General features: G+C 43.1%; 2 protein-coding genes, 1 non-coding gene and 2 pseudogenes across 5 annotated transcripts; 2 read left to right on the top strand and 3 right to left on the bottom strand.

Annotated features, from left to right (window-relative positions):
* Positions 1–235,017: 235,017 nt before the first annotated feature.
* Positions 235,018–235,135, top strand: LOC126417358 (5S ribosomal RNA; annotated as a pseudogene).
* Positions 235,136–265,054: 29,919 nt separating this feature from the next.
* Positions 265,055–265,129, bottom strand: Trnap-cgg (transfer RNA proline (anticodon CGG)). The gene has a single exon. It is a non-coding gene; the product is annotated as a tRNA-Pro (tRNA).
* Positions 265,130–338,294: 73,165 nt separating this feature from the next.
* Positions 338,295–882,892, top strand: LOC126416274 (tubulointerstitial nephritis antigen-like). The gene is made up of 10 exons (XM_050083911.1): positions 338,295–338,428; positions 639,305–639,375; positions 699,292–699,350; positions 817,105–817,376; positions 826,784–826,847; positions 830,976–831,174; positions 840,794–841,089; positions 872,927–873,144; positions 874,484–874,623; positions 881,032–882,892. The coding sequence occupies exons 3-10, from the start codon at positions 699,337–699,339 to the stop codon at positions 881,209–881,211; spliced, it is 1,383 nt and encodes a 460-aa protein (XP_049939868.1). The 5' UTR covers positions 338,295–338,428; positions 639,305–639,375; positions 699,292–699,336; the 3' UTR covers positions 881,212–882,892.
* On the bottom strand, positions 461,391–461,508 carry LOC126417852 (5S ribosomal RNA; annotated as a pseudogene).
* A 30,672-nt stretch (positions 882,893–913,564) lies between the features above and the next one.
* Positions 913,565–1,014,654, bottom strand: LOC126416077 (influenza virus NS1A-binding protein homolog). 3 transcript variants are annotated; one of them, XM_050083558.1, is made up of 13 exons: positions 1,014,524–1,014,654; positions 956,027–956,190; positions 945,935–946,122; positions 944,010–944,208; positions 942,673–942,855; positions 940,544–940,675; positions 934,957–935,083; positions 928,258–928,479; positions 927,783–928,028; positions 923,711–923,836; positions 918,932–919,105; positions 918,652–918,822; positions 913,565–915,638 (listed from the first exon to the last, which is right to left on the bottom strand). In XM_050083558.1, exons 1-13 carry the CDS (start codon positions 1,014,543–1,014,545, stop codon positions 915,358–915,360), a joined length of 2,235 nt encoding a protein of 744 aa, XP_049939515.1. In that variant the 5' UTR covers positions 1,014,546–1,014,654; the 3' UTR covers positions 913,565–915,357. The 3 variants fall into 3 exon arrangements, with proteins under 3 accessions (XP_049939515.1, XP_049939517.1, XP_049939516.1); XM_050083560.1 differs by lacking the exon at positions 1,014,524–1,014,654 and adding an exon at positions 978,164–978,288; XM_050083559.1 differs by lacking the exon at positions 1,014,524–1,014,654 and adding an exon at positions 956,366–956,510.
* Positions 1,014,655–1,153,433: the final 138,779 nt, after the last annotated feature.

The following is a 1,153,433-nucleotide window of genomic DNA, read 5'->3' on the forward strand; positions in this document are numbered from 1 at the left end:
GGAGCACAAAAAAGATGAATATCCTACTCTTTATTAAAAGACTGATGGAATAGTAGGGTGCCAGGAGCCTCATTCTACTTTCCTCAGCACCTTTAAATATTTTCCAAAAATTTTGGCATGCGAACGTATTTGTGCATTTGTCTGACGAGAGTACGAGACAATAGCAGTGTGAGAAAATGGGAGGGACACAGTGGCAGTGGAATACAGTTGACAGTGACAGAACAGTCGCAGGAAAATAAGTGAATTAGACAATGCCGGTGGGAGAGAAATAAAGAGAGGATAAAGTGGGTGAGAGCCACTGATAATGAGAGACAATCTACGAAAATGACAACGAGGTAGAGGGAGGTAGTGACAGTGAGAAGAGAAACCAGCAGTGGGAAGGTATGAATGAGATATAAGCAATAAAAGAAGAGCAAAAGGGAGACAGTGACAGTGAGGGAGACAGCCCAAAAGAGACAATTTGCAAGACAGATCGGTACGATCGATCTACAGCGATGGATTAGTGGGTGTGTGCGAGTTAGCTAGGGGAGCTTGTGGAAGTGAGAGGTGAGTTGCATGTTAAAAAGAGCAGTTCTATGTTAGCATGCCAAAATTTTTTGTAAAAATTTCAGTGCTTCTGAAGAAGGTAGTCAGGCAGTTGCACCGGAATATTATTGGAGAAGGGGAAAAACGTATGACAGAAGAAAAAATTAGTGTGAAAATTGATCAGTATATGGCGCTGTATGTGTCAGAAGGTGTCATGCGCGCGACCCATTGAAGTTGGTATAAACACGCAGGGTACACGACTTTTCCTCCTTTCGCGTCTGCGACGTTTGACATGACTGTCTCAACGCAGGATCGCGTTCCGCTTGCAAAGCTGTATTAAAAGAATGATGACTGTGCACACGTCGTTCTGCAGAAGTCCCGGACACTGTAGGGTTTGAAAAAAGGCGTTGGTCCGATGACTGCCGTGGGTCTGGAGAAAATGATTCGGAAATTCGAAAAGACAGGTTCCTTTGGTGTGCAAGCTGGTAGAGGGAGGAAACGAATTGATTGCATAGTATCGAAAACAACGCCAAGCGGCTGAGGCAGACCGTTTTCGATAGGATTTTTTGTATTAGATCGAATATAATAGACCAAAGATGGTTTTAAATAATAGAAATTAATTAATGCAAAATTATCACAAAGAAATAGAATTTCGAATGAGAGCTTTTTCTATATGGTTTGAAAGTCAATTTCATCTGTAGTAAGCCGGCCGCGGTGGTCTAGCGGTTCAGGCGCTCAGTCCGGAACCGCGCGACGCTACGGTCGCAGGTTCGAATCCTGCCTCGGGCATGGATGTGTGTGATGTCCTTAGGTTAGTTAGGTTTAAGTAGTTCTAAGTTCTAGGGGACTTATGACCACAGCAGTTGAGTCCCACAGTGCTCAGAGCCATTTGAACCATCATCTGTAGTAATATGCGTGATACAAAGAAGTAACTAAATATGGGGTAAACACGCTGGCCACTTTTCCCAATGAGAAGTATAGCCACTTTACCTGATCGGACAGCATGTGGATAACAGTTTTTCACACATGAAATTATCAAACCGAAAGAAACAACAAGAAACTACATCCGTAGGCCAAAAGACATTGTTCGGACATAGATATTGTAAATAAAGTATTACTCTACGTATGAGTGAGTTATAGGAGTAATATTAATGACTTATCTTAAATCACGTGACTGAAAACCCGAAAATATTTACTGCAAAGAACGGAAAAATCTTCCTCTTTCAGATTAATTGGTAACAGTTATGGTGTGTATTAGAACTAGTTTCACTGCTTCTCGGCAGACAGCAGCACTATTCAGTGCAAAAAAATATTCAATGGCCATTTTTCCCTCCCTGGCCACTTTACGAAACCACTCCCTACAGGTATGATGGGTCTTTAAAATCCGTTTCGGACAAGGGATGCACTTGGGACACTGCTGCAGTGATCTTATTGCACTTGACTTGAAATTCGTGCTGCGAGTAAAATCCGAAACTCAAACGTAATCGGTAAAAGGGGAAAATGCACAGACAAAAGTTTAGTAGTCAATACAGATGGCCAACGTGACTTCTCCACAAACTGCCTGTGTAATTTTTCGCAGTGAATTTTCAGTCTGCAGTGTAGTGTGTGTTGGTTTCAAACTTACTGGCAGATAAAATTATGTGCTGGACCGAGAAACGAATCGGGGACCTGTGTCTTCTGTGGACAAATTTTCTACAGATTGAGTTACCCAAGCACGACCCACGAACTCCCGCTCGTAGCTGTACTTAAAGTACATCTCGTCCTACTGGTGTTGTACTATTTGGGAAAATACCGGCTCTATGCAAGATAATATGCATATTCTGGTCTTACGCATACATGTTGAAGCAATTTACGTTCCATCTTCTTGTTTATTTCTCTGTCTCACATGACACTAACTCCTTCATATGGACCATACATTATAAAACTTTTCATGCGATGTACTGCCGTTTTTGGTTTCACGTTGTGTCCCACGTTCATTGTCACCGTTTCAACAGTTACATACACACGTGAAATAATGACGGAAACCCTGTATTTTCTTCATACTATTACACTACTGGCCATTAAAATTGCTACATCACGAAGATGACGTGCTACAGACGCGAAATTTAACCGACAGGAAGAAGATGCTGTGATATGCAAATGATTAGCTTTTCAGAGCATTCACAAAAGGTTGGCGCCGGTGGCGACACCTACAACGTGCTGATATGCGGAAAGTTTCCAACCGATTTCTCATACACAAACAGCAGTTGACTGGCTTTGCCTGGTGAAACGCTGTTGTGACGCCTCGTGTAAGGAGGAGAAATGCGTACCATCACGTTTCCGACTTTGATAAAGGTCGGATTGTAGCCTATCGTGATTGCGGTTTATCGTATCGCGACATTGCTGTTCGCGTTGGTCAAGATCCAATGACTGTTAGCAGAATATGGAATCGGTGGGTTCAGGAAGGATGATACGGAACGCCGTGCTGGATGCCAACGGCCTCGTATCACTAGCAGTCGAGATGACAGGCATCTTATCCGCATGGCTGTAACGGATCATGCAGCCACGTCTCGATCCCTGAGTCAACAGATGGGGACGTTTGCAAGATAACAACTATCTACACGAACAGTTCGACGACGTTTGCAGCAGCATCGACTATCAGCTCGGAGACCATGGCTGCGGTTACCCTTGACACTGCATCACAGACAGGAGCGCCTGCGATGGTGTACTTAACGACGAACCTGGGTGCACGAATGGCAAAACGTCATTTCTTCGGATGAATCCAAGTTCTGTTTACAGCAACATGATGGTCGCATCCGTGTTCGGCGACATCGCGGGGAACGCACATTGGAAGTGTATATTCGTCATCGCCATACTTGTGTATCACCCTGCGTGATGGTATGGGGTGCCATTGGTTATACGTCACGTACATCTCTTGTTCGCATTGACGGCACTTTGAACAATGGACGTTTCTGCAGATCTCTCACCAATTGAAAACGTCTGGTCAATGGTGGCCGAGCAACTGGCTCGTCACAATATGCCAGCCACTACTCTCGATGAACTGTGGTATCGTGTTGAAGTTGCATGGCCAGCTGTACCCGTACACGCCATCCAAGCTCTGTTTGACTCAATGCCCAGGCATATCAATGCTGTTTTTACGGCCAGAGGTGGTTGTTCTAGGTACTGATTTCTCAGGATCTATGCACCCAAATTGCGTAAAAATGTAATCACATGTCTGTTCTAGTTGTTGTTGTTGTTGTTGTTGTTGTGGTCTTCAGTCCTGAGACTGGTTTCATGCAGCTCTCCATGCTACTCTATCCTGTGCAAGCTTCTTCATCTCCCAGTACCTACTGCAACCTACATCCTTCTGAATCTGCTTAGTGTATTCATCTCTTGGTCTCCCTCTACGATTTTTAACCTCCACGCTGCCCTCCAATGCTAAATTTGTGATCCCTTGATGCCTCAAAACATGTCCTACCAACCGATCCCTTCTTCTAGTCAAGTTGTGCCGCAAACTTCTCTTCTCCCCAATCCTACTCAATACCTCCTCATTAGTTGCGTGATCTACCCACCTTATCTTCAGCATTCTTCTGTAGCACCACATTTCGAAAGCTTCTATTCTCTTCTTGTCTAAACTAGCTATCGTCCATGTTTCACTTCCATACATGGCTACACTCCATACAAATACTTTCAGAAACGACTTCCTGACACTTAAATCTATACTCGATGTTAACAAATTTCTCTTCTTGAGAAACGCTTTCCTTACCATTGCCAGCCTACATTTTATATCCTCTCTACTTCGACCATCATCAGTTATTTTACTCCCTAAATAGCAAAACTCCTTTACTACTTTAAGTGTCTCATTTCCTAATCTAATTCCCTCAGCATCACCCGACTTAATTTGACTACATTCCATTATCCTCGTTTTGCTTTTGTTGATGTTCATCTTATATCCTCGTTTCAAGACACTGTCCATTCCGTTCAACTGCTCTTCCAAGTCCTTTGCTGTCTCTGACAGAATTACAATGTCATCGGCGAACCTCAAAGTTTTTACTTCTTCTCCATGAATTTTAATACCTACTCCGAATTTTTCTTTTGTTTCCTTCTTGTTTGTTTTGTTTCTGTTCTAGTATAATATATTTTCCAATGAATACCCGTTTATCATCTGCATTTCTTCTTGGTGTAGCAATTTTAATGGCCAGTAGTGTATTTCTTAAAGGCCACTAAGGACCACAACAATCATCTATTGCGTTTGGAGTGGGGTTTTGGTGTTCGCCCAGAAGCTGCGCGTCCTCTGGCTGTGTTGTTCTTTCCTCTCCTTTGTCCAGATGTCATCTGTCTTCTTTCTTGGTGGTGTGTACTCAAAACTCACGCGTTTAACCATTTTATTCAGATTTGTCAAATCTTTGAAGTCTTCTTCTGTACTTCCCAGTTCCTGCAGATATTTTGTCGTTTCTACCAAACTTGTTAACTTAGTCTTTCTCTTTTGCTCTTTTGCCACAATACGCGAAGCTGACTGGTAACCCTACTGGGGTCGATCTTCTAGACATGTCCATACAGGGCTAGCCGTCCCTTCCTATCCACGTCGTGCAGTAATTGTAGAGCTCCTGGTTTCGTCGCCTTTTACATTCTTTACCTTCCTTCACTGGTTCCTGTGCGTTCCTCCTTTTCTTTCTCTTCTGCATTACAAGTTTGTTCGTGAGGCGCTTTCTACTGAGTACCAGACTGTCGGAAGCACCGTCTACTCGAGTTGATAATGTTATTCTTTCGGAAAGACTGGGTTCCAGCCATTCTCCGAGGTACTAAAACCTATTAGTTATCTTGATTTCTCCCTGCTCCAGGTGCTGTGTGCAAGAAGAATCACTGATGTTCGTGACGTTGTTCCAAGCAACACATTTAGCCCTACGGTCGGTGATGATTGTCTGACAGCATCGACTTTCAGTGATAAAATAATGTCTATACCTGCTAAAACAGCGACAGTGATGATAACAAGTGTTTAAACACAACTGGAACAACGGGAAGCAAGACCACAGCATCATATCCCATAGTACATAAGAACTATCAGCACAAAATACCTGATAGCATTGTGTCAGACAGCGTAATAAATAAAACCCACTGAAGATAGCTCACAAAACGCTTAAACAGGGATGAATGGAACCGGAAATGCATAGGCGGAAATTCAGTCAAACTTAACCCTTTACAGCATCGCTTCAAAGTCACGTACCAGTTTTGTTGTTATTTTCTATACGTTCTGAAGATAGACCTTTGTCACGACTGTAACATCAGAACGTGGAAGCACATTTCAAATGTTGGCGCCATACTTAGTTGTCATTTATGCCACCAGATGCAACACTTTATCCAGTGCGAAACATATGGTGAAGTCTCTACTGAACTGTCACTTGACTACTTGCTTTTTGTGTTTATTTGCTTGACTACTTGTTTTTTGTTTAGTTTATACGTCATAAGAAGGAAAAAACAAATTCTGATATTCTATGAGTATTCGAATTAAAACATTTTCTAAATACTCACATTTATTCTCATTTATATTAGAACATACTTGAATAATTGTTTTCTGACTCAAGTGTTACTGGGCAGTTGTGGCATATGATAGACAATCATTTACCTATCTCTATTCCTTTTATTTGCACTGTTGCAAGCATGAATCCTGATATGTTTTATGGAAGAAGGAAGAGAAAATTAACACATGTAAGAAAAATCAGTGGCTAATGTATGATGACTCAGTAGCATCAGAGTGACGACGAAACAGAAATTCTGATGAGATCGAATACTACAATTTCTGACATATTCTAATGAAGAAGAAGCTACTATTTCGAACAGTGATGATGAATCAAGTTGCTGCGATAAGGAAGCGAAAGTATTGCAATTATAATATGCTAATGATGTACTTTATGAAAGCGATAAAAATAATGAAGTCGATAAAGAATGCGCTGATACCGAAATCTCGATTTGGAAACGAATTAGTACAGTTGCGAAACCTTTGCAGACTTGTAAACGAAGTCTACGTGAGTTTACATAAAAATAAATTATTTATTTATTTAGTTATTTATTGCTTATTTAGCCTGACCGGATTAGGGCTTTAAGGCCCTCTCTTATATCTCACCAGGAACAACACATACCAAAGATTTCACAAAGAAGTTCACGGTAATAATATTACTAACAATATTAATAACGATAATAGTAATAGTTGACGCTAGTAATAATAACAATAATAATGATAAAGCTGATAATCGTGAATGGCATAAAGAATTATGTACATTTGTAAGTAGGCTGTTTAGGTTTTTTTATTGGTAACGCCACCTCTGTATGAAAATCACTGGCTGTGCTGTGGGCAGTCTGTGTCTGCTTTGCATTGTTGTAATACTCGCCATTGTAGTGTTGGGCAGCGGCAGCTGGATGTGAACAGCGCGTAGCGTTGCGCAGTTGGAGGTGAGCCACCAGCAGTGGTGGATGTGGGGAGAGAGATGGCGGAGTTTTGAAATTTGTCATGAACTGCTATATTTATATATGATGATATCAAGGTAAATACATTGTTTGTTCTCTATTAATATCTTTCATTTGCTTACTATCCCTATCAGTAGTTAGTGCCTTCCATAGTTTGAATCTTTTATTTAGCTGGCAGTAGTGGCGCTCGCTGTATTGCAGTAGCTTGAGCAGCGAAGATTTTTGTGAGGTAAGTGATTTGTGAAAGGTATAGTTTAATGTTAATCAGGGCCATTCTTTTGTAGGGAATTTTGAAAGTCAGATTGCGTTGCGCTAACAAAATATTGTGTGTCAGTTTAAGCACAGTCGTGTATAATTGTTAAAAAGGGGACGTTTCATACATTATATTAGTACATTTGAGACCATTTGATACTATGATTAGAACTATAAGGAGTGAGAAGAATACAGATGAAAGAGATGAAGGAGAAGATTGTAATGATAGTAACAGTAGAAGTTAGGAAACAATAAAGTACAAATAGAGAACTCTGCTGACAAGAGCGGGGGGGGGGGGGGGGGGGGGGGATTGCGGGTTAGAGGGAATTTGCGAGACTAAGCTGCGGATTTGAGTATGAGATGGCTATTTTGATGGAAGGTGGGCCATTGGTTGTCTTTTGAAGCTTGGAAGGGATTTGGTATCTCTGAACAGAGAGGATTTTACTTTGTTAAGAGCGAGTGTTTCGGCAGTGCTGTTCAGAAAGTAGTGTTAAAGTTGACGATAGGTAAGAGGGGGTGCACTCATTGAGAAGACGATGAAGCAAGCATGATTTATGTCACTCATTAGATGATTGTAGACCAATGTTACTCTCGAATCACATACCGATTTTGAGAAAACTAAACTAATAATTCCCTAAAACTGTCTCAGTTACTGTTTAGTAACGTAATAAATGAAAAAGTGCTAGTTTGCTTTTGAACTACAGTACTGTTCTACCAAGAATCGACTGAAGATGCAGTTAAAATGATTATAACCTATTTAACCTTTTCTTATTCAGAAAATAATTTCTTTGATCATAAAAGAATTAAGACCGTAGACGGTTAAGCGGAACTTTCTCTCCAGTTTTTCTTTGCAAGCACGGACAGTAAAGATACACTATGTGGTCCCCAAATACATACGTTTCTCATATTAGGTGTATTGTACTGCCACCTACTGCCAGGTACTCCATACGAGTGACCTCAGTAGTCATTAGACATCGTGAGAGAGCAGAATGGGGAACTCCATGGAACTCACGGACTTCGAACATGGTCAGGTGATTGGGTGTCACTTGCGTCACACGCCTGTACGCGAGATTTCCACACTCCTAAACATCCCTAGGTCCACTGTTTCCGATGTGATAGTGAAGTGGAAACGTGAAGGGACGCGTAGAGCACAAAAGTGTACAGGCCGACCTCTTCTGTTGACTGACAGAGACCGCCGACAGTTGAAGAGGGTCGTAATATGTAAAAGGCAGACATCTGTCCAGACCATCACACAGGAATTCCAAACTGCATCGGGATTCACTGCAAGTACTATGACAATTAGGCGGGAGGTAAGAAAACTTGGATTTCATCGTCGAACGGCTGCACATAAGCCATACATCACGCTGGTAAATGCCAAACGACAACTCGCTTTTTGTAAGGATGTAAACATTGGACGACTGAACAGTGCAAAATGTTGTGTGGAGTGACGAATCACGATACACATTGTGCCGATCCGATGGCGGGGTGTGAATATGGCGAATGCCCGGTGAACGTCATCTGCCAGCGTGTGTAGTGCGAACAGTAAAAATCGGAGGTGGTGGTGTTATGGTGTGGTCGTGTTTCTCATGGAGGGGTCTTGCACCCCTTGTTGTTTTGCGTGACACTATCACAGCACAGGCCTATATTGATGTTTTAAGCACGTTCTTACTTCCCACTGTTGAAGAGCAATCCGGGGATGGCTATTCCATCTTTCAACACGATCGAGCACTTGTTCACAATGCACGACCTGTGGTGGAATGCTTACATGTCAATAACGCCCCTATAATGGACTGCCCTGCACAAATCCGTGACCTGAACCCTATAGAACATCTTTGGGACGTTTTGGAACGCCGACTTCGTGCCAGGCCTTACCGACCGACATCGATACCTCTCCTCAGTGCAGCACTCCGTTAAGAATGGGCTGCCATTCCCCAAGAAACCTTCCAGCACCTGATTGAACGCATGCTGGTGAGAGTGGAAACTGTCATCATGGCTAAGGGTGGGCCAACACAATACTGAAATCCAGCATTACCGATGGAGAGCGCCACGAACTTGTAAATAATTTTCAGCCTGGTGTCCGGGTAGTTTTGATCATATAGTGTAGCTATAATACGCGCGCGTGTGTGTTTTTGGAAGAGCGAGACAGAGACAGAGAGAGAGAAACAGAGCATTTAGCTCTTCGTCTCCCATTCTCACTCTGCCGCTGGCTGCCTCCGTGCGACCGCCACCCTCCCACACCTGAGCACACCTGAAGCGCTTCCTGCCCCTCCAGAGGATTACGCCAAAGCGCGGTGGCACCCTTCCTTTGTGAGAAGGCGCCATTGTGCCCGCGCCTTTCATGCCCAGAAAGGAGGGTCGAATCTCTGCACGTGGTCTCCCTGTCGCCTGTCAACGCCAGTCGCACGGAGCGGAGTGACCCGTTCCTTCTGCTATCACGGTTTACTCAGTTCCAAGCAGCATTCACTGGGAGAGTTCCTGCAGAGATGAGAAGCCTGTTTGTCTTTCTCTGTCCGTAGCTGACTGTAGCCCTAGAATGCCAACGAGCAGTTAGCTCGCCAAAATGACATGAGTTCAATATATAATACAGGATTTTTGGATGTACCATCAGCACACACTTTGTTATATCCAGACTACACAGAAGAGCTAAACATTATGATTACCCACTTAAAAGCATGTAAGTCCAACTTTGGAATGCAATATTACAGGTATGTATCATCATATGTCTTCAAACAGATTACAGAAGTACTGTAAATTAAGGCTCGCGGTTTGTCGACGTGCAGCTGGCGCTCGGAATTGTTCCAGACGTATTCCATCGGGTACACATTAGGTGAATATGACAGCCACTGCATGCTCCTCAGACCACTGTAGCACAATTCTGGCGACATGGCCAGTTATCCTGCTGGAAGATTCCACGACGTCAGAGGGCACAAAGGGAAGCAGATGGTCCTCAAAAATGGTCATATAAACTAAACTCAACTAAGCTCCTCCCGAACAATCCATAAAGGCCCAACGGTACCGCCAGCCGCCGTGTCATCCTCAGCCCACAGGCAATACTTGATGTGGATATGGAGGGGCATGTGGTCAGCATACTGCTGTCAGTTTCCGAGACAAGAGCCGCTATTTCTCAATCAAGTAACTCCTCAGGTTGCTTCACATGGGCTGAGTGAACCCCACTTGCCAACACCGCTCGGAAGACCGAATGGTCACCCATTCAAGTGCTAGCCCAACCCAACATTGCTTAACTTCGTTGATCTGACGGGAACTGGTGTAACCACTGCGGCAAGGCCATTGGCAAAATGGTCACATAGCCTGTAGTTATCACAATGCCTCCAGTCACTTACATGGGTCCCATGCAAGCCAAGCCCAAGTGAATGTTTAATGTCTCCCAGTATAGCCACCCCCCCCCCCCTCCACCCATCGGACTGCATCTGTGGTGCGGTGCATGCTTGGACCAGCAGTTCGCCTGAGTGACAGCACATCCATACGCGACTGTCTACCTGGTGTAACAAGAAACGCGATTCATCTAACTGTGCGACATGTTTCCATTTACCCACAATCCATCTTCTACTCCAGTCGCAATTGACAATGTTGTGTCAACACATAGGGGTCGTCTGCAGCAGAACTCAAGTTCATCAGTGTACCCTGAGTGGTGTGCTGTGGATCATTTGTGTCTGCACCAACTTTGTACTCTTTCGTCGAATCTACAATAGATGACCGGTTAACAGAGTAGGAATGCCTGTAATCTTCACGTTCCTTGACTGAGCATGGACGTCCAAAACCTTGTTGCCTACTTTGTTTCATCGTCCTTCAATCAATTGCCATAGACGCATTCAAACAGTGCACCAGCATCGCCAGCTCCTGGGTGCTCGTTCACAAATGCCGAGCCATAACAATCTGCCCCTTTTCAAAATCGTTCATGTCAGTGGATTTCCCCATTTGTGGCCCATATCTTCCCTAACATGATTTCTCGTCCGTCTCCACTCTTCTTAGAAGTTACAATTTCTAATAAAATACCATACCACATAGCCAATTATAAGCAGGTGACATTGTGTGTAAACTTCAATAACTGATGTGCAAGGAAAATTAAATTTATAAGTTAATTGACACATGCCGGTAACGCAATTGACAACGAGCACAATGTAGATACCTTCGCTAGTGAGCCATATGCCGACAAAGCCATTAGGTGGCATTCAGCCTCGCAGTAGACGGACGTCACAACAGTTTGGTTCATACGTGTTTATTACCCGCTTTCTTCTTGAAAGATTATCTGTTCCTATCACATAAAATCGACTTCGTGCATTTACTGTTTTACATAATGTTTCATAGAAGGAAATTCAATACTTACTTGCAAGACCAAAGTGAAAAAAGAATTAAAAGCAACATTCTGTGATAGCCGGCCGTGGTGGCCGAGCGGTTCTAGGCGCTACAGTCTGGAACCGCGCGACCGCTACGTCGCAGGTTCGAATCCTGCCTCGGGCATGGATGTGTGTGATGTCCTTAGGTTAGTTAGGTTTAAGTAGTTCTAAGTTCTAGGGGACTGATGACCTCAGAAGTTAAGTCCCATAGTGCTCAGAGTCATTTGAACCATTCTGTGACAGACAAGACATTCAGTCTGACAATGGGCAGTGTTAAAATTTTTGTTCAACAGTGAGATTTTCGTCAAAAATACGTGTCACAGAGAGAGACCCTACGCAGTCTTGTCACGGGTTCAGAACGGAATTTTATATTGTGGTGCAACAGTCTATCATTAGGTATCCCCAGACATTCGGCAGGTAATTGAAAAACCTCACATATTCAAAACTCCGTCCAAACAGGCCTCAGAAGACCAATCGGTAACGACGGACCGCCGTGTCATTCTCAGGCGGTAGGCGTCATTGGGTGCGGATATGGAGGACCTTGTGGTCAGCACACCGCTCTCCCGACCGTTGTCAGCTTACATGACAACTGGAGCTACTTCTGAGCCAAGTGTCTCCGCAATTGGCCCCACAATACCTGAATGCACCCCGCTTGCCAACAGCTCTCGCCAGACCCCGATATTCACCATCCTTGGCCTGCTAAGAGCTGGTGACATTGTGTATACATGTTTAAAAACTGATGTGCAGGGAAAACTGAATTTAAAACACTGACCCATGCCAGTAACGTTATTGACAGAGGAAAACAATAAGAAGATAGAGGAGACTGGTAAAATTCGACAAGCTCAAGGCATAAAAGAGTAAATAATCAAAACTGTAAAACCATGGAAATGCAATCAGTATGCCAAATACCAGAACAACATCACGAAATTTATTTATTTATTTTTCAGAGAAATACCAGAACCAGAGAGGAGCAAAGCTTTATACTAATTCATCAGACAGGTCGCAACAGTGCTTTACTCTAAAGTCAAGTTGCTCGTTTAGCAGATTTAGGGGCTGGTTTTACAATGAGCGCAAATTTCAATTTCCTCGATGGTATCTGTTAAGTGCCCTTTCGGGGTATTATGTACATTTTTTGGATTGTTTAGGAAGGAACTCTCATAAGGTTAATTGTCTTTTAAGTGTTGTCCTAAAAGTGATTTGTTGTTACCGGTCCCAGTTGAATGTTCTTCAAAATGAAGGACGAAACAGCGACCTGTTTGCCTTGTATATTGTTTGTTGAAATCATTACGAATTATTTTATAGACAACAGAGTTAAGTTAATTGCTAAATTTATTACCAGTTGTATGTTGAAGTTTATTTTGAAAGTGATAGTGGCAATAGCTGTAGTTACTTCCTTGTTTTCAAGTAGCCTGCTTAATTATCAGAAACGTTACCCATGAAGATCATTTTAACAAATTTTGGTATTACGGCTGTCGAATAGTCAGAAGATACTTGTTTTATCGGATTGAATATGATATCCACCTCAATCGTATGAAAATCATTTTCCCTTGCTGTCCGGAACATGTGACGCCTCCTGGCAAGACTTTTGCAAAATCAGTGTAATATATGTGAAAAATATCTGTATTATTATTATTATTATTTCTGTCTTTTCTCAGACGTTATGTCTGGTCAAAAATGGAAAGTGACGCAACCCTTGATCAAGCGTGACTTCCTTTTAATTGTATGGTATATGTTATATTGCATTTAGCAACTTTCGGGTGATTGAACATGTATCAATAATTACGGATTTCTTTGGTTGTATATATAAGTTTGGATGTAGCTGTATTGCATTGATGTACTGGTGGATATTGTGTGGTATGACTCCTGTAGTTGATACTATAATTGGTATAATGTCAACTTTATCCTGATGCCACATGTCCTTGACTTCCTCAGCCAGTTGGATGTATTTTTCAATTTTTTCTCCTGTTTTCTTTTGTATATTTGTTGTATTGGGTGTGGATATTTCGATTAGTCGTGTTAATTTCTTCTTTTTATTGGTGAGAATGATGTCAGGTTTGTTATGTGGTGTTGTTTTATCTGTTATAATGGTTCTATTCCAGTATAATTTGTATTCATCATTCTCCAGCACATTTTGTGGCGCATACTTGTATGTGGGAACGTGTTGTTTTATACGTTTATGTTGTAAGGCAAGCTGTTGATGTATTATTTTTGCTACATTGTCATGTCTTCTGGGGTATTCTGTATTTGCTAGTATTGTACATCCGCTTGTGATGTGATCTACTGTTTCTATTTGGTGTTTGCAAAGTCTGCATTTATCTGTTGTGGTATTGGAATCTTTAATAATATGCTTGCTATAATATCTGGTGTTTATTGTTTGATCCTGTATTGCAATCATGAATCCTTCCTTGCCTTTTCTTAGCCATGTGTTGGATGCTTCTTGATCGATGTGTGGCTGTGTTAGATGATACAGGTGCTTGCCATGTAGTGTTTTCTTTTTCCAATTTACTTTTTCGTATCTGTTGCAGTTATGTGATCTAAAGGGTTGTTGAAGTGGTTATGAAATTGCAGTGGTGTAGCTGATGTATTCATATGAGTGATTGCTTTGTGTATTTTGCTAGTTTCTGCTCGTTCTATAAAGAATTTTCTTAAATTGTCAACCTGTTCATGATGTAGGTTTTTTATGTCGATAAATCCCCTTCCTCCTTCCTTTCTGCTTGATGTGAATCTTTCTGTTGCTGAATGTATGTGATGTATTCTATATTTGTGGCATTGTTATCGTGTAAGTGTATTGAGTGCTTCCAGGTCTGCGTTACTCCATTTCAATACTCCAAATGAGTAGGTCAAAATTGGTATAGCATAAGTATTTATAGTTTTGTCTTGTTTCTTGCTGTCAATTCTGTTTTCAGTATTTTTGTTAGTCTTTGTCTATATTTTTCTTTTAATTCTTCTCTAATATTCGTATTATCTATTCCTATCTTTTGTCTGTAGCCGAGATACTTATAGGCATCTGTTTTTTCCATCGCTTCTATGCAGTCGCTGTGGTTACCCAATATGTAATCTTCTTGTTTAGTGTGTTTTCCCTTAACTATGCTATTTTTCTTATATTTGTCTGTTCCAAAAGCCATATGTATATCATTGCTGAATACTTCTGTTATCTTTAGTAATTGATTGCGTTGTTGATTGGTTGCTGCCAGTAGTTTTAGATCATCCATGTATAGCAGATGTGTGATTTTGTGTGGGTATGTTCCAGAAATATTGTATCCATAATTTGTATTATTTAGCATGTTGGATAGTGGATTCAGAGCAAGGCAGAACCAGAAAGGACTTAATGAGTCTCCTTGGTACATCCCACGCTTAATCTGTATTGGCTGTGATATGATATTATTTGAATTTGTTTGGATATTAAGTGTGGTTTTCTAATTTTTCATTACTATGTTTAGGAACTGTATCAATTTAGGATCTACTTTGTATATTTCCAATATTTGTAGTAACCATGAGTGGGGTACACTATCAAAAGCTTTTTGGTAATCAATGTATGCATAGTGTAGCGACCTTTGTTTAGTTTTAGCTTGATATGTCACATCTGCATCTATTATCAGTTGCTCTTTACATCCTCATGCTCTTTTGCAAGAGCCTTTTTGTTCTTTATTTATAATTTTGTTCTGTGTTGTATGTGTCATTAATTTCTGTGTAATGACTGAAATTAATATTTTGTAGATGGTTGGTAGGCCTGTTATGGGGCGATATTTAGCTGGGTTTGCTGTGTCTGCTTGATCTTTAGGTTTCAGATAAGTTATTCCATGTGTAAGTGTATCAGGGAATGTGTATGGGTCTGCAATGTTACTGTAAAATAATTTAGTTAGATGTGAATGTGTTGAGGTGAATTACTTTAGCCAGAAATTTGTTATTTTATGTTTTCCAGGGGCTTTCCAATTGTGAGTAGAATTAATTGCTTGGGTGACTTCATCTTGCAAAATTATCACTTCAGGCATTTGTGGTATCTTCTTGTATGTATCTGTTTCTGGTTGTATCCACCGTGCATGCCTGTTGTGTTGTACCGGGTTTGACCATATGTTGCGCCAGAAGTGTTCCATGTCTGATATGTTTGGTGGATTGTCTATTTTAATGTGTGTGTAATCTATTGTCTGGTAAAATTTCTTTTGGTTTGTGTTGAATGTTTGGTTTTGTTTCCTTCTATTTTCACTTTGATTGTATCTTCTAAGTCGTTTAGCCAATGCTTGTACTTTCAGCTTCTTTTCATCTAATTGCTCTATCGCTTCTTGTTGTGAGTTTTTACCTAACCTTTTTTCGTTTTTCCGTTTTTTTCTGACATTTCATTTCTTATAAATTGTGTTAGCTGTCCGATGTCTTTTCTCAGTTTTTCTATTCTGATCTGTAGCCTGTGTTTCCATGCTGGTTTTGTGGGTTTCTTCTATGTGTTGGTTGGTTCTGATCTCTGCCTAGTGTGCATATTTAGTGTAGTGAGTGCTCCTATATAAACCAGTAGTTGTAATTCTTGCATAGTTGTGTTTTCATTTATTTTGTTGTGTATGATTGTGTTGATAGTTTTTATTGTTGTTTCGACTTGTGGGTTATTTGGCGGTCTACGCAAGAATGGTCTAATGTCTGTATTTGTGTCTTTGTGTTCTATATATGTCAGCTGAAATTTCTCTTCTATATCTAACATGTGTGTCACTTCGTGTTCTATTTGTGCTTGTCCTGGTGGCTGTCTTAAGATTTCGTTTTCCTCTGATTGTTTAATTGATGTGTGTTGGACTTTGTTGGTTTGCTCTGGGATGTTTGAGTCCATTACTGTATTTTCTTCATCTTCTGATTGCACATTAGTTTGTTCCAGTATTTGTAGTACTTGTTGTTTGATGTTTTCTGATTCTGACTAGGGTATCGTGTTATTTTTCATTATTACATGGATCTCATCAGCTAGTCGTTGTTCTGTTAAAAATATTACTTCTGGGTATCTGGTAATAAATGTTGTGTATACTTGTGATCTGTAACCAGTTGTGTTGGCTCCTAGGTTTGTTGCTTGGTAATAACAGAACATGAGGTGTCGATTAACTTCATCTGACCATCTCATCCTCTGTCTTTGTTTTCCTTCTAGGGTGGTTGCAGGAAGCATATCCTGCAAAACACCTCTATTTGGATTTAAATCATTTTCCAGTTGGCTAGCAGTGTCGCTACCATTGTGGGCGGGCATAGGGTTCAAGCGTCGTCCCCGACCATGACGGAGCTTGTCCGAGGCTTCTTTAGTTCTGTCCTGAACCAAGTAATCACACTAAAAGGGGGGTTAGCACTATTAGTGGTTTGTTCTTTTCGTCGCCTTTTACGACTGACAGAACATACCGGAGGCCTATTCTTTTCCCGGGCCTCCACGGGGTTTATTATTATTATTATTATTATTATTATTATTTCTTTACTTTCTCAGACGTTAAGTCTGGGGAAAGTCACGTTGACCTTGATCAAGCGTCACTTCCTTTTAACTGTACAGTATATTTTATATTGCATTTAGGAACTTTCGGGTAATTGAACATGTATCAATAATTACGGATTTCTGTAATTGTATATATAAGTTTGGATGTAGCTGTATTGTATTGATGTACTGGTGGATATTGTGTGGTATGACTCCTGTAGTTGATACTATAATTGGTATAATGTCAACTTTATCCTGATGCCACATGTCCTTGACTTCCTCAGCCAGTCGGATGTGTTTTTCAATTTTTTCTCCTGTTTTCTTTTGTATATTTGTTGTATTGGGTGTGGATATTTCGATTAGTTGTGTTAATTTCTTCTTTTTATTGGTGAGCATGATGTCAGGTTTGTTATGTGGTGTTGTTTTATCTGTTATAATGGTTCTGTTCCAGTATAATTTGTATTCATCATTCTCCAGTACATTTTGTGGTGCATACTTGTATGTGGTAACGCGTTGTTTTATATGTTTATGTTGTAAGGCAAGGTGTTGTATTATTTTTGCTACATTGTCATGTCTTCTGGGGTATTCTGTATTTGCTAGTATTGTAGTAGTAGTAGAGGGGTTTTTTGGGCGCACAACAGCGAGGTCTTCAACGCCCATTCAGTAACATAGTGAGACGGGTGACAAGAAAAAAACTCAGAACATTTACATAAAACGGAACATAAAACACGGGGAACAATCATTGAAAAATATGTGCTCACCCACACCGAAGCGTGGAATGAAACAGGGCGTCAGCAGTAAAACATGGACAACACAGGAAGAAAATGGTAGAGGGAGCTAAAACAATGTAGCAGATGGAAGTGGCTGGCTGACCGCAAGGAAAAAAAGGAGGAGTCAGCCACTCTGCAATACACTAAAACCTCCAGCCTAAAAGTTTAGGCCAGAGTCCAGACATATCACAAAACTTAAAAACCCTAGACACACACGTCTCATCGTTAGCTAAAACACAAGGCAGATCCCCATCAACTTGTGCTTCTGCCCTTGCATCACGGTATAAAATGCAGTCTGTTAAAATGTGCCGGACAGAGATGTGCACACCACAAGCATCACAAAACGGACTATCCTCCCGCCGTAATAAATAGCTATGTGTGAGAGGATAGTGCCCGAACCAAAGACGTGTCAGGGCCACCTCTTCCCGCCTGAGCAACCGGCAGGAGGAACGCCATGGCCGAGTGGTTGACTTTACCGACCGCAGTTTATTGACCGTCACCGCCAGCCATTCGTCCTCCCACAACTCCATGCGTTTCCTGTGGCGTGCAGCGATGACTGACTGCAAGGGGATAGGACAATGGACCACATCCTGCTCTCTGCAGGCCTCCTTGGCAGCCCGATCAGCCTGTTCATTGCCCCATATGCCGACATGACCAGGTACCCAGCAGAAGGATACCTCTTTACCCCGCCGTTGGAGCAAGTACAGTTGGTCATGTATCAGCTGGACCATCTCCTCAGTCGGGTATAGGTTCTGCAGTGATTGTAAGGCACTAAGAGAATCGGAGCAGAGAAGAAATCGATCGCCCCTAACACGATGCATCTGCTCCAGTGCCTTCAGGATCGCGCGGAGCTCCGCTGCGAAAACGGTATATTCAGCAGGGAGGCGAATCCGGGTAACATGATCAGGGAACACCACAGAACAGCCAAGGAAAGTCTCCTGTTTGGAGCCATCAGTGTAAACGACAGTGAAACTGTGATGCACATCTAAAATGTTAAAAAACAGAGATTGGAATGTAAAATCTGGTGTGCCATCTTTCTTACAATTAGTCAAATCTAAAATAAGTTTGGGTCTCCGGAGGAGCCAAGGTGGAGATCTGCTCCAACCGCGACGTAAAACACGAAGACCAGCCATAGACATCGCACCGATGCAATCCTGTGCGCGAATCCCATAGGGCTGCGTCGCACGTTGCCGGTTATGAAACAATCGTGCCAGAGGAGGCTGAGCAACGGTATGGTATGCAGAGGTGTATGGTGTGGACAAAGTTTTATACGCCTGGCGCTGTGTACGTAGCCGTCTCCGCATATGAAGTGGCGGTTCACCAGCCTCTGAGCAGAGGCTAGGTATGGGGCTAGTTCGAAATGCCCCAGTGGCCAACCGAAGCCCTTCATGGTGCACAACGTCCAACAACTTTAAGTAAGAAGGCCTCGCAGACCCATGCACCGTGCACCCACAATCGAGCCGAGATCGCACAAACGCCCTGTAAAACTGGAGCAGGCAAGTCCTGTCAGCTCCCCATGTACTGTGGCTAAGACATTTTAAAATACTTAAAGCCTTAAGTGACCGCCGTTTCAGGTCTTTAAGATGAGGTAACCACGTCAGCTTCGAGTCAAAAACGAACCCCAGAAATCTCACCGTGTCTTTAAAAGTAAGAATAGCGTCCCTCATCCTCAACTCAGGAAAGGTTAAAATCGAACGAGAACGGTTAAAAAGAACACATACAGACTTCTCAGTGGAAAACTTAAAACCACTCTTCTGCGCCTAGTCATCCAAACGCCTAATCGTAAGTTGCAACTGACGAGTTGTCGTTGCAAGGCTTGAAGAAGAGCAAAACAAAGGGAAATCATCCACAAACAAAGAACACTGGACAGGACTTTGCACTATGGATGTAATGCTATTAATAGCGATGGCAAAGAGAGTCACACTTAAAACGCTACCCTGAGGGACACCGTTCTCCTGCGCAAAGCGATCAGACAGGACATCACCAATTCGGTATCTAAAATATCGTGGCGAGAGGAAAGACTGAATAAAAAGAGGAAGACAACCACGAGAACCCCATTCGTGAAGCTGCTCCAGGATGAGACGCCTCAAAGTGGTATCGTAGGCCTTCTCGATGTCGAAAAATACACGTAGAACGTGATGACGGCGTAGGAAAGCCTGTTGTATTGCCTCCTCCAGGAGGGCAAGGTTATCGAAGGTGGAACGAAACCTCCTGAACCCACACTGAAAGCGACTAAGGAGTTGCCGGGATTCTAACATCCAGACAAGGCGGCGGTTGACCATCCGCTCCAAGGTCTTCCCTATGCAATTAGTGAGGGCAACACTACGGTAGCTACTTGGGCTCGTGCGGTCTTTCCCAGGTTTTAAAAAAGTTATTAAAACTGCCTCACGCCACGCGTCAGGAAAGCGACCCGACGCCCAAATGGCATTAAAAAGTGCGAGGATGATTGCTCTGTTGCGCATTGTGAGGTGCCATAGCATACTGTAATGGATCCTGTCGTGACCAGGGGATGTGTCACGAGCTCCAGACAATGCAGAATCCAGCTCCCACATAGAAAATGGGCAGTTGTAAATTTCATGAGAAGTGGACTGGAAGTCCAGACTACATCTCTCAGCAACGGCTCTATGGCGCTGGAAACCTGGATCCTGACTGGTTGTTGCAGTAACTGTGGCAAAATACGCTGCCATAGTCTGGGCAATGCCTCGCGGATCCGTGTGGAGAGTGCAGTTATACATTACAGCAACTATGGGGCACCTCCCTCCTCTGCCAGAAATTCTCCTGATGGTCTCCCACACAATGGAACTGTTGGTGGAACGATTAATGGTGTTCAGGAACTGTTGCCATGACCTATTCTGGCTCTCATGAATAATATGGCGACATCTTGCCCTCGCCACCCGAAAGGCTGCAAGATTCTCAGCAGTCGGCCGACACTTGAACCGATGCAGAGCTGCACGCCTGGTCCTGATTGCAGAGCGGCATTCGGCGCTCCACCAAGGCACAGGTGGCCTCTTCCGGTGGCCTGTGGACTGTGGAATGGATGCTGCAGCGGCGTGGTGGACCGTTTTGGTAATATGATCCACCCACACCTCAACATTCGCACAGTGTTCGAATTGGGCCAACTGGCTATAAAGTGTCTAGTCAGCTCCACTGAGCACCCATCGTGGTGGTCTCCTTTCGGGGCCCAGGCCATCTGGCAGGTGAATCCAGATTGGGAAATGATCACTTCCGTGCAAGGTAGCAACCACTTCCCAGTGAGCACTGGGGGCAAGAGCTGGAGAGCAAAACGAGAGATCAATGGCAGAGAACGACCCAGTCCCTGTGCAGAAATGAGTACTCTGTCCCGCATTGAGCAAGCAGGCACAGGAAGACAGGAGAAGCCTCTCAATTGCTCTACCCCTGGGGCAGGTAATTGCAGAGCCCCAAAGCACTTTGTGGGCATTAAAATCACCACAAATAGTGAATGGCTGGGGGAGCTGTGTAAGAAAGTCGGTGAGGGCCGCTTCAAGAGCATCATGTGGGGGCAAGTAAAGCGAGCATACAGTCAATGGATGACGCACGTGGACGGACACAGCGACGGCCTGTAAAGTCGTAAGTGAGTGAGGCGAGGAGGGGTAGTCTGTCCTGACGAAAATACCTACGCCTCCTCTAGCTCTCTCTCCACGCAGGTCGTCCTTTTTGTGGAGTGTATAGCCTCGTATCTCAGGGGAGTATGATGGATGGAAATAAGTCTCCTGGAGACAGAGACACAGTGGTCTACCCTGAGATAGTAGATGAAGTTCCTCCACATGCGTCCTGAACCCTTGCAAGTTCCACTGAAGTATGGGAGCCATCTATGATGGGGGTAGCACCTTCATCCTGTCTCTCCGATGGGGTGGGGAGACTGCAGCAGGTGGAGGGGCAGGCGTGGGACGATTTCCCCATACATACATCAGATTCCATCAACTCTGAGGAAGAGTCAGATGAAGCCACACGGAAAACAACATCTGCATGGTCAGACGGTTTACCACGGGATTTGACCCGCTGTTGCTGCTGTACGGGAGCTTTCTGCGGTTTGGTGGGCTTTGGGGGAGCTGATGTGGGAGTGGTAATGGCTGTACTGGGCTTCAGAACATCCTCAGCTGTTGGAGGCGCCAGGGGGTGGCCCAAGTTCGCCACCGTACCTTTGTCTGCCGTTCGAATAGGGGCTACTGGCTCTGAAACACTGGCTGCGTTGCAAGTGCACTGACAGCTGCATGTATTAGTGCCAACACTCACCACCTCTGTCTGCGTTGAGGCATCGACTTTTGGAGTAGGCTTCTGAACCAGGGATGCAAAAGATGTAGCAAATGTGGGAGGTTGCATCGACTTATAGATCTTCTTGGCCTTACCATAGGGGATACGCTTGGTTGTTTTTAATTCCTGGACTTTGCGTTCCTCTAAAAATATGCGGCAGTCCCTACTCCAAACAGGGTGGTTCCCAGAGCAATTGATACATTTGGCTGGAGAGGAGCAACCAGCTCCTTCATGAGCAGCTTTACCACAGTTGCCACACGTTGCGTCGCCTTTGCATCCTAAGGTGGTATGCCCAAAACGCTGGCATTTGAAACAGCGCATTGGGGTCGGGAAATAAGGCCTCACACTAAGGCGAAGGAAGCCAGCTTTAACATGGTCAGGAAGTTTCGTGCTACTGAAGGTTAGAATAAAGGAGTCGGATTTGACAAGATTGCCATCAACCCTCCTCATGATATGTTGAACATCAACAATACCTTCTGGAGCCCACTCACGTTGCAGTTCTTCCTTGGGAATGTCAACTAGATCCCGGCACGTCACAACTCCTTTGCTGTAGTTCAAGGTGCTGTGCAGTTCAGTGTCTATGGCATACTCTCCAAGGCATTTAGCAGACTGAAGGTTAGTTGCTTGCTGGGAAGTGGAAGTGTCCACTAGCAACGTCCCATTACGTAAGCGCTTCAGGAGCCACAGATTCCCTCCAAACCCTTTTGTATATAGAAGGGCGAAACCTTCTCGAAACTACCCTCCTTCCGTTTCACAATGAGAAACACATTCGGGTTACCAGAATGCATTCTCTTACTTAAGAGTCGACTTGGCAAAGAAGTGCCGGAGTCAGGGGGACTGACTGCACGAACCCTCTTAAGAGACTGGGTGTTAGAACCTTCCAGCGGCCCACCCTTTCCGTTGGGAGGAAGAAAAGAGGATTTCGAAGTATCGATCTCGGTCCCACGAGCAGCTAGGGAACTAGAAGTCCACCTAGACAGAGCCCCGCGTGCCTATGTAAGCCTTATACAACTGGGGTGCGGCAGGTGCCCCAGAGGTTGCCCGCTTGCGACTGTTCCACCCCAACAGCCATGCATCTTATAGGCGAGCAGCACACCGTAATATTGAGGGGTTTTTATAGAGGTTTACCTTCCTCGCAATCCAGGCGGTCAAGCCAAGATTACCATTCCCCGCAGGACACAACATTCCACCGCTGCACCACACGGTGATCGCTGAAGCATGTCCGGGGGTTACGGTGACAGGAGACTGGCGGCGCTGACCAGTCCCCAGCTCAGGACCCCAGGATCGCCAAGCCCGTACTCAGCAAATGAACGCTGAGGCCCTGGGGGCTTTGCTAGTATTGTACATCCGCTTGTGATGTGATCTACTGTTTCTATTTGGTGTTTGCAAAGTCTGCGTTTATCTGTTGTGGTATTGGGATCTTTAATAATATGCTTGCTATAATATTTGGTGTTTATTGTTTGCTCCTGTATTGCAATCATGAATCCTTCCTTGCCTTTTCTTAGCCATGTGTTGGATGCTTCTTGATCGATGTGTGGCTGTGTTAGATGATACAGGTGCTTGCCATGTAGTGTTTTCTTTTTCCAATTTACCTTTTTCGTATCTGTAGATGTTATGTGATCTAAAGGGTTGTTGAAGTGGTTATGAAATTGCAGTGGTGTAGCCGATGTATTTATATGAGTGATTGCTTTGTGTATTTTGCTAGTTTCTGCTCGTTCTAGAAAGAATTTTCTTAAATTGTCTACCTGTCCATAATGCAGGTTTTTTATGTCGATGAATCCCCTTCCTCTTTCCTTTCTGCTTGATGTGAATCTTTCTGTTGCTGAATGTATGTGATGTATTCTATATTTGTGGCATTGTGAACGTGTAAGTGTATTGAGTGCTTCTAGGTCTGTGTTACTCCATTTCACTACTCCAAATGAGTAGGTCAATATTGGTATAGCATAAGAATTTATAGCTTTTGTCTTGTTTCTTGCTGTCAATTCTGTTTTCAGTATTTTTGTTAGTCTTTGTCTATATTTTTCTTTTACTTCTTCTTTAATATTCGTATTATCTATTCCTATTTTTGTCTGTATCCTAGATATTTATAGGCATCTGTTTTTTCCATCGCTTCTATGGAGTCACTGTGGTCATTCAATATGTAATCTTCTTGTTTAGTGTGTTTTCCCTTAACTATGCTATTTTTCTTATATTTGTCTGTTCCAAAAGCCATATGTATATCATTGCTGAATACTTCTGTTATCTTTAGTAATTGATTGCGTTGTTGATTGGTTGCTGCCAGTAGTTTTAGATCATCCATGTATAGCAGATGTGTGATTTTGTGTGGGTATGTTCCAGAAATATTGTATCCATAATTTGTATTATTTAGCATGTTGGATAGTGGATTCAGAGCAAGGCAGAACCAGAAAGGACTTAATGAGTCTCCTTGGTATATTCCACGCTTAATCTGTATTGGCTGTGATATGATATTATTTGAATTTGTTTGGATATTAAGTGTGGTTTTCCAATTTTTCATTACTATGTTTAGGAACTGTATCAATTTAGGATCTACTTTGTATATTTCCAATATTTGTAGTAACCATGAGTGGGGTACACTATCAAAAGCTTTTTGGTAATCAATGTATGCATAGTGTAGCGACCTTCGTTTAGTTTTAGCTTGATATGTCACATCTGCATCTATTATCAGTTGCTCTTTACATCCTCATGCTCTTTTGCAAGAGCCTTTCTGTTCTTTATTTATAATTTTGTTCTGTGTTGTATGTGTCATTAATTTCTGTGTAATGACTGAAATTAATATTTTGTAGATGGTTGGTAGGCCTGTTATGGGGCGATATTTAGCTGGGTTTGCTGTGTCTGCTTGATCTTTAGGTTTCAGATAAGTTATTCCATGTGTAAGTGTATCAGGGAATGTGTATGGGTCTGCAATGTTACTGTAAAATAATTTAGTTAGATGTGAATGTGTTGAGGTGAATTACTTTAGCCAGAAATTTGTTATTTTATGTTTTCCAGGGGCTTTCCAATTGTGAGTAGAATTAATTGCTTGGGTGACTTCATCTTGCAAAATTATCACTTCAGGCATTTGTGGTATCTTCTTGTATGTATCTGTTTCTGGTTGTATCCACCGTGCATGCCTGTTGTGTTGTACCGGGTTTGACCATATGTTGCGCCAGAAGTGTTCCATGTCTGATATGTTTGGTGGATTGTCTATTTTAATGTGTGTGTAATCTATTGTCTGGTAAAATTTCTTTTGGTTTGTGTTGAATGTTTGGTTTTGTTTCCTTCTATTTTCACTTTTTTTGTATCTTCTAAGTCGTTTGGCTTATACTTGTAATTTCTGCTTCTTTTCATCTAATTGCTCTATCACTTCTTGTTGTGAGATTTTACCTAACCTTTTTCGTTTTTTTTCTGACATTTCATTTCTTATAAGTTGTGTTAGCTGTCCGATGTCTTTTCTCAGTTTTTCCATTCTGATCTGTAGCCTGTGTTGCCATGCTGGTTTTGTGGGTTTCTTCTGTGTGTTGGTTGGTTCTGACCTCTGCCTAGTGTGTATATTTAGTGTAGTGAGTGCTCCTACATAAACCAGTAGTTGTAACTCTTGCATAGTTGTGTTTTCATTTATTTTGTTGTGTATGATTGTGTTGATAGTTTTTATTGTTGTTGCGACTTGTGGGTTATTTGGCGGTCTATGCAAGAATGGTCTAATGTCTGTATTTGTGTCTTTGTATTCTATATATGTCAGCTGAAATTTCTCTTCTATATCCAACATGTGTGTCACTTCGTTATCTATTTGTGCTTGTTCTGGTGGCTGTCTTAAGATTTCGTTTTCCTCTGATTGTTTAATTTATGTGTGTTGTTCTTTGTATGTTTGCTCTGGGATGTTTGAGTCCATTACTGTATTTTCTTCTTCTTCTCATTGCACATTATTTTGTTCCAGTATTTGTTGTAATTGTTGTTTGATGTTTTCTAATTCTGACTGGGGTATCATGTTATTTTTGATTATTACTCGGATCTGATCAGCTAGTCGTTGTTCTGTTAAAAATTTTAATTCGGGGTATCTGGTAATAAATGTTGTGTATACTTGTGATCTGTATCCAGTTGTGTTGGTTCCTAGGTTTGATGTTTGGTAATAACAGAACATGAGGTGTCGATTAACTTCATCTGACCATCTCATCCTCTGTCTTTGTTTTCCTTCTAGGGTGGTTGCAGGAAGCATATCCTGCAAAACACCTCTATTTGGATTTAAATCATTTTCCAGTTGGCTAGCAGTGTCGTTACCATTGTGGGCAGGCATAGGGTTCAAGGTTCGTCCTCGACCATGACGGCGCTTGTCCGAGGCTTCTTTAGTTCTGTCCTGAACCTACTAATCAAACAAAAGGGGGGTTAGCCCTATTAGTGGTTTGTTCTTTTCGTCGCCTTTTACGACCGGCAGAACATACCGGAGGTCTAATCTTTTCCCGGGCCTCCGAGGGTTTATTATTATTATTATTTCTATTTTTCTGGTTAAAAATGGAGAGTGACATGGACCCTCATCAAGCGTGACTTCCTTTAACTGTATGGTATATGTTACATTGTATTTAGGTACTTTCGGGTTATTGAACATGTATCAATAATTACGGATTTCTGTAGTTGTATATATATGTTTGGATGTAGCTGTATTGCGTTGTTGTACTGGTGGATATTGTGTGGTATGACTCCTGTAGTTGATAGTATAATCGGTATAATGTCAACTTTATCCTGATGCCACATGTCCTTGACTTCCTCAGCCAGTTGGATGTGTTTTTCAATTTTTTCTCCTGTTTTCTTCTGTATATTTGTTGTATTGGGTATGGATATTTCGATTAGTTGTGTTAATTTCTTCTTTTTATTGGTGAGTATGATGTCAGGTTTCTTATGTGGTGTTGTTTTATCTGTTATAGTGGTTCTGTTCCAGTATAATTTGTATTCATCATTCTCCAGTACATTTTGTGGTGCATACTTGTATGTGGGAACGTGTTGTTTTATTAGTTTATGTTTTATGGCAAGTTGTTGATGTATTATTTTTGCTACATTGTCATGTCTTCTGGGGTATTCTGTATTTGCTAGTATTGTACATCCACTTGTGATGTGATCTACTGTTTCTATTTGTTGTTTGCAAAGTCTGCATTTATCTGTTATGGTATTGGGATCTTTAATAATATGCTTGCTGTAATATCTGGTGTTTATTGTTTGATCCTGTATTGCAATCATGAATCCTTCCGTCTCACTGTATATATTGCCTTTTCTTAGCCATGTGTTGGATGCTTCTTGATCGATGTGTGGCTGTGTTAGATGATACAGGTGCTTGCCATGTAGTGTTTTCTTTTTCCAATTTACTTTCTTCGTATCTGTAGATGTTATGTGATCTAAAGGGTTGTTGAAGTGGTTATGAATTTGCAGTGGTGTAGCCGATGTATTTATATGAATGATTGCTTTGTGTATTTTGCTAGTTTCTGCTCGTTCTATAAAGAATTTTCTTGAATTGTCTACCTGTCCATAATGTAGGTTTTTTATGTCGATGAATCCCCTTCGTCCTTCCTTTCTGCTTGATGTGAATCTTTCTGTTGCTGAATGTATGGGATGTATTCTATATTTATGGCATTGTGAACGTGTAAGTGTATTGAGTGCTTCTAGGTCTGTGTTACTCCAATTCACTACTCCAAATGAGTAGGTCAATAATGGTATAGTATAAGTATTTATAGCTTTTGTCTTGTTTCTTGCTGTCAATTCTGTTTTCAGTATTTTTGTTAGTCTTTGTCTATATTTTTCTTTTAGTTCTTCCTTAATATTCGTATTATCTATTCCTATTTTTTGCCTGTATCCTAGATATTTATAGGCATCTGTTTTTTCCATCGCTTCTATGGAGTCACTGTGATCATTCAATATGTAATCTTCTTGTTTTGTGTGTTTTCCCTTGACTATGCTATTTTTCTTACATTTGTCTGTTTCAAAAGCCATATGTATATCATTGCTGAATACTTCTGTTATCTTTAGTAATTGGTTGAGTTGTTGATTGGTTGCTGCCAGTAGTATTAGATCATCCATGAATAGCAAATGTGTGATTTTGTGTGGGTATGTTCCAGTAATATTGTATCCATAATTTGTATTATTTAGCATGTTGGATAGTTGGTTCAGAGCAAGACAGAACCAGAAAGGACTTAATGAGTCTCCTTGGTATATTCCACGCTTGATCTGTATTGGCTGTGATGTGATATTATCTGAATTTGTTTGGATATTAAGTGTGGTTACCAGTTTTTCATTGCTATGTTTAGGAACTGTATCAATTCAGGATCTACTTTGTATATTTCCAATATCTGTAGTAACCATGAGTGGGGTACACTATCAAAAGCTTTTTGGTAATCAATGTATGCATAGTGTAGCGACCTTTGTTTAGTTTTAGCTTGATATGTCACCTCTGTATCTATTATCAGTTGCTCTTTACATCCTCTTGCTCCTTTGCAGCAGCCTTTTTGTTCTTCATTTATAATTTTGTTCTGTGTTGTATGTGTCATTAATTTCTGTGTAATGATTGAAGTTAATGTTTTGTAGATTGTTGGTAGGCCTGTTATGGGGCGATATTTAGCTGGGTTTGCTGTGTCTGCTTCATCTTTAGGTTTCAGATAAGTTATCCATGTGTAAGTGTATCAGGGAATGTGTATGGGTCTGCAATGTAACTGTAAAATAATTTAGTTAGATGTGAATGTGTTGAGGTGAATTACTTCAGCCAGAAATTTGCTATTTTATCTTTTCCAGGGGCTTTCCAATTGTGAGTAGAATTAATTGCTTGGGTGACTTTATGTTGCAAAATTATCACTTCAGGCATTTGTGGTATCATCTTGTACGAGTCTGTTTCTGCTCGTATCCACCGTGCATGCCTGTTATGTTGTACCGGGTTTGACCATATGTTGCTCCAGAAGTGTTCCATGTTTGATATGTTTGGTGGATTGTCTATTTTAATGTGTGTGTTATCTATTGTTTGGAAAATTCTCTTTTGCTTTGAGATGAATGTTTGGTTTTGTTTCCTTCTATTTTCACTTTTTTTGTATCTTCTAAGTCGTTTGGCTAATGCTTGTAATTTCTGCTTCTTTTCATCTAATTGCTCAATTGCTTCTTGTTGTGAGATTTTACCTAACCTTTTTCGTTATTTGTCTGATATTTCAGTTCTTATAAATTGTGTTAGCTGTCCGATATCTTTTCTCAGTTTTTCCATTCTGATCTGTAGCATGTGTTGCCATGCTGGTTTTGTGGGTTTCTTCTGTGTGTTGGTTGGTTCTGACCTCTGCCTAGTGTGTATATTTAGTGTAGTGAGTGCTCCTACATAAACCAGTAGTTGTAACTCTTCCATAGTTGTATTTTCATTTATTTTGTTGTGTATGGTTGTGTTGATAGTCGATATTGTTGTTTCCACTTGTGGGTTATTTGGTGGTCTGTGCAAGAATGGTCTAATGTCTGTATTTGTGTCTTTGTATTCTATATATGTCAGCTGAAATTTTTCTTCTATATCTAACATGTGTTTCACTTCGTGTTCTATTTGTGCTTGTCCTGGTGGCTGTCTTAAGATTTCGTTTTCCTCTGATTGTTTAATTGATGCGTGTTGGACTTTGTTGGTTTGCTCTGGGATGTTTGAGTCCATTACTGTATTTTCTTCTTCTTCTGATTGCACATTATTTTGTTCCAGTATTTGTTGTAATTGTTGTTTGATGTTTTCTAATTCTGACTGGGGTATCATGTTATTTTTGATTATTACTCGGATCTGATCAGCTAGTCGTTGTTCTGTTAAAAATTTTAATTCGGGGTATCTGGTAATAAATGTTGTGTATACTTGTGATCTGTATCCAGTTGTGTTGGTTCCTAGGTTTGATGTTTGGTAATAACAGAACATGAGGTGTCGATTAACTTCATCTGACCATCTCATCCTCTGTCTTTGTTTTCCTTCTAGGGTGGTTGCAGGAAGCATATCCTGCAAAACACCTCTATTTGGATTTAAATTATTTTCCAGTTGGCTAGCAGTGTCGTTACCATTGTGGGCGGGCATAGGGTTCAAGCGTCATCCCCGACCATGACGGCGCTTGTCCGAGACTTCTTTAGTTCTGTCCTGAACCAAGTAATCACACTAAAAGGGGGGTTACCCCTATTAGTGGTTTGTTCTTTTCGTCGCCTTTTACGACTGGCAGAACATACCGGAGGCCTATTCTTTTCCCGGGCCTCCACGGGAATTATTATTATTATTATTATTATTATTATTATTATTATTATCTGTGTTATTATTATTATTATTATTATTATTATTGTTATTATTTCATTTCTGTAATAACGGTTGACTGTTATATAGAGTCTGTAAAAGAGGAAATAATCATTTTTCATTTTTGAGTTTGTGCAGTATTTATGTATCTATATTTTGCAAATAACGTCTGTGGTCATCGAGTGTGGAAACCGAAGCAGACAAAGATAATTGAAAAAATAACAGAGATATTTACTAGCGAACTGAATTGATTATAAATAGTGGAGGCTTAAATGTTACTCTCTCTGTCTTCTTGTAGCCGTTAAAGTTGTAAGAGCCTGTGACGCTCGCTTGAATGCTTGGTTAGTTTTCTTTTGTTCTTTGTTCGAGAAAGACGTCATTGGAGGCTGAGGAATAAAAAAGCTGTTTTCAGCATATTTCGAATTTTTCATGAAGCAGAGCTGAGCCGCTATCGCAGGAGCTGCTGCCGAGGCAAATTTAAATTATAATTGAATGAAAGCAGTTTTCCCGCATATAAGCGGGCAGGTAATGGTACATTAAAATTATTTCTTTCAGCTTCCCCCAGACAGCAGAGGAGATTTGTGGATTTTATTATGTCATTTTAAGGTGGACATGGGCAACTGCTATTACAACCCCAGTGACGTAAATAATTTACGTAAATCAGAGTGATAAAATTTTACTTGTGTGATATCAAAGACTGCTGTGCTGAAACCTGTTCTGGCTAGTAATAAGATTAAAATCAAATTCCATTTTTTGTTTGATGCTCTCGTGTTAGTCGTGGCAATCAATGGTGTTCGTATGTTAAAAAATCCACTGCAGCTTTTATGTTTAGTGAACATATCATACTGTAACTTCCGTACGTGCAAATAAGAGTAATTTTCAGTGCATTTCAGAGATGATATTAGGGAAGGACATGTTCAATTTCATAATTAGTTACAGTAATTATACCGTGTTCCATTTCTAACAGGCCAGATCCGGGTTATATGAAAACAGATTGCAAAGTAAAGATCACACGTTCACAGGAGGAAATCGTTTGGTGTTATGTGTATCCCCATATAATAGTTGGAGGTGCACAAAGTTAAAGTTTTTCAACCATAGAAACTAATAGTGAGAATTGCTTGTTATCTTTTGTGCTCGAAACAATAAGCAATATACAGTTAATTAAAATGTTATGCGACATTAACTGCGTATAAAATCAAAAACTGCGTGGTGTAGAGACGCGACAAACACTAATTTCTTTTAATCCGTTATAAAGGTAACTATAGTGATCTGTGGATCATAGAGAGTAAGACGGCACGTTTTTGTTTACGCAAATGGCATGATTTAGCATTTATGATGGTATCCGTTGCGTTAGATTTCCTCTAAATAGCCAATTGATGTTAGCGACGTTAGCGATGGTAAGGTCAATGAAGTTGATTCTTTTCTCATTTCCGTGGTCTACGTAAAGGATAATTTAGCATGGCTATCACACAGAGCATCAGCCAGAGAATCTATTTCATTTCTTGTGCCTTTATAAAGCGAAAGTCTATAATCTACGTACATTCTGCGATAAATAATTTTGTTGTTAATTCCTGGATTTACTCTGAAGAACTTTATTTCAATGTAATTGACGAATTATCTGCTATAACTCCAGTCAGAAAATTTCATATTGTTTATCCATGTTTCTGGTGGTAAAAGTTGTCACTGAAGAAAAATAATTAAATTCACCTGTGTTTACTACATGTTACATGCAGTGTTTTAGGCTTTTAAGTTTATAGGTTTTGGGTGCGGTATTGGTGTTATAATATCAGACTAAACTACAGCTAACATATACGCTGATTCGAAGCGGGGTGCTTCGGGATGATAGGTCCCATACTGCACAGTACTGAGCAAAATTTGATAATTTTTTTACTTTGTCGTATCAATATCATTAATACACAATTTATTGCTTGCAGTGGTTCCCGGTTTCGGGCTGACTCGCCCATTTCTGAACCACACACCTTGGTCTTGACCGTACATAGTAATACAACATGATACCAAAAGGCAGATAGCTTTGTTGTACGGACTCTCACTGATAAGACAGCTTATGCGTCTACTGTCATATTATATATGAGCGATACAACCAAACTAGCTTCCATAACCTTCGATGCACCTTTCATCCTCAGTGCAGTTTAAAGAATCCCGATCCCTACTCCGGTTGTTTTCGAAAAAAACCGTTTTCTTCCAACTTACTTTTAATGTGTTCCGTGAGAGCTGTTGGGTTGGACTTGTGAGTTGTTGTAGCTGCATTTACTTTTTTTGGTGTAGTTCTATCTTTGTCTTTAGCTGCTGTATTAGCGAAGAACAGTGTATATTTGTTCTTAACAATTGATAATTATTGCATTTAAGAAACGAGTTAGAAATATAGACGTGTAAACAGAAAACGAACAAAAATTCCACCTGCCCACGCATTTTGTTTAATGTTCTCCACTCCAAGAATTTGTGTGATGTTACCGTCGTATTTCGATTATTTCCGTAACTACGCTGGAGAAGGGCACGCTGCTTGTCAGCTCACGAATAATACTTTAGACGGTGTTGGCGGAGACGAGCAAATCCAGTTATGCGTTTCTGTTCTTGGTGACCGGTTGCAGGGCTCTGTGTGTTTGGGAGACAGCTTCCCAAGGTATTGCGATTTGGAGGAGTGGGCTAGGCCACGAGAGTCGTGTGCTTTTGTCGGCACAGATGGCATTCGCCTTTATAACCTGTGCTAAGCTACCGCGGGTTCCTAGAGAATCACTGCGCGTGACCACAGGCACCTTTCTCTAGGCTGATGGAAGAACGTGCCAACGCAACTAAGCCGCGCGCCTTGAGAGAATTAGGTGTATTTCATACCACACGCTTTCATCCAGTCAAAGAAGTCGTTTTCCGCCTGTACCGTGATGTGAAGGGCACGACCAGATGGCGCAGAAGGACACGATCTACGAATATCACGCTGCTACATATTTCTCAGCATCAACATCTTGCATGTTAACTCATCTTCTATAAGCTATGAAAGAGAAATTTGGACAGCGTTCCTCTGCATTTACGTGAATTTAGTAAGACTCTTGCTGACCACTGTAGTAAAAGGCGGGACTCCTGCCGTGTACGTAGTGGTTTTTATTTGGAGAGGATTGATGTTTTGAGAGCACATACGTTGTGGTTGAGGGGTACTGTCCGGACATGGAAAGAGGGGCTGCGGGTTCAGCTTCGACCTGGCGCGCTTGCTGAATTTTCGAGTAAGCTTCGGACTTTGTGTTTGCGCTGTCCGCTTTCTGAGTAGCCCAATACTTGCGTGGTCTGCAACGCAACTTGTGTTGCCTCTTTAATTGTGCTGTTTCATGGATCTTGAATCCGTTTACTTCGCAACTGGAGATGCTCAGACTGGGAAAGCGTATCGCATTTCCCAAACACTCTTCGAGATAGTTTTGAGCTACCTTCCAAAATATTAGCAGTACAGAACTATGCATTGCAGCTTCTAGTGAACTAACCATTGCTGTTAGATTTACGATCATTAATGTTCGTTTCAATAATTTTCATTGTAGTCCATGCCGAAATATGAGTCAATAAATCAATATTGTTAAAGAGAATACTTGCTTTACATTCGTAAATCTAGTTGTACTAGAATTGTTCCTGGTAAGGCAACCATTAATAATAAATATAATCAGCCATTTGCACATCTAAGTTGTTGTCTTACAGTGTTGGTGTCCCCTTTGCAAAACGGATGTCCACATTTCGGAATGTGGATATTTATTAGCAGAGGTTGAAATAAATTTGTTTTATGTTTAACGAAAATTGCATTCGCATGTATAACATCTCAATGTTAAGTCTGCAAACATATTTATTTGCACTTGTTATTTTTTTTTTTTTTTTAATCTGATATCCAACAAACATTGGCCCCGCTCGCGTAGTATCTCAACGCTGCTTTCGTAAGCGTGGTAGGCAGACAGCACACATCACTGCCGCGTCGCAGTCGAAAAGAAAGGCTATAGGTTTAACTTGCATACCTTGTACGTAAACAGGAAATTCAGAAAGCAGAGAGATATGCTACGCTTGAGGATTCAGTGAGATTTAACTTGGTGAGCTGCTGAGAAATTTCATGATTCTGAAGTCTTCCCTGCTAAAGAAAAACGTAGAAATGATCACAAACTTACGTTTTTAAGGAGATATTTCACCAAATAGTTGTATAAATAGGAGAAACAACTGGTCCTTTGATGTTTTGGAGTATGTTTACAGAAAATATTGTCATCCAGGTAAACAATATCTTAACACTAAATCGAGATTTTACCTATAAACCTACTCAAAATAGTTTATTCCTTCTACTACGGCACCAGAATAAAACGGGTAAATGCCTGCAGCGTTAGACTACTAAACACTTTAAAGATCTACGATTGCACTGACTTGTGAGGCGCAAACCAGATGGCGCTATGGTTGGCCCGCTAGATAGCGCTGCCATAGGCAGTATGTAAAGTATGTATTATGTAAAGAAATATGAATGTTTCAGTTGCACCACTTTTTTCGCTTTGTGATAGATGGCTCTGTAATAATAACAAACGTATAAGTACGTGTTGTCACCCAACATTCCGCCAGTGCGGATGGTATTTGCTTCGTGATACATTACCCGTATTAAAATGGACCGTTTACCAATTGCGGAAAAGGTCGATATCGTGTTGATGTATGGCTATTCAAAATGCCCAACGGGCGTGTGCAATGTATGCTGCTCAGTATCCTGGACGACATCATCCAAGTGTCCGGACCGTTCGCCGGATAGTTACGCTATTTAAAGAAACAGGAAGTGTTCAGCCACATGTGAAACGTCAACCACGACCTGCAACAAATGATGATGCCCAAGTAGGTGTTTTAGCTGCTGTCGCGGCTAATCCGCACATCGGTAGGAGACAAATTGCCCGAGAATCGAGAATATCAAAAACGTCGGTGTTGAGAATGCTACATCAGCATCGACTGCACCCGTACCACATTTATATGCACCAGGAATTGCATGGCGACGACTTTGAACGTCGTGTACAGTTCTGCCACTGGGCACAAGAGAAATTACGGGACGATGACAGATTTCTTACACGCGTTCTATTTAGCGACGAAGCGTCATTCACCAACAGCGGTAACGTGAACCGGCGTAATATGCACTATTGGGCAACGCAAAATCCGCGATGGCTGCGACAAGTGGAACATCAGCGACCTTGGCGGATTAGTGTATGGTGCGGCATTATGGGAGGAAGGATAATTGGTCCCCATTCTATCAAAAAAAAAAAAAAAAAAAAAAAAAATAATGGCTCTGAGCACTGTGGAACTTCTGAGGTCATCAGTCCCCTAGAACTTAGAACTACTTAAACCTAATAAACTAACTTACGGACATCACACACATCCATGCTCGAGGCAGGATTCGAACTTGCGACCGTAGCAGTCGCGCGGCTCCAGACTGAAGCAAGTAGTACCGTTCGGCCACTTCGGCCGGCCCCCCATTTTATCGATGTCAATCTAAATGGTGCAATGTATGCTGATTTCCTACGTAATGCTCTAACGATGTTACTACAAGTTGTTTCACCGCATGACAGAATAGCGATGTACTTCCAACATGATGGATGTCCGGCACATAGCTCGCGTGCGGTTGAAGCGGTATTGAATAGCATATTTCATGACAGGTGGATTGGTCGTCGAAGCACCATACCATGGCCCGCACGTTCACCATATCTGGCGTCCCCGGATTTCTTTTTGTGGGGAAAGTTGAAGGATATAGGTATCGCGATCCACCGACAACGCCTGACAACTTGCGTCAGCGCATTGTCAGTGCATGTTCGAACATTCCGGAAGGCGAACTACTCGCTGTTGAGAGGAATGTCGTTACACGTATTGCTAAATGCATTGAGGTTGACGGACATGATTCTGAGCATTTATTGCATTACTGTGGTATTTACAGGTAATGACGCTGTAACAGCATGCGTTCTCAGAAGTGATAAGTTCACAAAGGTACATGTATCACATTGGAACAACCGAAATAAAATGTTCAAACGTACCTACGTTCTGTATTTTAATTCAACAAAACTACCTGTTACCAACTGTTCGTCTAAAATTGTGAGCCATATGTTTGTGACTATTACAGCGCCATCTATCACAAAGCGAAAAAAGTGGTCCAACTAAAACATCATATTTCTTTCCGTACTACACGAATATGTAATAAAAAATGGAGTTACTATTTAAAAAAACGCAGTTGATATCCGTTTGACCTATGGCAGCGTCATATAGCGGGCGAACCTTAGCGCCATCTGGTTTCGCCCTTCAAGCTAGACAAGTTTCGGGCTTTGTAGTTTTTTCGTTTGACGCTTATATCGTGAGATATTTGGCCCGGTCACGATCAATGGACCATCCTATATATATATATATATATATAGTGCAGGTTACTTTAATATAGGTTTGCCACTCTAGAAATGGGCTAATGATAGATAGTGTTATTTGACTCTTTATTTGGCGGCTGTTACACAACCGTTAGGTTTAACATACATTACGAAATTTCTCGACACAGCACAAACCGCAATGTCACGAACTGTACATGATGATACTGAAGTTGTATTTCGTAATCGATTTTACGCTTAGCTCTCGCTTCGTAGACATAACCAACGACGGATATCACGTTCTAGCTACTAAGTTCTGTTACAGTTTTCTTAGACACTCTAAGAAAAAGAACACGACACACCACGAAGAAATCACCCGAACGGGACGGAAATCGGTAGATGTGGTGTACATGTGCAGACAAACAACTGAATACAATTTGGATGAAATAAGACACTTTCGGAGACTTTGCTGGTCTCATACAGATATGATGGTGACTTTAAAATAGACTGGGGCGGCAGTGAGAATTCTGATCGAGCAGGGAGGCGTGCCAGGGTAATCGATGCAGTTGTGTGAACCGCTGAGCCAAGGTGGCTCATTGGCTAACGCACCTGCCTACTAAACAGCACACCCAGGTGCGATTCTCGGCCTCGGTTCAAATTTTTATTTGTCACTTCAGTCTACGTACATAAAAACAATTTGGATAACTTTTTTCAAGAGAAAGAGCTACACTAATTGGGCAAATCAATAGTGCGTTGGTCCACTTCTCGCCTTTGTGCACGCAATTATTCGACTTCCAGAGATTAGTAAAGTTGCATGTCCACCCTAAGGACATCGTGCCATTCTGTATTCAACTGGCACATAACATGGTTAAAATCCCGAGTTGGTTAGCGAGCTCTGTCCATAATGCTCCAATAGTGCTCGGTTGGAGGTAGATCCGACGGCTTTTCTGGCCAAGGTATGTGCAACCTGGTAGCCAGGGGAAGGCAGGATTCGGTTACGATTGTGGTCGGGGCCGTAATCAGTTACTATTGGTTGCCTTTTACAGTTACACACAATTTATTTTAAACCAGTAATTCTAGACTCAACAGTAAATAAAAATACCACACATTATTAATGAAGGAATAAACAACTGTGTAAATAATAGTGTCTTCAGTGACTTACAATTTAGCAAATCACCGTTAAATACAGATAAAGCAGATGATGTTTTAAAAGCAAGCCACTATGTCCTCGTCAGAAGGCCTTACACGCCAGGAATGCCAGTATATAAGGTTTCAAAGGCTTACTGCGTAAACACAAGTACCGAATTAGAATTTTAAGGCAAGTGACCACAATCACGGCTGAAGGCCTTAAACGCCAAGAATGGCAATAATATAAAAATTTAGAAACCTGCTTTAAAACAGCAAATACAAAAGCAAAGGTTAATTAAAAAACAAGCAACTGATCTCCAAACAGATGAAATAAGATGATGGTGTACTTGTAACACAACCCTTAACATCCGATGAACACTACACTGCTAGATTTATTCCTAAAGGCGACCAGAACTATTAACTAGACATATATAACCTTTAATGTAGGCATTACAAGATATTGTAATAAATAATACAATAATAAAACACAAGGACCAGTACATAAGTTCCTTAAAGGGTACAGAGGCAGATTATACCCGCAGAAGACGTGGGCTAAAGGAACGTTACACTGAACTACTGGCCATCAGACCTCCTTTTAGAACACACATGTCTTACAAGAACCAAGGGGCCACAGACGGGGCTCCAGGAATCGACCTCTGAGAAGGTCTGGCAACGAACACTTTCGCGAGCGATGAGATAGGCAGCCAAGAGTTGAATTCACTTCACACGATGGTAACTCAGACTAGTGGCAATCTAACGAATGACTAATGATAATCTTGCTGAAGCTACCTGACGTCCCATAAACCAAATGCAACGATGTAGCAATACGCCAAAGCCAGAACCGGCGGTCTGCACTACGTCCCCAGAATATTGTGCTTAGAGGGCCCGGAACGAGAGAGGAATCAGTACCACCAGGGTAGAAGAATCACCAAACGGCCCCCAGAGCACGTAAGTGGGGCGTTAGCGACCTGTCAAGAGAAATTACCGCTGGTTGTACTTAACAGATTCTAACAAGTCGAACGCAGTAAATAGTAATAAGAAGTCAAGGAAAGTTAATCAGATCCGGCTTCTCCAAGCTCTCCACTCGCTGCTCTTCGCCTTGAGCAGCAGCACGAACCGAAGTATCACAATGGTGGAGGTTTCTCTACTTGGAGTGAAATGCACTCACCTTAAAGCTTGCTGGATCCGGTTTACGACGAAGTCGTAGACCCTCGTGACTACAGCCCTTCCATCCGGCAGTCCATGCGTGCCGCCAGCGGACCTGGCATTTTCTAGCACAGAGCAGACCTGGCTCCTCCCGAGTCCCCAACCGAACTCGCACACTCACACGACCCAGAAAAATAACGACGTCGCCCCAAAAATAGGGCAACAGTTACTACATACCGATAATAGCCGCTGCTGCCACTAGCGGACAGGACACGCTTGCGAAACCGAGGGGCGCCAGTCAACACAAGAAGAAGATATACAACCGCAACCATGCTAACTAAATGATACTGCCTGGCCTCCAAGACAGGGCAGAAACCTACAAACAGCACCAACGCGAGCCGCAGCACGACTCAGTATGGCTTGTCAAGCACGAAGACAAGCAAACGAAAGTCTCGCCGTGTGAGGGCGGGCATTGTCTTGCTGAAATGTAAGACCAGAATGGCTTGCCACGAAGGGCAACAAAACTGGTCGTAGGATATCGTTGACGTACAGCTGTGCTGTAAGGGCACTGTGGATGACAACCAAAGAGGTGCTGCTATGAAACTAAGTGCCTCTGCAGACCATTTATTTGGTTGTCGGATCTTTTGGTGGGCGATAATCAGGTTGGTATCCGGCTGCTGTCTGGGGCGTTTCCATATACGTCTTCACTGATCATCGGGGCTCACGTCGAAGCGAGACTCATCACTGAAGACAGTTCTACTCCACTCAACGAGATTCAAGACGAATTTACCCAAAACGACTGCAAATGGACTTCTCGGTGTACACAGGTCAATGGTGGTCGTCGCAAGGGGCGCTGGAAGCTCCACCCTCTTCGTATGAGCCACCTGGTAATGTTCATTGTGGGCATTGGGCATTGAAGCACCAGTTGCACGTCGATTCGATGATAATGGTGAATCCTGCGTTTTGGGTGCCTTCCTGACGATTGCTCGGCCGTCGCGTTCTGTTGTCTTCTAGGTCGACTGCTTCCTTCTTGACACTGTGTTCGTCCATGGTTCATCCATTCCTGCTAACATCTTTCAGTATTTGGTTCGGTCCTATTTAAATGTAGCTCGATTCACGGTCTCCTCCACCTGGCTTCTTCAAACCCAACTACATGTCCTCTGACAAATGCTACCATCTGTGTATATTATTCACGCACCTGTCTGCGAAGTATAGTTTCCTCGAACAGAGTACACGAAATGAAATTCACAAACGTGTTATGCCCTGGCAGTGACAAGTCTCCTGTTTATAACCCTTGACAGATGCACTTTGAAATTGGGCTGCATGGAAACCAAAGGAAATGGTGTAGGATTTTTAGAAACACAGATGAAACCTTATGAACTTCTGAGCTGGAAAAGAACAAAGCTAAATTGGGGGGGGGGGGGGGAGATGAAAGAAGTTTGAACGAACAGTTACAGTTCATTTCATTGCAATATACCGTATCGTATCTGGCCGATAACAAAAAAAGCAGGAAAAGTGATGATCCAGAAGGTACACAGATGCGGGTACACGGAACAATTAAAAAGGGCTCCATACACAGAATTATCTATCTAACTACTCACTGCTGACATATAGGAACTTCAGTGTCTGTAAACTTCTTCGTGCACTGATAGTTATTTGCCAGTAAACTCGCACCACACAGTGCAATGAAATAGGGAATTCTTTAATTTACTAGTTTCATTTAAATTAACAATTCAGTACGTGGTTCCATATTAGGGCTTTTACTGTCATGTAACGTGTTACTCACCATATAAATTTGATTGTTGTTCCTAGGTTTATTTTCAGCAAACATTAAAAAGGCTGCCGGCCGAAGTGGCCGTGCGGTTCTAGGCTCTGCAGTCTGGAACCGCGAGACCGCTACTGTCGCAGGTTCGAATCCTGCCTCGGGCATGGATGTGTGTGATGTCCTTAGGTTAGTTAGGTTTAATTAGTTCTAAGTTCTAGGCGACTGATGACCTCAGAAGTTAAGTCGCATAGTGCTCAGAGCCATTTGAACCATTAAAACGGCTGACAGGACGCAATAGGCGCTACATAATTGGCGCCCAAGTTGAGGCTCCCCGCATATTTAGGCTCCCAACGTAAGGCTTACAAAATTAACCATTGTAATATGGGATTGAGGGCGACGTTTCTGTAAGTACATCTTGGATACAGCTACGAACAGAAACTGAAAGTTAACTATAGTAAATTCAAAGATGGTGGATTTGGAAGCATTTCAAACGTGTTGCTATAAAAATAACATAAACAATCTCATGACTTACAAGATAGCATCACAGACGTTTGAACTTGTGAGTGTGACATGAAAATCTTAACGCAGAATTGGGGTTGAATGAGGACTAAAAGACATTAGACAGACTGGCGAATTGAAAGAAAATGATTTCCACACAGACATAGCTGAAGCGTGACAGCTGCGTGTCCATTTAGGAACTTTTCGTTCGATTAGGCCTCGGAAGGCCCTTCAGTACCGACAGACCGCGTGTCATGCTCCGCCGACTGACGTCATCGGAGGGAGATATGGTGGGACGTGGGACAAGCACACGTCTCTCCCTGCCATTCTCATATTTCGTGCCCTGGAGCCGCTACTACTCCGTCAAGTAGCTCCTCAATTCACGTAACGAGGCTGAGTGCACCACAGTATATCAAAAGTGTTTGGCGGTATCAATGTTCACCCATACAAACATCAACCACGCCTGATAGCGCTTAACTTCGGTGTTCCGATGGAAACCAGTGTATCCACAGCAGCTCAGCAGTTGACGTCAATTTGCAAGGTGACTCCTTAATTTCCTCACTGCATCAGGCGATCAGACAAGTGGTGTAGCCCGGGAAAATATTTGATGTGTCAGCAAAGGTTCATTCACTGGAACACACCATAGATTTGTTGACTGAAATAAATGATTTGTGCAGGAATCTCATAGAGGGATCATACAAAATCATATCCATGTACTCTTGCTGGCTATTATAGCAAATGGCCCACTTTCGAAATTGTACATTAACAAACCTGGAGAGTAGTAACTGGCCAGGTTGGGTGCACTTGGGGATAATTCACTCAGCAAAACCCAACCCACCCACAAAAATAAAATAAGATATAAAAAATTAAATCAATAGAAAATTAATCAAGCAATGACCTCAAGCTCATGAAATATGTAATCATTATTTTTGGCTCTCTTCAATCCATTATACTTAAGTATAATATCACCATCTTCAAAACATTCAAAGTCTGATTCATTTATTACTTTATTAAATATGTCTGGTAAAATAATTTTAAATTTATTATCAAGCTCTGTACAAATTTTCAGTCCATATCTAGTATTTAAATATTCACATCCTGTAATCTAATACAATTCATTTTTTGCTAGCTCACCAATCTTTATGAACCAACCAGAATTGCTTGCATTATTTATCCTCTTCAGTGGTGAATCCATTTCTATGGAATAAAAAAATAACAGTATTAAAAATTTTCACTCAAAATATTATGCTGAGCATCATACATTACTATGTAGGCAACTGTATCTTTCGGAATTTTATCATTAAAAGTCGCAACTAATTTCATTGTAGTTTTCTCTGTGGCTAACACATTCATTCTCTTAGACATATTTATAAGAAAAATAGGATAATTCTCAATAAAACTGAAGGGATGTGCATTGATATGGTAATTCAATTGAGTGACTCTTAATATCAAGTAAAGCACCATATGCTTTCAATTATTTGGTTGAACAAGATTCCTAAATTATTGAGGAATAACTTCATTTCTTCAATTTCTCACATAGAGTTTTTGTAATTTAACATGACCAAATAAAGAAGAATGAATTACTTGATTATTTTTTCTATTATTTTGGAAAACAACAATAAGTAAGGTATATCAACTTCTAACGAATTATAAGAATTAGTAATATCTAGTTAAAAATTTCTTTTTCCTTCTAATCTGGCTATTTCAACTGTTTGTGATTCAAAGAAAGAAATTGGAATTTTTGGATTTTTTTAATCTTTCTTCTTCTAGCTCTAGTCAATATTCTGGTTTATACTTATGACAGAAACACGAATTCTCATAGATTCTACTACAATTTTACCTTTTTTGGCATTGTAGCTTTTATTTCAATTCCAACATTGTTTTTATCAGCCCATTTAAGAATAGCATCTCCAGCACTTGATCTCCAACTAAAACTTACTTTTAAATCTTCCCACATCACTTCTGTGTAATCTTTGAAAAATACACCAAACAAATTTAGTAGAAAAAGTACTTCATTTTCCTTACTTTTCATCTTCCCATTATTAGGCCATGACCTTCCATAGCTAACTCACAAGCTATTGTTGTTGTTGTTGTTGTCTTCAGTCCTGAGACTGGTTTGATGCAGCTGTCTACAGTAAAGCTGCATGCCCTCAGTAAAAATTACGGCTGTAGCTTCCCCTTGCTTTCAGCCATTCACAGTACCACAACAAGCTATAGTCGAAGTTAATCTCAAAAGGACAGTTGAAGAAATGAATGGATTTTCCATTCTAGAAAAATATTGTTTCCTTTCTCTATAGTCCTCAAACAACTTTGAATTGTTGGTCCACCAAATTCTGCAATAGGCTTGAATGAGGCAATAATATTTGCTTCTCAATGAAAATGAACAGTATGCTTTACAAACATCGCATCAGACAAATTAAAATTTATATTTATTAATTCAAATGGAATGATTTTAGGAACATCGTTAGCAACAGTCATTTCATTAGCCTCAACAATTTGGTTACTAAAACCAAGCACCCTTCAACTACTATCTTTTATTCTATATATATATATATATATATATATATAAGTTAACCTCACTCTCAGTGACAACTCTGTTTAAAATTTCATCTGCTGTAATATGGATATTAGGCTTTTTCGAATGAATAAATTTTTCCACGTTTTTCTGACTATACTGACCAGTTGGAATTTCTATGGTTTTTCCATCACAATATAGATTATTATTTACAGTGTAACATTAGATATTAAAAAGGTTGAATAAAAAACAACCAGTGTAACATTACTAAAATTGTCTTGTATAGGTAGAGTACATCTTTTTATCAGAACAGACAAATTTCCACTCAATTGAAATAATCTGCTCATTTACTATTAAAAAAATTATTTCAGTGAATGTATACTTATTGGGAACCAAAATAATTCCCAAAAAGGAATCAAAAAAGGACACAGAAAACTTTTAGCAATCATAGGACCAAGTGGTTATGGAAAATCTAGATATATTCTAGCACCTGCATGGTGAACTGGAATAAAATTAATCATTTGCACATTTATTCTAAAACTTTATATCAACCAAAATATTGAGAATTTATAAAAAGCTGTGAAAAAATTGTTAACAAAAAATTAGTCCTTTTATTAAAAATAATGAAGAAATTATTCCATTAGATGAATCTCAAGAAAATTCAATAGTAATATTTGATGACTTGATCATTGGAAATCAGGCTTTAGTTAGAGAATATTTTACTAGAGAAACGCATAAAAGACAAGATTGCTTTTATTTGGTTCAAACTTACTCAAAAATACCAAAACAGTTAGTCAGATATATTTGAATTTTTTAAATGTCTTTAGATGTGATGACACAAATTTAAATGATATTTACCATGAGTTCACTTATTTAAAGTTTAATGGATTTGTATAAATGTGCAGTAAATTTAAGAATGATCAATTTGGATTTTTTATTATAGACCTGACTAGAAAAGCAAATAAGGGAAAGTTCAGAAATAAAATAAAAAAATTTCTTAACGACATAAACATAAAGTGTTCACACAAAATTTTAAAAAATATTTCATTAATGTTTGTCATCTCTATTAAATGTTCGCAAAATATGATGAAGAAGTTGTTAAAAAAAGCTAGACAAAATAGAAGTGTAAGACAATAGTTAAAACAAGAGTTTAAAAAATGGAAAAAACAACCAAGAACAGAGTATGAAAAATTTAATAAAGAACAACTAGTAATCAATGCAGTTGAAAAAGTTAAACAAGGTATCAAAGGTCTAGGTAATACTGTTTTGAAAGCTACTGAAGAAAACAGAGAAGGTGAAAAGGAAATGGTTCCTTATTAGCATTATCAGTTAGTAGAATTTCCTCAGCGTGACTATACTTTAAGTGAATCAGAAGTACAAGATTTATTAACGAAGTACAGAGAGCAGAGAAAGTGAGAAAAGGATAAAAATGTTAAAAAATAAATGTAAGTGAAAGAATTTTAAAATATATTAATCACAGTGAAGATAAAGTTTTTGGATTGAGACCTTTTGGTTCACTTTAATTCGTTGGTAAATAACCAGTAAAATTTTATGGTGATATATTAACTATTGGCGATAGGACATATGAAGGAACAGATGGATCAATGAATCATTTAACTAAGTAACATAACTATGAATGACATGAATACATTATTTACAGATTCTGATTTATCACATTATACATATATATTATACAATTCAGGAGCTTTATATTCCAATAATAATCCAAAAAAATTAAATCGAGTAGAGGTAATAAACACAAATATTTGATGAAAGAAATTGTTGATAACTTTTTCCAGCACTGAGATAAAGAAGGTTTAGGTGATTCCTTGCAAAGTGAAGGAGAAAAGTTGATGAAGGCTTAGTAAAATAATATTCAGAAAAACCAATATAATGTGTCTAGATGAATGATGTCCATCAAGTAATTGATATATTAGCTGTATTTCATGTAGAAAAATGAGCTGGAAATAAAAATTATCATAATAAAAATGTGGGAATAGTACAAATGTTGACAAATAAGTTCAGTGATTTCGACATCAACAATCCAAAAGGATTTACGTATTTGATAAGAATTTTGAATAATCTTACTCATACATTTCGTAAAAGTGAAAAACATGGTGAAAATTAGTCAGCTGTGTTTTAGATGATGTACCAAAGCCAGAAATGCATCTACTGGGATATAGGTATTGTGGGCCTTTCGCTAAGCTAGAAGGAAGATCAGCACATGGATATCAATGATTAAATCCATTTGATGAAGCTTCCAGACAACATGACATTACCTATCATGATCATAAAGGTTTAGAAAAAGACATGAAGCTGATAAAGAACTTCAAATAGCTTGAAAGAAAGAATGCATGCAACTGATGCAACAGTAGGGGTAAAAGTTGCAGCCACTGCAGTCAGAGGCATTTTCTATGGAAAGAAAAAATTAGGTATGGGCTTAGGTGTGGATGACAATGCTTGGGGACTGTAAAAATTTCAATAGTGGTAAAACACCACTATCTAATAAATATTAATCCTTATAAATTTTTGAATTTGTATAAATGAATAACCTTTCAATCGATTATACTTTGCTACCTAGTGACAAAACTAATCCAAAATCAATTAAATTTAAACTGAATAATGATCAATTAAACAGTATTTAACCATTTTTTCTAATGGAGAAAAAAGAAAGGTATAGAAAACCTGGTGGTAATTTACTCATTATTGAATATGCAACAAAAACGAAGGACAGCACAGGATTAACACAATACAAATGTGGATTTCTTCCATTACTACTAGCTGCATCTAGTAATAAACAAGAAAAAAGCTGATGAAGAATTTTCAGAACATAAAATATATAATCAAGCAATGGAAAAGAAAGGCACAAGATCTAGAGAAAAAAATTCAAAAAACAATCGATTTCTATTGTAATGCATTAAGTAATTTCGATACAGAAAAATTACTTAAAAAATTAAAAACCAAACATTTTCAAGGCGTTTTTATGATTGATGAATTATGAAGTCATCCTAGAGAATATGAATCTGAAATAGTTAATTTAGATACATCTGATCCTGTTGGTTCTTATTGGATTTATTATTATAAGAATAAAGATATAAAATTTGTTTTTGATTCATTTGGCATTAATATACCAATTAAACTAGCTAATTATTTGGGGAAAAACATCTGTAAGACAATGCTGAGAGAATGGAAAATTTTGATGGAGTAATATGTGATTATTTATATTTGTTTGTTTTAAAACTATTCTGTGATAATAGTTTAATAAATGGATATTTTTGGAAATAAGACCAATAAGGAGAGCAATGGAAAAGTAAAAAAAGGGAATATTAGAAAAAATCAAAAGTGAAATTGATCCAATAATATAAAGTTTTATTAAACAATTTCATAGAGAATTACAAACTATTTTAAAGCAGCCCCGAAAGGATTTTAAAGGCAGAAGAGTAGTAGATATAAAATGGTTATGAAGCAGGTACCAAACAATACTTAAAAAAGAATGTTTCAAAACCCAAATACACTAGTATTCTTAGACAATTCAGCAATTATGTCAATAAAGACAAGTCTCCTTCATGTATTAGATAAAATAGATTCACTAGAAAGCAGACTTTACTTATTAAATACGCAAATTAATAAAGGTTTAGACAAGAGAGTTGACAAAGATCTAGAAATAATGAGGCCTTTAGATTAATTTAAACTTTAATAATTCTTTTTCTACATAAATGGATAATCGTAATCACATCTACTGTTTGAACTGTAAAAAATTTACTGAAACTCATAATCCTCACAGACCTACAACTAACAATGGATGACAGAGGATTGAAGGTCTTTGCTCAGCATGCAAAAGCAAAAAGAGTAAATTCGTTAAAAAAATTTGTAAGTGAAGGAGTCAGCAAATCTCTCACCCCTAATATTCATAAAGAAGTCATTAATGAATTACATAAACCGATAAGAAAACATTTCAAATGAAGAAATGTAATTTCTCTCAGTATTGATGGTCAATGGCAACCTGATCTAGACGAAATAAATTTCCAGGAAATTGAAAGGAATTTCGAAGATAAATTAAGGATATAAATATTTTCCAACTGTTTTTGACGTCTTTTCTAAAGTTGCTTGGGATATCCCAGTGAAAGGTAAAATAGATAAGAGTATAGTTTGCTGCTTCTGAAAAAATATCCATCACTAGAAAGCCAAAAAATTTACAGACTGATAACAGCAAAGAATTCTACAATAAAGAATTGAAAGAACTTTTGAAGAAATATAACATTAATAATTATTCAACTTTCAGTAAATTAAAAGCATCTGTTGTTGAAAGATTTAACAGAATGCACAAAATTGGTTAAAAATTTACTTAATGAATACAGTAACACAAAACATTGAACTATAAAAATGAAACCAACAGAAGTTAATGAGAAAAATTTGAGACCCATCTGGGAGACATGTCTAGCAGATGCTAAATTTAAAAAAGGAGACACTATTAGGATCAGTAAACTTGAAGGATTTTTTGAAGTCGGATACACAGCCAACTGGTCAACAGAAATTTTTGAAATGGAAACTGTTATTCATTCCAATCCCATCACATGAAAATTTAAAGACATCAAAGGAAATTTTTATGAGCAAGAATTACAGAAAACAAGATATCCTGATGTTTATCTATTTGAAAATGTTTGAGAAAGAGAGGAGATAAAGTATATGTTAAATGCTCAGGATTTGATAATTCACACAATCGTTGGATCGATAAAAATAAAGTAATTATTTAATGCTCTATTTTAATATTCATTATTTCTGTTACAGGAATATCACCATTTAAACTTACATCACAATAATTTCCTTGAGAAATTATTGGTAAACTTTCTTTCATTAAATTACATAAATCTATTGATTGGTAATTTGATTCTCAAAGATATTTCCATTTCTGCATAATCTGCTCACAATTCATTCGATCTTGAATTTACAGAACACTTTTGAGTTCTTATAGAATAATATGGAGGAGTGGCATGATTGTCAATAATTTAATTTTTCTCTTGAATTACATCTCTGGCACCATTCAACATATTTCTCATACTTTCAGATTTATTTTCTAAATAAGTAATATAGTGTTGTAGTTTATACTGACCATATTTTCTAATTGAAGGTAAAACCTCATGAGTAACCAACATCTAAATTTTTTTGCTTCATCTTTTCTAGAAGATAAAGTAAGAAAATAGAGACCAGATTCATTAATGAATATTGTATTTGGTTGTGTATTTAAAGGTGCACTATCGAATAGCACCCCTTGATTTAATAAATTTGCTAGAGATATATGATGATCTTCATCACCATTTATTCTGATGGTTTGTTGTGGATTACCACATTCTAAAATTTCAGCATCATCTTTAAACCATAGATATTATTTTCATCAATAATCACAGATGCTTGCTTACTATTATGTGCCAACTTGTTATTGACCAGGTCGTCATTTGACTCCATTTATATAGAATAAAAAATATAGTAGATCAATTAAAAACTCTATAGCAGACACTGTCAAAATTTCGTCATAGATGTTTATTCTCTTCTCATCTATTTCATCAACAATATCTTTCGATTCGTCACATAATTTATCAACAAAATAAGACAGACTGTTGAAGTGCATATTGTCTATTTCTTTCCATTTATCTACTCTGTGTATACCAAAACAAGTGTTAATCACACTCTCTACTAATTTGTAATTTGTACATTTGTAACTTCTGACAAAATATTTTGTCATCTGCAGTTCGCCGCTTTACCTCCGATGATGTCTCCCGCAGTCGGAGACGAAACATCAGGAGACAGTTTTATACTTCGACCACGGCCTATCAGCCCGGAGGTTTTAAGTGAAGTCTCTGGAACATGTTTTTTTATCATACTGAAATGAGAATTCTTTCTTAACCTGTTTCTTGACCAGATTTTTAGTGTCAACATCTATAGTTATTTGTACTCTAACTGTATCTTTTTTTCACTTTCTTTCTTCCAACTCCTGATTGTTCTGGTAATTTAATGTGAATCCTTTTACTTTCAACACAGAACTTTAATCGTTTTTCTCATAATAATATCTCTTTGGTCTGTCCATTCACCCGACATACAACCTTTTTCTAAATTGACTGTGCCACCATCAATACATACTACAGAACCAGTGTCAAAATATATAACATTTCTTCCCAGTTTATTTGACCTATCATAGAAGCCAAGTCTCGCATTTGATGTAGTGTATGCAGCTATGAAGATGTTTGTAGCTGCATTGTGTTCCACATAATAATCCTTGAAAATGTACCTCATGTCTACCATGTCCTCAGTAATAAAATTTGCATCCAAAGTATCTAGTCGATCATCCAGTAGTATCTCATAAAACTGCTGCAAATCTGTGACATATTACGTTTTACTCATATTATGTCTTTGCACATAATGAGTTAAGACATATCTTAGTAACGGCTTGCTTTCCAGGATTTTCCTCTATTCTATCATGATCCAAATCATTATTCAATTTCGCTTTAACTGTTTTGATGTACTCTTCATTACTTTCAAAATTATGTGGAATGGTTTCAAGTTTTATTTTCATAAAATCTTTCATGTAATTGTTAAGCAATGTATTACTTTTATCTCTACAATTCCATACTTCTCGAAATCTAAAACTTTTTACCCCATTTCCACAGCCAACTTCACTTCATTTGTTACTCAAGTTCCTATCAAATGACTTTCTTCATCACTGTGATTGCACTACCTTATTTTGTTCTTCTGTACATTTACATACAAAGGAAATAACAGTTTTCCATTTTTATCGATTTGTATATGTATAGGCAAAACAGTGTGATAAAATCCTCTAAGTACCAATACTTTACATTTTACAAATCCATACCATTTTTACTATAATATCTTGGTCTATAAATTTTTCTTTCATGTCACTCAGGATAACAATGATAATATTGCACAGTTGAATAAAGGCTGTATACATCACCATGACTTATTTTTGTGCTAACACCAACAGCTTTAGCTCTTAATTTTGTTCCACTTGTTTCGCCACCATATAAAGCATCTCTTGGATTCAATGGTTGGACAACTTCTGGTAACTGTTTCAAATTTTCAATCTTTTTATATTCTTGTGAGTTAAGCCAATTACATTTACACATCTCTACTAAATTGAATCCAGCATTTCGTATTTCTACACTTCTTGTTAATGTCTTTTGATATAGGCCATCCATTTTTTCTTTATTTTGATTGTTAATCATTTCACTTTTGAAACATTTTTACATCCATGCCAGAAACAACCATAATATTGATAAACATTATTAGTTTCCTTATCAAATCCATCTACTTTTGCACCTGTAGTTGTTACCTCTTCACAAAATACCTACCTCAGAATTATTGTACTCGTTAATTTCTTTCTTTATATTGAACACAAGGTTTTCTTTAACTCTGGAGCTGTGCCATTTGAGAAATGATTCTCTATCTTTTGGCTTCATAGTTCCAACACAACAATACTGAGTATCTGGAATAGACGCCATATAATTCTCATTTTCTTTTGTATTCAACAAATGAAGGAAACATCACTTCTTCAATACTTTCAAATCAAATGTTTTTGGAAAACTACTAAGAGGGCCTTGGACAAAGTTGCTGCTATCCATAATTTCAGACCTAACTGTTTGATCTCCAATAACATCTGTTTTGTTCCTGTGTAGACGGTATCTGGCCTTATTGTATTTTCAACACAGTACTTCAAAATGAATTGGGAATCATAACCTTTTGTATAGTGAGGTAGGAATGCATGATAACTGTTCTTTTTTTCAGATACCATCCAACAACAGAATTCATCATTTCTCTTAAATTTGTAAACAGTATTTCCATTAAAATTGTGAACTATTATGAGATTTGGAATATGTGTTGCATTTTCTTGAGTTTCTTCATAGTCAACCTACATGTATCTCATGGTATTGGTACAATTGTCTCTTCTAGGGAACCCATCTTCACAGTATTTAAACTGTTTACCAGCGACTATTTTATTGTCTTCAAAGCACTGCTAAACATAAAAACTTTGAGTTCTCCATTAACATAGCAACCATCTTTATTACAATTTGGGCAACCTTGCACTATAAAATCCTCACCAAACTTTAGTTCACAGATACCTCCATTTTGCACTTTGTATTGCATGTAACATTTGGTTTCCAATTTTAACTGCTTGTTTAGAATTCCTGCAAAGTTCAAAGCCACATTTATGTTCTTTAGAACTCAAACAAATCTTTTGCATCCTTCACATTTGTAAGCTGCATCACAAACCTATTGATGATTTTTTAAGCATTCTTCATTATAACAGTATCTATTGCACTTTTCACAATACATCTTCTTTTCTACAGTTTCGTGTTCTGCCCTTATGCATACTATGCAAACCTTTGTCTCTATTTTACATCTCTGTTGGTCCTTGTTGTTATATGGCTTATTACAGTTATCACAAAAATATGATGATCCTAAGAAAGCTGTCATACTGTTAATTACATAAAAATGGTTCTGATCTTTATACAGATAAATATTTTTTTCTCAGGACCACTATAGATAATTGAATTGAAATTCTCTGTGCATGCATTTATTTGGATATCCAACAACTGTCAAACACTTTTAATGTCATCTAGAATAAACCCTTCTTCATTCTATTCACCCAACTGATTACATCATATGTCTGTTAGCTCTTTTTGTAATTTGTATTTATCTTCTACTCTGATTTTCTTACTCTCATTTGTAGTTAGTTAACCGCCCAAAATTTTATTTGTATGGTATGTTAAGGCCACAATTACTGGTCTAGGACAATGCAACTCATCATTGTTATTCATTCTTGTGAAACATCTTCCAGCCTTTTTGTCTTCAGCTAGGTTTATTATTTTCTTACCTCGACCACCTTGGCCTCTAGGAACTGCTGTCATCTGAATGTTAAATGAGGTTTCTGCTATATCAATATTCTCATCAGACATTAAGATATCGCTCATTTTATTGCATAAAACTTGAACAGATTTTCGAGTATTATCTGATGCTTTATATTCTGTGGAAATTGAATAAAAAATTTTTGGGTTGTTGGTTGTTATATTCGACTTACCTCCTTTCCTGAAATTAGTTCTGTTTTTTGCTACTTCAACCATAGAATTGAGTACTTTCGTTATATAATCTGTTTTATCACTGAATGTACTGAGTTTTGAAATACTGACATCCTTAAAAACGATTTGGTAGTCGACAGACCATACTTTAAATTTTTCATTAAATCTCAATATCGTTTCTTGAATCTCAAATAAATGCTTTTTAGATGGCTCAGTCTCTTTTTCTTGCTCATATAATTTGCTACTGAATGGATAAATTTGATCTAGTCTCACTATTTTTTTCTTTTCTTGGTGGTCAAGTGTTTTCAATAACATCATGGTCAAATCTATACAAATATTTTATATCAGGTACTCGTTTTGACCTTCACCTAGTCTTTTGGAATAATTCTGGATGATATTCAAACTCCTGTAATCCAATAGCATTAACTAACTCTGATTTCTTTAATTTATGGTATAACCTAGTACCAAGATTTTTTGCTCTAGCTTTGAGTTCCCTTATTTTCAAATTATCGAGAGTTCTCTCTCAGTGAGGGTTCCATTCTAATGTCTTTTATTAGGAAAAATTTTCATTACACTTTTGAAAACTGGGCAGTGATAAATTATTTGAAATGATTAAATTAATTAAATCGTCTTTTCTACATCTGCTGTGTACTTATAAACTATTTCTCCTGCAGTAATCACAGAGTTGAGCGACTGTAAACACTCTCACAGAGGCCTCCATTTATTTAAGGACAGAAAACATTAGATTTGCAAAAATTTAGTGATTTCATTTTCAGTTATTTTGATGTGTGTATTTGCTGTAAATGTTTATTGAGACCACTGTTAACTATTTCGTTTCCACACATACACACTATTTTCTTTTTTTGTGTATCTTCTAGTTGACAAACTTTGCATCTACTTGTGAGCTTGTCCCTAGATGTATGACTTAACTAAAAGCCACTAAATTTTTTAATTGCTATTAACCAATACATTTTTTTTTTACAATGTGTTTCACTTTGTTGTTCTCTATTTAACTCCTGCTGATTGTAAAAACAAAGAAAATCTTTCATGTCCTTCAATTTTTCCAAAGGATTCTTATAATTAGGCATAAGCTATTTAACACATTCTTTTTTATTATTATTGTATGTATTTCTTCTAATCATTTTATAACATTCTTCACAAATATGTGTTTATCCTTTGTACATTTATGTTGATGAAAGTTATCAATTGACTTCTCCACTTCACATTTTTTACACTTCTTCAGCACTTGCATTTATTCAGACAAGTTTTTATTACTCGAACAGTCCATGGGTATACCGCCCGTTGGACACTATGAACCGGCAGTATACCTGTGGACTGTTTGAGCAACAAATACACCGGGAGAAACTGAAGGATTACAAGTTTTTATTAGATTGATTAAAATTATTCCTTATAAAGGAATCCACTTTCTTGTTTCTGTGGTATATACAGTTGTATAGATACAATATTCACACTCTTAATTTTCTTCCTATGACTAGTATTTTTACTGTGTGTCATTTATGAGTTTGCAGTACAATACACACTTCATGAAAAAGAAATTCCAATCTATAATGACACACTCTTAAGGAAATTAAAGATGGAATTCCAGGCATTGAAGATCTGATGCCTGAAAAAATTACCAGAGTGCTATAGAATTTCAGTGGCTGCTGTAAGGAATTCCAGAAGATAAAAATTTGACTGCTGCAACTTTAGGAAGAAGTAAAGCTCTTTATCTCCAATTTCTCAAACAAAGTGATATTCCATGTACAGAGTGCTATAGAGTGTTAATTTATCTACTGTATTTTTATTCTATATGGCAATTCTAATTTGTTTAAAAAATAGTGAGCTAGAAGTAAATGAATTGTATTATATATTACTGATTGTGATTGTTTAAAAACTAGATATGGGGACAAAATTTGTATGGAGCTCGACAATAAACTTAAAATAATTTTGCCAGAGAGGTGTAATAAAATGTAAGTAATTGGGACTTCCAATTTTTTGAAGATGGTAATATTAAACTAAAGTATAAAGGAACGAAGAAAACTAAAAATAATGATAACGAATTTCACAATCTGGAGTTCATTCCTTGAATAAATTTTTTCTGGCGTAATTTTTTGTATTTTATTTTTTTTTTTTTTTTTTTTGGTGGGTTGCGTTTTGCTCAGTAAATTATCCCTGAATGCACCCAACCTGCCCAGTTACTACTCTGGAGCACTGAAAGCAGTATCTCCCACCAAACTTTGCTCCATTAAGAAGACTGAATAATGTAATATGAATTTAAATATTACTTCACTCTAATGTTAGCTAACAACTGATGACCAGTTATAACCAAAAAACCATAGAATATTTTAAACAAATCTTCCGCCAGTGTTTCACAGAACATCAGATCAAAGGAAAAAGGTCCCTGACGTTTTGTAAAATAACTTCTACTTAATCATGAACTGGCTTTCGGTTACCGGGGCCACCGTCCATTGACAATTGTTCACTTTGTGATCAAATGAAAGATATTGTGTTGAACATCAGAAATATCAAAGGATATTTTATATATCAAATGCTGAAGAGTGCTATAGCTAAGCCAAAATGATTTATTGATCATGACTACTTTCATGACATTATAGTCACATCTTCAGGTAACCAACTGTTGGCCTAAAGAAGACAAAAATCGAGATCAGAACTATCAAAAAGTAGAAACTACCCAACTGATGTAACTGCGATTTACTTGTGAGATATATGGATCTTTCAGTACATGATGTCCTTAATAACTTCTAATGGTAAATGATAGACGTCCACTATCTTGCAATGCAAAATCGGCAACATGTAGTACTCAACCATCATGAATAAAATAAACATTGGAACTGGAGAAAGACGTAATTCTAGAAAAAAGAATAGTTGAATAAGTTACGGCAGCATAGAACGTGGTACGTCTTCTCAGAGAAAGTGACCAGAACACCAGTGCAACAAAATCAAAATAAGCAGACCTCAACCTAGAAAGACCGCGCAACAGCGCATCTGCAGGACCACAGAAAGCGACATGGTGGGCCAGGAGCCAGAGACACACGCGAGAAACATCGCCAACATTACATTTTACGTACCGCCTGATTATACACTCATGCTCATAAATTAAGGATAATGCTGATACATGGTGAAACAACGCTCTGGTGGGCGGTTAGGGGGTTTCAATCACCTCGAGGTATAACCATGCGGTGTATTTGACCTGCGGTCGTCGCACAGTGCCACTGGCAGCAGTCCACATATGCAGAGGTGTGCTGGTGCATGTCAGAGTACGATGCAGCGAGTAAGTGTGGAGACGTTTTCAGAAGTGTTAATGGTGATTGTGTGTTGAAAATGGCTCAAAGAACACATATTGATGACTTTATGAGGGGTAGACTGGAGACTGGTCAAACACAGCAGGTCACAGCATGGGCACTCCGTGTGCTTCAAAGTTTGATCTCACGATTGTGGCAACGATTCCAGCAGACAGGAAACGTGTCCAGGCGCTACAGTACGGGATGTCCACAGTGAACAACACCGTAAGATGTCCGATATCTCACCATCAGTACCCCCAGGTAGCCTTCCTCTGGACCTTACCACAGCTACTGGAACAGTTGTCTCCAGACACACAGTCTCCAGACGACTGAACAGACATGGTTTATTCGCCCGAACACTTGTAAAGTGCATTCCACTTACCCCCCCCCCCCGCCCCCCCTCTGGTCACAGGAGAGCCCATAAAGGCCGGTGTCAAATACGCAGTACATGGTCATTGGAACAGTGGTCCCAGGATATGTTCACGGACGAGTCCGGGTATAGTCTCAATAGTGATTCTCACCGGGTTTTCATCTGGCGTGAGCCAGGAACCAGATACCAACCCCATAAAGTCCTTGAAAGGGACCTGTGTGTAAGTCGTGGTTTGATGATGTGGGATGATTATGATTGGTGCACGTACACCCCTGCATGTCTTTGACAGAGGAACTGCAACAGGTCGGGTGTATCGGTATGTCATTTTGAACCAGTATGTCGGCCTTTTCAGGGGTGCAGTGGGACCCAACTTCCACCTGATGGATGATAACACACGGCCCCACTGAGCTGCCATCGTGGAGGAGTACCATGAAACAGATCAGGCGAATGGAGTGGCCTGCCTGTTCTCCAGACCTAAACCCAATGGAGCACGTCTGTGATGCTCTCGGTCGACGTATCGCTGCGTCTTTAAAGCCCTACGACACTTCAGGAGCTCCGACAGGAACAGGTGCAAGAATGGGAGGCTATACCCCAGCAGCTTCTCGACCACCTGATCCAGACTATGCCAATCCGTTGTTCAGCCTGTGTACGTGCGCACGGTAATCATATCCCACATTGATGTCGGGGTACAAGCGCAGGAAACAGTGGCGTTTTGTAGCACATGTGTTTCGGGACGGTTTCTCAAATTATCACGAGTACGGTGGACTTGCAGAACTGTCGTGTGTGTTCCCTATGTGGCTATGCTATCAGTGCCAGTTTTTTGTAGTGCTACGTTGTGTGTCAGCACATTCCGCAATTATCCTTAATTTATGAGCATGAGTGTATATAATAAAAGTGCAACTCCTCCGAAGAGTCAAGTCTGGGCTGTAATTATCGTATAACAACGAAACTTGGTACATTTTCTAATGCGTTAATGGGCAATTGGTTTATGCTGGAAAAAATGAATTGCAATTTGCGCCGCCTGGAGCAAGTCTGTCACTGTGAATGCAAGAAAGTCTATAGACTTGCTTCCACTTGTAGTGGATTAGGAACGGCACGTGGGCAGAAAAGTGAGAAAGACATAATCTTGGTTTTACTACACTAAAGAGCCAAACAAACTGGTACATTTGCATAACATAGTGTAGGGCCTCCGCGAGCACGCAGAAGTGCCGCAACACGACGTGGCATGGGCTCGTCTAATGTCTCACGTAGTGCTGGAGGGAACTGACACCATGAACTCTGCTGGGGTTTTCCCTAAATCCGTAAGAGCACGAGGGGATGAAGACCTCTTCTAAACAGCACGTTGTAAGGCATCCCATACATGCTCTATGTTCATTCGAGGGAATTTGGTGGCCGGCGGAAGTGTTTAGACACAGAAGAATGTTCCTGGAGCCACTCTGTTGCAATTCTTGGCGTGTGTTGTGTCGTATTGTCCTGCTGGAATTACCAAAGTGCGTCGGACTGCACAATGGATATGAATGGATGCAGGTGATCAGACAGGATTCTTACGTACGTTTCACCAGCCAGAGCCGTATCTAGAACTATCAGGAGTCCTATGTCACTCCAACTACACACGTTCCACACTATTGCAGAGCCTCCATCAGTCACAACAGTCCCCTGCTGACATCCAAGTTCATAGGATTCATGACATCGTCTCAAAACCTGTATACGTCCATCCGCTCGATACAATTTGAAACGAGACTTCTTCGACCAGGAAACATGTTTCCAGTCATAAACAGGCCAATGTCGGTGTTGACGGGCCCAGGCGAGGCGTAAAGCCCTGTATCGTGGAGTCATCAAGGGTACAAGAGTGGGCCTTCGGCTCTGAAATCCGATATCGATGATGTTTCGTTGAATGGCTCGCACTCTGACACTTGTTGATGGCCGAGCACTGAAAGCTGCAGTAATTTGCGGAAGGGTTGCACTTCTGTCTCGTTGTACGATCCTCTTCAGTCCTCGTTGGTCCCGTTCTTGCAGGACCTTTTTCGCGCCGCAGCGATGTCGGCGATTTGATGTTTAACGGGATTTCTGATATTCACGGTGCACTCGTGAAATGGTCGTACGGGAAAATCCACACTTCATCACTGGCTCGGAGATGCTGTGCTGTGTCCCATCGCTCGTGCGCCGACTTTAACACCACGTTCAAACTCACTAAAATCTTTATAACCTGCCATTGTAGCAACAGTAACTGATCTAACAACTGCGCCAGATACTTCTTGTCTAGCATAGGCGTTGCCGACCGCAGTGGCGTAATCTGCCTGTTTACATAGCTTTGTATTTGAATACGCATGCTAATATCAGTTTCTTTAGCGTTTCAGTTAATTAACCACCGCTTACAGTTTGTTCAGTTTGAGCAAAGAGAACGTGGATGAGATGCTACATCCGTACTACAACGGGATTAACAGTCGCTAGCTGCAGTCGAGACAGAGTCTCAGCAACGCGTTCATGTGCACTGACCTTGAGAGCAGGCTGAGATCGAAAGTGTCCCGGGTAAATGCGTTCTTTCAGATATCTGCAGAACCAATATTCATATGGTCTCACATCAGATGATCTTGCAGGCCATGCATCTGGAACGCCTCTGGAGATAATACGTTCGAAGAAGGATGCATTAACCAGCTCTTTCACTAGGCAAGGGACATGAAATGTTGTTCCATCTTGCGTGAAATACTGGTTTCCACACAGTTCGCTCTTCCAAAGCAGTAATCACACGCTGTTCGATAACTTCCAAACGTCATGGTACACCCGACAGGCCCTTTGGGTGTGTTCTCTTCAAAGAAAAACGGACGGAGCATAAAGGTGTTTGTGAATCCACACCTTACTGTCACCTATGGCTGTTGCATTACCACTGCCTGCACAACACGCGATTTAACGGTAACCGATATTCGGCAGTTCTGTGTATGCCCTGCACCCTGTAGTGTAAAATGTGCCACGTCACTCCAGATGTGCACCTGGTGGTCTAAATCGCATCAAATATTTTTCCAGCGTAAATCAGTCCCGCATTAACGTATTCATATCCACCAAGTTTCGCTGCCACACCGTATCTCCATGAGTAGCTACACTTTAATTGTATCCACTGGATATTTTAAATCAAAAACAACTAGTTTATGTACTGGTGCCAGCTTCCTCAGTGAAAGTGAGGAAGATTTATGAGAGCAGGTTAATGAAATAAGGCGTCCAGTGAAAAAGGTGTGTGGGCCGAGAATAAACCAAAGGAAGACAAAAGTAACGAGGACGTGCATAAATGCGATCAGCGGCAACCGTAATATCTCAGAATTAGGGATCACGTAGTAAACAAAGTGGTGGAAATCTGCCACCTTGGAAGCAAAGTAACACGTGATGGGCAAAGCAAAGAGGATGCAAAAAGCAGAGTAGCACGAGGAAAGAGGGCATTCTTCACTAAAAGAAATCAACTACGTTGAGCCGTGCTGGCCCCGGCTTATGCATTGGTTTAAACTTTAACTGTTACTCTGCGTTTGGTTTCCCGCGTTTATTGCGGTTATGTCATAGTTCTCCCTCTTTCTATGTGTCGCAGCAGCAGTGTGTATCGATATTCGCACCTTGTACTATCTTTGGCCTGGTGCTTGTAGTTTCTGGCTAGCCAGTGTGCGCCAGTCTGTCGTTTGGTGTGAATCAGCCAGGACATTTCCGCGTGGTGCAGTGGGGCGGGCCCGTGGCAGTCTCTACGCAGTGTCCGAGTGCGTGGGAGCTGTTCGAATTGCTACGAGGTTCGTGTCTCACCGAGCCAGGACATCAAAGTTGAGTGGTGATTTAATTACCGAAGCCAGTCTCTTCACATTGTGCCGTTGGTTTTCATGATTGGCTGTTGGGGTAATCCCGTGAGCAACAGCGAGTGTTCGAGTTGGCGAAAGGTTGGCCATCAATCGGGGGAGTTTAACTGTATTTTGGTTATTTGAATTCCAAGTGCACCAGTGGAATTTTCTGCCTTGTGGCCGTTAGCGTTCCGGTTACCTGCCCTGGCCGCTCACGTAAAATTCAGGCAGTGCTCTTTCCTCACCGTGTTGTCACTGTCCAACACAAGTGCGTGGTTTTGACAGCTTATGAATACTTGGTTGTGGGCGGCTACGCCTTTTGCGTTTTGGCTTTGGAGTTCCTTGTGTACTGGTTGGGTGGATAGCAAGTCGTCTTGTCGGTGGGTCCGTTGACCGTCTCTTGGTTGGGTTGCCGGCAGATCCGATATAGTCAGGCTGACTACCTGTCTCCCCTAAGCGAACGTTAATATCTCAAGTGCAGACCGACCCCGTGAAACTTCGAGGAGCCACTGGCTGTACTGCCTTCTCTTATTGGTGTTTGATTGTGTATCTTAGTGACTCATAGCCGTTGGTTTGATTTTGTGTGCTTTTAGTTGGGTTTTAAGTAATGGGCTTTCAGCCACTTTAAAATTGCAAGATCCTTACTTGTCAAGTTTTGTATTGTTGGAGCCTTCAGCCTCATTTAAAAAAAAAATTTTAATGATAAAGCCTTGTGATCTCTGCCCTGTAAAAATTTATTGAAGTTGTGTTTTAAATCATGGGCCTTCAGCCGTTTTAAAATTAAAATTCCTTACTTGTCAAGTCCTGTATTGTTTGGGCCTTCAGCCTCATTTAAAACTTTTTTTTGATAAAGCCTTGGGCCTTCTGCCTTTTAAAAATTTATTGTAGTTGTGTTTTAAATGATGGGTGTTCAGGCGTTTTAAAAATTAAAGATGTTGTTCCCTTAAGTCATAAGATTGTGTGACATATTGAGTCGATAGTTAAGCTCGGAAATTTGCGCTGTAATGTTTGGGCAACTAAATAAAGTTATTTGTTTGAGTGTAACTGACAGCCGCTCATTCTAGGACCCCTTTCCACAGTTCCAACTACATGTTCTGTCCTGCGGATTTAACCAGGCGTTTCATATGTCAAACATAGACTTTAAGCTGGGAAGCAAATGTCTGTAACTGTATTTATGGAAGTGAGTTGTAGACTGTCAGACATCGGTAAAGAGGTGAATCGAAGCACTTGTGTTTCAGATGGATTAAATTTACAAATGAGAATCTTCCCTGGTGAATGGTCGCGTAGAGGCATGTGTGGGAAAATCTGACTGGGTGAGGAAGCATCATGCAATATCTTCCATGATACTAAAAGGGGCCACAGTGGGCACATATTGCAGTGGAAGACATTGGAATATATCAGACAAATAATTGAGGATGTTGGTTTTAAGTGTTATTCTGAGATGAATAGATTGGCATTGGAGAGGAAGTCGTGTGGACGATGTCAAACCGATCAGAAGACTGATACCCAAATATGAAGAGCGTTTTATTTCCCTTCTGATTTGACAGATATTGTTTCAACTTCACGAGATTGTGAAGGAAGATTCAGAGTTGTGTTAGTGTTCGGTAACTACTAGAGGAAAAGTACCGAACGCGAACACGACATAAATCCGCCACATAGGGGGAATTTGCGACATGGTCCGTGCATCTCACTGAATCATCGGGCTCCGCGCCTCGTTAGTAGTGCGGGATTTACAGTCCACAGACGTCAGCAACAGCGTGTGGCTCGCATTCGCGATGTTGGCAACCGTGCAAATTTAGAGGGAATCCCAGTGCGAGTTCCAGCACACACATGCTCCTGTTGCCGCAGGGCGGGCATCTCAATCGTCCAAGAGCCATGTCCGCAGTAGATTCCTGAAGGGCCATGTGTTTCTAAAGCTTGTCGTTATTCTACAGAGTAACTCACTGTCCGTTCTCCGCTGCGTACAAAGTGTTCCTGAGAATAAAATTGTCCGACTACGCTGCTGACTAACTCACAGAACTGGCGCAGACACACTAACTAGGAAATGCAGCAGAGAAGCGTTTACAGGATGATTTTCCATCTCCTGTCTTTAGACACGATTGATACTGTCACGTGTTTTAGTTTTTGTACTAATATTTTCACTTCTACATATGAGGAGAAGTCATTAAGTTTTAATTTTTTCCCAAGTACACGTCTGCACTCTTTGTACACACAGTAGCGTAGCAAACGGAAGAGATAAAAGAAAGTGGTGCAGCCTATCACCACTATAGACACACTGTGACAACTGGTTTTGGCTCATCTAACGCAGCTGTTTTTCATCAAGTGAATGAGTGCTCCGAGACAATTTCTAGTATCAAGGTGTTTATTTTCGACAGTTTGATAATACTTTTTTAAAATTTTGTTATGATTTCTGTGTTATTAGTTGCAATTTAAAATGAAAAAATTCATTGGAGTATTCCATAAAAATGTATGTATGTATGTTCAACGAGCCCTCCTAAACTACTGGATTGATTTCAATCAAACTTGGTACACTTATCACTTACTCTCTGGAAAGAACCACTGTGGGGGTAAGAACTACCGACTTGTGAAAGGGACTGGGGTGGCAGTGACAGAGAAGTGTAGCTCAAGTCGCAAGAATACTTAGACTTTACTCATTAACTAATCGAGAATGAGAGCACTTAGTGATTTGCAACAAAATTTACACACATTGTCTAACGTTTACGAAACTTTTCTTGCTGATAACCCCCCAAAACGACGAAAGTATAATGACACCACCTATATGAATCGCACTGTAAACAGTTTTATTATCTGTATGCACTTCAGCATGACATTTATTTGTATAGAACATACGATCACACGCCCTATTTGACGTTAACATTGTTTTGCTTCTTCACAGTACAGCATTTCATCTAGTGATGGTGCTTGCAATAAGTGAAACCGGTTGGAAAAATAGTGTTTCACATCCACAGCTGAAGGCTCAAGATGCTTATCTTCAAATATCTAACGGCTGTAAGCAGTTACCTTAAAATTCTAAAGTTTTCATAATTTGTTACAAAATGTAGCTGCATGTTTCACTAGGACTTAACCCCATGCACGTGTTGTGTGCACAACACTCAAACATTTCGGCAGTTATAGAACACATCACGTGTACAGATTTGGCTACAATGAAAAACGCCTGCCACAACTGCTCAGGACACCGTGTCAACATTTTCCAGCAATATTCCGGACTTTACGGGCGTTATCTGTCAACGACACATAATGGAAATCCCAAGCTACCCTTCCCGATTACACTAGTTACGCTGGTGACGATACTGGGTGTTTTCAATGGTTGCTTTGAGATCGCAATAATACACCCAACATCCAGCTATTGTGATAAGTGCTACAAGTAATACCTAGTCATCGGACTGGCAAATCTATGGCACCTTTTTCCTTCTTTTCACTGCTTTTCAGTGATGAATAAGAGCATTAATCCACTAAGGAGACTGCCTACAGTACGCTTGTCCGTCCTCTTTTAGAATACTGCTGCGCGGTGTGGGATTCTTACCAGATAGGTTTGACGAAGTACATCGAAAAAGTTCAAAGAAGGGCAGCATGTTTTGTATTGACGCTAAATAGGGGAGAGAGTGTCACTGAAATGATATAGGATGTGAAGTGGGCATATTTAAAACAAAGGCGTCTTTCGTTGCGGCGGAATCTTCTCACGAAATTCCAATGACCAACTTTCCCCTCCGAATGCGAAAATATTTTTTTGACACCGACCCACATAGGGAAAAACGATCATCAAGATAAAATAGGGAAAGATAAGAGCTCGTACGGAAAGGTATAGGTGTTCGTTGTTTCCGCGCTCTACAAGAGATTGGAATAATAGAGAATTGTGAAGGTGGTTCGATGAACCCTCTGGCAGGCACTTAAATGTGATTTGCGGTGTATCCATATAGATGTGGATGTAGGTGTTGCCCACCAGATGGGAATCTCTGACACGTACAAACGTTCCCCACTGTTGGTCTGACAGAAATGCGGTGGTTTCCAAGCACGGTATCTTCCACTTTTATGATAATTTCTAGTTCATCTGCCAATAATGTACAGCTCTTTCCTGACTCAGATCCAGATTCATTGTCGACACTAAAGTCACCTGTGCTACTTTACTTTAGGACTAGGATTTAAGCTGTTCTCCCCCCAAGTATTAACTAGCTCAACACGAGACTCATTGGCATTTTCCCCCTTCAAATCGAAGAAGGAAACCTTTCTGTGAGACGGTAAAATTTTAATATACAACACTGCACGGAGCACTATCACTCTAGAACAATGGCAGTGACCCCAGTAACAAGAACTTCATTACCGACAGCCATAAACCTACTTCTGTTTCTTCATGGAAAACTCTGGATCGATTCTCTTTCGAACCATGCTTTAACCCCTCTAATAAATAAAAATACAAGCTGTAACTGCTAGCTGTCCGTACGTATGGACACACCAAACAATGGATTTATATTTTTCTGTGACTCAGCCGTTACGTATATGATAATTTTAGAGCTATAATTTCATTTCTACAATGGTATAGTGCGATAAGACTTAGACTTTTTGAACCACTTCTGGAGAACAGCTGTCAATAATAAAAAGTAAATGGTTAAAAAATAAATTATTACCTGTTTACAAAGACATAGTCACCAACTTTGCGACTCATGCTATCAAAAGAAGTACTCGGAAAAGGTCAATAGAACGGACCGTCCAAAACACAGGAAAGGACTCAAAAGGCAACGAACGATATACAGTTAAGCTAACTTGACAAACACTCTACAAATTGAATATTTACTGTTTGATGTGTCATAGGCAGTGGGTTCATCCGACAAGTAATTAAAGTGACTGTGGATTTCGGACGGCAATTTGCCACGGGAGTCGGCTGAGCTCAGAGATAAACGAAAACTTCATCTGTATGGAAAGGGTAGAAGCCAGTAACTTTGCTCGAGAATAGTCGTCACCTGCAGAGCAAAGTCAGTTTCAAATGAAAAACTTTTTTTTTATTGGTTCAAAAATGGTTCAAATGGCTCTAAGCACTATGGGATTTAACATCTGAGGTCATCAGTCCCCTAGACGTGGAACTATTTAAACCTAAGGACATCACACACGTCCTTGCCCGAGGCAGGATTCGTACCTGCGACCGTCGCAGCAGCGCGGTTCCGGACTGAAGTGCCTAGAACCGCTCGGCCACTTTTATTGGTAATAGTAGAAAAGTTCTCATAAACATGTTATATATCCCTAAAATCAATTTCTGACTCTCTGAAGTAATAATATAGTCTGTGCTTTGGCTACGACCATCAAAAGTAAAATAGCTAATAATCGGTCCTATGAATGAAAAGAAAACTTCGTTGTATTGAATAGTTTTGTAGTCCTCGGATATCATTTTACGGTGACTATAATCTGCGTATCCCTGTTAACATTCGTCTTGTGCTCTGGTATTTCTGAAATTAGTTTCAATTTTTCTTCTGTGATGTGCAGGCGGTGTCGCCTGAAAAGCAAACTCGTGATTCTTTCATATGACGTTTAGTAGCAACGGAACACGTCGTTTTGGGTCTCATTGCAATCAAAATACTGTATGAGTTGTAAAAGTATGTAGAGCAACCTTCAGCTAGTAAATCTAACGGGCTTATTCCCAGGAACCATCTGGGGTGGTTCACTGAAACCTGGAGAACTTAATTCTGGTAACAGATACCTGCCCGCATCTCATGGTCGTGCGGTAGCGTTCTCGCTTCCCACGCCCGGGTTCCCGGGTTCGATTCCCGGCGGGGTCAGGGATTTTCTCTGCCTCGTGATGGCTGGGTGTTGTGTGATGTCCTTAGGTTAGTTAGGTTTAAGTAGTTCTAAGTTCTAGGGGACTGATGACCATAGATGTTAAGTCCAATAGTGCTCAGAGCCATTTTGAACAGATACCTCTGCATTCAAATAACTTACGAGAAATCGGCCAGTTAACGTCCGCAACAAACGCCGACATTTAGGCATCCCGTCATTCTTAAGGCACAAATGAAGCGAGAGATCATTTTGACTGGTATTTCAAACCCTGGATGAATGTGGTACACCAACCAGGAAACCATTATATGGCGTATGCAAACACTGTAAGCAATAACATTACCGCACAACCAATGACGACTGACTTCAGTCGTTTGTGAATATTAATAACCACCGGGTGAGGTAGCAGTGTACGTAACGACAGAGTTACATCACTTCCTTTTAGAGACAGAGGCTATCAAACTCTACTTTTACTGTCTTTGACTGGATGCGGCAACCGCCTTATTCCTTCTGGTTTATTTAGCTGTTTTGTATTTTAACTTGTAGTGTGCCGTTTCAGGACAATGACACGTTAAAGATTTATGACAAAAACATCTCCCCTATCATTAAATGTCAGTCAATGACGCATCAAAAATATTAGCCTTCAAGAGATACTACGATAACTAAAGCAACAGGAGGATGTCTCTCTTATAGTATGTGGGAGTGAAAACTGCTTCCTAAGAAAAGGAGACTACCTAAGAAACGGACTAGAGCTAAAGACAGAGTGTGGATTGAAAATATAAGACATCAACTAGACGTAAACAAACAATAACAGTGGATATTGGACACTAACAGACAAATGGTACGACCAAATGTCTGCCACCTGAGCACCTGTCAACGCAAGCACTATATTTCAACCAAACTGGAAAACAGGATATGACTTCCAATGAACAGTTTGAGACAACAGTTTTGTTTAGTTCCTTTGGTTTCAGAGATACACACTCCTTGAAATGCAGGAAGATGAAGAAGAAGAAGAAAGATGATGATGATGATGATGATGATGCTGATAGAAGAGGAGGAGGAGGAGAGGGAAAAGGATTAGAGTCCAAGGAATTGTTTCCATGTCCCTCAATACTCTTTTAATTTTTCATCTTAGCGTTGGTAACACATTCTGGGACATTTTTATGAATACAACCAAGTATGTTCTGCAATATTTGATATTATTTACAGTTCCATCTGATTAGAAAACGAAGGATGAAATAAATATTTGGTTGTTTATTGCCGAATATGTGGCGATTTCCAAGTGTGTGCCTAGGCAGGAACCTAGGATTACGCTTAAAGCAGGGGTTCCCAACAAAATTTTCGCGAGTACCCCCCCCCCCTCCCCCCATCGAGCATGATTGGTACCGTGTCATATCACAGTATCAAGTACCTAAAAAAAGCCAAATTAAGAGTCTTTTTATACGTTTCGTATTTTTTGTACTTAGAAAAACATTGGCTTATTCGTTATTGAAAAAATATCGAGCTTAAAACTTTTTCAATTTAGCCGTCATTGTTATTGTTAAATTTTTGGTTATTGCTCAAATCTTTGCCTTCAAATCTGGGTGTTAAGTATTTATTTTACAAACACTACTGTTTAAATACAGAATATTGAAATGTAAACAACATTTTCTGTGAAAGCACTGGCAATAAATTAACAATGGCCGATTTTCGTCTGAAATGCGAGTTTCTGTGTAAAGTGACTGTCAGTTGTCAGCTGCAAATAGGCAGTGCGCGCAGTCCAACGGCATGCAGCAGAACTATTTGCCTCTATCTAATTTTAGTTCCTTGTCATAAATATTTGTCTGTTTATTTCCTAGCAGATGCAAAGATATTAAGGAGACAGGTACTTCACATGTTTCAACCAATGACGTTTCCTGTTGGTATGTTTCTACCGCTGACGATATGTGTTGGTAGCGTTAAATCCGTCCCATTATAGTTTAACCGAGGGAGAGAGCGAGACTGCAAGCAGAATTTAAGCAAAAACCTCCACCCTTATTTATAAGATCACCTGCTAATATAGTCTCAACACCGTCCTCTACAATACTGAATACGCCATAGCTGGCAGTACACAACGGAATCTGCGTTGTTATATTCCAGCTAAGGAACTAAACCAAAGAACTGTACAATCTCAGATTTGTCCAGTTCTTGTGAGCGTATACTCGTATGCTCCACACACGGTCTCAAACAGTCCTGACAATCTGACCGATGTTCAGGGTGATCAAAAAGTCAGTATAAATTTGAAAACTTAATAAACCACGGAATAATGTAGATAGAGAGGTAAAAATAGACACACATGCCTGGAATGACATGGGGTTTTATTAGAACCACAAAAAAAACAAAGTTCACAAAATGTCTGACAGATTGCGTGTGAAAGATCTCTTGCGCGCGTCGTTTGGTGATGATCGTGTGCTCAGCCGCCACTTTCGTCATGCTTGGCCTCCCAGGTCCCCAGACCTCAGTCCGTGCGATTATTGGCATTGGGGTTACCTGAGGTCGCAAGTGTATCGTGATCGACGGACATCTCTAGGGATGCTGAAAGACAACTTCCGACGCCAATGCCTCACCATAAAATTGCTTTACAGTGCTATTCAAAACATTATTCCTCGACTACAGCTATTGTTGAGGAAAGATGGTGGACATATTGAGCATTTCCTGTAAAGAACATCATCTTTGCTTTGTCTTACTTTGTTATGCTAATTATTGCTATTCTGATCAGATGAAGCGCCATCTGTCGGACATTTTTTGACCTTTTGTATTTTTTCTGTTCTAATAAAACCCCATGTCATTCCAAGAATGTGTGTCGATTTGTACATCTCTATCTACATTATTCCGTGATTTATTCAGTTTTCAAATTTATACTAACTTTTTGATCACCCTGTACTTAGTTAGTCCAAAAAGATTCCAGGATGGATTAATAAAAAAAAAGTAAAGAAAAGTTAATAATGTGGTTTCAATGGTTCAGGTATTCTGCACAGTCTGCCCCCACCCTTCCCATCCCTTCCCCAAATGAATAGGCGCAGAACGATTATAAAGGGCGTTTGTAAAAGAACTCCGTAGTTTTAATGTGTCCTAGAATCTGTACAAAGTGTCATACACTATTCTAGTTCGTGGTGTTTGATTAATCAGCTCTCCACGTTTGGCTTCCCTGCAGTTGGCAGACGCTACCAGTGCTGGTTTTTTTTTTCTTCCTCTCTGTTCCTTCAGTTCTTACAGGCGTGCGTGCAGTGCAGTACAGAGCAACTCAGCAACAATGCGTACTCCGCAACAGAAAGCACAGTGTGTTATTTGGCTTGTGGAAACTGAGTCAATTATAACATTGCAACGTAATTTCAGACGTCAGTATGGTGGTGAACCACCTACAGCAAAAACTATCCGTCAGGAAGGTGAATAGGCAGGGCTGGCCCAATATCTTGGCGACCACGAAGCCCAGACCTAACCATACTGGACTTTTTCTTTTGGGGCCACATAAAAAATGCTGTGCACAGTGAAAAGATCAGAGATATCTATCATTTACGGGAAAGAATCGTCATGGCGGTTGGGACAGTTACACCTGAAATGTTGCTGAATACGTGGCGAGAAGTGGAATATCGTCTCGACGTGTGCAAGGCAAAAAATGGATCCCACGTTGACTTCTACTAACACTAAGAAAAACTAGGACGAATTCTCTTTCATGATATGTACTCATTGATGTAATTTTCATTAATTTCCTCATTAAATTTATACTTAAAACTAGGGAGTTCTTTTTTAAACATGCTGTACAACCAAATGAAACTGTCATAAAAACTCTTCTATGGTGTGATTTTTCCGGAAAAGGGTTGTCCGCGTTTAGCAGGCTAATTTCTAAGAAATCAAACTGCTGAGATCATCGGTCCCTAGACTTACACACCACTTAAACTAACTTAAACTAACTTATCCTAAGAACAACACACACGCCTATTCCTGAGGGAGGACTCGAACCTCCGGCAAGAGGGATCGCGCAAAACTTGACATGGGCCTCAAACCGTGCCGCCATTCCGCACGGCTCCAATTAAGACACGGCAGGTGAGCAAACGTCATTGTTGAGTGTGGAACAAACTTTGCGCACTACTTTATCATTTTCAAAAAATTCTGGAGAATGTCTTGAACAGTTACCTTAAAGATATTTCTCCTTTGCGATTTGAGACATAACAACATTGAGACTCTACTGCCGAGCGTCCACTACTTAATACTGCCTACTCACAACTGACTGGTCGGATGCTCACCTGTTGTTTACAGTTAGTTCAAAAAATGTTTCAAATGGCTCTGAGCACTATGGGACATAACATCTGAGGTCATCAGTCCCTTAGTCACTTAGTACTGCTTAAACCTAACTAACATAAGGACATCACACACATCCATGCCCGAGGCAGGATTCGAACCTGCGACCGTAGCAGCCGCGTGGATCCGTACTGAAGCGCCTAGAAACGCTCGGCCACACTGGCCGGCACAGTTAGTTCGGGCTGCCACCGCAGTCACTCCACTGCCGGTATGACACTACCATATTTCTTTGTCAAAGTTAATATGTCAAATATTTATCTCAAAGAAATTTGATAGTGTAATAGGAAACTTTGTCAAATCTAGCCTTTCGCCAAAGAAATATGATCAAATGTAGAGCCTCGCTGTAGATTTGATAACAAAAGCCGTTCGTCTTCTCTATACTACACTGTGGCATCGCTACAGCTATTTGACGTCTCTGTAGTACGTTTGTAAACATGGCCTCGAAGTTTAGTTCGTATGTTCCTTTGACTTATTTTATAACCTTGCTTCGACTAAGGTTTTGGATGAGCAGGAGACATATTAGTCGTGTACTGATGATCTGGTGGAATATGCTGCAGGCGACTTCGTATCCACAATCGTAGCCATAGCCATCCACATCTACATCTGGAAACATCCAGGCAGCTTTTCAACAAGCCGAAGTAGAGAAAGTGGTCACACACTAAAATGAAATTTAAAAAATTCTTTTCTTTCCATTCTACATTGTCTGTTTTTGAACTCTGCAATTATTATCGTTACTGTGCATTGTGGTATTAGAGTGCTGTATTGTAAACTAGAGTCGCTCTCTCTTGTCTCAGTAAATCGCAGTGTAGTGGTTAGATGGTCTTCTGGACACATAGCATTTCTCAAGTGAGTATTCTGTTTTGTAATATGAAAAGCCACTTTACTGACCAAGTACTGAAATGCACTCTCACCCATTCATAAGTAATTTATGTAAGACTAGCAGCTTTTTTAACAAATTTTGCTGAATGCTTTTACTATCTCGACCTAAAACCTATGGGTTCACCCAAGTATGTTTCCTTTATTTCCTCTGATTTTCTTCCAAATGCACACAAAATGCAATTGTAGTACAAGCAATTGCAGCTCATAATAACAAGTTGTTGTTGTACGCCCCTTTAATTTTGGTGTAGCACCTCTTTTTAGTGCCACGTCAAACATCTTTGTCAAAGAAATTTGACGAATACTTGATCCCATTGCTTTGTCAAAGAAATGTAATGGTGTAATACCGGCCTTATATGCCAGGAACGAAATCAATCTCATAACTTTCTGGACAGACGGCGTATGACCTGCCAAAGGTGCAGGGTGTATGGAATACACCTACGTTACACAAACCCTAAAAGGACGCTCATTTTACACGGTGGTCCAGAAACATACTTCACATTATGTTTCCTCAACATATGGTCAATCTTGTTGTAAATACTGTCTGCGTGAAGCAAATAATTTGTAGACAGACGCCATTTAATTATTTTTATCGGTCATCCGATTCACAGTCGGTCGATACAACAACGCGTTTCTGATCTGTGTCTCAGCATATTCATTTTGGTGAAATGTAATGTTAATCTTGTATAGTACATTACTCGGCTGCATTCCCATAAGTTATTTGAGCGTTCGATACACCCAGAGGATCTCAACTTTCTGATACATGTTCTGTCATCGAAAAGTCGTCAAGCTCCAGAACGCAGTTACAGGACGCAGTTACCCGCCATTTGGACCACCTCAGGAGACGTGATTCGCCCTCTTTGTAGCAGCACGCTCAGGGTCGCACGTGCGTGTGATTTGGACCACGCCGTCACAAGTCCGGGAACCTATCTTTTATGCAACGAGCTCTCGAGACCACCAGAAGACGCGCGCGTGTAGGAATTTCAAGTACTTTCGCGAGAGAAGGGTCGTTCTGTCACTTCCTATTCGACTTCCGCCAACTGCTGACGTCATTCGGGACGTAACTACTGCTTCTTTGGCTGTCTGCTTGTAGCAATGCTGTTGTTCTATTAAAAAACAGTAAACCCATTTCGCGAAGCTACTACCGTTCACTACAATTGCTACTTAATTTCAGTCAATCAAGACGTATTTTACTGTTGCTCTTTTTCGTTTCTTCCGCGTTCAATGTAGATTTTACTGCATATGGTGTCCCCTCACGCATATTGGAAATTTCCGTGAATCTAGTCAGAGTATCTCTCTCTTTTGTTGTTGTTTCTCTTTTTCATTTTTAACTAAGGGTCACATCATGGTAATTACGAGGCGTGTTTTCTAAGTAAGTACCGTTTAGAAATTTAAAAAGAGACGTGCTAAGATATCTCAATAATTTTATTTTTTATTTTCAAATCGGTACTTACTTAAAAACACGCCTCGTATTTATTTCTGTTTCCATCCAGCCTTCTTCCAAAACTTTCATTTGCTCAAAATGAACTGTCTTCCTTTTATTTGATCACTTGACTCCTGTTGTTTTTCTGTTCGTTTTATCTTTCCGAAAACCTTCAAATTTTTTGACTTCCAATCCGAATTTGTCTCTGTTTAGTAAAGTCTCCTGTTCAGCCTGCATTTCTTTTAATTCCTTTTTTATCGTGCCTCCGCAACGATTTTCTTTGTTGTCCTGGGGTGGAAAAATGCATCGATCTTCTTTGTTAATTTGTCTTCCTTCACTCTCTCAAGATATCATACGCTTTTTCCTGGTCTCATCTGTCATTTTAGGCCAGAATGAGTATAATTCCTTACTTTGTCTCAAAGCCCAGTTGGCGTCTTTAATCTTGATTTGACCTAATATTTTTTGCAAGACACTTCTTTCTATCTTTTCTAAATCTTCTAATGCCATGTTGCATAGAGATGCAGATAGTGTTTCTGACCCACAGGTGACGTCTTGTCTGACGACTGTATAATATAGTCTTAATTAAAATCTTTAGGCAAGAATTTTTTATTGTACAGATTTTACACTTCTATGTACGATCTTTTCATTTCTTCAATTCTGATTTTAATTACTTCTTTTTATGTTTATGTTTTCACCCACATATCTAGTTTATCTAGTTTACCGATGTTGTCATTCTTACTTTTTAAAATTCGGGAGTTCCTTTCATTGGTTATGTATTCTGTATTTTCACACGATAGAATCCAACTAAATAAATTATTCCTGCATTCAAGTAAAAAAAAAAATGGTGCAAATGGCTCTGAGCACTATGGGACTTAACTGCTGTGGTCATCAGTCCCCTAGAACTTAGCACTACTTAAACCTAACTAACCTAAGGACATCACACACACCCATGCCCGAGGCAAGATTCGAACCTGCGACCGTAGCGGTCACGCGGGTCCAGACTGTAGCGCCTAGAACCGCACGGCCACTCCGGCCGGCCATTCAAGTAAACATGGTTATTTGGAATAACTACTTAAATTACTCCTTTCATTAAATAAACAATATATTGGAGGAGAACGTTTCCAATATTTCACATCAAAGAAATAGTAGCATCTCTTACTGCTTACTACTAACAGAATTCAAAGACAAAGATAGGATATTACCTTTCGAAATACAAATCATTCTAAGTAACGAGAGAATATTAAGCCAACAATTTCCCTTTGGCACATTCTCTTACCGAATGGAAAATCACGTAAAACGCTACAAGATCTGCTTTTTTCGGAGTTTATTGTACCTGTCCCGCACCGCACGGATATTGCATTTGATAATTATAGAAAATTGTAATGGCATACAAAATATGTATCTGGTAACGCATTAAAACAACTCATTACAGTGAATGGTAACAAGTGAATGGTAACTATTTACGTACTTTGGCCTTTAGCTTGTTGTATAGGGTCCGTGGTTTTTAATATTGCAAATTATTGAGGGGAAAAGGAAAGGGAATGTTAAAGTTACGCAAATTAGTACTGAAAAGAAATTGAACACGATTGTCTGATTACACGAAAGCAGGTTAGTGATTAAACAATGCATAAACATTGCACTATCACCTGGCAGTCCATAGCATGACGCAGAATCTCTTTGTGATAACGTACATTAGATTGCACGTATAGTTTGGTGTGTCTTAAAAAATGTACGATGATTCTGTAAGTGGTTTTCTGATGCGCGTGTGTTGATGAGGTGGTGTTGCAAATTGCTTGATGTTTCCCGGAAAGCAAATCTCTGCTCGCTATAACGCTCCCACGAGAGGGTCTGATGATTTATATTACCTTCTGATGTTGAGTTGTACAGATATGTTGGGGAGTTTCTCAAGCTTAACCTGAGCAGGTAACTGCTGAAATTGCAGTGACGGGAACATGTACGAGGGACGTTCCGAAAGTAAGTTTCATCATTGCTTTTCACACGAAAACTTTATTACCAGAAACAACCACACCATGGCATCGTGAGCAATATACATCGCACTATTTTTCAACATATTCGCCACCGCCACTAAGATATTTGTTGTAGCGTGCAATCAGTTTGAAGAAACCACTCTGGTAAAACTCGGTACCTTGCGATTCAATGTGACACTTTAAATTTTATACCAACTGGTGAACTGGAATGTCCCTGTCACTAAGGCGGTCTTGAATTGGGTAAAGTGATGCACCCATCTGTCTACGCCTGTAATGCCTGTCAAGAGGAACTTATTTTCCTTTGCACATACCACATCAACTGATCGAGGCTGATTCATATTCCTGCACTCTTGCGATCCGGGGGCAGGTTTCTCGACACTCGGTAACCCAAGACATCACGGAGCCTGCGATGGTCCTAAGCACAGCCAATACGCAGTGTAGATGCGGTGTCTGCAGCGTTATGTGGCTGTCCGGTAACACAGTGTCCTATAATCTTCCAGTGTTGTTTTCATTCGTGGATTTGGAGGGACGCCCACTTCGACCTTCATCCTCCACACTCTTCCTGCTTTCTCTGAACGTGTAACACCAGTGAAAAACCATTTGACGAGACATGACCTCTTCACCATACATCGTCTGTAGGGACTCCGCGGCAATTTATACCGGATAAGAGCACTCACTTCCATTGGCGACCACGTTGTCAGTACATATCCGTCTGCAATTTTAATGTGTACCTGAGCAACCTCGGACACGCCGGTAAGTTGCTACTCTCCCTTGTTCGGCGATCTGCGCTTGCGTCGATCCTCCACCGCTGAGGCTCCTTCCGTCGTTGGCCTAGCTACGGGTGCGGATTCACATAGCACTGTTTGTGTCACCTTTGTTCTCGATGAAATATCGTATCTTTGCCTCTAGATATCGATCTATTTCTGCATGTATTAAAATCGACATACATATGATACCATTAGCTGTACAAAGAGAGCTCTGAATTAGTTATGTGTTTTCGTATTGGTCGTGATTTTCTATGAAGGAAAATTCGGTGACGAATTATTAAGAACGTTTATCAACTTTTTTTAAAAAAAATTGTGAAATGATATAAAATGTTAGTGTATAAATTACATTTTATAAATATTGCACATGATTTTACAAACTTTTTTTTATACATGCAGAATATTCGCTTGATTTATATCTTATGATAATAATTTAGGCATACGTAATTATATGGAGCAGCAGATCCTTACCTTAATCTAACGTGGGATGATAGTATCGATTTGTACTACAGCTGCGCCATTTGGTGTACTTATATATCACTAAGAATGTTTATGTTGTGATCTGTCAGTTGTAAAATGGTGAAGAATGTGAGCACTTGTAATCGGCGCAATAATACGTGTGTACATATCTGTTATTTTAAAATATACATACCGACTTCTAGTACTTCTCACGTCACCATGGTCACACATTGAGTAGCACCGCTAACTGTGCTGAAAGAGAAGATTGTTTAAGGATGTACTCGTAAACATAGATGGGTTGGTATTCCAAGTATTGCAAATTGGAAATTATTATGTGTGCTGTTATGTTAGTTGCTGTATCCTGACATTTTCGGTCCCATCTTTTGCAGATACGAAGATGGCAACAGAGAATTTCTGAAACCAGTTATCTGTATAAACAAATGATTTTAGCGATCTTGGCACTTGAAAATTCATTCAGTGTTCATAATGCTACAGATAGACCCCTCGCTGACAATGTCAGATGTGTATATGTATAAATTCGGACGTTGCTCACACTCCAGCGATTGTTAAATACAGCATATCCAATCCGTAAACCACAGTCATTTGGGGGTGTAGTAAACTGCAGGAGTATCCATGATAAGGTGCAAGAAATAGTATCGCTTATTAAAAGACATACGAGTATTCCCTTCAAAGAAATGAGTAACAACGAAATTCTAAATTCAGATTGGAATATATGTTGCAAGAGTAAGCTAAATGTCAATGGTGGTGGCGCATTTACCACCGTAAATAGATCTTGTGACGTTACAACAGAATTCGAACCAAAATACTCTGCCTAAATGTAGGTATTAAAGATGGGTCGTAGACGGTAATCGGGCCCTTTTAAAGACCACCGGCTTCAGTTGTCATAGTAGCAGAGCTCTTCAGAGAAAACTTGGGGAATATCGCAAGTATGTCTCCCAATCAAGCCATTCTAATATGGGGAGACTTCAGTTTCTCGACAATACAATGGAAGCATTGTAACGCATCGTAACTTAAAGTTAATCGCTAGCGTAAATGATACTCATTGAAAAAATTAAAGTATCAGTTTTTCTAAAAAATTTATGTACAATTCAATCTTTAACATATATTCACAGTCCTGCGTCAGCATGCTTCACGGCTCTTCATCAACGACTTCTGCGAGTGGCTTTCATCAGAAAATGGAATTTCAGATAATTTTTTGATTTTAATCATTAATCCAAAACGTCTACAGCTTCATGTCATTCCTACCATACTCCTACCTTCGTCAATGTGGTGTGTCCCACCCTTCGAACAATTAACATTCAAAAATTTCACTTCATTATCTTTGAGGGATGTGTTACAGCATACGGAACAGACTGTTCTAAATGCTTTACTTCAAAAATAGTTCCAGGAAACCTCCTATTAACAGACCCGAGCTTACCGAATCAGTTAATGTAAAGAAAGATATTGGTGATCATGGGGCTCTTACAGCATCATTGACTATAGATGCTCTAAGGAATGTTCAGAAAGGTAGAAAAATATTTTGGATTAGAGCGAGTGATAGGAAACACATTCCAAAGTATCTAAGCAACATTAAATATTCAGTTCTGAGGACGAAAATGTGGAGCAAAAATTGACAAAGGTCCAGAACATTGTACAATACGATTTAGTATGATCCGAGTAAGGTTGTGACGACTGGTACAGTCAAGTCGTAATACAACAACCGTGTTGGAAAGTTACTACGAAAGCGAAGAGTCAAAATGAGCATTAAGAGAGCAATCCGAGAAGCGTTTAATGATAAAATAATAGTAAAATTTTACCTAGTGATCTGACTAAATATCCTGCCTCTTACATAAAGTAACCAAGGCGATCGAAATCATTTACTCAGTCCTTCAGTCAATATCGTTGCGCCAAAACGGAAGATGACAGAGAGAAGGCCGAAATACTGAATTCAGGATTCCTGACTTGTTTCATCCTGGCGGATCTGCATCTTTTCAATCACAGTATGAAAGCCGTAATGGCCGATACTGAGACAAGTGATCAGGGAACAGAAAATCAATTAAAATTACTCAACAGTGGAAAGGCTTCTGAACCTGAGTTTCTGCAGAGATTAGGCGAAGGAACTTGCTTGCTTTCTAGCAACAGTTTATCATAGATCGCTGGAACACGACGGGTTCCAAAAAACCCACTAGGAAAAATCACAGATCTACCCAACTTTAAAGAAGGGTCAACCTACTAATATTCATAATTATAGACCTATACCGTGGACATCAGTATGTTGTAGAATTATGGAACACGTTCCACGCTCGCGCATGTCGGTGTTTCCACACAACGGAAACTTCGTCTATAAATACAAACATGGAGTCCGTGCTCTATTTGTCCGCGAATTCCAGAGCGCGAAAGACGAAGACATCCAGGTTCATGCTGCATTTTTTGACTTCCAGGCGGTATTTTATACAGTTCCGCATCGTCATTTAGTGAACAAAATACGTGCTCACGGAGTACCGGACCAGATTTTGTGACTACACTCCTGGAAATTGAAATAAGAACACCGTGAATTCATTGTCCCAGGAAGGGGAAACTTTATTGACACATTCCTGGGGTCAGATACATCACATGATCACACTGACAGAACCACAGGCACATAGACACAGGCAACAGAGCATGCACAATGTCGGCACTAGTACAGTGTATATCCACCTTTCGCAGCAATGCAGGCTGCTATTCTCCCATGGAGACGATCGTAGAGATGCTGGATGTAGTCCTGTGGAACGGCTTGCCATGCCATTTCCACCTGGCGCCTCAGTTGGACCAGCGTTCGTGCTGGACGTGCAGACCGCGTGAGACGACGCTTCATCCAGTCCCAAACATGCTCAATGGGGGACAGATCCGGAGATCTTGCTGGCCAGGGTAGTTGACTTACACCTTCTAGAGCACGTTGGGTGGCACGGGATACATGCGGACGTGCATTGTCCTGTTGGAACAGCAAGTTCCCTTGCCGGTCTAGGAATGGTAGAACGATGGGTTCGATGACGGTTTGGATGTACCGTGCACTATTCAGTGTCCCCTCGACGATCACCAGTGGTGTACGGCCAGTGTAGGAGATCGCTCCCCACACCATGATGCTGGGTGTTGGCCCTGTGTGCCTCGGTCGTATGCAGTCCTGATTGTGGCGCTCACCTGCACGGCGCCAAACACGCATACGACCATCATTGGCACCAAGGCAGAAGCGACTCTCATCGCTGAAGACGACACGTCTCCATTCGTCCCTCCATTCACGCCTGTCGCGACACCACTGGAGGCGGGCTGCACGATGTTGGGGCGTGAGCGGAAGACGGCCTAACGGTGTGCGGGACCGTAGCCTAGCTTCATGGAGATGGTTGCGAATGGTCCTCGCCGATACCCCAGGAGCAACAGTGTCCCTAATTTGCTGGGAAGTGGCGGTGCGGTCCCCTACGGCACTGCGTAGGATCCTACGGTCTTGGCGTGCATCCGTGCGTCGCTGCGGTCCGGTCTCAGGTCGACGGGCACGTGCACCTTCCGCCGACCACTGGCGACAACATCGATGTACTGTGGAGACCTCACGCCCCACGTGTTGACCAATTCGGCGGTACGTCCACCCGGCCTCCCGCATGCCCACTATACGCCCTCGCTCAAAGTCCGTCAACTGCACATACGGTTCACGTCCACGCTGTCGCGGCATGCTACCAGTGTTAAAGACTGCGATGGAGCTCCGTATGCCACGGCAAACTGGCTGACACTGACGGCGGCGGTGCACAAATGCTGCGCAGCTAGCGCCATTCGACGGCCAACACCGCGGTTCCTGGTGTGTCCGCTGTGCCGTGCGTGTGATCATTGCTTGTACAGCCCTCTCGCAGTGTCCGGAGCAAGTATGGTGGGTCTGACACACCGGTGTCAATGTGTTCTTTTTTCCATTTCCAGGAGTGTATATTCAGGACTTTAAATTAACAGAACACATTATTCTAAACAGGGTGAACTCGACAGTTTTAAATATAATATCTACAGTACCCCAAGGCAACGTCATAGAGCCATTACTGTTTACAGTGTATGTCCGCTGATGACACAAATAAGATAGCGACTTGCAGATATAGAGATGGCGGTAGTTACGCATACACAAGGTATAAAAGCGCAGTGCAATGGGGGAGCTGTCATTTCCTTCGACTGCGTGTGGCACGACGGTCTCGTGTACAAACATTTTGCGCACGGGGTATCGACGTCGCACGTGGTCCTGCTGCGCTCATATCTCTCGGGACGCACATTCCACGTCCGAGCAGATGGAGGCACTTCCACCGACCGGCAGATTCGAGCGGGAGTGCCGCAGGGGTCGGTCCTCGGCCCCCTGCTGTACTCCCTGTACACCGTCGACGCCCCGCGGGTGGAACGCGTGGAGTTGGCACTTTATGCCGACGACACGGCGTTGTTCACCCGCAGCATGAACGCGGCCGAGATGCGCCGTCGCCTCCAGCTCGGATGCGACGTCCTGGGCGCCTGGTCCACGAAATGGCGCTTAAAGTTCAACGCTGCGAAGAGTCAGGCTGTCATCTTTAGCAGAAAGAGGCTGCCACCGGACCTACCCCCGGTCATGATCATGGGGGGCCCCATCCCATGGTTGCGGACCGGCAAATGCCTCGGGGTGACGGTGGACAGGCACCCGACGTGGCTGCCACACGTCCGAGACGTCAGAGGGCGGGCAGTGGGGCGCCTTCGTGCGCTTTACCCACTGCTCAACCCTTCATCGACACTTCCTCCACGCCACGGCCTCACCATGTATCTGTCCCTCGTCCGGCCGGTACTGGAATACGCGGCCGTGGTGTGGGGGAACGCGGCAGCGACGCACATTGCGACGCTCCAAAATAGGTTCAAATGGCTCTGAGCACTATGGGACTTAACATCGATGGTCATCAGTCCCCTAAAACTTAGAACTACTTAAACCTAACTAACCTAAGGACAGCACACAACACCCAGCCATCACGAGGCAGAGAAAATCCCTGACCCCGCCGGGAATCGAACCCGGGAACCCGGGCGTGGGAAGCGAGAACGCTACCGCACGACCACGAGATGCGGGCTCCAAAATAGGGCGCTGCGACTTGCGCTCCACAAGCCGCCTCGCTACCCGACGAGGCTGCTCCATGAGGAATCTGGCATCCCTTTCCTGCGGAATCGCTTCCGGCAAATCGCCAGCAATGCAGAACACTCTGGCCGCCGCCTGATTCGTGGTCTGGACCACCATGTCCACCACAGGCCAACGACACGTTGGCCCGACCTACTGCGAGAGTAGTCTTCTCTTGCAGCCCGATGTAGAAACAAAGGGCGTCACAATCGCCGACACCCAGTGAGGACAGCTCAACACGTTAGGTGCCCCTGCACCCCAAAGAGGTCACCGCAGGAACAGCAGCTCCGCTGCTTAAACTGCCCCCACACCTGGCATCTGTAGCCAGAGTTTTAGAGAAAAAAAAAATCGGAGCTGTCATTTGCGCTCAGGTGATCCATACGGAAAGGATCCTGACGTGATTATGGCCGCACAACGAGAATTAACAGACTTTTAACGCCGAAATCGTTAGGGAATCCAATATTCTGCAATCCAGACTGTGAATTAAGATTAGTAGTGGTAAATGTGCCATACTGTTCATCTACGACTTGTTTATGAACTAATCTAATATTATGCACTTATGTCAGAGTTGAGCCTTTTAATGAAAGTCATAAATTTACTTACAGATTGTCCACCGAAAACACAAGTTTTGACCGTGATCGTGTAACACAGGATCGATTTTGAAATAAAACCAGAAACACAAAGTAGCTGAATTACAAATGAGTATGTAATGTATAAGTGGAGGAATGCAAGAAATAAAATACGGTCGCACTATTTTGTATAATAGGACTACTATATAAATGCAAACTTTGAATAAAATACATATATTTCACTTTATTACTAAACAATCTAACAAGATTTACTTTGCCGGCCTTCGTGGCCGAGCGGTTCTAGGCGCTTCAGTCTGGAACCGCGCGACCGCAACGGTCGCAGGTTCGAATCCTGCCTCGAGCATGGATGTGTGTGGTGTCCTAAGGTTACTTAGGTTTAAGTAGTTCTAAGTTCTAGGGGACTGATGACCTCAGATGTTGAGTCCCATAGTGCTCAGAGCAATTTTTTTGAAAATTTCCATTTTCAACCTTCATACATTTATCAAGTACTTGTCTTTGTTTCTTTAAAAAACCAAGTAATCTTTGCCACATTATAAGATACTGTCTGAATCTACAGGACAATGATTAATAACTGTTTTAATTAGTCAGATGTACAGAACGCCTAGCTAATGATCAATAATATAACACTAAATTTCTATGATACATTAGGAAAAGAAACCTCTTCCGAGCAGTAAACATTAGGTAACTGACGGTCCACAAAACATTTAACCCGTTCACACCGGCACTTGGAAGTGAATCTCTGCCGGCCGGAGTGGCCGTGCGGTTTTAGGCGCTTCAGTCTGGAGCCGAGCGACCTCAATGGTCGCAGGTTCGAATCCTGCCTCGGGCATGGATGTGTGTGATGTCCTCAGGTTAGTTAGGTTTGATTAGTTCTAAGTTCTAGGCGTCTGATGACTACAGGAGTTAAGTCGCATAGTGCTCAGAGCCATTTGAACTATTTGAACTGAATTTCTCGCTCTGGCGCCCCGCGCGTATTTATGCTTTCCTGTGCCCGGCGGCAATGCTTTTCTGTCTTTCGCCGTGGGGCGGTGGTCGTATTCAAACGCCTTAAGCTATAATTTTAGTGACCTTTTATTTTGAAAGTGGCATAAATCTATTCTTTTAAAACAAGAGATCACATAAATGAATTTCATATCAGTTAATTGCAAATTATGTCGGATCTCATTTGTTCAGAAAGCTCTCCCCTCTCTCGTTGAAAGGTCGCATAAAATTTTATTCACAGCTGTTCGTTGCACCTGACTAATGGGTAATAATTTTTTCTTTAGTCTTTTCGGATGTATTCCAGTCTCTATCTTTCTCTTATAGTCTTTACGCTCTATAGCTCCCAGTAGTACCATGGAAGCCATTCCTTGATGTCTTAACAGATGTCCTATTATCAGTGAATCTCGTTCTCCGTATGCTCCTTGCCTTGCCTATTCTGCCGAGAGCTTCCTCGTGTCCTGCTTTATCAGTCCATCTAATTTTCAACATTCTTCCACAGCACCACATCTCAAATGCTTCGATTCTGTTCTGTTAGCGTTTTCCCACAGTCCATGTTCCACCGCCACACAATTCTGTGCTCGAAATGTGTATTCTCAGAAATTTCTCTTTCAAATTAAAGCCTTTGTTTAATACCACAGTCGAGACGGCGTAAGAGAATCCCTGACAGCTTGCAACACTATTGTCAGTTTTCAAACGCGAAACGCTAACGGCTGCAGGCGATAACAATAGCCGTCTATAGAGCTGAGACAACACTGAGGCGTTGCCATATAGACGTGTACCAAATGGCATTACGTTACTCGTTGGCTCTTAGCTGCCACGCCCAGCACACTGGAACTGTCAGAGGATCACCTTACGCCCATTAACTGTAGTTGACTAGTCTTTGTCAGGAACGGCCTTTGCGCCAGTGCTAGTCTGTTTTGCACGTTTTTGACTCGTCAGTGCTGCTTATTCCTATCTAAAGCCATGAATGTCATGGGAAGTTGCCACTGTTAAGTATTTTCGTAAGTATCTGAAGTTTTCGACTGAGTTTTTCCTTTGGAAATTGTGTTTTTTATTTTTTCGATGTTGATGGTTTTGTTTTTGTTTCGTTCGCGTGCACAGCACTGTGAAGATCGTCTATGATCGAAACCGACTGCGAATAAATAATTTACAAGACAGCACCGTGTTCATCTTGCATTTTTCCAAGTTTACTGAACAGCCAGATTCAGGTATCTACAACCAAGTTCACCAGCAGTTTATCTGGGAAATACGTTTCACTTTTTTTTAGGTGACAATTAGAACTTCAGGATTATCTGTCTTTTGTGTACTGTCGTGTGTGTAGTCTGACCATTTCACTTACATTTACCGTTGTTTCTGTTACAACGTTTATAGTGGCAATATGTTTATAGTGGGTTGTAGCCTATCCCCGATGTTATTCAATCTGTATGTTGAGCAAGCAGTAAAGGAAACAAAAGAAAAATTCGGAGTAGGTATTAAAATCCATGGAGAAGAAATAAAAACTTTGAGGTTCGCCGATGACATTGTAATTCCGTCAGGGACAGCAAAGGACCTGGAACAGCAGCTGAACGGAATGGACAGTGTCTTGAAAGGAGGATATAAGATGAACATCAACAAAAGCAAAACGAGGATAATGGAATGTAGTCGAATTAAATCGAGCGATACTGCGGGAATTAAATTAGGAAACGAGACGCTTAAAGTAGCAAATGAGTTTTGCTATTTGTGGAGCAAAATAACTGACGATGGTCGAAGCAGAGAGGATATAAAATGTAGACTGGCAATGGCAAGGAAAGCGTTTCTGAAGAAGAGAAATTTGTTAACATCGAGTATTGATTTAAGTGTCAGGAAGTCGTTTCTGAAAGTATTTGTATGGAGTGTAGCCATATATGGAAGTGAAACGTGGACGATAAATAGTTTAGACTCTGAGAGAACAGAAGCTTTCGAAATGTGGTATTACAGAAGAATGCTGAAGATTAGATGGGTAGATCACATAATTAATGAGGAGGTATTGAATAGAATTGGGGAGATGAGGAGTTAGTGGCACAACTTGACAAGAAGAAGGGATCGGTTGGTAGGACATGTTCTGAGGCATCAAGGGATCACCAATTTAGTATTGGAGGGCAGCGTGAAGGGTAAAAATCGCAGAGTGAGACCAAGAGATGAATACACTAAACATATTCAGACGGATGTAGGCTGCAGTAGGTACTGGGAGATGAAGAAGCTTGCACAGGGTAGAGTACCATGGAGAGCTGCATTAAACCAGTCTCTGGACTGAAGACCACAACAACAACAACATGTTTATAGCGTAATTCTTCAGGCTTTCCCGGCGAGATCTTGACATATGGACTAATCGGGTCTACTGCAAGACATTTGTGTCGCTCTGGCACAATATTTCGGCCACGTAACTCGTTGCCTTCTTCAGGTGCTTCCTGAGACTGCCGTATTGAAGTATCTTGTCCAGTATTTTTGCCCAGATGGTGCTGGGTGCTCTCTCTACCGTCCGCGCCCGCCTGGCGCTGCCTGTAACGTGTTGTCTCTTCCCCGGTGCCCCCTCAGACGTCCGCGCCCGACTTGGTCATCGTCTTCGGCAGCTGTCAGAGGCCCGTCCTGTGTCGGGCTTTCCGTTCGCCGTCGGCGCCCGCCTGGTGCTGCTCCTGAGGTTTTGGCCCTTCCCTGGTGCTCCCTCAGACGTCCGCGCCCGACTTGGTCATCTTCTTCGGCAGCTGAGGCCCGTCCTGTGTCGGGCTTTCCGTTCGCCGTCGGCGCCCGCCTGGTGCTGCTCCTGAGGTTTTGGCCCTTCCCTGGTGCTCCCTCAGACGTCCGCGCCCGACTTGGTCATCTTCTTCGGCAGCTGTCTGAGGCCCGTCCTGTGTCAGGCTTTCCGTTCGCCGTCCGCGCCCGCCTGGTGCTGCTCCTAAGGTTTTGGCCCTTCCCTGGTGTCCCTCAGACGTCCGCGCCCGACTTGGTCATCTTCTTCGGCAGCTGTCTGAGGCCCGTCCTGTGTCAGGCTTTCCGTTCGCCGTCCGCGCCCGCCTGGTGCTGCTCCTGAGGTTTTGGCCCTTCCCTGGTGCTCCCTCAGACGTCCACGCCCGACTTGGTCATCTTCTTCGGCAGCTGAGGCCCGTCCTGTGTCGGGCTTTCCGTTCGCCGTCGGCGCCCGCCTGGTGCTGCTCCTGAGGTTTTGGCCCTTCCCTGGTGCTCCCTCAGACGTCCGCGCCCGACTTGGTCATCTTCTTCGGCAGCTGTCTGAGGCCCGTCCTGTGTCAGGCTTTCCGTTCGCCGTCCGCGCCCGCCTGGTGCTGCTCCTGAGGTTTTGGCCCTTCCCTGGTGCTCCCACGGACGTCCACGCCCGGCTCGTCCACCATCTGTGGTCATGGCAGTAGACCCGATTACTCCACATTTCATGTTTATAGTGGTCAGTGCAATATGTCTATTCGTTTGAAGAAGTTCCTATTTTAGAGTTTGGTGATCACACATCACTGGAAGTTTATTCCATGAAGCTTCGGGATTACAACAGGATAACGTCGACTGGAATCCCATCTTTGGGCCGGCCGTTGTGGCCGAGCGGTTCTAGGCGCTTTAGTCCGGTACCGCGCTGCTGCTACGGTCGCAGGTTCGAATCCTGCCTCCGGCTTGGATGTGTGAGTTGCCCTTAGGTTAGTTAGGTTTAAGTAGTTCTAAGTCTAGGGGACTGATGACCTCAGATGTTAAGTCCCATAGTGCTCAGAACCATTTGAACCAATCTTTGGAAGTTGTTGTTAACTTCAGCGTGTTTGTATGATCCGCTGCTTATCCCCTGCAAGCGCTGGAGAAACTGTTAGACGGGCGAGAAGACAGCAGAAAGTAGCGGGCCGCGGAGATACAATCACGACCGCAGGCTGGACAGGTTGCCGCCTTGACACCGCGCTCAGCCGTGGACCGGCAACGGGCTGGTAACGCGTTATTACGGCTGCAGCAGATTGGGATCGCGTGCCCCCCACGACGCCGCCGGCAGCTCCGGGCGCCGCTTCCAACTTCCCACGTCAGCGTCGCGACGCCGCGCCAAGCCACGCCACGCCCCGGACGAGACTATCTGGCGTCCGATCGGTCTCCGCGCTGACAGCGTCCGCGGCGCCACACGAATTTGTAACAGTCGCGCCACTGTCGTTCGAGGCGGCGGAGGTCAGCCCGGATCCGTGCAACCACGCGCATAATAAAGAGGAACTCGCCTTCATTTTAGCCATTCTCCCCGCTCTCCAACGGTGAGGCGTGCAGCGTTACTAACGCCTATGCAAAGCAGTGCGGTTAACATTTTCACGTTTATCAAATACGGTGTGGACTCTCCCATCGGAGCTCCATTTATCTTACTTTGCTAGTAAGCCACAAGGATGTTTCATGATATTACCCTCCCAACGATTAGAACGAAATGTCAAACCAGTTCTTTTACAGAACGTTCAAGAACCAGTTACCCAAAGTAGCTAACTTATTATTATAGCTGCAATTGACTTAATATTAGTAACTGCGTTCAAAAACATGGACACTGGATTAGCTTAATTAGTGCTGTAACCTATAACCAATACACACTGAAGGACCAAAGAAACTGGTACACCTGCCTAATAAGCCCCTGGAGCACGCAGAATTGCCGCAGCACGACGTGGCATGGAGTCGACTAATGTCTGAAGTAGTGCTGGACGGAACTGACACCATGAATCCTGCGGGGCTGTCCATAAATTCGTAAGAGTCAGATGGGGTGGAAATCTCTTCCGAACAGCACGCTTCAAGGCATGCCAGATATGCTCAATAAAGTTCATGTCTGTGGAGTTCGGTGGCCAGCGGAAGTGTTTAAACTCAGAAGAATGTTCCTGGAGCCACTCTGCAGCAATTCTGGACGTGTGGTGTGTCGCGTTGTCCTGCTGGAATTGCCCAAGTCCGTCGGAATGCACAATGGACGTGAATGGATGCAGGTGCTCAGACACGGTTCTTACGCACGTGTCACCTGACAGAGAGGCTCTCTGTAACGGTGTGGGGCGTGTGGAGTTGCAGTGATACGGGACTCCTGATTCGTCTGTATCAGGGGTCCCAATATCACTGCAACTCCACACGCCCCACACCATCACAGAGAACCTCCACCAGCTTGTACAGTCCCCTGCTGACATGCAAGGTCCATGGATTCTTGAGTTTGTCTCCATACCCGTACACGTCCATCCGCTCGATACAATATGAAACGAGACTCGTTCGGCCAGGCAACATGTTTCCAGTCATCAACAGTCCAATGTCGCTGTGGACGGGCCCAGGCGAGGCGTAAAGTTTGTGTCGTGAAGTCATCAAGGGTACATGAGTGGGCCTACGGCTCCGAAAGCCCGTATCAATTATGTGACGTTGAATTATTCGGACGCTGACCCTTGTTGATGGTCCAGCACTGAAATTTGCAGCAATCCGCGGAAGGGTTGCACTTCTGTCACGTTGAACGATTCTCTCCAGTCGTCGTTGGTTCCATTCTTGCAGGATTTTTTCCAACAGCAACGATGTCGGAGAGTTGATGTTTTACCGGATCTTTTATTTGACGATTCACTCGTGAAATGGTCTTACCGGAAAATCCCCACTTCATCGCTACCTCGGAGATGCTATGTCTCATCGCTCGTGCGCCGACTTTAACACTACATTCAGACTCATAACCGATCCAACAACTGCACCAGACAGTTGTTGTCTTATACAGTCGTTGCCGACCTCAGCACCGTATTCCGCCTGTTTACTTATCTCTGTATTGGAATACGCTTGCCTATACCAGTTGTTTGGCGGTTCAGTGTGTAAGGGACGATCAAACAATTTCCGTTTGGGGGCGTTGCTGTAGCGTATATCAACGTAGCTTGACTCCGAAGCGGGTATATAAGCACCGAAATGTACGAAAGGTATCAGTGTAACATTCTTGTCTTTCCGACTTGCGTACTGTAAATGCGACAAAGCGAACTATTGCGATGCTATTAACAAATGCGTTACCAATTCCGTTCAAATAGGAGAAAATCACTGTTGTGCTGTGGTGTACCAAGTTCCGGGTGTCGCTGCTTGAAGATAACGCCTGTCTCCATACCGTAAACGTGTTAACTGATAAGTTACGCAAACTGAAGTAGGGAGACACTCTAGCATTCGCCCTATAGTTCTGATCTCCCACCTTCCGGTTATCATCCTTTCAGTCTCTAATTTAAAGTTTTTGAATAGTCGACGATTGTAATCTAGCGAGGATACATAAGTACGCGGTTACGGACTTCTTCATGCAGCAAGACACGGTGTTTTAGGAAAAGTGTACCTTCAACTTGGTGCGTCGGTGGGATTATTTCCTCAATCCTCATGGCTGTTTAGCCTGACTGGCATACCGATTCTGGCCTGCACGGCCTTAGAACGGAAACTTTTTGATCGGCCTTAATATATTCATAACCAGTTTAGCATTTACAGTATTTACTGGCCACCGAATAGTAATACAACTTAAATGGCAAGATCTTTGTTTCGGGATAACTGGAAGTCCCCGAGAAAATAATCGAAGTAGAAGGGATTCAACTTGTAGTCCCAGAAGTTCAATATCTATCACAGAATATAATCAGTGACACTGATTTTAGCGTTTTTTAATACGAAATAAACCAGAAGGAAGATATCTATGAGTAAGAGAGCGTTTGAAAAGATGAAGCAGTTACTAACAGCTAGAACAATCCCAGTGGAAATGAGGAAAAGGTTTGCTGCACGTTATGTCTGTGGTGTAGTGTTATACAACACTGTATCATGGTCAGTTAAAAAGAAAGAGGGAAGATAGCGAGAAAGTTTTGAAATGTGGCTATGGAGAAGAAAGCTTAAGGTGGACTGACAGGCAGAAAAAATAACGAAATAAATAGGGGAAGGAGGAAGATCGTTCAAAGAGACCATAAAGAGGAAAGAATCTTGCCTGGGACATATACTACTTTGGAAATTGCCTGCAATAAGGCATTATAAAGCGAGCAACTGGAAGGACTGAGGTGAAGAGCCATGAAAGGAATTGGAATCAAAGACGACATTAGAAATGGGCGAACGTAAAACCAGATGACGGACGATGCTCTGAACAGGGCACGATAGAGAACGCCCAACTGAAGCCTGTCATAAGAGAGATACGCAAAGAAGAAGAAGCCACTGTAACACAATAATCTTGAGAATTTGTTTTAATCCCTATCACCTTTGCAAAGTGCCTTCCCACAGAATTGCATGGGAAATCGCCGAGTTCAGCCGAATCCAGGGGAGCAGAGCGATGTTGGCGGTGGCAGTGAGAAGACGGGTTCGTAACGTAAGCCAGAGAATAACTGCTTGAGGTGGCTGTCCGACAACTAAATTCCTCCTCCTCTGTGGCTAAATACTTTGCCAAACTGCATGGCTGGAGGCCTCGTATCGTAGTTACCGTCGCTTATGAAGGAACCGCTAAATCTGCTTATGCCCATAGTCTGTGCCACTGAGGCGTCTCCATCCGTCGATTGTGGAGTATTCCTCTTTCCCAAAGACGCCAGGTATGGCTGGAACCCTCCTCGTATGTGGCGTGTGTGTTGTGTGGTCCACAGGTATTGCTGTTACTGCGGCTCCTGGTAGTTATTAGGTACTGCTGGTTTCAAACAGCACAGCTTTACATTCTAGGGGAGGTTGCTTCTCACATTCCTAAGTATGGGCACTAAAAAAACTTCTGTTGTGCTCCAGCTGTTGGGCAGACTTCTGGCTCTGGTTGTGCTGGTGCTGTTGGTTGTGTGCGTGTGCTCGCAACGCCACTGAGTCGCCATGAAGGAAATCCTTCGGCGGCACATCTGGCTAATGTGTTGGAGAACGACTCCAACTGGGTTTCTACCCTAGAGCTTACTGCTAGTGCCCAGGAGCAAACGACACTGAAGCCCATACCGACTAACGAAGACTGCGAGTTGTTGTCTGAATGTATTCTGGGCTCATGCTGATGTGAGTTGTAGGAGAGAAGGATCCACTTGCCGGGCTTTTTCCGCTGTGCAATGGTACACACATAAACAGTGACGTACTGCTGCCCCCCCCCCCCCCCCCCATTCTGCTTCTGTTCTGTCGACGCCATGTGTATCTTGAGAGTCTACACGAAATGTTCTGCTGGACCACTGGAAGGAGCGTGTAACTGAGTGAACTATTCTAGCAAACTGGGTTGGTAACTTATTCTAGAGGAAACTAGAAAGTATTCATAAGCCTCAATAAAAAAGCCTCAGAACAAAACCCCAGACGGGTCATCGTATAAGGAAAAATGATTAAACACAAATTGAATCCCTGTGCATGGACTGTGCGTGTTAACAATCAAAAAGAGAACGAGTTAGTAAAAATACTATAAAACAAAGAAGAATAAAAATTTCTGACATAACGGAAACTAAAAAGTAGCTTAAAGGGTCTAAAAGATGCAGGAAACTATCGTATACAGCGAAGTGGACATGGAGACTAGTCCGTAGACATGTGTGGCTGTACTGATAGATGCAAATGTACGGAAAAGTTATTGTCCTATAACGATGTTAATGAAAGGATAATACAAGCAAAATCTAAACTGGAATTAAGTCATGTGGCAGTCTTTGCAGTAAACGCACTAAAGGAAGGGAGAAAGGGAGGAAAGAGAAGGAAGGAAGAAACAAACAGAAGTGTTCTATGACGCAATTCAGGAGCAGCTGGATAAGCTGAATAAGAATGACAACCTTGTTATAAGTGGAGATTTAAATGCCAGAGTTGGTAATACCAACACCAAACGTAGTAGAAACATCTGAGAAGCGTTATGAGAACAACGGGAAAGAGCTCACAGTTGTGCAAATTTCAGTCAGCTGAAGATAATAACGACCATCTTTTACAGTAAAAAGAACATCAATAAGCACACGAGGACTGCAGGAGGACTGAGTCGCTAATATGCTATATAATATTACTGCTCAAAAGAAGAAATTAATATTTTGAGCTGTTAATATTAAACTCGTTGTTATTGAACTAGTGTGTGTAGTGTCTCTGTTTTTATGTCTGTGAAGGACAATACCCCTAGCGGCGTCGACGACCCTCAAAGTGTACGTAATTTCGTACAGGAAGAAAAGTTACTCTCGTTGTGGAGAAGCAGCTGCCGACTCTATACGTTGCCTGAAAATTCTTGAAATGTAAGAGAAAGGAAACTTCTATAGGATATTCGCGAATTGGAACACTGCCATTCGCATTTGGTCGTTCGATGAATGTCTGCGAGTGAAATGAGTTCTTTTTAGCAGAGAAAACTTTCTCTATGCTTTTGACCGTGTTATTGAAGCAGGTTCATCAGCAAACATCGACCACCAATTGTACGACGTCCTGTACAAGCATGTAGTTCATAATAGTCCATCACAGAATCCTTTGATCAAAATTAAATACGTGCAATTACCTTTGAAATGCAACTGAATGTATTATGGTCGTTATCAAACTCCACATTAACATTACATATCGCTTGTGAATCTCAAAAAACACAAATTATACTACATGGCGGCTAACAACGACTGTTTCGTTGCACACATTTCCTAGATGTCCTCTAGTTATCCTGTCTCGCAACAAAGTCGCTCGCCATGGAGTAACGCTAGGCCAAGGAATAAATATTTCGCTCGCGCTGGTGAAACGCGCCACCTCGAGATAAACAGTGAACCACTAACTATTGCCACCAAGAATAACTCCAAAGTATGATAGGAGCTGAAACGTTTGTGAGACAAAAGGAGCATGGGACAAGGAGGATTTTTTGTTGCTAGGTGGGGTCACTTCAGACATATGTTGGTCAACTTTGTTTTTTAAAATGGGATGCCATAGTTTGGTACTTATTTTCTGATAGCGAGAGAAGGCGAGCAACAAGGACAAGAGCGCATTTTGTTAGTGCGTGTTGCTTAATCAAGGTCAGGTATGCACTCAGGGGCTAACTTATTGTTCTCCTTTGATTGACAGGTACTTAACCTATTGTGTCTTTTGATGGATAGGCACTTAACCTCTTGTTCCCTCACACCCTCCCACTCCCCTCCCCCCTCACTGCTACAGGCACACTTTCAGGTCTGAGTTATTGGAATAGCCATTATCACTCTTACCCATTTGATTGACTACTTAATTAAATTGATCAATTAATTAACCTCTCCTCCTCTGGTAAATCCCCTCTCCCCTCCCCTCACCCAGAAAATGGCGGAAAGTTCAAATTCCATCAGGACAATGCAACATACCCCGGCTGGCTCCACTAACTTGAAATGGCAGAAAAGGGGACTTGGGGTACCTCCACTAACCTAAGTCATCCGACTGCCATCTCTTCCTAGGAATTGGCTGGAAAAGGACTCGGTCTGTGCTGGACATCAGTCTTTATTTTCAGTCTTTATTTAAACAATTAGAGGCAGTACTGCCATCAAGTGTGCTCACCTTGAGGTCCGGAGTCCAATTGTCCTAGTACACAGTACTGCCACAAGATGTAATCCAAGATGACGGTCTGGTGGCGGAGAGGAAGGATTTCATAACAGGAAATTCTAGGGTATATTGTTTATTTATTAAAAAAAACAGTTTGTGGTTGGATTTCTCTTGCTCATCATTCTCTGCTGTTTGGAAACATGCAGATCTTGTAAGAAGTAATTACATGGGGCAAACATGTTTCATAACCTAATGTTTGGTACTGTACTCTAGGTGCCTTAACCCAATTTTTGGCCCTTTGTTGGCACTTAACCTATTGTTCTGTTAAGTGGTTTTCCATGTCACCCCCATTTCCTTAAACTATTCTACCACCTTTGATACCAAATTGATTAGTTATGTCCTCCCACCATTTTCTGGTATACTTTTCGAATTTCACGTGCTCTTGAACGCCATTTCTGGAGCATCATTCTTTGTCACCCACCCCCTTAAACTATTGTACTGTGTTTTATATAAAAATTATGCAAATTAACCTAGTATTTTGCACTTCACCTGCTGTTCTGATCCATGTCACCCACTCACCCACAACCTCTCCTTAACTATTGTACCACTAACACCACGTTGGCATAAAAAATTTATGCAAATTAATTCGACATTCCTCACAAGTATGGGGTAGTTCCTTTTAATTTGCAGCATCCTATTGGTCATTGAAATCGATGGAATATAGTATAAACAATAGATCGCTAATAAAAAACACATCCCACAACTCGACGCCGATGCCGCCGACTCCGCACATGCTCCTGGAGTCGGGTTGCACCGGCAGTCCCCACCAAGTAACGATGCGGTCGTTAGATGACAAGCAACGTGTTGGTGTCAGTTCAGGTCCTGCAAGCATGCGGTGGTGGCACCTCTTTCATACTTGACATCTGAGAAATTCCTGTCAAAATACGTATTCATCTAGGCACCGTTGCTGGCGCGATGATGTATAGCTGCGGTGCGTGTCCAGTGCCGAGAGAGATGTTCCGGTGCTTCCCATAATAGCAAAGGGTACATTTTTTCTAGCGATCCTAACAGGACAGCCCATTCATCACTGAATTTATCCATCAAACTGCTGCTACTGCCAGTGTGGGAGCACCATCCGCCATTATTTTCTGCAGGCGAGACTTTCAGTTGCAAAATTATTTTGCACAGGTCGCTAAATTGCACTGACAGTTAAACCCTGCAAAAGTTGCCTACAGATTATCAAATACATAAAAGACTCACAAGAATATTGGGAGCCAGGAACATATTTAACAGTGTAACTGCAATTAAATATTACGATCCCTTAAACTTCACCTCCTTAATAGCATTCATCTTCTAGTGTAATTTGACAGGTACACAGCCTTTATATACATATACATACATAATTCAATTGGGGATAGGGATTTTTTTTTTGTGAATAACAACAAAGACGTACGGTGAATAATTTTTTCTTGGTTTATTCAGTTCACACAAATACAATATAGTTCTTGAGGTACCATTTTTTTTTTATTCAGTTCACACAAATACAATATAATTCTCGAGGTATAAATTGACACTGCTATTACAGTGCAAAAATACTTTTAACTTACACACAACAGTAACACTAGTAGGAGTGTTTATTTAAATGTACACTAAAAACTAATGCGGAGATACTTTCTTTACTACTACAACTAAATTCCACAGCCCCAGTAGCATAGCTTTAACAATAATTCTGATGGACTGTGCACACTTAGAATCTAATTTCAACAGTCCACAATAACAAAGGTTTTTACAATAACAATTCTGATGGACTGTGAGCTATATACACTTAAAAAACTATTCTGACTTGGATGGCTAGCAGCAGGTGAAACACTAAAAGTTATTCTATTTACAACATGCACATGGTGCGTAGTTATATATGTATTTATTTACAGGCTACATATATATTGCGTATGATCAAATATATCAATATATAATCTCTTTTCTATTTTTGCTTTGTTAACTTTTTTGTTAATTCTCTTTTCTTTCTTTCACTCACATAGTGCGCAAATATAAATATAAATTTTGTTCTTTTTTCTTTTTATCCTTTCTTTCCCACGCATTCTCTCTCTATGCATGTATATACACTTGTACATAGTACAAAAAATATTTACACTACACACATGCAGGCAAACACACTCTCACAAAATTACCTACACTATGATAAAAGGGTCATACTACAACTCTTCAGACACTCTCTCTCTCTCTCTCTCTCTCTCTCTCTCTCTTGCTTACTCTCTATTACTCAGGATCTTCTCTATTACTAATACTATAATTATAGTATTAGTAGGAGAGAAGATCCTATGGCTAGTGACAGTTGCCTCTCCTGTCCTTTTAGTGAAGGACATCAGGTAAGTGATACTACACCGCAATTTGAGTACTCAAGTGGTTTTGTAAATCCACCTTGAGTGCTTTATTGGACCGGTTTTCTGAGAAGGAAGTGAGAGGATTAGCTAAAGCACAAAGCAAAATTCTACACCTGGTCATCCACACACATGTCTACGATCTGGTAAATGGGGAGTCTAGGTATATCAAGCTACCTAAAGACATAGCTAATAAGCAGGATGCATTAATGTCGAAGATAGAAAGGAACAGGCTTGTTTTGCATGGTCAGTCCTGGCTTGTGAGAGAAATTACACAAAAGATCCGCAATGCACAACTCAGTATGGCAGATACCTTGACATTCATCATTGTTAAAACTTTGATGGTACAGAGTTCCCTGTCAAGATCTAGGACATACTTAAATTTGAGGCGCAGAATGCCGGCATATTGGTTCATTTCTATGGCCTGGAGAAGAAAAGCAAGTCAGATAAGTAAGATAATCATATTGCTGTCGGCCCCTCCATTTCTCAAAATCTGCCAGTGAGTATGAGCTGCATGTAAGCATGCTCCTCTTCTCTCAAGGTGATAATTATCGTTATGTTTCGATCAGAGACATGTCCTATTCTCTCTAGTGAAAAACGTCAGGTGTGAAAAGCGTATTTGCTTAAGGTGCCTCAATTATTTCTCCTAAGACAAGTTATTAGTGGCGCATGTAGTAGACTGTGCTTCCAAGGACCCGGCACGTGTTATTATGCTTACTGAGGAAAACAAATTCAGAAAGTTTAAGAATGCTCACCACAAGGAGCGATGCCCGCTTGTAGTGTACGCTGACTTTGAATGCCTCCTCGCTCCTGTGACCCGCTGTGAAGATGACCCTACAGCCTCACATACCACCTTTATAGAGAAACACGCACCATATGCGGCAGCATAGCAAATTTCATTGCCATATGATTCCAGTCTTAACCGCTACAAATCTTTTGTCGGGGATAATCCTGTCGTTTGGTTGAATACTGAGCTTGAAAAATTTTCATGGGAGGTTGATAAGCTTAACAGCAGCAACATCCCTACGACCAAATCGAAGGAAAATGAAGATTTGTATAATAATGCAGTTGATTGTCATATTTTTGGATGCTGTTAGATAGAAAAGCGGAAACTCCTCGTAGGGACCACTGTCATCTTACGGCGAAGTTCCGTGGTGCAGCTCACAATGTAGGCAATTTGAAGTATCAGCTATCAAGACACAAACCAGTTTTCTTCCACAATTTAAGTGGGTATGACGCTCACTTTCTAGTTGAGCAATTGGCTGATTTTGGTTTGGAGGAAGATCGGGTTAGTGTCCTACCTGAGAGTCTGGAGAAATACATTTCATTCTGCAAACGAATGAAGCCAAGAGTTACGCTCCACTTCCTTGATACGCTACGTTTTATGCAGGCGCCACTCCAGAATCTTGTTGAAACTCAACCTCAGGGGGAAATGCCTATCACTCGAGCTGCATTTCCTGACGCGGAAAATTTTCAACTTGTCAGAAGGAAGGGGGTTTTCCCTTATTAGTACGTGGATAGTATGGCGAAACTCCACGAAACCAGGCTACCCAACAGGTGATGCCATAATGGATGCAGAGTATGAGCATACTGTGAATGTCTGGTGGGAATATAGTATTTCCAATTTAGGAGAGTATGCAAGGCTTTATGTGGACACAGACGTGCGCTTGCTTGCGGACGTTTTTGAGAAATTCCATAGTCTATGCATGACGACATATTCTATGGATACTGCCTTTTATTACATGGCACCTGGGTTGTCTTGGTATGCAATGCTCAAGAAAACGAAGTGCAGCATTTAATTATTGACCGATGCTGACATGCTTCTTTTCTTTGGGTCAGGGATCTGAGGGGGGGGGGGGGGGGGGGGAAGGACTTTGCCAATGAGTCCACAGGCGCATGAAGGCAAATAACCTGCAGATGGGTGACAGGTTAAATGAACTCCTTGATTCGAGTTATAAAATGTACCTCGACTTGAATAACTTATACGGGCATGCCATGCAGCGATTTGACGCAAAGTAACACAAGGATATCGAACCACAATGGCAAGAGTACCAATTTCCGTTTCCTCGTTTGTAACTTTCCATTGCCTGATGTGTTTATGATGCGTTAAAGATCCAGTTGTTATCTGTTTATCATACACATATTTAAATGTACGACGTGTAGGTTGAGAACGTTGAGGATATCTTTCAGTGTATAAGTCTCTAGCCCTCACTGAATTTCGTTGGTATTCTCCGTAAATGAGAAGCATATCGACTTGTTCTTCGAAGGAATACATCATTGATTCGACGATAGTAGTCTTAGCGTTCGTATTAGTGTTGCATTGCGAAATCTTCAAATGGTGTTTACATATCAATGACCCGTTAGATGGATACGCCTCATTCGGTGAATATTTACTGTTTGCACGATATACGAGAGAGAATTGCCAGAGCATGTGCTTAGATAACTACCGAAATGATAAGGAGTAGTATTCAATCCATGATAAGGAGATTGAAGCACTGCATTGATACCAATGGTCATCACTTCGAACACCTGTAAATGGACGTTCATGCCACCTTTCTGACCCTCGTTGACCTTCAAAGACCTTACTGTTACACATCGTTGGATTCGTATCGATAGCCGCTATCAGAAAGTAAGTACCAAACTGTAGCAACCCATTTAAAAAAAAACAAAGTTGACCTTCACATCTCTGACGCAACCCCATCTGGCAATAAAAAACCAACGTCATATTATGGCCCCCGCTGTCCGATGCAACACTTTTTCCACACAATTTGCAGCTACTATCATACTTCTGGAGTTATTCTAGGTTGCAATAGTTAATGACTGACCCTGTATATTCGCTTTAAACCAGTAACAATAGGAAAGTCGTTGAACCGATCAGCTGATCGATCCGCGACTCCTACTCGCCAGAACGGGCCAAGGGATTTATAGCTATAATATTTCAAACTAGATACACACTTTCCAGAGTGAGATTTTCACTCTGCAGCGGAGTGTGCGCTGATATGAAACTTTCTGGCAGATTAAAACTGTGTGCCGGACCGAGACTCGAACTCGGGACCTTTGCCTTTCGCGGGCAAGTGCTCTACACTTGTGTATCATGGATGTGAAATTTCCTCAGACCATTTTATTTTTGTTTCAAGAAGTTGTGTGTGTGGAAAATGGAGTGAGGCAACAAAGCCCAAGCGGAAGAAAAAAAACCTAAAATCCTACCGAATAGGCCATGAAGGCCCAACGATACCGACCGGTCGCCGTGTCTTCCTCAGACCATTGGCGTCACTGGATGCGGATATGGAGGGGCATGTGGTCAGCGCACCGCTCTCCTGCCCGTATGTCAGTTTCCGAGACCGGAGCCGTTACTTCTCAATGTAGCAGCTCCTCATTTTGCCTCGCAAGGGCTGAGTGCACCCCACTTGCCAACAGCGCTCGGCAGACCGGATGGTCACCCATCCAAGTGCTAGCCCAGCCCGACAGCGCTTAGCTTCGGTGATGTGACAGGAACCGGTGTTACCACTGCCAAGCAGAAGAGGACAATCTACAAATTTACTGCTTTACCAAAACAGACTATCAATATCTCTTAGAAGTAGAGAAAGTGGAGAATGCAGATGAGGAATGGAACAGAATTCGAAACTTTCAATCAGGCAGCGTCACAAACCCCACGGGAAGCTATTAAAAAGTAAAAAAGGAATAGATTGCAATATCGACATAAGAAATGAAATAGGTAGTAAAAAAAATGCAAAATAAAAAAAACTTTTCGTAAGAGTCTAGAAAATCCCGGTGATGCAAGTATAAATCTTCATAGAGAAAAACAAGATTAGTTAACGACTATAAAAACACGTTTATCATCAGCAATATTGAAAATGATTTACATGCACATCAGCAGGTTGCATAAAATGATGACACACATAAGCAAAACGGAAAGAGTTGCTGCGAGATTGAGCCTCATAAAAGAATTAGGCTAGAGTAAGTCTATAAAGTATTATGGTATGATGAAATAGAACAAGAGGGAGATTTTGTACACGAAAATTCAATAGATGGCTTCCTATCAAGGAAGAAAAAAAAAGAAGTTCTGAAAACCAGCCGAAATAGGAAATCTGCATTAATAGATAAGATTAACGTAGAAATTCTGGTGGAGCACCCCTTGAATTAAGGCTGCTTCACTTGCGCAGTTTTTATTGAGTACAACAGCAAATACCGAAACACTGGCCAATAATGAAAGTGATTTCACTTGCCAAGAAGACAGACTGCTTGTTATAATTACTAAGGACACAGTATTGTGACAGCCAGTTATAAAATCCATGCGAAACTAATAAATCGAAGAATGAAAACAATTACGGAGACTTTACTGCTTGAGGAACAATGTGGTTTTAGGCCAACCTATGTATGAGGGCTTTAGGCAGTGCTGAGACGAAGTAACGCTTGCTCATACTCGTAAGTCCATTTTAAATGAACGCAAGCTTCACGAAGTCTTTTCAGTAAAGTGGCTATCATCGTGGCCTGTGGAATTCGTTTGTCTATAAAAATTTATTTTACCACTTTCACATTAATTGATTCAGGCAGTTTCTGTATAGCTTGTAGGTGGGATTCTGTCGGTCTCGCCCTTCCTTTGTCTATAATATATCCTAAGCATTCTACTTCTGGCTGAGAAACTGCGCGCTTTTCTGGGTCGCAAAGGAGACGTTTTTGCGCCACAAGTGTAAAAATTCGCTTGCCTCACGAACGAATATATGCCTCTTCTTTCCATAAAATGCCGAAAGATTTAATTTCTATAAAAACAACATTTTTCTTCTGAAGGACCTAATTGACGTATTTGTAACATTTAAAAAAAGATGCTCACAATTTTTTGTAATTAAGTCTGCCCTATTAATTTCTTATCCGGATATACTTCTAAGTTACCAACACCATATATCATTTTGGAAGAGTCCTAGCATATTTTAATAAAGGCACTACGCGGCATCAGCTCCTGTACTCCTAATCTAAAACTTCGGAAATATGCGACAAAATGTCTAACGTTTTACAATTTAACGAATACTTTCACTACTTGCGGAGGGGCCAGTGCAACTAAAATGCGTCTTATGTGCACACATCTATGGAGCCCACCTCTCCACTGCTATGGGGCTGATATCATTTTAACTTTGAAACAGTGGATCTTCGTAAACTCTTGCGGTTGATTGGTTTCACAATACGATCGCTAAATTTTATTTATTATTGATTTAAATATCACTGCGGCGCCCTTTTATAATTACTTACACTGTTCCTAAGTTTTGAGTTTCTAAATGTGAACGTTTTTACGAGTAAATATGATTACATTCCTGTCGTTAGTAGTTCAGGAGTACTGTAGAGTTACGATCATCGCTTTGCTTCTCTCAACACGTGCCGGCTGTTATCCCAGTCACTCTTGCCTACCGCTACACTGGCAGCGGTAGCTCGTAATATGCTCGACTTCAAATAACTCCCTTGCTAGCGCTCAAGGCGACTTGCATTGCAATAACTTTTAGTAAAAATTCTCGGAATGAAACGTGTCCTTTATGATGGAAAACTGACCAGAAAAACAAACAAATAAACAAGCGAAAAGACAAGATTGAGGACATGACAGTGATTGTTACGAAAGTGAAATAGAGGTGGGAGGAACACACAGCGATACCAAATTAGAGAGATGGACTAAGAACATACTGTGTTGGATTCCTCGTGTTGAGATATGACGTAGAGGACGACCAGTGGAAGATGGATTGACGATATAAAATAAACAACGGAACAAAGTTGGATACGAAAAGTGGAAGATCGTAATATTTGTAGAAGTCTGGAAGTAGCCAACATCCTAGTGTGGATGATAAATGATGGTTGATGATGATGATGATGATGATGATGATAGGCAACCATGAGCCGGATATGTGCTTCGTGTTCAACTCAACCTTCTTGTAACAGCTGTTCTTTTAAGCGCAGGAGTTAATTTCTTTGTCACAGCCGAGGCGAAATATTCGCGCACGGTATGGAGTCTGTTACGTGGAATACTTTGTCACGATGCAGCTCCACCGTACAAAAGACGAGGAGAAACAAGTAGAATTCCTTTGCAGCGTGCCAGCAGGGGCCGCAGAATGTCATTCTAACGGTGCTCGAGTGGGAGACGCCGAAGTCCTCCTCGTTTCATTTCGCCCGCGAGGTGCGTCAGTAAACATCCGCCATGACGCGCAACTAGGCACGCGAGGTCACCCCTCCGAGGACGGCCAACAATATTGGTCCTCTGGCATTCCGTCACAGCCGGGCTCTCGGCATCACCTCTGTTACGTTAACACAGCTTCTGTAGATGTGCACATAAATAAACTTTCTGATCGTACCTCATGTTCTGTTATTCGTATATAGATAGGGTCAAGGGTTTTGGACAGTTTTCGAGCTACGGACCATTTTTATATCCAACAGAAAGGTAGTGTTACTGTAACTGTCCAACAGTACGGCGTTAAAGTTCATCACTGCATGTGGATCACGTTGCGCCAAAGGGCTTATTGAGACATCATTCAATTCATGGGCTGTTCCTGAGACAGTTGTTATGGTATAGAAAGAGGGAAGGAGACAAAGACCTTGTGTGAGACAGGGACGCAATGGCAGTGGAACATAGTTGACAGTGACAGAACAGTGGTAGGAAAAGAGTGAAGGAGACAGTGCTAGTGGGATACAATTAAAGAAAAGGAGAAATTGGATGTGGGGGAGATCCAGAGTCTATGACACTGATAGCTAGGAAGAGAGAGACAGTAACAGAGAGAAAAGACAACAGCAGTGGGAAGGAATGGATGAGATATTAGCAGTAAGAGAGAGCAAGATGCAGATAGCGAAAGTGTTAGTAGGATACAACGATGGAGACCATGGCTGTGAGACAGGGAATAGTGACAGACACACAGAAAGACATTATCAAAATCAGTTGCGCTGAAAGAGTGAATGTGAGTGTTGAAATGGGAGTGAATGGGTATGACCGACTTACAGCTATTGACTAGTGGTTGTGAGCGAGTTACATTTGTGGGAGTTTGTTGGAGTGAGATGTGAGCTGCATGTCAAAAAGAGCGCTAGTATGTTCGCATGCTATATTTTTTAGGTAAATATTTAAAGGTGTTGAGGAAGGTAGAATGCAGTGGGAAGGATTGGATGCGATATTAGCAGTAAGAGAGAGCAAGAGGCAGATAGTGAAAGTGTTAGTAGGATACAACGATGGAGACCATGGCTGTGAGACAGGGAATAGTGACAGAGACACACAGAAAGACATTATTAAAATCAGCTGCGCTGAAAGAGTGAATGTGAATGTTGAAATGGGAGTGAATGGGCATGACCGACTTACAGCTATTGACTAGTAGTTGTGAGCGAGTTACATTTGTGGGAGTTTGTTGGAGTGAGATGTGAGCTGCATGTCAAGAAGAGCGCTAGTATGTTCGCATGCTATATGTTTTAGGTAAATGTTTAAAGGTGTTGAGGAAGGTAGAATGACGCAGCTGGTACCCCACTTTACAGTCAGAATCTTTCAAAACAGTAACATACTCACCTTTTTCTGCTGCGATAGGAGCAATTTTCCGCTGGTCTGTAGATAACTGTAATAGATTCTGTCCCACAGCAACTGCAACTCAAGTCCTCCTGATTCAGAAGTTCATGCAGAAACAGCCACAAGGGCATTTCCAATGGGCTGTCAGTAGAACTGAAAAACAGCGTGATAAACCCCTGGTATTCAAATCTAAGTTGGTGAGTCTCCTTGCAGCACACACACTCAATCTTCTACAGAAGTTCCTCGCTGTAGTTGAAAGTTTTTCTCGGTAATGCGTTTTTTATTCGAATTCTCTTTCACAAATTATGTGTTTTATTCATTCTGCTGCTACAAAGTTTCTAACCAGCATTCTGCAAATTACGTGTAGACTCGTTCTAGGACCAAATAGTTCCGGCTGTCTGGTTCCACGGAACTTGTTGCATAAGTAAAATAAACTTATACCGGTATACGAAGACACGAAGTGGTAGGACTGGGATGAGCTGCGAGTGGTTTTAACCCTTCGCTAAAATTATTATTTTATTCAAACAAGATCTCAACACTTATTTTTCATAAAAACGATGCAATTTAAGCATATTTTAATGCAATTTAATGCAGTTTCATCTTCCAGAAGAAGAACCAGTACAACATGAAATAACGAGTAAGCTCTGTAGCAGGAAAAAAAAGTGTACCAAAAAAAGCAGGATGCCCAAGAAATAGTTAAAAACCACTAACTTACTTCGTAACTAAAATCCGTTAAAATCAAGTGTGCACAGTAAAGAATTAAATCATTTCATCCAATACCTCATTAACTTGCTCACAAATTATCAGTAATTTTCAACAGACTCTAAACCTATTATGCAAATGGGCAAATTACACCACAAATCTTAAAAAGAAATACACACGAAATAAGAAGCGAGTTGATACTGAAACATAAATGAAGCTCAGATGACGTCAACCTGAAAATGGTCAAACAAACATGCATTTGAAAACATGTATATAAGGAATTCAGAGACGCTAACCCAAGTCACCCAGAGAGTACTTGCAATGTAATGTGCGCTGATTAGGCTGAATTTATACAGTACATACAACAGCCGACACTAACTTTTAACAGTTTCAGACGCCCAGCCGGCCGGGAACAGCCCCGTCTTACGCACACTCACATAGGTAACCCCGCTGTCTCCAGGTTCTGCTTCAGAAACTACCAGCTGGCTATCCCTAAAGCGAACTGTGCCCAGCCTCACAGTATCCCAAGTGTCCAGCCAGCGTACCCTTCCCTGTTGCCGCTGTCCCATCACGGCAGCCACGGCGTGCTGTCAAATCCCACGGCTGTTTCCTCTACTGGTATCCGGCCGCAGCTTGTTGCTCGCTCGCTCTCCAAAATATGACTCCAGCTTACTCTTTTCCAGGAGTTCCTCGCCGTCGCGCCAGTAATGGACGTGGCTTAGCGCCACCACTGAGTTACTGGGCCGTCCATGCAGCACAGGTGGCGTGAATTTAAAGAACCGCGGCTGGATGTCGTCTTGTGATTGCACAAAAATAAAACACCATGTAATCCCACAACTATGGAGGTAATTTAATTGTTTTAGCTAATGCATTTAGTTTTGTTTTCTAAGTTAATGCAGTATTCTAAAATTCATATCCTTGCTTCTGTTCAGTAGTTCTCATGCATTTTCTAGCATGTTCCGTAGAATGAGGGCCCAAGGCAATGTAGGTACCTCACGACGCAACCACAGGTAGGCATACCCGCTGTCAAATGCAATGACAAATGAGCGAAATCGGTGTAGAGACGCCCTCAAGAGTTCCATGCGCCACCGTAGCAACACCTTTACTTACGTCAGTGCGGAGTGCCGCCCAACCCGCTCTCCTTCAGAAGTAATCTGAGAACCCAAACCTGTGCCAACGAGTCTTATTTTGTCCAGCACAATTCTTCCTGTTGTCTTTAACCTTCTTCTTTCAAGACATTTTAGATCACATTTTCCGTTTCAGCTCCCACCATTCCTGTCTCTTTCTACGTCTTCGAATATTACTTCAACCCAACAGTTTGTAATATCGTAGAATCAACCCCTGCCGGCCGGAGTGGCCGAGCGGTTCTAGGCGCTACAGTCTGGAACCGCGCGACCACTACGGTCGCAGGTTCGAATCTTGCCTCGGACATGGATGTGTGTCATGTCCTTAGGTTAGTTAGGTTTAAGTAGTTCTAAGTTCTCGGGGACTGATGTTAAGTCCCATAGTGCTCAGAGCCATTTGAGCCAATCAGCCCCTGTATTTAAAGCAAGCAACCTCGTCACAGCCGATGAGAGACAAACTGTCAATATAATGTAAGATAACTGTAAGAGCGTCTATGGAAATGTTTCAGAACTACAGAACTAGTCTCGCTTATAATTAATAATAACGCTCCCATAGTACTAAGAACAGAAAGCTGGACCAAACCAGATGTTAAGTAGCACTTGCCAACTAGAGTAGCACCTTCAACCTACGTTCTCAATAATCCAATCTGTCCCTTCCTCTACAGTCATTACCCTCTACAACTCTCCCTAGTACCACGGAAGTTATTCCATGATCTATTAATAGATATCCTCCCAATCTGTCCATTATTCTTGTTAGTGTTTTCCAGATAATCCGTTCCTCGCCGATTCTGCGGGAAAACTCCTCATTCCTTACCTTACAGCCCACATAATTTTCAACATTCTTCTGTACCAGCGCAGCAAAAATGCTTCGATTCTCTTCTGTCCCCGTTTTCCCACAGTCGGTGTTTCACTACCAAGCAATGCTGTGATCCATACGTACATTCTCAGACATTCCTTTCTCAAAGTAAGGCCGACATTTGATACAAGTAGATTTCTCGAGGCTAGGAATGCCCTTTTTGCCAGTGCTAGCCAGCTTTTGGTGTGCTTCTTGCTTCAACCGTCTTGGATTACTTTGCTGCCTAGGTAGCAGAATTCCTTAACTTCATCTGTTTCATCACCAATCCTGATTTCTCGCTTTTCTCATTTCTGTTATTTCTCACAATTTCCGTCTTTCTTCGATTTTCTCTCAGTGTGTGTACTGCACTCACTTGACTGTTCATTCCATTCACCACATATTGTAATTCTTTTTCACTTTCACTGAGAACAGCAATGTCATCAGCGAATCTTATCATTGATATCCTTCCACCTTTATTCTTTCTGTTATTTGAGTCATTGCTTCTTCGATGTATAGATTGAACAGTAGGGGCCAAAGATTACTTACCTATGTTATATCCTTCTTAATCCGACCACTTCGTTCTTAGTCTTCCACTCGTATTGTTTTCCTCTTGGGACTTCTACATATTATTATCCGTCTTCCTTATAGCTTACCCTTTTTTTTCTAGAATTACGAACATCTTCCACCATTTTACATTGTCGAATACTTTTTCCACGTTGACAAATTCTATGAACGTGTGTTGATTTTTCTCTAGCCATGCTAACATTATCAGCCGCAACGTCAGAACGGTCTCTCTTGTTCTTTACGTTCCCTAAAGCCAAACTGATCGTCATCTAGTACATCCTCAAATTTCTTTTCCATTCTTCTGTATATTAGTCATGTCAGTAGTTTCTGATGCATGAGCTGTTAAGCTGATTTTACGATAATTCTCGCACTTGTCGGCTCTTGCAGTCTTCCTTATTATCTGGGTGACATTTCTCCAAAAGTCAGATGGTATATCGGCAGATCATACATTCTACCACACCAGTGTGAATACTCGATTTGTTGCCCCTTCCCCCGATGATTACAGAGATTCTAATGGAATGTTATCTATCCCTGCTGCCGTATTTGATTTTAAGTCTTCCAGATCTCTTTCAAATTTTGATTCTAACAAAGAATTCGCTATCTCTTCTATGACTCCTGTTTCTTCATCTATCACCTCATGAGACACGTCATCCCCCTCTTAGAGGCCTTCAATGTACTCTTCCCATCTATCCTCCCTCTCCTCTGCATTTAACAGTCGAATTCCAATTGCATTCTTAATGTTACCACCCTTGTTTATAATTTCACCAAAGGCTGTTTTGAATTTTCTGTATGCTTAGTCCTTGCGACAATCATTTCTTTTTCGAGTTCTTCACGTTTTTCATCCAGCCATTTCGCCTAACTGCTCAGCACTTCCGATTCATTTCATTCCTAAGTGACTTGTATTTCTGTATTCTTGCATTTCAGTGGACATTTTTGTACTTTCTTCTTTCATCGATCGATTGAAGTATTATTCGTGTTACCCTTGGTTCTTGTATTCCTGCATTTCGTTGCACATTTTCGAACTTTCCTCTTTCATCGATCAACTGCAGTATTTTTCTGTTACCCATTTTTAGACATGTCCATTCCTCTCCAACTGAACTGCATACTGAGCTATTGATTATGGCAGTATCTATAGCCTTGAGAGCTTTAAGTGTATCTCTTCATTACTTAGTACTGAGCTTTTGATTACGGCAGTGCCTATAGCGTTAGAGAATTTAAAGCGTATCTCTTCATTGCTTAGTACTTCCGTATCCGATTTGTTGGCGTACTGATTTCTTCTTGACTAGTCTCTTAAACTTTAGCCTACTCTTCATCAGTACTAAATTGTCATCTGAGTCTATTTCTACTCCTGAGTACGCCTTACAATCCGGTATCTGACTTCATAATCTCTGCCTGACCATGATATAATCAAACTAAAGACTTTCGGTATCTCCCGGCCCTTTCCAAGTATACCTCCCCCTCTTGTGATACTTGAACACAGTATTCACTATTACCAGCTGACCTTCAGTGTAGAACTCAATTACTCTCTCTCTCCTCCCTCATTCCTAGTTCCAAACCCATATTGTCGCGTAACCCTTTCATCTAATCCTTCTCCTACAACCGCATTCGAATCTCCCATGGGTATTACATTTCATCTCCTTTTACGTCCTGAATTACTTGTTCATTATCCTTATATACAGTCTTTGTGTGTTCATATTCGGCTTTCGACGTCGGCATTTGTAGCTACCTGAACCATCGTTGTCGGTGTCAATTTGCTGTCGATTCTGATGAGCACAACCGTATGACTAAAGTGTTCGTAGTAACTCACTCTCTCCCTTACCTTCCTACTCATAACGAATCCTAGTCCAGTTATACCATTTTCTGCTGCTATCGATACCGAAAATTTGTCTGACCATAAATCCTTAGCATCTTTACATTTCACTTCACTGACCCCAGCTATATTTACCATAGATTGAACTTCAGCGTTTTTCTTTTCAGATTTTCTAGCTTCCCTACCACGTTCAAACTTTTGACGCCCACGTTATTCTTTCCACAACCTTTTTCTTTTGTCACCTCCTTCTTGGCAATCCCTTACCAGAGATGCAAATGGGGGACTGGTCCGAGATATTTGCCAAAGGAGAGATCATCGCGACACTTTTTCAGTTATAGGCCACATGTCGTATCTTAAATACAGTGGTTTCCATTGCCTTCTGCAATATCTTGCCGTTGATTATTGCTCATTCTTCCGCCTTTAGGGACAGTTTCCCACCCGAGTGCCAAAGAATGCCTTGAACTTCTTTGACAATGCCTTTCAGTGAATGACGGGGAGGGGGTATCTTATGCCGAAAGTCCGAAGCCTATTGTTGATGATTTTTATTCCGAATTTAAGCAGTGGCGGTGTTCGAACCCTGGACCAAGGTCGTTACCGCTAGACCATGGTCGAACACTATATATTTATAGACGTAAATAATACGATAATGTGTAGCCAGGTTAGTACCGTTTCCGACTGCGAAATAATTTAGCTGAAGATAAGTGTTGAAACGATTTGAAACTACCAGCTATAGACTGGGAACATAAGTAATTAATAAGAAATTAGGAGTGCTAGCAGGTACTAGGAACCGTGTGAAACTATATATTTATATGGATGTGGTGTCTGTTCTTTGGGACTTGTCCGAAAGAACAGACACAATTAATGATATGCAGCTGCCTAGAACGAAATTAGAATGAAATTAATACCTTCAGCTGCTGACGGGCGTTGATATATATCAACGGGGACATGTGAAAATGTGTGCCCCGACCGGAATCTCCTGCTTACATGGCAGACGCTCTATCCATCTGAGCCACCGAGGGCGTGTTCGAAAGAACAGACACCATATCCATATAAGTATATAGTTCTCGCAATACCGGCCATGACCTCCTTCTTCTGTGCGGATGCACACATATTACCCTAACTCTTACGGGACTTGGTAAGAATGTCTTCCACGAGTAATGAGTATGTTGGGTAGGGACCCTACGAATGTAGTGTGTGGATGTACAAGGTGAGAATGTAGGGCTCGCGGGGGGAGGGGGAGGGGCGTGCGCCAGATAGTCCCTGCAGTGTCACTATCCTCGGTGCCCTCAGTGGCTGGGATGGATAGAGCGTCTGCCATGTAAGCAGGAGATGCTGGGTTCGAGTCTCGCTTGGGGCACACTACACTGTACCCTTTGAAATATACGAGTGTCCGTCAGCAGCTGAAGGTATTATTTTCATTCTAATTCCGTGTGAAACTGTTCTGAATGCATCACGAGTTTCGATATAGTCGCAGTAAGAGTTTCCAGTGACCAATGAATGTACCTGTAAGCTACAATCACATTACAATTCGCAAAGTATTTTCAGTACATGTAGTTGTCAGTTTCGATTCCTAACAACCATCATCAAATCTGTAAGATACAGTGGCAATATTTCATACAATATATGTCAAAATTACACGCTAAAGCCACCAGATATCAACTTAAATTGAAGTGAAACCGTCATGTACACATGTGTGTAAAACGTAAGCACGAAAGTAGCTGCCGCATGATGTGTTACTGCCAAGTAACACAGCTCGATAAAATTTGGACGATACATAGAAAGAACAATATAGTACATGAGTCCAAAAAAAAAAGAAAGAAAGAAGAAAACACACAGTGAGACGAATAGAAATGACACTTTTATTCAGTCACCGTGATTCATGACGGTCTCCTGGATATTACAGACGACGGGACGTGGTTCATAAAATGGTGTTTGATCACCACGGACAACAATACATGCTGTGCAACGTACACCCTGCTGGTCACAAGACCGGTAAGGAGTTCTTGTGGTGGGTCGATCAATTCCTCCAAATGGCTCTGAGCACTATGGGACTCAACATCTGAGGTCATCACTCCTCTAGAACTCAGAACTACTTAAATCTAACTAACCTAAGGACATCACACACATCCATGCCCGAGACAGGATTCGAACCTGCGACCGTAGCGGATCAATTCCTCGAACAGCGCGGATGGCAACTGCTGGATGGTCGTATAATTAGCCATGCCAAATAAAAACTGTTGATGTGGACGTACCGCAATATGTCGTCTCAGTGCATCCCACACACACCCCATGTGCTCGATGGAGCTCCAGTGGAGGTGGTGGGGAGGGGCAGGCCATTCCATTCGCTGAGTATCCTCTCTTTCCAAGAGCTCCTCCATTCCACCCACGCAGTTCGATGCGGACCAGCATTGTGATCCATAAAAATCAAGCCACAGCTGAAAAAACGCCCGAAAAGACGCATGTTATGCCTCTCCACACCATGATACCAGCAGCATCCAAAAGATCCTGTTCGGCAATGTTCCTGGCTGTGTTCCGTGATTCGGACCTCTTACCATACGAGGATGTGATCTCTCGGTCCTGAGAACGACGATGCGTTTCCGCAAATGTGTCACGTAATTTTGTGCGTGCTCCACAAGCCACATTTATCATCTAAGACCCGAGAATGTTATAGGTACTTTCCAAGACTTGCAAAGTGAGTATCACTGTGCTGTCGATTTACAAGCACCATTCCAACGCTTCATAGATAGCCCGTGGTCTACAGACAGGTGGAAGGTCGGAACTAGATGCTTCATGGCTTTGGTGAAAAGTCTCGCCATGGATTGCTTGACCTATTCCCATTGGTACAGACCTTCAGTCTACCGAGGAAAGGTTATGTGAGCTATATAACTAAAAAACAGCCATCTATACCAGATGTTAACCCTTGAAGCATTCGCAGTAAGTCCCTTAATACACCTCTCCTCAAGAGTCACTCGCCTGTTATATCCACCACTGTGGCTGGTTGAAACTAGAAGTAAAACGTACGAAATTTCATCAATAAGTCGAGGATAAAGATAGTTGGCATAAAGCGTATAGAAACAAGGAGAAATATCTAGTCTAACGAGATCGAAAATGATTTTCTACTGCAGACTTGTATGGACAAGAATAATCGGCTGTAATTGACACAGATTAATAGCCGACTGTTTTTACTGGCCACGAGATTCAGATATTGTCTAAAGTTCCTACTAATTCTTCTTAACTTGTGTAATAATCTAAGTAAAATCGGAGACTAGTGGGTTATCGTTTTAAATATGTGTGTAACTGTCAATCAAATGTGGGAGGCAGTTATATCATTTTCCGAGTATGGTAGCATTATTAGTGAAGCAAATTGTGGCAGAGATGGAATTTTATGTGCTCTATCCTGGAAGTCAGTGATTATTCAAAGGTCTGGAATCGTAATTTTCGTATATAAAGATCATTAAAACCCCATGTATTTTCGTTGGTTTTGCAGTTCTCACGCTCGTTTCTATTTTATTTCTTAACGTTTTCGCACAAAAACCGCACAAAATCTTCCTAGAAAGTATCCGAACAACTGCGCTACTTTTGAATCGTTTCATTCTGCAACTCAACAGACAGACGATTTTTCTGACTTTTCTTCACGTCATGCAGTCAGACGCATGAACGGATTTTCGTTTGACGTTGCTTACATATGTAGAATCAACTGACTATATGTAACCAAGGTACTTAATACTCTCGCACAAGTTTTGGGTAGACTTCATGTCCCCGTTGTGCCGTCCGTTCCGTATGGTTTCTCTGAATGGACCGATTCCTTCCGCATATGTGTTCAAGTGAGGTACTATCTTATTTCCAGAGACGTCCTTTCGATGGGCTGTTAATCGATAGGGTTAGGGAGGTGAAGAAAATCATTTACTCCACATTTATTGACTGTCCCATAAATAATGAGACAAATGTGTAACAAATAAAGTATCTGGAAGTCCTCAATGGAAATCAGCACATATTTGAGAAACACATTGATCATACGAAACCCAAATCGGCTTTTCTAACATGCATCGTGAGAGTCGTGACAGGTACATGCAGTATTTCTTCATTATCGAATATTATTTGGCTCAGCAACACCTCAACACCTACTAAAGAAAGTACAATGATATAGGGTATCATAGAAAGGATTTCTTGGTAGAGAGGATGAAGCATGTTACCTTGGATGGAGAGTTATCGACAGATGTAGATGTAACTTCAGGTGGGTCCCAGGGATGTGTCTTCGGACTGTTGCAGTTCTTGTTGTCTATTAATGATCCGGCGCACAATAGCAATAACAGCCTTGGATTTCTTGCAGATAACTTAAGTGCGCATAATGAAATATTAGCTGAAAAATGGCACACAAATCGTTTGGTTGGTCCAGGTGTTACGGCATGGGGAGACATAATTTTTCTAAGGGCCTACTGAACAAATTACTGATCATGTTATAGTGAAACTGTACCTCTTCCCTACGTGCCTCTTTTCAGAGGCACATTCCGCCTCAACCATATAGCAGTAGTCAACCGTTCTAGTGGAAGAGTGGAACGCCCTACCACCATTACTCCTTACAAGCCTTTTGCCCTGCTTGGGATCACATTTCAGAGCATGCATTGCTGTCTATGGTGATTACACACGCTATTAACATCCACATCGTACCTTTGCATATGTCCACATCATGAATCGCAGTGACATCAGTGTAATTATTGTTTTTGAGTAATAGTATCATTTCTCCGCGTCTCATTGCGTACTTATTTCAATTACCTTCTGTACTGTATAGTAGTAGTTCTTTCTATGCATGGTCCACGTTTCATCGAGCTATGTTACTTGCAGTGACACATCATCAGAAACTTACTTTCCTCCTGTCTTGTACACCAGTGTACCTGCGTGAACAGTTTGTTAACCATACCGAGTACATATATTTAAAATTCATATTGTAACTAAAATGACTAAAATAAGCTTCGTCATACTCATTTAAAATAGAAAGTACACTGTGCACTGTTGAAATCTACATTCACACACTATGTACAATTACAATGGAGTTCTGCGCAGCGAGGATGGCCTGACTGCAGTATAGCACGATACGTTTCGCTACTACCCAATTCATATGTGTTGTACATTAACTATTTATTTAATAAACAAATGTACAATATCGTTAAGTATGCTCAACATAGTGCCAGCATGTAATACAATAATTATAAGGAGGAGACTGTACTTATCTCCATTAAAAAATCAGTTTTAAAATAACTTTACACATTGCAGGATGGGATGGAGAGGCTACTATCACACATAACTAACTCAGGGTTAACTCTCTTATATATTAATTGTGTAAATAAACTACAGATAAAATTCATCAATCGTAAATTGAATCTGCGTTAAGTAAACCAGCTATAAAATAGTAGCCTCGTAAATTGCGCCAGTGCAGGACTCGGAGTTTCGGTACTAAAATAATCTGCTCATATGAGCTGTAGAATAAAATAAAAGTATCGGTAAGCTGTATTATGAAGAGTCATCACATAGAAGCAAGTGAAACTTGCCGGAAATTGCAATCTATTTTTATAGCTCCCCTTTACGACATAGACAATTATTGCATTTGTGTGTCGAAGTGGAGAATAACGGTGCCAATAAATTACAGAAGGCAGCAAATCTTTTCTCTCCGTACTAGAAACAGCTACAGGTGAGCTGCTAGCCACCGGCCTGAGAGGAAAGAGAAAGTAGAGCAAGGACAATCGGCCATAAATCTACCGGCTTATCCATAACGCGCGTGAGCTGTAACACCCGCAGCTTGCTCCGAGGAGGGAGTCTGTTTCAATGTACATCCCGCACAATTACCACATCTCGCCTATACATGGCGCCTAGCACGCCGAAGCCCTTCTCTGCTCGGGTAATCACAGTTCTAGTTCAGACTTTTCTTTCAGTCGTCAGTCTTCTGATTAGCTTGATGTGGCCCGCAACTAATTCCTCTCCTCTTCCAAACTCTTCATCTCAGAGTAGCACTTGCAACCTGCGTTCGCATTGCTTTTGTATTTCTTCGATATACTTTCAATCATGTTGTGTACTCATTAGACTGTTAATTCATTCAGCAGATCCTGTAATTCTTTTTCATTTTCACCGATGAGAGCAATGTCATCAGCAAATCTTATTATTGATATCCTTTCATCTAAAATTTCAATTCCACTCTCCCAACCTTTGATTTATTTTCGCCATTGCTTCTTCGACACATAGGTTGAACATTAGAGATGAAAAAATACATCCCAGTCTTACACAATTTTTAATCCAGCAGTCATTTCTTTGTCTTCCACTCTTATTGATCCCTCTTGGTTCTTACACATAATTTGTATTAACTATTTTTCGCTATAGCTTACCTCTATTTTTCTCAGGATTTCGAACACCTTGCACCATTTGACATTGTCGAACGCTTTCTCCTGATCGACAAATCCAGTGAACGTGTCCTGATTTTTATTCAGTCTTGCTTCCATTATTATCCTCAACGACACAACTAACTTACACGTGCCTTTACGTTTCCTAAAACCAAACTGATCTTCATCTAACACATCCTCATTTTCTTTTCCATCCTTCTACATATTATTCTTGTCAGTAACTTGTATGCATGATCTGTTAATGATTGAACGATAATTCTCGTACTTGTTCGCTCTTGCAATCTTGGGAATTATGTGAATGATGTTTTTCCGAAAGTCTTGTGGTATACCGCCAGACTCACACATTCTACGCACCGAAGTGAGTAGTCGATATGTTGCCTCATCCTCCAGTGATTTTAGAAATTCTGATGGAATGTTATCTATCTCTGCTGCCTTATTTGATTGTAAGTCTTCCAGACCTCTTTCAGATTATGATGCTAGTAAAGGATTCCCTATCTCTTCTATATCGACTCCTCTTTCTTCCCCTATCACTTCATCAGACGAGTCTTCCCCCTCATAGAGTCCTTCGATGTACTCTTTCCACCTATCTGCCCTCTCCTATGTACTTAACAGTGGAATTCGCAATGCACGCTTAATGTTACCCCATTGTTTTTAATTTCAGCGAGGGTTGTTTTGAATTTTATGTATGCTGAGTCAGTCATTCCGACAATCATTTCTCTTTCGAGTTCTCCACATTTTTCATTCAGCCATTTCGCCTTAACTTCTCTGCACTTCCGATTTATTTCATTCCTGACTTGTATTTCTGTATTTCTCTTGACATTATTGTGTTTTCTTCTTTCATCGATCAGCTGAAGTATTTTTCCTGTTACCCATGGTTTCTTCGCAGTTACTTTCTTTCTACCTATGTTTCTCTTCCACCTTCCATGATTGCACATCTTAGATATGCCCATTCCTCTTCAACTGAACTGCCTACTGAGCTATTCAATCTCACAATATCTATAGCCTTAGAGAACTTCAAGCGTATCTGATGTAGGAGACAGGCGAAATAACCTCAGACTTCAAGAAGAATATAGTAATTCCAATCCCAAAGAAAGCAGGTGTTGACAGATGTGAAAATTACGGAACTATCAGTTTAATAAGTTACGGCTGCAAAATAATAACGCAAATTCTTTACACACGAATGGAAAAACTGGTAGAAGCCGACCTCGGGAAAGATCAGTTAGGATTCTGTAGAAATATTGGAACACGTGAGGAAATACTGACCCTACGACTTATCTTAGAAGATAGATTAAGGAAGGCAAACCTACGTTTCTAGCATTTGTAGAGTTAGAGAAAGCTTTTGACAATGTTAACTGGAATACCCTCTTTCAAATTCTGAAGGTGGCAGGGGTAAAACACAGGGATCGAAAGGCTATTTACAATTTGTACAGAAACCAGGTGGCAGTTATAAGAGTCGAGGGTCATGAAAGGGAAGCAGTAGTTGGCAAGGGAGTGAGACAGGGTTGTAAACTCTCCTCGATGTTATTCAATCTGTATATTGAGCAAGCAGTAAAGGAAACAAAAGAAAAATTCGGAGTAGGTATTAAAATCCATGGAGAAGAAATAAAAACTTTGACGTTCGCCGATGACATTGTAATTATGTCAGAGACAGCGGAGGACTTGCAAGAGCAGTTGAACGGAATGGACAGTGTCTTTAAAGAAGGATATAAGATGAACATCAACAAAAGTAAAACTAGGATAATGAAATGTAGTCTAATTAAGTAGGGTGACGCTGAGGGAATTAGATTAGGAAATGAGACACTTAAAGTAGTAAAGGAGTTTTGCTATTTGTGGAGCAAAATAGCTGATGATGGTCGAAGTAGAGAGGATATAAAATGTAGACTGGCAATGGCAAGGAAAGCGTTCCTGAAGAAGAGAAAGTTGTTAACATCGAGTATAGATTTAAGTGTCAGGAAGTCGTTTCTGAAAGTATTTGTATGGAGTGTAGGCATGTATGGAAGTGAAACATGGATGATAACTAGTTTGGACAAGAAGTGAATAGAAGCTTTCGAAATGTGGTGATACAGAATAATGCTGAAGATTAGATGGGTAGATCACATAACTAATGAGGAGGTCTTGAATAGAATTGGGGAGAAGAGGAGTTTGTGGCACAACTTGACGAGAAGAAGGGATCGGTTGGTAGGACATGTTCTGAGGCATCAAGGGATCACCAATTTAGTATTGAAGGGCAACGTGGAGGGTAAAAATTGTAGAGGGAGACCAAGAGATGAATACACTAAACAGATTCAGAAGGATGTAGGTTGCAGTAGGTACTGGGAGATGAAGAAACTTGCACAGGATAGAATAGTGTGGAGAGATGCATCAAACCAGTCTCAGGACTGAAGACCACAACAGCAACATCTTCTTTATGCCAAATACTGCACTGTCTCGGCTAATAACTTCACCTCCCATCTGTAAATTTAATTGGAAATTGTATCGCATTCGCTACGCAATGTGAGGACTGGTAAAAACATACTCATCAAAATAGTTAAAAGCCAACTTTCACTTGAAATGTAACTAGCGAATTACAAGTGTGCAGCTTCCGAAGATGAGTTTCACTTGAACTATTCTGCAAAACTTCAATATATGAAATAAAATCAGTTGCAGCTTTATGCACTTATTGCTTGTCGTCGCCAGCACATTTGAGCCTTTATCAACGTTCATAGTTGAATCTCATGTGCCACACTTGGTGTAAGGCACAGTTAACCGTCAAATTGAATATTTCCATATCTAAATTGTTCTGTGATATTTGCGAAGTGTTGTTTTGTCAATGGATTACTGTTAAGTTATCTCACTTATATTGTAAAGAATGTTATGAAACAGCGAGCAGCCACTCGATTTATCAAATACTGTATTATTCTGTGCCATTACAAATTAGAACAAACTTTCATCTTCAGATGTATTCAATAAATTTGTTCCGTTCACCACGGTAATAAACAAAAATGGTTTTGAAGCAACAAACAAAAAAAGGGTTCAAATGAAAAATACTGGAAATGTAAGCGAAGACAATAACCGAAACAACAGTTCTTGTTGATATGAAGGGAATATAGTAGGGAAGAGACCTGTAGCCTGTAATAGAAGATCAATGTATTTTCTTATTCTGCCTTGAAATGGCCGGCCGGGGTGGCCGTGTGGTTCTAGGCGCTACAGTCTGGAACCGATCGGCCGCTACGGTCGCAGGTTCGAATCCTGCCTCGGGCATGGATGTGTGTGATGTCCTTAGGTTAGTTAGGTTTAATTAGTTCTAAGTTCTAGGCGACTGATGACCTCAGAAGTTAAGTCGCATCGAGCTCAGAGCCATTTTGTCTTGAAATGATAGCATTAACTTTGTATGTGCTGCAGTCCTTTTCTCAAATAAAAAAATACTCCGAAAAGTAATGTTTTTCTAAATGTGAAAAACTATTTCAAGGTACAGTATAGTCAAGCACCTAGTAATAAAAATTCTGCTCAAGTTTAGAAGTGTTTCAACCAAGAAAATCTTATCAGTATGCAGTAGTTTCTGAGTTACCTTATTACTTTATAAAACCAATAATTAGCAAGTGAAATCAAATTAAGAACAAGAGCTCCTCCAAAACAGGTTACAATTTAAAAACAGTTTGAAATAAAAGCTATTGGTAATTAACACAAATTTCCATTTTCGAGACAGGGAAAACTGTTAACATGTCAAAGAAACTCAGTTAATTTGCAAACATCACTTACTGCATAATAGAAGACCTTCTTCAGTTTCAAACTACGAGCTGGTGCACAAGCGACGGAGTACGGCTTAACAGTCCACACATAATGTATCTAGTTTCAAAAATACACAAAACTGAAGAATCAACAATATCTTCGAAGTAGCTACCATATATCTAGTCCAGTCGAATTTCTGGAAAAATGCCTATATCTTTCAAGAGGTGGAGCTGAAGATTTAATATTTTTAACTCATTCATATGATTGGAAAGATTGGAAAATCAAGTTTTTAAACATTATTTCTGTTGGCTAAACATCCCGTCGTCAACAAACTTTTAAAATTTAGCAAGTCAAATCTAATTAAGAACAAGAGTTACTGCAAAACTGGTTTTTCTCCTTGCTCTTTGTCATCTATTTCCTTTTCAAAAGATCACAAAATTCTCTACAAATGTGGTTACTACAACTTCTTTTCTATATACAGTACCAACGTCACTATAGTTCGTCAAAAAAGAGAATATTTCAAATTTTGTGTAAAACGGCGAAATAACAAGTTTTTGAGCGCTTCTTTTTCAGCCTCAGTTCGTATTTTAGAAACATATCGTATGTTATTTTACACACAACATCAAATCGGTATGCAGACACGAGAAGTTGTCGCATTGATCGAGATGGTATGGACTCACGTAAGTTGTGTGATCGGTTGTCGGTGCATCCTCTCTTCCCTGAATGTGATTTTGTAATGCATTTCAGCAGTGGTGTTGTCGGAATGTAGACTGCTATTTTTCGTATGTGTCACGAAGAAGGCGTGAAGAGTATGAAAAAAATAGTTGGTGACAATTTCTGGAACGTAAAGTTCCATAGTAAAGAAAAAATTATGACTCTCCCTTCTGCGGACAGTGTTACAATGTAAAAGCTGTGACCACTGAAGTTAATCCTGTTGATCCTTTAAGATTTTTTTGCATAGGATCAGTTTAATGAAATAAAGTGAAAAGTAATCAAAAGCCTTTCTGAAATATGATCTTGCGCCTATTCAGTGCCACTATACTCAGGAAAAGGCATGCGAAAAGCAGCCTTCGTTCCATTGAAGGAAGTGAATGCAGTTGGAATGAATAATTTTTATGTCTTTGATAGGGGTCATCTTATTCACAAAGTAACCTCGTCTCGAAGTGTTTCCTTCAAATCAGTAGCCCAAAGTTATGTTTCTTTCCTGCAACGTCATTTTGGTTATCTATTTTCTATCGTAGGCCTATTTGATAGGTTCTCATGTGAGAGAGCAATGAGGGAGAGCGCTGAGAGAATTCGTAGATGTGGAAAACGTTCTCCGGTTGAAGTTGTAGTTGAATCAGAGAAGCTAAACCAAGTCCCTCAGAACAAGTTTTGTGCAACGAACGAAACAAGAATCGCGTGATCACATGTCTTAAAAAGGAATTTCGAGAGTGCAGCATTGAGGTGGACCAGGCACATGGAGATGCTGACGTTGCGATTGTATTACCTTTCATTTCAAAAATCGACAATTTTGGAAGTGTGATCATTGTGGCTGATGATGTTGACCTCCTTGAGCACATGACTGCTTTGGGACTAGGTATCGAAATCTTATTTTTGTTATAGCCAGGCAGAGGAAGTGCAGGATATTGCATTGTATTTTATAAGTTCAACAGTGAACATATTCTGTTGACTCACAACGCTAGTCGACGTGATACAATACCCGCTTTTTGCAGTCAAAGAAAAACGAAGTTTTTCTACGTTATTAGGAAAAAATAAACAACTGAACTCAGCACTTCACACTTTCAAAATAATAAAAGCCTGATAACAGTTTATTATCGCACTGTATTGTGAACGGGTCAGTTGCGGTACAAGCTATTCGCCAAGTCTGCCCCAAGAAACAAACTAAATCTTGCAAGGTTACCACTCAAGGGGAAAAAAAAAGACGGCCGCGCGGGGTAGTCGCGCTGTCTAGGCGTATTGTCACGGTCCGCGCGGCTCCCCGTCGGAGGTTCGAGTCGTCCCTCGAGCATGGGTATGTGTGTTGTCCTTAGCATAAGTTACTTTAAGTTAGATTAAGTATTGTGTAAGTTTAGGGACCGATGACTTCAGCAGATTAATCCCATAGACCTTACCATAAATTTCCAAAAAAAAAATTCCAGAAAAGATGTCCGCGCAGCATCAATCGTAAGGGAGTTACCAGCAAGTTCGACGCTGGATGGAAATCTGAAAACTTCCTGGGAAATGAGACTGGACTCATGGTAACCACGTTCCAAGTTTTTTGTAATGAGCCAAGTTCCAGCACCTGAGTCAATTCCTCGCGTTATTTCGTGCTTATGCAGTTAAGCTGTGGCGGAGAGTGCTCCTGCAGAAAAGCAAGTCTGGAGCGTTCTTCCATTTGTAAGAACTGCGTGGAGTCAACTGTGAAAACGTGCCAGACTTTTTGAATGAAGAAAGTGACGAAGAAGCAGATTTTATGGAAATCGTTGAAGAAAGAGACGTCGAAACAAATGAGCTAGAATAGACTCATCCATCGTTGGAAGAACAGTCGATATAGCACCAACTCTATTTGCTTACCCTGAACATACTATTCAAGGCATTTCTGGAAAGAGCGAGGAAGTTGGCCCATCGAAACGTCGGAAGTGACTCTCATTTCCACCTCAAATGCGCCAAGGGTTGAAGCAGAGCGTCAGAAGTATTACACAGCCAGAAGTGATCGTATTACATGGTTTCTTTATACAAGTATAAATAGCTACCTATTTCGGTTTGCCTGTTTCAACTGATAGTAGTTCAACTTCCTGACGCTGGTCATTTAATATGTATAACGTAACGAGTAAAGAATGTAGTTTTATAAATGTGCTTGAGTCAGATCTGAGATGAATCACTTTAAATGAATGCCCAAGAATCACCCGATTGCCTACAGGTAAATTCACACAGGTAAATTCACACAGGTAAATTCACACAGGTAAATTCACACAGGTAAATTCACACAGGTAAATTCACACAGGTAAATTCACACAGGTAAATTCACACAGGTAAATTCACACAGGTAAATTCACACAGGTAAATTCACACAGGTAAATTCACACAGGTAAATTCACACAGGTAAATTCATACAGGTAAATTTCATACAGTTAAATTTGATACAGTCGACCACAAGATTCTGTTAAATAAATTAGAAGCATTAGGAATAAGAGGGGTAGCTAATGACTTGTTTCGATCACACCTAACAGGTAGGGTACAAAGAGTAGAGATAACTTAGACTTCAAATAGATCCAAACATTTAGTAAAACACTTATCAGAATCAAACTACACTAATATAGAGGTTCTGCAAGGTAGCATATTAGGACCAATACTGTTTCCGATATACATCAATGACTTTCCCAGTAGTTGTGCTCATAGTGAAAAAATTCTCTTTGCTGATGACAGCATTATTATAGTCACTGAGAAAACAAGAGAACTCCTTGCAGGGAAAGCAAATGAAGCTCTCAAGGATGTTTACGATTTGTCAACAAGCAATAAAGTGAAACTGAACATAATGAAAACTAATGCCATGAATTTCAGTTTGAAGTGGAAAAATGACAATGTTAAATTAAATGTAGATGGCACCTCTATAGACTGTGTAACAAATGCAAAATTTCTAGGAATGAACCTTGATTCTCAGTTGATGTGGTATGAACACACAAAGGTACTTGCTAACAGAATGTCATCAGCATGTTACGCCCTTACAATTCTATCATCAGTGTGTAACATGCAATGTCTTTTATTTACATATTATTCATATATACACTCAATTCTTAGCTATTACATTCTTTTTTTGGGGAACAAACGCACAAAATTGAAAAAAAATTTCAAACTCCAGAAAAGAGCCTTAAGAGTCATAACCAAAAATACTAGTCGAGCTCATTGTAAAGATCTGTTCAAAGCACTGGGGATTTTAACTGCTCCATGTGAATACATTTACCAGTCAGTTGTACACATCAAAAATAACATTTTAATTACTGCACGAACAGCTCTGCCCATGACCATGCAACCAGAGATAGACTCGATTTACATTTACCAAGAAAAAATAAACATAAAACACTAAACAGCATTTTCTACCAAAGAATAACACTGTACGATAAATTACCAAAAGAGATTAAAGAAATTGCAAAAATTCACTTATTTGAAAAGGCAGCTAGAAAGTACCTGTTATGCAATACATTTTATACATTGAAGGATTACTTAGACAAAACAGTAGGGGTTTGATAAAAAAAATTATAAAAATAAATAATAATAGTAATTATTATAAAACATCCAACATTCCACATAACACCTTCACTTTATGTTTTTTTTTTCCTTCTTCTTTCCTTTCTAGAAATACTTACCTCCCATTTTTTAGGATAGCAAATGGGAAGTTGCGGTACAGAAAATAGCCCAAAGATCACCAGTGTGTGTGTGTGTGTGTGTGTGTGTGTGTGTGTGTGTGTATTACAGTGTGTAGTGAGTCAAATTATACGAAGCAATGTGTGTATGAGTGAACAGTGTGGCATTACATTATTTCATATGTTATTTGTAAAAAAAAAAAAAGTACTGTATAATGGGAGTAAATCTAATGATTGTCTCTAACTAGAACTGTGTAAATTTTTTGTGTATACGAGTTAGTTTATTGTACTTATTGTACCACTATCTGATCCCCCCTTCCCTGTTCCATTCACAAATTGTGCGTGGGAAGAACGACTGCTTGTAAGTCTCCGTATTTGCTCTAATTTCTCGGATCTTTTCGTTGTGATCATTACGCGAGATATATGTGGGCGGTAGTAATATGTTGCCCATCTCTTCCCGGAATGTGCTCTCTCGTAATTTCGATAATAAACCTCTCCGTATTGCGTAACGCCTTTCTTGAAGTGTCCGCCACTGGAGCTTGTTCAGCATCTCCGTAACGCTCTCGCGATGACTAAATGTCCCCATGACGAATCGCGCTGCTTTTCGCTGGATCATGTCTATCTCTTCTATTAATCCAACCTGGTAAGGGTCCCATACTGATGAGCAATACTCAAGAATCGGACGAACAAGCGTTTTGTAAGCTACTTCTTTCGTCGATGAGTCACATTTTCTTAGAATTCTTCCTATGAATCTCAACCTGGCGCCTGCTTTTCCCACTATTTGTTTTATGTGATCATTCCACTTCAGATCGCTCCGGATAGTAACTCCTAAGTATTTTACGGTCGTTACCGCTTCCAATGATTTACCACCTATGGCATAATCGTATTGGAATGGATTTCTGCCCCTATGTATGCGCATTATATTACATTACATTACATTATGAATAAAGCTACTACTACTACTAATATACATCTACATCTCTACATCTATATAGACATACCGCAAGCCACCGTACGGTGCGTGGCGGGGGATACCCTTTAGCACTAGTAGACGTCTCCCGTCCTGTTGCACTAGCAAATGAGGCGGGGGGGGGGGGGGGGGGGGGAAACGACTGTTTATATGCCTCCATATGAGCCAAAAATGTTCATATGTGTGTGAAATCTTATGGGACTTAACTGCTAAGGTCATCAGTTTCTAAGCTTACACACTACTTAACCTAAATTATCCTAAGGACAAACACACACACCCATAACCGAGGGAGGACTCGAACCTCCGCCGGGACCAGCTGTCCAGTCCATGACTGCAGCACCTTAGACCGCTCGGCTAATACCGCGCGGCTCTCCATATGAGCCACAGTGTATCGTATTTTAACTTCGTGGTACTTATGTGCAATGTATTTTGGCGGCAGTAGGATCATACGGCAGTAAGTTTCAAATGCCGGTTCTCTAAATTTTCTCAGTAGTGTTCCTCGAAAAGAACGTCGCCTTCCCTCCAGGGATACTCATTTGTGTTCCCGAACCATCTCCGTAAAACTTGCGTTTTGTTCGAACCTCCTGGCATCAAATCTAGCAGCCCACCTCTGAATTGCTTCGACGTCCTCCTTCAATCCAAACTGGTACGGATACCTAACTCTCGAGTAGTATTCAAGAATAGGTCGCACCAGCGTCCTATATGCTATCCCTTTTACAGATGAATCACACTTTCCAAAAGTTCTCCCAACCATTCGCCTTCTCAATCACAGTCCTCACATTCTCGTTTCATTCCATATCGCTTTTCAACGTTTCGTCCAGATATTTAAACGAGGTGACTTTCAAGCAGTACGCCACTAATGCACTATCCGAACATTACAGGTTTGTTTCTCCTATTCATCCTCATTAACTTACATTTTCTCACATTTAAAGCTAGCTGCCATTCATCACACCAACTAGAAATTTTGTCTAAGTCATCTTGTATCTTCCTACAGTCACTCAGCTTCAACACCTTGCCGCACACCACAGAATCATTACCTAACAATCGCAGATTACTGCCCACTCCGTCCGCCAAATCATTTATGTACATAGAGAACAACAGTGGTTCTATCACATTTCCCTGGGGCACTCCTGACGATACCCTTATTTCTGATGGACAATCGCCGTAGAGGACAAGATAATGGGTCCTATCACTTAAGAAGTCTTCGAACCACTCACTTATCTTTGAACTTATTCCATATGCTCGTACCTTCGCCTGCAGCCTGCAATGGGGCACCGTGTCACATGCCTTCCGGAAATCTAGAAATATGGAATATGCCAGTTGTCCTTCATCCATAGATCGCAGTGTATCATGAGTGATAGGGAAAAGCTGAGTTTCGCATTAGCGATGCATTCTAAAGCCATGTTGATTCGTAGGAATAAGCTTTTCAGTCTCAAGAACATTTATTACATTCGACTGAGAATGACTTTTCTGGAGACTAGAAATCTACTCTCTAGGAATCAGCCAGGGTTTCGAAAAAAACGATCGTGTGAAACCCGGCTGGCGCTATTCGTCCACGTGACTCAGATGGCCACAGACATGGGTTCCCAAATAGATGCCGTGTTTCTTGACTTCCGCAAGGCGTTTGATACAGTTCCCCATAGTCGTTTAATGAACAAAGTAAGAGCATGTGGACTATCAGACCAATTGTGTGATTAGATTGAAGAGTTCCTAGATAACAGAACGCAGCATGTCATTCTACATGGAAAGAAGTCTTCCGAAGCAAGAGTGATTTCAGGCGTGCCGCAGGGGAGTGTCGTAAGACCGTTGCTATTCGCAATATATATGAATGACCTTGTGGATAACGTCGGAAGTTCACTGAGGCTTTTTGCGGATGATGCTGTAGTATATCGAGAGGTTGTAACGATGGAAAATTGTACTCAAATGCAGGAGGATCTGCAACGAATTGACGCAAGGTGCAGGGAATGGCAATTGAATCTCAATGTAGACAAGTGTAATGTGCTGAAGATCCTTTATCATTTAGCTACAATATAGGAAGTCAGCAACTGGAAGCAGTTAATTCCATAAATTATCTGGGAGTAGGCATTAGCAGTGATTTAAAATGAAATGACCATATAAAATTAATTGTCGGTAAAGCAGGTGCCAGACTGAGATTCACTGGAAGAACCCTCCGGAAACGCAGTCAGAAAACAAAGGAAGTAGATTACAGTACACTTGTTCGCCCATTCCTTGAATGCTGCTCACCGGTGTGGGATCTGTATCATATAGGGTTGATACACTCCTGGAAATGGAAAAAAGAACACATTGACACCGGTGTGTCAGACCCACCATACTTGCTCCGGACACTGCGAGAGGGCTGTACAAGCAATGATCACACGCACGGCACAGCGGACACACCAGGAACCGCGGTATTGGCCGTCGAATGGCGCTAGCTGCGCAGCATTTGTGCGCCGCCGCCGTCAGTGTCAGCCAGTTTGCCGTGGCATACGGAGCTCCATCGCAGTCTTGAACACTGGTAGCATGCCGCGACAGCGTGGACGTGAACCGTATGTGCAGTTGACGGACTTTGAGCGAGGGCGTATAGTGGGCATGCGGGAGGCCGGGTGGACGTACCGCCGAATTGCTCAACACGTGGGGCGTGAGGTCTCCACAGTACATCGATGTTGTCGCCAGTGGTCGGCGGAAGGTGCACGTGCCCGTCGACCTGGGACCGGACCGCAGCGACGCACGGATGCACGCCAAGACCGTAGGATCCTACGCAGTGCCGTAGGGGACCGCACCGCCACATCCCAGCAAATTAGGGACACTGTTGCTCCTGGGGTATCGGCGAGGACCATTCGCAACCGTCTCCATGAAGCTGGGCTACGGTCCCGCACACCGTTAGGCCGTCTTCCGCTCACGCCCCAACATCGTGCAGCCCGCCTCCAGTGGTGTCGCGACAGGCGTGAATGGAGGGGCGAATGGAGACGTGTCGTCTTCAGCGATGAGAGTCGCTTCTGCCTTGGTGCCAATGATGGTCGTATGCGTGTTTGGCGCCGTGCAGGTGAGCGCCACAATCAGGACTGCATACGACCGAGGCACACAGGGCCAACACCCGGCATCATGGTGTGGGGAGCGATCTCCTACACTGGCCGTGCACCACTGGTGATCGTCGAGGGGACACTGAATAGTGCACGGTACATCCAAACCGTCATCGAACCCATCGTTCTACCATTCCTAGACCGGCAGGGGAACTTGCTGTTCCAACAGGACAATGCACGTCCGCATGTATCCCGTGCCACCCAACGTGCTCTAGAAGATGTAAGTCAACTACCCTGGCCAGCAAGATCTCCGGATCTGTCCCCCATTGAGCATGTTTGGGACTGGATGAAGCGTCGTCTCACGCGGTCTGCACGTCCAGCACGAACGCTGGTCCAACTGAGGCGCCAGGTGGAAATGGCATGGCAAGCCATTCCACAGGACTACATCCAGCATCTCTACGATCGTCTCCATGGGAGAATAGCAGCCTGCATTGCTGCGAAAGGTGGATATACACTGTACTAGTGCCGACATTGTGCATGCTCTGTTGCCTGTGTCTATGTGCCTGTGGTTCTGTCAGTGTGATCGTGTGATGTATCTGACCCCAGGAATGTGTCAATAAAGTTTCCCCTTCCTGGGACAATGAATTCACGGTGTTCTTATTTCAATTTCCAGGAGTGTAGAAGAAACAGATGATCCAAGGGAGAGCAGCACGCTTCCTTACAGGATCATTTAGTAACTGCGAAAGCGTTACGGAGATGATAAACTTCAATTGAAGACTCTGCAAGAGAGACGCTCAGTAGCTCGGTACGGGCTTTTGTTGAAGTTTCGAGAACATACTTTCACCTAGGCGTCAAGCAGTATATTGTTCCCTCCTATGTATATCTCGCGAAAAGACCATGAGGATAAAATCAGAGAGATTAGAGCCCACACAGAGGCATGCCGACAATCTTTCTTTCCACGAGCAATACGAGACTGGAAGAGAAGGGAGAACCGATAGAAGTACTCAAGGTACCCTCCGCCAAACACCGTCAGGTGGCTTGCGGAGTATGGATGTAGATGCAGATGTAGATGTGGAAAAGGTTCTGCAGCAAACTCAATGTTAGGGATATTGGACTGTAATTTTGCTGGACCGTTCTCTTACCCTTCTTTTTTCCAGTCGCTTGGGACTTTGTGCTGGGAGGGAGATTCACTATAAATGCAAGCTAGGTAAGGGGCCAACTTCACTGCCACACCAGACTGGTCTACAAGGAACTGAATGGAAGCCTTAGACTCGCTTAGCGACTTGACATAGGACCAGAATTTTCTCAGGTTCTCTGCCATGTCTTTTGCTAAGGTATGACGGTGGTAGCTGTTGTATGCTTCTCGCTTATGTCTTTTCACAGACGCACGAGTCTCTTTTAATCTTTGACAATTTTTTTGTCATCAACAGTGTGTTCTCTTTTGAACCCAGAGTGCAACAGCCTCTGCTTCTTCAGCATCTTCTGAATTTCGCTATTAAACCATGGTAAGTCTTTTCCATCCTTTATCCACTTACTAGGCACATAACTCTCCAGGTCACGATTTACAATCCGCCTGAACTTTGCCCATAATCGCTCTCGTCCATCTTACTGGAACTAAGTGACGTCAGTTCACTCTCTAAGTAAGTTGATAACAACTGCTTATCTGCTCTATCAAGCAGAAACTCTCTCGTAGCCTTCTTGACTGGTCTATTAACTTTCGTAACCATAGTTGCTATAATGTCATGATCGCTAATCCTCATTTCTATATCGACATTGTCGATAAGATCCGGCCTGTTTGTAGCTACAAGATCTAAGATGTTTCCAGTGCGTATGGGCTGTCGAGTTAGCCGCTCAAGGGAGTTATTAGAAAACGTTACCGAAAGTATTTCGCTCGAATGTCGCTCTCTCTACCTCCCGCAGTGAATCCATAGACATCCCAGTCTATACTTAATAGGTCAAAGTCGCCTCCAGCTAATATTACGTGATGTGGATATTTATGCGCTACTAACCGTAGACGCTAGAACTGTCACACCCGAATCGGATTGGCGGCAAAAACATCCAACAATTAACGTGGTTTCACCGGCACCTGTTATACGCACCGAAATAACTACACTGTCGTACTCCGTTTCGACCTCGATAGATTCAATACTTTTGTCAACTGCAATGAACACTCCCCCTCCTACGGCCTCTAATTTGTCTTTCCGATATACATTCCACGACTCGCTAAATACCTCAGAGCTTTCCACTTCGGATTTCAGCCACCTCTCGGTCGCAAGAATAATTTGAGCGCGAGAGCTCTCCTGGAGGAAAGCAGATTCGGGAACTTTGTTACGAATACTTCGACAACTTACTGATAAAACTTTGACAGTCAAAGTGTCTTTAATCTGAGCGCAGTCGAACTTCCCTTGCTGCTTATCGGATGGCGACTCTTCATCAAGGGATCAAGAGTACCTCAAACTGCCGTCTAGCCTAAAAAAACCCTAACGTGCAATCCACAGGTACTCTGCTACCCGAGTAGCTGCTTCCTTCGTGTGGTGCACCCCTGACCAATCAAGGGGAGTTGTACAAATCCCCATCCGATAATGCAGGTTTAGAAATCTGCAGCTAAGACCGTCACAGAGTCGTCGACGCCTTTGGCTGAGACCCTCCACTCTGCTCCAAACCAAAGAACCGCGATCGACTCTGGAAACAATGCTGCAAATTGCTTGCACCACGCGCGCGAGACGTAAGATGAGCTGTTCACTTCCAGTACATGACATAACATGTAATAACATGTAACATATAAACACAAACTGAAATGAAAGTGCAAAATAATAGATATTTTCCCATTTTGTACATCATTTGAAAAACTGATATACTTTGACGAGCTGTAATGTTCTTGGTACTGGATACAGAAAAAAGTAGTACTAATCAAATTTGTAGAGGATTTTGTTCTCTTTTGAAACGGAATTGCACGTCAAAGCGCTAGGAGCACAAGATAATGCGATTTTTTTAGTAAATGTAAAAAAGTGTGAAATTTTAAAAAGTTTTTTTTTTTCACTACAGAAAGTTTAGCCAACATAAATATTGTTGGCAAAACTCGATTTTGCAATCTTTCCAGCCTTATGATTAAGATAAAAAATAAAATATTCTACACTATGTTTTCCAATGTGTAGGCTTTTTTCCAACTACTTGTACTGGACTAGATATATAAAACTACAAAGTTATTTCTTGTCCTCCATGAAAATGTTTTGCATCGACTAGTTGGGCCACGACTAGAACGTTAGATAGGAATCAGTCGTTAATGTAACAATTGATCATGCTTCTTCTCTCCATATTTGTGTTATTCAATTAGCATAACATCATTCTAAACGTGAAACATGGATTCCAAAAATGTCATGCGCCTTTAATTAACATCCGACGTCGCAAGCTGTAGAGAGATGATGCAGTGCAGAGAGGTTTCCTGAGTGTGAGCCACTTGAACAGACTGTCCCGTGTCGTCATTTCTGCAGTTACCCCAGCCTTCTATTAAGTCTCCCACGTAGCAGTTTGGATACCTACCGTGTGAGTTTATCTATGGAGGAGGGCCCTGTTAAGAACAGTTCACATCCTCAACTCCTGCTTGTAACCTACTCCTTCGGAGCCACTTTACTACGACTACAGGCCGTTCACTGTTCTTCCCCAGGGTACGGTACATTTGACTTTTACTTACATTTTATGAATTCTAAAACAGAACGCTACATGCCTTTCAAATACGTTCTGATCCAAATTTGCTATAATTTAAGTTCATGTTAGCGTATTCTCGGTTTTAGAAAAAAAAATTATTTCTTTTGGCAGTCTCCGCTTTCTGTTCTCTTTAGTTCTGAAATCGTCGGTTATTTAATGCCCGAATAGAGAAACACTTATTGAATGTATACAAAGAATGGCTGTGCGAAGATCGTACAACTAAATGGTTGGACACCGCCCACCACGAGAGAACCTGCGTACAAAATTTCAAGAAGCCGATTTGAGGGCAGTATATTTTTCAGCCTCTTGCATATATATCCTGTGGAGATAAAATTAGGCAAATAACAGTTCGGATAAAGGCTACAAGCATTCATTTCCTGAATGGAACGAAAAGAAACTAACATACAGTAGAACAGAGGGTACCTTCTGCCGTTCAAAAATGATTCAAATGGCTCTGAGCACTATGGGACTTAACATCTGAGGTCATCAGTCCCCTAGAACTTAGAACTACTTAACCTAACTAACCTAAGGACATCACACACATCCATGCCCGAGGCAGGATTCGAACCTGCGACCGCAGTGGTCACGCGGTTCCAGACTGTAGCGCCTAGAACCGCTCGGCCACCCCGGCCGGCGGGGTATTTTCCAACACGATAACACTCACCGACATTTTGCTGTTATAACCCAACATGCTCTACAGTGTCGACATGTTGTCTTGGCCTTCTCGATCACCAGATCTGTATTCAATCGAGCATATATGGGACATCATTAACGACAACCCCAGCGTCATCCACAACCAGTATTAACCGTAATTTATAAATTACAGAGCGCTGATTGCTGTGCTCTATAATTTGCAAATCAGATCACAGTCGCTGAGTGGACCCAAATTTCTAATGGAAGGTAAGCTGATAGAGTTAACAGTCCTTATATCGACTGGCCAAGTGCAATAGGCAAGGAACTCCATCCCACGAACTGAAATCCGACAACAGAATGCTTGCATTCAATGTTCTGGCGGTTACACCGATTATTAATGTACCAATATTTCACATTTGCAATGGCTTATCTCGCGCTCATATTAACCTGTGATCACGCAGTGTTAATCGTCTAAATGTTACCTTGACCTTTCCCTACATTTCTTCTTCTTCTTCTTTCGATTTCGGCCATCTTTGGACCACGTTCAACAATTCACTTGCCCGGCTTTTTGATCTTTTTTTCTCTCTTCCCAATATTTCCTCATCATTTTCGAGTGGTTCCTCCTCCGCTCTTCCGACCATTTCCTGTTATTATTCTTTAGTTTCGTTTCTTCTGGAAAACACTTAATTTCGTTCACTATTTGTCTAAACTTTTCCCTGTCCCTGATTGACTCACGGGTGACATTAAAATAGGCCAAATCCTTTTTCACCATCTGTATCCATTTATTGTTGGTTTTTTCGTTCCTGTTACTATGTTCAAACACTTTTCTTGTTAGTCTGTTTCCATCCATCCTCGACAGGTGACCATAAAACGTTAGTCTGCGTTTACGCATTGCCTCACTCACTTTCTCAATAGTTTTGTATATTTCCTTATTACTCTTTAGCTTGTACTCTTCTCCAATCTTTCTCGGTCCTAATATTTTTCTCAAAATTTTCCTTTCTTTCTTTTCCATGTTTTCTATTTCCCCCTTTTTGTTAAGAGTTAGGCACTCCGATGCATACAGGCATTCTGGTCTAATGACAGTTTTATAATGTCTTAATTTAGCTTGAATCGAAATGTTTTTTTTGTTATATATGTCTTTGGTTTTTTGAAAAGCAAATTCCATTTTCCTTGCTCTCGCCTGGTTTGCACTCTTGTCTAAACCATTCACTTGAATTATTTCACCTAAATACTTAAATTTTTCTACTCTCTTAATATTGCCGTATTTAGTAATAAGATTTTTCTTGTTATTTCTATGATTAGACATATACACGGTTTTTTCAAATGAAATCTGCAGTCCAGCTCTGGCCGAAACTTCTTGTAGTTTCTCCAGGTAGTTCTGAGCTATTTCTTCGTTTTCTGTAACTATTGCCAGATCGTCTGCAAAAGCTAAACAGTCCACTTCTATTTTTTCTTTTTTTGTTCCAATTCTGATGTCATTCTTGGTGCCTTTGAGTTCTTCTTTCCATATTCTCAATATCTTTTCCAGTACGCAGTTGAAGAGGATTGGGGATAAACCATCACCTTGTCTAACACCTGTTTTAATTTCGAACTTCCTTGAAATTTCACCCATAAATTTAACTTTGGCCTTACTGTTCGTTAGCGTCTGTTTGATAATTTGAATTGTTTTCTTATCGACCCCAAATTCTTCCAATACTTTCAGTAATGTTTCTCTATCTACCGAGTCGTATGCTTTTTTGAAATCTACAAATACTATTGCAAATCTCTGGCCTCTTGAGATTCTGTAACGAATTAGTGTTTTCAGGTTAAATATTTGTTCAACACAGGATCTACCTTGTCTAAAACCTGCTTGATATTCACCTATTTTTTTATCCAGAACTGGCTCCACGATTTGAAGTAATTTCCTTGACAAAATTTTGTATCCTACTGGTAGTAGCGAGATCCCTCTATAATTATTAACATTCATCTTATCCCCCTTTTTGTGTAGTGGGTGTATCAGGGCACACTGCCAGTCTTCAGGAATTCTTTCTTCGTCCCAGATCTTCTTAAACATATGTTCCAAAACTTGTGGGAGGTTGGTATCCATTATTTTTAGGATTTCTAGTACTATGGAGTCTTCACCTGGGGCTTTATTGTTTTTTAGACTGTGTATTATGTGTTTCATTTCTTCAGCGTCTGGAGGTTTTGACTCGGTATTAGTATTTCGGTGGTTTTCAAAACTCATTTTATCTTTGGGTGGTTCACAATTTAGTAGATTCTCGAAATATTTTGCTAATATTTCACAATTAGTCTTGTTTGTCAAACCTAGCTTGTTCTCTTCATCTTTAAAACATAAATTTGGGGATTGGTATTTGGTTAGCTGTTTTCTAAAAGTTTTGTAGAAATCTCTAGAATTATTTCTTTTAAAGTCTTCCTCAATCTGTTCTAGGTTATCCTGAAATTGTCTTCTTTTTTTATTACGGAAAAGCTTGGCTGTTTCTCTTCTCTGGATTTTAAAATTGTCAAGATCTTGAGGATCTTTTGTGGAGTTCCATTTCTGCCACAATTTCTGTCTCTTCTCCAGGTTCTCATCACATTCATTGTCCCACCATGGATGTCTTCTTACTCTTTTCACGAGACAATTTTCTTTTGCTATTTCAACTATTTCGTTTTTGATCTCCTCCCATCCCGCTTCCTTATTTATTGTGGATATGCCATCGCTATCTTTGTGCAATGCTCTTTGAAACCGTTGTTTAATTTCTTCATTTTTTAAAGTTTCTGTGTTATATTTTGGAATTTTGTAAAAGGTTTTCTTCTCTTTTCGAAATGGGAGTGGTCTGAATTTAATCGTAGTCAAATAGTGGTCTGAATCAACATCAAGGCTTTTCAGCACTTTAGTGTTTTGAATTTCTTCTTGACAATGAAGTGAGATAGCCACATGGTCAATTTGGAATTCTCCGAGAAGTGGATTTGGTGATCTCCATGTTTTAGTTTTTCGGCTCAGCTTTTTGAAATGTGTTGTCATTATTTTCAAGTTGAAATACCTACATACCTCTATAAGCCTTTCTCCATTTTTTGAAGTTCTTTTGTGACCTGGGAAGAGGCCTACTGTTCCATGGTATTTTTTCTCCCTTCCTATTTGTGCGTTAAAATCGCCTACTAACATTTTTATGTTCTTCTTTGAGCATCTATCCAGTTCCATTTCAAGTATCTCCCAAAATTCTTCAACTTTCTCCGGGTTATTTTTGTTGTCCTGGTTTATGGGTGCATGACAGTTGATTATAGAGTATCCTTTGTTTTTACATTTAATCTCAAGAATGGATAGTCTCTCAGAACTCGAGTAGAAGTTAGTAACTGAATCTAAAATTGAGTGATGTACCAGAAATGCTGTTCCCAGGTATGGCATTTGTTTCATTAAGATTTTACCTGGTTTTCCTTTAAATAAACGATAGTTTTCAAAATCTAAAGCAGTTTCATCTAAAAACCTTGTTTCTTGTAATGCACATATTAAAATTTCTTTCTGGTTCAGCTTTTCAATCAATAATTTCAATTTTCCTACTTTAATTAGAGAGTTTACATTTAGGGTTGCAAACATAGTTACTTTCTTAAATTTCAGTGTTGAGGGCTGCATACATGTTGGTTGGGGTCCTCCAAAATCCTTTGACCCCTTTGCATTGTTTCTACGAACAACGGAGGATTTGCCATTCGGTCTACCTCTTGGAGTAGTGTCTATCTTTGACGACGTTCCCATCATGCTTTGCAGTAATTGTTGGATAATAAATTGGGGGATCGGGTTGCCCCGAATCCGAAATTAAAACCAAGGTAGTAAGCCCTGGAGTTAGCTCTTCCGCTCTCTCTGCCGTTGGGAAATTGTTCCTCTTCCGCCATTGAGACCGTTGGCTGGGTTTCACCTAGTAACCCTAGGCAGGGGCCCTATGACAGGGTGCTACCATCTGGAGCCGGACGGACCCAGGTTTTTTTACGAGGTTGTTACTCCTCCCCCTCCACACTTCCCTACATTTCATTACTCTAAATTAATTACTTTTTGATGTTGTGACTTTTTCCGTCAGTATATAAGTGCAATAATTATAATGAAGAAAGTGTAAAAGGAAAATGCATTACTCTGCTGCACTCCCCTCTCTTTCCTCAACCAGACTATCTGCCATTACTCACGTTTACAGCTTTGGTATAACATTTGGACCTTTGTAGTTACGGAGTTTGGAACCATTAGTTTTTCTAGAAACCCCCTAGGCCTTACACCCTGGCACATTGTCATACGCCTTTTCCATAAAATGAAAAGCCTCCATAAATCTTCTTCTAATCGATGTATAATCAAAAACTTCCCAAACTCATTACTTAATACGATACGATGTACATGCAAATAAGATATTTGTATGAAATACATATACATCCCGCCACGAAGTTGTATAGAATGTAAACAAGAAACCTACTAATAAAGACAATAGACACAAATACCCCACGACACGAGGGCAAGTATTGAACGGAAAACAATAAACAACCATAATCCACAATCCAAAGTTGGTACGAAGCAGTAAATTATAACATCTCTTCGAAAAGAAGTTATAACAGGTTAACGCAAGTTCAATACCTGTTCTCCCGGAATGTAAAACATGTGGCCCAGTTTCAAGGCGGAGACCAAAGGAAAACAGGGAGTCGTTAGGAACAAGATAAAAATTATCGCTAAAAATTGAGTTGTAAATCAATGTATCTCATATCATGAAGTCAAAGTGGGCCTTGAACTCCTTTGGAAATAAAAACGCTGGGTCTGGTAAATGGGACAGTATGTGCTCTGCGCCATCTGCATCAAGAGTTAAATATCTGGGTGTTTCAAGCTTAAGTCTTCGAGAACCGAAATCCTCATTTTTATTGGGTTTCCAGATTCTTCAGAGAGATAGTCTGCCACATTGTTCGTCAGTCAGAAATGGTTGACCACAGTGGAGGCGTTTGAGCCGCCTAAGCACTGTGTGGTATGATAACGCATACCAACTCAGCCTGTATGTTCCCCTTAAAATGCAGAAAACGGATTATCGCACCTACCCAACTTTAACTGTGAGATGCAGCATTTTGTTAACATTCTAACGGCGTGTAACGGCATGCTGCGGTACTACTGCGCAAAGATTTCGGTGGCTACCAAAACTGCAAATATTCAGCGGCAAATAAACAAAAAATTAATTATGTAATGTTACGTTTTCAGTGTGATAACTAAAACTGAAACACATCCTCCCTCTTTAAGGCAGAGTAAATTTTGAGAAATTCTTTCGACTTTACTTTTGAGTAGTAGAGTATTTGGGTAGAAGAGATACCATTACATTGAGTTGACGAAAGTCATGGGCCAGCGATATGTCCGTACATAGATGGCTGTAGTATGGCGTAAGCAAGGTATAAAAGGGCAGTGGGTTGGTGGAGCAGTCAGTTGTACTCAGGTGATTCATGTGAAATGGTACCGATGTAATTATGGTGGCACGATTGGAATTAACAGACTTTGAAAGCTCATGGAACCTTCCGTTTCGGAAATCGTTAGGGAACGAATATTCCGTGATCGACAGAGTGAAGAGGGTACAGAGAATACCGCATTTTAGGCATTACCTCTCGCCATGGACAATGCAGTGGCCGACCACCTTCACTTAACGACAGAGAGCAGCGGCGTTTGCGTAGCTGCGTGGAATAACCATTAGGCCAGTGAGGTAAAATTAGACGTTAATGGACTCTGACAGCTGACGACCAACCCCCTTGCTAACAACACGATATCGCTTGCAGCTCCTCTCCTTGGTTCGTGACCAAATAAGTTGAACCCTAGACGACTGGAAAACCATGGCTTTGTCAGATGATTTCCTATTTCAGTTGGTAAGAGCCGATGGTAGGGTTCGATCGTGGCGCAGACACCACGAAGCCATGGATCCATAGTTGTCAACGAGACACAGTGCAAACTGGTGGCGACCTTATAATGGTGTGGGTTGTATTTACGTGGAATGGTCTGCGTCCTCTCAATGTTCAGCTACTTGCAGACCATTTGCAGCTATTCATGCAGATCATGTTCCCATATAACAATGTAATTTCGCGTTTGGTTTGAAGAACATCCCGTGCAATTCGAGAGAATGGTTTGGCCACCCAGATCGCCCGACATGAATCTCAATCGATAATTTATGAGACATAATCGAGAAATCAATTCGTACACAAAATCCTGCACCGGCGTCACTTTCACAACAATTATGGACGGCTGTAGAGGTGGCATGGGTCAATATTTCTGCAGTGGACTTCCATATAATTGTCGAGTGTATACCACGTCGAGTTTCTGGACTGAAAAAAGGAGGTCTCACACAATATTAAGAGGTATCTCATGACTTGTCACCTCATTGTATATGAACACTGTGTTGTGTCCCTGTGTGACAGAGTGGTAAGTCCCCTTTTTCTCAGGAAGGATAGAGATATCAAATGGAAATATATGGCTGGTACTGCTGTTCCCTCTCTGTCTATCTCTTTCCTTTCTATATCCATCTCCTCTTAAACACTCTCCCTTCCCTCTCCTCTTTCCCCTTTCTCTCTAGGATGTACACTGATACAATCTTGTAGGTCCTTCAGCGGCATCTGTGGATATCTTCTGACAAATGTGTTGCATATAGAATTAGCAGCAATGAAGTAATAAATTTAAACGTCGTGACGTCACGCCTGATGTGAAAGTTTTACTACATGAACAGTGAAAATGTTGTAAGTGATAAACCTTTTTCCTCGCATTACTTTGTGGGGGCTGTAAGCGAGAATGAGTTTCGTATAAGTTTTAAATTGTTTGTAAACTTCGTTGCGAGTCAGTAAGAGCTCTCGTTCCCAAATACTACGAAGTGTTCATAGTAAATATACGTTACGCAACATGTACGCTGTGCAAGAGATAGTATGAAATTATGGATTAAACATATTGAAGGATATATAAGCATTGTATTCAGTATTTTGAACCGTATCACTTGGCCCATATCAATCAGTAAAAGCATTTCCACACATACAGTAAAGTTAAAGAGTCAAATAGTAAATAGCTTTTTCAAAGAGTAAATATTTTTCCTAATTCGTGTAACATTCTTCAGATCAATAACTGCGAGTATCTTCTACGACACACTTTCTCAAGTATCCTGTGTTCTTCCTCGGAGTTTAAGCTATCTCGTTACCAAATTTCATCGAAATGGGTTCAGCTAGTTAGTAAGAATAAATTTAAACGTCGAGATGACGAGGTATTTTCTCACGCATCTCAGTGATTATGACGTCATGTCTCCTGAAAACCCAGAACTACTACAATAATATAACTTCGCAGGTACACTCAGTTGTATATCAGAACACTGTCTGGAAAATGTGTTGCGAAAATAGTTAGTGGAAAGAGGTAAAAATTAATACGTCGTGACTGAAGTGAAAATGAACAGCGAAAAAGTAGTAAGCGATAAAGTTTTTCCTTTCATCATTTTATTTTGGGGGGGGGGGGGGGGAGGGGCGGCGTGTAAGCGAGAAAAAGTTTCGTAAAGGTTTGATATTATATGTAATCTTTGTTGTAAGTCACTAAGTGCTCATTTGCTCAAGTATTGGATGAATAAAATCTGCGTATTCCCGCAGTGTGGCCTTCACTTCCTTCTCACCCCCATGCCCACCCCCTTTGACAGGCAGGTGCTTCTTTCCCCCACAGTGATTCTTTCCAGAGGGTAAGTGATATGTGTACCAAGTTTGGTTGAAATCAGCTCAGTGGTTTCGGAGGAGATATTGCATTTACATACATTTTTATAATATCTATGGCTATCTTTTTTTCCGTTAATCGATTTTTATTAAATAAAACCTGCTTGGTGACCAAAACTAGACTCAAGTCATAGTCGAAACCCCATGAAAATTTGTCTAGTAAATTTGGGATGATAACAGGTAAATTTGGGATGATAACAGATGCGCAAAATTCATATTCATTGACTAACTGTAAGAACCTTAAAGATGTCCAACCAAGAGATTGTGCTTTTAGAACTTTGCCAGCTTGCAGAAATCTTCTCAGGCGCTGAATTTGTACAACAATCCTATCTTCAGAAATCTCATTATAATTATCAACTTATCATTTTACATAGTCGGTTCAGTTTCCGGGGCTTTAATCACAGTGACGGATTGTAAAACAGCAAAACAACCTGATATAAGTTCCGTGGTGTCTGCAACGTGTATCGATTTCTTGTACAAACATGTCCATGCATTCTAACATTGGCCGTCTCAGTTCCTGATGCAAAAGGTTGCAGACGAGGCGATGATGCAAAAATCATCGTCTCGTCTGCAATCATATCTAAAGGCATCTATTTCTTCTTCTTGATATTTCTACTTTTTTCACAAGAATGCCCATCTCATGTGTCCTTTGCAAATTGAACTTCAGCAAGATAATTTATTTGTCTTTCAGAAAGAACTTTACACTTCTCATAGTAAGACACATTCTGATGCTGATTCCAAGAAGCAGTAAATACTTCCGACAGTATTCCGTAAACGTAAAAAAGACGGAAGCGGGAAATCACGTAATGCAGGCACGAGAGTTGCAGCACCTCCTCCGGTTTCTGTGGTTTACAAAGAATCAGACAGTTCCTCAGTGGTGGCGATAATGTTTTAAAGCACTGAAGCGCAGGTTTAACAACTTTCCGGTGAGCGCTCCGTCGTGTCTCTGAAAGTCCGAAAGTTTTTCAGAAAGTTCGTCCATCTGTGGGTAGAAGCTGAATAAAACACGTACAAACTTTGGCGTACGGTTGCAGAAGCGTATAATTTAATCCATACACGACCAGAATGGCACCTGTTATCTGTATGGTAGTAGGACTGTATCTGCAAAAAAACCCGGAACACGTACTCACTTCTGACAATGTGCCTCTCTTTGTACCCAATGGTGTTACCTTGGGACGAAATGTGTAGCTTGCTCTCTGAAGCCTCAACGTAAAATACGATTACACCCAGAATCGGAGAGATTCCATCATACAAATTGTATCCACATTGTTGGTGGACTAACGGTAGCAGAGAAACCTTTGTTGATAGTTGCTACGTAATACAAACAAATGGAAAAATATGATGACCGATAAGCCGAAATCAGAAGATAAGGGCAAATTTATTGCTCCTTTTACTTGATTGTTTCTTGAAACGTGAGCAGAATAACGAGCTGAAAAACAAACGGGATTATGTAATGCAGACACAACCGTCGTAAAATACGACAGCCAGTTGGCAGCCGGATTTTACGCCGGCGTCCTTAGCCGCTGCCTGTAGTTTGTCCAGCGAAACATAAGACACTTTATAGCTGTGTGGTTTGGACACACAGCTACTCCTGGTTTCAGTAACCGCCTGCCGCTCCAGCCGTTTACGACCATCACCAGGATAGACATAAGTCCGCGCAGCCCGCACTTAAATCCTCAGACGTGTCGCCATAGCTGACTCTGCTGTAGAGAACTCCAGGACCCACAGAGAACCGTCACCGCCGGACGGCGCCAAGACGAAACCACCTGCGAAACGATGCCTTCTCCCACAACACAACCACTCTGTGTTGGTGCCTCACTCTGGGTTCCACACTTCATTCACAGGAGGTTCACTGTTGACACGCCGTTATATACTCAGTTCACGTAGTATGCTGCGTCATAAAATTTAATGTGTTTCGACTCGATGTGTGTGAATAATAATGTTTTTGAATCTCAATCTACGTAAATTTATAAATGTAGCACCCTGTAATGAAAGCTATTCGATCGATTCACGCGAACTTTACGTATATAAAGGAAATTCATTTAAATTGGAAAAAAAGTTCAGTTGTTAATAATTGGCAGCATTAAACTATTTAAATCATTGCAGGTTTTTCAAAGAAAATGCCTTTTGCATGTACACATAAAATTTGTATTTTAATTTATTCACCTAGATACGTTTCGCCTTTTTTGCAAGGCATCTTCAGTGGGTGTCCTGAAATATTACATGATTTGTCGTTTTTACACATAGGTTATGGTTTCACATCTAGGTTATAGATTTAAAAACAGTTCCTTAACGTTTTTTTACGAAATGTAGAGGTACTTACAGGTAACTTTAAATTCACTACATCTAAGCAAACTGCTTGCTTTTTCTCATCTGGCAAACCAGGTGGACATCTTACAGTTCACTTTCAGTTCACTGTTTTCATTACACATCACTGTAACTGCAATCTTCTTAATACAGAGATTCATTTGTTTTTCTAAGAGTTACCAACGCTTTTGTGAATGTGTGTGAGTGTGTGTGTGTGTGTGTGTGTGTGTGTGTGTGTGTGTGTGTGTGTGTGTATTAGAGAGGGAGATATTTTTTAAATAATAATAATAATTATTATTATTATTATTATATTTTCCTGTATATACTTATCAGAGGAATCAGATGTGTAATCATATTCTGGAGGTTAGAATCATAGGCCCCTATTTCATCGAAGGAAATCTTAATGGTAGGAAGAACACCACATTCCTGCAAGAAATATTAGGTCTGTTGTTGGAAGAAATACCTTTAGGAACAAGGAACAGAATGTGGTATCAACACGATATATTTCGCTGCACATTTTTCGCTGATGGCTGGAAATGAGTTGCAGAGACAATTCCCAAATCGCTGGATTGGACGCGGAGGAGATGTGTCGTGGCCATCTCGTTCGCCGGACTCGACGCCTCTGGTTTTTTTTTTTTCTTGTGGGGATTCGTAAAAGAGATTGTTTATAGAGACTTCACAAATACACCTGAAGATATGCGAAAGAGAATTGTCAGAGCATGTGCTTCGATAAGTTCCCGATGTGATAAGGAATACTACTCAATCCATGATAACAAGATTGCAGCACTGCATTGATACCAATGGTCATCACTTCGAACACCTTCTGTAAATGGACGTTCATGCCACTTTTTCGACATTCAAACCCCTTACTGTTACACATATGGGATTCGTCTCGATAGCCGCTAACAGAAAATAAGTACCAAACTATAGCATACCATTTAAAAAAACAAAGTTGACGTTCATATCTCTGATGCGACCTCACCTAGCAACAAAAGACCAACGTCATATTATGGCCCCTGTTGTCCCATGCAACATTTGTCCCATAAACTTTTCAGCTACTATCATACTATCGGAGTTATTCTAAGTGGCAATAGTTAGTGACTCACCTTGTATAAATGCGTTAATGTCCTCAGTGTCTAAAAACATTACTTGTTTCAAGTTGATCTTGTTGTAACTCGGTGTTCAACTGATCGGCCCCTGTACTGACCGCAGCTTTATAATCTAGCCTGCCTTTAAGCTTAACTGGCCACTGTACCGTACCCATTGAAATATTGCCATTTACAGTTTATAGTCGACCTTTGATTAGGAGTTTGGCATTTCGCTAGCTGTTCCTCTGTAAAAAAAAAAAAAAAAAAAAAAAAAGAAAGAAAAAGAAAAAAAAACTTGGTTAAAAATTTTTGACCTTGAAATTACATCGAGTTCCACCCGTTAGGGCGAATTCAGTTTCAAATCTAAATCTGTTTTTTGGGTAAATATTTAGCGGCCCATGGTGCCGTACTTTTCTTATAAGTTTGTACGTTGCTGTTACCCCTTAAACAATTTTTGCATTTTCCTAATTAGTCGGCCACCAAATCGAATTTAAGCTTAAATCTCAATTTCTCGTTTGACTGCAATTTACTGGGCACCGTGCCGTATTTTTCCAAGTCTTATTACTCAGAGGTTGGCTTCGGTCAGAGATTTTACATTTTTCTGTTATTTTATTTAACTTTTCAAAGGCCCATGCGGTCGGAAAGTTCAGTATTTAAAACGGTCCTGGTACCGATTGCTTTGAGTCCAGAAATACCGGCTCTGTATCACTGAATGGCCTCAAGCCGATTCTTGTAAGATGTGGAAGCTATCATAGGTTAAAAAATGAGAGTAACATTGCAGATACTCTACGTTGTTTTCTTTATTCTTAATATCGGGCATTAATTAAGAGCCCTCACTTGTTCAATTCATCTTTGGGATGTGACATTGTAATCTTTATATATGTACTGCTTTAGAATTAATAAAGTTTGTACAATGTCTGACTCAACCGTGGCCCACCCTTTCCCTGTGCTGTTTTTCACAGTTCAGACAGCGCGCCTCGATGTGCCGATTCGGGACATTTTCGTTGTGCCTTCATTGTTGGTCAGTTTGAATATTCCAAGGATCGTATATAGAAATCAACAAATTACAGCCTACGTTTGTTGTTGAGAGCACTCTGAATCTGTCAGTGTGTCGACTGCGATTGAAAATGAATAAAATCGATTTTCGTACTGTTGCTAAAGATTTTCAGTTCAAGGTTCGGACCGCCGCACAGATCAAAACAGATCTGTATGACGTTCACAGTGTCTCTGCATCATCAATAACGACCATTTACTTTTCAATTAATGAATTTAAATACAGTCAGAAAAGCACCGACAGCGAAGTGTGCTCCGCCTATCCAGTTGAAGTCACCACAAAGGAAACCAACACCCATAATATGGTAATGCAGTTCGTGAGACTGCTGAGACTGTGGACATCTCAATTGAGTGAGTGCATAATACCCTGCATAGAGAATTGGTTATGAAGAAGCTGTGTGCGAGGTGGGTGCCACGATTGGTCACAACCGACCAACTGTGCAACCGGCACAACATATCAGCACAATGTCTGGCGACGTTTTATCGCAATTCAGAAGATTTTTGTGCCGATTTTTGACTGTTGATGAAAAAAGGATGCATCATTAGACAACAAAGTAAAATGGCAGTCAAAACAATTGACATGAGCTGGTGAAAGTACACCGAAGAAGGCAAAGACCGTTTTGTCAGCTGTTGAGGTGATGCCACTGTTTTCTTGGGGGTTCTCACGGAATAATTCTCCTAGATTACTGAGAAAAAGACAGAACCTAAACTGGACCCTGTAATGCTTCACTATCCGATCATTTGAAACATGCGATCCGTGACAAAAGACCATGGTTGACACGCAGAAAAGTGCTGTTACAGGAGAATAATGCATCATTTCATACATAGCGATCACAATGGCGAAATTGCATGAATTGGGTTTTGAATTGGTTCCTCATCCACACTCTTCACAAGTGCTTCTTCCTGTTCCCTAACTTGACACTTTGGCTTTCTGGGAAGAAATTTTCAACAAATGGGGAAGTCGTAGCAACGAGTATTTTGCTGAGTTTGAAAGTCCATTTTTCCGACGGTATGAAAAAACTGGAGGATCACTGGACCACGTGTATTTTCCTCAGCGGACACTGTCGAGAAATAAGGTGAGTTGTTTACGAAACAAACTTTTTTTAATCAGACTTGTTAAACAACCCCTGTATCTATGCTTGCTCTTTCTCTACTGGGCTCCTCTATCTGGAGATGTGAAAAGTGGGCACTAGGCTGTCCTGAGAAGAGAAGAAAGAGGCATCGAGGTTCCATCGCAGGGGTCGCTCGTTTGGGACGCAGGCAGCAGTGTCTTTTCAACTGGGCAGTGAAATCACGGGTGGGAGAATGTGGCAGAACAGGCTTTGTGCAAGCGGATTGCCAAGCGCCGGACCGTGGCCCCTCCCAGCCTAAGAAAATGACGTAGGACGCAGTTACAATGGTAACAATGCAACCGGCCACTGCTTCCTCCATCCCAGCATGCGGACAGCATAGCGCGTCCGCAGCTGAACGACAAAAACTTGACTGACGTGAGGAAATTCAGAGAAATACAATTCTCCACGTGCAGGAGTATAGACTACGGACATAGATAACAACCGTCTGTGGCATTATTGTAAAGTTGGTAACTCTCCCAGCCGACTCCGAGAGAGCAGAACCTATTTTTTCCTGTTATATCCCACGGTGGCCAAATTGCGCATGTGTGAAGAACACACGCTGCCACTAATAGTCGGGCTGTGATGTTTGTCCTGAGCTCCACTTTCTGAGCAGAGATAGGCAGCAGAGAAGTCTACTGGGCGAAGTTTTTACAGAGTCAGTAGAGGTAGTAGGACAGACTTAATTAATTATGCTATTGGCCAATGTTGGTGGCAAGGCACCCCTTGGTTAGAAAAACAGATTTGTAGGGCTGGCGAGTAAGCGAGATAGCTTGGAAATCGGACGGTGATTTAGGGAAGTCACATTGCAGAATCAGATGGGGAAATAAGAAAGAGAAGAGATTCTGAGTCGGATGGCAGCAGTGAAGCGCACATACGACCAGCAGTGACGGAGGGCACTTTCTAGTTATCATGGTTCGACGCCAACCAGCACAGCTCATTGCTGTATCAGCATGTTAGAAATGAATAGGGACAGAGATTTATTCGCCTGGATGGAAACGGCGTCCTCCATAAAAGTCGCTCTGCCCCAGTAAGCCAGTTGTCTTCATTTACTGTCAATTCCTTGCCGTTCAGTCACTGCGTAACTACCATACGACTTCGCACTTCTATATGTATGATAGCGGCGCATCGTAACCCGATTGGTATCCTTCCTCACATTCGAAATTTTCCAGCCTATAGTGTCGAGCGTTAATGTGAACCGGCATGTATTGTCGAAAATGAAAGTACATAATGAATGACTAATCCTAGAAAACTTCAATGTTGATTCTCAAATAAATACTGAATATTTTGTTTTATGACGTTGCATTCATAGCTAGTAAATCCCATGTCACAGGAAGGAATTACAGAAGATTCAGACAGACCCCACTCTGGATACACCATTTAGGGCCCCTTATACCAGGTCGCGTTATCAAAAAAAAAAAAAATCGCACTGGACCCTGAGGAGAGACCCGCTACCGGAATTAGGTCGAGGAGATCGGATAAGCGAATTACAATGCGAGCGGAGGTCTCGCAAACCAACGAATTGGTAACATATGCGAGTTGGAGCAAGGTCTCTTAGAAGTTTAAAAGTGGTACAGAAGCTAGAAAATCTGAAAAGGGAAATGTTAGGGCTCAGCCTAGGTTTCTATTAAATGGTTTCTAGCCAGACGAATGGAACCTTATGTCAACACCAGAAGAAAATGAGACGTGGTACTTAGGGAAAGGCAGGATTTAGTGTGGACGGGTCCGTACTGTTTCCGTTGGTTGCTCAGTTTTTTTTTTTTTTTTTTAATCACGTACACCTTATCTGAAAACAATTGCAAGTAAGGTTGACAGTAAGAAACAATTATCAAATTTGACTATTAAGACACAATGTCTAATAAAAAATTTCTTAAGCACATTGCACTCACGGCTGAAGTCCTTATTGACCAAAAATTAAACTTATTTGTCAGCTGAAGGCCCCAACAGTAATAACTCAAAAATAACTTCACCGCTGAAGGTCTAGATAGCAGATCCTTAAGAACGAGTTAAACTTCTCCAAGAGATACTAAAATATAAAAAACAATCATTAAATTTTCACTATTAAGAGACAATATCTAATTAAAAATTCTTAAGACAAATTGCATTCATGGCTGAAGGCCTTAAGATAATTATCACAATCTGATGGGTGGGCCTCAGACAGTGCTCCAAGGATCCACCAAGGAAAGTCGCTCAACTTCGTAAACGATGTGACAGGCAGCCAAGAGTTGTATTCACTTAACCGGATGGCAACTCAAACTAGTGACAGTTTAAACGCAGGCCAACACTTTTGCAACATCTACCTAAAGTCTGATAACCAACACAACGATGGAATAACCCAGGCAAGGCTGAACTGGCGGACAGCAGTGCGTTTTCAGAATCTGGTGTTTAGAACAAAAAGAAGCAGAAGGACCCACTATGACCAAAGTAATCCAAAAGAAACAAATATCTGAACCACAATCAAGGAGACTGTCGAACTACATGCCTTACCGGACAGCAGCGGTAAGGTGAGGAAACATACACTGCTGCGAAAATACGCTAACCTCCAGGGCAGATAACTGGGACGTTAGCGGCCACTAGGCAGAAAAATACCGCTTGTTGAACTTCATCAATAAACACAAGGAATTCAATGATTAATAATAAAACGTGGAGGATGGCTAATTAATTTCACCAACTCCAACACTCAACTCGTTGCTCTTCATCTAGGCGACCCTGCGAGTAGCAACGCATGAACAAATGGTGTGATCTCAAAAATAGTGGAGGTTTCACTACTCGGTTAATGTTCACTCAGCTCAAACGTCCTGGGTCCGGTGGTGAACGAGGTTGTCTCCCTCGCAAATACAGCCCCTCGATCTGGCAGTGCCCGCGTGTCGCCAGCAGTTCCGGCACGTCCTCGCGCTGCCGGACCTCACTGCTGGTCTGTCCCAACCAAACTGCCGAAACACTGCGACCCAGAAAGCACTTGACGCCCCTCCAAAGATAGTACTAGGGTACTAGATATCGATAACCGCTGCTGCTGACACTCGCGGAAAGACAACGGTAGTAAATGTAGTGGCGCCAGTAAACACGAGAAGAAAACGAGACGCCACCATCCTTATTACACGATGCCAACCTACCAATGGTACCAATGCGACCCGCAACATGGCTCAAAAATATTATTACAGGACTACGATACATCGTGAATAGGAAAATAGAGAAGAGAGGGAGTTGGTGCGAACAGTTCAGTGACAGCATTGTTCTCATCGGAATCGACAACCAACCTAAGCCAACAACAATAGCTCAGGTATATATGCCGAAATACCAAGCAGAAGATGAAAATATAGAAAAGAAATGACGTTATTGAACCTGTAATTTAGTATATAAGAAGTGACAGAGGCGCCGATTATACAATAGCCGTGGAGAATTGTGACGCCGTTGTAGTGGAAAGAACAGAAGGAAAAAAACAGAGTTACATAAGAATATGGACATAGTAGCAGCTGGAATAAGAGGGGAAAAAGACTGAATTCTGCAATAATACACTGTTCAAAATTCACAAGGGGAAGGTGTTATACTTGGAAAAGACGAGATACTGGAAGATTCCAGATGGCCTACATCAGGGTCCGACAGATATCCGGAAATGAGTCATTAGATGCAAGGGGCACACGGGAGCAGAGTTAGTTCCGGGTTACAACTTAGTAATTACGAATAGTTGGCTGAAGTATTAAGATTCGTGCAAAAGAATCGATGTGCAGAGAAATGGAATACTGAAGTCTGACGAAATGATATGCGTCTGAAGTTCTGTGACGCCACAAATACCGTAATAATGAAACCACAGTATGCAGTTTCGTTGAAAACGTATGGACATCTGTAAAAAGGGCAGCCACAGATACAAGGACGGTGACTTCGGAGGATACTTCGGTAACAGAAGAAATGCTGCGGTGATAGAAGTATATCGTGCGTAGCAATCCAAAACTGCCGCCGAGAGATCTGTGGTGCTCCATGGGCAATAGATGACAGAGGTCAACGATGGCGACGGAGGTGTGCACAGGCGAATAGAAGTGCAACTGTTAAGGGATTGACTGCCCAGATGAACCACGGGCTACCGACAGTATGTCCCCAACAACCGTTCAGTAAATTTTGCTGCTTTTGGGCCTCTGAAAGAAGTGCGTGGTTCATGGACCCATGCTCAGTGCTATTCATCTGCAACGAAGGTTGCAATTTGGACGCCAATACCGCAACTCGAGGTCTACTCGGTAGCGGCAGGTGGCGCTTTCAGAAGAAAGATGTTCTTTGGCGTCTACAGCGTCAACTTCTGAAAGCAAACACCCTACAACAATCATCGGAAGTGCTCAGGTCGGAGGGCATACCTTTGTGGCAATAATTGGGTGATGCACAACTAGTTACAGTATATGACACAGTTCTATACAGTAATACAAAACAGTCCTCCAAAATAGTGTGCTCAATTAACGATTTAAAAATTGAAAAATTTAGGGAAAGTTTGCAACAGTTAGATTGGTATGAGCTGTACAGGGAAACTGATGCTAATTTAAAATTTAAACTACTTCATGATACCTTTGTGAGTATATTTGTAACTGTTTCCTAAGAAAACAGTGAAATGTAATTGTAAGAAACCGTCTAAAAAGCCATGGCTTACTAAGGGGATAAAAGTATGTTGTAAATGGAAAAGGGAAATGGAGGAGTAACGATCCAGAAACAGTGAAACATTATAAAAACTACTGCACTGTATAAAGAAATGTTATTAAAAAGTCCACAAGTATGTGCATTATGTCTGAGATTAGCACATCTGATAATGAAATTAAAATAATTTGGAATATTGTTAAAAGTAAAACAGGGCAATATAGATCGCAGGAAGACTGTATTCCTTTCAGACTCAATGAAAAGTTTGTTAACAAGAAGTCATAAGTAGAAAATATTTTTAATAATATTTTTAAGTATTGTAGAGAAAATAGGATCCAGCTACTCATTACAAAATGTTATCCAAAATTCTTGAAAAAGTTATCTGTTCAAGAATAGCAACACATATTTGCAAAAATGAAGTACTAACAAAATGTCAGTTCGGTTTTCATAAAGGCTTTTCAACACAAAATGCTATTTATAGTTTCACTGATCAAATATTAAATGCACTGTATAACCGAAAATCACCCATTGTGATATTTGTGATCTCTCAAAGGCTTTTGATTGTATGGATCATGAAATTATTCTAGATGAGCTTAAGTATTTTGGTATGAGTGGGACACCGCATAAATGGTTTAATTTATATTTAACTGGAAGAATACCTATTCAATTTGATTAAATTTAAATTTAACTTACCTCTCCTACTGAAATTACATTAAACTGATGGCATTTCAGATAAGTAGAATTCTTAGCCACATAAGTAGTAGCTCACTGAAGCAGGGCATTTTTCCAGATAGATTGAAAAACGCTATTGTTGAACATTGCATAAAAGAAGTGATAGGTCTGATGCTAACAAGTACCACCCAATCTCACTTCTCACGGCTTTATCCAAAATTCTTGAAAAAGTTATCTGTTCAAGAATAGCAACACATATTTGCAAAAATGAAGTACTAACAAAATGTCAGTTCGGTTTTCATAAAGGCTTTTCAACACAAAATGCTATTTATAGTTTCACTGATCAAATATTAAATGCACTGTATAACCGAAAATCACCCATTGTGATATTTGTGATCTCTCAAAGGCTTTTGATTGTATGGATCATGAAATTATTCTAGATGAGCTTAAGTATTTTGGTATGAGTGGGACACCGCATAAATGGTTTAATTTATATTTAACTGGAAGAATGCACAGAACATACAATTCTGTACAATAAATGGCATAACACGATTGATAAATGTAGAGTATGACGAGAAGTCTGTTGTTAAGGCAGAATATTGAAAATATGTGGGTGTGTACGTTGATGAGAAATTGAATTGGAATAAACACGTCGATGATCTGCTGAAACAGTTACTTACACTATTAAGGTTATTACAATTTTTTGTGATAAACATATCAATAAATTAGCCTACTAGGCTTGTTTTCATTCATTGCTTTCATATGGCATCATAATTTGGGGTAATTCATCATTAAGAGAAAGAGTATTCGTTGCACAAAAACGTGTAATCAGAATAATGGCTGGAACCCACGCAAGATCACCTTGCAGACCTTCATTTAAGGAACTCGGGGATATTCACGGTACCTTCGCAATACATGTATTCACTTATGAAATTTGTTATTAATCACCCAACCCAGTTCAAAAATAACAGTGAAATGCATAGATACAACACTAGATGAAAGGATGGTCTTCACTTTTCAGGGTTAAATCTAACTTTGGCACAGAAAGGGGTGAATTATACTCCCACAAAAATCTTTGGTCATTTGCCAAATAGATTTAAGACTGACAGATAGCCAGCCAACATTTTAAAACAAATTAAAAGAATTTCTGAATGACAGCTCCTTCTACTCAATAATGAATTTTTAGGTATGAAGTAGTCACTGTAAAAACAAAAAAAAAAAACCCTTACTTTAATGTGACACGTTCCACATCATTACGAAATGTCGCATTCATGATCTATGCAACAAGTATTTATGTATGTGTGTATCTCATCAGTCTGGAAGGGACAGTTATCCAACACAAGTATACCTTTATCCTTGGGGATCACGTCCACTCCTACATGCAATTTGCTTTTTCTCGGTACGATGACATCTAACGAGAGGGAATGCGGCGTGACTTACAGTTCGCTGGGTACGTGTGTGGCTCTAATAGCACCAGCATGAATTTACTGTTAACCACTGGCCACCAAACTCCAGGGATTTAAACTCAATAGAGAATCTGTGGCAGCACCTCGATTGGGGTGTTCGCGCCATGGATCCTCAGCCCAGAAATCAGACGCAGCTGACTGTGGAATCGGCATGGCTCCACATCCCTGTTGGTACCTTCCACAGCCTCGCTGTCTGTATATACAAGGTGGTCAATCTGAAGTTTCGGATGAGATTATCTCGAAAGCTATAGATCGGGTAAAAATAGTGGGTAAGACTAGTTCGTAAGCTCAAAGGGGGACATCAAATGATACTGCACATGACCTCCAGCGACCGCCCGCTTGGGTGGGGCGGGGGGGCAACTTTTAAATCATAAATGGAAACCCCTATTTTTTTCCAGATTCGGATTCTCCATAAAAAAAAGTAATCAAGTTCTGCCTGAAACATTTTTTTAAACCATTGACAGATGGCGCAGAAATCGATAAAAATTAAAATTGTGGAAGAATTCTTATTTATTTAGACTGATCCGAGATGGACGCATCAAATCGATACAAAATGTGCACCAATTTTTTCATTACGCCAAATTAAGCTATTTTTTTTACAAAATGTGTCCTACCCGCCACAGTTTTTGATGGAGGGGGGCGGAATGGTATTAAAATCTCGTTACGGAACGCTTCACAATTGCATTACCCATCCGACTGTGGCGCTACCGTGGCCAAACTGCGAACTATGGCTCAGTATAAAGGTCGGTGCAATGCGATCATACATCACTTCACTTTCAAATTGTGATCCGTAAACATCAACTGACGAAAGTAAATTATTCTTTAGCGAAATATGGCTCACTATCCTCCTACAGTGGCTGTTGATATGATGTTAATTTTAGGTGAATGCCATAACAATTACGTTGCAGCTGCGCAATTGTATGCAGATCGTTTCCCAAGCAGACGACCTCCAAGCGGAAACATTACTCGAAATTGCACTCAACGAGCTCGAGATGGATACATGCACCGTCCACCTCACCATCGCGAATACAATGAAAATGACGCTTGTACTCTTACCGTTCTCGCATGTGTTCAATTGGATCCCGAAATTAGTAGTTGTGCGATTCAGAGACAAACTGGAACACCGAAATCAACTGTTTTGAGGATTTTGAAGGCACATAAATATCATGCGTATCATATCACACTTGCACAGGCATTAACGCCGAAAGATATGCAAATACGCGTGCATTTCTGCCAATGGGCGGTGAAAATGATAAGAGGTGACAATGATCTTTTTAGATACGCTATGTTCACTGATGAAGCCACATCTTAAAAAAATGGCGAATTAAATCGTCATGATTGTCATTATTGGTCCCCTGCACAGACCCGTTGACAGTCAACACAAATGGTCGTTAATGGTCTGGTGAGGAATTTTAAACGGTTACTTGATAAGACCGAAACGTTACTGGGGAATCTTATTTACAACTTCTCCACTATGATTTGTTGGAGCTAATGGAAGATGTTGATTTAGAAACTAGGTAACGAATGTGGTTCCAACAGGACGGAGCAGCTCCCCATTATGCTAAAATGTGCGGAACGTTTTAAATTTACGGTACCCTGGTCGGTGGATAGGACGCGGCGGACCATTTCAGTGGCCTCCACGCTCACCAGACCTAACATCTCCTGATTTTTTCCTGTGGGGTTATTTGAAAATTATTGTTTATGAAAGACAGCCCACAACCAGAGACAATATGGAGCAACGCATTCGAAGAGCGTGTGCAGCCATACCACGGGATGTGCTGCTCAAAACTGTGGACAACTTTCGCAGACGATTGACTTTATGCATTGAAGCAAATGGGGATAATTTTGAACAATTTCTTCGTGGCAAATTTCATTAATTAAGCACCCCAAATTGTGAGAGGCGAGGGGACTCACACTAATGAAGCACCCCAACATGTGAGAGGTAAGGGGATTCACACTAATGAAGAACCCATGGGAACATCATTCTACTACATCCATGTTGTTGTTCCTGGGTAACGCTAAAAGTAGGATACAGTACATTTTGTACAAAAATAGCTTAATTTGGGGCAACGAAAGAATTGGTGCACATTTTTATCGATTTGTTGCGTCTTTCTCGGATAATTCTAAATAAATCAGAGTTCTTCCCCAATCTTACTTTTTTCTCGATTTCTGCGCCATCTGTCAATGGTTTAAAAAATGTTTCACACAAAACTTGATTACTTTTTTATGGAGAATCCGAATCTGCAATAAAAAATGGGGGTTTCCATTTAATGGGGGTTTCCCAAGGGGGCGGGAGCTGGAGGTCACGTGTAGTATCATTTGATGTCCCCCTTTGAGCTTACGAACTTGTCTTACCCACTGTTATTACCCGATGTACAGCTTTCGAGATAATCTCATCCGAAACTTCAGATGGACCACCCTGTATATACACAGCCGCCCGGCTGCTTCTGGAGCGGGAAGGCATGTCGGTCCCCGGCACGAATTCGTCCGGAGGATTAGTTTCGAGGTCCCGTGCGCCAGCCAGCCCGTGGATCGTTTTTAAGGCGGTTTTCCATCTGCCTCGGCGAATGCTGGCTGGTTCCCCTTATTCCGCCTCAGTTACACTATGTCGGCGATAATTACTCTACCACGCAAATACTTGGGGTTAGAGGTTACACTCGACTGGTATGAGTGTGACATTCCCGGGGGGAAGAGGGGGGGGGGGGGGGGGAGGTTCCACTGGGTCCGAACCGCACAATAACACTGGGTTCGTTGTAGGGCGGCGGTGGGGCGGGTGGACTGCTGTGGCGTGTTGTGGGGTTGTGAACCACTGAGGGCTACGGCAGGACGAAGCCTCTCAGTCGTTTCTAGGTCCCTGGTTCAATACACACCAGATATCTGTGTGTGTATGTGTGTGTGTGTGTGTGTGTGTGTGTGTGTGTGTGTGTGTGTGTGTGTGTACTACTGTTGTCTACGTGTCGTGGGATCACGGAGACAAAATCACAGGCGATCAAACAGTCTCCTTGCGCTCGATACGGAAAGAATTCTTAATACGTGGCATTGGTTTTCAGTGGTTTACAGAATACGGATGTGGATCTAGACGTAAAAGCCAGTTAGTTTTGGCGACGTATGCGGCGGCGGGTCTGCCCTGCTCTAGATAGGGGAACATGGTGCAGAACGGGATCGTAAGGTTAGCAGTGTTTTTGCCTTGTATGTGTTGTCATCTCTCGGATATTCTTGGAACTAAGGTGAAAAGTCGAGGGCGAAGTATCTGACAATGCATCGAAAGCATTACGACCTGTATTCATGCTTCTTCTCTATCGATGCGTTTTTCTTACAAGTTTCTGCAACATTTATGGTTCAGAACTAAGTAAATACCTGTTATCACAGTTAAACTAAATTGTTACCATTGAACCTCCAGTTTAATTGTTAAGTTTTTAACTATTAATTATGTTTCCTGGCTAACACTGAATGTCACGTGATCCGAAATTGTGGTCTCGTGGCAGAAGAGGGTATGGCCCCGTTCTGCCCCATGTTAATTATTTCTAAGTTCAGACTTTGTACACAAGATTTTTTTGCTTTTTCTACAGAATGGTTCGAGTCTACAAAGAAACACTAACAGATAAATTTGGTCTATACATCCATGCAAGAGGCTATAGAAGCTCTAATAACTGAGAGTGGCCTTTGAGGAAGCAGTAATTCAGCTCAAATCCCCCAAACCACATTAGAGCCTCATGTAAGGAAAAAGGGGAGAACAAAATTATTGTGTTAAAAAGAGTAACGGGTCGTTTTGGGATTACCTTTGCAACAAGAAGCCGAAGTAATTGGATATTTGAATAAACTGGAAACTCAACTATTTAGATTAATATCTAATGAACTACGAGAGTTAGCCTATGAATTTGCTAATCTTAAAAATCTGCCACATCCATTTGGCAAACAACAGAAAAGTAGTAGTAGAGTCAATAACAGGATTTTTTTAGACGGCATCAAATAGTTATGGAAACCAGAGGCTCTTCAGCGTTTCGAGCTATGGGCTTTAATAAACCATCAGTTGACAAATACCTTGACTTGGTTGGTAGTGTTGTAGACGAATACAAGATTACTGGGCATAGAACATTGTAATGTCAGTAAACCCTAAAGACCACTCAAGAATACTTTGTCTGAAATGGAGTAGGCAAGTGGGAAATCTCATCTCTGCTGAAATACGTGATACTGTGGCAGTGGAGATCTGCTTTTCCGCATCTAGCGTTTACGTTCCTCCATTGTCAATCTTCCCAAGAAAACGAACGAGACAGGGTATTCAGGTCTCCCAGCTTGTGTAGTATCAGAAGTTCACAGAAACAGATTGAATGAATAAAGATTTAAAGAGCTGAAGATTTAGTACCATCAGCAACCATTGGTATTGAGTTCTAAAATACGAAGAAAACTTTATGAGGGCCACCAGATTTTTCTAACGCAGCAGAACGGAAAACTCGGTCACAGGTGTCTACTCGTACTCCACACTGTCTGGACTTGCCCCCTTGCGGAGTAGCGGTATCTCCAGAATGCAGCTTCCAGGTTTCCAGTCCAGAAAAAATACTCCCAATTCCAAAAGCAGCACAGAAAAGAAGAAACACATGTGAAAATAGTCGTAATCAGCAATCCTAAAAGACGTAAGAGTTTCAATCCAATCTTGGTGCATCTCTATGAGGCAGTTCTCTGCATTTAGTCTTCTCCCTCTGAATCTTCGCTCTAACGTACTAGCCAGAGAGTGAAACGCTCTAGTGGTATTTTTTTTTTAGTAGAGTTCGACATCAAGGCTTTCTAAAAGATCCATCCATACTTCGACAGCTTGTGCAATATTTGTGCTCTTTTATTTTCCACGAATTAAGTAGTTGTTAAGAACTGGTTAATTTGTGAATAAATTAATCATAAGAATTGAAACTGAGCTATTTAAATGTCAATACGAAAAAAGTCCCAAAAAATTTAACCCACTGTGTTGATATTTTAAGAAATATTTGAGATTTTCTCAACCCTGCTACAGTCATCGTCTCCGAACTGTTCGTCAACTATACGCAGTATACAATACTCTAAAACGTACTAAAATTTTCGTTCACCAAAATCGTCGATCCGTACTTTTTTTACAGTTCCCATAAGGATAGCAAGCCCAAACCATTTTCTAAGTTCGGGTCCCGTAACGTCGACAAATTTGGCATTTTTTTTAATTCAGTTTCCTTCTATTGAAATTTTGACTGTAGTACTTGTTGGTTTCGTTGCTAATATATTCATTTAGATTGTTCCCAATATATAATTCTACGATATCCTCGACCCTCTGTGTATCTTTGGGAAATATATTTGGACCCGGGCATTCTTCAAATTTATTATTGGTCCTCGGTAAATCAAAGTCTGACCACTGTGCTCTGTCTTCTTCGTCTGATTCAGCCGAATCAGTTGGCAACCGTAGCGTTCGCCGAATTGTTCTTGGTCGTATTTCACTACATCTACATCCATACTCCGCAAGCCACCTGACAGTGTGTGGCGGAGGGTACTTTGAGTACCTCCATCGGCTCTCCCTTCTATTCCAGTCTCATATTGTTAGTGGAAAGAAAGATTGTCGGTATGCCTCTAATCTCTCTGATTTTTTCCTCATGGTCTCTTCGCGAGATATACGTAGGAGGGAGCAATACACTGCTTGACTCCTCAGTGAAGGTACATTCTTGAAACTCAACAAATGCCTATACCGAGCTTCTGAGCATCTCTCTTGCAGAGTCTTCCACTGGAGGTTATTTATCATTTCTGTAATGCTTTCGCGATTACTAAATGATCCTGTAACGAAGCGCGCTGCTCTCCGATGGATCTTCTCTATCTCTTCTATCAACCCTATCTGGTACGGATCCCACACCAGTGAGCAGTATTCAAGCAGTGGGCGAACAAGTGTACTGTAACCTACTTCTTTTGTTTTCGAACTGCATTGCCTTAGGATTCTTCCAATGAATCTCAGTCTGGCATCTGCTTTACCGACAATTAATTTTATATGGTCATTCCATTTTAAATCACTCCTAATGCCTACACCCAGATAATTTATGGAATTAACTGCTTCCAGTTGTTGACCTGGTATATTGCAGCTAAATGATAAAGGATCTTTCTTTCTACGTATTCGCAGCACATAACATTTGTCTACATTGAGATTCAATTGCCATTCCCTGCACCATGCGTCAATTAGTTGCAGATCCTCCTGCATTTCAGTACACTTTTCCATTGTTACAACCTCTTGATATACTACAGCATCATCCGCAAAAAGCCTCAGTGAACTTCCGATGTTATCCACAAGGTCATTTACAATATTGTGAATAGCAACGGTCCTACGACACTCTCCTGCGGCACACCTGACATCACTCTTACTTCGGAAGACTTCTCTCCATTGAGAATGATATGCTGCGTTCTGTTATTTAGGAACTCTTCAATCCAATCACACAATTGTTCTGATAGTCCATATCCCCTCATTTTGTTCATTAAACGAACTGTGAGGAACTGTATCAAACGCCTCGCGGAAGTCAAGAAGCATGGCATCTACCTGGGAACCCGAGTCTATGGCCCTCCGAGTCTCATGGATGAATAGCGTGAGCTGGGTTTCACACGATTGTCTTTTTCGAAACCCATGCTGATTCCTACAGAGTAGATTTCTAGTCTCCAGAAAAATCATTATACTCAAACATAATACGTGTTCCAATATTTACAACTGATCGACATCAGAGATATAGGTCTATAGTTCAGCACATCTGTTCGATGTCTCTTTTTGAAAATGGGGATGACCTGTGCCCTTTTCCAATCTTTGGGAATGCTACGCTCTTCTAGAGACTTACGGTACACCGCTGCAAGAAGGTGGGCAAGTTCCTTCGCGTACTCTGTGTAAAATCGAACCGGCATCCCACCAGGTCCAGCGGCCCCTCCCCCCCTGAGCGACCTCAACTGTCCCTCCATCCCTCCGTCATCCACTTCGACATCCACCACTCCGTCATCCGTGCAACAATCCAGAAAATGAACCACAGCGCAGTCCTCCCCCGTGAAACAGCTTTGGAAAAAGACATCCAGTACTTCGGCCTTCAATCCGTCATCCTCCGCCTCAGCACCACCCCGGCCACAGAGCGTCCGGACGCCCTGCCTTGATCCACCCACCGCCCTGACACAAGACCAAAATTTCTTAGGATTTTCTGCCAAGTCAGTACATAGAACTTTACTTTTGAATTCATTGAACGCCTCTCGCATAACCCCCCTCACACTACATTTCGCTTCGTGTAATTTTTTATGGTTTCTATTAATGTAATTTCTAAGGCTTGATGAAAGTTTTGTAAAAAGGATACGAATCAGTTGTGACTTTAATGTATGGGATGTAACTTCAGTTTCTCCATTTTCAGGTGCTCCATATTCTGCCAACAGATTATACAATAATTATTAGGAGAATATATCAAATCTATCCACATAAAAGATCATATAATATTAACACAAATATAATTTAGAAGCATGAATAATACATACTGTCAACTAGGTATTGGTAACGAGGGTGGTGTACAGTGAATTCATTCAGCTGTTCTTTTTTCTCCGAATTACTTGTCAGAGACAGCCATGAGTGAGCATGACGCTTCATATAGTCATATTCAGCTCCTCTCCTCTCTTCTGGTGTTACTGATATTCCATTCAGAATCTGCAACATGAAAATGGATGACAAACATTTGGATATTGCAATTCCCATAACTGTTTAAAAAATTATGTTTTACACAACCACAATCACACAACCACAATCAATCACCCTAATCAACCACCCACCCACTCATCCTAGCACCCTCCCATTCCATGCCTTATATTCAGCCAATCAGGACTGGTATGGTACTTCTCCAATTTTATACACAACCATACATGTTTATGGACTAATTACGAGCAGGTCACAACTCTCAAAGACATTTTAAAAATAATGCCAGCATCCCAATCCCTCGCCTCCCCAGGGAGTCACCCACGTACCTGTTCTGTCTGTGTCTAGTGTACACTGCATGGTCAAATGTGACTTTGTTTATCACAGTGTTTGCATATTATGTAACTGAGATGGAACATAAGAACCAGGTTCCACATAAATGGATGTGGAAAACTGCATAATGACCACATCCAGGAAGGCTAGCACAATGGCCCCAGCAGCTAAACCATAATGTGGATTCGATCTGTGGCTGGCGTGCCTCCCTGTGGCCTGGAAGCAGGTGCTTTAACATGCTCAGCAATCCCTACAGACACACAACTGCAATATGAGACAAAAATAATTTTCATCTAAATTTTTCCTCTATGCCTCAAATTCGGAGTGGGCTTTCATATTCTGGTGAAAATACCTTCCTACTATTCTGCTTCACTTTCATTTTTTCTTTTTTACATCCAACGCTTTCTTCCCAATCGGCCAAGTCGTCCGTAACGTCAGACAAGACGTCCACGCATTCATTGTGAACCATCCTATTGTCTCTTTCGTCCGGCCGTGAGGAAAGGGTGCAAGTACTTACAAAAACAAAAAACTTATTGTCGCGTGTAATTTATTGTTACCTAAACAAAACATCAACAGAATGCAAAAGATAGTAAGGTGCCGCCGCCGGCCACTGCGCGATACTATGCAAACGACACCACTGTGGAGTCGCCCGCAGTCGACCGCTATTTCGCGCACGACACCACTGTGGTGTCGCCGGACGGTATAGTGTTAAAATATGTTGATATTCTACGGCATTCAGAGTTTTATCACACTCTAACCAGCAGCAATGCCCCCACATCTGAAGACCACCTCCTCCGTAGTTCACGAGTAAGACAGATGGCGTTATAAAGGCATTCGCTAAACTCACTCTTCCATCGGACAGTCACAGGATACAGCGTGATTGGTTAGTCCAAGTCAATCGTTGCCCTGTGGCATCATTATTTACACCACCTCAGACGTTGCTTACCACTGACTACGGAAATGTGTGGCTTATGAGAAGCTGCCCGACCACTGTACCCCATTCTTTTCAGCTCCCTATGCACAGTCACTTTGCTACCTCCTTCTAGATTGGCGGGTCCGAGTCTAGTGGCATCCAGAGTCAACTCCGCATTACTTAGGGTGTCCGGGTACTTTTCATCAGATAGTGTAAGCCCATGTTGGAAACAGAGATGGCTTGCGGTCCCCAAGTTACGCAGCTGGCCATCCGCTGCGGTGTGACCCCGACGTCGGTATCCAGGCTGCGGCAGTTCCCGTCTTCCCAGCACAGTGCGTGGGTGGCACCCAGCAGCAGACGCAGCGGCAGCTGTTCCGGCCAGTGGCCCCTAATATGGCCGGCCAGGGCTCTTCTGGTAACGGGGAGCCCAGGCAGTTAGCAGCGCGGACAGCGCAGAATTACCTGTCGCTGAGCCGTGCTGCTATGCGCCGCGGGAGGAAAATATCGTACTGCGGTTTTCTTCCGGCAGTCCGTTTCAAAAGAGATAGTTCCACGCTAAAATATTTCGAAATAGTCACCGAGTGGTATGCACAAAACCACTAACCACACACTACACTGAGGTGAAAAAACTCATGGGATACCTCCTACTATCTCCTTATGCCAGGCGTAGTGCAGCAACCACATGACACGGACCCAACATGTCATTGGGAGCCCCTGCAGAAATATTTGGCCATGCTCCCTCTATAGCCGTCCATAATCGCCAAAGTGTTGCCGGTGAAGCGGTTTGTGCACGAACCGACCTCTTGATTATGTCCCATAAATGTCGAGGAATTCACGTCGGGCGATGCAGTCACCCAGAATATTCTACAACAACTGTGGCCTGATAACATGGCGCATTGTCATCCATTAAATTTCATCGTTGTTTGGAAACATGACGTCCATAAATGGCTACAAATGGTCTTCAAGTAGTCGAAAATAACGTTTCAATGGCTGGTTCAGCTGGATCCAGAGGACCCAGTCCATTCTATGAAAAACACACCGTGATGGAGCAATCATCAGCTTGCACAGTGCCTTGCCGAGAACTTGCGTCCATGGCATCATAAGATACGCACCACACTCGAACCCTACTGTCAGCTCTTATCCACTGAAATCGGGGCTCATCTTACGAGGCCACGGTTTACTAGTCTTCTAGGGCCCAACCGATATGGTCACCAGCGCAGGAGAGGCGCTATTGGCCTTTGTTGTTAGCAAAGGCCTTCTCTTCGGGCGTCTGCTATTATAGCCCATTAACGACAAATTTCGCCGAAGTCTCCTAACGTTAATGTTCGTCGTAGGTCCCACATTGATTTATACGGTTATTTCACGCATGCGCAGCTGCTCTCTATTATTAAATGAAGGCCGTCGGAAACTGCGTTGTCCGTGTGAGAGGTACTGGGTGAAATGTGGTATTTTCGGCATATTCTTGACACTGCCTCTCAGAATATTGAATTTTCTAATGATTTGGAGATAGAATGTCCTAAATGTCTAGCTCCAACTACCATTCCGCTTTCAATGTCTGTTATTTCCTATCATGTGGCCATAATCACGTCGGAAACCCTTTCACATGAATCATGTGAGTACAAATGACACCTGCGCACTGTCGTTTTATACTTTATGTACGTAATACTGCAACAATCTGCGTTTGTGCATATCGCTGTCCCATGACTTTTGTCATCTCAGTTTGCACCAGTGATTCCTAAGGTGATTTACATTACGCCTGGGAATGGAGCAAGAGGTCCACGTCAACGAAAAACAAAACTGGTGGTGCATTAGATTCAAATCGGGGACCACGGGACTGAATCTTATTTATGCACGTCGAAATGTATTTTCAAGCTATTTCACTTTGAAACAATCGAAGCATGCGATCATCCGAGGTGTCACTCTGATAAAGATTTGAAATACCTTAAAGTACTTAAACAAAAACTTGAAAAGAAACCCACGGTGGACTGAATGTTCCTTGGACGTCACAAAAAAGTAATGCTAAATAAGCGTCTTACAGTATCTCGCTAGTTACAACAAAATCTGGATAACTGTACGTTATCAGTGAACAGTTAATTTTCCCAGCCAGTGAACAAGTTTTAAAAACTGTTCTACATGAACCTACTTACGATATACTCAAAATAATTCCTTTGAAAAGCAAAATAGTTCAAAGATGTACTGATAAAATGAGTTATGATATTGAAAACATCTTATACTATTATCCACAAACGACGCATGTCTCCTTGCAACTGGACGAGTCAGCTTTACGTGATAATGAAGCATTATTATTGGCGTACTTTCGTTTTGTTATGGAACAAGAAATCCACGAAAAATTGCGCTTCGGGTGAACTTTGACAACAGACACAAAGATGAAACAGTATTTAACTTTTTGAAAGATTACTTGGTGGAAAAAGTCGTCCCTTTACCAAAAACAATGTCAGCAGCGGAAGATGGGGCACCCGCCCTTTTTGGACGCTATCGAGGATTTATAAGCAATTAAAAATAAAATATACCTTGCGTATTTGGAGTAGATTCCATCATATGTTGACAATATTTTGTTGCAAATCGCATCATTCTCCTCAATTTGCCATTAACGCAGTAAACAAAATTCGAAGCAAAGCGTTTAATTCTGGGTTATTTGCGCAGCTTTGCAAGGAAATGACGAGAACTTTGCTCGATTACGCCTTCACATCGAAGTACCCTGCCAGTCAAAAAGCTTATGTTTGATAAGTTTTTCTCACTTTTTGAATTTCTAGATCATAAAGACCCAATTTTAAAGGACAATTTAATCAAGTGGAAACACGACATTGCTAATTTTAAACATTTGTTTACCAAATTTAATGAGGTTAACTGGGAATTAAAAGATTCCATTCTAAATCTGAGAAAAACGGAGCTCACCATTTCAGCTTTTCTTGCTAGAATCGAACTGCTGTAGCAAAATACTGGACCATGCGAATTTTCCCAGTTTCCAAGTTTGTCACAAACAGCCAGTGCGATGACATTTCAACCTACGTTCAACACTTAAACGCCCTTCACACAGATTTTGAATCTGCCTTTAACGTTGTTTTACATTAAGGATTATTGTCAGTTCACACAGTGATAGTGCAGAATAGAATGAATTGTTACAAAAATATGTGATCAGAGCACTGAAAGACCTAAGTCGAAACAAGGCCCCGGGAGTAGACAACATTCCATTAGACTGCCCATAGCCTTGGGAGAGCCAGTCCTGACAAAACTCTACCATCTGGTGAGCAAAATGTATGAGACAGGCGAAATACCCTCAGACTTCAAGAAGAATATAATAATTCCAATCCCAAAGAAAGCAGGTGTTGACAGATGTGAAAATTACCGAACTATCAGTTTAATAAGCCATGGCTGCAAAATACTAACACGAATTCTTTACAGACGAATGGAAAAACTGGAAGAAGCCGACCTCGGGGAAGATCAGTATGGATTCCGTAGAAATGTTGGAACACGTGAGGCAATACTGACCCTACGACTTATCTTAGAAGATAGATTAAGGAAAGGCAAACGTACGTTTCTAGCATTTGTAGACTTAGAGAAAGCATTTGACAATGTTGACTGGAATACTCTCTTTCAAATTCTGAAGGTGGCAGGGGTAAAATACAGGGAGCGAAGGCTATTTACAATTTGTACAGAAACCAGATGGCAGTTACAAGAGTTGAGGGTCATGAAAGGGAAGCAGTGGTTGGGAAGGGAGTGAGACGGGATTGTAGCCTCTCCCCGCAGTTATTCTATCTGTATATTGAGCAAGCAGTGAAGGAAACAAAAGAAAAGTTCGGAGTAGGTATTAAAATCCATGGAGAAGAAATAAGAAATTTGACGTTCGCCGATGACATTGTAATTCTGTCAGAGACAGCAAATGACTTGGAAGAGCAGCTGAACGGAATGGACAGAGTCTTGAAAGGAGGATACAAGATGAACATCAACAAAAGCAAAACGAGGATAATGGATTGTAGTCGAGTTAACTTGGGTGATGCTGTGGGTATTAGATTAGGCAAATAGACGCTACTTTAGTAGCAAATGAGTTTTGCTATTTGGGGAGCAAAATAGCTGATGATGGTCGAATTAGAGGATATAAAATGTAGACTGGCAATGGCAAGGAAAGCGTTTCTGAAGAAGAGAAATTTGTTAACATCGAGTATAGATTTAAGTGTCAGGAAGTCGTTTCTGAGAGTATTTGTATGGAGTGTAGCCATGTATGGAAGTGAAACATGGACGATAAATAGTTTAGACAAGAAGAGTATAGAAGCTTTCGAAATGTGGTGCTACAGAAGAATGCTGAAGATTACATGGGTAGATCATGTAACTAATGAGGAGGTATTGAATAGAATTGGGGAGAAGAGGAGTTTGTGGCACAACTTGACTAGAAGAAGGGATCGGTTGGTAGGACATGTTCTGAGGCATCAAGGGATCACCAATTTAGTATTGGAAGGCAGCGTGGAGGGTAAAAATCGTAGAGGGAGACCAAGAGATGACTACACTAAGCAGATTCAGAAGGATATAGGCTGCAGTACGTACTGGGAGATGAAGCAGCTTGCACAGGATAGAGTAGCATGTAGAGCTGCATCAAACCAGACTGAAGACCACAACAACAACAACAAGTGATCAGAATAAGCACTAACCTAGGATTCAAGATACCGTTTGGAAAAGGGTATCAGCAATCCGGCTTCAGAGAAATACACTCGTTACTTATCCTGTATCATGGACTGTTCATGCAGTAAATATTAGTCACCTGGTATGATGCGTTAATTTATAAATTCCTTATTACTAAATCCGTTCGCAACACATTTTGTAGACAGTATCCATATATATAACTAAATATCTCTGCAAAATACATCATCGTATGACTCATTGCAGTGGAGATATGAATTAATAAACATTTATATGCCTGAAAAATAGCTTAAGACGGAATGAAAATTACCCAGACTATACACTCAAGCAATCATTGATACCCCGAACACTTAGCGACTTACAACAAAATTTAAACCTAATTTACTAAACTGTTTTTTTTTGCTTATGTGCTTAACGTGAAATATTTATCATGTTAACTCGTTTATAAAGTAATCGGATATTTGGAGCTGGTTTACAAATAGGAGGCCGATTCTTTAAAAGGTTGTTTTTTATAACTGGAGGAACAATCGCGGTGTCTGATTTCAATCGAGTGTGTGTGTGTGTGTGTGTGTGTGTGTGTAAGAGCAGGGAATCGTAGTCACGGATATTTGATAATAAATTCTAGAAGTTTCATGTACCTTAACTCTTCATATTCAGTAGTCTCCGACTGATTAATATAATACCTCGTGTCAATGACTGTAACTGTAGACCTATTGATTAAATGTAGACGGCCATTGTCAGAAGGGAATACGACAGAAAGAATCTGAGATATGCTAATAATTAAACTGTCCGGTTGTCGAATAGTGATTAAACTTTGAAATCAGTTTACTAGTAGCGTGCTTACAAGATCATTTAGTAAGGTACACAAGGTGCTTCAAAAAGATTCATGCAAGTTCACAAGAATAAATCTTCTAACTGAATCCAGATTGAAAATTAGGGGTCAATTTTAACTTGCGCGTAGGACTCCAGTTTTATTTTCAAAAAATCCATCCGATTTTACAAAGATATGTATTTGGCATGCATGCACATAAAGCGTTCTGGTAGTTTAGACCAAAGTTATCATGTACCATTCAGAAATGGTCTGCATATGTAGCCTCCGTCGGACCCACGACAGCCAAACTCGTACTACACTGTAGCGACATGTGCCGAGTTACTGTATTCGCTGTTGTTGCTGGGTAGCGACGAAAAAAAAAGCGTCATATGGCATGAGACAGGTGACCTTAGAGGACAATTGTGCGATGCTAGATCCGTAGATCCGTAAACATCTACATTCTCCTCGCCGGGGAGAAAACGTGTCCTACACCTCCAAATATGTTATTCAATCAATGATAAGGTAAACTATCAGTTTGGGTGCGTAAGTTCAAATTCACCCCGAGATTCTGTCTCCGTCCATGCAGAAGATAGAGCCTTACGAAATCAAGCAAATTTTTTTGAAACACTCTTAGCTTCACGAAGCCTGTAAGCTGTGACTTTAAGGCACAATGAAAAATACAGTTACTAGTTATCCTTTATGGACTTCCGGAAGGCTTTTGACACTGTACCACACAAACGGCTCGTAATAAAATTGCCTGCTTATGGAATATTGTCTCAGTTATGTGACTGAATTTGTAAGTTCCTGTCAGAGAGGTCACAGTTCGTAGTAACTGACGGAAAGTCATCGAGTAAAACAGAGGTGATTTCAGGCGTTCCCCAAGTTAGTGTTATAGGCCCTTTGCTGTTCCTTATCTATATAAACAAATTGGGAGACAATCTGAGCAGCCGTCTTCGGTTGTTTGCAGATGACTCTGTCGTTTGTCGACTAATAAAGTCATCAGAAGATCAAAACAAACAGCAAAACGATTTAGAAGAAATATCAATGGTGCGAAAAGTGACAGTTGACCCTAAATAACGAAACGTGTGAGGTCATCCACATGAGTGCTAAAAGGAACTCGTTAAACTTCGGTTACACGATAAATCTAATATAAAAGCCGTAAATTCAACTAAATACCTAGGTATTACAATTACAAACAACTTAAATTGGAAGGAACACATAGAAAATGTTGTGGGGAAGGCTAACCAAAGACTGCGTTTTATTGGCAAGACATTTAGAAAATGTAACAGACCTACTAAGGAGGTTGCCTACGCTACGCTTGTGCGTCCTCTTTTAGAATACTGCTGCGCAGTGTGGGATCCTTACCAGATAGGACTGACGGAGTACACCGAAAAAGTTCAAAGAAAGGCAGCACGTTTTGTATTATCGCGAAGTATTAGAGAGAGTGTCACAGAAATGATACAGGATTTGGGCTGGAAATCATTAAAAGAAAGGCGTCTTTCGTTGCGACGGAATCTTCTCACGAAATTCCAATCACCCACTTTCTCCTCCGAATGCGAAAATATTTTGTTGACACCGAACTACATAGGGAGGAACGATCGCCACGATAAAATAAGGGAAATTAGAGCTTGTACGGAAAGATATAGGTGTTCATTCTTTCCGCGCGTGTACGAGGTTGGAATAAAAGGCAATTATGAAGGGGGTTCATGAATCCTCTGCCAGGCACTTAGATGTGATTTGTAGAGTATCCATGCAGATGTAGAAATAGATGGACTGCTACATAAAAGATACTGAGCATGTTACACGGAAAAAGGGAGAAGAAACGCATATACAAGGGGCGACCAAGAAGTTTCAATTCTGAGGTCGTACAATCCAGAATCGTTATACCAATGAGGAAAAATGGCCGTGACCACTGAGTCAATCATATCAATGACGCACCAGGTTGAAGACCCCGTTTGGTAAACACTTTGCCCTGCTGCGAGAAGACCATAGCTGCCTGCTGCACGTACTTGTCCGACAAGATTCATCGGCCCTTCAAGGCCTTTTTAAGGCACAGAAGGCGAGATAATCGCATCGGGAGAGATCAGGATTTTAGGGTGGATTGTCATATATCTACCAATGGAGTCTCCCGCTTAAGGCTCCTAGATCGATCAGCGTCCTGTGCCTAATCGCATCCAGCATGAAAGTAGGCACAACATTCCAGAACCGTGGTTTGCAATGGACATGGTACCCCATACACAGTTTTCATTCTCTGACGGATATATACGGCTGTTTGTCCTTCAGTAGCATACTGTTCCTGTTTGGACGCATTTCATAATAACGTCGCCATTGTTCGCGCTTTCACATTCACCAAATGCACGTCGGAAAGATCAAGAATGCCACAAGTCCGTGTTTGCATAACAACATCCGAGGTTCTCTGCGTAGCATATACGCTACAGCGGCGCCCTCAAATGCAAAAACTTTATGATCGCCGCTTATACTTATATTTATCAACGACATTTTCTTATTTTGTGGTAGATTGCGTTCTCCTTTCCTTGATGCGTACCTCATTCATTCTCGATGTGTCCAACCAGTCTCAACATAGAATACACAGCAGCGCCAAAGAAACTCGTATAAACATGCGTATTCAAATACCTTGAATGGTTTGCACGCTGACACTTGTTGATGACCCAATGTTGAAATCTGTAGCAATTTGCGGAGGGTTACACTTCTGTCGCGTTGAACGATTCTCTTCAGTCACATAAACAGGCAGGATACGGCGCTGCGATCGGCAACAGTTATATAAGACAAGTGACTGGCGCAGTTGTTAGATCGGTTACTGCTGCTACGACGGCAGGTTACCAAGATTTAAGTGAGTTAGAACGTGGTGTTATAGTCGGCGCACGAGCGATGGGACACAGAATCTCTGAGGTAGTGGTGAAGTGGGGAATTTCCTGTATGACGATTTCATTTCAGGAATCCGGTGAAACATCAAATCTCCGACATTGCAACGGCCGGAAAAAGATCCTGCAAGAATGGGACCAACGACGAGTGAAAAGAATTGTTCAACGTGACAGTGCAACCCTTCCGCAAATTGGTGCATATTTCTATGCTGGGCCATCAACAAGTGTCAGCGTGCGAGCCATTCAACGAAACATCATCGGAGCCGAAGACCCACTGGTGTATCCTTGATGGCTGCATGACACAAAGCTTTACGCCTCATCTGGGCCCGTCAATTCCGACACTGAATTTTTGATAATTGGGAACATGTTGCCTGGTCGGACGAGTCTCGTTACAAATTGCATAGAGCTGATGCACGTATACGGGTGGGGAGACAACGTCATGATTCCACGGACCCTGTACGTCAGTAGGGGAATGTTCAAGGTGGTGGAGGCTCTGTAATGGTGTGGGGCGTGGAGTGATATTGGACCCGTAATACCTCTAGATACGACTCTGACAGATGACACGTACGTTAGCATCCCGTCTGATCACTTGCACCCATTTATGTCCATTGTGCATTCCAACGGACTTGGACAATTCCAGCTGGACAATGCGACACCCCACACGTCCATAATTGCTACAGTATGGCTCCTGGAACACTCTTCTGAGTTTAAACACTTCCGCTGGGCACCAAACTCCCCAGAAATGAACACTATTGAGCATATCTGAGATGCCTTACAACGTGCTGTACAGAAGAGATCTCCACCCCATCGTACTCTTACGGATTTCTGGACAGCCTTGCAGGATTCATGGTATCAGTTCCCTCCAGCACTATTTCAGAAAGTAGTCGAGTCCATGCCATGTTGTGTTGCGGCACTTCTGCGTGCTCTTGGGGCCCCTACACGATATTAGGCAGGCGTACCAGTTTCTTTGGCTCTTCACTGTAAATACTGGGCCTTCCGAAATCCCTCTGGAAAGATAACAAAACGTGAAAGTAGTTATAGACGTAGCTCTACAAACGCCATTCTTTCCCGACATATTCCGGCGACTAGTACAATTATTTTCACGTCTAGATATGCACCACCTAATCTAAAGCAGCCAGACACCATATTAGTGGACATGAATATGAAGTGTGTCCAGCCTTTTACATTACTACGGCGTGAACTCTACTGGGGGACATTTCCAGCGAGGTGTCTGATTGTCTGTTAAGTAATGACAGTACATTCTCACTCGGGATCGGAAACCAGAGGAGGTAGGCATTTTGGACGCTGGTACCTGGAGCGACGTTCTAAATCATCCAGAAGTTGTTACATTGGGTCCAGATCGGCAGCCAAGTCCATTTGAGGAATGTTCTTGTCCACAAACCATTGCCTCACACATGCTGCTTCATGACAGGGTGCACTGTCATGCTGATGTGAAGAACCATCGCCTCCGAACTGTTCCGCTACTGTAAGCTGTACACAACGCTGAAAAGGTGGTCGTGTCCTTCCGTATTTAATATTTTCTTAGGTGCAAAAAGGGAAGCACACACTAATCACGGAAAACACCCACATACTCTGCGCCACTCTTGGAGCTACACGGGATGGCAAGCAGAGTGCTCCAGATATTCACCAAACCCAAACTCTTTCATCGAACTGCAACTGAGTATAGTGTAATTCATCATTCCAAATCACTCGTTCCAACCACCCACTATCAAATGACGAAGTACTTTACACCACCTCTAATGTCTCTTAGCATAGGCAGAGAATTGCAAGTACATTACGTACGTCATTTCACAGCGGTCAAAACCCCAGCGAGCAGATCATCTAAACAGCACAACTACTACCTGTATTTCAATAGGTGATATGTGCAGTCCGTTTCAGCGGATAGGGAAATACTCACAGTAAATGTGTTCTGTTGAATTTTTTTCTGAAAGTACAGGTCAGGATTTCTTACCGCTACTTAGTACCAGCCAACTTGTGTCTGTCTGTCTAATAATGGGGTAGTGGGGCAGGAGTGACGGCCTAAAGAAAGTCAAACGCATATTCCGCCAATCTCGATTTTACAGTTACAGTAGAATCTGACATTTTGTACTTCATATTTACACAAATTTTTTCACTCTACATGTTTGTTTGAAAATAAATAATTTACGTTATCCTCATTATCATTCATTCTAGTATCACCCCGATAGGAACGGTTAATTTGACATGCTAAATTGAAGTAAAACCACAACACGATGATCCTTTTTATGGATATTCTTAGGTGTGGGTAGTCAATGGCAGGATCATCTGAAGCATTTGTAGCGGTGAGAATTTCGTTGTGGACACAACAGTAGGCAACCCCCCCCCCCCCCCCCTCACACACCCAATACGCTGTATGTTACAAACACTGTAAACGCTTATCGCAACAGACGTTTCCCTGTTGGGATAGAGAGTCTACATGAAGCATCCAACGAGGCACTTTGCTGGACTGAATCTTCCGACATTCGCGTTTCGACTGGAACGTTAAATGTTTATACAATATAAATTGTTGCATACCCATATTTTTTTGTTTAAATGTATCTTGGATTTTTTGTTGTCACAGTCGCAAGAGCAGCTTTTGTTGCCTTCGTATTCGTTTTTGTGGACGTTTTAAAGGTTCTAATATTTAAATTAAAGTGATGCACTCTTCTGGAGCGCAGATCCACTCAGCACGTTGTAGCATTTTCTTCTGTGAAGTAGGGCCGATGTTTTTGGTATATATAGAAACTGCAAGTCATACAAACAAAACTGAAAGAGGTGGAAAGGCCAACCAACATACTAAAGACGAAACAGGCTAAAACGCTCTGATGTCCTGGGTAGGCCGTTTGCCCACTTTCTCCAACAACTATGCATGTCTTCCTCCTATTCAAAAAAAAAAAAAAAAAATACGTTGCTTGCTTATCACAGTTCGCCTTCCTGACAGCTAATCTCTAACGTCTTGCTGTCGGATATCCAGTGGCAAATGAATAAATGAAGAAAGATCCGCATGTGCAAAACCATCTCACCCACTACACATTTGCATCACCGTGTTAACTGGTAGCAGCCAGCCCGTTGCGCTCGACCATTTATCACTCTGCTGCTCGACAGATGGGCAGACTGGCTGCCAAAATTTCGCAACAGCTTATGAGAGCAGAGTCACGGTGCCAGAAAGAAGCATCTGTCAGCACCGCGGCATGTGTAGTGAGTGTACTCACGGAGAAGTTAGATATCGAGGAGACCTTTAACTGCAGCTGCGTGGCCGACACTCTAGGGCAAAGGACCTGAACTAGTCGAGTCTTAACTGAAATTAATGTTGCGTCCAAAGGCTGCTGCAGGAGAGAATCTCGACAGCAAAATTTTAACAAAACCTTCTTTCTAAACAATATCACGTCTAACACTTGAGAAATGCAGTTCTGTGAGTATGAGAACAACTTCCGGGAAACAGAAATGCAATTAACGGAGTTCCTTGTGGAAATTCCAGTAGCAAAACATTCACTTACGACTGTACAGAAGTTACGAAAAGTATCACAGCATCTCTGCACTAAACTTAGAACACACAGAAACCATTTCGAACTTGTGCGCAGTATAAAATAAGGTATCGCAATAATCTTTTAAAACATTATTTTGTTCATTACTTGTATTTCAGTTCCTTTTGTAGAAGCTTTCTGTAACGTTTGGGTCTACAACTGAACAAAGCTCTATTTCGTAAGTTCAGCTAGCCACGTTCCCATTAATTTGATTTGGTAGAATGGTCATTTGCGTGTGAAATATGTCTCTAACGATAATGTTAAAAACATGCCTTAATTACGAAGCAGTTTTTACGGTTAGTTTTCAGCGATATCTTCTTTTTTTTTCTTTTAGATATTAGATTAACTTGGATTCACATCAGTATTTTTGGGGCTGATTGCCTATCCCGACAATGGTGCAGAAGTACATTAGGTCATGAAAAGGTGCCGCATCCCTGCCTGGACGTTGGTTGCGGCGAACCGTTAGTGAAACGTCCATGTTTACAATATTCCTTTATTCATTTTGTTAGAGAGAAGGCATTTTTGAATGGATAGCAGACCTAGTCAGTTGTCTGCACATTCTGCCACTCTGCAGCAAAGTACTAGTAAGACCCCAGTTTCCGGCTCAGTCCATTAGCGTTGCCGTGCTTCCTGCCAGATCACATGGTCTGTTACAGCATTGAATTTTTTGCCCTGCAGATAAAAACGGAAGTAAAGGATAAGGTAGATTAAGCTCAACGCTCCTTTCCATAGTTGAATAATTCTGTTCTGATTTATTTAACTGCCTTCATGCATATGTTGCTGGATGCTCATTCCCATCTCCTTCCTGGCTTATAATGTATACCACAATCAGGTGACTTATGTCACAAGACAGAATAAACTCTCTTTTTGTAACTAGGAAATACTACCACAGCGCTGGCTGTTAGTGCCTTTTCTAATTCCGCAGATGTGGATTGACAGTCAGACGCCCACTGAAATTTCACACCTTTCTTCAAAAATGTATTAATTTTCTTTCATAATTATATAACCTTAAAGCGACTGCAACTATTTCACAACTTGTGACAGTGATTAATCATAGATTGCATGCATCAGTCTTGGATCAGTCTTTACCCCATTACTACTCACTTCTGCAAATGCAGAGTGATACTTTGCAATTCTTAATGTTAAGTGTACTGAAAGCAATCTCTTAGACATTTCTTGTAGCCACTGTGTTTTCTTGTTCAGACCGATCGAAAAGCAGTAATATCATCTACGTAGACCATAGATTGTCTGTGTGTGTGAAACCTTATGGGACTTAACTGCTAAGGTCATCAGTCCCTAAGCTTACACACTACTTAACCGAAATTATCCTAAGGACAAACACACACGCCCATGCCCAAGGGAGGACTCAAACCTCCGCCGGGACCAGCCGCACAGTCCACGACTGCAGCGGCTTAGACCGCTCGGCTAATCTCGCGCGGCTAAGTAGACCATAGACTGCATGGTTTTAACCCCCTCAACAAACCATCCAGTAATGGCTAAAATGTGGCCAACGCATTCTTAAATCCAGGGAGGAAATTATTAATGCCACCAGCAAATGTGGTCATTGGCACTTCTTTCAAGTATTGGTAACCACTTCTCAGTTCCAATGTTGAAAAATATTTGCATTGACCCAGGTTGTCCAGTGTTTCCATGATACTCACTGTAGGATATGCATCCATAACATTTCTACCGTTTAAGTATTGGTACTCATAACAGAACCTGTATTTCCTCGTCCCATCCAATGACGTTTCAGCCATGATAACAGGTGCTCCTCGGGGGCTACCGCCCTCTTCAATAATGCCGTCATTCAATTGTTGTCTGATGCACTCCTACAGTATTGGCTGCAGGTGACTGGGTTTTCTTTGTGGTTTCTTACAAAGAATTATTTCCTGCCAGGATTCGGTGTTGTGCCGCAAATGTCACTGGAAATGGACCACTAGCACTGAACAAACCCATGAAGTGTATCAATAGTGTTCCTGTGTCAGACTTATCTTTCTTCTTCAAATGCTGAACTTTATCACATAATGGAGATGCCTTGACGGTTTGCGTATGGCAAAGGTCCACATTTGACTTGTCTAAACTTTCCATTTTGAGGACGTCCAAATGGGGAATTAGTAATACCTTCAGCAAAACCATTTCGTTGGCAGTAACATTATCCACACTAAACGGAACCATGAGTTCTCCATTAACTTCCTACACATGTGCCGTGCACCTATATACAAAACAGTGTGACTTATCCAAGTTCTCATTGTGTTCCGATGGATTTATAAGACACTAGATATCGCTCGGCAGGTCATTAGCTACCCTTACTCAGCGTAATTTTCCTGTACCTATCATCATTTTGTCATGCAACATATATTAGTTGCTGGAGAACCTTGCGGCAGCATATCATCTCCAGTGGTCTCTCCCATCAGCAACAATGTTCCGCCGAGTTCAACAGTGTGCTGCAATAGATCAGTTTTTGCGCGACTCAAGAAATCCAATCACAGGATTGCACAACACTCCTCGTCAACATGCAGCAATGTTTCCATATGCTCCCGAAAATTTCCCACTCCAATACACAAATTGAGCAACGTGATGCCACTTCACTGTCCCTACTCTCCACAATCTACAACATGGCCAGTTAAATCGTTTCATATCCCATATCATAGCTAACACTTGGTTCAAGAATCAGAAAAGAAGGTTGTATACATGGAAGAATCCTGGAGATACTAAAAGGTATCAGATAGATTATACAATGGTAAGACAGAGATTTAGGAGCCAGGTTTTAAATTATAAGACATTTCCAGGGGCAGATGTGGACTCTGACCACAATCTATTGGTTATGAACTGCAGATTAAAATTGAAGGTGGGAGTTTAAGGAGATGTGACCTGGATAAACTGACTAAACCGGAGGTTGTACAGAGTTTCAGGGATAGCATAAGGGAACAATTGACAGCAGTGGGGGAAAAAGTACAGTAGAAGAAGAATGGGTAGCTCTGAGGGATGAAGTAGTGAAGGCAGCAGAGGATCAAGTAGGTAAAAAGATGAGGGCTAGTAGAAATCCTTGGGTAACAGAAGAAATATTGAATTTAATTGATGAAAGGAGGAAACATAAAAACGCAATAAATGAAGCAGACAAAAAGGAATACAAACGTCTCTAAAATGAGATTGACAGGAAGTGCAAAATGGCTAAGCAGGCATTGCTAGAGGACAAATGTAAGGATGTAGACCTTACGACTTATCTTAGAAGAAAGATTAAGGAAAGGCAAACCTACGTTTCTAGCATTTGCAGATTTAGAGAAAGCTTTTGACACTGTTGACTGGAATACTCTCTTTCAAATTCTAAAGGTGGCAGGGGTAAAATACATGGAGCGAAAGGCTATTTACAATTTGTACAGAAACCAGAAGGCAGTTATAAGAGTCGAGGGGCATGAAAGGGAAGCAGTGGTTGGGAAGGGAGTGAGACAGGGTTGTAGCCTCTCCCCGATGTTATTCAATCTGTATATTGAGCAAGCAGTAAAGGAAACAAAAGAAAAATTCGGAGTAGGTATTAAAATCCATGGAGCAGGAATAAAAACTTTGAGGTTCCTCGGTGACATTGTAATTCTGTCAGAGACAGCAAAGGACTTGGAAGAGCAGTTGAACGGAATGGATAGTGTCTTGAAAGGAGGATATAAGATGAACATCAACAAAAGCAAAACGAGGATAATGGAATGTAGTCGAATTAAGTCGGGTGATGCTGAGGAAATTCGATTAGGAATGAGACACTTAAAGTAGTAAAGGAGTTTTGCTATTTGCGGAGCAAAATAACTGATAATGGTCGAAGTAGAGAAGATATAAAATGTAGACTGGCAATGGCAAGGAAAGCGTTTTTGAAGAAGAGAAATTTGTTAACATCGAGTATAGATTTAAGTGTCAGGAAGTCGTTTCTGAAAGTATTTGTATGGAGTGTAGCCATGTATGGAAGTGAAACATGGACGATAAATAGTTTGGACAGGAAAAGAATAGAAGCTTTCGAAATGTGGTGGTACAGAAGAATGCTGAAGATCAAATGGGTAGATCACATAACTAATGAGGAGGTATTGAATAGAATTGACGAGAAGAAGGGACCGGTTGGTAGAACGTGTTCTGAGGCATCAAGGGATCACAAATTTAGCATTGGAGGGCAGGGTGGAGGGTAAAAATCGTAGAGGGAGACCAAGAGATGAATACACTAAGCAGATTCAGAAGGATGTAGGTTGCAGTAGGTACTGGGATATGAAGAAACTTGCACAGGATAGGGTAGCATGGAGAGCTGCATCAAACCAGTCTCAGGACTGAAGACCACAACAACAACATCCCAGAGGTCCAGACACTACTGACACATGAGCCCCTGTGACCACTATAAACTTAGTTCCGTACCACTTACCGTACCAACTAAGCAACTGGGAATTCGGTGGGTGCAGAATTCCCTTTTACCACCCCCTTTCTTATCCCTATAATCTAACCCCTCTACACTCATTATACAGTGGCTGGCGGCATTGCTTCCGAATGTGATCCTTCTATAATTATAACATTTGACCTCCAAGGAAAAATATTTTACTTATACTGCACTCCATACAATCGCCAACTCTAGCTATGTTGCAACTTCAACTGCAGTAGCCAAATACTTGTGGATTTTCCAGCCATACTCTCTTTGACATAACAGGTGGACATCTAGCTATCTGTATTCCATCCTTGGAGGATGATACTCTCCGCCTCATCGTTCTGCGGAAGCCTGCAGCTACTGGAGACGATGTCCTTGGAAGCTGACTTGGTGCTTCATCTAGCATTGCAGTATCTTCGCCGCAAAAACAACAGCTGATGAAGACAGTTGTGTTCTGCATCATGTACACACATCGATACGGTTGTATACAGAAACTATCGGAGAGCATCTGAGAATGTCTGAGACTTGGGGGTGAGGAGAGCCAGTACTTCAACAGAAGTCGCTGGGAGGGACAACTGGCTGTAGCGGACGGGAGTCGACACTGGTGACGATGAATTCGTTTATTCTGCCTTTCTTGTTTAGTCAGCATATGAAGAAGCCTAACCAGGGCTGTAATATTGCAAAACTTCATTGTTCAGTTCCCGGAATAAGTGTTCTTTCGTTCTGAATACATCTCCTTGTGAAACGGTGTCTGGATTTCAGGCTGACGATCGGTTCCCTCTGTATGACACCATTTCGCTGAGCACCTGACGAAGCCGTGGCACAAGAGTACCGTTATCTTGTGCTTTGAAGCAAATGAAAGGGACGCAATAATACAGAACAGCGAGAGAAGAATGAAACTTCCTGGAAGATTAAAACTGTGTGACCGAATTTGAGTCTCGGTACGTACACGGTTTTAATCTACCAGGAGTTTCATAGCAGTACATAACCCACCGCAGAGTGAAAGTTTCATTCTTGCGTCACGTCACTCAATCTGTGCACCGAGGAAGCAGTAAGGAAAAGCAGAGATTTTGGAAAAAAAAGTATTAGTCAGGGATGTAATTTCGACAGAGACAGCAAAGGACTTGGGAGATAAGTTGAACAGAGTGGACAGCATCTTGGAAACAATTTATAAGTTGTACACAAATGAAATTTAAATAAAGCTAAGAAAGTGTAGTCGAATTAAATAAGATGATTCTGGTGGAAGTAGATTAGGAAATTAGAGGTTTAAGAAATAAGCGATTTTTGCCATTTGGGCATCAAGATAAGAAACAAGGGCAAAGTATAGAACATGAAAGATGAAGACTAACTACAGCAAGACAGGCTTCTATTAAAAATAGAAATATGTTAACATCGAATTAAATTTAAGAGTTACGAGCTCTTTTCTCAAAAATGTTCAGATGTGTGTGAAATCTTATGGCTCTTAACTGCTGAGGTCATCAGTCCCTATGCTTTCACACTACTTAACCTAAATTATCCTAAGGGCAAACACACACATCCATGCCCGAGGGAGGACTCGAACCTCCGCCGGGACCAGCCGCACAGTCCACAATTGCAGCGGCAAACCCATTGATGCTCATTTTAACGATATTTTTGTACCAAGTCATGGGCATGATTAGTATGACCTGCTTTCTGAGATATTAGGTATGGGACGCTTCTGTGCCTCATGGTCTTTTTCGGCAGGAGCTGTGGTGCAGAGCTGGTGCCGTGTCTGGATAGAGTCCAGCTGAGAGCTGCACGTTGTTTTCTGTGCGGCAGTCCAGCCGTGTCGTTCCAACACGTTGAAATTTTTCGGGTAATGAGGATTGAGCAGCGCTTATTGACTTAGACGATTTCACTCTGCTTTCGAATGTTCATTGCACCAACTGGAGGAACTTTAACATGGCACGTATGTTAAGCTTGTGATGACTGTGAAACAGCATCACCTACAAACTTTTGGTAACACATAGACGAGACTTGGATTTTGGCTCTGTTATCGAGTTCGAATCTGCCAAATACTATTGGCTATTCGAAACAGCACCACCTACAAACTGTTGGTAACACATAGACGAGACTTGGATTTTGGCTCTGTTATCGAGTTAGAATCTGCCAAATACTATTAGCTATTCAAGCAATCTTAACTGCACTTACCTACGATTTTAATTCTTTTACTTAAGGTGAAAACCGACAGGAATTTAATAATTTTGTGTAGCCTAAGGCCATCATTTTTCTTTGTGTTTTTATTGAAAATACAGTATTCAGTACTCATCTTCGTCACTGTGTTTAGTACATTAATTAGTAATTTGGTTCGATTAATTTATTCATTTTGCTTAACTTTTTTTACTCAGCCTTACAGCTGTAGAGCCACACCTTCTCCTGGGGATCGTTCACTGATCCAGGCTGCAGTAATTCGGATACTAATTCTTTTAGTTTCTCTACTGTGTGAGGGGGGGAAGGGGGAGGGGCCTTGCCTAGCATATTATTGATGCACCACACTGGTATAAGCTTATCATTTGTGTAAGAAGATTTACACACGTATACCTCTTTCCCTCAACCTACACCTCCGACGGCGCAGAACCGTAGTGAGACCAACAGCACCGCATGCCTCGGAATACCTTAATGTGGTCAGAAAGGGACAGATTAGGGATATGAGAATCACATTCGCTTCTGTGAATATTACCAAACTTTGACTGCACTTTGCACTCGTGACAATAAAAATTTGTGCACGTGCCTGGACTCGAATCCGGAACTTCCGTGTAAAGCGAATGGTCGCCTTGACTGCCTAGGTCAGCCAAGCCGGTTCCCCAGTCTGACCCATACTTTGATAAGTCACCGCTTTCGTCTACATCCTACGCTCGCATAGACACTGTGAGTCCCGTAGAGGATGAGACATACGAGGGAAGTCGAAGCCCAGTTACTAGGCATGAAAAACTATATTGCAGTGCTTGTGTTGTTCTAATGTACTTTGTAGTCCAAATAATCCGAGAAAAATCGAGAGTTCTATAGAAAAGAAAAGGATGGCGTATACAGGCTCAAACACAAAAGGGACTCTACACTCTAGAGTGCCTTACACAAGCGATGAGAAAGACGATGCTAATCTTCTATAGTCATAGAGTCAGTTAGGATAATTGGAGACTACCATCGAGGACTTTCTTGCCTCTTTAGTGTCTCTGTAGTTCAAATGTTCAAATGTGTGTGAATTCCTAAGGGACAAAACTGCTGAGCTCATCGGTCCCTAGACTTACACACTACTTAAACTAACTTAACGCTAAAGACAACACTCACACCCATGCCCGAGGGAGGACTCGAACCTCCGGCGTGAGGGGCCGCACGATGTCTCTATAGTGAAACCGAATTATGCCAAATGGACAAGGCTAGTTAGGAAAGACCTTCGGTAACTGGAAACTGACCACAAGTACATCCACGACAAGGATCAAAACAGAACAGTCATTAGACTCTCTACAGTGACCAACAGAAGTGATATTGCGTCCGGAAAGTGGAGCGATATAGGCTCAGGAACGGAAAAACGACATTACCATCAGAATGAGGTAGTACTTGATTAATAGGAAAGCTCGCCATAATTACTAAGTGGCCACAGTACGGCTGAATGGAATACAGTAATACTATAACAGACGAAGAAATCATCTCTCTGTGAAGATAGGCAACCTCCAGACTGGGAAAATACAAAGTAAAACATAAATCTAAGAGTAGATTTAATACTGATCAATGGAAATGTTTAATTACGTAATAATTTCTCCCATTATTGTGAACAGTACAACCTCCGAGATGTTTTTATTCTGTTCTCTTTTTCCTATGACTACGTTGGTAATGCTCAGTAGGAGTAATCCACCAAATTACCGGCCCATGTCATTAACGTCAATATGCAGCACTATTTTGGAGCATATATTCTGTTCGAATATTATGAATTACATCGAAGAGAACCGCCTAGCCGGCCGAAGTGGCCGCGCGGTTCTGGCACTGCAGTCTGGAACCGCGAGACCGCTACGGTCGCAGGTTCGAATCCTGCCTCGGGCATGGATGTGTGTGATGTCCTTAGGTTAGTTAGGTTTAACTAGTTCTAAGTTCTAGGGGACTAATGACCTCAGCAGTTGAGTCCCATAGCGCTCAGAGCCATTTGAACCATTTGAAGAACCGCCTACTTTCACACAGACAGCGCAGATTTAGAAAACATCACACTTGTAAAACACAACTAGCTATTATAGGCACGAAGTGTTGAGTGATACTGACAAGGAATTTCAAATTGATTCCGTATTTCTAGATTTCCAGAAGGCTTGTGACACCGCACCACACGAGCGGCTTGTAGTGAAATTGCGTGCTTATGGAATATAGTCTCAGTTATACGGCTGGACTCGTGATTTCCTGTCAGAGAGCTCATAGTTCTTAGTAAATGACGCAAAGTCATCGAGTAAAACAGAAGTGATTTCTGGCGTTCCCCAAGGTAGTTTTATAGACCCTCTTCTGTTCGTCACCTACATAAACGGTTTAGGAGACAATTTGAATAGCCGTCTTAGGTTGTTTGCAGATGATGCTGTCGTTTATCGTCTAGTTAAGTCGTCAGAAAATAAAAAGAAACTGCAAAGTTATTCGTATGATGCGAAAGTTGGCAGTTGACCCTAAATAAAAAAAACTGTGAGGTCATCCACATGGTTGCTAAAAGAAATCTATTAATCTTCGTTTACACGATAATTCAGTCAAATCTAAGGGCCATAAATTCAACAAAGTACCTAGCCGTTACAGTTATGAACATCTTAAACTGGAAAGAATACATAGAAAATGTTGTGTGGAAGGGAAACTGTGTTTTATTGGGAGAGCACTTAGAAAATGTAACAGGTCCACTAAAGAGACTTCCTACACTAGGCTTCCTCTTCTGCAGTACTGATGCGCGGACTGGGATCCTCACCAGACAGGATTAACGGAGTACGTCGAGTAAGTTCAAACAAAAGCAACAAATTTTGTATAATCACGAAATAGTGGAGAGAATATCACTGACATGATACACCATTTGGGGTGGACATCATTAAAACAAAGGCGTTTTTCGTTGAGACGGAATATTCTCACGAAATTTCTATCACTAACTTTCTAGTCCGAATGGGAAAATATTTTGTTGATGCCGACATACATAGGTAGAAACAATCATCATATTAAAATAAGGGAAATCAGAGCTCGCACGGAAAGATATAAACTACTGGCCATTAAAATTGCTACACCACGAAGATGACGTGCTACAGACGCGAAATTTAACCGACAGGAAGATGATGCTGTGAAATGCAAATGATTAGCTTTTCAGAGCATTCACACAAGGTTGGCACCGGTGGCGACACCTACAACGTGCTGACATGAGGAAAGTTTCCAACCGATTTCTCATACACAACCAGCAGTTCACCGCCGTTGCCTGGTGAAACGTTGTTGTGATGCTTCGTGTACGGACGAGAAATGCGTACCATCACGTCTCCGACTTTGATAAAGGTCGGATTGTAGCCTATCGCGATCGTGGTTTCTTGTATCTTACATTGCTGCTCGCGTTGGTCAAGATCCAATGACTGTTAGCAGAATATGGAATCGGTGGGTTTAGGAGGGTAATACGGAACGCCGTGCTGCATCCCAAAGGCCTCGTATCACTAGCAGTCGTGATGACAGGCATCTTATCCAAATGGCTATAACGGATCGTGCAGCCACGTCTCGATCCCTGAGTCAACAGATGGGGACGTTTGCATGACAACAACCATCTGCACGAACAGTTCGACGACGTTTGCAGCAGCATGGACTATCAGCTCGGAGACCATGGCTGCGGTCACCCTTGACGCTGCATCACAGACAGGAGCGCCTTTGATGGTGTACTCAACGACGAACCTGGGTGCACGAATGGCAAAACGTCATGTTTTTGGATGAATCCAGGTTCTGTTTACAGCATCTGATGGTCGCAACCGAGTTTGGCGACATCGCGGTGAACGCACATTGGAAGCGTGTGTTTGTCATCGCCATAGTGGCGTATCACCCGGCGTGATGGTATGGGGTGCCATTGGTTACACGTCTCGGTCACCTCTTGTTCGCACTGACTGCACTTTGAACAGTGGACGTTACATTTCAGATGTTTTACGACCAGTGACTCCACCCTTCATTCGATCCCTGGGTAACCCTACATTTCAGCAGGATAATACACGACAACATGTTCGACTGCTGCTCTGGCCAGCACATTCTCCAGATCTCTCACCAACTGAAAACGTCTGGTCAATGGTGGTCGAGCAACTAGCTCGTCACAATACGGCAGTCACTACTCTTCATGAACTGTGGTATAGTGTTGAAGCTGCATGGGCAGCTGTACCTGTACACGCCATCCAAGCTCTGTTTGACCCAATGCCCAGGCGTATCCTCAGGATCTATTCACCCAAATCGCGTGAAAATGTAATGACATGTGAGTTCTAGTATAATGTATTTGTCCAATGAATACCCGTTGATAATCTGCATTTCTTCTTGGTGTAGCAATTTTAATAGCCAGTAGTGTAGATGTTCGTTTTCTACGCACGCTGTTCGAGATTGGAAGGTGATTCGATGAACCCTTTGTCAGGCACTTAAGTGTGATTTGTGGAGTGTCCATGTAGAGTAGATGGAGATGTAGGTACGTGATCGAAGAAACGCAGTGGATCATTCACTTTGCCTCCACCACTTTTACCCCCCTACAGTTTCCAATCCTTTCAGCCCATTTATGGCCAAGAAATTTGTTAGAGCTCGATTAGAATAACTCTTTCGTCCACAGACTGCAGTGGTGGATGGCGATGAGGAAATGAGGAAAGACAGTGTTGCTGGCTTGCAGCAAAATAAACTTGATAAGGCTCAGGGTTCACCTTCAAAACAGACAGCACAACGAGCATGATGCGCTCTTGGAAGAACTCAAGATTAGCTGGCGGATGACCCGTAACACTCGCCTGTCTGAAATGTCAATCACAGTCATTTTAATCGAAGTATATTGAGATATACCAAAAGCCTTAATGCTACCGAAATGAAAGACAACAGAGAGAAGTCCAGGATACTGAATTCGATCTTCCGAAATTATTTCACCGGGGAAGATCGTAGCACAGTCCCTCCTTTCAACCATCGTACGAACTTCGAAATGGCAGATCTTGAGTTAAACGATCGCTTAACAGTGAAAAGACATCAGGACCAGAAGATACTTTTAAGATTCTACAAAGGTTATGCGAAAGAATTTGTTCCCTTTCTCGCAGCAGTTCATCGTAGATCGCTGGAGCTGCGAAGGGTACCCAGCAACAGGTAAAAAAAAAAAAAAAAAAAAAAAAGCGCTGTTCATTCCCATTTTCAAGAAAGGCTGCAGGATAGATGTACAGAATTACAGATATATATCGTTGACGTCAGTCTGTTGTAGAATTAAGGAACTTGTTTTATTTTCATGAACTATCACGTTTTTGGGAAACGAAAATCTCCTCTAGAAAAATTTTCCAGATTTCCGCAAACAGAGATCCTACGAAACACAGCTCGCTCACTTCCCTCTTGAAATCCATAGAACTGTAGACAACGGCGCTACGGTTCACGCCGCTTCCTTGACACCACCCCGCACTGCAGTTTAGTGAAAAGATACGAAATTATTAAATATCAGACCAGATTTCAGATTTGATTCAAGGCTTCCTTGTAGAGAGGACTCAACACGTCGCTCTTAACGGAACAAAATCGACAGACGTAAAGGTAATTTCCGGAGCACCCCGAGGAAGGGTGATAGGGCCGTTACTGTCTACGATTTATAGAAATGATCTAGCAGAAAGCATCGGATGCTGTTTAAAACTGTTCCCAGCAGACGTGATTGTCTATAAATCTGTAGCAACGCCAGAAGACAGTGTCGAGTTGCAGAATGATCTGCAGGGGATTTATGAACGTTGCAGGCTCTTGACAGTTGACACTGAACGTAAATAAAATTAACATACTGCTCGTACATAGGAAAAGAAGTACACTACCGTACAACTACACTGTCTGGAAATTTCGCCGCTCGGGGAAGCCGCGCGGTCTCGGGCGTCCTGCACGGTTCGCGCAGCTGCCCCCGTCGGAGGTTCGAATCCTCCCTCGGGTATTGGTGTGTGTGTTGTCCTTAGCGTACGTTAGTTTGATTAAGTAGTGACAAAGCCTGGGGACCGATGACCTCAGCAGTTTGGTCCCATAAGATCTGATCGTAACTATCCAACTTTTTTGGAAATTTGTGGTAAGTTTCTGTGGGATCAAACTGCTGAGGTCATCGGTCCCTAGGCTTACACACTACTTAATCTAACTGAAACTAACTTACACTAGGGACAACACACACATCAATGCCCGAGGGAGGACTCGAACCTCCGACGGGGGGAGCCGCACGTACTGCGACAAGGCGTCCCAGACCGCGCGGCTACCCCGTACGGCCACAACTACACTATCGATGACAAATTTCGAAAAACAATATCTACCATAAAATATCTATGAGTAACTACCCAGAGCGACCTTAAGTGGAATGACACATAAAACTTTTTTTAACTTTGTGTTCTGGCTTACGGCAGGGCTTGTCATGGAGGAAGCCCCGTCAGAGAGGTTGTAAGTAGGCTGTTTAGGTTTTTATGTTGGTAACGCCACGTAGCGCTCTGTATGGAAATCACTGACACTGCTGTGTGCAGTCTGAGGCTGGTTGGTATTGTTGGAATATTTGCTATAGTAGTGTTGGGCAGTTGGATGTGAACAGCGCGTCGCGTTGCGCAGTTGGAGGTGAGCCGCCAGCAGTGGTGGATGTGTGGACAGAGGTGCCAGAGTTTTGAGAGCGGACGATATGGACGTGTGTCCATCAGAAAGAGGAAATTTGTAAGACTGGAGATCATGAACTGATAAATGCATGATAATTTTTGAACATTATTAAGGTAAATACATTGTTTGTTCTCTATCAAAATCTTTCATTTGCTAACTATGCCTATCAGTAGTTTGTGCCTTCCGTAGTTAGAATCTTTTATTTAGCTGGCAGTATTGGCGCTCACTGTATTGCAGTAGTTCGAGTAACGAAGATTTTTGTGAGGTGAGTGATTCATGAAAAGTATAGGTTATTGTTAGTCAGGGCCATTCTTTTGTAGGGGTTATTGGAAGTCAGATTGCGTTACGCTAAAAACATTGTGTGTCAGTTTAGTGATGATCAGAATAAGTAAAGAGAGAAATGTCTGAGTACGTTCTGTTTTACTCAGCTGTCTCTGTATCAAATAGCGTAGAAGTTTACCATCACAGTAATTCATAATTTTTCTAAGGGAACATTTCTAGGTCCACCGCATGAGCGTCTAGGGCAAGTGATTCTCGTTGTGGTTTACTGTCGCCTTCCAGTGAAGATGATGAAATGGTAATGAGGACAACACACCACCCAGTCCCTGAGCGGAGAAAACCTCCGATCCAGCCGGGAATCGAACCCGGGCCTCTTGGCGCGACAGATCACGGCGCTGACTACTCAGCTATCGGAGCAGACACCACATAAAACAAACAGTAGTAAAAGCAGATGCCAGACAGATGTACGAGAAGGATCCTGAGGAAATGTAAGTCATCCACTAAGGCGGCTTTTGCCGGCCGCGGTGGTCGTGTGGTTCTAGGCGCTACAGTCCGGAACCAAGGGACTGCTACGGTCGCAGGTTCGAATCCTGCCTCGGGCATGGATGTGTGTGATGTCCTTAGGTTAGTTAGATTTAAGTAGTTCTAGGGGACTGATGACCTCAGATGTTAAGCCCCATAGTGCTCAGAGCCATTTTTACAGTTTACTTGACGTAAACATCCGAAAGCAACCATTTCCACTTCATTCACTTAACACGCGAGCACGAGGCATATCAGCTGCTGCCACCAGTCACTAGTGAGAGATCGACTTGTTTTCGAGATCGCCGGGCCTTAATTTCATCTGTGCCGACATCCTTTTTTTTGTGCATGCACATTCTCAAATGTTTCGGTCTGAATCAATTGCTTCCAGTTCATAATGCGTCGTGGCTTCTCCGAGAACAAGTACGTTACTAATGTACGTCACTTATGTCATCTTCTTTGGGAGAATTGAAAAAACGATTCTTTCTTGCGGGGCAGAGATAAACATTCGTTGACAAATGACACAGCCACGCGTGTTCCACGAAAAGTGACTGTTCCGTAAGCACTCTGCGAGTTCGGAATAAGTGGCAATGTTCGGCTCTTCGGACGGCGCAAAAACTTTCCATACGCTTAATGAACGGATGACGCTCATTCGGCAAGCGTCCGCGGGCGATGAGCCCGTGACGTCACAGTGGAATCCGATGCCCGCAGCGTGCCATGACGCCACGGCCTGAGTCTTCCTCTCTCAATACCTCCCTCCGGTAGGACGGGAGCGGCGGCAACTTTCACGGTGCATCAGACGTCCCTGTCTGGGGCTGAGTCATGCGGAACCCGCGGCACAGGTCATCTTCAAAAGTTGTGGTGTCTAGAAAGCCTGCATACTAGGTTCGCTAGACCAGCATACAAATAAATCGTATTAATGAGTTTTATTGCAATAGGATAATTACAATACTTAACTTTTGCATTTACACAGATGTGTCGCAAGGAAAGGGCGACATGAGAAATAAGCAATCTTCTGTATAAACATTCCCAAGTCTGTTCTACAATACTGGCCATTAAAATTGCTAAACCAAGAAGAAATACAGATGATAAACGGATATTCATTGGAAAAATATATGATACTAGAACTTACATGTGATTACATTTTCACGCAATTTGGGTCCATAGATCGGAGACGTGATGGTACGCGTTTCTTTATCTTACACGAGGCATCACAACAACGTTTCACCAGGCCATGTCGGTCAACTGCTGTTTGTGTATGAGAAATCGTTTGGAAACTTTCCTCACGTCAGCACGTTGCAGGTGTCGCCACCGGCGCCAAAATTGTGTGAATGCTTTTAAAAACTAATAATTTGCATATCACAGCATCTTCTTCCCGTCGGTTAAATTTCGCGTCTGTAACTCGTCATCTTGGCGGTGTAGCAATTTTAATGGCCAGTAGTGTACATAGAGAGTACAAGCAAAGTGACTAGAGAAGACGCCTCTATCCACGTTGCTAATCTTGAAGTTACTATTCAACTGGGGCAGCACCTGTCGGTCGTGGCGCTTTTGTCCTCTCCATAAAGGGGCCGCTGCTATCACGTTGTCGTCCTGGAGGGAGGTCCGGTCAGCGTACGATTCGCTGACTTCTTCTCACAGCCTTCTCTTCCCTGTCGTTCCCGACTTGCGTCTCGGCGCTTGACTTCAGGACATAACAGATTTCATATTCAGATTTCTAACTGGCCCCGAAAACACGATGACAAGCATACACAGTACCTCATCGAAAGAATTTGGATACTTCTATGGAATCATTTTAACAGTTGTTAAGCATTCATTTCGCTTTAACGTCAGAGAAATCTTTACATATTACGTTCTATATATATATATATAAAAGTTGATGCAACATCTGCTGGCAGCAAAAGAGGGGCAAGACAGAAGGAGAACTCAAAGATAAGACTTTAAAAAAGTTTTTATGTGCTTCCTGTAGGAAGACCGAACTGTTAGTTTTGATCTGATACAGAGTCCTTCCGACCAAATGCCTGGCGAGATGGTTTCTGAGACAATATGTGACAGACATATACTACCCTCCCGAAGTTTGGAAACACCTAGTAATTATAGATAATGGAAAGGAAATACAGTATAAAAATGCATTTTGTTATTTGCCAAATGTTTATTAAGCTCAAATAATGCACAGGACGATGCAACAATTAAAGTTTCGATTCCTCAAATAGCCACCCTTTGCTTTCATCACTGCCTTGCACCCTCTCGGCATGCGCTGCGTCAGTTTTGCCAAGGTTTCATTTGTAATTAATCTCCAGTCTTGCTGCAGGACCTGCCACAATTGTGACCCACTCATGATTTCCCGTTTTCGGATCCTCCTGTTCAGTTCTTCCCATAGCAGCTCGATGGGGTTACAATAAGGGGAGTGGGGCGGCCATTCCATGTTCTTCAATATTTTACGAACCTCTAGAGACGTCACATAGCTCTGACACAAGCGAGACGTATGTTTCGGGTCGTTTTCTCGCTGCAAGACAAACCATTTCTCAATCAGACGCAAACCAGATGTCTTAGCATGTCGCTGGAGAATGGCATGATGATCCTTTTGGTTCAGTTTTCCATCTATTTTCATCAAATCTCTGACTTTATTCCCTCCAGAGGATCCCCATACCATCACAGAACCCCACCCATGCTTTACAGTTGGAATTACGCACGGAGGATTCAAGCGATCGTGGGGTAAACAGCGCACAAACTGACGGCGTTTAGTTCCAAATATTTCGAACTTGGATACATCAGTGAATAAGTCTCTTTCCCAATCCCCCGCTGTCCAATGTTGGTATGTCTTAGCCCACTGAAGCCTTTTCTTATTGTTAACAGGGCGCAACAGTGGTTTCCTTGTTGCTACGTAACCTCGGAGGTTCTTGTCTGCCAGGCGTCGTCTCACTGTGGACTCACTCAGGCGTATCTCTCGTTGCGTTTAGTTCAGCACTGACAGTTTTTAATCTGTTACGTTTACTGGTCACTACCAAATACTTTTCCTGGCGTTCTGATATTTTCCTGGCTACTCCTGAGCGAGGACGATCTCCATAGGAGCCTGTTTCTCGATGCCGGTGTATGGTTTTGACAACTCCGCTGATGGAAATCATCAGTTACTTTGCTATTTGTCGGATACTATTGTCTTCTTGGTGCAAAGTGTTTATCATTACCCGTGATTCATAAGGAATCTGGCACTTTGGGCCCACTTTCAATTACTTCCGCGGCGTGTTATATCTTTGTACAAACGCAACTACAAGTGAACAGAAATGTAAACATCGTGCCTCTACATAGCCATGCTGTCTACTCGCGCCACCTGGCGTGTTTAATAGAACTGCTTGGGCAGGATCGTCGGTTCACATAAAACGGAGCAATACTAGTACGTTCCAATATGTATGTATATGTACAATAATTAAGTGTACAATACGGTACGTGTCATTATTAACCGGTATTTGAGCTTGCTATTCCGTATTCTAACCAATAACCCACATAGATCACTTCCATCTTGCTCCGTTGTAATACGCAGCATGGTGTTTCCAAACATATGGAGATCAGTATAAATATGAAATAATACTGTATGTGGAATCCTGTTTATGTATATATGGGAGTAAAGTCGGGAGCTTGCTCGATATGAGCGATATGCCTAAGGTGCTGCCGATAGCAGGCAGGCCACAAAAGTGTATAATAGGCAAAACTGATGGATTGATGCATAAGTTCGTAGCATTCATCCGTAAGTTTAATAAACACAACAGATACACAAAACAGGGAATTTAGTCACCACTAATACAGGGTGAGTCAGGAGGAAAGGAACAAGCTTTGATGGGTGATTGTATTAGTGTTTCTGAACAAAAAACGTCAGTTGGGCACATGCCCTATTCCGAAAGGTTTCTGAGATATAACACATTTAAAGTACATTGTGTTATATTTTCTGTAATTTCAAACATAGTCGTTGTTTAGAATGTAACGCAGTACTGTAGAGGAAGCTGAGACGTACAATTTGATAGGGACATTTCTGGTCTAGTAAACCGGGAAACTACCTCTCATTGGCCTACAGAAACTACCTACGCTACAGCGCATATACGTTGGGCAAGATTTTGAATATTCTCGCCCTGTCTTCGCAAAAACTATTAGTCCTAGAGAAAAAAAAGAATACGCCCTTTTTTGTCAGAATTTTGATGTAGTTCAATTTGATTAATAATGCGACACATTATCGCTCTAGGGAGTGGTTTTTGAGTTACTCAAGAAAAAAATGTACAAAAGTGATATTAAATGTGTCCTATCTCGGAAACCATTCAGTATAAGGCATATATCCATATAAAGTTTATTGTTCATAATCACTGATACTGGTACTCCTCAAAACATATACCTTTCCTCCTTACTCACCTTGTATATTCTCCTTCACTATTTGCAACAGTCTGGCAACGCTGGAGTAACGTTTCGATTCCTCCACTGAAGAAATCACGTGGTTTTGAGGCGAAGAACTTGTCGAGCCATGTTTGGAGCGCATTTTCATCTGGAAAGGAAGTTCATTGAAGGTTGTTCGACAAAGAGCGGAAAAGGTGAAGATCTGAGGTCGCAAGCTCAGGTGAATAGTTAGATGCGGAATGGCTTCCCTCCCACATACTGCTTTTTGTCAGCCTAGCAGAATGTAGGAAGGCGTTGTCGTGGGAAATCATTACTTCACGCAGTGTTATGGATCGTTGTTCTTGGATTCTTTCTGCAAGATGTCTCAGTTGTTGACACCAAATGTCAGTAGTGATTGTTAGACCTCGGGGAAGCAATGCGCAGCACACCATACCGTCGGTGTTCCACCAGACACATAACATTATCTGTTGTCGATGCATGCAGGTCTATGTATAGGAAGTTTCTGCTTCCTTTCGACTCGACCATTTTCTTCTTTTCTTATATTAGCATAAACACACCATTTTTCGTCACCAGTACCTAGACAGAATAGGAATGGTGGGTGTTGTTCACAAGCAAGCAGAGAGCACTGGGATAAAGCCAGTTCTGGGCCACTTTATTTGTGCAGGTTGTATACATTCTGGGGCGAGCATACATTCAGAGGCAAGTTATCACCCTGCTCTTAGCCTGTTCTTCTGCTAATTGATTTATGATCTTCTGGGGATAATCCAACTCCGTGCAAAACTCCACACCCCTCCACCTTCCCCACCACTCAAGCAAATACCCAACCCTCCCCCTCACTTTCCATGATACTAGTACACTTTTGTTATCAAATGAATGAATTAATTAAAGTAATTAATTAATCCCTCCCACTCATACGAAGTCCCACAGGCCTTCCCTCTCCTTCCCCATTTCGAACTTAGCCAGAAAAGACTCAGTCTGTGCTGGAGAGGAAGGATCTTGCGACATAATACCCAAATCAATGTCAATAGCATATTGTTCAATTCTGTCTGCATATTATTTCTTTAATAAGTTTGTGGAAGACAGGGCTCCTCCCCACTGTCTCCCATTTGCGAAATGCTGGGGAAAAGACTTAGTCTGGGCTGAGCTGCCAGACTGGGAGGATCTCATGAAAAGAAATGGGTGATAAATTCTAGCAATATACTGTTTATTTAAATATTAACCAAATTAATCAGTTAAATTCTTGGGAAATTCTAGGCAGTGTTTTGTTTATTTGTGTGGGACATCACAACTGTGATACCAAAAATAGTGGGAAATTGCTCCTTTGCATTACCATACGAATTTAATTGCTTAACAATTTAGAGAATACAAATACACACAGCAAAAAAAGTTTTGCCTCTCCCTGGTTCCCAGAACTCCTGAAAATAGAAGTTCACTGTGAATATTGTATCACAAAAACAGTCCCTTTGACTGTTCAGAGATGTCACTAAACCCCCCAAAGATGTAAACAACCATGCATGAGCAGCGCCTATTAGACGGAGGCGGTCCGACAGCCGATCAGTTCCAGTCATTCCACCAGGATAAAGGTGCACGGCTCGTGTTGTCTGTGGTTCAACCACGCCTAGACGGTCAATATCACGGTTCGATCGCGTTCACATTGTTACTTTGTGCCAGGAAGCGCTCTCAACAAGGCGTCTCGGAGTGAACCAAAGCGATGTTGGTCGGACATGGAGGAGATACAGGGAGACAGGAACTGTCGATGACATGCCTCGCGCAGGTCGGCCAAAATCTACTACTGCAGTGGATGACCGCTACCAACGGATTATGTCTCGGAGGGACCCTGGCAGCAACGCCACCACGTTGAATAATGCTTTTCATGCAGCTGCAGGTCGTCGTTTTACGACTCAAACTGTGCGCAATAGGTTGGATGATGCACAACCTCGCTCCCAATGTCCTTGGATAGGTCCATCTTTGCAATCACGACATCATGCAGCATGGTACAGATGGGCCCAACAATATTCCGAATGGACCGCCCAGGAATGGAATCACGTTCTCTTCACCGATGAGTGTTACATATGCATTCAACCAGACAATCGTCGGGGATGTGTTTGAAGGCAACCTGGTAAGACTGAACGCCTTAGACACACTGTCCAGCGAGTGCAGCAAGGTAGAGGTTCCCTGCTGTTTTGTGGTGGCATTATGTGGGGCCGAAGTACACCGCTGGTGGTCATAGAAGGCGCCGTAACGGCTGTTACGATACGTGAATACCATCCTGCAACCGATAGTGCAATCATATCAGGAGCATATTGGCGAGGCATTCGTCTTCATGGACGACAATTCGCGCCCCCATCGTGAACATCTTGTGAATGACTTGCTTCAGGATAATGACATCGCTCGACTAGAGTGGCTAGAATGTTCTCCAGTCATGAGCCGTATCGAACGTGCCTGGGATAGTTTGAAAATGGATGTTTATCGACGATGTGGCCCACCAACCACTCTGAGGGATCCACACCGAGTCGCCGTTGAAGAGTGGGACAATCTGTACCAACAGTGCTTTTATGAACTTGTGGATAGTATGCCACGACGAATACAGGCATGCATGAATGCACGAGGAGGTGCTACTGGGTATTAGAGGTACCGGTATATACAGCAATCTGAACCGCCAGCTCTGAAGGCCTCACTGTATAGTGGTGCAACATCCAATGTGTGGTTTTCATGAGCAATAAAAAGGGCGGAAATGAGGTTCATTGAGCCGTGGTAAACAATTGCTGTTTTGAAGAGTGCGCCGCAGCGCGTAGTGTCAAGCAGTCGCCCTCCGTTTCTGGCGGTGGCGCCGCTGTGGCAGTCGCAGCTTTGGTGTCTCCCTCTGGTGGGAAAGGGGGAAGGTTGCCTGTTCACGTGCATTTAAGGGGCGCTATGAGCTCGCCAGCCGGTCACTCTACGTCAGTCTCTCGTCCCCAGCTTGCTAGTCTGTCTCTCGTACGCATTTGTTAGGCAGTTAGTGTCTGTCTGTCGTTCGGAGCGCTAGTATGTCTGTCGTTCGGATCAACCTTTAAAGCCGGCAAAATAAGAGTCTTTTCACTCCGCCAGTAAGAGAACTCAGCGAGTGGTCGCCCGGTCGGGGCTTAGTTCCTGCATCTGAGTCAGACCGTTAGGCCGCCAGTCTGCTCGAGTTTGCTCAGGCAATGATCATTGGCGGTTGGAACGATCGATTGGTCGGTCGCGCACTGAGACACAAGATGACTTGTCCGTCTTGAGCGTCGGCGCATGTGAGGTCGCCACGTGAGTCCAGTGGGCCGCGGCGTATAGCGAGGGGTAGTGACTTCGCGGTCGACACGAGAGCAACGGCAGTCAACTCACGAAATCAGTCTGGCCGATGCGAGCTGCGACGCCGTGAGATGGGAGAACGGCGTGCCTTCCTGCATCCGTTGAAACGGCTGGCAGCGGACGGTTCGGGAGAGCGTTTTGGGGGTGCTGCGCCAGGTCTTCTAGAGAAATCGCAGTTTATTAGAAGTTAAGTGGTTGATGATGATATGTTGTTTTATTTACTCTTGTTAAATTCTACTTGTATTCTTGGTGAGGTCACCAGCCGTTTTGCTTCGGGGTCGTCCCACCTTCTCCGTTTTCCCATCCGTGGGAAGGTGGTTGTTTATAAATTGGGTGGTCCGTTTTTCCCTTGTGGAGTAGGGGCGGGTTAGAACAACCTGCGGTTCGGGTTGTTCGGTAATCTCCCTATCAATCTACCGTACATTAGTAGCTGCCTCTGTCATGTTTGTCGGATTTGGTGTATTAACGAATTTATTGCTTGGAGTGCAACTGCCTAATACCTGAAATATGTTTTGATCTTTGGAACCTTGGATATTATTGCCTATGACCTTGAGACGCGGTATCTTTGTACTGCAGAGCATCCTAACTATTGTTGGGCCAAACTTGTAGAATTTTATATAAGATTGTATTTCATGGGCTTTTATTTAAATGTTCATTTTAGTATATAAAGTTGCCATCCTTTCACCGTAAGACTTTTCTTGGAAGTTAAAATTAAGTTGCACCTTCGGTGGCAAGGTTAATATTTTAATTGTTAGTGTTTTGTACCATTTCCGTCCCTCCTACGGGGGGTGCATAGTTTGTGTGCTTGTGTAAATTGTCAAAACTCTTAGTTTAAAGTTACCTGGTGTGTTGCAGATTTGCACCAGTGTAGTCTTTCAGAGGCTGTTGTGAGCGGTCGTGTCAAAAGCGAGTGCCAAGGTTCTCGGCCCGAAAGCTCAAACAGTCAAAACTTGTTTCTTTCTGCCTCTGAATAAATTGTAACTTTGATATTTAGAGGATGCTTTCTGATTATAATTTTAAATCTGTTTCTTTCAAAAAATGCTTTTAGGCGCTATTAAAGTGAATAAAATTCCCATTAAAACACTCAACATTTGGCAAAACAAATAAATTTCCGCCACAAAATTACTGTATTGTTAAATATATGAGAGGTCTAATGCATAGACGTTTGAGAACACAATCACCATCTTTCATGTGTTCCATGCAATACATGAAGGCAGTCCAATACATTTCACAATGCAGCCAATCAGAGGGCATCACAAACACTGCCAACAGGACTGTGCAGCCCGGATGCGTCTTAATGCCCCTGACGAATGTATGATACCAGATGTCAGGCTCCTTTGGTCTTGTGAGCCCAATTAGTGCATCAGATGGGGATGTCCCTTTGGTATTTAATACCTGGGAGATTCGTGTTTGTGTGTGGTCTTGGAACACGTGCACTGTCTCAAGTGGTTACTTCTTGTCAGACAAAGCATAGGATGGCAGCATCCTTTGATATTCTATAACTGGGAAATTACCACCAAACCACCTCTGTGCTCTCTCAAGTGACTACTTCCTATTTGTGTGAACAGTTGCAAGAACCAATGTGTCTCCACACGCAGATGGTTTTCATCCTGCCTCAGAATACTGCATTTCTATCGGCTAATGAAGAACCAGTGAAGATATATAAAATCAACTCCCACCCCAAGTCGCCTTCATTCTGCTGTAGTCTCTATGTTCAGTTGTCTCCATTAGTGCGTCAAATTTTAAGTAGAGCCTCCACAATGAAACGGTCAACAGCAGCAAATAGCAGTAGCACTAGTGGCAAATGCACTAGGCAATCAGAGGAGTGGGAATTCCTGGGTGAGTACATATTCAAATTGTTAACAGCAGTTTTTTCTTTTATCCGAATCATTCACTAATAATTTCGTAGTACTGAGTAAGTTTCGTTCTCTTATTGTTTCAGCATATGTCCACCAAATTGTTGGTCAGCTGGAAGCTGAGAGACAGCAGAGGCAACAGCAGCAGCAGCAGCATCATAAGTATATGTATTTTGCTTCTTTGTAGTACTGTGTGTACATGTAATATGTTCCTGAGACACTTTCTTTAAAAGAATTCGTTCTAAAATTTCATTATAGCGCTGTGTGTGTACGTAATACGATATTATATTCTTTGTCATTGTAGATGATTTCAAAGAATAGAAGCGGAGAGTAATAGAGGTTGTGACATCTTCCCCATCACAGCTATCATGTAAGTGTATATTCTAAAAACATACTTTTTCTAGTTTTGTGTGTGTGTGTATACATTTTTATCTTATTGGGTCAATATGCTGTAGGTGATTTCAGTGAGCTGGAACGATGGATCCATGGTGGTTTGGGGAAGAATTATGAGATGCTACAGAGATTGGAGAAGATGGTGTGGAAGGTGTGAGGAGATGCAGGAGGTGATTCCTAATGACCCGAGCGATATGTGATGGAGCCAGAGCAAGATAGGTTTGTGAGTAGTAGGTTACGGTGCGGGATTTGTTCAGAGTATTTACACTAGGGGGGGGGGGGGGGGAAATTCAGTGGGGAAGTTCTGGGCATTCTAGCGAGATCCTCTCCTGGGAATGCAGAAGCTGTAGTAAAAATAAGTTGATATGGGAACAGGAGCGTAAGATCAGTGCCCATCAGGTGCAGTTACAACACGCAAAGTAGGAACTAGATAGGTTGAGGAAGGTGAACGGTGCTAGGGAATGGGAACTGGCAGTTGGCAAAAAGACAGCTAGGAGGAGGAGGTAGACCGACAGTTATACCTTGCCTATATGCAATAGATCAATAGATTTGACCAACTGTCAGAGTTCAGTGTAGAGGAGCCTCTTTTAGGTGTAGACAACATGCAACAGTCCTCAGCAGTTAGGAGACCTAGGTCAGCTGAAAAGCCTAACAGAAAGAAGGTTCTGCTGCTAGGTAGTTCACTTGGTACAGGTGTGGGCCAGCAGTTGCAGGAAGTGTTGGCGGTTGAGTACCAGGTCACCAGCATTGCGAAGCCTTGTGCAGGGTTAGCTCAGGTGACTGACAGCATATCGGAGTTATGTAGGAATTTTACAAAGGAGGATCAGATAGTGATAGTGGGTGGAGCATGGAACGGTCTTGATAGGGACGGGGAATATGATGTAGGTGGTGACCTGGCAAAGACAGCTACTCAAACTGGTGGCACTAATGTGCATTTCGTACAACTGTTTCAGCGTCATGATAGGCCTCATCTTAATGCGGCTGTTGGGCGCGTTAACATGGGGCTGGAGAAGGCACTGGTCACACGTCAGTGGTGCCAGTTGAGTCTATCAGTATATCGCGTTCACTAGGCATGGCCTGCATCTCAATAGGTGTGGGAAGGAGAGGCTGGCGAAGCTTACAGGTGACAGTGTAGTGGGTGGTGGTGGGTTCATTCATGGAAAAATTCCTGTAGTAGTTGGTGATAGAGCTGCACCTTTTTTTAGACTGAAGTCAGCTGACAAGTATACCTGCTTAAAGGAAGTCCCTTTAACTAAGGGCTCACCTTCAGAGGACGTCATGTTTCTAAATAGAGAAGTAATTAGCATATTTCATCAAAATATAAGAGGTATTAGAGATAAAGTTAGTGAAATACTAATAGATGTTGACTCTGAAATTATTGGTATATCGGAGCTCCACTTAAATAATTTGGCAATACAGAGGCTTCCTTTACCAGAATACAGATTAGCCAGCTGATTTTCAAGGAGCTCCTTCCGGGGTTGGGGAGTAGCTATGTACGTAAAATACAGTATTCCATTTGAGTCCACAGACGTATCACGGCACTGTACAGAACAGATACTTGAATGTTGTGCAGGGGCAGTTGAATTTACTGAAACTAAACTTCTAATTGTTGTTGTTTGTAGGTCCCGTAACTCTCACTGCAGAGCATTTCTGCTCAAGCTAGAGAGGTTTCTTGGTTCACTTTACAAGAAGTACCAGAAATTAGTTATATGTGGCGACTTCAACATAGATTTTGTATGTTATGGTGCAAGAAACCCCTAAATTCATATGGTCTGGTGCAGACTGTTTTTTTTTTTTTTTTTTTTTTTTCAACTGGGGTGTGGGGGAACAGTAGCACAGCCATAGACAATATTTTTATTCATTCTTCATTACTAGATGGGCATTCCGTTAATAAGGGTGAATGGCATTTCAGACCATGATGCACAAATTTTAACACTAAAAGGCTTTTGTACTCAAACAAATGTGACATATACTTACAAACTATATCGAAAAGGTAATCCAACACCAATAGAAAGTTTTTTTATAATGCCGATAACATAGATGACAAATATATTGCTTTCCTTAACACATTGTTTGAGAGTTGCTTTTCATTAGAACGTTGTAAACGGGGTACTAGCAGTAAAAGGCAGCCTGGGTGGTAGAATAGCTAATTTACAGGATAAAATTAAAACGATATGGTCAGTTCTGAAGGAAGTGCCTGGTCAGCAGCACGGGGTCGACGATATAAAGTCAGTTCGTAGTAAAAATATTTCTGTTACTGATAAATCAGATATATTTACAGTATTTAACAACCATTTTTGAGTATTGCTGGTGAATTAAATAAAAATTTAGTTCATACTGAGAATCATAAAACACTCTTGCCAAATACTTTCCGAGACTGATGTCCGAAAAACTCCTCTGTGATACAGACAAGGGGGAGATTGAGTCAGTAATTAAATCACTGAAGACTGGGGACTCTCATGGATATGATATTGAAGTACTGTGTTCCACATGTTACCCCTGTATTTACCCATATTTGTAATTTTTCCTTTAGGAATGGTCAGTTTCCTGAACGATATAATAATAATATCGTGTGAATAGGGCCTCCCGTCGGATAGACCGCTCGCCTGGTGCAAGTCTTTCGATTTGACGCCACTTCGGTAACTTGCGCGTCGATGGGGATGAAATGAAGATGATTAGGACAACACAACACCCAGTCCCTGAGCGGAGAAAATTTCCGACCCAGCCGGAAATCGAACCCGGGCCCTGAGGATTGACAGTCCGTCGCGCTGACCACTCAGCTACCGGGGGCGGACTCCTGAAAGATTAAAGTACTTAGTAGTAAAGCTGCTTTATAAAAAGAAAGAAAGGGATAATGTATACAGTTTTAGACCTAGTTCTATGCCATCAGTGTTTGCTAAAGTTTTTGAAAAGGCTGTGTATGTAAGGATAATTGATCATTTTGTATCACACGATTTGCTGTCAAACGTACAGTTCGACTTTAGAAGTGTTTAGCAACTGAAAATGCTGTACTCCCTTTTCTCTGTGAGGTACTGGATGGGTTAAACAAAAGGTTTCGAACGCTAGGCATTTTTTTTTTTTATTTAACTAGGGCGTTTGATTGTGTTGATCACAAAATATTGCTCCAGAAGTCGGACCATTGCGGAATACAGGAAATAGCTCACAATTGGTTCACCTCTTACTTTAGCAACAGGCAGCAAAAGGTCGTTATTCACATTGTTGACAATGGCTGTAACATGGGGTCTGAGTGGTGTACAGTCAAATGTGGGAGTGCCCCATGGATTAGTACTGGGGCCACTCCTGTTCATTATTTATATAAATGATATGCCCTGTAGTATTATGGGTAACTCTAAAATATTTCTGTTTGTTGATGACACTAGCTTGGTAGTAAAGTATGTTGTATGCAACATTGGCTCGGTTTCAAATAGTGCAGTTCATGACCTAAGTTCATGGCCAGCAGAAAATAAACTAACGCTAAATCACAGTAAGATGCAGTTTTTACAGTTTCTAACACACAATTCAACAAAACCTGACGTTTTAATTTCACAGAGTGGGCATAGAATTAGTGAAACTGAACAGTTCAGATTTCTAGGTTCAGATAGTAAACTGTCGTGGAAAGCCCACGTTCAGGGTCTTATTCAAAGACTTAATGCTGCCATTTTTACTATTGGAACGATATCTGAAGCGAGTGATCGTTCGACACGAAAATTTGTCTACTTTGCTTATTTTCATTCGTTTATGTCGTATGGCATTATATTTTGATATAACTCTTCCCATTCTAAAAGGATATTTTTGGCTCAGAAGCGGACGGTTCGGGCAATAAGTAGTATAAGTTCACGAACCTGTAGTCGACCTCTGTTCACGAGTCTGGGTATTTTGATGTTGGCCTCTAACAATATTAGCTTATGCCCAAGAATAACCATCTTTCACTCACTTAATACTCGGCAGAAATAAAACCTGTATTTTGATCGGACTCCCTTAACACTTGTGCAGAAAGATGTGCAATATACTGCTGCATCCATTTTCAGTAAGCTGCCACTCGAATTCAAAAACCTTAGCAGTAAGCCGGCCGGGGTGGCCGAGCGGTTCTAGGTACTAGATTAGTTAGGTTTAAGTAGTTCTAAGTTCTAGGGGACTGATGACCTCAGAAGTTAAGTCCCAAAGTGCTCAGAGCCATTTTTGAACCTTAGCAGTAATCCACGCGCTTTCAAATCGAAACTGAAGAGTTTCCTCAAGGGACACTCCTTCTATTCTGTCGACGAATCCCTTGAAAAACTACGCTGATTCCTGTTGTATTGTTGATTGCGTTTGGGACACTCCTATTCTGTCGAGGATTTCCTTGAAAAGTTAAGCTCATTCTTGTTGTATCGTTGATTGTGTTTACTTAAACCCATGGCTTGACTTTTTTGGGTCCATAAACATATTACTTTTATTTGTTATTACTTTTATGTTGTAATTTCATGTACTGACACGTTCCATGACCTTGGAAATTTGTTCCTCAATTTGGCCCTAAGGAACTTGATGTGTAAGTAAAATAAAATAAATAGGTAATTTATATACACACTCACTCTCCTTACATGTAACCAGTGTTTGCAACGATGAACTTGCAGCAATAGCAAGCAATGCTTTGACTAGTGCACTAATTTCTCGTTATTCTTCTTATTTCGGCAGATGATTCACCACAATACATGGTGCATTAGGTACAGGGTTTGAGAGTAAATCGGAGAAAGAGGAAGGTAATGAGAAGTAGTAGAAATGAGGACAGCGAGAAACTTAACATCAGGATTGATGGTCACGAAGTCAATGAAGTTAAGGAATTCTGCTACCTAGGCAGTAAAATAACCAATGACGGACGGAACAAGGAGGACATCAAAAGCAAATTCGCTATGGCAAAAAAGGCATTTCTGGCCGAGAGAAGTCTACTAATATCAAATACCGGCCTTAATTTGAGGAAGAAATTTCTGAGGATGTACGTCTGGAGTACAGCATTGCATGGTAGTGAAACATGGACTGTGGGAAAACCGGAACAGAAGAGAATCGAAGCATTTGAGATGGTGTGCTTTAGACGAATGTTGAACATTAGGTGGACAGATAAGGTAAGGAATCAGGAGGTTCTACGCAGAATAGGAGAGGAAAGGAACATGTGGAAAACACTGATAAGGAGAAGGGACAGGGTGATAGGACATCTGCTAAGACATGAGGGAATGACTTCCATGGTACTAGAGGGAGCTGTAGAGGGCAAAAACTGTACAGGGAGACAGAGATTGGAATACGTCAAGCAAATAATTGAGGACGTAGGTTGCAAGTGCTACTCTGAGATGAAGAGGCTAGCACAGGAAAGGGATTCGTGGCGGGCCGCATCAAACCAGTCAGTAGACTGATGACAAAAAAAAAAAAAAAAATTGGTACAGGGGGTGCTTCTCAGGAGCTGCAACAGCCACAGTTGCCCATGCAGCCATTGCCCGTGCACTATACACATTCTGTCTTCATGGACGAGCCTCTATCCGGCCACTGATTCAGGGTTGTGGCAACAATCATCTCCGTAGCTGCAGCTGCAGGCAGGCTGCTCACACTAAGGCAACGTACCATATCCTCCTCCCCCACTTTCTCACCCCAAACCGCAAGGTACGTGCTCCTCCCTGCTCCTCGTCACAGCCAGCAATAGCAGCATCAGCATCAACTAGTTGTAGTTATAGCAACAGTAACAGTCTTGTGACTAGCGGCAATTCCCTCCCCTGTCTTTTCAATATTAGTAACACCTTACCACATTAAGTGGTAACTGCAGACGCCTTTGAGAAGTGAATCTCGTTCGCTAGCGTTGAGAACCCAGCAAGAGGGTACCGTGACCCTGTAGGATCTCTGTAAGCATGCCTTCCTGTTCTGAAAACGCAACTCCTCTAGGTTTTTAATGATTCACAGTGTCTCAACCGAGCGAGGTGGCGCAGTCGTTAGCACACTGGACTCGCATTCGGGAGGACGACGGTTCAATCCCGTCTCCGGCCGTCCTGATTTAGGTTTCCCGTGATTTCCCTAAATCGTTTCAGGCAAATGCCGGGATGGTTCCTTTGAAAGGGCACGGCCGATTTCCTTCCCAATCCTTCCCTAACCCGAGCTTGCGCTCCGTCTCTAATGACCTCGTTGTCGACGGGACGTTGAACACTGACGACCACCACCACCACCACCACCACCACCACAGTATCTCATCATTCAATGTAGCACTGTGTTGTGCATCAAACTGTCATACACGCCCCAACAGACATCTGGCATTGAAAACACAAGCCTTCATTATCTTTGGAGGGGAAGGGTGTGATATCGGGGACTACATCAATCGTGGAGTGGTTTCATGAGTCCACCTTATGTGCTATATCGAACCGGTTTTCGGAGATGGAAGAGACTCGGCTAATGTACTCAGCCAAATACTACACGCTGACATCCATATGCATGTCTACGGTCCAGCAAATGCAGAGTCCAGCTATATTAAGCTTTATAATGATGTAGCTGACAAGAAGGCATTTATTAATGTCAAAAATAAAACCGGTCCGACTTGTTTAGCACAGTCGATCCTGGCTTGTGAAAGAAATTACACACAAAAAAAGAAAAAACAAACACAGTGCACACCTCGATACAGTAGATACCTTGGCATTCATAAGCATTATAACTTTGATGGTATTTAGTTTCCCCATCAAGACCTAGGATATACTTAAATTTGAGGCGCAGAATACTGGAATATCAGTTCATGTTTATGGCCTAGAGAAATGTAAGTCAGGTGAGCAAAAAAAGCGAGATAAATATACCGTCGTTGGATCTCTACATTTATCAAAATTTGCGGGTGATCGTAACATTCATGTGAACACACTGTATTCTCTGATGGACACAAACATCATTATATTTGGATCAAAGACATGTCTGATTCATTCCCTCCCAAATTAGTAAACACATGCATAAATAGCATATTTGCCTAAGGTGCCTCAATGCCTTTTCCTCACACAAGTTATTAGCAAAGCATCTAATAGGCTGCACCCTCAGTACATGTTATAATGCCCACTGAGGAAAACAGATTCATGAAGTTTAAGAATGCTCACCATCAGGAGTGACGCCCATTTGTGGTGTATGCCGATACAGAACGCCTTCTTGCTACTGTGACCTGCTGTGAAGCCCACAGCCTCACGTACTACCTGCACAGAAAACCATGTACCCAGGGATAATCCTGCGGTTTGGCTACTCACTGCGCTAGAAAAACTTTTATAAGTGGTTGATAAGCTTTGCAGTGACAAAATTTCCAAGACTAAATCGAAAGACAATGAAGTTTTGTACAATAACGCGGTTGACTACCATATTTGTGGGCTGGTGTTAGAGAGAAAAGTGGAAACTCCTCGTTGGGACCACTGTCATCTTACAGGGAGTTCCGAGGCGCCGCCCATAACACATGCAACATGAAGTATCACATCGGCGACTCATACCCGTTTTTTCATAATTTAAGCGGGTGTGATGCTTAATTTCTTGTTGAGAACTTCGCTAATTTCGATAGTGAGAAGGATCTGATCCCGTCCTGCCTGATAAATGTATTTAATTCTCCAAACGAATGACGCTAAGATTATGCTCCACTTCATTGACTAGCTACGTTTTATGCAGGATCACACCAGAAACTCGTTGAAATTCTGCCGCAGAAAGATATACATACCACCCGAGGTGCATTTCCAGATGAGGAAAAGTTTCAGCTTGTGACTAGGAAGGGAATTCTTCCACACAAGTATCAGGACAGTGTGCAAAAATTCAACAGAACCAGGTTTCCTGGCATAACTGCATTCCCCAGCAACCTAACAGGCTATGCCATATTGGATGCAGAGTATGAGCATGCTGTGAATGTCCAGTAGGAATTTAACATCTCCACTTTATGAGACTATGCATAACTTTATATGGACACAGATGTATACTTGTCCACGTATGTTTCTGAGAAATTCTGTACACAACTATATATTCTCTGGAACCCGCTTTTTATTACACAGCGCCTGGGTTGCCTTGGGTCACAATGCTCAAGAAAACGAAGTGCAGCATCGAACTATTGACTTATGCTAACATGCTTCTTTTCTTTGAAGAATCTGTGGGGGATGTCAACGCATCCATAGTTACACCAAGACAAATAACCTGCATGGGCGAGAGGTTCAATGCATCCCTTCATTTCATTTACAACATGTACTTGCATGCTAACTGGCGAGTTTCGATGGGTGCCCAAAGCAGAATACAAGGGATTAATTGGAAAGATCGAGGGTATGGCGGCTGATTCTGATGTGATGGAGGCAGAAATCATGTGCCCTACTAGTTTATATGATGCACACGCCGATTTGCCGCTATGTCCACAGCAACTAGTTCTGCAAGAAGGCTCCATCCCCAAGTCGATGACAACGCTGGTGAATAAGCAGAAACAGTTCATAGGCGAAGTAACATTGTTAAACTGTTCGCTTTGATCCTGTACCCATTACACATGTCGTACAAATGGAGATGATATTTTAATTACTGACGACGCCTTTTGGCATAATTGTTTCATTATTCTCCAGTGCATGATGTAATTTTAGTAAGTACTAAAGATTGTGTGCCTGTATTACTTTAGCAATTTCACCGTTATTTAAGCTTCTGTTTCTCACTTTCGTTGATATGGCTTTTCTAATGAATGTGTCTTTCTATTCAGGAAATGTACTTCTGATGAAGGTATATTTATATGTACCGAAACCTTGGTCAAGAATTTTAATAAAAAAATTCTATCCTGCAACTGTTTTTGGCTGCCATCCTTTATTGTAAAGCAGAAATACATTATTCATGATAGTAATCTCCAGTAGTGGCTCAGATTGGCGATGAGGCTGGTTAAAATCACATGGACCATCTACTTCAAGCAACCCTCCTTGTTGAAGGAGTATATTGGTTTGAATATGACGCTGAGGGTTTCTGTGACTTCGAGAACATATTTTTAAATTAATAATTTTATTTTCGCTAAAACAATGGACAATTTGAGGGAACAGTGTGAGATTTTTATTACAACTGAATGGGATAGGCATAGGGACATAAAAAAATGCACAGACCAGATTTTAAATGGATGATAATATTCAAGTAGTATTGGGACACAGCCTGTTCTGGACCATTTAGTTTGTGTGGGTTGTATACATTCAGGAGCAAGCATAATCCAGTGGTAAGTTATACTCTCCCTTAACCTACTGTTGTGCTAATTGATTTATGACTCCTTGAGGGTTGACTTACGGGCCTCTGGGGTAATCCATCCTTCTGAGAAACCCCCACGAATCCCCCTCCCCCATCCCTCTATGAAATCCCCAAGGCCCGGTCCACCTCGCCAATTTCAGCGGAACTTTGACATTTCCCTCTCCTGGGAAGTCTCCCACTCCTGGGAACTCTCCCACCCATCCCCTCCCCAACCTCTGGAAATTGGCAGGAAAAAGAATGATTATGTGCTGGAGAGGAAGGATATACCGACATGAAATTCAAGCAAACTTCAATAATATGTTGTTCAATTTAATTTGCATATTTTATATTCAAACATTCTCTGGGAGACAGTGCACCTCTGCCCCCCCCCCTCTCCACCCACTTGTATGTGTGATTGCCTACTGATTTTTGTGATTTTGGCTTAGAGCATCTTCCTCACATTTGACAGTTCACGAGTGCACTTACGTGGTTCATAATAATAACGACGAGTGTGATTCTCATATTCTCTCGCTTGCTAAGTGCAAACTATTAGTCCTACAGAAAAAATGAACAGAACCTTATCATAGCAAATTTAATGCAACTGAATTCTGTACTGGAATCCTCTGCAGAGCACGGTTTTGGACGTACTCAAGAGAGACGTGTTTGAAGGTCACTTTTGTACATTTTCCTGAATAATTCGAAAACCACGGTCTCTGGTGAAAAAGTATCCCAGTACATAATTTAACTACATTTACTTTCCTACAAAATGGTCCTGTTCATTTTTTCTGCAGTACTAATAGTTTGTACATAGCGAGAGAGGCAATATGAAAATTTCGCGCGTAGTTTTTGAATGGGTTGTACGGGCAGCTGAATCACCGTGTTTCTTCTTTTGCATACAAAGCTGGGATTCGTTCTTCCAAGAGAAGGGCTTTGTTCCATGTTCAACGATCGGTATCGGTATCACGCTGGGCTAGCTGTGCGGTCTAACGCGCTGTTTTCCCAGCGGGAAGCCCGGAGGATTAGTGTCGAGGTCTGGTGTGCCGGCCAATCTGTGGATGGTTTTTAAGGCGGCTTTCCATCTGCCTCGGCGATTGCGGGCTAGTTCCCTTATTCCGCCTCACTTACCATATGCGTACACCATCATTACTCTACCACACCAACATTAAACATTTGGGGTTACACTCGTCTGGTATGAGACGAGACGAGTTCCGAGGGAGGGGGGGAAGGGAGGGGGGGCAATGATGGGGCCGAACCACCACACAGTACCCTGGGTTCGGTGTGAGGCGGTGCTTGGGTGGTCAATTGCTGTGCCCTGTTGTGGGGCTGTGAACCACTGAGGGTATGGCGGGACAAAGCCTCTCCGACATTTCTAGGTCCCCAGTTCAATATACACACACACAATCGGTATCGGTATTTGATTTAGTCACCTGGGAGTGTAGACCAAAGTGCATGCTAACCTCCCACTTATTCAGCGTTATTACGGGAATTACCGTTTGTATGGGTCATACATTGTACAACTGTGTCCTCCGTGGTCTCTAATCTTAACATTGCAATTTCTTACTCTGTTATTGAATAATAACGCAAAATGGTTCAGACGTTCCCTTCATTCATTTTCGTTCCATTTATGAAATGTTTCTGGAGTCACTCTGTACCCATTCGGAACGTGTGGGGTGTCGCATTGTACTGCTGGAACTACCAAGTCCATCGGAATGCATAAGGCACATGAATGGATGCAGGTGATAAGACAGGATGCGTACGTACATGTCACATGTCAGTCGTATCTAGACGTATCAGGGTCCCATATCACTCCAAATGCACACGCCCCAAACCATTACAGAGCCTCCACCAGCTTGAATAGACCCCTGCTGACATGCAGGGTCCATGGGTTTATGCGGTTGTTGCAAAAAGAAATAGAAAAATCAGTCATCCTGACAGTGATGACAGCGACTGACAACAAAATTTACACTCTTGACAGTTTGATTAATAACGACATGCAGAGACACTGTGTTACAGCGTGCAATGGATTTTGGATGCCTGGGATGTTCCATTTCGATGACAATTTTCTTACCATAACGCAATGAAATTTATGGTGAAACCACCACTAATAAATGCAGTTCCCAGCTTCCCGCTGGGGAAACAGCGCATTAGACAGCGCGGCTAGCGCAGCGTGCTACCGATATCGATCGCTGAACATGGAACAAAGCCCTTCTCTTGGTAGAACGAATCTCAGCTTCGTACGCAAAAGAAGAACTGCGGTCATCAGTCCCCAAGAACTTAGAACTACTTAAACCTAACTAACCTAAGGGGCATCACACACATCCATGCCCGGAGCAGGATTCGAACCTGCGACCATAGCAGTCGCGCGGTTCCGGACTGAAGCGCCTAGAACCGTTCGGCTGCCGCGGCCGGCCCTATACCAGTCTCTTCAGTGCTTCAGTGTGTATACAGGGTGTTACAAAAAGGTACGGCCAAACTTTCAGGAAACATTCCTCACACACAAATAAAGAAAATATGTTATGTGTCCGGAAAGGCATACTTTCCATGTTAAAGCTCATTTTATTACTTCTCTTCAAATCACATTAATCATGGAATGGAAACACACAGCAACAGAACGTACCAGCGTGGCTTCAAACACTTTGTTACAGGAAATGTTCAAAATTTCCTCCGTTAGCGAGGATACATGCATCCACCCTCCGTCGCATGGAATCCCTGATGCGCTGATGCAGCCCTGGAGAATGGCGTATTGTATCACAGCCGTCCACAATACGAGCACGAAGAGTCTCTACATTTGGTACCGGGGTTGCGTAGACAAGAGATTTCAAATGCCCCATAAATGAAAGTCAAGAGGGTTGAGGTCAGGAGAGCGTGGAGGCCATGGAATTGGTCCGCCTCTACCAATCCATCGGTCACCGAATCTGTTGTTGAGAAGCGTACGAACACTTCGACTGAAATGTGCAGGAGCTCCATCATGCATGAACCACATGTTGTGTCGTAAAGGCACATGTTCTAGCAGCACAGGCAGAGTATCCCGTATGAAATCATGATAACGTGCTCCATTGAGCGTAGGTGGAAGAACATGGGGCCCAATCAAGACATCACCAAAAATGCCTGCACAAAAGTTCACAGAAAATCTGTGTTGATGACGTGATTGCACAACTGCGTGCGGATTCTCGTCATCCCGCACATGTAGATTGTGAAAATTTACAATTTGATCACGTTGGAATGACGAAACTAAAATGAGCTCTAACATGGAAATTAAGCGTTTCCGGACACATGTCCACATATCTTTTCTTTATTTGTGTGTGAGGAATGTTTCCTGAAAGTTTGGCCGTACCTTTTTGTAACACCCTGTTGAGACTGAAGGCGAGGTATGAGCACCGTAAAACCCTGTTGTTATACGCGGCGTCGTGGAACATATGCCATCACAAGATACAGCATTCCGCCAGCACCAGATTCAGCTTGCTGGAGAAGAATCTCCTGCGCCAAGGGTGGTAGCGGGTCGGATCAGGTTGCGCGTCGCGTCACCGCGATCACACGCGGCAGAGGACGCAGCCATCCATCACGGCACGCAGCAGCAGTTTCGCGCGGTCCGTTCTGTTCTGTCGCTTGCGTCAGCGGGCCCGCAGCCTAGCGGGATGAGCGCCAGGCGTGGCGGGATGCGGCCGAGGCAGGGCAAGGCGACGAGGAGACCAGAGAAGCGACACACGCGCGGCCCGCTGGCTCGCGGGTCAGAATGGGCCGTTCCTGGAAGTGGATGAGGCTGGCCGTAGCGCTGGGCGGTCGGCCAGCTGCGCGACAGCACGGCACGGGCCAGGACACGAGACCACCAAGAGCCGGTCCCGGCCGCGACCTCGCCAGTGGCTGCGGCTCGCTGCTCGCACAGCCGATCCCAGACACCGATCATCGCTAGCGGTCAACTGCAGTGTCACCACAAAGTACACTACTGGTCACTGAAGTTGCTACGCCAAGAAGAAATGCAGATGATTAACGTGTATTCACTGGAGAAATATATTGTACTAGAACTGACATGTGATTACATCTTCACGCAATTTAGGTGCATAGATCATGACAAAACAGTACCCAGAACCACCACCTCTGCCCGTAATAACAGTCTTGATACGCGTGGGCATTGAGTTAGAGCTTGGATGGCGTGTACAGGTACAGCTGCCCATGCACCTTCAACACGATACCACAGTTCATCAATAGTGACTGGCGTATTGTGACGAGCTAGTTTCTCGACCACCATTGACCAGACGTTTTCAATTGGTGAGAGATCTGGAGAATGTGCTGGCCAGGGGAACAGTCAAACATTTTCGGTGTCCAGAAAGGCCCGTACAGGACCTGCAACACGCGGTCGTGCATTATCTGGCTGAAATGTAGGGTTTCGCAGGGATAGAAAGAAGGGTAGAGCCACTGGTCGTAACACATCTGAAATGTAACGTCCACTGTTCAAAGTGCCGTCAATGCGAACAAGAGGTGACCGAGACGTGTAACCAATGGCACCCCATACCATCACGCCGGGTGATACGCCAGTATGGGTTTAAAGAATAGACGTTTCCAATGTGCGTTCACCGCGATGTCGCCAAAACACGGATGCGTCCATCATGATGCTGTAAACAGAACCTGGATTCATCCGAAAAAATAACGTTTTGCCATTCGTGCAGCCAGGTGCGTCGTTGAGTACACCATCGCAGGCGCTCCTGTCTGTGATGCAGCGTCAAGGGTAACCGCAGCCAAGGTCTCCGAGCTGATAGTCCATGCTGCTGCAAACGTAGTCGAACTGTTCGTGCAGATGGTTGTTGTCTTGCAAATGTCCCCATCTGTTGACTCACGGATCGAGACGTGGCTGCACGATCCGTTACAGCCATGCGGATAAGATGCCTATCATCTCGACTGCTAGGGATACGAGGCCGTTGGGATCCAGCACGGCGTTCCGTATTACCCTCCTGAACCCATAGATTCCATATTTTGCTAACAGTCATTGGAACTCGACTAACGCGACCGGCAATGTCGTGATACGATAAACCGCAATCGCGATAGGCTGCAATCCGACCTTTATCAAAGTCGGAAACGTGATGCTACGCATTTCTCCTCCTTACACGAGGCATCACAACAACGTTTCACCAGGCAACGCCAGTCAACTGCTGTTTGTGTATGAGAAATCGGTTGGAAACTTTCCTATGTCAGCACGTTGTAGGTGTCGCCACCGGCGCCATCCTTGTGTGAATGCTCTGAACATCTAATCATTTGCTTGTCACAGCATCTTTTTAGTTAAATTTCGCGTCTGTAGCACGTCATCTTCGTGGTGCAACAATTTTAATGGCCAGTAGTGTATTACACACCTACCATTACATACAGGGTGTTACAAAAAAGGTACAGCCAAACTTTGAGGAAACATTCCTCACACATAAATAAAGAAAAGATGTTATGTGGACATGTATCCGGAAACGCTTAATTTCCATGTTAGAGCTCATTTTAGTTTCGTCATCCACGTACGCTCAATGGAGCACGTTATCATGATTTCATACGGGATACTCTACCTGTGCTGCTAGAACATGTGCCTTTACAAGTACGACACAACATGTGGTTCATGGACGATGGAGCTCCTGCACATTTCAGTCGACCTGTTCGTACGCTTCTCAACAACAGATTCGGTGACCGATGGATTGGTGAGGCAGACCAATTCCATGGCCTCCACGCTCTTCTGACCTCAACGCTCTTGACTTTCATTTATGGGGGCATTTGAAAGCTCTTGTCTACGCAACACCGGTTCCAAATGTAGAGACTCTTCGTGCTCGTATTGTGGACGGCTGTGATACAATACGCCATTCCCCAGGGCTGCATCAGCGCATCAGGGATTCCATGCGACGGAGGGTGGATGCATGTATCCTCGCTAAAGGAGGACATATTGAACACTCCTTGTAACAAAGTGTTTGAAGTCACGCTGGTACGTTCTGTTGCTGTGTGTTTCCATTCCATGATTAATGTGATTTGAAGAGAAGTAATAAAATGAGCTCTAACATGGAAAGTAACCGTTTCCAGACACATGTCCACATAACATATTTTCTTTATTTGTGTGTGAGGAATGTTTCCTGAAAGTTTGGCCGTACCTTTTTGTAACACCCTGTATACACAACAAGAAATAAATTAGTATATCCTTTTAAAGGTTCCCAGTTCACCCAAGATTTATTGTTGCAACAGTGTAGATGGAGCACATGAAATTATTCCATTTACTAACCAATAATATAAGCGTTTTTTAGGTACCAGGTGTCGACCCGTGCTGAAACACCCATATTGTACGTGGAGTAGCCCTCACGGGCAGGCAGTCTAGCCGCTGATCTGACATCCATTCGATTGTACAGGTGGTGAATACTGCTCCGGGATTTGTTATGCCACTCCTACTCGACCTGTTCTTGTTGTCGGTTGACGAGTGGGACAAGTGACCTCTCGTACAATCACATCCCACGCGTACTTGATTGGTGGTAAGTCTGGAGATTTTGCTGCCCAGGGAAGTTGCTGCACCTCTTGCAGAGCAATTTGTTTCACGGGCAGTTTTTGTACGAGAATTAATCTGTTGAAACAGCGCTTCACTTTCATGTCGCAAGAACGTCAAAAGAAGGGGTAACAACATTCTGCACGTACCGAGAGCTGGTTAACGTCCCTTCCAGATCATCAAAGGTAATAGACAGTTAGAGCTTATCACACCCCCAGGCCATAAGGCCTTGGGTGGGGCCATGGGAGCCGGCCTCTGTGGCCGAGCGGTTCTAGCACTTCAGTCCGGAACCACGCGACCACTACGGTCGCAGGTTCGAATCCTGCCTCGGGCATGGATGTGTGTCATGTCCTTAGGTTAGTTAGGTTTAAGTAGTTCTAGGGGACTGATGACCTCAGATGTTATGTCTCATAGTGCTCAGAGCCATTTGGGGCCATGGGGCCAATGTGTCTTGGACGAATGCAATATGCGAGACAGCGCTCACCAGGAATACGTCGTACGCACAGATGATCTTCACTCACATGCAGGCAGAATCTGCTTTCATCGCTGAAGAACACGGCGCGCCATTCCGTCTTCGAAGTGATCCTCTGACGGCAAGTCCCAAATCATTATGCTTCCTCACCACGTTTTACTGTGGGTACGTCATGTTGTGATTGGAGCTCAAATCCAGTTTACATCACACTTTACCCTTTCCGTTAGATCCAGACAAGTTAAACTTAGATTCAACAGAAAATAGCACAGTAGTCAAATATTCAGTCAATTTGTTGACGTAATATTTGGCAAATTGCAACCGATTTCTTCGTTTAACTTCCGATAGAGGTGTATGCTTTCTGGGAGACCTGTCATGAATATCAGCTGCCTTCAGAACTTTCCTAATTGTTTAAGTACTAATCCTCTTGTTGCACGTTAACTGGATGTTCGATGCAAACAACCCTGCACTTTTACAGGGCTTTTTTGTGCAAGACGAACAATCCTTCGACGCTCTCTACACATAAGAACACTTGAACTTCCCAATCTGCGTTTATTGTCTGCTGTACGAGCCTCTTGAGATTTGTTGACATTTTCCCCCACTGTTGTATATTTAGCAGAAAGTTCTTTAAAATAATTCTCTATTACTGTTTCGCCTCAATTACATATTTCTTAATTAAACTACATGTTTAGATCGCTCTGAATAATCTTCAGATCTAAGTGGTTGCGACAGAAACGCGTGTTATCCACTAAGAACCGCATATCAGAGTACTTTGAGCAAACAAGTCGGGTTGCTGACGCAATTACTTAGATCTGAAGATGATCCAGAGTGATTGAAACATGTATGAAAAATGTGCAACTGAAACGGAACAATAAATGAGAATTATCTTAAATATCTAGACAGTTATTGAATCTCTCAAGACGATTATGTCGACTATAGAAAAAGGCTTTTACCAGTCTCACACTATCTCTTACCCCGCGCATGCCTTGTTGCGGAACGGCACATAACGCTCCTCCCCCCCCCCCCCCCCCCTCGGATTCAACGTGACAACTGAACTCCCTGAACAACGGCCGTCAACCAAGTGACTGAACTGTTTGCCAACTCCGACTACACAATTCTGATACCCGCGGCGCTGTCTGTCAGACACAACAATAAACGCTGTACAGCACGCCAGTACTGTTTTTTAACAGGAGACAACCCTCTTTTTATTAATTACAGGTGTTTCAGTTGTGTTTGCAAAATATTTTAACATACAAATTGTTTCATTTATTTAGTCAGAGTTAACAGTAAACATTTATTGCTCCCAGTATTTAGACATTTTGTAGTAGATGGGAAAAGGTGTCTGTGCCGTTACGTTGTGGTGCCACTGTACACTGGCGAGCGGAAACTGTGGTGTCACCGCAAGGCACCACACTTGCTAGGCTGTAGGCTGCAAATCGGCCGCGGTCCGTCAGTACACATCGGACCCGCGAGTCGACACTGTCGACGCTAGCAGACCGAGCACCGCCACTCGGCTGGTCTTACGAGACAAGCTAGCGCACTGGCCAGTTCTACAGACGACTTAAATGGGAATGGTTCACTTGTTATAGCTTCAGAGATCACATTTGCAGAGACGCTTGTTAGCACAGCCTTCTGCTAAGTCAGTAGCCACGACCTAGCCAGGAGCCACATACAGTTTGTGCATTGACAATTGGTCTATATGTGCGAAGCAATCAGAATTGTAAAGAAGTATTCGCACTTCATTCTATAACTGCACTTGTAAATATTATTCTACAAAGTCAAGATCGACGTTCACCGCTAATACTGAATTAAAGCTAAGTATGTAATTGTATTCCTGTGATTCTTGAGTTTCTCCCGGCGTATTTGATAAACAAAATATCCACGGGTATGCTGCCGGTCTATAGTGTCCAACGGGCACAATATTTCGGCGATCAAACATGTCGCCATCATCAGGTGAACTGACGGACTGAGCTCCTGTGAACGTGCCGGCACGGAGATCCGTACGCTATGGCTGCTCAGAGGGAACTGGGTTCGGTCGCGGCGGCGGCTGATTTAAATACCCTCCGCCCGCGGCGCGCTCCCTCCGCCGTCCGCGCCCAGCGCCACGGTCGTGCGGTGGAACAGATTGCGACGGCGTCTGAGATGACGTCGGTGTGATGGCTCTGTCCGCCGTGGTCGTCACAACTATACGTCTGCTCGATTTACTCTTGATTAACCCGATCGCTGGTTCCCAAGCCTTGCTAAGATTATAGCCACAGTCACGGTTTATGAGGTCGTCATTGGTGCGAATTTCGATGGCCTCTCTAACAACGCTGTCCCAGTATCTCGACGTCTGTACCAGAATCCTCGTGCGGTCATACTCCATGGCGTGATTTTCCGACAAACAATGTTCAGCGACCGCCGACTTGCTCGGATACATCAGTCGAGTGTGCCTCTGGTGTTCACGGCATCGATCCTCGACGGTACGCATCGTCTGACCAATATACGGCTTGCCACATTGACACGGAATCTGGTACACGCCGGCCTTCCTCAAACCGAGGTCATCTTTGGCGCTCCCCACCAGTGCACGAGTTTTATTTGGAGGACAAAACACAGTTCCGACCCGGTGTTTCTTCAGAATGCGGGCGATTTTTCCCGAGAGTGCGCCTGTGTATGGAATAAATGCAGTGCCTACCTCCTCCCTCGTGACTTCATCCATCTCAACAGGTTGTGCTGCAGTGGTTGGGCGGAGAGCACGTTGAATCTGCCACTCTGAGTACCCATTTTTTTGGTCAGACGATGCGTACCGTCGAGGATCGATGCCGTGAACACCAGAGGCACACTCGACTGATGTATCCGAGCAAGTCGGCGGTCGCTGAACATTGTTTGTCGGAAAATCACGCCATGGAGTATGACCGCACGAGGATTCTGGTACAGACGTCGAGATACTGGGACAGCGTTGTTAGAGAGGCCATCGAAATTCGCACCAATGACGACCTCATAAACCGTGACTGTGGCTATAATCTTAGCAAGGCTTGGGAACCAGCGATCGGGTTAATCAAGAGTAAATCGAGATAGTTGTGACGACCACGGCGGACAGAGCCATCACACCGACGTCATCTCAGACGCCGTCGCAATCTGTTCCACCGCACGACCGTGGCGCTGGGCGCGGACGGCGGAGGGAGCGCGCCGCGGGCGGAGGGTATTTAAATCAGCCGCCGCCGCGACCGAACCCAGTTCCCTCTGAGCAGCCATAGCGTACGGATCTCCGTGCCGGCACGTTCACAGGAGCTCAGTCCGTCAGTTCACCTGATGATGGCGACATGTTTGATCGCCGAAATATTGTGCCCGTTGGACACTATAGACCGGCAGCATACCCGTGGATATTTTGTTTAATTGTATTCCTGTCTACTAACTTTCTAATCACCTAAGGTATTACAGATATATCCTGTCAGGTATAGTTCATTGATCCTCGCGTCAGCCTACGTGATCAACACATGCAATTAACGGCTCACCTCGTGATCAGACTAAGAGTCACATTGCGTGAGTCAGCCAGGTCACCCTTTTTCCATGAGGCCCATAGTTCCGCCTCATAACAGAAACACTGTGACTGTCCGCTTAACAACGTGTTGGTCCACCTTTTCAGCGCAATACAGCAGCGATTCCACGTAACAAGGTTCCGTCAAGTCCTTAGAAAGTTTCCGGAGGTATGTCACTGCCTAGGAACAGCACACGCGGGCCATTTGTTTACAGGTACGGAGATGGCGCCAGATAGCATCCTATAATGTTCACATCATGCGAGTCTGGTGACCACGACTTCACCGTAACTTCACCATCATGCCATGAAACCACTGTAGCACAATCCATCCTTGCGGCATAGACAGTTATACTGCTGCAACGATGCTACTGCCTTCTAGAGTGAGTGTCTGCCCTGGTGAGTGTCTCCCACAACGTAACACTGCCACCACAGGACTGCGTCGGAAGTGCAGTACATTTTTCGAGCAGCCGTTTACCTGCATGGCGGCATATCCTGACTCGACCGTCGACCTGGTAACGAGAAACGTGATTCATCCGAGATCGGGCGACACGTTTCCACTGACAAACGGTCCAGTCTCAATGAACCTGTCTTCATCCTGGCCACCCTTTATACTGTGGTCGAAATGAACGTTACATATTGCTTTATTGTCAATACTGGACGTAACATGAAACGAAACTGGTTTTGTTCTATCAGCTACAATCAGAAGAAGAAAACAAAAGTAAAGAACATACACATTTCGAATTCATTGACACAAACACAAACGCAATAAAAAATCCTACAAAAGATTCCGCTGCAAACACTACAGCTTTTTCTGTCCGACTTCTAGCGTAAAACATTGTTTATGAACCAATTGGCCCTCTTCGTAACTGGAGACACTTTTAAAATGCGGATAGTCACACTCCTAACCAAATTTCCCAGATAAACCGGTGGGATATTGTCCCATTCCTCCATAGCGGTCTCTATGAGATGCTGTAAGCTCTTTGGTTGGACAGGGCGATTGCAAACTCCTCCTTTTGACGTGATCCATGAACTCTAAAGCAGCTGAGATGCGGAAAATATGGAGGCCATCCTCCCCAACTGATGCTAAGCTCCAGTAGGAGGTTCACAAAATTGTGACGACGGACTCTTACGTAGCCGTCAATCAGCGTGAATCCAACATACTCACCAAATGGAGCCTCAATGTGTGCAAGGATTTGGTCAGTGTGCTTCATACCAGACATCCTCTCATGCATTGGGCTTTGAGACCACAGATTGTTATACCCGGAAATATGACTGAACTGTGATGGTATGTGTGGCGGTCTACTGTATCATCAGGGTAAAACGTTGTCTTATATGACTCCGACAGGAATATCAGCATCGTCAGGGTGGGGACTGATACGAGTCTAGACATAAAAAGCGTTGTTTCGCACCGCGGTCTAATCACAAAGAGTGGTTTCGTGCTCCTGCTACATGAGCTCCTCTCCGAACCCGATTTATACGAGGAACCTTAAGAGGGATTCTAGCACACAATCGCCGCTCATAGAGCCTATTTCGTATCGTTTGTGTTGACACTTGCAATCCTGTCGCTGTTTGGAACTGCCACCGCAGATATATACAAATGTAATTAGGGTTTCTGATTGCTATTATACAAGGATATCGGTCCTCCACAACTGTTGTTTTTCTTCCGCAGCCACTTCTGTGGCCATCATGAACTGATAAGACACTAGAAAGTTGCTCCACATTCTACAGACATCACTTTGACTTGCAACGACATTCGCTGCGACGTCCACCTGACTCATTCACCGCTGCATTAGAGCAAGTATAGCCAATAGCCTTGTCGCAGTGGTAAAACCGGTTCCCGGCGGATCACCGAAGTTAAGAGCTATCGGGCTGCGCTAGCACTTGCATGGGTGACCATCCGGTCTGCCGAGCGCTGTTGGCAAGTGGGGTGCACTCAGCCCTTGTGAGGCTAACTGAAGAGCTACTTGATTGAGAAGTAACGGCTCCGGTTTCGTAAACTGACATACGGCCAGGAGAGCGGTATGCTGACCACATGCCCCTTCATATCCGCATTCAGTGACGCCTGTGGGCTGCGGATGACACGACAGCCGTTCCTTACAGTTGGGCCTTTCCTGTTGCCGCGAGGGGTAGCCACGCGTTCTAAGGCGCCTTGTGACGGTCCGTGAGGCTACCCCCGCCGGAGGTTCGAGTCCTCCCTCGAGCATGAGTGTATGTGTTGTCGATAACGTAATTTTAAGTTAGAGTGAGTAGTGTATAGGCTCAGGGACCGATGACCTCAGCAGTTTGGTCCCATAACACCGTACCACAAATTTCCAAATTTCGTGGCCTGTTCGGGCTGAGTTCAGTTTTGTTTAATTAGAGCAAATATAGCGAGCCTCTGATCGTACGTTATTGTTGTCCGAACCATCCTGAATCAATGAAACGCTTTTACTGACACACACAGTATACGTACTGCAGTGTTAACAAGTGACACGGTTGCCACAGACTGTACATACTGCCCCCTCAAGGCAGAAACATGGACTGTTGCCGCTAGTAATGCATTACAAACAAACCTATATGTTGCTCTCATAATGCATACAGTTTCGGAAACATGCAACGTTTGTTTTGGCCACTGTAATACGATAATTACTGTCCCATTAGCCATGACGAGATATTATAACCACAGCTGGTATCACATTGAGCACTAGATTCCAGACTCGTCATCGGGGAATAGAGTGACATGGTTAAGATACGGAAGTCCTATTCGAGAGGACGATATTTCAAATGCCCGCGTAGTCATCTAGATTCAGATTGCCATGATTTCCTTAAATCGCTTGAAGTGAAAGCCGGGATGGTTGCTTTGAAAGGACACGGTGAATTTCTTTTCCCATCCTTCCCCAATTCGAGCTTGCGCTCCATCTTTATTCACTCCGTTTTTGACTGAATATTAGATCCTAATCTGCATAGCTTCTTTCCCGTAATCTTCTCAAATAGTGCATGGTAAAAAGTGCTGTCAGCAACCTCTGTTTCTGTTCTTCCACATCGATAATTTCTCGATGGTATCGCGTGCACTAGGTATAATGGAGCAGTGGATTGGCGGACCTGTCATTTGTACTCAGATGATTCATGCAGAAAGGTTTCTGTTGTGATTAACAATTTTCGAACGCCGAATGGTAGCTGCAGACAGACACATAGGACATTACATAACGGAAATCGTTGGGTAATTAATATATCGAAATCGACAGTGTGAATACCTGCCGAGAATACCACATTTCAGACATTATCTCTCACCACGGACAACGCAGCGCCCGACGGTTTTCACTTGACTACCGAGAGCAGTGGCCATTGTGTAGAGCTATCAGCGCCAGCAGAGCAGCAACACTGCGTGAAATTACTCTAGAAATCAATGTGGAACGTACGACGGACGTACTCGCGAGCAAAGTGCCGTAAAATTTGTCGTTAACGTGTTATGGCAGCAGACGACCTACTCGAGTCCCGCTGCTAACAGAACGACATCACCTACAGTGCCTCTCCTGGGCTCGTGAACACATCGGTTGGACCCTAGACGATTGGAAAACTGCGGGAACAACATCACCTACAGTGCCTCTCCTGGACTCGTGAACTCATCGGCTGGACCCTGTTGTTGTCGTGGTCTTCAGTCCAGAGACTGGTTTGATGCAGCTGTCCATGCTACCCTATCGTGTGCAAGCTTCTTCATCTCCCAGTACCTACTGCAACCAACATCCTTCTGAATCTGTTTAATGTATTCATCTCTTGGTCTTCCTCTACGATTTTTACCCTCCACGCTTCCCTCCAATACTAAATTGGTGATCCCTTGATGTCTCAGAACATGTCCTACCAACCGATCCCTTCTTCTAGTCAAGTTGTGCCACAAATTTCTCTTCTCCCCAATCCTATTCAATACCTCGTCATTACTTATGTGATCTACCCATCTAATCGTCAGCATTCTTCTGTAGCACCACATTTCGAAAGCTTCTATCCTCTTCTTGTTTAAACTATTTATCGTCCACGTTTCACTTCCATACATGGCTACACTCCATACAAATACTTTCAGAAACGACTTCCTGACACTTAAATCTATACTAAATGTTAACAAATTTCTCTTCTTAAGAAACGCTTTCCTTGCCATTGCCAGTATACATTTTATATCCTCCCTACTTCGACCATCATCAGTTATTTTGCTCCCCAAATAGCAAAACTCCTTTACTACTTTAAGTGTCTCATTTCCTAATCTAATTCCCTCACCATCACCCGACTTAATTCGACTACATTCCATTACCCTCGTTTTGCTTTTGTTGGTGTTCATCTTATACCCTCCTTTCAAGACACTATCCATTGCGTTCAACTGCTCTTCCAAGTCCTTTGCTATCTCTGACACAATTACCATGTCATCGGCGAACCTTAAACTTTTTATTTCTTCTCCATGGATTTTAATACCTACTCCGAATTTTTCTTTCGTTTCCTTCAATGCTTGCTCAATATACAGATTGAATCGGGGAGAGGCTACAACCCCGTCTCACTCCCTGCCACCTTCAGAATTTGAAAGAGAGTATTCCAGTCAACATTGTCAAAAGCTTTCTCTAAGTCTACAAATGCTAGAAGAGTAGGTTTGCCTTTCCTTAATCTATTTTCTAAGATAATTCGTAGGGTCAGTATTGCCTCACGTGTTCCAACATTTCTACGGAATCCAAACTGATCTTCCCCGAGGTCGGCTTCTACCAGTTTTTCCGTTCGTCTGTAAAGAATTCGTGTTAGTATTTTGCAGCCGTGGCTTCTTAAATGACAGTTCGGTAATTTTCACACCTGTCAACACCTGCTTTCTTTGGGATTGGAATTATTATATTCTTCTTGAAGTCTGAGGTTATTTCGCCTGTCTCATACATCTTGCTCACTAGATGGTAGAGTTTTGTTAGACTTGGCTCTCCCAAGGCTGTCATTAGTTCTAATGGGATATTGTTTACTCCCGCGGCCTTGTTTGGACTCAGATCTTTCAGTGCTCTGTCAAACTCTTCACGCAGTATCATATCTCCTATTTCATCTTCATGTAAATTCTCTTCCATTTCTATAATATCGTCCTCAAGAACATCGCCGTTGTATAGACCCTCTATATACTCCTTCCACCTTTCTACTTTCCCTTCTTTGCTTAGTAGTGGGTTTCCATCTGAGCTCTAGATATTCATGCAAGTGGTTCTATTTTCTCCAAAGGTCTCTTTAATTTTCATGTTCTTATCCGTAGTGATATGCGCGTCTACATTCTTACATTTGTTAATGGCTCTGAGCACTATGGGACTCAACTGCTGTGGTCATAAGTCCCCTAGAACTTAGAACTACTTAAACCTAACTAACCTAAGGACAGCACACAACACCCAGCCATCACGAGGCAGAGAAAATCCCTGACCCCGCCGGGAATCGAACCCGGGAACCCGGGCGTGGGAAGCGAGAACGCTACCGCACGACCACGAGATGCGGGCTTTACATTTGTTCTCTAGCCATCCCTGCTTAGCCATTTTGCACTTCCTGTCGATCTACTTTTTGAGACGTTTGTATTCCTTTTTACCTGCTTCATTTACTGCATATTTGTATTTTCTCCTTTCATCATTTAAATTCAATATTTCTTCTGTTACCCAACGGTTTCTACTAGCCCTCGTCTTTTTACCTACTTGATCCTCTGCTACCTTCACTATTTCGTCTCTCAAAGCTACCCATTCTTCTTCTATTGTATTTATTTCCCCCATTCTTGTCAATCGTTTCCTAATGCTCTCTCTGAAGCTCTCTTCAACCTCTGGTTCTTTCAGTTTATCCAGGTCCCATCTCCTCAGTTTCCCACCTTTTTGCAGTTTCTTCAGTTTTAATCTACAATTCATAACCAATAGATTGCGGTCGGAGTCCACATCTGCCCCTGGAAATGTCTTACAATTTAAACCCTGGTTCCTGAATCTCTGTCTTACCATTATATAATACCTTCCAGTATCTCCAGGCTTCTTCCATGTTGGACCCTAAACGATTGGAAAACCGCGGCCTGGTCAGATGATTGACTGGAAATGGTTATCTTCGCCGAGTTGGAGACCATTTTCAGCCATTCATGGGCTTCATGTTCGCAAACAGCAATGGAATTTTTATGGATGGCAATGCGCCATGTCACCGGGCCACAATTGTTCACGACTGGTTTGAAGAACATTCTGGTCAGTTCGATTTGGCGATCCACATCGCCCGCCATGGACTATAGTCGAGAGGTCAGTTCGTTGAGAAAATCGTGCACCGAGAACATTTCCGCAATTATGAACGGCTATAGAGGCTGCATGTCCCAGTATTTCCGCAGGGGACTTCAAACGACTTGTTGAGTTCATGTCACGTCGATGCACTACTCCAGACAAGAGATGATCCCACACGCGACTAGGAGGTATCCCATGACATTTATCATCTCAGTATACGTCGCCAGACTCCCACTGAAAAATAAGTAAATAACGATAAACTTCTCTTGCAGCGTTTACCATTTGAAATGGATTAGCATCCTTTGTATGTTAATCCTAATTCGTAAGTGTCCCGGACTAACGTGCAATAGTCAAGAAACGGACGAACGAGGGCTATGTAAGACACTTCATTCGTGGATGAATGAATTCCCCCCCCCCCCCCCCCCCAGGACGACACTATGGCTTGCCGGCGACCTCGCCTACACAGATGGACTAACTGTAAGAGATGGGTGTAACTGCACGCTGGTGCGCCCGCTCCTAAAAATAGCCAAACAGCTGTGCCTGTGCGGGTCCCGCAGAGTGCCGCCGCCCACAGCCGAGGAGGCAGTGTGCTGGCGAGGGGCGGTGTCAGGACCATTTGCACGGCGTGGGGCCGAGCACAGTGGCCACTTTGTTGCGTTACGTAAGAGCAGACCGCAGGAATGCGAAGCGCGCGCCAGCCGGGCAGGCGCTGCGCTAAACTCGTGAATCGGCGCGTGGCGCGCCGGCGTGGGCGTGCGCGGCCGTGACTCAGCCGCGGAAGGCACGGAACTGTTATATGCAGCTAGGGACGTCTAAATCCAACAACAAACAACGTACTAGACCAGGGGTGCATAACATTTTTGAGTTTGAGATCTACTACATGTACTAGACCAGGGGTGCATAACATTTTTGAGTTTGAGATCTACTACATGTAATTCATTTAGAGACCTAATGACCTGAAAATTCATAAATAAGCAAAAGACAACACTGTAGTCACAACTAACCATATCAGTTACACAAAATACATAAAAGGTAATTTTGTCTCCATCAAAAGTTGCAGGCCGACTATTCAGTTTTCAAGATGTTACACGTATGAAAAAAAAATTATAATGTGCACTATCATAATTGTTTGAAAATGTTTAGTGAGATACTTGGCTTTATACGAGGGTAATCCCAAAAGTAAGGTCTTATATTTTTTTATAAGTACATAGATCGGTTTATTTCTACAATGGTTTACATCAGTTTACAGCTTGAACATTTAGCTATTTTTTGACATAATCACCTTTCCTGTCGATGTATTTTCGTAGACGCTGTGGCACTTTTTGTATGCCCATGTCGTACCAGCTCGCCTCCATGCTGTCCAGAAAGTTATGAACCTCTTCTTTCACCTCGTCCTCGGAGATGAATCACTTTCCGACCAAATAATCTTGTAAGTAGGCTGTTTAGGTTTTTATGTTGGTAGCGCCACGTAGCGCTCTGTATGAAAATCACTGGCTGTGCTGTGTGCAGTGTGTGGCTGGTTGGCATTGTTGGAATATTCGCTATTGTAGTATTGGGCAGTTGGATGTGAACAGCGCGTAGCGTTGCGCAGTTGGAGGTGAGCCGCCAGCAGTGGTCGATGTGGGGAGTGAGATGGCAGAATTATGAGGGCGGACGATCTGGACGTGTGTCCATCAGAGAGAGTAAATTTGTATATATATATATATATATATATATATATATCAGTTCATGACATCCAGTCTTACAAATTTGCTTTATACGAGGGTAATCCCAAAAGTAAGGTCTTCTATTTTTTTATGAGTACATAGATCGGTTTATTTCTACAATGGTTTACATCAGTCTTCTTCACCTAGGGGCCGCTGCTGTCGCGTTGTCGTCCTGGAGGGGGGTCGGTCAGCGAGATATTGGCTGACGTCTTGTCACAGCCCTCTCTGGTCTATAGTTCCCGACTGGCGTTCCAGCGCTTGACTTTAAGCCGTAACAGGAAATGAGTTTTTAAATGATGTTTGAAACACATTTGGACTAAAATTCTGCCATTATTAACATAAAATTCATTACACGACACTTACATATGAATTCTCGGATGCCAGTAAAAAAAGAAGACAGAATAATAATTATTTATTTATTTGGCGTATGGCAGTGCACATCATTTTACACTTCTTACAAATGTTTAAATAAAGATATACATAAAAAAACACAATAAAACATACAGATAATGGTCAACAAAATTAAATACAAGCATTGAGATTATATATAAAGTCTTTTGTGGCGTCTGTTGCCATCAGAAAATCACTGAACTTGCCATTATATGCTCTTCGGTCACAGTCTTGGACGATGTGGCGAATGGTCTGTCTGTTGGCTCAGCCGTCACAGTTGTGAGTTGTTTTTCCCGATTTGTAAAGGGTATCAGCACATCTTTCGTGATTTGTCCGTATTCTGTTAACGGATGACCACATTTTACGTGGTAGTTCGTATCCGGGCGGTCTCGCAGTAATGCAGGGGAGGGCTTGACAACGCTCAGGGCACACCTCTCGCCACTGTTCCCTCCAGGTCTTTATTGCATCAAAGTTTATACTTTGCAATTCCTTGGCTGTTATCATTGTTGGATGTTGGATGCCGTGTTGCAGTGTATAGGGAGCTGAGCGTTGTCGAGTATCTTCCTCTATTCCCGGAGAAGAGCATTCTTCCGACGTAGGTCCGCAAGTGGTATGTGGCTTAGAACTGGCAGCCAATGTGTTGGGGTTGATCTCATGGTTCCGCTGACAATTCGCATAGTACTATTCAGCTGTACGTTGTTTTTTTTTTTTTTTGTGAACACTGTTCATCCAGACCGGAGCGCAGTACTCCGCGGCCGAGTAGACCAGTCCGGGTGCCGACGTGTGCAGCGTGTCAGCCGAGGAGCCCCAAGTAGTGCCGCACAGATTCTAGAGAATATTGTTCCTTGTCTTTAGTTTGGCTGCAGTATTTTCCAGAAGTCGTTAATAAGTGAGCTTTCTGTCCAAAGTGACTCCAAGGTACTTAGGATGCTCGTTAGATCGGAGCCGATTTCCCTCGAGACGAACGTCGCGTTGTTTGCTTGCTAATTTATTATTGAGATGGAAACATGTAATTTCTGTTTCTGTAGGATTTGGCTGTAATCTCCAAGTCAGATGTCAAGGTTGTTTCCATGACTTCTAAGTTCTTGTTGTGTTGCCAAGACCCAGTCGTCTGCGTACCCAAACTTCGTGGAAGATGTGGATGGCATATCGGCAATATATAAGCTGAAAAGTGGTGGAGCCAACAAGGAGCCCTGCGGTAGGCCGTTGGTCAGGGTTCTTTGGACGCTTATCTGTTCTCCTGTTACTACTTGTAATGCTTTGGCAGTAAGCATGGCTTCTACAAGTCTGGTAGTTCTTAGGCAAGGGATTGTTCGCATGAATTTGTACAATAGGCCATGTCTCCATACAGTGTCATAGGCAGCAGACAGATATATGAAAACAGCTGATGTTTTTAATTTTCTTTGGTACCCAGCCTCTATACACGTAGTTAGTGACATAACCTGATCTGTACAGCTGCGCGGGAACTGACTCCAGAATTTTGGTGGCAATGCGGTTATAGAGAAGTCTTTCCAGGAGTTTATGGACAGAGCTCAATAATGCGACTGGGCGGTAGCGCTTTGGTTCGTTACCCGGCTTCCGTGGCTTTAGGAGATCAACGATTTTTGATCGTTTCATTTCCTGAGGGACTACGCCGTGTGTTATGATATCTATAAAGAATTCTGCTAACCATCTTTTCGCATATTTTCCGCAGTTCAGAAGAAACTCCGGATGGACTCCATCAAATCCAGGTGCTTTTCCCGATTTTACGTCTTTGAGAGCACTCGTTATATCTTCTGCCGAGAATGGACGGGAAAATCCCGTTTGGTCATCGCAGAAAGATTTTAATGTTGTGAGCTCATGCTTTATCTGAGTGGTGTCAGCTCTATCTCGCGGAGTTTTAGAGGTTGACACTATATGGGAGACAATCTTGTTTTGATGTATCGGTGTTTCTTTGTGTATGCTCTTACTACCTTCACTTAGTTTTCTTAAAAGGGACGATGCTTTTCTACTAGACGTTTTGAAGTCTAGTTCTTGAAGGGTTTCCATCCATCTTTCTCGTCGAGCCACATCGAGATTGTGCAGTAGCTCGTCAGCAATTTCCTGGTCGTTGCTGTTGACGAATGCCTGGTATTGATTTTCACATTCTTTGTTCCATCATGGGATATATTGTTTACGGTATCCTCTAGGTATTGCCTTTTTTGCGGAGCTTATGACCGTTCCAACAAACCTCTTGTAGTTCTTTAGTTCAGGAGGTATCCGTCCCAGGCACTTAACCAGGTTGTTAGAAAAAGTTTCCCAGTTTGCTTTCTGGAAATTCCACTGCGGGTGAGGAAAGGAAGTAACTAGGGGAATAGTTCTTCCAATCTCTACTAGAGCGGGTCGATGTTGGCTGTGTGCGAAATCTGGTTGAATATTACGAGAGATTTTCAGCGGTATGTTTTCCTCGTCTGTGGTCACGAAGCATAGGTGAGGGTTACATCCTCGTCTCCATGCTGCCGAACAGAAGGAATCTCTAACCTTTGCGTCAAATACGAGGTACATATTGTTTTCATCCGCCAAGTTTACAAGTGCCTCACCATTGTCATCGTTCTCTTTGTATTTCCATTGGGTGTGATGACTGGTGTAGTCGCCTACATAGACAGATGGATGTTGCAGTAGAGGTAGGACTTGTGGTGGCCATGAGACTGTAGGAAGTTGTTTGTGTCACTTATGGTGGACCCTCCGATTTGAATAACCACTTTGTGTATGTTGTTGTTGGTAGATGTTGAATGCAACTGAACATTTTCGACATCAGATCTTACATAAGTTGCCACACCATAAGCGTGGTGGTACGTGGCACCAACTAAGTCATAACCGTATATTTTTACCTCCTTTTCCTTGTTCCTCGTTCTCTGTGCGTGTTTCCTGAATGGCAGCGACGCCAATGTCATTATCGTTCAGAACCTTTTGCAGGACATCGCTCTTATCCCTGCTGATTCCTTCTATATTTAGCTAGCAAATCCTGAGGCATGGTCCCAGTTTTCTTGTCAGCTGGCCATGAGAATGACCGATGGGTTTCGTCTGTGCCATTTCGATTAGGATGCGCTATTAAATAGCCAGGAGATCAATATGATTGTCTGGCTGCCAGTTAGCGCTAGTTCATTTAGTTCACGTCTATAATTAGACGCTATCCAGGATGCACGTGTAGTATTCTACTACGGACGCAAACTAGCCTTACACCCCAGAATATTAATTAATGAAACAAAGGAAAGAAAAGAAAAATGATTTTAAAAAAATGAAATACATGAGTAGATTTTGTGAAGGTAATTTTATAGTTCCAAGTCCTTGCCACACAATAGCTTGTTTGTATTCTTCTCTTTATACATGATATTCTGTGTATTATCTGTGTTTGATGGAGACAATACAAAAGATGATGCTCGAGATAGATGAGCTTGTTTTACTAGGATTCTCTCAATATGCTGGATTACTCGCCTTCCCTGCTACAAACCGTACGTGGTCATTCCAATTCATATCGCTTTAGATACTTAATCGATGTATCTGTGTCAAGCAGTCCAACATCAGTATTGCCTTCGAACATTACAAGTCTGTTTTGTAGACCTCTGTGGTGGAGGAACATTAGCAGCGATGTTGATTTCGCTAGATGGTAGACAACACTGCTTATTTACCACTTTCGGTGTCAAGGGCCAATTGCCACGCACTGGTAAGGGTACAGCCTGTGTCCCGATGAAGCTGTTGCTCCACCTTCTGACCTTTACAGCTCTTTAGATGGCAGAAACGCGTTAAGCAGATGCATGAAATAAGATTTTCGTTTCATCAGACGTAATTCCATGGTTTTTCATGAGGCTGTATCCGGTGAAGCAGATTTGTCGAAATCGCGGTACTTAATGTGGCACCGCATTCATAAGGGAGTTTATTAATTCCAAGAACAGTGATACCATGAGCGTCTATTACTGGGTGCAGCATCTTTTAATCTTCTTGGATGTTCGGAAAATATCTTGAAATCCTTGTCTGCCCACGACTCTGCCTTCTTTCGTTAGCTCCTCAGAAAGGATGCTGTGCTGTATGCTAATTATCTTGTTATGACTATCTCCGCGTTTCCGTTTCTTACAGAAGGTTAACTTAATATTTACCTATTGGTCGTTCTACGCAAATATTTTTTTCTCATAAATCTAGAATAAATCTTTCTCTCCCCATTGGAGTGTATGCTACTACGAAACTTCGTCACAGACTGAATTCGAGTTCAGGTTCAGGAATCCAACTTGTACCTGTATTTCTCACCGTGTAAAATGTTCATACATCCAGAAGGCTTTCGACACCGTTCCTCACAAGCGTGTTCTAATCAAACTGCGTGCCTACAGAGTATCGCCTCAGTTGTGCGACTGGATTCGTGATTTCCTGTCAGAAAGGTCCCAGTTCGTAGTAATAGACGGAAGTCATCGAGTAGAACAGAAGTAATATCCGGCGTTCCCAAAGGAAGTGTTATAGGCCCTCTATTGTTCCTGATCTTTATTAACGACATAGGAGACAATCTGAGTAGCCGTCTTAGATTGTTTGCAGATGATGCTGTCTTGTAAAGTCATCAGATGATCAAAACGATTTGCAAAATGAGTTAGATAAGATATCTGTATGGTGCGAAAGTGGTAATTGACCCTGAATGAAGAAAAGTGTGAAGTTATTCAAATGAGTACTAAAAGAAATCAGCTAAATTTCGATTACGCGATAAGTCACACAAATCTGAGGGCTGCAAATTGAACTAAATACTTAGGGATTACATTTACAAATAACCTAAATTGGAACGATCACATACATAATATTGTGGGTAGTGCAAACCAAAGACCCCGATTCATTGGCAGAACACTTAGAAGGTGCAACAGGTCTACCAAAGAGACTGCTTACACTACGCTTGCCCGTCCTATTCTAGAGTACTGCTGTGCGGTGTGGGATCCGCATCAGGTGGGACTGACGAATGACATCGAAAAAGTACAAAGAAAGGAAGCTCGTTTTGTATTATCGCGAAATAGCGGAGATAGTGTCACAGACATGATACGTGAATTGTTGTGGTAATCATTAAAACAAAGGCGTTTTTCGTTGCGACGGAATCTTCTCATGAAATTTCAATCACCAGTTTTTTCCCCCGATTGCGAAAACATTCTGTTGGGACCCACCTACATAGGGAGAAATGATCATCACGATAAAATCAGAGAAATCAGAGCTCGCGCGAAAAAATTTAAGTGCTCGTTTTTCCCGCGTGCCGTTCGAGAATGGAAAGGTAGAGAGACATCATGAAGGTTGTTAATTGAACCCTCTGCCAGGCACTTTATTGTGAATGGCAGAATAATCACATAGATGCAGATGTAGATGTAGAACTATCCACGCACGTCTTCTCATCTGTCTCCCAGCTTCGTTTGCCTCTCTCCTACCTTCCAACCATCATAGCGGCTCTTCGTGATGCATTGATGATTTCAGAGTATAGGATCTTACTTATAATGTATTGAGTTGCAGAGTGCAAATCCGGGTATCACATGATTTAGCACCAAGTAATCCGAGTAGGAAATACGATGAAAAAGACTTCATGCGAAACACTGCCAAATGAGTTACACCTCTTACAAAAGCAATAATTATCTATTTGAGAAATCGAGGACGACCGGTATGGAACATAAATTCCTTAAGTCTGCACGATAAGAAACAGAATCTCACAAGCTCAAGTAGTAGGTGTCGTCTGTATTGCACCAAGGCAGTTCTTTTGCGTCAAATATGCAATTGCACACTTATGCCATTGGGCAGAGTCTCATTCGCCAGATTCTTTACTTTCATTCTTTTTTTTATTTTTCACTTTTCTGTAAGAGTTTGCTTCTCTATATTTCCGGTGAAACAGGTGCTGTGGCTTGTGAAGTTTTTAGACCCCCCGCTTACTTTTCCCTTGCAGCATCACGGCTAAATTTAGAGAGGCTGTAAACATTATTTGCCCATCGTCGACCCGACCCTATTCTACGGGAACACACACCGTGCTCCAGGATTGCTAAATACTCCATTACTTTTTTCTGCACCCCATTTCTGTGCTAATTGTGTGCTAAAAATATGTCTTTCGTATCCTCCCGCTCGAATGTAATCCCACAATCCGTCATGCCTGTGTTTACTGAATGCCAGATGGCTGAGAAAGGACCCAGTTCCTGGAGATGTTGCGTGTTTTCTCTTCCACTTTTCCAGTAACATCTCTGCACTACTGCTCTATGAGCCACTGAATAAGTGGGACCAAAATTTTGACTACTTTGTAACGTACTGTTCATAGCTGATCAGTTCCTAATAAAGCAACCTCTCTAAGAATATCATAATTTGTCGCAACGTAAACAGCTGGCGGCAATGTTAAGTTTCCCGAAACCTATTTCACGACATTTAAGAGCTCTAAGCGACTTCGTCGCTCTTAACACTAAACTGTATCAGTTCTAGAGTTAAATTTTAATGAGATGCACTCGTTTATCAAATTTGACAAAGGCCATACTCTCTTGCATTTCCACTATAGTTGACATAATCGTCTTCAGAGATTCAGCAACTGTTTAGATAATTAAAATGATTCTCATTTACTGTTCCATCTCAGTTGAACATTTTTATTAGGTTACATCTTTCGATCACTGTCGATCACCTTAAAACCTAAAACAAAGTAAAACTAAATATGTACCATCCAATGTTATAGAATAAGTAGAAAAGACAAGATTTGTACATAACGTAGAAGCAATTGCGGTCAGTGTTTTAAATAGGTATTACAATCTAACTTCATATGTCCTGCAATGTTCCTGAGGGATTTCATTTAATTGGCCATTAATGTTATTGTTTAGTTTCTTTTCACTACGGTTCAGAAATTTGCTAGCGACATAAGTTTATAAAATTTAAGATAATTTTATGTTCTTACTTCGTTTTGCAAATGGTAATCTTTAGGTAACTGAACGTCTCATTTATATCTTTTTGGTCTAAGTGTGCTCTGTACGTTAGCGTTTGCCCTAAAAATCTAACCCTATCTAGTTTCTGTTACTATTTTTGTCGTTACTGGGTTGTTCCAAAAGAAAATCATGGCTTTTTTATATTGATAGCAACATGTTATGTATATGACATATTTTGTACACTTTGTAAGCATCTCTCTGTAGTCCATCCTCACTGTTCGATATTAACACGTGATCATCTGTAAGTAGCACTGTCATTATATAATCTTGTTGATTCAAGTTGTTCGTGTAATTCGGTAGTGATATTTTCGTCAATCTACATCTACATCTACATTTATACTCCGCAAGCCACCCAACAGTGTGTGGCGGAGGGCACTTTTCTTGCCACTCTCATTACCTCCCTTTCCTGTTCCAGTCGCGTATGGTTCGCGGGAAGAACGACTGCCGGAAAGCCTCCGTGCGCGCTCGAATCTCTCTGATGTTACATTCGTGATCTCCTCGGGAGGTATAAGTAGGGGGAAGCAATATATCCGATACCTCATCCAGAAACGAACCCTCTCGAAACTTGGACAGCAAGCTTCACCGCGATGCATAGCGCCTCTCTTGCAGTCTGCCACTTGAGTTTCCTAAACATCTCCGTAACGCTATCACGCTTACCAAATAACCCGGTGACGAAACGCGCCGCTCTTCTTTGGATCTTCTCTTTCTACTCTGTCAACCCGACCTGGTACGGATCCAACACTGATGAGCAATACTCAAGTATAGGTCGAATGAGTGTTTTGTAAGCCACCTCCTTTGTTGATGGACTACATTTTCTAAGGACTCTCCCAATGAATCTCAACCTGGCACCCGCCTTACCAACAATTAATTTTATATGATCATTCCACTTCAAATCGTTCCGTACGCATACTCGCAGATATTTTACAGAAGTAACTGCTACCAGTGTTTGTTCCGCTATCATATAATACAATAAAGGATCCTTCTTTCTGTGTATTCGCAATACATTACATTTGTCTATGTTAAGGGTTAGTTGCCACTCCCTGCACCAAGTGCCTATCCGCTGCAGATCTTCCTGTATTTCGCTGTAGTTTTCTAATGCTGCATCTTCTCTGTATACTACAGCATCATCCGCGTAAAGCCGCAGGGAACTTCCGACACTATCTACTAGGTCATTTATATATATTGTGAAATGTATGTATTAAAGAGCGCTGGAGAAAGACTGCAGTCTTGTCCAAGTTAATATCCTCTGTACTTTTCCCATTATAGTCAATTATTTGGATTCATCTATAATTATAGATATTCTGAATTACACCTATAAGATATATAGGTAAGTCTCTTCTTCATAATTTATCCCACAATGATTGTTTCAATGGCTGTCACAGGGTGGTTTTTCCACCGTGTGCAAACTTTAGGGATTGATCGTTGTGAGGATACAAAACAAGAAAGGTCTAATGTACATATGCCCAGAAATGCATGGTTTCCATGCTAGAGGCCGTTTATTCAATCATACATCGTTACAGAGACTGCGGCCTGTTACAAGATGTATGAGCGAGAGAAGTGAATGGGAAACAACATTATCAGTTACTATGGCAGGATAGGGCGCTAGTGTATGACGTATGTGGAACAGTACCACCGTCTAGGAGAGAACTATTTACGCTGTAATTATGACTGCACGGTACAGCGCGTATTAGACCGTAGTCTCTGTAGCAAAGCAGAAATTTAAGGAATCTTGTTGTAAATCCTGTTGAGGAGCATTTTATCAGTTTGCTGTTTAAATCATTACTTGGAAAAACAAATAATCATTTCTTTGTTACAAATCTGGTTATGTTCCAAAATATTCTACTTTCAAAGTTATAAATACACTACTGGCCATTAAAATTGCTACACCAAGACGAAATGCAGATGATAAACGGGTATTGATTGGAAAAATATATTATACTAGAACTGACATGTGATTACATTTTCACGCAATTCGGCTGCATAGATCCTGAGAAATCAGTACCCAGAACAACCACCTCTGGCCGTAATAACGGCCTTGATACGCCTGGGCATTGAGTCAAACAGAACTTGGATGGCGTGTACAGGTACAGCTGCCCATGCAGCTTCAACACGATACCACAGTTCGTCAACACTACTGACTGGCGTATTGTGGCGAGCCAGTTGCTCGGCCACCACTGACCAGACGTTTTCAATTGGTGAGTGATCTGGAGAATGTGCTGGCCAGGGCAGCATTCGAACATTTCCTGTATCCAGAAGGGCCCGTACGGGACCTGCAACATGCGGTAGTGCATTATCCTGCTGAAACATAGTGTTTCGCAGGGATCTAATGGAGGGTAGAGCCACGGGTCGTAACACATCTGAAATGTAACGTCCACTGTTCAAAGTACCGTCAATGCGAACAAGAGGTGACCGAGACGTGTAACCAATGGTACCCCATACAATCACGCCGGGTGATACGCCTGTATGGCTATGACGAATACACGCTTCCAATGTGCATTCAATGCAATGTCGCCAAACACGGATCCGACCATCATGATGCTGAAAACAGAACCTGGATTCATCCGAAAAAATGACGTTTTGCCATTCGTGCACCCAGGTTCGTCGTTGAGTACACCATCGCACGCGCTCCTGTCTGTGATGCAGCGTCAAGGGTAACCGCAGCCATGGTCTTAGAGCTGATAGTCCATGCTGGTGCAAACGTCGTCGAACGGTTCGTGCAGCTGTTTGTTGTCTTGCAAAGGTCTCCATCTGTTGACTCAGGGATCGAGACGTGGCTGCACGATCCGTTACAGCCATTCGGATAAGATACCTGTCATCTCGACTACTAGTGATACGAGGCCGTTGGGATCCAGCACGGCGTTCCGTATTACCCTCCTGAACCCACTGATTCCATATTCTACTAACAGTCTTTGGAACTCAACCAACGCGGGCAGCAATGTCGCGATACGATAAACCGCAATCGTGAGAGGCTACAATCCGACCTTCATCAAAAGTCGGAAACGTGATGGTACGCATTTCTGCTCCTTACACGAGGCATCACAACAACGTTTCACCAGGCAACGCTGGTCAACTGCTGTTTTTGTATGAGTAATCGGTTGGAAACTTTTCTCATTCCAGCACGTTGTAGGTGTCGCCACCGGCGCCAACCTTGTGTGAATGTTCTGAAAAGCTAATCATTTGCATATCACAGCATCTTCTTCCTGTCGGTTAAATTTCGCGTCTGTTGCACGTCATCTTGGTGGTGTAGCAATTTTAATGGCCAGTTGTGTAGTTACATGCGTTCGAGACAGTTCGCATTTTTTTTTCCAGTTCTGGTGTTCGGACTATATAAAAACGGTTTCGGAAGAGTTCAACAGCTACTCGATGTGCTGAACATAGCTATCACCACATTTTTTTGTTTAACATAAAGAAACAAAAAGAATACGTTAGCCAATAAATCATGTGAATTCGGTCAATCATCCATCGTTTGACCTGCTGTGTTCCAGCTGGCATTGTAATGAAGAACAATGTGATGATCTCGGTTGTTTTTCTTGAATTCATGGAATACATTTAACAAGATATCGTGCGCTAGTCAATATTATTGTCATCTTTTCGATCCCCCTAAATCAATCGTCGCGACATGTGCAAAAAGAAGGCGTCAGTTTCGTGGAAGTGCTTCGCGTACCAAACACTTTTCTTGGTTTCAGTTCATGTTGGACAATAGAAGGGATTTATTGTTGCTCAGTTTCCAGCCAGTACAAATATATCCAAGTTTGGCATGCTATTACAATGTTTCGTAAGGAATTTGCAGAGTGCCAAAGCTGAATGAAGTGCTTGGAGGAATTTTGTTTACCAAGGACTACCCGGAAATCGTATCAATTAATCCAACAGAAATGTTTATGTGTTTCACAAATCTGTTACTTTAAACGGTCACTTTCAACAAACTTCTCGGCCAATTTTTGTGATGTATTTGTTTTACTATAGCAAATGACGAATTTTGAAACACCAGCGGCATGTAGCAGTTCAGGGAAAAAACTTAGAACGGAGTCGCAGTAACATTTCTGTTACTGTGAACTTTTATGTAGAAATCTATCCATAGTGTTTTCAATGGGTAGACGTATGTATAACACTATACGTTAATGTAATAGCTCCTTTTTCTTCATCTTCTTGTCCCCGCAGCCACAGCTTACTCTCTTCAGAAGTCCACTTCCATATATGAAGACCATCCCAATTCACTGGTCGTGTTTTTCAAATAGGATGTCATGATCTTGACGCCGCACAAAATATTGACAATTTTCGTGCTGTTGTTTCGTCATCGCCTAAAATGGAGGATAAGTGCCTTGGTTCGCCAAAAGCTTCCCTCCTATTGGTATGCAACACACAGGACGTTAAAACATGGTGCACTGTGGGTTTTGGTGCGGCGGGGGATATGGATGCGTGGGTGGCAGTGTTCACAGCCGTTGTTGGCCACTTCTAACCACTGTTTTTCCAACTCTGCCAACACTTTCTTTGTCGCCCAGAACACGATAGCCTGCAGGGGGATGTTAAGTTGAACTGTGGTATTTTCCAGGCGGGCTGCTTTAATACTGTAATAATTGTTACAGTTTTGCAGTTAAATTTCTCTCATTTATATTTAAAAGGAGTTCAAACAATTCATAGCATAGCTTAACGAAAATGTTCCGCAACAACTAAAAACTGTGTTTCAAAAAATTGATTCCTGTGGATACAAAATATTCAGAGCTGTAGTCGGCTTTTTTACATCACCATATTATTATTTAGTCAACAGCCTTGCCGCAGTGGTAACACCAGTTCCCGTCAGATCACAGAAGTTAAGCGCTGTCGGGCTGGGCTAGCACTTGGATGGGTGACTATCCGGTCTGCCGAGCGCTGTTGGCAAGCGGGGTGCACTCAGACCTTGTGAGGCAAACTGAGGAGCTACTTGACTGAGAAGTAGCGGCTCCGGTCTCGTAAACTGACATACGGCCGGGAGAGCGGTGTGCTGACCACATGCCCCTCCATATCCGAATCCAGTAATGCCTGTGGGCTGAGGATGAGATGGCGGCCGGTCGGTACCGTTGGGCCTTCATGGCCTATTCGGGAGGAGTTGAGTTTTTATTTTTAATAGTATTATTTATTTCCTTGTTTAATTCAAATAATTTGAAGGATGCACTGATAATTGTTAAACTCTGCATGAACATTTGTAAAACAATGTAATTCATTGTACTTCAGATTAGTTAAAAATATAGTCTAGTGGTTAAGTTAATTGGGTGTAGTGAAGACTGTGGCTTCGAATCAGTCGGGTGTAATCTACTCTTTTATTTATTTAATATTAGTCGGAAACTAAAAGCTTATACTGAAAGCCCAAAATGAACCGAAACAAAGCAGAAAGTGATTCATTGGCGAAGCACTTTGAGAGAAATCCTCATTTCTCTTTTATGGTATCTTATTGAGCCATCCGCGGATAGCTTGTAGCAAATACTCGATATTTTTGGCGATGGTTTTGCTGCGCCTTCTACCTTCTCGATAGGTTCGGTTGTTTTCTGGAAACTTCCCATCATTGGCGTTCGAGACACTGAAACTGCAGCGCGTGGCTTCTGTGGGGACTCCAAGTGAGGTTCTGCGAGTGACTTGGTAATAACGTGCACCACATTTAGATTGCTAGAGGTACGTCTGTCTCTAAGGGCACTGTCATCGTCCTGAAGAACAAGTCAAGGTGCTGCGTGTTATTCTGGAATTTTATGGCGCGGAGACTTCCGGAGTCCCCAATCAGTTGATGAATTTGTGGCTGTCTATTACGAGAGTCTAGTCACTACCTTCTCACTCTGGTAGCCTGTGGCCACGATGTTATTTCTAGTTGTTCTTAAGCAACGAAACCAGTGAAAGTTATTGTGCTTATCGTGCGGTCCCCACTCCCTGGTTACATCTGACATCCGAGTAATGTGTTTAACCTCCCTTCAAGTTTTGATCAGTGTCGTGACCTCGAGCTGGTTGTGATTTGTTAAGTTTTAAATCAGTAGCTATTGTGTGTAACATATACCACTAATTCGGTCCTTGTTTAGCACATAAGTTCCTTGGTTTAAATTTTATGTATGTGGGATGCCTGTGGTAACAAATTTGTCTCAGATATTTCTACCAAATGTTCTGCTCTGTATTGTAAAGGCCATATTGATGACAGATGTTTTAAAAAAGAGCAGCCGTTTGGCTCTGGGGCTTGTAGTCAGTTGTAATTATTACCTCGCTGTTCACGTTCTATGTAATGTTCAAATGGCTCTGAGCACTATGGGACTTAACATCTGAGGTGATCTGTCCCCTAGAACTTAGAACTACTTAAACCTAACTATCCTAAGGACATCATACACATCCAGGTCCGAGGCAGGATTCGAACCTGCGACCGTAGCGGTCGCGCCTAGAGCCGCTGGGCCACAGCGGACGGCTCTATGTAATGTGAGGACGATTAGTTGCAGAAATATTGCTGTTTACTTCCAAGCTGTCATTACTGACTGAACCGAGAGCTATGTAAGCCTTGAAATACAGTAAATCGGTTCCTATAGGCAGATAATTTTGAATAGGCATAACTCCTGCGATTAATGTTATTTCCTATTTGTGTTCTCAGCCTATAAATTTTAAGATTTGCTCACTAATTGAAGTTACGTAATTACGTTGTGTTTTGTAATGTGTTCACTACATTGAACATTGGCACAACACCACTTACAGGATTTAATGACTTGCATTATAACTGCGAGTTCATATTAGCTTGGTCAGGTGGCAATATTGCAACTGGATTACTTCAAATTTTTTTAAGCACGATTACGTTGCTCAGCTCAGTTTTAACTTGTATATCAAGCGGATCTGTCATTTTATAGTTGCTATTTAAAGTCTTCGAAACTCATTTGAATTTTGACACCTCTTTTGTTGAGCTACAGTCAGTGTGGAAAATTTGCGATAACATCTTGGGGTTCACATGGACGACCATCAGCCTGTTAAACTGTTATTTCTTGTAGCATGATGCCATCAGCAACTGTAATACGAAGTACCAGAGCATGTGTTATTCATTCTGTAAAAGTTAAAACAAGGTTTCTGGGTTTTAATATTGAAGTTCGAATTTCTGTGTAATAAATTGTTTTAAGTATGTACCTTACGACTTCCTCTCTGCTCCTACCATTTCACTTGTGTTGCTTTAGAGTGTCAGGTACGGCCCACAGTTCTGTTTGCTACAAGTCACCGATGAAATACAAAAAAACCATCATTCTCTGCGAAGCCTTACAAACCGCCATTTTTTATTATTTGAAGGTGAAAAACACCGAATTAATGTCTCATTGCCCGTGCTCACCTGATATATATCACCTAGTGACTTCTTTTGATCTTTATGTCAGAGAAAAATCATGTCGACAGCTGCTTTCATCTTCTTAAGAAGCTGTTGAAACTTTTGAAACCGTGCTTTCGAGATAAAAACATCAGAATGAAAAGCAATGCTTTCACAACTGGCTCGAACACACTCAACTCGGCATAAATTTAAAAGGACAAAAGTTTGAGAAACAGTAAAACGATTTGTAGGATAAAACATTTTGTTTTTTGTGTTTTTTCTTAACTTAAAAAGTGGCCCATTTGTTAACTAATTGCACTCAGAAAAGATTCTGTGGATTTTCGTGGTTGACCTTTACTGCTGTTGCAGGGCTGTCAGTCGGTATCTTATATTCAATACGTTGAATTGCCTGATTGGATAGACTACTAAAACGTAATAATTTGTCTGACAATGTGAAATTTTGTGTGGAAACTGAAGCACACGGCCACAAGAAATTCGTCTAATGGCAGTCCTGCTTTATTTTGTGTGAAATCCGCAACATTTACTGTAGTTAACTACACCATGTGAGAACAGTGCGGTATGCACTTCATCAAGTGAAAGACAAACATTTGAGGAAGTCGTGGTTCGATCACGCTCTTGGAGACTCTTAACGACGCATATAACGTGTGTGTCTCGCCCGCACCTGTGCAGCTTTCTGTGCGCTCTAGTTACATGCAACCGTTCCGCGAGGACGCAAAGGGGAACATGTAACGGTGCAAAGTCACGCAAGCGTTTGATTTGCGTATACTGGTCTCCCCATCCTACACGTAGAGACACGTGCAACAGTGGTGCACCTGACCGGGGTTATCTTGGTTTGGTGAATTGTTTTACTATGGCTCGCTGCTAATCCACTTTTTCGAACGCATTCAAATTTGGCTTTGCAATAGAACTATGGCCGAATGGTGTAACGAGAAACATATGGAATTTGAAGCGGATTATGGTGCGTTTCATTGTTTCAGGGTCGTTTATTCAACGGATTGCAAAGACAGAGCGAAACGAAATGACTTTCTACAGTTCTTTGCGAATACGAAAAGCCTGTAGACAACAAAGGCAAACCTGGCAAAAATAAAAAGCTTTCGTCCCACAACCGGCGGATACATAGGGGCTCTTGATATGCTGATTTGGTTCATAGAGATTTTGCACTGACGAGAGCAATTAAACAACACTGTAATCGTGCTTAAGGTTTAAATAGCTGCTAACACAGCTGTTTCAGTACTGGAGTACCTACTGTGTGCTGTCCAAAGGCCCCAAACAGGGAGGAAAATGTCAGCTCACTTTAAAGTATCGTGCAACGTCCAACCAGTCTTCTCTACCGTCTGTAGGCTGAAGGTGAACAAAAAAGTAATTAAAAACTCTAATTACAACTCCCCTATCCGAAGACATACAACCACTCAATCTTCCACCCACACACCCTCCAATGTTCAAATGTGTGTGAATTCCTAAGGGACCAAACGGTTGAGGTCATCGGTCCCTAGACTTGCATACTACTTAAACTAACTTAAACTTTAAACTAACTTATGCTACGAACAACACACACACCCATGCCCAAGGGAAGACTCGAACCTCCGACGGGAGTGGCCGCGCAATCCGTGACATGACGCCTCTAACCGCGCGGCCACTCCGCGTCAGCTCACACACCCTCCCATCACACACACACACACACACACACACACACACACACACACACACAAACGCTGATAGATCTTAAATGAAATGTGTTATCCTTTCAGCACTTCCTATCCATATCGTTCTAGAGTGCTTTATGTTCAAAAATAAACACACATTCCCATATACACCGATGAGCCAAAACATTATTGCTACCTGTTTAATAGCGTGTTGCTGCACTTTTCAAGCACAGTACAACAGTGATTCTGCTTGACATGGATTCTAGAAATTACGCGATTGTGGTTTACGGGCATACAGGTGGCGCCCAATATGTGTTCAAGTGGGTACGGATCAGGCACATATGCTGGCCAAAATATCAATATGTGCCCACTAAAATGCACCTCAAACTACTGTAGTACGATTCTGACCTGACGTACTGTTTCCCTGCTGGAAGATGTCATCGCCGTAGGGGGAGACTTCAAGCGTGAAGCAATACAGGTGGTTCGTAATAACGTTCAATTAGTTCACAGCTGTCGTAATGCCTTCGATTACCACCACAGATCCCATTGAATCCAACTCAATGTATCTCATAGCATAATACTGCCTCACCGGCCTGCATCTGTGGCGCGATGGGTGTTTCGTGCAGTCATTCATCTGGATGGCGGGGTGTAAGGACCCAACCGTCAACCTGGCACAACAAGAAATTCGATTCATTCGATAGGCGACAAATTTTTATTGATCCTCGGTGAAAACTCAGTGGTGCTGTGCCCACTGCGAACATAGCTGACGATGTCCGTTGGGTCAACACAGGAACACGAAGGGGTCGTATGATGTAGAGCTCCACGTTCAACGATAGCCTCTAAACAGTGTGCTCCGAAACACTTGCGCATGCACCAGTGCACCAGCATTGTTCTTTGTCGTCATATCTGCCACAGATCGCTGCCTATCCTGGATTACACATGGGCGGATCTTCCGATCCCTATGTTCTGTAATGAGATGTGGTCGTCCAATACCTCACGGCCTATTTCATTATCCTTTAACCCTCTTTCCATAGGTGATCACGACGAAGTACGCCGAAAGGTGACCACCTTCGCCATTTCAGAGATTCTCGTTTCCAGCAGCAATTCCACAACAATGTGCCCTTTGTCGAAACCGCTTATATCAGTCGATTTCCGCATTTGTGGTCCTTATCTTCGCTGTAATGACTGCCAATTCGGCTCTCTTCCGCTTACATTTTTTTTCTTACTGCGTCAGGTGCACGCAACACCATCGGGAGCCATTCAGCCTCGTGGTGGGTGATCATAAAGTTTTGGCTCATCAGTGTATTTGGATTAATGGCTGTAAACGTGAAGCATTGAGCGTTTTGTTTTCCAGAGAAATAAACCTTAGCTTAATGTGGATGTACAGGAAATTCAGCATAGCCTGGATTATTTTTGGGTTTATGTTAGATTTCGATGCATTAGATACCTAGAACTGGAAGTTAAAGCTGGCATAATTGTCCCTGGTGTTAGAACTAACCCCGTAAGACACTGGTGTGGCGTCTCTGCATTTTGCATTTTCATTGCCTGTCAGTGGCCCAGTACGATGAAGTATGACTTCGGGATCACGAGTACAGTTACGAAACACAGTATTTCTTGCCGTCTTATCTTTTCTGCAACGGTCGCATATGCATTACATAAAGGTAGGAGAGACCTGTAAAATTGTACCAAGTTTGAGAATTTATTATTTTAGCCTAAACTGCAAGTTACAAAATCATTTAAAGAATACTATTCCCAACTGCAAGATGTTGTTCTTGGCATCTAATTTAAAGAATAAAAATTCTGAGAAAAATATACACATTATAGTTAATTTTATAAACATCTGCAAATGGTACAAATTAGTAATCTGGTTTCCTAATTTGTACGAGTTTGTGCATAATTTGCACCACCCTTATAAGCTATCCTCCTGTGCTTGAAGATTTGTATTAGTTTAAGTTCAAGGAAATGTTTCATATTTCAGTTCTTACATCTCTCTCTGCCGGCTCTTGCCACTTTTTCACTTCTTTCCCCACATCTGTACACTTTCCATAAATTTACATTCTGCGTTTCATACATCTGTTCTTTTTTTTCATTTGATTTCCCTCACACAACTTGCAGTACCATTCCTCTGTTTTACGTTGTGCGTTTACCGCAAGGTCGCCAAAACACTTACTTTTCACGGGTGAAGTTGTAGTCGGGTTGCAACCTATGGCTGTACAGGTACGAGCAGCCCATAGTGCCTCGCTTTCACACATTCCTTTTTATATTTTTTGTGACTAAAGCCCATCTGACCTGTTAATTATTTTATATGTGACATTTAAGTATTGCCTCCGTCTTTTATTGTTCGTCAGCACTTACACTTTTTATATAAAAATGTGTTTTCCTATAAATTTGTAACCTTGCTATAGGCCATTTTAATTGTTTTAATCCTTATGAAGGCACTCTTAGAAGTGTTGAAACCTGGTCAATAATACTACAAAGAATTGTGTCTGAGGGCTCATTTGTTTGAATTTTACACATTTTTTTCTTTTTATGTAAACTGTAGTTTTCGAAATTTATTCCAGTTTCTGGGTAACATCCTGAAACTTCCTTAAATTTGTGTGTGGGACCGAGACTCGAACTCGGGACCTTGGCGTTTGTTACATATCGATAAAAGTATATAACATATTCATAACGGTCTCAGAATGGTAGATGCTCATATTTTCTGCTGAAAAATGATTTTTGAGCACCTATTGACCCAAATCTACCAGTAAAACAGATTTTCAGACCGTTTGCTGTAATTCTGGTTTATTTATAAAGTCCTTCATTTCGATAGTTATGACTAAGCTCCTTATTAATCATATCATAATTTGGTTCATTTTATTCATCTGCTTGCAGCATTGACTTTCAAACGCCTCAGTACGACCTTGTAATGATATTTTAGCATCGTAAAGTTATTTGATTGGTAAGGTTCGGCACTAAATTTGTTCGATAACAGTTTTTCCTGCATCTGGGCAACTTATTTTATCATCCAAAATGTCCGCCCCACTAGCTGAACGGTCAACGTGTTGGAATGTCACGCACGGGGGCCCGGGTTCGATTCCCGACTGGGTGTTGTGCTGTTACCATCATTTCATCCCCAATGTTGACGCGCAAGTCGCCCAATGTGGCGTCGCACTCAATAAGACCCGCCTGGGAACTCCCGGCCACTGACGACATACGCTCATTTCATTTTTTTTTTTTTATCCAAAATGAAATTTTTACTGGACAGCGGAGGGTGCGCTGATTTGCTGTTACGCACAGAGTAATATGGGTTCCAAGTTATAAAATTTTTAATGGAGTTCAACCACCTTGACGCAAAGATAGGCTGGTTACGCCACGATTAGCGGCGGACCAGGAAGCACGGTGATGCAAGACAGACGGTCAGCACAGTCTGTAACTCTGCAGTAGCTGAGTGAGGGAGAGCACACGCAGCGCGAGAACAGAAAAGGACAGCGACTAAACGAAATAAACCGCAAACTCGTTCGCGCGGCGGGATGCCGCAAGAAGTAATAGCCACGGCTAGGGAAAACATTCATAGACCAATTTAACTAGCTGCTAAGAGAGAATTCAAGCAAGGGTAGAAGAATAACGAGGCCACATGCGGTCATCGCTTGTAAAGCGCACGTCATAGAACTACGGAGAGCTCTTTCAATACCGGAACCCCAGCTCCACGTAAAGGAGAACGGTTCAGGTCAGTGAGAGCGATGGAGTCCGTGTCGAAAACATCCCGTTCCATGACCACGTTGTTTTAGTAAGTCTTGCCTCAGATCAACCAACCGTGGAAATGGTTCAAATGCCTCTGAACACTATGGGACTTAACATCTGAGGTCATCAGTCCCCTGGAACTTAGAACTACTTAAACCTAACTAACCTAAGGACATCACACACATCCATGCCCGAGGCAGGATTCGAACCTGCGACTGTAGCGGTCGCACGGTTCCAGACTGAAGCGCCTAGAACCGCTCGGCCACACTGGCCGGCAAGCCATCCGTGGAGTGCCGCAGAGCTGAACTCCACTGATGAACTTCATGCTGTGTCACACCAACCACTACTGATGGGAGAGCTGATCAATTACCAGCAGCTGTGCAGTACCAGATGCTGGACTCTCTGAGAGTGGGACGGAAGACGACGACCAGGCGGGCAGTACTGGCTTCAATACCTGCCGCCTACATCACAACGGGGACGAGGTACTCCAGGGGAGAAAAGGCACAGAGTGGGATCCAGTGCAATCTAGAGTTTAATAATTTTTTTTATTTTCCCAAATGCTTTCCCAGGTTTGTGCTAAGCTATAGGCGTGTGAAAAACGTGTTTCGGTATCTTAAATGTAGCATTCTAAAATTTTCCAAAAATTATATTGCTATGATACAGTTCGATAAAATTTTTTGCCATTTTCGAAAACGTCGTCATGTCAGATTTGATGAGAAAAACTACTCAAACTATAATTTTTTGTAAGCCATTTGATGACTCTCGATCTTCCACCATAATCGAGTCCATCAACATGGCCGGCTGCTAGTGGCCGTGCGGTTCTAGGCGCTTCAGTCTGGAACTGCGTGACCGCTACGGTCGCAGGGTCGAATCCTGCCTCAGGCGTGGATGTGTGTGATGTCCTTAACTTAGTTAGGTTTAAGTAGTTCTAAGTTCTAGGGGACTCATGACCTCAGATGTTAAGTCCCATAGTGCTCAGAGCCATTTGAACCATTTTAAACCATCAACATGAGGTGGAAAATATGAGGTAGCCAAGGAGGTGGAAACGTGGGACCTTCTATGGCAAGACTGCTTGGTAGCTACAAGAGGAGAACACAATTAATTATCAGGAGTACAAAATAAGAAAGTATTTATTACTTAACTTTGCTGTAGTCCATGGTCAGTCGGTTGACAATTATAGAAGACGCGACTAGAGTAATCCTCTGTAGAATGACATAATTTACAAGTCACAAATCTTGCAGTGACGAATTAATCTCTCGTAATTCTGAATGTCGAATCCTGTGGATTTGAAGACTAATTTAGAACGGAGCTACAAAACTTGATGGCAGCAATGACTGAGCTGCAGACGATGACTAACATCGGCGCTGGCTGAGCACTGAGCGCGGCTACGAACTGTAGACTGGGACAACTGCACTATTCTCCTGCTGCACTTCCAGTGGCCTAGCGGAGCCTCGCGGCGAGCGTAGGTACTGCGACTGGCTGGGCACTCTCTGGCTTACACAGCCGTTCTTCTGTGCCGTTTATCGAGAGAATCGCATCCAGCGGATCAATCTCTCAAGCGGCGGTGCAGTCGTATGACTGACGACATCACACCATTAAATTTCGGGCATGCAGCCGCGCAAATATTACTTCTTCCTCTAATATTTCGACCGCGTACCGTTCGACCACCACCAAAGACAATCGCGACTCACTCTGAGGATGGCCGGACGGTGCGCGTCCAAAATATCAGTGGAAGAAGTAACATTTGCGCAGCTGCCGTCCTCAAAGCTAATCGCGAGAAATAAAAAATGCACATTGATACGCCCCCTCAGAAAAATTAATGAATTACTGTGCTGATAAACCTCTTACATTATTTGATTTTCAAACAGCTGAGCAGAACTGAACGTACTCAGACATTTCGTTCTTTTCTGATCAACACTAAACTGACACACAATATTTTTAGCGCAATGCAATCTGACTCTCAATAATCCCTACAAAAGAATGGACCTGATTAACATTAACCTATACCTTTCACGAATCACTTACATCACTGTTGTTGTTGTTGTTGTTGTCTTCAGTCCTGAGACTGGTTTGATGCAGCTGTCCATGCTACTCTATCCTGTGCAAGCTTCTTCATCTCCCAGTACCTACGACGACCTACATCCTTCTGAATCTGCTTAGTGTGTTCATCTCTTGGTCTCCCTCTACGATTTTTACCCTCCACGCTGCCCTCCAATACTAAATTGGTGATCCCTTGATGCCTCAGAACATGTCCTACCAACCGATCCCTTCTTCTAGTCAAGTTGTGCCACAAACTTCTCTTCTCGCCAATCCTCTTCAACAGCTCCTCATTAGTTGTATGATCTACTCATCTAATCTTCAGCATTCTTCTGTAGCACCACATTTCGAAAGCTTCTATTCTCTTCTTGTCCAAACTATTTATCGTCCATGTTTCACTTCCATACATGGCTACACTCCAAACAAATACTTTCAGAAACGACTTCGTGACACTTAAATCTATACTCGATGTTAACAAATTTCTCTTCTTCAGAAGCGCTTTCCTTGCCATTGCCAGTCTACATTTTATATCCTCTCTACTTCGACCTTCATCAGTTATTTTGCTCCCCAGATAGCAAAACTCCTTTACTACTTTAAGAGTATCATTTCCTAATCTAATACCCTCAGCATCACCCGACTTAATTCGACTACATTCCATTATCCTCGTTTTGCTTTTGTTGATGTTCATCTTATATCCTCCTTTCAAGACACTGTCCATTCCATTCAACTGCTCTTCCAAGTCCTTTGTTGTCTCTGACAGAATTACAATGTCATCGGCGAACCTCAAAGTTTTTATTTCTTCTCCATGGATTTTAATACCTGCACCGAATTTTTCTTTTGTTTCCTTCACTCCTTGCTCAATATACTGATTGAATAACATCGGGCAGAGGCTACAACCCTGTCTCACTCCCTTCCCAACCACTGCTTCCCTTTCATGCCCCTCAACTCTTATAACTGCCATTTGGTTTCTATACAAATTGTAAATAGCCTTTCGCTCCCTATATATGACCCCTGCCACCTTCAGAATTTGAAAGAGAGTATACCAGTCAACATTGTCAAAAGCTTTCTCTAAGTCTACAAATGCTAGAAATGTAGGTTTGCCTTTCCTTAATCTAGCTTCTAAGATAAGTTGTAGGGTCAGTATTGCCTCACGTGTTCCAATATTTCTACGGAATCCAAACTAATCTTTCCCTAGGTCGGCTTCTACTAGTTGTTCCATTCGTCTGTAAAGAATTCGCGTTATTATTTTGCAGACGTGACTTATTAAACTGATAGTTCGATAATTTTCACATCTGTCAACACCTGCTTCCTTTGGGATTGGAATTATTACATTCTTCTTGAAGTCTGAGGGTATTTCGCCTGTCTCATAAATCTTGCTCATCAGATGGTAGAGGTTTGTCAGGACTGGCTCTCCCAAGGCCCTCAGTAGTTCTAATGGAATGTTGTCTACTCCCGGGGCCTTGTTTCGACTCAGGTCTTTCAATGCTCTGTTAAACTCTTCACGGAGTATCATATCTCCCATTTCATCTTCATCTACATCCTCTTCCATTTCCATAATATTGTCCTCAAGTACATCGCCCTTGTGTAGACCCTCTATATATTCCTTCTACCTTTCTGCTTTCCCTTCTTTGCTTAGAACTGGGTTTCCATCTGAGCTCTTAATATTCATACAAGTGGTTCTCTTTTCTCCAAAGGTCCCTTTAATTTTCCTGTAGGCAGTATCTATCTTACCCCTAGTGAGATAAGCCTCTACATCCTTACATTTGTCCTCTAGCCATCCCTGCTTAGCCATTTTGCACTTCCTGTCGATCTCATTTTTGAGACGTTTGTATTCCTTTTTGCCTGCTTCATTTACTGCATTTTTATATTTTCTCCTTTCGTTAATTAAATTCAATATTTTTTCTGTTACCCAAGGATTTCTACGAGCCCTCGTCTTTTTACCTACTTGATCCTCTGCTGCCTTCACTACTTCATCCCACAAAGCTACCCATTCCTCTTCTACTATATTTCTTTCCCCCATTCCTACCATTTGTTCCCTTACGCTCTCCCTGAAACTCTGTAAACCTCTGGTTCAGTCAGTTTATCCGGATCCCATCTCCTTAAATTCCCACCTTTTTGCAGTTTCTTCAGTTTTAATCTACAGTTCATAACCAATAGATTGTGGTCGGAGTCAACATCTACCCCTGGAAATGTCCTACAATTTAAAACCTGGTTCCTAAATCTCAGTCTTACCATTATATAATCTATCTGAAATCTGTTAGTATCTCCAGGTTTCTTCCATGTATACAACCTTCTTTTAAGAGTCTTGAACCAAGTGTTAGCTATTATTAAGTTGTGCTCTGTGTGGTGTCACCGCCAGACACCACACTTGCTAGGTGGTAGCCTTTAAATCGGCCGCGGTCCGTTAGTATACGTCGGACCTGCGTGTCGCCACTTTCAGTGATTGCAGACCGAGCGCCGCCACACGGCATGTCTAGAGAGACTTCCTAGCACTCGCCCCAGTTGTACAGCCGACTTTGCTAGCGATGATTCACTGACAAATTACGCTCTCAATTGCCGAGACGATAGTTAGTATAGCCTTCAGCTACGTCATATGCTACGACCTAGCAAGGCGCCATTATCATTTGCTTTTTATCTTGTGATGCATGTACCGTCAGACCAATGTTCACCAGTTGTGGATTAAAGTTAAGTATTCCAGCAGCTACGTACGTTATTGGCTATATTAATTACCTTGTCCAGTTCCAGACCTCACGCCAGCCTGTGTGAGCTTAAATGCGTGCCTTTCGGCTACCCGTCACTGTGGATTGGCTGTCTTGCCAGTCCACAAAAGTTGACGACGAGGATTTTGCGTTCGTCTTGCTGTTGCCCTATTTTACTTGTGTCATGGCTTCGCCACAATCTCCAGATGTACTGTCCGAATTTTATCGCTTCCAGAACCAGCAGACGCAGGCCTTACTGGATGCACTTGGACAGCTCATCCAGGGTCAACGTGCAATGCAAAACGATGCGGCAGCTGCCGCTTCACCGCTACCGCAGCCACAACACCCAGTTGCACCACCTTTTCGTCCTTTTGATGCGGCACTGGAAAGCTGGACTGAGTGGTCACGCCAATTTGGATTCCATCTCGCCGCCTACAGAATTTAAGGTAATGAGCGGCAGCCTTTTCTCCTTTCCGCCGTAGGCGTCCAGACGTACCGCATGATAGTGAAATTATTTCCCCGACGCGACGTAGCAACTCTGTCCTACGAAGAAATTTTGTCTGCATTAGATGCATATTTCAAAAAATCAGTCAATGTAGTTGCAAAAAGGTATACCTTCTTTCGTACAGAATGTACGGCCAGTCAAACTAATCGGGAATGGGTTGCAACCTTGCAAGGCCTTACTAGGGATTGTGCTTCTGAGTGTGAATGTGAACTCCCTTATTCAGATACTATGGTACGTGATGCAATTTCACAGAACATTTCTGATGTTCGTATACGGGAACAGATTTTGAAACTAGTCAATCCCTCCCTTCAACAAGTGATGGACATATTGGATCGGCAGGACACACTTGACTTTGCTCAGGAATCATTTGAAACTTCACCGGCCGTGTGTCACATTAACTGGCCCGCCGGGCAAACTTTACGGAACAGTACACAGTCCTTGCGCCCGGCCGCGCCAAAGCCGCCAAGACCTCAGCCACGTGTGACGCGCAAGCAAGCAAATGCAGTGCTAACATCATGCCCGCGGTGTGCTACTAGACATTCGCGTGAGAATTGCCTGTCACGCCAGGCTATTTGCTTTTTCTGTAATAAAAACGGACATGTTCAAAGTGTTTGCCAGAAAAAGCTCAGAACGGACACTCACAACCATTCCAGGCCCTTTGCTTCACGCCAGAATCAGAATCGAACCCAGAATACTCAGGCTCGTGAACCTTCGCCCATGGAAATTCATGTAGTTCATTCCACTCCGCCCAGTGCCACTCTCTCTAACAGTGACTGTGTTCGTCCCACAAATAGTGTGCGTCGACATCGTCGGAAATCCCGTCAAGTCGCAAGTGATTCTGTACCAGTGTCAGTTCACGTTGCATGAGAAAGTCGCTCTTGTCGTCAGCAGGACAATAAACTTTTTGTAGATTTGGACTTAAATGGCACCGTGATACCATTCCAGCTCAATACCGGAACTGCAGTTTCCTTGATCAATCAAGACACGTACAAACAGCTGGGCACCCCTCCGTTGCATGCCGCAAATGTTACGTTAAATGGTTCAAATGGCTCTGAGCACTATGGGACTCAACTGCTGTGGTCATAAGTCCCCTAGAACTTAGAACTACTTAAACCTAACTAACCTAAAGACAGCACACAACACCCAGCCATCACGAGGCAGAGAAAATCCCTGACCCTGCCGGGAATCGAACCCGGGAACCCGGGCGTGGGAAGCGAGAACGCTACCGCACGACCACGAGATGCGGGCTGTTACGTTAAGTAGCTATTCAGGACAAGCTATCCCTGTGTTAGGAACGTGCAGCCTTCTTGCAACATACAAAGGACAAACAAAATTTGTGTTATTGTACGTCCTTCATTCTTCTTCTGCAGTGAACTTGTTTGGTTTCGATTTGTTTCAGTTGTTTAACTTGTCTATAATCAATCAGGTCCTATCAGTGAACCAGACTGTGCCTTCAGCAAGTGTTACTCGTCTATGTGAAGAATTTGCAGACATTTTTGCACCGGGCCTTGGTTGCGCTAAGAACTATAAAGCACATTTGGAACTGAAACTAAACGCGCAATTGAAATTTTCCAGAGTGCGCAATGTTCCCCACGCATTGCGTGACGAGGTCGCAAGAACATTAAACGATTTGGAATCACAAGGTGTAATTGAACGTGTGCAGGCTTCTCTCTGGGCATCACCCTTAGTAATTTTGCAAAAACCTTCCGGAAAATTGAGACTTTGCGTGGACTTCAAGGCAACAGTGAATCCACAACTAGTGACTGCAACTTTTCCTTTACCCCTCCCGGAAGATCTTTTTGACGAACTGTGCCCGGGTAAATATTTTTCGAAGTTGGACCAAGCAGATGCGTACTTGCAAATACTGGTGGACAAAGACTCCCAGCGCGTTTTGGTGGTTACCATGCATCTTGGTTCGTACCGATTCAAACGACTGCCATTCGGGTGTGCATCCGCCACTGCATTGTTTCAGCAATATCTGCAAACTGTTTGTGCGTCGGTCCCTACTGCAGCAAACTATCTGGACGATATTGTGATCTCCAGAAAGACGGAAGAAGAACATTTAGCCAATCTCAGAACATTATTTCAGGTCTTGCGACAAAATGGTCTTTGCTTGCGGAAGGACAAATGTGTGTTTTTTTTGCTCGGGACTTACCCTAACTGGGCCATGTACTCAATGCCCAAGGCATACGTCCCAGTCCAGAGCACCTCCGTGCCATAAAAGACTTGCCTTCGCCGCAGAATTTGAAGCAGCTACAGAGTGTGCTGGAAAAAATCAATTATTATCATCGCTATGTGCGCCACGCCTCTTCCATTTCAGCTTCGCTTCATCGCTTACGCCGTAAAGGTGTTCCGTTCGTCTGGACGACGGGATGCGAACGCGCCTTTCGCCAGTTGAAGTCGGCGTTGCTTTCCAATACTTGCCTTACGCCATTCGATTCCCAGACACCCCTTTTGTTGATGGTGGATGCATCGGATTTCGGGATCGGTGCTGTGCTTGCGCACAAAGATGGATCGCACGATCGCCCTATTGCCTTTGCGTCCAAATTGCTCTCCTCTGCGCAAAGAAATTATTCACAGATCGAGAAAGAAGCTTTGGCTCTCGTATTTGGTGTTACTAAGTTTCATGATTTCTTGTATGGTCGTCACTTTACCATCATCACAGACCACAAACCTTTGACATCGCTTTTTCATCCGAACAAGCCTGTACCTCCACGTACAGCGCAGAAATTCATTCGCTTGTCTATTTTCCTCTCGCACTACCGCTACGATATCTTGTATCGGTCCACTGCTAAGCACGGACATGCCGATGTGTTGTCCCGTTTGCCTGTTGCTGAGGATAGAGCATTCGATTCTTCCGAACTTGCTTGCATGTTCATTGATGCGGATACCGATGACGTGGTCGAATCGTTTCCGATTGATTTTCGTCGTGTAGCTACAGCCACAGCTGCTGACCCTGTCCTTGTTACCGTTCTGCGTTTTGTTGCTACACAATGGCCCTTGTCAAACTGACGGATCGAGGATCCGTTGGTTCGCCGACTTTTTGCTCACAAGGAGAGACTTTTTGTTCGACGTGGTGTTTTGCTGTTGCGTTCTGATAATGAACAGTCCAGGGTCGTGGTCCCACGTTCGTTACAGTCCTCTGTCGTACGGCTTCTCCACCAAGGGCATTGGGGTATAGTGCGAACGAAACAGCTTCGTCGTCAGCACTTTACTTGGTTCGGAATCGATGCTGCGATTACAAATATGTGCTCTTCTTGCATGGCGTGTGCCGAACAATAATCCGCACCACCGCGGAAATTCTTTGCATGGCCAAAAGCCACTTCCCCTTGGCAACGCTTACACATCGATTTTGCTGGTCCATTCTGGAATGCTCGGTGGTTGGTTCTGGTTGATTCATTCAGTAATTTTCCTTTTGTTGTCCGGATGTCTTCCACGACGTCATCTGCCACCATCCAAGCGTTATCCGCTATCTTTTGCATTGAAGGTCTTCCACAGACTATTGTTTCCGACAATGGCCCACAATTCATGTCCGCAGAATTTCAGTCATTCTGCAAGGCCAATGGTATTCAACATCTGACGTCCGCGCCGTTTTCGCCGCAGTCAAACGGTGCCGCTGAACGTTTGGTCAGAACTTTCAACTCCCAGATGTTGAAGTTGAGTCGCATTTTCGGGAGGACGCGTTATTGCTCTTTTTGTCCTCGTATCGCTCTCAGCCCCGAGATGGTCGCTCGCCGGCTGAGTTGCTCCACGGTCGCCCTCATCGAACCTTGATGTCTTTGCTACATCCGCCGCATCAGGTTCCTGTGCAGCGGCAGACACCTGCTTTTGCCCCAGGCGACGTTGTCTACTACCGCAACTATCGAGGTTCGCGGCGTTGGCTCGCAGGGCGCATTCTTCGCTGCCTCGGCCGCGCTATATATCTGGTTTTGGGGGCCTCTGGTGAGGTGCGTCGGCATCTCAATCAGCTACGCCTCTGTCGTCGCACGGTTTCTGCCGCTCCCCGTCTGCTTTCAGCGACGGAGCCGTCAGGTCAGCGCCCTCGGGACCCATCTACTGGCTCGCCTCGTCCCCAGGTGTTACCGACGCTGCCTTCCATTTTTCCCCATGGCGACGCGCCGCCGCCTGTTCTCCCGCCGGCGACGCCCGCAGTGGACGCGTCGCTGCAACCGACGGCCGCCTCCCTGGGTCACGCGCCGCCGATCGCTTCCCGTGACCGGCTGTCCTCCGACATGGAACTCTTGCCCGCTCCGGACCACTTGGCGTCTTCGCCCGTCGGGTGCCCCGACCCGGGGTGGAGGTCGACCCTTAGGCCCCTCCTGTCTCTCTGCGGGCACATACACCGCATGTTGGCGTGCACCCTGGACTAGGTTTTCAGGCGTTTCCTAGCTCCCCTCGGACCGAATGGCAGGGTGCGGGTGGCACAGCCTCGCCTGTTGTTAGTCTCCCCACCTCGTCGCATACGTCAACATGGGGTCCTCCCCACGACAGCCGGAAGCCTTATAACACAACCGTACGCCGATTTGCGGGGGAGGAATGTGGTGTCACCGCCAGACACCACACTTGCTAGGTGGTAGCCTTTAAATCGGCCGCGGTCCGTTAGTATACGTCGGACCTGCCTGTCGCCACTGTCAGTGATTGCAGACCGAGCGCCGCCACACGGCATGTCTAGAGAGACTTCCTAGCACTCGCCCCAGTTGTACAGCCGACTTTGCTAGCGATGATTCACTGACAAATTACGCTCTCAATTGCCGAGACGATAGTTAGTATAGCCTTCGGCTACGTCATTTGCTACGACCTAGCAAGGCGCCATTATCATTTGCTTTTTATCTTGTGATGCATGTACCGTCAGACCGATGTTCACCAATTGTGGATTAAAGTTAAGTATTCCAGCAGCTACGTACGTTATTGGCTATATTAATTACCTTGTCCAGTTCCAGACCTCACGCCAGCCTGCGTGAGCTTAAACGCGTGCCTTTCGGCTACCCGTCACTGTGGATTGGCTGTCTTGCCAGTCCACAACACTCTGTGCAAAATTCTACCAGGCGGCTTCCTCTTTCTTTTCCTACCCCCAATGCATATTCACCTACTAGATTTCCTTCACTCCCTTTTCCTACTGCCGAATTCCAGTCACCCATGACTATTAAATTCTCGTCTCCCTTCACTATCTGCATAATTTCTTTTACTTCGTCATACATTTCTTCAATTTCTTCGTCATCTGCAGAGCTAGTCGGCATATAAACTTGTACTACTGTAGTAGACGTGGGCTTCGTGTCTATCTTGGCCGCAATAATGCGTTCACTATGCTGTTTGTAGTAGCTTACCCGCATTCCTATTTTTTTATTCATTACTAAACCTTCTCCTGTATTACCCCTATTTGACTTCGTATTTATAACCCTGTATTCGCCTGATCAAAAGTCTTGTTCCTTCTGCCACTGAACTTCACTAATTCCCACTATATCTAACTTTAACCTATCCATTTCCCTTTTTAAATTTTCTTACCTACCTGCCCGATTAAGGGATCTGACATTCCACCCTCCGATCAGTAGAATGCCAGTTTTCTTTCTCCTGATAATGATGTTCTCTTGAGTAGTCCCCGCCCGGAGATATTTTACCCAAGAGGACGCCATCATCGTTAACCATACAGTAAAGCTGCATGCCCTCGGGAAAAATTACGGCTGTAGTTTCCCCTTGCTTTCAACCGTTCGCAGTACCAGCACAGCAAGACTGTTTTGGTTAGTGTTACAAGGCCAGATCAGTCAATCATCCAGATTGTTGCCCCTGCAACTGCTGAAAAGGCTGCTGCCCCTCTTCAGGAACCACACGTTTGTCTGGCCTCTCAACAGTTACCCCTCCGTTGTGGTTGCACCTACGGTACGGCTATCTGTATTGCTGAGGCACGCAAGCCTCCCCACCAACGGCATGGTCCATGGTTCATTGGGGGACGGGGGGGGGGGGGGGGGGGGGGAGGGGGCGCCACTACTGCCAGCTAAATAGAAGATTCAAACTACTGAAGGCACTAACTGCTGACAGGCATAGTTAGCAAATGAAGGATTTTGATAGTGAACAAACAATGTATTTACCTTAATAGTGTTGAAAAGTCGTAATATATATAGCAGTTCATGGCATCCAGTCTTACTTTACTGTCTCTGATGGACACACATCCAGATCATCCGCTCTCAAAACTCCGCCATTTCTCTCCCCACATTCACCACTGCTGGCGGCTCACCTCCAACTGCGCAACGCTACGCGCTGTTAACAGCCAACTGCCCAACACTACAATAGCATATACTCCAACAATGGAAACCAGCCACAGACTGCACACAGCACAGTTAGTGATTTTCATATAGAGCGCTACGTGGCGTTACCAACATAAAAATCTAAACAGCCTACTTACAACATCTTATTTTTTGTCTATGGTAATCGGATGTATCGTTTGGTTTCGGCCTTAGTGCTATGAGTCAAACATTTTGGCCGTTGCGACGTGAGGCCGCAGAGCGACTGGGCGGCTCCTGATTCACCATCGTGCTTAGCGAAGCTGACGGCCGGCCGCGTGTGTACACAGACAGGCTGGCCGCCCACGCGTCATCACTTGCAGCTGACGCTCAGCTGACGCGCGGCGCTGCACGCCGGCCGTTTGTTTGGGCTCGGTCGCGGGCCGCACGCTATATTTCTGCCGCGCAGAGTCAACACGGCCCGGCGCTACTGATTTGTCGCTAACAGAAGCTAGCCACGGCCGGCCACGAATAGCGAGCCTCCGACAGCCTCCCACAGACCCGAGTCGCGGACGCTTCCGCGCGGACGGCGCGTCGGCTCACCCGTCAGCTTTCGTCAGTCCTTGTGATGCAACTACCGAAGGCTGCTGTTGACTCATAGGCCAAGTATCTTGGGACGCTACCTCATTCCCTCTCATCCAAACCTGGGATGGTTCCAATAACGGAGACGCTAACTATATTCTGCTTAGCGAGACAGGCAGCTGTGCCTCTTCGGACTCCTAACGACAAAGTAATGGTTTAGCCATCAAAAATAGAAGTAAAAACTTCCAACAGTAAGGTGGCTAAATACAACTTTATTTTGATGACAGTTTCGGCAATCTAAGTTGCCATTACTGGAGGTTATGCAGACGCACTAAGGTTACATACATACGGTCCAATGATGGCCGAAACCGATCATTAAAATCTACATCTAAATATGCTATTACACAATAAAGTGCCTGGCAGAGGGATCAATGAACCACCTTCATGCTGTCTCTCTACTGTTCCACTCTCGAACGGCACGCGGGAAAAACGAGCACTTAAATTTTTCCGTGCGAGCTCTGATTTCTTTTATTTTATCGTGACGATCATTTCTCCCTTTGTAGGTGGGTGACAACAGAATCGGAGGAGAAAACTGGTGACTGAAAGTTCATGAGAAGATCCCGTCGCAACGAAAAACGCCTTTGTTTTCATGATTGCCACTCCAATTCACGTATCATGTCTGTGACACTATCTCCCCTATTTCGCGATAATAAAGCTGTAGTTGGTGATCTTGACTGAAGTTTTCACTTCTGTATTTCATTTTATTCTAGATCGCCTCCGTATCTGAATAATGTCAAGCACATACAAATTTACGTTCATGCAGTGAGTCCAAAAAGTATTCGTCCAGCTGCATATCTTCTAGAAAACAAAGTCTGTGTAACATGAAAAAAAAAAATGGTTCAAAATGGCTCTGAGCACTGTGGGACTTAACATCTGAGGTCATCAGTCCCCTAGAACTTAGAACTACTTAAACCTAACTAACCTAAGGACATCACACACATCCATGCCCGAGGCACGATTCGAACCTGCGACCGTAGCAGTCGCGCGGTTCCGGACTGAAGCGCCTAGAACCGCTCGGCCACCGCGGCCAGCTAACATGAAAAGAAATGTATACAAAATATAAAGAGCCAGTCATGTAAGAAGTACCTCGGTAAGTCATTTTTGTTGAAAAGCAAGGAAAGAAACACATCCAAATCGACAGCAAGGTTAAAAAATAGAAAATGTCATCCAAGAGCTAGTTCATAAAGTATCCATCCACCATCTGAATATGCTGAAATTCTGCGCGTAGTGATTATTCAATAACGCTGACCCAAACCACACACTAGAGTCAACCGTACGCGGCCCCACTCTATCGCCTGTTGTGGATCTGAACGGCGCCGATACAGTGCAATTTGCGCCATGGGCCGGAAGGGTAGTGAGACGACGCTGATCGGAAGGAAACTTATTCTGCGCTTACATGATGAGTGCAAAGATTCTTACGAGATTGCTAAAGTAGACGTTAGACCTAGATCGACGGTTCAGTGACAATAGATTGATCTCGCGCAACAAAATCATTAAGAAACCAACCACGTACCGGACGCCCTCACACTTTGACTGATGCAGACGTGAGATTTATCATGAGGGAAATGAAGAAGGAACCTAAAATCAGCGCGCCTAAGTTGGCTGGGGAGTTAGAGTCTAGGGGAAAGAAGGTATGTCCCAACACAATCAGAAATACCTTCAAAACGTATGGGTATCACGGCCGGGTAGCGGGCAAGAAATTCTAGGTCAGTGAACAGAATCGAAAGAAACATGTTCGTTTTGCGATGGAACATAGATTCAAAAAGGAAGACTTCTGGTTCAAAATGATTCAAATGGCTCTGAGCACTCTGGGACTTAACATCTGAGATCATCAGTCCCCTAGAACTTAGAACTACTTAAACCTAGCCAACGTAAGGACATCACACATCCATGCCCGAGGCAGGATTCGAACCTGCGGCCTTAGCAGTTTCGCGGTTCCGCACTGAAGCGCCTAGAAACGCTCGGCCACCGCGGCCGGTGAAGACTTCTGGAATAGAGTAATATTTTCTGATAAGAGTAAATATAACGTATTCGGGTGGTTTGGCAGGCGAATGGTGTGGCGTAAGAAGAATGCGGAGATGTTGCCACGCAATCTACTGCCAACGGTTAAACACAGTGGTGGCTCCCTGATGGTTTGGGGCTGTATGAGCGCTGCAGGTGTTGGAAAATTACATTTCATAGAAGGTACAATGGATCACCATATGTATATCAACATTTTAAAGGACAATCTGAATCCTAGCGCCGAAAATTTGGGTCTGCAAGGAAATTACATTTTTGAACAAGATAACGACCCAAAGCATACGGCTCTAAATACACGGCTGTGGCTCCTGTACAATACCCCAAAACAACTTAACACCCCTCATCAGATAACAGACATTAATCCTACGGACAAGTACTCGAAGATAGCAACAGGAGAAGAGACATTTCTTAAAAGAAGCACTAAAAGACGAATGGGACAAAATTCCAGCCTCTCTGACGGCAGACTTGGTCGATGCCCAGACGACTACAAGCAGCAATAGCTCCAAAGGGAAACCCCACTAAATATTAATTGAAATCATATTTTCAGATTGTAAATTACAAATATATGAGTGGACGAATACTTTTTGAAGTAGCCCCTGAATAAAGTCTCCATTTTGTCAAATTTATTATCGCTATGGATGTATTTATTCCCTTGTCCATCAATAAAAATGACTTAGCAAGGTTCGTTGCATATGACTGGATGTTCACATTTTATGTTCCCTTCTTTTCACGTGACATCTACTTAGTTTTTAAAAAAAATTACGGCTAGACGAATACTTTTTGGACTCACTGTAACTACGTAGGTTTCTGCGGCCGGTGTTATGGTGATTAAAATTCTTCTGGATATTGTACCGCGTCATTGTATAAAATAATTTAATTACAAACTGTAAAACCAACGTTTCAACCATATTACAACGACCTCCCTTCAAGGCAAGACTGGTTTTGACGGAGGAAAGGTGGCTGTAGTTTTTACAGGCGATAGTTGTGAATACGACATATTTTTGAAACTTGAAAGTATGGCACATTGACACCGATTGTCTGCAATACATACGGTAGAAACTTGATTTTACAGTTTATAATTAAACTGTTTTATACAGTGATGCAGTATAGCACCCAGAATTATTTTGATCATGATATACAAATTGTTTAGCAATTTGTTTCCAATTATTACACATACAGAATAATTGCAGCTAACACTTGGTTCAAGAATCATAAAAGAAGGTTGTATACATGGAAGAATCCTGGTTATACTAGAAGGTATTAGATAGATTATATAATGGTAAGACAGAGATTTAGGAACCAGGTTTTAAATTGTAAGACATTTCCAGGGGCAGATGTGGACTCTGACCACAATCTATTAGTTAGAAACTGTAGATTAGAACTGAAGAAACTGCGAAAGGGTGGGAATTTAAGGAGATGGGACCTGGATAAACTGAAAGAACCAGAGGTTGTACAGAGTTTCAGGGAGAGCATGCGGGAACAATTGACAGGAATGGGGGAAAGAAATACAGTAGAAGAAGAATGGGTAGCTCTGAAGGATGAAGTAGTGAAGGCAGCAGAGGATCAAGTAGGTAAGAAGACGAGGGCTAGTAGAAATCCTTGGGTAACAGAAGAAATATTGAATTTAATTGACGAAAGGAGAAAATATAAAAATGCAGTAAATGAAGCGGGCAAAAAGGAATAGAAACGTCTCAAAAATGAGATCCACAGGAAGGGCAAAATGGCTAAGCAGGGATGGCTAGAGGACAAATGTAAGGATGTAGAGGGTTATCTCACTAGGGGTAAGATAGATACTGCCTACAGAAAAATTAAAGAGACCTTTGGAGAAAAGAGAACCACTTGTATGAATATAAAAAACTCAGATGGAAACCCAGTTCTAAGCAAAGAAGGGAAAGCAGAAAGGTGGAAGGAGTATATAGAGGATCTATACAGGGGCGATGTTCTTGAGGACAATATTATGGAAATGGAAGAGGATGTAGATGAAGAAGAAATGGGAGATAAAATACTGCGTGAAGAGTTTGACAGAGCATTGAAAGACCTGAGTCGAAACAAGGCCCCGGGAGTAAACAACATTCCATTAGAACTACTGAGGGCCTTGGGAGAGCCAGTCCTGACAAAACTCTAACATCTGGTGAGCAAGATGTATGAGACAGGCGAAATATCCTCAGACTTCAAGAAGAATATAATAATTCCAATCCCAAAAAAAGCAGGTGTTGACAGATGTGAAAATTACCGAACTATCAGTTTAATAAGTCACAGCTGCAAAATACTAACGCGAATTCTTTACAGACGAGTGGAAACACTGGTAGAAGCCGATCTCGGGGAAGATTAGTTTGGATTCCGTAGAAATGTCGGAACACGTGAGGCAATACTGACCTTATGACTTATCTTAGAAGAAAAATTAAGAAAAGGCAAACTTACGTTTCTAGCATTTGTAGACTTAGAGAAAGCTTTTGACAATGTTGACTTGAATACTCGCTTTCAAATTCTAAAGGTGGCAAGGGTAAAATACAGGGAGCGAAAGGCTATTTACAATATGTACAGAAACCAGATGACAGCTATAAGAGTCGAGGGGCACGAAAGGGAAGCAGTGGTTGGGAAGGGAGTGAGACAGGGTTGTAGCCTCTCCCCGATGTTATTCAATCTGTATACTGAGCAAGCAGTAATGGAAACAAAAGAAAAATTCGGAGCAGGTATTAAAATCCATGGAGAAGAAATAAAAACTTTGAGGTTCGTCGATGACATTGTAATTCTGTCAGAGACAACAAAGGACTTGGAAGAGCAGTTGAACAGAATGGACAGTGTCTTGAAAGGAGGATATAAGATGAACATCAACAAAAGCAAAACGAGGATAATGGAATGTAGTCGAATTAAGTCGGGTGATGCTGAGGGAATTAGATTAGGAAATGAGACACTTAACGTAGTAAAGGAGTTTTGCTATTTGGGGAGCAAAATAACTGATGATGGTCGAAGTAGAGAGGATATAAAATGTAGACCGGCAATGGCAAGGAAAGCGTTTCTGAAGAAGAGAAATTTGTTAACATCGAGTATAGATTTAAGTGTCAGGAAGTCGTTTCTGAAAGTATTTGTATGGAGTTTAGCCATGTATGGAAGTGAAACATGGACGATAAATAGTTTGGACAAGAAGAGAATAGAAGCTTTCGAAGTGTGGTGCTACAGAAGAATGCTGAAGATTAGATGGGTAGATCACATAACTAATAAGGAAGTATTGAACAGAATTGGGAGGAGAGGAGTTTGTGGCACAACTTGACTAGAAGACGGGATCGGTTGGTAGGACATGTTCTGAGGCATCAAGGGATCACCAATTTAGTATTGGAGGGCAGCGTGGAGAGTAAAAATCGTAGAGGGAGACCAAGAGATGAATACACTAAGCAGATTCAGAAGGATGTAGGTTGCAGCAGGTACTGGGAGATGAAGAAGGTTGCACAGGATAGAGTAGCATGGAGAGCTGCATCAAACCAGTCTCTGGACTGAAGACCACAACAACAACAACATGACGCTACAAACTTACAGGGATGATGGAGAAAGGTACATGTATCAACTTAGCGTAAGTGACCCTGGTCTGGAAACGACCGAGACGGAAGTTACAAGTGAAACTCGTCCTCATACCTCTGACAGTGGAGTACATGTACCGGACACTGTTGTTGCTAAGAATGTAGACTAGGCCATATAGAAGTTGTGACAGCAGTTCCAGTAATCCAAAGCAAATGGTATTCTGTCTACTCACATGAGCCGCCTTGGTTTACAGTGTCTCTACTGTAGTAGACTGCATTCAGTGTTTGAAGTACTCATGTCCACCTACCCTAACCAAATGGAGTTCACGACGGAACTTTCAACCGTGATTCTCCAGTATGAGCAAGTAAATACAAGCAGCAGACAAATGGAAAGGTTCTACAGGATCAAATATCCGTGTAGAAAACGTCCGGCTCATTCCAAGACTGTTCCGACGGTTAAGTGAAAGAGGGCAGCTGGTTCCACAGTACAACGACCGAGGAGGAGGACGAACTACAAGGACTGCAGACTTAGAAGATGCGCTGTTTGCTCGTGTAGATGACGTTCCTGTAATCAGCACTCGATTAGCTGCACTGAAGTGAATGTTTCACAGAGTAATGTTTGGCGAATATTACGAGAAATGCGGCTAGACCGCTGCCATCCACAGAAAGTTCATGCTTTGTCTCCTGCTGATTTCGGACCTCATGTTGTGTTCAGCTAATGACAGCGCCTTAGTCAATTCTCACTTTCCCGCGTAAGTACTCTACATGGATTAAGCCCGTTTCACCACAGGCGGAATCCTAAGCAATCTCAATAGTCGTATTTGCTGCGATGAGAGTTCTCACGCTATTTCTGAAAAACCATCAACACAGATTACGTCAACTTTTGGACAGGGATAGACAACGAATACGTAACAGTTCCTTTTCTTTTCCTCCCCACTTAAATGCACCACGATACACAGTGTTTATGACAGGCATAATACCAGTGTTTCTGGAACACCCACTTGTTATTTGTCAACGGATGTAGTTCCAACACGATGGAGCCCCACTCCACTTTGGACTGAGGGTATCGTGAACCAAGATCAGTCAGTCTATGAAAAGTGCATAGGCAACATCTTCATCTGAACTTACCCCACTTGATTTCATCTTGTGGGGCCATGCGAAAAGACTTGTGTACGGGACGCCACTCGAGAGTGAAGAGGATATACCGGGGATATTAGAAATGTGTGCAATAGTGATTTTCTGTACTGACACTGGAGGACGCCACTTTGAACAACTGTGGTAATGTATCCCCCTGTGGACCTTGTGAAGGTAAATGGAATTCGTTATTACTGTGCCGTAGATTTGGTATTTTTCGGTCACCATTACTAGTCATCAACAAAGAAAATTATCTAATGGCATTGGGGAGTATTCAGTGGGAATATTATACGTCATGATCAGGGTTCGAAAGTTGGGACCCCCAGTTTGAACGCTGTGCGAGACAGAGATGGAGCTTGATTCCCTGAAAGTTTGTAACATCATCATTCGTAAAACTGGGTATAATAATGGATTTTAAATTTTTTTGTCAACATTTTTTATGGTGTAACGTCGCTGTGCAGCATTACAGAAAACAACGTTATTATGAAAAACAACCGGCTCTTCGTTCACACGAAGTAATCAGCGCTATCAACATGGAATCTCAAGTTAATCTCATATTTCTAAGCTTCCAGAAACCATTTAACACTGTTTCTCTGAAGCACCTTCTAATCAAATCGTATGTCGCTGTGGTATCGTCTCAGGTGTTTGATTGTATTTTTGATTTCCTGTCACAGAGGTCACATTTCGTAGCAGTTAACAGGAAGTCACCTAGAGAATCCGAAGTGTCATCATCCATCTATTCGTAGCCAATATAAACGATTTAAGAGACAATTTGAACAGTTCTGTTGGACTATTTGTAGGTGATACTGTCATTTTCCGTCTTTTAAAGTCGTCATAAGATCAAAACGAGTTTCAAGTGCGCAACACAGTTAAAGGGCGACGCCTCCGAAACCTGGTAATTGCCCTCCCTTGCGACACAGGTATGAAATTTGACTACAGCCTTCTTCTGTAATGGTGCAAAATCGTAACACCCTGCAACACCACTATCACCCTCGCCGAAGCTTCAAACAGCGAGGTGTTGACACACGCGGAAAAAAGATTGAAACACAGAAGTTCGTGTGACGTGGACTAATGTTGTCACATTGACACCAAATTGCACCACAATTCTACCCAACGTCGCCGTGGACGTCAGTTGATGGGAAGGTCCTCACAACCCTTCTACTCACATTACACCCTTTCTTTTGACGTGTCTGCGATGGAGGTTAGAACCGGGACGCCGAGTGTTGAACACTCGGTTTTCTTATGGTGATCAAGGAAAACATTTCATATATACCGCCGCTCAATATACACACGAAAAAGCCTCAAGTGGTGGCGTAAAGTGCGTCAGTGAGACTATCCCTTCCCTTTGTCATTGATTCATACACATTTCATGTTCGAAAACGACAGTCCGCTGTGCGATGAGCAACAGGAAGACAGTCTTAACAATCTTTGACACTGCTGACGCACCCAGGACGATTCAACCCTCCTCTATGGACATCGTGGACCTGTAATCCCATTAAATGTGATGGTACCCCTTTGGAGTGTAGTGCGACCGCTATTTTTGGTCTGTTATATTGGGTGGAACCACTAAGGACCGTTCAAAAAAAATCGGCGAAATCTGAACGTGATCCAAAATAGCAAAGGATGTTTATGCTTTTTCAGGCCCCCTGTTTTGGTTCTTCAATTGTTCTCATCACGTGAGGGGCGCGATATTGACACATGCTTGAGTAAAACGGCAAAGAGTCCCTCCGACACCCCGCAGTTAGGTGAACACACTCGGTGCCAACCAGGCACCTCTGTTGAGCACTTAAAAATGTACCTGTACGCAGACAGCCAGTCATTGATTCCTAGGTGCCAATGTGACAGGCAACAATTTTGACACCTCCGAGCTGAGTAGCGCTTTGTTGCTGAACTATCGTCTCTTGGTCACTTGTGAAATTTGAGGGATGTCGATGCCTGTCACGTCGACACCTAGGAAGTAACGACTGACTGTCTTTGCATAGGAGCATTCGTAAAGTGCCCAACAAAAATCAGGGAGGCACCTATGGTGTTGCCGGACTGAGCTGTTTTAGAGGAATCCTTTGCCGTTCTGTTGACGCATTGCCCCCACTCCCCCTCTCCCTATGATCACGTCACTGGAGGGTGCGAAGAAAAAAGAACTGAAAAAGTATAAACACTCTTTGAAACTTCTTAAAATGATTTTACTTACTTGGACTGAAATAACTGGAAAGATGAAATTTCTTTATTTAAATTTTCTGCTTATATTGCTGAGAGAAATTGACTGACCTACAATATCCTAGCGCAACGCAATCTGACTGCTCAAAAAATGACATCCTGACTTCAAATAATTAATGCAAAAGAATGGACCTAAATTAGAGGCAATCCTAACAGTGACTTACACATTACATCCTCATTACCCGAACTAATGCAATACAGCAAGCGCCAATACAGCCAGCTAAATAAAAGATTCCAACTACTGTAGGCTCTAACCACTAATAGTCATATGGTTAGCAAAGAAAAGATTTTGTTGCAAAGCAAACAATATATTTTTTTCCCTTAATAATGTTACAACCAGTTCAAAAATTATATAATCGTGCACGACATCCAGATCAAAAATTATATAATCATGAATAATATTCAATCTCCAAGTCGGACGCGTCCATGTCGTCCGCTCGCGCTACTACTGCAAACCTCCAACACTGCTAATTATCAATCTCTAACCTCCATCACTGCTGACTACGCACTCCCAACTTCCATCACTGATGGCTGTTCACCTCCAACTGCAAGTCAGACCAGCCACAGAGTGTCTCTTACAGAGTGCGCACAGTGCAATCACAGATTCAATACGGAGCGCTACATAGCGCTACCAACATACAAACACATAAACAGCCTACTTACATCTTTTCTGCTTTGGACCACGTTCAAATTTCATCGAATGGATTTAACAGTCCCCAGTGGTTCCACCCTGTAGACCAAACATAGCGGGCGCACTACATTCCAAAGGGCTGGGATCACGTTCCGTGACGTTGCAGGTCCACGACGTCTCACAGGTTTAACCGTCAGGGAGTGTCGTGTGTGTGGGAGGGGGGGGGGTGGAGGGGGGGGCATAGGTTGGAGTGGGAGAGAGTGCTAGAAGTATCAAAGGCTGTCTAGATGCCGTCCTGTTCCTCATCCACTGCCAGTGACAACTGTAAAGGATTCTGACGTATGTATGTAGGCAACACTAATTTCCACAGTTGCACTATTAGTCTTCCAGAGCAAACAAATTATAATTAATACGTTATGCAAGGTTTGTATGTAGGCAGTGTGGCAACAGAACCTATGTTTTCCATGGTATATATCAAAGTAAGTCCTGAAACTTCCTGGCAGATTAAAACTGTGTGCCGGACCGAGACTCGAACTCGGGACCTTTGCCTTCCGCGGGCAAGTGCTCTACCAACTGAGCTACCCAAGCACGACCCACGCCCCGTCCTCACAGCTTTAGTACCTCGTCTCCTACATTCCAAACTTAACGGAAGCTCTCCTGCGAACCTTGCAGAGCTAGCACTCCTGAAAGAAATGATATTGCGGAGACATGGCTTAGCCACAGCCTGGGGGCTGTTTCCAGGATGAGCTCAATTGGTAGAGCACTTGCCCGCGAAAAGCAAACGTCCCGAGTTCGAGTCTCAGTCCGACACACAGTTTTAATCTGCCAGGAAGTTTCATATCAGCCCACACTCCGCTGCTGAGTGAATATCTCATTCTGAAAGTGAGTCCTCTTCCCTGGAGTCGTTTTATTGTTGATTTTAGGTTAGTGGACTGTTATTTGTCGTGTACAACTTGGCTCTTTCGGATATGCTTTCTCAGTACCACTGAGCTGTGACTCATTTGTGTTTTGAATATTTCCCATCTCAAGCGACTTGCTTACGGATAATAATGAACAGTGTAGTACTGGCCTAAATGTTCTAACAGTATTAGTCTGCAGGGAATAAAAATGCAGATGGATGATGTTTCTTTAACTATGCGAAAGACTGTCTACGTATGTTAAACTCCGACAAGTGGCGATACTGTGTCGAAGTATTCCCATTGAGGCTTCACACTACTTGTTTGATAATTCCATAATTCTCATACGTTTTGGTAGTAAAATCTTGGGTCGAACACCTCGGGCTTTTGTATTGGAATACTATAGGCTTTGCAAATTAGAAAAGCATTGCTGTATATATGTAGCATGGAAAGTACATACCAGCGGTAAATTCAAGATTAAAAGAGAATGGTTAGTATCACCCACTTTCCTTAAAAATTGAGTCATTACTCCTTTTATAAGCAATGGAATCAGTGGTATGGTGACAATGCTCCGTAAATAACAAACTGATAACGCCAAACCTCGATAGTTGCAATTGCTGTGGAAACGACATCCTTCGGTACACGTTTCAAATGGGCAATATAGTCCAGGACACGAATCTGTAACCCAAAATTGCACACGTCATGGGTTTTCCAACGACTGCACTACCTGGAGATACTTCGTTTTCAAGAAGGGACGTCGAACCGATGTGCAGAACTATAAACCTATATCTCTAACGTCGATCAGTTGTAGAATTTTGGGACACATATTATGTATAATGACTTTTCTGGAGACCAGAAATCTACTCTGTAGGAATCAGCATGGGTTTCGAAAAAGACGATCGAGTGAAACCCAGCTCACGCTATTCGTCCACGAGACTCAGAGGGCCAAAGACACGGGTTCCCAGGTGTTTCTTGACTTCCGCAAGGCGTTTGATACAATTCCCCACAGTCGTTTAATGATCAAAGTAAGAGCATATGGACTATCAGACCAGCATGTCATTCTCAGTGGAGAGAAGTGTTCCGAAGCAAGAGTGATTTCAGGTGTGCAGCAGGGGAGTGTCGTGGGACCGTTGATATTCACAATATATATAAATGACCTTGTGGATAACATCGGAAGTTCACTGAGGCTTTTTGCGGATGATGCTGTAGTATACCGAGAGGTTGTAGCAGTGGAAAATTGTACTGAAATGCAGGAGGATCTGCAACGTATTGACGCATGGTGCAGGGAATGGCAATTGAACCAAAATGTAGACAAGTGTAATGTGCTGCGAATACACAGAAAGAAAAATCCATTATCATTTAGCTACAATATAGCAGGTCAGCAACTCGAAGCAGTTAATTCCATAAATTATCTGGGAGTACGCATTAGGAGTGATTTAAAATGAAATGAGCATATAAAATTAATCGTCGGTAAAGCAGATGCCAGAATGAGATTCATTGGAAGAATCCTAAGGAAATGCAATCCAAAAACAAAGGAAGTAGGTTACAGTACACTTGTTCGCGCACTGCTTGAAAACTGCTCACCGGTGTGGGATCCGTACCAGATACGGTTGATAGAGAAGATACAACGGAGAGCAGCGCGCTTCGTTACAGGATCATTTGGTAATCGCGAAAGCGTTACGGAGATGATAGATAAACCCGAATGGAAGGCTCTGCAAGAGAGACGCTCAGTAGCTAGGTACGGGCTTTTGTTGAAGTTTCGAGAACATGCCTTCACCTAGGAGTGAAGCAGCATATTGCTCCCTCCTACGTACATCTCGCTAAGAGACCATGAGGATAAAATCAGAGAGATTTAGAGCCCACATAGCGGCATACCGACAATCTTTCTTTCCACGAACAATACGAGACTGGAATTGAAGGGAGAACCGATGGAGGTACTCAAAGTACCCTCCGCCACACACCGTCAGGTGGCTTGCGGAGTATGGATGGAGTTGTAGATGTAGATGGGTACGTAGAGCTGGAGGCCACTGGCGACTACGGGTTGAGGGCCAGCTGGTGACGTAATGGCTGGCACCTGAGGCTTCGCTGCGCCGGCGAAACTGCAAGTGGAGTGCGTGCCGGCCTCACTGCTGAAGAGACTGCTGCTCTGCCAGCCCAGCTGTGGCGCTTCGCTTTGGGAAACAATCCTGTACTATTGCTTAATAACGGTTATTGCCAATAATGTTTTTCGGCGCTGTCGAGCGTAGCTAGGTCCTAACCACCGTAGCCTGCTCGGCTCTCTCCTGACGAACGTAGTGGTCTGGTGACTGGACCTCAGTGCGGTCTACAGCAGTTGCCATACAGGCATCTCACGTTGTTTATGACAATATACAGTACAATCACCACATATTTTTACATTTACTTTTAATCCATACATGAACACTTTTATTTTACCATTATTACAAGTATACAAGTTAAAAGCAGATGGAGATAGATAACTGGTCTTTTCAAAATCCTTATTAGATTGTTCCCCAACACGATAAGTTCGATGACTAGTAACATCACGTTTAGAAAAACTCTCTTGAGCAGGAACATTAACAACACCACGATGTCCCCTAACAATTGCTACTGTGAATCAAACATTACCATGTGAAAGAAGTATCATTAACATCGAAAATTCAATTTACATTCTACGAAATCAGATGGACCATTAAGCATAGCATTAGCAGCCGCAGATTTAAAAGGTATTTTATTCTTCTTACCACCAGTTTAAGTTAGTAATGATTATGCATGGCTTAGTGGCTCTGAGCACTATGGGACTTAACATCTATGGTCATCAGTCCCCTAGAACTTAGAACTACTTAAACCTAACTAACCTAAGGACAGCACACAACACCCAGTCATCACGAGGGCATGGCTTAGTATTGCATTTGCAGGACAGCATTATTTCATACATCTTCCCATGAGGTGGTGCCACAGTTCAGAGCTACATAGGGCATGGAAAGATTTAGGAGCTTAATGCAAAGGCTGTTAATTTTTTCCCCATATTCTATTCAAGAGTGGGATAATTGGTACAGCTAACTTCGATACCAGTTGTAGCGAAACGAAGATGAAGTTGTAGCAAATAATACAGAGAATTTAGACGTAGAAATAGCATTGTTTATTTCAGTACAAATGTCAAACTACTCTCTTCAACAACTACACTTTAGGCTATAAGATCGGCCAACACACAGACAGGAAGTATACCACTCAATTCCACAGTATCATTCCATTAGACAGAAAGCTATCTTAGTCTCAACCTGTCACTGACTGTACAGACAGCTTTCACAACAAGAAAAATAACAAAATGAACTCAATGGTAAATTCTGCAACACGCAAAATTTCTTATCACAGATCCACAAACGTATACATTTTAATGTTATTAACATCTACGCAGGCAGGCAACTGGTTAACAATTAAGAAACGAACGCCAATTCTTCGAGAATGATGGATAACCTAACAAAACCAGGTCTAATTACGATGTGTTGTAAAACTTAATTATACAATTGCTTAAAAATAAGCGGAATAAAAGGATGGCGAATATGACAAGGGTGTAATTGGCACCACTATAACAATAACCACACAGCTGCACGAGAAATCCTGAAAATTTACTTTGCAGCAATTAGGAACTAAAGAAGAGTGCATAGTGCCCTTTTCCAATCTTTTGGAACGCTACGTTCTTCTGCAGACCTATGGTACACCGCTACAAGAAGGGGGACAAGTTCCATCGCGTACTCTGTGTAAAATCGAACTGGTATCCGATCAGGTCCAGCGGCCTTTCCTGTTTTGAGCGATTTTAATTGATTTTCTATCCCTCTGTCATCTATTTCAATACCTATCATTTTGTCATCTATGCGACAATCTAGAGAAGGAACTACAGTGCAGTCTTCCGATGGACGGGAAAGATTTGCGCTCAGGAGACACGCCCCCAGGTCAACCTACAGTACTCGCTGTCACGCAGGGGTCAGCCATAGTCCGCAGCTCGTGGTCGTGCGGTAGCGTTCTCGCTTCCCGCGCCCGGGTTCCCGGGTTCGATTCCCGGCGGGGTCAGGGATTTTCTCTGCCTCGTGATGACTGGGTGTTGTATGATGTCCTTAGGTTGGTTAGGTTTAAGTAGTTCTAAGTTCTAGGGGACTGATGACCATAGTGCTCAGAGCCATGTTTCAGCCTTCAGCCTCCGTTTAGGGGACAGGAACCGATAGTATCGATAATTGCTACAGGAATGGTATGAGCAACAGCAGTCATCATGCAAGGTAAATGATAGACATTGTGCTGGTCACGAAGGTCAAGCCTCCAGTACGACTGCAGGGTGATAGCAGTCTCCGCGCTCCATCAGCATTGCTTTGGAGTTTGACCCTGCAACTGGCAGAGGCAGGGGCCTTCCAGCTTGTCTCCGTCCAGCATGACTTGTGACTCCATAGGCGATCAAAGATGGCTAGGCTCTCGAGGGTCGACTCCCATACCCTCCCTTCCCACTGAATATATGTATATGAGACGAGGGCTCAGGCTACCATTGGACATTCATTAATCAGCACTCAGCAAGGAGTTACGTTGGCGCTTTCCATTCGCTATGCAGGGTAGTGGGGATGGCAATCCCATCCTGTGTCCTGGTTTCTCCTCGTTGTCAGCTCTCCTAGTGGCTTCAAACATTCGCTACATCTTTTACAGAATCTTCTGTTGGTTCGGTACCTGAATACTTATTGTTGCGTTGTGCTAAGGCCTTCCCAGCGGCACTCTGCTTTCTCACTTATGTGACGATGTCTCTCGGCTACCACGATGATATTATCCTTTTCTTTCAGACCTCGGCACTCGTGTGTTCCCCGGTGCTACAGTAGAGTCCGTGTTTGTTGCAACTCCTTACCCCTGGCTAGCCGCCTGCTAGCCATTGACGCAGGCGGTTCGGCTTCCAGGAGTTGCCAAGGTAGAACATGGACAAAATTTTACTGTCCGCCAGTGCTATTATCCTGAGGCGTAGCAAAAATGCAGACAGTAACTCATCCTCTTTATGTGTTAAGTGCACCAGAACAAAACAAGCTGACACGCAGAATGTCGAAATGGCACACACACTGTGCGTCGCGGGACTGTTGTCAGTTGGTCCACTGTCTCATAGCTCCCAAGTCGATGGCACGAAAGCTTGCAAACTTAGCAGTTTAGGAATTGATTCCAACCTTGGCTTGAAAGCCAATGATCATCCTCTTTTGGACGTCAGGTACATCACTCTGTTTCCTCATTACGACAAAGACTATTCTATTTTCCGCGTCCCTCCATCACAGTTTATATACCCTCCACTGCTAGTGCTGCCACCTGTCGATTTGTGAATGGTTATTTCACATTGATGTCGAATATAGGCGGTGGCCACATTAAGGTGATTAGATCATGTATAATTACCAAGCGTCTTTGAAGCTCAAACTAAGGGAAAAAGGCATGAATTAGATGGTTGGTACAAAGTACAACTAACTTTAGGACAAAAGAAACTTCTCTAGCTTCTCTAGCACACTGCCATGCTTTCAACTCAGACTCAGGAAACAGGAAGGGAAGCAAATGATGGGTATGGTATGTGGAAGATACTGCTGGGCCTACGACCGTGTATGGCATTCCGATCTCCTCTTCAAGCACCAAACTTTCACCCTTCCTATTAACTGTCTGTCTGATCGCCACCTTCCTTTCTCACCGTCCTTCCTATGTTACCATCCATAACACAGAGTCCTATACCTTTCACCCTTCCGCCGGTGTGCCCCAAGGTTCCGTCCTCTCCCCTCTTCTCTACCTTCTTTACACTGTGGACATGCCACCGCCTTCACCCCCGTTACACCTTCTCCAATAGGCCGATGACACTGCCTTCCTTGCCCTCGCCCCCACCCTGCATCGCTCCCAGCACCTTCTCCAATCCCATCTTGACTGGTTCACAACTTGGTGTAACCAGTGGCTGCTCAAGGTTTATCCTTCCAAAACCCAGGCAATCATTGTAGGCAAACCACCCCTTCCTTCTGCCTCCTTGATTTTTATGTCACCATCTGTGGCCGTCCTATTCACCTTACCCCGCCCTCAAGTACCTTGGCGTCACCCTTGACCGTCACCTCTCCTGGACCCCCATCTCCTTCCTGACCGCACATGGGGTTTGGACCCCTCCACGATCCTCCACACCTATAAATCCCTCATCCACCCCATCCTCTGTTATGCCCATCCAACCTTCTACAAGTCCCTTTAAATCCTGGAACGCCATGCGTTTCACCTTGCCTACCGCATCTGCCTCCCTTCCCCCACGCAGATCCTGTATGAATTAATTCCTTTCCCACACCTCCTCCTCTTCCTTGCATGGATATGGATCCTTTACACCTCCCGTAAACTTGACCCCCCCCCCACCCAAGTGTCTCTCCCATGCTTTCCCACCCCTTTCTGCTGCTACACTTGTACGGCTGCATCCCACCCGCTCCCCATCTTGCCACACTCCTTCCTCCTCTTCCTCCTCCTGTGGTTTTCCTCCAGTTCACCCTTTTTCCCTTCTGTCCCTACTAACTTCCTCCCCCTCTTCCCCCCTCCTCCTCTCCCTGGGCTTCCACACAACCCCCTACCTTCTCCCCTCCCCCTCCCTTCTTCTCTCCCATTGGCATCTTCCAACCCCCCTCCCTCCTCCCCTCACCCCTTCCCTCTGGCAGGCCCCCACCTTTTTCGTGTGCACAGTATGTTTCTAGTGCGTCTGAGACCGTCGCCACTGTGGTGGTGTTTGTCTACCCTTCAGTTACACAGTCTTTCTCCTTCAGTGCTCTTCCGTTCACGTGTGAAACTCTGTGTCTCCGTTGTGTACAGTGCTGGAAGCTTTTTATACAAACAACGCATCCCTGAACGCCTTCATTTTTTTAATATGTATGTCTCCTGCTTTTATCCTCCACGTCTGTCAATATGTCTTCCTGTTTTCTGTATGTTTATTCTGTGGCCGAAGAGCGGCATAGATAGGCCGTTACCGCCCCCCCCCCCCCCCTGCTGTAAAGGTGTTAACATTACAATAAAGAAAAAAAAGATACTGCCGGTTTCAAGTAAAGAATTAAATAACACGTCCCTTTGTAGTCGTCTCCCAACCAACAGTGTATGCTCAAAATGAGCAAAAAAAGAGAGCAACAAGATCATATCATAAGTAGTGATGAAACAGCTACAAAATTATGAAAGGGAGGCGATAAATGTACCCATTACACTATGACTGAGAGAGCGTACATTTTTGCGTGTGCAAGTTACAGACAGGAAGTGAGTCCAGCATTCATGTATAAATATTTATTCAGTGAGGATAACGGCATTTCTAACGAATCGTTAATATATTCTCCTGTACTATTCCCTTTATCCAAGAGCAAGCTAACTATAGTAGGCTTTTCTTCAACTTCCACGACAAACTAGATAGCACAGCACGTACAGAGTGGTTTTAATTAAATTTTAGTTACTCAAGTAGGGGCCGCCATGAAAAACAAGTGAGAGTAGGACAGCTGAGGAAATATTTGTAAGGGCATGCAGAGGACAAATAAAGAATGAACTATTGAAAGAAATACATTACAGTTGCAGCATGCGAGGGTTCAAATCTGGTTCAAAAATGACTCTGAGCACTATGGTACTTAACACCTGAGGTCATCAGTCCCCTAGAACTTAGAACTACTTAAACCTAACTAACCTAAGGACATCACACACATCCATGCCCGTGGTAGGATTCGAACCTGCGACCGTAGCGGTCGCGCGGTTCCAGAATGTAGTGCCTAGAACCACTCGGCCACTCCGGCCGGCTTCAAATCTGGTGGTATTGGTCGCTACGCAGTTTGGAACGGTCGGCCAGTGATTCGGGTTCCTCGACATGTGTTATGAATTAACTGAATGACCTCAGGAGCAGCATGAGATGAAGCTCCATTGTACATCAAAACTGTCGAGCCGAAAGCACCTCTATCGTGTAGAGCAGGAATCACACGTTGACGAAATAGATTACAGTAACGTGTGCCGTTCACGCTGCATGTTCTTGGTTCTTTCGGTCAGGGTTCTTTAAAGAAAAATGACCCAATATTGGAGTGTGCTGTGAAGCCACACAACAAAATGACGCGTACATTTTGCATGTGAACTTCATGACCGTTCGTTGGCAGTGACGAATCGTAAATGCTACTATTGTGAGTGTTCACTGCCCCAGTAAGCGTAAAGTGTGTTTAATTACTCTACAAAACGATCCAAGGTCACTCGTCGGTCAACTCCAACCCTTGCAAGAACCGTAAGAGCAAAATCTACTCGAATGTGTGCGTCACGTGGAAAACGTTAGTGAGTCATATGAAGCTTGTACGGATACAGTGAAATGTGCAGCGAAGCTACACAAGCTAACCATGGTTTAGGGTTAGCGTCTTTGATTAGCAATCAATGCGTCATCGGTCCGTGGTTCGTAACCCATCACCACTTAGATTTTGAATAAAAATCATCAGCAGTAGCGGCCGAAGACTTCTAGCACAAGAAGTCACTCCTCGTTCAGCCAACGGCCTTATCAAAGAGGGCGGAGGACTGGACAGAGATTCTACACAGTCTCTTGTCCTTGCGGTGGGAAACTGTCCCTACAAATCGAAGAATGAGCAATGATCAACAGCATGAGGATGCAGAAGGGAATGGAAGCAACTGCGTTAAAGACACATAATGTGTATCTACATGATATGTGGCCCTTTACTTGAAAGAAAGTTATGATGATCTCTCCGTTGGCAACAGATAACCGAATAGTCCCTCATTCGGATCTCCCGGACGGTACTGTCGAGGGGGAGGTGATAATGAGAAAAAGATTGAATAACCAACGAAAGGATAACATTCTACAAGTCGGGGAGTGGAATGTCAGAACTTTGAACGAGGAAGCCAAGGTAGAAAATCTGAAAAGGGAAATGGTAAGGCTCAATCTAGCTATAGTGGCAGCCAGTGAAGTGAAACTGAAAGAAGACAAGGATTTCTGGTCAGATGAGTACAGGTTGATATCAACAGCGGCAGAAAACCGTAAAACGAGTGTGGGATTCGTTACGAATAGGAAACCAGAGCAGAGAGTGAGGTACTGTGAAAAGTTCAGTGATAGGATAGTTACCATCAGAATCGACAGAAAACCGACAACGATAGTCCAGGTATAGATGCCAACGTCGTAAGCCGAAGATGTTATAGAGAAAATGTATGAGGATACTGAAAGGGTAATTCAGTACATGAAGGGAGATGAAAAACTAATAGTCTTGGAAAACTGGAATGCGATTGTAGGGGAAGGACGAGATGAAAGGGTTACCGAAGATTATGGGCTTGGTACTACGAATGAAAGAGGAGAAAGTTTAACTGGGTTCTGCAACAAATTTCAACTAGTAATAGGTAACACACTGTTCAAGAATCACAAGAGGAGGAGGTATACTTGAAAAAGACCGGTAGTTAGTGGATGATTTCAGTTAGATTACTTCATGGTCAGGTAGAGATTCAGAAATCAAATATTAAATTGTAAGGCCCACCCAGCAGCAGATATAGATTCAGATCACAATTTAGTAGTGGAGAGGAGTAAGCTGAAGTTTAAGAGGCCAGTCAACAAGAATCAGTGCGCAAAGAAGTGGGACATGGAAGTACTAAGAAATGAAGAAGTAACGCTTGAAGTTCTCTAAGGATATAGACCCTGCGATATGGAAAAGCTCAGTAGGCAGTTCAGGACAGCTCACTGGATAGTTCAGTTAAAAAGGAATGGCCATCTCTGAAAAGGACAGTCGCAGAAGTTGGGAAGGAAACCGTCTGTACAAAGAAGGTAACCGCGGGCAAGAGAAGAAATACTTCAATCGGTCTATGAAAGAAGGACGTACAAAAATGTTCAGGGAAATTCAGAAAAACAGAAATACAGGTCACTTAGGAACGAAATAAATAGGAAGTGCAGGGAAGCTAAGGCGAAATGGCTGCACGATAAATGTGAAGAAATCGAAAACGAAATGTTTGTCGGGAGGACTGACTCATCATATAGGAAAGTTAAAACAACCTTTGCTGAAACTCAAAGCAAGAGCGTTAACATTAAGAGTGCAATGGGAAAATCACTGTTAAAGCAGAGGAGAGAGCAGATAGGTCGAAAGAAAATACTGAAGGCCTCTGTGAGGGGGAGGACTTGTGTGATGTGATAGAAGAAGAAACAGGAGTTGATATAGCCGCGGATCCAGTATTAGAAACAGGATTTAAAAGAGCTATGGAAGGCTTAAAAGTAAATAAGACAGAAGTGATAAATAACATTCCATCAAAATTTCTAAAACGTTGTGAGAAGTGGGTACAAAACGACTATTCAGGTTGGTGTGTATAATGTATGAGTCTGGCGATATACCATCTCACTTTCGAAAAAACATCATCAACACAATTCCGAAGACTGCAAGTGCCGACAAGTGCGAGAATTATCGCACAGTCGGCGTAACAGCTTAAGCATCCAAGTTGCTGTCAGGAATAATATACAGAAGAACGAAAAAGATACATGAGGATGTGTGAGATGACGATAAGTTTTGTTTTAGCAAAGGTAAAGGCACCAGTAATGCAATTCCAACGTTGCGGTTGATAATGGAAACGAAACTAAAGAAAAATCAAGGCATGTTCATTGGACTTATCGACCTTGAAACCGCGTTCACCAATGTCAAAGGTGCAATTCTGAGAAAAATAAAGCTAAGGAAAATACGAGTAATGTACGAGAACCGAGAGGGAATAATAGGAGAGGGAGACAAAGTACGAAGTGCTCGGGTATAAGAGAAGGATGTAGTCTCCCCCCCCCCCCCCTACTGTTCAATCTATATATCGAAGTTGCAATGACGAAAATAAAATAAAGGTTAAACAAAGGAATTAAAATTCAAGGTGAAAGGATATAAATGATAAGATTCGGTAATGACGTTGCTATCCTGGGTGAAAGTGAAGAAGAATTACAGGATCTAGTGAATGGAATGAACAGCGTAATGAGTACGAAAATGGACTGAGAGTGCATCGAAGAAAGACGAAAGTAATGGTAAGTAACAGAAATGAAAACAGTGAGAAACTAAACATCAGAATCGGTGATCGAGATGTTGAAATTAATGAATTCTGCAACCTAGGCAACAAAATAACCCATGACGGACGGAGCAAGAAGGACATAAAAAGCAGATTATCACTGAAAAACAGAGTATTCCTGGCCAAGAGAAGTCTACTAGTATCAGACAAAGACCTTAATTTGAAGGACAAATTTCTGAGAACGTACGTTTGGAACACAGCACTGTATGTTAGTGAAACACTGCCTGTGGGAAAACCGGAAAAGACAAGACTCTAAGCATTTGAGATGCGATGCCACGGAAGAATGGATGGCTCTGAGCACTATGGGACTCAACTGCTGTGGTCATCAGTCCCCTACAACTTAGAACTACTTAAACCTAACTAACCTAAGGACATCACACACATCCATGCCCGAGGCAGGATTCGAATCTGCGACCGTAGCAGTCGCACGGCTCCGGACTGCGCGCCTAGAACCGCGAGACCACCGCGGCCTCCACGGAAGAATGTTGGAAATTAGGTGGACTATAATGTAAGAAATGAGATTCGCCACAGAATCTGTGAGGAAATGGAAAACACTGACAAGAAGAAGAGACAGAATTTTAGGAAATCAATTAAAACATCAGGGAATTACTTCCAGAGTACTGGAAGGAGCTGTAGAGGGTGAAACTTGTAAAGGAAGACAGACATTGTAATACATCCAGCAAATAATTGGAGACGTACTTTGCAACTGCTACTCCTAAATGAAGAGATTGGCATAGGACAGGAACTCGTGGCAAACAGCATCAAACCAGCAGCAGACTGATGACATAACTTTTCGAAATGTGGGTCGTGTAATGTTCAGCTGTGGTGACGCAGCTCGTGCACTGCTTCGAGATAGCATATTGCGACCGGCATTCTCAGCCATGGCAACTGTAAAATCTTCAACAATTTGTGAAGCAAATGGCCGTCGGCCTCTCGCAGGAGGAAACCGAATCTTTGGACGATCTTTTCAAGACCATAAGATTTGTACCCTCTCATGTAGAAATTAAAATGTGTTAATTCCAATGGTTTATTCCTTATTCATCTTCTACATGTCCCGACAAATGTTTACATAAAGTTGCAGAGTCTTACGACCACTCGTTTTTCGTAGGAGCCCTCTCAGAGAGGGGAAGCTGGTTTATAACCATCCTGTGAATACGAAGGAGGAATAGCATATCAGAGTTTTAGCATCTCAACGGCGCCTTCTAGTGGTGGTTTGTAAACAGTTAAAAGGCTGCGCTCTATGAAGCAAGAGTGCTGCCGAAGGTCGGTAGTTATAGCATGCACTTACATGTTTACTTGTTGCCATTTACAAATGATCTGCCTCCTACTTACTAAGTCAGATCGTATTTTCACAGTATGAAATTGTATACGAACACAGTTTAAAATTTATTTGATATTTTTATTTATATTAATGATTACCAATACTGAAACTTTAAATATTTACAGACTTAAAAGTAATTAAGAAATTAAAATCTTAAAATTAATAATTTGTGAATAGAAGCTAGGAGTTTAGGACGATAAAAAAGAGGTTTACGACGTATTATCGCTTTCTGGCACTATAAATTCGGAAAAAGTTTCTGAATGACTAGATTCTTGCATATAAGAAGGAGAAATAAAAGATATTAGCAAAGTACTTAGATCTGCATTGGAGATCCCACCAGCTACGTCGGGTGTGGAGGCTCGGCAAATCATCCAACCTATCACGTTCGAGGTAGCGTACAAAATGTATTTTTAATATTCATTTCATACAGCCGTATACTTGCATTTTACGTTTGTTGCAGGTAGTATGTGCTTTACACAGGGCATAATCGGTACATTGTTTGCACATTGGCCGGCCACAGTGGCCGAGCGGTTCTAGGCCCTTCAGTCCGGAACCGCGCGACTGCTACGGTTGCAGGTTCGAATCCTGCCTCGGGCAAGGATGTGTGTGATGTTTTTAGGTTAGTTAGGTTTAAGCAGTTCTAAGTTCTGGGGGACTGATGACATCAGATGTTAAGACCCATAGTGCTCAGAGCCATTTGAACCATTTCTTTGCACATCATTGACTTCATTATTTCTACGTGTTGAGTGCGCGAGGTTTGTGTTGTCTGTAAGGTAAAAGCTTACCTGAGCTTAATAAGCATTTTTTCATCACAGGTATTAAAAATTATTCCATTCCCTCGTGGCAGTGTGATACAGCAAGCAATTCCCTATTATTTCAGAATAAAGACAGTTTTGGTTACGAAATTATTCTAGGGCAATCATCAGATTGTGTGAAAGTAGCTGGATATGTAACTACCTGTCATAAAACCAAAAAGATGTAAAGTGGAGCCGGCCGCTGTGACCGAGCGATTCTAGGCGCTTCAGTCCGGAACCGCGCTGCTGCTACGGTCACAGGTTCGAATCCTGTCTCGGGCATGGCTGTGTGTGATGTACTTACGTTAGTTAGATTTAAGTAGTTCTAAGTCTGATGACCTCAGATGTTAAGTCCCATAGTACTTAGAGCCATTTGAACCATTTTGTAAAGTGGACACAACAGTATTGCGCCCATTTTTCATTTCTTATTGCTTTATGACGGATGGCTAGTTTTACACAATCTGATGATGTTCGAAAAGGACAAAACGAATCATTGATATTATAAAATTTTACCAACAAGACTGTTTTCATTCCGAAATTACAGGTATTACTTACACAAGCTGCGACATTGTTGCGAATGAAACAGTGACCCGTATATACAATAAGTTTCCTTTAATTTACGTCTATGGTCACAAACATTTTGTTAACAGATTACCGGTTTCGGTCTATAATGACCATCATCAGATCTGTTTTTTAAAAACAAAGTCCTAATGTACTGCAGCCATATCTAATCTTAATTAACAGTTATATTATTCAAATTACACGTATTACTCAAGACGTTTCTACATATATTTTAATATTTTATGACAGCTGATTCATTTACGTGTTTCTTAATTTAGACTCATCTTACATCAGGCTTCTATATTTATCTCACTGTGTCTCTGTTTCAGCATCTGAGTCTCTTTCTGTGTTTGTGTTTTTGTAATTCCATGCACCCTGTTCATGTGTTCGTGTTTCTGTTCTTATTTGTGAATGTGATTGTCCTTGTTTGTATATTCGTGTAAGGAATCAGCATGGGTTTCGAAAAAGACGGTCATGTGAAACCCAGCTCGCGCTATTCGTCCACGAGACTCAGAGAGCCATACACACGGGTTCACAGGTAGATGCGTGTTTCTTGACTTCCGCAAGGCGTTCGATACAGTTCCCCACAGTCCTTTAATGAACAAAGTAAGAGCATATGGACTATCAGACCAATTGTGTGATTGGATTGAAGAGTTCCTAGATAACAGAACGCAGCATGTCATTCTCAATGGAGAGAAGTCTTCCGAAGTAAGAGTGATTTCAGGTGTGCCGCAGGGGGGTGTCATAGGACCGCTGCTATTCACAATATACATAAATGACGTTGTGGATAACATCGGAAGTTGACTGAGGCTTTTTGCGGATGATGCTGTAGTATATCGAGAGGTTGTAATGATGGAAAATTGTACTGAAATGCAGGAGGATCTGCAGCGAATTGACGCATGGTGCAGGGAATGGCAATTGAATCTCAATGTAGGCAAGTGTAATGTGCTGCGAATACATAGAAAGATAGATCCCTTATCATTTAGCTACAAAATAGCAGGTCAGCCACTGGAAGCAGTTAATTCCATAAATTATCTGGGAGTACGCATTAGGAGTGATTTAAAATGGAATGATCATATAAAGTTGATCGTTGGTAAAGCAGATGCCAGACTGAGATTCATTGGAAGAATCCTAAGGAAATGCAATCCGAAAACAAAGGAAGTAGGTTACAGTACGCTTGTTCGCCCACTGTTTCAATACTGCTCAGCAGTGTGGGATCCGTACCAGATAGGGTTGATAGAGAAGATCCAACGGAGAACAGCGCGCTTCGTTACAGGATCATTTAGTAATCACGAAAGCGTTACGGAGATGATAGATAAACTCCAGTGGAAGACTCTGCAGGAGAGACTCAGTAGCTCAGTACGGGCTTTTGCTGAAGTTTAGAGAACATACCTTCACCGAGGAGTCAAGCAGTATATTTCTCCCTCCTACGTATATCTCGCGAAGAGACCATGAGGATAAAATCAGAGAGATTAGAGCCCACACAGAGGCATACCGACAATCCTTCTTTCCACGAACAATACGAGACTGGAATAGAAGGTACCAAGGTACCCTCCGCCACACACCGTCAGGTGGCTTGCGGAGTATGGATGTAGATGTAGATGTATGTGACGCATTATCGGTTGTATCATATAGTTTGCCCGAATCGTCCGACTTCCGTAGAATTTGTCCTGTGTTGTCATACTCAGTTCGGGGTCGTATGTGTGTGAGTCTGTCTCAGTGTTAAGTGAGATGTTCATGAGTTCCTAGTTCTCTGCAAGAGCACACGGACGAATCACTTTGCCGCCGATGTTTGTACCGGAGCGCCAAGCTGTCAGTGCAGCGTCATCGGCCATTCAGCCTTCGCGGAACACCCAGACCGCTTAAAATAGTGCGCTCCGGAATCCGAACCTCGGCGGTCCACTCGTCATGAGCCAGAGGGCGCGGTTACTCACGGTACGAGAGCTGCACCGTTGCGTAACGTTTAACCCAGAGGCGGCCAGCGGGCGGTAGAGCTCTCTGCGCTTCCTGGAAGCCGCCAGGAAGGCGGGCGCGCTTCCTCTCGCGAGGCGCCGGTCCTGGCGACTGATGGTTTCACAACAGCCTGCTGATGCCGCAGCTCACCTTCCTGCACTAGAGAGCATGCGTACACGCACACACACACACACACACACACACACACACACACACACACATACACACACACACACACACATAGAGAGAGAGAGAGGGGGGGGGAGGGAGGGTTAGTTGATTGATTTGGGGAAGGGGACTAAACAGCGAGGTCATGGGTCCCATCGGATTTGGGAAGGAAGGGGAAAGAAGTCGGCCATGCCCTTTCAACGGAACCATTCCAGAATTTGGCTGAGTCGATTTAGGGAAATTACGGAAAACCTGAACCAGACTGGCGGGACGCTTCTTTGAATCGTTGTCCTCCAGAATGTTCCTCGAGCCCGGTGGAAGAGTGAGCCAGCACTGCCACGGTGCCCATGTTTCGTCCATACTGCGGCGGAATGTACGAACGGACGGTAGTGTAGTGCAAAGTCCGCTGAAATACTGTATCTCTGTCACTGACGAAGGGATCCAGCTTACCAATTCGTCCAAATTTATTGTACGAGGCGTGTTTTTTAAGTAAGTACCGTTTTGAAATTAAAAAAGACATCCTAAGGTATATCAATAATTTTATTTTTACATGAAAGCCTGTAATCTACTTTCCTACATAACTTCCGTCAATATTGAGGCACTTGTCATAACGTTGTGCCAGTTTTTGAATACCCTCCTCTTAGAAGTCTGCCGCCTGACTTGTTAACCACTGCATCACCACTGTTTTGACTTCGTCATCGTCTTGAAGACGCTGACAGCCCAGGTGTTCCTTCAAGTGCAGGAACAGGTGCTAGTCACTGGGCGCAAGATCGGGGCTGTACGGAGAATGACCTAGAGTTTCCCATCGAAAAGATGTGATGATATCTGTGGTCTGATTCGCCACGTGCGAACGGGCATTGTCTTGCAGCAAAACGATGCCCTTGCACAACTTCCATGGACTGTTGCTTTGATTCTGGTGTGACGTAGGTCACCCTCGTTTCATCGCCCGTAACAATTTCGCTTAAGAAATCATCACCGTTGTTGTGGTACCGCTCAAGGAAAGTCAATGCACTCTCTAATCGTTTGGTTTTGTGCACATCTGTCAACATTTTCGGTACCCAACGTGCGCAAAATTTTCGGTAATTCAACTGCTCGGTCACAATGCCATACAAAACACTACGAGAAACAGTAGGAAAGTCATCCCGAAATCGTAAAGCGTCTGTATTCTCTCACCTTATTGTCCACTTCCTGCACCAAAATTTCATTAACGACCGAAGGACGACCACTCCGTTGTTCATCATGCACATTTGTGCGGCACATCTTTAAATGTTCTCACCCTCTTTCTTACCATTCCATCACTCATAATGTTTTCTCCGAAAACTGCACAGATCTCACGATGAATATCGATAGCTTTCAGGCCTTTAGCACTAAGAAATCTTATAACAGCCCGTACTTCACAGTCGGCGGGACTCACGATTATCGGAGGCATCTTATTCAGTACACAACGTAAACAAGGAAGAATGAGACTGTAATGGTTCAAATGGCTCTAAGCACTATGGGACTTAACATCTATGGTCACCAGTCCCCTAGAACTTACAACTACTTAAACCTAACTAACCTAAGGACATCACACAACACCCAGTCATCACGAGGCAGAGACTGTAATGGCTTCAGTGCGTAGATTAAGGTGGTCTTTCATGTAGAAATAAAATTATTGAGATATCTTAGCATGTCTTTTTGTAATTTCAAAACGGTACTTACTTAAAAAACACGCCTCGTATATGCATAGTTGAGCCGGAAATGAAAGAAGTCGAAGATGAAGCTCCATATGGTCACAGCATTTTTGGCGCGGATCAGGCGAGGGATTGACCATTCATGTTAAACACACGTGGTGTCTATTCTTTCGGATGTGTCTGAAAGAAGAGACATCACATATATATAATTAAGATGAAGATGCCCTACGGCCTCTTCAACGCGCATGCTCGAACTTAAGTCGTTTTGCGAGCCGCTGTTACTCTTCCCTGCACCCAGCTGCCCTGCTGATCACACTGATGCAGGAAAATTTCAAAGAATGGAGAACGTCTTTACCTTTCGCTCGACGTAGTACTGACGATATTCTCCGAATACTAAATTTTGACTAGGTGCTATGGGTATACCTATGATCTTTTAACGCCGTTGCATCTGACGTTTAGGCTTTAAGCCGCGAAACTGGTTGTGTTTTAATAATCAACAATCTCACCAGCTGTAAGCGGAGTTCTTCCTAAACATCATACCTTTCGACAGCCGCAGTCGCTCGGAACATAAAATAGTTTCTGAAAAATAGATTATGTGGGTATAGGTTGAGAATTTGGGGCTGAAGGAAAGCGTGGTACGGTAGTCCACGCAGATGCGATGACCACAGTGCCCAAATGGCACAGTGGTCAGCGCAGCTGCCTTAGTAAGCAGGAGACACGGGTTCGAATCTCAGTGCAGCACAACTTTTCAACCTTCCCACTGATTTAAATCACTGCCCACTCACAGCCAATGTCTGTAATTCCTTTTTGTCCCATTCTTGTTAGCTTAGTCTCCAGGCTGCGGTTGACGCAGCGGAAAGGGTACGGAACAGTAACCCGAGTGTCGTGGGGCTGAATCTCTATGCGGAACTTATCTTAATTAACTGAAATAATGTACGGTACGCTGTGTTTCCCGGTACATACATATTATAAAAATGGTTTCTGTGTGTGTGTGTGTGTGTGTGTGTGTGTGCGTGTGTGTGTGTGTGTGTGTTTGTGTGTTAGTGGGTGATTGGATTGTTTTTCCACATCTCCTAAACCAGTGGGCCGATTTCATTCAGACTTCGTACACGTATCCCTTAGGGTCAGGCAACAATCACTTCGGGGGTAAGAAACACCTGCCTATCAAAGGCGTTAGGGTGAAAAAGAAGCGTAGCTCATGACGTGTGAATAACCAGACTTCATTCATGATAGCACTTAGTGACCTGCAACAAATTTTTCACATAATTTCAAACCTATACGAAATTTTCTCTCGCTGACAACTACCACAATATGATGAAAAGAAAAAAGTATATCGTTTACTACATTTTAGTTGTCCTTGCAGTAAAACTACCGCATGAAGCACATTTTAACTTATTATTTCTTTGCTACTGTGTTCGCGACACACATTGCAGACAGTATTCACATATATCGCTGAATGTACCTGCAAACCTACAAGGGTGTTCAAAATTAAAGAAACAAACCGCTATGTCCTGTGTCATCAGATGTCTGTACGATCGTGTTTTGCACGGAAAACGGCAATCCAGTAAACGGACGACCACGCCAATTATGATGTCATAGCACCTATCAAATGGGCCAGTGTTTGCCGGGTAGTCACACATCCGCAATCGTTGTACACACAGTCACAGACGGTGCAATGTGGCACAAAGGAGACGCCTACCAGGCTCTCTGTGGTAGAGGGCCGTAGGAAAACTGGAAGCAGGACAGTCGCAAACTGATGTGAACCAATGGTTTAATGTGAATCGCTCTGTAGTTTCTCGGACCTGGCGACGGTTTATAGAGCCCGAAACTGTACCCCGAAGACCAGTGCAGGGCCGACCAAGTGTTACATCACAAAGAGAGGACGGTTATTTGGCTATAAGGGCCCCATAGTACAGCTTAGTACTGCACGGTAACTGGCATCTGACCTCCCAGCATTCAGTGGACGTGCTGTATCGAAGCAAACGGCGTACAGAAGGCTTCGGCAGTGTGACCTTTATTGTCCGAGACTTGCTGCATATATTCTTCTGACATTTATTCTGCAAATGGAACGTCAACATTCCTCCTAAACCGTCGAACAGACGACCAATGTTCTTTTCACAATTGAGTCGCTGTTTGGTCTGGAGAGTGATTCCCGACGAATTCGCATCTGCGGTGGAGGGGGGGGGGGGGGACGTGGAAAACGATTTCGGAACCCAAACATTGTGAAAAGCGACCGATATCGAGGAGGAACACCTCTTCATGATATTCAACATGTGTGTTGGCAAGGTTTAACTGCTGTCAGGTATCATGACGAGATCTTGGGCCCTCATATGCGGTTGTTGCGAAGTGCTGTGGGCACAGTTTTCGTACGGATCCGCGATAATGACCAACCTAATAGAGCACAGGTGGTCGATTTTTCTTGAAAACAGAAGATATTGCACACATCGTGGCAAAATAAATGCGACCTTGCAAAATTTCTCTTTGTTGCTTTAATTTTAGACACCATTGTTGATCACTGCTGTAGCGGAAGAGACAACTGAACAATGAGTACGAGGCATAGTTCAGGAGAAATGACGTCTTAAACACTGAGATGCGTGATAAACAGTTGCATCATGTATCGCGTATAAATTTATAATTTCTTTGCTACTTATTCTATTCGCAATATTTTTCGCAGACAGTATGCACAGGTGCCGCTGAAGGTAACTTTCTTTTAACAGAGCCGGTCGGGTGGCCGAGCGGTTCTAGGCGCTACAGTCTGGAACCGCGCGACCACTACGGTCGCAGGTTCGAATCCTTCCTCGGGCATGGATGTGTGTGATGTCCTTAGGTTAGTTAGGTTTAAGTAATTCTTAGTTCTAGGGGACTGATGACCATAGAAGTTAAGTCCATAGTGCTCAGAGCCATTTGAACCATTTTTTCTTTTAACAGAAAACAGGAAAGTTGTACTTACGGCTAACAGACTTTTGATTAGAATATTACTACACAATCTGAATCCTCCGAAATCTTCTAATTCTGCCCGTTCACAGATGGAAATACCGTGTTGTACATACCAGTGGTCCTAAACTACTTACCCACCGACTTTAAGGGACTTCTAGGCGCAATCAAGATTTTTTTTTTTTTTTTTTGGTGATAAGAATAAGCAAGACTCAAGTTCAGATAGAAGGAGGAAGCGGAGATGATGGATAGAGAGGAGGAGAGGAAATGTACATAAAGGATTATATAGTTAGGCAGAGAGGAGGGAGAAGGAGACGGAGACAGAAAAAGGGCAGGAGGAGAGTCCCAGAGAGAAGGAGAGAGAAGGAAATTAGGATTTACATTCAATTCCAATAAATATTCAACAGTTTCACGCTTAGGAAGGACCGGGTGTAAAGTAAAATTTCATTCGTTTCTTGTAAGTTGATGTCAAAGTTTCATTAACTCATTATTCAGTTGTCTCTCCACCTGCAGCAGTAACTTTTTGTTATCATACTTGTCACAATGAACTGTAAAGAACTTCAGCAAAAGCGGTGTCACAAAAGTGCAACATAACTGTGTTAAATTTTCCTACTTTAGTCTTGGTAAAAATGCTGCTGCAAACAACATCTGAAAACTACAAGAAATTGATATCTGATCATGTAATTCAAGAATCTCATGCATTTTCACATCTCACTTACCTCTACGCTTGTTTCTTCAGCCGATTTATAAGAGCAAATTCCGTTTTTTTCTTGTTTCTTTCTCCCAAAAATCAACAATTTCCCCGTTTAAATTGTAATGTTTGTTAGGATGATAAGATCTGATAGATGCGTACTAATAATTATACAGATGTTCAACTTTGTCATTACTTACAAGGAAAATAATTCAATAATAAAAGATTTTAGTTCCATCTGTCAAATAGAACCATGTCGTCACAAGGAATCAAAGAAACTGATAGCAGTTGGAACTACGGATATTTCTTCACGGATTGCAGCAACTAGACGATTGGGTACACATATGGTACGTATCCCAAGGGCTATACAAAACCGTTGAACATTCATTTTTATCACCAATAGAAACCGAGTTGTGAGCACCGAAAAATCGCGTGTTTTTGCGCGGCGTTTTGGAACATGTTAGGTTCGCATGATGTCGCATGCCTACCGATAAAGGTCTCCGCCGTAAGAAATCTACTGTACTAGAGGTTGTCAGGGAAGTAGGGACGAATATTAAAGCGCTTTAAAACATACAAAATTTATTGAAAATGTTATGTCTTTTTTAAAACACATTAAGTAACTTCTCCCATTTATGTACGAAAAGTAATATTCTCCATATGACCATCCCAGGCCACGCGCCAACGACCAAATCGCCACTTTGCGTGAAACTGACCCAGGTGGGACAACAGCGGTTCTTTTCGACCGTTATCGCCCACAATCAGCGCGTGCACCAGTATGTTTGACACATATTCCGTTCCGGATGTCGACAGTCAAGGACTATTACCTTAATCAAAGTTACGTCCTAACAGTGGCCACTGACAAGGCACGCACGTCGAAGCGCCTTTACCAGGCACTTCGGGGCCAGCCCACACCACATAAATTAGAGGACAGACGACCGTCGGTCATCTGGCACCAAGCTTGGGCTAATATCAACAACCCAGCCCTTCCCACGGAAGTTTCAGAGCTATGGTATCGTGTCGTAAACAATTTAATACCCACTAATCATCGCCTGGCGGCCATCCGCCTACGGCCCTCGGCTGCTTGCGGTCGATGTGGTGACGTAGACACCAGAGAGCATCGTCTCTTATGCCCTCACGTCACAGAAGTGTGGGACCTTGCACGTGTGCTATTAGCGCTGATCGGTGGGACGACGCCGGACAATGTGTCACTCGACTGGTTCCTTACCCCTGATATTCAGACCAACCCCCGAACACGACGTAACGCAATGGTGTGGCTCTTGGGCCACACCATTTTCACGATCTGTGACCTTTCCCTCACCGATGCTGTCTCTTTCATGGAGTACCTGTGGAGCCAGCATCGCCTGGCGGAATCTGACCGGAAATATACCATTACTTTTGCAAGATTTCTGAAAATTGCAATGGTTCATGGTTATCAAAAGGTGTTCCGGGTTGACTAAGGCACCTCGTCCAGGAATTGCCTGAGTTTACCCATGGATCTTTGTCACTCGGACTTTCAAACTACCCTTGACTTGCCTATACCCAAGATTTGACATTGGCCTTCTGGGCATCACTAGAGTAGACGGTTCTATGATACTGATAATATGGCAATTGGTAACATGGGAATTGTGTGAACCTTGTATGAAAAATTATTGGAAAATTAGAAAATACGTAATATATCTTAGAGGATTATTACTTCGTTAATTCCATGGGCGATGGGATTATCTCGCCAGTTTCGTTTTCATTTGTGTGTGCTGCCGTCCCTGTTTTTAATTTGCCTTCATTTCTGTCTTTATTTATTTCTTCCCTTTTAGTTTCTAAACTCATCACTTGCTTCACACCTGCAGAAAGAGGTGTATTTCTGAGTAGTGTGTCGTCGCCCCCTGAGGCATAGCAGAGTATGCCTCCGCTTTTATTTTCGGTTTATGGCAATGAGTCTTGCTACTAACAGCACCCTGCTTTACGTGCTGCGTCGACACTAGAGGATGGCGGCATTTTTGGAGAGGAAAAGGTAGGGCTATAGGGGAGGAAAGAGGCCCATTTAAAAAACAAAAAAAAAAAAAAAACCGTTGATTGAAGTTCTCGATGACGCATTCACAAACATCTCGTGGGATGCCGTTAATAACTCTTTTAATTTCATCCTTCAATTCGTTTATTGTTTGCGGTTTGTTTCCGTACACTTTAGATTTCCAAGTCCCCAGAGATAAGTCACAAGGCGTAAGATCGGATGATCTGGCAGGCCATTCCTTGCAAAGAGATAATTTTTTGAGGAATTTTTTTCTTCCAGCAGAGCAATCGTTGCACGGGATGTGTGACATGTCACACGATGTTGTTGAGACCAAAAATCGTCATTTTCAGCAATAAGAGGGAAAAACTCCAACGTTTCGGTAACGGTCGCCGTTCAAAGTGACGGCAGCTCCCTCATCATTTCCAAAACAGTACAGAAGCCACACCACACGTCGACGTGCGTTGTGGATGCATCTCATCTTCCACATTCACTCGTGTATTTTCATTATCCCGAATTCTGCAGTTCTGCTTATTGGAAAAATGGAAATGAGCGTTTGGCGTCATTGGTCGGGAGGCCCCTTGCGGGGCAGGTCCGGCCGCCTTGGTGCAGGTCTTATTACATTCGACGCCACATTGGGCGACCTGCCCGCCGGATGGGGATGAAATGATGATGAAGACAGCACAACACCCAGTCCCTGAGCAGACAGGCGGGAATAGAATCCGGGCCCGCAGGACGGCAATCCGTCACGCTGACCACTTTTTTTTATTTTATACGAATGGATAAAGGAAAGCCATTCCTCTTCAGCTACATAACCTGAATAATAGAAAGTCTTCCCTTTACAAGATAAGGATGCTCCATACCACAGCCCGCAGTGAATTTTTCGATGACTGTCGTCTCGTTGCTGAGTTGTTTCCGTTGTTTGTTCAATCTCAAAAAAAAAAAACTGAAAAGAGGTGAAATGGTTATCTTCTCACATCATTTGAAAATGTGTGTCCCGACCGGACCACTCAGCTATCGGAGTGGACAGTTCTGCTTACTGACGCATCGACTGAGGTATAAGTGCACCTCATCTGAGTTTTTTTTTTTTTGTCTCTTTCCGTGATGTGCGTGTTTTAACTCTTGTTTGAATAAATCTTGAACACAGCATTTTCAGGTCTTTTGAAAGGCTTTCATGCAGTGAGCTTGGTGATAAATTCAATTGTTGAGCTCGTCGGCGAACCAATTTTGTGGGGCTTACGGTGTCATTGTCACGCACTACAGAAATGTTTTCTGTGTTCGAACAGAAGGCGGTCGTTCTGTTTTCTTAAAGTTTGAAACACAATCCGGGGTCTCAAACTTCCGGATAAACATCGGAACTGAAGATTCGGTTGAAGCAGCATTACGTCCGAGCGTCACACGTAATTCACGAACGGTTGCCGTGGAACTTTCACTGTTTTTGTAATAACTTTTTTTCAGTTGGATACGTTGCTCAATTGCCATCTGCTCCATGACAAAAATAAACATCAAACAACAACGTTCACGACACAAAAGCAATCAGGCCACTAATGGAAAGGGTCGCGGATAACAAGCATGAAAAACTCAAGGCTGCCAACCGTCATATGACAAAATGCAGCAAAATTCAAATTCACATGCTGCGACATCGTCGCGAAAAAACAGTGAGCCGTATATGTAATAAGTTTCCTTTAATTTACGTCTATGGTCACAAACTTTTTCTTAACACATACCGGTTTTGGTCTTTAATGATCATCATCATATCTGTTTCATAAAAACATTAGGACTTTTTTTTATGAAACAGACCTGATGATGGTCATTAAAGACCGAAACCGGTAATGTGTTAAGAAAAAGTTTGTGACCATAGACGTAAATTAAAGGAAACTTAAACGTGATGACTGGATGTTGTGTGCTGTCCTTAGGTTAGTTAGGTTTAAGTAGTTCTAAGTTCTAGGGGACTGATGACCATAGATGTTAAGTCCCATAGTGCTCAGAGCCATTTGAACCATTTTTGAAGGAAATTTAAAATTCAAATTCGTTCTTGCTTCCCGGACACCCGTTATCGTCCAGTTCTTGCACAACACAGGGCGCAGAGCTGGCCGGCTGTGTGACTGTGCACATACCAGCTACTGGTCAAGTTGGAAGCAAAGGTCAGTTGCAGTCTCTGGTCCGTAATGTCACTGTAGTGACTTCTGCACTCCTAGTTGCAGTTCTGCTGTATTGCCTCCTCGCCGAATCCTGTGGGCACGCAGCAGTCGCCAGACGGAAGAGGAGCGGCCGCCGTGGGGTGGCCGCTGCGGGTCGCTGCTAGCAGCTCCTGGCCGGTTATTCTAGCAGCGTGGCGCCCGCGGCGGGCACGAGCCGAGGACGCGGCGCCCACCCACGGCGGGGCGGGGGCAGTGCGACGGCAGGCGACGCTAGTCGGCCGACCGCCGGCTGTTTTCCGGGGCCGTCACGCGCGCGCAGGAATGCCCGCGCAGAGGCCGCGATCAGCCGACCAGAATAGCCGACACTGCCACCGCTACCTGTCCGGTCCGAGGGGCCTCAGCTCCGCTCTAGCTCAGCTACGCCGAGGCCGGTGTGGCATTCAGGGGCCCTTCTGTATCGTCCGTACCGATCGGTGTAGTAGGTTAGTCTCGGTAGTGACGTTCATACCGATCGGTGTAGTAGGTTAGTCCCGGTAGTGACGTCATTTTCGGTTCTTTATCGAAATATCCTATTCGGTAAGCTTCTGAGACTTGTTACCGAACGGTCCTCCCACCGTTTTTACGACAATTGTACCGAGAGGTTTTGGATTTCGGTATGTCCCTGTCGATCGGTGAGCTGTGGCTTATGTACACCTATAATTTGTTATTTTAAACATATTTAGCGGTTTTAGCTTTGGATATAGTGATTGTGTTACTAAAGAATCACCAGAGGACACATCCGGTTGTAAAGGGAGTTCATAATAGACTATTTTCCGTTGTTAGAAATATGGTTAGGTTGTTACTGTGAATGATAACTGTTGTGTACATAGTTCCGCGTAGTCAACGCGTACACAACTTTTCCACAAGAGCGCGCCCCACCAAGCACAACAGCACAGGCGCAGTGCTCGTCTGTCTCCGCACTACAAGATGGCGCTGCCATAGAGACGGACCAAATTCTGCTTCCGCCGATCGGCGTATTAATATGTAACGCAGCCAATGAGATTGCTGCTAACGTAGAACCTTTTCTCCTAGTGGATCACATTCGCGCAGTGATACATGAACGTACGAGGTATTATAATGAGTGTACAGACCTCCGATTAGTCAGTCTGCATTTGCCTTCACCAGTCTGTACCATTCTGCATTTGTCTGCACCAGTCTGCACCAGTCTACAATTGTCTGTACCAGTCTATGGTCAAGTTTCAGTCTGCGCGTAATAAGATTACCATATTCCTGTACGTAGCATGAAGATAAATGTATAGACACTTTTGTCAAGTATCAGAGATATATGTGAGAATAAGATTATGTACCAATACCAAAGGAACTTCAGATTGTCAATTGTAAATATTATCCAGAACCAAGTTAATTAATTTTTATGCTTGTTATTATTTTAATAAATGTGTGTGAAAATTAATCAAGTTCTGTTTAAAGTTGTTCACCGTCAATCTGCTACTCTAGGCGTGCAAGTGGCATTTCTATCATCTGACCTAACGGCAGAAGATAAACACGCCACGATAAGGCCACGAGACATATTGCTGACACTCGCCTACTTCGTTCGAGCGACAAGTCAAATAATCTGATGGTGTGTGTACTGAAAGTCTTACAGCACGCACGCCACAATAACATAAAAAAAAAGTTTTCGGTCAATATTCTCTCAAAATACATGTTATTTTTATGCAAATAAGAGTTTAAAGATAATTAAATATCAAGACGTCGGCTCTGCTTACGTATATTACATGAGTGTGAACTGACGTTACTAGTGCCTTTGTGTACTTTTTTCCACAAGTGGTATAGGTAGTAATTATCGAAACGTGCTTACAACTTTCAAGTAACAATGGAAAGCAATTATGTGAAGCCTGATATTGGTAACCTTCCAAACTATCACGTATTTATGACTTACGCATCACCGTTTGACAACGAAGTCAGCCTACGTTCTTTTACACAATACTACAAGAACTGAGCAGCTCGTACTTGTTGCTTGGCGTGGCCAAGTGGCCTTCGTACGAACCTCCGATGGCGGTGGGCAACATTTCGCCTTCTCTTGCACACATCGCCTCATTTCTTGTGATTATAGGTATGTTTGTCTGAAAGTACCTTCGACGAGAATACCCACGACTCGGGAGATCTATAGGTGCTTGATGGATCACCATGGCCGCAACATAATGGAATTCAAATCCCGTCGAGAACGTGGAACCACATTTGGTGTGCAGTGCATACTCCATTACTGTCACCAGCAGCGAGATCGATGTGGTATATTCTTATAAACCGTAAACTTGTCACCAGGAGTCGATTACATACAATTCATATGGTCGATTCTCCTCTTTGCACAAACAGTGGACTGTTAGCAACGGAAGAACATGGTTTAGTGTGTGGCGCAGCGAGGGGCGTCTGGATGCTGACGCGCCTTCCTTCGGCGCACTAACTACACAGAAATCACATCGGATGTACTTTTTTCTACCGGACAAGACCTTTTTTTCCTAAACAAAAGACGTATGCGGTCAATTGGATCGCTGGACATGCGACGAAATATTTGTATTCGTACGATCTTAAGTCCATGATGGATTATTGGCTGTATTTACAAGAACAACACGTGCTCGTCCGGAGTCATACGAAATACAGGACTTACTTTTCCAATTTTTTAGGAAGTGTTTTTCACAACCCGCCCGACAGCTGGGGTGTCCCAGAAATGAGAAGATTCCTGCAGCAGACCGACTAGAGACAGTACTGCGCGGTTCAATTATATTGGCATATAGCACACTGAAAAGAAAACTGGCCCCTACCTGTTGGCGCCAGTTATGACTGGATTATGTTAACGTGAAAAGAAAAAAAAAAGAACAACGATGGCAAACACCGAAACCGCCTTAGATAATGCTCCTCCGAATGATCGACGCAGGAGAAATATATGCCGCCCACAATGGCAGAAATGGTCAAGATTATATGCCTTTCTGCCAGATTTATGATGCAACACCGCGTGCTGCAGGGATTGTGATGCAGATGATAACTTCATATTCACTCCCGTCCGTGACTGGCTTGTCATTTACTTTACTCATGTCACAAAAAAAAAGTGGTTAGCGCGCGGGAATGCCATTCAAAAGGACACGGGTTCGCGCATGGATGAATGCAAAGCTTTTTTTCCCCCTCTCCATATATGCAACACGTTCTGAGACATTGTTGTTCGTGTAAGTTAAGATTTTTCTGCAATATTCGTTATTACTTACATGTAAGAGCGCACTTCCTCAGTAATGATTTCGTGATTTCCGTGTGTTTGAAAACCGAAATATGAAATTGCTGGAGATGAAATTGCTGTGAGTGAAACAACCGACAGTGACCTTTATATTTTTCTCTTGTCAGAAATAATTCACCATTTTTTTCCGAATTTGTAGTGATTTCCGAGTATGCGGTTAGACAGGAATCTAAGAGCACAACTTAAATTACTGGGAATGCAAGCAGCAGAAGTCATCTTCATAATCTTGATTGTCACAAGTATTTATCTGCGATCGAATCCTCAACCACAGTAGACAGAGATGAAAGATGTCTGCGGTAATATTTCTAGACTGTAGCACCACGTACGAAACATTTTCATTCACAAGATGCATGTTATAAACTTCGACGAACTGTAGGAGCTCTCGAAAATGCGTTTTTTATTTTTTAAATTTTGTTTTTAAGATCCAAATCGTTGACGTATGATATAGGGAAGTGGGCGACTTAATTATTTGGACCTCTAGGAGCGAGTTATAACCACATTCTGTTTACCTTCTTATTCTTTGAAACACTCAGAATCAATTTTTCGGTTGTTTTTATAGATGTATTAGCGCAATGTGGTACTACATACTATTCGCCGGCCGGAGTGGCCGTCCGGTTCTAGACGCTGCAGTCTGGAACCAAGCGACCACTACGGTCGCAGGTTCGAATCGTGCCTTGGGCATGGATGTGTGTGATGTCCTTAGGTTAGTTAGGTTTAATTAGTTCTAAGTTCTAGGCGACTAATGACCTCAGAAGTTAAGTCGCATAGTGCTCAGAGCCATTTTGAACTACATACTATTCCTAACTCATTTTCCGAAACGTAAAATCCAAAACACGATGTCAGTGTGAATGAGAATAAGATGACATAATGCGGCATTTACGACAATCTGCAGAATACACTCAAATACGCTATCGTTATTATGCATGCATGGAAACATGGCGTCAGAGAAACTGTAAAAAAATTTATGCATATCAACTGAGAATCATGGAAATGGATATACTGTGCCTGACACTGTTAAGGAGGAGGCAAGGGCGATGAAGGCGGGCACGTCAGCTCGATGGAACGCGTTATGGCAACGTAAACGCAATTTTCGGTACTTGGAAGAATAGCGCGCCTGTGTCGTCTGCTAGCCGCTTTGTGTTCGTGGCGCTGTGCGCGCTGCAGTGCGCATGCGCGGATCTGCGGCCGCTTGCTTTTGATTGGCTCGCGCAACGCGAACCGACAACAGCGCTTCGGTTCTCTAGACCCGAACGGTATCGCTACCAAAATGCATACTGAATAATGTAGGGACTCTAATTCGAGTACTAGACCGTTCGGTGCTCTTGAATACCGAAACGATTTTCACAATGGTGGAAAGATACAGAATTAGCACACAGGCTGCTGACACCACGAGCGTCTTTCTCAGTTATAAACTCAGTAAACGCACATACCGTCTACTAACGAACAAGAGGATCACGGGTTTACTTCAAACTTTGTACACCTTTAGTAGGCCATTAAAACAACACAATGTGCCAGTAATAAGATGCACTACTCTGACAGTTCCGAGGAAATCGCAAGAGAAGTTTTACGCCTCTATTTACGTAACTAATATATCTTTGCATAGGTGCCAGTCGTTAGAGTTCATTGTGGTCATGTGGTTAGCGTTCGAGCTTCGTAAGACGAACATGTATTAGGCGACTGTTCGCCTTCGACTCAAAACTTCATTTCTGTAGTACAAATGTAAATTCTGTGATATTCAAAAAATTTGCACCTACACTACTCGTTCTTGCGACATCAAGAACGTCTCACCGCTACGCAGGTTAACTGCTAAATGAGACCTGCCTCTGTTTCTGTGGCTCGAAGCCACATAGTTCCTGGTACCTTACCACACATAAGGGATTTCGTAAATCTACATCTACATCTACATGGATACTCTGCGAATCATATTTAAGTGCCTGGCAGAGGCTTCATCGAACCACCTTCACAATTCCCTATTATTCCAATCTCCTATAGCGCGCTGAAAGAATGAACACCTACATCTTTCCGTACGAGCTCTGATTTCCCTTATTTTATTGTGGTGATCGTTCCTCCCTATGTAGGTCAGTGTCAACAAAATATTTTCGCATTCGCAGCAGAAAGTTAGTGATTGGAATTTCGTGAGAAGATTCCGTCGCAACGAGAAACGCCATTCTTTTAATGTTGTCCAGCCCAAATCCTGTATCATTTATGTGACACTCTCTCCCATATTTCGCGATAATACAAAACGTGCTGCCTTTCTTTGAACTTTTTCGATGTACTCCGTCAGTCCTATCTAGTAAGGATCCCACACCGTGCAGCAGTATTCTAAAAGAAGACGGACAAGCGTAGTGTAGGCAGTCCCCTTAGTAGGTCTGTTAGATTTTCTGAGTGTCCTGCCATAAAACGCAGTCTTTGGTTAGCCTTCCCCACAACATTTTCTGTGTGTTCTTTCCAATTTAAGTTGTTCGTAATTGTAATACCTAGGTATTTAGTTGAATTTATGGCTTTTAGATTAGACTCATCGTATAACCGAAGTTTAACGAGTTCCTTTCAGCACTCATGTGGATGACCTCACACTTTTCGTTATTTAGGCTCAACTCCCACTTTTAGCAGCATTCAGATATTCAGATACTTTTTCTAAATCGTTTTGCAGTTTGTTTTGATCTTCTGATGACTTTATTAGTCGATAAACGACAACGTCATCTGCAAACAACCGAAGACGGCTGCTAAGATTGTCTCCCAAATCGTTTATATAGATAAGGAACAGCAAAGGGCCTATAACACTACATTGGGGAACGCCAGAAATCACTTCTGTTTCACTCGGTGACTTTCCGTCAATTACTGCGAACTGTGACCTCTCTGACAGGAAATCACAAATCCAGTCACATAACTGAGACGATATTCCATAGGCATTCAATTTCACTACGAGCCGCTTGTGTGGTGCAGTGTCAAAAGCCTTCCGGCAATCCAGAAACATGGAATCGATTTGAAGTCCCTTGTCAATAGCACTCGACACTTGATGTAAATAAAGAGCTAGTTCTGTTTCACAGGAACGATGTTTTCTAAACCCATGTTGGCTGTGTGTCAATAGATCGTTTGTTGTTGTGTTGTGGTCTTCAGTCCTGAGACTGGTTTGATGCAGCTCTCGATGCTACTCTATCCTGTGCAAGCTTCTTCATCTCCCAGTACCTACTGCAACCTACATTCTTCTGAATCTGCTTAGTGTATTCATCTCTTGGTCTCCCTCTACGATTTTTACCCTCCACGGTACCCTCCAATGCTAAATTTGTGATCCCTTGATGCCTCAGAACATGTCCTACCAACCGATCCCTTCTTCTAGTCAAGTTGTGCCACAAACTTCTCTTCTCCCCAATCCTGTTCAATACCTCCTCATTAGTTACGTGATCTACCCACCTTATCTTCAGCATTCTTCTGTAGCACCACATTTCGAAAGCTTCTATTCCCTTCTTGTCCAAACTAGTTATCGTCCATGTTTCACTTCCATACACGGCTACACTCCATACAAATACTTTCAGAATACAAATACTCGATGTTAATAAATTTCTCTTCTTCAGAAACGCTTTCCTTGCCATTGACAGTCTACATTTTATATCCTCTCTACTTCGACCATCATCAGTTATTTTACCCCCTAAATAGCAAAACTCCTTTACTACTTTAAGTGTCTCATTTCCTAATCTAATTCCCTCAGCATCACCCGACTTAATTTGACTACATTCCATTATCCTCGTTTTGCTTTTGTTGATGTTCATCTTATATCCTCCTTTCAAGACACTGTCCATTCCGTTCAACTGCTCTTCCAAGTCCTTTGCTGTCTCTGACAGAATTACAATGTCATCGGCAAACCTTAATGTTTTTACTTCTTCTCCATGAATTTTAATACCTACTCCGACTTTTTCTTTTGTTTCCTTCACTGCTTGCTCAATGTACAGATTGAATAACATCGGGGAGAGGCTACTACCCTGTCTTACTCCTTTCCAACCACTGCTTCCCTTTCATGCCCCTCGACTCTTATAACTGCCATCTGGTTTCTGTACAAATTGTAAATAGCCTTTCGCTCCCTGTATTTTACCCCTGCCACCTTCAGAATTTGAAAGAGAGTATTCCAGTTAACATTGTCAAAAGCTTTCTCTAAGTCTACAAATGCTAGAAACGTAGGTTTACCTTTCCTTAATCTTTCTTCTAAGATAAGTCGTAAGGTTAGTATTGCCTCACGTGTTCTAACATTTCTACGGAATCCAAAGTGATCTTCCCCGAGGTCCGCTTCTACCAGTTTTTCCATTCGTCTGTAAAGAATTCGCTTTAGTATTTTGCAGCTGTGACTTATTAAACTAATAGTTCGGTAATTTTCACATCTGTCAACACCTGCTTTCTTTGGGACTGGAATTATTATATTCTTCCTGAAGTCTGAGGGTATTTCGCCTGTCTCATACATCTTGCTCACCAGATGGTAGAGTTTTGTCATGACTGGCTCTCCCAAGGCCATCAGTAGTTCTAATGGAATGTTGTCTACTCCCGTGGCCTTGTTTCGACTCAGGTCTTTCAGTGCTCTGTCAAACTCTTCACGCAGTATAATATCTCCCATTTCGTCTTCATCTACATCCTCTTCCATTTCCATAATATTGTCCTCAAGTACATCGCCCTTGTATAATCCCTCTATATACTCCTTGCACCTTTCTGCCTTCCCTTCTTTGCTTAGAACTGGGTTGCCATTTGAGCTCTTGATATTCATACAAGTGGTTCTCTTCTCCCCAAAGGTCTCTTTAATTTTCCTGTAGGCAGTATCTATCTTACCCCTAGTGAGACAAGCCTCTACATCCTTACATTTGTCCTCTAGCCATCCCTGCTTAGCCATTTTGCACTTCCTGTCGATCTCATTTTTGAGACGTTTGTATTCCTTTTTGCCTGTTTCACTTACTGCATTTTTATATTTTCTCCTTTCATCAATTAAATTCAATATTTCTTCTGTTACCCAAGGATTTCTATTAGCCCTCGTCTTTTTACCTACTTGATCGTCTGCTGCCTTCACTACTTCATCCCTCAGAGCTACCCATTCTTCTTCTACTGTATTTCTTTCCCCCATTCCTGTCAATTGTTCCCTTATGCTGTCCCTGAAACTCTCTACAACCTCTGGTTCTTTCAATTTATCCAGGTCCCATCTCCTTAAATTGCCACCTTTTTGCAGTTTCTTCAGTTTCAATCTGCAGTTCATAACCAATAGATTGTGGTCAGAATCCACATCTGCCCCTGGAAATGTCTTACAATTTAAAACCTGGTTCCTAAATCTCTGTCTTACCATTATATAATCTATTTGATACCTTTTAGTATCTCCAGGATTCTTCCAGGTATACAACCTTCTTTTATGATTCTTGAACCAAGTGTTAGCTATGATTAAGTTATGCTCTGTGCAAAATTCTACAAGGCGGCTTCCTCTTTCATTTCTTCCCCCCAATCCATATTCACCTACTATGTTTCCTTCTCTCCCTTTTCCTACTGACGAATTCCAGTCACCCATGACTATTAAATTTTCGTCTCCCTTCACTAACTGAATAATTTCTTTTATCTCGTCATACATTTCATCTATTTCTTCATCATCTGCAGAGCTAGTTGGCATATAAACTTGTACTACTGTAGTAGGCATGGGCTTTGTGTCTATCTTGGCCACAATAATGCGTTCACTATGCTGTTTGTAGTAGCTACCTCGCACTCCTATTTTTTTATTCATTATAAAACCTACTCCTGCATTACACCTATTTGATTTTGTATTTATAACCCTGTAATCACCTGACCAAAAGTCTTGTTCCTCCTGCCACCGAACTTCACTAATTCCCACTATATCTAACTTTAAGCTATCCATTTCCCTTTTTAAATTTTCTAACCTACCTGCCCGATTAAGGGATCTGACATTCCACGCTCCGATCCGTAGAACGCCAGTTTTCTTTCTCCTGATAACGACGTCCTCTTGAGTAGTCCCCGCCCGGAGATCCGAATGGGGGACTATTTTACCTCCGGAATATTTTACCCAAGAGGACGCCATCATCATTTAATCATACAGTAAAGCTGCATGTCCTCGGGAAAAATTACGGCTGTAGTTTCCCTTTGCTTTCAGCCGTTCGCAGTACCAGCACAGCAAGGCCGTTTTGGTTAATGTTACAAGGCCAGATCAGTCAATCATCCAGACTGTTGCCCCTGCAACTACTGAAAAGGCTGCTGCCCCTCTTCAGGAACCACATGTTTGTCTGGCCTCTCAACAGATACCCCTCCGTTGTGGTTGCACCTAAGGTACGGCCATCTGTATCCTTAAGGCACGCAAGCCTCCCAACCAACGGCAAGGTCCATGGTTCATGGGGGGGATAGATCGTTTACTTTCAGGTAATTCATAATGTTCGAACACGATATATGTTCCAAAATCCTGTTGCATATCGTCGTTAACGATATGGGCCTGTAATTTAGTGGATTATTCCTACTACCTTTCTTGAACAGTGGTGTGACATGTGCAACTTTCCAATCTTTGGGTACGGTACGATAGGCATACGTTTTCAGGAAAATTATACGTTTCTTCATTTACTTGCCGATACTCACAACATTGTTTGTTCTAATAATTAAATTTAATTAAAAATAGCAGGTAGTGAAATAACATGAAATTCACTAAAACCTCATGCAAATACACGTGTTTTTTAGTTATATTACATCTCAAATGTCATACAAATTAAGTAATATTGCCAGCGATGAAAAATATGTTGATGAAAAATTATGTTAGAGCGTGAGTCGGACCATCGCCTCACACACGTTAAACTTACATAGCTCGAACCTGGCCACTTGACCACCACGAACTGTAGAGTCCGGCACCTAGGTACAGATACATCAGTTACCTACTAGACGTATAAAACTTCTCTTGCGATTTTCTCGGAATTGCCAGAGACCTTACTACTTAAACATTATCTTGTTTTAATGACCTACTAAATGTGCACAAAGTCTGAAGTAAATCCATGAATCAAACGTCGTGATCCCCCCTTATAAGATCGTATTCGGGTTAATCGATAGAACAGTGTATTTAACAACAAAGTAAAACATGCACATATATCATACATGAACAACAACCCGCAGCGTCGGTAATTGCTTGGCATCTCCGAGGTATCTACGTCACATCTACATCTATATGATTATTCTGTTATTCTCGATTAGGCACCTGGCAAATGGTTCGTCGAACCACCTTTAAGAAACTTCCCTACCGTTCCACTCAGGAACAGTGCGCGGGGAAAACGAACACCTATATCTTTCGGTGCGAGCTCTGATTTTCGTGTTTTGTTATGATAACCATTTATCCCTATGTAAGTGGGCCACAAAAAAATATTTTCACACTCTGAGGAGAAAGTTGGCTATTGAAATTTCGTGAGAAGGTCCTGAAATTTCATTACAAGGTACCGCCGCGGTGAAAAACGCCTTTGTTTTAATGACTGCCACCCCAAATTCGTGCATCATATCCGTGGCACTCTCTCCCTTATTTCGCACTAATAAAAACGAGCTGCCCTTCTTTGAACTTTATCTTACGCGGATCCCAAACCGCACAGCACTACTCCAGAAGAGGGCGGACAAGCGTAGTGTAAGCAGTCTCTTTAGTAGACCTATTGCACGTTCTAACCGTTCTATCAATAAATCACCGTCTTTGGTTTGCTTTCCCTACAACATTACCTTTGTGATTGCTCAAATTTAAGTTACTAGTAACTGTAATCCCTGCGTATTTAGTTGACTTTACAGTCTTTAGATTCGTGTGATTTATAGAGTAACTGATTCAGCGGATTATTTTTAGTGTTCATGTGGATGACATCACACTTTTCATGATTTAGAGTCAATTGACACTTTTCACATCACATAGATATCTTGTTTAAATCATTTCGCAGTTTGGTTTGATCATCTAATGACTTTACGTGACGGTAAAGTGACAGCGCCATATGCAAAAACTCTAACAGGGCTGCGCGGATTGTCTCCTAAATCGTTTGTGTATGTCAGGAAAAACAGAGAGCCTTCGTTGGGGAACGCTAGACATTTCTTCTGTTTTACTCGATGACTTTCCACCAGTTATTACGAATTGTGACATTTCTGACAGGAAATCACAAATCTAGCCACACAACTGAGACGATAATCCGTAGGCCGGCAATTTAATTAGAAGCCGCTTGTGAGCGACGGTGTCAAAATGCTTCTGGAAATCTAAAAATATAGAATCAATTTGACGTCCGCTGTCGTTAGCACTCATTACTGCGTGCGAATAAAGAGCTATTTGTGTTTCTCAAGAACAATATTTTCTGAATCAGAGCTGGTGGCTATTTGAAAATAACTTGTTCCTTCGAGGTGATTCATAATGTTCGAGCACAGTACATTTTCCAAAAACCCTACCGCAAATGAACATTGGTGATACGGGTCTGTAATTCAGTGGATGACTCCTACGTTCTTCTCTTGCGTGTTGGTGTGACTTGTGCAACTTTCCAGACTTTAGGTACGGATCTTTCTACAAACCAGCGGTTGTAGATGATCGCTCAGCACGGAGCTATTCTGTCAGCATACTCTGAGAGGAACCTAACTGTTATTCAATGTGGACCAGAAGCCTTCCCTTTTTTAAGTGTTTTAAGCTGCTTTGCAGTAACGAGGATATCTGATTCTAAGTTGAAACTAAGTTTTCCGCGTATTCACGTGGAAGAGACCTCCAAATGCGTCGAATTTGCGTTGACAGCTGTTTCGCAGTGTATTTTGCTTGTTCTTGACGCAATGTTAAGAATTGGTTTCCCGAAAAAAGATTAATAATTTTTTTTCAATTTTGGAGTCACTTTACCTATTCAGTCATATTCTTCAAAGTCTTACACATTTTGAATCAATTTATAGCGTATTACGCACTTTTCTAAAAATGACTTCGATTTCTCCATTTACTTACACTCCGCGTCATGCCTCACTTTCGGTCGTTCGGGATGGCTGCAGAGAACCGCAGCCTCAAAACGCAACTTGTGAGCAGTACTCATGTCATTTATTCTCTATGTCAGTCAAGAATTCTAGTAAATTAATGTTTTATGAGCATTGCATGAAGGACAAAGGTTTATTCTACTGAGCTGTGAAAGAACAAAGGTGACATCTTTCACCGTATGAGTGTAATGCTGACCATGCTCCTACTTAAGAGACTATATATTCTGAACGGCAAAAATACATGGTCATTTCGATAGATGAAACCCGCAACAGCTGCGTCAGAATGATCTATTAATCATGATTAGTTTCGTGACATTATATATAGTTTCAGCTAAGAAACTGCTGACCCAGAGAAGGTACAATAACCGAATTAGAATTATCTTAAAACAAAACACCGAATTGTCCGCAGCTCGTGGTCGTGCGGTAGCGTTCTCGCTTCCCACGCCCCGGTTCCCGGGTTCGATTCCCGGCGGGGCCAGGGATTTTCTCTGCCTCGTGATGACTGGGTGTTGTGTGCTGTCCTTAGGTTAGTTAGGTTTAAGTAGTTCTAAGTTCTAGGGGACTGATGACCATAGATGTTAAGTCCCATAGTGCTCAGAGCCATTTGAACCATTTTGAAAACACCGAATTGATAAAATTCTGACTGACACACAATAATACATATGGCCGTTTAACACATAATGTCCTTAAAACTTCGTAAGCTAGGTCTCCTATCTTTCAGCAGAAAACTGGCATCACGAAGTATGCAGCCTTCAGAGAATGACATAGTCCTAGAAACAAGAATCCATAATTATTATAAAAATGTATGCATGCCTGTATGTGTGTATGTTCCACATCTCCTCCTAAGACACAGCACCATTTTCAACCAAACTTCGTACACGTATCTCTCACTATCTGGAAATAATTGCTGTGGGGATAAGAACCGCCTGCCTGCCAAAGATGTGCGGGGTGTGAAAAAGGAGTGTGGACCCTGATGTGTAAACACCCAGACTTAATTCATCCAGTATTTGAGAATGAAACCACGTAGAGATTTGCAACGAACTTGACACACAATTTCAAACGTTTACCAAACATTTTCTCGCAGACAACCCCTATAAAACGACGAAAAGGAAGAAAATGATCGCTTACAACATTTTCGCTGTTTTGATGTTGATACTTTAAAACAGTTACATCAGGCGTTACGTTTTAATTTATTACTTCTTTACTACTAACTATATTCCCGGCGTATTTTGTGGACCCTATTCACAGACACCACAGAATGTATCTGCAAAATTATACCATTGTACGATACGTAGTTCAGGAGATATGACTTCTACTGTAAGATATGATGTTTACTCTGTTTTTACGTCACATTTATCATATATATCATCCTTTTCACAGTTTTACAATTATTTCAGCACTTTTTAGGAGACAGTTATTATTTGAAACTGGTGTGTGGTGTGCTGGCATACATGGCATGTGTCAGATTGGAATTCTAAAGGTGTTAGGTTTGATCCCCAGTTGGTCTTTTCTATATCCTCCGTCGCTTCTTTCACCTCTGACAGCGCATCGTCTGTGTGAAAAATGGTACGTTTCGGCATAATTCGGAATCCACTTTAAATTGCATGTCCCCATGTAACTGGCCGTGTAAGTGCGGTCAGAGATCGGGGCAAGGTAAGGACCTTTGTCTAGTAAAACACGTAAGTGTTTAAACCAGATTTATGGGTTGACGACAGCTGAACCTTGACTGTCTTGCAAGCCAGAAATCTTTCGCAAAGTAAATGACGCTGCAGACTAGCTTTATTTCAGGTTATGTCCTTTCAACACTCTACTGGCTTTTGAAACGTAATTTATGTGACACTCACTGACGAATTACGATAACTGTTTTTCATAGGCCGTGTGAAGTACAGAATGTTTCAAAGATATTCATTCGATTTTATATGTTCTAAATGAACGAAACGAAATGTTTACTTCCTCGCCACTTAAAAGTTGTCCATTCATGTCGGTGGCGACCGGGCTACTCGCGGTGCATCTAGCTTGCTCGCTCGTCAATTAGTAGTAGAGAAGGCCGCAACACAGACAGAAACTATGTTTTGCATTCTCTGTTACAACAGGGGAAGTTCAGGTATAACTGCGCGGCATGATTTCGTCGAGTGCGTGCCACTTTACTTTCTGCCTAGTAATGGGCGTAAGGATCTGGTATTGCCACTTCCCCTCCATCGGTAGCCTAAACTCACGATGTGATCTTTTTGTGTGTGAGAGTTTGTAGAAGACTCCGTCTACGTGTCTTCTGTTCCATCAGCATTTGGTGAATCCAAGAGCGGTTAATGCAATGACTACGCACATGCTCGCAAATGTAGGTGACGAGTCCGATTATACTCTCTGTTTGTTGTGCGTCCAGAGGAGGGAACATTTAGCATTTCTGACAGGTAAAGCATCCTAAATCTAATATTAAAAAGTACGTGCATACATGCAAGAGATGAAAGGTTGGACAAAAATGTGAAAACGTCGCTAGAAATGGGCTCATAAACATAAACACAGATGCAAGCCAAGCCTGCAGATCGTACTGTTGAATATGACCAAGCAGGTCACTTGTGCAATGCCATCAATACGATGTAATTTACGGTAGTAGTCAGAACAGTGTTCTGTGTAGTTGCGATTGCTTTATGTTGGAGATAAGCGAATTCAAAAATGGGTAAAATTGATGGTGCCCGTACGGTGGAGGCTTGCGTAATCAAAGTACATCTACATTCACATCTCCATAAAAAATCCGCAACGTATCGTAAGGAGCGTGGAGGAGGGTGCCTTGTCATTTCCTTTCCTGTTCATCTCGAAAATAGAGCGAGGGAAATCGACTATGTACACTACTGGGCATTAAGATTGCTACACCAAGAAGAAATGCAGATGATAAACGGGTATTCATTGGACAAATATATTACACTACAACTGACATGTGATTACATTTTCACGCAATTTAGGTGCATAGGACCTGAGAAATCAGCACCCAGAACAACCACCATTGGCCGTAATAACGGCCTCGATACGCCTGGGCATTGAGTCAAACAGGGCTTGGATGGCGTGTACAGGTACAGCTGCCCACGCAGCCTCAACGCGATACCACAGTTCATCAGCAGTGTCTGGCGTATTGCGACGAGCCAGTTGCTCGGCCACCATTGACCAGACGTTTTCAGTTGGTGAGAGATATGGAGAATGTGCTGGCCAGGGCAGCAGTCGAACATTTTCTGTGACCATAAAGGACCGTACAGGACCAGCAACATGCGGTCGTGCATTATCCTGCTGAAACGTAGGGTTTCACGGGGATCGAATGAAGGGTAGAGCCACGGGTCGTAACACATCTGAAAAGTAACATCCACTGTTCAAAGTGTAATGTCGTGATACGATAAACCGCAATCGCTATAGGCTACAATCTGACCTTTATCAAAGTCGGAAACGTGATGGTACGCATTTCTCCTCCTTACACGAGGCATCACAACAACGTTTCACCAGGCAACGCCGGTCAACTGCTGTTTGTGTTTGAGAAATCGGTTGGAAACTTTCCTCATGTCAGCACGTTGTTGGTGTCGCCACCGGCGCCAACCTTGTGTGAATGCTCTGAAGAGCTAATCATTTGCATATCACAGCATCTTCTTCCTGTCGGTTAAATTTCGCGTCTGTAGCACGTCATCTTTGTGGTGTAGCAATTTTAATGGCCAGTAGTGTATATTCCTTTGTATGAGCCCTACTTTCTCGTGTCTTATCTTCGTGTTCCTTACGCGCATGGTATGTTGGCGGCACTAGAATCGTTCAGCAGTCACCTTCAAATGCCGGTTCTCTAAATTTTCTCAACAGTTTTTCTCGGAAAGAACGTCGCCTACTCTCCAAGAATTCCCATTTGAGTTGCCGAAGCATCCCCGGAACACCTACGTGTTGTTCGAACCTATCGGTAACAAATCTATCAACCCAACTCTGAACTGCTTCGATGTCCTCCTCCTATCCGACCTGGTACAGATCCCAACCACTCAAACAGTATTCAGGAATATGTCGGACTAGCTTCGTATAAGCGGACTCCTTTGCAGCTGAACCACTCTTTCCTAGAATTCTCCAAATAAACCGAAGTCGACCATTCGCCTTCCCTACCACAATTATCACACACTTGTTGCAGCTCATATCGTTTTACAACGTTACGTCTAGGTAATCAAATGATTTGACTGTGTCAAGCAGGACACTAGTAATACTGTATCCGAACATTACAGGTTTACTCTCCCTACTCATCCGCATTAACTTACATTCTTCCTCATTTAGGGCTTGCTGCCATTGATCTCACCAACTGAAAATCTCGTATAAGTCGTTTTCTATCTTCCTACAGTCACTCAACTTCGACACCTTACCGTACACCACGAGATCATCAGCAAACTTTCGCAGATTGCTGCCCACCCTGTTCGCCAAATTATTTATGTATGTAGAGAACAACAGTGGTCCTATCACACTTCCCTGGGGCACTGCTGATGATACCCTTGTCTCTGATGAACACTCGCCGTCGAGTTATATTTTCTGGGTTCTATTATTTAAGAAGTCTTCGAGCCTCTCACATATTTGAGAACTTATTCCATATGCTCGCACCTTCGTTAACAGCCTGCAGTGGGACAACGTTTCAAATGCTTTCCGGAAATCAAGAAATATGGAATCAGAATGTTGCTCTTCATCCGTAGTTCTCAGTATATCATGTGAGAAAACTGCAAGCTGAGTTTCGCAAGAGCGATGCTTTCTACACCACGCTGATTCGTGAACATAAGCTTCTCAGTCTCAAGAAAGTTTATTATATTCGAAATGTGAATATGGTCAAGGAAGCCAAAGCCGAAGTGTTTGGCATCGTATCGAAGATTTATACGGCTTACAGAGGAACACACCATGAGTATCATTACGTGTGGTGTCACCGCCAGACACCACACTTGCTAGGTGGTAGCGTTTAAATCGGCCGCGGTCCGGTAGTATGCGTCGCACCCGCGTGTCGCCACTGTCAGTGATTGCAGACCGAGCGCCGCCACACTGCAGGTCTAGAGAGACTTCCTAGCACTCGCCCCAGTTGTACAGCCAACTTTGCTAGCGATGGTTCACTGACAAATTACGCTCTCATTTGCCGAGACGATAGTTAGCATAGCCTTCAGCTACGTCATTTGCTACGACCTAGCAAGGCGCCAAAATCATTTGCTATTTATCTTGTGATGCATGTACCGTCAGACCGATGTTTACCAATTATGGATTAAAGTTAAGTATTCCAGAAGCTACGTACTATTTTTGCTACTATAAAGACCTTGTCATTTTCCAGACCTCACGCCATCCTGCGTGAGCTTAAACGCGTGCCTTTCGGCTACCTCGTAGTGGCTTGGCTGTCTCGCCAAGTCACAACATTACGCTCACAATCACGAATATCACACGATCGTGATTTAAGCCGCTCGACATTGCAGTCCTCAGCGCGCACACATACGAATAGTTTACAATCTTTAATCGGCTCATTCGGTCAGTCACACAGCGCAGTACTCTTAGCCTTACGCTGCAGCATGACGACCTGGAATGCTGTGGCTGCCAAGAGTAGGTGTTTCTCCTGAGATGCCCGCAAACCGCGTAGCAACAGCGCAACGCTGAAGAGGTGTCTCCGTCCCTGACGCCTGGGGCCACTACGGCGTGGTTATTAATAGCGCGACCATGTACTGTCTCTACTCTAGTGCTGTTCTCTCAGCAGCTTTTTATATTGGCCAAGAGGAAAAGATCTGCACTACAATATAAATACCTAGTACTAATTTGTGCCAGAATTCCGAGAACAATATTTAAAAAAAACTGAAGTTCATAAACATTTTAGGACGCTTGATGAAATATCGATATATCGCTGTTCTTTCCAAAAAATTTTATATACTCTGGCACGTTATAATCCACTATATATTGATATATCGACAGCTGAAGGGCAGTATCGAGCTCCAATGGTGGTGGCTGGTCGTGGCTCCACAATGGAGTGGGATGCGTTTAGATGGTATGGTCTGATTCCACTGGTCCAACTGAATGGATCATTGACTGGAAATGGTTCTGTCCGGCTACATGGAGACCATTTGCAGCCATTCGTGCACTTCCTGTTCCCGAACCGTGATCGCCATATAACCCGGCCACAGTTGTTGGTTTGAGGAACATTCTGGACAAGTCGAGCGAATGATCCGGCCACTCAGATCGCCCGTCATGAATCCCATCGAAAAGTTATGTAAAGGTCAGTTCGTGCACAAAATCATGCACTGCGAACACTTTCACAATTATGGACGACTATAGCAGCGGCATGGCTAATTATTTTTGAAGGAGGCTTCCAGCGACTTATTAAGTCCGTGCCAAGTCGATTTGCTGCAGGCTCGACACGACATTAGGTAGTATGCCACGACTTTTGTCACCTCAGTGTACGTAGAAATACCTCTAACGGTGAAGTCAGTATCTGTCCTTAGCTATGTCTGTGCGCTCATCGACTCCTGTTTCAGATGCAGACGTTACTAACGAGGGCTCATTGCTCACATCCGAGTAGACTGATATCTCTTCTTCTTTTAGTGTTCAACCGTGAGGTTGGTTTGCAGCAGAGCACCATTCCTCTCTTGTCTGCCTTCCTCTTCACTTCCACGTATGTGTTACATCCAACGTCATTCATGATCTGTTGCATGTATGATATCCTTGGTCGCCCCGCCGATTCCTTCCCTCCATAGCTAGTTCCGTTATTGTTCCAAAGATGTTGTTGTCTCGTAGGATGTGCTTTAGAAGTTTGTCTCTTCTTGTTTGGATGCGCCTCCACAGAGATCTGGTTTCCTGTACTCTTCTAAGCACCTCTTCAATTTTTACTTTGTCTCTCCAGCTGATCTTCATTATCCTTCTATAGCATCACATCTCCAGGGCCTGTAGACGTCTTCTCTCTTCTAATTGTCCATGTTTCACATCCGTATAGGACCACACTCCAAACGAAACCTTTCATGATACGTTTCCTTATTTGCAGACTGATGTTGTTGCTGGTGAGTAAGTTCCTTCTCCGATTAAATGCAATTTTGGCCTTTTGTATTCTGCTCGCAATTTCTTTCCGGCTTCTACCATCCCTTGTGATTTTGCTTCCCAGATAAGTAAATTCCTCTATCACTTCCAGCTCTTCTCTTCCAATTCTCATTCTCAGAGATTCATATTCTGCTCCTATACTGCATACCATCACTTTAGTCTTGTTCTTGTTTATTCTCATTCCATACTGATTGCATAGAATTTTTTCCATTGTTCTGAGGACTTCCTGTAGTTCTTCTTTTGTCTCCGAGACTATAGCGATATCATCTGCATAACGTAGCATATCTATCTTCTGCCCATTAATTTTGATCCCCACCTCAGTAGTTTCTCGAACTTGGTCTATAGCTTCCTAGATGTAAGCATTGAATATAAGATGGTGCAAATGGGTCTGAGCACTATGGGACTTAACTTCTGAGGTCATCAGTCCCCTAGAACTTAGAACTACTTAAACATAAATAACCTAAGGACGTCACACACATCCATGCCCGAGGCAGGATTCGAAACTGCGACCGTAGCGGTCGTGCGGTTCCAGACTGTAGCGCCTAGAACCGCTCGGCCATCCCGGCCAGCTGAAGAAAAGAGTAGAGAGAGCACGTCCATGTCTTACCCCTTTTCTAATATTTGCTTCTTATTCCTGGTGACAGTTCCTAATCATTGCAACTTCATTCTTATAGATACTGAGTATCACACGGATGTCTTTGTACTTCATTCCACTTTTCCTCAGCACTCTCAACATTTCTTGGCAGGTAACGTTGTCAAATGCCTTTCCCATGTCTACAAAGGCAATATAAGTTGGTTTATTTTTCTGTAATTGCTTTTCGATAACGAGTCTCAGTGGCAGAATCGCCTTTCTTGTTCCCAATCCCCTTCTGAAACCAAACTGATCTTCACTCAGCATATCCTCCACCTTCTCTTCAATTCTCTTAAGAACTATTTTTATGAGAATTTTTTATGCATGTGATATTAGGCTTAGAGTTCGGTACTGTTCACGTTTTGTAGCTGCTGCCTTCTTTGGTATAGGAACAATGATACATATTTGGAAGTCTGTCGGTATCTCTACTGTGTTATAGATGGATCTAAGAAGTTTAAACAGCATCATTTTCATGCTGTCACCAGCATTGTTTATAAGTTCTACAAGGATGTCGTCAATACCCGTTGCTTTGTTGTCCCGTAGTTCTTTTAGAACTCTGTCAAATTCTTCTTGCAGAATGTCATCTCCCTTGTCATCTTCGTCTACTTGCTATTCTCTTCCTATTACTTCCTCCGAAAGAGGTGCTCCGGCATACAACTCCTCTATGTCTTCTTTCCATCTCTTCACCATGTCTTTACCAAACAGCATTTTCCCGTCTTCATTTTCTATTGTGCCTGAGAGTGTTGTTTTACGTTTGTTAAAAAATTGATCTGCTGTTCTTTAGGCTAAATCAGTTCTTCCGTTTTGCATATTTTCTTCCACTTCCCTGCACATTTCTTCAAGAAAATTTTCTTACTTTCCTAGTTTCTCTATTAACTAAACTCCTTAGTCTTCTGTATTCAGCTTTTCCTTGATCATCACTTGCATTTTTGTATTATCTCCTGTTTTCTATAAGCTCAATAATATCTGCTGTAATCCACTTCCCTCATGTTTTTGGGTTCAGTTCTTCCAACTATCTTTTCTGCTGCTTTGTATATAGCAGATTTAATTTGATCCCAGTCTTAAGTTAGTCTACCATGTTGAAAATTTTTAGCTAGGTTGTCTGTTTCCTGAGCATAGCGCTTTGCCAGTCGCTCAGTTTTTCTAATTCCCATTTAAGTTTTACCCACTTCTACTTCAAACGTTTGAATCTCAGTGAACTTTTCATCAGGACCAGGTTATGATCATTGCCTATGTCTGCAAATGGATAGCTCCTGCTATCTTTTATATGGTTCCTAAAACGTGCTATCACTAGAATGTAACTAATCTGTTTTCTCTTCAGGTCTCCAGGGGCCTTCCATGTGTATTTTCTTCGTTTTTGATGTTGGAAAAGTGTGTTTGCAACAACTAATTGGTGCCTCGAGCAGAACTCGATTAGTCGATCTCCTCTTTCATTTCTTCTTCAAAGTCCATATTTGCCAACAATTTGTTCCTCTGGTTCTTCACCCACAATCGCATGGCAATCAGGTTTTCATCTCCCTTAACATTTCTTATTGCATTACTTGTTTCTTCGTATATTTCGTCAATGACTGCGTCTTCTTTTTTGTATGTTGGCATGTATATTTGTATTATCACAGTGTCCTTAGTTTCAAGTTTGACTAGTATTATTCGAGAGCTATATTGCACATGTCCCTTGACACGTGAGCCAATTTTTCCTTAAAAATTATTCCAACTCGTCCCATTCCTGGTCTATCTTGGTCAGTTCCGGTGTGAACGACTCTGTATTCTCCAGACCGGAAATCACCTGGTTGGGGCCATCGTATGTCCGATATACCACAACAATGTGGTATGGAACATTATCTAAGAAGACCTTACTCCCAGGCCATAAACGAGAATGAGCTGGGTTTCCATATTTTTTTTTTTTTTTTTTTTTTTTTTTTTTTTTTTTTTTTTTTTTTTTTTTTTGTCGTGAATGAGAGTAGTGAACCTGGAATGGAACCCATGCCACCACATGTTTGCAAATATATTAATCGGTGACTAGAACTTCTTATTTACAGTACTCCTCTCTCATTGTCAATTTGCCAACATTTACTCACATTGTAATGTATTTGAACTCGCTTAAATAATCCTCTGACCGCTTTGTGTTTCTTGTGATGCTCAGTCCTAGGACTGGTTTGATGCAGCTCTCCGTGCTACTCTGTCCTGTGCAAGCCTCTTCATCACCGAATAACAACGAAAACCTACGTCCTTCTGAGTCTGCTTACTTTATTCATCTCTTGGTCTCCGTCTACCCCACACACTTCCCTCAAGTACTAAATTGATGATCCACTGGTGTCTCAGATTGAGTCCAATCGACCTATCCTTCTCTTAACCAGGTTGTTCCACAAATATGTTTTCTTCCCAGTTCTATTCAGTAACTCCTCGTTAGTTACGTGATCTACCCATCTAATCTTCAGCATTCTTCTGTATCACCACATTTCAAAAAAAAAATTCTCTTTTTGTTTGTCGTCCGTGATTCACCTCCATATGTGGCTACACACCACATAAATATTTTCAGAAAAAGGCTTCCTGACACTGAAATCTATATTCGATGTTAAAAAATTTCTCTTTTTCAGAAATATTTTTCTTGCCGTTTCCAGTCTACCTTTTATATCCTCTCTACGTCGGCCAAAATTAGTTTTTTGTTGTCCAAATAGCAAACGTAATCTACTGGTTTAAGTGCCTCGTTTCCTAATCTAACTCCCTCGGCATCACCTGATTTAATTAAACTACATTCCATTATCCTTGCTTTTCTTTTGTTGGTCTTCATCTTATACCTTCTTCTGAAGACACTGTCCATTTCCTTAAAAAGTTCCTTTGCTGTCTCTGAGAGAATTACAATGTCATCGGCAAACCTCAGAGTTTTTATTTATTCTCTCTGGACTTCAATTCATATTCCAAATTTTTCTTTACTGTTTGCTCAGTATACGGACTGAATATCATAGGAGGTATGCTAAAACCCTGTCTCAATCCCTTTTCAATCACTACATCCCTTTCACGACCCTCGACTCATATAACTGCCTTCAGAATTCCAGTCAACATTGTCAGAAATTTTCTCTAAGTCTACAAACGCTATAAAGTAACTCTGCCATTCCTTAATCGGTCTTCTAAGATAAGTTGTAGGGTCAGTACTGCCTCGCGTGTTCCTACATTTCTCCGTAATCCAAACTGACCTTCCCCTAGTTCGGCTTCCACATGTTTTTCCATTCTTCTGCAAATAATTGTTGTCAATATTTTGCAGCCATGGCTTATTAAACTGATGTTCGGTAACATTCACAATTTTCACCACTTGCTTCCTTTGCAATTGGAATTATTATAGCCTCCTTGAAGTCTGAGGGTATTTCGCCCGTCTCATACATCTTGCACACCAGATGGAAGAGTTCCTGTTGCAACAAATAATGTTAATCCATACACTGCGCCTGCGGTAATAAAAGTTGCTTCTCAATACTCATGTGCTTGAAGTATTGTGAAATATAATCCTGATGACTGGCTCTCCCAAGGCTATCAGTATTTCTGGCGAAACATCGTCTACTCCTGGGGCCTTGTTTTGTCTTAGGCCTTTCAGTGCTCTGTCACATTCCCCTAGCGGTATCACGTCTCTCTTCTCATCTACGTCCTCATCTGCTTTTATAGTATTGCCTTCATGTTTATCTCACTTGTATAGACCCTCCATATACTCCTTCCACCTTTCGGCTTCCCCTTCTTTGGTCTGGACTGGTTTTCCATAAAACCTCTTCATGTTCATGCAACTGCTTCTCTTTCCTCCACAGGCCTCTGTAATTTTCCTGTAGGTGCTATTTACCTTTTCCCATTGGAATATATGCTTCTAACTCCTTTTTCTCTAGCTGTTTCGCACTTTTTGTCAATCAGAATTTTTAGAAGTTTGTGTACCTTTTCGCCTGCTTCATTCTCTACATTTTTATATTGCCTCCTTTCATCAATTCAGTATCTCCTGTGTTATCCAAGGATTTTTACTTGCCCTTGACTTTTCACCTATTTGATACTCTGCTGCCTTCACAATTTCATCTCATCTCTCAAAGCTACCCATTCATCTTCTACTGTATTTCTTTCCCCTGCTCTTGTCAAACATTGGCTAATATTCACTCTGAAATTCTCAACAATGTCTAGGTCTTCCAAATTACCCAGGTCCCACCTCCTTAATTTCCTACCTTTTTGCAATTTCTTCATTTGCTAAAAAACATTCAACAGCCTAGATCGCATAAAATATTTCTTTAAGACAGCCGGCATGTCTTAAATAAACAAATATTTCATGCAATCTAGGCTGTTGAATGTTTTTAGCAAGTAAAACAAATCGTTCATTTAGTGCTCCCAAAATGAAAAAATTCCAGCAATTTCTTCAGTTTTAATCTACAGTTCACAATCAAGAAATTGTGGTCAGGGTCCACATCTGCCCATGGCAATGTCTTACAATTTAAAATGTGGTTCCGAAATATTTGTCTTACCATTCTATAATCAATCTGAAACATTCCTGTTGCAAGCCATCACTCGCTTTAATCATAAATATACATTTGAGTGAAGCTGCTTATGTAACTCCACAATAAAATAAAAGCAGTGAATAGTATAGGGAGTATGAATTAGAACGGTGGCGTCTTAAAGTTTCCAAAAAAATGACCTTTAGTTACTACAGCTAGCAGATAAATCTTACACAAGAATGACAAATATAAATCTGATAATGAATGAGTTTGAAAGGCAAAGCATACCAGAAACTATGGTTCACCTGCGAACAGGGAGCTGTGAATATTATTTAACATCCCTGCGCCGGTGCAGCAGTACTTTAACATTTCACCTTGATTCAGGCGGCAGCAGAAAACGGCGTGCTGTGGTCGGGGAGCGGTCGCTGCGGCAGCTGTAATGTTCTGACACATCCAAAAAAATATGTGAACTACGTCTTATGAGAATGCTGGGGACTTTCCTATCAGAGACCTGAAATCCTGGCAGATTTTTGTGTGAGGTGCATCTGTTCGCTGGTTTTGGCTCACAGACACGGCGGTGCGTGCTGGGATTATCAAACGTCAGTTGGCCGACTCAGAATGGATAAGTTCACCCTCATCACACACGAGCACGAAACGTCCGAGATGACATGCAGTTCCACTGTCGGTACAGTTAGAAACTGCCACAGGCTATTAGTCTACCACAGACGTCAGGTATCACCCACTAGGGAACGAGCTGAAATTTTCCACCAGGGGAGGACCAGAAAACGAAGACCTCGGAGAATCGTCACCACTTTCCACCAAGCCTCAGTATGGAAGCTGAATTAGCCAAACAAACCGCCTCCGCATTGCACAAAGCAATCAAACTATCCGCCACTCTCGAGCTATGCACTATAGTGAGGCGATCAGGGTATGGCTAAATTGATGTTATTGTAATTACGTTAGGTGAAAACACTTGAGGTCTAGGGCGTCGGTATTTGTTAGTAACAACTTTAGTATTACGCAATTTTCACCATCCAAGGCACCAGCAGAGACCACCCAAGGCAGATATGTAAGTACTCTCATTTTTCGTATTTTTCAATATTTTCCAGAATTTTACGTCTTTTTCCACATTTTACATCTATTCGTTTTTTTCCAATATTTTTCCACACTTTCCACAAATTTACGTATTTTTTCCACATATTTCACAGTTTTTCTCATTATTCAATAATATTACTTATTTTATCCAATAACGTGACTTTCATCCCACTCTTTCAGTATCACGCAAGTCCCATTGTGTCACATCACGCTAACATTGCGTCAAAGTCACGGCGTGTCACATTGACATCATGATGCTCTTAGCCAATCAGAATGCAGCAGCATGTGCCCAAAAGTAAGTGAATTATTTATCATTGCTAAGCCACGACAAGAAAACATCACGTGTGTGTGTGTGTGTGTGTGTGTGTGTGTGTGTGTGTGTGTGCGTGCGAGCGTGCATGTGTGCGTGGGAGTGTGTGAGTGTGTGGCGTGAAAGTGTAAGTGTCAGAAACGAACCCATTCTCCTGTCAGTAGAGGCTATGATGTCACGACATATTCCGCAAAATTAATAACATCACAGAAAATCCTGTAGTGTTGAGCGCGATCTTGGAAATAATAACGACACACACTTCGAATTCCGATGCTTGCAGTATGGCCACGAACACAATGCGCCAATCCAACAATGACCGAGAACATTTTCCATTATTTTAGGTATAATTATATTCGACTCAATCGAACTGGTTGCTGATACAAAATAGACTGCTGTTATATGAAGAATTCATAGGGCGACCTCCCACCCATGGCTGCACTGCAGATAAGCGTGATCCTTTCCTTCCATTCTCTCTGAGATCAAGCTCCCCCAGAAACTAGCGCTTATGCTTGGCTGAAGTCAGTTTTGCTCAGCCAGACCTTCCAAGCAGAACACAAAGTCGTGTAACGTACCACAACACGATAAACTATTAGTGAATGATTGACATTGGTAGAAGACACGCAAATAACTACGAAAAAAAATCTGAGTAGCAGCGACATCAATTCCTACGGAAAAAAATCTGAGTAGTAGCGATAGCAATCCTTGGTAAAGGTAGCCTGGAGTTTAGTCTGGAGTTTCCTTCAAACGTAGACGCGAATGGCGCAGTATGACGAAACTGCTTTATTCCCCCCTACATGTGAATCACACTGGGCATATCAGGAAGAATTAAGCGACAAATACAATCCTGCACGCACGATGACGGTTGACGAGACAGCCAGAGCTCCCAGGCGGAGTAATAATACTTCACATGTAACTCCAAATAAACTCTTGCAGTAATAGAGTTCGACATTGCTCTAAGACTCTTAAATAGATATATATAAATGTCCCCGACACCCCTATGAGACTGAGCAATTTTCACAGTGCAGCAGAAATAAAATATTTCCACTGAATATTTTTAGCATAGGGCAGCAGAGTCAACTATAAAATGTAATTATATTAAATTTCAGCCTCCAGTTGCACAAGCAAAGAAACTTTGCCTAGATTTCGGCTATAATAATGTAGCGTTCTTCAGACATGTCACAATATAAAATTAAAATTAATCTGGCAATATCTGGCTTGTTTTAATTTTAATTTTATATTGTGACGTTTCTGAAGAAGGTTACATTATTATAGCCGAAATCTAGGCAAAGTTTCTTTGCTTATGCAACTGGAGGCTGAAATTTAATACAATTATATTTCCCGCTTCCCGCACCCAGGTTCCCGGGTTCGATTCCGGCGGGGTCAGGGATTTTCTCTGCCTCGTGATGATTGGGTGTTGTGTGATGTCCTTAGGTTAGTTAGGTTCAAGTAGTTCTAAGTTCTAGGGGACTGATGACCATAGATGTTAAGTCCCATAGTGCTCAGAGCCATTTGAACCATTTTTTGAATTATATTTCCACTGAACCAAGTCATCGACTCACGGCAGTCGCAACCATTCTGGCACTATACGATAAAATCCAGCTGCAGAGAGCTGCAGCATTCACGCGCAGTCTGACGAGTAAAAATTTCATCGTGTCATTCAACAACATTCCAAAGACGTGTACATAAAAAAATATGGAACTGCACAGTTGCAGACAAGGAGCTGTACGTCTCTGCCGGGGTTAAGCCGGCATCGCCGACGCCTCCTGTCTTCGATACCACCTCTGGCCGCCCCCCATGCTGCCGCCACCGACGTCCACCTCCACTGCCTCCCGCCTCCATCCTGACGCCGCCTCCGGTGCCTCGACGTCGGCACCCACCGCCTGTGGCTCTACGAGCCTACAGCCAAACATGCGACTACTGGCCGTGTCCGCAACAGTCCACTATTTCTCCTTACTCGGTTATTTGCAGCCGCTAGCAAGGAATCAAAAGAAAAATTCGGAGTAGGAATTAAAGTCCATGGAGATGAAATAAAAACTGTGAAGTTCGCCAATGACATTGTTATTCTGTCAGAGACAGCAAACAACCTGGAAGAGCAGCTGATCGGAATGGACAGTGTCTTGAAAGGAGGATATAAGATGAACATCAACAAAAGCGGGACGAGGATAATGGAATGTAGTGGAATTAAATCGGGTGATGCTGCGGGAATTAGATTAGGAAATGAGACGCTTAAAGTAGTACACGAAAAAAAAATGGCTCTGAGCACTATGGGACTTAACTTCTGAGGTCATCAGTCCCCTAGAACTTAGAACTACTTAAACCTAACTAACCTAAGGACATTACACACATCCATGCCCGAAGCAGGATTCGAACCTGCGACCGTAGCAGTCGCGCGGTTCCAGACTGTAGCGCCTAGAACCGCTCGGCCACCCCGGCCGGCGTAATACATGAGTTTTGCTATTTGGGAAGTAAAATAACTGATGATGGTCGAAGTAGAGAGGATATACAATGTAGACTGGCAATGGCAAGGAAAGCGTTTCTGAAGAAGAGAAATTTGTTAACATCGAGTATAGATTTAAGTGTCACGAAGTCGTTTCTGAAAGCATTTGTATGGAGTGTAGCCATGTATGGAAGTGAAACGTGGACGATAAATAGTTTTCGACAAGAAGAGAATAGAAGCTTTCGAAATGTGGTGCTACAGAAGAATGCTGAAGATTAGATGGGTAGATCACATAACTAATGAGGAGGTATTGAACAGAACTGGGGAGAAAAGAAATTTGTGGCACAACTTGACTAGAAGAAGGGATCTGTTGGTAGGACATATTCTAAGGCATCAAGGGATCACCTATTTAGTATTGGAGGGCAGCATGGAGGGTAAAAATCGTAGAGGGAGACCAAGAGATGAAGACACTAAGCGGATTCAGAAGGATGTAGATTGCAGTTCATTGGCTCCAAGTAACTCCGCAAAATCTTCCTACGTTATCAGAGTTTCCACACACTCTGTGTCTGTATCGATAATGGTCAAGAAATTCCTTTCCTCTACCCTCTATCACCGATCACAACGTGTAGAATAGAAATTCCGCATTCCTTACCTTACCAGCCCACCTAATTTTCGACATTTGTCTCCAGCAGCACATCTCAAACGGTGACCCCTCGCTCCTGTATGTGTCTGGCATGAGATACCTTATTTCGGTGACTTGCGCAGTATGTATGCATTCTAAAGAAAGTTGTGGAGAGACGTTTTGATCATGTAACCAAATTATACGCTTACTGCCACCTAGAGTTCGGACCAGCATTAATTAACGCATATTGAATAATTAAGAGTCAAGTGCAGCGCCTGATAATGCCCAAAGAAGCACTCTGTATACCATTCTACTACTGCAGGCTGAGGAGAAAATCTCGTAGCTTGACGTATTTTTATGTAAACAAAAAAAAAATACAAAAATACAAAATGCATCGAAATATTTTTCGAAACGCGATATGTAAAATACGAGGGTTTGAACTTAAGTAGTGGCAACTATTTATTCACAACCGGTACAAAAGAGTGCAAGCAGGCTGTTTAGGTTTTTATGTTGGTAACGCCACGTAGCGCTCTATATGAAAATCACTGACTGTGCTGTGTGAAGGCTGTGGTTGGTTTGCATTGTTGGAGTATATGCTATTGTAGTGTTGGGCAGTTGGCTATTAACAGCTCGTAGCGTTGCGCAGTTGGAGGTGAGCCGCCAGCAGTGGTGGGTGTGGGGAGAGAAATGGCGGAGTTTTGAGAGCGGATGATCTGGACGTGTGTCCATCAGAGACAGTAAATTTGTAAAACTGGATGTCATGAACTGCTATATATATTATGACTTTTGAACACTATTAAGGTAAATATATTGTTTGTTCTCTATCAAAATCTTTCATTTGCTAACTATGCCTATTAGTAGTTAGTGCCTTCAGTAGTTTGAATCTTTTATTTAGCTGGCAGTAGTGGCACTCGCTGTATTGCAGTAGTTCGAGTAACGAAGATTTTTGTGAGGTAAGTGATTCACGAAAGGTATAGGTTAATAATGTTAGTCAGGGCCATTCTTTTGTAGGGATTGTTGAAAGTCAGTGCGTTGTGCTAAAAATATTGTGTGTCAGTTTAGTGTTGATCAGAATAAGTAAAGAGATTGATGTCTGAGTACGTTCAGTTTTGCTAAGCTGTTTGAAAAGCAAATAACGTAAGAGGTTTTCCAGGACAGTAATTCATAAACTTTTCTAAGGGGACATTTCATATGTCAACCCTTACCCGAGGATACCTCACTGGAATCTTCAGATTTTTTCTTGTAGTTTCTGTAATTAGTGTAGCTATTGTTTATTGCTAGAGCGTAATTATAGAGAGAATTTCCTTTGTAGTTCCAGTTTTTCATTGTTGTACAGTAAAACAGTTGTGACATGCATGTAGATTTGCACCAAGTATTTCGTAGCTGCGCTTGCAGATATTATTTTCAATGTTATGTTAATTTGTTTTCTTATTGTGCTCTTCAAATTGTGCTTTTCTGTGTTATCGTGTGAAATATTGTGACAATAATGGCGTGTGAAAAATGTAATACTAGGCTCCAAAGTAAACTAAGAAATTACAGTGAAGACGAAAGCACTGTGTTAGCGCCACCGTGTAATGAATTAACTAATGTTTTCAAAGTAGTAATTTGGTAATTGTGCATAGGGAAATGGAGCAGGCTGCAAATAATGGTGTAGACAGTGAAACAATTAGTGAACAGGGAAGCATTATCGATCGATCGGTCGGCAACAGATCGCCTCAGGAATCCGAAATGAGAGGACACAATCTCGCTAATACCGTAAATTCAGGTTTTGGGTCCTCACAGTTTTCTCAAATAAGTCAACACAGATTTTCTGCTTGTCAAAATGTGAATGTTGCCGGTGCAAATGCACTGCCGAAAAGCACTGAGGAACATGTTTCAGACACCAGTGCATTGTTATTACAATTAATACAACAAATGGGACAAAATCTTCAAAAGTTAGACACGATGGAACAAAATCAGAGAGCAAACAATGTATTTACCTTAATGGTGTTCAAAAATCATAATATATATAACAGCTCATGACATCCAGTCTTACAAATTTACTGTCTCTAATGGACACACGTCCAGATCATCTGCTCTCAAAACTCCGCCATTTCTCTCCCCACATCCACCACTGTTGGTGGCTCACCTCCAACCGTGCAACGCTACGCGCTGTTAACAGCCAACTGCCCAACACTACAATAGCATACACTCCAACAATGCAAACCAACCACAGCCTTCACACAGCACAATCAATGATTTTCATATGGAGCGCTAAGTGGCGTTACCAATATAAAAACCTAAACAGCCTACTTACAATAGTTACATGTTTGCACCTGTTACTGTCCTTGAAAGTATCACCAACGTTGTGTAGAACCCGTTGCCAGTGATTTATAAGGCGTAGTATACCGTTAGCAGAGCCTGTTCTGTTTATGGTGCGAATGGAGCGATCTACTGGCTGTCGAATCTCTGAACAGTTCTGAAGCGAATTCCATGAAGTGGTTCCTTCATCTTCGGAATCAAATCAAAGTCACAAGGACTTAAGTCCGGGGAGGATGGTGAATGGTACAGTACTTCCCAGTCCCATCGACCGAACAGAGCAGACACATTTTGCGCTGTTACGCCCGTGCATTGTCATGCAAAATAATGGATGGAATGCGCAGAAAATGTCGCCGCTTCTTTCGCAAAGCTGGTCGCAGGTGATGCTCCACAAACGAGCAGTAATACTGTGAACTGACGGTCTGCCGTGGAGGAACGTAATGCGTTAGGATAACACCATCACAGTCGTACACGAAAATCACAATATCTTTAGACCGCTCCATTCGCGCCATCAACAGAATTGGCTCTGCTAACGGTATACTACGCCTTCCACATCGCTGGCAACTGGTTCTACACAACGCTGGTGACTACTTTCAAGGACAGTAACAGGTGAAAACATGTAACTCTTATGCATCGGTTGTGAATAAATTGTTGCCGCTATTTAAGTTCCAGCCCTCGCAATTATACATTGAATCGTACATCTTTGACAAGGACATTTCGGTAGTTAACATTTATCTTTGACAAGAATAATCAGTGTCGATCACGCACAAACTTATACCACCCCATTTACAATAAATACGGAGTGTTCAAAAAGTATCTCCGCAGTGCCGTATGATTGTTAGCCGCGCGTGCCGTATGCCGCAGTGAATATCCCGAAATGACACTCAGTCAAATACAAGTTATTAATTTCTTGAATATTCATTTCTAATTACAAACTTTCAGATTAAATGTTGAAAGTGTCCCCCATGTTGTTGAACACACAATTCAATTCATCTAATCATGTTTCCAAAGAAAAGCTGTAACATTGCTTCTGTAACATAAGCAGTGAAAGTGGATATTGCAGTTTTCAATTCCTCGATGGATTTTGGACGGTTTTTATAGACAGTTGCTTTCGCTGCATCCCAGAAGAAAAAGTCATGTGGTGTTAGCTCAGGCGATATGGAGGCCAAAGTCCCTGTGAAATTATGCAATCACCATAAACATCAGCAAGCATTGATGTTGAAACGCGAGTTGTATGCGCGGTTGCACCATATTCCTGAAAATAACCGTTCAGTATTTCACTTAACACAAGTTATCCTATGAATGGGTACAGAACATCACTGAATTATCGTTGTGCATTTACTGTTTCGTTGAAAAAAATGGGACCCACGATCCGACCTCTAGGAATTGCAATCCAAACTCCTATTTTCAAAGAATGAAGTAGTTCCTCATGAATACACAATGGATTTGCAGTACTCCACATACGAGAATTTTGCGAGTTTATATACCCGGATAAATGAAACCACGCCTCATCACGACGACACTAATATCAATTTCCTGGGCGAGTTTTCTTACTGACTTGTTCAGACTCATGGACATTTTATCGGAAATATCGAGTAGTTTATCCTCAGACAGAAAGCTAGGACGACCGCTTCTTGGTGCATCTGTTACTGAACCCGTACTTCAAAATTTGTTAATCAAACCTCGCACAGTACCGCAATGTGGGAGTGTTGTCTCCGGGGAAACTGAATTAAATGTTTGACGATCTGAAACTGTGTATTTACCGCCAGCTTTGAACACTTGTTCGAGTAAAAACACACGTTCTTCAATGGTTAGCATTTTAACAGTGACAAAAACGAAACAAACGAACAAAGGAACTAAACTTAAACGTTCACGTCAACACATGACAACACACACCAACGATACTGCTGACGCTGACTGAGATAAACGAAACAGTGGAATGGATTGGATTGTTTGGGGGAAGAGACCAAACAGCGAGGTCATCGGTCTCATCGGATTATGGAAGGATGGGGAAGGAAGTCGGCCGTGCCCTTTCAAAGGAACCATCCCAGCATTTGCCTGGAGCGATTTAGGGAAATCACGGAAAACCTAAAACAGGGATTGAACCGTCGTCCTCCCGAATGCGAGTCCAGTGTGCTACCACTACGCCATCTCGCTCGGTAAACAGTGGAATGTTGGGAGAGTCCACTTGAAGGGAAGTAACCCAGGCAGGCGCACCATCATACGGCACGCGCGGCTGACAATCATACGACACTGCAGAGAGACTTTTTGAACACCCCGTAAGTGCTACTCCCCCGAGTTCCCACCTGTCAGTCAGCAGGACTCAGCAGACCCCGGAGCGCTCCTGTAGATGGACGAAACTTCCAGAACGAAAAAGTTTCATGGGCCGACCATAAAACCTAGATGATTCACCAGCAGCTAAGAGGACTAGTGGTGGTAAAATTCCGTGTTCATGTTACACAATTGTGCTGTCATTAACTAATGAAATCAGCGTTTACATAGCTATAAGCCCCCACGTAACCAAGGCAGCGACGTTCTTGATGCAACTGCGAAGCAGTCAGAAATAATGCAGCCGGAGGACAGTTCATTATTCATAGTGACATCAGTGTCTAGTAACTAGGAAAACAGGCCACAGGGAAAATAAAAATGGAAACTTCCGCAATGCAGTCAGCGCTTTGAGTCTGAGTGTCGCCTCCTGAGGCTGCGTACGCCCTTCACGCCTTAGCGTCGTGTCCCTTGTGTGTGATGGTCCACGTTCTGATTCAGGTGCTTTGTAAGTAGGCTGTTTAGCTTTTTATGTTGGTAACGCCACGTAGCGCTCTGTATGAAAATCACTGGCTGTGCTGTGTGCAGTCTGTGGCTGGTCTGCATTGTCGGAATATTTGCTATTGTAGTGTTGGGCAGTTGGATGTGAACAGCATGTACAGTTGCGCAATTGGAGGTGAGCCGCCAGCAGTGGTGGATGTGGGGAGAGAGATGGCGGAGTTTTGAGAGCGGGCCGGCCAAAGTGGCCGTGCGGTTAAAGGCGCTGCAGTCTGGAACCGCAATGCCGCTACGGTCGCAGGTTCGAATCCTGCCTCGGGCATGGATGTTTGTGATGTCGTTAGGTTTAACTTGTTCTCAGTTCTAGAGGACTAATGACCTCAGCAGTTGAGTTCCATAGTGCTCAGAGCCATTTGAACCGTTTTTTTTTTTTTTTTTTTTTTTTTTTTTTTGAGAGCGGACGATCTGGACGTGTGTCCATCAGAAAGAGTAAATTTGTAATATTGGATATCATGAAATGACTTTTGAACATTATTAAGGTAAATACATTGTTCTTTATCAAAATCTTTCATTTGCTGACTAAGCCTATCAGTAGTTAGTGCCTTCAGTAGTTAGAATCTTTTATTCAGCTGGCAGTATTGGCGCATGCTGTGTTACAGTAGTTCGAGTAACGAAGATTTTTGTGAGGTAAGTGATTCATGAAAGATATAGGTTATTTTTAGGGCCATTCTTTTGTAGGGATTATTGAATGTCGAATTGCGTTGCGCTAAAAAAATATTGTGTGTCAGTTTAGTAAATATCTGAGTACGTTCAGTTTTGCTCAGCTGCTTGAAAATCAAATAACGTAGAGGTTTTCCAGCACAGTCAATTCATTAATTTTTCTAAGGGGATGTTTCAGCTTTTATGAAGACTTGGCTAAAGACTAAAAACGGGTCAACAAGTGTTTAAACAGAAATGCAGTCTTTCTCTCCTGCTCTTCAACCTATGCACCAAAGAAGCAATGACGAAAATAAAGGAAACGTCCAGAACTGGAATTGAATTAAGTATTGGAAACGGGAGTTAAGCCCAGTTTTTCTCAAATCGAGTTAGTGGTAGTAGGGGACTCTGCAACACAAGATACATCATTCTGTATGAAAAGGAGGCAGATCCCGTACTTATTCGGCCTGCGTAATTCTGACGACGTTTGAAAAAGTTTACCATTCCTTCACAGAGTGCGTAAGTGCTGCCTTTTTAAGCAATATACTTGAGGCGGAACGTTGCAGATTGACTTTCTGTTGTTTTTCAGCCATACTACAGCCGCCTTTGTCTGTTTAACGCTGGAGTAACTGTCACAAAATGGCTGCTATAGTTGAGAAAGTGCCCGAAGGCCAATAAATGACGAGGTATAAGAAAATCTGAGCATTATAAGCGACAGATTATTAATATCGCAAATCTGAAAGGTTCAGCCTTTAAGCAGTCACACCTGCCTTCCATCTAGCAGCCAATTTGGATTGATAAAGAAAGTAACAGGGAAAACTGACAGTTTACCTTCCAAAAGAATACGTAGAATGATTCTTTCATCACTTACTCAAGGAAAGTATACTGTGACTATGTTGGAGCCAAGTGACGTTTCTGATTTCAAAGCCCGGTGGCCTTACTACTATAAAAGGACATTGTGTTTAGAAAGTGTTTCTAGAAGTGTGCCTAAGGACAAGAAAAGTCCCCTTCAATATTGCCTCATTTTTTACCTTGAGAACAGCTCAGCGAACCCAGGAGCATTCATAACAAAGTAATACATTCACTGACTGTGTAAACATGTTTTCATTTGACTTGACAGCAGTCCAGGACTATCTATGCCACTATTGCATTCACAAAAATGTGTATCGATTAATAAAAGGAGTTTGAATATATTAGGGAAGTAATGAAGTACACTTCACACGAAGCGTCTGATTTGTATGTTGTTACTTCGGACTATCCAAGAGCCTCGTAGGACAGTGAGTAAAACAGTGTGGTGTGTATTGTAACTATGCTATTTAAATATACTGTACCATATAAAGCTATGATTAAAAATGTCTAAAGTGTAGTTTCGTACACAAGTACTGTAATACATTACACTGAGGTGACAAAACTCATTGGGTACCATTTAATATCGTGTCGAACCTCGTTTTGCCCGGCAAAGTGCAGTAAAGCGATGTGTCATGGACCCAACAAGTATTTGGAAATTCCCCACAGAAATATTACGCCATGCTGCTTCTGCAGCCGATCATAATCGCTGAAGTGTTGCTAGTGTAGGATTTTGTGCAGTAACTGACCTCTCGCTTATGTCCTATTAATGTTGGATGGTGACCGAATCACTTGCTCCAGTTGTCCAGAATGTTTTTCAAACCAGTCGCGAATAATTGCACCCCAATGACAAAGCGCATTGTTATCCATAAAAGTTCCATTGTTTTTTGGGAACATGAAGTCAATGAACGGCGGCAAATGGTCTTCAAGTAGGCGAACAGAACCATTTCCATTCAATGATCGGTTCAGTTGGCCCAAAGGACCCAGTCCATTACATGTAATCACAGACCACACAATTATGGAGCCAACCACCAGCTTGCACAGTGCTTTATTAAAAACTTAGGTCCATGGCTTCGTGGGGTCTGTGCCACACTCGAACCCTACCATCAGCTCTTACCAACTGAAATCGGAACTCATCTGACGAGGCCACAGTGTTCCAGTCGTCTAGGATCCAACGGATATGTTCACAAGCCCAGGAGGGGCGCCGCAGGCGATGTGCTGTTAGCAAAGGCACTAGCGTCGGTCGTCTGCTGCCATAATCCATTAACACCGAATTTCGTCGCACTTTCCTAATGGTTACATTCGTCGTACGTCCCACGTTGATACCACGCAGTGTTACTTTTCTGTCAGCGACTCAACGCAAATGTCGCTGCCCTCGGTCGTTAAGTAAAGGCTATCGGCCACTGCGTTGTCAGTGGTGAGAGGTAATACTTGAAATTTGGTATTCTCGGCACACTCTTGAAACTGTGAATCTCAGAATTTTGAATTCATTAACGATTTCCGAAATGGAACGACACATGCGAGTAGCTCCAACCACCTTCCGCGTCCAAAGTCTGTTAATTCCCGTCATACGCCCATAATTACGTCGGAAACCTTTTCACATGAATCACGTGAGAATAAACGACAGGTCTGCCAATGCACTGCCCTTTATACCTTGTGTACCCAATACTAACACCATGTGTATGTTACGTGCATAAAAATGTAATTACATAAAATGTAATTATGGTTAAATTATATCTAAAGTTTTGTAGCAGTAGTTTAATAAATCTTTATTGTGTCTTTCTCTTTGAAGAAGGGGATAACCCCACCAAACAAGTTCAGGAAATATGTAACTCTTTGCCTAGAAACACTTATTTTCAGTTTCACAGACATACATTCAATAGTCTACTATTCGTTAAAAATCATTCCATGTTAAAATCGTTAGTAAATATTAATATAAACAGTTGTATTTCATTGTCTCAAAAATAGATTCAGTTGAGTTAACCCACTTTTCCAGTTCCCGATATCATTAAAATTCAGGGTGAAGAGATATCAATGAAAAGACTTGCTCTCCTTAGTCAAAGTGAAAATTACATGAGCTCATGAATCTAACGAACAGTTTAATGAGCACAAAATAAGAATTTAGAGAAATCAGAGAACGAAGAAACTAATGAGGAGTGGCAGAAAAGGGATTAGCGATAGAATTAACATAGAAATTGGGGACCACGAAGAAGAAGAAGTTGACACATTCTGCTAAATTGGAGGCAAAATCAAGCATGACAGACGAGCCAAGGAAGATATAAGAATCACAGTAGTGCAGTCAAAGAGGACATACCTCGCCAAAGTATTATTTTAAAACACAAGCCTTAATTTGAGACATTAATTTCTGACAATGGACGTTTCGAGCACTGCACTATATGGTAATGAATCATGGACTGTGAGAAAACCGGAGAAAGAAGGGAATCGAAGCTATGTGATGCTACAGAAAAAAAGCGTCTTCAGGTCACAGGTGGCCCATCGGGACCATCCGACTGCCGTGTCTTCCTCAGTTGAAGATACGGATAGGAGAGGCGTGTAGTCAGCACACCGCTCTCCCAGTCGTTGTGATGGTTTTCTGTGACCGGAGCCGCTACTATTCGGTCGAGTAGCTCCTCAGTTGGCATCACGAGGCTGAGTCTACCCCGAAAAACGGCAACAGCGCATGGCGGCCCGGATGGTCACCCATCCAAGTGCTGGCCACACCCGATAGCGCTGAACTACCATGATCTGACGGGAACCGTTGTATCCAATGCGGGAAGGACGTTGCCCGCGATGCTATAGAAGGGTGTTGAAAATTTGGCGGACCGGTCAGAGAAGAAATAAGGATCTCTGCAGAATCGTAGAGGATAGAAATATTTGGGAACATGGACAAGAAAGGACAAGAAGACAGGACTAGTGTTAAGGCATGAGGGAATGTCCATGAAGCTAGAGAGAGCTAAGGAGCATAAAAACTTTTGGGGATGTGAGAAGAAACTGGAATATAGCCAACATAAACTGAGACAGTCATTCTCAGAGAAAAGGTTGGCAAGCAATACCTCCGCACTACCCCAAATGACCATTGTCGGCAAGCATGGCGGCGACCTGGGAGAGGTCCCATTGTTTCAATGTTTTGAAGAGACACAGTGATGTTATCGCAGGCTTCATCATGTAGTGAGCCATTGGGTACGAGTTCCAGGTCAAGACTGGTAGCGACTGAAAGAGATCCGGTGACACACCGGAGTGTCACGGAAATCCTGCGTCCTCATATGTTACCTCTCGTGCAACTGTAGTGTGGCGCCATTTATCAACAGGATAACGCCTCTCCTCAAATGGCATGTGTCTCTATGAACTGTTTGAGTGATGTTAAGATACTCCCGTTGTCAGTTATAAGTACGCTGGAAGTTGTATGCTGAAACCCTGCGTAACTGAATTTCTCGCTAACAATCTGAAACGCAACTGACAACAACGCAAGGCAAATTCCGAAGACAGATTCTGATCTAGAATCTGGGTAGCTACCCTACTTTTGAATATGAACTTATTTATGGAAATTACCTTTTAGGAATATGATTTTATTTCACTTGAGATGCATCTGACTGCAAATCAGGCTGCATACAAGGAATGATTCACAACAAACTCAGAATGACTAACTGTTGCGTAATTTAAATGTACCCTATTACAAAAACGCATCTGTTTAATTTACATGAAATTTCACTGATTGGAAACTGTTCCTAATATTCTGCCAAAATGTTCCCCTAGGCTCTACAACAAATTCTTACCTTGCAACTGATAACTTGACTACGCTGTGGCTGCACTGCAAGAACAATCAACTGAAATAAATCACTGTGCAATCGTTTGCCTTCTTATTCTAATTTCTTTGAAATTGCTGTTTTACCAAATTAGTTTTAATTCTCATTTCACAATTATTAACTACTGCTCATGCAAAAGTTCAAGGCGTGACAATGCAAATTTTATAAGACTTCATTTGTTTTAACAGTGGAGATATGCTTTGTGAAATATTTGTAAATGACAAAAGGAAGTAATTTGATATTATTTCAGTCCTTTCAACGAGACAAAAGACCAAAAGTAAACTTAAACTAATATCAACTATCAATTTTGCCTTTCCCCGCATTGTAATACATCATAATTTCTGCTTCTATAAAATATTTCTATTACAATTTTTTCCTGTATTCCTAATACAATACTATTTAATTATTCTAAATAAGGGGAAGGCTAATTAGAATTATGAACACGTTACTGATTATTCTCCCCGATTACCAACATTTAGATATTATTAGGCACAATAAAGTTTTTGCACAGCTATAATTACTGAAGTCGGACTTGTAGTTAACAAACTCGAAACAAATTAGGTTTTTCTGAACTGCTGTCTCTTTATACAGTCATCTTAAAAATCATCCTTCATCCTCAGCTTACACATCATGGAACATCTCATATAAGAATCTCTGTGCGGCACATATGCTGTCCAAACTGCTCATTCTGCCATGATGCAACGCCCTATCTCCATGACTCACAACCACAACTGCCCATGGCTGTGATTCGACACCGCGGTTACAGTTTTGCTTTCTCCCTCTTTACTAAATAACGCAACATCTGGAAACCAGAGTTGTGTATCTCTCATGTGTTCAGCACGCAAAGATGTTTAAAGTGGCAAAATTCCATTTCATTGTATTAACATTCAAAGATGCGCCCGGTGGCAACGTATCAAACAAACTGCGGTTTTCTGCAATTTCGCTTAATGTATAAGCCTATAATCGGGGCCAACAAGATCCACAGGTATGTCCCCAATAGGACATGTATGGCACCAGCTCGGACGTCAATCCCATTTCAGTGCTGCTGTTGATATTATTCGCATAATAATGTTTATAGATCGATTCATACTTAGAAAGAAGCACATCATTTTTAAACATTTGAGGCTGCAAGGTAAATCTGTGTGTAATCTCACAGAGCAAAGGTATAAGCTGTGTGGTAAATAAATAATAGTCCGCAGAATTCAAATGTGACGCCTTCACTAGGTTGCCTATAAATTCCCAAAAGCGCTTGACAAATATTTCTTGGTAGTAAGCAGTAACATGGTCATCGTCGTCTTCTGGCAGACCATAGTCTTCCAGCTGAAGCATCGTAACATATTCAGGAATATCTAGAACGTCTGGGTTAAACCAGTTTCTTAAATACACCTAAATCGCGCAGTCACTTTCCTCCTTTATGAACGTGGTATTGGCTATACTGAAATATACATCAATAGTCTTAATTTACACTATACACTCACTCTACTTACACAGATAACAACGAGCAGTATTACTCCATACAGATTCATAATCTTGTACATTCTGACGATGACCTGTCATTGCAGCCCAGCGTAAACGTCCTTTACATAAAAACCAAAGCTAATATTTTTTTTAAACGTTGCATACAGCTGGAAATAATATTTGTTGACAGCAATCGGTAAATAGTACACCCAGTTGTGACTGAACCGGCAAAGGATGAGCATGTGGAGGCGTATAGCAGGTGATGTGAAGTCATCATAGACTTATAATATGTTAATTATGTTGTTTAACTTTAGCTACAGTTTAAATAACACAGACAGTGAACGCATCAGTGTGGGCGTGATATCAAACTGGGATGTCAATCCGGCAGTTGTATTCGAAAATCCTCAAGTAAGTGATTGCAAAGTTATATTATCCACGAATGAGTGGTTTTAACTATGTGATACACCATCACAGATTTCTGCTTTGTTCCACAGAAACGTTAGCGCTCCATCTGTAATATGGTCACAGCAGGAGACTTTCCTAGAATAACTAAAATATATAATGATGGAAAGTGCTCACGTCTACAAGAGTAATCGTTTAAGAATTTAATGTTTGACTGTTATGAATATGGTATGCTGTAAATAGTGGACTAAAGTGGCAGTCGCACTTTCACCTATTCTAGGTGACATTGTTGGGTTATGTGTTGGAGTTAGCTTGCCAATCTTTTCGTCCAGGCTGGCCGGAGTGGTCGAGCGGTTCTAGGCGATACAGTCTGGAACCGCGAGACCGCTACGGTCGCAGGTTCGAATCCTGCCTCGGGCATGGATGTGTGTGATGTCCTTAGGTTAGTTAGGTTTAAGTAGTTCTAAGTTCTAGGGGACTGATGACCACAGCAGTTAAGTCCCATAGCCATTTGCTCAGAGCCATTTTTTTCGTCCAGTGGGAGGATCCATCGCTTAACGCAGTGATTAATGCCGTATATCTGTAGACATAGAAATGTATGAGTACGCCAGATATAAACACAGAACTGCGATCTTACTTAAATCTGTTCATACACCCAGCTATAAGCAATTATCTGTAAATAAGCAAGTTTAAGGGCTACATGTGTTTTCTATAAAATACCCTCTATGCTCATGTGAATCTGAGTTAGTTAAAATATACACTCCTGGAAATGGAAAAAAGAACACATTGACACCGGTGTGTCAGACCCACCATACTTGCTCCGGACACTGCGAGAGGGCTGTACAAGCAATGATCACACGCACGGCACAGCGGACACACCAGGAACCGCGGTGTTGGCCGTCGAATGGCGCTAGCTGCGCAGCATTTGTGCACCGCCGCCGTCAGTGTCAGCCAGTTTGCCGTGGCATACGGAGCTCCATCGCAGTCTTTAACACTGGTAGCATGCCGCGACAGCGTGGACGTGAACCGTATGTGCAGTTGACGGACTTTGAGCGAGGGCGTATAGTGGGCATGCGGGAGGCCGGGTGGACGTACCGCCGAATTGCTCAACACGTGGGGCGTGAGGTCTCCACAGTACATCGATGTTGTCGCCAGTGGTCGGCGGAAGGTGCACGTGTCCGTCGACCTGGGACCGGACCGCAGCGACGCACGGATGCACGCCAAGACCGTAGGATCCTACGCAGTGCCGTAGGGGTCCGCACCGCCACTTCCCAGCAAATTAGGAACACTGTTGCTCCTGGGGTATCGGCGAGGGCCATTCGCAACCGTCTCCATGAAGCTGGGCTACGGTCCCGCACACCGTTAGGCCGTCTTCCGCTCGCGCCCCAACATCGTGCAGCCCGCCTCCAGTGGTGTCGCGACAGGCGTGAATGGAGGGACGAATGGAGACGTGTCGTCTTCAGCGATGAGAGTCGCTTCTGCCTTGGTGCCAATGATGGTCGTATGCGTGTTTGGCGCCGTGCAGGTGAGCGCCACAATTAGGACTGCATACGACCGAGGCACACAGGGCCAACACCCGGCATCATGGTGAGGGGAGCGATCTCCTACACTGGCCGTACACCACTGGTGATCGTCGAGGGGACACTGAATAGTGCACGGTACATCCAAACCGTCATCGAACCCATCGTTCTACCATTCCTAGACCGGCAAGGGAACTTGCTGTTCCAACAGGACAATGCACGTCCGCATGTATCCCGTGCCACCAAACGTGCTCTAGAAGGTGTAAGTCAACTACCCTGGCCAGCAAGATCTCCGGATCTGTCCCCCATTGAGCATGTTTGGGACTGGATGAAGCGTTGTCTCACGCGGTCTGCACGTCCAGCACGAACGCTGGTCCAACTGAGGCGCCAGGTGGAAATGGCATGGCAAGCCGTTCCACAGGACTACATCCAGCATCTCTACGATCGTCTCCATGTGAGAATAGCAGCCTGCATTGCTGCGAAAGGTGGATATACACTGTACTAGTGCCGACATTGTGCATGCTCTGTTGCCTGTGTCTATGTGCCTGTGGTTCTGTCAGTGTGATCATGTGATGTATCTGACCCCAGGAATGTGTCAATAAAGTTTCCCCTTCCTGGGACAATGAATTCACGGTGTTCTTATTTCAATTTCCAGGAGTGTATTACATTAGAGTGTCAGTCTAAAATAACTAAACAATTTGTACACTTTATTTCAAAGAGATAGAAATAAAATCATAATAATAAATATAATTTCAACCACCAAAATTTAACATTCAAGCAATAGAAACTAAAATAGCAACATCTAGTCATTATCGCACCGCTGATAATACCACTGAAACGTCAACATAAAATCACACAGCAACTGGGCAGTATCCAGAGTAAGCCAATCCTTAAAACATTAGAAAAATTTGAGAACAGGAATACAATTACTCCTTGCACCCAAATTAAATCTATTGCAATCACTGTCTACAACAACAGTTCGCACTCCCTTTGCACAGGAATCGCGATACATATACATTCACCACGAGAACACTGCAGCATGTGTAGAAATCAGGACACGTGCTCTTTCTTATAATCCTAAATATAAGGGGCGTTCAAAAAGAAGCGATCCAGAGGCATAATTACAGAAACCAGTGTATTGATCCTGGCTGTTGAGACACTTGTCCCATTGTGACAGAAGGTGGTGAATGGCAGTCTCATAAAATTTCCGGAGCTGTGATGTTAACCAGTTCCGCACGTACAGCTGGACGTTTTCGTCCAAGGTGAATCGTCTGCCCCCCCCCTCCCAGAGTCTTTTCAAGGGGGCCAAAAATGTAGTAATCACAGGGAGAGAAGTCCGGACTGTATGGAGGGTGGCCGAGAAACTCCCATTTGAATTTCTGTATGAGTGCCGCAACTGTGTTGAGTGTATGAGGCTTTGCATTGTCGTGGAGGAGAATGACCAACGGATGAGATTACCTGAGCGTTTTGATTTGATCGCTTGGCGAAGGGTGGTCAAGGCCTGCGAGTAACTCTGGGCATTCACTGTTGTCTCGTGAATCAGAAGACGACCATCTTCGTCAAAGAAGAACGTTAGCATAACCATGCTACTGGCAGCGTTGGACCGTTGTTGCATGCTATTGTTAGCTCTGTATAGTCACGTGACGTGCACGCATGCCCTCTACCGACGGGCCGGCAGCTGTGGCCGAGCGGTTCTAGGCGCTTCAGTCCGGAACCGCGCTGCTGCTACGGTCGCAGTTCCGAATCCTGACTCGGGCATCGATGTGTGTGATGTCCTTAGGTTATGTTTGTTAACTGGGGACCTAGAAACGACGGAGAGGCTCCGTCGCCGCCGTAACCGCAGTGGTCCACAACCGCACGGCGACGACCGCAGTCCATTTCACCCCTCCGCCGCCCCACACCGAACCCAGGGTTATTGTGCGGTTCGGCCCCCGGTGGACCCCCCTCAGGAACGTCTCACACCAGACGAGTGTAACCCCTACGTTTGCGTGGTAGAGTAATGGTGGTGTACGCGTACGTGGAGAACTTGTTTGCCGCGCGGGATAAGCCGAGCGGTCTCAGGCGCTGCAGTCATGGACTGTGCGGTTGGTCCCGGCGGAGGTTCGAGTCCTCCCTCGGGAATGAGTGAGCGTGTTTGTCCTTAGGATAATTTAGGTTAAGTAGTGTGTAAGCTTAGGGACTGATGACCTTAGCAGTTAAGTCCCATAGGATATAACACACATTTGAACACTTGAGAACTTGTTTGCGGAGCAATCGCCGACATAGTCTAGATGAGGCGGAATAAGGGGAACCAGCCCGCCCAAAAACCATCCACAGACTGCCGGCTCACCTGACCACGACATAAATCCGCCGGGCGGATTCGTGCCGGGGACCGGCGCTCCTTCCCGCCCGGAAAGCAGTGCGTAAGACCGCACGGCCAACCGAGCGGACCTGTCCTTAGGTTAGTTAGGTCTAAGTAGTTCTGAGTCTAGGGGACTGATGACCTCAGATGTTAAGTCCCATAGAGCCATTTGAGCCATTTTCGAACAAGCTCGTAAGGCCTGTTGTAGGAAAGACTAATGGTCCACTTCGGTTTATTGGGAGTATTCTGAGAAAGTGTAGCTCATCTTTAAAGGAAACCTAGTACAAAAAATGTGTGACCCATTCTTGAGTACTGATAGTGCCTGGGATCCTCTCCAGGGCCGGCCGGAGTGGCCGTGCGGCTCTAGGCGCTACAGACTGGAACCGAGCGACCGCTCCGGTCGCAGTTTCGAATCCTGCCTCGGGCATGGATGTGTGTGATGTCCTTCGGTTAGTTAGATTTAATTAGTTTTAAGTTCTAGGCGACTGATGACCTCAGAAGTTAAGTCGCATAGTGCTCAGAGCCATTTGAACCATCCTCTCCAGGTCGACAAAGAGAAGACATCAAAGCAATTCAGAGATGTGCTGCAGATTTCTTACCGGTAGCTTTAATCAAGCTAGTATCACCCTAATGCTCTGCGAACTCCAATGGGAATACCTGGAGGAAACAAGACGTTCTTATCGTGAAACATTAGAAAGTTTTCAACAAACTGCAGAACGGCTCCACAGCCACCAGCGCGGATCTCCTGTAAGAACTGCGAAGACAAGGTGAGAGAAATCAGGACTCGCACAGAACCACATAGGCAGGCGTTTTACTTCGCTTCACATGCGAATGCAATACGAAAAGGGATGACTGCTGGTGGTACAAGATACTCTCTGCCATAGACGGTATGGTGTTGCGGAGTAAGTATGTAGACGCAGAGTTTCCACGAGATGTTTTATGGCCTGGTGTGTTAGTTAGTAGGCTTCTGTGGCTACTGGAAGCTGATGATTTGGTTTTCTGTAGCCTGTGCGACATGGGCTAGAGAAGACATACAGTGTGGATAATTCTCCAAGGCGTTTGATTATACATGGTGAGTCACTAACTATTGCTACGCAGAATAACTCCGAAAGTGTGATAGTAGCTAAAAGGTTTGTAGGACAAAGTTTGCATGGGACAACGGGGGCCATAATATGTCGTTGGATTTTTGTTGCTAGGTGGGGCCGAGGTATGAAAGTCAACATTTTTTTTTAATGGGATGCTATAGTTTGGTACTTATTTTCTGATAGCGGCTATCGAGACAAATTCATTGATGTATAAAGAAAAGGTCTTTGAAGGTCGACGAAGGTCAAAAATTTGGCATGAACGTCCATGTACAGAAAGTGTTCGAAGTGATGACCATTGGTATCAAGCAATGCTACAATTTCTTGTCATGGATTGACTAGTATTCTTTATCACTGTGGCCGAGCGGTTCCAGACGCTTCAGCCCGGAACCGCGCTGCTGCTACGGTCGCAGGTTCGAATCCTGCCTCGGGCATGGAAGTGTGTGATGTCCTTAGGTTAGTTAGGTTTAAGTAGTTCTATGTCTAGGGGACTGATGACCACAGATGTTAAGTCCGATAGTGCTTAGAGCCACTTGAACCACTTTTTTTAAGCACACCGATTTAACAACAATGAAGAAGTCAAGAAAAAAAGGAGGGTTAATCAGCTATTTCTAAAGATGACTACAAAAAACAGTTTCGAACAATGGAAGCACGGGTGGGACAAATCTATTAATTGTAGTGGTGAGTATTTTAAAGGGGATAAGGTTGTTTTGTAATGATTTTGAAAATATATAGCTTTTAAATAATAATTCTGGTTTGTTCTGGATACCCCCCTCTAGCACCCCGTAGTACATAGTTGCTGTATGTTTCAGTCATTTCCACGTACATTCGGGAACGTTATGTTCTTCTTGGTGAAGGGTATTTCCCTTTATGCCTTCCTTTACCCACCTTTCTGTGGTTTGCCGGTTCTACCTGCGGACTCATGAACCGTGTTGGCAGCAGGTAAGGTCATCAGTGAATGAACGCCTCCACATCGCAGGAATGTGGGCCGTCCACATGGCGCAAGTCTTTGACAGTACTGGGAAAAAGTGTTTGATATTTTTGGTCTGATACAATCCTTTGTTTTCTTGCCGCACATAAAAATATGAGCTAAAACTGGGTCAAAGTCACCCCAGTTTAGGTTTTCCGTGATTTCCCCAAATCGCTCCAGGCAAAAGCCGGGATGGTTCCTTTGAAAGAGTACGGCCAACTTCCTTCCCCATCCTTCCCTAATCCTATGAGACCGGTAACCTCGCTGTTTGGTCTCTTCCCCCAAACAACCAAACAACAAACCATCACCCTAGTTCGCGGGAAAGCAGTGAACTGCACGATAGAGTTCCAGAGTTCCAAGAAATACAAGACACTGTAGCGAACCAGGACTCGGGACGTCGCCGGCGCTGGATACGAGCGTGCAGTGTTCGCGATAGCGAGCGGGTGTAGGGGAGCAGCGGGGCGAGGGCTCGCAGCGTCCGCGGCTGGCGCAGGGCCGTGGGCGGGTGGCTGCGCGGCCGGCTATATAACGCGGGACGCGGCGCGCGCGCCGCCACTGTGCGGTCTGGACCCGAGCGAGCGCGGCTGCGCGACTGCCCCTGCTCTGCTCTGCCCCGCTCACTGTGCTTCGCTGCGCTGTGCCGCGCCGGACCTGCCTCTGCGACCGCACGCCGCGGCCGTCGCACGCCGCAACAGGTGAGTCGCCGGCTGCACCTCTCGCCCCGGCGTCGTAGCTCCGCAAGCAGAACCGCTGTCGTACGGTGCGGAAAGTGCCGCCGAGGGAAGTGTGCAAAAATTTTGGACTGTGTCAGCTGTCATCAACGGAACCTGTGTGCCGTGTCCAGTGAGATTCACTTCGTGAATGTCGAGCGGAATTTTGCTTCGTACAATCGCAAATCGACCGCAAAAGATCAGAGGAGACAGCATGGTTTTCAAAGTAGCAGCCGAAATCGCACCCGGTAGAGTCCATTTGTGACAATCAAGGTGTAGAACTATTACAACGTCAGAAACAGCACATATTCACACAGAAGCTTATTTATCAACGTCTGTCTGATATTAAGGGGTACTGACTGATCATAGCCGTGAATGTGTTAACCGAAACTGCTCTGTTATATACGATGAACCCAACTGTTTAGTCGCTTAGTGAGAACTCGCGATTACGTTACTAATGTGCGAAAAATTACACATTTCCTCGCCTGTAGAGTATAATAGTCGAACCACCTCCAACAAATATTGTTTGTGGTGCCAGACATCTGCAGCGTAACACTGCGTCTAGGGTAGGTTTAAAGGTCGATTTGTGACAATAGAGTTGTAGAACTATTACAACCTCAGAAATAGCAGATAATCACACAGAAGCCTATTTATCAACGTCTGTGTGATATTAAGGGGTACTGACTGATTACAGTCGTGAATGTGTTAACCAAAACTGCTCTGTTATATACGATGAGTCCAACTTTTTAGTTGCCTACTAAGTACTCCCTATTACGTTACTGATGTGCTCACATGTACAGTATAATAGTTGAACCACCTTCAACAAATATTGTTTGTGGTGCCAGAAATCTGCAGCGTAACATTGCGTCTAGGGTAGGTTTAAAGATGAAATTTTCGCAAAACTATGTATGTGAATGATATGCAGTGTAAAGCGCTGTATTTAGTCCAGTTTGAGCCACATTTATTAAAACCAAAAACTAATTTGTGACAATCGAGTTGTAGAAGTATTACAACGTCAGAAACAGCACATAATCACACAAAAGTCTATTTATCAACGTCTGTCTAATATTAAGGGGTACTAACTGATCATAGTCCTGAAGTGTTAACCAAAACCGCTCTGTTATATACGATGAGTCCAACTTTTTAGTTGCTTGTTGAGTACTCGCGATTACGTTACTAATGTGAGAAAAATTACACATTTCCTCGCCCGTAGAGTATAATAGTTGAACCACCTTCAACAAATATTGTTTGTGGTGCCAGACATCTGCAAAGCAACATTGCGTCTAGGATAGGTTTGAAGGTGAAAATTTCGCGAAACTATGTATGTGAATGATATACAGTGTAAAGCGCTGTATTTAACCCACTTTGAGCCACATTTATTAATACCAAAAACTAAAACTAAAACTGCAAATCCAATTCACGAAAACCGCATTATACACTGGAAAAGTCTGCAACGAGTATTTTGGTCCATATTATGTATGAATATCACATGTAAGCTGTCACAAATGTAATGGGATATCCACTACATAATTTTTCCCCATATATGTTGGTCTTCCACACGACAAAAATGTAACGACTGGTATTGCATTGCGCGCGGGGATTATTCGTTGTTTCCAAACTGTACCATTCAGCTTTAGCTTCGCATGCCACAGACAACGAGTGAGTATTTTCTTATTTTTTATTAGAGTTTTCCTACGTCATTGGCTACTCACTATACCGCAAAGAGAAGACGAAATGAAATCGTTGTCTGTCAGATACGTTCCCTTTTGAAGTGTGTAAAAACTAGAAATTTCAGTACTGGACTCCCTCAAATCAGACAAGGGTTGTTATTTATAGGATGGCACAGCATTTTGCATTGTGGCACCACTAGAGTGTCACTCACTTTAGCAACCGAAAGTGAAAAGTTGTTACGACATCAATACTACTTATATACCACTATCCGTTTATTAGTGACCGTTGTGGATTCTCCTTTAAGTCCCACGAATGTGTCATTTGAAAACTCGCCGATAAAACTGATGGACCCGTATAGCGCCCCTAACTGAAAAATATATATCCATTAGACACAGATTAAGGGTTGAGTCATATTTATAGTTACCAACCTACGTAATAAAAATTTTCATGTTTCTGAACTTTGTTAATAGCAAAAATATTGTGAGTGTGCAATATTTTGTTGGTAGCGCTGTCTCTTGCACACTATCATTGATAAACTGACTACTGCACCAATATTGATTTGTGTGAAAAAAAGTTTCAATTCCTATAATATGAACTCACAACGGGTATCACGCAAAATGTATTGAGAAACTGTCAGCTTGTCTGAAATTTATTGGACAGGTGACGTGACGAGATAGTGTACAATGCTTTCTGTTCTATACGTGGCTAACCTGAGAGGATGAAACACTGCTAAGTGCTTGCGCAGAAAAAGTAATGACATTTATGGACATATATCGTAACGATACTGCAGTGCCTGTGTTATTCCGAATGTCTGAAGGAACAGGCACTGCGACATGTCTACAGTGATGATGATCAATTATTCGTTCGTTTTGAAAATGATGCAAAGTTCGTTATTTTGGCGCTAAACGTTTCGGATGCGACAGTTTGTTTCTAAGCGTATTGCAGCTTTTTGATTTATAGCAGCTACCCAGTGAACATCGACGTTTCCGAGAAATTATTATTCAATCATGAATAAATCATTCCGATTTAACATCAATCTCAAAGGTGAGTACTCTTTTATAGTTGTTACTCAAATCTAGTTCCCGCGAAGAAGACTCGTTGGCATTCATCGATTGCTGTGCACTGAAGCAACAGTCCATGAATTTCGACGTTCCACAACACTTCCTTTTGCGTCTGTCACGTTTCATCTTACAGGATAGTTTCGGAAATGTCATCTCAAAACCAGCAGAGCGAATAGTTGCATAGTAACCACGACAATTTTTGAGATAACGCTACAATAGCTATATGAGAGTACTAGACGGCAAACTGCTACATTAGCATTCACACTTTCTTTGTGTCAATATCATAATAGCAGGCAAAGTTTGTATCAAAGCTCCGTATCATGCGCATGTATGCTCATATAATGTAATGTAATAGCAGAGTGGAACTTCCCAGTACCGTTTTCGCCTTTTTTTTTCTTTTTCCTTTTTGAGTTTACGAGATGTGTAGCACAGTCAAGAAAATACGGGAAGCTAATATAGTTTTCGTGGATGTACCGGGCCGAGAAATAGCGCTGGTCTTGAGCTAGGTACCGTGACCTACATTTAGAAATCGATTTCTGCGCGAGAAATCACTACTGCGAAAGGAAGTAGCAGGCGTGGAAAGTTCACTGAATCTGTTAAAGAGAGCACATTCTGCATTACTACTCCACAGTTTTTTTTTATCAGACATTCAGAAACATGCTTGTACGTTCGTATGAGGTCGGTACAGCACATACGAAGCGGTAGTAGAGACGTTCAGGCGACTGGAAAGGTGATACCTTGAACGAGGCCCTGTTCGAGAATTTTATAGAACCGGCATTCAACGTGAGCTCTACAAAAATTGCACTGTCAGTAGGAATCGTTTCACCCACCATAAGTGAATAGTGTAAGACAAGGACTGACGAGTTTTTGTAGCGTGTAGCTTCTACGATATACTGTAGAGTTGCTTTGAGAATATATGTAGCCATAGATCCTTGACAGGCTTACCGCTCCACCACCTCGGCTCCCCATTCCCGAGTTAAGGAAGACAGCGTACCAATAATGAAATATTATATACCGATGCATTCCAGTGTGCAATGTGGAAAATTTCTTGGTTCTTTCTGTAGTAAGCGATGCTTCAGTGGCTAACGCTGATATGTTACTCTGTAAGACGGCCGTATATGATTTTAAAAGGTGCAGTTTAACGTAAAACATGTCAAAGGGTCGTTTTTAAGTGCAGTGAATTATTTTTTTCTGTGGTGGTACCACTGAGTGAAGCGCCCTCGGAGAATATAAATATTGTAGAATTGGCACCGCTGGCTGGCAGAGGTGATACTCTGCACTCGATGGCCTTACGTCACAGTGCATCTGTGTGACATGCGGCTCAAACGTTCATGGCCAGTCCTGCCTCTAGACCTTGACCTACATCTGACAGTTCTCACGTATACGATACTGCAATACCCGTTTTACTCCTAATTACAACACAGAGCATGCATCCATGTCCGAAGAAACTTTTCATCGTAATTTGGAATAACACAGGCACTGCAAATATCGTATTTATCCACCGACACCGGGCAAACGACTTTCAAGTAAAATGTCTCCCCGCTACAGGAATATACTTAACGGTTCTAGACATATGGTTGACGACATATAGAAGTTTAGGTCTGACAAGGGGAGGCCGCCAATTGTGAAATTCAGATTCGATTCACATTGCGCATAATAAAAGCTCATGGCCAGAGGTGTAATGTGGCAAAGCACCAAGATGCACTTCTCAGCCGTTGTCGAGAATATCGACAGTTAAAAGAAACCGTTGCGGTGAAATACTCTCTACGATTAATGATTTTCTACAGCGTTATAGCGCAGCGGTAAGCGCTGGGGTTCGTAATCAAAAGGTCGCCGGATCGAATCTCGCGCCATGCAATATTTTTTATTATTAGTTTTTTGCAATTCAAATATATATATATATATATATATATATATATATATATATATATATATATATATATATAAACTATTAATGAATTGCTTATGCATGTTGGTGAAGGCGGATCGCTCTCCAATTGTACCGCCTCCATTTTTCCGTTTGTTTAACAGGGTGTACCAAAGCTGTCCCGTCCGCACTGATTTTCGACGATGTTATAAGTTGCGCGAGGGACCGCATCTACCTTCTTTCGAAGTCAGCAGGCAACTACGCTGTTATGGGGCGGCTCGTTTCGGCCCATTCAACATCTGTCCTTCAAGTGTAACGAGCGAGTAACGGGGTTTATATTTCATACCTGCCACAGCAAGTTTGTGTTCGTGGGGTCTCTGTTCTAATTCGAACGTTTGACTTACGCTATACGTATTCGTTTCTACGTCTTCCGTTAACTATACGTGGTTAACATTATGAAGACAATTAATAACATTTGTGAAATACAACTTTGTTTGCGGAAAACATAATGATGTTCGAAGTCGCCAGTTTTTCCACGACAAACGACTTTCAACAACTTATTATATCCATAATTGTTGCAACTGATTGCCCGGAATTATATATATATATATATATATATATATATATATATATATATATATATATATATATATATATGAATTACAAAAAACAAATACTAAAAAAAAAGTTGCATGGAGCGAGAGTCGATCCGGCGACCTTCGGATTACGAACCCCAGCGCTTACCGCTGCACCACCACGCTGTAGAAAAATGCTAAACGTCGAGAGTATTTCACCGCAACGGTTTCTTTTAACTGTCGATTTTCTCGACATCGGCTGAGAAGTGCATCATGGTGCTTTGCCACATTACACCTCTGGCCATGAGCTTTTATTATGCGCAGTATGAATCGAATCAGAATTTCACAATTGGCGGCCTCCCCTTGTGAGTCGTGCTCGGATAGCTTAATAGTGAGGCGCCCGCTGGTGATAAGCGGGAAATCCAGGTTCGATTTCCGGTCCAGCACAAATTTTCATTGTCGTCATTCCATTATACAACTAATGGTTGTCCACATGAGCAGCTGAGAATAAGTTTAATGTATTCTCACGTATCGTGTACACAGCTGCAGCAAACATCTTGCACGACGCGATACCGTTCCGCTTTGCATGTGGATGCCAACGCGAAATCGAAGCTCTTCTCTTACATTCATTACGCGTTGTATAGAAAGTTCCATCGAATAGGGTATCAAGCGAAATTTGTGACCTGACATGATCGCTTAGCAGGGAGGACGCAGCTTGTCGTCTCGGATGGAGAGTCACTGGCACATATAGAAGTACCTTGACGTGTGGTCCAGAGAAGTGTGCTGGTACCCTTGTTGTTCATGTTATACAGATTATAACGGGTACAAACGCAGATATATGTATTGGTGACAGAGCATGGTGTAATGAACAACATTACATAAGTATTTATATCATTTGCAGACTAATAATTGCCGGCCGCGGTGGTCTCGTGGTTCTAGGCGCTTCAGTCCGGAACCGCGCGACTGCCACGGTCGCAGGTTCGAATCCTGCCTCGGGCATGGATGTGTGTGATGTCCTTAGGTTAGTTAGGTTTAAGTAGTTCTAAGTTCTAGGGGACTGATGACTACAGATGTTAAGTCCCATAGTGCTCAGAACCATTTGAACCATTTTTGACTAATAATTACAGCTATTATAGGTCGTATCTTTTTAGGTCGTTCAGTACCTGCAACAACATGTGCAAGACAAAAGCCATTAACGTTCTTTTTTTCCTAGGCAGCAGGTGAGGTGATAGGCATGGACACATGAATGGGTGGACGCAAAACGGATAATCTAAGGTTTAAATGACTAAACACTATGTGACGTAACATCTGAGGTCATCAGTCCCCTAGATTCATAACTACTTAAACGTAACTAACCTAAGGACATCACACACATCCATTCCCGAGGCAGGATTCGAACCTGCGACCATAGCAGCAGCGCGGTTCCGGACTCAAGCGCCTAGAACGACTCGGCCAGGATAATCTATACCGACAGGCATCGTTCACTTCACGGCCCAGATACGGCCACGCATCAATCATCATACCATAAAGTTAGTGACGTGGCTATGGGAACACTGGTAGACACAGAGGAAAACAACCAACACACTAATGGTCTACATATTATGGCACCACACGTAAAAATATCTGTATTTCCCCTCGTTAGAATGCGTATTTTAATAACGTTTCAGACAATCTTAATGCTGACCTTGTGCTATTTGCAGGTGATGTATTTATTATTACTACCTGTAACAATCTGCAAAAATATTGTAGGATTTCCAAGTGGTGCAAAGACTGTCAGTTGCTTTAAATAGTCAGAAAAGCAAAATTGTGCACAAAACAAAAAAAAAGATTATCCTCTGACAAAACATGAGTGATTCACAGTTAGAATCAGTCAACTCAAACAACTACCTGCTCATAACAGTAGTAAAGGAACAAGACTAAACGATCTTATAGCCTAAGGTGTAGGTAAAACACGTGGCAGACTTCATTTCATTGATGGGATAGCAGTAAAATGCAGTCAGCCTACACAGGAGGTTGGTTGTAAGACATTTGTGCAAAGCATCGCAGAATGTTACTCAAGCGTTTGGGACCTCCATCAAGTAGGACTAAAAGGGGGTACTGAACGTATACAGAGAAGAGCAGCACGAACGGCCACAGGTTTGTTTGATCCAAGAGAGAGCGTCAGGGAGATGCTAAATAAACAGAAGTGGCAGACACTTAACTGCCAACTATCCCGTGAAAGCCTACGTATAAAGCTTCAAGAACCAGCTTTAAGTGAGGAATCTAGGAATATACTGCAACCCCGTATGTACCATAGCCGTGACTATCGCAAAATTAAGATTGTACTAATTACTGTGCTTACAGAGGTGCGTAAGCAATCAATCTTCCTGCACTGCACAAGTGAATGGAGCAGGGAGAAGCCCAAACAACCGATACTGTGGTAAGTACGCTCTGCCACGCACTTTACAGTGGTCTGCAGAGTATAGATGGAGAACTAGAGTGGACCGTTGCCGAGTATGGCAAACTAGCTCTGTATCAGACTTCTAACGTAAGTGGGAGGCCTCTCCAGCTGTTCACTAGTGTCATCTTAAAAACTGCATGTTAAGCTTTATATAAATTGTGTAGTGACGCATCCTTAGGCGACGTAGTAAGGATATTTCATTTTTACATTGTATTCGATAAGTAAGCTCCCTATAAATCAAACCTATAGCCTGTGGATGGAAGCGCGGACTTTGCTCTGTCTGTAGTGGCAACAGGCGAGTCAGCTTGCTCTGTGCAAGCATTTTGGTCGCCTACGAAGTCAGCTGGTGTACGACTATCGCTGGCATAGCTTTCTGAATGGCGAAAACTGAAAAGTTCATCGAAATTGTGTGTGTGTGTGTGTGTGTGTGTGTGTGTGTGTGTGTGTGTGTGTGTGCGTGTGTGTGTCTTTTAACATGTAATTTCACTATCAATCTTTTCAGTACAGCCCGCATCTCGTGGTCGTGCGGTAACGTTCTCGCTTCTCACGCCCGGGTTCCCGGGTTCGATTCCCGGCGGGATCAGGGATTTTCTCTGCCTCGTGATGGCTGGGTGTTGTGTGCTGTCCTTAGGTTAGTTAGGTTTAAGTAGTTCTAAGTTCTAGGGGACTGATGACCATAGATGTTAAGTCCCATAGTGCTCAGAGCCATTTTTTTCAATACAAAGTGTTATAGGAAACGAAGGAAAGTTCGTGTACTGCACAAAATCTTTTGGATAGAAGGAAACCACTCACCATAAAGAGCCGAGTTGCCGATAGGTACACACAAAAGAAAAAAAACTTAGTAACTTTCAGAATTCGAAAGCTACAATTTTTTTTTTTTTTTTTGTATGTGTGCCTATCGACAACTCAACGCTTCTGCGTTTCAATGAATGGTCGCCAGATTTGAAAACTGATTCAGTGTTCGTAATATTACAAATCACTCCAACGCCGACGATGTCAGAAGTGTATACCTTCTTTAATCTTTAATACAGTGATTCCACAGGGAGATATAATGGTTACAGAATAGATAAATCGCAAGTTTGGACTGTCGCTGACCATTCTATGCCGAACGGCTCAGCTATAAAATCCGTCTCAGCTATAAAATCGTTTGCGTCATTTTTCCATTTCCTTTACGACGCAATCGTAACTCTGACATTCGCTCGGCACTGGATTTCTTAGGTTCTCTGGAGTCCTTTCTAAGCGAGCTTCCCTCTGACTTGTCTTTTCCGTAAGTCTGAGCCTATTTAAGTCATATGAGACAAGATCATTCATTTTTTTTGTAATCTTCAATGTAATATACTGACTTTCACTTATATTCAGGCATATTGTTGTATTGTCACACCTTGTGTGAGCTCTTCACAATGTGTCCACGCTACATCAGTTTATAGTTTTACGCAAAGCTAATTCGTAACATTCGTAACATGGTACGCTGACGTCATAGGCGAAACAATTACTGTGTGGCAAACCAGTACACACAAGATCTCTCCGGCGGGCTCTATCATTGTTTATGGGTTATTACATGTGACGTAAAAAAGAAGAAAAAGAACTGTCTTATAAAGCCGAGCGGTCTAAGGCGCTGCAGTCATGGGCTGTGCGGCTGGTCCCGGCGGAGGTTCGAGTCCTCCCTCGGGCATGGGTGTGTGTGTTTGTCCTTAGGATAATTTAGGTTAAGTAGTGTGTAAGCTTAGGGACTGATGACCTTAGCAGTTTAGTCCCATAAGATTTCACAAACATTTGAAATGTCTTACAAGACGTACTTACGCCGACAGAGCTCTGAAAGCTAAAATTTCATACAGTTTGGGCAATCAAAATAACTTTCGGGAAAACTGGGCAGTGTGGTAAGGCGTAATTCGCGCAAAATAACGTGGCACCGGTGCAGAAACACAAGCTCGTTGTGAGCAATGGGAGCGTCCATCTTGTCCTAAGGGCTGGCCACCTCCGTTGACTGCTTATGAGAGTGCTGACACATAATTTCCAAGTGACACATGTCTTTATTTTACTTTGTCGGTATTGAGCGGCACAGTCTGTTACGCTACATACTTTACCCTTCTTTGTTTTACAGACTTTTTTCCTTCTTTGTTTTACATACTTTAGCCTTCTTTGTTTTACAAGATTTCCTTCTAGCACCATGTGGTCGATCTTGTTGCCTTTATTTTCTTCTTCGGTGCTCTATCGAGAAACCATTGACTGAAATTCTACATTTGTCTATTTTTATTTATTGTTTTCTAGCGGCTAGGAATATTCTGTGAATTAGATTGGGACTTGTTCCATGACCGAGTAGCTTTGTATCACATGGTTCCACTGAACATGAGAACAATAATAGGCGGTCACATCGCTGCCTCGTGAAGCAGACGTCTTCGGTGCGAAACTGCTCATGAGTTAAAATATTTCATGGATGTGAGGTTGATTTTATATATAATTTTTATGTAATGCTCTGGTACTAGCACAGCTGGAAACAGGAATGTACTTGGCCGGTGACATATGTGACAAACCATCGTATCATTGCCATTGTATTGATGATTTGAATTACTATCACAAAACGAACTGTTTCTACGCTTTTAACGTGTTGTAATATACGTCGGTCAACGTATGTGCTGCAATGGATACGCCTGTTCTCATCATATTGCCGACGTTAAGAGCAGATTCAGGGCGAAATAAGGAAAAAATTCGATTTTTTTTATTGCTTCATTTATTAGATTGGTACCTGAAGAATGACATCTCAAGGTTTCATAATCAAAATTTTTCTAGAAGTATGTTTTAAAACATTTTCTTTCACCGCCTTCGCCTGCCATGCCATATTTTCCCGTACTGTGATCCATACCTTTTATGCGCTCGCAATTTTTTATTAATTTTTCGGTCACACAATTCAAATGAACTGCAGATGCAGATGCGAAAGATGTGAAAATGGAAATTCACTGGTAGATGCGAAGAGAATCACTAATAAAGAAATTCACACATGACATTATGGAAAAGCCATCAGGGACAATGTGCTTAGTGTGAAAACAATGCAGCAAGCAGCGTGGACAATATTCTTCCACAAATTACTCCCAGATGAGAATCCTCAGGATTTCCTCTGTGACATATCTTGGTGCAAATATCTTCGGGCAGAAGGTAGTGGAAAGCCATACACCCGTAACCATGGTTTTCCACTTGCTGTTTTAAATGTTTTAAAGCCAACTCATCAATCCTGAGTTGCTGGAAAATATGAGTACCTGTTGACTACAAAATACGATTGAGAGCTACAATCAGTGGGTGCGTACTCCAAAAGCAGTATTCATGTCCTCAAACGTTGTGAAGATAGCTGCATGTGATGGCTCTCTATTGTTTAATAGTGGAAATATGAGTAGAATTAAGTGTCTAAGGAGATTAGACTTCCCTCCAGGTGCATTCACACTGAAGAGGGAAGCAGCGCTGAAGCACAACATGACAAATACCAGCCAGCATAGGAAAACAGACAAAGGAAGAGAATGAAGAGTATGGATCTGGGTAGCATTAATGGTTAGAAGTATGGCAACATTGTTAAAAATTGAAACAAAGATTTTAAATGAGATTTGTTGTAGAGCGAGCTTTTTGAGATATAATCTCAGGAAGTATAAAACTTTACATACTGAAATTTGGCACAGTTCTTTAAAATCGTTTACTGACTGATCATGTGCAACATTGTTTCTTTACTTTGTGCCTAATAATAATTCTCCTTTACTAAAAAAACAAAAATAAAAACTTAACTCCATCCGAACAGATCTCGTAAGGACCAACGGGACGGGAACCGGTATTACCACTTTACCATATGAGGAAAACAGAGCTTTCTCACTTAACATAAAATTGAAAAAACGATTTCAAAGTATGTGTGAGGTTAAACAAAAATCTGTTGCATATGTTGTGCCAGTCTTTTATGCAGATGTAAGCTGTAAATTTTCAGGTTTAATGGTTGATTAGTTTATGAGAAAAGGTAGATTATATGTTCATTGGTAATTAAAAATTAAAATCCTTATAAAATTAATGCCCATAAACATTATTGAACAAAAACGGAGCTATATAACAGTCAGAACTATAATACTGTAGGAGATTTTTTTTCTGACTCGTTTGATGCGCCCTGCCACGAATTCCTCTCCTGTGCCAACCTCTTCATCTCAGAGTAGTACTTGCAACCTAAGTCCTCAATTATTTGCTGAATGTATTCTAATCTCTGTCTTCCTCTACAGTTTTTACGCTCTACAGCTCTATTTAGTACTATGGAAGTTATTCCGTGATGTCTTAACAGATGTCCTACCATCCTATCCCTTCTCCATATCAGTGTTTCCCACATATTCCTTTCCTCTCCGATTCTGCGCAGAACCTACTCATTCCTTACCTTATCAGTCCACCTAATTTTCAACATTCGTCTGCAGCATCTCAAATGCTTCCGTTCTCTCCTCTTCTGTTCTGGTTTTCCCACAGTTCGTATTTCACTACCGTACAATGCTGTGTTCCAAATGTACATTCTCAGAAATTTTTCCCTCAAATTAAGGCCCATGTCTGATATTAGTAGACTTCTCTTGTAGGGGATATCGATGTATAAATGTCATTATGCAGTTTCGTCTGCGTCTGCCCTTGCACCTTCGGGAGTTGCTGGCATTTGCATGGGTGACCATCCGGGCCACCATGCGCTGTTTATCTACCGGGATGCACTCGGCCTCGTGAAGCCAGCTGAGAAGCTGCTTGACTGAGTAGTAGCGGATTTGCGTCATAAAAACTAACAACGGCCTCGAGATCGGTGTGCTGACTCCATGGCACTCCATATCCACATCCGATGTCGCCAGTCAGCTGAGGATGGCACGGCGTCGGTCGCTACCATTTAGCCTTATTTCTCTGCCTCGTGATGACTGGGTGTTGTGTGCTGTCCTTAGGTTAGTTAGGTTTAAGCAGTTCTAAGTTCTATGGGACTGATGACCATAGATGTTAAGTCCCATAGTGCTCAGAACCATTTGAACCATTTAGCCTTACGAAGCCCTTTCTGACAGAGTAACATTCGCCCTCCACCTTGGTGACCGCCCTGTTTTCTACACTTTTTGTTGTGGATTGGCAAGACAGCCAATCCACTATGACAGGAAGCCGAAAGGCACGCGTTTAAGCTCACGTAGGCTGGCGTGAGGTCTGCAATCACTGATAGTGGCGACACGCGGGTCCGACGTATACTACCGGACCGCGGCCGATTTAAAGGCTACCACCTAGCAAGTGTGGTGTCTGGCGGTGGCACCACACTTTTCACGTCCGAGAGGAGAAAGGCAAGAGAAACTGAAAGTGCCTTGTGTTAGTACTTGTGAGAGAAGCAGTCATACTTGCAAATTGTTCTCGCCAGGCGCTAACCGTCATATTGACGCTGTGTGCCGCATACTTTGAAAAGACTAAAACCGACAAGTGCGTTTTTAAATAACGGTGCGTTCAGATTTCTGTACTTCAGTATTTAATCGGTAAATTTATAAGTTTAATATTCTCTGTCCACGAGTCCATAAACGCAAAGTTTAAACACACCATGTAAAAAGACTGCATGCCAAAAGTAAAACCAAACAAAAATACTTTTCGAATTCACCTATGATAATTTCGTGTCGCTAAATATTCGAGTGCAGGGCTTTCAACTGAACGCCACTCCGGCTACTTGCATGCCCGTAATCTACACCAGCTACTCAGCAAGGTAAAGGAGATCTACAGTTTCACATGGAATCGTAACCACATGTCGTTCCCGGTGACCCTTTACATCACTGGGCGGTGAAGGCTAAACTGAAGGCAGGCCGGGATTCGATCCCGCGACTACTCGGTTTCTAGGCCCGACCTTAAATGTACTTACATGTTTATTCAAAGTATGTTGCATACATTGAAAGCGTGGCGTATTTGCTTCTAGTACTAATTGTTGACTCTAAGAAGGCTGTCGGCGGACGGGGTAGAAGTTTACATAGACGTAGAATGGCTTCGGTCGTTTCCCCGTAACTTTCTCGGCGCAGCGAACCTAGTCAGTCTTAGCTAGCAGACGACACCCCGCTCAGGGGATCTATTTACGCGTGAACGAAGCTATATTACCAAAACTCCATTACTAGCTTTAAACAGTGGGAAGTAGACGTCCCCTGTACGTCATCAGAATGACAGGGCGACGTTCACACGGAAACGAAATGGCTGTAACAGTCTCGTTATATTAACACAGTGTACTGAAAGCCAACGGTAGCGATCTCAAACAGATGAATACCATCGTTAAGTAGTAGGAATGACGCTTTCAACTGTATTTATAGGATTTATTTTATTTACAATCGATTTTGGTATTACCTCAAATGGCTCTGAGCACTATGGGACTTAACATCTATGGTCATCAGTCCCCTAGAACTTAGAACTTTAAACCTAACTAACCTAAGGACAGCACACAACACCCAGCCATCACGAGGCAGAGAAAATCCCTGACCCCGCCGGGAATCGAACCCGGGAACCCGGGCGTGGGAAGCGAGAATGCTACCGCACGACCGCGAGATGCGGGCTTGGTATTACCTTACATCATCTTCATGTCCTCCACGAAACCAAGTAGTCGTGTGGTATCATGATGTAACTCGAAAATCTATTGCAAATAAAATAAAACTTATAAATACAGCTGACAATTTCAAGCCTAATGAGAGATTACGTGCCGGCCGCTGTAGCCGAGCGGTCCTAGGGGCTTCAGTCCGGAACCGCGCTGCTGCTACGGTCGCAGGTTCGAATCCTGTCTCGGGCATGGATGTGTGCGATGTCCTAAGGTTAGTTAGGTTTAAGTAGTTCTAAGTCTAGCGGACTGATGACCTCAGATGTTAAGTCCCACAGTGCTTAGAGCCATTTGAACCATTTTTGAAGAGATTACGTAGCATGAACTATCGGAAGATGGATGTACAGAAAAGAGAATATCGATCCAAAGTCACGCACTGTCTTCCAGCTGTTGTCGATATAGCTACTCTCATCGGCCACCGCGCCGAGAGTCAACTTGGAAAGATTGAGAAGAATATTTTGGAAATATATCGGCCTGTCTCGTGAGAGCTAACACAAGACACATTCACCGTTTGTTTCCTTTCTCCTCTGGGAGGTGACAGGTAAAGAAAACGCGGAAAGCAGCGGCACACACACACAAAGGAAGCATTCTTGAGAGGAACGACAGGGCGACATGGCTACATAATTATGCATGAATCTAACTGGAAAGACTACTTTCACCATCGAGGATGTGTACACTAGATAAAGTATGCCCGCCATATGACAATGGACTCCTGCCTGAAGCCGGTCATGGCTTAACATGAAATAAAATTTATAGTTCATAGCTTTTAGCGGAGACCTACACCTTTTACCCAAGTTTAGCTAGAGTAAAGTCATGCTCGTGTAATCCCTTTCACTCTCCCTCTCTGCCTTCTCTTCCCTCTCTCAATACCATTCGCCCCACTTTCTCTCCCCTCCCCTCTTTCCCATTTTCATCCCCCCTTCCCTCCGCACAACCCACCAATTTAAGCACAGTTGCATACCACAGTATTCCGATGTGCAATTCCTGTAAGAACAGAATGGGTTACTTTCGCAAGTACATACGTAATTGAAGGAGACCGGATTCGATTCTCGAACGGATCGGAGATATTCTGCGCCAGGGTACTGGGTGTTGTGTTTCCCTTATCTTCGTGGCGTAATTACTGACACCAAAAAGTCACCTAACTGATGGCGCTTGGCAAGTCTTAAGCATGTGTAATTTCGTACCAGGGTAGGACAAAAAAATAAATTAAATAAAAATGCATTCGTAAATTTAATAGTTAAGTACAATATTTTCCTACTTAACGTAAAATAATGGAAACTTATTCCGAAATAATAACCTTGTTATGACGTATATTCTTTGTTCTTTGCACCTAATAGTTTCCAGACGCCATCTTTGTTTACGAAGTATGGCAGTTTACACGTGATGTGTTATGGCAGTGAAAGGAGGTATTCTGTTTTACTTGATTTATTTTCACTTTTAGATATCCATTTAGTTCTTAGTTGAAAAAAGGCGAAATCATATTCTAAAATAGTGTTTTGTTCCTGCAGTAGACAGTGCCACAAGTTCCCCAAAATCATAACATAACACACACATATGTCATACTAACAAATGTAAATCCATCTGATGTTGGAGGTTTAAACTTTCGAAACGTGCCGTGGAGATACCTTTGTTTTCATATCTGGAAACGGTCAACTTTAATCGAAACTAGACACGCTGGAAAACAATGTGCAACTTACAAACCATACAAAAAGAATTTTTTTTTTAAATGAAATTTAATAACCTTTTGTAGTGCTATTCAGTCGTGCGAAGACTCCACATACATATTACTGTTGCAGCACCCATTATCGACAAACTGTTTCTGAATAAATAAGGCCGGCCGCTGCTGGCCGAGAGGTTCTAGGCGCTTCAGTCTGGAACCGCGCGACCCTACAGCCGCAGGTTCGAATCCTGCCTCGGGCATGGATGTGTGTGATGCCCTTAGGTTAGTTAGGTTTAAGTAGTTCTAAGTTCTAAGGGACTGGTGACCTGAGATGTTAAGTCCCATAGTGTTCAGAGCCATTTTTTTGAATAAATAAAGGATTCTAAGGACACACGACCGGTCACACCAGCATCTGCTTCACATATATCTAAGTTCCAAGACGATGACTCAGTTAATTCAGTCCTCAAGAACCAAAGACGAAATGTTAAAAGCAACACACAGCGGAATCGCATAGCGAATCCAATGCATTAGAGTTCTCAGATGTGGCCTGGCATCCTCGATATTGGAGCTCCAGAGCCACTTAAAGGGGCGCCTGCGTGTGTGCGTATATATATGTAAGCACATTCGTGTGTGTCCCAGTTTGTGCGTGGCCCGCTTCCCGTACAGCGAGCCAGAGTGGTTTGTGCGCGTTATCGGAGAACAAACATCCTCCTGGCCTGCATGCGGCCAGGAAAACGAGCAGTCAGCAGGCTACGGCGGCGTACAGGCTGGCTTTGCCGGCGACACTCGCCGCTTCACGGAGAGGTCTTCTCTGTGGCGGCCAAAACATGTCTGTAAACACTCAGATTGTGAGCGGCTCGCTTCTGTCATGGCTCAAGCCGCCCTTTCCCTAGGGTCTATCGCTCGTTTACTCTGATACTGCGAAACACGCAGTGTTATAGATGCCCTCTCTACAGTACGTTCTTGGACGGCCTACCTCATTTACATATTTAATAGTATAGCTGGAAGAAAGCACAAATTGTTCAAATGGCTCTGAGCTCTATGGGACTTAACATCTGAGGTCATCAGTGCTCTAGAACTTAGAACTACTTAAACCCAACTAACCTAAGGACATCACACACATCCATGCCCGAGGCAGGATTCGAACGTGCGACCGTATCAGTCGCGCGGTTTCGGACTGAAGCGCCTAGAACCGCTCGGCCACCGTGGCCGACTGAAGAAAACACAGCTTACACCCTTCTACAAGATGGAGGACAGATTCCCAAAAGTACTGTCCAATGCCATTAACATCAATCTCCTGTAAAATCTTCGTAAGTAAAAGTAACTTCTGAGTGGACTGATGTGACTCATCAGAAATTCCGCTCCTGTTCTAAACTCTCCATCTCAGAGCACCACTTGCAACCTACGTTCTCAATTATTTTCTGGATTTATTCCAACCTCTCTCTTCCTCTATAGCCGTCAGCCTCTAGAGCTCCCTCTTGTACCATGGAAGTGATCCCCTGGTACGTTAAAAAATGTCCAATCATCCTGTCCCTTCTTGTCAGTGTTTCCCATATATCCTTTTCCTCACCGATTCTGTGCAGAACCTCCTCATTTGTTACCTTACCAGTCGACCCAATTTTCAACATTGGTCTGTAGTACCACATCCCAAATGCTTCGATTCTCATCTGTTCCGTTTTTCCCGCAATCCATGTGTCACTACCAAACAATGCTGTGCTATAAGTATACATTCTTAGACATTTCTGTCTCACATTAAGGCCTATGTTGCAAGCTAGTACACATCTATTGGCCATAAATGCCCTTTTTGACAGTGCTAGCGTAGTTTTTGTGTCCTCCTTACTCTGTCTGACATGGATTACTTTGCTCCCCACGTAGCAGAATTACTTGTACGTCGTGATCCCCATATTTGATGTTATCGCCGTTCTCATTTCTGCTGCCCCTCAATACTTTCGTCTTTCTTCGATTTATTCTCAGTCCATATTCTGTACCCAGTAGACTCCTCATTCCTTTCAACAGATCCTGTAATTTGTTATGATTCTCGTCGTCAGTTGTTATGACGACAGGTGGCCAATGCTAAGTAGAAACATATATTGCAAGTTTTGCAGTGAAGTCGGTAAGGAGCTGGCTGTATAGTCTGTATCTGCAATGACCGAAATAATTAGCAGTAGTTACTAAAAAATAATATGTACTGTACTTAACTTGTATTACAGGCTTCATATGCTGCATACATATAATTACAAACATATCTAGAGAGGCATTACTTATGCCATACTTGACTGAGCACCTTGTTAGAGGTTACTTTCTATCGCTGAAGGCTATGCTACATTCCCAGTTGACGTCCCGAGCAAGAGTGGACGAGAGCTCGCTAGATACTTGTCACAAGCCGCGGAGCTTCTTCGATGTACAGATTGGAGGTGAAAGACTGCTTTCTTGGCTTACCCCCTTTTTAATCCGAGCGCTTCGTTCTCCGTCTTCCAGTCTTATTGTTCCCTCTTGCTTCTTGTACATAGTGTGTATTAGCTATCTTTCCCTAGAACTAACCCCTATTTTTCTCAGAATTTCGAGCATCTTCTTACAATATAACAGGGGCCCCCTTAAGAATCGTCAGTCACATTTTCTCTGATGTTTCGGCTGATATTTGCAACGTTGATTTTGCTATGTTTAGCTGGGTCAGCCCAAGAAAATGCTGCTCATCAGATCTTTTCAAGCGACGCCCAGTGTAGAAGTAAAGTGTCGGTTTGTTTCCCGAAACAAACAGTATCGTTTTTAAAGCGGTATTTCACGTACCATTTCTATAGAACGGTCCCAGTTAGTCTAGTGCGATATTCGTTTTGTCGTTATGAATTGACAGGGACAGTAAAACACTAAGGATAATGAGTACTCCAGCAGCGAACTGAATAGCGCTGCTGCAGGGCGGTAGCAGTCCCCGTGGGCCAGGCTGGTGTTGTCGCTGCTCGAATAGCGGCTGTTCTTCTTCTTTTACAGTCCCTGTTAATAGATATCGACAAATCGTGTATCGCACTAACCAACTCTATCAATGAGCTCGTAAAATTCTGTTTTAAAAACCAAATTGTTTGTAACGGGAAACAAACCGACGCTCTCCGTCGACAATGGACGTCTCACGAAAGACACGGTGGGCTGTATTTATTTGGGATGATTACAATTACACATTGCAAGAACTTAATTGCAAATATCTCACAAAAAATTTGGCAGAACACGCCTGACGACTTTTAGGAGGTTCACCCTGCATGTAAATAACGTAGTGGAAAACGTCCAAAGTTCCAGGAAGATTCCACGGATGATGCATTCACAGAAGTCGGATTGCTAGAAAATTGTGGCGAAATGCAGGAAGACTTGAAAAGGATCAACGCTTGGGGCATGGATTGGCAGTTGACCATCAATCTAAGCAAGTGTAACGTACTGGCCGTGAATACGCCTAAATATACGTTTTTTTTGTGACCACACTATTATAGAACATTCAGGAGACGCAATTTACATCCATTAACTATCTGTGAGTATATGTACAGAACGATTTAAAACGGGACGATCACACAAAAATAATCGCAGGTAAGGCAGATGCCTCGAAGTGCTGTCCACCCACGAAGGAGGTAGCTTACAAAAAACATCGTCTAAAAAAATACTTGCACATTGCTCGTCAGTCTGGGATCTTTACAAGATAGGGTTAAGATAGGAAGTAGAAAAGAGCCAAAGAAGAGCAGCATTACATTATAGGTTCATTCGGTAAGTGCGAAAGAATCACGGAGATGCTCAACCAGCCCTCGTGGAAGACGCTGTAATGGAAGCGTTCTGCTCCACGATGTGGTTTCCTGTTAAAATTCCGAGAGCGTAAGTTCCTAGATGAATCAAGCAGCATATTTCATCCTCGTGAGTAGATCTCGCGAAAAGACAATAAAGGTAAAATCGGAGAGATTCTAGCTCACACATTGTTTTTCTCATGGACAATTCGCTACTCCAACAGGAAAGGGAGGAAGCGACAGTGCCCAAGGTTGTTTTCTTGGACATAGATGCTGATGTAGATGTACATGCGTAATCTTAGGGATTCAGAACGGTGGGACCTCCTCAAGGCCAACCACAATGGATTCATGTGAAACCCAATTCGTACTTTTTTCACATGACATCCTGGACACCACGGATCAAGACGATCAGATAGGCTTCTTGACTTCTGAAAGGCATTTGACTCAGCACGACATCTCCTCCTACACCTAAAATGTGATCGTTTGGAGCGTCGAGTGAAATTTGTCCCTAAATGGGGAATTTCTTATTAGGGAGGACACAATACAGTACTGGCCATTAAAATTGGTGCACCACGAAGATGACGTGCTACAGATGCGAAATTTAACCGAGAGCAATTGACCGGCGTTGCCTGGTGAAGCGTTGTTGTGATGCCTCTTGTAAGGAGGAGAAATGCTTACCATCTCGTTTCCGTCTTTGATAAAAGTCGGATTGTTGCCTATCACTATTGTGGTTTATCAGATCGCGACATTGCTGCTCGCGTTGGTCGAGATCCAATGACTGTTAGCAGAACATGGAATCGGTGGGTTCAGGAGTGTAATACGGAACGCCGTGCTGGATCCCAACAGCCTCGTATCACTAGCAGTCGAGATGAGAGGCATCTTATACGCATGACTGTAACGGATCGTGCAGCCACGTAACGATCCCTGAGTCAACAGATGGGGACGTTTGCAAGACAACAACCATCTGCACGAACAGTTCGACGACGTTTGCAGCAGCATGGACTGTCTGCTCGGAGACCATGGCTGCGGTTATCCTTGACGCTGCATCACAGACAGGAGCGCCTGCGATGGTGTACCCAACGACGAACCTGGGTGCACGAATCGCAAAACGTAATTTTTTCGAATGAATCCAGGTTCTGTTTAGAGCATCATGACGGTCGCATCCGTGTTTGGTAACGTCGCGGTGAACGCACATCGGAAGCGTGTATTCGTCATCGCCATACTGGCGTATCACCCGGCGTGATGGCCTGGGGTGCCATTGGTTACTCGTCTCGATCTCCTCCTGTTAGCATTGACGTCACTCTGAACAGTGGACGTAACATTTCAGATGTGTTACGACTCGTAGCTCTACACTTCATTCGATCCCTGCGAAACCCTACATTTCAGCAGGGCCGGCCACTGTGGCCGTGTGGTTCTAGGCGCTACAGTCTGGAACCGCGGGACAGCTACGATCGCAGGTTCGAATCCTGCCTCGGGTATGGATGTGTGTGATGTCCTTAGGTTAATTAGGTTTAAGTAGTTCTACGTTCTAGGGGACTGATGACCTCAGAAATTAAGTCCCATAGTGCTCAGAGCCATTTGAACCATTTCAGCAGGATAATGCACGACCGCATATTGCATGCCCTGTAAGGGCCTTTCTGGATACAGAAAATGTTCGACTGCTGTTCTGGCCAGCACATTCTCCAGATCTCTCACCAATTGAAAACGTCTGGTCAGTGGTGGCCGAGCAACTGGCTCGTCACAATACGCCAGTCGCTACTCTTGATGAACTGTGGTATCGTGTTGTGGCTGCATGGGCAACTGTACCTGTAAACGCCATCTAAGTTCTGTTTGACTCAATGCCCAGGCGTATCAAGGCCGTTATTACGGCCAGAGGTGGTTGTTCTGGATAATACTGATTTATCAGGATCTATGCACCCAAATTGCGTGGAAAGTAATCACATGTCAGGTCTAGTATAATATATTTGTCCAATGAATACCCGTTTATTATTTGCATTTCTTCTTGGTGTAGCAATTTTAATGGCCAAGGCGCTACAGTCTGGATCCGCGCGACGGCTACGGTCGCAGGTTCGAATCCTGCCTCGGGCATGGATGTGTGTGATGTCATTAGGTTAGTTAGGTTTAAGTAGTTATAAGTTCTAGGGGACTGATGACCTCAGAAATAAAGTCCCATAGTTCTCAGAGACATTTGAACTATTTTAATGGCCAGTAGTGTATAATGGCTTGGGTGGAGAATAACCGAGAAATGTATAACTAACTTCAGATGCGCCTCAGTGAAGTGTGTTGGCATACTGCTTGTTCATTCCGTATATTAATTTGCTTGAAGACAATGTTAATAGTAACTTCAAACTTTTCGCAGGTTTTTGGGTTACCTATAATGAAGTATTGTCAGGAAATAGCTGCCCAAATATTCAGTGGGACTTCATAAGATTTCATTGTGGTGGAAAGATCCTTAATTTGCTTTAAATCCGAATGTAAAATTGTTCTCTGTATTCTAGAACTAAAATATGAGTGAGTCAAAAGTTCAGTGGGTCACTTCCTACAAATACCTGTGTCTAACAGTTTGCTGGGATATGAGATGAACATAGGCTCAATCGTGTGTAAAGCAGGTGGCAATTTCGCAATTGGTAAAGTCTCAGGAAAATGCAATCAGTCCGCAAAGAAGACTACTTGTTATAAAACATTCGTGCAGCCCAACATAGAATATTGCTTGAGTATGTGGCACCTATACCAGATAAGGCTAGCAGGAGATATTGAACGTGTACATAGAACGGTAGCTCGAATGGTCACACGTTAGTGTGACGTGGACGGGTATCCCAGAGATGCTGAAAGAACGGATCACCAGACGCAGGAAGATGGACGCAAACTATCCTGTGAAAGGCTGCGTACAAATCTTCAAGAAGCGTCATTGAGGAATCTAGAAATACACTACAGAATTCTGCGTCTCGCTCCGGAAGAGACGACGAAAAGGAAATTAGGGTAATTACAGCGCGATCGGAGACGTTTAGACAGTCAGTCTGCCAGCATTCAGTACGTGAATGGAACGGGAAGGAACACTAATCGTGTTACAATGAGAAGTACCCCTTCCTACGCACTTCACACCTTTTCGGAGAGTGAATGTAGATGTAGTGACCGTCTCCGAAGAGCAGCAGAAATATTCTTCCCTGGCCCACTTTTCGACTGTAAGCAGCTAATTACAGACGCTGTTGAGGATAATGCGAAGCATGTGCGGGGTCGTTACGAGAGAACCGTTCCGCCGTTTGCATCGCTTTGCTTGTAGTTAGGCAAATTACCTCCTCGCTAAGACTGACGCATAACAGACCAGCCCGTGTGACACGGCGGTGAACCAGACGCTCATCTAACCCGTGTTCCTGTTGCACTTGTGAGAACTATGGATGAAGATTGGGAGATGAGTTCGATAGAGATGAGTAGTTATTTCAGCTGATACCGGAATGGTTGAAGGAACAGGTCGTAGCTTTTACAGGGAAGTATCTAGGCATTTTCTTGATCTGGAGGAAGCATAGTGAAACTAACCTGCATCAGTATCGATTTGTGCTCCGAAATAAAAACCTACGAACGCTACCTCACGCCAGCACAATAAGTGTCTTTCCACGTTATGCAACATTCCATTAATAATTTGGCCACTGTGCACAACGTAAACACCATCACATTGAAACAATACCTACTATATTACTGATAATGTTTGTGAAATAAGATTCGTCTAATCATGAGAGAAGCTGTAGGAAGTAGGTTTCATAAATGAAAGTCGATTTCAGGTTTAAAAACCAGCACAACAGATCTTACTCCAGTGTTGCTCACGTTGCCCTTCTCACATGTTATAATGCGAACGATGGATGAAGGACAAGAGGCAAATTCCATATTTCTAGATTTCCAAAAATCATTTGACACGGTGCTCCATTACAGACTGCCAACGAAGATACAGTATATGAGAGGCTCGAAGGCTTTTTAAGTAATAGGATCCAGCACGTTTCGCGCGACAACGAATGTTCGTCAGTGAGTGACAAGATTATCGTTAGAAGAGCACCAGGGAAATGTGGTAGGACCGCTATTATTTTCTGTATACGAGGATGTTGGGAAAGAAAGAAACGTTCGGTCGCGAAATGGAAATCACAGTGAAAATCAAAACTGTTTTATTTGCAACAGTTAGCTACACCTTTTACACAACTGTTTCATTTGCAACAGTTTGCTACACCTTCCAGCTACTTCTCTACATAGTCGCCGCTCCGACTAAAACATCTGATATAGCGTCATATAAGGCAGCCGCCTGTGCTTTCCGACGATTTTCTACTCTGGACTGCAGCTCGCTGCCTGTGCCAAAATGTTGTCTTCATAGGCAACGTTCATTTGAACAGCGATGAAAACCAGAGGGAACACGTCTGAGCAATATAGTGGATAGTCAAACACAAAACGCTGCAGAAACGTCTTCATTACCACTGCAGTGTGCGGCAAGAACTGTCACGAAGACGGAAATGTGTGACAGTTACGTTATGTGTCGTTGTGTGAAATCTGCCTAATCTCCCGACATGGCCCATACGTGGCGGGAGCCACTATTTTGTAGGTATCTTTACATGATCACTGGGCACTCAGAACTGAGAATATCAACGCGACCTACCCGTGGGAAAATTGGAAACTGTGCCCAACACATCTGTGCGAAGCTTCATCGGGGTTTCACTGTGGTTTCCATTTCGCGATCGACCGTTCCTGACTTTCTGAATAGCCCGCGGACATAAATGATATGGCACGGGGCGGGCAACAGTCTGCGGTTGTTTGTGATGATCCTCTGGAATACTGGAGGGTGTCGAAGTTGAGTAACCTTAGGAGCAGACAAGATGAGGTAGACAAGATTTCTAGTTGGCGTAATGAATAGCAACGAGCTCTAAATGTAGAAAAATATCCTGGAGAAGCACTTAGGGACCGCATTACGGCTCTGGGATACCCAGAGGCCACTGGCAAGGGCCTCGATTGGCCGCTATATTCCCCGGATATGACCACATGCAACTCCTTTTTGTAGGGCTGTATTAAAGAAAAGGTGTACTGCAATAATCCCAAAGCCACTGTTGAGCTGAAAACAGCCATTCAGAAGGTCATCGAGACAGCATCGATGTTCCGAAACTTCAGCGGGAAATGCATAAGTTCGCTTTTCCTCCGCGCCATATCATCGTTAATGTTGGCAGGCATATCTAAGATGTCATAACCTAAATTCAGATTGTAGTATCTGTATCTGGTTTGGAGGCACACCACAATGAGTGCATTTCCACCGAATGGTCAAAGCACGTTCCTGTTTCACTAACTCAGGTCGTTCTGTTTCTACATGGGTTGCAGAAGGTGGTGAATATAGCTTTCTCCGACTTCTGCTCAGTTCCGACTTAAATTGGAACGATCACATGCGCTAAGCTGTAGAAATGGGATCAGTTGCAAGATACGTGGGGGGTTGACTAAAACCACGTTGGAATTTTACTGTAGCAGACAGGTTCCAGAAAGGTGTCTCGTTTAGAGATATGAGAGTGTCAGAAATATGATTCACTTGTGGGTATGATCCAATGCAGTTATGTAATCTAAATAACTGTAGTGACATTTACATGTTGAATAAAGTGAGTGCACGCCGTAGTTTGTAACTAATTTACGTTTTTTTTATATACTTCCGTAATCGTCAACCAGTAAATAATACTACTGGAATGAGACTAAATATTAAATATCGTGTATCATGAGGTTCAATGCTTGGCCCCCTCCTAATCTTGCCCAACAAAAATTTTTTACTTGGGAGACATTGGAAAATGCTTCAAAAACTGCTATGAATGCTGATGGTACAGCTAAACTAATAAAGGGCCCAAATACACCCAAGAGAATAACGGAACAGACCCAGAAAACAGCTTAACTCTTAATCTTACAATGACTCATATTATGTATTTCCAAATAAATAAACATGACTTGCGCATCCCAAAAGTAGATATCAATGGTTTCACACTGAATGAGGCCCTGTGTGTGTGTGTGTGTGTGTGTGTGTGTGTGTGTGTGTCTGTTTGAAATTCCTAAACATCCATAGCTTCCCTCCTAAGACAAATACGAATACAGGTTGATTCCGTGATAATGTTACAAACTTCCAGGTATAATGGAGGGGGTAAATATATCAATCTGAACGGACAGACCCTGGTCCAGGAACGAATGACTCGGAAAGTTATAAGCGAAAATCGTTCTGACACCTGTGGCAGTGAACCTCTACCGCTGCATGCTCTTTGATCTCTATGTTTTGAGAGATGATAGTATGGATAGAAACAAAAAAAGTGCGCTAAACGCGGGTTGTAGGGTGCATTCCTTATGAGTTACGAGCACTTTTTCATCTTTGCTACCGCGAATTATATCTCTTGTATTGAACTAGTGCTGAAAGCTCTTAAGGAATGAACTTTAGAGACCATGTTTCTAGACAATTTCTTCTTGTTTTGGTCCATACTACCACCTCCCGAAATATGGGAAGCAAAGAGGTTGCTGTAGAAGATGTCCACTGTCATAGATGTCAGAACCATTTCCGTTTGTACACTGACGGAAAAAATCTTAACACTAAAAAATAATTAATGTAGAGTAACAAATTTTTTGAACGTCAGTTTGTGGGATGGAGATCCATGTATGTCGCACTTGGTCAGTCAGTACAGGGACGGCTAACGCTGTTTGTGGATGGCATTGGAGATGTCCCAAATGAGCTCGGCTGGAGACAGATGCGGTGATAGAGCAGTTGAACGCAACATATCGAACTCTGTAGAGCATGATGGCTCACAACAGCGGTATGTGGACGAGCGTTATCATGCTGGAATATACCCCATACAATGCTGTTCATGAATATCAGCAGAACAGGTCGAATCACCAGACTGAGGAGCAATTCTGCAGTCAGAAAGTGTGGGACAACCACTAGAGTGCTCCTCCTGTCACACGAAATCGCATCCTGGACCATAACTCAGTGAGTCTAGCGCTCAGACAGGATGCATGCTGGTCCTCAGCTGGGTTCATTCAAACCAACACATGACCATCACTGGCACAGAGGTAGAACCAGCTCTCACCGGAAAACGACAGACCTCCATTATACCCTCTAATGGACTCTCGCTTAAACCCATTGAAGCCGCAAATGGTCGTGGTTCGTGATCAGTGGAATACACGCTACAGGACATCTGGCTCGGAGCTGTCCTTTAAGTAACCAGATTGTTCTTACCTGCTGTGTGGTAACGTGCCAACTCTGCTCAAATTGCTGCTGCAGATGCAGTACAATGCAAGATAGCCTTACGGTGAACACGATGGTCTTCCCTCTCTGTAGAGCCGCGTGGCCGCCCAAAGCTCGGTCTTTTTGCGATCGTACAATCTCGTGACCGCCGCTGCCAGCAATCATGTACAGTCGCTACATTCCTTCCGAGTCTTTCTGCAGTATCGCAGAAGCAACATCCAGCTTCTCATAGCCCAATTACACCACCTCGTTCGAACTCAGTGACGTGCTGATAATGGCGAGTCACCACCTTAACGGGATTCTTGACTAACATCAACTCGGCGCGTCCAGTCTGAAAGGCAATTAACTCTCATGACCATACAGTGTAAAGCAACCTGATTTGCATCTTCATAGTGGTGCTGTTAAAGCCACCCGTTCGATGCTGTCACGAAATCGGGATAGACATCATCATTCAGATGTAGAAAAATGCCTAGCAACTTTCGTTGTGTCGCACAACAGCTTCTTGGTGTTGACATTTGTTTCCGACAGTGAAACTTTTCAGTCGGCCGTTTCCCGACCAGGACCTCCTAACCTCAAATTGATATACACTACTGGCCATAAAACTGCTAGACCATGAAATTGACGTACTACAGACGCGAAATTTAACCGACAGGAAGAAGAGGCTGTGATATGCAAATGATTAGCTTTTCAGAGCATTCACACAAGGTTGGCGCCGTTGGCGACACCTACAACGTGCTGACATGAGAAAAGTTTCCAACCGATTTCTTATACACAAACAGCAATTGACCGGCGTTGCCTGGTGAAGCGTTGTTGTGATGCCTCTTGTAAGGAGGAGAAATGCGTACCATCACGTTTCCGTCTTTGATAAAAGTCGGATTGTTGCCTATCACTACTGTGGTTTATCAGATCGGGACATTGCTGCTCGCGTTGGTCGAGATCCAATGACTGTTAGCAGAATATGGAATCGATGGGTTCAAGAGGGTAATAAGGAACGCCGTGCTGGATCCCAACGGCCTCGTAGCACTAGCAGTCGAGACGACAAGCATCTTTTCCGCATGGCTGTAACGAATCTTGTAGCCACGTCACGATCCCAGAGTCAACAGATGGGGACGTTTGCAAGACAACAACCATCTGCAAGAACAGTTCGACGACGTTTGCACCAGCATGGACTATCAGCTCGGAGACCGTGGCTGCGGTTACCCTTGACGCTGCATCACAGACAGGAGCGCCTGCTATGGTGTACTCAACGACGAACCTGGGTGCACGAATGGCAAAACGTCATTTTTTCGGACGAATCCAGGTTCTGTTTACAGCATCATGATGGTCGCATCCGTGTTTGGCGACATCGCGGTGAACGCACATTGGAAGCGTGTATTCGTCATCGCCATGCTGGCGTATCACCCAGCGTGATGGTATGGGGTGCCATTGGTTACACGTCTCGGACAACTCTTGTTCATATGGATGGCACTTTGAACAGTGGACGTTACATTTCAGATGTGTTACGATCCGTGGCTCTACCCTTCAATCGATCCCTGTGAAACCCCACATTTCAGCAGGATAATGCACGACCGCATGTTGCAGGTCCTGTGCGAGCCTTTCTGGATACAGGAAATGTTCGACTGCTGAGCTGGTCAGCACATTCTCCACATCGCTCACCAATTGGAAACATCTGGTCAATGGTGGCCGAGCAACTGGGTCGTCACAATACGCCAATCACTACTCTTGATGAACTGTGGTATCGTGTCGAAGCTGCATGGGCAGCTGTACCTGTACACGCCATCCAAGCTTTGTTTGACTCAATGCCCAGGAGTATCAAGGCCATTATTACCGGCAGAGGTGGTTGTTCTGGGTACTGATTTCTAGGATCTAAGCACCCAAATTACTTGAAAATGTAATCACATGTCCGTTATAGTATAATATATTTGTCCAATGAATACCCGTTTATCATCTGCATTTCTTCTTGGTGTAGCAATTTTAATGACCAGTAGTGTACTTATTCTTCTGTGTTATCCCGGACAGTCTGTAACATTATCAAGGAATCATGTTGTATAGAAGTGCTCCACAAGCAACGCGCACCATTGTCATTGTGAATAGACAAGCAGTAGTTATTATTTATGGTTAATTTCCTTTGCAGAAATAACCTGCGGTGTCTATACCTTCATTCGTTCCACGTCAGTGTGTCAATGTAGGCTTTTCTTCTCGACAGGATTTATGGTACATGATAGGTGAATGAAAGAATGACATTGTGGGAAGGAGATAATCTGCATCTCCCCGGAGCTTCCTGATTGGGAAGTCCTCGAAATACCCGCTGAATCCTCCACGTTGCCTCCCGTCGATTCCATATCTCTTCAGCTGTGTGTAGGGCGGTGGATTGTTAGCGCCCCTGGGTAGAAAGGAATTGTGGCAGACTGTGAGTCATAACGGAACAGTTGAGCTGGGCTGACGCCTAGCAGATTAGCGTTTGTTGCTGACTGTGCGATAACTCGTGAGCAGCTTGCGCCCTGTTGCAGACACCTGTTCGCCCACTGCCAGCTCGGGCAGTTGCGTCACCGTCTCGGTAGCGCGCAGTGATCGCAGATATCCGGAGCACCGGTCCCGGAAAGTTGTCCCCTGCTGGAAGAGACTGCCGTTCCGAAAACTATGCGCCGTGTTATCGCCAGTGACATGTGGGCCGTAGCGTGTGTGGGCCCACGTCATTGGACAGCAGCCAGTTACTGCTTCCTCGCCGCCTGCAGATAGAAGTCTGTCGCACTGTGCCAGCGCAGCGTTATTAGGTCACACCGAATGAGAAGGTTTCGTGTCTGAATCACCCTGCAATTACATGCTTCTGTCTCACTACTTGCTGCTACTTTGGGGCTGGCTTACTCACGGATTCCAAGAAAACTTTTTATGCTAAGATGCGAAGAATTTGCATCTCAAAATAACTCTTCAACTGAGTACCAATAGCGTGCTAGTTCGTCTTTTGATTTATCAGTCCAAACATTATGTGCACTTATTTGTCTTCATTTATTGTTACCTACATCTACAGCTATATTTACACTCCACATAAAACTATGAACTGAATAGCAGGGCGTACTTCCCATCATACTTTGCATTAAGCTTTCTTGAATATTTCGTCCATAAAGGAAGGCATTATGTGAGCTATGCTTGTTGATAAATACAAATAAAACAGTTTTCTGCGTCAGTCGCTCACTTATATTGCCATTATGGGTTTCAATGGTTGACAGCATCACGTTCAGTTGCAGAGCTGTTTATTTTCATAGCTAGTGTTGGGGAAGGGTACAGACGCCTTTCCACAATAGCAGACCAGTGGCAATGTAAGTTATGTTGTGTCATTTGTTAACAATAGAAATTGTTTTTTAGAAAAGGAACTTTTAATGTTAAAACACACAAATTTCTGACAGTGAGCTGTACTTACAGTGGCGGTAGAGTCCTAAAAACTCAGCTTGCCTGTTGTACGTTGTCTCTACCGTACGTTATGTTTACATTATCACTTCAGAGCTGTACATTTGACTGGTATGCTTTCTTACATTGGATGCAGAGATAAAAGCTTAAAGGGTTATAAACATAAATAGGTTTTTCTTTCATTTCAGAAATATCAATCAGCTGCACCAGTATATGGGCATGTGCACAGTTCAGTTACTATATTAATTTCGTATAAAGATTACAGCTGATCAAAATACGAGGGTTGTCCAGAAAGTAGGTTCCGATCGATTGCTAAATGGAACCCACAGTGAAAATCAGAAACATTTTATTTGCAAGAGTTACCTACACTTTCCAGATACTTCTCTACATAGTCGCCGCTCCGACATTCATCGGAGCGTTACACCAAATTTCCAGCACCATCGTCATAGAAGGCAGCCGCTCTGTGCTTTCCAATAATTTTCCACGCTGGTCTATAGAGCATAGCCTGCACCCAAGTGTTGTCTTCGTATCCAGCGTTTAATGAGAACAGAGATGATACTCAGGACGAGCCAATTAGGGCGCTGATCGAACACTTTCCATCGGAAAGGCTGCAGGAGCGTCTTCACTGCCCGTGGAGAGTGCGGCTGAGAATTGCCATGAAGAAGGAAGTGCGTGGCAGTTGTGTTAGGTGGGCTGCATTCAGTAAGGCGAAGCCTCTCAGTGGACCCTCCTACTTGGCGGGAGACATCGTTGTTCTAGGCACCTTCACTCGCTCACAGTGCGCTCACAACTGAAAAGTGCGTCTTGATGCGATCGACGGTCGTACTAGAGACACTACCCAACACTTCTGTGCAAAGCTTCATCGGGTTTTTCTTTTCACCGTGGTGTTCATTTCGCTACCGATCGGAACTTACTTTCTGGACAACCCTCGTATACTCGTATATTATATGTTGAACTTAATGGGTGATGACTGGGAATGGTTACATTGATTGTTGTCCATTGAAACTGTAAATTATGAGAATGCTTTAAGTACTTTATCAAAGCTTTTGAAAATGGCAGTTGAGCCTGTTTCACTATTGTTATTGAGTAGAAGTTCCCCAAGTTTCTTTATGCGGATATAGATTTCTAGTTTTTCATACAAAGATGTGCTGTGTCCTTTGTTCGGTGTGTGCAGTATCATAAGGTCGCTTTCTATGTTGTCAAATATGTGTTCCGTATCTTTTATATGTAAAGGCTATTGAACATTTGTGTGGTGTATTTTATCGGAAGGCAATGATGTGTTCTTTGAATCTAGCGCAGAAGCTATGACCTGTTCGACCTATGTACTGGACTGCGCATTTACTACACATGATTTCTTATATGCTACAGGATGAAAATTTATCGTGACTGCTTTTTAAGTTATGAAGTAGTCAGTAGTTAGGCCGTAACTTACACACTAGACTCAAAGAACACATCAACGCATTACGATACACATATTTATGTATATAACTATTTATTCTTTTATCTTTGTAAGCAAGCATATCTGTTTCATGTACAACTTCTTTGAAGTGACAATGTAAACATAACACACGTGCGTATGAACCCTTTGTCTCACAAATATTTCTCTCCTTTATATCTCCTCTGTGTTACCACAGATGAAGTGTCATTGATTTGTAACAAGACTGTAATATACGCGAGGTGCCTATTTGCTTCCACCGCCCCAAGCGGAATGCATAAGTTCTAATTAATGTTCCCCAGCCTGCAATCTTCTACAGTGGTTGTCCCCTGCGCAGAAAACACCACATAGGTTGTGTATCCATTATCTTGAGGCTGTAAGAAACTCCAAGCGAGGAATTGTCATTTTAGATATACACACATCAAAAAAAAAAAAAATTGATTCACCTCGATTCCGTGAGTTCTGCACAGAAAACTGGATGTACATCATTTCCGCCCTTTTTATTGCTCATGATAACCACAGATTGCATGTTGTACCACCATAGAGCGAGACCTTTGGCGGTGCTGGTCCAGATTGCTGTGCACACCGGTACCTCTAATACCCAGTAGCTCGTCCTGTTGCATTGATGCATGCCTGTATTCACCGTAGCATACTATCACCAAGTTCAACAAGGTACTGTTGGTCCAGACTGGCCCACTCTTCAACGGCGATTCGAAGTAGATTCCTCAGAGTGGTTGATGGGTCACGTCGTCCTTAAAGAGCCCTTTTAAATCTGTCCCAGGCATTACAATGATATACAACAGGCAGCAGTATGCAGACGTTTTACGACTCTATCGCCCTTGTAAGTACAATGTACTGTCAGTGCCTTTTCTAAAAATAAATAAATAAAACAATTTTACTCATTAACAACACCTGAAGATGACGTTGTGAAACATCGAAACGCGCAATGACAAAAGAAATAAGTGACTGACGAAAATTGTTTTATTTGTTTTGAGCAACCTTCTCGTTCCATTCGTGTGCTGACATTAGAAGAAAGACTGCTTAAATGCCTCTATGTGCAGTTCAGTTAGTCTAATTTTTGTCTTCGCGGTACAGGAAAAACTGAAAAGTACTGTTTTTTTAATCATAACTTCTTTATGTTTTCATGTTAATGCCTAAAAATGTAACGTACTTGTTCAAGGTACAGCACTACAGGAAAAAAGTATATTACTGAACTACCTAAAGAATGTATTTGTTCTGTAAAACAAAACGAAGGAACCTTTTGAAAATGTGTAAATCTGCTATTATCCAAGTTAGCGAAGTTTTTAATTTTTAAATATGATAGTCACACGATTTTCAATAGAAAATAGAAGAAACTAGTTCGTATTAACGAAATGAAAGAATTTCAACAAACTCGTCGCAGATAATGTAGCTGTGCCCCCTTGTGACTGGACGGTGGCATGATAAAACGTAGGATACTCACTTTACTTTTCACTCTGATGCCAAAGTATACTTGAAACAAAAAGCAATTTCACACACTCGATATTACTTGACACACTGGGGTGTTGGCAACCACAGTCGACTGTGGACGGCTACCGTGGACGGACAAACGCTTCCAGTGTGATGCCACTGGCTTTAGTGCTAGTGGTTCAAATGTGTGCTAAATCTTATGGGACTTAACTGGTAAGGTCATCAGTCCCTAAGCTTACACACTACTTAACCTCAATTTTCCTAAGGACAAACACACACATCCATGCCCGAGGGAGGACTCGAACCTCCGCCGGGATCAGCTTCACAGTCCACGACTGCAGCGCCTTAGACCGCTCGGCTAATCCCGTGCGGCTAGTGGTAGTGGTATTATCGAATCCATAATAAATAGCACAATGGACGTGGGCTTAGGGTGTACTACACTTCACTGTCGAAGTGTGCAAGAAGGGTTAAAGACACTGATGTGTGTGAATGAACTTCTACTTCAAGAGTTGTTGTCAGGGAAACATAGGAACATCCCCTCCCTAGCCAATACCAGAGACCACTGTAAGCCCATGTCATACCCTGCTGGCTGTACAAAACTCTTCTGCTACAACTTCCTGCAGCAGGAAAGCTATTTTTCTTGTAATGTTTCTATTTTTTCCCCTCCCCCAGCTTGATAAAGCTAGGTCAGCGAGCTGTGAGCACATGCAGTGCAAACGTTTATATAGGATGTTTCACAGTTTCTGTTACACGCTTCTATGGGTTATGTGGGGAACTTAGTAGATGATGTTTTGATGAGGAACTGATGGCCTGAAATGTACCATTTCCACATAAGATAGACTTGGAGATAGGATAACTTTCAAATCTCCCGCTTTACGGTACGCACACAGCAGACACAATTATCTCGGACCTGCATTCCCTACAGAAGCTGCGCCACGTGGCCACCTTGCTGTTCGTTGCACAAAGTGGATCTGCGACGCATCCCTTTATACGTAGGCTGAATATGGAAGGGACAATACTTACGCGATTTGATAAAATTGGCATTCAAACCACCTCACCTACTGAAATGAGAAAAATAATAAACTTACTCAAACGTCAAAGCTCACATGGAATTGATAGCATTTCCAATAAGTACTAAAAGCTTGTTCCCAATAGATAAGTAGGGTTCTCAGCCACATATGTTGTAGCTCACTGAAAGAGGACATTTTTCCAGATAGCTGTTGCTATTGTTAAACCATTGCTGATGCTAATAACTACCGCCAAATCTCGCTTCTGACAGCTTTATCCAATATTCTAGGAAAAGTAATGTATTCAACAGTACCTTCATATATTTGGAAAAATGAAATACTAACAAAATGGCAATCTGGTTTTCAGAAAGGCTTTTCAACAGAAAATGCTGTATATGGTTTCACTGACTAAATATTAAATGCTCTGAATCACCAATGTCACCCATTGGGATTTCTTATGATCTGTCAAATTCTCTAGACAGTGTGAATCGTGAAATTTCTCTAGATAAGCTTAAGCACTGTGGTATGAGTGGGACAGTGCACGAATGGGTTAATTCATATTTAAATGGAAGAATGCGGAAGGTTCAAATTAACAGTACAGCTAGTCTACAAAAATCGGCAGTCCTCTAACTGCGGAAGTATCAAATACGGTGTTCGACAAGGCTCAACCTTGTGTCACTTATTGTTCTCAATATATATTATTAATGACCTGCCACTCTATATTCATGAAGATGCACAGCTAGTTCTTTTTTCCGATGATACAAGTATAGCAATCACACCCAACAAACAAGAATTAGCCGAGGAAATTGTAAATAATGTCTTTCGGGAAAATTATTGAGTAGTTCTCTGCAAATGGACTCTCACATACTTCTGAGAAAGCAGTATGTACAGTTCTGTACAGTAAACGACATAAGACCATTGATGAATGTAAATTTTGAACAGAAGCCTGTTGCCAAGGCAGAATATTCAAAATTTCTGGGTGTGTTCTTTGATGAGAAAGTGAGCTGGAAGAAATACATTGATGATCTACTGAGGTTTAGGTTCCGTTGCTTACTCTATTAGGATTATTGCAAGTTGTGGTGATAAAAATACCAATGCATTAGCTTGCTATGCCTATTTTCATTCACTGCTCTCATATGGCATCATATTTTGGGGTAATTCATTACTAAGAGAAAAAGTATTCATTGCACAAAAGCGCGTAATCAGAATAACAACTGGAGCCCGCCGCAGATCACCCTGCACACATTTATTTAAGGAATTCAGGACATTCACAGTACCTCTGCAACACATGTATTCACCTATGAAATTTATTATTAATAATCCATCCCAGTTCAAAAATAATAGCAAAGTGCATAGCTACAACACTAGAAGAATGGATGATCTTCACTAACCTGTGTTAAATCTGACTCTGACACAGAAAGGGGTGAATTATGCTACCACAAAAATCCTTGATCATTTACCAAATAGCATTAAAACTTTTACAGACAGTGAACCAGCATTTAAAAAAAACTAAAACAATTTCTGAATGACAACTCTTTCTACTCAGTAGGTGAATTTTTAGATATGAAGAAGTAATAACTGCAGAAAAAAAAAAGAAAGATGATATCATGTAAACAAAACTTACGTTAAACTAACTGACACGTTCCACATCATTACGAAATGTCATATTCATGAGCTATGGAACAATTATTAATGTAAAGTCAACAAACACAGCGGTGACTAAGGAAATCACATCGCACTGTGAATGCCTCCAGGACAGTGGTTCAGTGTGTCCTCATGAAATATCACGATAAGCTGACCGAATTGCTCTCATTACCAGGTGTAATAGTGTTGTGATCGACTAATAGCTGCGAACGCACCAGTTCTTAGCAGCCGTTATTGTACTCGGACGAAATTCGTATGTGATGGACTGAGACGATCCAGGAAAGTCCTCGATACGTGCATTGTGCATCGTTACTATTACGTACAGTAAAACGAAGCGGGATATTTGAAACTAATCCTATCTTAAAACCAGTTTTATATCCAAATGGTACATTCCCGACATTGTTTCCGTAAGAAAACGTTATGTACTAAGTTCCCCGTACAATCCCTAGATGTATGCAAAACCAGTTGTGAAAGAAACACGCTGAATTTGTCAGGAATGGGATTCAGTTGAGGCCTGTGGAGGCAGCCAAAGATTTATCAACGCTTCATTAGTCTGGCCTTATAGAACAACCAGTGGGACGTCAGATGTGTGTACTTTTTTTTTCAACTATTCGGTTATGAAGTTCTGACCGCGTCCTTTGCACTTGTTGTCCTTAACCTCAATGATTTCTTTGCACTAAATATATAGTCATGTATTGTGCCTGAGTGGTCAGAGTCGGCTGACTGCCATGCTGGTGACCCAGGTCCGATTCCCAGTAATGTCACGGATTTTTCGTTGGTGGGCCTGGAGGAGGAGGAAGAAATTAGTGTTTAACGTCTCGTTGACAACGAGGTCATTAGAGACAGAGCACAAGCTCGGATTAGGGAAGGATGAAGAAGGAAACCTGCTGTGCCCTTTCAGAGGAACGGTCCGGCATTTTGCCTGAAGTGATCTACGGAAATCACGGAAAACCTAAATCAGGATGGCCGGACGCGGGATTGAACCGTCATCCTCCCGAATGCGAGTCCAGTGTCTATCCACTGCGCCACCTCGCTCTGTAGGTGGGACTGGAGTGGTGCTCGTGTGGCCAATTAGGAGAAGGTATACAAAGTCGACAACGATCGGGAGAGCAATGTGTTGACTACAGGCCTTTCCATATACGATCAATGACGGCACTGGCATAGGATGACTCGGTAATTGGTCGGGCCCGATTGGCTCGTCTGAGGCCAGAATTTGGAACTTTTAACTTTAATACTCATGTATGATGCTCTTCCAGGCCTCATTATTTAAATTAATTATTTTGTGCACTCTACTCCGCCTACCACAAGGCCAGTTCAGTTATGAAAACAAGGTCTTCTTTTAGTGTTCAACCCTGAGGTTGGTTTGCAGCAGAGCGCCATTCCTCTCTTCTGTCTGCCTTCCTCTTCATTTCCACGTATGTGTTACATCCAACATCACTCATGATCTGTTGCTTGTATGATATCCTCGGTCACCCCCGCCGATTCCTTCCCTCAATAGCTCCTTCTGCTATTGTTCCAATGATGTTGTTGTGTAGTAGGATGTTCCCTACAAGTTTGTCTCTTCTTGTTTGGATGTGCCTCCACAGGTTTCCTGTACTCTTCTAAGCACCTCTTTATTTGTTACTTTGTCTCTCCAGCTGAAATTCATCATCCTTCTATAGCACCACATCTCCAGGGCCTCTAGCCGTCTTCTCTCCTCTCTTCCAATTGTCCAAGTTTCACATCCGTATAGGGCCACACTCCAACATGATACGTTTCCTTATTTTCAGACTGATGTTGTTGCTGGTCAGTAAGTTCCTTCTCCGATTAAATGCAATTTTGGCCTTTTATATACTGGTCACAATTTCTTTCCGGCTTCTACCATCTCTTGTGATTTTGCTTCTCTCTTCCAATTCTCATTCTCAGAGGTTCATATTCTGCTCCTGTACTGCATACCATCACTTTAGTCTTTTTCTTGTTTATTCTCATTCCATACTGATTGCATAGAATTTTTTCCATTGTTCTGAGGACTTCCTCTAGATCTTTTGTCTCCGTGACTATACCATCAGCATAACGTAGCATGAAAACAAGGTCCAACAGCTAATTCTCAGACTAAGCATACCTACCATATTACCTTTTAAACGATACGTCGAAGAGAACGCTCCTGTAAAGAAGCCGTAATGAACAGTAGATGACCTAGAACGGTTTAATCTACATGAATTCCACACAGAGGTGCAGTAGGAAGCAGCTTTGTGATTCTCTTTAAAGAAATCCTGATATTTTACTCAACGACCCTTTTATTCGGCCACTGTTTCGCGGTCACTAATGTTTCCTATGGTTACAACAGAGTCACCATGAACACCCTGTATCCTGGTGAGTTTGGTATACGTTGATTTAGCGAAACTTTAAATTTTATGAATATTTCTCCTCCTGTCGCGGAAACGTTTTAGGGTTGTTAGTCAAAGCAGGGAGATTAGAGTTCAACGTCCTCTCGACTACATTAGAGCCGCAGTACAAACTTGGATTGGAGAAAGCTGTGGAAGCAAATCGGCAGTGCCCTTTCAAAGGAACCGGCAATTTCCCAGAGCGATTTAGGAAAATCGCTGGAAATGTACAGGGTGGTTATAATTAAAGTGTAGCTACTCGCAGAGGTCCAGTGTGGGCTATAATTACCGTAAGGCAGCAAAACGTCGTAGCTATTCTAATGTGCTGATGCGAAACCGATTTACGCTGGGGAGAATTAGTTCCAGTTTTTGCCGCCAGGTACTAATCTGGCACTGTGAATGTAAAAATGACGTATAGAAATGTTTCCCTATGTAATGGGTTAGGAACGGAACATGGGCAGAAAATGTCAGACTTGTGAGAAATGCATAATTTTGATTTTATTAATAACCACCGCACACACAGTTTGTTCAGTATGAGCACCGAGGAAGTCGACGAGATGCTGTACAGCAGCAGATTTGCACCTGGTGGCCAAAACTTGAACTAATTCTTTTCCAGCGTAAATTGATCCCGCATTAACGCATTAGTACATCTACGAAGTTTCACTGCCATATGATATTCACAACTCACACTGGACGTCCGTGAGTGTTGCACTTTAATTATAGCCACACTGTACGCCTGAACCGTCTCGTAAACAGACATACGGCCCGGAGAGCGGGAGAGTGGTGTGCTGACTACATGCCCCTCCGTGTCCGCATCCAGTGACGCCTGAGGTTGAGGATGACATGGCGGCCGGTAGGTCCGGTTGGGCCTTCCAAGGCCTGTTCGGACGGAGTTTACTTCCATATACCTGAATGGCCTCATGGGGATTCCCAGCGTGGTTCTCCGAACAAGAATCCAGCGTCTTACCAATGCGCCACCTCCAAATGTTTCACGAAAAGGAGCGGAGCTTTAACCGAGTAGAAATCTCAAAATTTGTGTATTATTCTCATTCGCCCAACAACCAAGGTCACTTTTCTCCATCTCAGTACATCCGCTGTCTTGTTAAAAAGTAGACAGTACAAAACCATACTTGTGGTTGGTAACTGTTAATATAAACCTTATATCAACACATTCATTTCTAAACGCTTGTAACACGAAGAATCTTCGTAGCAATTTGATGGCAACCATCAGTAGCTTGGCTGTCAAAAGGCCGGCTGTCAGAACACACGAACTTGTACCTCCAGCGGTCGCTCTCTTAACCACCGACGTCTGACGGCACTATGTACTCGTGTGCAGTAAATCTGGACCGACGTAGGCGGAAGTGCTCAGAGAAGCAACCATCTTTTACGTAAGGGGCAGAAATCTCGAAATTCGTGAGGTCGCATTCCGTAACGCTGCCCTGCTAACAATGAGGCAGAACAAACCAGTTTTTATCTTTGCGGATGAAGCGTAAGTAGGTATATGGGAAAAACCTTGACCGTAATACAGAGCTGTGCAAAGTGGCAAAGTAAAGAACTTTTATTTTTAGAGGTTTGCGTCTGAGGCTCGGGCGTCGCCTCTTAAGTTTTTAGATACGGCCACCAGATAACGCTGTTGAGCTCCGACAATTACTACTTCTCATACGTCATTGTTAAAACAATGACAGCTCTGACCCACACAGATAGCCGCGTTCGTGAAGACATATTGGCCTCCACTTAACGAAGAACAGTGTGCCAGTCAGCCTGGATATGGGTTTTAGGCGGTTTCCCATATCCGATTAGGTGAATACTGGGCTGGTACCCATGTATCAGTTACATGATTCCCGAAGATTTCAAAAACGTTCTCACTCTTTCACATGATTAAACTCAAACAGATCCTCTACAACATCGCTAAATCCAGATTAATATGTTGACCCCTTGAAGGTACAGTATAAGGACCAGAAAAAGGAGGAGAAGGAGGAAAAGAAGAAGACATCAAAATCAGCTCTAAAATTGTTTTAAAAAAACAGTCTAGTGAAAAAATCGAAATTTCGTGTTTTCGCTGGATGATGTTTAGGATTTTCATAAAGACTTGACACAAAACGAAAATGTCTCAGTGGCTACAACGATTGGTAATAAGTCACCTTCAGAAGAAGAGTGTTTCATAACTGGTTTGCAGAATTTTGTTGTGGTCTTGGTTCCGTAAGGGATGAATTTCGTGAAAGTAGACCAGACTCTCTTGTTGTAAAAAGCATCGATTTAGCACACAACGTGACTGAGGAGGTTCGAAATGTGAACTATCGTGATGAGCTCCTAAGGCGTACCGAAGACTGCAAACACATTAGCGCATTAGCTTGAACGTTTAGATGGGGGAAATATCGGTTCCTAATGGAATGCACACGTTTTGAAGGAAGCTCTTTTCCGTTGTTCTAAGGAAACCCTCAAAAATCTATACCGAGGAAAAGCAAAATGTGCACACAAAATATTAAGAATAGTTGAAACTTGGATACAGTCTTACGATCCGGAAAATAAGCAGCAGTCAACCATTTGGGTATTCAGAGAAGAAGTGAAACAAAGGGAAGTCGTTCGTTCGCGAAGCACTTGCAAGAAAATTATCCTTTTGTTATACTTGGCATGTACCGACCGTTGAAAAGCGGATCGAAAGACAGTTAATGCTGAATGGTACACAACGTCGTCTTTGCCATAAGTTGTCGATGAGATCGGAAACACAACCGAAACTTCGTATCAATCATCTTCATAACATTGCCAGAATTGTCACAGCAAGTCAAACAGTTGATTATTCGATGGATAAAAATATCGAATTAATGTCTCGCTGCCTGTTTTCACCTGATTCAACACATAACTAACAAGTACAAAAAATTGCTTGGGTAACGATTGTCGTTATGGCAAGAAAGTATTGAGACCTTTGAAAAACATCTTTCTGAGGCGTCAAGAGTATTTCTCGTAGCGAGCGTTTCGCCACGTTGGCAGTCAGAACTGTGGAAGCGCTTCTAAATCTTGCAGCCTGCATATTTTAGAGCAGTGAGGCAGCTCTAAAACCACAGCTGTCTACGTGTTATGTGATGAAGATGCGGATCAATGTTTGTCTAACACAGTGTGTAAACCGCTGTAGAAATCACTTACAAGCTTGCTGGAGCACTAACCAGTTTCGTAAGCATCCAGCTGCTGCAGAATCTTGAAACATGTTCTCAGCTCAAACGTTAATGCCAACCAGTACGGATTCCGAAAATGTAAGTCGTTCTAAATCCATCTAGCGTTTTTCTCGAGCCACAACTGAAAGCCAGGCATGAAGCCAATCAGATGGATGCAGTATTTGCTGACTTCAGAAAAGCTTTTGAGTCAGTACCACATCAGGGCTTATTAACGAGAGAAATAATTAGTGACTGAATTTCCAAGATGCTACTCCAGGCGGGTATAAAATGAATGTGCGCAACGGAAAATAATAAACGCTAAAATGACTACCCCTAAAGCAGATCTCAGGATCTCTTAATTCTATAAATTACAATCTAAACATAAACGAGTGATGAAGGCAACTAATCCTACTAAATGATAAACGTTGTTCCTGTTTATATATTTATGTAGATTAAAGAAACCTTTTAGATTACAAAGTTTACATTTTCTAAGTAAAATTACTAATCAATTGCCCAACTCTGCCCCCTATTATGACTGCGTGGTCTAATATCAATAACGCGAAATGACTGATATCATCTACATACCAAACTCTAGAAGACACTACTTTCAAAGATGATCTGCGGTGGTGTGGAACCTCAGTGGAAATAAACTAACGTTATCACACCTGTTTAGCTTTTATAGCCCTAATAAGCTGAAGCAATTTGCGATATCACCGTAAGTACTGCGTCCGATGCGTCGAAGTGATGGTTCTCGTACTCGTCTGCCACAAATAAACTCTTTCAGACACTAGGACGGCAGAAGGCGGTCCTCTGACTAATATACTTTAATACTGTCTTCTCCTCTCTGTGTTCTACAGACGAGAAACGCGAATTCCCAGCCACAAGGATGGAGTTCAGATAACATCTCAACGTAGGTATAGGCAGAGGAAGTGCTCTCAATTAGTGAACACTGCGTACTCAACGACAACTTCCAACCCGGAGGTGAAGTCCAGAATCGTACAGGTTGGCAACAGTACATTGCCTAACTGTTCTAACTATAAACTCTCCTAAAAGCAAAGACAGCAAGTCCGTCCGTACCAACAAAGCTGATATCGAGCGACCGTCACACACGGGAGCTCACAACGGAAGACCTCGTCTCTCCAACGCTCGCCTCCCAGCAAGGCTCTGCTTCCCGCCATCGTAGTTCCGAAAACAAATCATATTCCTGAAACGACGGAATATTCCCCCTCTCTACAGATTCTTCCGAACGCCGACCAACCATATTTTAGTCTTTTGTCGTCCAGCGCGGAAAGTTTGCGAGAAAAAACCTATCCTCCAACAATGGTACGCTTCTGAGTAAAAATCCTTGGAAATAACCCAGCCTGCGTGGTTTCCCAGGTGCTGCTTGTTCGTTCCTTTCACATGCGTCCAAGATTTGCAAAGTTCGGAAGTATTATCCAGTTTCCTTCCAGCCCTACTGCGATAGCGGCCGGTCGCGACTCTACTGTGCCCAGCTCTGAGGTGTCCCAATGTCCGTCTTGCTACTTCCTGTGTTTAAGGGGGACCAACACACCTGTGTGGGCCTTCCAAGAAGGGCTTGAATTCCGTCTGCCGTTTCACATTTTGTGGTGTTATGAAATGGAACGATCACATAGGGTCAGTTACAGGTAAGACAGAAGCCACACGAATTCACTGATAGGACACTGGCAAACGGCGCCAGTCTTTGAGAGGATACTAAATAAAAACACCCGTGTGACCTATTCTCGAATATCACTGAAATGTATGGAACCGTTACCGAATACCACTCATGGGCGATATTGAAAGTACAGTAAGGAGGACAACACGAATGACTCGGAACAAAAAACCTTAACTGGCAGACTAGACGTGATTGTGAAGAGCAAATGGGAACAGCTAACCACAGCTAAACGAGGACTAGCTAAACGTCACGTATTGCCGGGCAAGGACGAAGGGTGTCTATGAAAAGTCCCTGGATACCAGCGGAACGAATCATTCGTGAGTTCCAAAGTGCTATCTGCAGTACAGCTAGCGCAATGACTGTGCGTAGCTACAAGGAAGGAGTAGAATGGTTCGGCAGCTCCTCAAAAGCCACACGATCCTGTAGAAGTCGCTTGTTGATCGTCAGCACAGTCTCACACTGCAATATTTCTACAGTCACTGGTAAGTGAGGCTTCAGTTGGTGTAAAGGGCGATCCTACTCGACAGTTAATGATGTGCAGCGATTAATGACGCTGTACCCTGTGGCAGTCCGATGGAAGGATTTGGGCTTGGCATCATGGGTAGCGGCAACAATGATGTTCGGAGGAGATGGTGTTACGGTGTGGGGGTGTTTTTCGTGTTTAAGAGTGAGGTCACCACATTGCGCTTACGAAACGCTAAATGCGGAAGGTTACGGAACTCATTTAACAGCAGTGAGTACTGTGTGCAATAGAGGAACATTTCGGAGACGACGATTGTTTTTATTAGCATGACAATGGCCGCGCGGAGTGACCGCGCGGTTTGAGGTGCAGTGTCACGGACTGTGGCCTACGGAAGATGGCCATTTGTTTGCTAAGATACCAAATGACCTCTCTACCGCTCTTGTTAGTCTGTAGTTAAAGATTTGTTGTAGCTGCAGGTCATATAATGTCGAATGGGCATCGGATCGTCCCTAAGCGAGAGCTAACGGAAAGGAGCGGGGCGCGAGTTTGGCCGTCGCAGCGGTCGCCCCAGCTGGCGCGCGTGCCATCTGGCTGGGCCGCCCCGCCGCGCACTGACACGCCACGCCGACCACGAGGAACTCGGCGAGCTGGCCCGCCGGCCGCGCATGCGCACCCAAGGTCACGGCGCGAGAGTCGGCGGACGCCGCCCGCCGGAATCCGCCTAGCAGTCGGCGACAGCGATGACGTCAGGCGGCGGGTTCCGCAACTTAAGACTGCACCCAGTTTGCGGGTACCGCACTCTGCCGCAACTCTTTGCAGTTCGAGACTTAACGAGGGGAAAGGCTCAGAAACCGCCAGCCTATCCGGCTCACGTTTGCTAGATCGCTGGTAGACAACCTGAAAGATATTTTGGCTCAACCCCCCCCCCCCCCCCCCCCCCCCCCCCCCCCCGCTCCCAACACCGGTCCCCGTTCTTGAGAAATTCGCCCCTATAGTTCAGGACTTGCAATCGACTCAGAATTGACGGGATCGATAGATAATTTAAAAGTAAGCATTTGTTTATCAAAATATTTGGGGTCAGCAAATGCATATTTTGCTAGAAATCGGGAAAGAATCTTTTTTGACTGTCGCATATGTACTCACAAGGTATGCGCTCTTACCATCAACTGCTTGTGAATCCGATTCAGAAAATCGATTATTTGTTTTTCGTCTTCAAACGATGCTTAGAGTTTTTTGAACAAAATGGAAGTTAATGGTTCAAATGGCTCTGAGCACTATGGGACTTAACATCTGTGGTCATCAGTCCCCTAGAACTTAGAACTACTGAAACCTAACTAAGCTAAGGACATCACACACATCCATGCCCGAGGCAGGATTCGAGCCTGCGACCGTAGCGGTCACGCGGTTCCGGGCTGAGCGCCTAGAACCGCTAGACCACCGCGGCCGGCTGCTATTTTGTCATTCTCGAAAGTTATTATGCCTCCAAAAAACTGTTTTGGTACTGGTGCGAAAATCTAGTGTTGCTTTGAATATACTGTGGGTTCAGTATGAGGCAATCACTGGAGCCAGTTGATTCCATGAGAGTGGGCAAAGCTGAAAAGTGGGTCCTTGAGGCAACTGAAGAGGCCGGAATAGCAAGGAGAAACAAGGAAAGGAAGAGAGAAGATGAGGAACATGTAAACCAAGAAGATTATGCAACTGGAATGTACTAGGCACAACAGAGGTGTTCCAGAGATCAAATATAACTTTGAATTTAATTTTCTGAGAATTAAATTTTATGACAAGTTTATTTTATTCACAAAAAAATCTGTCTGAGCTACAGATTTCAAATTTTTTGGGTGTTTCAGGATATTAATTGGAGTCAGGTAGACTACAGGCGCAAATGTACTACTGACAGGAAGAAAAATACGTACTGATCAGTTATAGAAAACTAACCTTAACTTTGATTATCAGTTGAAAATATTTCTAGAATCAAAAATTGTGATTGAATAACGTAAGTGTAATCGACTTTTTAGATTGTCATGCGTTAATGTGTAAGAGAGTTAGTGCATAGATTCCAAATATTCACCGGAAAATAGAAAATGTATTTACTGATTTTCATAAAAAAAACTGTAATAAAATCAGTATGAGAACTAATGTGGTTGATCGTATAACAAAGTATTTAGCAAGAAGCACTTCCATTTTCCTGCATTTTTTGTTGAAGTAAGAGTTCACATTTTTAGTTAGAGCCACGAGAAGTTTATGAAAATTGTTAGTATTACTCCAATCGTTCACAGGCCAGCTACGTTAAATGAAAGCGCCGATGGTGTGGCGAACTAGGTCTCTGGCTGCGGAGCGAAGCATGTGTGTTCGAGGAAGACATTCGTGTTTAAAGCCTCGTCGACAACGGGGTCATCAGAGACGGAGCACAAGCTCAGATTAGGGGAGGATGAGGAAGGAAATCGGCAGTGCCCTTTCAAAGAACCATCCCGATATAGGAAAATCACGGTAAACATAAATTAGGATGAGCAGACACTGGTTTAAATCGTCGCCCTCCCCAGTCCAGTGCGCTAACCACTGCGACACCTCGCTCGGTGATGTGTGTTCGATTCACAGTTGCATTCTGAAAGTTTTATTTATTTGTATTTTTTCCCCTGTAGAAATCGGTAGACATATGAGGGTTGATGACGTAAGTAAAGCGATAGGGAGTAAAAAACATAGAGGAAAATAAATTTCTCAAATGAATTGGTTTAGTAAAGAAATAAAAATTAATTCTATTCGCTTTACAATAATTCTTTCACTCAACTCTCTTACGTGTCCTCAATTTCCTTCGAACAATTAGATAAGTGGTACTTGGCATACAAACATTGGAAGCAAACATACATGTGGCCCCGACAACATCTAACGAATTCAGTCTTTGCGCAGCTACATCGTTCTTTCCGAAGATCCCGAGGAAACCAAACTTGGTTTACACTCTAAAATATTTCTTTTTCGATAGTTAATTTTGGCTCAAACCACGCGTACAGTAGCACTGAAAGATCGGTGCTGGAAGTTAATCATGAATTATGCTATGAATCGTTATTGAAGCCACTTAGCTTGTGCAATTCCCACTCGGTTTCTAGAAGTAGATTCAAATTTTGAAGCCTCGAAATACAGTTTTTAGTTTGGCGATTGAAATCAAAATCATATGGCTGGCACACAGGTGTTCAGTTTGGCGGTATTATTTCGGCCGTAGTATAAGTCAAATTTACTATCATACATGACGGTGGTAGTTTGTCCACCCCAGGAATTCAGTATGAGACAAAACTTGCTATCAGCGACGTGTGGTTTTAAAATGTTCACAGGATTTGTTTTGGAAATTAAATTCTTCTATTTCCCGGTTTCAGAACAAGTGAGTCGGCCGGAGTGGCCATGCGGTTCTAGGCGCTGCAGTCTGGAGCCGAGCGACCGCTACCGTCGCAGGTTCGAATCCTGCCTCGGGCATGGATGTGTGTGATGTCCTTCGGTTAGTTAGGTTTAATTAGTTCTAGGTTCTAGGCGACTGATGACCTCAGAAGTTAGGTCGCATAGTGCTCAGAGCCATTTGAACCACGCTGACCTTAAATTGTTTGTAGCAGTAGTTAGCAGTTAAGAAATATAATCATCTTGATTTCTCGTAGAAATTGTCGGATCGGCTCGCTGTCCTGTAAAATTCGGAGTGTGAAACCTTCAAAAGCCCTGGTACTGACATGTTTACGAAAAGAAAATCAACCTCTTAATGATGGATGACCATAACATATTCCTTAGATCAACTTGGAATATAGAATGATTCGCTTCATTTACGTAATAAAAGACACTGCTTAAAATGATTATATGCCGGCCGCTGTGACCGAGCGGCTCTAGGCGCTTCAGTACGGAACTGCGCTGCTGCTACGGTCGCAGGCTCGAATCCTGCCTCCGGCATGGATGTGTGTGATGTCCTTAGGTTAATTTAAGTAGTTCTATGTCTAGGGGACTGATGACCTCAGATGTTAAGTCCCATAGTGCTTGGAGTCATTTCATTTTAAAATGATGACTTTCCAATTAATCACTGTTTTCAAGGTTCGCTAGTTTCATATTTTCTGCTCTCACTGATGTAATACAATCATTAATATTCTTGATACAGTTTGACATTTCCGTAGACATTTCACAATACAAAACTCCGCCGCTCGGGGTAGCCGCGCTATCTGAGGCATCTTGTCATGGTCTGCGCGGCTCCCCCCGTCGGAGGTTCGAGTCCTCCCTCGGGCATGGGTGTGTGTGTCGTCCTTAGCGTAAGTTCGTTTAAGTTAGATTAAGTAGTGTGTAAGCTTACGGACCGATGACCTAAGCAGTTTGGTCCACTAAGATCTTACCACAAATTTACAAAACTTCACATTATTTAAACTGGAGGCAAGTCACTGACTTGGCTTCCCACGTCCGACCACCTTCAACCCAAAACAGTGATTGCCCAAGACATTATACTATAGAAAACAAAGATAGCACATCTCGTTGAGCCAAAAGGGCTTAGAAGAGTTTGAAGGTAACATTAGAACAATTCTCCGATGACGCTTATAAAGAAGGTAATAATAGAATACAAACATGTTTTGTGGAGAAAAACAGTTAAATATCCCTAAGTATAATTTTTGGCGATGTTATTTCGTGATTTAGATCATGTTAAATATACAATTATCTTTTAATAACTGACAAAAGAAATAAATTCAGGTTCATAGCATAATTAATGTTTTCAAAAGAAGTACGAAAATTAAAGAAACGGATTTTCAAAATACACAAAAAACAATGTAAAAGGATAAATGGGATTTCAAATAAGAGTCACATAACAATACAAAGGATCCTGAAAACTCCCACAACGAAACTAATATGTGCAATTTTCAAAAAAAACATCGTCTAAATGTTAATGGTATTGAACGGTTCATTGGCTAACGGTCTTGCCGCAGTGGTAACATCAGTTCCCGTCATATCACCGAAATGAAGAGCTGTCACGCTTGACCAGCACTTGGGTAAGTTACCATCCGTGTCTGACGAGCGCTGTTGGCAAGCGGGGTGCATTCAGCCCTTGTGAGGCGAATCGAGGAGCTACTTGATTGACAAGTAGCGGCTTCGGTCACAAAAACTGACCGCGTCCGGCAGTGTGGTGTGCTGATCACATACCTCTCCATATCCACATCCTGTGATGCCTTCGAGCTGAGGACGACCCGATGGTTAGTTGGTATCGTTGGGCCTGTAAGGCCTGTTAGGACGGATTTCATTAAACAGAGAAGTATCGTCAGCTATTACTGTTCAGGTGACACAACGGGTAGCCTCAGAGGAGTGCTGGTCGCACGGTCAGGGACTCTGCAGGGAGGCCAGCTATCAGTAGCTGGCGCTGATGCAACGCCTCCGCTGGCGGATCCACTTAGCATAGCTGCCGGCGCGCCGGTGCGATGCTCAGCTATAAACATCCGACACGCTACCGAGGCAAGCGTTAACCCCGCGTTTCACGGCTGCCTCCGAGCTACCAGCTGCCCCCGTCGCCCTCACAAACAGCTTTCCTAACGGAATACGCTGGACGGCTGGTTGCTTTTTCCTTATTTTTTTTTTCCTTTGCTACTGTTTCAGCGTTTTCCAGCATTTCTATCCTTCTTTCTCTCTCTCTTCTTTTTTTTTTTTAAAGTGGCACTCAACACTCAAAGTCAGCACCGGACTCGCGCTATTCATTAATACAACTCTCGCGTTAGGGATGACGTTTTAATTTATTACTTCTTTACTACGAACTCTATTCACAGCACATTATGCAGGCAGTGTCCTCTTATATCACTGAATGTATACGCATAATTATGTCACTCTACGACACATACCTCAGGAGGTATGACGCCGTGAATACTGGACTGAGTAAAAAACCAGCTTTTTCTTAAAACAGAGCACAAATTATCCAGGTTACACTCACCTAGTGTTTGACAGTGAGAGCTCTTAGCGTCTTCCAATAAACTTTAAATATAATCTCAAACCTTGTCTAATCTGTTTCTCGCTCACATGCTTAACATCAGATGTTTAACACATTACCTTATTTATAAAGCAATCATAACTCCCCTTTTTTTGTTTAATGAGAGTCGAGGGCTGGCAGCAGCTTAGTATGCCACTCTTCAGCCTACAGAATTTTTTAAAAAAATGAAGATAATAAATAATAAAGGCAGGTGATAAAATCGGTGACTTAAATGGTAAAATGGCCGAAAATTGTGGAACTTAAAACATAAAACAAAGGGTTAGCGATGCTAATAAAATACACAGGAAGCGGACAGGTAAAATAATAGACAAACAATTAAAAAACACGGCGACAATCTGGTTTCTGTTCGCAAGAGGTATAAAAATCATACCCAGCGACAAACTGATTTCTGTTCACAGCACACTGGAAAAGACGCACAACACTGAACACTCTCATAAAACACTGCACTAAAAAGTTGGCACGAAGATGACACACCACAGCCGAGGGCAGATGGGGGGGGGGGGGACCTGGACAATTGATGGGAAAGAAAAGAGGGGAAGGAAAGGAAAAACAGGGGGAGGGGTGGACGGAGCCGATGGAGGACGAGGACTCATAAGACGGGGAGGGGGGGGGGGGCTCGGCAGACCTGAGAAGGAGTGGGGAAATGCAGAGGAGGTGAATGCAAAACGACTCAGAGGGGGGAGGGGGATAAGGGAGGCAGAGAGAGGGTAGATGGGGAGAAAAGAGGATGGAAGGGGGGGGAGGGAGCCCAGGAAAAGGACAGAGGAAGGGCAGGGGAGGTGAGGATCAGAGTTGACAGGAGGGATAAATGGAAGGAGTGAGGGCATCATCTGGGAATGGGATTTGACAGAAACCACCTTGGGAAAGGATATGAAGGGTGTAGAGATGGAGGGTAAGGGGGCACAACTGTGAAGGCGTGGCAGAGGGCGGGGGTTGGAGAGGAGAGGAGCAACCAAGGAATGAGGGGGATGAAGGCGGCAGGACATGTAGAGTATGCGGATATGTTCGAGGAAAAGGAGCAGAAGGGGGAAAGGAATCAGGTCGTAGAGGATCCGTGTGGGGTACAAAAAAAATAGTTCAAATGGCTCTGAGCACTATGGGACTTAACATCTATTGTCATCAGTCCCCTAGAACTTAGAACTACTTAAACCTAACTAACCTAAGGACATCACACAACACCCAGTCATCACGAGGCAGAGAAAATCCCTGACCCCGCCAGGAATCGAACCCAGGAACCCGGGCGCGGGAAGCGAAAACGCTACTGCCCGACCACTAGCTGCGGTCGTGGGGTACAGGAGGCATATACGAAAGGCGAGGTGGAGTGCATGGTGCTCGAGGATCTGGAGGGACTTGCAATTATAAGCACGAAACTGTTTTATATATGGAAGTCTGATTCTTTTAAGATTCGCGGGTTTACTGGCTTTATGCTCAGTTCCTCTTTCTGCTAGCTGTCGAATGCAATTTAAGGGATACATCGCTCCACTAGAGAATTAACGGTGTATGAATGCGTAGAGTCTGTTCTTTGCCTCGACGAGTAACGAATCTATCACCTTGTGTGGGAATTGCGAAGCAGAGATCATGGAGGATATGAACGGCGACTGTGGATGGGTGGCAGTAGATGGAAGTGTGGGTCAGCTGAGATGCGTGTCGAAACAGTCTGCGCAGTTGCTAAACGCTGTGTCCGCGTAGCGCAGTGGTTAACGCAACTGCGTAGCAAGCGGGAGATCCCGGCTTCGAATTCCGGTCCAGCGCACATATTCACTCGTCGTCGCTGATTCCGCTGAAGTCCCGATGCAGCTGACATCATTAGTTCCTTGGCTTTCCTTTTCTTACTCCCCCCTCCACCTTCAATTTACATAGAGAATTTATTGATGCAATGCTGTAGTAAATAAACGATTTATCGGAATTACCCGCATAGCCAAACACTCACCCATGCCCTGTCGTTAGCGTTTAACTTTGTTTCGACAGAGTAAAACGTTGATGACGATATGGTAATTTTAGTAGATTCTGAAAAGGATATGAATTGTTTGTTGAGAATTTTTTATGATGTCTTGAACAATCACAAACTGAAATTAAACATAAATAAGGCTAAAATATTGGTGATGGATAAACCGAACAGACAAGATAAATATTAGGATACGAAATAAAATACTAACGCAAGAAAACAAATTTTGCTACTTGGGAAGTCCAGTAAGGGATGACAACAGAGGTATAATTGATATTGAAAGAAGAATTACAGTGACTAACACGTCTACAGAAATAAAAGTATTTTTATCACAAACAGCTATCTCAGTGTAGACACAAGAACTAAGTTAATCAAGACATTTATTCGGAACAATGTAAGCTAAACTGTGGAAAGTGGACTCTGAGTAAACAACAAAAGAATAAACTTAGAAGGAAGAGTGATGTGGATATGGAGAAGAGCCACAAAAGCATACTGTACTGAAAGAAAAGTTAATGAGCAAGCACTAAAAAGATTAAAAAGAAAAGGACTGATTAATGCGATACAGAGTAGAAAATTAATTGGACACCTAATTCGGCGTAACAGCTTAATAAAGACAACCACTTAGAAGGTAAGCACCTGTGGAAAAATCGAGAGGCAGAGCGAGAACATCAGAGTTACAAAGTTTTATCAGTTGACTGAAATGGACTACATCAACTACAATCAAATCGTAAAAATGCAGAAGGACAGAGACGGAAGCCTACATCAACAAATAGTTGCGTTTAGTGTCTAATGATGACGATAAAATTGCTATCTGTCTTAAAGAGAACACCTCATTTTCAATGTTGTTTTTTGTTTAATTACAATTATATTGTTGTGTACATAGTTCTACGTAGTCAGCGCGTACACAACTTTCCCACTAGAGCGCGCCCCGCTAAGCACAACAGCGCAGGCGCAGCGCTCGTCCATCTCCGCACTACGAGATGGCGCTGCCTTAGAGACGGACCAAATTCTGCTTCCTCCGATCCGCGTATTAATATGTAACGCAGCCAATGAGATTGCTGCTAATGTAGAACTTTTTCTCCTCGAGGATCGCATTCGTGCAGTGATACGTGAACGCTCGAGGTATTATAACGACTGTACGGACCTCCAATTAGTCAGTCTACATTTGTCTGCATTATTCTGTACCAGTCTGCATTAGTCTGTACCAGTCTACAGTCAAGTTTCAGTCTGCACCTAAGAAGATTATCATATTCCTGTACATAGTCCTGAAGATAAATGCATAGACACTTTGTCAAGTATCAGAGATATGTGAGAATAAGATTAACGTACCAAGGCCAAAGGAACTTCAGAATGTCAATTGCAAATAGCATCCAGAATCAAGTTACGTAATGTTTATGGTCGTTATTATTTTAATAAATGTGTGTGAAAATTAATCAAGTTCTGTTTAAAGTTGGTCACCGTCAATCTGCTACTCTAAGCGTGCAAGTGGCATTTCTATCGTCTGACCTAACGGCAGAAGATAAACACGCCACGATAAGACCGCGAGACATATTGCTGACACTCGCCTACTTCGTTAGAGCGACAAGTCAAATAATCTGATGGTGTGTGTACCGAAGGTCTTACAGTACGCACACCGCATATACCTTGTCGTTTTTGAGTTCTCTGAAACCTTTCGTGCCAGTTTTTTCTTAGTTGTGTTTCTGTTCTGGCTAAACGTACTTTCACAAAGTTAAAAATTCCAGCTTATGAATACAGTAAACATTTCACAGGACGTGATGTAAATGCATGACTCACTTGTGGCCTCAGAATACGAGCTCGACCCCACCTGCTCCAGAAAGATAAAGCATACCTTTTGTTGTTTGAGAACACAAATGTGGGTGATCCTCATTCGCACAGGTTTGTCAAGCGACATACAGACTCCGTGACCCTCTTTTTCCTCAAGATGCTGGGCTATCACTTTGCACCGCGACCACAGCGATTGTGGCACCACACCTCAGGTGTCGATACTCGAGAGTATCGATAACTGCAGCGTGGCAACGCCTTGAGAAATCGAGTTTCCCCTGATTAGTATTCACGGCGATCTTTGAGTGGGACGCGACGGCTTTGTCGCCAAGATCGCCATGAATATTTCTGCCAAAAGCTGCCTCCAGGTCCATCTTTTTTTTTACACTCTTCGCTTCCCGTTTATATCGCTTTTACAGCTTGAGCAACCGTAGGTCGGTCTTCCATAAACCATTTAAGTTTCGCTGACAACAATAATTTCCGAGGGTGGCAGTAAAAAAATTTCAGAGGGAACGATCGTGACGGTGCGATATCCTCTGTTTTACGGCATTTCCTGTTTCCTGGTCCTCGCGCCGGTCCTCTCCCTTATGGATGCCGCTGTCCCTTCGCTACCTGCTTTCACAATGGTTTGTATGCCACGCCTAAAAATTTTTCTTTGTTTATCTCTTGCTGCAGTCCGTTAAATCTCCATTTGCATAATCTTAATAAATATCTTCCTCTGTCCATTTGCCGCGGCGTCTCATAATTTTTAGTGTCTTTTCCCTCCCATCATCTTCGTCCTTTTGCACCTGTTAATAAGTTTTTTTCTGAACCCTCCAACCCCTCTCTTCTTGCATCCTTTCCAGTCACAAGCATCTCCAAACATCACGATTGGATTTCCATTGTTTTGCTTAATTCACTGAAGACAAGTATTTCTATCGTGCTTCCTATTCACAGTAGTGGCTCCCTTGTCCCGCTCTATGAAAATATCAAGCTCAGCTGTCGAAGCAGAAAAAATTGCTACTCTCATTCTCTGGATCGTTGCTTCTCCCAACGAACCGCCTTTTTAAGGCCCGTAATAATCAAACATGTTTGTCACGTTCGTTGTTTCCTATACATGGATTAAACATAGAGTTTGCCAAATTTAACCTCACTTTGATGACAACGGCCACGAAATCCCGCACACGTATATAAAACTTTACTTCATTTCTCTCGGTCTTTCCAGACCTGTTTTTCCTTCAGATTAGGGCGACTTAGTGAAAGGGTAAAAGAATACTTCAGCTTAACAAGCACTAAAGACTCTCCACCGCTACCGCTCAATATTCTTCTACTCTCCATTCGACGAACTTACCCTGAGTCAGAAGAACGTGGACCTGTGTGGTCAGGCAGTGAGTGGCGGTGGCTGTTGTCTCGGTTCTGGCTTCGATTAACGGTAAATGACGACTTTTTCTGTGTGGGTGAAGATCTGGAACGGGGTTCAACCCGTTTCTTGAGGTTCAATGAGGAGCTGCTTGAAGAAATAAGCGGTATAAACGACAGAATGTGGCAAAAGTGACGTCACTAGGCTAGGCTAGGAAAAGCACGAGTCTTATTCACTTGCGCCACAAACCGGATCTCTCCAAAGCTGTCATTACGTGGAACACTCAAGTGCGCATGTTTGTATAAAAATTGAAGTTTAGGATGTGGGTCAGAAGTTGTCTTCCCAGAAAGAGACTGACCCGCTACCAATATGTTCTAAAACGCCGCCCATAAAAACGGGATTTTTTTTCAGGGTTCATACCTCGGGCTCTATTGGTGATAGAAAGTTAGGATCAAGTAATCCGGATAATCCATGGGCTAGGGATCGACTTACTGTAAGTATCCTACAGTACAGAGTCAATTTTTGAAAAATACACATTTCCCCTGGCTTAGGTAAATGGAGCAAATCGGTTGTTTCTTTTTGCGTTAGCTGTGGACTACGGTGCGCCTTAAGGGTCTTATGGAGTCACCATTTAGTTCATGGGCTGTTCTTGAGGAAATCCGAAATACTTGGTTCCTGGGTACCATTATGAAGCCGCGGATTTCTAGACGGCTATCCACAGCAGATGGCTGATATTTTTACGATATATTCCTAAGATCCAAATCTCGAACAGCCTTGAAAATGTTCTTGATGTTGTTACCCGTATCCGAGATACAGAGGTTCATTGTTACCCAAGTACACGTAAAATACTCATTTAATAGCGGGTGTGAGGCGAAACGGCAATTTATACAGTAAAAGGGATAAATATGCTGTGAGGTGTCTTCGTTATCATCTGAATGCTTCTGGGAACCCCGTTTTGTTGTAGTATTGACGCACATGCAAAATTTGTGTGTACGTAAAATCCTGCCTTAGGTGTGAAACTAGTTTCCGTCATTTCAATTTCACATAAGTTAACTATAGAAATTTTACTGATCCATAAAGTTCTTTTCATACAAGTGGCATGCCCTACTGTAGCAGAGAAAGGAACCAGCGAAAAACGATTCTAACAAACTTGTTCCTGTTGAAAAGACTCTGACTGAAAGAGTGTGGTACAAGCTGCCTCTTTCTACCTACGTCACCATATTTATAAATTTTCCCAACAATTTAGGCGTGCGAACATATCCGCGCTGGTAGAGAAGGAGACAGTGGCAGTGGGAAAGAGACGAGATATTAATAAATACTGGAAGATCGTAGACAATGGCTGATGTATAGAAAGAGCGAAAGAAACAACGAATGTGTGAGAGAAAGAGAGAGTGTCAGTGGAACATAGCTGACAGTGACAGAAAAATGCTAAAAAAAAGAGTGACGGAGACAGTTCCAGTGGGAGAGGAATAAAGAGAAGCAGAAAATGGAAGTGAGTGAGAGCCAGTGATAATGAGAAACAGAATCTGTAACAATAACAACGAAGAAGGGAGAGATAGTGACATTTAGAAGAGACAACAGCAGTGGGAAGAAATGAATGAGATAGCAGCAGTAAGAGAGTGCAAGATGGACAGTGACAGTGAAAGGAAACAGTAAGAGGCCGGCCGCTGTGGCAGAGCGGTTCTAGGCGCTTCGGTCCGGAACCGCGTTGCTGCTGTAGTCGCAGGTTCGAATCCTACGTCGAACATGGATTTGTGTGATGTCCTCAGGTTAGTTAGGTTTAAGTATTTCTAGGTCTAGGGGACTGATGACCTCAGATGTTGTCCCATAGTGCTTAGAGTCATTTGAACCATTTTTTGTAACATAACAGTAGGACAGAACGAACAGGACAGACTGTGCCTGTAAGACAGCGGACTGCTCAGTCAGAGAGAGACAGAGAGGTAATGGCAACGAGTTGGGCTGAATGACTGAGTGTGAATGAGCAAGCGTGAGTGCATGAATATGAGGGACTTACAAAATTGGTTCAAATGGCTCTGAGCACTATGGGACTTAACATCTATGATCATCAGTCGCCTAGAACTTAGAACTACTTAAACCTAACCAACCTAAGGACATCACACAACACCCAGTCATCACGAGGCAGAGAAAATCCCTGATCCCACCGGGAATCGAACCCGGGAACCCGGGCGCGGGAAGCGGGAACGGTAGCGCGCGACCACGAGCTGCGGACAAAGAGGGACTTACAATGACGGACTGAGGTATGAGAAAGTTACAGTTAGAGCAGCTTGTGGAGATGAGATGACAATTGCATGTTGCAAAAGAGCGTGAATACGTTCGCATGCCAAAACTCTCGGGAAAATTTTTGAAGGTGCTGAGGAAGGCAGAATGAGACAATTGGAACTACACTTTCCAGAGTCTTTTAAAGAGGAGCAAATTCGCCACTTTGGCTCCGACAAGAGCATTTTTCCGCTAGCATGTCTTACACATAAGAAGAAATTGGAATTTGGGTGATATAAAGTTTTAGTCAGGTTGAGAGAGTTTGTTGGTCGACGTCACGATTGACTTTGTTTCAGTAATCTATTATGCAGTTGGATCAGAAGTTTAAGATATTTAAAACCTAGAAACTTATATGACAAGTATTTGCAGTGGATTCTGTTCCCTACTGTTTCGTTTCTCAGTTTAAAAAAAAATTTTAAAGTTCGACCACTGAAGATGACTCAGCATGTCGTCAGAGCAATCTTCTGCGTTGCTCGGGCGCAGCTGGTAGTGCTTGTCGACTGTAACGCCAGCGTTTGCAGATGAAAGGCACCGCCAGACTGTTCTGCTTGTGACAAGCGCCTCGCGACATTGAGTTCCGCCACGCACACACACACACACACACACACATACACACACACACATACACACACACATCTACACATACAGTATGGCGACGTGTCAGGCCCGCACGCGGCCCTTAGCTCTCTATTAAAGAGGACAGAAGCAGCCTGTTGCTATGTAACAGCGGTCGCATTCTCAGCGATGGCACAGGCTGGCCTGAACCACGACCCCCGCACTGCGCATGCGCCAATCGCCTCGAGCAGCTGCCGACAATTGCAATGCCCGTGTTGATCAGCAGCTGCCAACAGGCGGATGGCAAAACAGCCTTGGCTCTCACTGCAGCTGAATAAACTACCAACGTAACTCCTCCCTTAGCCGATGCGCGCAGACATTTTCTGTGAATCTATCCATATAATGAAACTGTATGTATATACACTACTGGCCACTAAAATTGCTACACCACGAAGGTGACGTGCTATAGACGCGAAATTTAACCGACAGGAAGAAGATGCTGAGATATGCAAATGATTAGCTTTTCAGAGCATTGACAGAAGGTTGGCGCCGGTGGCGACACCTACAACGTGCTGACATGAGGAAAGTTTCCAACCGATTTCTCATACACAAACAGCAGGTGATGGGCGTTTCCTGGTGAAACGTTGTTGTGATGCCTAGTGTAAGGAGCAGAAATGCATACCATCACATTTCCGACTTTGATAAAAGTCGGGTTGTAGCCTATCGCGATTGCGGTTTATCGTATCGCGACATTGCTGCTCGCGTTGGTCGAGATCCAATGACTGTTAGTAGAATATGGAATCGGTGGGTTCAGGAGGGTAATACGGAACCCAACGGCCTTGTATCACCAGCAGTCGAGATGACAGGCATCTTATCCGCATGGCTGTAACGGATCGTGCAGCCACATCTCGATCCCTGAGTCAACAGATGAGGACGTTTGCAAGACAACAACCATCTGCACAAACAGTTCGACGACGTTTGCACCAGCATGGACTATCAGTTCGGAGACCGTGGCTGCTGTTACCCTTGACGCTGCATCACAGACAGGAGCGCCTGCGATGGTGTACTCAACGACGAACCTGGGTGCACGAATGGCAAAACGTCATTTTTTCGGATGAATCCAGGTTCTGTTTACAGCATCCTGATGGTCGCATCCGTGTTTGGCGACATCGCGGTGAACGCACATTGGAAGCGTGTATTCGTCATCGCTATACTGGCGTATCACCCGGCGTGAAGGTATGGTGTGGCATTGGTTACACACGTCTCAGTCACCTCTTGCTCGCATTGACGGCACTTTGAACAGTGGACGTTACATTTCAGATGTGTTACGACCCGTGGCTCTAGACTTCATTCGATCCCTGCGAAACCCTACATTTCAGCAGGATAATGCACGACCGCATGTTGCAGGTCCTGTACGGTCCTTTCTGGATACAGAAAATGTTCGACTGCTGCCCTGGCCAGCACATTGTCCAGATATCTCACCAATTGAAAACGTCTGGTCAATGGTGGCCGAGCAACTGGCTTGTCCCAATACGCCAGTCACTACTCATGATGAACTGTGGTATAGTGTTGAAGCTGCATGGGCAGCTGTACCTGTACACGCCCAAGCCCTGTTGACTCAATGCCCAGGGACATTAAGGCCGTTATTACGGTCAGAGGTGGTTGTTCTGGATACTGATTTCTCAGGATCTATGCACCCAAATTGCGTGAAAATGTAATCACATGTCAGTTCTAGTATAATATATTTGTCCAATGAATACCCGTTTATCATCTGCATTTCTTCTTGGTGCAGCAATTTTAATGGCCAGTAGTGTACATATTAATGTGTGCGCGTTTTCGCTCGCACACAAGAATAAATGAGAGAGGTCTTGCATCGGTTGCGCCGTTCGGTACCTGTGAGGCGGCTTCCCGCGTTTGGTGACAACCGTTGCAGATCAAGGTTGAACCCGTCCCACGCCGGGCTCCATAACCAGCGACCGACACCAGCCGGAATGTGGGGCCCTGGCCGAGGAGACGCGGCGGTCTTTCTGCTCCAGAGGCAGCCGCCGCTTCGGGAGGGGACCCAATAATGCTCGCCATTACGGGGACGGTGGCACCGCTCAAGGCCGAAGGGCGTTTTCGCACCAACGCATATATCTCCGCGACCCTTCGTGGGCTAGCGCTCTGCACCAAAGCGGCGTCAAAAATGCTACTGTACATCCCTTCACCTCCGTACGTCTCATTTCTCTGTCCTTGCTCCTTCTCTTAATAAAGTCAGCGTAGAACACGCACTAAAAACTCGAATGGCTGTATTTTGTTCCGCGTGAAATGAAAGAAAATAATAGCGGCTCCAGTATTTAACAGTAATATTACTAGTTCTAAGATGACGAATAAAATGCCTGTGACGAGAGTCAACAGGCTGATTTTTGTTATTTCTCCTTTTCGACTTCGCTCCTTTAATAATTAAGTTCCTCTTACACACTGTCCAATCACTTTAATGTGACCAGCTGTCAAATTCCTGAATAACCACCTCTCGTAGCGGGGACTGCTGCGAGACGTGCAGGATGAGAGTTCAAATGGTTCAAATGGCTCTGAGCACTATGGGACTTAACTTCTGTGGTCATCAGTCCCCTAGAACTTAGAACTACTTAAACCTAACTAACCTAAGGACATCACACACATCCATGCCCGAGGCAGGATTCGAACCTGCGACCGTTGCGGTCGCGCGGTTCCAGACTGAAGCGCCTAGAACCGCTCGGTCACACCGGCCGGCAGGATGAGAGTTAATTAGGTTCAGGAAGGTACTGACAAGGATGTGGAGCCATGGCGACTAAGGTACGGTGGCCATCTGTGTTAGGTGTCTCGGATGAGGATCCATAACGCAGACAGCCTGATCGATGTGCAGATTCTCAATTGGCTTTAAATCTGGAGAGTTTGGTAGCCAGGGCAGTATAGGTATACTCATCCTGGTGCTCTTCGAACCACACACGTGCACAGTGGGCTATGTGACACGTTGCGTTGTCCTGCTGGAAGATGTCACCGTGCGCTGTTCTGCAAGTTCTGTTTTCGGTAGGATTGCACTAAAACTGAGTGACAGACCAGAGCTCAAACGCCTTCTCGTTTTATTCTCCTTGTATTTTCTCTAAGAGTTCCCAGTAGTAGTAGTAGTTCACAGGCTGTCTTTGCACTGTGTTGCTCATTTACACTCATGCTCATAAGTTAAGCATAATAGCAGAGTGTGGTGCCACACAACGTGGCACTACACAAAACTGGCGATAATAGCAAAGGCACATAGAGAACACACACGACACAGATCTGTAAGTCCACGGTATTGGTGATAAGTTGAGAAAACCGTCCCGAAACACATGTGCTACAAAAAGCCACTGTTTCCTGCGTATGTACCCCGAAATCAATATGGGATATGATCACCATGAACGTACACAGGCCGCACAATGAGTTGTCGTACTCTGGATCAGGTGGTCCAGCAGCTGCTGGGGTATAGCCTCCCATTCTTGTACCAGTGCCTGTCGGAGCTCCTGAAGTATCCTAGGGCTTTGAAGACATTTGGCGAGCCGGCCGGCGTGGCCGAGAGGTTCTAGGCACTACAGTCTGGAACTGCGCGACCGCTACAGTCGAACGTTCAAATCCTACCTCGGGCATGGATGTGTGTGATGTCCTTAGGTTAGTTAGGTTTAAGTAGTTCTAAGTTCTAGGGGACTGATGACCTTAGAAGTTAAGTCCCATAGTGCACAGAGCCATTTTGAACATGCGGCGATAAGACGACCCAGAGCATCCCAGTCGTGCCCGATGGGGCTTAGGTCAGGAGAACAGGCAGGCCACTCCATTTGCCTGATATCTTACGTTTCAAGGTACTCCTCCACGATGACAGCTCGGTGGGGCCGTGCATTATCATCCACCAGGAGGAAGGTTGGACCCACTGCACCCCTGAAAAGGGGGACATAATGGTGCAAAATGACACCTGACATGTCAAAGACATGCAGGAGTGTACGTGCGCTAATCATAAACCCATCCCACACCATCAAACAACGACCTCCATACATGTCTCTTACAAGGACATTAAGGGGTTGGTATCTGGATCCTGGTTCACGCCAGATGAAAACCCGGCGAGAAGCACTGTTCGGAATATACCTGGACTCAACCGTGAACATAACCTGGGACCACTGTTCCAATGACCATGTACTTTGTTCTTGACACCAGGCTTTAAGGGCACTCTTGTGACCAGGGGTCAGTGGAATGCACCTTGCAGGTTTCCGGGCGAATAAACCATGGATGTTCAGTCGTCTGTAAACTGTGTGTCTGGAGACAACTATTCCAGTGGCTGCGGTAAGGTCCCGGGCTAACTGCAGTACTCCGTGGCCATCTGCTGGCACTGATGCTGAGATATCGGTCTTCTTGTGGTGTTGTACACTGTGGACGTCCTGTACTGTAGCGCCTGGACACGTTTCCTATCTGCTTGAATCGTTGCCATAATCTTGAGATAACACTTTGTGGCACACGAAGGGCTCGTGCTACGACCTACTGTGTTTGACCAGTCTCCAGTCGCCCTAGTATTCTACCCCTCATAACGTCATCAATATGTGTTCTTTGAGCCATTTTCAACACACGGTCACCATTAGCACGTCTGAAAACGTCTGCACACTTACTCGCTGCGCCGTACTCTGACATGCACCAACACACCTCTGCGTATGTGGACTGCTGCCAGCGCCACCGTGCGACGACCGCAGGTCAAATGCACCGCATGGTCATACCCCGAGGTGATTTAAACCCACAAACCGCCCACCAAAGCGTTGTTTCACCATGTATCAGCGTTATCCTTAATTTATGAGAATGAGTGTATATACACGACGAGGAAAAGATGAATTAAACAAACATGCAGAGGTCATAAACCATGTCAGAACAAATTACGTCAAATGAAGATGTATATTGTTGTGGTTGGTTCAAATGGCTCTGAGCACTATGGTACTTAACTTCTGTGGTCATCAGTCCCTTAGAACTAAGAACTACTTAAATCTAACTAACCTAAGGACATCACACACATCCATGCCCGAGGCAGAATTCGAACCTGCGACCGTAGCAGTCCCGCGGTTCCGGACTGCGCGCCTAGAACCACTAGACCACCGCGGCCGGCTGTTGTGGTTGGCAGGAGAGCCAACACCGTGTTGCTAGAGGAAGCCGAAAAGCACGCGTTTTAGCTCACGCAGGCTGGCGTGAGGTCTGGAACAGGACAAGGAAATTAGACTTTAGAAAAAACGGACGTAGCTGGTGGAATACTTAACTTTAATCCATTAATGGTGAACGTCGCTCTGGACGGTACATGATTTACAGTATCTATCGTAACTGGTAATGGCGCCTTGCTAGGTCGTGGCAAATGACGTAGCTGAAGGCTATGCTAACTATCGTCTCGGCAAATGAGAGCGTATATTGTCAGTGAACCATCGCTAGTAAAGTCGGCTGTACAATTGGAGCGAGTGCTAGGAAGTCTCTCTAGACCTGCCGTGTGGCGGCGCTCGGTCTGCAATCACTGATAGTGACGACACGCGGATCCGACGTATACTAACGGACCGCGGCCGATTTAAATGCTACCACCTAGCAAGTGTGGTGTCTGGCGGTGACACCACATATATATTGGACGCTTTCAAAACAGTCTGACAAAAGCTAGGAATGTTAGAATGTTTCGGATAGACCCATCTCAACTACCTTATTTGAATTTTTAAGACTGAACTTACTGCTGTTATCGTGTATTAGTAGCAGAAAGAAATGATTAAATTATAATAATTGTCTTTTACTACTTTAACTTTCAAGTCCGTAAAGAAAAAAACTATAAATTCGTTTCCACAACTAAATAGAATACTTTTTAAAAGTATTTTTTGACTCACTGTACACAAAAGTATTATTTTTCACGTTTTGTTCTTGGATTATCGTTCTTTGGTTAGCACGTCTAACGATTTGAGGTACATCGTAAATGTACGTAAGCCTCGTGTGAGGATCCTGCTGCAGACGTAGAAGCTCTTTTTATGGGTCCTCTTTTCGATTTAAAACCAGCGCCTGCGCTTCCCAGAAACCACCAGCGATCTAATGAAAGGAGGCGTGATCGATCCCAAAATAAAGAACAGGAAAACGAACGGGACTCCATAAGCCACAATAGACGACTCAATTTATCATCGGCGCGGTCGCGTGAAGGGGACCATTGAGTTAGAAGTTAATTACCAATAATGCGACTGATACGTCTGTCGGTCCAGCGCCTCTCGTGAAAGGGGCCACGATGGCCCCTGACCCGATCAACAGACTTCCAGTGACCCGTGGGTTAATGGCGCCTTGGGCTGAGGGAACAGCGGTTTTTATTCCACTGACCCACTTCAGTTCTCCGGCAGAGTAATTGTGTCATCTACTGGCCTCTATGTCGCCTACTTTCGTGAAAATAAAAGGGTCCATATTGTCTCCGTATTCCACATTACAGACTGACGCAAAAATGCACTACCTCAATTTCGATTAGGCTTAGACATCTGTGACAAGAAAATAAGATCATTCTCGCAACGAGCTTACAAGGTTACTTAGAAATACTGTTTAAGTAAATCTGATTCATTCTTTAATGTAAAATCATATACAATCTGCAGTAGTATGTAGTGACAAACGACCTTTACACCTCGCCAGGGTCGGCCGCGGTGGTCTAGCGGTTCTAGGCGCTCAGTCCGGAACCGCGCGACTGCTACGGTCGCAGGTTCGAATCCTGCCTCGGGCATGGATGTGTGTGGTGTCCTTAGGTTGGTGAGGTTTAAGTAGTTCTAAGTTCTAGGGGACTGATGACCACAGATGTTAAGTCCCATAGTGCTCAGAGCCATTTTGAACCTCGCCAGGAACGGAAATTGGAAATTTGTAGTAAGGACTATGGGAGCAAACTGCTGAGGTCATCGGTCACTAGGCTTACTCACTACTTATTCTAACTTCAAATAACTTACTCTAAGGACAATACACACCCATACACGAGGGAGGACTCGAACCTCTGCAGATGATTGCTCGAGCATCAAAACCGGTCATCATTTTATAAATGTGCGATCAAGGTAAATAAATTTTATTCTGAAAATTAAGATCGCGTACTGCGCGTACTTGACCTTGCCAAGTCTATTAATAACAAAATTAACTGGGCTCACTCAATGCCGCAGTCAAAAGAAATTCACGGAGCTGGCATCCCATTACACGTCACAAACGAAAGAGTTTAACATGGAACATATCACACGTCCGGGCACCTGCGAGATCACAAACGTGTGCAATACGTTGCACCAATGATGCGTTTGCCTCTTCGGCTGAGACGAAATAGCGGCAAATGTATCAAACAAACGAGTCGAGACGAAAAGCAGACGCCTTTCGCCTTTACGAGTACGTCCATCAGCGTTGGGTGTGTATTGTGTGTGTGTGTGTGGGGGGGGGGGGGGGGGAGGAGGGGGGTTGATTCTTTGGGTATCACGTCCCTTGCTAAAACATGTAGAAACGAATAAGGTTAAAATGTATCAAATACTAGAAAGACATAAAATACACTGTTAATTAAAATTTCATTCGATCTCTTTCACTGTCAATGGCGTTCATCCGCACAGTTCCACTAAGAGAGAGAGTGGAATTAAGCTTATCCATTATGGATGAACAGCTTGACTGTGTAGTGCATATAAAAACAGAAAACTGCAACGAGTCCCTTTTGGAAATATTTGTCTTTCTATTGTGACAATATTTATATCTATAGTGTAAAGTGGTTAATCTATGGTTGATATGCAACTAAACTGGAAGCTGCCACGTGTTTACCAACTACAACGCCACCCATACTGTCGGAGTAAGTAAACGAAATCATTTTTCGACACATTTCGCCATATAACTGTCACTCATGGTGATACACAATGAATATGGGAAATATTACGTCTTTTACGACTGAATGAGATCTTATTTGGACCACACGTTTCGCTTTATTTAAAGCCTTTTCAGTGGGCAATTTTCAGGTTTTCTTCTGTACACAAATAGAATGGTTCAAATGGCTCTGAGCACTATGGGACTTAATTGCTGTGGTCATCAGTCCCCTAGAACTTAGAACTAGTTAAACCTAGCTAACCTAAGGACATCACAAACACCCACGCCCGAGGCAGGATTCGAACCTGCGACCGCAGCGGCCGCGCGGTTCCAGACTGCAGCGCCTAGAACCGCTTGGCCACTCCGGCCGGCTTCTGTACACAAGCACTCCACTGACACATAATACATTCTCTTTTTGTTGGAGATATCGTTGGTATAATGTAACTAAATGAGAGCCTGTCTGTATTGTGCCATGCGCGTTTTGCTTCTTTTTATGTGTGAAGCACATTCAATGGCCTGTAATTCATGTTAGTTTTATATATATAATAAATGTGTTGTACCAGAAATACAGTTATGTTACTACATTGTAGATATTTGTTTGCGGTTAGGTGAAAAACAACGTTTTGGAACACAACCTCCGTAATGAAAAACTATTTGATTCTGCTTATGATTTGTGATCTTATCAGTCCATACGTTTCGTCCTCGAGTTGTACTTAGTTCCTTTGTGTACACCAGGACTCCCGACTTTCGGGCTCATATCAACCGAATACCTGACTTTCGCTGTTCACTGTGTTTTGTTTTGGTGTGTTCATTTTAATGGTTCAAATGGCTCTGAGCACTATGGGAGTTAACATCTGTGGTCATCAGTCCCCTAGAACTTAGAACTACTTAAACCTAACTAACCTAAGGACATCACATACATCCATGCCCGAGGCAGGATTCGAACCTGCGACCGTAGCGGTCGTGCGGTTCCAGACTGAAACGCCTAGAACCTCACGGCCACACCGGTGTTCATTTTACCTAGTGTTGCCAGCTGGCGCTGTGTGTCCGTCTTTTGTTTGTGTTTGCTGTCCGTATGTAGTTTAATATTTTTTTGGCTGTTGTCTGTGTGTTTGTGTGTGTGTGTGTGTGTGTGTGTGTGTGTGTGTATGGAGCCAATAAACTGAACGCTAAAGTTGATATAAGTGCAGAGAAACGCATCTCGTCCTAATAAAAGTTTATACGGTCGTAAGAGGTGGAGTAACTCCCATATTACTTGCAAAGCTGCGACTGAGGAAGAGATGCCTCAAAAAGAAACAGACAACAACGTATTTCTATCTACCTCGTCACAGAGTCAGTACCCATGACGACGTTACAGGCATAAAGATAGAACTTTCAAGTGCTCCACTGAGGATGAGCCTGAAAAGACCCGAAAACTAGTTTATTGCAGTAAGAAAATATTGTAATCTGTATTTACAACGAAATAATGTGTTTTGGACGACGTCTAAACTGGCCCTACCCTGTAGTAAGTGATACCCGCTGTGCACAGACGTTACGCTGGTCCACGTTGTCTGCGAAATAGCAGGTCGTATTGGTCAGCTGTTGGGGTGGTGCAGTTGGCCACGCTGGGACCAGCTGACCGGACGGAATATTTGGCACGCGGTCGGCGTCCCTGGTGTCCGCTGCCAGCTGTCGTCAGCGCCCGCGATTGTTAGCCGGGGCGCGCTCCACAGTTCAGTTTGCTGCAAGGCAACAGTGACAATTTAAAGTTTCTGCCGGACCGGGAGTCGAACCGGGGGTTCTTGATTATCGCAAGCAGACGGCTTAGCCATTGGCTATCTGAGCACACTCACAAGCCTGACTCGAACTTTCATTGTCACGGACGCTTCCCCAGCTATTTCCGAGCACTACAACCAGAAACTCTCCCCCTGAAAGCGTGGGAATTACTGCACTGGGAAGACCAGGTCAGTGGAGGACCGTGGCTTACCGTGTCAAGGGACATGGACAATATGTCTATGGTATCGACTACTTTCATCTCGATAACGATACATTTTTATTCGATGGTTTCCAGTTGAGATCTTCACTCGTATCACTACTTGATAGTAGCTGTCTTGTTGAATGATCCTAGTAATTATTTATCAAATTTTTGGGGAAAATGGGACGTCCAAAATAATTTATATTTTCGGGAAAGAGCTAAATGGCCAAACAGGAGTGGCAGAAGAACAAATGCGAAGCTGTAGAATCGTATACAACTAGGGGAGAGATAGATACCTCCTATAGGTATATTAAGAAGACCTTAGGCAAAAAGAGAAGTACTGAACATCAGGACCTCAGACAGCAAGCCAGTATTAACTAAAGGAGGGAAAGCTGAAAGTTGGAAGGCCTCTATAAGGGAAGTGAAGACAAATTGTAGAAAGGGAAGAGAAGAAACGTGAAGACGAGACGGGAGATATGAGCCTGCGAGAATAATCTGATAGAGCAGTAAAAGATCTAAGCTGAAAAACCGTCACTGGAGTAGACTATATTTCCTCATAACTATTGAGATCCCAGCCAAGACAAAACCGCAGTGTGTACAAGATACATGACACAGGCGAAATACCCACAGGTACAAGAAGAACGTAACAACTCTAATTCCATGAAAATCAGGTGCTTACACGTGTGAATATTACCGAAACTATTAGTTTAACAAGTCAAGTTTGCAAAATATTAATGCGAACTACTTACAAAAGAATGGAAGAACTGGTATAAGTCGACAGGGAGGGGGGGGGGGGGCAATATCAGTTAGGGTTCTGGAGAAACATACAAACATGTGCGGCAAAGCTGACCCTACGAGTTGTCTTAGAAGACAGAGTAAGGAAATGCAAACGTACGTTTATAGCATTTGTAGACTTACACAAGGCTTTTGACGATGCTGACTAGAAAGCAGCGTAACAAGAATAAAATGCAGGGGGTAAGAGGTTATATACAGTTTGTACAGACACCAGACTGCAGTTATAGTATCGAACGAAATGAAAGGGGAGCAATAGTTGTCTAGGACGTCAGACAGGATTGTAGCTTATCCCCGATGTTATTCAGTCTGTACACTAAGCAAGCAGTAAAGAAAGCCAAAGAGAAATCTGGAGCGGCAATTGAAATTCAGGGAAAAGAACTTTGAGCTTCGCCGACGACGTTGTAATTCTGTCAGTCAGCAAAGGACTGGAATAACAGTTTAACGGAATGGACAGTGTCTTGAAAAGGGGTTATAAGATGAGCATCAGCAAAAGTACAAAAAAGGATATCGGAATGTAGAATTAAATCAGACGATGCTGTGAGAATTAGTTTAGCACTCCAAAGCGATCAATGTCCTCTTTTAAGGGAGCGAGCCATTTTATCCAGTTTTATATTTATAAGACATTTTTAAGCGTCCTTACCTCAGTTGGTAAAAACGGAACCCTTATAGGATAAATTTGTTGTTCGTCTGTCTGTCTATCCGACTGTTAAGACGTCTCCTTGTCATGAAAGCGTTGAAGTATAAAATCGAAATTTACGTCGCGTACTGAGGTGTAGGGTCCCTTGAAATCGTGAACTTTGAGAAGAAGCAAGGTTTCACAATAAAAGTAAAGGGAAAAAATCGGGAAATAGTTAATCTGTAATTATATTACACAAAAAAATATTGTTCACCGTTACAAACGTCCGCCCCCGGTAGCTGAGCGGTCAGCGTGACAGAATGTCTATCCTAAGGGCCCGGCTTCGATTCCCGGCTGGGTCGGAGATTTTCTCTGCTCAGGGACTGGGAGTTGTGTTGTCCTACTCATCATCATTTCATTCCCATCGACGAGCCAGCAGCCGAAGTGACGTCAAATCGAAAGACTTGCACCTGGTGAACGGTCTACCCGATGGGAGACCCTAGTCCCACGACATTTAAATTTTACCGTTACAAACTTACATTGCATTTGTAGTCCGTCAAAAATCTCAGGAACTGCTGTAGAGATTTTGATCTGGTTTCCAGTACCAGGTATAGTGATGTTTGTTTGTATAATTTACATATATTTCGTGTTAATTGGCTGATCCACAGTGAAGTCCCATGTTACTGTGAAAATGATGTCTTTGCCATCTTGTGGTGATAGGCCTCACCCTGTCCAACCAACGCCCTGCCCGACACTAGCATCGCAGGTATGTTACGAACTGATCATTCTACTCAAAAACGTTCCCCTGCATTCTATGTCTACAACGTGTACAGCATCTGCAATGTTTCAAAGCAAAGTGATACTGGTTATTGATGTGGGATTGCACTTCCATTTTTGGGATGAGGTTCCAGTATCCCATAAAATATCTATTGAAGTATTCCACAGAACAATTCGACATTGTCGTAACAACAATAACCCTATAGATGGCTGTACCGTTATCTTCTTTGCAGACTTCCGACAAATCTTACTAGTAATAGCAACAGGGACCAGAGCAGACGAAGTCAATGCATTTACAATAGTCAGTTGGTGTATCAGGTAGCGAATGCGAAATTACGCAGAAATTTAAATTCAGAACTTAATATTAAGATATTCTCGAAAACGTTGGAAACCCCGAGACTAAAATCTTGGCAATATCGATGTCGATAACAGTGCACTCCATCTCACTTTCCGCATCCGTTTACCTTTCCCTATATGAATCCCCCAACATCTCATACATCTCACTACTCGTTCACCGTCTGTCTGTCTCATGCCGGCCGGTGTGGCCGAGCGGTCCTAGGCGCTTCAGTCTGGAACCGCGCGACCACTACGGTCGCAGGTTCGAATCCTCCCTCGGGCATGGATGTGTGTGATGTCCTTAGGGGACTGATGACCTCAGATGTTAAGTCCCATAGTGCTCAGAGCCATTTGAACCAGTTTTGTCTGTCCTATCGTCTATATTCACATCATCCTCCTCAACTCCTGCCAATCATCTCCATAGTTTTCCTACCTAACAGATCTCTATCTTTCTACCCACACCCCTCAATCCTATGGATCATGCTCGCTCCTCCGAGAATACTTCTTATCCAGTAGAGGCCCTTCAGGTTCCATGCGTAGTATTTCAGTACTTTTTTTTAAAAAAAGGAAAATTTCTCCATTCTGCGATGTGTTCTTAAAATGTATATTTTTCGTTTTCTAGCTGCCCATCTTTGATTTTTAATTCAAAATAAAAAACAGAACTGATGTTTGTTTTTCACTCTCACTTTATATTTCTTAACCCGCTTGGCTAAAGTGCGGAATATTGTACCGTTAACAGCCCACCTACCGCACATATGGGACAGTGTGAACGAAATAGCAACGAAGAAAAAAAAAGAAAAGAGATACGAGGAAAACTCGTAGAGGGTCTCGATTTCCGGGATACACGTATATACAATTGTACGCAACCCTCACACTTGTACGGTTCTTTTCGCACTTGTCCGATACTTTTTCGTTTCCAACAGTATTCTCTCTTAAAATAGGATAAACCGTTTTTAAAACCTGCTTACGAAATAAAAAATTTTAAAAGAGATTAGGTTCGCAAGTTATCCATTGTTGTTGTTGTGGTCTTCAGTCCTGAGACTGGTTTGATGCAGCTCTCCATGCTACTCTATCCCGTGTCAGCTTCTTCATCTCCCAGTACCTACTGCAGCCTACATCCTTCTGAATCTGCTTAGTGTATTCATCTCTTGGTCTCCCTCTACGATTTTTACCCTCCAGGCTGCCCTCCAATACTAAATTGGTGATCCCTCGGTGTCTCAGAACATGTCCTACCAACCGATCCCTTCTTCTAGTCAAGTTGTGCCACAAGCTCCTCTTCTCCCCAATTCTGTTCAATACCTCCTCATTAGTTATGTAATCTACCCATCTAATCTTCAGCATTCTTCTGTAGCACCACATTTCTAAAGCTTCTATTCTCTTCTTGTCCAAACCATTTATCGTCCACGTTTCACTTCCATACATGGCTACACTCCATACAAATACTTTCAGAAACGACTTCCTGACATTTAAATCTATACTCGATGTTAGCAAATTTCTCTTCTTCAGAAACGATTTCCTTGTCATTGCCAGCCTACATTTTATATCCTCTCTGCTTCGACCATCATCAGTTATTTTGATCCCCAAATAGCAATACTCCTTTACTACTTTAAGTGTCTCATTTCTAATCTAATTCCCTCAGCATCACCCGACGTAATTCGACTACATTCCATTATCCTCGTTTTGCTTTTGTTGATGTTCATCTTATACCCTCCTTTCAAGACACTGTTCATTCCGTTCAACTGCTCTTCCAAGTCCTTTGCTGTCTCTGACAGAATTACAATGTCATCGGCGAACCTCAATTTTTTTATTTCTTCTCCGTGGATTTTAATACCTACTCCGAACTTTTCTTTTGTTTTCTTTATTGCTTGCTCAATATACAGATTGAATAACATCGGGGATAGGCTACAAGCCTGTCTCACTCCCTTCCCAACCACTGCTTCCCTTTCATGTCCCTCGACTCTTATAACTGCCATCTGGTTTCTGTACAAATTGTAAATAGCCTTTCGCTCCCTGTATTTTACCCCTGCCACCTTTGGAATTTGAAAGAGAGTATTCCATTCAACATTGTCAAAAACTTTCTCTAAGTCTACAAATGCTAGAAACGTAGATTTGCCTTTCCTTAATCTTTCTTCTAAGAAATGTCGTAGGGTCAGTAATGCCTCACGTGTTCCAACATTTCTGCGGAATCCAAACTGATCTTCCCCGAGGTCGGCTTCTATCAGTTTTTCCATTCGTCTGTAAAGAATTCGCGTTAGTATTTTGCAGCTGTGACTTATTAAACTGATAGTTCAGTAATTTTCACATCTGTCAACACCTGCGTTCTTTGGGATTGGAATTATTATATTCTTCTTGAAGTCTGAGGGTATTTCGCCTGTCTCATACATCTTGCTCACAAGATGGTAGTTTTGTTAGGACTGGCTCTCCCAAGACTGTCAGTAGTTCTAATGGAATGTTGTCTACTCCGGGGGCCTTGTTTCGACTCAGGTCTTTCAGTGCTCTGTCAAACTCTTCACGCAGTATCATATCTCCCATTTCATCTTCATCTACATCCTCTTCCATTGCCATAATATTGTCCTCAAGTACATCGCCCTTGTATAGACCCTCTATATACTCCTTCCACCTTTCTGCTTTCCCTTCTTTGCTCAGAACTGGGTTTGCATCTGAGCTCTTGATATTCATGCAAGTGGTTCTCCTTTCTCCAAAGGTCTCTTTAATTTTCCTGTAGACAGAATCTATCTTACCCCTAGTGAGATAAGCCTCTACATCCTTACACATGTCCTCCAGCCATCCCTGCTTAGCCATTTTGCCCTTCCTGTCGATCTCATTTTTGAGACGTATGTATTCCTTTTTGCCTGCTTCATTTACTGCATTTTTGTATTTTCTCCTTTCGTCATAGCCATACGCGAACAATTTCTCCTTTTCCCCGTTACAAATATTTCACGTTATTACCTTCCCCCCGCCCACACCTCACAGGTGGATAATTACGTCCACTGTGGGAACTGCTCTAAGTACTACGGATAGACAGGGGACGGTCTAGCGGCCTGTCCTTGGCGTGCGTGAACCAGGAGCAGTTGCATCCACTGGCGCCAGCGCTGAAGCGTGTCACGCGCGGATGGCGTCCAACTTACACCGCGGTCAGACGCAAAACAGCCCAGCAGCGGCCTGTGCTTCCAGGAAAGCGATTCTCCGTACGGGCGCCCATTTCTCTCCGTGTGCTCCCTTCCTGACTTCGACTACACAGCAGCTCACTCCACAGCTCTCTGTGTCACTGTTAGCCGACAGCATTCACACCAGAGACGGGAAGTACAGTTCCCAGAAACCACTCGGGGAGGAATGCGCGCTGCCCTTCATACCGTTCTACGCTACTGGACCAACTTCTGGTGCGCGGAAAAATCTTGTTTACACTCGGTTATAAACGCACCGCAAAGACGCTACGTCTCTTGTCGGCACATTTGAACGTGCAAAATTCGGTCAAGTGAAGTATGTGTCTGGCGATGAGGACATCGCTGAAGCAGTTTCACTTTCTACATCTACATCTACATTTATACTCCGCAAGCCACCCAACGGTGTGTGGCGGAGGGCACTTTACGTGCCACTGTCATTACCTCCCTTTCCTATTCCAGTCGCGTATGGTTCGCGGGAAGAACGACTGCCGGGAAGCCTCCGTGCGCGCTCGAATCTCTCTGATTTTTCATTCGTGATCTCCACGGGAGGTATATGTAGGGGGAAGCAATATATTCGATACCTCATCCAGAAACGCACCCTCTCGAAACCTGGACAGCAAGCTACACCGCGATGCAGAGCGCCTCTCTTACAGAGTCTGCCACTTGAGTTTGCTAAACATCTCCGTAACGCTATCACGCTTACCAAATAACCCTGTGACGAAACGCGCCGCTCTTCTTTGGATCTTCTCTATCTCCTTCGCCAACCCGACCAGGTACGGATCCCACACTGATGAACAAACTCAAGTATAGCTCGAACGAGTGTTTTGTAAGCCACCTCCTTTGTTGATGGAATACATTTCCTAAGGACTCTCCCAATGAATCTCAAGCTGGTACCCGCCTTACCAACAACTAATTTTATATCATCATTCCACTTCAAATCGTTCCTCATGCACACTCCCAGATATTGTACAGAAGTAACTGCTACCAGTGTTGGTTCAGCTTTCATATAATCATGTAATAAATGATCCTTCTTTCTATGTATTCGCAATACATTACATTTGTCTATGTTAAGGGTCAGTTGCCACTCCCTGCACCAAGTGCCTATCCGCTGCAGATATTCCTGCATTTCGCTGCAATTTTCTAATGCTCCAACTTCTCTGGATACCACAGCATCATCCGCGAAAAGCCGCATGGAACTTCCGACACTATCTACTAGGTCATTTATGTATATTGTGGGAAGCAATGGTCCCATAACACTCCCCTGTGGCACGCCAGAGGCTACTTTAACATCTGTAGACGTCTCTCCATTGAGAACAACATGCTGTGTTCTGTTTGCTAAAAACTCTTCAATCCAGCCACACAGCTGGTCTGATATTCCGTAGGCTCTTGCTTTTTTTATCACGCGACAGTGCGGAACTGTATCGAACGCCTTCCGGAAGTAACGGAAAATGGCATCTACCTGAGAGTCTGTATCTAATATTTTCTGGGTCTCATAAACAAATAAAGCGAGTTGGCTCTCACACGATCGCTGTTTCCGGAATCCATGTTGATTCCTACAGAGTAGATTCTGGGTTTCCAGAAACGACATGATACGCGAGCAAAAAACATGTTCTAAAATTCTACAACAGATCCACGTCAGAGATATAGGTCTATAGTTTTGCGCATCTGCTCGACGACCCGTCTTGGAGACTGGGACTACCTGTGCTCTTTTCCAACCATTTGGAACCTTCCGTTCCTCTAGAGCAGGGCCGCACAAGGTGCATGGACCGGTGCATCGCACGGTGCAGAGTGCAGAAGACGGCTGCGCTATGTTGACGTCGGTGCAGACCCCCCACTCCTCGGCTTTGCGCAACAGCGCTGCCTCCCACCTCCTTAGCTTGTGCCGCTCGCACCGCCTGTCTCGACCTGTTTCAAAGCTTTTACCCTGTTGTCTTCGTCATTGCCAAATACTAATGTACACTAGTTGGGGAGCTTAGTTTGGTGTACCGGTACAAAAGAGATCTATATAATAACTGTAATGGTAACAATTTTAAATTTGGTTTCAACACAAATGTATCTTCCTATGTGCTCTTTATTTTATTTGCAATTATGCTACTAAGATGTGGAACAAGAGATTGGCTGACAGCCATTCTGAGAGAATTTTTTAAATTACAATTAGAAATACTCACACGCAATCTAGTTTTTGTACAAGACAAAACAGAAAAAAACCTTTCACATACACAAGTGGAACCAAACATAGAAATAATCTTCGCTTCTTCTCTGTGTAACTTGGGAAATTCTTCCGCACTTTCAATATCCATCGAAAAAGGTTTCACAAAAACATCGAGAATCGGCTGCAGGTAGGTAATTTCCTGAAACAATAACAGAGCCAAGGTTAATAAACAAAAGTAATGTAAGCCGTTGTTTCGAAGTACTAATATGCGATAGATTTTAATAAACATGTAATGTGTACTATTGGTTTTAATGTAATGTTACACTTGGACGTGTAACGCAATCTCCTTTATTTAGCTGTATGGCATATACCGGCACATTACCTGGAATCGGTCGTTAAACACATTTTCAAGGGATTGTAGCACCTCGACGTATTTTTCAAAGCGCGCTCCTTCCTTCACGGATGCTGCCCAACAAAAACATAGTACCGTTTTGATTAGGGCGGTTATAAAAATCAGGCTGTTTTAATAAAGGTACAATTTATATCTAGCTTACCTAGTTCAGGAAAGTGTTACGTACTTTTCTCTGAAAGGTTGTTTTTGAGGATCTTCAGTTTATACTGGAAAGCGTTTATTTTTCTGATCATATCGTTGATGAGATTGTTTTCTTTTTGGAGTTTCAGACTTAAATCATTTAGGAGAGCCATAATGTCTGCTAAAAATCCTAAATCAGCTACCCATTCAGGGTCATGAAAAAGTGGCTCCGGACGTCCTTTGCTCTCCAAAAAGTGAGCCACAGAGTGGCGTAGTCGAAAAATTCGGGAAATCGCTTTCCCTTTGCTCAGCCTGCGCACCTCAGCGTGGTAGGGAATATCTGGATACTCCTCTTCAAAGGAAATCAAAAATTCTTTGAACTGACGATGAGTGAGTCCATGAGAACGAATGTAGTTCACGATACGCACCACTACCTTCATCACATCTTGAAGACCGACAACTTTCACACAAAGAGCCTCTTGGTGTGCAAAACAATGAACGGAAGGTAAATTCGGCATGTTAATTTTTTTCCGCAGTAGGCCAATAAACCCTTTTGCTTTACCGCACATTGCTGGTGCCCCGTCTGTGGTTACGGAAAACATCTTTTCCCAAGGGAGTCCTATTCCTTCAGCTGCCATTTCAACAGCTGCTAAAATATCCGCCCCCGTAGCAGCGTCCTTCAACGAAATCATATCCAGGAGTTCTTCCGTTACATGTAGGTCGTCGTCCACGCCACGCAAAAATATTGCTAACTGATCCGTGTCGTTAATATCCGTGGACTCAAGTGCGATGGAGTACGCTAGGAAGCTTTCAATTTTTGCTGCCAGTTGTTCATGCAAATTCTCAGCAATGTCGTTGATTCTCCGATGTATTGTCATTCTGGAATGTGGTTCAAATGGCTCCGAGCACTATGGGACTTAACATCTGAGGTCATCAGTCCCCTACAACTTAGAATTACTTAAACCTAGCTAATCTAAGGACATCACACACATCCATGCCGGAGGCAGGATTCGAACCTGCGACCGTTGCGGTCGCGCGGTTCCAGACTGAAGCGCCTAGAACCGCTCGGTCACACCGACCGGCTGGAAAGTGGTAGTCTGCTGTACGCGGGAGCTAATGTGGGATTCATTGTCTCTACTACATCCAACATGTTTTTTATGAATGGCCCGTCAATAAATGGCCTCCCAGCTCTTGCTAAACGTAGAGCAACTTTGTAACTAGCTCTGAGAGTCCTTTCGCAACACCCCTCATTTTCTTCACCCTAAAGTAGAGAAAAAAAGATATGTTAGAAATAATTTATGCGAAAACGAAAACTAAGGAATCTAAACAAATGTTATTTCGTTTCGCATGACCTTTAACCAAAATATACATGCTAAAGTACTTGCAACAAACCTCGTTTGTAGACACAGAATTCTTTTCTGCAAGAGTTCGCAACTTCCGTAATTCTTCCTCTCTGGCATCCCCTGTTACATCACTATACTTTTCTGAATGCAATTTGCTGTAGTGCCTTTCAATAGACGATTTTCTGACACATGTAATTAGTGTACCGCAGATTAGACATTTGGCTTTATCGTCACAACGCACAAAAAAGTAGGAGAGTTTCCATTCCGGTTTAAATATACTTTCGGCAATTTTCCCTTATTTTTTTGGAGCAGATGGTTCCATTTTTCCGGTAATTGTCTTGCGCTTACGTTTTCCAATGTTGAGTAAGCCGTCTGGCAGCGCATTCGTCAGCGCACAGCGTCGGCCTCACCTAGCAAGCCGAGTTGAGGCGAAGTATGCCGAGTTGAACCGATGCAGGCACTCGCTGCACCTCGCTTTGCACGCGTGCGGTTTTCCGTGTTTGTGCGGCCCTGCTCTAGAGACTAGCGGTACACCGCTGTTAGAAGGTGCGCAAGTTCTTTCGCGTACTCTGTGTAGAATCGAATTGGTACCCCGTCAGGTCCAGTGGACTTTCCTCTATTGAGTGATTCCAGTTGTTTTTCTATTCCTTGGACACTTATTTCGATGTCAGCCATTTCTTCGTTTGTGCGAGGATTTAGAGAAGGAACTGCAGTGCGGTCTTCCTCTGTGAAACAGCTTTGGAAGAAGCGACAGTATGAGAATATTTGCGATGTGCTCCGTAAGTGCAGACGGGAACACTTGGACGGGGATGGCAGTTATCGTTGAATCAACCGGTTTTCAGTTATACAGTTTTTTCCGAAGCCAGTTTAACCTGAAAGTTAAGATCAGTTTCTGAAATAATCGATTTTCGGTGTTTTATTCCTATTATATCCTGCAATAAATGTGGAAATCGAACAAAGATGAAAAAGTTTGACTCTCTCAGTTTCAAGATACATAGAATGAAGATTTTAAATTAAATAATCAAATAAAAGAAAACTTAGTCCGTCCACCATTCGCTGCTTTTTTTGTCGAAAAGTGATAAATGGTTCAATACTACAAAAGGTCACCAGTATTCTCCTATTGACCCTAACTTTTTGAAACTCTACTCAAAAATCGTGTTGTAATCGGGGATCATACTTCTGCTCCCTAAAGGGTGAAAACTGAGGTGAAGAACTCTGTTTTTCGTGTTAATTTGTCCTTTTTCAAGGGTTACGAGCAGGTAAAGACATATTATGTAAGCCGGCCGGAGTGGCCGAGCGGTTCTAGGCGCTACAGTCTGGAACCACGTGACCGCTACGGTCGCAGGTTCGAATCCTGACTCGGCCATGGATGTATGTGATGTCCTTAGGTTAGTTAGGTCTAAGTAGTTCTAAGTTCTAGGGGACTGATGACCACAGAAGTTAAGTCCCATAGTGCTCAGAGCCATTTGAACCATATTACGTAAACACAGGCAGCAGGTCAACTGCCTCTTATTTTTACTGTATACTGTCAACGAATTGCTAAGTCTTTAATTTACTACTGTTATTATAGTTTCCTTTCTCTTTTATTACTTTATAGAGATTGAAACGTCCCCTTAGAAAAAAATTACAAATGACAGTGCTGGAAAACCTCTTACGTTATTTGATACAGAAACAGCTGAATAAAACTGAACGTACTCAGACATTTCTCTCTTTACTTATTTTGATCATCACTAAACTGACACACAGTATTTTTAGCGTGACGCAATCTGACTTTCAATAATCCCCACAAAAGAGTGGCTCTGACTAACAATAACGTATACCTTTCATGAATCACTTACCTCACACAAATCTTCGTTTACTCGAACTACTGCAATACAGCGAGCGCCAATACTGCCAGCTAAATAAAAGATTCTAACTTCTGAAGGCACTAACTACTGATAGGCATAGTTCGCAAATGAAAGATTTTGATAGAGAACAAATAATGTATTTACTTTAATAATGTTTCCCTCCACATCCACCACTGCTGACAGCTCACCTCCAACTGCACAACGCTAGGCACTGTTCACATCCAAATTCCCAACACTACAATAGCGAATATTCCAACAATGCCAACCAGCCACAGACTGCACACACCACAGTCAGTGATTTTCATACAGAGCGCTACGTGGCGTTACCAACATAAAAACATAAACAGCCCACTTACAAGATGGCAGACCAATCTCTAATCTTTTAAAGCTACTGAAGCATTGTTCTTTATCGCTACGTCACTTCGTAAAAATATTTCCAGATTAGAGTTGGTACCATTCTGCAATAAAACCGATGTCCGGCGACGACAGCGAAAAACTGCGTGTAGACCAGATGGGGGCAAAAGTCTTGCACACTGCGTGTACTGTACATGCGTACCCTAAGTCAAGACACGCGGTCACGGGGACCATATTGTCTCAGCAATGCTGCACTACCTGTTATGCCATGCGTTTGTTGCTCATTTCTATCGGTATTTTTATTAAAAAAGCACAGATCGCAATACTTCAAACTAAAGTAAATCTTACTAATAAAAATTACTCCTTTGTTTAAAAAACGGTTTACTTTAAACAAAAAATTTTGCCACCGCTGGTGTCGCTAGTTGATATTTCGGTTCTGTTACTCGGTTATTAGTAAAAAATAAAAAATTACAATGAAATGAATACCCTTAGCTGCAAACAGGTGTTGACTTAAGTCAACGGAGACAGTTGAAAATGTGTGCCCCGACCGGGACTCGAACCCTGGGTCTCCTGCTTAAATGGCAGACGCTCTATCCATCTTTTTTTTTTTTTTTTTTTTTTTTTTTTTTTTTTTTTTTTTTTTTTTTTTTCGAGGCTGACTGTTGTATTTGGTCGTTGCGGACGTCACATGACATCCGTTGAACTTCGTTGTTGATCCTTTAACTCAGTTTTTTATTACAGAGGACAACCAGCTCTCTGACCAAACACGCTGAGCTACCGTGCCGGCGTCCATCTGAGCAATCGAGGACACAGATGATAGTGCGCCTGCGGGGACTTATCTCTGGCACGCCTCCCGTGAGACCCACATTCGCAACTTACTGTTCTGCACTATATTCATAGTGGCCCTGCCCATTATACTTATTACTCGCGGATTTACTACCGATTCCCGCAAAAGTTCGGGCATTGTTTGTGCATCCGCACAGAAGAAGATGGTCAAAGGGCCGGTGAGCCTGAACTATATATATACACGAAGATAGTATTTGATCTTTCGTACATGTCCGAAAGAACACGTACCACATTCATCTATAAAAATAAAATAAAATAAAAAACACTTTCCACAACCGAGCACAAACAAACACCGAAAAATAGCGGTTATTCAGAACTAAAATACCGGTATCGGTTTTTTGAATTGAGTTTTGTGACAGACTGGAGGACAATCCTACTGTTCCCAACGATCATCTCGCAGAACCACCACAAGGACAAAAAAAGAGACTGACAATCATATAGAGGTGTGCAGGCAATCATTTTCCCTCTTCGATTTGTGAGTAGAATAGGAAAGGGAATAGCGTTTATATGAACATGCTCTGCAAAGAATTGTACAAAGTCTGGCGGAGTTCGTATGTAGGTGTAGAATATGCGCTCTTCTTCTTTAGTTGCCAGAGAAATCCTTCCGACGTTTGTACCACGTATATTATCACGAAATTGCACTCTTATATACCTAAACGTGGCTCACATTCAAACACGTCCGTACTTCCTTAGAATCTAAAAACTGGAAGGAGCTGGTGAGTGAACTAGTTCACTCTGATCTGTCCAAGTGCAGAAACGCTACACGGCTAAAAAAGTTTTGAAAACGGCTGTAACGGAAGCTGCCTACTCTTTTCGTGCGCGCAAACGCTATCTGATTGAATACTAATCTCAAATACATTTACCTCATATCTTGATTGCTAGAGCACCACCGATGACTGATACTAATATCACCTTGATTACACATATGAAAATATACACGACAAGCCGGGGGTGTCACGTATCGAGGGGGTTGGGGGGGGGGGGCGAGCGCGAGAATCTTAAGAAACATCACAAACTTAAGCATTAACTTATGTACGAAAAGTATTTATTAAACAGTATGCACAATACATGATTTGAGCGAACACTTCGTTTGAAACACTCAGTATTTTTTAACCAATAAATGAGGAATTACTGAACAGGCTTACATTACATTTCAGTAGCCGTAAGCCAGTAACGCTTTTAAACAAGATACATGACCCTCGAGGAATGAAAGAAAATCGTGGAACGGTCGTTAGCTTCAGCTCCACTGTGGCTAGTTTCAGTGCGTCTGGCCCAATCAAAAAGTTACTGACCCACCTGCGTTTTTGGATTCTTGCACTGTCCAAAGACATTCCGCACCACAGAGCAAAGATCAGCCAGAACATTATGACCACCTACATAACAGCCGGTTTGTCCACCTTCGGTACGGAAAACAGCAGCGACACGTAATGGTATGGTAGTAATGAGGCCCTGGTAGGTCTCTGGAGGGACAGGCACCACCTTGGAGAGGGGTCGATGAGATCTGACGCCACGTTCGCTCACATCCCAGATGTGTTCGATAGGGTACAGATCTGGCGAGTTGAAGGAGCCAGCGCATCAATTCTTCGAACCACTCCATCACACTCCTGGCGCTTTATCTTGTTGAAAAATGACACTGCCGTTGGGAAACATGATCGTCATGAAGGGGGTCTGCAACCAGTGTACGATAGTCCTTGTCTGTCATGATACTTTGCAAGAGTCCCACTGACCGAGCGAGGCGGCGCAGTGGTTAGCACACTGGACTCGCATTCGGGAGGACGACGTTTCAGTCCCGCGTCCGGCCATCCTGATTTAGGTTTTCCGTGATTTCCCTAAATCGCTCCAAGGCAAATGCCGGGATGGTTCCTTTGCAATGGCACGGCCGACTTCCTTCCCCATCCTTCCCTAATCCGATGAGACCGGTGACCTCGCTGTTTGGTCCCCTCCCCCAAACAACCCAACCCAACCCTAGAATTCTACTGGACCCATAGATGCCCAGCAGAGCAAGTGGAGCCACCGCCAGCTCGCCTCCGTTCCGCAGCACAGGTGTCAAGGAGCTGTTTCTCTGGAAGACGGCAGATTCACGCCGTCGTATCGGCTTGATGAAGGAGGTATCGGTATTCATCAGACCATGCAACGCTCTGCCACTGCACCAACGTGCACTCCGATGGTCACGTGCCAATTTCAGCCGTAGTTGCCCATGTGGTTGTGTTAAAATTAGCACACGCTTGTGTCGTCAGCTGTAGATGCCCATCGTTAGGAGTGTTCGGTGCTCCTATGTTCAGACACACTTGTGTGTCTGATCGCCCAGCATTAAAATCTGATGTTATTTCCGCCATAATTGGGCGCCTGTCCTGTTTCACTAGCCTGCCCAGCCTACGACGTCCGTCATCTGTAAAGAGGGGTGGCAGCCCAGCCCCACAACGTCTCGACTTGGTTTCACCTCGGTTTCGCCACGTGTTGGGGACACTCAGCACAGCACTCCTCGAACACCTGACAAATCCTACAGTTTCCGACATGCTCGTTCCGACCCTTCTGGCCACAACAATCTATCCTCGATAAGTTCAGACTTGTCTCGCGCCTTCCCGATTCTACACACGGACAGCACATTCACTGACACTACACGCACCGGGCACGTGTCTCACTACCTGTGATTCCTCGCCAGGTGATGCTGCTATCGTCTGGACGGGTTTATATCGAGAGTAGGTCAGTGGTCGTGATGTTCTGGCTGATCAGTGTATATACGCGGGTTTTTGGCGGCAATGATCACACTCAACACTCTCCTCTACGCCACAATGCTTCTGTGGCCAGCCGATGAAAGATGACCAAAATACTACACAAAGCAGAAATAGTGGCAAGTCGTCAAGAACACCTTACAATATTTTCCACTGAGCGCTAACTTCCTCAGTAAATGGTAATTATTGACCACACTTTCGACACGTGCTCCTATGTTTGCTACTTACACAGCAGCTGTCTCATGCGTCTATATACAGCTGAACCACCAGCTACATATGCATTGACTTGTCCGTCATGAGTCAGGCCTCGGAGTGCGATCAACAAAGAGAGAGGCACAACACGCGAGACTGGCCCACCTCGTTACCATCCTGTGAACGCTACCACACTTGGCACACGTCAACAGACGTGTTCCTCTCTCCTACTACAGAAGCTCCTTTGCGGTGTTTACACTGCTCTTTCACGCGTGCGTCATGTTTCCATGTTAGTGCCTCCTGGCCGTAGTTACTACTGGTTTAGCGAGACTGAAACACTGTTTATGTACGTGCGGAAAACTAAACACGTCTGTCAGTCGAGTCAACTTGTGTCTGTCTGCTACACTACCTCACATTAAGAACTGGACGCTCAATTCAAGGAATATTCATCGTCATCAGTACAGTGAAGGTGATTACTGTATAAACTATGTTTAATTAGGAATCTCTAAGAAAGCTGAATTTAGGTATTAAATGAATTATACACACCGTATCCGTCATTCACACACACACACATTCATACACATTTTATATACGTATGTATATATTAAGATCTTAAATGGACCATGGAAACTTTAAACACAGTCCCAGGGACCAAAAGTTGAACATATGTTTCTTCATAAGGTTACCTTCCATTCAGAAGGCTGTTGCACGCAGTGACTGTTATATTGACTTGTAAATAATAGATTTCAGCTATGAGTCGTCCTTTTTAAGTTTTATTGGCAAATGTAGATTTCAGCTAGAAGCTAGCCATTCACAATGCACTATCATGTTTGATCAATGAATATTCAGTGAACTGTGGATGAAGCCCGACCAACATGCATTACATGCATTGATCAAAAATGATAGTGCATTGAGAATGGCTGGTTTCTAGCTGAAATCTAGATCTGCCAATAAAACTTAAAAAGAATGACTGATAGCTGAAATCTATTATTTACAAGATATATTTCTCTATTAAGATATAACGTCTACACACCAGTGGCTAACTGTTGCCCACACTTCAGTAGACAGTGTAGTAAACATCAGGTTGTTTCTTGTGATGGAAGAGGAAAACTGATGACGACAGAGTTACTATGCTCCTCTGTGCCGTACTCACACAGGTTTGATATAGTCCAAGGCAGTTGCTAGAGCCTCAAACTGCGTGTTAAACGAGTTCCGTAAGGTACTAATCAGATGCGTACGCTGAATAGTCATTATTTCGGCCTATGTTCAGTATCGCAGAAACATACGTAGACGCGAACGTGTCGGAGAGCGGTTTAGTAAGAAAATTATATTCATTACACACAGTCACACTCACAGTCAACTACCGCTTCCATTTCATGCCCTTCGACTCTTCTAACTGTAGTCTGGTTTTTGTACAAGTTATTTATAACCTTTCGTTTCCTGTATTTTATTCTTGCTACCTGGAGCATCCCCGTCAAAATTGTGAAAAGCTTCCTGTAAATCCACAAGTGCTGTAATCGTTACGTTTACCTTTCGTCATGTTATCTTCTAATATAATGCGTAGGATCAGAACCTTAACTGGTGAGGATTATAATATTCTCAAATGTAAGTTGTGCAGAAACCGTAAAGTAATTCGAAAATAACAAACGGGAGAACTCTAGAAAATAAAAGCTCATCCGATGTAATTCTAGTTGGTACGTATTTCGTAACTATTGAGAGTTTCGCATCATGTTTAATGAAATTTATTTTTTTACTGCAGTTCTTTCAATATCCCCTCCATCACCACCTTTAAGCCAAACTATGTCTTTTTGTGGCACCGAAAAGGGTGGGAATAAATACTTTATTTGTATTTGGTACAAAATTTCTTCAAAAATTTGTTATGTGCTTACACTCGTCTTTTTATGAGATGTGACTATCTAAAACAAAGAATTTCAAATGATCAATACTTTTGCATTAGTGTAGCTCTTAAAACATTCAATTAAAGAATCAACAGCGTAAACTTTTAGCAAACAAACTGACAGTAAGAGAAGCGAAATATTACAGGATGCCTATTTCTATGTTTCAGGTGAGTGTGTGAAGAGTTCTATCTGCTCTCGCCAACCTCTGCGTGTGCTATTAGCCGCGTAGTGACAAGTTCTGCTGCCGTGGCTGCTCAGGTATTTAAGACATACGCGCTTACCCTCTTTTTTATTTTTGCATTTATTTAATTGTCAGTTTCTCAGTTCGTAGACTGAAGGCAGCAATTTTCGTCCTCCTTCTATCTCTATCTTATGCCTGTCTGATCACTTCGATGTAAAGAAGTTTCTCTGTAATCGACTTTATGGACTGAACCCTTGGTCGCTCTCACTTCTATCCTTGCTGATATTTTCCTGCTGTGCTATTTTACTTTTGATGATGATCATGATGATTATGATTTTCAACTCAACTACAACGATATTTTGTTAGGTAAGGACAAAGTTATCCTGATGACCTGTTATGTTTTAGTATAATTAGCTTTATCTACTGTATATGAACTGGACCATCGCCCCTTCCCCTTTAGGCGTAAATATGTCTTTACACTTGGTTAATGAGTTGGTGATGCAATCGCACCCGATCCAAGAGTGGTATCTCTGTTAACCCCTTCGTTGTTGATGGGATACATACATCCCACTAAGGTAATACGCAGCTCTGATAGTTGGAACGTCCATATTTCATATCTATCTAGTGCTATCATGTAGCGAGGTGCCTGCGGGACTTGGAGAAAATACTGCCGACCATGCGGTGGACATATAGTAGGTTGTAAGCGATTAAATGGGGCGGAGTGTGTTTTTACTGTGTCTGTTTCACGAAAATCAGACCAAATCATCATCTTCTCAGCTCCAAGAATGTCTGAAGTAACTGACTGTGTTTTCGTATACATCATAGACTTTGTTTTGCAAGATTACTACGCACTTCAGTAATTCTGCTAGTTTGTGCACAATTAGTACATAACGGTACTTATATGCCCCAGAAAACTTCATAGAATGTAGAAAGCATTGGTGTGTGGAACGTCAAAGCATTGTCATGTCGAAAAATTCAGGAGAATAAATGTTCTTTTATCCATGGTGGAGCTTGTGAACCCCGCGGTCGTTAATTGATAGTTGGTGAATGACGCAACCAGCCAAAAATACTTTGTGAATGTTTTACTTTACTACCATAACCGGTTTCGGGCTACCAAGCCGAACTTCAGATAGGTAATATTTTTCGGTAAATAGGTATTTTGGTCAGCAGCATTTCGTCGGCTCCACAGTACGTTCCATTAGATGGTGGTTCGTTTTGTTGTGGTCCATGTGGTTTTCTAGCTCTATGTATATGTTCTTGAATTCCACCACAACACACATATTGTAAAAAAGTTACTGTGCCATACTTCATAATATTCTTAAAACGCGTATTGAGCATCGCACATGTGTTATACAGCCCGTGTATATACCATATAATCAAAAGTATCTGGACACACCCATGTGACTGACAACTAAATGTCACAAGTGGCGTTCCCACTGTGTAAAAGGAGGCGGGGAGTAATATGTTGCAGCCAGTACTGTGTTCAAAATGGTTCAAATGGCTCTGAGCACTATGGGACTCAACATCTTAGGTCATAAGTCCCCTAGAACTTAGAACTACTTAAACCTAACTAACCTAAGGACATCACACGCACCCATGCCCGAGGCAGGATTCGAACCTGCGACCGTAGCAGTCCCGCGGTTCCGGACTGCAGCGCCTAGAACCGCTAGACCACCGCGGCCGGCCCAGTACTGTGTACTGCGTGCAATACGAGTAGAGGAACCGTCTATAGTCGACGATTGTGTCAGCATGACAACGCACCCTGTTATACAGCGTCTTCCATGAGCCAATCTTTCGTGGACAAAAACATTCCTGAAATGGACTGGTTTATTAGTAGTAACAGCAAAGTTGGTCGGTCAGGAGAGCTCAGAGACATTGAATGTCGAGAAGCCACTGGATGTCAGCCGAGTAACAAACACTTCAGCGACAGTTCAGTGCTTCTAAAGCTGATCAGGTCCACAGTTCGTCATAACTTCCACGGATTGGGAACAACAGCCAACCAGTTGCAAATCACAGCTTTATTAAACCTTGACAGTGGTTTTGACAGTTTGAAAACTGACTTCTTCAGAAAGTATTGGACGTAGGATCCGCTCCAGGCAAATGCCGGGATGGTTCCTTTCAAAGGGCACGGCCGACTTCCTTCCCCGTCCTTCCCTAATCCGATGAGACCGATGACCTCGCTGTCTGGTCTCCTTCCCCAAACCAACCAACCACCCAACGTAGGATCGCATATTATCTGTATCCAATGTGGGAGTCGTTAAGTCTGTCTAGAAAATGCGCGAGTCGTCCACTTAATAACCATTTAAAACACATTGCTGCACGAACTACCTAAGATGAGTGACCTCCCCAACACAAACTTCAATTCATTTTTCCCTTACATATTGTCACTACTGCCAGGGTTCTCCGATATTGGCAAGCAAGTAAGAGCATATGGACTATCAGACCAATTGTGTGATTGGATTGAAGAGTTCCTAGATAACAGAACGCAGCATGTCATTCTCAATGCAGAGAAGTCTTCCGAAGTAAGAGTGATTTCATGTGTGCCGCAGGGGAGTGTCGTAGCACCGTTGCTATTCACAATATACATAAATGACCTTGTGGATAACATCGAAAGTTCACTGAGGCTTTTTGCGGATGATGCTGTAGTATGGAAAATTGTACTGAAACGCAGGGGGATCTGCAACGAATTGACGCATGGTGCAGGGAATGGCAATTGAATCTCAATGTAGATAAGTGTATTGTGCTGCGAATACATAGAGAGACAGATCCTTTATCATTTAGCTACAATATAGCAGGTCAGCAACTGGAAGCATTTAATACCATAAATTATCTGGGTGTAGGCATTAGGAGTGATTTAAAATGGGATGACCATATAAAGTTATCGTCGGTAAAGCAGATGCCAGACTGAGATTCTTTGGAAGAATCCTAATGAAGTGCAGTCCGAAAACAAAGGAAGTAGGTTACAGCACACTTGTTCGCGCACTGCTTGAATACTGCTCACCGGTGTGGGAACTGTACCAGATAGGGTTGATAGAAGAGATAGAGAAGATCCGACGGAGAGCAGCGCGCTTCGTTACAGGATCATTTAGTAATCACGAAAGCGGTACGGAGATGATAGATAAACTCCAGTGGAAGACTCTGCAGGAGAGACGCTCAGTAGCTCGGTACGGGCTTTTGTCGAAGTTTCGAGAACGTACCTTCACCGAGGAGTCAAGCAGTATATTGCTCCCTCCTACGTATATCTCGCGAAGAGACCATGAGGATAAAGTCAGAGAGATTAGAGCCCACACAGAGGCATACCGACAATCTTTCTTTCCCCGAACAATACGAGACTGGAATAGAAGGGAGAACCGATAGAGGTACTCAAGGTACCCTCCCCCAAACACCATCAGGTGGCTTCCGGAGTATGGATGTAGATGTAGATCAACAGTCCTAGTGTGGACAACAACATTCCTTAAATATACTGGTCTGCTCAGAGTCCCAACCTGAACTCAATGGAATAACTTTGAGATTCCAGCAGTCAACATCTTTACATTGTAGGGTTTCAGCTCTTGAGGAAGCATTAGCTGCGAATTCTCCAGACACCTAACTGAATTTGCCCCTAACAGAGCTCAAGCCATCATAAAGCAAAGGGTGGCCCCATCCCATATTGACGTCCGCTAATAGGTATCCAAATGCTTTGGATCGGACAGAGTAGTTGTTGCAAAGCGCTTAACATCGTCGTAAACTGAAAAGGGTGTGACAGTGTGGACACTGCAAAGACATCAGACTGTCGCGGCGTTGCTGTATCGCTCGCTATTAAGACGCGACGTCTGCCACAACAACAAGTGACTAGTGGATCGACATGTTACCGCACGGACGTTTAACAATACGCGGGGGCGTGAGGCGTAATTTCACGGTGTCGTTCCGGCAGGAGACTTTTTTTTCGTTCCAGCAGCCAGCCGCGTGTGACAGCCGCGGCAGGCGAGTCTGTACAGAGCTGTCCGATGCGCGGCTCCCAGAGTGGGCCAGTCGGCGAACCGCTGCCAGCGCCGGCAGGACACATAAAGCTCTCCAACGGCCGCGAATTGGCGGGGCCCGGCGTTAGCTCACCCACAGAGCGAGTGGCCGCCGCGTTGGAGAACGTCCTTCCTCCTCCCCCCCCCCCCCTCTCTCTTTCGGCACTCCACCCCCCTCCACTGTACCAGCGGCCTAACTACACTACTGGCCATTCAAGTTGCTACACCACGAAGATGACGTGCTACAGACGCGAGAGACAAGAAGAAGATGCTGTGATATGCAAATCATTAGCTTTTCAGAGCATTCACACAAGGTTGGCGCCGGTGGCGACACCTACAACGTGCTGACATAAAGTTTCCAACCGATTTCTCATACACAAAACAGCAGTTGACCGGCGTTGCCTGGTGAAAAGTTGTAGTGATGCCTTGTCTAAGGAGGAGAAATGCGTACCACCACGTTTCCGACTTTGATAAAGGTTGGATTGTAGGCTATCGCGATTGCGGGTTGTCGTATCGCGACATTGCTGCTAGCGTTGGTCGAGATCCAATGACTGTTAGCAGAATATGGAATCGGTGGGTTCAGGAGGGTAATACGGAACGCCGTGCTGGATCTCAACGGCCTCGTATCACTAGCAGTCGAGATGACAGGCATCTTATCCGCATGGCTGTAACGGATCGTGCAGCCATGTCTCGATCCCTGAGTCAACAGATGTGGACGTTTGCAAGACAACAACCATCTGCACGAACAGTTCGACGACGTTTGCAGCAGAATGGACTGTCAGCTCGGAGACCGTGGCTGCGGTTACCCTTGACGCTGCATCACAGACAGGAGCGCCTGCGATGGCGTACTCAACGACGAACCTGGGTGCACGAATGGAAAAACGTCATTTTTTCGGATGAATACAGGTTCTGTTAACGGCATCATGATGGTCGCATGCGTGTTTGGCGACATCGCGGTGGACGCACATTGGAAGCGTGTATACGTCATCGCCATACCCGGCGTGATGGTATGGGGTGCCATTGGTTACATGTCTCGGTCACCTCTTGTTCGTATTGACGGCACTTTGAACAGTGGACGTTACATTTGAGATGTGTTACGACCCGTGGCGCTACCCTTCATTCAATCCCTGCGAAACCCCACATTTCAGCAGGATAATGCACGACCGCATGTTCCAGATCCTGTACGGGCCTTTCTGGATACAGAAAATGTTCGACTGATGCCCTGGCCATCACATTCTCCAGATCTCTCACCAATTGAAAACGTCTGGTCAATGGTGGCCGAGCAACTGGCTCTTCACAATACGTCAGTCACTACTCTTGATGAACTGTGGTATCGTGTTGAAGCTGCATGGGCGGCTGTACCTTACGCGACATACAAGCTCCGTTTGACTCAATGCCTAGACGTATCAAGGCCGTTATTAGGGCCAGAGGTGGTTGTTCTGGGTACCGATTTCTCAGGATCTGTGCACTCAAACTGCGTGAAAATGTAATCACATGTCAGTTCTAGTATAATATATTTGTCCAATGAATACCCGTTTATCATCTGCATTTCTTCTTGGTGTAGCAATTTTAATGGCATGTAGTGTATAACGACCAGTGGACCAAACAAACGCTCCGCAACATCTCTCAGTAGCACTGTGGCTCCAGGAAGTCTACAGTCACAGCCCATAACGGAGGTTGCATTTAGGCTTGAAACTTCTGTCGATGTTCTTACTCCGAGTCGAGGGGCGTTAAGTGCAACGCTCGTTGTAAATCAAATCTTTAATCATACAAGACAACCGAGTACAATATTCGTTATTTTCTGTGAATTTTTAATATTCCACTCGTTTAATAAGCACAACAGATAAACGTAACAGGATTTTAGTCATAGTAATTCACTTCCACTTCACTATTGTCCGCCAACGTTGTGATAACTTTTCGATTCAGCGACATTAGCAATAACGTAGTTTTGAGGCAAAGAACTCGTCGGGTCATATTCGAAGTGTATTTTCATCCGGATAGGAAGTTCCTTGAAGATTGTTCAATAGTGACCGGAAATGGTGAAAATTTGAGGACGCAAGATCAGGTGAAGAAGCTGCGTGTGGAATGACTTCCCAACCCAACTCCCGTACAGCAGTGTAGTAGAATGCGAGCAGGCGCTATGGTGAGTAGCATCACTTCATCCAGCCTTCCTGATTGTCGCTCTTGGATTGCGATGCAAGACGTCTCCTTTGCCGACAGTCAGTGTCAACAGTGACGGTTACACCTCGGGCAAGCATTTCGTAGTGCAAATGGTTCAAATGGCTCTGAGCACTGTGGGACTTAACATCTGAGGTCATCAGCCCCCTAGACTTACAACTACTTAAACCTAACTAACCAAAGGACATCACACACATCCATGCCCTAGGCAGGATTCGAACCTGCGACCGTAGCAGCAGTGCGGTTCCGGACTGAATCGCCTAGAACCGCTCGGCCACAACGGCCGGCAATTCGTAGTGCATCACGTAGTCGCTGTTCATCTACGTCTTTATACGGGGAGTTGCTTCATTGTTTGGGCTCAACCATTATTTACTTTTCTTGATGTTACCAGAAGGACATCATTTCTCGCCACCAGTAACGATACAGGATAAGAATCGTCTGCGTTGTTTACGAGCCAATTGATGACGAACCAGCAGAGATACACGTATGGTCCACACGCAAATTTTTGTTATTTTGGCTTAGAGCATGAGTTACCCATACACCCGATTTTTGGGCCTTCAAAAAATTGGTTCTGAGCACTATGCGACTTAACTTCTCAGGTCATCAGTCGCCTAGAACTTAGAATTACTTAAACCTAACCAACCTAAGGACATCACACACATCCATGCCCGAGGCAGGATTCGAACCTGCTACCGTAGCGGTCGCTCGGTTCTTTTGGGCCTTCCCCATTGCATGTATATCTCGCACGATAAAGGAATGATCACAGTTCATCACATTTGCCAGTTCTCGAGTACACTGATGTGGATCACTGTGGATTAATGCGTTTAAATCATCTTCATAAAACTCCGAAGGTCTTCCTGAAATTGCAGAATCACAAACGTCAAAAATGTCCTCCTTAAAACGAGAAAACCATTTGTGATTACGTAGGCTTTCCCGGCGTAATACGTCTTGAAAGTCTCTTCGGGTTTGCTGCCGGATACTAAAATCAAGCCGGCCGCGGTGGTCTAGCGGTTCTAGGCGCTCAGTCCGGAACCGCGCGACTGCTACGGTCGCAGGTTCGAATCCTGCCTCGGGCATGGATGTGTGTGACGTCCTTAGGTTAGTTAGGTTTAAGTAGTTCTAAGTTCTAGGGGACTGATGACGACAGATGTTAAGTCCCATAGAGCTCAGAGCCATTTGAACCATTTGAACTAAAATCCACTTAACTCGATATTTCGGCGATCCAAAAGGTCGGATCTTCGGGAAAACGCTGCTTCTGCTGATGAGTCCCGCTGAGAACCAGTTGGATCGCTGAAATATCGAGTCAAGTTGATTTTAGGATCCGGCACCAAACCCGAAGAGACTTTCAAGAGAAAACCATTTCCTTGCCGTGCTCTGTCCCATGCCATTATCCCCATACACGTCACAAATGTTCCTGTCTGCCTCTTCTGCTGTCACGCATCTACTGAACTCAAACAGAAGAATATGTCGGAAATGTTCTTTTCCACTCGGCTCCCCATTTTCTAGCGTCTACAGCTCCACTCACTATGCCCAAATGGCAAAATGACAATTTGTATATTCAGATAGCAAGAGTGAACTACAAATGAAATATGATAATCGATAAATCAATCTATAGCAACCAGATTACCAACATGGAAAACAAAAATGCTACGTACTTACACACCAACCTAACTGATCGCTGAGTTTGGCCACTGTGCACAACGATAACACCATGAAAACAACAAGCTTAGGTGTGCAGCAGGTTGTTCTATTATTAGTAGGTCGCCAAATCATGGATGAGTTGTAGGACTCTGTATAGGATCTTGGAATCTAAGTCGAGGCTGAGACCAACGGAAATTTATTTGCTCTACTGACTCAAAAATCACAACAAAAATGAGCAGAAAACAAAGTCCTCTGAAAACCAAATCAATTTCTAAAATGATCTTAATACCATGGGCTGCCAAAAAGAGTGGAAGACTGTAGGGAGAAAACGCAACAACATCTGTTCACACGGGCAGCTAGCTAAGTCAAAGTTAACGTGTTATGTGGCAACTCTTTCCAAAAATTTCCAGCAACGTGTTTCGTGCTGCTATATGTGCATCCCAGTCGTCAATGTAGTCGATCGTTTAACACTGTACATAAGCACATAAAATATCCGACACTACCAGTGACTGCCCACTTAATTTACTTCTTTTGTGCCTTCTCTTTATTTCAGTGAGAGGTCAGTCATTTTGTGCAGCCATGGACTGCTATTTCTAGCTGCCTCATAATATAGGAATTTACTTAAAAAGACCAGGGATAATCACAAATATGTTCACAGCTGAAAACTGTCCTTGGTACCAAGTAGGCGAAGCAGAAGTTTCTTCGATCCACCTCCGCATACCGGGAGGCCCAGAGGGCTTTCTGCCACAAAACAGTGTTATTCAATACACTAGTATGCATCCTTTTAGGAAAGACAATGTCTAAGTCTGGTGTAGCCTTTAGAAACGGTAGAGCATCAGACCTGCTGTTTTTCTCGTCAGATACGCCGCGGAAGAAAGTTCGACTAGAATGGTGAACAAAGTCTTCCGCACTGGCTGTTAAAATACTTTCATTAAAACGTCACTACCGGTTTCGCATAAACAGAGATGCTTCTTCAGGCGATAGTTTTTTTAAAGTCATGACGGGGCAAAATGATTGCTTCAATTAAATTATTTTAACAGCTAGTGTGGATGATTTTATTCACCATGTGGAATTTTAGATGCAGGTGCCCGACCTCTAAAATAATTAATATGTTCGTTTAAAATCCCTGCAAGGGCTTTCTGATTGGCTCATAATGTTTATTTCTGCAGAACATGCGCTTTCTCACGTTTGTCTACATGCAAACCCTTTGATCATATTCAAAATCCTGTCATGGAGTGAGAAAGAATTTCTGCCTTCTTCCCCACATGACGACATCACTGGTTAATCACAACAAAATCCGCAGGAGTAGGAGCTTGTTTAAGTTATTTACAAAATTATTTCTGGTCAGAACTCACATGGTCTGCTGCAATTGGCCGGTGATGTTCCAACACAGGCACCTTCAGGAAGTTCAGATAGAGGACATTTACTGTCTGGAGATGGAAGAATAAAGGCCTGCTTGCTGCCATATGACCGATGAACCGAGACTTGCTGACATACAGAAGGATGTCTCCACTTTAATACTCAGTGAAGACGGCGAACTGGACTCAGAATTGGCAGCCATTACTGCTGCCGTCTTCCGCCTTCACACTGTGGTAAGAATGAGCTGGTGGTAATGCAGTTACCGCGTCGACGGGGACGCAATGCTAGTTAACTTTCATCAGAGGCCTAATTGCACAGTTCCAACATTGTCAGCCAGCTGCTTGCTTCCATTGCGCTGTTCTACTGATGTTCGTACTTACTTTTCTGAGTACTTTCTGTAAAACACTAACTATTCTTGCGGTCATGGCTAAATCTGCGATTTACTCTCATGGTTATGCTTTAATTGTACTTACCCACTTGGGCCAAGGTTAGATTTCCCAATCATAATCCCTTGTCCATTCATTAAATGTTCACGTGCTTGTCTCAGTGGGTAACGAAAGGTTAATGCTTTGCTGTGATAAATCAAGCTGTCACACTGACTACTAGATCTACATCTACATCTACGTGATTACTCTGCTATTCACAATAAAGTGCCTGGCAGAGGGTTCAATGAACCACCTTCAAGCTGTCTCTCTCGAAAGGCACGCGGGAAAAAGAGCACTTAATTTTTTTCTGTGCGAGCCTTGATTTCTCTTATTTTATCGTGATGATCTTTTCTCCCTATGTAGGTGGGTGCCAACAGAATGGTTTCGCAATCGGAGGAGAAAACTGGTGATTGAAATTTCACGAGAAGATCCCGTCGCAACGAAAAACGCCTTTGTTTTAATGATTGCCACTCCAATTCACGTATCATGTCTGTGACAGTATCTCCCCTATTTCGCGATAATACTAAACGAGCTGCCCTTTTTTGTACTTTTTCAATGTCATCCGTCAGTCCCACCTCATGCGGATCCCACACCGCACAGAAATACTCCAGAATAGGGCGGACACTCGTGGTGTAAGCAGTCTCTTTAGTAGACCTGTTGCACCTTCTAAGTGTTCTGCCGATGTATAGCAGTCTTTGGTTTGCTCTACCCACAATATTATCTATGTGATCGTTCCAATTTAGTTTTTTTGTAATTGTAATTCCTAAGTATTTAGTTGAATTTACAGCCTTCAGATTTGTGTGACTTACCGCGTAATCGAAATTTAACTGATTTCTTTTAGTACTCATGTGAATAATTTCACACTTTTCGTTATTCAGGGTCAATTGCCACTTTTCGCACCATACAGATATCTTATCTAAATCATTTTGCATGTGTTTTGATCAACTGATGATTTTACAAGACGGTAAATGACAGCATCATCTGCAATCAATCTAAGACGGCTACTCAGATTGTCTCCCATGTCGTTAATAAAGATCAGGAACTATAGAGGGCCTATAACACTTCCTTGTGGAACGCCGGCTATTACTTCTGTTGTATTCGATGACTTTCCGTCTATTACTACGAACTGTGACCTTTCTGACAGGAAATCACAAATCCAGTCGCACAACTGAGCCGATATTCCGTAGGCACATAGTTTGGTTTGAAGACGCTTGTGAGGGTCGGTGTCGAAAGCCTTCTGGAAATCTAAAAATATGGAATCAATTTGACATCCCCTGTCGATAGCACTTATTACTTCATGAGTATAAAGAGCTAGTTGTGTTTCACAAGAACGATATTTTCTGAAACCGTGCTGACTGTGTGTTTTCTTCGAGGTACTTCACAATCTTCGAATACAGTATATGTTCCAAAACCCTACTGCATATTGACGTTAGTGATATATTCCTGTAATTCAGCGGATTACTCCTACTTCCCTTTTTGGGTATTGGTGTGACATGAGCAATTCTCCAGTCTTTAGGTACGGATCTTTCTGTGAGCGATTGGTTGTATATAATTGCTAAATATGGAGCTATTTTATCAGCATACTCTGAGAGGAACCTGACTGGTATACAATCTGGACCGGAGGCCTTGCCTTTATTAAGTGACTTAAGCTGCTTTGTTAGACCGAGGATATCTACTTCTATGTTTCTCATCTTGGCATTTGTTCTTGATTGGAATTCAGGAATACTTACTTCGTCTTCTTTGGTGAAGGAGCTTAGGAAAACCGTGTTTAATAACTCTGCTTTAGTGGCACTGTCACCAGTGACTTAACCGTTGTTATCACGCAGTGAAGTATTGATTGCGTCTTCCCACTGGTGTGCTTTATGTACCACCAGAAACTCTTTGGATTTTCTGCCAGATTTCAAGACAGAATTTCGTTATGGAAATTATTAAAAGCATCTCGCATTGAAGTACGCTCCATATTTCTACTTGTTTTGTTGTAAACAGATAAGCCCCTTTATTAATATATCCGTTTGTCGTGTGATACCTGATCTTCATACTTGAATGGCCCACCCCAGTAGTTATCATTCAGTAAGACTTGTCCATTGTGCAAGATTTAGTGTCTCATTAAAATTTTCATGGCCTTACGGGTAGCTTCTCTTCCCTGTAATTCACCTGGGATCAGACTTATAGTACCTGATGGTACGCTACACAACTCATCCAACGACTCACACACGGTACAACGGAATGCAACAAATTATAACCAAACCAAGCAACACAATTTTCGTGGCGAAGTAAGCAAGTAAAGAACTGCTCAGAATATGAATCACGTTGCCGCGGTAACACTCTTAAATTCCCCCAGAATGAGCACACCGTACGCCCATCAACACCAAACAGCGCACTGTGGACAACTGGCTCCCGTGATAGGCAGTGACTGAATAATCATGAAACATAGATCTCCCTACAACACTCTACTTTCAAAAAAAAACTCTATGAAGAGGGGACAACTCAATGTTGTTGCCAATGTGACAGACGAGAATATCGTTTATTTCGTGAGAAAACAGGGGAATGCTGCTGAAACTTCCAGCTCTTGATATACAAACCGCACCTTAACAAGTGGGAAGTTGATCCTGGGATGCAGCAGTGTCCAATCGATCATTCAGCTTCTTCGCACCAAGCACAGTGGTGGCACTAAAGCAAAGGACGTCCCCGCACTGGTCGGATGGCTTTTCGGTGTTTCGTCCTTTGATGTCTGAACAGAAAGGCAAAAATGCCGTGCTCAGTTATTTTCTGGGGATGGCAGCGGTGGCGCGCCGCCTTCCACTCAGGGCCTGGAGAGGCGCCAGCTCTGACGGTAAAAGCACAAAGCAGGCCGCAGCCTGCTTCCGTGAAAACGGCCCAGCTCCCAGCGGACGTTCGTCCTTCCTTGTAAGATACACTGACCGTCTCCTGCCGACAAAGAGGTCCCCGACACCACACCGGAAGATCACCTTCCCAGTGAAAACAAGGCAAAGCTTTCCTCCTAGCAGATGTGTTCAGTATACGCTAAATAAAATTCACCATTAAACATTGGCAAAAATGAAGGAATATCGTAGCGAAGCTTAACAGTAATGTCACATGCTATTTTGCCGAAAACTGACATAGTGAGGTCATGATTGTATGAAATCAAACCTTGGTTCTTACAATAAAGTAAAACTGCTTATTATAAACAAATAGCACAGTTATTGGTTTAGAACCGACAGAATCATCTAATCACATCGTGCTGTACACGTAATATTCGCTGGTTGTGCCGAAAGTTCCTTGGAGTGGTGGAGCCCTACAGATAAAAAACCGATGTCAGAAAAGAGACTGTTTTACTGCAGATGGGCCTGACAATGAATTACAATAACGTGAGCAACTTGCTCCCCAGCATAAGGTCGCAGCTCTAGTTTCCTGATCATTGGTGACATGCTTATCCAACTCTCCCGTCAGAAAGAAGACCACCTTCTTCTTCTCCTTCGCCAGTCAATCTGTTTTTCCCCGTTTACAGTCATTTTAAGTAATTCTAGGATATCCTGGTTTGCACCATGTTTATCACATACCACCTTCATGCAGATTGGCGAAGCTTTTCCATTACGTTTAGTTTTACGCCCGCATCCGTTGCGTTTCTTTGATTCATTATCCTTTTTCATTCACCTCAGTAAAGATCTAACGACCTTCATTTCAGCAGCTTGGCTTGATCTGCCAGAGTACAGTTCCGATTAAGTGGTCAAAATTGGAATATGGTACTTACTGAAGACGTTTAGTTTTTGTTTTTGTGAATTTCGTTGTCGCAAAGAAATGACCTTACTTGATCGTAAACATGGACAGCTTTATGTATATCCTAGAGTTAAAATCTTCTGGGTTGTTAGGTCACGACATATTTTCTTCTAAAATAAATGACGTTTCGACCCCTCTGCTGGGATCTTTTTCAGGATCAATACTGTTCTAGCAATAGTGGACCTGAAACATCGTGAAGAAGATCCCATCAGAGTGGTCTAAACGTAGATTATTTTAGAAGGAAATATGACGCGGCCTAACAAACTAGAGGATTTTTACTTTAGTGGCAACGGCCACGAAAGCCTCCAGACTTACGTTTATGTGTATAGTTTAGAACATCGCTTTGGGTCAACTGCTTACGATCTATCACACTGCCCAATTATGGGAATCGTTACACATTTTCCAGGGGTCTTTCATTCGGCTGTACCTCAGGCTGTCCTCGTTGTCTGCCTACTTTCGTTGCTACAGTCTTCAATTCACTGACTTTTGAAACCAACTCCTCAAAGTGGTTATTACGTAAGTTATAATATCATTATTCCTTACAGCCAACGGCCTTGCCACAGTGGTAACACCGGATCCCACTACGTCATCGAAGTTAAGCGTTGTCGGGCTTGGCTAGCACTTAGCTGGGTGACCAACCAAGTCTGTCCGAGCGCAAGGGGTGCACTCACCCCTTGTGTAGCCAATTGAGGTTCTACTACGGTTACGAAAGCTGACTGTGGTGGCCAGCAGTGATCACACTCCTCTCCCTAACCGCATCCATTGACACCTATCGGCTGATAATGACACGGTGGTCGGTACCGTTGGGCCTTTCGAGGCCTAATCGGACGTAATGTAGTTTAGTTTATCATTCCTTTATATTCCATTTTCATTGTACTTCATTTGTATGTCCTCCACATCATGACATCATCAGCGAAACCCGTTCAACTAACTACCTAAGCTGCGTGCCCGGTTAGCCGAGCGGTCGAACGCACGGCTTTCCGGAGTGGGAAGGAGCGCCTGGTCCCCGGCACGAATCCGCCTGGCGGACTTGTGTCGAGGTCCGGTGAGCCGGCCAGTCTGTGGATGGTTTTCGGGCGGTTTTCCATCTGCCTCGGCGAATGCGGGCTGGTTCCCCTTATTCCGCCTCACCTACACTATGTCAGCGATTGCTGCGCAAACAAGTTCTCCACGTACGCGTACACCACCATTACTCTACCACGCAAACGTGGGGGCTACACTCGTCGGGTGTGAGACGTTCCCTGGGGGGTCCACCGGGGGCCGAACCGCACAATAACCCTGCGTTCGGTGTGTGGCGGTGGAAGGGTGGAGTGGACTGCGGTAGTCGTCGTGGGGTTGTGGACCACTGCTGCTGCGGCGGGGACGGAGCCTCTGAGCCTCTCCGTCGTTTCTAGGTCCCCGTTTAACATACAAATACAACTACCTAAGCTGAGAAAATAGTCCTTTTTATTACGTCGTGTCTTGTCGTACGACACCACCACCCCAAGGAACTTCCGGCGCAATCAACGAACATCATATGCGCAGCATAATCTAATGTTTAATGTGAGCAGGCGTCTGAGGATGAACCTGCCGGTTCTAAACCGCAAATGTTCGTATTTATTTCTAGTAAATAGCGTTGCTAACACTGGGTGGGTGCTGTTTTAGCTCTGCTGTAAAAATTAACATGAATCATCGCATTTGCCTCTAAAATTTTACTTTATTCCGTGAAAAGATATATAAACAGTTAGTAAAGGTTCGCAGGCTGTGATGTACTACAGAAGTTGCATTCTGACTGACACTTTTTCAAGTAGTTAAATTACACAAATTTTTTGCAACCCGTTTGGTCTACATGATGATCTTCATGTCCCTGAATGAATGTAAATAAAAACATTCAATAGCAGACATAATTACTAAAGAAAAACTGAAAGTTTCGTGGTAAAATGCACAACTTGCTGCTGGAAGCAGATGTTAGATCGCTGCTGTCCTTAACACCTTGTTTCTTAATACAAAATGGTTCAAATGGCTCTGAGCAATATGAGACTTAACATCTGAGGTCATCAGTCCCCTAGAACTTAGAACTAGTTAAACCTAACTAACCTAAGGACATCACACACATCCATGCCCGAGGCAGGATTCGAACCTGCGACCGTAGCGGTTCCAGACTGATTTCTTATTACGTTTAGTGTACAACTCTTGTCAGTGTTTTTCTGTTCGCGCTGGTTCACACTGGCTTTCGTAATAGAACGTACTCGCAATTCTAGACCTCCTCCAGCACTAAAAAAGGAACCAGGATGGTACCAGGAATGGAATGCGTATCCCACAGACTGTAACTGGCTATTCTGTCTAAATCACTGTACGGGATGTTCCAATTACACTCTGCGTAAGAGCTTTTGCCGAAGTGTAAAACGATATTAGATACGCTAGTAACCTATACAGTTAGCAACCTCGCTTACAACACTGTACGTGCGTATACTGGGATATTACTGATGCCTAGTCACGCAGAACTAATTCCGAGCGACGATTTTCTCCGTTTTGTTCAGCAGCCGTAAACGCACCTGATACAGATACGTGTGCCGATCGGCCTCCCATTCAGTGAACAGACCGTGCTGCACCAACCGGTTCCCAACAGCGTGAACGGGGAGAACCACTGCGCACGCGCTGATCATTACATCACGGACACTGTAATCAAAAATTACGCAGCCTTTCTCGTCGACCGTATCACCTCCTTGTAAATTGGATAGCAATTTGTGGTAATAACCAACGAAATATCAACGCTAATAAATTAATCGGCTTGTCTAACCTGTCGAAGTTTAGATGCTCGATCCCTGAAGCCAATGTACGAGCGTACTGGTCGTGCTCTGCTACTAGACGTAATTACGGACAAACAATTATATTCTGTTCCTCAGCACCTTTATCTTGCCTGTACTAAAAGTTTCGTTGTCAATAAAATTGTTCTGGGTTTGCGACCGTATTGTCAATATGTAGAACTATCGACGTCTCGGTCACTGTTGCAAGTGACCTTCTTAAGAGTGTTTTTTGTTAGTAAGCAAAAACACCCTGAAGAAGGTCACTTGCAGCAGTGATCGAAACGTCGGTAGTTTTACATACTGACAATGCGGTCAGACACCCAGAAGAATTGTATTGACGGTGACAATGGCTGCGGAATCCTACGTTTATATATAAGAGTTTCGTGTTCTTCAACGTCAATGTCATCCGTTTCATACAGCGTACATCCTTTAGCTCTTTTTCATGGAGAGTGTCCACGTCGTAAAGTGAAGCCGAGGGACACCTTCCTAACGAGATGACAGGATTATTTACACTTTCCCTGAATTTAAGTTTTTGTTTGCACAATCACTTTACGATGTAGTGACACATTGCGTGAGAAAGGAAAATACAGGGTGTTTCAAAAATGACCGGTATATTTGAAACGGCAATAAAAACTAAACGAGCAGCGATAGAAATACACCGTTTGTTGCAATATGCTTGGGACAACAGTACATTTTCAGGCAGACAAACTTTCGAAATTACAGTAGTTGCAATTTTCAACAACAGATGGCGCTGCGGTCTGGGAAACTCTATAGTACGATATTTTCCACATATCCACCATGCGTAGCAATAATATGGCGTAGTCTCTGAATGACATTACCCGAAACCTTTGACAACGTGTCTGGCGGAATGGCTTCACATGCAGATGAGATGTACTGCTTCAGCTGTTCAATTGTTTCTGAATTCTGGCGGTACACCTGGTCTTTCAAGTGTCCCCACAGAAGGAAGTCACAGGGGTTCATGTCTGGCGAATAGGGAGGCCAATCCACGCCGCCTCCTGTATGTTTAGGATAGCCCAAAGCAATCACACGATCATCTAAATATTCATTCAGGAAATTAAAGACGTCGGCCGTGCGATGTGGCCGGGCACCATCTTGCATAAACCACGAGGTGTTCGCAGTGTCGTCTAAGGCAGTTTGTACCGCCACAAATTCACGAAGAATGTCCAGATAGCGCGATGCAGTAATCGTTTCGGATCTGAAAAATGGGCCAATGATTCCTTTGGAAGAAATGGCGGCCCAGACCAGTACTTTTTGAGGATGCAGGGACGATGGGACTGCAACATGGGGCTTTTCGGTTCCCCATATGCGCCAGTTCTGTTTATTGATGTAGCCGTCCAGGTAAAAATAAGCTTCGTCAGTAAACCAAATGCTGCCCACATGCATATCGCCGTCATCAATCCTGTGCACTATATCGTTAGCGAATGTCTCCCGTGCAGCAATGGTAGCAGCGCTGAGGGGTTGCCGCGTTTGAATTTTGTATGGATAGAGGTGTAAACTCTGGCGCATGAGACGATACGTGGACGTTGGCGTCATTTGGACCGCAGCTGCAACACGGCGAACGGAAACCCAAGGCCGCTGTTGGATCACCTGCTGCACTAGCTGCGCGTTGCCCTCTGTGGTTGCCGTACGCGGTCGCCCTACCTTTCCAGCACGTTCATCCGTCACGTTCCCAGTCCGTTGAAATTTTTCAAACAGATCCTTTATTGTATCGCTTTTCGGTCCTTTGGTTACATTAAACCTCCGTTGAAAACTTCGTCTTGTTGCAACAACACTGTGTTCTAGGCGGTGGAATTCCAACACCAGAAAAATCCTCTGTTCTAAGGAATAAACCATGTTGTCTACAGCACACTTGCACGTTGTGAACAGCACACGCTTACAGCAGAAAGACGACGTACAGAATGGCGCACCCGCAGACTGCGTTGTCTTCTGTATCTTTCACATCACTTGCAGCGCCATCTGTTGTTGAAAATTGTAACTACTGTAATTTCGAAAGTTTGTCTGCCTGAAAATGTACTGTTGTCCCAAGCATATTGCAACAAACGTTTAGTATTTCTATCGCTGCTCGTTTAGTTTTTATTGCCGTTTCAAATATACCGGTCATTTTTGAAACACCCTGTATATAAGATGATTAGCAGTGAGACAGTATTCCATTAACATTTCAGAATGCAGTACACATACTGAGCAATAGTGTCTTCGAAAGATAAAGGAGCATGAAAAGTCTAAAAACGGTTTCCACGCGGGAGCAGCACGGATAGTGTGAAGTGCTACTGACGTTCCAAGATTTATCTAAGGAAGTTTGTGTCGCCGAAAGAGTATTTCGTTGTTGCTTGTTTAAGTTGAGTCACCGTATACGGCTTTTGTAACGTGACAAATACTACTGTTAACGAGTACTTATTTACAGAGAATTAAAATCAATAAGTAGGCGCCTTCCCAAAGTAGTGAGTGGCGGATGGATGGGTGGAAGTGATTTTCAGCCAGATTCTCGTAGATTTCTGGGACTACAAGTTCGCAATTAAGGAATCCATGTGTAAATATTCTCCTTCTGCTTTGGTAGGTGTAAACTCGTTTTTACCTGAGCGTAGACTTCGATAAGACGACCAGAGCCGTATTTTTGCATAGATTATCTACACTGCAACATATACGCTCGCATCGCAAGGATTCCTCATCACAAACATTTATAAGCGAAAAATACTTTTTTTTAATACTTGTAACCGAAAAAGACATAGACATAAATATTTTCTATGAGTTTATTTGATGAATTTTTCAGTGGGGAGGTGATATGAAGTAAGTTATCAGCACCTTCTTAGTGGCACCCGGTCATATGCGTCGTACTTCAGATGGTGTAACCAATACTTCTCAAAGACTGCTTAGCTGAAATTTGGTAGTCTGATGTAAGTTCGATTCTCCGAACCAGTAAACATAAGACGGAGAACATTGTTTTCCTAATATCGAAGTCGCTCGAAACATGTACCTGACAGTTATGGTCAGAAACAGCAGTAAAAAAAAGTCATTTTCGAAACTGAAGATTAAAAACAGGCTTCAAACCTGTATGCACACTCAACATTTTGACTTCCTGCAGTATACTAAAAGTGTTATTTTAAGGAAGCAAAGTTATAAAAATATTTTAAGTAGCTTCATAAGTATGAAGTGGACGCGAAAACTAATTATCCTATAACCGTAATTAAAATATTCATTTTAAGCCTTGTTATTTGGAAAAGTATTGCATTTGAATTCAATGCATAAGTTGCAGTCGAACGAAAACGAGACAGGTGGAAAAAAGTAAGGAAACTGTTCGAAAGTAATCACCATAACTGTTAATACCTTTATGTCACTGTGAGGCAAGACGGTCGGTGCCTTCATGGAAAAATTTTCGCGGTTGCCTGCGGAACCATGAATGTACCCAGGAATGCACCTTTTCGTCCGAAGCGAATTTCCTCAGGCCTCCACAGATATGGAAATCACATGGGGAGATATCAGGAGGATGTGTAAGGGCCAGCCTACATGTTACCAAGGTTGCTGAAGTTTCGCTGGGAAGCCAGAACATTATGACGGCCGACTTACTATCGATATAAACCCGTCCAGGTGATAGCATAGTCACCTAGCGAGCAATGACTGCCAGTCACACACACGCACGGTGCATGTGTTATCAGTGAACATGGTGTCCATGTGTAGAATGGGGAAGGCGTACGATCTGAGTTTGACAGAAGGCAGATTGTGATGGCCCAGAGGCTCGGCGCGAGCATATAGGAAACTGAATGAATTGTCGGGTATTCCAGGTTTGCTGTGGTGAGTGTCCTCAACACGTGGAGAAACCAAGGTGAAACCACGTCCAGACGTCGTGGGGTTGGGCGGCCACCCCTCGTTACAGATGCCGGACGTCGTAGGCTGGGCAGACTGATAAAACAGGACAGGCGGCCAAGTGTCGCGAAGCTAACATCAGACTTTAATGCTGTGCAGAGTACAAGTGTGTCTGAGTACACAGTGTACCGAACAGTCCTAATGATCGGCCTCCGCAGCCGACGACCCATGCATGTGCCAATGTTATCACCACGATATCGGCAACTACTAACGAAATAGGCAAGTGACCATCAGCACTGGATGTTGGCGCAGGGGCAGCGAGTTGCATGGTCCGATGAATACCGACACCTTCATCATCATGTCGATGGCAGGGAGCGATTTCCTTGACACCTGTACTGCGGTACAGAGACAAGCTGGCGGCGGCTCCATTATCCTCTTGGAAACATTCATGTGAGCATCCATGCATCTAGTACAGCTCGTGCAAGGTACCATGAGTGCCAACGAGTATCGTACACGGGTCTGCAGGCAACGTATACTCCCTCATGAGGATCCTCTTTCCTGACGGCAGTGTCGTTCTTCAACAGGATATTGCGCCATGTCACACGGCCAGGAGTGTGATGGATTGGTTCGAGGAAGACAATTGCGAGTTCCAGTTTATCAGTTTGTGTGCTGCCCCCCCCCCCCCCCCCCCCCCGCTCCCTTACTCGCCAGCAGGTCTGAACCCAGTGGTACACATCTGGGATGTGATTGAACGTGGCGTCAGAGCTCATCCCCCCGGAACTTTAGAGAATTAGGTGACTTGTCTGGAGACGTGATGCCAACTCCCTCCAGAGACCTACCAGACCTCATTGCCTCCATGCCACGACGAATCGTCGCTGTTGTCCTTGCCACATGTGGGCATACCGGCTATTAGGTAGGGGTCGTAATGTTCTGGCTGATCAGCGTACAGCCTCCACAGAGTCTCGATCCCTCTCCATTTAATTTCCATATAACATTTGAAAAGTCATATTTAAATGTAGTTCACCCAAGTGAAAATGGCTAAAAATATACTCGACCGATTTTTAAATATTGCTTGGCAACTTGGGACCTTCGCCACGTGGGGTTAGTACAGGGGAGAGAGGAAGTCAAAAAACTTTCGTTACAGAATTGTTCAGTAAGCAAGAGTGCGATCAGACATGCTCATCAAATTGCAATGGCGGATGCAAAAAAGAGAGGCGTTGAGTAACATACAGAAGTACACTCTTGTAATTATGAGAATATGCATTCCAAGAAGAGTTATATACAACATACTACTTCCTTCGAAGTATGTATTACAAATGACTACGACAGGGATAAATCAGGAGGATATATTCCGACAGTCGTTCTTCCTGAATGCTATTGACGAATGGAGCGGGAAATGAGACAAGTCTCGCTTAGTGCAACGGCCATATAAGATAACGGCACTCACATAAGAAGGCGCTGTCTGGTTCTCCTATACGGTAGAGTCGGCCGTGATGTGAACAAAAGCAGTGGACCCAGAACGGAACCCTGAGGCGGCCCCACTTAGCTAGGATCGGCAACAAAGGCTGGGAGGCGCGCCCAGGCCGGCGGCGTTCCCAGACGGCGAGACGGGCGGATGAGTTACGGTTATGACCGGCGCTAGTCTAGAGGCGGCGGTCGTGGGTTCGAGCTCCGAAGAGCGCAGCGGCTGCGCGGCGAGAGAAGAGCAGGGCAGAGCGGTTCAGCGACCGGCGGGCGCGCCGGCCTTGGCGCTCCTCGACCTCGCCTCCTCCGCTGGCCTGCCTGGACAGGACTCGCGCGACCTTGCGCGTTCCGATCAATGCCGACTCGTTTCCCACGAGGACCGCCCACCCGCCCTCCAGAGTTCCGACAGCTCTCACTTCCGTTAAAGGATCTTTACACTGAGAGAACGCAGTACGCTACACTGCTGGCCATTAAAACCGCAAAACCAGGAAAGACATTAAATAAAGAAATTTTACTTACTGTGCGGATACAGTATAGCAGGAAGAATATACACTACTGACCATTAAAATTGATACACCACGAAGATGACGTCCTACAGACGAAAATTTAACCGACAGGAAGAAGATGCTGTGATATGCAAATGATTAGCTTTTCAGAGCATACACACAAGGTTGGTGCCGTGGCGACACCTACAACGTGCTAACGTGAGGGAAGTTTTCAACCGATTTCTCATTCACAATTAGCAGTTGTCCGGCGTTGCCTGGTGAAACGTTGTTGTGATGCCTCGTGTAAGGAGGAGAAATGCGTACCATCGTGTTTCCGACTTTGATAAAGGTCGGATTGTAGCCTATCGCGATGGCGGTTTATCGTATCGCGACATTGCTGCTCGCGTTGGTCGAGATCCAATGACTGTCAGCAGAATGTGCAATCTGTGGGTTCAGGAGTGTAATACGGAACGCCGTGCTGGATCCCAACGGCCTCGTATCACTAGCAGTCGAGATGACAGGCATCTTATCCGCATGGCTGTAACGGATCGTGCAGCCGCGTCTCGATCCCTGAGTCAACAGATGGGGACGTTTGCAAGACCACAACCATCTGCACGAACAGTTCGACGACGTTTGCAGCAGCATGGACTCTCAGCTCGGAGACCGTGGCCTGCGGTTACTGTTGACGCTGTACCACAGACAGGCGCACCTACGATGGCGTACTCAACGACGAACCTGGGTGCACGAATGGCCATACCCCATTTTTCGGATGAATCCAGGTTCTGTTTACAGCATCATGATGGTATTATCCGTATTTGGCGACATCGCGGTGAACGCACATTGGAAGCGTGTATTCGTCATCGCCATACTGGCGTATCACCCAGGGGGATGGTATGGGGTGCCATTGGTTACACGTCTTGTTCGCATTGACGGCACTTTGAACAGTGGACGTTACCTTTCAGATGTATTACAACCCGTGGCTATACCCTTCATTCGATCGACCGCATGTTGCAGGTCCTGTACGGGCCTTTCTGGATACAGAAAATTTTCGACTGCTGCCCTGGCCAGCACATTCTCCAGATCTCTCTCCAATTGAAAACGTTTGATCAATGGTGGCCGAACAACTGGGTCGTCACATTTCGCCAGTCACTACTCTTGATGAACTGTGGTATCGTGCTGAAGGTGCATGGCAGCTGTACCTGTACACGCCATCCAAGCTCTTTTTGACTCAATGCCCAGGCCTATCAAGGCCGTTATTACGGCCAGAGGATTTCTCAGAATCTATGCACCCAAATTGCGTGAAAATGTTATCACTTGTCAGTTCTCGTATAATGTATTTGTCCAATGAATACCCGTTTATTATCTGCATTTCTTCTTGGTGTAGCGATTTTAATGGCCAGTAGTGTATGATTAAATACAATCGACGCTTCGAAGGTAAGTTGCGTCATGTTTCTGAAAGATAAGACGGTACACCAGGCGACACAAACATGCACCTTATGAATCCACATCCGTTGCTGGTTCAACTACGGAAGAGGCGTCAGCGGAGCAGGAATGAGATATGCGCAGACCGCCGAATAAGAGAGCAACAGACCGGCATGCCCAAGGTTATTCACACTTGACACGTCACGACGGCAGACAGACGTGTACTGAAAATGTGGTCGCCAATGGAAGTTCATGTTGTTATTTGGTATGAATGCGCACATGCGACTAGTGTGTCCCTCATCCATGAACGCCTGGAGACTGTGTTTGGTGAAGAGGTCAAGTCTCCTCAAATGGTTGGCCGCTGGTGTTGCACGTTTAGAGAAGGAAGGCAGAGTGTGGAGGAAGCAGGTCGAAGTGGGCATACCACCACATCCGCGAATGAAAACAATATGTTATCCTCTGCAGGAAAAGATCTGAGACGCGAAAGCTGTGAGCCTCCCGGATTTCTGGCAGCAAGGAACCATCAATGCCGCACGCTATGTGAACAACCTCAGCAAACTCAATCTCTGTTGATCCATCATGGATAGGGGACATCAGCTGGTTCAGTAATTGTCAATATCAATGAAGTTTTGCAACAGCCGTGTAACACAGACGTTATTTTATTTTAGTTTGAAGGCTACCAGTTTCTGCATTGCACTACACAACCTTCAGGCGCCATATGTATCTCTCTATCCAAAAAATCGAAAATGTCATATAGTGCTATGTGTCACTGGATGTCGTGAATTCAACCGTTTGACTAGTGCATCGTTCTTGATAGCAAGTTATTGTTTTTTTTTTTTTTTTTTTTTTTTTTTGGAGAGATGCATATGGGGCCTGAAGATGGCATAGTGCAAAAACTGGTACCCTTCAAAATAAAATAAAATAACATCTCAGTTACACAGTGTTGGTGAATTTCATTGATATGGACAGTTCATCAAACCCAGGTCTACGCCAGCCGCGGTGGTCTAGCGGTTCTAGGCGCGCAGTCCGGAACCGCGCGACTGCTACGGTCGCAGGTTCGAATCCTGCCTCGGGCATGGATGTGTGTGGTGTCCTTAGGTTAGTTAGGTTTAAGTAGTTCTAAGTTCTAGGGGACTAATGACCTCAGAAGTTAAGTCCCATAGTGCTCAGAGCTATTTGAACCAAAATTTCACCTGTTCCCTGCACTGATGGCCGAATTCCCGGGACGTCGCTTCTTAACCGTGTCCCTAGTATTTAGCTGGTTTGGGAGTATACAGAATGTGAGATTAAGTATACAGAGATGCCACCTTTGACTCCACCTGGCTGGATATCGAGTGGGTCTGAGCTTGCTTGACAGATACGCATAACTACACTCCTGGAAATGGAAAAAAGAACACATTGACACCAGTGTGTCAGACCCACCATACTTGCTCCGGACACTGCGAGAGGGCTGTACAAGCAATGATCACAAGCACGGCACAGCGGACACACCAGGAACCGCGGTGTTGGCCGTCGAATGGCGCTAGCTGCGCAGCATTTGTGCACCGCCGCCGTCAGTGTCAGCCAGTTTGCCGTGGCATACGGAGCTCCATCGCAGTCTTTAACACTGGTAGCATGCCGCGACAGCGTGGACGTGAACCGTATGTGCAGTTGACGGACTTTGAACGAGGGCGTATAGTGGGCATGCGGGAGGCCGGGTGGACGTACCGCCGAATTGCTCAACACGTGGGGCGTGAGGTCTCCACAGTACATCGATGTTGTCGCCAGTGGTCGGCGGAAGGTGCACGTGCCCGTCGACCTGGGACCGGACCGCAGCGACGCACGGATGCACGCCAAGACCGTAGGATCCTACGCAGTGCCGTAGGGGACCGCACCGCCACTTCCCAGCAAATTAGGGACACTGTTGCTCCTGGGGTATCGGCGAGTACCATTCGCAACCGTCTCCATGAAGCTGGGCTACGGTCCCGCACACCGTTAGGCCGTCTTCCGCTCACGCCCCAACATCGTGCAGCCCGCCTCCAGTGGTGTCGCGACAGGCGTGAATGGAGGGACGAATGGAGACGTGTCGTCTTCAGCGATGAGAGTCGCTTCTGCCTTGGTGCCAATGATGGTCGTATGCGTGTTTGGCGGCGTGCAGGTGAGCGCCACAATCAGGACTGCATACGACCGAGGCACACAGGGCCAACACCCGGCATCATGGTGTGGGGAGCGATCTCCTACACTGGCCGTACACCACTGGTGATCGTCGAGGGGACACTGAATAGTGCACGGTACATCCAAACCGTCATCGAACCCATCGTTCTACCATTCCTAGACCGGCAAGGGAACTTGCTGTTCCAACAGGACAATGCACGTCCGCATGTATCCCGTGCCACCCAACGTGCTCTAGAAGGTGTAAGTCAACTACCCTGGCCAGCAAGATCTCCGGATCTGTCACCCATTGAGCATGTTTGAGACTGGATGAAGCGTCGTCTCACGCGGTCTGCACGTCCAGCACGAACGCTGGTCCAACTGAGGCGCCTGGTGGAAATGGCATGGCAAGCCGTTCCACAGGACTACATCCAGCATCTCTACGATCGTCTCCATGGGAGAATAGCAGCCTGCATTGCTGCGAAAGGTGGATATACACTGTACTAGTGCCGACATTGTGCATGCTCTGTTGCCTGTGTCTATGTGCCTGTGGTTCTGTCAGTGTGATCATGTGATGTATCTGACCCCAGGAATGTGTCAATAAAGTTTCCCCCTCCTGGGATAATGAATTCACGGTGTTCTTATTTCAATTTCCAGGAGTGTATTTCTATGCTGTTTCAACGCTACGCCAGAGTTTATAAATGGTAGTGGCTCTGGGAGAGATGGTATGCCATTCTCTCGGCAACATATGACCAGATGTTTTCAGCGGGTTTAAGAAAAGGTCAATTAATTGCCCTCAGGTGAAGACCGACAAAGGGGTACTACTACATCGTGGACTAAAATATTAATTCTGGATTAAATTTATCCAGCCTCATTAATATAACCATCGCCCATGTTTGACATCAAAATGCAAATAGCACTCACAGAGAGCAAGTGGCAGCTGAAGCAGTGCAGTCGTTGTAACGATGTGGAAAGAGCGACTTACCCGAAGTCCACAAGGGCATGATCATTGGCTTTCGAACCAAGAGTGACAGCATTTCCGGAACGGCATAGTTTCTGAACTGTTCGCATGCCGCCGTTGTTAAAGTATGCCACGCATGGCAAAATCGCGCTGTTCAAAACTGGCGCCGAGGCAATTGCACTGCACCATAGGCCATAGCTGACAGGGATGAATGACGGCTGCGGAAATGTACACGAGCCAATAGACGTGCAACTATTGAGGAACTACCGCCCAGATGAACCAAGGAGCTACTAACACTGTCTCCTCGACCGTTCAGTCAACGTTGCTGCGAATGGGCCTCCACGGTAAGCGCCTTGTTCATCCACCCAGACATTCTCCGCGAAAGCTGGAATTCGCACGCTAATACCGCAACTGAACGTCCACTGAGAGGCGATAGGTGGCCTTTTCAGATGAATCACGTTTTATGCTCCTGCAGACAGATGGCCGTTAGCGTTTAAGTCATAAAACCTCTGAAAGTAAACACGCTGCAGTAATCATCAGAGCTTGATGGTCGAGAGAATGTTTTCGTGGCGTTCCCTGCTTGCTCTCCTCAATCTGGAAGGCCCAAGGATCAGGTATGCATCTGACGTTGTTGACCAGGTCCACCCTACGTGCAGTTTTCCATGGTTCGAAGAGGTATGCTACTGCCATGGCCACCAAACTCCCCGAGTTAAAACCCAAACGAGAATCTGTGCCGAGCGGTTCTAGGCGCTTCAGTCTGGAACCGCGCGACCGCTACGGTCGCAGGTTCGAGTCCTGCCTCGGGCATGGATGTGTGTGATGTCCTTAGGTTAGTTAGGTTTAAGTAGTTCTACGTTCTAGGGGACTGATGACCTCAGCAGTTAAGTCTCATAGTGCTCAGAGCCATTTGAACCATTTTTGAGAATCTGTGAGACCATTTTTTTGTGGCTGTTAGCGTATGGGCCCTCAGCCGAGACACCTAGTGCAGCTGGCCATCGCACTAGGGTTGGCATGGCTCAACATTCCTGTCTGTACGTTCCAGAACCTCAGTGACACTCTTCCTCCACGTCACGGTGCCGTCCTTCCTGCAAAAGGTATTTATCCAGGCTTTTGAGAAATGGCCACTGTGGTGTCACCGCCAGACACCACACTTGCTAGGTGGTAGCTTAAATCGGCCGCGGTCCATGTAGTACATGTCGGACCCGCGTGTCCCCACTGTGATCGCAGACCTAGCGCCACCACCAAGGCAGGTCTCGTGATACGAGAGTGGACTCGCCCCAGTTGGACGAGAACCTAGCTACAGCCCAGTTGGACGAGAACCTAGCTACAGCCCAGTTGTACGAGAACCTAGCTACCGCCCAGTTGTACGAGAACCTAGCTACCGCCCAGTTGTACGAAGCCTTTCGCTCTCATTAGCTGAGAGACAGAATAGCCATCAGCTAAGTTAATAGCGACCACCTCGCAAGGCGCCATTTGTATCAGTGCCTATAGCTTACGAGTATTCAAGAGAGATGTATTCCAAGGACTAATAAAAAGATAAGTAATAAGCATCTACATACTTTTCTTCTTATTCATTTATAAGTTCTCATGTTCCAGACTTCACGCCCGTCTGCTTTAGCCGTGCGTGCCCTATCGGCTACAGCGTTAGTGTAGCTTGCATTTTCAGCCATCTAAACTTCACGGTGTCGGCCCAGCTACCGACACAACAGCCACATTCACGTTACTCGATAGAGTATCATGAGTTGTCTCGTAGCACACAATTTTAGTTACGTGCTCTGTTGGCTGCTCACTGAAGCACTGCCGAAAAACTACTTCCCAAAGCAAATTACTTATGAAGTAAATGTTCAAATGATTCAAATGGCTCTGAGCACTATGGGACTTAACTTCTGAGGTCATCAGTCCCCTAGAACTTAGAACTACTTAAACCTAACCAACCTAAGGAAATCACACACATCCATGCGCGAAGCAGGATTTGAACCTGCGACCGTAGCGGCCGCGCAGTTCCAGACTGTAGCGCCTAGAAACGCTCGGCCACTCCTGCCGCGAAGCAAATGTCCTTTAGTACGTAGAGATCAGTAATTTGATTCCCTAACATTAGACACGGTCTCCTACAGTGCTCCATTATCCGATACATAATAACAGTCACGGTATTGCGCGTAGTTCTAGAGAGCTATGGTGTGTCTCCTAATTAGCGCCGCCGCTGCTATTCCACACACAGGTGGTAGGAAAAGAAGAGAAGTAAGATTAGTGTTTACGTTCCGACGACAACAAGGTCATTAAAGCAATGGTTCACCCTGTGTCCCTTTCTTTATCTTTCTTTTCCTGCTAATGAGAACAGTGCAGGCCTCTGAGCAATTTATATCCAACAAATACCAACAAGCTGATATTAGGGGCAAGATGGTTCCCAACGGGGAATATTTGGGAGGCAAATTCGCCTGAAAGATACAGAAAAGATCGGTCGGAACCGGGATTGAAATTCTTTTCAGTTAATTCTCGCGAGGATGTGACAATTTTTCCAGGCAAACATTATACATACGTGTTTGTGAGTGAGGGTGAGTGATGACAGTAGGAAGGGGGGGGGGGGGGGGGAGGGAGAGTGCGGTTGGGGAGGTTACAAACACTTGCAATCTCTAGTGTATTCAGCAGATTTACTGCCAGCTTCTTTCGTACAGACGCACGTGAATACAACTTTCGATAAAATGGACTGTTGGGCATCAAAAGTAGAACATACCGTTAAACACGGCCAGGACAACACAGAACATTTTCTGTGTACAGGTCGGTCAGAACAGTCTGGAGCATTATCGGTCTTGCGTTTTCTTCTTGAAAGACGTTTCGGACATCTCGAAAGTAACGCACAGCTAACGCCGTAATATATAGTAAATATAATGCCTGCTGTCAAAATTACTAGCTATTCGAAGTAAAGGTGAACACTACGTGTAGCCAGTTGCAACGTAGAATAATATGCCAGTTTACAGGCTAGAAATGAGAAAAACTGACGGGTTGAAATCGATACCGGTGTTTCAGTTCTGAATAACCGCTATTTTTCGTTGTTTGTTTGGTTCCAGTTATAACAGGTGTTTTTCATATTTCACCAGTAACCCAGTAAAAAAACCGAAATATCAATTTGGCATAGCATCGGTTCTAAAATTTTTTATTTTTAAATAAACCTTTTCAAAAAACGAGTAATTTTTTATCACAAATTTGCAGTGCCTTAAAATATTGCGATGTTATAAAAAAATGGGGAAAGCGAGCAGTGCTACTGTAATAGCATTGCCGACCGAAACGAGCAACAAACACAAACCATAAGAACTGGTACAGCATTGCTGAGAAGTAATGTACCCGTTTTCATGTGGCGTGGCCTACTAAATGGTCTGCACGTACACAGAGTGCGCGAGACTTGCCCCTCTCGACTATATGGTGGTATCTCGCTGTCGCCGTTGGACATCTGCTGTATTATATAACGGCATCATCAACCCTAGTATGGAAATACTTTATGAAGCACAGTTACAATGAAACAGAATTCTCCATTCGCTTTGAATGATTAAAAATGGGAGGAGTCACAACAAACTTCGGACATCATATAAGGATAAAATTTAAAACTTAATAATTAAAAAAAGTAGAAAGTAGTTGAACTGCTGCTTGTGCCTTACATAATACGCCTTGGCTGCTTGGAGCCCTCGAAACCGAGCAGATTAACACAGAAAATAGAATTCTTCAGTCTCAGTTTTAACCCTTTAGTGCGAAAATAGTTGTGTGAACCTCGGTTACGACATGATTTTAGAGCAGAGTTTCAAAAACGTAGGATGAGTAGCAGAATACTTGTGGTCTTTTTGTTGTGGACTTCAACCACTTATCACTTTGTCAGAAAACCGATGAACGGTGGAGAGACTGAGTTTTCGTTTAATTTGCATATTTAATGTAATATTTTGATTGTGTGTGTCTTGAAACTGGGGGAGTCAAAAGTTTTCAGTGTGTTTGTTAAAGGAAATAGGGGAAGGTGGGGTAAGGCGACCACTCTAAGAAATATTGGATTTTCACCAAACCATGGTTACTGATAGAACCTTAACCGCATACACTAATCTGTGTATTACAAGGTACCACACCAAACATTTTTATTTTAAAAAGAAAATAATATTTAATAGCTATATGCATTTTTCAATAGGCTTACATAGTGTCCATTTTCCCTACCTAGGGGGGAAAAGTGGCCAGTACCATCGTAACAACATCCATGTTTGTTGTTCTCATTTTACGATATTTTTTTAGGTATCTCGAAGACCTACAGTCTGAAAGCGGCTGGAACAGTCTGCTTTCAAACTTTTTATATTAGGTCAAGTTTAACGGAACAGATACGGTTTTAAATAACATGACTAATTCAGAATCGTTACAAAAGGATAGAATGGCGGAAGAGGCCTTTGTGCATCAAAGATCTCTAGTATTATGCGTGGTGTACGGAAGTAACTAATTATTATTGAGTAAACATCTTGACCACTTTTTCCCGAAGAGTAGCGTGGCCACATTTCCTAATCGGTCACCACGTCGGATTTAGCAATTCTCAGAAGAAACTATCAAAGCGAAAGCAACAACAAGGAACTAGTTTTGGAGGCCAAAAGACTTTGTTTAAATATTGGTACGGTAAACAGTTATTACTCTATGTACAAGTGAGGTACGTAACAAATTTAATATAAATGACATGATCAGACGGCTGAAAATCGGGAAATACTGTATTTAAAAAAAAAAAAAAAAAACAGAACAGGCTTTCTCAGTCAAACTCTCTGGAAACAACTATGATTCATATTAGTACTAGTGTGATCACTTCGCGGCAGGTAGTAGCACTATTCAGGACAAAAAAATATGCAGTGTCCCGCCCTGGCCACCTTACCCGACCTTCCCCTAGTAGGAATAAAAAACTGAAAATGGTTATTTCAGAAACCTGTTATTCTGAGCATTTTTAACAGGTTGAACTTGCTTTGAAAACAACAACATAACCGAAAACCAACTGGTTCAGCTATAACCGCCATCCTTATGTTAGACACGTTTGACGATGGCAAATGCAGTCTGGCGACGTTCGTTCTGCTCGGAGTATCCATCCATGGATATGTCCATAGCGGCGCCGTACATAGAAGCGGGACTCGTCTGAAGTGCAGAAGTGGCGCCACTCCACTGTCCACACCACTGTCGCTAAGCCTCTCCCCCTGTCTCAGGGTCAAGAGAAACGGTCACCTTGCTGACAGTCCTTCGAGCTCCAAACTTCATTCCAATGTCAGTGTGGATGCTTGTCTTACAGCAAACAAGCATGTTTCCTGGAACATGGTGCGTGACGTGGCTGTACAATTCTGTAGAACCGAGTGCACAATGTGTCGGTCCTCTCGGGCGCTAGACGCATGGGGCAACTGAGATTCTGCATAATGCTGTGTATGGCACTCCTGAACCCATCGATTCGACGTTCGAATGACAATCGTGTGATGACCAATGAGAACTGCAACGATAAACCGCAGTATCAATAGGCTACTATTCTGACGCTGTGGATTTACGAGACGTGCTGCCAGACGTTTGTTCTTCATACACGAGATATAAAACGACCGTCTCACAAACAAACAACATGCAAATGCAATTTCTGACTGACAAACCTACTGCGTAATCTTTCATTATTTATGTCATTCAGTTGGCGTTACTGCTAGCTATTTTGTACGGCTGTGTTGAAGTGCTAAACATCTGCAAATTCAAGTTTGGAAGTGCGCTTCATTGATACTTACTACATTTTAATGCTCTTTAGTATATTATTACGATGGAAGACGTAAAAACAAATGCATTGTGCACAATGAATCGGACTGCTATTAAAGATTATTTTCCATATGAGTCAGGAAATAAATATTACTACCTTACACATTTATATATCGCATTGTGACCAAGACGGAAGAATTAGACAAATTCAGATCCTTGCAGAGACAAGTAGTCCTTCTTGCATATGAAATATGAGTGTCGATATTAACGGCGCTGCTGCACTAAGGACTTTGTGTCAAATATCACTTGCTATGGCTTTTTGAGCAGAGATCGAATCGTAATTAAGGTGGCCTATGTCATGAATATACTCCAACACTAAACAGGCTGCATACTAACAATGAACTCTTCCCAAAACAAGTCAAATAGCAAGATATCTGGTAGCTTATTCACAGCCATACAATTCTAAAAGTGACTCTTAAGTTAAACACTCACGTCAATTTATCGAGAAAGTTGAAGGATTATCTTTGGCTCCTGAAGGTATACTTGTAAGCTTCGACAGTGTCTTTATTCATTATGATTCCAGTTCACTAAGTTATGATTTGTATAACGGATGTTTTCCTACCGAATTTCACTGCTCTTTTCAGACGCTGGCTTACATCTAGTCGCCGGCCGCGGTGGTCTAGCGGTTCTAGGCGCTCAGTCTGGAACCGCGCGACTGCTACGGTCGCAGGTTCGAATCCTGCCTCGGGCATGGATGTGTGTGATGTCCTTAGGTTAGTTAGGTTTAATTAGTTCTAAGTTCTAAGTTCTAGGGGACTGATGACCACAGATGTTTAGTCCCATAGTGCTCAGAGCTATTTGAACCATTTTTTTTTTTTACATCTAGTCAATTCCACTGGGACAATTATTTTATGGCCTTATTGATGGGGTCGTAATGGCTAATCCATCGCGTCCTGCAAAGAATTATTTTTACATCCAAAAATTGGAACAGTGACTTCCACAAAAAGTGAATAGGAAACCACATCGCTGGTATCTATTTCTGGAAGATACATTCTTGTTTTGGTCAGGTGACGAAAACCCTAAGGAAAAATTCTTTTCTTATTTAAATGATATAAATCCTAATGTCCTGTTTGCCATGGAAGTTGAAACTAACAGTACAGTACCCTTCTCGGATGTTTTAGTTAGGCGACTGACTGATGGAAACTTGAAACATAAGGTCTCTCGGAAAGTTACGCAAACACAGATATTGGAATAAAAACTTCATTCATCATCCACAAAAAAGAGAAGTGTCAGTAACAGACTTTTAGATGGAGCCAAAGAATTTGCAAGATGAAACAGCTGGAAACCGAATTAATCTCATCTCGTGGCATCAGCGGATGTCGGCGACTGGACTCCCACAGTAGCCCTGGTCCAGCGGCTGCATCTAGCGACCTTCCAGGTAGCTTTCCCCTGGCCACATTTCACCTGCAGCTATCTTTCATCTGCCCGCCTGTTTCGGCATTGTGCAAGCCAGAGCGGCATCCTGTGTTCTCCGACTGAGAAGAAGCGTTTCCGCCCCACGCACGTCCACCTGCGTATGCACGTGCGGCGGCTTTTCACCTCTTTCGTGATGCTACGTGAGATGTTGCGCAACAACAGAACAAATACCTGTTTCCTGTAAACAAACAACAAAAAAATGTGGTGCACTGCTCTTAACAGTAATGGAAAATATGTGTTTAATGGAACGTTCTACTTCTAATACTCGACATCCCGGTGAATCGAAAGTTGTAGTCAAGTCTGGCTATGCGAACGAAGTTAGCAATAAATTTGCAGAAAACGCTAAGGATTTGCAAGTGTATGCCACCCACCTACCCATGTACATGGGACGAAATCCTCGCCATAACAAATTAAAAGTAATTCCAACCCACGGTTCTTGCCAAGGTTTTCTGTGGGTTTCGCTTGCTGATCAGGAATCCACCTCGCGAACATTCGCTATTCTTAATTCATTACAATGAAAACGCACGATTTCCCTGGACGTTTTTCTCTTTTTTGGTTTAAGGACCTGTTCCCAGAGATCCTAAAAGTATTTTTGAGACACCTTTACAATAGCCCGCCCCCTTTTCCCAACGCACGACCATGAGCCATGTGTCGCTAATATGCGCCGTGCTATTGTTCTGTCATCTTGCTCGGTCACGTCATTGGCGGTTTTGAAAAATGCCTATAAGTAGCTAACGTTCCTTCAGTATCACACGATCATCTTAGTGGTGACGAATAAAATAATCTGTGTTAAAAATGACTAAATTCCTCCAGCTGTATTAAGGTGTGGGTTTTATTGGCAACTAGTTTCGATGTGGTTACAATATCATCTACAGGCAAAACTTCATATCAGTTACTACCTGCCTTCCGCATGGTACACGCCTATCTCACCACTGACTACCGGTGTTAGACACATACAGTTGCTGTCAACAAGTATGGGCCTGAAGATGATGTTGTAACAACATCGAAACTAGTTGCCAATAAAACCAACACCTTAATGCAGCTGAAGGAATTTCATCTTCTCTTAACATATATTATACTACCTGACGTCCCAAGTCGTCAGTTTCAATTATGAATATACGAAGAAAAAATAATCATATCAATAGATACATTATAATGAAACTTAATAACTGACAGGAAATACATGTTGTCTTCTGTTTTACGGCCTCTTTCTCCCGCAATCGCAGTAATATACGTTAGTACAGCCTTTGGCGACTGTAATTTACACACACAGATCTTAGGACATATTAACTCTCCTTACACGCAAACACACACACATACAAACACACACACACACACACACACACACACACACACACACACACACACACACACAAAACCGTACCAGACGCTCCTGCTACCACCAAAACCGAACAAAAGATGAATGTGTCCCGCAATATTAAAACAAAGTACACGAAATGTCGGGGTGGCATTGATCTATCACAAGAAAAAATACATGAATACATTTAGCATTCGTGAAAGTTCTGTCTGCTAAAATGTACCACATACGTGTAGAAGAGCATGGGGAATGAAGTAAGATACAAAGAAATCTTAACGATAATAATAAATTTAACACTGTTTGTAGTAGTAAGTGAAAGCATGAGAAATTTTCATGATCCTAGCAAACAAAATTATGAGAAAATCCATATTGTTAGAGTGACCACTTTAGATGTTGCAAAATAAAGCGAAACGCGTTTGGTCTTTATAAGACCTATTACAGTCCCATAAGACGCTATTAACGTATGAGAAGATAATTCATGGATGTGTCACTAGATCTCGGTGACCATCGGGCACAATACTTCGTCTAGCGATCACGTAGCCTTCGTCAGGTGCGCTGATGGAGTGGTCGCCTTACGAGGGCAGAGGATGATGCGGGAAGGCAGTATTTACAGCCTCCCACCCCTACCCAATAGTTAGGACTCATTGTTCCGTCCTCGCTTCACGCCCAAATATGCGCCCTAGAATATCGCCCACTACTGCTTTGCCTGCATCCGACGCCAGACCATTATGGTTGCAAGACGTTTCGGCTGGTTGCTTGCTCGAGTCTCGGTGCATTACTTAGCTATACAGTCCCGGAAGTTTGTGCCAGAGGCTTTGGCAGTCGCAGTTCATTCCGTGTAATTCCGATATGGCTGTGCTCTACAGGTACTGACTTGTTGGACTGCAGTAATCGAGTGTTCCATTCGTGTCTCCGACAGTGATCTTTGATGGTACGAGACGTCTGGCCTGTGTGTGTAATCGATCAGTAAAGAAAATTAGTAATTGCTAAAAAGTTATCCTTTGACTTTAGATAAAATCCCAGCTTTCGATGACTGCCATCAACATCGTAAGGGGTCCTGAAACCTTTAAGCCCAGAGGACGACATCTGACTGGCTAGATCATGATGACATCACGGAGATGTTACATGCTGAAATGGCGCCTTCAGTTTATATACATTAGCCAATGTTTGCGCTCTCCGCCCAGTGCCGTTTGCTACGCCACCACTTGTATCACGCTGTTAACAATGCAAATTCTTCATATGTGCTACTTATCGAATGCACGCTTCCAAGCGTTGCTAAGTGCATAGACGGTGTATCTATTGAAGCTGTCATCATATAACAAAATTTCCACGCCTTTCATAATCATTGAGTCGCAATAGTCCGAAGTGTGAGCCAGAATTGCCGTATGTTCGAACTTGTTCTCGCTTTCATTTATTAGACTGTCCCCGGCCATAACTGATTTCTAAAAATTCCTGTCCTTAAGGTGTTGAAGTTCAACCCACGATAGGTAACAGCACTTGTAGACGGTCCCTTGCAACTACTGCCACACTCACAAGGCAGGTTATAAATATCTGGTGCTCTCAGACCGCTATCATCTTTAACAAGTGGGAAAATTTCTTCAATTTACCTGGGTGGCTGCAAGACGTCAGATTCCTTGTTTAGGATTCTAGCTTGATACACTCAGTAACAAAATGAAAGTGCCACTTTTTCGAAACCCCATAATTGGCTCCCATTCCGAAGCGTAGCTCAAAGATGCCTACAACCTTCCTCTGTAATAATACAAAAGCGTGACACCCTGCGACGTCGCTCTCGCGCTCAGCGTAGCTGCAAACAGCAAGTTGTCGACACATGCGATAAAAAGGCCACATCTCACAAGTTCAAGAGACTTTTAAAGTGGGTTAAAGATGTCACATTGGTACCAATTTCACCATAGTTCTGTCTAACGCCACCATCCATTTGTCACACGATGGGAATGGCGTCACACTTCCTCTTACCCACATTTCACCCCTTCCTTTGCCACTTACGCGATGGAGGTCATAATCGCGACAACGAGCGTTGAAATCACTCGCTCTCCTTATGGATGGCAGAGACTTCACATATTTCAGAATCGACACGAAAAGGCCTGAGGGAGTTGCATAAAGGGTGTCAATGAGACCACCCCTTCCAATGGGACTTTGATTCCCACACATTTTGCCATCGAAAACGACAGTTTGCAGTGCGACGAGCAACAGGACGACGTTCTTGACAGCGTTCTGCATTGCTTCCACCCTCTGGGTGTTCCAACGCTGCAACGCCATTGAACGCGATCCACTCACTCTGGCCTTTAGTACGGCCGCAATTTTTGCTCTGGTATACAGGATGGAAGCATTAGGGACCGTTCAAGGCCATTGCACGAAATTTGAACATGATCTGATGCAGCAAGGAGGTTTTATGCTTTTTGAGAGATTCTGTTTCGCCCCCTCCTGTGGCGTCATGACGGGTGGGTTGGGAGGGGAGGGGGCGGGGTGCTGTACATCATTATGTGCATAAATAAAATGAGAAAGAGTGAATGCCTGAAGGTTAGGCAAACCGTTCTATACCACTTATTAGTGTGGTTGGGGGGGGGGGGGCTATTAGAAGGACCATTTCCGTTTTATTCACGCGCATGATAATGTAGCACACCAATCCATTGTGATCAGGCCAGAGAAGCAATTAAAAAGTATAAAACATCTTTCTTGCTTCGGATCAAGTTCAGATTTCTTGGAATGGCTTTGAACAGTCGCTAGTGGTCACACCCTGTATACTAGAGAAAAAACTGCGGTCGTACTGCAGTCCGAAGGGGTTGAATCACCTTCAGTGGCATTTTAGCCCCACGATGACCTTAGAGTAGGACTGAAACGCCCAAAGAGTGAAAGCAATGTCGAACGTTGTCAATAAGTCGTGCTATTGCTCATCACATTGTAAATTGTCGTTTTCGACGGCGAAATGTGTGGGAATGAACGTCACATGGGAAGGAGTGGTCTCATTGACGCCCTTTATGCAATCCCCTCAGGCCTTTTCGTGTGGTCAGCACACCGCTCTCCCGGTCGTTATGATGGTTTTCTGTGACCGGAGCCGCTACTGTTCAGTCGACTAGCTCCTCAATTGGCATCACAAGGCTGAGTGCACCCTGAAAAATTGCAACAGCGCATTGTGGCCCTGGTGGTCACCCATCCAAGTGCCGGCCACGCCCGACAGCGCTTAACTTCGGTGATCTAACGGGAACCGGTGTATCCACCGCGGCAAGACCGTTGCCCCTTGAGGTGAAAGATTGAGATTTTATCCGAATTTGTCACAGCAAGTTAGACGAGAAATTATTATTATTATTACTTCATAAAGGGCACAAGATTCGTTTGAGGTTTCCGAGATTAGAACAGAGGTTCAGCGTGGCACACGGTAATTGTCACCATTTTGTTTTTGAATAAACGTTTTACTGCCAAGACAAACTCTAAGGAACATTAGAGTACCATGGAAAACACTGTGGAGAACTGTTCTAACTCAGCGCATGCTCATTATGTCAACCTTTTTGAATCGTAACTTCTTTCACACGAACACCGATGTTAGCGATAACCCTACTGCACACGTCTTCTCTGATTTCATTGCAAATTTGAAGAATAAGGCATCTGAGCTCCGTTAAATCATGTGGACGTTTCGAGAAAACTGTTATCTTTAAGAACACCTAGAGAAAGAAGTCTTGACTATTGGGGGTCGAAAGTGTCGGTCACTGAAACGCCTGGATATGTGTGTGGAATGACTCGCATGTCCAAACGCTAGTGTAAGTGTCTGCATTATATGCTTTGCTCCATCTTGCATGAACCACTGCATGTTGAAGGCCAACACAATAGCAAAATTCCGTGGAACGGAGTTATTGCGGAGCATGCTCTAATTGCGGGCACTGTTCACAGTCTCTTCAAAGAAAATAAATCCAATAAGTCTGTGACTGGAAACTGCGACTCAGCCTGTAAGCTTCGGAGCATGATGTTGCGCACGTGAAGTACTTGCAGATTTTCGGTAACCCAAAAGCGTACAATTTGTTTGTTAACCGTGCCGTCCAAACGAAAATGCGCATCTTCTGCAAATAAAATGTTGTTGAGACATTGTCCCCTGTCCTCCGCCTAGCGGGCAAACTGTAGTTTCTGTCGCTTGTGTTCTGCAGTGAGCTTGGTGAGCGGAACTCATGTTGTCTGGATACATCCAGAGGTCACTTTTAAGAATTCACTGAACGGAGCGTTTGGGTACGCCCAGTTGCAATGCTGCCATTCTGCAGGATTTGCCGTGGCTTCTCTGTAGAACAACTCGTACAGCTTCAATATTCTACGGCGAACAAAGAATCTTTGGCCGAGGTCGAAGTATTGATCCGTACCGTGCAAACTGGTCATACAGGACTCGCCGTGTGTTAAACTGTTGTCGAAACCGCCTCTGAATCGCAACAGGAACTTCCATTTCATGAAAAAGTAACGCAACTGCCGAACGCTGCAGCGTTGCTAGCTGTCCATTGTCAACTATGCAATCCGCGGCTTTTGGTCTTGCGGTAGCGTTCTCGCTTCCCGCGCACGGGGTCCCGGGTTCGATTCCCGGCGGGGTCAGGGATTTTCTCTGCCCCAAGATGACTGGGTGTTGTGAATCTTTCACTGGCATTTCATCTGATTCACTCGCAAGTCGCCGTAGTGGCGTTAGAGAACTTGGGGAGTGGCGGCCGAACGGTCCCGCGAGGGGTCTCCCGGCCACCAATGCCATAAGCTCATTTTTTTTTTTTCAGTACGAGGTGCGTTTAAAAAGGTTGCGTAAAAATAAAACCTACTTACGCGTTTTGGGTAAACCATTTTTATTTTTCGACATAGTCTCCTTTTAGACTTACACACTTCGTCCAACGCCGTTGTAATTTGTTGATCCCTTCCGAATAATAGGAATTGTCCAAGTCTGCAAAATAGCTACTAGTTGCTGAATCACCTCCTCGTCTGAATGAAATCTTTGTCCCACCAGCCGTTTCTTCAAATTGGGGAACAAACAGTAGTCCGAGGGAGCCAAGTCTGGAGAATAGCGAGAGGGGGGTGGGGGGGTGGCGGGGGGGTGTAACCAGTTGTAATCCTGTTTCCATTAATTTTTCGACCACAACTGTTGAGGTGTGTGCTGGTGCCTTGTTGTGGTAGAAACGGACTTTTTTGCGGTCCAATCGCTGGCGTTTTTCTTGCAGCTCGGTTTTCAAATAATCCAGTAATAATAAATAATATTCACCGGTAATACACTCCTGGAAATTGAAATAAGAACACCGTGAATTCATTGTCCCAGGAAGGGGAAACTTTATTGACACATTCCTGGGGTCAGATACATCACATGATCACACTGACAGAACCACAGGCACATAGACACAGGCAACAGAACATGCACAATGTCGGCACTAGTACAGTGTATATCCACCTTTCGCAGCAATGCAGGCTGCTATTCTCCCATGGAGACGATCGTAGAGATGCTGGATGTAGTCCTGTGGAACGGCTTGCCATGCCATTTCCACCTGGCGCCTCAGTTGGACCAGCGTTCGTGCTGGACGTGCAGACCGCGTGAGACGACGCTTCATCCAGTCCCAAACATGCTCAATGGGGGACAGATCCGGAGATCTTGCTGGCCAGGGTAGTTGACGTACACCTTCTAGAGCACGTTGGGTGGCACGGGATACATGCGGACGTGCATTGTCCTGTTGGAACAGCAAGTTCCCTTGCCGGTCTAGGAATGGTAGACCGATGGGTTCGATGACGGTTTGGATGTACCGTGCACTATTCAGTGTCCCCTCGACGATCACCTGTTGTGTGGCCGCTGTAGGAGATCGCTCCCCACACCATGATGCCGGGTGTTGGCCCTGTATGCCTTGGTCGTATGCAGTCCTGATTGTAGCGCTCACCTGCACGGCGCCAAACACGCATACGACCATCATTGGCACCAAGGCAGAAGCGACTCTCATCGCTGAAGACGACACGTCTCCATTCGTCCCTACATTCACACCTGTCGCGATACCACTGGAGGCGAGCTGCACGATGTTGGGGCGTGAGCGGAAGACGGCCTAACGGTGTGCGGGACCGTAGCCCAGCTTCATGGAGACGGTTGCGAATGGTCCTCGCCGATACCCCAGGAGCAACAGTGTCCCTAATTTGCTGGGAAGTGGCGGTGCGGTCCCCTACGGCACTGCGTAGGATCCTACGGTCTTGGCGTGCATCCGTGCGTCGCTGCGGTCCGGTCCCAGGTCGACGGGCACGTGCACCTTCCGCCGACCACTGGCGACAACATCGATGTACTGTGGAGACCTAACGCCCCACGTGTTGAGCAATTCGACGGTAAGTCCACCCGGCCTCCCGCATGCCCATTATACGCCCTCGCTCAAAGTTCGTCAACTGCACATACGGTTCACGTCCACGCTGTCGCGGCATGCTACCAGTGTTAAAGACTGCGATGGAGCTCCGTATGCCATGACAAACTGGCTGACACTGACGGCGGCGGTGCACAAATGCTGCGCAGCTAGCGCCATTCGACGGCCAACACCGCGGTTCCTGGTGTGTCCGCTGTGCCGTGCGTGTGATCATTGCTTGTACAGCCCTCTCGCAGTGTCCGGAGCAAGTATGGTGGGTCTGACACACCGGTGTCAATGTGTTCTTTTTTCCATTTCGAGGAGTGTAGTTTTACCCTTTTCTAGATAGTCGATGAGGATTATCCCTTGCGAACCTCAAAAGACTGTCGCCATAACCTTTCCGGCCGAAGGAATGGTCTTCGCCTTTTTTGGTGCAGATTCTCCCTTGGTAACCCATTGTTTAGATTGTTGTTTGGTCTCAGGAGTATAGTAATATATTCATGTTTCATCCACAGTGACGAAATGACGCTTAACGTACTGCAGATTCTTCCCGAACAGCTGCAAACCATCCTCGCAACACTTCACACGATTCCGTTTTCGGTCAAGCGTGAGCAATCGCGGTACCCATCTTGCGGATAGCTTTCTCATGTCTAAATGTTTATGCAAAATATTATGTACCCGTTCATTCGAGATGCCCACAGCACTAGCAAAATCACGCACCTTAAATCTTCTGCCATCCATCACCATATCATGGATTTTATCAATAATTTCTGAAGTCGTAACCTCCACAGGGCGCCCAGAACGTTCAGCAACACTTGTGCCCACATGGCCACTTCGAAAATTTTTAAACCACTTATAAACTGTTCTAATAGAAGGTACAGAGTCTCTGTAATGTTTATTAAGCTTCTCTTTAGTCTCCTGAGGCATTTTGTCTTTCAAAAAGTAATGTTTAAATACAACACTAAATTCATTTTCGTCCATTTTTTGACAATCACTCGACTTTCTTGATTCACACGAACGCCAAACACAAAGAAATACACCAATACGGCTGAAACTTGGTGTGCTACTAACTAAACCTGACTTTGATATGCGCCGGCGGTACCATCTTTTGGGCTTTTCACGGACTTCGATATGCGCCGGTGGTGCCATCTTTTGGGCTTTTCACGGACTTTTCAAACGCCCCTCGTAAGCACTAGCCTCCTAGTGACGTATCGTGAATTACGTGTCTTTTAGTAACTCGTTTGTTTCTCCAAGCTCTACTGCTACCGCTGTTGAGATGCTCAACGGAACATCTAGTGCGAGTCGTAAGCTATGCACGAAACAAATAGTGACACATTTCGTACACCACTCTGTATTTGTGAATTGAAACCTTGAATCGAATCGTGATGAGTGCGTAGAGAAATCATTTGGGTCCAAGTAGGAATCTCAGTCTGTGTTATTTGTTGGGGAGTCTTTTTTTTTTCTTCTACATATGCATTGTGTGTTGGGAATAGAAAGGGGTGCTCACTTGCTGTGGTCAAATGTGAATTGGCGACACTGTTGCAGCGGGAGATGGCGCCAGAACCTCTGCTAATCAGAAGCCGGCGGAGTTGCCGCCCACGCGACAGGTAACTCCAGGCGCTGGCCCGTTATGCAGTCTGCCCGCCCACCGCCTTCCTGCTCGTGTCGCAGCCTCCAAAAGCACGGCATCTGCTGGAATGGAACAGCCCATCCAGCAGGCAGGCGCCAGCCGGCTCGTCGTATCGCACACTAGCTGCTGCAGCTTCAGTCACAGCCGAGACCTTCAGATGGTTACCAAAAGAACAGGCTTTGAGCGTGAATGATGAGGTTGAGCAAGTTACTATGACATATTTGACAGCATCGTATCTGCAATACGGGTTCGTTAATTATTCATGACTTACTTGCATTTCACGATTAATTTTTCATTGATTCACTTTAAGTATCTGCTACGACTAGCTCGAGTGCGACTTGTATTCCACGTGTCGTTTAGGCCCTTGTTTCTCTGTGATGGTGGTAAATTACGAGACTTGGACATAATGCCTTTAGTCAATTAATGCAAAGGGTACTACAGTCAATTAAGTCACTCTTCCCATCCATGACTCATTCTACACTACTGGCCATTAAAACTGCTAAACCACGAAGATGACGTGCGAAATTTAACCGACAGGAAGAAGGTGCTGTGATATGTAAATGATTAGCTTTTCAGAGCATTCACACAAGGTTGGCGCCGGTGGCGACACCTACAACGTGCTGACATGAGGAAAGTTTCCAACCGATTTCTCATACACAAACAGCAGCTGACTGGCGTTGCCTGGTGAAACGTTGTTGTGATGCCTCGTGTAAGGAGGAGAAATGGGTAACATCACGTTTCCGACTTTGATAAAGGTCGGACTGTAGCCTATTGCAATTGGGGTTTATCGTATCGCGACATTGCTGCCCGTGTTGGTCGAGATCCAATGACTGTTAGCAGAATATGGAATCGGTGGGTTCAGGAAAGTAATACGGAACGCCGTGCTGGATCCCAACGGCCTCGTATCACTAGCAGTCGAGATGACAAGCATCTTATCCGCCTGACTGTAACGGATAGTGCAGCCACGTCTCGATCTCTTAGTCAACAGAGGGGGACGTCTGCAAGACAACAACCATCTGCACGAACAGTTCGACGACGTTTGCAGCAGCATGGACTATCAGCTCGGAGACCACGGCTGCGGTTACCCTTGACGCTGCATCAGAGACAGGAGCGCCTGCGATGGTGTACTCCACGACGAACCTGGGTGCACGAATGGCAAAACGGCATTTTTTTCGGATGAATCCATGTTCTGTTTACAGCATTATCATGGTCGCATCCGTGTTAGGCGACATCGCGGTGAACGCACATTGGAAGCGTGTATTCGTCATCGCCATTCTGGCGTATCACCCGACGTGATGGTATGGGGTGCCATAGGTTACACGTCTCGGTCACCTCTTGTTCGCATTGACGGCACTCTGAACAGTGGACGTTACATTTCAGATGTGTTACGACCCGTGGCTCTAACCTTCATTCGATCCCTGCGAAAACTTACATTTCAGTAGGATAATGCACGACCGCACATTGCAGGTCCTGTACGGTCCTTTCTGGATACAGAAAATGTTCGACTGCTGCCCTGGCCAGCACATTCTCCAAATCCATCACCAATTGAAAACGTCTGGTCAATAGCGGCCGAGCAACTGGCTCGTCACAATATGCCAGTCACTACTCTTGATGAACTGTGGTATCGTAATGAAGCTGCATGGACAGCTGTACCTGTACACGCCATCCAAGCTCTGTTTGACTCAATTCCCAGGCGTATCAAGGCCGTTATTACGGCCAGAGGTCGTTGTTCTGGCTACTGATTTCTCAGGATCTATGCACCCAAATTCCGTGAAAATGTAATCACATGTCAGTTCTAGTATAATATATTTGTCCAATGAATACCCGTTTATCATCTACATTTCTTCTCGGTGTGACAATTTTAATGGCCAGTAGTGTAAATGGTCTGTGACTTGTATAGAACTCTTTTCATATGCTGATTACGTATTCGAACTTTATGTACCATCTGTTGCTTGTACGCTAATATGTCGTGTATTACTACGTGTACCTGCTTGTCTAAAGTCAACAACTAATGAAACATCCTTTTTCAATTTCAACGGTAAAATGTAGCATATCAACAGAGGATGTGTTGTCGTTATAGAAGGGAGATGCTTGAACAAAACCCATATTATGTCTCGGGTAATGCTAGTGACAACGATGTAAAGACACTCCACGCAGCAATGAGCTCATGAGTGGTATTAGGAGCGCGATAGAACCCTACACCGGCAGGCTTTGCACTGAAAAACTCGTACTAGATGCAGAAGTCTTGTTTGGTGTTGCAGGTAACATGAAAATGCTCTTAATCTGGACACGGTACCCTTTACTTGAGCCAGCTTGAAAGCTGCAAAGGGCAATGGCTACTGAGTGATCAGGTCGTGCGCCTATTTCCATTAAGGACAGTGCTGTTTTCTACTCGTTGCGTGGAACGTGAAATAGGGGCAATGTTCTGCTTGTTCAGCGGCACGAGTGGTTTTTCACACCTGTGCCACTTTTAAGTCACCAAAAGAAGTTGAAATGGCTGCGACAGCATTTGCCAGACTTTTGACTCAATAGAAAAACTACACATTGGCTAAACTGCCACCTTCATGAAAAATGTGAATCGTGTTAGGGATATCTCTCAAACATGGGAATAACTGCGTTCTGATAATACACATTCCCGACATGGTCAGTCGGGGGGGGGGGGGGGGGGGGGGGCAGCTGCAATGTATGAGAACTGAAGAACACTTTGCCAGCCAAGACCGCTAAAAAAACGTTTTATTGGATGACAGGTTTCAATAGAGTTATGCTCTGACACTGCCAGCGCACTTCCCATTATCAAGAAAATCACCCACATCGGCGTGTCAAATGTAAAATGTTATGTTTAAACAGAAACATAACTGTATTACGCCGCTTGCAGATGGTCATGTTCACTCTTATCTACTGCAGATTTTTTAAGTGAAATAATTTAATTATTTTATGGCCCGTCAGTGGCTAGTGAAATGAGAGGAAGTATAGGTACGTAACAACAGAACGAGACTGCGCCTTCCATAAGCTATTGACCTTACCTGTCCTCAACTGATTGATTAATAGCAGATTGTCTCACGATTCTGCACAACTGCGACAGCTTTAGCACGTTAGTGAGGTGATGTTGTGTAAAGCCTGCTGTGTTTTTAAAAAAGAAGCTAATTTTAACATGGCAACGAGAGAAAGAAAAAAGGTGTGCAAAAATAAATCGCTGCCTCTGTCGTAATATCAGCGTCTGGTGCCCATTGTGTTTTTAATATTAAACTCCTGACCAGTCTAATTACAGGTCGTGTTGGCATGACGTGTTAACGCAACCGTTTGCACACTCGCTAGTTGTAGCTTACAAATTTTGCGAGGTAGGTGTTTGTGTGAAGACTTCAGCTGAAGCCCACGAGAAAGTGGAACATAGAAGGGTGTTGCGCCTTTTGAATCTGTCACTCCCACAATGCAGGTTAGCTATTATTGTTGGCTACACACAATCCGGTTGCATTAAACCAACTCATCATACAGCAGCTCAGCGACAGGCCATATTCCGCATCGAAACACATCTTCTCTTCAGCACAGAAAATACAGGAGTAAGTATTTAAAAGCAAGTACCAGCGTTATTAGTGTGCTGGCAGGGCTTTCTACTGGCCCCTTCATCCGGAAGTGCAGACCATGCTTTCCGTAATCTTCACAGAGAAATTTGCAAAAATACCAAGTGTTTGTTGTCAATACTGGGTGCCGAACCATCTTCGCAGTAATCCTTCGATAAATGGTGCTCGAAATATAGAAATATTGAAACTGAATATGGAAAGCTGCCATACTACAGCCAACATTGAAAAAGATCGGTAAAAAAATCAGTCAACAATTTCTATGAGGACTGACTTTAGAAAGTGTTGAATTATATTTAGATTAAGGTTCACGTTTTCATTTAAAATTAAAGTTGTTCTACAATGGCATGGTGAAGAGCAATGCTTCCGATTTTTTATAAAGAAACTCTTAAGCTTTTAAATAAAACAAACCTTATTAAGATCGTATATCTTTATTCTACAAGTCTACATATCTGTTCTCAACATAGTCAGCCTGGCGACGAACATGTTTTTCCCATCGGGACACCAATTGGTTGATACTGTCACTGTAGATTGTTTGCCTGTGTTGACGGAGGCACAACATCAAATCTGTTTGCACCGCTTCATAACTGTAAAAGTGGAGTCCTCGAAGGTGCTCTTCAAGTTTTGCAAACAGGCGAAAATCGGACGTGACCAAGTAGAGACTGTACAGGAATATGAAGCGTGTTGCTTAAAAAAGGGATCGCAATTCCATTTCATTGGGTTGGTGCCCAAGTTCGTAGCGTTTCACCATAAGTTTAATAAACACAACAGATATAATAGAAATTTAGCCGTCAACAATATATTCTCCTTCACTATTTACAACAGTCTGGGGAAACCTTTCGATTTCGCGAGTGTACGAAACATGTGATTTGCCGACCAATGTTCGGAGCTCATTTTCATCCAAAAAGGAAGTTCCTGGAAGGGTGACCGATAAAGGAAACGGTGACAATCTGAGATTGCAAGGTCAGGTGAATAAGGTGGGTACAAAATGACTTCCCAGCCCAAATCCTCTTTTGTCTATCTAGCAGAGTGCGGGCTGGCGTTATGGTGGAGAAGCATCTCATCACGCATTCTTCCTGGTCGTCGTTCTCGGACACGTCCACGAGAGGCCTCAAATGTTGACAATAAATGCCAGCATTGGCGGATACACCTCGGAGAAGTAATTCGTAGTGCATCACAAAAAATGGCTCTGAGCACTATGGGACTTAACTTCTGAGGTCATCAGTCCGCTATAACTTAGAACTACTTAAACCTAACTAACCTAAGGACATCACACACATCCACGTCCGAGGCAGGATTCGAACCTGCGACCGTAGCGGTCGCTCGGCTCCAGTGTGTAGCGCCTAGAAACGCACGGCCACTCCGGCCGGCGTAGTGCATCACACCGTTGATGTTACGTCAGATGCATAACATTATCTTTTGTGGATGCGCCCAGGTCTTTGTACGGGGAATTACTGCTTTGTTTGGACTCAACCATTCTTTTATTTTCCTTACGTCAGCATACAGCATTTCTTGTCACTAGTAATGATAGAGAATAGGAATGGCCATTATTGTTCACGAACCAATTGAAGACGAGCAAGCTCATTCTTGTGATTTTGGCCTAGATAGAGTATGCGATATCCATACACCCAATGTTTGAACTTTCCCCATTGCATGCAAATGTCGCACGATGGTAGAATGACTACATTTCATCACATTTGCCAATTACCGAGTACACAGACGTCGATCAATGTGGATTAATGCATTTAAATCACCTTCCCTTCATCGAACCCCAAAGGTCTTCCTGAACGTCGTGAGTTACTCATGTCAAAACGATCCTCCTTAAAACTAGAAAACCATTTCCTTGCCGTCCTCTATCCCATGGTACGATCCCCATACACGGTGCAAAAGTTTCTGGCTGTTTCCGCTGCTGTCACCCCACTACTGAACTCGAATGGAAGAATATGTCGAAATGTTCCGATTTCTCCACTTGGTACTCCACAGTTCCGCTCACTATCTACAAATCACAAAATGACAATGTGTAAACTCAAATAGCAACAGTGAACTACAAATAAAAAATGTCAGTCTATAAATAAACCGATAGCAACCGGAATACCAACATGCCAGATATAAACCATACGAACTTCTGCACCAACTTAATGGATTATACTGTCTACATGGTTACACTGCAATTCACACTTAAGTGCCTGGCAGAGGGTTCATCGAACCATTTTCATACTACTCCTCTATCATTCCACTCTCGAATGGTGCGTGGGAAAAGGAGCACCTAAATCTTTCCATTCGAGCTCAGATTTCTCTTATTTTATTATAATGATCATCTCTCCCTACGTAGGTGGGTGCCAACAAAATACTCTCGCATTCGGAAGAGAAAGTTGGTGATTGAAATTTCATAAATAGATCTCGCCGCAAAGAAAACCGCCTTTGTTCCAGTGACTGCCACCACATCTCGCGTATCATATCAGTGACACTCTCACCCCTATTGCGTGATAACACGAGACGAACCGCCCTTCTTTGCACGTTTTCAATTTCCTCCGTCAATCCTACCTGGCAAGGATCCCATACCGCGTAGCAATATTCCAGCAGAGGACGGACAAGTGTAATGTAGGCTGTCTCTTTAGTGGGTTTGCCGCATGTTCTAAGTGTTTTTCCAACAAAGCGCAGCCTTTGTTTCGCCTTCCCCACAATATTATCTGTGTGGTCTTTCCAATTTAAGTTGCTCGTAATTGTAATTCCAAGGTGTTTAGTCGAATTGACAGCCCTTAGATTTGTGTGATTTGTCGTATACCCTAAATTTATCGGATTTCTTTGAGTACCCACGTGGATGACCTCGCACTTTTCTTTGTTTAGTGTCAATTACCACCTTTCGCACCATACAGAAATTCTCTCTAGATCATTCTGTAATTGGGATTGATCGTCTGATGATTTTACTAGACAGTAAATTACAGCGGCATCTGCAAAAAATATAAGGGGGCTGCTCAGATTATCACCTAGATAATTTATGTAAATCAGGAACAGCAGAGGGCCTATGACACTACTTTACGGAACGCCAGATATCACTTCTGTTCTGCTCGATGCTTTACCGTCTATCACTACGAACTGTGTTTCCTCCTTGAGAGGAAATCACGAATCCAGTCACACAACTGAGACGATACTCCATATGCACGCAATTTGATTAATAGTCACTTGTAAGGAACGGTATCAAAAGCCTTCTGGAAATCCAGGAATATGTAATCGATCTGAGATCCCTTGTCGACAGCACTCATTACTTCATGCGAATAGAGTTAGCTGTGTTGCACAAGAACGATATTTTCTGAATCCGTGCTGGTTATGTATCAATAAGTCATTTTCTTCAAGGTGATTCATAATGTTCGAGTACAGTATGTGCTCCAAAATCTTACTGCAAATTGTGGTCAGTGATATGGGTCTGTAATTCAATGGGTGACTCCTATTTCCCTTCTTGAATATTGACGTGACTTGTGCTACATTCCAGTCTTTAGGAACAGACCTTTCGTCAAGTGAGCGGTTGTATATGATTGGTAAGAAAGGCGCTATTGTGTCTACATACTCTGTGAGGAACCTGATTGGTATATCATCTGGATCGGAAGACTTGTCTTTCTTAAATGGTTTGAGTTGTTTCGCAACACCTAAGATATCTACTTTTATGTCACTGATGTTAACAGCTGTTCTGGTTTCGAATTCTGGAATATTTACTTCGTCTTCTTTCGTGAAGGAATTACGGAAAATTGTATTTAGTAACTCCGCTTTAGTGGCATCATCATCGGTAACATTTCCATCGCTATCGCGCAGTGGTGGTATCGACTGTTTTTTGCCAATGGTGTACTTTACATACGACCAGAATCTCTTTGGGTTTTCTAGCACATACACTTTTTGTAATACGGAGTCCTAGTTTTGTAGGGCGGCAATAAAGGTGTGTGAAAACTATAAACGTCGAGCGTCGGAGACAAATGGGAAGTGGAGAAGAGGTCGTGGTGTACTTAAGGGGGCGGGAGGGGGAGGGAGGGGCGCCGTGTGTAAAAACGGCAGCGAAACCATAAATTTCGCCGAAAAAGCCCTAAGGACCACACAACTTTTGTTCGTTTTCTGTACATGCGATCTGGAAGACGTTGATTTCGTCGCGTGACGCAGCACGTGCAGATGGACTGCGGTCGTGTCCGTGGCATGCGTGGCGGCGGCGTGGGCGGCGGCCTGGACCGGCCTCACCGGTGGTCGTTCGGCGTGCGGGTCAGCTGACGCTGTGGGAAACCAGTCCAGTCCCGCGAGCTGCGCTCTCCGGGGCGCACAGTAGACTCAGACGGGCGGGGAGTGCGACCGGTCCTGTGTCGGCCGCCGAGCGCTCCATTCCGCATCGTACGCAGGTGTGTAGCCGCTCTGTGCTAGTTGGCTCACGTTCCCCTCTGGCTGTTTCCCTGTCATCTTTTCATGTCGAGCAAACGGTGACATCATTGCAGATGGAGCACTAGGTCACGATCAAGAACATGCCTGCTAGGAAACCGGTCCCGCTTTCCGTTGGAGAAAAGCGAGAGAGCACTCTTGGACTAAACTGCATGTAGCTTAAGTGCATTTACGGTGTATGCGGCTCTTGCGTGGCATGCACACGTTGGCAGTTCGTTAACTTTGGTCGTAACCAACCAGGTGGTAGTACATGGTAACCAATGAGAATCGCTGAATCGGCGGAAGAAATGAATTGACTATACCAAATAAATTTGCATTTTTCTAATCTGGAATCGTATCAGCAGTCTGTGACAAATGAACATTTGTACCGGACCAGCACTAGAACCCGGATTTCCCAATATCGTGAGCCACTTCGGTTATACGGGCACATCTCCGGGACCGACCCATACTTCCATGCCTCACGGAGTCCTCAACCCTTACCATAGCACATTTCGTGATTCCCGCACGTGGAGGGACAAATATTTCATCGACCTTCTAACCCTTCGAACTATGGATACACCACTGATGGTTACAGTGTCTGTCTTTATATAGTGTCTATATCTTCACATTACAATGTTCCCCGAGACATAATGCATGTCTGGAGGATATTGTAATGTGAGGGTACACTGTAACCATCAATGACGAAATAAGTATTTGTCTTTGTATAAACAGAAGAAAGATCTGCTGATAGACTGGCCTGCAGCGTAGCCTGATGCCTGGGTTAGATTGGAATGTGACAGTTTGGTTGTGAGTTGGCGAAGCCTGTAAATGTAGATGGAGTGAAACATAAATGGGCCAGCCGATTGACCTGTAGCGTAGCCCGAGGCCTAATTAGGTTCCAATGTGACAGTTTGGTTGCGAGTTTGGGAAGCCAACAAATGTGACTAGTATAAAACTAAATGCGCTGACAGACCTGCAACATAGCTCAGTACTTGGTTAGCTTGCTATCTAACAGTTCAGATGTAAGTTGCTAATGCCAACGAATGTGAACATAAAAATGCAATTGACATAATCGGCGTGAAGCGTAGCCCAAGATATACGTTTGGCACTGCAGTAAACTATTCGTATGTCTTCTTCCCGATTTTGCCGAAGGTTCGAGTATGTTTAATTTGTAACCTAATAGAAGAAAATAGCAGTAAATTTTACTAACGAACCTAAGGAAAATACAAACAGGCATTCTGATTGGCTACCGACATCCGATTCACGATTCGTTGTTTGCAGCTGCCATCGTTCATCACGCGGGTTGCCGCCAACAGCACCGTGCAGCGCGCAGCCGTAGACATTGTAAGTGCACTTCTGCCAACTCATTTATATCTGAACGTTTTTGATTCAAGACGCGCTCAGTCCGGAACCGCGCGACTGCTACGGTTGCAGGTTCGAATCCTGCCTCGGGCATGGATGTGTGTGATGTCCTTAGGTTAGTTAGGTTTAAGTAGTTCTAAGTTCTAGGGGACTGATGACCACAGATGTTAAGTCCCATAGTGCTCAGAGCCATTTGAACCATTTGATTCAAGACGCTCCATAATTTTCATTTAAAAAACTAGCCCATCATCAGGAACTAACAGAGGATATAACAAACAAAATATCATGATTACAATCGCAAGTTGCGGTAGTTCGTTGGAGAGGAAGAGGCAGTGGAGCCTGTTGCAGGAATAGTCATCTGCATGGTATGGCTTGACTGTGAAGTTAATCCACACAATACGGCAATTAATATCAATTGTCCCTTACACAAGCTATTCGGACGTCTTGGCCAGTAACAGGAGGGATTCGTATCCTGCACTTCTGATGACTGCATTTACTAATTACCGCGAGTTGCAAGGAATAGGTTATCTCCTTCCTTCCGCAATTAATCAGCAGAATAGGTGTCTTTTGTGTGAGAATAACAAATAACAGGAGTTTATTGATGCCTCTACCGGTGAGAAAGTAGATGAAATACGCTTACTGTGATGATATTACAGGGGGCATCTTGCTGTGGATAACACACGCACAAACACACACACACACACACACACACACACACACACACACACACACACACACACACACAAGCACACGCACGCACACGCAGGATGGTTCAGCTGCCCCTACCGCTGTCGGTTTATGCAACCATCATCTTACCTTGCAACCATCATCTGACCTTCAAAAACCATGCGCAAGATTTTCGTCTTCACTCGCTCGCTAGCACCCACTATTAGCGGCTCAGAAAAAATGAACAGGACCTTTTTTGTGGGAAATTTAATTTAGCAAAATTGTGTACATTATTGGACCTCTTAGTTGGTTATTGGTAGAATATTTTATGTAAAGGTTTTTTAATTACCACTACCAGTCACAAAATTTGTTGACTATGTATCATTTATTTATTTATTGTGCGACATGTTTCGAGGGAATACCTCATCATCAGGCTATATGGCAATGCAAAAAAAATTTCACAATACTATCATACAGATGATAACAAGTCTTTTCATAAATATTGTGGATCTTCCACAGGATAACCACAGCATTTATGAAAAGACTGATTATCATCTGTATGATCTTAATGTGAAATTTTTTTGCATTGACACATAGCCTGCTGATGAGGTATTCCCTCGAAACATGTCGCAGAATAAATAAATAATACTTATCAACAAATTTTGTGGCTGGTAGCGGTAATTAAAAAATCTTTACAGATTTCTTGAGACAGTCACGGTCGAAAAAATAGTCATAATGACTTCAAAGAATATTTTGTACATTAAGAATGAAAAAACACACGACACTGGCGTAACATTCTACAATATTTATTATTCTACATACCGGATTTCGACGTTTAGCCCATTGTCAGGCACAAATTGTATGGCTATGAAATATTTGTGAGATGAAAACTTTTAAAAATAGTGCAAGTACAGAGTATCTCAGATGGTTTCCAAGAATGGCAGCTGTTAATGCTTTATTTAGGACAGAAACGGAACGGATTGCTTCGGTAAAAATGTGACGTAGAAAATGTATGTGACGCAATGAATAATGAGCTACATATCGAATTACAACAGTTGCTCCTAAATGAAAAATAAGTTGAACAATATACAGTAAAACTTAGTGACATGTTCCAAGGAGGATTACTCAACAAGGTAATCTTATCCTTAAAAAGACCAATACTACGAGCTAGTACAATATGACAAGTGAGGCGTAATAGGTAAACGAAGCGACTGCAGTAATACAAAGTAAAATTTTAACAGGGCAAGTAAACTAAAGTAGACTGGAATGGAATTACAGTATAAGCCGGCTGTCATTTTGCGGAAGAAACCATCATAGGATACGCATGAATAAGGGTGGATCACTAGGGCCTATAGCCCAGTCTCCAAAATACGGAGGGAGTCGGCTAGCGAGTGCGCCAGCTCTGTCGGTGGCCGGCGCCACACCACACAGAGCCAGTCGCGTGGGAGTGAAGGGCGGTGGCAGAAGGCAGGCGGCAGACGGGGTGAGACCGTAAGGAGGCCACCGAGGGCCTCGCCGCGAGTTACTGCCCGGCCGACCTGGATTTGTCACGCCGTGCGCGCTCTTATCTCTGCCTCCAGATACAGCACCGGCTGCCGGCTCAGCACTAAACCGGCTCTCGGCCGTGCGGCCGCCGTGCAAACACTTGCCAGACACCGCAGTGAATTACCCGCTTCTCCTAAAGAATACCGGCACCGCTACTGTAGTAGCGGGCCACTCAATTTGTAAAATACACTAGTGCACATTTGAATGGTCGTACATACACTACTGCCCATTAAAATTGCTACACCGCGAAGATGACGTGCTACAGACGCGAAATTTAACCGACAGGAAGAAGATGCTGTGATATGCAAATGATTAGCTTTTCAGAGCATTCACACAAGGTTGGCGCCGGTGGCGACACCTACAACGTGCTGACATGAGGAGAGTTCCCATCCGATTTCTCATACATAAACAGCAGTTGACCGGCGTTGCCTGGAGTACGTTGTTGTGATGGCTCGTGTAAGGAGGAGAAATGCGTACCATCAAGTTTCCGACTTTGATAAAGGTCGGATTGTAGCCTAACGCGATTGCGGATTAACGTATCGCGACGTTGCTGCTCGCGTTGGTCGAGATCCAATGACTGTTAGCAGAATATGGAATCGGTGGGTTCAGGAGGGTAATACGGAACGCCGTGCTGGATCTCAACGGCCTCGTATCACTAGCAGTCGAGATGACAGGCATCTTATCCGCATGGCTGTAACGGATCGTGCAGCCACGTCTCGATCCCTGAGTCAACAGATGGGGACGTTTGCAAGACAACAACCATCTGCACGAACAGTTCGACGAAGTTTGCAGCAGCATGGACTATCAGCTCGGAGACCTTGGCTGCGGCTACCCTTGACGCTGCATCACGGACAGGAGCGCCTGCGATGGTGTACTCAAAGACGAATCTGGGTGCACGAATGGCAAAACGTCATTTTTTCGGATGAATCCAGGTTCTGTTTACAGCATCATGATGATCCCATCCGTGTTTGGCAACATCGTGGTGAATGCACATTGGAAGTGTGTATTCGTCATCACCATACTGGCGTATCACCCGGCGTGGTGTATGGGGTGCCATTAGTTACACGTCTCGGTCACCTGTTGTTCGCATTGACGGCACATTGAACAGTGGACTCTACATTTCAGATTTGTTACCATCCGTGGCTCTACCCTTCATTCGATCCCTGCGAAACCCCACATTTCAGCAGGATAATGCACGACCGCATGTTGCAGGTCCTGTACGGTCCTTTCTGGATACAGAAAATGTTCGACTGCTGTCCTGGACAGCACATTCTCCAGATCTCTCACCAACTGAAAACGTCTGGTCAATGATGGCCGAGCAACTGCCTCGTCACAGTACGACAGTCAATACTCTTGATGAACGTGGTATGGTGTTGAAGCTGCATGGGCAGCTGTACCTGTACTCGCCATACAAGCTCTGTTAATGCCTAGACGCATCAAGGCCGTTATTACGGCCAGAGGTGGTTGTTCTGGGTACTGATTTCTCAGGAATTATGCATCCAAATTGCGTGAAAATGTAATCACATGTCATTTCTAGTATAATATATTTGTCCAATGAATACCCGTTTATCATCTGCATTTCTTCTTGGTGTAGCAATTTTAATGGCCAGTAGTGTACATCAGATTTCATTCGCATGTTACCAGCGGAAAATGCTAATATCGGAGCACAGAAAAGGTGATTTTTTTTTCTTTGAGTGTTCTGTCTCCTGACCGGTTTTATGCCGCCCGCCACAAATTCCTCTCCTGTGCCAATCTCTTCATCTCGTGGTAGCACTTGCAACCTACATCCTGAATTATTTGCTGAGTGTATTCCAGTCTCCGTTTTCCTCTACAGTTTTTGGCCTCTACAGCTCCCTCTAGCACCATGGAAGTCATTCTCTGATGTCTTAACAGGCGTACTATCATGCTGTCCCTTCTCCTTGTCAGTGTTTTCCACTTATTCCTTTCCTCTCAGACTCTCGCATAACCTGCTCAATCCTTACTTTCTCGGTCCACCTAATTTTCAACGTTCGTCTGTAACACCACATCTCAAATGCTTTGATTCTCTTCTGTTCTGGTTTTCCCATAGTCCGTGTTTCACTAACATACAATACCGTGCTTTAAACATACATTCTCAGAAATTTCTTCCTCAAACCAAGGCCTGTGTTGGTACTACTAGACTCTTATTGGCGAGGAATGCCCTTTTTTACCAGTGCTAGTCTGCTTTTGATGTCCCCCTCGCTCCCTCCGTCATTGGTTATTTTGCTACCCAGATAGCAGAATTCCTTAACTTCATCTACTTCGTGAACATCAATTCTGATGCTAAGTTTCACACTGTTCCCATTTCTGCTACTTCCCATTACTTTCGTCTTTCTTTGATTTACTCTCAATCCATATTCTGTACTTATTGGACTGTTCATTCCATTCAGCAGATCACATAATTCTTCTTCACTTTCATTCAGGATAACAATGTTACCAGCGAATCGTATCATTGATATACTTTCACCTTGAATTTTAATCCCACTCCTAATCTTTGTTTTATTTCCATCATTGCTTCTTCAATGTACAGATTGAACTGTAGGGGCGAAAGACTACATCCCTATCTTACACCTTTTTTAATCCAAGCACTTCGTTCTTGATCGTCTACTCTTATTATTACTTCTTCGCTCTTGTATATTACCCGTCTCTCTTTATAGCTTACCCGTATTTTTCTGAGAATTTGGAACACCTTGCACAATTTTAAATTGTCAAACGCTTCCTCCAGATCGACAAACCCTATGAACGTGTCTTGATTTTTCTTTACTCTTGCTTCCAGTATCAACCGCAACGTCAGAATTACCTCTCTGGTGCCTTTACCTTTCCTAAAGCCAAACTGATCATCATCTAACACATCCTCCATTTTCTTTTCTATTCTTCCTACATCACTTCTGCTCATTAAACGATTCTGAGTGAAACGTGTGGTGCTAGCTGCTTCTTTCTACCTTGCTCACCACCTTCAAAACTTTTTCCAAAACTCTGCTAACAAATTCGCACTCCTTTTTAACATGCAACTCTCCTCTCACTCCAACAAGCTCCCTTAACTGTAACTCGCTCACACCTACTAGTCTGTCGCTGTAAGTTGCTCATACTCATCTACTCCTACTTCCCCATTCTCACTCACTCATTCGGCCCAACTCATTCCCATTATCTCTTCGTGGCTCTCTGTCACTCTCCTCTGTCTCACAGCCACATTCTCCTTCTACTGTCTCTTCTCCCGGTCACAGTCTCCCCCTTGCTCTCTTATTGCCACTGTCTCATTCATTCCTCCCCACTGCTGCTGTCTCTTCTCACTATCTCTCTCTCTCTCTTTTCCTCGTTGTCATTGTCATACACTCTCATTATTACTAGCTCTCACACACTTCCACTTTCTCCTTCTCTTTGTTTCTTTCCCACTGGAATTCATTTACTTCTTCCTGCCACTGTTCTCTCACTGTCAACTATAGTCCACTGCTGCTGTGTCCCTCTCTTTCTCTCATCTTTCTCTCATACTACCACTGTCTTCTTCGCTCTTTCTATACCACAACCATCATCTACTATCTTCCACTATTTATTACCTTAGCGTCTCTTTCCCACTGCCACTGTCCCCTTCTGTCTCAGCATAAAGGAGTGCGAATATGTTCGCATACCAAAATGTAAGGGAAAATTGTTAAAGGTGTGGGGAAGGTAGAAGGAGGCAGCTGGTACCACGCTTTTCAGTATTTTTTTTAATAAACAGGAGCATATTCGCCCTTTTTGTGCTCAGATAGGGGCATTTTTCCGTTGGTACTCTTCTTTTCCCCTGCTACAGCAGCCCATGTCCCTCGTATGAAAAGAACTTTATGAGCCATTAGAATTTGGGTACTTTACTGAAGTGAAATTGAAATAATGCTGACCGGATTTTATGTGCGCAAAAATATTGCATGTGCCTCACAACTACAACTGCATAGAGTTCCCAGAATCCTTCTGATGATAGCGGAGAAACTTTACAGCATATTTCTCCGAGTTTTGTCACTTTATAAACTACATTTTCGCCTCACACCGCCTTTTACGTGTACAAATAGGGTAACTTTGAACTTTTGTATTTCGGGAAAGACATCAAGAAAATTTTTAAGGTTGTTCGTGATCAGGAACTTAGGATTATATAGTAAAAATTTCAGTTATTTGCTGTGCATAGCCGAGTTTGAATTTGCACCTCGGTTTTGGCAGTAAAAAACTATGTTTTTTCGGGTTTTCTCCGGAAGCGCTCATGACTTAATGGTGCCTCCGTAAGTCTCCTAATGCGCACCGTAGACCGCATCTAATGTAAAAATAACCAACGGATTCTCTCCATTTGTCTAAGCTGAATGAAGTGTGTAATATTCCAACTTTGACCCTGTTCTGTAGTACAGGAAGACGGTCCTTCTGTTGGGTATACAAATGGTCCGTAGCCCATGGGCTATCCAAAGCACCTGACTCTATCGCCAATAGAACCTGAGGCATGAGCCCCGGAAGAATCCTGTTTTCATGCCTGGCGTTTTGGAAGGTATTGGGTAGCGACCTCCACACCCTGTGATGGGCCGTCGAGGTGCATATTTCGCCGTCTTTCACCCACTTCCCTTAGATGTTTGGTGCGAGCAGCCGAGAAGCTTCACCGGTTCCGAGATAACCGCTTGCCAGCTCTGCGTCATAAAAATTTGCGCTTTTCAAAAGTCGCTTGTGTTAATGCATTTCCCAGGCAGCACTGAATTTCGCGGTGGGCTGTGTTTACAATGTGTTGATTCACCAGAGTACGTTGGAGGAAGCAGTACGATTCGTGACTCATTTTGTAATGCAGGATCTCGGATATTTAACAGCTGGGTTCTTTTTCTTGTAACTTCTCCCACAGAAGTTAGTTGTACACTACTGTGGCTTTTCGCTGATTAGACAAAGCCGTGACGAATATTATAACTCCTCTTTCAATATCTTCTGCCGATTCTGTATCCAACTTCATGAGATATCCAGACTGGCGAACATCACTCTAGAACTGGCCGAACAACTGTTTTATAAGCGATATCTTTCACGCTTCATTTACAATTAGCCTCCCCCACTACTAGTCCACCTAGTCTGAATAAGAGGAGGAATATAAAACGTTTTTTTAGCTACTACACACCGATTACTCTCAACAACATAACAACCGAAAAATTATGTAAGTACGTTATGCTTTTAGGTAAGCCGAGAGAGGTTCCGTGCGTGGGCTGAGGACAGCTGAAAACTCATCCGCATGCGACCGGCGCAGGCTTCAGCGCTGTCCCCGCCATTCCTGCCCGCGACGAATCTCACGCCGTAAAGTGTAATTTATGCATTCGCCGGAAGACGAAGAATGGCTCGCAGAGTTCGCTGCGGCATAAAACGTGATTCACTAGATGCGTAAAAGGAACTCCTTTCCTTATCGCCGGCGATAAAACGGTTGCTTCAGTGGTAGTATCCGAGGCAGAAACGATAAATAGAATAGTTCTCCCGTTTTGGTGCCGGCATTCCATTATCTGTGCCGTACAGCGTGTTAGTGGAGCGAATAACGGTGCCCGATGGCAGCAGCGAGGATTTGTAGCCATTAACCGTAAATTTGTCTAGTGCTGTGAAAGACACGTCTGTGGTGAATTCATTGCAACTCTGAAGATTTAAGGCAATGGAGTGTTGATTTTCCTACGATGAGCTGTCGTCTTATCTCCAGCTGCCTGTGGTATATTGATATTTGCCTTGGGCTATTGTTGTTCTAATCATCAGTCCGAAGACTGGTTCAAATTATTCAAATGGCTCTAAGCACTATGGGACTTAACGTCTGAGGTCATCAGTCCCCTAGACTTAGAACTACTTAAACCTAACTAGCCTAAGGACATCACACACACTCATGCCCGAGGCAGGATTCGAACCTGGGATCGTAACAGCAGCGCGGTTCCGGAGTGAAGCGCCTAGAACCGCTAGGCAGTCCGAAGACTGGTTTGACCCAGTTCTCCACGCTGGTGTAATTCAGCTGCTGCTGCCTGCCTCCATTTGAACCTGCTTATTGTGCTCAAGCTTTGATCTCCATCTCTTGCCGCCCGTACACACTCAGTAACATTGAATATAGCGCACTCAGAGGGAAGGGAGGTACAAAGGAGCAACTTCGTAGACGTGTAAAGTGAGATCCGGCATCCAAGTTTGGCGCCAATGAGCATGTTCACAGACCCTGCAGTAGCGCTGACAGAAGTGCAACCCTTCCGCAAATTGCTGCAGATTTCAGTGCTGGGCCATCAACAAGTGTCAGCGTGCGTACCATTCAACGAGTCATCATCGATGTAGACTTTCGGAGCCGGAGGTCCACTTGGTATCCTTGATGATTGCACGATGCGAAGGTTTACGCCTCGCCTCGGCCTGTCAACAGCGACATAGGACGGTTGAGGACTGGAAACAAACTGCCTGGTCGAACGAGTCTCATTTCAGATTGTATCGAGCGGATGGAGACCTCATGAATCCATGGATCCTGCATGTCATCAAGGGACTTTTCAAGCTGCTGGAGGCTCTGTAAGGGTGTGGGGTTTGTGCAGTTGGAGTGATATGGGACGTTTGATATGTCTAGATGCGACTCTGACTGGTGACACGTACGTAAGCGTTCTGTCTGGTCATGTCCACTGTGCATTGCGGAGGACTTGGGCAATTCCAGAAGAACAATGCGACTCCCCTCACGTCCAGAATTTCTAGAGAGAGGCTCCAGAAACACTCTTCTGAGTTTAAGCACTTCTAGTGCCCACAGACACCCCAGATGCGAACATTATTGAGTATATCTGGGAAGGGTTGCAACGTGCTGCTCAGAAGAGATCTTCACCCCCTCGTACTCTTACGGATTTATAGACAGCCCTGCAGGATTCATAGTGTCAGTTCCCTCCAGGACTACTTCAGACATTAGTCGAGTCCATGCCACATGTTGTTGCGGCCGAGTACTAGCGGCGGCCCTACGGAATATTAGGTAGGTGTACCAGTCTCTTTGGCTCTTCAGCGCCTGGCGTGTTACTTTATGTACCCCGTCCTTAACTATTGCAAAGCAATGTATAATCACTAGCCTCAAACACTTGTCAGTCTTCAGTTAACCTAATTCTGATGTGGCGATAGGAGATTTAGGCATCACAAAAGTACCTGAAGGACAGGAGCTGTTTCTATTACACTTCCCTGTCCCGAGAGGTGCCGCCCCTACTGTGTACAGAGAAACCGTCCAAATGACGGACCCGCGTCGCATACCGCGATTAGTGAGACACAGCGGTGGCCTTTGTGCACTGCAGTGGAGATGGACTGTGCATCAGAAGCGCCGGAACAATAGAGCGCGCCGCGAATTAATACGGGGGACACGGGCCGACTCGGGGGGCAATGACTTGGCTGATGGTCCGCCGCAAACTCAGCCGCGGCCACTGAGGGCATCGACCTGCCCGCGGGACAACATCGCTGCACTAACGTTTCTCATTCAGGGATAAATGTGCTAGCGTTTATTGCGTTACTGCCGGGAATAGTCGCTTTCTTACATCAGTCATGCATTTACAGCACAGACCATTAATGGCTGCAAAAGGGCGCCATCAACAGCTTCGGATTGCTCGCTTATTTCCTGCTGACAGCCGCGTTGGCGGTTTTATCGTCTAATGAAAGGCTCGTACGGAACATATTTTCTTTTGTATGGGGTAATGGACTACATTTTGAACAACTATCCTCTAACCACACGAATGCTTTGACACCAACATTCCCTTAAGCGTGCGTGAGTACTGACTCTGTAATCACCGCAAGCACACACTCACCCGCTAGACAGATTTGAAAGTGTACGACTTCTGGGAAGCGCACTAGATGGCTACCGCAGCGATGTAGGACGTGCGTTCTGAAAATGAGAAAACCACTTTCTGTACGGAAGAAACTCATTCATCAGGTTACTTTCCATGCACTCATCAACTGTTATGTGACATAGAGTGCAGCAAACAGTCATCCTTTTTTAGATTTTATCAGGCACATCCAGATTTCAGGTAGTAGCTAGCCATTCTCGACGTTAAAAATACAAAAAGTACATAGTCAGATGATATAATAAAAAGATAATAATTTATAATTTATAAGAAACTCATTCGTAGTTAGCGTATATCACAACTTGCTCCAAGAACCGCAGACAATTATGGAAATACTTCGTCGAGAAAGTTCCACTCTTCTCTACACAGAATCCAATCACTTGGCGAAAATCTGTGACAGTACGAGCCACAGCCTCCATTTAAATATAATCAGTAAAATGATGTCGTAGAGACAATGAGCAATCAAAGATCTAATGAGCAATCACTATGAGCACAGACCACCGCGAGAATGAATGCGCTGCGGGCACTTGCCGCAGTAAGGAAAGTACACTTGTGTGCAGTGCTTAAGGACGAAAGTAGTTTTCACACTGTATATCTCTGCTAAGTAACTCATCTTCGTGTAAATTGGATCACACAAACACTATGTGATCGAAAGTATCAGGCCACCCCCAAAAAACATAGGTTTTTCATATTAGGAGCATTGTGCTGCCACCTACTACCAGGTACTCCGTAAAAGTGACCTCAGTAGTCATTAGACATCGTGAGAGAGCAGAATGGGGAGCTCTGCGGAACTCACGGACTTCGAACGTGGACAGGTGATTGGGTGTCACTTGTGTCTTACGTCCGTACGCGAGATTTCCACACTCCTAAGCACCCCTAGGTCGACTGTTTCCGATGTGATACTGAAGAGGAAACGTGAAGGGACACATAAAGCACAAAAGCGTGCAGGCCGACCTCGTCAGTTGACTGACAGAGGCCGTCGACAGTTGAAGAGGGTCGTAATGTCTAATAGGCAGACTTATATCCAGACCATCACACACCAATTCCAAACTGCATCAACATCCACTGCAAGTACTATGACAGGCGGGAGGTGAGAAAATTTCGATTTCAATATCGCGCGGCTGCTCATAAGCCACACATCACGCCGGTAAATGTCAAAAGACTCCTCGCTTGGTGTAAGGAGCGTAAAGGTTGGACTACTGAACAGTGTAAAAACGTTGAGTGGAGTGACGAATCACGGTACACAATGTGGCGATCCATGGCAGGATGTGGGTATGGCGAATGCCCGGTGAACGTCATCTGCCAGCGTGTGCAGTGCCAAAAGTAAAATTCGGAGGCGGTGGTGTTACGGTGTGGTCGTGTTTTTCATGTTGTTTAGGGTGGTACAAGACTACATTGATATTTTAGGCACCTTCTTGCTACCCACTGTTGAAGAGCAATTCAGGAATGGCGATTGCATCTTTCAACACGATCGAGCACCTGTTAATAATACACGGCCTGTGGCGTAGTGCTTACACGGCAATAACATCCTTGTAATGAACCGGCCTGCACAGAGTCCTGACCCGAAAAGCTTTGGGATATTTTGGAACGCCGACTTCGTGCCAGGCCTCACCGAGCGACATCGATACCTCTCCTCGGTGCAGCACTCCGTGAAGAATGGGCTGTCATTCCCCAAGAAACATTCCAGCACCTAATTGAACGTATGCCTGCGAGAGTGGAAGCGTCATCAAGGCTAAGGATGGGCCAACACCATATTGAAGTCCAGCGTCACCGATGGAGGGCGCCAAGAACTTGTAACTCATTTTCAACCAGGTGTCCGGATACTTTTGATCGCATAGTGTAGGAATAACTGCTACAGTATAGTACAGAAGGAAACTGAAAGAAATACGCAGTGAGACGACAAGAAATGATAGTTTATTCAAAGACAATAACTACTGTACACTGCAGTCAGTGAAAGCGGTTCTTTATAGGGTGTGCGGTAACCGGGCACGGCAGTTCCTACTCTGCAACGAGTCCCGATGCTGGCCACAGTGTTGGTAAGGAGTCCTTGTGGTAGGGCGTTTTATTCCTCCACCAGTGGGGTTGACAACTACTAGGTGATTGTGGACTTGCTGCAATATGTCGCCGATCCACTCATCACTCACGTGCCCGATGGGATTTCAGTCTGGGATAGGGGCAAGACAGTCCATTCATCGAATAAATTCTCGTTCCCAGAGCTCCTCCAGCTGCGCTGTTCGAAGCGGTCGCTCATTGTGATGCATAAAAGCGAAGTCAGGGTCGGATGCACCCTGAACAGACGGAGTGCAGTAGCACAGTAACGTCTACCGGTGAATGTACCGTGTTGAAAGATTTGGAGGTCATTAACACCTTGCAACTTTATGAGAATAGGTCCAGAACCACTCCTTGGACTGAATTTTTCTCCCGAGAAGAGCACGCGACACTGCTCGTCGTTGGTTCAGGCCCTACGGTTCTGTCACTATAGCAAAAGGTGTCGCTGACGTCCGGGTGTCCAGGAACACACGAAGCTGGTGCCTGCCTTGCAGTCCTATTAAACGTTATTCAGTCACAGAACATACAATACAACATGTCAAAGATACACTGTCCTAAGAGTAAACAAACAGTCTCTCACTTGCCTGAAGTACATCACTCTGTGACATACGGGACTTAACTTCTGAGGTCATCAGTCCCCTAGAACTTAGAATTACTTAAACCTAACTAACCTAAGGACATCACACACATCCATGCCCGAGGCAGAATTCGAACCTGCGACCGTAGCGGTCGCGCGGTTCCAGATTGTAGCGCCTAGAGCCGCTCGGCCACACCGGCCGGTCACACTGCTTCCCCCCTCCCCCCCTTCCTCCCCCACTGTCGGTGGTTCGAGTCCTCCCTCGGGCATGGGTGTGTGTGTTGTCCTTAGCGTAAGTTAGTTTAATTTAAATTAAGTAGTGTGTAAGCTTAGGGGCCGATGACCTCAGCAGTTTGGTCCCGTAAGACCTTACCACAAACTTCCAGATTTTCTCTAGTCACGTATTCCGCAGTCACTTTGAAAAATATCTTTCAGGAGTCTTGATTTGGGTTTTCGTTGGTTCCCCTACTTTTAGAATGCTTACTGAAATTGTTCCTCAAATACACGGCCGTTTCCTTTCTAAGCTACGCTTGAGGTCAGATTATGTTTATTTTCACCGTAAACATCCTCCAAGCAGCTCAAAACAAGATATGGAGATCATCAGGACAAATAGCCAAAAAAATGTCTTAACTCTATGCAGGAAATCTACCGTATAGAGACAGCTACAAAAGACAACAACAGGTCATAAATAACGAGATGTATATAAATACCAAATTCTGCTAAATCTGATAAAAGAAATAAAACAGTAAAAAGAAAATATGGGTATAAATACATGTAATTATACAGAAACATATACCAATTCGTATACAAAACCACAGATAACACACACTTCAGTAGTTGGCATCAACTTTCGAAACAGAAAATGAAGAAAACGTTTTTTCGTCTTCGCGGTGCTGTGCAAGTGAAATTCGAGCGGCAAAACCAGAAGAACAGCTTTAAACCTGCAAAGCAAGCGCACATGCAGAGCAGTATCTACAAACTTTGTGAGTTAAAATTTGGAGAACTATCACACTATAGAAGGTCAAAGTGCAAGAACCGTTTCTAACCTGAAAGTACAGTGTCTAGTGTGTAAAACAAAATAGTTTGTGCGTAAATATCTATATTTGTGAAGCTACTGATGATCCCTTTCAAAAAATAAAGGCAAAATGCGTATGGCGTAATAAAATTGACTTCACTCAGTTTCACACAGGCGGGAACAAACTTGAAAATTTTCAAGATGTATCCAAAAAAATTGAGGGTGACAGGATAACAAAATCAAGCTTGTGTTCAGTCTCTAAAGATATGGCTTCTACAGAGACTAAATTATGGAGTACATTGTGTGACAGTGTTGTACCCATTCTGTCAAACACGGTGTAACTATCTCTTCCAATGAATGCTCCCTCCCACCCCACCCCTGCGTAACTGCACTACGACCACCCTGTTTGGATTCATTCGGGTCATTCCTTACGGGTACTGCAATTTTACGTAACGTTAGTGTATTTAGTGTATGACGACGGATTTCAACAGAGCCTGCGTCCTCCCGAGAACCAGCTAAGTTCTTCAGATCAGATCTGCGCGGTCTCTTTATGGCCTACCGTTTCGGCAAGAGATCCCCGCTACCCTCAAGAGAGAATTTCTGTACTTTATCTGTCTGCGTCTAGTGACGTCTACGTGAAAGTGTAAGAACGTTTTCGAAATGTTTGCGAATCGTGTAACATAGGCGGGACGTGAGTGACAGCCCGGTATTCTCTTAATGGGATTTGTGAAACCGCCTGAAAGCCACATCCAGGCCGGGCATCACTTCGACCTACGTCGTCAGTCTGCCGGGAGGATTCGATCTGGAGCCTTCTTACCTCCCAAATCCCGGAAGGAGCGTGCTAACGCGCGCAGCTAACCGGGGAGATTCTTTATGGCTGTTATCGCTGAACCGAGTAGCGCTAACAGGAACGTTCTGAAGATGGCAGTCCCGTGCAGCGTCGCACGCGCAGCTGGCAGTAGGTCGGTATTTCGCGGTTGCGAGGGTGCGGCACTGGCGCCAGTGAGTTCGCTGGCGCGACTCCCCCTCTGGGTGACGCAAAGTGGCGACGGGTCAGGCCGTGTAACTGGGAGCGGCCCGTCGCTAGCTATGCAACATGCATCGCGGCACGGCGCGCCCTGTGCTCAAAACCATCAAGCCAGCATCTCGCCTGTCGTTTCACTCCGGAGACAGCAGGCACACACACACACACACACACGCACATACACACACACACACACACACACACACACACACACACACTCTCAGTCATTCACTGAAGTTTTAAATTTCGTGTAGACGCACCATCGTTTGACCGCCGCTGAAACTTCCATCTGGAGAACATAAAAATAGATATCCCTGAAGTTCAGAATCATCTTCGAAAGTTGAAAAAAGTTTGTCACCAGATCCAGACGAAATCCCCTTCCGATCTCACAGAGAGCAGTCTTCGGCGATGGCCCCATTAGCTTGAATTTATGAATTTATTGAGAATTCTTCCTCAGCGGTTAGTCTCAAGCGGCTACAAAGCAGCAAAGGTAACTCCAATGTGTAAGAACGGCAAAACAATGGAAATTTACAGACCAATATCCTTAACGTACGGGGTGATTATATGATTCTTGAGTTTCTCCCGGCGTATTTGATAGTCAAAATATCTACGGGTGTGCTGCCTGTCTATAGTGTCCAACGGGCACAATATTTCGGCGATCATACATGTCGCCATCATCAGGTGAACTGACGGACTGAGCTCCTGTGAACGTGCCGGCACGGAGATCCGTACGCTATGGCTGCTCAGAGGGAACTGGGTTCGGTCGCGGCGGCGGCCGATTTAAATACCCTCCGCCCGCGGCGCGCTCCCTCCGCCGTCCGCGCCCCGCGCCACGGTCGCGCGGTGGAACAGATTGCGACGGCGTCTGAGATGACGTCGGAGTGATGGCTCTGTCCGCCGTGGTCGTCACAACTATACGTTTGCTCGATTTACTCTTGATTAACCCGATCGCTGGTTCCCAAGCCTTGCTAAGATTATAGCCACAGTCACGGTTTATGAGGTCGTCATTGGTGCGAATTTCGATGGCCTCTCTAACAACGCTGTCCCAGTATCTCGACGTCTGTACCAGAATCCTCGTGCGGTCATATTCCATGGCGTGATTTTCCGACAAACAATGTTCAGCGACCGCCGACTTGCTCGGATACATCAGGCGAGTGTGCCTCTGGTGTTCACGGCATCGATCCTCGACGGTACGCATCGTCTGACCAATATACGACTTGCCACATTGACACGGAATCTGGTACACGCCGGCCTTCCTCAAACCGAGGTCATCTTTGGCGCTCCCCACCAGTGCACGAGTTTTATTTGGAGGACAAAACACGGTTCCGACCCGATGTTTCTTCAGAATGCGAGCGATTTTCCCCGAGAGTGCGCCTGTGTATGGAATAAATGCAGTGCCTACCTCCTCCCTCGTGACTTCATCCATCTCAAGAGGTTGTGCTGCAGTGGTTGGGCGGAGAGCACGTTGAATCTGCCACTCTGAGTACCCATTTTTTCGAAATACAGTTCTCAGATGTTCCAATTCCTGGGGTAGACTCTCTGCGTCAGAGATAGTGCGCGCCCTATGTACTAGAGTTTTAAGTACCCCATTCCTCTGTGAAGGGTGGTGGCAGCTGTCTGCGTGCAAATACAGATCAGTGTGCGTAGTCTTCCGATACACCCCATGACCTAGGGTGCCGTCAGCCCTTCTCTTGACCAAGACGTCAAGGAAAGGTAATTTACCCTCCGTATCAGTCTCCATAGTGAATTTGATGTTGGGGTGTATGGAGTTTAGATGTGTAAGGAAGTCAAGGAGTTTATCCATACCATGTGGCCAGATGACGAACGTGTCGTCCACGTAACGGAAAAAGCAAGTAGGTTTCCATACGGATGACGACAGGGCTTCCTCCTCGAGGGTGATTATAGGTAAACTTTCGGACTTGAATCACTATAGACAGAAAAGTATTCCATCCATATCTACATGTATATGTATACTCTGCAAGTCACTTTTAAGTGCCTCGCAGAGGGTTCATCGAACCACCTTCACAATAATTCTCTATTAAATCAGTCTCGTACAGCGCGCGGAAAATACGAACACCTGTATCTTTCCGTGCGGGCTCTGATTTCCCTCATTTTATTATGGTGATCGTTTCTCCCTATGTAGGTCGGCGTCAACAAAATATTTTCACATTCGGAGGAGAAAATTGGCGATTCAAATTTCGGACAAGATTCCGCCGCAACGAAAAACACCTTTGTTTCACTCCACTCCAAGTCCTGTATCATTTCCGCGATTTTCTCTCACTTTTTTCACGTTAATACAAATTGTGCTGCCCTTCTTTGAACTTTCTCGATGTACTCCGTCAGTCCTATGTGGTAAGGATCCCACACCGCGGGGCATTATTGTAAAAGAGAACGAACAAGCCGAATGTAGGCAGTCTCTTTAGTAGATCTGTTACATTTTCTAAGCGTCCCGCCAATAAAATGCAGTCTTTGGTTAGCCTTCCCCACAACATTTTCTATGTGTTCCTTCTTATTTGCGTTTCTCGTAACTGTAATTCCTAGGTATTTAAGTGAGTTTTCGGCCTTTAGATTTGACTGATTTATCGTGTAACCAAGTTTAACGGATTCCTTTTAGCACTTACGTGGATGACCTCAAACTTTTCGTTATTTATGGTCAGTTGACAATTTTTGTACCATACAGGTATCTTCTCCAAACCGTTTTGCAATTGGTTTTGATCTTCTGATGACTTTATCAGTCGACAAATGACAGCATCATCTGCAAACAACCTAAGATGGCTTCTCAGATTGTCTCCTAAATCGTTTATATAGATAAGGAACAGCAAAGGGTCTATAACAATCCCATGAGAACGCCAAAAATCACTTGTTTTACTAGGTGACTTTCCATCAATTACTACGAAGTGCATCCAACTTTATGGGAATGACATACATGAAATGCATTCGCAGCTGGCAGTAAGGACAACCATCAGCTGTATAACGGAAGGACGACAATGAAAATTTCTGCCGGACCGGGAATCGGGCCCAGATATGCCGCTTATCGCGAACTGTGCTTTACCATTAGGCTATCCGAACACAACTCAAGGCCAGACCCGAACTTCCATACGTCGTCAACCACGTGTCTACAACCTGTACTCGTACATCTATTATGTATATTCTCGTACAGATGAGATGTTTTACTTGAAAGCCGCTTGCCCGGTGTCGGCGGATAAATACGATATTACAGTACCTGTGTTACCCAGAATTACGATGCAATGTTGCTTTGCACATGCGTGCAGGTTCAAAGAAACATCGCATCGTAATTCGCAATTACACAGCTAACGCAATACGGTGCATATCGTATCGCATCTTATTATAGGAACGATGTTCAGACTCTGCACGGCAGGATTTACGTTGTTAGCAATATTAGTGTCAATTGCTCTTAGGCGTCCGTTCAAGTGCGGCAACTTATGGTTGAGACCATAGCGTCTGGGTGCATTACAGTTGCAACCAGTCAACTTAGGTCTGGACAGGGTGAGCAGGACTTTTTGCGCATAAAGCTGTTTTCTCAAAACAAGAGCAGGAATGAAGAACATGATTCGGAAGTTCCAAGCTGTCGTGGTTGCAGATGGTCGTCATATTGAGCAACGTTTGTAACCTGGAACGTAAGCATGGTGGCAAGTGACAAGTGTTACTCTCTCATGCGGAAATTAAAATCTGGTTCTTTCAGCAGTTTATTCGTTATTTCTCTTCAGCTTTTGCTTGCAAATGTTTCCACAAAGTTTCATTTTTCTAAGATCATTCGTCTGTTGTGGGGGCCCTGTCGAGACGCGAAAGTTTAATTGTAATCATCTTTGTATTTACCGCAGAAATATTGAGCATATAACAAATTCCCTGGCAAAAGAAAAGCTTCTATCCATAATGCAGCATGGCTTTAGTAAGAATCGCTCGTTTCTCACATGACCCCAGAAGTAACTGAACTTCGCACTGTCGCGTGGGTTTAAGACTTGTGGCACTGTTGGGGTGATCCGTTTGTCACATGGAAATGGCCGGCCCCTTTGTGTTATTCCAAAGGAGTATACCATTTTCCGACACCGGGGTTCACCATCTGGCCATAATAGGGGCAGTCCAGACTCGATGGTAACAAACGAAGCCGTACTCTGCCTTAACTGACAGTCATCCAAAGAATTTCTAAAAACTTCACAAGTCGGAAGCCTCCTACAGTGTCTTGCCCAGAACAGTTTGGCCTCCATAATCGAACAACGGAACATGTGATTCACTTACCATACTCGCGGCTGTCGATAGTTTATATCTGTTAAGCTCTGCATTAGCTCCAGCCCTGTCCATCTCGACTTTTCTACACCAATGTCCTTATACAGGGTGTTACAAAAAGTTACGGCCAAACTTTCACGAAACATTCCTCACACACAAATAAAGAAAAGATGCTGTGTGGACATGTGTCCGGAAACGCTTAATTTCCATGTTAGAGCGCTCATTTTAGTTTCGTCCACCTACGCTCAATGGAGCACGTTATCATGATTTCATACGGGATACTCTACCTGCGCCGCTAGAACATGTGCCTTTACAAGTACGACACAACATGTGGTTCATGCACGATGGAGCTCCTGCACATTTCAGTCGAAGTGTTCGTACGCTTCTCAACAACAGATTCGGTGACCGATGGATTGGTAGAGGCGGACCAATTCCATGGCCTCCACGCTCTCCTGACCTCAACCCTCTTGACTTTCATTTATGGGGGCATTTGAAAGCTCTTGTCTACGCAACCCCGGTACCAAATGTAGAGACTCTTCGTGCTCGTATTGTGGACGGCTGTGATTCAATACGCCATTCTCCAGGGCTGCATCAGTGCATCAGGGATTCCATGCGACGGAGGGTGGATGCATGTATCCTCGCTAACGGAGGACAATTTGAAAATTTCCTGTAACAAAGTGTTTGAAGTCACGCTGGTACGTTCTGTTGCTGTGTGTTTCCATTCCATGATTAATGTGATTTGAAGAGAAGTAATAAAATGAGCTCTAACATGCAAAGTAAGCGTTTCCGGACACATATCCACATAACATCTTTTCTTTCTTTGTGTGTGAGGAATGTTTCCTGAAAGTTTGGCCGTGCCTTTTTGTAACACCCTGTGTAATGTAATACTTTTCCCAACAGCTCTCCTGACCAAAAGCAGAGCTGGTGATTTGCACTTTAAAAGCAAGTACCAAGGACCCGTCCACTCTAAGGTGGCAACAAATTCCAGAAGGTTCATTGACCTGTGCGTTTTGTATACAGAGTGCTCTGGAACTACAGGAGAAGGCTTTTAAGCAGACAACTAAGATGTCGACTCTGACCGTTAATGTAGCCGTAAGCTTCCACTGGCTGGAGATGCTGACCTTAGCTTGGCATCTGTGCACACAATGTTCCGCATTGCCTCGTGACAGATGGATTGTGATCGCAGGAGAGAGGGGTAAGGAGACGGGCGGGGTCTGGGACTGTCGTGGTAGTTCATGTCCGCCCATCTTGATTTGGACATTAGCCGACTCCAAATGCGATCCCTATCGAATTCGAGTGCGCTCTTCTTATACTGCTGGTTGTCTATCTGAAGCCTTGAGGTCCCCCTTGTTGCTCTGTGCGAAGGCCTACCTTAAGTCAACATCAGATTTAGCTCACAGCCACCTCGCATCATAAACGGCATCAAGTCGCTACAGTATACTCGTAATCTTATAACACATCATATACACATCCCATAGCAAAAGTGCCCATGCGTTTGTGAATCCAGAGCGTCACGGTGAGCATACGTTACAATAACTCCAAATCAATCATTGTTGCTATAACTCAGAAGTGACCGCTTTTTGCGCACTGACTAATGCAAGGTGTGCCTATCCTAAGATATTTTGCTACCGTTCCACATGTATGATATGCAGCTAAGACTAGATATCTGGAGGAGACAACAAAGTACGATAATTATTTGCTGTCACTGCTGTCTTAATCCGCAAACTGGTTAGATACATCTCTCCACGCTAGTGTGCCTAGTCACACGACAGGGTTGCACGCCCTTATCGAATATAGAAAGGGCACAAGACAGGGCTGTAGTCTTTCACCCCCACTGGTCAAGATCCAATGAATACGCAAACCGCTAAGACACCAAGAGGCAGTGTAAACAAACATTTTGGGATGAGGAAATTGATCCAATCATCTCACCTCATTATATGGAATAAATGTCCCATGGTGCAAAAGAAAGCACTGTAAGTACTCCATCGCACACTCAAAGATTTGAAAGGAAATGACCAGTTCTTCGGTGGTGCACTCATTTTATTTCCCGGCGATTTTCCACTAACTCTACCTGTTGTACCGCGTTCAACAGCGGCTGAAGAACTTCAAACACGTCTCAAATTATCACTTTTTTTGCAATACGTATAGAAGTTGACTTTGAAGATCAGTATGCGATAAGACTACAGCATCATGTATCCACCGAACGTTTTGCAAAATAATTGTTGGATACTGGGAATTGGAGAGTTAATTGGTGAATTCACACAGTATAGAGCCTATCACACTGACATAAACCTTCTGTAAAATCACTATAACCACATGCAAATTTATTCACAAATTTTTCCGAAATATCGCAAAGATTTTCAAAAATCATCGGTGACTTAGTGTACGTGCTATTTTAGCGACCAAAAACAACGATACGATGTCATTGCCATTAATTTCGGCATACAAAACGAAATACGCATCAGTTCGTCGATACTGTAGTGAATCCAGACGAAGTTTTCAATTATTCAACTTAATTATTGAATTCACTTGATTTATCCGACGTGTCGCCTCACATTCGACACTGAAAATTATTGGAAAAATGAACATTCTTCTCCAAAACATAAATCCACCAGACTCTGCAACGGTGCTAGGCTGTTCAGTGAAAAAATTGAACAGTATCGTCGAAGGAAAAACCTTAAATGGAAAATTTACAGGAAAAGAGTACTGTTGCCAAGCATCCCAATAATTCCGACAAATATACCGTTCGAATTCAAACGTCTGCGGCTTCCAGTGCGATTCACTTTTGCAGTGACAATCAACAAATCTCGGAGACAATCGATACAATCCTGTGGACTAAATCTGGCAAATCTGTGCCGCTCATACGAACAGTTGCATGTGGCGTACTCACACCTGATATATTCGTGTACGGATCAGGAGGAGAAGCAAAAAAATATTGTGTGTCCAAACACTTTCTTCATTTGAGTGACATTACAACGCATGCCAGACACCCGTTAGAGGTTTATACGAGGGGCGTTCGATACTGAAATACACTTCATGTTTTCCATCATTCATGATGGTCCAGTTCACTCATCATTACCGCAGCAGGTATGTAGTAGTAGTTTGGTCTAACCGTAGTTACCAGGACAGTCGGTAGAACTGTAATCCCTCCATCGAACGGCCTGTTTTCCCAACTACTATCGTTACCTGAGTGGAGAACATGGAGTGTAATCATCAAGAACGGTGCTGGACGACGCGGCTTCCGTGAAAGGAGGGTGTAAAATATGGGGTTTCCAAAGGCAGTTGGAGGCACTGAGAAGAGAGAGTGCACCATCACGAAAAGTACTCTTGTAACACGACAACACTAGTCCCCAGAGTCGGAAAATCAAGCCAGCCATCCATGAAACGGGGTTTCAGGTACTCAGGTACTGCCGCATCCACCGTATTCTCCTGACTTGTCGCCTTCTGAATACTCCCTAATTGGGGCTACAAACATCTGGGCGGGCACAGTTCCACAGACTTCCAAGATCAGCAAGAGGCTGTCCTGTGGCGGACTCTGGAAAAGTGGTCCGAGAAGGGCGTACAGAAATTAAAGTCGCCAAGTCAAGAGAATATGGTGGGTGGGGCAGTACCTGAAATCCCATTTCAACGATGGCACCCATCGTTTTCCGACTCATGGGGACGAGCGTTGTTATGTTGGAAGAGCACTTTTCTTAACAATGCGTACTCTCCACAAACTGTCACCAGTCGCCCGTGAATAACCGCAGTGTCGACACCCTCGTTCCACAGAAACCAAATCGTCGAGCGCTGTCCTTGGTAATCACGCTTCATGTTGTTCGATCGCGTAATGACAGTAACTGGGAAAATGAGCGGTACTGCGCAGGGACTACACTTCTAGTCCAGCCACCTACAGTCAGTTAATTAAATTAACGGTGAGCGGACGATTTGGATGGGATTCGGTTAATGAAAAGGGGACATACAATTCAAGGTTTATTTCCCCAAAACAATTAATTAATTGTAATAAATTACACTGTGGCTTACAAATTACAGCGACACAAACAAATCAAGCTGCTTACAATATGAGGTAATAAAAATGTTATATGCCACACGTGAACAGAGAAACTTATTTGTGTCGTTTGAATCACTGCCAAACAAAACGTTTTACAATTTGATACATTAACAAATAATCATTGTGCATTAAACTACATACTTTCACCTAATACAGTTAAATTTTATGATGTGAAGCACAAATGTATAATTTACAATTAAATTTTCAGTCGAAGTTACTCCTTCCTATACCTTCCTTAAAAGAGTGATAAAATTTCCAAAAGGTATCTCAATTAAAAATGCCCTAAAACCCTTAACACAACAACACGTACATGACTAGCTCAAAGCCGGCCGAAGTGGCCGTGCGGTTAAAGGCGCTGCAGTCTGGAACCGCAAGACCGCTACGGTCGCAGGTTCGAATCCTGCCTCGGGCATGGGTGTTTGTCATGTCCTTAGGTTAGTTAGGTTTAACTAGTTCTAAGTTCTAGGGGACTAATGACCTCAGCAGTTGAGTCCCATAGTGCTCAGAGCCATTTGAACAATTTTTGACTAGCTCAAATAATAAATATATGTACGGCAAAGCCCAACATTTGCTTCCTTACAGAAAGTATACTGATTTCAACAGCGCAGACCACATTCAAACGCTAGCCAACATGGGCCGCCTGCCTGTCAAAACATTTTACGACTGCGGCAGCGGGCAAACTTACATAGGTAATAAAAGAATACAGGCCACCTAGCATTCTTACCAAAATCAGTTTACACGAAGAAGGAAGAGGGGGGGGGGGGGGAGAGAAACATAATAAATACCATACGCAAGTGCACTTGCCAAACCTACTACTAAAAATACAGTATAAAAGGATCTCAATTAATGACAAAATCCGGAATAGGCCCGGCAGTATTGCACCCGAGAGCTAGTAGCCAAAGTAAGGTTGACAGATACCAAGTTCTCACATCATCTTAGGGCTAACTGGCACAACAAATAAATAAAAGAACAAGCAAATGGCAATGCCCAAGAATTTAAATTGGATTAAGTACACACGAGGCTAAAATCAATTGCTAGCACCTTGGACATCGTCTTAGGCTTAATTGACACCACAAATAAATAAAGGTAAAAGAACAGGCAAATGACAATGCCCAGCAATTTAAATAAAAATAAGTAAGCACAATGCTAAAAGCAATTGCTACCAACTTAACAAGCACACATAAAAATATCAGACTGCTGCCACATCACAAAACGGAACAGGCGCGCGAGCAGTCCCCAGCAAGCCAGAAAACCAATAACACACATTCCAGCAACCGAGCCAGCCTGACCACAGTAATTTCAACTCAGAATCAGGGCGCGTGAGCACACCGGGTCCACGCAAAACACACACTGCCAAATAATTCCTCCCAACCGACATGACTGCCCCTCGGGCGGGAAAACGGGGGCGACGACCGGGTACAAACCAGCAGAAAACTCGACACCTAGACTCCTGCCAAAACGGAATCACGCAGAAAATATAAACAACAGCTGAAGTAAGGTAAAACGAACTCCGCCACGCAGATCGGACAGAGCAAACACACAGAAAGCCTGCCCTGCAGTCCTTACAACTCCTGGATGCGGAAAACCGAGCGATATCGTGGCACCCTTTTCAGAGGCGGAGAACCTCGAGCGATCGCGTGCGCGGATCCATCAGTTGTCCACTACAGGACGTCACCAACACGCCACACCGCCCAACGGCCAAATGAACGAGGCCCACCAACAACGAGACCACACCTCCGTGCCGGGGCGGAAGGCCAAATACCACCAGTTCGGTGCGGCCCCGCGCGAAAAACGCTCCAGAGGGCAGTAGCTGCCTCAGCGCCTGCGCAGGCCGAACCAGACGGAAACAAAAATACCAGTCGCTATCGATACTGCCGGATACACAACGCGCCAGAGAAATGGCACAAACGGTCTTCCGAGTGCTGCGTGAGCGGGCTACATATATCAAATGACGCTGAAACATAGGTATGTTTCTTAATCGATACGCTGGCAGAGAATGCTGAAAAAATAATAGTTCCACTTTCTTCCGGCAGCCGAGGAATGGAACTGTAAGCAGTCAGAATGTGAAAAAACAAATCCTGTTTTGACGTCAGTATGCTGTTTGTCGCTTGGCGGTGCGTGTTGATTTCTTTTGTGAAGTGACTGTTAGTGTACAGGCTTAAAAAGGTTGACGTTTTTCGTACGAAACGCAATGGCTACTGAGAAGAAAGACCGTGTACTCCTGGTAAAGTGGTTTATCAGAACGGCAGCAATCGTATCGTTGCATTGCGGGAACACCGCCGACGGAAACAGGTGAAAAGAGGTCCTATGTCATTAAATGGGCTAAGGAATGTGATCAAGAAATGTGAAGAAGCAAGTGAATTAGGTGGTGCAGCTGGGAGAATAAGACGGACCATTCCCAAGTTGTTGATGAAGATGCTGCAGCTATAGCCGACTATGCAGCATGTCCTCAAATTCTGCAGCCGGTGCTCGAGCTGTGTCACAAGAATTCTCTCTCCCCTGGTCAACAGTTCAAAAGATTTTTACAATAGTATCCCTACAGGATTCAGAATGTGCACTAAATGAAGACCCATGACACGCTTCAACGCCACGATTTCACCCTTCTTTTTCTTTTGGCAGCCATGGATATGGATGACATGTGACCAGCGAATATTCTTTGGGCAGACAAAGCACGTTATACTCGGCAATGTGCCCTGAAATCTCAGAACTCTGGCATAATGTGAGCTTCTACTCCGTCACATGTCTTGCAGGAACATCCACTGCACTCAGCTCGTATGACTGTATGGTGTAGTTTCACAAGTTCCTTCATTCTCGGGCCGTCTTTCTTCCAGGACATGACACCTCTCTGGGTTGTTAGGTAAACAGAGACATGTTACAAGGACCTCCTTGTCCAACACGTGATTCCAGCTTTGCAAGAACGCAAGTGTGTGCACACTACTGTTTTCATGCAAGATAGGGCGACACCACATTTCGCTTTCCAGGTGAAAGATTTGTTTCGAGAAACCTTCGGTAATGAGGGGATCATCTCTAGACAATTTCAAGACGTGTAGCCTTCCAGATCCCTCGACCTAAATCCATGTGACTTCTGGTTTTGGAGATATGTGAAAGATCGTGTCTCACTGAGTTGTATCCATACTCTTCCTGATCTGGAGGATAGCTTACGATGACATATCGCTCTGATTACACCACATATGCTACGAGCAACTTTCGACCATCCGCTGTTACGGATGTAGCGTGTTGCTGAGTCGGTAGACCGCACTGAAAACACGCTGTAACTTGTTATCTAAATGTGCGAGAACGGCCGTCACCATGTGTTTGACCGTTTCTCCGCTTTTCCCGCACCCACATCACATTCTGACTGCTTACAGCGCCATATTTTCAACTGGTGGCGGAAAGTGGAACTATTATTTTTTTGAGCCTACTCCGCGAGCGCACCAATTAATTAACATATCTACAATGTTTGAGCCTCCTGCGTGTATACAGCCAGCACTGCCGACTTGGAATACCGTCAGTTTAATTATAACCTCTCGCTACTACAGATCTGCAAGTCTAACGATGAGTCAAATGAATGATGGAAAGCAAAGAAAGCATAAATCAATATGGAAGGTCCATCACACAAGAAATGGCATCAAGAAGAGAGCCTGTGAAACTTCATTGTAGATGATCATCAGCTGTTTATTTTTACGCTCAGTGCTACCGGTTTCGATCACGAGACCATCATCAAGGCGAAGCAAAGCGTAACTAGCTGGTAGCGACAAGCCGGTTAACCTTTGCTTCGGGTTGATAATGGTCTACTGATCAAATCCGGTAGCGTTAAGCATAAAAACAAACAGCTGACGATCATCTACAGCCAAGTTTCACACTTATTCGCAAGCTGTAAAGCCGCACCTCATCACAAACCTAAGTTGAGAGCCAGTTCTAGATACCAGTACCTTTTGGTAACGGTGGGCTGACTCACCTCGGAGGTCCAGCACGTGGCCGTATCCACTGACAGACAGCCCGCATGCCCGCACATTACCCCCTGGTGAAACCGTAGACGCTACCAGCCTGCCCCACCGCAGACAGGGGGCGTGCGTCATGAGCAGCGCTTGCGGTCAACTGGGACAACCCACCCACTTGTTCCTCTGGACCTACACCACACAAAGGTGCGTTGAGCCGTCGCGTTCTTTATTATTAGCCCAGTCTCCAGCTCTATAATACCTTTTCGTTCTTGCGTCCTTAGTACCTCCGCTCCAACTAACAGCTGTTGGTGACAGAAGAGTGTCGTAACTTCTGTTCAAAGCTATGTACCTAACGCTAAAGTAAGCATCACAAGGATCTAAATTCACGCGTTCCATTTTCCGACTGATTTTATTGGTTCCCTTCCCTTTGAAAACGCTGGTGAAGTGTCTTGAGCTGAGCCTTGGCTGTCCGTTCTAAATGACAACTGAATATTAGTCTTATCTCCCGTGCAGCTGTTGTAGAACTCTCTCTTTGACGGGATACTTCCATGTTATTCCTAATATTGTGCCCAACTTCTTCCTTAAAAGAAACGATAATTTTTCTGAGAACTTTTGAAATTTAAACTTTCATATGCTTTTACTAAGTTCCTTCAAGTTTGGTGCAGGGTCCATCGCAAGATTCTCGCTGGTCTCCATCATCTGGTTTTGAAGATCTAAAAGCAGTCATGTTTGTGAATTACATCATGCGAATTCCAGATCCGCACCCAAATAAAGAAAAGCTCTGAACATGGGACACACCTAAAGACAAGCTCAACAGATCAGGCCTAAGTCAGTCAGTATACAGAGGACATACATGCAGAAAGTTTGAGACAAAATATTCGGAACACTTCAGAGCCCTAAAAGGTAATAGCTCACATAGTTCATTTGCTGACGACTTAGTAGCCCACAACTAACAGGTACACCTAGATTTTAAAATACTAAAATACAACCTCAGTCTGCACCAACAGTTCACCATAGAAGAAATGTTCCACACACAGAAGCAGTAGGAAAACGGACTAAAAGTAACTACACACAACAGCACACAATTCGCACCATTAAAGAGACTATACAAAAAATACCGCACGAACAGCTTTCAAAAAGTGAAAATACACACACACGCAGCATGAAAGAGAGAGAGAGAGAGCGATGGAGAGAGAGAGAGAGAGAGAGAGAGAGAGAGAGAGAGAGAGAGAGAGAGAGAGAGAGAAAGCCAGCGGATGTCAAATGAAGCACCAGAACAAGCATGAAAACAAATGTACATTATCAAGGATAAACACAGGCCTTTAACATAAATATGATGTTCTGTGAAGTTCCAAACTGTAACATGCACATGTGGTTTATCAATAGCATTTAACGAGCTTCCGTGTGCATTCCTACAACACAAAAAACATACCCATGAAATAAAGTGAGTTAAAAAAAGTGTTCCATGCTTTGAAAGGTGACAGTTGGGACCAAAACAATAAAAAATGTATCCAGTGAACATGGACTCTCAAATGCTTACCTAAATGATTGTGAGCACTTGTTGATCTTCGCTGCTGTACAACAGATCTTTCCTACTGCTTTGCTGTTACGGGCAATCTACAGAATATAGTAAACAAATGAGTAAACAAAGGAGAGCACATTATTCTTTTTCTGTGAAACAGCAGAGCCTCTAGTGTAATCTGCTTGCTATTACATACGATCTGCATCCCGCTTCCGTGGCAGAAGTTGCTAACGCACGTGGAGGCGATCAACCCGGGGGTAAGCCGGTTTTAATCGTGACGGTGGAAAAAATTTGGCCGACCAGGGGAGGAGAGGTAGTGACGTAAAGTTCCTGATTAGCAGATTTGCGTCAATGTCATGGTTTGAATACCAAATCTGTCTGCAGCGTCTCACCAAGTGAAAGCACGCGACACTGCTGTTGCTGATAATCTTTTCGTCGCCGACCGCAGTGGCCGAGCGGTTCTATGTGCTTCAGTCCGAAACCGCGCTGCTGCTGCGGTGGCAGGTTCGAATCCTGCCTCGGGCATGGATGTGTGTGATGTCCTTAGGTTAGTTAGGTTTAAGTAGCTCTAAGTCTAGGGCACTGATGTTAAGTCCCACAGTGCTTAGAGCCATTTGAACCATATTGATTTTGATCTATTCGTTGAATGGGGACGTTAAGCTTGATGGCCCCCTTCGTGCTAATCGCGAAGAGTAGGCACCGAGTTTCACCCTCTCCCTTCTCTCATCATGATACAACACAAACATTACACTACACTTCACAAACACATACATACACATACACACACATACACACACACACACACACACACACACACACACAGAATACATACGTAAGTAGTATTACAAATATTGTACTGAAGCAATTTGTAAATAAGTAAACAAAACAAAAACTACGACGTGCACTTGCGAGTCATCATTAAAGAAGATGCTCAGTACGGTGCCCATTCATAGCAAGACATGTTCCTGCCCGTCGTCTCTTTCGAGAACCACGCGCTCTCCAAAAACTCCAGGCTGGTCACGGATGCGCTGGCAGCCGCTTATGACGCATTCCCGTAGTGGTTGTACATAATAAATGGGGCTTGCGTACACCAAATATCATGTGGAATAATGGGCTTCCATCATGCCCGTCAGTGCAAGAATAAAACTACAATGTAAAAAAAATTCAAAAACATTTCAAAAGACAAACTAATTCCATTAGCAGTAATGAATGCGCTGCACTTACCCAATGGTTTACAATGACAACAGTAAGAGATGTTTGCTGAATACTGTATCCATGAACAACAACAGATAAAATGAGACCTCATTTGTTTACTGCACTCTATAGGTCGTTCATAATAGCGAAGAGCTTGCAGGAGAAGAGAAGTGCAACGAAGAAGATGTTGACGTATGCATTTTAGAACTCATGTTTACTGGACATTTTTGTCTTGTTTTAGTCCATACTACCACCTCTCACAATATGGAATACTTTTTTTTTAACTTTCTGTAGTTTTGCACCACAAAATTACATGTTTAGATAAAAATGATTTGTTAACTCATGTATCAACCTCCTCCTCATAGTGCCTCAGTTCTTTGCAGATGGAGAGCTACATAATAATGCAAAAAGGTCCTACAGAATCAAACATTCTGAAGAATCAGGTAATTACCGTTTCCAACGATTTTTACTTACTCGGTTATGATGACACCAGGTGCTGAAACATGTTTGAGCAAAAAATCGGTAGGATTTTTGCACATTTGGCGAACCTAAATTCCCATAATTCTCTCTGATATTTGGGGCTCTTCATTCTCCGCGTTTTTTAAGGAACAGAAATGGTTTACCATTGAGGTGAACAGGTTCAAAAATGGTTCAAATGGCTCTGAGCACTGTGGGACTCAACTGCTGTGCTCATCAGTCCCCTAGAACTTAGAACTACTTAAACCTAACTAACCTAAAGACATCACACACACCCATGCCCGAGGCAGGATTCGAACCTGCGACCGTAGCAGCAGCGCGGCTGCGGACTGGAGCGCCTAGAACCGCACGACCACCGCGGCCGGCGAGGTGAACAGGTTCTAGTTCTTTCCTACAAGCTTAAGCTTCATGAGAAATAAGTGTGTTTCACGGTCTGAAATGAAACATCAGCACTAGCATTCGTGTGGGCTTGCGTTGTGTTGCCGCTTGATGTGTGTGCGACGTACTCCATGTGCCGCAGTTGAAAAGGCGTCCTTCATTCACGCGTGTAATACTACAAGTAGCTATTAACTAGGTCGCGTACAAGTTTACTTAGACGCAGTGATGTGAAACGCTGCTATGGCCTTGTGGGATCAATTTTGAATTTTACTTAATCATCTTGGCTGTCATACTGCAGTTTCTGCTGTTGTACTATCAGATTTCATCATATCATATCGCATTATGTGCCATACTATTTAGATTCGTTTTTCCACTCCTCAGTTCTGATGTAATTCTTTATGGCTCTACATCTTGTCCACTGATCCCTAAGTACATTTAATCAATTGTGTGTTTTCTTTGCTTTCGCCAAGCAATTTAGAACAATATCTATGATGAATACACTGAAGCGCCAAAGAAATTGGTATATGCATGCGTATGCTATATAAGATAAGAAGTGTATGGCGTAGTTGCTAGGTCGGTTACTGTTGATACAATGGCACGTTATCAAAATTTAAATGAGTTTGAACGTGTTGTTATAGTCCTTGCACGAGCGATGGGACACAGCATCTCTCAGGCAGCGATGAAGTTGGAATTTTCCCTTACGGTCATCTCACGAGTGCACCGTGACTATCGGAAATCCGGTAAAACATCAACTCTCCGATATCTCTGCGGCCGGAGAAAGATACTGCAAGAACGGGATCAACAGCAACTAAAGAGAATAGTTCAAAGTGACAGAAGTGCAACCCTTCCGCAAATTGCGGCATGTTTCAACGCTGGGCTATCAACAAGTGTCAGCATGCGAACCTTTCAACGAAACATAGTCGATATGGGCTTTCGGAGCCGAAGGTCCACTCGTGTACCCTTGATTACTGCACGACACAAAGACTTACGCCTCGCCTTGGCCCCTCAACACCGACAGTGGACTGTTGATGACTGGAAATATGTCACCTAGTCGGACGAGTCTCGTTTCAAATTGTATCGAGCGGATGGACGTTTACGGATATGGAGACAAGTTAATGGAGACATGGACCCTGCATGTCAGCAGGGAACTGTTCAAGCTGATGGATGCTCTGTAATGGTGTCGTACGTGTGCAGTTGGAGTGGTGTGGGACTGCTGAAACGCACTGACAAGTGAGATGTACGTAAGCATCCTGTCTGATCACCCGCATCCGTTCATGTCCATTGTGCATTCTGACGGACTTGGGCAATTCCAACAGGACAGTGCGACCCTCCACATGTCGAGAATTGCTACAGAGTGGCTCCAGGAACACTTTTCTGAGTTTAAACAGTTCCGTTGGCCACCAAACTCCCCAGACATGAACTTAATTGAGCATATCTGGGATGCCTTGCAACATGCAGTTGAGAAGAGATCTCCACCCCCTCCTACTCTTACGTATTTATTGACAGCCCTGCAGGATTCATGGTGTCAGTTCCCTCGAGCACTATTTCAGACATTAGTCGAGTCCATGCCACGTCGTGTCGCGGCACTTTTGCGTGTTCACGGGGGCCCTATACGATATTGATATTGGACAGGTGTACCAGTTTCTTTGACTCTTCAGAGTATGATGTTCACGGTAGTTATAATTAAACTAGAAATGGCCCCCATGAAAGTGATGGTAGGACAATGAAACATTGTGGAAACATTTGTAAGGACACGCGGAACAGGAATAACGAATAACCCATAGAAAGAAACATTTTAACTGACACATGAGAGGGTAACATTTGTTAACTGCGTGCCATATTTACTTTCCAAGTTGCAAACCTTGCTTAATGTGACGACCAACTTCATCCACACAGCCTGGCAGTCTTTGAATGCTGTCCCCTATTTTGACGCCGAGGTTGTAATCTTCCTACACATCGGTCAGGGGGCTGGAGATGGCATAACATACCGCCGAAACCCGTAGCTCAATAAAATACTTACTTTTACTTTACTTTACTTTACACGTGGCTAAGGCCTTATCGACCATACACCTGCTCTACGAGCCTCTTCCAATTATTTCTATCCAGGGAAATTGTTGTCCAATCAGAGTTGATGCCCATCCTAGCTGCATCTTCCCGGATATTCTCCATCCACCTAATTCGAGGTCTTCCTCTTCTTCTCTTTCCTTCTAATTTCTTAGTGGATGCTATTTTGGGTAGTCTGTTCTCCGGCATCCTTGCTACATGACCAGCCCAGTTCAGTCTTCTCTTCTTTAACATTTCCACAATGGTACTATGTTTGTACAGCTCCCGTAGTTCTTCATTTTTCCTTATCCTCCACTCCATGACATTTTCATCGAAGATTGGTCCAAATATTTTTCTTAGTATTTTTCTTTCAAATATCAACAGTTTTTCTTCATCTTTTTTCCTGAATGTAATAGCTTCACATCCATATAATGCTACTGGTACAATAGTTGACTGATAAAAACGGATTTTGAATTCAGTACTAAGTGATCTCATCCTTAAAATTTTGATACAGCTGTAAAAAGTTCTATTAGCTGCTGCTAGACGGGCGTCTATTTCTATTTCTGCTCTATTGTCTCTGCTAAAAAGACTCCCTAAGTACTTGAAGTGGTCAACTGCCTTGAAAGTGAGACCATTTACGGTCAGTGGTGTATTATTTTGGAGTTTTTTACTTATGACTAGATATTCTGTCTTTTCTTCATTCACATGAAGTCCAGCTTTCTCAGCTATTTTGTAATAATTTTGCATCATCCTGATTAATTCAGCTTTTGAAGTGCTTATTAAGGCTACATCATCTGCATAAGCAAGTCTAGTAATGTTCTGTCCCTGCAGTTGGATCCCTTGTGGATTAGTTTTGGTGAATTCTCTATCAATCTTCTCTAAGATAATATTAAATAGAAAAGGTGAGATGGCATCCCCTTGTCTCAGTCCAGTGTACACCTTAAAATTTTCAGTTTCTCCTGCAGGTGTCTTAACTATGCATATGGTTTCTTCCAAACACATTTTTAACTAATTTGATTAATTTTAATGGTATTTCAAATTCTTTCATGGTGTTTAAGAGGGTCTGTCGGTGTATGCTATCATAGGCCTTCTTGAAGTCTATAAATAGAATATGGATATCTACATTAAATTCCCATGCCTTCTCATTTATTTGTCTCAATGTGAATAAGTGATCCAAAGTGGATCTGTTAGTGCGGAAACCACATTGGTAGTCCCCAATCAGTTCTTCGGTTATGGGAATCAGTCTGTGTAGTATACACATCGACAAAATTTTATACGTGACATCGAGTAGGGCAATTCCTCTGTAGTTATCACAGACAAGGGGATCATTCTTCTTAAAGATGGGGCATATAATTGCAGTTTTCCAATCGGCCGGTATGTTTTCTGTCTCCCAAATTGTTTCAATTAAGGAATGTAGTTCTATTTCCAATTGTGGTCCTCCATTTTTTAAAAGCTCAGCATATACTTGGTCTTCCCCACAGGCCTTGTTGTTCTTTAATTTCTTTATTGTTTGTCTTATTTCATTTACTGATGGTGTGGTGGCTTGTATATCAACTGTATCTGGTTCTTCAAATGTAAAGTAATATTGTGGATCATTGCAGTTGAGCAGCTGTGTAAAGTATGTCTTCCATGTTTCTTGTATGTCATTCTTGTTTGTAAGTATTTTCCCATTATGGTCCTTTATAAACTGTTCCCTTTTAGTGAATTTTCCCAAGGACTTTTTTATATTCTGGTACATCTGCCTTGCTCTGTGATGCTTGAAATCATCCTCCGCTTCTCTTACCATGTTGTTGTAGTGTTTTCTCTTCTCTTGTCTTAGAGTTCGTTGTGTTTCCTTGCGGATTTTATAGTATCTCTCCTTTAGTGTAATATTGTCCATGTCTTGTAACCATGCCTTCCTCGCATTTTGCCTCTCCAGTACTCTTTCTTGGCACTTTATATTAAACCAGATTTTGTTAGTTCGTTTTCTTTTACCTATAGTTTTGGAAGCTACATCTTGAATACTGTTTCTGAGGTGTCTCCATCTACTTTCCACGTCTTGCTGGTCACTATGTGTCAGTCTAGATTCCGTTAGGTTAATTTCCATTTCCTTCCTAAAGTTTTCTTTTATTTTTTCTTCTGCCAGATTTTCTACATCGTACCTTTTCATTTAGCTTTATTTTCATTTGAGCTATGATTAACATATGATCTGTCTCACAATCTGCTCCCCTAAAAGTTCTAACGTCTTTAATACTGTTTTGAAATCGTCTTTGGATGGCGACATGGTCAATCTGGTTCACTACTTTTCCATCTGGTGATATCCATGTCCCTAAATGAATGCGTTTGTGTTGGAATTTTGTGCTGCTTAATGTGAGACCATTTGCCATTGCAAAGTTTATGAGTCGCACACCATTCTCTGAACTTTCATCATGTAAGCTGTAATTCCCAATGGTTGGTTTGTAGATTTCTTCTTTTCCTACTTTGGCATTAAAGTCTCCTAACACTATTGTTACATTATGTCTACTTATTGAATTATATGTCTGTTCCAGTTGACTATAAAATTCTTCTTTCACGTCATCTTCCTTATCTTCTGTGGGTGCATGAACATTTATAAATGTAATATCAAACCACTGAGCCTGAATTGTAATGTGTGATATTCGGTTATTAATTGATTTGAATTCCTTTATTGTGTCAATTGCTGTTTTATGAATGTAAAAGCCCGTTCCAAATTCATGGCGCTGACCGCTCAATAAAATAACAATTTGGAAATTTAGACGGCTGAAAGATGTTTGTTTTGACATTCTATACTGAACAGTGAAGGTGCCGTAACTGTCTCTGAAAAGATGGACAACAGAGGAATTTCACAGTCGTTGCAGCAATTTTCGAACGGTGTACCCATGGTATGTTCAGCTATTGTGACACAGCTCGTGCACTGCTTGAAGATCGCACACATTGCGTCCAGCATTCTCAGCCATGGCAACAGTAACGCAATTGGTCGTCGGCCTTTACCAGGAGCAATACCTACATCGCCAGTTAATTCGAACTTCCGAACCATGTTCTTGAAACCTGGTGTGGAAAGATGACCTCTCCGAATTCCTTTAGTGCGTCGATACTAGCGAAGAGCAACAGCAGTGCTGCTGTAGTTTTGATAAAACAGCTTTACGAGTAAAGCCCTGCTCACCTTGTCCAGACCCAGTTGACTGTCTGTTACTGTAATACACACTGATAGTTTGAGTGTTTCAACTTTATGTCGTCGTACCGGTACCGGCCCTTAACGACAAGTCATGACATTAACCTACTAACAACCCAAATCCAGCAACGCAGAGTCTGGACATCATTCCTTTAGAGTTGGGTACCCTTAGGGTAAATAATTTACCGTCTACACTGCCTCAAGTAACAAAATTTTTGTTATACCCATCCAGTATAATAGACTCCAATTTTTCCTTTGGCTATTGAATCTTAGATTTGGGAACTGAAATTGTTTTAGTTTAATGAAGTCAGTAAAAGATCAGTTTTAAGCGCAATTATAATTTGATTTACTGCAGTGTGGTCGACATGACAAAACTGTATTCAGGAGCCTGAATACGGCGTATTGTAGCGAAAAAATCGATAGCAAAAACACAATATCTTCAAATATACACTCCTGGAAATTTAAATAAGAACACAGTGAATTCATTGTCCCAGGAAGGGGAAACTTTATTGACACATTCCTGGGATCAGATACATCACATGATCACACTGACAGAACCACAGGTACATAGACACAGGCAACAGAGCATGCACAATGTCGGCACTAGTACAGTGTATATCCACCTTTCGCAGCAATGCAGGCTGCTATTCTCCCATGGAGACGATCGTAGAGATGCTGGACGTAGTCCTGTGGAACGGCTTGCCATGCCATTTCCACCTGGCGCCTCAGTTGGACCAGCGTTCGTGCTGGACGTGCAGACCGCGTGAGACGACGCTTCATCTAGTCCCAAACATGCTCAATGGAGGACAGATCCGGAGATCTTGCTGGCCAGGGTAGTTGACTTACACCTTCTAGAGCACGTTGGGTGGCACGGGATACATGCGGACGTGCATTGTCCTGTTGGAACAGCAAGTTCCCTTGCCGGTCTAGGAATGGTAGAACGATGGGTTCGATGACGGTTTGGATGTACCGTGCACTATTCAGTGTCCCCTCGACGATCACCAGTGGTGTACGGCCAGTGTAGGAGATCGCTCCCCACACCATGATGCCGGGTGTTGGCCCTGTGTGCCTCGGTCGTATGCAGTCCTGATTGTGGCGCTCACCTGAACGGCGCCAAACATGCATACGACCATCATTGGCACCAAGGCAGAAGCGACTCTCATCGCTGAAGACGACACGTCTCCATTCGTCCCTCCATTCACGTCTGTCGCGACACCACTGGAGGCGGGCTGCACGATGTTGGGGCGTGAGCGGAAGACGGCCTAACGGTGTGCGGGACCGTAGCCCAGCTTCATGGAGACGGTTGCGAATGGTCCTCGCCGATACCCCAGGAGCAACAGTGTCCCTAATTTGCTGGGAAGTGGCGGTGCGGTCCCCTACGGCACTGCGTAGGATCCTACGGTCTTGGCGTGCATCCGTGCGTCGCTGCGGTCCGGTCCCAGGTCGACGGGCACGTGCACCTTCCGCCGACCACTGGCGACAACATCGATGTACTGTGGAGACCTCACGCCCCACGTGTTGAGCAATTCGGCGGTACGTCCACCCGGCCTCCCGCATGCCCACTATACGCCCTCGCTCAAAGTCCGTCAACTGCACATACGGTTCACGTCCACGCTGTCGCGGCATGCTACCAGTGTTAAAGACTGCGATGGAGCTCCGTATGCCACGGCAAACTGGCTGACACTGACGGCGGCGGTGCACAAATGCTGCGCAGCTAGCGCCATTCGACGGCCAACACCGCGGTTCCTGGTGTGTCCGCTGTGCCGTGCGTGTGGTCATTGCTTGTGCAGCCCTCTCGCAGTGTCCGGAGCAAGTATGGTGGGTCTGACACACCGGTGTCAATGTGTTCTTTTTTCCATTTCCAGGAGTGTAATTGAATGATTAATCTACCAAAAACGAAATACGAAGGATGGTTATAAGGCATTGGACGATTTTGCAAGGCTTCGTTTCCTCCAAAATCTAACTCAAGTACAGTATAATATGGACATCTGAAAGAGGAAAGTTAAGTATTTTTACCGCAAACTTAGAAGCTTTCAATAGCCTCATGTGTAATACAAGACGGTGCCCAGGGTCTAGTATCATTCACCCCCAAGCCCTCTCTAACGATTCTGGAGAGATGGCTTGATGATCTCGATAGCTGTAGTACCCGTCAGTGCTGGAAAGGTGGCTAGGAATGGAGCGACGTATGTTTATCCTTGACGAAAGCCGATATGAGGAAATCACACAATGAAACCAGAAACACATACACCCATAAAAACAGTGCAGTCGTCGTCGTAATGCGGAAACGGAGCGATTTATCTGCCGTCCAAACGGCGTGATCATTGGCCTTTGAGCAAAGAGCGGAAGCATTTCCGAAAAGGCTAAGATCTTAAACTATTCACGTACCGGTGCGGCTAAAGTATACCGTGGATGGCGAAATGGCACCATATATATATATATATATATATATATATATATATATATATATATATATATATATATATATATAGATCGTGACCAGGCCAAATATCTCACGAAATAAGCGTCAAACGAAAAAACTTCAAAGAACGAAACTTGTCTAGCTTAAAGGGGGAAACCGGATGGCGCTATGGTTGGCCCGCTGGATGGCGCTACCATAGGTCAAACGGATATCAACTGCGTTTTTTTAAGTAGGAACCCCCGTTTTTTATTACATATTCGTGCAGTGCATAAAGAAATATGAATGTTTTAGTTCGACCACTTTTTTCGCTTTGTGATAGATGGCACTGTAATAGTCACAAACATATGGCTCACAATTTTAGATGAACAGTTGGTAACAGGTAGGTTTTTTTATTTTAAAATACAGAACGTAGGTACATTTGAACATTTTATTTCGGTTGTTTCAGTGTGATATATGTACCTTTGTGAACTTATCCTTACTGAGAACGCATGATGTTACAGCGTGATTACCTGTAAATACCACATTAATGCCGTAAATGCTCAAAATGATGTCCGTCAACCTCAATGCATTTGGCAATACGTGTAACGACAGACCTCTCAAAAGCGAGTAGTTCGCCTTCCGTAATGTTCGTAGGCGCTTTGGCAATGCGCTGACGCATGTTGCCAGGAGTTGTCGGTGGATCACGATGGCAAATATCCTTCAACTTTCCCCACAGAAAGACATCCGGGGACGTCAGATACGGTGAACGTGCAGGCCATGTTATGGTACTTCGACGACCAATCCACCTGTCATGAAATACGATATTCAATACCGCTTCAACCACATGCGAGTTATGTGCCGGACATCCGTCATGTTGGAAGTACATCGCCATTCCGTCATGCAATGAAACATCTTGTAGTAACGTCTGTGGAACATTACGTAGGAAATCAGCATACACTGCAGCATTTAGATTGCCATCGACAAAATGGGGGTCAATTATCCTTCCTCGCATAATGCCGCACCATATATTAACTCGCCGAGGTCTCTGAAAATCATGACAAAACTTCCATAAATTTTAAATTGTAATTTATAGAAGTTGGTTTAAGCTGGAGATTAGGTTTCAGTACATTGTATCATCATACGTTGTTTTTAAAGCTGCTTCGCTGATCTGTTTCTTGGTCGCGGTATAAATAAAGCATACGCAATCGGACGAGGGCAATGAGTCAGTAGTACAGACAATTGAATTCAGCAAGTGCCAGCTGGCTGCGATATGGGTAGCTCAGGCAGACGGCTGGACGTCTTTGTATTGGCTGCGTAGTAGCCAACCTGGCGTCCCTCTTGAGCTTTCGTGTACCGTGTGTAAACAATATTAATAAATATAATCTTGAGGCGATTAATTTGTTACAGCTGGAAGACATACAGTCAAAGTCTACATCAATATTTTCAATTTCTTTCTTTATTTTACGTGGTCCAGTATCAATAATGTGGACACCGTCACCATTCGACGTCAACCTGCAATAACAGCTCACGGACGGCCGGAGCCAGCACTAGCAAGGGATGGCACATAAATTGGGGGGACGCAGAAAACAGTGCAGTCGTCGTCGTAATGCGGAAACGGAGCGATTTATCTGCCGTCTAAACGGCGTGATCATTGGCCTTTGAGCAAAGAGCGGAAGCATTTCCGAAAAGGCTAAGATCTTAAACTGTTCACGTACCGGTGCGGCTAAAGTATACCGTGGATGGCGAAATGGCACCATCCAAAAATGGTGCTGAGAATAACTGTGGTGTACCATGGACCATAGATAGTAGGGGTGAACGAAGGCTGCGAAGATGTTTACAGGGAAACAGACGTACAACGTTTGAGCGACTGACCGCCCGGGTGAACCAGGGGACTACCAATAGCGTCTCCTCACCAACCGTTCAGCGAACGTTTGCTGCGAATGGTCTCCGTAGCACCCGCCTGGTTCATGCAGTCATGCTGACAGGTGTCCATCGAGGACGAAGCTGGAATTTTCACGCCACTACCGTAATTGGACATCAACTGAGTAGCTACAGGCGGCCTTTTCTGACGAATCACATTACATACTCCACTGGACGTTCAGTCTTTAGTGTGTACGGCGTGAAACGCCTGAGAGCAAACACACTGCAACGATCATCATAAAGGACCAGGCTGGAGGAGGGAGCGTTGTTGTCTGTCGAATGTTTTTATGGCATTCCCTGTGTTATCTCGTCATTCTGGAAGGCACAATGGACCAGCATGAGTGTGCATCTACCCTTGGGGACCATGCAGTTTGTTTTTCCTCGGTACAATGGTATCTAGCAGCAGGGCAGTGCAACGTGTCACACATTTTGTAGTATATGTTCGTGGTTCGAAGAGCACGAGGATCAGTTTACCTGGCCACCAGACTCCTCATATTTAAACCCACCTCGATCGGATTGTATGGTCCATGGATCCTTAACCGAGAAACCTAGTGTAGGCAATGGAGTCGGCATGGCTCCACATCCCTGTTGGTACCTTCCAGACATTCACTGACTCTCTCTCGGTTATTCTCGTATAGCCAGGAGATCTAGAAAGACTTCTGGCTGCCAGTTTTGTCGCTTTCTTAGCACCACCCGGGGGTCACGTGTGAAGCAAATTTCAGGTTTACACCCACGGACGTGAAGCAACATCGACCAAGAGGCTTCATTCAAGGCATCCTCCTCTTGCTCTCGACAGCCTCACTGGGTCTGACATCAACTCTTGGAGAAGAGAACGGCTCCAGAATGCCCCAACAACTTGCCACCTAATGCCTTTTATTACCGAAGCAGTTCCTGTGTTTGATCAGCCCCGCAAGATCTGGTCAACTCTGAACCGATTGAGAACTGGGTACGGAAGATGTGCACACTCGTTCTTCAAATGGGGACTGCTGTCTCCGCCAGCATGTGACTGCGGCGCGCCTAATCAGACCATCCAACACATCAGAGAAGAATGCAGTACTAGAGCGTTCAGTGGGGACTTTGAAGAATTCCTCGTGGCATCCCAAAAATCCATCGAATATATACGAGGACTAGATGTTTGTCTGTGAATATATGTAATTTTTTGCAATGTAGAATAACGTGATCCAGTACTGAAATGTACTTAAATGCTATACGCTGAATAAATAAATAAATAAATAAAACTGACTCTCTTCCTGCGTTTCTCGCAGCGGTCCGCTCTACAAGAGGTGGTTATTCAGGCTTTTGACAGGTGGTCATATTAATGTGACTGGACATCGTAGTTCACTTGTGTAAGTAACAGCAAACATGGCGATTAGCTGCTTTAACGCTACAAGCATTCCTTTCGAAACTACTTCGAATGCTGCATGCCTCATCCCTGCGTGACATACATATTCTTTCCACGTCGTTTTGAAGGGTCCCTCCGAAACATTTTCAAGAACTTCTTATTGTAGAGTTAGTGAAGTTACGTGTATCCTCTAGAACGACAGGAGTGTGAACGTACTGATCACGTCAATATTGCCATTGTAGGCCAAATCAGCTGGTGGTGTACGAGGTACACCTAACCAAAGAGCAAAATTTTAACTTAATGTCGTGTTTTAGACTCTGCCCTACGCCAAATATTTCGTATTCATATTTTTGTTACTTCTGTAATCCATTATACATCCTGTTCAGGAGATTCTAGGTTGTGCTTAACTGGGATATTTCAAGTCAGGGAGTCGTTTTCTTGTCGCCAGTACCTCTCTGTTCCTGTTCGTTTTATGATAAACGTGCGAAGTCATTGCAGGTACTGATTGGGGCGGTCATTGGATGACTTGCCGGCGGATCTCCCATCTCTTTTAGGAAATACTGAAACGAGTGTGGTTAAAATTTTAAAGTTCTGTGACTTGTCCAATGTTTTTACCAAGATTTTAGGGAGAGGGTCTTAATTTGTTCACAGGGGATTGGCTCCCCCATATTTTACGTAAGTGGCCTGCCAGTGACAGTTTCCTGTGGCATCCTTGACGCTCCTTTCTCGTTTCCCTTACGTTTCATTTTCTTATACAGCATTTCTCACCTTTTCCCGCTTTCTTTGCGTGTATGCTTCCGTTTTACTAAATTTGTCCACATTCGTTTCGTTTAGTGTGTGCCAGGGAGCTGATAACCTCGACGTTGAGCGCCCGTAAGCTCCAAAACACACACACACACACACACACAGACACACACACACACACACACACACACACACACACACACACACACACACACACATACAATTTGAAACAAGTGCAATGTGTACTGTCTAAGAGACGCTAACACGACAGCACGAAGGAATATTACGACAGCGTCCTCTCGACGATCAGATCATTGGAGTCTGAGTACAAGTTCGGATTCAGGAAGAATGGGGAGGGAAATCGACCGTCTTGACCTTTGCCCGTAGCGATTTAGAGAAAACACAGAAATCTAAATCAATATGGCTGGACAGGGATTTAGACGTCGTCCTCCAGAATTCGAAAGCAGCGCCTTACCAGTGCGTCATCTCGGTCGATCTGAAAGGATGTATTTGGAAAACAGGTTATTAACCCCAGTTACAGAAACGATACACACTCAAAATAGCAACGGATGTGGTCATTAATATGGCTCGCCTTGGCTTCAGTATGTAATGATCCATAAAGGCATAGAATGTAGTTATGCTTCACAATTACGACTTTGTAACACGGATAATTTCCATAGACGTTTAGAGCATGTGTCGAAGTCTCTGTAGCGGTTCAGCCAAGTACCTACACAAAGAGAGGGAGTAAAATAAAACTGAAAGTTCTGTTATAATTACAGATTCGGGTTACTGATACAGAGTTCAGTAGTAGCAGGCACGGGGCTGCACACTTCTCTGTTAAAAAGACGATCAACTGAATTCGTTTTCAGCCGGCCGTTGGTGGCCGAGCGGTTCTAGGCGCTTCAGTATGGAACCGCGCGATCGCTACGGTCGCAGGTTGAAATCCTGCCTCGGGCATGGCTGTGTGTGATGTCCTTAGGTTAGTTAGGTTTAAGTAGTTCTAAGTTCTACGGGACTGATGGCCTCAGATGTTAAGTTCCATAGTGCTCAGAGCCATTTGAACCATTTTTGAATTCGTTTCGTTGTGCGTTAAAAGTAATTCCCTCAAGCCATCAGTAACCACAGATAGCGTGCCTGAGCAGAGGACTATCAAATGGTGGGAACGGAGCACTGTCTGCGTTCACTTATAACTAATTCATAAGTTTCTCAAACCGGCGTAGAACTGCAGAAGGTCCAGTGACCGTTGGTTTTAAACATTCACACCAAGGCGACGGTTGGGGAGGGACGCCGGCCTCCCCGACAACCAAACGCCTGGCGCCAACACAGTAACGCTAACCAGTGATTGGGTGGGCTGAACAGCCCCTCGGCTGAAAGCTTAAACTACCGTCGGCATTGCCGTCCCCTCTCTTGTTGGCAGCCGGGAACGTTTCCTCCCGGGAGAAGCATAGAGTGTGCCAAGACCCCAAGTTTTTAAAACTACTGGAAGTCGCCCTCTCGGTGTCAGTTCGTTGCAGTGCTTGATAGGGTCAGTTCCTGGCAGTACACTGTCACCAGCATTCGCGTGGTAGTATTCGCCATTTTGCGCTTCTTGTGTTCGTTTCCAACATCATGAAAGAAACCAGGCACAGTTACATTCAGTTTTTATAGGTCATTCGTGGTATTACGGTCATAGCAAAGTCGACCTTTATTAAGATGCAAATATTTGGTTTGCACCGCAAGAGATCAGCCTCACAGTTTTATCAATGTTAAATCTGTAGTCTTTGTCGCGCTGCCTCAGTTCGTGTACTCGCAACGTGTTTCCACTCATGGCTCTTTAGCATAACTTGTGATTCAAATCCCATCGCCTGTGTAGCCCGGAATTGTAGACTGGCTATTTACCATATATTTATATCGATACTGCCTCTTACTTCAATCTCCTTACGATAATATATCTACTTTTGTGTTGACTGTCTGTTTCTGGTCTGTAGTCTCCCCCTGTTTACATTAACTAATTAGTTTCAATCAGCAACAGAGTTTCCTGCAGCGCGAGAAGAAGATTCGGACGCCATCACGGTCAGGAGAGCAGCATATGATATGGTGAGGGCCTTCTAATCTGATGCTAGGGAAGACGACGATAGGCAGAACTTATTTATTTTTCTCATTTCGATTCCTTCCAGCCAAAACAAACGAACAGGCTATAATTTGAGTCACACAGCACCATTCGTGCTATTCCGAAGTCAGACTGTGTAATAATCTGCTCCAAACTGAACTGTTCGTAAAATTTCTCATAGCTTCTGAAAAAGTAGAAACCACAGAAAACAAAAATGTTGCACGTGATATTTAGACTGTTGTGACGAAAGGCTTTCTCCTTCTTGCTAGACCTCATTTTATAAAGCTCTCGAACTTGTGTAGCAGTTAAGATTTTGTAAGGTGTTTTTCACTCTAGGATAAATGTGAAAGGAAATAAATAAAAAAGAAATTTATAATTCTGCGGAGTTGTCTGATGTGTGTCTTGCATTTGTATCCTGTCACCTCGAATCATATAACTGATAGTGAAGGTTGTGGGCGGGAGGTCATTCAGTAATGACCTTTAACGTTGCTTTGCACTTTCCCGTGAAATGTTCTGTTGACGACGACTCACACACATGTCACATCTCTTCTTATGCAGTAACACTCCAGCCTGTCTGTTAAGTTTTTCCATCGATACTATGATACAGCCAGTACTAGGGAAACAAACACCCATAGCCAGCACGCGACTTGTACACACAAACAAATATGGCCAACGATTTGTTTTTGCTGAAGAGACATTGCAGTTTCACATTAAAATGTCACTTTACCCGCTGTTTACATGCTCATGTTATGGCTCCCTGGAACATTCAACATTTGCCACTAGGTTATGAATACCTAAATTTTGCTGACAATACGCATTTTGTTATGTGACACTTTACAAATGATCATTTTCGAGTGGTAAGTGATAATTATCACTGTCTGATGATATTATTAAAGCCACTTTTTAAAGTTATAACTGAAAATTCTCCAATATAAAATTTGTGTGTTACAAGCTGCTGTAGCTCATCGATTCATTGCACTTATTGAATTTTTTTTAATGAAAATGTAATATTCCAAAGACCTGCTGCACTTACGTTCCCTTAATGATGTCTAGTTAAGGTCACAGTTATTATTTTCCAAGTATAGCCATTTCCCCTCGTGTTTTTGTTTGGAAAGAGTTTAAGCCCTCCTTTTACACAGAGCGGTTGGTGCTTGTCTATGTTACTTTACTGCACATTTACTTAGGCTGCTTCGTCTGAAACACTCTATATGTTCTTTTATGTGTGATTTGTATGGTCTGGCTGTGTGACCTTCGCAGACTCTTTGCATCATACGTGCGTCACATTGTATACTCCTTGTAACTAGTACCAGCGTTGTCTAAGCAATGAACCAAGTTTGGAAGAAGAACGTTTCTGCATTCCGTTCCTGACACGTTAGTTTTAGGAAAGGTAAAGGCACCAGAGAGTAATAACGTTGCGCTTAACTCTGGAATCCAATCAAGAAACGTTAGTAGTATAGGGAAGATAGGAAAGTAGTCTTTCCACAGTTTTGTTCAATCTGTACGTCAAAGGAGCACCTATGGAAATAATAGTTCAGGAGCGGGACTAAAATTCTGGATAAATGGTAAGGTTCGCTGATGACGTTGCTATCCCCGGTACAGTCATGAAGAATCTCACGATCTGTTGATTAGAATGAACGGGGTAATGATCACAAACTATGGACTGAGAATAAACCGAAGAAAGATGAAAGCAATGAGGGGCAGCAGAAATAAGATCAGCGATGAACGTAACAACCAGATTGCGGACCGTTAAGTAAACGAAGAGAAGAATTCTGCTACTTTGGAATCAAAATAACGATGACATAAAAAGTAGAGCGGGCACTCCCGGTGAAAAGAAGTCATTTAGGATCAAAAATTGACCTTAGTTTGTGAAAAAAATTCTTAAAATGTGCGTTTCGATCACAGCATTGTATAATAGTGAAACATGGGCTGTGGGAAGACCATAACAGAAGTCAGTCTGTTCGAGATGTGGTGCAACAATACAGTGTTGGAAATTAGATTGACTGATAAGATAAGGAAAGAGAGGGTTCTCCGCAAAATCGACTAGGGGAAAAACATTTGGGAAACATTGACTAGGAGAAGGGACAGTAAGACAGGACTTATGTTAAGACATCAGAGAATAACTTCCGTGGTACTCGTGGGAGCGATAGATTGGTGGACACAGATTGAAATATACCGGACAAATACGCAACAGATTTTGAAGTTGGGGGAGCCAGATCTTCGATGTATCATTTTGAAAAGATAAGAACGCTTTAGCTGTAAGTCCTTTCCTTGGCTTTGAAGTACTCATTTTGCTAAGGTTTGAAGCTCCTCTTGATGTTCTTCCGTGTATGCGATTTCAAATTGGGTTGCTATGAAAAGCAGCCATATGCAAACACATTTTGTTAATTTCTATATTTACCCAGAAATGTTTCAACACCTATGTGTCATCTTCTGTGGGTCAAATTTTTATTTCTTAAAAATTACATCACTAAATGAAATGCATTATTATACACCGGTTTTTGTGCTATTTTTGTCGTTTTTTTTTTACAGCATCTCATCTGCAAATTTTTTCGTCCTGTTGCGTGTCTGGTTGGTGTCTCGATCAACGGCTATTCAGTTTTCCACACAATTTTTTTTTATTATTCTCATTAGTTCACTTCACATGCACTTACATAAAATGTAGCCAGTCAGTAGTGTCTGCTCAGATCACATTTCGCCACATTTTGTGTAAGTGCATGTGAAGTCAACTAGTGAGAAAAAAAATTGTGTGTGAAAAACTATGTGGAAACATTATACTGAATAGCTATTGATCGAGACGTAAACCAGATAAGCAACAGGACGAAACAATTATGCAGATGACATGCTGTCAAAAAAAAAAAAAAAACGGTAAAAAAAGAGCACAAAAACCTGTGTATAATATTGCAGTTCGTTGAGCGATGTAATTTTAAGACATAAAAATTTGATCCACAGAAGATGACACGTAGGTGTCGAAACATGTCTGGTTAAACACAAAAATAAACAAATTGTGTTTGCATAAGGTTGCTTTTCAAAACAATCCAACTGTAAGTCTTTTATTTATACGCACGACCGTTTTCGCAGTATTTTAGTTACGTCATCAGGAGCAATAAAGTCAAGTCACGTTCAGATCAAAAAAACGAGAATAGAATGAACCAGCGTTCATAATCAGCAAATTTTCATTGGGTAGCGGACGCCAAAACTAAAAATAAACTAACATAGAAAGCTCCCGTGGTACGATAAGTAACAGTATTTCGTGAGATAGTGGAGACCTGTTAGTCGAAATGGCGTCGAAACACAGGCCGTATATGATAATCTACGGAATAATGTAAAAACTGAGAGCTAATGGTCACCCTCTGGCCAATAGCAAGGGCAAGCGCTGAATTGTTTAATAAACATGGAGCGTGTCAGGAGGTAATTCCAAGATTGGTACAGAACGGGAATTCGTGGCTGGCCGCATCAAAAGAATCAGAAGACTAATGACTCAAAAAGTAGCAATTATGACAACAGTAATAATAGTAATAAAATCAAAATAAAGTGTTGACATTATAGCTGCCTGCTGAGGACACTGCAAAACAAGATCTCAACGTGCAATTAAAACGATGGAACTGTAAGTCACAACAACTTTAATAATGTGCTATAAAGGATACTTAATATGCACAGCTGTCAACATTTCATGAATTCTTGTCAACAGCGCAGAAATGCCAACCGAACGTGTGGTGCCCGCGGTATGTGACCTCGGCTAGCCCTGGTGCCAACCAGATGACACAGTTCAGACTTGTCCAGCGTGTGTTACGTGGCGAAGAGACTCGTCGCTCTCCCACAAAACGCTAAACTCGGCGCTCCTGGATGAGGATTAATGGCCCCACATGTAGGCTCAGTGTCCCCTGAGTGATGTAGTGAATTGCCCGAGTTCTGCTGCTAACACTAGAACTTGTCACGTGTCACAGAGCTGAGAGGATGGCAAGGCAGTAGCAGCCGCAAAGGAAAACTAAAAATGAAGTCAGTGAAGAGGCGTCTCTAGCTGGTTATTGGGTCCGTGATGCTAACGACTTGGGACAAGGAAGGTTAAAGTGGCGACGCCATCTGGTTCATTAGGGACGTAGCGTTAACACAGCTGCAGAAGGACTGGTCAAGCACTCGGCCTTGAAGCCACTATCTCGACACTCCTATTAACGGATACGAACGAAAATACTTAAATGGATAGTTGAAGGAGGTTACGAATCCTATCCTTTTGAAATACAAAGCTGGTGTCACCTCGCTCAGTCCTAACAACTCAGAGCGGGTTGTCTATACTACAAAATAACGTTCAGAAGATTGTGAAGTACTTACAATAACCTTGCGAAAGCTGTATTCAGGGAAATTCAGAATGCCTATTATACAGTTATAGGTGCTGTAAAGGGGACTTGGGACGCAATATTTGGTAGCAAATCCACGTTCGGAAACGTGCCATTTGGAAGCTAAATTACTTCGAAAAACGTCAAAAGGTACGCTCTATGTTCATCAACCAACTCGTACCTGCATGAACTGCAACATACTCACGAAGTGGCGACCACGAGTTTCCTTGCACAAAGTGTACCTTCGAACAGTGTTGACATAGACACAGTCTAAAAGTCCTGGGGTGTCCCGACTGGTCTTCGCTGCAACCGTTACACAGGGAAGTACACTCAAGCTCATAAATTAAGGATAATTGCAAAAAGTGTTCCTGTAAGTCCACAGTATTGGTGATAAGTTGAGAAAACCGGTCCCGAAACGCATGTACTACATAACGCCGCTGTTTCCTGCGCATGAACCCCGAAATCAATATGGGATATGATCACCACGCACACGTACACAGGCTGCACAATAGGTTGGCATATTCTGGATCAGGTGGTCAAGCAGCTGCTGGGGTATAGCCTCCCATTCTTGCACCAGTGCCTGTCGGAGTTCCTGAAGTGTCCTAGGGGTTTAAAGCCGTGCAGCGATACGTCGACCGAGAGCATCTCAGACGTGCTCGATGGGGTTTAGGTCTGGAGAACAGGCAGCTCACTCGCCTCATATCTTCTGTTTCAAGGTACTCCTCTCCCATAGCAACTCGGTGGGACCGTGCGTTATCATCTATCAGCAGGATGGTGGGACCCACTGCACCCCTGAAAAGGCAGACATACTGGTGCAAAATGACGTCCCGGTCCATCTGACCTGTTAAGTTCCTCTGTGAAAGACATGTGGGGGTGTACTTGCACCAATCATAATCCCACAGCACACCATCAAACCATGCCCTCCACACAGGTCCCTTTCAAAGACATTAAGGAGTTGGTATCTGGTTCCTGGTTCACGCCAGGTGAAAATCAGGCGAAAATCACTGTTCAGACAATACCTGCACTCGTCCGTTAACATAACCTGGGACCACTGTTCCAATGACCATGTACTGTGTTCTTGTCACCAGGCTTTACGGGTCTCTTGTGACCAGGGGTCAGTGGAATGCATCGTGCAGGTCTCCGGGCGAATAAACCATGTCTGTTCATTGGTCTGTAGACTGTGCCTGGAGAAAGCTGTTCCAGTGGCTGCGACAAGGTCCTGAGCAAGGCTGCCTGCAGTACTCTGTGGCCGTCTGCGGGCACTGATCGTGAGATGTCGGTCTTCTTATGGTGTTGTACACTGTGGACATCCCGTACCGTAGCGCCTGGACACGTTTCCTGTCTGCTAGAATCGTTGCTATAATCTTGAGATCACACTTTGTGACGCACGGAGGGCCCGTGCTACGACCTACTGTGTTTGACCAGCCTCCAGTCGCCCTAGTATTCTACCCCTCATAACGTCATGAATATGTGTTTTTTGAGCCATTTTCAACACACAATCACCATTAGCACGTCTGAAAACGTGTGCACACTTACTCGCTGCACCGTACTCTGACATGCACCAACACACCTCTACGTATGTGGACTGCTGCCAGCGCCACCGTGCGACGACCGCATGTCAAATGCACCACATGGTCATATCCCGAGGTGATTAAAACCCGCAAACCGCCCACCAGAGCGTTGTTTCACCACGTCATCTTTAATTTATGAACAGGAGTGTAGATCGTCTGGTGATTCTACAGGAGTTCGTATGAATACTCTGTCCTGCAGCCCCGCAGGAAAAAGTTCAGAGATGCTAAATCGGGCGAAAGTAGTGGCTAACGAATCGGTCCAGTGTGACCTATCCACCAGTTCCCGAATGTTTGTTGTAGGTGCTGACGGCCCTCGCGTGAAATGTGGACTGGGGCGCCATCGCGCTGGAACCACATCGTCCGACAGAAATGCAATAGCTGTCCTGCAAATGGTGCACCACTACATCATTGGACTGGTGGTAGAATACACGGACCAGTCAGATGACGATGGATAATACCAGCCCACATATTAGTACAGAAAGATATGTTTCCTTACTCCTATGTTGCTGTTACGACGGTTGAGAAGATCTTGGTTCGTGAAATGCGCTTCATCTGTGAAAAGAATGATCAGGTGAAAATCTGAGACGTCGATACAACGTTGTATTTAGATAAGATATCTGTATGGTGCGAAAAGTGGCAATTGACCCTGAATGAGGAAAACTATGAAGTTACGAGAAATCAGCTAAATTTCGATTACGCAGTAAGTCACACAAATGTGAAGACAGTAAATTCCACTAAATACTTAGGGATTACAATTACAAATAACCTAAATTGGAACGATCACATAGATAATGTTGGCGGTAGAGCAAACCAAAAACTGCGATTCATTTGCAGAAGACTTAGAAGGTGCAACAGGTCTACTAAAGAGACTGCTTACACCACGCTTGTCCACCCTATTCTGTAGCATTGCTGTGCGGTGTGGGATCCGCATCACGTAGGACTGACGGATAACATCGAAAAAGTACAAAGAAGGGCTGCTCGTTTTGTATTATCGCGAAGTAGGGGAGATAGTGTTACAAACATGATACGTGAATTGGAGTGGCAATCACTAAAACAGAGGCGTTTTTCGTTGCGACAGAATCTTCTCACGAAATTTCAATCACCAATTTTTTCCTCCTATTGCGAAAACATTCTGTTGGCACCCACCTTCATGGGGAGAAATGATCATCATGATAAAATAAGAGAAATCAGGCTCGCATAGAAAAATTTAAGTGTTCGTTTTTCCCACGTGCCGTTCGAGAATGGAACGGCAGAAAGACAGCTTGAAGGTGGTTCTTTGAACCTTCTGCCGGGCACTTTATTGTGAATAGCAGGGTAATCACGTAGATGTTGGTGTAGATGTTTAGGGACCATGAGCAGTAAACGGCACGTGAAGCAGAATCAGGTGGAATCTCTGGAGGTGGTAAGAGTGAATTTGCTGTTCATGGATAACTCGCCAGACGCTGCTCGGGGATGCATCTACAGAACCTGCGATGTTGCGGGTGCTCGTCGACAAGTTCTGGTCGAACAGTGCGGCGCAACAGGGGACGACCAGACGCCACTATTAGCCGTTGATCCGACCACGCAAAAACGAGACAAGCAAGGCTCGGAAATCGTTCGTGATACAGCGGTTTTACGGTTCGACTGTATCGTTCATTTACAGCGTAGATGAACAACATGTCGGTGTCCCAAGAAAATGTGTACTCTGCAAAAAAAAAAAAAAAATCACAATCTTCCCGATCACTCAGTGGCAACTGTTTTACGTGACTTCGGCTTCACTGGTTTGTTCTCTGATGACATGTGACGAGGCGTCACACCAGCCACGCAACACTGACCAATGAGGTGCGACAACAAAGTAAGGAGACTGATGTGAAAAAAAAATGGCGCTTACCGTTTTAGTCAAGTTTAGTGTTGTCTCCTTCAAACTAGTTCCCTTCTGATTTCTCACACATTTCCCAGCGCTTCTGCCATTGATGGTAACATTTCTGGAACTCATCTTCCGTAATATCCTCCAACACCCTCGTCACAGCTTTTTGGACATCTTGTGTTGTTTGAAAACGGTGCCCCTTAACCGCCGTTTTGATTCTTGGAAATAGAACAAAGTAGCACGGAGCGATATCTGCTGAATAAGGTGGCTGTGGTTGTACTAAAATTTGTTTTGAGGTTAAAAATTGCTGTACTGACAGAGCAGTATGGGATGACGAATTATCGTGATGCAGAAACCAACTATCAAATCTTTCTCATACCAAGATCTTCAGTTATTATTAGACGAACTGTTCCTCTATTGATGTTCAGTTCTTCTGCAATCATTTTCACCGATATTCTTCCATCAGATCGTACGAGTTCACGCACCCTGGCCAAGTTGACATCCGTCCGTGATGTTAATGGTCGTCCACTGCAGTCTTCATCTTCAATATCATTCTGCCTTCACTAAACATTTTAAGCCAACGAAAACTTGAGCTCTTGTCGTAACCCCCTCTCCAAAAGCCTTCAGAGGCTTACCGTAAGTTGTCGTCGCGTTTTCACCAAATTTAATGCAAAAAAAATGGCATACCATTGGGCAGTATTATGCGGTTTCATTTCCGTGACGAGAGACACAAACACATGTTAACTTATTACAGCACAACTCACGACTGAGCAGTTGCATCGATGTGCCGCTTGGACTAGAAGCAGCTTATAGACCAAAGTCAAAGATATTGTGTCTACATAACCTGCTGGGTTGGCACGTCTTGCAAAGAAAATCACTCTCATTACTTTATTGCCGGACCTCGTATGTCATCGTGTATTGCCTTCCGTCGTTCAAAGTCGTTTATTTTCAAAACGACGCATTTTCGGATATGGATTTATTGAAAAATATTGCTATCATGAGTCCTCTCCACAACACCTGTAACTGTGTAATAGGAATTCTGAATCACCCCGTATAATTAGTACTATTGTCACAGAACTAATGGTCATTCATCTCAGAACAGAGAGCACGAACGCCATTATATATATACGTCATCCAGCGCAAAGTGTTAATACAAAGAGCACGGTAACTTTTCATTGTTAATTATTATTATTTTTTTACGTGAGAACCGAAAACAGAGCATTGTTGCTGTTATCTTCTTCAGTTCGAAAATAATTCGAAGCAACTCTCTATGCTAATCTATCAAGTGTAAGCCTCTTTGCCTCTGCATAACTACTGCTGTCTACCTCCCCATCAGCTACTTCTTTCCATTACCCAACTGATGAATCCTTGATACCTCAAGATACGTCCTATCAACCGATTCATTCTTTTAGTTAAGCTCTGCCACACATTTAATTTTTCCCCAATTCCACGCAGTATCTTCATCATTAATTATTCCATCTACCCATGTAATCTTAAACTTTCTTCTGAAGCAGCACCTGTGATTCTTTTCTTGTCTGTGCTGTTTATAGTCCACATTTCACTTCCATACAAGGCTACACTCTACTGAAGTGCCTACAGAAAAGTCTTCGTAACCCTTCTGTACAAGGCTAAACTCTATACAGATACCTAAAGAAAAGTCTTCCTAATACTTAAACGTATAAGGGGAAGCCAAATGTAATTGCCGTAACTGTTGATACGTATATCCCAATGTGAGAGAGGACGGTCAATGTCCTTATGTAAAAACGTTTGCGCATGCCTATGGAAGCATGATTTTATCTAGGTGTGCACCTCTTCGAACGAACCAAATTGGTGGCACCGAATGTCTTCCTCCATGGCTCTAACAATGTGGAAATCGCATGGGTAGAGATCGGGACTGTTTGGGTCAAATGGCTCTGCCGAGGCAGGATTCGAACCTGCGACCGTAGCAGCAGCGCGGTTTCGTTCTGAAGCGCCTAGAACCGCTCAGCCGCAACGGCCAGCTTGGGACTGTATGGAGGGTGTGTTTGGGCTCCCAGTAAAACTGCTGCAGCGAACTCGAAACAACCTCGACAATACGTCGGCGGACGTATCAAGACTTTCATTAGTGCTAACGAAACATATTTTTTGTAATTCGTTGAAGGCCTCTTCTTTCAGTGTAAAGTGCCTTTTTGTGACCTCGAGTAGGGCAGGAATAAACTGCTGTGAAAATAATTCGCAACTGCGAATAAAGTTCGCAATATTAAACAGCTGTAGATCGTCACCCATGTCATTTTCTTTAGATGTGCATGCATGACTGATAGAACCAGGCATTGCAAAATAAGTACTATAAACCTATACAGGCAAAACAACGATCATACTAACGTCAAATACGTTTGTCTCATTAACCATGTTGCGGGAATCCAAGTAATCCTGCCTCGTGATGACTGGGTGTTGTGTGATGTCCTTAGGTTAGTTAGGTTTAAGTAGTTCTTAGTTCTAGGGGACTGATGACCATAGATGTTAAGTCCCATAGTGCTCAAAGCCATTTTTGAACCAAGTAATCTTGCGAGCAAGAGCCACGCAGACAATTGGGCATATGGAGGTCTGGATCACTCCGAGAAGCGTGCAGTGGTAGCCGAGATGATGACGGTGCACATCGGAGGTGGGAGGTGGGAAAGACATTGTGGCCAGGCATCCCCAGACTGCCACTGACTGGTCCTTAATAAAAAAAAAATTAAATTAAAAAAATATGATTTATAATAAGCGGGAAATTAGGGTCAGTGTCCCTGCGCGGCACAAATTTTCATGTGTCAGCGGTAGGTATTATTTCCATATCAAATACAGCCAATGTCAAAAGAATTCGAAATTTCTCATAAATTATCTAATAAACTATTTAATGTTACCTTTCTGTGAGTTAATTACGGCAACAAGCAACTGGATCTTCGTGTGGGTACTCCCGCCCACAGTGAGCATAATACACATAATTTGTCCAATTTTGTCATATGATGACATGTTGGAGACCGTAGCTGTTTTTGAAGACAAATGTTGATGGTGTTAGGACAGCAACCAGCCACAAATTTACTTTGGATTCCTTTATTCAAAGGAAATCGTTACCGGTTTCGAATCGTTGCGATTCATCATCAGACGGTTTACACGCTTTCTTTCTGACATTTGGTGTGTTTTTATAGATTAATTGTCCTAAAATATAAATAAAACATAATTACAAACACGCCACACACAGATGGTTGCGTTATAGATTTTCGTTGCATATGACTTACGAGAAACGTCGGTTTCGAGTGATTGTTTTCATAACGTTCGTAAATTTGTGGCTGGTTGCTGTCCTAACACCATCAAAACATAATTTGTGTCTCAGTGAGGTTTTAATACCACGCTAAAATTTAAAGCGATACAAACTAGTTTTGCGAAAGCCGCAGTGTGTAGCACTTAAAACATTTACTGAAGGAATCAACATTTTCGGGCAGTAGCCAAAACAAACTGATATTAACAGAAGTGAAATCTTACAGTGTCCTTTTTTCTGTGTTTCAGGTAGGTCAGTGATGAGTTCGATCTGCTTGGATTACACCCGTTTCTGCGACTTGTGCTAGTCTTGGAACGACAGTTCCTTGTGTCATGGTTGCTCAGGTATTTAAGGTAAACGGATTTCGCTTCATTTATTTATCTGTACGTTTTATTTTTTATTTCTGAGTTCAGAGACTGAAGGCAACAATTTTTGTCCACCATTGATTTCTGTCTTCTGCTTGTTTGTTCGGTTGAAGTAAGTTAGTTGCTCCTATGCGTCTTTGCTCGAAATCTTTGATCTTTCTCAAGGCCATGTTTTTGCTTATTTTTTTCTGATACGATGTTTTATTTAGTAAGGACTAAGCTACAGAGGATACTATGTAATATAATAGTTTAATCAATACATAAGGAGTTCACTATACTTATTACAGGTTAATTTCTGCCACATTTCACGTGGAAACGTCCCTACAAGTAGATGCTGGGTTGGGCAGGCAGTCGTGTCCAAATGAGAGATAGTTTGTCCCTTAATAATTCTGAACTTCAATAAAACAGCTAGAGTAGATATAGTGCAATATTCTCATCGAGTCGTCTTAAGTAGGGACTCAATCTCGCCGACAGTGCGCATGAAAACTGAACCAGATAGTTCTGACTGTTTGGAAGACAACCGTCCCCATAATGAAACCATTCTTCTGAGATTATTCCTTCGGCTTGAGGGTACCAACTGTTCTTTTGAAGAGGAGCGTGTTTGTTTCACGATGTTTGAGAATTGAGGTTATTTTTCTCTAGGATAGCTCGATATTTGCCTTCGTCTTTGTCTAAAGTGTGTGTGTGTGTGTGTGTGTGTGTGTGTGTGTGTGTGTGTGGGTGGGTATGTGTGTGTGTGTGTGTGTTATAGCATCATCGATGGGTTTCCCCTTACTTGGCTTTTAACAGCACATTTTGTTATTTATGTCTCTGTTCGTCTTCTACAACACAGCTGATATATCAACATAGTGTCTGATGTTCAGTTTCCTTAGTGATGGTAGTGCAACACGCGCTGTTTCACCGTTAACATTGTAACAAAGGTTGTAGAGTTTTGGCAGCGTGGGAACCACTACCACCAATAACAAAATTCCAAATGACAACCACCACCAATTACAAAATTCCAAAAGACAAGTTATCTTAGTCAGCTGAACTCAGAAAAATGAGAACCACATGAACAATAAATTCTGATGTTAAGTAAAATAAACGTTAATCCTCTGATGATTGTATAATGTCACTTGCTCATGCATGGGTAAAAAAGGAAACACAAAAAACTGTTTGACAGTATCCCAATTGCCTTAACATATCGCAGTGTATGAGGGCAAAGTAAAACCAGCATTCCAGACGTAGGGTACAACGGCGTAGAACATAAACTTCCATGTGAGTGAGACGGTTCGAAATTTTCTTGTTACACGGGGTTTTAGGCGACTAGTTACAAATATTGAGGTAGTTGGTACCTGAATATATCTCCACTTTAGTGTGTTAGTGTATCTAACACTCTTCCCTCCAAAAACATTAGGTAATTTACTTATATGAATGCGTGGTGTCTGTTCTCTGGAAATGTCCGAAAGAACAGACATCGCTCGGAATCCGCAGCTGTGATCCATATTGCGTAATTGAAGGCGGAGTTGGGAGAAAGGACAGGAATGACAAATAACTAATGATATCATCTGAATTGAGACTTTGTGCGGAATCAGCGGCGACGAGAGAAAATATGGGCTGGACTAGGATATCCTGCTTACTAGAAAGCTGCGTTAACCACTGCTCCATCCAGACACCAAACACTTCGTATTCCACCATACGAGCACCAACAATTTGCCCACTTTTGAATTCACTTTGCTCCGACATAATGCACTCATAATCACGCTTTGAGGACATCGTACAGGTGCTCTTCGTGGTGAAATACAACAGCGCGACATGCAGCCCTCGCTAGTACCTGCATTTACGTTGAAGTATGCATTTCTTGCGACATTTCCGTATTTTTATATAGCCCTTGTAGGTGGATCGTGAATACCGAGAGAAATTGATATTTTATTGGAAACTAGTAGTCGAACCTGGCATTGCCCAGGTATTCATTTTGTCAGTTTTCTATTAGAAACGAAACTTTATATATGCTCTTGCAGTAAACTCGGTGTGAGGCGATCCAGGATTGTTTCTGTGGCACAATGCGAATTTGTAAACGTTTCTATTGTAATGCGTTTTCATAGCTCTAGAGACGACATACAGCAGTTTGCTCTTCGCAGTTGAAAACTGTCGAAAGTGCTGCCAGGTGTCAGCGATTTCCTTAAGTTAACTAGATTGTAGGAGTGTTTCACTAGCAAAGAATAAATGTATTAAAACTTCATGCGTGAAGTGGCATTTTTTTTGCACATCTCAGTATCTATGACGTCATATCTCTTGAACTACATGTGGTACCATGGCATGAGACGTCCTTTTTAAGTAAGATCCGATTTGTTGTAGACACTAGTAGTTCACGCGCATACCGCAACGAGAGCGTGCGTCGTGTACTGGCATGCCTCGGGAACAACTGTGCTCAGTTTCAGCTCTGTAGCTAACCTGTACGATTCTGTTCTGTGCTTTCAAAATGTTTAAGACTATCATCTCGCCCGCCGCGTGTGAGGTGCGCTCAGTGATACCGCCTTTGTCAGCAAGGACCCTGTCTGCGGCAGAAATTCATCGACAGATTTGCGAAGTGTACAGTGATACTGTTGTGAGTGAAAGCAAAGTGCGTAAGTGGGTAAGAGAATTCACAGATGGCCGTGACAACGTCCATGATAAGGACCGCTCCGGGTCGCCCTTCTTTGATTACAGGCAATTTGGTGGCTCCAGTTGAAGCGAGGATTCGTGAGAACAGGCGCTTCACAATAACAGGCCTCGCAAACAAATTTCCAGACGTGTCCATATCAGTGCTTTGCAACATTATTTCTGAACAGCTAAAGTTTAGGAAACTGTGCTCCCGTTGGGTCCCGAAACTCTTAGCAGAGGACCACAAAAACCAAAGATTTCACTGTGCAATGAATTTCTTGATTCGTTTTCACGAAGAAGGTGACGGCGTCTTGAGCCAGATCGTAACTGGAGACGAAACATGGGTTTCGCATATTACGCCCAAATCGAAGCAACAGAGCATGGAATGGAGACACACACACTCACCTGTAAAAGTGAAGACCAAACAGACTCTGTCCCAGCGGAAAATAATGGCGTCGGTGTTTTGGGATAGGAATAGTGTTTTGTTGGTCGACTTCATGCAACGATGAACCACTATCAATGCAGAAGCATGCATGAGAAAGCTATGCAGAGCGATTGAAAACAAAAGATGCAGCATGCTGACAAAGGGAATTGTCCTTCTCCATGACAATGAAAGACCTCACCGCTGCAGGTCAGACCCATGATTTATTGGACAGTTTTGACTGGGAAGTTTTGGACCACCTACCCTATAGTCCTGATTTTGCGCCGAGCCATTACCATCTGTTCCTCCACCTCAAACAACACGTCAGTGGCAACCGTTGCAATGATGACGACGACGTGAAAACGGCAGTGAACGCTTGGTTATCAGAGCGGGACCCAAGTTTTTATGAAGAAGGTATTTTAAAATTGGTTGTGAGGTATGGTACGTGTTTGAAAAAACTTGGAAACTATGTCGAAATATGGAGTGAAGTATGTACTTTCTGGAAATAAATTTACTTTTTTGAAATAACCTTTCTTTGTGCACTTATGTTCAAACGGGCCTTACTTAAAAAACCCACCTCGTACATTTGCGCAGGTAATTTTTAGCGACTTATGTGGATACCGTCTGCGAAATATGGTGCGAATAGATTCAGTAGCTCAGAAGTAATAAATTTAAAAGCCACGATGATGCGACAATCTTCTGGCATTTCATTGTTTATGACATCTTATCTGCTGTACAATGATAGGTAGGTGATTCTTACCCCCACAGAGGCTGTAGCGTAATACAAGGGAAGGCATATGTGTACCAAGTTTGGATGAAATCTGTCCAGTGGTTTAAGCGAACTTGTGGACATGCATACACACATACATATCCATTTTTATAATATGCATGGATTCGTGTATTAAGTTTTCTGACTTTTTAAATATGCCCAAAGATAAAAAAGTGCCTCACTTAAGGAATTATCCTAATAAAACGAAAATCAGTAGATCCGATTGTGGTGTCACCGCCACACACCACACTTGCTAGGTGGTAGCCTTTAAATCGGCCGCGGTCCGTTAGTATACGTCGGACCCGTGTGTCGCCACTGTCAGTGATAGCAGACCGAGCGCCAAGACACGGCAGGTCTAGAGAGACGTCCTGGCACTCGCCCCAGTTGTACAGCCGACTTTGCCAGAAATGGATTACTGACAATTACGTTCCCATTAGCCGAGACGATAGTTAGCATAGCCTTCAGCTACGTCATTTGCTACGACCTAGCAAGGCGCCACAATCCTTTGCTATATATATTGTGATGCCTGTACCGTCAGACCAATGTTCACCAATTGTGGATTAAAGTTAAGTGTTACAAGATTTTCGTACTTTATTGCAATTCTCAAGACATTGTCCTGCTCCAGGCCTCACGCCAGTCTGCGTGAGCTTAACGCGTGCCTTTCGGCTTCCTCTCATTGTGACTTGGCTGTCTTGCCAAGTCACAAAACCGATATCAAATTATTATAATTTCAGATCAATTGGATGATATATTCAGGAGAAAGAGCTTCACAAATCGACAAAATCAATAACCCGCTGATACAACTCTTGCCTTTATGCAAGCATTGTGTGATAAAGCTGTTGTATGTCATCCTGAGGGTCATCGTGCCAAATTATGTCCAAGTGGCTCGTCAGATCGTCTAATTCCCGCTATGGTTGGAGGAGCTGCCCATAACGCTACAAAAATTCTCAGAGGTCCGGCGAACTTGATAGTCAAAGTGGGATTTGGTTAGCACGCAAAATGCAGCAGAAACGCCCACCGCGTGTGGGCGGACATTATGTTGCTGGAATCGATGTCCACAAACGCTTGCCACGAAGGTCAACAGAACGGGGCGCAGAATATCGTCGACGTTTCGCTGCGCTGTAAGGATGCTACGGATGACAACGGAAGGGGTCCTGCTATGAAATCAAATGGCACCCCAGACCATAACTCCTGTCAGGCTGTAGGGTGGGCGAGATACAGGTTGTCATCCCACAACTGTCCGGGTTGCCTTCACTCACATCTTTGCTGATTGTTGGGGCTCAGTTCGAAGCAGGAATCATCAGTGAAGACAAAGCTACTCCAGTGTGATTCCAGCCCGAAAATGTGTCTGCAGACGCCCTGGACAGTGGTGGCATATCCATCTGACAGTTGCCCACCATATGGCTTGACAAACAGGGATTACTGGTGTCGCCGGCCTGAGTGGCCGAGCGGTTCTAGGCGCTACGGTCCGGAACCGCGCTGTTGCTGCGGTCGCAGGTTGGAATCCTGCCTCGGGCATGGATGTGTGTGATGTCCTTAGGTTAGTTAGGTTTAAGTAGTTCTAAATTCTAGGCGACTGATGACCTCAGAAGTTAAGTTGCATAGTGCTCAGAGCCATTTGAACCATTTCTTGGGGACTGATGACCTCAGAAGTTAAGTCCCATAGTGCTGAGAGCTATTTGAACCAACCATTACTGGTGTCTGGAGTGTCTTTTCATAGCAGGATCCCTTTGGTTGTCATCCGCTGTTCCCTTACAGCACTGTGGTACGGCGACGATATTCTACATCCCGGCAGGTATTTCTACTGCTTGTCTTTGCGCTTGCCAAACCCTACCTCGACCAGCAAAGCCGCTGCATCTCCTCCCAAATGAGAAGGTCTGGAGCATTACGGGCAGGGTCCTCCAACCATCTTGGGATTTTGACTCTCTAACACGCCAGTTGGATAGAATTTGGCACTATATCCCTCAGGACATCGAACATCTCTGTCAATTAATGTCAAACCGAATAATTGTTTGTATAAGCACCAGAGGTGGATCAATGAGTTTCTCTTGAGTAAATCACTCAATTTTTCTGGAAATGTAATCATTTGTTTGGATGTACATGTACATCACATCTATTGATTACAGTCCCATTCGGATAATTCCTTCGTGTTGCGTCATTTTTTTCTGATCTTAGATTGTATACACGCAATCGACCCGTGAATGTGGTCATCAGGTTCGTAATTTTCCCTCCTGCTTGAACGCGTGAATGGAATTAATATTTATTGAGCTATTAGGCACGCTTTCTTTGTGAAGGATGCACGAAACAGTCACGAGGAACTCTCCACTTGTTTGTGACAAAATGGTTCAAATGTCTTTGAGCACTATGGGACTCAACTGCTGAGGTCATTAGTCCCCTAGAACTTAGAACTACTTAAACCTAACTAACCTATGGACATCACAAACATCCATGCCCGAGGCAGGATTCGAACCTGCGACCGTAGCGGTCTTGCGGTTCCAGACTGCAGCGCCTTTAACCGCACGGCCACTCCGGCCGGCTGTGTGTGACACCATGCAGAAAAGTCTCAGGAGAGATCTGGCTGGGACCCCCGTAGCACGTCGCATCTGCAGAGATGTTGTGACGGCCGCGGCGGCCGTATCCCGCACCACGAGCCAACCAGCCCACTCGCGACATACGAGCCTTCACTGCCGGCGAGATTAATTCGTCGCACGCGCCGCGGGGACAGTGCCGCGCGCCCCGGAACGCTCGTCGCCTCTGCCCGTCAAAGCGGCGCGCCCGTCGCGGTACACGCGGCCGAATCTCGCGACCCGTCGGCAATAACGAGGACATCCGGCGTGTCACTCGCCGCGGCCGCGCGCACAAATAGAAGACCGCTTTATCTCGCCGCAATTGGGCCGCCAGCTCCGAATAGCTTGCCGAGTAGACCTCCTGTGCCACAACCGTTGTATAACACCTTGCTTCGCTACGCGTTTCGGACTGCGAAAGCTGGAAAAGGCTTAGCACAGCCACAACAAATAACCAGCACACCCTCTTCAGATTCATGCGAAGCATTAAGGTTGCCCGTATTGAGACAATGTGAAGATTTTTAGAGAACATTTACGTGGTGGTATCCGAATGTTTCCGAAATGGAGTGCCTGAGAAAGAAAGTGAATAATCCAGAAGAAAACGAAAGTTCACAGGTTGAGAGAGTGTGTGCTGTTAATTCAGTGATTGCGGAACCGAGTCAAATTTATAAGGAACTTGGCAGAGTGAAGCCACTTATCAGTATGATGTTGCATCCCCTCTGATCTGGATGCATGCATATTTAGGGACATTCTAAACTCATTCTCATAAATTAAGGATAATGGGCGGTTTGCAGGTTCAAATCACCTCGGGGTATGACCATGCGGTGCATTTGACCTGCGGCCGTCGGACAGTGGCGCTGGCAGCAGTCCACATACGTAGAGGTGTGTTGGTGCATGTCAGAGTACGGTGCAGCGAGTAAGTGTGCACACTTTTTCAGACGTTCTAATGGTGACTGTGTGTTGAAAATTGCTCAAAGAACACATATTGATGAAGTTCTGAGGGGTAGAATACTAGGGCGACTGGAGGGTGGTCAAACACAGCAGGTCTTAGCACAGGCCCTCCGTGTGTCACGAAGTGTGATCTCAAGATTATGGCAACGATTCCATCAGATAGGAAACGTGTTCAGGCGCTATATTACGGGACGTCCACAGTGTACAACACCACAAGACGGCCGATATCTCACCATCAGTGCCCGCAGACGGCCACGGAGTACTGCAGGTAGCCTCCCTCGGGACCTTACCGCAGCCACTGGAACAGTTGTCTCCAGACATACAGTCTACAGACGACAGAACAGACATGGTTTATTCGCCTGGAGACCTGAAGGGTGCATTCCACTGACCCCTGGTCACAGGAGAGCCCGTAAAGCCTGGTGTCAAGAACACAGTACATGGCCATTGGAACAGTGGTCCCAGGTTATGTTCACGCACGAGTCCAGGTATGGTCTGAACAGTGATTCTTGCCGGGTTTTCATCTGGCGTGAACCAGGCACCAGATAACAACCCGTTAATGTCCTTGAAAGGGACCTGTATGGACGTCGTGGAGTGATGGTGTGGAGTGGGATTATGATTGGTGCACGTACGCCGCTGCATGTCTTTGACGGAGGAACTGTAACAGGTCAGGTGTATCGGGACGTCATTTTGCACCAATATGTCCGCCTTTTCAGGGGTGCAGTGGGTCCCACCTCCCTCCTGATGGATGATAGCGCACGGCTCCACTGAGCTGCCATCGTGGAGGAGTACCTTGAAACAGAAGATATAAGGCAAATGGAGTGGCCTGCCTGTTTTCCAGACATACGCCCCATCGAGCACGTCTGGGGTGCTCTCGGTTGACGTATCGCTGCACATCTTCCAACCCCTAGCACACTTCAAGAGTTCCGACGGGCACTGGTGCAAGAATGTGAGGCTACACCTCAGCAGCTGCTCGACAACCTGATCCAGAGTATGCTAACCCGTTGTGCGGCCTGTGTACGTGTGCATCCCATACTGATGTAGGGGTACATGCGCAGGAAACAGTGGTGTTTTGTAGCACATGTGTTTCGGGACGGTGTTCTGAACTTATCACCAATACTGAGGACTTACAAATCTATTCCCTATGTGCCTATGCTATTAGCGCCAGTTTTGTGTAGTGCCACGTTGTGTGGCACCACATTCTACAATTATCCTTAATTTATGAGCATGAATGTAGTTTTGTTACCGGTAGGTTCGATCAACTCGCGTTTTGTTATCGAAATGAAATATCCTGGCAGATTAAAACTGTCTCCAGACCGAGACTCGAACTCAGGACCTTTGCCTTTCGTGGAAAAGTGATCTCCCAGGCACGACTCACAGTCCTTCCTCACAGCTTTATTTCTGCCAGTGCCTTGTCTCCCAGCTTCCAAACTTCACAGAAGCTCTCATAGGAAACTTGCAAGACTAGCACTCCTGGAAGAAAGAATACTGCGGAAACATGGCTTAGCCACAACCTGAGGGATGTTCCCAGTATGAAATGTTCACTTTCCAGCGGAGTGTGCGCTGATACGAAACCTCTGTGACAGATTAAAACTGTTGCCCTTTCCCAGGAAAGTGCTCTTCCAGGTGAGATACCCAAGCACAACAAACGACCCATCCTCACAGCTTTGCTTCTACCAGTACCTCATCTCCTACAACTCGGGTCCTTTGCCTTTCGCAGGCAAGTGCTCTACCAACTGAGCTACCTAGGAACAACTCACTACTCGTCCTCACAGCTTTACTTATACCAGTACCTCATCTCCTACCTTCCAAATTGTACAGCAGTTCTCCTGTGAAACTTGTGAGACAAGTACACCTGGAAGAAAGGATATAGGAGAAACATGGCTTAGCAACAGCCTGGGGAATGTTTCCTTCTCTATCAGGTACTGGAGGAAGTAAAGTTGTGACGACGGATTGTGAATCGTGCTCGGGTAGCAGAGTCGGAGTCAGTTTGCGCTTAGCGGCGGTTAGGCGCAGACGTCTTGTTTGCGTCCCGCCAGTGGCGCTGCGCGCAGGCAGTTGTTCACTTCCTATCTGTTGCGCGTCGTTAGACACACGTTCTAAAGATGTCGCACTCCTGTAGAGAGGCAACGATCAAAATCACTTTTCAGCAGGATCACGCCGGACCACACGCATAGAGGTTGGACTATTCCTAAGGGACGATCTACACCTAGATCCCCTGGACATCATGAGCACCCGCTTCTCATTTACAGTCGCGTCGTTTATCTCAAAATGATAAATGTCAAGGTGTGCATAATTATCTTGAACAAATTCGTGAACTCAACTAAAGTTCAAAAACTCCGATGGTCACGTCGGGAGGTTACAGTGGGACATTCAGCCCTGGGCTTGCGCACACTTACTCTTTGAATTTCCCTTTCAGCTGTCGGCCGACGTCGTAACTGCGGCTTCCCGACCGTAAACCAACGTGGTCACGTGGCCGATAAATGGCAGACGTTTGAGACTTATAAGACGTACCGTGGTGTCCGCCAAATAAAAATCGAACTGACAAAACACGGCCCATCCTATATTAATGTACGATGGCCAGCGAGGAACGCCATGTCAGGGCGGGGTGTATACAACGCCGGCTGACGCAAACACTGATCGGAGAATCAGCGCTACCGGTGCGGTGCGGTGCAGCGGCGAAGACATCCCAGTGTACGAAGAAGCCACCGATCATCTGCAGGTGCTGACGTCCTGCCGCTCCATCGAGGACATAACATACCCCAAGCAACGACAACACTGCAACACTCACACCCACCATCAGCGGGCGAACTTCATGAAAAGATGGATGTCGGCAACAAAATCTGACGACTTTGGCCTTCCTTGCTTTGCGATGCAAAGATCACCACCAAACATTCAAAGCGACGGCGTGCACCTTCGGACGGTTGCCTCTTTCGCACGACGGAACAGGAAGGTGGCGGCGTTTCGAAGGGTGGGCCCGCAGCGAGGGCCTGTGACCTGACACCCTCCACACTCCAGACACGGTCTCCTCATCTCCTCTCGACCTGCTGGCTACGACGCCAAGGGGAGCTGGCACTCCCGTAGTTGAAGGCGCCTACTGCACCAAATTAGAGGAGCGACACCAGATCACTGGCTGCGGACTTTGCACATCCTCCAGATGTCTACCCAGCGCATTTCGCGCGTTGTACAGGCACTTACAATTACGAACCCAATGGCCCGCAACATTATAACCGCTCAGGCTACTTTATTAGCACAGAACTGTTGTTCAAATGGTTCAAATGGCTCTGAGCACTATGGGACTCAACTTCTGAGGTCATTAGCCCCTAGAACTTAGAACTAGTTAAACCTAACTAACCTAAGGACATCACACAGATCCATGCCCAAGGCAGGATTCGAACCTGCGACCGTAGCGGTCTCGCGGTTCCAGACTGCAGCGCTTAGAACCGCACGGCCACTTCGGCCGGCAACTGTTGTTCAAAATTCGGTATGGATCCCTCATCCTCCCTAAGGACAGGGGAAGACTATGGCTAGTAAACGTTTACGATGGAGCAATGACCTTGTTCCTTAGTTCACATTTACGATTATGGCATCGTTGCCCCACCAGCCTCACGAGCTTGCTGCTGGAGGCTTTAGCGCCTAGCTCCCTCAGTGTCGTTTCGAAACATCACAGCACCCTTATTCTACCTTGGGTATTTTGATTTGGAACTCAGTTACACAAACGACGCTTTCCTGGCTGCACCCTTGCGTTGGCGAAGGAGATCTACTGCGCCCTGAAGTGGAGACGACAACCGAGTGTGGTGGAAACGAAATAGCCCAGCATGCGGTGGCGTGTTGTGTGGCGGACAGTCCACGCATTCATACTCGGGTCTGACGTCCAATCCATGTGGTATGTGATAGTCAATAGGAAACAGATCACACAGGAACGTCTACGTAAAATTAACATAGCGGAACCCCCTAGCTGCGTGGAATGTGATGCGACTGACACGGGCGAACATGGCCTTAGCTGCGGAGAGGCCGCGGCCGTCCTGTCGCCTGCCGGGGTGGCCGAGCGGTTCTAGGAGCTACAGTCTGGAAACACGCGACCGCTACGGTAGCAGGTTCGAATCCTGCCTCGGGCATGGATGTGTGTGATGTCCATAGGTTTGTTAGGTTTAAGTAGTTCTAAGTTCTAGGGGACTGATGACATCAGAAGTTAAGTCACATAGTACTCAGAGCCATTTGAACCATTTGAGCCGTCCGGTACTTCGTCAAACAAATATTGGCTTTCCTAATGCGGCTAACACCGACACGCGTCACCGCTCGAATTTTGCTTCATCCGGACGAAACGTGCCATCGAAGGACCAATACCAAAGCCATCACGTGAATCCAAGGCCACGCAGCCCATATATTATTCAGTGACGGCCCAAATGATGTACTTGATTTCTGCAATTATCTGCAGTAACGCCATTTTGCGGAAGTTACAACGCTAAATATAGACAATATTCCTGGAACTACCTCTGGAGTGCTCTGCACATTCCGCCAAGCAGCTGGATCACCATGGTGAGAGACGATGAACATGGTGTAATGCACATGACTTTAGAACGAACGACGGTGACCTAACAGAAGATATGAGAAGACTCGCAAGGGTGATCAGCCTACACGAGGACTCTAGATGCAGTTGCTAGTAGAGTGAATGTTCATTTTCTTTGAATCGGAGGGCTGACCTCCCTTTTATTTTCCACAAAAAAAGTAAAAATAAATCAAGGAAAAAATAAAAAATTAAATAAAATAAAACAAAATTCTTGCTTCTGGATAGCGTTTAGTTCGTTCTTTTCTTCCGGAACTCCTCTTCATCCCTTCTTCACTTCGATTTCGATGCGAAGATGACGCCATGACCAGGCCTCTACCCCCCTCCCCCCCTCCCCCTTCCCCCTCCCCCCTCCCCCCTCTCCCTTGACCCACTAGTAAACGATCCTGATCCTCGCTGGAGTAATAAAATAAATAAATAAATAAAAATAAAAAAGCCTCCAAGTTGGAGTTTCGGTCCGCACCAAGTTTTAATCAGCCGGAAAGTTTCATAGCCGCGCATATTCTAATTCCTGGAGTGAAGAAAACGTTCATTTCGTGAAACACTACTCAGACAGTTTAGAGAACCGACATTTGCTGCAGACTGCGTAACGATCCTAGTGTCACCAGTCGACATTTCGGATGTCGAAGAGAAGAGAAATATGGGCTCGTAAAGAAGAATATTTACAAAAATGGTTCAAATGGCTCTGAGCACTACGAGACTTAGCATCTTAGGTCATCAGTCCCCTAGAACTTAGAACTACTTGAACCTAACTAATCTAAGGACATCACACACATCCATGCCCGAGGCAGGATTCGAACCTGCTACAGTAGCGGTCGCGCGGTTCCAGATTTAGCGCCTATAACCGCTCGGCCACTCCGGCCGGCAGAATATTTACAGTTGCTCCATTTGCGAGCAGTATCGGAAAGGGAATGACTGGTAGTGGTACAAGGCACCCTCTGTCACGGACCATATGGTAGCTTGCGGAGTACGTACGTAGATGTTGGTTATAAATGAAAAAGTGCGACAGTAGGCAGTAATGAAAGTTGTCACAGGTTTCTCCACCTTACACTACGTGAAGCTAACGTAACATCTCTTTGTGGTTTTGTTAAAGTCGACTGTCGGGATTTTATTACCATGTCACCGCCCTCCATATGCCGCTCCTGAGAAGTAATTAGCTAGCTGGCAGGAGGTGAGCAAATGCTGTCTCCCCTCCCCCACTCGCACCGAGCACGCACGTCCCTCGTGTACCGGGATCCCGACCTGTGCCTGCCTCACCACGCTCCACCGTTGCACGGGACGTTGCGTAAATCGGGCAGGTGGCCCAGTTTCATAAGCACGCACCCAGTGGCTTCTCATTTGTCTTCGCCGTCATATCTGTGCCGCGTGTACGGCTAAATTTATCTTAAGCGCCGCCTCACGCACGCCACTTACCACCTGCCCGTCACCTGATGCTGGCGCCGCCTGTCGACAGTGTCTCGCAGGTGGGGCTGGTCATTTAATCCACGTCCTCCTTGGCAAACAACGATCAGTTTCCTTGTCCGTCTGATTTCGACGGGTGTCAGCTGCTAATTAATTACTGCCTTCTGCGGGCCGGCTGGCACTCACGTCGAACAGAACCCGTTTCGAAATAGAGAACATCAGGATGGAAAGTCCCATACTCACTAATGAGCCTCGAGAGCAATTCTGAACCCACTTCTGTATTATGGTAAGATCGTTAGTGGAGGTTATTTATCACTGGTTTTAGGCCTCTGGTTTGAATGGTAACTGAGGCCTTTCTATGCTGTGCCAGTACTGTGGCGTAACTCGTTTCAGCGCGTTGAGTGGAATCTATGTTACAATCTCACTTAGTCGCTAGATATTGCTCTGATGAGTTACATAGTTACTGTCGGCTAAAGGGAACGCTGTGAGGCAACGTGCTGTCATAGACTTTCTACTGACTATTTTCTTTCGGGTTCACAATTGCCGACCCAAGTTTATAGGGAAGAGCGTTGTACTTTGGAACATGTTTCAGACTTTCGAGTCTAACCAGCCGGGTAATAGAACTTCAATAAACATCGTGTAACGGGTAAGTGCATATATTTCTGTTGGTGACTGAAGACGATGTACGGAACAACATTACACCAGTATTTACATCATTTGCAGACTAATAATTATAGCTATTAAAAGCCGTGTATTTTCAGGTTTGATAGTTCCTCCAACTGTCCGTGGCAAGAGCAAGCCATTAATATTTTCTTATCTTTGCCTGAGCAGTAGCTCAATTGTTACAACGTGGACGCGTGGAGACAAAACGGTTAGTCTACCACGGCAGGCGTAGTTCACTAACAAATAATCCTACCCAAGGAATACACTTACACTACTTGCCATTAAAATTGCTGCACCACGAAGATGACGTGCTACAGACGCGAAATTTAACCGAAAGGAAAAAGATGCTGTGGTATGCAAATGATTAGCTTTTCAGAGCATTCACACGAGATTGGCGCCGGTGGCGACACCTACAACGTGCTGACATGAGGAAAGTTTCCAACCGATTTCCCATACACAAACAGCAGTTGACCGGCGTTGTCTGGTGAAACGTTGTTGTGATGCCCCATGTACGGAGGAGATATGCGTACCATCACGTTTCCAACTTTGATTAAGGTCGGATTGTAGGCTATCGCGATTGCGGTTTATCGTATCGCGACATTGCTGCTCGCGTTGGTCGAGATTCAATGACTGTTAGCAGAATATGGAATCGGTGGGTTCTGGAGGATAATACGGAACGCCGTGCTGGATCCCAAAGGCCTCGTATCACTAGCAGTCGAGATGACAGGCATCTTATCCGCATGGCTGTAACGGATCGTGCAGTCACGTTTCGATCCCTGAGTCAACCGATAGGGACGTTTGCAAGGCAACAACCATCTGCACGAACGGTTCGACGACGTCTGCAGCGGCATGGACTATCAGCTCGGAGACCATGGCTGCGGTTACCCTTGACGCTGCATCACAGACAGGAGCGCCTGCGATGGTGTACTCAACGACGAACCTGGGTGCACGAATGACAAAACGTCATTTTTTCGGAGGAATCCAGATTCTGTTTACAGCATTATGATGGTCGCATCCGTGTTTGGCGACATTGTGGTGAACGCACATTAGAAGCGTGTATTCGTCATCGCCATACTGGCGTATCACCCGGCGTGATGGTATGGGGAGCCATTGGTTACCCGTCTCGGTTACCTCTTGTTCGCATTGACGGCACTTTGAACAGTGGACGCTACATTTCAGATGTGTTACGACCCGTGGCTCTACCCTTCATTCGATTCCTTAGAAACCCTACATTTCAGCAGGATAATGCACGACCGCATGTTGCAGGTCCTGTACGGGCGTTTCTGGATATAGAAAATATTCGACTGCTATCCTGGCCACCATATTCTCACCAATTGGAAACGTCTGGTCAATGGTGGCCGTCACAATACGCCAGTCACTGTGAACTGTGGTATCGTGTTGAAGCTGCATGGGCAGCTGTACCTGTACACGCCATCCAAGCTCTGTTGGACTCAATGCGCAGGCGTATCAAGGCCGTTATTACGGCCAGAGGTGGTTGTCTGGGTACTGATTTCTCAGGATCGATGCACCCAAATTGCGTGAAAATCAATCACATGTCAGTTCTATTACAATATATTTGTCCAATGAATACCTGTTTATCATCTGCATTACTTCCTGGTGTAGTAATTCTAATGGCCAGTAGTGTAGTTTTCGATCGGCTTTGAATATGTTGTAGCGTAGAGCAAAATAATAGACACAAAATTTTGAGTTAAGTATTTTTAAATGAATACGTGCATACATGAATACAACGATATAGATATTTCTGACAAATGCGTCTTTCGAATAGCTCTGCATCATTCATGATTGAATTTGGTTCTAACGGTGATATACATTTTGCTGTTAGCCAAATATCAACATGAAATCAGAAAAATAAAAGTCAATTTTTTTTCAAGAGTGTGTTTCACCGTCTTAACGGCCGCATGGACACCTATAAAAAATACGAGTCTCTTATTTTTCTCTTCGTCGCAACGTATTCAGAGCCGATCAAAATCGAAGTGTACGACTTGGGAAGGTTTAATATGTTAGTGGTGCAGTTATGACCGTGCAGAAAACATCAGAGCGTAAAGTTTGTGCCGTGCTTTTGTGAAAACAACCAACACACTGTATACATATTAAGGTACAATATGTAAAAAAAAACATCTGCACTTATATCCGTTACATTCAGTACTTTCTTATTTCACTACCTTTGTGCTTTGAAGTTATCCATTTCGATCTTCTGGAACCAATCACAAGCATTGCTTCAATTCATTACATAGACTGTCTCCGAGCTGCAAAGGAACAGTCAGGAGAATCTCACGGGAGACAGTTTTGTTGTTGCAAGACAACCCTAGGACTCACACTTCAGATACCACCATGCAAGAGATTACGAGCCTGAAACTCACGACAGTACGTACCACATCCGCCACAAAATCCAGATTTAGCGCTTTGTGCTTTTCAGCTGTTCCCTGAAATGAAAAGAGACATTCGCAGACGTCACAGTGGCTCGACTGAATAAATTCTGGCAGCAATCAGGACCTGATTGTGGAAATAGAAGCTGGAGTTCTTCCATGACAGCGGCGTGAAACTTGTTTATCTTCAGCAAAAATGTATTCATTTACCCGATTTTTATGTCGAGAAGTGGAAGTATATACTTTCAGGCGGAGTTATAAGGGAAATTTGTGCGTTTCATTTACTAAAATATTCACGCCTTGTTTGTTATCCCTTTTTCTGAGACCTGTTTTTCCAATACATTTAATTTCGTGTTTTATTCTGAGTTAAAAGAAACTGTGAATTCTGTTGAAAATGTGAGAACGCGCGCAACCAACGATAATACTCGTATACTATATACTAGTGCAATAGCGCTTTATGGTCTCTGGAAAATTGAGAAGGCTTACTCCTTGCAATTTTTCATATTAACAGGGAGAGAATTGTAATCAACTGGGAATAGTATTGACTGCTGTCCTATTACTGTCGGATATCATGATCGATTAGTAATAGTCAGAATTACTTTTATGTATATTTGGGGGTGGGGATATTCAGCCGCCAAGTAATTGTTAAAATTCATGGTGAAACCTTCAGCTGTCATTTATTTTGCACAATTCGTTACTGGTTTCGGTAAATGGCCATTATGCCAGCTAAGCTTGATATGCCATCTAAGCTTGCCCGAAACTAGTGGAGAATTGTGGAAAATAAATGACAGTTGAAGGTTTCACTGTGAATTGTCAGAATTACTTTTGCGGTTAGGTAATTAAAAAGACATAGAAAGTTAACAAGTCATTGGTACATATTACTTTCCCACATAGTCTCCAAGGGTGTCTAAGCATTTTTTCTATAGATAGTTCAATCTGTAGAAAATGGCATAAAATAAACTGGAAGCTAGGTCTAAGGGCCACGTAACAACAGCCTTGTCTTACTGGGAAGTTACGCCTGATTTTAAGAAGATATGATATTTAGTTTCAGCGTTTTTCTTCCAATTTTCTGAACCTCAATTCTAAATTTAAAGATTTATTTCTACACGAGTTCTGGGGATGTGTAAAGGAGCCAACATCACAGTCTTTGTGTTTTGAGCAAATCATTTGAGTACGGTACGTAATTTCATTTCATAAGCACAACTAATCAACAATCCGTTGATCCTCCACGCAGAGCGTCGCAGTGGCACAGATGCGGACTCATTCGCTGAACATAGGAAACCACACTCAATTAAAGAAAGAGTATTCAGACTAAACTTGAATGGAGGGAACATGGCTTCAGTGTTAACTTACTGAACTTAAGTGATAAAATTTCTGTTGTGACTTAGCACGACAGCCAAGTCACAACGAGAGGAAGCCGAAAGGCACGCGTTAAGCTCACGCAGATGGGCGTGAGGTCTGGAACAGTTAAAAGGAAATGAGAACTTAGAAAATGGACGCAGTTGCTGTAATACTTAACTTTAATCCACATTTGTAGAACATCGCTCTTGATGATACATGCTTCACAATATTAATTATCAAAGCTATGGCGCCTTGCTAGGTCGTAGCAAATGACGTAGCTGAAGGCTATGCTAACTATCGTCTCGGCAAATGAGAGCGTAATTGTCAGTGAACCATTGCTATGAACGTCGGCTGTACAACTGGGGCGAGTGCTAGTACGTCTCTCTAGACCTGCCGTGTGGTGGCGCTCGGTCTGCTATCACTGACAGTGGCGACACGCGGGTCCGGCGTATACTAACGGACCGCGGCCGATTTAAAGGCTACCACCCAGCAAGTGTGGTGTCTGGCGGTGACACCACAATTTCTTTGCTGTGCTATTCACAAGGGAGAGAAAGAGCGCGCGCCTTTGTCGCACCAAGTTTATTTAATCAGACAGATAATATCTGCGTCATGTTATATTTGATTGTAGAAATACAATACCCATCGCTCGTACTGTCTGTGGAGGCATTATTTATCATTCAGCTCTCGAATCCTCGTACTATCTTAGTTGTCTACGTAGATAGTTAGAGAGTGGTAACGTAACAAGTTGTCTCTGGTTATTCAGGAGATGAAAGAGGCGAATAAAATTAACAAGCCACTAATACGTATTATTTTTCCACATAGTCATCATGAGTGTCTAAGCATTTTTTCAGTTGAAAATGGCACAGAATAAATTGGAGTCCAGGTCTATGGGATCTGAAGCAGCGGCCGGTCAGGTGCTTCTTTAACGCTCCGAAGAGATCGGTTAGTGCGAGATCTAACTTGTACGGAGGTTTTTCCAGTCCGTTTATCGGAAACACCTGACCTAATCACGCGTAACAGAGCCTCTACTCGGTCGGGTGTTGTGCAACAACGCGACACCTTTCGAAAGCAAATCCAGTCGTTTCTTGCGAACCGCCATCTGCAACAGTTCCACTAACTGGCAGCATTCACAGTCTCACCACATGGGAGGAAATCAATCGCCGGCCGGTGTGGCCGAGCGGTTCTAGGCGCTTCAGTATGGAAGCGTGCGACCGCTACGGTCACAGGTTCGAATCCTGCCTTGGGCATGGATGTGTGTGATGTCCTTAGGTTAGTTACGTTTAAGTAGTTCTAAGTTCCAGGGGACTGATGACCTCAGAAGTTAAGTCCCATACTGCTCAGAGCCATTTGAACCATTTGAAATTAATCAGTAGCACATCCTGGGGTTTCCAAAAGACTGTAGATGTAACTACCTTCTCGGATAACGTTGTTTTGAACTTCTTCAGGCCGGCTTGTTTCCAAGACACTCACGTTTTCAAATGGCTCTGAGCACTATGGGACTCAACTGCTGAGGTCATTAGTCCCCTAGAACTTAGAACTAGTTAAACCTAACTAACCTAAGGACATCACAAACATCCATGCCCGAGGCAGGATTCGAACCTGCGACCGTAGCGGTCTTGCGGTTCCAGACTGCAGCGCCTTTAACCGCACGGCCACTTCGGCCGGCACACTCACGTTTTCTTCGTTCCAGGTGTCGCAACAGGCATCTACGTTTCGTCCCATGTGACCATACCTTTCAGCAATGGAACAACATCCACCTGATACAGCATTAAATTCTGTACGGGCAATTCCCTTCGGATAGGTTTTGATCTCGTTTGAAAGTTGCTGCGGTACGCAGCGAGAACACGTCTTCCGATAGTCCAATGTGTTGTGTACGATAACTGCTGCAGTGCCAACGGAAATGTCGAGCTCGACATGCAGTCTTCCTCACATGAACTTTCTATCAGAGAACTCAGGTAGTAGCCTTGCAGAAACGTCAACTCCTAGCATGCTTCTACATCTACCGGGTGATCAAAAAGTCAGTATAAATTTGAAAACTTAATAAACCACGGAATAATGTAGATAGAGACGTAAAAATTGACACACATGCTTCGAATGTCATGGGGTTTATTAGAACAAAAAAAAAGTATTGCTAGACGCGTGAACGATCTCTTGCGCGCGTCGTTTGGTGATGATCGTGTGCTCAGCCGCCACTCTCGGCATACTTGGCCTCCCAGGTCTCCAGACCTCAGTCCGTGCGGTTATTGACTTTGGGGTTACCTAAAGTCGCAAGTGTATCGTGATCGACCGACATCTCTAGGGATGCTGAAAGACAACATCCGACGCCAATGCCTCACCATAACTCCGGACATGCTTTACAGTGGTTTTCACAACCTTATTCCTCGACTACAGCTATTGTTGAGGAATGATGGTGGACATATTGAGCATTTCCTGTAAAGAACATCATCTTTGCTTTGTCTTACTTTGCTATGCTAATTATTGCTATTCTGATCAGATGAAGCGCCATCTGTCGGACATTTTTTGAAAGTTGTATTTTTTTGGTTCTACTAAAACCCCACGTCATTCCAAGCATGTGTGTCAATTTGTACCTTTCTATCTACATTATTCCGTGATTTATTCAGTTTTCAAATTTATACTGACTTTTTGATCACCCGGTACATTACAGGGTGGGGCAAATAAAAGTAGCAGGGACGAGGGAGGAGGAAAAGACCTACAGTTCTTTCCAATAGGACAGAGCACCTGCCGATACAGTCGGCCGAACTTTATAGCACATTTACACAATCTTCACGCCAGAGGTCAGTCTGGTTGCGGCCCTAGCTGGCCACCCACGTTGTCTAAATTGTTATTCTGCGATCACTTTGTGTGGAGAGCTCTAAGGTGTATCGCAACAACCCTCATTGTCTTGAAGAACTGCAGCACAACATTTCGAAAGAGACTGCAGCTACTCCAAGAGTCCGTCTTTGATACGCCTTCAGCAGCTTACTGACCAGGGTCGGAAAGTGCCATCTGAATGATGGTTACTTTCAACATCTGCTGTAGTCAGGTTAGTACCATATTTTCCTTCCTAAGCTGTGTGGTGGTTTTTTTTTCCTGGAACTCTGTTCTCCGGGCCATTTTTATTTACCTCACCTGTGTAAGCCAACTTATGGTGTGTGGTAGAACGTGCTTGTGTACCACTTTCACTTCCCCCATCCCTTTTCCTGTCACACTGAGCGAGGTGGCGCAGTGGTTAGGACACTAGACTCGCATACGGGAGAGCGACGGTTCAACTCCACCTCCGACCATTCAGATTTAGGTTTTGCGTGATTTCCCTAAATCGCTCCAGGTAAATGCTGGGATGGTTCTTTCGAAAGGGCACGGCCGGTTTCCTTCGCCATCCTTGACACAATCCGAGCTTGCTTTCCGTCTCTAATGATCACGATGTCGACGGGACGTTAAATGCAATCTTCCTTCCTCGTTCCTGTCACGAATAGTTCGCAGCAAGAACGATTGCTGGTAAACGTCCTTGTGAGTTCGAATCTTTAATTTTACCCTGATTGTCTATTCTTGACGCCGGCCGGAGTGGCCGTGCGGTTCTGGGCGCTACAGTCTGGAGCCGAGCGACCGCTACGGTCGCAGGTTCGAATCCTGCCTCGGGCATGGATGTGTGTGATGTCCTTAGGTTAGTTATATTTAATTAGTTCTAAGTTCTAGGCGACTAATGACCTCAGAAGTTGAGTCGCATAGTGCTCAGAGCCATTTGAACCATTTTTTTTCTATTCTTGACGTATACAGAAGAGAAACGTACGCTCTAGGAACTAACAGCGAACTGCACCGAGATACAGAAAACCTCTGCTGTAGCGTCTGCCACTGGATATGCCTGACCATCTCCGTGGCGCTTTCGCGCTTACTAAATATACCTGTAAAGACAGGTGGTGATATACCTTGCTTCCTGTCTATTCGCTCTATTAATACTACCTCGTATGCATTCCAGATTGACGAGCAAAACTGAGTTAAAATTTTTTGGAACACTACTACAGGAACAACAGAGTTCTTTGTAATATTGTAGTTTATTCCAGAAACTCAGTTGCGATCGCATTTAAATTGTTTAATTTCATTTTTAGATTGCTGGGTTCAAACTTCTAAGCGATCTATCGCTACTGCTTGACCTCAAGGGTGTTGAAGACTTACGTGACAATTACGACTTGTATACTTTTGCAGCCTGTCTCCGTTGAAAGAATTGTGATTTACTCCTCTAATGTATCGAATTTTTGGCGAAACTGATGAGATTTTCGGAAAACTTCTTCAGTCCCTACGGATTCGCGATACGCTACTTCTAAAAGTTGGTGACTGCAAGTCACTGTCACGTCGATGCCTTGAGGAACGTTCACATCGTGGAGAGCAGGTGAATCGTAGGAACTCTACCTTTATCGTTTCTGATTTCCGCTGTATTTTCTAGATGCTTTGACGAAGCTTTCGCCTACGACGTGTTTAGGGTATTACCTTAAAACTCTCTGGTTGGGTATTTATTTAATTTATTATTGTATCTCGTTCAGAACCTTATTTACTGTATGAAGATGGTGTCTGTCCTTTCGCTCATGTCCGAAAGAACAGATACCATCGGTGACCATGCAGCTCTCTTAGAGTGAAATGATAATTAAATCAAGACCCTAAGATGTCGACAGGCGTTGATATACATCAATGGGGACAGTTGAAAATGTGTGCTCTGACCGGGACCCAAACACGGGATCTCATGCTTACATGGCAGACGCTCTCTCTATCTGAGCCACCGAGGGCACAGAGGATAGTGCGACTACACTCCCCGTGAGACCCACATTCCCAACTTAATGTCCACACACTACATTCGTAGTGCCCCTTCCCATTACACTCATTACTCGCGGCAGACAATCTTACCGAGTCCCGTAAGAGTTCGGGCAATGAGTGTCGGACATGTCCGAAAGAACAGATACCATCTTCATATAGTTAAGGCTAACCGGCCATTGACCTCCTTCTTCTGTGCTGGATGCGCAAGCATTGCCCGAACTCTTACGGGACTCGGTAAGATTGTCTGCATCGAGTAATGAGTATAATGGCCAGGGGCACTACGATTGTAGTGTGTGGACATTAAGTTGGGAATGTGGGTCTCACAGGGAGCGTGCAAGGAATAAATCCCTGCAGTCGCACTATCCTCCGTGCCCTCGGTGCCTCAGATGGGTGCTGGCACGGTAGCTCAGCGTTTTCGGTCAGAGGGTTAGCTCCCCTCTGTAATAAAAAACTGAGTTATGGATCAACGACGAACATAAACGGGTCTCTTAGGACGTCCGCCCCGAACAGATCCACCGAACGAACACGAACAAAATGACATTAAAAAAAAGATGGAGAGAGCGTCTGCCATGTAAGCAGGAGATCCCGGGTTCGAGTCCTGGTCGGGGCACACATTTTCAACTGTATCCGTTGATGTATATCAACGCCTTTCTACAGCTTAGGGTCTTCATTTAATTATCATTTCATTCTAATTTACTGTTTCTTATTTTCCTTATGGCTAGTGACAACGGCTGGTCACTTGAAACCGGCATAACCATTCACACTTTATGTGAGCAGTGACTGAAATTAACTTTATAGTTAAAATGCGTTCACTGGACACGAAAATTCCTAGTCTCTGTCTCTTCCCACAGCTTCTACGGGAACGTCTAGGACCGTACAAATTATTTCCTGATGATTTTACTCCTGTCATAACATCCTGCCCCTTCTTCTTGGCAGTATTTGCCGTATGTCCCTTTCTTCGAACAACGAAACACCGTTCGGTCGCGAGTAGACGAACATTGTTGCAATGAGAAGCCTAGTCTCCACCAGCTCGAGCCATTTATGTAAATGCTTAACGCCGTTGCTGTGACCCATCTAACAGTGAGTAGCTAGCATTCTCTTTCTCCAGACGAGGTCGATTTCGAAATGAGCCGGCAGAAGCGACTGGCGCTAGTAATTAACTGCTCAGTGTTTATTGCATCAATAAAACCCGTCCAAAAGAGGCAAATTGGGGCGTTAACGGGTTTATTGACACGTCTGATTTAGTCGTGTTTCGTAATGGGCCGTTTATAAATGTGAATGGGATGGAACAGAAAGTCTTTACGTCATGCAGTGTTCGACTGCACATCGAATGAACAATGTGGTGTTCACCAGGACAGTTATTCATTGCTTACTTAACATGACCGATTTTACGACATAAGACCCTCTCTTAGTTCTGACGGGAATTTTTTAATACAACAATTTTCCAGTTGTCTGTGTTAATGCTGAATCGAGACAGTACGGATAACCTTACAAACAGAGGTAGTTCATAATACACGAGCTTCTACAAGAAGCTGATATTTACTGTATTCACAAATACATAACATTCTACTTGATACTTACTAGAGCCCACTGCATTTCAGTGTTAGCATATTCAGTGTTAGCTCATTCAGTGTTAGCTTATTTATAAAATTACATATAAATACACTATGTTTCATTTCACTTGTTTTCATCTCTTTTTCAAAAAGCAATCGTCCGCTTTTTTTTTTTGTTTTGCTTTTTCACTCTCATTTTGTCCTTCCTATGTTTCTCATTTTCTTGAGAGTCAAAACATCGGCGTAGTCAAACAAACCAGATCCTGCGTCCTCTAATAACAGCCTTGAGAGATTATGAGACAGTCATCAATCCACAGTGTCTTTATGTGGCTGAACACTCATTTCAGGCAGAGAGAGAGGCGCTGAAGAAGTCCGAAAGAGAGAACGAAGAATAATCGGGAAATTTTTGGGTCTAGTTTATACTGGAAAAGGAACGTATTTGCACAAAGAGCAAATAAAGAAATTTAAAGGTATATAAAAATATACTTTGATGTGAAAAGACGCAGACAAAAATTCTATGGGCATATTGAAAGAATGGAACCAAACAGAGTAAGCAGACAGTTAGTGAAATTCTATGAAACCCCAAGTAAAGCTAAAATTGGAAAAATAAAATAGATAAGTGTAGTGAAATGAAACCTGAAAGAAGTCGGTATAACAAATCTACATACAACAAACAGAAAAATTTTAAGACAAGATATTTCACGAATGGTCATTTAGCCTGGAAAGAATATCCATGAGGATAGGAATGAAAATAATATGGAGACAAAGAAAAGCTAAAACAACGTCTTGAAACTATTCTTTGCTATGCATTTCGCAATACAATAGGGCCCAAATGTGTATAATAATAATAATAACGATATAATACCTCACACTTCGTTCTTTATTTGTTTTTAAGCTGCCTTATTATGCACTGATAATCCGCAGCCATATAACTGGGAACTCGTTGTACATCCCAGCACTGATAATCCACAGCCATATAACTGGGAACTTATGTGGCTGAATACTCATTTCAGATAGAAATGATGAAGTTCGAATTGCCTTTGTCATAATTAGAAATACTGAATAGAATAGTGTAACACTGCTGAGCGTGTGTTCCGTTAAAAAAATACTATTTATTTCGAACAGCATTAATTACAAATGAGTTGGCCCAAATCTTCATATATCTACGTTTTAGAATGTCATAGAAGAAACACACTCTATAAAACACAGCTAAATTGGAAAGTCGCTGCGTAATATTTAGTATGAAGGCCATCGGAAACCTTTCGAACCGGGGCGCGAGACAATCGCAGATATTACCAACAAACAGCATCTTATTCAGACAACAAGACCGCATTGTTACTTAATCGCTGCAAATCGAAATGAAATTTGAAAAAAATGTATTATCCGGTTTCACTAGAAGATCAGGGATTTAATCGAAGGTCACTGGGAGAGAGCAAAGGCTGTAACCGCGATCTATAAATGCTGATGCGCACGCCAGGCATTTCATCTTACACATATCAGTTATTTATGAGGGCAATTTGCGTCTCTCTGAAATGCGACTAAAGAAAAAGTCATTAGACGGAACGTTAACATCAGAATGCGATAACTGGGAATTCCAGGCCTCCATTTATTGACCACTCTCTTAGAACTCTTTCACTCATATCGCCAACGACTATAAAACACGAAGTCATCAAAGAAGATTCCTGATATCTCATTTCCGACGATTCTTGTCTGCTGTATAACTGGCCGCAAAGGTCCAGATAGCTATCTGTTTGTATACCGTCTCATTCCTTTTCTCATCCCCATTTGATATTTATCTCTTTCAGTCCAAAACATTTAAAATCAACTTTTAGAAGAGTGTCACGAGGTGTTCCCTGTTCCAGCTTCTGGCTATATCGGAGTGTGCTTTGTTGTTGTTGTTTTTGTCGTTATTGTTGTTATTGTCGTCGTCGTCTTCTTCCATCCGAAGCCTGGCTTGATGCAGCTGTCCACGCAAGTATATCCTATGCAACCTTCTTCATGTCTGTGTAATTGCTGCAATCTCCATCCACTTGAAGTTGCTTATTGTAGTCAATAATTAGTCCCCTCGACAATAATTACCCCCCCCCCCAATACCCCCCGTTACCAAACACGGTCACTTGACGCCTCAGGATATGTCCTATCAACCGATCCATTTTTAGTCGAGTTGTGCCATTAAGTTCTTTTCCGTCCGATTTGATCCAGCACCCCCTCCTTGGTTAGCCAGTCTACCCATGTAAGCGTCAGCTTTCTTCTGCAGCACCACATTTCAAAACCTTCTACTCTATTTTTGCCTGTACTGTTTGTCATATACGTTTCAGTTCCTTATTCGACTATTCTCTAGGCAAATACCTTCAGCAACAGCTTCATAACACTTAAATTTGTATGACATCAAAGATGCTGCTCTGTTTGATTATATTGTTTATTGCGGTACGCCTATTTCGGAGAGATTGCCGTCTTCAGGCTGTATCAGGAGATGCGGATATACGTATGACATCAATGCCTCAGTTGTTGTCACATTGTAGTATAAGATTGCTCCTTTGGTGCTGCTGGAGCAGCTGTTTGTGTAATTGTCGAATTACGACAGTTTATTTCATAATGACGTTTTGGTGATAGCTGACTCAACGTTCAATACACCTGTCACGAGATGTCATTATGAAACAAACTTCAACAATTCGACAACTGCACAACTAGACGCTCCAACAAAAAGTCTAACATCTACTACACTAAGGCGACAAAAGTCATGAAAAGTCATGGGATATCTCGTAACATCACTTTCCTCGGCGTGATGCAGCAGCTCTACATGGCATGGACTCAACCCTTCGGTGGAAATCCCCTGCAGAAATATTGAGCCATACAGCCTCTATAGCCGTCATAATTGCGAAAGTATTGCTGGTGCAGGATCTTGTGCACGATGCGACCTCTCGATTATGTCCCATAAATGTTCCATGGGCTTCATTTAGGGCAATCTGGATGGCCAAATCGTTCGCTCGAATTGTCCAGAATGTTCCTCAAACCAGTCGCCGGTAGCTCGTTGAAATGGTGCATTGCCATCCATAAAAATTCCATCTTTGTTTGGGAACACGAAGCCAATGAATGGCTGTAAATGCTCACAAAGGAGCCAAAAACAACCGTTTCCAGTCAATGATTGGTTCAGCTAGACCAGAGAACCCAGTCCATTCCATGTAAACACAGCCCACACCATTATGGAGCCACCACCAACTTGCACAGTGCGTTGTCGGCTCAGGCTTCAGGTTCACGGCTTCGTGGGGTCTTCGCCACACTGGGCCCCTACTATCAGCTCTTACCAACTGAAATTGGGGCTCATCTGACCAAGCTACGGTTGTCCAGTCGTCTAGTGTCCAACCGATATGGTCACGAGCCCAGGAGAGGCACAGGCGATGTTATGCTGTTAGCAAAGGCACCGCCTGTTGCCATATCCCAATAACGCTAAATTTCACCGCAATGTCCTAACGGATACGTTCGTCGTACGTCCCACGTTAATGGTTCAAAATGGTTCAAATAGCTCTGAGCACTATGGGACTTAATTTCTGAGGTCATCAGTCCCTAGAACTTAGAACTACTTACACCTAACTAACCTAAGGACATCACACACATCCACGCCCGAGGCAGGATTCGAACCTGCAAGCGTAGCGGTCGCGCGCTTCCAGACTGTAGCGCCTAGAACCGCACGGCCACCCCTGCCGGCCCCACGTTAATGTCTACTGTTATTCCACGCACTGTGGTTTGTCTGTTACCACTGACAACTCTACTCAAACACCGCTGCTCTCTGTTGTTAAGTGAAGGCCATCGGCCGCAGCGTTATCCGTGGTGAGAGGTAGTGACTGAAATTTGGTATTCTCAGCACACTCTTGACACTGTGGATCTCGGAATATTGAATTCCCTAACGATTTCCGAAATGGAATGTCCCATGTTTCTAGTTCCAACTAACATTCCGCATTCAGAGTTTGTTAATTCCCGTCGTACGCCCATAATCTCGTCGGAAATCTTTTCATGTGAATGACCTGGGTACAAATGACAGTTCCATAAATTTTCTGCCTTTTTATACCTTGTTTACGTGATACTATGTATATACTCTGTGCATGGGGATATCGCTGTCCCATGACTTTTATCACCTCGGTGTATAGCCCCAACAGCACCAAAAAGCAAAGTTCTACAATAGTCTGACAAGAGCTGAGACATGGATGTCATACTGATATAGCCTGAAGATGGCAATCTTACCGAAATAGGCCTGTAGTGATAAACAACAGGCTATAATCAAATGCAGCAGTGACTTTGGTCTCGTAACATAAAATAATAATGTTGTTATATATCATGCGACGCAGCGGGCCGGGTGAATACAAACTTAAATTTATATCAAACATCAACAAATTTCTCATTTTCTGAAACTTTGCCTGTATTGCCAGACTGTTCCTTATACCCTCTATGCTTCAGCCTTTGAAAGTGTCACATTTCGTAATGTAATTCCCTCATCTTCGACTGTTTTTATTCAACTGTGCTCCTTTAGCCTAATTTTACTTTTGTTGATATTCAGCTCATAACATGTAAGATATTATCTCCGCTCAGCTGATCGTCCAAGCCATTTGCCGTCTCTGACAGTATTAGAACGTCGCTGGCAAACCTGAAAGTTTTTATAGGGCCTTCCTGAACGTTAATTCATTTTCCAAATCTCTCCTTGGCTTCCTTCACTGCTTGCCTTACGTACTGATTTAATAACATCGGGGATAGCCTATTTCACTCCCTCCTCAACTACTACTACCTTCCATGTACTTCAACACTTAACTGCAGTCGTGTTTAGCCCGCATCTCGTGGTCGTGCGGTAGCGTTCTCGCTTCCCACGCCCGGGTTCCCGGGTTCGATTCCCGGCGGGTCAGGGATTTTATCTGCCTCGTGATGGCTGGGTGTTGTGTGCTGTCCTTAGGTTAGTTAGGTTTAAGTAGTTCTAAGTTTTAGGGGACTGATGACCATAGATGTTAAGTTCCATAGTGCTCAGAGCCATTTTTTTTTTTTTTTTTTTTTTTTTTTTTTTGCAGTCGTGTTTTCCTACAATCTAAGAATAACCTTTCGCTCCCTAAATTTTATCCCTGCTGCTTGTGTAATTTCAAAGAGTGTGATCCAGTTAACATTGTAAAAGCTTTCCTTAAATCTACACTGCTGGAAAAAAAATCCAGCACTCTTAGTGACGAGGTCATTTTATGGACAAGTGAGGTGACAGGTAGTTCATTATTTCAGAAGTATATGATGACAAATTCAGACCAAATGAAACACACCCGACATAGCAATGGGTGCCAAAACAGTCTGACAGCAATGCAAGTGAGTATTTTCGCACGTAAACGGTCGTAAACGTGCCGAACTGCATCCTGTGGTAGATTGTCATAAGCATCTTGCGCCTTTTGCTCGAATTCGGCATTGGTTCTCCAGGGCCTGGAGAATGATTAACTTCGCGCTTCATCACGTACTATGCGTGTTCAACAAACGAGAGACCTAGTGAACTTCATAGCCAGAGCAGCACATTACGAAGACCACGTTGCGTCGCAGTAGTCGATGTGGAGGTGCATAGCCCTGCTAAGAACGCACGTGACTTTCCTGTAGAAGAAATGGCAGTAGCACGGGGGTTACAGCCTGTGCAGTGTAGCGGGTACTACTTTTTCCCGCAAAACACCAGATGTGACCGCGATTTGTAACTGATGCCTCCCTACCACGAAGCTTGCGATGGGACCCGTGCATCGTGGGAGAATACATCCTGCAATGTCAGCTCACCAAGTTAACACCATACACGTGAACATCCATCACTCACATATAGGCAGGACCTACTCTCATCACGGAAGACAACAGAACGCCATTCACTCATGTGAGCGTGGGGTTGATCTGCTATTCTGTTATTCTGCGCAACTGATTAAGCTGAGATGTACCCTTTACCCTGTGGCTCCTGCAAGATGCAGTTTCCACCCTCACACTACTACAGAAGTCAGACAGACGCTGATAACGTTCTAAAGAGAAATGCCTGAAAAACTTTCAGCAATAAATATCTTCTGGAGTCGTCCGCTGTAAGGAAATGACACAAAAATTCACAAAATTTCTTACGTAACTAGTGGGATACTTGGGTACTGGAGTAGTGCTAGTTAGTGTAAGAAAAACATGAAACTAACGAAAATTATTATTTATTTTGCAAAAATTCTGAGAAATCACAATGGCATTTTTAGTTATGAATTGAACAAGTTATATTCTGGTTCTTCTCGGAATCTGAAGTTACCTCTCAAGGATAGGATTCGCTAATGAAATTTCTATACAAAGTTTAAGATTGTTATTGACTTGGCAGAATGGCTGAGAGGCGCGCCTACTCAACTTGAATAATTAACCTTTAGAATGTTGCTAGGTACGGTCGAGGCTGTCACGTGTGAAATGCAGTCAAGTGTACTGTTGTGGAGGAAATATGGGGCTTGCAATAGCTGTAGCGCACAATACCGTAAGCTGCGATGACTGCTGTCTGCGCCGCTCGAGATAACTCTCGTTCTATCTGGATTGACCTTCGTCAATCAAACTCTCCCTACGCCTTGATGAAGTCAAGGACTTCTATTCGCCCCTAGTCTAACTATTGGCGTGGTACACCGGTCAGATAACCAGTCAACCGCGATACCACTCAAAAATTGGCTCGCAGGCGTTTAACTATAACTCTGTCCGTTCACACTGCACAATAAGTGTGTCGGCCAACACAGTGAACAATTCTTAATCGCATGGACTCACTATAGAGTCGCACTTCGATTCGTTCTCGACAGAGGTGCTCTCCCAGTGAAGTACTGAGGAGAGACTTGTTCCTCGTTCCAGGAGCGACAACGGAACGGCGCCTCTCCACGCCAGACGTGAAGGGGTATATTTTTCGGTCTCTTCCATTACTCGTTCAGCTCAAGGCGTCAGAAGTATCGTCGGTGGGGTGTGGTTGTAGCCTAGACTAAATGTTGCAGACACCTGTAAAGCCAGCACAGTTAGTACCTGCATAGTCGTGACACAGGGTACACAGAGAGTTCTCCATAGCGCCATCTGCTCGCCGGTGATCGTGACAAATGAATCATTACAACCCCTCAGTATGCACTTATTACACCCTGGTGCCCTGAACACAGTCCTTGAGGGATGTTACATTGTTTTCGACAGTGTATTATTACTACAAATTTATGTTTGCCTTTCATCCTTCAAAAATGGTTCAAATGGCTCTGAGCACTATGGGACTCAACTGCTGAGGTCATTAGTCCCCTAGAACTTAGAACTAGTTAAACCTAACTAACCTAAGGACATCACAAACATCCATGCCCGAGGCAGGATTCGAACCTGCGACCGTAGCGGTCTTGCGGTTCCAGACTGCAGCGCCTTTAACCGCACGGCCACTTCGGCCGGCTTTTCATCCTTTTTCCACGACAAAATCGCAGGGTAAATATCCTTTACTTTACGTCTATGTCACAAATTTTTTGTCACTAGACTATCGGTTCCGGTCAGTAATGACCATCTTTTTATAAAAACAGATCCACTCTATATTCGCGTCGCTCTTTCACTCGCGGCCATGTCGCAGCTTGTGAAATCGTAGGGTAGGTATAGCTGCGCCATTTCTTACATTTCTCCAGAATCCAAAAAGATTTTCTCTGTTTCTTCTACCTAATGCTTCTAGTCTTCTGTAGGTAATAATTTTGCTACCATGACTTATTAAATTGATGTTTCAGTAATATTCACGCCCGTTGGCACCAGTGTTGTTTGTTATTGGAATTATTACATTACGCTTTAAGTCTGAAAGTATTTCACCTACAAACGGACGGATAAGTCAGAGGAATGCGAGAGCACCCTATCTCCAGTAAGGCCCTGCATAGAATAGCACTGTAATGTTCAAACCAGCCTTCAAGTGGATAACTTTTTCACCAAAGACAACGCCAACGAGAGATCCTAACATATTTCTCAGATGATCAGAGAACGCCAACAGAAATGGAGGAAAACCTTGGAGCTTCCTAGAAGATTGCTAAAACTGCCTGCTGGACCAGGACTCGAACTCAGATGGTGTTGGTGGTGGTAAGTTCCTATGAGACCAAACTGCTAAGGTCATTGGTCCCTAGGCATGCACACTACTTAATCTAGCTTAAACTAACTTACGCTAAGGACAACACATACGCCCATGCCCGAAGGAGGACTCGAACCTCCAGTGGGGAGAGCCGCGCGAACCGTGGCAAGGCGCCCCACACCGCGCGGCTATCCCGCACGGCTCGAACTCAGAACATTGCCTTTCGCGGACAATACTTTTACCAACTGAGCTATCCATGCGCGACTTGCGGCCCGTCCTCACATCATTTCCGTCAGTACCTCGATTCTACCTTCCAAGCTTCATATAGCCTCTGCTGCGTACTTTATTGGACTAGCGCTTCTAGTGGAACGATTTTGTGGAGAAATGGCTCGAACACAAGGTAAAGAATTGTTTCCACAATGGAAGTTTCACACAGCATCCCTTTCTCTGCATTATCCTTTCTTCTAGACGTGCTAGTGTAGCAAAGTATGCCGGAGAACATACGTGAAATTTGGAAGGTATTAAAGAAGCACTGGCGGAAGTAAAGCTGTGGGTGCAGTCCAACAGTAACTTATAAGAAATCCTCACCCCCACAAATTTTACCACTGTATCCAAAGTATTGGCCTGCCTCGTACTGAGACTGCGGTGCACTCGAGAGTCGAAGTTAGATCTTAAAGCGTCGGGAAAGATCCCAAAAATCTGTAGATTGTACTGATCTGGCGTCTCGCTTCAACTGATGGGCGAAGTGTCGGCTATTGACTATGTACTACAGACTGAACTGATTTTCTGTTATACGTGACTCGGATATGCAGGCTTTAGCAGATTATTAAGTGATGTGGTCGAAGTTTCACAAGGGACGGCAGTTATTTTAGCTATGACGCTGGGATTGGTCAAAATAATTAAATCACGATCACCAAGTTGTTTGCTGAGAACTATCATCGAGCTACAACCCACAGGCAACATAATCCACTTACGTCAAAAATTACTTTTCGCGCGTAATGTGCAATAAGTAACTTTGCTAATTTGTAACTCGTCTGCGTTGCTCGCAGGCTTTCTTTGTTCCTGGCGAGGTGTCTACGGCGTAACTAACTCGGATCCGTTCTTGGGGCATCGTTCGTGTCAAGCAGACAATGCCCTAAGTGTAAGAATGCAGTCTCGCGCCGGTATATTTAATACAATGTTGTCAAGCTTCTAGCCGCGTCAAATGGTTAAAATGCCACAAGCTTTCGACCACACACTCTTTGGCCATTTCCAAATGGCACCACTCTAGATAAACTGGTTGTACACCCTTGTATACTCTAGATGACGGCTGTGACGTCACTGGTTCTCACGGGCATGGTTATATATGGTAACAGGTTCACTCTGCTCTCGATGCGCCCTCTTCCACCTCCCGATCGCTCGATCCCACGCCGTGTTGAGCTGCAGGCCACCGTCTCTGTTAAAGGTGTTGCCAGTAATTTTTATTTCCATAGATTCTTTAATTACACTGTCCCAGAAGCCGCTAGCGCGAGCCACGACACAGGTCTCGCCAAATTTGATCAGGTGACCGGTTTCCTGGGCTTTCTCGCCTAAAGCGGATATAGCTGTGTAGCGCAGGCTATAAAACTCTTTATTCTCCTTCCTGCGTTGTTCTACACTGTTTGTATCACGTAACTTTGGCCATACTTACAAGGTATCTTGCAAAGTCCAGCTGCTCTGAGATCTGCCGCATCTTGAAATGTTCTCAGCAATTGCCGCGTTTTTTGATGCAGTACTAAAGATAGATTTGCTTTTGTGTCTTTAAAGCAGGCGGCCTATCTTCTAAGACATGGAGCCACAGAATGGCAAAAAAGCAACTTTCTTTTCCTGCTCCTCGTCGGTGTTATCATTACGGTTTCTTGGTTGAGATCATTTCATTTATTTGGTGATCGTTGTAGCTGTTCTTCCTAGAAACTTTCCGTAGACGGCGTGTTTTCGACGTCTGATAACGTTCCAGTACGACGTACCAATGTTTGTAACACAGTGTGTTTCTCTGCCGGGTGATGATGGCTGATGTACAGATCAGATTGATAGTAGTAGGTTTTCTGCAGACTCTATGGCCAAGGCATCCATTTCGAGGGGGGCGGGCGAGGATGTCGGCGAAGAACAGTTTCACTGCCTTTCTTTGTTCCCATGGTGACCTGGAGTAACTGTTAATGCTGTTGAGATTTCCAAGAACTCAAGTTTTTTACGGCCTGGGGGCCAAATGACTAACTAACATTTCGGAAAAAAAGCCTAGGCAATATCTTCGAAATTCTCCAAAATGAGATTTGTAACAGGTAGAACTAAGGATTTCCCATTGCGACGCCGTTCGTCTGACTGTAATACTGGATGTTGTACAGAAAAAAAGATGACATAAGAGTGTGCCTAATTAGCTCGACCATGTCACTTTTGCCGGCCGTTGTGGCCTAGCGGTTCTAGGCGCTTCAGTCCGGAACCGCGAGACTGCTACGGTCGCAGGTTCCAGTCGTGCCTCGGGCATGGATGTGTGTGTTGTCCTTAGGTTAGTTAGGTTTAATAGTTCTAAGTTCTAGGGGACTGATGACCTCAGATGTTAAGTCCCATAGTACTCAGAGCCATTTGAACCATTTGAAACCTGAGAATATTGTATTCCACTTCGCAATGATTATACAAAGCTATAGTCCGAGTATTTTAATAAATACGAGGGTAATCCCAAAAGTAAGGTGTCCTATTTTTTTTAAGCACATAGATCTGTTTATTTCTACAATGGTTTACATCAGCTTACAGCTTGAACATTTAGCTATTTTTCGACATAATCACCACATCTGTCGCACTTTTGTAGATGCTGTGGCAGTTTTTGTATGCCCATGTCATACCAGTTCGCCGCCATGCTTTTCAGAAAGTTATGAACCTCTTCTTTCACCTCGTCGTCGGAGCTGAATCGGTTTCCGGCCAAATGTTCTTTTAACCAGAACAGAAAGTTGTCCTGTTCGGCTGCAAGGCGGTGAAGAAATGCGCGGGAAGCATCAACTCGTTGCCGTATGTGATCTTCAGTCAGCATGTGTGGCACCCATCTTGCGCACACCTTCCAGTAGTTCAATGTTTCCGTTAAAATTCTGTGAGCGGTGCTTCGGGAAACCTCAGGAACCAACGTGCAGAGATCATCCAGGGTGATACGCCGATCTTCACGCATGCTTTGCTCAACCCTCAACATTGTCTCCTCAGAAACTGACGGTATCCAGCTCCTTTGTTCGTTGTGAATTTCGGTCCGACCAGCTGCAAACTCTCTACACCACTTACGAACCTTTTTTGACATCCATGTACGACTCACCATACACTTCCGTCAATTGGCGATGGATTTCAATCGGCGCAGTGCCCATTGCGTTCAAAAACCGAATAACTGCGTGCAATTCGCACTCGGCGGTAACATCCAACGGGAGCTCCACTCTCAACGGCTGCCAAGCCAAGACAGCGCCTCAGCGCGGCGTGCGCATTTTAACACACACCACGTGAAGCACTCTTCATAACAGTGTGACCAACTGCCACACAAACAGGTTTCTGTACTTATAAAAAAAATAGGAGACCTTATTTTTGGGATTACCCTCGTATGTCTTAATGTGTACACTAATGAGATCCATTTTACCCTTTTACAAGTTCGTAATTCATGTGTTGTTTCATTAAAAATGCAGTGCTGAAGTTATAGATTCTGGCGCACAAGCCGTATCCCAGATGTAAAACAGGACGTATCGTGTTCCGCTAGTTCCATGTCATTTAAAAAGCGGGAGTTCAACAAACTATAGTGCCGTGCGCCAGGTGACACATGGCAGCTTTCCTTGGTCGCAAATACAGATCAACATTTTTTTGTGACGTTGGTTGACTGCAGCAGCACTTGAGATGCTTGGACGACAAGAAAGTAATCATGGTCAGAAATGCTACAGCGGGTCGCGAATCGTGCCTGGATAACTCAGTCAGTAAGAACTTTGCCCGCGAGAAAGGCAACGTTCTGGGACCTTTTGCAAGTTCGTAATTCATGTCTTGTTTCATTAAAAATGCAGTATTGAAGTTATAGATTTTGGCATGCAAGCCGTGTGCCAGATGTAAAACAGGACGTATCATGTTCCGCTAGTTCCATGTCATTTAAAAGCAGGAGCTCAATGAACTATAGTACCGTGCGCAAGGTGACACATGGCAGCTTTTCTTGGTCGCAAATACAGATCGAAATTTTTTGGGGCCTTAGTTGACTGCTGCAGCACTTGAGATGCTTGGACGACAAGAAAGTAATCATGGTCAGAAATGCTGCAGTGGGTCGCGGACCGTACCTGTATAGCTCAGTCAGTAAGAACATTGCCCGTGAAAGGCAACGTTCTGGGTTCCAGTCCGAGTCCCTCAGACAAATTTAATCCACCAGCGCCGCCCGGAGTGGCCAAGCGGTTCTAGGCGCTACAGCCTGGAACCGCACGACTGCTACGGTCACAGGTTCGAATCCTGCCTCGGGCATGGTTGTGTGTGATGTCCTTAGGTTAGTTAGGTTTAAGTAGTTCTAAGTTCTAGGGGACTGATGACCTCAGCAGTTAAGCCCCATAGTGCTCAGCGCCATTTGAACCATAATCCACCAGCAAGATGTAAAACGCTGCACATTTCGCTGCAGAGTGAAGTCTTCATCCTGATGGCGAACTTCCTTCGTCTGAACCGTGAGGTCAGCGAACCCTGCAAAGCGCACGCAGTCGTTAATTATCCCTGCTGCGGATCTATTCAAGGAAGATGCAAAAGCGCCACGTTCATTGGAGATGTGTTAATACCGCAGGCCGTTCGATACGAGGCAGAGCTAACAGGAAAGCTCGGGGCGAGGAGGATGTAAATCCCGGCAGTTTTTGCGCCTCGCCTGCGCGCACCCCGGGCTGGAACTCCATCCTGTCACGCCTTCTGACGCCTAACAAGCTGCTCGTTATTTACGGAGCCTGTTGCGGCCTCGGTGCACGGCGCACTAGATCTGCCCAGCTCTATCTGTGTGCTAATCACGCCGCGGACGCGCCTAATAGCCCACACCTGCTGTCAACCCAGAGGCCAAGTCGTGCATCCTGCAGTGCTGGCTTTTTAATTAAGTCGCCAACTCGCTCCCGGAGGGGTAAATGGACCGCGAAAGCGCTCACGGAATTCATAATCAGAATCCTGTAATTGGCTGGCGGACAGATGCGTTTTCACCGTTACGTGTCGCGCGCGTCGATGCTAACGAAGATTGATGGCGCGCTTCCGTTTAACCGTAAACCTCTCGTCAACTTCTCTATGTATAATCCGCATCCCATTTAACAGTGCAGGCTTTAGAATATGTAGTACCGTTACATGAATAGGTTCATAAATTGTGCAGAAAGTATAGGAAATCACGGTCGTCCGCAGAAATTTGTGCAAGAAGGGACAACAGTCTGATATTGCCTTTTTCGATACCAGAAAATTTGATAAATTCTTATTAATTATTAGCAAAAATAATCAGCACAAATGGCACTGAAGAACGATACTGCAGAGAGGGCTGTGAGATGACGTCACCACGACAGGAGCGGCCTCTGCACCAATAGAATAAAAGCGACTCGCCGCCTAGCCTCGGCTAATCCTAGAAAGCCATGCGCTCCGCCTCGCCTATCGCATTTGCCTCCCCTACCCCATACGGATGCTATATGACCTCATCCCGTTCCCGCACCTAGTTCTTTTCCTCGAACGGATACGGATCCTCTACACCTCCCGCAAACTTGATCCTCCTCACCTGCTTGTCTCTCCCATCCTCTCCCACCCCCGTCCGCTGTCGCGCCTCTATTCCCACGTCCCACCTGCTCTCCATCTCTCCACTCTCCATACCCTCGTCCAAGGTGGCTGCCACCAACTCCCCCTCCCTGATGATGCCCTCCTCCCCTCCATCTACCCCTCCTACCAACTTTGAAATCCCCATCCACCCCCTGTGTTTTTTTCTCTAGGGCACCCTCTCCCCCTTCTCTCCCTCCTCCCTTCCTCCCTCCCTCCTCTCCCCCAGGCCTCCCCTACCCCCTACCTTCTTTCCTCCCCCTCCCATCTCCTCTGCCACTGGCATCTACACCCTCCCCTCTCCCTCCTCCCCCAACTTTTCCCCTTTTTGGCAGGTCCCCGGGCTCGTACACGAATAGTGAACTTTCGCACGCCGGAGATTATCGCCTAGTGTTTGTGTGTGGCGTCGTGTTCGTGTTCCAAAATTCGAATGGCTCGGCACACTATGGGACTTAACTTCTAAGGTCATGAGTCCCATAGAACTTAGAACTACTTAAACCTAACCTAAGGACATCACACACATCCATACCCGAGGCAGGATTCGAACCTGCGACCGTAGCGGTCGCGCGGTTCCAGACTGTAGCGCCTAGAATCGCTCAACCACTACGGCCGGCGTTCGTGTTCCAGTGTTCCAGTGTTTCATCGTTTGTGCTCCATAGTTCCCGTGTGTCATCTCTGTCTACTCTGTGCGTGTCCACGTTTTTGAACGTTTTTAATTTGGACACTGCGCCCGTGAACGGCTCCGTGTATTTTAATTTTGTATGTCTACGTTTGTTTATGCACCATTTCTGTTCTGCAATTGTCTCCTTTTCTATCATTAGTCATATCTGTGGCCGAAGAGCGGCGTAGTATGCCGCCGCTGGCCTACCTGTATCATGTGTGAAAATAACAATAAAGAAAGAAAATAGCCTCGGCTGCACTAGAAGACGGACACTAGAAGAGCTGCACTTATGAACTTAACTTGTCTGGTTAGGTTGCATCGAAATTGTATGTAGCGAAGGACATTGATTATTTGCATGTCGCCAATTGATTGCGACCCACATTGTGCTTACAAAGGTTAAGTATTGTCAGTTCAATTACTGTAATAAACTCCATTAATATGATTTGCTTGTATGTTGTCTAGCTACCCAAGAAAACAGCTTCCTAGGCACCCTATAAGATATGTGTGGGCTGGATCCCACAGATAAGACTCTTTAAAGTGAACAAACGGGGAAAAAAACTATGAATCTGAAGACAGCTATCGAGAATTTCAATATAAAATTGTGTGCGCTATGAAAATGGGCGCAGGGTGTAAAGCTCAACCCATCTAAAACCCAACCCATCCAACAACAAAAAATGGGTTCAAATGGCTCTGAGCACTATGGGACTTAACATCTGTGGTCATCAGTTCCCTAGAACATATTTTATTTATTTATTTAAAAAAAATCTTTATTAACAAACCATTATAATTATACAAAGTTAACCCACTTCCTTAATTCATTAGTGGGTCATAGCACTTATACATTTATACTACGTTTGCAGCTAGTTTCATTTTTAATAAGTGAGCTACAGTTATTGTTTAACAATCAATGGGCATCTAATATCTAACATCTACAGTTTAGATCTAATTCCTATAACTAATTTATATATTCTGCAGCGTCACATGTGTGCCAGTGAAAGATATAAACCTACTTTTAATCTGCCTTGCTCTTCGAGCTAATCCCGAAGAGCATGCCCCTGGCACTGGGCAGGCCTCGATGTTAAATTAGCTGCAGTTCCTAATGTAATTTCCTATAAACTAAGTCCTACAAACTAACTTATCCTACGTCATATCGGGTGTGTGTCACAATCGGTGGTGTTGATCCCTACTCCCCCTAATCCTGCACGTGGCGGATTCCAACTGAGATGAAAGTCTGCCGGTCCACGCACAGGCGGCATGGGAATAGGGCTCTTGGACGCATTCGGTGGTAATTGTCTTTGTTATTTAGTGTATCTCTCTTAAGTATTCAGTTAGAACTTTTCGCGATACCTCGTTAGCCAATGTGTTTAAGGTCTGAAAAGTTTCCTCTCGTCTAAGTAGTTGATATGTGTCATAGTTGGGTGGTCTGTCTCGTAGTGTGTTTGCGACATCATTGAAGAGGGGACATTCGTAAATTACATGTTCGGGTGTACCCTCCGGATCGCCACAGTCACACGCTGGTGTAGCCCTCTTCCCAAATCGACATAAGTGTGTCGGGTAGGGTCCATGGCCAGTGAGAAAATGGATCAGTCCTCGTGTGGGCTCAAAGTATTTCAATTCCAGGCGTTCCCTTACATCAGGTATAAACTGGAAAGTTCTGCGTCCAGCCTCTTCTACTTCCCAAGACTGCTGCCAGAGTTCCTCCCCTCTTTTCCTTATTTCCCTTTTATCCCCCACCCTAATACCCATGATGTCTACAATCTTCTCATAATTTCCCTTTTTGGCCCAATACCAAGCCGCCTGTTCTCTTACCTTTATGTCCAGAGGGCAGAGCCCCATTATGACTAATAGGCCCTCCCTGGAGATGTTCTGTAGGCTCCCACAGCTCTTAATACCATGCTTCTCTGGACCCTTCTCACTGCCATGGCGGGCACAACCCTCGTGAGCCTGTGCGCCCAGACTCCCGAGCCATAACCCACAACTGAGGTTAGGATGCTATTGAGGCAAAGTCTAATTAGGTGTGTAGGGAGATGGAATCTTTTATGGCCTATTGAAATGAGGTTATTTAATATCTGGGGAGCTCTCTGGGTAACGGTATCAATGTGTTTCCCGAAGCTCACCTCTCATCAATGATAACTCCTAAATAGCGTGTCTCACGTCGTCAGTCCCTCAGTTCTGACAGTCGGATTTCTGATGAGATGTCCTTTTAGCAACAGGTAAGTGGATTTTCTGGGCGATATCGTCATTTTAGTCGTATGGCACCACTGTTGGAGTTTGTCTATAGCTGTCTCTATTTTTGGTTCAATGTCTTCGCGGCTACGGCCGCCAACCAACAGGAGGAGGTCATCCACGTAGGCTATCACCTCTAGCACCTCATCACTTTGTTGTAATCTGTCTAATAGAGGCTCCATATGGATATCCCAGAAGAGGGGTCCTAAAACGGAACCTTGGGGACATCCTTTGGAAATTGTTTTTCCCTTTCGCTAGGGGATGATAGCCAGACCTCCCGATCCTTGCAATAGCTCCTCAGGCAACCGTATAGCGACCTCAAGCAGGAGAAGAGCGAAGGCCACCACAGGTTGTCGAAGGCGCCACTGATATCAACCATGATGCCAACCACGTATTTGTGCGGGGTCGAGCCGCAGACCTCAGCTGCCAGGGCGATTGCATCAGATGCCGACCGCCCTGGCCTGAACCCGAACTGCCTGTTGTTCATCCCGCACAACACTCGGTGTGCTGCCAATCTATCAGCTAGCAATTTCTCCAGTATTTTACCGAATAGATCCAGCAAGCAAATCGGCCTGTATGATTTCACTTCCGCGTGGTCCTTGTCTGGTCCTTTCTTTATAATGACTATACGTTTGCTGTTTTCCATTTCTTTGGGAACTTTCTTTGTCTAAGGCATTCATTGTATAGATGTGTAAGTGGCGCAGTCAGCTGAGGCGCCAGGAACTGCACTACCTCCGCCACAATGCCGTCTGGCCCAGGTGCTTTCCCTCTTTGCAGTGATCTTATATGGGCTGCTACCTCCTCCTCTGAGAAGGGGTAGACAGCCGTGAACTTAGAACTACTGAAACCTAACTAACCTATGGACATCACACACATCGATGCCCGAGGCAGGATTCGAACCTGCGACCGTAGCGGTCACGCGGTTCCAGACTGAAGCGCTTAGAACCGCACGGCCACACCGGCCGGCCCCATCCAAAACCCAAGCGGTAGTGATTGGCCATTCTAGAGTAATTCGCCCGAATTATGGGGAATCCTTACCAGCTTCAACCCTTAATGGGACAAATATCAACTTCTCTGCTTCAGCGAAGAGTCTAGGTGTAATAACAGATGAAAATCTTAAAGTAACTGTGGACGAAACTGCAATGTGCAAGTAGGCATCAGCCCCTCTGCATGACCTATAAAAATATAAAAAGCTGCTCTCTCTTGACCTGAAACTGAATGTTGCAAAAACATTTATACATCCAGTTATTGATTACAGCGATGTTATCCTGCAAGGCCATTCTCAGATGCCACGCGGGGTAGCCGAGGGGTCTGAGACGTCTTGTCACGGTCCACGCGGCTTCCCCCGTCGGAGGTTCGAGTCCTCCCTCGGGCATAGGTGTGTGTGTGTTGTCCTTAGCGTAAGTCAGTTTGTTAGATTAAGTAGTGTGTAAGCTTAAGGACCGATGACCTCTGCAGTTTGGTCCCATAAGACCTTACCACAAATTTCCAAAATTTTACCATTCTCTGTGAAGCTCACAGCGCCATGAACTGACTATGAATGCCAGTGTTATTTTTGTTATATTCAACCTCACGATCAGATTTCACCATAATATGCACAGCTATCATGGATGCTTGCATGCAAGCGCATAGATTACCATACCCTCAGTCTTCACTATTGTCTTATCAGCGTACGCAGTCACACGTATCTCTCCTCGACCTTAACATGGCAGAAATACCTGTTGCCATAAGAACAAAATCCTTGCTGTTCCGTTCCATCGTTTAGCCGATTTCTCGAAGTTCTCAGTAACGGGAATCCGACTCTGGCGTAACCTCCTGCATTATATTAGAGAATTGGATAACATCTTCAGATTCATATGGCACTTAATGACATATGACTCTTCAAGCTTTCCCGGCTTTTAACAGAAAAGAAGAAGCCATTAAACTGATTTATATGTGGACGGAGGCTCTGCAGAATCAATAGAGAGACAAATGTTTATCATTGACAGGCGACAATCGACAGTTAATATTTGCTGATCACGTGTAAACCAACATTACACAGCACTTATGTCTCTCTCCGACGTTGAACTCGTCAGTCGGCACGACTAAGCCTCGCTAGGACCATCTCTGAAGATGAAATCATAATTAAATCAATATCCTACACTGTCGAGAGGCGTTGATATACATCAACGCGGATAGTTGAAAATGTCTTAATTTAACTATCATTTCATTCTAGAGCGCTGCATGGCCACCGACATGTCCGAAAGAACAGATACCATCTTCATATAGTTAAGTCTAACTGGCCATTGACCTTCTTCTTCTCTGCGGTAGCACGCGTATTGCACGAACTCTTACGGGACTCGGTAAGATTGTCTGCCATGAGTAATGAGTGTAATGGGCAGGGGCTCTACGAATGTAGTGTGTGGACATTAAGTTGGGAATGTGGGTCTCGCGGGGAGCGTGCAAGGGATAAACCCCTGCAGTCGCACTATTCTCTGTGCCCTCGGTAGCTAATATGGATAGAGCGCCTGCCATGTAAGCAGGAGATCGCCGGTTTCTTGTTCCGGTCGGGGCACATGTCCGAAAGAACAGATACGATCTTTATATATCGCACAAGATTTCCAACGCAGCTCTGGACAGAACGTCAGGAACCAGAGAGTTTCTTCGACAACGACCACGCAGCCCGGAAGACTCGTCAGCAGTCTCTGCATGGGATTAGGAATCTGTATGCAGCTGGGAGAAATTATTTTGCAGTTTTTAATCCGTTTTCAAAACTTCTTACATTAAAAAGCTTTTTACGTAAATAATTATTACTTGTTTTGCCACTTGCACTCATGAAGCGACCTGCTAAATGCATTGCCTTACGGCATTCGCGACTAAATCTAATTAAGCCTCAGAGCAGTGTATGAGCCTTATGTTAAATATGAATATCATCGCCGCATGGAGCAGTGATGCACTGTTCCGCTCTTAGCCCGAGGCCGCTCAGAACAATTTGGCGCCGTTACACTGCAGCTTTGGCAGGCCATTCCGGCCGTGTAATTGGCGGCTCCGGGTGCGATACCATCAGCCCGCCGTGTGGTCCAGCCTCTCCCACCGCCACCGCCTTCCTGTTGTGCAACAGCACTCGGGGCAGATACCGTTTCGTCTGGGAGGTGCGTGCGATATCCTGAAACTCCTCGCTGTACTACAAGCTGACTGGAGTCTCATCTGTGACTCCGTTGCAAGCGAAGGCAATTTGAACACATTACGAACACCGAATGTTAATATACTATGAGGTCAGGTACACACAGATGCGATTTGCACTTTAAAAGAACGCTGTCGTTTCACATTCACGTGTACGTAGGAAAATGTGCTGGCGTAAGTTGCCGCCACCGGTCGGCAAAGATATAGCGATAAGATCGATACTAGGCGCTGGATCAAGCGCTCCTATGAGGACAGAGGCCAAAGCCAGATTCGCAAGCAACAAGCCGCCAACGCCCTCTCGACAGCAAGTATTTAACCCGTCGCCGCTGGCCGGAGGGCTCAGTCACTCACTAGCTCAGTCACAGTCACTAACTCGCATTCTAGTTTAGCATCTGTCATTCATTCGCAGAGCGGACTTAGGCTATGACAGTACATTGCGTTAGATTATACAAGATCACAGATATTGTCAGCAAGAAGACTATTAAGGAAGAGCTTGTACCACAACACATAGACTAATAACGCTAAGTAGCAGTTATTTGTTCGTGTAAATAAACAACCGTGTGCATTTGTGTTGTAGAAAGAGGATATCGGCCACCCATAATAACATCCTCTCCCTTGCTCGCTTGGTACAAGACTCTACAGAAATAATTTAATCTTGAGATAACAATTTTGCGAATTCTTTTGTTGCAGTCATCAGTACGAAAACAGGTTTGATGCACCTAGTATATCCTGTGCAAGCCACTTCATCTGTGCATAACCACTACACCCTACATCAATTTGAATCTGCTACCTGTACTCAAACCTTCGATTTCTTTCTTTTTTTTTACAGTTTATCCTTTTATTCCCAGTTCCCTTCAACTACTACATTACATATTCCCTAGTATGTAAGTCTGCAGGCTTTCGTGGCCGTTGTCACTGAAGGTAAAATCTTCTGGGTTATTAGGCCACGTCATATTTCCTCTAAAATGATCGACGTTTCGACCCCTCTGCTCGGATCTTCCTCAGGATCTTCCGGTGTCCACTACTGCTAGAACACTGTCAGAGACGAGTGTCGCGTCCTCTTATAAAGGGGAGTTTTCCCGCTTTCGTGTTGGAGAAGTGGTAGTATTCTTATGGCTACCGTTGGTGGGCCATAGTCATACGCTAATATTCTCGCACTGATGCAGAAGAAGGGGCGTTGTTGGCTAAACTCCTGTGGATGCTATTGGTGGCCCATCGTCATTGGATAGAAATGCACGATTCCGCATTTACGCTTGAAATTGCTCCTACTGTTATTGGATGGCCGTCATCATTGGCTAGATTCGAAACGGACAGAGAGGGTGAATGTTTACCCATAATATTATTGTCAGCCGAGTTGACTTGCAGCGCGTTGTTTATGTCGATTGCACATCGCGCCGCGGTCGCATATTCACTTCCTTGATGGGAGGGAGCCACGATGCCGGAAGATTATAGCCATCCTTTCGACTGATATTAGATGCATTCTTGGAAATTTCAATCGCTTCTCGCACCGTTCTCATGATGTTCCGTTACTGCCTATTTTGCAATTTGTCTTAGCCGCATGTGCTGTTCGTGTTGCTTAATGCGTTCTTTGATGTTCTTCCCGTTTCGCCTATATACACTTTCCCTGAACCAAATGTCACTTGACCGAGCGCGGTGGCGCAGTGGCTAGCACACTGGACTCGCATTCGGGAGGCCGACGGTTTAATCCCGCGTCCGGCCATCCTGATTTAGGTTTTCCGTGATTTCCCTAAATCGCTCCAGGCAAATGCCGGGATGGTTCCTTTGAAAGGGCACGGCCAGCTTCCTTCCCCGTCCTTCCCTAATCCGATGAGACCGCTGACCTCGTTGTCTGGTCTCCTCCCCCATACAATCCGATCCAATCCAAATGTCACTTGATAGACGCCTGCATTTTGGAGGCAATCAGGTGCATCCGTTTTCCGTCTGAAGAAATCTTTTATCTGTTTTGACTTAAGAATGATGTCTGAATACCATTTTTCTTTAGAATTCTGCCTATGTGGTCACTGACCCTAGAAACAAACGGTAACCTAACGGAGTGAGAAGGCAGTTCCTCGTAATTCTTATTAGCGTTATTAATATTCCGCCTAAAAGCCCTGTCGATTGAATAGCTATCATAGCCATTTGCCTTCAATGTCCTCCTTAAAAAAGGATCCCATGCCGGGCTGAGCTGCAGGACACTGTGTCTATTAAAGGTGTTGTCAGCGCACTTCATTTGCATGGCTTCTTAAATTACTGACTGTATCATCCGATAGGAATGTAGGTTGTCACAGACGCAATTTAAGTTGTATCTAGGACCAATCCCGCAGACTTGGCATAGAAAATACCTGGTCACGGTAGAGAACAGTAGATATTAAGCCTGTATCTTGCAGATGACCAGATTATACAACCAGAAGATGAAGATGATCTGAGCTATATAATAAGAAAGCTTAAAGAGGAATACAATAAGGCTGGTCTGAAGATGTATATATAGAAGTGTGAGGACTTGGTTGTTGGAACGAAAAAAGTAAATAATTCGGAAGTAGATGGAAAATTAATCGTAGGTTTGGAAAAGGCAAAATACCTTGGGGTAATTTTTAATGATGCAATGATGAAGTCACTAGTAGGATTAATAAAGGTCGAGTTATAACAACGGAAATGAACTCTGTTCCGTGGAACAAAAGATAAGAAGAACAACGAAGAAGAAAATGTATAAGAATATAGTCCAGAGCTGAAGCTGGAGCCTGGGGCGTTAGGAAAAAATAAGAATAAACTGCTTGCCACTGAGATGAATTACTTAAGACGAAGCTGAAGCTGTACTAGCATCACCCAACTTTATACGACCACATTCTCTTACCTCTCTTTTATTTATTTTCATCTCACAAGCTTTTTTTTAGCGACACTATCCATTCCGTTCAAGAGTGCATGAACTTGGCTGTGAGCAAAGTTAGTTCTAACAAGCACGAGAGAGACAGCTAGAGCGCTTTCAACAATTATTAAAGAAAAAGATCGCCAGAATAAGAGAAATAAGAGCAAAAAGATGAATGAAAGCAGAAAAAAATATGAAAGAAAGTTGAAGAAAACTGAAGTCGGGTTTTCCAAAATAAAATAAAGACGCAAAGGGTAGCAATGGTAAACCAATTACAAAGGGACGAAGAAAACTGGAATTTATTGGTTCAAATGGTTCAAATGGCTCTGAGCACTATGGGACTTAACATCTGAGGTCATCAGTCCCCTAGAACTTAGAACTACTTAAACCTAACTAACCTAAGGACATCACACACATCCATGCCCGAGGCAGGACTCGAACCTGCGATCGTAGCGGTCGCGCGGTTCCAGACTGAAGCGCCTAGAACCGCTCGGCCACACTGGACGGCTTGGAATTTATTGGAAATAATTGGTCAACAGTAGAGATTGAAAAGCGCATCATGCGTCTGGACTCATTTGAAGAAATGTAGGTGCTGTGTATGGAGTATAGAGACTGGGCACATGTTGAATGTGTGCATCTGGAGAATATTTTGTATTTTATTTGCGATCTCTGTAAAACATTGAGCTAAACGATGATAAACTGAACTGAAATAGTAACAATAAGTTCTCAAGCTTATGTGCTCCATCGTTACTCAGTAAGTATCAGAGCAGTGTATCAGTAATAACCGATAATATCGCAAGAAAGATAACGGCCGATATTGCAAGACAGTTTCTACAAACCTTGTTATTGTAGCTCTTTTACTTTCTAGGTAATGAAGTACTGTATGTAACAAATAAAAATCATTACACTGCGCTGTTCGTAGAACATATTTTGCGGTAAGAGAATAGAATAGTATATAAATACTCCGACTAACGACCACAATTACACACTAAAGTCAAAGAACTTAAGCCGGCCGTTATTGCACGACTCTGCCTTAAGCCGTCGGCACATGGGACGAGTTAGCTAACGTTGACGTGGCGCCCTACGAGTTTTGTGACGTCACTTACTGCTATTTGTCGTTGAGAAGCCATTTTGTCACGTGAAACACGAAATAAGTCCTGCGATATTTCGGCAACGTGCCACGTAAAGTAGAGCCAGTAGCAAGCAAGAACGCTCCCTACGTCACAAGCAGAATGCGAGACGCTGTAATGTACTTGTCGTGTTCAGTACGTTACACCCTATGAATATATGCTGTTTCAAGCATATACTTGTTTAATAAAATGATGGGAAACGTTATTAAAGAATTTGTGTATTTAGCAACTTACGCGATATGACTCGCGTGCAACGACTCATTTAAGATTCATGAAAACGTGTCGTTCTTATCGGGATTTGTTATACAGTTAAATGTGAACAACATATTGGACCTTACAGTACAGAAAACGCAGCTACTAGCAAGTGAGTGTCGTAGTGGTGTAGCTGGCTAAGGCACGGTGAAAAGAGAGTGTGCTTCTGGAAGGTTGTGGGAGTTTCGTATGAAATTAATAGAAATAATTTCTGTAATGTTTGATGTTACGTAAATATAAGTGCGCTCTCTGTCAAGAGTAAGTTCGTTTGTCTTTGTGAATTTTTATAAACTGATGTCTTTCCTCAGTGAGTAGGCATCTTTCATTTTTGTCTTATTACACGTTCACGGATATTGAAGTTTTTGTTTATGTTTACCATAGACAGATGAATATGACAAGGGTATGGCGCAAGAAAGGAAATCTTCGTTTTGGTATTCTCAGCATATATTTGTTGTAATAAAATGATGGGAAACTTCATACTGGTGCCAGAATGATGTTTTCACTCTGCAGCGGAGTGTGCACTGATATGAAACTTCCTGGCAGATTAAAACTGTGTGTCGCACCGAGACTCGAACTCGGGAACTTTACCTACCGCGGGCAAGTGTTCTACCAACTGAGCTACCCAAGCACGACTCACAACCCGTCCCCACAGATTCAACTCTGCCAGTACCTCGTCTCCTACCTTCCAAACTTCACAAAATCTATTCTGCGAACCTTGCAGAACTAGCACTTCTGGAAGAAAGGATATTGCGGAGACGTGGCTTAGCCACAGCCTGGGGGATGTTTCCAGAACGAGATTTTCACTCTGCAGTGGAGTGTGCGCAGCTATTAAACTTCCTGGCAGGTTAAAACTGTGTGTCGGACCGAGACTCGAACTCGGGACCTTTGCCTTCCGCGGGCAAGTGCTCTACCAACTGAGCTACCTAAGCACGACTCACAACCCGCCCCCACAGATTCAGTTCTGCCAGTACCTCGTCTCCCACCTTCCAAACTTCACATAAGCTCTTGTGCGTGCCTGTGATGTTGGTGGTTAAAGAATTTGTGTATTTAGCTATATAGGAGCGTCAATTTTTGTGAACAAAGTACATGGTTTGTGAACCAAATAAATCCGACAACCACCGCTGGAGAGGGCAAAATCAAGTCAACTAGCTCCAGCCTTGTGCCGATGGCGCGGTGTCTTGTGACGTAGCATATCCCGTCCTCGTGTACGTCAGCGTTAGCTACCTCGTCCCCTGTGCCGACAGCTTTACTCTCTCAACCCACGAAGTTTCGTTTTCTACTCTTCTTGTTGGTGGTTTACTTATTCTATCAGCTAGTGTGGTACAACATTATCGGGCGATTAAAGATTAACTGTCGGCGATAGTGGAGACAGGAAGGGCGCCCGGCCACCAAGTTAAAAGTATAATGAAGTTGACAAAACATAAAACAGCCGACTCCTCTTTATGAGATAAACACTTTAAAAGAGAAAGCAGTGGAGCACTAGTGGAGGCAGCTCTGGGCGTTGCCAAAGCAGCTGCTGTCAGCGCGTCGCGTCGCCGAGGCGGCAGGTAGGCACCGCAGAGAACAGGCTGCGGTTCCCAGATGTGTGGCCGCGGCTGTCACCCTGCGGTCGCTCCGCGGCCGCAGTTGCGGCTGTCGCTATGAATAGCCACGCCCGCTGCAGCGCAACCTGACTCACTGTCACCCGACGTCCCACTACAGCTGAGCCAATCTCCTCAGCCGCACGGTCTGGCGACAACACGCAAGTCCTGGGACACTGAGACAAGGGATGGCAATATGCACATATACAGATTGTGATATTCCTGGCTGCGGTCGCCAGTATTTTATTTTGCTAGAAGCTAACCTCAATACAGCTTGATACACGTGACGTAGCATGTGGTACAAATGTGGGGTGAGGTACAAGCGACAGATGGTACAGTATGTACCAGTCCCGTGGGAGAGCTCGCCAATTGCACTGAACCTGCTTCTGATTGGTGTACGAGTTCGTCGGGGAAACCACCTTTGCTTAGTATGGGTATAGGGCCATTGTGCCAGAGACGGTAGAAAGCTTTTTCTATGTCCAGTATCACGGCCCCTGTGGCTTTGTTCGTGTTGTAGCCGTGTGTCATATGTTCGACTACGCGGAGGAGTAGTTTTGTTGAGTGGTGATTCCTAAAGTCGAATTGCCCCGGGCTTCGGGTGTTGGCGATGCAATGCCTAGTGATGCGTTTTGGTATTACCTTCTCAACACTCTTGCTGAGCGAGCACAGCAGAGTTATGGGTCGGTAATTTTGAGGGAGGGTCTTTCTCTGGCTTCTCAACTGGAGTTACGTCGACAGTATTCTTCAAACGTTCGAAAATGCGAACAAATTTTATGTCAAAGACATATTTGTTTGCAATGCTGTACAATGATGCGCACATAATCCTAAAATAATTAGTCTTTTCAATACAAAAACTGTTATCATCGATTTTTTCCCCTGAAAACTTGCCAGTGCAATAGCGAAGCCTCTAACACCATATGGTCCGTAGCATGTGCTACGTGTGATGTACGGTAGATGAACCAATTCTGACAAGAAAACTGCCAAATTCACACGTAATTATAGAAATTAAATATAAATTTTTTTTTAAAAAAAATTGTAAAGCCAGAAAAACGAGAACTGAACTTCTGAGGCAGCGTTGGTTGTGGTTTGGGTTAATCTAGAAGGTAAACTGCTTCAGCAGGGAGCTGAGGGAAGGACATAACCCTGGCGACTGTTCTTCGTGCGAATTTCGATTACATTAGTCAGACCTTAACGTCCACTTTATGAGAACATTTTTGTAAAAGATACAAATACCTTTAGAGCAGCAATGACTGTGACAGAAGTGAAATCTTACAAGGTACTTGTTTCTACGTTTCAGGTGAGTCAGGAAAGACTTCTACCCGCTTGCCGCCAGCTGCCGGTTGATCTGGTTGTTTCCACAAAATGGTAAGTTCTCCCTCGAGTTTAACACCGCAAAGTCGCCGATCTACTCAAGCATGATTTCGCTTGTATTGGTTCTTATCCTGGATAATGAACTAGCTTCAGAAAGCTTAGACATTGTACTGTTAGCGTTTCAGACTGCTAAATTACTGAAGGAACGAAAAAGTCCTTAGAAAGTGAAAAACACACGTATTTGAAGTCTAGGCGGATGTATTGTTTAGCAGCAAGACTCCCAGCCTTTCCATTGTGTTCTTGTGTTGTCTTTTCTGCATTATGTTACTACAGCATAAGCACGAGTAAGTTACGACTCGTACAGAATTGCGCCTAACCATTACGTACAAGAACACGAGCTGTGCGCAGAAATTTCATCCTCATACGAGAGTTGGAACATAAATAGCGGCAACTATTTATTCACAATCGATACAAGAGTTACACGTTTGCAACTGTTACTGTCCTTCAAAGTAGTCACCAGCATTGTGTAGAACCCATTGCCAGCGATGTGGAAGGGGTAGTATACCCGTTTCGTTGATGCTGCGAATGGAGCGGTCGAAAGTTATGGTGATTCTCGTGTACGACTATGGTGGTGTTACCCTAACGCATTACGTTCCTCCAGGGCAGATCGTCAACGCACAGTATTACTGTTCGGTTTTGGAGCATCACCTGCGACCATCTGTGCGAAAGAAGCGGCGAGACTTTCTGCGTAACCCACCCATCGTTTTGCACGACAATGCGCGGGCGCATACAGCGCAAGCTGTGGCTGCTCTGTTCCGTCGATGGGACTGGGAAGTACTGTACCATCCACCATATTCCCCTGACTTAAGTCCTTGTGACTTTGATTTGATTCCGAAGATGAAGGAACGACTTCGTGGCATTCGCTTCAGAACTCTTCCAGAGATTCTACAGGCAGTAAACCGCTCCATACGCACCATCAACAGAACAGGCACTGCTAACGGTGTACTACGCCTTCCACATCGCTGACAACGGGTTCTACACAACGCTGGTGACTACTTTGAAGCAGGTGCAAACGTGTAACTCTTTTGTATCGGTTGTCAATAAATAGTTGCCACTATTTAAGTTCCATCCCTCGTATGTGATTGTAATAATAGATATACTATAATACAGCAAGACTTTGTTTTCGTAGATTTCAGAAAGGTGTTCGACCCAGTGCTACACTGTCCACTGTTCAGTAACATACTGCACATATTAACAAAAGATTTGCATCACCACATTTTCCGAAACGTATGTGACGGAAAAGGAAAATTGACTCTGAGGCATGCGTATATATATTTATTTGTATAATGTCCAGATTACCAAATAAAAATTTCTTTAACGACAAATTCGGCTGTTTTCCTTGGGGAAGGGGGGGGGGGGGGGGTCCTTTTCACAGCAGCCCTGAACAACGTACGTGGTTAACCGTCCGCCTCGCTCGGTTACAGGCTTGAATCCGTCGTGGCATTCGCCCTAGCCCAAATTGTCCCACTCTTCAGTGCTGATTGTACGTAAGTCACGTAGAGCACGCGGTCGTTGTCGTCGTCCAAAAACAGCTCGTTTAAATCGATCCCAAACACTTTCGATTGGTTTTACGTCCAGGGAACAGCCAGGCCACTCGGTTCTGGCGGTCTTAGCGTGCTGAAGAATGTGTTCGCGAGAACAATACGATGAGCACGTGGGTTATCATCCATCAAGATGAAACTGTCACCAAAATGTTGGCCGTACGGCCCCACTATTCATTGCAGAATCTTATCCCTGTACCGTAAAAGAATGAGACTGCCGTCAAAAATCATGACAGATGCACGACGGCCCCACGTAATGCCACCCCTGAACATCACCTCCACCTTATTGCTCGTATGGGACACATTGTTAGAGACGTTCAAATACACTGGGTTGTATCCATATACGTTGTCTGTGATTATCAGCGTACTAACAGTTCGAGTCGACGGCAATCCTTGCGAGTCCATTCTGCATTGATTTCTTTCCCGTCTGTAACGGACTCAGTCATGTCGCCCCGTACGACGTGGTGCTCCTCCCGGTCGGCGGGGACGGAGATTCGCATCACACGATCGTCTCTTAATAGTTTGGTGCGATACATGACGTGCTGCAGTCTCTTCGACCTCCGAAATCAGTTCTGGCCATGGTCTCTTTGATTCAAAAGTCGTAAATATCATCTTGTGTACCTGCCTATATGAGACGGCCTGTACGGTGTAATTCCACAACACTATCCTTCAGTTGGAATCAATTCGATGTCCGCACCATCACACTTTGATTGCCAACTTTGCACATATCGAGCAATTTCCTTGCTTGAAAAACCATCTGCGCGTAACTTGATGATGCGGACCCGAACGTTGGTCACGACGGCCTTTGTGGCATGACGTGTTCAGCCTACTGTTCCGCTGACGTCTCAAGGCCTACTGACGCTTCACTTCCAACTGAGAAACTACAGTTAACTCGAGTGCAGCGTTCTATCGCGAGATAACGCTCATGGTGACTGTGTGTATGATTACAAACAACGACAGGGGCTAACTTCCAGAGGCATTCACAACAATAACACCCCTGCACGATATACCGGGGTGATGCAACTCTTTTCTTGATGTGTGAGTACTCTCAAACTTCGGACTGGCTCGAAGTTTGGTCTCTGACAGAACACGCAGTACGTCATAACGCACGACGAATGTCCACCATACATAATAATAACGTGCAGTTCGCGTAATAGGACTGCTACTGTTCCCAAGATAAATTAATTGTTTGCCATGTATAATAATACAGATTATTGCTCAACTTCTGGAATCTGAAATATCGCTTAAATAAATCAGGGTACTATTACGAAGCGATAGAAAATGGAATATGGATAGGAAATCCCTAACGAAGAAGAGGAATGGAAGGCTTCGATTTATTTGTAAAAGTCTTGATAAAGTGTAGTGCCTCTCTGCGCAAATACGAGGTGCATTCAAGTTCTAAGGCCTCCGATTTTTTTTCTAATTAATTACTCACCCGAAATCGATGAAACTGGCGTTACTTCTCGACGTAATCGCCCTGCAGACGTACACATTTTTCACAACGCTGACGCCATGATTCCATGGCAGCGGCGAAGGCTTCTTTAGGAGTCCACTGGAAAATCGCTGAGGCAATAGCAGCATGGCTGGTGAATGTGAGGCCACGGAGAGTGTCTTTCATTGTTGGAAAAAGTCAAAAGTCACTAGGAGCCAGGTCAGGTGAGTAGGGAGCATGAGGAATCACTTCAAAGTTGTTATCACGAAGAAACTGTTGTGTAACGTTAGCTCGATGTGCGGGTGCGTTGTCTTGGTGAAACAGCACACGCGCAGCGCTTCCCGGACGTTTTTGTTGCAGTGCAGGAAGGAATTTGTGCTTCAAAACATTTTCGTAGGATGCACCTGTTACCGTAGTGCCCTTTGGAACGCAATGGGTAAGGATTACGCCCTCGCTCTCCCAGAACATGGACACCATCATTTTTTCAGCACTGGCGGTTACCCGAAATTTTTTTGGTGGCGGTGAATCTGTGTGCTTCCATTGAGCTGACTGGCGCTTTGTTTCTGGATTGAAAAATGGCATCCACATCTCATCCATTGTCACAACCGACGAAAAGAAAGTCCCATTCATGCTGTCGATGCGCGTCAACATTGCTTGGCAACATGCCAGACGGGCAGCCATTTGGTCATCTGTCAGCATTCGAGGCACCCACCTGGATGACACTTTTCGCATTTTCAGGTCGTCATGCAGGATTGTGTGCATAGAACCCACAGAAATGCCAACGCTGGAGGCGATCTGTTCAATAGTCATTCGGCGATCCCCCAAAACAATTCTCTCCACTTTCTCGATTATGTCGTCAGGCCGGCTTGTGCAAGCCCGAGGTTGTTTCAGTTTGTTGTCACACGATGTTCTGCCTTCATTAAACTGTTGCACCCACGAACGCACTTTCGACACATCCGTAACTCCATCACCACATGTCTCCTTCAACTGTCGATGAATTTCAATTGGTTTCACACCACGCAAATTCAGAAAATGAACGATTGCACGCTGTTCAAGTAAGGAAAACGTCGCCATTTTAAGTATTTAAAACAGTTCTCATTCTCTCCGCTGGCGGTAAAATTCCATCTGCCGTACGGTGCTGCCATCTCTGGGACATATTGACAATGAACGCAGGCTCATTTTAAAACAATGCACATGTTTCTATCTCTTTCCAGTCATCCGAGGACGCTAGAAGTGTCTAAGTCGCACGCGCAGGCGCCTGCAGTTATGCCACCCCTTCGGCAGCAAACGTGACTATGTACGCTGACGGACTGTAGAGCAGAAAGTCCCGTAATACAGTTTGTGGCCCGCCCGGTTGGCCGTGCGGTCTAACGCACGGCTTTCCTGACGGGAAGGAGCGCCGGTCCCCGGCACGAATCCGCCCGGTGAATTTGTGTCGAGGTCCAGTGAACCGGCCAGTCTGTGGATGGTTTTAAGGCGGTTTTCCATCTGCCTCGGCGAATGCAGGCTGGTTCCCCTTATTCCGCCTCAGCTACACTACATCGGCGACTGCTGCGCAAACGTGTTCTCCACGTACGCGTACACCAACATTACTCTACCACGCAAACATAGGAGCTACACTCGTCTGGTGTGAGACGTTCCCTGGGGGGTCCACCAGGGGCCGGTGTGGGGAGGCGGAGGGTTGGACTGCGATAGTCGTCGTGGGGTTGCGGACCACTGCGGCTGCGGCGGGGATGGAGCCTCTCCATCGTTTCTAGGTCCCCGGTTCACATAACATAACATAACATAATACAGTTTGTTGTTCACTCATGCCGGCCAGAGTCGCCGAGTGGTTCTAGGCGCTACAGTCTGGAACCGCGCGACCGCTACGGTCGCAGGTTTGAACCCTGCCTCGGGCATGGATGTGTGTGATGTCCTTAGGTTAGTTAGGTTTAAGTAGTTCTAAGTTCTAGGGGACTGATGACCTCAGCAGTTAAGTCCCATAGTGCTCAGAGCCATTTGAACCATTTTTTTGTTCACTGATCGCAACTGATTGCCACGACCTCCATTGGAGAACATAGTGCTAGCTGCTGCGTAGAAAGGCCCTGTCTCCAATGAATGTAATGCTCTGTTGTCTCGGTGGATGACGTTTCCAGGCCCGGATTCCTATGCTAGATTACCTCGTCGAGGCACCCTGTGCAACCGATCCAAGTTTGTCGCAACATTTCTGGGACACCCTGCATATTTTTTACCAAGCCAAGTGCTCACAACGGCATCAGGCGCCATTCAATCTCGTGGTGTGCTTTAGCTGCGTTCCAACGTGCAGTACTCACGACTTCGTATGTTAACTACACCTTTTCAGTGACTGCGAAGCTTTGGAGCTAATAACGAAAGCCTACCGTACGAAGGAATGGTGCTGCTGAGGCTGTTTTACGGGCAATAGGTAATAAATAATTTGTGACATAGCTTCGGTGGTTAGCCATTCATCCCAATTGCTACACGAAGCAATTACCGGTCAATAAAATCTACCAAAGGCAAACCAAGGCCATGGTAGGCATTCCATTGAACGGCAAACGACGATCACAGACTTGTTTACTGATGAGTTACCTTGATACTAGCGTGAAAGACTGGACATAATCCGCGCAAAAAGGTCATAGCTAGGAAACCGGAATGTTTACCATCAGTGGTGAGTCGATTATCTGTAAGTAAATGTCGTACGCCTTCCAGCACGGAGCGAGTGTTTTGATTCGAGGCCACTTCAGCGGCTTGGGTATCAGTTCACTCAAGCAACATCTCATAAAGCTGCAGATTTTCTCACATCACAGGAATTCGAGTTGGTCACCGGAAATAATGGAACCTGAAACCTCAGCATCAAAAATCGACGACGATTGTTGGGGGCGGGAATGGAGAGAGAGGGGGGGGGAGGGGAGATGGAGTGAGAGCCACGTAGCATGACACAGTACCTGATTTAGTTTCTGTTGACTGTTCCGTGGCTGTTGACAGTGCATCATATGTCGGTGGCTGTCACATCGGTGTTACCACTAATCGTGATTATTGTCGCCTCAAAAAGTAGCACGAATAAATTATTCAGCGTATCTGATCACTACGTGGACGAGTCGGCCGCAATGCCCGGCACTGCCAGGCGCTTTTCCTTGATAGGATCAACATGTACATCTACATCTATGTACTTACTACTCAAATCACCGTACTGTAGGTGCCTGAGGGTACCCTGTACCACCACTAACCATTTACTTTCCTGTTCCACTTGCAAACAGAACGAGGGAAAAGCGACTGTATCTGCGCCCCCGTACGAGCCCTAATGTCTCGTAACTTATCTTCATGCTCCTTACGCTAAATCTGCGTTGGTGGCAGTAAACTCCTTCTGCATCAGTTCAAATTCCGGCTCTCTAAATTTTATCAATAGCCTTCCTCGAAAAGAACGTCGACTTCCTTCCATGGATTCCCATGTGAGCTCCCAAATCATCTCCGTAATACTTGGGTGTTGTTCGAACCCACCGGCAACAACCAAAATGAGCTTTTCACTCTGCAGCGGAGTGTGCGCTGATATGAAACTTCCTGGCAGATTAAAACTGTGTGCCGGACCGAGATTCGAACTCGGGACCTTTGCCGTTCGCGGGCAAGTGCTCTACCATCTGAGCTACCCATGCACGACTCACGCCAGTCCTCACAGCTTCACTTCTGCCAGTATCTCGTCTCCTACCTTCCAAACTTTACAGAAGCTTGCAGGAGTGCTTAGCGGCAGTAGACGAGGTACTGGCAGAAGTGAAGCTGTGAGGACGGGGCGTGAGTCGTGCATGGGTAGCTCAGATGGTAGAGCACTTGCCCGCGAAAGGCAAAGGTCCCGAGTTCGAATCACGGTCCGGCACACAGTTTTAATCTGACAGGAAGTTCCACTAGTAACAAATTTAGCAGCCCCACCTCTGAATTGCTTCGGTGTCTTCCTTTAATCCGACCTGTCTGGGATACCAAACGTTGACTGAATGAATGGAATGGGTGCGTGTGAATTCCTAAGGGACAAAACTGCTGAGGTCATCGGTCCAGCTTATGCTAAGAAAACACACATCCATGCCCGAGGGAGGATCCAACCTCCGATGGGAGGGGCCGCGCAAGCCGTAACATGGCGCCTCTAACAGCGCGGCCACTCCGTGCGGCATTGAATGGAATCGGGTGTCAACTGAGAAGCTGCTTCTGCGAGCCTTAGCGGCTCCAGTGTCTGGAAATCTGACGGTAGCAAGTGTTGACTCCAATGCCCCTCCACGTCGCATCCGGATGACGCCACTGGCAGAGGACTAAACGGCCCCTGGTCGCTGCTGGTTGGCCAGTACGCGCAGCTTGTATGAATGGGTCGTGCGCGAAAGAGGAATACATTTAACTATTTAGCCAGCAGTTACAAGAGGGCTACTGTCGATTTGGTGAACTAAGCAGAGGCGAGGTTGCCGAAGAATCCATACAGCGGCTTTGGACCAAGGTTGTCCACATCTGTGCACTGCTGAGACCAGACTAACTCTTGTTGTGCCCCGGTTATGCCACATTTTCAAACTTTGTGAGGATGAAAACTGAAGTGCATGGTATTAAGCAAAGTAAGTCCTAGGTAAGAAAAAAGAGAAGTACCTGTATGAACATCAAGATCTTAGATGGAAAACAAGCAAAGGAGGAAAAGCTGAAATATTAAAGGAGTGAATAGAGGGGCTACACGAGGTAAATGAACTTGATGGCGACATTATACAAAGGGAAGAGGACGTAGATGAAGATGAAATGGAATATATGATACAGAATAAAGAATTTGAATGTGCACTGAAGAAACAAGGCCCCTGGAGCAGAATACGTTCCAACTACAGATTTCTTTGGATGAGCCCCCCATAACAGAGATTTTCCGCCTGGCGTGCAAGATTTATGAGACAGGCGATATACCTTCGGACTTCAGAAGAATGTAATACTTCCAGTTCCAAAGAAAGCAGGTGCTGATAGGTGTCAATATTACCGAACTACCAGTTTGATAAGTCATGGTTGAAAAATACTAACATGGACTCTTTACGGAAGACTTGAAAAACGGGTAGAGACTGACCTCAGGGAAGATCAGTTGGGTCTCTGGAGAAGTTTAGGAAAATGTGAGGCGGTACTGACGCTACGACTTGTCTTAGAACATGGGTTACGGGAAAGCAAACGTATGTTTATAGCATCTGAAGGCTTAGAGAAAGCTTTTGACAATGATGACTGTATTACCGTCTTTTTAAAGAACGAAGTAGCAGCGGTAAAATACTGTCATGTACAACATGTGCATAAACCAAACAATAGTTATAAGGTTCGAGAAGCTGTGGTGGAGAAGGGAGTGAGACAGAACTTTAACCCAGCCCCCGTTTTATTCAATCAGCAACTTGAGCAAACAGCAAAGAGGGAACTGAAGTTCAGGGCGAACAGTAAAAACGTTGGGGTCTGGCGATGACATTGTAATGCTGTCAGTGACAGCAAAGGACTTAGAAGAGCAGGTGAATTGAACGAACAGTGTCTTGAAAGGAGGTTAGAGTAGCGTGGAGAGCTGCATCAGATCATTCACCAGGCTGAAGACCACAACAAAAACACGGCCTCTGTTTGTGTCATTTATAGCAGATTCAACAGCTCGAGAAGGGGATGACGGTAAACGACTGGGGTTTTGTCGTTGGCTAACTGCAAATCACCAAGTAATCCCATTAATACTTACTGACATAATCATTCTCACTCGTAGCGGTATCAGCAACACTCGTTATTTTGACTTGGTAAGAGGCATGTGTGGACTGTGGCATTCATTCTGCAAACATTTACAAGCACGCATTGCCACTTTGATGTTTATTATTAAGAGCAGGCACTGTCAGTGCAGCCTCAGTAGGCCAGGCTTGAAAACGAAACTGTAAGGTTCGAAACTAGTCGTCTAAATGTAAATACTGCAACTGTTGACATGATCATTAACAAACATTTTAAGAAAGTCGTCACTCACATCGGTGATCTGATGAAAAGCCATCTACCTTTTTGTAGGCACTTTTAACAGAACGATTCTCTGTAAATGCTTGGTACGGTGTGGCAGACGATCTTAGATCGGGACAGTTCTGTTATCACAGAGCCTAGTCAGCTAGATTTTCCTGAAAAGGAGAATCCGGCGTTACTGGAAAACTGTCTTTTGGTTACAAGGATGGGTACGTTCTTCAACCATGATGGCACCCTTGCACATTGTAGCTGTCAGTTGACATATCATATAAACATAACATTCCCTGAAAGATGGAGCGACAGAAATGATGCCGTTTCTTGTTCATCAATGCCCCCGCATCTTGTATCTTATCCCTTTACATTTTATGACCATGGAAATGGCTGAAAGGTGAAGCCCACAAAGAAAACACAAGAGACGAATTGATAATTTGGACTATGAACAGTGCTGCTCTCATAAAAGGACGCCGACTTCAGAAGGACTACACGTGGTACTGTCATGAAAATTCGAAGTTAAATTGTAATAGGATGTGGAATTTATGAAAATCAGTTTTGAACTTAATGATCTGCCTATGATTAACACCTTCTGTGAGCATGTAACAAGTCAGCCTCAGTTGCAAATAGAAACCAATCTTTACCCAGGTTTCAGCCAAATTTAACCGAGCGAGGTGGCGCAGTGGTTAGCACATTGGACTCGTATTCGGGAGGACGACGGTTCAATCCCGTCTCCGGCCATCCTGATTTAGGTTTTCCGTGATTTCCCTAAATCACTTCAGGCAAATGCCGGGATGGTTCCTTTGAAAGTGCACGGCCGATTTCCTACCCCATCCTTCCCTCACCCGAGCTTGCGCTCCGTCTCTAATGACCTCGTTGTCGACGGGACGTTAAATACTAATCTCCTCCTCCTCCAAAATAATTTCGCCTTTTTTCAGAAGTCAGTGACACTAAACTATTGCATACCAGAGTTTGGCGTTCAAGCATAAAACTGCTTGACGTGGCCAAACACTGGCATGCAATAGTTTAGTGTCAGTGGCTTCTGAAGAAGACCAAATTATTTTGGCTGAAACTTGAGTAAAGATGGGTTTCTATTTGCAACTGAGGCTGCGTGTTACATGTTCAATTATCACAGTTGCTGACAGGGCTGCACAATGTTAAAAATTCTCACCTTCTGTGAGAAAAAAAAAAAAAAAAAAAATATTGGCCCTGAGCACTATGGGACTTAACATCTATGGTCATCAATCCCCTAGAACTTAGAACTACTTAAACCTAAGTAACCTAAGGACATCACACAACACCCAGTCATCACGAGGCAGAGAAAATCCCTGACCCCGCCGGGAATCGAACCCGGGAACCCGGGCGTGGGAAGCGAGAACGCTACCGCACGACCACGAGCTGCGAACTTCTGTGAGCATTTTATGGGTTACATTCTAACAGCTTTATCTTTATAGTCAATGAAAACTGCACAAATGTTATATGTAATATTTTATTCGAATTAGTACTCCCCCTCAAATATTTTCTGTTCCTCCGGAAACACCCTGTGCATACGAGGGGAGTTTATTAAATAATGTTGCACATTTTTGTGAAAGTAGGTTGATTTTATTCAGGATTACAGTAAACCATGTTATCCCCCACTCTTTTGCCTACAAAACACTATTTTTCAACCTATCTCCGTTGAATGTAACGGCCTTACACCACCTTACTGAGAGGGCCTTTATGTCCAGGTGGTGCCATTCCTTTGGTCGGTGTCGGAACCAACGTCTCGCTGCATCAGTGACCTTCCCGTCATCCGCGTACTGCTTCACGCGGAGTGCACCCTCCAGGGCGGTAGGGTGGTTGAGGAAGAACATCACAGTGAGCATTTGTGAGCTGTCGGGTGCGCAGACTTGTGCTAGGCCTTGCGATGTCAGGGAGAAGTAGAAGTTGTTTGAATTGTTATGGCGACGAACAAACTGAAGTAGTTTTTTTAAATTTCCTAATGTTTTCACAATGCGCTTCAGAGCTTATCATTGCACCATGAGGGAGGACATCAAACAGAATGACCCCTTCAGTCCCAGAAGACCGTTGCCATGACTTTGAACGTTTTCTTATTTTCCGGTTCGAGATGATTAACGCATGTTTAATCGCCTATGACTATTTTCGACAAAAAACTCTCGCGATCAGCCTCGTATCGCACAAGCAATTCCGCACAGATGGACTTTCATTGCTCTTTATTGTCCTCTGTTAGGCGGCGAGAAACCCATTGGGCATTCATCTTTGAGTACCCAAACTGGTGGAAGAGTGTGTCAGCACTACTACCAGAGACGTCCAGTTGGTCTTTCATTGTGATTCCGTCGATCACCTCCAATGAGGAGGTCCGCAAGTTCCAACATTGCAGGAGTCACAACTGTGTGCGGCCGATCGGCACACGGGAGATCGGATGGGTTTGGGCGAACTTGTTGCAATCTACATCTACATCTACATCTACATTTATACTCCGCAAGCCACCCAACGGTGTGTGGCGGAGGGCACTTTACGTGCCACTGTCATTACCTCCCTTTCCTGTTCCAGTCGCGTATGGTTCGCGGGAAGAACGACTGTCTGAAAGCCTCCGTGCGCGCTCTAATCTCTCTAATTTTACATTCGTGATCTCCTCGGGAGGTATAAGTAGGGGGAAGCAATATATTCGATACCTCATCCAGAAACGCACCCTCTCGAAACCTGGCGAGCAAGTTACACCGCGATGCAGAGCGCCTCTCTTGCAGAGTCTGCCACTTGAGTTTATTAAACATCTCCGTAACGCTATCACGGTTACCAAATAACCCTGTGACGAAACGCGCCGCTCTTCTTTGGATCTTCTCTATCTCCTCCGTCAAACCGATCTGGTACGGATCCCACACTGATGAGCAATACTCAAGTATAGGTAGAACGAGTGTTTTGTAAGCCACCTCCTTTGTTGGTGGACTACATTTTCTAAGGACTCTCCCAATGAATCTCAGCCTGGTACCCGCCTTACCAACAATTAATTTTATATGATCATTCCACATCAAATCGTTCCGCACGCATACTCCCAGATATTTTACAGAAGTAACTGCTACCAGTGTTTGTTCCGCTATCATATAATCATACAATAAAGGATCCTTCTTTCTATGTATTCGCAATACATTACATTTGTCTATGTTAAGGGACAGTTGCCACTCCCTGCACCAAGTGCCTATCCGCTGCAGATCTTCCTGCATTTCGCTACAATTTTCTAATGCTGCAACTTCTCTGTATACTACAGCATCATCCGCGAAAAGCCGCGTGGAACTTCCGACACTATCTACTAGGTCATATATATATATATATGTGAAAAGCAATGGTCCCATAACACTCCCCTGTGGCACGCCAGAGGTTACTTTAACGTCTGTAGACGTCTCTCCATTGATAACAACATGCTGTGTTCTGTTTGCTAAAAACTCTTCAATCCAGCCACACAGCTGGTCTGATATTCCGTAGGCTCTTACTTTGTTTATCAGGCGACAGTGCGGAACTATATCGAACGCCTTCCGGAAGTCAAGAAAAATAGCATCTACCTGGGAGCCTGTATCTAATATTTTCTGGGTCTCATGAACAAATAAAGCGAGTTGGGTCTCACACGATCGCTGTTTCCGGAATCCATGTTGATTCCTACATAGTAGATTCTGGGTTTCCAAAAACGACATGATACTCGAGCAAAAAACATGTTCTAAAATTCTACAACAGATCGACGTCAGAGATATAGGTCTATAGTTTTGTGCATCTGCTCGACGACCCTTCTTGAAGACTGGGACTATCTGTGCTCTTTTCCAATCATTTGGAACCCTCCGTTCCTCTAGAGACTTGGGGTACACGGCTGTTAGAAGGGGGGCAAGTTCTTTCGCGTACTCTGTGTAGAATCGAATTGGTATCCCGTCAGGTCCAGTGGACTTTCCTCTATTGAGTGAGTCCAGTTGCTTTTCTATTCCTTGGACACTTATTTCGATGTCAGCCATTTTTTCGTTGGTGCGAGGATTTAGAGAAGGAACTGCAGTGCGGTCTTCCTCTGTGAAACAGCTTTGGAAAAAGGTGTTTAGTATTTCAGCTTTACGCGTGTCATCCTCTGTTTCAATGCCATCATCATCCCGTAGTGTCTGGATATGCTGTTTCGAGCCACTTACTGATTTAACGTAAGACCAGAACTTCCTAGGATTTTCTGTCAAGTCGGTACATAGAATTTTACTTTCGAATTCACTGAACGCTTCACGCATAGCCCTCCTTACGCTAACTTTGACATCGTTTAGCTTCTGTTTGTCTGAGAGGTTTTGGCTGCGTTTAAACTTGGAGTGAAGCTCTCTTTGCTTCGCAGTAGTTTCCTAACTTTGTTGTTGCACCACGGTGGGTTTTTCCCGTCCCTCACAGTTTTACTCGGCACGTACCTGTCTAAAACGCATTTTACGATTGCCTTGAACTTTTTCCATAAACACTCAACATTGTCAGTGTCGGAACAGAAATTTTCGTTTTGATCTGTTAGGTAGTCTGAAATCTGCCTTCTATTACTCTTGCTAAACAGATAAACCTTCCTCCCTTTTTTTATATTCCTATTAACTTCCATATTCAGGGATGCTGCAACGGCCTTATGATCACTGATTCCCTGTTCTGTACATACAGAGTCGAAAAGTTCGGGTCTGTTTGTTATCAGTAGGTCCAAGATGTTATCTCCACGAGTCGGTTCTCTGTTTAATTGCAATGATAAAGGACGCCTCGCCCAACCACCTAACGTGCTCTTTTTCACTGACAAGTCTGCGTAGGTATTCTAAAATCAGCTATGAATGTCTGCGATGCTCTGGTTTTTCACCAAAAGAAACTCAGTGACAGCTCTCTGCTTGGGTCGCACCTCCATTAAAGCGCCGCCACCTAATGGAACTTCATGAAACTGTAGGACTGAATCGGGAATATTCCAGGATGTCTCACAACAAATCCCGCATTTTTCAACCGACAATGGCCGAGAGAAAAAAGTGTTGCATTACTTATTGAATGTCCCTGGCACCAACTGTTTAGTAATGGGTTGGTTGGTTGGTTGGTTTGGGGAAGGAGACCAGACAGCGTGGTCATCGGTTCCATCGGATTAGGGAAGGATGGGGAAGGAAGTCGGCCGTGCCCTTTCAGAGGAACCATCCCGGCATTTGCCTGGAGTAATTTAGGGAAATCACTTTAGTAATGGGCAAAACCCAAGCAATTACAGCTAGCCGGCCGTTGTGGCCGAGTGGTTCTAGGCGCTTCAGTCCGGAACCACGCTGCTGCTACGGTCGCAGGTTCGAATCCTGCCTCGGGCATGTATGTGTGTGTTATCCTTAGGTTTAAGTAGTTCTAAGTCTAGGGGATGGGAAAGTCAAGGACAGTCTACTAGAAGAGGTCAGTGAATATGTCTACCTTGGCCAGAATATAAATATGAAGGGAGACATAAGGCCAGAAATCTATCGACGCATCAAGCTTGGCTGGCAAGCATTTGGGAAGAATTCAAAAGTATTCAGATCAAAAATGCCAGTAAATCTTAAGAAAGCAGTATCTGATCAATGCATTCTTCCTGTGATGACGTATGGCTGCGAGACATGGACACTGAACTCATTCACAAAAGGGAAACTTAGGGCCGGCCGGTGTGGCCGTGCGGTTAAAGGCGCTTCAGTCTGGAACCGCGTGACCGCTACGGTCGCAGGTTCGAATCCTGCCTCGGGCATGGGTGTGTGTGATGTCCTTAGGTTTAGTTAGTTCTAAGTTCTAGGCGACTGATGACCTCAGAAGTTAAGTCGCATAGTGCTCAGAGCCGTTTGGACCATTTTTTTGGAAACTTAGGACAGCACAGAGAGCCATGGAGAGATGAATGCTGGGCTATACAAGAAAGGACAGGAAAAGGGCAGATGACACCCGGTCTGTGACGAAGGTTAATGACATCCTAGACAGAGTAGGTTCCTTGAAATGGCAGTGGGCTGGCCACGTTGCAAGAAGAAAAGACAACAGATGGACGAAGCTAGTACTGGAGTGGAGTCCGAGAGAGCACCGGAGGCCTAGAGGAAAACCACCAGACAGATGGGACAAAGACATCAAGAAGATAGCTGGTAACACCTGGCAGAGAACTGCCCAAGACCGTCCCACTTGGAGAACACTTCTGAAAGCCTACCTGAATCCACGACTCGAAGAAGCCACATCATCTAATGATTGAATTGGCTGATGATGATGATGATGATGATGAAGTCTAGGGGACTGATGACCTTAAGTCCCATAGTGCTTAGAGCCATTTGAATTAGAACTAGGTAAACGGTACACAACACCTCGCCAAGGATGTGCAGCATTAGTCAAACCTATTTTGCGTCCGCAGGCTGCGAATCCTCATGAACGTCTCTCATGTATGTGGTCTCTTCCCCGGACAGTTCACTTGACGAATGTTTGTGCCACCCAATCAGGGGCCAGTATCTTCCTCCTCATTATCCACTTTTGAAAAAAAAACATTTAATCTTCCCAGAGAACTCTGCAGACTCACGCTTTGTCACTCGCCTTGAACTAAGTTAGCATTCGTGTTTTTAATAAATACCACACAAACAAGGTCGTGATTCCGGTTTTTTATGTGCGGAAGGTCTATTGTGTTGTCCGCTCCCACCGCAGAGCGTTCAAAGATTTTGTCTGGCAGTTCACGCTGGGCAACACAGTATTCCCTGCGGCCATATACAAAGAGGTATTCCGGTTCAACACATGTTTAATTGCGTGGACGTGTCTAGCCGACACTTCCCACTTCTCAAGCAGCGTTCACACCATTTTGAGAGGAACCGTGGCATCTGACACTGAATTTTCTGTCTTCTTAAATATGTGTTTCGTTACATTACATGCTCTGTCAATACTAAGCTCGACATCGTCGGGACGTTAAACTGTAATCTCCTTAGCTCGGAACTTTAAAGTCATTAACTGACGATGGCTGCGCCACTGTGCATTCTCCCCGAGTTGCCACACTGCTCTGCGAGTTGGTATGTTCAAAAAAAAAAATAAATAAATAAGCTCAAATGTCTCTGAGCACTATGGGACTTAACATCTGAGGTCATCAGTCCCCTAGACTTAAAACTATTTAAACCTAACTATGCTAAGGACATCACACGCATCCACACCCGAGGTAGGATTCGAAGCTGCGACTGTAGCAGCAGCGCGGTTCCGGACTGTACCTCCTTGAACCTCTCGACCACAGCGGCAGGCGGTATATTGCATATCGTATCTAATGCTAACTAATATTTCACGAGACTAAGTACCATTTTGGTACTGCCCCAAATGTTTCGTTATTCGCAAAGTTCTTCCCCGCACGCGGTTCGTGCCCGACTCGAACTGAGTCAGTAATTTTGGTATTCTTCGAATATCTTATCCTCAGCGATGAAGCCGCTAGTTACAGAAAACACATAATACGATATGCCAGTAGCTATGTACTCTTTCCCGCGTGCCATTTGTGTTCGACTCGCGAAGGGTCGACTGTGTTCGGAATCCTATAATTCCTTACTGCAGATAAACTTCGCGCGTGCAATTGACGACGCGAGTGAGCTGTTCGGGAACTATGTCGGCAACACCGCTTAGATCGACTTACCTAAATGGTTTACAAAGTTTTCAGTTGGATTATAAAATTACACTGATGTGTCACAACATTACAATCACCTGCTTAATAACTTGTTTGTCCGTCTTTGGACCGAAATACATCACCGATCCTGCGAATCAGAGATCAGGCAGTTTGTTGATAGGGTTGTGGAGGTATGTTGCATTAATATGGCATGTCTACGAACAGGTCATGTAATTCGCGTAAATAACGAACCACTTCTCAAACCACTGTAGCACGGTACTGACTCCGAGACACAGACAGTTATACTGCTGAAAGATGACATTGCCGTCGGAGAAGACATCGAGCATGAAGGGATGCAACTGGTTCGCAGCTGTCAGCGTGGGTCTTCGATTACCACCGCAAGTTCCATGTTTAGCGAAGGAAAAGTCTCGCATCGACCTAGAGTGGCAAAAATGTGATTAACCGGAGAGCCGACACGTTTCCTTCGATGGACGCCTATGGCAATCGTAACTGACGATATCGTTGGGTCAACGTGTGAACACGTAGGGGTGGTCCGTTGCGGTGCTCCATGTTCAACAACGTGCTCCGAAACACTTGTGCATTCACCAGCATTGTGCCCTTTCTGCAGAGATGCCACAGATCACCATCTATCCTACTTTACAGAACAGACAAGCCTCCGAATCCCACGTTCTGTTAAGAGTCGCGGATGTCCAACCATTTAGCGCCTAATGGTAATTTCATTGTCCTTCTATCTGTTTCCGCAGATGCTCACGACAGTAGCGCGTGCACATTCGACCAGCATCGCCGTTTTCGAGTTACTCGTTCACAGCCTCTGCATATAATAATCTACCCTTTGTCAAACTCGCTTATCTCAATGGATTTCGCCATTTGCAGCCCATATCCACCCTAGTGTGATCCTCTGTCCGTGTCTACTCCGCTTACATACTTCCGTTACCGCGCCACGTGGCCGCAACGCCACTGGGCAACATACAACGTCGCAGTCACCAATGGTCATGGTTCAAATGGCTCTGAGCACTATGAGACTTAACATCTGAGGTCATCAGTCCCCTAGAACTTAGAACTACTTAAACCTAACTAACCTAAGGACATCACACACATCCATGCCCGAGGCAGGTTTCGAACCTGCGACCGTAGCAACAGCGCGGTTCCGGACTGAAGCGCCTAGAACCGTTCAGCCACCGCGGCCGGCACCAATGGTCATAATGTTTTGGGTGATCAGTGATCAGTATAAACTGTTGTCTGACGTAAGGTCAGAGATTAGTTCCATTTTACAACGACGCGTTATAGTATTTGTACGAGTTCACATTAATGGTAATATAGCACATTTGCTCACTGTGGAGTATAATCGTCATGAACCGGAACGTAAGTAATCTGTGGCTTTCTTATTCAGAAACGTGTCAGGAATCAGAAGAGGATTCACAACAAATGTTAAAAAAGATGCTAATGAAATATCGATCTGCCTATGACAGTTTATTTGCGTCTCAGCTAGCCGGCCACTATGGTCGAGCGGTTCTAGGCGCTTCGGTCCGGAACCGCGCTGCTGCTGCGGTCGCAGGTTCGAATCCTGCCTCGAGCATGGATGTGTGTGATGTCCTTAGGTTAATTAGGTTTAAGTAGTACTACGTCTAGGGGACTGTTGACCTCAGATGTTAACTGCCATAATGCTTAGATCCATTTCAACCATTTTTGAGCATCACAGCTGCAACTTCAACCAAAGGTTTGCACAGTACAATGTACCTCGTCTTCGAGTCAAGAGTGTGGAAGTGCTCATGGAAGTCATGCCAGCCCGTGTGTTGTGTAATCTGGAAGCTGCTGTATAAAAAAGTCAAGGCAGACAAACCTCTCAGGCTTTGGAAAAGCATCTGTGAATGTAGTACGGATAAAGATGGATACTAGAAGTTATTGTCAAAAATCGCCCCCATTTTCAGGTTGTATTGAACTACTACGCCACCTGCGCTTCTTGCTGAGTACCGGTTTGCCCGATGCTCAATTTATGAGGACATGCCAATTTCCACTACTTCATGTTAATAAATCGTACTAAAACGGCACAACTTTGACAGCTTCTCAGTGTGCCAACGGCTAGAAACAGCATCTTTTTCGTCGTACTCAAACTTTAATACAGAAGCCAGTCCAAACGGCACTTTACATTCAGAAGTGCGATGTCAAATCTGGCATAAAAAGACTTTACCAGCAATATCTGATATCTCAGAATAATGATTTGTCCTATAACTAACTGCAGTTCCCATTCCGTCAAATGGTTCAAATGGCTCTGAGCACTATGGGACTCAACTGCTGAGGTCATTAGTCCCCTAGAACTTAGAACTAGTTAAACCTAACTAACCTAAGGACATCATAAACACCCATGCCTGAGGCAGGATTCGAACCTGCGACCGTAGCGGTCTTGCGGTTCCAGACTGCAGCGCCTTTAACCGCACGGCCACTTCGGCCGGCCATTCCGTCACCTACAGCGAATTTTTACATGTTCTCCTTCAGCCACCATGGATGCAACCGTTTGAACATGAAATTGTTCATAGAAGAGGTGAAGAATTACTCTGAAATGAATAGATTAAGAACAGAGCGACATGGTTTTAGGTGTGTGAATGAAAAGTTTTGAGAGGATTTCGCTGCGAAACCGGATCAGGAGAAAAGTTATATAGGTAAATTATTTTGCGTTTATATTCTACTCATGGCGTTTCTGCTGGAATGTGGCCATTCAAAACTCGAAAAAGCGCTAAGTAGCAAATACCTTTCCCCCTGTAGAGAGCGCTTTCAACTGAACGAATAATCTTCAGTTAATAAAAAAAAACAGTTTAAAGTAAATTCTGTTCAAAACTTAAACGTAATCAATGCTTTACTGTGCAGCCACAGAAATCATAATTACACATATTTGAATACTGATAGAAAGTAAATAGTCTTTCACAATAAACATGCGTTGTTCACTACGATTGTTACCGACCAAATTTAGATGCATTTCCCGTACCATTGCACTTTGCCAGCTTTGTCTACGAATGAAGAGCGAAAATGTTACTTCTGCAGTTAAATGACCTTCTTCCTTGGGTTGATAGGATTTCATTGTCCAGATTACTTAGCTCTTGAATGAGCCGTCTCTTGGACGGCAGTAGTTGTAAAGGACACGGCAACACTTGATAATGCTAATAGTAATGTTCAGCTTAATATTGATAGGTCTCCATTTATTCGTTAGAATTCTACACACGCACTCCACATATCTCCGAGCACGACTAATACACTAGTTAAGGATCCGTTTCTTGCTGGAGAGTTAAGTTCTGATATACAGTCTCACGACAAAATTAGATTAGATTACATTAGATTAGATTGTATTGAAATCCTATCCCAAAGTCTTTCCTTTTAGTGGATGATCGCAGCTTCACTGTTAACTAATGGAACTTCTGTGCACACATTCGAAAATAATTTACTTTCATCTGCTCTGTAAGTCCACCCCCGGTAGCAGAGTGGTCAGAGTGACAGGATGTCAAGCCTAAGGGTCCGGGTTCGATTCCCGGCCGGTCGGGATGCTTAGGGACTGGATGCTGTGTTGTCCTAATCATCATCATTTCACCCCATCGACGCGCAAGTCGCCGAAGTGGCGTCAAATCGAAAGACTTGCACCCGGCGAACGGTCTACCCGACGGGAGGCCCTAGTCACACGACATTTATTTATTTTATCTTCTCTATAAACAGTGTCACAGATGCTCCTTTCGGCAGCCATGAACTAACCGGTGAATGAGTCGAAAACCTGCTATTGCCTTCCTTAATGTATTCATAAAGGAAATAAACAGACACAGTCTGCATTCTTCTGTCTATGACCACATTGCTAGGCGCTGCCGCGTGTGTGCGTTGAAACGATTTCTGATGCCTCGATCCGACACCCCCTGTAAAAGAAAGCGTAGTGCGTGACGTCACAAGATGGCTACACATCTAGTCTCTTCTTCAGCAGTTTCATGGAACAGTGCTTGTGAACAGTCGTGCGGCGAGTTTCGTGTCAGTTTACTATTATAGTGAATGGTGTTCCTGCGTTAGTGTGCGTGATTTAGTTGTTTAGTTTCTATGTACTAAACTGGTGATCTGTTTTTCTTGCCTGTGAAAATTTCATCGCCTGCAAAATGCCGTTTCGTCGCTCTGCGCCGAATTGTACAGGAAATTACGACGGTGGACGAAAAGTAAATGCGTTTAAATTTCCGAAGGATGAAGCAACTAGGAAGAAATAGTTGTCAAGTATTCGCAGGGATAACTTTACTCCTTCCTCAAGTTCAAGAGTGAATATTTGTTTTGTTTATTTCTTAAAAGAGGCAATAACAGTGAACAAAGTCCGTAAAATGTTAGCCGTCAGTGTGCTACTTTGCAAAATGCCGTCCACACTATTAGACCTGCTTCAAAATGATGCAGTATTTAACTAAAAAAAAACCCTAATCGAAAGTCCGCAAGAGCATACGAGAATCTTTCGAGGGTGACTTTCAATCAAAATTTTTTGTCATTAAAAGTCAGCCATAAAAGATAAATATATACTATTCCAGACGTTTAGGTAGGCCTTTTCGAGATTTACAATTTCTACTACAACACCTACAGTTTAGGAATGGTACTGGAAAAAAGCACACTGGCGGCAAACACTTTGTGTAGCTGACGATCTTTGAACGGCTAACCAGACTGTCATCAAACAAGTCGTGACAATCCTCATTAAAGCAACTTTAAAATAAAATAAACTACAATGAAATGTGTCCATTCATTTGGGAGTTTTGATGCCTCAGATAGTGAAAGTTATTTCAGCCACTTTTTACGTCGGGGCTAAAAGGTATGCAGAAATAAGTTATAGACAAAAGAACAGGGTCATTTAAGAAAGGAAATCTTGAAATTCATGCGAGAGGTATATCAGATTTCTTTACGAATTTTCGTCGTCAGGGTCCCATTACAGTCTATTGCTGTGGCCAAACGGACTGCGAGCACCGGCACCAGACTCTGTGCGTGACGTCACTAAGCGGAAGCGCAGGCTTTCCTCTATAGGGGGTGCTGCTCGATTTCGCTGCGATCACGCGCAGCTGTTACTCGCTCTTGTGCATCGAGCCTTAGACGCTTTATTTGTAACGATAGCAGCGAGTAACGAATACTTTGCATCGATTACGTGTCTCGACGTTACAGCAGTCAGTCGTTACTTTTACAGCCCTACCTGCTGGCGAGGCGGCCAGACGCTCGGCGCTCCTGCAGGTGTGCCCCTCACTCCTCGCGCCTACGGCCCAGCTGTTGGAGGTGGCTCGGTCTCCCACGAGAGACCTTGCGGCAGGCCCACGTGGGACCGGCAGCAGTGGGCGCCCTTTCCGCCGGCGGGAACTCTTGCGCGACAACCGCCGTCCTGATGCAACTCCAGCCACGTGCTAACAACGCCACCCTCACAACTCTCCTCAAGGATTATTTGCTTCAAGGGCGTCAGCACTTTTCTCTGTTGCCGTAACGCCTATATCGGGCAAACCAACTACGCCTTACAGAAGTGATGTGTCGGATGTCAATGAGGTAACTCCAACTTATTTGGTATCACCGATCTTCGGACTGATGTGGTGCAGCCCTCGGCCACTTCCTTTCCTGTGCCTCTCTCTTCATCTCAGAGTAGCAATGGGTTGCTGGAGCAACGAAGGGTAACTAGCGATTGGAACGAAATCGCAGGACATTCTCATCCTCGTACAGATGTATATGCACTACTGGAAATTAAAATTGCTACACCACGAAGATGACGTCGACAGACGCGGAATTTAACCGACAGGAGGGAGGTGCTGTGATACGCAAATGATTAGCTTTTCAGAGCATCCACACAAGGTTGGCGCCGCTGGCGACACCTACAACGTGCTGACATGAGGAAAGTTTCCAACCGATTTCTCATACACAAACAGCAGTTGACCGGCGTTGCCTGGTGAAACATTGTTGTGAGGCCTCGTGTAAGAAGGAGAAATGCGTACCATCACGTTTCCGACTTTCATGAAGGTCGGATTGTAGCCTATCGCGATTGCCGTTTATCGTATCGCGACATTGCTGTTTGCGTTGGCGGAGATCCAATGAATGTTAGCAGAAAAAAATGGTTCAAATGGCTCTGAGCACTATGGGACTCAACTGCTGTGGTCATCAGTCCCCTACAACTTAGAACTACGTAAACCTAACTAACCTAAGGACATCACACACATCCATGCCCGAGGCAGGATTCGAACCTGCAACCGTAGCAGTCTCACGGTTCCGGACTGCGCGCCTAGAACCGCGAGACCACCGCGGCCGGCGCACCGAATGTTAGCAGAATATGGAGTCGGTGGGTTCAGGAGTGTAATACGGAACGCCGTGCTGGATCCCAACGGCCTCGTATCACTAGCAGTGGAGATGACAGGCATCTTATCCGCATGGCTGTAACGGATCGTGCAGCCACGTCTCGATCCCTGAGTCAACAGATGAGGACGTTTGCACGACAACAACCATCTGCACGAACAGTTGGACGACGTTTGCACCAGCATGGACTATCAGCTCGGAGACCATGGTTGCGGTTACCCTTGACGCTGTATCACAGACAGAAGCGCCTGCTATGGTGTACTCAACGACGAACCTGGATGCACGAATGGCAAAACGTCATTTTTTCGGATGAATCCAGGTTCTGTTTACACCATCCTGATGCTCGCATCCGTGTTTGGCGACATCGCGGTGAACGCACATTGGAAACGTGTATTCGTGATCGCCATACTGGCGTATCACGCGGCGTGATGGTATGGGGTGCCATTGGGTACACCTATCGGTCACCTCTTGTTCGCATTGACGGCACGTTGAACAGTGGACGTTACATTTCAAATGTGTTACAACCCGTGGCTCTACCCTTCATTCGCCGGGCGGATTGGCCGTGCGGTTCTAGGCGCTACAGTCTGGAACCGCGAGACCGCTACGGTCGCAGGTTCGAATCCTGCCTCGGGCATGGATGTGTGTGATGTCCTTAGGTTAGTTATGTTTAAGTAGTTCTAAGTTCTAGGGGACTTATGACCTCAGAAGTTGAGTCCCATAGTGTTCAGAGCCATTTGAACCATCTACCCTTCATTCGATCCCTGCGAAACCCTACATTTCAGCAGGATAATGCACGACTGCCTGTTGCAGGTCCTGTACGGGCCTTTCTGGATGCAGAAAATGTTCGACTGCTGCCTTGGCCATCACATTCTCCAGATCTCTCACCAACTGAAAACGTCTGGTCAACGCTGGCCGAGCAACTGGCTCGCCACAATACGCCAGTCACTACTCTTGATGAACTGTGGTATCGTGTTGAAGTTGCATGGGCAGCTGTACCTGTACACGCCATCCAAGCTCTGTTTGAGTCAATGCCCAGGTGTATCAAGGCCGCTATTACGGCCAGAGGTGGTTGTTCTGGGTACTGATTTCTCAGGATCTATGCACCCAAATTGCGTGAAAATGCAATCACATGTCAGTTCTAGTATAATATATTTGTTTAATGAATACCGTTTATCATCTGCATTTCTTCTTGGTGTAGCAGTTTTAATGGCCAGTAGTGTAATTATAGACCCGCTGGCGCCAATTTCTAGCAGAATTGTGGAACGTGTTTATACTCATATTTTATGATGTTAATGGAAAGCGAAAATCTTCTTTACAAAAATCAGTACGCGTTCCGCAGTGACCTTAACGGACTGAGCTTATTTTGACCGTTCCTCTTCAGATTTTACTTCATTTCGCTACAGTTATTTGGTGCTGAAACCTTCGTATAGACAAGAGCAACACAAAGTTATCCACCAGAACAGTCCCTCGATGACACTGCTTCAACCGATGCCTGCTAGCAGGCGCCTAAGATTAGTTCATGCGTTGTCTCAGTACATGTACATATTTAATATTTGCAATAATGATGCGAAGTTGTCACGGAGAGTGTTGTCGAACAGGGGATTTGCCGTTTTATTTACGGACGCGTTACTGTCGCAAACCCAAGCCTCGGTAATCACGTCATAGACGGGCGTGAAACAGGGGTGCCGAAAATGCATAAGCATCGTTTGCTGGCTGAGATTACGTTCAGATTTCGTCGACTGGTTTTGAACGGTCCCTAGGGGTTCTACCCTGTACACCAACGCAAAACCTGCGATCGTGTTGCACTGGTGGTTCATCCAGTGGAGATGCAGACCTACGACGACCTTAGAAAACGGTTCAAACGTCCAGTGTTGTCAGCATTGTCAGAAGCTGTCAAGAACGTTGTCCTCTTGCTCAGCATACCGCGACCTGCCGTTTTAGACCGCGAAATGGTTGTGAATCAGCACCACAAGAAAAGCGGTGGTTTCATTGATACCCTTTATGCTACTCTGTGAGGCCTTTTCGTGTCACTTCTGCGCGGCCGCGTGTCTGAAATGTTTTCCTCTCCATCCACAAGAAAATGGCGTTTGTACAACTCTAAGCGTCGCGTTCTGCCCTCCATCGCAGAGGAGTGAAACTAAGGGGTGAAAACCCGCCTGGCTAGCCGCGCTGTCTAACGCGCTGCTTCCCGAACGGCGTGCATGTCCCTGGCACGAATCCGTCCAGCGCATTAGTGTCGAGATCCGGTGTGCCGGGCAGCCTGCGGATGGTTTTTAAGGCGGTTTTCCATCAACCTCGGCGAATGCGGGCTGGTTCCCCTTACTCCGCCTCAGTTACACTGTGTCGGCGATTGCTGCGCAAACACTGTCTCCACGTACGCGTACGCCATAATTACTCTACCACTCAAACATTGGGGTTACACTCGTCTGATATGAGACGTTTCCGGAGGGCGCAAGGAGGGGAGGGGGGGGGGGGGGATCCACTGGGGGCGGACTGCACAATAACATTGGGTTCTGCGTGGGGCGGTGGTGGGTGGATAGACTGCTGTGGCCTGTTGTGGGGTGGGTACCACTGAGGGCTACGGCTAGACGAAGCCTCTCCGTCGTTTCTAGGTTCCCAGTTTAATACAATACAATACCAGGGGTGAAATATGTGTAAGAGGAGGTTTGACAATCTTTCCGTCGTGTGACACGTCCACTTCGTGTTTGACAGGATTTTAGTGAAACTAGGCGACAATGTGACCTCATTAACTCACCTTACATGTCAAATGAGTTTCTCAGCTCTGGCCTTTTTTCGTGTATCTCAATACTTTGCTGTTCGAAGCGACTTCGAGACATCTCAGGGCGTCACGCTCTTGTACCATTACAGAGGAAGTTTGTAGGCTCCTTTGAGCGAATTTTACAACTTCTGTGTCGCAGTGGAAGGCAATTACGGGGTTCGAAAAAGTGATCTTCTAATTGTGTTACATAGTGTAATTATACGCTTACATCGCTGACGCCAGTCTGCAGCAGAACTGCGGAATATATTTTGTACTCATGCATTATGATGTTTTTGGAAAGCAAAACTCTCATCTGCTAAAATCAATATGGTTTCCGCAAACAGAGAACTTACGACACTAAACTTGCTTTGTTCGTTTGTCTGCAGGTTTTACTCCAATTAGGTACAATATTTTCGCGTTGAAACCTTCCTATAGAAAAGAGCAACGACCACGAACAGCATCACAGAGCCTGCAGCGCTATTAAAATTGCTGGAAACAACATATAACGCAAAATATCTAGATGCAACTATCCAGAGCGACCTTAAGCGACCACATAAAAGAAATAGCAGAGAAATTAGACGCCAGACTACTATTCATAGGGAGAACCTTAAGGAAATGTTCTTCACACCGAAATGTACTTCATCACCAACCAGTTAAGTGTACAGTAACATCTGCACTTGATAAGAACCTCCTTGTGCACACATGATTCGAAAATTTTCGGTAATGACCGCATCCTTACTAGACGATTTCAAGATTTGTAGCTTTCCAAATCCCTCGACCTAAATCTACGTGACTTACGGTTTTGGAGATACACTACTGGCCATTAAAATTGCTATACCAAAAAGAAATGTATTATACTAGAACTGACATGTGATTACATTTTCACGCAATTTGGGTGCATAGATCCTGAGAAATCAGTATCCAGAACAACCACCTCTGGCCGTAATAGCGGCCTTGATACACCTGGGCATTGACTCAAACAGAGCTTGGATGGCGTGTACAGGTACAGCTGCCCATGCAACTTCAACACGATACCACAGTTCATCATGAGTAGTGACTGGCGTATTGTGACGAGCCAGTTGCTCGGCCAGCGTTGACCAGATGTTTTCAGTTGGTGAGAGATCTGGAGAATGTGATGACCAAGGCAGCAGTCGAACATTTTCTGTATCCAGAAAGGCCCGTACAGGACCTGCAACATTCGGTCGTGCATTATCCTGCTGAAATGTAGGGTTTCGCAGGGATCGAATGAAGGGTAGAGCCACGGGTCGTAACACATCTGAAATGTAACGTCCACTGTTCAAAGTGTCGTCAGTGCGAACAAGAGGTGACCAAGACGTGTAACCAATAGCACCCCAAACCATCACGCCGGGTGATACGCCAGTATGGCGATGACGAATACAGGCTTCCAATGTGCGTTCACCGCGATGTCGCCAAACACGGATGCGATCATCATTATGACAGTTTGCCATTCGTGCACCCAGGTTCGTCGTTGAGTGTACAGGCACATCGTAGGCGCTCCTGTCTGTGATGCAGCGTCAAGGGTAACTGCAGCCATAGCTCCGAGCTGAAAGTCCATGCTGCTGCAAACGTCGTCGAGCCGTTCGTGCAGATGGTTGTTGTCTTGCAATCGTCCCCATCTGTTGACTCGACGTGGCTGCATGATCCGTTACAGCCATGCGAATAAGATGCCAGTCATCTCGACTGCTAGTGATATGAGGCCGTTGGGATCCAGCACGGCGTTCCGTATTACCCTCCTGAACCCACCGATTCCATATTCTGCTAACAATCATTGGATTTCGACCAACTCGAGCTGTAATGTCGCGATACGATAAACCGCAATCGCGATATGCTACAATCCGACCTTTATGAAAGTCAGATACGGGATGATACGCATTTTTCCTCCTTACACGAGGCATCACAACAATGTTTCACCAGGCAACGCCGGTCAACTGCTGTTTGTGTATGAGAAATCGGTTGGAAACTTTCCTCATGTCATCACGTTGTAGGTGTCGCAACCGGCGCCACTCTTGTGTGAATGCTCTGAAGAGCTAATCATTTGCATATCACAGCATCTACTTCCTGTCGGTTAAATGTCGCGTCTGTAGCACGTCATCTTCGTGGTGTAGCAATTTTAATGGCCAGTAGTGTACGTGAAAGATCGTGTCTACCGGGATAGTATCCGGACTGTTCCTGGTCTAAAGGGTAACGTACGATGACATATCGCTCTGATTACACTGGATACTGGATATGATGCTAGAGGTCCTCGACCGTGTCGTGTTACGGACGCAGCATGTTGCTGTGTCGGGAGATCATACTAAACACCTATTTTAACTTGCGACAGTATTCTAATAAACATGCCAGAGCCATCGTTATCATATGTTTGATCATTCTTCCCGTTTTCCTGCACCATCAACAGGTTATGACTGCTTCCATATCTTCACCTGATGGCAGAAAGTGGGACTATTATTTTAATCAGCATACTCCGCTAGCGCACCGATTAATAAGCGTACCTACAATGTTTTGGCATCCGGCGATGTGCAGAGCCCGCACTGCAGCACTCGCTACATTTCACCCAGTTGTCGTCTGAGCGCCGGCCGGGGTGGCCGAGCGGTTCTAAGCGCTACAGTCTGGACCCGCGTGACCGCTACGGTCGCAGGTTCGAATCCTGCCTCGGGCATGGATGTGTGTGATGTCCTTAGGTTAGTTAGGGTTGGGGTTTAGTTGTTTTGGGAAGGAGACCAGACAGCGAGGTCATAGGTCTCATCGGATTAGGCAAGTAAGGGGAAGGAAGTCGGCCGTGCCCTTTCAAAGGAACCATCCCGGCATTTACCTGGAGCGATTTAGGGAAATCACGGAAAACCTAAATCAAGATGGTCGGACGCGGGATTGAACCATCTACTCCCGAATGCGAGTCCAGTGACTAACTACTGGTTAGTTAGGTTTAAGTAGTTCTAAGTTCTTGGGGACTGATGGCCTCGGAAGTTAAGTCCCATAGTACTCAGAGCCATTTGAACCATTTTTTGTCGTCTGAGGTCATGTATACGATACTGGAGTAGCGTCTTTGACTTGTAATCAACACATTGTATATCCTTCTTTCAGTCCCACCTAACGCGTAAATTCTGAATAAAAATAACCGGCACTGGCGAACAAATACACATGGAGTCAGATAAGTTCTGCCAAAAGCCTTGTCAAAGAGGAGGAGAAGCAGAGTTTCAGAGCAGCCTCTTTCCCTTGGGGTGGGAAACTGCCCCTAAAAGCGGAAGAGTCAGCAATGGTCAACGGCATGAGGATGCAGAAAGCACGTAACAAATATCCACAGGACATGTGGCCAGTAATTGTAAAGGTGTCGTGATCATCTCTCCGTTAACGTTTTCCAGCTACACAGAGAAAAGCTGGGAAAACATCTGATTTACGAACTCGCCTAGTTTCGCACAAAAGCACTTACAATCCAACATAACAAGAATCGTTCTTGACGAGCTGGGAACTCTCTCTCTGAAATGCAGAAACAGTACCATGTGATCAGGAATTCAGTAGCGCGATATTTTGCTCTGTTCCTCTCATTGCTGGAAAGCTCGCTACGACGTGATTCTGAATAATTACGAAACATAATTATGTAATATAGACAGAGGTCATCTAGAACAGTCAACCCATTGAAAGAGTGCAACTGCAGCAATTACTGTTCTCTCGATATCGCATTTACTCTTAATCACAGAACTGCTCCATTACGAAATGATAATGTAGTACTCATCTGTGGCAGCTGATGAGCGCTTAAATCTTCAAGCAGTTTTACTTATTCATGCGTAACGATTTTTACGGCACAGTACTTTTATACTACTGTTACATTTCGCAATTTCTCGTTTCTGTGCATCAAGCGACTAAGTTTACATTGTTAACAGTAAAAAAATTGTATAAAAGTAAATTACGAGGGCTGTTCGGGAAGTAAAGTCCGATCGGTCGCGAAATGGAAATCACTGTGAAAATCACAATTTTTTTATTCGTAACAGTTACCTACACCTTCCAGCTACCTCTCTAAAAAGCCGCCTCTCCGACTTAGACATTTTTCGTAGCGTTGTACAAACTATCCAGTACCCTCGTCACAGAACGCAGCAGCCTGTGCTATCTGCCAATTATCAATACTAGTCTACAGCTCGTTGTCTGTGACAAAATGTTGTCTTTGTACCCAGCAGTTCATGTGAGCAATGGCACTGAACTCAGAGGGAGGCATGTAAGGGCTGTATTGTGGGTGATCATACACTTCCCACCGAAAACGCTGCAAGAGAATATTCATTGCCCCTGCAGAATTGCTTTGAAGAAAGAAAGCATGACATTTGTGTTATGTGGGCTGCATAGCTTCAGGCGAAATCTCTCACCAGATCCACATACTTGGCGGGAGACAATGTTGTTGTAGGCATCTCTACGTGCTTACTGTGCGCTCAGAACCGAAAAGAGCGACATCACGCGATCCATGTGCATACTAGCGACACTTCCCATTCATCATATTTTCACAGTGGTTTCCATTCCACGCCAAATCGGACCTTAATTTCCGAATATCCCTCGTACAAACATTTAACATATTTTAGTTTACATCCCTTGTTCTTAATTCCGTTACATAATAATACACTACTCACCATTAAAATTGCTACACCAAGAAGAAATGCAGATGATAAACGTGTATTCATTGGACAAATATATTATACTAGAACTGACATGTGATTACATTTTCACGCAATTTGGGTGCATAGATCCTGAGAAATCAGTACCACCTCTAGCAGTAATAACGGCCTTGATACACCTGGGCATTGAGTCAAACAGAGCTTGGATGGCGTGTACAGGTACAGCAGCCCATTCACCTTAAACACGATACCACATTTCATCAAGAGTAGTGACTGGCATATTGTGACGAGCCAGTTGCTCGGCCACCATTGACCACACGTTTTCAATTAGTGAGAGATCTGGAGAATGTGCTGGTCAGGGCAGCAGTCGAACATTTTCTGTATCCAGAAAGGCCCGTACAAGACCTGCAACATGCGGTCGTGCAGTATTCTGCTGAAATGTAGGGTTTCGCAGGGATCGAATGAGGGGTAGAGCCACGGGTCGTAACACATATGAAATGTAACGTCCAGTGTTCAAAGTGCCGTTAATGCGAAAGGAGGTGACCGACACGTGTAACCAATGGCACCCCATACCATCACGCCGCACGCCAGGTGATACGCCAATATGGCGATGACGAATACATGCTTAGAATGTGCGTTCACCGCGATGTCCCCAAACACGGATGCGACCATCATGATGCCATAAACAGAACCTAGATTCATCCGAAGAAACGATTTCTTGCCATTCGTGCACCCAGGTTCGTCGTTGAGTACAGCATCGCAGGCGCTCCTGTCTGTGATGCAGCGTCAAGGGTAACCGCAGCCATGGTCTCCGACCTGATAGTCCATGCTGCTGCAAACGTCGTCGAACTATTCGTGCAGATGGTTGTCGTCTTGCAAACGTCCACATCTGTTGACTCAGGGATCGAGACGTGGCTGCACGATCCGTTACAGCCATGCGGATAAGATGCCTGTCATCTCGACTGATACGAGGCCGTTGGGATCCAGCACAGTGTTCCGTATTACCCTCCTGAATCCACCGATTAAATATTCTACTAACAGTCATTGGATCTCGACCAACGCGAGCAGCAATGTCGCGATACGGTAAACCGCAATCGCGATAGGCTACAATCCGACCGTTATCAAAGTCGGAAACGTGATGATACGCATTTCTCCTCCTTACACGAGGCATCACAACAACGTTTCACCAGGCAACGCCGGTCAACTACTGTTTGTGTATGAGAAATCGGTTGGAAACTTTCCTCATGTCAGCACGTTGTAGGTGTCGTCACCGGCGGCAACCTTCTGTGAATGCTCTAAAAGCTAATCATTTGCATATCGCAGCGTCTTCTTCCTGTCGGTTAAGTTTCGCGTCTGTAGCACGTCATCTTCGTGGTGTAGTAATTTTAATGGCCAGTAGTGTATACATCGCGAGCCAGTGGACACATTTTTAAACACTTCTTCATTTCAAGGTAAAGTAATTGTCATCTGGTGCATACATCACATTTAGAAAGAATGAACCTTTCCCTCCACCTTGATTGTTTCAACACGTTCAGCATTTATACTTTCTTAGGCGTTACTGGTCGGGAGCAACATATTTCAAGAATAATAAAGCATCGATGACGAAAGGAATGCTGCATAGCTTACAGCAGTTAGCCGTTCTGGTTGCGTCAGCCTCTTCGTATACGCTGCCCACGTCTCGAGTTACTTGAGTGCTATTATTAATCACTCTCTTTCCTATAATGCTAGGTCATTTAAGACTACAAGAAGTTTCGCTGCAGCATTAGCTTCCGCGAACAATATGCAGCTTCCTTTTTCCAAAAAATAATTGTGCCAGAAATTCGGAGAATAAAAGAAAATTGTGATTCCTCAACTTCTCCAGGCGTATTTCTTGCTTGAACAGTCCACGGGTGTACTGCCGGTCCATAGTGTCCAACGGGCACAATATTTCGGCGATCAGACATGTCACCATCGTCAGGCGCCAAACTCCATGCTTCTACGTCAACGGGAAGTACCCTATAAGTTTCGACGAGTAAGTTTGAGAGTATCAAAATATATTACAGAAATGGCCTTATCTTCTGACTGCATTGATAAGTTTACGTTTTTTACACCGCCAAGGGATCGTAGACATTAGGATGTGGCGTGAATTTCAACTTGATACATAGTCCCGTTCCTGAGAAAAATGAGTCTTAACAATCATACAGACAGGCGGACAACAACGTGACTCTAAAAGAGTTCTGTTTTTACCCATTGAGGTACGGAACTATAAAGAAAGTACCCAGGAATCCAATAACGTGTCTTAAATACCTCATTTTTACTAACACGATTGAGCCGTACAGTATATCGTTGAGCCGTTCACACATTTTGCTTCACACATGTTGTTCCTCGTTTCAAGTACCCCACACAAACGGATTTATTTATATACTGACGAAAAAAATCGCAAAACGAATAAGGAGTTCTGCGACACAAGTGAAAGTTGGCAGGCGTGTTTCTACTTCTAAAAGATGACGTCTGTTCACATTTCGTGCCAGTCGCTTAAGGGTGGCGGTAGTAGCGACACTATGACGATACATGTTGCAACGGCCGTGAGCGTTAGTTACCTTTGAGAACGGACATGGTGAATCGATGTTAGTCAAGATTGCCTTTAAGGTGGCAAAGATGCCATTATCAAAAAGTCAGTGCCTTTGAAGGAGGTCGTGTAATAGGGTTATGAGAAGCTGGGTGTTCTTTTTGCGATAGTGTAGGAAGACTTGGCAGGAATGTAGCCACTGTACATTATTGCTGGCAGCGGTGGTCATGAGAATGGGCAGTCGCAAAAAGTTAAAATCTTCTGGGTCATTAGGCCGCGTCATATTTCCTCTAAAATAATCGACGTTTCGACCCCTCTGCTGGGATCTTCTTCAGGATTTTCAGGTATCCACTACTGCTAAAACTGTTCAGGATTTCCAGGTGCCCACTACTGCTAGAACAGTTTTAGCAGTAGTGGACACCTGAAGACCCTGAAGAAGATCCCAGCAGATGGGTCGAAACGACGATTATTTTAAATATGAAGCTGCCTAATAAACCACAAGATTTTAACTTCACTGACAACGGCCACGAAAGCCTGCAGACTTACATAAGCCGCAAAAAGGTCGGGCTTCTGACGGGTACGTGGCACTATAGATGGGGAAGTTGACACCACAGTGACACAACGAACTGCTAGTAATTGGTTACTTCGAGGACAGCCTCAGAGCCAGACACCCTGTAGCGTGCATTCCACAGACCCCGAACCACGGGCATTTCCGCCTTAAATGGTGTCAAGCGAGAGCTCATTGGCGATCTGGGCGAAGGTGTGTTGTGTTTTCTGATGAAAGTTGGTTCTGCCTGGATGCCAGTGGTAGCCGTGTGTTGGTTAGAAGTAGGCTAGCTGAGTGCATGCAACCAACCTGTATGCGTGCTCGAATTGGTACGTCTGTTCGATGATTCGACCCGTTGTGCTGCCATTCATCAACAGCATTCCAGGGGGTGTTTTCGAACAAGTTAAAGCTTACCCGCTCACAAACCCCTGATGTAACTCAATATGCTCTACAGAGAGTCGACATGTTATCTTGGCCTCTTCCATCGACAGATCTGTCTCTAATCCTTCCCGCGCCCGGGTTCCCGGGTTCGATTCCCGGCGGGGTCAGGGATTTTCTCTGCCTCGTGATGACTGGGTGTTGTGTGATGTCCTTAGGTTAGTTGGGTTTAAGTAGTTCTAAGTTCTAGGGGACTGATGACCATAGCTGTTAAGTCCCATAGTGCTCAGAGCCATTTTTTTTTTCTCTAATCGAGCACATATGGCATCCACAAACAGCATTAGCCGTCCATGTATTGACCGACCACGTGCAACAGGCGCAGAACTCCACGCCACAAACTGACATCTGGAATCTGCACAATACAATACAAGCACATTTGCATGCTTGTATCCAACATTCTAGTGGTTACACAGGTTTAAAATGAACGAGCATTTCACATCTGCAGTAGCTAATCTCATGCTTACTTTAAACTGTGATTTTGCAACATTAATCACTCAATTATGCTACCAAGACCAATGTATTCCAGAAATCTCATTACCCTACATTAATCATTTTTTGGTGTTCCGATTTTTCCGTCATTGTAGTGAAGGTCATCTTCTGCCTGGGAAACAAAGTAGATTTTTCCTTCGTTCCGCCTTTTCCAACTTTTTCACAATGGTAGTACATCCGTGAATGTTGTTACCAAATTTGATGAATTTCGGGATGATCTGGGAGGGTTGCTGCACCTATGGAACTCACCAACTATGGGAACAGAGATAAGGTGATATCCACCCACACCCAGTTTCAGTGAGGCTGTGATGTAACCAGACGGTCTTGAGGTCAGCGTTCGGTGATGACGCCCCCTGCCCTTTCACTATGACCACTCTTATCTTCCCGTCTAGAACGGCCTGCCGCTGAAACAAAGCCACAAACCGGGCCGCCTCCCGTTCATACAACGATAACAGGTCGCCGTAACTGGCGAACGGCGTTTGTTTCTCCTGGTAACTGCAGCCGTCACGCGACTACGTCAGCCCTGGATGAGTGCTCGCGACACATTTTCCATTCGTCGCTACCAGTTGTTACACCCGGATAAGGACCGCGAGACAGATGGAGAACTGGCAATATTTTCTGAGGAATGGCTCCGCATAAGGTATTGGAACTTGCCACCCCTCCATCTAAATCTCAAAAAATAGAGTGAAAAGTTTACTCAGACGTATTTGGTACAAGTTCCGATGCAGCAAACATAGGTATATTAACTGGCTTTTGCTCGACGTCCAGATACTGGCTCAGCAAAAATCTTTGTATACTTGCTGTGAAATATACGGAAACTAATCCATATATCTAAAGAAGTATAGGAGGGTCGTTCAATAATTAATGGCTCTGAGCACTATGGGACTCAACTGCTGAGGTCATTAGTCCCCTAGAACTTAGAACTAGTTAAACCTAACTAACCTAAGGACATCACAAACATCTATGCCCGAGGCAGGATTCGAACCTGCGACCGTAGCGGTCTTGCGGTTCCAGACTGCAGCGCCTTTAACCGCACGGCCACTTCGGCCGGCTCAATAATTAATGGAACATATTTTTTCTCAGAATGATATTTTCATTCTGCAGCGGAGTGTGTGCTGATGTGAAACTTACTGGTAGATTAAAACTGTGTGCCGGACCGATACTCGAACTCGGGACCTTCGCCTTTCGCGGGCAAGTGCTCTACAATCCGAGCTACCCAAGCACGGCTCACTGGTAGAATTGAAGCTGTGAGGACCGGTCGTGAGTCGTGCTTGGGTAGCTCAGATGGTAGAACAATTGCCCGCGAAAGGCGAAGGTCCCGAGTTCGAGTCTCGGTCCGACATACAGTTCTAATCTGCCAGGAAGTTTCATATTTTTTCTCGACCAATTTCTGTTGAAAAAAGCTGAATTTGCTGTACGACGTCGTGGAATATTCCCGCTTTAGTCCCTAAAATTTCATGAAGTTCCAATAGGGGGCGACGCTATACGTATCTTTCAAAATCGCTTCTGTGAACGAGCTGCGTTCCAAGCAGAGAGCGGAGCATTGCCGATATACATAGGCGCACGCATAATTTCTACGGAGACCTGTTAGCGAAAAAAAGCAAGGTGAGTCGGTGTGCTAGGCTTCTGTCATCATCGCAACAAGGTCGCACAGACCTGTCTGATCTCCGCGTCCCAGCCGGCCGCACAAAGCCTCAGGAAATCGAAGAAACGATTTCAGCGAGTTCGTGGCCACAAAAACGCAAACGAACTTCTTCGTCTCCATGACAACGCAAGGGCTCACTCAGTCTGCGCACCCGAGAGGAGTTCACAAAACTTTACTGGACCGTTCTTCCTCATCCACTCTTCAGCCCGAATCTCACACTTACGTGACTTCTTTCTGTTTGGCCCAATGAAAGATGCACTCTGCGGACAGCAGTACGTGGTCGATGAGGAGGTTATTGAGGCAGCAACACATTGACTCTGACGTCGACCAGTAGTGTGGTACCAGGCGGGCGTAGAAGCCCTCCCAGTAAGGTGCCGTAAGGCCGTCGCATTGAACGGCGATTACGCTGAAATATAAGATTTTGTAGCCAAAAGAGTGGGGAATATCAGATATATTGGAATCCCGAATAAAATCAATCTCCTTTAAGAAAAACAGGTCCATTTCTTGTTGAAGGCCCCTCGTATCTGCACAAAGAGTTCGGTACTGTGATCAAAAAATGTTTCATATGGCTCTGAGCACTATGGGACTTAACTTCTAAGGTCATCAGTCCCCTAGAACTTAGAACAACTAAAACCTAACTAACCTAAGGACATCACACACATCCATGCCCTAGGCAGGATTCGAACCTGCGACCGTAGCGGTCGCGCGGTTCCAGACTGTAGCGCCTAGAACCGCTGGGCCACCCCGGCCGGCCTACTGTGTTCCAAACTGCCAAATTAGTGCATTAGAACCAAAAGACCTTTATCAATGATTCTGTCAACAGTTGCAGTATTTATATTAGGCGAATAGTTACGAACGATATAGGTTCACTTTCAAATCTGAGGCTACATACTTTTCAGTCTTGTCAGTGAACAGTGAATACAAAAGTAAAATTACAGTAAAAAATTGCCGCAAGGGATTAGCCGAGCGGTCTAAGGCGCTGCAGTCATGGACTGTGCGGCTGGTCCCGGCGGAGGTTCGAGTCCTCCCTCGGGAATGGGTACGTGTGTTTGTCCTTAGGATAATTTAGGTTAAATAGTTTGTAAACTTAGGGACTATTGACCTTAGCAGTTAAGTCCCATTTGAACATTTTGAGTAAAAAATTCAAATGTAACAAATTATTTGAATACAAACATACCTGCACTGGCAGTGTCTGATCTTAGTAATAAACAGCAAAGTGGCAACATAAAATTTATAAATGTTTGCAGAATGAATGCCACGGTCCGCACATACCTATTACCAAGCAAAAATCAAACTTGATGTCAACATAGCCAACAGCATCAGGAAGCTTTCGATGGCGCTAGCGACGCGCCTCGCGCACAATCGCACGTCCGCAGCCAAAGGGCGTGTCGCGTTTTAAATGTGGATGCGCCTCAGCACCTTTTTTAAACCTGACATCGATGCAATGAAGGAGGAAACAAACGTAGGTCTCAAAAGAAAGTTGCTACAAGCAACATTAACATCATTCATAGCTACTTTGACATGCAATAAAAAATTCACAGTCCGGTTTTGGAGAATAAACATTTATTATCAATGCCAAGGTTGCCTTCTTCGGTGTTGTGTCAAAACATCAAGAAGAAAAATGACATATGCAAGAATATTATAAGAAAAATTAGTAATATAAGTAAAAATAAGCTTGATTAGTGATATAAAAAGTGGTATAAGTGCACCACATACTGTTTTATAGATTCAGTAGGCCATTACTTTGTCGAAAACTCAAATGATGAAACCTTAGGATAACAGCTTAGATTGTGGAGCCATTTTCAGTACTTTACTCACCATCCATGTCCATTGTACTACTGCACGAATCGCACTCGGAGATCTGTGACAGCCGTGTTGCTACTGCACATCGCCCACTCCCGGATTTATGTCCTGTACCTCTACCAACCCTTTTCACATTTGTTGATCTCCCATCACATTTAAGTGACATAAATTTCGTGAAAACTGGGAGGAAAGAGAGGTAGTAGTTCGTGAAGATTTTTCCATTTTGGTTCCATGATTTTAAGATGCTCAATGTACAGACTACCGAGTTGAATGGTTGGTTGCCTTCCTTTCAGTTTCCCTTGGAAGTTTATATTTAGAAATTCAAAATAGGGATTAAAAGTAGCCTTCATCACCATTAAAAATGGCCTGTTTTCTCAAAACCCATTGAGGGCCACTTCAAGGGGCGTTTCGATTCATTCTTGATGGTACAAAGCTTCATATCAACAACGCGATCCATTGCGTCATCCGCAACAAAATCACTTTATTGAATTTTTATGACCTTGAAGCTCTTGCTTGCTTTAAGAACTGCGTTAGTCCAGTCGTCGGGAACAAACACGTTTTTGTATTATACCAAAATCTCTTATCACGCTCCATGTGGGTATGACATGGCTCGAAGAATTTGTGGTCAACAGCATCAAGAATACTTTTCTTAACGACACACATCCAAAACTTTGCCGTATTCTTGTTTCTATTCTGTCCTCCACAACAGGCATTGCATTCAGTTGGTTATCTTTTAACATATGCAAACAGGAGGTAATCTCGTGCAAATCACGCGATGCAATAGTTTCGTTTCACAAAAGCATAGTTGCTTTGCCTGTTCCTAAATTATTAACGCAAAAGTTGTAAGTGCATAGTTGTCACATGTCCTATTCTTTGTTTGTGGTTAGAACGGGCGTTGTTAATGATTTTTTTAAGATCAAATGCAGCTGCCGATACTTCATCCACTTTGCTCTCTTTGTCTATTGACTGATCATTCTTCTTAGATTTCACGGCGTTTTTGTTCAAACGATGACGCCATTCCTGTTGTGCTTACAATTCTTCGATTTGGCAAATATTTGTTGCTGATTTTATGGCCACGACAAAATAATCACACCTATTACATGTAGGCATATCTGGATGTGGACAGTGAAAGCTGAGATTAAATTGATTGTTAAAAATGTGGCGATATTTCCGTTCCTTCCATTCCTTTACAGGAGTTTCATTATGCCTACTGCATTCTTCTAGTATAAGGTTTTTGTTATCGTCAAATGTGGTGAGAGGTACTGTTTCTTGGGTTTTTGTAGTCTTGAATAATTACTAGTGTTCGGAGAAGTGCGCTACTATTTTTTCTTAGTTGACTGTAGAAGAGGTTTTGACGTTGATAATCTGCCTTTGCACTCTCTTCTATCCCATGAAGACACACCAGTTTCACTAGCTCCATCCGTTTCCATGGTAAATCGTCCGTTTGAAATATCGAGCGCTTTTAAGAATCCTTTACACACCGTCTTACCTGCGACTGAGCTTCTATCATTCCATTTCGTATCCCCACAAACTATTACCACCTGGTTTTTTTTATTTTTCTTTTTTTGCGTTTTGTGACATATACAGTATTACATTTCTGAACAATTAAAATATGACGGTTGCCCAGCAAGTAACGCACCGCATTTTTTATTCAACAGTCCTTTATTTAACGTAATGAGAATTACACACACGAAAGAATATTGTTTCATCTACATATCCTATTTTTCCACATAATCTCCGTCCCGTTCTATGGCTTCCTCCGGCGCGAAACAAGCTCGTGTATGCCCATTCGGTACCAATCCTTGTCCGGTGGCGGATCCAGTGCTTCGTTGTGTGAATCGCCTCCTCAGCGTCCTCAAAATTTCTTCCACGAATGTCGTCCTTTAATGGCCCAAACAAGTGGAAGTCCGAGGAGGCTAGGTCAGGTGCGTCAGGTGTGACAGCCGTGGATGGTCTCCCCGACCGCTGCAAATCGTGGAGCTAGCTCCGCCGAACCGCTTCTTGTGACCTCACCCTCCGTGCCCAGCGACTAACTGTACTTCAGTCGACAGCAGACGCTCCATAGACTTTGCACAAGCGTTTGGGAATATTCCCCACAATTTCTTTCTCTGCAGTGCGAAATTCAATGACGGCACGTTGCTTCTAACGTACGAGAGTGAGTCAAATGAAAACCTTAAATATCTTTAAATATTATTTATTGTGCAGAAGTGGTACAAAGCTGTATCACGTTTCAACATAATCTCCCCCACGCTCAATGCAAGTCCTCTAGCACTTACAAAGAGCATAAATTCCTTTAGAAAAAAATTCTTTTGGTAGTCCACACAACCACTCATGCACCGCGTGGCGTACCCCTTCTTCAGAACGGAACTTCTTCCCTCCCATTTCGTCTTTGAGTGGTCCAAACATATGACAATCGCTTGGGGCAAGATCTGATGAGTATGCTGGATGAGGAAGACACTCAAAATGCAGGTCTGTGATTGTTGCAACTGTTGTACGGGCAGTGTGGGGCCTTGCATTGTCATGTTGCAAAAGGCAATCCACGTCGCTTTGATTTGATTTCAGGCCGCAGATGACTTTTTTAGGACATTTGTGTATGATGCAGTGGTGACAGTGGTCCCTCTAGGCATGTAATGCTCTAAAATGAGGCCTTTTTCGTCCCAAAAGAGTGTCAGCATAACCTTTCCTGCTGATTGTCCTGTTCGAAATTTCTTTGGTTTTGGTGATGAAGAATGGCACAATTCCTTGTTCGCTCTCTTCGTTTCCGGTTGGTGGAAGTGAACCCAGGTTTCGTCCCTCGTAACGATTCTTGCAAGGAAGCCATCACCTTCTCGTTCAAAGCGCCGAAGAAGTTCTTCACAAGCATCAACATGTCATTCTCTCATTTCAGAAGTCAGCTGCCGTGGCACCAATCTTGCAGAAAGTTTGTGAAACTGGAGCACATCGTGCACAATGTGGTGTGCTGACCCATGACTAATCTGTAAACATACTGCAATGTCATTCAGTGTCAGTCGGTGGTTTTCCTTCACTATGGCTTCAACTTCTGCAATGTTCTGTGGAGTCACAACTCGTTGTGCCTGACCTGGACGAGGAGCATCTTCCACTGAAGTCATACCGTTTGCGAACTTCCTACTCCATTCGTAGTCTTGCTGCTACGAAAAACATGCACCACCGTACTGAACCTTCATTCCTCGATGAATTTCAGTAGGTTTCAGACCTTCACTACGCAAAAACCGAATAACAGAACGCTGTTCTTCCCTGGTGCAAGTCGCAAGTGGGGCGGCCATCTTTATACTGATACTGCGACGGTATGTGTGCATCTGCACTATGCTGCCACCTACAGGCCATTCTGCAAGCTGGTAGCACGCTTACCAACTTACAGGATAACGGCGCGAAATTTCGATTTGTTATTACAATTTTAAGGTTTTCATTTGACTCACCCTCGTGCATTGCCTACAGACGCCGTTTTGAAACTGTCCTGCAGCTACACTATCTGTCGGAAGTGACGGAAACTTGGAGCGCCCACTCAGGGGACTTCAAATAATAGGTACGTAACGTTTCGCATTCGTAGCGTTGTTTTCGGCTGAGAACAAAAACCGCAGTGCATCGTATGTTACCTGTCTTAGCACCACTCTGATATCTTATCGCGATCCGACTGAACATTTGTGGGTCTCTATTCACACAGTACTTTGTTACAGGTAACTGCTTCATCATCTTCTTCTGTATACGCCGGGAGCCCTACGCTATTTTTAGCCCGGAGTGCCGTGACCACCGGCTCGCTCGTTGTCATTTTGTGAGTCCCGTTAGCAGTCAGTGAAGCACGACGGGCGCAGCGAGCTCCCCCAGCATCCTAGGGCTTTAGCCACCTCTCTGTGGCCGGCTCTGCCCGACTCACAACGCAACACACACACCTCCGTGGCACAGCTGCGCGTTCCGACACTTCTTGCAGGTCTGATTTCGCGCCGGATGCCGGCACGAACTCGTGCGCTTCCGTGACCGACAGCTGCCTCCCGTTTCTTGTCCGTAGTTCCACCCGGCGCAGTCAGACGTGTCTAACAAAACAGCCGCTGCGGGGTGCACAAGTACAGGTGACATACCTGACGATACGACCGAAGCTATTTCACGGACGATTTGTTCATCTGACAAACCGACGAAAAATTCTTAAACATTGGTAGCCTGTTTCCAGGAAGCGAAAAGAGGTCTCTCTTTTTATTGGAACATCTTTCTGTTTCTCAGGTTTGATGTCGAAGAGAGTGTTTCAAATTATAGTGTCAGTGGAGGAGAAAGTACGAAATTTACGCAGATCCTTATTGATGTACTGAGTGCACAGAGTTGTACGTACTACAGCCACATCCAACTTGTAGAATTTCCAGTCTTCGGATGAGTATTTCTTTATGATATTAACAAAGTAGGTACACTCAACAACCACATCTGCAAAAAATACATGTGATCCTTGCAGGTTCTTTCTAGTTTGAGATGTTGCTATCAAGTCATTAAATTCCCTTGAACCTTTCAGTCCGCCACATTGACGTATTTATAAAGCATGGCCGGCCACTGTGGCCGAGCGGTTCTAGGCACTTCAGTCCGGAGCCGCGCTGCCGCTACTGTCGCAGGTTCGAATCCTGCCTCGGGCATGGATGTGTGTGATGTCCTTAGGTTAGTTAGGTTTAAGTAGTTCTAAGTTTAGGGGACTGATGACCTCAGATGTTAAGTCCCATTGTGCTGAGAGCCATTTGAATTTTATAAAGCATGCACACACACCCACACACATTCTCTCTCTCTCTCTCTCTCTCTATATATATATATATATATATATATATATATATATATATATATGGTTTGCTATAAGGAAAGCTTTTTACTGTGCAGCGCTGTAACTATACACAGGGTGTTGACTATTATACACTATGTGACCAAAAGTGTCCGGGCATCCCCAAAAAACATACGTTTTTCATATTAGGTGCATTGTGCTGCCACCTACTGCCAGGTACTACATATCAGCGACCTCAGTAGTCATTAGACATCGTGAGAGAGCAGAATGGGATGCTCCGCGGAACTCACGGACTTCAAACGTGGTCAGGTGACTGGGTGTCACTTGTGTCATACGTCTGTACGCGAGATTTCCTCACTCTTAAACATGCCTAGGTCTACTGTTTCCAATGTGATAGTGAAGTGGAAACGTGAAGGGACACTTACAGCACAAAAGCGTACAGGCCGACCTCGTCTGTTGACTGATAGAGACTGCCGACAGTTGAAGAGGGTCGTAATGTGTAATAGACAGACATCTATCCAGACCATCACACAGCAATTCCGAACTGCATCAGGATCCACTGCAAGTACTATGACAGTTAGGCGGGAGGTGACAAAGTTTGGGTTTCATGGTCGAGCAGCTGCTCATAAGCCACACATCACGCCGGTTTATACCAAACGACGCCTCGCTTGTTGTAAGGAGCGTAAACATTGGACGATTGAACAGTGGAAAAACCTTGTGTGGAGTGACGAATCACGATACACAATGTGGCAATCCGATGGCAGGGTGTGGGTATGGCGAATGCCCGGTGAACGTCACCTGCCAGCTTGTGTAGTGCCAACACTAAAACTCGGAGGCGGTGGTGTATGGTGTGGTCGTGTTTTACATGCAGGGGGCTTGCGCCCCTTGTTGGTTAGCGTAGCACTATCACATCATAGATCTACATTGATGTTTTAAGAACCTTCTTACTCCCCACTGTTGAAAAGCAATTCAGGGATAGCGATTGCATCTTTCAACACGATCGAGCACCTGTTCATAATGCACGGCCTCTGGCAGAGTGTTTACACGATAATAACATCCCTGTATTGGACTGTCCTGCACAGAGTCCTGACCTGAATCCTATAGAACACATTTGGGATGTTCTGGGACGGCGACTTCGATACCTGTCCTCAGTGCAGCACTCCGTGAAGAATGGGCTGCCATTCTCCAAGAAATCTTCCAGCACCTGATTGAACGTATGCTTGCGAGAGTGAAAGCTGTCATCAAGGCTAAGGGCGGGGCAACACCATACTGAATTCCAGAATTACCGATGGAGGGCGCCACGAACGTGTAAGTCATTTTCAGCCAGGTGTCCAGATACTTTTGATCAAATAGTGTAGTTACAATAGAAAGTAGCGAGCAGAGGACAATGATAAGAGCAAATTATCCTAATAAATAAAGATTCGGAAGCTAATTGTTTCCTCGATACAACGTATTCGGCTGTCCGAAAGAACATCGCATCGTAATTCGAAATAATACAGGCACTGCCCTACCGGCTTTATCTGCCGACAGCGGGCAAGCAACTTTCAAGCAAAATGTCTCGTCTGTACGCGAACATACACAACGGATGTACGAGTACAGGTTGTAGACACATGGTTGATGACAAATGGAAGTTTGGGTGTGGGCGTGAGTCGTGCTCGGATAGCCTAATGATAAGGCGAGTGTTCGCGATAAGCGGGAAATCCTGGTTCTATTCCCGGTCCAGCATAAATTTTCACAGTCGTCATTCCATTATTCATCTGCTGGTTGTCTTCATTCGCAACTGCGAATACATTTCATGTTCTTGTTATAAAGCGTTTGTCCTCAAGTGAAAATCTCCAGTTTGGATCCTCGGGAACTCTGTTACCAGGTGCTCATGTACCAAGTGGTAAAAAGTTGTATCGGGGAAATCATTGCTTTCCAGAGCTAAGTATATTAGGATCAGTTTATTACATCATTGTCTTCTACTATCCCCTCTCGTAGGATAACAAACACCCTGTGTATAGACTCAGCGCCGTTAGCTACAGTAAAAAGCTTTCCTTGTAGCAGACATTGTCGTACCTACGCAGTACGTAGTTAATGGAATTCGTGTCTTTTTCAAATTTTTGGTTTCATAATAAATCGAGAAACGATAACAATTGTGAAATCCATGCGGTTTATCACTGTAATTTGTAAATTCGTTGTTATATGCAACCTTGCGCATTTTCGGTGTGAACGAATATTGCAATATTTAAAAAAAAAAACTTACGTTTCTCATTACTCTCCCTGACATCTATGACTCACAATTCCTCTGCAAAAATCCCTATTTCAGTAAGAAGCAGGGCTTAAAATGGTTAAATGTGAAGAAACACACACATAATAAAGAACTGCATGCTTTGCGTTCCTTAAAAATATCAATGAGGCTTTAAAACAGAGGACTGGCAGATGTTTACGTTTGCGAGTGTAGTTTCTTAATATACCTAACCAGCATGTAGTTTGCTTTCCGGTGTTCTGCAGAGTTGTTGTTTCCGTTTTACGCACTATTACGAGGAGCACGTGGCAAGTGCCATCACACGATTTCCCAGGAACTTTGCTCAGTGGAAGAGGGAGTCAAAGTAAGCGAACACGTCTCTCGGCTTACCCGTAGATACTCGACAATTACTGAAAAATCGACGGTCAAGGTTTTCGAAGTATTTTCGGAGAACTATATGTGCCTTTTTAGGGGCAATGTCGTCAGATGGAATGGACGCTCAGTTGTTAGCGTGGGGGCTTTTTAATTTTCAGCCCCGTGTTCGAAATCCAATTATTGTTTTTATTTACTTTATTTCAGTTCTGTTGTTCTCATTTATCTACCTATGTCGGGAGAAGGTTACTACACGAATGTTTCTTTTCGAATCGTGGGATACAAGGAAGTTATATTACTTGCCAGAGTACAACAGGGTTTCACAATAAGTGTCACACATTTGTTATAAAATATATATGTGTATAATAAGTTGTGGGGTTACAATCGTTTTAAATTCTCGTATTCTGTTTTTCATTCTCATATCAATTCTTATATAACTCTTATACTTTATACATATGTTTATGGTTCAGGAAGATTTTTATGCTTTTCCTTGGATGATACTGATCGTAGAAACAAAACACAGATGTTCCCAACACCACGAACATCGCGCGAAGGCATGTTTGCCACAGTGACGTTTCTTCGTACGAATCTCACTCGGGAAAGAAACGTCTTAACACTGGTGAAGATTTTGCGCGTTGGTAGAAATTTCGCGGCAAACCGTGCATAACGGATCACCATTCACAAAACTGACGTTTGCAGTTGATTATGAATCAAGATAAATACTGGACTTACACCGAAAACAGTTTCAAATAATTTTCTCATTCTCCTTTTTTTTAAAAATTCATTCATTTGACATACAGTTAGTAGACGAATAAGGACAACATTATATCAACATACGCTGGAAAACAATTCTGTTGTAATAATTTCTACACAGATGGGCACAAAAATGAACAGCAAATATAAAAGTAATAATCGTGTTTCGAACACAGAACACAAAATTAAAAAGCCACTACGCTACCACAGTGCCATCATTTCGTCTAAGGATATCGCGCGGTAAAAGGCACAAAAAGTACCTGGAAAATACCTCGAAAACTTTGACCGCCGTTTTTTCAGAAACGGTCGAATATGTACGGATAATCCTAGACACGTGTTCTCTTAGTCCGATCACTCTTCGACTGATTGAACATTTTGGGAAATCAGATTATGGCACGTGACATGTTCTCCTCGTGAGGGTTCAGCACAGATGAATGCCATGCGTTGGTCCCTGGTTAGATTCCCGGTCAGAACGTACTTTTTCTTCGTTGGGAGCATGGGGGTTGTGATTTGATCATCATCGACACGCAAATCGCCGAAGTGGCGTCAAGTAAAAATGACTTACACCAGGAGACCGAGCTCTCCGGAAGGGAACTCCCGGCCAAATATGCCGTACGCACATTTCATTTACGTACAATAGTTCGGTAACGATCCAACCGTCTTCAACAGATACTTCCTGCCTGCCTCCAACCAGACCGTGAAATATTGTTGGTCATACGCAACTGCTTATAGCCGATTTCGATTCCCGACGCCCACTACGCCCTTTGATCGTACTTCATCTTTCAGAGTTTGCACTGATACTCCGTGAAACGCAAATTCTCTCAGCGTTTCTAACTCTGGTGGATGAGACGGCCGACGAGATTTTAATTAATTAAGATGCCGAACCCCAAGCCTTATTTAAACTGGAACCGGCATCCCTGTTTATAAGATTTCCTGACATTTTTATTTCGACAGACTACGACATGCTGTCCCATAAACTTGATGCTTTAAGAACGATACTGGCCCTTTGTATTCAATTTCATGATTATATTTCAGACAGTACTCGGCGACAGCTGATTTGCGTGGTTGTTTAAGTCAGGTGTGTCGCTGATGTTTCCTGCATCTCTCCTCGACCGTTCTGCTAGTGTGCCCAATATAACACAAGCCACATTCGCATCCAGTGTGATTCTAAAAGAAGAACACCATAGACCAAGCAATATTGAAAACGATATGATTATCATAAAAAATCAGTAAAGACAGACACCTCCTTACTTTCCAAGAAAATTTCCACATACAAAAAGAATTAACACAAAATAAACAGTTGCTCAAAGACCAGATAAATATCCTTTACTCACCCCCTTCCACTCTCCCACCCCCACCCCCAACCCCCACCCCCCGCTCACAGTTTTATTTCACTTTTCACTCCTCACCTTCTCCTCCAACTCACACTTCATCATACTGCTATATACTTATGTCTTATGTCCACTCAAATTGGTTCCCCCCTCCCCCACCCCAAAAAAAAACTCGATCACGACTCCTTCTCTACTCTTACACAGTACATAAATACACAAAAACATACATAAATAGAATTACACACATACAATAATCTAAATTAAAAGACAATATTTGTAGGTCAAAGACAAAGTAGTGGAAAGGTTATGTTAGCAACACTACAAAACACAAAGAGCAACACATACTTGAAGTACAAAAACAAACAGAAAACAGTGGTGTGCATAAAATTGTGTTGTGAGAAACGTATAGTGCTGCGGAACATCTAAAAAGTAGACGAAAATTATCAGTGTCTAACACAGAAAAACAACGATGCGCTAGCAAACCGCATTTCGCGATGTAAGCGAGAAATCAGCCGAAAAATCACCGTAAGCACAAACCAGCCTATTCTTAATTAACTGCTTTTCGATCTAAAAAGTAAATCAAAACGTAAATAAACTTAATTACAGACAACTGGTGATGCTTTACCTCAATAAAGCGAAACGCGTCTGGTAAAACCGCTACGGTCGCAGGTTTGAATCCTGCCTAGGGCATAGATGTGTGTGCTGTCCTTAGGTTAGTTAGGTTTAAGTAGTTTTAAGTTCTAGGCGACTGATGACCTCAGAGGTTAAGTCCCATAGTGCTCAGAGCCATTTTTTGTAGTTGCAACGACGGATCAAAAATACCCTCATGAATTATAACTTCTGTTGGTTTAAAAATTCATATTTATCATAGAAAACACATTCCTATACTAAAGCACGTCAAACCGTGGAATACAACATAACCAAATGTTGACAATATCCTGAAAAACTTAAGTACGTTGCATACACAATCCTGACACTTAACAGGCGATTAAGTAGCATAAGGACATTCTTGGTTCTCATAAAACTGGTCCTCAAATCCACTACAGTTGAAGGCGGAACGGATGACAGTCCACGAGGCGCTCGTAGAAGTATGCCAGATTGGCACAACCTCTGACAGGAGGCAAACGTGACAATGATACACGGCAGTGACAGCTGCTGCCAGCACAGAGGGGCTCAGTGACTTTCGGAAAAAGTCACGTCTCTTCGTACCGCAAGAACAAGAAGCCTCAAGTAACCACAGCAGTAATGCCCACATCTGTTGCTCGCAAATTACTCTGAAATATCACAGCAGTCAGTGGTGTTCCTCTGTTCTCTCAGCACTTAGCATTCCGATCACGGGACAAAGTGCTCTGATAAACGTCTTGCGCGGACTCTATATTCCGTCGAGTCGAAGCCACCTCATCCTGTCGATCGCAGATACTTGTCTGAATTCTCGTAGAACCCTGCATTTTGCTCTCAAAAGTTGTATACATGCTGAAGCCCATTTCATTGTCATTTTCCTTGCACTTCTTTAACGATGAGAATATTAGGCACATTCAATGCTGTTGTTGTATTTTTCCTGTGAAAGGCGCTGTTGCGAGATTTACTGTTGCAATGGCTCATCTGGAGACATCTTCTACGAGGCTACTTGGACCGTGATCACTTGTGTCAGTTTCTGATTCTGTGTCTATGTTTACATCTATACTCTACACGCTATCTTACAGTGTGCGGCGGTGATTTTTTTCTGTTACCAGTATGGTCAGGTGCACTATTTTCGGATAGTTAAGGAAATCTAATGATACGGATGGTTAGAAATCAGCTGATTTTCGTTATGTAGAAGATGTAATAGATATAAATGCAAAGACTGCTATAGGCATGCGTATTCAAATACAGAGATATGTATACAGGCAGAATACGGAGCTGCGGTCGACAACGTCTATGTACGATAACAAGTGTCTGGCGCAGTTCAAAAAAAAAAAAAAAATGTGTGAAATCTTATGGGATTTAACTGCTAAGGTCATCAGTCTCTAAGCTTACACACTACTTAACCTAAATTATCCTAAGGACAAACACACACACCCGTGCCCGAGCGAGGACTCGAACCCCCGCCGGGATCAGACGCACAGTCCATGACTGCAGCGCCTTAGACCGCTTGGCCAACACGCGCGGCGTCTGGCGCGGTTGTTAGATCGGTTATTGCTGCTACTAAGGTAAGTTATCAAGATTTAAACGAGTTTGAACGTGGTGTTATAGTCGGCGCACGATCGATGGGAAACAGCATCTCCGAGACAGCGATGAAGTGGGGATTTTCAGGTACGATCATTTCACGAGTGCCCTGTGAATATCAGGGAACCGGTAAAACATCAGATCTCCGACATCGCTGCGGCCGGAAAAGTATCCCGCAAGAACGGGACTAATGACGACTAAAGGGAATCGTTCAGTTTGACAGAAGTGCAACCCTTCCGCAAATATCTGCAGATTTCAATACTGGGCCATCAACAATTGTCAGCGTGCGAACCACTCAACGAAATATCACTGATATGGGCTTTCGGAGCCGAAAGCCCACTAGTGTACCCTTGATGACTACACGACTGGGCCCGTCAACACCGACATTGGACCGTTGATGACCGTTGATGACCGGTAACGAGTCCCGTTTCAAATTGTACAGATCAGATGAATATATACGGGTATGGAGACAACCTCGCGAATCCATGGACCCTGCATGTCAGCAGGGGACTGTTCAAGCTGGTGGACGCTCTGTAATGGTGTGGGGCCTGTGCAGTTGGAGTGATATGGCGCTCCTGATACGTCTAGATATGATTCTGACATGTGACACGTACGTAAGCATCCTGTCTGATTACCTGCACCCATTCATTTCCATGTTGCATTCCGATGGACTCGGCCAATTCCATCAGAACAATGCGACATCCCCACGTCCAGAATTGCTACAGAGTGGCTCCAGGAACACTCGTCTAAGTTTAAACACTCCCGCTGGCCATCCAATTCCCCAGGGATGAACAGTATTGAGCATATCTGGGACGCCTTGCAACGCGCTGTTCAGAAGAGATCTCCACCCTCTCACACTCTTGCAGATTTATGGACAGCCCTGAAGGGTTCATGACGTCAATTCCCTCCAGCACTACTTGAGACATTAGTCGAGTCCGTGCTAAGTCGTGTTGTGACACTTTCGAGTGCTTGCGGGCCCCCTACACGATATTAGGCAGGTGTACCAGTTTCTGTGGCTCTTCAGTGCGTTTTTGTATGTGATTCTTACTATTCTCATAGATCAGTGTTTTGATTGTGTTTTCCTCTGTGTCGAACCGTCGTCTGACAACTCACAAAGTATACGAACTGATGTTTTCTGCACGGTAGTACCGCACCACTAAGCGGACTACGCCTGTCACTATAGACCAACCTAAAAACATACAACTTATAATAGCTATAATTTTTAGCATGCAAATGACGTAAATACTGATCTCATGTTGTTCAGTACACCGTCTTGAGTCACCAATAGAAATTATTGCACTTATACCCGCTGTGCCCTGTATAACAATTTATAGCGAAAGTAAACAGACTATATTCTTTAATTTATGTCAAAGAAACTTGAGCTTTGAAGAGCGTACTAAAAAGGCGCGCAATTTCAGATAGTATTGTTCCTAATTTCGGAGAGGGTTATTTCATAAGGAAAAAAATGGTTCAAATGGCTCTGAGCATTATGAGACTTAACATCTGAGGTCATCAGTCCCCTAGAACTTAGAACTACTTAAACCTAACTAACGTAAGGACATCACACATATCCATGCCCGAGGCAGGATTCGAACCTGCGACCGTAGCGGTCGCGCGGAAGCGCCTAGAACCGCTCGGCCACACGAGCCGGCTCGTAAGGAAAATTCAGGACTGCATGCTTATAGGAATGTCATACAATTAGAAAGAACTAATGTTGATACCATCCCAACTTGATTGTGATAATGATAGCCTTGCAACTATACTGAGGCTAACTTTTGCAGTTTTCCATTTTGTAGGTCTTCAAGCAAAGTTCCTGAGTCCCAGAGTATCCTTCTTCATCTTTTCCTCTGCACAACACTTTCTTTTCTTCTTCCCGGGTATCTCCTGAAAAGAGATAAAAAGCGAAATTTTTAAAGAGTCCTAATTTTTCTATGATCTAAATTAGGCAACCTAACAGTATCTGAAACTTGGCACCTACACCACTTGGCGAATAGGGCTGAACTACCGAAACTTGAAATGAGTTATTGCAGTTAAAAGCCACTGACAAGTTTTACTAAATATCATATACATCACTAATATATAACACTAAAATATCAAACAACTTACCACACATCTGTGACACGTCTATTGTGTCTGCAAATTATTACATTCATGTGCAAGATTTTAAAGAAAAATCAAAAAATGGTTCAAATGGCTCTGAGCACTATGGGACTCAACTGCTGAGGTCATTAGTCCCCTAGAACTTAGAACTAGTTAAACCTAACTAACCTAAGGACATCACAAACATCCATGCCCGAGGCAGGATTCGAACCTGCGACCGTAGCGGTCTTGCGGTTCCAGACTGCAGCGCCTTTAACCGCACGGCCACTTCGGCCGGCAAGAAAAATCAAGTTCGAGCACGGAATGTGAATGATGCGCTTGGCACTTAGTAGGACACTGAAAAGGCGGAAGCACAAGGAGTTCAGCTACTTTCCGCACCTTAGCCTCTCGTTTATACCTCTCTGTGCTATTCTAAAATGCTGCGTGGTCATTCCTCCAAATGTACGTTGCCAAATGTAGACGTCTCACTTTTGAACGCGACAGTAGGTACTGCATACTGTGTCTTCATATATAAAAAGAAGCGATATGGGGGAAATAAGGGATGCCCTTTAAGCACTGTGGTCCATGTTACGTTACCAGCGAAAATGAAATGGATAGCTATCTAAGCGGCTTTTAATTTTCTCGATACGGAGCATGAAAGACTACGCGAAGCATGGTGCACGCGCAGTATACCACGGCAGCCGACAGAGCGCAGTTGTCTTCAGATAAACGTCGCGCCTCCGAAACGATAAACCACGTCTCGGCCAGAGCGTCGGGTTCACGTACACGCACAGCCTACTGTGCGTTGCAGGGTGCAGCTGAGGTGCACTTGGCTGTACCAGTGCGTTTATCTCCCAGCTTTCACAATACGAGCTCTCTAAGAAGACTCTAGGAGTGGCGGTTGATGGAAGTACATGAAACGATAGAAACCTATGTTGGCAGGAATGGAAAGGGTTACACCAACGACGACCCACAACCAAAATGATGCATTAGATTTTCCAAGCCTGTCGGATAAGTCGATCAAAATTACATCTATATGCGAGCGTATCATCAGTATCAAACGCCGCCCATAAAAATGGGATTTTTCCAGGACTCTTTATTTTGGGTTCTATTGGTGACATAAAGGTAGAGTCAAGTATTTTGGATAGCCCGTATACCAACCACAAGGATCGTCTCACTGTAGCTGTCCTACGCTACACGATAAAAGTTTGAATATTACACAGTTTCTCCAGCTTAGGAAAATGAAGCAAATCGGTCGGTTCTTTCTGCATTAGATATAGTCTGCGGGCCATCTTAAGGAGCTTATGAAATCACCATTTAGTTTATGGGCGGTTTCTGAGAAAACCGAAAACCATGGTTTTTGGTACCAAAAGCAGGCCGCGGATTCTAAGATAGCTATCCACCGCAAATGGCTGCCGTTTTTGCGATATATTCCAAAGATTCCGATCTGCAACAACCTTGAAAAATTTTCTAGTTATATTTATCCGTTTCCGAGATACAGAGGATCGAAGTTACCCAACTCGTTCTCGTAAAATACGCATGTAATACCCGGTGTCAGGCGAAAACGTAGCTGTGAAGTGACATAGCATGAAGAAATATGCTGTGAAGTGTCTCCGTTACTGCCAAAACCGCACGTTGTAGTAGTGAAACATATTCGAAATTTTTGTGCACATAAAATTTGGTCGGATGTGTCAAATTATATAGTTTTGCGGTATTTCAATTTCTTATGGGTTAACTACCAAAACTGTAGTGGCCCCATAAAGTTCTTTTCAATTGAATGATATGCCCTGCTATAATGGGGAAAAGAAGGGACCCAGCGGAAAAATGCTCTTGTTTATTAAAAGTTGACTGAAAAGTGTTGTACAGGCTGGCTCATTCTACCTTCCTCAGTACCGTTAAAAAGTTTCCCAAAAATGTTGGCATTCGAACATGTTCGCGCTTCTTTATGCTGAGAGAGAAGGAGATAGTTCCAGCGGGAAAGAGGCGGAAAGGTAATAAATACTGGAAGACAGTAGATAGAGGTTGTGGTTTAGAAAGAGCGAAGCAGACAGTTGCAGTGTGAGAGAAACAGTGGCAGTCGAACATAACTGACGGTGACAGAACAGTGCTAGGAAAAAAGTGAAGGGGACGGTGCCTGTGGGAGAGGAATAAAGAAAAGGAGAAAGTGGAAGTGCATTTGAGCCAGTGATGATGAGAGACAGAATCTATGACAATGACAACGAGAGAGACAGAGAGAGAGAAACATTGAGAATAGACAGCAGCAGTGGGAAGGAATGAATGAGATAGTAGCAGTAAGAGAGAGCAAGAGGGAGACAGTATCAATAGCACAGAACGAAGTAGATTGTGGTTGCGAAACAGGGGACACTGAAAGTTAGAGAGACACAAAGAGATAATGACAACCAGTTGAGATGAATGCAGAAGTGAGAATGGGCAAGTGGACTAGCTGGTTGCGTGCGAGCTACAGTTGTGGGAGTGACAGGTGAGTTGCATGCTGAAATGAGCTCGAATATGTTCTCGTGCCAAAATTTTTGGGAAAGTTTATAAAGTTCACCCAGTACCTTCCCAAGAGGTGTTCAATCGGGTTCAGATTAGGCAAATTTCGCGGCCAAGTTAGTTTTCCTACAAATTGCTCAAACCACTGTAGCATAATTCTCGCGGAAAGTACCATCGCAGCTGGGGAAGACAACAAGCACGAAAGGGTGCAGGTGGCACGCAATGATATTCACATAGTTCACAGCTGTGCATTCGATTACAACCATAGGTCCCATGGAAGTCGAAGTGAATATACCTGCAGCACAGTACTGCCCCTAATAGCCTGTGCCTATGGCGCGTCGCACATTTGGAACAGCGACCAACAACCTCATGTAACATGTTTCCATCCACAATCCGAACTCGATTATGCTGTATCCACTGGAATCGTAATTGATGATGTCGTTGGTTCAAAAATGATTCAAATGGCTCTGAGCACTATGGGACTTAACTTCTGAGGTCAAAAAAGTGGTTCAAATGGCTCTGAGCATTATGGGACTCAACATCTGAGGTCATCAGTCCCCTAGAACTTAGAACTACTTAAACCTAACTAACCTAAGGACATCACACACATCCATGCCCGAGGCAGGATTCGAACCTGCGACCGTAGCGGTCGCGCGGTTCCAGACTGTAGCGCCTAGAACCGCTCGGCCACCCCGCCAGCTGATGTCTTTGGATCAACATGGGAATATGCGGGGGTCGCATGCTGAGGACCCCACTTTCAACAATGTACACTGTGCGGTGTGTTCCGAAACACTTGTGCCTGCGTCGGCATTATATTCTGTCATCAGATTGGCTCAGATTGCCACCTTTACAGAGTGGACGAGCCCCCAATCTCCAACTTTTCTGATGTGGTGTAGGCATCGAGCAACTTGCACCTAGTCGTAGTTTCGACGCCCTTCAGCTACTTTCCACATATGTTTACGACAGTATCACGCTAGCAGCAGACCAGTTGAGCCGTTTCCGAGATGCTAAGGTAGTGCCCACGCATCGAGTCACAGCAATCTACCGTTCATCAAAGTCGCTAGGTTTCCCCGTTTTCCCATTTGCGACTTACATGTTCACTGAATGATTTCCCATTCGACTACTCTTATACATTTTCCTCGCCACTTCACGTGTCCACATCAACACCAAGTGACATCGAGTCTTATAGTGGACAGTGATCATATTTTAGCTCATCAGCGTATATCGATTCAGCAACACCCATCAGCCACCTCGCACTTGTGGTATCTGTTCATCACTGGGACTATCTGCAGAGATGGTGACGCAGAAAGAAATCAAAATTGCGAGAGATACATTACACAACACTAATTCAGTTCTTAGGAAATTTCTTTCTTACGTTATCATAATCCATTGTTAGCTCAGTTTACAATAAAATAGTTATTTTCTCTTACATACTTTTTTGCTGTAGAGCATCAGAATCCCAAAGAACTTTCGTCACAGACAACGAAATCACACGTACAGCAGAATGTAATTTTTAACGTAAACAGACTTCTGAGGATGAACCTTTCGGATTGAAACCGGTACCGGCCGGGGTGGCCAAGCGGCTCTAGGCGCTACAGTCTGGAACCGCGCGACCGCTACGGTCGCAGGTTCGAATCCTGCCTCGGGCATGGATGTGTGTGATGTCCTTAGGTTAGTTAGGTTTAAGTAGTTCTAAGTTCTAGGGGACTGATGACCGCAGATGTTAACTCCCATAGTGCTCAGAGCCATTTGAACCATAGAGGGGATAAAAGCGCAATCTTTTACTTAACCCCACAGATAAAAATCACAAGAAATAAGGTCTGGAGACCTAGGAGGCCACCAACGATGAAGTTCATCTTCTGCTCTTCCTCATCCAATCCTTTCTCTAAGCACGTAAGACGTTACCTAAATTGCATCATTCCAGGACGTTGGATTGGGCACTGTTGAAAGTCTGCGACATCGCTCTGTTGAAGCTGTGAATTCGATAACTTCGTGTGTGGCGGCAAATGAGATACCGTTTTGATATTTGTCGTGTAACACATTCTGCTGACATTGAATGCATAAAAATTTGAACTTTTCTCTTTTCATGAACGTTCGAATAGTGCTGCCTGTTACGGTTCCTCATCTCTTATATAGTCTCCCTACATATCTTCTTTCACTTCATTTATAACTGAAAGCTATTAGCGGGAATCTTTCTCCAGCCATACGATGTACTTGTTCCTTCATTTTCTACTATTTTCATTTTTTTTCGTTTAGGTTATACATTCCTAACTGTTTCCTTATACTCTCATTTCGTTTTCGATCTTCCCTCGTGCTTTCTGCTACTCTTCTTCGAAATCTCATATCTTGAACCAGTATTCTATTTTCTTCGTGTCTTGTTGTTGCTCATGCTTCACCTCCATAAGTAAGGATTGGTGCTGCTATTGTTAGATAAAACTTCAGCTCGGTTTCTTTCCTAGCTTTACTCTGCAAACTTGCTACGATAGTTCCTCATATATCGCATCCTAGATATTTCAAATGTTCTGCTTGTTCGAAGAGTTTATTATTTAAGAATATTGTAGACCTTACTGGTTGTCTGCCCTGAAGCGCCAACACTTTCGTTTTATCTACCGACAATATTATGTTGTAATCTGAGGCTTTCTGCTGCAGCTTACAGACTCTCACCTGAAGTTCATCTTCATTCTCTGTAATCAAAGTTAGGCCATCTTCACATAAAATTACATTCACTCTAGTGTCACAATCTAAAAAATTCCTTTTGCGTTCAACATTTTTCACTTGCTCATAACTTCACATATGCTGAAGAATGTCGGAGGAATACAGCATCCCTCTCGTATAGTTTTGTTTGTGTTTATTGGCTTTGTTGTTACATTTCCCATATCTATAATAAAATCGCTGTTTGTATACAGACTCTTAATAGCATTTATGAGGTGAAATGGATAACATCATTCAGTCATGATATTCCATAGCATTTCTCTGTTCACACTATCTAATGCTCTTTCAAAATCAACAAAAGCAAGCTATATGACGTGGGGTTGGATAATATTGCTATGAAGCGTAGGATTCCGTAGTGTAGCGCGCGGCAGTTTACTAAATCTATGTGTAATTGTATGTCACAGAACATCATTGAGTGCCAGGTACCTAACTACAACAAATACTTTTGATGTTTCAGATAATCAAGACTTCTGCTTTCACGCTTCGCTTTGCAAACGGCCGGCTGAGTCACACATACCAACTCCTTAGGTAAGCGAATTCATTCCTTCAGAAACTAGTTACAATAATGGTTTCTAGCTGACGCAACGCATTTTCACTGTCGTGAATAAATGTAACGTGCAATTCTAACAGTACCCTAGTATTCTACAAGAAAAATAGTATGTGACCTCATCTACGATCTAGTGGCTATTGTGGCAGCAAATTACAGTCAGTATCTAACATAAAATAGCCATTCAGACTTTATTCCAATTGTTTGGTTTCATACGTTAGTTAGCCGTTTTACTTGTAGAAGGATCAACTTCGTATGGACTCGCCTCATAAACCATAGGCACTGTGGCAGTGGGGTTGCTTGCTTGCCTCAAGGAACCAGCAAGCTGTGAGATGGGTGTAACCATCTGGGAGAGGTCTCTGTGGAATGGACTGACTTGTGGCCCTGAAGAGGAGCAGTAGTCATTACAGTAGTTTCAAGCACAACAGACTCAATAGATGACTGATCTTGCCTTGCAAAATTAGCCATCATGGACTTGTTGCATTGGTAACTGCGAACGGCTGAAACCAAATTACAACCATTATTCGAGGACTGCTAAAAAGTAATGCCTCCTAATTTTTGTGTAAAAACTCTTAAAGCTTTTTAAATACAACAAAGTTAATTATCATTCTACATCTTTATTTTTCGTGTCTATTCATTTATTTCCCAACACAGTCACTCTGGTGACGAACGCATTTCTCTCAACGAGAGACCAGCTTGTTAGTATCGTTACCTTTGTCGACGGAGTCACAACCTCACCTCTGCTTGCGCTGATTCATCGCTGTCAAAGTGAGGTTTCGAAGGTGTTCTTGAAGTATTGAAAGCAGAGGGATATCGGATGGAGCCAAACTCGGAACTCCATGGAGGATGACCGATGACACTCAAACCAAGGCGTCGGATTGTGGCAGACGCAGCGCTCGGATGTGGTCTGGCATTCCCATAGTGAAGAAAAGGGTGCTCCATGTGTGGACGAACCCTTGGAATTCGTGCTTTCAGTTTTCTGAGGGTCTCGCAGTACACCTCTATAGTTACATAACACGCCGCCATGTTGCACACTACAGTTAAGATCCGTCTAGCACCAGACGGTCCCAACTTGCGTCAGCAAAGCGGCGAAGTCGACCCAGTGGTATCCGTGACATGTAATATCCCACCGATCTTGAGAAGAGAAGAAAAAAATTCGGAAACACTACCTTTGAGCACCGCCTCGTGATTCCCTAGAACATGTAGCTCTACTGTATTGCTTAATGTTGGTGGCATCTACATCGACATCTACATATAAATTCAACAAACCAGCGTATGGTGCGTAGCTGAGGGTACTTAATAAAGACAAGTCCTCCGGTCCAGATTGTAGCACGCTGATAAAATAGTTCCATATTTAGCAATTATATACAACCACTCGCTCACAGAAAGATCGGTAGCTAAAGACTGGAAAATTGCTCAAGTCACACCAATACCCAAAAAGGGAAGTAGGAGTAATCCACTGAATTACAGGCCTATGTCACTAACGTCGATTTGCAGTAGGGTTTTGGAACATATACTGTATTCGAACATTATGAAGTACCTCGAAGAAAACAATTTATTCACACATAGTCAGCACGGTTTCAGAAAATATCGTTCTTGTGAAACACAACTAGCTCTTTATACTCATGAAGTAATAAGTGCTATCGACAGCGGATGTCAAATTGATTCCATATTTTTAGATTTCCAGAAGGCTTTCGACACAGTTCGTCACAAGCGTCTTCTAACTAAACTGCGTGCCTACGGAGTATCGCCTCAGTTGTGCGACTGGATTCGTGATTTCCTGTCAGAAAGGTCACGGTTCGTAGTAATAGACGGAAAGTCATCGAGTAAAACAGAAGTAATATCCGGCGTTTCCCCCAAGGAAGTTCAAATGGCTCTGAGCACTATGGGACTTAACATCTATGGTCATCAGTCCCCTAGAACTTAGAACTACTTAAACCTAACTAACCTAAGGACATCACACAACACCCAGTCATCACGAGGCAGAGAAAATCCCTGACCCCGCCGGGAATCGAACCCGGGAACCCGGGCGCGGGAAGTGAGAACGCTACCGCACGACCACGAGCTGCGGACGCCAAGGAAGTGTTATAGGCCCTCTATTGTTCCCGATCTATATTAACGACATAGGAGACAATATGAGTAGCCGTCTTAGATTGTTTGCAGATGATGCTGTCATTTACCGTCTTGTGAAGTCATCAGATGATCAAAACGACTTGCAAAACTATTTAGATAAGATATCTGTATGGTGCGAAGAGTGGCAATTGACCCTGAATAGGGTAAAGTGTAAAGTTATTCACATGAGTACTAAAAGAAATCAGCTAAATTTCGATTACGCGATAAGTAACACAAATATGAAGGCTGTAAATTCAACTAAATACTTTGGGATTACAATTACAAATAACCTAAATTGGAACGATCACGTAGATAATATTGTGGGTAGAGCAAAACCAAAGACTGCGATTGATTGGCAGAACACTTGGAAGGCGCAACAGATCTATTAAAGAGACTGCTTACACCACGTTTGTCCGCCCTATTCTGGAGTATTGCTGTGCGGCGTGGGATCCGCATCAGGTGGGACTGACAGATGACATCGAAAAAGTACAAAGAAGGGCAGCTCGATTAGTATTATCGCGAAATAGGGGAGATAGTGTCACAGACATGATAAGTGAATTGGATTCGCAATCATTAAAACAAAGGCGTTTTACGTTGCGACGCGATCATCTCATGAAATTTCAGTTTTCTCCTCCGATTGCGAAAACTTTCTGTTGGCACCCACCAACATAGGGAGAAATGATCATCACGATAAAATAAGAGAAATCAGGGCTCGCACGGAAAAATTTAAGTCCTCGTTTTTCCCGCCCGCCGTTAAAGAGTGGAACGATAGAGATACAGCTTGAAGGTGGTTCATTGATCCCTGTGCCAGGAAATTTATTCTGAATGGCAGAGTAATCACATAGATATAGATGTAGATTTAGATGTACTGTATACTACTAGTAGTCATTTCTTTTCCTGTCCTATTCGCAAACAGAGCGAGGGCACCACGATTACCTACATGGCTTCATAGGAGCTCCAACTTCTCTTTATTGTCTTCGTGGTCCTTAATTAGTGGCAATAAAATCGTTCAGCATTCAATTTCAAATAACGGTTCTCTAAATTTTCTCAGTAGTGTTCCTTGAAAATAATGTCGCCGTCCTTCCATGGATTTCGATTTGAGTTCTCGAAGCTCTCAGTAGTACTTACGTGTTATTATAACCCACGGGTAACAAATCTAGCAGCCCCTTCTGAATTGCTTCGATGTCTTCCTTTAATCCGACCTGGTGCGGATCCCAAACACTCGAGCAGTACTCAAAAATGGGTCGTGCTAGTGTCCAATATGCGATCTCCTTTCCAGACGAACCACACTTTCCCAAAATTCTCCCAATAAACCGAAGGCGCTTCAGTCTGGAACCGCGCGACCGCTACGGTCGCAGGTTCTAATCCTGCTTCGGGCATGGATGTGTGTGATGTCCTTAGGTTAGTACGTTTAAGTAGTTCTAAGTTCATTTTGAACCGCAAGAATATTAGAACGGAATAATGTCTTGAAAAGGCTTACAAGACGAATAGTAACAAAAGTTCTGATTTCCTTAGGCCACTCGCTGATGTTCAGTGTCGTGGGAAGGATCCGCTTTCGTGGTGTAATGCGGCGCCCGCCAGCTCCTAACAGGCGGTGTCGCCGCGCCGCCGCTCCAAGTGATTGATCTGCTGAGGCCACGCGAGGCAGCCGGCAGGACGGTGGACTGTGTGCACCGCAGCTGCAGTGGACGCGAAAACGCCGAAGGCCGTCCGTTGTACCGACGCAAGCGGGCGTTCCTTTCTCTCTCTTTTCGTGCCGACTGCCACTCACAATAGCCCCGGCCTGAATTCATCTGCCAGCCGCTGATTAATTTATGGTGCCCGGGACAATCGTAGAAACAACTTCATCAGAGCGCAATCTGCCTGCCGGATCGGCTGGAGCTACATACATCTTGCGCTACCAGTTAAAGCCAAAAGCGAGTGAAGGGTTTCGTGTCAAGGAGCGTTGCTGTTTGTGACTGACGGCTGCATTAGATGCCCTGAACTCTACGATGACCTGTGTTTACGGTGTAATTTTTTTTTTTAAGGTCTGCTCTCTTATGGCTGGTTTGATGTGGCACACCTCGATTTATGTGCCAACCTCTTCAGTTTAGAATCCACAAATATTGTATAAACAGATGTACGAATGTATGACAGTAGGTATGTGTGTCCTAAATCTCCTCCGAAGCCATCAGACCGATTCCAACAGAACTTGATACACGTATTATTTACTGTTTGGAAAGAATCGCTGTGTGGGTAAGAACCAGCTACTCATCGATTAATTGAGAGAAGGGATGAAAAAGCAGTGCAGCCAACGATGTGCGAATACCCATATTTCATCCAACCAGTACTTGAGAATGAGAGCACTTAGTGGCTTGCAACAAAACTTACACGTAGTTTCAAACCTTTACGAAACGTATTCTCGCATTCAACCCCCACAAAATAATGAAGAAAGAAAGTATATCACATCCTACATTTTCGCTGTTCATGAAGTGAAATTCCCGCAAGAAGCACCACGTTTTAACTTATTATTTCAGTACTATTAATTGTATTTGCAGACGGTGTTCACATACGTCATTAAATGTACCAGCAAAATTATATCATTATTCGACACACAATCGAGAGATACGCCGTCGTAAACATTGAGCCCCATGAAAATGAAAATGCAGCTGATATTCTCTAGAGATGCAGGTGAAATACGTGTACAAGTACGTCTAAAATACATTACATATATTTGAAATATGTTTGACATTTGCAAGCGCGATAAAGGCCATGGGTAAAAAGCTCATCTTAAACGCCTAGAAGCGCCCGCATCTCGTGGTCGTGCGGTAGCGTTCTCGCTTCCCACGCGCGGGTTCCCGGGTTCGATTCCCGGCGGGATCAGGGATTTTCTCTGCCTCGTGATGGCTGGGTGTTGTGTGCTGTCCTTAGGTTAGTTAGGTTTAAGTAGTTCTAAGTTCTAGGGGATTTATGACCACAGCAGTTGAGTCCCATAGTGCTCAGAGCCATTTGAACCATTTTAAACGCCTAGAACGATTTCACTCAAATTTGGTGTGCACTTTAGTTCCGACCTGGAAAGATATTCTGTGGGGGTAAGAACCACTAGCATCTATTGGAGTGGGGAGTGGTAACGTAGAGAGCGAAACGAAGCGGAGGAGATGGACAAAGAGGGTGTAGCAAAAGGACAGAGATGGGAAAAGGGAAATGAGGAGGAGGAGATGGACAGAGAGAGAAAGGAGGAAGAGGTGGAGATGAACAAGGAGAGACAGGAGGATATGGACTGGGAGAGGGGGCGGAGGAATGAGGAAACGGAGGGGAGCAGGAGATGGACAGAGAGAGTAAGGAGGAGGAGGTGGACAGAGACAGGAGGGAGGAAGAGATGAGCAGAGAGAACAGCGAGAAGAAAATGGACAGAAAAAGAGGTAGGAGGAAATGGACAGAGAAGCTGAACAGGAGGTGATCGGCAGAGAAAGGAAAAAGGAGGAGACGTACAGAGAGAGGAAGAGATGAACAACGAGAGGGGGCAGGAGGAAATGGACTGGGAGAGGGGGCAGAGGAAATGGGGAGATTGAGGGGAGTGGGAGGTGGTGAAAGGTAGAGGAGGAAGAGATTCAATTAGAGGAGGAGATCGGTAGAGAGGGAAGTAGCAGACGTACAGAGAGGGTGAAAGAGCACATGCATAGTGAGATGGGTAGGAGCAGATTGACAAAGAGAGGGGCATGAAGCGATGGACAGAGAGTAGGGACGGTGTAGATGGACAAACAGAGGGGAGGGAAGGACAGAGTATGGGGAAAGAGGAGATAGAGAGAATCATAAGGAAGAGATGGACTATTTGTAGGCTGAAATAGATACATACCCAGCCAACGCCGGGTACCCAGCTAGTAGCAGCAAAATCTCATGCACTCTATTATTTGTTGGATATATCTCAATATTTGCCTTATCCTAATGAGTTTTACAAGTTATTCCTTTTTCTGGTAGCATGGAAGTTATTCCCTGATGTCTAAACACATTCTATCTGGAATGAGATTTTCACTCTGCAGCAGAGTGTGCGCTGATACGAGTATGAAACTTCCTGGAAGATTAAAACTGTGTGCCGGACCGAGACTCCTTTCTTTCAGGAGTGCTAGTTCTGCAAGGTTCGCAGGAGAGCTTCTGTAAAGTTTGGAAGGTAGGAGACGAGATACTGACAGAAGTAAAGCTGTGAGGGCAGGTCCTGAGTCGTGCTTGGGTAGCTCAGTTGGTAGAGCACTTGCTCGCGAAAGGCAAAGATCCCGAGTTCGAGTCTCGGTACGGCACACAGTTTTAATCTGCCAGGAAGTTTCACATTCTCTCTGTCTCGTTCTACTGTTTTACTAAACTTTGGCTGTGATCTTGTTACTAACTGTTAGCTTAGATAATCGGACTAAAAGGTATTTTCTCATCTCTGAAACACACCATAACCAACATACAGAAAAACTCGGATTTTGAAAAGTTTTAGTTAGGTCACACAAAACAGTTGTTAATAGTCGTTGCGAGGCAATAGGGCAGTCGCCAGTCCAAACCAGAAATACATTTTTTGTAAACAAGGGAATTGCTATCTCTAAACTAAACATTTCTGTAAGGGTAACAGATTCATCAGTCAAATTTGGTACAGACATTAGTTACGATCTGGAAGGAAATACTGTGCAGGTAAGAACAACTAGCACCTACTGGCGTCCGGGTAATCACTTGGAGAGGTAAGCAGTGAGAAGGAGATGGACAGAGAACGTGTAGCAGAAGGATAGAGACGTGAGACGGGAAAGGAGGAGGAGGTTCATCAGTCAAACTTGGTACACACATTAGTTACGATCGGGAAAGAAATACTGTGTGGATAAGAACCACTAACATCTACTGGGGTCCGGGTGATGACGTGAAGAGGGAAGTGACGAGAAGGAGATGGACAGAGAGGGTGTAGTAGAAGGACAGAGACGTGGGACGGGAAAGGAGGAGGAGGTTCATCAGTGAAATTTGTTACACACATTAGTTACGATCTGGAAAGAAATACTGTGGGGGTAAGAACCACTAGTACCTATTAAAAACTCACATTTTTATTGAGACTATATGGTTTATATAAGTATGAGCCCATTTGGAAGCAGACGAGCTGCCAGCACGTTTTCTGCCGAGCAGTGAGGTCACATAGGTAAACAAGTGAACCATTCTCAGGGGTATTCTCAGAAGGACGAGCCTGTAAGGGAGTATGTCAGTGCCACTCATTTGACCAAACTTCCCTTTAAGGCGCCGCAACTGCATGCCAGGCATCCCACAGATAACACAGATACAATCTCCCATGGCGTAGGGCCTCCAGCACCAACTGCTTTTACGACTCAAAGGTGGAAGCAGGAGAAATGCAGCTTTCAGCAAGGTCTGGAAGTCACTATTGTGAACAAAATGCAGAAAGTTGTGTTTCTGTGGATTGCGCCAGTTCATCAGTCATTGTGGCTGGCAACTGGTGGTCTTCCGGTCTCTCGGTAGCACATGACCAGACGTTTTTAGCTTGAGAGAGATAGTCCTGGTTAGGGCAGTTGTCGAACACCCTCCGTATCGAGGACGGTCAAGACCGCACAGACAACATGCAGTCTTGAGCTACCTTGCTACCACAAAGCAAGTGCAGAGCATCTGGCCTTAACACGTCATAATGCAACGGCTTAGGCCGGAGTATCATGTTGCTGGGCTTGTATAACGATGACGAATGTAGCTTGGTGACATTCATTCTCCTCAGAGCCTTCACACAAGGATACGTACATTCTTAAGATGTGTATAGGCATCGTTCTCACTGATCCAATGCAATACTACACGCTAAGTGACTCACAATATGATGCGGAAACAACTCGCATGAGTGAAATGCACATAAACACATGGATTTAACTTTTTCTCACTGGGATGACAGCGATACAACACCAATATGTACTGTACCTATGTCGCATCGCCCTGTGCAACACAGAGGCTGCGCCACACAACTTGTCATGAGATACATGGCGAGGGAAATTTCTGTTCAACCGATGTACCTCAATAAACTTGTTTTATTTAGATGATCCATCACTGAAATTAGTTTCTCAGTAAAACTTTTACTGTATCGGGATTTCGCTATGCAGTCTTTCTCATTAAATTTTGAGGAAACTATTCGGTAAGAAAACTGATTCTTTTTCATCTTATAGTCTGACATCACAGCTTTATAACGAAGCGTGATTCCAGAATAGCTCTGTAAGGTTCGAACGGCTCTAAGCACTATGGGACTTAACATCTGAAGACATCAGCCCCCTAGACTTAGAACTACTTAAACCTAACTAACCTAAGGACATCACACACATCCATGCCCGAGGCAGAATTCGAACCTGCGACCGTAGCAGCAGCGCAGTTCCGGACTGAAGTGACTAGAACCGCTCGGTCACAGCGGCCGCCGATCTATAAGGACAGGTCATCAGTTGTGCTTGGGTAGCACAGACGGTAGAACATTTGCCACGACAGGCATAGGTCCCGAGTTCGAGTCTCAGCGCGGCAGACAGTTCTAATCTGCCAGGAAGTTTCGTATCAGAGCATATTCAGCTGTAGAGCGAAATTGTTACTCTCGAAACATTCCACAGGCGTTGGCTCTGTTGTATCCTTTCTTCCAGGAGTGGAAGTGCTACAAGTTTTGCAGGAGAACTTCTGTGAAGTCTGGAAGAAGGGATATCAAGTACTCGCGGAAGTAAAAGTGTGAACAGAGATCGCGAGTCGTGCTTGGGAAGCTCAGTCGGTAGAGCACTTGCCCGGGAAAGGCAAGAGGTCCCGAGTTTGCTTCTCGATCTGGTACACACTTTTAATGTGCCAGGTTCAAATGGTTCAAATGGCTCTGAGCACCATGGGACTTAATATCTGAGGTCATCAGTCCCCTAGAACTTAGAACTACTTAAACCTAAGGACAACACACACATCCATGCCCGAGGCAGGATTCGAACCTGCGACCGTAGCGGTCGCGCGGTTCCAGACTGAAGCACCTAGAACGGCGATACAGAGCGCCTCTCTTGCAGAGTCTGCCACTTGAGTTTGCTAAACATCTCCGTAACGCTATTACGATTACCAAACAATCCTGCGACGAAACACGCCGCTCTTCTTTGGATCTTCTCTATCTCCTCTGTCAACCCGACCTGGTACGGATCCCACACTGATGAGCAATACTCAAGTATAGTTCGAACGAGGGTTTTGTAAGCAACCTCCTTTGTTGATGGACTACATTTTCTAAGAAGTCTCCCAAAGAATCTCAACCTGGCACCCGCCCTACCAACAATTAATTTTATATGATCAATCCACCTCAAATCGTTCCGTACGCATAACCCCAGATATTTTATAGAAGTAACTGCAACCAGTGTTTGTTCTGCTATCATATAATCATACAATAAAGGATCCTTCTTTCTATGTATTCGCAATACATTACATTTGTCTATGTTAAGGGTCAGTTGCCAGTCCCTGCACCAAGTGCCTATCCGCTGCAGATCTTCCTGCATTTCGCTGCAATTTTCTAATCCTGCAACTTCTCTGTATACTACAGCATTATCCGCGAAATTCCGCATGGAACTTCCGACACTATCTAATAGGTCATTTATATATATCGTGAAAAGCAATGGTACCGTAGCACTCCCCTGTGGCACGCCAGACGTTACTTTAACGTCTGTAGACGTCTCTCCATTGAGAACAACATGCAGTGTTCCGTTTGCTAAAAACTCTTCAATCCAGCCACACAGCTGGTCTGATCTTCCGTAGGCTCTTACTTTGTTTATCAAGCGACAGTGCGGAGCTGTATCGAACGCCTTCCGGAAGTCAAGGAAAATGGCATCTACCTGGGAGCCTGTATCTAATATTTTCTGGGCCTCACGAACAAATAAAGCGAGTTGGGTCTCACACGATCGCTGTTTCCGGAATCCATGTTGGTTCCTACAGAGTAGATTCTGGGTTTCCAGAAATGACATGATACGCGAGCAAAAAACATGTTCTAAAATTCTACAACAGATCGATGTCAGAGGTATATAGTTTTGGGCATCTGCTAGACGACCCTTCTTGAAAACTGGAACTACCTGTGCTCTTTTCCAATCATTTGGAACCTTCCGTTGCTCTAGAGACTTGCGGTACACGGCTGTTAGAAGGGGGGCAAGTTCTTTCACGTACTCCGTGTAAAATCGAACTGGTATCCCGTCAGGTCCAGTGGACTTTCCTCTGTTTAGTGATTCCAGTTGCTTTTCTTTTCCTTGGACACTTATTTCGATGTCAGCAGTTTTTTCGCTCGTGCGAGGATTTAGAGAAGGAACTGCAGTTCGGTCTTCCTCTGTGAAACAGCTTTGGAAAAAGGTATTTAGTATTTCAGCTTTATGCGTGTCATCCTCTGTTACCTGGTGTTGCAATTTCGACGACCATCTGAGTATTTCCGACTGAATGGCCGGTGTATTGGGGCGGTGCTAAGGCGAGCCCGCTTCTAAATGCAGACGCCACGTCAGGAGATTCGAATTTTCGCGCCAGCTGTTAAGTGTAACGAGCTTTCTCGCTGCATGAGGGGTGCCGGATGCCGTTTTTCCTGGCTCGCTTCCACGCCGAGGCGAGAATAGAGGCGAGGTGGCCTGCTTCACGGCTCCTTGAGTCACTCACTCAACGCTCGGTCTACCCGACGACTTCCTGCATAGGCGTGCATAAGACTGCGGTCTGCCCACCCACTCGTCACAGTACCGGTTCTTTGAGGTGTACGCTGTAGCGGCAACGAATTTAGCTGATGACGGCCAAGCTTGGAAAATTAATTTAGGTTGATTAAAATTTATTAATTACGAACAATTCTGTCTGACAACAAAAACAGTCACGGTTGCGAAATTATTTAATGTTAATGACCCGCTTCACCCTTTTGGGGCATCATCGGATGTCTACGAAAACAAGAACACAATCAATTGGATACAAATGGAGGGAAGGGGCTTGGCCCTATATTTCACGGCTATGCAAACGACGTGAACTAGAAGTAATAAAAAGTTACGTAAAAGTAGCTGGATACGAGACCCATTCAAACCACATGTAATCCATCTATACCACATATAATGTAAAATAGACATCAAGGCGCGGTTCCTGTAGCTCAGTGTGTCATAGTAATGTTTGTGTGCGCGCCAATACAGACATCTTGATTACCACGCAGGAACCGGCCGGTGTGCTCAAGGTAACATGGGATAACCGTGGAAAATTTTTCCGTCACATATTTGCACTTCTGCGGTGTTATTCAGGCTCTTAATCTTCTTTACTAGGTCCACTTCACGTTTTAGATGTTTCGTGACGGATGGATTATATATCCGGTTACCTTGGTGTCTACTTTACATTATATGTGGTTTTATCACTGATGGGTCACTTTTACATAACTTTTTATTTCTTTCAGTCCACGTTGTCTGCGTATCCGTACATGATAGGACCATGCCCTTTTCCTCTATTGGTTGGTTATTGTTTTCGTAGACAATCCGATGATGCCCCAAAAGGGTGAAACGAGTCGTAGACATTAAATAATTTCGCAAAAGAGACTGTTTTTGTTCTGAAACACTTTTAAAGTGATTGCTGTAATTGCTTGCTATAATGTAATGGAAAATTGTTGTACGAATAATTTTCTTAATTGCAGCGTTTGCAACCAGCAGAAAGGAACGACTTAAGGGCGCCAACTGCAGGAATGTACAGAAAAGGCATTACATTGGTTTTATTTCCACAAAATAAATCTCTATCAGACCACTGTTAATTTCGTGATAGCTGCCTTTTAAGGAGCGTATTTTGAAGTAATTAACGACTTTCCATTCGACGACTTTACTACTAAACCAGCGGTCACAGGACCTGCAGACCCTGCGCTGCGTCAACAGTCTCCACTGGATTCTCTCTGTTGGCGTTTCCTCCCAGTTGACTACATTCAGCCGGCCGGTGTGACCGAGCGGTTCTAGGCGCTTCAGTACAGAACCGAGCTGCCGCTACGGTCGCAGGTTCGAATCCTGCCTCGGGCATGCATGTGTGTGATGTCATTAGGTTAGTTAGGTTTAAGTAGTTCTAAGTCTATGGGACTGATGACCTCAGATGTTAAGTCTCATAGTGCTCAGAGGCGTTTTCGACTACATTCAGAAGTTTCGCATCTTTCTTTACGTCTTCTTCCCATCTGTTTCTTGGTCTACGCAGGTGCCCTTTTGTTCTAATGTTGGAAAGTATAGCTTGCTTAGAAACTCGTGTGTTCGGCTTACCGACTACATGACTTGCCCACTAGTGTCGTCCGGTCTTTTGATACTGTAAAACGTTGGGCTGTTCAGGGCGTCATAAATTTCATTATTCCTACTTGTTTCCCAAGTATCACCGTCTCTCGCGGGATCTCAGGTTCTTCTCATCGCATGTTTTACTGTAATTAGAAGCTCTGCCATACCTCTTTTATTACTGTCCAGCCGTCAGAACCATAGAAGACAGTGGGGCCTATAACAGCATTGTTGATCTTCGTTTTCGCAAAGTGTTATATGTCTTCAGACTTGAACGTATCTCTGAGGGCATATACGCATCTGAAGCCAGCAGAAACTCTTTCGTTTACAACAATTGTACCAAATTCCCAGGTACTTGAACTGATCAACAAACTTGAACTTTCTCCGTGGACTTTGAAGTTATCTTGTGTATATTTACTTCTGCCTACCTGCATATGTTCTGTTTTTTGTTTATTGATGAGTAGTCCTACTTTACTCGTTGCTATGGCGATCCTTTTATACGTCTTCCAAAGCTCTTCTCGTTCTCGCTAACTAACACTATGTCGTCTGCGTAAGCAAATATCTGAAATCTGTCACCTCCCATTCGTAGCCCATTACAATCTTCAACGTCGCTCTTTCTTACGACCTTTTTCATGGTGAGATTAAACAGTAGCCACGACAGTGCATCTCCCTGTCTTAATTCAGTTCTTATGGGAAAAGGTTGTGAGTACACTCCTCCAGTTCTCGATTCACTCATACATAATCTAATCATTTCAGTGAGCTGGTTCGGGATTCGGAACACCCTCAGGATTCTAGAGAGGCTATCTCGATGAGTACTGTCATAAGCTTTTTGAAAATCTATGGGCTTTTCTGTTTCCTAATATTCTTCAAGAATTTGCCTACGAGAAAACACATTGCTAAGAGCTGGACGGTTTGCACGGAATCCAGTCTGATATACTCCCTCGATATTCTCTGCAAATGGTTTCAGATTTTTTTTAAAGATTCGTAGAAAGGCTTTCGTGCGTCACTTTCAGTAAACTGATTGCTCGGTACTTAGAGCAATCCATCTTTCTTCCTTTGGGCAAATGACCTGCTATCTTCCATCTCTCTGACGAAGCCTCCGCCTTCCAAAAGTGTTGAAAGAGTTTGTACAGCTCGGCTGTAGTCTGCTCCCTCCATGATTCAACATTTCAAAGATCATATCCTCTCCTGCACTTTATTCCTTTTCATCTTCTGCAAAAGCTTTCACTGTGTTCTCATCCGTGATGTCAATTATTTCTCCTTCGTTTTCACTGAGACGTAACTCTGGGTGAGGACAGTTGAGTAGTTACCATTGAACCGTTTTCTTGCTGTCTTCACATATTAATTTTCTACAGTCCGGGTTTCAGATATTCAGTTCCACATTTTCTATAATTCTTTTTAGGTGTTTTCAGTTCTCAGTACTCTTGATGCCTCTCTACGCGCTTCTGACTGTGTTTCCTTAAGTGTTTCATTATCCGTGTCCTGTAGCCATTTCTTACGTGCTTTTTTTTTCCTTTTCTTAACTTTATCTCCGCTCCTCATTAAACCATCTTTTCCCCTTTTTTTCTTTCTGTGCAAAGCTTTATTCGTAGCATCTGTCACTTGTCCTCACTGTGTGCCGCACAGTCTCCAGGTCTTCTTCGTCATCTGCAGTTTTTTAGACAATCGAAATGTGACTCTGGTGTCACATTGCGATGTCCTTAGGTTAGTTAGTTTTAAGTAGTTCTAAGTTCTAGGGGACTGATGACCTCAGATGTTAAGTCTCATAGTGCTCAGAGCCATTTGAACCATTTTTTTGTCGTTCAACACATTTCCTTCAGTGCGTAGGATGTGCACGGATTTCTCTGGAAAAAAATTACTTTGATTGTGTACGCATCCACTCATGCACTGCCTGCAGCACCTGTTCATCGAAACAAAGTTTCTTTCCTCCCATCGCACCTTTTGGTGGCCCAAACATGTGGTAATCACTATGTGCGAGTCTGGAGAGTAAGGCGGATTTGGATGAGTATCAAAATGCATGTCATCGATGGTTTCAAATGTTTAATGGGCAGTATGTGGGAGAGTATTGTCATGTTGCAAAACAACACCTGTAGTCAGAAGGCGATGTTGCTTTTGTGGTGTCACCGCCAGACACCACACTTGCTAGGTGGTAGCCTTTAAATCGGCCGCGGTCCGCTAGTATACGTCGGACCCTCGTGTCGCCACTGTCAGTGATTGCAGACCGAGCGCCGCCACACGGCAGGTCTAGAGAGACGTCCTAGCACTCGCCCCAGTTGTACAGCCGACTTTGCTAGCGATGGTTCACTGACAAATTACGCTCTCATTTGCCGAGATGATAGTTAGCATAGCCTTCAGCTACGTCATTAGCTACGACCTAGCAAGGGCCATTATCATTTGCTATTTATCTTGTGATGCATGTACCGTCAAGAGCTATCTTCACCACTTATGGATTAAAGTTAAGTATTCCAGCAGCTTCGTACTTTATTTGCTAGTCTCAATTACTTTACCTGTTCCAGACCTCACGCCAGCCTGCGTGAGCTTAAACGCGTGCCTTTTGGCTTCCTCTCATAGTGACTTGGCTGTCTTGCCAAGTCACAACAGCTTTTATATTATTACAGGCCGAAGCTGATTTTTTTAAAACTTATTGGAATGTTATGCACTGTTGATGTTTCCCCCAGTCTTGTACTGTTCCAAGACATCGCCTCGTTCATCCCAAAAGAGAATCAGCAAAACCTCCGCTGCAGATGGCTGCGTCCTTAACTGCTTGAGTTTTGGTGACAAGGAATGGCACCGTTCCTTGCTTGCTGTCTTTGTTTCGGATTGTGTTAGTGTATTCAAGTTTCGTCTTCTGTTACTATCCTTGCGTATAAGCCTACACTTTCTGGTTCAAAGGGCCGCAGAAGTTCTTCACAGACGTCAATGTGTCGCTCTTTGAGTTCTGGAGTGAATTGCCGTTGCACCCATCTTGCAGACGCTTTATGAAATTTACGCAGTTCATCAATGATGTTCAAATTCGCGGCTCTTCCATTCACCGTCACAAGGTGATTTTCCATCACAATGGCTTCAACTGCTCCAGTAGACTCTGGTGTCACACTGCGGTGTGCCTCACCTGAGCGCTGAGGCTCTGTCACAGCTGTCACGCCATTTTCCAACATTCTACTGCACTCATCAACTTGATGTAGTAAAGACATGCTTCACCATACTAGACTTTCGTTTGCCGATGGTTTTCGATAGGTTTCGTACCTACACTACGCATGACATAATGCTTTTCTTCAATTATGCTTGTGGCAAGCACGGCAGTCATTTTGACCTGGTGTTGTGATCGCGCTTCGCTTGTCTGTAGTATGCTGCCCTCTGTAAGACTGATAACGGTACTAACAACTAACGGAACAATGGCGCGAAATGTCGATTTTTAATTGTACTTTTAAGATTTCATTTGACTCCTCTCGTAACTGCCACTGCTGTTGCAAAACGCGCTCTTTTACCACTTGCCAAAACCGATCGCTGTAAATCATTGCAGACTGATTGGGCGATTGAATTATATCTCGCTAGAAATCTGCCTGTTCCATATCCTGTTGAGTCTGTAATATATTGGCCAGACGAGACGCTTAAACTGCCGTCCACATACAATAGCAGCGTGGCTCCAAAGCTGGCAATCACCTGGGCAGTTTGGAGTCGACGAAAATCACAGGGCGCTCCCTGAGCCACTATTGTATGGCCGAACATGTAATGGACCGGTCATCGACTCTCCCCCTATTGCCACGCTGGGATTAAAGCAGACGTCTGAAGATTTAAAGCCGCTTTTCGAAGTTAGCGATGAAGAATAGACACGTCCATAGGATATGGGACGTCAGCACTTAATGGACGAGACACAATTTGCCAAGCGGGGGAATGTTTTCTAGTAATAATCTTCTTGGCGGCTTCGAGTGGTCGATCTGCAGACGATATTGTGGAGGCACGCAACAGTTAAGAAAGATGTTCCTAAATACTTTGATTAATCGGAAGAAGAACATGAGCTGGCCATTTGGCTGCATGCTACACCCAGAGAGATACTGGGTGGTTATAATTAAAGTGAAGCTACCCAAGGACGTCCAGTAGATATGCTAATGCGTTAATGTGGGACTGATTTACGCTGTTAAATAAATTACATAGTTCCAGTTGTGGCCACCATGTGCAAATACTGCGCTGTAAACTGTTTGTATGGCGGTATAGCATCCACCCTGTCATTTGACATGCCATAACGTGAGTGAACAGTATGGCTGTCGAGAAAAGGGTCCGTGCGCTGTTAGTGAAACTGTTTTATGCGAATGGCATTAAATGATTTAATGAAGACAATGAAACTCTAAAACGTGGGTGAGCTTCGTGTGGCACCTGGCACTGTAAATGAAATAAAGACATATAGGAATGTTTCCTATGTAATGGATTAGGGGCGGGATGTGGGCAGAAAGGGTCATAATTATAAGTGAGAAAATCTTAGTGTTGATTTTACAGGATGTCCCATTCAAACCTCCCTGATTTCAAAGACCCAGGGGAAAAAAAACGCAGCATATACGACAATGAAAAATGCACCACGTTGTAGAGCATCTCAAAGAATTTATTCATTTATCATCAGTACACCTCTACATGTGAACCATTTGTAACATGAAGAATATCGAGTCTATATTCAATTTCTTGCCAAATTCCTTGTAACATTTCTGTTATTGTTGCAATCGCGTTAGTGATCCGATGTCACAACGTAGGAACTTTGGTCGCATATACGCGGTCCTTCACGAATCCCCACATGAAGAAATCAAGCGTGGTAATGTCGGGTGAACGTGGTGGCCAGGCAATGGGTCCTCCACGTCCGATCCAACAACTGGGAAATATCCTATCCAGGAACTTGCGAACAGCCGTTGACCAATGCAGCGGAGCTCCACTTGTTGAAAAATTATATTGGGTTGCAAGTCTTGTGTCTGAGGGTACACAAACTGCCCTAACATGTCCATATACACTGACCCATTCACTGTTTATTCCGCAAAGAAGAACAGTCCAACAATCATGTCATTCATTAGCCTGCACCAGACATTTAGTTTAGGGCTATCACGAACATGTTAAATGACAACGTGCGGCTTTTGCGAACCCCAAATCCGAACATTATGCCTATTAACCCTGCCTTATGGATGAAAGGTTGCCTCATTTGAGAATTAACGTCTTTCCATAAAGCTGGCATCCATATCAATATGCTGCAGCATATCCCCAGCAAATTGTTGTCGGCATGGTTTATCGTTCAGCGTCAACTGTTGCAGAATTTGCACTCTGTAAGCACACATACGAAGACGCTGGTGATCTACACGATGCAATGCTGATCGAGGTACATATAATGGCCTAGATGCTCGACGAATTGACATACGTGGGCTTCTGAGAAACGTTTGTCTTATGTCTTCCACTGTCTCTTCTGAAACTCTGTAAGGTGCACCGCCAGAATGTTTCAGAACACTTCCTGTTGCCAGAAACTTCCTATACCATTCCTTAATTGTTTTCACGTCAGGTGGATGACATTCACACACTCTACTATAATTTCGTTGCACAGTAATCGGCGATTTTGTTTCTGCAAACCACACTACTGCTTGGGTGTGCTGTTGTTGAGTCGCCATTTTCACTTCATGCGTCCATGCTGCGCTCTGGCGACGATACTTAGCACTTCTGACGCGGGAATATAAATTCTTTGAGTTGCTCTACAATGTGGTGCATTTTTCACTGTCGTATCTACTGTGGTTTTCTCTCCCGGCTCCTCGAAATCAGGGAGGTTTGAGTGGGACACCGTGTATTGTTAATCGCTGCTTACACAATTTGTTCAATAAAGACACCAGAGACGTCGACGAGATGCTGCATCCGTAAAATGACGTGATCAACAGTAGTTCACAGCAGTTCGGGTGGAATCTGAATTGGCCTTCAGATCAGGTGGAGACTGAATGTATCCCTGATAAACGTGTTCTTTTGGATATCACCAGATTAAAAGGTCACATGGATTCAGATCAGGTGATCTTCCAGGCCATGCAACTGGGAGACCTCTGGAGATAAAACGTTTGTGGAAGGTTGCATCAAGCAGATCTTTCACTGGGCGAGCGACATGAATTGTTGTCCCACCTTGCATGAAAACTTATTTCCGCAATGTTACGCTCTTCCAAAGGCGGAATTATTTGCTGCACAAGGACTTCTCGATAACACGCATGCGTCACGGTACACCTGACCGGCGCTCTGGTGTATCCCCTTGAAAGAAGAACGGACCGAGAATGTAGGTGCTTGCGAATCCATACTACACTCTCACATACGGCGAGTGCAATAGCTCTTCGAGTACAACTCGCAGTTTAACAGCACTGCAGCCTATAGTGTAACGTGTGCCACGTCACTCCATAGAATATTGCCTAGTCCCATGTCGCCGGCCAGTGTGGCCGTGCGGTTCTAGGCGCTTCAGTCTGGAACCGCGTGACCGCTACGGTCGCAGGTTCGAATCTTGCCTCGGGCATGGATGTATGTGATGTCTTTAGGTTAGTTAGGTTTAAGTAGTTCTAAGTTCTAGGGGACTGATGACCACAGATGTTAAGTCCCATAGTGCTCAGAGCCATTTGAACCATTTTGGTCCCATGTCATCAACTTCGACACATACCAGAAACCGACGAGGAAGTCCAGAACGTTGCTGCGAATCGTGAGGTTCCATTTGCTACACCGTATGGATCTTGCACATACCAGTGTAATATAGACCGCAAAACTTTCCATACTGTTGATGATGGGACGGACAATTGGCTCAAATGGCTCTTAGCACTATGGGACTTAACATCTAAGGTCATCAGTCCCCAAGACTTAGAACTACTTAAACCTAACTAACATAAGGACATCACACACATCCATGCCCGAGGCAGGATTCGAACTTGCGACCGTAGCGGTCGCGCGGTTCCGGACTGAAGCGCCTAGAACCGCTCGGCCACCCCGGCCGGCGGACGACAAGTCTCGTGAGACTGAACGAACACTAGTACTACCTGGCGCACGTTCTGCATGGTCAGTTATATCAACAGCAACCTCGTCAATAGCTTCCACCGAGATAGGACACCTCCCTCTTCCAGGTCGCCAAAATTGGAACTAATTTTATTTTTTCAGCATAAATCGATTCTGCATTACGGCATTAGCATATCTAACAAGTTCCGCAGCCGTACAATAATTGCAGCCCATACTTGACCCCTGTGAGTAGCTGCTCTTTAATTACAACAACCTGGTTATTTTGCAGAATACCGCGAGACAGAATGTCCTAGTGTGCGCCTTGACTCCGAGACAGTGGAGACTTGACAGGGAAATTCGACAGTAGAGCAGGAGCAGGGACACCGATAATGCCCTTGATAAGACTTGGCTTCTGAGCGCCACTGCCGCTACCGCCCGGCATGCAGCTCTGTCTGCAGCCGTAAGACACTCACCGCCAGTCACGCCCACGCAATTACTCGGAGTTGCTGCCAGCCCCAGTCGTCATCCATTCAGCTGCGCCGCCAGTATCCCGACAGTCTGGCGGTAAATGGCTTGCAGTGCACCACAGCACTCCCGGCAGAGTCCATCCGCTAGTTCAGCCTGTCTCTTAGCAACCACGTTTAAAACCCTAGTACCGACCCTGAGAGTTTAATTAATAGTGGCCATAGTATTAATTTATTCCATTAGTAACAGTGATTTGTACATACTACACGCTCGACATTACTTCAGAAAGGGGGCGATCTGGAATAATATGAAATAGAGACGTAAAAACGTGTTGACCGGTTTCAGCAATCTGAGTTGCATCTCGGATCTGTAAATCATATACATCGAAATTACAATCACACTGATGTCAAATATACTAGGGTCTGGTATGTATTTACATGATATGGATGAGTACAACATACCATATGCAAATACACCTCAATGTACCTCCATCACCTCTACAGTATATCACTTCATAATAAGTCATTACCTGAACATGAATAGCATGATACATCGGCATGACAAGTTTGAAACAATTTTTTCATAAAATGCCATGCACGTTGTACCGACTACACGAGCTCATGTTCATACAACAGGTGACTGAAGACTGAGATCAGAAGTCAACGATTGCCACCACGTGGCACTGTAGTAGTGAACAGACGTCGAGTACTGGCGTACTGTTGGTGTCCTATAAGAACATGATTTGTACATGGTAGTTTAAGAATGCAAAAGCTAACTGCCCCGTTCTGTTGAACACATACAGGGTGTTTCATAATTCATGTTACACACTTCTGGAGGTTTTAGAAGAAATCCAAGAGATCAAGTTTTACATAGGATAACATTTCCGGAAACGTCATCCAATGACGCTACAGACCGTCAAAGTTATAGGTACCCGCACCTGTCAGTGTATATATATACTGATTGATCCCAAGATGTCACAGATTATCAAGGATGATAGAGAAGGATAAATGTATCGATTTAAGGCAAGGGTCCGTGGTTCGGAAGCGAACGAGTCGAAAGCTGCAAGCGAAAATAATTCTGATACCTCTGTCAGTGGAATACATGTACCGGTGCTATTGTTGCTAATAATGTAGGATATGTACCTTTAGGGGTGGTAGTTTGGAGCGAGACAAGAAAAAATGTCCACTAAAAATGGACTCTAAAATTCGTAACTTACGAGCTACGAGCACTTGTCCAGTTGATATGTGTTTCGCTCTACCGAAGATGAACAACTGTTATCCTTCTCCATCATCCTTGATAATCTCTAACATCACGGGATCACCCTGTATACACAAACATTTACAGGCGCCAGCGCGTGTAACTTTGACACTCCGTAGCGTCATCGGATGAAGTTTCCGGACATGGGTTCCTATGTTAGTCTATTGAGTCTCCTCTAAAACCTCTAGAAGTGTGTAACATTAATTGCGAAACACCTGTATATAGGCAATAAAAGAGAGCAATTAGCTCTTGCACTCTTAAACTACTATATTCTAATTAGACTATTGTAGGCCACCAACAGTACAGCACGAAATCTTGATGCGACGTAACAAGGTGCTCGACGTCTACTCACTACTTCAGAGCCACCTGGCGACAGCTATTGACCTCTGAATCTCAGCCTTCGTTCATCCGTTGTACCATTGTATGAACATGAGCATGTACAGTAGGTACGACATGCATGACATTTTATGTAAACCCTGTTTTATACCTGAACTGCCGATGCATCATGCACTTCATGTTCATGGAATAATTTGTTGTGAAGTGACACGGTGTATTGTAGAGACGATGGAGATTCATTGAGGTGTATTTGGATATGATACGTTTTCTGTAACCATGTTATGTAAATATGTACTACGTCCTAGTATATCTGATCTTATTGTGATTATATTTCGATCTCTATGCGTTACAGATCCGATAATGGTAACTTAGTCTCAAAAATAAAGTTGTAGTTAGTAATCTTAGTTGTTGAAGTTTACTTCTATATTTCTTGATTTGAAAATATTTATAGCTGCGGTCCAAAATACTTTTGATTGTCAAGATACATATTTGTGAAAATCTAATTGCATTCTTGAGAGTTGGCGCTCAGAGTTCATTCATACAGGGTGTTTCAAAAATGACCGATATATTTGAAACGGCAATAAAAACTAAACGAGCAGCGATAGAAATACACCGTTTGTTGCAATATGCTTGGGACAACAGTACATTTTCAGGCAGACAAACTTTCGAAATTACAGTAGTTACAATTTTCAACAACAGATGGCGCTGCGGTCTGGGAAACTCTATAGTACGATATTTTCCACATATCCACCATGCGTAGCAATAATATGGCGTAGTCTCTGAATGAAATTACCCGAAACCTTTGACAACGTGTCTGGCGGAATGGCTTCACAAGCAGATGAGATGTACTGCTTCAGCTGTTCAATTGTTTCTGGATTCTGGCGGTACACCTGGTCTTTCAAGTGTTCCCACAGAAAGAAGTCACAGGGGTTCATGTCTGGCGAATAGGGAGGCCAATCCACGCCGCCTCCTGTATGTTTCGGATAGCCCAAAGCAATCACACGATCATCGAAATATTCATTCAGGAAATTAAAGACGTCGGCCGTGCGATGTGGCCGGGCACCATCTTGCATAAACCACGAGGTGTTCGCAGTGTCGTCTAAGGCAGTTTGTACCGCCACAAATTCACGAAGAATGTCCAGATAGCGTGATGCAGTAATCGTTTCGTATCTGAAAAATGGGCCAATGATTCCTTTGGAAGAAATGGCGGCCCAGGCCAGTACTTTTTGAGGATGCAGGGATGATGGGACTGCAACATGGGGCTTTTCGGTTCCCCATATGCGCCAGTTCTGTTTATTGACGAAGCCGTCCAGGTAAAAATAAGCTTCGTCAGTAAATCAAATGCTGCCCACATGCATATCGCCGTCATCAATCCTGTGCACTATATCGTTAGCGAATGTCTCTCGTGCAGCAATGGTAGCGGCGCTGAGGGGTTGCCGCGTTTGAATTTTGTATGGATAGAGGTGAAAACTCTGCCGCATGAGACGATACGTGGACGTTGGCATCATTTGGACCGCAGCTGCAACACGGCGAACGGAAACCCGAGGCCGCTGTTGGATCACCTGCTGCACTAGCTGCGCGTTGCCCTCTGTGGTTGCCGTACGCGGTCGCCCTACCTTTCCAGCACGTTCATCCGTCACGTTCCCAGTCCGTTGAAATTTTTCAAACAGATCCTTTATTGTATCGCTTTTCGGTCCTTTGGTTACATTAAACCTCCGTTGAAAACTTCGTCTTGTTGCAACAACACTGTGTTCTAGGCGGTGGAATTCCAACACCAGAAAAATCCTCTGTTCTAAGGAATAAACCATGTTGTCTACAGCACACTTGCACGTTGTGAACAGCACACGCTTACAGCAGAAAGATGACGTACAGAATGGCGCACCCACAGACTGCGTTGTCTTCTATATCTTTCACATCACTTGCAGCGCCATCTGTTGTTGAAAATTGTAACTACTGTAATTTCGAAAGTTTGTCCGCCTGAAAATGTACTGTTGTCCCAAGCATATTGCAACAAACGGTGTATTTCTATCGCTGCTCGTTTAGTTTTTATTGCCGTTTCAAATATACCGGTCATTTTTGAAACACCCTGTATATACTGAAGCGCCAAAGAAACTGGTGTAAGTATGCGTATAAAAATACAGAAATATGTAAACAGGTCGAATACGACGCTGCGGTCGACAACGTCTATACAAGATAAAAAGTGTCTGGCGCAGTTGTTAGGTCGGTTACTGCTGCTACAATGGCAGATTATCAAGATTTCAGTGAGTTTGAACGTGGTGTTATACTCGGCGCACGAACGATGGGACACAGCACCTCCGAGGTAGCAATGAAGTGGGGATTTTCCTGTATGCCATTTCACGAGTGTGGCGTGAATATCAGGAATCCGTTAAAGCATCAATCTCAAACATCGCTGTGGCCAGAAAAATATCCTGAAATTACGGGACCAACAACGACTGAAGAGAATCGTTCAACGTGACAGAAGTGCAACTCTTTCACAAACTGCTGCAGATTTCAATGCTGGGCCATCAACAATTGTCAGCCCGCGAAACATCATCGAAAGCCCACTCGTGTACTCTTCATGATTGCACGACACAAAGCTGTACGTCTTGCCTGGGCCCGTCAAGATCGACATTGGACTGTTGATGACTGGAAACATGATGCTTGGTCCGACGAGTGTCGATTCAAATTGTATCGAGCGGATGGACTTGTACGGGTATGGAGACAACCTCATGAATCCGTAGACCCTGCATGTCAGCAGAGGACTGTTCAAACTGGGGGTTGCTCTGTGATGGTATGGGCCGCGTGCAGTTGAAATGATATGGGACCCCTGATACGCCTAGATCCGACTCTGACAGGTGCCACGTACGTAAGCATCTTGTCTGATCACCTTACGTTCATTGTGCATTCCGAGAGGCTTAGGCAATTCCAGCAGGACAGTGCGACACCCCACGCGTCTAGGGTATCCAAGAACACACTTCCGAGTTTAAACACTGCGGCTGGCCACCAAACTCCCCAGACATGAACATCACTGAATATATTGGGATGCCTCGCAACGTGCTGTTCAGAAGAGATCTCCACCCCCTCGTACTCTCACGGATTTATGGACAGCGCTGCAGGATTCATGGTGTCAGTTCCCTCCAGCACTATTTCAGACATTATTGGAGTCCGTGCCACGTCATGTTGCGGCACTTCAGGTAGGTCTCCCAATTTCTTTGGTTATTCAGTGTGTATGCAGAATAAACAGTAACGGTCATATCACACTTCCTTCGGGTACTCCGGATATTACGTATACAATCGTCGATTTTCTTCCGTCAAGTTGCCGCGCGGGATTAGCCGAGCGGTCTCAAGCGCTGCAGTCATGGACTGTGCGGCTGGTCCCGGCGGAGGTTCGAGTCCTCCCTCGGGCATGGGTGTGTATGTTTCTAGTTAGGATAGTTTAGGTTAAGTAGTGTGTAATCTTAGGGACTGATGACCTTAGCAGTTAAGTCCCTTAAGATTTCACACGCATATCAAGATGTATATAGCTTACGTCAAGAGCGACGTGTTAAGTTCTTGAAGTCTTGATCTATTTTTTTCCTCAAATACTCGGTAAGCTCGTTTTCTTTTTCTTTTTTTTTCCACTACATAGCTGTGGGAGACAGTATCGAAAGTCAAGGAACACATCAAACTGAGCGCCGCTATGTATGAAGAAGCGCAGGGAACATGCTTGCAACAGAAATTTGTTCCCGGTGGCAGTGTGTATGCGAATCGGTGGGCAGCAAGAGGACGCACGTCGCCGCTGGCCCTCGCTGCCCCCGAGGTCAGCGATCGGCGGCCCGCGAACTTGGCCCGCCCTCCGCTCCGGTGCTGAGTCAGACACGCAGAACCAGCCGCAGACGGCAGCGGTCGATTACGGCGCTTACGTAAGTGCCGGCAGCGGGTAATTGGCACCATCGTCTGCCCGGGGGTCCGCAAACTTCCCGCCTCCCGGCGAGCGCCGCGGAAGATCTGTTCCTCTGCCTACCAGCTTCCTCACAGCACCGTACGGCGTGTGTCGGGGATTAAGAATGGCAGCATCATTTTACCCCCATCCCATGCAAGTCACAGGTGGTGTCGCTACCATTCAGTTTTAGGCCGAATTTCTTTAATTTCGCGGTCACGATCATTACGCAAGATATACTGAAACGCGAAAGAAACTGGTATGGGCATGTGTGTACAGAGGCAAAACCGACAAAACACTGCGCTGCGATCGACAACGTCTATATAAGACAAGTCTGCCGCAGTTATTAGATCGGTTACTGATGCTACAGTGGCAGGTTATCAAGAACACGATCGATGGGACACAGCATCTCCAAGGTAGTGATGCAGTGGGGATTTTCCCGTACAGCCTGTTCACGAGTGCACCACGAATATCAGGACTCAGGGAAAACGTAAAATCTCCGACATCGCTGCGGCCGGAAAAAGATCCTGCAAGAACGGGACCAAAGACGACTGAAGAGAGTCGTTCAACGTGACAGAAGTGCAACCCTTCCGCAAATTGCCGCAGACTTCAGTGATGGGCCGTCAACAATTGTCAGCGTGCGAACCATTCAGCGAAAGGTCATCGATATGGGCTTTCGGAGCCGAAAGCCCACTAATGTATCCTTGATGACTGCACGACCCAAAGTTTTACGCTTCGCCTGGGCCCGTCAACACCGGCATTGGACTGTTGATGACTGGACAAATGTTTCGTGGTCGGGCGAATTTCGTTTCAAATTGTATAGAGCGGATGGACATGTACGGGTATGGAGATTGTTCAAATGGTTCAAATGGCCCTGAGCACTGTGGGACCCAACATCTGAGGTCAGCCGGCCGGAGTGGCCGTGCGGTTCTAGGCGCTACAGTCTGGAACCGAGTGACCGCTGCGGTCGCAGGTTCGAATCCTGCCTCGGGCATGGATGTGTGTGATGTCCTTAGGTTAGTTAGGTTTAATTAGTTCTAAGTTCTAGGCGACTGATGACCTCAAAAGTTAAGTCGCATAGTGCTCAGAGCCATTTGAACCATCTGAGGTCATCAGGCACCTAGACTTAGAACTACTTAATCCTAACTAACCTAAGGACATTACACACATCCATTCCCGAGACAGGATTCGAGCCTGCGACCGTAGCAGCAGCGCAGTTCCAGGCTGAAGCACCTAGAACCGCTCTGCCACAGCGGCCGGCGGGTATGGAGACAACCTCACTAATCCGTGGACCCTGCGTGTCAGTAGGGGACTGTTCAAGCTGGTGGATGCTCTGTAATGGTGTGGGGTGTATACAGTTGGAGTGATACGGGACCCCTGATATAACCAGATACGACTCTTGACAGGTGAGACGAACGTAAGCATCCTGTTTGATCACCTGCGTCTATTCATGATCACTGTGCATTCCGACGGACTTGGGCAATTCCAGCAGGAAACTGCGACTCTGCACACGTCCAAGAGATCCAGCAACACTCTTCTGAGTTTAAACACTGCCGCTAGCCACCAAATTCCCTAGACATGAACATTATGAGTACATCTGGGATGCCTTGCAACGTACTGATCACAAGAGTTCTCCACTCCCTCGTACCCTTACGGATTTATGGACAGTCCTGCAGGGTTCTGGTGTCCATTCCTTCCAGAGCTACTTCAGACATTAGTCGAGTCCATGCCACGCCGTGTTGCTCGAGGGCCCCGCAGGGTATGAGGCAGGTGTACCAGTTTCTTTGGTTCTTCAGTGTATAATCGTTCTTTCCCGTCTGTCGTCCCGGAGCTTGCGTAGAGTCTGGCGAAAGGAGAGTTCTCAAGGTCATCGCTTATGTCGCACCCCGCGCCGCCCCTGGCCCTGCCGTGTTGCCGCGTCAGGTACTCCCTAGTCTGTCGTCACAATTCCTATTTCCGTGTGTTTGGTTTCGCTTTTTTCTGTGTACTCGCTCTGCCTGACATACAGTTGTGAGTGGTACTACTTGCTGCAATACGCAATAATCGAGTATGGGGGCTCGGAAACGTATTTTCTTCTCCTTCTGAGTGACATCTGTCTTTAAGTTCACACTATAGACGGAAATTTCTTCTAAAACAACGGTGTACTGTCGCCTAGAGAGTTAATTTTTGCTGACTATACACTTCTTGCAAACGCACCACGAAGGAATCATCCGAATAAGACGGAAATTTTGACGCTCCACCGCGCTTGTTGGACAGGATTTGGCACGATATCCCTCAGGAGAACACCCAACAACTCTGTTAACAAATGACAAGTTGAATAACTGCTTGCGTAAGGGCCATAGGCGGACTAACGCATTATTGACTTGCTTATTTTGTGAAGTTATTTCTCTTAAATTAATCATCCAATTCGTTTGAAATAATGATCATTTATTTTTTTGTACATGTACATCACATCCACCGATTTCCTTCCCACTCGAATAATTCCTTTGCAGTGTGTCTATTTTTTTTTTGTTATAGTGTTTTTGGAACGACTCCAAGGGAAATGGTGGCCCGAAATTATCTGTAGGGACTTTCGTGTAGCTAATGTCGGTCTTTTTGGTGATGAATGTAGTGATGAAGAGTCTGTAATAGGTGCAGATGATGGGGATGTGGGGAATATTCTCGGTCCTATTAAGGCAAGCCGTCGGATGAATGGTACCAGCAGGGGAATCCAAGTTCTCGTGCGCTACCGCTCACGGAGTACCTCGCAAGTAAATGCAGTTCAAAGGAAACATGATATAGTAATGATGTCTCAGATGTTGCCAAAATTAATTTCATAATTTTCTTAATAACTTTCTTGCTGGAAGTTTCTGCGAAGTCCAACAGAAAAAAAATTCTTCAGAGACGACATTTTACGTTGCCGAGGTGAAATTTACCATTTTTTTTACGTTATCTCAGAATAGGTTTATGTTTTCAGATAAAATATGTATGGCACGCATCTATAAACTTTGAGAATATTCATACATTTCTTTCTGTCCAATTATGTTAGTCTTTCTAGTCATTTCCACAACTGAATTAAAAAAATATATTTGCCTCGAAATTTTCTTGTTATATTAGTTTTTATTCTTTTCGTGAAGTCTGGCAACAATTTTTTTGGCAAAGTACTGCTTCATGTTTTAGACAAAAAATAGAGATGAATGATATTTCTTCGGAATTTTTACTATCATTTGAAATTATCACTATGACGGGCAATGCAGTAAGACAATTAGATGATCTTGCTCTGCCTATTCTCGAAACGACCACTATAGCTCTCCGGCCAAAGTCCATGCTCTAAAAATTAAAAAGTCTGTCAGATAAGGCCTCGAAACGCCCAGTGGTACCGGCCGACCGCCGTGTCATCCGCAGCCGACGGCGTCACTGGATGCCGATGTGGAGGGGCACGTGGTCAACACACTGCTCTCCCAGCCGTTATCAGTTCTTGTGATTGGAAGCGCTACTTGACAATCGAGTAGCTCCGCAATTTCTGTAATTTAATTGGTCTCAAAGAGTTGAGTGCGACCCACGTGCTAACAGCGCTCGGTAAACGCGGACGGTCACTTATACAGGTGCTAACGAAGCCCAAGACCGCCTGACGGGAACCGGTGTTACCACTGCGGCAAGCCAAATACATGCATGCGACTGGGTGTATACCGCGTCGAAGCGCAGCGTAGGCACACAGCTTGCCTAGCTGCAGGCAGCCCAGCACGGGGCAAGACAAGGGCGAACGCTTTGGCACAAGCAGCCAGCGCAGTAACTCTCAGCTCGCGCTTGCTAGGACTTTACTATCGAAAGCAACATTTTCGCTGTAATAAAGTTTATGATTACACGACTGAGAACTATCTCTGGAAGCGGTAGCACCCATAAAATATATAAGAGTAGAGCATATGCGTATGGAGCGATTTAAAGTGGAACGATCATATAAAACTAATCGAAACAGGAAATGCAGATGCCGTAATGAGATTCGCTGGAAGAATCCTCAGTAAATGTAGTCCGTCATCAGAGGAGGTAGCTTACAAAATTCTCGTATGATGTAAGGTCCGCTTGTTATGCAAAACACTGCTTTTTCAAGTTCCCAAACATGTTTCAGCACAACTGTGCCATCATCAGTTGGTTTCCGTTTTATTTAATCTGTAATGTGAACATTTTTACTAAATTATTACAAAATTATGTGGATATTTATTTCAAATAATAATTCGTTTCTTTTTGTTTATGCCTTTACACTTGGTATGCGTAATTTTTCAGGACCACTCGTCTATTATTTATTACAGATAGCTTGGGATTAACATTTTACTTTTATGTAGTTTCTTGTTGATCTTTCTATATTTGATGACAATGTGGTTTGCTCCACAAATTTGTCGTCTGCAACCAAACTGACAAGCTACCTTCAGAATTTCAAAGAGAGTATTCCAGTCAACATTGTCAAAAGCTTTCCCTAAGTCTACAAATGCTATAAACGTAGGTTTGCCTTTGTTTACACTATCTTCTAAGACAAGTCGTAAGCTCAGTGTTGCCTCGCATGTTCCTACATTTCTCTGGAATCCAAATTTATATTCCCCAAGATCGGCTTCTACCGATTTTTCCACTCTTGCGTAAATAATGCGTATTAGTATTTTGCTAAGATGGCTTATTAAACTGGTAGTTCGGTGATATTATTACCTGTCAGCACCTACTTTTTTTGGAATTGGAATTATTATACTATTCTCGAAGTCTTAGGGCTTTTCGCCTGTCTCATCCAACTTGCGCACCAGATCGAAGAGTTTTGTCACCGCTGGCTCTCCCAAGGCTATCAGTAGTTCTAGCGGAACGTCGTCTACTCCCGTAGCCTTGTTTCGACTAAGTCCCCCCACAGACGTTTCACTACATGACAATGACAAGAAAACTGGAGAAAGTAGAATTAATGTACAAGTATAGCGGCATCATTGTTTCCGAGTGGAACAGAGAAATTGGGCGGGAGGGGGGGGGGGGGAAATCAGTTGGTTTTACCGGAAGTAGCCTACCCTCTCTCACATGCCATTAGGTGACATTCGGAATATGGTGTAGACGTGGTGCCATGCGAAGGTTCAAGCAAACGAGGAGGAAGGCTACGTCGACGTTGGTGGACGGAAACATACTACGGAAGACGTGGGGGAGAGAGGAGGGGAGTAACCTGTTGCGGGAGATAGATATGTATTCATATCTTTGTCTCCCTCTACGATTTTTTACCCTCCACGCATCCCTCCAATACTAAATAGGTGATCCCTTGATGCCTCAGAACGTGCCCTACCAACCGATCCCTTCTTCTACTCAAGTTGTGCCACAAATTCCTCTTCTCTCCAATTCTATTCAGTACCCCCTCGTTAGTTACTTGATCTGTCTAATCTTCAGCGTTCTTCTGTAGCACCACTTTCGAAAGCTCCTATTCTCTTCTTGTCCAAACTATTTGCCACGCGGAGTGGCCGCGCAGTTTAAGGCTCCATGTCACGGATTGCGCGGCTCCTCCCGCCGGAGGTTCGAGTCCTCCCTCGGGCATGTGTGTGTGTGTGTTGTTCTTAGTATATGTTAGTTTTAGTATGTGCAAGTCTAGGGACCGATGACCTCAGCAGTTTGGTCCTTTAGGAATGCACACACATTTGAACATTCTAAACTGTTTATCGTCTACGTCTCACTTCCATACATAGCTACACTCCATACAAATACTTTCAGAAAGAACTTCCTGACACTTAAATCTATACTCGATGTTAACAAATTTCTCCTCTTCAGAAACGCTTCCCTTGCCATAGCCAGTCTACGTTTTATATCATCTCTACTTCGACCGCCATCAGTTATTTTGCTTGGCAGATAGCAAAACTCATATACTACTTTAAATACCTCATTTCCTAATCTAATTCCCTCGGCATCACCTAATTTAATTTGATTACTTTCCATTATCCTCATTTTGCTTTTGTTGATGTTCATCTTATATCCTCCTATCCATTCCGCTCAACTGCTCTCCCAGTTCCTGTGCAGTCTCCAGTTCCTGTCGTCGGCAGACCTCAGTGTTTTTTTTCTTCTCCATGGATCTTGATTCATACTCAAATTTTTTCTTTTATTTCCTTTACTGTTCGCTCAATGTACAGATTGAATAACATTGCGGATAGGCTACAACCCTGTCCCACTTCCTTCTGAACCACTGCTTCCCATTTGTGCGCCGTCGACTCTTATAACTGCCACTTGGTTCCTGTACAAACTGCAAATAGCGTTCCGCTCCCTGTATTTTACCCCTGCCACCTTCAGAATTTGAAAGAGAGTGATCATATTATCAAAAAACCGCAGCAAATTCTTAAAATAATTATACAAGTAACATTTACAAATCATTTTTATCTATGATAACAAACGCATAGAATAGAGCGCAACCATAAAATATAGACAGCTCCTTACCTTTGCCACGTAGCAGTCAAGTTCGCTTCCTAAGTAGGCGTATTATATCCAAAAAGTAAAGACCAAAAATCATTGAGTTAACTCAAATTAAAAAGAAGTAGTATAAAAAATCAGTTACAAGTTAAATACATTTTTAAACTGAATCTATTAGCAACTAATACATATTTCCTTCTTCAAGACAGGAAAAACTGTTAGGACATCAAAAAAAGCTCTGTTCATTTGCAAATACCACGCGTTACGTAGAAAAAGGCCGTCAGCCGTTTCAAGGTACAAGATGCTGCACCACTGACGGAGTATGGCTCAACCGGCCGCTCGTTATGTAACTATTTTTAAAAATTTACATAATTTTACTCACCTAAAAACTCTCAAATTCAAGAATTAACAATTTCTTCGCATCATTCTTCATTATGGCAGTGCGAGCGGTCACACTGGAAAGGAACGAATTAATGACTCATTGCTCTTATTCAACTGATTTACCGCCTAACTACTTCTTTTTGTCTCTCAGTGTCAAAGAAAACATGAGTGGGAAGTGATTTTCATCTCCTCACGCAGCTGTTTAAACCTCACGTGCCGTGCTTTTGAGGTAGTAGTAAAAAAATGTTTCCAATATTTATTCGAACTAATGCTAAAGTGTACCACATTTAAAGACGAATCTTTTGAGACTGTGTGCCAAGAAATGTTTTTCTTTAATTGATTCTGACAATACTTAAAGGCAGCCCACGTACTTGTGGGTCCACAAGCTAGCGAACACAGCGACAGTTGTCATTTGGGTCCGAACAGTTGTGAGTGCTGAACTCAGCGCCGATTGCGAAGCATTACTTTCGTTAGTGGAGAAACAGTCGGCTCTCTGGCATAAACTGGATAGGAAAATTGTGACTGCTATTGACGCTTCCATTGAACAAATCCAAAAAGTGGTTTTTACGGTAGCTGCACCAGCTGTAAGCAAAATTTAACAACAAAGATATCGAAGACTTGCATTAGGAAGTCGCGAAGCTTATGAATGGAGTTATGTCAAAACAACTAAACAATGGAGTGTGTCAACAGTCCTGTCAAGTTTCCTGAAATAAAAAATCATCTATCACGTGACTACCTCAGGTCACAGCTGTTAAATGTATTCCACTGTTGAACACTGACTACGTTCAATAGGTACAAGTGCTACACCTAATCAATAGCCAGCCGTGGAATCTTATATCATTTCTATGTTCATCTACTGAACGTCTCTGAAACTTGGCTGTTAACCTCTAGGCCATCGAATCAGACCTAGCTTGGATAATATTTACGGGTACTGTATTACGCGCTCCTGCCAGTCTCTTGCCAACCCTTGAGCAGAAGTCTCCAGCGGGCGAAAGATCTGCAGAACATGCTGGTCAAGCCAACAACTAGTTGGACTTGATGGTCTGCACCTACATTTACATCTACATGACTACACGTAATTTATAGTTAAGTGCCTGGCGTAAGGTTTACCGAAAAACGCTCAAGCTATTTCTCTACCATTCCACTCTAACACTGCGCGAGAATCTTTCCGTGTGAGCTCTGATTTCTCTTATTTTATTCCAATGTTCATTTCTCCCTATGCAGATGACCGCCAACAAAATATTTTCACACTCTGAGAAGGAAGTTGGTGACTGAAATAACATGAGAAGATCGTGCCGTAACGTAAAACACGGTTCTTTTTTAAGTGATTGCCACCCCGACTACTGTATCGCATCCATAACCCTCTATCCTCTATTTCGCGATAATACAAAACGAACTGCCCTTATTTGAACTTACTAGATGGGCTCCGCCAATAGTACCTGGTAACGGTGATATATAGCACATCAGCACTCTAGCAGAGGACGTATAAGCGTAGTGTAGGCAGTCTTTCTAGTAGACCTGTTGCATCTTCCAATAAAACGCCGTCTTTGGTTTGCTATCCTGACATTATCTACGTGATCGTTCCAATTTAAGTTGTTCGTAATTGTAACTCCTAGATGTTTACTTGAATTGACACCCTTTAGATTTGTGTGATTTATCGTGTTACAGAAATATAATGGATTCCTTTCAGTACTCATGTGGATGACTCACTTTTCATTATTTAGGGTCAACTGCCACTTTTCGCACAGTACAGATATCTTGCCTAACTCATTTTGTAATTCGTTTTCATGTTCTGATGACTTTACAGGACGGTAAGTGACAGCAACATCTGGAAAGAATCAAAGATGGCAGCTTAAATTGTCCGCTTAATCGTGTATACATATTATGAACAAAAGAAGGCCCATAACACTTCCTTGGGGAACGCCATATATCATTTCTGCATCACTCGACCACTTTCCGTCGTTATTACGAACTATGGCCTTTCTGACAAATCACGAATACAGTCGTACAACTGTGAAGGTACTCCACAACCATGGATTCTGATTAGAACCCGTTTGTAAGGAACGGTAACAAAAGTCTTTTGAAGGACTATAACTATGGAATCAATTTGAGAGGACCTGTCGACAGCACTCATTACTCAGAATAAAGAGCTAGTTGTGTCTCAGAGGAACGAAATTTTTTGAATTCGTGCTAACTGTGTGTCAGATCGTTTTCCTCGAGCTAATTCATTGCGTCCAAACGCACTATTTGTTCCAAAATCCTACTGCAAATCGACGACAGTCATATGGGTCAGTAATTCATCGAATTACTCCTGCTTCCATTCTCGAATGTTGGTGTGACCTGTGCAACTTTCCAGTCTTGACGTAGTAATTAGTACCAACACTGAATATTTTCATTTGCATTTTGGTCTATCGAATGAAAACTGACTTTATTTAACTTGTCGAGAGAGATTAACGTAATTGTGTATTTCCACTCAAGGAGACCTCTTTTAAATAATGTTAATTCGCCGTACAGTAGAGTAATATATTCTAACTAGTAAACGTCAATTGTGTACTCATCTCGTGTCACTGCTAGCTTTGCAAGAGGCGAAATGGAATTCTGCATATTGGTGTTTATCAGCACAGAAAACTGGCAATAGCTTTTCAAACGTTTCGTTCGACATCCTAAAAAACTTAACATATTTTGTGTCGTCCTATTTTACTGTGCTGAAAACACCAATTTTAACTTGGTTTTGAAACAGATGATGCAGCCAGCATATTTCACGACGATGCCATATCTTCTAGTAAACATAATATCGGCCATTGAGAGTGACAAGAAGCATATTATCCGTTCTGCCACACCCATGCAAGTAACTCGACTGAAATATTTTCCGTGCGCAGTCCGGCGTAAATTCTTGTCGCGGAAAAGCGCCGGGGCAGCAGTTTGTTTGTATATCATATACGGACTAACAGATTTGAGTGCGTGGTTGCAGTTTGCTGGCTTATCAGCTTCACAGCATGTGCGGCCAGTACGTTGAGATATGTCACGCGAGCGGTCTGGAGTATTTTTGGATTGTCGAAGCTGTCCAGGGAATACGACCACAAAACGGCTGGTGACAGCGAAGACCCTTGAGAGAAGTAACGTAATTAATTTCTGGCATGTTGGTCATGTTACGACGGCCATTCCGTTTAATACAGACGAGACTTGGGCCTCATAAAGTCCAGAGATACGGCTTGTAATAGTACACCGAGACTTATTGCTCGCAGATTGTTGGGAAGCAATAGCGTTGGCGCACATGCTTGGAGACGACCACCTTAACGAGCTTTTGCAAGTGCACTTGTAAATTCAATTCCCCTCGCAGCACGGATAAGAAACTTTCAAAGTCCTCGCAGCATCCTGTACTCTTAAAGTGTTCGAGATTGCTTTTACGCTTACTAATTGCAGCTTTCGATCTGCGAGCTCTCTTTCCTGCGGCGGCTATCAACCCTTGGTAATTAAAACGGGGAAAATGCTGTATTGCCAATAAAAATACAAATTCGGCATTCCTGCCCATACCCTCTAAAATCTCCAATGTGTTTCAGCAGAAAAATAAAATTCAGATGGGAACCTGCGTCCGAAACCGCCATTCACCAAGACAACAGAGTACCGCATTCTTAGCAGACAAGGCCTGTCTACGCTGCGTCAATCTCCATTCTCACCACTGGCGATCGTGGCATTCAATTGCGATCACTGAATAACAAAGAAGACTGCGAGACGTTCCACCTACGTTCCGTCAGAATACAAAGTCACGTTTGCTACCGAAAGGGTGGCCTCGTGACAGGCGTCGACGCCTATATCTTCGACGCTCTGTAGTGTCGTTGGATGACCTTTCTGAACACAGGTTCCCATCCTCGATGTGTTCCTCAAGACACGTTCTACAACCCCCGGAGGTTTCTCGTAACATTTCTTAGACACCCTGTATACATTGCCGATATACCTCACTCAACTCATTAGAACAAAGATTTAGCGTTATGAGAAGATGACACTCTTTAAACAGAAAGCACAAAACTAATGAACATGCTATACGTCAGCAAACTATTAAACTGCCTCAGCTTGTGACTGATAAAAATTAATGCCCAAATATGTCAACTTGTTATCTTCATACGTAACAAAAAATGTTCAAATGTGTGTGAAATCTTACGGGACTTAACTACTAAGGTCACCAGTCCCTAAGCTTGCACGCTACTTAACCTAAATTGTCCTAAGGACAAACACACACACACACACACACACACACACACACACATGCCCGAGGGAGGACTCGAACCTCCGCCAGGACCAGCCGCACAGTCCATGACTGCAGCGCCTTGGACCGCTCGGCTAATCCCGCGCGGCCATACGTAACAAAATTGTGCAAGAAATAAAAACAGACACCAGACAAGTACAAATAAAATTATGGCGACAAGAAATAACAGCAAAAACAAAAGCTAAAAATCATTAATAGTGTGTAGATACTATACTGCCCAGTTGCATTAATGTGATGGCTCGTCAAAATCAAGAATCAAAATTTTGTAAAATCAAGAACGATCTCCGTTTGCAGTACGCACCGCTGCGAGACGTTCAGGAACAGAGTCATTGAGGTTTTGGAAGGTATCGATATGGTTGTGGAACCTTGCTGACTTCAGTTGAGGATCCACGGCACGAACAGCTCGATCGAGATGGTCCCGCGGATTCTCGATTGGATTTAAATACGGAGAGTTTGGTGGCCAGGGGAGTACAGTAAAATCATCCTGGTGCACTTAGAACCATGCGCTTACGTTGACACGTTGCATTGTCCTGCTGGATGCTCAAAAATGTCTCTGAGCACTATGGGACTTAACATCTGAGGACATCAGACTTAGAACTACTTAAAGCTAACTAACCTAAGGACACCACACACATCCATGCCAGAGGCAGGATTCGAACCTGCGACCTTAGCAGCAGCGCGGTTCCGGACTGAAGCGCCTAGAACCGCTCGGCCACAACGGTCGGCCTACTGTATACCATCACGCCGAGGAAAACCTCACTGTATGTAGCAGTTGACATGGTAGCCATGACAGAAGCATACTTGCGTTGATCCGTTGTGCTTTCCAGAATGACGAGATCACCTACAGAATGCCATGTCCCCAGACCATTACGCTGCTCAGTCCTCCGGCCTGTACCCTTCTGATGGTTGTGGCGGAGTGTTTGCTTTCAGGCGTTTCAAGCCGATGGAGCATGAAACCTGATTCGTATGAAAAGGCGACTTGTTTGCACTGAATGGACGTCCAGTTGTGGAACTGGCGTGCAGATTCCAGTATTTGACGCCGATGAGCAGCAGTCAGCATGGGTGCATAAACCAGGCACCTGCTATGGCGACCCATACACAGAAACTTCGCTGAATGGTCATTGGGGAAACGCTGTTGGTAGCCCCTTGGTTCATCTGGACGGTCAGTTGCTCAACATTTGCAGGTATATTCGCCCGTACACATTCCTGCAGCCGTCGTTCACCCCTGTCCTCTACGACCCTTGGTGCACCACAGCTGCTTCAGTGCCGGTTTTCGACAGCGCCATTTCGCCACGCACAGCATACTTTAACAACGCCGGTAAGCGATCAGTGTAGGAACTTAGCAGTTTCGGAAGCTCTTCCGCCCTTAGCCCGAAAGTCAGTGACCGTGCTCTTTTGGATGTCAAATAAATCGCTCCGTTTCAGCATTACATCAACTACTGCAATGTTTCCCGCGTCGTTCCGATACACTTTATGTGCCCTCCACTGCTAAGTGCTGCCGCCTGCCCCCTGTGACGGGTTACTCTACATCGACGTCGAACACAACGCTGGTCACGTTAATAAAACTGGACCGTATGCATTATCACGCACACCTCACATGGACAACATCACATTAAAAATACAACGACTGGGACTTTTAAAACTAATTACATAACGCATTAACTTCCTTTCGGCGGAGCATTAGTTCGAACACACAAGACCTTCATTACACCAGTTTCATGAATGTGCATCGACTGTCTCGACGGTTACCCTAAACCAAACAAAAAAAAAAAGAAAAATCCTAAGAAATGCTACTGGATCTAGCACACTTACGTCAAACAACACTACAAATGAAATATACAATAAATCATCTCTTGTTCGAAATACGGAAATACGTAGAGCTCGTAGAGCTTTTATTGTGTTTTTGTTTGATCGACATATTTGATTGGATGGTATCTGGCAGCAAGGGAGCTGTAAAGTATGTAAGCAGTAAAGTACTTCTGGGAGTGTCATATTTTCTACATTTTTCTCTCCCAGAGAAAAAAAAAGCCGAAGTATTTGAAGTATTTATTCAGCAGACGTAAACGCCAGGAATAAATGTTGATGTTGTTGTGGTCTTCAATCCAGTGAATGGTTTGATGCAACTCTCCATGCTACTCTATTCTGTGCAAGCCTCTTCACTTCCACGTAACTACTGCAGCCTACATCTTTCTGAATCTGCTTAGTGTATTCATCTCTTGGTGTCCCTCCACGATTTTCATCCTCCACGCTGCCCTCCAATCCTAAACTGGTGATCCCTTGATGCCTCAGAACATGTCCTACCAACCGATCCTTTCTTCTAGTCAAGTTGTGCCACAAATTCCACTTCTTCCGAATGCTATTCAGTACCTCCTCGTTAGTTACGTGATCTACCGATCTAATCTTCAGCATTTTTCTGTAGAACCATATTTCGAAAGCTTCTGTTCTCTTCTTGTATAAACTATTTATTGTCCATGTTTCACTTCCATACACGGCTACACTCCATACAAATACTTCCAGAAAAGACTTCCTAACGCTTAAATCTGTACTCAATGTTAACAAATCTCTCTTCTTCAGAAACACTTTCCTTGCCATTGTCAGTCTACGTTTTATATCCTCTCTACTTCGACCATCATCAGTTATTTTGCTCCCCAAATAGCAAAACTCCTTTACTACTTTAAGTGTGTCATTTCCTACTCTAATTCCCTCACCATCACCCGACTTAATTCGACTACATTCCATTATCCTCGTTTTGCTTTTTTTTTTTTTGTTCCTCTTATACCCTCCTTTCAGGACACTGTCCATTCAATTCCGTTCAACTCCTCTTCCAGGTCCTTTGGTGTCTCTGACAGAATTACAGTGTCATCGACAAATCTCAATGTCTTTATTTATCCTCCATGGATTTTAATTCCTATTCCAAATTTTTCTTTTGTTTCCTTCACTGTTTGCTCAAAAACATCGGGGATACGCTACAACCCTGTCTCACTCCCTTCTCAACCACTGCTTCCCTTTCGTGCCCGTCGTCTATTATAACTGCCATTTGGTTGTTGTACAAATTGTAAATAGTGTGTAGCCATGTATGGAAGTGAAACATGGACGATAAATAGTTTGGACAAGAAGAGAATAGAAGCTTTCGAAATGTGGTGCTATAGAAGAATGCTGAAGATTAGATGGGTAGATCACACAACTAATGAGAAGGTATTGAACAGAACTGTGGAGAAGAGGCACAACTTGACAAGAAGAAGGAACTGGTTGGTAGGACATGTTCTCAGGCATCAAGGGATCACAAAATTAGCATTGGAGAGCAGCGTGGAGGGTAAAAATCGTAGAGGGTGACCAAGAGATGAATACACTAAGCAGATTCAGAAGGATGTAGGTTGCAGCAGGAACTGGGAGACGAAGCAGCTGGCACAGGATGGAACAGCGTGGAGAACCGCATCAAACCGGTCTCAGGACTGAATACCACAACAACAACAACAACAACAACAGGTATTTTCTATGAAACACACAATTTTACTCACATTAACATTGTGCTACTAGTACGATACGAACAGGAGGTATTCAATATAACCGAGGAAACAGCAGTTTGTTTTTACTAATTAAGGAGGATGTACTTATTTGGTGGAAGGACAATAGTACTAAGGAGTATGTTATTATTTTCTTCTTAACAGAGTGTTCGAATTAAGTTTATAAGAGTAACTTCTTTTTTGTCAAAGTACGCTACCTGACAAAAAAAGAAGCACCCAGAAGGGGAGGAACTACAAAATGAAACATCACTTGCTAACAGGGTATGTGATGTTATTTCGGTGATTATAAAATCGAATCAGTTTCCAAAGCACTTATCTGTGTGACTTTGGATCCCCTCTGGCCTGGATGTACGCACTGGTTTGGTTGGGAAATCTACCCCACAACTGCTTATTTATTTACTCGTATGACTAGGGTCCCCTGTCGGGCAGACCGTTCACCGGGTGCCGGTCTCTCATTTTGACACCACTTCGGCGACCTGCAGTTTATGAGGATGAAAGGATGATGATGAGGACAGCACAACACCCAGTCCCTGGGTGGAGAAAATTCCCCGACTCAGCCGGGAATCGAACCTGGGCCCAGAAGACTGACAATCCGTCACGCTGAACATTCAGCAACCCTGGGCGGACAATTCACAACTGCTGTAAGTGTTCATTGATATCCTGGATACTGGCACTCGGACAGACGTCAGCCGCGTGGCATAGCCGCGCGCCGGCCGGGGTGGCCGTGCGGTTCTAGGCGCTCCAGTTCGGAGCCGCGCTGCTGCTACGGTCGCAGGTTCGAATCCTGCCTCGGGCATGGGTGTGTGTGATGTCCTTAGGTTAGTTAGGTTTAAGTAGTTCTAAGTTCTAGGGGACTGATGACCACAGCAGTTGAGTCCCATAGTGCTCAGAGCCATTTGAACCATAGCCGCGCGGTCTCAGGCGCCTTGAAACGGTCCGTGCAGGTCCCCCAATCGGAGGTTCGAGCCCTCCCTCGGGCATGGGTGTGTATGTTGTCCTTAGCGCAAGTTAGTTTAAGTCAGATTAAGTAGTGTGTAAGCTTAGGGACCGATGACCTAAGCAGTTTGGTCCCATAAGATCTTACCACAAATTTACAAATTTACAGAAGTTACGTCCGAAATGGTCCCACGCATGTTCTGTCTGGAACATATCGGGAGACCTCGCTGGCCACGAGAGAAACACGTGCCACGTGTGGGACAGCACTGACCTGCTGAAAAATGGTGCCACTGTCACATGAGAAGTATGAGGTGAGGGAGCAGAATGCTTGTGACCTAACGTTATACGGTCAGAGTTTCATCAGTCACTACCAGCCGTGATATAAAGCGTTACCCGATGGCTCTTCACACCATGACGCTAGCAGTAGTACCGCTGTGTCTCTACAAAACGTCGGAAGAAGGGACCTCTCCCCAGGTCGTTGCCATAATGTCCAACGATGGTCATCCGGGGTAGTGCAGAACCTTCTCCGCTGAACACAATCCACTGCTTGCATCAGCAGTCCATGCTGCAAGGTCATGCCGCCACAACATACACAACCTTTTGTCTCGTGTTAACGGAAGCCTAGGTATTGTAAGTAGGCTGTTTAGGTTTTTTTATTGGTAACGCCACCTCTGTATGAAAATCACTGGCTGTGCTGTGTACAGTCTGTGGCCGCTTTGCATTGTTGTAATACTCGCCATTGTAGTGTTAGGCAGCTGGCTGTGAACAGCGCGTAGCGTTGCGCAGTTGGAGGTGAGCCGCCAGCAGTGGTGGATGGGGGGAGAGAGATGGCGGAGTTTTGAAATTTGTCATGAACTGCTATATTTATATATGATGATATCAAGGTAAATACATTGTTCGTTCTCTATTAATATCTTTCATTTGCTAACTATCCCTATCAGTAGTTAGTGCCTTCCATAGTTTGAATCTTTTATTTAGCTGGCAGTAGTGGCGCTCGCTGTATTGCAGTAGCTTGAGCAGCGAAGATTTTTGTGAGGTAAGTGATTTGTGAAAGGTATAGGGTAATGTTAGTCAGGGCCATTCTTTTGTAGGTATTTTTGAAAGTCAGATTGCGTTGCGCTAACAAAATATTGTGTGTCAGTTTAAGCACAGTCGTGTATAAATTGTTCTAAGGGGACGTTTCAGTATAGAACTACAGAGTATTCTAAAGCTAAACAGTTTACCTACCTGCTGATGGTGTGTGCGTCTGCAAAGTTAAATTGAGGTCCAACCATGTCCTCTGGGAGCCCCACATCTTTTTGTCGGATAGTGCATATCTCGAATAGTTCGACGTCTCTGCATACCCTCCTTCTTGACAGGCTTTGCAGAATACGGCGAATGAACTTTTGCGAAAGAATTTAGCGTGCTCTGGGAAACTGCCCAAAAGCCAGTTCCATTTCAGCTTTAGGAAATGCTGTCTTGTTACAGCTTCCGTCAAAGAAAACAATACTGCCTGGTAGTGTGCAGGACGCATCTTTTCCAATCATCTGCAATAGTGTCAGTGCCAATAGATTACATCCATATGCTTTCTTGCCTAAAATACATTATAAGAACAATTCCTTTTTCCCTTAAAGCTTTAAATTCATTTCATCACTTTAGCAAAAATAAATTTTATTGTCGTCGTGTACATTATACAGCGTCCGTGCGTTACAATTCTATTACAGCATATTTGAAACTAATGTTTTTGGGCCTCGTTTTGTAAATGTTACCTACGCGTGCTGGCATAAAATGTAGCATGGTGCATATTTAACCAGTTTTCCTAGAATTTAACAGCTCTCATATAGTGCACATGCGAAACGAAGGAAATAACGACGAATGCGTCACTTACAAATATACACCATGTAAATTCCGACACATTTCACGTTTTATTAACATTAAGATAATTTTGTGTACGATTCCGCAAAGTGCAAATAAAACCTTGTTAGTTTACCGAATTTTGAATGAAACAGTTTTGTTTATTTTAGTGCACAAAACCAATAACGACTACAAAATAAGATCCGAGTCTGTAAGAGCCATCTGAAAATGAATTTGTAAGAAACTGAAACATGTGACGATTTGATGAGCTAATTTTTTTAAAATCATAATTGTAGGTAGTTGCTGCTTCGAAGTATGAACTTACGTCGCGGCGGTGAATCGAGGAAGCTTAATGGAGGTCAGCTCGTTCTCTGAGAAATTAAATCAGATCATTCACTGCTAACAAAACGCAAGGCTCGGAAATTATTTTTTGGAAACTACAGAATTTTTTTGTTGAACAAGCAGTAAATGAAAGCATGGAGAAATTTGGAAAGGGGATTCAAGTTCAGGGAGAAGAAATAAAAACTTTGAAGTTTACCGATGGCAGTGTAATTCTGTCAGAGACGGTAAAGGACTTGGAAGAAATGTCCAAGGGAATGGATAGTGTCTTGAAAAGCGATTACAAGTTAAATCAGGCGATGCTGAAGGAATTAGATCAGGAAATGAGACAGTAAAATTAGTAGAGTAGGCTTTCTATTTAGGCAGTAAATAACTGACGATGGTCGAAGGAGGGGAGGGGGTAGGGCGGGAGGTATAAAATCCAGATTGCCACGAGCGAGAAAAAAATGTGTGAAAAAGAGAAATTTCGTAACTTCGGACAAAAACGTGTTACGAAATCTGTTTGAAGGTATTTGTCTCTAGGGTAGCATTGTACAGAAGTGAAACGTATACTATAAACAGTTCAGATAAGAGAATAGAAGATTTTAAAATGTGACACTACAGAAGAATGCTGAAGATCAGATGGGTGGAGCAGCTCACTAATGAAGAAGTATTAAATATAACTAGCCGGCCAGAGTGGCCGTGCGGTTCTAGGCGCTACAGTCTGGAACCGAGCGACTGCTACGGACGCAGGTTCGAATCCTGCCTCGGATGTGGATGTGTGTGATGTCCTTAGGCTAGTTAGGTTTAATTAGTTCTAAGTTCTAAGCGACTGATGACCTCAGACGTTAAGTCACATAGTGTTCAGAGCCATTTGAACCATTTAAATATAACTAGGGACTAAAGAAATTTATCACACAACTCTATTGAATGACGGAATGCTCAGGCATTAAGAGATCGTCAGTTCATATCTACAGAAAAGTGTGTGTGCAGTAGGGGAATTTAAAATTGCAAAGGGAGCCCAAAAAGTCACAACAGTAAACAAGACAAAATGGATATAAGGGTGTCAGAAGCAAAGGGGTATAAGTGGACTTCCTATAATTTTGAGAAAACTGCAGTTGAAGTTCACAAGGTTTCAGAATTGTCTTGGGATTGCGAAAAAGAAGTCAAAATTTTTGTTTACATTAAACATAAAAATACCTTGTAGAATTTTCCATTTGCCTATTGGAATAATGGTTTAATATAAGAGATCAATTATATATTATAAGTTGTAACTCTCTGTATGCACTTGTATCCATTTGCTTACAGAATACTATGAAATAAGAATAATGCGAGTTATATTTTCTCTGTAATGCTTTTTTGTTGGTTGTTATCATTTTAGCTATCATAAAACTGCTATTTAGAACTATGAGAAAATATTTACGTAGTGGTACTGAACACCATACCTTTTGTGGATTACAACAGTGAAATGAAATAACAGGTAGTACTGTTTGACGCATTACACCATCTGGGTCACTTCCCTCTTCTTGCGTATCAAAAAAAGTTTATGTAGGTAATGAACAACATAAAAAATAGTATAGCCCCATTCCTTCTTCTCGTGCATCATAAAAAGTTTATGTAGATAATGCACAACATAAAAACTCGATATGATTCGACACGGACATGATGCATTATGTTAATAGAGCATTTAAAATAGTGCTAGAAAATAACTATTTGATTCTAAAAAGTTTTTTTCCTCTTCTGGTTCAAGTGCCTCAGGCGGGTCATTCCTAGTTGTTCTTCCTGGTTATCCTTCACGCTGAAGCGATTTGAAGCATGAATGACAGATAGTCCAGGGCTGACAAAACGACGTTCATGAGAGTTTTGCCTTTTCTGCCAGGATTTGTTAGATTATATGTGAGAAACTCATATACAAGTGCACGTGAATTATCTTCTTGTTAACTGATTCGTGACATCTAGTAACTAGCAATCTTTTAATTCTCCAAGAAACAGTACAGAGTGGGATTTTACTTGTATCACTTTGCCACAAAGATTTTACATGCTATGCCAAGCTCTACGTGCACTTATATCATTTTTCTGGGAATTGTCATTTTTGCTTCTGATATTCTCAATGGCTTGAAGTAGTTACGCAGAGGTTAAGCTGTATGGAGAGGTGGACAACAACAACAACAACAGAGAAGTGTTGGAAGTGTTCTACACTACTGACCATTAAAATTGCTACACCAAGAAGAAATGCAGATGATAAACGGGTATTCATTGGACAAATATATTATACTAGAACTGAAATGTGATTACATTTTCACGCAATTTGGGTGCATAGATCCTGAGAAATCAGTACCCAGAACAATCGCTTCTGGCCGTAATAACCTCCTTGATACGCCTGGGCATTGAGTCAAAAAGAGCTTGGATGGCGTCTACAGGTACAGCTGCCCATGCACCTTCAACACGATACCACAGTTCATCAAGAGTAGTGACTGGCGTATTGCGACGAGCCAGTTGCTCGGCCACCATTGACAAGACGTTTTCGACTGGTGAGAGATCTGGCGAATTTTCTGGCCAGGGCAGCAGTCGAACATTTTCTGTATCGAGGAAGGACTTGCAACATGCGGTCGTGCAATATTCTGCTGAAATGTGGGGTTTCGATGGGATCGAATGAAGGGTAGAGCCATGGGTCGTAACACATCTGAAATGTAACGTCCACTGTTCAAATTTCCGTCAATGCGAACAAGAGGTGACCGAGACGTGTTCCCAATGGCAGCCCATACCATCACGCCAGGTGATACGCCAGTATGGCGATGACGAATATACGCTCCCAATGTGCGTTCACCGCGATGTCGCCAAACACGGATGCAACCATCATGATGCTGTAAACAGAACCTGGATTCGTCCGAAAAAATGACGTTTTGTCATTCGTGCACCCAGGTTCGTCGTTGAGTACATCATCGCAGGCGCTCCTGTCTGTGATGCAGCGTCAAGGGTAACCGCAGCCAAGGTCTCTGAGTTGATAGTCCATGCTGCTGCAAACGTCATCGAACTGTTGGTACCGATGGTTGTTGTCTTGCAAACGTCCCCATCTGTTGACTCAGGGATCGAGATGTAGCTGCACGATCCGTTACAGCCATGCGAATAAGATGCCTGTTATCTCGACTGCTAGTGATACGAGGCCGTTGGGATCCAGCACGGCGTTCCGTATTGCCCTCCTGAACCCACCGATTCCATATTCTGGTAACAATCATTGGATCTCGACCAACGCGAGGAGCAGTGTCGCGATACGATAAACCGCAATCGCGATAGGCTACAATCCGACCTATATCAAAGTCGGAAACGTGATGGTACGCATTTCTCCTCCTTACACGAGGCATCACAACAACGTTTCACCAGGCAACGCCGGTCGACTGCTGTTTGTGTATGAGAAACCGGTTGGAAACTTTCGTCATGTCAGCACGTTGTAGGTGTCGCCACCGGCGTCAACCTTGTGTGAATGCTCTGAAAAGCTAATCATTTGCATATCACAGCATGTTCTTCCTGTCGGTAAAATTTGACGTCTGTAGCACGTCATCTTCGTGATGTAGCAATTTTAATGGCCAGCAGTGTAACTACGGGACCGTCCAGTAATAAACGTCAGCGGGAATTACTGCATGCGAGACTGCTGGGTGACAGGCTCTTTCTCCACAAGAAGTATCTGGTCCAGCGGTGTGTTACATCCGCACGTTGCCGCAGTTTCGCCACGCACGGGACGCAGCGTACGAAACCGTGGCCCCTGCGTTACGGCACCTCCTCTGAAATAGCAGGCGCTTACATCACGGGCCGACCTGCCGTTTGCCGCCACGGCCCATATAAACAACTGCTGTGTGGTCGGGCAGCCAGTGGGTGGCGGTGTGGGGCAGGGGGCCACGCATCCTCCCTCCACGCACGTGCAGACTGGCGCCACGTACGCACGGTGCCTGCCGCCGGCGCCACAGGAATGCGTACACTCAGCCAGCCCTGCGAACAAAACACTGTCGCTGCTTCCGCAGCCGCTCCTCTCGTGTTGCGAGACGGCCGCGTCCTTGGGATGCTTTCGCGGCGGGCGCAAAAGGTTCAGCTGCAACGCTCACGCTTGACGGTCTGCTACCGTGATGTTTACACTGTGTAACTCATTACCTTTTCCACATGTTGCGTGATTAGACATAAGAGGAGCGAATGCCGGACATTTGCCACGTCGGACATTTGCCACACTTACCCCTTCGCCAGGTAGCGATCCCTTAGGTAAGGGACGCCCTTTCTCGTACTACTTCTGTCCACATCTTACACGATACAACCATTACGTAAGGGACCTTCTTCTTCGACATCTTGGCCAAATACAGAGCTTCTTTTCCGAAATCGAAATATTTATAACTTTTGGGAAACGAAAGCAATACCGACGATTATGTCAGTATGTTCTGCCAAGTATAAATATAGATTCCTCTGTCTGTACTGTAGCTTCCTTTCAAGCTTACTGATTGCGACAGAAACAGTCCATCGCCATGGAAGCAACAAGAAAGGAACGATGTAAACAGAATGCGAATGTACGCTAATCATTTCTTTTTGATCACTGCATTTGTGCCTACTTTTATTACTACAACTGCATGCCCAAAAGACAACAAGGAAAGAAGAAATGGGTAAGTGAATGTTTGAAAAGAAGAACGACATACCCTCTAAAATGCGATATCGCTTGCGGCGAAACATTAGTTAATAAAGTGTAGCGGGAAATTTTCAAAACATGACTGAAAATACGTTCACTAAATAGAGATAAGAACATCTATGATTGACATGTCACCTAAAGTCGACGTACAATTTTAAAATGTTAGAAATAAGGAAATGAAGTAATACAGAATGCTATGCTAGTAACGTACGTTGTTGTTCTACATTGTTTAGCTTTGGTATTTACAGGGTCACAGAGAAACCATCCTAGGTTTTGGAGGGAAAAGCCGTAATTGTAATGATCTGCACTACAACAGAAACAAGAAGCACAACTTACGGAAAAATGATGTAATGTGTGTTTCAGCTCACAAGCGACATTGAAGCAGATAGTTCCTGTGACTTAGTATGGGCAGAGGTTATATTCGACAACCGGAATAAATTAATGACTGGCTCCTTTTACCGACCCCTGGTCTCAGATGAAACACTTGCTGAAAAGTTCAAAGAAAACTTGAGTGTCATCGCAAATAGATACCCTACTCATACAATTATAGTTGGCAGTGACTTCAATCTACCTTCCGTATGTTGACAGAAATACATTTTCAGACCCTATTGTAGATAGAAAACAACTTCCATAATTGTTCTAAATGCTTTTTAAAAATTAGTTTAAAGAATTACTTCACGAGGCCGTTCAAATTGTAAATGGTTATGAAAGCACACTTGACCTCTTAGTCACAAATAATCCTGAGCATCACGATGGATACAGGTTTTAGTGAACACACAGTCGTAGCGAGGCTCAATTCCGTAACAAAGAAATTCACCAAAACTAAAGGCGAAATATATATATTTATAAAAGCAACTAAAAATTTGGTTGACGTCTTTCTAAGAGACAGTCTCCTCACTATGTAAGTGAAGACCATATGTAGCTTAAGTTCAACGAAATAGTACCAGCCGCACTCGAGAGATTCATAGCAAATAAATTAATAAGAGACGGGAATGATCCCCCATGGTACACAAAACACGACAGAAAGCTGCTGCAGGAGCATCGAAAAAGGCAAGTATAATTTAGAAGAACGCAAAATCTCCAAGATAGGCGAAGTTTTACTGAGGCTTGAAATTTGGTGCGGATTTCACTGCGAGATGCATTTAATAGTTTCCACAACGAAGCTCTCTCTAGACATGTGGCGGAAAATCCAAAGAGAGTCTGGTTCTATGTCCGCACACAAAGAGGAGCAACCCAAAAATTCCGAGAAATAGCTCCGTAAAAATCAAAAACTTACTTAATATTTTAATAACCATCGGTTTCTTCAAAGTAGTACCGTCGCGCTCGCATACAACGCTTCCAACAATCTTATCATTGTTGGAAGCAGTGCTGAGAAGGTGCGTTTACATGGGCCGTATTTTACGGCAATATTGGGCGCCGTAGCGTTTCCGTCAATATTTCATCGATGTAGCTCCAACACACGGCGGTATGGCCGGCTAATATTGCTGATACTTATTTGCATTTTCTGCTACCAGTCACTTTTATTTGTTTTATGTGTAATTTAACATTACGCAACGAGTTTCGAGCATGAAGGTGCTTTTACCTGGGCCGTATTTTACGGCAATATTGGCTGCCGTAGCGTTGCCGTCAATATTGCATCGATGTCGCTCCAACACACGGCGGTATGGCCGGGTAATAGTGCTGATTATTTATTTGCATTTTCTGCTACCAGTCACTTTTATTTGTTTTATGTTTAAGGTAGGACGTCAAACTGGCCGTCTTGGAGCAGGAGAGACACCACAGGACATTTTAATTTCCACTGTCTATACTTTTACGAATAAATTCATAAAACTTTGTCAGCATGACCAGGAAGGATTCAGGTTTCACAATCATAGTAGTGGAAGTTCAAAAACATAACAATTTTTTTACGTGTGAAAGTTCATCATTTTTTCACTTCTATTGGCTACGTTTGTTGCTATAGGCACACGTTTCTTCATAAGTAAGAGAGATTCTTCGATGAATTTTGCACAGCATACAAACCATCCTTACAGGTGTATGAAACTCTAGAAATTATTTAATTTATGATAAAATGAATGTGCTGTTATATTTCAGACCTCATCTAAAGAAAAAACTCAAATTTTATAGTTAATTATCTCAATTTTTACCACAGTTTTTAATAGATTTGGAAAATTCTAGAGTTTCATACACCTGTAAGTATGCTTTGTATGCTGTGCAAAATTCATCGAAGAATCTCCCTTACTTATGAAGAAAAGTGTACCTATAGCAACAAATGCAGCCAATGGTAAGCGAAAAAAAGGTGAAATACAAATGTAAAAAAAATATATTATTTTCTTATATTTTTGAACTTCCACCACTATAAGTGTAAATCCTGAATCCTTTCTGGTCATTCTGACAAAGTTTAATGAATTTATTTTTAAAAGTATAGACAGTGGAAATTAAAATGTCCTGTGCTGTCTCTCCTGCTCCCAGTCGTCCCGTTTTACGTCCTACCCCCCTTAATTGAACATAACGCAACGCGTTTCGAGCATGAAGGTGCTTTTACATGGGCCGTATTTTCCGGCAATATCGACCGCCGTAGCGTTGCCGTCAACATTGCATCGATGTCGCTCCAACACACCGCGGTATGGCCGGGTAATATTGCTGATTATTTATTTGCATTTTCTGCCACCAGTCACTTTTATTTGTTTTATGTTTAAGTTAACATAAAGCAATGCGTTTCGAGCATGTTCGGCCCATCTTCAGGCGTTTATAAATACAAAAAATTGTTGCTTAAAAATAAATTGTCTCGCACTAGATTAACATAGAACTTTTAGTTTACCTTTGGCTGCTGGAGGGGCTGTTAGGATGTTTGGAGGGAGGAGGAACAGCGGTTCGCCAGAAATTGATGTGCAACAATGTCTTCTGCTTGTGTGGGCCTGTGTCTCGCTGTTTATCATGACTGTCATCACAACCTGTGTGGGATGCAGATAGTTTTGCATCACTTATTATGCTGCAAAAATCGGCGGTATTTAAATAAATAAATCGCATTGTAAAAAGTGGCTGGCTACTGTTATCTTCTATGTTGGAGTCTTCCTATATCGTGTGATATGCTTTCGAATATGATAATTGTTCACTTACAGTGCCTCGTTTTTCTTCCTTGGTACGCTATCGTAGCTGTTGTGTAACCTTACAGTTTGTACTATTTCTTATGTCACTGCTTCTTGATGTAATTCACAGCAAAAATTTGTTCTACATAGATGTAAACGCTGTACACTTATTAAAAGTATAGTGATCTAGTAGCGTAAATGGGTGTCGATTATCTCATTTTACAGCGTTATTCACGTTACTCACAATCTGGTAAACGTCTGTTAACATTGGAAAATTTTCATCTGGTGCATTAGAACTAGCTTGGGAGAACCATTTCACAAGAACGATATTTTCTGAATCCGTGCTGACTGTGGGTCAATAAATCGTTTTCTTTGAGGTACTTCATAATGTTCAAATACAGCATATGTTCCAAAACCCTACTGCAAATCGACGTTAGTGATATAGGCCTGTAATTCAGCAGATTACTTTTACATCCCTTTTTGGATATTGGTGTGACTTGAGCAATTTTCCAGTTTTTAGCTACGGATATTTCTGTGAGCGATTGGTTGTATATAATTGCTAAATATGGAGCTATTTTATCAGCATACTCTGGTATACAATCTAGACCTGAGGCCTTGCCTTTATTATGTGATTTAAGCTGCTTCATTACTCCGAGGATATCTCATCTTGGCAGTTGTTCTTGATTGGAATTCAGGAATATTTACTTCGTCTTCTTTGGTAAAGTAGTTTCGGAAAACCGTGTTTAATAACTCTGCTTTAGTCGCACTGTCATCAGTGACTTCACTGTTGTTATCGCGCAGTGAAGGTATTGACTGCGTCTTCCCACTGGTGTGCTTTATGTATGTAGAATCTGTTTAGGTTTTTTGCCAGATTTCGAGACAGAATTTTCGTTGTGGAAATTATTAAAAGCATCTCACATTGAAGTACGCGGCATATTTCGAACTTCAGTAAAAATTTGCCAATCTTGGAGATTTTGCGTTCTTTTAAAATTGGAATGTTTTTTTCGTTGCTTCTGCAACAACGATCTGACCCGTTCTCTAAATTTTCTCAACAGTGTTTCTCGAAAAGAACATCGCCTTCTCGTCCAGCGGTTCCCATCTGAGTTCCCGAAGCATCTCCGTAACACTTACGTGTTGTTCGAACCTACTGGTAACTAGCAGCAAGCATCTGAACTGCTTCGATGTCTTCCTTCAATCCAACCTGGTACGAATCCCAAACACTCAGGCAGTACTCAAGAATAGGTCGCACCAGCCTACTATATGCGGTCTCCTTAACAGGTAAACCACTTCCTTAAAATTTTCACAATCAACCGAAGTAGACCAGATATTTAAGCGACTTGAGTGTGTCAACCGGGACACTAGTAATACTGTATCCGAACAGTACAGGTCTGATCTTCTTACTCATCCGCCTTAACTTACATTTTTCCACATTAGCGCAACTAGGATATGGCCAGAAAATGGGGACATCCTCTGACTCAGCGACTCTGACAAAGTGCAGATTGTTGCGGCCCGGTGCCTGGGAACGGACATCTTGGAAGCGGCGAAGATGGTCGCCAGTTCGTGTGCTATTCTAGTAATCATCTGTGAAAAGTGGTTCAATGACTGAGGAAACCACAAGTAGGCAAGGTGTTGGGCATTCTCACTTCATTACAAAACGTGGAGATTGGAGGCTTACCCGCTCCATAAAGCAAGCTAGATGACTATCCGTGACTGATCTAACTACAGAACACCATGATGGTGCAAGCACAAGTGTTTCGGAGCACACCGCTCAGCGCACGTCGCTGAACAATGCTGCAGCCGACCCCCACGTCTTCCCATGTTCAGACAACGACATCCTCCGTTACGATAGTAGTGGTCGCGGGATCATCGATATTGTACCGTGAATCAACGGAAACCCGTCGTCCGGACGCATGGATCACGTTCCTTATTACATCAGGACGATGGTCGTGCCCGTATACGTCGTCATCCAGAAGATCGGCTACTCGAAACACGCACCGCGCCACGGGAAAGTACCTTGCTTCGGGCGACTTTCTGTGGAACCTGTGGTAGTAATAGAAGGTACAATGACAGCTACAATGTAGTAAACATCATTGCAGACCAACTGCGTACCTTCACGCTTGATGTCTTCACAGACGGTGAAGGCATCGTCCAACACGGTAACTGTGAGTGTCACAAGACCAGAGTCGTGTTACAGTTGTTTGAGGAACATAATCTTGAACACACCTTAATCCCTTGGCCACCAAATTCGCCTGATATGAACATGATGGAACACATCTGGAACGTTATCGAACCCCAGTTCCGCCACCACAAACCAGGGGCCAGTAATTTAAAGGAATTACATGACCTGAGCCTAGACATTTGTTGCCAGATCCTGCCGGAAACCGAAATCGTTGCAGTATTAAGTTCCGAAGTTGGGCCAACAGTCGTTGCTAGAAGTATCCCACGTGTTTCTACGTTTTTCAGTAACTCTAAGCTATAGGCCCTCAACATAATCGTTCAGAAAATGCTACTTAGCTCGGACGTTCGTTATCACTCTGTGATGCCTATTACTTACGTCTCATACAGTAAAATGAATGTCCTTAAATTTTTAGATCGCACCCAGTCTTCGTTCAGAAAGTTAGCTTTTTCTGTGAACAGTAGTGAATGGATACACCCGGAGTTGATACACTGTCCGGTCATGTTAATGTGTCACCTGTTAAAAGTTTGAATAACCACCTTTGCAGCATGGACCCCTGTGAGGCGTGCTGGAAGGGAGTCATTGACGTTCTGGAATGTACCGACAGGGCTGTACCGACAACCATGTCTACTCCAGTGCCATGGCCAACTGCTAAGATTCTCGCTTGAGGATCCACGGCACGAAAAACGCGATCGAGATGGTGCCACAGGTTATCGATTGGGTTTACATCTAGGGGATTCGACGCCCTTGGCAGTACGACAAACGCATCCTGGTGTTCTTCGGGTCATGCACATACACTGCGAGCTGTGTGACACGTTGCATTGTTCTACTGGAAGATACCACCGTTCCGAGGAAGAACAAACTGCATCCAAGGGTGTACATGGTCCCCAAGTGCAGATGCATGCTTGTGTTGATCCATTGTGGCTTTCAAAATACCGAGATCACGCGAGGGGGCTTCAGAGAGTATTGTAGGTTGTTTGCTTTCCATTCGAAGGAGAATAAAATGTGATTCATGTGACAAGACTACCTCTCACCATTCAAGGACGTCCAGTTGCGGTATTGGCGTGATAATTCCAGTCTTCGTCGCCGATGAAAAGCATTCGGAATGGGTGTATGCATCAGGTGCCGACGCAGCAATGTTCGCTGAACAGTCGTTGGATACGCAATTGGTAGCCCCTTGGGCGGTCAGTTGCTCAACGATAGCACATCTATTCGTCCGTTCATACCTCCGCAGCTGTCGTTCACCGCTGTCACCTATAGCCCGTGGCACACCACAATTGCCTCGGCGCCGGTCATGGATAGCACCATTTAAAAACTTGTTTCGAAAATGATTTCACCCTTGACTCGAAAGCCAATGATCATGGCGGTTTGAACATCAGGTAAATCGCTCCATTTCCGCTTTACGACAATGACTGCCCTATTTTCCGCGCCCCCCGACATGCTTTATATACCCTCCACTGTTGGTGCTACCATCTGCGGTCTGTAAGCGGCTATTGCGCGTTGACGTCGAACATAGATGGTGGTGAGATTAATGGGACTGGACAGTGTATATGATGCCTACACAGCGCAATATGGTTCCGAATCAAGCAGCAGTTGCTCGTCTGCAAGGAGATCCATCACTTGAGAGACTGGGCCAGTTCTTCGGTGTGGGGCAGAGTCTATTACTGAACAGGGTTAAGTCGGATCGCGATTGCGATGCATTGCTGGCTTCGTCATCCTGCGAGCTGGAGTCTGTGTCGTCCTCGAGAGCCACGCCAGTGAAATGGCAGCCAGTAAAACATGCAAGTGAATGGCGACCGCAAAGTGCGAAGTGGCGCTATTCCGCCTGTCCCTGACGCAGATAGCGAGCCCTTTCGCTGCTGTACCCTTCTTTCCAAAACTCTGTGTAAATCGATTTATTTTCAAACTTCCCTGCATGTTAAAACTGTAAGCCTTTGTTTCAGTCTACTTCATAAATCAATTCGTTACAACAAAAAATTGTAAAATTCATTACGTTTTCTATTATCTCTCGTAGCAGCAAGAACATTACGGTATTCGACAGACATCTTGTTTCTCCTGAGAATCAAATCCATACGAGGTGTAAACGTTAACCGTTTACAACGTACCGCATTAGTGTAAGAGAAATCGAGACGGGAATTTCATACATGACACTTGTGGTCTATCAAGCCTCCAAATGACTTCATTTTTTCTCATTTTTTTTAGTAGGAAACAAAATGTTTGTAGTGTAAGAGAAATCGAGACGGGAAATTTCATACATGACACTTGCGGTCTATCAAGCCTCCAAATGACCTCATTATTTTCATTTTTTTTAGTAGCAAACAAAATGTTTGTTGACTCTTTTAGGATTATCCGCTCTCGGAAGCAAACCGCGATGCAGAACGCCTCTCTTGCAGTGTCTGTCACTGGAATTGACCGAGCATCTCCGTGACGCTTTCGTGTTTACTTTTTTTTTTTTTTGGGGGGGGGGGGAAGGGGCATCACTCTTCTGACTGGTTTGATGCGGCCCGCCACGAATTCCTCTCCTGTGCCAACCTCTTCATCTCACAGTAGCACTTGCAACCTACGTCCTCAATTATTTACAGAATGTATTCCAATCTCTGTGTTCCTCTACAGTTTTTGGCCTCTGCAGCTACCTCTAATACCATAGAAGTCATTCCCTGATGTCTTAACAGATGTCCTTGCATCCTGTCCCTTCTCCTTGTCAGTGTTTTCCACGCATTCCTTTCCTCTCCGATTCAGTGCAGAACCTCCGTATTCCTTACCTTATCAGTCCACCTAATTTCTCAACATTCGTCTGAAATACTTCGATCCTCTTCTGGTTTTCTCACAGTCCATGTTTCACTACCATACATTCTCAGAAATTTCTTCCTCAGATTAAGGCCTGCGTTTGATACCAGTAATCTGGAGTGCCCTGTTTGCCAGTGATAGTCTGCTTTTGATGTCCCCGTTGCTCCGTGCGTCATTGGTTATTTTACTGCCTCGTAGTAGAATTCCTCAATTTCATCTATTTCTTGACCATCAATCCTGATGTCAAGTTTCTGGCTGTTCTTATTTCTGCTACTTCTCATTACTTTCGTCTTTCTTCGATTTACTCTCAATCCATATTTTGCACTCATTAGCCAGTTCAGTCCATTCAGCAGATCAAATAAATCTTCTTCTGTGTAGCTCAGGATAGCAATGTCTCCAGCAAATCGTATCATTGATATCCTTTCACCTTGAATTTTAATTCCACTCTTGAGCCTTTCTTTTATTTCCACCATTGCTTCTTCGATGAACAGATTGAACAGTAGGGGGAAAAGAGTACACACCTGACTTACATCGCCGATCTACGCTTCTGCGTAGAAACCTCCTCATTGCTTACCTTATCAGTCCACCTAATTTTCAACATTCGTCTATAGCACCACATCTCAAATGCTTCGATTCTCTTCTGTTCCGGTTTTCCCACAGTCCATGTTTCACTACCATACAATGCAGTACTCCAGACGTACATCCTCAGAAATTTCTTCCTCAAATTAAGGCCGGTATTTGATATTCGTAGACTTCTCTTGGCCAGAAATGCCTTTTTTGCCATAGCGAGTCTGCTTTTGATGTCCTCCTTGCTCCGTCCGTCATTGGTTATTTTACTGCCTAGGTAGCAGAATTCCTTAACTTCATTCACTTCGTGACCATCAATCCTGATGTTAAGTTTCTCGCTGTTCTCATTTCTACTACTTCTCATTACCTTCGTCTTTCTCCGATTTACTCTCAAACCATACTGTGTACTCATTAGACTGTTCATTCCGTCGAGCAGATCATTTAATTCTTCTTCACTTTCACTCAGCAAAGTCATCAGCGAATCGTATCATTGATATCCTTTCACCTTGTATTTTAATTCCACTCCTGAACCTTTCTTTTATTTACATCATTGCTTCCTCGATGTACAGATTGAAGAGTAGGGGCGAAAGGCTACAGCTTGTCTTACACCCTTCTTAATACGAGCACTTCGTTCTTGATCGTCCACTCTTATTATTCCCTCTTGGTTGTTGTACATATTGTATATGACCCGTCTCTCCCTATAGCTTACCCCTACTTTTTTCAGAATCTCGAACAACTTGCACCATTTTATATTGTCGAACGCTTTTTCCAGGTCGACAAATCCTATTCTTTAGCCTTGCTTCCATTATTAGCCGTAACGTCAGAATTGCCTCTCTCGTCCCTTTACTTTTCCTAAAGCCAAACTGATCGTCACCTAGCGCATTCTCAATTTTCTTTTCCATTCTTCTGTATATTATTCTTGTAAGCAGCTTCGATGCATGAGCTGTTAAGCTGATTGTGCGATAATTCTCGCACTTGTCAGCTCTTGCCGTCTGCGGAATTGTGTGGATGATGCTTTTCCGAAAGTCAGATGGTATATCGCCAGACTCATATATTCTACACACCAACGTGAATAGTCGTTTTGTCGCCACTTCCCCCAATGATTTTAGAAATTCTGATGGAATGTTATCTATCCCTTCTGCCTTATTTGACCGTAAGTCCTCCAAAACTCTTTTAAATTCCGATTCTAATACTGGATCCCCTATCTCTTCTATATCGACTCCTGTTTCTTCTTCTATCACATCAGACAGATCTTCACCCTCATAGAGGCTTTCAATGTATTATTTCCACCTATCTGCTCTCTCCTCTGCATTTAACAGTGGAATTCCCGTTGCACTCTTAATGTTACCACCGTTGCTTTTAATGTCACCAAAGGTTGTTTTGACTTTCCTGTATGCTGAGTCTGTCCTTCCGACAATCATATCTTTTTCGATGTCTTCACATTTTTCCTGCAGCCATTTCGTCTTAGCTTCCCTGCACTTCCTATTTATTTCATTCCTCAGCGACTTGTATTTCTGTATTCCTGATTTTCCCGGAACATGTTTGTACTTCCTCATTTCATCAATCAACTGAAGTATTTCTTCTGTTACCCATGGTTTCTTCGCAGCTACCTTCTTTGTGCCTATGTTTTCCTTCCCAACTTCTGTGATGGCCCTTTTTAGAGATGTCCATTCCTCTTCAACTGTACTGCCTACTGCGCCATTCCTTATTGCTGTATCTATAGCGTTAGAGAACTTCAAACGTATCTCGTCATTCCTTAGTACTTCCGTATCCCACTTCTTTGCGTATTGATTCTTCCTGACTAATGTCTTGAACTTCAGCCTACTCTACAGGCTTAGTAACTTGTTTCTTTTCTGCGAAAATCGCGCACTTGTCTGATGTCACTTTTACAAGCCGTTTACAGTAAAGACTGTGGTAAGTTATGTATTGCTGAGAAAACAAAGCAGTGTCACGAAGATGATAAAACTGTTATTGAGATAATGCCATTGTTTTAGCAACTTTTTATAACTATTAATAACATACGAGGGTTGAATGAAAAGTAGTGCCTCCGCCTTCGTTAATTGGGTTTGGATGGGAATATTTTAATAAGTCAAACACAGAAATAATATTTAGAATGTGACCTTTAATTACTAATATTCACTTTTCCACATAATCACCAGGCAACTGGATACATTTCTGCCAACGATGAACAAGTTTTCTGAGGCCGTCACGGAAGAAGTTGACACACTGTTTCCGCAACCTCAGTCTCACAGTTCTCTCAACGTCTTCATCAGAAGCATAATGATGTCCCCGTATATCGTCTTTCACTATCGTAACAGATGAAAGTCAGAGACGGTGCTAAATCTAGACTGTATGGAGGATGCCATACGGTGGTGAGATTCAGTCTCTGAAATTCTGCTGTGGTGGCACGTGAAGTGTGTGATTTCGCGTTGTCATGCTGCAGGAAAACATTTCCCTTTTCCTGTCTGAACCTTGTTAGCCGTCGTTCGCAGTGTTGTGATGTAACGCTCTGATTTTAATGTTGTTCCACGATCGAGGATAGCACCATCTGCGTTCCAGAACACTCTGGCCATGATTTTTTCAGCAGAGGGCTGCATCTTGAATTTATTTTTCTGGGGCGAGTCTTTGTGTCGATATTCCACAGACTGACGTTTCGTCTCCGGGTCGCAATGATGTGCCCACGTTTCGTCTTCTGTCACAATTGAGAGAAGAAAGACGTCACCTTCGTTTTCCTAACGCGAGAGTTTTTCCTGGCAAATTTAAAGGCTGTGCACTTTCATTTCAGGAGTCAGCATCCGGGGTACCAATCATGCACAGATCTTCCGATAACAATAATGTGACCCACACGTTCTTGTGGAATACCGATTGTGCTTGCAATTTCTCTCTGAGTGATACGTCGATCGTCTTGAATCAATCTGTCAACATTTTGCTTCTGAAACTCGGTGGTTGCTTTCACAGGACGTCTAAGTCTCTGTCTGTCACGCAGGTCACATGTTCCCGCCTCAGTGTCTTTTAACTTAACTCGTCCTACGACGCACGGTACTCACATCAAAACAATCACCATAAAGTGCTTTCATTCTCTGATGAATCTCCTTTGGGGTGACACCTTCTGCTGTCAAGAATTCAATGACTGCACGTTGCTTAATTCGCGTTGACCGACCGTCTGCGCAGGGTTCCATACTTTAGACTGTAACAACACAACCGTTCAATGCTAAGGCTTCCCACCAACTGGAGCTGTAGAGAGGAGGCTACGGAACAAGCCAGTACCTGCCGCATCCCAATGCTGCCAACTGTTGAAGACTTACAAAGGTGGAGGCATTACTTCTCAGTCGAGCCTCGTATATACAATTAATTTCTGCAGTCGCCCATGCCCTCCACTACAGAGTACACATCATACATGGGTCACTCAACTGCACTGTGACAGGTCATTCACAACTCTCTAATGGGCTCAGCCTGTAAATATGACGGTAAATATGCGTCTTATTATTACATACGACTCTGTGTTGTGCTTCTCAGCATCTCTAGCCATGCACATTTGTGTATTTTTAATTTGTGTTATCTTTTCTAAGTTGGTATGCTCAAGAAATTGTTTAGACGCACTTTGTATTTCTGCTGCGTTATAGTCACTTTAGACGATACAATACGTCACTATCCCGTTTCTTGTTTCCATCATTATCATTATCGATTTTTTTTGTTGCAGGAGTGATAGCTACCAAAGCGCTGCACTAACCTTCTGCCAGCTACCATGATCGACCGAAGGTGAGTAGTGAACTTAACGGCGTAATTCAGTTTCAATTAATGATGTCTTCGGCCTAATTTTTTTCCCTATTACTTTACAGTACATTCTTTCAACTTTACAAATCAGCTAGTGTGTTACATATTTGACTTCTAAGCAGGTGAGAGAGAAAAAGTTTAGAGAAGGTTTGAAATTATGTGTAATTTGTGGGGAGTCGCTAAGTGTTCTCATTATCAAATGCTGAATGACTATAGCATTGGTAATTTATGCTTCATTTCAGATAGAAGTTTTTTTTTTTTCAAGTTTCTCAGTGTTTATGGCCGAATCAGGCTTCCTCAGTCTCCAGCTTCTGCGGAACATTGCCTCAACAATAACCACAAATACGTAATAGATGCACAAGTCTTACAGACAGAGGAAAAGGTGGCAAAACTCAACCAATTAGAAATTTTATAAATTAAAAGACAGATGTGTACATCCACACACCTATTATTAAACGAGAAAACCCAATTCAATTATTCACCTCTTTCAGATGAGATCACAACTCAAGGATAGAAGCAAAACTTTGGACCTAAGTCCATCAGTAGACAAAAAGTTCTTGGACGATGCATAACTTTGGTTTCGTCAAGTTAATGTAATTGCTGAATTTGTAATTCCATATGTAATTTGTTAAAAAAATGGTTATTGATGTAAGTTTTTATGAAGCTATAGATCTATACCTTAAGAAGTTGAGGCGACTATCTTTGCCTTATCATCATGCTTATCTGTGCATTACCACCTTTGGGAATAAGTAACATACCTGAAAATGCGTTTATAACCCGAAACATAGGTCGTGCAGTAACATAACAGTAAAATTAGTGACAAAAGGCAAAAAACAGTGTTTCTTTAGTTGATGTTTCATTTGTTTATCTGCAATAAACTGAGATTAAGTCGTTGTGAGACGTGCACCTTATTTCACCCCAAATTCATGCCTCCACATTCACTAAACTTCTCGGTGATTCCATTTTGGATTAATGCGTCAAATCCGTTGGTCGGTCCCTGGACAGTGACGTAGCCCACATTTTGAACTGTAACCGTGCATCAGGATGCACTGTGAACAGTGTTCTTCTTGCTTTGTTTAACTTTTATTCGTGCTGATGCGCGTGGAGGCTCACGAGCCGATCTCTGATAGAAGCAACAGTGGTTAACTTGACCGTCAGTCATTTACTTTTTCGACAGTAAGCAGCAAAAAGAGCAGCGTGAACATTCACTACCATTTTACATCTGCAAATAGTACCCTACTAAATCGCAAGATACAGATTCTCTTACACAGCTTATACGCTGTTAAATTACTGGAGGTAAATATCACGTTCAATTTTTTTTTTTTTAATGTAAGACCTTTTCTTTCCTCCATCCCTGTGTAATCCCAGCTGATGCTACATCTCTAATGATATCTATATCAATGGGCCGCTAAACTCCAGCCTTCTTACATTCTGCGTGAGATGGCTATCGAGCCGAGCCACGTTCACTAGTACAGGGCCCCATTTCTCGACGCTCTGGAAGCACGCAGAATTATCTCGGCATGTGCTGCAGCGCGCAAGGTCGGGGACAACCTGTCCCTAATTACGCAGGCCTTTCGTGCAGTAGTCTCGTTCCTGCCGGTTTCGCTGCCAAAGCCGGTGGACGAGTTCCTCTCGTTCCTAGCAGCCCCACCCACCCCGTGCTGCCTGCCGTCAGAGGAGGCCCCGGTGTATGCATATCTGGCGCGCACATCTGCGGACACGGCTCCCCGCCCAAGTGCTTGTAGACCTTATCGCGGTCCACAAGCACGCGCACCTAGCAGGATCTCGACACTGTTTAACCTGCGACTCCTCTCTCTGGGAAACAGGGCCGTAAACAAACAGGGGGAGGGGCGCATCTCTCGACTACACACCGTTCTGCGGAAACTCTTTCCACGACACGGCTGTGGCGCTCTCTGGCGAAGCACAATAAAAGCTTTCCGCAACAGTTCCATTACTGCAGCATTCGAACCAGAAGCGAGCTGTTATCTTCATTAGATAACCACCATCGTACCTTAGCAAAAGATCTGGCAGAGAAACCGAGAAAATTCTTGTCCTATGTAAAATCTTTAAGAGGTTGGAACTAAAACGAAATCCGAAGTTTTAAATTTCACGTACAAGAAATCGTTCATGCGGTAGAATCGTAGAAACATACTGTCTTTGGACCATCCCATATGGACGAAGTAGAAATAAGCATTCGTGGTGCAGGAAAACAAGTGAAAGAGTTTAAAAAACAATAAGTCACCAGGTCCGGATGGAATCCCAGTTCGGTTTATCAAAGAGTACTCTACAGTATTCGCCCCTTACCTAACTTGCATTGATCGCGAATCTCTCGCCCAGCGAGGAGTCCCAAGCGACTGGAAAAATAGCGCAGTCGACTCCTGTGTACAAGAAGGACGCGCAAAATTACAGACCGGTATCCCTAACATCGGTCTGCTGCAGAAAACTTGAACACATTCTCAGTTCGAATACAATAAATATTCTTCAGACCGACAATCTTATGTCCAGAATCAGTATGGTTTTAGAAAACATTCCTCATGCGAAACTAAGCTTGCCCTTTTCTCAGCCGGCCGCAGTGGTCGAACGGTTCTAGGCGCTTCAGTCTGGAACCGCGCGACCGCTACGGTCGCAGGTTCGAATCCTGCCTCGGGCATTGATGTGTGTGCTGTCCTTAGGTTAGTTAGGTTTAAGTAGTTCTAAGTTCTAGGGGACTGATGACCTCAGATGGTAGGTCCTATAGTGCTCAGAGCCATTTGAACCCTTTTCTCACATGATATACTGTGAAATATGGATGAAGGGGAACAGGCAGATTCCATATTTCTAGATTTCCTGAAAGGGTTTGACACGGAGCCCCATTGCAGGCTGTTAAAGAAGGCATGACCATATGGAATAGTTTAACAGATTTGTCATTGGCTCGAAGACTTCTTAAGTGAAAGAACTCAGTATGTTGTCCTCTACAGCCAGTGTTCATCAAAGTTAGGGTTATCGTCAGGAGTGCCCCAGGGAAGTGTATAAGTTAATGATTTGGCGGAAAAGGTGGGCAGCAAGCCGCTATTGTTTAATAATGATGCTGTGGTGTTCGGGAAGGGGTCCAATTTGATTGTCTGTAGGAGAATAAGAACAAGATGACTTAGACAAAATTTCTAGTCGGTTTGATGAATGACAGAAAACTCTAAATGTAGATAAATGTAAGTTAATGCTGAGGAGTAGGAAAAACAAACCTATTAATTTTCGGATGCGGCATTAGTAGTGTCCTGGTCGACACAGTTATGTCGTTTACATATCTGAGCGTAACGTTGCAAAGCGATGTGCAGTGGAACGAGCACGTGACGTTAGTGGTAGGGAAGACTAATGGTTTATGGCGCATACAGATCCTGTGCGCTAATGCACTTTTAAAGCAGTCTAGGTAAGGGCTGTCAGCCTCGTTACTTTGGTTCACGTACATGACAAAACTTCTCGCTATTCCAAAGTCAATGACTGAAGCCCAATAGTCATACAAACTATTGCGGACTGTGCGCTGAATTGAAACTTCCTGAGAGACTAAAACCGTGTGCTGGGGCCGGACTCGAAATTGGGACGACTGCCTTTCGTTGGCAAGCGCTCTACAGACTGAGCTATCGGAGCGCTACTCGCTGTCATCGGTCATCCTCTACATCTACATCTACATCTACATCCATACTCCGCAAGCCACCTGACGGTGTGTGGCGGAGGGTACCTTGAGTACCTCTATCGGTTCTCCCTTCTATTCCATTCTCGTATTGTTCGTGGAAAGAAGGATTGTCGGTATGCCTCTGCGTGGGCTCTAATCTCTCTGATTTTATCCTCATGGTCTCTTCGCGAGATATACGTAGGAGGGAGCAATATACTGCTTGACTCTTCGGTGAAGGTATGTTCTCGAAACTTTGACAAAAGCCCGTACCGAGCTACTGAGCGTCTCTCCTGCAGAGTCTTCCACTGGAGTTTATCTATCATCTCCGTAACGCTTTCGCGATTACTAAATGATCCTGTAACGAAGCGCGCTGCTCTCCGTTGGATCTTTTCTATCTCTTATATCAACCCTATCTGGTACGGATCCCACACTGCTGAGCAGTATTCAAGCAGTGGGCGAACAAGCGTATTGTAACCTACTTCCTTTGTTTTCGGGTTGCATTTCCTTAGGATTCTTCCAATGAATCTCAGTCTGGCATCTGCTTTACCGACGATCAACATTATATGATCATTCCATTTTAAATCACTCCTAATGCGTACTCCCAGATAATTTATGGTATTAACTGCTTCCAGTTGCTGACCTGCTATTTTGTAGCTAAATGATAAAGGATCTATCTTTCTGTGTATTCGCAGCACATTACACTTGTCTACATTGAGATTCAATTGCCATTCCCTGCACCATGCGTCAATTCGCTGCAGATCCTCCTGCATTTCAGTACAATTTTCCATTGTTACAACCTCTCGATACACCACAGCATCATCCGCAAAAAGCCTCAGTGAACTTCCGATGTCATCCACAAGGTCATTTATGTATATTGTGAATAGCAACGGTCCTATTACACTCCCCTGCGGCACACCTGAAATCACTCTTACTTCGGAAGACTTCTCTCCATTGAGAATGACATGCTGCGTCCTGTTATCTAGGAACTCCTCAATCCAATCACACAATTGGTCTGATAGTCCATATGCTCTTACTTTGTTCATTAAACGACTGCTGGGAACTGTATCGAACGCCTTGCGGAAGTCAAGAAACACGGCATCTACCTGTGAACCCGTATCTATGGCCCTCTGAGTCTCGTGGACGAATAGCGCGAGCTGGGTTTCACATGACCGTCTTTTTCGAAACCCATGCTGATTCCTACAGAGTAGATTTCTAGTCTCCAGAAAAGTCATTATACTCGAACACAATACGTGTTCCAAAATTCTACAACTGATCGACGTTAGAGATATAGGTCTATAGTTCTGCTCGACGTCCCTTCTTGAAAACGGGGATGACCTGTGCCCTTTTCCAATCCTTTGGAACGCTACGCTCTTCTAGAGACCTACGGTACACCGCTGCAAGAAGGGGGGCAAGTTCCTTCGCGTACTCTGTGTAAAATTGAACTGGTATCCCATCAGGTCCAGAGGCCTTTCCTCTTTTGAGCTATTTTAATTGTTTCTCTATCCCTCTGTCGTCTATTTCGATATCTACCATTTTGTCATCTGTGCGACAATCTAGAAAAGGAACTACAGTGCAATCTTCCTCTGTGAAACAACTTTGGAAAAAGACATTTAGTATTTCGGCCTTTAGTCTGTCATCCTCTGTTTCAGTACCATTTTGGTCACAGAGTGTCTGTACATTTTGTTTTGATCCACCTACCGCTTTGACATAAGACCAAAATTTCTTAGGATTTTCTGCCAAGTCAGTACATAGAACTTTACTTTCGAATTCATTGAACGCCTCTCCCATAGCCCTCCTCACACTACATTTCGCTTCGCGTAATTTTTGTTTGTCTGCAAGGCTTTGGCTATGTTTATGTTTGCTGTGAAGTTCCCTTTGCTTCCGCAGCAGTTTTCTAACTCGGTTGTTGTACCACGGTGGCTCTTTTCCATCTCTTACGATCTTGCTTGGCACATACTCATCTAACGCATTATGTACGACGGTTTTGAACTTTGTCCACTGATCCTCAACACTATCTGTACTTGAGACAAAACTTTTGTGTTGAGCCAACAGGTAATCTGAAATCTGCTTTTTGTCACTTTTTCTAAACAGAAAAATCTTCTTACCCTTTTTAATATTCCTATTTACGGCTGAAATCATCGATGCCGTAACCGCTTTATGATCGCTGATTCCCTGTTCTTCGTTAACTTTTTCAAATAGTTCGGGTCTGTTTGTCACCAGAAGGTCTAATATGTTATCGCCACGAGTCGGTTCTCTGTTTAACTGCTCAAGGTAGTTTTCAGATAAAGCACTTAAAAAAATTTCACTGGATTCTTTGTCCCTGCCACCCGTTATGAACGTCTGAGTCTCCCAGTCTATATCCTGCAAATTAAAATCTCCACCCAGAACTATAACATGGTGGGGAAATCTACTCGAAATATTTTCCAAATTATCCTTCAGGTGCTCAGCCACAACAGCTGCTGAGCCAGGGGGCCTATAGAGACATCCAACTACCATGTCTAAGCCTGCTTTAACCGTGACCTTCACCCAAATCATTTCACATTTCGAATCTCCGTCAATTTCCTTCGATACTATTGCACAGTCCCGACGTGGTCCCATGTGATTTTTCTGTTTATAAAACTTGGAGAACACATTCGAGGTCTTCATTTTTATAGTAATGAAGTGGTGCTAGCAGAGATGAGGTTGTGGCTCCGTCGCCAAGGTGACGCTATCAACAAACTGGTCTCTCGTTAGGGGAAATGCGATCGTCACCAGCGTGAGTACGTTGAGAAATAAATGTGTAGACATGAAGAAAGGATAATGATACGGAATGTTACTAACGTTTGTTTTAACTAAAAAGCTTTAAGTGTTTTCACACAGATATGTAGCCATTAGTAAAGGTTGTTTACAAAAATCTCAAAGTTCTTGACAAATTTATTTTAAATTTTTACAGGACATTCAGTCATTCATATGGACACAGAGTATACGAGGTGTGACAATAAAGTAATGAGACTCATTTTCCTCGAGAGATGTGGCAACCCTGCAGGCTTGCATAGGCACAATATCTTTGAACTTGGTCTATAAGCTGCTTCTAGTCCAAGCGGCACATCGATGCAATTGCTCACAAGGGGACCTCCCCATCGCACCCCCCTCAGATTTAGTTATAAGTTGGCAAAGTGGATACCCTTGAAAAGCTGAACACAGATCAATCGAGAAAACAGGAAGAAGTTGTGTGGAACTATGAAAAAATAGCAAAATATACAAACTGAGTAGTCCATGTGTAAGATAGGCAACATCAAGGATAACGTGAGCTCAGGAGCGTCGTGGTCCCGTGGTTGGCGTGAGCAGCTGCGGAACAAGAGGTCCTTGGTTCAAATCTTCTCTCGAGTGAATAGTTTATTTTTTTTTTCAGACAATTATTATCTGTCCGTCCGTCCGTCCGTCCGATGCGAGGTAACTGCGCCGCAGCATGAGGATGCTACACCTAAACAAACATCGAAACGCACGACGTCAGTCGACAACAGCGCACGGAAGAGAGAGTATTCCTGCTAACGAGGCTCCCTGGCTGGCAGTTGACTGTTCGCTACTTTGGACGGGAGTGCATTAAATACGTGAGATGTATTCCGTGGGCAATATGATTTCAGCAAATACACCTCGCGACTTCAATAACAAGGTCAATGAATATTTTCCGAACTGTCAGCTGCGGTGCGGTCGCAAAACATACACACTAAACTTATTACAGTGAACAGAGACGTCAATGAATTAAGGAAGAAGAATTTTCACACGAGGGAAGACTTGAACCAAGGACCCATCGCTCCGCAGTTGCTCACGCTAACCACGGGACCACGGCACTCTTAAGCTCATGTTATCCTTTATGTTGCCTATCTTGCACATGGATTACTCAGTTTGTATATTTTGCTTATTTTTTTCATAGTTCCACACAACTTCTTCCTGTTTTCTCGAAAAATCTGTGTTCAGTTTTTCAAGGTCTATCCACTGTGCCAACTTATAACTAAATCTGAGGGGGGGGGGTGCGATGGGGAGGTTCCCTTGTCAGTCGTGAGTAGTGCTTCAATGAGTTAACACGTGTTTGTGTCTCTCGTTACGGAAGTGGTTCAAATGGCTCTGAGCACTATGGGACTTAACATCTTAGGTCATCAGTCCCCTAGAACTTAGAACTACTTAAACCTAACTAACCTAAGGACATCACACACATCCATGCCCGAGGCAGGATTCGAACCTGCGACCGTAGCAGTCCCGCGGTTCCGCACTGCAGCGCCTAGAACCGCATGGCCACCGCGGCCGGCCCGTTACGGAAATGGAACCGCATAATATTGCGCAAAGGTATGCCATTTCTTTTTGCGTTAAATTGGGTGAAAAAGCGACGACAACTAACGGTAAGCTTCAGAAGGCTTTTGGAGAGGAGGTTATGTCAAGAGCTCAAGTTTTTCGTTGACATAAAATGTTTAGTGAAGGCGGAACGAATGTTGAAGATGAAAATCGCAGTGAACGACCATCAACCTCACGGACGAATGTCAGCTTGGCCAGGGTGCTTGAACTCGTTCGATGTGGTCGAAGATTATCCGTGAAAATGATTGCAGAAGAACTGAATATCAATCGAGAAACGGTTCATCTAATGATAACTGAAGATCTTGGTATGAGAAAGATTTGTGCAAAAAATGTCCCCAAAAATCTCACACCACAACAGCGAGAAACACGGAAAATGTGGCAGCCGATCTGTTAGAGAAAACGGAAATCAACTCAGAATTGTTGAGCCATGTTATCACTGATGATGAAAGTTGGTTTTTTCAGTACGATCCTGAGACAAAACGCCAAAGTTCGCAATGGGGTCAAAGGAATCACCCAGAAAAAAAAGCTCACATGTCAAAGTCAAAAGTGAAATGCATGCTTGTGTGCATCTTTGATTCCAAGGGAATTGTTCATAAAGAGTGGGTGCCTCCTCGACAAACAGTTAACCAATATTACTACAAAGAAATTTTAGAAAGATTTCGTAAAAGAGTTCTTCGTGTCCGTGCCAACATTGCTAATAATTGGATTCTGCATCACGATAATGCGCCATCCTATACTGGTCTGTCAGTACAGCAGTTTGTAACCTCAAAACAAATTTCAGTACTACCACAGAAACCTTATTCACCAGATATCGCTCCGTGCGATTTCCAAGAGTCAAAACGGCGGTCAAGGGACATTATTTTCAAACTACACAAGAAGTCCAGAAAGCTGTGACAAGGGTCTTGGAAGATGTTACAGAAGATGAGTTCCAGAAATGTTACCATCGATGGCAGAAGCGCTGGAAAAAGTGTGTGCAATCAGAAGGGAACTACATTGAAGGAGACAACACTAAACTTGACTAAAACGGTAAGCAACATTTTTTTTCACATCAGTCTCATTACTTGATTGTCGCAGCTCGTACATTGTTTTAAACAACGACGTACACGTTTTCTGTTAAAACCGAAGAAGGGAATGCTGCTCTTTGCTTTGCTGTGAGAATGTGTGGTTTTGTTTTCTCTCCCGGAATCAGTTTTAACTTCGATAGTAGGGCATTTAAATCACTAGGAAAAGTATCCGCTTTATATATTCTTTCTCATTGTACAGAAACAGACTGAAAAGCTCGTAAGGATGCTGCAGGGCAAGTTGTGCAGAGAAATAATTGTCACGCCGTTTCGATACATTACGCCGTTTCCGAGTTAATTAGCGATGAAGTTAGCGAATCAGGCCGTTGCGAGCGAACTAAAGCAGCGCGCCACAGACGGTGTCGCTAAACGTAGTCTTCGTTTCTTTTCCTAAAACCGAACAAGAGAGCGAAACGAAAACTGGACGTGGGAGAGTAGCAAGGATCGAACCCGAGTCGAAGGCTGAGCAGTCTCGTGCACTATCATCTACGCTGTTGAGAACAGCTGACACTCATTGTGTCTGACAGAGCGAAACGAAAACTGGACGTGGGAGGGTAGCAAGGATCGAACCCTAGTCGAAGGCTGAGCAGTCTCGTGCACTATCATCTACGCTGTTGAGAACAGCGGACACTCGTGTCTGACAGGTTTCCGCGCGCAACGGCCCGACTGGCTAGCTTCAGTGCTAATTAACTCGGAAACGGCGCAACGTATCGAAATTTTTTCTTATTAATTATTTCTCAGTTTAACCTACCCTGCAACATCTTTACAAGCTTCTCAGACTGTTTCTGACCACCCTGTCAATACAACAATATGCTGTTTTGTTTTCTTTCTTGCAGTTGTCCGTCACAGAAAACCGCAAAATTATACACTACTGGCCATTAAAATTGCTACACCAAGAAGAAATGCAGATGATAAACGGGTATTAATTGGATAAATATATTATACTAGAACTGACATGTGATTACATTTTCACGCATTTTGGGTGCATAGATCCTGAGAAATCTGTACCCAGAACAACCACCTCTGGCCGTAATAACGGCCTTGATACGCCTGGGCATTGAGTAAACAGAGCTTGGGTGGCGTGTACAGGTACAGCTGCCCATGCAGCTTCAACACGATACCACAGTTCATCAAGAGCAGTGACTGGCGTATTGTGACGAGCCAGTTGCTCGGCCACCACTGACCAGACGTTTTCAATTGGTTAGAGATCTGGAAAATGTGCAGGCCAGGGCAGCAGAGAACATTTTCTATATCCAGAAAGGCCCGTACAGGACCTGCAACATGCGTTCGTGCATTATCCTGCTGAAATGTAGGATTTCTCAGGGATCGAATGAAGGGTAGATCCACTGGTCGTAACACATCTGAAATGTAACGTCCACTGTTCAAAGTGCCGTCAATGCGAACAAGAGGTGACCGAGACGCGTAACCAATGGCACCCCATACCATCACGCTGGGTGATACGCCAGTATGGCGATGGCGAATACACGCTTCCGATGTGCGCTCACCGCGATGTCGCCAAACACGGATGCTACCATCATGATACCGTAAACAGATCCTGGATTCATCCGAAAAAATGACGTTTTGCCATTCGTGCAGCCAGGTTCGTCGTTGAGTACACCATCGCAAGCGCTCCTGTCTGAGATGCAGCGTCAAGGATAACCGCAGCCATGGTCTCTGAGCTGATAGTCCATGCTGCTGCAAACGTCGTCGAACTGTTCGTGCAGATGGTTGTTGTCTTGCAAACGTCCCCATCTGTTGACTTAGGGATCGAGACGTGGCTGCACGATCCGTTACAACCATGCGGATAAGATGCCTGTCATCTCGACTGTTAGTGATACGAGGCCGTTGGGATCCAGCACGGCGTTGCATATTACCCTCCTGAACCCACCGATTCCATGTTCTGCTAACAGTCATTGGATCTCGACCAACGCGAGCAGCAATGTCGCGAAACGATAAACCGCAATCGCGATAGGCTACAATCCGACCTTTATCAAAGTCGGAAACGTGATGGTACGCATTCCTCACCCTTACACGAGGCATCAGAACAACCTTTCACCAGCCACGCCGGTCAACTGCCGTTTGTGTATGAGATATCGGTTGGAAACTTTCCTCATGTCAGCACGTCGTAGGTGTCACCACCGTCGTCAACCTTGTGTGAATGGTCTGGAAAGCTAATCATTTGCATATCACAGCATCTTCTTCCTGTCGATTAAATTTCGCGTCTGTAGCACGTCATCTTCGTGGTGCAGCAATTTTAATGGCCAGTAGTGTATTTATGGCTTATCAGTTTATGATTAGAAAATTACTAGGGAATCTGAATTTGCCGTAGCAATAATCAAGGCTGAAGATCATAGACAGGGGAAGAAGGAGATGGACAGAGAGAGGGGGCGGAGAAGATTTGACAGTGGAGGGGGGGGGGGGGGGGGTAGGGCGAGGGGCAAGAGAGAGAGAAAGGAGAGTGTCGGGGAGGTAGTGATTTAGCAATTGTGAATCATTGCTGGGTTCGCTAGTAAAACATAATTTATTACTGCGACGCCAGACAATTCGTCCGGCCATAGATACATATCGCTATCCATGCGTAGCCGGGAAGGGTGGCTGTTGTGGATAAAAATGAGGGAAGAAACAAATGTTGTACACTTTTAGAACGACCCTCATATGTGTATGACTCGATCATTTAGTACTATTCCGCTGCAAAGCTCCAACAGACAAGAAGCGAGAACAAAACACGTCGAGAAGCAAGGAGAGGCCCTTGTTTCCAGGCCTGGTGCAATTATCTGCACTGAAAAATCAGATGGAGTAGTAGCAGGCGTGTTGAACTAGTGTAGAGACGGAGAGGAGATTGCCGGCGCTATTTCGAGGCGGCTGAAACGAGCTGCTCTGGAGAGTGTGTAAGAGATAACAGCCTCCTCGGGGCGAGAATATAGCCAGGGGCGCCGTGCTGGCAGCAGCCACGTGCTCCATTTTGGCAAAAACAACCACCAGGCGCAGGCGATGCCTCCTCAGCAGCACTACGGCATTTACGAAGCACGCGGAAGAAATAAACCGCCGGCGTTACGACCCCACTTCATAAACAGTTTCCCGGCCTGTCGCCGACTGTTTGAGCGCCTTATGAATAAATGGTTGCAACAGTGTTTACCCTGTACGTTAACGGCCGAAAAGAGCTCTTTGTGAGCGTTTCGGAATTTCTCCTTCTCGTGGAAAGGAATTCCTCGTTAGCTGGTTTAGCTTTATTGACTCGAGGTGAGGAAGGAAGGGAATTTAGACGGAAAGAAAAACGGAGTGCACTCTAGTGAATGGATGGTTTCAGGCTAGGCGTACGGTGTGACATTACTCCATTAGTATGAGGTAATAATGAAGCACGCAGAATTGCCCCTGCATAGACCGTTTGTTTTAGGGCTGTCTAGCAGTTTCAAAGCTATATCCCTTTTTAAGTAAACTTGATACATGCACTTTTTGCCGATTTGTATGAGATAGCACGTGAATGTCCAATTGGATTATTTCATTTGTTCTATAAAGTCGCCCTAAGATTAAGCAATCTAGCATCTAGTCACAGTAGCAAGAATATACAGGGTGAGTCAGAAGGAAAGCAATATTTAATTTGCAGATTCTAAAACTAACAACAAAAAATTTTGGTCGTACATAAAATCTATGAATGCTACAAATAACTCAATACCTATGGATGTGTGTGATGTCCTTAGGTTAGTTAGTTTTAAGTACTTCTTCTAGGGGACTGACGACCTCAGAAGTTAAGTCCCATAGTGCTCAGAGCCATTTGAAGCTTTTTTTTTTTTTTTTTTTTTTTTTTTGGGCAGTACGGGTAATGTAACTGATGATGATAAACAGAAGGCCGAAATTCCAAACCTAGCTTTCAAAAACTCGTTTACGGTAGAGGACTACAGCACCATTGCCCCTTTCATTTACCAAACAAACTCAAAGATGGCTGACATAGTGCTTAGTGTATCTGGGATAATAAAACAGTTAAGATCCTTAGACGTCAGGAAGGCATCTGGCCCAGACGGTATCCCCGTAAGATTTTATGTTGACTATGCTACAAATATAGCACCATTCTTATCCGTCATCTATCAGAGATCATTGGAACGGCGGAAAGTTCCACGGGACTGGAAGAAGGCCCAGGTCATAGCAATCTATAAAAACGGGAGAAAATCGGATGCACATAATTACCGGCCAATTTTGTTGTAGAATCATGGAACATATTTTGCGTTCAGACATAACGACCTTTCTAGACTCCGAGAAGCTCTTCTGCAGAAACAGGCACGGTTTAAGGAAACAGCGGTCATGCGATACACATCTGGCCCTCTTTGTGCATGAAATACAACAGGCTCTAGATACCGGCTCCCAGGTTGATGCCATATTTCTCGACTTCAAAAGGCGTTCGACTTAGTTCCGCACTGTCGTTTGCTCCAAAAAGTGCGGGCTTGTGGCCTATCCGATGACATATGCGGTTGGATAGATAGTTTTCTAACAGACAGGGAACTATGTCGTCCTGAACGGAGTGACTTCAACAGAAACAGGCGTAACTTCAGGTGTGCCTCAGGGCTGTGTAATGGGTCCGATGCTTTTAAGATTTATATCAACGATATGATTGATGGTTTTGACAGAGGCATTAGACTGTTTGCCGATGATGCTATAGTCTACAGGAAAGTAGTACCACGCGAAAGTTGTGAACACATCAATGAGGATTTCCAAAAAATAAATGCGTGGTGTAGTGACTGGCAGTTATCTCTCAATATTAGTAAATGTAACTTACTGCGTATAACAAGGCGAAAGTCCCCATTAATGTACGAGTACAAAATAAATGCCCATTCTTTGGAAGCGGTTTATTGGTAGAATCCTGAACCGATGCAGTGCTTCGACAAAGGAAATAGCTCACAATACGTTAGTTCGTCCAGTCTTGGAGTATTATTCGTCTGTATGGGACCCTTACCGGTTGGGTCTGATTCAAGAGATTGAGAAGGTTCGAAGAAGAACGGTAAGATTCGTGCATTTAGCCATCGCGAGAGCATTACAAATCTCATAGAATGTATGAAGTGGGACACACTTGCAGATAGACGTCGCGCTAAGCGGAAGGGGCTGCTCACTAAATTCCGAAATCCGATCTTCGCCAAAGATGTAGAGCATATATTATTACCACCAACTTTAAAATCGCGCAACGATCACCGTTCAAAGATAAAGGAAATTAGAGCTCGTAGTGAGGCGTTCAGACAGTCCTTTTTCCCTCGCGCGATCCGTGAATGGAACAGACGGGGGGAAATATGACTTTGGCGCGAATTGAGCCCTCCGCCACACACCGCTTGGTGGCTAGCGGAATATATATGTAGATGTAGATGTAGAAGGAAAGGTATATGCTTTGAGGGGTGTTAGCATTAGTGATTCTGAACAAATGAACACGTGTCCCGTTCTTAATAGTTTCCGAGAAAACTAATGAAAAGAATGGGGAACAGGACAATTGCAGATGATGGCAAATGAAACATTGCAATCTAGTGTTTTATTTAACTGTGTACATTTCCTCACAAAAGATGTTCAGAAAGTCGACCACCAAGTGCAATGCATCTTGCAGCTCTTTTAGACGGCTGCTGTGTTGCTGATCTGAATTTATTCTGTGTGAGCTCCTTCTGTCTCACCCTGTGCATTTGAGAAAAGCAGTTTCTCGGATGTCGTGTCCTTCTTTCAATACTTACAAGCTACAGTACATCTTCTATACAAAATGCACCAACAAATAATTTGGGGCATTGTTAAATGCTTTTGTCAATATTAAGCAAACGACGCCCCTGTACATCTCGCTAAAATAGAAAGAAGATAATAGCTTAAAGACCTTTCTGCTATTATCAAAGTGCTCTTCCTTTCTCTGTTTACCCTTCGCTACTAAATACAACGCCAGTGATATTACTATCGCAGTTATAACAACTACTAACAGACGTAACGCAGTCCACGAAGGAGGAAAAAAATGCTGGTGAATTTCGTTTGCTTATCTGCCGGAATATGGCCGCCATAAACTAAGCAGTACAGTGCTGTTGGAATTTAGCGAATCATTCATTTACTCATCGAGCTCCTTGGATCTTTCCAAGGAAGAGAGACTTTAGGGATATGCAACAGATCAAGGAATACATTAACGAGAGACGAGCAACTTGTAGAAAGTTATTATATGCACAGTATTAACAGCAAACTTTCGCTAGACCGCTTGATACTGATTGTGCTTAACCCGGCTCTGTTTGGTTATTCAGAAGGATATCCGGAGTTTGAGAAGACGCCTGTGCGAAAAATAAAAGACATACAGAAAAACTGGCCGGGTGCGATGAAGTCTTTGCGCTCTGAGGGTTTCGTACAAACTTAATTATGTGTACAGAAAGTTCATTCACTCTGAGAATCGATAATCTCGACTATTTAGACCTTTTATCGACTTTGGTAGTGGATAGATATCGGCCACGGTAATTCCAAGACTTTTGAGAATGTTTTAATTTCAAGTTTGGATTCAGATAGTAAATGACAAAAACAGTTACTTTCGTGTGTTATAATTACAAATTAACACCCTTCTGATTTTTTACTTTACTTGTACTGCGAAACCTTGCCTCTTACTAAATCTCATGATCGTAGGTCAACGGAAAGAACCCTATAGATCTTGGTGTGTGAGTTTGTGAGTACCAAAATGTTCGAACGTGTGTGAATTCCTAAGGGACCAGACAGCTGAGGTCATCGGTCCCTAGACTTACACACTACTTAAACTAACTTACGCAAAGAACAACACACACACACCCATGTCCGAGGGAGGATTCGAACCTCCGGCGGGAGGGGCCGCGCAATCGATGACATGACGCCTCTAACCGCGCGGCAACTCCGCGCGACAAAAAAATATGTGACATAAATAGCCGTATCTTTTTACCGCATTGACTTACAAGTTTCAATTTTTTACACCGCAAGGCATTGTAGACCTTTGTATGTGACATAAATTTCGGCTCGATACGTCTACCCGTCCTGAGAATAAAGGCTTCAGCAGTCGGACAGACAGACAGAGAAACAGACAACGAAGTGACCCCATAATGGGTCCGCTTTTACCTATTGAAGTACGGAAGCCTAAAAATGAGTATAACTGGACAGAGCATATTTTCTTCTTGTTGTTGTCCTTGCTTTTGCCTTTTCCCGTTTCTTCTACGGGGTTGAGGCAATGTTAGTGGCAGGCTGTTGCCGGATGCCCTACCTCACGTCACCATCCCCCCCCCCCCCCTCACGGCTTCTCCATCGTCCCGGGACGAAATCTGTGTACTCCCATATGTCTACCTCTAGAGCAAATCTCTTGTTTAAGTGTGAGAACTAAATGTTTACGTAGAGATCGTGGGTACAGCCCGGTATTTATACAGGTGAATGTGGAGAATGTAGTGTAACGACGTAAGTTTCTTATAAATGATTTTCTTTCGACATATGACCATGTGTAGACTTCGTCACCTGCGTCAGTTACTACCCATTTCAAAATTATTTATATTCTTTTTAAATTGTCTCAGAATCGTTCTTGAACGAAACTGTAAAACATCATTTGAGTCGTATGCACAGAATTACGTCACTCGGGCCAATTGGTTTGCGTAAACTTTTTTCAATTTTAGATGTCGCTTGTTTTTCCTCAGAAATTATATTGATACACGTTATCTGATTTAATCGATATTAGAACCACATTGAATAAACTTTTTGAGATTCAAAGTCGCGATGAACGCTGTCAAAATTCAATAATCTTGTCAAATATATTATTAATTCATTCACATAATTCTTCATAAATAAATCCTCGGAACACGTATTTCAACTTTAGTAACATCCACTAGTTTATTATCTTCCTACATACAGACGTGAACCTGAGCCTTGACGAGACAAAACTAACATTTTCAATAAGATTAAACTTCCTATGATATCATTGTTGTACAAAACATTATAAATTCTCATTTATTTTATTTTTTAGAAGCACGACGCAACAACTGGGTTTCAGGATCTTCTGTTGCTCTTTGGCTGTCGACCCGCGACGTATAGTGGCCAGCAATTTTCTCTCTGGTCCCGGCAGCGAAGATGCTGTCTCCGTTCGTTGCGCCGCCCTCTCCGTACATGAAACATAAAAAAAATACAAAAACTTTAGACAATTCACAACCATTACAAATATTACAAAAATACATAAACAAAACTAAATTAAACTTATATTCACCTGCAAACTGGGCTGACACTGCTGGATGGGTGACGCTTCAATTTCGTCCCACTACAAGAACCGCCTATAAACAACTTATAGGTTGACCACCTCATCAGCCCTCGTCGTTAATTTGCAAGGCGCATTCGATCCCGGCTAGGCTCGCCTTCCCGTATCTCTTAAGCAGCATTTTAGCGCGCCGGCTATCTGGACGTGTTAGGAGTTGACAAAGCATCTCTCCAACTTTTTAACTCACATTACAGATTCGCCTTATGGGTAGCGTCCGGGACGGGACAGAAGTCAATATCGGCTTAAGAGCTCGATTACGCAATCCCGTGAAGTCGAGAACGGCGCAAGGGAAGCAGCCCGCTTTGGTAATCTGTTTATTCGGTTGCCTATATGCAGGAGCGAGATAAATTGGTGGGACAATATTGATACGATGATTGGTCTAAATGTAATGGCACTCCTGCCCCTGGTGGTGCGCCTTTGTTAAAGTATTACGAATCGAGACTTTCGGAGATACTCTACCCACTGACATGTGTCGTTTTTCTGTGCGTCGTTCCAAACGAAGGGACAGTGTCGCGTAAACCAAAGATTTATATTATTTAATATTGGCTGCATATAATAGCTTTCTACGAGTTGCTCGTCTCTCGTTAATGTATTCCTTGATCTGTTGCATATCCCTAAAGTCTCTCTTCCTTGGAAAGATCCAAGGAGCTCGATGAGTAAATGAATGATTCGCTAAATTCCAACAGCACTGTACTGCTTAGTTTATGGCGGCCATATTCCGGCAGATAAGCAAATGCAGGAGATTGGATTCTTCGCACTTTCCGCTGGTGTAGGACGTAAAGTTGGTGTAATGGAAGACCAAAACTAACTGCGTAAATAAATAAAATGCAAAAGCGATGGTTGCATGTTTTTTAATTTGTATTTCATATTGAACAGACGGAGTCCTCGTATCCATCTACGAGTATAACGAGGATGGACATACCAAGAGTTAACCGACATAGTTCCTTCTGTTACACATATCTGATTATAAAAAACATGAAGCTACAATTAGAGACCTTCGACCTCAGACAGTGATTTACCTGCAGGCGTCCTTCCCGCGTATCTTTCGCATCTTGAAAAGGAAATGGGGGAAAGGGGGGAGGGGGGGTAAGGGGCGGAAGCAGGGACTAATCTCAAATACTTTTTATGTCCACCCTTCTGACTGGAGGTGTGCGGGACTTAGGCCATTCACTTATATAATGAGATGGAACATCTACAGCCGACCTTACGATTTTATTTGTTATGCGGTTACAGGTTTATGTGCTACAGTACAACATCTTCAGGCTTTAACTGACACTGAGGGGTTAACTCCAATCGTATACACGATGCATCAGTGGCCAACATCTGAACTGGCTTTTGCAGACTACCTGTAACAACGATTTTGTGTCTCCAACCGTCGACTACCAATTGCGCTCTTCCCGACATGCCTTTGCAGTTACCACCGAGAAGCTGTCACGAACCACTTCGATCGCCACTCATAGCGTTGTCGATGACGTACGAATAGATTCGCGTCTGCCAGAAAAGTCAATCTTTTATTTAAAGCTGACTACAAAGTGTTCTTATTACATCATGATAGTGCTGAGAGAATCCTCATGCTGTTTTGGACTACATCTGAATGTTAATTTAGTTAGAAATAAATGAAAATAAGAGGTTTGGCGCTCAGACAAGAAGATAATCCCCCCCACTAGCTTTCATTTCAGCTGCCAGTCAGAACGAAAACTGTTTTTGTTGGTGCAGTTTTTCTTGAGTGCTGCATCGTGTGCTGCATCAGCCGTGTTTCCCTCATCCCACCTTGTGACGTCATATGTCTGCCACTACAGCCTCGCCCTAAATCAGACGTAACTGACGGGAAAAACTTCAAGAGCTAATTAATGTACAGTAACGAAATTTCGGGAATACATTTGTCACGGTAGCATATTTAAGTGATTAACGTTGCAAGATCATAGGTTAATGTGAGCGCGAGAAAAGCTATTGCAAATGTCAAATACTGTTACATCATTAACCGGTGTAACCGCCAGAATATTGAATAAAAACAAGCAAATGTGCATGGATTGTGTCGTAGATGTGCAGGACGTCAATCTGTGGAATTTAGGTCCATGCCTGTTGCACTTGGTTGGCCAGTACAGGAAAGGTTAATACTGGATGACGATGGAGTTGTCGTCCTATGGTGTCGCATGTATGCTCGACTGGAGATAGACCTGGTGATCGAGCTGGCCAAGGCGACATGTCGACGCTCTGTAGAGCATGTTGGGCTACAACAGCGGTTTGTGGATGAGCGTTATCCTGTTGGAAAACATCCTCTGGAATGCTGTTCATGAATGGTAGCACAACAGGTCGAATCGTGAGACTGACGTATCAAGTGAAGTCAGGGCGCTTTAGCCACAAGAGTGGTCCTGCTGCCATACGGAATCGTGCCCCACACCATAACTCCAGGTGAAGGTCCAGTGTGCGAAGACCGCAGGCGGGTTAGTTGTAGGTCCTCAACCGGCCTCCTTCTAACAAACACATCCACACTACTGGCACCGAGGCAGAACCAGTTTTCATCAAAAACACAGCGGACCTCCACCTGAACCTCCAACAAACCGTCGCTTGACACCAATGACATCGCAAATGCGGGTAGTTTGGGGTCTTTGGAATGCACGTTACATGGTGTCTGACTCGGAGCTGTCCCTGAAGTAACCAACTTGTAACAGTTCGTTGTGTCACTGTGATGCCAACAAGCTGTCATCAGAAAATACAGCAGACCTCCACTCTGACCTCCAATGAGCTCTCGCTTGACACCACTGACATCACAAATGGGGGTGGTTTCGGCTCAGTGGAGTGCACACTACATGGTGTCTGGCTTGGAGCTGTCCCTGTAGTAACAAATATGAAGGTTGGTGCAAGAAGGAGGCAGCTCTATTTCTTCCAGTTTGTGGCAAATAAAAAAAAAAGTTTTAAAAATTCAGTTTTCACCAAAACGAAAAAGTTGTCAGCCTTGTTTTAGGCTATGGGGTATCTATTTCTACTGACGAGAATACACACAAATACATGCACTCAGGTACATGCAATAGAGTTTTGAATTTTGTAGCTGCCTCCGTTTTGCTCCAAAGTGAGTGAAAAACTCTTTGTAGGACCATTTTCTTCATGTTGTTGTTGTGGTCTTCAGTCCTGAGACTGGTTTGATGCAGCTCTCCATGCTACTCTATCCTGTGCAAGCTTCTTCATCTCCCAGTACCTACTGCAACCTACATCCTTCTGAATCTGCTTAGTGTATTCATCTCTTGGTCTCCCTCTACGATTTTTACCCTCCACGCTGCCCTCCAATGCTAAATTTGTGATCCCTTGATGCCTCAAAACATGTCCTACCAACCGATCCCTTCTTCTAGTCAAGTTGTGCCACAAACTTCTCTTCTCCCCAATCCTATTCAATACCTCCTCATTAGTTACGTGATCTACCCACCTTATCTTCAGCATTCTTCTGTAGCACCACATTTCGAAAGCTTCTATTCTCTTCTTGTCCAAACTAGTTATCGTCCATGTTTCACTTCCATACATGGCTACACTCCATACAAATACTTTCAGAAACGACTTCCTGACACTTAAATCTATACTCGACGTTAACAAATTTCTCTTCTTCAGAAACGATTTCCTTGCCATTGCCAGTCTACATTTTATATCCTCTCTACTTCGACCATCATCAGTTATTTTTCTCCCTAAACAGCAAAACTCCTTTACTACTTTAAGTGTCTCAATTCCTAATTTAATTCCCTCAGCATCACCCGAATTAATTTGACTACATTCCATTACCTTCGTTTTGCTTTTGTTGATGTTCATCTTATATCCTCCTTTCAAGACACTGTCCATTCCGTTCAACTGCTCTTCCAAGTCCTTTGCTGTCTCTGACATAATTACAATGTCATCGGCAAACCTCAAAGTTTTTACTTCTTATCCATGAATTTTAATACCTACTCCAAATTTTTCTTTTGTTTACTTTACTGCTTGCTCAATATATAGATTGAATAACATCGGGGAGAGGCTACAACCCTGTCTCACTCCTTTCCAAACCACTGTTTCCCTTTCATGCCCCTCGACTCTTATAGCTGTCATCTGGTTTCTGTACAAATTGTAAATAGCCTTTCGCTCCCTGTATTTTACCCCTGCCACCTTCAGAATTTGAAAGAGAGTATTCCAGTTAACATTGTCAAAAGCTTTCTCTAAGTCTACAAATGCTAGAAACGTAGGTTTGCCTTTTCTTAATCTTTCTTCTAAGATAAGTCGTAAGGTTAGTATTGCCTCACGTGTTCCAACATTTCTACGGAATCCAAACTGATCTTCCCCGAGGTCCGCTTCTACAATTTTTTCCATTCGTCTGTAAAGAATTCGCGTTAGTATTTTGCAGCCATGACTTATTAAACTGATAGTTCGGTAATTTTCACATCTGTCAACACCTGCTTTCTTTGGGATTGGAATTATTATATTCTTCTTGAAGTGTGAGGGTATTTCGCCTGTCTCATACATCTTGCTCACCAGATGGTAGAGTTTTGTCATGACTGGCTCTCCCAAGGCCATCAATAGTTCTAATGGAATGTTGTCTACTCCCGGGGCCTTGTTTCGACTCAGGTCTTTCAGTGCTCTGTCAAACTCTTCACGCAGTATCTTATCTCCCATTTCGTCTTCATCTACATCCTCTTCCATTTCCATAATATTGTCCTCAAGTACATCGCCCTTGTACAAACCCTCTATATACTCCTTCCACCTTTCTGCCTTCCCTTCGTTGCTTAGAACTGGGTTGCCATCTGAGCTCTTGATATTCATACAAGTGGTTCTCTTCTCTCCAAAGGTCTCTTTAATTTTCCTGTAGACAGTATCTATCTTACCCCTAGTGAGACAAGCCTCTATATCCTTACATTTGTCCTCTAGCCATCCCTGCTTAGCCATTTTGCACTTCCTGTCAATCTCATTTTTGAGATGTTTGTATTCCTTTTTGCCTGCTTCATTTACTGCATTTTTATATTTTCTCCTTTCATCAATTAAATTCAATATTTCTTCTGTTACCCAAGGATTTCTGTTAGCCCTCGTCTTTTTACCTACTTGATCGTCTGCTGCCTTCATTACTTCATCTCTCAGAGCTACCCATTCTTCTTCTACTGTATTTCTTTCCCCCATTCCTGTCAATTGTTCCCTTATGCTCTCCCTGAAACTCTCTACAACCTTTGGTTCTTTCAGTTTATCCAGGTCCCATCTCCTTAAATTCCCACCTTTTCGCAATTTCTTCAGTTTCAATCTGCAGTTCATAACCAATAGATTGTGGTCAGAGTCCACATCTGCCCCTGGAAATGTCTTACAATTTAAAACCTGGTTCCTAAATCTCTGTCTTACCATTATATAATCTATCTGATACCTTTTAGTATCTCCAGGATTCTTCCAGGTATACAACCTTCTTTTATGATTCTTGAACCAAGTGTTAGCTATGATTAAGTCATGCTCTGTGCAAAATTCTACAAGGCGGCTTCTTCTTTTATTTCTTCCCCCCAATCCATATTCACCTACTATGTTTCCTTCTCTCCCTTTTCCTACCGACGAATTCCAGTCACCCATGACTATTAAATTTTCGTCTCCCTTCACTACCTGAATAAGTTCTTTTATCTCGTCATACATTTCATCTATTTTTTCATCATCTGCAGAGCTAGTTGGCATATAAACTTGTACTACTGTAGTAGGCATGGGCTTTGTGTCTATCTTGGCCACAATAATGCGTTCACTATGCTGTTTGTAGTAGCTAACCCGCACTCCTATTTTTTTATTCATTATTAAACCTACTCCTGCATTACCCCTATTTGATTTTGTATTTATAACCCTGTATTCACCTGACCAAAAGTCTTGTTCCTCCTGCCACCGAACTTCACTAATTCCCACTATATCTAACTTTAACCTATCCATTTCCCTTTTTAAATTTTCTAACCTACCTGCCCGATTAAAGGATCTGACATTCCACGCTCCGATCCGTAGAACGCCAGTTTTCTTTCTCCTGATAACGACGTCCTCTTGAGTAGTTCCCGCCCGGAGATCCGAATGGGGGACTATTTTACCTCCGGAATATGTTACCCAAGAGGACGCCATCATCATTTAATCATACAGTAAAGCTGCATGTCCTCGGGAAAAATTACGGCTGTAGTTTCCCCTTGCTTTCAGCCGTTCGCAGTACCAGCACAGCAAGGCCGTTTTGGTTAATGTCACAAGGCCAGACCAGTCAATCATCCAGACTGTTGCCCCTGCAACTACTGAAAAGGCTGCTGCCCCTCTTCAGGAACCACATGTTTGTCTGGCCTCTCAACAGATACCCCTCCGTTGTGGTTGCACCTACGGTACGGCCATCTGTATCGCTGAGGCACGCAAGCCTCCCCACCAACGGCAAGGTCCATGGTTCATAAGTAACCATATATCAGTTTAATAAAACATTTATTAATAAAGAAAGTACAACATTATTGGCATAATACATTAATTCTACAGTTCTTCTTCAGTTTCTAGCTCCCCTTCAGTCACCTCAGGATCGTTTGAAGTATCTGACGTCAACTGGTCGTAAAACCACATTTCGTTTTTCCCTTTCTGGCCAGCTCTTTGACATCTTTAAACTTTTGGCCTTTAAGTGGGAGGAGACATAGGCTTGATGAAGGTGGTCCATTGTTACGAGACTCGCAGGTCCTTGGTTGCAAATTTGCGCATCATCGAAGACAGTCATCCCTACGGTCGCACTGCATTGAATAATTCCTTTGCCGATGTATGGCTGTTCATAGAGGAATATTTTGTACTTAGTGATGAAGTATTTTCCTCTTTTCTTGTTCGATAGTGATATGTAAGGGTTCTTTGCAAAAAATTTCTTCACGTGTCAACAAAGTGGAAAATAAATCTCGGGTCCACTTCAGTGACCTGAAACGCGCGATGTTTACACCTGTCTGCTGGACAATACGTAACACAACCTCCTTCCTGCTATTGTTTGGGGGAAGAACGATGCACCTCACGGAACTGCCTCTGTTTTCATGCAAACTCGGAGTACAGGCAGCTCCAGCTGTTGGATTTCTCTGAAACTAGTGGGTGGAGCTGCCTCTTTCTTGCAACAAACGAAGGGGCTTATTTTTTTGTATGTGACAGAATGTTTAACTCAAGCCAAAAAGTGGAGCTGCCTCCTTCTTGCGCCAAACCCCAGATTATTTGTAACAGTTCGTTGTGTCACTGTGGAGCCAGCTGCTGCTCGAATTGCTGCTGCAGACGCAGTACCATGCGTTACATCCATATGCCAAACACGACCGTCTTCCTTCTCGGTAGTGTCACATGGCCGTCCGGAGCCCGGTCTTCTTGCGACCATACATTCTCGTCACCACCGCTGCTAGCAATCGCTTACAGCCAAGAGTTGCTGGAATATCACAGAAAGAACATCCAGCATCTCGTAGCCCTATTACATGATGTCGTTCAAAATCAGTGAGGCGTTCACTTTGGCATCTTCGTGGTGTTAAAGGCATTCTTGACGTACATCAATTCACTATGCCCAATTTCAAAGATATCTAACGCTCACAACCGTTGTAAGCTTATCAGTCCGTCGCTGACATAGAAGACTGCAAACCTTCTCTCCTTCCCGTCTGGGCAAACTGTGCGATGACTAGAGTACATGTAAAGCTTACTGGGACAGGGTAATTGCTAGCTACAATGAAGTCGATAATTTTATCGTAATATTGGCATTTTAATTTGATATTCCCCACAACTGACAAAATTTACAAAAATATGTGAATCTCTTTGTCCAGCCACACACTCCTGAGAATGGCATATTACCAATTTGCAATTACGCGCCCCTATTACCGGCAGCTGCGTTGATAAATACTCGACACCTCGCAAGGATTACTTCTAGATCGAGAATATTAGGTTCTTGGAAGTGGTTAGACGTTCGTGAAAATCTCGCTTCTGAGTACACAGAGAGCTCTAACCGCAGAACTCTGCACGGAACACGCGTTGGTGCAATGCTGCGATACAGACCGTATATCTCCCTTCGAAGAGGATGGCCAAGACGCCGTCTCCAAATCCGTACCGCTCGATGGCTAAAGGCGAAGTCCTTTCACAATTCTCTCGTCTCCCACGCGTACGAAAACGCGGTGGAAGAATACTCAGTTTCGGCCAATGTCGAACGCTCTATCATCGCCGAAATCCCTCCACTGAGATCTACCCAGTGACCGAGTAGGTCATAACGCCTCTAGGCAAACGAAATTCCCGTCTTCGCCACGTTTTGCCCAGCGCAGGTGGCTCCGGATGCCGGGCTACCCCCAAAAGCGCCGTATTGGGTTGGTTGGTTGGTTGGTTGGTTGGGTTGTTTGGGGGAGGAGACCAGACAGCGAGGTCATCGGTCTCATCGGATTAGGGAAGGACGGGAAATGAACTCGGCCGTGCCATTTGAAAGGAACCATCCCGGCATTTGCCTGGAGCGATTTAGGGAAATTACGGAAAACCTAAATGAGGATGGCTGGACGCGGGGTTGAACCGTCGTCCTCCCGAATGCGTGTCCAGTGTGCGCAGTATTGTCCGACGTTTGCGGTGACCGCTACCTGTCGCCCACGGCGGCCCGGCGAGCTACGGCCATCTGCAGACTTACATTCCACAATTCTCAACTTCCGACGCTTTTCACCAACGCTTTAAGTTAGTGGCTCAATCCTGCAGACATACAGGGAGTACTGCTCGAGAGTGCCTCATATTTATCATAATTCAATAGAGTCATGACCTGATGCCCTGGCCAGTCCCTTTATTATTAATACTAGTGTTGGTAGACTAACGTATAAGTGCCCATGTCTTGGCACCTTACACCGTTAGAGCGTGTATTTAAAAAAAAAGCCTGATATGCATCCTCGTAGTGCGCTACTAGAGCCACTCTTTTGGGACTGGCGCGAAATGTGAGCAGACATCGTCTTTCACATGTGGAAACACGCTTACCAACTTTCGTTTATCTCACACACTTACCTCTTGGAGATAGGATTTTTTTCCGTCAGTGTACGTGGTTATAAAGCAGTGACTCCAAGAGTTAGAAATGTTACGGGGAAGGGTGAGGTGGTGGAGAGGGGGGGGGGGGTGGATGACAGTAGTGCACGAAGTATCCTCGCCACAAACCATAAGGTGATTCGTGTGGTATAGGGGTAGACTCTCCCCGCGCTTAATGACTCACAATCAACGCAGCTAGTAAAAGCAAAAGTGCTCGCGGTGAGGGACGAGCGGGTCCTCTTCCGTAATAGGCTCGTTACGACCGAGGCATAAACCACCGGCGGCGTCGTTAGGCACCACTCGCGCCGCAGACCCACGCGCCGCCCGGCTGAATGAGGCCATTGTTCTGAACCAGTGGCCGCACGCAATCGGGAGGGCGTGGCCGGCCGCCGTCGCAGCGCCCTCTGCAGAAACCTCGCAGCCGCCAGGTGCCTCGCTTCCTCCCGCCAGTCTGCTCCGGACACTTCACGCTCGATCAGCGCTACAGATTCTTCTCCTTTTCCATCTCATCTCTCACGAGGGTGAATCATACACAAGGGTAATCCCGAAGGTAAGGTTGAAAGTTTCACGTCCAACCTCCTTGCCTAGGGACGCCAGATGAAAGTTGATGTCAAGCCCTGAATCAAAATTGCGCAACGGATAACTGCGGAGGGGAGCTTGAGAGCGCTACCTAGAGAGCGTGCCCTTTCTGTACGATACTAGGCAAGGGGCTGGAGGGCTCACACGCTGATGTGTGGGTCCCTGCATTCTATATCTTTTATTTAAATGAATTCATTTAACTTCTTTGTGATTTTTAAGGTATGTTAAAGATTGATGACAATTGATTACGTATTTATTTTAAATATTATCACTCGATTTTACAGCGATTGCAGCAATTGTTCCAGTTTACAGATATTACAATTTTACAACTTACAGCTAGGGTATATTATATACTAATCTGCACGCACATTTCTACGGGCAAGACGGACGTGCGTTGGCCAAATGTATACCACCAAAGTCTCCCAATATTTTACATAGGACATTCACTACGTGAGGAGGATAACGGGCAAACTGGGGACCAGATACATTAACACAGGGGGTCAAACTTCCTAAATTAACGAAATCATTCATTTCCTTACACAATCCGAAGCTGGAAATAAAAGAATTAGTACAAATATTCAAATACCTCTCTTCCATGCGTGAACATTGAGACAGACGCACTGAGGGCACGTCTGCTCACTTACCCGTCTTCTGTAACACCCTACGAATATATGGCGGGCACCCGGAGGTCTTCCTGGGCCCCGGTGGAGGGGGTGGTCGAACCACTTGGCCGTGACCAACCTCTCCACCCCAAATCTTGTGACACTGGAAAGTCTTTGACTGTGTTGTCTCTCCGATCCCTTACCCAGGAGTAAGGTTGGCACTACTATACTACAGAACTGCTTCCCAACAAAGATTTGGCCACGCTTTACGGAAACGTGTGAGGAGGATTAGGAAAGTTCATGTGCAGATTCACATTCACGTACAAGAAACGCATAATACACGACACATATAAATACGTATTATGAAGCCTGACACATTTCTTTCCACCCATCCACATGGGTTCTGTTGCACCCGCGGCCGGCCGCGTCGTGTAATAAAATTGGCTGCGGAGCCGCCTCTGTTTCTATTTCCCGGTGAGAGCGAGCAGCGAAACCTGCTGCTTATAGAGCGGAAACTACTGTACCGTTTCAAGGTCTCCTATTTTTTTATAAGTACATAGACCTATTTATTTCTACAATGGTTTACATCAGTTTACAGCTTCAACATTTAGCTATTTTCGACATAATCACCATTTCTGTCGATGCATTTTTGTAGACGGTGCGCAAACATGGCGTAAAGATGATTTTCAAACCGACAAGGAAGATCAAAGAGTGTCTTAGATCGGCGAAGGAGAAAAGAGACCCACTTGCAATGTCGGGAATATACCGCATACCAGGCACATGCGGAAAAGTTTATGTCGGAATGACTGGACGATCCATTAACACCAGGATCAAAGAGCATAAGCGACATTGCAGGTTGGGGCAGGTGGAGAAATAGGCCGTGGCAGAGCACGCACTGAATGAGACCGACCACGTAATAAAATTCGCCGACACGGAAGTTCTGGCTGTAGAGAAGCACTATCACACGCGCTTGTTTAGAGAAGCTGTAGAAATACAAAAACACGCGAACAGTTTCAACAAGAAAGAAGAAAGCCTTAAGGTAGACGGATCCTGGCTTCCCGTACTGCAGCGAACGACCGTCGCAGGTAGCAAGACGAGAACCGCACCGGAAATGACCGCGGAGAAGCCCTCGGACGTTGGCGCGCCAGGTACATATAGTCTGCGGCTGCGAGCTCGGCTCCAGTTCACCACCGGCAATGGAGGGTGAAGCTTTGACAATGCCAGCCACTCGTGCTGGCGAAACGTCAGAAAAATCATTAGATGAACGTCGGCCGAAGAACCCGAGACAGAAGCCAATACTATTTATGGCCTGTACACTTCTCCAATGACTGGTAAAAGGCAACTTTTGTTAGCAAATATTTATTAAAACAATTCGCGCCAGAATAAATGTACTTGCCCTACTTATCTCTTTACTGACTTTGCGCGCTATTTCTGCATCGGCACATCTCATCGCTCTGAAAGCGCCAGACGGCCAACCGCCTCTGCTAGCTAGCGTGCGAACCTACCGCTCGCTCCTTACTCCGTACGTACTGCAGCACATTTACTTCACGTACGTGAAGTAGTAAAACTGGATACCACGTAAAATGCGCACTTATCTGCAAATAAGGACAAACTTCACTGGGGCTCCCTCCCCTTTCCTGCGCCACAACATACTGGCTTGTTGCGATTTGGGAGTGTAGTGGTAGACTCACATGTCGTCACAGGTGATGATCCGACTCCAAAACGAATCACCTTCTTTGGCAAATCTTGCTGTAGGACTCTGACAGACCTCCAAACGTTCCCAACTTCTGATTTTCGGTCAAAAGGCCAGGGACCCACTGGGAATGCACTTCACAGAACAGCAGGTCATTTGTGATAAGTTATTCCAAGCTGTTCTGCAGTTTATGATTCTCTCGTCCGTCGGTCGCCTTCATGAATGTCTTGAACCACTAAAATGTTTTCGTCCGTAATGCTGGTCCGAGAACGGCGAACGTGTTGCTGATTTTCCACACGTTCTTGTTCTTCCTTGAACTCGTTATGTGAGGCAATCACATGTGTCCTCAACAATGTTTGATCGTCGAACTGTGCACTCAGTCTGTGGAAAATTTTCGTCTCCTGAACTCCTTCACGAGAAAGAAATATTATAATCATGCGTTGAACAGTGGAGGATGTACCTGTTGCTCCTACAGCGTGAGCATTACTGTAAAGATTTTGGAAGTACGTAACGGCCGGCTCTCCATACTCCTGACGACCCCACCCAACAATACTACTTGATGCTTCTTCGCTCAGCTTGAAAACAACTATCGTGTCATCTGCAAACAGGACTAACTCTGCCTCCAGATTCAAAATAAAGTGGCAGATTGTTAACATAAAACAAAAACAGTAGTGGTCCAATAATAAAACCCTGAGAGACACTAACCGTAGTTTCTCTGCATGTAGATGCTGTTGCGTCCTTCGCGTTAATCAAACAGCCTAGAGCAACTTTCTGCATCACGGGAAATGATTTCAGCAGACCCTGGTAACTCTCCACAGTTCTACACGATACTTGTATAGCTATAGATATAGGTCTTACCTTACGAGGAAAACTTCCCATCGTACCTCCCCCCCCCCCCCTTCAGATGGTAAGATCGACCAATGGACAGCCCGTCGAAAACTGAACACAGATCAAGCATGAAAACAGGAAGAAGGCGTACTGAACTGTGAAAAAAGAGTGAATAATCGAAACAGTGAACGGTCCCAGCTTAAAATTAGCAACTTCGGGGTAGCTGCAAGAGATAAGGTGTCGTCGTTGTGTGATCACGGTGTTGGAGTGCCACGCGAGAGATCCAAGTTCAAATCTCCCTCTTGCCTTTTTTTCCTTCATATTTATAAACTGTCTGTCCTGTCATTGACGTGTCTGTTCTCCTTCTGCAGTCTTGGCAGTTTGGCATGCCATACATTGGTTATAGAACAGGAGTCATGTGGTAAGAATATATTACTGTCGTACGTAAATGTGAAGAAGTAGAGCAGGCAAGATACCGCATAGATCTCTCACAGAAATGAAAACAACAAATAAACGAGTGCGAACTGTTGTACAAGAAAGGAATTCAAGGGTCAAAATTTCCGAAACGGAATGCAGAATGCAAGAGTCATAACATGTTGTACTCAGGTAGAACAAATACAAGGTAAGTACGTCCCTTCATTACACTTCGCTATTGAAAACGGACGTTGCACCACGCCACAGATACAAATTTCAATACAGCGAACAGACGCGTCAATGGCCGGACGGACAGTTCATAATTTTACGAAAAAAAGGAGGCGTGAGAATACAAAACGGATCTCCCACTCCGCAATCCAACACCTTAAACAAATAACCACGACCCCATGGCTAGTAATATTTCGTCGATGTAGCTCATGTCGAGCTTGGACAGTTCACTGTATATATTTTGCTTCTTTTTTTTCTTCATTCGATACATCTTCTTCCTGATTTCATGCTTGATCTGTGTTCAGTTTTCAGAGGCTATCGACTGGGCTATCTTAACACTAAATCTGGATGCTATGGGGAGTTTCCCTTGTTGGTTACAATAAGCGCTCAGGCCTTCAAACTGTGTCAAGGTACGCGTGACTTTCAAAAACTTGGCTCTAATACTTCGAAACCGGTCGGAGCATCAAAGCGGTGCTAATCGCGCCGACGGGCTCGAGTAAACACATAAAGAAGGGGCCCCTGCGCTCAATGAAGGCGGCTATCTTAATGGGCGGAGTATTGGCGAGCAACTGGGTCACGGCGATGTTTGACCCCAGAGTAACCGCATGCCTCGGGGCGCTGCCTTACAAGGAAGTCGCCGGGCGTAAACACAAACACAAACACGGCAGCAGAGGAGCCCCCGTCAGTAGCGGACGTCAGAGGTGGCCGGTTAGTTTACTGTGCCGCTTCCAGAAGCGCCGAATGGGGGCGGCCCTGCGTTAAACTTCCCGTGGCTGCCGGCCATAAATGTCTCTCAAAGCGGCGCTGCGGCGGTGAGCGATGGGGAATGCAGCCGCCACGCAAACTTCGCACAGTCGTCACTCCACACTCCTCGCCCATTTATGGCCACACATTTGCCTCACCCCCTTGACTCCATTTTAAGCTCGGCGTCTTACTTCCTCCCCCGCCTGTTTTTTCTGACCTTATTCTTCCAACATTTTGATTTTAAGCTTCGGTCATGTTACTTGCGCCACAGCTCTAACCTGCAGTGTTTGAAGTTCAAATCAGTTGTACAAGCTGTATATTTTTTTTCTTATTTGTTGTTATATTGTCGACCCTCCCTTCATCTCTCTGGAAAAAAACTACAAGGGATCGTAATGAATATCTCGACAGTGCTACTGTTTAACATTTGAATAGTCACATGCTAAAATAGTCTCAGTCACAAAATATCAAAAACGGAGTTAAGCACATTGACGTGTTGCTGAAGGGTAGCTTCATCTTTTAACACTAGAAGGCACTCAGTCACACGCTTGGTTATGGTAGGAAAGATGCTACAGAAATAATGTCAGTTGCCATAAGGACTCCAGTCAGTGACTGTAGCTCTTCTAGCATGTCAAGGGAGTACTTCTAGTTGAAACATGAAAAGCTGCCGGCCGCTGTGACCGAGCGGTTCTAGACGCTTCAGTCCGGAACCACGTTGCTGCTGCGGTCGCAGGTTCGAATCCTGCCTCGGGCATAGATGTGTGTGATGTCCTTAGGTTAGTTAGGTTTAAGTAGTTCTAAGTCTATGGAACTGATGACCTCAGATGTTACGTCCCTTAGTACTTAGAGCCATTTGAACCATGAAAAGCTATAGGGCAATAAATTGCAACATTGAAAATTTTCGACTAAAAGGAAGTCATTATGCTGACAATGAAACGAAATGTTAAGATGCCAGTCCTAACATTCCAGTGATGTATAAGTTGTTTAAGAGAAACATCCCCAAATAAAGGCCACCTTATGCGCCTTTTTTCATATAAAATTTCAATCAGCACTTCGGACGCCCTCAAGTAGACTGCTACAGCACATGTGAAGAGCTGAAGGTGAAAATGTAAAGCCCTTATATTCACGATGTTGCAAAGTGATGTGCCACTAGAGAGCTGATGGTTCACAAGAGAAGGGATCAAAAATCTTATACTAAGACGAGCTCCATGTACTTGCTATTAGTTTTGACAGTATACAAAATGTCCCATTTCCAACGAATGTCCAACATACATTTTATCTGCGACGGTTTGCAGCTGATACATTTCGTATTCAAGACATTAAAAAACTAATGAACATATATATCATGAAGGCAACGAAAAACAAGAGCTCAACGAAGCCTGCACTTACCTCTACAAGTTTCTGCTGACCATTCCTCCATCAGTCACTGAATTATAGTTATTTTCCGAGAACTGTGGAGGACAGAACAAAAGTCATGTTGTATCGAGATTGTTATTAGCACTGGCTGACTCTAATCGGTTAAGGAAAATTGAAACTATTTCCCTGTTCGGTGATATTCCTTTCTCCCTTGTGACAGGGATTTCAGCATAATCAAAAGAGAACATAGAAAAGACGACAGGTTGTACACGAACTAACAAAGCTCATAAATAAAGATGAGCTTTGTTAATTCGTATAGACAGGTTATTTACGAGCTAACAAAGCAAGTAACAAATTCCAGCAAAGGCCACAAAAAGTATTGTGACATAATTTTGTAATTATTGGTTATTATTAAAGCCACTGCTGAACGCTTTTAAGAGAAAAACAGCATCTACTATAGGAAATCCCGATATGTTCTAAAAGGACCTCAGTCATAAAGGTTTAATCTTTCTTAGGTGTACAGCTTTTTATTTTTTCTCAATGTGAAACGAACCATGATACTGTCACCAGTATTATGCATTACTTGTAATTTTTTTCAGGATAAAAGAAAGACTGGTTTAAGTCCAAGTACGTTTGTATTAATGTTCTCTAAGCTAGATTGAAATGACTAATACCCGTTTAGCATGTGGCGATGCATTTCTTATGTAGTGGTTTATTGTGCTACATTCTATGTGTGTTGCTACATTATTATCAATTTCCGCCTCTTAGCACGCGTGATGGAAAGTGCCCAATCCTACTGTGGATAGGTGGGGTGACTAATACCTGGGAAACCACTTGATGTACCTCGTCTGTGTCTTAACAACCCTACATTGTTATCTAGTAACGCTCTAGTTACAGCACTAGCTATAAAAATTGCAATAACTAAATTTCCGCTTCTTGGTAGAGCGATATGTTTATAATAGCTATTTACAGGTTTGGGAGGTAGAGGGCCGGCCGGAGTGGCCGTGCGGTTCTAGGCGCTACAGTCTGGAGCCGAGCGACCGCTGCGGTCGCAGGTTCGAATCCTGCCTCGGGCATGGATGTGTGTGATGTTCTTAGATTAGTTAGGTTTAATTGGTTCTAAGTTCTAGGCGACTAATAACCTCAGAAGTTAAGTCGCATAGTGCTCAGAGCCATTTGATCCATTTGAACCATTTGGAGGTAGAGGGGCAGCTATACGAGGTGTTGCTATAAAATAACGGGACTATTGCTGCAAATATTTTATTTCAAAAACATAGATATTTAGATATTTTCTCCCTCAGTATACACGCCTCCTCTATCCCTACAACGTTCGATGCGAATTTTCTGTTGACAAAAGCAGTGCTGGACGTCGTCCTCTGTGAGATTCTTGATGAATCGTACTGCTTTAACGGACTGAAATCTCGATTATTTTAATGCAGAATTGACCTTGAGGATTAGATGAGTCACATAATCCTAGATGAGGCGAATAGTGTGGGTGGTCTCTAACTGAGAAGCTGTACTTCACTAGACACCTCTTAAAAGATAATGCGGTAGAAGCCGGTGCGTTGTCTTGATGCACAACCCATGACTTGTTCTTCCACAGTTGGGGTTGTTTTATTCTTATTCTCTCACGGAGCTGAGCTGTAACTTCGAGGTAGTAATACTGATTAGGAACCCAGCGAAGATATGCAATTCCATGAAAATTGAAATGAAACAGTCATCATCGCTTTCAATCTTAATATGCTCATTCCAGCTTTTTTTCTATCTCGGTGAAGTTGGGCCCTTCCAGTGCATGGACTGGATCATTAGTGAAAAATCAAGTTTCATCACATGTCAGCACTCTTTCCAAAAAATTATGGTCATTTTCAGTGATGTTCGAAGTTTGAGTACAAACATTTTCATGAGCTTCTATTTGTTCGATAGTGAGAATTTTCGTCACCAGTTTCACACATGTTTTTGTCATGTTAAACCGGTTATGCAAAATTAGCCTTACGCATTCTTTTCCAATTGCTACAGTTCTTGCAACTGAATACTCAATCGACGGTCACCGCGAATCAGATTACCTACCTTTTCGATATTTTCATCCGTTTTTTATGCTGAAGAGGGTCCCGGGCAAGAGTCTTCATCAATGCCTTCTCGATTATCTTGGAAACGCTTGAACCACTGAAAAACTCTGGTGCATGATAAGCAGACTTCGTCATACACTTCTTTCAGTAAAAGATAGATTTCAGTAAGTTTTTACAAGTTTTGTGTGAAACTTATCGACTATTCGCTGCTGTATTATTACATTTATCACTTTTCTGGCAAAACAAACTAACAGCCCTTACACAAACGAAGGCCACCCCCACACCGATTTGTCTACAGACATCAGACATGTCGCATTCGATTGAGAAGGCTCGCGCTTCACGGCTATTGGTCGTTCACCTTTGGCGCATGCGTACTTACTCTTTGAACGCATCAGTCCTTTTACTTTATAGCCAAACTATATATTACTTCTTCGCTGACTACCTTATTCTATCTTTTGATAAGTAGAAGTGTCGCCATCTCTCAAACTTAGCCTCCTACGCATACTATATCCAGCTCAAACAGCTTACTAGAACGCAGCTGTGTGACGTCTTCGACAACCGGCGATATTTTACAGATACGCTCTGTCATTTTCAAGTCAGAGGACGTGTGTAACGTACTTGTTATGTGTCCTCCCTCGCCCCCCCCCCCCCCCCTTCCGATCGTCACTCGTGTGTGTTTTGTGTAACCAATCAAAATTTGCCAGAAGGAGAATGATGACACAATTCTGTCTGCCAATTAAGGCATAGTTTTAAGGCATCTCATTATTACCACCTCATCTAAAGTGTTAAACAGATGGCTCTTTGTTTGCGCTATGTTAAATTGTTATATTTTTGGAAATGGTAGTAATGGAGTGTCCTTCAGCACGTAAATGTGCACTGAGTGCCATTTTCGAGTTCTTATGGTGGGAGTATTCTACAACTCTAACATTAAAACATCTCTCCGCGTGCCCAACACATTTTACTTGGCAACAAGTATTGTAAACATTCGTACCATTAAAAGGGTCTGATCCCCACCTTAGAGCCAGAAATGTCACGAGGGACGTTCAATAAGCAATGCAACACTTTTTTTTCTAAAACCAGGTTGGTTTCATTCAGGACTCCAATTTATCATATTGTTCCTCACTCTTTTGGATACAAAACATTATTTTGCAGCGGAACTCCGTTCAGTGATATGGCCTTACGCCACCTGACTGAGGGGGCCTCTGTCTCCCCACATCATACCACTCCACTGGTTGACGTCGGCGCCAACGTCTTGCTCCATCGATAACCTCCCCGTCATCCACGTACTGGTTCCCGCGGAATGCATCCTTCCTTGGGTCAGACAGAGGGAAGGTGCGAGATCTGGGCTGTAGAGTGGATGTCAAAGAGTAGCCCCACGAAGCTTTGTGAGTTCATCTCTGGTGCGCAGTCTTGTGTCAGGCTTTGCGTTGTCTACTTCTACATCTACATGGTTACTCTGCAATCCACACTTAAGTGCCTGGCAGAGGGTTCATCGAACCATTTTCATACTACTGCTCTACCATTCCACTCTCGAATGGCGGGTGAGAAAAAGGAACACCTAAATCTTTCCGTTCGAGCTCTGATTTCTCTTATTTTATTATGACGATAATTTCTCCCTACGTGGGTGTCAACAAAATATTTTCGCATTCGGAAGAGAAAGTCGGTGATTGAGTGTAAATAGATCTCATCGCAAAGAAGACCATCTTTGTTTCAGCGACTGCAACCACAACTCGCGTATCATATCAGTGACACACTCACCCCTGTTGGGCGATAACACGAAAGGAACTGCCTTTCTTTGCACTTTTTCAATGTCCTCCGTCAATCCGACCTGATAAGTATTCCACACCGCACAGAAATATTCCACCAGAGGACGGACAAGTGTAATGTAGGCTGTCTCTTTAGTGGGTTAGTCACATCTTCTAAGTGTTCTGCCAACAAAGCGCAGTCTTTGTTTCGCCTAACCTACAGTATTATCTATGTGGTCTTTCAAATTTAAGTTGCTCGTAATGTTGTTGTTATCTTCAGTCCTGAGACTGGTTTGATGCAGCTCTCCATACTACTCTATCCTGTGCAAGCTTCATCATCTCCCAATACGTACTGCAGCCTACATCCTTCTGAATCTGCTTAGTGTATTCATCTCTTGGTCTCCCTCTACGATTTTTACCCTCCACGCTGCCCTCCAATACTAAATTGGTGATTCCTTGATGCCTCAGAACATGTCCTACCAACCGATCCCTTCTTCTTGTCAAGTTGTGCCACAAACTCCTCTTCACCCCAATCCTATTGAATACCTCCCCATTAGTTATGTGATCTACCCATTTAATCTTCAGCATTCTTCTGTAGCACCACATTTCAAAAACTTCTATTCTCTTCTTGTCCAAACTATTTATCGTCCACGTCTCACTTCCATTCATGGCTACACTCCATACAAATACTTTCAGAAACGACTTCCTGACACTTAAATCTATACTCGATGTTAACAAATTTCTCTTCTTCAGAAACGCTTTCCTTGCCATTGCCAGTCTACATTTTATATCCTCTCTACTTCGACCATCATCAGTTATTTTGCTCCCCAAATAGCAAAACTCCTTTACTACTTTAAATGTCTCATTTCCCAATCTAATTCCCTCAGTATCACCCGACTTGGTTCGACTACATTCCATTATCCTCGTTTTGCTTTTGTTGATGTTCATCTTATATCATCCCTTCAAGACACTATCCATCCCGTTGAACTGCTCTTCCAAGTCCTTTGCTGTCTCTGACAGAATTACAATGTCATCGGCTATCCTTAAAGCTTTTATTTCTTCTCCATGGATTTTAATACGTACTCCAAATTTTTCTTTTGTTTACTTTACTGCTTGCTCAATATACAGATTGAATAACATCGGGGAGAGGCTACAACCCCGTCTCACTCCTTTCCCAACCACTGTTTCCCTTTCATGCCCCTCGACTTTTATAACTGCCACCTGGTTTCTGTACAAATTGTAAATAGCCTTTCGCTCCCTGTATTTTACCCCTGCCACCTTCAGAATTTGAAAGAGAGTATACCAGTTAACATTGTCAAAAGCTTTCTCTAAGTCTACAAATGCTAGAAACGTAGGTTTGCCTTTTCTTAATCTAGCTTCTAAGATAAGTCGTAGGGTCAGTATTGCCTCACGTGTTCCCATATTTCTACGGAATCCAAACTGATCTTCCCCGAGGTTGGCTTCTACCAGTTTTTCCATTCGTCTGTAAAGAATTCGCGTTAGTATTTTGCAACCGTGACTTATTAAACTGAGAGTTCGGTAATTTTCACATCTGTCGACGCCTGATTTCTTTGGGATTGGAATTATTATATTCTTCTTGAAGTCTGAGGGTATTTCGTCTGTCTCATACATCTTGCTCACCAGATGGTAGAGTTTGGTCAGGACTGGTCCTCCCAAGGCTGTCAGTAGTTCTAATGGAATGTTATCTACTCCTGGGGCATTGTTGCGACTTAGGTCTTTCAGTGCTCTATCAAATTCTTCACGTAGTATCGTATCTCCCATCTTATCTTCATCCTCTTCCCTTTCTATAACATTGCCCTCAAGTACGTCACCCTTGTATAGTCCCTCTATATACTCCTTCCACCTTTCTGCTTTCCCTTCTTTGCTTAGAACTGGGTTTCCATCTGAGCTCTTGATATTCATACAACTCGTTCTCTTTTCTCCAAAGGTCTCTTTAATTTTCCTGTAGGCAGTATCTATCTTACCCCAAGTGAGATAAGCCTCTACATCCTTACATTTGTCCTCTACCCATCCCTGCTTAGCCATTTTGCACTTCTTGTCGATCTCATTTTTGAGACGTTTGTATTCCTTTTTGCCTGCTTCATTTACTGCATTTTTATATTTTCTCCTTTCATCAATTAAATTCAGTTTTTCTTCTGTCACCCAAGGATTTCTACTAGCCCTCGTCTTTTTACCTACTTGATCCTCTGCTGCCTTCACTACTTCATCCCTCAGAGCTACCCATGCTTCTTCTACTGTATTTCTTTCCCCCATTCCTGTCAATTGTTCCCTTATGCTCTTCCTGAAACACTGTACAAGCTCTGGTTGAGTCAGTTTATCCAGGTCCCATCTCCTTAAATTCCCTCGTTTTTGCAGTGTCTTCAGTTTTAATCTACAGCTCATAACCAATAGATTGTGGTCAGAGTCCACATCTGCCCATGGATCTGTCTTACAATTTAAAACCTGGTTCTTAAATCTCTGTCTTACCATTATATAATCTATCTGGAACCTGTCAGTATCTCCAGGCTTCTTCCATGTATACAACCTCCATTTATGATTCTTGAACCAAGTGTTAGCTATGATTAAGTCATGCTCTGTGCAAAATTCTACAAGGCGGCTTCTTCTTTTATTTCTTCCCCCCAATCCATATTCACCTACTATGTTTCCTTCTCTCCCTTTTCCTACCGACGAATTCCAGTCACCCATGACTATTAAATTTTCGTCTCCTTTCACTAGCTGAATAATTTCTTTTATCTCAGCATGCATTTCTTCAATTTCTTCGTCGTCGTAATAGTAATTCCTAGGTATTTAGTCGAATTGACAGCCCTTAGATTTGTGCGATTTATCGTATACCCAAAATTTATCGGATTTCTTTGAGTACCCACGTGGATGACCTCGCACTTTTCTTTGTTTAGTGCCAATTGCCAGTTTTCGCGCCGGCCGAAGTGGCTGAGCGGCTCTAGGCGCTTCAGTCTGGAACCGCGCGACCGGTACGGTCGCGGGTTCGAATCCTGCCTCAGGCATGGATGTGTGTGATGTCTTTAGGTTAGTTAGGTTTAAGTGGTTCTAAATTCTAGGGGACTGATGACCTCAGAAGTTAAGTCCCATAGTGCTCAGAGCCATTTGAACCATTTGAGCCACTTTTGGCGCCATACAGAAATTCTCTCTAGATCATGTTGTAACTGGGATTGATCGTCTGATGTTTTTACTGGACCGTAAATTACAGCGCCATCTGCAAACAACCTAAGAGGGCTGCTCAGATTATCACCTAGATCATTTATGCAAATCAGGAACAGCAGAGGGCCTATGACACTACCTTGCAGAACGTCAGATATCTCTCCTGTTCTACTCCATGATTTACCCTCTGTCACTACGAGGTGTGACCTCTCTGAAAGGAAATCATGAATCCAGTCACACAACTAAGACGATACTCCATATGCACGCAATTTGATTAATAGTCGCTTGTGAGGAACGGAGTCATCGAGAAGAAGAAATACATTTTCATTTTTGTGGCAACAAACACGCTGAAGTAGGTTTTCTTACAGTTTCTTAATGTTGGCACAGTACGCTTCAGAGATGATCATAGCACCATGAGGGAGAACATTTAACAGAACAACCCCTTCAAAACACCAGTCGAGCTTGGGCATGACTTTACTGGCTGAGAATGCAGCTTTGAACTTTTTCGTAACATTACGGGTGCTGTGGCGTCCGCCATCGATTGCCTTTTTGGTTTCGGTTACAAGTGATTAACACATGTTTCTTCGACTGTGACGATGTTAGACAAGAAACTGTCACGGTCAGCCTCGTAACGCGAAATCAATTCCGCATGTGTGGTCCTTCGTTGCTCTGTTCGGTCTTCTGTTAGGTGGCGAGCAACCCAGCAGGCAAACACCTTAGAGTTTTCCAACTGGTGGACGAGTGTGTCAGCATTACTAACAGAGACGTCCAGTTCGGCTGCGAGGTGTTTGTTCGTGACCCGTCGATCATTTCCAATGAGAGTGTCCACACGTTCCGGCATTGCAGGAGTTACAGCTGTGTCCGGTCGGCTGGCACGCGGGAGATCGGAGACGTTTGTGCGACCCTGTTGCGATGACGCTAGGCTCCTCGCAGAAAGATTCACCGTGCTTTCGTTCAGTCCCACGCCTGTGTAGATACACTACTGGCCATTAAAATTAAATTGCTACACCAAGAAGAAATTCAAATGATAAACGGGTATTCGTTGGACAAATATATCATACTAGAACTGACATGTGATTACATTTTCACGTAATTTGGGTGCATAGATCCTGAGAAATCAGTACCCAGAACAACCACCTCTTGCCGTAATAACGGCCTTGATACGCCTGGGCATCGAGTAAAACAGAGCTTGGATAGCGCGTAGAGGTACAGCTACCCATGCAGTTTCAACACGATACCAAAGTTCATCAAGAGTAGTGACTGGCGTATTGTGACGACCCAGTTGCTCGGACACCATTGACCAGACGTTTTCAATTGGTAAGAGATCTGGAGAATGTGTTGGCCAGGGCAGCAGTCGAACAGTTTCTGTATCCAGAAAGGCCCGTACAGGACCTGCAACATGCGGTCGTGCATTATCCTGCTGAAATGTAGGTTTTCGCAGGGATCGAATGAAGGGTAGAGCCACGGGTCGTAACACATCTGAAATGTAACGTCCACTGTTCAAAGTGCCGTCAATGCGATCAAGAGGTGACCGAGACGTGTAACCAATAGCACCCGATACCATCACGCCGGGTGATACGCCAGTATGGCGATGACGAATACACGCTTTCAATGTGCGTTCACCGCGATGTCGTCAAACACGGATGCAACCATTATGATGCTGTAAACAGAATCTGGATTCATCTGAAAAAATGACGTTTTGCCATTCGTGCACCGAGGTTCGGCCTTGATTACACCATCGCACGCGCTCCTGTCTGTGATGCAGCGTCAAGGGTAACCGCAGCCATGGTCTCCGAGCTGATAATCCATGCTGCTGCAAACGTCGTCGAACTGTTCGTGCAGATGGTTGTTGTCTTACAAACGTCCCCATCTGTTGACTCAGGGATCGAGACGTGGCTGCACGATCCGTTACAGCCATGCAGATAAGATGCCTGTCATCTCGATTGCTAGTGATTCGAGGCCGTTGGGATCCAGCACGGCGTTCCGTATCACCCTCCTGAACCCACAGATTCCATATTCTGCTAACAGTCATTGGATCTCGACCAACGCGAGCAGCAATGTCGCGATACGATAAGCCGCAATCGCGACAGGCTACAATCCGACCTTTATCAAAGTCAGAAACGTGATGGTACGCATTTCTCCTCCTTACACGAGGCATCACGACAACGTTTCACCAGGCAACGCCGGTCAACTGCTGTTTGTGTATGAGAAATCGTTTGGAAAGTTTCCTCTTGTCAGCACGTTGTAGGTGTCGCCACCGGCGGTAACCTTGTGTGAATGCTCTGAAAAGCTAATTATTTGCATATCACAGCATCTTCTTCCTGTCTGTTAAATTTCGCGTCTGTAGCACGTCATCTTCATGGTGTAGTAATTTTAATGTCCAGTAGTGCATTTTGAAAGCGCCTACGAATATCAGCGATTCTCTGGTTTTCCACCAGAAAAAACTCAGTGACAGCGCTCTGCTTGGTACGCATCTCCGTTATAAACGCCAGTTTGGAGACTACATATACCGCCGCCAGCTGTCGGAACTTCTTGAAATCGTAGGAGTAGACGTGGGAATATTCCACGGTGTCCCACAACAAATTCCGCATTTTTTCAACCGAAACTGTCTGAAAAAAATGATTTTCGTTACTTATTGAACGCTCCTCGTATATAGGAACGTACCATTAAAGGCAACTGATCCCGATATTTCTTGTGAACCGCGTTTTTAAAGTTTATAGCTCCAAGAGCCAGGAATATTACATGTTGTTACCGTTTACTCGAGGTCAGCTGTCGAGAACTTTGAGATCAGTTTGGAATTGGGAAGGTCTTAGTTTTCGCAAAGCCCTACTATAGCACAGAGCAGATATAATAGCTTAAGAGCCGCTCTAAGCATGGGAAAAATCGGTCCTAAGACACCTCGAGCTAGCCGGCTGCAGCCTAGGCAGCAGTAAACAGTGTTCTTCTGCTTGCGCTATTCATTGTCCTCGCCGAGTGACGCGACCCGGCAAAAGAAACGGCTTGAGCCGCGAACCTGTTCATATTTACGAGCGGGGCCGTCGGTTATATATAGAAGAGGAAGTGGCCATAGCAGTGCAGCCGGGGGCCGGCGGCACAACGAATGGGTTTATTGCCACGCGCCCCGGGGCTGCGTCCACTGTGCGAGAGCTGGAGCTGGCCTCAACAAGTGTCTGCGTGGCGCCGACCCAATTCCGCGCAGAGTTACTGCCGGCGATTACATCTGCCCTCACGGCTCCGCACGGCCCGCTCTCACGCGCCGGCGCAGGCACGCATAATGCGTACGTGCGTAGTCCGGCGCCCAGATAAGCGCGCCAGCGCGCTGGCGCCAGCGACCGCCGCCCGCCATCTGCAAACAGCACGCTCCGCAATCGGAGAGGTGTCTACATCTTGGCGTACACACCGGGGCAGTCTGTTGTAGTGTCGAGATAATATTTTGCAAATAGCAGATACAGGTGAATATGTGTACTTCGGTAACAGCTGAAAAAACTCCCACTGGAACGCAAAAAGCGAATACGCACCTGTTCATTAAAAGACCGACTGAAAAGTAGGATGCTAGATGCCTCAATGTAGCTTTCTCAACACCTTCAAAAATTTTCCAAAACTTTCGGCATGGGAACATATTCGTGCTCTTTTTCATATGCAATCACCTCTCACTCCAACCAGCTTCCCTAACTGTAACTCACTCACAACCACCAGTCCATCACTGTGAGTCGCTCATACCCATCCACTCCCTCTTGCACATTCTCACTCATTCATTCAGCTTACTCACTGTCATTATCTCATTGTGTCCGTCACCGTCTCCTGTTTGACAGACACAGTCTCCTTCGTTCTGTTTCACTAATACCGTATCCTCTCACTGTCACTGTCTCTCTCTTGCTCTCTCTTACCGCTACTGTCTCATTCATTTCTTCCCACTGTTGCCGTCCTTCCTCACTGTCAGTATCTCTCTCGTACTCGTCGTCATTCTCATAGACCCTCTCTCCTTATCACTAGATCTCACCCACTTACACTTTCTCCTTGTCTTTATTTCTCTACCACTGGCACTGGCTCCTTAACTCTCTTCTTAGCACTATTCTGTCACTAGCAACTAAGTTCCATCGCCACTGTGTCCCCTCTCTTTCTCTTCTCACGCTGTCCGCCCCCGGTAGCTGAGTGGTCATACCTCTTCAATAGCTCTGTTGTAACGTGCTGACCTATGAAAAAGCGTTTGTAATGACGGGACGGTAGCTAAGCGTGTTCGGTCAGAGGTTTAGCTACCCTCTGTAATAAAAAAAACTGACTTAATCGATCAACAACGAACTTGAACGGGTGTCTTACGACGTCCGCCCCGAGCAGATGCAACGAACGAAAGTGAACAAAATGAGATTAAAAAGAAAAAAAAAAGAAGTGGTCAGCGCGACAGGCTGTCAATCCTAAGGGCCCGGGTTCGATTCCCGGCTGTCTCGGAGATTTTCTCCGCTCAGGGACAGGGTGTTGTGTTGTCCTAAGCATCATCATTTCGTCCCCATCGACGTGCAAGTCGACGAAGTGGCGACTTGCACCAGGCGAACGGTCTACCCGACGGGAGGCCCTAGTCACACGATATTTTATTTTTTCTTCTCACACTGCCATTCTCTCCTTCACTCTTTCTATGTCACAACCACCGTCTACTATCTTTCACTATCTATTACTGCTCAGTCTCTTTCCCACTGTCATTGTCTCCTTCTCTCTCTAGAAAAAAAGTACGAATATGTTCGTATGGCAGTCTCTGTCCCTCTCTCTCTCTCATACAAAGCTATTGCCTCCTTCGCCCTTTCTATACTACAACCACTCGGTACTGTCTACCAGCATTTATTACTCTGCCATCTATTTCCCACTGACACTTTCTCTTTCTCTCCCAGGATAAAAAGTCGACAATATGTTCGCATGCTAACATTTTTGGGAAAATTTTTAAACGTGCTAAGGAAGGTGAATGAGGCAGCTTGTACCCAACTTTTCAGTCTTTTAATAAACAAAAGCGTAATAGCCTTTCCTGTGCTCCGAAGGGAGCAATTTCTTGCTGTTTTCTTTCTTTTTCCCTGTGCGGCTGGTCCCGGCGGAGGTTCGAGTCCTCCCTCGGGCATGTGTGTGTGTGTTTGTCCTCAGGATAATTTAGGTTACGTACTGTGTAAGCTTAGGGGACTGATGACCTTAGCAGTTAAGTCCCACAAGATTTCACACACACATTTTTTATTTCTTCTTCCTGCTACGGCAGGGCATGTTGCTCACGTAGAAAGAACTTTATGGATCAGTGAAATATTTACAGTTTACTTATGTTAAATTGAAATAATATAGCGGTTCTAGGCGCTTCAGTCTGGAGCCGAGCGACCGCTATGGTCGCAGTTTCGAATCCTGCCTCGGGCATGGTTGTGTGTGATGTCCTTAGGTTAGTTAGGTTTAAGTAGTTCTAAGTTCTAGGGGACTGATGACCTCAGATGTTAAGTCCCATAGTGCTCAGAGCAATTTGAACCATTTTTTGATTTAATATAAGGTTAATTTTATACCTCAGACTGCATTTTACGTACACAAAAAATTTGCAGGTGCTTCAGTGCTACAACATGGGGTTCCCAGAACCTTTCTGGTGATAACAGAAACGCTTACAGTGCGTTGGCACATGTTACGTCACATTATGAACTACGTATTCGTCTCACATTGGACAGTACGCGTGTAAATAGGGGAAAATTTGAGACTCGGTATCTCGGAAACGGTTAAAAATATCAAGAAAATTTTCAAGTTCGTTCGAAACCGGGATCTTAGGAATACATCGTAAAGCTTACAGCCATTTTCTATGCATGACCGTCTTGGAATCCGCGGCTCGGTTTTGGTATCAAAAAATGGTTCAGATGGCTCTGAGCACTATGGGACTTAACTTCTGAAGTCATCAGTCCCCTAGAACTAGAACTACTTAAACCTAACTAACCTAAGGACACCAAACACATCCATGCCCGAGGCAGGATTCGAACGTGCGACCGCAGGTTTTGGTGTCCAGAAGCCATGATTTCGGATTTTCTCATGAACCGCCCACGAACTAAATGGCGCCTCCATAAGCTCCGTAAGGACTCATAAGGCCACATCAAATGAAAAAAGAACCAAGCTACTTCTCTATCTTCCCAAGATGGAGGAAGTGCGTAATATTGAAACTTTGACCCTGTACTGTAGAACAGATGCACTAAGACGATCCTTGGCTATAAAAATGGCTCTGAGCACTATGGGACTCAACTGCTGAGGTCATTAGTCCCCTAGAACTTAGAACTAGTTAAACCTAACTAACCTAAGGACATCACAAACATCCATGCCCGAGGCAGGATTCGAACCTGCGACCGTAGCGCCTTGGCTATACAAACGGCCCTTAGCCCAAGGCCTATCCAAAATACTTGACTCTACCTTTCTGTAACCAACAGAAAGCGAGGTATGTGCACCGGGAAAATCCCGTTTTTATGCGCTACATTTTGAAGCGTATTAGATAATGCATGCTGTCGCATGCGTACCGAAAAACGAAGTAGCATTAATCTATAGTTAAATTGTCTTGATTTTACGATTCGTGACGGAATTCGAGGCTTCTAGCCTCGTTATCATGTGTAGCTGCTACATATACAGCAATCTACTGACTATCCGGTTTACTGATTATCCGCACACAGTTAGTGTCGGTCAGGAACTGTTACAGACTATTCTTCTTGCTATCAGTGGCCCGATATCTTATAGAACGCTTCCCCACACTGGGAAGCTGCCATTTCTGGCCTCTCCACGATCGTTAGCTACAGGGTAGATGCGTGCATGCAGCCTTTGCGAATCTTATCAGTCACACGCTAACTTGCAAATTAATAAAATCGTTTACTGTATATCAATCGCCATAAAATTTTGTTTACATTTTCAGAACATTAGCTAACTGCAGTAAGGGTTTCAATTCTACAGTGTTGCCTCTCACAAGTATTTAAAGAAATTCAACACTGTAACTTCAGCTCACACATTTATTCACAGCGTCCTTACGATTTCAGTGATCGTTCTACACATATGCTGCAGAGGGTAGCGCCGTCTACAATTCTGCAATTATGTGCTTAACACCAACAAATGGCGTACGATTCTCTTATTCCCCAACGTTCTCCCCAAACTGGCCTATCTCGAGTAGGACGACCAGCTGCACCGGTCGAGAGATCTTCGTGCTAAGGGTCTACCGGAGAATGCCGCATCTTATTTTATCATCTCGGCCGTGCTGTTGCACCTTCCACGTCTGCTTCCTCCCATAAGTGCCTTGTTGTGATGTGGTGTGATGTCCACCAGAACGACCTGTCCAACCTATGGTTTTCTTCTTGAGGGATATCCCTTCACCTCGTGGGAGCTTTTTACCAGCAGGAGGTATTAATTTCTCCAACTACGCCAAATCACCTCATTCACCTTTTGTCTTAGTCTAAACTCCTTGGCAAAATGCCACCTAGTTGCTGGTAATGGGCAACGTGGTATGGTTACTAGTGTACCTCCATTTAGAAAATGAGCTGGTGTCAATCCCCTATCGCTCTATCTTTGAGTGACGGGTGTGGAGTTTATTGCGGCTTCAAAGTGGAAATCAGGCTCTGTTCATTCACCTGACAGCGACCAAGCACGTTCCTTAAGCAATGCCTGAAGGAGCTAATCATACGTTCCCACGAGCCTCTCCACCACGTGGCTCGTGGTGGTGTGTACTTCCAGGTGTTCCATTGAGAGCAGTGTAGTACTGAATACCGCGGTCCATTAGCGGAGCTCTCTTTGCACACGGGTTATTCATGTGGAAAGGTTTTCTGCGTGGTTATGGCCGCAAGACGGGAATTAACAGACTCTGAACGCGAAATGGACGCATGGGACATTCCATTTCGGAAATGGTTAGAGAATTCCATATTCCGCAATACACAGTGTCAAGAGAATACCGACAACACAACATTTCAGGCATTACCTCTCATCAAGGGCAATGCAGTGTCCGACGGCCTCCACTTAAGACTGAGAGTACGATCTGCGTATAGTTTTCACTGCTAACCGACAAACAACACTACGTGAAATAACCGCAGAAATGTATGTGGGACGTACGACGAACTTACCCGTTAGGATAATTTATGGAACGTAATCCAGAGGTCTGTTTGTGCACAAAATCATACACCGGCAACACGTTAATGGGCTTCATCCGTTTCTGATATACAGTAATTCAAACTTAACCTTCTTGTGAAGTAGGCACGTAAAATCCGGCACGTGAAATCCGATGTAGGCGAAAACCTAGTTTACAAAGTGAAGTTGCACGGAGAAATAAGCTGTAAAGTGTCTCCGTTATCTTCAGAAGGGTTCTGGGATTTTCATGTTGTGGTACTAACGGACATACAAAATTTCTTCCTACGTAAAATCCGATCTGAGGCATAAAATTACTTCTGCGTTACTTTATATTCACATGAGTAAACTATCAAAATTTTAAATAATTACTATTAAAAACAGTCTTGATCACGATTTATTTTACAGGTAACCGGTTTCGACCACTACTGTGGTCATCTTCAGACCAATGGGTTGGAACGCCTTTCTGTTGGAGAAATTCTCCAACAGAAAGGCGTTCCAACCCATTGGTCTGAAGATGACCACAGTAGTGGTCGAAACCGGTTACCTGTAAAATAAATCGTGATCAAGACTGTTTTTAATAGTAATTATTTACAAGACATTGATCACTGCTGTTCCCATAATGCATTCAAAAGTATCAAAATTTTATTGACACTTAAAGTTGTTTTCAAATGAGTGACATGATCTGCTGTGGCAGGGAAAAGAACCAGCGGAAAAATGCTCCTATCGGAACACAAAGAAGACTAGTATGCCGCTCTTTATTTAAACACTGACTGGAAAGTGTGGTACCTCACGTCTCATTTCGTCTTCCTCGGCACCATTTTTGTGCTAAGAGAGAAGCAGACAGTAGCAGTGGGAAAGAAACAGAAAATTAATAAACAGTAGACGATAGCAGACAGTGGTTGCGATATAGAAAAGGCGAAGAAGGAGAGAATGGCAGTATGAGAGAAAGAGAAGGACACAGCGGCAGTGAAACATAATTGACAGTGACAGAACAGTGCTAGGAAAAGAGTGAAGGAGACAATGCCTTTTGGAGAGGAATGAAGAGAAGGAGAAAATGAAGGCGGGAGGGAGCCAGTGATAATGAGAGGCAAAGACAACGAGGAAGAGAGACAACAAGAAACAACAGCAGTGGGAAGGAATGAAAGGCATAGCTGCAGTAATAGAGGGCAAGAGGGAGACAGTTACAGCGAGAGGAGAAAGTGATAGCAGGATGGAACAAATGAGACGGTGGCTGTGAGACAGGAGACACAAAGAGGTAATGACAACGAGCTGGGCTGAATCAGTAAGTGAGAATGGGGAAGTGGGATTGGACTAGTTGGTATGAGCGAGTTGCAGTTAGTGCAGCTTTTGGGAATGTGAGGCGAATTGCATGTTAAGAAGAGCGCGATTGCGTTCGCATGCCAAAGTTTCTGAGAAAATTTTCAAAAAGGTGAAGGTTTTGCAACTGGTACCACACTTTTCAGTCAGTCCTTTCAACAGGAGCAAATTCGCCTGTTTTGTAGTTCGATAGCACCATTTATCTGCTGGTAATGTACACTACTGGCCATTAAAATCGCTACACCAACAATAAATGCAGATGATAAACGGGTACTCATTGGACAAATATATTATACTAGAACTGACATGTGATTACATTTTCACGCAATGTGGGTGCATAGATCCTGAGAAATCAGTACCCAAAACAACCACCTCTTGCCGTAATAACGGCCTTGATACGCCTGGGCATCGAGTCAAACAGAGCTTGGATGGCGTGTACAGCTGCCCACGTAGCTTCAACGTGGTACCACAGTTCATCAAGGTAGTGACTAGCGTATTGTGACGAGCCAGTTGCTCGGCCACCATTGACCAGACGTTTTCAATTGGTAAGAGATCTGGAGAATGTGCTGGCCAGGGCAGCAGTTGAATATTTTTTGTATCCAGAAAGGCTCCTACAGAACCGTCAGCACGTGGTCGTGCATTATCCCGCTTAAATGTAGGGTTTCGCAGAGATCGAATGAAGGGTAGAGCCACGGGTCATAACACATCTTAAGTGTAACGTGCACTGTTCAAAGTGCCGTCAGTGCGAACAAGAGGTGACCGAGACGTGTAATCCATGGCACCCCATACCATCACGCCAGGTGATACGCCAGTATGGCGATGACGAATACACGCTTCCAATGTGCGTTCACCGCGATGTCGCCAAACACGGATGCGACCATCATGATGCTGTAAACAGAACCTAGATCCATCCGAAGAAATGACGTTTTGCCATTCGTGCACCCAGGTTCTTCGTTGAGTACACCTTCGCAGGCGCTTCTGTCTGTGAAGCAGCGTCAAGGGTAACCGCAGCCATGGTCTCCGAGCTGATAGTCCATGGTGCTGCAAACGTCGTCGAACAGTTCGTGCAGATGGTTGTTGTCTTGCAAAAACCCCCATCTGTTGAGTCAGGGATCGAGACGTGGCTGCACGATCCGTTACAGCCATGCGGCTAAGATGCATATCATCTTCAGTGATACGATCCAGCACGGCGTTCCGTATTACCCTCCTGAACCCACAGATTCCATATTCTGCTAACAGTCATTGGATCTCGACCAACGGGAGCAGCAATGTCGCGATACGATAAACCGCAATCGCGATAGGCTACAATCCGACCTTTATCAAAGTCGGAAGCGTGGTGGTACGCATTTCTCCTCCTTACACGAGGCATCACAACAACGTTTCACCAGGCAACGCCGGTCAACTTCTGTTTGTGTATGAGAAATCGGTTGGAAACTTTCCTCATGTCAGCACGTTGTACGTGTCGCCACCGGCGCCAACCTTGTGTGAATGCTCTGAAAAGCTAATCATTTGCATATCACAGCATCTTCTTCCCTTCGGTTAAATTTCGCGTCTGTACCACGTCATCTTCGTGGTGTAGCAATTTTAATGCCCAGTAGTGTATTTGTCTCATCAGTGTACTTCATGCAAAGGAAAGTCCTCTTTCCTGCGTTACGAATAATATAGAAAACATACACACACGCGCGCGCGCGCGCGCATACACGCAAAACCGAAGTCTCAAAAGGGAACCAAAAAACCACAGCGCCATGCGACCAGAGCGCTAATTGGTGAGCCGTGGCGTGCATGAACGCTCAGAAATTAGGACCAGCCTGCTGTAACGGGAGAAGCCAGCGCTCTTGCTCTCTCGGCGGACTCGCGCTCATGGCTTTAAATCTCTCGCTGGCTTACATTTCCTGACCTGCCGTCTGTCCAAGAAAAACAAACGTCGGCTGTCGTTGCCAGTTTCATGGCACTTGATTCTTTTGCAGCGCAGTTAATGTCGGGCTACATCCTTTTTTTATTTCTGGCGAAGTGTTTGCTGCTTTTGACACTCGTAGCAAGGTATTAAAAAAAAATCCTTCCTGTAGGACCAGTACCTGAACCTGACTACCTTGGTAAGTAGAACCAGGACCCCCCCCCCCCCCCATCGGTATTCTAACTTGACTCGGGTGTCGCCACTCACTGTTTTAAGTAACAATCCTTATTCCTCCTTTTGTCACTTTATAAACTGAATTCTTGTCTTCATTTTGTACACAAATATTGAAAATTTTGATTTTCTAAATCACATCTCATTACCTAGTCTCTCTCTCTCTCTCTTTCACACACACACACACACACACACTTACACACGGAAAATGCTGGGTGTTACAAAATGACACCAACAAATTTTGAGTGATTGTAGAGGGTTTCGTGAGGAACAAATTGAGAATAGGAACCTGTGTCCAGAAACGTCTTACAACGACAGTACAGAGCATCATTTTCTGTGTACGCGATTGCAGTTTGATCGTGCTTATTCTTTTCTTCTTCTTCCGAACCTACAGCGATTTCACTGCCATGCCGGCCGAAGTCGCCATGCGGTTCTAGGCGCTGCAGCCTGGAACCGCGAGACCGCTACGGTCGCAGGTTCGAATCCTACCTCGGGCATGGATGTGTGTGATGTCCTTAGGTTAGTTAGGTTTAACTAGTTCTAAGTTCTAGGGGACTAATGACCTCAGAAGTTGAGTCCCGTAGTGCTCAGAGCCATTTGAACCATTTTTTTTTTTTTTCACTGCCATCATCATCGCTGATTCACTGCCCTACTGTATTTGTGTCATCAGTATTTGCTTAACAGTTGGGTTGGGTTGTTTGGGAAAGGAGACCAGACAGCGAGGTCATCGTTCTCATCGGATTAGGGAAGGATGGGGAAGGAAGTCGGCCGTGTCCTTTCAAAGAAACCATCCCGGCATTTGCCTGGGGCGATTTAGGGAAATCACGGAAAACCTAAATCAGGATGGCCGGACGCGGGATTGAACCGTCGTCCTCCCGAATGCGAGCCCAGTGTCTATCCTCTGCGCTACCTCGCTCGGTATTTGCTTAACAGTCTCTTCTGGTTTTTGTCGGTGCAGGACGTAATATTTCAGAACGTGGTCGCTTGCCGTCTTCCCAATTTCAGCGAATGGCTGCTGATAACTATCAATGCGACTGAGTGTGTGGAAAAATACATTTAATTGGAAAAGTGACTAGTGGTCTCAAAGGATTCATTCCTTTTCCCACAAAACAGCCAACCAGACAAAAATTGCAGTAGCCGCATTCTTATTTGTCTCATCTTTTTTTGTCTCATTTTTTATGGAAAGTGACTACATCACATTAACAAGTGGTTCATTTGCAGATGGCATGTGCTCTTTAGTAAATGAAGAAGTCAGAATGACTCAGACCTAAGCAGCAAGATAATTTTACTGGAGACCAAAATAAAGATTTAGAAAAATCTATAAATGAAATTAATAAGTTTAATTTAAAATATGTTTACATTACTGCACCATGTGTTGAAAAATCAACAAACCACTTCTTCACTAGATGCGCCTAGCTATACTCAGTCGATACATAATGAAATATTTATCGAGACACTGAGGATTAGGCCTCAATCATTACCCAGCGAGGTGGCGCAGTGGTTAGCACACTGGACTCGCATTCGGGAGGACGACGGTTCAATCCCGTCTCCAGCCATCTTGATTTAGGTTTTCCGTGATTTCCCTAAATCGTTTCAGGCAAATGCCGGGATGGTTCCTTTGAAAGGGCACGGCCGATTTCCTTCCCAATCCTTCCCTAACCCGAGCTTGCGCTCCGTCTCTAATGACCTCGTTGTCGACGGGACGTTAAACACTAACCACCACCACCACCACCTCAATCATTCTGACCTCTTTAACATCAACCAGAGATAGCAGAACTTAGACGCAACAGTAGTTGCCCATCACTGGTATAGCTACTTACGTCTAATTCTATATCAGGAAGACATATAAGTTCTGTCATTTCGTTTTCTGCAAAGACGTTCAAAAAGACCCAACTGCGAAGATCCAAACTGACCTGTATAAAAAGATAGATAGCTACCAATTTCTTCTTAACGAATCTGATAAGTAGTCGCTTAAAGTAATGGATGCTAAACCTCCTCAACTTAAATCTCAAATTAAAATACACAAAACGGTTAATTTTATTTGACTGATTCTGAACATCTCTAAGCTATAGGCTAAATAAGTTGCTTAACAGCAAAATTTAAATCCGTTAGCCGGCCGGTGTGGCCGTGCGGTTAAAGGCGCTTCAGTCTGGAACCGCGTGACCGCTGCAGTCGCAGGTTCGAATCCTGCCTCGGGCATGGATGTGTGTGATGTCCTTAGGTTAGTTAGGTTTAATTAGTTCTAAGATCTAGGCGACTGATGACCTCAGAAGTTAAGTCGCATAGTGCTCAGAGCCATTTTTTTTAGTCCGTTTACACGTTCAGCGCCTCTTTTGGAGTTAAAAACAGTTCTGAGCTTTCACATGCAGTCAAGGATATACCTACACCAAATAACATTACGTTGGCATCCCTTAATCTAAAAAGTCTCGACAATAACGTCCCAATAAAAGAACGATTGAAGTTATTAGATTTGACATTCTAAGCAATAAAAACAATAGTACTGTACCCTGTAGAATCTACAAACCCAATTGAATTTTTAAAGTTTGTTTTAGCCCACACTTTTTTTTCTTCAGTGACAATATATATTATCAAAAAGATGGTCTTGCGATGGGTGATAGTCTGATACTTTAGCAGACATTTTTGTTAACGATTTAGAATTTAAATTTTTCCCAGTTTCCACAACCAACATACGTGGTGGTGGCGGTTATGTTGACAATATTTCCTTACTGATAGGTGACACTAAGGCAATAAGAACCCAATACTAAATTTTCCTATAGAGTTGGAAGAAGGGAAATCCATTACCTATAATTTGACATTTAATAACAGACATTAATTTAGGATTTTCAGAAAACTTAATTTTACACGTCTTACCATTAATGCCAGTTTCTGCCATCCACCACGATATAAGAAACCCTTTTTCATGTCAGTGATACACTGTCTCTTTCGTTACTCTTGGTCGACAGTAAAATGGTTAGAGAACTTATAAGGTGAGTATTTTTTAAAAAAAATGGTTCAAATGGCTCTGAGCACTATGGGACTTAACATCTATGGTCATCAGTCCCCTAGAACTACTTAAACCTAACTAACCTAAGGACATCACATAACACCCAGTTATCACGAGGCAGAGAAAATCCCTGACTCCGCTGGGAATCGAACCCGGGAACCCGGGCGTGGGAAGCGAGAACGCTACCGCACGACCACGAGCTGCGGACGTAAGTATTTTAAAGCAAATGGCTACAGTCAGTGGTATTTTTTCTGCAAGTGACGTTATCGCCCATACAATAGGTTAAACAGACAAAAAGTAAATAGCAGGCCAACGCAAACTCGCTCAGTAAAGAAAGAATGAAAACCATTTCAATGAAATCTGACAGTAATATGTCCCAGCAAACAGACAAATGTTTCAGAAAATTTGATATTTGATATGGTTTCCAAACTAACAACACACTAAACTTCCGTGTAAAACATTGGCTGAGAAGCGCCTCTACAAATTTCGTGACTTTGGCTGTGCAGGATTAACTGCAATAGTTGTGGTATCGGCCAAGCCGGCCGTCTTTTCAATGTAGGATTTAACAAGCGTTTACAACCACGAAACAACTGCATTGTGATTTAACAGAGAGCCATACTAAAGGGAGCATTGAGAATACTATGCGAATTCTCCGGAGAGCGCCAAAAAGTGGCGTTCTCAATTTGATGCAACAGCAAGAAATTTAGAGAAGCAAGAGCCAAGAAATTTGATTGATGGACAGAGTGATTTTGTGCCTGGAGCCTACTTTGCTTTGTTTGACAATCTCCTACACTAATCACCCCTTTCTTCTTTAGTGTTATTTTTTTCCTACTGGATTCCCCCCATAGGGGGCGGGCTGGCAGCAGCTTAGTGCGCCACTCTTCAGCCTACAGAATTTGTTTTAAAAAGATAAGATAATAAATAATAAAAGCAGGCGATAAAATCGGTGACTTAAATGGTAAAATGGCGGAAAATCGTGGAACTTAAAGCATAAAACAAAGGGTTGATGATGCTAATAAAACACATATGAAGCAGACAGGTAAAAGAATAGACAGACAATTAAAAAAACACGGCGACAGTCTGGTTTCTGTTCGCAAGAGACATAAAATTTACACCCAGCGACAGCATGGTTTCTGTTCGCAATACTTTGGAAAGACGAACAACGCTGAACATTCATTTGAACACTGCAGTAAAAAATTGGCTCAAATATGATATACCACAGCCGAGGGCAGATGGGGGGAACCTGGACAGATGACAGGAAAGGAAAGGGGGGGAAGGAGAGGAAAAAACGAAGTGGGGGGGGAGGGGGGAAAGAAGCAGATGGAAGATGAGGAACCATAAGAGGGGGGGCATGTGCTGGGCAGACGTGACAGGGAGTGGGGAAAGGTGGACGAGGGCTATACAAAAGGACTCGGGGAGAGGGGGGGGGGGGGGGGAGGTGAGGCAGAGAGATGTTAGGAGGGGAGAAAACAGGATAGAAGGAGGGGGAAGACGGAGCACAGGGAAATGACAGGAAAGTAGGGGGGGGGGTGAGGATCAGGGTTGATAGGAGGGATAAATGGAGGGAGAGAGGGCATCATCTGGGAGGGGTTGTTGACGGAAGCCACCTTGGGAAAGGAGATGAAGGGTGTAGAGATGAAGGGTAGGGGGTAGTGTTATTTCGTCTCCCTCGCCCCATATAGGTCGGGGATGGGCTTTCAGCGGTACAACATGCTGCTCTTCAGCCAAAATTTTAGTAACATAAGTAAAGACATTATAAGAAAGAATAAAGAATGCAAAAAAAATTCTGCGAGGACGTACTGAAAAGCAATGACTCCGAATTTTTTAAATGAAAACCCTTTAAGCTTTTTAAATAAAAATGTTGTTATTAATGTTCTACATCTTCATTCTTCATGTCTGTGTATTTGCACCCCTCTACCGCTAGACGGCTCCAAATTGTAGCATGTAACATGGCGGCGCGTAACGTAACTGTGTCGGTGCGTGAGAAACAGCGTGCTGTACTCGAGCTTCGAATTCGAAAACTTCGTCCACACATGGAGCATCCTCTCCTTCAGGATGACAATGCCAGACCACACACGAGCGCTGCGACATCTGCAACAATCCGGCGCCTTGTGTTCACCGCCATCGACCATTCTCCACACACGAACTGCAGTGCCTGCGGTATTTCGAACTACGATGCAATCCGGCGACTGTAACCATTACGAAATACATTTTTTCGCAGTTGTGAATGACGGCAACCATCAGCTGTATAGTGGAATGACGACAGTGAAAATTTATGCCGGAGCGGGCCTCGAACCCGGATTTCCAGCTTATCGCGAGCGGTTGCCTTATCATTTGGCTATCCCATTACGACTCACGGCCAGACCCAAACTTCCAAATGTCACCAACCATGTATCTAAAACTTGTACTCGTATATCCATTATGCATATTTGTGTACATGGTGGACATGCATGCATGTCAGAAGGAACTTTCCATCGTAATTAGGAATAACAAAGGCACTGCAATATCGTATTTTTCCGCCGACACCGGGCAAGCGACTTTGAAGTAATACGAGAGTCACTCCAAAAGAAATGCACACCATTTTTTTAAAAAATCCATCTTTTATTCTACATGTTTGAAAGTTTTACAGTGTGTACATACATCCTTTAGGAACAATATTTTCATTTCTCCACATAATTTCCATCCCTCTCAACTGCCTTACGCCATCTTGGAACCAGCGCCTGTATACCCGCACGGTAAAATTATGGACTAACCTGTTAGAGCGACTGTTTGGCAGTGTGCATAAAGGAGTCATCATCTTCAAACATTGTTCCACTCAGAGAGTCTTTCAGTTTCCCGAAGAGATGATAGTCACATGGAGCCAGGTCAGGACTGTAAGGCGGGTGTTTCAGTGTTGTCCATCCGAGTTTTGTGATCGCTTCCATGATTTTTTGACTGACATGTGGCAGTGCATTGTCGTGCAATAGCAGAACATCCTGCTTTTGCCCATGTGGTCGAACACGACTCAGTCGAGCTTGAAGTTTCTTCAGTGTCGTCACATATGCATCAGAATTTATTGTGGTTCCACTTGGCATGATGTCCACAAGCAAAGGTCCTTCGGAATCGAAAAACACCGTAGCCATAACTTTTCCAGCAGAAGGTGTGGTTTTGAATTTTTTTCCTGGGTGAATTTGCATGATGCCACTCCATTGATTGCCTCTTCGTCTCTGGTGAAAAATGATGGAGCCATGTTTCATCACCTGTCACAATTCTTCCAAGAAATTCGTCTCCACCATTCTCGTAGTATTCCAAAAGTTCGCTGCATACCGTTTTTCTTGCTTCTTTGAGGGCCACTGTCAACATCCTGAGAATCCACCTGGCACAAACGTTTTTTAAAGCCAACACTTTCAGTATTCTGCAGACACTTCCTTCCCCTATCCCAACGTAGCGTGACAATTCGTTCACTGTGATGCGTCTGTCAGCAGTCACCAATTCGTTAACTCTCTGCACATTGTCTGGAGTGTGTGCAATACAAGGCCTGCCGCTGCGAAGACAATCCTCAATATTGCCGTGCCCGCTTTCATAACGTAACCTGCTTGCCCATCAACTAACTGTACTGCGATCAACAGCACCATCTCCATACACCTTTTTGAACTTCTTGTGAATGTTTCCCACTGTCTCGTTTTCACAACACAGGAATTCTATGACTGCACGTTGCTTCTGACGAACGTCTAGTGAGCAGCCATCTTGAAGACATGCTGTGACGACAACACCCACGGGAACAGGTTGAACTAAGTTTGAAAACAAGCGGGAAGGATGTATCTGCACCTGTAAAACTTTCTCACATGCAGAATGAAAATGTATTTTTATAAAAATAGTGTGCATTTCTTTTGGAGTGACCCTGTATATACACACATCAAAACAAGTTCTGCATCACCTCGGTTCCGAGAGTTCCGGAACCTGTACAGAAAATTGGAATAGAGATCAACATGAACATAATTTCGGCCCTTTTTTATTGCTCATGAAAACCACACATTGAATGTTGTACCACCATACAGCGAGACCTTCACAGGCGGTGACACTGATTGCTGCACACGCCGGTACCTCTAATACCCAGCAGCACGTCCTTTTGCATTGATGCATGCCTGTATTCGTCATGGCATACTATCCACTAGTTCATCAAGGCACTGTTGGTCCAGATTGTCCCACTCCTCAACGGCGATTCGGCGTAGATCCGTCAGAGTGGTTGATGGGTCACGTCATCCACAAACAGCCTTTTTCAATATATCCCAGACCTGTTCGATAGGGTTCATGTCTGGAGAATATGCTAGCCACTCTAGTTGACCGATTTAATTATCCTGAAGGAAGTCATTCACAATATGTGCACGATGGGGGCGTGAATGCCTCACCAATATGCTGCCGATGTGATTGCACTATCAGTCAGAGGATGGCATTCACGTATCGTACACCCTTTACGGCGCCTTTCATGACCACCAGCGACGTACGTCAGCCCCACATAATGCCACCCCAAAATATCAGGGAAACTCCACTTTGCTGCACTCGCTTGACAGTGTGTCTAAGGCGTTCAGCCTGGCCGGGTTGCCTCCACACACGTTCCCGACGATTGTCTAGTTGAAGGCATATGCGACACTGATCGGTGAAGAGAACGTGATGCCAATCCTGAGCGGTCCATTCGGCGTGCTGTTGGGCCCATCTGTACCACCCTGGATGGTGTTGTGGTTACAAAGATGGACCTCGTCATGGACGTCGAGAATGAAGTTGCGCATCATGCAGCCTATTGCGCACAGTTTCAGTCATAATATGACGCACTGTGGCTGCACGAAAAGCATTATTCAACATGATGGTGTTGCTGTCAGGGTTCCTCCGAGCCATAATCCCTAGGTAGCGGTCATCCACTGCAGTAGTAGCCCTTGGGTAGCCTGAGCGAGGCATGTCATCTACAGTTCCTGTCTCTCTGTATCTCCTCCATGTCCGAACAACATCCCTTTGGTTCAGTCCAAGACGCCTGGACACGTCCCTTGTTGAGACCCCTTCCTGACACAAAGTAACCATGCGAACGCGATCGAACCGTGATATTGACCGTCTAGGCATGGCTGAACTACAGACAACACGAGCTGTGTACCTCCTCCTGAAGGAATGACCGGAGCTGATCGGCTGCCGGATCCCCTTCGTTTAATAGGCGCTGCTCATGTATGGTTCTTTACGTCTTTGGGCTGGTTTAGTGACATCTCTGAACAGTCAAAAGGACTGTGTCTGTAATACAATATCCACAGTCAACGTCAATCTTCAGGAGTTCTGGGAACTGGGGTGATGCAAAACTTTTTTTTATTTGTGTACATAATAGGTGTACGAGTACAGGTTGTAGACACATGATTGGTGACATACAGAAGTTTGGGTCTGGCCATGAGTCGCGCTCGGGTAGCCAAACGATAAGGCGACCGCTCTCGATAAGTAGAAAATGAGGGTTTGAGTCCCGATCCGGCTCAAATTTTCATTGTCGTCGATCCACTATACAGCTGAGGGTTATCCATATTCGCAACTGCGAAAACATTTAATGTATCCCCCACACAGTCCCGACTTGGAGCCATCCGATTTCAATATGTTTCCAAAACTTAAAGAATATCTTCGAGGACTTTAGTTTGGCAGTGAAGAAGCGGTGGAAGCGGAATTGAGGTCGTGGCTCCGTCAACGGAGTCAGACATTCTACAGCGTCGCAATCAACAAACCGGCCTCTCGCTAGGAGATGTGTGTTCGTTTCTAGGGCGACTACATTGAGAAATAAATATACAGGGTGGTCCATTGATCGTCACTGGGCCAAATATCTCACGAAATAAGCGTCAAACGAAAAATCTAGCTTGAAGGGAGAAATCAAATGGCGCTATGGTTCTATGGTTCGACCGCTAGATGGCGCTGCCATAGGTAAAACGGATATCAACTGCGTTTTTTTAAATATTACATATTCGTGTAGTACGTAAATAAATATGAATGTTTTAATTGGACCACTTTTTCGCTTTGTGACAGATGGCGCTGTAATAGTCACAAATATATGGCTCACAATTTTAGACGAACAGTTGGTAACAGGTAGGTTTTTAAATTAAAATACAAAACTTAGGTACGTTTGTACACTTTATTTCGGTTGTTCCAATGTGATACATGTGCCTTTGCACACTTATCATTTCTGAGAACGTGTTACAGCCTGATTACCTGTAAATACCACATTAATACAATAAATGCTCAAAATGATGTCCCTCAACATCAATGCATCTGGCAATACGTGTAACAACATTCCTCTTAACAGCGAGTAGTTCGCCTTCCGTAATATTCGCACATACGTTGCCAATGCGCTGACGCATGTTGTCAGGCGTTGTCGGTGGATCACGATAGCAAATATCCTTCAACTTTCCCCACAGAGAGAAATCCGGGGACGTCAGATCCGGTGAACGTGCGAGCCATGGTATGGTGCTTCGACGACCAATCCACCTGTCATGAAATATGCTATTCAGTACCGCTTCAAACTCACGCGAGCTATGTGCCGCACATCCATCATGTTGGAAGTACATCGCCATTCTGTCATGCAGTGAAACATCTTGTAAGTAACATCGGGAGAACATTACGTAGAAAATCAGCATACATTGCACCATTTAGATTGCCATCGATAAAATGGGGGCCAATTATCCTTCCTCCCATAATGCCGCACCATACATTAACCCGTCAAGGTCGCTGATGTTTCACTTGTAGCAGCCAACGTGGATCTTTCGTTCCCCAATGGTGCATATTATGCCGGTTTACGTTACCGCTGTTGGTGAATGGCGCTTCGTCGCTAAGTAGAACGCGTGCAAAAAATCTGTCATCGTCCCGTAATTTCTCTTGTGCCCAGCGGCAGAACTGTATACGACGTTCAAAGTCGTCGCCACGCAGTTCCTGGTGCATAGAAATATGGTACGGGTGCAATCGATGTTGATGTAGCATTCTCAACACCGACGTTTTTGAGATTCCCGATTCTCGCGCAATTTGTCTGCTACTGATGTACGGATTAGCCGCGACAGCAGCTAAAACACCTACTTGGGCATCATCAGTTGTTGCAGGTCGTGGTTGAATTTTCACATGAGGCTGAACACTTCCTGTTTCCTTAAATAACGTAGCTATCCGGCAAACGGTCTGGACACTTGGACGATGTCACCAGGATACCGAACAGCATACATAGCACACGCCCGATGGGCATTTTGATCACAAAAGCCATACGTCAACACGATATGGACCTTTTCCGCAAGTGGTAAACGGTCCATTTTAACACGGGTGATGTATCACGAATCAAATACCGTCCGCACTGGCGGAATGTTACGTCACACCACATACTTATACGATTGTGACTATTACAGTGCCATCTATCACAAAGTGAAAAAAGTGGTCCAACTAAAACATTCATATTTCTTTAGGTACTACACGAATATGTAATAAAAATGGGGGTTCCTATTTTTTAAAAAACGCAGTTGATATCCGTTTGACCTATGGCAGCGCCATCTAGCGGGCCAACCATAGCGCCGTCTGGTTTCCCCCTTCAAGCTAGACGAGTTTCGTTCTTTGTAGTTTTTTCGTTTGATGCTTATTTCGTGAGATATTTGGCCGGGTCACCATCAATGGACATCCTGTATAGTCAAGAAGAATAAAGATATGGAACGGTAAAAATGTTCGAGTTATTTAAAAAGTTTTAAGAGTTTTCACCTAACAAAATCGAAAACATTACCTTTTATCACGCCCTCGCATATGTATAAAGTAATACTTTTCATTATGTCACAATTTATTGTTTACGAGATGCAGTCTGTCCCTTAGTTGAATGAGTTTCCCTCTCGTTCTGCAGATCTGAAGATAGTCCCAACGGATTGAAATCGATATCATTATAGATTGGAATTAAAGAAACAAGCGCCTTGTAGGGGCGGAAAAATTCGATGAATCGAGATCACTTAAGATGGCCTATGCTGTCGAGACAGCGGAAGCAGACGAAGAAAACATTCTTCAGCGGAACAGCTTCAATGGCGCAATGTTGTTGTTGTGGTCTTCATTCCTGAGACTGGTTTGATGCAGCTCTCCATGCTACTCTATCCTGTACAAGCTTCTTCATCTCCCAGTACCTACTGCAGCCTACATCCTTCTGAATCTGCTTAGTGTATCCATCTCTTGGTCTCTCTCTACGATTTTTACCATCCACGCTGCCCTCCAATACTAAATTGGTGATCCCTTGATGCCTCAGAACATGTCCTACCAACCGATCCCTTCTTCTGGTCGAGTTGTGCCACAAACTCCTCTTCTCCCCAATTCTATTCAATACCTCCTCATTAATTACGTGATCTACCGATCTAATCTTCAGCATTCTTCTGTAGCACCACATTTCGAAAGCTTCTATTCTCTTCTTGTCCAAACTATTTTTCGTCCATGTTTCACTTCCATACATGGCTACACTCCATACAAATACTTTCAGAAGCGACTTCCTGACATTTAAATCTATACTCGATGTTAACAAATTTCTCTTCTTCTGAAACGCTTTTCTTGCCATTGCCAGTCTACATTTTATATCCTCTCTACTTCGACCATCATCAGTTATTTTGCTCCCCAAATAGCAAAACTCTTTACTACTTTAAGTGTCTCATTTCCTAATCTAATACCCTCAGCATCACCCGACTTAATTCGACTACATTCCATGGCGCAATAAAGATATCGAATTGCAAACGAAACTTATGAAACTGCACTTATTTAGCACATAATTGTTTGGCACTGGAATGTGGAATATGAAACTGAAGTACAGAAAATAGGAAATTTAAATTTGATATAGAATTACGTTAAAATCAAGTGGCCAGATAAAGACAGAAATGAAGAGGTAACAAACGTCACAGCAATACTTTTGCCAGAAGTAGAGGAAGGTTGTTGTAAGGTGTGCTACGCCGTTCACGGATGTTTAACTTAGTAGGAATGAGTGGAAAAATTGCAGGGGCAGACAGAGGTAGGGAAATGGATCTGAGAACATTATTTTCAAAGGATAAGCTTGTGGCAAGATCAGCAAGATAGGAAGTGATGGAGGACAGTGTAAGTATGTTACTTCGCATTCTATACGATGCTGGCGAACCGTGATTCGCGCTCGCGTCAGACCTGAGCTGTTTCAGAATTCGCTTGGTAACACTGCCGGAATGGGGCAACAAGACACTCCGGAGGTTTGCGGTAGAGGTTACGCGATAAAGGGCTGTTTAACGATCAAATCGATGACCGCAATTGCTTTATTGGCTGTTGCGGCATTGCCAGCTGTGCGGCAATAAAACTCTGCAGAGTGTATGCTATGTAGCGCTGCCACAGTGTTGTGCGGTTTCTCTCTTCAAGCATTCGATGCAATCACCAGTGAAGCACAGTGCAACAGAATACGTATACAGCTGCACAACGCAGCAGGCATGATAAATAAAACGAAGATGGTGCACGCAGATGACATAAATAAGCTGCCTGTTACAGAATTACAAAGTAATACTCCTTTATCGTCTTACGGGACACTTGCATGTCAAACGACCGCAGTTTCACTCTGTGCCTAATGGGACGTTGGACGGTGGCGGTTGTGGCTTTTTCTAAACTGCTCGACCGCTACGGTCGCAGGTTCGAATCCTGTCTCGGGCATGGACGTGTGTGATGTCCTTAGGTTAGTTAGGTTTAAGTAGTTCTAAGTTCTAGGGGACTGATGACCTCAAAAGTTGAGTCCCATAGTGCTCAGAGCCATTTGAACCATTTTTTTTTCTAAACTCGAGGTCAATAAACAACGCCGCAAACCGAACTTTCGGAATTGTACAATAACATGGTGAATTAATTAAACTGGTTGCAGTCCATTACGGGAGTTTGGTCTCAAGATTTACTTGTGCTAAAGACATAGTGTTTTGACGTATCATACAACAAGATCAAACATTTATTCATCGTGCGATGTTTATTAGTAGACTCGGTCTGCAGAATTCACAATCAACAAGCATCGGCCATGTTTACGCACGGTTGCCATCACAAAACTAAAACATTGGAGGTCTAACGACATATCTTTACAGCTGCTCAGTCCAAACTGCCTTTGGTCGTCGCCCAAAAAATAGAAAAAGCTGTTTATATACGTGCCTCCCCCCACCAGTCTGAACGATGCGAGATCACTAAAACAAAGTGTAAATATGTACTTCACAGTAAAATGATGTTGTCTGATGGCTAGCGCTATTATAATTTTATTAATTTTAGCTCTTTCTTATCCTCTGTATATTAAATCAGTCGGAATATACAGGGTGTTACAAAAAGGTACGGCCAAACTTTCAGGAAACATTCCTCACACACAAATAAAGAAAAGATGTTATGTGGACATGTGTTCGGAAACGCTTAATTTCCATGTTAGAGCTCATTTTAGTTTCGTCAGTATGTACTGTACTTCCTCGATTCACCGCCAGTTGGGCCAGTTGAAGGAAGGTAATGTTGACTTCGGTGCTTGTGTTGACATGGGACTTATTGCTCTACAGTACTAGCATCAAGCAAATCAGTACGTGGCATCAACAGGTTAGTGTTCATCACGAACGTGGTTTTGCAGTCAGTGCAATGTTTACAAATACAGAGTTGGCAGATGCCTATTTGATGTATGGATTAGCACGGGGCAATAGCCGTGGCGCGGTTCGTTTGTATCTAGACAGTTTTCCAGAACAAAGGTGTCCCGACAGGAAGACGTTCGAAGCAATTGATCGGCGTCTTAGGGAGCACGGAACATTCCAGCCTATGACTCGCGACTGGGAAACACCTAGAACTAGAACGACGAGGGCACCTGCAGTGGACGAGGCAATTCTTCGTGCAGTTGACGATAACCCTAATGTCAGCGTCAGAGAAGTTGCTGCTGTACAAGGTAACGTTGACCACGTCACTGTATGGAGAGTGCTACGGGAGAACCAGTTGTTTCCGTACCATGTACAGCGTGTGCAGGCACTATCAGCAGCTGATTGGCCTCCACGGGTACACTTCTGCGAATGGTTCATCCAACAATGTGTCAATCCTCATTTCAGTGCAAATATTCTCTTTACGGATGAGGCTTCATTCCAACGTGATCCAATTGTAAATTTTCACAATCAACATGTGTGGGCTGACGAGAATCCGCACGCAATTGTGCAATCACGTCGTCAACACAGATTTTTGTGAACGTTGGAGCAGACATTGTTGCTGATGTCTTGATTGGGCCCCACGCTCAGTGGAGCACGTTATCATGATTTCATACGGAATACTCTACCTGGGCTGCTAGAACATGTGCCTTTACAAGTACGACACAACATGTTGTTCATGCACGATGGAGCTCCTGCACATTTCAGTCGAAGTGTTCGTACGCTTCTCAACAACAGATTCGGTGACCGATGGATTGGTAGAGGCGGACCAATTCCGTGGCCTTCACGCTCTCCTGACCTCAGCCCTCTTGACTTTCATTTATGGGGGCATTTGAAAGCTCTTGTCTACGCAACCCCGGTACCAAATGTAGAGACTTTTCGTCCTCATATTGTGGACGGCTGTGATACAATACGCCATTCTCCAGGGCTGCATCTGCGCATCAGGGATTCCATGCGACGGAGGGTGAATGCATATATCCTCGCTAACGGAGGACATTTTGAACATTTCCTGTAACAAAGTGTTTGAAGTCACGCTGGTACGTTCTGTTGCTGTGTGTTTCCATTCCATGATTAATTTGATTTGAAGAGAAGTAATAAAATGTGCTCTAACATGGAAAGTAAGCGTTTCCGGGACACATGTCCACATAACATATTTTCTTTCTTTGTGAGTGAGGAATGTTTCCTGAAAGTTTGGCCGTACCTTTTTGTAACACCCTGTATATTAATGTGGCAGCAACCATACTTGCTTCTTCTATTCGTTCCACAACTCGTTCTGCCAACTTAGCAAAATTAAAAGGCGTACTGATGAAATCTAAAACAGCTGTGAAATGATGTGTAAAATGTTTCATCATAAAGGGATTTTTATGCTGATTTCAAAACTGGTCTTAGACGTTGAGTCTGAAATACTTCTGAACTGACAGAGAGTTTAATATTACGATTAATATTTTATTAATATTAAGTCACCTGATACGTTTGACTTAGAGTTTTGCGTATAAAACGTGACCATTTGCCTGTGACATTAGCTGAATGAATGTTACTTGTGAAAACAGTAGTTAAGGTGAATTTCAGTATTTCATCAAAGATCCATTATCATTAAATGATACAATCTTGGAATTAGCCTAAAGTGCAGTTCCCTCATGAGATCTATTATTCTATTACGATCTTTAGTTGTCACAGATCCTCAGTTCATGACCACAAAAGATGAATTCAACTGGTTTCACCATTCTAAGTAAGGATTTGTTACAGGAATCCTAAAATAAAATTTCACAATGATTGTATAGTACCCATGGAATAAGCAAGCAGTCATCAATATTGTGCTGTAGTTACAAGCATGTCTTATGTACGTGATATCAATGTAAGTTAGGGTCGACAGTCTGTTGCTAGATGTCGAAATCGACTTTACTTCGATTATGATTATGTAAATTATATCTCATAACAGTCTAACACATACAAATACGATACTCCTGCCATTTTTGCTATTCAATGTGACAGCAGCACTCCAAACGGACAGTAAGCTGCATCGGATGAATGCGAATAGTACCATTTATATTGGTTTGTAACGCAGTTCTTACAAAAGTGTGGATATTCAGAGCAACCAATTTCCGGTTCGAGAACATTTTTTCACACAAGCGACATTTTAGAACATGTTTTTTGCTCGAGTATCATGTCGTTTTTGGAAACCCAGAATCTACTATGTAGGAATCAACATGGATTCCGGAAACGGCGATCGTGTGAGACCCAACTCGCTTTATTTGTTCATGAGACCTAGAAAATATTAGATACAGGCTCCCAGGTAGATGCTATTTTTCTTGACTTCCGTAAGGCGTTCGATACAGTTCCGCACTGTCGCCTGATAAACAAAGTAAGAGCCTACGGAATATCAGACCAGCTGTGTGGCTGGATTGAAGAGTTTTTAGCAAACAGAACACAGCATGTTGTTATCAATGGAGAGACGTCTACAGACGTTAAAGTAACCTCTGGCGTGCCACAGGGGAGTGTTATGGGGCCATTGCTTTTCACAATATATATAAATGACCTAGTAGATAGTGTCGGAAGTTCCATGCGGCTTTTCGCGGATGATGCTGTAGTATACAGAGAAGTTGCAGCATTAGAAAATTGTAGCGAAATGCAGGAAGATCTGCAGCGGATAGGCACTTGGTGCAGGGAGTGGCAACTGTCCCTTAACATAGACAAATGTAATGTATTGCGAATAGATAGAAAGAAGGATCCTTTATTGCATGATTATATGATAATCACACTGGTAACAGTTACTTCTGTAAAATATCTGGGAGTATGCGTACGGAACGATTTGAAGTGGAATGATCATATAAAATTAATTGTTGGTAAGGCGGGTACCAGGTTGAGATTCATTGGGAGAGTGCTTAGAAAATGTAGTCCATCAACAAAGGAGGTGGCTTACAAAACACTCGTTCGATCTATACTTGAGTATTGCTCATCAGTGTGGGATCCGTACCAGATCGGTTTGACGGAGGAGATAGAGAAGATCCAAAGAAGAGCGGCGCGTTTCGTCACAGGGTTATTTGGTAACCGTGATAGCGTTACGGAGATGTTTAGCAAACTCAAGTGGCAGACTCTGCAAGAGAGGCGCTCTGCATCGCGGTGTAGCTTGCTCGCCAGGTTTCGAGAGGGTGCGTTTCTGGATGAGGTATCGAATATATTGCTTCCCCCTACTTATACCTCCCGAGGAGATCACGAATGTAAAATTAGAGAGATTAGAGCGCGCACGGAGGCTTTCAGACAGTCGTTCTTCCCGCGAACCATACGCGACTGGAACAGGAAAGGGAGGTAATGACAGTGGCACGTAAAGTGCCCTCCGCCACACACCGTTGGGTGGCTTGCGGAGTATAAATGTAGATGTAGATGTAGATCGTTTGGCGGCCCTCACCCTCTCGTCTTTTCCCTCGGACCCTTTCACCCGTGTCGGTTTTGGCTACAGATTGTGATACTCACTGAATACAAATCTTGCACTTACGCGTCCCTCTCATCTTGGCTCCCCAAGCGGCGATTTGTGCCACTTGGGTCTTAAAACAGCCCAGAGTGAAATAAAATTTAGCAATAACTAAGAAAATTTCGCTATATTTGAATTTATTTAGTTTTCTAAAGATCGTGAAAGATATTAAACTGGACATTACAGGATAATTTATTCACAGTTCTCTAGTCACGTACAGACTTTAACTGAAGAGCGTCGTTTTCCTTTATGAAGTAGCTAGTAGACATTAGAGTGATTAGTCATATATCTACCCAATAATGTGAAGTTTTGTTCGCTACACTTCCAGACAAATCACTGAACGTGGAACGCAGGGAAGTTGTATCTCTTTGAAAGTTCGTACAAATTCGCTAGAAGAACCATACTTGCTAGTGGTCGTGCCGGTCGACAAACTTTCTATTCGCAGTCTCCCATACTCCCTAAATATTTACAGCATTCATCTGACGCTAATTATGTTCCGCTGTCAACGAAACGAATATAAAGCGACCTGTTTAGTGACGAAATAGTGATGCGTCTTCTTCGCAAGCGAGTAGCGGCTCGCCGAGACAATTCGTCAGCGGAGCTCAAAGTAGATACGCGCTAGCTAATTCAGGGATTCAAGTGGAAACTGCTCGAGTATTTTCTGGGTCGCCGTGTTGTCACCGCCTGTTTATAGAGACAGGCGCTGGGGGAGCCAGTTGACTTATTTCGCAGGCGCCAACGAGAGGTCCCGCCGCCTTTGAGGTTTGCCACCACGCCGACGCCGCTAGGTCCCAGAAAGTCTGCTTGTTTTTTTACCGGCTCTTCTGACACCACCAGTAAAACTGTTTTTTTATGGCTTTGCGCAACAGCTCGCACAAATAAATAAAAAATAAAGAGAACACGCGACAAGATTCAGTTGGAATTACTTTGTACGTAGAGCACAGAACACACTGATTTTTTGGATTTTGATGTGCCTTCCGCATGTAGTAGAGGGAGTCGTATGAGTATCTGGCTAGCTGCTTTTCATGCGACGGCCGCTCGTTTTCCAGGAAAATCGATATTAAAGTTTCGTGTTCACATCTCATAGCCTCGTTTCGAGCGAGATAGCATGCTGCAGGGCTACTGCACTAGCCGTTATGGTCGCACTGTATCTGAACACCCGGCTTCGATACTTTTACTGATTTAATTTAACATCAAAACTTCAGGTCTGTAACAGAATTTTACTTTAGAATTCGTTGAATGCTTTACGCGTTGCTCTCTCTCCACTGATTTTGGGTTCGTTCAGTTTTTATTTGTAATGAGGTTTTGGCTACGTTTAAATTTGCAGCGAAGCTCTCTTTGCTTTCGTAGAAACTTTCTAAAACGGCTGTCGAACAACAGTGGGTCTTTCCCCTTCCTCGTAATTTTGATCGGAATATATCTGGCTAAAGCGTACTGTACGATACTCGAGAACTTTGTCCATTGATGCTCAACATTTTCAGTCCTCACGATGAGTTCTTCATGTTGACCGCTCAAGTAGTCTGAGATCTGCTTTTTGTCGCTCTTGCAGACAAATTTTTATATCTTTCTTTACTTTCCTGTTTATAGCCTAGTTCAGTAGTGCTGTAGCGGCCTGATGATCAGTGATTCCCTGTTCTAGGCTGAGTAATTCGAAAAGTTCGGACCTGTTGGTGACCAGAAGAATCGGTTCCTTTACTCAGGCAGCTCATCAGCTACCACCGCTCCAGTCCTGCCACTAAGGTCATATCTTTGGCAGTACTGGGAGTCGAACCCGTGTCCTCCATGTAGCAATCAGACGCGCTGACCAGTTAGCTACGGAGGCGGACTTCCTGATTAGTTCTTGAAGGTAATTTTTGGATCAGGAACTTAGAACCACATGAGTCTCCAAGTCTATAGTCAATAAGCTGATATCACGACCTGTTGCTATAAGTGGCGGTCAAGAACTTTCCGTTTGTGGGCGTATATACAACGTACTGCGACTCCGAGGTGGGTATCTAAGCACCTTCATATAGGCAACACAACGCGACTCCGGCATGTAGCCATTCGTGTCTTTCAGACGTGCGAGCGGTAAATTCGACGATATTACGAAATGCTTCCAAACAAGACCAACGTCTTAGTTTTCTTTTCGTGCCTACCGAAGAGCAAACACCGGCGGTAGACATCCATGGAACAGTGTACAATATGTATGCGATTAAGGCGGAACGTAGGGGGAAAGTGCGGCAAGGGGTGCTGGTGCTTCGTGATAACATACGTCCCCACATCGCAAATGCCGCAACGCGGAAGTTAAACCAGCTCAAGTGGAAGATAATCGAGCAATCGACCTCTAGTCATGATCTCTCAGCATGTTATTGCCACGCATTCGGTCCCTTAAAAAAGGTCTTAAAGTGTCGACGATTCCTGTCGGACGAAGACGTTCAGCTGGCAGTTAAGGACTCCTTCACGCAGCAGGAAACGGTGTTCCAACAAAGGGGTGTTTCAACCTGGTGATTCGATGAGATGATTGCCTCAGTGCTCACGGCGATTTTGCTTGACTGCCATACCTATTCTGGACTGTACGGCCTTCGATCAGAAATTTTTTGATCGTCACTTACATAGCGTGACCAAGATATTTACGCAAAATCTTCTCCAATTTTTCCCTCAGATGTTCCGTGACTACTGATCCTCAAGCAGTGTGTCTATAATGCCATTCGATGACCATGTTTGATCCTTCTGTAACACAAATGCTTACCTTCACCCAGATTATATGTCATTCTCAAACTATAGTCACTAGGAAGTACCGTAATTTTACACCTATAAGTACGCCACCACCTGCAGCGTTATTGTCTATAGCCATTGCACTCATTCGTGCAATATATGGACCAGTGGAATATTACCCCTATCGGTGCTCAAAAAAAAGGTGAAGATGCTCATGTTCAAAAGAGACTGACTGAGAAGTGCAGTACCAGCTACGTCATTCTACCTTCCTCAGCCCCTTTAAAGCTTTTCGCAAAAATTTTGTCATGCGAACATATTCGCGCTCTTTTTAACAACTCGTCACTCCCACAAGCTGCCCTAACGGTAACTCACACCCTCTAGTCCATTGCTATAAGTCGCTCATACCCGTCCACTTCTACTTGTCCATTCTCATCCACTTATTCAGTCCAGTTTGTCATCATCTCTTTTTTGTGTCTCTAACTGCCTGCTATTCCCTGTCTCATAGTCTCCTTCGTTCTGTCCTACTATTACTGTCTCCCTCTTGCTCTCTCTCTTACTGGAACCATCTCATTCATTCCTTCCCGCTGCTGTCTCTTCTCACTATCTCTCTCTCCCTCGTTGTATTGTCATAGACTCTGTCTGTCATTATCACTGGCTTTCACACACTTCCACTTTCTCCTCCTCTTTATTGCCGGACGGGTTGGCCGAGCGGTTCTAGGCGCTACAGTCTGGAACCGCGCGACCGCTACGGTCGCAGGTTCGAATCCTGCGTCGGGCATGGATGAGTGTGATGTCCTTAGGTTAGTTAGGTTTAAGTAGTTCTAAGTTCTAGGGGACTGATGACTTCAGACGTTAAGTCCCATAGTGCTCAGATCCATTTTTTCCACTTTATTCCTATCCCACTGGCATTGTGTCCTTCACTTTCTTCCGAACACTGTTCTGTCACTATCAACTAAGTTTCACTGCCACTGTTCCTTCATTCTCCCACATTGCCATTGTCTCCGTTGTTCTTTCTATACCACAATCACTGTCTTCTATCTTCTACTATTTATTACTTTTCCGTCTCTTTCTCATTGCCTTGCCTCCTGCGCTTTCAGTACACAAGGGAAAATTTTTACAGGTGCTGAGGAAAGTAGATTGAGGAAGCCGGTTTTCGGCCATAGTCTTTTAATAAACGGGAACGTATTCGCCTTTCTTTGCGCTCCAACAGGAGCATTCTTCCGCTGTTTCCTTTGTTTTCCATGCTACAGCATGTGATGTCACTCGTGTGACAAGAACTTTGGCCGGCCGGTGTGGCCGTGCGGTTCTAGGCGCTTCAGTCTGGAACCGCGTGACCGCTACGGTCGCAGGTTCGAATCCTGCCTCGGGCATGGATGTGTGTGATTTCCTTAGGTTAGTTAGGTTTAAGTAGTTCTAAGTTCTAGGGGACTGATGACCACAGATGTTAAGTCCCATAGTGCTCAGAGCCATTTGAACCATTTGAACCAAGAACTTTATCGCCCAGTAAACTTTGGATAGTTTACTTGCGTGAAATTGAAATAACGCAAAACTATATAATTTTACACCTCAGATCGAATTTTAGGTGCACAAAAGTTTCGCATGTTCTTCAGTACTACAACGACATGGGGTTCCCAGAACCGTCCTGACGATAACGGAGACACTTTACAGCACGTTTCTTCGTTCTGTATCACTTTATAAACTACTTTTTCGCATTTTACGTACGTTTTTTAAATGTACATACACGGTAACTCTTAACCGTTGTATCCCGTAAACGGAAAAAGGCATCAAGAGAATTTTCCAGGTTGTTCGAGATCGGGTTCTTAGAAACATGTAAAAAGTTCAGCCATTTGCTGTGCATAACAGTATTCGAATCGGCGACTCGGTTTGGTACCCAAAAACCACGTTTTTCGGATATTCTCAGGAACCGTGCATGAAGTAAATGGTGCCTCTATGAGTCCCTTAAGGCGCACCCTGGACAACATCGAACAGAAAAAGAATCGACCGATTTTCTCCATATGCCAAAGCTGGAGGAAGTGTTTAACATTCCAACTTTCATCTTGTACTGTAGGACGCTTACACTAAAACGATCCTTCTGTTTCCTAGCCCAAGGGCTATTCAAGACACTTGACCTCATCTTTCTACCACCAATAGAACGCGAAGTATGAGCCCTGGAAAAATCCTGTTTTTATGCGCGGCCTGCTGGAACCTATTAGGTAGAACATGCTGTCGCATGCGTACCGATTCACTAGATTAAACAGCGGTTTTGTAACGCAAACGGCCTACATTCCCCACGCGTTCGGAGCTGCTCGTACAAAAAGAAGTGCAGTAAGTGGGAAAACTGGAGAGCTAAGAGGAAGAGAAAATAACACAGTACATGTGTGGCCACTTGGCATAAACCTACATTCAGAGACTGGAACCGCGGCCGACTTCTCGTCCTATCTGCGTGGGAGCGGACGCGCTCGTGAGTGCAGTTATGCACGGACTCGGACGTATTTTTGACGCAAATGGGCAGATGCTCGTCGCCGGAGGTAGGACTCCATCATTTGCTCGCCGAAAGGCAGTTACGCGCGCCTCTTTGTACGATACAACCCGCCCACGCTGTGAGTAGCCGCTAACGGGCTGAGTCCGAAGCGGGCAGACTACAGGGCCATTTTCAGCAACGTCATATTTTACGAGCGGACTTATTTGTCAGCCGGCGGGGCGGGCAGCAAATTGTTAAGTTACAGCCCCAAATTGGCCCCGTAATGACGCATTAGCATAACGCTCGCGTTTCCCCAGCAATGGGAGGCAGGCTTCGGTTAGCCGTTCCGTTACGTCACATTTGACACCCACGTCGTGTTGACAACTTCACAACACTCGTCTAGTGACTCCCGGCCTGCACGTGTTCACCGCGTGACTGTCTTGCCTCGCACGAAAGTTTCCCACGGAAGTCTGCGCTTTATCTGACGGTGGGATAACAGTGCCTGTTTTTGTATAAATCATTCTCGGTTTACATGTCGCGTCAAATCTGGGTGAAATCTAGAGCTTTCCGCGGCATCCTTCATCAACATCCTCGTGAACAACGGACTGTCAAGTCTGCTATTGGTGGTAATCATTTATAGCCCATAGACGTGATTGATCGGCGAACGTCATCATTACGTCATGGCGCCAGAGACTGTGTTCATGTCCCCACTGGTGTTAAGAACACTCTCGTAAGAGCATAAACACTTTCTATAGCGCTTCTCACAAGGAAACCGTACGAACTTATCCTCAACGACTTGATTCGTATTGACGTGATATGTAGGACACGACTAGGACTTCAACATACACAAACAAGAAGACAGTACTCTCAACCGTTTTCGAGAAATTCGAGTTTGAAAATTTTAGGCATTTGTACAAATTTTGTAGCCTATTTAATATTTAAGGAGTCCGCAGCCAAGTTAGTAGGCACCGAAATTTTATAAGCGTAAAGTCTCTGGATCTAAACTCTATGACGGTACTTTTTCTCATTTTCCAATGTAATTCTAGCAACAGATTTATTATGACTGTAAAAACATCAATATTTAATTATCCATTTATTATTTTCCTAATCTTTATCCCGAAAAGAGGAGAAAAATGTTTATTGTTGAGGAGACTGTAAACAGAAAAGCGTACACGGGAAATTTCAGTCAAACCATTATAGCCGTTTTCTTCGTATTATTGTATCCAGATTTGTGACAAGTATAATATAAGACCTACGAAGCGCTTCACAAATCAGAATGATACTAATCGTAGCCGTCCTGGTTGACCGAGTGGTTTTGGCGCTACAATCTGGAACCGCGCGATCGCTACGGTCGCAGGTTCGAATCCTGCCTCGGGCATGGATGTGTGTGATGTCCTTACGTCAGTTAGGTTTAAGTAGTTGTAAGTTCTAGGGGACAGGTGACCTCAGAAGTTAAGTCCCATAGTGCTCAGAGCCATTGGAACCATTTTGATACTAATCGTAAAACATGGAAAACAATCATTTTTAAGACACACCGCACACGTATAGATCGCCGAATTTTCTCCACTGCATGGTTTTTTCAGTGTGTCTATTGCAAAACAAATCTGGTTTTCTTTCGTAAACGGTCCTGGGTCGTCACACATTTTAGCGGCGTACTACACATATCAAACCATGTCACCGAATATAGCTCTGGGAAAATGTGTACCGGCAGCAATATTCTACCCAGAGAGATCACGCTTATGAAACTAAGCGCTTCGTCGCTCGGCTGCAGACTTCTTTCAGGTAACCGCCCCTAGAAATTTCATAATCAAGCCTAAAATTTTCAAACTTGATTTTCTCGAAAATGGTTGAGGGTTGTGTCTTCCTGTTTACATATGTTGAAGTCCTCCACACCCTGTCAGTGTGAATCAAATCGGCGAGGCGAAATTCGCACGGTTTCGTTGTCAGCGTCGAGAGCTCGGTTTTCACGCACTGTTACGATTATAACAGCTGTCCCAGATGAAGTTATTTATCACACATTCCAATTTCAACAATTCTTACTTAATAACTGAATTCCAATATGCAGAAGCGTGTGACAAGATTTAATTGCATCAGACATTATTCTGTGTTTATTTGTCAGACTGCATTCAGCCACTGGTGATTTCTCAATTTCTCCGTTTTTAGTGTGCTCCGCACAGCAGTCTGTAACGGTAGGACAGAGATGTGAACTTAGGAATCTCAAAGAAAAAAATGCGGAAATGTTGAACCATCATGTAACGATCTATCTACTGCGCTTCTTTCTTTCTATGATACTACATCGAGTAAAATAAATAGGCTGCTGTGAAGAAGAGATGTAAGACCTATTTTCCGGCCGACAAAGAAGACAAAGCAGATGGTGTGCCTCGTTAATGGTAGCCTCGGTCTCAAGGTCTGTGATATGTATGAGAGTCCTTACGAGTGCGGAAGCAACGATGTTGGTTATTCCATCTGTTCGGTTACCCATTACTACGCGGAATACCAAAGGCACACTGAAAGCTAATAACTTGAGTAATCAACAGTTTCTGAGCACAGTCTCACAAATAAACACGGAATAATGTTTGATGACACTAAAACCCTGCCTCACACTTCTACATGCTGCGACTGTGTTAGCAGCAGCGGCAGCTCGTGCAAAATTTTACCAATCTACTACAATGTGGTGGCCTATAGCCTCTTGAATTACAAGGATAGAAATCGTAATTAAACTGAATATATTAATTTTATTTATATAAACTGAACTGTTTAAATATATTTAAATTTATTGTTAATTGTTTAACTTTTTGAAGAATAAAACAAAATTTAAAAAATATTGGTAGCAGTAGGTATCGAACCAGAGTTTACGAATAGCCACTCAGTGGGCTCGCCGCTCGTCGCTCGCCCACGGAACCTTTACAGTAGCTGTTCCTCAAACAGCCTTGATACGCTACGGCTGTGTAATAATTTACGCTCAGTTTCAAAGGAAAATACCGACCTGGTGCAGTGACCAGCGTAGTTCTCGTATTGAGAGAAGAGGTGTCATCGCATCAGAGCACACGCGGTCGAAAACAAACAACTGCGCCCATTTTCTGAGTTGATCGTAGCACTGCTGACCATCATTTCAGCACTCAACAGTGGTTTCTAGTTGTCTTGGAAAGAGCGCTACAAAACATACTTTTGTCTTTTTTTTGCGTGGCAGCATGCATTCTGAGAGAAATGAAGTAATTTCAGCGCGATTTCCGGCTCGCGTTCGAAGAGAAATGGTGTAATTTTAGTGCGTTTTTCGGCTTTCTGTTCGAACAGAAATAGTATAATTTTAGTGCGATATTTACAGTGTACTGCAGCATATTATCACGTGATCACAGATGTCCACTGGTTACCAGTATTACATAATCAGTAGAAACTGGAATTTGCGAGAACTTCAACTTGGAAAGCAGTTATAATCGTAGTAAAGTCAATCGGGGTAGCTTTATACCACTATTTACCGTTTTTTGAAAATACTGGACACGAAATAAATTACACATCACGACAGGTACTGTAACATTTTACGTGTATAGTTACTGAGTGCTTACAAAAGTGAAAATGTGTACTAACTATGCCCCATTACAGTAAAATTTCAGTTTTAATGCTGGTACAAAGTCATAATGTCATTTAGGATAACTTGGCTGTAGTGTGTGAAAACGAGTTCTCGACCCCAAGAACACCCGGAGAAATACACTGAATTGTCCTCGTTCCCACGACCGTGCTGGCAACGCCAGTAGAGACATGTATACTATGCCTAATAACATGGAACAATGATGCAACCCGGTCACAAGCCAACTATAGACTATAAATTATTACCACAATAGCAGCCACGACAGTCAGCTGTTCTTGGCGAATGGACACTGTGCAGGAAGCAATAATGCATGCCTGTCACTCACAAGCCATCTGTGGGCTATAAATTGTTACCACAACAGCAGCTACGACAGTCAGCTGTTCTAACGGATTTAATGGAGAACTCCGTCGAAAGAACGAGCTTTTACCCAAATTTGACACAACGAGTACACCGAGAGTGTTCATACAAGGATTCAGTAGCTAGAAACTTCGATCTAATAGCACCCCTTTTTTGTAAAACCACAAACGTTATACTCTAATTTAAAGTAGCTGGCGTCCGACGTCTCGGCTTCGAAGTAGCTATGTTGTCGCGACAAGAAGTGTGTAAGAGCAGCCACGGTAGCGTTCCGCTCTCTGCGAAGATTGAAAATCGTCTTAAAATCTCTATTTCCTACAAAAATCGCTAATGAAATCTTAAACTCACCTACGGCGTAAATCGCATAGTTTCCCCAAGCACGTGAAAAATCTGTTCTTAGTTTTAATTACGGCTGCAGTTATGAAACAGATGAAATTTTCTCCCTGGGGGAAACACTTCAAATTTATCACGCGTATTGAATTCACCGAAGCACGTGTTTCGTTGATTACCAAAACACGTTGCTCGGCATATGGAGATTTCCAAATTTTCGTACCACATTGTTTAAGCTTCCGAAAAAGGCGTGTTTTTTACCGACATTTAACTTTTTAACACATTTAAAATTTACCTTCTCTGTCTTCTACAAAAATAGAGTAAAGTTCCAAACTCACATATGCTACAGATCTCAATAGTGTCTTTAAGCACGTAAAGGAAATCTGTACTTAATGGAAGAAGCGTTCAACAACGAATGCAACTTTTTTTTATCAAAACAGGTTGGTTTTATTCAGGATTCGCCAACGGCCTTGCCGCAGTGGTAACACCGGTTCCCGTCAGATCAACCAAGTTAAGCGCTGTCGGGCTGGGCTTGCACTTGGATGGGTGACCATCCGGTCTGCCTAGCGCTGTTGGCAATCGGGGTGCACTTAGCCCTTCTGAGGCAAACTGAGGAGCTACTTGATTGAGAAGTGGCGGCTCCGGTCTCGGAAACTGACATACGGCCGGGAAAGCGGTGTGCTGACCACATGCCCCTCCATATCCGCATCCAGTGACGCCTCTGGGCTGAGGGTGACACGGCGGCCAGTCGGTGCCTTTGGACCTTCATGGCCTGTGAGGGAGGAGTTTAGTTTAGTTTATTCAGGATTCCAATACACCATTTTATTCCCCACTCTTTTGGGTACAAGACCCTATTTATCACCATAATCTCCGCTCAATGTGACGGCCTTAGCCACATTACTGCGAGTGACTGTACGTCCACATGGTTCACTTCGCTAGTCGACCTCTGAGCCAACGTCTTGGTGCATCGATAACCTCCCCATCATGCACGTACTGCTTCCCACGGAGTGCATCCCTCATTGGGCCAGACAGGTGGAAACTGGAAGTTGCGAGATCGGGACTGTAGGGTGGATGAGGAAGAACAGTCCAATGAAGTTTCCTGAGGCGCTCTTGGGTGCGCAGACTTGCTTCATGCCTTTCTTTGTCATGGAGAAGAAGTAGTTCGTTTTCATTTTTGTAGCAATGAATACGTTGAAGTCGTTTCTTCAATTTCCTGAGGATAGCACAATACACGTCACATTTTATCGTTGCTCCATGATGGAGGACATCAAACACAATAACCTCTTCAGAGTCCCAGAAGACCGTCGCCATAAGTTTATCGGATGTGGTGCCGTTTAGAACTTTTTCTTCGGAATAGAGGTGGTTTGGCGACACTCTAAGGATTGCTGTTTTGTTTTCTGGTTCAAATTGATGAACCGATGTTTCATCACCTGTAATGATGTTCGACAAAAAAATTGTAACGGTTAGCGTCGTAAAACTGAAGCAATTCGGCACAAATGGTCCTTCGTTGCTCTTTATAGTCTTCTGATAGGCAGCGAGGAACTCAGAAGACACCCACCTTCGAGTACGCCAATTGGTGGACGAATGCGTCAGGACTACCAACAGAGACATTTGGTTGAACAGCGAGATGTTTCATTGTGATCCGTCGATCACCTCGAATGAAAGTGTCCGCATGATTTAACATTGCAGGATTCATAGCCCTGTGCCGGCCGCTGTGGCCGAGCGGTTCTAGGCGCTACAGTCCTGAACCGCACGACTGCTATTGTCGCAGGTTCGAATCCTGCCTCGGGCATGGATGTGTACGATGTCCTTAGGTTAGTTAGCTTTTTAGTTCTTAGTTCTAGGCGACTGATGACCTCAGATGTTAAGTCCCATAGTGCTCAGAGCCATTTGAACCATAGCTCTGTGCGTCTGGCTGGCACAAGGGACATTAACTTCACCTTTCCTTCATGTATCCCAGTACAAGATCCATGAGTATCATGGTTACACTTTGATGTGTGTTACACAGACCTGTCTCCAGTTCATACTATTTTATTGTGTACAAAAATATAAAAAACGTATAAACAATATAAACCAAAACAAAGGAGTCTTAGGAGTCTTTCATTTAGGTTCCTTATGATTTATTATAAATTACAATTCCATATCTTCGAAGTCGGCGAAGTCGGAACGAAGAGACGAAATGTGCGCTCTGCCACAATTCCTAGAGATATCCCAGATTAGGAGGTGTATCTAATTCCCACATATATTTAACAATTGCGAACCATTGCTGGGTTCACTAATCACACATAAACAAGTATATCTACAACGTGAACTGTGAAGTGGCCGATCTAAGAGAAGGTCTGTGGATTGCTGATCTGTTCAGGGTTAACAAGCGAATTAATAAATGTGCTCGTTAAAAAAGAGATTTACAACATAACCTCGAGTTAATCCGGAAACTGTTTACGCCCTGTATATTTATAAACATTTCATTCAGCACTAGCATCCACTGACTGCTTGCATACCGGTACCGCGTGACACGCATCATTTCGTTGTGAATTTTCACGCTCTATCGTGACAGTAACAGATTCTCTACTCATTAAACCACGGGACAAACATGACGTCAGCCTTTAGTGATTTCCTTAAGACGATTTGTCTCCCGTTTGCTGCTGCGTTTACAAATTAGGACGCTCTCCAAACTTAACAAGAGAGCCTCCACGAGCTTCGTGAAAGATAACTGCTACTCTCTTCCGTGTGTTTGCATCCGCTTCAGCCCCTTAGTGACGTCAAGAGCCGTCAAGTTACGTTGTTTCCTATTCTTGGCTCTGCATGTAAAGGGACAGCCTCCCGTCTCATCAGCTATGACAATATGCGTACGTCTCCTACCACCACTAGTTCCGTGTTTTTATATCGCTGTCGCTTTGCCAAGTTTCCTCGTTTCTATGCATCTGTTTGGTGTCTACCAGCGCGCATAGAACTCAGCAGGAATACAACTTGCAGTGTAATTCCTTCCTTCCCTTCTGAGCAATAAACCGGCAAAATTTACTTCGTAACTTACCGTCGTACATGAAACACTACGAAACCACTGCAGCTGCACCGCCAAGGGCAGAGTTTTTGTAGCTCGTGTTCCTTTCCCGATGCCTTCGAGAAGGCCTGGCTAGCGACAATTACTTCCCTTTGAACACAGCTTACAACTGCTCGTAATAATCTCAATATTTATACTTTTAAACTCTTGGGAGCACTAATGTTCGGGCCGGCCGGAGTGGCCGAGCGGTTCTAGGCGCTACAGTCTGGAACCGCGCGACCGCTACGGTCGCAGGTTCGAATCCTGCCTCGGGCGTGGATGTGTATGATGTCCTTAGGTTAGTTAGGTTTAAGTTGTTCTAAGTTCTAGGGGACTGATGATCTCAGCAGTTAGGTCCCATAGTGCTCAGAGCCCTTTTGAACTAATGTTCGGTACTCTCCGATCTAAGCAGTGTCTATCATCAGCGTCGTACAATTAAAACAGACCACTTGCGTCCTCTTAGCAGATGGGGCACAGTGGGCAAGGAATCAATAATACTGATTGTTTATTCTGGTTATTGATTACAAAACTTTCACAGGCGATTAATTTCAGACCGTACTGACCAAATTATGAAGAAGGAGTCCTGCTACCTTAGAAGCAAAACAACACAAGACGGGTCCGCAGCTCGTGGACTAGTGGCGACCGTTGCTGCCTCTGGATGACGGGGTCCTGGGTTCGGTTTCCTGCCGCGTTGGGGATTTTCTCTGCCCGGGGATTGGGTGTTTGTGTTGCCCTCATCATTTCATCATCATCAACGTCATTCTTGACAGTCGCTAGACTGGACTGGGTAAAAAAATCGTCATCAACATATGACGGAAGAAACAATGACATAAAAAGCGAATTTCTTGCCGGCCGGTGTGGCCGAGCGGTTAAAGGCGCTACAGTCTGGAACCGCGCGCCCGCTACGGTCGCAGGTTGTAATCCTGCCTCGGGCATGGATGTGTGTGATGTCTTTAGGTTAGTTAGGTTTAAGTAGTTCTAAGTTCTAGAGGACTGATGACCTCAGATGTTAATTCACATAGTGCTCAGAGCCATTTGGACCATTTGAAACGATATTCATGCCTAACACTATGTCATAATGTTCGTCACTACAGTGGAGTCCAATTTTTGTCTCGGAGAAATACAAAACCTTGTGCTTCACCCTGGCAAAAAAATTTGTCTAGTTTGTAAATAGGCTACTTTCTTGCCTTCTATAACTTTGAAGCAATCGACGTATAACGCTGATTTCGTTACCGATGATCACGTTTTGTAGCATGATCTACAATTGACATATTTCTTTATGCTTGGGGATTTGTTGTTTGATCGAACCTGGTAATTTGAATATAGATGTTACATACAACCGTTGAGCAAAATCATGATTTTTCAAAAAATATTTATTTCATTTCGAGCCTTTAGGCGAAGGCATATACAAACAAGCGCAAAATTCAGAGGCGCGAGACGTAGTGCACCAAGTAGCTCACACCGAATGGTTATAATTGAAATGCAGGTACGCACAGAGGTCTAGTGTGGACTGTAATTATCGTATGGCAGCGAAACTTGGTAGGTATTCTAATGTGTTAATGCGGAACCGATATACACTGGTAAAAATTAGTTCCAATTTTGGTCAGCAGGTGCAAATCTCGCGCTATGAACGCAAGAAAGATGTGCAGAAATTTTTCCATATGTAATGGATAAGGAACGGGAGATGGGCAGAAAAGGTCAAACAATGACAGAGCCACAATACTGATTTTATTACGAACCACCGCATGCATAATTTGTTCAACATGAGCACCGGAGACGTCAACGAGATGCTGTACAGCGATAGATTTGCATCTGGTGGCCGAAATTGTAACCTTTTTTTTTTTCAGCGTAAGTCGGTTCCGCATTAACGCGTTAGCATGTCTACCAAGATTCGCTGCCATACGATAATTACAGCCCTCACTGGACCTCCGTGAAAAGCTGTACTTAAATTACAACCATCCGATATATGGGACGTAAACGAAGGCTATCACGGTATTAGTGTATATTTTTATTTTTATAATTATATATTTTATGTTTTTGGTTTGGGGTGGCTTTAAATACTGTGGGCTAGCATGAGACCTTTAATTAACTTATACCGCGATATCACTCGTATGGACATCGGCTGCCCCGAAGTACGTACGATATAATATTTTTTAAACACAGCGCGCTCATCAGCGGCTTATAATAAATAGTTTGCGTGAGCGCTGCTGTTTAGAAAAGAAAATATGCGTATTCTTACGCAAACTGTAATTATTAATATGGGTCTCAGGGGCTACTGTTTATTTATGTACCAAATTACATAAAGATTAACTGAGATATTGCGGAATGTAATGATTTTCAATATTTCTTGTTCATTATTTGCAAGGCAAAACTGGAGAGAATCTCGTCTGCCGTTAGGCGGCCAAAATGAAACATACTGAACTCATTCAGTGCTGTGAATTTTGGTAACTGAAATTAATTTTATCTTCGAAATTAATGAAAGATCAAAATTGAGAAGTCTCTCACATTTACATTTAATAACATGAATCGTCAGCGTAATGGCTGACTAAATCCTGCTAGGGGAGATGAGCTCCCTGCACTACGAAGTCTTGTAAAAACTTGGTTATTTGTAATTAATGGTTGCGATCATGAGAGGTGACAACTAAGTCAACCATACACACTTTCTAATAACAATTTATATTATATGCTTCAAAAATACGGAAAAAACCTTTCGTTAATTGTCAGACAGCACTACAATGGCGGCCTACCGCTAGACGAAACATAACAGGAGAGAGAGTTCAATCAAAGCATTGTCTCTGATCTTCATGACCTATGTCACACAGAGATTATACAAAAAAACTGTGTTTTGTTAATTACATCGATATTTGTGTTTTCATAATAATAACTTATGTTCTTTACTATTTCTTATACATCGCGCACACGTACACAGTCTTGAAATAATTTATAATTCACACGTCTCATAACAAAAACTTCCTTTCGCTTTATCCAAACGTCCGTTTATGTGACGTACCGTCACAAGGCCTACTGACATTTTCGAAACTGATGTCTTTACACATTAATATTAATATAAGGCTGCTGAATAGTGTATCATTCGATAGTTAATCTTTTCCGTAAACAAACAAGTACAAACTAGGAATCTATTTCACAAAATGTAATGAACCTTATATGAGTAGTCGTTTGCCTTTCGGCGAAGTCAAACAATAATGAGTGCATGCTGTAATTCCATTTTCTAGCTGTTTCAATTCATCAGGAGTTGCACATAGCAGTGAAGGCATCCAGTTGCCATTATTTCTGCTTTCACTTGAAACACTTGGCTTGGTGGACAACGGTTTGAAGATGGCGAGGTACTCTAGACCTCCAGCGTCAGCTGATTGAGTTCTCAAGATGACATCTATGTAAGGGTGTTGAAGAAGCTAGTGCAATCATACAGAAAGTCCTTCGTAAGGAACAGCAAGTACTTGGAAAATTGACGTACTATACGCTTAGAGGATGCTGGCAGCGAGTGTGGTGGTATACCTTTACATCTAACAAGTGGCATTTAGAGCCGGACATTTAGGAACATGGCGCTCACCAGGAGTTCCTCTCAGTGGGCCACGGCCTCTATGTGCTGCCTGTAACAGGACCTCGACAAAGCTGAGGTTCAGCAAACCTTTTTGGATCATAATTAAAAACTCGAGCAAGGAAACAGGAACTCACTATTTTCTATTGGCTCCGTAAACGGCACTTGCTACAAAAGCTACGTGCAAGTGATTTATGAGGGAACACTCCTGGCTGGTCGTGTTTATGACATCGTATCTCTTGAACGACGTGTCGTACAATGACATATATTTCTAGGTACATTCAGCGGTATATGCGCGTACTATCTGCGAAATGCATTGCGAGCAGGGTTCGTAGCAAAGAAGTAATAAATTAAAACGCAGTTTTACTTATTAAACAGCGAAAACTTAGTAGGAGATTAATTTTTATTTTTATTTCGTAATTTTGTGGGGTTTGTAAGCGAGAAAAAGAAATTTAGTGATCCCATTCTCAAATACAGGATGACTAAAGTATGGCTACTGGTGTGTCGTGGGAGGATACACTGATCAGATAGAGCATTACGACCACCTACCAAATAGCCGGTTTGTCCACCTTTGGCGCGGATAACAGCGGCGACGCGTCGTGGCATGGAAGCAGTGAGGCCTCGGTGCGTCGCTGCACACAGAAATCACCGAATTCCCGTAATTTCCGAAGAGGGGGGCGATGAACTCTGATGCCAGATTCGATCATATCCCAGAAGTGTTCAATAGAGCTCAGATCTGGCGAGTTGGCTGACCAGAACGTCAATTGGCATTCACCACTTCGTTCCTCGAACCACTCCACCACACTCCTGGCCGTGTGGCATGGCGCATTATCTTGATGAAAAATGCCACTGCCGTAGGGAAACATGATCATCACGAAACGGTGTACGCGGTCTCCTTGTGCTACCTTCTACTAGCTTTACTGGACCCGTCGATTCCCGCGTGAATGTTCCTCAGGGCATAAAGCAGCCGCCCCCAGGTGACTCCGTCTCGCAGTACAGGTGTCAAGAAACTGTTCCCCTGGTAGACGACAGATTTTCGCCCTCCCTTCGGCATAGTGAAGAAGGGTATTGGGATTCATCAGACGATGCAAAGCTCTGCCACTGTGCGAACGTCCAGTGCCGATGGTCAGTCGTAGTTGCTGATGTGGTGTTAACACTGGCACGTGAATGGGTCATCCACTGAGAAGACCCATTGTTAGGAGTGTTCGGTGCGCTGTGTATTCAGACACACTTGTACTCTGACCACCATTAAATTCTGATGTTAGTCTGGCCCTACAGTTCGCCGTCATCTATAATGAGGGGTGGCCGCCGAACCTCAAGACGTCTGGACGTGGTTTCATCTGGGTTTCGCCACGTGCTGAAGACACGCACCATAACACTCTTCGAACATCCGACAAGTGCAGGTTTCGGAATGCTCGTGCTGAACACCAGGGTCGTCACAATCTGCCCTCGGTCAAACTCAGATAGATCGCGCGCCTTCCCAATCACGCACAGGCCGGCTGCTGTGGCCGAGCGGTTCTCGGCGCTTCAGTCCGGAACCACGCGGCTGCTACGGTCGCAGGTTCGAATCCTGCCTCGAGCATGGATGCGTGTGATGTCCTTAGTTTATAGTTGGCGATGAGTCCCCTTATGCGGAGTTGGACAGCCAGGTGCAAGTCTTTGACGTCACTTCGGCGACTTGAGTGTCGATGATCAGGAAATGATGATGAGAACAAAACACACACACACACACACACACACACACACACACACACACACACACACACAGGCACACACGCAGTCCCGAGTGGAGAAAAATTCCCGATCCAGCGGGGAATGGAATCCGCGGCCCTGTGATAGAGAGTCAGAGACGCTGACCACAAGTCTGTAAGGAGCTAACATTCACCAGGTAAACGGCGTTACACCGCATTTACAGTAGGTTCGTATTATATTGAAACCACCAATAAAACCTTTTTCTAACGAATGTATTTGTTTATGGTGGAAGGCCTCATCGTACACGCCTCGTACGTTGCGCTGTCTCTATCAGAAAGCACAGTGTGAAAGTAACGAGTGTCCATGTTCTTTCTACAGGAGCTATGAAACAGCAGACGTGAACTAAATAGACTTGCGTCTCATTCGATGGCTGACGGCCAAGGAATTTAGCTTGGCACCCGGGCCATACATCTATCATTTTGCACAAGTGCGTGTTTCCCTGCCCGTCACTCACTGCAGCCTGCGCTGTTCTTGTTAAACGCGAATCCCGTGCAGAATTTTGAGCTCACACAGCTGGCTGCTGATCATCTTGCCCGACAGCTGCTTGAGCCCTGGTCTAAGTTCGCGACTCGCGAACGCGCTCTAACGAGACACTTACTAGGTGGAGATGACGAAACCTTCGTTTCTCTAGTCCGTGACGCTACCCGACTATAAATAACGCGCTACGAACATACTTGTCATCTTCTTATCTTTGTACATAATGCAAAATCTTGATGAAAATGGTTTTCAGGCTTCAGTTTAGTACAGACGCTAACCACTCTGTGGCATAGTTCTACAAACTCGCCGCTATTTTCGTAAATCCGAGCTATATTAAGACCATTCAATGAATTGCACATAGACCGCTTCAGATAAAAACTGCTTCTTAAACTATAACCTAACATTCTACGTAATAAAACCCGGTCCACATATCGGGGGGAGGGGGGGGGAGGAAACAAGAAGGGGCGCTTGCCCCCTCCTAAAATCCGCGTACAGCTTCTACACTCATTAAAGAATTTTCTCTAATTTCAAGCAGTCATTGTCAGCGACTCGCTGAACTGGAGATTTAACATTGCCGACCTCGACGATAAATACTGCAACTTTAGCAATCAGTACATTCAGTCTTCTTAGTTGCCACTCCGACCACGAGAAATTCTGTCAAATCCTTGGTGCATCTGCGGTTTCCGTACGGATCTGCGGTCAAGATGGGTACGAACTTTGCATAATTGAGCCGAAATAATGTCTTGAATCTTTTTTTCCGTCGCTTTCTGGTTCAGCCATTACCGAGATGCAGGGTGGAAGCGGTCTGACACTCTGACGGACATATTCCGTTGCCGACTCCCAACTTATAAACATGACAGTACGTTATATACTCTAAGGCAAATACACGGCGCACCACGAAGGACATATCCGAATGGGACGGAAATCTGTAGATGCGATGTACTTGTAGAGACCAACAAATGATTCAGCTGCCGAGAATTCTTCTGGGTTGTATGGCCGTGGTCCATCGAACTCTTCTAGCCCTGACGATTCGTCCAAAGCTACGTTGGACATCTTCGGAGGTGCTCCTGGTTGTGCTGGGTCTTGCCGACTGACGAGTCGGACGTCGAAGAACGGCCTAAATACCGTGGAAAGTGGGCGTGGTCTGATTTTCACGTGATAGCAGAGATAAACCTTGTCAAGGATAAAATATATCTATCGATCATAGTACATCAAAGATAAAAACTTCTCATCGATTCTGTGATGCTACTATCCATACACCGTTGAGTTTCGTAGCTTCTTCTTTTCTCTTAAAATTATCTACATGTTTATATATTTCGATGGCTTCTCTATACAGCCATGGATAATAGTTCGTCATAGTACATAAAACTTCAGTTTACGAAAATTTCACTACGTGATCTACATCTACATCTACGTGACTACTCTGCAATTCACATTTAAGTGCTGGCAGAGGGTTCATCGAACCACAATCATACTATCTCTCTACCATTCCACTCCCAAACAGCGTGCGGAAAAACGAACACCTAAACCTTTCTGTTCGAGCTCTGATTTCTCTAATTTTACTTTGATGATCATTCCTACCTATGTAGGTTGGGCTCAACAAAATATTTTCGCATTCGGAAGAGAAAGTTGGTGACTGAAATTTCGTAAATAGATCTCGCCGCGACGAAAAACGTCTTTGCTTTAATAACTTCCATCCCAACTCGCGTGTCATATCTGCCACACTTTCTCCCCTATTACGTGATAATACAAAACGAGCTGCCCTTTTTTGCACCCTTTCGATGTCCTCCGTCAATCCCACCTGGTAAGGATCCCACACCGCGCAGCAATATTCTAACAGAGGACGAACGAGTGTAGTGTAAGCTGTCTCTTTAGTGGACTTGTTGCATCTTCTGAGTGTCCTACCATTGAAACGCAACCTTTGGCTCGCCTTCCCCACAATATTATCTATGTGGTCTTTCCAACTGAAGTTGTTCGTAATTTTTACACCCGACTGAAGAGCTTGTTCCGCCACAGCTGACTTGTCTGTTTTCCCTAGTCGACAATGACTTTTATGTTCCTTCAACTGTGTATTTACACTTATCTTTGTAGTTTCAATGTAGACCCTACCACATGTACACGGAATCTTGTATACACCTCTTGCAGACGGTGGGGGACAGTGGCGCCACAGAATCGATGAGAAGTTTTTATCTTTAACGTACTATGATCGACAGTTATATTTTATCCTTGACGAGGTTTACGTCTGCTATCACGTGAAATCCAGACCATGCCCACTTTCCACGGTATTTAGGCCGTTCTTCGACGTCCGACTCGTCAATCGGCAAGACTCGGCACAACCAGGAGCATCTCCGGAGCACCTCCGATTCAACATCGTTAGATTCCAAGACACACACACACACACACACACACATACGCACACACACACACACACACACACACACACACACACACACACACACACACACACACACACAACACGCCAGTATTCTGGCGGGTACTGCATCTGAAGAAGAAAGAATTACCATCAGCAAGAAGTACTCTATTTTGTGGCGTCTTCAGTTACTTTCATCTCAGCAGAGTAGCTGAAAGTCACAGATTTCGGTCTGGTCATTGACTCCACCGCGACAGCAGCCTGCCATCCATAATTTCCATCCTCATCCTCCCGTTGACATATTTCATAACACCTTCGATTACAAGGTGGATGCTTGAGGGAGATAAGCAAATAACGCTAGCGTACGTTTATGCTTCCTTGGCTGTTGCACCTGCAGATTCGATTTCTACAATTCTTGAGACATTCACAGATTCGTTCCCTTTAGTTCCCATGTGCCTTACCGAGAGAGTTGGCACGATGGGAAGACACCGGAGTCTTGGGGAGGATGACGGATCAAATCCTCGTCAGACCATCCGTATTTGATTGGGGTTTCCAAGATGTTCTTAACTCGCTTAAGCCGATTACGGGATGTTTCCTTTGAAGAGACACGGGCGACTTCTTCCCTCAACTAGAGCTTGCGTTCCGGCTCTCATGACTTCGTCGTCGACGGAACATCAGACCCTAATCTTCCTTCTTTTCTTCCCCCTAGGCTCTGACACCCTACAAAATTCGTCTTTCCTCATCCGTTGCTGGCGGATAAGCAGGCCGAGTTTGACCTGGACGTGTCTCCTGGTTTCATACAGCTGATGGCTTGAAGTGCCCATCCAACTTTGCAACAAACGAGTAAATTGTACGAACTTTGCGGTGAATAGATGATGAGAAGGCTCTGAGGGAAAGCTTAGAGCAGCCAAAGTTGTCACCCTGCATCGCTTGGTTCATGTATATTGCCACGTACCTAAGTGTGTCTAAAAAGAAGTAAATAGCTGTTCATTTGAAAACATAATCCGAAGTACAATTCATCTTGTACTCCCGTGAAACTGGAACACTGAATGGGTTTCACATTAAACTAAGTGGCGTCCGCTTCAAAACATTGGCATTGTTTCAACTTTCAACCGAATCACGTGATATTATGAACTATTGCACTGATCCTAGCCGTAGGCGCGTTTTAACACAGCAGCTGTTGCTCCTCTCGCATTCATTAGCGCATTGTTATTTATGTGATCTGTATGTAACATGTCCGCAGCTCGTGGTCTTACGGTAGCGTTTTCGCCTACCGCGCACGTGGTGCCGGGTTCGATTCCCGGCGGGGTCAGGGATTCTTCCTGCCTCGAGATGACTGGGTGTTGTTGTGTCTTCATGATCATCACTCAGCCTCATTACGGTCGCAGGAAGGCAATGGCAAACCACCTCCTCTAGGACTATGCCTAGTACTGCGGTGCGGGTCTCCCGCATCGTCCCCTACACTCCTCGGAGTATGGGACGTCATCATCATCATATGAAACATGTTGCATGCAATTTGAGGTGTAGACTGTTTTACATCATATGCCTCTTGTTATAGAACAATAACGTACTACCGCTCAGAACACTGACGCATGACGGTAACGAAGGAGGTTCCAGGAGCAAAAAAAAAAAGAAGAAGAAATGGTTCAAAATGGCTATGAGCGCTATGGGACTTAACTTCTGAGGTCATCAGTCCCCTAGAACTTATAACTACTTAAACCTAACTAACCGAAAGACATCACACACACCCATGGCCCGAGGCAGGATTCGAACCTGCGACCTTAGCGGTCGCGCAGTTCCAGACTGTAGAGCCTAGAACCGCTCGGCCAGCCTAGAACCGCTCGGCCACCCCGGCCGGCCTTTCCAGGAGCAGCTTGACCTTGTATCTTACAGAATTGTAGATAAAACTGTAAATCACCACTGATTTTGGTATAATCACCAGTAAGTGACGTGGAATGCCGAAACTTTTCATTTATGACCGTGAGAACCAGTAATATAAAACACAAAATGCTACAAAATTTTGTTCAGGTAATTCAGGAATGTTCACCTTGGAGAAAAATCTGGAAAGCTCAAGGTAATCTTTTGATGAAACGAAGTTGCCTCGCTGTATTACACTATCTGATTAAAAGTATCGAGACGCCCGTAAGTAATACGGAACTGACCACGGGAGGTGGACTCGCCAGTATCAAAGGGGATGGGGGAAATGTATGTCACTAGAGAGAAGCAGTATCAGCAGATTGGATCGATCAGGATAACTCAATGATTTCGACCTTCGACCAGTCACTGGACGCCTGCTGAGTTACAAAGCCATCAGGAATATTTCGACCCTCGCAAACCGTCCAAGTCGACTCTACAGCAGAAATGCTAAGGAACAACGAACTAAAACAAGACCAGGCAGACCACATCTAGTGGCGGACAGCAACCGTGGAACGTTGCTGAGAGTGGTTGTAAAACATCACATGAAATCAGCAGAAGGAATCACTCGTGAGCTCCATGCTACCAGCAGTCCAGCTAGCGCAGTGACTGAGCATAATGTATCTCCCAAAAGAATGATTGTGTAATAAAAAGATTGAACTCGAACTTTAATCTTCTGAAAACTAATTTTTTGAAGGTGGGGCACATCACAGTGAACACAGCAGCAGCACATAAATAAACATAAATTAGAATTATAATGTTAAATAATATTGAAACTCCTATTTCACTAAAGACGGCCCCATTACCTGTTGTATTTGGATTTATTTGAGATTTTTTTTATTTTTTTTTTTTTTTTTTTTTTTTTTTAAGAGTCAGGTGCAGAGACGTCACTGGGGAGCCGAAAGTGTTGGTGACGGCGGACTGCGATAAATTGAGGTACAATGCAACAGATGATTTGCGCTACACAGAAACAGCAATCGGACTGCTTAATAAGAAGTTTAGATTGCAAGGCTCGATTTGTAAAGGCAGTTGCGAATATGATAGCGTGCTGAAGGCGCGCGATCTCGAAACCAATCGCCTTCCAACGCAGTTAAATAGCTTGAAGACAAAAAAACTCTGCGTGCGTCATTATTAACCCTAACACGCCGGCGCTGTGGTTGTTGCGTAGCGCTGTGGACGAGCGCCAGTCCCGCCCGGCGGTGCCCGCTCTACGACGAATTTTTCGGGCTGCCCGCGGAGCTACTCTGTCTTGCTTTCACACTCGTAGTGTTATCGCAATTATTGTACTTTATACTATATACGGGGGTGAGTCAATTGAAAACCTTAATTTTGTAATAACAAATCGAAATTTCGCGCCGTTATTCTGTAAGTTGGTAAGCGTGCCACAAACAGCGTGCAGAATGGCCTGTAGGTGGCAGCATAGTGCAGATGCACACATACCGTCGCAGTATCAGTATAAAGATGGCCGCCCCACTTGCGACTTGCACCAGGGAAGAACAGCGTTCTGTTATTCGGTTTTTGCGTAGTGAAGGTGTGAAACCTATTGAAATTCATCGACGAATGAAGGTTCAGTACGGTGATGCATGTTTGTCACAGCAGCTTGTCTATGAATGGAGTAGGAAGTTCGCAAATGGTATGACTTCAGTGGAAGATGCTCCTCGTCCATGGCAGGCACAGCGAGTTGCAGCAGTCGAAGCCATAGTGAAGGAAAACCGCCGAATAACACTGACTGACGTTGCATCATGTTTACAGATTAGTCATGGGTCAGCACACCACATTGTGCATGATGTGCTCCAGTGCGAGCAAGGAATGGCGCCATTCCTCATCACCAAAACCAAAGAAGTTTCGAACAGAACCATCAGCAGGGAAGGCTATGCTGACTCTCTTTTGGGACGAAAAAGGCGTCATTCTGGAGCATTACATGCCTAGAGGGACCACTGCCACCAGTGCGTCATACACAGATCTCCTAAAAAATCATCTGCGGCCTGCAATCAAATCAAAGCGACGTGGATTGCTGTCAGCAGGGGTCCTTTTGCAGCATGAGTATGCAAGGCCCCACACTGCCTGTACAACAGTTGCAACAATCACAGACCTGCATTTTGAGTGTCTTCCTCATCCACGATACTCACCAGACCTTGCCCCAAGTGATTTCCATATGTTTGGACCACTCAAAGACGCCGAGGGAAGAAAGAATTACCGTTCTGATGAAGAGGTACGTCACGCAGTGCTTGAGTGTTTTCGCGGTCTACGAAAAGAATTTTTTTCTAAAGGAATTTATGCACTTCGTAAGCGCTGGAGGACTTGCATTGAGCGCGGGGAGATTATGTTGAAAAGTGATACAGCTTTGTACCACTTCTGCGCAATAAATAATATTTTAAAAAATATTTAAGGTTTTCATTTGGCTCACCCTCGTATTTCTTCGGGAAAATGTTTATGCAAATCACAATGTTTCTGATAGCTTGTACAAATAGTCATTGTCGTGAGGCTGTCCGTTATTGGCGAAATGTAAAAACCGCAAGATATGTTGAAATCGGTCTGTAGGTAGCACTTTAGAAAATATTGGTGTATGAATAATGGTGCATAGGTCAAACTTCGACATAAGTCCACCAGCTGGGCTGCACAGGCCGCATTCGACGGCTGCAGCAATCCACCGGCTGAACAGCACATTCGCTCCAGACTTCTACAGAAGTTCACCATGGCGAAAGGGTTAAAGGAATATGGACCACCCGCTTATAAATAAAAACATAAATGAACTTAGATAACGTTATTATTATAGCAAAAATCTAGAGAACAAGGAAATAAATGCTTACATGAAGACAGTCGCGAGAAAAAAGGGTTACAAGAAGGAAATTTAAATCCTTATGTTGTTTTAAAACATAAGACGAGCGAAAATTTATCATAGATACATTTGCTAACGCATGAACTCAGAATGGCCGAATCGCTGACGTTACGACTACAGTCATTTCCTATAGTAGGGATTTAAAAAAATATAAGGTGGAATGGTCGAGAACATCGTCATGGCGCACACACTTCTGCAGTCATTGCTAAGCGATGCTTGAGGTGGCGTAAAGGGGACGCTATTGGACAGTGGATGACTGGAAACGAGTGATTTGGTGTGGTAAAAATGTAAATGTCGTGTGACTAGGGCCTCCCGTCGGGTAGACCGTTGGCGAGTGCAAGTCTTTCGATTTGATACCACTTCGGCGACTTGCGCATCGATGGGGATGAGATGATGATGATGATTAGGACAACACAACACCCAGTCCCTGACCGGAGAAAATCTCCGACCCAGCCGGGAATCGAACCCGGGCCTTTAGGATTGACACTTTGTCGCGCTGACCACTCAGTTACCGGGAGCGGACATTTGGAGTGGTGAATCACGCTGTTGCCTGTGCGCTTGGGTTTGGCGAATGCCTGGAGAATGTTACCTGTTATCGAGTGCAGCGCCGACAGCGAAGTACGGATGAGGTGTTGTTATGGTATGAGTGTGATTTTCGTGGTTGGGGTGTTGTTCCCTTATTGCGCTTAAGAAAACCGTGCATACAGTAGTGGAACAGTTCGGAGACGATGATACTTTGTTTCAGCATGACGATGAACCTTTTCATAAAGCAGCATCTGTGAGGGAATGGACTGTGGACAGTAACATTACTGAACTGGACTAGTCTGACCAGAGTCCCGACCTGAACCCAGTGGAGCACCTCTGGGACAAGTTAGAACATCCGCTCCAAATTCCAGCGTCTAACATTATTACCTTCTCCATTTTTGGCTCTTGAGAAAGAGCGTGCTACCATTCAGATGCCTCTCTGAATGCGCCCCCAGCAGATACCAACCTGGCAACCTGGCAAATCCTATTTTAATGCGCACTAATAAGTGTCCGGATACTTTTGATCAAGAAGCGTACTATCGTCTAATATTCAGTCGTCTCTGGAGGCGTGGAGTCTGAGGAGGAGGAGGAGATTAGTGTTTAACGTCCCGTCGACAACGAGGTCATTAGAGACGGAGCGCAAGCTCTGGGTGAGGGAAGGATGGGGAAGGAAATCGGCCGTGCCCTTTCAAAGGAACCATCCCGGCATTTGCCTGAAGCGATTGAGGGAAATCACGGAAAACCTAAATCAGGATGGCCGGAGACGGGATTGAACCGTCGTCCTCCCGAATGCGAGTCCAGTGTGCTAACCACTGCGCCACCTCGCTCGGTGGAGTCTGAGAACGCGGCCGGCAGAGCTTTATGGAGAGCGCCGCGTCGAGATGTGAACTCGCGCCTCCGCAGCCGCGGTCAACAACCCAACCGCGGCGCCGGCCTCCCGCCTCTCGCAGCTCCAGTTTACGACTTCCGCCCACGCCGCGCCACTCCACAGAGCCCCGCGGGCTCTCACTGAGACCGCAATAGCGGCCGCCTCTCTAGCGCCGGCGGCAACTGCACCGCCGCCGCTAGGCGGCGTCATTACAGCTAGGGCGCAACGGCACACACTGCGGCTGACACACCTGCCGAGATTGGCGAGGCATTAGGCTGTGGTGCAGTGTCACCGACATCAGTAGATTTTTCCGACGACCGAAATCGGCCGTGGACGGTCGATCTTTTGAGATTAGTGCACCGGAAGGGTTAGGGCGTTTTTATCCCAGCAGTGCGGTCATCAAAAGAAACAACAAGTTTACTGTTACCAGTCACTGTTTGTTTATCTCCAAGACGCGTTTCAAAGGTTTAAACCTCCATCATCAGGTGGATTTACAATTATTAATATGACATTTGTATGTGTGTTGTCTTACGATTTTTTGGAGGAACTTGTGGCACTGTCTAGTGGTGAAACAAAACACTATTTCAGAACATCGTTTTGGGTTTCTTTTGACAAAAAGTTGAACTTGTATCTAACGGTAAATATAAAATAAGTAAAATAAAGTACCTCCAGTGGTCGCAGGTTCCTTCACAGTCGTAAGACATCACATGAATACTGTCATATTTTGTAATGTGTCTATTCATATTGTATACTGTAGACTCAACAGTATTTGGCTTGTAGTGCGGCAACTACGTATCCCAGTCCCTAGACAACGAAACCAACAAAAACTTTTAATATTTCAACTCTGAGTCAGACGGTACGTAGTTGAGGGTCCCCACCATCACATCTTTTATTTCTTTTGAAAGCCCGCGATGTATACCGCCACAACGTAGTTTGGTAATTTGCCGAAAGTCAGCGCTAGTCGCAAACATGGTGAGTTAGTTAGTTATTTAGTTGGTTGCGTGTTCCATTGATCAATCGCACGGTACAGTAGCCGTTGTGATGTGGAACGTCTCAAGTGCACGAAAAATGCACATGTGAAACAAAAATTTATATTATTTACCCCATTCCCTTAAATGGCACAAAATGCATATACTATATTTAAGGTTTGTTTATTCCTATTCAAAAATTCATCTATGGTATAGAAGGAGTTGTCAAGGAGATATGATTTCAATTTATTTTTGAGACTATTACTGCTGTCTGTCAGACACCATATTTCATCTGGTAATTTGTCGAAATTTTTTATAGCAGCATATTTTACCCCTTTCTGTGCCAAAGATAGGTTGAGGAAAGGATGGTGTAAGTCTTTCTTCTTTCTGGTATTATAATCACGAATGTCTCTGTTGTTTTTTAATTGGTCCATGTTGTTGAGAACAAATTTCATTAGCGAGTAGATGTATTGTAAGGCTGTTGTAAGAAATCCCAATCTTTTAAAAAGCTGCCTACAAGATGTGCAGCTATGAACCCCACACATTATTCTGACCACTTTCTTTTGAGCAATGAATACTTTTTGTCTAAATGTTGAGTTACCCCAAAACATTATTCCGTATGACATCAGAGAGTGAAAGTATGCAAAGTATGTTAGCTTACTAATTTCTATATCCTCAAAATTGGTAATTATTCTGATCGCAAAAAATGCTGAACCTAGTCGCTTTATGAGATCCAAAATATGAATTTTCCGACTAGGATTCTCATCTATATGTACACCCAAAAACTTAGTATCCTCTACCCTGTCTACTGACTTCCGTTGATGTGTTATATTTATTGAAGGAATTGTACTTTTTGCAGCAGAAAATGTGATGTACTGTGTTTTTCCAAAGTTTAGAGCAAGCCAATTTGCAGAAAACCGATTAATTACTTTTCCAAACAACTTATTTGTATCATTTTCAATTTGACTTTCTTCTATTGGATTAATTATGATACTTGTATCATCAACAAATAGTGTCAGTTTAGCTTCCTGTTTCAGATAGGAAGGGAGGTCGTTCACATATATTAAGAACAGAGGGGGACCCATGACTGAACCCTGTGGAACACCTAATGTAATTTCACCCCAGTTAGATCAAGTGGCAAACTTATTTAAATCACTTGACCCATATAAGGAAACTTTTTGCTTCCTGTTCTGTAGGTATGACTTAAACCACTCATATGCTATTTCATTTATGCCATAGAATTGTAGTTTCTGTAACACAATGTCAGGGTCAGAGCGAGCTTTCTGTGTGTTGGAGTTCATGAAATGGCCTCCCCGATCACCAGATCTCACTCCGTGTGACTTTTTTCGGCGGGAACACATCGAAGATCTGGTGTACGTACCGCCTCTACCACGTGATGTAGCAGAGCTCCGGGAAAGAGTACGGGAAGCGACTGCCACAGCCGATGATGCCATGCTGGGATGGGTATGGCAAGAATTCGATTACCGTATTGATGTCTGCCGGGTCACTAACGGTTCGCATACCGAATATTTGTAAAAAAAAAACTTTCAGAGTTTCTCTTCAAAATGTAATATGCGTGACATCTGCACAATGTTTAGTTCTTGTGCAACAAATAATTGAAAGTGTTCCCAGACTTTATGTACACCCAGTATAGTTTACTTTCCCAACAACCCTACAGAAGTCTAGCCAGTGAAGTGTATTGAGTAGGAAACACGTCCTAACTTTGAGACAAACACCGACGAAAATTTAGTTAGAGTAATAATTATAAATTAACCCACCTGGCATATCGCCCCGTTACAGCTAGCATACCTAGGAATAACACTCGATCATACCGTCAAGCACAATGATCACAGAATAGATTTTGATGAGATGGTGCTGGAGCACATAAACTTGCTTGTGAAATGCACACCAATGAATCCAGCAGCCATGACATTTGTTGTTATACCAATAGAAAACTAAATATTAATTTCGGGCTATTAGTTTACTATATCATAGAAATCAATTTAGGATCCTCTGTCATATGTATAATTTTGACCAGAAAGGTATCAGACAGCCTCTATAGTTTTCCTGCGTCACTATCCGAGTGATATCGAGAGGGGTTGCGCAATGGTTAGCACACTGGATTCGCATTCGGGAGGACGTTCGGCCATCCAGATTAAGTTTTCGTGATTTCCCTAAACGGCTTCAGGAAAATGCCGGGATGCTCTTTTGAAAGGGCACGGCCTGTTTCCTTCCCCATCCTTGACACAATCCGAGCTTGTGCTTCATCTCTAATGACATCAGTGTTGATGGGACATTAAACCCAATCTTCCTACCTTTATTCGTGTGACAACATCAGCAGTAGCGTTCTAAAACTACAGCAGGCTACTGTAGAAATCTATTTTGCTTGCTTTAGTGTTTGCTTTAGTATGCAATCAGTATCTTACTAGATTCCCCTAGAAACAGGAAACAGTGAACTGTCTAGAAAATTAGTGAGAGTATTTGAAGGACTGTGTAACCTAAGGAACTTTTTTGTTCTACATATATATCCTCCTGTTTGTTATTAAAAAATAAACAGTATTTATAGCAAAATTGAAATTATCAACTTTAATTCAGATTTTATTCGAGAAGTGTTGATTTGTAACGTTAAACAGAGGGATATTGTAGTAAAAATAAAAAACAATAGACATTTACCACACAGCTCTAGGAAACGTAATTTTCAAAAAAAAAGCAAAATTTTTAAAAAACGCAAAACAAAAGCATAGCAAATATCGCATCAATACTTTGTTGAGTTACATAAAACATGTTTCTGTTATTCATAAACTACATCATACTTATAAATAATAACAGGCAAACTCTTTGATCATGATGAAGAACGTTCTACTGAGTACAAAATAACAGCAATAATGACGTAGATCTTCTTATGTTTGTGCGTGTGAAGTGTGCTTGCTTCAGAAGTACTTACGTTGGTTACATAAAGGTGCCGAAGTTACGCGATCAACTAATTGTTTATATTTTGTGAGGATATAAAGTACACAATATGCTAACACTGAAGTACGTGCTGTTCTAATTATGTGAAAAACAAACAAACGAAAAACAAAGAGGAGTCGTTGGCTCCGAGTTTGTCTCTCACAGATTCATTCATGTTTGTTTATTTATGTTTCTTTCCCTGTCAATGCTACCAGTTCTGTAGGTTATCCTACCATTTAATATGTCATTTATGTACTGTACCAAAACTATCGAACCGTACTTTTGGAAGAGCGCACTCCTAGGAAGCAGCTATGTAAGCAAGCTCTACAGAAACTCTTGTACTGTTAGCAGCTGTGCGAATACCCACCAGCTGGCGCCGATCAACAGGCGTGAGACGTAGTTTGTTTACACTCGCTGCCGTAACAGTGTGGAAACCTAACGAGGCTGAACGATGCTATGCTGTGTCATCCGACTGTAACTGGGTCAAGGCGCGTTAGTCTTGGAACTCGAAACAGAAACTGATGTAAATTTCTGGCCATTCGTAGTTACAAAACTTCTGTTACGCAATACTTTGACCAGGTGACTGATCGCATTCGGCCATGTCTATCTAGCGTCCTCTACATGTCATTTGTAACACGACTCAGAGAAACCGTTTATACAGCGTGTATACGATAAATTTTTACAACGTACCACAGATGATGGAATATCTGCGGTCTGTTAAGCCAGGAAACAACCTCAAATAGACCTACAAAAGCTACGTAAGCTTCACTGCAGAGATGACGGTTGACAGCGTCCCGGATGTGTTCCATGGCTTCAGATCAGACGAATCAGGTGGCCGAGACATTAAGGTGAGTTCATTACCATGCTTCTGAAACCACTTTAGTACATTCTGCTCATGTGACACAGATAGTTATCCTGCTCGAAGATGCCGTCGGTGTTGGGCAAGACACCATGCATGAATGGATGGAGGTAACCCGCCATGATGTTCACGTATTCCATAGTTATCACTGTGCCTTCGGTTACTAGCATAGGCCATCAGAAGCCCGTGGCAATGTCACTCATAGCGTCCGTGACACGGTTAGTGTTTCGAGCGGCCGTTCTGTGAGATGACAGAGTATCCACTCACTATCATCGACTTTCTGTAACAAGAAACATGGTTCACTCAAGAAGGCAACACGTTTCCATTTATACGTCCTCCATTCTTGGTAATTACGTACACACTTCAGTCGTAGTTAATGATTTCTTTGGGCGAGCATGAGAACAAGTAGGAATCGTCTGCTGCGAAGAACCATGCTCAGCTATTTGCGCTGAACTGCACACACCGCAGCACCTGTGTTTCCACCAGCATTTAACTCTGTGGCCAGATCAGCTACAGATCCCCGCCTGTCCTGCTTTACGGAGTGGCCAAACCTCCGACCTTCACGTTCTATTAGGAGAAGTGAACGCCCAACACCTTGTCGCCTACTCGTGTTCCCACCGTCCTTCAACGTCTTTCCATAGATGCACACGACTGCAGAACACCGACAGCCGACCAGTCTCACCGTTTCGGAGACATTCGTTCCTAGGAGGCAAGCCATAACAATCTGGCCTTTGAAGAAAGAGAAAATTCGACATCAGCTGTATTTGGGCACTAAAATAAATCCATTGGCTCCAAGTGAAAATTTGTGCCCGACCAGGATTCGAACACGGATTTTTCGCTTATGGCAAGAGGTAACCTTAACAATTTTGGCTATCCGAGTACGTTTCCCGTGCCACCCATATTCCGGTATGTGGCGCACTACACAATGTGCCCTGTCCATTACCCTTATTTGCTCACAGCCTCGCCTGATTCCCTGAAGAGATCGAACGAAGAGTACATCCACATTGAAGGTATCATTATTTGCAGACAAGGCGCATATATTTGAGTGTGGGGTGACTGTGCTCCTTCTGCACTCTTCGTTCGACCTCTTGTGGGAACCAGGTGAAGCAGCGAGCAGTGAGGATAACGGACAGGGGACACTAGGTATGTAGTACGCCACATTTGGAAATAAATCTGATCATTGTCAAATTCGCATATTATGTCAGCGCATTTCGAAATTTGTGGCCCGTTTATCATCATTCATCTCTGCTTTGCTTATACAGGGTGGTCCATTGATAGTGACCGGGCCAAATATCTCACGAAAAAAGCATCAAACAAAAAGACTACAAAGAATGAAAATCGTCTAGCTTCAAGGGGAAACCAGATGGCGCTATGGTTGGCCCGCTACACGACGCTGCCATAGGTCAAACGAATATCAACTGCGTTTTTTAAAATAGGAACCACCATTTTTATTACATATTCGTGTAGTACGTTAATAAATATGAATGTTTTAGTTGGACCACTTTTTTCGGTTTGTGATAGATGGCGCTACAATAGTCACAAACGTATAAGTACGTCGTTTCACGTAACATTCCGCCAGTGCGGACGGTATTTGCTTCGTGATACAGTACCCGTGCTAAAATGGACCGTTTACCAATTACGGAAAAGGTCGATATCGTGTTGATGTATGTCTATTACGATCACAATGCCCAACGGGAGTGTGCTATGTATGTGGTGTCACCGCCAGACACCACACTTGCTAGGTGGTAGCCTTTAAATCGGCCGCGGTCCGTTAGTATACGTCGGACCCGCGTGTCACCACTATCAGTGATTGCAGACCGAGCGCCGCCTCACGGCAGGTCTAGAGAGACTTCCCAGCACTCGCCCTAGTTGTACAACCGACTTTGCTAGCGATGGTTCACTGACAAAATACGCTCTCATTTGCCGAGACGATAGTTAGCATAGCCTTCAGCTACGTCATTTGCTACGACCTAGCAAGGCGCCAGTACCAGTTACTATTGATACTGTAATCATGTACCGTCAAGAGCGACGCTCATCATTAATGGATTAAAGTTAAGTATTCCACCAGCTACGTCCATTTTTCTAAAGTCTAATTTCTTTGTCCTGTTTCAGACCTCACGCCAGCCTGCGTGAGCTAAAATGCGTGCCTTTCGGCTTCCACTAATAGTACGGTGTTGGCTCTCCTGCCAACCCACAACAGTGTATGCTGCTCGGTATCCTGGACGACATCATCCAAGTGTCCTGACCGTTCGCCGGATAGTTACGTTATTGAAGGAAAAAGGAAGTGTTCAGCCATATGTGAAACGTCAGCCATGACCTGCAACAAATGATAACGCCCGAGTAGGTGTTTTAGCTGCTGTCGCGGCCAATCCGCACATCAGTAGCAGACAAATTGCGCGAGAATCGGGAATCTCAAAAATGTGGTGTTGAGAATGCTACATCAACATCGATTGCACCCGTACCACATTTCTATGCACCAGGAATTGCATGGCGACGACTTTCAACGTCGTGTACAGTTCTGCCACTGGGCACAAGAGAAATTACGGGAAGATGACATATTTTTTGCACGCGTTCTATTTAGCGACGAAGCGTCATTCACCAACAGCGGTAACGTAAACCGGCACAATATGCACTATTGGGCAACGGAAAATCCACGAAAGTTGAAGGATATTTGCCATCGTGATCCACCGACAACGCCTGACAACATGTGTCAGCGCATTGTCAATGCATGTGCGAACATTACGGAAGGCGAACTACTCGCTGTTGAGAGGATTGTCGTTACACGTATTGTCAAATGCTTTGAGGTTGACGGACATCATAATGAGCAACTATTGCATTAATGTGGTATTTACAGGTAATCAAGCTGTAACAGCATGCGTTCTCAGAAATGATAAGTTCACAAAGGGACATGTATCACATTGGAATAATGAAATAAAATGTTCAAACGTACCTACGTTCTGTATTTTAATTTAAAAAACCTACCTGTTACCAACTGTTCGTCTAAAATTGTGAGCCATATGTTTGTGACTATTACAGCGCCATCTATCATAAAGCGAAAAAAGTGGTCCAACTAAAATATTCATATTTCCTTACATACTACACGAATATGTAATAAAAAAAGGGGTTCCTATTTTTAAAAAAAAACGCAGTTGATATCCGTTTGACATATGGCAGCGCCGTCTAGCGGGCCAACCATAGCGCCATCTGGTTTCCCCCTTCAAGCTAGACAAGTTTCGTTCTTTGTAGTTTTTTCGTTTGACGCCTATTTCGTGAGATATTTGTTCCGGTCACGATCAATGGACCGCCCTGTGTACTTTCATTGCCGCGTCATGTCCTCGCAATGCCACCAGGTATTCAGTTCTCGCGCTGGGTAGTGGTTTCAAATTTTCGCTCATCAGCGTGCAGGGGTGGACAAAAATATGAAAACATCAAAAACATTACCATGCCCAATACGGTGTAGGCAAACCTCTGGTTTTCAGTCGTCTCAGAATGGATAAATTCAGGTCCTGTGTGGTTTTCACGTGAATCCTGTGTCATTCTCCCAGCAAAATAGTGGCAAGTGCAGCTCAGGGTGATGGTGGACAGCGATGATGGTGGACAGTGATCACGCACCCTTCTCTAGAAAATAGACCGTGATCACGCACCCTTCTCTAGAAAATAGACCACAAGGTCTCAGTACCATTGAGATGCGGTGACTGCGGCGGACGAGAGAGACTCGACAATTCATCCCCGTGCTTACAAAACCAGTCCTGGACGGTGTGAATTCTGTCAGCAGTTGCGTTGTCGTCTTGGAACACAGCATCACCATTGTGGAACAATCATTTTGCCATGGGATAGACCTGATCAACCAAAATTGAAACATAGCCCCTTGCAGTAGTGCAACCTTGCAGAGTAACCATGGAGCCCATGGAAGTCCACAATCTGGCTGCCCAAATAATTCACTCTTTGGATGTAAAATCGGCCAGACGTTGGATATAGTGTGACGTAACGACATTGTCGCATTGCTCCACAGTCTCGGTTTTATGGCTTCGGCAGCACGTTTTCCTGTTGCGAGCATTTGTACCACTGATAAGTAGTTATGGGATTCTTCGCCTTGCAATTCCCAGCTCATGGAGCTCCGTCAATTTTGTTTGGTGCTGACAGGGTTGGTGAGGTTTGCAGTGACTTTTGCAGCTGTTTTCCTCTTATTTTGCGTCTCAGTCTTCTTAAATGACTGTTTCTCACGATCACTCAGCACACCCTTTCGTCCTCGTTACGACTTAACGGATGATTTTTTTCTGTTTTCCCTATACGAGGTATAAATCTTCGATCCGGTACCTCTTGGAACGCCGAACACTTAAACTACCTTGGTTACGTAAGCAGTCACCATATGAGAACCAACAATTTGACACTTGTACGTTTTGTGACCATTATACAGCTGCCATTTGTGGTTAAATACAACAGCGAAACCTGCTCGCTTGGCTAGCAGCTGCATTTATGTTGAAGCATGCAATTCTCGCGGTGGTCCCATATTTTCGTCCAACCCATGTAGCTGGCAAAGCACAAATGCTAGCAAGCAGTATGATGATAATTTATTGACGGGACAGTGTATAAATTACGTTGCTGTGCTTTGCTTGTTTTTTGTTAATGCTCGGCTGTTTCATATTTTATAGAGTGCCCTTCTTGATGGGGTACGATGAATTAATTAACCAACCCCGCCAACCGCGAACAGTGCTCTTACATAAGTTGTGGCCGTGGTATAAAGGTTGACCGCTACAAGCTCATGGCATCATTCGTCAGTTCACCTGATGATAACAACGACATCTGTTGTCGAAATACTGTGCATGTTTGCTGCAATAATTACAGTAAATCCCGATTATGTTAGTCCTTCGAAAGGAATTAGAAGTTTGGCCATGAGCACACGCTTTCGAAGGAATCATACTACGTTTCATTATCTAAAAGGTTATGTTTTGACAAGATACAGAATTTAAGTCAACGGGGATCGAACCAGTGTTATTTGAGTTGCAAAGTGAAACTGCAGTTTTGTAAATCAAACAATCACCAGCCTAATTAGGCAAAATGTTTCCAAGTAAATATACTCTTAATCAAGAAAACCGACTACTGTATATGACAACTTTAAATTGCAACCTGTTTTGTAAATCGGATACGTAACAATAGCCCAGTCTAGCTAGTATTTGAAAAGTAACTATTCACGAGCAACACAGACAAAAGCTTCAAATATTCTGGAAATAGACTGTGGCTCACTAACGCATATATTCTGTTTCAGAGCAAGAAAGATAATTTTCCTTACACAGCACCACTTAATAAGGGAGGAGCACAGTTAATTTCAACATGAGGAGGCTTTAAAATTTTGCTGTGGAGAGACAAATAGTTATCAAATTGTTATTCTCACTAATATCATTACTATTTGTTTTCAAGGGGAACACACAAGCGATTGAACTATATAGAATATAAGTGAAGCATAGGGAGCCTGAGTTTGTTACGAGTCCACTAACTTATAGCCAGTTATGTTTATCATAACGGAAATGTCTCTAGAGTGATTACATCACCTCATAAAAACAATCCTGTACGAATTACTGAAATACTTGTTGAACATTAAGAGGGGGCTCAGGGACTGCACTGTATGTTAACTGGGCATAGTGCAAACACTTCTGACCAGGCATAGTAAAGACGCATACACAAATGGAAATATTAGTATAAAAGCGGTTTTGCAAACCTGCAAAGTACAGAATATTTGTGTTGGCGCTTACACTGTAATAACCTATAAATATTGCTATTAATCATAACTCCATTCTATTACAACAATACTGAGCAAAGCTTTTGATTGGAGTGAAGGTTGAATAACGTAATTAGGTCTGGGTTGTTTTGGGATAAGGAGACCAGACAGCGAGGTCATCGGTCTCATCGGATTACGGAAGGACAGGGAAGGAAGTCGGCCGTGCCCTTTGAAAGGAACCATCCCGGCATTTGCCAGGAGAGATTTAGGGAAACCACGGAAAACCTAAATCAGCAGGGCCGGACGGGGGATTGAACCGTCGTCCTCCCGAATGTGAGTCCACTGCGCAACGTAATTAGGCCTTGTTCTTAGCAATTATTCTTTTGCAGTACTTACACTGAACTTGTGGAGCATACAAAGAAAACTGACAATGGCCGTGAGAGCGGTGTGCTGACCACATGCCCCTCCACATCCGCTTCCCGTGATGCCTATCGGGAAAGGGATCACACGGCGGTCGGTCGGTACCGTTGGGCCTTCCTAGGTCGGTTCAGACGGAGTTTAGTTTTTTAGTTCATTAGAAACCGGGCACTCGAAATAGGTTTAGCACTAGGAATAGGAACTTGTCCAGGTGAATGAGCTAGGAATAAATCAGTGTTCTTGAGACAAAATTGAAATTGAGTTACTTTGCAATTTAAGCAGCTTATTGGTCCAGGCACATAAATACAATAATAAACTTTACTTCTAGTGCAGGTGGTGGTGGTGGTGGTGGTGGTTGTCGTGATAGTGGTGGTGGTAACACAAGTATGACGTCATCATGCTTTATCCTGGCTCTTGATGATGTGAAATTGCTCTATAAATTATCGTCTTGGCGCCGGAATGTTATGATTCAGAGCAAACCAATGACCTAATAGCCAATATACATCCACATCAGGCATGATTACCTCAATCTTGCCGCTACCCTTGCCTCCTTTAGCAATGAAGATGTTCTCCGTTTGCTAGCCGAGCACCGACTATCTCTCTCACAAAGACTACTTGCAGTACTTCGCGCCAAGCCACCTTCCCCTTTCTCGCCTCCACAGGTCGTTGCGGAGGCACTTCCTTCCGAATTTTAAATCTGTATAACCAACGTACCCTAAACATGAACAAATTTCTTACATGACATTTTAACCTATTCACATTATAAAAGAACATTATTTTGAAAGTTACACTGACAAATTAATTCTTGTTAAATAACTTTACAGAAAATAAGAACAATTACTTACATACATCATGAATCAAAGAACATAATAACATGGAGCAAAAACAATCAATATCGACCATAGGTATTACGCAATGATCCGGCATTTCTCTCGGGAACTTTTTCTTCATTCTAAATATGGCTTGAGACATTCCCGTAAATCATTCTCAACAAATTCCGAGCCGATCCTTCAATAATAACCCGGAGACCAATTCCAGCCATTCTTATTCTCTGATCGATATATTGCTTCACCACTACAGGCGAAGCTGTCGCATTAAAAGGTAACAGGCAGGAAGGGCGGACCCCCCCCCCCCCCCCCCCCTCTCGGAATCCCCTATTGTGCGCCAACAGTTCCTTCGCTTCGCTCAAAGGTGAACTCCAATGCGAGCAATGCTTTCTGGCGGGCTCCTCCAGGTTGCGAGATAAATCCCCGTGACATTTATTCCTCGCGCTGCAGAAAAGGTCGCTCGCTAGGGACTATAGGGCGCTGCGCGTGATGTCGGATCGTATGAATGCCTCAGGGCAGCCTTTGTGACCTGCTTACTGCTGGCAAGTGAAATGTTACACCGCCCACCTGGAAATCCTATAGTAATGTGCCAATAGACGTGTGTACATTTTCTGCAGGTTCTGCTTCAGAGGTTTGATTAACTTTTAAAATGACGCCATGTGAGAGCTTTAGCTGGCGTTAATTCTTTAATAAGCGACCGATTTTGATCAAAGACCATTTTCCAGCACAGCTTCGGTTACAATGCAATACAGTGACGTCAAAAATTAGCACAAAATCAATACGTCAACAGCAAATTATATATGGAGCAAACATGCCCATGATGTAGAATACGTTAGAGGGAGCTGCCCCAGTGGCAGAGACTTTTACAAGATCCGTATGAACAGATTAAAATAAAACTGTTTCGTGGTGAAAATGCACGACGCTAATACCAAAAACTCACAAAAATAAGTCATTTTAATACTATTAATTATATTTTTTTTAAATGTCTGTAAAGATATTCTTCAACACTGATCCCAACGCCGGACGCACGGTATGAGAACCAAAACATTGCAAACTTAACACACACAAAAAATTAAAATATAACAGTAATATCTCCCGGGTTCGATTCCCAGGGGTCAGGGATTTTCTCTGCCTCGTGATGACTGGCTGTTGTGTGATGTTATTAGGTTAGTTAGGTTTAAGTAGTTCTAAGTTCTAGGGGACTAATGACCATAGATGTTAAGTCCCATAGTGCTCAGAGCCATTTGAACCATTGAACAGTAATATCAACGTTGTTACAAGCATTCAAAATAACCATTCATTGTTCTCTTTTGAAACGTTCTCCTCTTTGAAGGCTGGTACAGTAGCTACACGGTAAGGAAAATTCGGAATTCCGCTTGACGAAACCTAGAAAAAATTGTTGTCTGCGGTTTTCTTGTTCCTGTTGAATTGAAACGTTCCGGTTAACCATAAACTGATTTTTGTTTAGTTTTAAGGCAAGAAACAGTTATCTAAATGCTTAAGATGTTTGAGTAGCTCATTTTCCAGTTCACCAGTGAAAGTGTCTTCGCCAAGTAGGTAACACTGTTGCACATTCTCCTCTTCTTAATGGGAGCTACACTTCTTCCTAATCAACACTTAGAGGCCGAAATGTGTTCTTCTGGTCCCTTGACGCTGAATTTTCCTGATAATACGCCATATTTTTACGTTGTCTTTTCATCCCATTTTGATTTCTATGAAACTGCCATGCTCACAATAATCCCTGAAAAATCAAAGACAGCTTCAGTATGTTTGTCTGTGGAACTAGTTCTCTGTCAGAGACTGAGGCCAACACGCTAGGTTTTAGAAGATTTACTGCTATTCAGATCGAGATAACTAACAAAGGAACGCATTCTAATTCTTAATTCACGCACGTTACAATTGTTTCATTAACTCTACCAAAAGAGGTTCCGAAATTCCCATGAAAAATATCTGCGAAGCGTTAGTAACAGTGCACGCTCACTTAAGAACGGATTTCTCACCACTGGGCAAAGGCAAAAGGAAAGTGGCGTGAGAAACAACAAATGGGCGTGTTGCTCTACAATTGCAGAACTGTCGGCTTCTGTTATCTAACATGCAAATTGGTAGACCAAACCAGTCTGGTGCTGGAGCCTGTGTGGTGGTGAGCAAGCTCGATTAACGTTTACGTATTCTGTGTCATATGAGCATGTTTACTCTTACACAGCTTCCTGTTGAGTTTTTGCTTGTGCTCCTTTTTTGAAATTATTGCATTCCGATAGCTCTTGTTGTTAACCCAAGCCGTACTTCAAAGTAGTCATTGACCGGAACCGGACACTTATTAAAGAATACTTTTAAGAGCAGCTTAAGGATTTACATGTCATTTTTAAAGCATATGTGCATTTTCTTGGTTCTACAGGTTTAAAACGTCTAGCTACCTAGTATTACGAAAACGAACAGGCATTTCTACGACGGTAAGTCAGAGAAAAACCGTAAATGTATGACAGAACAGACAAAAATGGCACCAGACGCCTGTACGTTGGTAAGCTTATCCGCAGTAATACGACGCATAATCATTCAATGGCAGCGCCGAGTCTCTAGACCACTATATATGCGTCACGTTTAGGGTCAAAACCACTCGAAACGCTCCGTGGGTGCTAATAAAAATTTGAATGAGGCTGATGTCTGTCTTAATTTGTCTTTTATTATAAACAACCACCGATTTGTATAGAACGGTCGTCTATCGACGAAACAAAATCAATCAGAAATCCTTATTATAAATGCCTCCAATTGATCCACAAATTTCGGTGAAATGCCAGATATTTGTAACATGGTGCCACAATATTTCTATGCAGAGTACTGTGGCTATCTTAATATGAATACCGAACCCAAGATGACTAGAAAATTCTGCGTCGAAATACCGTGGCAGAAAATTACAAAGGTCCGGAGGTTCAGCCGAAATTTCATGGACATTCTACACGCCGGGAAGTTTTTAAATTCCACATGTTTCTGCTTTTACACACACATATCTCCCTCCGTAGTTGAGTGTTCAGAGTGTCATGAAGAAGGTTCTAGAAATTCATCTATAAGGTTTTCGTACAATAAAGGAATATTAGTTTTTCATTACTACAAATAAACACTATGAAATGCGGCATCAGTTTATGTAGAGGTAAAATTATAGCTCATAATACGGATTAGTAGCGCCTCAAAGTATATATAATGCGTTCTTCATTATAGCATCCAAGAAACGAAAGACATTAGAGATACAACTACCCAAAGATGGCATCCCGTACGAAAAATATTACCATGAAATAACATAATCTCCTGCGAAACTAAAGAGAAAGACTACTGTCGCTATATATATATATATATATATATATATATATATATATATATATATATATATATATATATGTGTGTGTGTGTGTGTGTGTGTGTGTGTGTGTGTGTGTGTGTGTGTGTGTGTGTGTGTGTGTGTGTGTAGGCATGGTGTATACCGTGGACAGAAAAAAAACGTCACTGTATGCCCTACAAATTTGAAATATAAGCTCCTGGAATCAGACGTTTATTCCATCGTATTCATCTTATTGTGTCCTATTAACAATATGAAATGTTGTGAGAGTGTGAAAAGAGAACTTCATATATGCGTGGATTACAGTTATAGAAATAAATCCTTCTTTGGTATCTACAGTGTCTGTCTCGAGAGAAAAATTACATTTATAGGTTCAGAACCAGGCTTACGCAGGTACTGCTGCTCTTGGTACATAGGCAATCGGAAACCATCCACTTCGTTCTACACTTATGTATACGCATCACTTACTCGTGCCCAACATACAGCTGCTCGGGCTTCAGCAAAGACAATTTCCTCTGTTGCTTCGAATGTAGTTTCGTAGCTGTAAGTGTGTCCATTAGCACTACGACTTCTACCTCACCGTTATGCAACACGCACTGTGCATCAGTTGTGCGGGCTGCCTAAACGGCAGTGGACTGAGCTACGCGACCACTTCCATAGAGTAATGTTTGACAATAAAGATAATAATCAAACTGTTAATGGAGTGAATAGTAAATTAAAGACGGAACGACTTTTAAAATTTTCGTTTACTTTATGAGCTGCATAAAGAATGATTTACTTCTGATCTACATAACGAATTTTTGAATAACAAGTGAATTGAAAGAGTGGATGCTATAGGTGTTCTGACATCGAGTCAATTAGATCACACAAATACTGTCAGTATGTTCGAATGAACAAGCCTAGAACCGAACCAGAAAAATAACAATAACGTTCGGTGACTAGTTTTACTTAATTGTAATTCGTTTTAGGAGAAACTCAATCTTTCCAGAATACTTTGTGAATTGACTGGAGGTTTCATATCGTGAATTCTTTAAAAGATTGTGTTTCTGATGCGCCGCCATTCACTCTCGGCTAGACATACCATTGTACTGTATTGTATTGTATGTTAACCGGGGACCTAGAAATGACGGAGAGGCTCCGTCCCTGCCGCAGCCCGGTTAAAGGAGCTACAGTCTGGAACCGCACGACCGCTACGGTCGCAGGTTCGAATCCTGCTTCGGGCATGGATGTGTGTCATGTCCTTAGGTTAGGTAGGTTTAAGTAGTTCTAAGTTCTAGGGGACTTATGACCACAGCAGTTGAGTCCCATAGTGCTCAGAGCCATTTGAACCATTTGAACCCTGCCGCAGCCGCAGTGGTCCACAACCCCACGACGACTACCGCAGTCCACTTCACCCCTCCACCCCCCCACACCGAACCCAGGGTTATTGTGCGGTTCGGCCCCCGGTAGATCCCCCAGGGAACGTCTCACACCAGACGAGTGTAACCCCTACGTTTGCGTGGTAGAGTAATGGTGGTGTACGCGTACGTGGAGAACTTGTTAGCGCAGCAATCGCCGTCATAGTGTAACTGAGGCGGATTCGTGTCGGGGACCAAGCGCTCGTTCCCGGCCTGAAAGCCAGACATACCATTACTATACGCACGATATAACTTGGCGCTCTTTCTAGGGCATGCTGAGAGCGTAAGCACGCTATCTTCGCCTAAGACAGGAGCTACTGCTGCATGAGAACAGATATGTTGGAGGAATGCCCCTCCTCCTACTTGCCTCCTTGAAAGGCAGGCAGGACGCTGGAATCAACATCCAACTTCGCGTTCACAGTGCCTACTACAATTATATATTGCTACTTTTTTTTTTTTTAGGCATCAGACTTCTGACTGGTTTGATACGGCTCGCCACGAATATTGCTACAATGCGCTGTATTGTCCCCTACCTCAGTTACATCGGCCAGAAAAAATCCATCCGTCCTGAAGTGATCCGACCTTCACCGATACCTTCGCAGCCATAAAAGTGCCAAGTTATATTCTGCATAGGATACCTTTATAGAAAACGTGTAGTGTCGAGGATGTATGATTATGTAATAACTATCAGTAGTTTGCTTGGCTGCCACGAGGCTTCGACAGATGAACAACATACGGAACAAAATCCACATACTGGCGAAGCAGCAGCTTATGCCATTGCTAAATGATGAATCAAACTCATATCACTTAAAATGATACCATATGTAGACCAAACAATTTTACAAAGTGCAACAACTAACATTACGCCCTGCTTCTCTAGCTGTTTTTTTATAGTTTACGTTGTCGTTGTTGTCATCAGTTCGAAGACTGATTGACAAACCCTTGGCGACCCTGTACAATTTTTAGCTATTAGTTTACTCATACTGAGTGTGAAGGGGCGATCTGTGTTTACTTTCCTAGGAGAAGAAAAACTTCTTAACCAAGATCGTAATAAAACACTATATTGTGGATAACCGGTTTAATAAACTACACTACTGGCCATTAAAATTGATACACCAAGAAGAAATGCAGATGATAAACGGATATTCATTGGACAAACATATCATATTAGAACTGATATGTGATTACATTTTCACGCAATTTGGGTGCATAGTTCCTGAGGAATCAGTGCCCAGAACAACCACCTCTGGCCTTGATACGCCTGGGCATTGAGTCAAACAGAGCTTGGATGGCGTGTACAGGTACAGCTGCCCATGCAGCTTCAACACAATACGAGTAGAGACTGGCGTAATGTAACGAGCCAGTTGCTCGGCCACCATTGACCAGACGTTTTCAATTGGTGAGAGATCTGGAGAACGTGCTGGCCAGAGCAGCAGTCGAACATTTTCTGTATCCAGAAAGGCCCGTACAGGACCTGCAACATGCGGCCGTGCATTATCCTGCTGAAATGTATGGTTTCGCGGGTCGTAACACATCTGAAATGCAACGTCCACTGTTCAAAGTGCCGTCAATGCGAACAAGAGGTGACCGAGACGTGTAACCAATGGCACCCCATACCATCACGCCGGGTGATACGCCAGTATGGCGATGACGAATACACGCTTCCAATGTGCGTTCACCGCCATGTCGCCAAACACGGATGCGACCATCATGATGCTGTAAACAGAACCTGGATTCATCCGAAAAAATGACGTTTTGCCATTCGTGCACCCAGGTTCGTCGTTGAGTACACCATCGCAGGCGCTACTGTCTGTGATGCAGCGTCAAGGAGAACCGCAGCCATGGTCACCGAGCTGATAGTCCATGCTGCTACAAACGTCGTCGAACTGTTTGTGCAGATGGTTGTTGTCTTGCAAACGTCCCCGTCTGTTGACTCAGGGATCGAGACGTGGCTGCACGATCCGTCACAGCCATGCGGATAAGATGCCTGTCATCTCGACTGCTAGTGATACGAGACCTTTGGGATCCAGCAGGGCGTTCCGTATTACCCTCCTGAACCGACCGATTTCATATTCTGCTAACAGTCATTGGATCTCGACCAAGGCGACCAGCAATGTCGCGATACGATAAACCGCAATGGCGATAGGCTACAATCCGACCTTTATCAAAGTCGGAAACGGGATGATACGCATCTCTCCTACTTACACGAGGCATCACAACATCGTTTCACCAGGCAACGCCGGTCAGCTGCTGTTTGTGTATGAGAAATCGGTTGGAAACTTTCCTCATGTCAGCACGTTGTAGGTGTCGCCATCGGCGCCAACCTTGTGTGAATGCTCTAAAAAGCTAATCATTTGCGTATCACAGCATCTACTTCCTGTCGGTTAAATTTCGCGTCTGTAGCACGTCATCATCGTGGTGTAGCAATTTTAATGGCAAGTAGTGTAGTTCTACGTCTAGGGGACTGGTGACCTGAGATGTTAAGTCCCATAGTGCTTGGACCCATTTGAGCAACACACATGGTGGCAGGAAACGTTCTCCAAGCATTTGACAAGCCCTATCATCGGCTTGCCATAGAGCATGACGTGATTCATCACTGCAAACCACCTGTTTCACCCACAGTCCAGTGTCATCGCTCTTTACACCACCGTAAGCGTCGCTTAGCATTGATTCAGGAATGTGTGGCTTATGAGCGACTACTCGACCATTATACCCCGTTTTAAACTCCCACGCACAGTCATTCTCTTAGCTGGACTGCTGGTACCACTTTGGAAATCAAGAGTGATTCCTTCTGATAATTTCAAGTGATGTTTTACAACCACTCCCTGAAGTGCCCAAAAGTACATGAACTCTGCCTTGTTTTGTTTTAGCTATGGTTGTTTCTTTACGTTCGCGCTACACAACCACCTCATTAACAGTCGACATGGGTAGCTTCAGAAGGTTTGAAATGCGCCTGATTGCCTCACAGATGCTGCTTTATGATAGGGTGCTTTGTCCTGCTGAAACGAACAATTACCGTATCCGAATTGCTTCCTACTGTATGCGCTACACAATTCTGTAAAATGTGTTGACATTCACTCAAGTGACATGTAATGACTAGTCCAAGTTGGAAGTCAATGAACTCTTCTAAGTGTCCCTGTCGGCCGGGGTGGCGGAGCGGTTCTAGGCACTTCAGTCTGGAACCGCGCGACGGCTACGGTCGCAGGTTCGAATCCTGCCTCGGGCATGGATCTGTGTGATGTCCTTAGACTAGTTAGGTTTAATTAGTTCTAAGTTCTAGGCAACTGATGACTACAGATGTTAAGTCCCATAGTGCTCAGAGCCATTTTTTTGAGTGTCCCGTTCCGCTGTTGCTGCTTCTCTACTCACAACACAATACTCCAGGCCCTCTTTTACTAGGAGCGTTTTTTTAAATAATTACCTTTTTGAAATTAAAAAAAGACTCAATAATTTTATTTTTACATGAAAGCCTGTACCTTAATCTACGCACTGACGCCATTACAGCCTCATTCTTCCTTGTTTACGCTGTGTACTGAGTGTTTAAGATGCCTCCGGTAATCGTGAGTCCCGCCGAATGTGAAGTACGGGCTATTATAAGATTAATTAGTGCTAAAGGCCTAAAAGTGATCGATATTCATCGTGAGATCTGTGCAGTTAACGCAGAAAACATTATGAGTGATGGAATGGTAAGAAAGTGGGTGAGAGCATTTAGAGACGGCCGCACAAATGTGCACGCTGAACAACGGAGTGGGCGTCCTTCGGTCGTTAATAAAAGTTTGGTGCAGGAAGTGGGCAATAAGGTGAGAGAAAACAGACGCTATACGATTTCCTCCTTGCGGGATGACTTTCCTAATGTTTCTCGCATTGTTTTGTATGGCATTGTGACCGAGCACTTGAATTACCGAAAATTGTGCGCACGTTGGGTACCGAAAGTTTTGACGGATGTGCACAAAACCAAACGTTTAGACAGTGCATTCACTTTCCTTGAGCGGTACCACAACGACGGTAATGATTTCTTAAGCCAAATTGTTAGGGGCCTACGTCACACCAGAATCAAAGCAGCAGTCCATGGAAGTTGAGCAAAGGCATGGTTTTGCTGCAAGACAATTCCCGTCCGCGTGTGGCGAATCAGACCAAAAATCTCATCATATCTTTTCGATGGGAAACTATAGATCATCCTCCGATCTTGTGCCCAGTGACTACCATCTGTTCCTGCACTTGAAGAAACACCTGGGCGGTCAGTGTCTTCAAGACGACGACGAAGTTAAAACAGTGGTGATGCAGTGGTTAACAAGTCAGGCGGCAGACTTCTACGAGGAAGGTATTCAGAAACTGGTACAACGTTATGACAAGTGCCTCAATAATGACGGAAATTATGTAGAAAAGTAGATTAAGGTACAGGCTTTCGTGTAAAAATAAAATTATTGAGATATCTTAACACGTCTTTTTTTAAATTCGAAACGGTACTTACTTAAAAAAACACGTCTCATACACTCCTGGAAATGGAAAAAAGAACACATTGACACCGGTGTGTCAGATCCACCATACTTGCTCCGGACGCTGCGAGAGGGCTGTACAAGCAATGATCACACGCACGGCACAGCGGACACACCAGGAACCGCGGTGTTGGCCGTCGAATGGCGCTAGCTGCGCAGCATTTGTGCACCGCCGCCGTCAGTGTCAGCCAGTTTGCCGTGGCATACGGAGCTCCATCGCAGTCTTTAACACTGGTAGCATGCCGCGAGAGCGTGGACGTGAACCGTATGTGCAGTTGACGGACTTTGAGCGAGGGCGTATAGTGGGCATGCGGGAGGCCGGGTGGACGTACCGCCGAATTGCTCAAGACGTGGGGCGTGAGGTTTCCACAGTACATCGATATTGTCGCCAGTGGTCGGCGGAAGGTGCACGTGCCCGTCGACCTGGGACCGGACCACAGCGACGCACGGATGCACGCCAAGACCGTAGGATCCTACGCAGTGCCGTAGGGGACCGCACCGCCACTTCCCAGCAAATTAGGGACACTGTTGCTCCTGGGGTATCGGCGAGGACCATTCGCAACCGTCTCCATGAAGCTGGGCTACGGTCCCGCACACCGTTAGGCCTTCTTCCGCTCACGCCCCAACATCGTGCAGCCCGCCTCCAGTGGTGTCGCGACAGGCGTGAATGGAGGGACGAATGGAGACGTGTCGTCTTCAGCGATGAGAGTCGCTTCTGCCTTGGTGCCAATGATGGTCGTATGCGTGTTTGGCGCCGTGCAGGTGAGCGCCACAATCAGGACTGCATACGACCGAGGCACACAGGGCCAACTCCCGGCATCATGGTGTGGGGAGCGATCTCCTACACTGGCCGTACACCACTGGTGATCGTCGAGGGGACACTGAATAGTGCACGGTACATCCAAACCGTCATCGAACCCATCGTTCTACCATTCCTAGACCGGCAAGGGAACTTGCTGTTCCAACAGGACAATGCACGTCCGCATGTATCCCGTGCCACCCAACGTGCTCTAGAAGGTGTACGTCAACTACCCTGGCCAGCAAGATCTCCGGATCTGTCCCCCATTGAGCATGTTTGGGACTGGATGAAGCGTCGTCGTCTCACGCGGTCTGCACGTCCAGCACGAACGCTGGTCCAACTGAGGCGCCAGGTGGAAATGGCATGGCAAGCCGTTCCACAAGACTACATCCAGCATCTCTACGATCATCTCCATGGGAGAATAGCAGCCTGCATTGCTGCGAAAGGTGGATATACACTGTACTAGTGCCGACATTGTGCATGCTCTGTTGCCTGTGTCTATGTGCCTGTGGTTCTGTCAGTGTGATCATGTGATGTATCTGACCCCAGGAATGTGTCAATAAAGTTTCCCCTTCCTGGGACAATGAATTCACGGTGTTCTTATTTCAATTTCCAGGAGTGTATATTGGCGGGTCCGCTTCCCGTGTTATCTAGTAGTACATTCCGCATCACATAGTGGTGTGTGGGTACTTTTGATCAGATAGTGAACTTGTCACGACTTCAGGCCTCACACAAAAGTTAATTTAAATCAGCCTACGATGCGAGTTTCTGAGGTGGTGCTCGGTGTGAAGGTTAGTTAGGTTTAAGTAGTTCTAAGTTCTAGGGGACTGATGACCTCAGATGTTAAGTCCCATAGTGCTCAGAGCCATTTGAACCACTTTTTGCAGGAGCTTGCTGTGGCTGTCGCTGGCGGCGCTGGGGGCGAGCCTGCTGGTGGCGGTGGGCGGCGCCGACTACTCGGACCTGCGCGGGCCCTACTGCGCGACGCGCGGTACGCGGGGCACCTGCTGTCCCAACCGCCAGGACGACTGCTCCGTGCCCATCCTGGGCACGCTCTGCTACTGCGACGACTTCTGCAACCGCACCAACTCGGAGGACTGCTGCCCCGACTACTGGTCCTTCTGCAAGGGCATCATCCCGCCGCCGGAGCCCGTCCGCGGTGAGTAAACACCTTTTCGTCTCGACCCACTGCTCGTAACAAGTGAGTGTGCTGCAGAGCCCCTGCTGTTCTGACAAGGGAAGGACTGACTCGGCATATAGAAAAGTCAAAAAACCTTCGGTGAAATTAAATGCGAGGGCGGTAACATTGAGAGCGCAATGGGAATTTCATTGTTAAATGCAGAGGAGAGAGAGGATAGGTGGATTAGATTAGATTACAGATTAGATTAGATTAATTGTTCATTCCATAGACTCATAAAAGGGGGAATCCTCCTGGGTGTGGAACATGTCAGATAAACACATTAGAAAAATTTAATTAGAAAAATTTGAGTTTCATTAATTTTAATGATCCTCAGTCAATAAACAGTAAAATTATGTACATGAATTAAAATTAAACTTCTAATATTCGCAGGTTTAATACTTACATCTGCTTTCATTAAATCCATCATTCAGACATTTGTTAGTTTCTAGGCTATTACAACCAAGTATTGTCAAAAATTAAAGTTAATTATTTGTTTCTTTTTATTTATTTAGCGTATGGCTCATAACACCGCAGTAAAAATTACAGAAACAACACTATTTTTAAAAAAAATCACATATGTATCAACAGAACAATAAATAAGTTTGTATATAAGGACATCACCAATTGTAAATTTACACTCACAGAAACAAACAAACAAACGTCCAGCTTAGATAATATATAGTAGATTGCCTCTTGGGTCGCCATTAGGAAATGCTGTGGGTCACCCTCATATGCCCTTAGTGGGCATTCCTGCACGATGTGATTGACCGTCTGTCTCTCAGCGCCACAGTCGCCAGCGGCCGAAGGAAGTTTACCCCATCTGTGTAAGGAGTCGGCACGTCTCCCACAGTTGGTTCTGACGCGATTAAGAGTTGACCAGACTTTGCGAGGGCAATCAAATCCTTGTGGTTTACTAAAGATGCATGACATATTGTGGCAGTTTACTGCTGTTCTGCTCTCCCATTCCTCTTTCCATCGGTCATTTATTTTAAAGTTGGTTTGGTGCAGCGCCTGTACGGTCTTTAGTGGAGGATGCCTAGACCGGAGTCGGTTTCCTTGGATGTCGTGAGTATGTTCACGGATTTGTAATTGAGGGTTGGTCATGATTTTTTGAAATTCTCTAACCAGAGCGTGTTCTCGGCGCAGGTTAGGAGGGGCTACGTTACTGAGAACGGGCAGCCACACTGTAGGAGTTGGCCTGATTGTGCCTGATATAATAGGCATTGTTGCATTAAGTTGGCTATCTACCATATGTGTGTGTTTGCTGTTGAGCCACACTGGGGCACAGTATTCTGACACTGGATACACCAAGCCAAGTGCGGCTGTTCTTAAGGCAGATGCTGTGGAGCCCCAAGTGGTGCCACAGAGCTTCTGCAATTTGTTGTTGCGTGTTTTAAGTTTCGCTGCAGTTTTCGTCAGGTGTTCTTTGAATGTTAGTGTCCTATCTAGGGTAACCCCAAGGTACTTTGGGTGTTTGTCCTGATTTAGTATTTTCCCGTCTAGATATACATGTAGATCTCTGTCGGCCATTTTGTTGTTCACATGGAAGGCAGATACTTCCGTCTTTGTAGCACTAGGTTGTAGCTTCCATTTTCTAAAGTACTCGCTGAGAATCCCTAGGTCACTGGTAAGGATATCTTCAGCAGTTTCTATATTTCTGTGGGCTGTTGCCAGAGCCCAGTCGTCAGCATAACCAAATTTGCGCGATCTGGTTGCAGGCATGTCAGCGATGAAAATGCTGAAAAGAAGGGGAGCAAGGACAGAGCCTTGTGGGAGTCCATTACTGAGTTTCATCTGTTTACTCCTCTCATTCCCCATTATTACTTGGAAGGTTCTATTTGACAACATATCGTCAATGAGGTTGGTTATCTTCTTGCAGGGGGCGTCACAGATTAATTTGTACACGAGTCCCTGTTTCCAAACTGTATCGTAGGCTACTGTTAGGTCTATGAATGCTGCAACTACTTTATGTTTCTTCTGCAACCCTGCCTCTATATATGTTGTCAGGGATAGGACTTGATCTGTACAGCAGCGATAGGGACGGAATCCTGCTTGTTCGATAGGGATTTTTTTGAGTATAGTTTGGCCTATTCTGTTGAGGAGCAGTCTTTCTAGTAATTTATAGACCTTACTGAGAAGGTCAATGGGGCGGTAACTCTCTGGTCTATCGCCTGGTTTACCAGGTTTCAGGACTGCGATCATCTTTGCTCGTTTAAGTGAGGGAGGAACGTTACCCACTTGGAGAATGTCCGTAAAGAACTTAGCCATCCATTGTTTTGTGTAGGCTCCGACCTGTATGAGGAACTCAGAGTGGATACCATCGAAACCCGGAGCTTTGCCTGGTTTAAACTTCTTCAGGGCATTGGTAACCTCCTCGATACGAATATCTGATGAATATTCGTTTCAGTGACCCTCAGTTAAGAACAGTCAGATTATGTACAAGATTTAAAATTAAACTTCCACTATTTACAGACTTAAGACTTACATCTGCTTTCCATACATCCGTCATTCACACAGTAGGTAGTTACTTGGCTGTTATAACCAAGTATTGTCAAAAATTAAAGTATAATAAATAGGACAGTGTCTTGAAAGGAGGATATAAGATGAACATCAACAAAAGCAAAATGAGGATACTGGAATGTAGCCGAATTAAGTCGGGTGATGCTGAGGGAATTAGATTAGGAAATGAGACACTTAAAGTAGTAAAGGAGTTTTGGTATTTGGGAAGCAAAATTACTGATGATGGTCGAAGTCGAGAGGATATAAAATGTAGACTGGCAATGGCAAGGAAAGCGTTTCTGAAGAAGAGAAATTTGTTAACATCGAGTATAGATTTAAGTGTCAGAAAGTCGTTTCTGAAAGTATGGAGTATGGAGTGTAGCCGTGTATGGAAGCCATGTATGGAAGTGAAACTTGGACGATAAATAGTTTGCACAAGAAGAGAATAGAAGCTTTCTATATGTGGTGCTACAGAAGAATGCTGAAGATTAGATGGGTAGATCACATAACTAATGAGGAGGTATTGAATAGAATTGGGGAGGAGTTTGTGGCACAACTTGACTAGAAGAAGGGATCGGTTGTTAGGACATGTTCCGAGGCATCAAGGGATCACCAATTTAGTATTGCAGGGCAGAGTGGAGGGTAGAAATCGTAGAGGGAGACCAAGACATGAATACACTAAGCAGATTCAGAAGGATGTAGGCTGCAGTACATACTGGGAGATTAAGCAGCTTGCCCAGGATAGAGTAGCATGGAGAGCTGCATCAAACCAGTCTCAGCACTGAAGACCACAACAACAACAATAAATTTTCATTAAAATGGTCTACTGCACTTGTTGAGAAACTCATGGATGGAACAGAAGGAGTTGGCCACCAAAAATTCTTTTAAATTATGTTTAAATTGTGCCTTCTCTGAAACTAAACTCTTAATCCAGAATGAGATTGTCACTCTTCAGCGGAGTCGTGCTTCGGTAGCTCAGTAGGTAGAGCACTTGCCCGCGAAAGGCAAAGGTCCCGAGTTCGAGTCTCGGTCGGGCACACAGTTTTAATCTGCCAGGAAGTTTCTTAAACTCTTAATGGTTGCTGGTAACTTATTGAAAATATGCGTTGCTGAATACTGGACTCCTTTCTGGACAAGAGTAAGTGATTTTATATCTTTGTGTATATTGTCCTTATTCCTAGTATTGATACTGTAGACTAAGCAGTTAGTTGGAAAAAGAGATGTATTATTTACAACAAACTTCATTAAAGAATAAATATAGAGAGAAGCTGTGGTTAATATGCCCAATTCTTTGAACAGGTTTCGACATGATGTTCTTGGATTTACACTACTCATTACTCTTATTATACGCTTCTGTACTCTAAAATCTTTTTATCTGTTTGTGGAGTTACCCCAAAATATACCATATGACATAATGCAGTGAAAATAAGCAAAATATGCCAGTTTTTTTATATTTATATCTCCTATGTCTGACATCATTCGCATTGCAAACACAGACTTGTTTAGGCGATTTAGCAGTTCGTTAGTATGTTGCTCCCAACTGAATTTATTATCAAGTTGTAATCCCAAGAATTTTACACTCTCAACTTCTCCTATTTCAATGTCATATTTTATACACACATCAGAAGGAAATCTCTTGGAAGTTCTGAACAGCTTATAGTGGGTCTTTTCAAAGTTTAATGACCGTGAATTGGCTATGAATCACTACACCAGAGTAATTGACGGCCTCTGTGATGGGGAGTACTTGTCTGCTGACGTAACAGAAGAAGAAACAATGAAATCTGACTTCGCAGGACAGAGCGGATCAGGTTGTGGAAAGGAGCCAAGATCAGTTACTGTTAGTTTACAAGAACACACAACTTTATTCATCGAAAACCAATGCACAGTTTTCTCTTTAAAACAACAAGGATCAATTTACGGCTGAGGGCCCAAGTAACTTCTCAATAATAAAGTTTAAATAATTCCTTTTAAAACACAAGGATTTAGAGAGACGGCTGAAGGCCTTACTTAAGTAAAATTAAAATATCTTCTCGACAAAAGGCCCAAATAATATTTCAGATCAGCAAAGGAAATTCTTTAAAAGGCAAGCATTTACAAATCTCGGCTAAAAGCTATATTAAGGAAAATTTGCATTAATTCCTCGGCTGAAAGCGCAATAATTTATCAACATAATAAAAGGCAACCTTTAAAGACAAGCATTTCCACAGTACAACAGAAAACCATCTTAAGAAAACTTGAAATATCTTGACGGCTGAAGGCCCAAACAATTATTCAAAATAATTAAAGACAAACCTTAAGATAAACATTTACACAGTACGGCTGAAGGCCGTTTTAAGAATTCAAGGTAATTTAAAGCAAACCGTACAGACAGGAATTTTAACATGACGGCTGAAAGCCACAGATTTTAAAACAAATGCGGCTGAAGGCCTAAATACAGAGCAAACAAGAATTTTAAATAAAACACGGCTAAAGGCCTAATCCTAAAATACTTCACGTAAGGTTCAGCTGAAGGCCATATACTGAAATTAATACATGCCCAAAGGCCTGGCACAGTACTTGTGACGTCCGCCCCCGGTAGCTGAGTGGTCAGCGAGACAGAATGTCAATCCTAAGGGCCCGTGTTCGATTCCCGGCTGGCTCGGAGGTTTTCCCTGCTCAGGGACTGGGTGTTGTGTTGTCCTAATCATTATCATTTCATTCCCATCGACGCGCAAGTCGCCGAAATGACGTCACATCGAAAGACTTCTACCCGACGGGAGGCCCTAATTACACGACATTTATTATTTATCATCGTGTTCGTGCAGTAAATTGTGGTCGTGCATTGTCTTGTTGAAAAATGGAGTCTGGGGGAGTTGTGCAGAAAGGGTATGGCAACAGGTCTGAAGATGTCAGTAACGCAGGTCATACTGGCCACAGTGCCTTAAAAACGTAGGAACTGCTATTTCTGGTTGACCCAGTAGCATCCCGCACCATAAAGCCTTGAACTGGCACTGTATGTCTTGTGCGAATGCAGTCACTGTGAAGCCGCTCCCCCTGTCTGCGGCGAACCAAAATGAGGCCATCATTTTCAAACAAACAGAACCTAAATTCGTCTGAAAACACTATATGATGGCATTCCTGTCCCCACTGACGTCGTTCCATACACCGTTGCCGGGTAGCATGTTTCTGCACATTCGTCAAATGTAGGCGGAGGAGTGGATGAAGCGCACGTATCCCATTCCGTAATAAACGGCGACGGACTGTCACCCTTGATAGTGTACGTTGTGTTGCACTGTTCCACGGTTGCGCCAGAGTCAAGGAGGACGCAGATCTGTCCCACACTGTCATTCGGATGAGGTGTCGATCTTCTCGGGGCGTGGTCTGGGTGGTGCGACCTGACCCATCTCTTCGTGTTCTACGACCTCCCGTGAACCATTCTGCACACACCTGTTGCACTGCCGAAACACTTCGTGCCTCACGAGCAGCAATTTCACGGATGGATGCATCACATTCTCACATGCCGATAATGCGCCCTCTTTGAAACTCACTGATTTGACGGCACGGTTCGCGCATATGTCTGCTAGGCATCCTGCATGTCTTTTCAAGTCGCGTTGATCCATTACCTTCGGTTTATAGCGACAACGAGAGCCGAAGGCACATTTTACTGGTAGGTGGTGTTGCGCCGCGATATCGATGTTGTCCTTGAACCCGCGGGCCGAAGTGGTCCAAATGCTAATCATTTCTGCAGAACATACTATTGCACATGTCCTATCCCTCGTCGTTCAAGGTGTTCTGCGTATATCTGCTCCTGGGTGCGCCTTACAATACAATATCTGATTTCGGAATCTCTGCCTGATCGTGATGTAATCTAATTGAAATCCTCGTCTATCTCCTAGCCGTTTCCAAGTACACCTCCTACTCTTATGATATTTCAACAGAGTATTCGTTATTAGTAGCTAAAATTTATTGTGGAACTGTATTAGTCTTTCTTCACTCTCATTCCTACTACCGAGCCATCTTCTCCTATAATCTTTTCTTCTACTCCCTCCCCTACACTCGCATTCTAGTTTCCCATGACTATTAGATTTTCATATCCCTTTACGTACTGAATTACCCGTTCAATACCCTCACATACTATCTCTATTCTTCATCGTCTGCTTGCGATGTCGGTATATATATACTGGAACTACCGTATCTGATGAGAACCAACGTATCACTGAACAGCGACAGTAACTCACTCTCTGCCCCATCTACCTATTCGTAACGAATCCTACTCCTATTATACCATTTTCTGTTGGTCTTGATGTTACTCTATATTCATCTAACCAGAAATCCGTATCTTCTTTCCATTTTACTTCACTGTGCGCCACGATATCTGCATTGTACCTCTGCACTTTCCTTTACAGATTTTCTAGCTTCCCTACCACGTTCAAGCTTCTGACATTCCACTCCCCGACTCGTTGAACGTTATCTTTTCGTTGGTCATTCAGTCTTTTTCTCATTGTCATCTCCCCCATTGGCAATCCCTTGCCGGAGATCCGAATCGGAACTTGTCCAAAATCTTTCGCCAATGGAGAGATCATCATGATACTTTTTCAGTCACAGACCACATGTCCTGTGGATAAACACTTGTTGTTGTGGTCTTCAGTCCTGAGACTGGGTTGATGCAGCTCTCCGTGTTACTCTATCCTGTGCAAGCTTCTTCATCTCCCAGTACCTACTGCAACCTACATCCTTCTGAATCTCCTTAGCGTATTCATCTCTTGGTCTCCCTCTACGATTTTTACCTTCCACGCTGCCCTCCAATACTAAATTGGTGATCCCTTGATGCCTCAGAACATGTCCTACCAACCGATCCCTTCTTCTAGTCAAGCTGCGCCACAAACTCCTCTTCTCCCCAATTCTATTCAATACCTCCTTATTAGTGATTTTATTTACCCATCTAATCGATGACACTTATGTGTCTTTTAATGCACTGGTTGCCATAGCTTCCTCGTGCCATTAATCATTGCTGATTCTACCTTTGGGGGTAGTCTCCCACCCCAAGGGCAAGATAATGCCCTAAGCCTCTGTCCGCTCTTCCGTGCTCTTTGACAGGCCATTGGCAGAATGAGGGCGACTTCTTATGCCGGAAGTCTTCGGCCGCCTTTGCTCACGATTTTGACTCAAAATTTAGGAAGTAGTGGTGTTCGAACCCGGGACTGAGGAAGTTTCAGATTCTAGTCGCAATCCCCTTGACCACAGGTGCACCTTATAACTGTAATTAACTACTGCGTAAACTATAAATAATGACTTCCTTTGAATAAAATATGGAATTGTAAAATTTAAGAGGGTTTAGTAACAATGTAACGTGTTCTAGGAGTAGATACTGAGCCATTAAGTACGTACGCTTGCCTTAAGACTACAGCCAACTTAGCGCATGGTCATTCTTCTGAAGACAGCGCACAGTTTCGACTTTCCCAGCACTACATCAAGGCGTCCGACAGCCACATTTTGCCGCCAACGATCACTTCTCAGGCGGCGAGTGGGCGCAAGCGCTCGTGCTCACCCGATCGCCTCCTGAGCAGGCCTGGTCTATTATGCAATAGTCGTCCACTATCTTGGTGGATCTTAAATGGTAGTCGAAAAACGCACTTCACACTGTTTTTTATCGGAATATGTCGGCAGCTTTTGGTCAAGTGGTTAGCTTGCTGCCTCGAAGTCATGGGGTCCTGGGTTCGATTCCCTGCCAGGTCGGAGATATTATCAGTTCGGGAACTGGGTATTGTGTTGTTTTCATCATCATTTCATCATCAACGACGCACAAGTCGCGTCAAGTAAAGAGACTTGCAGCAGGTGGCTGAACGACGCCAGTCTCCTGGTCAATAATGCCATACGATCATTTCATCAGAACATGATCAATCCTGTTGAAAACAATACCTACGTAACACAGTAATGCCGTAGACTTAGGCGACACAATACTATTCTCATCACTCAGCCGATGCACGGTTGGTCGATAGAGCAACGGGCGGGGCGTATGATCCGTTTTTATTATAGCCATTCTGCCGAAATGCGTTAACTCATCTGACAAACTTTCATGGTCTCAGATGATATGGCCCTTACGAACCAAGTTACGAAGTGCCCCTTCACGCTGAGCTCGATGGTGACAACTGTCACATTGAAGATTCAAACTGATGTGGGCTGGCTTCCTATAAACGGCATGTCCCAATGTACCATCAAAATTCCTCCTGACCAAGGAGCCATCCTTTCCCACCTCCATAGCGAATATTCCCGTGGATTTAAGTGAGATACAAACAGCTGAAAATTCTCACTATTGTGAGGCCAAATCAGAAAAGTATCGTCTACATGTCTAAAAAAGCATGCAGGTTTCAATGCTACCTATTCTAGGACAAGTTTCCCTAAATTTTCCATGAAAATATTGACAATTGGTGACACTTGGCACCCCAAAGTAACTCCATCTGCCTGCTCATAGAACAGGCCACTGAACAAAAAGGAAATGGAAATGAATACTGTCGAAACAGGTTAATTATTTCAGCACCAAACCTAATCGCAGTCTTTCAGAACTAAACCGACACAGGGACGACAGTGGCGAGAGAATCACATAGCAGAGTCAGTCAAAGGCAATAGACTTATGAAATCTATCGAAGGTATTTTGCTATACAGTTATCGCATCGCCTTTATTACTGACAATAGACGTAAGAGGAATGACTTCGGAAGGCCAGATGAACTATGAGGGACAACCTAATACGAGTTATTATCTTGCGACAAGCAGCTTTCGGCAGTTATCGAAATAGATACCCAGCTAAATCCCCTTAAGTTTTTGAATATTTCATACGTAAGAAGAAGCTAATGTTTCACGTCATGATTGTAACAATGATTATCTACCTTTTCTTTCCTTTCTTTTTCAGAATGTTACCATAACGGCCGGTATTATGTGTACGGGGAAACAGTGAAGATAAACTGCAATGAATGGTAAGTCCAAGTTGTCAAGTACGTTTGTATCTTATAACTGGTATTTCGTTGAATATATGTCTGCCATCTAGGATTTCAGTTACAATAAACAAAAGTACTAATTAATGGCGTAATAGTTGCTTGACGTCAGAACAAGAACAGCTGTAGAAGGCAGCTCGGAGTTTCAGAGCAGTTCACATTGGTCTGGTTTGAATAACTCGTTTCGATGGCATTAACTTTCATTTCTGTTATTCTGTAGCCATACATAAACGATCATTTGAAGCAAAAACGTTCTCGCATATGTATGCTCCATTTCAGTCGGGTCCCAAGAGAAACACTTCTAAGTAGTTATCGTCATCATTAAACTGTTTTATTTTGTTAAGCGTTTTATGTAAATTGTTGTTTATTTATCAGGAATAAAATTGCAAAAGTTCCTAATATATTCCAATGCACACTTTCAGTGGTCGAGAAACACACTTAGGGCTAAAGTTTAGATCAAGGGCAGCGATAGTCACAGTGGTGTTCCTTACTGTCCATACGCTGAGGTGACGGAAGTCATGTGATAAAGATATGCACACATACAGATGGCAGTAGTATCGCTTACACAAGGTATAAAAGGGCAGTGCATTAACAGAGCTGTCATTTGTACTCAGGTGATTCGTGTGAAAAAGTTTCCGACGCGATTGTGGCCGCACGACGGGAATTAACAGGCTTCAAACGCGGACTGGTAGTTGAAGCTAGACGCATGGGACATTCCGTTTCGGAAATCGTTAGGGAATCCAGTATTCCGAGAACCACGGTATGAAGAGTTAGCCGAGAATGTCAAATTTCAGGCTTTATCTCTCATAATGAACAACGCTGTGGCCAACGGCATTCACTTAACAACCAAGAGCAGCGGCGTTTGCGTAGAGCTGTCAGCAACAATCCGTGAAGTAACTGCAGAAATCAATGTGGGCCGTACGACAAATATATCTGTTAGGACAGTCCGGCGAAATGAAGCTTTATTGGGCTATGACAGCAGACTACTGACCCAAGTACCTTTGCTAACAGTACATTGCCTCCACCGCGGCTCCTCGGCTCATGACCATATCGGTTGGACCTTAGACAACTGGAAAACCGTGTGCTGGTCAGTTGAGTTCAGATTTCAGTTGGTAAGAGCTGATGGCAGTGTTCGAGAGTGGCGCAGATCCCACGAAATCATGGACCCAAGTTGTCAACAAGCCGCTGTGCAACCTGGTGGTGGCTCCATAACGGTGTGGGCTGTGTTTACATGGGACAGACTGGGTCCGCTGGTCCAACTGAACTGAACATGACAGGAAATGGCTATGTTCCGCTACTTGGAGACCATTCGCAGCCACTCATGGACTTGACGTTCCCAAACAACGATGTGATGTTACCAGGCCATAACTGTTTGTGACTCGTTTGAAGAACGTCCTGGACAATCGAGTGAATGATCTGGCCACCCAAATCGCCCGACATGAATCCCATCAAACTTTTATTGGACGTAGTCAATAGGTCAGCTCGTGCACAAATCGTGCACCGCCAACATTTTCGCAGTAGTAGGTGGCTATAGAGACAGCATCGCTCAATATTTCTGCAGGAGGTTCCAACGACTTGTTGAGGCCATGCCGCGCCAAGTTGCCGCAGTACGACGGGCAAAAGGAGGTCCGTTTCGATATTAGGAGGTATCCCATGACTTTCCAGCTCAGTGCAACTTAACAACGCGTCAGTTTCATGTAGCCAGTAGGATGAGACTTTAAGGTAACCAATCAGGTGTGAGAAAAGAGGCAATGAATTTCTAGTGCCGAAATTGAAGCCATTCTCTTTTTCGATTTTGTCACTAATATTTCTCGTCGTTCCCTTACACAGCTCAAGGTTGTTCGTATTCGCAACTGCAAATACATTTCATGTATTTCATAACGGCTAAAGTCTCCGCAGTGCCTGTGAAATGCCTGGGCTAGCAGGACAGAGTGGATTGGGTTTTGGATAGGGGCCAAAATAAGTTGCTGTCAGTTGCACTCAACATTCAAACTTTATTCATCAACACACGGTATTACAACAAGGATGAAAAACACTCAAAACTTTAACCGACCTCCTTTGATTAACTTTATATCGGGTGAAGGCCACACTCAAATCCCCAAGACACAAGGCCTAAGCAAGAAATTCAAATGCAAGGTTCTTCTGGAGGTTTCACCCAAGAATATTTTCTAAATCTTCAATCTAAACAGGCTGAAGGCCTTAGCAATTTACATTTAATAGAACTTGGCTGGAGGCCGCATATTAAGCAATAAGAAGAGTTTCAGTCAAAAGGTGGAAGACCTTATCTTAAAACATTTCATGCAAAATTCCGCTGAAGGCCCCATACAAAAGCATAACAATCTTATGCCTTAAGGGCGAAACAAGAACATTAATTTAAGAGATATTAAGACTCGGCTGAAGGCCGTACATCAATAAATAATTTAACGGCTTAAGCCTTAGAAAGAAGAGTTTCAATTTTAAAAGGCAGAAGGCCGTATCTTAAAACATTTTTTATAAAATTCGGCTGAAGGTCCCTATAAAGAATAACAATATCATGCCTTAAGAGCAAGACAAGAACATTAATTTAAAAGATATTGATACTCGGCTGAAGGCCACACATTAGCCAAATAACTAAAACCCAAACAGGGAAATTACTGTAACACACAAGGAACGGCGCTCAGAAGTTTGCACGGGTCGGACTGGGATTGTAACACTAACGCCCGTTTAGGTGAGACAGGCAGTCTGTTCAACGACTTCTTAATCTGAAGGCAACCCAACCGACAGACAGCCGACCGACCAATCAACAAAATCAGTTCCACTCCACGCAACCAGCAAAACGACCACAAGATTTCAATATAACGACACACAGAATATTGGCGCCCACAACGACCAACAACACCTCAGCTGGCGAACTACATGCCGCGCTGGTCAGCAACAACACGACGAGGAAAATACACTACTGAAAATCACTTCAACGACCAGGTCAGGTAACCGGAACATCAATGGCCACAAGGCAGAAGATACCACTGGTCAACTTCAATAACAGGGAATAAATTAAATTAAACTCCACCGGAAGACGGCTGGAATCTTGGCCGACTTAAATACACACACGTTGTTGCTCGTGGGAATGTCCCAAAAGCGACAACCAGGATCAAATGAAGAAATGTAAACTGTTGAGGCTCGATAGTAGGTAAAGTGAGGACTCAACTTTCATGTCGAAGATCGGTGGGCGACGAACTTCGTAGCACTCGCAAGCAGCACCTCACACTCCAACCGCGCGTGCACGCCGCCAGCGACCCCGGTCAGAGTATGCGCGACAGAGACTTCCTTGCTGCTCCACGCCCCCCGACCGACTGGAAACTATAGCCGCCACACCAAAGATAATACAGCAGTACTAGTATCGATACACGCTGCTGCTGCCACTCATGGAGAGGACAGAAATATTATCGCGATAGCCGCAGGAGAAATAAAACCACAGGACTGTAACCGAGGTTTAACCCAAGACAAGCCTGACTCGAGCCAGCCACAGCTCAGCCTACTCCTTCGGATATACACGCATGCCCGAAGGAACATTCTATCGTTCTTCTTAACAATACAAGCACTGTAGTACTGTATTTTTCCGCTGATACCAGGCAGTGACTTTCAACTAAAACATGTCCTCCCCTGTACGAGAATTACATAATGTGTGTACGAGTACAGATCGTGACGTATGGAAGTTCGGTGGAAGTTCGGGCCTGGCCGTGAGTCGTGTATGGATAGCCAAAGCGGTTAAATCGACCGCTCGCAGAAAACGGGAAATATCGGTTCGAGTCACAGTCTGGCACAAATTTTCACTCTCTTCATCCCCCTACACAGCTAATGGTTGTTCGTATTCGCAACGGCGAATACGTTTCATGTACACCATTACTGGTCGTCAGATGCTTGTATTTGTGTGGTGTGGCTTCTTTAGCACATCTCGGAAAGAACAGACATCACACATATAATAATTCCAGTCTTCGCTTCGAATGATCGTTTTCGTTATCTCCGCGACCACTGAGGCCCTCCTGTAGGGACAGCCTGTAGAGAAGCGTAGCTTGTTGTGTCGGTGCTGTGATGTGGCGTCCAGTGAGAGAGGATGTGTCCTACTTGCAGTAAGTGCCAGTCGATGGGTGGCCGTCTGGAGCTGCTGTGCGAGCAGTCGCAGTGCCTCGTGGACCCCGAGATCATCCAGGGCGTCAACGCCGACACCTACCGGCTGGGCTGGCGCGCCAGCAACCACACGCCATTCTGGGGACACCGCCTCACAGAGGGCATCTCGCTGCGACTCGGCACGCTGCAGCCGCAGAGGGCGGTGAGTACACCTGCTGAAACGCTTATGTGGCGCGTCGTAGCTCAAACGTCAAAATCTATCACGTATTTGCTCGAAACTGGAAAGAGGTACAGCTTTCCTTCCGCGTTAAAAACGATTTAGGCATGTTAGCAACATTGCTTACGCAACAATATACGAGGGGCGATTGAAAAGTCCGTGCGAAGTCCGAGAGATGGCCCCACCGGCGCGTATCAAGGTCATGTTTAGTTAGTAGCATCTTTGGAAAGAACGCACACCAAGTTTCAGTCATATTGGTCTATTTCTATAAGTCTGGCATTCGTGTGAATCAAGGAAGTCGCGTGATTGTCAAAAAATGGACGAAAAAGAACTTCGTTTGGTGATTAAACATTACCTTATGAAAGGCAAAACGCCTCAGGAGACTAAAGAGAAGCTTGATAAACATTACGGTGACTCGGCACCTTCGATTAGAATAGTTTATAAGTGGTTTAAAAAGTTTCGGAGTGGCCATACTGGCAGAAGTGATGCAGAACGTTATGGGCGCCCTGTGGAGGTTACCACTCCAGAAATCATTGATAAAATCCATGGTATGGTGATGCATGAAAGAAGAGTTAAGGTGCATGACATTGCTAGTGCTGTGGGCATCTCGAATGAAAGGGTACATAATATTTTGCATAAACATTTGGACATGAGAAGGCTATCCGCAAGATGGGTCCCGCGATTGCTCACGCTTGACTAAAAAACGGAATCGTGTGAAGTGTTGCAAGGATGGTTTGCAGCTGTTCAGGAAGAATCTGCAGGAATTTAAGCGTCGTTTCGACACTGTGTATGAAACATGGATACATTACTATACTCCTGAGACCAAACAGCAATCCAAAAAATGGGTTACCAAGGGAAAATCTGCACCAAAAAGGTCGAAGACCATTACTTTGGTCAGAAAGGTTATGGCGACTGACTTTTGGGATTCGCAAGGGATAATCCTCATCGACTATCTGGAAAAGGGTAAATCTATTACAGGTGCGTATTATTCATCGTTATTGGACCGTTTGAAAACCGAGCTGCAAGAAAAACGCCGGCGATTAGACCGCAAAAAAGTCATTTTCCATCAAGACAATGCACCAGCACACACCTCAGAAGTTGAGGTCGCAAAATTAATGGAAACAGGATTCCAACTCGTTTCACATCCCCCCTATTCTCCAGACTGGGCTCCCTGGGACTACTATTTGTTCCCTAAGTTAATGGCCGGTGGGACAAAGATTTTGTTCAAACGAGGAGATGATTGCAGCAACTAATAGCTATTCTGCAGACTTGAACAATTCCTATTATTCCGAAGGGATCAACAAATTAGAACAGCGTTGGACGAAGTGTATAAGTCTAAAAGGAGACTATGTCGAAAAATAAAAAAATGTTTACCCCCAAAACATCAGTAGTTTTTATTTTTGCACGGACTTTTAAAACGCCCCTCGTACGATATATGTGAGAAAAGCAAAGAGAGTGATATTTTTTATCTGCCAAAGCTTTTTTTCAATAACAATATTGTCCGCTTGAATGTGGTTACCTTCGGCAGCTATACACCAGCGGAGTCGTTGTGCACAGTCCTGGCAGCAGCGCTGAAAGACTTCAATTTGTAGGGCCCTCAACATGGTGGTCACAATCTTTTTAATGTTTTCCGGAGTTCCAACATGATGTCCTTGTAAGACATTTTTTTCAATCTCGCGAGAAGAAAATGTCACAAGGACTCAGATCAGTTGAATAGTGGGGCTATGGAACAACAGAAATGCCTTTCTTAGGTCAAAAATTCCGTGATGGAAGTGGTCGTGTGATACGGGGTATTGTTGTGACACAGCCTCCTCTTGTCTGCATACGTCCAGTCTCACTAGAGTCACCCTTTTGCAAAGCCTTTCAAGGAAATCTTTGTAAAACACTTGGTTGAGAGTTTCTTGGGGAGGAATAATCTCACAAGAGCATGGACACATTCGACGTTTTCGTCAATTTTGGAAGTTGAAGATCTCCTGAGCGAGTTTCATCTTCAACGTGTGCTCAAGCTTCCAAAAATGATCTGTGCCGGCGAAAAACTTATGTTCTTGATAAAGAATGTTCCACGTAGGCCCATTTCACTTTTTCAAAGGTCACACTCGCGATCCCCCAAGTTGATAGAATAACGTTGCTTTAAATCCCGCTCTACCATTTCCGTAACACACAACAAAAACACAACTTCAATGATGGCGCTCTCAAACAATCACGCGACGGTTTTACGAAGCTGAAACTCGGACTGAGCACTTGGAAGTGATGAACCCACCGGTCTACAAAAGAGCAACAACTCAGCGCTGCCAGATCGGCCACAGTGCTCTCAGTCTCAATACTTTCCTCACGCACCTCGTATGCCGTAAACTGCATCACATCTTAAACGGGCCAGCAACTACATTTTTCACTGTAAACTTTTCAAAATGTGAGCGGTACACTAGTTTGAAGTATCACAATAACTACGAACGATAACGAAAAGAAAACCAGCTCATTGTGAAGCTGTGGTTTGTGACTCCTAGATGCGGAATATACAGGATGGTCCATTGATCGTGACCGGGCCAAATATCTCACGAAATTAGCGTCAAACCAAAAAAACTACAAAGAACGAAACTTGTCTGGCTTGAAGGGGGAAACCAGATGGCGCTATGGGTGGCTTGCTATATGACGCTGCCATAGGTCAAACGGATACCAACTGCGTTTTTTTTAAATAGGAACCCCCATTTTTTATTACATATTCGTGTAGTACGTAAAGAAATATGAAGTTTTACTTGGACCACTTTTTTCGCTATGTGATAGATGGCGCTATAATAGTCACAAACATATGGCTCACAATTTTAGACGAACAGTTGGTAACAGGTAGGTTTTTTAAATTAAAATACAGAACATAGGTACATTAAAATATTTTAATTCGGTTGTTCCAATGTGATACATGTACCTTTGTGAACTTATCATTTCTGAGAAAGCATGCTTTTACAGCGTGATCACCTGTAAATACCACATTAATGCAATAAATGCTCAAAATGATTTCCGTCAACCTCAATGCATTTGGCAATACATTTAACGACAATCCTCTCAACAGTGAGTAGTTCGCCTTCCGTAATGTTCGGACACGGCAAATATCCTTCAACTTTACCCACAGAAAGAAATCCGGCGACGTCAGATCCGGTGAACGTGCTTCGACGACCAAGCCACCTCTCATGAAATATGCTATTCAATACCGCTTCAACCGCATGCGAGCTATGTGCCGGACATCCATCATGTTGGAAGTACATCGCCAATCTGTCATGCAGTGAAACATCTTGTAGTAACATGGGTAGAACATTACGTAGGAAATCAGTATACATTGCACCTTTTAGATTGCCATCGATAAAACGGGAGCCAATTATCCTTCCTCCCATAATGCTGCACCATACATTAACCCGCCAAGGTCGATGATGTTCCACTTGTCGCAGCCATCGTGGATTTTCCGTTGCCCAAAGGTGCATATATGCCGGTTTTCGTTACTGCTGTTGGTGAATGACGCTTCGTCGTTAATAGAACGCGTGCAAAAAAATCTTTCATTGTCCCGTAATTTCTCTTGTGGCCAGTGGCAGAACTGTACATGACGTCCAAAGTCGTCGCCATGCAATTCCTGGTGCATAGAAATATGGTACGGGTGAAATCGATGTTGATGTAGCATTCTCAACACCGACGTTTTTTAGATTCCCGATTCTCGCGCAATTCGTCTGCTACTGATGTGCGGATTAGCCGCAACAGCAGCTAAAACACCTACTTGGGCATCATCATTTGTAGCAGGTTGTGGTTGACGTTTCACATATGGCTGAAGACCTCGAGCAGTTGGCCCGTTGGGCATTTTGATCACAATAGCCATACATCACAGAAGTTGCGAAGGAAAACAGGTACAAAGAAGGTAGCTGCGAAGAAACCATGGGTAACAGAAGAAATACTTCAGTTGATTGATGAAAGGAGGAAGTACAAACATGTTCCGGGAAAATCAGGAATACAGAAATACAAGTCGCTGAGGAATGAAATAAATAGGAAGTGCAGGAAAAATGTGAAGACATCGAAAAAGATATGATTGTCGGAAGGACAGACTCAGCATACAGGAAAGTCAAAACAACCTTTGGTGACATTAAAAGCAACGGTGGTAACATTAAGAGTGCAACGGGAATTCCACTGTTAAATGCAGAGGAGAGAGCAGATAGGTGGAAAGAATACATTGAAAGCCTCTATGAGGGTGAAGATTTGTCTGATGTGATAGAAGAAGAAACAGGAGTCGATTTAGAAGAGATAGGGGATCCAGTATTAGAATCGGAATTTAAAAGAGCTTTGAAGGACTTACAGTCAAATAAGGCAGAAGGGATAGATAACATTCCATCAGAATTTCTAAAATCATTGGGGGAAGTGGCAACAAAACGACTATTCACGTTGGTGTGTAGAATATATGAGTCTGGCGACATACTATCTGACTTTCGGAAAAGCATCATCCACACAATTCCGAAGACGGCAAGAGCTGACAAGTGCGAGAATTATCGCACATTCAGCTTAACAGCTCATGCATCGAAGCTGCTTACAAGAATAATATACAGAAGAATGGAAAAGAAAATTGAGAATGCGTTGGTGACGATCAGTTTGGCTTTAGGAAAAGTAAAGGGACGAGAGAGGCAATTCTGACGTTACGACTAATAATGGAAGCAAGGCTAAAGAAAAATCAAGACACTTTCATAGGATTTGTCGACCTGGAATAAGCGTTCGACAATATAAAATGGTGCAAGCTGTTCGAGATTCTGAAAAAAGTAGGGGTAAGCTATAAGGAGAGACGGGTCATATACAATATGTACAACAACCAAGAGGGAATAATAAGAGTGCACGATCAAGAACGAAGTGCTCGTATTAAGAAGGGTGTAAGACAAGGCCGTAGCCTTTCGCCCCTACTCTTCAATCTGTACGTCGAGGAAGCATTGATGGAAATAAAAGAAAGGTTCAGGAGTGGAATTAAAATACAAGGTGAAAGGATATCAATGATACGATTCGCTGATGACATTGCTATCCTGAGTGAAAGTGAAGAAGAATTAAATGATCTGCTGAACGGAATGAACAGTCTAATGAGTACACAGTGTGGTTTGAGAGTAAATCGGAGAAAGACGAAGGTAATGAGAAGTAGTAGAAATGAGAACAGCGAGAAACTTAACATCAGGATTGATGGTCACGGAGTCAATGAAGTTAAGGAATTCTGCTACCTAGCCAGTAAAATAACCAATGACGGTCGGAGCAAGGAGGACATCAAAAGCAGACTCGCTATGGCAAAAAAGGCATTTCTGGCCAAGAGAAGTCTACTAATATCAAATACCGGCCTTAATTTGAGGAAGAAATTTCTGAGGATGTACGTCTGGAGTACAGCATTGTATGGTAGTGAAACATGGACTGTGGGAAAACCGGAACAGAAGAGAATCGAAGCATTTGAGATGTGGTGCTATAGACGAATGTTGAAAATTAGGTGGACTCATAAGGTAAGGAATGAGGAGGTTCTACACAGAATCGGAGAGGAAAGGAATATGTGGAAAACACTGATAAGAAGAAGGGATAGGATGATAGGACATCTGCTAAGACATGAGGGAATGACTTCCATGGTACTAGAGGGAGCTGTAGAGGGCAAAAACTGTAGAGGAAGACAGAGATTGGAATACGTCAAGCAAATAATTGAGGACGTAGGTTGCAAGTGCTACTCTGAGATGAAGAGGTTAGCACAGGAAAGGAATCCGTGGCGGGCCGCATCAAACCAGTCAGTAGACTGATGACCAAAACAAAAAGCCATAAACACGATATCGACCTTTTCCGAAATTAGTAAACGGTCCATTTTAACACGGGTGATGTATCACAAAGCAAATACCGTCCGCACTGGCGCAATGTTACGTGATACCACGTTCTTGTGCGTTTGTGACTATTACAGCGCCATCTATCACTAAGCGGAAAAGTGGTCCAACTAAAACATTCATATTTCTTTACGTACTGCACGAATATGTAACAAAAAATGGGGGTTCCTATTTTAAAAAAACGCAGTTGATATCCGTTTGATCTAAGGCAGCGACATCTAGCTGGCCAACCATAGCGCCATCTGGTTTCCCCCTTCAAGCTAGACGAGTTTCGTTCCTTGTAGTTTTTTCGTTCGATGCTTATTTGGTGAGATATTTGGTCCGGTCACTATCAATAGACTACCCTGTACACCGAAGAGTTTTCTAGTTTCCTCAGAATCGAATGAAAAAGATTATGTAGCGAAGACAAGCATGAATCCCAAAACTTTTGTTTTCATTTTTTAGACGAAAAGTAAAAGCTTTACTGAGAAACTAACTACAGTAACGGATGTAGCTTTGCTTCATCTACATAAAACAATTTTTTGAGGTAAATCAGATGACTTAGAATTTCGCTTCACACGTATCATACGTTACAAGTTGTGCTGCGCCGGGCGACAACGTTGAGGTGATCAGTTCTACAGTAATCCACAAGGCCACTTCGTTGGAAGTACTGTAAGTGGTTTACTGTGACATCGCGGCCATTTCCAGTCTCTGAAATCAGAAACACTTAACATCCTGGGCGGTACTGCCTATCCCCTCGGACATAATCACAGCTTGGACTTGTAATCCACAGTGCATGTTCCAATCCAGCTGCTGTCAAACATGAACAGTCCGAGTTCGTGTAAGGCGCCACGGTAACTGAGGTGGAGCCCCACCGTCTCACCGCACTCCTCACTCGCTGCACGCCTCGCTCGCCAGCCAGACACCTGGCAGCGAATAGCCGCGTCCTCTGTCGGTGTCGGACACGAACCCGAGCCTGCCAGAGGTGAAGTCGCGAGCCGCAAGCTGCACCAGCGCCGACGCCGCACAAAAGGCAGCAGACGAAATGTAACTGTGTCAGGCCTATCCAAATCACTTACATTGAAACGCCAAAGAAACTGGTATAGACATGCGTATTCTCCTACAGAGATATGTAAACAGGCAGAATGCGGCACTGCGGTCGGCAACGCCTATATAAGACAAATGTCTGCCGCAGTTGTTAGCTCGGATACTGCTGCTACAATGGCAGCTTATCAATATTTAAGTCAGTTTGAACGTGATGTTATATTCCCCCCCCCCCCTTCCATCCTGTTTTCTCCCCACCTACCCTCTCTCTGCGTCCCCTCTCCCCCCCCCCCCCCGAGTCCTTTCTTTTGTATACCCCTCCCTGCCTTCCCCCACTCCCTGCCGCGTCTGCCCAGCACCCACCCCCATCTTATGGGTCCTCGTCCTCCATCGCCTCCTTTCCCCCCTCCCACCACTTCGTTTTTTCCTCTCCTTCCCCCCTTTTCCTTTCCCGTCATCTGTCCAGGTTCCCCCCATCTGCCCTCGGCTGTGGTATATCATATTTTGCCAATTTTTTACTGCAGTGTCCAAGTGAATGTTCAGTGTTGTTCATCTTTCCAAAATGTTGCGAGCAGAAACCATGCTGTCGCCGGGTGTAAATTTTATATCTCTTGCGAACAGAAACCAGACTGTCGCCGTGTTTTTTTAATTGTCTGTCTATTCTTTTACCCGTCTGCTTCATATGTATATTATTAGCATCATCAACCCTTTGTTCTATGTTTTAAGTTCCACGACTTTCCGCGATTTTACCATTTAAGTCACCGATTTTATCGCCTGGTTTTATTATTTATTATCTTCATCATTTTAAAACAAATTCTGTTGGCTGAAGAGTGGTGTACTAAGCTGCTGCCAGCCCACCCCCTTCGGGGGGAATCGAAACTCAATAAAGAAAAAAAAAGTGGTGTTATAGTCGGTGCACGAGCGATGGGACAGAGTATCTCCGAGGTAGAGCTGAAGTGGGAATTTTCCCGTACGACCATTTCACGACTGAACCGTGAATATCAGGAATCCGGTAAAACATCAAATCTACGACATCGCTGCGGTTGGAAAAAGATCCTGCAAGAATGGGACCCACGACGACTGAAGAGAATCCTTCAACGCGACAGAAGTGCAACCCTTCCGCAAGTTGCTGCAGATTTCAATGCTCGGTCATCAACAAGTGTCAGCGCGCAAACCATTTCAACAAAACTCATCGATATGTGCTTTCGGAGGCGAAGACTCGCTAGTGTACCCTTCATGACTGCATGACTGCATGACACGCCCGCCTGGGGCCGTCAACACCGACATCGGACTGTTGATGACTGGAAACATGTTGCCTGGTTGGACGAGTCACGTCTCAAATTGTATCGAGTAGATGAACGTGTATGGGTATGGAGCCAACCACATGAATCCATGAAATCTGTATGTCTGCAGGGGACTGTTCGAGCTGGTAGAGGTTGGTTGGTTGGTTGGTTTGGGGAAGGAGACCAGACAGCAAGGTCATCGGTCTCATCGGAACAGGGAAGGATGGGGAAGGAAGTCGGCCGTGCCCTTTCAGAGGAACCATCCCGGCATTTGCCTGGAGTGATTTAGGGAAATCACGGAAAACCTAAATCAGGATGGCCGCACGCGGGATTGAACCGTCGTCCTTCCGAATGCGAGTCCAGTATCTAACCACTGCGCCACCTCGCTCGGTAGCTGGTAGAGGGTCTGTAATGGTGTCGGGCGTGTGCAGTTACTGTAATATGGGACCGCTGATACATCTAGATACGGCTCTGACAGGTGACACATATTTAAGCATCCTGTCTGATCACCTGCATCCATTCATGTCCACTGTGCATTCCGCTGGACTTCGGCAATGATCTCCACCCCTTCGAACTCTTACGGATTTATGGACAGTCTTGCAGGATCCATGGTGTTTTTTTTTCATTTTTTTCATTGTTGATCGTTGTGTGTGGTCGTTGCGAACGTCACGTAACATCCGTTCAAGTTCGTTGTTGATCCTTTCACTCAGTTTTTTTTTTTTATTACAGAGGCGAACCAGCTCTCTGACCGAACATGCTGAGCTACCGTGCCGGCTGGTGTCAGTTCCCTCCAGTACTATTTCAGACATTAGTCGAGTCCGGTCAACGTGTTGCAGCACTTCTGAGTACTCGCAGGAGCCCTACACAGGAGCCCGGAACAATTCCTTATTAGTGCTGCACCAAGGACTTGGTTATTCTCCAGTGAGTTGTCTGGAGTAGTAAGATACAGCATTCGTGGTGGTCATTTCAATTGGGCTGGAGATGTTTCTGAACCACACCCAATCCAGTGGCCACACCTAAATAGCAAAGTGTGCAGGAATCTGCTCTCTTGTAACACATGATCCATTATCCCTTCTCTTTGAGCTATTAATCACATTTGTGACACATCCAAATAAAAATTTCCATTCACATACCTGTCTAAAAAAATATGGCCTGCACAGCTTTTGTGATGACTTTCCAGCCCAAATCGTAACATTGGCTTCCTTTCCAATTGCTGCATATAGTGGGGATTTTCCTTAGACGAGATAACTACATTCCTGCAGTGTGAACTGTGATATACAACACATTCATCAGAAGATACAGGTGTACCACTTTCTTTGGCTCTTCTGTGTATTTAGTCGCTTAATCACCCTGGACGAGAGCTGTGTGTTTTACTATGTTACGCTGCGAGCTCTTCGCAGACAGTGGAACCAGTGTGGCGAGCGGCTGGTCGTGTTGCAGGTGATGCGCATGCGGCCGGTGAAGCGCGTGCTGGACCCGTCGCGGCTGCCTCGCAGCTTCGACGCGCGCTCCAAGTGGCCGGGCATGCTGAGCAGAGTGCGAGACCAGGGCTGGTGCGGCGCGTCCTGGGCCATCTCGACGGCGGACGTCGCTTCGGACCGCTTCCACATCATGTCCAAGGGCACCGAGCCCGTCACGCTGTCCGCCGGCCACCTGCTCGAATGCAACAGCCGCGGCCAGCGCGGCTGCCAGGGGGGCAACCTCGACCGCGCCTGGCTCTTCATGCGCAAGTTCGGGTCAGTACCGACACGCACACATCTCCGTCTACACAGTATCTGGGATCCCCAGGTCGAAAAAAAAGTGTGTGAAATCCTAAGGGGCTAAACTGCTGAGGTCATTGGTCCCTAGCCGGCCGCTGTGGCCGAGCGGTTCTAGGCGCTTCAGTCCGGAACCGCGCTGCTGCTACGGTCGCACGTTCGAATCCTGCCTCGGGCATGGATGCGTGTGATGTCCTCAGGTTAGTTAGGCATAAGCAGTTCTAAGTTCTAGGGGACTGATGACCTCAGTAGTTAAGTCCCATAGTGCTCAGAGCCATTTGAACCATTTTGAACCGGGCAAGTGGCATCCCACAATAATCAAAATCACAGGTTCAAACTGACAGCGTAGCAACCTCCGCTGAAAAAGATCCCACGACCGACGAGCTGTCTTCTGCGCTGGGGACACAACTTCAGAAGACGACAGGTTGGTGGAAAAAATGGTCAGAGACTCTTATTCAATCTCTCCAGATCTCTCCAGCTTCCAGATCCGATTTCCAAAGGGACACAAAATGTATAGTCTCATATTCGACAAAAATGAATTTTTCTATACTTACCCAAGTCCTTTTTTTGTGACGTCAAATTCGTCAAAGACGTTGAAAATTTCAACACAAACGTCTTTCCATGCTTTCTACGTCTTAAATTTTCCTTATATTTTTCACAGGTGTTGTTCCACAGCATTGGTTTAGATTGCTCTGCAGAAATCAGCCATCCGTATCAATATCTGGTAAACCGCTAATTTACCAGAAAAACTGCGACAACAGTTTTCAAAAAAATTAGAATAAGAGATAATTTTTAAGAGCTCGACTTGCTGTCTGATTAAAACAGAAACTAAACTGTCCATGCGTGAACGGCATGGTTGTTTCTGTTCCCTACAAACGAGATCACATCTTATGGAATCCTGATGAAATCTGTTCGTGTCGAGGGAATATTCGCTGCTGTACTGTTTCTGGTTGCCGAATAGAGACCGAAGAACCGTTTCACACTTGTCGGCCGAAAACGAAGCGAACCGAATGGTACCGCGTACATGTGAAACAGGCCATAAGGTGTAAGGTCGAATAAGGAATGTTCCTTCTGCTATAATTTACTACGAGGTCAGATGGGCCAGAAATCAAAACAGTGAAAATTTCGTGAAGCTTTGTGACTATGGGACTTAACAAAATTAAAAAAAATGGCTCTGAGCACTATGGGACTTAACTTCTGAAGTCATCAGTCCCCTAGAACTTAGAACTACTAAAACCTAACTAACCTAGGGACATCACACACATCCATGCCCGAGGCAGGATTCGAACCTGCGACCGTAGCGATCGCGCGGTTCCAGTCTAAAGCGCCTAGAACCGCTCGCCCACTTCGGCCGGCGGAACTGATGACCTCAGATATTAAGTGGTGGTGGTGGTGGTTAGTGTTTAACGTCCCGTCGACAACGAGGTCATTAGAGACGGAGCGCAAGCTCGGGTTAGGGAAGGATTGGGAACGAAATCGGCCGTGCCCTTTCAAAGGAACCATCCCGGCATTTGCCTGAAACGATTTAGGGAAATCACGGAAAACCTAAATCAGGATGGCCGGAGACGGGATTGAACCGTCGTCCTCCCGAATGCGAGTCCAGTGTGCTAACCACTGCGCCACCTCGCTCGAAGTCCCATAGTGCTTAGAGCCATTTTTTCATCGGTCGGTAGGCGCTACAGTCTGGAACCGCGCGACCGCTACGGTCGCATGTTCGAATCCTGCCTCGGGCATGGATGTGTGTGATGCTCAGAGTCATCATCGGTCCCTAGACTTACACACTACTCAAACTAACTTAAACTAACGTATGCTAAGAACAACACACACGCCCATGCCCAAGGGAGGACTCGGACCTCCGGCGGGAGGGGCGCGCAATCCGTGACATGGCGCCTCAAACCGCGCGGCCCGCATTTTTGACGAGGACGTCATACATAATACAAAAACTGAAGCACACATGTATGCACGTATGATCCACATGTCCTGCTGACCTACTCGACTCCTTTCCACCAAACTTGGCACACATACCACTGTCTGGAAAGAGCCACTTTAGGTGTAAGAACCAACTATCTATCAAAGGCATTGGGGTGAAGAATAATTGTAGCCCACGACTTATGAATATCCAGACTTAATTTATCCAATTAAATTCTTCACTTGTGCGGCCATAGTGTCCGTAGTTGCTTTATAATTCATGAGGGTAGTTTTGATCCGTCGTTGCAACTACAAAAATGCGTGATTTTTACACCAGACTCGTTTCGCTTTATTGAGGTAAAGCATTATCAGTGGTCTGTAATTAAGTTATTTGCATTTTGATTTGCTTTTTAGATCGAAAAACAGTTCGTTAAGAATAGGTTGATTTGTACTTACGGTGATTTTTCGGCTGATTTCTCGCTTACATCGGGAAATGCCGTCTCCTAGCTCATCGTTGTTTTTCTGTGTATAACACAGATACTTTACCTCAAGAAAGCGAAACGCGTCTGGTGAAAAAAATCGCACATTTTTGTAGTTGCAACGACAGATCAAAAATATCCTCAAGAACCAATTTATCCAGTATTTGAGAATGAGAGAACTTAGCGACTTGCAACAAACTTTACGTACTGTACGATTCCAAACCATTAAGAAACCTTTTTTTCTCGCTGACGACCCCCCGCAAAGCGATGAAAGGGAAAAAGTTTATCGCTTACATTTTCGCTATCCGTGCAGTAAAGCTGCCGCATCAGTCCAGATCTTTTAAGTTATTACTTCTTTACTAGGCCGCCAGGGTAGCCGAGCTTCCTGGACTCGGGTAGGCGCGCCGGCCCCAGATCGAAATCGCCCGGCGGATTAACGACGAGTGTGCCGGCCAGCCTGGATGTGGTTTTTAGGCTTTTTTCCCACATCCCGCTAGGTGAATAATGGGCTGGTTCCCATATTCCGCCTCAGTTACACGCGTCACAGACATTTGAAACACGTCCGCACTATTTCACGGTTTACACTAGACACAGACAGTTGGGGTACACTGATTCCGTACTTGGGGGGGGGGGGGGGGGGGGAGGGTACGGGGTGGCGGCAGGAAGGGGCATCCGGCCATCCCTAAACCATTGCCAAATCCGTTGTAACCACGCCGACCCTGTGGTCGCTGTGGGGCTGTGGCGTAAAGCGAAAGAAGAAGAAGACGAAATATTCATATATATCACTGAATGTACACTCTTTGACATAAAACTTGACCGGCGGCCGGCCGCTTCAGAGGCTAAGTCCGCGCCGATCGCGACATGGGACAAAAAAACTGGCCAACTCGCTAATTCTCTAAGTCCGGTTATCTGCACAATCTGGCAACACTGTAGACTGCGGCACTTCCTGGAGGAAAACTTGTCCCACGATAGAGAAACTCTAGGCTGATTACGCCTGTGGTCTAGCGGTAGCGTGCATTGTTTCTGTTCATAATGTCAGTGGATCGAGAGCAGCTGGCATAAAATATTTTTATAGCCTCTTCTGTCTGAATGGTGAAGACGTGAATGTAATGGTAGCGCAGATTCAATATATTTCGCTTTGTGACACACCGATATCAAAATTTTATCCAGTAACGATTTTGCGGCAGATTTCCTGCAGACTGTCCTCCTCTGGACGCCGTATGCGGCAAAGCTCCGGGATCCATTTGCTGGCTACTGGCAGCGGCCGTGGCGACAGCAGCGGCGCTGCACTCCCCCGTTCTTTATCGAAAGCGCCTGCTACCGCTCATCGCTTTTGATGATTTAAAACGCTTTATTATTAAATGTTGCTCCACAGAAAATTTCTACAATTTCCATTCACGCTCAAAAGCAACGGAGACAGACGCCCTGATTAGTAGGCGGGTATTATATTACATCAATCGGCAAGAGCTGAGTATGGCCCGAAATTAATTTTATAGACTGGGACGAAATGAAACCACCTCACTACATTCGATGAATTTATAAATGCTTCATACCTCGTTTCTTTTCCTTTCAAACTCAATTATTTGTGCAACTTTTGGTCAATGTTTGGATGTTTTCGTCAAGCCAGAGTGAGCGTCTGTGGTGTAAAGTGTATTACAGTTCATGTTTCATTCCTTATGGTAAGTCTATGCGATAAACTGTGTGAATACCTTGCAATGCATGCTCTGTAGCAGTGCAGGAACACTGCACATTTGGAGTTCATGAAGTATTTATTGTTGATCGGAAGTGATAGTTAAGGTCATCAGATTTAAACCAGAAAAATTTGTCGTTTTGAAGGTTTCAGAGAATGGAAAGGAATTGCTAACGCCGGTGTTAGAAAACGTCTACAGTTAAATGCTATTGCAAAAATTTAGAAGAAGGGAACTATATTAATGAACATGTGCACTTCATAAACAACCTTCTGACATGTTAGACCTATACGACGAACAAAGCTCAAATTTATATCGTTGACAGTCGGTTTGAATCTTTTCAGGGTCTATTTTACAGTGAAGCACCTTGGAATTTGCAAAGCAGAAATCCATGATATTAACTTAATTTACTAAGTCGAAATCGGACGAAGATTGATGTTTAAAGGCATTCTTCAGATTTCGCATAAGAAATTTTTACTAGCAGTTTGCAACTCCATTAATTAAAATGTAAAATAAAAGGTTATAGTCAGCGGCTTCTACCGTGATTCGAACTGCTATGTCTTATAGTACAAGCACTGCAACGCACAAGGGAACCTCTGAGCTAACGACACACCGGCTGCCAGAGGCGGAATATAGTCACTGCGATGTTGCCTGAGCCTCAAAACCCAACCTTAAACACACGAACAGAGGAGGTGGAGATTACTGTTTTAACGTCCCGTCGACAACGATGTCATTAGAGACGGAGCACAAGCTCGGATTAGGGAAGGATGGGGAAGGAAATCGGCCGTGCCCTTCCTAAGGAACCATCCCGGCATTTGCCTGAAGCGATTTAGGGAAATCATTGAAAACCTAAATCAGGATGGCCGGTCGCGGGATTGCACCGTCGTCCTCCCGAATGCACACACAAACAGGTGTTACTTATGTGAAGAACGCCATTCTTGGAGTCCAGAAATAAAATATACTTTCAAATTGTGTCATCTTGCAGTGGATTATATCGTACGAGTCTTCGATGTGGAAAACGAATGTCAAGTGAATTTAGCGAGGTAACGCCTACCTACACCCGGAAGTAAATGCACTATCAGAGTGTTGACAAATACTTGCTACGACGCTGCCATTTCTAGGCTCTCTGACGAGCCAGCTCTTCAGCGAAATGCTTGCCGTGATTCTCCGATACGGTTCTTCAGAGTGGAGACGCGCGCGCACGTTTGGTTTTTATGCGGCGTTCTCCCCTGATGGTTTCTGACGTCGCCTTGTGGGCTATGTATACATCTGAGACATTCAATTATCATTAATCCAGAATCATACAAGTTTCAGCTTCCGGCGTGGAAGAAGGCTGTTGACGCCGACATTATATCATTTCATTTGACACGTAAGAAGAGGTAAAGCGGGATTTTACTTTCGTTAACACGAAAGATATGCCGCACATATTGATAACGAGGAAGTCTGCGTCTTCATACGTTTCCTCTTTGAAATCTGTATGCTCTATTATATACTAAGTAGCCCGATCATTGTTTCAGTAATGTTACCCTCCTGTTTGACCCCGTAACGATGAACAGATTCCAAATGCATGTCTCCCTTCCTGGGTTGTTTTTTGTGTTTTATTGCTTGGAATTCCTGAAGCAGACCACTGTGCCTTCCCCCCTCGTGGGTTAGGTCTCAAAACTAAACCGCTTTGTATCCAATGGCATAATTTATTCAGACAGCATCAGCATAAGACTATCAAACAAAGCCTTCCATTTACAGTTGCAGCACTCTAACCAGCACTGACCAAAGTGTAATCCACGGTCATGGTCCTAAATTACCAGCTGTCTGCTACTGTGGCAAAGTCCGTACTACACTTTCGATTCCGCAGCACCATTTTATCTGGTAACACTGTGTAGTTGCACAGTTGTGCTACCAGGTCTGTCCTCACACTGTCAACTTTATGTATCTCACTTCTCCTGTAGCGTAGATCACGAGGAGCCGAAGTAAATGAGTGTATCCTGCATGACGTAACATTCAGTATTCCCTTCTTTCATAGCCACTCTTCATGTGCATCGATACCAAATAGGAATGCGAAAACTCTTGCGAGTGAGAGAATGACAATAACAATCGTAACAAGAACAAGCAAATAATGAATGATGTTTATTCCAACGCAGAACGAGAATGGCTTTAAATATAAAAATCTGTATCTATATCTATATCCATATCTATTGATCTTTGAGTTGGCACAATGCAAATATATTCTTAGCATTTAGTTACTGAATTTAGTTCTGGATGTTTGCAGAGAAAAGGAAAAGTCGGTACTTCTCGCTAGTGTAATATAATGTGAACCAGCAACTACCCTTTCCTTAGAACACGACTCAAGCAGGTCCTCAAGTAGGTAGCAAGGCACTGCTGCATTCTGTTCGCTGACATTGCTCTGATGACGGTTAATGCAGATAGTTCCGATTATGAAATACAAAACGTATTGCAGGTTAGTTCCTAGGATAGTAACATTAAATTTGCGTTGTAGACGGCACATGAACTTGACGACTATCCATATTACTCATCAATATAAAAAGACAATATTTTGCGAATTTAGCAGGATTACTCAAAATGAATTCTGAAATTGGGTGACTTGACTGCACAGGTGCTAAACGTCGTCAAGAGTATACGATGTCCTAATCGCATTAGGAATATGAAGATCGTCTTCGACAGCTCGCAACTTTCACATTGCTATCTCCACCCTACTCCAGACAGCCCTCGGTGGAGTTGCACTACGTTGCCGATGTTATGGAAGGCCTTCAAACCGAAACAGACCACATACTGAAAAATACAAGCGAATTCTCTTGCAGCGTAAGCTTATTGTAACTAATCTAAAAATTATTGGAGAGGAACATTGTCCTATTCAAAAAAAGTAAAATGTTACACACTGTTGACGTCAAACGGACATTATCTATGTCCTGTCTTGTGTCCTACTCATCTATAATATCAAGTGTACTATGAAAATGATTATATATAATGGATGATAGGGTAATGCATTGATACCAGATGGTGGGGGCCGGCCGGTGTGGCCGTGCGGTTCTAGGCGCTTCAGTCTGGAACCGCGTGACCGCTACGGTCGCAGGTTCGAATCCTGCCTCGGGCATGGATGTGAGTGATGTCCTTAGGTTAGTTAGGTTTAAGTAGTTCTAAGTTCTAGGGGACTGATGACCTTAGAAGTTAAGTCCCATAGTGCTCAGAGCCATTTGAACTATTTAACACAAAATGACATTAAAAATTAAAGTTATTCACGAGCAGCTAGTTGAGAATATGTATGAACATTAAATGACACGACGAACTGAAATAATATGACGAAGAGTTCAGCGCTCACTGGGAATAGAGCCCCACACATATCGTTGTTGACTACACACAAGAGACGTCAGCTACCGAATTTTTCTCCACCAGCTGCTCAGAATAGCATCTTGAACTTACAGTCATCTCGCAAATAGTTCTGTGTCTCACTGGGAGTTAAAAGCGTCAGATATCGTTAGTGTTGACAACGAATGAAAATACATTAAAAATCAAAATTATTATCCACCAGCAGATAGGTGTTCTCCTGATAGAGCTTGATAATACATAATTAAATCTTTAGTGCCGGGCCAGGATTCGATCCCATTCACGCGTAATATGTGAAGGTGTTGAGGAATCTGCAGTTTTGAACAAACAACAAATTGTAGCCGAGCTGTATTGCCACGAAGGGAACAAATTCCGCGTTAAGGGCGGTCTGAGTTGCATTCCCAGTTTAGAACCAATTTTATCGACATACAGAAGCTCAAATAATAGATGGAATAAGTGTCCTGTGACCATACATAGCGTTTGTGTCGTCACTTGAAATAAATAACTAGTATAAGAAAGGTTACTGGTGATAGAGTTTCTACATGTCGCCACTCCAGACTTTATTGTGGTTCAACCTACCGTCTACGTGGTAAAGAAGGAATATCATCTTTAATGTGAATTTTCAGACCACGCAGCCATTATATCTCCTTCACTTGGTGTAGCCAGGAGAGAATGGAATCTGTCTCTCCCTATCTAAAATCATTGACGGAAGTGGGAATCGAACCCAGACCATAGGTATAACAACCTACCATCCGTCCAACAGACCACGAAATCCTCTTCTCTGCGAGTCATTTTTCTATCGTAACGCAGTTGCGCCACACTGGATGAGAATTCTGACACACAGGCTCCCTGTAGTAATTTGCAGCATGTTCAGTAAATTCATTTACTTGGTTGACCGAATCACCATGAACTAGCTGCCTCGGCTACCCAGTGCATACATTCGACTATTTTGTAATCACAGAAATAAAATCACGTAACTGCCACTTACACACAACTGCCAACAGTGTAGGATGCAGAAGTTTAAATAGGAAGTGTTCCTTTCCACTTGAGCTATTCTATTGCGCTATCTGTTACTAGAAAACGTCGTTCAGTCCAAAAGTAAAGCTGTAACTGTTTGTCTCTCAGAAGTCAAGACCTGGCCATATGCATAATCTCACAGTGCTGTAGAATCCAAAAGTTCTGGAGGAATAGTTGCCGAGCTCTGGAGCTTATGTAGCTACGTGTCAGCTTGTAGCATAGATAAGATGTCGCGAGTTCGAATACATTCAGTGCTACATTTTTTAAAACGCAATTCTGCTCTCTGCTGAAGGTATCAGTCTAATGGAACTTTGAACATAATTCCCTTCACTTCTCAACCCAAAGTAGTCGCATGTGGAAAAAGGGCTAACTACTGTGACATTTTGTTCTATTCAGGTTTAATAGACAGCAGGCAGCAGATGCATCTCGAAGATGTGCAGGGAGAGCGCATCGTGCCATAATATGTCAGAAAAGTATTTTCTACATTAGCCGTCGTGTGGTAGTGATATTTTATTCTTCTTCAAACTTTGTTTGACAGCTTTAACTCAGAACAAGTTTTCTACATGCATGTAATCAATAAACTGCATGTGCTTTGTCAGACTGTCATAGGTAACATCAGAGAATTCGCATATATCGTTGATGATTAATTTCTCTCTCATGTTTACTATTGTTTTAACAACACTAAAGGAAACCTTACGAAAATTGTGCACTGTATTATAAGAAATGAAATAAAACTAACCATGATAACCTTACGACGAAAGTATCTGTACACAAGCATGCCTCTATCGACATGAATTAGTTAAATACTACTCACTTAGATTTTGATTGGGTCTGTGTTTAATTGGTATGCTGTGTCATACTCAAGAGGTATGCAAATGTGGCAATTCAGAAATATAGTTACGTATTCCTAGAAACCCAAAATTCGCTTGGCAGCAGCGGAAAGAGGCCTTACCTGTTGAGCAGCATTGTAAGTTTTTCAACATTGCACTATGAGCCGAAAGCATTTTCTTGCGATTTCCTTATTGATGTTTGATCTGACTGCTTGTAGCTCTTTCACAGAAGGGATAAAAACGTTACAGTCAGTGAAACTGGAACTGCGAACCGTAACAGACGCTTTTTCACAGGTCCGCACGTTACCACAGAGCTGGCGAGGAGGTATGGGTCTGAGCTTCCTATTACGAGGGCAATAGGAACTCGAATTCGTAAACCGTTATTTGAAGGTCGAGATTAGTTGCGGTTTCCGCCTGTAACGACTTTCCTGGGCTGAAAACCGTAAATTTTCAATCTTTTGTTACCCTTCAAGCGATAATAACTCAGATTATTCAATGGAAATGACAGGTAAAATCAAGTGAACTTTGAGGCTTAATTCCGTGCACACCAGGAAGTAACTCGTCGATCACAGAGTTGCCAAACATACGTTGCCTTGTTGCCAAATCTCAGTTACAGTACCAGCAGGAAGAAGACGAACCGGTGTGATCCTACAGCGGTCTGGAAAGTGACCATAGCTGGTGTCTCCAAGTCGCGGCTGCTACGGCCTGGAATACGTAATGCGTCTGATTCGCTTTCTGTAACTAGGTTTAGGGACTGGAGCGTAGTTACTAATAATACTCAGAACTGACTGCAAACTGAGCATCATAAATCAGTAACTCTCATTGTTGTTTTTATATTTCTTTCGTAAGTGTACTCAAAACTAAGAAAGTCATTCACAGGCGTTTTCGTGCCTCGCCGATAGTCGAGCACAACATACAAATAAAAATAAAAAAGAATGTGTGTGTGTGTGTGTGTGTGTGTGTGTGTGTGTGTGTGTGTGAGAGAGAGAGAGAGAGAGAGAGAGAGAGAGAGAGTGAGGGGGGGGGGGGGGGAAATAAAAAGCAATGAGAGAGAGTGTAAAAAATTGTTGTAAAGAAATTGAATCATGGTATTTAAAGAAATTTTTCATTAAAATGACACGTTCCACATCATTACGAAATGTCGTATTCATGATCTATGGAACAAGAGTTAATCTAATCTAATCTAATCTAATCTAATCACATCATATTGATGATTAGCCATGAAGAGTCATGAATTACCGAAATTTTGGCCCATACCAGTAACCAAATCTAAACTTGAAAATAAAAGACGACAATTTTTGTAATAAACCGTGACTCCTATCACGACCCTTTCGTCCCTGTTATCTAACCACGAAAGATGTCTGATATACCTCCATTCTGAAGTAACAAAGTGTGCATGCATTTAAAGATGAAGTGCATGATGTGAAGTTCTGTGACGGAGATACGAACCCAACACGTAATCCGATTGCTAACTAAGAAAAATCAAATGTTACGTATCGGTTTTTCTTACGAGCCGCTAGGTGTCTGAATCTAAAATAAGGATACAAACTTTTGTGCCTAACCGGCAATCGAACTGCACACCTACCGTGCATCCACAAATATAGCTTAAGTATTAGTTGCTTACTCATGAACAGTAAGATGTGTGCGTGTTTGACCAGAAATAACGACACCTGTTGCGATTGTTGGAAACACATGAACAGACATTGAAATTGAGCGTTAATTTTCACTAGCAGGTGGGTGTGCACTTGATAAAGCTAGAAATGAAATTATGAATATTTTTGTACTGGATCAGGTTTCAGACCCACATACTTACCTTTGGAGGAGACCTAGAGAAGATTGCAGTCTTGGGAAAAGGAACGAAATGACTGAACTATACTGTTCCGAGAGATTCAGATCCTCGAAAGAGGAGATACGAGTTCGAATCACAGTCCAGCACCAAATTTTTAAACGTCTCTAGTTCAATCAAGTACAAATAAAATAAGAGCCCTGTCCCTTTAAATGGCTATCGGTCCATCAAATAAAATAAAATTTTCTAATGTAAGTAAGCTTACTGGCGACTCTATTTCTGTTTACCATGACTTCCGCTGTGTCATTTCCCAACGTAAACCGGCTCTGCCCAGTTGGTAATGAAGGAACATGATGTTTAATGCGGATTCTGGATTATAACGTCTTTCTCTTGAGGTTACCACAGGTAAAATAAATCTGTTTGTGCCTCTTAAAAGTAAATGCCTGAACCCACGCATTGCACCTGTGATAGCTCGTTCCACCAGACCATTGTGGCCACATTACCCAGCCCCAGGAGTGTGCTGTAACGGGTGATGTGCTTAGCTTACAAAATTAGTCACGGTGGAAAAAATGCGAGTCTATTAAATGGTCAAGTAGAAGCAAGCTTCCGATGCAGAGATTATGCTATTCTCATGTCAGCAGGATGTAAAGACTCTTCTAGGCATCATAGGCTGGATGTGAAGCCATTTTGATTTTTCACAAATTCAGCAAATTTCTTAGTTCGAGTAAATTCACTGTGAAGTGTGAAGTTGCCGGATAATTCGATTATTACTGTTATTATTACTATCATTTTATTCATACCGCTGCTGGAACACGACCGTAGTCTTCAGGTAAAACGCGAGACCAACTAATATGACGTCTGGTGACCGAAAGCACATATCGACAAAATTTTTATCGCTCCTTTCCTCTCGGTGCTGAAGCTATGAGTGTAATTCAAGCGAATCTACAATATCATATTAGCTGGTCTCGCGTGTTACCTCAAGACTACGGTCGTAGTCAAGAGTAATGTACTAAGACTGGAGTCAAGACTTCCTCTGGGAAGTGCCGCAGTCTACATGTTGCTAGATCGAGCATATTGCCAGACATAGAATTCTGAGAGGAGCACGACTGTATTGTCCACCTTACGTGAACGACTCGGCGGTCAATTTTTTGGTCTGAGACTGTTATCTACAACACATATTGCACGCTGGAGACCCAGAAGAATTTAAAAAAAAAGTAGTTTATGAGAGCAACGTTAACCATAGCGTTCGAAGTATTCATCGTATTGTATACGTGTGTGTAAACGCCTTCCAATGACCACTCAAGAAAGACAAAGATACACAGTCTAGCTCCAATATTATAAATACGCCTCAGTTTGTGGATGAACTCAGACTTAGGTTGCTAATAATTGTGAAAATTTAGCAGCACTTTACCCATTGGTGTTAAACTCGTTTTCAACCAATGATTCCCACAGCTACAGGGATACTACTTGTGATACCTCTTAGACAAAATACTTAAGCAGTGTTATCAGACGAAAAGATCAACCTGACACAAACTGTGGGAAGTTTGTTTTACAACCTTCGTACCTGGATATTCAGCTTTTTCCTATTTGAGATATCTGTGAACGTTGCTGCTTAAGACGTTTTAAGCAGAAACTAAATTCCCTCAGCTTCGACAATGTTTAAAGAAATCGTCTTATTGGCACCAAATCGTGGTTTGTGAATTGTTTACCGGCCGTACTCTGCCGTATTTTGCCGGTTGGAAGGCAAAAGCTTACTGACAAATTTCACACAGAAATTACTGTTACAGTGTACTTATGGAGCCAAATGAGTGAATTGCGTATTTTCCGGTGAGAAAGAGAACTGGCAAACAGTCTTCGCTACATTAGGTTATTTAAACTGGTATCACTCTGAGCTAGAATTTATGGTCAGCGACTAAGTGTAAGGTCAACGTTTCGGATGCGAGTTTTGCGACTGTGAAATACTTTCCTACATTATAGAAGCGAATATTAAATTTGAGCTAATATTGCGAAAATTTTGTACTTGGACAGCTTAGAATGAAAATACTTCTGTTTATTTCAAAGGGAAACAATAGATTTTCTAAAACACTGTCTGTCATACACAACTTGAAACAGGTCATGTCGACCAAATCATGTGGAAGAACTAACAGCAACGTGTATCGGAAGGCAGTAAGATCTCTTGCCTTTTGGTTTGTCAGTACTCGATAGCCATTTCTAGGCAAAAGTAAATGAAGAAAGGCAGTGCGTTTTTGTTACCAAGTAACGTCTTCGTCAATTACTTTAGTTTTAAAGTAATCTACGAGTAATTGCTGGTGTTTGATATTAACATGAAAAGGATTCCGTAGACAGGGAAAGAACCTGTTCTTGGGAAACTACATCTATAGTGACCAAAAGGCATTAAATGATGTTCGAGCACTTGTGTTACAGCAGCTGTATGAATAAAATGATATTAATAATAACAGTAATAATCGAATTATCCGGCAACTTCACACTTCACAGTGGATTTTCTCGAACTAAGAAATTTGCTGAATTTTGAAAAATCAAAACGGCTTCACATCCAGCCTATGATGCCTAGAAGAGTCTTTACATCCTTCTGACATGAGAATAGCATAATCTCTGCGTCAGAAGCTTGCTTCTACTTGACCATTTAATAGACTCGCATTTTTTCCACCGTGACTAATTTTGTAAGCTAAGCACATCACCCGTTACAGCACACTCCTGGGGCTGGGTAATGTGGCCACAATGGTCTGGTGGAACGAGCTATCACAGGTGCAATGCGTGGGTTCAGGCATTTACTTTTAAGAGGCACAAACAGATTTATTTTACCTGTGGTAACCTCAAGAGAAAGACGTTATAATCCAGAATCCGCATTAAACATCATGTTCCTTCATTACCAACTGGGCAGAGCCGGTTTACGTTGGGAAATGACACAGCGGAAGTCATGGTAAACAGAAATAGAGTCGCCAGTAAGCTTACTTACATTAGAAAATTTTATTTTATTTGATGGACCGATAGCCATTTAAAGGGACAGGGCTCTTATTTTACTTGTACTTGATTGAACTAGAGACGTTTAAAAATTTGGTGCTGGACTGTGATTCGAACTCGTATCTCCTCTTTCGAGGATCTGAATCTCTCGGAACAGTATAGTTCAGTCATTTCGTTCCTTTTCCCAAGACTGCAATCTTCTCTAGGTCTCCTCCAAAGGTAAGTATGTGGGTCTGAAACCTGATCCAGTACAAAAATATTCATAATTTCATTTCTAGCTTTATCAAGTGCACACCCACCTGCTAGTGAAAATTAACGCTCAATTTCAATGTCTGTTCATGTGTTTCCAACAATCGCAACAGGTGTCGTTATTTCTGGTCAAACACGCACACATCTTACTGTTCATGAGTAAGCAACTGATACTTAAGCTATATTTGTGGATGCACGGTAGGTGTGCAGTTCGATTGTCGGTTAGGCACAAAAGTTTGTATCCTTATTTTAGATTCAGACACCTAGCGGCTCGTAAGAAAAACCGATACGTAACATTTGATTTTTCTTAGTTAGCAATCGGATTACGTGTTGGGTTCGTATCTCCGTCACAGAACTTCACATCATGCACTTCATCTTTAAATGCATGCACACTTTGTTACTTCAGAATGGAGGTATATCAGACATCTTTCGTGGTTAGATAACAGGGACGAAAGGGTCGTGATAGGAGTCACGGTTTATTACAAAAATTGTCGTCTTTTATTTTCAAGTTTAGATTTGGTTACTGGTATGGGCCAAAATTTCGGTAATTCATGACTCTTCATGGCTAATCATCAATATGATGTGATTAGATTAGATTAGATTAGATTAGATTAACTCTTGTTCCATAGATCATGAATACGACATTTCGTAATGATGTGGAACGTGTCATTTTAATGAAAAATTTCTTTAAATACCATGATTCAATTTCTTTACAACAATTTTTTACACTCTCTCTCATTGCTTTTTATTTCCCCCCCCCCCCCCCCCCCCACTCACTCTCTCTCTCTCTCTCTCTCTCTCTCTCTCTCTCACACACACACACACACACACACACACACACACACACACACATTCTTTTTTATTTTTATTTGTATGTTGTGCTCGACTATCGGCGAGGCACGAAAACGCCTGTGAATGACTTTCTTAGTTTTGAGTACACTTACGAAAGAAATATAAAAACAACAATGAGAGTTACTGATTTATGATGCTCAGTTTGCAGTCAGTTCTGAGTATTATTAGTAACTACGCTCCAGTCCCTAAACCTAGTTACAGAAAGCGAATCAGACGCATTACGTATTCCAGGCCGTAGCAGCCGCGACTTGGAGACACCAGCTATGGTCACTTTCCAGACCGCTGTAGGATCACACCGGTTCGTCTTCTTCCTGCTGGTACTGTAACTGAGATTTGGCAACAAGGCAACGTATGTTTGGCAACTCTGTGATCGACGAGTTACTTCCTGGTGTGCACGGAATTAAGCCTCAAAGTTCACTTGATTTTACCTGTCATTTCCATTGAATAATCTGAGTTATTATCGCTTGAAGGGTAACAAAAGATTGAAAATTTACGGTTTTCAGCCCAGGAAAGTCGTTACAGGTGGAAACCGCAACTAATCTCGACCTTCAAATAACGGTTTACGAATTCGAGTTCCTATTGCCCTCGTAATAGGAAGCTCAGACCCATACCTCCTCGCCAGCTCTGTGGTAACGTGCGGACCTGTGAAAAAGCGTCTGTTACGGTTCGCAGTTCCAGTTTCACTGACTGTAACGTTTTTATCCCTTCTGTGAAAGAGCTACAAGCAGTCAGATCAAACATCAATAAGGAAATCGCAAGAAAATGCTTTCGGCTCATAGTGCAATGTTGAAAAACTTACAATGCTGCTCAACAGGTAAGGCCTCTTTCCGCTGCTGCCAAGCGAATTTTGGGTTTCTAGGAATACGTAACTATATTTCTGAATTGCCACATTTGCATACCTCTTGAGTATGACACAGCATACCAATTAAACACAGACCCAATCAAAATCTAAGTGAGTAGTATTTAACTAATTCATGTCGATAGAGGCATGCTTGTGTACAGATACTTTCGTCGTAAGGTTATCATGGTTAGTTTTATTTCATTTCTTATAATACAGTGCACAATTTTCGTAAGGTTTCCTTTAGTGTTGTTAAAACAATAGTAAACATGAGAGAGAAATTAATCATCAACGATATATGCGAATTCTCTGATGTTACCTATGACAGTCTGACAAAGCACATGCAGTTTATTGATTACATGCATGTAGAAAACTTGTTCTGAGTTAAAGCTGTCAAACAAAGTTTGAAGAAGAATAAAATATCACTACCACACGACGGCTAATGTAGAAAATACTTTTCTGACATATTATGGCACGATGCGCTCTCCCTGCACATCTTCGAGATGCATCTGCTGCCTGCTGTCTATTAAACCTGAATAGAACAAAATGTCACAGTAGTTAGCCCTTTTTCCACATGCGACTACTTTGGGTTGAGAAGTGAAGGGAATTATGTTCAAAGTTCCATTAGATTGATACCTTCAGCAGAGAGCAGAATTGCGTTTTAAAAAATGTAGCACTGAATGTATTCGAACTCGCGACATCTTATCTATGCTACAAGCTGACACGTAGCTACATAAGCTCCAGAGCTCGGCAACTATTCCTCCAGAACTTTTGGATTCTACAGCACTGTGAGATTATGCATATGGCCAGGTCTTGACTTCTGAGAGACAAACAGTTACAGCTTTACTTTTGGACTGAACGACGTTTTCTAGTAACAGATAGCGCAATAGAATAGCTCAAGTGGAAAGGAACACTTCCTATTTAAACTTCTGCATCCTACACTGTTGGCAGTTGTGTGTAAGTGGCAGTTACGTGATTTTATTTCTGTGATTACAAAATAGTCGAATGTATGCACTGGGTAGCCGAGGCAGCTAGTTCATGGTGATTCGGTCAACCAAGTAAATGAATTTACTGAACATGCTGCAAATTACTACAGGGAGCCTGTGTGTCAGAATTCTCATCCAGTGTGGCGCAACTGCGTTACGATAGAAAAATGACTCGCAGAGAAGAGGATTTCGTGGTCTGTTGGACGGATGGTAGGTTGTTATACCTATGGTCTGGGTTCGATTCCCACTTCCGTCAATGATTTTAGATAGGGAGAGACAGATTCCATTCTCTCCTGGCTACACCAAGTGAAGGAGATATAATGGCTGCGTGGTCTGAAAATTCACATTAAAGATGATATTCCTTCTTTACCACGTAGACGGTAGGTTGAACCACAATAAAGTCTGGAGTGGCGACATGTAGAAACTCTATCACCAGTAACCTTTCTTATACTAGTTATTTATTTCAAGTGACGACACAAACGCTATGTATGGTCACAGGACACTTATTCCATCTATTATTTGAGCTTCTGTATGTCGATAAAATTGGTTCTAAACTGGGAATGCAACTCAGACCGCCCTTAACGCGGAATTTGTTCCCTTCGTGGCAATACAGCTCGGCTACAATTTGTTGTTTGTTCAAAACTGCAGATTCCTCAACACCTTCACATATTACGCGTGAATGGGATCGAATCCTGGCCCGGCACTAAAGATTTAATTATGTATTATCAAGCTCTATCAGGAGAACACCTATCTGCTGGTGGATAATAATTTTGATTTTTAATGTATTTTCATTCGTTGTCAACACTAACGATATCTGACGCTTTTAACTCCCAGTGAGACACAGAACTATTTGCGAGATGACTGTAAGTTCAAGATGCTATTCTGAGCAGCTGGTGGAGAAAAATTCGGTAGCTGACGTCTCTTTGTGTGTAGTCAACAACGATATGTGTGGGGCTCTATTCCCAGTGAGCGCTGAACTCTTCGTCATATTATTTCAGTTCGTCGTGTCATTTAATGTTCATACATATTCTCAACTAGCTGCTCGTGAATAACTTTAATTTTTAATGTCATTTTGTGTTAAATAGTTCAAATGGCTCTGAGCACTATGGGACTTAACTTCTAAGGTCATCAGTCCCCTAGAACTTAGAACTACTTAAACCTAACTAACCTAAGGACATCACTCACATCCATGCCCGAGGCAGGATTCGAACCTGCGACCGTAGCGGTCACGCGGTTCCAGACTGAAGCGCCTAGAACCGCACGGCCACACCGGCCGGCCCCCACCATCTGGTATCAATGCATTACCCTATCATCCATTATATATAATCATTTTCATAGTACACTTGATATTATAGATGAGTAGGACACAAGACAGGACATAGATAATGTCCGTTTGACGTCAACAGTGTGTAACATTTTACTTTTTTTGAATAGGACAATGTTCCTCTCCAATAATTTTTAGATTAGTTACAATAAGCTTACGCTGCAAGAGAATTCGCTTGTATTTTTCAATATGTGGTCTGTTTCGGTTTGAAGGCCTTCCATAACATCGGCAACGTAGTGCAACTCCACCGAGGGCTGTCTGGAGTAGGGTGGAGATAGCAATGTGAAAGTTGCGAGCTGTCGAAGACGATCTTCATATTCCTAATGCGATTAGGACATCGTATACTCTTGACGACGTTTAGCACCTGTGCAGTCAAGTCACCCAATTTCAGAATTCATTTTGAGTAATCCTGCTAAATTCGCAAAATATTGTCTTTTTATATTGATGAGTAATATGGATAGTCGTCAAGTTCATGTGCCGTCTACAACGCAAATTTAATGTTACTATCCTAGGAACTAACCTGCAATACGTTTTGTATTTCATAATCGGAACTATCTGCATTAACCGTCATCAGAGCAATGTCAGCGAACAGAATGCAGCAGTGCCTTGCTACCTACTTGAGGACCTGCTTGAGTCGTGTTCTAAGGAAAGGGTAGTTGCTGGTTCACATTATATTACACTAGCGAGAAGTACCGACTTTTCCTTTTCTCTGCAAACATCCAGAACTAAATTCAGTAACTAAATGCTAAGAATATATTTGCATTGTGCCAACTCAAAGATCAATAGATATGGATATAGATATAGATACAGATTTTTATATTTAAAGCCATTCTCGTTCTGCGTTGGAATAAACATCATTCATTATTTGCTTGTTCTTGTTACGATTGTTATTGTCATTCTCTCACTCGCAAGAGTTTTCGCATTCCTATTTGGTATCGATGCACATGAAGAGTGGCTATGAAAGAAGGGAATACTGAATGTTACGTCATGCAGGATACACTCATTTACTTCGGCTCCTCGTGATCTACGCTACAGGAGAAGTGAGATACATAAAGTTGACAGTGTGAGGACAGACCTGGTAGCACAACTGTGCAACTACACAGTGTTACCAGATAAAATGGTGCTGCGGAATCGAAAGTGTAGTACGGACTTTGCCACAGTAGCAGACAGCTGGTAATTTAGGACCATGACCGTGGATTACACTTTGGTCAGTGCTGGTTAGAGTGCTGCAACTGTAAATGGAAGGCTTTGTTTGATAGTCTTATGCTGATGCTGTCTGAATAAATTATGCCATTGGATACAAAGCGGTTTAGTTTTGAGACCTAACCCACGAGGGGGGAAGGCACAGTGGTCTGCTTCAGGAATTCCAAGCAATAAAACACAAAAAACAACCCAGGAAGGGAGACATGCATTTGGAATCTGTTCATCGTTACGGGGTCAAACAAGAGGGTAACATTACTGAAACAATGATCGGGCTACTTAGTATATAATAGAGCATACAGATTTCAAGAAGGAAACGTATGAAGACGCAGACTTCCTCGTTATCAATATGTGCGGCATATATTTCGTGTTAACGAGAGTAAATGCCCGCTTTACCTCTTCTTACGTGTCAAATGAAATGAATGCCATGAGCAATAGAATATTTGTTGACTGCGTCTCTTCTTGCTTCCATCCTTACCAACATATTTCTTCATTCTCGTGGTAATCATGACATTCTATGTGTATGCTGCAAAAGATTGCAAGTGGACAAATTCGACATCGAGGTGCAAAGCGTTATATTCAATTCGAATAAGCTTCCGGTGTATTTTTACTTCGTTCGTATTTTTAGATGATTATGAACGTTACGGAAAATTATCTCACATGCTTTATGTTGAATGAGAAACATTGAATGATCCGTTTTGCTTTCCCTACGTTGAAATGATATAATGTCGGCGTCAACAGCCTTCTTCCAAGCCGGAAGCTGAAACTTGTATGATTCTGGATTAATGATAATTGAATGTCTCATATGTATACATAGCCCACAAGGCGACGTCAGAAACCATCAGGGGAGAACGCCGCATAAAAACCAAACGTGCGCGCGCGTCTCCACTCTGAAGAACCGTATCGGAGAATCACGGCAAGCATTTCGCTGAAGAGCTGCCTCGTCAGAGAGCCTAGAAATGGCAGCGTCGTAGCAAGTATTTGTCAACACTCTGATAGTGCATTTACTTCCGGGTGTAGGTAGGCGTTACCTCGCTAAATTCACTTGACATTCGTTTTCCACATCGAAGACTCGTACGATATAATCCACTGCAAGATGACACAATTTGAAAGTATATTTAATTTCTGGACTCCAAGAATGGCGTTCTTCACATAAGTAACATCTGTTTGTGTGTGCATTCGGGAGGACGACGGTGCAATCCCGCGACCGGCCATCCTGATTTAGGTTTTCAATGATTTCCCTAAATCGCTTCAGGCAAATGCCGGGATGGTTCCTTAGGAAGGGCACGGCCGATTTCCTTCCCCATCCTTCCCTAATCTGAGCTTGTGCTCCGTCTCTAATGACATCGTTGTCGACGGGACGTTAAAACAGTAATCTCCACCTCCTCTGTTCGTGTGTTTAAGGTTGGGTTTTGAGGCTCAGGCAACATCGCAGTGACTATATTCCGCCTCTGGCAGCCAGTGTGTCGTTAGCTCAGAGGTTCCCTTGTGCGTTGCAGTGCTTGTACTATAAGACATAGCAGTTCGAATCACGGTAGAAGCCGCTGACTATAACCTTTTATTTTACATTTTAATTAATGGAGTTGCAAACTGCTAGTAAAAATTTCTTATGCGAAATCTGAAGAATGCCTTTAAACATCAATCTTCGTCCGATTTCGACTTAGTAAATTAAGTTAATATCATGGATTTCTGCTTTGCAAATTCCAAGGTGCTTCACTGTAAAATAGACCCTGAAAAGATTCAAACCGACTGTCAACGATATAAATTTGAGCTTTGTTCGTCATATAGGTCTAACATGTCAGAAGGTTGTTTATGAAGTGCACATGTTTATTAATATAGTTCCCATCTTCTAAATTTTTGCAATAGCATTTAACTGTAGACGTTTTCTAACACCGGCGTTAGCAATTCCTTTCCGTTCTCTGAAACCTTCAAAACGACAAATTTTTCTGGTTTAAATCTGATGACCTTAACTATCACTTCCGATCAACAATAAATACTTCATGAACTCCAAATGTGCAGTGTTCCTGCACTGCTACAGAGCATGCATTGCAAGGTATTCACACAGTTTATCGCATAGACTTACCATAAGGAATGAAACATGAACTGTAATACACTTTACACCAAAGACGCTCACTCTGGCTTGACGAAAACATCCAAACATTGACCAAAAGTTGCACAAATAATTGAGTTTGAAAGGAAAAGAAACGAGGTATGAAGCATTTATAAATTCATCGAATGTAGTGAGGTGGTTTCATTTCGTCCCAGTCTATAAAATTAATTTCGGGCCATACATAGCTCTTGCCGATTAATGTAATATAATACCCGCCTACTAATCAGGGCGTCTGTCTCCGTTGCTTTTGAGCGTGAATGGAAATTGTAGAAATTTTCTGTGGAGCAACATTTAATAATAAAGCGTTTTAAATCATCAAAAGCGATGAGCGGTAGCAGGCGCTTTCGATAAAGAACGGGGGAGTGCAGCGCCGCTGCTGTCGCCACGGCCGCTGCCAGTAGCCAGCAAATGGATCCCGGAGCTTTGCCGCATACGGCGTCCAGAGGAGGACAGTCTGCAGGAAATCTGCCGCAAAATCGTTACTGGATAAAATTTTGATATCGGTGTGTCACAAAGCGAAATAGATTGAATCTGCGCTACCATTACATTCACGTCTTCACCATTCAGACAGAAGAGGCTATAAAAATATTTTATGCCAGCTGCTCTCGATCCACAGACATTATGAACAGAAACAACGCACGCAACCGCTAGACCACAGGCGTAATCAGCCTAGAGTTTCTCTATCGTGGGACAAGTTTTCCTCCAGGAAGTGCCGCAGTCTACAGTGTTGCCAGATTGTGCAGATAACCGGACTTAGAGAATTAGCGAGTTGGCCAGTTTTTTTGTCCCATGTCGCGATCGGCGCGGACTTAGCCTCTGAAGCGGCCGGCCGCCGGTCAAGTTTTATGTCAAAGAGTGTACCTCAAAAACTACATCATTGTACGAGACGTAGTTCAGGAGATGTGACGTCATAAACACTGAGATGCGTGAGAAACTGCCGCATCATGTATGATGTGTAAATTTATTATTTATTTGCTACTAACTCGATACGCCACAGATTTCGGAGACAGCATCCACATACGCTGCTGAATATATGTACAGAATTACACAAAAAAACATGAAAATTATATCATTGTAGGAGATATTGTTCAGGGGATACGACGTTACAAATAGTGAGGTGCGTGGAAACAAAACTGCAGGGCGAAATTTGCTACAGGTACGGGTGAAATATGTATACAAATATGTCTCAAATATGTTACATATATGTGACATGTGCGCAGTCTGGCAATTCCGAAGGTAAAAATCTCCTCCTAAACCCATGGATCGATTTCAGCCACAGTTGGTACACATATTACTTGCTACCTGGAAACAAACAGTGTGGGGTTAAGAACCACCAGCTTGGTATCAGGGTGGGGGATAGACAGGGGGTGAGGGAGGGGGGGGGGGGGAGTTGATGCCATGGAGAGGGAAGGTGGGTGCGGATATGGACAGAGAAGAGAGGGAGGAAATGGACAGAAAAGGGAAGACTTTTCAGTGTCAATAAACTTCACCAACAGCCGTATACTTAAAGATATTTTATTTTATTCTGAACCAGTTGTGGCAATTCATTTTGCCACCTTCTGCCCCATACACTTTCATCCAAATAAACGAACTTATCGTATAAAAAACTAAAACTAAACTAAACTCCTCCCGAACAGGCCATGAAGGCCCAACGGTACCGACCGGCCGTCGTGTCATCCTCAGCCCACAGGCGTCACTGGATGCAGATATGGAGTGGCATGTGGTCAGCATACTGCTCTCCCAGCCGTATGTCAGTTTCCGAGACTTCTCAATCAAGTAGCTCCTCAGTTTGCCTCATAAGGGCTGAGTGCACGCCGCTTGCCAACAGCGCTCGGCAGACCGGATGTCACCCATCCAAGTGCTAGCCGAGCCCGACAGCGCTTAACTTGGGTGATCTGACGAGAACTGGTTTACCTCTGCAGCAAGGCCGTTGGCAAACTTATGTATAGCGCCATAAAATACTGGATATCGTGAATTCCAATTGTTATACAAATGCTTCATACGAAGCAGTGACAGCGACAGAGTTGTTTTATGGCGCTATACAATAAGTTCGTTTATTTGAATAAAAGCGCATGTGCCCTGAAGATGGCAAAATGAGTTGCCAAAACTGGTTACTTTCAGAATAAAATAAAATACCTTAAAGTATACGGCTGTTGGTGACGTTATTGACATTGAAAGGTACTTACCAGCTCATGTACCCCGACCATGACGGACCAACATAGATTGAAAAGGGAAGAGGTTGAGATGGATGAAGAGTGGGGGAGGAGGGACAGAGACAGTGCAGAGGAGGAGATGGTCACAGTGAGTAGGGATGAGGAGATGGACAGAGGGGGGGGGGGGTTTACAGACAGTGGGAGGATGACATGGACAGACAGAGGGAAGAGCTGTGCATTGACTTAGAAAGTGTGAGTTGGTGAACTTAGTGGAGGGAAGGGGAGATGGATTTACAGGCAGAAAGGAGGTGATAGAGAGAGGGAGAGAAGCAGATGGCAGGGGTAGGAGGTGATACACAGTGAGGGGGAGGGGGAGATGGACAGAGGGGTAAGGAGGACATGGACTAACAGAGGACTGGAATAAATACATATCTGGGCAGTGCCAGTTACTCAGCGAGGGGGTGATAAAATTAAGAAATCCAAATAAAACATTCCTTATAAAATGCGTCCAGTTTTTATTGGACACAGAGCTACAGGTGTTAGAATATAACCTAAACAAATACTCACAGAATGTTTTAAGGAAAGGCAAATGATTGAATTCAAAGTAACAAATTCGACCTCCCATTTCGATGCACTGTCGTCGGACCTAGGTTTTGTGGTGAACTTTGTGTCTGTAAACCCGGTAGGACCGCAGAAATCTTAAGTCCGCCTGTAACCTGGAGTTCACCTTTCAGCGATGTGAGGAGTCGTCAGAAACAACATTTGATTCAGATTCCTCGCTAGACTGAAGGTCCCCTTCTCCGGTTGGATAACTGGAGTAGGTTAGGGACATGCTAGCAGTCCAAGTGGCATCCAATTGAAAGTCCAGCACCCAGCCACTGAGCCACACGAAGTCTATACAACTATATAAAGACAAGACGTTGTTTAACGTTGTCACCAAAATCCTCGGAAAGGTCTTGACCAATTTACTTCGAACTTTTACACAACGCCCAAGTAATCGTCCGGATGGAAATAGGCTTTTTATTATTTTAATATACAGGATGAGTCATTAACTATTGTCACCTAGAATAACTCCGAAAGTATGGTGGTAGATGAAAAGTTTGTGGGACAATTGTTGCATGGGACATCGAGGTCCATAATATGACGTTGGCTTTTTGTTGCTAGGTGGGGTTGCATCAGGGATATGAAGGTCAGCTTTGTTTTTTTTTAAATGGGGTGCTGTATTTTGGTACTTATTTTCTGATAGCGGCTCTCGAGACGAATCCAATGACATGCAACAATAGGGTTCTTGAAGGTCAACTAAGGCCACAAGGGTGGTATGAACGTCCATTCACAGAAGGTGTTCGAAGTGAAGACCATTGGTATGAATGCATTGCTGCAATCTTCTTATCACGGATTGAGTGGTATTGGTTATCACTTCGGCACTTATTGAAGCATGTGCTATGACAATTCTCTCTTGTATATCATGCAAATAGTAAATATTCACCGAATACGGAGTATCCATCTAACGTACTATTGACATGTAAACACCATTCGATGGTTTTGTAATACAACACTAATAGGAATGGTAAGACTAGTATCATTGAATAAAGCGAATGTGAATGATGTATTCCTTCAAAGAACAAGTCGATATGCTTCTCATTTATGGAGAATGCCAACGAAATTCAGTGAGAGCTAGAGACTTATCACCTGAAAGATATCCTCAACATACTCACTCTACACGTCGAACATTTAAATATGTGTATGATAAATTGAGAACAACTGGATCTTTAACGCATCGAAAACATATCTGACAAAGGAGAGTTATTAAGGAGGGAACTGAAATTGGTACTCTTGCCATTGTGGTTCGAGATCCTTGTGTTAGTTTGGGTCAAATTGCAAGAGCCAGAGTAGTGTTGTTCGTGTTCTGCATCAACATAAATATCATCCTTACCATATAGTCTCCACCAAGAATTAACTGGTATCGATTGTATGCGTCACATTGAATTCTGCCAATGAGCTCAACTTCAGACTCAGAGGGATGACACATTTATTAATTTGATTTTATTTACTGATAAGGCTACATTCACGAACCATGGGAATGATAATTTGCATAACATCCATTACTGGGCAACTGAAAATACATGTTGCCTGCCGGAAGTTGCACACCAAAAACCTTGGTCTTTGAATGTATGGTGTGGGACAGAATTATAGGCCCCAATTTTTCATCAAAGGAAATCTTAATTGTAGGAAGTACACCACCTTCCTGCAAGAAACATTAGGTCTATTATTGGAAGAAATACCTTTAGGAACAAGAAACAGAATGTGGTATCAACACGATGGGTATCTGGCACATTTTTCGCTGATGGCTAGAAATGAGTTGCAGAGACAATTCCCATATCATTGGATTGGACGCAGAAGAGATGTGTCATGGCCGGCTTGTTCACCAGACTTGATGCCTCTCAATTTTTCTTGTAGGGATTCGTAAAAGATATTGTTTATAAATCACTTTTATGTAAACTGAAACTCCCAACTCAAACCTCAAAATAAAAACTGCAGTCAGTAAACCCATAACAACTAGAATACAGCAGTGTGAAATGAAAACTTAACTCTATACACATACTATATGGAAAGTTTCATTTGAATTAGTTTATACTACTACCTCCTAAAATATTTGCTATTTCTTCTTAAACACCCTATATTGTGTATTAAGCACTTAAATATAAAACTATCCATCCAGTGCACCAGTATGTGCACTATCATACATCATACAAAGAGTATTTACATCATCTCCTTGACATGTTGCAGAGCATCTCATGAGTTGTGCTTTGGAGACTTCGGCACAATTCCTTATTAGTGCTGCACCAACATTGACCCATGTGGAACTTAATTATTCTCCAGTGAGTTGTCTGGAGTAGTAAGTTACAGGATTCATGGTGGTCATTTCAAGTGGGCTGGAGATGTTTCTGAACCACAACCAATCCAGTGGCCACACCTAAATAGCAAAGTGTGCAGGGAGTCTGTTCTCCTGTAACAATGATCCATGATCCCATCTCTTTGAGCTATTAATCACATTTGTGACATCCTTTCCATTCATATACCTGTCTAAAAAAATGTGGCCCGCTCAGCTTTTGTGATGACGTTCCAGCCCAAATTGTAACATTGGGTTCCTTTTCAATTGTTGCACATAGTGGGGATTTTCGTTAGACCAGATAACTACATTCCTGCAGTGTGAACTGCGATATATAACACATTCATCAAAAGATAAAATTTTGAATAAGACACAGTATTTCAATTTTTTACATCATGTTAAACATGATGGTTCAGGGTATTCACAACTGTAATAATTACTTGGAAACAAATTGCAGCACGGATGCAGACTAGCATCTGCATGCCTCCAGTACACTACATTAGACTCGTAATCACTTGAGAATGGCCTTAGTACCTGAAAACAGTTGTGTACAGTTAGAAAATAAAATTGTCAATGGTGCTGTAATTTGTTTCCAATTTGAAAATTGTGCCGACAAACCACAACAGGCTGTAACTTTCTGCTCCATCTCATCATCAGATAATTCATTCACGAAAATCAGTTAAATCCTTTCATGTTCAAATCTTTTTTAATATGATAATACATTGATGACCTGTTATTTCAAGCTCAGCAGATTTTATCCAAGAAGATTTTAGACTTCCAATCTGATTGAGCTATGGCAGCACATGTTTCCCGTCATGTTTTCCCATATTAATATGTGCCCAATCTTTGACGCTGTCTGAAACAAAAGCATAACAATGCAGTCAGCTTCAAAGCAGGGATACTGATAAAATGATGGTTTATTTCCCCACTTGCACAAAGTTCAGAGCAGTATGAGGACTTCTCAGACACCATGTAGATTTATACACTGAAATTCACCTTGAAATTCTTGATAGAGATTATATCCCATTTCACTATTCAGCACAGTAATAATGATAGTTTAAGTATATATTTATGCAGTTTTATTAGTCCAATCTTTTTTTACATTGTTCCAACAGGAGCGATACATAGAAGACTGTAGAATATTCCTAGTTTCCTCATTTAATACTGGTTCTTGAAATTTTGACAGTAGACTTTAGCCATATAGTTTGAGTCTATCTTCAAGTATCTGTGAGTTCAGTTTTTTCAGCATCTTCTTGCTTTTCTCTCATGGTTCAAACAAATCTAAGACCATTTGTGCTGCTCTTCTTTGTTTATATTCAGCATCCCCCTTTAGTCTTATTTGGTATGGGTCCTGTGTACTTGAGCAATATTTAGTGTGTCCCTCAAGTGTCTGATGGACAATCTCTTTTGTAGAGGGATTAAATTTTCCCAGCATCCTACCAATGTACCAAAGCCCACCACCTGTTTCGTCTCTGACCGAGCCTATGTAATTGCTTCATTTCGTATCCCTACGAGCAGTATTTTTATGAGTTGACTAATTCCAACTGCAACTTATTGGTATTGTACTCATCAGATACTACATACTTATGTTTTGTGAAGTGCGCAGTGTCACATTCTTGAATGTATAAAGTAAATTACTAATCTTTACCTGACCCTGAAATCTTATCAATATCTTAATAAATGTTTGTGCCACTTTCTTAGATTATATTTCATTGTAGATAACTGCACTGTCTGTTACAAGTCTGAAGTTAGCATAACATTGTCTGCCAAGTAATTAATATACAACATAACAACAATTGTTCCAAAACACTTCCCCGGGGACGCACTTGAAGTTACTTCTATGTCTGCTGGTGACATCCTAACCGAGACAACATGTTACATCCACCTCATCAAGAAATCCTCTATCACTTCACAAATTTTGTTTGACACTCCATATGTCTGTACTTGCATTAAAAATCATTGAAGTGGTGCCAAGTTAAATGTTTCGCAGAAGTCAATACACACCACATCTCCGGACTGCTTTGATCCATAATTTTCACAATGTCATGTGTAAAAAGTGTGAGCTGGGCTTAATATGAATGATGTTTTTCGAATCCATGCTGTTCAAGATGTCTCATTATGTTTGAGCTCAGAATAAGTTGTAAACATCGGCAGCAGATACATGTCAAAGACATCAGGCCATAGTTCCAAGGATCACTGTTGCTACCCTTCCTATGACCTGTGCTTCCTTTCACCTGTTGGGCATAGTTTTGTGTTCACAATATCTATGATTCATCATAGTTAAAAGCGAAGCTAGCTTAGCTACAAAATATGTATAAACTGTGACTGGTCTTCCACTGGGCCATCAAGTTTTGTTTAGTTAGATTTTTTACTGTTGCTTGTATTGGTTGGTGTATGAGATTAGCTCATAGTGGTTGGACTAATATTCTAGAGCATTTTTAAGGGCCCAGAGGTGATTTATCTCTATCTTTTGGTTTTCAATCTGTAGGCCAGAAGTGACTGTTTCACATGTTTTGAGGAATTTACTGTGTTTTTGTGTAAGCAAATGGTGGGAGGGAATGGCCCTATTATTGTCTGATCTCCTGGAACTGAACATTATGCTTTGACATTTATGTGGTTAGTTTCTGTTCCTCAAAAGACTGCATAACTGAGTGGTTATAACAAGTCCAGGAAACAAAATAGTGCCTTCAGGGAGAAGGAAAGTGGCATAGGATGAAATATGCACGAGAGACTGGACTGGTGAGATAAATGGCAGCTAGGAGTAGGAATTGTAATTGCAAGGTTTTGGTGTTGTCAAGCTGTGGGATTTTACTTTTACCCAGCCATCCTATGATTGAGCACATTGATTAGTGGGCTAACTAGCTCAAAATTTGTTTCTGGTTGTTGTCTTACTATATGTGTTATATCTTTAATAACCTATTCACCATATTCTTCAGCCTTCCTGTTATCATTTAATTGCTTTCTTTGACAGAGTGTAAAATAACACATTCTTCCCATGTGTTGAACACTACCTTTAAATATCAGTTGTCTCCAGTCATGACAATAGTATTCAGTTGCAAGTCCACTTTTTAGGCACTGTGTTGTTGATTTGTTTACACTTGATAGCTCTAATGAAGACAGCTTGGGAAACTATAAAAGTAACGAGGGCATGGGGCCTGGATCATGGTGGCAGCCATTCAGTTGCAAACTTGGAAATCCGGAGAGAAAGAGAGCTCCATGCTGGAAAAAAATTTAGTCATCATGAACGTGCCTTTCAAGAACTAGGGTGGAATATAACAATATTACAAAAAGGATAGTTGTTACTCATCATATAGCTGAGATGCCGAGTCACAGATAGGCACAACGAAAAGATCATTGTAAAGTGAGCTTTCGGTCAACAAGGCCTTCATTGAAAATAGACAACATACACATACACAGTCACACAAATATAGCTCACATATACATGACCACGGTCTCTGGCTGTAATAGACCTAGATGCAAGACCTTCCCATACACCCTCCTACCACCACCTACTCCACTCTGGTCACATCAAAGGCAGGGCTACCTGTGAAACCAGTCCTGTAATCTACAAGCTAAGCTGCAACAACTGTGCTGCCTTCTTTGTGGGCATGACAATCAACATGCCGTCTGTCTGCATCAATGGCCACCGATAAATTGTGGCCGAGAAACAGCTGGACCAGCCCATTGCTGAGAACATTATCCTAAACCATCTAGCCCCTTCCCTGTTCCCACTGCAGCACTACATCCTCCTTCCTGAATGAGATTTTTCACTCTGCAGTGGAGTGTGTGCTGATATGAAACTTCCTGCCACCCCCCCCCCCCCCCCCCCCCTGGTGCAGCACTTTTACCATCCCCCATCCTTATGTTGCTATTGTTCCCCACCCCAGCCTCCTCCTTACCACCACCACCACCACCCAGTTGCTTCACCCATAATGCACTGCTGTTTGCAGTCTGGCTTCAACAGACAGAGACTGTTGTCATGTGTGTGAGAGTTGCATTTGCGTGAGTGTGTGTGTGTATGTTACCTGTTTTTGATGAAGGGCTTGTTGGCTGAAAGCTCACTTTCTGACTGTCTTTTTGTTGTGCCTATCTCTGACTCAGCATCTCTGCTATAAGGTAAGTAACAACTATCCTTTTTATAATATTGTTTCAAAAATTAGGGCTTACTTGAGAAGTAAGAACTCATGGAAGACTTCAGAGGATCAAAGAGGAGATCATATTGGTAATTTTTTGGATAAATAAAAATTCAAGATTCAAGTTAAGCAGTGCAAGAGTTATTAAGCTGCCAAAACTGATGCTGATCATAACTGAGTGCTAATGAAATGCCAGTTGACTTTGAAGCATTCAAAGAGAAAGCAGCTGAAACATTGTAATCTATACAAGTTGAAAGCTAAAACTCATATTGCCTTGGCACAATATGTGACAAAAGAAATAATGATCTTTCTATAGGTTACTGGTGTATAAAATCAACGGAATGGCTTTAGAAGATGTTTAGTAAATCTAGCAGAATAAGTACTAGAATAAAAACTATAGAAAATATACATGTATGGACCTAAGTTTTTATAATGAAGTGCTTCTCCACTATAGCTCCCCATTCATTTTTGTTTGTGACAGAGAGGGCCTTTCCTACCTAGAGTGAGGTCATGTTTTCAGGGTTACACCCTTCTCTACTGTTACATTCCAAATACTTCCATTTCACCTTCTCCAGTTCTCCATGTGTTCAGAATTTTTTTTAAGTTCCATGTTGCTATTCACCACACAGAGAATGTGTTGATCAGCAGGAAGGCACATTTAAAAGTAGACTGTTGGAAAATACCAGCTTTTGGACAAAGTCCCTCATCAGATGAGAGATAAGCAAACACATATTCACACACAACTCAAACACACATGGTCTCTGTCATCTTCAGGCTCTGTGGCACTGATATTTTCCAACAGTCTACTTTTAAATGTGCATATCTACTGCTTAGTAACTCTTCTGTGTGGTGAGAAACTATTCTAATTCATATTATTTCATTCTAGGTTTTCCATTTTTAGAATTCACATATTAATATTTTTGTAGAGTTCTTTTGTTGAAGAAAACTGCTGAAGAGGAATTATTCTGCACAGCTGCTAATAGAAACCCTGAACATGTGGAGTCAGAAGAATAAGTAGAGAATAAATGAAAAGCATGGACTGTATTTTACAGTGTGGTGGACGAGCCATGTTACCCATACACAGCACAGAGTGGCACCCCTGGTAAGTGCCGTCTGGGTCGCCGTGCAAACCTGCTGACTGCTCGCTGCACACCACCAAGGACTCTGTACGGGCCACCCAGGACTGAGCTGTACCGCACCGGACCAGCCTACCGGCTTGGCTCTGAGGAGGACATCATGCACGAGATTATGGAGTCTGGACCTGTACAGGGTGAGCTCTCACTGCTGTTATTTTAGGCTATCCATGAAGTGGATTTTGAGATGTAGGATTCCTCATAAAGGTGTTTTTACCTAAAAATCATTACCGGTTTAGGAAATACCACTTACCTAAAGCACAGGGAGTTCAATACTGTTCTGCATTGCTTACTTACAACAAACATATGATTATATGAATCCACCCTTGCCAATGTTTTTCAGCACCATTAAAAATTTATAGGTAAAATAAATTTGAAACAATGAAAGGGCTATACCAAAACCGAAAAAAGTTATGTCCTAATCCCTTAGTTATACTTTCAGCAGGACAAGGCATACCTAAAGAAACTTGTGTGCTCTATTCCTCATCAAATAGAGACCACTATCAAGGCTAAAGGTGGTATTGGGATGATGTCTCCTGCCAGTGATTACTTTTTTGCCTGTTAGCTATCTTGACCAACAAATAACAATTAGCTCAGTAATATCCAGATGGGCAGATAGAAGACAACTAAAATAAACTGAAGACAGAGCTTTCCAATGTCATCACTCTTTTACAAGAACAAAAAATGGCATTTCAATGACTCATGCAAAAAAAAAAAAAAGCAGTTCAGGTTCTTAAGGTTCCTTTTTTATGTTCTGAAAACCACAACTTGTAAGTAAAAATAGTACAGTTATAACTTCCCGTCAAACACTTTATTACACCTTTATTCATTCCTTCAAGCAATTATGTGATGCTCATATCTTATTACAAACTAGTGAAGAAGAAACATTAGGGTCTGAGATCATTAAACATGAAGTGCCAGATAGGTTTGAGGAAAGATAGGGAAAAAAATTGACGGGTGGGTGAGTGAGTAGTGGTGGTGGTGATGGTGGTGTTGGTGGGTGTGAATCATCTTACTTGGTATTACTTAACAGTAAAACTACATCATTAAATGTAGACAGCACTAATTTTCCTGACAGAACTGCAGACAACAAAATAAATAACTGTAGTATGTTAAAAAAACTAACATTTCTGTCAAGTGAAATAATTAATTGAATATCTATTTGATATAAAATGTAAAAAACAAATTCAATAATCAAAGGCTGTCACTCAATAAAACGAATATTTCTTGCTTCCTAATTTTTGTAGCTTCCTGAATTCACGATAATATTGTGTTGATTCCCATGAACTATAGAAATAACAGTGACCAGCAAGAAACAATCTTAAACAATAATAAATGAAGGTGGTATTATTTCTTTAACTAATGTCCTACACTATAAAAGCACCTGTAACGAAACAGATGTGTTACATTTTTGATGACTCACACCACCATAAGAACAATGAGCATAAGAACAATAATTTTTCTTTCTTTTAATAGCCACTATGAAGGTGTACCATGACTTCTTCATGTACCGTGGTGGCATCTACCGACACTCAATGCTTGATACCACTCAGAGAACTGGTTATCACTCTGTGCGTATTGTTGGCTGGGGAGAAGCTCAAGGAACCAAGTACTGGGTAAGTATGCTCCAAAACTTCAGCTCTTGATTTTCTCCCTAGAGATATTTTTTCCCATCATGATGTTTGTGCCTCAAAAATATGCATCTGTAAAGATTCAGTTGCTTCCTGAAATGACTAAATTTGCTGTTCAACCATATTTTGTTTGACATAGGAGAATAAAAAGAAGTCTTTTGCTGGACAATGGAACATTAATTAGACATTTTTCTCCAGCATCAAATAAGCAATTGTTTCATGTGCTTTGGTAGGTGGCATTGTCATGATGAAGAATGATGTGATGTTTTCAGTTCTTTTCCTCATCTTACTACTGAAAAATTGTTGTCTGCCGTTCATCATTAACTGTTCTTTGATTCTCTAAAGCAATCATTTTGACCTTCCCAATGCAACCAATTAAACAAGCCATGCTTTACTTGGAACTGTTAGTCGAACATACCTTTTTTTCTTATTTTGGTTCATCTTGGACATTCAAATGGTTGATTACTATTTAGATTCAAGCTCGTATCAACATATCCATGTTTTGTCTCTTGTTATTTTCCATTTCTTTGGTCAATTTGTTCCCGTATTTCCTTATAAAGTGAGGTAACTTTGCTTCAGAGTTTCAGTCAAACTATGTGAAATCCACTGCAAAAAAGATATCTTCAACAGCTAAATGTTCTTGTAAAATCTCCAGTTTTCTAAGAATGTCTGTCTCACATTGAGACACATACAATCTTCAATCATGTTTCACACAGCATCAATGTTTATTTCAAAACAACTGATTTTGAACGAATTTCAAAAAATTCATTGCTGGTGGAAGCCATGACAAAATTCCACAAATCATTTGTAAAATTCTTTTCTGAAGATGATTCATTACCAAAAATTGATTGGAGTGATTCAAGGCATTGTTGTTGAGTTACATCTTTACCAAAAACATAAGAAAAACCTTTACATTTTTAAAAAATATTGTTGCTTTAAATGCTCACAGTAAAAAAACTACAAGGCCAGTCTCGGAGCTGTCATTTTTCTAACAAAAATAATTGATAAATTTTAACACAGTAGTGATATCACACCTCAGCAGAAATGTATACAGATCACTTGTAAGAACTTAAGAGGTGGCTGTCATATCCATCTATTTCTCTTTCCTTCCCTCTATATAATGTGGCCAACATTGTGGGTCATCCTAATGAGATTTTTCAACTCATGTTCAAGTCATGGCTTTGAGCAGACCACTGAATAAACCAACGTGTTCATCCTTAAACCACTACGATACAGTCTTTGTTTTGCAAACAGAAGAATTATAAAGCTGGTATGGAAAAGCACTACTTCCGAACTGCTGTACTGAAATTTCTGCCAATGGCCAAAACGAAAAGTCTAAACTCAACCAGGAAAAACTGTCTCAGACCGTTACACCACCTTTTATCTCATTTCGCTTTTATCACAGTACCACCAGTAAACACCATCAGCCAGGCCCCTATCGGGACCACCGATCTGTCAGTGTGCCATATCATGTTCCATAATTCATCAGTTCATAAAACTTTCTTATACTACCCCCACAGACTACTGATAATAGCAATGGTGTACACCTCTAAGAAAACTGCACTTTGTTTGTGATGATGAGCAACTTCTGGACAGCAACATTGAGACCTAGTATCCCCTAATCAATTTTATACAATAGTCATCAAGGATATCTGACAACTTCTTTGTGTAGTATATTAGAGAGTTGACCAAATGTGATCAATTAGTTAATTACGGTTATAAGACCATTGCATAGACTGAGAGAATTTGCTGTGTTTGCAGTTCTCAGTAACATCATTATCAGTGCACCTGGACACAAATAACTGCTGTAAAAGAAGTGATTGGATGCCTGAACCTGTGGACTCTTTAAATGTTATTTTTGATCTCAATCTTTCTGTTGTCTTATTCTGATAGGAAACACTCGGTACCTCCTTAATATCCCTTGAAGGTGTAGTTTTGTGTCACATAGAGCTTGTAAAGGCACCAGTGATGAAATCTAAATGGAATTTTTATATTTTATGAAGTTGCCAAGACCATTAATAGTTACAGTTCATTACTGATAACATGATGTAATATCTTTAAATTTTTTATTTGTTTATTCTTTGGTAGCAAAGATGTGATTATTCTGGGATAGCTGCTAAGAAAAGTCAATAAAGAAGTCTTAAGCAGGCCAAGTGGCATGTGTTCTTTGTGATTTAAAATTAGACTAAATATCGTCAAGCAACATCTTTTGGGAACTGCCGCAAATGTTATATTACAGCGGTTATATTTTGGTGACCTTGGTTTTCTGACAACTGACACAGGATTTAGTCCACTGTCACACATCACTTTTGATGTTTGACCAAATGGCTCTGCTACTCAACAGTTTCACTGTTGTCTTTATGCCAGGATGAGCTAAACCATGAAAATGAAGAAATATTTGATAACGAAAAGGTTGAGGAATATAAGGTCTGATATTTGCAGTGGATGTGTCACACCACAATGTTTTCCCTGATGGACACCAAATATAACTGCTGTAATGTAATATTTGCGGCAGTTCCCAAAAGATGTTGCTTGACGATATTTAGTCTAATTTTAAATCACCAAGAACACACGCCACTTGGCCTGCTTAACACTTCTTTATTGACTTTTCTTAGCAGCTATCCCAGAATCATCACATCTTTGCTACCAAAGAATAAACAAAAAAATAAAATTTTAAAGATATTACATCATGTTATCAGTAATGAACTAAAACTATTAACAGTCTTGGCAACTTCATAAAATATAAAAATTCCATTCAGATTTAATCACTGTTGCCTTTATAAGCTCATTAGGTGTGGGTTCTGTATTTTTGGCCACACAAAGACTAGTTCCTACAGTAAAGATAGCTCTTCCTTTTCAGATTGATAGATTCTGTTAACAGAATTAAGTACTGATCTCTGTTAACCTCATCCTCAATACAAGTGGGGCTCTCTCATTTTGGCATCCAAGTAACCTGCCCTTCCTTTCTAAGCCTCCCTAACCCATCTTCCCCCTCCCCCTCCCCTCCCGAAGAAGGAAGTATTATATCTGAAAGCTACAAAGTCTGTTACTTTTCCTTTTATATGTGTCTCTTGGTAGTACTACAGATTTACTTCCCAAAGAAAAGCAATAGCCAGCAATTTATTAGATTTTTCAGTTGAATTTTCCATAGACACAGGACAGCATAATCTCACACATATATTTTTCATTTTCAGATTAAAGTATATTAATTAATCCTTTTGTATTTTGTTCTCCATTTGTAAAATAAAAACTACATCAATTGTTATTTCAGTGTTCTCTTTCTTTTGCACAGGTTATCACTGTACACCATCATTATATCACTAATTTGCTCTGTTTTATGCATGTCAGTGATCATTCCAGTTTAGAATAATCTTAAGCTCATATATTGTAAAGAAATTACCATACTGTGAATACAGATTTTCCAGGCGTGTACTACTGACCAAAAGTTCTCGGGTTTCCACTGGCTAGTGGTATTAAAATACAGTGAACTTTTGAAGAGTGTCACACTCACCATCTCCCCACAAAGTGTCAAGATATTGTGGATGCTGTAATACTTATTCTAATGCCCTCTTCTACTGGGCTGTGTGTGGCTGGGTCTGTCTGGCCAACAGGCGGGGAGGTGGTGAGGCTGTGGTAGTGGGGATAGCTGGTGTGCATGGAGGCGGTGCTCGCATATCTGTCTATGCATTCCAGATGTGTGTTTTGTACTGGATGGTGCTGAGCACACACTATTTGTATTGCCCCTAACACTGGATTCTGTGCTGCACTCAGTTGGAATCTCTTGTCCCTACTGACCAAGTTCTCATTAATACTCCCTATGCATTACTTTGTACTGCTGTCCCAATAGCCAGTTCCTTGGCATAGCATCTAGGTGTTCTGAAAACCAAAGGTGTGGGTCTTCCTTGATACTATGCTGATCTCTCTGTGTGTCCCAGTCTTACATCTCTGATATGCTTCTTGCAGCATTTCAAAACACCACAACATGTTTGCCGCATGTGTTGTTGGCCACATTTACAGGCAATGCTGTATATCCCAGGTACATTGAGTTTTAATGGGTCTTTCACAGTATCAAGGTACTCTTTTGTTCCTGGACATGGTCAGAAGATTTTTCAAGTAGCTTCACAATTTTGGCTGAAAGCAGTTCCACATACAGAAGGAAAGTGAATCTCTTGTCTTCTTCCTCCACTTCCTGGTTTGCTACATCTTTTCTCTTATTGAATGCCCTGCTAATCTGTGTATCAATGTATCCATTTGTGTGGAATGCCTCCTTCAGGTGTTGTATTTCTTATTTCACCTGCGAGATATTCTTCATCGTAGATGATGTATGTCCTATGTACCAGAGTGGGTAGCACTACTGCCACTGTGCTGAATGGTGGCAGCTCATTGCTCACAGGCACAAGTCTCTCTGGGTATTCTACCCATATGCTACTTAGCCCAGTGTGCCATCTGCCTTCTTCTTTATCAGTATGTCTCAGAAAAGGGATAACCACTCTCCTCTATTTCTGTAGTGAAAATGATGTTTTGATGAATGTTGTTAAGGTGGTTGAGCAACTCAGTCCAGTGGCTGCCTGTCATGTGCATACACTACAAAAATATTGTCAACATAGTGGAAGAAGTGCTTGAGTTTATAGCAAGTGATTTGAAGGACAACATCCTCAAAGTGTTCCATGTAGAGATTTACAATCCCAGGAGGCAGTGGGGATTCCATGACCACTCCGTCCATCTGTTCATAATACTCTCTATTGCACTTGAAGTAGTTGAGATGACAAATATGGCACTCTTTGAAATGTCATGGTGTTTTAACACTGCCACCTGGATGCAAGCTTGAGAACTACTTTTTTTTTTTTCAAGATATATTACACTGTTCATCATTATCACTTTTCTCTTCATTGATTAATTACTGCTACCCTCTAAAGAATGTTTTAGGCGTATGTGTAACCAGGTTTTTTTATAGCAGCTACCAGGGTACAATTAATTTATGAAATTGGGGATATCTGACTAAGGCCATGCTGTGGAAGACTCCAATCTGATAAAAAAATCTTAAAATAAAATTTTTCAGAGTTTTAAATAAATTAGTATGACAATGGAGTGAAAATGCTAAGTTTCATATTGTATCTGAATCTGAATACTGAAATTGAAGATGGAAACAGCCTTTTTGTATTTTTTGTTTGTTTTCCTGAATTAGTATAATTGCATCTACAAAACATGTTCAGAAAGTAAGTGTTCTAGATTCGTATATTTGCTAGAATAAGTGTATTTGAAAAAAAAACTACAGGATATCATTGACATACTTGTTCAACATAATCACTATGCTGTTCAGTGCACATGGTGAGCCATGGCACAAACATTTTGTGCTCTCCTCAAATAACTCTCCCACCAGCTCCTTCCCGCACTTGATGATGTTTACCCAAAATTGTGGTTTTGAATTTTTTGGCAGATGGGGATTTGGAATGACACCAATGTGATGACTGTCTTTTTTGTCTCAGATATTTAATAAGCCATCCACATTTCATCTCCAGTCACAATAGAGCTCAGAAAATCCTCACCTTCCAATTCAAGTTGCTCAAAAAATTCATGGACACTACTCAGCTGATTTCCCTCTGCTCATCTGTCAGCTGTTTTGGGGACCCATCCCACACAGAGATTCTGGTATCCCATAATTTCTGAGTGTTTCACATAGGAGTACTCTGGAGACTTATGGAAAGATCACAGAAATTTTATCCACTGTCAATTATTGGTCTTCATGAACAGTTTCCTTGATTTTTTGCACAAACTTATCACTGAAAATAAAAGGTCTTCCTCTCATCTGTTCCTCATAAACATTTTTTCTGCCTCCACTAAATTCTTTTCACCACTTAAAACACACTTGTTCTGTTCATAACACCTTTGCCATTAAACATTTTGATTCACAAAAAAAAGTGTTATTCCTTCTGCAAGTAGGAAAATAACCATATTATGTGGCTTGTACTTCACAGAATTTCTTACTGGCATCTTTCACACAACTGGACACTAAAATATGAGTCTACATACTACCACAGGCCTGTGATTTTCACTCTGGTCAGAGGATCCCCCTCTACCACTCAGTGTTCCAAACCTCAAAAATCAAAAAAACCACACTCTATTATGGTCATAGTATGTTTACTTCCTGAACAAGCCTTGTTTAGTTTAAAATATAAGAACAAGTACAGAAATGACAAACATTGCAGCTATCATCCTAATGTGTAAAGCTGATACTAATTTGGGTTTTCATATAAAGAGTTAAGTTACAACTGTATTTGAAAACTTTTCAATGACTGAACTACAGATACATGTAAATTCATCTGTCATACTATATACATTCCACAAAGATTAACTGTGAAATATTTTAACTTGGAAAATGTTTATCATTTCCAGATTGTGGCTAATTCCTGGGGTGACCAATGGGGTGAAAATGGATATTTCCGGATTCGCAGAGGAACAAATGAGTGTGAAATTGAAAACTTTGTTGTAGCAGCATGGGCAGACACACAAACCCCTGTCATGGATAATATGATGAGCAACCAAGACAATCGCCTCAGCAATGTTGTGTACTGAGGCTAAGGAATGCAACCACTAGAAAGAAACTCAGCAACTCAGTCAGTCAAAGGTTGTTTTCACAAGTTAGTGGGGCTCTTTTTCAGTGGTGAGACATGTAGATTCTTAATCCGGCATTCAAAAAACAATAGCTGCATATAATTGTCTTTCTTGTTGGATTTCTGTCCTCTTTTCAGCACACAAAATCCTGAAACATGTGACACCAGTTCTTTGCACTTTAACTTGATTGTTTCACCATGCTGGAGTAATGACTGTGCTGAAATTCAGAATACTGCTGAACATTTCTTGACAAAAATGGTGCCCTTGAAAACTGTTGTTCATGTACATGGTACTAAGGAAGATGAGGTTTGTTAATGTTGGATGGACTGCTAAGCACTTATCCTTTCACTGTTCATCGCATCAATTTGTTATTATTCCAAAAAATTAACAGTTGTTCCTGCTTAAAGGAATTACTGTATGGTTTCTACTATAAAAAGTGTTTTATCCTTTGTATTAGGCATTAATAAAAAACAGATATTTAAGTAAAGAGTTCAACAAATCCAAAACAACAAACTGCACTTTCTAATAATAAAGCAATTAGCAATCAGTCAAGTAATTGTGTGGTGTTTCATGTGTGACTTAGAGATACTGCACTCACTACAGTATTGACTTTGCTTTAAGTGGACTGCTTTTATAAAAATCATTAGGTTTAATTCTGATCATAAACTGTCGTGATATTAAAAATCATGAAAGTTTATGAATATAAATAGTCCAAAGGCAATCAGTAACATAATAATGGCAACACGTGACAGGGAAGATGTTGGTTGATGTACCATGAATCTTCTTTGTTGCATTAAACAAAACTATAATCTTTGCATTCCTTATGAAAGGTGCAGCAGAAGCTTTTTACATGGAAACCAAAGTTCTGAGAAGTCAAATAGAAAAATAAATGAATATAATGTTGGTTACTGAAAGAATTAAAATATTTCTGTGAAATATAAATTTCACTTGTAAGATACAAATGAATTGTTCTTTTGACTAAGGCCATATTGTATTAATTAATTTATTGATGCTAGTGTAAGATAAAGAGTGTAATATTTTAAATAATGTCAGGCTTTATTATAATTGAATTTTGCATTGTGCCTAACACTTATACATTTAGTGTTCGAGGGATTTTAACCCATAAGATACTGCCAAAACAATTCACACAATGATTTCATGACAGAAAGATGATATTTCTGCTTGAAATTAACTACCACTATACTTTTGTGCATGTGTGTAATTGAATGACGCAGTCATGAGGTGGACAATCTGCTAGATATGTAAGTGGAAGAAATGATAACCATGTTGTGGTCTAAATATGTGAAATGTGATTGAAAGAAGTGTTATTAAGTCAGAGAAAATTGTATCTATATTGTTCTGTCTGAATATGGGTAGTGTAGTAGTGGTTATCAGAAATAATTCATGAATTCCAGAAATTTGCAGAGTAGTGTGAATATTTCGTATTCTTGATGCAAATGTAATGTGATACCGTTTATGTACAGTAGGTGCACAATGTGAGTGAATGTACTTTTTTTATAACATAACTGTAAATATTGTTTAACATTTGATTATTTAAGTTCTATTTACTGTTCACTGCCAATATAGTTATACTATAATTATACACTTGAGTCTTACCTCGAATAAAATTTTTATTTCCACACTGCTGTGTTTTATTGTACAAAACTGTTGCACACTATGTTGTATTTAATTAGACATTAAACACTGCACGTCTTTTGTTCACCTAGGTGTGGCACCTTAACTACAATTTCCTAAATACAAGTGACAAATATTATCCAAAATGAAAATTATGATTTGGTCAACAAATCTGGAAACTATTGAGAAAAAAGTTGCAAACAACCTTTAACTCACAGTTTCCACTTATAAGTGTACATAACAAGAATGCTGTCAGTTTTAAAAGGGAGTATGAGAAGAGAGCAGTTATTTTATTTTATCTGGTTGGTCATCATACAAAGCAACAAATAAATCAACTATGCTAATCCATTTTGTCTGCTAAGCCATGATTCACACCAAGACAATAGTTCAAAATAACTGTTAAAACACATAAAAACACAAGAAATGGTTCCAGTTATTAAAGGGCATTCACCCCAATGCAGAGCTCTCATTTGCTTTAATTTACTTTCATATACACTCCTGGAAATGGAAAAAAGAACACATTGACACCGGTGTGTCAGACCCACCATACTTGCTCCGGACACTGCGAGAGGGCTGTACAAGCAATGATCACACTCACGGCACAGCGGACACAACAGGAACCGCGGTGTTGGCCGTCGAATGGCGCTAGCTGCGCAGCATTTGTGCACCGCCGCCGTCAGTGTCAGCCAGTTTGCCGTGGCATACGGAGCTCCATCGCAGTCTTTAACACTGGTAGCATGCCGCGACAGCGTGGACGTGAACCGTATGTGCAGTTGACGGACTTTGAGCGAGGGCGTATAGTGGGCATGCAGGAGGCCGGGTGGACGTACCGCCGAATTGCTCAACACGTGGGGCGTGAGGTCTCCACAGTACATCGATGTTGTCGCCAGTGGTCGGCGGAAGGTGCACGTGCCCGTCGACCTGGGACCGGACCGCAGCGACGCACGGATGCACGCCAAGACCGTAGGATCCTAAGCAGTGCCGTAGGGGACCGCACCGCCACTTCCCAGCAAATTAGGGACACTGTTGCTCCTGGTGTATCGGCGAGGACCATTCGCAACCGTCTCCATGAAACTGGCCTACGGTCCCGCACACCGTTAGGCCGTCTTCCGCTCACGCCCCAACATCGTGCAGCCCGCCTCCAGTGGTGTCGCGACAGGCGTGAATGGAGGGACGAATGGAGACGTGTCGTCTTCAGCGATGAGAGTCGCTTCTGCCTTGGTGCCAATGATGGTCGTATGCGTGTTTGGCGCCGTGCAGGTGAGCGCCACAATCAGGACTGCATACGACCGAGGCACACAGGGCCAACACCCGGCATCATGGTGGGGGAGCGATCTTCTACACTGGCCGTACACCACTGGTGATCGTCGAGGGGACACTGAATAGTGCACGGTACATCCAAACCGTCATCGAACCCATCGTTCTACCATTCCTAGACCGGCAAGGGAACTTGCTGTTCCAACAGGACAATGCACGTCCGCATGTATCCCGTGCCACCCAACGTGCTCTAGAAGGTGTAAGTCAACTACCCTGGCCAGCAAGATCTCCGGATCTGTCCCCCATTGAGCATGTTTGGGACTGGATGAAGCGTCGTCTCACGCGGTCTGCACGTCTAGCACGAACGCTGGTCCAACTGAGGCGCCAGGTGGAAATGGCATGGCAAGCCGTTCCACAGGACTACATCCAGCATCTCTACGATCGTCTCCATGGGAGAATAGCAGCCTGCATTGCTGCGAAAGGTGGATATACACTGTACTAGTGCCGACATTGTGCATGCTCTGTTGCCTGTGTCTATGTGCCTGTGGTTCTGTCAGTGTGATCATGTGATGTATCTGACCCCAGGAATGTGTCAATAAAGTTTCCCCTTCCTGGGACAATGAATTCACGGTGTTCTTATTTCAATTTCCAGGAGTGTAGTTATTTTTTATCCCAGAGAAAAAGCATTCAAAGAATGATGTCCCATGTTTTGTACTTAAACTACATTTGAACATTTAACAACATTTAAATCACGTAACTCGGTAATGAATAATTCACTTTGTATTGTAATTTTTGTGGGATCGAACTTATAATATATCATTACTTACAGGTATGTTATTGTTCTGTAAAGGATAAACAGAAGGTTTCAATTTTAATATCTAATTAAATATGGAAAACCGAGTGAGGTGGCACAGTGGTTAGCAACTGGACTCGCATTTGGTAGGATGCAGATTCAATCCCACATCCGGCCATCATGATTTAGGTTTTCCCTAAATCGCTTCAGGCAAATGCCGGGACGGTTCCTTTCAAAAGGCACAGCCGACATCCTTCCCCATCCTTCCCTAATCCAATGGGACCAATGACCTTGCTGTTTGGTCCCCCCTTCCCTCCCTCCCTGACCAGCGAAATATGCAAATGTAACAACCTCACTAAAATGTTCCAAAAACAACTACTACTACTTCCACCTACCCTCTCCCCATTCTCCCTAAAACATGCAGCTCTACATGTTCATCTATACTCTGCAAACCACTGTGAAGCACATGGCAGAGGGTACATCCCATAGCACCAATTATTTGAGTTTCTCCCCATTCCATTTGTGTATGAAGTGCGGGCAGAAAGATTGTTTAAATGCCTCTATGTGTGCTGCAGTTACCCTAATCTTGTTCTCACAATCCCTATGCAAGTGATACAGAGGGAGTTGTTGTGCATTCCTAAAGTCAGCAATTAAAGCCAGCTTTTAAAACATTGTACATGGGCTTTCTCTGGATAGTTTATTTCTATCTTCAAGAGTCTGCCAGTTGAGTTTCTTCAACATCTCTGTTACACTCAACCACAGGTCAAACAAATCCATGACTATTCATGCTGCCCTTCTTTGTTTACATTCATTATCCCATATTAGACCTACTTGTTACGGGTTCCACACACAGAATGAGTGGCACAAGTTATTTGTAAGTTATCTCAGTTGTGTACCATATATCACAATGTGATTTACCAGTTTAATGTAACATGCAGTGGTGTCTGTCCTGACAGAATTGGTTACTTCAGCAGGATTCAAGAGAACATGGAGCTAGAAAATGCCTCTTTATATTCTAACAAATAGAAAACTCCTTATTCAACGTAGGAAAGAAAGAGGAACTGTAGTAATTTGTCTGGAAAACCTGGAATTGTCAGGAGTTAGTCTGTGCCTCAAAACTTCATGTGGATTACTGCTTAATAAATGTGAGACAGAGTATACAGGGACCAGACTGCCAACAGGAGCACTGTTGGGAAGTTGTGGGCCAGGGATGTGAGGGAAAAAAAAGCAAAAAAGAAAAAAGGGCAGGGAAAAGATGGGTGAGTGTGTTGGCAGAGGGCAGCACACAAAGAGGGTGGAAGATGAGTATGGGGAGGAGGTGACGGGAAACAGAGGGTAGAAAACTGTTGGGTGGAGGATGTGGGAACAGTACATTACCATAGGTTGAGGCCACTCAGAAAAGCTATTGGTGGAGGGAAGGATCCAAATGGCTTGGGTAGTGAAGCAACCATTGAAATCAAGGCTCTTATGTTCAGCAACATGTTGTGCCACAGGGTGGTCTACTTTGCTCTTGGCCGTTCATCCTGGTGGACAGCTGGTTGATAGTCATACCAATACAAAGAGCTGTGCAGTGATTGCTGCAGAGCTGGTATATGACATTACTGCTTTCACAAGTGGCCTGGCACCTGGTGGAATGGGATAAGCTGTCCACCAGGATGGATGGTCATCGACAGACTGTGGCCAAGAGCAAAATAGACCACCCTGTGGCACAATATGTTGCTGAACATAAGAGGCTTGATTTCAATGGCTGCTTCACTACCTTTGCCATCTGGATTCTCCGCTCCACCACCAGCTTCACTGAACTGCATAGATGAGAGTTTTCCTTACAACACATTCTCCCTCCCATAATTATGCCGGCCTCAATCTACGGTAACATGCTGTCTCCAAACCCTCCACCTAACCATTCCAACCCCTCTGTCCTATCACTTCCTCCCCATTCTCATCTCTCACTCTCTCTGTTTGCCATCAACTGCCAACACACGTGCCCCTCTTTCCCTACTCTTTTCCCTTATCCATCTGTTTTCTCCACAACCTCCTGACCCTGTGCCTGTTGGCAGTCTAGGTGCTGCATAGTTCTGAACAGTAATAGTCAACATGTGATGTGCTTCCATAGGTGGTGGGAGAGACAAGGGCTTATAACATATAAAAATGATGAAAATGTAAATAGATTAGTGTTTGTGTTCACTGGTTTGTGTTTAGCTAATGATACATAATCAGAAAATTCTCCACAACTGTAATCAGAAAACATTAGCTGTTGATTTTTTGTTTTTTCTCTTTAATGTAGATAACTTTAGCAGTCACAAGAAAAGAAAGTTGAGACACATTTCTCTCACATTATTATTTGTGCTTCTTGCTGCATGCTTCCAAAGACAAGTTCAAAATGTTGGTATATCATTTGTACCATAACAAAAATTTAATTTTGGAAATAGCCTGTAGTATTTTTCATCTCAAACAGTAGGGCATATTGTTCTTTAATAAATCTTCAACTTTATTTATATCTTGTTTTCATTTTAGTATTAGACAAAAGGTAATAAGTGATATAGCACCTCAAAAAATTTTATTTGCAAACATATCCTAGGACATTTTAAATTTCAGTCTGAAAAAAGTCTGCAAAACTCTGGGAATTTGAGTGAAAACACACAAACACGTAGTGTCTCTCTCTCTCTCTCTCTCTCTCTCTCTCTCTCTCTCTCTCTCTCTCTCTCTCTCTGTCTCCCCGTCTCCCCACCCATGTTTACAGCTGTGGAGTAGTATGTGTTCTCAATCTAAGAGATTTATCAAAGGTAAGAAGTCACCTGCATTTCCTTTGGTTCTTAGAACAAATATTTTCATTTGGGCAGTTCTGCCTTCAGGTGCCAAGCAACTGCTTGTGCCACTTGGGCCTTAAACTGGCCATGAGGAAAATGCTCAAGTTTTTTCTATCCCATATCCTAATGAGGTACAAATCCAACTTGTCTACCTACCCTTGCTTCTAAATTATATTAAAAGTAAAAAATCTCATTAAAAAAATTTCCCATAGTGACACTTGGACAACACAATAAAATGAAGTATAATGAGAAAATAATAGTTAATTCTTAAATCAGTTGCACTAGGGTGAATAGGATGTGTACATGCTGTGTGCAGAAGCAGGAGATTCTGACCACAGTTAACAAACAGCTGAAGATACTTTTGGCTGTGGTCAGCTGTTTTCAGGCCACTGCCTTGAGGTGTAGCAGTGGAGGAGAAACTGGTGTGTCAGGTGGGACACCTCAGGCGTCACTTGTGTCACCCATAGGCTCTGCTGCTGAGGCACATTGCACTGCACCAGACTGTGAGTGGACAGGTGGCTGCTGCTTCAGCCAGAGTCTGAGCAGGCACATGGACAGGGGACTGCTAGTTGATTGGAGCTTCAATATTAGACATTTTATGGAGTGACCTAGGGAAATGGTGTTTGGGGCTGGAAAGAACTCTGGAACTCTGTTGGGCACTTGGTTTGTCTGCTGGAAGGGGGGGGGGGGGGGCAGCTCTTCCAAACCGGAACAGAAAAGAATCAAATTATTTGAGATGTGGCACTGCAGACAAATGATGAAAATTAGGTGGACTAATAAGGTAAGGAATGAGGAGGTTCTGTGCAGAATCAGAGAGGAAAGGAATATGTTAAAAACACTCACAAGGAGGAGGGATAGGATGATAGCACATCTAGTAAGATATCAGATAATGACTTCCATTGTGCTAGAGGGAGCTGTAGATGGCAAAAACTGTAGAGAAAGACAGGAGAAAGACAGAGATTGGAATACAGCTAGCAAATAATGGAGGATGTAGGTTGTAAGTGTTACTCTGAGATGAAGAGATTGGCACAGGAGAGTAATTCACAGTGTGCTGCATGAAACCAGTCGGAAGACTGATGACTCAAAAAAAAAAAAAAAAAGGTGATTGAGGTTCTTTGGTTTGGAACTGTTTGGAACTGAGTGGAAGGTCTCAACCAAAGGCATCATTGATTCTGTAATGGTCTTGGCTTCACATTTCTGGAACTGCATTGTGGGGTAGAAAATTGTAGGACTCCCCTTGATAGGTCAGGGGTTCACTACACAAAGGAAGCAGTTACTCGGGTAGCACAGTACTTGTGGAGCCCACTTGAAAATTGTTTGGCTGTGTGGTAGTTTCAGGTCTTCTGATGAATGTTTGCCAGTCAGTACACAGAAAGTGAAGTCAGACAGCGTACAAAATAAAGACATTTCAATGGTCAAAATTTTAACAATAAACTGTTGAAGTATTCGTAACAAAGTTCTTCAATTTACCCCTCATCAGGAGATATGTCACTATCAAATTATACTCAGAACTGATAGCAGGCTGAAACCCAAAACAGAGAGCTCCAAAATATTTAGCAAGGTATGGGACATATATCGAAAAGACAAGACTGAACATCACTGGAAGGGAAGTGTTCATTGCAGTTGACAAAAGTATTGTGTCTATTGATCTCAAACCTGAGTGTAGCTGTGAAGTTATCTGGGTGCAAGTAACAAGTCTAGGTGAACTTACTTTTAATTGTTAGATGTTTTTACTGGCCATACAATTCCAGCATGACAGTTTTAGGATTATTCATAGAAAGTAGCATAGAGATACCCAGAGCATGCAATATTAGGTGGAAGTAACTTCAGTCTACTGATTATAGACTTGGGTATGTATGGATTCATTGTAGGTCATATGAACAGGCAGTCTTATGAAGTAATTTTGAACACACTTTGTGAAAATTATCTTACACAGCTAATTTGACAGCCTATGCAATGAAAACATTTTAGACCTATACACAAAGAGACCTGACCTTATTGACAGTGTCAGTACATAGAAAGGGTTTAATAATCATGTCATCATAGCATTAATGGTTACTACAGTTAATAAGTCAAACAAGAATACTAGGAGATAGCTTCTGCAAGAAAGAGCAGATCAGCAGTTGTTAGTATCTCTATTAAACAATGAGTGGATATCATTTAGTTCTCGTATGAGTTACATAGAGGAATTATGGGCAAAGTTTAAACCAACTGTAAATTATGCTCTGGAGAAGTATGTACTGAGTAAGTGGATTAAGAATGGAAAAGACCTGCCATAGTTTAATAACAATCTGGAAAATGCTTAGGAATGAGAGACTGTTGCACTCTTGGTTCAAAAAGAGAAACAACTGAAAGAACTGAAAATAAATAAGTCACCTGGTGGAGATGGAATCCTAATTTGCTTTTCTGGAGGGTACTCTACCACTGTACTCTTACTTAGCTTGCAATTACAGTGAATCTTTTGCCTAGTGCAAAGTTCCAAGTAAACAGAGAAAAGCACAGGTGATGCCTGTGTATAAGAAGAGTAAAAGAACAGTCTGCAAAATTACAGACAAATATACTGAGTTCAATTATAATATATTTCCTAGAGACAGAGAAGGTTCTGTCCACAAATCAGCATGGATTTAGAAAGCATTGTTTATGTGGAACTCAGCTTGCCCTTTTCTCACATGATATCCTGCAAATCATTGATGAAGGGCAACATATAGGATTCATATGTCTTGATCTCTGGAAAGCATTTAACAAGGTGCTCCAATGTATACTGTTAATGAAAGTACAAGCATACAGAATAGGTTCTCAGATATGGAGTGGCTCAAAGACTTTTTAAGTAATAGAGCCCAGTAAGTTGTCCTCAATGGTGAGTGTTCATCAGAGATAAGAGTATCATCAGGTATGGCCCAGGGCAGTGTGATAAGACCACTTTATTCTTTATATACATAAATGATGTGACAGACAGGATAAGCAGCAGTCTGCAGCTGTCTGCTGGTGATGCTGTGGTTTCATCATTGAGTGACTGTAGGAGGATACAAGATGACTTAGACAAAATTTTTAGTTGGCGTGAAGAGTGGCAGCTTGCTATAAATGTAAAAAAGCATAATTTAATGCAGGTGAGTAGGAAAAACAATCCCATAATGTTCAAATACAGCATTAGTAGCGTGCTGCTTGACACAATTACACTGATTAAATATCTAGCCATAACACTGCAAAGTGATATGAAATGGAACAAGCATTTAGATGGTAATGTGGAAGGCTAATGGTCAACTTTGACTCACTGGGAGAATTTTAGGAAATTGTAGTTCGTCTATGAAGGATACTTCATATAGAACACTAGTGCAATCTGTTCTTGAGTATTTTGAGTGTTTGGGATCCCCACCAGGCTCGATAAAGGCAGACACTGAAGCAGTTTAGAAGTGGGTTGCTAGATTTATTACCACTAGGTTCGATCAACATGCAAGTATTATGGAGACACTTTGCAAGTTCAATTGGGGAATCCCTGGTGGGAAGATAACATTCTTTCCATGAAACACTATTGAGAAAATGTTGTTTTAGCCTTGTTGGATTTTGTGAATGTGGCCATTAATTATAGTTGGTGAATGATTCAAATAGCCACAAATTTTGCTGGTTGCATCATTCACCAGTTATTGAGAAAATTTAGAGAACTAGGATCTGAAGCTGAATGCAAAATGATACTGCTGTTGCCAATGTACATTTCACATAAGGACCTTGAAGATATGAGAAATTATGGCTCTTACAGATGCATGTAGACAGTTGGTTTTTTTCTCACTCTATTTACAAGTAGAATAAGATAAAATGACTAGTGATTGTACAAGGTGCCCTCAGTTATCCACAATGTGGTGGGTTGCAGAGTATACATGTAGATGTGGATATAGATTATATATATTTTATGTTTGACTTTCACATTTCAGCACTTTACACACAGATGTACTGGCAGCATGCAGACAAGCTCAGAGATTTCCACTCACACTGTTTCCTCCACCAACTTATCAATGTATGTCTACATTGATAAGTAACTCATACCTCATCTCTCTCCTAATGTTACACTCTTTTGTGGACAAAACAGCAGATAAGCTCCTTGCCATCAGAGCAAAATTCTTTCCACTCGAACTCATCACTCATCCGCTGTGTCAAAGACCACTTCGGTAGCACAAAGCCAGCTCTGGAATGACGTCCCTCTTTGTATAAGAGAACTAAATAACAGTTCCACCTTCAAGTTAGTTAATAATATATCCATTAAAGCAACAATAATGTCTATTTTTGTTCCCATATGCACTCATCATGCCATTACAATTATGTACCCTCCTTTTCAGCTAGATCATCGTGACTTCTCAAATCTCTCAGCTGGTGCAGTGTACCAGAATTTCTCTCCCCCATAATTCGCTATCTCTGAAGATATCACTTTTGAACATTTTGATAAATACATTTTGATCTGTTATCATCATTGTCAGCAGCTGCAGCTGCATCACCACCACCACCACCACCACCACCATGATTATCAGTTCTTAGTCAATACTGTCATTCACACTGTCATTAAATACCAGATGATCAAAAAGTCAGTATAAATTTGAAAACTTAATAAACCACGGAATAAAGTAGATAGAGAGGTAAACATTGACACACATGCTTGAAATGACATGAGGTTTTATTAGAACCCCAAAAAAAAAAAACAAGTTCACAAAATGTCCAACAGATGGTGCTGGACAGCAAAACATCAGTGACTGCGAATGACAATCATGTATAAATGGAGCTGTAATGAGAGAGAGAATCAGATGTGCCAGCAGTCACAGCATGTAGCCGTTACCTGAAAAGGCGCTTTTAGTGAAGCTGTATTATCAGAATGGGGAATGTGCTAGTTCAGCATTACGATCCTATCGCCATAGGAAGGGGATTTGAATGGGTAAAGGTCCTTGACAAATGTGGCTGCGGCAAGAATGATTTCGAAGTTTGAAGCCACGGGTTGTTTAGACGATAGACCCCCGTAGTGGCCAACCGAGCACAAGGCGTAATGCTGCTGAGACAGTTCACGAAGAAATGGAGACTGTAGCGGGTTTGTCTATGCATGGGGAAGTCAGTGCTCGTGCAGTCGTACGTCACACCGGCATTCCATACACTACTGTTTGGTTGGCACTTAGGTGTACCCTCCGATGCTATCCGTACAAAATCCATCGGCATCACGAACTGTTACCTGGCGATTTAGTGAAGCGGAGGGCATTTCTGGTGTGGGCGTTTCAAAAGATGGTGGAAGATGACGATTGGTTGAGTAACGTGTTGTGGACCGACGAAGCTCATTTCACGCTCGAAGGGTCTGTCAACGCCCACAACTGCAGGATTTGGGCTACCGGAAATCCTAGAACTGTAGTGGAAACTCCATTTCACGACGAGAAAGTCATGGTATGGGCTGGATTTACCACATCTACCGTCATCAGGCCTTTTTTCTTTGAGGAAATGCGTGATTCTGGTTTTGTAGATGCTACCGTGATGGGTGAGAGGTACGCCGATACATTACAGAATCGCATCATCCCCAGCCTGGCTGATAAACACCTGCTGGAATGTATGATGTTTATGCACGATGGTGCTCCACCCCATACTGCTAGACGCGTGAAAGATCTCTGCACGCGTCGTTTGGTGATGATCTTGTGCTCATCCGCCAGTTTCGTCAAGCTTGGCCTCCCAGACCTCAGTCCGTGTGATTATTGGCTTTGGGGTTACCTGAAGTTGCAAGTGTATCGTGATCGACCGACGCCTCTAGGGATGCTGAAAGACAACACCCAACGCCAATGCCTCACCATAACTCCAGACATGCTTTACAGTGCTGTCCACAACATTATTACTCGACTACAGCTATTGTTGAGGAATGATGGTGGACATATTGAGCATTTCCTGCAAAGAACATCATCTTTGCTTTGTCTTACTTTGTTATGCTAATTATTGCTATTCTGATCAGATGAAGCGCCATCTGTCAGACATTTTTTGAACTTTTGTATATTTTTGGTCCTAATAAAACCCCATGTCATTCCAAGCGCGTGTGTCAATTTGTACCTCTCTATTTACATTATTATACTGACTTTTTGATCACCCGGTATATTCAAATCATTTTTAATTCTCTTAACACATTAAAGTCATTTTTAAAACACGATATCCTGTATCTGACCACCTTAAACAAAAATAACCTTTTAGTGTCAGATGCACAGATATAAAAAAATATTTAATATTATTATCTGTTTCCACATGCACCCATTTAAAAAATGTAAAAATTATTTATTTTTGATATTGTGCCACAGAGTTGCAATGATTTTATCTTCTAAAATTCTTGGAAGAATATCTATGATTTGAACAATCTTCCACAAAAGTAAAAATTAATTTAGTAGACCTGAACTCATCTCAGTCTTCACATAAATTGTGATTTTGTCAGTTCAGTTTTAGGTGAACTTTGAAACAACTTGGGAACGTGTAACATAAGCGCCTCTAAACCACTGACTGTATGGATCTATATATTGCAAAGTTGACAGCTGGAAAATTAAATGAAGACGTACTGGGACAACCTCATCTGGTGAATTGCAAAGCTTTGCAAAAAGCAATCACTCTACAACAGCAAATTTCTTTGATGAAGGATTGCATGAGTAATTGTAAACAGAAAAACATTATCATAAGCCCACGTGCCACAGTTTTCATCAGTAGAATATGGCTACTTTGTTATCTAACTGTATTTGTAAGTGATCCCAAAGGTTTAATTTAATTTTATATTCACTACTTCAAAAAAGTACAATTCTGAGCACAAACTCCTTTATTGTGCACTTTTATATTACTTTGTAACTTCAGAGTTGGGTGTGACATTTCTACAACTGCTCAAACCTGGCACAAAGTGTATGCTGTCAGCACTACATGATGTGACAAACTGATTCTTCTCACCTTTTTAAAGTCCTATGTGCTCTTCCCGTCTATCCACAAACCAAAGAAGCTCGGTTTGCTAAAACATTTACAGACTGTGTTATGTTTTAAAATGTGGCACAAATCTGAAGTTTTCTAGTAAGGTTGTGGCCAATAAATGTACGTAAAAACGGCCCCATTTTTGTCACAATGAAGCCCAGGCAGGCAATCAACATATTTTATCCTAGGCTAAAGCATGTTACATGTTTAGCCTATGCACTGTGTCATGTAAGTGACACGGTATGTCTAAAATGTGACAATGTGCATATGCAGATGTCCTCCGCAAAGAAGAAACACACAAAACACAAAGGTTTGGTGATTCTGATAGCATTAATAGAGTCATACTCTAGCTTTTTTGTTATTAAAGATAATACTGAAAGCACTTGCCATGTCACCACATTTGGAGAGATACTGCGGGATTTAGCTTTTCCACATCAGCTTCTTTTAACCGGATGGGGTACTTGGATAAATACTGCCATCTTGTACTGTGACAATTTTGATGAAGTCAAGTCAGTAAGAGATGGTAAAATCTCACAAATTTAAATTAACATATATTTGCTTCATTCTATTGAAACACCACAAATTACTGGCCCTGCTTGATTTCTCTTCCTTCGTCTTACGTCAGGCACTTTTGAAGCCAGGAAGGTAGTTTGCATTAATGATGTGCAAAGGAAATTCAAGAAAACAAATATGAACCAAGACCTGATTTATATCATAACAAATTTTGAGCATTTGCCTGCAGCAATAATAAAGTTAGACACATCAAATCTACCTTTCATGGTATCTTTGGTAATTATTTAAGACGAAAAATCTTTGCCGTCATTCTATGGAGAAGTGAGTATTGTAATAAAAGATGAACTGAATAAATTTACTGGATCAAATCTTGATTTTGAGTTTATGACATTGTAGCAGTTCTGCCTGCTTCATTTACTTTGTTTGGTGTTCTCAGTGTTGAAGTACTGGCTCAAAAATGGGCGTAGAAGGCAAACACAGACTAGAATGAGATTTTCACTCTGCAGCGGAGTGTGCGCTGATATGAAACTTCCTGGCAGATTAAAACTGTGTGCCCGACCGAGTTCGAGTCTCGGTCGGGCACACAGTTTTAATCTGCCAGGAAGTTTCAAACACAGACTAATTTAAATGATGTAGCCGACAAATGCTCAGTTGTGTTTCACTGTCTTTTATTTTCACTTTTCACAACCACCCAATACACATTTAATATGTCCAGTGCACTATTGTTTAACTTTCCATAAGCCTCATTAATAGTTAGCAGGCGGACATCCATATACTGCTACAATAGTTTCCTGTTGAACATCAACGAGCAGTAAAAACATAACCACATAATTCACAATTCTTTCAGAATAATCAGGTACGTATGGAACAAACACTGTCATTGCTTTAATACACGGCCTATTAGTGTAGCACATATTTCAACGTTAAGTTGATGTATTGTTTTCGTTCTAACAAACACAGGTTCCTCGTTTGAAACTCTGCTGTGGACTGACTGACTCCTGACAAAAAACTGGGCCCTTATGTATCCTCACAATAGTAGGTACTGAAACTACACATCGTTCAAAGTTAAATTTACAGAAATTACAATTAAAACTTAACTTGTTAAATTAATTGAATACATCAAAAAATTCCGTCTTTTTAACAGTTTCTTCCAATGCAAGGGTTAAGCAGAATTATTTGTTTAATTGATGAAATCAACATATATAGTTACATAAACAATCCTTTTGACAAAACTGTTAATTACTTTGGAATTAATTAAGTGCTGGCTTTGCTAACATTTTTTCAAATAGAGACAAATAAATCCTTTAAGAATTTCCTCCAAATGTTTATAATTAGTACAGAATTTATATTTGTTTATACGTCAACAATAGAATTTAAGTTACAAAGCAATTACTGATTTCACCCTATATCAAAGGATACTAACTACGGATAGTAAAAATAAATTAGAAAATCAATTACATACATAAAACTAAGCCCAAAATTAGATCTGGTATTATATTCTTTAAAACTGAGGGTCAGCCTTTCTTTGTTATGAAAATGCAGATTATATTCATGTATGTCAATCGTAATTAGTTAAAAGTGAAAAAAATTAATTTTAAGGAGGCAGATGGCAAAACAAGAGGTGAAGTAAAACTATCCCAGCTTGCTTCATCATAAAAGTTGACAAATACTTTCAATTTGACTGCCTTTGGATAAAATTTCCTCACTAAAATATTTGCGTATAACATCTGGTGCCACAGAATTGTTATAAACTGTCCACAAAAACGTCCTGCCAGACAAAAGCATGAATTAAATTTGTTGTCCTTTTTAACTGTTTAGCAGGAAACTAGAAAAACACGGAGCTGAATTTTTATAATGCATATTTTTATTGTTTTGCTGCCTCATTGCGCAAGTTTAGTGCCATGATATTGCATGAATCATGCAAGTGTTATGATTTGATAAAGCAGGAAAATCTGGGCTCCAATAACAGTATAAATTACAACAGATTCCTACTCACCACATGGAGGAGCCGTTGAGTGGCAGACAGGCACATTTGAAGGAAGACTTTTGGACTTTGTTCAATTTTTCGAGAAAGTCCTACAGCAGGTGAAGAAATGACTATTGTCAACACAGCACCTCTCTCTCTCACACACACACACACACACACACACACACACACACACACACACACACACACACACACACACACACACACACACACACACACACACACAGAGAGAGAGAGAGAGAGAGAGAGAGAGAGAGAGAGAGAGAGAGAGAGAGAGAGAGAGATGAAGGATGTTGTCCAAAACCTAAGTAATATCCAACAATCTTCTTTTAAATGTGCCTTTCTGCCACTCCACGCTTCCTCTATGTGGTCAGTAGCAATCTATCCTAATTTATACTGTTATGTTATCCCATTGTTTGATTCATAATCAGCTGAGTATGGTTTACCAATATTTTCTGCGAGTGGAAATAAATTGCAAGAAATACATATGGTATGTATCCTGATCACTAGGAAGAGCAACGGGTTACTGTGTGGTCCATTACAGTTGTTCTGCGATAGAGTCACTATATAAGACATAAAAACAATTTTCACAGACTTTGCCGCCTTGTCCACAGTACAGAAAAAAGTTATGCACTCTGGTCTAACAATGTGAGATAGTAGGAACCCCTACCAGTTCAAAAGAAAATTATAAACATACCCCATCAGCCAATCTTCCTACAAATTATCCGACCATCTAGATTCAGGAATGAAAAGTTCTCTTAGCTACATGCAAAGTAGAAGTGTTTGTTATAAAACTGTACTAGTAGAAATGTACTATAAACGGAACTCTGTATTTAAGACGTAAAAATATTTTCTTCAAAAAATATCGCTGTAATTGAGTAAATATTAAGTTGTTAATAGCAGATCAACAGTAGCTTTGTAACACAATGGGAGAGACAGCCAGCAGCTGGTTTTTTATTTTCATTTTTTGATAAGTAGCAGCTTTCTTAACAAATTACTTGATTTAATGTTAATGTGAATATCATTAAGCAGTGTAACGAGTTCATTGTTAATACAACACACAGATTAAGTTTCTGTGATACTACTGTTGTAAGTTAATTTATACCTTGACTTGTTCCACAACCCTGAAGGTGGTCCTGTGTGGGAGCTACAGAACACGATGTGTGTCTTGACACATCACTATCTGGTGTTGTCCCTTGACATCACACATAAACAGAAGGTAATCAATAGTTTTTTTCATTTACTACTGCAAGCAGTACAATGCTGAATAATGTTTATAACTGAAGTATTTACTTCCGCTCTTCAGTGGGCAAAATACAGCTGTGTGCTTGCCATCAAAAGCACCAACAGAGTTAGGAAAATTTCATTATTTTGACAGTCTTTTTCAATGGTTTCCCATCACTGAGCATATGATGGTACCAGGGAAATGTCTAAATAAACAGAATGTAAAATATGAACACACACTACAAATACCATTGTTTAAAAACTAAGCAACTTAGTTCAGGTAATGTGTCATCTGTTACATACCATTTTATGCCTGCCATTTGTTACTGCAAATACTTTTGTTTCTGACTCAATCTGTGTGAAGTTCTGTTTGTTTCCCCACAAGAGGACACACTTACTTTGATACACAAACAGAACCTATGCTTTCAAAAAGGAAAGTGAAAAGACTTGGGGTCAACCCCAAACAAAACTGCAAGCAGTTAATAAAATCAAATGCATAATTAATTAAGACACTTGGAAGCACAAAAGCATAATTACCAGTGTTGGCAACAAATGTAGTGAGTTATAAGTTACTTCACAGCGGAGATTGCTTATTTTACATTCAACTTGAAAAAATCAAGTAAAGTGCATTCAACATGAAAAAATCAAGTAAAGTGCGATATAAAGCAGCTCAAACTCAACATATTTCTTACAGTTCATCTACCCATTTACGTCTTACCACTAATTTCACAGATATTTCAATAACCATTTCTGTTTGAGATTTGGTAGGCCCAGTGTGAAGAACTGAATGTTAAAGAGAAAAGCGGTGCACTTAGTGATTGTGCTAAATGTGTAGCTGCAGCAGAACGCCTAGTTCACAAACATCGCAGCAAAAAGTTCTACAAAACACTTGAAGATTCACCCAAGTTATGCACAGAGAGAGGATTTTCTTGCTTTAACATTTGTCTACATGCAAAATGTATGCTTGCCTAAGATACCAGTTCAGGACATGTATGATTATCAACCGACAATTCCAGTTTTCTCTGTGTATAACATGAAAACTAATTCAGTATCCTTCTACATCTACCATGAGGGGCAAGCTAAGAAAAGTCCAAATGAGGTATGCAGTTTTCTCCTCCAGTATTTCGATACTTGTGTCTCATCTCTCTCTCTCTCTCTCTCTCTCTCTCTCTCTCTTTGACAGCTGTCCAGGCAAGAATACCACACTCTTCTGGTTTTTAATGGCTATAAGTGCTCAGAGGTATTTTTTTAACATCAGACTTCTTTTCCTTATCAGAGGACACTCCTTTCTGCCAAATCGCAGGGACTTCACAGTAGTAAAAAGATGACTGAGGCGTGTGGACAGATTCTACACAATGAAGGATGTGTGTCTCTAGTGCTAAAGGAAATTTTACAGTTACAATCGTTGAAAGTGAGGATGTTTATGATTACAACAACTGGTGGCCACATTATTACAAAAGAATGCCAATTCCATAGAGACGTCTGTTAAGTACGTGCCTAGAGGTAAAAAGGTCCCAGTTTCAACTTTTATGGAATTCTACTTAACAGCAGAATAGATAGGAATAGTTGTGGTAAAACCATTCCTAGGAGGAATAATTCAACAGTCTTTCATCCTTGGGCCAACATATCTGCACATACCAAACTATCACACAGACATGCTTATCCAAATTGTGTGTGTCCAATCAATGAAAATAAAATTAAAGATATACACAAAATGCTCAAGTACATTTCCAACTGTAATGAATCCAAAGCATTTTATGAGAAAATTGCAGCTTGGGAAACAAAGACAAATGAGTAATATTGCAATTTCATTTTGGAAATTTTGTCCTGTATGTTTATTTCTCTTGATGATTTACTGTTCTATGTATTCTGAATATGTTTTTCGATAAATGAAATACATTATTGTGTGTTTATATGAGAGAATTGTATTACATAAGAAGCAAAACTGAAGTTAATTTGAAAAAAAATCTTGTCTTTCTTGAACCAAAATTTGAACATGAAGGAAGTACAAGATCATGCTTTTGTAATGACAGTCTTACGTAGTTTCAATGCAATATTTGCTTCAGTAAGATAATAGACAGTTTTTTTTGTTGTCTCTGAAAATGTACCTCTAGGGACTTAAGTTGTTTTGCAAATTCACGATTCATTTAATTTTTTAAGATTTAATTACTCTAACTTTAATGAATTGCTTTAGACCTTCCAGCAATGCTTTTTCGGTTTCTGATAGTAAGAGGTATATAGAGGAAAATTGCACTTGAAAAACATACAGACTTCAATAAGAGGTGCCAGTAGCCAGAAACCTGTGGGTTATCTCCTAGTTATATAAAAGTGCTGAGGCTTTTTCAGCAACTACTTGAAATTAGACCAGAGTCCTTGTAGTGGTATCTTTTTTTTTTTTTGTGGTTTTAGGGCGCAAAACTTCTATGGTCATTAGCGCCCAGCCCGTGACGTAGAAAACAGGAAAAAAACGAAATTTAAAATCAGCAGCAAAGGGAACAAAGTCATAAAATTTGAGAAACTAAAGGCAGAAGGAATGCTTAAAAATCCACTATAGAAAGGGGTTGGTTGTCCCCCAAAAAAAGCTTCAAATGACTGACGTCATTTCACTGTCACTAATAAACTGTAGAACGCGGTCAGCTGAGCGCGTGTCATCTGCTAAAATCGACGATAGATCAGGCGATAGCTGTAGACGGGAGCGTAACGGATTAAAATAGGGGCATTCAATTAAAAGGTGTCTGACCGTCCACAGCTGAGATCAGTGGGGACAGAGTGGGGGAGGATCACCGCTTAAAAGATGTCGATGACTAAAAGGACAGTGCCCTATCCGGAGTCTAGCTAAAATTACCTCCTCCCGACGACGCGTTCGGGAGGAAGAGGTCCAAGCGCAAGGAAGGGCTTTCACTTCCCGCAATTTATTATGGGGAAGTGTTGACCAATGCGCATGCCATAAATGAGCAACTTGGCGACATAAACCGCTCCGTAGATCGGTAAACGGAAGAGACTGAATAGCTGGCCGAGGAAGAGAGACTGCAGCCTTGGCCGCTATATCGGCCGCCTCATTTCCACAGATACCAGCGTGTCCCGGGAGCCAGAGGAACGCCACTGAGACGCCCCCCAGGTGGAGCAAGCGCAGACAGTCCTGAATCCGGTGGACCAGAGGGTGCACAGGGCAAAGAGCTTGGAGACTTAGGAGAGAGCTGAGAGAATCTGAGCAGATTACGTACTGTATCCGCTGATGGCGGCGGATGTAGTGGAGAGCCTGGAGAACAGCGTAAAGCTCCGCAGTATAAACCGAACACTGGTCGGGAAGCCGAAAGTGACTTGGGGTGTCGCCAACAATATAGGCACTCCCTACACCTAACGATGTTTTCGAGCCATCGGTGTAAATAAATGTGGCTTCCGTCATTTGTGCACATAGAGCAGCAAATGCCCGACGGTAAACAAGTGTAGGGGTACCATCCTTGGGAAATTGACATAGGTCTCTGAGCAAGTCGATCCGGGGACGGAGCCAAGGCGGTGCTGTACCCCAAGTTGTCAAGAAGGTTTTAGGAAAGCGGAAGGAAAGAGAATGGAGCAGTTGACGGAAGTGGACTCCCGGGGGTAGTAGGGAGGAGGAGCGGCTTGCATACCCTACATCAAAGGAGGCGTCGAAAAAAAGGTCATGGGCTGGATTAGCAGGCATGGAAGACAGATGGCTAGCATAACGACTCAGAAGGACTGCCCGCCGATTGGACAGCGGAGGTTCAGCAGTCTCAGCATAAAGGCTTTCCACAGGGCTGGTGTAAAAAGCTCCAGACACTAAACGTAATCCACGGTGGTGGATAGAGTCGAGACGCCGAAGAATAGACGGCCGAGCAGAGGAGTAGACTATGCTTCCATAATCCAATTTCGAGCGCACTAAGGCGCGATAGAGGCGGAGAAGGACCACTCGGTCCGCTCCCCAAGAGGTACCATTCAGGACACGGAGGGTGTTAAGGGAATGCAGACAGCGAGCCGAAAGATAGGAAACGTGGGAGGACCAGCACAGTTTTCTGTCAAACATAAGACCCAAGAATTTAGCGACGTCGGAAAACGGAAGGTTGACAGGACCTAGATGTAAGGAGGGCGGAAGAAACTCCTTACGTCGCCAAAAATTAACACAAACGGTCTTACTGGGTGAGAAACGGAAGCCGGTTTCGATGCTCCACGAGTGGAGGCGATCGAGACATCCTTGAAGACGTCTTTCAAGAAGGCTGGTCCGTTGAGAGCTGTAGTAGATCGCAAAATCGTCCACAAAGAGGGAGCCCGAGACATCAGGAAGGAGACAATCCATAATTGGATTAATGGCGATGGCAAACAGTACAACACTCAGCACGGAGCCCTGGGGTACCCCGTTTTCTTGGGAGAACGTACGGGAGAGAGTAGTGTTCACCCGCACCCTAAATGTGCGCTCTGCCATAAATTCGCGAAGAAAAAGGGGCAGCCGGCCTCGAAAGCCCCAAGAGAACAGTGTGCGGAGGATGCCTGTCCTCCAACAGGTATCGTATGCTCTCTCCAGATCAAAAAATATTGCTACCGTTTGGCGTTTCCGGAGAAAATTGTTCATGAAATGAGTGGAGAGAGCAACAAGATGGTCAACGGCAGAATGATGCTTTCGGAATCCGCATTGGGCTGGTGTTAAAAGACTGCGGGATTCCAGCCACCAAGCTAAACGGTAATTCACCATACGCTCCAAAACCTTACAGACACTACTCGTGAGAGAAATGGGGCGATAGCTAGAGGGGAGATGTTTGTCCTTTCCAGGTTTCGGAACGGGAACGACAATAGCTTCCCACCATCGCCTGGGAAAGGTACTGTCGGTCCAAATTCGATTATAAAGGCGAAGGAGGTAACGCAGGCTATGGGTTGATAAATGCAGCAACATTTGGACATGGATACCATCCGGTCCTGGGGCGGAGGAGCGAGAAGAAGAGAGGGCATGTTGGAGTTCGCGCATGGAGAAAACAGTATTGTAGCTTTCGCGATTTTGAGAGGAGAAAGCAAGATGTCACACTTCCGCTGCACGTTTCTTCGGGAGAAACGCTGGCGGGTAATTTGAAGAGCTCGAAATCTCAGCAAAGTGCTGACCCAATGAGTTAGAAATTGCGACGGGGTCCACTAAGGTATCATGCGCGACAGTGAGCCCAGAGACCGGGGAGAAACTAGGCGCGCCTGAGAACCGTCGAAGCCGACTCCAAACTTCCGAGGAGGGAGTGAAGGTGTTAAATGAGCTAATAAAGAATTTCCAGCTTGCCTTCTTGCTATCGCGGATGACGCGACGGCATCGCGCACGGAGCTGCTTATATCGGATACAGTTGGCCAAAGTTGGATGGTGACGGAAAATGCGAAGAGCACGTCGCCGCTCACGTATTGCGTCACGGCATGCCTCGTTCCACCAAGGAACTGGGGGGCGCCGGGGCAATTCGGAGGTGCGTGGTATTGAACGTTCCGCAGCTGTGAGAATAACGTCGGTAAAATGTGTGACCTCATCGTCGACGCTGGGAAAGCGACGGTCATCGAATGTCGCTAGAGACGAAAAAGTGTCCAATCGGCTTGGGCAAACTTCCAGCGTCGCGAGCGCATATATGGCAGTTGAGGCTGCAGTCGAAGAACACATGGAAAGTGGTCACTCGAGTGTGTATCACCAAGGGCGAACCATTCGAAGCGCCGAGCTAGCGGAACAGTACCGACCGCAAGGTCCAAATGAGATAAATTTGCCGTGGAGGCAGACAAAAATGTGGGGACCCCAGTGTTGAGGCAGACTAGATCCGCTTGGTGGAAGACGTCTAGCAATAGTGAGCCACGTGGACAAGGATGTGGAGATCCCCAAAGCGGGTGGTGGGCATTGAAGTCCCCAACCAGCAAATAGGGGGGTGGAAGCTGATCAAGAAGATGAAGGAGATCAGCTCGTGCCATTGGTGTAGACGATGGAATGTATACCGTACAAAGAGAGAACGTGTATCCAGAAAGGGAAAGACGGACGGCGACAGCTTGGAAGGAAGTGTTTAAGGGGATTGGGTGATAATGGAGAGTATCATGGAGCAGAATCATGAGTCCTCCATGGGCTGGAGTGCCTTCAACAGAGGGGAGGTCATATCGGACGGACTGAAAATGAGGGAGAACAAAGCGGTCATGGGGACGCAGCTTTGTTTCCTGAAGACAGAAGATGACCGGCGAGTAGGATCGTAAGAGGATCGACAATTCATCCCGATTGGCGCGAATGCCGCAGATATTCCAGTGGATAATGGACATAGGGTGAACAGAAAATGGAGGAACGTGACCAAGGGTGCTGTCAACTCAACGACTGCTCAGAGCTTGCGACCGACAGCATGGAATGGCATTCAGTCGAAGGCAGAAGATCCTGATCCATAGGTTGGTCAGGAGCAGCTCCTGCCACCAACGATCGGCCAGTTGACCGGCCACCAGCAGTGCTCCTCGGCGACACAGAAGATGGCCGAGGGCGATTTCCGCCATGTGGTGCTGTAGATGGGACACGCCTTGGCGGAGAAGGAGAGGAACTGTGTTTCTTCGTAGCCTTCTTGGAGGTATGATGTTTAGATGAAGGAGGAACCGATGGTTGTGAAGCTGCAGTACGTAAAAACTCTTCACGAGAATGCTCTTTTTTCGAAGACTTGGCGTCTGACTTTTGGGTTCGAGATTTAGCAGAACCCGACGAAGGGTGAGCCATAGAGTGGGCAGGCGAAAGTGGTGAGGTTGAACGGGCGATCTTTGCGCTGGCCGATCTGACGAGCGTGGTACTAAATGTGAGGTCGCAAGTCTGCGTGGCCGCCTCCTTTGTTGGCCGAGGAGAAGCAAGGACAGTGCTGTATTTTCCTTTCTGAGGCACGGTGGGCTGTCGACTGGCGAGTAACTTTCGAGCAGCAAAGGTCGACACCTTTTCCTTCACTCTTATTTCCTGGATGAGCTTTTCGTCCTTAAAAACGGGGCAATCTCGAGAGGAAGCAGCGTGGTCACCCATACAGTTGATGCAGCGAGGGGATGGAGGTGGACAAGCACCCTCATGGGCATCCTTGCCACACGTAACACATTTGGCCAGATTGGAACAGGACTGGCTGGTGTGATTGAACCGCTGACATCGATAGCAACGCGTAGGGTTTGGGACATAAGGGCGAACGGAAATTATCTCATAGCCTGCTTTGATTTTTGATGGGAGTTGAACTTTGTCAAATGTCAAGAAGACAGTGCGGGTTGGAATGATGTTCGAGTCAACCCGTTTCATAACCCGATGAACAGCCGTGACGCCCTGGTCAGACAGGTAGTGCTGAATTTCTTTGTCAGACAATCCATCGAGGGAGCGTGTATAAACGACTCCACGCGAGGAATTTAAGGTACGGTGCGGTTCCACCCGGACAGGGAAGGTGTGGAGCAGAGAAGTACGCAGCAATTTTTGAGCCTGGAGGGCACTGTGTGTTTCTAACAACAGGGTGCCATTCCGTAATCTGGAACAAGACTTTACAGGACCCGCAATTGCGTCGACACCTTTCTGAATAATGAAAGGGTTGACCGTGGAAAAGTCGTGACCTTCGTCAGACCGAGAAACAACAAGGAACTGTGGCAACGATGGAAGAACCGTCTGTGGCTGAGACTCAGTGAACTTACGTTTGTGAGCAGACATAGTGGAAGGTGAGGAAACCATTGCGGAAGAATCCCCCATGATTACCGGCGTCTCCGATGGCGCGCTCCTCCCTTGTGGGGGCCCTCACCGAGGGCACACCCGCCTTAGGTGATTGTTCACACCTCAGGTCACACCTCCCGACAAACGGACGGAGGGACCAATCGGCACTTTCGGAAGGTATCAGCTCGGGTAATCACCCCTCCCTGGGCCTGGCCGTTACCAGGGGGTACGTATGTGTCCTACCTGTCTACCCGGGGCGGGGAATTACGCGTTACCCCGTCACCGGCTACGCATGGAAGTGCGTGGGTCGGCCTTCAGACACGCACAGGGAGGAAAAAAGAGAAAGGGAAAGGAAAGAAAAGGGGGTCTCAAACGCCGCAGCGGAGAAAAGGGCAAGGAGAAGAGGGAAGGAAAAGAGAAGGACAGAGGAAGGACGAGGACTTGCAAGTGTAAAAGCAAGGAATTTGGAACAGTTTCAAGCGTCCGTCTCCGGACGTAGGCACAAACCATACTCCCAGAGGGGGAGAAAGGGAAGGAAAGAGCCAGAGGTGAGGGGGGGGGGGGGGGGCGAAGATGGGGGACGGGGAGGGATGCGGAAAGGGAAGGGAAGGTATGCAGCCCGGAAAGGAAGGAGGGCCACATTAGCTCGGGGTCCCGTGCTCGCTACGCACGTGTCCAGTAGTGGTATCTTAGCAAATGCTTGTTTAGTGGTTTTTCTGACATTCCGCCAGTACGAGTTGCTCGGATTGTATAAAAATAATGATGAAAGTCATCCTGATAAAAAACTACAATCTAAAATTCATCTGGGAGGATTCAAACCCAGCACTTTCAGTGTACCAGTTTCGTACACTATGCCACGCCACTCTTCTCAATAAACTTGTAAATTATAAGGCTCTACATTAAGGCCAGCCATGACATGCCACACTTTAGCATGGGCTGGGTGTGCAGGCCACATGTGGGCCAATGATACATCCGTCTTCACTTTGCTCAGTGCTTCTCGGAAATACTTGGCACAATACAACATTTCATTTAGTACTGCACAGTGGCATTTTTCATTTGGTACAACTCCCTTCAGTCCATCAGAATGATGGGGTAAGCGCTGTTTACCCTTCGATATTTGTTCATGGTAATAAAAATGTTCAAAATTCCAATGGCCATTTGCACAAAAAGAGGCAGTCAAGCAATCTATTATCACAAGCCTTAAAAATGAATGGGGAGGCAGAAGCGATGTAAATTTGAAGGCATGTAGCGCACAAAGTAAAACTTCTGAAGCTGAATGCATTACTCCAATGCCAGTAATGACAGTGTTCTAGAAAACTGAACAAGGAGCATGGTAACATCACGTATTACAGCAGAGTACGTTGGCTAAGTGAACAAGCATCCCTGGAACAATTTTTGATTTAAACCTGTGTTGTTGAATTTATTACAGGAGTAGTGCAGATCTTGCATTTTAAGTGTACTTAACTGCACACTTCCCACAGTAAGACACTGCAAGTTGAGAAACAACTTCTCTTTGTTTGACAAGAATGCATTCAAAATTGGAATTGTGTTATAGAAGGGACACATTCTGACAAATACAGTCCAGTTGTCTAAACTAACTGGCTTTAACCCTGCTGTTCTGTTCACTTTTACCATACAAATGTACTGTCTGGGTCAATATGACCCGACATAATAAAATGTTTAAAAAAACTTCTACTCACACTTATTTTTCGTACAGTTATAACCCATCAACAATGTTGTTATATTGTACCATGCTGTTAATGCTCATAGTGACAATAGCAGTAGTAGTAAATAATAATAATACCACTCAGAATTTCACTAAAGAAAATGCTTTATTTTAATATTCATGCACAGTGTATTAGTAACAATAGATATTTCCACCAAAAAGTCTTTCTCAACAACCATCTGTCCATCTGCCCTCATCACTTCCTTTCCTTCTTAATCACTGCAGTTTCAACCCAAGTGGGTGGTGAGTGTTTTGCATACATTTCTTACACTTTCCACACGACATGTTCGTTTTATTGTCATTGGTTGAAGGACAGAACTCACAGATTGTGCAGTCAGTATATTTTCTTGTCGTTACTGTTTTAGCCACACTTGCCACTTCTGGATCTTTGATACTCCTGACCATTAAAGAATCTTCTATTCTTGGAAAATGCTTTCTTGATGCAATGTGCTTTGCAACCAGTGACTTTTGAAGTTCCTCCAAAACTATTCTCCTTCTAATCAATTTTCTTGCATTCCAGTTACGTCAATCAAAGTCCACACGACATACGGATTACAAGCACCAACATCATGAGTATTGTAGAAAAATATCATGGGCCACCTACCAGTTTTTTGTTTGCACGTCTAAGTATCTGTTAGCTGATCAAGTGTGGCCTAAGTCCCTGCGGTTGATTTATAATCTAAAATCATTTTTGGTTTCTTATCGGCCTTGTTACTTATTTCCCCACCATTGTGGAGAGTGCTCATTAGTGCAACATTCTTATTTCTCTTAGGAATATAATTGACCATGGTAGTGTTATTTGTGAAGTAAAATGAAGAGGTATAAACATTCTCGTTTGTCACATTCTGTGGAACCTCAGGCTTATTTCTGCACATGGTTCCAAACATGGTCAGTTTCCTTTTCAGGAGCACCTGTCCCAAATTGTTTGTCCAAAAAATTGTCACATTACATTCTGTTTGTCCAAAAAATTGTCACATTACATTCTGAACTCGCAAATCAAAGGTATTCTCATTCCCTGATTTTTTTCTGGTGCCGCTCCATTCTCCTTTCCTGTATGTATTTGGGCTTTCAGTACATACGAAGATTTTCTGTCACACTGAGTCCATACCTTGTTCCCATGTTTTGCCGGTTTGCTTGGGATGTACTGCTTGAATGAACAGTCAGGTCTAAATGTTATCAGCTGCTCATCAACAATCATATTTTCCCCTGGATTATTCAGTTTTGGAAGGACTTCTAACCACTTCTCCCAGATACTGCGAATTGCGTCACGTTTATCAGTACGTCATCTTTCCTCTCATGTGGATTTCTTATCAAATCGCAAGACGTGTGATTTTTTCAGAATGTTTCTAGGGAGATGGTTGCTCAAAATATGTTTCACCCAGTATCCTTGTCCCACAAACTTTTTGTAGATTCCCCATGTGAGCGATACACATAGGAATAGGAATCCTAAACATGCAGGAAAAAGAGAATCATTAATATTTGACAGCTCTATTATTTCATTCTGAAGTGCTGTAGAAAATACTTGTTATGTAACTTATTCTGCTGCTTGCATACCTGGTAACTCTTGGGGTACTCCTGATAATGTTCAAAGCAGGTAGGTGACCATGTTGGGCTGGTGACTGCAACTGCCATTCTAAGTTCCCATTTTTATGAATAGAAGTCCATACACTACTTTTTAACAGGCTGTGGACTGTCATCAGAATAATCTCTTTCAGATGCATTACTGACATGACCTTCGAACTCTGAAAGTAATCCTTTGTCTATAGAGCTATTTACTAATTGTTCGAACTCTGTCAGTCAATGATATCCCCATAATGTCACAGTTCAGACTAATCACAGATGATAGACAACACAAACTGAGCAAAAACGTTGGATAATTTTAACAGCTGCCAAGTCGCAAAGGCAAGCCAAGCCAAGCCAAGCCAAGCCAAGCCAAGCCAAGCCAAGCCAAGCCAAGCCAAGCCAAGCCAAGCCAAGCCAAGCCAAGCCAAGTCGCAAAGCCAAGCCAAGCCAAGCCAAGCCAAGTCGCAAAGGCAAGCCAAGCCAAGTCGCAAAGGCAAGCCAAGCCAAGCCAAGCCAAGCCAAGCCAAGTCGCAAAGGCAAGCCAAGCCAAGTCGCAAAGGCAAGCCAAGCCAAGCCAAGTCGCAAAGGCAAGCCAAGCCAAGCCAAGCCAAGCCAAGCCAAGTCGCAAAGGCAAGCCAAGTCAAGTCAAGTCAAGCCAAGCCAAGTCGCAAAGGCAAGCCAAGTCAAGTCAAGTCAAGCCAAGCCAAGTCGCAAAGGCAAGCCAAGTCAAGTCAAGCCAAGCCAAGTCGCAAAGCCAAGCCAAGTCGCAAAGCCAAGCCAAGCCGCAAAGGCAAGCCAAGCCGCAAAGGCAAGCCAAGCCGCAAAGGCAAGCCAAGCCGCAAAGGCAAGCCAAGCCGCAAAGGCAAGCCAAGCCGCAAAGGCAAGCCAAGCCGCAAAGGCAAGCCAAGCCGCAAAGGCAAGCCAAGCCGCAAAGGCAAGCCAAGCCGCAAAGGCAAGCCAAGCCAAGCCGCAAAGCCAAGCCAAGCCAAGCCGCAAAGCCAAGCCAAGCCAAGCCGCAAAGCCAAGCCAAGCCAAGCCGCAAAGCCAAGCCAAGCCAAGCCGCAAAGCCAAGCCAAGCCGCAAAGCCAAGCCAAGCCAAGCCGCAAAGCCAAGCCAAGCCAAGCCGCAAAGCCAAGCCAAGCCAAGCCAAGCCGCAAAGCCAAGCCAAGCCAAGCCAAGCCGCAAAGCCAAGCCAAGCCAAGCCGCAAAGCCAAGCCAAGCCAAGCCAAGCCGCAAAGCCAAGCCAAGCCAAGCCAAGCCGCAAAGCCAAGCCAAGCCGCAATGGCAAGCCGCAATGGCAAGCCGCAATGGCAAGCCGCAATGGCAAGCCGCAATGGCAAGCCGCAATGGCAAGCCGCAATGGCAAGCCGCAATGGCAAGCCGCAATGGCAAGCCGCAATGGCAAGCCGCAATGGCAAGCCGCTATGGCAAGCCGCAATGGCAAGCCGCAATGGCAAGCCGCAATGGCAAGCCGCAATGGCAAGCCGCAATGGCAAGCCGCAATGGCAAGCCGCAATGGCAAGCCGCAATGACAAGCCGCAATGACAAGCCGCAATGACAAGCCGCAATGACAAGTCGCAATGACAAGTCGCAATGACAAGTCGCAATGACAAGTCGCAATGACAAGTCGCAATGACAAGTCGTAATGACAAGTCGTAATGACAAGTCTATTGTTGTGTGCAGCATCTTTGTTGAGTTGTTGAATGTTGAAAGTGTGAACAATGAGAGTCATTACTACTATGGAGACAACCAGTAAGTATTTGATTTCAGAGTAATCATATTAATGTCAGGTCAGATTGTCCTGAAGATTACATATGTAACTCATAAGATTTAGACCACATGACTTAAAATATTTTTAAACTTTTTAATCACAATCTACCCTTGCATTTTCAGACAGTCACCAAATTTCACAAGAAGAAATAAAATTTATAACCATTTCAGGTCATATAGACCCGAACAAAACAGCAGAGTTAAAGAAAACTTGATGTTTGAAAAATTCGTTGTTGTCTTAAAAGAACTACATAGATATGTTCCTAAACGAATTGAGGACACTGTCAGTGTTATGTCTGTTTTTGAAACTATTTACCATTTCGGCTGAAAGCACCCCTGTACATGTGCAGTTTATACCTGATAAAAAGTGTGTGTCTTCAACATACCAAAAATAATTAAATAATACTGAAAATTTCTTTTGCTTGTGATCTATGTTGTTGCAAAACGGGAAAAACACACCACCACACAGTAAGCAGGGCAGCTGCACGGCCACTTAAATGTGGCACGTCAGTAGTTTCTCCCTCTTTGTGCTTGTACAGTGTGCCATAGTTGTGGGGGAAACATGCAGCAAGGCTGAGCACTACAGCACTTGGGCCACAGCGCAGTTCACAAGCCGAACTATTGGTTCTCCTTGCTCTAGACTTTCGGACAAATTGGGGACCTTTCTTTGTAGGCAGATGTAATAGTTGGAGGTAGATACATGGGACATTCAATTTCATAAACTGTTAAGGAATTCAATATTCAGAGATCCACAGTGTCAAGAGTGTGCCGAGAATACCAAATTTCAGTCATTACCTCTTACTATACACAACACAATGGCTGACAGCCTTCACTAGACAACTGAAAGCTGAGGGCATTTACATGGAGTTGTCAGTACCAACAGACTGCATGAAATAAACACAGAAAAAGGGATGCAAGACAAATGTATTCATTAGAACAATGTGGCAAAATTTGGCATTATTGGGCTATGGCAGCAGACTACTGATGGAAGTGCCTTTGCTGACAGTACTACATTGCCTGCACCACCACTCCTGGGCTCAGGACCATATTGGTTGGACTCCAGACCACTGGAAAACTTGGCCTGGTCAGCAGAGTCCCAATTTCAGTTGGTAAGAGCTGATGGTAGAGTGAGTGTAGTGCAGGCCCCATGGATCCATGGAACCAAGTTGTCAACAATGTAATGAGCAAGCTGGTGGTGGCTCCATAAGGCTATGGACTGTGTTTCCATCCGGAATGGACTGGGCTCTTTGAACCAACCATTGACTGGACATCATTATGTTCAGCTACTTTGAGACCATTTGCAGCTATTCATGGGCTTCATGTTCCCACACAATCCTGTCATGTCATGTCACCAGTCCGAAGTTGTTCACGATTGGCTTTAAGAATATACTGGACAATTTACATGAATGGTTTGGTCACCCAGATCAGCTGACATTAATTTTATCGAACATTTATGGGAAGTAATCGAAAAGTCAGTTCATGCACAACATCCTCTACCAGCAACCCTTCAGCAATTATGGACAGCTACAGCGGCAGCACGACTCAATACTTCTGCACAGGACTCCAAACAAATTGCTGAGATGATGCCATGTTGATTTGCTGCACTATGCGGAGTGAAAGGAGGTCCAACACAATATTAGGAGGTATCCCATGACTTTTGTCCCCTTAATGTACAGAGAATGTTTTTGTAACAAATGACAGCAGCATCACAAGGTTCTTCCGGCTGGGGGAAATATTTCACCACTTTTTGTGGGCCAATTATTTCCAAGACATGAACACTAAGTTGCCAGCCCAAATTCTATTTTAGACCTGGTCAGTGGCAGAAGGTATTTTACATGTTATTCCAAAATGGAAGAGGTTATGTTTCAATTCCTCTACAAAATGTACATAAATTTTTTATTTTGTGTTGCTCCTGAAGTTAATTTCATAAAATAACAAGGATTAAAACTACACATAATAAGCCAACACTCTAAAGAAGTTGCCTCCCCATTAAAATAACAGACATACAGAGATTTTTTCAAGGCACTGTTCACTCTTCAGCTCTTGAGAAAAAATTTTAGTTTATCTGCACACCGCTCTTCTTTCTTTCATTGCAACGTTTAGCTCAATAATGAGCAGCAAATGCACAACTGAACAGCAGCTCAAGCTCTTGACTACAGTGTTCATGCACAGGTTCAGACAAACAGACTCAAGTTGCCATTTGTCCATGGCAGGTTGTTATTTTCAAACCTGACTGCTTCTCTTTGGAATCCCCTGATCAGTTCAAGACCCATCTGAAAAGTTTTTCAATCCCACTGCCATGCCACACACACCGACTCACCACTGGTTGGCACATGGTTCATCATCGACATTTTTTTTTTATGCGCATAGCTGCCCTCTGAATTTATGCGAAACAGCTGAAAGTCCAGCAAACACAAAGCAAAATAAAAATTAACAAGAATTCCAACACTCTTAAGTTGATTCTGTGGAGATTTATTTCAGTATTCATGATACATAAATATCTGGTAGGAAGATTGTCTTCCAAATTTGTGGTGTATATGTAGTTACATATGCATGAGATTCCTGATTGAGGTGTGATAATGAACATGTAAACAATTACAAAAATAAATTGTTTTCAGATATCAAAGGTTTTCACATCTTTCAACCATTATAGATTTTTGTTATAAAAGTTCATTTATTATGAAATTGGCATGATCATTTAATGATAAAATTAAGTTTCTTTCAGTCACTTTTTGCCCCCATAAGAACCCATTCAACAAAAAACACAGGATGCTTGGTCAATTTACATCTGAACAGTTTAAGGAAATTTATATAAAATAGATCTTTAAGAATTAACCCCATCTTTTACACAATTAGAAAACCATTCTTATTTTTCACACTGGTTTGTAACAGTGATGCTCAAAGCACAAGATTTTGGTTATTCCATCTCGTACATACAATTGACAAAAGTAATTGTAACAGATGTGAATAACTGAACAGTTTTAGTCTGGTCTATTCCACACCCCACCATGGAACAAGAATATTTAAAAATAAAAGAAATTACATTCATAGGTAAAAATAATGATTGATCAACACTCAGTTATTACTCTGCTTCACACTTCTTGCAGATTTTTTGTTTGTACTACGTGTCATTAGTGAGAAACAGCTTTTCATTATTTCCTACGAATATATTATGAAACAATTAAAATTTTTGGAGTTTCAATCCATCTGCATACGTAAGATACAAATAAAGTTGAAGGCTCATTTTAAACTACTAAGATCTTTCACATGACCTTTTCAAATAAATGAGTAATACTATGTTTCTGTATGTTAAGGACAGGGCTTTGCATTTTTGAACATTGTTTCAAAATTAGGTAATGATTAAACACTTTTTCCTTTTTATATAAAAACAGCGCTAGCAGGCAAGAACATGAGATACAATATTAACATTTATGAATCTACATGTCTATCACAATAGAATTTTTGTTATGAGAGTTGTCTACTAAAATTAAGGTAAGTAATATGAAATGCAACAGTTGTGTAACATATGAATATGTCATACAAATCTTATTTCCCCCCCTCAGAGTTCCACTCATACTGCCTACCACATATGATTTATATCATCACATAATCAACCCCCCCCCCCCTCTCTCTCTCTCTCTCTCTCTCTCTCTCTCTCTCTCTCTCTCTCTCTCTCTATGTCTATCAGTTCTGTCTCAAGCCTATTTCATCTCAAAGGATATGAAGTAACATAAAATAACAGATTTTTTTACTGTAGTCTTTTTAGTTGTAGGAAACTTCCTGTATTTCTGGTGCCAGAGGTAGTCTTTTTAGTTGTAGGAAACTTCCTGTATTTCTGGTGCCAGAGGTAGAATTTTGAGTCTGAAAATGTAGGTGGCACCATACAACAGATTAATTTCAGAAAGTCCCAAATCAAAAAATTAACTTCCTTTTTAAATGCAATTTCACATCACAGTCTGAACTAATTTGTAATGGCAAGGGGAATAAAACCTCAGAGATCATATCACCAGGCATAAATAAGAAAGAAATGCCAGTGTCTTCAAAAATTTTCCATTGTTCTTCACATTTCAGTCACAGCTTAAGGTAACTTCACTTCTGAAGCACATGCTCTGTAACATGGAATTCCATGGTCAAAACTTGCCACTCAAAGAATCAAAACAATTTACTGTCATTAAATAAGACTAATACTTATGACTCATTTCAGTACAGAGCTGCTTCAGAGAGTCAACTTCCTTAACTTCCTACTGCTGTAACTGACCCTTGGCTCAAGCTTTCTTTAACACCATTTTGGATGATTTCAGATTTATTCTTTAAATCGTCTTGTACTTTCTCATTTTCACTGTCATTGTCCAAAGACTGCTGATTGCTTTTATCACAGTTTACTCCATTCTGTGTCAGATGCTCCTCATGATCCTGGAGGATCGTCTCTTCCACAGGAAGTACCTTCGGCACAAATGTTGTCCATTCATCAGTTGTAGCATCCAGGTATTCAATGCTGTTTAGGAATGTCTTCCCTGAAACATAACAAAACATTCTGTAAATAACTATGAGATAGTATAAGAGCTCAAAGTTTTCTTTTTCTCATATTCCTAACAAAATTGACCGTATTTCCATTGCTCATTGAATGAACTGATTCACATTTGAATGTATGTCTCAACAATAAGCTCTGAAACTCAATGTGTTTGCATTTTGTTGTAAACTAGTGACAAATGTGTATCTTCCCTAAATGAGTCACAAACAAGACACTGAAAGCTTGGCATGTCAAGTGGATATATATTCATGACAACTGATTACTATTCTAATATAGTTTATTGGAGCCTACTGTAGCATTTAGGTTGCAATCAAAAATATTAGAGGCAGTTCAAAGATTTAATATTTATTTCCTACAGAAAACTATCAGAAGGATGAATTGAGGACTTTTCAATTCAGCTGACTTCTTTTAAAAGGCTCCTTTGGAAAAAATTAAATTAATTTTAACTATTCTAACTAATCAAAATTACTAGCCGTTTCAAAGCAACTCTAAAAAGTTATTACAATATTCTGAACTTACGCCATTTATTGAATGTTTACATTTTGGTAAAATCATACAAAGAGAAATAAAATGAACAGAAAGGAAAGGTGTACGTCAATTTTTATGTTCACTGCCTTTTTTGCTTATTAAGCCCGTCACATTTCTAGCCCCAGGCTGAGTCTGTCTGGAACATAAGCCGTGCCACTTAGTCTCTTTTTCTCACTATCTTTCTGTGTTCACTCTGGTTCAATCCTAGCCTCTTTTTCAACACATTCATCCACACCTTTAAGACATCCTATTCCCTGAACTTCCTCTTTGTCGTTTCCTTCACATCTACATTTTGTGCACCTTCTTGGGAATCCTCGTTTCTTCCATTCTGTAAGTGCCCATACCATCTTAGCCTTGAAGTTTCTATCTTGGTCTGCAAGGGATCCTCTTTCACTATTTCCCTTATCCTTCCATTCCTCAACCTATATCTACTTGTTGCTCCTATCCTACTTCTGAGATAGTTCATCTCACATGTCTAATCTACTTACAACCCTTTGCTTCATTACCAATGTTCCATATGCACAAGTCAGTACTGTGATGTAGTAACTTCTATAGATCATGTTTTCCTTTTTTGTGTGAAGTGTCTGTTCCAAACCAGGCTCGCAGCACTTCACAGGAATGCTTCTGCCTGTGTGCCATATTCACTGATCTCGTCTCATCTCTTCCATTTTCTTTTATCACACTTCCCATGAACTTGATAATTTGCACCTTCTTCAGTATTTCATCTCTAATCCTTGTTCCACTAGTTAGTCTATCTTTCTTTCTAGTTGTAGCGAGGATCTCATGTTTGTTCATACTAAATTTTATTACATACTGACTGTCAGTTCTTTCCCCAAACATCCAGCTGTTCCTGACCCCCTCCTTCCTGTTTACCTAGATCACCAAGTCATTTTCGAACACCGTTGCTTGTCTTCTTCAGCTTTTTCCACCACCTTTGTCATTATCTCATCCAAAACCACAACCAAAAGGAGAGGCGATAGTGCACTGTCCTGTTTCACACCACTTTTTTTTCTGGAACCAATCTGTCCATTCATTTCCCATCTTCACCCAACTTAGGCTTCCACAGTAAATATCATCCACTGTACTTGTCTCTCTTTCCACTTCCTTCTTTCCTAGTGTTTCCCAGACCTTTCTTATACAGGCACTATCAAATGAGTTTTCTGCATCAAGAAACACCATCATGAGATCTTCCCCAAATTCACAGTAGTGCTCCTCCTCCTCATCCTCCTCCCCCCCCCCCCCCCCACCACCACCACCCCTTCTTTGTGCCAATTCTGTGGATTCCTCTTTCAATAAATTGCTCTGATTTTTCAGTGTTTCATCAAAGGTTCCTATTTCTACAACCTCCATGTTCACTATTTGTATTCTGTAATGAATATGCCAAATGAACACTTCAACCATTCAAAACTTCGTTCAGAAAGTGATTAATAGGATGAATTACACAAGGATTATATTTCATGTTTGCTCTTTTATTAAATCCAATATAATGTACCTCAGCAGCCAAATGTTTTCAAATTACAGTTAATTACCTGTTGTCTGTGTATCATATGACAGTATCTGCTACCCTGCTACTTAGCCATTCAGCTTCTTTCTGCTGGACGGAAGCCGGAGTGTAGCAGAAGGTTACCCCTTTTTTGACATTACAGAAATCATATCTAGCAAAACACAAGAAATTCTGTGTGTTGTATTACATCCTACTATGACACTTGGGTGCGAGACCAATGTCAATTTTGATAATTCCTGTACCCAACAACAGATGGCCTCCAAGTTTTTACATTTGAGGGTTAGCCCATTTTTCCACGCATATCTTCATATAATGCCCTGTACCAGTTGTCTATACAGTACCAGAATTAATTGAGCATGTTTATTTTATTATTCTATTCAGTTTTAACTGCAATGCATTCTACAACTATTGCGTAATTACTAATGAGCACAGCTAAATTAAAGACGACTCTGATATGAAGTGCACTATAAATTTTGTACAAATATTAAATATGCTGTAAACTGTTGTCTATCCATTCAAGAAACAAAAAGCTTGGTTGTCAAGAAAGATGATTTTTCTCACTCCAGAACTGAGTTTCCACCATTTGCCAGTGCAACAGACACTTACTGTGCATTACAACAGTTTGACAACCATGCTCAGCCGATGACCCACATGCATTGCTCCCAGTAAGAAATTTCTTTGCAAATTCATAGTTCACTAAGATGCCAATTATTCATCATCAGCAATAAACCTAATATTACCAACCAAAGATCAAATTGTTTTCGTCACCACAACAGAATAAGTCCAACAGAAACATGGGACACAAGGTTACCAAAACAAATGCAGACAGGTGACGACAGTTAACCGAAATACAAGGAAGACTTTCAGTGAGGATCATGAAATACTTTCTATTACATCAAAAAAACACTTATTTTCCAGTTCATTGAAATATTTTCTAATTGTGCTTCTTTCAAGTGACACTTACCAGAAAATCCACCAACAGCATACAATCTGTCACCAATGACAGCAACTCCAACATTTGCACGTGGAGTTGTCATGCTAGGTCCTGGGGTCCATGTCTTTTCTACAGGGTCATAAATTTCTGTTGAAGATAGTGAATGAGTTCCATCTGACCCACCAACAGCATACAGTTTGCCTGGTAAAAATCCACCAATTAATTCTGCTAGGTTTCTTTTTACACATACATTTATTTGCACAGTTATGAAAATAGTCTTCTTGAGAAAAACAAGTTATGAAATAATCACCTTTGAAAACAGTGAGCCCACATCCACGCCGAGCAGTAATCATGTTTGTAGTGAACTGCCAACAGTTTGTTTGTGGATCATAAACTTCTACTGTATTGAGGCAATTCCAGGAATCACAACCTCCAGCTGCAAACACCAGCCCATTCATCGAGCAGACACCAGCCTGATTCCGACCTGTAAACATTAAGAATACTGTCAGTATTCATTTATTGTATGGCTTTCTGAATGAACCCAGCAAGTGTACAGCATAATATATGCAATCCAAAATCTTATAAACAAAAATACAGAGTATTTACATAATTCATCTCCACTAAGTCAACAGTAGGAAGTCTGGTCTACCATTGTATGATCTTATGGGATATTCTTCCATGACGTCAAGGTCTGCGTTTATTCACATTCAAAATGTGGGGCAGCTGCTTACTCTAATTACATAAAGAAATATGCATATCTGACATGCTGGGTTCCAATTACGTTCAGCACTGACCACGTTTGGCCTGTGAAGCAAAAGGCCCGAAGCTTTTGGGTGATACACTTCACATTATTATTATTATTATTATTATTATTATTATTATTATTATTATTTTGCTGTCCAGCCCATCTTCAAGTCCATGCATTAGTACGGTTGAATTCTTCTTATACAATGACTGGCTGTTGTTATTGATGTTCATCTACAGTGGAGTCGTTTAAGGTTCCCATGACTGACATCTTGATGGATTGGTAGATTTTTGTTACTTAATCTTTTACTTGTTCATGAGAGCATTTATACATCATGGGGGGTGGAATGTTGCTAAATACTGATAGTCATTCCTTAAGCATTGATTTGGTGACACCAGCAATAATTCTCATGGCATTACTTGCTTTTAGTTGGACATCCATATTTTATAGATATGGGCTGTTTAGCCAAACCGGGGCACAACATTTCAGCGGCTGACAAGACCCAAAGCAGAACAATATAAGGTTGATACTGATGCTCTAAAGGTTGTGCCACATAGTTTTTGAATGAATATTTTTGTTTTCAGGTTTTTGCCATTTTTGTTAAGATGCTCCAACAGATCAAGAGTTCTATCAAGGGTTACTTACCCAGGTAAGTTTGTTTTACTGTGAGGAAGCATAGTGTTTTCAAATTGTATGTTAAGTTTTCTTCCAGTGAGTTTATTTTTTGGGTAGAAGTAGGAAACTTAGGTTTTGGTGGCATCTCCATTTGCGAAAGTACTTTCTCACTACATCTAGGTCTTCTGTTAGGATTTATTCTTACTGTTCAATGAGATACACTTATTTACTTGTGCCCAGTCATGGTGCAGCTAAACATTCTCGATTTTATTCTTAACATGCCTGCAATGTACAATCCGTACAGTAGTGGAGCAAGGACTGATCCCTGTGATAGACTTTTATAATTTTCTTGCGGAGCTTATGATGGATACCATTGACTACCTGGAACAGTTCATCATTTAGCATATTGTCAATCAGGCTAACAATTGCTTTGCACAGAACTATGTGCAGCAGCTTTTATATCATGCCTCATCTCCAGGCTGTGTCATAGATAGCTTAAAAATATGTAGCTGCACTTTAAAGTTTTCTTTCAAATTGTGCCTTGATGTAGGTCATGAATGATATGTTGGATACACCGAGAAGCAGATTCGTCGGGCTATGGAGTTTGGACCATCTCTGGAGGTGTACGAAGAGGAACATAGATCTGTGGCCTTTCTTCCTTATGCTGGAGGTGATAATTTTCACTTGTCACCACTGAATTATTTTACTGCCCTCATGCCACTGACGATAGTATTTCTGCAGTCATCATGCATACATATAGCCACAGAATCTTAACTGAGTTGTATCTGTTTCAAAGTTAAATGTAATACCTTAATAATTCTGTGGAACAACTTTCCATGCCAGGAGGAAATATGGAAATTGGTAAATGTCTGTTGTTTTATGCTGAAAACAGTCTGTTTTCTGTGTTCAATTACAGCCTCTGGGTGGAATAATGTATCGGAGGAGAACTTTGAAGCTATGACAATAATTTTCTTGTGAAAAGCTTTCAAATTCAAACTTCTACATTTATTTTCTCTTTAACTGAGAATATATTTAGAAGACTTAATATGTTTCATGCAATTTTTTTTATCCAGTAATGTAAATATAGACAGTGTTCATGTCAATAAATATAATTGATATGTATATTTTCATTTTCAATGTAACATTAAAACCAATGCAAAAACATAAAAACAAAGAAAATATGAATATTGTACTTTCAAAATAATTCAACAAAGAGTAACACCAAAAATGGCCCTTACCATAAAAACTATTCTTCGTTACCCTAATTATAATGCAATACAGCAGCAAGTACACAGGAAAGTAACTTAATAAATGAAACATTGTTTTTTCTTTTCTTTTTTCAAATTTACTCTGTGAAATGGCTGTGGATTTTTTTTTTTAATCATCGCTGTGCTTTGACAATAATTTTGCATGTAACATCACAACCTTTCAGATGTCCTCCAGAAACAATACCATTTGAACTGCCTCAATCACTGCATCCACTCATGTCCTCTAGGTCCACTATCTTTCAACTTCTTGCACTGCAAATATTTTGTGGATGGCCTGAACAACTGAAAATTTTATAGCACTAAGGCCACATTGTATGGTGGACATTTCTACATGACACATATCGTTAACATCTGCAAAAGTGCGGGGGCAGCAGTGGCAGCATGTGTTGTTACGAAGCAACAGTATTCAGCTTGTGCACCCCCATTCAGAGTGTATGGAAAGCAACCACATTACTAACATTACAAGATTGTAACAAAGCAAGTGGATCCGTTCAAGTTCTTATGGTTTTCTTTCCCTTCAATAATAATAATAATAATAATAATAATATTTTTCAAATTTAGTGATTTCTTCAATACTGACCTTTATAGGGCATGTGCGTAATACCTAAAATATTTCAAATATTGACCCACAGCTTATCCAACTTGACATAATCTATCACATTCCTCTGGTTATCAGGAGTTAATGATCTAGTTATGTTTTCCTAAAAACTGTGCTAACTGCAAAACATCAGACTTTCAGATTTTGTTATTGATCATATGTAAACATGTACCCAATTGCTGACTTCCAATAAAGTCTAGGAAAAAGAATATATATAAATAAGAGAATATTCTTACCAACAGTGACAAAAATATGTTAGCAATACCTGCACTCTTGCACTTCCTGAATAACTAACATCACATCAAAAACTGTCGCTGAAATATAACCCCATATTTAGGCACACTAACCAGTGCAATTCAATAAAAATTAGTAATTTATGAAAACCCATTAAATGACAATAGCTGAATTCAGTCCTAATTATTGTAAACTCATACTAGAGTTGTTTTCGAAGCTACTTTAAGTCAACCTGCAGAGAGTTTGAAAAGATCAGGACTTATACCGCGAATATGGGATAGTGTACCACAGACGAGTTAGTAGAAGTACCAGTCAAAAAAATACCACAATTTATCCAGATCTTGCACCCAAGAGTTAATTCAATAACTCAGTGACTGTTTTAAGTGAGTAATTGTACAGTGAGTGCTTAATCATCATTATGGACTGTTCAAATTTCAATAATGATCACTGTGACAGTAGGATCATTCTGACTGAAGTTATTTCCAAATTATACTTGCTGTGCAAATACCTTTCATCTTTGTATGACAGACTTCAAGGACAGTGATTTAAGAACTTTGATCAGTAACTGTGTTAACTATTTGTTTACCACATGTGAACTTCAGTAATAGTTACCTCCGTATTAATTTACTGCACTCTAATAACCACATTATAGGTCATCAACTGAGTGTAGTATGTGGCTGGATGATTATCTGTGCTTAATTTAAGTAAATGATACTACCTGGCCATACACATTACTTCATCCACTAACAAAACAGCAAAGAGTTAACTGTGTGGATCATATCATAGCCTACTTTCAAACACTAACTTCACAGATGGATACGATGGAGGCACAGCAACTGAAAGCGTATTTGTACAGCTAATGGTTAGGCTACAGAGTGAGTAGCTGCCTCAGTTTGACCTTTCCCTTGAGACTGCATGAATATAAATCCAGAGATGCACAAAATATAGGCAAAATGACTTTCCACTAAATTCCTTGGCCTTTAATTTCCTATTGTCTGAATATAGGATATACTTCCCCTTTTCTCCCTCCCCCCCCCCCCCCCTCTGCTGCTCCCTCTTCCCCGGAAAAAAATTAATAATAATAATAATAATAATTTGGTTGCTGTGCACACTTCTGACCATAGGATACCTGGGCTGGTCGCAATTGGTGACACTCCTCCATAGCCTGCATCATCACGAATGATATTGTGTCCAGATCTGTAACTCTGTGTTAAGTTCCATGGCAATGACACAGATATTGGCATGAATTTCCTGGGCATGAATTTTCTGGCAGATCTTCTGTTGCAGTGTCTCAGTTCACCAGTACTTTTGTCTCCCAATCAGCTGACAATGACACTATGATTGCTAATCATAAGCTTTCCATTCATTCATACCTCTTTTTACTACGTAATTGTCTCATTACTGAATCCCCATTCAACTGATGATTTTAATACTCCTTTTTTATGAATTTAAGGAACAACTGTCAGTCTCTTAACACAATATCATTTTGTGCATCACCTACATAAATGTGTTAAAGGAACTCTAGTTACTTCATGTCATTTCATTTTAGTTGGATTGAAGCTCTGCTGAGACACTTTCCTTTCAGCAAAAATTTTACACCATTCTTACAACTATTCTTTTTTTACACACCTGTCTGCATAGGTGCAATACTTGTCCAAGTATTGTTCTCTGGGTCATAGACGTCACACTGTCGAATCCCCACTTGTCCACTCCAACCACCCACGCAATAAATCTTGTTACCTAAGCTGCAAACGCCTGAAGAAGGGGGAAAAAAACAACAGTTAGAAATTTAATGTGGTACTGTGAATGACAATGAAATGTTGAAGCAATTCAATGCACTCTGGTCACTGCCATACCACAAGCAGACAGCTGAAAAGATTTGTCAGTTTACACCCCATCCATCAACTGACTGCAGCAAACACCTACTTGTGTCCTTAAACAACCATATTTTACTTTTCAGTATCTACATGGAAGATATATGCTCCACAAGGAATAGATAACAGAATTATCAGTTCCAAAGTTAAAAATTCAAGTTAGCATGATAAAAAGTTTTACAGCATATCTTGTTTTTCAAGTAAAATGATGCTTGTAGAGGACTAGTGGGTCAAATATTTCTTATTTTCCAAATAATATTCATGTTAACAGCTGAAAGAAGAAAATCAAATGATAGCTGAATGATGTCAACAATAGTTCCATGCACTTTATATCGCCAGAAACAGATGGCGCACTATACATGTGTATAGTCCAGTCTTCAAACCAAAATAAAATAAAAACTGAAAACAAAAACATAACTTCAAACGGATTTTAATTCAGGAGCATTTCCCTCTAAGATGTAAAAAAATATTTCTGGAAAGTTACTAACCATTCTCAATGAGATACACTAGTTATGTTTCATATAAATTTTCCACTTACCGAGGTACTGCTGTCAAAAGTTTTGCATGTTTTTTTCTTTACGTGGCTACAGAAGCACTGCAACGAGAGAGCAACACTAAAAAAGAAATGCCCGAGCCAAAAACTGTGCAACATGGTGTGCTGAAGAGTCAGTATGTACATGAACGAAACTAGTAAGTTAACCTATTACAGTTGACACTGTGAACACATTAAAGTCAACCAACACCATGTCACTATTCTCCTGGCAGTTTCTAAAATGTTAGCCTCCTCGTGTAGTGCGACTATGATGCCACTAATTCTTTCAAGTTTAATCCCTTTTATCAGGGTTTTTTAAGTGCTGCACGATTCCTCCGTCAAGCTCCGGCCCACTGCACTGCTGGCCGGTGCATTACATAAGCTGTAAAGTAAATAGGAAAACACGTGTTTTAATAGCAGCGAGTCCATCACACAGCTCAAACGTACAAAGTTATACTACCTTCGCAAGCCCGCTGAAGCGACAACAGGGACCGCTGACAAACCAAGAGGCAGGCCTAGAAACTAAAGTTTACATTCACAATCCACGAAGACACTAAATGTGCCATTACAGTATTAACGGATAATCTGGTAGTTACCTGCAGTAATTTGGTCTGCCAATGGCCACCTAAAGAATATATGTAATATACACAGTTTTGAGTGATTCATACTAGGTGTTTAACCTTTCAAACAATGAAGAGCTCTGGCAGCACTTCTGAGCGTCTGTGCCACTTCTTACCTTCCTAATGGGGTTACAATAGAGAATCACGGCTGCACTCTCTTAACTCATCTGAAAACAGAGTTCTCATACCTCATATGCAAGTCTTTGGAAAATGCTCCTGATAGCATTGTTAACAGATTTTAAAACAATGCTTCAAAGAAAAGTCTAATCTAAAATAATATTCACCCCTGAAGTTCATACCACCACAACAGCATGTGCAAACACACATTTTTCAGCATACAAAGGGGTATAGTAATTTACAGCTCACACAGTCTCTCTTTTCACAGCCATTGGTTTACAATCATTCTTCATATGTAATTATTAACAGCAACGAGCAAATAACTGCAATAAAAGCTCTGGGACACGGGTGGGGGGTCGTTTTTCCTTAGTCTATGTGTGCATATGTAACCTCTCTTCTTTTTTGGAATCTCAAAAATCTTGTTGAAATTTTCAACAGCAAATGCTGTTCTAAGTATGCTGAAAATACTTATCCTTATTTGAAATGTCCAGAATATGCAGTGTTATTTAGTCCCTTTCATGTTTCAATTTGTCATTTCTGGTTGTACAGGGAAATAATTTCCCACATCCTACTCCAGCAAAATTCTGTACATACAGTTGCATTTTGCAATACTGTTATAGCATTCTTAGTAAATGCTAACTGAAACTCCCAAAGCCATTGTGTTTCCTCCTGTCACCCCCACCACCACCCACATATATATATTCATTTGTGTCTAAACTAGCTAACATTGCTTGCCTTATTCTTTGTCCACTAACAACCACATGGTATTCATTCCAATGCGGAGTGAACACCTTGGATGTTTTGAATCCCTAAACAAACCTGTCAGAAGAGACAAAACAAAAAATGTATAAATCAAATGAAGACAAGGATTGGACGAGAATTTACTGCATAATGTGAGTCATGATCATTTATTAATTTTTCTTTATAAAAATTGGAACAATTAAATCTTTGCATTTGCCTAATCAAGTAAGAGTATTATCTAAAAATGGCAACTTCACAAGCAGATAAAGGGACAGTCCATCATTGTACTACCTATAATAAAGTAGTTTAACAAAATTATTTTTTCAAAACAAGCTACTGAGAAAGCTAGAAACTAGAGTACGTCTGAACAAATCAGTGGAATGACTGCACTGAACAGGCAATTCAAAACATAGGAGCATTGTACAAAAAGCTCAGAACCATGTGGTAAAATTCAGAACAAACCTGTAAGTCTCTGATAGCAGCATTGGTCTTATTACAGATGGCAGTAGTATTTTAACGAAAAGGTGTTATTTTCAGCATTATGTGGTTGAGGCAGAACAATAGAGCAATGTCTGGCAACAACAAAGGAAGACATTACCCAACTGAAACCATCTTCACTTTTCATTAAGTGTTATCTTTCCAATAAAGGGTCAAAACTAATTTAACATGAGAGATCTGCTGGAATACATAGGATTTTTTCCTGAGGATTTTTAACGAAGAGTGAAAAACAGAATAAAAGGCAAAATTGCTTTTTTTCCCAAACAACTGAAAGAAGGATCAAATTATCTTTTTGTAAGGTTCTTGTCCCTGAAATATGTAAGAATCAACCTAGCATGAAGACAAATATACCCTTTTCCAGTATTCAGATTGCTTATGTTTGTATTGGGTCTGTAAAACTTTACCCTTTCACCCTCTGACCTTTCCTAGTGTTTGATGGAATTATTTTCATAAAATCCCCAGCCTTCAATATATAACATAGCTCTTATTGCACTTGTTTGCAGTTTAAACTTTTAAATGGACTTCGTAAATCTGTATTGGTATCAGTGCTACAGTTGTCACATTTGTCAATAATAATTTGTAAGAAAAGACATTTAGTCACATATTGTTTATGGATTAAGAGAAAATTCTGGAGAGGCGCTCTATGCACACTGTCATGTAACAAAACATTTTAAGCAGATAACAGAATATTTGATACAGAACTACTGAATCATACTGAAACATTCACACGAAATATTCTCTCACAAACTCAGGTATCACCAACTGCCAAACTGTATTCCTGGCAGTTAGTTTCCTGGTCTTTTCAACATCAACAGCTTCAAATTTACTACTGTGACATGAATGAATGTGCTTTTGGCTACCTGTTTTCTGCCTGATGCCTGAAGCCAGATGACAGCTCGATTCTCGTAATGAGTGGCTGTAAAATTCAACCACGGCTTACACAACAAGTAACAGCCATGCAAGTATTCCTTTGTTATCTTTTGACTAAAAAGATGTTTCCCTATATGGCATTAATACCCACTCTGAAAGTATGGTTTTGCATCAACAGAAAAATATCCTCACTCTCCGAGACACAGTTTACACTTATGATACTTTTCAAAGCAGTGGAAATAAATTTTTACTCTGACAACGAAAATTTCCAAGAACTGAGTGAGCACAGTATGATCATATGTTCTACCAAATTTGCTACATTATATAACGAAGTCATTATTTCATACTAAAACACACAGAAATAGCCACAAAATTATATCATTGACAGAACAAGAGACAGATATCTAAGCACTGTTAATATAGATAAAAATATACAAACGGACACATGCCTGTATTGCAGCGTGCTAGTGGGAGTGAAGTAACTTGGGACCACTTGTGGTGTTCTGCATTGTACACCTCAACTGTTGCAAGTTCAGTTGAACCATTGCTTCCACCAACAGCAAAGGCTTTGCCATTAACAACAGCAATACCAAAGCGGCCTCTTGCTTCCTTCATAGGAGCCAAGGTAATCCACAGATTGGTGCTTGGATCATAGGACTCAACACATTTCAAACACTCTGCACGATCATATCCACCTACAAAATAATAAACTCAGATTTATGAACAAGGAACACAAGAAGTATCATGAAACATACATGCAATTATTCCAGCAAATAACTGGTTGGTTACTCCATTGTTTTAAGAATTAAAGTAACAAATTTTAAAATGGTAATTATGTCACTTTTTAATAACACCATTAAGTATTCGTTTGCAAAAACTTAAAATGCAGCTTTCATATAAGTGTGCTGTACACATGTTACTTACCACAAACAAGTAGCTTGTTGTCAAGATTTGCACAGCCAACAGCACACTTCACTGAACTCATATTGGCCATTACACAATACAAATCAGGCTTCTCCTCACTGGAGGGTCTACTTGGCACTGGAGTGTTCACGGGAGATGGGCTGGAGGGTTGATTAAGACGTAGTGCAATAGACATTGTCGCCAGCTGTCCATTCAGTGTCACAAGTGCCAGGAATGAGTGTTCTGAAAATAGAATTACACAGAAGCCGTGAACACTATAAATATGAGGCCATCTGCAAAACAATGTGTGTTGTTAACCTTCAAACTTCACTTGTTTATCCAGATTATTGGTGTACGTCCCACCATACACATATTTTAATACATAAAGCGCAGTTATTTAATCACCTGACATGGGATGGAAATAAAGATATTCCTATTAATATTAAAAATTGCTACATAACCCGAGACCGTGAACTGAGAATTCCAGGTACCGGAGGGGTTGGAAGAGAGGGGCGGTCGAATTTGCGCGCACGCAAATGCACATTCCTGTGCCCATGGTGAGATTTATTACACATTATGGATCATTGAAAGCAGTTGGGTGGGCCCTAAGTCAATGCATTCATTTCATCCTGTTTATCAGATGCCGAGTCATCTGTTTAAAAACATGACTCTTTCCCACTGATTACTCCTTGCATTCTCCCGTGTCACCTCCCTACAACCTTCAGCCCAGGTAAATGCTTTCAATAATAAGTTTCAAAGCAGCCTAGGAATGCGCGCGCGTGCGCGCGCACACTTTTACTAGAGAAAGAGCTTTAAAACTAGTGTTTATATGCTTCACATATCAGTCCACTGAAAGCAAATGGTTCCCTTTCCCTTATTTATGTATATTTAAAAATGATTACAATCATGTTACATTATGATATATTTCTTTGATGCTCTGTATCACCTGTGACATTTGTAACGTTCATACTTAGAATGGGGTACAACTCATCACAGCTTTGGTTAGACCAGCAATGATGATCTACACCCTCAAACCTCCCCGAGTAATTTATGTACTACTACACTTTCATTTTTTCTCAGCTGCTAATAGTGCATGTTAAAATGGAATAATAGAACCTGGTCCCCTACCTATTTTGTCTTACAGAGAACATTAGTAAAAAGAAGCAGATAGCACAAAACATTATTATTGGACTGCTACAGCACACAAAATTGTTTCATCATTTAGGTCAGCAGCTATGACAAAGCAGGTAAATTATTTCCATCTCTCATGCTTTGATTCCCACAAATAGCTATAATCATCGCTAGCATATTTTTCATTACATCATTTGTCGTATTGCCGTTTGTATAAAATGCACACAGTACCTAAAAATTAATAATATTGACCCAGGGCAAGTTCAGCTTATCTTTCTATATGCTACATTCTTTTGATTATTCTAAAACCATTAGAATAGTTATTATGACTAAAAACAGTGCTAATTACGAAACACCAGTGATCTAAAGTTTCGTTATCACACGCGCACGCGCGACTACATACTTCCAAAAAAAAAAAAGCTGTAAAAATACATAAATTACTCATGCAACTAACAACAAAAATATTTTAGCAAGATCTACATTCATTTCCTTAGATTAAACATTGTTACTGGAATAGAATTGCGCATTTAAGCAAACTAACCAGCACAATTCAATAGAAATTATTACTGTTTCTGCAAAATCATGTTCAAACAAATCTCCATGGTTTCTTTAATTATTCAGAAATGTAAATCTTTAATTATTTCAAACCCTCAGGCTACAATTGTGTACATTAACTTTTACTGTACCTTGGCTGGAACAAAAGTATTTTTTCCTAATGGAAACCTGAGGTACACATTTGTGAATGTTCAACCTGTTCATCATGTGCAAATGCTGCCAACTGTTGGGCATCACTTTGGAAATATCAGGAAGTCAGTGCAGCAGTCCACAGCAGCTCATGACCACCAAAATACACCGATGTGGTTAGTTCGCTATATTTCACTTTATGACTTAATATTCTTGTTATTGTGCATGATAATTACTGAATGATCACTTTTCTTTTTACTACAATAAGTAATATTTTGTAATAATTTTAGTCTATAAAATTAAGCCCAGTGTACAATGTATGTTTTAAAATGGGTGTACATTTTTGTATAAATCTTCCATCTAAAATATCACAAAATCACCAAAGCATTATGACAAAGGATAAGCTTCCTTCTTCCATAAAAACATAAGATCTGATAGGGTTAATTGTAATTTGTGAAAAATTTGGCAAACAATAGATGAATTCAGTTTAAATTACTATAAGCCTATGTAAGGAGTAAGATGGAAGCCATGTTAGGTTAGTTTTGGGTCGTTCTAGGCAGAGTTATGAAATGATTAAGATCTATGTCCGTTAATACAGAATAGTGTACCACAGTCAATTCAGCACAGATTACAGATTACAAATTGGAGAAGAACTGATTTATCTAAATTCCAAATCCAATAATTTGATTCAATAATTTAAATGAGTTTTAAATGATTAATTGCGTGCTGAATGTGTAATTATTCTCATGGACTGTGTTAAACTTCAATAATGATTATCACCAACTTTAACAATGGAGCTACGTCATGATCAGTGCATTTTCCAAAGGACAATACTGTCCACACCAAGTTTGTACTGACGTCACTGTTGGATCTGAAGGACAGTGTCTTATTTGTTTTCATTTAGTGGCTATTATGTTTAGTTGCTACACAAAAGTAATTGTGCTCAATTAGATCAAGGTCAGGTTACTACATTAACAATATTGCAGGATCACAACGAAGTGCAATCTGTAGTTATTTCTATATCTATGCATAATTAAAGTATATGAGACTATCTGGCCATAAACAGTAGTTATACAGTATCTAAAATATCAAAGTGCAATTACAGCATGTGAAATGTAATTTTGGTGTGGACTACACTATTGACAGTAGATTATTCACACCACTAACTTTTCAGCGAGTTCTGACTAAGGCACTGCTACCAAGGTAACTGTGCTCATAAAACAGGTAAGCTACGAAGTGACAGTTCACTTTTACTGGGCTGTAAAAATTTTGTCTTCATAGCAGAAGTACTTGTGGATTTGGATATTAGGAATTTCCGATTTATAGAATAAATCAGGGTGTATACGTGTACAAGGAAAAAAAAAAATTCCCGGATTTCTCAGTTAAAAATACACTTTCTCGCGGAAGAAATACACTTTTTCCGTGTTAAGTGAAAGTATACTCTTCCTCGGCACTGTAAAAGTCATCAATCCTTTGGATGTTTATGGTTTTATATACCAACGTAAAATTTCCCGGCACTTTAGAAAACAAAACTCAGGGGGAAAAACACGTTGTGAAAGACCTTTGATGTGCAGCAACATGTACGCTGCATATTTTCGTATTACGAAGGTATAAATTTGAATTCCATCAAATAACGCATGTCACTCTCCGAAGCATTGAAATTGAGATTGCGATGCGCTTTTGTAAGCGTCATAGCTCATTCACGTGATCTCGCCAACTGATGACAGCAATAGGACACGTGAAGTAATCAGCCAATAGCAAGATCACTCTTAAGTAGCGCGAATACACAAATAAGAAAAGTTAATGGCTTAAATTAATATATATAAAGCACTCCGTCTACAGGCCACAAGTGGCCCGTCGGGACGATCCGACCGCCGTGTCATCCTTAGTTGAGGATACGGATAGGAGGGGCGTGTGGTCAGCACACCGCTCTCCCGGTCATTACAATGGTTTTCTTTGACCGGAGCTGCTACCATTCGGTCGAGTAGCTCTTCAATTGGCATCACGATGCTGAGCGCAACCCGAAAAATGGCAACAGCGCATGGCGGCTGGATGGCCACCCACCCAAGTGCCGGCCACACCAGACAGCACTTACCTTCGCTGATCTCACGGGAACCGGTGTACCCACTGTCTAATATACATAGCATTTACATATAATATTCGTCGCAAAGATTAATAATTTGTAAGAGAAGCTAAGCTTCCACATATAATGTTTATCTTTTTTTTGCGCATGTTGCACTTTAAGATACACACACAAATGTGCCAGTAAAATTTTTAATAATGACGCAAATGTCTCAAATGGCTCTGAGCACTATGGGACTCAACAGCTATGGTCATCAGTCCCCTAGAACTTAGAACTACTTAAACCTAACTAACCTAAGGACAGCACGCAACACCCAGTCATCACAAGGCAGAGAAAATCCCTGACCCCGCCGGGAATCGAACCCGGGAACCCGGGCGTGGGAAGCAAGAACGCTACCGCACGACCACGAGCTGCGGAAAATAATGACACAAATGTCTCATCTTCTGGGCTCGAAACATTTCTAAATGGTCATCCCCAAAGAGTTGATTTTTAAATGCGAGTCAAACACTTTGTGATTTAAGAAATTCATTGTACATTCTCGTACATTATTCATCTTGCGTAAAAGGAAATCTGCTTTGAATGTAACACTTTTCAAACCACCATTCGCAATATTTTCCCACAACCTGGTAGAAATAGGTTCGTTTCAGCAGTTGCAAGAAAGCGTCAGATAACTGGCGTCACCGTGCTTGCGCAGCTACGATGATGCAGGAAGCCCATATGTTCCTAAGTGTTAAACATTAAAATATCTTACATTATGTCATAAAAAAAAAAACAAGACATTAAAGGATACTTGAAGAGAGTCAGGATTTCGCGAACCATACTGAAGTGCATAGTTCGGCTTAAAGAGAGTCAGGATTTCGCGAACCATACTGAAGTGCATAATTCGGCTTAAAATGCACATCCGTATGTACCAGTACTCATGTTTGGTTCTTTATTATAGCATAATGCCATACGTGCACTTTAAATGCAGCGAACAGTTGAAACTAGCCAATGGTGTGAAATTAAACACTTCGTTTCAAATAAATTGACTGCCTCAATAGAAAGGATTAATAAAAGCCAAATATCTTTAGCAAACCAGCAAAAATAACTTCATTGTTCTGTAAGGCGATTAATGCTTGACTATCAACGGTGGAAATAAAATCTGAAACTATTAACATATTTTAGCCTGCCGTAATTATGCGAACGTATTTTAATTAATTTGATAGTTCCCGGCCAAAAAATTCCGTTTTGTTATCATTTCATGTGAGAGCAATAAACGAAGAAGAAACAACAAAATCACTGAACGTAAACACAGGTCACGTGGAGACGACCCACCTCCCCACCACAACTCTGACTGCTCTGTGTATCAGCCCCGATGTACGATATTTCCGAACCGGGGCAATATTAAGCTGTGGTGCCCAGCCACACTTCCGTAACCAGAAGCGGGAGAAGGTACTACTCATACGCAACTCAACTGCGCATGCGCAAGAGCACGCCCGCAACTGCTCAAACGAATCTAATTTAAACAGTTGTCGTCACGCTCATCAGATGCAATTTGTTGTTGTAAAACATTGCATAGTGTTCCTAAAGCCTTTGACACACTTTACTGTTGGCAGACGCTTGTATGAGCACTGTTTTGTTGTTGTATCCGGCGCATTTCCTTTGCAACGTAAGTTTTATTTTCTTTTGTTTCTCCCGTTCATGTTTTGTTGCTGCAGTATCATTCTGCAGTAGCGGGATACAATAATATCCTTTGTTAGAGTATTGGTTCTTACCAGTCAAAATCACGAAAATTTAACTGACAACTAAGACAATGAAAAATTCCCGGAATTCTAAACAATTCAATTCCTGGGGTTTTCCCGGTTTTCTCCCGGATGAAAAAATTCCCGGGTTTTTCCCACATCTCCCAGTTGTACCGGGTCGTATACACCCTGATAATGAATGTTTTTAGAGTTTTCTGAGAAGACTATCACTGCAAACACTTAAAATAGCAGTTGGTAAAGAGAACTCCATTAATCATGTACTTATTAGTGCAGCATGGATGGCATCACTACACAGCAGGAATGACAGCAACAGCTGTCATTGTTCTCACATTTTAATCCCTCATATATAAAATTTGGCCCACTCTTTTGAACTTCAGATTTCAGTTTTATACAGCCATATTTACATAAGAACATAACCAAACTTTCTAGATGTGAGAACTCTGTCTCCTTCATTCAAGGCTGTTTTAAAAATTGTGCAATACAATGGAAAAACTGTTTAGAGATGACTGTTGCATGCCTAGATTCATGTATTTCTTGGATGTCAGTATTCTATCCAAATGAATGACACTAAGTGGCAGTATATTCTACTGCCTCATTATATAAAAATGGCATGAAAATAGGCAGGACTGGGTGTAGAATTGTGAGATGAAATCAAGCTGAAACACGTAGAAAAGATAAGAAACTGGCCCTTGGAGGCTGTCAAAAGAGAAATATCTGTGAGAGAGTACCTGGTAAGCAAGTTCAATGGATCTTATTTTACAGCAGAAAATCATCATCATCACTATTTGAGGCAGTTTTCTTCCTCAATGAAATCTAGCAGGTTAGAGAAGCTCTCTTTTCCAACATACTTATCCAAAGACATATGGCAAGTAGCATAAGAAAGCTCTTACCCTCAGGAAGCTCCTACATTACTAGGATTGTGTTTAGCAAGCTGCGAAGGTTACAGTAGCATGTGAGCAACTATTTAACATCCCCAAAATTTAACAAAATATATTACTGCAACACACAGCGATAACATTCTCAAAATTATATATTGGACCAAACATTAAGTGCTCTTTGTCCCTTCTCTATCTTACATACCTGCAACTTTGGTAGAAGCAATAAGGTTCCAGTCTTCTTCAGTTTGTTGTTCAATTCTCTCACCTATGTCACGAGAATACAGGAGAACACGTGGTTTGGCTGGCTGCAGCTGAGCCTTTCGTCGACCCTAAGAATTAACAATAATAACAGATCAACAATGGTAAACAATCATTGCCATTCAACTATGAAAGGGTACTCAACTTCCAACTGACAATGGTAGCTGCACTGAATTATGAAACAAAATGTTTTCTGGAAGTGTAATAATGCAATTATTGTTCATCATACGGTAGTATCTTACTGCATCATAGACAATTTTCTAATACTGGACAAAACCACTAAACACAGTACAAGTCGGTCACTTTTTTTCCTTCAGTAACAGAAAAGAAATTTTGAACTGTTAGTGTCTAGATTGCCAGCTTGCCCTCATTCTTTTCTGGAACTCACGAGGAAGCATAAAGGTCTGAAAATATTAATTGTCTAAGATGTAACATGTTATTAACTCTGAAACAAGTTACTATAATTTTCATCATTTTTTTCCAAATTTGAGTGATATAAAGGTTAATAATGTCTACCGTATTTACTCGAATCTAAGCCGCACTCGAATGTAAGCCGCACCTAAAAAATGAGACTCGAAATAAAGGAAAAAAAATTTCCCGAATCTAAGCCGCACCTGAAATTTGAGACTAAATTCAAGGAGAGAGAAAAGTTTTAGGCCGCACCTCAAAATCGAAACGAAGCTGGTCCATTGTAATATGAGCCAATTTAGGTTGAATGAATGACGATACACCTACAGTAGTTTGGTTTGAGTCGTAAGCTTAGCAGTTAAGCTTTACCAGGTAACCCTTGCTATGCGTCAAGCGCTCCGTCCGTATTTATACGGGTACCCTTCCTTTTTCACGTGCTTCGTCTGGTTTGAATTGATTGCTTATTTTGCTTTGATCTGATAAGTGCCGTTTTCTGTGTTATAGGTGTTTACGTCACTCTAAGCTGAAAATGCATTACTGTACTGTGTCATGCATTGTTTGTCGCATTCTTATAGTGTGTGTTTACGGCTTGTCGCCGCTCGCGGCATGGCTTGCTTTTGTGCATGCTACCGCCGCTTACGAGAGAGAGAGAGAGAGAGAGAGAGAGAGAGAGAGAGAGAGAGAGAGAGAGAGAGAGGAATCATCTCATTAGCAAAACAACGGCAAGAGACTGATATTTGTTGTCATATACACTGCTGCTTTCTTTGATAATGATCAACAAGAACCAAATAATAGACTGCGTATGATAGAACATGTTCTGAACGAGAGTTAGGCGAAAATTTTCTCCGTTTGAAAATCTTTACGGCCGCTTCTATAGTACATCAAATTCTGCACAGAAATTAGAGTCATCTTAGATTTAAAAACCTAGTCAGTTGTCGTGCTTCACTTCTGACTATCACTATTAGGCATAAGTATAATACGAATATAAACATGACACGATATGTATATTCTTCCGCGTTTGCTGTTAGTCTCACTCTAGTTTCATAGTTTATTAGGCAGACAGGATTTAAATGAGATAGCAGCAAACACGAGAGAATACATGGCAAAATGTTTATGTTCCTATTATTCTTATGGCGAAGAGAATACTGTGTGTGATTCACATTTCATCAGGTTCCTATTAGCAACTATCTCTTCACACAGGTAGGAAAAATTCAGAACGTAGAGTTGGCCATATTGACAAACATCCCAAACAGTCTTGCCAGTCGGATTTTCGTAGTACATTGAAATTCTGCTACATTCGAAGATGAACAATATGGAATTTGTATTTACTTCATTGGATAATGTATGAAAATGTAGGGTTGAAACTCGGGGCGGAGAAAAAAAACCTAGTCTTCCATCTTTTTTTAAATTTATTTACTGACGCAGAGGTTTTGGCCCCAGTATGTATCTTTGTGCCTACAAAGCATGCCTGTGTAGTGCTACATATATTCGACGGCAGAAATTAGTTGTGGCGGCACCTACCAACATTTTTCAGAACTTCTGCTTGCTTTGCACTCGATTCTAAGCCGCAGGCGGTTTTTTGGATTACAAAAACCAGAAAAAAAGTGCAGCTTAGATTCGAGTAAATACGGTATATCTTCTGACATCTAATGATACACATCCACACCTCTTATTAACAACTGCATTGTCTACAGTAAATATTTGGCATATTGAATCATTCCTTACTGTTTTACTAAAGCTCATGAAGAAACTCATCCACACAAACAGTTTTCAGCTATCATTGAAAACATTTTGTTATTTGCACCTGTTTTTTTAGATTGAGAATATCCCATTGTATCTCCTTCCAATTTCCTTTATCATTACATTATCATTACATGAACTTATCACAAAATAAACATTATAATGAAAGCTCAATGAAATGTTAGCCCAAATGATGAACATAAAAAAATATATTCAAGACAGTAAGTTTTAAGAGCCGTTTCTTTCAGATTACATTTAAAAGTTATTGTAATACATCATTTCCCTTTTACATCAATTCTACACATGCATCTGCATCTACATATATATTCCGCAAACAACCATGAGATGCATGGCAGAGTGTATGTACCATTGTAGCAGTTATTACGGTTACTTCCTGCTCCATTCATGTACGGAGTGCAGGAAGAATTACTGAACACTTCTCTGCATGCAGTGATTATTCAAATCTTATCCTCACGATCCCTACATGAGCGACACATATAGGATTGTAGTATATTCCTACAATCACCATTGACACTAGTTCTTAAAACTTTAATAGACTTTCTTGGGATAGTTTACATCCATCTTCAAGAGTCTTCCAGTTCAGTTCCTTCAGTATCTCTGTGACACACGACCAAGTAAAAAACCTGTGACATTAGTGCTGCCTTCTCTGTATATGTCCAATAGCCCCTGTTATTCCCATCTGGTATGGGTCCCACACACTTTAGCAATATTCCAGAACCAGTCACACAAGTGATTTGTAGGCAATCTACTTTCCAGACTGATAGCCTTCAGTTTATTGGTAGAATACTGGGGAAGTTCAATCACCTGCTTTACCAAAACTTCATGATCTTTCAAAGCAGTGCATCTGCACTGCAGCATTTAGTATGAATACATGTTACTTAGAAGATTGAGGACAGAAATTTTTACTTTTAAAGCAACTGCAAAATAATTTGTCTGCAATGGAATGTCTTTTCTCTCATTTTGCACAACAGATGTGAACGATAAGTTAACAGAGTTTAAGTGTAAAAAGTATAAAGCACAGATCCCATTTTTCCCCAGTCTATCTTTTAATCTGGAATTCACCCGTTTTAATATTTTTTGTCAATGTTTACCATTAAAACTTAACTGAGTTTATAGCGCAATTCTTTTGCATATGCTAGTTTGTTCTCAATTTGGAAGCAGTTTTTAAACATACAATATGATCATACCTGGAACACACAGCTTGAGTTCCAAACCAACCTTCTAGTTCACTATTTATATTTTTCATTCCCTGCAATAACTGTAGCCCCTCTGGCAGGCTCGCTTACTGTTGTCACACGAGTAGGCGCACATTGTAAAATTTACAACATGGTCATTTGTCAGTAAAAACGAACTTTTCTTAAACAAACTGTTATATTTATTGAAGAAACAAGTTCATATTCACTACCTTCATCATTTATAACAAAAGGTTTTGCTCTTTTAGTTATTTAAATAACAATTTATCCAGTTTTTCTGACATGTTTACTTTCATAGCACTCCACAGACAATTTGTATGCAAATTAATTTTCCAGCTATGTCCAGAAAAATGTAAAAGTAGCCAGTGGCCATCTTCTTGTAATTTTTGGTGTATCAGGCACACATTTTAGCTACATCAACTCCACCTTTTGTCATGCTGTATTAAATTATGATTTAGTGTTTTTCATCCGCTGTTGGCATGTCATGCACAGCAAACAAAAGTATGATAGTACAGTTTTTACAAGGAACACACAAAACTAAGGTCTTATCCTACTGAAATCCAAACATTGCACTTTCAATTTCTTTTGTTTTGTTTGGGAGAAATTCTGGAAGAATTTCACACCTGTTCTTCGTCATTGTACCAATGCAAATGATAGTCTTCTGCAGAAAATATTCAGAAAGGAGGTAGCTTATGTACGAATTGTCAGTTGTAAGGTTCCTGTTAGAATTTTCTATAGGCACCACATATCTCTTCACTATATTCTCAGGAGCATTAGATACCCAAAACTGTCCTTTGGTCGCATGCACTGCACTGCAATAAAATGTTTTTGCATCACACAGAGAAAACATTTCTGTCCCATATTTAGCTGGTTTGCTGGGTATGTACTGCATCCGTCTACAGTGGTCTCCGTAGGGGTGAAGCATTTCATCTATCATGGTGAATTCAACAGGCTGTAAGAACATTGACAGTTAGCAGCAAAAGGATCCAATACTGTACGAATTCCAACCAACTTATCAGTTTTCCCTCCTGTCGTCCCTCATGTACACCTCAACAAACCTCAAATAGCTTAGAAAAAATAGAAACCTATTGTAGCTCATTGCAGTCCTAACACTAGCATTTGTGTTCCATCTGATGCCCAGAGTTCCAGTACATTAGTATTACGGTATCTTCTTCTTCAAAAATCTCTAACACAGCCATTATTTTGTCCCTGGAAGAACCAATGTGCGTCTCAATGTTTATTTATATAGGTATTTGTATAGTTTACAATTTCATCAATAAAGTCAAGGTCAATTACTTTCAAAACACAAACTTCATCAGTTCCACCCATCACCTCTCACTTCGGATCTGGTGGAATTTGCACAATGTTTTTTTTCTGTTGGTTTTTGATGTTTTAGCACACTCGCCTTTATACCGATGTGAAAATTTGTCATTTCAACAAAGAACTCTTGTACATCTGCTGTCTCTTCAGGATCATCGCCATCCTCACCTTCAAGTTCAGATTCATTGCCAAGGTCCTATTCAGCGTTTTCATCACTCAAATCTACTTCGCTTTCCTCCACATCTGAAAAATCTGGATAGACTTAATCACCACCTTCTTTAAGCAGTTTGCGAATTAATTTGTCTAATACACCCTTTGAATTGGAACGAAACATCAAATAAATGAAATGAATAAGTACATTCAGATGTCAGTGTAACCAAAGTAACATTTCCCATGCGGAATGTTTCTTTCTTCTCTCTCTTTTTTTTTACTGCTGGAAAAAAGCTTGCAACTGTCACAGCAGGCGCACGTTTTACTTTTTACAACATTCAACACGTTGCTGCTTACAATTCAGATAAACTGAGGAAGCTAACCATATGAACCGAGCCACTTTAACATTGTCGAGAAAACATCAACAACGGAATACATGGCAGCAATGGCGCAATAGCTCAAGGTTAAGGCATCAATTAGGCATAAAAACTGCTGCTGTTGTACTTTTACTTTTTACAACAGTGTGCCCACTCAAGGGTTAATTTTCCAAATATATTAAAACGAACTGCAATCAAGAATGAATGAAAATGAGAAGTTTGAAACAATACACCTAAACAATGATGGTGCAATCAAGCAGTCATGAGAGTTTTCATTATTACTTCACATGTCTCAGGAAGTTAATACTGGTTACATTGTTACCTTGGGATTTGCCTGACTCTTCTTAGACATTTTCTTATAGTCTTGTACTATTTCAGTGTCACCCACATCACCAGTCGGCAACTCAGAGCAATCCTGTAAGGAATTGTCCAATGCCAGGTACAGGAGATGTGTCTAAAACAAAACACATCAATTAGTTATGCAACAGGGTAAGACAGAAACATTCACATATACACATACGTAGTTTACTCCAATTCTGTTCAGGAACACTTTAGTTAATGGTAACTGCAAAAGAATTTTTTTAAAAATAAGAATTATTATGGTTTCCAATAAATTTTGGCCACATTGCAACAATACTTTCTTACCAATAATCTCTGCACGAGTTTTGTGAATGCATGGAAGTTTTTATTTCTGAAGCACTTTATCCAAAAGCTGAAAATATTCAGTGTTTATTCATTGTGCCTGCCTGTTACTCAATGTCACCTCACGCAATGTGGTGCGTACGCTTGCCATATTGCTGTTATTCTCTCCTGGACTTTCCACTGTTTGAGTTTACCAATAATAATACAATTTACAAAATAAAAAAGTGTGCTGGAGGGAGCGGGTGGTGATTAAAAAGAAACAAATAAGAAGAAATGTATGTGAAATTAAAATATTCTGTCTGAATCTCATTATGCAAGCCACAACTACAAAACCTACTATGAAGAGTTTATCAAAACAATTGACTGTAACAAATTAACTCTGAACTGTACAAACCAACATATCTAAAATATTCCTTAATGAATACATTATCAAAGAGAAAGGAAATTTTGTCTTCAATATTCACAAACTAATCTGATTGCTATGGCAGACACCCCACCCTATACACACCTGTTTTGAACTAAGGAATCTCAACATTCCAGGTTAAAAATGAAAGCTACTGCCCCAAACCAAAGCTCAGCACCATGTTTTTATGACAGACCACAGAGAGAAGATGGGAGGAGGTGTGGTTTTGTATCCCTCAGAATTTTATTGAAGACAAAGACTACTTCATAAACAAAACATACCAGCACATAACAGAGTAACATGAATAGTTTATATTTGATGACTTGGGACACGTCATGCTGACAAAAGGTAAGGGAGTGGCATTTACTCCGAAAGAAAGCTTCCTGCTGTTAATAATCTTTTATTATTTTCTGGACAACCCTTGACAGTTCATGAAAGCTAAGCAACTATTTAAGGAAAGTTGATTATCACAACTATTGCAAAATACAGAATACTAAGACAATGTCAACAGAAGAGAAAGTTTGAGGCATACATTATGAAACTGGATAATGCATGCAAAAGAAGCATTTTTAGAAAGTAAGTTTATCATATACTACCAACATTTTATATAAGCCAAGAAAATTACAAATTGCAGACATGACTAACAATGTAATCGTGCAGAGGGCTATAAACGAAGTTTTAATAAAATTAACACCAGAGGGAGGAAGACAGATTAGTATTTAATATCTTGTCAATGACAAGATCGTTAGATTGAGCAGAAGTTCAGATTGAAGAAACAACAGTAAGCAAAACTTTCTGTGTTCATTCTTTCCAAAGGCACCATCACAGTGACCAGCAACCACATCAAGCAGTTTACGGAAACTGTGGGAAAACCTAATCTAACAACACAGCTTACATCAGAATTAAGAAAGTAAAATACTAAGCCAAGCAGGACCACAAGGCATGTCCACCATATTATTACTCAGTTGAAATGTATGGGGCAACTTTCTATACATACAGTAACATATACATCCAACAGGTACATAATCAAGAAGTTTAAAACCTATGAATTACTATAGTTTGGACAACTCCCGTAAATTACTGATTAGTGGCATACCTTTCCTGAGACAGAAGACCAAAGAAAATTTGATTCCCATGAAGGCATCAGACAATGTGATGGAAGAAAGAAAACAAACTGTGCCATCCATCACAACAATTAGTATTAATCTATTATTCCATCTTATTTTGTGCATCACTTTTCAAGGAAATCTGTTGTTGTCATCAGGAAGTCTCCAACTATGAACTATGTTTACAGTAGTTAAAATACCCTGCCATTTTCAATTTCAATGTGGGTAACTAGTTTTTATACAATGAGAATGCTAAAAATTTGAATTTGTCGAAGTCTGACTTAGTTCTTAAGGACTTACTTTCTCTGTAAGTTGCTCAATTAGAATAGCATCGCCTTCAATCTGTCGTCGGACCCACTCCAATGCTAATTTGCAAGCTGACTCACAAGCAACAAGAGACATTTCTTGTCTTGTCTGGTTCAGAACTTCTACTCTCACACATGGTAATGACAGCAAAATGTTTGACTGTGAAACTTGAGTGAACTGCAAGGAAACAATTTTTAAAAGTTGTTAGAAACACTGGAAACACACTTCATAATGAAACAGGTTTTTAGATCAAATTATTTGAGAATGGAACTACTACTACTACTACTACTACACAATCAAAATACAATGTGTTAGGACTATTAAATGTCTTGACTATTGTGTTTCTTTGTTTTTCTAAGTAGCACAAAAAACAATGCAAATGTTCAATGGTAATAGTTATCAAGAAGATTATCATCTCTTCACTAAATTTGTCATACTAATGTGAGCAAGCCCTTAAGACAAATGCCACTGTAGTTCCATTAAAATAACAATGGAAAATTTCTGTGCCCATGTTGTCAAATCATTAGCAGTTGGTCTCCAAGGTCTAATTTAGTGGAGAGGCATGTGACCTAGTAATAAAAGTTCATTCGAACAAAATTACTTCTCTGACTAGTTTACAAATCAAATGAATTTGCTCAGTCTGGTAAGATGGATAGCAAACAATCAAGGAACTTCCCTCAACCCAAATCAATATCCAGTGGTGCATGACAGAAATATCTGAACACCACTGATTCAATAGAGCCATTGAATAGTTTGTCATTTTTCTCCAACATCCCCCTCCACCCCCACCCCCACCCCCACTAGATTGGTAACACTTGTCATTAAGGACTTCCGCAGTATGAAAAGCATTGTCAGTATTCTGGAGCTGAACCCAGTAGTGAGAAAGTGACACTTGTCTCCAGCAAGCTAGATTCATTCAGCCACCCACCCATCTCACAGGCAGAATATCAGTTGCAAGTTTCTAACAGTCCCAATAGGGAATAACAGTAACATTTTGAGGTCTAAAACTGTAAGTTCTCTGAGCAGTATATCTTTTGTCAATTAATTTGTTCTTGCTTTCTAGTTTATGTTGCACTGCACACTTCAAAAGAGTGTACACTTTACCCATAATTTTTAATGAAAAATTGAACACGCACTTGCCCATTTCCAGTTTTCTTGTTTAGTAGATTCAGTATACTAAATTATTTGTCACTGTACTGAATTACTATCTTATTAATTCCAATTTTGCTACACGACTTGGAGAATCCGTTAAAAACCACATTTACCAAGCAATGAAAGAATAGTCAATAATCAGGAAGGAAAATTGAAAAATTAATTTTTAAGTTCCTTACTTCTCTGTTTATGAAGTTGTCCACTTGCTCAATGAGACTCTTATTCCTGGCTATGCCAGGAAGTGATCTTGTTTCAATGCAGTTGTCAACAGACAAGTTCTTGATGAGGTGTCGTGCACATTCACGCACCACACGATCCATTTTCAGGTACGATGCAGCAAGATAAACAGCTTTCACCTGGTGGTTGCTCACTTCCAGTCTGAAAGACAAAGATCAGTTCATCACACATTCAGAATTTAGTGATGGCTTCCAGAATCTAAACATCACAATCATAACTGAAGCACTTAAAATGGCAGTGACACCCACAAAAGAGATCTGACTACTATACTGTAACGTATCAAGATCAACCAACTTTATTAAACAGTATGTATGATTACTAAAGAGTGTTATGTAAATTAAGGGTGGAGGGGGGAGAAAGGAAAGAAAGGGAAGAACTATTGATATCAGCTGTATCAAAACTAATTAATTTACATATTATGCATCACAGCTGTAGGTTCCTCTTAGTGAATGTTCTTTCCAACATGTCTAAAAGAACAAACACCATGCACTCATACATATTAAAGATGGTGATACAACACCGTAATTTTGTTACCTAAGCATATATGTATGGTCATATTTTAATTTTCATCTTACACTAATCATTATATAAGAGCACCAGCACCAGGAGAAATAAGCAGTCCATGAAAGAAAGTAACTTAACAGAATCCCATACAATGATATAACTAAATATTCATAAAATAATTTTCAATTTACTGGTCTTCAATATGTAATGGAACAGTGTTCTTAGTATACAATGACAAAGATGTTGTGTTAAGAGTTAGAACTAGGTACTGTGCAGAGATGAAGTACTAATTTATTTGTAAAGAGAAATTGCTTACTGTAATATTAAATTGTTAAAGGAATTCATTTTACAAAACTTAACATAGAAAAGCTTTGTTACTTACAAAATTATTATTTCAAAACATGTTTATATTTCTTCTTGGCCTTGAGGACACATGTGAAAATTTGTATTAATCATCTTTCATTGTAATTTATGTAAAATGTTAACTCTAATAGTTTTGAAAAGAATACAATGCATTGTCAAGTTTCTATCAACCTGTTTACATGGAGCTCCCAAAACCAGATTTCATAAACCGATTTCACAACACTGCTTCTGGGTGGTCATGCAAACACTTCAAAATCGATTCTGGAAATCTGCACCTAACTGACAGCTTTCAAATTATGCAATCAATTTTCGCTCCCATGTAAATACGACATGTTTTGAAACATGTTTCCAATGGCACTCATTACTTGGTGTGAATAAAGAGCTAATTGGGTTTCACAAGAAAGATAATTTCTGAATCAATGCTGACGGAGTGTCCACAGGTCATTTTCTTCAAGGTTTTTCATAATGTCCAAACACAGTACATGCTCCAAAATTCTACAACAAATCGACATCAGCAGTAAGTACCTGTTATTCAGCGGATTAATTCTATTTCCTTTCTTGAGAATCGGTGTGAACATCAGCAGTAAGTACCTGTTATTCAGCGGATTAATTCTATTTCCTTTCTTGAGAATCGGTGTGACCTGTGCAACCTTACAGTTTTTAGGCTTTGATCTTTCACTCAGTAAGTGGCTGTATGTGTTTACTAAGTATGGAACTTTGAAAGGAACTTAAGTTGTACGTAATTTGGACCAGAAGACTTGCATTTAGTAAGTGATTTAAGCTGCTTCGCTACCAAAACTAAAGCAAGTCTCTCATCTGTTACATGTGTAGGTGAATGAATTTTGTAATTTTTGCTATCACAATAAATTCAATATAGGTGTAGTAAAGTGAGCAACTAATTGATGGCTACTGGATGATAATAAATTTTAGTGTAAGAATGTTCCTTACAAAATCACATTCATTTATATAAATATCTATTTGTTCATTTACTAACACATACCTTGAAGTATAAGCATAATCTATCAATTTCTCAATAGCACTCTTCTCAAATCCTCCATTAAGCTTGTATGTGACTACATTCTCACGTTGACTGCCCTTCGTCTCATCATCAGCAGTGAACATCTCAAATAAATGGGAGCTAACTGTACCCAACACTGCCCTATGAGCATGGAACTCTGCACTCCCAACCTGTAAAAACAAAGCAGCACTATATTGCACTATAGCATCTCACACATGAGTAAATGCTGTAATTTTCTAACAACCATTCTTGCCTTTGTGTGTGTGTGTGTGTGTGTGTGTGTGTGTGTGTGTGTGTGTGTTTTTGGGGGTAGTTTGCAGCTGGCACATGCCTTAGCATGCTTCTTCCAAAGGGTGTTTGAATCCTTATGTTTACTGCCCAAAACATTTGCTCTTAATGACATTTGCTAGAAATGTAACAATCACTTTCAATTTTAATGTTACTTGCACAACCACAATATAAGAATAATTTCCATTTAGATATTGGTTTCTTGTATAGTGTGTTGAAAGGGAAGGAAGATTAGAGTTTAGCATACTGTTGATGATGTCACTGAGTGAACACCATTTCAGATTTTGGGTCAGAAGCAGGAGAATAATTTCTTATTTTGGATCAGAAACAGAAGCAAGTTGACCGAACAATCCCAGGCACATTTGCTCACAGCTTCGATCTGACATCATAACATTTGAAAACCCCTCCCATCTATTTTCCGATACCTAGATTCGAGGACTGAATTTTCCCTTTACCCTTAAGATAAGCAGCGATGCCACTAAACAACCCACTGTTCTTACAGCACACAAATAACTTATCTGCTACAGTATATATCAGCTACAATAATCATCATAGTTGCTATGTAGCTATTAAGCTAGTAACAGGATAAGCAGAAGGTATTAACAAACCTGAAGGAGCAGTAGCTTTGTTCAGAGGAAGAATTTTCTTGTAACTTTACTAAGCAAACTTGGCTTGAATACACAATAGTTGGAGTTCAACAATTGTTGGTTATAAATACTGTTTTGAACACCTGCATCTAGAGCTATATCCATAACCACGGTGTATACGCAGACAAGGAAAGAAAACACGTTTTGGATAGATCTTTGATGTGCAGCAACATGTACGCTGTATATTTCCTGCTCTGCACATCAGCCCCGGATCTACGACATTTCTGAACCTGGGCATCACTAGATAATGGCACCCTCCCCCTCCCTCGAGTGTTCGAGACAGGATGTCAAAAATTTTTAAAATCAAATTTTAAAAACTTTGTTCAATTTTGTAGTGCACATCTTTCTGCAGTTGTCTGATACATAAACCTTGTGTTCAAGGAAATGTAAGACATGTTATTTGGTCTCAAGTGAGCCAAAGTGGAGTGCTATGCTTCTCCACACAGCATTCTTCTATTGTAACTCAATGTATTTCGCTCTGTGGAATTGAAACGTGTATATTTTGTAATGGATGCCATTAAACTAAGTGGAAATTAAAAGTCCTGTGGGCCTTCCTGCTCTCAGTCGGCCGGTTTGACATCCTGCCGGCCCCCCCCTCCCCGCTATTATTATTATTATTTCTTTACTTTCTCAGACGTTAAGTCTGGTCAAAAATGGAAAGTGACGCAGACCTTGATCAAGCGTCACTTCCTTTTAACTGTATGGTACGTGTTGTATTGCATTTAGGAACTTTTGGGTAATTGAACATGTATCAATAATTACAGATTTCTGTGGATGTATATATATAAGTTTGGATGTAGCTGTATTGCATTGATGTACTGGTGGATATTGTGTGGTATGACTCCTGTAGTTGATAGAATAATTGGTATAATGTCAACTTTATCCAGATGCCACATGTCCTTGACTTCCTCAGCCAGTTGGATGTATTTTTCAATTTTTTCTCCTGTTTTCTTTTGTATATTTGTTGTATTGGGTATGGATATTTCGATTAGTTGTGTTAATTTCTTCTTTTTATTGGTGAGTATGATGTCAGTTTGTTATGTGGTGTTGTTTTATCTGTTATAATGGTTCTGTTGCAGTATTATTTGTATTCCTCATTCTCCAGTACATTTTATGGTGCATACTTGTATGAGGGAATGTGTTGTTTTATAAGTTTATGTTGTAAGGCAAGCTGTTGATGTATTATTTTTGCTACATTGTCATGTCTTGTGGGGTATTCTGTATTTGCTAGTATTGTGCACCCGCTTGTGATGTGATCTACTGTTTCTATTATTATTATTATTATTATTATTATTATTATTATTATTATTATTATTATTATTAAACTTAATAAACCTCGCAATTAATACTGGATAGGATTATTTGTAATCAGAAGAACAAGAAATCTTCACAAAATTTGCACTCTCTACTGCCTGTTAGCCAATAATGTACTGTTTTGTGGGACATAAAATGAAATAGAGGGTACATAAAACCAGCATAGACAAGAAACAAGCAAAACCGCACACATTTATTCAGTCCTTAGCTCCTAGCATTTTTCTCTCTCTCTAATCTTGCTAAAGTATATCAACTCAAAGGTCGTCAAACGTTTTGCAACATGAAAAATCGAATTGTCGTCATCTAATACTGAAAAAGCTCTTAATACAAGTACAAATAGTATCCAAGATTGGTGTGGTTTCTCGATCTGATTAAGTCTATTTTGCCTCTGTCTGCTACATAAAAGAAAAAAGGGCTTTCTATTATTGCAGCAATTTGAACACACACCAAATAAACGAGACTGTTTTGGCACAAATCGTCATTTTTATAACCCAACAGAATATAATTCACAAAGTACCAATAATGAATGCCTATTAAGCCTACTACAAGCAAAAAGCTTTATGTTAGGAAATAGTTTCAGATTTCACTCATAAGCTCCAGTTTCTTAAGCAAGACATCAGAAAGTAGTAGTATGAAATTTTGTTAAAAATTTGGAATCGTCATACTCTTCCATAATTTGTGTGCTTTCCCCATTTCTTCTCCTTCCTCATTCTAACAATCTTGTCATCACTAACTCTAACTGATCCTGCCACTGCCAAACCTCAAACCTCATTCCACGGTTAACTTCAGTAACCCTCATACAATCACCGGTTTAGTTATGTTGCGATTATTCTCTGGTTAGGCATTGCTGCATGTTTGTACAATGCATTTTCCGCACTACTTCCAGAATAGAACATAAGCGGCTGCAAGCCGGGAACTGTACAACTGGCCCTTACTAGTATAGCGAACTGGCCAAACATTTTCTGACAAAATTTTCTTGGATACACCGAGAAGATAATTCTAATCTTTCTTACCCGTTCTTCCTGTTAGTCATTTGTTTCCACTCTGGTAGTCTGAATCTATGGATTTCGCTAGTAATTATAACAATGCTGATTATTCGCAAACCGAATCAACCACATAATCACACAGCAATTGGCATTCACCCGTTGGGCTTTACTTCACCCAGCTTGTATAGCCCCAACCTCTTTTTTTCGCAGGGAAGTCTATTTCTAGATGCGACGGGGATTCCCCTGACAGACACATCATGTACACTATGCATGCATTCAAAAATCAACTCACAATTCATTCAGAAATCAGTTTAGAATGTGTTCAAAAACCAACAGGGATGTGTTTCAAAATCATATGAATAATCAATAGACCAACGTGCGTGCTGGATGCTAGGCACTTTGTGCAACAATGTTTATTTGCCTCAAGAATATGAATTTGGAGAAGCAGAAAGGTGGAAGGAGTATATAGAGGGTCTGTACAAGGGAGATGTACTTGAGGGCAATGTTATGGAATTGGAGGATGTATACGAAAATAAGAAGGGAGATATGATACTGTGTGAAGAATGTGATGAAGCACTGAAAGACTTAAGTCGAAACAAGGCCCCGGGAGTAGACAACATTCCACTAGAGCTACAGAGAGCTTTGGAGAGCCAGCCATGACAAAACTCTTCCGTCTGGTGAGCAAGATGTACGAGACAGGTAAAATACCCTCAGCCTTCAAGAAGGGGACAATAATACGAATTCCAAAGAACGCAGGTGCTGACAGATGTGAAAATTTCCGAACTATCAGTTTAGTAAGTCACAGCCACAAAATATTGACACAAATCCTAGGAATTTAAGTCATGGGAGAAAAAATGAAAACTCTGAGGTTTGCCGATGACACTGTAATTCCGTCAGAAGCAGCAAAGGATTCTGAAGAGCAATTGAGTGGAATGGATGGTACCTTGAGAGGAGGATATAAAATGATCATCATCAAAAGCAAAACAAGAATAATGGAATGTAGTTGAATTAAGTCAGGTGATGGTGAGGGAATTACATTAGGAAATGAGACACTTTAAATAGTATATGCGTTTTGCTATTGGGAAGCAAAATAACTAATGATGGTTGAAATGGGGAGGATATAAAATGTAGACTGGCAATGGCAAGAAAAGCATTTCTAAAGAAGAGAAATTTGTTATCATCAAGTCCTTTCTGATAGTATTTGTATGGAGTGTAGCCATGTATGAGGTGAGACACTGACGATAAACAGTTTTAGACACGAAGAGAATACAAGTTTTTGAAATGTGGTGCTACAGAAGAATGCTGAAAATTAGATGGGTAGATCACATAACTACTGAGGCTGTACTGAATAGAACTGGGCAGAAAAAAAGTTTATGGTACAACCTGCCCATAAGAATGGATCACCAATGTAGTGGAGGGAAGCATGGGGGGTAAAAGTCTTTGAGGAGACCAAGAGATGAACACAGTAAGCAAATTCAGAGCTATGTAGGTTGCAGTAGTTACTCCAAGATGAAGAGGCTTGCACAGGATATAGTAGTATGAGGAGCTGAACCAAACCTGTCTGGACTGAAGACCACACCAACACCAACAACAATAACAACATTATTTCATACACAAATTCTTCATAACACCTATTTTTATCTGTTTGAAATGCTTTTGTCTTGAATAAATAAATAGAGCATATCTGTATAGTTACATTGTACTGTTTGTTCACATGTTGCAAGCGTAAAACGAATACAGCTCGAGGTACACTGAACATAACACTGCTTACATGAAGCAGAAAAGATATTTACTGCAAGCATCTCTCAGCATATGCAGGTAGGTAGGTAGGTAGGTAGGTAGGTAGGTAGGTAGGTAGGTAAGTAGGGGGAATGGGACCAAACAGCAAGGTAATCGGACCCTTCGGATGAGGGAAGGATGGGGAAGAAAATCAGCCATGCCCTTTCAAAGGAACCACCCCAGTGTGACTCACGAAATCATGGCACGCAGGCCACAACAGATTGCGCCCTGGTACTCTCCCAGTATGATGGTTTCAGTGCGTAGCCATGTGCGGTGTTCAACCTCACTGTGGCTCGAACTGGATAAAGTGCTGTCACAGGTCAGGGGTAATTGGCCAGCTTTGAGGGCCGGGCTTAGGAAAGCTGTCGATGCCTCAGCAAAACAACACTTTAGTAGACACTTGTATGGAACATTCATTTTTAAACATTATCCAACTCACGAATGAGACCTATTTCCTTGGATGTTTGCCAACTGTTCGCAACCACTTACAAGGTGCTGGCTTTAGAGCTCACAGGGCTTTTAGTAAAGACATCTTCTCTGCTGATCACATGAAACTTTACATTCTTGACTTTGCTGAATTTAATGTAGCCTATGACTGGCACCACAGCTCTTCAGATGAGTCAATATGAGAGTCCGGTGATTTTCTCCTGGCCATGTGGAGGATGTTCCAAACCACATTGCATGTTGGCCCCATCACAGACTTATGCTAGGAGTGGATGTCATCAGATAGGGCAGGGACATTTCATCAAATTAATGATAATCCTGACATGGATTAGTATGTAGTCATGATGAAAGTTCTTATGATGTCGAGTGTGAAGATATGAGATGTCAGTGGAGTGATCCCGATTCAGCAGGATCACTCACCAGCTCACGTGAGTCAAATTGTTCAGCAATGGTTTCCACAAAGGGCTGACATCAACCAGATCGAGTGCCATACTTCAATCCCATAGAAAATTATGGACCAAACTGAAGCATCATATGCACTTACAATCGCCGACACTGATCTCGTGCACACCCAACCAACTGTGGGACATAGCACCAGATACATGGAAGAGTCTCGCGGACAATGTGACATACTTCCAGAAGCTAACTGCCACCTCCAGGCCTTGTTGGATGTGGCAGATAATTGATGCTAATGGTGTGTGGACCTAACACTAGCATCAATCCCTGATGTGAAATTTTGTCGTCTCATTAATCAACTTTATATTACAACATTTCACACAACTGTATGTTTGTTAATTCGAAATTAAGTGATCCTTGTATTTTATTTATTGAATTCATGTTTCACTTAATGCATCTAAATTTGAAAAACTCAAAAACGAGTTAATATTAATCAAAATAGAAATGATGTCCAAATATATCAACCACTGTAGAACAGGTAAACTCTAAAATAATAATATTCTCTTTCCTACCACCTTTCCAACATTTTCTGCATTAATTTACTATGCAAAATAAGTACAGTCAGGGTATACAAAAGATTTGAGGTTATGGATAGCATCCCATGCACTGTGCCCACTTCTCTATGGGAATCTTCAGAGTGGCGGCCACTGCAGAATATACAGGGCGAGCACAAAGTCTTACACTGATTATAAAAATTTATAACAGAGTAACCATTCGACATAATAAGTTACATTTGATGCCGTTACATAGTTTAGTGTACCTAGTAGTTGTGACCAATAGATGGCACTAGTGCTCCACAACACTGACACAGTCTTTTAGGTCACGTTGGCTGGTGAAATAGCATTAAAGAAGGAGAAAGCGCAATGTGTGCTTTGGTTACACGAAATGAAATTGCCCATCAGTGTTCAGCGCATATTTTGAGCTTCTTATGGATGCAGCCCTCCAGACATTAAATCAATATAGCGATGGTATGCAAAGTTTAACGAAACAGGCAGTGTTGAAGATCGTCCTCGAAGTGGCAGGCCTCATGTGAGAGATGCAACTGTTGATTGTGTTTGGCAATCATTTCAACAAAGTCCATCTAAATCGACTCGTCAAGCATTACATGAACTCCAAATACTGCATGCTAGTGTCGTGAAGATTCTTTATGAAAGGCTTAGGTTGCATGCTTACGAACTGCAAACTGTGCAGGCCTTGCAACCTAATGATTTGCTGACACGTACTGAATCTGCAACTGGGATTCTCAACAGGATTGATGGCATTAATGATTACTTAAATCACATATGCTTTACTGATGAATCCACCTTTCATGTCAGTGGAATGATAAAAAGGCATAATGTCCGTGTATGGGGTTCAGTTACAGCAAGACAGCAAAAAAGTGAATATTTGGTGCGGCCTCATGCATAACAAGGTTTTCGGACCGTTTTTCTTCCCGGAAAAGTCCATTACCGCTAACATTTACTTAGACGTTTTGCAACAGTTCATTGCCCCACAGTTAGAAGAATATCAACCATGGATACTTTTTCAACAAGATGGAGCACCCCTGGGATATGGAATCTGTGGCAGGCAGTGTATGTGTGGCAGTGAAATCAGTGAATGCAATTTCCGGTCATGTTTCAGTTTTCTGTGGTGATATTCCCAGTTCTCTTTCTTTAATATCCTTATCAATAAATATTGTTGTGTGCCCTCTTATCACTTAGTACAACTATGTTTCTAATTTAGGAATAAGCCAGGGTGGAGGTTCTGTTCAAAATGGTTCAAATGGCTCTGAGCACTATGGGACTCAACTTCTGAGGTCATTAGTCCCCTAGAACTTAGAACTACTTAAACCTAACTAACCTGAGGACATCACACACATCCATGCCCGAGGCAAGATTCGAACCTGCGACCGTAGCAGTCTTGCAGTTCCAGACTGCAGCACCTAGAACTGCACGGCCACTTCGGCCAGCTGGAGGTTCTGTAGAGTGGGAACAGGTAACTAGCAGCTCTGAGGGAGGCAGCAGGTCTGCTGCCTAAGAATGCGGGAGGAATGAGTGGCAGTTTCACGGGGTAGACATGTGACACACACATGCCGGAGCAAGTGGGGCGCAGCTCGAAAGGTGATGCGGATTGGAATGGTGTGACAGGAGAACTGTTAGGTGGAGGGTGTGGGGCCGGAGAGTTAGCAGAGATTGAGGCCATGAGGGTTATGGTACCAAAGGATGTGTTGCAAGGATAACTCTCGTCTGCATAGTTCAGAAAAGCTGGTGGTGGAGTGAAGGATCCACACTTTCAGAGTTGTGTATCAGCTACTGTCCTCAGCTGTGTGTTGAGGCACTGGGTGGTCAACTTTGTTCTTGGCTAGTTTGGTGGTGACCATTGATTCTGGTGGACGGCTGATTGATTAATATACTGACATAAAAAGCTGTGCTGTGGTTGTGGCATATATTTGTCTATGGCTTGGCTGCTTTTGAAAGTGGGCCTGTCTTTGACAGGGCAGGATTAGCTTGTAACAGGACTGGAATAAGAAGTGTGTGGACGGGGCAGATTTCGCACCTGGGTCGTCTACAGGCATATGATCTCTGTGGCAAGAGATCAGGAGTGAGTGTGGCGTAAGGATGGGCCAAGATGACATGTAGATTGGGTGGCCAACAAGACCACTTTAAGAGCACTGTGAAGGATCTTAGTAGCATGTCCCTCGTTTCTGGGCATCATAATGCATAACCAATGCCCTAGCAAAGGGTATGCTTCAGTTATTCCAGACCAGCCATATAGGGTGACAGGGTGGGGTGGGGGCACTCCTTTGTAGCTGATTCTTTGAGGTGGTTGAAGGATCAGCGGTGTTTGACAATATGGCACAGGAAAGTTTGCGAACTAGGTAGGGGTAGGAGTACAGTGCTTCTCTGTGAAGGCCCTCTTAACACCTTCAGTATATTGGGCAAGGGAGGTCTTCACTGTCTCCAGGTGGTGAAAACTATGTGAACAGTTTTTTTGTGTGGAAGGGATGACTGCTATCTCAATGCAGGTACTGTTTGTAGGTAGTGGGTTTAATATTGTCACAGATGTGGATGGAGCCAACAGAGGTTGAGGTCAATGTCCAAGAACATTGCACACTGGACTCAGGAGCAGATGAGGTTGATAGGTGTGGAGGAAAGAGGACAGGGTGACTTGGCCCCGAGTCCACATCCCGACAATGTCATTAATGATCCCAAACCAGACATCAGGTTTGGGGTTTAGGAAGGCTAGAAAGATTTCCTCTAGATGACCCACAAAGAGGTTGGCACAATAGTGGAACACGAAAGTACCCCATGGCTGTGCAGCAGATTTGTTTACATACCTTCCCTTAAAAATGTAGTGTTTTTAGATGGTAAGGTTTATAAGGAATGGAGTAGTGGGTTTGGAGTCTGAAGGACATTGGGAGAGGTAGTGTTGAACAGTAGCAAGGCCGAGGGCATTTGAGGGATGTTTGTGTATAGGGAGGTGGTATCAACAGTGACAAGCAGGGTGCCAAGATCTAAAGGGGTGGGGACGGCACAGTGTCGGTAAAGGAAGTGGTTGGTATCTCTGATAGGAGAGGGTATGTTAGAAGCATAATAACCCAGGTACGAAGGGGCTGTTCAACAAACATCTGAAAAAAATTAAAAATGTAAATAGCCTTCTGCATCTGACAGATTTTAAGTTTTCTATTAACCACAGTTCCTGGGAATAGAAATGAATCTTATGGTGTGTGTGTGTGTGGGGGGGGGGGGGGGGGTTTGCTGTGTACATTGTATAAGAAGCAAACAAATTACAATACACAATACAAGTGATGTAGAAACAAACAATTATACACATTCCTACAATTTTGTGCCATTTGTACTGCATCACTACCTCATGGAAGAAAAAGTTTGGTACTGAAAAACTGCAGTCAGAGAAGTCCAAGTTCAATTTCAAGCAACAATTTTGTTTCAGTCATAAATCTTATACTGAGAACTAATTTCATTATGTAGATTAAACAGTCACTGTTTAAGAACTAATTTTCTATAGCCATTGCTATTTATGAATAAGCCTTTACAAATTACATTACATTCCCTGCAACATGTTCATGTTACAATGTAAATATGTGAGAACTACACAGTTTGTGGTTAATCCAACAAAAGAAAAAGATGATCTATGCAATCCTATCACGACGTCATACTTACATGCAGGACAACATCACAGAAGTGTCGATTCTTTCGCATCATGTGCAAAGCCTGGAGGGTGCGCTGGCTGTGTTTGTCATCTTGGAAGGTAAGTCCGTCCACAACTTGGGTAAGATGCCCTCCATTCTCAACCATCGTGTCTTCGCCCTCACCAAGCACAAACTCTGCAATGACAAAAATGTGCCCGTACAAGCCAACTGAAAGAAAGGTGTGAATGCAGCCTATACAAACTTCATTTTTGGGGTGAAAGGAATATACATGTTAAAAGCAACATAAAATTGCTACCAGTTCATACAGAACAGTTATCGGTGGTCACTTCAATGGCACATTATCACATACCTCTGCTATTTCCCTCCATGTGTAGGCCTTCTTAATTTCTGATATCCCTCCCGATTGTTAACGTGAATTACTGGTACGCATTTAAAAAACTTCGGGCTCCCCATAAATAGTACCAAATTTTAATCACAGTTTACTGTCGTCAAATCTCGACAATCATTTCAATATCCCCGCAGATGTTGCTTGTGTCCCCACAGTTACTACGAGCCTCCCTAAAGACAACTGTAACAATGTTTACTTCACAGTCTATCTTTAAATATTTTGGAAACACTTAATACAGATTAACCGAAAATAAGGCTATTAAAAGTTTCGTATCTGTCGATAACCATCACTTTCTAATCCAACAGCAATTACCCCACAATCTTCCGAGTCATTAACTTCGCCCTACAGTCACGAACCACAAGCTATGTACAAATTGAATGGAAAAAAAAATGAAAACGACAAAAGATATTGAGAAACAAGTGACTTATTTTTATAGAATTCCAATTTTACTGTTGTCATAATTTCCCGATCCGCCTTCAGTCATTTTCTTCGAAATAGAACAGAGCATTTCGACGCACTTATGGGAAAACCGTGTCATGGCCGACAGTTGGAAAGCGCGTGCGCACGAGAAACCCACCGTACAATGCCTTACAATAAACGGATCAATAGCACGCAACACTGCTGCCGAAAACTCGTTTTACTGAGGTTTACAAATGGCGGTCAATGCTCTTGTCCCACAAGTTGCAACAACGATGCAAGTTCCCAGGAGAACAATATGTGTTATCTGCAGTATTTGCGAGATAGATATAAATGCTCACAACAAAATCCAGAAGAAATTTGCGCTTTTACGAGGGCAGCTTGCAACTGCCACATTTTGAGTTGATACTAACATTTTTTCTGTAATATTGGTACGTTACGTATTAACATAGATATCAATATCAGCGGAATGGTATCGTTTGTGTTTTTATTTCGTTCAATGGATGAACTGCAATACTGTGCTCGTTTTCGATTGATCACTAAAGTAAATTTATCAAGAATTGGTTGAAGTTTTAGGAACCAATCTCTTTAATTCATCAGTTAAGAAAAGACGGCTGAATAAAACGTGAACGTTACTGCTCTCGACATAAAAAAAGTCTGGACTTGAATAAACAAATCAATAATTCTTCCGGGCCACATACTGGTCGTCTCCACAACACATCAAAACTTTTTCGGAGTAGCAGTGAATAAATCTTTAACAGCTATGACCGTTAAGACTTATAAATGAGTGGTTCCACGAGAAAAGTATTAACGGATGTGAATTAACTTCTCCCGTCGTTCTGAAAGTTCAAACTTAACGTGAAGCAGTCGGCTAAAGTCCTCGACAACCGCCGATATTTCTACAGGCGAACGAACATCCCGTCATTTTCAGGGCGGTATCGGCGGTTGTTGACGTGACGCGGCTGCATCTTCGTTGTTATTTTAACAGTGTTTACGGGCAAAATATTCATCTTGCAGCTGCATATCCTTCGCTGAGTTCTGGCCTCGATTGTTTATGAGAATATTCCCGAGACAAATTTCGCTAACATACCAAAGTGGCACACTGCGGACGTGTTAAATTTTTTTTAAAGCCTCCTATGGACAGCGTAAATAACTGATTTATGCGGTATGGTTTTGTATTTCTTTTTTTATTGGACTGTCGCCGTAGTGTTGTTTTTAAAGAGTCTTTAGTGACTGATGGTGGTGACAATCCACTCAACCTTGCAATGCCGGCCGAAGTGGCCGTGCGGTTACAGGCGCTGCAGTCTGGAACCGCGGGACCGCTACGTCGCAGGTTCGAATCCTGCCTCGGGCATGGATGTTTGTGATGTCCTTAGGTTAGTTAGGTTTAAGTAGTTCTAAGTTCTAGGGGACTAATGACCTCAGCAGTTGAGTCCCATAGTGCTCAGAGCCATTTGAACCATTTTGAACCTTGCAATGAGACGCTGTTTGATTTAATAAGATGCCTAATTGATTCGCAAGCGATTGTGAGGAGAGTCGACAATAACAGGCGTAAGGGCAGAATTAATTGAAAGTTAGTCCCTGAACCAAGTTGCGATGGCTTAATTGTATGTGTAATTGTGATAGTCTATAATCGATTCCATACAATATCGATGTTGCTAACTTTAAGATCAAATTTCCAATGTCGTTTGTGAACAGTAACATAGGCGTTAAGGACAAAAACCGGGCCATTTGTTAACCGCTTTTAATTTCTTTGTTATTTAAATTTATCTTTTTCTGAACATGTCTCGTAACTATTATGCCATGATTTTACTCGAGTCCGGATCACTTTGTCCGTCGCTGGCGCCCGATAGACGGTAACAGGAACCATTTCACTCTCAATCGTATTCGCGTTGCGAACACAAATGTGTTGTTACGACGACACAAGCCAGCGTAGTTAATCTTCCCGATAAGACGTCGCGTGCGTGTTAGAGGGCATGTGTCCTGTCACATGACCGCGCCGAGTCCATTCCGTTTCCCCATTGTTAATATGTCGTTGACTCACCCGTGAAGCTTTCATCTATGTACTCTCGGTCGCACCTGCTCCACTGTTTCGTAATACAGTAGGATCAAATTCCTCCTCCATCCTCCGGTGCTTATTTTGCGAGATATGAATTTAATTCGGCTTGGAAATTCCCCGTTACGCAAAACGCTTCGCTTATTTTGTGCGCTGCCTTTAGTAGGTAGTTTTGTTTTATTGCTTTTCATAAAACAAATTACTGGAAAGACAGAACCTCGGTATTTTTATACTTTACACGTCAGGAACTGAATAAAAAGAACTTTAATGATGGATAAATATTACAAAATCTTTACGTCATTAATTCTGTAAGCTCTCAGGAGTTGGGTTCGTAGACGCGTCTACGTGTAGATACTTTGTTATATTTCTACGTATACACGGGTGTGCCTTATCTATTGCTCTAGTCAATAGCGCACACCGTCCTCGTAAAATGGCCTATTTGACATGAGAACACGGATATGTGGAACTAGCCTCAGTGGCAGCCATCTGCAGTCAAATGATTCCGCGATCATGTGGTACATTTTAGACAGATGGCACAGCCATTGCCAACACCGACTCAAAGGAAGGCCTCGGCGCTTGTTCGTGACATCACATGAGCTAGGCACGGCGAACGCCAGGTTTGTTGCAGGCATACTCATAATGGTGGTATCTCCCTCTCTGACACAGGAAAATTTGAAACTATTGGCGGCAGTTGACCAACACATTGTTCTGAGAGATTTCTGCAATCAATTAATTGTGCAATTCATTACACTTCTTAACAGATAATGTACTCCTGAAGTTAAATTTCCACCTGTTTTAAGGATTGACATACAAAAACAACTTCATGGTCCAGCAGCAACAGAATTCGTGCTTCTTACCTTATTTGTAAATCTGAGGAAGTTACGTTTGTACTGGGTTGCTTTTACAACAAACTGAACATATTGGTGCTCTTCTTTAGGTATCTTCTTTGAATGTTAATGAAATATCTTGCGATTGTACACGTTGGCAGAGGGGGTGGGGGACAGAAGAAGAGGCAAAAGAGATACTTGTTTTATCAAATAAAATTTTTTATCTTCTAAAGTTTCTCCTTTCAGTTGCATGAGGGGAATATTTATCTTTTCTAATGTGCATGTTTAAAAAAGTTTAAGCTCAGCAGCATTTTCGATGTATGAAGCTATTTTGTTTCCTGTTTAGAATTACTTTAGTTGAAAAAGACTGTAATCTAATGACTGGCAACATTTGGCCATTTACACATGTAAATTAGTTCACCTTTCCAGTAACGATGTCAAACGAAAATAAATAAATGAAACGAGTTCATTGTAAGGGGGTTGGGGTAAGTTTCAATAACAAAATGGATCAAGTAAATATAGTTACTTGAATGTAAAATTTCCGAAGCTTGCAATGGGGCAAAGCATCTTCTGATATTGATCTACGTTTGTTTCGACAGGATTCAGTGAATGGTTCAAATGGCTCTGAGCACTATGGGACTTAACATCTGTGGTCATCAGTCCCCTAGAACTTAGAACTACTTAAACCTAACTTACCTAAGGACGTCACACACATCCATGCCCGAGGCAGGATTCAAACCTGCGACCGGAGCGGTCACGCGGTTCCAGACTGAAGCGCCTAGACCGCACGGCCACACCGGCCGGCCAGGATTCAGTAATACAGAACTATGATCTTCATTTGTAGCTTTACGACAGTAAGAAAATCGTTCATCTAAATAAAACTGCAGAATCCAAAACAATACCAAACATTTTGTCCAAAAATAAGAAATTTTTAGTGATAAGCACGCCCAGGCGTTTCTACCTGCAACAGACCTGGCGTTCGCCGTGCCTATCTGACGTGACGTCACGAACAAGCGCCGAGGCCTTCCTTTGAGTCGGTGTTGGCCATTGCACGGTAGGAAGTAAATAGAGAGGCAGTCCATGTTAGAGAGAATAAGCCTGCGTGTCGTCCGGTAATTGCTTTGGAATTAAGTACAGGACATTTCTCTTAACTGCTAAGCCAATTCCTATTTATGAGAGTTTAGAGAATAATTAACTAAAATCCATATCCATGAGAACAACAAAGAATTATGAAGTTTAATCTTGGAACACGAGGGAAGAAGGGATGAGCCTCACTTCACTGAATGGACGAAATATTTTCGTATCGTGGGTGCTAAAGATATCGGCAACCATGTTGGACCGATACTATACGATACTGCTGTGCCAGTGTCATGCAATAGCTTATTTATTCGCCGAAACTAGGCGGGTGACTTTCATGTAAAATGTCTCCCCTGTATGGGAATATACGTAATTGATGTACGCGTACAGGTTGTAGACACATGGCTGAAGACATAGGGAAGTTTGGGTCTGGCGGTAAGTTGCGCCATGATGACCCAACGGTAAGGCGACCGCTCGCGATATGCGAGAAATCCAGGTTTGAGTCGCGGTCCAGCACAAATCTTCATTGTCATTTCATTAAACAGCTCATGGTTATTCCACACTCGCAAATACGAATGCATTTCTTGTATTGTGTTGGACCGAAGTGTGTAACGTGATTACTTTCCTCTTCTCGCAGCATCCAGTAGTCTTGCACCCAAAGTCAACAAACCATTTACTTTACAAGCTAACGTTACTGAACCGCCATGACCAATGACTAGATAAAATGCGAACGGGAGAGAAGAGTAAAAATGCCGTGGACTGTTTACGTTAATCGAAAAATCCAAATTAATTATTCGAAACAGCTTCAGATTTGTCTGAAACGGGAAGTTTACAATCATCACCAGTTTTGATTTATCACGGAGACAAACAGTTGTGCAGTGAGCAATGGAGGGTTTTAACGAAGGACAAATAAATAGCCCACAGGACAGATTGGAATGGAAGGATTAATTATTACTTAATTTAAGTGAAATAGAAGTGGTCGGGACATATAGCCACGAGGAGGTAAAGGTAGTTTTTTTTCCCAGATTGAGAGAAATATGAAAAGTTGCGGACGACGACCTCCTACAGGAGGGTAGATGACAACAGAAAACATTGATGCCTATCAGTGAAGACTGTAAAATTTGGGAGAGAGGGAGGGGGAATCTCTATCCAGCAATGGATGTCAAAATTATGAAATTATACAGAGGATGGATAAAGAGTCATACAAGCAACCTACAATTATGTACTCCGCTGCAATTCTACTGAAAAACTGCATATCCTTTAAGAAAAACACCGGCGGGTCATTCACAACCTGAATTATACCTGGTTTAGAATAAGGAAAGTTATCGAGAGCTAGTAACAACGAATCACAGCTCGAGTTTGGTCACACCTGTTCTGTGTGCTGTTTTCATGTCGCTGTGCTATTTCAGCTATCTCAGCTACAGATGACAATATTGTGGTGTATAACGGGGATAAATGTTCAGTTCTTTCATTACGTCGAATGTGCCATATATCTCCCCTTTTTTTTTTCCAACCATAACGGACGCACGCACCATCATCTTCACTACTCGACATTTACGAGTTAAGAAAGAAAGTGCATCAATTTCTTCGTCTGATGAAGACGACAGTCTGATCCACTCGTAGCACGACCATCCCGCGTCTCTCACACGGCACAACTTCAGTGTGAATTTTTCACGTCGCGTCCGCGCTATGACGGAGACTCGCCGCCAACTATTTCTGTGTAAATCAGGACTACGAGAACTTGTACTGTCATACTTACGTAAAAGAAATGTGGTTTTTTGACATTTGTTTTCAGGACAGCCGGCCGGTGAGGCCGAGCGGTTCTAGGTGCTTCAGTCAGGAACCGCGCGACCGCTGGTTCGAATCCTGCCTCGGGCGTGGATGTGTGTGATGTCCTTAGGTTAGTTAGGTTTAAGTAGTTCTAAGTTCCATGGGACTGATGACCTCAGATGTTAAGTCCCATAGTGCTCGGAGCCATTTGAACCATTTTTCAGGACACGCGTGACAGAAGCGGCGTTTCTAATTAAATAAAATCGTATGGCATTATTCACCTAGAGACCACGTCTTACAGGTACGATAGGATTTCTGAATAAGTACATTCGACTTTTTACAGTGGAACATTGGCAAGACGCCCCTGCATAAGGAGAGGGAGCCTTAAGGGTCATTGGAGAGGAGGGTAAATGGTTTGCTTACACGGAGTGTCAAGAGGGGAGGGGAGACAGGTGTCTTCCATGTTGGCAAACCTTCAAAATGTTGTTGCGGAAAACACTGAGTAATATTGCATCGCCACTGGTCACATCGCATGCTAGTGTAATTCGTTTCTAGCAGCCCGACGGTGAAGCCTCCGGAAGCATGCTAAATCTCATTAGCTGTTAGGATTCAAAAGAGCCGCCTTACATCGTGACGCGCGCTATAGCAGACATTGTGGACGTGCGTAATATGCGACGAGTATCGCATAACTTGCGAGTGTGCATCTGCGAGAACTTTGACATCAGCAGCTCCTGACTAAGGAGAAAGAAAACACTGGGAATTTGCGAACTGCAGTTCCCGGTTGCAAGATCGTGTCTGCCAGCAGAAACGAAGTTCAGAATTACGCATCTGATGCTTGTTTATGTTCGCCGTTCACCCCTAGGGACAAAGTCTGGTTGATGCAGCCGATCTCTCTCTCTCTCTCTCTCTCTCTCTCTCTCTCTCTCTCCCCCCAATTCCCACAATACCTTCGTAGATGTCCACCGACTTCAGTGGTTATAGACTGAAAAATGAAATGATCGTATGGCATTGTTGGCCGGGAGGCCCCATGTAGGGAAGTTCGGCCGCCGTATTGCAAGTCCTTCTCAGTTGACGCCACTTCGGCGAGTTGCAAGTCAATTATAATGAAGAACACAAATCACCCACTCATCTAAAGGCAGAGAAAATCCCTGACACCGCCGGGAATCGAACCCGGGGCCCCGTGCGCGGGAAGCGAGAACGCTACCGCAAGACCACGAGCTGCGGACGGTTAAAGACTAATACTGTAGGATGTACCGTTACCGCTACGTTTGTTGCTTTCCACGATTTTCTCCTTCGGAATTTGAGAGTTTATAATAATCTACGTTCCCAGTTTGATTTTTCCGTCTCTCTAGTCTAAGTTTTTCTCATTTTCGTTATGATTGTTCGTAAAATAGCCGCAGAACTTTTATCCACCTAGTATCTACGTCTAGATCAAAACGCACCAGGAAGTGGTAAGCAGGTGGCCCTTTCTCATGGGCAGAGACTACTAAAACTATGCATTTTTGTTAGCTTCTAAGTACTTTTACACAAAGCCTCTTGAAAGAACGGGAACGAAACTTTACTTCACCACCATCTAGCGCGCGCGCACACACACACACACGCACACGCACACACACACACACACACACACACACATTCTGCGTACAGCTTGTATTCTGGGATATAACGGGAACGATCATTCGAATCAATAGAGTCTAGTAAAAATGGATCCAATAATGTATACCTTAAGATCGATGAGCACTTTTTCATCTTCGCTACTCACTTTTCTTCTAACGAAGAAGTATTCACAGCTCAAATGTTTTCCATCTTTGAGTCCCATGTTTACTATATGGACTTTTTTGCCTTAGAATCAAGCCATATGTAGTTAAATTTCTTGATTATATTTAAAATTCATTAAGCCTTTAATCAGAAGCGTGAACATGGTAATTCTTGTTTCAATTCATTATGACTGTGCCTTGAGTAACCTTTTATCAAAGGGCTGAGAAAGACCCGAACCGGAGAAGCGCCTGTGCGCAACCGCAAAACGGGTAGTGAAGCCCTTCCGGCAAATGTCAGCTCTCTCACTGTCACTGCTGTAAGCGAATTAATACTGGGTGGTTGGAATTAAAGTGCAGTTACCCACAGTGGTCAAGTGCGAGTTGTAATTATCGTATGGCGGCGGTACTTTTATAAATATTGTAATGTGTAAATGCAGATACGGATTTACGCTGGAAAAACAATTAGTTCCAATTTTCACCACCACGCGCAAACCAGGCGCTGGGAATGCAAGGAAGACGTATAGAAATGTTTCCATATTTAATGGATTAGAAACTGGACGTGGACAGGAAAGGTCAAATGAGTGAGGAGGGCGGGGGGGGGGGGGGCATTGTATTATTAACCGCCGCTTAGAAAATTAGTTTAACATGTGCACCGGAGACGTTGACGAGCTGCTGTACAGCGCCAGATTTGCACCCAGTGGCCAAACTTGGAACTAATTTTTTTCCATGCAAATCTGTTCTGCACTAAAACATAGCATATCTACCAAGTTTCGTTGCCATATGATAATTACAGCCCACACTGGACCTCTGTGAGAAGCTACACTTTTCTTATAATCACCCAGTATTTTCAGCTCAAGCTGCACTGTCGACGCCAGTTGACAAACACACGAACTGAGACGAATTCTTCGTTATTTACATTACATCTCGACTAAAGTGTCAGTGTGTCCATGGTGATTCTCTAAGCTACAAAGTTTTAGTGCCTCACGTCAAAATACCGTAATATTATCGTCCACACCAATACTGTTCCTGATTGTCGAAGATCTGAGATCAAAGGCGACGCTAACATCGATAAATTAAATCTTGACTCCTTTATTTGTTAGTTTTTTATTTTTCATTCACGGTAAGCCTAACCTCGAAAGGTTTGCTTTCAAAACATGCCTTACAATACAGATGGGTTCAGCTGTGCGGTCAGTGACGCGAGGTCTGTGGGAAGCTGAACCACACTGGCGGCACCCAGTCTCGTACACCGCTGGAACTCTGCCAGCGAACACAGCTGCATGTCCCAAGTCCTTTTACCACTCTACGACCGGTCCGGTGAGTGCGCCAAGCATCTAGTGCAGGTGTGGGCGACCTGTGATGACCCGCGGACCTGATTCACATTACTCACACGCGAGGGCGGCCCCGTCGTGCGACGCGACAGCAGCGCTCCTAGCTCACAAAGTCAAAACTATACCGTTCGTGACGTTAATACTTGTAGGATAGCCCACCGATACAAATGGAATCCTTTCCGGACACGCCACGCGAATAAATTATCCCTCAATTTTTCAGAAAACATTCATTTTACGTTCATCCTAACTTCAGACGTTTATGTGTCGTGAACAGGGTTTCCTTACTTACGACCTTATATAATAGCTGTCTTAAATAAAACTTCCGTTGCAAAGTTTTGGAACGCCGTTGGTAAAGAAATCATGTTCGCGACAAGTCAATAAATGTAAATATCTGAAGACGGGATCTAGGCATCTTGAAATGTCTTCGCGGAAAACTGACTATAAAAGCAACTGATTGCTGTTAATTCATTATAAATTAGCTTTAATTCTAACAGTTGCAATGATGTAACATGCCCACAACGGACAAGATTATTTACTTCTTATTAATAGTAGAGAGAGGAGAAAAATGACAATGGGATAGGCAGGGCCAGCCGACAAGCAATTGGAAGTAACTGTCATTATCGGCCACAGGAAGGCCACTTGAGTTTTTGTTGATAATAACACACTAAATTTCAAAGAATTATTTTTAAATGCTTGGTCAAAAATACTTCTGATGAGCGGCATAGGCATGCGCATGGGTTGGTTCAAAAATGGTTCAAATGGTTCTGAGCACTATGGGACTTAACGTCTGAGGTCATCAGTCCCCTAGAACTTAGAACTACTTAAACCTAACTAACCTAAGGACATCGCACACATCCATGCCCGAGGCAGGATTCGAACCTGCGACCGAAGCGGTCGCGCAGTTCCCGACTGAAGCGCCTAGAACCGCTCGGCGACGTCGGCCGGCCGCATGGGTTGTTTCCGTGACACTAACTAAATTAATTTCTTTGTCCATTTGAAAAAGTATAAAAGTCTTCATCGCTACAAAGTAGTACATATCGGCTGTACTAAAAAAAACTGGAAAGATGCGAACAACGGGAAGGTGAATTGTCAAACCGATAATAGCCGCGCTCACACACGCACTACAGACTGTTAAAATGAGAATATTTTGGTCGGCATCTATGTTCGTTGATATTTCCCATGTATTGACAATACAACAACTTTCACCATCAGACAGTCAATATATTGACGTATTAACAATAATATCGAGTGTGTGAGAGGCCCTTCTTACGACCGAAATTTCTCCCGTACTACGCCCCGCACCCCTTCAAGGCAGAGAGAAGCGTAGTCCCCCGTTCCGCTCACACATAAACACAAGGGCCGTAACTTTGTGCGCAGACTGAAAACGTGTTCGTTGTTCAAATCAGGCAGCGGCAAAATGGCGTTTCACATTCACAGACTACACAAAGGAGTATACTAAAAATAGATTAACCAAAACGTTGCAGGCAACTTGACAGTAACGAATGCTGACAAGTGTGAAACCAAAACGTAGAAAACTGTTTATATCCAAACACAATGAGCTTAAAATTGTAGATCAATGCTTTCGTTTCGACCACGTAAAAAGAGTGGTCGCATTTTCAAAGTATATCTGCTGAATGCCCCCGGCAGGTTTGCTATCACAAGAAATGAAACACATACTACAGCATGCTGATGAGTTAGTGATAAACATGTCATCGACAGTTTTAAGTTTTTACGCATAGTAGTAATTAGACAACTCTAATACAGAAAACATTTCTGGCCGAAAAAGCGACGAAGAATACCGGGAGTTTCATAATGAATATCGACGTTTTAAAGCTTTATGGCATTTATTACATTCAAATTACAATTACAAATAATACATTTAATGAAAGAGCAACTCAAAGTTTCTCTTAGAAGTGTTCAAGGTCGTCGAGTCCCAATGGATCCACTCTTGGGCGAGGGAGGGGGGGGGGGGCGGCGGCGAGGGATTGAAAGCACATCAGGCGTTCTAAGATAACCGGTCTGTGCGATCAGGAAGGATTTATATAATACTCCCCTGCCCTGTTACTGCACACGTGTGCTGGCTTTTCTTTGATACTGCTACGACCTGTTCCTGCCAACGTCGCATCGAAGTTTCGTTTAGCACTGGATGGTGGAACCAACGAATAAGATTTCTCGTTTTGTTGAAATAGAGGCATTTACAGATTAAGTGTCAACTCGCACAAAAACAGAAACATGGATTGCAATTATATATGTAATTTTCTTTCCTGACCACTACAAAGCAAAAAAAAATCTTAAACTTTTTAATAAGTTGTGTTTGGGAAAACGGTCTCGTCACCTTTTTCTTGCGGAAGTGCGTTATTTTATCTTTTCACATCGACTGGATTGACCATGTATATTTTTCATTCTTGTCAAAATGCTTTCGAATTTCACTGCTCTGTAAATGACAGAAAAGCCACTATTGAACATAACGGTCTAACATCACGGATGAAGATAACTGTAACCAGCTTCACTATTTTTAATAACTAACTTATTTTACCGTAATTAGTTTCGGACCTTGGTCCATCGTCAGAGGGCAGTGGGGGTCACTCGTAAATAACTAACGTTTTTTAGATAACGATTTATTTGATTATATGCTTATCACGAAGAAATGAATGAGTATTGTCTTTTGCAACTGAATATTTATTTTGTTTTCAACCAACGTATTTTACCCATTTCTACCATGCATTATCAGTTCCCGATAAAAGATAACTGTTTACAGGTATTTTTATGGGAGACATGTAATGTTTCCTGGCACCGCATTTAGCTTATCTTTATATTTAAAGTTCAGGACTGTGACATTTCTGTTCTTCCTTTACGTGTCCCCACTGGCTCTTGGATGGGTACCAGACAAACACAACTTAAGTCTTCAATAGCTCAATTTGTTTTGCACGCTGTCCTCTAATTTCTCTATTTAAACGAGATTTAAGTTATATTAAATTTTGCTTGAAAAATGGAATTAAGTGCAGCACCGCATTCGAAATTTTGACTACGGCTTTTGGCGAATCTACTATGCGTAAGATAAGAGTTTAAGAATAGTACAAACGTTTCTAACAGAGTCGAGAAGAAGTTGAAGACGACGACCGTGCTGGGCGCCCTACTGACAGTAGGGAGAACTAAAGAAAATGGTTCTGGAAAATCGTCTGAGAAGTTGATGATGTCTGGATATCCTTTGGGTCATGCCAAGCAATTTCTTCCAGGTGTTTTTGGCATGAAATGTGTAGCAGCAAAGTCTGTTTCGAAATAGTTGGACTTCGACTAAAAAAACGTCGCGTGGAAATCGCTCCGGAGTTGCTGAATGATAACAATCCAGAGCTTCTAAAAAAGGTTATCACAGATGACATGGGTGTACAGTTAGGAAGTCTAAACAAAGGCCCAACCGTCCCAATGCAAACTGCCTGAAGAGCCAAATCGTTCAACGTTACAGAAGTGCAACCCTTCTGCAAATTGCTGCAGATTTCAATGCTGGGCCATCAACAGGTGTCAGAGTACGAACCATTCAACGAAACATCATCGATATGGGCTTTCGGAGCCGAAGGCCCAGTTGTGTACCCTTGATGACTGCACGACACAAGGCTTTACGCCTCGCCTTGGCCCGTCAGTACCAACATTGGACTGTCGATGACTGGAAACAGGTTGCCTGGTCGGACGAATCTCGTTTCAAATTGTATCGAGCGGATGGACGAGTACGTGTATGGAGACAACCTCAAGAATCCATGGACCCTGCACGTCAGCAGGGACTGTTAAAGCTGGTAGAGGCTCTGTAATGGTGTGGGGTGTCTGCAGTCCGAGTGATATGTCACCCTTGATACGTCCAGGTCCGAATCTTACAGGTGACACGTACGTAAGCATGCTGTGATCACGTGCATTCATTAATATCCATTGTGCATCCGACGGACTTGGGCAATTCCAGCAGGATAATTGCGACACCCCACACGTCCAGAATTGCTACAGAGTGGCTCCAGAAGCACTCTCCTGAGTTTAAACACTTCCGCTGGCCACGAAACTCCCCAGAAATGAATATTGAGCATATCTGGGATACCTTGCAACGTGCTGTTCAGAACTCCATTCCCTCGAACTAACGGATTTATGGACAGCCGTGCAGGATTGATAGTGTCAATTCCCTCCAGCGCTACTTCAGACATTAGTTGAGTTACGTGCTCGCGGTGACCGTACAAGATATTTGGCCGGTGTACCAGTTTCGTTGGCTATTCAGTGTATGTGAGAGGGTTTACTTCGACGGGGGCAAAGTTTCTGTTTGTGAGCAAGAACATTCTTTAAGAAAACAATTCGTTACTTTTTGATCACAGCTCATATGCATGATATATAAAGTCTTATTTTACAGGCCACTGAGAACGTCTAATGCGAATAGGTGCAAAATGTTTGGTTGAACACAAAATTAACATTCGAAAAGGTATTTATTTTTGTCTTATTGCAGTAGCAAATGAAGAATGACTGCAAATATTAACAATACTTACAATATACGTTACAACAGAGGTCTGCTTCGTCTATGTGTGTCATGCCGAATTAAATTCCAGTCTGAGATGCACCTTATCCGGTGTGGATGAACACTTCAGGATTACGGGTGATTCTCGTTGTGTAGATGATGCCACCCACAGGGCCCCTCAACAACAGCAACGACGCCAGCTCTTCCCACGTGTGCGGAAGGCGTTATCTGAGACCTTCTGCAGATAAGGCGTCTCGGCTCTCCAGAGCATTTCTCGCAGCGGCCGCACGTGCATCTCTCTGCTCTCCCTGCGCAATCGCAGCCTACAGACGCCACTCTCAGAGCACGTTTATCATCCGGCATACACTTCTTTTTTTGCTTTACCCCCGTTCTCGATCGGTAGCAACCGAAACATGTCGGCAAATACCTTATCTGTCCAAGAGCAAGGGCAGGATCCGAATTGGGAGGGTGCTGCGACTCTTTAATAATGTGGACGGAGCAGTGGTGGAGGTAATGAACCGAAATTTGTTGTAAAATAAAACTAACAGTTGCTTCAATTGTGACCTCTTGTGAATATGTAGGCTGCTGAGCAATATTGTCTGAACAAAAACACTCCAAAAATCACTAGCGGAACACACTGTTCGAATGAAGTGTTGCCATTTTACTGATTTTTATTTTTATTGTTCACTTCATTCCTCGAGGTGGGAGGTTGGGCTGGTTACAATCATATTGGTGCTCTTAGGTCCAATCATAGCTGAAACATGAGATGTTTTGGCGGCAGAGCGTTGAGGGGCAATACGGGAGGCTCTGTCTTCGGGGTTTGGAAATGGGCAGTGCATTGGAACCTTGATTTAAGAAAATATGGAGACTAGGATTTTAGCTGACAGGATGGGTAAATGCCTGGAATAAAAAAAAAAATGGAGCTCAAAGATGTTTGGTAAAATTAAGGAAAAATGGTTTTATAAATGTTAATCCACGTTTCAGGTATGTGCTTCTGTAATAATCGTAATGTATATAGTTCACTCATGTAAGCCCTCCCTCAAACCTGTTCTGTTATATCTTCACAGATCTGATGGCACCTTCAGAGTGCTAAAACCGGTCTTAAAAAGAAAAACTAATAAACGATTGAAGCGATCGTGGCTTTTCAATTATTTTAAAGGTAATGAAATCAGTTGACAGAGGATGCCTGTAAAAGAGTGAAGCCGGATATGGACACGGACGGAAAGAGGGGGAGGGGGGGGGGGGGTAGAGACTGAGCGCATGGCGTTCCATGCTTAAAAGTAAAATTTTTTGGGTACGGACATCCAAGCTATGTTGACGAAACCGATGGTCGGATAAGGCTTCTGTACGTCAACATAACTGAGGAAGGGTGTATCATCACGTATGACCTGCTGGTAGTTTTAAACATTTTGTCTATTGTGAACATTTCGTTGAATGGTTTGTGGGAGAGGGCGACAGATTATTTTGCAGGCAAAGCTAGTTCCGGAAATTCTAAATCTTCAACGCAAGAACTTTCAGCAACGTGAAACTTTCTCTGCTTTCTGTAAAACTTAAAGCTGTAATTAACGACTACATTCACAAACGAAACTCGTCCTGATAGATATGAAGGTAAAATATCCGAACGAGATATAAAATGTCACTGACTTATCAGACGTCTGTAGTATAAGGAACATATGGTGACATCATTTGAACCATTCTACCTATAAGCTTCATGTGGAATCTTAGGGCGCCCATACCAGAGGGCCAGCTCTCAGGGAAAGGGAAAATTATACTTTACCCCAGTTTGACCCCCCCCCTGGACGCTATCGTATGAGCGCTCTTGCGTGTACTGTATCAGTACAAACAGGGCGCTCCAGAGAAAGAGACATGAACCATTATTTGAATAAACTCCCACTTCTGACTTTGGGAGAAAAAATATCTCAAGGCGCAATTCCTTGCGATAGGAGTCTTACACTATAAGCGTTACACGTCCCAGTAGTTATATTCATCGACGCTACGAACAATACAGTCTTCAATTCTACAATGAATTGGAAAATCGGTCTTGTACGTACGTTACATCTGACTAGGTTAATAATTTATAACCACCTGCATACAACGATATGTTCTCATGCAAATCAGTTCACATCAGTCCTTGGAAGAAAACGTTACACGGCGATTCGGCATTTTAAATTAGCAATTCGGCATTTTAAATTAGCAGTTCACCTTAAGCTCACAATTTCTGCCCACAAAGTCATTAACATGACTGTTGAAAGTTACGCCCTGCATTTAACAGCCTAACGTCTCAACATTCCACAGCATACCAGCCAATGTTGTCAAGTGGGAACACACACACACACACACACACACACACACACACACACACACATTATCACCGTAACTAAATAGATTTATAAATTTTGTAAAGGCTTGAGCCACGTTTTGTTTCACTTTGTTTGACTTAGTTGTACAGTCAGAAGATACGACTAAAAACAAGGCGACAAAACAATTTTAAAAGTTTATTGATATTAGCGTACGGCGTTTAAACAATGATTCTACAACTCATGTTTATGGAATTGTAGGTAGAAAATAATCCCCCAAATTATATCACCTGCTCTTTTTATATTTACATTAGATAGAAAACACACGTGTAGCCATTGTTAACTGGACCCCTTGTCAACAGCCGTAAAAAGCTTGCAAGTAGTCCTATCTATAATATTGCTCTCGTTACACACACTTACGCACCAGACAGACAATCATACACATTGTAAATCTTTGGCTCTGGGGCTCATTCGCTCGTGCAATACTCAGCTCGGCCTTTTCTAACATGATATCCTGTGAACCATGGACGAAGAGCAACAGGCTGCTTCCATATTTCTGGATTTCCTGAAAGCGTTGGACATGGTGCCCCGTTGCAGGCTGTTAAAGATGGAGTGAGCTTATGGATTAGGTTCCCAGATATGTGAATGGCTCTATGACTTCTAAACAAGTATGTTCCACACGATGGCGAATGTACAGAGACCAGGGCATCGTCACGGTTGCCCCGGAAAGTGTGACAAGACCACCCCTATTCTCTACATACACAAATGATCTGACAGAGTGAGCAGCAACCTGTGGTTGGTTGATAATAACGCCGTGGTGTACGCGAAGGTGCGTCGTTGAATGACTGTAGGAAGATACAAGATGACTTAGACAAAATTTCTAGTTGGCGTGATGAATGGCAGCTAGCTTTTAATGTGGGAAAACTTAACACGGATGAGTAGGAAGAACAATCCCGTAACGTTCGAATACAACATTAGTTGTGTTCTGCTTGACACAATCACATCGATTAAATATCTGCTCAAAACGTTGTAAATTTGTTAACATCGAGTATAGATTTAAGTGTCAGGAAGTCGTTTCTGAAAGTATTTGTATGGAGTGTAGCCATGTATGGAAGTGAAACATGGACAATAACCAGTTTGGGCAAGAAGAGAATAGAAGCTTTCGAAATGTGGTGCTACAGAAGAATGCTGAAGATTAGATGGGTAGATCATATAACTAATCAGGAGGTATTGAATAGGATTGGGGAGAAGAGAAGTTTGTGGCACAACTTGACTAGAAGAAGGGATCGGTTGGTAGGACATGTATTGAGGCATCAAGGGATCACAAATTTAGCATTGGAGGGCAGCGTGGAGGGTAAAAATCGTAGAGGGAGACCAAGAGATCAATACACTAAGCAGATTCAGAAGGATGTAGGTTGCAGTAGGTACTGGGAGATGAAGAAGCTTGCACAGGATAGAGTAGCATGGAGAGCTGCATCAAACCAGTCTCAGGATTGAAGACCACAACAACAACAACAACAACGTTGTAAAGCAGTATGAAATGGAAAGAGCACATAAGATCGGTAGTGGGGACGGCGAATGGTCGACTTCAGTATATCAGGAGAGTTTTAGACAAGTGTAGCCCATCCATAAAGAAGATAGTACAGCTGTACGAATCATTCCTGAGTACTACTTAAGTGTTGAGGACGCCAACAGGTCTGATTAAAGGAAGGCATCGAAGCAATCCAGAGGTGGGCTGCTAGATTTGGTACAGATGGGTCCGATCAACACGCGAACATTACAAATATGATCTATCAACAAATCGGAATCCCTAGGGCTGAGCCGGCCGAAGTGGACGAGCGGTTCTAGGTGCTACAGTCGGAAACCGCGCGTCCGCTACGGTCGCAGGTTCGAATCCTGCCTCGGGCATGGATGTGTGTGATGCCCTTAGGTTAGTTAGGTTTAAGTAGAACTAAGTTCTGGGGGACTGATGACCTCAGATGTTAAGTCCCATAGTGCTCAGAGCCATTTGAACCCTAGGGCTGAAGACGTTCTTTTTGCCAAGCACTATTTAGAAAATTTTGAGAACCGGTATTTTAAGCTGACTGCAAAGAGATTCTACTGTCACCAACGTACATCTCGAGTCATGGCCACGAAAGAGAAATTATGGCTAGTACGAAGAACACAGACAGTCATTTATACCTTGCTCTATTAATGGAATGCGAAAGGATATTGCTAGTAGTGGCACAAGGTAACCTCTGCACACCATCACACAGTTGCTTGCGGAGTATGTAGACAGACGTACAGAGTGTTTTATGTACTGCGACAGTGCAATGTCAGGCACTAACCAAAACGGTGGAACCAGGCTCCGATCGTCACATACACTCCCGTGCGTCCCCCGTCCATTCGAAAAGGGGCGAATCGGTTTTAGCCCAATTGGACGAACAAGGAGTTGTTTTGGGCAATAAGCGATAAAATCGTCGCTCCAGTTCGCACTTCAGATTGGTGTTCCTCATGATAAGACTTATCTTTGGTATTTATGATGTGAGCTCTTTCACTGTCCTGGTTGGAACAACGGCACGTCTTTTCGTTAATTCTCTGAAGTAATGTAGCAGAAAAACTTCACATAGCTATCAAAAGCTACGGTTTGATGCAAAAAGAGCTGTTCAATAATTACTGTTAATCTGGGGCACACACCATATTTTTCACGTGATTGACGCTCTCAAATACAAATGATTTTTTACGGAAGTACAAAGCGTATGTTCTGCAAGTTCACGAACCCCATCAAATGCAGCCTAGTTTCTTCTGAAAAGACGTGCGTTTCAGGATGAACAGTAACTACTGGCCAGTCAATCTACTACCGTTATTTTGCAAGAGGGCTTACCGATTTTCTAGATCATCTTTCCAAAGTCGCTATTAAGAAGTTTAGTTCCTCTATAGGCCACCTGACTGAATCCGAGGAACGGGCCAGCGCGTATGCGACGATTGAGCCTGTCTCTCTCCTAATTGGTTCACGCGAAACTGCCGAATATCTCCGAAATCTTGCTCAGTATTACGTGAACCAATACGGAAAACTGAAATAGTCTATCGCACATCATCTACCTACTTTCGCTACTGAAAGAACGTTCTAAACAACACTTTTCTAAACCAATACTTTTTATACAGCCGAAATCCTACTCCTGAATGCAGAAAAAGAACTTTTCAAGGAAATGCAGAAAAAATAACGCAAACGTGCGGAATTTTTGGCGTATAATTACGAGAATGATCACTGTAAGGACAGGGCGAAGTCGTCCATGGTAAAACAAAACGACAAGCGATCCACAATAGACACGGGACTAATGGAAAGCAGCAGATTGAACTGAATAAGTTTTTCGATATATCACTATGCTCTGATTAGCAGCACCAAAGAAAACTCAAATATGTATAAAATGAGATTTTCACTCTGCAGCGGAGTGTGCGCTGATATGAAACTTCCTGGCAGATTAAAACTGTGTGCCCGACCGAGACTCGAACTCGGGACCTTTGCCTTTCGCGGGCAAGTGCTCTACCATCTGAGCTACTGAAGCACGACTCACGCCCGGTCGTCACAGATTTGCTTCTGCCAGTATCTCGTCTCCTACCTTCCAAATTTTTACAGAGCACTTGCCCGCGAAAGGCAAAGGTCCCGAGTTCGATTCTCGGTCGGGCACACAGTTTTAATCTGCCAGGATGTTTCATGTATAAAATCTCTATGTAATCGAAAAAGCTACCTTAAGCGAGAAGTAGTAATCAACTAGCTAAGACAAACAATAGGTAGGCAGACGACTAGCGCAAAAGAAAAATTCACCAATGTTTTGATTTTTGGGCGCAGAAATGTAGCCAAGGCCAATGTCAGTCTGTTTAAGTCTTATTAATATTCACAGAGCTTTTTCACGACTAAATGAACTGCGAATTAGGGATGAATATCAAACTTTTTCTGTGTATGTACCAAAAGCGCAAGAATGATTACTGACGCACATAGTGAATCATTTTCAGTTGTTACTAGCAAATCTTGTTCATTTGGTTTTTAAAATTCCGAATTTGAAGAGCATAAAATATTTCTCTATTTTGGTTTCTTAGACATGTTTCGCCATCTAAGCTGTATCTTCTTTGGGCTCAGCTTTACATGGTAAGTTTATCACACTCTTAAACACAAAGTGGCGCATAGGATGACACCACCTTCGTTTCGTCATCAATCCTGGTACCAAAATGAGAGAATATTTCTGTTTTGCAAAGGGCAAAATAACGAAAGCTGCTAAACAAGTTCTTGTGACACAGCAGTAGCAGTTACGGTATTTGGTATCGCTAACAATGCCTTAACTTTTATCAGTGTCTCGACAATCTCTGAACAAGTGTATCGATATTGACTGCCTACACGTATTAATAGATTACGGGTTTTTCTAGCACGCAAAGGGGTTTATTCGGAATACAGGTTGAAATAAGGACTTTATGCCATGTTTTCAGAAGGCAACTCGAGTATAAAATCGACCTGCCATCACTTTTTCGAGGCAGTGTGAACGTAAAATTATTCGTACGTATTGCTGAAATCTTGTGTTTGTTATACGGTGCACACTACTAAATTTTTAGTTGAGTGGTGTGTATCACTTTGAGTTCAGCTTACTGAAACGTTTGAGTTCAGCTACTTATGCTATTAGGGTCATTGCAAATTTTGACGATATACATCTGAGTAAATTAGCTTACCATGCCTATTTTCATTCTCTGCTTTCGTATGGCATCATATCCTGGGGTAACTCAACATTGAGTAAAAGAGTGTTCATTGCACAAAAGAGTGTAATCAGAATAATTGCTGGAGCTCATCCAAGATCAACCAGCAGACACTTACTTAAAGAGCTAGAAATCTTCACTGTAGCCTCACAATATATATATTCACTTATGAAATTTGTTGTTAACAATCCGAACGAATTCAAAAGTAATAGCAGTGTACATGGCTACAACACTAGGAGAAAGGATGATCTTCACTACTCAAGGTTAAATCTGACTTTGGCTCAGAAGGGGGTAAATTATGCTGCCACAAAAGTTTTTGGTCACTCGATCAAAAGTCTGACAGATAGCCATATAGCATTTAAAAGGAAGTTAAAAGAATCTTAATGGCAACTCATTCTACTCATTAGATGAATTTTTGGATATAGTAAGTGGGTAATTTCCCAACCCCCACAAAAAAAATAAAAAATAAATAAAAATATTGAGTGTCCTGTAATATTTTGTGTAATGTAATATCTTATATAGACACCTTTTATTAACCTGACACGTTCCACATCATTACGAAGTGCCGTATTCATCATGTATGGAACAAGTACTAATCTAATCTAATCACATAGGATATGGTTATTCATTAATTCTCACAAGCTAGTTCAGGCTATTCCTGCCCCTGCCCCCATCCCTTGAACACTTTACAATAACATGAAGTGTTGAATGCCTAGTGTCAATACCAATGTCATATGTATCGAAATATTAGTACTGATGCTGTATCACATCAGCAATATCGTAATGCTCCTAAACAGATCTGATCACACTGAAAACTGTACTAACTTAACAGGAAGTCCACAAATGTTCAACTCTGACGAAAGGAATTAAATTAAATTGGCATAGACACAGTCCCGGAATAACACACCAGTGGCACAATCGAGAAAGAGTCCGTTAAATAGGCGAGAAAAATATGCCACGGAGTACGTTTAGTTAATCCAGAAGTAAGACGTAACTGCAGAGACGCAGCAAGTTCAGTGGCTCACCTACGAGATGCGACAGCGGCGTAACAGCGGTTACGAAACAACTTTAATCCGCCGGCGAGTCGCGGCGGAAGCCCCGTGCGCCGCGGTCTTCTCGATCAGCGCGCCACGTCCGTACTGGAGTGGCGGAGAGCAGGGGAAACCTAGACCGGCGCGCCCGCAGCCAAGGGCGGCCGGCAAGGACGACCGCCGCTCGAGACGCCCGCCGTGTGACCAACGCTTGCGTCACTGATAGCCGCACAAACCGCAGGTGCTTGCCCCGCCTACATACTTCGCGTGTTCCTCCTGCTAACGTACGCCACGATGTTCCCAGAGATCTGGTGACTACGTTATAACCAACGTTGTTTTTGTTGTCTTCGTGTCGATTGTTACTGTTACATCTATATGGATACTCTGCAAATCACATTCAAGTGCCTGGCAAAGGGTTCGTCGAACAGCCTTCACAATTCTCTATTATTCCAATCTCGAATAGCGCGGGAAAGAATGAACACCTATATCTTTCCGTAAGAGCTCTGATTTCCCTTATTTTATCGTGGTGATCGTTCCTCCTTATGTAGGTCAGTAGCAACAATATGCACTACTGACCATTAAAATTGCTGCACCAAGAAGAAATGCAGATGATAAACGGGTATTCATTGGATAAATATATTAGACCATAGCTGACATATGATTATTTCCATGCAATTTGGGTGCATAGATCCTGAGAAATCAGTACCCAGAACAACCACCTCTGGCCGTAATAATGGCCTTGATACGCCGGGGCATTGAGTCAAACAGAGCTTGGATGGCGTGTACAGGTACAGCTGCCCAGGCAGCTTCAACACGATACCACAGTTCATCAAGTGTAGTGACTGGCGTATTGTGACGAGCCAGTTGCTCGGTCACCGTTGACAGAACGCTTTCAATTGGTGAGAGATCTGCTAAATGTGCTGGCCACGGCAGCAGTCTAACATTTTCTGTATTAAGAAAGGCCCGTACAGGGCCTGCAACATGCGGTCGTGCATTATCCTGCTGAAATGTAGGGTTTCGCAGGGGTCAAATGAAGGGTAGAGCCACCGGTCGTAACACATCTGAAATGTAACGTCCATTGTTCAAAGCGCCGTCAATGCGAACAAGAGGTGACCGAGACGTGTAACCAATGGCACCCCATACCATCACCCCGGGTGATACGCAAGTATGGCAATGACGAATACATGCTTCCAATGTGCGTCCACCGCGATGTCGCCAAACACGGATGCGACCATCATGATGAACCTGGATTCATCCGAAAAAAATTATGTTCTGCCATTCGTGCACCCAGGTTCGTCGTTGAGTACATCATCGCAGGCGCTCCTGTCTGTGATGCAGCGTCAAGGGTAACTGTAGCCATGGTCTCCAAGCTGATAGTCCATGCTGCTGCAAACGTCATCTAACTGTTCGTGCAGATGGTTGTTGTCTTGAAAACGTCCACATCTGTTGACTCAGGGATCGAGACGTGGCTGCACGATCCGTTACAGCCCTGCGGATAAGATGCCTTTCATCTCGACTGCTAGTGATACGAGGCCGTTGGGATCCAGCACGGCGTTCCGTATTACTCTCCTGAACCCACCGATTCCATATTCTGCTAACAGTCATTGGATCTCGACCAACGCGAACAGCAATGTCGCGATACGATAAACTGCAATCGCGATAGGCTACAATCCTACCTTTATCAAAGTCGGAAACGTGACGGTACGCATTTCTCCCCCATACACGAGGCATCACAACAACGCTTCACCAGGCAACGCCGGTCAACTGCTGTTTGTGTATGAGAAATCTGTTGGAAACTTTCCTCATGTCAGCACGTTGTAGGTGTCGCCACCGGCGCCAACCTCGTGTGAATGCTCTGAAAATCTGATCATTTGCATGTCACAGCATCTTCTTCCTGTCGGTAAAATTTCGCGTCTGTAGCACGTCATCTTTGTGGTGTAGCAATTTTGATGGCCAGTAGTTTATTTTCGCATTCGGAGGAGAAAGTTGGTGATTGGAATTTCGTGAGAAGATTCCGTCGCAACGAAAAACGCCTTTCTTTTAATGATTTCCAACCCAAATCCTATATCATTTCTGTGACACTCTCCCCCATATTTCGCGATAATAGCTAACGTGCTGCCTTTCTTTGAAGTTTTTCGATGTACTCCGTTAGTCCTATCAGGTATGGATCCCACACCGCTCAGCAGTATTCTAAAAGAGGACGGACAACCGTAGTGTGGGCAGTCTCCTTGGTAGGTCTGTTACATTTTCTAAGTGCTCTGCCAATAAAACGCAGTCTTTGGTTAGCCTTACCCAAAACATTTTCTTTTAGTACATCCCAATATTATTGCATCGCCAGTGAGGGCGCTTCGGCTGGCTTGTGAGTCAGGGCCTAATCGGAGCTGGTGAAGGAAAGAAGGGATGTAATGCAAACTGCACTTAGTTTGTTATTTAGATATTTTTAACAATGTCTGAAGAAACAGACATCTGTGACGCTCTTGCAGCTGTACCAAATTTCATAAATTTATTCACAATTGCGGAATATGCCTGACAATGGCACAGCTATGGAACAAGACACACCCAGGGCAAAAGCACCACAGGCGCAAAGATGCGAGCTGGTGCCAATGCCACAGAGACTTGCCCACTTGCAGAGTTCCACCAGCGCCACGGCCGGCTCTGAGGATGGAGGTATCGACTTCGCCTCGGCCAATCCGCCAATGACCACCGACGACAATGAACAGAAGCCTACTCGTAAGACAGAGAGCAGATCTCGCCCACTTGGTTATAGATCATTGTTCAGGCTGACTTAGGCAGGGAACGTCGTTCAACGACCTCTTAGAAGTGAACAGACAGTTGTAAATTGCCTTTGTTATGTACTGTGAAGTTTACGTACAATTATTTGCACTTAGCCATTGAGGGCCTTTTTGTGTTACATTACAAGCAGTGTTGCAGACTTAATTATTCGACAAGTCACGAAGATAATTAAACCATTTAAAATGATTTGTTTGTCCGCGCGACAGAACGTCAATGCTAAGGGCCCGGTTTCGATTCCCGGCTGGGTCGGAGATTTTCTCCGCTCAGGGACTGGTTGTTGTGTTGTCCTAATCATCATCATTTCATCCCCATAGACGCGCAAGTCGCCGAAGTGGCGTCAAATCGTAAGACTTGCACCCGGCGAATGGTCTACCCGACGGGAGGCCCTAGTCACACGGCATTAACATTTAACTGATTTGTATGACTTATTTGTTCGAGTGTTGTAGAACCTTAGTTCTCCTATCCTGTTACCTGACCCTTGGGTGTAGGTAGCTATGTAATAGTGGCAGGCTGAAATTGTCCTAGTGGTGAACTGCAACAGAACGCGTTTCACGAACTCTCAAACTCGGCCTACCTAACAACAGTGGCAACTCGGCCTCCCCAACCGTAGCGACAAGGCCTTTACAGAACTGGAGACGAGAGTTTACAGAAGGTAACATCTTCATGCCTAACGCAGCTAATGTCAGAAATATTCCGCAACTACGAATAAATTTCATCAACTGGTCATTAAAGTTATGAAGTGAATGATCCATCACAAAAGGGGTAGACGCCACATTCATATGATGTATCTGTTTCACTGGAGCCGGCCATGTCAGTTCCTGTATCATTGTCGTCGTCGTCGTGAGCTGATTACTTATTTTCATTCTTATTCTCTGCTGCTTCTCCCATTAAATCACCTCTGCACCAATATTCATTTTCAACTTTTTTTTTACATGTCCGAAAGTTTTTAACTAATCATGTTGGGTAATCTTAAATATTCTATGGCTATATGTTTTACAGTAGTTAAATTAATAAAAGTAACTTTTCTGTGAATTTTTTTTGATCCATTTTATTCCAGTTTAGCCCTATAGGGTTCAAATTCGCATTGGGAGCTTCAGAATCTTTTCTTTGTTGTTTTAGCGCGCAAAACAGCTGAAGTCATACGCGCTCGTGTCAACTTAAAATGGTCAATTACCAAATGATTTTGAAGTCGATGCTACTAAGAGTAATCGACTAGAGTAGAGGGATAGCTGAAAAACGATCATTTCCTCTTTGAGGAGGTTGCTCAAACGGTTGAAAGATTTACTTTGCCATATTACTATGACGAATAAAAAGTAAAATGTCATCTACAACTCTGATAATTCAGATGGGAAACATACGTTAAAATGTAAATGGTTGTAAAATCGGCATTGGGTCAGAAAATGGCGCACTGTCAATGGCTGGCTGCAGTAAGCACAACGGTGCGGTATCTCCACTTAAATGATGGTGTATGAAACGACAGAATCCAATATGCGGCCTGGCTAAAACTATCTCTTTGCAACAAGAGACACGAGAGGAAGTCGTCCAAGCCGTTGGAAGGTGTTTTAATTTCCCGGAGTTTGTTCCCATATAGAGAACACCAGTGTTAATACCAGAGCGACAATGTTCCTACGTGCGCCAACAAAGACATCATCTGAAGGGTCAGAACAGCTAGCTCAGGTTTTGGCATATTAAAACACACAATTTTTAAAGTTTATTTCTGGCTAAGTTAGATTCGCAACCGCTTTTGTTCTGAATGAGGCATTAAATTATTTTCTTCTTGCGGGTTGCAGTAGTAGGGGATTCATTCATCTGAACGGTATAATACGGCGAGTTATCAACAACAGTTGGGATCCTAGGAATTATTAATACCCTGCTGTTAACCTTAGATTTCCATTCATAAAGAACTTTGCTTTCCCTATGAAACTCGCTGCTCCTCGAGTGAGAACAATGGCTCTTTCGCTGCACTGTTATCAGTCATTACACCCAGAACTTCATACTGCCAGCACTTTTTGATGCTATAATGTGTATTCACCCACGTTTAGTCGGTGAATACCTGACTGCCAACTATTTCACATGCTCTGCAACAGTGTTTGAACATTCTGTTAGGATCTTTCTCTTATTTTTACCTTTTTTAAAAACTAAATCCTATTTCTTTCAAAATTCTCCGAAATGTTTCCCTTCCCCCTGATAATTTATCTCAGTTTTTGAAAACATAAGCAGCTTTTCCAACGTTTGCATTCCCTCTCCTGTTCATGGTACTCCAAAAATTTTCTTCCAATAAGTGCTTTATCTAATTCCTCTAGAGAAACATCTTTCCTACACAGTCTTTCTTTTTTTAAGAGTTAACTTTTTCCCCGCTTTCATTTCACTGTTCTGACTTTCTACCATTTCTTGCAGGCCGCAAGATTGCTTTCTACATACGTCTCATTACCTGATTCTGCTTTTTTGTCTTCCTGGCAAGATTTTACTTCTTTGAATAGAAGCTCTTTTTCAACCGAATATGTCTACTTTCGGGACATCTTCCCCTGACTTCCACTCTGTGGAATATTCATGGTTATAGGTAGCACCGCACTGAATTACCGATGAAATTTCACGAGGATACGCAGAACCACTTCACCGTATACGCACAACTGACAAAAGCACTGACAGTGCGACGCGTTTTCCTTAGTAACTACTGTATTTTTTACTGTACCGTCACCGCTTGTTTCCGATACAGGCTACGGAAGACCAAGTGCAGTAATACCGCGGTTAGGTATTGGGTATATCCAGTCTATACATCCATATTATGGGAAGTGACAGGCTGTCATTTGAAGACTAGACCACATCCCGTTCCCATAATAGCATTTGTAATTTTAGCACACAAAAAAATTGACAATGCTGACTGTAATACACTCTTTGAGATTCGGAAGGTAATAGGGGTAAAATACAGGGGGCGAAATGTTATCCACAACTTCTACAGAAGCCAGACTCCAGTTGTAAGTCTGAGAGCACGAAAGGCAACCAGTAGTGAGTGTGCGACAGGCTTGCAGTCTTTCCCCAATATTATACTGTCCGACACTGAGTACCCAGTAAAGGAAACCAAGGAAGGAATTTTGTAAAGGGAATGGAAGTTCATGGAGGATAAATGAAAAGTTTGAGGTCGGCCGATGACATCTTAGTTGTATCAGGAACGACAAAATACTTGGAAGACCAGATGATGGTTCAAATGGCTGAGCACTATGGGACTTAAAATCTGAGGTCATCAGTCCCCTAGAACTGAGAACTACTTAGACCTAACTAACCTAAGGACATCACACACATCCATGCCCGTGGCAGGATTCGAACCTGCGACCGTAGCGGTCGCGCGGTTCCAGACTGTAGCGCCTAGAACCGCTCGGCCAGAAGTGATTAAAACGCAGCTAATTTGAATATCAGGCAAATGCTGTTTTCCGTGTATTCACCCTGCAATAATATGAAAAGCCAGAGTGTTAAATTTTCCAGATCTTTACAATGAGCTGTTCCATTCCGTTGTCTTTTAATCACTTCACTGAGGCTACACATTTGCGCCTCTATGGCGAATAAAGGAAGATTGTACAACACTGGAACTTCTGTTTTGGGAAATGTGATATAGTACTGCACGTGTTAATACACTGTTTCGAGTAAATGTTATGTTTTTACCCAACTAATGGTTCGCTTACTACTATCGTTACGCGGCTATGTTACTTCAGCGACTCGTGCTGCAGCCTTCCAACATCGATTGTACACAAATGCAGAGTTTTATAAATGAACAGCCTTGACGGTGTTTGAACAGATTCTTAACTGTGTTTAAGGTTCAGTTTTACTCGACTTTTGCGTTTCGAGATATAGTACTTCCCTTGCAAGTCCATAAAAAGCGAAACAGGTGACTGGCATCATTAACAAAAACTGAAAAAAGTATTACGCTAAGAGCCAGCGAAAGAGGTAAAACTTCCTCACACATACAGTAAGGAAGAACAAGACGGTCAGGAAAGAGCTAACGGAATCGTTAGTCTTCCATGCCTGCGGTTTGCCTGCTAGCAACTCTCAAGAGCGGGAAATCCCAAAGCCATATGTTGCGTAACTACTCCGTGAAGGATATTGGTGAGGGGGCAGGATTTTCTCTACAGGGAGAATTATACGACAAGCGAACTTCTGTAAGATCGCTGTGGATTTTTGTACAAGGGAAGAAGCGCTGGAACTCTCTTTCTCCGATTATATGCGATGTGTTGTATCCAGCTGTCACCTAGACGATGGTTTGTTTGCTTTTTTGAAAAATTTGGGATTCAACTGTTCAGACATATGCTTAGCAGTGACAAGCCTCGGTCTAATGGTATTGAAAATCTGGCTCCTCTGACGCTTGCGAAAACAGGAAGAGATTCATTTAACGGGAGTTACTATATCTTAGCAAAGTTAGGGTAAGATCACTCGCCAATGAGACGAACTACGTCAGTTCGCTGACAAAAGCCGGTAATTACGTCGTGAAAGGAGCAGACACATTACATCATACTTTACAACGAGCCCGGACACCAGATTCTGAGAAAAATTTTCTAGTACTTACATTCGACTCAAAAGATCGTGCGCAGACTGATTAGCGTTCATTTTATGGTCACTTTGCTGAATATCGTTTTCGTGCTCAGAATATGAATACGCTATTCGCCTCCGCCATATCAGATGTTTCTTTGAAATTCTTATTGTCGGAGGCATTGTAACCATGTTTTGCAGAGAATGCCCATAATGTTTTATGGCTGCTTCATTCGCTACCGAAGAGAAAAACAGGTGTCACCATTACTGTTGTGAAATTATAGAAGGGGAAACAATAGAAAGTTATAAAAAGGTTAGTTAGTTTTTACTAATCATACATACATGTGGGAACGTTAATTTCCACATTCTGGGTGGTACGGGTAATAACGAAGCAATATACTGTTTGTTTGCCTTTCATTGTTCCACCTCGCTTACAGGAACTATTCATTCTGGAAGCTTTCAAGGGCAAAACAGTAGAAAACCAACCGTTGTTCGGATACTATGATAATTTTGAGCTCCGTCGATAGCACGCAGCCAGACAAGCTTTACCAAGACAAAGGAAGTTCACATTACGAGGTATAGCCGGTGTTATCACTTACAGACCTCTCTGGGGGTTATCTTTTACGGCTGTTACCTTCCTGCTTATGATCTACTTCGGAGAAGTAATCGAATAAAAATATTAACTGTCAATGACTGATATCTCTGTTATCCATACATATGTTAAATCCAGTTGACGATACAAATTTATACACATAACGACAATAAATAGGAAATTGCTCGCATTGCCTTATGCGGGATGTGGAAGTGGATCTCGTCGGGTTTTGTAACGCTACAACGCGTAATTTCACGTACAGAGCGTTCTCAAACAGGGCAGCAACAGATGATTCCAATTTTTGCTTCGCGGGGACGAGCTATCTGCATCATAAATAGAACTTACGAGACGCCATACTGAATAACACCGCTTGCACTTTAAGCCTGTATTTGCCGATTTTTCTGTTACAGAGTAATACTATGAATAGTGCCACTAAATCAGAGCTATTCAACACGATTTTCCGAGACTCATTCCCCAAAGAAGACAAAGTAAATATTCCTGAATTCCAATAAAGAACAACTGCCAAGACGAGAAACATAGAAATAGGTATCCTCTGTGTCGCAAAGCAGCTTAAATCACTTAAAAAAGCCAGGCTTCCGGTCCAGATTGCATACCAGTCAGGATCCTCTCAGAGTATGCTGATAAAAGAGCTCCATATTTAGCAATTATACAACCGCTCGCTCACAGAAAGATCCGTACCTAAAGACTGGAAAATTGCTCAGGTCACACCAATACCCAAAAAAGGGGAAGTAGGAGTAATCCGTTTAATTACAGGACCATATCACTAACGTCGATTTGCGGTAGAGTTTTGGAACATATACTGTATTTGAACAGTATGAAGTACCTCGAAGAAAACGATTTATTGACACGTAGTCAGCACGGATTCAGAAAATATCGTTCTTGCGAAACACAACCAGCTCTTTATACAACTTGAAGTAATGAGTGCTGTCGACAGGGGATGACAAATTGATGCCATACTTTTAGATTTCCAGAAGGCTTTCGACACCATTCCTCACAAAAAAAAGCCATCGAGTAAAACAGAAATAATATCCAGCATTCCCCAAAGAAGTGTTATAGACCATCTGGTCTATATTAACGACATAGGAGACAGTCTCAGTGGCCGTCATACATTGTTTGCAGATGATGCTATCATTTACCATCTCGTAAAGTCATCAGATGACCAAAACGAATTGCAAAATGATTTACATAAAATATCTGCATGGTGTGAAAAGTGGCAATTGACCCTGAATAAAGAAAACTGAAGTTATTCACATGAGTACTAAAATAAATCCGCTAAATTTTGATTACGCGATAAGTCACAATCGGCTGCGGCGGCCGAGCGGTTCTAAGCGCTTCAGTCCCGAACCACACGACTGCTAGGGTCGCACGTTCGAATCCTGCCTCGGGCATGACTGTGTGTGATGTCCTTAGGTTAGTTAGGTTTAAGTAGTTCTAAGTTCTAGGGGACTGATGACCTCAGATGTTAAGTCCCATAGTGCTCAGAGCCATTTGAACCATTTTCGATGATCATCATCATCATCATCTAAGACTGATTATGCCATTCAGCGTTCAATCTGGAGCATAGCCCCCTTATAAAATTCCTCCATGACCCCCTATTCAGTGCTAACATCGGTGCCTCTTCTGATGTTAAACCTATTGCTTCAAAATCATTCTTATCCTAATCCAGGTACCTTCTCCTTCGTCTGCCCCGACACCTCCTACCCTCTACTGCCGAACCCATGAGTGTGTTGCGTAACCTTGCTTCTCCCATGCGTGTACCATGACCCCACCATCAAAGCATGTTCGCCCTGACTGCTACATCTATAGAGTTCATTCCCAGTTTTTCTTTGATTTCCTCATTGTGGACACCCTCCTGCCATTGTTCCCATCTACTAGTACCTGCAATCATCCTAGCTACTTTCATATCCGTGGTGGTGGTGGTGGTTAGTGTTTAACGTCCCGTCGACAACGAGGTCATTAGAGACGGAGCGCAAGCTCGGGTTAGGGAAGGACTGGGAAGGAAATCGGCCGTGCCCTTTCAAAGGAACCATCCCGGCATTTGCCTGAAACGATTTAGGGAAATCACGGAAAACCTAAATCAGGATGGCCGGAGACGGGATCGAACCGTCGTCCTCCCGAATGCGAGTCCAGTGTGCCAATCACTGCGCCACCTCGCTCGGTTCATATCCGTAACCTCAACCTTGTTGATAAGGTAACCTGAATCCACCCAGCTTTCGCTCCCATACAGAAAAGTTGGTCGAAAGATTGAACGGTGCACAGATAACTTAGTCTTGGTACTGACTTCCTTCTTGCAGAAGAGAGTAGATCGTAGCTGAGCGCTCACTGCATTAGCTTTGCTTCCAGTTCTTTCACTATAATATGAACAATAGTGGAGACAGGTTGCAGCCTTGTCTTACCCCTGAAACTACTCGGAACCATGAACTCAATTTACCGTCAACTCTAACTGCTGCCTGACTATCCATGTAAAGACCTTTAATTGCTTGCAAAAGTTTGCCTCCTATTCCATAATCTCGTAGAACAGACAATAACTTCCTCCTAGGAACCCAGTCATATGCCTTTTCTAGATCTATAAAGCATAGATACAATTCCCTGTTCCACTCATAACACTTCTCCATTATTTGCCGTACGCTAAAGATCTGGTCCTGACAACCTCTAAGAGGCCTAAACCCACACTGATTTTCATCCAATTGGTGCTCAACTAATACTCGCACTTTCCTTTCAACAATACCTGAGAAGATTTTACCCACAACGCTGATTAAAGAGATACCTCTGTAGTTGTTACAATCTTTTCTGTTTCCATGTTTAAAGATTGGTATGATTACTGCTTTTGTCCAGTCTGGTGGAACCTGTCCCGACTCCCAGGCCATTTCAATGATCCTGTGTAGCCATTTAAGACCTGACATTCCACTGTATTTGATGAGTTCCGACTGAATTTCATCCACCCCAGCTGCTTTATTGCACTGCAATCTATTGACCATTTTCTCCACTTCCTCAAATGTAATCCTATTTCCATCATTCCTATCCCATTCTACCTCGAAATCTGAAACATTACTGACCGTATTTTCACCTACATTGAGCAGCTCTTCAAAATATTCCCTCCATCTGCCCAAGGCATCCACAGGATTCACCAGCAGTTTTCCTGACCTGTCCAAAATACTTGTCATTTCCTTCTTACCTCCCTTTCGAAGACTGCTAATTACACTCCAGAATGGTTTTCCAGCAGCTTGACCCATAGTCTCCAACCTGTTTCCAAAGTCTTCCCAAGATTTATTCTTGGATGCTGCAATTATCTGTTTGGCTTTGTTTCTTTCTTCAACATAACTTTCTCTGTCTACCTGAGTTCATACGCCTTCTTTTTCCTTTTACAGGCTGCCTTGACTGTGTAATTCCACCAAGCTGTTTGCTTCATCCTACTTTTACACACTACTGTTCCAAGACATTCTTTAGCCACTTCTAGTACTGTGTCCCTGTACCTCGTCAATTCCTTTTCCAATGACTGTAATTGACTACATTCAACTAACAGGTACCTTTCTGAGATCGCTGTTATGTACTTGTGCCTGATTTCCTTATCCTGAAGTTTCTCCACTCTTATCCTCCTACATATGGACCTGACCTCCTGCACTTTCGGCCTCACAATCCCAATTTCACTGCAGATTAAATAATGATCAGTGTCATCAAAGAATCCCCTGAATACACGTGTGTCCCTCACAGCCTTCCTGAATTCCTGATCTGTTATTATACAGTCAATGATAGATCTGGTTCCCCTGCCTTCCCAAGTACACCGGTGAATGTTCTTATGTTCAAAAGAAGGAGTTTGTGATTACTAAGCCCATACTGGCACCGAAATCCAGGAGTTGTTTCCCGTTCCTGTTGGCCTCCATATCCTCTCCAAATTTACCTATAACCTTTTCATACCCTTCTGTTCGATTTCCAATCCTGGCATTAAAATCCCCCATGAGAAGAACACTGTCCTTGTCCTTTACTCTAACAACTACATCACTGAGTGCCTCATAAGAACTATCCATTTTCGATAAGTCACACAAATATGAAGGCTGTAAATTCAACTAAATACTTAGAGATTACACTTACAAATACAAATATCCGAAATTGGAACGATCACATACATAATGTTGTGGGTAGAGCCAACCAAAGACTGCGATTCATTGGCAGAACACTTAGAAGGTGCAACAGGTCTACTAAAGAGACTGCTTTCACCCCGCTTGTCTGCCCTATTCTGCTATGCGGTGTGGGTCGGCATCACATGGGACTGACGGATGACATCGAAAAAGAACAAAGAAGGGCAGTTCGTTTTGTATTATCGCGAAGTAGGGGAGATAGTGCCACAGACGTGATACGTGAATTCGAGTGGCAATCATTAAACCAAAGGCGTTTTTCGTTGCGACGGGATCTTCTCATGAAATTTCAATCACCAGTTTTCTCCTCCGATTGCGAAAACATTCTGTTGGCACCCACCTACATAGGGAGAAACGATCATCACTATAAAATAAGACAAATCAGGGCTCACAGAAAAAAAATTAAGTGCTCTTTTTCCAAGCGCGCCGCTCGAGAGTGGAACGGTGGATAGACAGCTTGAAGGTGGTTCACTGAACCCACTGCCAGGCACTGTATTGTGAATAGCAGAGTAATCTCACAGATGTAGAATAGATGTTTCGAAGCACTGGCGCGTTGAGACTCTTTCGAATACGCGTCGTTTTGGTACAATTTCTTACAATTAAATGTTGGTTTATAATATACCTGTGGTTAACCGCCTTCTGGACATCATAAGCTCAAAGACGCAAACTGACATGTTAACTGGAGTTTAGTGCCCAGGGACACAGGTCCTTATCCGAAAATTGCTTGCTGTACCTGTTTTCAGGGCAATAAATTTATTTACTTTCATATTTTCAAAAAATTCTTAATAGAGATGTTCTGTAACATTCGACGTTATGTATACACAAGAACGCTCTCCGTTTAGGAGAGGTAAGAACTTTGCGACCGTGTCTCGAAGTGACACTTCAGACGATGATACTCCGTACTATTCGGGTTTTTAAGGGAGTAGTCACTCTTGAAATTTCGAAGAATGTTTCTTTTTGTTTGAATGTTCTCTGGGAGGTCTACTTCAGTGCAGTATTCATTCGAAGTTAGCCAGAAACTCCGTTATCGAGTTACAAGTAGACTTGTGAAAAGGTGTTTCCGAAAACCACTGACAATGGAAATAAAATCGTCAACATGTAATTTCAACGATGACCTAACAGGCATTATCGAAATTATGAACGTGCTCGAAATTGAAATCGGACAAGCCTGTTAATACTTTTGGACAACAGCGGACGAAAAGCGTACCGAGCGAGCAGAGCAGCGCATGGCAGAAGCTGTCAAAGAGGCACCTTGACCACGAAGGTGAAGGACAACCTCCTTTTGGATCTGAAACAACTGCTGTATGGCCCAGGGATCGCTCCCTCGAGGTATTTTTAACAAAAAAAAAAAAAAATGTAACCCAAAACTGTAAACGTTTTTTTTTCTCGAAACCTAATTTTTCAAATTAGCGGGGAACATAACTTTAGTACGTTCACACGATTTTGATGGGCACGAATTCTCTATCAGCGTACTTATGCGTTTTGCAATATCTTTAAAAGCCTCATTTTCGGTGCACGCTTTTGTGAGCAAATAAAATGACATTTGCTTCGACACGTCTCCATTTTGATAGAACTTAATATTTTTTCTATTATTTTATGTATGCTGACAGCAAATATACAGAAAACGACTTATACAAAATTATTTTGCTACAGGTCCAATACGAGGGCTTTGATTTGATTTCGAAGGTGAAGGAACCACTTCGTGGCATTCACTTCAGAACTGTTCCAGAGATTCGACAGGCAGTAGACCGCTCCATTCGCACCATCAACCGAACAGGCCCTTCTAACGGTATTCTACGCCTACCACATCGCTGGCAACGGCTTCTGCACAACACTGGTGACTACTTTGAAGGACAGTAATAGGTGCAAACATTTAACTCTTTTGTATCGGTTGCGAATAAATAGTTGCCACTATTTAAGTTCCAACCCTCCTATATGGCTGGGAAAGATGCAACACCGCTACCATTTCGTAACTGCCAGTGTTATTTGTTTTTCTCTTGACTGTAGCTCCCATAGTTGTGGAAACTCACAATACAGTGAGATAAACTGTAATAAAATTATTTTTCACTAAACATGTGGCAAAAGATCGACACGAACAACGTCCGCCATTTTATTCAAATTTCTCGAAAATACGTCAAACACGATCTACGCTTGACAAAGACACCACTGTACTTGGCAAACATAGTAAAGTTCGACAAACTGTTTTACGGGTACGAGGGCTTTTACACCACACACACACACACACACACACACACACACACACACACCGCGTGCACATAAGAGTGGGGGAAATTAAGATAAACACATACACTATCACACGAAACAATGAAATCATCTGAAGAACTATAAGCCTTTAAAAAATCAGTAAGAAACAAAACATCTGTTGCCCGTAGCAGTGTCATGAGTGGGGATAAAATCACGGAAACCGCTGCTTCAAGTACAAATCCCATGGCTTACGAATATTTTTCTCTAATTACTTCAAAGATATGGTTACCTAGAAAATGGCCTCTAACGAGAGTAATATAGTGCCGTACAAGCCATTAGTAACCGCACCTCATCGATGCTGAAATTGTAGCAAATCGGTTTGAAGGTTACAGCAATTCCTCAGTAAGACAGATCAAGCAACATAGCTCGCTGACAAATCTGAACAGCCGATCTATCGTAGCATAAAGAAAGAGGTCTGTATACATATGTCAGCGGGTTTCGATTTTCAAAATTACTCCAGTAAAGTTGCTCACACTTCCTTACAAAACCATGCACGAGATTGATTTACGTGTTTAACAGATAATACCTTTTCATTTTCATACGTTCTTCTGGTCTACAATAATCTCTCCCATAAAGTGCGTACACAACACTCTTGATTGTCTATGACTGTCTACTTTTGAGTTCATCGTAATACTACATTTCCCTCCCTCCCAACCCCCTTGTGTTAGCAACTCAACTACGTCAAACAAAAAGTGCCCCTCTTATTTCGCGACCACTCCTAGTACACCTACTGTGCAGTTCGAGAATTAGGTCAAATCTTTTTCCAGGACCCATGAACGGAATTCAGGGCTAGGGCATTCGTCCACATTTGATTTTTTCTTCAGGGATGAGCACTGTGTGTGCACATTTTAACTCTAAAAATTAATTTTTTTGAAGATTCCACCGCAGAAAAAAAAGTTCTTGTTTTAGTGGTCCCAATTGCAATTTATGTGTAATTTTCTCAAATTTTTATCAAAACATGCGATTCGCCGCTGCGTTACCTTTTTTTTATTTGCTGGTGGCAGCGATGTACCGCAGCTGATAACGGATAACTGTAGTTTCAATGTTGGAGGGCGCCTCAGGTAGTCACTCAAGATTAGGAATGCGGCTTCTTAAAGAGCTTCGCTTCGCTCTGTTTCCTGTACGTGGGGAGCCTACACTTACGTGGGCGATATGGCAACCTCGCCGTCCCCATTTCCACCCTTTCGAGGTTGCTACCGCTAGCGGGCACAATTATTACCTGTGGTCACAATGTACGAATATTTCCAAGTGAGACGCACAAACGCTAATTACCTGACGGCTTCTTTCACATACTGTATCTCGACATCGTGGCCAAGATGCAGGTAATAAAACTGCAACCTGACATGGAGTTGATGCGGCCATGACACAAAAAAAAAGACCGCGCTTTTTTAAAAACATACATTGCAATACTCGTGACTAGTGTATTATAATTACATCAGGTAATTCCAAGTTAAAGTTTTTCACCACTTAGAAAGAAAGTACTGAAAGAACAAAGGTTAGAACTGTGATGTTACGCTACATCCATCTTGTCGGAACCTCTTCAAAGGCGTTCGATATTTCACGAATGTAATTTCCCATAAATCGTAAGAATTATATTCCCACACCTCCAACACTAGGAGAAAATTCATATTACATATTACGACGGCTGCCAGAGGCTTCCCCCCCCCCCCCCAAAAAAATTGCTTAAACGACAAATTTCATGACATGAAGCAAAGAATTTTAACTCTAAACTGAAACACACGAACACGACATCTATACACATCCTGTTTTAATAAACTAACACGTCCATAGCATATTAAAACGAAAATATGCTAGAGTTCTGCATAAGCTAGACTCCCAGCAAACACGTAAAATTGTTAAAGGCTTGTTTACGATAGACCCTCTATGTTATGTACTACTAAGCCGCCGTCCGAAACACCCCCCTTCCCATCTCCTCAGATATCACTGCAACTAGTCTGTAGTTTCTTATTGTGATAACATTAAATCTCACTTGCCACTACTAGGTCCTTATATGCATTGAACCCTAATTTGGATGGTTGTTCCACACTGTTTTCCTCTGACCTGTGGCTACGCCCTCGGTATTTGCTTTTTAACTTTGGTGACGCTGCCCTACAGAGACCAATTACGAAGCGCCTTATGAAATCACACGCTCTATTTTGTATGTACAGCTTGTTTCATGACAAGATGATACTTCGCATTGATGCTGCTGTAATATCTTTATATTCTACTAATTAGCCCTGCACAATTCTATGAGTGAATTACGTTTCCTACTTGACCATCTATATACTCGCAGAATCGTTGGGCAAAGTAGTACAATTACTATTCCACTAGCGCATAATTACTCTTTGTAATATTCTCTCTGGTGTGTTGAGGGGACTTCTAGGATCTTCTCCGTGCCGAATAGTCGCATTGAATAATTGTAATTTTGCTATCGAGATTACTGGAAGAAAGAGATTGAAAATATATTGTATGCTTCTCAAGAAAATATATACTGGGCGTTTACATCAAAGGTGTGTAAGGAATTTCATTATATATGTATTCTATAATAGGAAATTTGCAGAAGGGAACTTCTGATGAATTGGACACGAACCTGTAATTATTAGATCCAAGAGCTCCATTATTTCATCGGATAATTAAACTCTATCAAAGCAAACTTTCCGCTTGATCTGAGGTTTCCCGACTGACTACGCAACGCAGGAAAACAGACTTATTTACACAGGATTGCAGATTGCTTCGAATCATCGAGATTGCGCACAAGGAGTGTCATCGTCCGATTCTGATTAAACAAGTACAGCTTAATTATAACTTTTTTGAGCGACTGTGATATGGCTGCTTATGAATGAGATCATTAATAAAATACTAATAACTAACTTTCCTCCTCACCAGCAACCAGTATAAACACAATATTAATTAAAATTATACTGCCAATGGCGGGGAAAGAAGTCTTTGATGTCATCCCGATTCGCTTGTTTCTAGTTGATGCTCTAGCGAGTACACAAAACAGTCGAAATGCAGTAGCTCCGTGAGTTTACCACGTTCGCATTAACTAAGTTGTCTTGTGTTTTAATTCTTATAAGGTTTAAAAAAGAATAATTAGCCAGGGTCCACTACAAGAGATGACAGCCAACGGATAATGTGGTCTGCAACACTTCTGCTTAAAAAAACCAAGAGAAATTTTACCAGTACTGTGCGAGGAAGTCTATGCTTATTGCTGCTCTATCAGCATCAGCCTATGAACCTGTCGAAAGTACACTCCTTTCAACCTCGCTATCTATCGAGCTAAGGGTGTTCTCATCGTAGGCAAGGCGCAGGGGACCCACCGCAACACGCCTAGCAGGCATGGCGACAGCGATGCCGGTTTTAACGCAGAGCGCTTCCCCACCGCTGCATTTCTTGTGTCTCCCCGCCAGCCAGGGCTACAACAAAACAACCTCGGCCGTACCGACCGGTTAGAGCGCTACCCTACACCCTTTGCAGCAACAAAGAAAACCCATGTTCCAAAGCCGCCAGAGTATGAGTCCTGAAAGGCGGAATTTTGTCTTTCCTTAACACCTTTAAATTCGATTCGGTCTTCTGCACAACCATAACTAAACGAGGTTCTACGGCAATGTTTCAATACTGCGGCATTTTTGTTACACGTCGTGTTCTGAGTGGCACTCACAACGGTCGTCTGACGCTATCGCCAGAGGTCGCCCGATAACATCTGCCGACAGCTCTGTCACAGTATCTCCGTCAGTTTTTGGCGGTATAATGAGGTTATAATCCATCCTAACGTGGCGCAAGCTCTACAGACTTTCCTCATTTGTTGGAATAATCACACAAGTTATACTTATATTACGTGGGCTATTCGGAAAATAGGGAACGATCGGTCGCGAAATGGAAGCCACAGTGAAAATAAAAACTGTTTTAATTGCAAAAGTTAGCTGCACCTTCCAGCTAAAACTCTGTACAGTCGCCTCTCCGACTTCAGATGCCTGTCGTAGCGTTGCACCAGCTTTCCAATGCTCTCGTCGCAGAAGGCAGCCTCCTGTGCTTTCCGACAATTTTCTACGCTGGACTGCAGCTTGTTGTCTGTGCTAAAATGTTGTATTCATAGCCAGCAGTCCATCGTAGCGGAGACGAAACTCAGAGGGAGCCAAGTCCGGGCTGTATGGTGGGTGACCAAACACTTCACTTCGAAAACTCTGCCGGCCGCTGTGACCGAGCGGTACTAGGCGCTTTACTCCGGAACCGCGCGCCTGCTACGGTCGCAGGTTCGAATCCTGCCTCAGGCATGGATGTGTGTGATGTCCTTAGGTTAGTTAGGTTTGAGTAGTTCTAAGTCTAGGGGACTAATTTCAGATGTTAAGTCCCAGTGTCCTTCGACCCTTTTTTTTTTTTTTTTTTTTTCGAAAACTCTTCAGGAGCGTCTGCATTGCCCCCGCAATGTGTAGCTGAGAACTATAATGATGAAGGTACTGCGTGACAGTTACCTTGAGTGGGGTTGCATGTCAGGCAGCCATACTTGACGGAAAACATTTTCTAGGCATCTCTACGCGCTCAATGTGCGCTCACCCCATGTCAGAATGAGACGTGACACTACGGTCATAAAAGAGGCACTGTCCAACATCTGTACAAATCTCCGTCTGATTTTCACTGTGGTATCCATTTCGCGACCGATCGGTCTTTGTTTTCCGAATAGCCCTCTCAGTATGAGAGAATGAAAGAAACGTGCTATTACATACGCTAGATGATTCGAGGTAACACTGGAAAGCAAGATTACAAATACACTGCACAACATCACATAAATTCAGCAACACACACATACGTTAATTAACCTTCGCTCAAAAATGGTTCAAATGGCTCTTAAGCACTATGGGACTTAACATCTGTGGTCATCAGTCCCCTAGACTTAGAACTACTTAAACCTAACAAACCTAAGGACATGACACACATCCATGCCCGAGGCAGGATTCGAACCTGCGACCGGAGCAGCAGTGCGGTTCCGGACTGAAACGCCTAGAACCGCTCGGGCACAGCGGCCGGCTAACATTCGCCGGCCGTCATTTAGTGCATGTGTCAAAGACAAATTTTCGAATAACACACGCTGATCACCTGAAGTACTGAAAAGTGGAAACACACATACCACATTTGCAAACCACCTAATTGCACAAAAATATCAGTAAGCAGTAACAGCGATTTGCGCAGGGCTATTTCCCACCTCCCACAGCCCAAAAACTAATCACTAAAGTAACTTCAAGCATCAAAATTGAGAAGCCATCTTTCTCAACACAACACAGAATTTCCGATACAGTTTGTGCCTGCTTGACATTCTGAATTTTAAGTATAGTCACGAAGGTGAAACGCCTACACAGCCACAGTACATGAATAATGTAAAAGAAGGTAACGTTCAGTTTATTATTATCAAATGTTTAAGTTGTTCGAAAGTTATGGTTTCCAATAAAACAGCGATTTCAGACCACAGATTCTGAGACATATCCGTAATATATTTAGCATATTCCTCATCCTCAAGATGCCACAAACACCTTTCGTGCACCCATATCAAGAATTTTTCACAACCTGTATTTTACTTGTGGGAACATCGCCAGATTCGACCGAAAAAAAAAAAAAAAAACGGATTTGAATTTCACCGATTGTCGTCTGGAGTCTGTACGTTCGGGAGATGAGCTTGGTTGCAAAGAGACAGCGCACGTATTAGCGTGCTGATTTTGATAGGTCGACGGTCTTCGGCCGATGTCGGCCGTTGGAACGCCCCGATGTCGGTGCCGCTGTGACTGCAGCCTAAAAAACCAAGGAACGCATCTCATACTGGCACCGATACAAAATATATGGTCTTCTACGAGCGGAAAATTGATCCCAAGCAGCTCTCTATGCTTGTCTACTCTGTACGTGTCTCAATCTCTATAAGTACTGCAACCTACATCCACTTTAACCTGCTTACTCGTCTACCTCGCCTTCAGTTTTCTCTACCCCTCTCCCTCTCTACACCCTCCTCCGCCCCCCCTCCAAACACACTTTTCTATTTTAACTATTCCTAGATGCCTCAAGAAATCTATCATCAGCCTACCACTTTTCTTACTCAAGTCGTGGCATAAATTTATTTTTTCCTCAACACATATTACCAGCTCTTCATCGACCGATCTAATCTTCAGTATTCCTGTTACACCACCTTTTTCAAACTTCATATTTTTCTTCTTGTCTGTACTGTTTATTCTCCGTCACCCACTTCCACACAAATTAAGGCTAATTTACAAATTAATGGTTTCGGAAAAGACTATATAACGAATTTATTTTCGATAATAAAAACCACTTCCTGCGACTGCTAGTCTGCATTTTATATCCTCTTATTTGTGACGTCAAATACGTTGTTCTCCTCTCCCCCCCCCCCCCCCCCCCAACAGAATAGCTGAACTCTTACGTTTAGGGTCATTTCAAATCTTATTTCCTAAGCGTCACTAAATCTGACTACAATCCATTGTTTTATTTTTATTGCTCTTCATCTTATTACCTCTCTTACGACCCTATGAATTCCGCTGAACTGATCTTCCAATTACTTTGCAGTTTCTGACAAACACAATGTCATTATCAAACCTCATGTTTCCGTGTCTTCTCTCTGAATTTCACTCCCCTTTCCATATTTCTCCTTAGTTTCCTTACTGCCTACTCCGTATACAGAATACCTAACCCTGAGGATAAGGCAACAAACTTTTTCAATCCCTTTTTAGCTGCTGCCTCCTTTTCATGTCTGTCGACCACATATTTCTGAACAAGATGCAGGAAATCTTTCGCTCCCTGCATTTTATCCTCGGTAACTTCAAGGGACCATCTTCGATCATTTCAGAGTGATTACAGTATAAGAAGACTACCATGTCGTCATGTAATGGGTGCCTCCGTATAACGAATTCGGTAGTTCGAAAGAGGAAACATGATCCGAGACCCAAAAGTCTGGCAACATCGGAGACGCAAGGGAATGATGCTGAGAGAGAAACTGGTGTAGAAGACTCAAATATGTTTGTACAGATCGACAAGAGCAAATTACCGATCTGACTGCAGCGTAAACAACTGTTTATGGGCACATTGGTATAGCTCAGTATTGTGACATAGGAAACTAACTGATATACAACAGTATGAATCAATTCCAAATCGTGGCTCGACATACGACTAAAGCAGCAGCAATGTTCCGTTAAATGATCGGACTTTTAACATCCTTACTTCGACGTGTTGAATGGCATTCCGCAAAAAACTCAATAATTCCTACGCGTTTTTACGTCTAATTGTCGAACAAACGCAAAATTTTATCGGCTAAAAGCATTCGTAGACTTTGCTAAGGAGAAGACTTGACTACACATAAGAGCACCTTAAATATTACGTGTCTCAAATTCAACCTATGTAGACTGTGTCGGTTAGGCACTTCCGCCGAGCAGTGTCGGTGACTTGTGGTTAGCATTGCTGCCTCTTGGTTCGATTCTTGGCAGGGAGGAACTATTCATGCGCTCGGCGGCCGGGTGTTGAGAGCGACACACCACCACCACCACCACCACCACCACAGTCGCCGAAGTGGCATCAAATGAAAAGACGTGCACTAGACGATCGAACCATCGCAGTGTGGTCACCCGACCAATAACACCATGCGACCACTTCATTTATCAACGAGCGTTTCTCCTTTGTCGGAAGAACACATCTTGTTATATAAGGTACGCTTCCTTGTATTAGAGTCTGCACACTGAATAAACGTACAGAAGGTCAAGAGTCTAACTACCCGGAATGTTTCCATCTCTGCCCCGTTACGGAAGAGCTACGACTAGTGTTTTCTTCCAGATTTCCGAGATCGTGCGTTCCTCTACGCTGTCCATTAATTCTAGTGTTGCGTTACCGTACCACAGCTAGAATAACCGTTCCAAATAACCTCACTTGAAAAATCCATTTGCAGCTTGCAAGGGACCGGCTGGAAGGAAGCCAGAGTTCTGACAAAGAGTGAAGTGGAGCACGAAGAGAACTAGTCTGTTATAAATTAGAACCGAACCTTAAGTATTCGCGCGATATAGCAATATCGAAGGACCGCGAATTGTCTTCCAGTGTCTTGCCTATCTTCTTGTGTAACAGTGACGTGTCGTTGGTAAAATTCTCTAACTGGTGAATATGACATTCGAAATATTACACGGCTAGAATTGATACGCTTGCTATTCACAATGCAGATAACTGGTTCCTGATTTGCAGGCATGCAAGGCCAACGCTATACACGGTAGGACGACCCTGAGAATGACCTTGGCAACGATAAGAGCTTCACTCCTCATTGGTTGATCCGCACCGGAGAAGTGCACCGCCAATCAAAACTGGCTAAAAAGGTGGGCAAAGCGCTAACCTGCTTAGCCGTCGATGACAGGCACCGTGTTAAGTAAGTGCCTCCACCAAGATGTACGAACTTTAATTAGTGCTCCTTACTAGCTCTTTTGCGCAGTAGCACGGTAGTTTGCAGTAGTGAAAAAGCTGCTGCATTACGAGTTTTAAAGCCAGCTCATCACAACAAACGGTATTTCTTTCTAACAAATTAAGCTTTATCTTTAGTAAAGATCTAGCGAAGGCGACACGAGATTAACCATATCGTATAACACTTAGCAATCTGATAACGACTTTTCAGTGTCTAAAACTCGCGACAAGCTCCTACTTTCTTCGTAGAAGCGAAATCTACCCAAGCTAAGAAGTTGACTCTCTCTCTCTCTCTCTCTCTCTCTCTCTCTCTCTCTGTCCGTGCATTAACAGTCTGCTTCCCTCTGGCGCTGGCCCAGAAACACTTCGTAGCCAGAGGCATGGCAGCTCTGAGCCGATAAGCTTTCACCGACAGCATAGATGTCCAAGACACAAAGTATACGTGGGACGGCTTTTCAGGTTTTCGTACACGACCATTGTACTGTACCACTGAGATGATACGTTAGTACATATGTGAAACAGTGCTGCACAAAAAAATCTCGAATACTTTTGCTGGATGATTTTGTATAATTTTCATACCGCCCTAACTCAAAAACAGTGCTTCGAATCGCTTCGTTCAGTTACAGGCATTCAGTAATCCTCAGGAAACATTGTTTACAGTTCTTGCTGTGGTCTTCACTCCGAAGACTGGTCTGATGCAGTGCCAGCCTCTCCATTTCAGAATAGATTGCCAGTTTTGTTTTTCCTGAAGACGAACGCGTTCTGAGTAGCCCTAGTCCGGAGATTCGAATAGGGCGCTATTTTACCTCTGGAATAATGACTTCATTTAACCATGCAGTAGAGCTACGTGCCCTCGTGAAAAAACTGTTGTTTATATCAGGTACTGACAGTAAGAGCACACAAAGGCCATTGTTGGATGACGTTACAAAGCCAGACCAGACAATCATCCCGACTGTTGCCCCCGCACTACTAAAAAAGTTACTGCCCTCTTCAGGAACTACACGTCTCAACATATATCCCTCGGTTGTCGTTGCACCCACGGTACCTGCTATCACTGAGGCACGCAAACCACACCACGGCAAGGTCGATGTTGCATTGGGAGGAGGGGGGGGGGGGGGAGATTAGTTCGTGGAATTTCGTCGTTGTGCTTTCATCAGCAATGAGTTCCGTGAAGGTCGGCCAAGCTCAGTTTTTTTTTTTTTTCAAATAACTGCGATGATTGTGGAAAATCACCATGTGTCACATGGTAATACAGACAGCTCTAAGCATAGCTTGGACTACAGTATATTCGGTATCGGCTGAACGTGTAACCGAGAGACTTGGATTCCAATTAATTTTGCTAAAAATAGGATCTTGTCAATTGGCTTATGGAAATGAGTTAAAAAATTCGCGCAGTGAAATGCAAAGCACGTACACAATATCATAACAAGGGCTAAAGCTCTTGAGATATTCAAACGAGTGGGCAACTAAGCAGTGGTCGATTGTTTGGATGTTCAAAGATGAACCGCAACCAAACAAAAGGGGGTATACTGCTGGGTCTAAATTGACGTTTATTTGGTACTGAGGCTACTACTTTGAGTGCATGAAACGTCTTCTGAGTATAAATAACGTGTAACCGATGTCTTTTTGCACGTTTATACCAACTGAAATAACAAGAGCAGAAATTAACGAGTTCAGGGAGTGTCTGTGGTAGAGATGCCCTTAACGGCTGGCGCTAACAAAACACTGAGCTATGCATTTAATATTGTATAAAATGACAGACACTAAGAACATTTGTAACCCTATCTATTTAAGTAATTCATCTCTAACGGATGATTAATTGGAAGAAGTCAGTTGGCTCTGTAGTAAGTAGAAATACTGAAACGGACTTTAAAGTTGGAAATTAAGACATTATGTCTGGATAATTATTTTCTGAGAGCGTAACTTCTACGTATCGTAACTTGAATTAGACTAGAGGCAGATTACAAATTCTACCACTGTTCGTCTGTTTCTATGGTAAGCACTTTTCACTACATGCAAGGTAAACGCTATAAAATGTTAACCGCGCGGTTTGAGGCACTATGTCACAGACTGCGCGACCCCTCCCGCCGGGAGGTTCGAGTCCTCCCTCGGGCGTGTGTGCGTGTGTTTTCTTAGCATAAGTTAGTTTAAGTAGAGTAAGTCTAGGGACTGATGACCTCAGCAGTTTGGCCCCTTAGGAATTCACACACATTTGAACATTTATAAAAAGTTAACCTTGTCCCACGATGGAGATGTGGAACAAAAGCAGTGAACACTAACTGCAGAAGCAATCTGTCGGCCAAAGTCAAATGAAATCTACTTAATCCCTCTACCTTCAGATAATCATGAAGAATAAAGTCAAATATGAGGATAAATAACGAACAAGTAAAAAATATCACAAAAAGAAAAGAGCCCAAATGGTCGCAATGGTGTGGGTATATGAAAAGAATGGCTTTATACTGGATCACGAGTTAATATTTTGTGGCTTCATCGTATGTTTAGCACCTACGAATCGCTACGGCTATGAATCGTGGCAATGGATTTTCTAATTTCACAAGTGTGGCTCAGTTTTTAAGCGCCACACTACAGACACATAGGTCTGTAGTTCGATGCCCCGTTCAGTCTTAGATCTTTATGTCACCATTTCATTCATCGATAACAATATTTGTTAATAAGGAAAACTCCAGGCTGCATAATGATCGTTTAACAGTGGTCCCCTACGACTGCTGGCTAAGTCAGCTCACACACCCGAGGAAGGCAGGGGCATACCACGACCGATAGGACCATACCTGATAGAGGCAACCTTCGGAATGAAGACAACTTTACTTCTTTATGTGAATAATAAATTGACAACGGGGGAGACATGGATGCATACGTTGAAGTACTATAAGAGATCAAGCATCTTCGAGCGGTTTTTTTTCATAATGGTTGAGCCAGCTTCTTTCGTGAATGCTGTGTCCTTCCAGAGATACGAGACAGCCATACAAAGATGGCGCCACATGTCAAGTCCAGCCTCCAGAGGCGCAACATACACCGTCCAGTCACAACCGATGTGACAACCTATCGAAAGCCTGAATAAATACCTTCTGCAGCGCGAACGTTGCATGTCGGAAGAGAGTCAGTGATGTTCTGGAAGGAAATGACATGGACGAGGGAGCGATACCCACACCAGTGATGTGTCCAACTGCGCTAGGTTTCAAGGTTGAGGATCCGTGGCACCAACAGTCCGACCGACATGGTCCCACAGATTCTCGATTGGGTTTAAATCCAGGGAGTCTGGGTACGGTAAACTCATCCTGGCGCTCTTCAATCTGCACACGCACATTGTAAGCTGTGTGACACGTTGCATTGTCCTCCTGGTAGATGTCTTGTGTTCATCCACGGTGCCTTCTAGAATGACTATATCAACCAGAGTATGCACTCCACCCTGGGCCCAGCCGACGATTGTTTCAAGGTATTTGCTTTCAGACTTTTCACGCTGGAGCATAAAACGCGACTCATCACAAAAAAATCATTTGCCGCCTTTCAGTGGACGTCCAGTTGCGGCAAATTCCAGCCTTCGTCGTCAATGAACAGCAGTGAGCGTGAGTGCAGTGGCCCATATGTAGCAATGTACAATGAACGGTCGTTGAGAAGACAATGTTGGTAGCCCCTTGGTTCACCCGACCGATAAGTTGCTCAACAGTTGCATCTCTATTCGAACGTACGCAACACCACAGCCATTCTCCCTGTAACTACAGCCCGTGGTACACCATAGCTGTGTACGCTCCCAGTAGCTGAGTGGACGCCGGCACGGTAACTCAGCGTGTTCGGTCAGAGGGTTATCTGCTCTCTGTAATAAAAAAACTGAGTTAATGGATCACCGACGAACTGAAACGGGGGTCTTGCGACGGCCACCACGAGCAGATTCAACGAAAGAAAACGAACAAAATAAGATTTTTAAAAAAATGGTCGGCGCGACAGCACGTCAATCCTAAGGGCCCGGGTTCGATTCCCGGCTGGGTCGGAGATTTTCTCCGACCATGGACTGGGTGTCATGTTGTCCTAATCATCATCATTTGGTCCCTATCGACGCGCAAGTCGCCGAAGTGGCGTCAAATCGAAAGACTTGCACCCAGCGAACGGTCTACCCGACGGGAGGCCCTAGTCACACGACATTTATTATTTATTTACCACAGATGTCTCGGCGTCGGTTTCGGATACCATGAGTTCGCCATGTACGGTAAACTTCCATCTCAGCAGCACGCGAACGCGAACGCGAACAGTCTAAACATAGCCATTTCGGAAATGCTTCCATCAATGTTCAGAAAGCTAATAACGCCCTATTGGACGTTATATAAATCGTTCCGTTTCTGCATTACGACCAGGACTGCACTGTTTTCCGCGTCTTCCCGACACGCTTTACACACCTTCAATGCTAGTACTGCCACCTGCTATCAGAGAAATTATTACACGTTGACGTCTAACATAGGCGGTGTTCACGTTAATGTGATTGGACCACGTAGTTATGCCACATACTAAAAAGGATTGTTATATTTCCGCCATACGTCATACAAACGATCTTCAGGTAGGCATCCATTCACCAAACGCGGTTATAAGCAGACTCACGACTCCACTTTAGAGTGTGTCAGCAGTTCGATGGCAGCAACTGTGCTCCACGACAGCATCAAAACTATCTTAGTCACCGCTCAGAAGAGCGCAACTGGACATTCTACTAGTTATACTAGTCATCGTTAACTGGATTCAGAACTAAATCAGCGTTCGAATATAGATCAGCACAAGTGAACTCTGCACAACACTGAAATGAAATAATCGTATTGCACTGTTGGCCCGGAGAGACGGCATCTGGGGAAGTTCGGCAGTCTTGTGTAAGTCTATATGATGCCACTTCGGCGACTTGGGAGTCGATGACGATGAAACGATGTCGACGGAAACATCATCCAGTCCCCGAGCGGATAAAATCTCCCACCCGACCAGAAATCGAATTCGAGACCCCTCGTCCACCGCCCCAAATCTAGAGGCAGCAGCACTAACCACGAGCTGCAGGCAGAACAACGTTCTCACGCATCCTCTTCACACAAGTAACGCAATCTATGCTTTATACTGATAAATTACTGTAAATTGTTGCAATCAACTACGCCGTAGTGTGCATAAACCTCTTTGGCCCTGCGATGAGCCTGTACAGTTGCTGCCAACGAGCAATACACCTCAATAACAGCAACTACTTTCTTTGGTGGAGGTGTTCTCTTCCTGTCACATTCGTGTTTGACGCCTCGTGTATTTGGTGAATACAACATAAAAATTACAACACTTTCTCTGTAGAGTTCTCAATAGCCTGCGCTTAGCTTCAAGTGAGCTAAGTGCAGGGTACTGCTAACTCCTGGAAGGAAGAAGATACCTCTTTGACACTCGTGCTTTTGTGGTCTTCAGCGCAAAGTCTGGTCTGATGCAGTTCTCCGTGCCATCTCTACCCTGTGAAAGCCTCTTCATCTCTGAGCAACTACTGCAACCTACATCTTACTGAATCTGCTTACTGTATTCATCTCTAGGTCTACCTCTGTGATTTTTACCCCCTCCCTTCCCTTCAGATTGGTGATCCCCTGGATGCCTCAGAACGTGTCCTACCAACCGATCCCTTCTTTTGGTCAGGTTGTACAAATATCTCTTCTCTCCAATCCTATTTAGAACCTCCTCATTAGTTACGTGATCTACCCATCTAATCTTCAGCATTCTTCTGTAGCACCACATTTCTCTTCTTGTCTAATCTGTTTATCGTCCATGTTCCACTTCCATATATGGTCACACTCCATAGAAATAGATTCAGAAAAGACTTTCTGACAAATCTATAAAACATGTTAACAAATTTCTCCTGCAGAAACGCTTTCCTTGCCATCGCCAGTCTACCGCTTGTATCCTCTCTACTTCGACCATCATCAGTCATTTTGCTGCCCAAATAGCAAAACTCATCTATTTCAAATCTCTCATTTCCTAATCTAATTCCCTCAGCATCGCATTTAATTCGACTAAATTCCATTATCCCTGTTTTGTTTTTGTTGATGTTCACCTCATATCATTTCAAGGCACTGTCCATTTCGTTCATCTGTTCTTCCACGTCCTTTGCTGTCTGACGGAATTACAATGTCATCGGAAAACCTCAAGGTTTTTATTTCTTCTCCCTGGATTTTAATTCCTACTTTAAATTATCTTTTGTTTCCTCTACTCCTTGCTCAATATACAGACTGAATAACATCGGTGATAGGCTACAACCCTGTCTTACTCCCTTCTCAACCACCGCTTCCATTTCATGCCCCTCGACTCTTACAAGTATCGTCTGGTTTCTAGGCAAACTGTAAATAGCCTTTCGCTCCCTGTATTTTACCCCTGCCGCCTTCAGAATTTGAAAGAGTATTCCAATCAAGATTGTCATAATCTTTCTCGAAGTCTACAAATGCTATAAACGTAGGTATTCCCTTTCTTAACCTATCCTCTACAGCAAGTCGTTTTCCTACATTTCTACGGAATCCATACTGGTCTTCCCCGAGGTCGGCTCCGATAATCGTAATAAGTTTAATCCACTGGCGAATGTTCTGTCTTCCAACTAATCGCTTACTGTAAAAATCGTTAGTCTTGACCATCATTATTCACCTTGTATTGGACTGTATGAAATGGTTCAAATGGCTCTAAGCACTATGGGACGTAACATCTGAAGTCATCAGTCCCCTAGAACTTAGAACTACTTAAACCTAACAAACCTAAGGGCATCACACACATCCATGCCCGAGGCAGGATTCGAACCTGCGACCGGAGCAGCAGTGCGGTTCCGGACTGAAGCGACAAGAATCGCTCGGCCATGACTGTATGAACAAGACAAAAACTGAAAATGTAAGCTTGAGAGAGGAAAACGTTTTGATGCTTAAGAGGAATGTATCATCAAAGCTACTGAACGATGCACTAGTGCGAATAAAACAATGAACCACGACTTTTGGACGAAGAGAATCAATTAGAAAAGGCTCTGCTTGCTGGAAAGACGAACGATTCGTTGGTGGTGATAACTGGAATTTCATCACAAGGATGCAAGTTCCACCTCAAAACGAAATGACGCAGTAGTGGACAAAAGGCTTTTGTCGGAACTTTCCGCTCCAGTAGCGTGCGCAGATCTGGCAGTGGTCCAGCGGCGCGGTTTAAAGAAAGCTATTGACTCCGTGGCCTGTCCATTAACGCCCCGTGGCGCGAGGAAGGCAGTTACAACTCCTCCAGTTCGTTGTTACACGCTTGTAACCATACTGCAGAAGACAGGTTTTCCCAGAAGTAGTTACATAAAAAATATCAGCCTGTCAGCACTGGATGGGGACAAAGGCAACCCTACCTGCATCATCCTGTGTCTATATACTATAAAGCGAAGTCTCCACTGAGCGATGTGTCTGACTAACACAACCCACGGTTTGTGTAAAGACAGGCACAAATGTTCAGCAACAGTGGTGCTTTTCTGTCAGAACAGGTCAACAGGAAGAAGTGGTTGTTTTTATCCGTTCCTAGGACACACAACGAGGTCGTTAGCGGTCGTACACTAAGAAAATTTTCAAATATTTAAGAGTAAGGTCAAACATCTCGTAAACGACGGTAACAGATGGAGCACATTGGAAAAGGTTGGCTAAGGAAACTGTGTCTTCTTCAAAGCAACCATCTCAGCATTTGCCTTAAGCGATTTCAGAAAGCCACAGGACACGTTTAGTCAGACGGCATTCCTCTGGAATGCATTTCTATACCATTGCGCCACCTCGCACAATAAAAAACGAGTCAAAATAACAGACTAGAATACTAAAAATGAGTAATCCGTAGCAGCTACACCAATCTTGACGTATTTACAAGTTGTTCCCTGCCATCGCGTTTGGGAGAAATTGATAAGAAACTGAAGTTTAGCAGGCGATTCAGAGACACTAAGCGTTATCATCCAAAATGCGTGACAAAAATCCACACAGAACATTAGCATTGTCTTATGATCAGCAAAGTGGATGCAGTCTTCAAATATATGAAGTACTGACATATTCGAGCACCACGAACATGGTCTATTGGTGTGTACCCTTCAGGAAAACTTGCCCCATCTGGGGGTGTGTTACTGGGGCTACACTCTGTGAGTAGCTGGGAAGGGCCACTGACCACAGGTTGTTACTTCACACATCCAAACTCTTCTTGCCTTAACAGTCAGGTCACTGAACGTAATACGATCTTGAAAGTTTGCTACTGTCTACATTACACACGTCTTGTTGGCGTCAGAATGCTTCAGTTCGCTGTCCCGAATTCCCACTCGCTTTTATATCCCTCCGAATCCTTCAGTAGACAATGTACGCAAAGTTGTTGGGCACGTTAATGGATGGCTTGCAAATCATGGAGGGGATATGAGCAGATGAATTTCATGACTAGTATGTTTCATCTCCTTCAGCGCCCCCATGGTATTTACCATCGCGTCATGACCTGTTGACACTTTCGATATGCTGATCTTGAGAGACCTTTTATACTGCAGCGAAAGGAGAATAATTTTATACCTCCACAGGCTCCACGGCGAATGCGTCCGCCCTAAGAAAATAATGGGACCTAGTCCACACCCCCGTGGGTCACTAGATTTTTTTTATTTTTTTATCTTCTTTTATACTAATCCCTGGGAGAGAACGGGGCATACATGATAGCAGCCCTGGTCTGGGCATTTTATACAGAAATATTTCGGAAGCGAGAGGGGGAGTCTGGGTTTTGTGGGCCATGTGTCTAGATGCCTTGTCAATCACGTTACTGTAAAATGGGAACGTCCGACGGCACCAATCATAAACCCAATCATCGTCGTGATAAGCATAAGAAATTAATTGCTAAGGATTTCCAAGGGTAATGACAATTTTCAAAACATCTTTATTTACCATACAACTCATATTCAAATTTAGTGAGACTCGTCAATTTTTTATGATGATGGTACTGCCGCCAAGAAACTGGTGGTTTTAAGTCCGCCTCCGTAGCGTAGCGTTACCGCATACCACGCTGGGGCCCCGCGTTAGATTCCCGGCAGGGGACTGGGTGTTGTGTGTCCATCATCATTTCCATCATCAACATTAACACACGTCACTGAAGTGGCGTCAACTAAAAAGAACTTTCAATGTGGCGGCCGAACTCCCCCGAATGGGGCCTCCAGGCCAACAATGCCATACGATCATTTCCATTTTTTGTGGTTACAAGAATGGAAGCACTTCGCCTAAATTAGTTCAAACAATGCTGTCATTCGCCTGTAGTGCAATGAAAGCAGATCTTATGGAACAGATAGCCTCGGTACATTTAGCGGTACTTACGGGTGAGTGTGGATCTGACCTCTGGTACTTAGCTGAGCGCACTGATGTGATTGTGAATTTCGCGAGAAATGCTACAGAAGTAGATCTGTTTTGTAAGGGAAAAAACCTCCCTTACCGTGATAACTGTTTGACATTCCACTATTTTAGAATCATCTCTCTAAAGATATTCTGCTAACCGTCGCATTCTGAAATAGTAATTTTCTTGAAAACTATAACTGTGGTTCGCACCGGATAAATTCAGCTACAATACCAGTAACAAACATTCATCTTGCTTCAGGGATAATTAAAAATTCAGGGCTTCATAGTCTCGCAGACCCTCTCCATCGATGAACGAACAGAAGCAAAAAGGTGCTCATACACGCTATTAGTTATAAGCCTAGCGTGGTTTTAAAGACTTGACCACAAAGTGTACTTGCCAATAAAAATCGGTGATGCCCTGTCATAATTATCGAAAATGTAGGTCTCTCATATTCCAGAATGAGATTTTCACTCTGCAGCGGAGTGTGCGCTGATATTAAACTTCCTGGCAGATTAAAACTGTGTGCCGGGCCGTCAAGTACCCAAGCACGACTCCCAACCCGTCCTCACAGAGCACTTGCTCACGAAAGGCATGGGTCCTGAGTTCGAGTCTCGGTCCGGCACACAGTTTTAATCTGCCAGGAAGTTTCGTCTCACATATTGCTCTCCTTGCCGGTGTCTGATTCCAATGAATATTTTCTTTAGAAATATGAAACTACCCTCATACGTAGGATGAAAAATGCCAAACACTGTAACATTATCTTCAAATTCATTGTAATAAATACATAAAACTGTTTATAGCATAGCGCTGATACTGAAGTAGTAACGGAATATAGAAACGAAGTCAGGTAATATAATTCTTTTACATTAAGGGAAACAATTATAGCTAAAAACGGCGTTCATTCCAGTGACTTATCTGTAATGTAGTCGAGCGTTATCGTTGCTTTTCGTCTCCTGATGGCAATAAAATGGGGGACGCGCTTTATAAAAATGGTTCAAATGGCTCTAAGCACTATGGGAGTTAACATCTGAGGTCACAGTCCCCTAGACTTAGAACTACTTAAACCTAACTAACTTAATGACAGCACACACATCCATGCCCGAGGCAGGATTCGAACCTGCGACCATAGCAGCAGCGCGGTTCCGGACTGAAGCGCCTAGAACCGCTCGGCGCGCGGTATAACCACATGTCTTCTTGGATTCCATTATACTTTGCTAACAGTATTTTTTCTGGAGAAAAGAAACTTCAGTCATACAACAGTTTCGAGAAGAGTACACATTTCCACTATAATGATTACAACGGGTTTAAAGTTATTAACTATACGAGTATGAAGAAACTGGTTTTTGATGCAGACATGTCTAACGCTTTCAGATCTGTCGCTGAGAAACTAGTGTCAATAGTTTCCGTAGTCAGACAACTTGACTTGAGCTGTGACGACGTCACAATTACGATGAGAACAACTTGTATATGATTGTAGAAGACATTCAGGGGTACATTCGTAAAACGTGCAGCAATGTACACTACAGCCAGTTTCTAGTTCAACAACAACGTGTACGAATCTAAATCAGCCGATTTGAAACGCGAAGTATGCCGTGCTTCGCTTGCGCGCCAATATAAACACGCAATGTAGCACCCCACAAACTGCACTTTCGGAGACTTGTCTTTTATCTGGTGGCAGGCTGGCACCTTTTACCACATGAACTATCTGGCACCCAGCCATGTCCCGTGAGTGGTAATTCCTGCAGTGTGGTAACTTCTGAGAGATCCGCAATGCGGCGTGAGCGTAGAGACGACCACGTGCAGTCTAGGTCGGACAATGGTGTCTTAGCCGTTACCGCGCTTAGTCGTTTTCAGGTCCGGCCTGACATACATACGTGAACTCTATAGTTTTACATGGTCAGTTCCAAGGTCTTCACATTCCTAGAGTTACGCATTTTCTTCCCAGTGTCCAGGCCATAAGAAATGGTGCTTTACACGTTAGGAACAGTATCACTAGAATCGGATAAACCCTTTTGAGTTAGGTTTTTAACGACAGTCCCGTGTTCTAATACGTTCCATATTTAACTGAAGAAACACCTTGCTGTTTAACTCTCGTCCCACTCACAACTTTATGCCACTATACATTGGACCTTTTAACTGTCTTGAGAGGCCATAACAGAGGTTCTTGGCTCCTTCAATGGGAGCGACTGCGCCGTACCATAAGTGCGATACGTAAATTGACCTAAAGCTATTACCCGTTAAGTGTATCCCACACAGTGAAGACTATCAAATATAACTACTCTTATTTCCACACGGAATACGGTTTATCCGGCATCGGAGACACGTTTCTATAGGGAAATGTTTGCCCTCCTCCGTTTCACGTTCCACTGACAACGGCGGTGTGGTCAGAGTGATTATATGTATATTGTAAAAGCATGTGGATGGAGCTGTCAGTCATAGAATTCGTCGACTGAAGGACGCGGAACATACATGAAAATCACGAACCGATAATGTGCAAGGACGCATTCTTTTATCCATCAAGCTGTGGGATCATAGTGGGCGGAAGCCTATCTGAACTTAAGGCAAGCACACAATTATTTAAAAACGCCAGGGCGAAATGTAATGCCGTATTGGCATAAGAGGCCACCTGAAATGCAGCATGAAGTAGAACATAAGACGAAGCAATCTGTCTATCCCTGAATTTGATGGATTAATGATAGGCTTTAGCAAAACCATGGAATAGTGTAAGTGAGCAGACTCACAAATACCGAATACGAAGTCTGTCTCAAAAGCGCCACATCGTTCACGTTCGCTCTAGACAAAGTAATAGAACAGGTTTCGAGGTTATCGATAAGACGTTTCGCAATGCACCGAGTTATAAGCGAGTAGTATGGTACAAATTACGCAGTTACGTAAACCTTCTTCCGTTTTTTTTAAAAAAACCTGTTAGAAGGAACTAATTCGTCGTGTGGTAACTCAGCCGACAAAACACAGTAGCTAATATACATTTTCTCCACGGTTCGCCATTATTTTTCTAACGGCTTACCTATATCTTGCGTAGAGCGTGACATTCTCTTTTCCGTAAACACTGTTTTCCCTAAAAAAAGGGAAAGAAAGGCGGTGTACCATTTCACTACATTAAGACTAAAAAAATTCTAAATGTATTGCTGTGTACGACATTTTGTTTAACTTCTTTCTTCTGCTTCCCGCACGGACAAGTAGTAGCAGTAGCTATAAAAATTTTAAAAACAAAAGAAAAGCAGTACATGTTACGCTTGTAGGCAGGGCTCCCCCACCCAGATGCTCCGGAATCTTTTCAGAGTCAGTGTAACGGAGTCAATTCTCTGAAGAAACATTGCTTCAGTGTTTAACAAAATTCCACAGATAGTATTTGTAATGTATACTCGTGTCTCCACAGTTTCGTTTATTTCGTGAAACAGGTAGGTTGTTCAGCCTGCGCTATGTTTATTTACAGCATCTGCTGTCATGGGTGAAAGCTGACTTGTGAGTTTCCATCAGCTTTCAATTAAAAACTCGTACTAAAACTTACTACAATAGGTATGAATATAAACCGTGTGCATCTTCCACGTGAAGCTGAACGCTCCTTTTATTTATATACAAAAAGTACTTTGCGGTATTACTAAAAATGTAAATATTAAACACTTTTAGTGGTGTTGCACGTCCATGTGGTTTGAAAAAGATATCAATATGTAGTACAAGAAAAATGTGGTGCCGGCAAAGGCACCTGTTATCACATTTTGGAGCAGGTCACGCGTAACTACTTTCGAAGAGAAGCAATTTCCAGCTGCAACCGGTTACAAAGTGGCGCGGATCCGGCGTATGCAGGAAGTAAGTGTTTATAGCTCATTAGTGCCAAAATAGCAATGCATCAAATTCATGATTGATTCACACAAGCCTGGCTATTCATCTGCCAATCTGTTAACGAGATCGTAAATGCATTACCACTTCATATCACATAATGCATAATATTACTTTTCCGAAAATCCGTAGTATACAGCTGCAGTTCTGGTCAATTATTGCACGACAGACGATATATCGCCTAACTGACAACAGTTAGTGTAAGCTACCCAACAACACGTGAGAGTTTAATGCATTTAGCACGAGTTTGTTGCAGGAAGCTACGACACGAGACTTCCGGCCGGCGCTAAGAAAATTCTGGAACGGAAGACCCGTGCCTCCAGCAATGCACTTCGAAATACAATATAAGCAGACACGATAAATAAGCACTGTGAAAATTATTTGATACAATCTACTTACGTCCACTTTCCGTGGGGCGCATGGTGTCCCAGAAACTGGCTCCGTGCTGGTAGCCGCGCAGCAACAACGTAAACGGCGTGCGTTCAAGAAACAACTGCCGCCTAGGATTCCGCCGCGCGAGGCTACACAGCAGAGCTACAGCGGGTTGCCGCCAGTGGCGCTGGCAGCGGATGCACAGTGCGCCTAACTTGGCGCGGCTTAACGTGGACCTCAATTACCGATCAAGAGTTGGAAGGCTAGAGCGCTCCGCATTATAGACGCCGTTGGCATCGTGCGGTAATCAATTGACTTTAAGCAATGTCGTGTCGCGAGCTCTCTGGAAAAATCGCTAGTTATTATAACAGGACACTGCAGTATCGCGCTCTTAAACGGGGAAGTATTTTATTGCGTGAAGGGAAGTTGGAAGTTAGTCTCACCTCAAATGTATGTACCTGAGTCTCTTGCATGCAGTTTACTGTACTGTGTAGTTCGAATTATTTACCTCATACTTTCAACATGTCATCGAAAATGATCGACCGGATTTTTCGCTGTGATATACCTTCGATCCCTCTACTGAGAACACCGACTTCATTTTTGATGTGAAAAACTTAGGAAAAATATGGAATTTGGAAGAAGGTTTTTCTAAATGTTGACCTAAATGGCAGAAAGCGTTCCAAATTAACTGACACAGTAGCAGGACGCTACTGAGAATCTATTGTGAATAATTAGCTGAAGAAATAATTCAATTACAGGAATAACAGAAAATAAAAATTTGCTAATGGATGGTTCTAGCGTAAAGACACCCACTTATACATACAGACAACCGACACGTTACCTAAAATCGATCACTGTTTACACCATTGTCAGAACAATGAACTGAAATCTAAGGCGTCAGAGTGATGGATGGTTCAGATCATTTTTTAATCGAAACAAAGAAAACTTAACGTCGTAGCAGGCCAAATGACGAAAATGAAACTCTACTGAATCATATCAAATATAAATCGAGAGCCGCGCGGAGTGTGTTGTTGTTAGCATAAGTTAGTTTCAGTAGTGTGTAGGCTTAGGGACCGATGACCTTAACAGTTTGGTCCCTTAGGAATTCACACAGATTAACATAAATCGAGAGTCTGATATTACGACTCAACTAAATTCTTACACCTGATGAGACAAGCAACGAAACCGGAAACAATAACAGAAGGACCGGCAATTAAATTAAATGTTCGAAACTCTGAAAACATGCAAGGATGAAGCTGCAAATGAAGCCTTTGGGGAAAAACAATTCCTGAAAGGTAAAGAGAAGATACACCATGGTGGAGTGAAGAGCGAGAAAACACTGTAGACGAGAAGAAAGCTGCTTATGAGGAATGGTTATCAGACAAAACATGCTAGATAAGTTAAATTCTTGTGTGTAATGACAAAAGGACGACACGTAAAGAAGTAACGAAGTCTGAGAATAAGTGCTGGGAACAGACAACACACAAAAATAAATAAAGCGTGGAAGGTATTTAAAGTACTGCGAACGCAGTAAAAAGACGTTACAGAATTTGGTCTGTCTCTATGGATGAGTGGAAAATCTATTACAAAAATCTCCTAACGGAAAATAGGGCAGAATTCACAGCCGATTATGAAAACCATCCTGCTAGCTCAAAGCAAACCGAACAACAAACACTAGGAGACTCAGCAGACATAATTAACGCTCTCCAACAAATGAAAAATGGAAAACCTACAGGACTGGTTAAGGTACCCGTGCCGGCCGGTGTGGCCGAGCGGTTCTAGGCGCTTCAGTCTGGAACCGCTACGGTCGCAGGTTCGAATCCTGCCTCGGGCATGGATGTGTGTGATGTCCTTAGGTTAGTTAGGTTTAAGTAGTTCTAAGTTCTAGGGGACTGATGACCTCAGATGTTAAGTCCCATAGTGCTCAGAGCAATTTGAACCATTTTTAAGGTACCCGTGGAACTTATGACGGCATCCCCCTCAACAGCTTTATAATTGTGGGAGAAATATTTTACAGATGTTTAAATGAGCCGCTAAATGAATGGAACTAGCAATTATTTCATCCATTTTTTAAAAAAGGAAGCCGCCACGATTGTTCAAATTACGGAAATGGTACCGTTGTTTGTACGATAGCACAATTGTAAGGTAAAGTGATACTGCATAAAACAGAAGCACAATTAATGGACTCGGAGGAGCACAATGCATTTAGAGCGGGACCCTCATGGACAGATAGCATATTCACTCTTGAACAGCTCACTGAAAAGAAGCTGGAAAGGGGAATGTCGGTTCACTTAACATCTGTTTATCTGCAGAGTGCTTACGATACAGGCTCGCTAAATAAGCCGCGGGTAGCAACGCAAAAGTTTTGTATCGGTAATAAGCATGACCAGGCAGTGAGAAACGTATATTACGGTTGCAACAGTATGGTTCAAGTAGGCAACAAAATTTCCCCATAATTCTCTGTAAATAATACTCATTACCACCGACTTCATTTAAAGTATACATAGAAGAAGTTTTGCAAGATTGGAAGAAGAACTGTCATGGAATGGGAAGCTCCGAGAAGCAAAAAATTTGCATACTTCACTCTTCGCCGATGATAGGGTACTGATAGCGGGGACAAAAGACGACTACAGTTACATGTTCAGGAAACTGCACGAAGAGTACTCGGTGCGGAGCCTGACAAAAAACACAAAAATTTCAAAATTAATCACCGTAACTGTTAACACATTTGTCCCACTACGTGACAAAACGGTCAAATGTCTTCACAGAAAAATGACTGCGGCTGTCTACGGAACCAAGCATGATTGTACTCAGCCATGCACCTCTTCGTCCGAAGCATATCGACAACATCGAACATCTTTCTTCAGGGTTTCAAAAATACGGAAATCGCATGGGGAGAGATCGGGACTGAGTGGAGGGTGCATGAGGGCTTCCTAGAGAAACTTGTGGAGTGTTGCCAGGACAACCTTGGCAACACGAATGCTGAAGTTTCGCTGGCCGTGATGATAGCTGCTGCAGGAGACAGGGACATCTTCTGCCGCCTGATATAGCTCATATGGCCACTCATCTCTATACAACTTGGACAGAAGGTAGAGTGAATGGTGAAGCTTACAACAGAAACTTAAGTGCATGGTTTGACCTCAATATATTTTAAGACTGGTTTCAGATAGCAGTTTTACCATATAGTAGACGATCTGAGGAGGTCATACTTCATATGGGGAAAAATCAGATAAGCCACGTTTTCATGACTGTAATCTCCCATTGTGAGCAGGACAATATTAAACTTGTCTTGTTCCCCCAAAATGCAACACACATGTAAGAGCCTACAGGAGTGTCTTTCTTTCGGCCAGCGAAGGCAGCTTGGCGAAAAGTACTGACTGGAAGGAAGGCAACAGGGGTGTTCTTCCTAAAAGAGAATTTCCTAAGATGCTGAAGGCGACATTTGAAAACATGGGTGAGAAAATTCCAGAAAATATTCTTCCAGGATTTCGTGCTTCTGGCATCATACCCCGCAATCGGTAAATATTTTATTTCTCTTGCCGATACAGAGTAACTTGCAAAATGATACAGATGACTCAAAGCACATATGGTCTGACGTCTTTGAGGGACACCTGAAAAAAGTTCCTTGAGGCCCTGTAAATTCCCAACACAATAGAGTTACTGGCACAGTAACTGGCACAAAACTGGATGTTCCGTCTGGGAAAAGTGTGACATCACAAGACAAAAATTCCAGACGTTACTGGCGAGGACAGCGAAGAAGAAGATGCTGAATCCAAAGTTTGGAAGCAAGAAACTCTTTAATATCTGAAACTGTAGGAGCTCAACTTCTGAGGATTCTATAATTACACTGGCCAAAAATGACTTTGTCTTGGTTCAGTTGCCTGTAACAAGTACTAACTGTTCAAAATTATATGTTCGAGGAACTGGGGCTATGGAAGAGCATGACTAAATTCAAGCTGATTTCACTAGGAGGAAAAGCAGTGAGAAACAAGATTACTTTTTCCCTGATGTTGTAGACATATAGGTCTATGTGGTATCAAAGACAAAAGTTGTGAGGAAGGTGAAAGGATTTCCAACGAGGAAGAATAATATTTAAAACTCTTGAAGGCATCGACATCATGTAAATTAGTGTCTGGTAATAAACAGTAGTTAGTAAATTGTATTAAGATGTTTTACAACACTGTTGCCTTAATGAATTAATTCTACGTTTAGAGGCAGAACATTTCATCATTAATTCGTATTAAGTTATATGAATATAAAATATTGCATTATTCTTAAAATTGTGCTGTTGGGCCTTTTTGCAGTTCACCTCCTCATATGTGTTAAAGGAAATTACTATTCAGTCATGATGTGGTTTGGAACACAAATTAAATTAAAGTTAAAGAAGGTTTCTGGTAGAGGATTATCATCCTTGCAAAACATTGATATAACGTGAGTCAGAAGCGCCATACTTAACATTTCAAAGTTGTAGTGTAGTATTTAGACTTTAATTTTTTTTAAAAAAAACTTCATTTTCTGTTCCAATTCACCCAAAAGTGACAGTAGTATGAAACGTACCGATGTGTTCAACCAAACCTATGTTCTGGGTGCAAAAGGGTACTGACAGTCATTCTCGCCCCACTTAATTTGCAAATGGTAGATGAAAGAAAGCAGCAAAATGGTTCAAATGGCTCTGAGCACTATGGGACTTAACATCTGAGGCCATCAGTCCCCTAGAACTTACAACTACTTAAACCTAACTAACCTAAGGCCATCACACACATCAATGCCCGAGGCAAGATTCGAACCTGCGACCGTAGCAGTCGCGCAGTTCCAGACTGAAGCGCCTAGAACTGCTCGGAGACCGCGGCCGGCTAAGAAAACAGTAAAGAAAACCAAAGTAGAATTATAGTAAGAATTAAAGTTCAAGGAAAAGAACTAAAAATTGTCGAGGTTTTCTGATGACACTGTAATTTTGTCAGAGACAGGAAAGGACTTGGAAGAACAGTAGAAGGGAATGACAGTTTTTTTGAAAAGAAGATACAAAATGAATATGAACAAAAGCAAAACAAGGAAAAGGGAATGTAGTCACCAAATCAGGTGACCATGAGGAAATTATATTAGGAAATGAGATACTAAATGTAGATGTAGTAGATGAGTTTTGCTATTTGGGCAGCAAACTAATGGATGGTGATAGAAGTAGGGGATATATGAAATTCAGTCTGGCTATAGCAAGGAAAACATTTCTAAAAACAGGAATTTGATAATACCTCACACAAATTTAAGTGTTAGGAAATCGTTTCCGAAGGTATTTGTCTGGTGTATAGCCTTTTATGGAATTGAAACGTGGACCAGAAGCAGTTCAAAGAAGAAGAGAATAGAAGCTTTTGAAAAGTGGTGCTATAGAAGAATGCTGAAGATTAGTTGGGTAAATCGCGTAAGAAATGATAAATGAATAGAATTGAGGAGAAAAGAAAGGTGTAATGCAACTAGATTAAAAGAAGGGACCAGTTGTTAGGGGACATTCTGAGACATCAATGTGCCACCAATTTAGTATTGGGGGGAAGTGTGGGGCGTCCGTAGAGGGAGACCAAGGGATGAATACAGTAAGGAGATTCAGAAAGATGTCGGTTACAGCAGTTATTCGGAGACTAAGAGGCTTGCGCAGGTTAGGGTAGCATGGAGAGCTGCACCAAACCAGTTTTTAGATTGAATATCAAAACAACAAGAACAACAATAACACGAAAGTGTGTGTGAATAGGGGGAGGGGGGATGATTCTGACAGACTGCTATGCTTTCCCCCAATAAGTCTTACGGTGGCTTGAGGAATACAACTGTAGTTACTCACATAACAGTCTTCCCCAAAGGTCTATAAAATGTCGAATATTTCAAACGTATCGACAGAACAGAACATCGGATCGGAAGCCACGATACAACCCTTAAGCCTCATCGTGATCTTAAAATTCTCTAGTTTGAATCTCTGCCCAACGACCTCGACGTAAATCTGCCTGTCACTCAGAGGTATTTTCTGAAGTCAGTTGTGTTCATTGGCGTTTGATGTCTAACAGTTTGCGTCCGAAATCGTATGGAAGAAATGAATTTCTTTGCAAATATTAAACTTATATAACTTTGGTGAACTGTAAGGACACAGAAAGGGATGAGCCAATCACTTGTCAGTCTGGAAAGGGTATTAAACACAATCACATATCTCTTCAAAAATCTGGAGATCTTTCAAACATTTCGAAAATGCTTACAACTCTCACTGCTTCATTTTTAGATATAATATGAAGGAAGAGCAATTATAATCACATTAGAGAAGAAGGAAAGAGCGAATAGAAGAGGAGGAGAAGATTACCGTTTAACGTTCGGCCGATAATGAAGCCATTAGAGGCAGAGCACAAGCTCAGATTAGGGAAGGATGGGGAAGGAAATCGGCCGTGCTCTTTCAAAGGAACCATCTCGGCATTTACCCGAAGCGATTTAGGGGAATCGCGGAAAACCTAAATCAGAGCGGCCGGACGCGGGTTTGAACTGTCGTTCTCCCGAATGCGAGTCCAATGTGCTAACGACTGCGCCACCTCGGTTGGTACGAGCGGCAGACAACTGAACTGATATCGTACATTCATATTTTTTGTGAATCCAGAGAAACTCTTCCACGACGTAAGACGAGTGGGGACAAACCGCAGAGACAGGCGGGTAATATAATAAAATGATAGTAATGATAATGGGAAATGGAAAGACATGTTCCTATTACGAAATGGAACTCAATAGGTCGTTCTCTACGGGGAGAAATCGTCAGGTGTGAAAGTAGCATCGGGCATACCGCCAGTGAGTTCTCTAGAACAGTTAGTTCCCGGTGTATACAGGATAGTCTGAAAAGGTTCTGAGGGTGCGGCAGGGGAGGTTGAGCTGAGAAATAATTGTTAAGAAAAAAAATTATATTCGTTGCGCCGTTTCTGCGTTAATTAGCATTGAATTTACCCAGTCAGGTAGACGCGCTCGCAAATTCAAGCAGCCTGCAATGGCCGTGCGCCAAACGTGTTCTTCGTTTGGTTTGCTCAAACCGAACAAACTTTGCTTTTCTCAACTAGCTTAAATTTATCACTTCCGTAAAAGTAACATTTTAACTGGTAATGAGCATTTGAACAAGTGGTAACTCACGGACACGTATATGTCTGTGCATTACCGCATTTTAGCTCGTGAAATTTCTTGAATCTACGCCCATTACGACCTGACTGGCTAACCTCAAATGCTAAATAAGTCGGAAGCGGCGCAACTCATCGATTTTTTTTTTTCCTTAACACTCACATCGCAGAACAACCTCCTCTGCAATACCCTTACAAGCTTTTCAGACTGTTTCTGAATACCAGGCATAAATGAACTGAAGTATAACGTCGGAAGCTTCATGAGTTAGCTCCCGTATGATGCTGCTGTGTAGAGGCATGTCACAACCCCAGAAAATTGCAGCGAAATGGAGGATGGTCTGCAGAGGATCAATGTTCGATTCAGGTTGACCCTCGGCGAAACAAAAGGTAACCTATTGCGCTCCATTATTGTTCGATTTCAAGATTGGTGAGGAATCCCTGGAAAGACATAACCGTACGATACCTGTAAGCACGTACGTGGAGCGACTAAATGTAGAACGTTCACATAAAGCAAGTTGTATGAACCATAGACCTTGCCGTTGGTGGGGAGGCTTGCGTGCCTCAGCGACACAGATAGCCGTACCGTAGGTGCAACCACAACGGAGGGGTATCTGTTGAGAGGCCAGACAAACGTGTGGTTCTTTAAGAGGGGCAGCAGCCTTTTCAGTAGTTTCAGGGGCAACAGTCTGGATGATTGACTGATCTGGCCTTGTAACATTAACCAAAACGGCCTTGCTGTGCTGGTATTGCGAACGGCTGAAAGCAAGGGAAAACTACGGCCGTAATTTTTCCCGAGGGCATGCAGCTTTACTGTATGGATAATTGATGATGGCGTCCTCTTGGGTAAAATATTCCGGAGGTAAAATAGTCCCCCATTCGGATCTCCGGGCGGGGACTACTCAGGAGGACGTCGTTACCAGGAGAAAGAAAACTGGCGTTATACGGATCGGAGCGTGGAATGTCAGATCCCTTAATCGGGCAGGTAGATTAGAAAATTTAAAAATGGAAATGGATAGGTTAAAGTTAGATATAGTGGGAATTAGCGAAGTTCGGTGGCAGGAGGAACAAGACTTTTGGTCAGGTGAATACAGGGTTATAAATAAAAAATCAAATAGTGGTAATGCAGGAGTAGGTTTAATAATGAACAAAAAAATGGGAGTTCGGGTAAGCTACTACAAACAACATAGTGAACGCATTATTGTGGCGCCGGCCGAAGTGGCCGCGCGGTTCTGGCGCTGCAGGCTGGAACCGCGAGACCGCTACGGTCGCAGGTTCGAATCCTGCCTCGGGCATGGATGTTTGTGATGTCCTTAGGTTAGTTAGGTTTAACTAGTTCTAAGTTCTAGGGGACTAATGACCTCAGCAGTTGAGTCCCATAGTGCTCAGAGCCATTTAAACCATTATTGTGGCCAAGATAGACACGAAGCCCACGCCTACAACAGTTGTACAAGTTTATATGCCAACTAGCTCTGCAGATGACGAAGAAACTGATGAAATGTATGATGAGATAGAAGAAATTATTCAGGTAGTGAAGGGAGACGAAAATTTAATAGTCATGGGTGATTGGAATTCGAGAGTAGGAAAAGGCAGAGAAGGAAACATAGTAGGTGAATATGGATTGGGGCTAAGAAATGAAAGAGGAAGCCGCCTGGTAGAATTTTGCGCAGAGCATAACTTAATCATAGCTAATACTTGGTTCAAGTATCATGAAAGAAGGTTGTATACATGGAAGGACCCTGGAGATACTAGAAGATATCAGATAGATTATATAATGGTAAGACAGAGATTTAGGAACCAGAATTTCAATTGTAAGACATTTCCAGGGGCAGATGTGGACTCTGAACACAATCTATTGGTTATGAACTGTAGATTAATACTGAAGAAACTGCATAAAGGTGGGAATTTGAGGAGATGGGACCTGGATAAACTGACTAAATCAGAGGTTGTAGAGAGTTTCAGGAAGAGCATTAAGGAACAATTGACAGGAATGAGGGGAAAGAAATACAGTAGAAGAAGAATGGATAGCTTTGAGGAATGAAGTGGTGATGGCAGCAGAGGATCAAGTAGGTAAAAAGACGAGGGCTAGTAGAAATCCTTGGGTGACAGAAGAAATACTGAATTTAATTGATGAAAGGAGAAAATATAAAAATGCAGTAAATGAAGCAGGCAAAAAGGAATACAAACGTCTCAAAAATGAGATTGACAGGAAGTGCAAAATGGCTAAGCAGGCATGCCTAGAGGGCAAATGTAAGGATGTAGAGGCTTACCTCACTAGGGGTAGGATAGATACTGCCTACAGGAAAATTAAAGAGACCTTCGGAGAAAAGAGAACCACTTGCATGAATATCAAGGGCACAGATGGAAACCCAGTTCTAAGCAAAGAAGGGAAAGCAGACAGGTGGAAGGAGTATATAGAGGGACTATACAAGGGAGATGTTCTTGAGGACAATATTATGGAACTGGAAGAGGACGTAGATGAAGATGACATGGGAGATATGATATTGTGTGAAGAATTTGATAGAGCACTGAAAGACCTAAGTCGAAACAAGGCCCCGGGAGTAGACAACATTCCATTATAACTACTGATGGCCTTGGGAGAGCCGGTCCTGACAAAACTCTACCATCTGGTGAGTAAAATGTATGAGACAGGCGAAATATCGTCAGACTTCAAGAAGAATATAATAATTCAAATCCCAAAGAAAGCAGGTGTTGACAGATGTGAAAATTACCGAACTGTCAGTTTAATAAGTCACGGCTGCAAAATACTAACGTGAATTCCGTACAGAAGAATCGAAAAACTGGTAGAAGCGGACCTCGGGGAAGATCAGTTTGGATTCCGTAGAAATGTTGGAACACGTGAGGCAATACTAACCTTACGACTTACCTTAGAAGAAAGATTAAGAAAAGGCAAACCTACGTTTCTAGCATTTGTAGACTTAGAGAAAGCTTTTGACAACGTTAACTGGAATACTCTCTTTCAAATTCTGAAGGTGGCAGGGGTAAAACACAGGGAGCGAAAGGCTATTTACAATTTGTACAGAAACCAGATGGCAGTTATAAGAGTCGAGGGGCATGAAAGGGAAGCAGTGGTTGGGAAAGGAGTGAGACAGGGTTGTAGCCTCTCCCCGATGTTATTCAATCTGTATATTGAGCAAGCAGTAAAGGAAACAAAAGAAAAATTCGGAGTAGGTATTAAAATCCATGGAGAAGAAATAAAAACTTCGAGGTTCGCCGATGACATTGTAATTCTGTCAGAGACAGCAAAGGACTTGGAAGAGCAGTTGAATGGAATGGACAGTGTCTTGAAGGGAGGATATAAGATGAACATCAACAAAAGCAAAACGAGGATAATGGAATGTAGTCGAATTAAGTCGGGCGATGCTGAGGGAATTAGATTAGGAAATGAGACACTTAAAGTAGTAAATGAGTTTTGCTATTTGGGGAGCAAAGTAACTGATGGTGGTCGAAGTAGAGAGGATGTAAAATGTAGACTGGCAATGGCAAGGAAAGCGTTTCTGAAGAAGAGAAATTTGTTAACATCAAGTATAGATGTAAATATCAGGAAGTCGTTTCTGAAAGTATTTGTATGGAGTGTAGCCATGTATGGAAGTGAAATATTGACGATAAATAGTTTGGACAAGAAAAGAATAGAAGCCTTTGAAATGTGGTGCTACAGAAGAATGCTGAAGATTAGATGGGTTGATCACGTAACTAATGAGGAAGTATTGAATAGGATTGGAGAGAAGAGGAGCTTGTGGCACAACCTGACAAGAAGAAGGGATCGGTTGGTAGGACATGTTCTGAGGCATCAAGGGATCACCAATTTAGTATTGGAGGGCAGCGTGGAGGGTAAAAATCGTAGAGGGAGACCAAGAGATGAATACACTAATCAGATTCAGAATGATGTAGGCTGCCGTAGGTACTGGGAGATGAAGAAGCTTGCACAGGATAGAGTAGCATGGAGAGCTGCATCAAACCAGTCTCAGGACTGAAGACCACAACAACAACATCGTCCACATCTGTTTAAATTGTTGAAAATTTTGCATGCTCAAGACCAAAAAAAGTCGGTAACCTTTTATACTGAAGGCCGTGGATATCAGTATTACAAAGACGAAATTAAGTTGTTTCTATTGATAGCAGTCGAAAACAACAACAACATGAAAAGGAGATGCCTGACTGAAAATCGTTGGAAGATCGCTAAGGAAATGTAGTTCACCCACGAAACAGCTAGGTTACAAAAACTCTTTTCGGCCGATTCTTGAGTACTGCTGGTCATTCTGGGACACTGACGACGTGGGATTACCATTTACGTCTACATTTACATCATATTCCGCACGCAACATATTGGTGTGTGGCGGAGAGTGCTTCTGGTACCACTAATTGATCCTCCATTCTCTGTTCCCCTCGTGAATTGAGCGTGGGAAGAATGATTGTCGGTAAGCCTCTATATTAGCTCTGCCTTCTGGAATTTTCTCATCATGGTCATTTCGTGAGATGTACGTGAGAGGAAGGTAATATGTTGTTCGATAGAGGAGACAGAGAAGGTACAAATAAGAGCAGTACATTTCGTCACAGTTCCGTTTAGTAAGCACGAAAGCGTTACGGAGATGCTCATCCGATGCCAATGCCACCGTTTTTTAATATACCGGTAAGGTAAGCAACATCGAGCGTGGCTGATGCTTCGGTGGGTAACCGACCCAATACATCACGCACTATTAGTTTGCTTTCCCTTTGCCTTTCCGGCAAGGACGAGGAGACGTCATGGCTGTAAAGTTCCTGATCACCAGACTTGGCGCCAGTTTCCTGGATTAAATTCCAAGCCTCTCCGCAGTATCTCATGGCACTTGATGATGCTCCGGCCGTCGCATGGAGACTTTGTACTCGACCCCCATGCTGTTATTCGAGAAGAGTCGGCTTTTTTCTGGCTCTGGGTTTCACCCTCTCTTTCTTTTATCGTCATAATCGCTGCAAACACGACACCACACAACATATAGACCCATTATAGCAGTCTAGGCCTAATAGATACGCCTGACACACGACTCTCGTCTTTTGCGAAGGAAAGATGGCACTGAGCGCAAAGGATAGAAAATACCTTTCCAATCACGCGGCTCAACCTGCCCCCCCCCCCCCCCCCACCTCCAGCGATCCCTAGGGTTTCCCTGTCAATCACGCCATACTACATTTTTTTTATCTAGCGTCAATAGCAGACACTGCAAGAATGACGCCGTGCATCACAGAAAGGTTGCAGTTACCGGCTGACCATGACTCGAAAATCAAAGAAATTGTAGGTCTTAAGAAGGTGTACCAAAGGGCTGCCTTCGGCGTACCATTCACACAGTGCAAGGTGTCTTACGAAATACAAATGGTAGGTGTACAGCAGAGTTGCAGCTCATCACCATTGTTGTTTACCTTGTATTTGACGGAAAGAATAAAGTAACTGAATGAAAATTTCAGAAGAAGAAGGAGAAATAAAAGAAGAAAACAATTCCAGAGGAAATAGATAGCAATGAGTGAAGGGGGAAGCCAAATCCCGACAATGTTCAATTTTTTTTACTTGGCTTCCCTGTACTTCAGAAACCACGGTAGCAACTGACATGAAACTTTAGCACAACTTTACACGCTATGTTCTTAATGTACAGGACTAAGGTAATTACTTTTCAGCCACTGGTTAGGGAAATACAGTTTTTAACTATATGTCTAAACTTTTTAAAAATACTAAGTACTTTCTCCTAAATAACTTTAATTATACTTCATATTTTTTTATTTTAGTTCAGCAGACTCAGTAAACGATCTTACTACGTGTTGAAAATCTGAATACTCTAATCGAAGTAGCGCTAGAGATTTAGAGGAAAATGCAACAGAAAATGTACATTTTCAGAAACAGCTTCTAAAGTTTTAAATGACTGAAACTCTCCTACATGTGTTTCATTTTTATTTTCACTCATTTAGAAGCACCCTGAACCCTGCTGTGTAACATTCTCCTGATCATTTTCAGCGGGTCTTACAATTTTCTCTCTTCTGGACTCTTTAGTGGCCATTTGCGCTACACACTGTGCTTTATGGACGTGAGCCTTGTCCGTCCGTTAAAAGTTCCCTGATGCGGTTTGCTCCAGGACTAAGTCCCATATGCTGTAGTACTATCACCCTACCAATGTTGCCATTCATTAAAAGCAAAAGCAGCTCCAAAGACCCCTTATTTTGATGTTTTCCTTTCAAGAAAAACATTTTTTTTGTCATGTGAACCCACATGAGATTGTTGAAAGACACATTTGGATTCACCTAAGTCTGCCCATCAATCAGGATATGCCAGGTCCCTTTAAATGGGCTTTATGACTTCGATCACTGCTGCTGAGTTGGAATGTTTATGACTGTATGAAGTGTTTGAGTACTGAGCGTTGCGAAACATGCACCGTGAAACTGGTGTGAGAGAGCAAAGTAGCTACATATTTTGTTTGTCATTTGTGGAAGACGATAGCCACACTGCCTGCCCCATTCTGAATAAATCATCAGTGTTATCTCTAATGGCCATCCCAAAATATTGCAATTCATCAATATTTTTGGTATTACCATCAGAAAGCTTCTTGTTTCTGAAACTTAGCTTCAACTTCCTCAGCTTGGTGCCGACGCTGTAATTCACACATTCCAGTTTTGTGATAGTCTTGTCACTCTAAGGGCAAGTTGCTGTTACCTGCTATATCCTTTTGAGTTGCCATCATCCAAGAACCTACGAGTAACAAGCTTCCGTTTCTTTCATAAATCGATCGAAAATTCGTTAGGTACCTAGGTCTTCGTTCTCCCACCTATTCCTTCATAGCTGCTATCACGTATTTGTGCTCTCTGATTTACATTTATAACAATGTTTTCTTAGAAATTGGAAGTCTATTACTTTTCCAGTATTAACACTCTTTACCACAGCAACAGAAATCTTCGAACTTCTACATACAACAATGGGTTTATATTATGAAATGCCACGATATTGTTTTCGACTGCTATCAATAGAAACAACTTAATTTCGTCTTTGTAATACTGCTATCCACAGCCTTCAGTATAAAAGGTTACCGACTTTTTTTGGTCTTGAGCATGCAAAATTTTCAACAATTTAAACAGATGTGGACGATGTTGTTGTTGTGGTCTTCAGTCCTGAGACTGGTTTGATGCAGCTCTCCATGCTACTCTATCCTGTGCAAGCTTCTTCATCTCCCAGTACCTACTGCAACCTACATCCTCCTGAATCTGCTTGGTGTATTCATCTCTTGGTCTCCCTCTACGATTTTTACCCTCCACGCTGCCCTCCAATGCTAAATTTGTGATCCCTTGATGCCTCAAAACATGTCCTACCAACCGATCCCTTCTTCTAGTCAAGTTGTGCCACAAACTTCTCTTCTCCTCAATCCTATTCAATACCTCCTCATTAGTTACGTGACCTACCCACCTTATCTTCAGCATTCTTCTGTAGCACCACATTTCGAAAGCTTCTATTCTCTTCTTGTCCAAACTAGTTATCGTCCATGTTTCACTTCCATACATGGCTACACTCCATACAAATACTTTCAGAAACGACTTCCTGACACTTAAATCTATACTCGACGTTAACAAATTTCTCTTCTTCAGAAACGATTTCCTTGTGATTGGCAGTCTACATTTTATATCCTCTCTACTTCGACCATCATCAGTTATTTTACTCCCTAAACAGCAAAACTCCTTTACTACTTTAAGTGTCTCATATCCTAATTTAATTCCCTCAGCATCACCCGATTTAATTTCACTACATTCCATTATCCTCGTTTTGCTTTTGTTGATGTTCATCTTATATCCTCCTTTCAAGACACTGTCCATTCCGTTCAACTGCTCTTCCAAGTCCTTTGCTGTCTCTGACAGAATTACAATGTCATCGGCAAACCTCAAAGTTTTTACTTCTTCTCCATGAATTTTAATACCTACTCCAAATTTTTCTTTTGTTTACTTTACTGCTTGCTCAATATACAGATTGAATAACATCGGGGAGAGGCTACAACCCTGTCTCACTCCTTTCCCAGCCACTGCTTCCCTTTCATGCCCCTCGACTCTTATAACTGCCATCTGGTTTCTGTACAAATTGTAAATAGCCTTTCGCTCCCTGTGTTTTACCCCTGCCACCTTCAGAATTTGAAAGAGAGTATTCCAGTTAACGTTGTCAAAAGCTTTCTCTAAGTCTACAAATGCTAGAAACGTAGGTTTGCCTTTTCTTAATCTTTCTTCTAAGGTAAGTCGTAAGGTTAGTATTGCCTCACGTGTTCCAACATTTCTACGGAATCCAAACTGATCTTCCCCGAGGTCGGCTTCTACCAGTTCTGTAAAGAATTCGCGTTAGTATTTTGCAGCTGTGACTTATTAAACTGATAGTTCGGTAATTTTCACATCTGTCAACACCTGCTTTCTTTGGGATTGGAATTATTATATTCTTCTTGAAGTCTGTGGGTATTTCGCCTGTCTCATACATCTTGCTCACCAGATGGTAGAGTTTTGTCATGACTGGCTCTCCCAAGGCCATCAGTAGTTATAATGGAATGTTGTCTACTCCCGGGGCCTTGTTTCGACTCAGGTCTTTCAGTGCTCTGACTAACTCTTCACGCAGTATCTTATCTCCCATTTCATCTTCATCTACGTCCTCTTCCAGTTCCATAATATTGTCCTCAAGAACATCTCCCTTGTATAGTCCCTCTATATACTCCTTCCACCTGTCTGCTTTCCCTTCTTTGCTTAGAACTGGGTTTCCATCTGTGCCCTTGATATTCATGCAAGTGGTTCTCTTTTCTCCGAAGGTCTCTTTAATTTTCCTGTAGGCAGTATCTATCTTACCCCTAGTAAGACAAGCCTCTACATCCTTACATTTGTCCTCTAGTCATCCCTGCTTAGCCATTTTGCGCTTCCTGTCGATCTCATTTTTGAGACGTTTGTATTCCTTTTTGCCTGCTTCATTTACTGCATTTTTATATTTTCTCCTTTCATCAATTAAATTCAATATTTCTTCTGTCACCCAAGGATTTCTATTAGCCCTCGTCTTTTGACCTACTTGATCCTCTGCTGCCGTCACTACTTCATCCCTCAGAGCTACCCATTCTTCTTCTACTGTATTTCTTTCCCCCATTCCTGTCAATTGTTCCCTTATGCTCTCCCTGAAACTCTCTACAACCTCTGGTTCTTTCAGTTTATCCAGGTCCCATCTCCTTAAATTCCCGCCTTTTTGCAGTTTCTTCAGTTTCAATCTGCAGTTCATAACCAATAGATTGTGGTCAGAATCCACATCTGCCCCTGGAAATGTCTTACAATTTAAAACCTGGTTCCTAAATCTCTGTCTTACCATTATGTAATCTATCCGATACCTTTTAGTATCTCCAGGATTCTTCCAGGTATACAACCTTCTTTCATGATTGTTGAACCAAGTGTTAGCTATGATTAAGTTATGCTCTGTGCAAAATTCTACAAGGCGGCTTCCTCTTTCATTTCTTAGCCCCAATCCATTTTCACCTACTGTGTTTCCTTCTCTCCCTTTTCCAACTGACGAATTCCAGTCACCCATGACTATTAAATTTTCGTCTCCCTTCACTACCTGAATAATTTCTTTTATCTCGTCATACATTTCATCAATTTCTTCATCATCTGGAGAGCTAGTTGGCATATAAACTTGTACTACTGTAGTAGGTGTGGGCTTTGTGTCTATCTTGGCCACAATAATGCGTTCACTATGCTGTTTGTAGTAGCTAATCCGCACTCCTATTTTTTATTCATTATTAAACCTACTCCTGCATTACCCCTATTTGATTTTGTATTTATAACCCTGTAATCACCTGACCAAAAGTCTTGTTCCTCCTGCCACCGAACTAGTGAATTCCCACTATATCTAACTTTAACCTATCCATTTCCCTTTTTAAATTTTCTAACCTACCTGCCCGATTAAGGGATCTGACATTCCACGCTCCGATCCGTAGAATGCCAGTTTTCTTTCTCCTGATAACGACGTCTTCTTGAGTAGTCCCCGCCCGGAGATCCGAATGGGGGACTATTTTACCTCCGGAATATTTTACCCAAGAGGACGCCATCATCATTTAATCATACAGTATAGCTGCATGTCCTCGGGAGAAATTACGGCTGTAGTTTCCCCTTGCTTGCAGCCGTTCGCAGTACCAGCACAGCAAGGCCGTTTTGGTTAATGTTACAAGGCCAGATCAGTCAATCATCCAGACTGTTGCCCCTGCAACTACTAAAAAGGCTGCTGCCCCTCTTCAGGAACCACATGTTTGTCTGGCCTCTCAACAGATACCCCTCCGTTGTGGTTGCACCTACGGTACGATATTAAAAAAAAAAAAGTACTTCCCACTCGAGTTTATAAGTGATTTATATACCATTTTGTTAAGGAAATTGCGACTTTTATAATGGTATAAAACAAGTGAAATACGAAAAAATTCCATCCTAACCGCCCCTAGACTTCAGGCTGAAAATAAGGGAGATTTAAAAGAGGTGTTGAAAACAGAATGTGAAACTGGCGAAGGATGACCAAACCTAAGAGCAAACTGATGAATTACAGAAGAGAAATTCAATTTGCTAAATCTAAAAATTGTGAAATACAGATTAGAGAAACCAAAATAATTTCCCTTTCGTGGGAGCAAGCGTCACAGGATGGCCAAAGGGAAAAATAAGTGAAATGACCCATGTGAACAAAACTTTCTTCAACAAAACAGTTTCTGTGGTTTGAAATGTTAACATGGGAATGATGAAGTAGCTCCTCGAAGTTTACATGTGGTGTGCACATACACCGTCCGTCCAAAAAGTTCCAAGACTGTTTTTATTCCTGGCGTATAAACGACGTCAGCGCAGTAACTACGATGGCAGCTTGAACTAACAATTTACTGTAAACAACAGATGTGCTTTCGACCAGTCAGTTGTGAGCAGGCAGTGTTAAAGTAGTGGCCGTACGACATCAGTTTGTGTCAGGGTTGCTGTTCACAAACCGCAATGGAACAGCATCTCTACATCAAGTGTTTAGAACATTCTCCAGAATGTTTTAAAGGAAAGTGTGTGCAACTTTTGTCCCGCATACAGACTCCCGAAGAAAAACAACGACGTGTGGACGCCTGGCGCAAAGTGACTGAAATGCAAAGCGCGGACAGTTCTTTCCTGGAAAAAAAAATCATCAAGGAACTTGACGTTATCAGTTCGAACCTAGAACAAAATGACAATGCGTACAAGCTTACATGAAGGGTCAACGCTATCGCGACATAGAAGACATTGAAACCAATGTGACGCCCGAGTTGAACAACATCCCACACAAGGATTTTTCTGACAGTTTCTTATGGTTATATGAACATCATGTACGTTACTTTCAGATGATGATTTGGTTCAAATGGCTCTGAGCACTATGCGACTTAACTTCTGAGGTCATCAGTCGCCTAGAACTTAGAACTAATTAAACCTAACTAACCTAAGGACATCACACACATCCATGCCCGAGGCAGGATTCGAACCTGCGACCGTAGCGGTCACGCGGTTCCAGACTGAAGCGCCTTTAACCGCACGGCCACACCGGCCGGCTGATGATTTGGACTGGCGAGGTATGTAGTGGTATTCGGTTGTAAGGAAACTGAAGAAGACAGAACTGGAAGTACTGAAATGTGATACGAAAAAAAAGATGTTAAAAAGTAAGTGAATACGTAATGTACAAAGATGGAAGGAAGGAAGACTGGGTTTAACGTCCCGTCGACATCGAAGTCATTAGAAACGGAGCACATGCTCGAAGTTTGTTAAGGATGGAAAAGGAAATCGGACGTGCCCTTTCAAAGGAAACATCCCGGGATTTACCTGGAGCGATTTAGGGAAATCACGGGAAACCTAAATCTGGATGACCAGAGGTGTGTTTGAACCGTCGTCCTCCCGAACATGAGTCCAGTATGCTAACCACTGCGCCGTCTCGCTCAGTACAATTACATACTCCACATAATAGGCAGGTAAAGAAGTTCACAGAAAACCTTTTGCTAGGGACAGATTGGTGCGACAACGCTACGTGTTAGCTGCCAAGGCATCGAGGAATAATTAACTTGGCACTGAGAGGAGCAATAGGGGGGAAAATCGAATGAAAAGAGGATTAGAATATGTGATAAAATATTATGGAAAATTTTGAGTGTAATGATTACGTAGGAGAAGAAGCGATCGGTACAAGATAAAAAAAAGGCGTAGCGGAATGCAGAAAAGTAGTCGAAATCCAGAAAAATTAAGAAATAAAAACGAGAAAAATAAGTTACTGATTTTGGTAAGTGTTTGCGTCTGGCACCCCATGTCTCTCTTCCGCATTTTCCGTGAAATCGTATCTACATGACAGTGTCGCACAGGTAACGCTGGCAGTACAACAGCATATCGATGGGTAGAAATTTCCGCCCGTGCCCGATTAGAAAGTTTCCTCGAAATGTTCTTCGTCACGCGAGATCTTGATAAACTATTAAACCTTCTGGGCCTGCGGTATGGATTTTTATATAGGTGGTCCTATTTATGATCTCCGAAAGGGTCCACATGCATACTGTGACAGGCCAAAGCAGTATCCCACAATATCGTACATTCTTTGAATGTCAGCGCCGTTATAATTATTTTCTTCCAAATAGGTAGTTCTCTGGGCTTTCAGCATACAGTGCGGCTGAAACGAAGGTCGTTTCGACACTAATGACTCCTTTTTTGTGTTGACATACAGCATTAAGACCGGATGTTCAGACTGGTGTAGTTAGGCTGTGATGGAAAGGAAGATTATGGTTTAACGTCTAGTCCATGATGCGATCTTTATAGACGGCGCACAAGCTCGGGTTATGGGAGGAAACCGATTTTTTCATTTTCAAATGAACCTCCCGGTATTTTTTCATCTTTACAAATTTGGGAAAACCATGAAAAATCTAAATCTGGTTGGCCAGATTGGGATTTGAAATGGCGCACTGCCGAATAGAGTCTAGTGTCTTACCACCGTGCCAAATCACTCCATCTCGTTAAGTTACACCTTACTGTATAATACACAAACTTTTGATTTCTATCTGCTTTAATTAAAGAGATGTCCAGTCTCATTGAGCGTATACATTATTTTAGGATAGCCTGTGTATACAAAGTATTGCAAAAGAAACGACAGTCAAATGAAACTTTCATGATCTTCATCGAAAAAATAGAAAGTAAGTTCCCTGAAACCAGCATCAAGGGAACGAAGTCACAAAACAATGCACATGTCATACAAGAATAGACAGTTCTGTTACTGATATAATAAAGTTCATGAAAATGTGCTAAAAACCGCAATAGAATAAACAGATTCCCTCTAGTGGTTGCAATGAAGACGGAGACTCCCGCAGTTTCTAGCAAACTGTCTCTTAGTGGAGGCCGGCCGCGGTGGTCTAGCGGTTCTAGGCGCTCAGTCCGGAGCCGCGCGACTGCTACGGTCGCAGGTTCGAATCCTGCCTCGGGCATGGATGTGTGTGATGTCCTTAGGTTAGTTAGGTTTAAGTAGTTCTAAGTTCTAGGGGACTGATGACCACAGATGTTAAGTCCCATAGTGCTCAGAGCCATTTGAACCATTTTTTTCTTAGTGGAGAAGCGTCATTCATAGATGAATCAAAGTCTCGCAAAGAGAAGAAGGATGCGGAGCCGTTTACTAGGATTCTATGGCAAACGAAATGGAAAATTTACGGTTCCGTTAAGTATCATTACTGGCACTCATGGAAGGACCGTGTTCCATTCTAATTCGTAACGAGACGCGGAGATATTGTACTCTTTTTCACTCTTAACAGTAGGTGTTTCACACCTTGGTGCAAAATTAATACGTATTTCTACTATTAAAAACAAGCGTTAGAAAGGAGAACCCTGAAAAGTGTGAGAAGGCGGGTTGTTGATTACTGAAATATTGGAAACACTGACTGCAGTAACGGAAAAGGTGGAAGTTACAGACTCTTTGTGCTCGATATTTAATATCGATTATAGAATCATGACAGTGTTTACGCCCGCAATAGAATCGGCTTTCGCAAGCTCCATGGACAGTTCAAGAACTGGGGCTATAAATATAGTGTCGCGCGACAGTAGACAAGAAATGCATCCTTGACGACACGATGTTTACGCTGTTACCTATTTTACAAGCCACAAACAACAATTGAGACAACGAAATGGTTCCACTTCATTCACAGTGTGAAACAAATTGAGAATATAACGTCTCCACTTTACGATGCACTGAAATACGAACAGTGCCTTCCGACCTTCTTTTGTGATATTAATACGTACCCCAGTCAGAACGTAAACGTTATTTTTGGCACTTTATTTAGGGTTAAGTCAAATGCAAATGTTAAAACATGTACTTGTTAGTAGTCTAAGGCTTCAAGAAAAATGGGTCCCAACAGCGTGCACTACATTCCAGTCGCGAATATTATTCCGTGTAACTAATTAGAACAGTTGTCGCTGGTGCCACGGAATTTTCCGATTAAGAAAGAAGTTGGCATCTGGCGGCGAGAATCTTAAGTGTGACCGCGAAAAGAGACGCGGAGGCAACGTTAAAATAAAGGGGCAGGCATAGGAGACGAGGAAAAGGAGGTTAATCTTCCGTGCCAGAATCTCGGAAAGAGTCGCATCGCTGACAGAGAACAGTTACGAACCTGGAGGTGTAATCGGATCCCTCTTGCGGCTTTCTTCTATTCTTCTGCACTGAAGACCAAGCTCTAAAAATCGCGGAAATAATTAAAACTAGCGACGCGGAAGAGCGGTAATGTTACAGGGAAAGGATTTGGCATGCGCACAGGCGGGTTCAACACGGAATGAAGTGGAGCCAGAGACCGTGTCCGACTGTCTTGTGGTGCATGGCACCACGTGCTCGAACATTCGTCTGGCTCAAGCGCTAGGCGCATCTTAAAGTGGCCATACACGTAACTGCATACGTGACAAGCATGCATGATTAAGCGTTTTATGTAAGCATGCACGAATTCCCACTCGCTCCACGCAGCCCAAGCATACCTGTACAAGCATAACATTATTTCGAAGACGTGAAGACAATTTGCTTGTTCAGGCCGGCTTTGCCTTTTGTGATGCGAAAAAATGATGAAAGAGGAAACATGATTTACGGGGTAAGGAATGGTTACGAAAGCGAGAAACGTATTCTTACATTAGTTTACTCTGAGCTGAAGATATATAGCCAGGATTGGCATTAATTATTTCAGGATAAATAAAGAAACATGTCTGTACCCCCCTATTGCTCACAGCTTCTTGCATTAAAAATAAGGGTACAAGAATGAGAGAAGCAATAACAACACATTAAAGAGTGTCCGCCCCGATAGCTGAGTAGCCGGCACGGTAGCTCAGCATTTTCGGTCAGAGGGTTTAGTTACGCCCTGTAATAAAAAAACTGAGTGACCGGATTAACGAACAGCCTGAACGGGTGCCATCGGATGTCCGCCACGAACAAGTTCAACGAACAATATAGAACAAAATGAGATCAACAAACAAAAAAAAGTGGTCAGCGTGACGGATTGCTGTCCTACGGGTCTGGGTTCGATTCCCAGGTCGAGGATTTTCTCTGCTCAGGGACGGGGTGTTGTGTCGTCTTCATCATCATTTCGCCCCCATCCGGCGCGCAGGTCGCCCAATGTGGCGTCGTATGTAATAACACCTGTACCAAGGCGGCCGGACCTGCCCCGCAAGGGGCCTCCCGGCCAATGATGCCAAACGCTCATTTCCATTTCCAATAAAGAGTACGAGCTTACTTAGACTTCTCGCGTCCAGATGGGGCTGTGAAGACTTCAACTAAGTATCCGTAATACACCAGTGCAGACCTGTGTATTTCATCTCTTCCCACGTTTATGAATATCTTCAATTTTTTTCCTTCCTGCAATTGGTTCTGGGAGAATGTACCCTTTACCAATATTATCTGACATGGTCCAACGTGAAGACAAATTATGTGTTATGTTAAACCAGCGGATTTCGAAAAACCCTTAATAGCAATACTGAAAAAAAAATTTGATGAAATTAAACAGGAATTTTGACATCGGCTGCAATCGGGCATTGAAATGAATTCAATGGCGACAAGTGACAATTGGTGCTGGACTGAGACTTGAACCTGTATCTCACACTTTATGCAAGCAATGAGTATGGTGGAATACGGGACGCTACGTAAGTAGCATGTGACAATTTGGTAATTTGGGTTGTACGGGAAGCGTTCTTACACATCTGAAGCGGTAAACCCGAGTTAGAGAGAGTTCGAGTCCTGGTCCGGCACGAATTTCCATTTTTCGCCATTGAATTCATTTCGATGCATGATTACGGCTGATGTCAGAATTTCTGTTTCATGTCAGCATATATAAGTTCGGTTGCAAGGTCAAGAGTAGTGATTGTTCTTTCAGACATGTCTGAAAGAACAGACGTCACATATACATTTGTTTCAGAAGTGATGGTCAATATTCAGGGGTGTGACAAGAACGATCATTCGAAACAAAAGGTCAAGAAAACATGGGCTCTAAAAGGCATACCTTAAGAGATATGAACAATTTTTGATCTTCACTACTTTCCAACAAATGTCATTGCTGTCCATATTTTAGGAAGTGGTAGTATGGACCAAAACAAGAAAAAAAAATACCTATGAGTACTTGTTCATCTTCGCCACTTTGAAACACAACTCTTCTAGTGAAGATGTGCTCATAACTTTTAAGGTATGCATTTTAGAGCACATGTCTATTGGATTTTTTTCTTGTTTTGGTCCATACTACCACTTTCCAAAACACGAAAAGCAAACAGCTTGCAGTATAAGAGATTTGTTTAACAGTATCGAAGATCAAGAATTGCTCACAGTTCTTAAGGAATGAGAGTCCATGTTTACTTGACTTTTGTTTCGAATGATCATTCCTGTTATATCCCTGAATATTGATCATCACTTCTGAAACATCCTGTATATAAAAATAGTTTTATTTGATTACTAGTTCTGGCTCATCTACAAGCCATATAAAAGTTTATGTTTATTGCTGAATTGTCATTGCGACGAACTGGAGCTCGACAATGGAGTGTGCAAACTGCCTACCACACTTAACGTACTCAGCACAGAACTTTATACAAGCTAATGTACGCCTTCTATAACAGTAAACCAACAAGATGCTAGTTACAATAACTGAAACTCACTATGATCTCAACACTGTCGTAAAAACAAGAAAGGGAAGTTCTCGTTAATCAAATGGTTCAAATGGCTCTGAGCACTATGGGACTTAGCATATGAGGTCATCAGTGCCCTAGACTTAGAACTACTTAAACCTAACTAACCTAAGGACATCACACACATCCAAGGCCGAGGCAGGATTCGAACCTGCGACCGTAGCAGCAGCGCAGTTCCGCGACCGTAGCAGCAGCGCAGTTCCGGACTGAAGCGCCTAGAACTGCTCGGCCACAACGGCCGGCTTCTCGTTAATCATCGGTGACACAAATGAAGTAATTTTCTTACAGCACCACACGTTAAATGTTCCAAGTAAGGGTGCCTATTCTACAATGGGACGGCGCCACAGTGAGAGCTCAGTATTCAGCTATGCAAAAGAAAACGTCATGCATATTATTATTTGGGATCGCCTGACCACAGTATTTGTATGAAGGATTTAAAACCAATCAAAAGCTTTCAGGTACGGGTTTATTTCTTCGAGTTTGTATCACAATTACATAATTTCCAATTAACTGGTTCCACATAAGTGAATATCTGTTCACATGTTTATGTGAGAAATTATTGCTTACTTGGAGCTCAAAGAAATATATATGACCTCAAAATGAGTTCATCTGCCTGATTGTTGTTGTGTTCTTCAGTTCAAAGACTGGTTTGGTGCAACTCACCATGCTACTCTTTCCTGTGCAAGCCTCTTCATCTCTAAGTAACTACCGCAGCCTATATTCTTCTAAATGCGCTTACTTTATTCATCTCTTGGATTCCTCTACAATTTTTATCCTCCGCGCTCCCCTCCAGTACTAAATTGGTGATCCCTTGATGCCTCAGAAAGTGTCCCTTCTTCTAGTCAAGTTCTGCCACAAATTCCTCTTCTTCGCAGTTCTATTCAGTACCTCCTGATTAGTTACGTGGTCTATCCATCTAATCTTTAGCATTCTTCTGTAGCACCATATTTCAGAAGCTTCAATTCTATTCCTGTCTCAACGGTTTATCGCCCATGTTTCACTTACATACATGGCTGCACACCAAACAAATACTTTTAGAAAAGGCTTCCTGACTCTTAAATCTATACCCGATGTTAAGAAATGTTTATCTTCTTCAGAAACGCTTTTCTTACCATCGCCATTCTACATTTTATATCCTCTCTCCTTCGACCATCATCAGTTATTTTGCTGCCCAAATAGCAGAACTCATCTACTACATTAAGTGCCTCATTTCCTAATCTAATTCCATCCGCATCACATGATTTAATTCGACTACATTCCATTATCTTTGTTTTGCTTTTGTTGACGTTCATCTTATATCCTCCTTTCAAGACACTGTCCATTCTGTTCAACTGCTCTTCCAAGTCCTGTGCTATCTCTCACAGAAGTACAAAGTCATCAGCAAACCACACGGTTTACATTTCTTCTCCCTGGATTTTAATTCCTACAACAAATTTTTCTTTTGTTTCCTTGACTGGTTGCACAATACACAGATTGAGGGATAGGCTACTACCCTGTGTCACTCTCTTCTCAACCATTGCTTCCCTTTCCTGCCCCTCGACTCTTATAACTGCCATCTGATTTCCATACACATTGTAAACAGCCTTTTGCTCACTGTATTTTACTCCTGTCGCCTTTAGAATTTAGAAGAGAGTATTACAGTCAACATTGTCAATAGCTTTTTCTGTGTCTACGAATGGTATAAACGTTGGTTTGTCTTTCCTTAACTTATCATCTAAGATACGTCGTACAGTTGGTACTGCCTCGCGCGTTCCTACATTTCTCGAGAATCCAAACTGAGCTCCCCTAGGTCGGCTTCTACCAGTTTTACCATTCATCTATAAAGAATTCACGTTAATATTTTGCAACAGTGACTTATTAAATTGATAGTTCGGTAATTTTCACACTAGTTAGCAACTGCTTTCTTTGGAATTGGTATTATTATATTCTTCGTGAAGTCTGAGGGTATTTCACATGTCTCATACATCTTGCTCAACAGATGGAAGAGTTCTGTCATGGCTGACTCTCCCAAAGCTATCAGTAGTTCTACCAGGATATTGTCTATTCCCAGAGCCTTGTTTCTACTTAGATCTTCAGCGCTCTGCCAAATTCTTCACGCAGTATGATATCTCCCATCTGACTTATTCTACGTCCTCTTCCATTTCCATAATACTGCCCTCAACTACATCTCCCTTGTATAGACCCCCTATATACCCCTTTCTGCTTTCCCTTCTATGTTTACGACTGGTTTTCCATCTGAGCTCTTGATATTCATGCAGGTGGTTCTCTTTTCTCCAAAGGTCTCTTTAACTTTCCTGTAGGCAACATCTATCTTACCTCTGGTGATATATGGTTCAACATTTTTACATTTGGTCTCTAGCCATTCCTGTGCAGCCGCTTTGCACTTCCTGCTGGTCTCATTTTTGAGTCGTTTGTGTTCCCTTTTGCCTGCTTCATTTACTGCACTGTTCTATTTTCTCCTTTCGTCAATTAAATTAAATATCTCTTGCGTTATCCAACGATTTGTATGAGCCCTGGATTTTTTACGTACTTGATCCTCTCTGCCTTCCGTATTTAATCTCTCAAACTGCCTATTTTTATTATGCTCTGTTCCTTTCCCCTGTTCTTGTCAATCGTTTTCTAATGATCCCTCCTGGTTCTTTCAGTTTATCCAGGTCCCATCTGCTTAAATTCCTACTTTTTTGCACGTTTTTCAGTTTTAATCTACAGTCCATAGCCAATAAATTGTCGTCGTCAGAGTCCACATCTGCCCCTGGAAATGTTTTACAATTTAAAACCTGATACCTAAATCTCTGTCTAACCGTTATATAATCAATCTGGAACCTTCCGAAGTCTCTAGGTCTCTTCCACCTCTACAGCTTTCTTTTATTATTCTTAAATCAAATGTTAGCTACGATTAAATTATGCTCTGTGCAAAATTCTACCAGGCGGCTTCCTCTTTCATTCCTTTCCCCCAGTCTATATTCACATACGACGTTCTCTTTCTTTTCATACTATCTAATCCCAGTCTCCCAACAAGATGCTAGTTACAATGACTGAAACTCACTATGATCTCAACACTGTCGTAAAAACAAGAAAGGGAAGTTCTCGTTAATCAAATGGTTCAAATGGCTCTGAGCACTATGGAACTTAACATATGAGCTCATCAGCGCCCTAGACGTAGAACTACTTAAACCTAACTAACCTAAATTTTCGTCTCCCTTAACTATTTGAATAATTTCTTTTATCTCATACATTTCTTCAATCTCTTCACCAGCTGCGGAGCTAGTTGGCATATAAACGCGTACTACTGTAGTTGGTGTGGTGCTCATGTCTATCTTGGCTACAATAATGCGTTCACTATGCTGTTCGTAGTAGCTTGTCCGTGTTCCTATTTTATTTATTTATTATTAAACCTATTCCTGCATTACCCTACTTCATTTTGTATTTACTGACCAGAAGTTCTGTGCCTCCTGCCACTGGGCTTCACTAATTCGCACGATATCTAACTTTATCCTATCCATTTCCCTTTTTAAATTTTCTAACCTACCTGCCCGATTAAGGCATCTGACATTTCACGCTCCGATCCTTAGAACGCTAGTTTTATTTCTCCTGATAACGACGTATTCTTGAGTAGTCCCCGCCCAGAGATCCGAATGGGGACTACTTTACCTCCGAAATATTTTACCCAAGAGGACACCATCGTCATTTGACCATACAGTAGAGCTGCAGGCACTGGGGAAAAATTTCCGTCTTTCAGCTGTTCCAAGTACCAGGATAGCAAAGCCGTTTCGGTTGATGTTACAAGCCAGTTTAGTCAATCATCCAGACCATTGCCCCTGCAACTACTGAAAAGCCTGCTGGCCCTGTTCAGGAACCACACGTTTGTCTGGCATCTCAACAGCTACTCCTCCGTTGTGGTTGCACCGACGGCACGGCTATCTATATCGCTGAGGCACACAAGCCTCCCTATCAATGGGAATGTCCATGGTTCATGAGGGGAGGATAACAAAATCAATTCAACAGCGGAATACGCTCGTCCACTGTTATTATTCCCTCTTGGCTCTTGCACATACAGTATATTACCCATCTCTCCTTATAGCTTGACCCTATTTTTCTCGTAATTTCGAACGTCTTGCACCGTTTTCCATTGTCGAATGCTTTTCCCAGGTCGACAAATCCTATGAACCTGTCTTGCTTCCATTATCAACTGCAACGTCAGAATTGCCTCTCTGGTGCCTTTACATTTCCTAAAGCCAAACTGATCGTCATCTAATGCATCCTCGATTTTCTTTTCCGTTCTTCTGCATATTATTCTTTTCAGCAACTTGAATGCATGAGCTGTTAAGCCGATTTTGTGACAATCCTTGCATTTGTCAGCTCTCGCAGTCTTCGGAATTGTGTGGATAATATTTTGCCGAAAGTCAGATGGTATGCAGCCAGGCTCATACATTCGATACACTAACGTGAATAATCGTTCTGTTGTCACTTCGCCAAATGATTTTAGAAATTCTGATGGAATGTTATCTAACCCATTTACCTTATTTGATCTTATAAGATCCTCTACCATTTGCACAATTTGGACCGTAAAGGTTTGGAACATCCTGTAGAGAGAAGCGTTCGGCGTAGCAGGCTGCACAGCCGGAGGTGTTCATTTTTAGAGTCGCACCACAAGAGTTCAAATGACATGCTGCAGTTCATGTGATGCACTGGCAAGCAGCGACGTGTAGACAGACAGCGTGGACATCGGCCAGACGGATTGCCACACCACACAATGCGTCTGTGGCGTCCCTGCCCACCGCAAGCCACACAGCCGGCGCCGAGGTCACGTCGGGGTGCGACGACACAAAACACCTCGCGGCCGGCGCGAGCCGACGAGAAGACAAAGGGGCCCCGCTCTGCCAAGTCTGTCCGGGAACGGAAATGCTGCTTCTTAATGGAGCAACTCCAAACAGCTGATCGTCACTGCACTGCATGTGCCCTTCCTCGAAAAACGGCCAATTAACCAAACAGTCATGTACAGTAACGCAATCAGCGTATTGCAGCCAGTGTGCCTGCAATGGACACCGCTTCCGTGAGGTCGCGATTTTGAAACAGGGGAAAGAAATGAGGAAGAGGAAAAGAAAAGGAAAATGGGTGGGCGAAGGACGAGGGGAAAGTACAAATATACTGTCCTGTTAAATTAATGTGACCACTTGTCACTGCTGCAGTACGTGCAGGAAGAGTGTCACTGAGGTTCTGGAATGTACCAAGAGGAATGTGATGTCTTGCCAACTCCCGTGCCGTCGCCAGAAGTCCCAGGTTTCTCAACTGAGAATCCATGGCGTGAATAGCCCGACCGAAGTGCTCCCACAGATTCTAGATTCGGTTGAAATCCAGGAAGTTTGGTGACTGGGGGAGTACAGTATACTCATTCTAGTGCTGTCCGCCCCGATGGCTGAGTGGCCAGCGTGACGGATTGCCGTCCTACGGGCCCGGGTTCGATTCCCGGCTGGGTCGGGGATTTTCGCTGGTCAGAGACTGGGTGTTGTGTTGTCTTCATCATCATTTCATCCCCATCCGGCGCGCAGATCGCCTAATGTGGCGTCGAATGTACTACGACCTGCACCAAGGCGGCCGGACCTGCCCCGCAAGGGGAGGAGAGACAGTTGTGAGGAGACCCGGCCGAACAGGTAGCGGGCGGTCTACAGGGCACCTAACAGGTTGCACGCCGCAGTTCATTACTGCTGTGGATTTAGCGGAATATACCAGTTTCTATAGTTTCTGTAAAATGCATCGTTAAATATGAGGTTGAGCGAAAATTATGCCCTATGTAAGATTAATCAGAACAAAAATTCCAATGAAAAAGGTCTTACGCGTAACTGTGCTGCAACTAATGGTTGACATGATATCGTGGGGGTAAAATCAGCTCCGATTTCTAATCTGACTAAGGCCACTCTTCCTTGCCAAAATAAATTCTGAAATAATGTAGCCTGGTTGCACTGGAGGAGTGTGAATGTCCCTCGGCAGTTGCCCGGGCCGGCACAAGCCGAGCGCTCAGTCACACCCAGCGGCAGCAGGTAGTGGCCGAGCAGGTAGTGGCGCAGCATTTTCGACACACCCTGTGCCGGTCCCTCAGTATCCCGGATTTCTCGCAAGTGTCTCTTCTCATAAGTGTTCACAACTCCAAGGGGCCTCCCAGCCAATGATGCCAAACGCACAGTTCCATTCTAGTGCTCTTCGAGCCACGCGCGTACATTGCGATCTGTGTGACACATTGAATTGTCCTGCTGCTACGCGCCATCGCGGACAGGAAAAACAAACTGCTTGTAGGGGTGTACATGGACCCACAAGGAAAGTTACATACTTGTGTTGACCCATGTGTGTTCCAGAATGACGAGAACACTCAGGAAATGCCACGGAAACATTTCCCAGACCACAACGGCTCCTTCCTGATTGCAGGCTTTCAGAAGTTTTACGCCGTACACGCCGGCGGCCATCAATCCGATGGAGCACAAAACGTGAATGTCCAGTAGCGGTGTTGGATTGCAAATTCGTCGCTGATGAACAACAGTCAGCATGGGTGCATAACCCAGCAACGCAACATCGTCGTTGAGGAGACACTGCCGGCCGGGGTGGCAGAGCGGTTCTAGGCGCTACAGTATGGAACCACGTGACCGCTGCGGTCGCAGGTTCTAATCCTCCCTCGGGCATGGATGTGTGTGATGTCCTTAGGTTAGTTAGGTTTAAGTAGTTCTAAGTTCTAGGGGACTGATGACCTCAGAAGTTAAGTCCCATAGTGCTCAGAGCCATTTTTTGAGGAGACACTGTCGATAGCCCCTGATTCATCTGAGCCGTCAGCTGCTCAACAGTTTCACATCTATTTGCCTGTACACATATCCACATACGTCATTCACTCAAGCCAACTATGGACCCTGGAGCACCAAAGGGTCTTGGTGCCGCTTGTGGACACGCCATTTTGCCAAGCAAAGTTCACTTTAACCATGGCGGCACGCGAACAGTTTACAAACTTAGCCGTTTCGGCAATGCTTCCACCCTTACCCCGACAGCATATGATCATGTCCTTTTCGACATCAGATTAATCGCTCCGTTTCTGCATTATAACAACGACTGCCTGGGGCCGCTCAATCGAATGCGCACATAAAACTCCGCTTTGAAAATGATTTTGCTCGTAACGAGAAACAAACCGACGTTTTCTGTCTGCATTGGGTCGCCACGTGAAAGACGATAAGCAGTATTTATTTGGGCTGAGTCCAGCTACACATTGCAAAAATGAAATTGCAAATATCTGCAGAAAGCCATGGAAAATGCACCTGACGATTCTTAGAAGGTGTGTGTGTGTGTGTGTGTGTGTGTGTGTGTGTGTGTGTGTGTGTGTGTGTGTTTGTACCTGCAAAGAAAAAAGAGCTAGTAAAAAAATAGAGGTATTTTTTCACAAAGAAGATTTACCAAAATGATAAGCTCGAAAATCTTAATTTCACTGCATATACAGACAATATGAATAATCTGGGCCGCGCGGGATTAGCCGAGCGGTCGTGGCGCTGCAGTCATGGACTGTGCGGCTGGTCCCGGCGGAGGTTCGAGTCCTCTCTCGGGCATGGGTGTGTGTGTTTATCCTTAGGATAATTTAGCTTAAGTAGTGTGTAAGCTTAGAGACTGATGACTTTAGCAGTTAAGTCCCATAAGATCTCACACACATTTGAACATTTTTTTGAATAATCTGGCTTGTTGACGTGGTCACTGAATGAGTAATCTTATCTGGAATTGCTTTTTCTGTTTTGATTATTTATAAGCAGAATACTAGTAAAATTGTCGAGATACCTTTTGTACAGTTTGTTCATTGATAAGTGTCAAGAGCTTCCATGCCCCGAGGACAACGGCGTGCCGTCCCGCCATCCCTCCCCCCCCCCCCCCCCCACCTCTCAGGAAAAAGAAAAAAGTGTAGTGCAGTCAAGTGTTTGTCTTTCAAAAACATTATTTAAAAGCTGGTATTAATCAGGTTTTTAACAAGGTCGGAACTGGAACTTTTTTATGGCTACTTGGAAACGCCATCCAGAAAGACCCTTTCTTTGCATTATGAAATATTTGGAATCTACAGTAAAAATCTCGGGGCGTGCGTTTATTGTGTATGAGATGCGTCATGAATGTACTTGGGTTGTTTTCGTTACATATTATTATTTCTTTCTAGGTAAACGACGAGGTAAAGCCAGTAACAACTGTGGGAAAATTACATGATCTTATTAACTCAGTATGTAGGAGTACAAAGCCGATTAATAAATTTTTAAATGATGTATTAAATGAAACTTGAGTGCTGTATATTGGCAGAAAAGTATCAAACAGCGACTTTAATCAAAATGTTCGGATAGTAGAGTGCACTGGAAGCTGTCCTGATCGACATAGCAAAGAATTAAAGGCAGTTTAAAATGAAAAGACTACACCAATTAAGGTAACTTTCACTAACCGCAAATGAAGAAGTTTAAATTGAAAAATATAGTTTAAATATTTTTTATTTTATAAAAGTCCGCGTTTCATTCTTTACTTTATTTCGCTTGTCATAAATACTATAGAACCATCAGTACACAGTATATAATAATGCAGGATAAATTTTATCTCCACATTAAGAAAATTTCTAGACTTCTAGATTATCCTCAGATCTAGCATTTCTTCAGTAATTATCTTTTTGATAATCAGATGCCTTGAACAGGCTCAACGAATTTAAATTCTTAAATCGATTTTATGCAACAATAGCAATTCGCTAGCAACAACGCTGGTTTGTTAAACTGAAAAGCAAGGAAGATACACCTAGCGATATTGGTGCAAGAACAATCACTTACGCTTCTCGTAATAACAAAAAACGATCGAGGTACTAATAAAGAAATTTTACTAAGTAAGTTGCGTCACGAAATATTATCAGTGATTATCCAGATACAATTCCCATATTATTCATAAAGCTGTCAGTGTAAAAGACTATCACATTATGGGTAACGGTGTTGCTGCTCAAAGCTGCGTTCGTTATCTATTTAAATCCACCACTGAGCTAGCCGTCTCGGCCTGCTCGGTCGGGCTGCTCGATTTTATAGAGAGGTGGAACCCAGCAGACTTGCCCACTGCGACACCTGGCTCTGTCTCTCCTTATGACTTCAAAGATCTGATCCTGAATTTACATTATATATTGTTTTATACAGGACAACAAAATTTTATTAAACGTTCAATACGCATTACCACAGTTCAGATATCACACTAAAACGTTAGCAACATGTGAAGTGTCCGTTGAGAATTTAGTTTATCCTTTTGAGACGATAACGAGATCTGCACTATATGACCTACACTACGTGATCAAAAGTATGTCGGACACCCCCAAAAACACGTTTTTCGTATTAGGTGCATTGTGTTGCCACCTGCTGCCAGGTACTCCACATCAGCGACCTCAGTAGTCATTAGGCGTCGTGAGAGCAATGGGGCGGTCCGCGGAACTCACGGACTTTGAACGTGGTCAGGTGATTGGGTGTCACTTGTGTCATACGTCTGTCTGTACGCGAGATTTACACACTCCTAAACATCCCTAGGTCCACTGTTTCCGATGTGACAGGGAAGTGGAAACGTGAAGGGACATGTACAGCACAAAAACGCACAGGCCAACCTCGTCTGTTGACTGACAGAGACCGCCTCGTTTGGTGTAAGGAGAGTAAACATTGGACGACTGAACAGTGGGAAAGCGTTTGGAGTAACGAATCACGGTACACAATGTGGCGATCTGATGGCGGGGTGTGGGTATGGCGAATGTCCGGTAAATGTCATCTGCCAGCGTGTGTGGTGCCAACAGTAAAATTCGGAGGCGGTGGTGTTATGGTGTTGTCGTGTTTTTCATGGAGGGGGCTGGTACGCCTTGTTGCTTTGCATGGGCACTATCACAGCACAGGCCTACACTGATGTTTTAAGCACCTTCTTGCTTCCCACTGTTGAAGAGCAATTCGCGGATGACGATAGTATCTTTCAATACGATCGAGCATCTGTTCGTAATGCACCGCCTGTAGCGGAGTAGTTACACGACTATAGCATCCTTGTAATGGACCGGCCTGCACAGAGTTCAGACCTGAAACCTATAGAACACCTCTGGGATGTTTTGCAAAGCCGACTTTGTGCCAGGTCTCACCGACCGACATCGATACCTCTCTCAGTGCAGCACTCCGTGAAGAATGGGCTGCCATTCCCCAAGAAACCTTCCAGCACATGATTGAACGTATGCCTGCGAGACTGGAAGCTGTCATCAAGTCTAGGGGTGGGCCAACACCACACTGAATTAAAACATTAACGATGGAGGGCGCCACGAACTTGCAAGTCATTTTCAGCCAGGTGTCCGGATACTTTTCAGCACGTAGTGTATGTAGTGAACAGATCGTTCCCAAAGAGATCATGTGAAGTGAAAAAAGAAAGTCTCACAACGGATGACAAATTAAATATCTGGATTAAATAGGGGAAACACAAAAAACCGTGAAATATGGTCACTACAATTCACATAAACATGTTGATAAACATTTCCATTAGGCTATTAAATGCAATAATCTGATTTATTGCTGGATGCATTAATGTGGTTTTAGCTGCTGAGTAAACAATACAAATAACTGTAATAGGGTACAAGGGTGGAAAAACATATACGAAAGACCTCGGCATACGTGGGTGGATTTGTGGCAGGAATGATGCAAAAACTGTGTCCATGAAAATCGCCAATGACTGTCGAATAAGTTGATAATCTAAACAAAACACCCAGAAAAGTATGTACAAGCACAGGTTCTCTCGCCTAAGCACGTACTGAGAGCAGTTAGCTGGCTGTATTGATTAATTCAGAGTAAGGAAACTTTGACGTGAAACAAATAACTTCTCGGTCCCCTCGGCACGACGTACGCAAATGCGGCCCAGGCTTACCACTCTACTGATGCTCACAAGGAGAGGTCCCCATTGTTGGGATCGACTTTTTTAAATCGTTTGTGAAGTTATCTAGGCTAAGATCCCAAGTATCACACACTGCAGCCATTAGCCCTCGTGGGCCCTCACTTGCGAGTAATTGAAAAAAGAAATTCGGAATTTTGTGTGACATAGCGTTAAAAAACTTCATACTTCGTGTGGTGTAATGGAAAGGGTGAGGGCTCTGCATGCAGAAGATTGTGGGTTCGAATTTCTTCAGTTACACTAATTTGCTTCATTTTTAAATCTTTATCAATCCGACTTTGGTCATCATTTTTATTCAATTAACTTATTTAAATGCATTTTTTATTTTCATTCCTTTGTCACATCGTTTTAATAATTACATCAACTTCTTCATTTGCTCTCATATTTCTTTCTATCATACTTTTCCTACTTGAAATCTCTGTTCATGTGTTTTTAATTAATTTTATGTATTAATTTCGATATTATTTCTTTTGATTTTATCATTCTACACTCCTGGAAATGGAAAAAAGAACACATTGACACCGGTGTGTCAGACCCACCATACTTGCTCCGGACACTGCGAGAGGGCTGTACAAGCAATGATCACACGCACGGCACAGCGGACACACCAGGAACCGCGGTGTTGGCCGTCGAATGGCGCTAGCTGCGCAGCATTTGTGCACCGCCGCCGTCAGTGTCAGCCAGTTTGCCGTGGCATACGGAGCTCCATCGCAGTCTTTAACACTGGTAGCATGCCGCGACAGCGTGGACGTGAACGGTATGTGCAGTTGACGGACTTTGAGCGAGGGCGTATAGTGGGCATGTGGGAGGCCGGGTGGACGTACCGCCGAATTGCTCAACACGTGGGGCGTGAGGTCTCCACAGTACATCGATGTTGTCGCCAGTGGTCGGCGGAAGGTGCACGTGCCCGTCGACCTGGGACCGGACCGCAGCGACGCACGGATGCACGCCAAGACCGTAGGATCCTACGCAGTGCCGTAGGGGACCGCACCGCCACTTCCCAGCAAATTAGGGACACTGTTGCTCCTGGGGTATCGGCGAGGACCATTCGCAACCGTCTCCATGAAGCTGGGCTACGGTCCCGCACACCGTTAGGCCGTCTTCTGCTCACGCCCCAACATCGTGCAGCCCGCCTCCAGTGGTGTCGCGACAGGCGTGAAGGGAGGGACGAATGGAGACGTGTCGTCTTCAGCAATAGTCGCTTCTGCCTTGGTGCCAATGATGGTCGTATGCGTGTTTGGCGCCGTGCAGGTGAGCGCCACAATCAGGACTGCATACGACCGAGGCACACAGGGCCAACACCCGGCATCATGGTGTGGGGAGCGATCTCCTACACTGGCCGTACACCACTGGTGATCGTCGAGGGGACACTGAATAGTGCACGATACATCCAAACCGTCATCGAACCCATCGTTCTACCATTCCTAGACCGGCAAGGGAACTTGCTGTTCCAACATGACCATGCACGTCCGCATGTATCCCGTGCCACCCAACGTGCTCTAGAAGGTGTAAGTCAACTAACCTGGCCAGCAAGATCTCCGGATCTGTCCCCCATTGAGCATGTTTGGGACTGGATGAAGCGTCGTCTCACGCGGTCTGCACGTCCAGCACGAACGCTGGTCCAACTGAGGCGCCAGGTGGAAATGGCATGGCAAGCCGTTCCACAGGACTACATCCAGCATCTCTACGATCGTCTCCATGGGAGAATAGCAGCCTGCATTGCTGCGAAAGGTGGATATACACTGTACTAGTGCCGACATTGTGCATGCTCTGTTGCCTGTGTCTATGTGCCTGTGGTTCTGTCAGTGTGATCATGTGATGTATCTGACCCCAGGAATGTGTCAATAAAGTTTCCCCTTCCTGGGACAATGAATTCATGGTGTTCTTATTTCAATTTCCAGGAGTGTATTTCTTTTGTCCAGGTTTTGCATTAATTATATAAATTCCTCAATTTGTTTGAATTTAGTTTTATTTATAAAACCTTCTTTCGCTTAAATATTCATCTGCGTTACTTTGTCCATAGTGCAATAGAAATTTAGGCTATGCTTTAAACGGTTCTATGGCGATTACCGTGAAAAAGAAACGCACATTTTGTAGCGAAAACTACATTTTTCACACCATTGCACAGTCAATATAGATTATTTCGAATTTTGTTTTTTAACCGATAGCTCAGAATTTTCCAATAATTGAATATTATAATAGATGAATATAATCAAATCCACACTGACAAAAATTCCGATTGGAAAAAGAATGATATAAATTAAAAAATGGAACAAATGAAAATGTTCATACGGTGATTAAAATGTTGCGAGAAAGTATAAAACAAAAATTACATTTAAATCTATTAATTGAATAAATGTAATCATCAAAGGCAGTTCGATAAAGATTTAAAAATAAAAAATTAATGCACTTTTCGAGATTGGAACCCATAACTCCCTGGAAGCGGCGTCCTTGTCCTGTCAATTACACGTCCTAAGCAATCTACTTACTAAAACTTTTTTAACGCTATTGAGCGTCACGCAAAATTCCGAATTTTTTCGTCAATTAATCGTAAACGATGGCCCACACGGGTGAATGGCTGTAGGATGTGATAGCTGGGATCTTAATCAATATCATCGTAAATTTGACTCCAAAACGTCGATCTCACCGCTGGAGACCTCTCCATGTCAGCTGCAGAGGATGGCTGCAGTAGTGGCTGAGATTCCAAGTTCATCTCCTCCAGCATCGGTGGTCGGCTGTAAAGCGAAGACATCTTCCTCGGCACTACTGAAGTGGAGTCATCTCTCCCTAAAGATCTAGGACGAAGTGTTGTACTGTATCGTTGCCTGAGACAAAATGTCTTTCTCCTCTCCTGTATAAAACCTAGCTGGATCTGCCAGCGCCAGAATTTCGGCAGCCAATAGCAGTTTACTTTCCAGTTTCGATCAATGAAATAACGAAATTTCCGTTGTTAACGAACATCTACACCTGCGACTCCAGCCCCCAAATGTTCGTCCCGCGCGGTGTGCGTCGTGTTTCACTCTTCCTTTTGGAGATTTTATCTTTTGTAGGAGGCATGCTTTAAGGTCCTTCCACACTGAAAATTTACAACTACTGGGCTCTCTTGGTCTGCCGCCCCCACAAGCGACCGCCTAGGGTTCTTGCATCTGTCTATAAAACAGTGCTTTGTTCCCAAGACTGTATCTGACTAAACCCTAGCTTTCAGCAGAAACATTTTTGTGATCTGACCGCAGTGCTGCCCTCGGAGCTCTTGTGCGTTCTCACACCCAGCCAGCTGTCCCAATTTGCAGAAAAGCTCTACAAGGATCCATCATCGTACAGAATTAAAGGAAACAGAAAAAAATACGCCGCGCGGAGTGGCCGCGTGGTTAGAGGCGTCATGCACTGACTGCACGGCCCCTGCCGGCCGGGCTGGCCGTGCGGATCTAGGCGCTACAGTCTGGAACCGCGCGACCGCTACGGTCGCAGATTCGAACCCTGCGTCGGGCATGCATGTTTGTGATGTCCTTAGGTTAGTTAGGTTTAAGTAGTTCTAAGTTCTAGGGGACTGATGACCTCTGAAGTTTAGTCCCATAGTGCTCAGAACCATTTTTTGCACGGCCCCTCCCGTCGGAGGTTCGAGTCCTCCCTCGGGCATGGGTGTGTGTGTTGTTCTTAGCGTAAGTTAGTTTAAGTAGTGTGTAAGTCTAGGGACCGATGACCTCAGCAGTTTGGTCCCTTAAAAATTCACAAACATTTGAACATTTTTGAAGAAATACGCCCCCCCCCCTCTCTTTCTGAGCGTGTGTGTGTGAGTGTGTGTGTGTGTGTGTGTGTGTGTGTGTGTGTGTGTGTGTGTGTGTGTGTCTGTGTGTCACGCGAAGAAAAAGGTCAGGTGGATTCTTTAACTGATAGTGATCTGATTACTAGGTCTGTAACACGTAAACATTTCTACCAAAAAGTGTAGGCTGCCGTGACCTCCTCGTTTGGAAAAGGATGACAAAAGCTGCTTTATTTGCAGTCCCAAGAAAAGTATGCATCAGGCATACTGCTCTGAGCCTGATCAATATGGAATTTCGTGTTTGCTTCCAGTATTCAACAAAGTATCTCAGATACCAGAGCTCTCACCGTATGCTGTAGCACAGTGGTTAAAACTTTAAGTGATACTGGTAAATATATATACCAGAGGTCTCAAATGCTGTTTATTACTTTATTTAGTACAAACAATCGATTTTACTGGTACAGTTAATATATTCACAATAGTTTCTCCGATAAGTAAGAATATCATTTGTATATCTGTAAGTTTCTAGGCTTGAGACATCAGCGAACAAGTGAGTAATGGTACGAATATTTACCGATTTCAGGCACTCGTCTTTAGAGCCGGTTTTGTGTCCGTCTAGCGTTTGTCTCCTGCAAATTTATCCTTCTGATACCAACGACGATAAGTGCAACTCACACTAATATTTGCTACTTTATAAGGTATGTAAGTAACATGGGAGTCGTTTGTAAGCGTATTTACGGCTAGTTTTCTTCCGCGCCATACGTGTGTACAAATTGTTGTGAATTCAGTTCCTACTAACATTCAGCTTTACCGATTATATGTTGTGAAATGCGTCTTCTAATGAAGAGTGAACATTGTAGGCAATATTGTTTCACACATTATCTCGAAAACGTTAGCTGCTGAGATAATATAAATTATTTCCTCTGACAGTGCACATGTAGGTTCATTACTGAAAATAGGCAATATCACGTTAACAGTCTATCCACACACTTGAATGTAATATGGGCATTATTTGCTCATTTTTGGATAATTTTTATAGTTACAGGGATCATCATACTGACATTCGTGAACATTTCTTTTAGACCTATAAGAATGACGTCATGGCATGCTCCTGTAATGAAGTGCTGGGAAGAGGTCGTAGAAGAGCGCGCGGAACATTCAGAAATTGGAGGAGGCTGATGCAGCTGATTGGCCACATGACTATTACATGACCAACTACAGCAAATACAAACGCAAGGACAGAGTTTGATACCCACGACCAACAGGTGGCTCTGATGTAGGGGTAGCGTATGCAGTTCAGAAAAACTTGTCCTGGCTTCAATTCTCAATCATTCTTATATTTTTACTGACTCAGTTACGATTCTGTATAATACGTTTTATGTATACTGTTTACACTGCATTGCTAAGTATATTTATAAGGTCTTGCCAAAGAACTTGATCTTCACACCTATCCCAGTATATCACACACGCTTAATTCCTAATAAATTACAATGAACCATGAAATTTTACAGAAATTTGATGTTGCGAAGTTAGTTCATCAGCAGTCAGTGTTAAGGCCAAGCGTTTCAATTACTCTAAATAGTCTGTAAAAGTAAAGCTTACAAAATTTTTGAAAAGAAACTCAAACGTTTCGTGTAATGATTTGTCTAAAAGTATGAAATAAAAAATACTAGGGAAACGTTTGGTGCACCTTATTTTCTATTCATGCTTTCGAGCATCACTCAAAGGCACGTAGAACGTTTCTCTGATTTCCTTATTTCTTTTACACAAATAATTTCCTAAAATATTTAAATGATTTCATCCATTTTTGAATTTCAAGTTTTATTCAGAAAGCATCATCTTACTGACTCCTCGTTTGCCTTCCCAACGAACATGATTCGAAGGAAGCCTTTATGACATTTAAATACCGCACCAATGTATCTTTTTATGTGCAAAATAGCTAGGTCTCGAGCAGATGACATTTTTGACAATTCATTTACAGCAGCTTTTCGTGAAATATTTCAATTTTTCCTCAGCTTATTAATTAGTCTTCGTTCATTACCCTGATTACTTTCAAGCAGTTAAATATTTTCATGCCAAACTAGACCTCATGCTGGTCACTTTGATACCCCGTTTACTTGTTTCTCTCCCTTTGTTTGGCTATGAAAATTTGGACAAAACCTCATGGTCTAAGTCATAGGGAGTCTTTTGGCTCTGCTCACGCGTTTACAAAAGCGTATCGAGTGTTAATCATATGATAAAATAGTTCTTTCTGCGTGCTGTCATTTCCAAAATTTGTCGTTTCGATATCTACACCTACATGATTACTCTGCAATTCACATTTAAGTGCTTGGCAGAGGGTTCATCGAACCACAATCATACTATCTCTCTACCATTCCACTCCCGAACAGCGCACGGGAAATACGAACACCTAAACCTTTCTGTTCGAGCTCTGATTTCTCTTATTTTATTTTGATGATCATTCCTACCTATGTAGGTTGGGCTCAACAAAATATTTTCGCATTCGGAAGAGAAAGTTGGTGACTGAAATTTCGTAAATAGATCTCGCCGCGACGAAAAACGTCTTTGCTTTAATGACTTCCATTCCAACTCGCGTATCATATCTGCCACATTCTCTCCCCTATTACGTGATAATACAAAACGAGCTGCCCTTTTTTGCACCCTTTCGATGTCCTCCGTCAATCCCACCTGGTAAGGATCTCACACCGCGCAGTAATATTCTAACAGAGGACGAACGAGTGTAGTGTAAGCTGTCTCTTTAGTGGACTTGTTGCGTCTTCTAAGTGTCCTGCCAATGAAACGCAAGCTTTGGCTCGCCTTCCCCACAATATTATCTATGTGGTCTTTCCAACAGAAGTTGATCGTAATGTTAACACTCAGGTACTTAGTTGAATTGACAGCCTTGAGAATTGTACTATTTATCGAGTAATCGAATTCCAACGGATTTCTTTTGGAACTCATGTGGATCACCTCACACTTTTCGTTATTTGGCGTCAACTGCCAACTGCCACACCATACAGCAATCTTTACTAAATCGCTTTGCAACTGATACTGGTCTTCGGATGACCTTACTAGACGGTAAATTACAGCATCATCTGCGAACAACCTAAGAGAACTGCTCAGATTGTCACCCAGGTCATTTATATAGATCAATAACAGCAGAGGTCCCAGGACGCTTCCCTGGGGAACACCTGATATCACTTCAGTTTTGCTCGATGATTTGCCGCCTATTACTACGAAGTGCGACCTTCCTGACAGGAAATCACGAACCCAGTCGCACAACTGAGACGATACCCCATAGGCCCACAGCTTCATTAGAAGTCGCTTGTGAGGAACGGTGACAAAAGCTTTCCGGAAATCTAGAAATACGGAATCAACTTGAGATCCCCTGTCGATAACGGCCATTACTTCGTGCGAATAAAGAGCTAGCTGCGTTGCACAAGAACGAACTTTTCTGAAACCATGCTGTTTACGTAGAAATAGATCGTTCCCTTCGAGGTGATTCATAATGTTTGAATACAGTATATGCTCCAAAACCCTACTGCAAACCGACGTCAATGATATAGGTCTGTAGTTCGATGGATTACTCCTACTACCCTTCTTAAACACTGTGGTGTCACCGCCAGACACCACACTTGCTAGGTGGTAGTTTTAAATCGGCCGCGGTCCATTAGTACATGTCGGACCCGCGTGTCGCCACTGTGTGATCGCAGACCGAGCGCCACCACAAGGCAGGTCTCGAGATACGGACTAGCACTCGCCCCAGTTGTACGGACGACGTAGCTAGCGACTACACTGACGAAGCCTCGCTCCTTTGCCGAGCAGATAGTTAGAATAGCCTTCAGCTAAGTCCATGGCTACGACCTAGCAAGGCGCCATTAGCCTTACATAGCTTGTATCTAAAGAGTCTCACTTGTATCGTCAAGAGCGATGTATACAACAAGGATGGATTAAAGTTAAGTATTCCAGAAGCTACGTACTTTTCTTTATAGCATTCATTACGTATCCTGTTACAGACCTATCTCTTGCCTGCGTGAACTAAACGCGTGCCTTTCGGCTACTTCCGTGGCGTGGCTGTCTTGCTACGCCACAACAAACACTGGTGCGACCTGCGCAATTTTCCAGATCTGTCTGTGAGCGAGCGGTTGTATATGATTGCTAAATAGGGAGCTATTGTAACAGCGTAATCTGAAAGGAACCTAATCGGTGTACAATCTTGATCCTTTTATAAGATACGACGATTTTTACGACCACTTGATTCCCAAAGCGTAGGAAAGGTTCCGACGCGCCGCGAGCGACCCGTCCGCGTATATAACAACCAATATCTCAAGAATGAAAAGAGATATCATTCCGGTCTCAACTTTAAATACAATTTAGATATATTGGTTACATTTCATACGCAATAATGTATGTCCTTAAATGAACTATACGGAAAGTCTACAGAATGTAATTTTACGTCTGCAAATTCTTAAAAATTTCGTGCAGCCATGTACTCAATTTCGTGTAGCACAGTAACTACGAAGAATAACGAAAATAAATTCTGACTTTTACCATTTAAGGATATCAAGCTATAGGTTGCGGAAGAATCAAATTTTTTCACCGAATAGTTTTCTTAAAATCGGATGTTAAGTAATTCATAGCTGCCGTCGCGTCCGCTCCACTGCTTTGCCAAGAAGACACGTGGCTGTCGCTCTGTGTCGCGTGTGCTCCAGCGACAAGATTCAAACACGTTTGAATTCAAACGTCGCCAGTTGCAGCGGGAGACAGGCAGCGACACAGCTGTCGCTCACGTAGGACACTTCCCTAACTACACCTGCGGTTGCGTTTTGTCGCCTGAAGCTGTCACGCGCTGTCGCAAGCTTCTGTCGCCCACGTAGGACACGGCCTAACACTGCTGCTGCAGATGCAGTACGATGCGCCAGAGCCATTCGCCGAATGCGATGGTCTTACCTTCCTGTAGCGCCCCTGCTCGTCCGGAGCTCGGTCTTCTCGTGACCGTACATTCTGGTGACCACTGCTGCCAACAGTCAGATACAGTGGCTACACTTCTGCCAAATATTTCTGCAATATCGCAGAAGGAACATCCAGCTTCTCGTAGCGCTACTACACGACCTCGTTTAAGCTCGATGACGTGTTTATAATGGCGTCTTTGTCGTCTTAAAGGCGTTATTGTGCAACATCAACTCACCACGTCCAGTCTCAAAGGTAACTAACGCTCACGACCGTTACAGCGTGTATTTACAGTAAACCTGATTTGCATCCTCATAGTGGCGCTAGTAGCACCAATCTTACGCAGCTGGAGCGAAATTCTACATCTGTCAGATGTAGAAACATGCCTACCAACTTTAGTTTATGTAGCACACGTATTTGTGTTGCAAGTTTTTCCTTCAGAACACCTTGGTACACTCAATAAATAGGACAGAAATACAGAATTTGCTCCTGAATGTGAAAACACTGATAGTCCAAGATGCTACTCCAGGCGGATGTAAAATGAATGCACAACGGAAAATAATGAAAGCTAAAATGATGATTTGGCAATGTCTATCTCCCTGAAGCAGATCTTAGGATCTCTTAATGTTCTTTTTTAACATGTAAATTACATTCTAAATGTAAATGAATGATGGCGGCAACTAATACTACTAAATGATAAATGTTGTTGTTCAATATGTATGTATTATAGACTAAAATCAACCCTTTAAGTACAATTGTCTATATTTCCTGACTAAAATTATTAACCAATTGCCCAACTCTGCCCCTTATTATGACTGCGCGAACTAATATTAATAACGCGAAATGACTGACATCATCTAGGTACCAAACACTAGAAGACACTATTTTCAAAGATGGTCTACGGTGGTGTGGAACCTCAGTGGAAATAAACTAACGAGATCACAGCTGTTTAACTTTATAGCCCTAATAACTTGAAGCAGTTTGCGATATCACCGTATGTACTACGTCCGGTGCATCGAAGTGATGGTTCTCGTACTCGTCTGCGACGATGGAAGAACTCCAGCCACAAATAAACTCTTTGTAACACTGGGACAGCAGAAGGCGGTCCTCTGATTAATATAATACTGTCTTCTCCTCTCTCTGTTCTACAAACGAGAAACGTGAACTCCCAGCCACAAGGACGGAGTTCAGATAACGTCTCAACGTAACTATACGCAGAAGAAGTGCTCTCAGTTACTGAACGCTGCGTACTCAACTACAACTTCCAACCCGGAGGTGAAGTCCAGAATCGTATAGGTTCGCAACAGTACAGTGCCTAACTGTTCTAACTATAAACTCTCCTGAGAGCAAAGACAGCAAGTCTGTTTGTACCAACAAAGCTGATATCGAGCGACCGTCACACACGGGCTGTCACAACGGAAGACCTCGTCTCTCTACCACTGGCTTCCCAGTAAGGCTCGGCTCCCTACCCTTGTAATTCCGAAAACGAATCATATTCCCAAACCCAAGGTATATTCTCCCTCTCTACAGATTCTTCCGAACGCCGAACAACCATATTTTAGTCTTTTGTCGACCAGCGCGGAAAGTTTGCGAGGAAAAACCTATACTCATACAATGGTATGCTTCTGAGTAAAAATCCTCGGAAATAACCCAGCCTGTGTGGTTTCCGAGGTGCCTCTTACATGCGTCCAAGATTTGTAGAGTTTGGAAGTATTAGCCGGTTAGCCTTTCGGCCATAGTACAATAGCGACCGGCCGCCCCCTGTATTGTCTCTTCACGCTCAGGTGTCCAGACTGTCCGTCTTGGCACTTCCTGTGTGGAGCTGGACCACCACACCTGTATAGGCCTTCCACCCAGGGCTTGAGTTCCGCCTGCTGTTTCATTTCCACTGCCGTTCCAACCTCTACTAGTGTAGGCAATCATTCATTACGCCGTTCTGATAATAAAGACACTCCGTTACCTTCATGCATTAAGCGTTAACAATTATTTACAAGGCGTACGTGACAATGTCAGTTTCCTTTATATATACATATATACGATGTATAACCTATCACATGATACCTAATTGTGTTTGTCGATCACAGCAAAGTATGTGGATGAGTGCTTGTAGGTGCAAAATTATAGCCACCTTACAATAGCATCAACTTCCTAGACCTTAACATTAGAAAGCAAAAATCACGCCTTCAAAGCCCACAGAAAAACAACACAGACACAATCATACACAGCTCATCTTGTCACCCAACAACACAGAAACATGCTGGATTATTTAACAGAGCCAATAACATATCACTGGATAAAGATTCGAAGCACGATGAACTCAGCTTGATTAAGCAAACAGCTGTAGCAAATGGCTATACAGATACTCTTTTTGGCAACTTCATGTAGAAAAGAGAAAACAATAATAAACCAACCGCTACACAGAAAACAGAAAAGAAACCCACAGCTTGCATACTCTCCCACAAAATAGCAAATATTTTCAAGATGCACAACTTTTACATAGAGAGCGGCCCGCGGGGGGAGGGGATTTAAATCGGCCGCCTGCCCTCAGGAGCTCAGTTCATCAGCGCACCTGACGATGGCGACATGTCTGATCGCCGAAATATTGTGCCCGTTGGACACTATGAACCGGCAGTATATCCGTGGACTGTTTGAGCAACTTTTACATAGTTTACACAACACATAACAAACTGCAACACTGACTCAGACGCAACATTAACACGCGTACAAATAAATACACGCCATCAGGCATTTACTAAATAGTGTGGAGCACATTTAAAGCCTCTGTGTAGGCCAAACAGGGACAGATACCTAAAAAAAAAAAAAAAAAAAATCGGAGGACACATAAATGCCTACCCACAAAAAAGTGTGCTAAATCAGGCTTAGCCACCCACATTAAAGATACTGTCCACTCATTCCAGGAAATCGCGAACATTACAAGAACTGTACAGAAGACATCGAACGAACTTAAAAAACCAGAAATTATCTCTATGGCACAGTACGCACTAGGAAGATGCTAAATGAAAGCCCGATAAAAATTGTAATGTAAATTTCTTCCAAACATTTTTCATAGTGGAATGCTTGTTTCATTAATGTTAAAGGGGCTTCATTAAGTCGAAAATATCAAAGGAAAAAAAATGACTTAATAAAACTGAATAAACCATTAAATGCTAAATAATAGTAGCGTATAACGTGTGCTATGAGATAAGATGCTTACACATAAAAAGTATATATTCTTAGTGTTTGAAGTATCTTAGCGGCTGCAGTAAGTGCTTTTTTAGCAGTTATGAATCTTTAGAATGTAAACAACTCTATGAGTACCTATGAAGTGATGGTGTTATGTTTCCCTTTGTGTTCTACGCAGTAGATAATGATAGCTTCAGCAAATTTATAAGCAAAAGACGTCAATCACTAAGATTAGTTAAACACACACAGAAACATTAATGCACACTTTATTTATCTTTCTGGAGAGGGACAAATTTCAGCAGAGAACCTCATAGGCTCACCCAGCAAATAGACCTTATAATACTCAAATTAAATCAGTAATTAAAAATTAATGCACATGTAACTGTAAAGCATCTAGTGGTGGCAATACGATGGCGAATCACATCGTGCAAAAAAACTAAAGTAAACTGGAAGACGTAACTCTCAACCGTTTCCGAGAAACCTGGTTTGAAAATTTTAGGCATGCTTAAATACTTTGTAGAGTCACTAGTATTCAAGGAGTTTGCAGCCGAACGAATAAAAGCATTTGATTTCATAAGCGTCATGTCTCTGGATCAAATCTCGCTCCCGGACCTTTTTCTTTGTCATTCCCATGTAATTCTAACAATAGATTTATTACGATGTACAAATTATCAGTATTTAATGATTCATTTTTTTCTATTCTTTATCCTGAAAAAAAGAGTTTTTTTAAAGGAGGATGGAAATACGAAAAGGATACACATGAACTTTCAGTCAAATTAGCGTAGCTGAGAAATTACTTTATAAATTTTAAAAAAAGTTATGTTGAAAGTTTTTATACGCTACTGCTGTACAGCCATCCACCGTGCCTGCCAATGTTTTATTATGCAAGTCATCAATTAGACTAACTCATCTGAACTAGATTAGCTCTGGATTTTCCTAATGAACCAACACAGCATTCATCTGGAATTAACTAGAGAAATCCTGGGAAAGCCAAATCAGAATCGCCGACCGTTGATATGAAACCCATTCTTTCCGAATGTGAGATCGGTACTTCACACGCAGCACCACATGACAGTTAACTTTCTTGACGTCGGCACTAAGTTGTTTATCTTTCAGCATTTTCGCTCGTTATCGTCTCGACGACAAAACAGTCTCTTAACGCTCTTCAGCTAAACTGCTTTACTGATAAAAGCGACGTTTCGGAGCGTTGCTTAAGGAGGATCCGGCCGGCCGATGTGACCGAGCGGTTCTAGGCGCTTCAGTCCGGAACCTCGCTGCTGCTAGGTCGCAGGTTCGAATCCTGCCTCGGGCATGGATGTGTGTGATGTCCTTAGGTCAGTTTCAGCAACGCGTATTGGAGAACTAAAGGAAACATCTTTTCAGCCATGTTGTTCGATGCGTCGGAGCCTATGCCGTACAATGAAACTTCTTACAATTGTTTTATGCATTCGGAGACAGGAGTGTGGTGCGAAAAGATTGCTGTATCTTTGTTCCTGGCTGTAGGCTGCTATGTGGCGACTTTGGAGTGAGGATACATTGCGGCGTTCAGTTTTATGGTACAGTCAAGAGAACTGACGGGTTGATAATGCGTGACAACTTTATAAGCTTTTGTTAGTTCTGCAGCAGCAACGAGCAATTCTTCCTGGGTATCGTCTTCAATAATGAATGCAGAAATGCTGTAAGATTCTTCTTAGAAATGTGGTGCGTCACATCTGCCTTGCCTCCGTGAGTTACTGAGATGAAAGAGCTACCGTACAAATCTCACACTACGCTTCCTAGTCCGTACGTCCTTTCGTCACAAAATACCATTGTGTCATCATCTGAAACGTGACGCTTTCTCTTTCCATCCTTAGCATTTTCGTAATCTATGATAAGTTTATTAAACGGTAAATAGTCGAATAACACTTTTGTCATCGAAGTACACATCACTATACACTTCACGCCCTATATACCCGCATTAAACACTTCACTTCAAACGTTAAAACTTGCACTCGTTGTTCGTATAACGTTTACAAAGAATAGTCTCACTACATCGTTATTCAAATAGGAACAGCCCGATTCTTCCGCATGGCGATGCTTATTTAGTTCCAGCCCCGTACTACTGGAGAAGTCTGGTATTTTCTCGAACGATGGCGGTAGATCTAGAGGTGCCTGCATTGTCGATACACGATACGCAACAGGCAACGTCATCTTAATATGACCTTGTCAACATAAACTTGTTGACATAAATAAAGCTAACGAAGGCTATATTTACATGTTGTGCTAACAGATGGTGTTACTTCAGTACTTGAGCCAAGTTCGTAATAGTATTTTGCAAAATCGGAATAAAATGATGTTTTGTCAGGTTGTCGCAACAAGAAGGTCAATAACGGTGACCGTCCTGATATATCTGGACGGGAAGCATTCCTAATCGAGACACACGAAAACAGAATTCGGCAAAATCAAGCGAGTTCAGTGATTTATGTACACTGCTACAAGAAAGCTAATAAATTTAGATGCACAAACCGGAAACTGTATACTCCTTCACCCAAAGTATTTACAGCACAAAGAGCATCTCCAAACATAAAAAATTGAAACATTTTTAAATTTCGTCATAAGAGCAAATTGTCTTCATGTCATATAAACACTAATTTGCACAGAAAGTTAGATATCGAAAATATCGAAAAAAAGTCTAATAATTATAAGAAAAATACTGGGACCGAAATATAATCGGCGATCAGTAAAGGCTAAGAGGCAAACAAGAGATCAAACGGTACAGAAGCAATCACAGTGGCACAAACAGGCTTAAAATTTTACAGGCGTATCAAGAAACTACACCAGATAGACTTAACAAGACACATAAGAGAATTTTACAAACACGGAAGTAAAGCAAACGCGGACGCCATTAAATGGATTTTGGGGATTAAAAAAATCTGAATCCTGCAAGGATTACTCAAGGTTATATTCCGAATAAGTAAAATTTTCGCTTTAATGATGTGGAATGGCATGTTGACAAGTAGGCAAAATCTAAGAATAAGAATTGGTCTTAAGTTAGAAAATGAATAAAAACGAATGAAACAAATATATGGACATTGGAGTAAGCCTATCGACATTTTAAAGTACTTTTCACTGTCCCTGGTGGCTCTTTCGCTTAAATAATAATAATAATTTGATATCTGCGTTTCGACTGGCTAACTGATTTCCTAACAGACCAATGGGGAAGCAGCTTTATAGCTTGGGTTTATAATCAACATGGCTGACACTGAAAGTGATGATTTGGCTATAAATAAAGAAAATATAGAAGTTAAAGGCAAAAAGAACAAGAGAAATACAGAAAGTTAAAGATAATAACAGAAAGAAGGCGTATAACAACAGAAACGCCTTGTTTATTGTGATTCTTGTGCGGGACAAAATAGAAACCTTCCCATTACGTGTGTGTGGATCTACAGGATACAAATGGACTGGCCGGAAAGCAAAGGAACATTAATTTTTGGTGTCTGGCCATTCTTATTTGCCTTATGATGCATGTTTTGGCGTATTTAAAAGTTAAAGCGACGTACACAATACGTTTAACACCACTAGGAATGCGTAAGCCAAATCAGAATTGCAAGGAAAAACAATCAGTTCGCTGTAGTGGAAATGCAAAAGAGTATTTTGTTAGTTTAACTTCATTAACAGAAAAAGGTAACAAAAGCCCTTCCAGCACGAGCGCGGACTTACGAATAACATCCGTTCTAAGATTCCAGGAAGAGCATCAAGTCCGTGTAAGGTTCTCTGATAGTGACGTAGGCTTCAACACTACCATAAGTCTGCAAAAGGGAAAAGGTAAGGCACAGAAAATAAATGACACTGTTCTGGAACCTAAGTCTCCTAACGATAGATCCATCAAGGCTGCCAAATTGTTTGATATATGTCGACGTTGAAGTTTGTACGTCCTGTTCGCCATAGTTTTTATTAAAATTTGAAGCCACAGAATGGAAATGAAATAGAAGAAAGTAATGAGCATGTTGTTATTTGGGGTGTCTAATGAAGATAATGTTACTTGGTTACTTTGTCTCTGTCGTATTTGGAAATGTCTGTTGCGTCTACAATATCATCTATATCTGATTAATCAAATGAAGGGTTTTTACAATAATAACAACGTATTCTGTCCCACATTTCCGGGAAGTGAAGACAGTACGTACGTAACCTAATCCATAACACATTTTCTAATTCTTATTGTTCAGTTAAATTTACAGGCAATCTAATAAAATGCAAAATAACTCAAAAGTACACTTTTGAGGGCTACTCCCTTATTCCATTAAGCTCTTCAATAGTACAGAAAAAGAAAGTGTGAATCACTGAGACTGCCCTTCCAGGTAATAGCAGAATCGACGAGAAGCAAGTTGAGAAACTTGCCAGATACGAGGACGTGAAAATAAAACTACAGTGAGTCTGGCGTAAACCAGTGAAAATGGTATCAGTGATTCTCGGCACACTAGGATCAGGCCGAAGTGTATTGTTAATTAGCAGTTGAAAATCATTGGAATTGATAAAATAGTCATTTGCGAAGTACAAAAAGCTTATTTACTGGGATCTGCACAAATTATTCGCCGATACCTCATGTTGTCCTACACGCTTGGGAATAAAATGCGAAATACAGCATAGTGATCTCATTTGCCGTGCATATTACTGTAATATTACTACTACTACTACTACTACTACTAATAATAATAATAATAATAATAATACAGTCAAATGTTCTAAAAATTGTATTTAAAATACCGTAGAAGCCAACTACATCAGATTAGTGGCGTAACCAATATGTGACGCGAAGAAGTCCTTCAGCTTTGTTGAATGGCGTCAGTAGGAATGCTGCTGCGTCTATTCAAACTTGGACAGTTACGTTATTCAGCGATAATTCTCTTTTGTATGTGAAACCGTCAGTCCCAAGCGAAACGCCACATGCAAAGTTCAATGGCCCGAACGAGGTTCCAGGTCACAGGAAAAAGCCTTTGAACGTATAAGTCAATAACCTGCAGGACGAGTGGTCGTCGCTGGTAGAAAGCGGGCATTACGTAAGTGCGAGATCAGCAGCGGAGTGCTGTGTCGCTAACTCACTTCGAAGGTCGGAAATGTCTTCAGATCTTAATAGCCCTCGTCCCATAACAGATATTGTTGCGTTTTAGAGATACCGGTGTCTACAAATATGGCTAGCCCCTGGAAAATTGAAACAGGCACAGAATATTCACGTCCTTAAAACCTATAAGATTTTCATTATTTTCCGTAGTCACGAAGAGATTAACAACAGGCGCTGATATATTACGCTCCTGAGTCCTTACGTAGCATAATTAGATTAGGAAACGAGACATTTGAAGTAGTAGTTGATTTTTGCAATTTGGGCAGCAAAATAACTGATGGTGGCCGATGTAGGGAGGATATAAAATGTTAACTGGCAATGTCGAGAAAAGCGTTTCTGAAGAAGAGAAATTTGCTAACGTCGAATATAGATTTAAGTGTTAGGAAGTCTTTTTAAGTATTTGTATGGAATGCAGCTGTGTATGGAAGTGAATCATGGACGACAAACAGTTCAGACGAGAAGAGGATAGAAGCTTTCGAAATGTGCTACTACACAACGTGTTGCATCTTGCACAATGGACGAGTAAAATTTAGAATTCTTGCTCTTATACTAAATGTTAAGGAATATATGTGACTTTTTATTCAGATAATTCGCTTGAACGCATCTGAAAGCAAAGAAGGCACTACAGGCAAGATAGGTGAACTGGATGATTTTCATTTTTCTGTAGCACATTTTTCTTGCCTCTGTCTTTTGAAGCAGACGTATTCCTTCAGAGTTCAGAATAACTTGCAAAATACGTGAAATGTGCTTCAAAAGGATATTTCTTTCAAAACATTTTCCAATTCTATGAGATGTGTTACTTGGAGATATAACAACAGAAAACTATAATTAAAGGAAATATCTGTTAAACTCAACGGCCGCCGAAAGCTGGTAGTAATGTAGTATTTATGACAAGATATTTTTCCGGCCTGCTCAGCATCAAAAGTGGCTTTATATCTCACATGGGATTAAATATTTGTCGTGAACACCTAGGGTACTCCCGCAGTAGCCGTCACTTGTATTGCTATTCGGGTGTGGAACACTCTAGAAACAATTTTTCACTTGTCCTTTTCCACACATAGCCCATGTATCACTATCGAAGAATGATGAAGATTAGATGGGTACATCGCGTAACTAATGAGGAGTTACTGAACAAAATAGGGGAGAAAATAAATCTATTGCACAACTTGATTAGAAGAAGGGACAGGTTGATGTGACACATTCTGAGACATCAAGGGATCACGCATTTAGCATTTGAGGGAATTTGGGGGAGGGGGGGAAAGGGGGGGGGGGGGTAAAAATCTTAAGAGAGAGACCAAGAGATGAATACAATAAGCAGATTCAGAAGGATGTAGGTTGCAGTAATTATTCGGAGATGAAGAGCCCGGGACAAGACAGAGTAGCATGGAGAGATGCGCTAAACGAGTCTTCGTACTGAAGACCACAGCAAAAACAACAACAACAATGCTAAAGTCAGCAGCTCGTGGTCTCGTAGTTAGCGTTGCTGATTCTCGATCACAGGGTTTCGCTCGGGACTGAGTGTGTGTGTGTGTGTGTTGCCCTCCTCGTCACTTCATCACCGTCGACGTGCAATCATCGGAGTGGCGTCAAATCAAGTTACTTGTAGCAGGCGGCTGTACACCCCAGAAGGGACTCCCGACAAATAATGCCATACACACAGTATTACACATTTGCATGCAACATTCAATTTTTTTTCCTGGCTTACAGAAAAAAGTAAATTCGCTATGCCTGATTGTAGTATATACATGGGTATAGTAGTGGGAACACGGTTATAATTCATACCAGACGTTACTGAGACGTTCACCGCACTACAAGCCCTCAATATAATCGTCCGTCATCTCGATCATCGTCCCCCACAAAGACGGAAGGGGTCGTTCACTATCAGCGCGTCCATATCTGACGAATTCTTGGAAGGACCGCGGCACGGATGATGTATTCTCTTGTGCTGTAGCACGTGCCGCGAAGAAGTTCCCTCATTTTCGCGAACAGGTTGTAATCGCACGGGCTCATATCGGCTGAATACGTTGGATGTTCCCAATATCTCCCACCTCCATGTACGCAGGAGCTGCTGCACGGGATTCACCGTATGGCACGTGTAGTCATGAAGGATGATGGGATGCAGTGCCGTGTGCTCCAACCACGTGCCATTCCAATCTTGATCCATGCACGTAGTTCGTGTTTACTAAACATAATGTTAAGGTGCTCGAACTGGCCTTTCGCACTTTCAAACAGTACACACTGCAACTGACTCAAACACAGCCGTCGCCGCTTACTGCAAAACTTCAACTGACCTACTATCAGCTACAGACAGCGAGAATGACATGTCACGTATATACTTCAATTTACAGCAGTGTTACCACTACTTTTTAACCAAACCATGTTCTTTAAACCATATACCTTCATTGCATCACTTGTTTTCGTTTCTATATGTTGCCAAGGGGTTGCAGTACCTGCTTAACGAATGCTCTTCACCACAGTATCAGCATGTCTTCGAGACATGACAGTAATTTATGTTGGTTTTAATAATTATGGACTCTAATGTGTTTAGAGCATGCTGTAATAGGCTGATATACAGTACAATATCGAATAAGTATTTGTTTCATTACAACAATACAATATTATTTTCGATGAAGCTCTGGTATTACATTCGGTAAGTACTACATTCGGTAACGACCTGTACTTCATAATATCTGGGTTTTTTAATAATGAGTTTTCTGAGTATTTGCACATATTTCAGCTGTTTTCTAACATAAATAGTACATATTCAAACACGTTCTAAAATTCTGGTCAATCACGCCAATTTTTTAAAATGACTATTTTAATCTTATTTTGTGCCACACTAATGCACTGTCCATCAATGCAGGGTGTTTATGAATGAGTTATACAAAAACAACGTTGCATTGTGATAATGGTAAATAACTTTAATACAGCACTGAATGCAATACATCTTCAAATTTTATTCCCGCCTAACACTGCTTGATCTCGACATTCCCGCTGGTTGGTACGCATTAATGCGTATTCCAGCAGTCATCATGGAGTCATATAAATGTGCGGAGTATGCGAAGTATTGTTGTAAGTAGGCTGTTTATGTTTTCTCTATGTAAGTAGGCTGTTTATGTTTTCTTATTGGCAACGTTACGTAGCGCTCAATATGAAAATCACTGGCTGTGCTGTGTGCAGTCTGTGGCTGCTTTGCATTGTTGTAATACTCGCCATTGTAGTGTTAGGCAGCTGGCTGTGAACAGCGCGTAGCGTTGCGCAGTTGGAGGTGAGCCGCCAGCAGTGGTGGATGTGGGGAGAGAGATGGCGGAACTTTGCAATTTGTCATGAACTGATATATATATTATGACTTGTGATGATATTAAGGTAAATACATTGTTTGTTCTCTATTAATATCTTTCATTTGCTAACTATCCCTATCAGTAGTTAGTGCCTTTAGTAGTTTGAATCTTTTATTTAGCTGGCAGTAGTGGCGCTTGCTGTATTGCAGTAGCTTGAGCAGCGAAGATTTTTGTGAGGTAAGTGATTTGTGAAAGGTATAGTTTAATGTTAGTCAGGGCCATTCTTTTGTAGGGAATTTTGAAAGTCAGATTGCGTTGCGCTAACAAAGTATTGTGTGTCAGGTTAAGCACAGTCTCGTGTAGAAGCGTTCAAAGGGGACGTTTCATATGTCGACCCTTAGCCTAGGATACCTCACTGGAATCTTCTGATTTTTTCTTGTAGTTTGTGTATTTAGTGCAGCTTTTGTTTATTGCTAGCGCGTAATTGTAGAGAGAATTTCCTTTGTAGTTGCAGTCTTTCATTGTTGTATAGTAAAACAGTTGTGGCATGCATGTAGATTTGCACCAAGTATTTCGCAGCTGCGCTTGCAATTAACTAGATATTATTTTCAGTGCTATGTTAATGTGTTCTCTTATTTTTGATCTTCAAATTGTGTTTTTCTGTGTTGTCGTGTGAAATACTGTGACAATAATGGCGTGTGAAAAACGTAACACTAGGCTCCAAACTAAACTGAGAAATAATAGTGATGACGAGCGTAGCTTATCAGCGCCGACGAGTAATGAATTTACTAATGTTCAAAGTAGTACTTTGGTAACTGTGCACAGGGAAATGGAGCGGGCGTCAAACAATGGTGTGGACAGTGAAACAATTAGTGAAGAGGGAAGCATTATCGATCGACCGGTCGGCAATAGCTCGCCTCAGGAAGCCGAAATGACACGACACGATCTCGCAAATACTGTAGATTCAGGTTTTGCGTCCTCACCGTTTTCTCAAAGGAGTCAAGACACATTTTCCGCTTGTCAAACTGTGAATGTTGCCGGTGCAAATTCACTGCCGAAAAGCACTGAGGAACATGTTTCAGACACCAGTGCATTGTTATTACAATTAATGCAACAAATGGGACAAAAGCTTGAAAAGTTAGACACAATGGAACAAAATCAGAGACAAACACAGCAACAGTTAGACACAATGGAACAAAATCAGAGACAAACACAGCAAAAGCTTCAAAAGTTAGACACGACGCTTGAACAAACTCGTGAAGATTTAACTACTGAGTTACATAACATCGAATCGAAATGTCAAAAAGTCTGTAATGACGTAAAAACACAAATTTGTGAGCATTTCCAACCTATTTTTTCGCGGCATGAAAATGCACTACAGAATCACGAAGCAGCCATAAAAGAACTGCAAACTATTGTTCATGAAAATCACAACACCTTGCAAGCTAAAATTGACGCAGTTGCATCTACCGATGCGGTTACGCAACTTGCAAAAAGTCAAGAAAACTTAAAGGACACAGTAGATTCGATTTCAACACAAATGGACACTCTGAAACTTGGTTCAGAAAAACACACTGAGGAAATGTGTTCATTATCAGAAAAAGTAGTTGAACTTTCGGATCAGCTAAATAATTTATCTACGAAGGTAGATGATAATCTGAATGACGCAAAACCGGTAGTCTTTAATGACACAGAACAGAGCGAACAAATTAGGAAACTGAAACAAAATCTGAATCAAATTGATACGCAACACCAAAGAGAAATCCGGGAAGTACAAGATCAGCTGACACAGGTAATACAAGAATTACGTATTTCAGAAGACACTCGCGCTCCAACACGGGAAGAGGAACTTAGAAATACGCAAAAGCCACAAAATAATAACACAGGGCATTTCGGTAATTATGAAAGAAATTGGCAAGGTACACCGAATTTTGAGATGGAACGGCCGACACGACCTAACAATGACCGATATGCGACTCGCCGACATGATGATTTTGACTATAAGCTGTTCATTACTACACGTAAATTCAAAACATTTAAGAATTCTGGCAACGACATTCATCCACAAGCATGGCTCCATCAATTCTCTCATTGTTTTCCTCCCAACTGGTCATTGGAGCACAGATTAGAATTTATGTGTGGCTACTTAGAGAATGAACCAGCTGTAAGAATGCGATCGGTCATTCACGATTGTCACAGTGAAGGAGATTTTTATCATGCCTTCCTCTCAGCGTATTGGTCTCAAGCTACACAAGACCGTGTAAAACATAACATCATAATGATGAAACACTTCGAACAATCTGAATTTTCCAGTCTTGTGAAATATTTTGAAGACATGTTGCACAAGAATCAGTACCTGACAAACCCATACAGCCCCTCAGAACTCATCCGCATTTGTTTAATCAAACTGCCTGAACATTTACGACATATTATTTTGGCAGGACGTTGCAAAGACGACATTGAAGCATTTCAGGGACTCTTACAAGAATTAGAAATTGACACTGACAATCGCGGAACGCGAAACCAGGAACATAACAATTACAGGTCACATCCGTCGCAAATCCGCGATGAAAGAAGTAATAACTGGACACGACAAGGCTATTCTCACAACACAAATCGTGACCAAAATAGACACCACCCGTATGACAACCGTTGGCAGAGTAGTAATAACTACAGGGAAAGATCACCTCTCCGTGGTAATGACTATCACAGAGACAACCACAGAAACAGACAATATGGGAACCAAAACAATTATTACCAGGGGAGACAGAATAACTTCAGACGCAACAGTTCAGCGCGGAGTTACGATTCAGGGAGAAATTCTCCACCACGTGACCGACAAGGAAGAAACTACGGATTCTACCGAAATGACGACAGACGATATGATCATAACGACAGACGTCAATTGCATCAGAACTGGCGGGATTCAAACAGAGCAGGGCCCTCTCGGCAAGGCGAATTTGTAGAAGTTAGGTCTCCTAATCCCAATAACGACGCGCGCCAACAAAGAGACAGACAATGACTCGCACAGCAGGCAGCCACCTGCGCCGGCTGGCTCAGAGAAAAATAACACGACGCTAACCTTGAGAAAAGATTTAGCATTCCTTACCGACGTATAAAACATGACAATTGCTTTTCAGTTGAAACTCTGCGTACTAGGAAGAGTAAAGGTTTACACCACATTTCTCATGTAAAACCATTTATTGACAGATAATCTGCCTTTTAACTTTGTCTTTGCCATAAAACGTTTCACTTCACGTTACTAGTATGCTTTAGAAACTGTTACCATGTAACAATGTTTGAAGTGAAATATCCAGTGAAGAACCAAGAGAACTTATTTAAACAGAAATTACGAATGCATTGTTATAGTGAACAGACGACACAGTGTTGTATTTGTACATTCTTGCTTGTTAGTTGCACGATTACGTAATGACTTTAAGGCTCACACACTTAGAACATTTACGAGTACTGCTAATGAGATTTTAATGCAACATTTTGGTTTACTTGAAAATACATTCGGATTTAAAGTGCTTTCTGAGAGATACCAGATGACACAGAGGTTAGTTTATGTGACAGCTACACGATTTTTATCACGACGCTACTAATGAGTGACAAGTTACAATGTTGCTTTTGCGGTGTATCTGTTTTATATCTGCACAGTTTTCTGAATTCTTCTGGAAAGAAAAACATGTTTTAGTAGTAACTTTTGTGGTATAGCAACAATGAGACAGCCTTTTTCGTGGCATAACAATACGTTACTGCACAGTACTTTCTTCATCACGGCAATAAGCGTAATAACTAAGACATTTATACGCAAAGCATTTCACTTTTGTGTATCATGAGGTAAGTACATTGGCTTCTGCAGAACTTAGCTTTCGGAGGAAAATAACTACGACACTTCCACAGAGATTATCTTACAACAAGATGCACATTTAGCGCTACAGGACACGCATTTCAGTGATCAATTTTATACTTAAAACATTTATTTTTAAAGATTTTTGAATTACAAAGAAAGTTTTGCGTGATATATTTCATTCCATTGGTGTAATCTGTAACACCTGAGGGTATAATTACATTAATCCTCAGGGGGGTACACGCTTACTTTGTGTACCATGTGTGTGGCAACCACAAGGAACCCTAGCTAATATGGTATTTGCTTATACAACTTTACACATCGGTACCATATTTCTCTAACACACAAATTACACAGCTATCTGATCATTTAACTGAGAGATAAACTTTTTTTTTTACATCAGTGACATATGTTTACGCAATTACAAAGTTGGATTACTTCACACTTACGAAATTGTATTTTGTCTGTACTGTGTGAACTCTTCATAGTTTTTCGGACCCATTGTGATACTATGAGAGCTTTGAATGATGTATTTGGTATGAGATCATGATTTTTAAAGTACGTTTGAGGCAGATGACACTTTTGACATGAGCAGAGAATTTTCTTTAGGTTTGGAATTATTGCAGAAAGCTACGACGATTTTGAGATTTGACTGAGGTGTTAATGACGTTATTTTTACGACGACGATGTGTATTATGCTGCTGAGGTATGTTTATGATTAATAGGCTGAAGCTATATGAGTTATTTGATTATGCTTCATATTTATAATGACGAAATATTGACGAGTGTCGATGGATACGTATATGTGTAATAAGGTAAGGAGTAATGAATAGTGGGTAGGGACTCTTGACTTGTGAAACAGGATGTTGGAAACCAAAGTGACCACCTGCACGTAATGCGTCGCGGGCACCCAGCTGTGTCAGACGCCTGGAGAAAAAGCCATTATTGCGAGCCCTTTTCAGCGGCACAGGTAGAAAAAAAAAGGGGACGTGGGACGTGTCAAACACCTGGAGAACAAGCCATTAGGGTGTGCCTTTCATCGCTAATGCGACACCCTCGTTACTTGAAAACATATGATTACTCGCACTTTGTGCTAATTACTGAAATGCTTATGAATTGATGGGAAATATTCGTACATCTGCACACCTGATTACGACAAGCGTCTTTCTATGAGAGTTGAGAGAATTTCTACTAACTTATGAAATGTCACATGACTATTGAATGATATTTTTATGCTTTGGTTTGCGTAATTGCTTATTTCATTTGATACCTGTTTTTCAGCTGTGTTGCAGCATTGCTTTTATAAAATAAAATGCATTTGCTAATGTGAACACTTTCTGTCAACAGATCTATTAAATAATTATTTTATGATCCACATTCTTTAAAAAAGGAGCACTTGGAAAGGAAAGAACAATAAGAAGGAACTAGTAACTGCATTCATAATTTTCTTTTCAAGTAATTGGTAACTTTTTGGTAGAATAACTTCTTGTGGTGCACCACTTTAAATTACTTAGACATTAAGATGTGATTATACATTTCCCTTATCTGCATTGTTGTTTTTACTGTAATATTTTTTCTGCTTGAGCTATGTCATGTTTAGATATAAGTTATTGCATTTGCTGTTGCTGTTTGCCAGGCATAGTGCTACTAAATTTCACATTACATTACTCTGCTAAGCCAATTTTACTACTCATTGATTTTTCATGTTGCTGCACATTGGCTCATATTAGTTGTAATTTTGCATTTTATCTGTAAATTAGATTTACTGCTGCTTGCTTTGCACTCTGCATTTTTTTTGGTCATTGCTGTTTGTGTTACATGTTTTGTGCTGCTGCATTGCCTCGTCCCTTAGTTTAGCATCTGAGCTCAGTAGATTTAAGTTAGCTTAAGAGGGGGTAGACTATATAAGAAACTAACTATGATGAATTTATAAGAAATGCATTGAGAAGCTATCAGAAAATGGTCTGGAAAAAAAAGGGGATACTGTACAGTGGAGAAAAACTATTGACAGAGGATGTGAACAGAATACAGAAAGCAGGCTTAGATAGGACCTTTTGGGAATAATGATGAACGAAGGGAGATCTCCATGCCAAATACTGCAGTAAAACGAACCCTGTCCTTTCCTTTTGTGTTATCCCACTATGTGTGTGTGTACCCTTGAGTATTTGTTTTCTTCCTGTCTCCGTGTACAGTTTCATAGAATTTTTTCCTCTTCTAATACTAAGCTATATTCACTATGAGGAGGAATACTGTTATCCTCAAATATAAGTTGCATTAATAATATGTTATTTTCTTTGTAAAGTTGTTTACAATTCTGTTCTGTTTCAATGTTCATGTGTGAAATTAATGTATCGAAAACTGTTCTCATTATTTTATGTATGTACTTATGTCACTATTTTTGTAACACTGATGTATATGTTTATTTCTATTCTTTTGTAAAGCCTGTACTACAAATGTTATCTGTATTATTATGTTTTTTAATGATGTATTTTGTACCTTTGTTATTGTATTCTTATGTTATAAAATTGTAATGTTCACCAGTTCATGATATTATTAACATGTAAGTAACATTTCACTGCACACGTTTCTGTTGGTCATAGTATATGGACAATATGTGAGAAGTAGGGACTGATAGTGTTTGCATGTGTGTTAATGATTCAGCAAGGGACTGGATAACAGCATTGCTCGTTCTAAGGACAATTCCAAAAACTTTGTGAGTGCACAAGTGGTGGTTTATGGACTTGCTATATTCTCCGCAAGACTCTTCGATGGTGAATGTGCACCTGCACAATCGCAACAGATGGCTGCTGGCTATTTCTACAAGGACTGCAGTGGGTCTGCACCTCTGGTGGCCCACCAATACCATTATTTCTACAAGGACTGCAGTGGGTCTGCACCTCTGGTGGCCCACCAATACCATTATCTCTACAAGGACTGCAGTGGGTCTGCACCTCTGGTGGCCCACCAATATCGTAATCTCTACCAGGACTACGGTGGGTCTGCTCTGTGATGACCTACCTACCAATATTCATCAAAACTTCGACTGACTCTGCAGTGGGTTTGCTCTGTTGTGGCCCATTACCTGTCTGCATGTCGAGAGTCAGCACTGTCTTTCCATTGGAAGGACAACACTACTTCTTCAAGACTGCATGGAAATCCACTACTTCTGTGTGCATTTTCTTTTACTGCTCAGACTTTGAGAAAAACACTGCTATTCTCCTGTTATGTACGATTAGGACTGTCTTTATGGACTGTGAGAAAATTTGAGCTTTTGACCAACATAATATCAATAAGTGTGTACATTTGATTTCTTTGTTATTGTAATTATGAAAAATTTTATCAAATTATTATTGGCCACTGCCCAAAAAAAAAATTTGTAAAATTTTTTGTGGGGAGCATGGGGGCTATGTAAGTAGGCTGTTTATGTTTTCTCTATGTAAGTAGGCTGTTTATGTTTTCTTATTGGCAACGTTACGTAGCGCTCAATATGAAAATCACTGGCTGTGCTGTGTGCAGTCTGTGGCTGCTTTGCATTGTTGTAATACTCGCCATTGTAGTGTTAGGCAGCTGGCTGTGAACAGCGCGTAGCGTTGCGCAGTTGGAGGTGAGCCGCCAGCAGTGGTGGATGTGGGGAGAGAGATGGCGGAACTTTGCAATTTGTCATGAACTGATATATATATTATGACTTGTGATGATATTAAGGTAAATACATTGTTTGTTCTCTATTAATATCTTTCATTTGCTAACTATCCCTATCAGTAGTTAGTGCCTTTAGTAGTTTGAATCTTTTATTTAGCTGGCAGTAGTGGCGCTTGCTGTATTGCAGTAGCTTGAGCAGCGAAGATTTTTGTGAGGTAAGTGATTTGTGAAAGGTATAGTTTAATGTTAGTCAGGGCCATTCTTTTGTAGGGAATTTTGAAAGTCAGATTGCGTTGCGCTAACAAAGTATTGTGTGTCAGGTTAAGCACAGTCTCGTGTATAATTGTTCAAAGGGGACGTTTCATTGTTTACGGCTTCATGAATCCAAATTCACTAATACAGTACAGAGACAATTCAGGATTAAATATCGCAATCCACCATTTCAAAGACAAACCGTTATTAATCGGTAAAAACTGGCTGTGTATCACATAGGACGACGGGTCAGGGATGGCCAGCAGTCTCTGACACAGCAATTGAACAACTTTGGCAGTCTTACATTTGTAGTCCAGGTAAATCAACGAGACATGCCAGCTTAGAATTGAACAGACATAGCATTACAGTGAGGTGGCATTATGGAAACGCCTGCCATTCAGATCCTACAAGCTGGAACTGTTGCAAGCTTTGAGGGAAAGTGACAAAGAAAAACGAGCTGAGCTTTGTGTACAAATGTTGGCAAAATGGAGACTGAAGATGATTTTCTTAATAAGATTCTGTTCAGTGAACAAGCCACCTTCCACATCTGTAGCCAAGAGAATCGGAATAACGTTAGGACATGGTGTGAGCAGAAACCACGTCACTTAATCCAGCATGTTCAGGACTCGCATTAGCCAAATGTTCTTCGTGCTGTAAGCTGTAACAATACTGAATTTTTTTCTTTTTTGCCAACTCGGTTGTAGCTGGCATATCGTACCTACACAAGATTGAACATTATCTAATGGCTCAATTACAGCAGGATATTGCGGGCTTTCAAACAAAAAATTAATGGTGGCCCACAACTACGTACCCACAGACTTGAAATATTAAAAGTTTTGGCTGGTTTCATTGCCTAGGGGCTGGGATACGTAGTTGCTGAATTACAAGACAAATACTGCTGATTCTACAGTATACAATTTGAATATACACACGAATCGAATGGTCGGAGGTTCCTATCACTCGGCAATTGCGAATTTTGAATATAACATAGAAATTTATAAATGAAAGATTACAGTTAAATAAAATCTGCTGGTACTATTTTCAACGACTTTAAATGATGAGTATGATAGCAGAAGTACCTTTAAGAATGCCGTTTATTACTGCAAACCACTTATTGGTGTCGATGGTCCAGCAATTAAATATCCATGGAAACCTCACAAGTGCAGAAGTCGCCACTACGAAATATCTCCCGCACGACCGCGCGCAAACTGCTCAACCCTCTCCAAGTATTTCCCGCGACCATCCATCGACCCTTCCCGTCCAGCACTCTAACACACATTATTAAATACATAAACAAATCAAAGAAACATATATCAAAGGAATAGAAACAAAAGTAGGCCAGTAGCCTAATATCCCTGTGCTTTGTAAAACACAGTAAATATTTGACCAATTTATTCATGAATAGTACATATCGGATATAAACAAAGACATAGACGAAAAATATATTTATAAGCATGCTGCTACCGTTTTTTCGTGTAACTGTGGAGTAGTTACGGCCTCACGCGATCAACAGTAATCGACTACTTTGACCTCCCTCATGTGCTATTCAAGTTACATGCCTGTAATTCATACCAATTTAGGTTTACACTAATAGCTTTCTAAAGACACATCGATCAACAAAATCGGATGAACCTTTTAGATTTTGGAAATTCGTTGTTGGGTGTTACTTGTATAATTTCCAGTCAGATGCTAAACTTTAAACTAATAAAGATATTGAAAATCTGATTACACCATCAGAATCGTCGTGCAAATAACGGTAATGTACATGTTTCTTTTTAAGATATTATGATTCTTCTGGCTATTATTAATTTCTGCATGAACTGTGAAATGTCTGCCATTATGTTTTCACAAAGTCCGCCATCTTTGGCACTCCCGGCATACAAATCGACACAATGCCCATTCCTCGACACGGCGTCAACATGGAATTCCCAGCCACGTGGTCGGCCTGGACCACGCGCTGGGGCCACCCTTCTTCATCCGGCTAATGTTGGGCACCACGTGGTTGCTGACGAGCCCCGGCTTGCCGAGCGGCCCGTGCGACCACGCCAAATCCGAACTTTGAATATTTTCAGGGCGCCACAACTCGCCCGTTACCTAACAATATGGACAAAGAATTTATTTTCCACGAAGATGGAGCGCCACCACATTATCAAAAATGGTTCAAATGGCTCTGAGCACTATGTGACCTAACATCTGAGGTCATCAGTCCCCTAGAACTTAGAACTACTTAAACCTAACTAACCTAAGGACATCACACACACATCCATGCCCGAGGCAGGAATCGAACCTGCAACCGTAGCAGTCGCGCGGTTCCGGACTGAAGCGCCTAGAACCGCTCGGCCACCGCGGCCGGCACCGCATTATCATCGTGAAGTTGTCACCCATCTCCGTAGGAATGTGCCGATTTGGACTGGACGTGGTCGAACAGTATCGTGGCCATCATGATCACCTGATCTGTCCCTAATATACTTCTGTGTGTGGGGTTACATCAAAGACAAGAGTGTTTGTTCCTCCGCTTCCGAAAACGTCGACGACCTGTGACAATGGACATCACATCTGCTGCCACCATATATCAAGACCTACTTCATAGGATCTGGCAAGAAACTGATTACAGGTGGGAATTTGTCTTGTTAATAAAGTAGCCACATTGAACATTTGTAAACACAACTTGAGGACATACTGTATCAAACATTTCTGTAGGTTATTTACCTTTTTCACAACTAAAGGTTATGTGGCCGCTACATAAGTACATGCGAGAACATAAAAGCTTTATAATTCTCTTCCTCGTAAAAACATACAAGTGAATAATCAACAATGGAAAATTATCTCTCGATACAACAAAGGCAAAGAATAAACAGTACTCAAATAATTAACGTCTTTGCCGCCGACTGCTGCACAGGGCATAACTGTTTGTTTATTTTGTCTATCTTCCCGCTCCCACAGTTACTTTTGTATAACTAATTTATAAACACACTGTATAAAATTTTCATTCATAATATCTCAGGTCAGGAATGAGAAGTCTACACCGAATATGCTTCTTACCAAATTTATAAAATAAATGAAGCAACAATGATTACTTATTTTATTATTATGGTGTGGAATATAATCATTGCTATAAACCCTCATGTTTTTCACTATTTGACAGATATCGATGCAATGTGGTCCAAGAAAAGAATATCTTCTGCACACATGAGAAGATGATTCTACTGTCTTCAACCACGAACGGTAGCGCATTTTAATGTTTTTGTGGCGCAATGACTGGTCCATTAAATTTCGGGTACGTGGATACGAATCTTCTGTCCAATGTTTGAGAGGCTACATTTGTACAGTCCATGTACAGTGCAGGTACACCTACCTCTTACAACCAAATAAATCAGCTATGGCAGAATACTGCATTGGTAGTGGACACTCTACTCTGTACGAAAACGTCGATATTCTAGCGTCTACACCATCTTTCTGGGACTCGGTGGTGAAGGAGGAAACTGAAATTCGCTCGACGACGAATCTAATTAACAGAGATGGCGGCTTCATTTTGGATAAGTCATGGAATCCAGCGCTTTCTGTAATAAACTTACAAAGACTTGGCGACGGTGCAGTTCTCAGAGTGACACAGCAACTTCCCAGCGTGGATCGACTCCACAGCCTCAGATATAACTCAAGCACAGTTTACTTCTTTGCCGCCGATCAACGCCTGGCGCCTGTGTAGAGTGGGCGGAGAATAACGTAGCGTGCAGATGCGGAATAGGCAGGGTATATGTGGGTATAGCAGTAGTGGTGGGGGTTGCAGGCAGGCGCTGTAGGTGAAATGCCAAGTGCTGAAGAGAAAGTGCCGCTCTCAACTGAAGCATAGGCTCACATTTTTTTGTAAAGATTCAGTAAAGTCCTTCCACGCACACGCTTGCATGGTGACCATTCAAAAAGATCTACTGTCACCTCTTCTCTGGTTAGTGTCTAGAGAGAATTCCGCTGAAAATGCAACAAAAGCAGCAATTTATTTTCGTCTGGCTTGTTAACTAAATGTATCTTTCAGAAAAGCGTCATGAGTAAATTTGCATAAAATCTACATTTCTCTTGTTGCCACGTTAAAATTTTCTTTTTCTTTTGCCAAAAGAAAGCGGAGTTTACACAACGTCACCTCACTAACATTCTGCGCAGACGCAAATTGCAATAGAATTCTGAAAACGTGGTTTGAGAAATTGAAGAAAAGTGAAGTCAGCAACTTACGGAAAAGCACATCCTCAGCGCAAAAATAAACTTGTAATGTCTTCGCTTATGCTGTTCCAAAACCCACAGTACTTGTTTCAGAAGCTGTCGACAGCCCTTAAAAATTACATTCTTTGACTGAAGCAGGCTATCGTTAGTGGAATAGCCACACGGGATTAGCCGAGCGGTCTCAGGCGCTGCAGTCATGGACTGTGCGGCTGGTCCCGGCGGAGGTTCGATTCCTCCCTCGGGCATGGGTGTGTGTTTGTCCTTCGGATAATTTAGGTTAAGTAGTGTGTAAGCTTAGGGACTGATAACCTTAGCAATTAAGTCCCATAAGATTTCACACACATTTGAACATTTTTTTGTTAGTGGAATAACACGGTAGGTAATGAAGTTTTCCTTGATAACCACTTTTTTGCATGCTAACATTTTTCAGTATCTCACTTCGTTATCTCAATCCATTTATGGAATATGAGAAATGTTGTAGATACTTCAGTCTGGCCTTATCGCTGGCAAGCGACGATCGTAAATGAGTGCGCTACAGCAGAGCAATTTTATCGATACTGAAGACAGAGACCTTCACCCAAGTTTAAAGAAAAGATCAGTATGTTAGCTAAATTTCAAATGCAGCAACATTATGTAATATGCACCAAACACAAAATCATATTTCTCATAGCAAATTTTTTCGAAATTCGCACGGGTCTCACTTAAATGCAAATATCGTGATAACTGTAATTAAGAAATGATAGGCACATCATCATGAAGCTAACATATGAAGCTCCAGTTAACGCAAAAATGAAGTATTTTTACCAAACAGTTTCTGTAAAATAGTTTGAGAAAAATTGGAGGAAATGCGCTTCGATTCTGTCGTCGCAGGATGTAGAAGACAGGCCAAAACTGGGCAAACAATGATGGCCTCCCTTTCTGAGCAAACAAATGAACTCACCCGGCACTTAAGATGAAAATTTTCGACTGTGCATCGACCACCTCATCCTGCATGGACTGCATGGCCAAACATGCAGTGATGCCGTCAGCAAGTTTAAAAGGATGGAACGAGTGCAGCTCACACTGTACTACATATAACTATAGCCGTAATATTAGAAGAAGAATCAGGGCTTAAGCGGCTGCACACCTGAAATATAATGAAGCAAGAACAGTCATATTTACTTGCCTGTTATTTGCAACTAATATGACAATTTTTTGGAATAAAATGTAAGATGGCAAGAACTTACATGAAGTCATTAAATATCACCTAACTCACGTGGAGCGAACAGTAGGGCTGAACAAAAATGACTGACAAGGCACAATGCATCTTGTAGAGGGTATATAATGGACGTATTAGAATAATTAATGTCAAGTGATGGTTTTAAAGTAATTCACACGACATGAAAACTTTGTGGAAACGCGTCCATTTACTGGAGGCTAGTTTGGAGGCTAGTTTATCCCAGGGACGTATTCAGAACTGACCTTGGCCGGCTGGGGAGCGGCGAAGGGAAGCGACAATAGGCAGCTTAGGGCGGCTCAAGCTCTGAGAAAGCGGTAACGGGGTGCGGCCCCCAGCTGCCTTTCTGAGAAAGCGGTAACGGGGTGCGGCCTCCAGCTGCCTTAAGATGAGTGACAGTGAGTGGGTGGTTGACCCCATGCTGATGTACCGGGAAGCAGACGGGGAATTTGTACGTCTGTTGATAAATGTCCGTCGTCCCGTTTTCAGTGAAACATGCGAGAAAGCAGCGCAAAGCTACAGTGGAGCGGTCAACAGAGGCCAAAATATGCGTGTTCGTGACCATAGCAACTTCACGCTGAATTCACGGTCCGCAGAGTCTGAAGTAAATCAGGTGAAGAGCGACAGAATGTACGCCGGCCTCCGATGGGAACGTAGGACCGAGGAATTTGAAGTATTCTCCTGGGAGTCAGAATTCCGGAGAAAATGGTGTTGTGTGCAGACGCTAACCTTGATGGGTGGCCTGGGAGGAGTTAAATAGCAGAAGTTGAGAGGAAGGGAAATTTTGTGGGAATTTGTTCACTTCCCAGAGCAGGCATTGGTCGGTGCTGGGAAGCAATGCATAATTAATGCGACTTGCGCTGCAATTGGCATAAGTGATTTTGCTGGGGGGGAAACCGAGGTGAAGAGCGGACTGGGAGAAGTCTCCTTAGTGGTCTTCAGTTCCCAGCTTGCCTAGAGTGCGGACGTGGCGTTCTTTACTCAGCTTGCCTGAGAAAGAGTGAGCATCTCTGCAGTTTAGGACTTAGCAAAGGGAACGATTGAGCTTGGAGATATAAAGTCTTGGTTCAGCTATGTACTGAGCAAGATAGCTAGGAGTGAATAGACGTGCGCAGCCTTGCAGCACCACAAGACCAGCCGACATTCTCTCAATGACGGCGCCCCGCCACGCTGAATTCGGTGATATTGCACCCTCTCCGGCTGATTAATTTGTTGGATCACGTCGGCAAAGTTTCCACGAGGGTTTCATGGGCTGTGTATTATGGAATTCTTCTCGCACTTCGCATTTCGCCTGAGTCAGTCGATAGGAATCAATTTCGATTTATCGCCCTTTACTCCACATAAACGCAATGTATTACCACTGACCGATAGGAGAGTCATGTTATGTGATGATTGAAGGTCGGGAGTTAAAATAAATTCGTGCTAATCGACTGCATCTGTTTTCAATCAAGTAGTTGAAATCTCAAGTCACTTTCTTAATTAATTTTATGTTCAACATTTGCATCTGGTGTTCAATAGCTGAATATAACATCAATGTGCACCCCTTTTAATTAAAAGTGATCAACTCTGAATCAATAAATGTCAACACTGCCACCGCAGTTCAATCAGGAGTCCAGGGCCTTATTACTTTCTTTGCGTTATCCGATATTGCGGCAATCTTGCACTCTCTGTTGATCTGTTAGTCAATTAACGGGGGTGAACGCACGCCAAAACCAGATAAGTGACGGGTGGGGTGTTACAAAAATACCGGGTCCAATAATAAAATTCAGGGTGATTCATGCACGACGCAAGCGCTGCCTTCGGCATTGTGCGGGAAATGCTAACGGGAAGGCACGCTCTGATCGTTGCACACGCACCAGCTCGTTCTTCGGACTCCAGCAGGTGGCGTATCGATTTTAACCGAACTAAGCGAGTTGGAATGATAAAACCGTTGCGTCATTTAGCGTTTCAGATTGATGTGTCACTAGCGTCTGCTAACAGCATTACTGGTATGCACAAACCCAAAGTAGAACACTGCATAATAACGGTCGGGCACTGAGCGATCGGTCACCATACAGTTCCTCGACATCAGTACTGCAACTGTCAATTGTAAGACTGATATTAAAATGTGTTTTTTTATTTCTTTGGGGAAACATGGCTGCATTTATTGGCGTATGAACTCAAGAACAATCAATGTCTGGAAAATTCTCATTACTCACAACAAGATCCTCAGCATGATGTGAAAACGTAGAGTGGCATGCAATCAGCGGAACATAACTTACTAGAGCGACCTTTTTGCACCAACCATAACTTCTGATACACGCTGCCTGGCAACAAAAATGAAGAACCCCGAAAGGGGGAGGAAACGAAATGAAACTTCAGTGTATAAACTATATGTGGTGTCACCGCCAGACACCACACTTGCTAGGTGGTAGCTTAAATCGGCCGCGGTCCATTTAGTACATGTCGGACCCGCGTGTCGCCACTGTGTGATCGCAGACCGAGCGCCACCACAAGGCAGGTCTCGAGATACGGACTAGCACTCGACCCCAGTTGTACGACGACATTGCTAGCGACTATACGGACGAAGTCTTTGCTCTCATTTGCCGAGAGACAGTTAGAATAGCCTTCTGCTAAGTCCATGGCTACGACCTAGCAAGGCGCCATTAGCCTTACATAGTTTGATAGTTATCGTATGAAATGTCTCATCAAGAATGCTGTATTCACAACAAGGATAAATAAAAGTTAAGTATTCGAGGAGCTGCATACTTTTCTTATTAACATTCACTACTTATCCTGTTCCAGAATTCACGCCCGTCTGCGTTAGATAGCGTGCATTTCGGCCTCCTCTATTTACAAGGTGTTGGCACATTCGCCAACACATCACTATACAACAAACTGATTGCAGAGTTTCACGTAAAACGTTGACCAGGTTTCAATAACACCGAGGGTATCTTCTTCAGAAGGAAGTCATATAAATCACATGAGGTTAAAACTATAGAAGAGTCTTATGTCTGATCTTTTTATCAAGCTGTACCTGTTGTACCATTTTTTACTGTATCCATGGAGGACTTTATTTCATATTTTCTGCTGTCTGACTTGAGCTCCTTAGCTCATCAAGTATGTTTACAATTTTAACGTCATGTAATTTATGTGACTTCCTTCTGAAGGAGATACCTTTAGTGGTGCCTAAACCTAGACAATGTGTCTACATTAAACTTATGCAACCGGTTGGCTGTATACTTCATATATCGAAAATTTATTTACGGTTGCTTCTGTCAGCCTTGTTTATCCTCTCTGGAGGCAAGCCGGCCATTTAGCGCTTCAGATTGATGTGCCAGTAGCGTTTGCTATTTTTTTTTTTTTTTTTTTTTGAGGAAACATGGCTGCATTTATTGGTGTATGAACTGAAAAACAATCGAATCCTTTTTTCTTCATCCCTTAGCAAATTTCATTTTACCCTTCACGGGTAATTACTCCCCGGTTGAGAACCAGGGAAAATTCTCATTGCTCACATCAAGATCCTCAGCATGATGTGAAAACAGTAGAGTGGCATACAATCAGCGGAACATAAATTACTAAAGCGACCTTTTTGCACCAACCATAACTTCTGATACACACTGTATGACAACAAAAATGAAGAACCCCGAGCCGTGCGGCGTTAGCCGAGCGGTCTGGGGCACTGCACTCATGGACTGTACGGCTGGTCCCGGCGGAGGTTCGAGTCCTCCCTCGGGCATGGGTGTGTGTGTTTGTCCTTAGGATAAATTAGGTTAAGTAGTGTGTAAGCTTAGGGACTGATGACCTTAGGAGTTAAGTCCCATAAGATTTCACAAACATTTGAACATTTTTTAAGACCCCCGAAAGGGGGGAGGAAACTAAATGAAACTTCAGTGTATGAACTATACAACAAACTGATTGCACAGTTTCACGTAAAAACGTTGACCAGGTTTCGATAAAACTAAGGATATCTTCTTGAGAAGGAAGTCATAGAAATCACATGAGGTTAAAACTATAGAAGAGTCTTACGTCTGATCTTTGTAACAAGCTGTACCTGTTGTACCATTTTTTACTGTATCCACGGAGGAAATTATTTCATATTTTCTGCTGTCTGACTTGAGCTCCTTAACTCATCAAGTATGTTTACAGTTTTAACGTCATGTAACTTATGTGACTTCCTTCTGAAGGAGATACCTTTACTGATGTCTAAACCTAGTCAAGGTTTCTACATTAAACTTATGCAACCGGTTGGCTGTATACTTCATATATCGAAAATTTATTTCCGGTTACTTCTGTCAGCCATGTTTATCCTCTCCGGAGGCAAGCCGGCCCACAACTGTTGAAACTGGTCCTTGATCTCCTGGATACGGCACTGGGATGAAGTTGACGTCTGAGCAGCTACCACACAATTTCTACTGCGCACGAAGCGGGGCAGTAGTACATCAACATCAAACAGACAGTTCATACTGACACGTGCTCTGAGGGGACGAGCTGGTCGAAAAATATCACTACAATGCTGTCGTGTGAGAGACAACTCATGAGAACGCAGGACATCCGAGGCGTACTGTCATGCCATTAGAGTTCTCTCAGTCACTAAGAGCTGTGTAAGTCATACCCAATGCCTCCCCAAACCACGACGCCAGGAGTAAAACTGCTGTACCTGTGCAAGCCATTGGAGTAGTTGTTCTCGGATGACAGCCGCGGATGTGATGGGATTACGATGTGTTGGTGTCCATTACGGCGATCCTCCCTTGTAGCAGTTAGGCATGGTCCACTTGAGCCTTCACGACGAATATCCCTCCCCTCACGTTCCCTTGTAGTCCAATACTGGAACTTGATCACATCTGAATGACACACAAATCTGGGTACTACATGATTTAACCAGCCGGCCAAGTAGAGACCCAAAACGGGGCCCCTCTCAAACTCTGTGGCCTCTCGAGCTCTGTGATGCGCTGATAACACTCACACAAGTATGCATCAGCTCCATACCCTTTAAAGCACTCGTTCTCAAGCGGGGAGTAATTACCCCTGAAGGAAAAAATGAAATTTGCTAAGGGGTGAAAAAAAAAAAAAGAATTCGATTGTTTTTCAGTCACGAAACCAAACTTTTTAAAATATCATTAGTAATATCACTATTTCCTAAGGCTAACACGGACTACATAAGTTAGCAAAATTATACTTTTCAGGAACTAGCATTATTGTGTATAGGCTTTATACTTAGTGAAATGAATGCATAAATACATTCTTGCGCGCCCGGGTTCCCGGGTTCGATTCCCGGCGTGATCAGTGATTTTCTCTGCCTCGTGATGACTGGGTGTTGTGTGATGTCTTTAGGTTAGTTTGTTTTAAGTAGTTCTAAGTTCTAGGGGACTGATGACCATAGACCCCGGCGGGGTCAGGGATTTTCTCTGCCTCGTGATGACTGGGTGTTGTGTGATGTCTTTAGGTTAGTTAGTTTTAAGTAGTTCTAAGTTCTAGGGGACTGATGACCATAGATGTTAAGTCCCATAGAGCCAAGACATTCTTGCGCCCATAGTCCACCCACTACACGTACTTTATATTTGATAACACACATTTATGAGAATAAAACTGAGATGTATACATCACAGATTCTTAAATATCTTATGAAAATGCCCTCTTTCAGCTGTAGATAGTTTCAACAAATGACCGTAAACTGTTTTATTAATCACTTCACAACAGAGAAACGAGCTAATTGACACCACAACACAACAATAACTACGTAATTGTCACTAAATTCCCTCAGACCTTATACAGTATTATTATAATTATTATTAATGGCAATCGTCAGACATAAAGGATTGGCGTCTTCCAGACGTAAAAAGTTGTGCAGTCAAGTGATTTATAAGCAGTTAGTATACACTACTGGCTATTAAAACTGCTACACCAAGAAGAAATGCAGATGATAAGCGGGTATTTATTGGACAAATATATTATACTAGAACTGAGATGTGATATATTTTCAAGCAATTTGGGTGCATAGATCCCGAGAAATCAGTACCCAGAACAACCACCTCTGGCCGTAATAACGGTCTTGATACGCCTGGGCATTGAGTCAAACAGAGCTTGGATGGCGTGTACAGGTACAGCTGCCCATGCAGCTTCAACACGATACAACAGTTCATCAAGAGTAGTGACTGGTGTATTGTGACGAGCCAATTGCTCGCCCACCATTGACCAGACGTTTTCAAATGGTGACAGATCTGGAGAATGTGCAGGCCAGGGCAGCAGTCGAACATTTTCTGTATCCAGAAAGGCCCGTACAGGACCTGCAACATGCGGTCGTGCATTATCCTGCTGAAATGTAGGGTTTCGCAGGGATCGAATGAAGGGTAGAGCCACGGGGCGTAACACATCTGAAATGTAACGTCCTCTGTTCAAAGTGCCGTCAATTCGAACAAGAGGTGACCGAGACGTGTAACCAATGGCACCCCATACCATCACGCTAGATGATACGCCAGTATGGCGATGATGAACACACGCTTCCAATGTGCGTTAACACGATGTCGCCAAACACGGATGCGACCATCATGATGCTGGATTCATCCGAAAAAATAACGTTTTGTCATTCGTGCACCCAGGTGCGTCGTTGAGTACACCATCGCAGGCGCTCCTGTCTGTGGTCTCCGAACTGATAGACCATGCTGCTCCAAACGTCGTTGAACTGTTCGTGCAGATGGTTGTTGTCTTGCAAACGTCCCCATCTGTTGACTCAGGGATCGAGACGTGGCTGCACGATCCGTTACAGCCATGCGGATAAGATGCCTGTCATCTCGACTGCTAGTGATACGAGGCCGTTGGGATCCAGCACGGCGTTGCGTATTACCCTCCTGAACCCACCGATTCCATATTCTGCTAACAGTCATTGGATCTCGACCAACGCGCGCAGCAATGTCGCGATACGATAAACCGCAATCGCGATAGGCTACAATCCGACCTTTATCAAAGTCGGAAACGTGATGGTACGCATTTATCCTCCATACACGAGGCATCACAACAACTTTTCACCAGGCAACACCGGTCAACTGCTGTTTGTGTATGAGAAATCGGTTGGAAACTTTCCTCATGTCAGCACGTTGTATGTGTCGCCACCGGCGCCAACCTTGTGTGTTTGATCTGAAAGGTAATCATTTGCATATCACAGCATCTTCCTGTCGGTTAAATTTCGCGTCTGTAGCACGTCACCTTCGTGGTGTAGCAGTTTTAATGGCCAGTAGTGTGTTTTGCAAAGGGCTCAATGGTAGGTCCATGTTTAAAGGAACTTTTTTATTCCTACCGTCGTATATTTTCAAACATGTCAGTGTTCGCTATTAATGATGATGCATGCCATATATGTGCTCGCGTTATGAAAAAAACCTCTCTCTCTCTCTCTCTCTCTCTCTCTCACACACACACACACACACACACACACACACACGTCGATACTCGCACTACTCCCACATGCGCATCGATTCAACAGAACTCCTGAGCAGTTCATTGAAATTCCCTCGTCATACGGGTCTCACGTTATGAAATTTCTGCGGCACGCACAGTGCAGAACTTCGTGTCGAATATGATTCAAAGTTTAACGCAAGCCCTTTTAACAGGTAAAAGTTCGGCCTAGCAGTTACGCTGGAAGGGGCCCTAAACAGCGTTACTGCACCTCGCTGGCTCGGAACAGCCGGTATGAAGTGAAAGGTAAATATGGGCGGCAGTAGATGAACCCAGTGCGTTGGTAGGTTGCGATAAGGCTACGCCTCCCTGTGGAATTAATACTGTGAGGTGATACGGCTGAATACTGCGAAATCAGCACTTGGGGTAAACGTTGCTGAGGTGTGCGCTGCTTTACGACTGTGGCGATCAAGGAAATGGCGCTGTTGCACTGGTGTGTAGTGTTCACCTAGACCTCTCGCCTGTCATGTAATGAAGTTCGTCCTTGTCAGGCAGGTGGAGGAGAAGACCTAAGTATCTTCCACGCTTTTCCTAGACTTTGTCGAAAGCGAAACGGCACGCTGGATGCCTCATTAGTGAGAAGAGAAATCAGTTTTAATGATCAGTCACTATCAGATGTTTGTCCGTTAGTCAGTGAGTGTTATTTTTGTATGTTACCAGGTCTTACAGATATTCTAGAAGTTCGATATTTGGTGTAAATTGATGACAAATGTGTTCAGTAGGCAATAAAATTAACTGTGATACATACGACTAAAACAACGTATTGAGCAGAATTAGTGGAAATTTAAATTAGCTTTCAGATGTAAGGATCACTGCGGTGAAATCTGAGTCATGGTCCCTTTCATAAAGTTGCGTTCCCACGATGCTCACGCTAGAGTGAGTCACATTTCCGAGTACAACGTCTCATGTGAACGAATGTGAACGAAGTGTCATGGTAAATCCTATTATGTCACAGGCAAGCGACAGTACTCACGCCGTATGTCCGACCTGTTTGATTTTCAGCTGTAAATTTGCTTCCACCAAGTTGACATCTACAGTCACATGCATACTCAGCAAGCCACCATACGGCGCACGGCGCAATGAACATTATCCCACTACCAGTTATTCCCTTTTCAGATCCACTTGCAACTTTTTTTTTAATCTTTCACTCCACCTTCGGGTCATAGAATGCGGGCTCATAGAGGACCTAATGCCTTACTTAGGTTATGCTGGTTTGTCACAATTTATTTATTCATCTGGGTCCTGTTTTTGGATTTTCTTGAAGTTGGTTGTGAGAGAAAATTCACAACCTCGGCATTCGCCTTACGGCTGAGGGAAATCTCTCAAGAACCTCAACTAGGGTTGGGTGCATTGCTCCATTATTCGTAATTTCTTTTGTTTATATTGTAGACCTTTTTTATATTTGTTTGTGTTCCGGTCTCCTTTTACTCTCCTTGGTTTTATAGGTATTCTGACATCTGTTTTGTGCATGTCGTCGACCATCTTGGTGATGATGTGAGGGCGGGTGTCGGTATTTGAACCTGGGTATTGTCATTACTATTGGCGCTTGTGTTAACACCTCAGCTGTTCCATTGTATACTAATCTGTTTATGCCATATTTCCCAGCTTGCTTCATATGTTGTTACTAGCGCCGCAGCCCCTACTGTTCTGTGTTGAAGGAGTCTGATTTTAGCTACCTTGTTATTAGCTTCCGCGATCTTCAGCTTGGTATTATCCAGCCAGCTGAACACTCGGTTGAAGGTGATACCGAGGTATTTACAAACTTTCAGCATGCTGGAATAATTGTAGATCAGCAACGTCTGTTAATCAGTACAACGAAAAACCAGCCAAAGTTTCAAATTTCACCTTATTTTATTCACTCAGTGCCTATTTTCACGCCGGGACCGATTTTCAAATCATCTTAGCAACTAGTCAAAATTGGTATTCTCGAAACTGCGGTAACCATGTCGAAAATGTGCAAGAGAACATTTACAGCGCATACAGATATGCGCTATAATAATATCTGAGAACAGAGCAGCAGGTAAGAATGAGCAGAAATTTTGGTGGTGTAAGTGTTATGATTTGTGCAGCCTTCTTCACTAAAGGTAAATCATGCATTGTTTATCTGAACACTACAATGAACTCTAGAGATGCTAGAGACAGAATTGATTAGAATGGATGAGAACCTAGAGAATGAAACGATAATCTTTCAACAAAATAATGCATATGTGCGTCTTTCTGCTGCAACCAAAAAGTGCTTTAAAGATAAAGATGTTCATGTCTTCCTCTGGCCTGCACGTAACCCGTGTATTAACCACATAGCAAACCGTTGGGGAATAACTGTTAAGGCGTGTTTATCGCAACGGAAGGCAATTTGAGAGCATTTGTAAGCTGAAAAGCGCAATACGAGAAAAGTGGGCCACAATTTCCTTAACAAAATCAGTGTCGAAGAGAATTTTTGATGTAATTCGAACGAACAGTGGTTAGACAAAGTATTAACAGTGCAATAACGCAAAATTGTAGTGAGTGCCTTTACACCAATTTCCAGCTAAGAAATGTAAACGCCTTATTTTGTTACTCGTGTTATGAAAGAAACTATGAAATTCCGTCATGATTGTTTATGTGTTATGTGTGTCTACTGCTTTCATAGCAAATTCGATACAGTATGCTAGATATATCGTACATTAATTTCGTTGGAGCCCTGCCTTTATACTGATTTTCACAAGTGTAATGTCGACTTTGCTGCTCATCGCCTGCAAGTTTTCGTTCGGTACTGCTCGGTTCTGTCTCGGCTTTGCTTTTTGTCAGTGTTACTCGTATGTTACTAGGGATACATCTATCCATGGAAAGCGTCACAATGGCGGTATGCTGAGCTGTACCCACAGCGACGGCAACTACATCGCAATACCTTCGCATCTGAAGGTCATTGCGTTACTCTGTATTTTTTGTTGGACGTTTACTGCTGCGGAGATATTTTCACAGAAACAAGACTAATGGGAACCAAATAATTATAATCATAAAACTACTCTGTAACGAGCCACCGGAGACCATGAGTTCCTGTATTAAAATATTCAGAAAATATCCCTGCACGAAATTCTAACTTTTCCATGAATTTCTGGTTAACCCTGTTGATACAGCGCAGTGATTGTACGAGAAACTAGATTAGCATTTGCAAGGACTGCAGTAAAATTCTCGTCCGCTCATCCAGATATCTCCGTATACGAAAGAAAACTTAAGGCAAATGTCCTGACGGATTCACTGACTCATTATCGCCCAGCCCAAACCGCTAAGGATAAAAAATGTGTGTGAAATCTTATGGGACACACACACCCATGCCCGAGGGAGGACTCGAACCTCCGCCGGGACCAGCCGCACAGTCCATGACTGCAGCAATAAGGATACAAACTTGTAATCTGCAGAGGGTGTTGACCTTATACTGCAAGCATCGTTCGAGAAACGATTTCTCGAAAATCCACGTCTAAGGAGGTGGAATAGGAGATGGAAGATTTTTTTGAAAATATGTCGCTATTACGGTAGTTTTGAAGCTAGGACTGCGAAAACTGATATTTGCTTTCTCACTTAGAAATAAAAAATTCGTGATTCATCATTTTTGGTAATTCAACCCGTAAGGGGATAAAATAGTGGCTAAGTTTGTTGAAAATAAATCGATACCAAAGAGCTATAAAGCATGTTTAAAGCTGCAGCTATAAATAATGGTATTTGACTTCTCCATTGGAGATACAAAGAAAATTGTGTTTTATTGTTTTTGGAAATTCAGTCCCTAAGGCTGGTATTACACTATCACATTTCTTTGTCAAAGTTGATAATGTCAAATATTTATGTCAAAGAAATTTGATGGTGTACTAGGGAACTTTGTCAAATCTCGGCTGTCGTAAAATAAATATGGCCAAATCTAGGGCCTAGCTCTAGATTTGATCATAAATGTAGTTTGCCTTCTGTTCACTGCAATATGTTACCACTTGGAGCGCTAGCATCGCTGCAGCGTTTTGTCACCAGTAGCGTGTTTGTAAACACGGCTGCGAAGATTAATTCGTGTGTGCTGTCAACTACAAAATTAATAGAAATTTATGAAGTTTATGAGGCGCTTTACAACGTAAGGCAGACTGAGTACAAACATAGATTAAGAAGATCGGAGAGCTACAAAAAAATTGCGGAGGAGCTGTGATATACGGCCCGGGTGCACAGCTGACGACATAAAAAAGAAAATTAATGACCTCCGCTCAAGCTACTCTCACGAGAAAGCAGAAGTATGTATGAACAAACTTATTTCATCATATGTATATATTCCTGAGCTCTCCAGTGTTCTTAATCTATTTTTGTACTCAGGATGCCTCACATTGTAAAGCGCCTCATCAGCTTCATCTATTAATTTTGTAGTTGTGGGACACAAAAAGTAATTTGTTACTTTGATCTACAATAAAAATAGTTCTTAATGCACATAAAGTATATTGAACATTTATTTACTTCCAGATATTGGCCTTTTAGTGCTTTATAAATTGCTTCAAACGTTTCAGGTATTATTTTCGTTGAAGTGCACTGTGGTATTCGAGTTCTGTTGGGAGTGTTACTGTAAGCCTGTCTTCTGCAGATGTAGCAGTTCTTTAGTGAATATTGTGCTTTGTGATATGACGAGACACTTCACTGAGCAAATTTATGTACGACTTGACTTCCTCCACTAGAAGCTCACGTAACAAATTTTGTTGAATGCCTTATCGTCTCGTCGTAAAATCCACGGCTTCATGCAGGTATGTTTCTTTCTTTTTTTTCCCTCTTCTCTTCCTAATGCGCCCACAGTGCAATTGTGGTACATGCAACTGCTGCGCATAATAACAAGTTGTCGTCAGTCATTTTGAACTTTGACGAAAACTATGATGACAGTGTAATACTCCTTTTTAGCGCCACGTCAAATATCTTTGTCAAACAAATTTGACGAATATTTGATCATATCTTTGATCAAATTTTTGTCAAAGAAATATGATAGTGTAATACCGGCCTAAGTGGGTGAAGTAAAGGATGACGTATTTTATGAAAATATTTCATTATGAAAACAAAATCGCTTTTTTGTCAGAAGTACATTTGGAGAAGGCCACGCCTTCATAGGCGTGAAGAGTGTCGAAGGTGTTGCAACTTGTAAACTAAATCAAAGAAAGCTATTTAACAATCAGCACGACAAGTTGTCTTTGTAGAACTGCATTGAAAAAGAAACGGATCTTTAATACAATAATTCTTCACTAGGCTAATATATGTTTATAAAATTATTTTTGTTGTAATTACTATGCAAACTAATCATTGCTGACAAAGAAAACAGATACTAAGTTTAAAAAAGAAAAGTTCAAATGTGTGTGAAATCATATGGGACTTAACTGCTACGGTCATCAGTCCCTAAGCTTACACACTACTTAACCTAAATTATCCTCAAGATAAACACACACACATCCATGCCCGAGGGAGGACTCGAACCTCCGCCGGGACCAGCCCCACAGTCCATGACTGCAGCGCCGTAGACGGCTCGGCTAATGCCGCGCGGCATACTACGTTTAAAGGTGATTCCATGTACATGAATACCCGTTTGATATGAGTGTCTGAATATGCTGCTGGGGAATACTCTGCCACGTGGTTTACAGGCGCGTTCAAAAGCATCAACTGCGTCTGCAAGAAGGCATGAACGAACTACATGCCGACTGTCCATATCTCAGACATGTTCAGTGGGCAATATGTCAGGCGAACGGGTAGGCCAGAGAAGCAGTGGCACCCGTTGTTCTTCAAAGAAGGCTTGCACATTCCTCGCCACATGCGTGATGTGCTGCTGAAATATGGCATGTGGAACGCTCTGCAGTTGGGGCAGTACCTCAGACTGACAGCCTTCCCTTATGTAGCGGTAGCTGTTCAGATTGTTCTCAAATCGTAGGAGGTGAGATCGGGTGTTATAGGCAATGGCGTCTCAGACCATCACATGTGGCGTTTCTCCACTACGCCATTCAGAAATACAGTTTGGCCGACTGCGTTCACCACGACGGTCATCACTGCAGGATAAGTCAGAGGACTCGTCCGAGAGGACAACATTTTGCCACTTTGCGCGCCAGTGTCGGCGTTCTTTCGGTCTGCGGCGTTGGTGGGTTCTGGCAACACCGACTCAAAGGAAAGCCTCGGCGCTTGTTTGTGACGTCACGTCAGCTAGGCACGGCGAACGACAGGTCTGTTGCAGGCATACTCATAATGGTGGTGTCTCCCTCTCTGACACAGGAAAATGTGAAACTATTGGCGGTAGTTGACCAACACACATTGTTCTGAGAATTAACTGTGCAATTCAATACACTTCTTAACAAATAGTGTACTCCTGAAGGTAAATTTCCGCCTGTTTTAAGGATTGACATACAAAAACAACTTCATGGTCCAGCAGCAACAGAATTCGTGCTTTTTTACCTTATTTGTAAATCTGAGGAAGTTACGTTTGTACTGGTTTGCTTTTACAAGAAACTGTGAACATATTGGTGCTCTTCTTTAGGTATCTTGGTTGACTATGGGGTGAGGAGCAGTGAATGGTAATAAAATATCTTGCGATTGTACACGCTGGCGGAAGGGGTGGGGGACAGAAGAAGAGGCAAAAGAGAGATACTTGTTTTATCAAATAAAATTTTTTTATCTTATAAAGTTTCTCCTTTCAGTTGCAAGAGGGGAATATTTATCTTTTCTAATGTGCATGTTTAAAAAAGTTTAAGCTCAGCAGTATTGTCGATGTATGAAGATATTTTGTTTCCTGTTTAGAATTCCTTTCGTTGAAATTGACTGTAATTTAATGACTGGCAACAGTTGGACATTAACACATGTAAATTAGTTCACATTTCCAGTGACGATGTCAAACGAAAATAAATAAATAAAGAAACGAGTTAATTGTAAGGGGGTTGGGGTAAGTTTCGATAACAAAATGGATCAAGTAAATATAGTTACTTGAATGTAAAATTTCCGAAGCTTGCAATGGGGCAAAGCATCTTGTCATATTGATCTACGTTTGTTTCGACAGGATTCAGTAATACAGAACTATGATCTTCATTTGTAGCTTTTCGATAGTAAGAAAATCTTTCATCTAAATAAAACTGCAGAATCCAAAACAATACCAAACGTTTTGTCCAAAAATAAGAGATTTATAGTGATAAGCACGCCCAGGCGTGTCTGCCTGCAAGAGACCTGGCGTTCGCCGTGCCTAGCTGACGTGACGTCACCAACAAGCGCCGAGGCCTTCCTCTGAGTCGGTGTTGGTTCTCCCAGCCGCGAAGTCTGATGCCCTCGCAGACCTCTTTGAGGCTGCGTTTACGCCAATAGAAGACCCGACTGACGCGTTCCAAGACGACCTGGTTGCTGACCGGCTCCCGCGCTACTTGGAGGCACGCGACGACGATGACGTCATTGAAGAGACGACGGTGGAAGAGGTGTCGTCCATCCTGCGTGCCCTGAACCCCAGGAAAGCTGCGGGCCCAGACGAAGTTTCCAACGCCCTACTTCGGAAGTTGCCGCCGGTGGCTGTCACACATCTCGCCGACGTCTTTAATGTAATACTCCGGTCCTGCAGTTTTCCTCAGTCCTGGAAGCATGCAGAGATCGTGGCGATTCCGAAGATAGGGAAGGATCTGCGACAGCCCGCGAACTAGAGACCTATTAGTTTACTGCCGGCCGTCTCCAAGGTCTTTGAAAGGGTGTACATCAGGCGGCTGCAGCGCCACGTTGACGAGGAAGGCCTCCTGCCCGAAGAGCAGTTCGGCTTTCGCGGGGGCCACTCGGCAGTTCACCAACTCCTTCGGCTAGTGGAAGATGCGTTCGTCGCCCTCGAGCAGCGCGAGTTCTTCGGCGCGGTGTCCCTGGACGTGTCGCGTGCTTTCGACAGTGTGTGGCACCGCGGCCTCTTATTCAAACTTTTTGAACTTGGGGTCCCGACGTCGCACGTCCGTCTCATCCGTTCCTATGTTGCAGATAGAACCTTCCATGTGCGGGCCGCGCATGGCTTGTCCTCCGTCCGCCGCATCAACGCCGGTGTGCCACAGGGCTCGGTCTTGGGGCCACTCCTTTACTCGCTGTACACTTCTGGTGCGCCGAAGATCGACCGTGTGCGGCTCGCCCTGTACGCGGATGACACGGCTCTGTATACGAGGAGCCTCAATGCCGCCGTCCTGCGCCGCCGTCTGCAGCTCGCCGTTGACATCCTGGCAGCCTGGGCAGTCAAGTGGCGTCTACAATTCAATGGGGCCAAGACGCAGTTACTGATCGTCACCAGACGACTCGTTCCTGCAGGCCTGCAACCGCTCACCGTCGGTGGAAGCCCTGTCCCGTGGCGTCCAACGGCGCATTTCCTCGGCGTCACCATTACCGCCGACTCACGTGGGTTCCGCACATCCGTGAAGTGAAGAACAAAGTGCGGAACAGGCTCCGCATCCTGTATCCGGTGCTGAACCCCGGCTCCCAACAACCACCGCGGCTGGGCATCACTCTGTACAAGGCGCTGCTCCGCCCTGTACTCCAATACGCCGCCGTCGTCTGAGGGAACGCCGCCGACACCAACCTGAAGAAGCTGGAGACACTGCAGAATCGCATACTTCGGCTGGCCTTACACCTGCCTTACGATTTCCCCACCGCTCATCTTCACGACGTCCCTCTGCTCCGTGACCTCTTCCAGACGACCGCCCTCACCTTTTACGAACGTGCTGGCCGGTCACACAACGCTGGGCCGCAAACTGCCGCGCAGCGTCACCACCCGCTGGCCACACCTGCTCGCTGCATAGCTAGCACTGCAGAACTGTGCTGAGGAGACACCCAAGAAGACAATCTACATGTGAAGACGCTTTACATCAGCATGCATGGGAGGCAAAACAATAACTGCTGCGAACACCATCACGCATCGGAGGCCAAATTATCTCCGTGCAGATCCACGCGAGGTGTTGGTTCTGGTCAATGGAAGCCGATGCAATGACATATGTGCCACCTGTCCAGCTCGCAGGAGACGGCGTTGAACCGTCGACGGAGACATTAAAGTTCTCCGACTTCACGCCAACACAGTGAACGAAGCTGTTCTGTCTGCTGCGGCCAAGCAGACAAGATGGCAGTCATATCGCGCTGTGGACACATTGTGTCGTCCAATACCCCGTTGGCTCTGTGTACGGCCCTTTTCTCTCCACTGGTTCCACATGCACTTCACTGTTGAAGCAACGTGCCCTGTACGAGCCGCAGGGTCACGGAACGACAGTACCGCCTCCCGGAGACCATTCTGCCCTGTTCGAACGCATTCACATCCCGGCAGTTCATGTCATAGGGGCACAGTTATGATTGGTTACACGTTTCCACTTTGTATGACGGCTCCGCAACGACTGAGCGTTGCGTAATATTGACCTGTCCGGTTACAGGCACGGGGAGAGCACAGTTTATCCCCGTTTTCAAGAAGCGGCGTCAAACAGATGTGCAGAACTATAGACCTATATCTCTAACGTCGATCAGTGTAATGACTTTTCAGGAGACTAGAAATTTACTCTGTAGGAATCAGCATGGGTTTCGAAAAAGACGATCGTGTGAAACCCAGCTCGCGCTATCCGTCCACGAGACTCAGAGGGCCATAGACACGGGTTCCCAGGTAGATGCCGTGTTTCTCCACCTCCGCAAGGCGTTCGATACAGTTCCCCACAGTCGTTTAATGAACAAAGTAAGAGCATGTAGACTATCAGACCAATTGTGTGATTGGATTGAAGAGTTCCGATAGCAGAACGCAGCCTATCATTCTCAATGGAGAGAAGTCTTCCGAAGTAAGAGTGATTTCAGACATACCGCAAGGGAGTGTCGTAGGACCGTTGCTATTCACAATATACCGGGTGATCAAAAAGTCGGTATAAATTTGAAAACTGAATAAATCACGGAATAATGTAGATAGAGAGGTACAAATTGACACACATGTTTGGAATGACATGAGATTTTATTAGAACCAAAAAAATTCAAAAGTTCAAAAAATGTCCGACAGATGGCGGATCTGATGAGAATGGCAATAATTAGCATAACAAAGTAGGACAAAGAAAGGATGATGTTCTTTACAGGAAATGCTCAATATGTCCAGCATCATTCCTCAACAATAGCTGTAGCCGAGGAGTAATGTTGTGAACAGCACTGTAAAGCATGTCCGGAGTTATGGTGAGGCATTGGCGTCGGATGTTGTCTTTCAGCATCCCTAGAGATGTCGGTCAATCACGATACACTTGCGACTTCGGGTAACCCCAAAGCCAATAATCGCACGAACTGAGGTCTGGGGACCTGGGAGGCCAAGCATGACGAAAGTGGCAGCTGAGCACACGATCACCACCATACGATGCGCGCAAGAGATCTTTCACGCATCTGTCGGACATTTTGTGAACTTTTTTTTGTTCTAATAAAACCCCATGTCATTCCAAGCATGTGTGTCAATTTTTACCTCTCTATCTACATTATTCTGCAGTTTATTAAGTTTTCAAATTTATACTGACTTTTTGATCACCCTGTACATAAATGATCTTGTGGATAACATCGGAAGTTCAGTGAGGCTTTTTGAGGATGATGGTGTAGTATATCGAGAGGTTGTAACAACGGAAAATTGTACTGAAATGCAGGAAGATCTGCAACAAAATGACGCATGGTGCGGGGAATGGCAATTGAATCTCAATGTAGACAAGTGTAATGTGCTGCGAATACATAGAAAGAAAGATCCTTTATCATTTAGTTACAATATAGCAGGTCAGCAACTGGAAGCAGTTAATTCCATATATTATCTGGGAGTAGGCATTAGGAGTGATTTAAAATGGAATGATCATATAAAGTTGATCGTCGATAAAGCAGATGCCAGACTGAGATTCATTGGAAGAATCCTACGAAAATGCAATCCGAAAACAAAGGAAGTTGGTTACACTACACTTGTTCGCCCGCTACTTGAATATTCCTCACCAGTGTGGGATCCGTACCAGATAGGGTTGATAGAAGAGATGGAGAAGATCCAACGGAGAGCAGCGCACTTCGTTACAGGATCATTTGGTAATCGCGATAGCGTTACGGAAATGATAAACTCCAGTGGAAGACTCTGCTGGAGAGACACTCAGTAGCTCGGTACGGGCTTTTGTTGAAGTTTCGAGAACATACCTTCACCGAGGAGTCAAGCAGTATATTGCTCCCTCCTACGTATATCTCGCGAACAGACCATGAGGATAAAATGAGATCTGCACGAACAGTTCGACGACGTTTGCATCAGCATGGACTATCAGCTCGGAGACTATGACTGCGGTTACCCTTGACGCTAAATCACAGACAGGAGCGCCTGCGATGGTGTACTCAACGACGAACCTGGGTGCACGAATGACGACACGTCATTTTTTCGGATGAATCCAGGTTTATCGTACCGCGACATTACTGCTCGCGTTGGTCGAGATCCAATGACTGTTAGCAGAATGTGGAATCGGTGGGTTCAGGAGGGTAATACGGAACGCCGTGCTGATGCCAACGGCCTCGTATCACTAACAGTCGAGATGACAGGCATCTTGTCCGCATGGCTGTAACGGATTGTGCAGCCACCTCTCGATCCCTGAGTCAACAGATGGGGACGTTTGCAAGACAACAACCATCTGCACGAACAGTTCGATGACGTTTGCATCAGCATGGACTATCAGCTCGGAGACTATGGCTGCGGTTACCCTTGACGCTGCATCACAGACAGGAGCGCCTGCGATGGTGTACTCAGCGACGAACCTGGGTGCACGAATGACGAAACGTCATTTTTTCGGATGAATCTAGGTTCTGTTTACAGGATCATGATGGTCGCATCCGTGTTTGGCGACATCGTGGTGAACGCACATTGGAAGCGTGTACTCGTCATCGCTTCGGGATGGTATGAGGTGGCATGGATTACACGTCTTGGTCACCTCTTGTTCGCATTGACGGCACCTTGAACAGTGGACGTTACATTTCCAATGTGTTACGAGCCGTGGCTCTACCCTTCACTCGATCCCTGCGGAACCCTACATTTCAGCAGCATAATGCACGACCGCATGTTGCAGGTCCTGTACGGGCCTTTCTGGATACAGAAAATGTTCGACTGCTGCCGTGGCCAGCACATTCTCCAGATCTCTCACCAATTGAAAACGTCTGGTCAATGGTGGCCGACCAACTGGTTCGTCACAATACGGCAGTCACTACTCTTGATGAACTGTGGTATCGTGTTGAAGCTGCATGGGCAGCTGTACCTATACACGCCATTCAAGCTCTGTTTGACTCAATGCCCAGGCGTATAAAGGCCGTTATTACGGCCAGAGGTGGTTGTTCTAGGTACTGATTTCTCAGGATCTATGCACCCAAAATGCGTGAAAGTGTAATCACATGTCAGTTCTAGTATAATATATTTGTCCAATGAATACCCGTTTATCATCTGCATTCCTTCTTGGTGTAGTAATTTTAATTGCCAGTAGTGTACGGTTTGGTATCGCAAATTTATATAAAGGAAAAAAAGGCAGTGCAAGAGGGGGGTGTCCCATTACAACTGACACAGATTACTGTCGAATTTCATTTCAAATGTATACAACAAAGGCTTTCTAAACGACTGTTCTGCACTGCCGTAGTAAATTTACTTGTTCAAGTTGTAAGAGAATCAGATTCCACGTATCAAACATGGTTAGGTCCGAAGAGAAAACAGAACTTGCTAGAGACGACTGAGAGAGACGCTCAGCCATAAACTTTAGCGGGCCGCCTTCCTCGGAAAGAGAGCAAGGCAACCTGTGATGAGAGCTCTTGTGGACAAGCCATTGACCCGCACACGTCCGAGAACCGGTACCAGGCAGGTCACGCGAGATTGCGGAACGGTGAACGACGAGAGGCACGCGGATGAAGGATAATCTGCTGTCTCAGAGTCAGCTTGTTTGGAAAACAGAAACAGTACTTCTCCCTTCGAGTAAGCATGACAAAAATGTTTTGCCTGGAATTATGAAGATCTAGTTTGACTACCCGAACCATTATTCCTAGTTATTACATATGTTTTCCACTAAGTTTAGGATGTTCATACCATTTTTGGTCATAGTATCTGTTTATTTCTATTTACTTTTTTTTTGGAGAGAAAGCCACTTAGTGTCATCTTCATTTCTGGTAATGTAAAAAATGTTCAAATGTGTGTGAAATCTTATGGGACTTAACTGCTAAGGTCATCAGTCCCTAAGCTTACACACTACTTAACCTAAATTATCCTAAGGACAAACACACACACCTATGCCCGAGGGAGGACTCGAACCTCCGCCGGGACCAGCCGCACAGTCCATGACCGCAGCGCCTGAGACCGCTCGGCTAATCTCGCACGGCTCTGGTAATGTAAAACAGAGCGAAATGATGCAGCTTATAAATTCCTGGCTCGCATTCGAGAGGAGTGAGATTCAAAACAGTGGCTCGGCCATCCAGATGAAGGTTTCCGTGGTTTCCTAATCACTAAGATGAATGCTGGAGTGGTTCCTTCGGCAAGCCGTCTAGATTCGAACGAGCTCCTGTACGGCGCCAAGCCCGGAGAGACGATTTTCTTGGTCACCAGACTGCGTGTTGGCTTTTCATTTACACTGAGGTGACGAAAGTCATCGGACACCTGATATCGTTTCTGGCCACGCGTCGTAACCGCGTGGTCTTGGGTGTCGTGTCACGGTTCGCTCGGCTCCCCCCATCAGAGGTTCGACTCCTCCCTCGGGCATGAGTGTGTGTGTGTGTGTGTGTGTGTGTGTGTGTGTGTGTGTGTGTGTGTGTTTTGCCCTTAGCGTAAGTTAGTTTAAGTTAGATAATGTAGTACTGTGTAGGCCTAGGGACCGATGACCTCAGCTGTTTGGTCCCATAGGTCTTTACCACAAATTTCCATTTCCACATATCCAATATCGTGTCTGACTTCGTTTTGCCCGGCGTAGTGCAGCAACTCTACATGGCATCGACTCAGCAAGTCGTTGGAAGCCCCTGCAGAAATACTGAACCATGCTGCCTCTACAGGCACCCATATTTGCCGGTGCAGGATTTTGTGCACGAACTGGCCTCTCGATCACGTCTCAAAAATGTTCGATGAGATTCATGTCGGGCAATCTGGGTGGCCAAATCAAATGGTTCAAATGGCTCTGAGCACTATGGGACTTAACATCTGTGGTCATCAGTCCCCAAGAACTTAGAACTACTTAAACCTAACTAACCTAAGGACATCACACACATCCATGCCCGAGGCAGGATTCGAACCTGCGGCCGTAGCAGTCGCGCGGCTCCGGACTGAGCGCCTAGAACCGCTAGACCGTGGCCAAATCATTCGCTCGAATTGTACTAAATGTTCTTCAAACCAATCGCAAACAACTGTGATCCGGTGACATGGCGCACTGTCATCCATAAAAATTCCATCGATGTTTGGGAACGTGATATCCATAAATGGCTGTAGATGCTCTCCAAGTAGCCGAACATAGCCGTTTCCAGTCAATAACCGGTTCAGTTGGACCAGAGGACCCAGTCCATTCCACATACACACAGCACACACCATTATGGAGCCACCTGCAGCTTGCACAGTGCCTTCTTGATAACTGGGTCCATGGGCTGGTGGAGTCTGCGCCACACTCAAGCCCTACCATCAGCTCTTACTAAGTGAAATCGGGACTCATCTGACCAGGCCATGGTTTTTCAGTCGTGTAGGACGCAACCGATATGGTCGCAAGGCCAGCAGAGGCATTGCAGGCGATGTCGTGCTGCTAGCAAAGTCACTCGCGTTGGTCGTCTCTTTCGTACCCCACCAACGCCAAATTTCGCTGCACTGTCCTAACGGATACGATCGTCGTACGTCCCACATTGATTTTTGCGGTTATTTCGCGCAGTGTTGCTTGTCTGTTAGCACTGACAACTCTACCCAAACGCCGCTGCTCTCGATCGTTAAGTGAAGGCCGTCGACCACGATGTGCGAGGCGAGAGGTAATGCCTGAAATGTGGTATTCCCAGCACAATTTTGACACTGTAGATCGCGGAATATTGAATTCCCAAACGACTTCCAAAATGGGGCCCCCTTGCGACTAGCTCAAACTACCATTATGCTTTCAAAGTCCGTTCATGCCCGTCGTGCGGCCATAATAACGTCGAAAACTTTTTCACGTGAATCACCGGAGTAAAAATGACAGTCCGCAGCTCGTGGTCATGTGATAGCGTTCTCGCTTCCCGCGCCCGGATTCCCGGGTTCGATTCCCGGCGGGGTCAGGGATTTTCTCTGCCTCGTGACGACTGGGTGTTGTGTGATGTCCTTAGGTTAGTTAGGTTTAAGTAGTTCTAAGTTCTAGGGGACTGATGACCATAGATGTTAAGTCCTATAGTGCTCAGAGCCATTTGAACCATTTACAAATGACAGTTCCGCTAATGCTGTGCTTTTATATCTAGTGTACGCCATACTAACGCCTTCTGTATATGTGTATATCGCTGTTTTTCAAAAGTGATGTCAATATCCTACACTTTGGATTTCTTATGGTTGGTTCAAATGGCTCTGAGCACTACGCGACTTAACTTCTGAGGTCATCAGTCGCCTAGAACTTAGAACTAATTAAACCTAATTAACCTAAGGACATCGTACACATCCATGCCCGAGGCAGGATTCGAACCTGCAACCGTAGCGGTAGCCCGGTTCCAGATCTTAGCGCCTAGAACCGCACAGCCACTCTGGCCGGCTTGGATTTCTTATCTGGCAGACTTTACAGAAATACGGAGAGGGAACTTTGGAAAACATAACCATTTTTGCCAGACCTGTAATTCACCTCCTCAAAGGGAGTAACACTGTTTCCGTTTTCGGAACCAACTGATTCTGTGACAATTATTAGCCTTCATCCGCGTGCTTCTTGACATTTGTCACCTCAATGTATTGCTCTTTCTGATGCTACAGCTATGTTCGGCTTTATTATGTTTGCATCATCAGCAAAGAGCATTAAGAGCACTATTTTTGCTTTATCAGTGTAAAATCGAACTCTGTAGAACACATAGGTGAAACATAGGTAACGTATTCGTTCTGTGTCGCTTATTGCGGTGGTGGCAGTCCCTTGTCGAGGAAATACCTAGTTTTCAAAGTATAAAGGTCTCATTATGATTCGTGAACTATATTTCTTTGTTGCACATCACTGGACTGCTTGCTGTATGCTGCTTTTGCCTTTGTGGCCTTCTTAGCACTTTCATTCATGCAGTTCCCACCGCTGTTGTAGAAGGAACTAACCGTAGTGCACGAGCGCATGCTTACACATAGCAGATCATTCTGGCTTTATGCTGTGCGCATAAAGTATAATAGCGAGGTATTTGTGATCGTAGTGTTAATACAGTTATGCTTCTACTTAAAAGTTTTCACAGTAATATTACAATGTTTTCTTTTTCAGCTTGACTGGACTGATGTGAAGCATGCCGGATTTGTTTTCAAAAAGAAAATGGCCAATTTGGACCAAGGGTGAGACAGCTTATAAAAGGGAAACTCCTATTAACATAGCTGTTGACGCTAGCACCTCTGGTAAACTTACACTTAATTAAAACATGTTTTTATTTTTATTTGAAACACAACACCTTACTGTTACTTGACTCTTGGGCTGGGAAAGCTGAGGGAGTATATTTCATGAACCTGCAATTTCAGAAATCCTCTCCCAACGAAGCCCTAAATACAGCCAACGGTGAAACGTCTACTTTTAAAGCTAATATAAACTAATAATTCGCAGGCTTGAAGAATGCATTGGAAGTAAATTTATTTTGGAAGGATCGTCAGATACATTACATGATCAAGTATTGATCATGAAATTTCTTTCGTCTGTTTATCATCAGATTTCATCGACAGTTTTCAAAGACATGATCCTATGGCTGGTAGACTTGTGGATATGTGACAGAGGAAACTGTAACGAATCTGAACAGCATTGTATGGCCCACTCTGTTGTGGCACTTCTGTAAGGAGTGGTGCGAGTGTGGCGATGCCGTAGGTGGTGGGGAACCAGTGGAAATACAGTGGACAGTTTAACAATATAACTTTATTATACACTGAAGCCCGAAAGAAACTGGTATAGGCATGTGTATTCAAATACAAAGATATGTAAACAGGCATAATATGGCACTGCGGTCGGGGACGCCTGTATAAGACAACAAGTGTCTGGTGCAGTTGTCGGATCGGTTACTGCTGCTACAATGGCAGGTTATCAAGGTTCAAATTGCTCCAAGCAGTACGGGACTTATCTGAGGTCATCAGTCCACTAGACATAGAACTACTTAAACCTAACTAATGTAAGTACATACACACACATCCATGCCCGTGGCAGGATTCGAACCTGCGACCGTAGCAGCAGCGCGGTTCCGAAGTGAAGCGCCTAGAACCGCTCGGTCACAGCGGCCGGCGGTTACCAGGTTTCAGTGAGTTTGAACGTAGTGTTATAATCGGCGCAAGAGCGATGGGACACAGCATCTCAAGGGTAGCGATGAAGAGGGGATTTTCCCGTACGACCATTTCACGAGTGTACCGTGAATATCAGGAATCCGGTAAAACATCAAATCTCCGACATCGCTGCGGCCAGAAAAAGACCCTGCAAGAATGGGACGAAAAAGACTGAACAGAATAGTTCACTGTAACAGAAGTGCAACCCTTCCGAAAATTGCTGCAGATTTCAATTCTGGGCCATCAACAAGTATCAGCGTGCGAACCATTCAACGAAACGTCACCGATGTGGGCTTTCGGAGCCGAAGGCACACTCGTTTACCCTTGATGACTGCACGACGCAAAGTTTTACTCCTCACCTGGGCCTGTCAACACCGACATTGGACTATTGATGACTGGAAGCATGTTGCCTCGTCAGACGGGTCTCGTTTCAAATTGTATCGAGCGGATGGACGTGTACGGGTATGGAGTCAACCTTATGAATCCATGGGCACTATATGTCAGCAGGAGACTGTTCAAGCTGGCGGACACTCTTTAATGATGTGGGGCGTTTGCAGTTGGAGTGATATGCGACCCCTGATACGTCTCTGACAGGTGACATACGTAAGCATCCTGTCTGTTCACCTGCATCCATTCATGTCCATTGTTTATTCCGACGGACTTGGGCAATTCCAACAGGACAATCCGACACCCCACACCCAGAATTGCTACAGAGTGGTTCCAGGAACACTCTTCTGAGTTTAAATACTTCCACTGATCCTCAAACTCCCCAGACATGAATATTATTGAGCATTTCTGGGATGACTTGCAACGTGCTGTTAAGAAGAGATCTCCCCCCCCCCCCCCCCCCCTGTAGTAGGACGGATTTATTGACAGCCCCGCAGGATTCGTGTTGTCAATTCCCTCCAGCACTACTTCAGACATTAGTCAAGTCCATGCCAAGTCATGCTGCGGCTCTTCTGCGTGCTCGCCCGGGCCCTACACGATATTAGGTTCAAATGGTTCAAATGGCTCTGAGCACTATGGGACTTAACATCTGAGGTCATCAGTCACCTAGAACTTAGAACTACTTAAACCTAACTAACCTAAGGACATCACACACACCCATGCCCGAGGCAGGATTCGAACCTGAGACCATAGCAGTCGCGCGGTTCCGGACTGAAGCGCCTAGAACCGCTCGATCACAGCGGCCGGCACACGATATTAGGCACGTGTACCAGTTTCTTTGGCTCTTCAGTGTATCTTCAGGCCGGCCGAAGTGGCCGTGCGGTTAAAGGCGCTGCAGTCTGGAACCGCAAGATCGCTACGGTCGCAGGTTCGGGCATGGATGTTTGTGATGTCCTTAGGTTAGTTAGGTTTAACTAGTTCTAAGTTCTAGGGGACTAATGACCTCAGCAGTTGAGTCCCATAGAGCTCAGAGCCATTTGAACCATTTTTTTTTTTTTGTATCTTCAGTTCTACAAGAGGCGGGCACATCCCTCCTCATGAGCTCTGGACGGTGTAGCGGGTCATCTGCTAGGTTGCAACAGCAGTGCTTCCCGGTGGAGCGCCACACCAGGCGGTGGCCCCACTGTTCTTCACCCCGCAGTCGCGGAGGCAGCGTTGTAACCCGAGTTCCTCCTTGGGCCTCAGCGTCGGCAACAGCAGGCCGGCGTGGCTGTGGAACCAAGTCCCAGTGCGGAAGCAGACTCAACCTGGTCTCGAACCGGAGGCTGCTGCTAATGCTGGTCAGCCATGTCGCGGTCCGGTGGTGCTCCGGCGTCGTCGTGTGGCTGCTCTGCGATAACTTAGTCCCCGAATCGAATGACGTCCTGTCCTCAAATTCAGTCCTATTTATACTCCATTATTGCCAATTGTTTCTCTAAAACATGGTGTCTAGTCAATTCACCCATAAAAAAAGAGACTCACTCGAGTGTGGTGACAACGACTTGCTTACTACATCGTTCTTTACTGCGCGGGGCAATTTACTACTGCATTCAGCTACCCTCGCTTCAGAACTCACTTGCGCATCTGTTATTGTGCTCTTCATGTCGACATAGCGTGGCTAACGGCCAGTGCTGTTACCGCAGCACTCCGTGGCGGCCTCCATGGTACTTTCAGTCACTTCACTAAAGATTTAATACTTTAAGCAAAAATACTGGGTAGTGCCACTACAGAATTTTAGAAGCAATGTTACGGATAGGAAAAAAAAAAAACTGAAATGAAATGATCGTATGGCATTTATTGGCCGGAATATCCCCTTCGGGGTTCGGCCGCCGTATTGCCAGTCTTTACAGTTGACGCCACTTTGGCGACTCGCGTGTCAATGATGATGGACGCACAATACCCAGTCCCCTGCCGGGAATCGAACCCTGGCCCCCATGCGTGGTAGGCGGTAACGCTACCGCTGCGCTACGGAGGCGGACTGCGAGTAGAAAACTGTGGTTGTGGATTAAACATTGCGAAGACATGCTGTTACTAATCGTTTCTATTGTTCTCAAAAGTTCTGCCTGGAACATTTTGTTATAACACCTCATTATCACGTATGAACACTATCATGTGTCCGCCTCGATAGCTGAGTGGTCGTCGCCACGGTAGCTCGGCGTGTTCGGTCAGAGGGTTAGGTACCCTCTACTAAAAAAATAAATAAAAAAAATAAATACTGGGTGAATGGGTCAACGAAGAACCTAAACGGGTGTCATCGGACGTCCGCCCCGAACAATTTCAACGAACAATACAGAACAAAATGAGAACAAAAACAAGAAAAAAAAAAAGAAAGTGGTCGGTACGGCGGAATGCCGTGTTAAGAGGCCCCCAAGTTCGATTCCCGGCTGGGTCGGAAATTTTCTCCACTCAGGGACTGCGTGTTGTGTTGTCTTCATCATCATCCTCTCATACCCATCGACAAGCAAGTCGCGTAAGTGGCGTCAACTAAAAAGACTTGCACCAGGCGACCGGTCTACCCGACGGGAGGCCCTAGCCTCACATTTCATTTCAAAACTATCATGTGATGCAGCGAAATACATCAGTATGGAAATGCCATTTTACAACAGAAAATTAGAAGTCCATATTTCTGTAAACTTTATATCTTATGCGTACACAGATTATGAATGAATACAACGTTTGGACATTTAATTATGCATTTATGTCTGTATTTATGAATGCATGCATGTTAAAGGGTGAAAATAAATGTTCCCGTTAGTGTTCAAACAGTCTTTCTTAGTACATACTGTACGGTATACTGCGAAATTTATTTTCGTCGGGGAATAGCTCTGCATTTTGTATGTGAAACGGACATATGGCCCATGAATGCATGGCCTTATTGTTCGAAAACTGCACGGTTCCTTAAAAGGGGATCTTGATCATTGCGTTCACCGACTGGAAATGAGCATGATATATGAGTTTCACCCAAATGTGACTACTACAGTCGCAATACTTGCATTATCAGTCAGTAACAGTGAATTTTAAAGAGGCTGCTCCACTGAGAAAGCTTTCTCTACCATCAGTAGGCATATAATAAAATTGTTAAATCATAAAATGTCACCTGGGGACTGCTGTCTCTTATGAAAGATATGTAGTTGTATGGAATGTCAAGTCAAACGCCTTTCAGCCGTCTAATTTGGGAACTGTTATTTTATTTGGCTACCAGTTTTGGCGATTTACTACATCTTCAGGCCCCCTGACCGACGTGTAGGAAGATTCCAACCTCGGTTCTGATCAGAATAGTGGCCAGCAGTCAAAGACGGCAGATGATGGTTGACGTGATTACTGTATCAAGCAGAAATCTACAGATACCAGAATTTGAATGCTGTTCCCTACGTTGACATGTCGGTCCAGGGGTCTGAAGATGGCGTAGTAAATCGCAGAAACTGGTAGTCAAATAAAATAACAGTTTGGAAATTAAACGGCTGAAAGGTGTTTGATTTGATATTCTGCACTGAGCAGCCGAGTCCCGCAACCATCTCTGAAAAGATGAACATGCAGGGACTGTGCTTGTATCTGTCCTTTATTGTGTTATTATTTAAGCAGAATTTTTATGGGATAAATGGCTCAGCACACATCTGGTTTAGTTCATGTTTGATAAACAACGTAGAAAGTTACTTATGTCATAAGCGTAATAACCAACTTGGGGGACACAGAAATCAGTATGTTAACACACTTTGCATATTTTCATTAACTAGTGTCCTATAGGAAATTATTCTGCGGTAGCTCCTCGCTTAGGCAAAAAGTATTCATTGTATCATTTTTCAAAACAAAGTAATTAGCGTTATGTGTGAAGTTCACACATTTATATCTTGTATGGATCTGTTTAAACAAGTAGAAATATTAACCATAACCTCGAAGTACATTTATTCACTCATGAAATTCGTTGTTAACAATCCATTGCAGTTTGAAAATGATAGAGGCCTTCACCAACATAATAGTGTTGAATTATCATTTTGGCGCAGAAAGAAGTCTAATACACAGCTATAAGCCTTTTTGATAAGCTGCCCACTAAAATAAAAGGGGTGACAGCAGAAGAGTAGCTAAATGCAAATTAAAGTTATTTTTTCCTTAACAACCCCTTCTATACCATAGAGGAAATTCTGAACAGAAAGAATTAGTTAATTTGATATACATTCAAAAACATAACGTTTATCATGAAAAAGATCTGTGGAACATAAAACTAACCAACCTTCAGCTGGCTCCCTTCAACAGCGATTCTACCATGCAAACAATAGTTTACTGTCTAACACGGAATCCGAACCGCGGAAGAGGTACTTCTTTTTTTTTTTCAGACAGGCTACACAAAATTTTCAGGTGTGGAAGTCTCGTTGATTATTACCAGAAAAGAAATGGTTCAAATGGTTCTAAGCAGTATGGGGCTTGACATCGGAGGTAATCAGTCCCCTAGAACTTAGAACTACTTAAACCTAACTAACCTAAGGACATCACACACAGCCACGCCCGAGGCAGGATTCGAACTTGCGACCTTAGCCGTCGCGCGGGTCCGGACTGAAGCGCCTAGAACTGCTCGGCGACAGTGGCCGACTCCAGAAAAGAAATAAGATAAATCGAAGTCGCGATCTCTTATGAGTCTCACGTGTGCTGGCGTTGTCATCAATCTATGATGTAGTATTTGAATAGTTAAAAAGAGGAATTTCTTCAGTTAGTTATAGACAGTTATTTCTGATCTAAAGCTACACTTCTCTTTGTGTACATTACTTCAATTGTATTCATCTACACTAAACTTATATTTTCTTGTGGACGGAAAATGGGCAGACGATGAAGAGAAAGATCATACGTCGTTTAGTTGCTGATTGATACTCAGCCTTTAGAGGAAGTCCACGTAAACTGTTTCGCAGCGCCAGGTGGTGTGTCGGAGTTTCGGATTACAAGAAATGCCTACACAAGCGACGACTGACTCCTGTACTTATATGCTTACCAGCGTCTCGTGAGAACACACGGTCCAAAGTTCGTCGCTGATTTGAGCAGCATTTTGTTTACTACGTAGTGCACGCTCGCAATGTCATTCTGTGCACTTTACAGCAGATGTCCTCAATCGAATCGTTTGTTGCTGCAGCTTTACGTTAGTTTTGACACACTATTTGTAAAAACCTCTGATATTTTGTCTCGATTCAAAAATACTTTCGATCGTATCTTACACTGCGCCAAAAGTGCATAAAGGAAGTATCGCAGAAGATGCAAATGAGACACGTAATATCTGGAATTCCTTTACAATCAGTGTTTGAGGCAATAACAGTGAAGGATGTTTCCTACTGTTCGACCCTCTTCAGCAGTGCTTGAAAATGTTACTGCAGTTCGAAAATTGTAAAGGAGGCGCTGGGCGCCTCTGTATTTCTGATTCACATCAGTGTATAGGACTACATTTAAGTGAGGTCACTGCGTTCCAAACTTAACCACATCAACACAAACACAACACTGCACTCCACTAGCAATCATCATAAAGGGATTTACGGATAGGAAAAAAATAAGCACCACGCATAAGCATACGCAAATCCATTACCGTGTCCATATTTTTTTTCAAATCTAATTAACACCATTGTATTGAATTATTGTTCTTACCTTTAATAAATTTAAATTTGAAACAGACACATGAAATGCCTTATTGTCAAATTAAAACAAAAAAATGTGCGTCAATAAGCTAACTGCTCGATCTCTAGAAATAAAAAGAGTATTTTATTTTCTGTTTGACTTTTCGCATTTTTGTACCAAACTGTAATATATCGCGAATACTAGGAAATTCATGTGTTAGTAACTAAAAACATAATGATGCTAATTTTGTTAAAAATTAAGATACAATATTTATTAATTAGTTTTTTATACATATTAAGGATAAAAAATCCTCGATATCAAAATCACAAATAAATTTTATTTTTATTATGAGTTTCAGCTAAATAAGAGCCAGCTTCAGATCACAGAAAACATTCTCGATTAGTGTAAAAGCCATAGTGGGTTAACACACTGCAATAAAATGTTGAGTGATACTATTCATATAGAATGTGTGGGTGGAATAATTTAATGGTGTCACTCAAAATTTCATGACTGTGTGTTAAGCCACTGTGGCAATCACACTAACCAAGTCTGACTTTTATGATCTGAAGACGAATCGTGTGTAGCTGAAACTAGTAATCACAATTCAGTTTATTTGCGATCTTGATTTCGAGGATTTTTAATCACTGATATCTACAGAAATTAGGACAGATCGCTCTTCTCCAGCGTTGACAGTGTCAACAAACATGATTTGTTAACTAGCATTTTCATTCGCTAATAACTTTTTTTTTTTTTAGAACACCCGTTTACAGAGCACGTTAAATCAATATTTCAGTTCTAGCTGCATGCATTTTACTTCCTCTTCGCATACAGTTGTTTCATATGTTGTGATTTCCGCTTCGGGGTTGTTCGATATTAAAAGTATGTTTTCTTTTTCTTTCTGCTTCTTCTCTGAAGATCAAGTTCTGAATTTTGTTCCTAAATAAATTCCTGTTGTGTACGTCCTTTACGTTGATGTTTGCTTCTTTGAGGGCGTATAGTGTCTGTGTAACAGATGCTGGTTGTCCTTTCATCTTCATAATTTTACTGTAGATTTGCTTCGTAGTCTGTCATCTTGCATTGGAGCAAAATGTACTAAGAACGACGTTCTTCTTTTGCGCATGGTGTGTGCTACGTTCTCTACATGTTCATGGTTTTCTGTGTTAGGTCGTGGCCAGTTGTAATTTGTATATGTTGTCGAGCGAAGAATGTTTCGAACGAGTCTTCTTCCTATTTTTGTGACTTGTTTATGCCACCTTTCTGCACTAATTTTAGTGTTTCGGCATCATATAGCGTCTCATACTCACTACGATGTTCTGATGTTTAATTCTTGTGCTCCGCTATAAAGTCTTCCACTTGCAAATGTAAATAAGTTTCTACTAGCAAGATTCAGACTAGCGACTTTGCGATGTAGACTTCTACATGACCGGCTTAGTTAACCGTGTCTATGGTAATCAGAACCAAATGTTTTGTACTTGAAGGGTCTTGAAAATCTTCTAATTTTAAGAGACAAGTTTTTTTCGAGTGTTTATGAGAGTTGTGGCGTGTTGATGTAGGAAATTGATATCGCGCACTGAACTTCAAATTCTATAAGTATCAAGAAAATCCGAGAGGGTCAGTCCGCCCAGTTCCCTTGTAAGATACCGATGTATCTGAAAATGAAAATTTAGTCTGTGTATCTAACCAGAAATCACTTACGGAAATGAGACACACACTTTTAATCCGAAACAAATGGAATGAAGCCAGGGGAGGGGACAGTCGATGAACCAAGTAAGCACTTTACTGAATTCCAAGCTATAAGACTGGGACAAAAAGCTAGTGTAAAGGGGGTCGGTAGCACTCAAAACCACAGAGGGTCGACATGGATGTGTAGAGTTGAAGGCAGAGTACAATCAGCATCGAATTCCAGACAGAGTGAAACAAGAATATCGACATCTCTGTGGGCAAAATGCATTGACGTAAATGGAGTTTACGTTGGGAAAGAAAATTTTGCCAACCCGATATTTTACTGTGACTTTTTGAAGCGTATCAATCCATCCTAAGGATACAGTACAGTGATCGTGCTGTGCCTGATAAATAATTTAATTGCAAAGTTGGGAACTAAAACGAAGAAGGGTAAAATCCTCCGAAGTGTACAGTCTTTCTCGTCTTTAAACAACTTACACTCTTTTTTGGGAGTTTCTTGCATCGTGCAAGGCATACATTCCTTCCTGACTTTTCGTCTCCTGTTGCTGTAAACATTCCCAAAGGCTATGGGCGTAGATGACTGTATGATGTGAAATGCTTTATGAAAGTGGACAAAAATCACACCTTTCTTGTTCATCTAGCTAAAATATACTGACGGAAAACATTGCAACTCCAAAAAGTAATTAATATAGAATAATGAAATTTCGGTAATGTATTTGGTTAGGTAACATACTGAAGTGACTAACATTGCAAGATCACAGGTTAATGTAAACGCGAGATAAGCCACTGCAAATATGAAATGCTGGTACATTAATAACCGGTGTAACAGCCAGAGTGTTGAAAGCAAGCATGCAAAAAGTGCATACTCTGTGTTGTACTGGTTCCGGATGTCAGTTTGTGGGATAGAGTTCCACGCCTGTTGCAGTTGGTCTGTCAATGCAGGGACGGTTGATGATGTTCGTGGATGACGTTGTAGTTGTCATCCAATGATGACGCATATGTGCTTGATTAGAGGCAGATCTGGCGATTGAGCAGGCCAAGGCAACATGTCGGCACTCTGTAAAGCATGTTGGGTTACAGCAGTGATATGTGGACGAGCGTTAACCTGTTGGAAAATACCCGCAGGAATCCTGTTCATGAATGGTAGCACAACAGGCCAAATCACCAGATTGACGTACCATTTTGCAGTCAAGGCACGTGGGATAGTCGCGAGAATGCTTCTCTCGTCCTACGAAATCACACTCCAGTCCATAGCTCAAGTATAGGTCCAGTATCTAGGACGCAGACAGGTTGGTTGCAAGTCTCAAATGGTCTTCTTCTAACCAACAGGTGGCCATCACTGGCACCGAGGCAGAACCAGCTGTCATCAGAAAATACAACAGACGGTCACCCTATCTTCCAGTGAGCTATCGTTTGAAACCAGCGAAATCACAAATGATGGTGGTTTTGGGCGTCTGGCTCGGGACTGTCCTTGAAGTAACCAATTTGTAACCGTTCATTGCGTCACAGTGGTGTCAACTGATGCTCAAATACTTGCTACAGATGCAGTACGGAGCGCCACAGCCATACGCCGAACACGATGGTCTTACCCCTTTCGGTAGTGCCACGTGACCGTTCGGGGCTCGGTTTTCTTGCGACTGTACGTCCTCGTGACCACAGCTGCCAATAGTTATGTACAGTGGCTACATTCGTGCCAAGTCTTTCTGTAATATAGCACAAGGAACCTCCAGCTTCTCGTAGCTCTATTCGATGACCTCACTCAAACTCAATGAGCTGTTGATAATGACGTCTTTGTCACCGCCTTAATGGCATTCCCTCTAACATCAACTCACTACGTCCAATCTCAAAGGTACCTAACGCTCACGACCTTTACAGACTGTATTTGAAGCAAACCTAATTTGCATCCTCATAGTGGCGCTACTCATGCGACCGGTGCGAAATTTGAATATACACTCCTGGAAATGGAAAAAAGAACACATTGACACCGGTGTGTCAGACCCACCATACTTGCTCCGGACACTGCGAGAGGGCTGTACAAGCAATGATCACACGCACGGCACAGCGGACACACCAGGAACCGCGGTGTTGGCCGTCGAATGGCGCTAGCTGCGCAGCATTTGTGCACCGCCGCCGTCAGTGTCAGCCAGTTTGCCGTGGCATACGGAGCTCCATCGCAGTCTTTAACACTGGTAGCATGCCGCGACAGCGTGGACGTGAACCGTATGTGCAGTTGACGGACTTTGAGCGAAGGCGTATAGTGGGCATGCGGGAGGCTGGGTGGACGTACCGCCGAATTGCTCAACACGTGGGGCGTGAAGTCTCCACAGTACATCGATGTTGTCGCCAGTGGTCGGCGGAAGGTGCACGTGCCCGTCGACCTGGGACCGGACAGCAGCGACGCACGGATGCACGCCAAGACCGTAGGATCCTACGCAGTGCCGTAGGGGACCGCACCGCCACTTCCCAGCAAATTAGGGACACTGTTGCTCCTGGGGTATCGGCGAGGACCATTCACAACCGTCTCCATGAAGCTGGGCTACGGTCCCGCACACCGTTAGGCCGTCTTCCGCTCACGCCCCAACATCGTGCAGCCCGCCTCCAGTGGTGTCGCGACAGGCGTGAATGGAGGGACGAATGGAGACGTGTCGTCTTCAGCGATGAGAGTCGCTTCTGCCTTGGTGCCAATGATGGTCGTAGCCGTGTTTGGCGCCGTGCAGGTGAGCGCCACAATCAGGACTGCATACGACCGAGGCACACAGGGCCAACACCCGGCATCATGGTGTGGGGAGTGATCTCCTACACTGGCCGTACACCACTGGTGATCGTCGAGGGGACACTGAATAGTGCACGGTACATCCAAACCGTCATCGAACCCATCGTTCTACCATTCCTAGACCGGCAAGGAAACTTGCTGTTCCAACAGGACAATGCACGTCCGCATGTATCCCGTGCCACCCAACGTGCTCCAGAAGGTGTAAGTCAACTACCCTGGCCAGCAAGATCTCCGGATCTGTCCCCCATTGAGCATGTTTGGGACTGGATGAAGCGTCGTCTCACGCGGTCTGCACGTCCAGCACGAACGCTGGTCCAACTGAGGCGCCAGGTGGAAATGGCATGGCAAGCCGTTCCACAGGACTACATCCAGCATCTCTACGATCGTCTCCATGGGAGAATAGCAGCCTGCATTGCTACGAAAGGTGGATATACACTGTACTAGTGCCGACATTGTGCATGCTCTGTTGCCTGTGTCTATGTGCCTGTGGTTCTGTCAGTGTGATCATGTGATGTATCTGACCCCAGGAATGTGTCAATGAAGTTTCCCCTTCCTGGGACAATGAATTCACGGTGTTCTTATTTCAATTTCCAGGAGTGTACATCGTCATGTGTAGCTGAACCGATGGCTCGTCCTGGTATATGACGAAAACTGCATGTGTTTCTTTATTGTGAGGCACGGCGATTCTTGATATCCTCTGGGGAGGCACGACATTCACTAATTAACTGCGTAAATGTTTCAGCATTATCCTGAAGCGAAGCTATGTTATCTAAATCGTATCGGTAGTGTCCGGAGTGACAAAGGAATTCATGTTCCTGGGTATCAGGATGTTGTTGTTGTTTTGGTCTTCAGTCCTAAGACTGGTTTGATGCAGCTCTCCACGCTACTCTATCCTGTGCAAGCTTCTTCATTTCCCAGTACCTACTGCAACCTACATCCTCCTGAATCTGCTTGATGTATTCATCTCTTGGTCTCCCTCTACGATTTTTACCCTCCACGCTGCCCTCCAATACTAAATTGGTGATCCCTTGATGCCTCAGAACATGTCCTACCAACCGATCCCTTCTTCTAGTCAAATTGTGCCACAAGCTTCTCTTCTCCCCAATCCTATTCACCACCTCCTCATTAGTTATGTGATCTACCCATCTAATCTTCAGCATTCTTCTGTAGCACCACATTTCGAAAGCTTCTATTCTCTTCTTGTCAAAACTATTTATCGTCCATGTTTCACTTCCATACATGGCTACACTCCATACAAATACTTTCAGAAACGACTTCCTGACACTTAAATCTATACTCGATGTTAACTAATTTCTCTTCTTCAGAAACGCTTTCCTTGCCATTGCCAATCTACATTTTATATCCTCTCTACTTCGACCATCATCAGTTATGTTTCTCCCCAAATAGCAAAACTCCTTTACTACTTTAAGTGTCTCATTTCCTAATCTTTCAGAAACGACTTCCTGACACTTAAATCTATACTCGATGTTAACTAATTTCTCTTCTTCAGAAACGCTTTCCTTGCCATTGCCAATCTACATTTTATATCCTCTCTACTTCGACCATCATCAGTTATGTTTCTCCCCAAATAGCAAAACTCCTTTACTACTTTAAGTGTCTCATTTCCTAATCTAATTCCCTCAGCATCACCCAACTTAATTCGACTACATTCCATTATCCTCGTTTTGCTTTTGTTGATGTTCATCTTATACCCTCCTTTCAAGACACTGTCCATTCTGTTCAACTGCTCTTCCAAGTCCTTTGCTGTTTCTGACAGAATTACAATGTCATCGGCGAACCTCAAAGTTTTTATTTCTTCTCTATGGATTTTAATTCCTATTCCGAACTTTTCTTTTGTTTCCTTTACTGCTTGCTCAATATACAGATTGAACAGCATCGGGGAGAGGCTAGAACCTTGTCTCACTCCCTTTCCAAACACTGCTTCCCTTTCATGTTCCTCTACTCTTATAACTGCCATCTGCTTTCTGTACAAATTGTAAATAGCCTTTCGCTCCCTGTATTTTACCCCTGCCACCTTCAGAATTTGATAGAAATTATTCCAGTCAACATTGGCAAAAGCTTTCACTAAGTCTATAAATGCTAGAAACGTAGGTTTGCTTTTCCTTAATCTTTCTTCTAAGATAAGTCGTAGGGTCAGTATTGCCTCACGTGTTCCAACATTTCTACGGAATCCAAACTGATCTTCCCCGAGGTCGGCTTCTACCAGTTTTTCCATTCGTCTGTAAAGAATTCGCGTTAGTATTTTGCAGCTGTGACTTATTAAACTGATAGTTCGGTACTTTTCACATCTGTCAACACCTGCTTTCTTTGGGATTGTAATTATTATATTCTTCTTGAAGTCTGAGGGAATTTCGCCTGTCTCATACATCTTGCTCACCAGATGGTAGCTGTTGATAATGACGTCTTTGTCACCGCCTTAATGGCATTCCTGACTAACATCAACTCACTACGTCCAATCTCATAAGTAACTAACGCTCACAACCTTTATACATTGTATTTGAAGCAAACCTAATTAGCATCCTCATAGTGGCGCTACTCGTGCGACCGGTGCGAAATTTGAATATACATCTTTTTTTTTCTTCGACAGTGTAGCTGAACTGATGGCTCGTCCTGGCAAATTACGAAAATTGCATGTGTTTCTTTATTGTGAGGCACGGAGATTCTTCATGTCCTCTGGGGAGGCACAACATTCGCTAATTAACTGCGTAAATGTTTCAGCATTATCCTGAAGCGAAGCTACGTTATCTAAATCGTATCGGTAGTGTCCGGAGTGCTCAACGGAATTCATGTTCCTGAGTATTAGGATAGCAGTACGAAATGGAACTATATTACTGTCGAAACCTTTTAATTATACAGGGTGGGATATTAACGTGGCAAAACAGGCAGTGAATAATTTCATTTAGTGTAACTGGTCACGCTATACAGCGTCGAAGTAACCAGATCGATAGCGGAGGTAGTTTCAATGTTCCGCTCGTGTCGGTGGTACCAGGCGGCACGTAACTAAATAATGCAGTAACTCGGCTCAGCACGGATGTCCCTGAATACGCGCTACTTATCTGTCCCGAAGCAGTCGCAAGCGTTGACCTACAAAGATAATAACCGAAAGTGATCTTCTTTCCTCTTTCTTATTAACCAGCTTGCTGACACTGAGGCCTGCCATTACAATTGTACTGTTTTTTCGCTTCAGAGGCGTAATTATCCATCTTCTTTCCAAATGTTCAATGTTTCTTCTATGTGCGGGATTCATGAAGATATAACTTATATTTTCGTGAAACAATCTGAATACAAAATAAATGTATAGTGGAACTGTACTCATAATATTCATTTACCGATTTAGCCCAAGATTATTAAAAAATGACAAAAAATACGAACTACCGCCATGAATATTTTCTCTTATAATTTGAGGCGCGAAAGAATTCACGATGCGATGTAGCCGATAAGGAAACAACATATTAATATGTAAATCGAGTGAGAAAAGTAAGTAAATAAGGAGTAAGACAGCGTTGAATGGAAAGCAGACTTTGGGGGGGGGGGGTGACATGTCAGGCATGGTGAATTCCAGTTAAACGGTTAGATTATTTGCATAGAGTTAATCGTGATGGACTGGAGAAGCACTGAAATATTCAGCTCGCTCTCCCACACTTTTCTACAGTCTATGTTACACAAAACGTTTTTTATCACTTAGATTTCATGTTGTTAGTCAATTTTCTAGGATAGTAACCTCACATCACACACACCCATCAATAAGTACCATTCAGGATTCACGTCTTTTTGGATGTAAAAGATGGCCTTCCAACGTATTAATTTGATATTTATAACTCTTTTTCCAGCTCCTGTATATTACAGACGTTAAGCTGCACTGAAGCAGTAAGGAAGTATAATAAAGTTCAGCAAGTTAAAATAAGTCTGCTCGAATGTCCTCTTGTGTGTTTGAGCTTAATGGGTCAGAACTACTAAATTCACTCTACTTTTTTTATTGCCTCTCATGTCAGCATCTTAAATTGTTCCGCATTATAGTCATTAAATTATTCTAAGTACTTTACGTTTGAGTTCTTATTCTACTGCGGAAACACATTCAGATCTACCATTCACGTATGTCATCGGGAAAGTTGTCGTGTTTTCGTATGGTGCGACATTTGGCAATGTTGGCCTCAAGCAACATCAAAATCGCACACTCGTCCCTGCAACATGTTTAATGCAGCGTTAGAGCTCTGAATAAAGCGAAAATTTCCGAATAGTGTACAACTTTAGCAGACACCGTGCAATGTTATGTGAACGTCAGTTACTGGAGTAGCCGTTTCTTCCTATATTCTGTAGCTGTCTTTGCTTATGCGACAAAAACTGACTATAAACGAAAAGAAAAGTGTTTAAGGTGAGTTATTATACAGATGTGTTACGAATTCTTACTTGCGACATTGCAAATGGACTGATCTATTCTGGAAAGAGGGAGCCTAGATTTCGGTATTGGATGGACAACAAGTTCAGATTAAGAAGGGGACAGAAGCACCTGTGCCAGTGAATAGCATACGATATTAGTCACTGGCCAGAATATGGGGTAAAAGGGAAAGTGTAAGCCTTGTTCTCAGGAGTATTCATCTGTGAAATGTGGAACATGTGGACTGCCCCTGTGCCTTGTACCAAAAATGAATTGTTTTAAGACATTTCACATGAAATGCTGCAAAATACAACCATTTTTATCAGCCACAGAATAAACAATGTAGTACTTATATAGCGGCATCCAAGCAATACTTCGATGCAAGACACTGTATTTTGAAAAAATTTCCGTGTAAAATTCTTCACGTGACCGTATACATCTAATTTAAGTGACTTAACATTTTTTTTTCAGAATATTTCTGTACGTGTAAAATAAAGAGTTGAACATCATTTCCTCAACTGGTACTTATTTCTTTCCTGATAAAGGTTTGTGATTTAACTATCAGCCGTGAGTTCCTGTAATCAATTCAAGACTTCCTCAACAGGTCTGCCGACGTTTAGTCGACTGCTATCATCTCTTCGCATTAGGATACTAGAATCTGTTGCATATTCTTGTAGGACTTTGAATTCTTTTATTTTGTACTGGTTTGTATCTACCTGGCTGAAACAGGGAGGATGGATGGATGGATGGATGGATGGATGGACGGACGGATGGATGGTTGGGTGGATCTAACAATATTGGGTGTTAAAAGCTTGGCCATCAGCATCCTTTCACTAGATCGTGGTATTCATGGGTGAGTAGTACTCTTGCTGAAACCGAAAGTAAAGGCCGTATAACAACAGCAACCAAAAATGCCACTTTACACGTTCCAGCAGACGTAATCATACCGTTGTCACAAGTTAAAAGAAGTTATACAACAGTGAAGGTCAGTAAAAAGGCTGGTTGGTCGCGGAACTAAAAAGATGACTCACCCACTAAAAAACACATTAAAATCTCCGCCCAGTTAAACTAAGTAGGAGTCGTGACACCACAGAAAATGTCAACAACTGACGTATCATTGTTTTGTCATCGACTAAAATAGATGATGCAGTCACTTGGTAGACCAAAGGCTTCCCCCTATAAGCATTTAACACAAAGGACGTTAAAACATGGTACACCATAAGTGTGGCGCAGCAAATACTGCATTCCGGTGGGTCTACTTGCCGCAAGAGACATGTATGCTCATTGGGCATTAGCCGATGGATATGTTCGTTGATGATCGCTAATCATGGTTTGTGCTGATTGATCTTTCTTTGAATAATCTATCTTGTTATCTAATAACTGTTGTCGCACGAAACTTCCTATTGTATATCCTACATTTAGACATTTGGAATGAACGTTGCTACTATTTGTCTCCCGTTCTTTATCGAAATGAAGTGCATGTTATCATCCGCGTTTCTTTCTATTTCTGTTTCTTTTGTGCGTGCGCTATCTTCAGGATTTAAAACAACATTTATTCCGCTACTGTATTTTATTGACTACCAGCTCTACGTTATCCAAATCTGTTCCAAACCAAGGCCACCGTGTTCCCGTACTGGAATAAATATTCTGCTTTTTCTACTTTTTATTTAAGGGTAATAAACAGTAGAGCTTCAGGAAGCGAAGACAGATTAGTGTAGTTGCACGAGGAGTTTTAAAATATCAAAGAGGATATAACTGGGCCATAAGAAGTGCGGCGAAAAGACTACGAACTGATAGAACTAAAATCTGGTCATGTATTTTACGATTCCTTGTATTACAGAGGAACGGTACAAGGTGGAAATTCTAACGCTGATTTTACTGTAAACAAGAAATTATACAGGATATTACACACCCAGAAAGAACCTTTCACTCTCCAACGGAGTGTGCGTTATTTTGGAAATTCCTAACAGATTAAACCTGTGTGTCAGTTCAGGATTCGAATCCGGAACTTTGCATTAAGAGTAAAACGCTCTCACCAATCTTCCCCCCCCCCCCCCCCTCCCCCCCGAACTTACTCTTTATTAGTTCTAGTCTTTGTACCCGGTAATTCCACCTTTTATATGACCAATTTTAATCACTTTCAGACTCTCTAGCTACAACTGTATACAGTAACTTTTACTGTGTCTTAGCTGTAACAGAAGTATTTGTTCCCAATGGAAACCTGAGGTACACAATTGTGAATGTTCAACATATTCATCACGCGCAAGTGCTGCCAACTGTTTGGCATCCCTAAGAACATATCAGCAAGTCAATGTAGCAGTGTGCAGCAGTTTGTGACCACCAGAATACACGGATGTCACTGGCTCGCTATATTTCACTGTATAACAATATTGTTGCTGTTTTGCTTAGCAAATATTGAATGATTATTTTAATATTTATTGCAATAGAAAATGTTTCTTAATTAGTTATTGTAGTGCGTAAACTGAAGCCATGTTTTGAAAACGGGCACATATTTTGTATAAATCTTGCATCTGAAATCATTAAAGAAATCACCTAAGAGAATGAACACACAAAGAAAAATTTCCTTTCCTCTAGACAAAAAAGGGCTAAACAATATCGAAATTTAGAATAATAAATATTTTTAATAACATAATAACTAAAAAGTGTTGCTTACAGCGAGTAGGCATACATAAGTAGATTGATACACTCCTGGAAATGGAAAAAAGAACACATTGACACCGGTGTGTCAGACCCACCATACTTGCTCCGGACACTGCGAGAGGGCTGTACAAACAACGATCACACGCACGGCACAGCGGACACACCAGGAACCGCGGTGTTGGCCGTCGAATGGCGCTAGCTGCGCAGCATTTGTGCACCGCCGCCGTCAGTGTCAGCCAGTTTGCCGTGGCATACGGAGCTCCATCGCAGTCTTTAACACTGGTAGCATGCTGCGACAGCGTGGACGTGAACCGTATGTGCAGTTGACGGACTTTGAGCGAGGGCGTATAGTGGGCATGCGGGAGGCCGGGTGGACGTACCGCCGAATTGCTCAACACGTGGGGCGTGAGGTCTCCACAGTACATCGATGTTGTCGCCAGTGGTCGGCGGAAGGTGCACGTGCCCGTCGACCTGGGACCGGACCGCAGCGACGCACGGATGCACGCCAAGACCGTAGGATCCTACGCAGTGCCGTAGGGGACCGCACCGCCACTTCCCACCAAATTAGGGACACTGTTGCTCCTGGGGTATCGGCGAGGACCATTCGCAACCGTCTCCATGAAGCTGGGCTACGGTCCCGCACACAGTTAGGCCGTCTTCCGCTCACGCCCCAACATCGTGCAGCCCGCCTCCAGTGGTGTCGCGACAGGCGTGAATGGAGGGACGAATGGAGACGTGTCGTCTTCAGCGATGAGAGTCGCTTCTGCCTTGGTGCCAATGATGGTCGTATGCGTGTTTGGCGCCGTGCAGGTGAGCGCCACAATCAGGACTGCATACGACCGAGGCACACAGGGCCAACACCCGGCATCATGGTGTGGGGAGTGATCTCCTACACTGGCCGTACACCACTGGTGATCGTCGAGGGGACACTGAATAGTGCACGGTACATCCAAACCGTCATCGAACCCATCGTTCTACCATTCCTAGACCGGCAAGGGAACTTGCTGTTCCAACAGGACAATGCACGTCCGCATGTATCCCGTGCCACCCAACGTGCTCTAGAAGGTGTAAGTCAACTACCCTGGCCAGCAAGATCTCCGTATCTGTCCCCCATTGAGCATGTTTGGGACTGGATGAAGCGTCGTCTCACGCGGTCTGCACGTCCAGCACGAACGCTGGTCCAACTGAGGCGCCAGGTGGAAATGGCATGGCAAGCCGTTCCACAGGACTACATCCAGCATCTCTACGATCGTCTCCATGGGAGAATAGCAGCCTGCATTGCTGCGAAAGGTGGATATACACTGTACTAGTGCCGACATTGTGCATGCTCTGTTGCCTGTGTCTATGTGCCTGTGGTTCTGTCAGTGTGATCATGTGATGTATCTGACCCCAGGAATGTGTCAATAAAGTTTCCCCTTCCTGGGACAATGAATTCACGGTGTTCTTATTTCAATTTCCAGGAGTGTAGTTACAGTTGCCAGAATAAGGACTTTCTTTTAATAATTACATCCGGAAGCTTACAGATCAGGGAGGGAGAACCCGAGTGAACTGTGGAACGAGGAAAATAGTAGGCCTATTTTTAGGCAAACAATGCGTCTAAAAAGATTTCACGCTACCATACGTTCCCTCAGATTTAACAATAAGGAAACAAGGGCAGAGCACACGATTCATGAAAAATTGGCTGCATTTAGAAACATCTGGGAAATATTCCTTTCACGGCTTTCTTCCTTATGCAATCCAGGCTTTGACAGAACTGTCTATGAACAGCTTATTGAGTATAGAGGTAAATCTTTATTTCGACAATAAATAAAATGCAAGCCCGCTAAATATGATAGACGTGTGATTCTAGAAATGCATTTTCATTGAATGGATAGGTTTACTTGTGAAAACAACCCGGCCAACAGAAAGAAGTAAATCAGGATTCCAGGTTCATAAAGCATGAAACTACAAAATAATTCAATACTGACCACAATATTGTAGCTGACAATTTTTTCGGTAGCATACCATTAATGAGGGAAACTGCTGGCAGCGAAACCGACCTATTTTGGAACCCTAAGGTAAAACAAGGTTTCAGTCCCTAAGGATAAGCGGCAACATCAAAAATGGTTCAAATGGCTCTGAGCACTATGCGACTTAACTGCTGTGGTCATCAGTACCCTAGAACTTAGAACTACTTAAACCTAACTAGCCTAAGGACATCACACACATCCATGCCCGAGGCAGGATTCGATCCTGTGACAGTAGCGGTCACGCGGCTCCAGACTGTAGCGCCTAGAACCGCACGGCCAATCCGGCCGGCGCGGAAACATCGTTCAGGAGTAGTAAATTGATCTGTTCGGGGATTTTCTTACTTCTTTTCGCTAGTATCATATTTACCAAGAAATAATTAGCAGTTATACCGATCTCCTCCCTTCCCTCATCAACAACTGTAGTTGGTGATGCAAAGAAGTCAGAAGTAATACAACATTACAATAAGTGCTATGAGAAGTGTTGACACCGAGGATAAACTTTTGGGCACCTATAGCGTGACACACAACGCCAAGAGTTGGCCTCTTGTACTATTACAATTATTGCAATACGAATGGCATTACTGTTATCACTGCAATGATTACATGGTAGTATCATTACCCACAAGGACCGTCTTCAAATCAGAAGAAACGGCAGTTTCTGTTGTAGCTAGGACAACAGCTTGTGGATCTTTACATCGAAAGAAGATTGCTCCATAGCATGTGTCTTCAATATGGAGTGAAAAGTGGTCTTCTTGCCCTTGGATACGACTACGAGCCTGGATATAGTGCACCTTTGAATCACCAACCAACTCACAAAAGACAAATCTGTTTTATGTGTCCAAGATATCTAGACAAAGAAAATAAAAACAGTTTCTAACAACTGTGGAAAATTTGTTTGCAGTTCTCATTCCAGCCAGATTGTGATGTGTTTAAAATAATATACAAATGAGAAGTGTGTTATGCTGGCATGACGATTTCCGAGTACAGTAAAGCTACAACCGGTATTTCATTGTATGTAAGTTTTTCTTTATTCATTTTTGCTAGTATCACTACAGATATAGCAAAAATTGTGGAAAAATTAATACAGTATTTCAGCTGTATTCAATAACAAAAAATAAATCGATATACCCTGGAAAAATATAATATACAAGTTGTAAAAAGGTAAACGAAATTATTGCAACACAAAGTAACAGAAAAAGTGTTGCAAAATATACATTGTTGTGGTCCACTAAGAATGAAACAGTGTACAGTATAACGATGCGATGTTACAATAAAGAACCGGCGACGAAACCCGACAATAAATAAAATAAAGTGCTCCAGGTAATGAACCGTGATCTTGAAAGACCCCAAGAGCCAAGCCATGTAACTTTTCCAACGTGCCTAGCGGAGGGTTAAAGTTAGATAACTGCTGAACGACCGCGGCTCGATTGTTTACCAAATGAATGCGTCCGTCAATAAACGCCACGAACGTGTAGCTGTCGGCAAATAATTGTATAACTGTTTAGTCAAAATCAAGGCAAAAGTCAGTCGATGGGGTTTTACGAATTCTGTCCAGCTACTACCGTTATACCGAAAGTATTTTTATGTGTGCATCTCCACAGCTTCTCATAATCCATTCACATGCAACGGAACCTTTGTTGGATCCGAAGTTTTACTGCACCTGACCTAAGTGGATTTATCTTCTTTCACAATTCTGCAAGTCCGGGAAACTGAGAAATCTACGTCCGCCTGACACAAAAGGCTCTGTGATGAAAACAGGATCTAGTACAAGGCAACGGTTACTTCGCAATGCAGTTTCCCATTTGGCGGAAAATAGATATGGCGGTCGGGGAACCGTAACGAAGATACAATATATCTTTCGTTTCATGAAATCGACATTCACTGATAAACCAACAAAGACAATCGTTCGCGAGTATGAATAATAATAATAAAATATGAAGTTCTCCACTCACTTTAGGCTGTAAAGATCCGTTACACTTGTGTACCGGCACACCACCGTAGAAAGACTAAATCGTTACCCGTATCAGCACCAAACAGCGTTCCCTTATCTCCGATCAGACCTCTTGTACGTTGTTCCTATTTAATGTGATCACAATCAACAGAGCCCTTCCAGCACGCAGTACGTAAATAGCCAGAATTAGATGAAAGCATAAGAATTTCCCGGGAGCTAATCGGTTATTGCCCTGTTGCACGACAACCATGAAGGAATCTTAGAATTCAACAGTGGAACATGGTCATTACCGCTTATAGCTGTCTGTTTTTTATTTATTTCCGTTGCAGTTTCGAACATACATTATTTTCAATCACATATCATAAATGAAAATACGCACAAACGCCCAAACACACCCGCTATTCTGAAATTCGAACGAACACAAGAGTAGTACAGACCAGAAAAGATAGATAATCACAAATCCACACCGCTATCTGACTATGTGAGCAATATGGACCATGCTTGTGCTTGTTTCAATTTCCGAAAACTGTTGTGTTTACGCCGCGTACTTACTTTCAATTATGATTTTTGCTTAAAAATTACGGATGCTCCTATAAATAAAAAAACGACACCCATAAATAGTAATTACCATGTTTAACAACTACATGAAGTCTATGGGCGAGACCCTCGTCAAACTATTACAGTTTAACGGTCTCGGCGGCGACAATCTTTAAGAGTCGGAGCATGAGCTCGTACCGGGCAAAGAAAAGGAGGAAAATCTGTCGTGGACTTTTCGAAAGACGATCCCAGTATTCGACTTACAAGATTTGCAGAAACCACAAGAGAAACAGATTTGGACGAACGGGGTGCTATTCGAACTCTTTGTTGTTATTCACTTTTGGGCACTACTGGACCACGCGATAACAACAATGATCATTTTCAGTTTTATTTTAACTTTTCTTTGTGCCTATATTGCACTCCTTTTCTTAGAATTGCTTCTTTCCCCCTCGTCAGACCACGTTCCTCCGGTTTCCTTAGGTTTTTCTGATAGCTAACTATCCAGTCCTGAATTTTTTGCCTAAAAGTTTTTCTGACTGGTATATATCAAATCCGGTTTGCTTCAGGTCTTCTTTTACTGCACCGATCTATTATTTGCTCTTAGTTTGTATGTTCCATCTCCAATACAATTTGGACCTAAAATTTCCTGATTACTTTTCGTTCTCCCTTTTGGATTTCTTCCGTGTCTCTTTCTGCTGAAAATGAATGTTTCAGCCTCATAATGACACCAGTTTGAGGTCTGTATTGTGAAGTCACGGTTTGTGTCTTTTAAGATGCATTTTTTTTGTAATAGATATCGTTTGTTCGATATCTATTTACATTTTGTAGCAACAAATTTCGTAACCAATGTTTTCCAGGTCAGTCTCATGAATGATTTCGCCTAAATATTTGAACTGAGAAACTCTCTCGATTTTCCCATAGTTAGTTTCTAGAATTTTGTATTCCAGGCTGTTGTTAGGCATGCGTTTTGCTCTTTTCAAGCGATATTTGGAGCCCCACGCTTTCGATGTTTGAATGTCCTGACACAGAGGCGCCATGGCTCATACACAAGTTAATAAGTCTATCCTAATATTAGTTATCCCTAATTTGATACATTCGTCAGTTTTAACTTCGATTTTATTTTTCACCACTCTTGGATTACGTTTTCTAAGACACTGTTGAAAATTAATGGAGAGCGATCTTTAATTCTTTGCTGTATACGCACATGAGCATTCACAATATGTGACGGTTTTTTACCAGCCAGTGGTCATCTTGAGACTACAGGCACATGCCTTAAGCGATTTCCCTTGCATTGCGAACAAAACGGAACGGAAAACTGATGATGCCTTTAGTCTGAAAAATAACCACTGGTTGGTCGAAAACCGTTGCAGTATTGCGAAAGGCTCATGTGATTGCTTCTTAAAAAATATAAAAGAAAACTTGATCTCCAATAATGCGTGTCATTTTTTCTCAATCTGAAACCCGCCCGGATGGCCGTGCCTGTTCAAGTGCCGCTTCCGGGAAGGTCGCGTGCGTCGGCGGATTAAACGGCGGGGGTCGGTGTGCAAGTGAGCCTGGATGTGGTTTTTAGGCGGTTTCCCACATCCCACTAGGTGAATACCAGGCTGATACCCAACTCCTGCCTTCGTTACACGATTCACAGAAATCGTTACACGATTCACAGAAATTTTTAAAAAAAACTTTCGCTGATTTTCTCCTGAATAACATTACATGCAGGCAGTTGGGGCACACGCGTTCCGACCCTGGGGTGGAGGGGGTATAACAGAGTGGCAACAGGAAGAGCATTCGGCCACTCCTTAAATTAACCGTGCCAATTCCGTTAACAGCCTTGTCGTATGTGGGACAAAGGCAGAAGGAAAAGTAGAAGGTTTTTACTAAAGTTGATCTCTGCTACTTCGAATATTGGTTCACTGAAGCAAAAACTGCTTCATTCGGCTCAATATCGCGCTAATTACTTAGCCCAGATACGAGGGGTGTTCGGGAAGTAATCTAAAACATTTTTTCTTGGTCAGTTTCGGCTGAAATTATGCGTAATTTGTTGCAGAACATCGTGGAGTATTTCCGCTTCAGCTCCAATACTTTCAAGAAGGTCTGATAGGTGGCGGCGGTACATGTAGCCATCAAAATGGCGTCTGCAACAGAGATGTCTGTTGGTAATGGTAACACTTTAGTACGCCAGTTGGGATACTCAAAGATGTGTGCCCGTTGGGTTATTCGCTGCCTAACAGAATACCATAAAGAGCAACGACGGACCATCTGTGCGGAATTGCTTGCGTGTTACGAGGCTGATCGTGACAATTTACTGTCGAACAGCGTCATCACATCGAACCGAAAACAAAACGTTATTCCATGGTGTGGCGCCACACCACCTCTCCTCCAAAGAAAAAGTTCAAAGACGTACACTCAGTCAGTAAAACGGTGGTGACGGACTTCTGGGATGCTGAGTGGGTTATTCTGTTTCATGTCCTGCCTCTTAGTGCAACGATCAACTCTGAAGTATACTGGGCTACCCTCACGAAATTGGAGAAACAACGTCAGCATGTTCGTCGTCACAAAAATGCAAACGTACTTCTCCTTCTCCAAGACGATGCAAGGCCTCACACAAGTCAGCGCCCCCGAGAAAAGCTCACAAAACTTTAATGGACTGTTCTTTCCCATCCACACTTCAACCCCGATCTCGCCTCCGACTTCTATCTCTTTGGCCCAGTGAAGGATGCACTGCCCGCATCTCGTGGTCGTGCGGTAGCGTTCTCGCTTCCCACGCCCGGGTTCCCGGGTTCGATTCCCGGCGGGGTCAGGGATTTTCTCTGCCTCGTGATGGCTGGGTGTTGTGTGCTGTCCTTAGGTTAGTTAGGTTTAAGTAGTTCTAAGTTCTAGGGGACTGATGACCATAGATGTTAAGTCCCATAGTGCTCAGAGCCATTTGAACCATTTGAAGGATGCACTCCACGGGAAGCAGTAGGTGGATGATGGGGAGGTTAGTAACGCAGCAAGACGTTGCCTCCGACCTCAACCAGTAAAGCGGTACAACGCGTCAAGCAGGAGTAGAGGCCTTCCCCCTCCCAGTAAGCCGGTGTAATGCCGCCGCACAGAACGGAGATAATGTCAAAAAATTGGGTTTTGTATCAGAATAGTGTAGTGGAATCCCGAATAAAAACAACCTACTTTCAAAAAAAAAAAGTGTTGCATTATTCACTGAACGCCCCTCGCATTAATGCGAGCCTAGTCTTATCAAATATCCTTTTAAATTCCTGACAGGAAAAAGCGATCACAAAGACCCTTAAAAAATATCGGAAATTATGTCGCCAGCAGTATTTCGTACCCAGATGGAAAGAGATTCCAATCTCACTCGTCTTGATACGATTTGGCCATTTGGATTCAAATTACCAGACACGAGTTAACAAAATCAAAGAATTCCACACGCGTCGCTCGTTAACATCTTGAAGCAAATTAATACAAATCGCACGATCGATCTGACATACACACTTTCCAAAACGACAACCCATTTTTAATTTTTAGCGCACTTCGTTCAGCCCTCCCATGAAATCCCCTTGCTGTAAGGAGAGTCTTTTTGATGTTTTAGCCAATTCCACTTTTTTCTTATACTACAATTTACAATTCTGAACAAAAATGGCACGGAAGAGGGCAGCCAAGAAAATGCTAGAATACTTGGAAAAAGAGAAGACCCAAATTAACTGGCCGAAACGAGGAGTATATTGCAGAAATGAACATCACGTTAGAGGCAGGAACGACCGTGTAGAATATAGGAAGACCATCAACGAAATAAAGTGATTCTAAAAGTGAACGCGCTCAAAGACGAGTCCGGTCGCAGGAAGACAAGGAAGCCCACTGAGAACACTGAAGAAAAACTGGGCTTAAAGCAAGGAGGCACTCAAGAAATAACAGTTGCTTAATATTGTCCGCAGGTGTCTTGGATGATAAGGAGGGTGGCATTGATTTATAATATTTTATTAAACTTAGACAGACGGAACAGGATTATACTGGAAATAATGGTATGTGAGAAATTTTTATACAATATTTCAGATAATATTCTTGGTTGAGTTTATGCTTGTATATTTTAGTATGAAAATAAGGATTAATTCCACAAGCTTGTAGTTATTAACTTTATACGTGATTCACAGTGTGGGGTTGTTTTTTATTGTGTGACTCGATCACCTAATCTGTTTACACAGATGTGTGCATATTGAAGATGACGTAGTACATAAATCATCGAAACGTGGTAAATACAATCATCAAAGAACAAGTACACTGTACGATGTTTTAAAAACATGGGATTATTTTTTTTTTCTTGGAGTAGCTGTTTGCTTCCTGAATAGGTTCGTTGCCAAATGTAATCGACATTAAATCGCTCTCTGCCAGAGGGAGCTTTAAAATTTCACGAGCTTTTCTTATTTCATTACGTGAATTTATCTTTGTCTGGTAAGTTTTACGATAGAAATCTGTGTCATCTAATGCAGTGGTGCAGCCAGACGAAGTACTTCTGACACTTATTTTTTCTTTGCATAATTTGTTTTTACAGTCTCAAGCCACAGTAATGTGACCACCTGCAAACGCCTGAATAACCAACTTTTGCAACTCGGACCGCTGACTGCTGCGGGACGTGCATAAAGTGTCAGTGAGGTTGTGTAAGATACCGCAAGGGATGTAGAGACAGCCAATACCAATGCCGTGGCCAGCTGCACTAGATAAACTCGTCTTGATGCTCTTCGAACCATGCACATACACTGCGAGCTGCGTGACATGTTGCATTGCACTTGTGGTAGATGAGACCGTGCTTGTAGGGCTCGACATGGTCCCCAGGGGTAGATGCATACTTGTGCTGATGCACTGTGCCCTCCAGAATGACGATCACCCAGAGAATGCCACGAAAACATTCCTCAGACCATAACAAGGTGTATATTTCAGACATTTCACGTAGGGGGAGCAAAAACCTTGATTTATCTGAAAGCCATCTGTCAGTGGATATCCAGATGCGGTATTGGGATGCAAATGGTCGTTGGGGAGATACTATTGGTAACAATTTGGCTCATCTGGGCGGTCATTTGCTCAACAGTCATTCACTGATACACGTCGCAGCCTTCGTTCACCCCTGTCATCTAAGGCCCGAGGTACACCACAGTTGCCTCGGCGCCTGTTTTGGATAGCGCCAAAAATGGTTCAAATGGCTCTGAGCACTAAGGGACTTAACATCTGTGGTCATCAGTCCCCTAGAACTCAGAACTACTTACACCTAACTAACCTAAGGACATCACACAAATCCATGCCCTAGACAGGATTCGAACCTGCGACCGTAGCGGTCACGCGGTTCCAGACTGAAGCGCCTAGAACCGCACGGCCACACCGGCCGGCTGATAGCGCCAGTTTGCCATGCACGGTATACTTTAACCAGGGCGGCAAGCGAACAGTTCACAAATTTTGCCGGTTCAGAAATGCTTCCACCCTTGACCCGAAAGCCAATGAGCATTCTCTTTTGGACATGCTTATATACCCTCAACTGCTTAGTGCTGCCACCTGCCTCCCCGTTTGACTGGTCCAAGTTACCTCGAGTTTCTGCAAGATGTGCTGTCACAGTTCTTGGAGACCGTACCCATTGTGTGCGAAAGGATGTGGTTTCAACAGGATGGTGCACCAGCTTCGATGTTACTGTCCATGAGCTCCTGAACAACATGTACCCTCGCTGCTGGATTGGAAGAGGTTATTGCACGTTGACGTAAAAAGTAGGCGGTGGTCACATTGTAACTGGACTGTGGATGTGATACATCAGTGGATACTGTTGCTTCGGTTTTAAGCGTAGCTCTCGCTTTCGCTGCAGTTTCTTCCGACACCCGAGCTATCAGTTGTATCATTACGCACACTTAGAACGGCACACAACAGCGTCTTATCACCATGTTACAAATAGAACACAAGTTTGAGGTGAACTTTTATGCTATGTTCGCAGGAGTTGCAAAAACTTTTATCTGATGTGTATGTTCTGGCTTTTCCTGGAGTTTTCTCAATACTTCTCCAATACATACGGTATTTTCGGCGTAGTAGTAAAATAGCTACTTAATTGTCTGTATAATCTATTGTTATCACTCGTTTCAGTGTTATCGTTTGGAACGATACATGACCTACTTATGCGAAAGTTACGTAAAAACGGATAACGTTGGTATCCGTCTGAATGGGGCAGTAATAATCACATAAAGTTATTTCCCCTGAACGAGTATTCCATTATGTTATCACATACACGTGACATTCGGCAAGAGTTGCGTCAGTATACTGCGGTGATATCACTTCTCCAGATAGGTAGCGAGCTGACGCAAAACCATCGCAAATAACAAAGGGGCCTTCGATTTTCTTCTTTTTTACAGGATTTTAAGGTTAACGCCTGGACATCCATTACACAAAGAAGTACTCTGCATTTCTCAGAGCAAAAAAATGCCTTCGAAAACATCGCTTACACAGATTTTAGAGCGTAGATAAGTATTAGAAGCGATCAAAAAGCTTCTGTGTGAGAGCGTTACTTCAGCGTGTAATCAACATACCGTGAGTCCGATGTGGGTATATAAGCACCGACTTGTAGGCAAGGGATTAGTGTGGCGTTTTGTCTTTCCAATGTGCGTACGGTAAAAGTGGAAACGTGAACTATGGCGAACTTAACATCAAATGCGTCCAGACAGGACCAACGTGCTGTTATTTTTTTCTTGGCTGCCAAAAGACAAATACCGGCAGACATCCATCGGAGAATGAAGAATGTGTATGGGGCAGGATGTATGTGGAAACCCGCCGATGTGGAATGGAGCGCCGAGTTCCGTGCTGGCCACGATAACGCGCGTCCCCATGTAGCAAATGTCGTAACGTTAAGTTCCGTCAACTTAAGTAGAAGACACTCAGAGCACCCGCTCTATAGCCCGATCTCTCCCCAGGCGATTATCACGTTCTCGGTTCCTTAAAATAGATCTTGAAGGGTCGACGATTCATGTCAGACGAGGATGTGCAGCAGGCCTCCTTCACCAATAGAACACAATGTATTTTTGTCCAAAGGGTATCTCCAGCGTGGTGCGTTGACGGGATGATTGCCCCATTCTCACGGCAATTTTGCCTGGCTGGCGTACTTATTCTGGAATGTACAACATTCGAACGGGTACTTTTTGATTGCCCTTTACGTACAAAATAACGAACTTGTTATAGTGCCGCCCGCAGCTCTACGCATTAGTGATATTGTCTTGAAATCGGTTGCTTCCTGCTATAAGAATTTTTTTTTCTTAAGTTTAATCTCTATTTAATATCAAACTGAGCTATTAATCAATGAATAATGTATCATAATTTTGTAATAAAAATAAGATTTTTATTCCTGGATGCTAATTGTATTTCCTGAGGAAAACGGCTGCTGGGGTGGTTAGCCCCCTAGTTCAGCAGCGAAGAAATTCTCTACCTAGAGGCAAGTCAATAGCCCAATAACAGACTTCTGCGCCGGCCGCTGTGGCCGAGCGGTTCTAGGCGCTTCAGTCTGGAACCGTGCGACCGCTACGGTCGCCGGTTCGAATTTTGCCTCGGGCATGGATGTGTGTGATGTCCTTAGGTCAGTTAGGTTTAAGTAGTTCTAAGTTCTAGGGGACTGATGACCTCAGATGTTAAGTCCCATAGTGCTCAGAGCCATTTGAACCATTTTTTGAACAGGTTTCTGCCAGAAACTTATTTTAATGTTTTAGATTTCAAGGTGTCCTGTGACAGATAAACTCGGTCATGATCTTATTATTTAGCAGTCCTCCTTGGCAGGAGGACAGGTTTAGCCTCGTAATGCCAACTGAGGAGCTATTTGACCGAGTAGTAGTAGTGGCTGCACTGTCTGGAAAGTCTACAAAATAGCCAGGAAAGCGCTGTGCTGACCACATGGCTCTCCGTACCGCATACGCATAACGCCGCAAGACAGAGGATGGCATGGCGCCCCCTGGACATCCCTTGGGCACTCTAGGCTTTGACAACGAGCTCGTTTTTAGACTAATTAGCGAAATCAGAAGGGCGTACTATCAAATCAGTAACAATAAGAATCCGCTGCACAGACTTTGCCGAGGTAATTCGTTGTCGTGCTATTCCTCCACGATAAGAAGAATGGAATACCCACAGCGGAAAAACAATACGCCCGTGAGCAGGTCTGAATTAAAAAAAAAAAAAATAAGGTGGTTTGCATTCATACGAAACCCAAAATATTATGACGTGTTTTCTCCGCCTGCGGTTAAATTACGACTGCCTTCCGAGCGATTCTTAAAAAGCAAGAGGGATACTTCTGCATGTCAATGTTATTAGGTACTTCAGTGCATGTATTGTTAAGTACGACACAATGCTCCTGCGGACATACATGCACGCCAGAAACTGCATAACGGAATGACGACAATGAAAATTTCTGCCGCACTGGCATTCGTAACCGACTTTAAATTAATATGTTGTCGTCCCCGCGGAAGGGAACTACAGACTAATGTGGAAGGGTGCAGGTCGTGACCGATGAACAACGATATATGGAAGCTTCTGGCTGTCACTCGTGCACGGATAGCCAAAGCGGTTAAGGCGACCGCTCGCGTTAAGCGGGAAATACTGGTTCGAGTCCCTGTTCGGCACAAATTTTGGTTGTCCCAATTCGCGGCTGGGTATACACTTCCTGTATCAATAGTACTAGCCATCGGTGGGGGGGTCCAACATGCGTTGAGGGCTCCACACACGAACGACGGATTGTCAGCAATATCGACAGCAATCGGACGCTCGCTTCGTCCACTGCACACGAGCGATTTACCAAGCAATATAAAACCGTATTTCGGGCCCCACTGTGTTGTAAAGTTCTGCAAAGGAAAATGAACTGCTATGTTTAGCAGCAGTGGCAGTTGGTCTCTATGTGTCCACTAATACGCGAAAAAAGATAAAAAATGGGGAACTGAAATTTATTAAACTTGTGTTTGGACGCTTTTCATGTGACCTGTATGCTTTGCTACTTTACGATTGATGTACATCTTCCCAGTCTGTGTTTTGCAACTACATCTTAAACACGTCAGTTCCTTTTTCGGTTATTAGTCTTGCAGTTGACTCTTTGAGCTTGCTACTTTTTAATATAGTCATAAACGAGGTGATAAAAAAAGTTATAGAATGGGGGACGAAGAAATAAAAATCATTTGCTATGCTGACGATGTGGTTCTGTTGGCAAAGAGTGAAGATAACCTGCAGAAACATTTACATATGTTTGACGCGGCAGCCAAACATCTAAATGTGCGTATCTACTCAAAAAAAAAAAAAAAAAAACAAATTTATGACCACATCTGTGGAATCACTTAGATGCAAACTGGAAGTGATAGAAAAATTTTTCAACAAGTAATGACATTTAATCTTGGTATTGAACTGTCCAGCAATGGAAATGTCGAAAGGGAAGTTAGAGAACAAACAGAAAAAAATTAGCGGCAGGGTGTTGAACTGATATTATTTGAAAAAAAAACCATGTAGGGAAAGATGCAAAGGCAAGAATATACAGAACAATGGCGAGACCAGTTATGACGTACACAGCTGGGGCAATATCGGAAACATCACAAACAAAAAGACTTTTGAAAACCACGGACGTGAAATTGCTGCGAAGGATTACAGGGAGGGCACTGACAGTAGAGAAGTGAAAACATCAGAAAAGGATGTAAAATGGACTCCATTAATGAGTCGGTACATGAAAGAAAGCGTGAATGGAACGTACACAAAAAACACGATGCATGCACGGCAGATTATGAAAATCATAAGAAAAATACCACCAGCCGGTAATAGAAATATTGGCCGACCAAGGAAAAGTTGTCAGAGCGACAACCTCAGGAAGGACTAAGGGGTACTGAAGGGCGCAGGTTTTCGCCTAGAAAGAAAAGAAGGTAAAGAAGAAGTCTTGTAGTTATTCTCCTTATATTTACACAAAGTGTTTGCAGTCGCAATGTGTCTATAAATATTACCAACACTGTAGCGACTCTGCTGGTTTCCATAACTATTTTTGTAATTTGTTGTGAGAAATAGTTAGATCAAATGAAACGACAAGGGACTTAAAAAAGCCCTGAAGACGCATCGGCTGTCCGCCCGAGCGGCCGTCAGTTTCGTGTTCCGCCTACACATGTCGTGATCGACTTCACTCCCCGCTTACAGCGCCTCTCTGTTCCCATTGCGACGCGAACGGTTCATATTAAGTTCATAAAGGTACGTCCACAGATGCGGCTTGGTTTTACACAGAAATAATAACTTAGTTTTGCCTTGGCTGTTTTAGAGGTAACAAGGCCAAAAATCCTGAGAGAAATCTGTGGGCAAAAAATTGGCTAATGCAAAGAAAGAAATTCACCCACGTTCTGTTACTTAAGGAGAAGGGTGTCGATGGTGTTTCGTAATTATCTAAGGCAGCTGACCGCCATCAAACTATTCTTAACGAAAATGGGTACAGTCATATGAGACGCTGTTAAGCTGCGGGGAGAGTTTGAAAGCAAATGGGGCATTGTACTGCACTGATACCGTACTTCGAAAATACTTCCTGACTAGGGATGTTACCATTCTGTAATACAATTGACATCCGACGACAACAGAGAGAAACTACAATACATAATATATGGGGCGAGTCTTACTTACCGCAAGTACACGCATACCATCCAATAGGCCACGCAACATGGTAACAGGTACATTATTGTTTCAGTAATGCTGTACTAATTCTTATGCCACGTGTTTGTTGCTCATTTCTGGCGTTGTTATTAAAATAGCACTACTCGATTTTCGCATTTTCTATAAAATAATATTTCAAATCAATTGAAACTTATAAAAATTACTGTTTTTTTTTAAAAAAGGCTTATTAGAAAGCAAAATTGTAGCGCTGCTGCTATTGTTAATTGACATTCTGATTTTTATTACCGGGTTATCAGTAAAAAATAAAGATAGTTTGCTATAACCGAGACCATGAAAATACCAAAAAATAGCAGTTATTCAGAACTAAAATAAACGTATCGGTTTTAACCGGTCAGTTTTTTCCATCCCTCCCGGAATAACCATAAATTCTAACGTTAAGTTCTTACCCAAAGGAGTGTATAGATACGAAACAACACTACACTATCATGCTTAATAATTAGACAAACGAGACGCAGCCAGGCAGTTATATTGCCACACGGGAGATTCGTCGCATGGCGTTCATCAGAACGCATGAGAATATAGAACGATCGGCTGTTACGATCTGCCCATACACTTGCGATTTTGCGGATGTTTACTGCGATCTGTCGCTCGTGTGTGGAGGCACTTATTTCAGTGGCTTATACATACAAATAACTCAAGTAGGAGATAGTCTATAATGTGCTCAACAAATTTTCAGCACCCCCTACCGTCTGTGCTTCGAAATTAATCCTAAACCGACTAACGGTGCATTTGTCGGAATCATAAAAGCACGAAGGGAATCTAAACTTAACTAGAGATAACGAACACTGTGCACATACACTTTTAGGCTTTGAATCACACTGCATGCTTTACAACAATGAAATGAAAATTTCACATAATAATCCATCAAAATTGCGTAGGCGGCTTGAATTACAGATGTCATCAAGTTTGGTGAAAAATCCTATTGTTGTCTACCTGGTAAGAAAGAAGAAGCGGTAAATTTTGACATGTTCGCTTGAAAAAAAGGGACACATTATTGCCTAAACGCAATATCAACTGTTGTAATTTCGTCTTGCGTTTAGGCAAGCAAATTTCTGTTTGTGAGCAAATAAGATTGTAAAAACAAAATTCGGTATGCGGCGCGTCTCGCCATAGAACCAAAGACGTTTCAACGTTAGCCTCGTGCATTTCAGTTCCATTATTTTTCTAAAACGACCTGAATGATAGCGGTAAATCCTCACTGAAGATGCATAAACGTTACTAACACATACCAGTCTTATGCCAGGAAAACACATGAGTGTATTTGACGACTAAGAACCGACAGAAGAAATACAAAATGTTGGACTTCAAAGTGTCGCCAACGGGCTTATACTTCAAATACTTGAAACTATGCTCATAAAAATTACCTTGCTACATCCATAGACACACGTTAGTAATGCAATATAGCATTCGCGTAAATAGCAAAGAATCTTGTAAATAAATTGCAATAATTCGTTAGTTTTTCCGTAGCTTACCTTCCATGTTTCTAGTTGACGCGGCACGTTGTTCTGCGACGTACAAAGATAACTAAATTTGTACCAGAGAGTCTTTTAATAGTATGCAGTTCATACTGTTGCCTGAAAATGGCTTCGTTTAGTTCGCACACTTCCTTGGGTTCAATACTGTTTTAAGAACAGATATCCCGAGCATCCGTTTAAGGCTGTTTTTAGCTGATATTCTTTAGCTTCGTTCTAGCAGTATTCTTACAGCACAACAAAAGTCTACACGAGTACGAGCACACGAACTCAATTATTTATATTTGCAAATTTCATGAAGATTTCGGCAATAATTTAGCTTAATGTTTCTCACTGAAAGATTTCGACAATATTTCATTTTAATGCTTCTCACTGTGTTAACACAACTTACTTCAGAAACAATACGAAACTACTAAAATGGACTGGTTTGATACGAGTCACCACGTCGACCTCAGTCGTCTCCTGTGCCAATCACTTCTATATAGAGTATCTTATACACCCACCGCCCTCTTTTACATGTATAAATTTTAATCTATGTTTTTCCCTACAATTTTTGTTCTCTATGACTCCCTCTAGTGTTAAGGGAGTTAACATCCTACCCTTCTGCAAGTTAAAGCTTTCCAAAAATTCCTTTCCTCATTTACACTACTGGCTATTGAAATTGTTACACCAAGAAGAAATGCAGATGATAAACGGGTATTCATTGGACAAATATATTACACTAGAACTGACATGTGATTACATTTTCACCCAATTTGGGTGCATAGATCCTGAGAAATCAGTACCCAGAACAACCACCTCTGGCCGTAATAACGGCCTTGATACGCCTGGGCATTGAGTCAAACAGAGCTTGGATGGCGTGTACAGGTACAGCTGCCCATGCAGCTTCAACACGATACCACAGTTCATCAAGAGTAGTGACTGGCGTATTGTGACGAGCCAGTTGCTCGGCCACCATTGACCAGACGTTTTCAATTGGTGAGAGATCTGGAGAATGTGCTGGCCAGGGCAGCGGTCGAACATTTTCTGCATCCAGAAAATCCCGTATAGGACCTGCAACATGCGGTCGTGCACTATCCTGCTGAAATGTGGAGTTTCGCAGGGACTGAATTAAGGGTAGAGCCACGGGTCGTAACACATCTGAAATGTATCGTCCATTGTTCAAAGTGCCGTCAATGCGAACAAGAGGTGACCGAGACGTGTAACCAATGGCACCCCGTACCATCACGAGGGATGATACGCCAGTATGGCGATGACGAATACACGCTTCCAATGTGCGTTCACCGCGATGTCGCCGAAGACGGATGCGACCATCATGATGCTGTAAACAGAACCTGGATTCATCCGAAAATATGACGTTTTGCCATTCGTGCACCCAGATTCGTTGTTGAGTACACCATCGCAGGCGCCCCTGTCTGTGATGCAGCGTCAAGGGTAACTACAGCAATGGTCTCCGAGCCGATAGTCCGTGCTGTTGCAAACGACGTCGACCTGTTCGTGCAGATGGTTGTTGTCTTGCAAACGTCCCCATCTGTTGACTCAGGGATCGAGACATGGCTGCACCATCCGTTACAGCCAAGCGGATAATATGCCTGTCATCTCGACTGCTAGTGATACGAGGCCTTTTGGATCCTGCACGGCGTTCCGTATTACCCTCCTGAACCCACCGATTCCATATTCTGCTAACAGTCATTGGATCTCTACCAACGCGAGCAGCAATGTCACGTTACGATAAACCGCAATCGCGATAGGCTACAATTCGACCTTTATCAAAGTCGGAAACGTGATAGTACGCATTTCTCCTCCTTACACGACGCATCACAACAAAGTTTCACGAGGCAAAGCCGGTCAACTACTGTTTGTGTATTAGAAATCGGTTGGAAACTTTCCTCATGCGGGCACGTTGTAGGTGTCGCCACCGGCGCCAACCTTGTATGAATGCTCTGAAAAGCTAATCATTTGCATATCACAGCATCTTCTTCCTGTCGGTTAAATTTCGCGACTGTAGCACGTCATCTTCGTGGTGTAGCAATTTTAATGGACAGTAGTGTATTATCAGTCAATTTTCACAACACTTTCGTAACTCTACAACTCAAACGATGCTATTCTATTTCTTGGGTGACTATAACAATATTAGAGAAGGGAAGTTGCTACTCACCATACAGCGGAGATGCTGAGTCGCGATAGGCACAACAAAAAGATTCACACAGTTATAGCTTTCGGCCATTAAGGCCTTTGTCAGCAATAGACACATAAACACACACACACACACACACACACGCAAACGCAACTTGCACGCACGTCTGCAATCTCATATAACTGAAACGACACTGTGGTTTAAAGAGAATGAAATAATATTCAGCAACACTCCAGCACTACCGCGTGCTTCTTAGGTGACCAGACGGAAAGCATAAAATGCTCTCGTTCTCATCTGACGTAGTATTCTAATTACGAAAAAGAGTGATGAAAAATCCTAACTTCCACACAAGGTAATTTTTCTGAGCGAGCTATGTGTGACGCAAATGCATATTGCAGGGGTTTCACCGTACTGTTGAATACTGAAGCCACCGAAGGTATTAATTACAGTCAGTCGTCTGGTAATATCTTAGCACTTTTCTTATCCGAATCCGAGAAATACATTTCAGTTCTGGAACTGTCATCTGCTACGTTGATAACGAGTCGATCAACAACAGAATCACGAAGCCACCCACGTGCCGCATTTTCTCCTCCTCTTTTATGACGCGCCGTTCTAAACTACTGGCAATTAATATTGCTACACCACGAAGATGACGTGCTACAGTCGCGAAATTTAACCGACAGGAAGAAAATGCTGTGATATGCAAATGATTACTTTTTCAGAGCATTCACACAAGGATGGCGCCGGTGGCGACACCTACAACGTGCTGACATGAGGAAAGTTTCTAGCCGATTTCTCACACACAAACAGCATTTGACCGGCGTTGACTGGTGAAACGTTGTTGTGATGCCTCGTGTAAGGAGGAGAAATACGTACCATCACGTTTCCGACTTTGATAAAGGTCGAATTGTAGCCTATCGCGATTGCGGTTCATCGTATCGCGACATTGCTGCTCGCGTTGGTCGAGATCCAATGACTGTTAGCAGAATATGGAATCGGTGGGTTCAGGAGGGTAATACGGAACGCCGTGCAGGATCCAAACGGCCTCGTATCACTAGCAGTCGAGATGACAGGCATCTTATCCACATGGCTGTAACGGATCGTGCAACCACGTCACGATCCCTGAGTCAACAGATGGGGACGTTCGCAAGACGTCAACCGTCTGCACGAACAGTTCGACGACGTTTGCAGCAGCATGGACTATCAACTCGGAGACCATGGCTGCAGTTACCCTTGACGCTGCATCACAGTCAGGAGCGCCTGCGATGGTGTACCCAACGACGCACCTGGGTGCACGAATGGCAAAACGTCATATTTTCGGACGAATCCAGATTCTGTTTACAGCATCATGATGGTCGCATCCGTCTTCGGCGACATCGCAGTGAACGCACATTGGAATCGTGTATTCGTCATCGCCATATTGGTGTATCACCTGGCGTGATGGTGTGGGGTGTCATTGGTTACACGTCTCGGTCACCTGTTGTTCGCATTGACGGCACTTTGAACAGTGGACGTTTCATTTCAGATGTGTTGCGACCCGTGGCTCTACCCTTCATTCGATCCCTGCGAAACCCTACATTTCAGCAGGATAATGCACGACCCGATGTTGCAGGTCCTGTACAGGCCTTTCTGGATATAGAAAATGTTGGACTGCTGCCCTGGCCAGCACATTCTCCAGATCTCTCACCAATTGAAAACGTCTGGTCAATGGTGGCCGAGCAACTGGCTCGTCACAATACGCCAGTCATACTCTTGATGAACTGTGGTATCCTGTTGTAGCTGCATGGGCAGCTGTACTTGTACACGCCATCCAAGCGGTGTTTGACTCAATGCCCAGGCGTATCAAGGACGTTATTACGGCCAGAGGTGGTTGTTCTGGGTACTGATTTCTCAGGATCTATGGACTCAAATTGCGTGAAAATGTAATAACAATTCAGTTCTAGTATAATATATTTGTCCAATAAATACCCGTTTATCATCTGCATTTCTTCTTGGTGTAGCAATTTTAATAGCCAGTAGTGTATATCCCGCAAGCGTTCGGCAGTGACATACGGAAAAAACTGATTGCGTTAGTTCCAGTACGTCTGACAGCTTAAGGGTCTTGTTATTTCTCGGGCCAGATCCCTTAACTTGGCTTCAGATCAGTCCTGTTAGATTCCTATTGTAATGGTACAGTGGCAAATGTAAAAATGCAACGTTCGTAGTGTGCTCGATGCTGTGATAATGATTGTTTCTCTTATTTCTACGACACATATCTACATTCTTTGGCATAAAACATTGGACATAGTCCAAATACGGAGTATTTGTTTTAATTTTTGCCTTAAAAATTAAATTATTATGCTTTCTTAATTTAAGTAATCTTTATTACCAGTCTTTCATAAAATAGCGATAACTGAAAATTTATATTTGAAATGAAAACAGGAAATTCCCGTGCAATATGTAATTAAAAACAAGAAGACGTGAATTGTTCATCGAATGTGAAGCTGCGAAAAATTGTATCTAGAAGAGCCCTTGGAAAACTTCAAAGCCGATTATCCCTAGCTCGTGGTCTTGCGGTAGCGTTCTCGCTTCCCGCGCACGGTGTCCCGGGTTCGATTCCCGGCGGGGCCAGGGATTTTCTCTGCCTCGTGATGACTGGGTGTTGTGTGTCTTTCATCATCATTTCATCTTCATCGACACGCAAGTCGCCGAAGTGGCGTCAACTCGAAAGACTTGCACCAGGCGAACGGTCTACCCGACGGGAGGCCCTAGCCACACGGGATTTCCATTTCCCTGTAAATTTATGACAAACACTATATACAACCTATTTCCCGGCACTTTTTAACCGTGCTCTACACGCGTGTTTCACTACTGAACAGGAAGCAACCTCAGCCATTTTCATACTGCGTATTAACAGCGCGACAATCAGAGCACAACAGTGCCGAGGCTGTGACTGTACACGATTTTTGAAATAAAAACTACAGAGCTAAAGTGTGATTAAGAAAAAAAGTTGATGATTGTTAATACATTTGAATATTTTAAAGCTTCATTTAACGTAACTTATTAATAATATATCTAATACATAAGTAGGACCTACTTCCAAGAGCGTAACAACACCAGTGTAGGTGTGCTACAGCTTCTGACCAATCATCGCGTTTGTGTTAGTTTGTATCAGGTTTATTCTTATGGTGAACGGAACAAAGATTTTTTTTTTGCTCTTAAAAAACACGACATTCTCCAGTAAATAACTATAGATTACAATAAAATCGTAAATAAAATTTCCTGTAATATCGCGATTCACACCTCCTAGAATCGTTAGGAAACCTACAAATAGGCAAATAAGGTCTCTTCTTCTTGTTGTGGCTGCACTGTATTGCGCTACAGACTCTCCCGTTTGTAAAAACCATTCTACAGACCAATATAAACTATTGCAATTCGTTTTCGCTTTCACAAGATCTCGCCGACCGCAACAGTACAGCTTCCTGGCCACTTGGCGCGCTGCAGTCGCAGTGGGTAACAAGAAAAGAGACGGGAGTGTCGCGACTATAGTGTTACACTGTGGTATTATACTGTCGTCAAATTTCCTTTGACAAAGAACTTTGACGTCGCATTTTCTTCGAAACGACCGACAGACTTATTAGTTATATCTGTGCTCAGCAGTTGTGTGTACCTCAACTGCATTGTATGTAGATTTGGGAATGGAGCAAAAGAAAAGAAGTAAACGTACTTGCGTAAAGCCCTTGATTTCACAGCGAGATGCTAAAAACATCCAACAAAATCTGTTACGGTAGCTGTAAGTCGGGAACGTAGAGTCGTATGAAGATTACTTGCGAATGGTCGAGATCACATTTCAATACGTGCTCTAGAATGTGGCTCCTCATATTGCGAATCAGAACACACGTCAGAAATGCTAAATCAGCAAGAGACAGACATACCGTAACACTACGATTTCTTGCAACAGCAGAAAGCTACACTATTTATAGTATAGTACTCGAATACCGCAGTGCACGTTGACGAAAATAATACCAGAAACGTGTGACGTTAGTTATAAAGCACTGAAGAAAGAATACCAGAAGCAAATAACTGTTTAGTACGTGTTACAGCCCTCAAGAAATATTTTTATTTCTACGAAGGTTGTCGATTTTCTCCTTTATATCCTCCGGGGTACATTCCGGCCGATCTCCATAGCTAATGGCCTCTGCAATTTTTCTTATAGCTCTCGCTTTTTCTTATTCTATTTTTATATTCAGGATGCCGTAAATTATACAACGCCTCATCTGCCTTTTGATTTTCTATCAGTTCCGTTGGAGATGCGGCGTACCACGTAAATTTCGAAGCCATGTAGATAAATGTTAAATGTCAGACAGCTGCAGCGATGCTAGCACTCCAAGCGGTTACATTTCTCCTTCCAATAAACAGAAGATGGATGCTTTCTTTGATCAAATCTAAGGCGAGGTGCTAGATTTGATCAAAGAAAATTTGACCAAAGTCTACCTTTGACAGAGTTAGTTGTTTGACTACCAAATTTTTCGATACTGTAATACCAGCCTAAAGCCCGGTCCACACGCAACGATCTGTCTGCGCAGACATCGGCGTAGACGTCTGTACATGCAAAAGATCGCTGCAAATGTGATGTGTTCACACGACACAAACCCCAATCTACTACTCGCCCGCCATCTGTCGGTGTAGAAAAGAAATATTAGTGGCAAGCGACTACGCGCACCGCAAACGTCAAAAATTTAATTCAGTTATTTTGAAATATAGAAATGGAGGAAGTTCTGTTGTGGTCTGTGTTCGCAACTTGTGTTGCAAAAAACATTCAGACCAACCGCAGGAAACAGAGAAAGCGGTCAAAATGGTGTAGACAGTGGCTGCTAAAGCGAAAGCAGTTTTCTCACGCAAATTTACTACGAGAGGTGCAGGGCGAACCTAAGCCAAACAGATCAAAATACCATAACGTTGGCTGCTATACTTGACCTACTCCTACACCAGATCTTCTATATTTATGAACTTTGGATAACTCTTTTCGGTAAACAGTTCGCAACGAATTTTTTTTTTAATTACTGTTTCTCTGTTTGCCGAGGCGTCAACTGCCCTTGTACAGGGCTATTACAAATGATTGAAGCGATTTCATAAATTCACTGTAGCTCCATTCATTGACATATGGTCACGACACACTACAGATACGTAGAAAAACTCATAAAGTTTTGTTCAGCTGAAGCCGCACTTCAGGTTTCTGCCGCCAGAGCGCTCCAGAGCGCAGTGAGACAAAATGGCGACAGGAGCCGAGAAAGCGTATGTCGTGCTTGAAATGCACACACATCAGTCAGTCATAACAGTGCAACGACACTTCAGGACGAAGTTCAACCAAGATCCACCAACTGATAACTCCATTCGCCGATGGTATGCGCAGTTTAAAGCTTCTGGATGCCTCTGTAAGGGAAATCAACGGGTCGGCCTGCAGTGAGCGAAGAAACGGTTGAACGCGTGTGGGCAAGTTTCACGCGTAGCCCGCGGAAGTCGACGAATAAAGCAAGCAGGGAGCTAAACGTACCACAGCCAACGGTTTGGAAAATCTTACGGAAAAGGCTAAAGCAGAAGCCTTACCGTTTACAATTGCTACAAGCCCTGACACCCGATGACAAAGTCAAACGCTTTGAATTTTCGGCGCGGTTGCAACAGCTCATGGAAGAGGATGCGTTCAGTGCGAAACTTGTTTTCAGTGATGAAGCAACATTTTTTCTTAATGGTGAAGTGAACAGACACAATGTGCGAATCTGGGCGGTAGAGAATCCTCACGCATTCGTGCAGTAAATTCGCAATTCACCAAAAGTGAACGTGTTTTGTGCAGTCTCACGGTTTAAAGTTTACGGCCCCTTTTTCTTCTGCGAAAACAGACACGTGTATCTGGACATGCTGGAAAATTGGCTCATGCCACAACTGGAGACCGACAGCGCCGACTTCATCTTTCAACAGGATGGTGCTCCACCGCACTTCCATCATGATGTTCGGCATTTCTTAAACAGGAGATTGGAAAACCGATGGATCGGTCGTGGTGGAGATCATGATCAGCAATTCATGTCATGGCCTCCACGCTCTCCCGACTTAACCCCATACGATTACCTTCTGTGGGGTTATGTGAAAGATTCAGTGTTTAAACCTCCTCTACCAAGAAACATGCCAGAACTGCGAGCTTGCATCAATGATGCTTTCGAACTCATTGATGGGGACATGCTGCGCCGAGTGCGGGAGGAACTTGATTATCAGCTTGATGTCTGCTGAATCACTTAAGGGGCACATATCAAACATTTGTGAATGCCTAAAAAACTTTTTGAGTTTTTGTATGTGTGTGCAAAGCATTGTGAAAATATCTCAAATAATAAAGTTATTGTAGAGCTGTGAAATCGCTTCAATCATTTGTAATAAGCTTGTATGCTGCTGTCTTTTTGTCTCGGTCACTATATTCTTTACTTTTAATCTTCCACAAACATGGGTGGTTTGTATATAATTCAATGAATTCACTTACAAACTCTCAAGAACACTGAGGAGTATCAGCCATTTTAATGCTCTGTGCGCACAAATACAAACATTAGACTGAGCAAACAGCTGTTTTGCGCCAGATTTGTGGCGATCTCCTGTCCACACGCTCCAACTTGTTTGCGCAGATGTGGTTTGAACCCACAGATTTGAGAGGTTTCGTTTAAACCTCCAACTCCAACTTCCAAGTTTGCACACACCTCAGGTTGGTGCAAATCTCCTGCCCACACGCAACGATCTGTCTACGCAGATGTGATGTGTGCAGACAGATCGTTGCGTGTGGACGGGACTTAAGACCAGGGCAGGATCGAGAGAGAGGGGGGGGGGGGGGGGGGGGAGAGCGAACCATGCAACTGCCAAGGGGGCGGAAAACTCTTAAACTAAATATGGTTCCAAAAGATATAATTAAACAAGACGATGAAAGTTTTATGTAACTGAAGATGTGTGAGAAGATGTTGTAAATATAAATCATTCTTAAAATCTAGTGTCTTAATGGAAATTGTCAACGGTACTGTGAAACACATGACAACAGAGTTGGTCACCTTCGTTGCGTCTTTCAAAACAACAAAGACTGCAACTGGCAGTGTTCGCATCTATGTTTCTGCTTCGCGCCTACGCAACACTTGAAATACACGTACGCTGGCTTGAAAGCCCCTACGTATGCGAGAAACTTTATAATAAAGAAACAAATATAAATGCTAGCATATGGTGACCTAACAATTCCTTAGATATTTGAAGGGGTAATGCTGAGAAGAACACTTGTAATAAATAGAGGAAGAATAAATGAACTATGCACTTCCAGTCACATGTCATAACCCTCCGTCCGAAGAAGTCTCAGAGGACCAAATGGTTCCGACCGACCGACGTATCATTCTCAGCCTATAAGTGTCATTGGATGCGGGTATGGAATGGCATGTGGTTAGCACACCACTCTTCCGGCCGTTGTCAGTTTTCGCGACTGGAGCCATTACATCTCAGTCAAGTAGTTCCTCAAGTTGCCTCACAAGGGCTGAGTGCACACGCAAGCCAACAGTACTCTGCAGACCGGACGGTCACCCAGCCAAGTGCTAGCAAAGCCAGACAGCGCTGATCTTCCGTGATGTGACGGGAACCAGTGTTACCAATGCAAGGCCGATGGCCCCGTCACATTCCACAGAATTCTGAACCCACACGTTGTGATTAAGGGGCGTTTACACGCGGAAAGATGTATCGTATCCTTCCCTCAATACTCTCTCTCCTTTGGATCTGCCATTAATACCATTTATATTGCTCTTCTTCTTCTCATTGGCGTCAAAATTAATTTTCTCTGCATTGTCTGTAACTTCTTTTAAATTTTTCCTCATTCCCATTTTTTCTGGGAGTTGAAGCCATTATCAGTAGCACGTTCAAATGTGTGTGAGTTCCTAAGGGACCAAACTGCTGAGGTCATCGATCACTAAACTTACACACTACCTAAACTAACTTATGAAAGAACAACGCACACACCCATGCCAAAGAGCGCCTCAAACCCCGCTGCCACTCTGCGCGGCATTATCTATGATATCACCCCTTAACTCAGGAGGTGACTTTCCTGTAACGTATACTACGAGGGGTGTCCGGGACCCCTACGTTTCAACCAAGATTCAACGCATAAATCATTTGGAGTTTTTAATTTATGTTATATAACATCAATTTTTATTATTATTTAAATGTTGTTTGAATGCTCCTTGTTTATCTTATTGCACTAAATAAATCCTGTAGCATTTTTCTATTTATCACACTTTTTAAAATAGTACGCGTGAATGGACTGTTAGAGAACTGAATTTTATATTCTGAAAAATTATACAGTCTCAGTGGCAAACGAATTTCCATATAAAACTAAATTACGGGGATTAAATTTGCACATAAAAATTCCACTCTTTAGGTGCAAAAAGAAAGCCTGCAAAATAGACATTGAGTGCTGCGATGTACATTTTTCTTATCACCACTCAGAACACGTTTGGTTTTATTTAACACTTTTTGGAGAATCGGGCAGATCCCCATCACAACTTTCCTGAAGTTCTTCCTCTGAATGATGTTCTTGTTCGATAGCAGAACTGTGACCTCTGGCTGTCGTAAAATTGTTGTCTTTTTTGTCTGTTTCTTGATCTCTTTAACTGACAGCTTCCTCCATCCCCCGATTAACAAATTCATCAAACTCGAGAAAGTTAAAACTGCAACGTCCCCAAGAATACACTTTGTACTAAACCGTACTGACGAACACAGGTACGTAGTTCACGAGGCACGGTCCAGGAGACGATAACACATATCAGTAACACGTTCCAACAACAAAGAAGGCGGTAACGCAATCGACAGCACAACACTGTAGGACCGGTAATTTAAGGAGGGTATGGGGAATAGAAAAGAATTTAGCCCCAGCTGACTTTGGAGTGCGAGTTCGAGAATTTTCACGTAGTCTGGAGGTCCGCATCTCGTGAACTGAGGGTTAATAATAAAGATAATATGGAAAATCCTGTCAAACCTCATTTTGGAGATGAAGCAACTAAAATCCACGAACTGTTTGTCCAGTTTCCTCGTATTTCACACTGTTTCTGTTCCATCAACCTTATGTAGCTAGACTT

Source organism: Schistocerca serialis, chromosome 8 (assembly GCF_023864345.2).
Source record: "Schistocerca serialis cubense isolate TAMUIC-IGC-003099 chromosome 8, iqSchSeri2.2, whole genome shotgun sequence".
Classification (NCBI taxonomy): domain Eukaryota; kingdom Metazoa; phylum Arthropoda; class Insecta; order Orthoptera; family Acrididae; genus Schistocerca; species Schistocerca serialis.

What these genes read in the sequence shown, in the direction of transcription:
- LOC126416274 (XM_050083911.1), top strand. An exon ending in GCCGCCGGAGCCCGTCCGCG is followed by an intron (nt 817,377 to 826,783) that starts GTGAGTAAACAC and finishes TTTCTTTTTCAG; the next exon opens with AATGTTACCATAACGGCCGG. An exon ending in GGAGTCTGGACCTGTACAGG is followed by an intron (nt 873,145 to 874,483) that starts GTGAGCTCTCAC and finishes TTCTTTTAATAG; the next exon opens with CCACTATGAAGGTGTACCAT.
- LOC126416077 (XM_050083558.1), bottom strand. Translation starts at nt 1,014,545, where the DNA reads ATGCGCCCCACGGAAAGTGGAC. An exon ending in CAACAAGCTACTTGTTTGTG is followed by an intron (nt 928,029 to 928,257) that starts GTAAGTAACATG and finishes ATTATTTTGTAG; the next exon opens with GTGGATATGATCGTGCAGAG. An exon ending in ACTAGCACGCTGCAATACAG is followed by an intron (nt 923,837 to 927,782) that starts GCATGTGTCCGT and finishes CCCCTTCTTCAG; the next exon opens with GCGTTTGCAGCTTAGGTAAC.